Here is a 986,114-nt window from a genome sequence, read left to right as displayed (position 1 = left end):
CAAGCCGCATGCTCCCCCTCCGCTGGGACCTGGAGGAAGCCCGCTGATATGCAAGGGCGACAACGCAGCTCCAGTTATCAGTATGCAGCCTGCGGTTCAGCACCCTGCAACTCTCATATCCAGCAGGTTGGAACGCTAAAAATGGTGGGTATTATCTGGATTCTGGCTGCAACATCAGCTCATTGATACTCTGGAAGCCGTGAATTATACGGCACAAAAAACTCTCTTCTTGCTATTTGTAGTTTAATCTCGGGGCGCAAGGAATTTTAGCAGCCCAGGAAAAGCGTAGTGGAAGTCGGCTTTCAAAAAGCTCCATCAAAGAGCTCTGTGACTCACGAAGTAGTACCAGTAGATCGCACGACCCTTCATCTACCCGTACTTGCCGTACAACGTCCTAAATACATGACAAGCCTGGTCCAGTCTGGAGTCCTTCTACGACGAGACGAATTTCGTCCCACTGACGGCCGGCTCGACCACCACTCCACTCCACCGCGGCTTCCTTCTCGTATGAACTCCCCATCCAAGCGAGCAAAAAGGCTTAATCTCGGTGGCTGAAGAGGCAAAGAGGGGAAACCTGGCGGCGGGCCCTTTTTCTTTCTGGGCTTGCAGTCTGGGGACATGTATGGATACCGTCTACAGAGGCAACACGAAACGCCACGACCAAAGATGGCAGGTTGCCCGTTGTCCGTTGGTGCCGATGGCTTGCCCTCTCGGCCGCCACGTTGAAGGATTGGAGGCAGAAGATGGCAGTTGCGCTCGGTGATGGATTGTGGTCTGAGTGGCGCGGCACGCACATACAGTCATTGCATGGCAAAATGCCACGCGGGTACGGGTATGTAGAACTTTTCATGTTGCGTTTTTAGATGACAACGTGGCACATATGTAGCATAGGCCTGCTTGGACGGCATGTCAAGCTTGAAAGTGTACATGCAGACAAGAAACTGTTTGTGGATGCACGTGTAGCCTGTTTCGTTCATTCGCGGGATAGAGAGTTGTCCTGCAATAAAAGCACTAGTCCAAACGATTCAATAATAAGAAAGACGCAATACAATAAAACTAGAGGGAAATAAGCCCACTTGGTCGCTTGAATCGTGTAAAGCAGAGCAGTACTACAACGCAAGTGGGAAGCTGAAAAGAGTTGATGGAGACGGAATATTGGGCATGGCCGCACAGAGCACATGGAGATGGACAGTGCTTTGCGTCTCCTGCATCCAACTTTGCCATGTTGAAGAAAGATGGCTTTACTGGGTATCATTAGTGGCATCGTGGGTAGATTGGACGACACTGCGCTGCTGACTCGCGCCCCCAGATTCAATGGTGAAACTGGTCCAACTGGGTCTGCGACGCTGAAGGGCTGACAGCTGGCTTCCTTCGGGAGACCCGTCGAACGTGGCGAGCCGCGTTGGTATCCATTTGCCAGCTGCCTCTTGACTCGACAAGTCCCAGAGGCGAAGGACGCTGCTCAATGGGTCGGGCGTGCAGTTGCGCTGAGACCTTTCGTCGTGGCCTGGATATTTGGATAGTCTCTACTTTTCTCTTTCTTGAGAGCAGGCTCTCGCATTTACTTTCCTGGGACTAGAGGGAAAAATGTATTTTTATTCCTGGGGCTGGGCCAGCTAGCTCCATGCAGCGTGCATCGCAAGCTAAGGCATGATGATGTAGGGCAGGGGACGTCCGCTGCGCTGTGAATGGGTGCTCGACGTGTGCGCAGCTGGTGATAGAATGCTACCATGGCCCACCCTCATGGGCCCTCAATGTCACCAGCAAGGCAGCCTTTTTGGCGCAGCGAGCGTAAAACAGCCTGACCCAAAGAGAGAGGTGCATGGGGAACATGCAGGTCGGGTGGCTGTCCTTGGTGAACTGTTTGGGCTTCGAGAGTGGTTCTTGGCGCAGGCATCCAGAGTTTGAAAAAGATGGTGATGATCAGGTCAAGCCAGCCTCGGCTAGCCTCAGAACTTTGACAGAATTTTTCTTGTGCGCAATGCGTATCAGTGTAGTCACAGTTACGGGCCACCATACCCCAGTCAGCACACAGCACATCCAATCCAATCTTCAATTGGGATCGGCGTTTAAGCGCCCCTCCAGCACCAGTCTCGACATGTGTGCACTGTTGCGTTGTTTGAGAACGTGACAGTCTTTATTTCTTTGGCCATCTTGAAGTGAGGGAAATCCGCATCTGCCGGGGCTCCAAGTTACACCAAGAAGCTATACGCAGCGGCGACACACCGGTGCAGAAAAGCGGGAGCTGCAGTACGCTAGGCCACCCGGCTGGGACTGCCAAACTGTGTAGCCAGAGGTGGGTGGGTGCGATCGTGATGACGCTGACGTCTGGTCTGGGTCTTTCACAGTTCGTATTGGCGTGGCCCAAATAAACTAAAATCGACGGCCACAGCCGCTATCGAAAAGCCAAAAATCCGTCTTGCAACTCTACAGTACTATGCTACTGTTTGGGAGCTCAATAATAAAACCGCGACTGTGATCTTTGTGGATATGTTGGAACCAAATCAAATCAATTTCAAGACGGGTTACATGATTATGCAGCACTGAGGCAGAGCACTTGTATCATATAGCTAGGCTGTCAGGGCTGTGTACGCAATGCAGGTGTCCATTGGGGGATTATGCACAGCCCTGTTTCTATATTGAGGTTTGGTCCCGTACGTACGAAGCGAGACGGTGCATTTTTTTTCTTCGTATTTGGATCTACCTGTTTGGATTTAATGGGCGTGTTTTATTGGTATTTTATTTATTTATTTAGTTCTTGTGCGTTCTGCCTCTATCTCAAGCAAGCCCGAGCTCCGCCGCCAGTCGAAGACGATGGAAGAAGTTGACAGGCTCGCAACGGGGCCTCTTTGGAGACGAGGGGCCCACAGTAGGAAGCTCAGAAGAGATGGTCTCACTTTGGGACGGAAGAGCGTGGTTCAAAGCGCACGCACATGGTGAGAGAGATGGCACATCTGGCGCCGCCACAAGTTTTGGCTAGCGGGATGGGCTGGGATGAGCATTGCGGGAGCTACGGATGGACATTTTCAGCAGACGGCGGCAAGCAAAGAAACGAAACTGACAAGAGGGAACGAATAAGAAAGCAAGGACAATTAAAAAAGAAATAAAAAGAATTGTGAGGTAACGCTAGGGAAGAAACGAAGCTGTCACGAGATGGCGGAGACGACGACGCCAACGCCATCGGCGGTCCATTTGTGCCTTGCATTGGCCGAGCGCACTGCAAGTGTGACATCCAATGGCTGTGCACAGGCGCTGTGGTGGCAGAGAGAGGCACAGGCTGGTTCTGGTTGTTGGGGCTGACAACTACAGCTGCCTTGGTTTGCACAACAGCAGAAGCAAATGCCTTAAAAAAAAGATATGCAAGCTCGTGAGAGACAAAGACAGAGGGAGGGGTGTGGTCCGAGCCGCTGGCCTATCACACAGCGGCACTGTGCATGAGTTGTGACGAAAGGGTGTGTGTGTGCGTAATTGTGGACTCGGCATAAAACGAGAATGTGAAAGTGGCGCGTGAATTGTGCTGGTGCGCGTCGTCGAGCGCCGCTGTGGTTGGCTGGCTTTGGGGACAAGGGATATGCAAGCACGCGCACACACTCGTTTTCCTTCTTTTTATTTTATTTTATGCGCCTGCCTGTCCTGCCCTTGAGGTGGATAACGGGAGGAGGAGGATTCCCGTGTTGACTGACACGCTACGTAACGAGTCCAACAAAAAAAAAAAAAAAAAAAAAAAAGACGTGTAAAGCTGCTGCGGCGCGTGGGTGCATATTCGCGCCCACGCGCACATTCTTGTCCGTGGTTTGCGGGCATGCCAGCTTGAGAAGGTGTTGCCGGACGAGGACTCGAGCGAGGCCTCTCTACCTACACAGCCATACTGGTGATATCCACTACTCGGAAAGAAACCTTTTCATTTTCATTCTGAGGGTTTCTGGTTTCATGAAAGGATCTGGACAAATTACGCGGAAGCCTGGGCTACTATTCCGCTAGCTCGGTTCCAATAGTTAGTTGGGGAGCGCGTGTGTGTGGCCTCCACGGGCATGGCCGTCTCTCTCTCTTGGTCCCCTCTTCTCATTTCAACACTGGGCAGTGATTTAGCAGGGACCCTGCTGAGAGAGTTGAATTGCGAACATTTTTTTTTTTGGCCCAGCGCAGTGGGAAAATTTTCTTCTTTGCCAGGTTGCAGTGTGCGCTAACACGGGCTTCCTAGCCTCCCCGGTGGGAAGGACGAAAAGCCCAGGCCAGGAATAGCGAGAGACGTGTGTGGTTGTGGAAAGAGTGTGGCCAAGCCAACTGGGGCCCTAATTTGCCGCCCACACACAGAGGCAGCCCAGTGGGCTGGCTAATGGGAATGTGAGAGAATACGGGTACCGCAGTACATTGCATGGCGGGCGTACGAGGCAGTGTGGCAGAGGTCGTCGTCGTCGTCAGTGTACATGCATTATTCTATTTTATTATCTCTGGATTCTGTCGCCGGGAGGTGTGTGTCCCGAATTAGCACCGCTGAGGGGATCAGAGGGAACTGGGGCCGTGGCTGCGCCGTTCAGTCGATGTCGCCACGAGGAATCACATCGCACCAACGACTTGTCACAGAGTTAGACTGGCTGGTAGCAGTAGTTAGCAGTAGTATCAGTAGCAGCAAGACGACATCATTTGCTGGTCAAGTCTCTTGTGCCCCCCCACCGGGTGATGCGCTTTTTCGCCATGACGGCTTCCTACTGGTACCTGAAAGCGAGCTGCGTCCGTACAAACTGCGCTACTGCCCGCTGCAGCGCACCACTGGACCGCCACCACCTCACCAGCGAGCCCGGTGCTGGCTGGGAGGCCCGCTGCTCGATACCAGCATTAGGTAGGTACCCAGTAGTGTAGGTATGTACCAGTCACCACCAGTACAGAGTTCTGCTGTCTGCCAAGTCTGCCCAACCACGACGCTCTCCAGAGCTCAGAGCTCAGAGCTCTCCACCTCTTCCCGACCGGCACCGCACCTTTTTGGCACTGGCACCCTAGCGTTGGCGCTGGCGTTGGCGTTGGCGTGTGCGTGTCCTCTTCTTTTTTTTTTTTTTTCGGTCTCTCTTGTCTTATTTTATTTTATGGCTTCTTTTTTTTCTGGCTCTGCTTCCTCGGTCCCCACTCCATCTGCCTCTTCGCCCCAGACACACCAAAACACGGGCTTAGCGGGCGTGTCTCCTGCTCACCACCCATCCCACACACACCACCACCCTTGCCTCCATCATCACTTTTTCCATCGCACACCCTCCTCTCCTCCCAGAGAGAAGAGGAGGGGCGTGCCATGGAGCCCGACCCATCTCGCCCGCGCGCCGCCGCTATCCTGGCTTGGCCCGCACGCCCGCTTTGATATCCTGGGCCTTGCTTTGCCTGTCCTGTCCGGTACTGTCCTGTTCCTCGCCGCTGGGTGTGGTGTGAGACACCGTGGAGGCAACGGATGTCGTTTCCACTCTGGCCTGTCCATCGCTGTCGCTTGCTGGGTCGCTGCTCGACCGGGATGTCGTTTTGCGCCGCTGTTGGATCGACTTCGAGTGCCTGGTCTCTTTGCTTGCTGCGGCCGACTACTTATGCCCATCTTCCCCCCCATCTCCATTGTCCGTGAGCCATACGATCGGCATCTTGTTAGGAACCGGTGCTTTTTGGATAATCTTGTTCTTTTTTATATTTGCCCTTGGTTCTTCCTTCTTTTTGTGGCCTGCTCTTGTCTACTTTATCTTCGGAACTCTTCTTGATTACTTTTCCTCTTGTCGAGCTTCCTCACTTTCCTTATACCGCGACATCCACCACAGCACCACCAACGCACCATCCAACACTCCAGCCTGCTGCTCCTGCCTTGTCTTTTTCCCAAGGCTGCCTCACCGACAAACAGTCTCTGTACAACAACATTACCATTCTAATAGCCTGTTGCTGTTTGTCTTTCTGATTTTCCGCCATCACCGGCTTCCAAACGACTTTCCTTCTCGACGAGTCGACACCTGGACTTTTACGTCCTGCCCGCCAACGTCTCCGTTTACCCGTCCCAGTCCGCCTGCTCTTTCCAACGGACCCTGTATACTACGCATGCCACGACACTCTTATACTTTAATCTTCTGAAACTCGCTCTTCTGCTCGACGCCCGCTTGTTCCAGGTTCGTTTGCCTTGCCGGGTGCGCCCAAGCACGATTGCGCCCGCGCGCCACACCCCGCCAAAGCAACCTAGCCAGTACTAACTGCCTGCCTGCCTGCAGACAAACACGAAGAAAACCACACACAATGGAAGCTATGCTGCACCAACAATCAGTGGCTCAGGCCTTCCTCAAGAACCGCGAGTCCAAGTCGGACGCCCGCAAGGCCCATCTGTACCAGCAGATGCCCGTTACGCCTGTCTACTCTCGGCCCGGCTCGTCTTGCTCTCAGCCACCCACGCTATACAGCAATGGTGCCCACAAGACCGCCATCATGCTTGACACTGATGTCTATGACAACTACTTCCCCTCCACGCCGGCTCTGTCCACTTCTGGAAGCGCCATTGGCAGCCCCAAGATGTGCGACGCCATGCAGACCCCCGTCAACCCCATGTTCTCGGGTCTCGATGGTGCCTTTCACGGCAAAGACCTCTTTGACTCTGTTGAGACTTCGGTCCTCGACTGGTCTAGCTGCGCTTCGCCTCCCATGACGCCTGGTAAGCTCCAATTGGCTTGCCCTCGCCCAAAGGCAATTCTATACTTTGTGGGGCCACCATGCTAATACCAACGATAGTCTACATCGCCTCGCAGCCTCTCGCTCTTCAGCACAGCACCAGCGACCTCATCTCCATGACCTCGTGCCCCTCGCTGTCCCCTTCGCCCACGCCTGCCTACGCACGGTCCATCGCCGCCTCTGAGCAGGACCTCGACTTTTGTGACCCTCGCAACCTTACCGTATCCGCTGGCAGCAACCCTACGCTCGCTCCCGAGTTCAGTCTTACCAATGCGGGCGATGCCGAGGTTAAGGGCGCCAACGCTCAGTCTACCTTCGACTTCAACCCGGCTATTCCTCACGGCCTGCCCGCGTTCCAGGACCTCGATGATCTCGACTCCGAGGATGACTTCAGCAACCTTGTTAACATCGAGGCCAGCGGCGCTGAGACCACCCGCCCGCGTGCTTGCACCGGCTCTTCGGTTGTGTCTCTGGGGCATTGCAGCTTCGATGATGAGCTGACGTTCGAGGACAGCGACTCTTTCTCTTTCATGCCGTTCCCCAACGCCGACATCACCCCCTCCGTTGATGATGGCCACTGTGACAAGAAGCAGAAGAAGTCTCACGAGGACACCGTCGACGCTGATGAGCTCGCTGAAGCCGACCCTGAGCTTACCAGCGGTGACTCCGTGTCTTCCGAGTCGACCGTGTCCTCGCCTGGCGATGACAGCACCCCTTCTGTTGCTGCTCCCCCAAGCCGCCGCGGTCGCAAGCAGTCTCTCACCGAGGATCCGTCCAAGACCTTTGTCTGTGATCTCTGCAACCGCCGCTTCCGCCGTCAGGAGCACCTCAAGCGTCACTATCGCTCTCTCCACACCCAGGAGAAGCCTTTCGAGTGCAACGAGTGTGGCAAGAAGTTCTCCCGCAGTGACAACCTAGCTCAGCATGCCCGCACACACTCCGGTGGTGCCATCGTCATGGACCTGATTGAGGACCACGCCTCTCACTTTGATGGCAACGCCATGGCTGGCTCTGGAGACGACTTTTCCTACGGCAAGGTCATGTTCCAGATTGGCTCTGAGGTCTCCGACATGTCGGAAGATGTCTCTGACAACAACAACAACAAGAAGCGCAAGCGCTCCGACTAAAGGGCGCTGGGCTCGGCAACATTCTTTGGGCTTGGCCCATCACGACTTCTACGACTACTTTCACATTTCTCGTCTTCTGAACAGTGGTTTCGCCTTGCGTGTCCCTGCTTGAGTGATGAGGAGTGGCTGAGTAACATGCTTGTTGCTCACCGCATTTTATATCTTAGAAGGACGCACACAACCACGGCTTACGACTGCATATACACATCTTTCAGTTCTTGTATCAAGTTTTGACATACATCTTTTTATACGACTGTGGTCGACGGACGACGTCTGCGGCTGCAGTTTTTATGATCATAAAAAAGTTGGACAAAGTGATTGGGGGCATGGAAAGATTTCTGGGATCCATCGGCGTCATGGGCGCTCTTGCTACTTTTGTGTGTTCCGCTGCCTCGTCAACTTTTCGACGGGGCAGCCTACTCTTTCTTAACTCTCGTTGTAATTCTTTGGGACAAGGTGCGGCTGGCCTGCAACTTGGACTGAATGAAAATATTTTCCGCCAAATTGAACATCTTTATTGGACATACAAACACCATTGAACCACTTCTGCCTGTGACTGAACCAATCTTTGCGGGAGCCACCATGCACGCTGTCTACCATGCGTTGTGCCAACAACCGGAACCCCGTCAGCCTGACTTCACTCAACCTGTCTCGATGCTCCGGAGATGTCGAAATCGATCTTTGCCCGTAGCTCCCTAGTTCGCCGTGGGCCATATTACCAGTAGAAGGGAACTACTTAGAAGGCTCGCAATCGAATAGCGGTCATTACGACCCCTGCCTAGCCAAATTGCCCAATGTCCCTTGCTGGTGTGTGCATGTTTGAGCTCGTGGGAGTGTCTTCCACGGCTTAGATCCTGGTTGGTTCGTCGCACAAACCACCCCCAGTCACAAAAACGACTGATGCTGCAGAAAGAGGGATCCTTGAAAAGTGCACAGTCCTAATCGTCTCGCACGACTTCGCCCGTGATATCCCTGTTGACCTAGAAAAGCCAAGAGCGGCAGTCCGATTCTCCTTGGCGTCTACTCTGTACTTGGTGAATCGACATGATGTATCCGTACACAGCTCTTTTTTATTATTATTACCAACCTTGCTATCTGAGCAAAGCGCTTCGACGAAGCTAGAACAAGTAATAGACATGTGCAAAAGGTCCATTGATTAGGCCCCGTACCGCGGAACCGGGTGGTGCTAATGCAGGTTCTCCTGCAGCTAAATGCTTGTTTTCTAAAAATGCAATGCCATCACGACTTCCTGGTCCCCGTCCAGAAGGCGGTGCGTAATCTCCAAAGTCTACTTTACAAAAAGTTACAAAAAGGAGCGTCGTCATTCTCCTTCATTCTAGCATGTTGTATTACGTGAAGTCTTTTCTGTGCAACATCGTAGGATGACTCTCCCAGACCCCCCCCCCCCCCCCTTGTCCACACTTGTAAGACGGCTTTGTTCGGGAGGATTATACCGAGAACCGAGTCTTCGGGGCCGCGTCGCTCAAAAGACGGGAATGAGTGGTCGTTTTTTTTTCTTTGCTTTCTTTTTCGTGATGGGCGTGCAAAATCCCGGCTTGCATGCACCGTGCTTCTTGCAGCCGCCTTTTTCGTTCTCTTTGTGTACTGGGATCGTGTACTTGAATCCCCCCCCGGTTCCCGTTACGCAACGACCCAATTCCCGCTCCATGGGGGGGGGAGACATTCAAAGGACTTTGCGGTGAGATGGTAAATAGCTGGCCTTGGTATTGGTGGTAGGCGGTAAAGAAGTCGAATCATTTTGTCATCTCCTCAGAAAACCCAGCTGGTATCCAGCAATGAATGACCCTCATGAACCCGGTACTGGGGACCAACGTGCTGTGGGCATCCATCCCTCTTCGCGTGCATCTCAAAGAGGCAGCCTGCAGCAGCTTTTGTCCCCCCCTCTTGCGGTCTAACCTGCTTCTCGAAACAACGGACTCCCCGATTTATTCCTTGCAACTTTTTTCCTTCATTATTGCCCTGCGCCTCCCCGGCGGCGCCATGAACCCGCCTACTCGTATATTAGCTGGTATACCTTGTTGGTCTGAGCTTTTTTCTTGTGCCTGAATAGCAACCCCTGCTCACTCTATTTCGCAAGATTAGCTGTGGACGCCTCTTTTCGTTCCTGCTTCTCTTCTTCTTACACACGCCCCCCCTTCCTCCCCTTGGCCCTGGCAGGTTTAGCTGGCGGAGCTTTCCTCTAGCCTTCCCCGGTCCGTGCCTGGTGCCTGGATTTCTTCAGTGGAGACCAAAGGCGATTTCCCTTGTCCATTGGATTGATTTATTAGCGTCTCTGGTTTTTTGTTCTGGCCTCTGGGGCCTCGAGCTTATTCCATTGAGGTTTCCCGCGCGTCTGAGAAGGCGCGGAAAATTGGAGAATGGCTTAATTTCCCAGTTCTTTTTCTATTTGATCGTCTGACGTAGGGCTCTCTTACAATGTCTTTGTTAAAAGGGTGACTGACTGCTTTGCCGATTTGGCGGTATGGACTCGTATTGTACATATGTATGCCGTACCTGGCTCTTTGTGGCGACGCAGTCGACCGGCACCCTGGCACAATCAGCATGGGAGGGTCTTTTGGCTTTGACGGCAGACAGGGGGGAGAGCGCGGTACAAATCCCTTGAATGCCGATGGATTCCTTCTTTTCTTCTTTTTTTCCCAGCCCAGGTGGGCGTGTGCGCTAGGCGTCACGCACACACCCAGCATGGCTGTGTAATTTCCCGAGCTGTCATGGCCCAAGCTTTAACTGTCTCCAATCCAATTCCGGGGGTTTCTTCCTTCTGGGCTGGTCGGTTCCCATAATCGCCACCGAGTGTACTACTGAGTGGTATTTTGTGCTATTCTTGTCCTCGACGGTCCAGATGGCACTCCGAATATGACCACAGTATTGACCTTTGCGGAAATGGGCTGACCCATCCGGGGACCTGTTGCGCTGTCCCACCAAGTGGCAACTTGCACGGAACCCACGGAGCCTACGCATCGAGTAGCCGCTGTGGGACGTCCCGCAGGGCCTTTCCGCTTCTTCAAAGTCTATTTGGGAACCAAATGTCGTTCAAATGAGTATTCCGAGATACGCATGGCTAATGGAGGCCCGTCTGTGGGATAGCCGTTGCGATTCCTCCTTCTCGCCAGTGAAAGCGAGATAATCATTCGATATTCTGAGAGATTCCAAAGCAAAGTCGTCTATTCAAGTTGGTCGGACCACCATGTGCCCTGCCTGGCCCAGACAGCCGGACCTCGCAGGGTACGGATGCAACGGCGGTGAAATTCACGCGTGTCTGTCGCAGCCTTGCGGTGAGAAGTCTCTTGTCCATGGGCTCAACCACGCTGTACCGATAACGAGCACGATGATCCGCAGTTCATTACCAAAGTGAAAATTTCTCCATCATACTGAGTACTGAGTAGATGACCGTCTCACGTTGATGATAAAGACGGGTCTGGGCGCTTGTGGTGGCAAGCGAGGCTCTGTCAAGGTACCAGCATAAATCCGTCACCAGTACGGAGCATGGCGGCCGTATTGCTCCGAGTAACACCAAGGCAATAGTTGAACTTTCGTATCGCACTGTCCTACAAAGAGCTGTCACGCTTGACTGCCATGTTGGAGCTTGATAAGGTCGCATAACCGCCCTCCGCCACAGTCGCACGCAATGCAATATACATAATACCCGCATCGTCCTTACGGATTCTTGTCTTATGGTATATCCCCATATGCATACATCATGTGTTTATGATATTGTGCTATCAGGCTTCCATCGGCAAGTTATCGAAGCATGCCCGTGCACACGTATATTGGGTGGCAATATTGGCGAGGCAGGTCTTCATGCAAGTGGGCTGACACAGAACAAGGCAGATGGATGGCGATGTATTCGTGTTCCTAGCACAACAGAAACAGAAGCATAATCAAGATGAACGAGAATAATCAAAAAGCCATGCCGTATTTTTGCCTACCGGGGCCGCCTCGCATCTTGTCCCACACGCCTGTGCGATTTTACAGTAATTGCAAGATGTCGCTGCATTACTTTAATCTTCCGCCAAGTCGCGCCAGACGGCATAACTTACACTGGGGTGGGACGACATGTCAAAGGACCAGGGGCCAACCCCGTTGAAAACGGGTCTCGGTGACAGGCTTCAACGGCGACCACAAAAAACGTGTGTCTAATAGGTGTCTCAAGCTAGGGCAGAGCCACATTGGTAAAATACAGAAGGGTTTGTTCGTGACACGCCGGCTTTTGAAGCCGACATTACTTGTGTGCTTGTCTCTGGGTTTTGAAATGAAGTGTCCAGACCCTGCGGGGATAAGCCAAGCGAGGCGTGCCGAGTGTCGCTCACAGACATGCACACAGACACGCACTCATCACATTGCCTTGTGGAGCCAGGAGCGTCTCATTGTACCTAGTTTGCTAGTCTGTAGAGCATGGCCCGCATGGCATGCGTGGAGGCAATACGGAGCCATGTGTCATTGTGCCTGAAAACGCTACCAAACGGAGGGAATCACATCACATCACATCTCATCACCGTTACATCGGCCGTCTTTCTCGCCTACTGATAGCTTTACCATCAAAGCCACCAGAAATCACTACTCCCATTCCGTTCATCTGTCACTTGTGACAGCACAACGGGGGAACCTTGTGGAAATGTAGTCACCGACGGCAGATGCAAAGTGATCGTCTGCAAGGTCGATCACGGCACTGTTCCCGGTAAGCAAGAGCACATGTCACTGGAATTGCACGGATCTGTCCTTTATGCACACGGAGCCGCGCCTTGGATACACTCCCACGATTGCCCGGCCGCATGTGAACAAGTCGCCTACCTACGCATCGGATTGCATGAACAAGCCGTGTTTCAATAGCAGCAGTTTATATGCGGCTGAGTCTGGGCCGACTCATGATTCTATTTGTAGATTCCGGCTGAAGATGGCAATTGAAGAAGAAGAAGAAAAACACCAATCATCTTTTACACACAAAATGTGATAGTCTTTTTTCGTGTGCCACCCCAGGTTTACATTGGTGGTGAATGTGCGCGGACGAGAGTTCCACTTTTGCCAGTGCCAGTAGGCTGGCTGGTGGCGGGCAAGTGGGAGCTGGCTTGCGATCGAATTGTGTCGAGGAATTCCGCTCCAGTGCTTTCAACCCATTTTCTCTTGTAAACGTAAAATGTACCGAAACTAAAAGATGAATCTATGTCACGGTGTACAATTGCGTGAATAGAATGTTGCTAAAATCAACCGTCAAAGTCTGCACGTGAAAATCGCTCCACCGTCGACGAAAGAAAATGCCATGCTCGAGATGGCATCGTCATGATCTTGATCGCCGGGTGCAGACTTGAGTTCCGCAATTTTTCTGAGGCATCATGGCTGCCGAAAGCCTCAACGTGATTGCGCTCATCTCAGGCGGCAAGGACAGCTTCTACAGCCTGCTGCATTGCATCCAAAATGGTCATCGCATCGTCGCCCTCGCCAACCTCCATCCACGGGCACCCGACGCGGCGCCCGCCGGCGATGTGCAGGACGAAAAGGACCTGAACAGCTTCATGTACCAGACCGTTGGCCACGAAGTTATTCCCCTGTATGCGGAAGCGACAGGGATTCCGCTGTACCGACAGCCCATAGACGGAGGCACGGTTCGTCATGAGAGGGACTATGCCTATGACGCCTCAGAGCCCGGCCTGGACGAAACGGAGTCCATGCTCACGCTCCTGGGCACTATCAAAGAAAAGCACCCCGAGGCTAACGCCCTCTGCTCCGGAGCCATCCTGTCAACGTATCAACGCACTCGTGTCGAGTCCATTGCCATCCGCCTCGGCCTCACGCCGCTGGCCTACCTCTGGAAGTACACAGCACTGCCTTCTCCAGTTGCACCGACAAACGAAGCGCAGCTGCTGATTGACATGGCGTCTGCGGGCCTCGAGGCACGCATCATCAAAGTGGCCAGTGCAGGACTGGATGAGAGCCATCTGTGGGAAGTCGCATCGAGCGAAGCCGGGTCAACCCGTGTGAAGAAGGCGCTGCGCAAATTCGGCGCTTCAGATGGCGCGTCCTTGGGAGAAGGTGGCGAGTTTGAGACGCTGGTCCTGAATGGCCCCGACTGTCTCTTCGAGAAGAAGATTGTTGTGCCTGAGGACGGCAGACGTGTCGTCCGAGAGGGCGGAGGATCAATATGGCTTTTGACCCGTGGCGCACATTTACAAGACAAGCACAGTTTGGACGCAGATTCAGCTGTGAACGCAAGAGTTCCAGATCTGTTTGATTCGCGATTCGCGCAAGTTCTAGAGGACTTGACCGGGCGACCTCATGGGGCGTCAACAGCTACAGTTGGGGGCTCAGAGACAAAGCCTTTGTCAAAAATGGACTTTTCAGATATTGGCAAGCCCGAACTGTTGGCTTGGAGTTTTACTTCAGATAAAACTTTCGATTCCAGCACGATAACCGAAGAAACAAACAGTGTGGTTGGCAAGCTCTCAGAGGCACTCGCGACTCATGGCCTCGATGCCGCCCAGCTGACGACGGTCGTCATCATTCTGAGAAACATGGCCGACTTTCCAAAAATCAACCAAGCGTACGGCAGTCTATTCAAGTCACCCAACCCCGCATCTCGAGTCACAATATCCTGCGGCGAGCTGCTACCAGAGGGCCGCAACATCATGCTATACGCGACGGCTCCCCCAGTTTCCAGGACGTCCACAAGAGACGGTCTACATGTGCAGTCAAGATCATACTGGGCGCCGGCCAACATTGGTCCTTATAGCCAGGCCATTGATGTCCCCATAACGAAGGACAATGCCGCCCTGGGCCCGCGATCAGTTTACATTGCAGGCCAGATATCCCTTATACCATGTAGCATGGCGCTACCCACTCCCTCTCCTTCTTCTCTTGTCGAGCAAATAACGCTGTCGCTACAACATCTGTGGCGAATTGGCACGCAGATGAAGGTTCAGCAATGGACGAGCGCCGTCGCCTACTTTGACAAATCAGCATCTGAGGAGGATGTGAGGAACAAGGCGCAATTGGCGAGCAGAGCGTGGAGTATGATGCATGCTGAGCCGGACGAGGAAGAGGACGAGGCCGCGTTGGATCCATGGGATTTGAAATACAACCCGCAATACATGTCCCTGGTCACCAATGAGAGCAGCAGGCCACGACCGCTGCCCGACTGGGAGGTCTTTCCCTTGCGGCAGCAGAATGAGCCCGAGACTTGCATCCCGCCCTTTTTCGCTGTCGAGGTGGAGGAGTTGCCGCGACAGGCTACTGTCGAGTGGCATGCACATATTGGACTATCGGGACTTTCCGAGACGAGCACGCAGTTGGTGTCGCATGCCGAGTCGCAGCTGGATGGATGGCGGTCGTGGAATACAGTGGTGCGGGCGGACGAGGGCGTATTTATACATACAGTGTTGGCGAACGTTCGGAATCCCGGTACCAAGGCGAACTTGAGCGTGATTGCTGCCCAGGCCCAGGGCAAGTATCAGGAGGCGATTCGTCTGCTTGGAGCAGACACTCTTGATGTTTCTTCACACATGCCATACTTGATGTATGTTGACAATAGTAGCTTGGATGGCTGGAACGAAACTTCGGATAGTACTCAGCTGCCCTGTGGTATTGTGCCCAGCCATTCGATCTGGACGGCCAGTGGGGAGCAAGCATCGTGTGTGGCAGTCTTTAGGTTGTCGATGAACGTTTCTTAGTCGGCGGGTCGGGCAACGGTTGGTTGAAAGCAACGCTGTTGGCACTTTGGAAGGAAATGATGAAATAGATGGCAATCCGAAAAATTAGTGGTTCATGTCAAATATCAGCTGATGTACTATTCTTTCTCAGCTGAGATTTTTACAACGTACACGGTAAAGGTTGATTCAACATCTTTCGCCCCCAAGTGACTAGACAGACCTGGTTGTACCGAGTACACGGGGGGCTGCCAACACAGCCACCAGATTTTCTACTTTTTCGCCATGTACGGTTAAAGCGGGAGAGATAGGACAGGATTTTGCAAAAAATGTATAACTACGCCACAAACAGCGCACCCACCACCCAGGTTTCGTGATGCCCCGATGGCGATGCCGACGTTGCAGGCCCGGGTCCCAGTACAGTGGAGCCGGCGTCGCTAGTGCCCTGTAAGAAGACCAGCAAGCTGCAGCTCTGCAGTCACCAGCCCACTATCTCGCAATGACGCGATCGCATCTGCCCTCAATTGTCTTCTAACATTGGCCGCAGAACAATTAGACGATCCCTCTTCGGGCTCTTTCCCCCGTCCAAGCGAACGTCTTTGGCTGGCGCGTACGCAGCGGCCCCCCATCTCATGCAGTAACGGCCTGCATACAGCCAGAGGAAAAAGCCTAAACCGAGATAGATACCTATATATCTGTGCTCACCTGCCCCCGGCCCACGCGCGAACGATGAGCAGCAACGAGGCCGCTTCCGCTCCAAACGCGGCATCAGACTCGGGCAGCACTCCGATTGTCCCAGTGAGATCCAACAGCACCGCCGCCACCACCATCACCACCGGCCGGTTCCGGCAACGGCGGCAGTCGAGAAGCGAGCGAGTCAACGAGATTTTAGAAGTGAGCTTTCCTTTGGCGCCGCCCTGGACGCGGAGGGCAAAGGACAAAAGGGCCTCGTTGCCCTCCACACTCGTCTCTCAGCTAACCCCCCTCCCCTCTTCCGCAGAACGCCAGAGGCCGCGCCGACGAGATGGGCTCCGACCCGGCCACCATTCGGCGCCATTCGTCGTTTGGCCGCAAGACGCAGTTTGCCGATGAAGCGGTCGACGAGACGACGGGCATGGTGTCGCGCGGATCCAGCCACAACTACCAGGCGCTGAACCCTCAAGAGAGCGCGTCGGCGCCGCCGCCGGGGAGCGGGACTCACTCCATATACAGCCTGCGGTCCAGGACCACGGCCCCGGCCCCGACGGTAGGGATGGCCTCGGACAGCGACGACGAGGGGACGAGGACGGGCGAGGAGGGCCAGAGGCCGTGGTGGAAGCAGCAGCTCGGCAAGTATCAGTCGATTGAGCTGGAAAACAAAGGCAGCGTCGCCAGAGATCATCTAGCCCTGGGTATGTCGAAGGATGGTGTGCGTTTATTGCTCCGGAATTTCAATTTCGCTAACATGCACCGATGCGTCACCAATAGAGCGGACGTTTCTCGCCTGGCTGCGCACGTCGCTCGCGTTTGCCTCGATCGGCATCGCCGTCACCCAGCTCTTCCGACTCAACACCTCGCTGAGCGACGGCAAGAACACGCCGGACGCGCTGCGGCGTCTGGGCCGGCCGCTGGGCGCGACGTTTCTCGGCATCAGCATCCTGATCCTGCTGCTGGGGTTCAAGCGCTACTTTCACGGCCAGGAGTGGATTCTCAAGGGCAAGTTTCCTGCTAGTCGCGGGACGATTGTCCTGGTGTCCCTCGTGGCGCTGGCCATCATGGCTGCATCGCTGGTTGTGGTTGTGGTGATACACCCGGCAGACTGAGGCTCATTTTTTTTTTCCCTTTCCGTTGAATGCGTGCATATATGGGTCATCATTTCTGGCGAATCATTCTGTACCCTGTTGGGGAACTTTACATCTACACTGGCGTCATATCTTTTTGTTTCGGAGCTTGTTGTTTGGGTCTTGGATGTTGAATGATCTGTAGTCAACCACCGTCTTGGACATGTATGTAATTTACTTTGGTTGGAGGAAAGTAAAATGGTCTAAGGATCTCCAAAAATTCCAAATCGGTTCTTTTAAATGAGTGTTTTTGACTGAATCTACATTTTCATTAGACTGCTGACCGACCTGACGATGGGTGAGCTGTAGCTATAGCTCTAATTTCGTCATTGGTGGGGTCCCGAACTGCACCACGCCGAGCAAACTCACAGCTTGCACTACACAACCCGACCTCCGTCATACAGATATCCTTCAACATGGCTCCCAGGGAACCAGTCGACGTGCCTTCGTTTGCTAGCACGCAGCTGGCTCTGTTAGAGCGCGAACTGCAAAGCGAGGTGCAGGAAACAAGCTCCCTCATTACCAATCACAGCCCCGCCGGCCTACAGCGCGCTGGCCTGGCCATCACCAACCTTGTCGTCTCTTCGCAGCGCACCGGCCTTGGCGGCCGGACAGTGCTGGAGCTTGGTCCAGATAGTGCCACTTCCTCGACGGGCGAACTGCCAGAGCACGGTCTGCGTACCGGCGATATTGTGCTCGTGGCAGACCAGCCTGCGGGCAGTGCCAAGAAGAAGGAGATCCAGGAGCTGGAGAAGAAGGGTGCCCGCGGCGTGGTGACCAAGGTGCACAAAACGTCCGTCTTTGCAGCATTGGACGAGGGCAAAGATGAGGTGGCATTTGGAGGCAAAGTGTGGATGGTCAAGTTGGCGGACGAGGTGACGTACCGAAGGATGAACCAGATGATGGAGAAGCTACAAAAGATGAGCGAAGCAGAATATTCGAGCTTCATTCGGGTGCTGTTTGGGCTATCCAGTCCATCGCCAGTCCCAAAGGACTTGTCAGCGGACGAGGAGCTGAGCAAAATCGAGTGGATTGATCCAACTCTAAACGACTCCCAAAAAGACGCTATTCGATTTGCGCTGGCATCGCGAGAGATTGCTCTGATACACGGTCCTCCTGGGACAGGGAAAACGCACACATTGATAGAGCTCATTCTGCAGCTCATCAAGCTCAAAAAGAGAGTATTGGTTTGCGGTCCGTCTAATATCTCTGTCGACAATATTGTCGAAAGACTCTCGCCGCACAAAGTCCCAATTCTACGTCTGGGACACCCTGCTAGGCTGCTGCCTTCGGTGGTAAATCACTCTCTTGACGTGTTGACACAGACTTCAGACGCCGGCGCTATTGTCAAAGACGTACGTGCTGAAATGGATGCCAAGCAGGCATCCATAAAAAAGACAAAGAGTGGCAAAGAGCGCAGGCAAATATACGGCGACTTGAGGGAGCTTCGAAAGGAATACAGAGAAAGAGAACGCAAGTGCGTTAGCAATCTAGTAGGAGGAAGCAAGGTGGTGCTGGCTACGCTTCACGGAGCTGGCGGTCACCAGCTACGCAACGAAAAGTTTGACGTTGTGATTATTGACGAAGCAAGCCAAGCGCTCGAGGCACAGTGCTGGGTGCCATTGCTGTCAGCCAACAAGGCCGTATGTGCCGGCGATCACCTGCAGCTGCCTCCGACGATCAAATCCAGCAACTCCAAGACGGCTCTCAAGCTCAAGGACCTCGCAGAGGCGAAGCCGATTAAGGGTCTGACACTCGAGACGACGCTCTTTGATAGACTGCTGGCACTCCACGGACCATCGATCAAGCGAATGCTCACAACGCAATACCGAATGCATGAGAAAATCATGCGCTTCCCTTCCGACGAGCTCTACGAGTCAAAGCTAGTTGCTGCTGACGCAGTCAAGGCGAGGCTTCTCAAGGAGCTAGAATACGACGTGGAGGATAGCGAGGATACGAACGAGCCGCTCATCTTCATTGATACGCAAGGCGGTGATTTCCCCGAGCGCAGCGAAGAAGAGGATGCCGATAATCCGAAAAAGGGCAAGGCCAGTCTACATAGTGACAGCAAAAGCAACGAAATGGAAGCAGCTCTGGTGCAGCAGCATGTAGCGATACTAGTGGAGGCTGGGGTGCGAGCAGAAGACATTGCGGTGGTGACGCCGTACAATGCGCAGGTATGAGCTTATCTTGCTACAGTTCGGGATGTGGATTGACAAGGGGTACTAACATGTGTCGTGCAAAGCTGGCTGTTCTTGCGCCGCTCAAGGAAAGGTTCCCAGGAATCGAGCTCGGCAGTGTCGATGGCTTCCAGGGTCGCGAGAAGGAAGCCGTCATTGTGAGCTTGGTACGAAGTAACTCCGAGGGTGAGGTGGGTTTCTTGGGCGAAAAGAGACGGCTGAACGGTATGTCATTTTTGGTGAGGCGGAGCTGAGCCTCGCTTTTTTTCCAGGCTCCAAGATTCATGCAGAGACTGGTGCGCATGAATGACTTCAGACAAGACGAGAAGATTAACTTGGGATCAACAGTGGCCATGACTCGACCGAAGAGGTCCCTGACGGTAATTGGAGATTCGGAAACAGTAAAGAGGTAAGCAACACTGCATAATTTCCCCGTCGACGTCTTCATGTACTGTACTTTGAGTGCCGTCACACCACGCCCGAGTTCTTTGCCCGCAATTTTATATGTTGGTGTGGCCGCACGGCATCGTTTACAGCGTGAGACGTTTTGGACAGTCGGTCGTCTGACCCGGGAGAGAAAAACGAGGCTAACATGGTTGCATTATTATTGTGTATGCGAGCAGGGGCAGTTCATTCCTAAAAAGATGGATGGACTATTTAGAGGACAATGCCGATCTGCGGTACCCCGACCTATCCTCGCTAAACACGAGCCGGTAAAGAATGCAATCTTTTGGTCGACGCGTCAATTTTTTTTTACCAAGGATGGCGGGGCAAGGCACAAGGTATCAATCAATAGCTGGCCATCATAAGGCGAATATCGCAATGCGCTATAGACGTCATGTGTCATGTAGTAAACAGGACGGGCGCGGGCCGGCCGGGATGTGTTGTAATAATACATGACGGTCATAAATAACAAAAGCCAAGTTTGGCGACCTGTGTTAGCTGGCGCCGTGTTAGTTGGTGGTGTCTGTCACAGGAGTTCTTCGCGTTTCAGGTCGTCTGGCGGGGACCAGCCGCAGGTGGTTCGCCACCTAGCTTTGGAACATCAACTGATATACCTGGCACCTCGAAAAAGAAAGTGGACTATGCAACAGATAATGGAATGGATGGCTATGGGCATCGGCAATGTCGATTGTCGCAGCTCGGCTGTGCTTGCAAAGAGCGAGATGTAGATGGAGTACCGGCACAGAGAGAACGCGCGCATCATGACCAAGGGGACATGATATTGTCATCGCACGGTGGCGTCGTCATCCCTCAACCTAGGAGAATTATTTGGGCCTTGGAATAATTCAGCTGTGTTGCGTTACCAGCTTTTCGGGTGCATGTGGTCGCGGCTTCTGGATGTAGCCTAGGTAGTACAGCAATGCGACCCGTTGATTTGCTACCAGGCGCTGTCCTCTGCGGCCGGGAGGGGATTGTGCGAGTAGGGCATAGAATGTCAGGCTGGCGATTCTTGGTGTGCTGTTATTATTTCGGCCCAAGTAAGCCAGTAAATGTTAAATAGCGATGCGGTTTTGAGGAGGATGTTTTGCGAGAAACAGAGCATGTATTGGTGCCAGCTGGCAGGTGACTGGTTGACGGCCGGGCCTCAACAGGCAACCGGCAAGGCCAATGAGGACGACAAACGGGCTCTCTCAACTCTCAATCTTGCAATTCTCCGTCTTGCATCCTGCACCCAACAATGCCTAATCCCAGCCCTTCTTCAAGTCACAGCCAATCGACAGGTCTATTGGCCTTGCAAGCCACATCAAGTAGCCCGATGCGGTATCGATGGACATGCCGCCTCCAGCGGCCGTCCAACCACAGACAGCCCCTTGGGCTTGCCCGGCGGCACAGCGCAGCCTTGTAGATGCGACGGGGACGTCACCGATGAAGCAGACTTGACGCACCTAAAAAGGGCAAAAGGAATACTTACATTTCAGCAGCGCCCGAAAGATAAAACAGGGCATTGGATCTTCTTCATGCATGCAGCATGAGGTGGCCCTGTTTCGCATCTGACCCTCTTCCCTGTTGTGCCTGTCCTTTTGCTGATAATTCCTTGGGCCTTCTAGCTCGCCATCGCTCCCAGCTTGTCCCCCGTCATCCCACCCATGGCCACGGGCCCATGTCTGGCCCTCGCGTTCGTCTCCATTGAACAGCGCACAGCCAAGCGCGCTCACAGGATTGGGATTGCTGACGGGCTGGCTGACGGCGGTGCCAAACGCAAGATTCCGCCAGAATATACGGAATTACGGAGTAGTTATTGGATACCGAAGAACGCCCGCTAGCTTGGGCTCCAAGACACGATCATCACACCTTCAACACCGAAGCTAGCCTTGCCCCTCGGTGCATCACACCCAAAAACGCCCTTTTTCGCCCCGTCGCGTAAAATAAAGGCTACGGCCCTGCTTCCACATTCCTGCAGGTGCGCCGCCGCCAACGATTCTGCAGGCCGGGCAGCCAATTGCCTGGTACCAACCAACTACCGGGGCCTGCACCGCAAGCTTCTTCATACAGTGAGGGGTCCTGCAAGGTTCCCCGTACGCAGAGGCACCACACAAGGGCCAATTGCTGTTCCGAGATGCGCCCCGAGACCAAGTCGACGCCGAAGACAAGCAGCGCCTCGTGCAGCATGGCCCCGTCTTTGCGGCCACGCCGACCACCAGAAGTCGTGGTTCTGAACTTGCCCACTGCCGGCTGTCACATAATGCGGCTGAGCCGAGCATTGATACGTTGCCAATTCTTTGTTACCGTCCAGGCACGGCATGAAGGCTCATCCGTTCTCCCACCTTCCCTAGTCGGTCTTGTCCTGCCTTGGCGTCCGCCATGTTTCACCCTTGACACCTCTCGCTATCCCCTCGTGAAGCCCCCCAGGTGCGTATCATGCATCCAAGGATCCTCCACCAAGGACGGTGCTTCTGGTGCCCATCTTATCCATCCCTTGTGGTCCGAAGAAATCCATACGTGGTGCGTGGAGTGCATGTACTTTACTCTTGTATTATTTTCGTATTCCTATATCACTCTCCCGTCGGCCGCTGCATACACAGCCTGGCTCTCTTACATGCTCTTTGCCTGCATCCAAGCCAGTTTATTGGCCGCCACTCGCTTCATAGTCACCAAGCCCCGCGCCGCTCGTTGCAAGGACTTCCTTTCGCCAAATTTGATTGCTCTCCATTTTCTCGGCACCCAAGCCGACGTATTTTTACCGTTCTGACCGAGCAAGATTCCAGCCATCTTGCCATGAGGAAGTAGGAGCTCGACATGTCTCACTACTAGCCCTGTCCCGCGTACCATTCCAACACAGATTCACATCGTCAACTCGAACCGCGCCGCCGACAAAAAAATACCTGTCGTCTGCGAGCGTCATATACCCGGGGCACGGCACGCATCGCTCTCTGCTATCCCAACGCAAACATGCCTTGGAAATCATCGTCGTCTTCTGCAGCTGCCAAACCAAAGCCAATGGCGAGAGCCAAGCTAGGTGCCAAGTCCATCCGTGGCCAAATATCTGCACCCATCCCGGTTCCCGACTCGTACGAGGAACATGTAGAGCCCACGCAGCTACACCAGTCTCGTGAAGCGGCTCAACAACTTGGCAGCAGAAGCAAACCCCAGAACCAAAACACCAAGACCGCCGATGACTCTACTGTTCTATCCAAAGTACAGTCTGGAGCCCAGAGGGTGACTATCGATAAAGCTGCGGATCGCAGCCCTACACCTGAAGCTGGCAAACGTCTTTCCAAATCACTGGCAAAAGAGGCCCCGGTTCGCAAAAGGTCACCAATCCGCAATGTACTGGGGCGTCTCTTCGGTAGACGAAAGAAGACACCTAGTCAGCTCACAACGGCGTCGGAGCCTGTCCACCGTTCTAGTGCCCCTCCGCAACAAGTGGTAACCATACCTTGACCGTGGTGCATTCATGCCAGATCTTCCACTAACCAGATTATAGGGTAAAAATGAAAAGGACGATCCACCACGAGGCTCCGGAGCCAGCCGATCGACTTCTCTGCCGGTTACCGAATATGACAGAGCTCTTCGTTCCCATTCCATCGGCCTCGATGATGTCATTGCTATCCAAAGCGCACGAAACTCTGTCGCCATGGATCAGACTCACACTAAAAAACGAAGCGGCGGTAACACCAGTCCTTATCCGTTGGGGGCTCGTTATATCGGCGACGGGAAGCTGGCTGGCCTCTGCCCACGGCCCGCAAGCGTCAATGACAGGGATCTTCACAGCTCAGCAGTCTTGAGCGATGACCCTGACGAGATCGGACGTGCCATCACCAGTGACGCGGGTGGGCTGAAGCGCCGTTCCAGAAGCATGTCCGCAATGTCTTTCTTCGAAGCCAACCAAGAGGAGAACCGTCGACGAAGCCAAGAGATGAGGGACCTGCGGGATAGCTGCTACGTCGAGGATGCTCTTTCGCCGCTGTCTTCCGAATTCCCTGAGGACGATGCCTTGGCTACGTTCAATCTTGATCTGCCGAATCCACCACGCCCATCTGCTCCCGAACCGACTACACCAGGACCGTTCATGTTTGGCAATCTCATCTCCGAGGAGGAAGCCGCCAACAGACAGCAAGTGGAGGAGGTCACGCTCAACTCGAGGGTCAATGGCATCGAGAATAGGCTGCATGTTCTGGAGGACTCTGTGTCCTTGCTCAGATACAAGGCGAACCCGTACGGAAACGTGGGCTGGAAACCTAGCGATGCGGCACTGCCGGCCGGATTGGGCATTCAAACTTCATATTCATACCCGACTACCAGAAATCCTCACCACAGCCTCTCCATGGGAATAGCGCCGACATCCACGCGCCCTTCCACGGGCCATTCTGATGACGTCTTCACGGAGTCTCCCTCTCACAACGGCGGCAAACACAGCAGCAGCTACACTACCCAGCAGCCCGCGCTTCCCAAGGCCGCCCGTCCAACTTCCGAGGACACTCTTCTCGGTCAAAACAGCCAGAAAGCTCCCTCGCAGCGTCATGGCTCGTCTCTCAGCGAGGAGCAGTACACAGCCATCCTCGGCCTCCTCGAGACGGAGCGCTCTGCGCGGGTCCTGCTCGAGGCCCAGGTGCAGCAGCTCACGCGGCAGCTCAACATGCTCCTCAGCAATCAGCGGCGATCCGACCACAAGTCTTCCGCACCGCCAGCGCCCGTGTCGGTGTTTGAGTACGACGCCGACGAGAGCGAATCCATGGGCAGCAGCAGCGCGCGCTACAACGTCTGGCACCCGCAGCCGGGGTACTCGCTCGACGACTCGGGCATCGACCCGGGCATGGCGCAGCACGCCGCGGCCGCGACGGGCCATGCGTACGACGATGATGACACCGAGTCGGCCTCGCAGGTATACGCGACGCCGAACGAGGAAACGCATGCGGCGTCGACGGGGGCGTTTGGCGTGTACCCCGACGCGGAGCAGCAGGAGGAGAGCGGTTCGAGGCCGAGGACCCTGTCGCTGTCGAGAATGACGATGGGTCATATTCCGACGGCGGTCATGTAAGATTGGTTTTTTGTTCATTTGTGGTGTTTGGTTTTTATGGAAATTTCTTAATATGGGAGTTTGGCGGCGCAGTTTTTTATTTTTTTTGGAGTATAGGAGCGAGATTTCAATATTGATACCACAGATTGTCTTTGTCTTAAGTATACCAGATCTATGAAGGAAATGAGATGTTTTATTTAAACAATTCTTGTACTACTTTGCCTGCTCCCATTTGTAGTTTGGGTCGCCGATGCGTGTGAAAGTGCGGTTGCATGCTCTATTCATACACCGCGCTGCTTCGAGTACACAGTTTTTGATGAAAAGTGTACATTGGCATGTACGAAACCTCCACCCCGGTGATGAAACAATGAAATATCCAATGAGAAGACTCTAGCGTCTCGATGCTTGAAAAAGAAGAATGTATATGTATATGTACACACAACGCTGGCCTACAGCCCAGAGAGAGAAGAAAAAGAAACCAAATCAGTCTGGCTTCACGCTCGAGGAGTACCGTATTCTACTTGGCCTTGACGGAGTCCTTAATGCCCCAGCTGCCGACCAGCGCCATTGACTTTTCGTCGCCGGCCGCCAGGCGGTCGTCGCGGAGGGTGTCGGCGAGGCACGTCCAGGGATCGCGGCCGCCTCCCCACTGGAGCAGATTCTCCTTGAGGCGCTCGCCGTTGGCGCGGTTGACGGCCATGCCGCCGTCGCCGCCGCTGAAGACGACGCGCCAGACGCGCTCGGCGAGGACGCGGTCAAAGAGGTAGCTGTAGTAGGTGCTGCCGTAGCTGTGGAGGTGGCCGAAGAAGCCTTGCCAGCGGGTGCGCGCGGGCGGGTCGAGGGGCCCGTGGGCGAAGCGCGCGTGGATGTCGTGGAAGACGCGCGTCGAGTCAAAGGACGGCTCCGAGACCTCGGGCGAGTGGTAGGCCTGGTCGACCATGGCGAGCAGGATCTGGTGCTCCGTGTCGATGCCCTCGAAGCGCTTGGCGACGCGGATGCGCTCGGCGACCATGTCGTGCGGCAGCGGGCGGTCCGTCTTCCAGTGCCGCGCAAAGAGCGACAGCACCGTCGGGTCGGCGGCAAAGTGCTCCATGAGCGTCGACGGCAGCTCGGCAAAGTCGGTCGCGCACCGCGTGCCCGACACGTTCTGGAACGAGGTCCGCGCGAGGATCGAGTGGATGGCGTGGCCCATTTCGTGAAAGAGCGTCTCGACCGAGTAAAAGGACAAAAAGGCCGGCTCGCGCGCGTTGTCATTCTTGGGGAAGTCACAGACGAGCGCAATCGTGGGCAGCTGCTTGAGCGGGCCGTCGCTGCGCGAGGTTTCCATGCCGTCGTTGGCCGCCTGCTCGGCCGAGTCAAAGTACGGCATGTCGGCCGTGTTGAGGTCGGCGCCGGCCTCGTCAATCTCGTCTGGCAGAATCTCGCGGGAGCATCGCACAGTAAAGTGGGCCGGGTTGGGCGACTTTTGCGGCCGGTAAAACAGGTCGCAGTACAAGACGGCGACTTGCTCGCCATTGTCGGACATGACGTCAAGCCGCTTGACATCGGGGTGCCACGTTTCACCGGGTAGGGTCTCGCGTGGCACAAAACGGATGCCGTATAAGCGGTCAAACAGCCGGGACAGCCCCTGCATGACGGTGCCGACGGAAAAGAAAGCCGTGAGCTGGTCCTCGTGCCGCACCTTGGATCGCATCTCGGCGCGGATCCTTTCCATGTAAAAGTCCCTGTCCCACGGATGCAGCTCGGCATCGGGCATGGCCAATCGCTCGCGCTTGCGGTCTTGCAGCTCGCTCAGCTCATGCCGAATCATGGGTGCGTTGTGCTCCCGCAGCGCCAGCAGGAATTGCATGACAGACGATGGCGACTTGGCCATCATGCGGTCCTTGAGCGACATATGGCCATGGCTCTGGAAGCCTGCGAGTCCCGCAAGCTCTGCGCGCAGCCTAAGCATGTTTTCCAGGTAACCGATGGTTCTCGACGACGCTGTGCGCTGAGTAAGATATATTTCTTTGCGGGTGCCTTCGTCGTATACGCTCTGCAGCGCTGCTGCTGCCTCTGATCCAGTAGTTGGGATGGAGATCTGCGAGCGGACCTTGAGCGTGGAAGCGAGACCCGGATACAAGCCGTAGAAACGATGGGATGGCAGAGTGACTTTTGTCTTTTCAGGGCCCATGGTCTGGACGAATGCAGAGCCAACGTCGCTAATCTGCGAGGATAGCTCGACAAAGCGATCGCGCGACTTTTTTGGCAAGCTGACTGCCGACTTCATGAAATCGAGCTTGAGAAGATCCGCCACAATCTTCTCCTCGTCGGTCCACTGGTCCGTCACTTCGGGTCGGGAGATGGCCTCGTTGAGCTGGTCGCTGAGGCCCGTCATGGTGTTGAGCTGGTTCATGTACTGGTACACGAGCGACCAAGCATCGGTGGCGGCCTGCTGAAATCGGATCTCGGGATGGGTCATGCGGACAAAGTCGGAGAGGTCGAGGACGCGGCAGAGCAGGTCGCTGAGGCGGTCGAGGTCGCGGACGACGGCGCGGTAGTCGTTTGTGCTCGAGGCGGCGAGGACGCGCTTGACGATGCGGGTGGCGCGGTCGAGGTTCTTCTGCGCAAAGACGAGGAAGCCGTCGGGGCTGGTGAGATAGCGGTTCTTGAAGAGGCCCTGGCTGCGCTTGAGGCTGAAGCTGGCAAAGGTGCTCGAGGGCGCATCAAACAGCTCGCGCAGGACGGCGTCGTCGTGCTCGGCGCTGACGCCGTGGCTCACGAGCGGCCGGTCGTGGGCCGTCGAGGCCGCCTTTGCGGTAGCGGTCGTCGACTGCCACAGGCGCGGCTGCTGGAATTGAGGCGGCGGCGGCCTGGTCACGCGACGGCGGACGCATCGCGTGCAGACCCAGAGACGGCTGCCAGACGACAGCATGGCGGCGGAAGGGTAGCAGCAGGCTGACTGCTTGTCATTGAATAAAACGACGAGTCTGAAATGCGGTGGAAGTTATAGAAGGAGAGATGGAAACGGCCGAGATACGAATGACTAGGCCGTGCGTTGTGGTAAAGAGAAGTGAGGCAATAGAGAAGCAGGATCAGGAGGAGATTTCGCACATGCGTGTGGCAACGATGCGACTCGGCCGTTGACGGGTTGTCAGAGTACAGCTTGGGGGGGACGGAAATGGGCCAGCGGAGAGCTCGGTCCAGCGCTGTCGAGCCGGCGATACAGTGGACGATAGCGCTGTGGGGGGTTCCGATATAGGGAGCAAGGGCGCTATGGCCGGCCGATAATACAGTGGGCGATGAAGGATTTAGCGCCGTCGCTGGACAGGTGATTAGCGCATTTTAGCCCAGCTTTAGTGGCTTATAGCCTGTAAGTTTACAGTGGCGGCGGGGTCCGTCTGGCGAAAAGCTGCTGATTGCCTCACAGCTCATTACCTATTACCTGCCTATCTTACACTGCATCTTGATCATGTCGTGGCGGTCACCAGCGAGCCCGTCAGCATCACGGTAGCACTGAAAGGTCTGCGTCTGACCCCGCTTGCTTGTTTGTTTTACCAGATTGCCTGGCAGAATGCAAATCTTCCCACCGGAGATCGCTCGGTCTCGCAACTCACCAATTACGGCTGTCAGGATTGTCAAGTTCGCATCTGCCCGCCCGCCTCCGCCGTCCCCACACGACATTTCCCCTGCGGCATACCCAAAGTGGCAATGCTCGGTACCGGTCGAGTCGGCTGGTCGCGGAGCATACGGCGTAGACGTTCAGCTTCCCCCGCACTGCCACGGCTCAACCGACGCCAACGCCGATGCAACACAGGCACAAAGGGCGAGTAGTCGAGGAGTGTTGATTGCATTTATATATTATGTAAATTATTCTATTGTCTAATTATAATATTGTGTTCTGTAGATGCCACGGTGTAAAACATGCTATGCAATGACCACGATGAAGTCAGGATATGCTGTTGCTGCCGCGTAGCAATAACCGACTCATCGGGAGAGAGAAAAAAATAACAAGAAAAAATGAGAGAAAGTTTGGAGGATGAAAACAAAAAAGACAAATGTGATTGATGCATGAAACGCATCTTTTGGCCGTCACGCGCCACGATCCATCTTCAGACATATTCCGTATCAGCGGAACGGTTACGCTCGCTTGATTGAGCCTCGATTTTACCAAGCAAAGCTCTCCACAACAAGCTTGAGCGGTGTCTTTTTGCGCTCAGGATTTGCTGCCATGGTCGTCACAAGCATCCGCACCTGGTCCGCCATGTTCGCCGGGCCGCACACCACCACGATGGAGCCTCCAGACACGGAATCCAGGTGCTCCTGCAGCGCGCTGCGGATGCTGAACCGCCCAAACGAGATGCTGACATCAATGTCGCCCCAGCGCCGCTCCGAGCCCTGGGCGCCGGCGTACGCGCCGAGCATGTCTTCGACGGCGTACACCAGCGGCATGCTGCGCACCGTCCAAAACAGCCTCTTGGAGCCGTGGCTGGTCAGGCCGCCGAATTTGTCGAGGAACGGCAGGACACCCGTGATTCCGACACCGCCCGCGAAGCAGATGATGTTCTGGTAGTCGGGCGTCGGCTCAAGATGGTTCTCCTGCATAAAGGTCACCTCCTCATTATACGACCCTTCCATCATGACCGGTATGCCGACGTCGCCCGTGTTGAGAGCCCCGAGCTGCGCTGTGAGTCCCTTTTGCTTCTTTATAAACAGCGTCACGCCCGCCTTGCGCTGCACCACGGGCGGGCTGTCCCACGACGCAACCATGTGCTTGTCCCACGACGCAGCCATGTGCGTCGGCGTCGATACCGCATAGCCAATCGGCGTCGCGTCAGCCTTGTCCAGGTCCAACGTGTACCCATGCTTATTGGTATTGTGGCAGCTGCTTCCCGCAACGGAGAATGGGTGGCTCTCCCAGATCCGCCACTTGCTGATGGTGGGAAAGTGCAGGTAGACGTGGCCACGCGCGCTGACGCCAGGAATGTCGACGCGCATGTAGTCGGCGTCGACGGGGCTGATGTACGCCTTCTTGACGCCTCTTCTAAGGGCGCGCACGAGACGGAGGGCTCTGTCGAAACCCCAGATGGCAAGGGCCACGTACACCCACGTCTCGAATCCACGCTGGCGGCCATAGCGCAAGACGACATGCTGGTAGCATCCCGCCAGGACAATGATGGAAACAACAATGTGGATAAAGACGAAAATTTCGTAGGCTCGCCGACGCAGCGGCTGGACCGCAGTGACGACGAGAACCAACAGACCGATAGTGCCCGCAGCGCCCCAGAGCCAGTAGCCTTGGGTGACGAGCACGCTCATGGTCATGGCGTACCAGCTGACCGAGTAGGCGTAAAAGAACATGAATGTGTGCGCCACGGCTTCGAGCATGCAGATGACAGCGATCCACCGATGCATCATCAAGAATGTGGTGCGCGGCCAGTTGGTGAGCCACAGAAGGACGTTGTTGCGGCCCGCAAAGAGGATGAGCAGCGGGATGTTGGCAAATGACAGCATGCCGAAACGGTTGGCGACATGAGTCAGCGTCTGGTGCGTGTCGTTCTTGAACCAGTAGCTGCCCGGGAGGAACCAATACCCCGTCCCCGAGAGAATGATGTTGATGAGCCAGATGTATGTGATGAAGAGCGCCTGTCCTCGGGTGGGCATCATGAAGACTTGGCCGATAAGTTCGTTTTGCCGGTAGCCGATTAATGGAGGGTCGATGACGTGCGCGTGGAAGCGAGAGACGAATGCCGCTGGCCACGGAAGGAAACGAAGCAGTGATAAGCCAATAGGTATCAAGGCGCAGGAAAGAAACAGAATCAAGGCATATCGTTCGTGCGTAATCTCTATTCTCACCAGAGTAACAATGTTGTCGTAGCTGGGCTTCCACTGGTCATGAGGCACCGTCGCGGTGTAGTTGAGAGTCGAGTGTTCATCTATCGGACGCATCTGAGTGTCCTTTACCCGCGCCCATAATTGCGAATATGTCTCAATTGAGCTATTGTCCTTTCCAGGACCTTCGTTCCACCAAAAGCGCTCCAGATCGAGCTCGGATTCGTCTTGACATTCTTGGTGTATGCACCATGCCAGCGTCTGCAGATATGGTTCGTATTGCGCATTGCAGTAGGTTGCCTGTTCGACCTCATCCTCCTTGCTGCTGTTTCTTAGCGGTCCAGCGACGTTGGGGTTGAGAAATCGCGATATCGACATGTCGGTAGTGCAGTTGGTCATGTAAGCGATCGTGTCCCAGCATGCGTGAGCACATGCTGGCTCGTACAGTCGAATTCCATATCCAATGAGGCCGTTCTTTGCCTTTCCGTTGGAGAGGCCCTCTTGGCCCGCCACCAGACCGACCAGGATTGCGAGCAAGAAGCCGGCGAGCCCCATGGTTGCAAGCAGGCGTCTCCGTCGATGGCGATCCGGTTCGCGACACCCAAGCCACAAAAAGAAATAAAAAGGATGACTGCAAATAATGAAAGAATGCTCCTACAGTCTTTAGATCGACATTGTTTTATTTGCTACCGATTTGTCCCTTGGCCAGCACACGGGGCCCGTCGTACAATTATAACACAGGCCGCTACTCGACTAGGTGCAGGAACACGGACACGGCGATTTTTAAGGTTCGCCTGGTAGTCCATCTTCACCAGTCTCGCATGAACACCACCGCCTCTTGGCATTTTGTTTCTCCTCCACATGGTGAGCATAAATAGAAACAATGGTGCCACAATAGGTAATTGTTTCCCGGCGTGGAGCGCGGAGCGTGGAGTCGTTTCAGGCGCATCTACAGAATAGGTGAGACGAGCCCACCAACAGACGCGCAGGACGAAAAAACTGCAGACTATAGCGTCATGATTTTGCTTGGACGCAGCGGAGATATTACCCGGGCATGGAAAAAAGAGTTCATTGCCCGACGGAGCCGGCTGACCCTGTCCAGCACGACCTTGGCCGAGCCGCCTGAGCGCAGACATGGGGGGGCCAAAGTCTGGGATGCCACGAGAACCAGAGGCACCGACTGAGACGGGAAGACGAAGCGCTCATAGATAGAGTGTCCAACATAATACCCCCTGGGCTCAGAAATAAGAGAAGCACATGGGAAGTCTTGGCCTCTCGGGCCGGAGCCTGCATCGTTGCATTGTCGCAGACCCTGGTCCTGTCGCGGGTCGACAGCTGCCACGCGAGGGCATCTCCATCGTCATTGCCGATGTAAGTCAATGCGCATGGCTATACGGGATAGAAAAGAAGCAGAGGCCCAAGTTCAGCCGAGCGAACGGTGAGCGTGGCAGGACAGGGACAAAAACAGCAGAAACAGCTGACGAAATACCGCAAATGGCCTCGAAAAACAGACGTAAACAGAGGAGACTGGGCAGTGAACCAGTAGACAGACACCTGAATCTTAATCCAGGGCGCGGGCTGAGCGCACCGTCAACGTCCGTGAACAGTTCCCTAATGTGTCTCGGATGCAGTCAAGGCGCACGCATGGATGGATCAGCTTGCAGGGGGTCCGTTCGACTAGCCAGGAACGGGCGTCCATGATCATTTTCAGCAAGCTAGCCCCAAACGGGGTTTTGACAAGCACCAGCCTCAAGTTTGGTGAACGCCTGCGCCACAGCTCGGGCACCAGCCACCTCTTGGCCGGACTATCTAAAGCTCCCCCTTCCGAGGCTCAGGTCAAGCTTGGTGCTGGATCTCCCAGGCGGGTGACACCGGAAAGCGGACAATTGTGCTGGCGCAGACGACTTTGCCCAGAAATGACGCCTCGTTGATTAACCAAGGTCACGTTCATCAAATTCCACAACCAACAATGGCTGCTCGAGTCCTCTTGCAAAGGGTAAGCTGCCCCTCCCTGGAACCAATTGAGTTCCTGGCTGTTTTTTCTTCTTCAAAAGTCAATTGAGCTAATTCCTCGTTTGCCAGCGCGCTCTGGCGGCTGCTGCCCTCGGTGGTGTGGCCCTCATGCCGGCAACGGTTCTGGCAGAGGCACCCGCCGCAGACAAGGTACGACGATATCGAAATACGAAGCTCTGTATTCGACTGCTATATTCTATTGTCTCTCGACGGCGTTCTGGCAAAAAAAGCAGTCGTATTGGTGTTGCGCCGTGGCTAACGAATATTCGTCACAGAGGAAACCCATTTACGACGACTTTGAGGCTCTGGCCCCGGCCCCGAAATCGTCCGCGTCTCAAGTTTCCGAGCCGAAGCGAGAAACCAGCAGCGGCAAGGCGGCTCCCGCCAGCGCCAACGACGACGACAGCGCCCTGGCGGTGGTCAAGAAGCCCCGCGGGCCCACGCCGACCGACCAGCTTGCGGTGCAGATTGGCAAGGCCCGCCTGGCGCTGTACCGGTCCGCCGTGGCGGCCGAGGACGCCGTCAACGCGACCATGGACCGCGCCTTTGACCTAGAGCAGTCCTTCACCGCGACGCTGGCCTCGCTGGCGCCCGCCCGCGGCTCGGGCGAGAAGCTGATGCCGGGGGCCATCTACGTGCTCGTCGCCGCCATGGCCGGCAGCATCGTCACCCGCAACCGCAACGTGCTGCTGCGCGCCGCCGCGCCCCTGGCCTTTGGCGTCGGCGCCGGCTGGGCCGTCCTGCCCGTCACGATGCGCAACGTCGGCGACCTGGCGTGGAGGTATGAGGAGCGCGTGCCCGCCGTCCGGGACGCGCACCTCCAGATCCGCGAGGGCCTCGAAAAGGGCGCCAGCTTCGCCAGGGTTCACGCCCGCCTGGGCGTGCGCCTCGTCGACGAAAAGGTGACGGACGCCAGGGAGATTGTCGAGGGCTGGGTCAAGCAGGGTAAATAAAGGAAGACGGCCCAAGGCGATACACAAAAAGGACAGCGATGCAGCATTATATCGGGTAAAAAGGGGATGCCAAAGCATTGGTTGGCAGCTGATTGTACCATCACACACTTTCATAGATGATGTAGCAAGATTTTATATTTTCTTTGTTCAAACACTTCAAAACATGTTTCTTTCCAAGCAGTAGCCGGTGTGGCCTCTCTTGTAGAGAATTGTGATATTTCCACTACCTTGAAAGGCATTGATCCTTGTATTTCAACGATATCGATTTGAACATGTCCAAGCAAACCATAATTTGTACCTTCAACCGTTCTTATATCAAGCCATGACCCCTACCGTACTCGTTGTCGGTCCTTTTAGTCTATCCTGTATCAGTAAACTCCGTGACATGCAAACATTCTTCGCTCATTTCAATTTCAAAGCTCTTTTCCTGAGCGTCCAACCTCTATAAATCCTCGTTTTAGGCTCAACGCCGCTCTCTTCTCCCCATCTATGCGACAGAGGCCACGGGCGTCTTGTCCGGGTCCGAGGTCGGAGCTGCCGGCTGCTGGCGGTCAGACAGCGCCTTCTTATTCTTGGACAGGGCGCGTGCTTGGCCCATCTGGCCGCCAGCGGCCAGCGCGGTCGCATTTGTCGACTGCGCGGGCCTGCGCGCCGCCTGCTGCTGCTGCTGCTGCTGCTTCTTCTGCTTGGCCGAGGGCTGGCCAAGGCCGCGCAGCTCGTCGAGCACGCGGGCCCGGTCCGTCAGGTGCGGCAGGCCCAGGCCCTCGCAGACGCCGACGTACGAGCGCGCGGCCGTGACGGCCTTGTGTGCGGCCTCCTTGCCGGGCACCATCTGCGCCAGCAGGTACTTTGTGTTGCCAAACTTGTTGTGTACGGCCATAGCCGTCTCGACGTACTCGCCGACGACCTCGCGCCAGGGCAGCAGGCCGCCGTCGGCGGCGGGGCGGAAGCAGCTCGGGTTCGTCTCCGCGGCGGTGGCGATCATGGCACCGTCGGCGCCAAACTCGGCCGCCAAGCGCAGGCCCTCGTCCTTGGACTCGACGTCGCCGTTCATGAGGCACGCGATGCCGGCCTCGTGGCAGAGTTCGGCCACCATGCGCAGCTGGCCGCGGATGGCGCGCTCGCGCGGACGCATCGGCGTTGTGCGGCAGTGCACCGTGAGGCCGGTGATGCCCGTGGCGACGAGCCGGCGGACGAGCGCCTCCGTCTCGGCGGCCGTCTCGAGGATGCGGATCTTGACGCTGATGCCAATGTCGTATTCGGGGGTGATGTTTTGGACGAGCGCCTCGAGGATGGCGACGAGCTTGTCCGGCGTGCGCAGGAGCGCGGCGCCCATGCCGCCGCTCGTGCTAAAGGGCTTGGGGCAGCCGGCGTTGACGTCGATGCCGGCCACGTCGCCCGCGATGAGTCGGGCCGCCTGCACGGCGCGCTCCGGGTCGGCCGTGCCCATCTGGAAAACGAGCTTCCTGTCTTCCTTGACGGGATCCATGGCGTAGATGACGCTCGTCTTCGCATCCGGTGGGGGTTCCTTGAGGCCGTGCGACTGTATGCGACACCACTCGATGCATCCCGTCTGCTCGTTGACTGTGCGCGTGGTGCCAATGATGGCGCGGTCGATGGTCTCGGGGCCTGTAGATCCGGCAAGGACAAGATACCATTAGGGATTTGTCGTCGGAAGAAAGCAGTTGGCCATGATGTCGTCACTTACCCCAGACTAGGTCTGCGCCGTACTTGAGTGCCAGCAGTCGCGACGGCAGCTCTCCTGAGCGCACCATGGGAGCGAGGACAACTTTGCCGCGGTAGTCTACGCCCTTGGCGGGAATGGGAACTTTTTTCACTGCTTCTGTCATGATTCTCCGCAGCCACATGCCTCCTGGGGTTGGTGTGACGGTTGTGACAGGTTATGGACATTTGACTGCAAGTGGCGAGGCTGAAGTGTGAGTGGGTTGAACAATTTTTGGCGGCGCCTTATCTAATCTGGTTGATGCCACCCAACTGTGTGTGTGTTTGGAGGTGATCTTTCTGCTGACTCGCCGGACAACTTGGTAAGTTGGATGAACTGAACAAGTGAAGCTGTAAAGATTCCAATTTGATTCAACTTCTGTGCTCTGTATTTCGGTCCTATAAACATGCTCTAGTCCTAACCCTGTCAAGATATAACACCAGTTGCTCTCAAAGAAGCTCCGTGAGCATTTCATAAATAGGTGCGCTATTGCCGCCGTAGCAGTATTCACTCATGACAGGAGTTTCGCAGTGAATTCTCCTTGCATACATGTCTGGATTTCACCGAGTGACATCCCTTTACTAGGCCAATTACGCGTCCAAAGGCCGATCGCAATTGCGATGCAGGGTAGGCTGTTACACTCTGGTACCTGGCAGGCAGGTTGCCGAAAGAGGTATACCGAGGGCCCGGGCCGTTGCCTGGCTGAGCGCGCGGAACTTGCACATGTGAAACAAATGCTACAGAGCTGCCGGGTCTCCGCCACTTTAACAAAGTGCAAAGAAAATTACACGAGACTATAAATAGAGGCGGTTCATCTCATGGTTTGCGGCTCTGCTAGCGCCAGCACTGAACTTGCCAGATACGCCACAAATCGCTGGCATGCTCGTATCATAGCCGCCCAGCAGCATTCGTTGTCTGCGCCCCTGTAGCAGCGAGGTTGAAAGCGCGGGGCCGCGCCAGAAATAGCAGCTCGGGTCGCTTGACAGGCCATCGAACCCGCATAACGGAGGCGACACTAGCGTTGACGATGGAAAACAGAGGAAGAGACTGATGGTTGCCAGATCGTACCAGTATTTGTGGCTGAACAATGTGCCAGCAAGAAGCAGAGATGGTAGTGGCTGATGGGCGGTCGCCGATAGCGATCGCCTCCCGGTCGAACAACGTAGTAAATAAGTTACATTAGCAAGGACTGTTTTCAAATGCCAGACGAACCTATTGGTATTATTGAATTGGCGATCTGGCAAGGGTAGGTCAGGGTAGGGCGCTCCACGGTGAGCCTCAGTGGGTAGGCGCTGAAGTTTAGCGGCTCAGGCTCGCCAAAGGTGCCTGGGCAACTGGCAGCTGTTGCGTCATGCTACAGCAGCAAAGGAGGACATGTCTCAGGGGTCGTGGCAAGATGGATCAGAGCAGGCACCTGTAGGTTTAACATGGGGTTTGCATCGTGTATGTCTGCTGCCTCGTATACCTTTTTTACCCTACATCGAAAAATGTTGCCGCATACGTGATTTGGTGTGTTTTGCGGAGGTTCCTGGAAGGCTAGCTATAATACAGATTAGAATGGTGCCATATTAGTCCTGCCCGTGGTTTGTACATGCTCAAGCAGAAAGCTTTGGCTTCCCCCCAAAGCTTCACTAAAAAGTGGCCAATTTTACCCTTCGTAGCCCGCTACCTAAGCCAGGCGTCTGGACGTTGGAGTGCCCCGAATTGCTCGATGCCATGCGCAAACAATACACTTGACTGGCTGGTGGTGTTGGGCTCGATGCTGCTGGAGAGATCAGAGCAACGAGGCTTGGTGCTCCGTATTGAGTGGGACAGCGCCTTGTTTCCTGCTGCCCTTTCCTCGTCTTTCTCAACCCTGGTTGTCAATGACTGGCCTTGTAACCCCTGCTGCAGACTATCAGTGGTACCTGCTGCTGCGGGTGCAGGTCGGGCACGGTTCAGTCGTCTCATGCATGCCACCTAGTAGTTACAGCCTCCAGGTTGCTTGGCTCTGGCTGCCGCTGGTGGGTGCTGGGCGGGCTCCCTTGTTGATCAAACCAGGCTGGCGCCGCGCTGGCCTTGTCTGCCATTTTCCGTCTCCTCCTCCTCTTTCTCGTTTCCTTTCTCCAAACCATCTTGTCACTGCTGCAACTTTTTCCACAGCCTTGAGGCGTCCAGCTACGCAGCCCCAGAGGTCGTCGATATATGCCAGCGAAACTTGGCCGTGCAGGGCACTTTCTGGGGTACCTACCTATATAGGGAGCTTGTCCCCCTCTGTCAGGTACCTGCAGGCTCACTGCACTTTGGCTGGCACCCTCCCAAGCTCAGGCGGCGAGTGACCTTTCAGCGCACCACACCACTGCGGCCCGCACTGGTACCTACCTACCTAGGTCCCTACCTGCCTACCTACCGTTGACCCTAGGTACCTCGTCGCTGCTCAGCTGGTTGCACAACACCACAGTCTAGCCGCACCGCACCACATCGCACCGTACCCTGGGACCAACTTTGTTCAAACAGCACTATTAATCGACCGATACCTATACGACTGACCTCTCCATCTACGTGCACCAGACCAGCCGGTCGCTCATATCCCGGCGGCCATACTCTATCTACACCATCTGCCTTTGCTCGGCCGCAGCAACTGGCGAGGCTGCGCGACGCACTCCCCTCCCTGCAAGCGCCGGACTCATGAATCTGTGCCATCGTTGCACCACGAGCTATGGAACATGAGGCGCCCTCCAAACGGGGTAGGCTCATAGGGAAACTCTTTGGCAGCAAAGAGCGCAAGCCCTCCGATACCAACAATGCCAACAACGCCAGCAACCTCGACGCCTTCCTTCACAGCTCCGACAACTTGCAGGTGACGCATCCTCCCCCGCCACCCCCGCCAACCACTCTGCCAAAGCTCGACACGACGATATCGCGATACCCCCAAGCTGTTGCCATTAACCAGCAAGCCCAGCTGAATCGTCCCATCGCCCCCGGCCGTCTCGATCTTTCTGCCACCAATGCCCCTCGAAGTCCACGTCCGAACAAAAAGGGTCTTTTGATACACTTCTCCGACGCGCGGCCAGAGGTCATAGGCGAAGGCGGAGATGAATGCGAAATCCCAACCATCGAGATATCTCGCGCCAAATTGGCGCGCTCTCCTCAGCCTCCGCCTCCCCATCCTGCTGCTGCACCTTCCCATCGGGTGCCCATCCCACCTACCGCCGACATCTTCAGACCGAAGCGTCTAGCTCGAACGCAGACTGGTTACTCTTCCATTTCCTCTCCAGATCCGCAAAACGAGAGCAATGGCGATTTCGATAACCCTGTCAAGTGGCGACAATCGCCTCCTCCGCCTGCGACACAGCTCAGGCTGGACCTCCCCGGGAGACCTGCCACGAGCGGGCTCCTAGCAAGCCCGACGCGTGACGACAACCGAAGGTCTTTCATTGAAGTTCAGCAGGCCGAGATGCGTAAAGCTGAGGGACAAGCGTTTGCGAAAGCTGCGCGTAACTCGAGTGTTGCCTACGATGGCAGTTGGGAGGACAAAACCTCGCCCGCTACTGCGCCACCTGCGTCAATCCCCGAGTCTCCCCAAAGCTACGCACCGCAAAGGCCCCTCGACTACAGCCCGGCGGCATCACTCACATCGCTGGCATCCAGCACCTATCCACCGTCGCTGCCATCTCCCAATCCAACAGGGGCGCAGTCAGGTTTTGCCCAGCAAAACGAAAGTCCTACGCGGATGGCGGCGAGAATGGCTTCGGTACGGCTCAACGACACGATGGGCGGCGAAGGTGCGGAAGCGCTCGACATTTTCGTTTCCCGAACGACACATCTGCATGAGTTATTCCGCCTCCATGCTGAAACTATCGTACCTCTTCAAAGCTGCGAACTGAGGGATATGGGTCGCGCCGGGCTTTGGTGGTTCCTCAAAGGCCGTTTGGGACTTGAGCAGGCCATCAGAGACAACCAGCCCAACACGCCAGTCACGCCTAAAGCACAAATGCAGAACGAGTTGGACAAGCAGCAGGCCTATGCCAACTTAGCCAAATCGTATTGGCTCTGCCAGCACGCCATCCCAGAAACGTCGCACACCCGCCGCCTTCCCCCTGACCCCGAGATTCTGGCTGCAACAGAGCAACTCATGTCGTCGCTTAAAAAGCTAGCCATGTCCATGAAGAGAAACGGCCTACTGCCGCCCGAGGAACCGTTTTTACCGGCAACCATCGACAAGGCCATTTGGCTGGAATATCCAGCCATGAGCCAAGACATGGTTGCACTGCTATCTGGTGACTGGGGTTCGGGCATTTCTGCCATTCAAAAGCCGATATCAAACCTGCAGATCTTGAATGCCTTGCCGCTCAGCGATATGCCTGAATTTTTCAGCTACGGCCGAGTTGCTGCCGACTGCTTCTTGATGGAGCAGGGAAGAGAAGCTCAACGATTCTACTTTTCTTGCTTCTTGTCTATGCTGCGACCGCAGGCCGAGACCGGACTCGTTTTCATTGTTGCTAGCCAAAATGGTGTTGTTCAACTGGCTATACAGGACAACAGGGGTGCAGGCCCAGTCTGGGAAGATGTGCGTTGGCGCAACGACACGTGCACTCTGGAGCTGCGCCTGCCGCGTGGATTCTTGCTTGCTGTGCAGCTATCGCAGAAAGACTACCGCATGTTGTGGAATATGTACGACTTTGGAGCCCGGGTTCGATCGACGTTGAAACCTCGACCAGAAGAAACGGTGGTTTTTAGAAATACGCTTCCGTCGTTCCAGTACATTGACTCTGACCCGCAGTCGCGTGTGTTCCCCAAGGATCCTGTGGCACAATGCGAAGTAGCGCTGTTTGAAAGAGTGTTTAAAGAGAACGGCCCGGCCGGGCAGAGAATTTGGCACACGGGGTTCCGCGTCGCGGCTGTAACGGGCCCACGAACGAGAACTTTGAGCGGAGTGCAGCACAACTATCCGACGCTGCTCCCAGTGCAGTTTGGATTCTTTCGCGATGGCGAGGCGCCGGCGCTGTCTATCAAATTTGAAGGAAGCCGACAAAGGGGGCGCATGGTGCTCACCTTCAGCGACGAGAAAGAACGAGTGCGATTTCACTCCCTCATTACAGGAACAGCGCTAGAAGCAGACGAACGCATCTTTGCCAATGTGCCACTACGCAGCCTGCAAATATCAGAGACGATGCGCGACACGACGGGAATATTACCGTTTGGGCGTATGCCATGGAAAGCGGCGCAGATTATCAATGACGAGTTTGGCCCGAACGGCGAGCAACCAGCGTCGGTCCTGTCAGACAAGCTCAAGATGGTGCTGGAGTACCAGAACGGCATGGTAACTGACCGAATCAACGTGGCGCCGGGCGAGATGCGGCTCCGACTGGACGTGTCGAACAATTTGGTCTTCCGCATGCTCCGGCAGCCGCAACAGGACATGACAGTGTCCATATCAGAGGCGCAAGTTCCAAAGGAGCTCGGCGTGGAGATGAGTCGTGGTCTGCAGATGATACGACAGAAGCCCACTATACGAACGTTGGAGTTTAATAGCCTCAGGGACCTCCACGAGTTCCAGTTCGCCGTGACGGGGTACGAGGTGATTTTTGACGCCATGGCGACAACGTTTGCGATTGCCCGGCGCAGAATGGTTGTGCCCATCCATAAGAAGTGGGAGGCTGGCCTGACGCGAATCCAGGTAGTGCGACAAGAAGACAAGAAGTTGCAGCTGTTGGCGTTTTTCGAAAACTGGCAGCACGGGCACTGCATGAACTTTGTCCTCAAGGGTACGGATGTATATGAGTCGTTTCAGCGGAGCGGCAAGGCGGGGATTAAGTTTGTGGATGCCAAGTTTCCTCTGCCGCGGCTGCCGGAAGACAAGGATGGTGATTTTGACCACATGGCGTTTGTGTGCCTGGATATTCCGGACCTACCGGGAGAGCACGACGACATTTCGATTGCGTTTGAGAAAGAACTAGGTGAGTGACCAGACGAGTGTGGATATGACGAAGAAGCAAACTAACATGGACTGCAGATCGCGACCGCTTGTGCCTGTGTCTGCCAGCAGCCGTCAAAGGCACGGGACGACTATCGATATCACGACTCAAGTAGAGGGAGAAAGACTAGAGACAGGTGGCGGGAGCAGGGGAAATCGGGCAATGGCCATGGTCATGGAGGATAGCAAGCGAATGCAATATGGTGACGTGATTTTTCTTGATATATTAGCACTTGCCGGATATTATACAAAATGCATAGCATATGGATGATGGGACAGCATATGTAGAAAGGGCATACATTTTTACAAGAAGGAATCAAACAAGACAGGACGCAATGCGATGTGAGAACTCGAGATACAAGTAGGATGCAGCCAGCAAGGGCGGGCAATCCGGTTACTAGCGGAGCATTGGCCAGGGACATTGCGAAGCTGATGATACGAATGCGCAGAAGCTGGTCACAAGATGGTCCGATGGCCGGATGAGCTGAGCAGTGGAGGAGCGGCCCAACCAGAGACGGGGTGGCGTGCATGTGCCTGGCAGGACTGGCCGGGGATGGAAGGGCGGAGTTTTACAGTTTGTGGAAAAGGCTTGTCTTGGACGAGGAGAGCGGAGTGCAAGATGTGCGGGAGACGGGCAAGATGAGCTGCTGTGGAGGATGCCTGTCGGGGGACGGTGTTTTCAAGGTCGCGACATGGTCTGGTCTTTGTTCGAGTACACGAACCTGCCAACGGTGTGTGCAGCTACTGGTCGGATACACATGCCAAACCAAACAACTTGCAGAGGCCTGTTGATGGGAAGCAGAGTGAGGGTAAAGTTGGGCGGGCTGGGGCTAGCGAATGCTTGTTTCTGGCAGGGTGCAAGGTAGGTAGGCAGGCATACGTGTTTGAACAAAGAGCGTGCATGGCCGTCCATCTAGCGATATTATTAGGTTACGCTTGGTGCCTAGCAGTGGGTGTAGGTAGTTATACCGAAGCTGCCGATGACGACACTCGACGTGGTTGCCGTTTATTTAGCTCCGGCGGCGCCCAGCGGGCTCGTGGCCTGTCCTTGTCCTGGTGGTGTTTTAAAAAGAAAACGAAACAGGGCTACGACTTTTGCTGCCGAGCCAATTTCGTGGATTTTCTTCTTCCTCTCTGCATCTTCTTTTCTCGTGTCCCTGCCAGTCTGCTCCCTTTGAGCAAGCCACGCGGCCCTACAGAAAGCGACGAGAAGGACACGACGGACGGGCAGAGGACCGTCATTCGGGAGCTCGGGAGCAACCTAGGCCAGCCACAGCGACCTAGGTAGGTACCTAGCGGCAAGCAAGCAACAAGTAACAAGCACAAGCAACAAGCAACAAACATCGGATAGCGAGAGCGAGCGAGTGATCAGTCTTGATCGAAACGAAAAAAAAAAAAAAAAAAAAAAAAAAAAGGATATACAAAGACGAGAAGCCGACATTGATTCTTTCTGTTCGGGTTCTTGCGACATTTTCCTCCCAAGTTCAGCTCCGTCAGGACGGCATCATTAGGCGCTCGCAAGCTGCATCACTAGCACAAGCAAGCCCTGTCTGCCGGCGCCCCAACAACAATCAGGTGGGGTAACTCGAGGTGAGCCAAAGCAGGCTTCTTCCTTTTATTAGCGGTTCGACGCCCTGCAAGACGGCCAAAAAAGCGCATAGCACCGGATCGGCCGCCTGTACCTTGGACCTTTAGTACCTTACCTAGGTACCTAACAAGCCAAGGCTCCTCCAGCGCTCCTCTCTTCCCTTCCCAGCTCTCCAAGGTTCCCCGCCCCTCGTCCGTGAGCCCCTCCAAAAGGCAAAAAAAAAAGGTCATAGACGCACGACAGACGACAAGCCGACGACGCATCGCCAACTCTCTTCTTCCTTCTTCCTCTTCTTTACCTTGACCGCACGACGCCCTCCAATACCCTCACCATGACTTTGATGGGACTCGTACACTCTGGCAGCCGTAAACGAGGCAAGTCGCCGTTTTTTTTTCTCTCACCCTCCTTCACTAGTTGCAACAACACCAAACCCGGCTTCACCTAGCTGGCTTGGCTCTCAGTGCTAGTTAGTTCCGGCGCCGCTGCCCAGCCTTTTTTCCCACCTTTTGGCTCCGCGAAGCGAAAAAGAGCCCCTCCATCCAACCCCCGTCCCCCAAAGCCATCTGCTCTTCGTCACTCTTCAACGCCGGGTCTTGGTCTGTTTATTTCCCGTCCTGCATCATTTGCACAAAGAGACACGCGACACCTTGATACCCGCCGTCGTCTCGCCTTCCACCCCCAAAGCTCTCTTCCCTTGGCATCGTTGCTGGCTGAGCTTCTCTGTGAAATGCTGCACTGAGCTCTGACAAGTTCCACATTGCACTCTTCAACTCTTTTCCCTTTTTTCCCCCTGTTCTGCCTGTTGTTCCATTTTCGCCGGCTTTCAGCGGGGTCCCTTTTATTCTCCGAACAATTAAAGACCCCGGCGCGTGCATCCGCACATCATGCTAACAGGCTGGTTTGGCTCTACTGAAGCGGGCAGCCGAGCCTCCGCAGACGACGGCAGCAGATCTGACCCCGACGATGACACGCAAATCATGGAGCCCGATCAGGGCAATGGTACGTTTGAAAAAAAAAAAAAAATAAGAAATTGGGATTCCATGGCTTCGCGCTCAATCCTGCGCTGTCGTGGCCGTCGACACCTCCGGCTAACTCATTCTCCCCCGCAGTCCTGTCGCACATCATTTCCCAGCTGCGCCCTGGTGCCGACCTGAGCCGCGTCGTCCTTCCTACCTTTATTCTTGAGCCGCGCAGTATGCTCGAGAGAATAACAAAGTTGGTAGCCCGCAATGCACCCGATTGCGAGCCCTCACCCGCTAACCCGCTCTTCGCAGCTTCATGTGCCACCCGGAAATGCTCCTGCACATCCCCACCATAGACGATGACGTCGAGCGCTTCGTTTCCGTGGTCAAGTTTTACCTTAGCGGTTGGCACATTCGACCTCCGTGCGTTTCCTCCTTGCGTCTGCAGATGCGCCCTGCTAACATGCTCCCAGCGGTGTCAAGAAGCCCCTCAACCCTATCCTCGGCGAAATCTTCTCCTGCTACTGGGACCTGCCCGACAACAAGAAGGCCTACTACATCTCGGAGCAGACCTCGCACCACCCGCCCAAGTCGAGCTACTTTTACATGGCGCCCGAGCACCACATCCGCATTGACGGCACCCTCAAGCCCCGCAGCAAGTTTCTCGGCAACTCAGCCGCCAGCATGATGGAGGGTGTTGCCTTTTTGAGCCTGCTCAACAGAGGCAAGGACAAGACCAAGGGCGAGAGATAGTCAGTCACCCAGCATATATACTGCGCGAAACGTTCAGTACTAACAGCGCTACAGCATTGTTACGCAGCCCAACATGTATGCCCGCGGCATCCTCTTTGGCAAGATGAAGTACGAGCTCGGAGACCACAGCTTCGTTCGCTGCCCCGAACTCGACCTGACGGCCGATCTCGACTTCAAGACCAAGGGCTGGGTCAGCGGCACCTACAATGCCGTCGGCGGCGTCATCAAGCGCGAGAGCACAGGCGAGGTGCTTTACGAGATCTCCGGCATGTGGCATGAAGAAATGTTCCTCAAAAATCTTGCCGTACGTCCTCAGACAATTGGAAAAACTTCGTAGACATGTTTACTGATTTGACAAACAGACTGGCCAACGCGAAATGTTCTTTGACGCCACACGCGCCAAGCCCAGCGACCCCCAAGCCCGACCGATTCCCGAGCAAGAAGAGCGCGAATCCCAAAGACTGTGGGAGGCCACGGCCAGGGCTGTCAAGGAGCGCAACCACGAGCTGGCCACGGACGAAAAGACCAAGATTGAAGACCGCCAGCGCGAGGAGGCTGCCGCTCGCGCCCAAGAAAACAAGGACTGGCACCCGCGACTGTTCCGCGCCGTCAAGCCCTCTGCCGAAGACTCTGAGCAAGGCGAAGAGGGTCTGGAATGGATCATTGACGCCCACATGTACGTTCTTTCGCCGTGAAACTACACCACGCCGCATTTCCCATACTAACTTGGCACCATAGTGATGGTTCGGCCTCGCCCGAGGAACAAACACAGCAGGTTCTCGCCATATATCCCGTCCTGCCCGGACAAAAAGCTGGAGAGGTAGCAGCCCTTCCTTCCAACGACGTGGCGCCGCCCCCGAGCGCCACTCAGCCGGTCGCCCAACCCCCCGCGCAGCCCGGCGCTCAACCCTCGGCTGGAAACGACCTGATTGATTTCGGCGGCAACGACGCGGCAGCGCAACCGCCCGCTCAGACGCCCGCTCAACCGCCTGCGCAACCCGCTCAACCACCAGTCAAACCGGCTGATGACGTCGAGAACATGCTAAAGCAGACGGGAAAGCCCGGCGAGGGATCGCTGATTGATCTGTAATTCGGCGGGCATGTCTTGCCTGCCTCTGAGTGAGGCCTGTGATGCTAAACAGTGCATCATGTAGGCCTCATGAAGGGTTTCTGATTTACAGGAGAGGTCTTTTTTTCTGTATTCAGTAGCCACTCCCTAGAGATATTTACGCTTAACGCATATCATGTCGGTGTGCATCTTGTTATTTTTATAATATTTAGTCTGTCTTGGCTAGCACGGGACGCCTACATGAGTACCCGACGACTGGGGGTTTACCAACATTCAACATGAGATAATGATTTGGTTCAAGATTCTGCGAATAACATGCGCAATGCTCTTACCTGTGATTTGCCAAAGAAGTCGGTGCAATGCAAAATAGTCTTGTGTGAAATTGAAAGAGTACGCTTTTGATACATGATATGCACCTATCCACATTCTACTGTTAGGTACTTTTCCTTCTTCTCTTGCCTCCTGCAACCTGTTCCACAGAGCCACATGTTCCCGACCCGAAAGAAGAAAAAAGAAACGCCCGAAACGCCCAGTAAAATAACACCAAATGTTGTGTAATACATTCGAACAAAGCTCTTGTGTATCCTGCCCAATCTGTTCACCGCATAGCCAAACTCGCCAAGACCACAACCACCTCTTGGCCCATTTCCCCTTTCGACTTCTTTTCCCTCTTCCATTTCTTCTCCTCCTCTTCTACCAACGCCGTTTCCCGGCGGGCTCGGGCGTCGGCGAGCGGCTGGCGCTCTTCTCGTCGCGGCCGCGCGCGCGCAGCCACTTTTTCGTGCTGAGCGTCAGGTCGCGGTCGAGCTCGTCGCTCGGGTTCTTGCGGTGGATAAAGTTGCAGAAGCCGCCGCGCATGCAGCCCTCGCCCGAGTTGAGGCGGCAGCAGGCCTCGCGGAAGTCGGTCACGGGGCTCAGCTCGCAGTAGATGGGGCGCCCGGCGTACCACCGGCCGTTGAGCTCGTCGCAGGCCTTTTGGGCGGCGTCTTCGTACTTGAAGCGAGCATAGACGTTGCCGATGAGGTCTGATTTTTGTCATCATGATTAGCCATCGTTTATCATGGGAGGGGGGGGAGAAGGGAAAGACGAAAAAAAAAACTCACGATCGTTGTTATTGTCACACACAACTAGCTCCTCCAGCTCGCCGTACTTGCACAGCTCGCACCAAATGTCCTCGTAAAAGGCGTCAAAGTGGTTCTGGAGCTGCGACGGGTTCATGCGGTTGGTGTTCTTTTGGTCGTAGGCCGGGTTCTGGTAGAGGTTGGGCATCAGGATCGTCTGGCTGTAGGAGGGCTTGACGTGCTTGCGCGAGCAGCGGTCGCCGTGCCGGCACGCGCCAATCTTGAAGTAAAAGGAGCAGTTGACCTTGTCCTGCTCGGTGCCAAAGATGGAGGCCAGAAAGTTGGCCATGGTTGCGGGCGGTCTTTGTGGTTGTGGTTGGTCTGTATCGGTTCGGGATAGGAGGGTGGAGGGCGAGACAAATATAGTACAAACGAAGAGCTTGTGTGACTTTGCGAGGAGAGGAGAAGAGACGACCGGTTGGCGACAGGATTGGGCTCGACAAGTTGTAGATGATGCGCGGCGGCAGATGGGCTTTTCGACGTACGGTGACACGGAATTTGAGCTTGTACTGCAGCTTTGTCATGCGCCACAGAGATGTGGCACCATCACGTGATGTGGCGGATTGGTAAAGCTGTCTCCAAGCTTCTACGCGCTTGTCATCACGTGTGGCAGGCGACCCGACTAAATTTATTTCACGGGTGGCTATGGTCTGTGCCAACTCTCTCACGATGACCACAGCTTATGTGCGGTCATGGTGATGCTGTCGCTACAGCTGGGCGATAGCTGCTCACTTTAACAAATAGTAAGGTCCATTTCTTCCCTCGTCACGTTTTTATTACATTTTTCTTCGTTTTCATGATGGTTCAATTTCTTCAATTGAATTCTGCAATTCTGAGAGGCTTGATTCTTTTTTTCGAGCTATTCTGCAGACAATTACACTACTGATTACTTTTCAAACACCCTTTGTTTCCCCTTGCATTCAGCCAAACTGGCGTCATTATCTATCCCTCGTGCTCTAACATATCCACGCCAGAATTCATTATACACATCAACTTCACCCCTTTACGTGTTGGTAGGGAACATGGACGGGTACCGCGCGCCCGCCGTCTCAAAGTCGTTGGCCAGCTTGGACAGCGCCGCAAACTCATCGTCGGTGAGCTGCACCTCGGCCGTGTTCTCGTGCACGCGCGCGACCGACGTCGTGCCCGGGATGGGGATGACGGCCGGCAAGCCGTCGCGGTGATTGTGCCGGCGCACCCACGCGAGCGCGAGCTGCGCCGGCGTGCAGCCCTTTTGCGCGGCCAGCTCCTGGACCTTGGCCGTCAGCTGCAGGTTGTGGTCGAGCGCGGCGCCGTGGAAGCGCGGGAACATGCCGAGACGGCCCTTGACGTCCTCGGCGCTCTTGATTCCGCCGGTGAGAAGCTGGCGAGAAAGTGTCAAGTTAGCGACGGCTGTTTTCATCTTGTAAGATGTGTAAAGAGGAGAAAACTTACGCCTCGGCCCACGGGAGAATAGGCCATGATGGGAATATCGTGCTTGGCGCACGCGGCCGCGATGCCGTTGTGCAGTATGTCCGTCGTAAACAGGCTGAGCTCCAGCTCCGCCAGCTGGACGGGCAGCACCGCCACCGCGTCCTCGACGGTCTGCACGGAGCACTCGCTGAGCGAGACGCCGCCAATCTTGCCCGTGTCGACGTACTCGTCGCGGATCATGCGCAGCGTCGCCGCAAAGTCGCTCGTGGTGTCGCGGCGGGCAATGGCGAAGACGTCGAGCGTCTTGCGGCCGCCGAGCTGCGCGAGGATGTTGTCGATGGACCGCCGGACAAACGCCGCGCTGGTGTCGGGCGCCAGCTTCTGCGTGTCGAGGCCGCCCTTGATGCAGACGACGACGTGCGCGGCGTGCTCCGGGTGACGGGCAAAGTACTCGCGGATGAAGAGCTGGCTGTTCCAGTCGGGCGGGCCGTAGAACTCGGCGCCGCTCCAGAGGCGGCAGCCGCGGTCGTAGGCGGCCTCCATGGTGGTCAGGACCTCGTCGAGGGTGAGCTTGTCCTTGGCGAAGCCGAAGCCTAGGTTGCGAGCTCGTCAGCAAAGTGACGGTGGGTGCTTTCGGGCTGGCATTGACTTACTCATGAGGCCGTAGCCGGTAGAGCCGACTTCTTTTCCGAGAATCTGAACCATGGTTTGGACGTAGTCGTAGATGTGCCGTGTAAGTGGTTTGAGAGTGTGTGGTTGTAACTGGTTGAGTTTACGATGCTGCTGGCCGCCGGTATAATGAACAAGCTACTTGAGAATGAATTAGGTATCGATTTACAAAGGCCATTCACGTCGCTACTTATACTCGCTAGCTCACCTTCATCTACATGACGTTGTGTAGGTTTGCAGCTTGTCCGCCAGTTAGACACTAGACGATGGCCCTACCAACTTTTAAGTCCGGCCTGGCCGCTCTGTGGATGGTGGTGGGCCTCGTCTGCGGTCCGCCAGCTTAACTCCGTGCATCTTGTTCCGTACCGTTCCACCCTCCCTGCTTGACCCCCCTCCAATCCGTGTCCGGTTTGTCGGTACGGTAGCAGTTGGTTTGCTCTTCGAATGTCCTCCTTGCGGAGCCAGAGCAAAACCCCGCATGAGGCGCGCGCGTCGGTCCCGGCCGTGATGTGTAAGCCCCATTTTATCTCCGTCTCGGCGATGCTCACAAAGCATTTCCAACGCAAGTCGTGAGATGCGCCAGATGGTCAACCGTGTCTTGCAAGTTTGCTCTGCTTAGTGGTGACGGGTTTAAGAAATCGCAGGTACCAAGAAATGCATGACTGCCAAAATCTATCAATTATCTGATGCGCGTTGCACTGAGCGTGGTGTAATACTAGGAGCTTTACTTACACCAGTGCCTCCCATACTCTATGCTGCGGCGCCGTGGCCACCAACTGAGCAGTTGGGTTATGTTGCAAATTTAACAAGAAGGAACCCGAGTTTCTATCCCTTATATACGCTGTAAATGTCTCGGTAACTATTGAAGCGTCGTACCTGCCAGTGGATAAAACGGCCACATGGGTATTTCCCATGCGCCGTTATGCAGAGACGGCAACGTGCTATCATGAATTTCACATTAAACATGATATACGATGAGAAAAGGGAAAACTAGCTTTTTACTAGCACCTCCATTGAATTGGCATAACATCATCGCAGCGGCTCTACTCGCACCCTGGCATCTAAGCCATCCACACAGTACCCCAACTGTCTGGGCCCCTCGCGAAGCTCAACCTCGCGTTTCACCCACCGACCAGGCTGCGCGCCTGCCAGCTTCTCCCCGTACGTATCCTTGGTCGCCTCCTCGGCCACTCGGACCGCAACCTCGTCGTCGTCGTCTTCTTCCTCGTCCGACGTGTCGCCCTCGTCGCTGTGTTTCTTGGTCACCGGATCCCACTCGCCCGTCTCCCAGACCAGCTTGAGCTTGAGCGGCGAGAGGCCGTACAGCTTGGCCACGCGCGCCTTGACGGCGTAAATGTCAAACGCCTGCGGGATCCGCGTCGTCTTGTCCTCGCGGCCCGCGCACTGCAGCGCCAGCGTGATCAGGCGAGCCTGCAGAAACGCCGGATTCACTTCTTGGATGCGGACGACGTCGGGCGCGCCGTACAGCTCGCACAGGTCCGCGTACCGCGGGTGCAGGTCCAGTACCGTCGGCGCGGCGGCATCGGGGACCGCGGCGAGCTGCTTGGCGATGCGGGAGAGGTAGAACATCTCGGCGTTGGCGCGGTCGTCAGCCGTGACCTGCGAAAAGTTGAGCGACTGCAGCTGGCCGATGCGGGCAATGGTAAACATGTGCGCTTCGTCTGCGGTGGCCGTTGGTGCATTGTACGACGCGCGGACGTCGTAGACGGGGTTGTGGCTGATGCGCAGCGCCGTCAGGCCGGGGAAGTGCTTGGTGAGGTTGTCGATAAAGTCCCAGTTGTCGACCTGGTTGTAGGATATGTCAATGTATCGTATAGAGGTAGAGAATATGGGGCATGATGTTCCTTCGGATGACAGGCTGCGGATGTTGTTGCCCTTGAGGTAGATGTTGCGCAGCGAGGTCAGCGATGTTAGGCTGGCGAGGTCGGAGATCGTACTGAAGCTGTTGTATTCGAGATTGAGTGAGGTAAGAGTTGTGGACAGACTCCCATAATTCACTGCAGAAAGCTGCGAAAGATAGTTGGCACCGGCAGCCAGGTTGGTGAGAGAAGGAAAGGCGATTGCGATGCGGCAAATCTCCTGCCAGCTCAGCATGTTGTCTCCAATGCCTAGCTCAGTGACGTGCGAGAATGCGGTTGCGGCTTCATCAAGGGCAGCATCCTCTAGAACATTCTGAAATCGATTTCCACTATGGTGACCCGGTTAGTTCTCACCCGCATGCATTCTCAACAGAAAGACAGCGAAGAGCGTACTTGATTGCCAGTTTCATGAGGCTCGGCAGGTCCTTGCAAATCTCCACAACCGGGCCAAGATTCTCAAACAGATTCCTGCTTATATCAATGTGCGTGAGCTTCGGGCTGACCTGCGCCACTGTCGGCTCGCCTTCCTGACGGGCAAAGGCCATGTGCACACCGTCCAGGATGGCCATCTTGAGCTCGTCCAGCTGCGCCATCTGGCGGCGCACCTTGTCGAAGCCCACCTCCTCGGCAACCTTGCCCGCAAACTTGATCTGCGAGTACGGGGCGTCGCTCGCCTCGGGCTCCTCCTCCACATACTTGGCCTTGAGCGCGGCCACGAAGCTCACCGGGGTGTCGGAGGGGCGGGTTGGCCGCACAAACGATGCGGCCGTGGCAGACTCGGATACACCTGCGGCGCCGGTTAGCCGTGCAAGATTCTCATAGCGGCGCTCTTGAATTTACACTTGCATTGAAAGTATCGCTTCCCCTTGTGCGAGCCGTCGTGTTTACCACGGGTGCCGTCGTCCCATTCGACGCCTAGCCATGCACCGCTCGCGCCAGCCACCTCACCGATGTAACGGACAGTGCAGAGGGCATCGTCATACGATATGCGCTGCCCCAAATAATGCGATTCGGCCATTGCTGAGTGTGCCGAATATGTTCTCGTGTGTTTATGAGAAAGGAAGCATTGCCATGCTTTGGTTTCGGCGCCCTGGGTTGCCGAGTAATGAAGGTCCAGGCAGCAGATTAACCATGAAGCGGTGCAGCTCTTTTCAGGCGTGCTGTGGGCACCTCCCCAAGCTATGGGGCGACAGCAGCACCAATCTACCAGCGCGCAACAACTTGAAGCTGCAGATGCGCTACTTTATAAGGAAATAGTCAATAATGAGGCTCTCGTCTGTTTTTAGCAATTCAGTCATTAGAAAAGTTGATATTCATTCATATTCATTGGCTATTATGTCTCTTGTACAAAGTCCAGCTAGCTGTCTGCAGCCACTAATTTGGGCCTTTACAGCTTACCCTTGGGGGCGCCGACAGTCTTGAGCAGAGCGCGGCCGTTGCTAAGGCATACCTTGCCGCCCTCGACCTCGGTGACGAAGCGAATCTCCTCAAACTCGCCCTTCTTTTCGCCCGTCTTCCAAATGTGGGTGACAAGCTTGTCGCCGGGCTTGACGGGGCTGGCGAAGCGAGCCTGGTACTCCTTGATGTTGGCGGGGTTGCTGCCTCCGAGCGCGCGGACAATCTCGAGGCAGGTCGAGTTCCACGAGTACAGGCCGTGCATGATGGCGCCGCCAAAACCCATCTTCTTGCCGGGCTCGGGTGTGGCGTGCAGCGGGTTGTAGTCGCCGTTGAGGCGGTAGAGGAGGGCCGACTCGGCCGTCGTCTGGTGCGCGACGACGGCGTCGGGCTGCTTGTCCTTGGGCGGGGGGAAGCTGACGGTGGCAGGGCCCTTGGGGCCGTCCCAGTTGCCCTGGCCGATGAAGAAGGAGCTCGAGTGGATGCGCGTGTAGACCTCGTTCTTGTCCACGTCGACCAGCTCCGTCTCGACATCGAGCACGGTGCCGGGCTTGCCCTTGTCGTAGACGCCCACGACCTTGGTTCTAGTCTCAAAGTTGCGGCCCGCCGACGTGGTGGGCAGCGGCTTGATGAACTCCATCTTGCGCTGGCCATCGACGACACGTCGGTAGTCGAACTCGGGAACGCCGGGAATCTTGGTGGCCTTGCTGCTGGCGTAAAAGTCAATGACCTCTTGTGTGTCGCCCTTGAAAGCTGTCCGAGGCGCAATGCGATTAGTTGCCCGGAACGGACAAGCGAGGGCTGACGGCTGCGTGCTTACAGAGAAGGATGGGATATGTGGGAAAAGCGGCAAAGTCAGGGTGAAGCTCCTGTAACAATCGTCAGCGCATCTCCTGCAATTGTTTGCGATGGCCAATTCATACATAGAGCAAGTGAAGTTCGTCGGCCTTGGCGCCAATGGAGTTGGCAAACAGCAGCAGGTCGCGCTGCAGCCAAGACACCTTTTGGCGGGGATACTCGAAGCCGACACCGGGACCAGACATGATGATTTCGTTTCTGTGTGTATGGACGATGATGGATGGGAAGGAAAAGGTGTCCCTGGCGGCGCAATTGTGATAATGAAGAAGAGGAAGAGTAGATGATTTGGATGCAGCCACCGGTGTGGAATAGGTGCTTTCGGCTCCGGACTTTCAGATGGTGTTTCTGCCGAGGTTGCGTCGGAGCTTGGTCATCTAATCGGTAGGTGCAAGCGCTTGTACATCAGACTACGGACTATTGACTACCCCAACCTCGGGCACCCCACATTGTCCTGTAGGCGTAGGTGGGTAGTGTCTTCTGTAATCATTAATTTCGTCGATTTTCTGTATACTCGAGGTCTTCATCTGCACTTCCTCGAGATGTAATCTAATAGGCCGAAAACCATCTTCTACAAAACGTCACTCATCGTGAGCTTGTCCAGTAAGAAAAGCTGGCAGTCGCTGCGAAACTTCTTGCCACGTTTCCGAACCTGATACTAGATTCTTGACGGCTTTGACAATTTGCTCCTCCGACGCTCGTACCTGTGTCGTGGAGTCACGCTCCCTCAGCGTTATAGAGCCGTCTTTCATCGTCTCAAAGTCGACAGTGATACCTAAGGGTGTGCCAAGCTCGTCATTCCTCGCGTACCGCTTTCCAATAGACACACCTGAGGCATCTACATTGCTGGTAATTCCCATCGATCGCAATCGGCGGGCGAGTGACTTGATGACAGGCTTGAAACTAGGATTATTGGACAGTGGCACGAGGAGCACCTTGATGGGAGCCGTGAGAATGGGCAGCGACAGTACCTAAGTCTGCTGGCTAATGATGACGGTAGCATTAAAAACAGAATTTGACATACTTCTCTCGCCGTATCTTGAGGTCGATACCAATAAACATGCTCGAGGATGCTGTAAAGAATTCTGCCGATTCCAAATGACGGTTCGATGACGATCGGCGTATACTCACGCATGTTCTCAACACGAGTAATTTTCTTGATAGAACAAATCTCCGCGGTGAGCTCAGTTGTCGTACTTCCACCAGTGAGTATTTGTGCAGTCGCGACAGAAATTAAAGCCTTCTCGGCCAATTCTGCAGCCAAAGTTTCCAACGTCTCTTGATCCAGTGCCCGAACAGCAGCCTCAATCTTTTTCGCATCGCCTTTGAAGCGAGGTCCCAGGAGCTTCACCTCTAGAGAAACCTTCCATTCCGTGATTTCGAATGGTTCGGGTAGATATTCCTTGACAGTGAGCGGTGTGCCCGTCTCTTTGGAGTGAACAGTCAAGTCGTAAGCGCTTCGATCCGCGCAACCCACGCATTCTATCCACCCGTAGCTGATGAGCAGCTCAGCATCCCAACAGTCGACGGCATAATGCGCCATTTCATTGTCCAAGTGCTGCCGGAAGCGGATCTTTTCGGGATCTGCACCAAGTTTGATAAGAAAGAGGTAGATGCGGGCGAGGAAGTAGCCAAGCGTCTCGTTGTCAACAAGCTTGCTTTTCACGGCACTGCCAATCGAAGCAGTCTCAATCGTGGTTTTGCCGGACAGCTGCGTCTGTCTGTCAAGAAATGGCAGCTCGATCTGTTCAATCTCGGAAAAGCGCTCGTGAGATTTGCTGCTCTCTGGGTCGACGAAATGCTCAACCTCAGCCAGGAGAACTCTCGCACTCGGAGTAGGCTACATCGAGGCGAGATCTCGTTGCGGTACGATTTACCGATGCAGGCTGATGCGAAAGGCATAGAACCCTGGCAGTAGTCTAGCAGTTTGCGAAAATTGAGAAACTGTCCTTGTGCTGTTTCAGGTCTAAAGAAAACGGGTGCTGCCGAACTGGGACCAATTGTCGATTTAAACATAAGGTTAAACGCCGTCGGCTCCTCGACCTGTCCATTTCCATTTGGGTTTCTGATGTCGAGATCTGCGATAAGCTTTCCGGGTTCAGGTCCATCATAGTTGTCCAGCTGATACCCAAACATTAATACTTCGCTCTCCGTAAATCGGCCAGAGACCGCATACCTTCGCTAGAATTTCTTCGTAGTGCTGGATGGTAGACTCATCAGGTTTCTCTGTTTTGATCTTGCTGTCGGCCGAGGCTAATTTAGCATTGGCAATGCGAGTCTCCAAGACGGTTTCGAGGAGATGATCTGCTCGGAGAAATTCACCCTTGACTGGGTCTCTACACATCCAGCCGGCAAATCTTTCGGCATGCCCGCTGGTCTTCAGCACAGCCTCGGGTGTAATAGCCGTGCAGTCGAGCTCAAGCATGTTCTCTTCAATAACGAAGTGTTGCCGCCACTCGTTGATAATATTGGCTAGAAGCGCACATCCTGGGGGACCATAGTCGAAGAGACCCCGATTATCGCCCATGTAATTGGGTGCAGTGCGGTAGATCTCGAATGACTCGGTGTAGAAGAAACGCCTCTTCAGCAGAGACTCAAACTGCGAGCCGCTAAATACCTGCCCAGAGAGAGTGGTTGTCGGCATAGCTAAGACTTACGTGGATTGAAAGTCTCGAGTGCTTCAGTACCGGAGATCCTGAGTTGAGTTATCTCAACAAATTGCGAAACTCGTAGGTTAGATATAGAGTCACAATGTTGAGTCAAAGTACTGAGTCACATAGGTAGTCACCAAAGCTGGGGATAGCTGCGTTTAACAGCCCGCACCACCGAATGTCTGGTATACATCAAATTAGGCTTTTCGATTAGCAGTTGTGTAAGCAAATATAGAACGCCATTGCAAAACTGCTACATGTGATCTGAAATTACATTGAAATTTCCATAAGAGCTCTAATAGCAATTATAGTATTTAAAATATTGGCTTATAAGATAGGTAGGCTGGCCGAGGAGCTGCCAAGCGCCCCCACACAAGCTGTCCGGGGTCTGCTAGCCCAAGCAAGCATGCCTAGGTACCTGACGACCGCTGTATCTGCAAGCTGGCCGCTGTAATTGTTGAAATCTCCGTTGCTGACCACTTGCTGCGAGTGAAAACTCCGGTCGACGCAACGTTGACAGCAAGAAAACACACTACAATGCGGCAGACCAGTAGTCGCACCTCAAGTACAAGTTTAGCACAGGGAAAATTGTATCGACGAAAGAAAGCTCTAGTCAATCCAACTTCCAGACTCGGATGCATGCCACCACCAGCCCAGAGTAAACCGGTGCAATCTCAGTGGGTCGTGACACACTCCAGCGCCACAGTCTCGCAACGGCTCAAGCTTGCCCCTTGCATCTACGTTCTATCTGCTGCACAATGGACAACCAGGACTGTGGCGTGTGCTGCGCCAATTTCTTTTCATTTGGAATACTTTTGCAGAATCTCTCTACAAACACAAACCTCCTCAAGACTCAGAACAGCCTGCCGATGGATGCATCCACAAGCCAGTCGCCTTCTGGCCATTCCCCAACAGTCACGACAAAACGCAGGCGATAATTCATCGAATGCAATTGCTATTGAACAAAGGAAGTATACCGAACTCTGCGGCATGAGATATCAATCTTATAGTACACAAACGAATGGCAGCTCGCAGAGCATATGCCCCTGCACTCAAAAATCTCAAACGAGGCTTAACAGCTAGCCGACACGGCCCTTCGCCCTGTCGCACTCCTCCAAGAACCTATATACGCCCTCAAGGCCTTCAAAATCCTGAGATGGATGCTCCACTGAGCCACTAGCCGGCGAGAGACTTTCATATTCTTCAGGGTCTGACAGCCAAGGATTTCCGTCCAGCCCGAATGCCTCTTGAATCAGAGAGTCATCGCCCAAGGAATCATATTCTGAGCCAGGTCCCCAGATAGATCTGGTGGAACCACCAGGCGACGTAAATGTCTTTGTCGACTCGGGGGCGAATGGAATCTGAAGCGTCATATGCATCTTTTCAGACTGCGGGTCCTGACCAAGCACACCCCGTTCGATGCCAATATCGTCGCAGAGCCGTTCCAATGTGTATACATCAACTCCAGGGAACCGGACTCGAAGAACATTGTTCTTTTCCATTGAAACGGGCAAGTCTCCAAGAACAGAGAGTCGACGAAGATCTGCATACACGGCTGTAAGATCTTTGAGAGCGCGGCCAAAATCGGTCGAGAGTACATCCAAGAATCCGTCGGTGTTGAGCGAGGCGCCGTCGGAAGCAGCGGCGCCCTTGAAGCCAGAGATGTCGGAGGCTTCAATAAGAGCGGCAGCAAGAGGGCTCATCGCAGTGATCGTGGGGCTGAGCTTGAAGTCGATGAAGGAGCCAGAGGCAAAGCGGGGGAAGTTGGACATCTTGCGCATGGCCTGGTCCTCGAGCGCAGACACAGCACGGTACTGGGGCTCACCGTTGGCTCCCGGGCCGTCGTACTGGAGGCGCTGTCCAGACAAGAAGAAAGCTCTCATGGCTTGAGAGACATTCTGCACGACCTGGGCAGGCGCCGCAGGCGTGTGAGAAAAGTACCTGGCCCCACCCCCTCCGATGCCATAGCCGCCAGCGGAGCGCGGCATCGCGCCGCCCGTCAAGTTTGGTCGTAGGGCATTCGCAAAAGGGGCCCGTCCGGAGAACTGAGCGACTCGTCGAGAGGTGTTGGACGAAGGTAGCTGCGATCGGTGAAATGGCTGTCGAGCACCGGGCGCGGTGCTGAGGAACCGGCGGACGGCCTGGACGTGCTGGCCCGAGACTCGCGAGAGCCAGCGCCTCTGCTGCTTCAAGAAGGCGGCTGGGTGAATGGGCTGTCGTCCGCCGGAGCCGGATCGAATGGGAATGTATTGCGGTTTCCCGTAGAGCGGCCGCGCGGCGCCGGCAAGATTGGCCCGCACGGCTTCTGTCGCTCTCGTGGCAGCAAGACGGAGGACACGGACGGCCGCTGGCCCCCATATCCCCGCCATGGATGCCATGATGGGCGAAAAAAGAAACTGTGCAGATGTTTATGCGCTCACCGCAGATATGCAGAATGAGGAGAAGTGTGTCATCGAGAAAGCTTGGAACCTGAGGATGCTATGTCAGTCTATATACTGCGCCACAAAAACGATAATTCGCCACCCACATTGCGGGAGGGACCGGACTGCACCGCCACAGGCTACCTCATGAGTGCGCTAGTCCCAGACAGCATTAGCCCCACAAAGCTACCACTTATTTCTTTTCAAAAAAAATTCCTTTCCTCTTCTTCCCTCTCAACCACACACCAAAGCCCATCAGTGTACCGAAAGCTTCGAGCAGACGGCGAGAGCTCTCCGCTCAGCGTGGTGAGGTCCTGATGGGCTTTGTGCTATTCATGAGGTAAGAAATGATCCTTCTTTTCGGCGGTTGGTCGGTGTTGAATGCACAATGATGATTATTACACATGAACAATCCAATTCATACCAACCCATGGTGATAAGCCGCGCTCTCTTGCGCAACCCTGAGCAGATTCTTCGACGCACTATCTGTTGTTTTCAAGCTTTCTGGCCAGTAACTAACTGGATTTCAGAGCAGGATTTAATGATTGACGACACCAAACCGCTTTTCTGTACAACTTCAAAAGGTTCGTTTGCACTATTTCTTCCAACACACACCCCTCTCCGAGTGATGATCAAACCGACACCTTAGGGATTCCTCATGCTTAATACATAATGTGGATACCGTTGTTTAAGTTTCAGCCTTGTCTGACTCCGATTCTTTACCTCAATTTTTATTCTACGCTTTTGTCTTTGGCAATGTGCTAACTCTCGAGGCGTCTAGGTAATTACTATTCTCTCTACGCATACGCACCCATACCACGTGTCTCTATGATGAAGATTTGAACGAACGGGCGGACATAATCGAGCCCTGCTGTCCCTATGCCCTAGAAAAGCAAGGCGTACAAACCTTGTGGTGTAGGGGTGGCGGGATCTCTGGATGACACTTCGTCACCTGACTTGAGCACATTTATTGGATACATTCCCTCGATGGGATCTTGATACCATGCACGTAATTGATAACTAATTGTCTTGTTACAATAGGTAAATAAGATTATTTCTCCAACTCCGACTACACCGTTTCTGTGATGAGATGTTTCAATTTTGTATTCACACTGGTTGATCTCACGCTCCTCTTTTGGAGCTGTGCGACTTGAAAATAATACACACCTCCTGACTGGTAAATCGTCCCACCGGCAAGCTTAACTGCAATCATCGACTAACATGGTTCCCAGAAATCATTACTCTTCAACATTGTTGCAGACGCTGTTGAGGTAGCAATACTAACATGCATCCTGCAGGTAGGCGTTACGATACACCACGTGGCCATCGAGGGAGAAACAAGCCATAGAATTGAAAAAGAATGAAAGAAAAATTGCTATATCTATATGGATGCTCGTCGACTCGTATCTCCTACGTGAAAATCATTACATCTCAACTTGCCCGATCTCTGCTTGCCATAGGCCCCCCGCCGCACAGTCCATGCGTCTAGTTCTGCATCTGCAGGCGGGCATTCATGCCGACAATGCAGCGGATGAGGTCCCAGTCGCCATGCGCGCCGACCCAGTCCGTCACGACGATGCCGGCGCCCGCCGAGCCGATGCCCAGGCCCTTGGGGCCCTTGCCCTCGACGCCGTGGCTGGTGCAGAGGTAGTCGACGACGCGCGGGTTGACCTTAGCGGCGATGCGCTCCGGCCAGCACGTAGCGTTGAAGAAGTTACTGGCGCTCAGAAAGTTGACGTAGAAGGGGGGGTGGCCGGCGCCCTCCTCGTAGCCCTCCATGCCCGGCAGCAGGAAGCGGTGCTCGCCGGCGCGCTCGAGGTGGCCGTGGCTGTAGCTGACCTTTTTGTCAATGTTGTTGCTCTCGGAGACCTCGTAAAAGTCCTGCACGCGGATCGCGCAGCTGCCGGCCTCGCCGTCCTCGCAATTGTCGGGCCACGCCGACGCGTCGAGGCCCCAGCCGCGGCCGTCCCACTCGCCCCTGAGGTCGTCGTCGATGCCGAAGCGGCGCATGAGCACAATCTTGCCGCGCACCTCGCCGAGCGTCGGCACGCGCGGCTCCGTGTACCACTTGTCCGCGCGGGCCGCGACGTACGTGTTCTTCAGGTAGCGGCCGAGATCACCGTCCGAGCCCTTGCCCGTGCCCTCGCGCTTGAGGCTGATGATGACGGTCTCGCTGCCGTGCTCGTCGAGGAAGCGGTACACGTCCTCGAGCATGTCGCCGAACCACTTGGTGCCCGTCAGCGAGATGGGGAAGACGCTGTGCACGAGCGCCAGCCGGTCGTCGTCCTTGTTGGCCGAGACGCGAATGTCCATGAAGCGCACGCCGTTCTGCAGCTGCTCCGGCACGCCGACAGCCTGGCAGCGCACCGACGGCAGCGCCGTGTAGCACGTCGGCGAGTTGTGCGTGCCGGGCACGGACAGCGACGGCAGCGGCCACTCGTCGCGGAGCTCGCTCATCCAGCCGTCCAGCTTGGCCGACGAGTAGACGGCGACGAGGCCCTCGCTGGGCACGTAGACGACGGTGAGGTCGTGCGGGCCGTCGTCGAGCTTGCTCATGACGGCGGACCGCGACGAGGGGCTGGGTACGTCCGTCTCGTAGCGGTGGTCCTCGGTCCGAAACGTCAGCCGCACGACCTCCTTGACGTCGGAGCCCGGGTCGGCGGCCGCCACGTCTGTCTCGACGGTATGGAAGGCGTCGGCGCGAAAGGACACCTCACGGCGGTCGGTACTGGGCAGGTCGGCCCTGACGCGCAGCTCGGACGAGGCCTTGTCGGTGGCGTTGAGGAAGTTGCTGACGGCGCTGCCGATGCTCGACAGCATGCCCACCGTCTTGACGCGCTCGGCGGCGAATCGCTCCGCGGAGACGAGCTCCAGCGGGTGGACGGTGAGGTTGCGGATCGAAAGGTTGGGCATGTTTGAGTTTGGACAGAGTTCGTTGGTTGCTGCTTTTAGAAGACGTTCTCGAGGGTACCAAAGGCGGGGCACGCGGTTGCCGGAAGGGGGGCCAGTTGGACGATTGATGCGTGCAAGCAGTGTCTATAGTTTCAATTGCTGGGTGAAATGGCAAGACTGCCGATGGGTGTAAGGTCTGGTTTGGGGGCAGGAAATTCGAAAGATGGACAGGAGTTTCAGGGTCGTCAGTTCGGCCTTCGGATACGTGGGCGGGGTTCCAGCGAGGCTTGGACGGGAGCTTTCCTCAAGCTTGGCAGGGGTGGGGTTAATGCTTGTCCTAATTTTTATCTTTACAGCTCCCTCGGAGGGGCAGTGCAAGATGCGACAGCGGTTTAGGTTGCAGGTATTGGACGAGCTGCCTGCTCCGATCTGCGTCCTGTAGTCGACTTTCTTTACGCCGTGCTAGGTCTAGCTAGCTCCCGTCGGCCACCATCCAGCAAATGATGTGCTTCATTGGCGCACGACCGAGTTCTATGCTGCGTAGTGGATCGGCAGGCGACGAAATTCTTCTCCAGTCTCTCTCTTTCCAGCTGAACTTGACGTGGCGGGCTGGGTCTCCCGTACCATGCCGCTTCCGTGTCCGTCATCTCGCCGTCTAGAAATTCATCATCACCATCAGAACAGTCAATGCTTCCCAATTGTTTTCATTGGTTCCTCCGCATATATAAAAGGTCTCAAGACCAACCTATCTGCGTAGATTATTTGCTCATCTCTCCCGCCCTGCCGAATGATCCGCACATGTTCGGTCAGAGAAACGGGAAATTAAAAGATGTTGAAGTTCTTTTGTGTTCCCGTAAACGCCAAGTTCATAACGCTCTCTTTTAAGCGCCCCTACTGAAAGGGTATCCCAAATGCAAATCTTCTTCGCAGTAATATTTTCCCCAAATGCACGAACGCTCCGCTGCCAGTCTTTGTTGAAAGACGCAACACGGTTCGTTCCTGGTATATCATGATGGGCCGATAAATAACCTGGCCTTCGTTATGTAAAAAAAGGTGACAAAGGAAAATTAGTATGCTAAAAACCGCCTGTAAGAGCCCACGCGTCCCTGCGAGGGTATTATTGTGTACCAAATTGGTTTCGTTGAGAACCGTACGCCGCCCGAAAATGTTGTGCTTCATGAAAAAGAACATTAAACACATCTATCTTGAAACAAGTAGAGGTAAGCTTTGTTGAATGCTTCCCCAGTCAAGCTCTCAAGCAAATGCTTAGAACTTGAGCGTCTTGGGCTGCTCCCAGGTGAAGCTCTGGTTGGTACCAAAGTGACCGTTCTTGGCAGTCTGGCGGTAGATGGGGCGGTCCAGGTTGAGCTCGCGCACAATGACACCGGGGCGGAGGTCAAAGTTGGCGCGGATGATCTCGACGAGCTGGTCCGAGGTCTTGTCAGAGGTGCCGTAGGTGTCGACATAGATGGAGAGGGGCTCGGCAACACCAATGGCGTAGGAGAGCTGGACGAGAGCACGGCGGGCAAGGCCGGCATTGACCAGGGACTTGGCGATCCAGCGGCCAACGTAAGCAGCGGAGCGGTCGACCTTGGAGAAGTCCTTGCCGGAGAAAGCACCACCACCGTGGGCACCCCAACCACCGTAGGTGTCGACGATGATCTTGCGGCCAGTCAGACCGGCGTCACCCTGGGGACCACCGATGATGAAGAGACCAGAGGGCTGGATGTGGTAGACGGTCTTGTCATCAAGGTACTTAGCGGGGATGGTAGCCTTGATGATCTTCTCGAGGATCTCCTTGCGGAGCTGCTCAGTGGTGATATCCTCAGAGTGCTGAGCAGAGATGACGACGGTGTCGACGCGGACGGGGACAACGGCACCGTTGTCGTGCTTGTACTCGACGGTGACCTGGGTCTTGGTGTCGGGGCGGAGCCAGGGGAGGGTGCCGTCGCGGCGGGCGGCGGACATGGCAGCGTTGAGCTTGTGGGCGAGCTGGAGGGTAAGAGGGAAGAGCTCGGGGGTCTCATCGGTGGCATAACCGAACATGATGCCCTGGTCACCGGCACCGAGGCGCTCGAGAGCTTCCTCGTAGTGGAGACCCTGGGCAATATCAGGGGACTGCTGCTCAATGGCGACGAGCAGGTTCAGGGTCTTGTAGTCAAAGCCCTTGGAGGAGTCATCGTAGCCAATATCCTTGACGGCATCACGGACGACCTTTTGGTAGTCAATCTTGGCCTTGGTAGTGATCTCACCAAAGATCATGACCATGCCGGTCTTGGTGGCAGTCTCGCAAGCAACCTTGGAGAGGGGGTCCTCAGCCAAGCAGGCGTCGAGGACAGCATCGGAAATCTGATCGGCAATCTTGTCGGGGTGACCCTCGCCGACGGACTCGGACTGCAGAGAAATATTAGCAAGGCTGCGGGAGCGGAGGACGCGGGAGGGGTAGTGCCGCGGGGAAACGCAGTGAGCGACATACGGTGAACAGGAAGTTACCCTGGTTGTAGTGGGCAGCGCCGTTGGTACCGTTGGTAGCAGTCATTGTGAAGGATTTGAGGGGATTGGAGGAGGAGGATGAGGAGGAGAGTTCTGAAAGAGATTCGGGGGAGGTTGATGAGCGAGATAGCTAGCGGCAGAAAAAAGTTTCTGGGGAAAAGTCGTCAGTGAAGACGGCACCGCAAGACTATTGCAGTGAAGAGCTCGTTAGCACAATGGATCTCGAGAGATGTGTCAAGATTGTCAAGAATCAGCACAAACCTCGTGAAGAAAACGTTGGGTTGAGAGAAGAAGATAAAGGAGGATGAAAAAAAAAAAGAGGTGAGAGGGAAGAGGGTGAAGAAAAGGCGGCGGGGAGATTGCACAAGCGGCCAGCCCAGCAAAAAGGCTGGTCGGTACCTCGCGGCGCCCAAAAAAAATTCGGCCGGCTTAAGACACGCGGGATAAAGTACCGGGGCGGACCCATGGAGGGGTAAATTACGGTGCTTCTGTTACAGAGGTACATACATTTGTAGGGGATATCAGTGTGCCACAAGGTACCTACTAGCGACAAGGAGGGGCAACGTGGACAGGGACAGGACAGAAGGAACCCGAGGTGACACTCGGGGGGACTGCTGCTTTCGGGGCCATTGCTCACTAACATTTGGGCACTCTAGGTCTCTACCTACCTACAGGTACCTAGTTAGTACCTAGTTAGGTAGCTGTAAAATACAGGGGAGAAACAGCTTGTCGTATCTACCTAGGCATCATGATAGAAAGAATCGAGGCACCATTTTCTTGCGTGTCATCACAAAAAGAGCCCCAAATTGGCATTTGTCGCTGGAACCGAACACGATGGGTGGATGCCGCGGATGTGGAGGATATTGCGCCATCGGAAGAGGGACGCCTCCAAGCCGCCCAAGAAAAAAATGTCCCTCGTTCTACTAGTACTTATTACTAGGTACCTAGTTGGCTAGGTAGGTAGGTACCTAACGTAGGTACTAGGGGACCCTGCTGCTCGACAGGGCGGGAGAGCTTTGTTGAGCTATGCATTTTCCCTTGCCTCTGCGCCTAGGTAGCTTTAAACATGTGCTAGCCCATCGCCATTGTTTGATTGCGGACCTCGTGCCGCCATCTGTTGCGTGACGCTAGGAATTCATGACTACATCGCCGTCGCCAGTACCAGCGCTGCCCACGACAACGTGGTGCGGGTCAGTCCCAAGCGGCGGTCCAATATGCGCAGAATGAGCAGAATGTACATGCCTCCCTCACACACAAGTCATTAGCTCAGCGCCATTCAGAGGGGCAGAGCGGGCATGACGTTGGTAAAGACAGGTCTCGGACTGTCGGCGGGATCGGAGCAAGCAAGATGTGACATACGTTGCAATGTGCCGTAGAGTGACGATGTTGGCCTAGGTAGGTACCTAAGGTAGGTACCTATTTGCGCGACACTGCAGCATCAGCGCAAACGGGCCTCGAGGTGGTACATCTACAGGGGGCAGCACCGCGACATCGACCAAGCACAGGCGCTTTCAGCCCGCCAGCCTTCCCTGGGCCCTCCACCTCTCAGAAATGGGGGTCCCGGATGCGACCCACCTCGCCGCCGTGAAATCTTTTGGCCTCGCAACAGCTCTGCATCCATGCCACAGCATCACAGCATCGCGACGAGTGACGAGGCCCGCATGCTGACGTTCCCAGAAAGCAAACACACTATTCTATTGGGCTATACGTCGACTCAGCTCCATCATGAGTAAATTCGGCACCATGGTGATGGGCCCGGCCGGCGCGGGCAAGGTACGCGACCACCCCGCCTCTACTGTCGTGTGTGTCCGTCTGCATGGTGTTGCATATCGACGGCCGCACGCGCGCAATGGCAATCCTGCATCTTATTGAGCCGAACAGGCATCCTAACACGTATCCCAGTCCACCTTTTGCGCCGCCCTCATCACCCATCTCCAGCTCAACCGCCGATCCGCCTTTTACGTCAACCTCGACCCCGCAGCCGAGACGTTTGAGCACACGCCCGACCTCGACATCAAGGAGCTCATTTCCCTGAAAGATGCCATGGAGGAAGTCGGGCTCGGCCCCAACGGCGGTCTCATCTACTGCTTCGAGTTTCTCATGGAGAACCTCGACTGGCTGACCGAGGCGCTCGACTCCCTAACCGAGGACTACCTCATCATTTTTGACATGCCCGGCCAGATTGAGCTCTACACGCACATTCCCATCCTGCCGACGCTCATGAAGTTTCTCTCTCAGCCCGGCGCCCTCGACATCCGAATGGCTGCCGTCTACCTCCTCGAGGCGACCTTTGTCGTCGACCGCGCCAAGTTTTTCGCCGGCACACTCAGCGCCATGTCGGCCATGCTGATGCTCGAGGTCCCGCACATCAACGTCCTCTCCAAGATGGACCTCATCAAGGGCCAGATCAAGAAGCGCGACTTTAAGAATTTCCTGACGCCGGACGTGGCGCTGCTGGACGACGACCCGCTCGAGCGCAGCCGCCTCACGGGCGAGGGCGCCGACGAGGCGTGGGATGATGAGTCCAAGGCGCCCGACGACCGCGAGCAGGTCATGAAGGGCGCGAGCTTTCGCCGTCTGAACCGTGCGGTGGCGGGGCTGATCGAGAGCTTCAGCATGGTCAACTATCTCAAGCTCGACGTCACCGACGAGGACAGCGTCGGCGACATTCTCAGCTTCATCGACGACTGCATTCAGTTCCACGAGGCGCAGGACCCCAAGGACCCGAATGAGGATGCCGAGCCTGACGAAGAAGAGCCTGAGGATGATTAGTATCAAGAAGAGATGCAACGTACAGGCATATACAAAAGTCATTTATCACTACAGCATAGCGTCGGAGTTGTTTTGTATTTGAGAATATCAAGCACGGCATCGCAGCCCTATTTAGATCAATATAACACAAACAGATACACATGTCAATACATTGTAAGAAGACGATTGACTACTCCTCAAGAGTCATCCAGTGCCACGCAGGAAATTGCATTACCCCAAGTCGTCAACGTCCAAACAAAGAAGAGATATAAGGCGTATCATTCATCGTAAATCTTTGCATGAATCCACCGCTCAGCAGCAGACCATTCTCCAAGAAGCAGCCAAGCAACCGCTCCCCAACACATTAAAGCATAAACTCCTGTTGCGAACCATGTATATCCATTTCTCTCCGTCCTCCTTCCCTCGGCTGTCTCCGTTCTAGCCCACATCCACCTTTTCTCTCCCACTCTCCCCTTCACCGTTGCGAGCCTCGGACGCGACCGCCATTATTCTGCTGATCCTCGTAGCGCCTGTACTCCCTCCACCAAATCTCCTTGACCACCGCCGCGTAGCCCGCGACCTTGCCGCCCACGACGACGACGTCGCGTATGCTCGCCTGCAGGCCGCGCTGCCACACCCACGCGCCCAGCGCCGCGAGCGTCGCGTACAGCACGGCCTTGACGGCCAGGCGCGTCCACCACAGCAGCATCCGCCGGATCCAGTTCATGACGATGACGGCCACGGCGAGGATGGCCAGCGGCACCAGCACGCCGCCGAGCTCCGACGCGTGCGTCCACGCGAGCAGGCGCTCGACGAGCGGCTGCACGTGCGGGTACACGACACCCGCGCTGTGCGTGACGGACGCCCGCGCGGCGGCAAAGTAGACCTGCAGAGGGGCGTCGGCGCGCAGCACGTGGTGGTGCACAAAGGCGGCCTTGTCGGGCGGGAGGAGCGAGGTGACGAGGTGCGAGAGCGCGGATGTCATGTCCATGTTTGTTTCTGCGGCTCGTTGTTTTCTTCTTTGTTGTGTCGATTCGGGAAGCGCAAGAAAAAAAGGGGTCCGCTTGGCACGGCGCTGACACGTAGGGCAGCGAAAGGAAAGATTGAGAGAGAGATTCCCAGGTTTTTATCCGTCGCGTTCGCTTTCGAGGGCACCCTTTGTGGTGTTTGGGTCGTGTGCTGCGGGAGTAGCAAGGAAGAAAGGGCTTCCTTTGAGGCCAGAGAGGAATACCGTGCGTTAAAGTGGCACCAAGCAACGCGTGCCTTTATTGCTTCAAAGCCCGTGTAATTGTCAAAGAATGAGACGGCACCGGTCAAGAAAATGCGATGCGATGGGTTTTGTATGATAAGAATCCTTTGGGTTTTCTTGCGGCTTCCTTGTTTTCTTTCGGCGGCGCCCAGCGGTGATGTCAATGGGGCGGCACAAAGGTCCCGTGTGAGCCAGCTGAACGCGGGCGGTGGGTATCACACTGAGCAGATGCTAAACTGTACGCCAAATGTACCGAACTAAATCTTCCATGAACTACTCAAGAACAAGTTGATCTCTATTAAAAGATAAAGTCTACATGCCGTTAATTTTCTTTGATTCTGTCTACTCACTTTATAAGCTATCAAACTTATTATAACCAACTATGTCATGTTTGGCTTTTCTTCTGAAAGAGACTCTTTAGAAAATACATTTTTAATTTCTCCATCTTAAACTTGCATTAGAGATAGGCTCCAATAATTTATATATTTGCAGCCCTTGTATTGCCATGCACAAATTTGTCACTTTGAATGCTGGCGCTTTTTCTGCTGGCTTTGGCCTTCAAATAAGCTTTGAGCTACCTGCATTGTGAGTCGTACGAAAGAGGACGACAGCTTCCATCTGAGAATCAGCGTGGCGTTGAGCCACAAACGGGCCTTGCCCTGCGCTGCAAGATTTAGAATAGACTTGTGGTCAAAAAAAAATTCCCTTTTATACTACCCGGCTTGGATTTCCTCGCGGTGAATTGTTCAGTCGCCAAGTATCTCAAGGTCAAGGTGGGGTTGCAAGAGAGAAAATAGATTGAAGCACTGCAACGGTGCGTCTCGTAATCTTGTGTCGTTGCAGGACTCAATTCTTCCTTTGGATCCTCTTTCGGTAACAGCAGTTCAAATTTTGTTTCATAGTATACAAGTAACCTGGAAAAGAACTATGCTAACATTCCACCCTCGTCCTCCTCGCCACATCCGTGCCGCTGCATTCGCAAATAGATAGTGGGAAAACCATCTCACATTTTTGTTCATGATGGAAAACCACTACCACGACCTCCATCTTACAGCCTCATTCAGAGCACGTAAAACTGTGCTGACTGAAGTCAGTCCTTCAAGTTCAGGTTTCGGATTGCGAGCATCGCTTCCGATGCTTTGCTCAATTTCTGGGCCAAGATCTCCAAATCACTGGTAGTGTCCTGGAGGGTCTCGAGGTACCCTCCCGCTTCGTTTGTTGAGTCTTGAGCGGTTTGGGCCAGATCCGCTGCCGACGTATCTGCGCCCTGGGCAGCGGTAGTGGTCACTCCCAGAGGTAGTGTGGCAAATGCTGTGAAGAACTTCATATCTGCTTTTTGCTTTTTGGAAGGGAGGCTTGCGAAGGTAAAAGTTCGGAAAAGAAGGAAAAGACGGAAAATTGCGATGCAGAAGCTTTTATGCGAGCTCTCTGTGTTAAAGAAGGTACTGCGTCTGAATGATGCTGATGTCTGCAGTAATGCGGGCAGATCTTGCCATTCATATGCCGCTGGAGCGAGTCTACACAAGCAGCTCATGGAGTTCTGTTGTAATATAGTATTTGGTAATTTCGACACGTCTGAATCGGATGTTACCACCATGCTTTGTTCGGACGACCCTGCAGTTTCACAATAGCTATTGCATGATCAACACGACAACCAGCGAGGAAAGATAAGCTTCGTCACACCATTCCCCACTTCCTTTTTAAGGTTAATTGATAAACTAGACCATGAGTATGCGAGGCCGTTGTAGGATATGTGACGGCGCGCAGTCTTCTCAGGGTGCGCTACTTATTTCAGGCTCTGTCGGTGCCGCCGAAGTGGCATCTTGATCCGCATGAAGCTTGATCGCCGATGCCGCGTCTTAAGGCCGACTGCCCGCCCCACTGCAACGGTTCTTCGTGTGCTTGTTACTCTTTTCATGCCGTCTGTACTCGACAGCCTTACAGGTCGGCGTGGCCCGACGTGGCTTAGCGATATAGCTTCAGCATCTATAGTCCTTCGGGCTCACTACCGACGTTGTCATTGGCCGGGCGCCTACCTTGAGGCAACTGCCGGGCATTCTGAATGAGCAGTTCCTATTACTTACATTGGAGGAATTTAGTCAAGTAGATCAAAAATACTTCAACCTGTTTACAAAAAGATACGACCTCTACCGCATCTGCCTATAGCAAGCAGTCTTGTAAGCATGATGCCTATCTAGACTACAGATTCTGGAGACGACAACGATTTGATTCAAACATATTTATCTGACCTTGCTCCTAAGGGGCTGACGCTCTCAGCCGCGTGTCATATTACTTGCAAGATTACCCCGTGCGGCATTTAGTACATCTGACTCGCACAAGGGCATCGTCCTCACTATTCGAACGAGCTATCATAATTATCCCAGCTCTGGCTTGTTATGAGATGCATTACGATTCCGCCTGGGATCACGTGTACATAAGAACCAAGGAAGCCGGCCGAAGTAAGCAACGGTTGTCTTTTCAGCCGACGACTACGTATAATATGGTGACTGCCCGCTCTCTCTCAGGAAAAGAGATTTGCAGATCCGACCAAAGCACTCTTCAGATCTAAGCTCTTAGTTATCTCCCACGGGAAATCCTTCCATCACCCAAATCTCTTTCAACATGCAAATCTCTGGACTTTTTCTCGCTTCTTTTGCCTTGCTGCGGCAGAGCAAGCTGTCGACCCTGCAGCTCTCGGCCAATCCTTCATTGACCTCGTTGAGAAGAATGGTAGTGAGGCCAAGATGACGCCGGAAATAAAGCAAAATGCTTTCGACGCTCTCTTCAAGTGCCGACTCGGCAGATCTAGCGCGAGGGGCCAGTCATGATTTGTGTACAATAGTTGGTCAAACAAAGGATCAAGACTTTGACATGCCAAAGCACACGAAAAGCTATGCGTTAGGCATCACGTCACAGGCATATTTGCGCCGTCCACAGTACGACTGCAAGAAATGTGTATTCATTGCTTTACAAGAATAAAGAATATATAGAACTGATGTGTGGTTTTCTGTCCAAAGAATAGCCACTATCCCGCTGTTACTCCCTAATATAATACATCAGATGCCGACAGTTTCGCTGTATCGCGACAAAAGTACAAGAAGAAAACAACAAAAGAGTGAATGGCAATAAAAGGTATAAAGAATAATGAAACAAGGTAAGCCGGATATCGAAGAATACAAACCATTCCGCAACTCCGTATAATAGTAGCAATCCGTATCGTTTCGGGCATGAGATTGAAAACCAGACTGCCCCAGCTTTTCGTGTATCCTCACCTGCGCCTGTTCGTCCTGCCGCAAAAGAGAAATCTAAAACGAGTCTGGAGCGCCATCGAGGATCTGTCGAGCAGCTTCTAGTCTTCGTCGATAGGTATCGTGCATTTTGATGCCCGATGGTGTCGTGTCGCGTAATCCGACGGCACACTTTTGAATGCTCGCCAGCAAAAGGTCGATGGATTCTTGATCCTCGCCACAAAGAGGCTGCATCGTGGGCGATGGCAGTGCGACGCTCTGTGATCCATTTACAGCTCCGCCGTTCATGGAGCTAGAGTGTCCATGTGCAGAGCCGTTTTGAGAGCCACTGGAAGGGCCAAGTACAGACCCGTTGACTGACCCATTCACAGACCCATTCTGGGAGCCGTTCGCCGAGCCAGCGATAGATCCATTCGACATCTTTGCCAGTACGTGCTCGTTTAAGCTGCTTCGTCGACTCTGGGGTTGGCTGCGCATACTCCGCATCATATGATCCGGAGAATCCCTTGGAGTCGTGTTCCCGCTCAGCCTCGACTTGCCAATCAGAGGAAAGCTCCGGTTTGTGCCGGTGGATTCGAAAGACGATACCGATGGGCGGTGCAGGCCAAGACGCTTAGGGTGACCAACAGCATCAGCTGCCATGGCGGCCGGTCGGAATTGGAATGCGCCACGGGGGCCATGTCGCTCACGCGAGGAGCGCGAATCTTCGCTGCTACTCCCGCTTTCCTGTGCACCCAAAGTGAGACGTTCATCCGTCTGCTTCTGCAGCTGAGCGACGCCAATGATGGGGGATTCGTAGCCATCGTCTACTGAGTCAACGGCAGAGGCGCGGCTTTCAAGTCCTTCTCGCGCCGTGGCAAAACTGTCAACTGACGTCACAGTATCAAGGCTTGGCCGTCGTGGGCGACCAGAAGGCGCCGCTGGGGCAGCTCTCGTCGTCTCAACAGAGTCCTCTGAGCATGCGCTCTCGGAATCGTCGTCGGGATTTCGATAGCTCTGTCTGCTAAGGTGGCCCATGGCCGAGTGTAGGAAAAAGTGTTCGTAGTCAAATGCATCCTCTCTGTCTTCGTGAGACATGGGATGCTGGTAAGCCTCGTGATACAGAGAATCACCGCTCTCACTGACACTGTCGGCATCAAAATCTTTAGCATCTGAGTTTTTCGCAGCCTCTTCTTCGGCAAGGTCTTTGGTGTGGGCGTCGGAAGCGTCCTCGGCGTCTCCGTTTTCAGTACGGAGATCCTCGTCATCATCCGCATAGCCGAACTGTTCAAACTTATCAAACTTCTCTTTGGCCGCAGCCGCTTTGCTCTTTGGCGGGGTATTCTCGTCCTTCAAATATGCTTGATGAAGGTTCTGCATAGGGCTGTGTCGGGCGACGACAAGGTCACGTTCGGCTTTCTTCCAAGGCGGCGTGCGTTCTACATCTTGCTCAGATGGTATGTCGTTGTCTTCCTTGGCGAAATCGGGGCGAAATGGGCTGCCGAGAGCCGGCGACCCTTCGTCCTGGGCTTCCACTTGCTTCGATTCCGACTCTCCACCCTCGACTATGGCGTTCGTGAAGAGGCTCTGCGTGCGCAAACTTTGTAGACTCCGACGTTTCATGCTGTCAGCAGCAGTCTGTTCTCTGAGACTAAATATTCTGCCTTTTAAGCCATTCATCTGGTCCTGGATTCCACGCATTTGGGCCGCCGAAGAAGAGCGCACTATGCCTCCGTCGTTGTAGCCATTGAATGTCGGACTGGCATATCGAGCGATCTGGGTGCTGTCTGAATTGTCTCCATCTTGAGTACCATCATCTTCGCTTAGCGGTTCCAGGGCGAGATCAAGCGGATGTTGAGATATTCCGTGGCTGGTGCGAAGAATCGCATCAGCACTGCGAGACTGTGGAAGCGGTTGGCGATAACCTCCGGCAGCACCGAGTGCACTGGCGGACCTTGGAGGCATGGCGTTTTGCATCGGGGTTGCGATGCTGTGGTCGCTAATGTTGCGTGCATGGACTGGTGTTCTAAAACCAGGCGATTTTGGCGTTCGTATCGGAGAGGGTGTAGAACCGTCAGAGACGGAGGAATAGCTGAAAGTTCGCGCTCTCGTGAGATTGCCTTCCATAGTCTATTGAGGGTCGTTAGTATGCGATGAGACTAGGCGAAGCAATGGGGTCATATTACCGTCAGCCGGCGCTTGGCATTGGCCAGGATCTGCTCAGCTCTTCGGCTAATGGAGGACGTAGAGTATCTGTCCTCGTTGGTGGACAAGTCGGAGCTCTTGGGCGCTAGCGCATCGCGCGGTATCGTGTGCTCCTCCAGGTAGAAGGAAGCGACGCTTTCCTCGTCGTCGCCTTGAAAGTTGCTGTCGTCGATGCTAACGGAGTCGTCAAAATCGGCAAAGGTGCCATCGTGATGCGTTGGGATTGTGTGCGCCGAGTCAATTGACGTCCAGTTATCCCTCGCATTGGCACCGGGGGCCCGACGGACAAACTTTTTCTGGCCACCCGCGGTTGGAGGAGACAGCCTGGCAGTCATGTTGTCGTCGTCGTAGTTGCCGCGACGGGAAAGATTCGAACGGCCGGAGAGCTGGCGCGTCGGGCCGCCGACGTTGCTCTCGACCTCGGTGACCTCACCAATGTCGGAGAGCATGGTGCCGTTGCCATAGATGATGGGGGTGTTGAGAGGATAGGCGGTCGACGAGTCGACGACGTCGGGAAAGTCAAACATCTGGTCAGTGTCGAGCGGCATGCTTCCCCAGCCATGGGATTGGTGTTGCAGGCTTGGCGGGAGCGGTTCGGGGTCGTCGTAGTCGGGCAGGATCATGTCAGGGTTTGTCAGAGTAGGCGAGGAGGCCTGTGGTCTCAGAGGCGGGATGCCTCCGTTAGAGTCTTGACGTGCATGACGACGGGCAGGCGCCGCAGTGGATGTCGTCGCCATTGTGGACTCGGCTGCAGCAGCGGCGGATCAAGGCAAACGAGCGCCGCAATGCTGAGAGTCGGCTCAGGGCCCTTGAAAACAAGAAGAAGACCCAATGAGGTTGCGCGAGAGTTGTTTGCTTGCAGTGCAGAGGTGGTGCTTGTGCACAGCTGATGATTTTTCTTTGTAGTCGGTGGGAGAGAGAAAGAGGTGATGTGTTTGTGGTGTGCTGGCTAGTGGCCGAAAGAGAGACACGGCTCCCTCATCCAATCCGAGAGCGGGCGGACACAGACAAACTCAGATTGACTCGTGCCCCCATGCGCAGAAACTCAGTCGCACCACACCATGCGTAACTGGCGAGAGGGCAATGCAGAGATGCCTAGCAGATAGGGATGGGCAGCCGGCAGATGCCAGATGCACAGGAAGCTGTATCGTATCGTATCGCAGCCCAGGGGGGCGTCGTCGGGGTGGTTCAATCGGAGCCTGGCTGGCCCAGCGGTTCTCTGTGGTGGCGCCCAGCACCCTGGCTCTGACCAGTAATGCGTGCGCAATAGGCTATAGCAGACAATCGACCCAGTATTCAGCTATAACAGACGATGTCTTAGGATGAAAACGTGTACGACGGAGCGGCTTCGTGATAGGAGTCTACCTTGTCAACCCGGATTTGGCGTGCTCTCGAATGTTGAAGACATCAGAATTATGAGCATCGTGCTTCAGGGGCCAGCCGCCTGCTAATTCAGCGCCAATAAGCTAGGTACCTAAGAAGGTACTTGCCATTTCTGCGCTGCACTACCTAGGTACCTACCTACAAGGCTCCCGCGCAGGCCACTACACATTGCGCTAGCGAGCTAGGTACCTACCGTGTTGAGCAGGGGTGATGGTATCCGTACCAGACGCGTACAAGAGTATTACTGGTGGTCTGCGGGATAGGCTAATTTTAATGTACATTTTTCTTTGATTTAAAAAAAAAATCTTCATAGTTTAATAGGAGTTTGAAATGAGCTTTGCTTTTTAGACTGATTTTAGTGCCATAGTAATTTATGACACTTTAATTTTAACTAGTTGCTCATAGCCAAGTGCATAAAAGTGTTCCTCGTTTCTCTTTCTATTTCGTCTTAAACTTCATCGCATGTTCTATTATTCAGCTCGAATTTTCTCATCTCTTCGCCATCCCTCATGCTCCAGACGAAGCCGTGCTCTAGTCTATGACTTCCGCGGTCGCACTCTCACCATGAGTTCCGGCTTCTCCCATAACGTATGCATTTTCGAGGCTTTGTGCCAGTCGAGGTCCTTGTCTACCAGTTCCAGGTCGTATTTATAAATCATCTTGGCCATGATTGTCTGCAGTTCCATCCAGCCAAGGCTAAACATTCACCACGCCGTTAGTAGGGGGAGGCTACCTGGCTCAGAAGAGATTGTCGACTCACGTTCTGCCCATGCACGATCTAGATCCAAGTGAAAACGGCTGACTCGCTTCTGTCTGATCGGCGCAGTCTTTGCGCAGCCATCGACTTGGATCGAAGCGCCATGGATCCTTAAAGTTGGCCGAAGACATGGATGCCGCAAATGGGCTTGTGGAAACAATTGTCTTTTCCGCAGAATTTCCCAAGTCAGCATTCGACTCTCCGAGCTCAGATTTATCTACTTACCCCGGCAGGCAAAAAATGACCGTCAACGGTGGCGCCTCCTTCGGGAACAACCCGCGGCAGAGCAAAGGGTAGCGGCGGGTACATTCGCATTGCTTCCTGAGCTACAGCCTTCAAGTACTTGAGAGAGCCCGCAGTCGCCGCATCGATGCTTTCGTAGCTTGAAAATGCTCCCCTGACCTCTTGCTTCAGATCCAACATGATGTCGGGATTTTTCAGCAGGTAATACGTCATACAAGCGAGTGTGGTGGCTGTCGTCTCGCTTCCCGCAATCACAAAATCTGACGAATGAGCAGCGATGGCAACATCTGGGATGCTGGCCGTATCTCTAGCCTCAATGATCTTGGACAAGAAGTCTGGTCGATCGGATTGGTTCGACAAACGACTGGATAAAGGGAGACATGAGTCAACGCCGAGGCATCTCTCGGCTGCTCATTAGCTTTGAGGGGAGGGAAGACTGACGTTTGAACGAGATCCATCGTATACTTTTGGTGCAATCGGTTTTCTTGGAGCAGCTTGTCAATCATGCGAGAGAATACTTTCTGAAAAACAGCTGCCAGCGCAGGGAAACGTCGGAAGCAATCTGCAAGCGCACCAAGCCGCAGACTTTTGGTGACGATAGCGACCCAAAAGTGCTGCTTGCCAGTCTTGACGCCCCCAAAGTCCTGGCCAAACGCCAGACTACCAATAATGTCAAAAGTGGTCAGGTTGAACCACATGGTCATGTCCGTGCCGCTGTCGGCCTTGCCTGCTTCGCCGAGTTTCTCGATAAACGTGTCAGTGCAGTCCGCGACTAAGGGCTCCTGGGATTTAAGCGTGCGGTCGGAAAAGGCACTGGACAAGTATTTTCTCATTTCGGCGTGGTTCTTGGGATCGCGCTCGCTAACTATGGACAGCGACTCGGAGGCGAAATTGCCGCCGTCGTAGAACTCGCTCTTGATGAAAGGGCCGACGCCCTTTCGCGGGCCGTAGATGTCGCGCCATGAGCTTGCCGTGTTGAAGCTCACCTCATTGGGAGCAACGCGGACAACGGGTCCTGTGAGAAACGGTTAGCTGCGCCGCTGCACGTAGTCGTCGCTACATGGGTATGTAGCCTCACCGTACTTCTCATGTATTTGGAGCTGGCGATATGGCTGTCGTCCGCTCATGAAGTTCCAAGAATAAAGTGCCTATCGTTACATTCAGTTTAGTCACGAAATGTAACAGCGTATTTGAATGCCAGTTCTAGTCCATGAGTTGCACTTACATTGCTAAACGATGCGGAAAAAGGCCCTCGAATGTTGCGTAGTGGATGAGTGAAATAGGCTGCTAGCTTGTAGAGCAGCCAGGCGACCCAGACCTGTGCATGTTGTTAGTACTGCCAACATTGTTTTACACATGCATAGAAGCCCTTACCAGGCCAAAGATTGCCCACTGCATCGCGACTTAAGGCAAATCTGCCGATTAGAAGCTGTTTGTGTGAGGCACCTAGCTGTGCTGGACAGGCAATGACAAGAACTGGCTACGAAGCAGCCTCAAATGGATGTCGAGACCAAGACGGAGATGACCAAGGGTTATGGCTAAAACGAAAGCGGAGAAGAGCAGCCTGGGGCATTTTGCAGACCCTTGACCCCAAATTGCCTGACGTGGCGCTGCGACACGTTTTTCCGACCGTGGTAGATCTGGGATGGTCCGAATCGATGGACTCGGCTTACACGGCCGGAAATTTCCAGATTCGGAAACTCCAGCATCTTCAACGAAGGTCTCGAGAATTGCTGAGCCCCACGTGATTTGTCAAGTCGTTGCTGGAAAACAGCTTTGAAATGAACTTATAGAGCTATGCAAGGGTATCTTTGACAAGCAGGAATTCTCAACTCTGGCTCATGCTATCTATCTTCTTTCCTTTCTAACCTGCCGAACCGTCGATTCGACTTACAAGTCTACTCTCGGCTGAATCCCACCGCATTCCTTTCCTGCATCTTGTCGAACTCTACACTCTCTTCTTTTATTCCTTTTATTTTTTTTTTTTTTTGTTTGGCGCAATCCCCAGCCAAATGTGTGAAGTCGAGGTTTCCGTCGTAGAAACGACGCGTCTCGGCCCCAAAGGCATCGCAGAAGCGGCCGTTCCGCTGTCTCTTCTCGACAGCTCGACGGCCGATTTCGCCCCCGGTAGCGCCATCTGGCTCTATGATCGACCAAACGTGCCTGGCGCCAGCAAGTGCAGCTTGCTCGACTACCACATGCGCAACTCGCTGGCCGCCGTCCTAGAGCACTACCCTCAATGGTGCGGGCACTTGAAGATTGTCAAGAGCATCGACGGGACTGTGCCGGCGGAGGCGCAGGGCTTCCCGGCCCATGCTAAGCGCTTTGGCCGCGTCTACGCTCATTACGGGACACACAATGATCCCGGCACCGAGTTTGTTTGGGCCAAGTGCTCTGCGACCCTCGACTCCATGTATCCCAAGAACCGCGCGGCGGAGCAGCCGGCCTGGAACTGTCACTCCTTGCCTTTTCAAAAGTTCATGTCTGCTGTGCCCTTGGCCAATGTTCTTCTACCGAGCCACACGCACGAGGGCGAAGCCGATGAGCTGCCTCCAGCGCTGGCCATCCAGATCACACAGTTTCAGTGCGGAGGCTTTGCAATTGCGCTGAAGAGCTCGCATCCGTTGGCCGATGCGGCCGGTTTCATGTCCCTCCTCCTCGACTGGACCAATGTGAGCAGGGAAATGCTGGCGGGAAGACCTGTGCCTGCTCTGTCTCCGCAGTTTGAGCCGTCACTACTAGACGACCACGCCGCGGGAGACATCAACGCCAGCCAGCCCGACAAAGAGCTCGTCGCCAAGGCGGAGAGCCTGCCCATGCACCGATATGACTGGTGGGTCTCTGCGCCTACGTGCCCGTGGCCATTCCACGTTCCAGCCCCATACTCTGACCAGGACCTCGAACCGGTCGGCAAGGTCATGCCTTGGGCGGATTGGAACTTGGCTGCCCCCGTGTCCAACTACGTTATCCATCTTACACGCGACCAGGTCGATGACCTCTTCGAGCAGGCCAAAGCCGGCGCAACACAGAAACTCAGCCGACACGATGCTGTGCTGGCCCATATTTGGTCCTGCATCATACGTGCACGCAATCTGAAGAGTGACGATGGCCCCGTTCACTGCGACCTGGTCTACGGCGTACGTCCTTCGTTTCAGTTGAGTGAGAGGTTCTTGGGCTCTCCCATCATCATGATGAACATTGAGTTGCCGGGCTCCCAAGTCGCGGAGCCTTCGAAACTCTCCAATGTCGCCCTGCAGGTTCGCAACACCCTGCGCCAGGTCGTGGAGCCCGCCAACATGGCTGCGCACCTGCACAGCGTGGCATTTGAAACATCACCGCAGCGGGTTTGGCAGGCCTTTCTGGGCAAGCGTCACATCCTGGTCACGACATGGGGCCGCGCGGGCATCTACGACCTGGACTTTGGTCTGGGCTCCCGCTGCGTGTTCGCCGAGGGTGTAGTCCCTGATATGGATGGCACTGTGCTCATCAAAGAAGCGCCGCCGGCTGATAACCAGCCTGGCCATGTGTCCTCGCCATACTGGACAGATAATGGTGTTGATATTTCTGTTCGAATCTGCACCGAAGACATGGAGCGTCTTCTTCAAGACCCGCTGCTGTTTCCCTCTGGTAATTCCCGATTTCAATCCCTCTCAGCAACGATGTCTTCTAAACTGTAGAATAGGGGTTACCGGACGGCAAGAGGCAAATTAATCGAGATGCTTGACTGGGAAGGCAATCACGAGACTTACTTTCATTACATTTCCATTCCTTTACTACCCATTATGTTATATAGCTGTCAAGCGATTTATAAGATGGTGCATCGCATGAGCGAGCAAACGCAATAGAAGGCATACTTTTAGATAAAAAATAAGTTAGCGTTATATGATAACATAGAATGTATCACTCTTGAAAAGACCTCGATCGAGCTTCAGGACGGTGAAGCAGGTGTAGCAAGGGCAGATTTGTGAGTGTACCGACACAGCTGTGAAGCCATTCGTGTTTTAACTAAAGGAAATCTACCAGAGTACATTTCATGGACACAATGTAGTTCGTGGTACTGCTGCTAGGCACTTCACAGCACCTTGTTGCGGTCGCATCTCGCTGGTAAAACAATATTTTTGATTCGAATAATCGTCTCTATGCCGAAAATTGGAGCTGGGAAAGATCTAACATATGAAGCGAAAACATAAGTCTACTTGCGTCTCCTAAACATTATTGTTGCATCGTGGTCGGGCAGGTTCTGCGTCTCAACCTGCAGGCTCTGCGGTCTTTCCGGCTTGCCTTCAGGAAACTTGAAATCGTAATTCATCAGCAAATAGACCATGATGGCCTTGATTTCAGCAGATGCAAAGAAACGACCAGGACAAGCGTGCCGGCCATAGCCGAAAGCCATGCTCGCCGAGTGCGACGCTGCATAGGCCACGGAAGGTGATGAGCGCTGCTTGTCCGACGCATCCTTGGCCGCTTCTTCCTTTTGCTTCTGTGCCTTGTCGTGCAAGTCATGGAATCGGAAACCCTTGAACTTTTCAGGCTCGGGGTACAAGGCAGGATCCATGGAAATGGCATGTGTGGGAATTCCGATCGTCGTGTTAGCAGGGATGACTAACCCGTCTGAGAGATGATAGTTTCTTGTCACGACCCTCTCGAAAGTGACTGAGGCACATTAGCTATCTGGGTTGCGAGAGAGAGAAAGAATATAGTGCGAATTAAACTTACTTAGAAGCAGCGGGTTAAATCTCTGACTCTCCTTCATGATGCTGTCCAGTTTCGTCAAGCCCTGAAATCCCTGCCTAGACAGAGTTCCGTCATCGCTCAAGTTGGCCATGATCTCCTGTCGCAGAGGTTCCTGGTACTCAGGTCTTGCGCAAAGATCATACAGAAGCTGACTCGGCGCCGCAGCACTCGTATGGATAGCTGCAAAGCTGACCTTGAGCAGAATGCTTGCGAGAAACGCGGGATCCTTCTCATCACCTTTGGCATCCTCGTCCATCCAATAAAGCAGGTCTGGCGCATCTTCGCCGCTGGCGCGTCGGCGCTCAATCAGCGGTATAGCCGCCTTCTCTGCTGCGACGTAATGCTTCTTGATATTCTGGATGGAAGCGATGCGGTTTGCGACCAGCGGCTTCAAAAACTCTGGATATTTCTTAATCTCCTGCGCGCCAATGAAGCCATCGATGGCAAATGCAATAGATGACTGAACCCATTCCTTGTTCTGGCTCAGTTCCTTGCCGCCAAACATACGGCTGGATACGCGAGCCACGATTTGAGTGATGCGATGGACAACATTGACTTCAGTCCACTCTGTAATTGGCCAATTAGCGCTGCAGCCCTCCACATGTATCGAAGTCGGCATCAATTGAAGCTTGCGATATTCTGCAGTATGTTGTCAGATAGCAGAGCACTTACCATCACATGCTGGAAACGCATCGTCAAAGGCATCGCGAATTTCATCCTGAATTTCATCCATGACCGTCCCTGCCGTCATCTCCTCTCTTAGTATGCATTCTCGTACGAAAATGCGGAATCATGGCACAGAGTAAACTTACACAGGTTGCGATTGAGCTGGCCGCGCACAACGCGGGGGTGGAGCGTTGATCGACTTCCCATAGTGGTATACTTTCCTTCAAACATCTTGGTCGCCATTAGTCTAGGGCGAAGACGAACTTTAGCATTGTCTCTTACCTCGATGAATGTGGCGACGAAGTCAACCTCGTTAACTGGCGCTGACTTGAGCTCATCTAGATATTTGACTGGCAGCATCAAGCGCTCTCCCAGCTTGGTAGGCACGTAGAATATGCCGCCTCTGGTCTGATAGATGGTTTTAGCAAGGGACAATACTCATGAAGAAAGCATGGCGCCGTAGCGGCAATACTTACATCCTCGTATCCTTCGCTAAGCATATTCATGCTGTCATTCACGAACCGAAGTCGGTTTTTCTTGATAGAAGCCTTGTCGGCACCACCAACAATGGGCACCCCCGGCACGTATCGTTGCCTCGCGCTTGTGAGGTGAGAGGAGAAGACGATGCTGAGGATAGCGATGAGAAAAACCGCCAGAACAATGTGAGAGCCTTTGACGTCATCTTTCAGTCGGCTTTGTGCCAGATATTGAACCCAATGATTCAGTAACTCCGAAGTAGACATGGTTGCGAGTCTTGTCGATTTGACAGTTCGAAAATGCTGAATAAAAATATGTCGCCCGAGGCGGTTGTTGGGGGCCCGCTATTCCGTAGCTGCCTGAAATGAAAGCAGTCAAGTCCAAGTCGAAGCTACTCGTTGGTCTCTAATGCTTCATCAATGTCGGGACTCAAGTCTCTGGGTTTCGGTGTCTGGAGTCCGACTTACACTAAGAACATCTCCACGCCGAGACGGACGCCGAGACGGACTTGCCCTAAAGAAGACAATGCCCGATTTAGGCCAGGTACGCCAGGCCAGTGCAACAAGGATAAACTGCTAACTATGACGATATTTCTGTCAGGACTAAGTTAATTCCCAGTTCTGGCGGCCCTGTTCGATGGATATCATTCAAGCCCTGTGGCCCTGCAGTCAATCCTCGCTTTACTCGTAGACCACGGTTCGTTCCAACGCTGCCTCTCAACCTGGCCCACTTAGATCACCAAAACGACAACATGGGAGACGCATTTGTGCCATTCAAGGTGGATGTTGCGACCGAGTCAACAAGACAGTTTAACACTCGCCAAATACACTCGGGCACACGTCCTGATCCAACAACGAAAGCAAGAGCTGTTCCTATATATGCAACTGCAGTGCGTGGGCGGATTTACTCGATTCCCAACACATTGGATTTGTGGCTAACTTGGAGAAAGTCATATGTATTTACGGATAGCGAGCACGCGAGAAAGGTCTGCAGCAATGAAGAAGCTGGATACGTGTATTCTAGGATTGCCAACGTAAGTGAAAATGCGAAGAGAGTTTCTGCGAATTTGATTGAGGCGCTCGATTTACTAATTTTATGCCTTCTTTACTTGTTTACCTCAGCCTACGGTAGAAGTTCTGGAAAAGAGAGTGGCTGCGCTGGAGGGAGGCTCAGCAGCCGTCGCGACCGCTTCGGGTCAATCTGCCATCTTTCAGACAGTCCTCTGTCTTACCCATTCCGGAGACAACATCGTGTCGTCAGTCAATTTGTATGGAGGCACATACAGCATGTTCAAGACATTATTGCCGCGCATGGGAATTTCTGTCCGCTGGGTGTCCGACGACAACGCGGAATCGTACCGAGCTCTTATCGACGAAAAAACGAAAATGGTCCTAGTTGAGACGGTCGGCAACCCGCGCATCAGTATTCCCGACCTACGCGCTATCGCGGAAATTGCTCATGAAAACTTGGTTCCCCTTGTTGTAAGTAACGCAGTCCACATTTTAGTTGCCTCATGGCTGCGACGCATACTCACCATTATATCTCACAGGTTGACAACACATTTGGTGCTGGAGGCTACTGGTGTCCTGTCATCGAGTACGGCGCCGACATTGCCGTGCATTCTGCTACCAAGTGGCTTGGCGGCCATGGTACAACGGTTGGAGGTGTCATCGTTGACTCTGGTCGCTTCGACTGGACCAAAGCGGCGTCAAAATTCCCGCATCTGAATAAGAAGAGCGACGGCCCACTAGACTTTTCCTACGCGAGCGCCTTTGGAAATATTGCATTTGCCGTAGCGCTTCGAATCGAAGTTGTCATGGAAGTCGGCTCCGTCATGAATCCATTCGCAGCCCAGCAGATTCTCCTGGGCATAGAGACGCTGAGTCTACGATGCGACCGGATCGCTTCGAATGCTTTGCAAGTCGCCAACTTTTTGTCCAATCATTCGAGAATCGAATGGATCTGTTATCCAGGTAGGTAACATTTCCTAGCATGCCACATGCTCCATTACTTACCTGTATCCAGGACTCGCGAGCGACAAGTATCACGAGTTAGCCAAGAAGTACTTACGCCGCGGCTTCGGTGGCGTGCTATCATTTGGCGTCCGAGGCGGTACAGCTGGGAGTAAGTATTTTGTTGATGCACTGAGGCTGGTATCAAACATGACAAAGTCAGTGAACTCCTTACCTTTTTTTAAGCACTTCACGGACATGTAGTGCTGACTTGTCCATACGAAGTGTGGGAGACTGCAAAACTATGGCAACCCATCCCTGGAGTTCTACACACGCTATTATGTCGGAGCAAGACCGAATCAACGCGGGAATATCAGAGGTTAGTTGCCGGGGCCATATAAAGAGATGAGTGCTTCTTTTGCTAATTTCGTCTTCGAAGGAGCTCATCCGTCTATCTGTCGGGACCGAGGATGTGCTGGACATTATTCAAGACTTGGACCAAGCGTTCGCTACGATCCCTGATAACATTGCAGGACAAACCGTGTCACAAAGTTAAGATTCATGTGGCAGCTTTTCAGAGCATGTTGAGTGTACGAAGAATCACGGTTGCTATAGCGCAGCATGGCATCTTGTATGACTTGTAGACAACAGACGTGTAACGAGCATCATCAGACAGAAGATTTGGTAAATTAATAACTTATGTCTATTATAGTCTATTCTTGATGAGCGTTCTATGCTATAGTGCCTTAATAATGCAAATCCGAAATGTCGAAAAGGTTGTCACTGCCCACTCAACATTATTACTAGCAGTGTACGTATCTGAGACTGCCGTTACCAGTTAAAGGGCTCTAACCCCCCCCCCCGCCCAAAAATCATCTTTGAAGAGTCGCAGACAAACTCTTCATTCTATGCACCAAGTTTCGTAATAAAGAAACATGCGCATTCCACTCGCGGTCTGCTGCGTTGCGTTTCAGTTTCGACACCAGAGCTGCCAGTCGGCGGAGCTGGAGAAGAACAAGCGCAGACATAACATTGAAGTGTTCTTCCCGTGTGTCAATGTGGTAGTGGCCGATGGTCAGGTTTGGCCGCGGCTGGGAGTGTAATCTCTGACGGCCTTGGCTACCATCATCCTGGCCTACGTGTGACCGGCCCCAGTTGCCAGGTGATGCTTGAGGATTGCTTCTTGACTGGTCCAGGCGATGTCCTGTGGACTCGGAAATATCTTCAAAGAAGAACTGCAGTTTTTCGTACACAACAACGACCAGCATGGACAAACCCGAGTCGTGTTGCAGGCAGCTGCACTCGAAGAGGGCAGCACACTCTGAGATGGCAGTCTTCAAAAAGTACAACTTCCTCTCTGTGCCTTGCCATTCATCAAGTTTTGGTGCAGAGATGGTCTCCTCGAGTAAGCGAAGAGCTATGCCGGTACAATCACAATTCTCTTCGTCGTATATCTGCTCAGAAGCCGAAGCCGACCGTGATAGACCGGAAGACACTGCGATGGGGGAGACCAGATCCATTGGGCTCCCAGGCACTTTCTTGCTTGCATTGGTAGGCTCGTATGACAAGGGATCAACGGTGAACGCGGATGCATTGGGCTGATATGACCCGTTGTATTCGATTCGGGGGGCTTGTGGTGTTTCTAAGGTAGACGCGAAAAATCAGTCAAGGAAGGATCGAGAAGGGGATGAATAAATAGAATACGAACCCGGAAGACAAGGCATAAGAACATCGTCAGAGAAATTGATGAGCTCTGGCATAAAGTCGACAGACAGAAAATCAGAATCTGAACAAGACGAGTAGGCACTCTCAGTCATGGCTGACTGTTTGGCGGCGTCTGCGCTCAGGTGTTGAGGTGCGAGGTTGACAGTGGCATGCTGGTCGCAAGAGTCGGCGACAGTTGCACGAATTGTGTTTCCAGGTACCATTGCCGTCGGCTGAAGTGCCGGACTTGCATTGACTGGGTCATCCCTGGGACTCTGTGTGCTTTCTGTATTTGGAGGGGGCGTCGACTGTTTTTGTGACTTCTTGCCGCGGTGTCGTGGAGGCTCATACACACAAAGCTCGCCCCGACTTTGGCATCGGCGACAACCACTCTTTTCTCGACTGCATCCTAGCTGATAGCGAGAGTTAGATGATCCATTTGGACGCTCCAACGGGTGTTTCCAGCTAGCAGCATACCTTTTTACTGCGACAAGTTGAGCATGCAATGCTTGAATAATACTCTCGTGGCCGGTTGAAAGAGCCACTTGTGTCAACGTGCTTGATACCGCCTTCCGCTCCCCGGCTGCATTTCAATGTCATGAACATGGCGTCGTTCCAGAATCTCAGTACGCTTCAAGATGCATCGTGGAAGACCTCGTGGCTTTCATGCAGAGGCAAGATACAAAAGGAAACGATGGCATGCGGCTCATTGCCCTGAGAGCTTTAGTGCTTACGGCAGAATCTCGACGTCGTTTCCTATCTAAAACCCAATTCTCCGTGCACAAGGGGTAGGGATACAAAAAAAAAATTAAAAATAGCGACCAAGCCACCATGCATCTCAGCGGCGATTGCGCTTGCCCTAGCAGGAAACCAAAGACGAAATGACGTATTTCACAAGCTACTGGCCACGATACCCTGACCTCTGCTGTCTTGAGACGATCTTTATTACACGCATCGAGTTGCGACTGGCTGGGTAACATCAGTTCCGCGTTTTACACACATGGACATCATCCGAGTCCCCAGCCCTGTAAAGCCCACTTGAATAGAAATGTTATTCATATTTTGTAAATGCCTCCACATTCGTCACATCTCTTGCAGCCGTTGTATGTAAGCTGCTTTTGTTTGTTAGAGCGTTCCAAAGTCATTATCCGCATGTCGATCCCTTCCTCAGCCAGTGGGATCATAGGCTACTAGAGCAGCTGTTTCCTGCCTGGCATTACAAGTATATCTCGCACCACCGACCCGGCATCTTGACTGTAAAAGGGGCAGTATGAATAGTCGGCCAAGCGGTCAAGCGGGCTTTTCTTCGGTGTGAACTCAGCTTCAACTAATTGTATACCTCTAGTATAGATGGTCTTCAGACCAAAGTTGCTCGAGTTGCACGATACTGTGACGCGATTAACTGCCGGGAAGCGTTGCCAATTGTTTCGAAGAAAACGAGCACTAGTCAGCTCATGTTTTCTTCCTATGTGCGCTCGGTTGCATGTGCTGCCTTCTTTCTCCTCCACTCCCACAAGCAGCCCGCATTATGGAGATTTGACCAGCGCTTGGCTTTTGCTTTAGTCTTCGAGTGGCAGCGAGGAGCGACGCTAGCATGGCGCGATCGCCCTTCACTACTGCTTTTGGATCGTCATGTCCCAGGGGTGTCGGCGTCTACTTGACCGATAGGCAGCAAGTAGCTAACTCAATTACTGTCTTCCGCAATCACGAGAAATCTGAACCTTTGCTTCTGAGGCCTCCGCTGGATTGGTGGATTCATCTTGCTTGAAGTCATCATCAGCGTCACTTTCGTAATCCTAACATTTGATCTAGCACGATTGTTTCCCGAAGCCCTAGCGTCATCCTCAACCGCCATGCAACCGCACCCCAGGAACCAACTCCTGTCAGGGCTGATAGAAGCCGGGTTGAAGCTAAAACTCAGCCATTTGACGGCGCTTGGCTGGACGAGCAATTTAGAGCGACACCGCGGGCCACCGACAATTTTACGCGGAGCGACAATGCATTACAACATAGAAGCTGAGCAAGGGCATTGAGCATTTGCAGAAAACGCCACATTTCTATGTAATAACCTCACACAAGTTTGTTTTGTTTCTCCGAGCCGCAATCAAGCGAACTGCCAGATTAAAGTCTAATTAGCCGAAAAAGGTGTCAGCGCTAACCAAGCTAATTCCCCTTCTAAAACCCCCGGCCGTGACCCCCACCGAACTAAATCGCCTTGACTAAGTGAGCCTTTACGATTCGCGGAAATCTGTCGCCGTCTGCTGCAGCCTTGTCAGACCCATATTGGTTGCTCCGAACCACTGTGGTCGCAGCGACGATAAAGGGCCTTCGAGCTCCGTGTACTGATCGCCCAGCGTGAGAATTGTCCTGCCATTCCACCGGGATTCCTGTTTTGACAGCTCCTCGCCGTCTTTGCCGTACAGCTCCACCAATCCATCCTGCTTGGCCACGGCCGAGTAGACCAAGGCAAGTCCGACAAACCTTGCCGAGCTGACTGGCAGACCAGCGGCCATGATAGGGGCAGCCAAGTGCTTCGGCAGAAGCGCGGTGATGGTCGCTGCCGGCGCGACTGAGTTGATGGTGATCCCTTCCAGTCGGACCGTCGATCGCAGAGCCCGCACAAGGCCAATGAGCTGCGGCGACTTTGCATTAGCCTATTGTCATTGACACTTGGTAAATGCATGCAAGAGCTGATACTCACCGCAAGCTTGGACGCGCTGTACACTGGCAAAGAGTGCTCCGGGGAGTATGCTGTCGCACTCGAAGTAATGACGATGCTCCCTGGGTATTTGCGACTTCTGAAACTGCTCAATGCCAGTTTTGTAAAGTTGAAAACACCGCGCAAGTTCACGCCAAGCACTCCGTAGGTCGGCTCCAGAAGCTCTCCCGTCTCCTGATCAAATGTGTCGGCAAAGTAATCAGTCTCCTCTGATACACCAGCATTTGCCACTGCAATGTGCACATCTCCTGCATGTTTGAATGATGCGAGAAGCTCTTCCCACTTCGAAATGTCGCACTTGCGGTACTCAATATTGTCATGTACAATAGTGTTTGGTGGGTTGATGTCAAGATTGAGGACGGACGCCCCCTTCTCGGCAAAGATGCCAGCGGCCTCGAGACCAATACCTGATGAGGCTCCAGTAATGATGACTTTCTTCCCTTCCAAGTCAGGAATATCACTTTCTTTAATATTCAACGAAGTCATGTTCTCTTAAAAAGTAACCCAGCTCGGTGCAGATAGATCATCCCGAAGAAAAATAAAAGAATTCCGAAAAGATCTCTGTACCTAGTGCTGCAGGCAGAACCCTATCTACTCTTGGCCCTTACTATACAAGCTTCTTATTCGATACTGTTGTGATGTCATTCCGCACGTAGGGTCCTCATGCTCGCGTTCGCCAAATCGGGAAAGGCCGATGGTACAGTGTCGCCCAGATATCATGCTGATAAGCCTCGGTATGTTCACACCTTAGTCGTTTGCAAGTTTAAAGAATCACTGAAACACAATAAGAAAAGTATCTACTCAGCTCAAAGCGCTTTTGATCAACTCTTCTTGCCACATTTACACCTTAACTCCATTGACGACTCTCTCTTTATCCATTCATTTTGGCAACATGGCCCCCTCCTTGACTTCTGTGGTCGAGCAACCCTACTTCACACATGCCTCGCATGTGAAGTCAAGTCTTCACACGGCCCAAGACCCAGCTGCTGCACGTTATGTGGCCAATGGGTGGGCTGACCTGCCAATCTCTGGCTGGTCAAGCAGTATTCACCCTTTGGAACCTGAAATTACGCGCGATGTCGATTCGTATTTTCTCCAACACTGGCCGTTCAAGACGGAGAAGGACCGCAAGAAGTTTGTCTTGGCTGGTTTCACGCGGGTGACTTGTCTATATTTTCCGCTTGCCGAGGATGACCGCATTGCCCTTGCATCCAAGCTCTTGACTATCTTGTTTCTCATTGACGGCATGTTCACCTCTCCGTACAGTACTCATGGGACGGAGAATACAATTTCTAACTTGTGATGGCATCAGACCTTCTGGAAGACATGTCATTCGAAGATGGCGCAGCCTACAACAGCCATCTCATGCCCATTGCTCGCGCAGAAGTGTTGCCGGACCGCAACATCCCAGTCGAGTGGATGTGGTATGATCTATGGCAAGACATGAGAGCCAAGGATAGCCAACTCGCAGATGAGATTTTGGAGCCGACATTTACCTTCATGAGGGCTCAAACAGACAAGTCCCGACTGACAGTGAAGGAACTGGGGCACTACTTGACCTATCGTGAGAAAGACGTTGGCAAGGCGTAAGTCAAGATTCCGTCACACCCTTTTTTGGGAAGAAAAAAAATGCTGACTGCTGTTGTGTATATAGGTTGCTTTGCGCTCTGATGAGATTCTCCATGAAGCTCCACCTCAGCAGCGAGGAGATTGCCTCCGTTGTGCCTGTCGAGCAAAACTGTGCAAAGCATCTTTCCGTGGTCAACGACATTCTTAGCTGGGATAAAGAATATATCCAGTTTCATGAAGGACATCCTGAAGGCTCTGCTATCTGCTCGGCGGTGCAGGTGCTCTCGACCGAAACTTGCCTGCCCTATGCGGCGTGTAAGCGCGTGCTCTGGATTCTCTGTCGCGAGTGGGAAAAGGAACACGACGCGCTGGTATCCAAGCGACTTTCGTCCACTGCAAACCCCGCCAGTAAGGATCTCAAGACATATATGAAGGGTCTGGAGTATCAGATGAGTGGGAATGAATATTGGAGCCTGACCACCCTTCGATACAATTCGCCCAACTAGCTATTTTGCCGTGGAAGTAATGTTGATAAGTCCAACGGTGGCCACAGCAGCTTTTCTTTGTCGATTAAATATTTTGCTAGTTAGAAATCCCCGTTGCATGATGTACGGATAGATAGCATTTTTAGAGACTTGATTACGCTCATCGATCTCTTTGCCCCTAAAAAGAATGAACTCTTGTTGATCGTGAAAACCTTGTACTCTACAGGGTAACTATGCTAACCAGGTCTAGGAGAATGCGCACGGCAAATAATCACTTTAGTCTTGGACAAACCGCTGTCCTGGTAGTTGCCCCCGATTTCCTTTGCACACTGTAATGCCTTCGATCACTCCGTAGAAATGTTCAATGCGCGCGTAAGCGGCCATGGAGTCCCGGCTGGATATTCCCGAATTAGGAAATTTCCAGCATTGCATATCGACTCGGTGGGCACCAGCCTAGAAAACTGAAGGGTCAGGCTTTTAGAACTATGGCCGATTCCATTACTACTTGGGTAGCAAGAGTGCACACCGAAAGTGCTTTTCGTTTGAGCTGAATCTCTTGTAGCACGGCTAGCCAAAATGCCTAGTACCAAGTTTTGGCACGGTGTGCGACCGTGGCCCAAGGACCAGCAGCTTACGAAATTATTCTCCGCCGATTTTGTTGTCGGCACAGTTCTAGTGACGGTCAGTTCCAAAGTTATTTGTGATTCGGGTTGAGACTGACAGGCAGAGCCAGGCAATCCTCTACATTACTCTTTCTGCTCTTTACAACATCTTCTTTCACAAATTAGCGAGCTTTCCAGGGCCACTGTTAGCTCGCTCAGGACTGGTGCGTCAAGAGTTCTGGCACCTGACTTGCCGATGAAACCGCTAAAAGCAAAACAGACTTGGCGAATCTATCAATCGCAAAGAGGGCACCTGCATCACGCGATTCAGAAGGCCCATCAGAAACATGGTACGTTTTGCGACACCTGTGCTTGACTGTGTTTTCACGCCTTCCTCGCAGGACCGGTGGTCAGAATTTCTCCTAACGAGCTCTCCTTTGCGACGGTCGAGTCCTGGAAAGCAATCTACGGGCATCGCACAGGAGGTGCGCCGACGCCAATCAAATCCGAATTTTATTCCATCTACGGTGCCGGGTTTGGATCCCTGTGCATAGGAAGCGAGCGCGACCCCCATAAACATGCAAAGATGCGAAAAATGCTGTCTGCAGCTTTTGCCACCAAATCGCTGCTGGAGCAGGAGGAAATCATCACTACAGGTGTGGACGTATTCGTCAGTCGCATTGGCGAGGAGGGTAGCAACAAGAAAGGCATCAACATGACAAAATGGTACGAAATGGCCACCTTCGACATGTTGGGTGAGATGGCATTTGGACAGTCCTTTCAAAGCGTCAAGATTGGTAAGTGACGAACCAACATTTCCCCAGCGCACTAGCAGCGCGATCCGTGTACTCACCAGAATAGGCAAGCCGCACTTTTGGTCAGAAATTATTGTGAGCCACCTCTATTTCATCACTTTGATAGACAATCTCCGTCGTCTGCCTTTCATGGCCAGCCTCGCCAGGCTGCTATTCCCTTCTACTCTGGCGATGCAGAACAAAAATTCCCGATATGCCCGACAAAAAGTCACCGAGTAAGCTAACCGCAACTTCATCTTGCAGAGCAAAGAGTTCCGTGACTGACTGAGTCGAGATAGGCGTCTTCAGAAAAAGTCCACAAGAAAGGATTTTTTGTCTGTTGTTGTCGAGAATTACGAAAAAGGGTCTATTGACCAGGAGGAAATGGCGGCTCATGTGTCCACTCTAACGTACGTCTTGCTTCAGGACTGCGACTAGTTGCCATACTCGTTCTTGGCCTGACCAGTATACAGGATCGCTGGCGCGGAAACCACTGCCACTTTTCTCGCTGCTGCGACGTTCTACTTGCTCAAGAACCCGGAATGCTACCAAACATTGCAGAACGAAATTTCTCAAGCATTTGCTTCTTATGAGGATATCAACGCGACCAAGGCTCGTCAATTGCCCTACTTGCAGGCTGTCATCAATGAGGCGCTGAGAATCTACGCGCCCGGATCGGGAGGTTTCCCCAGGCTGTCTACAGGGATGAACGTTGGCGAATTCTACGTACCGGCAGGGGTAAGATCAAACAGCACGGTAAGTTTAGAGCAAAGATTGTGCAATACTAACAAGAAAAATCAGGCCGAGGTCATAACACATGCATGGACGCTCACCCATAGCGAAGAGTACTTCAGTGATCCCTACTCGTTCAAGCCTGAGCGATGGCTAGATCCCAACTCCACGGATGTAAAGGAAGCAAGCCAGCCATTCTCTATGGGGCCGCGTGGCTGCCTAGGGCAGAAGTAAGTTAACTCACATTTCTCTCCGCATCACTCTCCGATTGTGAATGATGGAAGACCTCATTTAAATGCAAACTTGCTGACATTTTTTTTCCCATTCGTCTAGCTTCGCGTGGATGGAAATCAACGTCATCTTAGCCAAGATGCTCTGGACCTACGAGTTGGAATTGCTAGACCAAAAGCTTGATTGGGTAGCTCAGAGCCAGTTACATGTCATGTGGTGGAAGCCGGACCTGATGGTTCGCTTTCACCGGCGACAGGAGGGAAGATTAACCTATTGAGTAGCTAGTCACCAACAGAACAGTGATCGCATGCTATGCCCGGAAAGGGAAAATTACTGGACACCTTACGGGTGTCGCATGAGCAGATCAGTGGCGTTCCTGGCTGGGGCAAGGGGGGGAATAGTAAGCAGGCCGGCAAGCCAGTGGAAGGTTAATATTACCATGTGGATCTAGACTAAACTGGCTAGCTCTCGGGCGTCACAGATTTGCGTTTATTCTCTAGTATCCGTAGACCTTGCTAAATAAGGCAAATCCGAAAGTCCCCTGTCTCGCCCGGTCTTGCCACATCGAGTCACAGCAGGCTTACAGCTAGTCACAGCGTCTCATCGCGACACCGGTTGTCACGCGAAAAATTGTAGTTGTTGCAGTGAATCGACCGAACGGAGTAGCTAACTGTTCTAACTCCCAGTCAATGTTCATGCTGAAAGACGGCTACGAAACACATGGTTTTATAGTCGTTGGCGATTGCGAATACATCCCTCCAGCCATGGAGACAAGCTCCCAGGAAATGCAAATGCAGCCTCTGCGCGTCGATCGAGATGAAGAAGGCAAGAATCTCGAAGTCGATAAAGTCAACTTGAGCGCGGAAGAGCTGGCAGTTATCCATAGTCAATTGGCCGAGCAAAGGGATTCTCCCACACCTTTCAGGTTTTTGTTCAATTGCGCTACCAAATTTGATCTCGCTCTGCTTGCAATGAGTCTGATTGCAGCAGTTGGGAGCGGCCTGGCGTTTCCTATATCCGATGTAAGAAAGTCTGCGGCCCTTCTTAGTGCGATAGTAACTGCTGAAACTTGTGGTGGAATTATAGCTACTGCTCGGCAACATGGGACAGTCGTTCCGCGGCTTCTTTGTCGGCGAAACATCGCTCGGTGCGTTCGACGCGCAAGTAAGCAGATTCAGCTTGCTTTTTGTGTACCTTGCAGTAGGCAACTTGCTTGCCAGCTTCGTTGCGATTGTCGGCTTCACATATGCGGGAGAGCGCATTCTACAGCAAGTTCGACAGCGATACCTTGAGGCGGTCCTGCGACAGAATGTCGCCTTTCTTGACACGATTGGCATTGGAGAGGTCAATAATTGTATTACCACGGATACAACGTTGATCCAAGACGCCATCACGCTCAAAGCTTGCTTTACAGTGGCCGCGTTCTCCAATTTCTGCGGCGCCATCGTCATTAGCTTCATCAAAAGCTGGCGACTCGCACTGGTGCTTCTTCCCTCAATTGTACTCATCATGCTATCCATGGGAGTTGGGGCTTTCTTTATGGTGACGAACTCCCAGAAGGCACAGGAGGCGTACGGGCGCGGAGCCAACATCGCGCAAGAAGCAATCAGCTCGATCGCAACAACCTTGGCTTTCAACATGCAGTCGCCGCTGCTCCAAAAGTTCGAAAATCACGCTGCTACCACACGTATCTATCAGTTCCGGAGTGGCGTGGCTCTCGGCTTCATGATGGCAGCTATGAATGCAGTCATCTGGTGGACTTATGGCCTCGCCTTTTGGGAAGGGTCGAGACTTTTCGTCAGAGGGCAAGTCGATATATCAGCAATCCTGACCGTCCTTTTTGCAATTCTTACGGGGTCGTTTGCACTGGGAAATGTCGCTCCCCATGGCCAGGCCATTGTCAAAGGTCTCACATCGACCAAGAAGCTTTCCGCCACCATTTTCCGCGCGTCACCAACAGATCCAAGCTCCAGCAACGGCGACCGTATCGAGGATATTCGTGGCGAGATTTCACTGACAGACATTCGACACGTATATCCATCGAGACCAGGCTCCCTAGTTATGGACGGCGTAAGTTTGCATTTCCCTGCGAACAAGACGACTGCTATTGTTGGCCCGTCGGGGAGCGGAAAGAGTACCATCGTTGGGCTCCTTGAACGATTTTTCGAGCCTGTGAGCGGAAACATAAGTGTGTTACCTGGTTCCGTTGACGCTAAATTCTTTCCGTTACTGACATGCTTCTAGGAATCGATGGTCACGACGTCACGAGCCTGAATCTCACATGGCTGAGGCAGCAAATTGGTCTCGTCAGCCAGGAGCCAACCATATTCTCGACGACGGTATTCGAAAACATTCGCTACGGTCTCATAGGTACACAACACGAGCACAAGTCCGCGGAAGATGTGAAAGATCTGGTGGAGTTGGCAGCCAAAACAGCCAATGCGTACGAATTTATCCAAGCGATGCCAAATGGGTTTCACTCGCACGTCGGCAGTGGCGGATTTCTCCTCTCCGGTGGACAGAAACAAAGAATCACAATAGCGAGGGCTATAATCTCTGATCCAAAAATCCTCCTCCTCGATGAAGCGACTTCGGCCCTCGATTCTAAATCCGAACGACAAGTACAGGCCGCATTGAACAATGCCGCGCTTGGACGCACAACCATCGTTATTGCGCATCGGTATGTTAGAGGATACGTCTCTTCCAATGTTCGGTTGCTAACCGCGGTGATCAGTCTTTCTACAATTGCTAATGCGGACAATATTGTGGTCTTTTCGGCTGGTCGTGTTGTCGAGCAGGGGACACACCGGGAATTACTTGCACTCAAGTCGCTGTACTACAAACTGACAGAGCAGCAACGCTGCCTTTCCAGTGACAAGAATAAAGGAGGCGATACTCATGACGAACATTGTTCAGTACAAGATAAGCTGCCCTCAGTTGAAAAGCAGCTATCGAGCAACCCGCTGCTCAGCGGCGGAAAAGAGGCGCCCGAGGACGGAAAACACTCCAGTTCCAATGAGATAGCAGCTTCGTCCAAGAAGTCCGCCTCTATTTTGGAATTGGCCAAATTTTGCTACCGTCTCAATCGGCGCATGCTGCTTCCCATCTGCGGTGGGTTTTTATTATCAGTCATTGCTGGCGGAAGTCATCCCACGTATGTTGCTGTCCGAAGAAAAGCTGTCGTATTCCATTGCAGAACAGTACATTTTTCTCCATTGTCCGATGCATTCGTAGGAAGGAGTTCCAATTTATCACTAATACGCTCAATCATAGACAATCAGTATTCCTGGCCAAAATCATGGGGGCCCTTTCTTCACAGCCTTCCGAGTTTGGTCACCTCCGCAGCGAAGTGAATTTTTGGAGTGCCATGTATCTCCTAATCGGAGTTACTACCATCGTTGGACTCTTAGGGCAGGCCCTTTGCTTCGTTTTCTACTCTGAGTATCTGACCTACCGGGCTCGTTGGCGCACTTTTGATACGATCCTTCATCAAGACATGGCAACTTTCTATCTTCCTGCATACTCCACGGCAAACCTGTCTATGCTATTATCACACAGCGCGATGCAGCTCCAGGGCATGGGTGGAGTGACAGCCGGAACCATATTGATCATCTTGACTATCATCGTCGCGGGCATCATCCTCGCTATCTCAGTTGGCTGGAAATTAGGGCTCGTATGCACAAGCACGATCCCGATTCTGTTCGCTGCTGGTGTCATGCAACTCAAATCGCAAGCACTCTTGGAAGCTCAAGCAAGAAAGGTCCACGAAGCATCAGCCCATTTTGCCTGTGAGTACAGCACCAGTATACGTACTGTGGCCGCTCTTACGCTGGAGAAGAAAGTGCTGGCGGAGTATCGCCAGGTGCTCAGTGGAAACCGGCGCAAGTCTTTGCTATTGATTGCTCAATCCTCTCTTTTGTTTGCCTTCTCCCAGTCTGCTGTGTTTCTCTCGTCTGCACTCACCTTTTGGTACGGCAGCCGCCTAGTGGTGCAGGATCATTACAGCATCTTTCAATTCTACGTCTGCTATACCGCGCTTGTTGCTGGAGCTTATTCAGCCGGAGCCATCTTCACGTTTGTTCCAGATATGGGCAAAGCAAGTGCTGCCGCTCGGAGCATCAAGGACTTTCATGATCGGCAGATCCTTCTTGATCCCAGGGAAGAATCGGGCGAAAGCGCTGCGGCAATGACTCCGTCTGTGCAGTTCGACAACGTCTCGTTCAGCTACCCAAACCACAAGGGTAACCTTGTCTTGGATAGGGTGAGCCTGACCGTGCAGCCTGGCCAGTTTGTTGCTCTGGTAGGCGCAAGCGGTAGCGGCAAAAGTACAGCGGTATCTCTACTCGAACGATTTTTCGATCCCGATGAAGGACACGTCGTAGTAGGAGGAAAGAATATCCAGAAATGGAATCTGAGAGACTACCGCAATCAGCTAGCCCTCGTGGGCCAAATGCCCATCCTGTACGACGGCACGATTCGGGAGAACATCGTGTTAGATTCTACTGCAGAAGTCTCGGAGCAACGAGTACAAAAGGTCTGCAGAGATGCTAATATTTGGGACTATATAGTCTCGCTGCCGTAAGTCGAAAGTTCTCGAGCTGCAGGCGAAGGTATGGAGCTAACATGTTCTTCCGCCGTCTAGTGAAGGACTTCAAACGCAGGTCGGGGCCAGAGGCACGATGCTTTCTGGTGGACAGAAGCAGAGAATCGCAATTGCAAGGGCGTTGCTGAGAGATCCCAAGATTCTGCTGTTAGATGAGGCGACGTCGGCCCTTGACTCAGAATCCGAGCGAATCGTGCAAGCGGCATTAGACGAGGCCGTGCAAGGCCGAACTACCCTTGCAGTCGCCCATCGCATCAGCACGGTGCAACGGGCAGATTGCATCTATGGTAAGTAAAACAATACTTGCAGTGCCGAGATACATGTTCAAATTTCAGATGGCTAACTTGGATATTAGTGCTAGACCACGGTCGAGTCGTCGAAAGTGGCACGCATCAGCAGTTAATATCATTAAAAGGAAGATATCATGAGTTGGTTCAGCTGCAGAACATCGATGAGCAGTAGACCGCCAGTTTAGAATTACTGAATATTTCACAAGTTTAGCTGCTTAAGTTTCACTTACATCCGACGTGCAATAGTGCCGGAAGGCTTTTGTGATTTTAAGTTAAAAACTAAAAGTAAAGCCCTGAGTGACTGACTGCCAGTTGACCCTGGAACGCGCCAACGGCGCCATAAATCATATCAATAGTGACCGCCTCGGGCAGATCCACATGGAAACAAGTACATGGGCATCCTTGCAAGAAGAGATCATAAGTTGGCGGAGTTTCCGCATTCTTGGTAGAATCCCGTGCTGGAAAGCACGCCAGGACATCGGGCTTTCGGCGGCGACTTGTAACATTCATTTCAGGGCACTTTCAGCTTGCCTCTAATCTATAGCAGCGTCTTGGGGTATGTTTTAGCGGCCTCCGCCACTGGAGGGAACGGTTTAGTGGTGATTACTGTGACACTAGTTAGTGTGTAAGAGCTAAGTTCGGAAAGACGTAGAGAAGTCCAGGCAGTATCTGCCCTGATACTCCGGGCAGGGTTATACCTAGCAGAAGTCCGATCATGCCGCCCGGCGCCGTCGTACTTACCTATTACGGCTGCCTGTTTCGGACAAGTTATCAGCAGTGTGCATGGTGATGTTATAGTTTGAATAATTGAGAAGTTTGTGATGCGACCGTCACTTTCATACAGGGCAAGCAATACTTGCCACTTTAATTTTGAACCTAGAAAGCACGGTCCTGGCCAAGCTTGTTTGCCGGAGCAGATCTACGACACAGCACGATGAACCGATCATCAGTGGTGAAGACCCTCGTCAAGCTGGTTTTAGCGCACCCAGTTGCTGCGCTGAGTGTCGCTGGATGCGTTTATCTCCTGTCACTTGGTATATATCGTCTCTACTTTCACCCGCTTTCAAAATTCCCAGGTCCTCGAACCGCCGCATTGACAGTATGGTACGAGTTCTACTTTGACGGCATTCAGAAAGGCCGCTATACTTTTGAGATCAAGCGCATGCACGACAAATATGGACCGATTGTGCGCATCAGCCCGGACGAATTACACGTCAGTGACCCGAGTTTCATTGACGAGCTCTACGCCAGCGGCGGCAAGAAGAGAGACAAGTATGGATATTTTTGCTCGCAATTCGGAATTCCAGACAGCGTCTTTGGAACAGCCGAGCATAGCTTGCATCGGTTACGGAGAGGCGCGATGAACCAATTCTTTTCAAAGGCGTCCGTCACGAAGCTCGAGCCCATAATTCACACTGCTATTGAAAAACTTGTCGCACAGCTTCGTGCGCATGCAGGATCCGGGAAGCCCGTCATCATGAACATGGCGTTTAGCTGCATGACTACCGACATTGTCACCGAGTACGCCTTCTCCAAAAGCTACAACTTTTTGGACTCGCCGACGTTTGAACCAAATTTCCACAGAGCCATCGTTGCTGGCAGTGACATGGGCCCTTGGATCAAGCAGTTTCCTTTTCTTATTACGCTCATGAACCGCCTCCCGGAATCCATGGTCATGAAGCTCAATCCTGAAGCGGCAGTCTACGTGCGGTTTCAAGAAGACATTCGTCGGCAAATTAGACAAACACAGGGCAAAATTGAGCGTGGCGAGGAGGAAAAGGGTCCCAATCAAACCATTTTTCAGGAGCTCTTGACTGGAAATCTGCCTGACCAGGAGAAAAGACTCGAGAGACTATGGCAAGAAGGTCAGATTGTGGTTGGTGCAGGCACGGAGACCACGGCCTGGACTCTCTCTGCAACCCTCTTTTACGTGCTGAACGATCGCCGCGTTTTCTTAAAGCTGCACCAAGAGTTGATGTCCAACATCGATGGCGCAGAGAAACGTAGCACTTGGAGCGAGCTGGAGCAACTTCCGTACCTCAGCGCCGTGGTCAGCGAGGGCTTGCGCTTGTCTTACGGCGTGAGCACTCGCCTGCAGCGAATCAACCCTGTAAGCCCCTTCTTTTTCACTGCAAAGAGGCAAATCAGCAATGCGACAATTAAGAAGGAATATATTATTCCTCGAGGAACACCGGTCGGTATGACGGCAACTCTCGTTCATACAGACCCAACCCTATTTCCTGATCCACATGTCTTCCAACCGGAAAGATGGCTCGACGATAGCGGAGAACGCCATCACCATCTCGACAAGTATTTGCTCTCCTTCTCTCGTGGAAGCAGGCAATGTATCGGCATAAAGTAAGCTATTTTTCCACAAACGTGGTGGGATCGATTTATTTCCAGAGTGCTGGCGTCCTTGCTAACTTGGCGTTTTAGTCTGGCGTACGCCGAGGTGTATCTCTGCCTTGGTTTACTTCTCCGTCGCCTCGGGCCGAAAATGTCGCTTTATGAGACTTCTCTTGACGACGTGGAGATACACTATGATCGATTTGTACCGACACCCAAGGAAGGTACCAAGGGCATCCGTGTTCTCATACATGAGTAAAGAATTTCATCTACTTGATTAGGGTCATGTTTCTGTGCGTCTTTGCTGGATTTTCTTAGTTAATAATGACCTGGTCGCGACTTCGCTTTTGTTTCTTACAGGGGTTAGCATCATGGGAATCAATAGAAGTCGTACCCAAATATGCAAAGTGTACATGCACTATAACTGTTTCCCACGCCAACCTAGATATAAAACAGCAAATACGGTGATGCGTCTTGAACATTATGAAGACTAAATTACTCGACTTTGCGCACATAATTCTATCTACCCTGGGCTCTTACTGCTCGCTGAGCCACCTCGTCAGCGATCCACACGTCCAACGATTATGCTAGTTAGTGATGGAATTACCACATTCGGAAGCGGGTGTGGGTATCCAGAACACTCCAATAGGCACGGATAGAAATTCGGGAACGGGCGAAAGCAAAATCGGCTTAGAAACGTTCCAGTCTACTACAAACGTAGTGCTGCATATTGCGAGTGTTCATATCACTAATCCGCAGAGCTCACCGATACCTCACAAGTCACTGAGTCATCACATATTGCTGTTCAATGAGGAATCTGTACACAATGGCTCTCTCAGCTCTGGACTCGACCTGGCGTCCAGATGTTATCGCTGTCGCGCTAGGGGTTGTGCTGGTATTGTTCATCTGGCGATCAGTAGCAAGGAGCAGGGAGATTGAGGCGCCGCTTTTGACCAACGCTGGCAATGATTTCCACAAGATCATGAACGAGGGCTATTCACGAGTGAGTCTTATGCACAATCCCCTGTCGTTTTTTTCCTTTAAATCAAAGAATAACAGTGGTACTAATATAGAACCTGAATGAAGCATAGGAACAGCTTGTTTAAAATTCCCACGTCGAATAAGCCTATGGTCATTGTGCCGACTGCCATGCTTGACGATCTCAAGACGGAGCCAGAGTCAAGCATTTCTTTCCGACGCGAAATGTACGATCGCTTTCTCGGCACGTATACATCGGTCGCTTCCAACAGCCCAACAATGATTCAGTCGGTCAAGGTTGACCTGACCCGAGGACTTCCCCAGATTCTGCCGGAGATGCAAGAGGAGGCTCAGTTTGCAACTCAACAATGTCTAGAGGGCGCCGACTTCGACAAAGATGGCTGGTTCCGCACAACGGTATATGGCGCATCTACTCAGATAATAGCTCTCATTTCGGGAAGAGTTTTTGTTGGCCTGCCCTTGTCCAGGAACCAGGAATGGTATGCTGGAACATGTTCGCCCAAAGTTGATCGTGGATAATGCTCGAGCTAACCACATCACGGGACAGGATCGACATCTCGATCAATGCCACAATTGACTCCTTTACCGGTGCCGCAGAGATGTGGAAATACCCATCCTGGTCATGGCCAATCATGCAGTACATTGTTCCGCAGACGAAACGCGTTCGGTACTACAGGAAACGAGTCGCGCAGATACTGAAGCCGCTTGTCGAGGCTCGACTATGTCAGGCTAGTGAGGACTCATCGTACAAGAAGCCCGCGGATATGATCCAGTGGTTCATCAACAACTCTGGCAAGAAAGCTGGCGACATGGCCTTCCAGGCGAATGAGCATATTGTTGTCAACATCGCAGCTATACACACTACAGGCGGGCAGCTCGCGCATACGCTGTATGACCTAGCTCGCTTTCCCGAGTATGTGCCCATTCTGCGAGACGAGATCGACCAAGTTTTACTCGAAGAAAGAGGCAGCGGTGCCATCACGAAGCAGACCTTGTTCAACCTGAAAAAGATGGATAGCTTCCTGCGCGAGGTTCAGCGCGTCAATCCTCCATCCCTAGTTTCTACCAACCGCAAGGTTCTGAAGCCGATGAAGCTGTCTGACGGGACAGAGTTGCCTGCCGGCACCTCTCTGGCCGCGCCTGCTGGTTGTGTCAGCAAAGATCCCAAGCTGTGGCAGGACCCGGAGAATTTCGACGGGCTCCGATTCTACAATCTTCGCCACGAACAAGGAGATGAAAAGTATCAATTTGCGAGCGCGAATAAGGAGGCACTGAGCTTTGGTAAGTTTGGCCAAATCTGCAGCGATGTAAGTCTGACATCTAACACGGACACAGGGCACGGTCGGCATGCGTGCCCTGGTCGATTCTTCGCCGCGGCTGAGCTAAAAGTCGTGCTTGTGCAGATTTTGCAACATTACGACGTTGAACTCTGCCCAGACTACAGCCGGAGCCGGCCACTGAATGTACATGTTGAGATTATGGCGGCTCAAGACCACACCTACGAGCTGCGTTTTAGAAAGAGAACGATGAATGCGTAGATGAGGCTAGAACAGAAGTTCCAATTATGCGTCATGTATCTATTTTATTGACTATTTATTTGATTTCTTGACCAAAATTGTGCATCCTGTCCTCTCGTCAAAAACCCATCGGCGACGATTCTGCTGTATTGCTTTATGGTTTTATGGTTCTTTCAACACTGTGTACATGATCCTACAAATTTCCTTGATAATAAGCTCAGAAGTGCATACTACCACAACAGATTTTAGTATGACCACACTTTCCGCGTGCCTAAACCTTTAACCTTGTGGTTATGCTGTCGGTCAGCTTGGACTCGATCTTGGGCGTAAGCAGGCTGAAGATGACCCCCACTGCACTGAATGCAATGGTTGAGAGATAGACTGTCGTGTACGCCTTTGCATTTGCAGATTTGAATGCCTCCATGCCAATACTGATAATTCGAGAGGACACCCCCGGTATGTTGGTCAATTGAGAAGGGTTCGTTTGGATGGTGGCAATGAAACTCGGCACTGAAGAGCTTGGAAGTCCTGCCTGCACCAAAGCTCCGGTCATAGTTCCCGGGATCGTGGTTCCGAGCCTGTTGTTCAGAATAGCAGTGTATACCGTCGCGGAGCTGGTAGAAATGACCGTCCTCAGAGCGCTGGCGACGCCGACGCCGGTTCCGATCATGCGCTGGTTTTTAAGCGTCACGGAGAGCGACACGAGCGCCAGGGCATCTACCCAACCCAAAGCGAATCCGCCAATGCAGAGGAGGACTACTATAGTAGTCATGTTTGTGGTTGTGACACAAGCATTCGCTGTGCATAAAACAGTTAGCATGGAACTGGGAGCGTTAGCCTTGCACGCATTTGACTTACCACCATAAAACGCAGCACCGACGGCGGAAGCGACAACTAGTTGGTACTTGATGCGTCCGATTTTCGTTGCGAAGAGACAAGCAACGATCTGGCCAAGGAGCGGAGGACCACCGATGAGACATTTGAGCCATCCTTGGCGGTCTGGGCTAACATTGGAGTAGAGGACGTCTACTTGGCGTGGGAACACAATGTTGAAGGCATAATACATGCTTGCTGCCATGGACAATGTACCAACGACTGCGACCCACTGGAAGTTGGAGAATAGCTCCATCGGAACCAGAGATCGTGGACCGTCCAGACGAAGCTCGAAGAGCACAAATGCAATGAGAAGCAGTCCTCCGATTGCCATAGTGGAGATGACGCCAGCAGACTTCCACTGGAAGACGCTTCCTCCCCACGAAAGACCCATCAGGAACAGCAAAAGACCTGCGGCTAGAAGAAAAAGTCCGATAAAGTCGATTTGTTGCAACATGGAAGTTTTCTTCTGGGAAGAGTCCGAGGTAGCGTTGGACAAATCGTTCCATGACGGAGGGTGATAGAACAGCACCCAGCAAGCCAAAGCAGCCGCATTGATGGCGATGATGAGAAAGTAGCTCGATCTCCAGGTGCTCGCGGTATTGTTGAACAAGGCCGTTGCGACAATCGAGGAAACACCAGACACGGGAATCAGCAGGGCGTAGATGTAGATGGAAGCCATGTAGCGGTTCTTGATGGGGACGATTTCCGCAATGAGATAGGGAAAAGACACTTGCGTGGACGAGCCGAGACCAATAAGGACGTTGGCACCAATGAGCATGTTGATACTTGTGGCTGCGGCACCAACTATGCAACCAATGAGGGCCAGAGCCGTTCCGCCGATCTGGCAGTACCGACGGCCTAAGAGATCAGACAGGCGGCCGACAATGGTGAGCATGACAGCCTGGGTCAGGTTGTTGGACAGCGAGATCCAGACGTAGTTGGGATCAGGCCCGATGTCCTGGTTGATGTTGGACAAGACGGGCGCAATCAGGGAAAAGGCTCCTATGCCGGCCATGCCGGCGAGACCGATGGCCGCCAACGATCCGATGTAGTTGACGGACGAGAAGTAGCGGTCTTTGAGCTTCTCTGTGATATCGGTCGAGGTCTCCGGGAATACAGAGACGTCCTCGGACGAGCGCGGCTCTCCCATCTTCTGGATGTCGTCCATGGCCGTGGTGATTGGGACTTGATGCGTGTCCGAGTCTGCGCTGGGCGGCTTTTCCGTCGTCGAGGGCAACATTATCAGTAAAGAGCCGGGCAGAAAAGGCGCGTCAGGTAGAGTGAACGGAGACAGAACAGTGTATATTGATCTATGACGCCTATATAAAGCAATAACAGAGAAATTTTCGGTCCAATTGTCCTTCTATAGTCTTGAGTGGCTGCTTACACGGGGTCTACGGACCTCGTGTGCCAAATTGTCTGGACCAGAATGTCAAGACCCTCCTCAGAAAATTTTCGCACATCATTTCCACGAAAAAGCTAAGTCTATTACCATGTGAAGTACTTACAGACTCTCCTTAGGGTGTGCGGTTATATCGCCGCTGTCCTGGTGTAGATGGTAGTGGCAGTCGGACATGCCCAAATTGGAATTGTCCGGTGTCGGCTCCGAGAGCAAACACCATGTCCGCCCAGCACTCGGTCGACTTACACGCCTGAAAAAGGTCAGAGAAAGCGAATGGGCGTGATTCTAATTGCAAGAAAATGAATGAAGACGGCATTTTAGGAAACACACCCAACCAGAGCCCCACGTTGCTGCTACTGTTAAGTGTCTACATTTGGTAGGCATAACGGCCGCCGCTAACTAACTTGAAGGTTTGAATATGCAAGGGCTGATTCGACAAGAAACCAAATTCGAAGTCCGGTATTTTGAATTTCATTTTGCTAGATTCTCCAGGCTGTCTATTTATTTGATTGTTTTTTCGCCTTTGTTTTGTTATTAGAAACAAGATGGAGCTTGGTAGTCACCTGAAAGGGGAGTTTCCATTCGATACGACGTGGACAAACTTGAATCACGGTAGGCGACACATTCCATTTTAAGAAAGCAAAAGAAGGGCGGGGCAAAAGAAGAGAAGTGTGAACTTTGAAAACTTCAGTAGCTAACTGTATTGCAGGATCCTTTGGAACCGTGCCAAAAGTAGTCTTATCCAAGCAGCGGGAGTACCAAAACGCAGCTCTGTCGCGCCCAGACCATTTCATGTGGTACGACTACCCACGACTTATTGAAAGCTCGAGGGCCGCAGCGGCAGCGCTCGTGAATGCTCCAGTTGAGACGGTCGTATTCTTGAGCAATACAACCGAGGGTTTGAGCACCGTGCTGCGAAATCTAGAATGGGAAGATGGCGACGTAATTCTGCACTTTTCTACCGTCTACGACCTAACCAAAAAGGCCATTGACTTTACCGTCGACCAGCAAGGGGGCAAGCTGACAACCCAGGGAATTGAAATCGAGTACCCCGTTGAGGATGAGGAAGTGGTACGTCGCTTCGAAGACGCAGCACGCGCTGTCCGAGATTCCGGCAAGAACCCATGCCTCTGCGTCTTCGAGCTGGTGTCGTCTCAGCCAGCAGGGCTGTTCCCATGGGAGGCTCTTGTCCGCGCGTGCCGGCAGCTGGGCATCCTCAGCATGGTCGACGGCGCGCAGGGCGTCGGCATGATCAAGCTCAACCTCGCCGCGACGGATCCCGACTTTCTCGTGTCGAGCTGCCACAAGTGGCTGTTCGTGCCACACTCCTGCGCCGTCTTCTACGTGCCGGCGCGGAATCAGCACCTCCTGCCGAGCCCTCTGGCGACGAGCCGCGGATACAGCTCCAAGTCGCAGCGGGAGCCAGCCGCATCGAGCTTTGACGCGAAAAGCTACTTTGCGCGGAACTTTGAGTTTACGGGCACGCGGGATGCGTCCGCGTGGCTGGCGGTCAAGGACGCCCTTGCCTACCGGGAGGCTGTGCTGGGCGGCGAGGACAGGATCATGCAGTATCTCGTTCGTCTGAATAAAGCGGGCGGTCAGCAGATTGCCGAGCGTCTGGGAACGTTTGTATTGGACAATTCCAAGGGCACAATGACGGACTGTGCTTTGTGCAATGTGGCGCTGCCACTTTGGCTAGATGCCAAGGGAGCGGGCGCGAAAGAGTCTGATGTTGTGCTGCCTGTTGAAGCACTCGACAGGGCGATGGGATGGATCTTCAAGCTACTGATGGAGCAGTACAAAACATCAATGCCGCCATTTATCCTTGGCAAGAGGTTCTTTTTGCGGGTCAGTGCCCAGGTATATCTCGATCTCAAAGACTATGATTTCGCAGCGGTAATAGCAGAGGATATCGTGAGGGGCATACGAGATAAAAGTTATCTAGAGGACTCTCGCCTATGAAAGGTTGCACTGCGTAGTTAATGTAGTATTTAACAGAAAATAAATATACTGGAGAAAAATAAATGTGCTCATGTAATTTGTGTATTTCTAGTCGCAGATGAGCTGCCACGTTTTTACTTTTGCCATTTCTCAACGGAAGAAATCCAATTGCAACAGGTATCAAAATGAAATGTGCGGGCCACATGATGTATGCAACCCTGTCTAATATATGCGGTCTACTTTTTTTTTTTGCTTCGTCTTTCGCTACGTCTCACCAGATGTCGCATCGCTCGTAATTGCATCTAATCGTCCTTGAAGGCATCCTGTCTAGCCTGCACCAGGCTTTCGTCGGCGCCCTTGGGAGGACGGTTGGCAATAAGACGCTGAAAGACGGTTAGCCATATATGTCTTTTTTTTTCAGCCAACTTGCGAAAGGAAAGACAGTACTCACAACGAGGTTGCGCAACAAAATGGCAATCGTCACCTTGCCAACAGAAGGCACGTAGATGGACGCCTTTTCTTTAATGGCCGGGCCGTCAAAGTTCTTGTACGACGAAAAGTTGATGCAGACGGCGCCGTCGCGGATCAGCTCCGTCGGGACCTTGAACGACTCGACGGGGACGCCGCCAATGACCACGTCGCTCAGCGGCAGGCACTCGGCTAGGCCCCAGCCCTCCTTGTCCTCGACCTTGTGGCGCGGGTTCTTGATGCCCTGGCCGCGCGTGAAGAGCTGCACGCCGGTGACGTCGACCGAGTAGACGGTGGCGCCGTCGTTGGCGAGCAGCGCGGCGAGCGGGCGGCCGTTGACCTCGGAGCGGTTGATGACGGTGATGGTCTTGCCGAACAGGCGGTTGCCCGTCGCGAGGATGGGGTTGTAGATTTGCAGGTACTCGAGGATCTTGACGACGGCCAGCGGCGTGCACGGCAGGATCGACTTCTTCGTGTTGGCGGGCGGGTCGATGAAGCGCACGTTGTGGTACATGTTGGCCAGGTGCTGGTGGCGCAGGCCCTCGACGTCCTTGCCGAGGTCAACGACCTCCTGCACGTACTTGTCGTGCGTCGGGTTCTTGTTGAAGATGGGGTAGTAGACGATGGTGCCGTCGACGGCGTCGTCGTCGTTGGCCTTCATGATTTCCTCCTCGAGGAGGTCCTTATCGACGACGCGCAGGTCAAAATCGAAGCCGCTGGAATCCATGTTAAAACTGCTGCACTCATCAAGCAAGAGATTGGATTGGCTGCGCGCCCGCTGAGCTCACTTTTCTTCGCAAGTCTTCTTGGACCACTGCGCGTACATGACGGCCGCGGGGTCATCGTTGGCCAGGAACGCGGCCAGCGTGGGCTTGTGGTTGCTGTCGCCGAGCACCTTGGCGAGCGTATCCTTGACCTCCTGCAGGTAGCCCTTGGAGATGGTCTCGGCGGTGATGACCTTGCAGGTCTTGGGAGTCGTCTGAACAGCCATCTTGAAAACGATTTTTCCGTAGGACCTCCGGTGTCGCTTTGCAGCAGTCGTACAGGGCTGTTACGCGGGGGGGGTGACGACGTGTCGGGTTCGGCAAAGGGCGTTTATCTGACTGGGAGGACACTACAGTATAGAGCGCCAAAAAAGGTAAAAAGACAAAGAAATCGTGCTTTCTCCTTGCAGGTGGAGGGACAGAATCGTGAAGTTGCGGAATTAAAACAAAAAAAATTGAGCCGCTTTCAGGTGTCCAGGGACGGGCTGCCCCTCCTACCTCTTTCGGCCTAGTCCAACGTTTGCCCATTACACCATTGTTTGAAGCGTGTACTTAGTACAGGCAGGCAGGGCTGCGCAGTGCGCACAATTAAGGTGAAGAGAAGGGAGAAGCTTCATATTCACTGAACACTCGCGTCATAAGTTTGGCAAGGGCCTACGATGTTGCGATGCATGGTCCTCTTCCGGCCCATCGCGGCCTCTATCCGCTCCGGCACACCAGTACAGTACCCACCAAGGTAGATCTACCGTACCGTGGTGCTGGTCCACTGGCCGGGCCCGACCAGCCGTCGGTCGCCTTTGGCTGCCACGCAAGATGGCGGGAATTACAAAGTGAAACTATGGTCGAGTCGCGAATTTTGATCTCAATTTTGAAAGAAAAATTCCACATTCACAAATTGCAGGGAGACGGCTGCGCAATTGGTATTGGCTGCGCCCATCACAAGACATGGGCGCAGCGGGAAGTGAGCCGCCTGAACAGTTCGGCCTCTTGCTGTGACAACTCGACGCTGACAAATTTCTGGCAGCTTCACATTGCGCCAAATTTCATGCCGTGCAAGATAACAAAAGGAATTCGCCAAACCGCGTCAGCCGCCCAATTCCAATCCATGCCCTATCTCGTATCTCAGGGCGTCGTCTTATCAAAGGCTCGGCAGAGTAGCCGTCGTTTGTGCATCTCCGTCGTTGGTATGGGCATGTGTCGAGGGGAACGGCCAGACAGGACAGGTTCTTGCGTTGGAGAAGCGCTCCGCGGAGATGAACGTTCAAAGATAGAAAACGAGTTTCCAAATAGATCGGCTCGGCTCTGTCTTTATACCAGCTCCCGGGCCTTATCACCCTGGTGGCGTTGGTCGCGGATGGCTGTGGGCCCAAACGTTGATAAGCCGGGGCGCTGGGCTGGCTATCAACACCACTGCCTGGCCATGCGTCTCAGGCGCAGACACTAGGTTTATCTTAACCCGGGGTTTGGTCCAATGAGAGGTGTCGTAATTCGTCTGGACAGGTTCCGGGGAGAAATGCGGTTTCCCTCGACCATGTGCGCCCTTGTGGTAGGTGGCACGGATGAGCCAATCTGTGACTAGGTGTTGGGGAGTCAGGCCCAGGCCGGACCAGTTCACTCAGTAACTGTCTGGCTGCCTCTTGAACTGTGTAAAACCATTTGAACATGGTTTGTTTATGCAGTAGTGACTATACGAGTATGAATAAGTGAGCCACTTGCAGACCATGACGAGCATTCAGAAGACTCAGCACCGAGATCTGCTTCATAAACACATCAACCGGGACAAAGTGCCTCAGCGATAAGACTTTCTTCCAAGAGAATATCAATTCACATGTCTCAGCAAGACTTCCAAGACGCCAGGTAATAAGGCGTCGACGGCAACGCACTTGATGCGCCATTCAGGCCAGACCAGATAACAGCCCCATCTCCGCCACGCTCATCTGCCAGCCGAATACTGGCAGATTAGCCTCGACTCTGTTCCAACGCCGGGGTAGGGGTGCGATTTCTACTTCAATATTGAGGCGCATCAAAGATTCCCTCGGGCGTGGTTCGATGAATCGCTCGGTTTCATCAGACACCCCATCTCAGCCCTGCCTTGCTGGACGAAGTATAATACAAGACAACACTCGCCCGTTGCGTCTTGCTTTCATACTTCTGCAACGAGATAAATTAAGGCTGTATTATATTAGCACAAACATTGTTTATACAATGCCTCGCTTCAGCTTCTCTGCCCTCTGGGCGGCGCCAGAGGTGTGCCCCGTCAGCAAAAAGGCACGCAGCATACCCGTCCTCAACCCCGTCAACATGTACGGGCGAGTCTTTTTCTTTTCCTGGATGGGCTTTATGCTCGCATTCTGGGCCTGGTTAGTTCATCGCACCTTTCCATTAAGGCCATTCATCTAACATCCCCTTCACAGGTACACATTCCCACCGCTCCTCACCGTCACCATCAAAAAGGACCTGCACCTCACCGACGTCCAAGTCGCCAACTCCAACATTGTCTCCCTCGTCGCCACCCTCCTCCTGCGCTTCGCCACCGGTCCCCTGTGCGACCAGTTCGGCGCCCGCCGCGTATTCCTCGGCCTGCTCCTCCTCGGCTGCCTGCCCGTCGGCCTGGCGCCCCTCGTCCGCTCCGCCAACGGCCTCTACGTCGCGCGCTTCTTCCTCGGCGTCCTCGGCGCCACCTTTGTGCCCTGCCAGGTCTGGTGCACTGGCTTCTTCGACAAGAACGTCGTCGGCACCGCAAACGCCCTCGCCGGCGGCTGGGGCAACGCCGGCGGCGGCATCACCTACTTCATCATGCCCGCCGTCTTTGACTCGCTCGTCGCGCGCCAGGGCCTGAGCCCCTCGACGGCCTGGCGCGTCACGTTTGTGGTGCCGCTCGTGTGCCTGGTCGCCTGCGCGCTCGGCATGATGCTGCTCTGCCCGGACTCGCCCGTCGGCGACTGGGGCGCGCGCGGCGAGCGCATCCAGGAGAACCTGCGCGTCCTCCAGCTGCGCGCCGGCAGCACCGACACGGGCATCATGACGCCCAGCGACACGTACTCGTCCTCGGAGGAGGAAAAGGGCAGCGCCAAGCTGCCGGCTCCGGCCGGCGGCATCTCGCACCAGCAGGCCATGGACATTGCAAAGGGCGAAGTCGTCGTCAAGCCACGCTTCAAAGACTCCTTCTCCATCCTGCTGTCGCCGCAGACCATCTTCCACGTCGCCACGTACGCCTGCTCCTTTGGCGGCGAGCTCGCCATCAACTCCATTCTCAGCTCCTACTACAAGCACAACTTCCCGCACCTCTCCCAGACGGCGGCCAGCAACTACGCCGCCATCTTCGGCTTCCTCAACGTCGTCACGCGGCCGCTTGGCGGCGTCGTCTCCGACGTGCTCTACAGCAGGAGCGGCGGCAACCTCTGGTTCAAAAAGGCCTGGATCACCACCTGCGGCGTGCTCACCGGCGCGCTGCTCGTCGTCATCGGCCGCGTGGACCCGTCCGCGGCCCATGGTGGTATGAGCATCGGCGTCCTGGTCGCGCTGGTGATGCTCATGGCCATCTTCCTCGAGGCCGGCAACGGCGCTAACTTTGCCCTCGTGCCGCACGTCCACCCTGCGGCCAACGGCATCGTGTCGGGCGTGACGGGCGCAGGCGGCAACCTCGGCGGCGTGCTGTTTGCGATCGTGTTTCGCTTCATGGACCACGGGCGCGGGTACGCCCACGCGCTCTGGGTCATTGGCGTGATTCACATGGCGCTGAACCTGGCGGTGTGCTGGATAGCACCGCTGCCAAAGGGCCAGGTGGGAGGCCGATGAGCGGCTGCTGGTGTTTAATTTTTTTCACGAAACTTATGACGTCGATATTTCAGTTCAAAACTTCAAGGGAAATTATTGCAAAATTATATCTCACCGTGCGTACTTCTCGCTGCTGTAGATGATGATGCGCCTGGATTGTAGAACATGTGTTGCCTGCAAATGAAGTTTCCAGTACCAAACAGTCTCAGGCAACCCAACACCAAGTGCATGACATCACCGTGTCGCACAAGTGTCCGAGTTCTACCATTGTTTCTCAGCCATCGGAATATCCGTCTCCAATTACCAGAATCTGTTCGTCCAATCCCTGGTGGCATAGCATATAGTATCAGGCACCTGGAATGCCGCTAGCATTCCAGGCGCTCTAAACAATGCTTCCTTGCTTTTCACACGAGTAGGCGGGCGCGAAAGGCTTCGCCGTGGTCCGATTTCGATGATTGGCGTTCCCTTCGTAATTAACTAGTTATTGTTGAATACGCGTTGAAAACTCGGCGTTAATCGAGTCTCATCAAAAACGGGCCAACGACGACGATGGCGCTAGTTGAGATGGACGAGGTGGCACCAGCATCTCGCGTCTATTCTCGTGTCTCACTAAAGAACGCGCCAACCTTTTTCCTTTTTCTGCAGTCGGTCGTCGGCCCGAGCTGGAGAATCCCTGTCTCACATGCCACAGCATGGAATCTGACGACTGTCTTATTACACACGACCTGCAGCCAAAAAAGCCATGTTGGGATCAAAGTCAACAAAGACGAAGGCGGGGCAGGCGTAACGTGCACACGACACTATGGCAGTTGGCTCGTCGTCAGCACATGCTACGGTACAATTACACATGGAGGCTGCATAGGCAAGAAAAGTTCAAGTATATTAGCTGTGGCGTAAATTAAGCAGTCATGAAATCTCGTCTCGTGGTGAGACGGCGCGGTATTCATGAGCAGGGACCTCACGACGAGGGTAGACCTCTCAACTGTGAGTTCTGCTCAACTGCCGCTTTCCTTTCCCTATAGATTTTGTTGTTTTGGAAACCAACATCGTAATTAAAGTTGCCATATGTGCAGAGCCGAGCCAACGAGGTTTCGTTTGGCAGATAAGAAAAGCATGGCTGGCCAAACCGAGAAACCCGTATCCGTATATACCGATGCAAGATGATCGAGACTTAAATGAGAACCAAAAGACACCATATCGAAGTCATGATAAGATGAGCCTAGATCCATTTACAGGGCAAGCAGAGCGGCGACAAGACCACCGATGGCGGCAATGGAGCCGGCGGCGTGGGCAGCACCGCTGGAGGGTTTGGTGGCGGGAGCGGTGGTCTGGCTGGCGGTCTGGCTGGCGCTCTCGGTGACGACGAGGCTGGTGGTCTTGCTCATGGTGGTGGAAGCATGGGTGGTGCTGTTGTGAGCAACGGTGGTGTTGGGGTGGGCGGTCGAGCTGGTGAGGCAAGAGGTGGTGGTGTTGGTGGCCGTCGTGGTGGTGGTGGTCGAGGTGGTAGTCGAGGTGGTGGAAGCAGAGGAGAGTGTGACGGTCTTGGCGCCCTGGGACGAGGTCACGGTGACGGTGGAGGAAGAGCCGCTGCCGTCGGCCTTCTTGATCTGGAAGGGCTTGGAGTACTGGACAACCTTGTCGTCCTTCTCCCAGACGAAGCGGAGGCCGTAGGTGGCGTCGTCGCCGAGAGAGGCGTCGACGTTCCAGGTGTACTCCTTGTCGGCGTTGTTGACGGCTGGGGTACAAGTTAGCAACCAGCACGTACATGATTACTGGCATAGCTGGGGGGTGGATCTCACAGGCAATCTTCTCAGTCTTGACAGTCAGAGTGTTGGGGTCCTTGCCGCCGAGGAGCTGGATGTAGACGGAGCCCTCGGTGTAGGGAGCAGGGTTCTCCCACTTGACGACGTAGGGCTTGCCAGCAGGGAGCTGCTCGTCCTTGTTGGGGGTGTTGATCTTGTCGAAGCCCTCGGTGGCATCGACGCCGACAGCGACGGCGGAGGCGGCAAAGGCCAGGACGGTAGCGAGGGTGAAGCGCATATTGTCTGGTTGGTTGGTTGGTTTTTCGTGGGAAGAGAAGACGGGTTTGGTAAGAGGGAGGGTAGAACAGGCGAGGTTCGTGGGATTAAGTATAGAACGGTGTTTAAAGAGTGACTGTGGTTGAAGAAACCGTGAAATACGAGACCGAAGTCAAAAATGAACGAATGTGTGGGTGGGAGGGAAAAGAAGAAAAGAAGAAGAAGAAGGTGAGAAGAGGCCGCGACGAAGAAAATGAGACATGAGGCGAACCGGCAGCCAGGAGCGCAATGGGCCCCAGTCCCAGCGCAGGCTGGTGGGCAATTGCCAATGGGCAGGAGTGGCAGCTGCCAGCATCCATGCATGCCACACCCACTCACACCAACAACACCACGCATTCCATTTCCATCACATTGCTACCAGTACGTATTCGCACCCACTTTTTGCAAAAGCTGCAGAAAACCACAAGGCCCTGATAGATCCACCAGAGGCGACACGGTAAAATCTAGCGGCCGAGTTTGGATTACGAAGCGTTGGATGGTATGGTGTTGGTAGTGGTGGCGAGAGACGAGAACGTTTACGGATAGGGGGGAACCATCGTGAGAAGCAGCTGTCAGCCGCAGCTTGTGTGCTACCTACCTAGGTAGGGTACCTCTCTGCCGCCAACGGCCTGCCTGTACCTGAATATCCCACGCTACAAGTTGGGTGGGTGGGGGTGATGCCTCATGGCGCTGCAGGTACAACGCGCCGGCTGCAGAGCTGCAGGTTTTTAGTGGATACCGTCACTTACAAAACCGCTCAGCGACGCTCTCTGGTTGGCTTGGCGCACCCGTGCCGCCCAACAATGGCCTGTGGCGCCCCCTCTCATCAGCCCCGGCCAGGGTTGCAGAGATTCAAGGACAATGCCTGACAGAGGCTCGCGAGTGGACCAGAGGTCGCAAATTACACTTTTGCCCTGCCACTTGACACAACGGCGCTACAATGGACTGCATTGGTCGCAAATAATTCGTAGTCAAGTGCAATGCATGATGCACTGGCGAGTGGCACGCACGCATGCCGGGTTGGGTTTGAGTGGTCATGTCGTGCCGCTGCAGTGCTGAGGAACAGGTGCTCCGAGGGCAATCATTGTGCAGAAGCGCACGTGCTCCTACAGCGCACTCGCTCGCTAAAAGTCAACGGTTGCGGTGCCGATTCTTGGGTGTTTGCCCTGCAACATCCTCCCGCTTCAGTGGACGAACCGTTGGCCGCAGTGGACAGCGACATCCGAGACGCAATCTAAGTACCTACCTAGGTACCTACCTAGAGACCTATCCATTTCCCGTGAGATGGGCTCTATTTTCTTGCACGCACCAGGTTTGCTCAAACGTTGCGTCTCTTCTCTTCCCGCTTGCCTCTACATATCAGCATATCCCGCTTGCTTCTCCTCTTCAGCCACGTGCTTACCACATCACATCACAACAGTGCGCGTCAGCCTCTTCTCTTCTGGCCAGGGTCTGCGCTACATCCCTGCGCCGAAATATCTCACCGAGTCGTGACTCGCCAGAGGCATGGCCGCATCTCGACCTCTCCTTAATCAACACCTCGCCGTCATTGGGGCCTTTTTTTTTCTCTTGGTCAGTCTTTGCTGCTGCGGCTTCCCCCTATGGTGGGCTGCCAAGCGCCCGAATCGTTGATGCCCCAAATTGCTCGTATTGTTATATGCCAAGCGGTAGTATAAGTCATGGGACAAGATCTGGCTCGTCATTTTCACTCTGTCCAGCGCGAATTACGCGCTCGCTATGCCCTGACGGAGCGACCTCCCCAACTGGGCGTCTCCCGAGACAACAGTTACTATTCTAAGAAGCACCCTCTCCGCCCGACTCACCATCAGAACCGCCTCCAATACGCCATCAAGTATTTTATTGACAGAAAAACCAGCCAGCCTTCGTCATTGTAACTGTACATTTTGTTTCAGACGGCCTTGGCGTTCCATTTCCGTCCACACAGATTGGCCCAATCAGTCCCATCCACTTCCATCTTGAATCCTGCTGCCCTACGCTGCTATGCATCGCCACGCGAGAAGCCTGACAATCGCCTACTACCCTACATTAGACAATACTCATCACCGTTTCTGCCTCAAGCTTTGACCTACGAAGACGAAGAAACTCATGCCTCATCTTGCTCTCTCACTCAGCACCACTCTTCCTCTTTTTTCCCATCATCACCCAGTGTCAACTCCCAGTCGTTCATTTCCGTCCATCTCCGCCCATCTGCCCTGGCTTCCTACACCTCCACTGCGCTTTCAGTTGCCACTTAACAACTCCTTCGTGTCCAAGCGCACAGCCAACAGTCTATTTATCGAGCCTTATCGTTTCAGCCCTGAGACGTTTCGAAACACTCTGGCAAAACGTCGCCTGTGACAATCACAACGCCAAGCCGCATGCGCGACACCATTTTTAGTCCGGAAGCTCGCCTCGCTCTGTCTTTGGCCTACTTTCATTATTGCTACCATGTAACGTCTCAATGCTAACCATGCAGAGATTAAATTATAAAAATAGCAATTGCCTCCCAATGTGCGCCCAGTATGATACGCGAAAATGCGTAATTCATGACCTCGTTAAATCTCCATCTCGACGTCCTCCTGCCTGATCGGCAGCGTCCCCGCAAACTCCTCCGCTTTCGCCGGCAATACTCCATTGACGCCGTTTGACAGCTCGCCGTTCGTATCGGCGACGGCCCTACTCTCGCCAACGTGACGGTACACCCGTATCGTGTGATCCTGCCCCGCGCTCACCATCGTGTCGCCGTGGACGTCCACCCAGAAACAGACGCCCTCCTTGTGGCCCTGGACCCGCTGCAGCACGACCTTGCTGATGACGTCCCAGAGCACAATGTCGCCGTCCTCGCTGGCCGACGCGATGAACGGCGACCCGTCCAGCACGCCAAAGCACCCGCCCACGGCAAACTTTTCGTTCTTGTGCCCCTGGTACGTCTTCTTGACGCTGCCCGCCACGTAGTCCCACAGCCGGATGCAGTTGTCCAGGTTGAACGCGAGCACGTAGCGGCCGTTGGGCGAGAAGCACACATTGGCCACCGCCGGGTTATCTTCGTGTACGAGCGTTCGTAGGCATTGTCCGGTTCCCGAATCCCAAATACGACTATACAAGTCACATTAGCATCTTTCCAAGCTCATTCAAAATTCCTGTAACCGCCACCTACATGAGACCGTCTGTAGAACAGCTCGCCACCAATGTCCCGTCCGGCGAAAAGTCAATCCCGCTTACCGGATCGCTGTGCGCCGGCAAGCTCCTCATCAGCCTCCCCGCGCGCACATCCCACAGAAACACCGCCTCGTCGTAGGATCCGCTCGCGATGATGTTGCCCTTGGGCGAAAACGCCAGGCAGTGCACGTAATTGTGGTGCCCGCGCAGCGGCGGCATGTCCACGCTCCCGCCGCCTGCCATCGACTTGCGTGCCGTCGACTTTGGCCGCCCCGTCACCCGGTCCCAGAGCCGAATCGCCTTGTCGTCCGAGCCGGTCGCCAGCGTGTTGCTGTCGGGCGCCCACGCCACGCAGCTCACGCCCGCCATGTGCCCGACCAGCGTGTCCATGTGCGTGCCCGTCGCCGCGTCCCAAATCTTGACCGTCGCGTCCGCCGACGCCGACGCGATGAAGCGCCCGTCCGGCGAGATGCGCGCCTGCGACACGGGCTTGGTGTGCCCGTGCAGCGCCAGCCGCGGCTTGTAGTTGGGCTGCAGCGGTGTGGGGTGTTGCTGTGACGGCGAGGGAGGTGTTGGCTGCACCTGCGCTTCGGCGGGCTTCGGTGAGAAGGATTCCGTCCGCGTGCGATCGGACGAGGTGGATGCTCGAGAGGGAGAGTGCGAAGCGGTGCGCCGCCGCGCGGGACGTCGGGGAGAGGGCGATTCGGACCGCGTGCTGGCGCCTGAGCTAGAGGCTGACACGGCGCGCCGTCGTCGTGCCGTGGGCGATCGAGAGGAGTCTCTCGTCTTGGAATAGTAGTCGCTGTTGCCTCCGCGATCGGGCCGTCGTCTCGACGCGTCTGGTGAGCGCGCGTTTGGTGATTGAGCGTCGCGCATCCGGCGCCGTTTCTGAGGTGGTGTCACTCCAGGTGTGTCGTCGGTCGGAGCCATGGCCTATGGAGTGTATGGGTCGTTGCGGGGGAGATGTTGCAACGGAAAGGGATGCAGTGCGGTTTTGGAGTGTCGCGGCATCTGAGGCTCTGGAAAATAATTACGGGGCCGCAGATAAGGGACCTAGTAATGGTGACGAGACCCGACGACACTGGCCGCTGGCAGTTGTGCTAATTGTCAGGAAATTATTGGAAATGGCCGAGGCCTATTGAGTCTAAGTTTGGATGATTGCAATAATATAAAAGAAGAAAACTGAATGTCTAGGTAGCTAGGAGCGCTTCATGACACCGCCTAATGGCCTCTTAGTTGCGCGCACTTGACACCACACAGAAAGAGGACAGACAAAAGGACAATGTGCTTGTTTGCAAGATCTGACAATTGATTATTAGACTTCAAAAGCCGTTAAAACTAGCATATTAAATCGAAAATGTTCCCTTTCTGCCCTGCGCAAGCCTGAATGAGCTAGTCACACTCCATTTGCGAAGCTTCAGAGCCAGATATTCTCGAACTCAAAAGGGCCGTTCAAAACCAGCACAAAATAAATGCGTAAAGCGTCGCTAATAAGGAGAAAGGGCGAGAGGTAAAGTAAAGCTAAAATCAAAAGTAGCAACAGCAACAAAAGTAGCAGCGATAGCAAAAGAAGCAACAACAGCATATGAGACATGCCTCCTCGGTAGCGCTCCCTCGCGGTGGTTGTTCTATAAAAAATTTGCGAGCGGGCCAGCATCTCTAAAGCTCCATTGTGTTTTTATCTATTTAAATTCGACCTTGACCTCTCCATGCGCGACCTTTTTACCTTGATGGAAGATAGTGATTTTGAGCTCAGGTCCGTCGACGGCAACGCGGATCTTGTACTCGACCATGTAGTAGGCCTCGCGAGCTGAGTTGTAGCGCTTCTTGAGTTTGCTCAAGTTGACTTTCTGGTCCCATTTTATAACGCACAAAGTTCTGACCTCCTCAGTTTGGCGAGCGGGCAAGTCAGTCGAGGTGCAGACGTGCAGATCTTCTTCAATGGTTGCATTGCTGCCAGCGGGAATGATTCGGTAGTAGTCGTGCGACGAGTGGGATAAACTTTCCAGAGACTGGCCCTGCATATTGTTAGAGTGTGTAAGTCGCGGCTGAGGAGCAACATACCTGTTTCAAAAACCAATTCATTTGATTGTCAGCCCTGTACTCTTCCTCGAGCTCGGAATACATCTTGTCTTGCTCCTCGTGAACCTTTGGATCCCATTTAATATGATAGCGGAACCCGTAGCTCATTCGACATATCCGAGACTGGATGAAGAAACTTCCTTGCTTTCCAGTCCTGCTAATCGCATTGCGTGGCCCGTTACTGGCCACGCTTTTGTGCACTATTGCATGCCGAACAGCTCCTCGGCAGACAGCCGTCCAACTATCGTGAAAAGTTTTGGTCAATGAACGTTCATAAATCAGACGGAAAGCAAAAATTTCTAACCCCCCAGGAATGAAAAGAATCAGCAAGGTCGTACTTACGATTGGTTGGCGGTAGGATTCAGAACCGTGCTGTTTGGATAGGCCTCCGTGAGCCGGTTGCGTAGGTACCTACAGCATCCAAAGCCGCCGACTAGAATAATAAACTGTGTTTCCATCAATCAAAGATCTCGCAATAATGAGAATATAGAATGTAAAAAAAAGTTACCTTTGGAGAGGGCAAGTCTTTGTCTTCGATGGCGGCCACTTGTCTGGCTACGAGACCACAGATTTTGTCGACCACAGGCGAGAATACAGCCAGCAGATCATCTCTATATGGCCCAGTCATTAACTGATATTATTTAAGGCCTGTGATGCACTTACTTCTCAAGGGATATTGTTTGGAACTTTTTTCGCTTACCCATGGCGCTGTCCGCCAGATACCCGTCAGGAACCTCTGCATAGAAGCATCGGGCGTTGCCAGAGAATTGCGACTTGATACCATATTCCCAGTTCTCTTTCATGAACTTGCGTTTGTCTGCAGTTTCAAGTTTTTTCCAGGAAGACGTTCCAAGCTTGGAGGCAATCAGGTTCTCAAAATTATGGTCGACAAATATGCCGCCACAGAGACCGCCTGACCAAAGTCCGCGTTAGTGACGGGCCGAAAGAGACAGGTATTAACGAACCTTCACCAGCAACGCATTCTCGAAGCTGGAAAGTGTTGACATCGCCAACTTGGTAGCTGATTAGGTCCTGAGAGCGTGCATATTAGTACGACTCTGAGCAGTGGATGTATTGAAACTCACTGCAGTGCCACCACCAGCATCGCATATAATAATCGTGTCGTTTTGCTGTAAAAAAGAGTTGGACTATTTCCTTTACAAGTAGAAATTTAGGGACAACTACCTTGATGTCAGGTCGTGGATGCATTTCGGCCAAAACAGCCAAGGCAGCAGCCTCCGGCTCCGACACAAAATGCAGTGCAGGAGTGTAGGTACCTGCATCCGTGGTCCTAAGCCGGAGCATTCCGGCTTGATCGGCTGCAGTCCGCATTCGAGCTTGAACATAATGAGGCCACATTGCAGGGACAGTCATAATGATGGAAATCTTGCAGCTATCGACCTCATTGGAGCCGAGGACGCCAGTGATGCTGTTTATGCAGTGCTCCCACAGCGAGCGAAGAAAGCAAGAGACAAGTTCGACGGGCGACTTCTTTAAACGGCTCTGTAAAGTGATGGCCTGCTTGAATTGAGCTGATTGGGCAAGTTCATCGGCTACGTCGTTCTCCTCAAGCAGCAGGAGCTTGAACCAGCGCAGAATGTCTTTGTGCGGTGGAATGTTGTAGCCCCATGGCGTCTCGTGGTCAACAGTGCCGTATTCAAGGTGTGTCGGGCATTTTCCACGATCAGAGCAGGTATTGTACTCGGAGTCCCAGTCTGTAATGACATGAATTTCGTCCGGCCTCTTCGTGATGGCCCATGCCGCACCGCTGAAGCTGCGAGTGGTGTCTTTGTTAGTATTAGCTGCTACGCGGCTTTTCTCACACTCACGTTGTCCCAAAGTCGAGGCTGATAATAATGGTATCAGACATGATGCTTTTAATCTTTCGGTTTTAAGTGATGGTACTCTGAAAAAGAAAGAAAGTAATGCGGGAGTGTCCTTCCGGGCCGACGCCGGTGCAGAAATGTAAGATTGAGAAATATGGCAGAGAACGGAGGGCCGCCCAATTCACCAGTGGTTAATTCGCACGGTAAGAAAATTTGCTTGCGTTTTAGTTGTGGCTCACCTTTCCCCCTCAATGACGCGTCTCTCATTTTCAACACCTGCAGTTAATGCCCCAGCTGCTCACTCGTGAATGTGCAAACGGCTGGCGACGAAACTCCACATCTCCCTGCGCGTTCGTAGGGTTTCGCCTTTAATTTAAGACTTTGAACAATTCACTGAAATCGAATTAGGGCATGCAACACTACAGTTACTCTCCCATGTCTGAAGGAAACCGCCCCCGAATAAGAATTATCGTGCGCGCCAAGCAAACTTCGCGCATTCTCCAGTCAACTGGACTGCCTGGCGACAATCAAGCCACCCTTATCGAAAATCACGAGCCTACCGACTGTGAAATGCCGAATTTTGAAAACGGGCTCAACTGTGACAAGGACGAAGTTACCCTCGTTGAGAAAATCGATTCTCACGCAATGCCAGCCCAACTCAGAAGCCGCGGACCTGGACAAACGTCGAACGCTGGGAGTCAGTCCAAATCATGTCTTGAAACTGAGAGCCAAGAGATCAATGCAGCAATCACGGCATCGCTGCAGAGTTGGGTGGAAAAATACGTGGAAGACCGTCTCACTGCGGAGCGAACCAAGCGCGACCAAGAAGTCGAGTTCTTGAAAGAGCAACTTTCAAAGAGCGAGGAGAGAGAAAGAAGGAATGCAGAAAAAAGTACGGATGACACCATCAAAGGCAAATGGCAGACCATGGGTTACAACATCCGAAACATTGTCTACATGATGCGCGGCTACAACCTCAAGGACGAGCGGTCAGTCGTGTTGGCGTTGCAAGTGAGACTCCCCGAAGCATCATTCGACAACGCACCTGAAGACGCCAAGAGAGATGCATTTGAACAATTCATGGGGGCATACATTTGGCACTTCGTCTACATCGACATCCTCTCAGGCGGAGGCTGTCAGTGGAGAAGCAATGTCGTCAATCTCGTCCAAGCAGCGAAGCGGGACATTATAAGTATGACCCCGGTCAGTCAAAAGAGAGCCTGTATCAAGCTGACAATAGCATTCAAGGCAATGAGGAAGATCCACAGAGGAGAGCCGGACTCGCTTCTTGGTTCTCAGAAGGGGGGAAAGAAACTGCAGCCCAGGTCAACCCAGAATTACAACAGACAATGATCGACTTGTTTACGGATTCACTCTTGTGGGTGTTTCAGACGTACCAAAGCGAGGAGAATATAGAACAAGCAAAGTCTCTTATCTCTGAGATAGTTCAGGATGCAACAGAGCTCGCGATCATGTTCATGTCTTCCAAGGCTCTGCTCATCCCACACTGGCCGTTCTACGGTCAACATGGAAGGTCTTGGAACATCGAAGAGTTCGACACGCATACGCTGACATTCAATGGGACTCATAATTGGCGTATGGTCGTAAGGCCTGCTTTGGAAAAGTATGGAAATGCTGACGGAGAGAAGCACGATGTTTCCAGAGTGTTGTGCAAGCCTGTGATGCTCCAAATCTGCAGAAATGGCTGAAAGTGTCAACAAAACGGCGCCGACGGGATTGAGAGTCTTCAATTGCCCCGTTAAATTTTGGTACTGTTTTTGCAAGTCGTTATAGCGCTTCATCCGCCTTTCTGTACGTTGGCTGGGAGTGGGCAACGTGGGTAGCGGGACAAGGACAGTTGGTTTTGCATTGGTTTTTGGTATCAGCAACGAGCTGAAATTATTTAGCTTTCTAAGACTAGCCGTGTCAGTTAAAATGTGATCCGGATTTATGAAAATATTCTCTGGAGCTTGTTTTAAACTACGTGTTTGTTGTCGCGTTGGCGGTGCTTACGATTGGGGGGCAGCCTGTGGAACCGCTATGTACCGACGAGAAAGTACCATGGGGCAGAGTAAGACTCCGGCAAATTTTGAATAAAGAAACAAAAAGTAGGAGTCGCTGGACAGTGTAATCATTTTGCCATGAGCCTTCTCTATTTCTTTAGTTCGCCGTCGAGACCGCTTCAATCGGCAGCTTGTCGGCATGCAATCACAGACTGTACTCTAAATATCGCCGCAGGGATTTGGTGCCCCTGAGCACGACATACTAGATCTCTTTTCTTGAAGTAAAAATGATGCATGCCAACAGTATAAAAATACAACTAGAGCACAAATTTTATGGAAATTCCCACACGAGAATGGTATTCTCGTCGTCAGTGTACTGTTACGGCAAGAGGCCAACATGGCATAGCTTCCGGGACCGTTTGTGCAACGGCTGCTGCTACTATTACGGGGAGTTTGGCTGTCGCAAATACTTTTCCAGCACCCTTTGCCTTTGTCCCATTGCCATATCCTCTTTTATGTAATTTTCATCTGCACTATATAAGATGAGATGCTCCATATCCATGTATGAACTGGTGTGTCAAAACAATCGTCCCACGCCGTTTTGCCCGATGCCCAGAACCGAGGCAGCGTGTCCAGCAGCAATGCTGGACCACTGTCAATACTGGGCGAGCCGCGCATTTCCGCAAGCAAGCTGGTAATAGTGTTGTGTTCTTGTGCGGTGCTGTCGTAGCAGGCCACGCCTAGCACAGCCAGCGGCCAGCACATCCTGCCAGGCGGCGACGAGATTAAGCCTCGCTCTCCAAACACAACAGCATCCCAGAGAAGTTTGCGGTAATAGATGCGTGCGTCACTGATACCTTGGGAAGCGTCAGATTGTCCCTGACCTACCTGCTGCGCAAAGGGCTGGGACAGCGTCGCAGGGAGAGAAAGTAAAGCGTAAAGTATCGTCGCGAGCTTGAATGCCCGGGCATATAGAGCGGAAACTTCGGGTGGGGGTATTGTATATGTTTCAACCCAGCTGTCGGGAGAGTACTCATGAACTTGGTGCGCAATAAGTGTTGCCGTAGGGATAAGATTGTGGATTGAAACGCCAGCGGCGAGGGCAATACGCAGCCGGGTGATGCGGCGTATGGCGAGAAAGAGGCTGCTGGGACAGGGCAGAGACTCACAAAATGAGAAAGCGAAAACGGAAAGGCACTGCCCGTCTGTCCAGTCATATAGTTGAGAGATCTGGTCTGTTGATGGGCTGGTTGTATTGGCCATGGTGGCGGTCCTGGTGAGGGGAGGATGAAAAGGGTCTCGTCATCAGCAAACACAGCTGGAAAGCCATGAACAAGTACAGAAACTTACAGGAGTACAAATTGCAGAGCCGGCAAGATGTCAGGCAGGTCGGATGAATTCAAAACGGCCTGGACGCTACCGTGGTGCTGTACAAGAGTCAAAAAGCCACGAGTGTGAGTTCGCCAGGGCAATTCGGCTATGACGAGCTACCGGGATTGTAAGCATGAGTGCATCCAAGTGGCCGAGTGAGAAAGGGTGGTAGATGTATGTAGCATACCCCTGCACAAATGAAGTCTATTACTCGAAAGAGTGTCAACGCAATGGGACTACGATTGGTGATGTAGTGGTTCAAGAGTGTTATAGACTGGCCCATGTAGACATAAAAAGTGCGCCAGAGGATTGCCATGTCTGGCACTGCATGCTGTCGCGTTAATGCAGAATTTTGTTGGCAAAGGGTCGATATGCGGTGCGACATCTGAAGCATGATGAAGGCGGGTGGCGATGTTTGATTCGATATATGCAGACGCGGGTCCATCGTTTGTTTGTACGTATTACTGGCAAGTGTTCTGACGGCCTGAGGATAAACGACAGTTGTGTCTGCGGGCCAGACGTGGGTTAGTCTTTAAGAATAACTGTACATGCTTGAAATGTAAAACGGTAATCAGAAATAGAAGGGAGATAACGGTGTAAGGAGACCGAGGTAAAGTAGAATAAAAAACGCAAGAGATGCAACAAGGTAAAAAGACATACAGTAACGTATAGCCTGCATAATGTGTGAGTCTGGAGTTTGGGCTTGTTGTAACGGCGCAATACTGAGGACATTTGATCGCGCCTGCGTCCCAGACTCGTCACCATTGGGCGGCCGCCATACGAGCGAGTACTGACAATCGCGTCCACCGGCAAGACACCTTTTGCAAACCGGCTGCGTCTCGTCACACTTGATACGGCGAAGACTATAGCGGGAGAGCGAAAGGCAAAGTCAGATGATGTGATGGTAGAACATCGGTGGGCGGGAATCGGCGAGGACTAACCGGCAGGTGTGGCACCCTGTACGGACTCTGGGAGCCCATTGTTTACGGCGTGGCGGCACACCAATCGAGGACATTTCGCTGGTCAGGCGACGATTCTGGAGAAAGGGAAGACGGAGTCGGCGAGAGGGAGGCCGAGCGCTTCCTCGAGTCGAGATCTAGTGTCGATGCTCTCTTGCGATGCGGGGTGGGGTGGTTGAGATCAGGCTGTACGGTAGGCAGCGGCACTCGGCCTTGGGTACCGGTGGTCATGGTTGGCCACACTGTGAGGCGGTGATGCTGGCTGGCAACATGGTTTCATTGCGCTCACGGTCAACAGTGCTGCGTGAAAGTTTTCAAGTATCGCACCTTGGCCACATAAGTCGAAGCAGGCAAACGAGCCCCGAGATCGTGGGCAGGGCCACAAGAGGAGGGGCCAAGGGACGATGAGGTGGGCCTGAGGTGACTCGCAGACACAAAAGCTCCAATGATGGGCCTTGGGCGAAGTATACATGCAAGTGCTGATGAGAATTACCTATAGACGACCAATCAATATTTTTGACAGCAAGACGTATCGTATGCCATGTCAAGCGGGTTTGTAAAATAGTGGCCTTCTGAGTCCATCTGAGTCCACGTTGCATGTACCTGAATACCTGAGTATCTGAGTACCTGAGTACGTAACCACGCAGTTGCCAGGCACCTGCATTTGTGTCGTTTAATACCTAGGTAGCGTATTCTGGCGCATTGCGGGCTATTCCGATAGCGGCATGTGCCCTGGCGCTCCACCGAAGCACTGGCATGGCCAACGCAGAGACGGGCGAGAGTTGCACAAAGGCCAAGTTGCGAGTAAGAAGCCAAGGACTGTTGAGACGGTGTGACTATGGATCAGCCGGGAAGCCAAGAACTGGTGTCTTTCCTACGTGCATATGATATGACATGCGATATTTTCCCCCGTCACGCTGAATATTGCGCAAGCCGCCTACACATGGGCTTGCGGTGACTGGCTGCTGGTGTGGCAGCCTTTGGGGCTAGGCAGCGCCCAGCTGCGCGATTGATAGGACAGCAGGCCTCTCTGGTTCCTGGTGTAGTAATAGCGGCCGCCACGGAACAACCGAGACTAACGATTTATTCTTTCTTTGTGGTTGCAGTTTGTAAGAGCAAAATGTGCCGAGTCAGAGAAATACTGCACCACACTAGGTTGGTAGTACAGCGTCGGCCGCTGCCAAAAAAGACGGCATAAAGACTACGACGACAACGCAAAATATCGGTCAGGTCGACGAAAAATGTGGAATCGCCACTTTGCTACCAACCTACCGGCCAGAAGACAACAAGTAACTACCTAGGTATAGCAGTGCTTACGAATGCTGGCTATTGTTTACTCGGGCTGTCCGGACAGCGTCGCATCAGCTGGTTGTAATAGCGGGATAACAGGCTGACAGGAATGCAAAGGGTCCTCTGGGGCGTCCACTGTAATCCACCGCAATCCACCAGAATCCCACTGGGCGCCTCACCGCGAACAGGATGCCATGCGCTAGGTAAGTTAGAAATCTGGGGGTTGCAGTCAATTGTCGGGCGGGCTTTGGGGGCTCTTGGGCGGTCCCGCTGCTGAATCGCTTGCTGCTTGTCACTGCATTTGGAGCGTCCGCAGCCAATCCTTACCAGTAGGTAGGTCCAAGTTAGGTGCGCACGCACGCAAGCCCACGACAGCGCCCATGCCAGTACCTCGACTTGACTCGTCTCGCCCGCTCCTACCGACTAACCGTTTCCTTTCCTTTCCTTCTACAAACCACCAAACGAATCGGCTTTTCTCTAGGCCCTGCAGGCCCTTGCGGCCTCAACCTTTTTTTTTTCTTCTCCTTCCTCTTCCCGTTGCGAACTTTCTCGACAACCGAACCGCAGGATCCCTCGCCTCCCTCGGGCCCATCCGCTGTGGCCTCCGCCGTCCCAAAACACCAACGACCCTGAGCCGCGACACACAACAAAAAGAGGGGGCGCTAGTCTTCAGACGCCTACCAACGGCTTGACCCGTGTCCCTCGCTCGCCTCGCCAGGCCGTGCCAGTGCTTCCACGCACCGCGCCAGTCTTGGCCTGCTCTGCGAGCTTGCCAGATTGCCTCTGCCTCTTTGTTTGAGCGCTGCCGTCACATCGAGCGTCACACCCGCCGCGGCCTCGTCGTCTAGTCCCGCCCGTCTGTCACCGACACAGCCGTCCAGCCTGTCTCACAGTACGATATTCGACCCGACCCTCTTGCCTGCCGTGCCAGGTCTGTGCCTCTGCTGCACTCCGAGTTTCTCTTCTACCTCAACCCTCCTGGTCACGGATAGACCCTTCGCCTGCAGCACCTTCTCGGCTGCTGCCGCTGACAACCCTTTGCCTTCACAATGGAGCCTGTTCCCGAGACGGAGCGGATGGAGGAGTTTCGCCCTTCGCCGCTACCGACTCTGCACCTGGGAGGCTCCCAGTACGACTCCTCGCTCGACCTCAACATCATAAAGAAGCCTGCAAACACTCGACGCAGCACCGATCCTATCCCCTCTAGCTACTCCTCCTCTAGCCTCTGGACGCCTTCACCCACCTCCATACCCTTTCGCCCTCGCACCGCCTCTCCGCTCTCTAATACACATACTCGCTCCTTTTCTGCGACCAGTATAACCTCTGCTCCTTCCATGTCCCGGACACGGTCCTTGCCTGGAGTCAATGGCTCTGGCCACATTCTCCTTTCGCCTCAGCTGCGTCCCGCCAGCCCGTCTTCTCCCAGCCGCGTACGAACCCCACGAAAGGCCTCCGACGAAGCTTTCCCACCAATGTCTCCCGTGAGAACGACAGTCCTGGAACCAGAGAGGCGATCTTCGGAACGAAGCAGCTCTCCTAGTTTGAGGTCTTCCTCTTCCTCCTCTACGCGCTACCGTCGGACTTCCTCGCCGTTCCGAAACATGCCACCCCCCATTACCAGCTCTTACACAAATCTGCCGACTACTCCTTCCTCTTCCGCCTCTTCGCCTTTTTACAGAGGCTATGATAACTATGGCGGAAGTCTTTCATCCATCCCATCCACACCGACTTCTGCCAGATCACGCAGCCCGAGTATCTCGAGCCTGGAAACGATCCCCGATTCTCCAGACGCCGAAGAGGCAGCCCTCGAGGCTGAGCGGCAAGCGCAGCTGCAGGCAGCTGCCAACGAATCAGCAGAAGGCAGTGACTCATCATCCGACTCCAAGGGACGAAGCAGCCTCGACACGCCGACCCGTGGCCGAACCCTGACCTTTGGACCCCGCGACAAGCGCAAGCGATGGAGCGTCTGTGGTGCTGAACGACGAGGCGACTTGGACCTCGAAACGATTTGGGAAGATTGACACTGTTAGTTGTGACTTGAGGTTTACTTTTTATCATGATGCATGATGCGTGATGCTTTCTCGCTTTGCCCGGAGCACCAAGGGGACGAGTTTTGACAATAAGCTAAGCGGGTCTATTTGTTTTTCATGACGTTGTTTTCCTTGCTCTATTCATTCTGAAATGGTTTCCTGTTTTCGCTGGGACGTTGGTGCGAGCCGTCTACTCCCCTTCCATGATTGATTTGATACCCTTTTTTATGCCCTCGCGTTATGTTATGCTAGCACAATGCCTTGTTAGTAAGGCAATCCGTCTATACTAGCCCACAGCCAGCCCTGATCAATTGACTGGCCTATTGAATATACACGCTCTAATTGCTCCGTGCTGAGACACGGCAATTTGGCCTGGCTCGATGTCGAAGACTTTACCTGTAGCGGCTTCCCGCGTTCTGGCCGAGCTTCGTGGCGGCCCGGTGCTGGTTCAGCCCCCTTGGCCTGATCTATGGCCGATTTATTAGCTACGTTTATGAGGTAAAACCAAGATGCGGCCCCGCGCGGTCGCGTTTTGCCCTTGTCCCCCGATGGCTCATTGTGCCCACACCATCGCCGCCCTTGCGCTTGTCGTCCGCTACTAACACGGGCGATTTCCAGACACTTCCCATCTGGGAAATCATGTCTTAGTTATACCAACAACTCGCCCTTTCACCCTTTGTCAGGACACCTCGATGTTTTAGACTAAAGAAAAACTGCACCATATTGACTGCTAGTTCTATTTCTTCATCCAATACTGTACCTGCCCTTGTATCGACACTGCATCGATGCAGGGAAACTGAGCACCGCCAACAGTCATGGGCAAGCTCGATATAAAGGATTGTCGCTCGCTCATCATGGACAGTCTTTTGTCAATCAAGCTCTCTCATTCAGCACACACTCACCCACCAGGTTCACTGTCAGTTTCCTCTCACCGGCTACTATACCATCCTGGTTGTTGAAGACAGCGAAAAGTCGTCAATTTCCTTTACTCGAGTTGCATTCTTCTAGCATTCAGCACCTTTCCAATCATCTCATCGGATTTCCTTCCTTGCGAGTCGCAAATCACATCTACCTTCATCACAATGCATTCCTTCAACCTGATAGCCGCCACTGGCCTGCTGGCCGCCAGCGCTGTTCAAGCCGCTCCCCGCGCCATGTCCTTTGACGCCGTGAGTCCAGCTACCTTTCAGACTCTTACGCACACCTTACCACTAACACGGCTCATGCAGTCCGAAGCCAGCACTCACGCCTATGCCGTTGATGAGAAGGACGCCTTCTCCGAGATTGTCCCTCGCGGCATGGAGTGGGCGCGCAGCGCCCAGGAGCAGGTGCCTACTGACTGTCCTGCGCCCGTGCTCATCGTCACCACGACTACCGTCGACGTGACCGTCTATGTCACGCCCTCACCCACGGCCGAGGACATGACTACTCCCATGACGACGGACACGCCGCGCGTTACCATCTCCATTCAAAACATGACCGTCCCAGAGCCCTGCGATGACGATACCACGGCAGGCCAGACCAGTACTAAGCCTCAGTCGTCAAGCGCCAGCATGACCATGTCGAGCTCGTCGTCTAGCACTTCAGCCATGTCCAGCAGCAGCGCGTCCACCTCGTCCACGCCCAGCCGGGTCACCATCTCCATTATCCCCGAGCACACTACCACGCCGGCGCCCTCAGAGATGGAGACCCCCCCGCCCTGCGACGAGGGCTCGACCTTTAGCTACTTTACCTCGACCACCGCTGCGCCGGCGCCGACGCAGTCGAGCTCCGACTGCGTCATTGACACGGCCGTGACGCCCGTCTCGACCTCGACCATGTCCGCAACGCCCACCACGGCCTCGGCCCAGCCCACCAAGACGCAGTGCGTCCACGACGAGCCCACTGGCAAGCCCACAGACCAGACCATGTACTGCGGCATCCACGGCAAGCCGGCCGGTACCTACTTTATCGCCGAGTTTATCGAGAACAAGCCGGAGGAGCCTGTTACCGAAGAGGGCTGCTACCAATTCTGCGATGTAAGTCTCCCTCCACACCGACCCGCCTTTCACAAGGCATCGGCTTCAATAGATACTAACACCATGTTTGCAGAGCGTCATGGAGTCTACCAAGGGATGCGAGTCGTACCGCTTCTACAAGAACAATCTTGGCGCCCCCCGCTGCTCCCTCTACGGCCGCAACGTTGCCGCCTCCGTCGAGGACCTCGACAAGAACCAGCCCGACACCTGGTACGACCTTGCGTGCGGCTCTCCCACGGCGGAGAAGTGGCACAACGGCATGCCCGCCAACCACGGCAAGCGCAGCACCGAGGCTCGCGTCTAAAGGGCCGCCGTCCTTTTTTCACCTGCATGGCGTGATTTTATTCTTTCTCACATACTGCATAAAGAACACGACAAAAAAACACCACTCACCGGCTGGGATTTCGGATTCGATGCCGGAACCACCACAGCATTTCTTGACTAATTCTTTTCATTTCTTTTATTACTTTTTTTCTATTACTTCTTTCCAATCTTGGAAACATCAAAACATGGAGAAATCTTGCTTACTGCCTATACAATACATGGGTCATTTACAACACAGATCGAAAATTACTACTAAATAATACAGCATGGGTGTGAAAAGAGGAGGGGAAAAGGCAGAGGCAGAGGCTATATGCCGAGTTTTAGAGCATACATGTTGGAGTCTCTGGAACCGGGATTAGATAGTCCAATGTTTTAATTTCGGCCTTGAGGGCATTATTTAATACACATACACTTATTTGTTTAAACGTTTTCATTTAAGCTTTGTGATTCTCACATTTCAACCTCACTAGCCATACATACTCCTCAACACCTCGCTACCCATATGCTTCTTCATAACAATCTTTGCTACTAGGTACATGGCGGATTGGTTCATGTGCCGGGGGCACCGGGCGGAGGCAGCTTATCCGGGCCAAAAGACATGGGTAGAATCTAGAAATCAAAACGTCAGCACAATGCAATGCAGAAAGCGGGGGGGGACTTGGCAAACACACCTCGTTCACTGTCAGGACGACGTAGTCCTCGTTCTTGTCAAACATGATGATGGGCATGTCACTCAGGCAAAACTCGCGAATCCTAGCCATGACACCTTTGCGTTAGCTCACCAGACCTTGTCCACGAAAAAGACGCAACAAGACAGAAAACATACGCCTGTCTGCACATGCCGCACGGGCTCGCCGGGGGCGAAATGTCCGTCGCCACCGCCAGCGCCTTGAACTTGGTGATGCCCTGCGCGGCCGCGGCGCCGAACCCGACGCGCTCCGCGCACATGCCCACGGGGTAGCTCGCATTCTCCACGTTGCAGCCCTTGATCACGACCGGCGCCGAGCCGCCGTGCACGGCGGGGAGAGCCTGCAGCGGCAGCAGGGCGGCGCCGACGCGGAACCGGCTGTAGGGGCAGTAGGCGACGTCCTTGGCCTCGACGGCGGCGGCGCGCAGGGCGTCAAACTCGGCGCGGCTGAGGCCGTGCGCGGTGCAGGTGGCCGAGACGACGGCGTCGTCTTTGCCGGCGAGGATGGGCGGCTCGGAGAGAGGCATTTTTCCTTTAATTTCTGCCTCGTTTTCGTTGTTGCGTTTTTGGGGGTGCAGAGAAGAGGATGTAAGAAGAGGCCGGAGAAGGAGCAAAGTAGAAGGCAGTTCTGGGGATGTGGGGAAGTGTTTCACGACCGGGCCGATGTACCGGCTTTCAGGCTCAACCTCGAAATCTTTTTAATAAAATGGAAATTACTCGTGGTGGCGCTCCTCCTGTTTGATAAGAATGATGTGGTCACATTAAAAAGGAAACCGATTGGCCTTGCGTGAAGAACAGCCAGGCAACGCTCTCTACAGCGCGGCCTGAGTTCCGGCTCCCCCGCTTCGGTGAGCTCCGCCTAGCACGCCGAAGGCAAGCCGCCACACGGCTGCATCAAGATGATGCCGGCTTACATGTATTGGGGTAACGCAAGGCGCAGGCCACAGGACACATGTTGCATTTCCATCTGCAACTTCATGCAATAATTCGCACCGAAGCGGCACTGCAAAACGTATTTGCCGTCCAAGAAATGATTTAGGTTTAATGATAGAAGAATAATTATGTACAAAGATTCGTTACACGGCTTACCCTTGCCAACAAGACATCTCCCGCATACTACCGCGTTCCGCCTGTTCGTGTTCGTCTTATGTTATGTGTTTGTTGTATACAGCCCCCGCCTCCATCACTGGTTATTCGAGTAGGGCGTAGTCGCAGCGGATGAGCTCATCTCGCTAGGTGTCGGTGACTCGACAACCTGGCTACGGATGGCCATGATCCATTCATGCTGGAGCAGCTCAACAGCGGTCCACCGCTTGGATGGGTCGCGAATGAAGCACTTCTTCAAAAAGTCGAGACCCTGCGGGCTCAAAAACTCCGTGGTGGGGAGCGCCGGGGCGTTGCCCTGTCCAATGTTGTACATGATGGACCACTCGTTGTCAAGGTTTGCCCACGGTCGTCTTCCGGTAGCCATCTCCAAAATGACACACCCAAGCGACCAGACATCCACAGCCCCAGCCCTGCCAGAGTGCTCCGAGAGCTCTCCCTTGATCACTTCGGGCGACATGTACATCGGCGTGCCCGTCATCGACTTGTTTGGCTTCGTGGCGTGCAGGTCTTGGGCTAGCGTTCGGCCCTGTCGTGCAATCACCTTGGCCGCACCAAAGTCGACATATTTGATGATACCGTTATGATCAAGCAGAATATCTGTCAAGAGGGTTAGCCATTGTTACTCGCCAAGTTACAGAAAAACGTACTCTCTGGCTTAATGTCACGATGGGTGATGAAGCTTTCATGCAAATACACCAGACCTTCCAATAGCTGCAGCGCATAAACGGTGATGACCTGCTCGTCTTCGATTCGACCATGCTCGAGCAGGTTGGCAAGGGATCCTCCAGAACAGTACTCCATGAAAATGTAGACGCGATCGCGATGAACTTCGATACCGTGGTAGGCCACGACGTTGGGATGGTCAAGAACTTCCAAGACTCCCATTTCGTCGCGAATCTGCTCCGCAATGGTCGGGATCTGCTTGGGGTCTTGCAGTCGAATCTCTTTTACAGCCATCAACTGGCCAGACTCGAGGTTCATGGCGGCATACACATTGCCAAAAGTACCGCCTCCGACAAAATGGCCTTGCTGCCAGCGCATCGTCACATTCATTGACGACGAGGATAAGTAGGCTAGCGAACGGTCGGCCTCGTTAGTCGCCTCCAGCACACGGCCTAACGATCGGCGCTCTGCCTCCTTTTCAAGACGAAGCTCGTCTACCTTGTCCAGGAACTCAATCCGCTGCAGGGCTCTGCATCTGGCAGCCTCCTCGTCGTCCAGCATTTTCTTGCTGTCCAACTTCTTGAACTGGCCCATCATGGCTTCGACTCTTTCCCTCTCAGCCTGTGCGGCCAGGTTGGATCGTGCGCCCATAATGTCAAAGTGCGAGATGAGTACTGACATGCAACCAGCCACCTTAGCTCGCAGCGTGGCGTACTCCTCTTCACCCAGCGCAAGAATGTGCCGTCCACGAGTCATGCCCATTGCCAGTTCCAGCGCAAGGACTGCCCAACGGAACGTCTTCCTATCCGAGGCCTCGCAGTCGTCACAGATGAAGCTGACCCAGTCAAGCGCAAGCTTGGTGAGCTTCAAGTTGTTCATCTGGCGTCTATTGCTGTCCATGTAGAGCAGCGATCGCTGACCAAATTCTGTTGCGAATACGAAGCAGGTTTGAATGAGCTCGCTGCAGTCTTTTCCAGTTCCAAGTGCTTGTTTTCGAATGGTTTGGACGCTGTCCATGAATGTGTTTGAGAGCTTATATGTGACTTTTCGAATGTCCGTCAGCTTTTGGTTCACTTTGTGAATGTTCGACCTTGCTTCTTGTAATAGATCAACATGCGTGTCGACAGCGTCAAGAAATTCCTTCCTGGCATTGGGAAGCGCTTGTGAGCTGGTGGCGCAAAGACGAAGCTGGCCACGTTTCAAATCAATGACTTGGGTCCTCAATGTCACGTTAATGACCTCGCCGAACCAACTCAAAGCCTCCTCGGGCCGCACCACTAAGATGTACCCGGCGCTAGACTCCTCCTCAAAAATGTCCTTCTTTGTAATGGCCATCATGGCCTGAATGTCGTCAAGCCTGTCATGCAAGTCTGAGGATGCTATGACGTAGATGCCATCCTTCTCGAATACATCAGTCTGCACACGGAAATGGCCAGTGGCTGCCAGCTGATCAAAGAACTTGGACAAGTTCTGGGGCGAGTAGGAAACGCTATAGTCTGAGGCGTGCTCGTAGTTGTCGCTTAGCATGCGCGAGAAACGCTGCAGCATTCGCTGGCGCACACGGACTGAGTCCAGGCAAGCTTTGTATCGCTTCGTCATCTCCGCGGCCGATTCACCCGATTTGGCCTGCAACTCTCTCTCAAACGTCTGGCTGAGACGGCTGATGGCCTTCAGGGTCAGGGAGCTAAACTGCTCGGCAACCTCAATGTGGCCTCGCTGCAGCTGCCTGCCTATATCATTTGCAAACTCCCACTCCTGGAACAACAATTCAGCTTCCTTGAAAGTGTTTCTGTTGCCCGTGAGCTTCCAGTTGAGCATCTTGAAATAGTACTTCAACGCCTCTAGCACGACTTGGTCAAAAGACTCATCAATGCACGGAGGGAGATCCCAACCTGGCTCTGGCTTCTCTATTGTTAGATATTCCTTTTTAATCCTGATGGCTGCTTTGAGAAGCAGCTGGAATTGTGAAATCATCTGATCCTGCATCAGTGGATTTTGCTGGGCGGTCTCCTTAACTCTCCTAGCGTAAGCAAGACGCACTCGCGTAATCTCTTCGATGAGTCTAGATGGGAAGCTGATGAGCGTCAAAAGCTCATCCAAGTAGGGCGGCAGATGTCGTTTCTGGAACGGCATAGAATTGCGGATAAAGGTCTCCTTGGCCTTTGAGATGATGTTTGCAATAGGTGGCAGCATGCCGTTTGCTTCAAGCTGGTCATCGTCGTTGTACAAGGATTGTAACCCGTCTTCCTTCATAAGTCGGTCCAAAAAGGAAGCTTCATCGGGCGCAATGCCGTCCACGGCCGGTGATCGCTGTTTGGTGCGAGAGAAGTCCAGTTCGGCGTTGCCAACCCATTTCTTGAGAATGGCAAGTTCAGTATTGATCATTTCGTTGGTATTGTACCAAGACATGATTGCTTCATACGCCTCGCTGAACTGTGGTGATGCTGCCGTTTGATGCTCGGCAACGAGGGCCGCCCAAGAAGGATATAGACTCTCGCACTTTTGAATCGAGGCAACAATGTCACGGACCTGCTCGTACGGGTTTTTTCCGGCCTCGCTTTCACCCTTGACTTTGAAGTTGATAATTTCGTCCAGCGTCCGATCTAGAGTGGCGCGCGCCTCTTCCACAATGCGCTTCTGCACGGGAAGATGCCTGCCACACACTTTGCTGCGGACACCCAGCCAAAGTTCTGATTTGTGGCCCGTCTTTCCGACGGCTTGCTCAGATGAACCAATCAGTCTCTTCTTCTCTTGTCGCACCACGTCGCCAGTCAGAACAGCTTCAAGCATGCCATGCCACTCGAGCCTTTCGCGACTCTCAGGATCCTGTAACTCGTCTTCGGTAGGTTGTACGTCGTCGTTGCCGTAGAACATAATTGTTTCCTGGTCAAGACGATCATCGAATGGGCTTTCAGTTGAAGGAGTCTCCCCGTCCGAGTCTGAGTCATTGCCAATCTCATCGTAGTGGTTGAAATATTCGCCATCGTATTCTTGCCGTAACTTTTGCACGTAAGCTCGTTCCTGAGCCCGAAATCTGCTGTCGCTGGGCCATGGGCGCGTTGCCGACGATGATCGGATAGTGCCATCGTATGCTGACCCTGTCTGTGGCGGCTGCGGCCTTCGAGATGACGATGGATTATACGTGCTGGATAGTGTTCTCATAGGGCCGAGCGGTCGTTGGAGGTACGGCTGCTCTTCGCCATTGTGGCCACGGGGTGGGTTGCTAGCGGTACCATTTGTCGCGGTATCTTCGTTTGCTCCAGCTGCATCAGGCTGTCTTGAGCGACCGGCGTCGTCATCTTGCTGCTCGAGGCTGTGGGGTGCATCCTGAAATTCCGGGGTCAAGCCATCAGATGCCTCTGCTTTGGCTGTAGCGGCGGCCATAGCGTGCTCTTGCGATGCAAAGTCCACGCGCGAAACGTCGTCGTCGTCGCTACCGGCAAATCCAAGACCGTTTGGGGAAAGGTTGGCCATTTCGTTGGAAATGCTGAAGGGGTCAGCCAGTTGGCAGTTGGTCCCTGAATCGCTCTCGCCCCCTGCGGATCGGTCGGCGGCTGCAGTCAACGCGTGCTCTTTGCGGGAAGCATAGAGGTTACGCTGCCTAGGGCCGTCTTTTGCTTATGCGTGATTTTCTCGTTTGGAAAATCCAGGTCTTCCACGATTCACAGGGCAGGGAGCTGGGACGTATATCCAGCGAGGCGTCCTGCTGTGCTGGCATTCTCAATGGCGACGAATCGTGATGTAGTGCAGCTGTGGCGTCGCGTCCTCATTAAATTTCACGCCACATGACACCTCCACTATTGTGGCTAGTGGGCCTTTTGGTACCAAGCAGGGTTGCGTTACGAGAGACGCAGAGTGGGATTAATTTTTACAAGATCAATGCCTGGAAGAAATGAATTCAAGGAGCTTAATTAGGGACAGGAAATAGCTAGCATTGTGCTTTGAACAGCCATAGGAAATGCGCTGTCCTCCGTTGCCCGACCATAACGCGCGTTTGCGATCCTACTGGGTCTCGGGCGAAAGTTTTGTACTCTTGTCGGGTCATTTTTAACGCTAAGAATCCTTGTCTAAAAACCAGAAGTACTCAAGTAAAGTCACTATAATAATAAATAGTTTTTAAATATAATAATAGCTTAATAAATAAGAATAAAAATACTTTGGTATGTCTCATAATATCAATGTTATTCTCTATATTTTAGTTAATTTTTAGAAGCTAATCTTAGCTATAAAACTTGTATTTTAGTGTTTAGCTGTTACTTTAGGGTAAAGTGTCAATCCCTGCTAGTTAGAAAGATACCAGACAGGAGCACAAAACTTACCCATCAGACTACGTATGATTGCTGGTCTGGAGTTGTGTGCGGCTGGGCTGAAGGCTAGGCAATGTCAGCCTGGTAGCAAGACAATAAATAGCGTCAGCCTTGCAATTCTTACACAAGTCGGAGCTTTTTTCCCTTGGTCTGTTCCGACATCCAGGAAACCCATGAGTTCAAGCAGACGTGACGGGCGGGTCTAGTCTATCGACATGAAACGAGCACACGGACTATTGTCGGTGTGCAACTTCATTACGCTCTGGTGATTGTATTGCATGTCTCCTCAAGACGCTATGATTTTTTTGCTCTTGTAACTTGCTAGTTTGACCGCTGTAAAATGCACAAAGCCGAGCCGCTCTGAGGTAAGCTTTCTCCGTCTTCCTCGAGCGAGTGTGTGCCGCGTCCGCTCAAGCGCACTGGCAAATACATAGATGCGTGAGGACTCACTTACCTCTACTTCTTAGCTCTATGGAGTCTAGCTCAACATGACCGTGGAAGCTCCACGTCTTTTTCTCTGTTCGTTTTTTTTTCTAATTTTCTGGGGGGAAAAGCTACTGTACAACCTTCGTGTGGCCCACATGCGTTCCGCGGCCGGTTGCGCTGGCATTTGACGTTTTTTCTTTATTTATTTAGTTTGAGTAGCCCGTGAGAGCAATCATACCAATATGATCAACAGGTTAGTGGCCGAATTAGCAAACAAGTCCGTAGATGGCGGTGAATCAACCAGCGAACCATGGCAACTGGGACTCGTGGGCACGGACTTATCACGAGGGGCTTGCAGCTGGGGCCGCAGCATCGATTCTACGAGATGCCATGACGTGAAATCTTTTGAGTTTTCGCCAAGATGCCCATCTGTAGAAAAGTTCCTAACAGGAGGGTCAAACGCTGGAAGGCGTCCAGTTCATTGATGGACCAAATAACGGCCGGCCAGGCAACAGGACGTAGCAGGCTGCAGCCACTTTTGGTACCGTGCAATAATTCACGTTTTATGATGAGTAATTTATTAGGATAGAAATTAGTACAACGTGGTGATATGATCTTTCGGGAGGCCCTGTCATTAGCGAAGTTCGACATGAGCACGCCACTGTGAGCTGGTTCTAATCACAGGAGCGAGGCAGAAATTCTTCGCTCTTGCAGCTTTGACCCTTCATGCACGACTATCTTTGACCATCCATGCCTCGAATCAGTGCGTGAATATATGATGCAGGTCATAGCTACTGCTGCTGCTCTGAGTCATTTCAATGGCATTTGGATTGGCCAAGTACTCGGGGCAGCCGAGAGCCGTTCGAGATCTCTAGCAGGCCTCGCGGGCCTGTGGGCTATCTGATAACGAACTAAACTAAGCCTTATGAGCTTGCATTTATGTCAACAGTCCCTCAATGCAACTTCTATGGCTACACATTGCTCTGCAGGCTGTCTAGTTCAGGCAAGGTCTATGCGGGCAATGAGAACGCAACTCAGCAGGCCAATTCATATTTGCTTCGCTGGCAGAAAATTGAGCTCCCTATCCGTTGCTCAAAATCATGTTTCCAAGTGGCGAATTTTTATCGGTCTTCAAGTGACAGACCAGCTCTGGTACGGCGCGTCAGCATACCAATGCACATAAATGCCGAAGAAGCGTTCCGAAGACGACGCGATTAGAGTCAAATGTGCTACAGTTCTATCATAAATTATTCTCGGTGTGAGAATCTTACGCCTTCTCCAGACTAATAACTTGAGACGAGTAGGAGAACATTCTCACACCTAGTGTGCACTATGGCATTTTTTGTTGCATACCGATGAAGAGGAGATTGAGCTACAAAGCTATCAAGTCGTCTTGCGCTGAGGGCAAAATGTCTCGGCAGGTGGTGCAAGTTGATACAGTCACGGGTGGAAGCGTGGTCATGCGGCACACCGTTTACCCACTACGCCGCGATGGAAACATATCTGCTGCCGTGAAGTGAAACTTGCCGACATCTCCACGTCTCATTCATTGAAATAGAACAGGGACATTACTTCTTTTGATGAGTGGTGAAACTTCTTGGGCTGACAGTCTCTACTTGTGCGTCGCTGGACATTAATCCGAATATATTTCACAAAAGAAAACAGGATTTTCGCTATGCCGATGCCACTGGTCGGGAATGCTGCTTTTGACAAGGAGCACACATCTGGAACATGCGAGCGTCGGGTGTACCCTAGTGACATAGATGTCTTGGCCGGTTGTGTTCCAGCCCAATTTGCTTGCCACTGCGTTAGTTTCTGATTTTTGTCCAATTTTTGTTTTAGCCTTTGGTGCTTTTTTGCTGGTGCTACATCTATTTCTGGCCAAGGTTGCATGCCAGTCTCCGTCTTATGCGGAAAGGCGCGAAAACGCGGAAATAATCCTGCGGGAGAGGCTGGCAAGTGAAACACCAAGAAGCATGTCATCGCAGTGTTGGGAGAGGCGCCGTCGAGCATGTCTCTGTTTGCTTTTGTGGCAGCAATGAATTACCAGTACTCGGATGCAGATCGTGGCTGTCGCTTTGGCCGTGAACAGAGTTTGTTGCTTATTTTGCGGCCCGCATGTCCGCACGTCAAAGCACCACTGCGGCTCTGCTGCGGCTGCGACGCAACCCATGCTGGGACGGAAGGGCTTTCTTTTTCCGATACTGCTCCGACAGGGGAAGGGGGGCTGGCTTTCTTCTGGCTCTGATTTGTCCCAGGGCCGTGCCAATGCTTGAACGCTTATAATTTCTTTTCAGATCTATTGGTGGGCATTGTTCGTTGCTGCAAGTTACCCGGATTGCCGGCCGCCCTGCCTCGTTCTGGGATGAGACTTGCAGGGGGTCAGTGCAGGATGGGAGTCGTCTCAAGCGCGATGGTGGTAATTACAGGAATACTGGTAACGCCATGTAATATCGGTTGAAGTATATGTCGGGGATTAATTCAGACCAGAATATGACATCAAGGGAATTTCGCGAGAGATTGAAGAGCCAATATAAATGCACTGCAGCAGGGGCGCATGACAGCCACAGCACTCGGCATTTATCACTCGGTGTTCGCTACAAGCAACTCAATAGCCTCGCACCAGTGTTGGCTCTTCGCATCTCTGCGGCATCTGCACAAATCGGCTTGACCGCTCATAACCGTACAGCTACCAGGAATATTACTCGAGGCCCCTTGTCTTCCCGCCAGCCTTGACAGCCTTGACAACCTCTATTTCTCTAGTAGTCGGCCCCGCAGTCCCGAGAGCCCGATCCATCTAATGAAACACGCTCTGTCCACCACTCTGACTTTGCTTTGTCGGGATGCTTCACATTGATGGGAACTTAACCATGGCCTAATCGCTCTCGACCAATCCATATCACGCGGTAACGGTATAGGTTCGGCAGATGTCAGGAATCCACTACGTCGCCAAAGTTCGAGTGTTGACACGCGGTTTCACTGGGAGGGAGAAAAGAAAGCCCGCTAAATTAGCTGCATTGCTCGGCTTCTCTACTGGGACGATTTTGATCTGCCTCATTGCACCACTGTCCGAATTCAACTTCAGGTGTAGCCAGCCAGTTTCACATCCTATTCCTGCACCGGTCCCGGAGCTGGATATTAAGAAAAGCTCAGCGCACCATCAATGCATGGATCCCTGACAAAAAAATTGAAGAAGAAGAAAATACAGACTCGGGGCCCTGTCTTCATAGCGAGGGCGGCCCAATTGTCATCTCCGCGCTACTGCGGGGAACGGACGTTTTGGTTCACGCTTGCTGGACACTTATTTAATGCGTGCCAGCAAGGCGAGGCCCACTGGTCTCTGGGCCGCGAGTTTTTCAACAGTTGTTAGTTAGTCACCAAGTTACCAAAGGGTTGGGTTGATGCGGCAGGCAGCCAACCGTCAGTCTAGGTAGTGCTGCCGCTAACTGTTGCTTCGCTACTGAGAGCTGTGCAGCAGTTGGGTGCCTTGCACGGCTCGGCACTTGGTCTATGCATCGATATAGAGCTCGAGGCTGGCCGTCAAAGGACACAGCTACACAGACACATAGTTATTAGTTTTACGTGCACTCAATCAAGACACGTCTTAGGCTATGGTGCACCCGCGAGCCTCCGGACCCGACTCCCGGCTGGATGATGATCGTGGGCGGAAGCACCAGGAACTTCCAAGCTCAAAATGGCTGACAAGCGGTGACATAGCTTCACCCCGCCAAAAGCCATTGCTCACCAACACCATCTGTGCGTATGCGCACCTTGGCACGTCGCATTCCAGTAATCCTCGGAAGGCCGTACTGAAGTTTCACCGACTGCCGAATATACTTACGTGGTCTCGATTTTGGAGTGTCTTGGCAACGGTGCAAGTCACTGTAGACACTCTTTGTAGATGATGTACAGGTGCATAGCAGTCGAGCCAAGGGCATGGCCATGTGATGCACACCACAGCACAGCTCCTGAGGTCTGGATTCAAGTGCTTCGCCAACAATTGTCAAGGATAGTAGAGGCCATCCGGGTCCTATCCTTTTTTCATGAGTAAAACACGCCAAATTCTAGCCAACATCACGCCATGTCTGTCTCTCGAGTCTTCTTCTTTCTCAGATGTGACGGTTTTGAGAAAAAATCGTTTTACTTGGTACGAATCACAGACAGTCTGAGTGCAGCACACTAATCAAGAGCCTCCAGCAGACGTGCCACGTAAAAGAGACGCCGTAGAGTCCCCCGAAACAGGGCTGCACTGGCCTCATATTGCTTCTTCTTTCACGGTATTTTCTTTTTCCCGCGCCCCTCCACATAGTCCCAGAATCTCGGAAGGATTAGCGTCAGCGCCATTTTGGGCAGCTCGGATGGATTGCCTGCCTGTCTGCCACCGATTCTGACCATTACTCAACTAATCTCGCATCAAGAGCAAAAAAAATATATAGCGACAAGGATCGGGCATGGGCATGCTTCATTTCCCCGTCACAAGCGTCACAAACATGGCGGAACCCGGCCGGGCCAGCCAAGAGTGAGAACAAGGCGGACAGGGCGGCAACCACCGTGGCGTGGATTCAAACGTTTGGTCAAAGCATCTCCACCCAGCCGCGACATCCAGCTCAATGATTATTGGCGGTCGAGGACAAACTGGTGGCAAACCCACGCAGAGCGAGGCGCCCCCTGGAGACCCCCATCGAGTCCCTGGCAGTTTGTTGGACAACCCGACGGGCGACTGGCAGGACGGGTCGCTGGGGCCCTTTTCGGCTGTTTTTTCTCCTTCGTCTTCTGCGCAGTGCTAATAGCAGCAATGAGACTATTACTGCAATGGGCCAGCCCGGTCCTCCCCACCTTTTGCTCTCAGACATGAGCTTGGGCGTCGTCTCAACATGCATCCACAACAGCGTTGGCCACAGTAATGATGGCGCAACGACAAAGTGCTTTTTATTATTGTTTATTTCTTTTATTCCGGTGCCCCCTCCAACCCCCAGATGAGCAGTGACCGCGAAAAAAGCACACGGAGTGGAGAGTATGCCCAGTATCCGCACTCGCGCTCGTACCAGCTTCTGCATTTTACTCACCCCCATCAAGGTAAAATGTCTTGCTCGTATCCTTGCAAAGGGCCGTTCCTGCGTAAGTGCCTGTTGCCGCCAGCCTTTGGCCCAATGTCTTGCTTCGCTCTGGGTGTCTGTCCGCACTCCCCTCCCTCTCCTGGCACACCTCTCGACTTACAAGACTTGCTATTTTTTTTGTTCTAGCCTGTCACTTTACCTCCCCATACTCCATGAAGCTCCATTGCTCTGTGACGCACTCTTGCTCACAGACATATAATACCATCGACCACCCGCCCTTCCCCATCTCAATCTGATCTCTGAAAGCCAAGCTAACCCTCCACGACCACCTTTTCTCTACACGTGCCCAATATTCCACAGAGCTTAAGTTAATAAACTTGTTGTTATTGACTTTGCTTCTCACCTATTATTCTCCGTTCATCTTCCTTGTCTTATTGTTATACCCAAGGTTGCCCTATAACGCTGTGGTCCCGCGCTATAGTCTTCGGTGCGACGTCATAACGTTGCCGTCGCCACCGGAATACAATCCTATCCTCTGCTACACCTCCTATCCTTTATATATAGAGTTGTATCGAGCCGCTCTCTCACACGAATTCTACACTTCACACATCCGTCAAAGGTACGTCGCCTCAGATGCAGCCAGTTTCCAGGAGAGAACATGCTAACAAGGCAAACCTCAGTACTCTTTTCAACAGAACACGCAGACACACTTTCGCTTCCACAAGATTGCCACAATGTGCGACTTTACCAAAAATTACTACATCTACATGTCTTGCGTCGACCCAGGTCTGCACTTCTGCAGCACTTCAACCGATGGCAGTCGTCAGCATTCTTGCCCCGCGGGTCCTCATGAACGATACATTGTTATCCAGGAAAGCTGCCCGCTGTGCTCAGGCTGAGCAAGTTCCTCTGACGGACCGTAATTACCAGCCACGCCGGCCCCATCCCACTCTTGGACTTGCCGGACTTGGGTGGCATACCGCAGCACAGCCATTACGAACTGGACCGACTTCTTGGTCTTCTGCACAGTATCCTTGAATGCGGATAACTAGTGCACAACACTACCGCTCATTCGGAATCTGCCCGACCTGCGAATGATCAGATATCCCGAGCCAGGATCATCCCCGCCCTGCATAGCCGACTAGGATCAGCGGCACCTCAACGCCGTTCAAGGTTCGATGAAACCTGAATCGTCACGCTCAAACGGGGCTCAAACTAGGCCTAGGGCTTTGCGGTTATCGCACGAGGCGCCTGAAAAAACGGCGATCTTTCCTTGTATTTTCGCCTCAGTCTGAGAAGCTCAAATGCTGGATAGCACAGTTTGGAAACCATAACGTTTGAGTTGCACTCATGAGAATGGCACAGAGTTCTACGGAGATGAGCCTACTCCATTGTATATTTAGATTAGCTTTTCCAGCGTCAAAGCATTTTTTTCCCTTGAACTTATGAGACCCTTTTTTAGACCAGTAGCTCGTAATTCCTAATTATCAGTGGCCATGAATGGGTTCATGCAGCCTGCGACGTCTGATACTACAGACATCATGGTACGAGTAAAAGCCGTCTATAGTAACTCCAACAGCCTCTTGGCTGATGATCCTTGGCATCTACGCTTATCTACTAGTAAAAAAACAGTCGTGCGCTAGAAACACCAGAGAGCAAGATGCCAACAACCTGGTTGATCAAGTACCAAAAGACAGGTAGTGGGGTACCACCACCAACAGCACCGTTCGATTTGTGCCATCCAGCGTGCTCCATGTAGCGTGCCACCGTCCAGGTCCGGTAGAGCACGATGTAAAGAGTAACGGAGTACGGAGTACATTGGGTTTCGATGTATCCACAAGCCAACCACGAGGTATTTTCATAGCCTTGCATGTCTGCTACCCAAAGAGGCAACCGGCTAGGAACCACGGTTCGCATGACTCGGCAAGCTCCAGTGACGAGGGTTCCGGCTACGGCACAGCGGAGCGAGAAAACCAAACCCCCGCGAAGCTATTTCAAGAATTACGTTAGGCCAGCGAATGCTCCTGCACAGACAATTGGTGACGCTCAAGTAGAAGAAAGGCTAGCCTGCTACGGATTCGGGCTATCGGGAGATCGAATTGCAACATACTAACAACAACGCTACAGTTGAGGGTTGTCCATAGATTTGGCTTTTCTGATTAATAAAGCTGACCGACTGCCACTCTACTAATTTTTGGCGCCTTTCCCATCGTTCCACACCATCTTCTTTGAACCATTCTTTACTGTTTCTTTGGGTTGTCAAGACCGTGCCCAACTTCGAGCCGCCCGCGCACGGCCCTTTACGCCCTCATTCTCTCTCGGCAGCCTGCTAGCTCGACACTGGCCCAGGTGACTTCGCGAGCGGCAGGCACAGAACAGAGACAGAAAGTGAGAATTAGGAATAGATTTGCTGCCCATCATTCAAACTAGCTTTCGCTTCTCACCACATCCACCAATGGAGTCAAGGCACAGCCCAGCCGAGCGAGGAAAAGAGCCGCTCGGGGGCCAAAAGTCGGTGCCGTGGTGGTGGATGGCCTCAACGGATGTCCAGGGTTGAGGTGTGCCACATTTAGCACCCTGCGCGACATTACTTGTAACTGGCAGGCTTGCAATTGCCGGGCTCACGGCCAATGTCGGGCGGGAAACTCAACCAACTGCCATAGTAGGCCAAGCGACCAGGCCCGGAAAGAAAACCTCGCAGGATCAAGGCTGTCTTTGGGATGGCGTGAGGAGATCGTATCAGAGTGAGTCCTGTGTAACCAAAAAGAACAATGATGAATCGATTTGCAACTCGAACAGACGAAGGCCGCTGCACCATGGCTTAGCGGGATATATGCGACGTGCCTGCAGCAGCGGCGGGTCGCCTAAGTTACGCGAGGCGAAGCAGCCACAGCTGGGCAATCCTTGTTGCACGGCCTTTGTTGGCAAGGATGCGGGCAAAGAAGGGGCTGATCGACCGTCGCTGAAGCCATTCACAGGAGGCGGGGTATTCACTCTGCGCTCTTTTTGCTCCTTTTCTGTTGTGTATCCGTCCATCGATCGGATATCATATTTATGCGCTAAATGGTACGTTTTACATGCCTGTTCCTTGCGCATCTTGACGAATCTAGACTCGGCAGAATGTCAGGCCTCGAAGCGCAGAGGCGTTAGGCTTGTTTGATCACCTAGCAACTGACACAGTTTGACTTATGGAAATTGCCTATGCATCATTGCTCTGTCCAGCGGGAGCTTAACTCGATGGCATTAACATTCCAAGCCACCATCTTGGATCACAAACTGCACTGTATTCCCGAAAAGTCAAACTGTTTTTGTGTCGAGGCGTTGCCCGAGAAGGTAAGTCTATCCGTCTCGCGGAGTCGGGAACCGGTCGGCATAATACTGTCCCCCGCTGCTTAAAAGTCTGTCCCAGAAAGGCCGCGACTTCACAACCTGGCACTGGTTAAAATTCATGTAAGCCTGGGCCAACAGGCACAACCGAACAGACTATTTGCCCACTTGCCGGGCCCAGAGCTAGTCGAAAACCGGAACTAGAGCAGATACTAAAAAGAAGGCAATTTTGTGGTCTTTTTTTCCGTAACCCGGAACACGGAGAGGGAGGGGCAAGTGGATGGCGGGCACGAGGCGCATTACGTGGAAAACGGCCGTGCGCGGGAATGAGGCTTCTCGTCAAACCGGCGTGAGGCTCAAACTTTTGGGGGGCTGCATCGGTAGGAAGTATAGGTTGGTTGGGCGGACCTCTTCGCATCAGCCTCAACTGCGGGACATTTATTATGCCCGGTAATTACGAGGACTAATAGGCAAGTCCAGAAAGAGAATTAGAATGGGACTCTCGAGACCGATTCTGCGAGTCGCTCAAGCCCTCAAATTTGTGTCTACGTCGCACCAAACCAACATGTAGATCATCTTCAGGATGGAAGAGCCTAATTCGGAAATCACGGGGCTTTAGGCTCCGAAGCGGAAAACAAGGGCGTATTTGGGTTGAGCCGGTGCAACGCTGGCGGTGTAGAGAAAGTTGCGGGATGCCGAGTCATCAAAGCCGTTACAATGACGGAAACAACGATGCACATTTAGAGTTTCCCGACAACTCACCCAAGTAGCCTTGGTAGACTCCACGCTAGTCAGCAGCAACAGCGACCAAGAGGCCTTGGATGCAACACTTTTATGCGAACATGGCCAATTAGCCTATGCGACGCTGGAAGCGTGCCATGGTGGGCAGAAATTTGCGTGAGAGCAATATGAAAAGAGTCGGTGCTGATCTTGGCCCTTGGCAAGAAATCGAGTCGAATACGAAAGTGAGGCGCCAGGGCGATGCCGAAACTGGTCATGGTCAACTCGAGCTACTGGAGGCTCTTTTACGCAACGGACCAACGATCGGGTGGATTTACGGTGTATGGTCGCAGTGGGAGTACATACGTCTGGCGGTAACAATGGGAAAAGCGTTTGTCAAGATAAAGTCTCCTACAGGGTCATTCCGGATCATCCAGATCGGCGGGGTTCAGCGGCGCTCAGTGGCATTCGGCGGCGCTCCGTCGGCAGCGATCCGGCTGGCATATCACGCTGGAGGAGGGCCTGATAGAGGATCACGCGAGCCAGAACTACGTGTGTCTCCAATGTCTGGCTCTTCCTCTTTAGACGTTTCTTATGATCCCGCCTGACACCGCCTCCATGATCTTGCGTCGGCTATGTAGTTTGGGAGACAATGCGGCTGAGAAAGAATGGAGCAGGGAAGTTGCAGGATGCGGTTGCGCTGTCTGCATGTCTCAACCACAAACGAGTGATTCCATGCCGGCAATACATTAATTATTAATAAGAATGGCCAGCGCATATTGCCACGCATAACAGCCACGTTATCAGCATCAAGCCATGTGACGTGATATTAATCGTTTTCGGGGCTGCCGGAGTCTGAAAGCGAATCACAAGGTCTGGATGCAGTATGCACACGCAAGCTATATCGGGGAGAATAAGACAGGAGGCGTGGCCGGAAAGCAAGACAACGTGCACGGCAGCGTCTCGAGGCGAGTTTCGTGATCTTTTGGCAAGCGGCCTTTTGCGAGGAGCGCTCCAATTTCCACAAGGTCGAAGTGAGAGCTTAGAAGCTTTCAATTCTCCGCTATATATGTTCCATTTATGCAATGCAAGCTTTTGGATGCGGGGTTTATGCTTCGATTGTGCACCTGCCTGCTGAAAGTTAAAGTTTTTTTGCTGCTAACGTTGACGTTGACGTTGACGTCGACATTTTTCGTTGCTGCACACGGAGGCGTGTGAAGACGAAAGATTAAATATGTGGCCAAGACGGATCCCCAGACATGGATTCTCGCATACACCACTTATTAGCAAAGGAATGAGGCTTGGCGGCTTACAGATATTGAGGCCAATAAAAGAATGGAAACGTGACGGCCTGCCTCGGCTTCGGTCCGCATGTGCTGAACGAGCCCTGCCAGGTCCCCTTTTTCTTGCCTTGTTTTTATTCTGACCCCGACTTACATGACAATTCTCACTGATCCTGGTCTACAAGGGTCTGACAGGGGGGAGGGGGAGAGCTGGCGGCTGCAGGAAATCTCTGGCCGCTTTAAGCACGTCAATTCCCTCGAAACTGTTCGCTTTCTGCTGCCGGCTGTTCGTAGTACGGTTGCAACCGCCAGGGTTTGGCTGGCGAATCAAGGGCCTGTCGAGGGCTATACCTATGATGCCGGCTGGCGCTGTGATGACAGAGGGCACTGTCACAGCGCAATGGCGCACTGGCGCGCAACGCACGCGTTAGCCTCGGCATCTTTCAACTGGCTGCTCTCGGACTTTTCAGTAAGTTTCGTGCTTGGATTCTCTTGGTTTCCTAGCGAGTCGAAGGCGCTTCTGGATCTTTGATATGTTGTATAATTCGCCGATTCGCCGACAGCAAGGTTTTTGAGTACAGGAGAATGCAATACACCATAGGGAATTGCTTCTGCATGGTCGGATCTATGATCGTGCGGCATTGCGTTTCCTATGCACTACACTAGGAAAGTAGAAGCGAGTAGCTTATCTATCATGCAGCATTTGTTCCTGATTGACCTGTCACTGCCCACAGGCCATCGTGGTCATTGTGTCGGTAAGCTAGCTGCTACATCGCAAACCGATGGTCATGCACACATCAAGTGCGTAATATTCAACGCCTGACTTTATAATATCAATTATGATTCTTCACTTTAATGTTAGATATACTCCCGTTGTTGATATCAACTTTTTGCTTGTACATTTCACAAATGCATCGCGCATGCTCCTCAACCCTTCGCTGTACTAGGTTCTTTAGCGAACGGGGTCTGTCTGACCTCATTGTCGCTACCCAATACCCTACAACCCAACATTCAACATGGGTCGGCGATTTTCGATGTTTATCGTTATCCTGGCGGCATTGCTAAGCGAAATCACGACCAGCCCGATGTCCGATTACAAGAGCAGAAGTTCGAACCAAACTACGGCCCCGTGTCAGCGTGCAGTAACGGCCACATACCGACTTGCGGTGGCGAAAGTGCCCGTCCGGCTTTTTTCGTCCGCGGCTTATAACCTGACATGATTTATAAAAGGGAACGCTTCGACCTGGGCGGTATCTAAGACCCTTCCATTCAGGCTCCCGCCCAGACCACTGGTCAAGCCCAACTGAAAAGGTTGGGGAGCTGCATCGCTACCGTTTTCCGGTGAGCAGACATATGTATGATAAGCAAGGGTTTTCTTGCATAGCTCTGACAGCGCCGATAGCGCTTGTCTGGCGCAAGGAACAGCTCGGCGGCGATCTACAGTCGGTCGCGCACCTTGGTCATCATTTCGACTCTGCTTCACTTTCAGCTTGCAGTCTTATGCAAAGTTCTATATTGGAAAAATAGCGACTATGATCTTTCTAAGTCAAATGTGCAAAGCGTCTGCCACACTTGGCACGTTGTGTTCTGGCCCAGTGGCTGCTTGCCACACCACATATTCATTAGTTCAGAGCAACACTACAATATACGTTTGCCGTTTTATAAATTCCTCGGCTTTGGAATGAGTTATCTGCTGCTGGATTTACTTTGGTGCCTGTGCTTACCCACAGAGTGGCCAAGATGCAGTGGCCCCGTGGATAAAACCTGCCTCGGAAGTCGGTGGGAGGGTCGACGGGGTTGAAAACGCTTTAATAGATGTTACTTATTCTAGATTCATGTCAATTCCATTTGCTTCAACTATGTACATGGTTGCGCATTGGTTTTGCATCATCTCACTGCAGGCAATTGACCTTTCCACTCCCGTGACTTTGCGCGGTCACAAATCTTCATCACCGTCGCCGCCGCCCACTCAAAATCGCCAATCTCTAGATATATTTGTGCCGAGATTCTGCACCAGAATTCACCGGCGTAGAACTTAATAGGAATATATGTTTCATATTCTGACGGGGTCAGTTCTTGCATCCACTTCGCCACTGCTGGACCGTCACCGTCGGCCCCAAGCTCCGCCAGTGTCAGTGGCAATCGGACGGTGGCGAAGCAACAGCGCGAGTCGTCTTCCAAAGCTTCAGTGCCGAGAATTGTTGCCATACGTGCTGCACCCTGCCGCGCAAGACCGAAGCAGTAGTCACGTATCTTTGCCTCTCCGCCACAGACCTTGGACCGGAACTCTAGAGCCTTTGGGATACAACAGTATGGCGTATTGTCAATTGTTGATACTTTTTCGAAAAGCTTATTGAAGTAATCTCGAGCAGACATGGCTGTGCGCTCTGCCTTAGGGAGGTAGCCCCACGAGGTTGGCACGGTAGAGGATATTAGATGCTGGTTGCGAAATGGCACATACAATACGGCACAGCCGCGAGGAACCATGAGCCACCTAGAGTGAGGAATACAAATGTTAGCTCCAAGCACAACTGCCCAAGATCTCTATTTGTGTAGTTGAACGCACTTGTAGCAGTTGCTGATCATAAAATCAGGGCCTACACTGCCGAGATGTGAAAGCTCAACATGCCCAATCCCGTGCGCAGCATCCATGAAGCTCAAGACGCCTTGTTCTCTGCAAACCGCGACAAGTCTCTCCCACGGGAACCTTGCTCCGGGAAACGTGAGAACGGCGTCGAACATGGCAAGTTTGGGGGCTTTCCCACTCGCTTTGACATGCTGAAGTGCAGAGTGAAATTCGGCCACAATATCGTCATCTGTTAACGGGTAGGTGATGTCGATTTGACGCGATGAGACAGGACAAAATTCAGAGAGCGATTCGATTGTCTTGTTGCATGCTCCATAAATGGTGTTGAAGGTCAGAACTACATCGCCCTCCTGGAAGATAAGATTTCGCAGGATGGTATTCACGCCAGTGGTGGCGTTTGGAACTAGAACAACTTCGCCCGCTTCTGCGCCGAGTAGAGGGGCAATCGCAGAACGGCTTGCTCTCAGCAGATCAAGGTAGGTATACCGAATCCAGGTGTCCGGTTTGGCTTCACTTTCGAATTGCAGTTGTCGCTGGTACTCGAGAACCGACTTAGGGAACGTTCCAAAAGAGCCGTGGTTGAGGGGTTGGTACCCCTCAGCGAACGCAAAATGCTTTTGCCGCATCTCCGCCCCAAACGCGGCGACAGTATCAGGATCGGCAGTGGCCATTGTTCGAACGGAAATAGCTTTTTGATGAAGTAGCTCGAGCCAAATGGTTGAAGATGAGCGAAGGAAGTATTTTTACTTAACGTAATTTATTTCGCGCCCTGCAGGTCCTGGCGCTTCAGCTGCTACCACGTCATTGGACATGATAATAGGATTTTTCGTCCACACGTTTGTAAGCGCTGCAACCCCTGATATTACATGCATATGCAGCATCACATGATCCATAGCTGCAAAACAACCAAAAAAAATCAGCTAATGATTGCCCCCGTTAGGTGGCGCGAGATATTTTCTCCAATATTTTGCGAAGCTTTCGGTGCTGTGTTATGCTGGGTATCCGTTATGGATCCTCTATCCTTGACAGCGAGTATTGTTGCCGTCACTACCGTTGCGGTGCAGGTGGCCAAAGTGCTTGCCAGCCTCCACGAAGACTTGGACTCATTGCCTGGTCGGGTGCATGCGCTAAATAATGAAATCCAAGACTTTACCGTTGTTCTGAATCAGGTTCGGTTAGCTGTCGACGAAAGACGTGTGTCACGCTGGGATAGTCATGGAAAGTCGACTTTGCCTGCTGTTCTGGCCCGTGGTGAGATGACTTTGCTGGACATTAAAGCTGTTTTGGATAAAATTGCTGCAGGCTCGCGTCTGAGGAAACGAGACGCAATTCCACGCGTACTCCTCTGGCGACGAGAGCAAGGCCGGATCGCGGCTCTGCAAGAAATCATCAAACAGGTCAAGTCGAGCTTAAATGTTATTCTCGGGGCTTCAAATTCGTATGTGACAATGTCTTCAAGTCGTGTTAGATTTTCCGCTAATTCTTTTTGGCCAGGCATGATATGATGCATGTACGGCTGCAGATCGAAGAGTTGAGCCTCAAGGTATCAGGAGCTGTCGCTGAGCGAGAAGAACCAGTCGTGCCGGCCGGCTTCATCGAGGCTCTCTTGCATGAGCACAACAAGACCGTCACACAGTCTCTCAGCCAAAGATATTCACAAGTTGACGAGCGCCTTGAGAGAGTTGAAGCCCTTATCCGTGCTCAATCGACAGCGATGCATGCTTCTCAGATTGAGCAAATTGGCCCTTTGTACAGCGCATCAGTGCCACCTGCAAGACGAAACACTGCCAGGGCAGTCAGCCCTGCCTCCGCAACACGTATTCGCAGGAGTTCTACTTCAGTTAGAGTGCGGCTCCGACAAGCTCATGCGACATGTCAAGCAGGTTGCTCTTGTGCCTGCCATGCTGAACGAAGTGCCAGATCTCCATCATTCACGGATCGTATGCTGGGCCAGGTATTCATCGGATACAGTGGCCTGCCTTTGTTGAGCAACAAGTGTGACTCAGATCAATGCGCACGAAAACAGATACCTACAGCCAACATCGAATTCTGGTTTCCTCTCGGCTTCTGCTGGTCACAGATTGTCCGGTTCCATCTTGCATATGACGCAAATACTGGCCCTTCTCTTCAACTCAGTACTCTTCGACAGGTCTCAGATGCTTCGCAGTGCGTTAGCTTCGCCCTCAACGGCAATATCGAAGGCCTTAAAAGCCTTTTTCAGAATGGTCTGGCATCTCCCCGTGACGTTAGTACGACAAGGGGATATTCATTGCTAAGAGTAAGTCTGGCATCTTCTCATTTTCGTCGCACGCTGACAGACGTCTCAGTGGGCCCTCTACGGACAACAATATGAAACCTGCAAATTTCTCATGGTGGCTGGCGCGGATCCAACTTATAGGTATAATGCGCGGAAGTAGCACACGTATGCGCAAACTAATGTCAGAAATAGACCGATTGCTAAAAGTGATGATTCTCCTAGCGACAAAGCCGGCGACATTATACTCAGAGGCAGCTTGACGCAAGAGGCCTCCGAGATACTTCGAATCATTGCAGAAGGTAGCGATTACATTGAGCGCCAGAACTTCACCGACCTTCATAAAATTGTTCTCGGATTGTTATCTGAAGACCTTGAGATCAGCATACTAAAACGACCTTGCGATGTTGATTTTCCGGATGCAACAGGCCGGACACCGCTTCAGTGGGCGGCGGCTAGAGGCGACGAGCGAGCCGTCATTACGCTCCTGAGCTGGCGGGCTGACCCGAATAATATGGATAGCAAGCTCAACACTCCCTTGACCTTGGCAGCAAACCAAAATAAAGCAATCTGCGTTCGACTTCTCCTCGAGGCTGGAGCATTTCCGGATCCCAAGCTACCACCAGGCACGAAGTTCGGTACTCCCCTCAATTGCGCAGCTCGAAATGCACCCGACCCCATGGTTATGAAAACGCTTTTGGACTTTGGCGCCAATATTGAAGCTACCGGAGTTGATGGGGTAACGCCTCTTTTGCATGTTGCCCGAGGCAGCAGTGCTGCTCACGCGATGCTTCTTCTCGAGTACGGCGCAAACATCAACGCCGAATCCAAAAGTATGCAGACTGCTCTCACAGCCGCCATACAATACAATAATCATGCAGTCTTGAAGCTCCTACTTGAGAGATGGTCGGACTATCAGCAGTGTCCTCGTCTTCACGGGCCCCATTTGCTAGATATTGTTGCGCAATATGCGGATATAAAAACTATGCAGCTTCTCACAGCAGCTGAGCACCTCCGCGCGAGAACAGATGACTTGTATCTACAAGATCACTATTATTCACTTCTTGAGATGAGGAAAGATAATTCCGAACAGCTAGATGACGCATTCGAAGAATTGCTGTCCGTTCTGAAGATGGATGCAGCAGCACAAGGTGACTTGATGCGGCAAATGGAAGCTGGGCTCTCTCAAGCCCTCTCCGAGAAGGATACGGAGTCAGACTGTTCCTCGTTTGAAGATGCTCAGGAACACATTTAAGTAGCACGGCTTTACAGAACGTGTGACTCGATTACAACAGAAAAGTAGGGTTCTCAACGACACACAGGTAGCTATGCATGGTTGGGGAAACCTATTGACAGTACGAATAATCTTGAAAATGTTGTACATAAAACTCAGTTGGCAAAGTAACTACCTAATAATCTGGTATGGCTCAGTTTGAGACCTTTTTTTCCTTTTGAAACCATTTTGTCTTTCTTCCAGCGCGGTGTGCTTTGGAAAGGCCGGGTTAATGAGACACGGGAACAGACGCTGGCAGCGGCACGTGAACATCCTCTCAAAACAGGCCGCTGATGAGATCCCCGTTGCTGTTCCGAATTCTTGATGACCTTGAAGCAATATATTTGCCATTTGCATTTAATTTCCTGTGTCACCCTGAATTGGCCACTGATGTCATTGTGTCGATGGCGGGGTAACAAGGGGTAGGACAAGGCCCTGACTCCCGAAAGCAATTGCCATCAAATAGATTCTGCAAGTTCAGACAGATTGAAGTTGGTCAAAGAATGCCGTGGAGACTTGTCGTTCCTTTTTACAATGTCATCTCTAAATTAAACGGTTTCTAAAGCCAAAATTGTAGCACCTATTGTCAAAGAGGGGTAACTCGCGAGATCGTGAGATTCGCAGCCGAACTCCGTACTACACGACGACGGCCAAAATTCATTTCCACCACTAACAAACCCGGTAGTGCAGACGGGCTCTTTGAAAGAGTTTAAAAGTGATTTGGACTAATTCTTAAAGGGTCTAGTAAGCCCCGAAAACAACGCCGTCGTGCCACCGACGAGCAAGTGGGTTTTCCGGTCGGCGGTTTATTTTTGTGCCTAACTAATGGACGGTTGATCCCGAAGAGACACACGACAAACGCCCATCACCCTTTTTCCAAGACCCCTCTTTCTGGCAACAGCTGCGTTTCTTTCTTTCCTTTTTTCTTTTCCTGCTTACATCAAATATTCATCATGCTGCGCTGGGGCATTCTGGGCACCAGCTTCATCAGCGACGTCGTGGCCAAGGCCATTGTCGCCAGCAACAGCTCCCACATCCAGGCCGTCTTTGGCCGCGACGAGCAGCGCCTCTCCGCCTTTGCCGACCGGTACGGCATCGCCTCGCGCTACGCCTCGCTCGACGCGCTGCTCGCCGACCCGGCCGTCGACGTCATCTACGTCGGGCTTCCCAGCCACAAGCACGCCGAGGCTGTGCTGCTCGCGACGCAGGCCGGCAAAAAGGCCATCCTGTCGGAAAAGTCGCTCGCCACGACCATGGCCGACGCGCACGCCATGACGGCCGCCGTCCGCGCCGCCGGCGACGTCTTCCTCCTCGAGGGGCTCATGTACCTCACCCACCCCGTCATGGAGACACTGGCCGCCGTCATCGCCGACGGCCGCCTCGGCCGCATCCGCGGCGTCTCGGGCTACTACGCCGCCAGCATCGCCGCCAAAGCCAACCCGCGCGGGCGCGGCACAATCTACAACCTCGGCTGCTACCCGGTGTCGCTGCTGCACCTCGTCCTCGAGACGGCGTACGGCGGGGACTCCCGCGTCTGGAACGGGAGACGCTCCGTGCTGGGCCACGGCACGCTGGTGACGAGCGACGACGGCGTCACGTACGCGCGCGACGCGGCGCTCACGGTGCGTTTCGAGGAAGAGGGCGTGCTGGCCACGATCCAGTCGTCCGACTCGTTTGGCAACGACTTTGCGTTTACGGTGCAGGGCGACAAGGCGTCGCTGACGTTTGTCACGAACCCGTGGCTGCCGCTGGCCGGGGACAACGTCTTCACGATCAAGACGTACAAGGGCGGCGCGGTGGACACAATCACCGTCTCGAGCAAGATGGACGCGTTTGGCCACCAGATCAAAAAGGTCGAGGAGTACGTCAACTCGGGCATCAAGGAGGCTGCGCGACCCTCGCCGAGCTGGGACAACTCGGTTGAGATTATGGGCCTGTTGACGGAGTGGGAAGAAGACATTTTTGCGCGTCACGGCGAAAAGGTTCAAGCGTAGAAGAAGAGAAGCCTCATATTCAAAAAAAAAAAATGAGTACATCAAGCAAAGATGTTCCCGACTAACTACAGCTTGGCAAGGGGGAAAACACATAGCAGTGTCAATCAGCATTTCATCGACTAATGTATATTTACAATTTAATGCTTCGAATCAGAAACTAGCTTACTCTGGGTCACCAGTTGGCCCCTCATCTGCTTCCGCTGCTCTCTCGGCCGCAGCCTTGGCCTCTAGGTCCTTGATTTGCTGCTTACCCTCGTCGGTAGTGCCGTCTATGATCTGCTCTTCCAGACTCAGAATATTGGCCTAGTTATCAAAACATTGTTAGCAAGTACTCAAGTAAGATCCTTGTCAAAACGTACCTCGCCAAACAGATTGACATATTCTTCTGCCTCTTCCACGGACATATTGCCCAACACCTCATTCACCTTGTCCAGCTCGCCCGTCTCCAGCGCTGTCCGCATCTCCTCGCTGAAATGCTCGTAAATCTCCCTCGCCTCCTGCACCTCGGGGTCCTCGCTGTCCGCGGCCGGCACGCTGATGGAGATGACGGTGCCGGGCTCGACGGCGTGCAGCTGGATCTGCTCGACGCCCTCGGCGGGCTCCTTGGCGCGCTCGGCGACAATCTCGCGGGCGCGCGTGCGGATCCTCAGGTACGTGTCGTGCACGTCCTTGTAAAAGACCTCCTTGGCGTTATTGCCGCCGCTCGCCGTGATGCGCTTGAAGAAGAGGCCCACACCGTCGCGGCCGAGCGAGCGGCAGTACTGTAGCAGCAGCGCCTGGTGCACGCACTGCTTGGAGCGCTCGTCCTTGCTCTCGAGCGCGGCGTCAAACGCCAGCACCAAGAGGCCGTCAGTTTCCTTCTCGGTCAGAATCTGCGGGTGCTTGACGAGGTGGTCCAGGCTGGCTGAGTAGTCGTTGGGCCGAATGTCGGCAAAGTTGCGGGCGGCGGGTGAGGCCTCCATGTCGTCGTCGTCCTTGCTGTCCTTGCTGGAAGAACCTTCTTTTGATGCCGACGACGATGACTCGCCAGGCTTATGGCTAGGGTTCAACAGCTCCACCTGTGTCGTGTCACCACCCGTGCCGGTCGCTTTGCTCACGAAGGAGCTGTCAAAGCCAGTGTGGATGCCCTCGCTTGTAATCTTCTTTCCCTCTTCCTTTTCCAGCTTGGCCAGCTCATCGCTGCTCTCCTTGATCAGCGTCCGGACCTGCGTCTCGTGGACTCCAATCTCCTCCAGCATCGCCGTGTAGCGGTCGTCGGGCTGCTTGGCCTCCATGGCCTTGTTGACCTGGTCGAGCAGGCCCGCCATCATGGCCGAGTACGTCTTGGGCTGGTTGGGGTCCACGCGGAGACCTTCGGGCACGGGAGGCAGGTCGTCGTCTTTTTGGTCGCCCGCCGACTCCATGACGGCCTGGAAGGCCAGTTGGCCAGGGTTCTCCGTCGCTGCCGCCTCGGAGGCGCGCGATCGGAGCGCCGCCACCAGCGCGGAGATGCGCTTGAGCAGTGCCTGGTGCAGCGCGACTTCGTACTTGAGTGCCTCCATTCGGTGCTTTCGCTGTTGACGTTCCTGGTGAATCTGTGTCTGCTTCGCTCGGATAAACGATTTCTTGTCGACGTTGGGGTGGACTTCCACGTCAGAGTCGTCACTGAGCTCCAAGGCGTCCTGTCGTGTGTGATTGCTTGGTTAGCAGAGCTTATGCGGGGGTCGCGCGACAACCCAAAGCACGGTCGTTCAAACGTACCCATTTACTGTAGTCGACCGGCATGATGGGCGACTGTGATGTTTTCTTGCTTTTGTTCTTCAAGTCGATTGTCGAGCGCTTATGAGCAAGCACGGATGCGGGCAGCTAAGTTAGCTGGTAGCTTCTGTTTGCCCCTCCAATTTCATGAAGGTTCTAGCGTACCGTAGTGGGGTAGTTTGAAAGCCATCGTCACTACCTACCTACCTATGGTTCTTCATCTACACTGTACAGCATATCGAGCACATCGTACAAAAATGACTAACAATGTTGGAAAATTGAGTTATACTTTAATATTAGTTGACTTGTGCTGGATCGACTCCATTAGCCAACTTTACGAAATCCATTCCTAAGATTGCCCAGCCGATATAGACGCTCACATCACGCACCATCAACAGACAAGAATTTCAAGAAAGAAAGGCTCATACGAGCCTCGACAAATGGTATTGTTCCACGCAGTCGCTGATGATCTACTGTACATAAACAACGAATTCAGTAAAATGCAGACCGAGCGCCAAATGCCACCCAAGCTGCCATAATAACTAGCTCAATAGCCCCAAAGAAAAAGCTACCGTTGAAGAAAAGTTATGATAATCCTTCGTATCCAGATGAGAAGCAGATTTATGCTTACAGAACGAAGAGCGCGTCATCCATGGTCTTGATCATGACATTGTCTTCATAAATCCGTCCAGGTCAAAGCTCTCTTCGTATTGTTTGTCGTCCCAGAGGTCCTCAAGGTCGTCCAGCCAGGCCTTCTTGCCTGGCTGCCGTAGTACATCACCTGTCTCAATATCCACCATATCTTCCTCTCTGCCCTCCAAGTTATTCTGGGGCTTGTCTGATATCAGGCTTGGTCCTGTATCGCCCACGTTGAATAGGTCTAGGATCTGGTCCGTGTCCATGGTTCCTAGACCTGCATTTTGTTGGTTGACGACTGTTGACGCCACGTCAATCTTGAACCGCTGCAGGTTCAGAATCTTTTCTTCCAGCGTGCCTCTAGTGATAAGGCGGTAAACATTGACGACCTTTTTCTGACCAATTCTGTGGGCGCGATCCATCGCCTGTAGATCCTTCTGCGGGTTCCAGTCGTGCTCGACAAAGATGACAGTGTCAGCACCAGTCAAGTTGAGACCGAGACCACCGACACTGGTCGTCAGGAGCAGGACGTCGTAGGAAGGATCACTGTTAAATTTGTTGACAATGTCCTGTCGTTTGCTGGCCTCGATTGAGCCATCCAGGCGTAGATGCGACACAGTGGGCAGAAGCTCCTTAAGAACCTTGTTTTGTACCATGTCGAGCATCTCCTTCATCTGACAGAAGATAAGAGCGCGATGAGGCTTGATTGGCTGATACAGAGGGTCGTTACTGTCTGCATCATCGCCACCAATGCCACAATCAACTAGCAGGTCGCGAAGTGCGCCAAGCTTGGGTGCGTGCGTAACGTCGTCAATTGATGTACCCTGCTTAGAGAGAATCTTTTGCGTCTCGTCAAACATCGGAACGCCTGGCTTCATTACCATGGCAGGCGAATTGCAAAGCTTACGCATGTACTGCAGGGCCTGGAAAATGTGCTGCTTTGATTCCTTATCTTCTCGGCCAGCCTCTGCTTGCAGCTTCTTGCCTTGCTTCTTGTTGAAATCATCAAACAGCTTCCTCTGCAGGTCGCTGGGATCGCAATAGTAATTTTGCAGAATCTTGGGCGGCAGGTCGTTCAAAACTTCCTCCTTCAGACGACGTAGAAGGAAGGGAAGCACTTGCTTGTGCAAGGCCTCGATGGCTAGCGCACCAGCTTCCTGCTCTTTCGAAGACGCCTTGCTGAAACGACTGGCCGCGATTGGCTTAGCAAATCGATCCAGAAAGACCCTTTCTGTACCGAGGAAGCCGGGCATCAAGAAGTCAAAGAGCGACCAGAGTTCTAAAACGTTGTTCTGAATCGGTGTTCCGGTAAGAATAAGTCGGTGGTTGCTGGGAAGTCTCTTGACGGCCTGGCTAATCTTAGCCTTGGGGTTCTTGATCAAATGACCTTCGTCAAGAACGACATAATTCCAGCTATGTTTCTCCAACACCTCGGAGTCGTTACGGCAAACATCGTAAGAGGTGATGACGATATCTGTATCTCCAAGTTTGCTTTTCAGCAGCTTGCGTTCGGCCGGGGGGCCAACATATGCTGTTACACTAAGGAACGGTGCATATGTCTTGATCTCCTGCTGCCAGTGGCCAGACAGCGTGGGCGGACAGACAATGAGGGACGGCAGACGACGAACGTCTGGAGCCTGGGTCTTTGCAAACTCTTCCTGACGCTGGTGGTGATCGCTAGCAACAATGCAAAGTGTCTGCAATGTCTTGCCCAGACCCATGTCATCGCACAGAATGCCATGAAGATGATATTTATTAAGAAAGTGAAGCCAATTGACACCCTCTTGCTGGTAAGATCGAAGCTCAGCCTTGATGGCAACAGGGATAGCGAAGGGCTCAACCTTCTTTGGATCCAAAAGCTGAGCGATGAAGGTGCGCTCACGGTCACGCCCCTTGAGGAGTTCTTGGGACAGACCAGGCGGGTCAGGAATGCCAGCCTCGAGCGGGACCAGCTTGACAAGAGTAGCAAAGGAAGTAGTCGCGAGGAGGCGAATCTCATTATCCGAGTCACTCATTCGGCCAAGGACAGGTACAATGAGGAAGATGACGTAAGGCAGAATAGAATCACCCATGACAGCAATGAGGTGGTAGATTGCTTCAATGGCGCCTTGTCGGAAGTGCAGATCAAGTGGGTTGTTGATTGAAGGAAGAACTTTTTCGACTAGCGATGTCATGCCTTCCACCGTCATAACACTGCAGATGGTAGCCATGCACTTAGCTGCCATGTAGCGGAAAACAGAAAGCTCCGAGTGTAGCGCTTTGATGACAAGCGGCATCATCTCCAGAATAAAGGCGTGGAGGTCCTTGTGGAGAGTTGGCGCCATGGTGCGGATCACTGATAGGGCATCGACAATCTCCTGGCCAAAAGTATCTTCGGGGTCCTTGGCGGCGTCCGGGAGTTCACCGGAAAATGCCTTGACGAGAGGTTGTTCCATGTAGTTGCGTAGGCTAGGAACAGTCTCGAAGATAGCGGCGCCGTAGATGCGGGCTAGGATTTCCAGCGCCTCCTTTGCACCCCTCCTTGTGACACGAGCAGCCTTGGCCTCTCTTGCCCATTTGGCGGCGTCGGCATGATCAACCCTGTCTTCTTCCTTTTGCATCGACAGAATAAAGTCCTTCTTTTCTGCGTGAACGGGGAACTCTGGAGTCTCGGCCACTTCAACACAGGAGAACTTAACAAGGTTAGCGACGACCTTGTCGGCAGGGCCCCGTCGACCCTTCTCAGCGAAGAGCTGAACGAGTCGGGCAATGGTGTCGGAAGCGCGAGATTGCAGTATTTGATTCTCTTCTGTCTTGACAGAATCCATGATGCCCTTGATGAGCGGACTGGGCTTCTTCGGCAGCTGTTTCATTGCAACCAGTGCGCACGCCGCAGCCGCCTTGATTCGGGTATCGCGGCCGTCCTTCAGCGTCTTAGCTTCTTGAATAGCGGTTTGCGCAACGTCGCGCGAGTCGGCAAGCTGCTGGTTCGCAATAAGACGCTGGCCAGGTGGCATGATCTTCTTCAGTCTGTCATAATCTTCGGCGACGCATTTGTCTGCCGTCGGGAGAGAGAAAGCACTAGGGCCTGCTTCCGCTTCACCCTGTACAACGACGGGCAGGACGGGGAGCTTTCCTGGGGACACTTTGCCATGATCTCTGAACATGTGTAGAAGTTGCTGGCATTGGGAACGAACGCGCTGCATGTAAATGACGAGATCGCGGTAGAAGGTCGGCCTGTCACTTTCAAGAATGCGCTGAAGATGGTCGGCATATCGAGTCTTCATATGTTCCTCAGCCTTGCACGCCTTGCAGTACTCATCAATCACAAGACATGCTGTGACCTGAGTGGATGCAAAAGCGGATGAAAGACCGGGTACGAGAATGGCATCAAAGTCGTCCAGCTTGGCAGATGGCACGTGGGACATGATCAGGCCCATAGCCTTGGCTGCCGAAGTTCTTGACCGGATGAGAACATCCATACCAACAAGATCAACATCACCAGTCATCATGTGGCCGTCGACGTCGTGGCCAACGTTGACCGGTGCCGACTCCTCTGCCTTGGCTGACTTTCGACGGCGCTTGGGGGCACGGTCGCTCACTTCTGGCGACGGTAGCCTGCCAGCTGCGTTCTGGGCTGTGGCAGGCATAGAGTAGGTGCCGCCGGAGGGCTTCTGAAAAAGCGTGGCATTCATAGGAATGGGGTATCGAGAGACACCAATTGGGTGCAACGTCAGCTCCATGAGGGCATCAATGTTGGGAGCGAATTCGTCAGCTAAAGCATCGGGATTCTTTGCCAAATTTTGTACGAGGGCGGTCCAGAGCTCCAGTGACATATTAAGAGTTTCTCTATCCCGCTCCACGAGGATATTCTGAAAGATGAGTCGTAAAATCTTGCCATTCAGCCAGCCTTGACAAGATTCATCGGCGAGGTTGGCAAATGTCAATAGAGCCTTGAGAACAGCAAGGCGAACTGAGCTGATGGTGTGACGTAGGAATGGGTAGAGACGAGGGACAAGCAAAGTGAATGAGCGCTCCTCGTCCTTGTCGGCGGAGGCCTTCATTGCTTCTAAGACCTCTGGGAAGCCGCAAAGCGTTGCCAAAAGGTCCATGATGCGTCCGGTACTGGCGCTGAGATCGTCGCCCAGGTTCGAGAGACTCTCCCAGACAATATTTGTGAGGCCATCGAGCGCAGCGGGGCGCATCATGACGAATTCCTTTGCCATGGGTATTAAAGTCGCAGCACTAACAGAGCGGACATCATCGTCACTGTCGCCAAGCCCCTTCATGACGGCGGCAATAACGCCATCAATCATATCGTTGTGCTGCAGCAGCATGTCCTTCCTCACTGCGACGACGTATCGAAGACCGACCATGCCACCGTGGCAAACAGCCCAGACGGGTCGCTCCATCCTGAGGCCTGCCTGAAGTACCATGCGATGCAGGATGCGATACGTGTCGTAGACAGATTCAGCAGGGACATGCTTGAGAACAGAACCAAGGGTCTGACCAATGGTTTCACGGATGGGCGCGACAGATGTGTCGGAGCTGTAGTCTGTAAAACGGTCGAGCATCAGGACGAAGCAAAGGCGGCAGGCCAAATCGTCAAGCCATTTCTTGTTGGCGGCATCATTTTCGGCTCTAGATTTAGCAGGACCCCTGCCAGCGCCGCCGCCGTGAACGCGTATCACCTCTCGCAGAGCCATGGCAGCTCCGTGACGCGTCTCCCAGGAGGGGTCAAAAATGTCGACTTTAAGGAAGTCACATAGGCGGTCGTAGGGCCATTCGGCACCTTCCATGTCGTCGTCGGTTTCAATTTCTGATTTAATGGGGAGGATCGGACCCTTGAATTCGCTGACGACCTTTGTTTCCTCGTCGGTTTCAGCGGGACGATCAAGGTTGAAGTATTCATTCATCTTGCCGTTCTTTTTCGAATCCGCATCAGCCATGGTTGTGTCGTCAGCCATAGCCTCGGAGCCGGCTGTCGTAGAACGTCGCAGAGAGAGGTCGCCGAAGCCACTCTTTCCCTGAGAAGCCCGCATGGCCTCCCTCTTCCGCTTGCGTTTGAGAACATTCAGCTGTCTGGAGCTAAGCTGAGAGTCCTCGGCCTGGCTCTGGGTGATACTGTCGCTCCTGGGAAGGCCACCATTGCTGGGGCCCTCGATTGGTGTCGGGGGCACGCCCACAGGTTCCGGAGGAGCGAGTTCTTCATCTTCGACCTTGCGGCCAAGCAAGCCGAGGCGGCCAGGAAGCGTCTTTCTCTGATGCGCCAGACGATCGGCGGGATCCAGCGCGGCCAGGTTGTATTCGAGGCCACCACCGCGCAACAGTTCACGACCGTACTTGAGAATGGAGTCGACATTGATGGCGTCGAGGCTGAAGAGGTCGTCGGATTTGAGGTCGATGTTGGCGATGCCTGCGGTGTTGTCGTCGTCTTGTTCCTTTTTCACATGACCATTTTCGGTGGAAGTGGGTTCTTCCTTTTTGGGATTGTGTGCGACATTGTCGCCATCGTCTTCATTAGGGTCGTAGAGGGGCGCATTCTCTACAATTTTGCCAATTGCCTTTGCGGCAGTGGATCTGGTTTCCCAGTCCTTGTGGTGCAGGTAGGGGACAACGCGGGAGAGTAGATTAAACAGTTCATCGGGGTGCTGTTTTTGCCAGTCCGCCAGCTGGTTGACGGCAGTATCGCGAATTAGCCTGGTACTGCCTGTCTCCAGGATGGTGACGAGGCGATCTAATCTGGACGCCATTGTCTATTTGTGTGTGCGGCGGTTGATAGTGATGCACGGAATTATGACATGGCGCAGCAATGACTATGAGACAGCAGAAAGTCAGTGGGAGTGGCGAGGGCGTTGGTTGGAGTGACGTTGGGCAGGAAGCGGCAACCGGCCAGTGTCACAGTGCCGCAGTGTCGTGAGCAGCACGCGTGACACGAGCGACATGACCGTTATAAGCCAGATATGCAGCGGGGGTGCAAGAGCAGCTGCGCTTTCACTAACAGGTGTGAATTGGTGCAAGTGGGATAGTGACTCACGGAATATTATACAGAGATTTGTTTTGAGAGGCTGCTTAAAGACGAGGCATTGAGGCGGCTGGGAAAAGTGTTGATGGCGATGGTGGGTTGTGAGAATCAGCGCTGTGTGCACTTGGATGTTGCGAGAGGGAAAAGATTGCGCCAGAATTAAGAATTGCGAGTCGAGAAATGGGCAATGATGATGGATTGGGCGTTCGCCGCGTGCGTGGCGCAACGAGACGTGTTGCAGTTTGGCGATGGAGGCAAAGGCGAAGTGGGCGGCGCGCCAATGACGACGGAGTCGCGTGAAGAGGAAGCTGCGTTTGCGGGTTGGTCGACCCGACAGCTGGCAGCTGGCACTGGCAGCTGGCAGCTGGCAAGCAAAAGGAAAAAAAGGTGTGGCGACCGGCAGTAATAATAAGGTAAGGTAGTGGATGGTGGGTGTGGTGCAGCAGCAATACTAGGTAATGCAGTGCAGTACGGCGCAGCAGTGTGGTCTGCTAAATTAGTTGCTAGCGCTGGTAATAGACAGGCTGCGTGGCTGTGGCCGTCCGTCCGTCCGTCCGTCTCTCTCGGGGGGAACGAACAGAAGAAGTCGGGCAGAGGGGCAGCCCGGGCCTCTATATGACAAGATGTATTTTTATACTTCTTGCTCACGCAGTGGCCAGCCCGTTTGCTTGTTTCGCCCAGTGCTCTTTTTGGCGCAAGGCGAGTCCACTTTTTATTTTTTTCTCTTCCTCTAGGGCCATTTTCGGTTGCCCCAAGTAGCCCAAGTGCGCCCCCCCTCCCCTTCAGGTTCCTTTCAGAGGGGGAGCTGCCCCATTTTCAGGCCCGCCAGCAGTCAATTAGGCCTTGTTTACTGGACGACTGCCGGGTGGGCAGTGGACACTGTGAGCTCTGCTGGTTAGCCAATCGGTCGGTACAAGCTGGTCTCAGCCAAGCGGGTGCGCGAGACAAGTCACTTTGTTTATCTGGCATCTTGCCATCTCCAGACTTTACCTTGATGCACATCAACACTCTCCTTCTCCTGGTTCAGGGCAGGAATAAATTGAGCATATCCGTCTCCCGAACCGACTGTATCTATGACCATTTCTATGCAGCAGATTACATACTCGGAACCGGGGTACCTACGCCGCGGCAGACACCCGGTCGAGGCGGCTTGCTAGGTATGGAACGCTGGCCCCAGCACAAGCTAGCTAACCACAGCAACGGTCGTGACATCTTCCTTTTCCCCTTTCCCCATGACAGCATGCACTTCCACTGAACAGTACCTGGTACTCCATCCATCCAACACTCCGAACCCTACAAGTCATCGTGGGCCCCTTTGATGTCCACTATCGTCTCGTCTTCTCAGCGAGTGGCGTATTCTTCAAACTGCAACAACAAAGAGAGCCTTCAAGGCACTAAAATTGTCAAGGAAAACCAAACAAGCCAGCTGGAGCCTCATCCCTGCGGGCCGCCCTCTTGCATCTACCAGTAATCAACCAGCCCGACATGGTCCGCGCTAAGGTCCCGATCGTCATCTAGGAGGCATGCATGCACGACGCAGTTGGCAGAGAACTGTCTTCTGGGCCTCTCGAGCTCACTGGTGATCCTTGCCTCTGATTTTCGCAGTACCAAGCACCAATGCCAGTTTGCCATTGATGAACGGGCGCACGGCACCGAGCACAGAGCTTTTGTGTCATCGTGAACTACTGTGGTGACGCTGCGGAGCGCCCATGCGAACTCGCTGTGACGTGACCGTTACTTGGCGTCACCTCGCTGCGCATCAGCCTCATCAGCGTATTCCCGCCCTGTCAGACGTGTCACGCGGCGAGCAAGGACTGAGAGTGGAAAAGAAGCGCTCTTCGTTCGCCATCACACCATGCTGCTCGCCCGTAAATTGACGGCCTCCCGCATCCCATCCCGCCTGTGTATCAGAAATCCATGACTGGCGGTAAACTGATGCAAGGTGGCCTCACCCCGGACCGGTTTTAATTAGACCCAGACCGGCCAATAAACCCGCCCGCAACGCTCGCAAACGCGACATCCACAAGTGAACGGCCAGGTGGGAATTGACGCGAATCAAAAGACTGATACACTGCAGCTAAGAACCAGATCGGGATCACCTCGATCAAGCTGTATTTATGACTTGCTCATGTCCCACCAACTCGCAGAAACCAATCTCGAAGGCCATCTCGAGCTCCAAGGAAGCTGCGGGCGCTAGCAGCCGCCAGGGCGCACACAGCATCTCGACATCTCAGCTCCCTCGACCCGCTAAGTTTTCAGGCACCAACAATGCTGTGCACCTAGCACCATTCCTCGGTGGCATCACAAAGGAAACGTCAGGCAAGACGAGGTCGGCGAATGCATGTGAAATGGCATGTAGCACGGATATTCAGTGTGTCATCTTCCTTCGCGGCCGCAACGCTCTGCCTTCCACGTCAGCATGAGCAAGCATAATGGCCAGCGCGTTGACACTCAGCATGACGTCTACGTCAACAATGAAGTTCCAGCAGGCAATGCATATGCAGATTCCTTCATCGCATGCATCTCCTCCTCCGACAATTGGATCCCAAAGTGCTTCTCGAACGCCTCGACACGCTCTCTCTCGCTCTGCAGCGCTGCCACCTCTTCCTCGCCGCCGCGTATGTGTTGCGTGACGCGATCATTGACCAGCGACACGGTCCCCGAGGCGCCGTCGCAGATGCGGGAGAAAAAGAAGCTCTGCACCACCACCAGGCGTGTAAAGGGGCTCGCGTGCAGCGTATAGTAGTTGAGCACGTCAAAGTCCGAAGCCAGGTACTCAGTGTCGGCAAACGCGTACATTTCTTTCCATAGTCCATCCTCGCCGCCAAACCGCATCGAGTAGATCCAAACGGGCTTGCCCATGGCCATCGGCGCGAGTTTCTTGAATTCGACCTTTAGTTCCTGGCCCGTAAGTCCAGTTGCCGTCTGCCCGGACCACAGCAGCAGCGGCGTCACGGGGCTCTGCACGCCACAGCCGATGTCTATGAGGAAGCGCTCGCCGTTGATGAAGACAACGATGGCCATGTGGCTCCTGCAGACCCCAGGTTAGTTAGCATTCTAGCTTCCACCGCAAGGCTGCAGTCTGTCATGTTAGAAGATGAAGTGGTGTATTACGTAGTTCGCCATCGATCGAGGCCCGCGCTCGTCGACTTCTGGTCGCGCATGCGGCACCCGACAGCCATGGCCTCAAAGCCCAAGCTGCGAACCATCTGCAGGAAAAAGACGTTGAGCTCGAAGCAGTAGCCGCCACGGTCCCGGACCACCATCTTATCAAACAGCATGTCCATATCCAGCGAGCCGGACTTGTCCATCGAATAGTGCAGAGACAGCGTGTTATACGTGATGCGCGCGAGTTGACACTTGATCAACTCGTCAAAGAAGCCGCGCACATTGCTACCGAGCAGCGTCTTCCAGTTGTCCAGGGAGATGAAAGAAAAGTAGCGCTCGAGCTGGTCTGGGCTGTAGACGGACATTTTTGTTTATAGTGCAGCGGCAGGATGCGTATTCATTCTGCGGCTGCTGATACCCGTCGGGGGTTTTCCTTCACGTCGAGGTTTTGGCGTGAGTCAGTTTGGACCCTGGCTCTGGCCGTTGAAGCAGAGGGTTGGCGACAGCCATTACAAGCTAACCCGGTGCATAGGTACTTGTTGGCTGTCGACGCCAGCCTTGCAGTAACGCCTCTACTATTCATTCTCCTTCAATTCGCCATTTTTCTAGCCCTGAGGGCGTTCTTTCGTTCCCAAAGGGTAGAAGTTGGTAGCCACTCGCTGGCTTCTTGCGAATCATGAAACCCGCTGAGCATAGCTTCCGACCCTCGCGCGATCTTGATAGGAGGCCCCGGGGACTAGAGTGACAATAAGCCCCGGACTTGGCAAATACGAGATGGGGCCCCCCGTACCGAGAGGTCCGGCGCCGCGCGTCAAGTCCGGTGCAACAGTAAAATAGCATCTCGAGGCCTAGGAGATCCACGAACGCCCGTCAACAGGCGCTGCATACGGGAATAGAATACACGATGGTGATGAGCGCTAGATTCTGTAAAGCAGCTAAAGAGAGGGAACTAAGGAGGCAGCCAGGGCAGGCAGGGGCTGGAGGCAGCGGAGAGGCAGTCTCAGGCGTGCCACTACAGCGTCTGCGAATCAGGCCGGGGGGGGCTGTGCCGCTGATGTTGAAGTTTGGCGGTGTCCATGTCGCTGTGAAACTCGATCATACACTCGGGATGTCGCAAGCAAGTGGTGGTGTTTACTCGGCCATTGACCAATAACCGCAGGAGCCCCAAAGGTGCTGCGGCATCAATGACACGCCGCCAACAGTATATCAGCCTCAGCGACCTGGGCAGCAGCTCTGCGATTCGGTTCGTTGTAAGCAGACAGTGAAGTGAGTGGAATGCAACCGGAACACGGTAGATGGGTGCGCCGACAAGAAACGAAGAAAAAAAAACAGAGGCCGATTGTATTCGTATGTGCTCTGAGGCCCAGTATAAGAACTGGTGGCTGGTTAACTAGTCGGTGGCACATCCTCTGTTGGCGGCGGCGCTTTATTGCGCACGTCACATCCGAAACGTCATCCACGGGTTTCGATACCCAGAGATGTTGCCCATCTCAATCGAGGCCTATCCACAACAGCGGTGATTCCATCTGAATTTGCTTGTCAATTCTGGGGCGGGTGCTGGCTGGACCCCTTTTGCCCTTTTCCCCCCCGTGACGCGCGTTTACAGATGAAGGCTGGGCACTGGGGATCCGGTCTCAGCAGCGTCCGAGAAGCTCCACGAGGAAGGCTGTGCAGCGATGCTGATTGATGCGACGCCCGTTTCGCTGGTGGACGACGGGTGGACGGGCTATTTTTAGCGGCTTTGGCTTCTGCAGCCTGCCTCATCGCCACTCATGTACGCCAGGTCAGGTCAGGCACACATGTACTAACAAGTGACAACTAAAGCAACCCGGTACAAAGGATGGCAGACCTGCTCCACTCGATTCTCATCTCTACTTCTCGTTTCTCGTTTGTCGTCTTTTCAATTTTTCTATTTCTTGCCATTCATCTCTTCATTATCGTCTGTGCTTTAGATTTCATTCTGTCGAATCTAGTCTTTTCTTCCCTTACGATTCGCATCTCTCTTTCATCCTGCTCACGAGGTGCACTGCCTTTCTATTCTACCTCGACTTTGTTGCGTGGCTGGTCCGAGACATTGTCGTCAGCGCTCGACAAAGGAAACCCTTCCTCGTCGTCTTTATTCTCCGCCCACCCCTCCAACCTCAATTTCTCCCCAACTTTTCTTTCCTACTCCAAAGTGCAGCCAAGATGCCATCATTACTTCGCACAGCATTGATTGGCGCCATCGCCGCTGCAGCTGCCGTTGGCGCCGTGCCGCAAGCCACCACATCTGCAGTCGTGCCGTCGCCCAGCACCAGCACGCCCGCCACCTCGTCCGGCTCCGGCAAGGCGTGCAACAACTCGCCGACGCTCTGCGGACGCCAGTACAACAATATTACACACATGGGCGCTCACGACAGCGCCTTTCTCCGGGACGCGAGCACCGGCAACTCTGTCTCGGGCAACCAGTTCAAAAACGCCACCATTGCCCTCGACGCCGGCGTGCGCTTCCTGCAGGCCCAGGTGCACGACAAGAACGGCACCCTCCACCTCTGCCACAGCGACTGTGATCTTCTCGATGCCGGTCCGCTGGCAGACTGGCTGCAGCTGATTGGCAACTGGATGAATGCCAACACAAACGACGTCGTCACGATCCTTCTCGTCAACTCGGACAACGCGCCCGCCGCCACTCTCGGCGCCGCCTTTTCCTCGGCCGGGCTGGATAAGCTGGGTTACAAGCCCGCCACGACGTCGGCGACCGGCAACTGGCCGACGCTGCAGTCCATGATTGACAAGGGCACGCGCCTCGTCGCCTTTGCCACCAACTTTGACTACTCCACCTCCGTCCCGTACCTGCTGCCCGAGTTTGACTTCATGTTCGAGACGCCGTTCGAGGTGACGGCGCCGACGGGCTTCAACTGCACGCTCGACCGCCCCGGCACCGCCAAGCTCAACAAGTCACCGACGACGGCGCTGTCCATGAACTACCTCAGCCTGGTCAACCACTTCCAGTACCAGCAGCTGTTCGCCGGCATCCTTGCCCCCGACGTCGACTCCCTCAACGTCACCAACAGCCCCAACACCGCGGCCGCCGGCAACTTTGGCCGCCACGTCCAGCAGTGCAACTCGGAATGGGGTGCCCGCCCCAACTTCATGCTCGTCGACTTCTGGAACGTCGAGAATCCCATTGCCGCCGTGGACAAGGTCAATGGCCTCAGCGACATTACGGGCCGAGCATCCGTGAGCGACCAGCCTGGCACGTCATCCGATGCACCTGTCAGCTACCGCAGTATCGGCGGCGGTCTTTTGATCTCGTTGGCCACTGCCATTGTCCTTGTAGCGTAAGAATACGTTGTCTGTAAACGCTGCAGCATGACACAGTCTCTTTTTATTTTCTTGTTTGAAACATTCAGCATGGCGTACGGGGTTACAACAGGTTGCTTGGCATGTCTCTCGGAATTCACTGAGGACATATTAGAATTAGATCTCATTAGAATAGTATCCAATTTCTCTTCATCATGAAAACTACATGGTTTCTCACCCTTGCACTCTGTGATGCTGTACAAGCTTGTAAGTCGGTGATGTGGGGATCCCACTACCATGACTAAATTCATCGCCACCAGCTCAAAGCACCCAACGGTCACCACCTCGGATGCAACCACGACCTTTCACGCGACGACCTTTTTCAACATCTTGCAATTCTCGTTCCCATTTGCTCATCCGACAATGGACTACGCATCGATTGAAACGCCAGCCGCCTGCTATGCCGACTTTTGTCTGATTCCCGTATGTTTTGCGTCCTTTTTCTTTTCTTTGCCTGCGACCATCTTTTTGCAACGCCTCAACCCATGCCCAAGAAAAAAAGGACTGAAAGGGCCCTGTATGCACAGAGAAGAAGGGGGAAAAAGGCTAACCTTGGTTGTTTCGTTTCTGCTTTTCGCTAGGTCGGCACAGGAAACATTTCCGTCGCCGAAGAGGTCGCCGACGTTCAGCGCGTCCTCAAGGCCAGCGGGCTCAAGTACACGATGCACTCTGCGGGCACCACCGTCGGTATGGGCAAATGCGCGCACACTTTCCCATTAAGAGGGAAGATACTAACTGCGGAGAACAGAAGGTGCTTGGGACCAGGTCATGGCCGTCATCGGCAAGGCGCACACCGTTGTGCATCGTCGGGGCGTCTTTCGCGTGCAATCCTCCATGCGCGTGGGATCAAGGTACGGACATCTTCTCAGTTGCTACACCAACTACTCTCTCTTTTTTTCTTCCCTTTTTTTCCTCCCTTTCTGCGTGTGCTCACCGGTGGTAAACAGGACGGATAAGACGCAAACGGCAGCGGACAAGGTCAAGCGCGTTAACGATATCCTGGCTAAGAACGACAACGATGTCATGGATAGTAAAGTGTAATGAGCGTCACGGCTCCGTACATGCAATTAAGATTTAACCAGTCAACTTCACTGCCAAACGCACACAAAAATCATCCACTTGGCTCTTCTCGCATTGCTTCTTCGTACACTGTCTCATACACGGTACACTACTCGAGCCCAATCCATCAACTTTTTTCATTCCTAAAACCCTACAAGAAACAAAGCCGCTCTTTCCGCCATCCCAGGTAAAGGCCCATCGCCCGTCTGGCGCCATGACCAAGTATCCGATCATAAGAGTTCAAAATCTCGTCTCTACCGCATGGTCATCTTCTTCTGGGCCTTGCGCTGCTCCTTGGCCTGCTCCTTCTCGAGATACTTCTTCTGGGCCTTGGCGTCGAGCCCCGCGAGCTCGGCGTCGCGCTTGGCCTTCTTTGCCTTTTCCTTTTCAGCGGCGCGCTCCTCGGCGCGCTCCTCCTCGGCCACCTTTTTGATCTGGTTAATCTTTTGCTCGCGGACGTTGCGGATCTTCTTGAGGACCTCGGGGCGGAAGTGGGCCTGGGCGACGAGCTGGTCGGGCAGGCGCAGCAGGTACTCAAAGAGCGGCACGTAGGCGTCGTAGCTGCCGTCGGCGGGCAGGCTGTACTTGAGGTGCAGGCGCTTGCGGGGCGTGGTCTCGTCGAGCGTCGTCGGGCTGTCAATGGGCTGGTCCGAGATGACGAGGTACTGGAAGTTGTCGCCGAGCGCGACAATGGCGGCGGTGAGGTCGGCGGTGAGGAAGGTGTCGGTGACCTCGGCGCTCTCGCTCATGACGGTGAGCCACTCGGGCAGCTTGGAGTTGTCCTTGGTGACCGTCAGGGAGACGTCGTAGCGCTGGTCGCGAAGACGCTGCATGCGCGTCTTGTTGACCACCGCCCAGACGAAGCCGTCAAACTGGCTTTTGGAGTCGGGCACAGGCTCGCTCTCCTCGGCGCCGCGGCGTCGGGGCACCGTCAGGTTCTCCTTGCCGTCAAAGGGGTAGATGAGCACCTCGGCAATCTCCTCGGGCGCGGGGCCCATGGACTCGACGAGGAAGCTGCCAACCGTCTCGAAGAGGTACACGATGGGGTTGAACTTCTTGGTCAGGGTAATCTTAATGTCCATGAAAGCAATGTTCTTGCGGCCGGTCGCGTAGCTGGCAAACTCAAAGAGTGACTTCTCCTTGAGCAGGGTATCGGGATTGGCATCCTCGGCGGTGGGTGCGCGGCCGTAGCCGACGAGCGCAAACTCGTTTTGCAGGGCAGCGGCGTGGGCGCGCATCCATTTCCTGGCCTTGTTGCGGTTGGAACCAGCACCAAAGAAGTGGAAGATGAAGATGAAGGCCGTCACGAGGAGGATCACACCCTCCACCTTGAACTCGGACAGGGAGTGGCGCTCATGGATGTTGTACCACTTGGTGAATGGTCGACCGGTCGCAAGAGGAGTCGCGCCGCCGAGGGTGGCACCGGCAACGGGAGCAGGGTCGGGAGCGGAGGCGAAATCGGCAAAGTCTGAAGGTTAGAATAGGTTAGAATATTGATGTGATGCGAATTCAATTGGAGGACGAATGCGTGGCAGACTGACGGAGGACGAAAAGACCATATTTTGCGGACTCGTGCGTTGTGCTCTGTGCAATTGCCATCGCATTGCTAACTGGTGGATTGCTTACCTGAATCGGCCTTGGCTCCCGCCTCGCCTTGCTTGACACCGAGCACGTTCTTCAGAATGTCGGCCATGGCTGTTGTGTTGGATGGCGATGGGATGAAGACATGCACGAGTCGTGCAGGGGAGCTGAGAAGTTTGGGGCCAACGCTGTCCACGGGGCTCGCCATCAAATTAGGCATGGTGTGGCGTGGCAGCTTCTAAACCCTTCCCAACTCCACACTTTCCCCAGCTCGGATGAGTTATTGAATTGGTCAACAAAGTACAGTTATTTACATAGATGGAGGAATAATTTGATTGCTTTTGTAATAATATTTAAATATTAAATGAATGGCTCAAAATGCAAAATCGCTCAAACGCCGCGAGTGCAAGCCACCGAAAAAAAAAATTCAAAGAAGCCACCAGGCTATGCTCAAGCTCGCCGGCTAAGAATGCTAGACAAATAGTCTGAAAAAAACGCTAAAGAAATGATTTGTGTTCAGAATGTGAATGCATAAAACACACGCCCGAATATAGTTTGTGACTTCTTAGAAACTGAACAGTCCACTGCGGCGTTTACCGAGGGGGTAGATCAAGAGCGCACTCAAAAACAGGCCAACGGCAATACCAATGGCAATCTGAATCATCGACGCAGCCACATCAAACACGACCGTGCTCATTGCTTGTGTGGTTTCCGTTGGCGTCTCGGTACTGTTGGAGTTTGTCAACATGTCGGCCGTTCTCAGTCCGCTCAGCAGGCCGCCAGTCGCCGCCAATCCTCCAGGCACCTGAACAAAGATGGCGGGAATAAGAGTGGCCGCGGCGACTCCGTGGCGAATACGCGAGTACAGATTGGCAAGTACACCAACGCAGAGCGCACCGAGGGTGTTTGCGATTTGCGGGCTCGCGACGAAGCGCACGCTGCTGAAATAGTTGACAATGTAGCCGGAGAATGCAATGACGACCATGACGGGCATCTGACGCCATTTTGCCTGGTACAGGATGCTGATGCAAATGATGAAGAGAGGTACAAATGTGAATGCGACATAAGGGCTCATGGGATCTGCGCACTGTGCTTTGGAAGTGGCGTTCTTGTCAAAGATGCCCCAGAGTGATGCGCCCACGGTGATGCCGAAGCCGAGGAGTAGAGAGTAGATGATGGCGTAGACAATTCGGATCGACCCTGGCACAATGGCGCGAGCCTGTAGCTCAAGCGCAGAGCATACTACAAATTGTTAAAAAAGTCTAGTGAGATGGTTTGGCGAGGCGACTTACAAACTGAGTAACCAGGGAGCAACATGACAATGCCGCCCTGCGTAATGGCAGAGAAACAAAACAGATTGCTGTTGGAGATACTGCCAAAGGCACGTCCCATGAAGCTCACAATGACCGTTGCGCTGACTTCAAAGACGTTGCTGTACATGTTCGACTTGGGCGCCACAATCAGCTGCAGCGCTCCGACGAGGCAGCCAAAGCAAAAGGCGAGGGGCAGGTCGATGAAGCGGGCCTTGAAAGAAAATGGCGCCGCCGTGGCGCTCGTCAGTCCAAAAATGAGCACACGAGTCCACGGGTGGAATTTCTCGCGCGCGGCGATGATGGCCTCGATGCGCTCCGTGCCCTCCTCCACGCCAATCACGTCGTGCATGACTTCCTTGTAGACTTGGTGGACATCCTTGAGCTTGCCGAGATCGATACCCTGGATGGTACGCACAATGCGCACCTCCGTAGTATGCGTCGACGTGTCGTCGAATGAAATCACCATGCATCCAGGCAAGTACAGAAACTGGCCCTCAATCTCCAACACTCGCGCAGACATGCTCAGATACTCCTCGAGACGGTGGGTCGGCGCGCCGTACAGCATGAGCGCGCGGCATAGCTTGATGATGTAGCCCTGCCGCGCAAGGATGCCTGCAATGTGGACCGCGATGCGCGTCTCTTCCTTTTGATGGTGGTGGAAGAGCGAGTTGCTGCCCACGCGCTTCGCCTTGGGCCGCTTCTTCTTGGGCGACGCCGAGCTCGACCCCACGCCACCAGCGCTGTTGCCAGTGTTGGGATTGGCCAGGCGCGCAGAGGCCTCGATCAGATTTGCGAGCGTGTCCTGTGACCGGTTCTGCTCGTACCACTTCCGGCGGCTGGGCGTTGTGTGACCCGACTCGGAGCCGGACGTGTGGCCCGCCGACGAGGCCGAGATGTTGCGCTGGTGATGGCCCGGGCGCCGCGGCTGGCTCGCGTCCGCAGGCTTGTAGAGCTTGAGCAGCTGCGAGAGCACGCCGCCTCGGTAGTGTTTCGGCGTCGGCACCGAGACCACGCCGTCGTAGCCGCCGGCATTCCAGTCGTCCACCTCCATGGTGTGGTTGGCGGTCGCCGCCTGCTCCTCCGGGTCGACCACGGTCACGTCGTCGGGCGTCTTTTCCTGCCTCCGCATGGTGTGCGAGCGGACGAGATCGTAGGCTTCATCATTTTGGTTCTTGGGGGGCTCCTCGAGTTGTTGTAGTAGCTGCCACTGGTCGTCGCCAGACTCTGAGCGCGCGTGGCCCATGTTCTGAAGAGGAATGCTGCCGTCGCTGGGGAATGGCGCTGCGTCACCGTCGACGCTGGCCGGATGAGACTCGAACGAGTTCCGCGAGGGCGTGGGCGACCCGCGCTGCAGCTTGTCAGCCACCTTTTTCGCCCGTTCCTGAGCGGCAACAGCCGAGATCTGCTTCTCGGATGCATCATCGACAAAGCTGCTGCTGGCTTCCTGCTTGCTGGCTGCGGTAGCCGCAGCAGCCTCCCGCGCAAAGTAGTCTGAGGTTGGGATCGAGCCGGAGGAATGGTTACGAAGCGCAGAGGGCCGCGGCGGCGCTGGGGAGCTGCGTCGCTCGGGTCCCGTCTGCGGCACGCTGGGCGTGATTGGCGGTCGGAGATGGGCGCCAGCGGTGCTATTGAAGCGCACGCGGCCCTTTTCCTTCTTCACGGCGGCGGCGACGGCGGCCTCAGGCGAAGTGATTTCGGGCGAGGTGGATTGAAACTCGGCAGCGGGGGCTGTGGCCGGTCTAGGCCAGTCTTCGACATTCTGAGACGTTGTTGTCTCTGGAGGCGCGGTTGATCCAGGGGGCCAATCGCTGTAGACGGGTTGGTGGTGAGCAAAGTCTTCGTACTTGGGCCGGCTCTCAGAGCCTGGGTCCGGGTCCTCCGGCGTGGTCGAGGCGCCGGACTCTTCCATCGCAGCAACGGCAGCAGGGATGCAGCAGAACAGCAACCAACAGCAAAGGCGCAAAAGTATGCACGGATATATGTATGGGAAAAAATGCGAAAATTCAGTCAAACACGATAAAGGCAAAGAAAGGTGGCGGATGCATCCAACGGCTTATTAACTAAATACTCAGCCCCTCCACCAGAGCCGAGCGCGGACATGTCCTTCTATAAGTCCACAAAACTTTAGTCCACGATTCGTGGTGGGTGGGGTGTCGCGGCCATTGCAGCATCAACACGGCGGCGAATATCCCATCAGGCACCTCTAGCAACCTTGTTCGCCCTTTGCCCATTGTCGGTCAGGTAGGGAGACGGCAGACTCAAAGGGGCGCGAACCACAGGACTCGGTGGGTTTTCTCGTGCTCTGATGCACACGAGACTGCTCGCGATCCATGTGTCTGCGAGCACGCACGGTGCCAGTAATTCCCGGTCGTGACCCAGCGTCTAGCAAGGTCCCTGGAAGTCGAGACCGTTACGTGGAGATCAGAATCCATCTCGAGGGCGAGTCAGAATTAAGGTAGGACAATTGTGGCCACCCCCGGAGTTGCGCTACGGCACAACGGCAGTTCTCTGACGTCAAGTGGATAAAGTGTTTTCTTGGAGCAAAAAAATCACGGCACGTTGTCGTAAGCCTGCCTTTATTGTGCCTTGGTTCGTCATGCAGCAATTGACAACAGTTGCCTTCTTGCGGACATAGTGGTACTTGGCAGCCACTCGTGAGATGTCGTGATGCATTGACAGTATGTTGGTGCCCACCTACGTACATTGACAAGAGTTACCCCTTGACTGACAGAGACAATGCCGAGGCCAACAACTCGTTCTCGACTGCTCATAGGTAGTCAACTAATAAAGGAAACGCGGGGCACGCAGGGTCTTTCCGATCACGCTGTCGGACCAGTCGGAAAGACTGTCTACCAGATAGTTTAGTGGTCCAGTAGTGGTTCGGTGGCGTTCCAATGGCAATACACGCTAGGGCCTACAAACCGTTCAATGTCTAAAAAGGGAAGGGAAAGCCCGTCTATGAAGTCAGCAGTACTGTCCCGTCCGATGCAATGGAAGACGACTTGTTAGGCGTGGAAGCTTGTTGCAATTCCATGGGTCATGAGCTATTCAACTGCCACTGGCACTTTACTGTCATGTTTTACCTATGCACTTATGCTAGCCAGTACCCATGCCGCAACTGAGTTTCTACCAGTACATCCATCCACTTACCAGTACCCTATAGAATAGGGGAATAGCAAACCCAGCATGTGGACCATTGAAAAAATCGTCAAGGGGTCGGATAATTAGATGAGCATGGGTGAGCTGTTTTTTTATAGATTACCATGTTCATTGATGCCCGAAATCATTTAAAGGGTCGCCCAATTCAGTCTGTGATGGCATTTTAGGAGAAAGCAACCTTGTCAATCGTCCCCAGCACCACCATAAGTTCAGACAACTCAATGTGACGACCAAACATCGAGAAAGAACCCACAAGCTTAACAGTTATTTCAACTATTTTCAAGTTGAAACTGTGTATGGGATTTAATTGCATCATAACTGTGCGCGAGCGGTCGCGCTTGCGGCTTGACGCACTACCACAGTCGTGGTTGCCCGGCCAACCGTACATTGGTCTCTTGTGGCTCGCAAGGCCAAACAGGGACAATGGCTAAGGATCTCATGGGCTAAACGCATCAAGACGACAAAATGCCGCGAAAAGCCACATACGGCAAGCAATCAAAGGCATCAAAAGCCGAAAGGCTTTTTGCTGAACTGCCCCAAAGCCCGGTGCGCAAGCCGCCTACCAGAAAAGCAGCTAGCTCACCAAAGCACTCTGAACCAGTGACCGTGAAGGACCTGGCCGAGCAGCTCTCTGAAGTTCGGATCCGAGAAGAAGCCACAGAGGTTCAAGAAGCACCAAGATTGACAGAAAGACCATCGAAGAACGCCAAACAAAAGGAACTAGAGGTGCCAGATGAGCCCGAAAAATTTACACCACCTACAAGTGACATAGAGGAGAGTCTTCACTCAGAGGATGAGTCCCAATACGAAGAAGACAGCTCTACCGAAACAACTCTTCGAATATTGTCATGGGAGGACGTATGTCCTCACGGTGATCGCATAGAAAAGATCGCTGAGGCCTCCTACGCTGAAGTCTACCGTGTCACCAACGATCGCGGCACCAGCATCATCAAAGTCATCCGCCTGCACTCACCCATCAAGGCGAAAACAAAGGCGCAGGAGCGCTCAAAGCTCGTTGACGAGGAGCCGCACGCCGAGGAGGACATCAATGGCGAGCTGCAAATATCCGAGTGGCTTGCCGACATTCCCGGATTCGTCGTTTACAAGGAACGCTATGTCGTGCAGGGCAAGGCCACAAGGCAGCTGCTTGAGACGCATCAAGTGTTTCAACGACGAATGAAGCGACAGGATCCAGGTCGCGCCCAATTCTATCCCTCCCCGAGCCGCTATCTGGACGAGACGCGTTTTCTCGTCGTGGAACTGGGTGACGCGGGCATTGCGCTCGAGGACTGGAGGCTGACCACGGAGAGTCAGTTGTGGGACATTTTTTTTCTGGTGGCGGTTGCACTCGCACGAGCTGAAGATTTAGCCATGTTCGAGGTTCGTGATACTCTGTTTGCGGCGGCATCTCCGCGGCGAAAGAAGAGACGCTAACTGTAATACAACAGCATCGAGATCTTCACGAGGGCAATCTATGCATACGGCAGGTTCAGGAGCCACGCTCAAGGCCGTCTGACTCTGAAGGCCGATTTTATGGCTTCTCAGGTCTGGACATTACAATTCTGGACTATGGCTTGTCAAGGGCAGAGGATTTGTCCATTGACTACGCCGTACCCGTCTCAAATGACTTGGAGAAAGACCTGAGCTTCTTTACAAGTACGCACGCGCCTCAGTGCAACGTGTACAGACAGATGAGATCATTCCTGTTGCGTGCTGATCGCGTTTGCCTGCCTCCGACAGAGCACACAACACCGTACGCAAAGGGGATCGACGGGCCTCTATCGTGGGACGTTTTTGCGCCGTACACAAACGTGCTGTGGTTGGCATACCTGTACTCGTATCTCGTTGGCAACTTTAAAGGCGAAAAGAAGGAGCTGAAAAAATTTCGTCTCACAACGCAAGAACTGTGGAAATATCTCAACCCCGACGTCAGCGACGACGTGCCGTGCTTTAGCTGTGCCGCGGACGTGGTCGGCTTTGGCGTGGAGGCTGGCTGGATTGCCGAGTCGCAGCTGGCCGGATCTGGGCATTCGTTTATCGAGCGCGAGGAGAGCATCATCCTTTTACGAGATGAAAATGAAGAAGAAGCAGCGTTGCTGAGACGATCGCCAAGGAGAAGCCAGTACCATGAAAGCACCATTATGTAGTGTTGTGGCAGTACCGGCTTGATATGTATACTACATTACTGAAATTGCGGAGTTTTGATCGGCGGCATGTATTTTGGGTATGCGACATCACGTGTTGTCCATCTGATTACTGTTTGTATATCTAACTTGCGAATTTAAAGATAGAAATAAACTACATAGTGTGAAGCTTGCCCGCATGTTGCCAGTCTGTCACAATGGCTCGTGAACATAGAGACCGAACGCCGTTAGTACTACAGATAAGGAGAACAATACAAAAAGGGAGGAAAAAAAGAGTATTTAGAATATACGAGAATAGTACAACACACATAAAAAATCTCTCCAAAGAATTGCCCACTAACTATTGTCGAACCCCATGCCCGAGTACATGATCGTGCTAGTCTAGCATGGTGGGGCGGCAAGTACCAAGCATGTCAGCGAGTGCTTGCAAGATGCGGGAGTCCGATGGAACTCTGCAACATTGATTTGGGAGTTTTGAATCGAGTTACAGATTTGCGCAACTCGAGAAGCTATGTAAGCAGGTTTCAGTACGCCATTTGTTAGTGCGGTGAGCGGGGCGCCACGCCTGGCCGCCACGGCCCATACCACGCACAACCACGCAAACAGAAAGTATCTGCTGCATCCATGCTTGTGTTGCTGCGCATTATCATTGCAGATTTTCAAGATTTTCTGGGAGCCATGACGCCGGTGACGAAGTGAGATATGGAGGGCCAGATTGTCACAATTGATTCTCTTTTGCAATGGGCAACTGATCAAGGGGTCCTGCTTGATGGCGTCCGACCCAGTAGCATCGCAGGCCGTGGATTGGGCATGGTGGCCACTCGCGTCATTCACGTATGGGACAAGCCTTGCGCTTTCAAGCTCGATTTTTCTGACATGATGACAGGAAGGAGACGTAGTCATGGCAGTTCCAACGCCGGCTATACGAAGTCGACACACGCTGCCAAAAGCCCTCATGGCCAAAGTGCCAGCCAACATGACGCTGCACGGGCTGTTGGCAGCAGATCTCTTGCTGCATCCTCCGAGCTCGCGAGTCTGGGGCAAGCTGGTGCCATCTCTCGGCGATTTTGAAAGCAGCACGCCATTTTTCTGGCCAGAGACGCTCCAAGAGCTTTTACCCCCAGAGACGAAGAACTTGCTTCGCAACCAACAGAGAAAGTTTCGGCAAGACTGGAACCATGCCAAAGAAGGGTATCCTGACATGGCGAAGCAAGACTACCTCTATTCGTGGTTTCTCGTGGGCACGCGATCCTTTTACTACGAAATCCAGGAAACGCTCAGCTACCCGTGGCATGACCGCCTGGCACTGCTCCCCGTGGCAGACATGTTTAATCATTCGAGTGCGGGCTGCGCGGTGGCATTCTCAACGGAGGCTTATGACATAACCGCGGATCGCGAGTACCAGGAAGGCGAGGAAGTTTACACGTCATACGGCACGCACTCCAACGATTTTCTGCTGGCAGAGTATGGATTTGTGCTGCCAGACAATCCCAACGATCAGCTCTGCTTGGACAGCATACTGTTCGCCAAACTACAAACGGAGCACAAGGTGGCGCTGTCAGAGAGAGGCTTACTGGGCGATTTCATGCTGCGGGCAGATTTGACGCCATCAGACAGAGCCTGGGTTGCGATGAGAGGGCTTACCGGTACCGTGCCGCAGTGGGACGACTGGATCGACGGCGAGGAAGACGCCGATGGGACCCTGGCCAAGGCGCGCGCGATGCTGCCGGGGCTGCTCGCAGAGCTTCGCGGGGAGATTGAGGTCCATCGGCGCAGGATCACGGAACTGCGAGACGAGGCCAACGCGGCAAAGATGGACGTCTTGTTGCAGCGGTGGAATCAGATAGACGACCTGGCGCGGTCCCTTGGCAGATTAGCAACCACCACCACGAGGGCGTGACAAATGGAACGGGCAATGGTTGATGGCGAATAGGAACGATGGCACGACTGGCTTGGCTGGAATGCATTGATGCTAATAATACCATTACGAAAGCTCGCGTCCATGTGTGCATTGATGTGGCAGCGCCATTTCTAGAAGAGGAGTCTAATCTCCGTGAGTTGGGGCGAGTGGGCTGAGCTGGATGCTGAGAGGATGACTGGTACTCACCAAGTCGGCGCAAGCGAGGTGTTTGGATAGCGGAGGTTGGAGAGGGACCTGCATTTCTGTGCAGTCGGTGCCCAGGAAGAAGGTAGCTTGCTAACGTGCGGCAGCAGACTTCAGGCCAGAAAAAAACAAGCTTGTTGCATATGCTCTCTCCGCTAGCGGCCTCGGCCGACCCGCCGGCAGCACACCAACAACCCCTGTCTCGCAGGCCGCTAATAAGAGCGCTGTAGCGGTCCCTCTCGGGCGGTCTGCAGCGCGAGGTTACAGACAGCCGGCACGCTGTACCTACCTAATAGGTCTTCTCCAGCGCCGTCTCGGCGGTGGCCGACCTGTGAGTGAGACTGTGAAGACCTGCCGAGGCTAAACCTCTGCACCACCTGCAGCCCGAAGAAGCCGTTCTCCACCACGCCTCTTTTCTGCCTGCAAAAAAGCCCGCCAGCACATGTTCGCCGGATCAAGTGCGCGTGGCCGGTCCCATCCACGACCTTTCCGTAATAATCGAAGCTTCTCCTCAACAAAGCTGGGGAAGCACATCCTTCTCCTTCTTCACCAAATCTCCATTGCAGCATTTTCCCTTTCTTTTGAAAATCCATTGTGCAGCTGCAGTCTCCCAATGCGTGGGATGCAAACCACCGCCGCCTGTCTGCCATAAGCCCGTCCCGACCGACCGCCCTGTGCCGAACTACCCAACCACCCGCCCTCGGCACTTTCGCTCCCTTTGAAAGAGAGCGCAAGAGCACCACCACGGCCCGCCGCCCTCGCGCTCGCGTCGAATAGCGAGTCTGCGGTGCCTTGTACCGTCTTGCATCTTTTGAATGTCGAACATCTAGTCGCCGATTCCTTCGTCCATCATGTCCTTTGACGGCTCCTACGCTCCGTCGCTCAGCCCGACGGCCACGGCCAAGAGCAGCGACACCTTTGGACGCTCCCTTCTGTCGCCTTCCATTTCGTCCTTTTCCTCGCCCGCCGCACAGCGCCAGACGTCTCAGATTTCCAAGACATACCGGCAAGCCTCAACTCTATTCCTGACGCGTCGCCTGCCCGAGGCCCTCAGCACGCTGCTGCCGCTCATCACACCACCCTCCGAGGGCGAGCCTACGCCAGTATCCGGCGCCTCGCGCACCACGAGGGTCAAGGTGTGGAGCCTGTACCTCACCACGCTCAATGCCATTGTGGAGATGGAGCCCGAGGAGGGCAAGTCCGCCTTTGGCACGCAGGAATGGAGGGCCTTGTGCGCCAAGGTCCGCGAGGGCACCGTGTGGGAGGATGTTGTCAGGAATGGATACCACGGGTCCGAGGGCGATGTCGACTCAGAGGTTGTCATTAACCTGTAAGTTGCGCCGCGCTATACGCGTCTGCCCCCAACCTGTTTTATCTGCCCGGCTTGAACTAACCGAAAAACTGCCCATCGATACACAGAGCTACCCTCCTACTTGCCCATGCCCAGAACCAGACTCTCAACCAAAAGAAATTAGAGACATATCTCGCCTCATGCAACGCGCCCAACTTGGATTTCGGAAACAAGCTCAACGGGGGTCGCTCCCCAGGGCCTCGCATGAGTCGCTACGCCTCACCGGCCAAGGGAACCAGCGGTACAGATACGCCAAGAGATCTGAATGCCCGTGTCAAAATCCTCGAGCTGTACACGTTGCATGTCCTGCTCCGCAACAACGAGTGGGATTATGCGCGCGAGTTCATCTGCGTCAGCGCCGTCCTCGACGATGAGAGACGCGAAGCCTTCCTCCAGGCTCTGCAGAGCCTCCAGGAAGAGCAGCAGGAGAAGGACCGCCAGGAGCGTGAAGAGCGCCAACGGCAAGAAGACCAGCTGCGAAGAGACATTGACGAGGCTCGTCGACTGCGGGAAGCGAGCGAAGAGCGTGAGAGACGGCGCCTCGACGAAGAGAAAGCCCGCAAAGAAGCGAGCGAAACCGACTATGGCGTCGAGTCGAGTCCGAGCCCCAGCCCACGACGAGCACCGAGACCATCCTCGAGCTCGATATCTCGGCCCGCCGCTGGTAGAAGCGGTCCCGGCCAAACACCTACCCTCACCGCGCGCGCCAGTGCCGTGTTCAGCCGCATGAAGATTGTCATCGAGCAAATCGCCCAGACACTCAACAGCAATCCCGTCATTGTTTTGAGAATGCTCGGATTCATCGTCAGCCTGCTCATCATGCTGGGCCACAAGGGCCTCAGACAGCGCCTGCAGCGTCTGCTTGGTGCGTCGTGGGCCAAGGTCGCCGCCACAGCAGGCATGGGAACCAAGGTCAGCTACATCTAAGCTGGATTTGGGCCATCCATTCTCGTGCATCTACTGTACAATAACTATATATTTTTGCCACTGCATCCTTTTTGGAGTTCATCGCGGGGATCATCTTTTTCTGTTGGAATCATTTAACGCTTTCCTTTGTATCAATAATGACCAAAACACTTTGCCGAGTACAAGGAACTACAACTTGCAAGAAAACAGGTTGCGTATTAAATCAAAATATAACTTTTTTTAATACCTTTTGCTCTGAGCGTTATTTTCCGATGTCTATGTAGTAGCAAATGCTGTCATCGTGTTCTTCGCCGAAACGCCGCCAACACCAACCCATATGAGAATCCAACCAGGCATGTAATATTGTATTTTGTTTTGATGATCTTGGTCGCTACCAATGTACCACGAAGCGTGCCCCGACCCGGGCCTCTCCGTGGTTAATAATTCGGTTGACGATTCGTCTTTTTCTGGTAGAACAACTGCAGAAGGAATCAGGTCAGTAAAACGTCCAGGCAAACACAGCAAGACAGACGGAGAGGAACGACGTACATCTGTTCTCGAACTGCCCAGGTTGATAATCTTGGGGCAACCATCGCGGTCCTTTTCGAGCCGCGTGCATTCGAAGCAGTAGAAGGCATCCGAGATGCCCTCGCCGCCGCAGACGACGCACTTGTTCTGGTAGTTGCCGAAGCTGCACTCGTCGCAGATGCGCACGAGGGTCGTCGGCCGGACGTACGAGTCGCACACGGGGCACTTGCCGTCGCACTTGTCGCAGAGGCGCCCGATGGCGATGCCGGGCTGCTTGCGGCACATGACGAGATCGCTGGGACGTGGCGAAGCGAGGTTAGCGACTTGCGTAATGTTGCGAGGGTGGGGGATTGTGGTGGACTCACGGGTGATGGCGCGACATTTTGACGGCTTGGATGAGAAGACGCTTCCTGACTGACGAGAATAATCAAGGGAATAGAGCCTCGTGGCCGAGGTTGTAGAGAGCAAAAAGGGTCCTCGCGGGGAGAACAGAGCTCTGTCGCAAATCTAGCTAGTGTCGCCTGAGCAGTGATGGATGGTAGATTTCTCAGCCTTTTCAGTTGCCTGCTAGAAGGGACCTCGGCGGTTGGCCAATCACAGAGCGGGGGCGCGAGCTTGAAGGCAGCAGCGACAAAACCGCTAGCGGGAGCCACTAATACCGTCCATAAGTCCACTGTAAGGCCTGCCTGCAGGTGCTACCTACCTAGGTATCTTCGACCTGCGAAATTGATCGCCACCAACGATACTTTTTTCTGCCGTTCCTTGACGACATTACCATCTGCGCCTTCGCAGCCAGATATACGATATGTTGTGGGAAAGCCATTAATACCTGCGCAGTCTCTACAGGGACCTCGATAAGTACAGAAATTTCCGCGGCAACTGCGACTTGTGGAACAATGGCGTCACCAGAAGCGTAAGTACAGTGTGTCGCAAGTCGTGGTCATGGGACCGGTTTTCTGACTCGACTCCTATAGCATGGCGGCTGCAGAAATGCATACTAAGGCTGAGGATATGATGGAAATCACAGACTCGCGCGACGCGCAGCCATTGAAGCGCAGGGCGTCGCCCGAACCCCAGTACCACGACGAGATACCAAAACGAAGCCGATACGACTCCGATGAGGATGATCGAGACCGCTCAAGACGACGGTCACGGTCACCGTCCTTCCATAGAGATCGCTCAGTTGCGGAAGAGACTGTCCCGGAAAGGCGTCCGCCTGTCGCCACGCAAGAGGACAAGAAACGTGGGAAGCGTTTGTTCGGAGGTCTGTTGAACACGCTCAACCAGGGGCCCAGCAGCTCCCAGCAGAAGCGCCGGCAAGAGATCGAGAAGCGACAGAAGGAGCGCATGCAGAAGCAGGCCACGGAGGATGGACAGCGACGGGCCGAGAGGCTTGCGCAGCTAAGGACTGTCCGCATCAGAGAGCAAATCGTGCTGGACGAGGAAGTTGTATGTGGCTGCTCGACGATGCTTTTGGCGGCTGACTGACTAACAAGTTGCGACACAGATGCGAAACCGACACATAAAGAAGCTGGCGCTGGCGAGATTTCTAATGACCAGAGCCGAGCCCAGGATTGTAGGTTTGCCTATGTACACCTATGTGTGAAAACGCTGAGCTAACCCCTCGCTGCAGTACTACCTACCTTGGCAATGCACCGACGAAGAGCAGGACGTCATAGATGAACAGAGGGAAAAGGCAAGGGAGCTTGTGCAGCGCGAGGAGAGTGAGTTTGAAAAACGCCGGAAATGGTATGTTGAACGACATGGCGCAGCCGTAAGATCAAGACCGCCATCGCCGCCGCGGGAGGAGCCACGGCTACAGACAGTTAGCCCTCCATCCACCGATTCGGCCGTCGCCGCATCTCCAATGAAGGTGGACGATGACACGGGCGTTAAAGAGGAGGACACACCGCATGACGGACACGACTACGCCGGGGACATTGTGGAACATGATGGGGAAGATATGGTGATATATTGATAGTGCACGACCTAGTGTCAACATGATATGCGGGACACGCGTGGCGACGGACCTCGATACTCGCTCAAAATAAGCTCAATGATCATATATTGATTCGTATTCGCATGAAAGTACCTTTCGTCCCGCTTCGGAGCTCCTAGCTATGGAGGGGCCATGAAGCTTGATCAAGTTTTATGGGCCGCAAACCCGCCGGGTTTTGTGAGCGGACGTCATTGTTGCACGGCTTTGCACTTCCACCGAGTACATGGCAAACCAAACAGATCAGCACGAGCACGGGTCATAAAAAGTGCCGGGCCTAGACATAAATATGACAAAGTATTGGCGCCACCGCATTACGTACGGCGGCGGGCGTCTCATCAATCTGATTATGTGCCGAGGCACCGGACAAGGGTCCGCGAGACGGTAGCCAACTCAAAAGTCCGATTCCTGTCTGCACTAATACACCCCGCCTTACCCATTGAGTTACATTTGTTGCGGGCTGCCGGGTGTTAGTAGGTACGACTTATACGTCTTTTTTCCAAGTTCCATTTCTACTGAGTACATATATAGCTGCGTCGGTAGCTCCAATCAACTTTGTTTCGTCCCATCTCCTCACACCCCCAATACACTTGCTGCAAAACGCCTGCCGCCATGGACACGAGCAAACTCAAGCCCAACGACCCGCGGGTCACGAGCCACTACGCGACCATCCGTGGCAAGAAATACCACTACATTATTGGCGAGCCTCAGGGCGCCAAGGTCGGCACCATGCTGCTTGTGCACGGCTTCCCGGACATGGGCTTCGGCTGGCGCGCGCAGGTCCCCTACTTCATGTCCCGCGGCTACCAGGTCATTGTCCCCGACAACGTCGGCTACGCGCGCACCGACGCCCCGGCCGACCTGAGCCAGTACACCTTCAAGAGCACCACGGCCGACCTGGCGGAGCTGGCGCGCAAGCACGTCGGCCCCGACGGCCAGATCGTGCTGGGCGGCCACGACTGGGGCGGCCTGGTCGCCTGGCGCATGGTCGACCGGTACCCGGAGCTGGTGCAGCGCGCCTTTGTCGTGTGCACGCCGTACATGAAGCCGGCCGCGCAGTACACGCCGCTCGAGGACCTCATCAAGGCGGGCATCCTGACCAACTTTACGTACCAGCTGCAGTTCCACGGGCCCGACGTCGAGACGCGGATCCAGGGCCGCGACCAGATCCGCAAGCTGCTCAACGCCATGTTTGGCGGGCAGGGCCCCAGCGGCGAGGTCGGCTTCCGCGTGAGCCAGGGCGTCCTCTTTGACAGCCTCGACGGCCTGGGCCCGTCGCCGCTGCTGTCGCCCGCGGAGCTCGACTTTTACGCCGACGAGTACGCGCGCCAGGCGGCGCCCGAGATGCGCGGCCCGCTCAACTGGTACCGCACGCGCAAGCTCAACTTTGAGGCCGACGAGGAGCTGGCGGCCGCCGGGCAGAAGAAGGTGGCGGTGCCGTCGCTCTTCATCGCGGCCAGCAGGGACGCGGCGCTGCCGCCGGCGCTGTCGCAGTCGATGGACGAGCAGTTTGAGGACCTCACAAAGGCAGAGGTGGATGCCAGCCACTGGGCGCTGGTCGAGAAGGCGGATGAGGTCAACAGCATCGTGAGTGAGTGGCTGGACAAGAAGGCGCCTTCCAAGGCATCGCTGTAAACGGCTCCATGAGAATCTGAAGAAAGTGCTGCGAATGAACGAATAAATGAATAATAATAAATTGTACTATCAAATCAGCTCTAGCTCTGCTGAGTGCTCTTGGATCTCTTTGGAGTCGCATGTGGGTTCATAAAATGAACAAGAATGCTTGTGAAATCGTGTATAATGTGCATATGGCTATCCAAATAGACGGAGAAATAACCTCCGCTCTTGTTTGCTGCGTCTTGATCATAACCCTTCACTGCCCAAGATGGAATGCAGTTCGTGAGTTTCAAGTCGCACACTGGCAATCCTCAGCAGCCAATGCTGTCAGCCCCAGGCGGGAACGTGGCAACAAGGTGTGGCTCAACAGCCGCCAGCGGTTGGCTGCCTGCAACGTGAGAAGCCCCAACCGGCCCCCCCCCCTGGAGCAGGCCTTCAGTGCTTTGTTAGCGGCTCCAAGTCCCCTAAAATATCGTGCCCGCAGCGCTAAACTTGCACAGCAAGGGCAGCAAAGGAAAAAAAAAAACACGAGGGGCCACGAATAGCCATAGAGCCAGCCCCTTTCAAGTGTGGCTGAAGCTGCTGGACAATTCGTGTTATGGAGAGAGGCGGGCCTGTCAATCTCGTCCAATTTATCTTTTTTGACAGCTGTACAAAGAAAGAAGAAGAGCCTTTGTTCTGGTGTTTGAAAATAGATTCCCATCTTCAAAGCCATCCCTCAGCCCAGCCCTGGCCTTGAGCAATCATCACGCCCAAAGCTGAGCCTTGTTGCTGGTAGCAGCCAGCCACACTGGGCTAGTCGCTAGCTCACGCAACCAAGGAGGCTGTGCTTCCTGGCATCTTCAACGTCGCAGGTTGACGAACCATTTTCCGCGCCAACGCTCTCCCATCGATTCCCTCATTTTCAACATCCGCTGCGCGACTGGAACCTAAAGACCATCACCTAGACGAAGTGTACACTGCCACCCGGCCTGCGCTGATATCCGCATGAGCTCCCTCTCCTGCGCTCCGAGCTCACCAAACCCGCGCTGCCCCCGAGCATGGCTGGACGACCTCCTGGAGGTCCCCGTGGCGGCCAGTCGCATACCGGCGACGACCTGCTGCTGGACCTCGACAATGAACAGCCATTCTATAGCCAGGGCCAGCGATCCACGCTCAACGACGACGACCTCCTGAGAAACTACAACCAGGCCCAGGCTGCTCCCGGCCGCCCCTCCGTGTCCTATGACGACTTTGTAGGCGCAACTGGCATGCACGACTCCCCTAACCGCCAACCCGGTGCTGGCACTGGGCAGCAATCCGCCTCTCACCTCGATGCCGCCGGCCCCTACATGTCAAGGCAGTACAGCCAGACGTCCGATCTGGGCAACTACCAGCGCTACGCCGACGACCTGGACGACTATCCATCCGATCGCGCATCGTATTACCAGAATGACGGCGCCTCGACTATAGGCGGCCCTTCCACTGCACCCAGACAAGCTGCGCGCAACCGCAACAGCGTCCTGAGCCTTGGGGGAGGCTTCCTTGGGCGCTTCCGGAACCGAATGAGCCGTGGCCAAGGCTACTCGGAGATGGACTTGCCGCTGACAGAGGGCGGCCATGACAGAGTAGACGGCGCGCCTCCCGCTCAACCAAAGCAAGGCGGAGGCAGCGGCGGCGGCGGCGGCGGCTTTGATCTAGGAAATTTCAAATTCGGCTTCGGCTCCCGCAAACCAGACCCTTCGACCCTAGGGCCTAGAATCATCTACCTCAACAACCCTCCCGCAAACGCCGAGAACAAGTATGTCGACAACCATATTTCCACGGCCAAATACAACTTCGCAACTTTTTTGCCAAAGTTCCTCTTTGAACAATTCTCCAAAGTTGCCAACGTCTTTTTCTTATTCACGGCAGCCCTTCAACAAATCCCCGGTCTTTCACCCACGAATCGATATACGACCATTGCCCCTCTGCTCATTGTGCTTTTGATTTCTGCTGGTAAAGAATTGGTGGAGGACTACCGAAGAAAACAGGCCGATAATGCGCTAAACACCTCGAAAGCGCAAGTACTTCGGGGCTCCAGCTTCACACAAACGAAATGGATCAACGTGGCCGTTGGTGACGTCGTCCGAGTCGAGTCCGAAGAGCCCTTTCCTGCGGACTTGGTCCTTTTGGCTAGTTCAGAACCCGAGGGTCTCTGCTACATTGAAACCGCAAATCTTGACGGCGAAACCAACCTCAAAATCAAGCAAGCACTTCCCGAGACATCCACCATGGTATCCAACAGCGAACTGAGCCGTCTGACGGGCCGCATCAAGTCCGAGCAGCCAAACAGCAGTCTATATACGTACGAGGCTACTTTAACTATGCAAGCCGGTGGCGGCGAACGCGAGCTTGCCTTGAACCCGGAGCAACTTGTCCTTCGCGGTGCTACCTTGAGAAACACCCCTTGGATCCACGGTGTTGTCGTGTTTACCGGCCACGAGACCAAGCTGATGCGCAATGCTACAGCTACACCCATTAAGCGAACAAAGGTGGAGCGGCAGGTCAACTCTCTTGTGCTTATCCTTGTAGGCATGCTTCTTGTCCTCAGCGCCGCTTGTACAGTGGGTGATTTGGTGACGCGGCAAGTCAGTGGCCACAACTATGGCTACCTTTATTTGGACAAGATTTCCGGTGTCGGCATTGCCCTCAAGACATTCTTCAAAGACATGGTGACATACTGGGTCTTGTTCTCTGCCCTCGTTCCCATCTCTCTATTTGTTACTGTTGAATTGGTAAAGTACTGGCATGCTATCCTCATCAACGACGACTTGGACATGTACTACGACAAGACGGATACCCCCGCCACGTGCCGAACGTCCAGCTTGGTCGAGGAACTGGGCATGGTCGAATATGTCTTTTCCGACAAGACCGGTACTCTGACTTGCAATATGATGGAGTTCAAGCAGTGCTCTATTGGCGGCATCATGTACTCAGATGATGTCCCTGAAGACCGACGCGCGACATCGCCGGATGACATTGAAAATATCCACGACTTCAATCGACTCAGATCAAATTTGGCAGAGGGCCACCATACTGCGGAGGCGATCGATCACTTCCTCGCACTCCTGGCCACTTGCCACACCGTGATTCCAGAGGTGGACGAAAAAGGCGGCATCAAGTATCAGGCAGCGTCGCCTGATGAGGGTGCGCTAGTCGACGGTGCAAAGACGCTTGGCTACACCTTCTTTGCCCGCAAACCCAAGGCGGTCATTATTGAGGCTGGTGGACAAGAGCTGCAATACGAGCTGCTTGCTGTCTGCGAGTTCAACTCCACCCGTAAAAGAATGTCAGCAATCTACCGCTGCCCTGATGGCAAGATCCGTTGCTATTGCAAGGGTGCTGATACTGTTATTCTGGAGCGCGTGCACGACCAGAACCCGCATGTGGATGCCACTTTGCGCCACCTGGAGGAGTACGCCTCTGAAGGTCTGCGAACACTTTGCTTGGCTATGCGCGAGATTCCGGAGCAGGAATTCCAAGAGTGGCAGCGCATTTTTGAGACTGCCGCCACCACTGTCGGCGGTAACCGAGCTGACGAACTGGACAAGGCCGCCGAAGTCATCGAGCATGACTTTACGCTGCTCGGGGCCACTGCTATTGAAGATCGTCTCCAGGACGGTGTGCCCGAGACCATCCACACTCTCCAAGAAGCCAACATCAAAGTCTGGGTTCTCACGGGCGATCGACAAGAGACCGCCATCAATATCGGTATGAGCTGCAAGCTTCTCAGCGAAGACATGATGCTCTTGATTGTCAATGAAGAAACACTCGAGGCCACCCGTGACAACCTCCAAAAGAAACTCGACGCCATCCGCACACAAGGTGACGGGACCATTGAAACTGAGACGTTGGCCCTCGTCATCGACGGCAAGTCGCTGACGTTTGCCCTCGAGAAGGACCTGGAGCAGTTGTTCCTCAAGCTCGCCATCATGTGCAAGGCCGTCATTTGCTGCCGCGTGTCCCCGCTCCAAAAGGCCCTGGTTGTCAAGCTCGTCAAAAAGTACCAGCGCGGCTCCATCCTCCTCGCCATCGGCGACGGCGCCAACGACGTTTCCATGATCCAGGCCGCGCACATTGGCGTCGGCATCAGCGGCGTCGAGGGCCTTCAGGCCGCGCGCAGCGCCGACGTGGCGATTGCGCAGTTCCGCTACCTGCGCAAGCTGCTCCTGGTGCACGGCGCGTGGAGCTACCAGCGCATCAGCAAGACCATTCTGTTTTCCTTTTACAAGAATATCGCTCTGTATCTGACTCAGTTCTGGTACGCCTTCCAAAACGTCTTCTCCGGGCAGGTCATCTACGAGTCGTGGACCCTGTCCTTTTACAACGTCTTCTACACGGTGTTCCCGCCGCTCGCCATTGGCATTCTCGACCAGTTCATCTCGGCGCGCCTGCTCGACCGCTACCCGCAGCTCTACACGATGGGCCAGCAGAACCTGTCGTTCAAGATCAAGGTCTTCTGGCAGTGGATCGCCAATGCCGTGTACCACTCCATTATCCTCTACGTCTTCTCGGAGCTCATCTGGTACGGCGACCTGATCCAGGGTGACGGCAAGACGGCGGGCCACTGGGTCTGGGGCACGGCGCTCTACGGCGCCGTCCTCCTCACCGTCCTCGGCAAGGCCGCGCTCGTCACCAACAACTGGACAAAGTACCACGTCATGGCCATCCCCGGCAGCATGGCCGTCTGGTACGTCTTCATCGCCGCCTACGGCACCGTCGCGCCGATGATCCCCATCTCGGCCGAGTACCACGGCGTCGTCCCGCGCCTCTACTCGAGCCCCATCTTTTGGCTGCAGACGGTCGCGCTCGCCGGCCTCTGCCTGCTCCGCGACTTTGCCTGGAAGTATGCCAAGCGCATGTACCGACCCCAGACCTATCACCACATTCAAGAGATTCAAAAGTACAACATTCAAGATTACCGACCAAGGTTCGTGACACCCTTTCCCCCACCAGTGTTCTCTGCAGTGTACCTCTGTCAATGACGTTTTACTAACGGCTCGCAAAACAATAGAATGGAGCAATTCCAAAAGGCCATTCGCAAGGTCAGGCAAGTGCAGCGCATGCGGAAGCAGCGCGGCTACGCCTTTTCCCAGGCCGACGAGAGTCAGACGCGTGTACTCCAGGCCTACGACACCACCAAGAACCGTGGACGGTATGGTGAAATGGCCAGCTCGCGACCACAATAACGACCTGCGTGCAGGGGTGCGCGGACGAGAGCTGGAGAGAGAGAGAGTGTGTGTGACGGCTTTATGCATTGTGTAGTATTTTATTGTTTTGCAGGAAAAAGTCCCAAGAGTTTTTTCTTTTTAAAACCCCCAAATCTCAGCCCTTTTCTTTTCTTCTTTCGATTGTCTTGTCAAATGGGAGGAAGGGAGCGGCATAAGAGGAGGAAGTTGGGGGGAAAAGGTGGCGGCGCCCTTGTTTTTTATGTTTTCATGTATGGCATTTACTGCGAGCTGATTCTGTTACTTCTTTCCTATTTCGCCATTATGTCCTCAACCGGTAACGGGTTCTGCATTGCACCAGCTCCAGCTACGACATGAATCACATTTTACGGCCACAGCCTGCAATAGTCCAAGTTCCATGAAGCAAGATGCTTGAAACATGTGCTGTGTTTCAACAAAGTTGAAATATATATTGTTGACTATCTAATGCTGCGCTGAAGCGAATTTGTATCATCTATATATAGAGAGCACGACTCTTGAAAAGCGTCCGTCGTCTTTGTTCCCTTGAAACTACCAAAAACGCTCCAACGCTGCAGGCATCGATCCTGGTGATGCAATTAAAAGCAAATCAGGACGCCTTGTGCCACCAATTGCTTTCCTTCTGAAGAGTGAAAAAGTTCAGTTAGTTGTAAGAATAAATCGTGTGTAATGCTATTAAAAAAGCCTCCATGTCATGGTGAAATATGCTTCATTTCCCACTGTTTTTGTGACTCCAGTTTCCTGTGTTTTCCCGACCTCCTATACATTATGGCTTCCCAAGTATAACAGAAAATAACAAACAAAATAATAAAATCAGGACGCCGATTCCAGAGGAATAAAAAGAAGAAGAAAAAGAGTTGAAATATGTTCGTTGAATGCTTTCGTGAAATGCGTAAGTCCGTATATGTGAACAGTTGTAATGAGAGGTGATAAACACGACTTTGAATGCTGCCCAGCCCGTCCGCTGCTGCTGGTAAAACGACCACCTTTTTTTTTTCAATCCGCGCAACGCATTGCGGCACCCAATCACCTGCCAGTTATGGGAGTGACGAGCTCGGTGCTCTTGGGGCGGGACGACCTTGATGGAAGCGGGCGGTCGGTGGATCCGTGGTACGTATGGCTGGTTTCCATCATGTAAGGACGGGCATACGACGAGCTGGGGCTCGTGGCAGTGCTTTTCCCAAAAAGCCAGAATCCACCAGCGCTGCTTGTTGGTGATGGTGGGCTGGGCGGGTGGATCGCCGTCAGGGAACGGAGTGCGGAGAGGGCGGACTCCGGCTTGGATCCGTAGTATGTGCCGGGAGTTGCGGGAGGTGACGTCGCGAGAAGCATGGAGCCAGGCCTGGATGGCGATGCCTGCGGGATGATATCCTTGGGCTCGGAGTCGGAGCCGTAGTACGATTGACGACGGGCCAAGCTGTAGTCGTTGGCGCCGCTGTAGGAGCTGTATGAGGCAGAATGCGAGGACTGGTCGGATCGGCGGCAGCTATATAGAGCCCGTTAGTAGGTGCAAAGAGGGCAAGGCCGAGAGTATACAGGTATCAGATTGTAATTACCTTTCAGAGCAGTAGAGAAAGTTGTCGCTGGCCGGGAGGAATTGCTTCTCGCAAGACATGCTGAGGAGATCGTGTTAGCGGGGCAATTGGTGGAGTGATGCGCCATACATTAGGCGTCCTGGCGGCATTGAGAGGAGAAAACATACCAGAATTGTGGGAAGCTCTCGTCTTCAGAAGACGATTCGTAGCGCGGAGTCCTCGACGAGCGTTGTATCGTTGTAGGGGTGTATCGACGCGATATGGTAGGGCGAACCTGCCTGGAGGAGTCGGACTTGCGGATGTCGGCACCGCTGTGGCCGTGGCCCGACTTGCGTCTCTGGTGAGGCATGGCTGCGTTGTTGGAAGATGAGGACGGATTCGTGTAGGGATGAAGTTGTAAAATTTGCAGCGAGTCTTGTTGGGCAAGCCCCACGACCGAAAGAAGGTGAACAAAATGGACGAGTCGAAGTGGCCAAACGCGTTCGTGTTGAGGTGCAGCACGTCACCGCCGTTGAATGAGCCGAGTCCAAAGTCGGTGCAAGGCGATCGGCGTCGGGCAAGGTAGATTGGGCCGTAGTACAGGAACAGAGACGACTAATCGAATGATGTCGAGGATTGGGCGCGCAATTGTTATGCAGGCCGCATGCAATTTGGAGGAGCGTGAGAGGAGTTGCAAAGAAAAGAAAAGTGAAGAATGGCAGAAGGCCCGGCTTTATTACCGATGTGACTCTTTTTTGTCTCTTCTGTCGCAATGCGACCGTAGCTCGGCGTTCCGCTTGGCCCGTATGCTGACGGGGCCCAGGAGTGGACCAAAGATCGGTAGTCAGCGCACAGGACCGGGTCTCCAAATCAGTCGCGAAGTTTAAAATGCGTGAGCAAGTGACTAATCTTGCTCGTGGCGAGGAGCGGTGGATCTGGCTCCGAATCGGCGGGATGCAAGGTAAACCAGGGTTGGGAGTTGCTCGGGTGGTGAGTGAGGGTGTAAGAGCAGGCTGTCGTCTGGGATGGGGAGGGAAGTCTGGTATTAAAAACAGAAAGCGACGAGAACGTAAACGGTCTTTTCGGCCTGGTGTCGGGCAGGGGTCTATTGTATAGTTTTAGGCTTCCCTTGACCAAATTTTCTGGCGCTGTCCTGTACTTTAGCCAGCAGCAAAGAACAGACACACGCCCCCCTCGAACTTGCGCAAGCCTTGACGTGTGACTCGACCCGGTGTCGTGATTGACTGGACGACTTTGCAAATCGGCTGCAAGTGGAGACGTGCTGCGCCTGCAAAGGGCATAAAAAAATCCTTTTTTTTTTCTTGCTATCCCCTGGTGTTAGGTGGGACGTAAAATAGCGGACCGGAGGCGTTCTTGGTGCCAGAAGCGGGCGGCTCTCTGGCCTTGATGGACAGCCTGTTGACCTGCGAGACAGGCACGCTGCCAGCAACAATAAACTGCGACACCCACTTGCCACACAGCCTGTCGCCCTTGCTTTGTCACAGTTCAATGTTGACAGACTATTAAAGTGGATAGCACCCGGGTGGTGTCTATCCAGTGGCCGGGATTGTGTGTGCGCAGCTGGTGTGTGCGGCGCTTGTGTGTCCGAGCTGCCAGCCCACAAGGTCCTTGTGCGTTCGTCCTGGACAACCTGGATAGCCAGGGCCAGCCTCTGTCCGTCTCTTTTTTATTGCTGTCTGGTGGAGCAACAGAGCCACGGCGCGACGCCGTTCGCGACTCTCGGTCAATTGTGTCGTCTTGCGAGCTTGGCCGACCGAGCTGGGCAGTAAGGGTGCAACGTGTCTGCCACTCAAGGGAGAAAAGCGTAGGCTGTGCTCTGTTCGGATAAAAAAATTAGCTGTACTGTCTCTGGAGTCAGGATATAATTTCCTTTCGTACCCGCAGCAAGGATATCGCCTGCTCGATTGTGTAAGTTGGGGTTTTTTTTCCTCCCCGCAACGCTAAAGGGAGGTTTGTAGTGGCGGTGGGGTGGGAGCGTAGCAATTGTGCAAGCCGTGAGCTGTCAAACGAAGGAGCCAGCCGCAGAGTGTCGACTTGTGCAGTCGCGCAGTTGTGCAGCTACCGATGAAACTCTTGCAGCTTTAGAAGAAGCCACGGCCAGACAGATGTGATGCTCCTGCTGATGCAAAGGGGTGGGGGTATGATGTGTCCCGGCTGGCCAAATCTGGGGGTGGGTTGCGTGAGGCCAAGACAAGTAAAGCAATTCCACCTTGGTCTGACGAAACTAGCGAAGCAAGAAAATTGATCAGCTGGCCGCTCGCGCGGTAGATATAGGTACGAAGCCGTCTTCTGGCACAGGCAAGAATGCGTATGGAGATGTCGTATCAAAGTATCTGCAGATAGCACAGATGACAGTTGGGAGAGAGCGTTTGCTGGCAGCCCACCAGATGCCGTCTGTCACCTGCCACCGGCCAGACGAGCGTTGACGGGGCAAAACGCACATTGTTTACTTCTGCACACGGCAGCATGACGCCCCGATAACGATGCCTCGGTCATGCTATTCTCTATCTTCAAGCGCTCACTAAATGTCTAGTCCGCTTGTGCTGTGATGCGCCACGCGATATGCTTTGTCCCTGCGCCAGCCCTGATAAGCTTGCAGACAGGCACCGTTATCTACCCCAGCATCGCTATCGGATTCAGCCCGCTGTGCGGCGAGATGTCCAGCTGCTCTTGCCATATCGGATACCAGATACCACCGTGGGCAGTCAGTCATCACTCATCACTGCCAGGCGATGATACGGTTCTTTCCGCGTTACTTCGGCCACGGCGCCTCCTGCCAACGGCAACCCTTGACAGCTTGCAGTGTCTTTCACACCTTGGCAGCCCGAAGCCGTGGCCTGGACAGGCGGGCGATCTACCGTCCGCCGCGACCGACCACTACAAGCTATTGCTACCTTGCCATCGATGCCGTGGTGCGCTGCTAATACTCGGACCGTATCCTCCTCAACCACCCTAATGCAGCCAGGGTTCAAGTTGGAGAGGGGATTGGACAGTCAACGTTGGGCGCGCCATGGGCACATCCGTTTCGAGTAATCCGACGGAAAGGAGGGAGCAGCTTCGGGCACCATGCTCAAACATTACTTGTCAATGGTTTTTCCCGATCATCGACCAAGCGCTAACGTAGGTGTCTCGCCCGCACTTTGCGACCGGGCCAGCGCTGTGTCTCACTCAGCCCTTTGCCTGGACCCCGACAACAACCCCCTCATAGCCGGCATGCAGACAAGCAGAGTATGATAGCTGCTCATACGAATCGGGCCAGAATTCCTCAGGATATAGAGGATTGGCGAGCTATAAGCCCGAGCATATTCAGCCGGGCATGCGCTGCCGAATCAAAGCCAAAACACAATTCTGACCAGAACCCCAGGATATGTATCATCAGGACGCTAGCAAAATGGGCTGCTCAAGTGGCTATTTACTAACTAGCGGGGGATCCGCAAGTATTCTTAGCTGGGCCGACGAGCGACATAACCCCCGCATCTTGGAGCAAGCCGCAAGCCAGGGCGAATTGCGAGTTCAGGTGACACTGGCTCAAAAGAGGCAAGATGGGCCGCGATGGCGTCCTCGCGCAGCAATGCCCATCCTCGGCCCTCACTTAAGTTAGCTGCCGCAAGGCGCTATTCAAACGGTGAGGTCACCACCATGTATCCAGCGCCTCGGCTCGGTGCTGTTTGGCAAGCCGTCTCAGCCTCCGACTCCCGTGACAGCAAAAGTATCATTGCCGGTCACAAAGGGGCTGTTTGGACTGGGGCGCCCTCGCGGAATCCTCCAAAGCTCAAGAGCTGTACTACCAATTCCGTCCAGACTCTTACGTTATCCTGACGCGATGGCGAGAAAACATCGCCTTTGTGGATATCCCATCGCGTTATGGGAGGCGAGTAAGAGGGCAGTTGTGCCATTGCCCAGACAAGTGGTGTAAACGGGGGCATACTGGTATTCTTAGCTAACGTCCCGCAGCTAATGCTGCCACGCTATGCGCTCAACGCCCGAATAGGCCAGAAGCAACCCGACCCTTTCTCGTTAGTGGGATGCTGCTGCATTTATATTATTCAATATGAACCAGATCGATACTTGCTCTCTGTACCTAGCTCACGTTGACCCCAGGGCCTGGCGAACAAATTGCTCGCTCCCTTAAACGGCGGCGCGGCCATCCGGGTCGGTGGGAAAAACGTTACCTGGCTTGTGAGAAGACGCACAATCATCCAAAAGCTAACTTGCTCTCCACAATGCGGAACTCGCTTCCTTTCATTATTAGCTGCACCGTCCAGTATCAGCTGTGGCTAGGTCGGAGATGTTAGCTGGGCTGCCGTCAGACCTGCTGACGGGAGACATGCACAACATGCAGGCTCGAGAATAGGCGAAGGAAGACGATGAGCTTCCTCCTATCCTCCGATAGCCCAAAATCTCACACGGCAGCCTGACAATGTTGTTGAAAGCGGCTTTTTGTCCAACGGTGTTGGCACTACCAAGCACTGCCGAGCTAGTATCAGTAAGCTGCAGTGCCCTAGCCTTGCCCCAACTTTCATTATTGACGGCCGCTGTCGTGAAATCCTATGGGAGGCAAAGGGACGCAAAATGGCACAGCATTCTGTGGACCACCTCATCACAATGTCAGAAATATGCTCCGCATTGACCATAGAAAAATGAGCTGCACAATTATGCAGAGTCTCGGAGAGAGACAAATGAACAAGGCACAATTCGGTGAATCGCCGTTTCCCGATCGAGCTTCAGGCCCCGTGGGAGATTTTGACAATTACGGGCCATTGAAAAATTTGCACCCGAACTATTCGCAGCCCACCTGCTCCCTTGTATTGCAGCCCATCTTCACCTGAGGCCGCTCTGGTGCGATGCCCACAACGCGATTCTGTGGGAACGCGGCGTGTGGTATAATGGCCAGTCCAAGATGCACGTTGTACGCCAACGATGGCTTCCTCGTGGCCACAGGGGCGCCAACGAATCGAGAATTGGTGCCAACAGGCCACACGCGGGATGACGAATTTTTTTCCAGTGCACAAATTTTTATTTTATTTTCGTAGTAGCCACACATTCGAAAATAACAATCACAATACTGTTAGTCCTTTGCTAAGCGTGAGCCAGGGCTGCTGTGCCCAAACAGGCTTCTGCAGTGGGCTGTTTTCATCGACTCAAAGCACACACAGGCGCTAAGCATTTTGACTTTTTTTCCTTGTTCAAATACCTCGGCATCTTTTTCCGTGGAGGATAGTCCGTGTACCTGATGGTACAGTAGAAATGACTGGAAGCACTGGCATGCAGAATAATTCCTGAATATCGCAGGGTGTACCTCGCTACAGTCACGCGGCGCCTGCCTTCGGCGTTTAAGTCGTCACGACATTCTGTGAAGCTCAGACATGCGTTCAGCTGCTCTTGTCCTCAATTGTTCACATACCAATCAACTTTAATACGCAATTGCTGCGGCTGAGTTGCTGTTCAGCCTATACGGGATGTGATGGGCATGTTAGTGGTACTTTTGTTTTGCTCTCCTCCCAAGGCCGCATTCCAAATGGCGCGATCCCAACCACTACGCCATGCATGGTAGCTTGGCGCCGCCCGATAATTTGAATATACATACAGTGGCGTCATGTACTTCTGCGTAGGATCGCACGCCTTTGGATGCAAACATGCAATGAGCATGAATAGCGTCATTCGCAGGCCCTATGGCCAGAGTCAATGATGCCTGCCAACATCCCACTAGAACATTCATCAGCCCTTGATTAGGCTGCGTCCATGATAATCTATCTACTTTTCTTCAATTCTAGCACACAAGTGGACAGGAGGCAAACATGTCGTTGCCGAGATTGGATATCTTGCCCTGCGCAAGATACCATGTAAATGTCCACGAGGTTTTTGTGTGTTTTATTCGGTGCTGTTTTACTTGTCGTAGACGACAAAAAGAAGAAAAGCAAGGTACGACTCATACAAATGCTATATCAAACGTATGATTATCGATCGTACCCGCCTAAAAGTCTGTAAAGCCATTGATTGGGTTTGACGACCACTTTCCCCATTATGCGGCCAATAGACCAACCTTCCCTGTCAGGTTGATGCAGCTTGTTTCTTGTTCACGTTGATGTGATGGACAGTTCAAGTATCTGAGAGCGAATAATTATCTGCATTCTTTCTTACAAGACTGCGTCTTAATAAATCGTAAGTTCATTATGCTTGCAGGTGCTGAAACGCCGACCAGATGCGTCACCATGCCCCTAGATCGAAGTTGAAAAATAATCGGGAGAGAAAATTCGCTACCTGAATTACCGTATAGTTGACTGGCATTTCTCAAATACCAACTACACGCAATGCTACTCCTATTACGCGCACGATGCATCCATCAGCAGGCGGGACGTTGACGATTGTGACAATAGGCGTTCGCGGTGCTGCACTCGTGTCTACCGCTCCCCATGTTTTTCCATCAAACCAAGCGGTATAGAATTAGCAACAAAAGGAACGGAGGCAAAATAAGACTTCCTATAAGTGTGACTATTGTTTATGCAGATCTAGAGTTCTAGACTTTGATCCTTTGCTATGCGACATTTCTTGGCCGCTGCGTCATTGCACAGGACTAGCACAGACCCAAAGGGAAAAATCAATACATAATTTCCAAAAGTACCAAATGGCTCAACAGCAAGTTAAAACATGCCACTCGGAGGGCTGATCCGAGGGAGAAACGGAGAAAAACACCGCAGCCTAGCGAGCAATATCCCTCATACCGGCTCATATGACCACCAAAAGTAGGAAGGGGCTGTGCGGACATGTAACCTCGCGATGACTCAATTTTTTTTTTTCGAGATCCCGAGTTTCTCATATGTCGCAGACGTGATTTTGCCCTTTCCACTTCTTCTTCTTCCCCGTTGCCCTGGTCACAAAGCTCCACGGGGAAACGAAATTACCTCTCTGCGCGAGTGCTTACACCCACAGGAGGCTTTACTGTCCGAGCAGCACCACGGGGGTGGGATCGAGGCAGTGCGGGCAAGGCTGGTTGACAATGCAGTCGTCGACATTGTGCCGCGGCGCGGGGACCGCGCAAAAGACGGCGGCGCCGGAGCGCGCCCGCCGAGCGCCGCACTTGAAGGCCTCGGTCCTGCAGACGTGCCTGCAGACCGCGTAGAAGAGGTAGTGGCCGCAGGGGCAGCGGCCGGGGTTGCTGGCGCCGGGGACGAGGACGCTCGCGAGTACCGAGGGGATGTCCTGGAGGCCGATGAGGCGGCGCTGTGCGCTGTGCGCAGAGGCAAACGGCGACGGAGCGGCGCTGCGTCGCTGCTGTCGCTCGCTTGGCTCCTCGGTCGTGTCCGGGATGCCGGAGCTTCCTCGCTCTCTGCTTTGCAACCTCGCCGGGCTTTCCATCTTGGTAGCAGTAACGTTGATGTGGCTCGTGGGTGGTTCCTCCTGCTTGATGATGCCCTGCCCATCTCTGAGCTTCACTATCCTTGTCATGGGACTGATTGGCCGCTCCTCCTGCTCCACGGCCCTCTCGAGGCTGATTTCCCCCGAATCACTGTATGCACTTCTATCTGACGGCTCTCTCTTCACAGTAGCAGTGCCAGCTTCGTCGGTGCGTTGCCGCTTCACAGTTGATCCTGGCTGACCAACAACGTCGTCTGCAGCTTCCTCGCCTGCTCCCTTGCGCTTGGCTGGCAGAGACATTTTGGCGGCCCCAGCCTAGATTTCGACATGGGGAGAGGATCTTGAAGTTGTAATTTGCTTTGCTCTTGGTGCAAAGATGGAAGACATGGCTGCAAAGTGAAGCGCAAATGCGGAACACATGGTCTCGGCGCGTATTTCACGTTGGGTCGGTCGCACAAGGCAGCCGGAAAGGCGGCCAGGATGGGGCGCGCCCATGAGCAAGCGCCCGGTAGATGCACAAGATCGTCAACTTCAGCATCATCTAAGCTGTTATAGTCTAAATCATCTGAAAACTGTAGGCGGAAATAACGGACCGAAATATGCAGCAACTTGGCTCCGTGGAGCTACTCTTGATTCATTTCGACTCCAACATGATCAGATACTGAAATTGTATACAGTGTTCTCGGATTCCATTAAATATACATCTAGTTGCATATATTTAACAGCCATACACTGGCCCGGTAATATACAATGAGCCACATCGATCCATTCACTCTGCGATATCTTGATAATCCATACCAACACACTCTTCGATCGACAACGTCTTGACACCTTGCGTCTTCAATGTCTGACTGTATTTCGGTGTACCCTTCAGAACACCAATGCAAGCCTGTCGAAGAGCCCCATCGCCAATTTCGGATTCTTTCAGCAAGGTCCGCACAGCTCCCAGATCACCCAGCAGCTTCGCGTACGCGTCACACGCTTGCTTTGCCACGACAGAAGAACCTTGCTCTCGCACGCTTTTCAACACAATTGAGCGAAGTGATTCGGCTGCAAGTTGCTCGTGCTCGTCAAGTCCCGTCACAAGCTGCAGTAGCAACTGGCGATTCGCCATCGTCTCTGGCTGTGCTGCGAGCAGCTTGGAGCAGCTTTGCATGCACGCTGCCGCATCTTCGACTATTTCAGGGCTCTCCCCCCAGGAGCTGCTCGCATGGATACGGCGGATCCATTCTGACAAGACGACATATGAGCCACTCAGAGGCGATGCCCGGAGAGCCAGGCCCTGTAAACGGTGATCAGGGTCTATCCGATCCTTGGCCAACCTTTCCAGCAAGCCGCCAACAAGCGCGAGGCAGTTGATAAACTGGCTTTGGTGCGCTTTCTCCGAGCCCAGTATTTCGATGCAACGTCCCCGAATCGCGTAAGCAACGTCAGCAGCAGCCCCGTCTTTCCTGTTTGAGGGGCCAAAGCTTGCTTTCATACTTGCAAACGACCATAGATTGTGGCGTAAAAGGCGCCGTATGCCGACAATGGAGGATTGGGATTGTAGAGCCTTGACAAGTTGAAAAGAGTCGAGTAGCGATATGTCCTGCTTACTCTTGGCTCTGTCGGTGCTGTTGCGCCGCAACAGCATCCATTCCAAGAGGAGCACATCCGAGGTGCCTACATGGCTCGGGATGCCGTTCTCACGCCGCAAAGCGTCAATCAAATGTGAGCCTTCAAGGGTGTCTGGGCATGGAGTCCCTGTGGGGGCGGCGCTGTCATTACTGGGTGGCCCATGGAGTGCGGCAGACAGGAGATCGTGAGAGCTGAGCCTCCAAATATTGGACGGATTGGAAGTGATATCTTGCACTCGTTTGCGGGACTCAATCAACTTGCTCTCCAAATCATTGAGCTTTAATTTCACTTCTTCTCGTTTGGGGTTGATGCGCCATCTGGCCACTTGCAGCTCCTCGTCCTTGTCGTCAAAAGTGCGCACGTTACGAGTTCCCTCCGCGTCGAGGTCCAGCAGCAGGTTGGGCATCTCGAAGAACTGCACGCTGCGTGGGGGCGCATTCGGATCTTGCACAGGCCGGCGCTTGGCTATCGTGTAGTAGACGTCATTGTTCTTGTCCACCCTGCGCTGAAATGTCTTGAAGCGCTGTTGTGTCGCGACACGATGAGGTCTCGTGCTCGTGGGACGCCATGCCCGCCGGACGATCAGGCTCATCGCGGGAGGGCACCCGGGGCAGACGATGCTGCGATGGATTCCTTCACTCACTGCGTCGCTCCCACGGGTGGTTTAGAAGTCTTTGCGGAACCTCTGGCTGTCTGTATCAGGATATATTGAGCGTGCCTGGCAAACAGAGTTTCATCTGAACAGTCTGGGGAAAGCGGGACAGGCTGTCAAGCAGGGGCAGCCAGTCTCCAGCGGACTCCAGCGGGCTCCAGCGAAGGTCCACCCCCGTCCTTTGCAAATCTAGCGCATCGCTCGGGGAGCTGGGCGCTGGCCAGGCCGCTAATCAGCGCCGTAGGATTAGCCGGCCAGTTTTCGGAAGCGCAGCCACTGTTTTTCCGACGGTCGCTGAAACTTTGGTGGTGCCATGCCCAATCAAGCCTGCGCATCCAACTCCATTTCGAGCATACCTTTGCGCCGCATCTGCCTCTGTCATCGAGTGACAAAACATTGTACACATACACTTAGACGGCTCGGCTTCGCAGACTCTCCCAAACGCAAGGATTGTACCACACTGCACCGACTCTCGCCACAATGCCGCCGCCCACAAAGAAGAGAAGAACCCGGGCCGACGCCGCAGAGGAAGCCGCTGCAGCCGCCACAACCACAGAGCAACCCAGCGAAAAAGCACCCTCACCAGCCGCCGAGGCTTCCAAAGACCCCGAAGCAACGACACCCGCAGACGATGGCGCATCCAAGGCACAGGACCGCATGGCACGCTTCAAGGCACTCCAGGCCCGCGCCAAGAACTCGTCAGCAACAAACATGAAGGAAGTCACCCGCGAGTCGCAGCGCCTGGCCGAGGACCCCGCCCAGCTCACGGCGCTCCGCCGCCGGCACGACATTGCGGCGCACAAGCTGCTCAAGGCGGAGACGGAGGACGCGGGCGAGGACTTTGAGCGCAAGCGCGCGTGGGACTGGACCGTCGACGAGAGCGAGAAGTGGGACAGGCGCCTGAAGAAGAAGGCGGCGCACCGCGACAACAACGCCTTCCAGGACTACCAGGCCGAGAGCAACAAGGTCTACAAGCGCCAGCTCAAGAACCTCGACGTCGACCTCGACGCGTACACCAAGCAGAAGCTGGCCGCCATTGAAAAGGCGGCCGCGGCCGGCAGCCTGGAGATTGTCGAGACGGAGGACGGCGAGATGATTGCCGTGGACAAGGATGGGTCATTCTACGCGACGGCGGACTCGACATCGTTTGCGCAGAACAAGCCCGACAAGGCGGCCGTCGACCGGCTCGTGGCCGACATCAACCGAGCCGAGGCCCAGAGTCTCAAGAAGAGAAAGGAGCGCCAGGGCAAGAACGGTGACGACGGCGACATTACATACATCAACGAGAAGAACAAGCAGTTCAACCAGAAGCTCGCTCGCTTCTACGACAAGTACACGTCTGATATTCGCGACAGCTTTGAGCGCGGCACCATGATTTGAGAAGAGACACTTGCTACTTTAGATGAACGGGTTACGGGTCGGTTTTGATTGTACATTCTAGCTTTAGCGTTTGCATATGGGTTCCGGGGAAACAGGACTTTTGGTCAGATAATATTACAACATTGTTTTCCTCCATGCCTTGTGCGCCAGCTCCTCCATCTGCGGTGTCTCGACCGGTCCGCTGATCTGCTCATCAGCAAGCGCTTCAACAACAGCTTCGGCAACCATTTCCACCTTGGCCGGCTTGGCTCCCGCGGCGCCCATGAACGTGTTGAGGTACCCGCCCGTGAATTTGTTGAACAGCGCTCCGGCGCCGACCATGGCGGCCAATCCCATCGTCACCTTTCTCGACTCGTCAAACATGAACGGAGGCCGGAAGAAGACGCCCCTCATCTCGGGAAACTGGGTCGCAATGGTGTTTTCGGCCTGTCGCTTGGTGGTGATGTACCGCTGCGGCAGCATGGGAGATCCGCCCGCGGCCGAGATGTAGCAGAATGCTTTGGTCTTGGCCTCGGAGGCGTGGCGGGCCAGGGCGATGGCGCTGTCCCTGTTCATGACTTCGTAGGAGAACTGATCGTTGGGATTGTCAGGCTTGATGTCCTCGCCTGGCTTCGTATCCAATGGGTTGATTCCGCGGTCCTTTGTGGTGGCAAAGGCCTTTTGGAAGCCGGCGATGGGGGACTCGCGGCCAGAAACCAGGCCCTTGTAGTCAGCTTCGAGCAGGATGCCCATGCTGTGAATAACATAGTCGGCGCCTTGCAGGAATGGTGCATAAGTCGCCGGCTTGAGAATGTCACCCTTTTCCCATGTGACTTGGTGTGACCAGCTTGGTGCGGCTGCTGATGAAGTGACGCTGTCCCATTTCGGTTGTCCAGAGCGGCTGATTTGTGTCAGTGAGAATGCATCGAATTACGAGGCTTAAAATCCGTACCTAATAGATGTGACATCCCATCCTCTTCCTACAGCGTACTTGCATATTCTTGATCCCAAAAACCCATTGCCTCCACAGACGACGAGTCTCTTTGCTGCGGTAGCCATTGCGGCGTGAGCTACGCGACGCCCTTCTGTGTCGATTGAGCTGCTTAGTAGTCTAGAAATGTTTGCTTAGCAGCTAAACTGAGAAAGCTGATCGAATATCTGTCAGTGTTGATGGCAGAGGTCAAGTAAAAGCGATATGCGAAATTCAATTGCAGATGAAGGAAATCAGATCAGGACCTGAGATAATGAAGTCATGTCGCGGCGCCAGCGATCGAAGTAGGAGCTGTAGTGGGGCCAAAGCAGCGCATTTTTGTTCCTTAGGCAGACCCTGGTCTAGCGGCCTCGAGGCGCTAGCTCGGCCTGTGTGGCTCCGAAAAACCGTCCCTCTATTCTTTTCACGATCATCCAACCCTCGACGCGATCAGAGCCATTGTCGCAAATCGGCGCGATAGTATCGATACCGGATTATACGCGCTGTTGCATCCATACGCGATCTTTTGAACACCGCTTCCCGCGCAAATGGCGCCCAATAACCAGCTCGGCAAGCGCGTCAAGCTGACACAAGTTCGCCGCCCATTCATTGTCGGCACGACAGCAGTGCCATTTAGCGAAGCGAACCCGCGACCGGTCGGCGCGCCCGATAATCATACGCATTCTTGGTCTGTCTTTGTAAAAGGCCTCGAAGACACGGATATTACGTACTGGCTGCGACGTGTTCAGTTCAAGCTGCACGAGTCGATTCCTAATCATGTGCGCAGTATGTCGGGGTCCTCGCCGCGACAGGTTGTCGCTTCCCGTCGTTCAAGGACAAAAAATACTAATCATATTCTTCCGCGCAATAGTGATTGAAGGCGAGGCCGGTAAGCCTTTCATGGTCAGCGAGACGGGTTGGGGTGAATTCGACATTACCGTCAAGCTATACTACGTCAACGAATCCGGCGAGAAACCGCAAACATTATACCACTATCTGCGCCTGCATCCATTTGGGCGAACCGAGGAGGAGAAGCAAGCCATGATGACTGGAAATGGCGAAGTCCGCGCGTGGAGCTACGAAGAGCAACTATTCAATGAACCCTACGAAGCCTTCTTCAACGTCCTCACCAGCGGTGCCGTCCCGAAAGGCTGGAAGACGGCAGGGGGCGGCAAGGGCAAAGGCAAGAACCGCCCGACGCCGCCTCTGCCCGCTCCCGACAGCGACAATGTCTGGGAGCGATCCGCCATGATCCCGAAGCACAACCGCCCCGCGCAGCCGTTTAGCCGCGAGACGGAGGCGGCCGAGATCAAGAAGCTAAAGGACGCGCAGACCAAGACGGAGGAGATGAGCGCCAAGGTGCTCGAGGAGCTCAAGGGCAAGGAAGACTTGCTGGCCAAGCTCAAGGCCGAGAATGCAGCGGCAGCCGCGACGGCCAAGCCAGCTTAGACAGCTGCTGGTACGCCACGGCAGCCACAAACTACACGCAAGCCCAAGCTCAAGATCCCGGCCAAGGCTAGAAGCGCGCTCCGGTCCAGGACGAGCACTGATTCAGCGATACAGTCACATGCAGAGGAGTGAACTCGACGATCTCTACTACTTGCGCATGTCACTCGGACCACGGGAGGCAATCTCGCGCATTGTCAGGTCCCAGGCCTTTTGGGAACACTGCCAGATAAACAAGCGGCATAAGAGCTTGTGAAGATCAATGTTTGCAAGACTCAACGCAAAAAAAGTCTGGAAGCGGCAAACAGCATACGCCTCTATGGGCCGACAGCTGACACAGGCGCATCCTATGTCCGCGTTACATTGGGGGCACCTGTGCTTGAGTCGGCCGGCCTTTTGCACCAAGAATAAATCCACCGTGTTTTGATCTGTTGATCTGAAGCTTGAGAGCAGGCGCAGTATAACTATATATATAGATGAATTCAGCAACCTCAAGTTGGCGTCACGCCACCTCCCGTCGCAGTCTCTGGTCCACAGCTCCCTCTTTCCGGCGTTGAATACTGCATTCTTTTAAGCAGTGTACTGCGGCGAATACGCCGACTGGCTGTATCGACACATCCTCATACGGAAGTGCGCCCGCGCCCTCTGTAGCGTTGCGCAATTCGGACCCGCGGACACCATGGCGAATCGTCTCCCCGCACTTTCTACCCCTCGGGGTTGGGATGAAAGTGGCCGTGGCCCGCTCCATCATCCTCCGTTGGGTAATCTCTTACGCAATATAAGTAGACGCCAGATTTTTTTGTTATTTTGCGATTCATTTACACCTCCAAGGATTCCTTGCACTATTTTCGCAAATATTCTTTTGCAATACACCAAGTACCATGGCGGCCGATTGGGAGACCAAGGCTGCGGAGCGCCGCCAGCAGCTAAGCAACGCCATCCCGGGAGACTGGCGGCTCAAGCCGGAGCTTCTTGGTGAGCTCAAGACGCCGCTCGAACAGTCCGACAACAATGTCCTCGAGCTCGGCTTCTGCAAGCGCTCCGGTATCCTCTCCGAGAAAGAGCTTGGTATTACTGAGTCGTACAAGGTGTCTGAGCTGCTGGGGGCACTCGCCAGCGGCCAACTAACAGCGCTCGAGGTCACGACGGCGTTTTGCAAGCGTGCCGCCATTGCCCATCAGCTTGTAAATTTTAAGCCCCCATTTACCCTCTACAAAGACCACTCCGGTTTCTTCTTGTATACCATTGCTAACGATTGACGACGCTCAGCTCAACTGCTGCACGGAAATCTTCTTTGACAATGCGCTGCAGAGGGCCAAGGAACTGGATGCGCGGCGGGCAAACGGCGAGCCTCTGGGCCCGTTTCACGGCCTGCCGATTAGCTTAAAGGATAATCTGCAGGTGGAGGGCGTGCCGGCGACGATTGGGTTGGTGCACTTTTTCGACGACGTGTCGGAGAAGAACTCGGCTGTTGTCGACATCATCCTTACCAGCGGCGCCGTGATTTACTGCAAGACCAACGTGCCGCAGACCATGATGGTGAGTTTTGTGCAGCACGTGGCAGCGTGTGCGGGACGATGTGTTGACATTTGCTGTGCGCAGACTGTAGACAGCCACAACAACATCTTTGGACGAACTCTGAACCCCCTCAACACGAGCCTTTCGGCTGGTGGCTCAAGTGGTGGTGAGGGTGCCATTGTCGGCTTCAGGGCGTCGCCTTTGGGCCTGGGTACCGATGTAGGAGGTACGCACAGTGACCGCAAGACATGGCTTGGGGCTGTTTTACAAGGTGCTGACTTTCTTTCTCTCTCCCAGGTTCTGTTCGATTTCCAGCGGCTTGCAACGGCGTCTACGGGTTCCGTCCTACCGTTGGACGCATTCCTGCTGGCGACACAAAGGTTTGCATCGACCCAGGCATGCGCCAGATTAAAGCATGCATCGGTCCACTGGCAGGCGACGTCGACGCCCTGGACCTGCTCATGAAAGTGGTCGTCGACTCTCGACCGTGGAAGCTTGACTCGACCGCCATTGATGTTCCTTGGCGCGACGTCAAGATCGAGGCTGCTCGCAAGCTTCGTATCGGTGTCATGGCCGTGGACCCAGCGTTTCCACTTCACCCACCCATTCGCGATGCCGTCAAGGAGGCTTCGAACAAGCTCGCCGCGGCTGGCCATGAAATGATTCAGCTCCAACCCTCCGAGTGCCTCCTCTGGGAGGCCATCCAGACGGCGTTTAGTCTCTTCTTGCTCGACCCTACCGGGGGGCGCCTCGTGGAGGAGGCCGGTGAACCTCCGATCCCCTCGCGCGCTAGTCTGGCAAAGGGCCTCATGTTTGCTCCTTGGACATACCTGGCCGACATGAAGGACCTGGAAGGGTTGGACCGTCTGTCGGCGCTGAACAAGAAGAGGGTGGCGATTACGAGCGCGTGGCACGCAAATTACACCAAGCACAAGCTGGATGCGGTCATTGGGCCGCTGATGCAGCATACGGCAGCTCCGCATGACGAGTTTGCAAGTTCGGCATATGGTACCATCTTTAACCTGATTGATGCAAGTTTTCCCTTGTCGATTGACATGAAAATATCACAGAGAAAAAGAAAACATGGCTAATACAGCTGCAGTATCCGGCATGTGTAATTCCATTTGGCAAAGCGGCCGCCAAAGGAGGGGAGACGTTTGAACTGAAGCCTGGTCAATACGCGTCCGAGTGTGAGTTGCCGCTGCACTTTTGTTTCTTTTGGAACAATTTTATTAACTCGTACGTACAGACAACCCAGCAAAGTCGGATGGTATGCCCTGCACGATCCAGATTGTGACGCCAACCATGCGAGACGAAGAGTGTCTGGCCATTGCCAAGGTCATTGACACGTGCCTAAACAAGTGAATCGATTGAAGTCAGTCGACGATTGGGGGTGGTGCACGGTTTGAGGCACAGTAAATAACTAGCATAGAAAGCTGGTGCTAGAGAAGTCTTGAAAGTCCATGTACGAACTAGACCCGACTGTGGGAGAAATTGGGCGCTTCTTATCTGCTCTCCAAGTGGGTGGTCGCACGACAAGGTGGCCGTGAGAACTGGCAACAACACAAATTAGCGCAGCTGAGCTTCTGAGTTGTGACTTTTAAAAAGAAGAAACAGCCCCCAAAGACTCGTGCGTCAAAATCCGACTTTTTTTCTTCTTTAAGCAATCTGCTTTGTGGCGTTTCTTCTGCATCATGTGCGTGAAGATGCTGTGGTGTAGTCAGTTGCAACGAGGCCGATCCAGCATAAGGTCTTGCAATTTTCAACGAATTTACAAAGTAGCCAGATTCTATGCGCGCTGTAAATGGACAAGGGAATTGAAGATGGCAAAGATGATTTAACGGAATTCATAACGACTTGCTGCAGCCCTTTGTAACAATGTGCAGCGCAATGCTGCGCTCAGCCGAGGCCAACAAAAAAAAAGTCCCCAACTATTCCCTGGCCCCCGTCCCACTACAACCAAAGCTCCAAGCTTATCAGTCAGTTCGCTGGGACCGTTTTTACATCTTCCCTCCTCTCCAGCAACCCATCGCCATCGCCAATTGCTCCCCGACAGCACGACCGCTCATTCGCAAACCGAAAATGGCTCCCTCGTCGCCTCTCCGAACGGGCTACCTCGTGCTCTACAACACCGTGTCCGCCGCCGCCTGGGCCGTGGTCCTGTACCGCACCGTCCTCACATGCCTCAACGCCGGCTACCCCTACACCTACTTTGAGGTGGGCGAGTGGACGCGCTGGACGCAGACGGCCGCGTGCCTCGAGGTTCTACACTCTCTCTTCGGTATGTCTCTTCTTTCCCCATCTCGGTCTACATGTCGGGCGACAGGCGCGCGCGACGCATCCGACTGCCTACCGCCAATGCGAACGGCCCCGGATCGACAACACCACCAATACCCCCCCCCCCCTTTTGCGCACGCGCGATGCTAATGCTGTCCAAACAGGAATCGTCCGCGCTCCCATTTCCACCACCGTCATGCAGGTCATGTCGCGTCTGCTGCTCGTCTGGGGCATCACCTACCCCTTCCCGTTCGTCACGCAGGCGCCCTTTTACGCCTCGATGCTCGTCGCCTGGTCCGTCACCGAGGTCATCCGCTACTCGTACTTTGCCACCAGCCTCGCCGGCTTCCAGCCGTCCTTGCTGACCTTTTTGCGCTACAACACCTTCTTCCTCCTCTACCCGCTCGGCATCTTCTCCGAGTGCTCCCTCATCTTCATCACCTCCAAGTTCCTGCAGGGCATCGAGCAGTACATTCTCTACGCCATTCTCGCCATCTACGTTCCTGGTACGTACCTACCGAAATCGCGAAGCCTGTGTCGGCGACGGAAAATGCTAATTGTTCTTCCTTCTGCTATAAACAGGCTCTTACACGTTGTACACGTACATGATGAAGCAGCGCTCCAAGGTCTTTGGTGGTGCCCAAACCGCCAAAAAGACCCAATAAACAAACTACAACATCAACGAAATCGCGACGCGCAATCGATCCGATCCACGCTGTAACAATACGAAAATTGACGTAAAGTAGTAATGCCATTCAGGGCCTTTTAATACAATTACTCAGAATACATGTTCTAGCCTGCCGTGTGCTGGTGCTATGCCGGGGTCACTTCCTCCTCGGGCTGGGGTATCTCTTCCGTGCTGCTCTCGTACCAATCATTGTGTAGCCATTTCGTGATGTGCGCCGCCGCATCAATCAGCAATGCGTCGTAGCCCGGATTCTCGTCTTCCTCAAACATGGCTGCAATGCCCAACAATGTTAGCATCCTGCGTAACTCTTCCTGCTGACTGTCAAAGGCCGGGGGGGGGGGGGAACATACCTGTATGCGCACCGATTTCGTCCGTCGCCTTGTCGTTGACGGCCGGCTTCCACTCGCCCGCCGCCATGGCGGTCGGTACGTTGCAAAACGTCCGGTCCTTGCCCAGGACCGTCCCCACGACGCTCGTCTGCTTGGGCGCCGCCGCCCTGCCCAGCCGCGTGTACAGGTTGGCGAAGCCGAGGTGCATCTCGCCGCTCAGCTGCACCATGCACTGCACGCGCTTCTTGAGCTCCTCGGCGCGCGCCAGGCAGCCCACAAACTCGAGGTGCGACGTGACCGACGACAAGCCCTGCCCAATCTGCTCGCGGTTGAGCCACGCCGCGGCGCCGCCGGCGGCCACGGCCCCCGCCGCGCCGACGAGCATGGCCGCCCGTCCCCACGCCGGCCAGCCTCCTTGCTGCTGCTGCTGCTGTGGCTTCTGCGGCGCAGCAGCGATGGCTCTCGACGACGATGATCTTGTCGCGGCCTGGTTGGCGCCCCAGATGCTGGCGCCCAGGCCGCTCAGCTGCGTGAGCGTCGCCGACGCCGCCTGGTAGTGGCCCTCGGCGCCGTGGGCCACGACGCCGGGCGAGATGCCGAGAAAGGGCGTGTCGAAGGCCAGCACGCCCTGCACGTACGGGAACAGCATGCTGCTAAAGTTGGGAATCTCGGACTTTTCGATGCCGTCCTCGGAGTAGATGGGCTTCTCCGACGCGATCCCCAGCAGCGACTCGACCGCCATGATGCCGCCCATGGAGTGCCCGATGAGGACGGTTCGCACCGACGGGTCGAGCGTGGGCGAGGGCGTGCCCGCCGCAACTTCCAAATCAATGACTTTTTCTTCAAGCCTGGGGGAAAAGAGTCCGTGGTTAGTAAAACAGGTCGGTCGCCCTCTTTCATGCCGAGGCGCAAGCCCAGCCGGGTCTCTGATGCTCACCATGTGCGGAAGCGCATCACGCAGTCACCCAGGTCTCCGCGCGTCTCATATTTCGGATATACCAGCACCTTGACATCGATTTTCGGCAGCTCCTTGGCCACCATGTCCCGCAGGTGCTCTGTGAACCGATAGTTGTCTCCAAATGTGAGGTTGCCACCCTAGTGAGTTTCATTAGCGGCAGCCGGTACAGGGCCCGTGGCGACCGTTTTCAATTAATACATACTCGGAAGCCATGGATAAAGCACAGCAGAAGCGTCTTCCTTGCCATGATGCTGCGTAGCTACGCGTCCAACGGTAGCTTGTTAAAGCAATGGTTTATTGTACGAATTGAGATGTCAAAGCCATGTCGGTCGACTGGCCGAGCTGCGGCAGTGGCTTAGCGGTTCCAGAACTACACGTGCGAAGCTTCCTCCATCGTCATCGGTTCCACCAATCGCTGGAGCCATTCACACTCTTCTGCGCGGTATCTTAGTTATCACACAAAGAGGTTCACCAGAAGCAGGATAGCAATACCAAAGTTGACTTTAGAGCGTCTATTACAGTACATTTGTCTCCTAATCTAAACAAAACCCGCAAAAGCAGCCTCGCAAACCCCGTTGGTATAGATCCGCGATCGCAAAGGTCCCTGCATTTTATTCCCAGTCTGCAATTTCCCATTCGACGACCTCTCCTCATCCCTGCTGCCTCGCACCCCGCAACACACATGCGCTTGTATCGCACGAGCAGTAAATAAAAAGAACGGTTGGATCCCCAAAACGCCGTAAACACACATATGAACAAATCCGCTCGTGCGACATTCCTGCCACCGTCGCCAAAATCCAGGTCAACCTTGCCAGTATTGCGCCGCCGAGGGACTTGAAAAATCCCTCCAATTCCTTGGCTCGCATCCAGTAATACATCATGCTTTTTCCTTCTTCGACGGTTATTACTCGCCCTCACTCTGTCCAGCGGATCGCGCCCCGTTGGCCTCCCGCGCGCTGCTCGTGATGATCTTGATACGAGTGCCGCTTGGCTGCGGTGTGCTCTCGGCAGCAGACGGGGCAACTGAACTCGCTTTTCCGCCCTCTTCCAGCTCCTGTAATCCAGGGTTGGCATCCATTAGCTCCTGGCATTTTGTCGTGAAGAACTCATTCATTGTCTTTGCATCCTGGTACAGAATACTGCCGTCTTCATTGTACGTTTGACAGTTGCGAATCATCAAGTCAAAGTCCTTCCTCATGTCGCTCAGAGAGTTGTACTCCTCCTTCTTGATGCGCGTTTGAATCTGGTTCATGCAAATGGGGTTGGTGATGATGAGGTAGTAATCGGCGTAGTCCCGCTTAGGTGGCAGCTTGATAAAGGGTCCAATGATGAGGCGTTTGCCAGCGTCAGACTCGTCGTCCTCGGCAGGCGGCTCAATATCGTCGACTTCAAGGGTCATCAAAGCGTCGTACAGAGATCGTAGGCTCTTTTGCAGGAGCTCACGCTGTTGGGGATTCAAGCGAGACTCGTTCGCACCACCCTTGCTAGGCCGCCCTTGAGGGCCACGGCGTTTCTTAGTTGGCGGTTCATCATCTCCATCCTCAGCCTTGCGCTTCTCATTTTTGCTGCCCGGCTTGCGGCCACGCTTCTTGGGTGTCTCAATCTCTTCTGTGCTGGCGCGGCTAGCGGCAGGAGAGTCGTCCAAGCCCCCCTTCTTCATTCTGTTTGTCTCGCGCCTGTCTTTGCGAGCTTGCTTGCGTTGTGCCGCCGCCTCTGGCGAATCTTCGTCATCATCAACCGCCATGAGCCACTGCTCCTCGGTGAGACCATCGTCGTACTTGACCTTGGTGCGCTCGCGGGCACCACGACCAAGAATGAGATCTTCTGGCTCATCAGGAACAGGGTTGCCTTCGTTGAGGTAGATGAGAGGCAGCTCGTCTTCGCCCATCAGTCTGGACTTGCCCTTGGGCCCGTACGTGGGGTCCTTTGCGCGTTCCTCGTCGATGGCCTGGAACTTGATTATCTCGTCATCGCTACGTGCCAATAGCATATTCAACTCCTCGTCTTCCATCTCTTCTTGCTCGCCAGACTCTGCCATATCAGCAGTCTCCAGCAAAGTTCGAAGCATAGCGTCTCGATCCGTTTCGGAGGACTTGTTATCGAAACGACCAGCCTGAATGACCTTGCCATCCATGTCCAGCTTGAAGCGAGCACGTTCAAGAATTTTCTCTTCAACCGAGTTGGAACTGATCAAACGCAGAATTCTGACTTCGTTTTTCTGACCGATACGATGAGCACGATCCTGAGCCTGCAAATCCTGGTGAGGATTCCAATCAGAGTCGTAGATGATGACAGTATCGGCAGTCTGCAGGTTCAGACCAAGACCACCGGCACGGGTGGAAAGCAGAAACATGAAGTATGGGGAATCAGGGGCGTTGAAATCTCGCAGCAGGTCCGAACGCTCGTCAGATTTGGTAGTACCGTCGAGACGGAGATATTCCATGCGACGGTAACGAAGATAATCCTCCATGATATCCATAATGGCCGTCATTTGGAAGAACATGAGCACGCGATGGCCGGTTGCGTGGTACTTTGGCAAGATTCGGTCCAGAAGCTCAAATTTGCCTGCCGTTCGCCACAGAATGTCATTACTAATGCTCAAAGGGTTCATGACATTTTCAACCTCGTCGAAAACGAAGGGATGGTTGCAAAGTTTGCGCAACTGCATGATCATGTTGCTGAGGCCACGGGCACCGGCCTTGCCACTCTTGCTATCGCTGACGGCAATCTTATTGTGGGTGACCATTTGCTTGTAGAGCTTGGACTGAAGGGCAGAGAACTTGCACTTGATGACCTTCTCGGTCTTGTCCGGAAGATCCTTTTCGACATCCTTCTTCAGACGGCGCAGAAGGAATGGTCGCAGAACCTTGTGTAGGCGGCGAATGACAAGAATCTGCTCTTCTTCTGTGAGCTCGATCTTGTCCTGTCCACCAGTATTGGCAAAGGGAGTATTGAACCATTCATCGAATGTCGTGGCAGATTTGAAAATGTTTGGCAGAACGAAGTTGAGCATGGCCCACAGTTCTGATAGGTTGTTTTGTAGCGGGGTACCGGTAAGAATGAGGCGGAAACGGGTGTTGTAGTATTGCTGAATGGTCGCGCTCAGCTTGGAATTGCTGTTCTTCATACGATGACCTTCATCGATAATCATGTGGAACCACTTGATCTTGCTTAGAACTGGTCTGTCTTTGATGATGTATTCGTAGGTAGTCAGAAGCACTTGGAAACGCCCCTGGCGAATCTTTTCTTGCTGCAGCTTACGAGTGTTGGGAGGGCCTTTGTAGACAATGCGGCTGATGCTGGGTGCCCATTTCTCGAACTCGAGGTTCCAGTTAGTGAGGGTACTCAGAGGGACAATGACGAGATATGGCCCGGTCTGTTGCTTGCGCTCAATGAGATAGGTAATCAGACTAATGGTCTGAATCGTCTTTCCGAGACCCATTTCGTCTGCGAGGATACCATTCAGGTTATTGTTGTAGAGCGATATCATCCACTGAAGGCCCTTGACCTGATACTCCTTGAGTTTGCCACCAACGAGCATGTTGGCCTGCTCAGTAACTTCTTCACGAATCTTGTGGGCAACAGCATAGTAGTCGATCTTCTTGCCGCCAGTCTCTTCATCCTCCTCGTCCGGCTCGGATTCGGATTCTTCGGCCACAAAGTTCTCGGTGCCGTCGCCGTAACGCTCGGCAGCTTGTCTTTGCTGTGCCTTGACAGACGAGGCAAGTTGGTGCAGGAAACCATCGGTTTGACGCAGCAAATGTGTGATACGGGTATCCTTGGCCTGGTCGAGTAGTTTGAGGTAGGCTTCTTCGTCGTTGGCCTTGAGAGCCTGCAGACGCTGCTTGGCGGTACGTTCGACGCGCTTCTGTTCTTCCTTCTCGATGTTGAAGTGCTGAGAGTACATAAGACGGCTGAGCTTGTGGAATTTAGTGCGCTGAGCATTGGCGGTCTCGTGAATTTCAGCGCGTCGGTTGTAAACGGCACGCAAGAAGTCAGAGTGCTTCTTCTTCTCGCGATTCTCACGAGCATCACGCTGCTGCTTCTCCAACTTTTCAGTAATGCGCGCCTCGCGAACGTTCTGCTTCTTCATGCGACGATAGTTGGAACGGTTTGTCGTCATTGCCAGGTTGTCATAGTGCAGCATCTGACGGCCAACCTTCTCACGGAGTGCGCGCTGTTTAGAATACAAAGCAAGCTTCTTCATCTCAATGATGGCCCGTCTCTTGAGATCATCATGGACCTCAAGGTCATCGTCGGTGACGTCGATGTGGGCAATGTTGGCGGGGGTATTCTTCAGCTCAGCGTAACGCTGGCTCATGCGGTTGAACACAACAACCTCTTTCTCGTATCGCAGATGCTCGGCATCGATACCGGTGGGGAAGATGCCGGGGATGAACCAACGGTTCTTGCGCTGCGTGTGATCGAAGTAGTTGATGGATGGGCGAACCATGTTGGTGCCGTACGGAGATTTGAGCGCCTTATAGATGTGCTGCTTCGGCAGCTGGTTCGCCTCATCTGAGGCAGCGACATCAGCACCATTGGGTACATCTTTACCTCCTTCGACAGTAGGGACCTTGTTTGGTGTAGACACCGGAGAATTGGCGATGGTGGTTTGGCGGCGCATACGTTGGTTGAAGATGGCTTGTTGTAGCTGCAGGGAAACGCCAGCGTTCTTGCCTAGCAGCTTGAAGGCGTGAATTTGCTGTCTGAGGAGAGCAAGTTGCTGCTGACTGAAAAGATTCGAGGCACCGGCGGCTGGTGACACGCCAGCAGTCGGCGTGGCCACGGAGTTTTGAGCCGGCGCAACAGCAGCGCCTTGGGCCTGAGGGCCTGGCTGCCCGGGCTGCGGTGTCCCTTGCTGGGAGCGCTGAGCCTGGGCGCCATTAGCAGCACCGTTTGGCATAGCTTGCATCTGCTGGTGCTGCTGCTGATGCTGCTGCTGCTGCTGCTGATGCTGCTGCTGATGCTGCTGCTGATGCTGCTGCTGTTGTTGCTGCATCATCTGCTGCTGGTTGCGTCGCATGTTGTGTTGTTGTTGAAAGCTCGCAAGGAACTGGTGTGCTTTGATATATTCGGGGTCGGATGGGGGGACGCCCTGTTCCTTCATCTGCTTAAGTTTCTGTGTACACGGTCAGCAACGAGCCAATTGGAGTCACGGCAGCGCTGTGCGCAGCGGGGACGAAATAAAACGCGTTGGGAAGCATACCCGGAATACTTCTTCTGCCTGCTGCTTGGTTGCGCCAGCAGGCATAGGGCCCCCTGGGTGCTGGACACCGGGTGGTGCTTGCACAGACGCCATGGTTGCGGAGAGAGCAAAGACGCGCGTCTGTTATGAGCTGTAACGTATGCTAATAAATTGCGCTTTTATATCTGTTGCATATCGAGATGGGCCGCGGTGTGGTGGCTCGTGTCGCAAAGGCAGAGTCGCGAGCCAAGATGGGTGGGCGTCGCGGTAGTGAGCGGGCGCGGGCAAGGGCTAGAGAAAAACCGAAGGGAAGGGCAAAGCACGCGTCGGGGGCAATGCGGATGCGCTGGGCGTGGCGACGAGGGACTTTCTAGAGGCGAATGCCACGGTGTAGCGAGCGCGTGGATGGGAGTGTGAAGGGTTGGGCGTGGCAGGGATGCTGAGGCTCCGGCTTTTGATGCTGGGCTACCGCGTGGCGTGCTGGACGAAAACGTCAAGCAAAGGGGGATTTCAAGCGCAAGGGAAGGAAGAAAAGTGTGAAAATGGCGATGCGGCGCGTCGGGGACGGTGCCACGGGTGCGGGCGGCGTGTAAATCGCGTGAAACACGACGGAGCCGGGAATTTTGAGATGGATGCCGATGGTTTGCGACGGACCTGGCGATTTTTTGGATGCGCGCACTCGCTGGTTGATGATGGGGAGGTGGTGAAGACACAGGACACGAGTTGGGGCGTGATGGCTGGTGCTCCCGTGCAGCCGCTAGCCACGGTATTTTTCAGCACGGGCCCCTGCGCAGGCCGAATCCTGCCTGCGCCTGTGCCGGTGCCACGGGCGCTCAAGGGAGAAATTTTGCATTAGGTAAGCTGCTCTATCTACCAGCACGTGATCCACTCTCGCGTGCTGTTCTTGCCACAGCATGTATGTACCCATGTACCTTTGTACCTGGCATCGGCTGGACAATTGGCGCTGTCACTTTTCTTGAGAGGTCGAAGCAGCACATAATCGATCTTACACAACTACATTTGTAGTGTGCAATATTACGTCGTCTCGCATTGTTGCGCATGCTTGACGCTGCACGGCATCCGCGCTTTCAGCAATGCGCCGGTCGGTGACTAAGTAAGTCATGACAGCTCCGCCGTGGCTTTGGGTGTACACTCATCTCGCTTCACCTTCACCTCTTGGCCTTCTTCTTATCCGGACCATCGGCCTCGTCATCGCTGATATTTGCATACTGCGTCTCCGGCTGCGTCTTGCTCCATGCCTTGGTAAACATCGGATCACTCTTGGCCTTGTCAGCATACTTTAACAGAGCTTCGCGAGGGTCCTCGTGAAGCATTCGCGCAAGCGGTATACTCTCTGCGACATGCCTCTCATCGGGCTGGCTGCGCTGGAAAGGTGTCTGCTGAGGGACGTGTGGACGGCGTGGGTCCTTTGAGCTGCCGCCGGCCGCGCCAGTTTTCCTCGGCGCCGCGCCCGGTGTAATGATAGAGTCGCCTGACATGCCCATCGACTGGTCTGTAGTCAAGTCAGAGTTGTCGTCAATATGTCGCTTCTTCGGGGCGCGTGACATGACTTCAACTGCTCCTCTTGTCGACTTGTTGGGGTTATAAAGTACACGCGTCTCCGCGTTCGCAGACCCTGTAACAATCTGGTTAATCTTGCGATGCCAATCCACAGTAATAAGAGGTGAGCCAGGTGTAATGGGCGTAACGTGTTCTGGTTGTAGATTTCCGGGGTTCAGAATATGAAGGTGGCCGGTCGCGGAGCCCGTGATGATGCTTGTGGAGTTGGGCGCATAGCGAATATTGGTCGTCGGGTGAGCGTTCGACGTCGATGCGTGAGATACAGTTACCAGAGGCTTGGTAAATTTTCTCGTATCCCATAATTTGATTAAGTCGTCTCCTCCCCGTGTGACCACCATGCGTCCGTCGCCGGAAATATCGATGCCTCCTGTCCATGTCTGCGGCTTATGCGCTCCTAAAATTTCTCCGGCTGGTCTTGAAAATGGTCCGTTGCCGCCGTACATGACGAGCGTTCCGTCGAGGGCAGCTCCAATCAGCACGTTGTTGCTTCCTTGCGCTGGCGTTCCCCACGCAACGGCAGTCATTTTCGATCGTCCTGCCGAGCCCGCCGTCTTTGATTTGAACACCACGACTTCCTTTTGCGATCGCTTGTTGTTGACGTCCCAAATTCGTAGGGTACTATCTGTGCCGGCTGTAACGAATTGATTCTTGTCTGTAGGATGCCATGCTCCGCCTGTAATTTCCGAGATATGGCCCTTTGTATTATGCATATCTCGCATATACATGTCTCCCTTGACGAATGTAGTCAGAACATCGCCATCGCGAGACAATAATTTGGCTTGCGGATGTGCCGAAATGCAAAGCAGGACACTCCCAGCTTGCGGGTTGAACTCAATGTGGTGAATTGGATGTGACTCTGCATTGTCTGCAGCCTTGGCTTCATAAGGGTCTACTGTTCGGAAAGCTCGAATCGTCGTTGGCGTCATGGAAGAAAAGTCGTGGAGCTTCACAGTACAGTCGGTCGAACCTGTCGCCAGTCGGACTCCAGAGGGGTCAAGAGACACGGTGGTAACAGTGCGGCTGGCCGTCGGAATCACCATCTCGTGGGAAACTGGGTATTCGTCGCCATCCTCAGAATCATCGTCGCTGTCGCTGTCGCTGTCATCTGAACTGGAGGCGCCGCTCTGTTTCGTTTGCTGTAGCGACGCTGAGGGCTTTTCCTCCACTACTCTGCGGCTCTTGTCGATCTGCGCCGCAATATTTGTCGTCTTATCCTTCTTGCCAAAAGCCGTTGGCAGAAATGCTCGCATGGGATCATCCGCTGCCAAGTCCGGGACCTCGACCTCGAAATCGTCGTCGCTCGGCATGGCGGCTGCGGCGACAAAAGACGCTCAAGTGATGGAGAGAAAGGAAGAGGGGAGCTGCCGGGGAGAATTTGTGAAAGAGATTGAGTGGCTGGATGTGTCGTTGCTGGCGGCCTGGATCACTGGATCAGGCACTATTAGCCTGGAATGCGCCTGTTTGGGTGGAACCCGGGAAGCTACATGGGCGACCTACCCTGGGCCTAGCACAACCATAAACTCGCAACCTTCACACGACTCGAAGTCGTCTTCCCATCTCCCGCCAGCTGGCGTATAGCTAGAGGTTATTTGTCCCGACTCAATATGGCGGTCGATCCCCTCACGGACGAGGACGAGCAGTACGACTCGGCGAACGACTCGGATTTTGCGCCTGATGGCGAACCCAACATAGTATCCTCTGAGGACGAGGGCGAGGAAGGCGAGGAAGGGCGAAAACGAAAAAAGTCACGCAAAGATACGACCGATAAATCCGCCATTGCAGATGACGATGTCGTTTACGAAAATTCCGGCGATGAGGCCATTATTACCAAAGGCAAAAAGAAGTTAAAGAAGTTAAAGAACGCAGATGATGAGGGTGGCGAGGGTGGGTTGATCAAGACTCGGGCGCAACGGGCAGCTGAGTAAGGGATTCCTCTGACTCTGTGAAGGATGTTTACTCACATATCACCATAGGAAGGAAGAGCGGCAATACGCAGCAAATACAGATCCAGTGACGGTCGACGTCGATGCCATTTGGAAGCAAATGCTTTCCGGCCAGCCCATTGAACCAGAGACGACAAGAGAAACCAACGTCAGCCAGGCCATTTCAACAGAGATTTTTCAAGAAGCCGAAAAGCAGGATGACCCCCCCGAAATGATCAAGATCAAGCGCACCTATAACTTTGCCGGCAAGGTGCACACCGAGGAGAAGACGGTAGCGCGCGACTCTGCCGAAGCCAAACTTTATCTCGCTTCTGAAGAAGGGCAAGCAGCGGCCGTCGCCGCCGCCGCGTCGCCGCCCAAGCGCGCGACTCGAAAGGCCTTCCGCTCCGCGTTTGAGCCCATCGTCACCGACGCGAGTGGTGTGCGCCGGCTCGACCTCAACCTGGGCATGGCGGCGCGACTGCAGGCGGCCAAGGAGCTCCAGGCCAAGAAGCTCAGCACGGTGGAAAAGAGCCGCATGGACTGGGCCGGCTACGTGGACAAGGAGGGCATCCAGGACGAGCTGGCGCTCGCGGGCAAATCCAAGCACTCGTTCGCGGCGCGGCAGGACTTTTTGGCGCGAAGCCAGGCGATCCGCGACGAGGACTCTCGGAGGGCACGAATGGCCGGGCGAACGTGAAGGCAGTGTTCGAGAGAGGCTCTTCACACGTTTCTCAATAAGCGCCGCTCACCTTTATGCCACCCTTGGTCACATCTGCGTAGCGTCGCCCACGAGGCGTCCTCCGTATGTGCCAGGCTAGTGCATCGCTACTTTCACGGGCCAGCATACACGGCACCATTAGCCAACGAGCAAATAAGGCTCCGTGCTTGAAGCTAGTATCCTCCATTCCGGGAGTAACAGGGCAGGATACGAAGATGCGATACTGGAGCAATGGGAAGGATACCGCAGCGATGAAATGCGACCCTAACATTCCATAGGACGGTGCGTATTGCGCAGGGACATCGCAATAGCCCGACTCATCTTTGTCTTGACTTAGGCAGAGATATGAGAAGGCTGGTAGTACACCTGAGCATTATTCCTGAGAGATGCGGCGCAGGCTAGCTGTACCCCGCAACTGCAGAGAGCCTTGTGGCATACTTCAATCCAAGGACATTTGTAGGGTCCCATAATACAAACAAGACTCAAACACAATATATATAATGCGCAATATAAAAAATGGCCGAAAATAACAACTCGTCTACTTCGTGGCAGCAATCAGCAGCCCAGAAAAGAGCGGCTGTTCACGCCTTGATCCCCGACGCCTGGCGCATAAGCCAGGTGCCGGCTACTGAAGAGCGACTTAATATCGCCGGCGACTATATTCGACAGCTCCTGAGTATTCGCGAGACTGAAATTACAGAAACGGAAGCGACTGATATTTTAGCGAAAACCACAAGTGGTGCATGGACAGCTCGAGAAGTGGCCCTGGCATTTTGTCATCGCGCCGCAATTGGCCATCAATTGGTACGCAGGATACAGAGCGACTGTGCCAAAGCGACGCCTCTCCTTACTCGTACTAGGTCGCCTGTCTTCACGAAATCTTCTTTGATGCAGCAATGGCCGAAGCTGAACGATTGGACGAATACTTTGCCAAACATGAAAAGCCCATCGGCCCGCTTCATGGCCTACCCGTAAGCTTAAAGGACCAGTTCCACGTCAAGGGGGTCGAGACAACCATGGGATACGTGGGATGGATTGGCACTTTCCAAGGAAAATCGGACACTGCAAAAGAAAAAGTGTTCGAGAGTGAGCTCGTGCGGGAGCTGAAAGAGCTTGGGGCCGTGCTCTTTTGCAAAACGACGCTCGCGCAGGCCGTCTTCACCTTTGAGCCACTGAACAACATCTGGGGATATACGTACAGCCCATTGAACAGACGACTACTTGCTGGGGGCAGCTCGAGCGGGGAGGCAGCGCTGATTGCCATGCGCGGCAGCCCCTTGGGAATCGGAACGGATTACGCCGGTAGTATCAGAGTTCCTGCCAGCTTGAACGGCTTATACGGTCTGCGACCGTCTTCAGGGCGCTTGCCGTACCAGGGCGCTGCGAATAGCAACGACGGGCACAGCATCATGAGCTCGGTCCTTGGCCCCATGTCGACATCGGTTGGCGCTCTACGTGTCATGGTGCAGGCGATCTTGAGCCAGCAACCTTGGCTACACGATCCACTTGTCGTCGAGATGCCATGGCGCGCCGAGGATCACATCTCGAGGAGAAAGCTCTCATTCGGTATTTTGAGGCAGGATACAGAGGTGGCACCTCACCCTGCTATCAGTCGCGCAGTCAACTTGGTCATTGCTGCGATTGAGGCCATGGGGCATGAGGTTGTGCAATGGAAGCCTCCGCTTCACGCAGAGATGTATCAACTGAAGAACGAAATCAGTGCTTGTGATGGCGGCCACAACATCCACGGAGATTTACGTCTGTCGGGAGAGCCCCCTGTGTCACGTATACCGATGACGTTTGGGACGGAGCCCAAGGAGCCAATGAATGCAATGGAAATTGCCGCGCTGCACATTCGGAAGCGCGAGTATCAGAAAGAATACATGGAATACTGGAATAGCACGGCAAAAGTGACGTCTTCGGGCAGACCCGTGGATGCCTTCATCTCGCCGTTGATCCCATTTACGGGCATGCGGCCAGGATGGAACCGCTTTACAGGTGCGACCCAAAGGATATTTTTGCTGAGATTCGTAAATGAAATGACTGTGCCAGAATTGCTAACGCGAGGCATTTTTGCAGTCAACTCGTCCGTCGTCAATGTCTTGGACTATGCAGCGTGTGCTTTTCCCGTCACGGTCGCGGACAAGACAGTCGATGTGATGGACACCGGCTACAAGCCACGGAGCGAGCGCGATGCTTACAACATTGCGATGTGTATGTTGTGGACTCTCTCCTGCTACGGGTGAATTTTCTATTAATGCGGCGAGTTGGTAGACGACGCGGAGCTATACGACGGCGCACCCGTTGGACTGCAGCTGGTGGGACGAAGACTGCAGGAGGAAAAGGTACTGGCTTTGACAGAATTGGTGGCTGACGGGCTGGCCGAGATGCGGTGTTGAAACTGGGCTCGGTGAGTAACTACCGTTGGCGGAGGGCAGGCTTGTTGGTGATGAGAGTGTTTGGCATTGGGTTGTGTGTTGTTGGTGAAGAGCAAAGGATGAAAGCACCTAGTCGTTTCAGACTAGTTACATCGGCGATCTGAGGACGGAGTAATCACTGTATCGATGGCAATCTGCAGGCCCGACACCACCAAAGTGTAGCAGGTTTTTTTTAGCGGGACGCAGTAAAAAAGAAGCAAGCCACTGGCACACTGGAACAAGACAATAGCGCGGTGAATGGCTGGCAGCTAGCAAGCTGGGTGGGTTACTCTCACAAATTTACAGTGGCCAGCCGCGGCTGCAAGCAACAAAAAAAAGACTGGGACCCGCCGCCACGCTAGCCATCTGCAGCTCTAATTGACTGAGGACTTCTGTGCATGTCCGGAGAAATAAAAAAGGCAATCAGAATCAAGTTATGTGCAGCATTGCTTCTTTTCTGCTAGGAAGAGCCCAAGCTAGAGAAAACGCTTTTGCTACCCACCGGCCGCTCTGCGCTGTCTACGCGTCAGTGACATCACGAACTGCCTTATCCAGACCCACGCCCTGCACTATCTTTGCCTTGGCAGCCAGTCGGCAGGGTTAGCTTAGACAATTCTTAGTACCTACCATTTGGGCACGCCCCATCGCCACCACACTCCAACTCACCAGCCAGAATTTGACTTCCCCATTTCCCATATCTTTCGGCCCTCTAGAAAGCAATTCCCCTCGCATCACATCGACCGCGACCGCTACAACGCATGTATATCTCGACATCCTGACGGTCCAAGTCTGTCAGTCGAAGCTGGGCACTTCGGTTCGATACCTGACTATTACAACGGGCCGCGCAGCAGACGGAAGCCAGCTGCGGCACCTCCGTCATTGACTTTCGCTTGCTTTTACCTACGCAGGCGCTGAAATGGCCAGCAATCGCTTCAAGCCACTCGTGGACACCTCCATCACCGCATCCCCCGCTCCGACCTCTGCGCCTGCGCCCTCCACCGCTGGCGCAGAGTCCTCCGCCACCGCGAAGCCCACCCGCGCTCCCCGCAAACGAAAAGGTCACCGCGGTGGCAAGAAGAAGAGGTCCCGCCGCAAGAGCTTTGCCCTTCTCCATGGCGACAGCCATGATGATACCGACAGGACGTCTTCTGCCGGAGGCTTCTACAACCACCCGCAGGGAAATCTCAGTGGCGCTAGCATTGACAGCGAGATTCTGCTAGACCATCGGTGCGTCTCGCCCTCAACCCTTTGCCGCCATGCATGCGCCATGTCCGCTAACTCTTGCATAGAGAACATACACCGCTACGCATTCGACGTTCCTCGACCGTTGGTGATCGATTTCAGAACCCCCTCCCCAGCGTCAACAGCCGACTGCGCTCTGTCCAAACGCACCACGGCGGTGACAGATCTGGTCCGGCGACGCCATGGGACGAGAATACGCCGTTACTCCCTGATTCTGCTCGACTAAGTGCTGCTGGTGCTTCCAGCTACGGCGGCGCGGATAGTAGGACGCAGAGGAGCAAGAGCCGCAGATCGTCGACAGTGTCTTCCAGCACAAAGCTGGCGGCCGCATTTGGAAGAAAGGACCAATACAATGTAAACAATCCTCCTTCCGTCCCCGGATCGCCTACCTTTGGTACCCTCAATCACCATAACGATATGACATTTGGCGATGTGATGCTGCGGGACGAAATGGCCATGAGGTCAGGTAGCCCAAAGCGCGACATGGACGAGGAAGAAAACTACTTCAACGCCGAGGATGGCCATCGACACGATGACATCCACAGCCCGCACCCTGCCGCCGAGGCCGACGTCTGCTTCCCGGCCCATGGCATGTCTGAGCTGGGTGATGATGAGGGTACTGCGCGTGGGGATGGGGCCCAGCACAGAGCTCGCCGCCGCCGACGGCAGTGGCCGGACTTGTCTGTCCTGGAGGAGTGGAGGCAGTTTGAAAAGGAAGATAGAAGTGAGGAGCGCAGAGCAAAGAGGATTACGGAACCTCAGCTCATCAACGGCCGCCTGCGCCCCGTGCGCAAAGGCTGGTTTCAGACCGACGAAGACGTCCCTTATCGCTTCACCTACTTCAATGAGGAATTCCAGAGCACTATCCACAGCCACACCATATCAGAGCTCGTGCAGCCTGGAGGAACTTTTCGTGAGCTCTTTATTCCTGACCATCGTGTTCTCACCGACGACGAGTCTGATTCGGGCGACGAAACCATGTCCATCCCATCACGAGCACCAAACGCAACAAACGCATCTGGAGGGCCCGAACCCGACTCTCGTCGCTCTACTCGCCAACCCTCCGTATCTGAGTCCGCTCGCGGAACATTCTCTCCGCCTCAATTTGCACAAATGGCACAGAACCAGCCTCTGGTAGACGTGTCCACGCGTGATAGCTCCAGAGCGCCGTCTGTTCGGGCACCGCTGGCTGCCGCAAGTGGACTCCATAACTCGGACAGCATGATGTTCAAGCCGCTACCGGAGCCTCTCGACCAGGGTCCCAAGCCGGAAAGGTCGATCCGGTACGGAGACAGGCCCGTATGGTGGCTCAACATCGTCTGCCCCACGGAAGAAGAGATGAAGGTGATTTCCAAGACCTTTGGCATTCACCCTCTGACCGCAGAGGATATCATGGTGCAAGAGGCGCGCGAAAAGGTTGAGCTCTTCCGCCACTACTACTTTGTCAACTACCGAACCTTTGACCAGGACATTAATAGCGAAAACTTCCTGGAGCCCGTCAACATGTACGTCGTCGTCTTCCGCGAGGGCGTCCTCAGCTTCCACTTTTCCATGACGCCGCACCCGGCCAACGTGCGGCGGCGCATCCGCCAGCTGCGCGACTACCTGCTGCTGTCGTCGGACTGGATCTCGTACGCCATCATTGACGACATCACCGATGTCTTCCAGCCGCTGATCCAAAATATCGAGGACGAGGTCGACGAAATTGACGAGGCCATTCTGCGCCTGCACTCGCCCCTAGAAAACGCCGACGAGAGGAAGGACGACGCGGCGACCATCACCGAGGCGAGCGGCGACATGCTCCGCCGCGTGGGCGACTGCCGAAAGCGCGTCATGAGCCTGTACAGGCTCCTGGGCAACAAGGCCGACGTCATCAAGGGCTTTGCCAAGCGCTGCAACGAGCGCTGGGAAGTGGCGCCCAAGTCGGAAATTGGCCTGTATCTCGGCGATATTCAGGATCACATCATCACCATGACTTCCAATTTGAGTCACTACGAAAAGTAGGTTTCCTCCCTTTTTGCTTAGTACACCTTTAATTCTCTTTTGGCCATACTTTATTCTCGTTATTTCTTTTCTAACTTGCAACTCACAGAATCCTGGCCCGTGCCCACGGCAACTACCTCGCGCAAATCAACATTCGCATGAACGAGCGCCAGGAGCAGACGGCCGACGTCCTCGGCCGCCTCAGCGTCATCGGCACCATTGTGCTGCCCATGAACATAATCACGGGCCTCTGGGGCATGAACGTCTGGGTCCCCGGCCAAGAGTACGAGGGCAACCTGCAGTGGTTCATGCTCATCACGGCCGGCCTGCTGTGCTTTGGCATCGCGTGCTACCTCATTGCCAAGCGCGTGTACCAAATCGTCTAAAAATCAGAGACGAAATACATCTTTTTTTCCTTTTGTTATTATTTCCCTCTGGGGAAGATGGCGTTTTTCTTTTTCCAGCCATGTAGGTGTCAATATCGTGGAGTATTTTGGACAGACAAAAGGAAAGGCCTGGTTTCATGATTATTACAACCAATAGTATACGACAACGAAACAGCGAGGATGGAGGAAAACTCAGCTTTGTTTCTTCACTTTTTCTTCTTCTACGGCACGGTTCAAGCATGTCGCGCATGGGATAGATTGATTTGAGTAAACGACAAGCAGAAGGAATGTTATATATAGTACAGCCACGACGTATGATTTAATAGCGTCTCATAGAATCATGTATCACCATAAAATTTTTATACACAGCATTGTTCAGATTGCTAAAACGAGTTCAATAACTGGAAATGTATTCTTGTACTATCCCGTCTATCTGCATTTTGACAGTATCCTATATTCGGAAATCTGTCACATCTCCCATGAGTGGCTGCGTCATTACGCTGGTTTTGTATTTTTGGTTTCTTCTTTGCCAGTATCAAAACGCCAAACACCGTAAATCAATGGCCCTTTTATCCAAGGGACTATCGCCGTCTCCCAATGTTTTTTCTCTAAACCTTCATGATTGCAGAACATCATCTTCTCCCTTGGCCCATAAACGCAGCACGAAGCGCCATAACTTGTTGCTTTTCCACTTCGGGCAACATGTCAATCTGTGCCTGGGGGAGCTCCATCAGTGCGCGCATGAGGCCATCCGAGTCCTGGCCTCCAGCGGCTGCAGCACCAGGAGCGGCAAAGGGCATGCCACCGGCCACCGGTGTTGTGTTGTTTGTAGGCGCCTGCGGGTATCCGGGCATGACCGGCGCGCCGCCATAGTTTGCGGGAGGCTGTTGCGCAGCAGCAGCAGCGGGAACACCCGGCTCAACGACCGACTGGATGGCTTCGGGCGACACCAGACCCATGAGCAGCAGCGCCTGGAAGACGGCGTACGAGAGCTGAGGCGCCTGTTGCAGGAGCTCCGAGGCGCGTTGGGGATCTGAGGAAGCCAAAGTCTTCATTTGTGTGAGGATATCGAGCAGTTGCGCGGGTGGGAGTGTGTTGAGCGTTCGTGAAATGGCATCGGTGCAGGTCAGTCCAGGTGGGATATCCTTGCCGGGTGGCAGCGGCGGCAGAGACGACGGCTGGGCCATATGCGAGGCCCCGTTTGAAGTAGTGGTAGCACTCTGCATCACGGTTAGCGACGTTTTGTTTTATCAGACTCTATCCGCCACAGGGTAGTCACTAACAGGTGTGTAGTCGTCGTCCGCGGCCTTTTGCTCGTGGGAAAAGTCGACGCGGAGCTTGCGACCCATGATTTCGTAGTCGTTGAGGTTTCGAACGGCCGAAGAGGCAGAGTCTAGCGATGAGAAAAGTTAGATGGGCCGAAGTGATGAGCAGTGCTCGTGTGCGCCGCCGGGTGTCGTACCGGTGTCTGGGTATTCGGCAAAGCCGAAGCCCTTGGGGCGGCCTGTTTCAGAGTCGTAGACTAGGCGGAAGCGCTCAACTTTGCCGGCGTCGCTGAAAATGTCGGTGATTTGCTCCTCGGACAGTCCTGCACCAGCGATGTTAGATGAGTCGCGAGGGATGAGGCTACCGGGCGGAACGCGCCAACGTACCATATGGGATGTTACCGACAAAGACAACCCGGGACGGTGGGCGGGTCGACATTTTACAAGGTCAGTTTCTAGGAGGGTGCGCGTCTGGAAATCCGCTTCAGCGCGCGAGGCAACCAGGCTGATGGGAAGGCACCAGTAGGTTCGAAGTGGCAGGTCCGTTTGTCGCAGTTCGTCGTCTACTTGTCGCGGCAGCTGGATCAAGTCGGTGTGCAGTCCAGAGCAAAAAAGTGCGGAAATGTTTCGGATGCTATGATGTGGAAGCACAAAGCCAACTTGCGCAGCCGAGGAGTCGCTGGTCGGACAAATTACTTTTATGATGAGCGTTGTGATGGGCGTTGTTCATCAGACGGCAGCTTGCTAGAAGCTCCAGACTCTGCTACCTGGTACCGGCGATTTACCGACCCCAGCCAAAAAATTGAGGGTGCTGCTTGTACCTAAAAGGATGCCCGGTCCACTGTAAATCGACCCCCTGTCGGCTGAAGGTGCGCTAGCGCCGGGCTGGAGCTGGAAAATGGACCCGTGGCAGTCAGCGCCTCGTGCCTTTTACTTGCGACTGTGGCCTTTCAATGCGACCCTTCTACCACTTCGATATCAGCCGCATCTCGACGCCTTTCGCCAGCTGTTGCCATCCTCTATGACTCTGGCAGTCGAGGCCAATTGAACTCATCCCTTGCATCAATTGCCGATTACTTTGCGGCCATTGTTTCTTTCTTTGAGCACGACTGTGTCGCATCCTGCAGCCACTCTCTAGATCGAGATCCTTCCCCTCCGAGCTTCGCCCAAGATGCCCGCCAAGTCGCGATTTACAAGGCTTGACGCCTTTACCAAGACGGTCGACGAGGCTCGAATTCGAACAACCAGTGGAGGTGTCGTCACCATTGTCTCCCTGCTTGTCGTCTTGTTCCTAGTATGGGGAGAATGGGCCGACTACAGAACTGTTGTCATTCGCCCTGAGCTCGTCGTCGACAAGGGACGAGGTGAGTTGCGCAAATTAAAAACAGACACCTAAATTGTCAAGCAACTAACACGAGGGTGCCTCCAGGCGAGCGCATGGATATTCACCTCAACATTACATTCCCCCGCATGCCCTGCGAGCTCCTGACCCTGGATGTCATGGACGTGTCTGGCGAGCAGCAGCACGGTGTCGCCCACGGCGTGCACAAGGTCCGCCTCCGTCCCGAAGGAGAAGGCGGCGGCGTCATTGACGTCAGCTCGCTGAATCTGCACGACGACGCTGCCGAGCACTTGGACCCAAGCTACTGCGGCGATTGCGGCGGCGCACCGGCCCCAAGCAATGTCAAAAAGTCCGGCTGCTGTAACACGTGCGAGGAGATCCGTGAAGCGTATGCTCAGGTCTCCTGGGCCTTTGGCGACGGTAAGGCCTTTGAGCAGTGCGAGCGTGAGCACTACGCGGAGCGCCTGGAGGAGCAGCGCCACGAGGGCTGCCGCATCGACGGTCTCTTGCAGGTGAACAAGGTCGTGGGCAACTTTCATCTGGCGCCCGGCCGCAGCTTCAGCAACGGCAACATGCACGTCCACGACCTCAAGAACTACTGGGAGACCACGGGCGACAAGAAGCACGACTTTACGCACTACATCCACCACCTGCGCTTCGGCCCCCAGCTGCCCGAGGCCGTGGCCAAGAAGATGGGCAAGGGTGCCACGCCCTGGACCAGCCACCACGCCAACCCTCTTGACAACACCAAACAGCTCACCCTCGATCCCAACTTCAACTTTATGTATTTTGTCAAGATTGTGCCCACGTCCTTCCTGCCCCTAGGCTGGGAGAAGATGGCCCGCACCATGAACACCGACGGCAGCGTAGAGACTCACCAGTACTCTGTCACTAGCCACAAGAGAAGCCTTACGGGGGGCGACGACTCTGCCGAGGGTCACGCCGAACGTCTTCACTCGAGAGGCGGTATTCCTGGCGTCTTCTTTTCTTATGTAAGTGATGACCTATCGATTTTCACACTGACAACCGAAGATCTAACCTTTTTTCTTTCTTTCAGGATATTTCACCCATGAAGGTCATCAACCGAGAGGAGAAGGGCAAGAGCTTTCTCGGTTTCATCGCTGGGCTCTGCGCTGTTGTTGGCGGTACTCTCACTGTTGCCGCCGCCGTCGACCGCGGCCTGTTTGAGGGCACGACGAGACTGAAGAAGATTCGATCAAAGAACCTATAAGATGCGCCGAATGCGAAATCACCTCTTGAGGTTTTTGGGTACCATGTTGTGAGGAGGAGTTGTCGTAGCATTTTGATCATTTGGCGTTTTTTGAAGTTTTGGCATGACCTGTTATTTTTTTTTTCTTTTTTTTTTTTGCTGGCCGAGACAGATATCAAAAGTCGAGAGTTGAAAGCAATTCAAATCCAATCCATAGAGCAGTGGTGTACTACAAGGGGAGTCCAAAGTGTTGTTGAGCAAAGACAGAGTAAAGAGAGAGGCATAGAAGGTGCCTGCTTTAGAGCTTTTGCTATGGTAGCAACAAAATTGCACATGTTTATATCGAACATCTGAACCGTCGCATCTGTGGAGAATGTCCAGCGTCTGTTGATCTACTGTGCGACATGGAAAGTGAGATTGGCTCTTTGAGTTGTGTCGCGCCGTGACACACAGCGCCAGGACGGGAAGAGCTTGCTCGTTCTCTGCTAGTCTGTCTGGTTGTCTGGCTCTGGGGCGTTGGCTGGTGAGATTGAGGGGAATTACGTGTTCGGGAGTGTTCAGGGAGAACATGTTTCACCCGAGTTGGCACCAATGTAGTTGTTATAGTATATGTATGTGCGTGCGAGTATGCAGGTCCATTAGACAAGACACAGCGCGTCTCTCATGTGCGGATGACCCAGTAGTATTACTTTTGCGAGAGGATAAAGTGTGTGGAGAGGAGACAGAGGAGTTCAGGGGTGCATCTGGCCTGGCTGGCTTGGCAGCTTGTGCATGAATCGTTTGAGCAGAACAGGAGCAGGTTTGGTGTCAGAATAGGCACAGATAATAAGAAACAATCGGAGTATCTCTTGCAAGGTGGGGGACGAACCATGAATCCCTACACAGTTTTTTATTCCTGGTTTCCTTTATTAGGTTGGTTATGCGAGGCTGGGTGAGTGGCGTCGCTGCAGAGTGATTGTCTTCTTTTTTCGGGTCGTAAGGCTGCATTTTGCATGAACAGGGGCGTAGTTAGACGAGTAGACAAGAACGGGAGGGCATTTATTAGCGAGAAAAGAAGTCAACGGCTGTTTTTGTAGCGAGGTAAAACGTCACATGCAAGGAGGCATGGATATTGTACGTAAGACTGCTTAGCGTGGGATAGGCGTTCTTGTCGCAAATTTGAAGGATCTCCCTCATCCAACATGCCAAGCTCTTGTACCTGTACCAGCAATACAGTAGAGCCAGATTGACCTGGGAAAGAACGCTGCAGAAGATGGAGTTGACGGCGGTATTTGGATGGGGGCACGAACCGAAAAGGAGATTTGGCGGCTTCTGAATACGAGCTCAGACGCGCTTGTCCTTTCTCGCGTGGCTACCTAGGAGCTACTTTTAGCAAAAAAAAAAAGCAGCATAGTCAATGGCAGAACAAAGCCGCCAAAAGTGCACAATTGCTGATCTAGAGTTCGAATATGGCCCAATTCTGGCCGGCCATGGCAAGGAAGTTGGATTGGCATCTGGCAGAGGTCGATATTGAGATGAGCGAGCCCCTGCCGGTCCTATTAATAGGTACCTGAATAGGGGACGTGCCGTGTCTGGATAGTACCGACTCCAAGGTGCCGCTGATCTAGTAGTTGACGGCCACACGGTGTAGGTAGAAACAGAGCGGCCGGTAAGTGAGTGCCAGTGCCAGTATCCGTAATAATAAACTTGAAAATACCATACGAGGTTGCTGGCGAATGCGTTCTCAGCGGTTGTTTCTTTTCTTGTAATGCTTCCATTTGGTGGAAAATCAGGTACCGTCACTGGAGAGCCATGGCGGGGCGGCTGGAGCGCAGAGGCCATCCCAACGCCACAGGGTGCATGGAGACTGCCAGTCAAAGTGCTGAAAGGGTCCAGCGGCGAAGGAGTCGAGTCCTTCAACTCGACTGCAACTGCTCCGTTGGACCTGTCAAAGTGCTTCGCCCTCCGCTGTTCGTCTTGCACTGGCGGGCAGTGGCGTTCCTCCCTGGTCTGGCTGCCCCCACACAGCCACCACGGCCCAGGCACATTTGCTGGCCGCAGCCCACTAAACAGGGCACCAGCAGGCCCAAACGCTCGTCGCCAAAACGGCTCTTGCTGCTGCTCTCAGTCTAGCCCGGGGCCTAGCAGCACTGCTAATCTGCTCTGTACCACGGTAATTACACCGCGGCAACTTACCATTTGGGCAGTTTTCGCTGTTCCTCTTTTTTTTTTCAGCACGCCTGACCCACTACCTAAAACCACCAAAAAAGCCCCTTTCCAAGCACCTGGCCCAGGGGACCCCCAAATGTCTCTCCCCCAGGCTGCGGGCTCCTCCTTTCTGCAGGCACCTGCCGCTACCGCAAGTGCTGTGCTGCCACAACTGCTGCCGCACCACCTGCCCGTCGTCAGGTTACCCCCCCTCTCTCCACTGCGCTGCGCTGCTACGCTGGTGAGTGCCTCTCTGGCGCGCTGCCAACGCCAGCAGTCCTCCCCAGCTGCATCTTAATTTGTTCCCGTCGACATATCGCTCTCCCTGCCGCTTGCCGACCTACCTCTGCTCGCTGCCGCCTTTCTTCTTATTCTCATCCGCTGCAGAAACTCTCATTCATTTCTCCGCGCGTGTAGGCACTCAGGCGGATGCATTGCCCTCCCTTCCGACCGCCTATGGTTTCCGCACCCGCAAAATTCAAGGTTCCCCCGACTACGCCTCCGCATGCCTCTCGCCCACCTGCCTGCTGTCTGCCTCAAAGAGCCTTTGTCTAACTTTGGGCCCTGCACCGTGCTTTAATTCTTTCGATTCATCCAGAGAAAAAAAATATTATTGCTTCGCTCGTCGCTCCCGTTTTTCCAACTCGTCTCGCGCCGTTCCGCTGCGCTTCCCCGTTTGTTGACAGCGTCTGTCAGACCTGCAGCCGTTGCGACTCCATATCCACCTGTTCTCGACGACATCATCAGCCTTACCCGTCTGCTACATGGCGAGCCCTTCGACTTCATACTTGATTTATTTCTACTGAGCCGCCGATTCCGTCTCTGCTATCTGCGCCGAGATCGCGTCGCCAGGTTGCCCAAGTAGCGCTCCCCGCTCGCATCAGCTCTAAATCGGGATTCGCTTTCGCCAGTGGCCCAGTTTGACCATGTCCGACAAACGCCCGAATTTGTTGGAGCTGCGAGCACACTCGCATGCTTCTGGCTTCTCCAGCGCCTCTAGGCCCCTTCGCTCCCCGCGCTTGCACATTGCTGGTGAGGCGCCCCCCGAGCTCTCGCCCCTCGACGCCTTTGCTCTCCAAAGTCGCATCCTTGCCAAGCAGCTTCAGAATGGCGACAAGGACGGCAACAGAGTCAGTCGCCTGCCGCCTCTTACCCTCGAAAGCCCTCTGGTCCTCCAGGGCCGATCCGACTACTTTCGTTCCATGTCCCAGGAATCCCCAACCGAGCTCGCCGACTCGCCAGACCGCGCCAACGACTCTGTTGGCCTCAAGACTGAACTGGAAGATGCCTTTGAAGCTAGCGAGCGTCCCGTTTCCATGCACCCGCGCATGAGCCGTATACAGCCTAACCTCGAACAAGCGCCCCCCATGCCGGGAGCCTTTCCAGAGTTGCCTCGCGGCCGACCAGAGTTAAATCCCGACGACAATCACAGCTTCTTTGGTGCCCGTACCCGCTCTCCATCGCCCATCCAAAGCGATACTCAGTCATACATAGAAAAGCGCTCGGAGAAATCACCAGTTCGAAGTATTCCCGGCGCATTCCCCTCCACACAGCTCGCAGTTTCTCCCGACAGACCACGTGTGTCCTTGGAAGACGCAGGCCTCGTTCCGCCCAGGCCTCCCTTCTTGTCTAAGCGAACATCAAGCGTCAAGTCCTCTCCACCAGGGTCGATAGATGATGACAGTGCAGGTACTCCTGCCACCTCTTTTCATTCCACCACCGCCCGCAAGCTCTCTTCTGCAAGTAGCGCTTTTGCGGCTCCTGGCGTTCTAGCCAACAGCTTCCAGAGATCGCCTTCAGTCGCGTCAGACGCATCCGGTCTTCCTCGTCCGTCATTCAACTTTTCTCGCCCGCTTAGTCGAGCTGGCACCCCATCCTTTGACTTGCCTTCCAGACAAGCCTCCTCGGACAGCCAGCCCTCATTTTTTCTAGCCGATGATGCCCACACCCCAGTCAGCATGCATAGCGAGGCATTCCTCGATCAACAAGCAGATGATGGTAGAGGCAATGGCCAATCATACATATACTCCAAATTCACTCTTCCGCGAGGAAAGTCTGTCCAAAGATCAGAGCCACCCGAGATGTATCCTCTCACGCCTTCAGCTTCCAACACACGCAAGCCATCCGGCGCACCGCCTTCCCCACCAACTCGCCCGTCTAGTTCATCGGCGAGATTTATGGGAGACGATGCGTCCAGCTTCATTGCCCGCCCTTCGTTTGACACGGGCAAGGCGAGCTTGGACATCTCTCGGTTGGGCCCCGCAGGATATCCATCACCAAATTCGAGTCGGCCATCAGTAGACATCGGCCGTCGCTCAGAGGATGTCGCTCGTGGCAGAACTTTACAGTCTAATTTGAGTGATGCCCGCGGAAGAACACCAGTATCAACAATGACATCTGATAGTGCCGGAACCATTCGGCCGCCTCGCACAGCAAACTCTCAGTCGTCTTCCCTGCCAGAATTAACAGCCGAAGACCATCTGGAAAAGGGTATCCAACTGCACGAGAATGGATCGCTCAAGGAATCGACGTATCATCTCCGACTGGCTGCCAAACAAAACAACCCCACTGCCATGCTTCTCTACGCTCTCGCTTGCCGTCACGGTTGGGGAATGCGCCCCAGTCAAAGGGAAGGCGTGGAGTGGCTTCGCAAGGCTGCCGAACATGCTAGTACCGAGATCGCCGATGACGAGGACCATGTCAAAGAAGGAAAGCACGTAGATGTTATTGAACGGCGAGCGCGTAAGGCACAGTTTGCTCTGAGCATCTACGAGCTTGGCGTAAGTCATATGAACGGTTGGGGCATCGAGCAAGATAAGACCCTTGCTCTCAGATGTTTCGAAATCGCAGGAAGTAAGTACACCCTTGGGACTTGATTGGAACTAAGCTAACAAACTCTTAGACTGGGGTGACGTCGATGCGCTGGCCGAAGCCGGTTTCTGCTACGCTCAGGGTGTTGGCTGCAAGAAGAATTTGAAGAAGAGTGCCAAATTTTACAGACTTGCCGAAGCCAAGGGTATGAGCATGGTTGGCAATAGCTGGTATGTTGATGCCCTCAAACACTCAGTCATGCAATTCTAATTGAAGCTGCCAGGATCCACAAGGCCAAGTACAACGACGATACTACCAAGGTTACTCCCTCCAAAGACGCCAAAAAGGCGCGCAGCAGATCACGAGCGCGAACCATGTTTGGCTTGAAGCAGCGTTCGGTTGAATAACAAACCCGCATTCACTAACATCAACCCGGAAGTCGCAAACACGCAGCTTTCTATACAGCAACGCGCAAAAGAACGGAGAGAAAAGACCGGCAAAATTCATGATGATGAAGAAAATCTCAACCAGCATTTTTCGGCTTTTTTACTCGGAAATTCTATTCTACGTTTTTTTTCCCCGGCATAATCGATATTGGAGTTTCACAGGCGCAGTCGGCTCTGTCTCAATCGCTACAAATTTTATTATCTTTCACCCCTATACCACTCTTCTTCTGCTCCCATTTGGGAAGCTTACCGTCTATTATTTTTTTTCTGTTGGATGCCGTGTAGCATCTCCTCTCATGTCGACAGATGTACCTGGTCTCATGGCCGATAGCGGCTACCATATGTTTTTGCCACTTCATGTACATTCTACTCCATGTCGTTGCCCTCCTTTTTTATTATAATCATCTACCTGAGCATATTCCAGATAGCTATGCGTTATCGCCCTTTTTTTAAGTTTTGTGCAGGCAGTCGGCTCTTCTTCCTGCCTATGTCATATATTGAATACTAGAGCTACTCGCATGTACTTGATCTAATTCATCCATGCCATCACACAAGCAGTAAAAAGTCGCAGCTTATGAGATAGTGTTGAAACGATAATATCGTTATGATGCTCTACCGTCTCCTTGTATTGAACCGCAAAGCATGTTGTCACAAATACGAAAAGCTACGGCTTGTGGGGTAGTGTATCAAAACGGTGATATTGTTACAATTCTTTGTCGTCTTCTTGTGCCTAACCGCATAGCATGTTGCCACAACCCGCCCCCGCCTCCATGCCAAAGTGAATACATCCCTTACGTATCAACCTCCATCTGGTCGCCCTCGACGGGTACCTCCTGAACCGTGATATATCTCCCAATATCATTCTTCTTAATAATGCGCTCGTTGAGGACGTTGGTGGTGCCCTTGGGGAAGACGTAGCTTTGCAGCTTGGCGCTCTTTTCGTTGGGTTTGATAAAGTTGCGCAGGAGAGTCGTCTTCTCCTGCGTAATGACGGCCACGTCCACGTTTGATCCGGAGCCGAGATCGTTAAAGATACCCGCGAGGATGGCGTCGCTGGTCAGCTTGATGGCGTCGTCCTTGGTCATGTTGGGCTTCCACTGTGTCTCAAAGACGCTCATGGCGGCGAGGGAGCCGGAGCCCATGGTAACGTAGGGCAGCTTGTCGGTGCTGCCGTGGGCGTGGACAGTGAAGAGGTGGGTGCCGGTCGGGTCGCAGCCAGCGACGACGAGGTAGGCGCCAATGTGGCCCTGGTAACGGAAAAGGTGCTGCTTGAGCATGGTCATGCAGGTGACGACGCGCGGCTTGCGGCCCGTCGACAGCGAGTGCAGCTCCAGCTGCGACGAGATGAGCGCCGTGGTGAACTCGGTGTCGGCAGCCGTGCCGGCGCCGGCGCACCAAATCTGCGGCGTGATGTAGTGCAGCTTCTCGCAGTTCTTGTCGGCGACAATGGGGCCCGAGGTAGCTCGCGTATCGGCGGCAATCTAAAGAACGAGAGAGGGTTAGAGGGTGGTGGGAAGAGCTTGGAGATGGATCGAGCGACTCTCGCCCGAGCCATCGGAGAGGCAGGGTTATCAAAACGTACCACGACGCCGCCATCATATATGCAGCCGACAATGGTCGTACCGGTGCTGGTGGCCTTGGGCAGAGGCACACCGCGCGAGTGCAGGGCCGCATTGCGGTTGTAGTTGGTAAAGTCGAAGCCAGGCATCGTTGGGCAAGCAGCGCGAAGCTACGCTGAAGCTTCTGGATCCGCGGCGTTTGCTGTGATTATATGTCGTCGCGCGGAGGGCAGGGGCCTGTCGATAGTATCAAGGCCGTGTCTCTGTTTGTGATTGCTTCAAATTGGAGCTGTAGATGCGCCAGAGATGATGTGGTTCGGTGGTGGGCGGTTTGCTGGTTGAGAGGTCAAGGCAGAGCTGATGACGAGGCTAAAAGGTGCCTTCGCAGACAGACGGGCACCTACGAGCTTCCTACCAAAGGGGCGCGTCGCTGATTGGCCAAGCTCCCCCAGGTTGCAGCGCTGTCGCAGCCTCCAGGAATCGCTGCGCGCTGCACGTGACTGAGAGCTTCCGCCGTGTTAAACGGATGCTGTGCACAGTGTCACAAGCACCCGAGTTTTCTTTCAGATGGACAAGGCAGCAGTGAAGACGAACTTGTGTAAAGCACCTACATGTTGGTTTCATCAAATTCAGAATGAATCTATTGGTCTTAGGCAGTAAAAGCATCGTCAATTGCGCGAGGCCTCTCGCCAGCACCTTTCCAAGCTAAAACGGTACCTGGGTACCTGAGGTAGCTACAGCAAGCTCTGGGTATTGTTAGGCAGGCAGCTGGACCCAGCACAGCGCAGGGGTCGGCCAGCAATCTGGAGAGCTTCCAACCTTTTTCAAAATCTCCATTTCTGCCCATCGATTCCCATCGCGTATCGCCACGCGCTCACGAACTTCCGGAGCCGTTCTCCGGCGTCACTTCGGAGCCGCTTATTTCTCTACTACTGACGCGTTTCGAATCGCCAGGAGTTTTGCTTCTATATTCTTTTCCATCGCCTCCAGGCGTACTGCAACAGGCGTGTCCTGGCAGCTACCAGAAGAAAACAGCAGTTGGCTGGCGAATATATCAAGCACCTCATGCGCCGCAGCATCGGTCGCTTAATAACAGGACATACTGCACACTGAAATACTAAAAAGGCCACTGAACGACAATGGCTTTTGCTTCTTTTTCTCAAGGCGCAATGGGCGGGGGAGGCAATGCTGTTAATGCAGTAGATGGGCAACATCTGCCTACCATCCAAACAGAGGTACGCCATTAGTATTCGCGACGTTTTGATCATTGTTTCTACGAAAATCCATGGTAGACCTCTTCGCATATCGTATCACTAATGCTGTTCATCCAGGCTCTCGGTTTTCAGTCGATCGCTGGCGACGCCAAAGTTCGCCTCACGAGCCCGTGGCCCGAACAACCGCCGCGGACTGCTTCGCTCCTCAGCATCGCTTCGAAAAGGGGACTTGCCGCCGCCGTTGGCCCTGACTATATTACTTTCGCCTCGACAGAGTCCATACGCAAGGCCTTCGAGTCCCCCAAAGAGGGCGACTCTGACGTGCGCAGCTACGAACCACAGCTCAAGATTCAAATGCCCATGCGCATTTCGCAGCTCGCCTTCACCGCCGACGAAAACTACCTGCTTCTTTCGGCCGAGTCAGGTGGCGGCCTCGCCGTCTATGAGGTGCAGTCGCTGCTGCAGGGATCGACAAACTCGGCCTTTGAGTTGCCCACAAACGGCCAGGCGCTCCGCGTCCTCGCGCCTAATCCGACCGCTGAGAAGGCTGAGCTGTGTGCTCTTGTCACAGACTCCGGGGAGCTCTTCATGGCGAACCTACGCGAGAGGCAGGTGAGCAATGTGCTCAAGTCACGGGTCAGCTGCATCAGCTGGAGTGCCAAGGGTAAACAGCTATGTGCTGGCCTCGCCGATGGATCCATACACCAGATAACGCCCGAGGGACAGGACAAGGCTGAGATCCCCAAGCCTCCCAGTCTCGGAGACTGCCATGTAACCTCTCTCACTTGGCTCGAGAACAACCTTTTCTTAGCCGTTCACTCTGGCAGTGACTCTCAGCCAGCTTCCATCTATCATATCATCACCAGAGAGCCTCCTTCGTCATTCAAATTTCAACGGATAGCCGATCCCGTCGAGCCCTTTTCCGATAAGAGGCCTCACCACAGCATCTTGCGTCTGCGGAACTTTGATCCGGACCTGCAAGACTTGCTCATGGTCTCCTCGACAGCTTCCACCGACGTCGGTCTGCTTACTCGATCTAAAAAGGCACTTGCCAATGATTGGCAGGCTGGCCAGGTTACAGGCATATTCACGACGACTGAGCTCCTTGATGATACGAGACGCCCAACGCTTCCCATGACCGAGTCAATGGACGATTCCGTACCTGTTGGTGTATGCTTGGATTTGTCCAGTAAAGAGAAGGTGTATCGCCCCCTGCCCTCAGACGAGGAGGTCAATGAATCACCGAGCCCGCTCCCAGGTCTCTGGGTGTTGACGCACGAAGGTATTTTGTGTGCTTGGTGGTTCGTATACGAGGATTCTATCAAGCAGGGAACTACCTATTCTGGCCTTGCTGTTGCCAGCGACTCCGCAACTATGCCTCCTCCTGCACAGCCCGCCAGCACTACTCCAGCGGCCTCTCCATTTGCACCTGGCAAGCTGTCTGCTACCTTTGGATCTCCTGCACCTGCGGCACCGGCCTTTGGATCTTCGTCTTCACTTGGTCAGAAATCTTCTCCTTGGGCCTCAGGGGGTGCAGCCACTGCTACCCCGTCACAGACGGGAGGTGCCACGTTCAGTCAAACCAGTTTTGGTAACGCGCCGTCGACACCAGCCCCTGCCTTTGGAAAACCGTCGTCTCTTGGCTTCGGCCAATCCTCTCAGCTAGGCATGAGAACCTCGCCTTGGAGTGCTGGGGGTAATTCGACACCTGCATTTGGACAGTCGAGCTTCGGCAGCTTTGCTAATAAGAACAACCAAAGCCCGTTCGGAACTGCAGCAATTTCCAATGATAACGAATCTAGCTCCACGAATACCACTGCTGGTGGCTTCTCCGGCTTTGCTAAAAACACTGGTGGCTTTGCAGCCGCATCGAATAACAGCCCCGGCACGAGCGTGTTTGGCAGCGGTGCTGCGAAGCCAACTAGTAATCCGTTCGCCTCAGCGGCACCATCCGCCGAGAGCCCGTTCACGCCCAAGGACAAGGCCGGCGGAAGCGTTTTCGGTTCTACTCCATTCAAGCTCGAGAGCTCATTCAAGCCGGATCCATCGGCCAAGGACGATTCTAACACACCCACAGCTTCTGGATCGATGTTTGGTAGTGCGTTCGGGTCGGCACTGACAGGTGCTGGGAATGGCGCAGACTCCTCCAATGTCATCGCTAAAGACGAGTCAATGGCCGAGGATGACGCCGAGCCGCAGGCGCCAGAACCTCCAAAATCGATCTTCGCAACCAAAACAGCTGAAGAATCGACAACGCCAACAACTACGCCCGCGCCAAACCGCTTTGGAGCTGCCACCTCTCCAGCTCCGGGAACGTCTCTTTTCGGGCAGCCTACAAAGCTTAGCGGTCCCTTCTCCGGGGGCAGTCTATTTGGATCCAATAATGATTCCAATGAGCCCAAGGCAGCTTCAGGCTTCTTCTCGCAGACTACAGCCGTTCCCAAGACGGAGCCGCCTGTGGAGAAGGAGCTTGAAGCACCACTGCCTCCCGACGCAACTAGCAAACTATCGTATCCTCTGGGTGAGTCCTCGTCGTCTTCTGCATCTACAAGTTCCACTAGCCAACTGTTCGGTTTCACACCTCCAGCGAAAGCGAAGCAAGAGGAGTCGCCTCTTCCTCCCTTTTCACTTACGTCAAAGCCTGCGCAGCCTGTAGAGGATAAAACCGTCCAGGAGAAATCTGCTGAGGGTAAATCCACAGAGGACAAATCCGCCACGGATGCTCCTTTGCCTCCGTTTACCATGGCCCCGAAAGACGCCAAGTCAGCCGAACCTGCACCCCTCCCGCCGTTTACTGCGCCGAAGACGACCAAGCCCGCCGACGGTGAGGCTCCTTTGCCGCCTTTCACGCTCGGACAGACCACGAAACCCGCTGAAGCTGCACCATCGCCACCATTTGGAGCGGCCAAGACAACAAAATCCGCCGAAGAGGCCCCTCTTCCTCCATTCGCAGCGCCGAAGTCGGCAAAGCCTGCCGAGTCTGCGCCGTTGCCTCCTTTTACTCTGGTGCCGCAAAAAGCAGGTTCAGCGCTGCCTTCCGGAGAGATGTCAGTTTTCAAGTCTACCAGGCCATCAGGACCAACGCCAGCTTTTGTAGCGCCAACTGGCCCTCCCCCCAGCGACTCTGACGATAGCGACGACGACGATGGAGAGGAAGGCTCAGAAGGAGAGGCTGAAGGAGAGGAGGATGACGCCGAATCGGAGGGAAGTGGCGTTGATGTCGCGAAAGATCTCAGTCCAAGCACAACTGGTCTCGTGCAGACACCTGGTCTCACACCTCAGAGCTCATTTGGTGGCATGACCAGCACGACTCCTGCAACAGCCCGCCCGGAACACAATGCCGGTCGGCCATTGTTTGGCGAGGTGGCTCGCACTGCGCCTCTATTTGGGAAACCAAAAAACGACGCAAGCCCTCGATCGCCCAGCCCTTTGCGCGGCGCTATTCCAAACCGTGTCATTCGCTCCGAGGCCTCGAGATCTGTCAGTGCACCTGGTATGGCCTCTCAGATTCTTGGACACAAGAGCACTCAATCACACCTCAATCAGTCCATCACGAGTCGCCAGCAAGAAAGCAGCGATCCGTTCCTGTCGCAGCAGCGAAAGCTCCGCGAGCAGCAAGAAGCAGCCGAGGCGAAACCACTTGTTGACAAGGAGGATGAAGAGATACAAAAGATCTTGTCTTCAGAAGTTGAGCCCACGCTAGAGTTGCATGAGTTCATCGCCCACTCAAATGTGGCGCCCCCAGCAGAGGACAGCATTCCTGCGCAAGTTGAAGCTGTTTACCGCGATATCAACTCGATGATTGATACTCTCGGTCTCAATGCCAGAGCCATAAAGTCGTTCACGCAAGGCCACAGTGAGGCTCGTGATGAAGAGGGTCGCAGTATGGAGGATCTCGAAATCGCTGACGACTGGGTGCTTTGCGAAACAGACGACTTGGAAGAGGTGCTTTCGGGAGAACTCCATGCTGACCTTGATTATGCGCGGGTTCGGGATCTTCCCGAAAAGCTTGAGGCTTGCCAGGAGCTGGCGAAGGACATGCATCGGCTACGTGCTAAGCAGGAGGATTTGAAGAGAGTTATCCTCGTGCGTATGGATCCCGACCAAGCCGATGTTACCCAGTCGCTTCCACTCAGCGCAGAGCAAGCCGCCCAGCAAAATGAGCTGCGCCGCGAATACACCAACTTTACAACGTTGTTAACCGACGCAGAGGAAGCTCTTACGTTGTTGAAGGCACGTATCGCGTCAGCATCGAGCGCGTCGGGCAAGACCGCTGGAACTGTACCTACGGTTGAAGCCATAATTCGCACCATTACCAAAATGACGTCGATGGTTGAGAGACGCAGTGGCGACGTTGATGTGTTGGAGACTCAGCTCCGTAAGATGAGACTGGCATCTGCCAGCCGCGAAGGCTCACCGATGATGACGCCTCAGGCTCGACGCAGCCGTATGCTGTCGCCAGATACGACGCCATCCCGCACGCTGCGCCAAAGTATTTCGTCCACCGGCGGTCTGCTGTTTGGTCAGTCGGTGCGCGCCACACCCCCTAGAAAGAAGCTCAGCGGCTTTAGTAAGGAAGAAAAGGGCGACCTCATGGATAAGAGAGCCAGAAGACAGGACGTCTTGCAAAAGCTGAGGGGCAGTGTGGAGAAGCGCGGGGTCAACGTTTGGAACATGGAGGATGTTGAATAATAAGAACATAGCATGTATTGACGTGAAACGGAGTATTTTTACGTACTGTAGTTTAGACATTCAGATAGTATTAGGTCCCATGGGAAAGGCTGATTTAATGCAACAGAATCTTGTACCAGTCATTATGTCCTGCGTTTCCTTTCTGGCAAGTACAACGAACCCTTGCGTCTGTTTGAGTGCATTGCAGAGAGAGGTCTGGATAATGCCAATAATTCCTACGTGAGTATGACTCCACACAAAGTATATCAGGCGTACCGATCCTTTTGCTCTTTGGCATGGTTTAGTGTTGAGTACAGATTATACTGTACAGAGACCCTACGCTAAATGAAACTGAATCTCCACGATAGTATGGGCTTCAACAGAATCAATAAGCGCAAAATTTGTCAAATCTGGGCCTGTGGTCTAGGGGTATGATCCTCGATCCGCACCTGTTCAGCGAAACGCTGCGATATGGAAGGTTATTGAGTGGTCCGGGGTTCAAATCCCCGTAGGTCCATTGATTTTTTTGGTTTTTTTTGTCAACCTCGCCAAGGGTTCCTCTATTGTATCCTTTGTTTCTTCGCAGGCAGTCTTTCTTGTCACGATGTTAAATCAGTAAGAGAGTCATGATACTTTTGATATTCTTTTGGCGATGTCTTTCTGGATCACTGGCATGGAAAGGTGGTCCTCAAGGTTGCAGCTAGCGTTGGCGGAGCGCGCCAACATCAATCTGCAGAAGGCGGCGACGGCAACTTTTTGGAGGGGCAGCCAAAAAATTTCCAGAAGCCGCAACATTCAACTAGCATTGAAGCCAACTCACACCATGGCTCCCTCGCAGCAAGCAGCATGGCGCAATGCGCCCGATGCCGAGGAGCTGGAGCGTCGAAGAGTATGTTGTTTCATTTTTTTTAACACCGCAAGCCCTATCGCGACGGCAATGCTGTTACTCGAGCAGTTTCAAAAAAAAAATTGTAGTCGTCCGACAGGTTTAAGCTGCAGCGGACAAAGTTACGAAGAAGCCTCACAACTGACCATGTGTTTCCATCCTTAGACTGTCAATATCAACAAGGAGACTGTAACCGACATCAGCTCCATCGAATACCCTGGCCACGTCCCTGGCGAAGATGCCGCCTTCACAATCGAGCGCTTCCAGTCCGACTTCTCCGTCGACTTTCACCAAAACGAGCAGTTCCACGCCTCCTTCTCGCTCGTCGGCCTCGACGCCTCCATCGCCAATGCCTTTCGCCGCATCCTCATTGCCGAGATCCCCACTCTGGCGATTGAGAACGTCTTCATCGAGAACAACACGTCGGTGATCCAGGACGAGGTGCTGGCGCACCGCCTGGGCCTGATCCCCTTCAAGGGCGGCCGCGAGGGCCTTCAGAGCTTCCTCAAGTGGTACAAGAAGCCCGCCGACGCCGAAGATGACTACACCGGTGGCTTCGACTACAACACGGTGCGCCTCGAGCTCAACGTGACGTGCACGGCCAACAAGGACGCCGACCGCGACGAGACGGACCCGACCAAAGCCTATCACAACGCGCACGTCTACGCCCGCGACATTGTCTTTGTGCCCATGGGCGAGCAGGAAAAGTACTTTTCCGGCGACGACGCCATCGCCCCCGTCAACCCGGACATTCTCATCGCCAAGATGCGGCCCAAGCAGACCATCAACCTGTCCATGCACATGCACAAGGGCATCGGCGCCGACCACGCCAAGTTCTCCCCCGTCGCCACCGCCTCGTATCGCCTCCTCCCGACCATCAAGATCCTCAAGCCCATCGTGGGCGTCGACGCCGAAAAGTTTCAGCGCTGCTTCCCGCGCGGCGTCGTCGGCCTGCACAAAATTGCCAAAAAGGACGCGACGCCCGGCAGCGGCCTCGAGGGCCACGTCGGCGAGATGCGCGCCGTCGTCGAGGACGCCATGAAGGACACCGTCAGCCGCGAGTGCCTGCGCCACCCCGAGTTCGAGGGCAAGGTCAAGCTCGGCCGCCGGCGGGACCACTTCATCTTTTCGATAGAGAGCACCGGCCAGTGGGACAGCGACGAGCTGTTCATCGAGTCGGTCAAGCACCTCAAGATGAAGTGCCAAAGACTTGAGAAGCAGGTCATCAACATGGTGCGGTAAAAAAAAAGTTGGCAAGGCATCATTGTTGGCGTATTTGCTTTTTGTTTAATCGTCATTCTGTTCCGGCGCAGAATTTGTAAAATCTACAAGGGGTTCCTTTACTGTTTTCTTGCACAATTTTCGATATTTAGTGATACCTTGACTCTTTTTTTTTTACCAAAAGAAAGTTGGAAGGGATAGACATGAAGCAATTGAAAAGATGATACCATGACTTGTAACGCCTCATACTTGCTGTATTTACTCTACTTGTTTTGTTTCGCTTACCATGAATGATCCAGAAAGTACTCACCTCCCCAACACCGCTTTATATGCTCATCACTCGGTGACTTTATTGTCTTTGCCATCATTCCCATGTCCCGCCTATGCCGTAAACTTGAGGAAATAGTTGAATTCCAGCGGATACGCGGGGTCCGTGACGACGACCTGCTGGCCATTTTCCAGCCCCAGCTCCGCAATCGTCTTTTCCAGGTTTGGCCGCGTCTGCCTCTCAAGGCTCTGGGGAAATTGCATGTACAGCGTCTTCCCCTCGGCCCGGATCGAGGGCCGCTTGAGCTGGGCCTCGGGCCGGACGGCGAGCGAGTCGAGCAGGTCCTGCAGCGGGAGGCGGGGGTCGACGTAGAGGGGCCGGGCCTCGTTGCCGCAGACGGGACAGTCGTCCTTTTTCTCGTGCTTGAAGGTGTAGGTGTAGATGCCGTCGTCGCCCGAGTACATCATGTAGTTGCTCTCGAAGCCGAGGCAGGGCGCCGACGCGGTGGCAATCTTGAAGGCCTCGTTGCAGCAGGCGGCGGCGACGATGGCGTTGGTGGAGGCGATGGCGGGGATGATGTTCTTGATGGTGCCCTGGGTGAGGGCGTACGTGACGCCGGCGATGCCAAACTCGCGCGCGCGGGCGAGCGCCTTTTCGTAGAGCCATGTGACGTGGGCCGGGTCGTCCTTGTCGAGCTGGGGAAAGGGCTTGTCCTGGTCCCAAGCGATGACGTGCGCCCACTCGACGCAGTGCTCGGGCTGGCGCGGTATCGAGGCAATGGTGCAGAGCGGGACGGCAGCGCGCGGGGCGTGCATGTCGAGCTGGCACTCGACGCACGAGGTGATGGTGGGCAGGACGACGCGGGCCTGGCCCTTGAAGCCCTCTGTGCCGCCGTCGACGAGGGGCTTGATGCCGTCGGCGTCGCCGGCCTCCTCGGCAATGGACACGAGCGTGGCGTTGATCCAGCGGCGCGCCTCGATGCTGTCGAGCCCGCAGACGACGAGCTGGAACTGCTGGTAGAAGCTGGCGTCAAAGTCCTGGATGCGGGCGTTGTGGGCGGTGATGCGCACGCCCTTGACGCGCTGCTCGACGAAGCGCGCGGCTACCTCAGCCTTGTACTTGCCCACGTCGGACTGGCGGAAGAGAAACTGTCTGTTGAGGTTGGAGATGTCGATTGTGTCTGCGCGAGTAGGTGTGTTAGGGATGCCGGCAGGGGTCGGTGGCGGGGGAGCGAGTATAGAGAATACGCACCCATATCTATAACATGAATGTCCTTGAATTGGGACATGGCGAGGTTCTTTAAGATTTCACATCCTAGGCCGCCGGCACCACTGGAGGTTATCGTGTTAGTCCGAAGGTTGGGCCAAGACTGGAGGCAGCAGTCGATACATACATGACTCTAGAGCATTCATTAGTAACGGGCCTTGTGTGCGGGGTTTGCGGTGCGCTTACAGGACTTTGAAGGTGCTAAACATCTGCATGTTTTGTTCTGAAGCGGCATTGGGATCGGTATACGGCCCCGCGACTTTGCGGATTGTCTCAATGTACTTCCTGGAGTGTCGTGTGAGCATCGGGGATACTAGGGTGGTGGCGGGTGAGTGGCGCAAACGACTGGCACATCTTACCATCGAGCTGCCTCGCTCCCAGCCGGAGCTGCAACGTCGGCCGCCATCTTCTACCAGTGCCGGCGGGATCTGTTTGTCACAAATTGGGCAGAAAGTGCGCGAGCTGTCAATGAGTGCTGAATGGGGTGTAGATGCAGGATGCGAGGTGAGGTTGCTCGGAGCTGCCACTGGGCGGCAGTGAATCGGGTGCAGTGGAACCAGATCAGGCAGTCTTCCTCGCCAGGATCAGTGACGTGAACCGGCCGCACAGGCTGCTCATTGTTTATTCTTTCAGATCGCCAGTGAATTTTGTCTCCTTTTGAATGAAAAAACAAGTTTGTACTTGTTTTACATCATGCAACCGCTCATCAGATAGCAGCAGCTATGCAGCCGCTGTTGTCGAACTGCAGTGGCACGTCTTGGTGGGGCTGCGATTAACAAGCTTCATCTCGCAGCACCGGGCTAAATATTGCCATCTCAACACTGCAACATCGCTAGCTCATTCCATTCACTATCTCAACAATACCCTCTTGCTTACTATCTAGCTAGCTGTCATGATTTGCTCTTGGAAGGAATAGGCTCTGGACAGACAGAGGGGACCGCGCACCATGGACGACTTCTTTACGCCAGTTACCACCACCTACCTCAAGGGCAGAGATGAGGTTGCGCCAGTCGAACTTGGGCGAACAGCGCCAAAGAAAAGCCCAGCTAACGCAGTAGTTGTGAGCTTGGACGAGGCTGTCGACATTCTTAAGAACCAGCCAGACTACGATTCTCTGATATCTACGCTCCGGTTTTTGTGCGACAATTCCGAGTCCATAATGGGCAAGCCCGGCCCTCAAACCGCAGCTGTCGTCCATCTCCTAGTCACCGAAATTACTCCCAACTACTGGACTCTTCTACTAGAGTCCTCAAACCTCTCATCCGACGGGCCCGTCTCAGAGTTTAGCGACGCCGGGCTTTTACTTCGCTGCCTAAGCAACGTCACTGGTCTCAATGCCGTGGTCGCTCACATCAATTCCCTCCTGGCCGAGTCTCGGCAAAGAAAAAACGATGTCTCATCACAAGACATTCAACTGCATCTTCAAATTTTTCTGGACATGATAGCAGCGCTCCTGAATAGGCCCGACTCCCTCCGTCAGATATGGACCGCCTCGGTGCAAAAGTTGCCTGACGCTGCAATGCGAAAGACGCAGTCGCACACCCTGAATAGCTTGTTGGCGAGTAGCCGCGTGCTTTCAGTCGCTTCGGAGGCTTCGGCCGTTCTAGGCCTTGACAAGCTCAAAGATGCGACCAAATTCATCGCCGATGGTGCAGAATACGTTCGATGGATTGCCATCAGCATCGCGTCCTGGGCAAAAGTGGCGTCTACGGATTTGGAATTTCAGTCTTGTTTCGATATCCTACAGAGAGCCATGTCTCTTGGGTATCAACATGTCTTGGCCAAGCTGCTTATAGACGAACTCTTGCTTCGATCTGACTCAAACCCCGTTACTTTCATACAAGTCTGCTTCCAGCAGCCGGCCACATTCAAGAAGATTATGCAAATTTTGCTAGAATACTTGGCGCAAAAGTTCTTGAGCTCCATCACTGTCCAAGATGCGTCAGAAGACAGAACGGTTTCCTCCGTGGCCGGCATCATAAATGCGCTCATCAAAGATGAACCGACACGAAAGTCCTTTTTGGTCTCCTGGTGCACAGCATCGTCCGGAGCTGGCTTAGGCGACGGTATTGGTATTCGCCGTGCGGTATTGGCAGCTCTGGCCATAGACAATGATGCCATCACTTCCGTCCTCGAGAAGAGCCTCAACCAATTTGGTGATGAGTTATATATCAAGCACGCAGCCATTTTGCAGCAAGACGTCCACACCCAAGTTCTACTGATTAGCGCCGGATACGTGTCTCGGCTTTCGCCGATCAGATTGAACATACTCGTCAAATCTGGTGCTTATATGAGCAGCATTTCCAATCGCATTGCATCTACACAGGAGAAGGCTCGAATTCTTGGCATGGTTGTCGGGGAGTCGCTATCTGCGCTTGTTGACAAGGGTAAGAGCAAGCTCGATTTCCACATGGACGAGATGGAGACGGAGGAGATCGAGAGTCTCAAATCTTTGACCGGTGTTTCGGATTCTGTTGGCCCTTTTGAGGAGCTGCGCGAAGTTTCTCAAGTCGTTAGACTTGCTGCCTCCTCCACGCCTTTCCAAAAACAAATAACAAGGCCAAAAAAGAAGAAACCGATCCCAAAGACATCTACAGTCGACAACCTGCCCAAGGCCATAATTGAAGAATTGAACTCTTCTGACGAAGAGGACGATGGCCTGGTACCTTATTCCAAAGGCTCCGACCCCGAAGATTCCGACGATGATGCGGAGCTTGTACAGCGCAACAAGGTGAAGCCACCTGTGTATATTCGAGATCTCATCAGCTACTTTCGGGATGTGGAAAACTACGACAAACAAATTTTGGCGCTCCGGACAGCACCGACACTTGTTCGACGAAAAGCCAATTACGGCACAGAAGTCAGGGATCACGCCGAGGAGCTGGCAGGTATCCTCGTCGGCTTGCAAGACAAGTTTGAGCTTGACGGCTTCAGCGAAACACAGCTAGAAGGAATGGTTGCTCTCATGGTTGCGCAGCCTCAGAGCATGGCGCCCTGGTTTGCCAGAACTTTTTTCGAGGGCGACTACAGCCTATCACAACGTACGGCCGTTCTTATCTCCATAGGATTGGCCGCCAGGGAGGTGGCCGGGTTCGACACCGGCACCTTCCAGTCCTCTGCCGATTTCCCGTCCAAGCAGCTGCCGGACAAGATCCAAAGTTTGTACCTGGAAGCCAACAAAGACCAGCCGCAGCAGCCCAGCGGCAACCGGCTCAAGGCACTGCCCGCAAACGCCATCGAGTCCATGTCGCAGGCCCTCACGGCAGACTTCCTCGCCCCGCTGGCCGCCGCCGCGGCCGATTCGACCACCGGCCCCGACGTCCTCAAGCTGCAGAGCTTCACCGCGCGCTACAAGCGCAAGACGAGCGCCAGGCCGCGCGTGCGCGCCATCCCCAACACCACGGCCGCGCTGCTCGCACGGTCCTTCTTCGCGCCGCTCACGGCGCACTTCCAGGTCGCCCTGCGCTCCGCGCGCCGCGTCGTGCTCAACCCGGCCCTGCTGGCGCTGTACCTCCAGACGCTCGGCATCGTCGTCGGCGCGGCCGGCCCCGCGACGCTGGCGCTGCCGCAGATGACGTCGGAGCTGTGGGACCTGCTGCTCGGCGTGCGCGTGCACGTCGTCGAGGACCTGAGCGCGCTCCGCGGCTGGCTCGTCGCCCTCGCCGCGCTGCTGCAGGTGCACGACGACGCCGGCGGCGGCGGCGGCATGCGCCGGCTGTGCGAGGACCACGGCAGAGACATCTTTGAGACGCGCGAATGGGTCGGCGGCATGTTTGAGAGGATCCGCGGGGACGATGCCGGCGGCGGCGAGGAAAACGATGTCAAGATGCTCGCGGCGGGAGTGCTCATCAAGCTGGACGAGGCGGTGGAAAAGTATCAGGCTCTGCTGATGGGGGACATGGCGAATTTCTCGTAACGGTCACTGGCCATTTCGTGTTACGTTTTGGTTTATATCGAGATGGATAATTATACAGCCCACTATTGGTCTTTGTGCATATCTTCGTACTGTACATTTCTCATTCGCAGTGTTATTTTTTGTCCTTGTTTTCGTTTCCCATAAATTCACAACCCCCATCGTCCAGCGATGTGTACTCCCCATCTATCCAAATATGACCCGGTAACAAAATCTACCGACGCAATTGAAGAGAAGACCGAAACACCTATTTTAAGCAAAATCAAACTGGTTGGGGGGGAAGGTGCTCTCTCCGCCTGTACAGTCAACTTTATGCGCCCTACGACTCATCACCAGAGGCCTCCATGCGAATCGTGCTGCCGCGCCGAATGGGAAGGCTTGATAGGTAATTGTTGGCAAAGTTGAGATGCTCGCCGAGACTCATGGCCATCCGACGCAGTTCGTGCTTGACGGCGTCGGTATGCGCTTGTCCCTGCAGCACCTGCGGCGCGGGGGCATTTGGCAGCGCGGGGAACCCAGCCGTCGAGTCGGTCGATGAGGTTTGCGAGAGGGAGCGCTGCTGCTGCTGCTGTTGCTGCTGGAACTGGCTGGGCGGCCGAGAGGATGGAAAGCCGCCGCTGGCTTGCTGCGGTTTAACTAGGGCCGTCTGCGGTGGCGGCATCGCGGACTCGGGGTCCGTGTCGGCAAAGTCGCTGAGGGAGTAGGGCCGAGCATTGTCATTCATGCCGCCACCACCACCATTAACGCTCAGCTGGTCGCTCGAGGTGGACACGTCACGCTTGTGCATGCTAAATCGATCGTCGATGGTGCTGATGGACTCGTGGTGGCCGCCGTTAAAGGAGAACTCGGATTCGTCGGAGACGTAGATAGAGGGCTCGCGCGTCGAGACGGGCATCGTGTACAGCGATGCATGCTTTTCCAGCTCAAAGGGGTTATTGTTGGGGCCGCCCATCTCGGAGCCGCTCATTGATCCCACGTCCGAGTGCGACGTCGACGGTCGCGTGCTGTCCATGATGGGGTCGGCAAAGCTCATGTCGAGATCAATCAAGGAGCCGACCGAGGCGCGGTTGTCAAAGTGCCCGTGCACGCCCGCAGCCATATCGTGGAAGCCTGCAGAGGGCAAAACGGGTTCCGTCGGGCGATGGACCAGTGCTGGTCGTCCGCCTCCGGAATCGGGCGCGGGAGGGGTGCTGTTGAATGGGAAGCGAAATACTTCGGGGTTGGCTGACGCAGGAGGTGCCGCCATAGAAGGAAACTTCCAATCTTGTGTCCTCCGGTTGTTAGCGCTGAGGTCGGCAGGGTCGCTAAGAGGTCCTTGGGTATAATGGGAGTCGATGAATTCGTAGTCGAGTGATGCTCGCGAGTCACCAGGTCGCACCTCACCGGCTCTCATCGTGTTCATATCGACGAATTGTGATAGGTCGCTTCCATGGAGCGAAGCATCCAAGTCAATCAACGATTCTCGTACGTCTGTTGGTTGCGCAGTATCATCACGTAGCGGCAAATCCGATCCGTTGCCGACAGCTCCCGTTGCAGGCTGTGAAGGTGGTGGCTGAAACATGCGGCCATAGTATGCTCGTGAGTTGTCGTCGTAACTGGATAGCGTATTGGGGTCAAAGACCTTTTCCAAAGGTGCTTTGAATGCAGCAAGCTGTTGAGGCGGCGGTCGGCGCCGCGACTTCGGCTTCTGCGGCTTTGCCGTATCGAGGAATTCGGCTTGCGCATACTCGACGTCTGATCCGTACACATCATACACATCCTGCGCGTCGCCGTCATTCATAACCTGCTGATCAAAGGCTGCTGTGGTGCTAAAATTCCACTCTTCATTTGCCATGGCGGCAGGTGAAAGGTCAGCCAAACCCTGTGCGCCGCCGGCTGAGAAAAGTGAGCGGCGGTCGCCACCCTGAGCCTCCCAGAGCTTGAAAGCCCGGACCAAGTGTGCGAGGCCTGTTGTTGGATACTCCTTTTCGGTATGTAGTATATATCTGTGGCGCTGAATTTGCTCAATGGTTGGTCGCTTGCTGGCATCATGTTGCAAGCAGTATGCGACCAGGTCCTTCAGACCGGTAGAGTATTCGCCATCCAGGCGAGGGCTATGTTGTTGTAGGTGGGTGCCGAGTTTCGAAAAGTCCATCCCAAATGCGACATTTGGAGGCAACCCAGAGGCGATTTCGTAGATCATGGATCCGAAAGCCCAGATGTCGACTTCGGTACCATATGAAGCTCCTTCATCAAAAAGCTCGGGCGCCATCCAGTGAGGTGTACCGATAAACGTTGTGCGTTTGTCGAACTTGGTCTCAATTACGCCAGCAACTCCAAAATCGCAAAGCTGAACATCGCCAACTTCTGTGATGAGAACGTTGGCGCACTTGAGATCTCGATGAATAATGCCCTGGCTGTGCACCCAGTGAATGGCCTCGGCTACCTCACGAAGGATAGGGATGATCCATTTCTCCTGCAAGCCTCCGGGGGCGGTAGGTCTCATGAGTGTAGCGACACTTCCTCCAGCGCAGTACTCAGTCACCATCCACATAGACTGTCCGACGGGCAATGCTTCGATGACATGGTTGATGTTCCTGGCGCCGCTGTCGCTGAGTCGCTGCAGCGCGTTGATTTCCTTGATGAGGTCGCTGTAGGTATCAGCTAATTTGGGATTGACAGTGTCGCTCTCCTCAATGTCGATGATCTTGACGGCGACGAGGCGTCCTGAGGCGAGGGACTTGGCCTTGTAGACGCGGCCAAAGCTTCCCTTGCCGATGAGCTCTGACAACTGGTACTGGGGAATATCCTTGCCGGTTTTCTTGCACGCCTCTAGAACTGCTTTTTGCATCTTCTTGGCGTCTTCGAATGCCTTTTGCTTGGTGGCCGAGTAGTCCGGGCCTCGGACCTGCAATGAGGCCATCATGGTGACCTTCGGTTCGGCCTTGGGTAGGCACGAAGACCAATGGCGCGGTTGGTGCTCAGATGTGCGGTAGGAGCAGTAGGCGCGCCTCACATCATTTCTCCGGGGCTAGACAGTCAGATAGCCCGTTCCTCGGGTCCGCCAAAGCCTGCGCGGTTATGCTGCCGATTTTTCTTGATAGAGAAGTACGGAGGTGTAAAGTCTCAGATCCAGGGGAGGTGCGGCGCGACGGCGAAGTTTAACCGGGGCATCGCGAACGCCACCAGGAGCGCTAAACTTGCACCTGTCCACTGTAGGTGGGTAGCTTTACAGGGGCACGGGGATGCGCCGCTAAAGCCGCCTCCCGGCGCGACTCATTAGTGGCTAGCAAGGGCTTTCTCGCAGAGCATGGTCCAACTCTTCCTATTGTAATTCATTCAAACATCCTTCTTTTTCAGGTAACTTACTTGACAGCAGAGAGCCTTGACTTGCCTGACAGCTATGCGAAGGGGCTCATAGTGCAAAGATTTGGTATATTGGCAAAAATGGAATATACCCCTACTCTACTGCAGATGTATTCAGAAAGTTTGCTTTCATAATCAAGCAGATGTATCCCAGTCCCAAACAAAGGTAATTTTCATGTCAACGCCTTACTCATGCTACATGTACAAATCCACGCTTCTTTGCGCTTCTTTCTTGGTTCTCCTCCTCCCACGTGTCGTCCACGTAGTCCTTGATGCTGTTTTCACGAATCTGCATGCCCACCACCTTGAGGGCGGCCAGGTTGAATCCCATCTCGTCCTTTTGCTTCTTGAGCGTCGCGCGCAGATTCGCACGGATGCCGTCCAGCATGGTCTTCATGGCCCGGCTCGCCACAATCTGCTTGTGGTGCGTCTTGAGCATAAAAAAGAGGATGCGGCACGTGAGCGGAATGTTCATTGACCGCATGGCGAATATATTGAGAAATGTGAAGAGCATGGGTACGGACGCGAAAGGCAGCACCAGCAAGGCATCGTGCAGAGCAGCAGCCTTGATCTTTTGAAGCACCGATAGGACGTACGCCTCCGCTGTGATGTTGCCGAGGGCCATAAAGACGATGTGTCGTTGAGGGGCGGGGGCGTTGGGGTTGCTCTCCTTTGCTTGCTCATACTCCTTCATGAGGTTCAGATCTGCCATGCCCAGATCCAGCGCCTCTGCTATCCGCTCTCCGGCCATCAACGTCTCCGTGGTTTGCTTGCTGGCAGCACCAAATTCGCCGTTGGCGTCGGCCGCATCTTCGTCTCGCTCAAGGGATGTGGTCAGGGTGCTTTCGTATAACTCCTCAATCTCCCTTTCGCGCTCTTCTTCGAGGAAGATTTGTTCGTCCGTTTCGTCCCAAACGCGGATACTCTTATCGTGGCTAGCACTGACGAGGAAATTGCCAGTGTGGCTTACAGCCATCGCCCAGACCTCACCATGGTGGCCATCGAGACGCTGAATCTGCTCAAACTTGTCGCCATCCCAGTAGCGAATTGTACGGTCTTTACTGCTGCTGAAAAAGTGGTGGCCGTTGCTGTCTGAGTTGTGCGGCACAAATGCAACCTGCAGAATACTGTCTTGGTGACCAAATAGAGCCTTGTGGCAATCACCAAAGTCCAGACCCCAAATGCGAATGTTCTTGTCCGCCGAGCTTGTGACGATCAGCTTGCTATCGTATGATATGTCCATGCTGAGCACGGGCAGTTTGTGGCCGTAGAGGTTAAGATATAATTTGAGGGAGTCGACAAAGAACACCTTGACTGTGTTGTCAAGGAGAGCGGCAGCGATGTATTTTCCATCTGGAGAAAATTTGAGGGAGAGGATATCATCCGAGACCTTGAGTGTTCTTGAATGTACGAGTTTCAGCTTAGGAGTTGTCCTCTTGGTACCAAGAACTTCTTCTTGGACTATGCGGAAGTCCCAGAACTTGGCTGACTTGTCGGCACTGCCAGACACCACAGAGCGACCATCCGGGTGAACGTTCAACGACCAAATGGCGCCTTCATGGGCATCGACGCTATCGAGAAGAGCAGCCGAAGCAACGTCAAATAGTTGCAGCTCGCCACTCTTAGTTCCAACCACGACGACTTTGTCCCCAGGCAAAAACGCGCAGCTCAGAGCATATCCGCATTCAAAGGTTCGAATGCAAGCCTGTGTTTTGATGTTCCATATTTTTAAAGATCCGTTTGCAGCGGTTGCCAACATCTTATCGTCAGAGCTAAGTGAGAGGGCTCTGATGTCCGCCCGGTGGCCCGGAAGATCGACTGAGAGGGCTCGTGTATAATCGGGAATATCTTGCTTCAGCTTCTTTTCGCTCTTCTCTTTCGAAGGAACGTTAAAATATTCCAGCTGATTGTTTGTGGTGCCAACAAGGATATGAAGATCTTTTTGTCCGGTGGGTAGAGCCCAGGCAGCGGAGCGCAGCTTTCCTCCTGTTCTAACCACAACGTACTGAACAAAGACGTCGCTAATATCTGCCGATGCAACATCTACAGCTGCTTCGTCTTCTTCAGCTTCTTGTTCGTCCTGCTTGGCGTCCTTTTGCTTCTCACGACGCCTGCGTCGTTTACGCGCAAGGCCCTTCTTGACTTCGGCTTCGCTTCTCATGCGCCAGATCTCCACAGCCTTGTCTGAGCCGTGAACGGCGAAATATTCCTTCTTGGGGTGAAATTCAACTTCAACGGCTCGATCCTTGATTTGACGATGTAGCGTTCCACGGCCGGTAACAAACTTCATAGCAGCGACGTCAACTCTGCCAGCACTGGCAGCTAGGCCCTCAACGTCAAGAGACCAGACCTTCATCTCTCCGTCGTTTCCGGCCGTGATGCAGCCATCAAGGCCGGGAGAAACTCCGAGAGCCCAACATTCGCCATTAGTTTGCGAGATATGGGTTTCGATACAGTGTCGAGAGGAAAGGTCCCAAAGTTTCAGCAGCGAGTCTTTGCCGGTAGTCAATAAGAAGCCGTCCGAGCTTTTTTCACCATCCAATACCATTGCACGAGACCCATCCTCATCTTGTACCTCAGTGTTTGGCTCGATGAACCGCAGACCAGTAACTTGATCTTTGTGCCCCCTCAGCTTAAATTGGCCGACTTCAGCAACGAGATCCCATATGATAATGTCGGTGTCTTTCGATCCGCTTGCAAGTCGTATTCCGGATTTATCGAAAACGAGTTTCGTGATGGCGGATTTGTGCCCGTTGAAGTTCACAATGACGGTAGAGATTTTGCTGTCCCAAAGGCGAATGCTGCCGTCCTCGTAGCCGACAGCAAAAACGTCCTTGTCGGTTTGACTCTGCGCGATGCAGGTAACGGGAACAGTGCATCTATCATCGCGCCAACGGCTCAGAAGTTCTCCCTTCTTAATATCCCAGCAGAGAACCTCCTCGTTCGCGGCGACAACAGCTTGGCCAACGCCTGTGCCGGTTCGATCATTCGCAATCCAGACAATGTTTGAGGTGCTCGAGGCGACCACGCCAAAAGCTTTGGCATGCTCGTACTTCCTAAAGTCTCTGTCAGTGAAAAAATTTGCAAAGATTCTCGTCTCTCACATACAAGTACGATTTAACCATTATGAGTATTGTCTGATCGCAATTGGTCCTTACTAAAGATCATCGCTAAAAAGTTCGACTCCGGGCTACAAAGGTCTAAGTGGGATTTTTTTTTTGGCTTATCGATTAGTTTCTAAAGCACCCGCGACTGCGTCACGTGGCTGACTGCGGCTGGTGGTTGACGTGAGTCTCCCCTCCTGCCCCACCAGGAGACGTCAAGAGCTACCAGCTCCGTTAAGACGACCAACTCCGGCATCACAGAGAGCAAACACCAGGATGCTTCTTCTCGATTATCAAAACGTCCTTATCCAATCGGTTTTGACCGAGCGGTTCTCTGGGTACGATTGCGTCCTCGAATTCGTACCAGCTTTCTCTAACCAGTGCGCAGAGCCCCGCCAGCCTCCATTGACCAGACAGTATCCGACTTCGACGGTGTTACATTTCACATTTCGACCCTGCCCGAAACGAAAACCAAGATTCTCCTTTCGCTTCAAATAAGATGCTTCGCGGATCTTGTTCAGTATGGTGCTGAGCAGGTTCTGCAAAGAGAGTACGGAGATTACATCTGCCCAGTTGAAGCCGGCTATGACTTTTCTGTCTTGATCGACCTGGAGAACTTGCCGGAAGGAAAGGGTTAGTAGATTGCTCTTCAGATCCACCACACATTTCTTTTCAGGTGCAATTCGCTTACAGTTGCTGTAGAGGAACGCGATGCGCTGGCCCTCAAGTTTGCGCTACTCAAGCGTAACGCCATGGCTGCGCCGCTCGAGCAAGCCTACGAAGAACACTACAAGCTCAAGGAAGAGGCCGCGAAGTTCACATCAGAGGAGGCGCCACAGGATATCCTACACGGCGGCCAGGTCAAGGCTATTCACTACCGCGAGGAGGAGGCCATCTATGTCAAGGCGGCGCACGACCACGTCACCGTCATATTTAGCACAGTATTCCGCGAAGAGACTGATCGGGTTTTCGGCAAAGTCTTTATTCAAGAGTTCGTGGATGCGCGAAGACGTGCTATTCAGAATGCGCCCCAGGTGCTCTTCCGCACCGACCCGCCCTTGGAGCTTCAGGGTGTACCTGGTGTTAAGAGCACCGGCACTGGCGAGATTGGCTACGTCACATTTGGTGGGTATATCTTTTCTGTATAAAGACAAATGCTAACAATTTTAGTCCTTTTTCCCATGCATCTTACCCCTCAAAGAATGGAGCAGGTTATTTCGCACATTCAAACATTCCGAGACTACTTCCACTATCATATCAAGGCCTCCAAGGCATACATTCACTCGCGTATGCGCAAGAGGACCGCTGATTTTCTCCAAGGTGCGTTTCTTGTAGGTGTATCAATGCTGCTCAAGAATACTAATGGCAAGCAGTTCTGCGCCGGGCGCGACCCGAGAACGAGGAGCGCGAACGCAAGACCGCGACTGGAAGATCTTTCAAGGTACAAGGTTAGGTTCAGACTAAATGGGCAGTTTTGGTTTCGATATATTGCGAAATTTTCAGCGCATTTCCCAGTATTGTAGACGGTACATATGGCCACCGGAACTCCTTCCGCCACAAAATAAACACTGTTGACAGTAGCTACATATCCTCCCCTCCCTGTTAAAATGTGTCCCTTGCAATTTATGCTCGTCAGTCGATTTTGCCAGGCTAGCTCCTAGACATCTCTGCAATTGATTAGCGCAGGCTAGAACGAGACCCTGTTCGCTTATGGTGTCATGGTGTGCCATCCCACTTGTCGGTAGGGGCTCAGCTACTACCCTGTAGCCTTATATGAATAGTTGTTTTCAGATCTTACGGGCAGAAGGTGAGGATAATGCCTGGTGCGGGTATTAGGGCAGTCACTGGGGGTCAAAGATGTTCGTGTATAATTTTCCCATTATTTTATCTTTCAAATTGACACTTTGCCGGGGTTGGGACCCCTGTTTGTGCCAGCCGATCAAGTGGAACCGTTCTGAATTACAACGCTCCGATCACAAGCCATCATTTTCTCAAGTGCCAACAACATCGCCTGCGAATTGAAGAGACCGACCTACGGGTCGCGATAGAAGATGGTATGGCCGTTTGGATCCTCACCGCCGGATCGTGACAAGCCCGAACCCAGCGACAAGCGGCGGCCGATTGAATGGGACAAGTCGCTAGGCGAGGTCGCGAGCCCGTTCGACGCGGCAAAACAATGGGCGCCGGTAGTAATCACGTCGCTAGTCGGCCTTGGCGCGCTGCAGCTCTACGCAAACTACCTGCGACGAATACCTGGCGCGGCATTCATCAAGCAGTCTGCATTTCGCAAGAAGACGCTGTTTGGCCGCGTGACGAGCGTCGGCGACGGTGACGGCTTTCACCTATTTCACACTCCTGGTGGCAGAGCTGTAGGCTGGGGCTGGCTACGAAAGGTGCCTGAAAAACGAAGAGAGCTCAAGGATCGCACGGTAAGTAAATACAGGGACAATTACCACGCACCGCCTCGTCGCTGATAACGTCTCGCCGCTAAAACAGATCTCTATTCGACTCGCTGGAATCGACGCGCCGGAAGGAGCCCACTTCGGACGACCAGCGCAACCTTACGCGGACGAGGCCATGAAATGGTTGACGGAATACATACTACATCGAAACGTGCGGGCGCACATCTATAAACGCGACCAGTACAGCCGCGTCGTCGCGACCGTTTACGTCTGGCGGTTCCTGACGCGCCGCAACGTTGGACTGGAGCTCGTCAAGCGGGGACTGGCGACGACATACGAAGCAAAATCGGGCGCTGAGTTCGGCGGCCTGAGAAGCGTATATGAAAAGGCGGAAGCTAAGGCCAAGAGAAAGAAGCTGGGCATGTGGTCCGGCAGCGCCAGCGAGTTTGAGAGCCCACGCGCGTACAAGAGTCGATACTCTGGCAATGATGGCGAGTAGACTTGTGCGATAGGAAGAGGCACGAGGTCTAGGCTTCTACGCCTGGACTTAGTGTCGCAAAAAAAGCCGAACACCGAACGAACATATACCCAGGCCAGTGCAGGGCGATACCACGAGTCTGGCGAGTCCATCCCAGATGCCAGCCGCAGCATTTGTCGCAGGCAGCCTCTATGCATTAAGTGGCACTCAAATTATACGCGATGAGAGGACGATAGTTGTTACAGACGGGTGTACAGACCGGCGTTTCTGCAATCGAAGTGCACTGAACGTATCCGATTGCTATTCTAAGTAGGCTACATGACGAAGGCGGTGGAGCAATTGCGTTATTTACATATTGCGTCGGTACATGGCGCATGAGGAAGCAGGTGGTGGGACACCATCGAAGGTTTGTGTCTGGAATGTGAAGGCGTCGGCCGGACGATGGCCAGATGCCGGGGATAACATTATGTTTACGATCATCGATTTTGATGGCCCAGATTAGACGGAAGAAACAAAGAATCTATGACCACCTACAGAGTAAGAATGGATATGCAGGGTTATGACCGTTTGATATTTTATTGGGGCCATGAATGGGGGAAACTGGAGCTGATGAAACGAATGAGCTTGGTATTCGTATATAGTTTGTGTATAGCAAATGGCATAGACATGCGCAACACCTGAGAACCTGTTCGTGGTTCAATCATTTCAACAGTGAATGCAATTGGACACAAATATCGGTGGTGGTACGATGATGGACGGCGCACTTTCTTGGTGGTGCGACGGGTGGCTCAGGTAGTGGCGGTGATGGCCATACCGTTAGGTGTGGAAGAAAGCTGGCGCTTGTACGGACGTTGTCAGGAGGCTGTCCATGCTCCGATTGTGTCGGTACATGGGTCTACACGGGGAGAAGAAGAGGGGAAAAAGGAAGTGCAAGAGGCCCGACTTGATCGCCTTGGTGGTATTGCGTTTCTCTTGGGGTTTGTGCTTGTCGCCCCTGACATATGCTGCAGGAAACACAAGTTCAGATGAGCAGGCGGTCAAAAAACGCAAAGAAGAAAACAACGGAGAAAAACACCACCGACGAGAGCCGCAGGGCCGTGCTTGATGCACCATGCAGGAGTATGCAGTCGCAAAGCAGCGGCGATGACATGGGCGGGTAGGCTAAGGCAAGGGCAGATGGAGGTTGGGCAAGGGAAGTGTTGACGGTGCCACGAAGGGGCCGCGGTCTACAGGGCACAGCTTACAAGGGCGCCTCGGCAAAGGACGCAGAAAGACTGAAGAAGGAAGGGGTATTTCCCAGTTGATGCATCGTCTCTCGAATGCCTGGTGATATTGAGGGTGAGTGAAGAGGGCACGAGATGACAGATGATGATATTAGGCGAGAGCACTACGCCACTGCACTTCATGATGTTACGGTAGTACAGAGACGTATCTTTGGTTTGGAACATTCTGCGACCGTGTATGCTTGCCTGTAGTTTCGTTTGATTGACATTCATCTCTTGTAGAACATATTTTTCCGTGCTGGTAGGTGGCGGATTTTGTCAAGTTCTCTCAGCGGATAGCTGACGATAAGTACTGGTAGACCACCAAGACTGTTTATTGGTGGCTTTTAAAGTTCCTCGCCCTCTCTCAGAGGCCCGAGCCCCCTCTACAAAAAGGGCCTGACCAGCACTGTCAACTTGTTGACGGCTTGTTGACAGTGGTTCATGCCAATTTTTTTATAAAGTTTACCTATGATCATCATACAGGTCGAACGCTGCGCTGCCAACCCAGCCAGCACATGAAATGGCACGGTGTTGCTAAGCGATGCTTGTGCGTGCGTGTGTTTGAACAACAAACACTGGTCTGTGTGCAACTATCAGTAGGCAGATAATCTGTGTTATTTATTTACTATTTTTGCCCTTTCTTTTTCATTGTTCTGCTTTTAGGTCCAGCCTGCAGTGGCCAGTAGAGAGCTAGAGCTGGAATGGCGCTGGTGCATGCATCATGGACCTCCCCGCTGGCCACTGGAAACACAGCACTGGCAGCCACTAAAAGTCGGCAGATGGGTCCGCTGGAAATCTCGAAACCGTCCTGTAGATGGCCCGGGCTCCAGAGGCCTGTGAGTGGCTGGACGCCCAATTCCAGGCGTGGCCATGCATCAACACCTTGCCTGATGCGTGCTAGTGCAGCTCTCGCTCCCGTCAGGCACACAAAACAAGGTCCGCCGTCAGACGGACGCTCGTATTACTTTTGCAGCGCAGAAAAGCAAGGAGGCACTTGTATGCACCAGTAATTTCCCGCATTCTTGGCGAGCTTGGGCTCTGTTTAGGCCTTTGCACCTGGCCAATTAGCGCATTTTTTGCTCTTCGGACCACTGAAGCCTGTCTGCTTGCTGCCCGTCTGTCGCTCTGGTGCGGCTCGCCTAGCCCGACTTCCCCCCCCTAGCTCGCTGTTCTCTGCCAGTGCGTACACTCGCGCGCGCCGCACCACCACCACACCACCACCACCCGGCCATCCACGCCAGCCATTTCCATTCAAACAAAACTCGCACGTCTGCAATCCAAGGCTTTTCAGCCAACTTCCAGCCCTTCGGCATCCCGACTTTTTCGTCCCATTACGCTCATTTACATTCGTTATACCCGCGGCCATCTTTTTTTGCGCCCTTTACTTACAATCGTCGCGCTTTACTCACGCTCCTAATTCCCGTCGATCCCTCGCCGTTCGCTAGCCTTAACCGCCATCCTCATTTCGTTTTCGACGACCTCCTGATGCATCAATAGACGGCAAACAATCGCGTCTGCCCTCTTGATACGCCTCGTGCGATTGAAAAAAACATCCCACCATCAGTATATTCGACTCGATCCGATTTTCTCGGCCTCCGATACATCAACACGCCTTCGCCATGCGGCTGTCAACTGGCCACGGGCGCTCCTCGCGCCTTGGCCAGCGACATGGCACCGTTTTCTCGTTTCTCACAGCTCTCGTGCCCATGATGGCGCACGCAGCCGATCTCGTACGCGCACCGCCAGCGAATCTCGACTTTTCCGACCTCGGCCAGATTGGTATCGCGGGTGATTTTGGCGGCATTTCTCTCTACCAATTCGTTGGACAGGGCGGCCAGACTCGCAGCGCCAACGGAAGCGAGTTTCTCCTCTCGGAGCTGCCAAACGGGGCACTATCACCAGCCATTCAGACAGATGCTGCCATTCGGGCCATGTGCCTCTACAATGGTACTTCTAGCAAAACAAACAGCCTCATCATCGGTGGTAACTTTACTTCTTTGGGCGGCAGCCAATCCAAGGCTATTGGAATTTACGACATTGACGCCGGCAAGGTCACCACCCTCGACGGTCTTGAGGGCGAGGTGAATGCCATTCTTTGCGACGGTGCCACCGATACCGTCTACATTGGTGGTAATTTCAAGAGTGGCAACTCGACAAACGCCATTTCATGGAATGGCAAGGATGGATTCAAAAACCTGCCCTTTGTCGGATTTAACGGACCTGTCAAAGCCATTACTAAACTGGACAACGGCCATATCCTTTTCGGTGGAAGCTTCACTGGTCTCGGCAATTACAATAGCACACCTGGCAACTCAAGCGACACCCAGAGTATCAACCTGGGGACTGCCAAAATCAACGCTGTGGGAAGCTCTTCCAGAGATGGCTTCAGCGATCCGGCCAACGTTGCTTGCTCCAGTGGATCTGACGCCCAAGGCAGTACCTGGCTTCTCCAAGACGCCACTCCTGGATACTGGGAAGCTCAGTTCGGCTTCGGCTTCGAGCCCACCAAGATCCGCCTTTGGAACACACGCGTTGAAAACCATGGAACCAAGACCTTTAACATCCAGTCGTTCCCCAATGGCCTGACAAACATCATGAACATGACCTACGTCGACCCAGATACCGGCAACAACGCCACCTGTGACCGTCTTTGCCCTCTCAGCAACAACCCCAAGGTCCAGTTTCAAGATTTCTATTTTGTCAACGTTGTTGGCATGAACAAGCTCCGCATCGATATTTTGGATTGGTGGGGCAGTGGCGCTGGTCTTGCAGGCGTCCAGGTTTTCGAGGACAACATATTTTCCTACGCGATCAACGAATTCAACGAGCCCAAGTGCCGTACCGACTCCGGCTCCGTGTCATCCGCCTCTACTACTGGACCATGGGAAAGGTCGCCGGCTCTCCAAAGCAACGCGGAATATCTCACCGCCAGAATCCAGGTCAATGACGGCCGTGCAGGCTCAAACGCATCTGTCACCTTTTACCCCAATATTCCGCGGACCGGCAATTACTCCATCAACCTATATACGCCTGGTTGTGTGGCCGATGGTACATGTGCCAACCGTGGCCGAGTCTATGTTTCCGGCTCCATGTCCAGCACCACAGCCCAGCCCGATTTCGAGACACAGCTGTTTCAGACCAACAACTTTGACAAATACGACCAGATCTACTTTGGCTATGTGGAAAGAACTTCTGACAAATTCCAACCCAGTGTTACCCTTAGTCCCACGAAAGATCAGACGGTTCAAGACCTCGTTGTCGTCGCTCAACAGGTTGGCTTCACTCTCATCAACTCCGTCGGCGGTTTAAACGGTCTCTTCGACTTTGACCCCAACGGCCCCCTCCCCGATGAGAGAAGTCTCGATAGCTCTTCCATCAACAAGCTCGGCTACAGCTTCGCCAAGATGTCCGGTGTCAAAGCTCTCACCACTACATCGGACACCACTTACATTGCTGGCAACTTTAGTTCAAAGAACCACAGGAACATTGTGGCCATCTCTAGCAAGGGTGGTGAAGCCAAGAATCTAGACGGTGGTCTCAACGGTCAAGTTATGGGCCTGCATGCTGAAAACAGCAAGCTATACGTCGGCGGATCCTTTTCGAATACTCTCTCCAACGACACCAAGGGCATCAACAATGTCGCAGCCTACGACCCTGATAGCGACACCTGGTCTCCTCTCGGGGCTGGTCTCGACGGATCTGTCGCCTACGTTGTTCCTCTCCGTGTCAATACCACCGAGGGCAAGCCGGAGACAGTGGTCGCGTTTACAGGCTCGTTTACTCACTCTAATGGCTACGACAGTGTCCCATCGGCCCAGGTTGACGGCTTTGCTATATGGGTACCTTCACAGAGCATCTGGCTGCATAACTCGGAACATGATGTCCCAAGCTATAGCGGCATGCTGACTGCCTCGCACCTTGACCTCGACGGCAGTAACTCTCTTCTTGCCGGCTCTCTCGACGTATCCACGCTCGCAGTTGATGGCGTTGCCAGTCTGTCAGTCTCTGGCCTTGGAAAATTCCCGGTCAAGATTGATGCCAAGACACCCACACCGAGCAAGCGACGACGAAGCGTTATGCAAGGCGGCGATGTGGCCGGCGTTGCCACTGGAGCCTTTTATGAGAATGACGATGAAAGCCTCACCATCATGGCCGGCCACTTTACTACTGCAGGAGCTAGCAACGATTCAGCCATCCACAACTTGGTCTTTGTTGATGCTAAGAACGACAACAAGACAAGTGGCCTCTCCGAAGGCATTGATGATGATTCATCGTTCTTTGCGGTCGATCTTTGGAAGAACATTCTCTTTGCTGGTGGCCAGGTTACTGGCACAGTCAATGGAATGGAAGCCCATGGCATCATTGGATGGGATCTGGACAGTAAAAAGTTTTCTCATCAGCCCGCTGGCCTGACGGGCGGTGATGGTGTTGTTACTTCCATTGCCGTTCGACCTAGCGGTGGCGATCAGGTATTTGTCGGCGGTTCCTTCGAGAAAGCTGGTGCTCTCGACTGCCCTGGTCTCTGCATCTTCAACGTTGATGATGACCAGTGGACTCGACCTGGCACCGTCGTCACTGGCCATGTCACTGGATTGCAGTGGGTGAACAGTGATTCCATCCTCGTCGCTGGCGACTTGGTCACCAGCTCGAGCGGCTCAAAGCCTCTGGCCTACTACAACACAGTGAAGCAGACGTGGACTGATTTTTCCAACATGGACGAGATTCCTGGTCCTATCGACGTGCTAGCACCAGCCAGCATGGACCTCAAGCAGTTCTGGGTTGGCGGGAAATCCCTCAAAGACAACTCGACCTTCCTGATGAAATGGGACGGAAACAAATGGCGCTCCGTTGAGCAGAAGCTTCCTAACAGTACTGTTCTCCGCAGTGTCCAATTGTTCCGCCTCACAAAGGATCATGACCGCGCCCCTCTGCTCGATTCGGACCAGGCTCTCATGATCACCGGCTCCATCAACCTGCCTCAGACTGGTCCCGTCTCGGCCTGCCTGTTCAACGGCTCGCACTACCAGGCTTATGCCTTGACCACAAGCAACAACGAAGGTACCAGCAGCATCGGCAAAATCTTTTCGCAAAGGCCCAACAAGATTGGCCACGATAGGCACATGCCGCTAGTCTTTGTCGTGCTCATTGGTTTGGCCATTTCGCTGGCGCTCATTCTGCTCATGGTAGTCGGTGGTGTCGTTCTAGACCGTCTTCGAAAGAGGCGCGAAGGCTACGTCCGCGCGCCAACCTCGATGCGTGACCGCGGAAGCGGCATTCAGCGCGTTCCGCCCAGAGAACTGCTCGAGTCGCTAGGCAGAGTGCGTCCCGGTGGCTCGCCTGCTATATAGCTCTGAGTGGCTATTCCGAAATGCATTTGGCGTTTGGATATAACAGGCAATGATTTTTGTTCGGTGTTTTTTTGTTTTTGAAGTTTGCGCGGTCGCGCAAGCAAGCGACGGCAAGCAACATTGCGACCTCAGCAATTTGCTTTGCATATTATGAGGTCATGACTTGAAGGGTCTATATTTTCGACTCCCCTGCGACAACACGTTTAGCACAATCTTTCTTTTTCCTTTTTTCTCAGAGTTCGCCGACTCGATTTTTCTCCACCTTTCATTTATACTGTTTTCTCCTTTTCAAAAGCCTGCGCATCGCAGAGCGAACGTCCTGTATATTTTCAATCTTTCAAGGCAGCCTCCGCCACAAAGGCTGTCAATCGATCTCGGCCTGTCGAAAATTGCACAGCAAGTCAATGCGACTCCATTTCTTGAAGTGTGGTAATGGGCGATATATATTTCTAGCGAGTGTGGATTTAGAGATAGGAAGGAAATATGGAAAAGCGATGAAGGCTGGAACATTTGTTTGTGTTTTTGTCACCGAGCGCAGTTGAAGGGAGCAACTCGCTCGGCATATCAAGAGCTTTGATAGCGATAGCGTAATATGAATGAAGAAACTTGACCAGTTAATTAATGTGTCCTCTCTTTGCAATCGGCGAATGACTGATCCTTTGCGAACTACGGAGGTCTGGTAGCTGTGGTACACACTGCGAACACTGAGACGTTGGATCATTGCTGCCAGCGTTGTGACCAGGCATTCATTGCCTTGCGGATATGTACTCATACGCTGAGACTCTGCGACCTGGCAATGCAATGTTTCGCACACAGGGTTGCAGCAGATGCCTCGTAGCTCATGCACATTCTGAGCCTCGGGTTCCTAAGCAGCTAGCTATATGCAATACCATGACCAGATATAATGTTCTGCCGTATCATGCAAGCCAGTCCTACACAGTACATGTTCCATTCCGCAACCCCAAAATGTGCAGACCATGAAAAGCCCGAGATTGATCACTACGCCACGGCGAAGCGATATCAATGCTGCAACTACAATGCATCCATACGAGATGATTACTTGCTTGCAAGAATGCTGCCGCCACAATATATCCATACGAATGATGGCTCGTCACCAAGACACTCCGTGATGATCCCACATCCACAGTGGCATCTTTGTAATTGTTCAGGTGATTGTCGTCTGAGAACATCATCGCTACTATAGGGCCTTCTCACGACCTTCCTGTTTTGGAAGTCACCCGCGGCTGTAAGGAGCATGTCCCGCACCCCCGGCAAAAGCGAGGGCGTCATGTGCCGGCTCAGCCGACGGCAGGTCCTGCCGGAGTAATTAAAAGAGAGAGTTACTTGCGATAAGGTATGCCCGGTCCCAGCCGGACGTGGCTTGCAGCGCCAAACCGCAGACAGATGTGCCAAACATTGGGGAGGCCTATCATGACCAAAAGACGGAAGGTGGTTTTTGGGGGATATAGTTGGCCGACGACTAAGGGCTTCCTTGCATTGTCTCGTGTGACACGAAGAACAAGGGCTGCCAATCCGGCGATGCTACCGTTCTGGGGTGTAGCCGAACTGGGAGCACTGCAGACGTTCTCGATTCGGCACGACCATTTCTGTTTGTTGTCACGCTCGCTATATCAGCTCTACATAATTAGACTACGAGATGGGGGTTTACAGAGATGAAGTCATATTGTGTGCCTTGTGTGCTCACTGCTCACAAAGATTCTTTGTCATGGTTTTTTTTTTTGGAAAGTCCAACGATTACTCTGTTACTTTTTTCATAATGCAAGGTAAGTTGGGGCGGACAGCGTTTCGAGTTATTTACAGCAACAATGGAAAATATGGATTTTGCACATCTCATTCGCCCTACACACATCTTGTGTCATACTGTTATAGGCAAGGATAATCCCAAGTACTCGGTACATGGCCATTCTTCACGCACACCCACCCTCGCTGCTCTCTCCGCACGCTGACCACCACCTGGAAGCCTCGTATCAACGCCAGCGCGCTCTGTTGAGTACATGGCTTTGCCTGCATCCCTATTTGCTGACCACGTGCCTTGCCCCCAACATTATGACGATCATTGGAGACGGAAGCCAGCGAAGAAGCCTTGCCCCCCCCAAAAAACAAGCCTTTTAGACCAAACGTGGGCTGCTACGGCGAGCAAGGATTCAAATTTGGCTGCATATAAAATATGGATTGAGAGCTCAGGGATCTTGTTACAAGCTTTTTTACACCGTTTCTTTTCTTTTTTGGGCGATGACGTCGATCTGGACATGGACACACCAACCTGCCCAAGTTGGGAGGTGGCCGGGACAAAAAAAAAAAAAGCCACTGACAGCATAATGTCCAGATGTCTGCGGGGGGTGGGATTCTGATTTAATCAAACCGCCAGGACAATAAAGAGGAATACAATTTTGTAGGGGTAAAAGTTCTTACACACGCCAAGTGTTGACGACGAGGCTCTCTGATACAATCCCTGGTTCCTTTGAAGAGGTGACCACCATGTACGTCAGCGGCACGCGCTCAAATGCATGGAAGATTGCGACTGGAGCCTCATTTCGATGCCATGGTGCTGTTTGATTACAATTATATGGCCTTGGAGACTTTAACTTATCAAAAATAGAGGATTGAGCGAGAGCCGAGGAGCTGCTGCGCCTCGATTAAGGAACAAGCAAGATTTGCAGGGAACGACTATGAAACAAAGACCCAATCTCCTCGATGAACGCGCAATTAGAGACAAGATATCCGTACACATGTAGTTTATCCACAGGGTGTTGCCTATCATTTTGGAATGGGTAAAGGGAATCTGGGTCGACGCAGCAGACACGGGCACGTACACTTTCAGCTGCCTCCTGGTTGCCAGTTTTTTCGGCACCTTCTCCAGCAAGCCAGTGAAAAAAGAAGAATCAAAGTAAAAGCAGCGCGTAGTTACGTACCATATCTGCTTCTCCCAGGATCTTTCGGCTTTGTCTCAATGTAAGCACGCACGCACGCAAGCAAGCCAAAAGGCATATACACACACCGGGTCCCAAATTTCCGGTTCAATCGACCCAATCAACGGGGCACCGAATGACGTCGCGAGCGGTGCTGCGGAGTTTTTTGCAGCAACCCCCGGCACCCAGACGGGGGAACCGCGTGTCTACCACGCCCCGTCATACATTCCAGCGGCGCGGCTCAAGTACAGACCAGGTACCGACCGCCACGGATCCTGTTTGGGGGTCAGTGTCTCCACACCTTTCGCCTCTCCACAAAATGGTGTCCCCACTATCCGTTCGACGCACACCCTACCTTTTTGGGTTTAGCGCAGAAAGCAGGGATGAAAGGGGCTTGGCCCACCCATTTGCAGGCACTCACGGGCACGCATAACGCACAGTAAAAGCGAGTGCCTTTTATCCTCCTATCTTGCTGTTCATTAGGTATTTATAATCGCATTACTGTCATTAAAGAATGCATGCCACTGTAGCAAAAGAACATGTAGTGGAAAATCTACATCGCAGTTTCATGCAATAGCTGCATTGTACGGACACTCACTGCCAGTCCAATTGCCCACGCTAAGAATGGCAGGTAGAGCTGTGACGTCACAAGCACACTAATCCGTCTTTGCTCATTCGACCAGTTATTCAACCACCCCAAAGACCAGGATTCTGCGCCTTTTTCTTTCTCTCGAATGCTGTGGATTTATTTTATTCTCGGCAACACAAGCATTTTACATTATGAATAAAGCCACCCACACGCACACATCGCTGGGGTAGCGAAAGCTTGTTCCCACACACAAAGCCAGCCAGCCCCCCGCCCGGCAGGCTGGCTGGCTGCACAACTCGGCGCGAAGTTGCGCTGGGCTTATTATTATTCTCATCGCTTTCCCTCTTGTTTCAAGGGCATGCTGCTGCCCCCAAAGACGGAAGGCGGACGGCGGACCGTACGATGGTGGGTGATGACATGGTTCCCCATCACCGTGATTCCTATCACGGTGGCGTGTCAAATAAATCATTCAGGCTGTAGAGAAGAGCTGCACAACTGCGCTCACAAGCTGCCTCGTTTGTTCCAATCAACGCAGGAACCCGTGGGAGCATGTACTTGTGTGGCGGGTCATGTCGGAAGCCAGGGAGCCGCTGCCTCTGCCGAAAAGAAGCCTACTGATAGCTGAGTGGCTTCCGCCCTTTTCTCCGGTGATGTACAGAAGGACTTGTAGACAGAAGAAAACGAAAACACCCCTTGATAGGGAAGAGGCCCATGTATCAGATCGAATTCGCAGTAAGCGTCTGACTTGAACCACAATCGCCAATCGCGCAAATGCAAGAATGCAATCCCATCGGACATCTTCAGTTGTGGCGTCCCGCCCGTTGCGCATGTCAAAACGGCTTGGCTGGGCACGCTACGACAAGCGCAGAAAGAAAAAACCCAAGGGGGTGGTGGTGGTGTTGGTGTTCCATGGCTCTTGCTCACACACTCTCTCTGTTCTAGAACGTCAAGACCACGATCTGTCAGAAAGAGCGGCAGAAAGAAAGACAGATTGAACAAGGGGCACGTTGTTTTTGCAAGATTAGATTATGGATAGGATGGGCAAACCATAAAAAAAAGCCAAGACGGAAGCGCCCGTGGCGATGTGCAAGATGGTGGCTAGAAAAGGGAATGGAAAGTGTCAATCTTGGCACAGAAGAGACAAAAGAGGTGCGAGCACAACCGTTTTTTTTTTCAAATCTGCAGAAAAACGTACATCGAACCTTTTCGTACAACATCAATGTACCTGATTGTCGAGCTTGCATCAGCAGCATCTGTCCAACCTTGCCGCATCACCACTCTTTTTCATCTTTCCTCTCGTTGGCGGTTCAGGAGAAAGTTGGCTGGCCAAAAGGCCCGACCTTTCGCAGTGGCTTTCTATCTCCCTTCTCGTACGGACCTCGTTCATCCGTAGATTGTGTGCGATCGATTACTTGATAGGCTCCTCCCCATATCTCTACGGGCCCTGGTGTGTATACAGTATCTTTCATCAAAAGTGCCTGACCAGACACTTTTCACGCTTTCTCGCATTCCATCTCCCCTCACCTTGTGACGAACAAGTTTTCTTTTTCGTCGTAGCGCCTTTACACCAAGTTCTGCCGGCGCGGTGTCTTGTGGGTAGGAAAGCTTGTTTTCGCAGGTCGGCCCCCCCCCATGCAGAGCGCTAACGCGACACTAAATTAAACCTGTTGTTGCTTGGGGCAGGGGGGCGTGGGTGCAGGATACATGCGAAGAACTGATGTGACTGATGCTACCGCACATGTACTAGAGACTTTTTTTCCTTCCTTTTTAGTTGTCTTGGTACTCGGTACCTGTAACCACGGTCCTGCAGGGGATGACAGTACTACTGTATTAGTACACAACAACGAAAACCCCAAAGTGCACAGTGCAGCGACTCGCGGGCAGCCCGGTCATACCATCGTCACTGGGCTCACTTTCATTTTTAGGCCCGGGCGAAGCGAAGGGGAGCCCGGGTCGGAGAGAAGCCTTCGCGCCGGCCTTTCTCCTTCTCCACAACGCTTACACCAGGCTCCAGCTCAACCTCACCGGCATCTCCCAAGGCAGAGAGATGGAGAGAGAGAGGGATAATAGAGATGGATTTTAATTGGAGCTCGGCAAAGACGTGTGATGTGTCACTGTTGTGGTTCTTTCTGCCTTTGCCCAAGTTTCAATGAAATGCGAGTCCCGAAAAGTGGCAACTAACCACTTGCCACTGGCCCCCTCCCTCCTTTCCATACTTGGGCCAATTGCCACCGTGCAACGGGATAGGTGGGAGACAAGCAAGAGAAAACACAGCGGCAGACCTAGTCTGTGCTTAGAATGGAATGGCTTCCACTACTACCATCATGCCTGCGGGAGCACGAAGAAAAGCATTCGTCGTGGTGGTGTCGAGGTCGATGTGATAAATTGGGTCTAGTAACACCGGCTTAAAGGCCAAGCTTTTTTGGTGAGATCGACAATCTTTAAATTTTTCTCCGCGTTTGCGGGCAGAAACAAGCATCAAGACTTGGCTTTTGATGCCAAGCTTTTTTGCTTTCTGTTGTTGAACAAAAACGACAAATCTTGTAGGAGCCGTCGTCTCGGGACTGGTTTCTCCAAGAATAGAAACTTCTGAACCTTGAAATTCTGGGACAGCAACCCTTTTTTGCCTCCACACAAATTGTTGGTCACCTAGTCTGTTGCCGCCTTCCCTTGCAACACATGGTGTCAGCTGGGGCAAGCTAGAAGGGTCAAGGGGGACCATTCAATGGTTCACTGTCGATTCAAGTAGTAGCGCCTATAACACGAAAAGTTTTGCATCGCATGCACCAATGAAATGGTATAATAAAAGTCTGTGTGAAGCGACGGCATTGCGTGGTGTGTGTGTGTGTGTGTGTTGAGAATGGCACGGGGGCGTCCGTGTACTAGTTAGGATCTTTTGCTCCCATTCATCTCGGCTGAGGAGGTTGGATTCCCGCCCTTTCGGTCGTGGTCCGTCTGCCAGCTTTCACCAGCATTTGCGTTTTCAGCTGCGAGGGCACGGCTGTTGAACCACAACTAGGCAAGGGTGTGAGGGTTCACAGTTGTGAACCCGCCTGTGGAGGCGCGCCAACGGGCATTGATCAGCGCGTTGCAGATGGCCGCTGCAATGCGACCGCTGCACGACCTACGCAGGGCCACAGGTTCGTCTACGGGATGCTTTGCTACAGAGGACGCCGCCAGCAGCGCGTTTTCAAGTCGCCCAATAAAGATGAAATATAGATGAAATTACAGCGTGAAGGGGCGGAGAGCAGAGTGGGCAGGTGAAGGGGGGCGACCGAATCCGTAGTTGTCCCCGATTTAACACACCAAGAAATGTCATCCGAATGCCTTCTCTGCCGTGGGTGGGATGCGCCGCCCTGTGTCGTTTCACGATTGGAACAGATATGGGAGGGGGCATTACGCGTCCCTTCTCCTTTTTCACATGGCCGAGCTGAGCTGAGTGTACCAGCACTCGCCGCTGCAGTCTCATTCATCCCAGCACTTTTGTTCCAATACCCAGTATTTTCTTTCCGGCCTCTATTCGGTGGAGATGGGGGTTTGTCATGGTGGGAGGGGAACGTTCAGAAGACTGGAGGAGAGAGGTGCATGTATAAATGGCTGGCGGATGGCAGGAGAGCGGTACGGTGCGGTGCGTGTGCGGTGGTGGTGGTGGTGGTGGTGGTTGTAGAGAAGAGAGAGAGTCGTTGCAGTAAAATACTCAGTAGGGAAAAGAATAAGAAGAAAAATCGGTTACAGCAGTACAAAATCGGTCAGATCCTGACTTTTGGTGGGAGCAGCTGATGCCCACAACCTTGCTTACTCCTTCTCGCCCGACCAAAGTACAGAGCTTACCGGCACACATGCACATATGCATACACACGCACACACGCATACACATGCCAACACGTTCTCTTTGGTCGGCCGGTGGTCGGTCGGTCGCGCCATCAATGCCGCAGCCGTGTGAATGGGCTTCCGGAGCACATGTGGCCATGCCGACCGACCAAAACAGAAATCCGGGCCAAAATATGCCCAAACTTGCACAGCCCTTCTCATCTACTCCATAACAAGTAAAAACACAAACTAAACAAGCATCTCCAAAGATACCCACCCCCAGCGACAGAGACATGAGCATTTAGAATCCCCCACAAAAAGCTTGTCTGGCTCTTGACAACCAAAGTCTTGCCCAGTTCAGGCAGTGATAGCCAGCGCTGAAACGACCAGCCATTCCTCCTCGAGTCAGGATCTGCCCCGTGCTTCCTCTTCGTCCTTCTCTGGCTACTTCCTATTCTCTCTCTCTCTCTCTCACTCTCCCTCTCTCTGCGAATGTCACTGCGGGTACACTCTTTCTCTCCGTTACTGATTCTGCACACATCTCGATGTTCATGCTGGGGCAGTCCACCCAGCCCGCCCCAATCTACTGGGTATAATCGCGGACAGCCACTCCCCCCCTTGTTTACAGGATAAATATCCAGAATAAAAAAGAAAAACATCCAATGGAAAGTCTTTTCCCCTGAGAATCAAGCTGTTCTCTTCTCCACGTCCCTTTTCTATTTTTTTTTTTTTGATACAGGGCCGCGTAATCCCATCTTACTGGCAGTACTGGTAGTTGACTGGTGCTCGCGCGTCCGGCGGCTGGGCGAACCGATATAAGTGCTGCGCCAACCTTACGGTGTGGTGGTGGGCTACTGTCCCGCAACAAGATCATCCGGGGGGCATGGGCGTTGTCCTCGGTGGCTTTTTTCCTTTCCCTCTGTCGCTTTACCCAGTATTTCCCTGTGACCCTCACTACCCATTATCGTCTCTTCCGTTATTGCAGTCTTCCAAGGCGCCCACCTCCCGGCCCCTCTCCTGCCCCCCCCGTTATACCCAGGCTCGCTCCATTCCCAAAGAGGGATGCCGCAGTCTTGCGTCAACAAAGTTCGTCCCTCCGGCTGGGAGAATCTGGCAATGCTCCTGACAATTGTTCTTCTCTTGCGTCGGCGCGACTTCCCAACCCGGCTGTCTATTCTCTTTGCCCCCCCCCCCCCCCCTCTTGCTGTCGTGGGACAGCCGAAATGATTTTGTGTCAATAGTTGTCTCAGTCACTAACATGTAGAGAGCAAAAGATGTCTGCGCCACTAGTTCAGGCTCACTTGTTAATTTAGTCGCGTAGCAACAAAGGCCATAAAGATATGTACTCAATTCGGGTCTGTTGTGGGTATATGACCGTTGAAATATGCAGAGCCGCGTCTGCTCAGATATTTCCTTTAATGTACAGTGTGAGTTCGCCATTCCGTGGACGACTCGCAAGTGAAATATACATCGCTGTCCTTTCCACCGTTGTGATGTGGCTGCCCTTTGGGTACCAGCGCCGTCACAGATATCTCACGCCCAAACTAAACAAAACAATGAAACCAAAAAAATGCAAAAGACATGCCTCGCGCAAACCCCAATAGCCAAGTAAACGCCGGTCGGACAGATCTATAACGGCTGACACCGATTCATGACCATGCATGCATGGCTATGTTGTCCGAGAAAATTGTGCCTCCAGCCTTCGTGCGGTTGGTAAGACTCCCGAGGCACCACCAGTGCATGACTGGTGTGGCCCGTAGTAGACGCATTGCAGTATTGATGCAATCGACCCAATAATCCATTCTATGTGTGTCCTTTGTCGTAAAGCGTATCTCTTCGTTTGATACAAAATTGTTGAAGAACCAATATGTAATGATGCCAGTGTAAATGTGACAAATGTACCAATGTTGTTTGTTGATCATGGCAATTAGTCGGAGTGGTGGTCCTCGGATCCAGCTTCTGAGCGAGCATCACCACGGTGAACCTTGCGGTGGCGTCGGAGGTTGGAAACGACAGAGAAGTGTCTGCCACATCCCTCAAAATCACAAGCAAAAGCTATCCCGTGTGTTAGCAAATGGATTGGGCGTCTTTCGAGGTCTGAAAACGTACGCTTCTCGCCAGTGTGGCTATACATGTGGGTTTGCAGCGAGCTTGGGCGGGTGAAGCGCTTGTCGCAGACCTTGCACTTGTGCTTCTTCTGCGTACTTGACGAGACCTTGGAGCTGAACTGGCCCATCATCGACTGCGGCGCGGGGGGGATCTGAGGGCCCAGCATGCGAGGGAGCGTCCTCGATTCAATGTCTGATCCAGCAGTTGAGTAATCGGAGACCGAATCGCCATAGTAGGAGCTAATGTTACCGGTAGAAGAGATCGACGAGCTAGTGGAGTGCGTCGACGGAAACCCGTAGGAATCAACCGAGGAGCGGTCATTGCGACCACCGTAGATGTTTCTCGGTGTGTCCTGGCTCATTGCCAGCATGCCGTGGCTGGCGTCGAGAGCGTCAGCGAAGGCGCGTCGGTTCTCAGTGGAAGGCAGGCTGTACTAGAAGTTAGCAACATGTTTCATGGCACAAGAGCCATCTGCTGTGCGATTGAAGGTCTGCGGGATCTACTGACGTTTGCGAAAATCTGCGAGACGGGTCGTCATGGCCAATGGGGAAAGGGTGCGACCGTGCTGGAGCGGCTGCGTAACCCATAGCCTCGTAAGGGCCGGATGCTGGAGGTGCAAAGTGGCCGTTGACGGGCGAAGCCGAGGTGGCGTAGCTGGGCTCGCCAAATGCAGCTGTCGAGGTCTGCATGCGATTCATGGCAAGCATATCTTGGTTGGGGTTTAGGAGATCGTGCTGCATGCCGAGGCTGGCAGATGAAGGGTGATGATGGCTGCTGGCGGAGGAACCCAAGGGCATGGAGCCGTAGGATGTCATGGAGGAAGCGCTGCCAGTGCTATCGCGACCAGGGATTGGCTTGCCATGCATCATGGTGGGAGGCAAGCTCGGTTGTCCACCGTGAACGTTGAACAGAGCGCTGCCGGGACCAGACGCGGCGGGAATAGACTGAGGCGGCGAAGAGGCCGACGACCAAGGGTTAGAGAACGCTGGCGGCTGGGCGTGAGCTTGGTAGTCAAAGTTAAGCCCAGGGCCGAAGCGCTGCTGTTGTGAAGGGTCCAAAGCCATGGTCATTATGGGAGTGTGAGCTGTGAGAGAGGTGTTGTAAGGGAGAAGAGAGTAGTAGTCGGGATGTCGAAGACGACAAACGTTGTGGTGCGAGGGGCGGCAGAGGACTCCGTAGTTGTTGCGAGCAAGTGCTGGGAGTCGAGCGATTGTGTCGAACCCAGCCAATTATTCGATGTTGCAACGAAATTGGAGGCTGAATTGGGTGGTGCAGACAACAAGATACTGAGTTCTTGGCTTGTTGTATATCGGCCAAGAGTTGTAGGGGAGGAGATGAAGAGTGATGAGTAGTAATGAGAAGCGGTAGGATGATGGAAGTACAATGTTGCTGATCAGATGCAGGATCCCGACTAGAAGAAAGCCAAGTCTGTAGTCAGATTCGAGAGGAGAGGATCCCGATTGTAATGGAGCGGCGTGTCGTTGACGGGTTGGGGAAAGAAAAGCCAAATGTGGGATCAGCGAAGTCTTAAGTGTCTGCGGGCAATGAGCGAAAGAGAAATTGACGGTGTCAGTGACCTTGTGAGAGGCAGGCGTCCAGCGGGGATGTCAGTGGAGATGATGGCGCACCCTCGTCTGCAGAGGAAGGAGAGGACGGCGTGGGCGTGCTTGTTTAGAGCTTGGGGTGTGTGACGAGTGGGCAGAAGTGATCGGCAGGCCGATGTCCCATTTACCAGGACCCCCAGGAGAATGGGAGGAGAATGGCTGTAAAGTACAGCGTGCAGGGGGGTGCACCGGTGGCACTCACTGCAGTGGCGGGAATGAGACCTGATTGTACAGTGCAGGGACAATGAGGCGTCGCACGGCAGGAGAGTAGCAGTGTCAAGGAGGTGAGCAGATGCAGGCGAGTGAGGCTTTTACAGAGTTGATGATGCAGCTGCTGCGGTGCCTTGTCGACAGCAGGAAGTGATGAGGGACGAAGTGCAGAAAGGCACAAGTAGAGGTACAAATTCGAGAGGCGTTTGGGGAGTAAAACGGTGCAGAGATCAGCGGGAGAAATACTGAGTAAAATAAAAATAACGAGGAGAGTGTGGAGGAGAGCAGAAGAGCGACGGTGCAGTGGTTGTAGTAGAAGCAAGACGTCGAGACAGTAAGAGCCTGAGTGAGCCTGAAGAGCAGTGTACAAGAGCGCAAGGTAGTGGCGTCCCAAGTGGAGCGGGATCCGTGTCGCTGGGAGGAGAAGGAGAAATAAGAGTTGATTTGCGCGAGAGGACGTTGCCAAGCACCAGATTTAAGGTAGCGAGATTTGAATAAGTGGCCACGGAGGGAGGGGCGGGCGAGATAGCAGACAACCACAACTGCCGAGGCTGAGGCGTAGTGTCTGGAGAGGATGTATGTGTGTATGTAGGATGCTGCAACTTGGTTTTACCACGGTGAAGCCAAAGATGAGTTATTAAGTATAGAGGAAAGTAGAACAAGTTTGGGTTTGCATTCTGTACGAGGTGTTGAGTAGACCATGGCAAAGTGTACGAGGCGGACCCTGAGGCTTATACAATTGAGTGCTGGCAGCCATCAAACGTGACTGACGGAAGAGGAGTAATACCTACTTTCCAGTATCCATCCGTACACCCACAAGAAAAGTTGCTCCTGGCAGTGGCAGTGGCAGTGGCAGCACCAGCAGCGCGCCGCAGTCGGTCCTCGGTACTTGCTGGCGGGAAGACTGTTTTGGTCCAGTCAACAATGAAGGGCCTGCTGGAAGGGGGAGTGCAGCCGATGGTGTATGTGGAGGAGGTTATGTGGTTATGTGGAGGGATGTGGGGAGGCATGATGGGGCCGGGGCCCACTCTGCAAAAAACAAGCACCAGCCAGCCGATGGACGGGTGGGTATCAGGCAGCGCACGAGCCAAGGGGGGCGTGGCAAGAGGATACCTGACAGAAAATGAAGAAAATAAAAAAATAGGAATAAATTAATCCAGAGAATTTTAGAAAAGAGAGTGGGGTAGCGAACTAGGATGGACATGGTGGAGCCCCTGCTGGCAAAGGTGGTGGCTGTGTGTGTGTGCTCTCGAGAAAGCAGCCGGATACAACCGGGACAAGTACATCATTGCGCGGTTCCAGGGCATTCGGTACGGCAAGATGGGGTACAGCCCAAGGACGCAGAAACGGGGACGAGGTACGAGATACGGCGGCCATTCGCCATTGCAGCGAGCAGAGCGCCCTGTTATCTGGCGCCCCCAAACCATCCCCCTTCCCCTCTGGCCCAAGCTGTACTGGCACTCGGTATTTAGCTTGGGGGCACCTGTGCTGGCTTTCAGTGGAGATGGGCCGCTAAAGACTCAGCTACAAAGAACCAGTGGGCCTTGGGACGGCCGCACGATACCTGCTGTTTTGGCCAGCCATCGCCTGTAACTCGCTGTACCTTGGGGGTCTCCAGGCGACGCGCAATGCTCTGGCTCAGGTGGCGACACTTACTCGCAGCGCTCTCTCCAGCGGCCGGCCGCCAGCCTCACCGCACCTCTAGCGCATCTTCAGCACCAGCTGTCGCAGTGTCACGGTCCGTAGTAAGCTGGCCGGCCGTTTAGGTCAAGACCATCCATCCAACGAAGGTACAACATGTCCTGATACGAGACGATTTACCAGTACGGATGGACAAGCTACCAGTACGGATAGACAAGCTACCAGTACGGATAGAGCAGCACAGCTCACAACTCTGCCAATATCGGCCAAGGCACTGTATCATTGCAGCATGCTGGGCCGCCCCCATCTGTATATTACATGGCTCAGCTTAACTCTGCGTCCATCCACTGTTGTGGGTGGGTGCGCTGGACATAAGCCTGGCCGAGTTGTCGATGAACGGACGGCCTGTCCATTCATGGAGAGGGCAAAATAAATAATAATACAAATAATAATAACAAAATAAAAGGGAGCAAACACGCAAAAAAAGCAGGTGGAACCCGGCGTTCTAATCCCAAAGCCAAGAGATTAGTTAACTGGTCGACAGCCATCATGCAGGGTCTGCCTATCTGGGTCATGCTGGCAACGCGCTGACTTGGTTTGGATGCTTGATGCGACACTACAATACGTCCGCTTGCAGGTGTATGTAACTGCTGAAAGTCAATGCCGTCTTTGCGATGACCAGATGTATACCAGTGCCAGTAGTTGTTTCGAGTAGATATAATTAGCACAACGCATGGAGCCGTGTCGGGGAGCTTGCGTGTACTCGCCATCACACTGATTGTGTAACAGCAGCTCCCAAGTTTCATAAGCTATAATCAACCACCAAGCTGATTATCAGTAAGAATCAGCCAGATCTAGATGAACGCAACCCCCCCGTGCCAAACGGCACCTAGCCAGAATGGAGCCCAATGCTCTCGTGCTATCAGAAACACGGTCAACGTCCGGCCGGTAGTCCTGATGAACTTGGACTAAAATTAGTCGTTGGCAACCACTTTTGCGAGACGGTACTCGCCATTGCTTACAAGCATCTAATCATTGCACGTGAGGGTAGAATAATAAAGAAAACTACATTCTATTTTTTCCTGCTTGCTGCTGCACTCATTATTCCGCAATCTCGGCGTGTTCCCTACTGACCCATGTTGCATTTACGGTATCCTCATCCGTAGCCTTGTAAGATGAAAGAAGGGCCAGCAGCAAGAATGTCTTTGGTGCTGGCACCCGACGACTCCATCCCAAAGGGCCAGCTCTAGTCCAACCAGCAGCGCTGGAAAGCCTGGGATTCTGTTTTTTTGTGGTGGCGGTTCATAAGCCAGGCGGAGAGTAGCGCCAGAGGGTGTCTGCCCATCAAGGAAGAAGGGGCCCTTGACGTAAGAGCGGATACGGTGGTTGGCCAGCAGCCCGGGGGGCGGCCACAGTACCGCCGGCCTGGCCTGGCTGTTTTTTGTCTCGTGAAGTGTGAATGGATGGATATGGATACTTGCGAGAACCATGGTCATGATAGAAACTTGTTTTATTTATCCGTTGCCAGCAGGCGCCTCCGCCGCCATCACCGCCGTCGCCGTTCGTCCCCGCACCGGAAGAAGCCATTTCACAAGCCAAAAAGACGAAAGAAAAAGCAAGAGCGACCGCCTCTCCTTGGCCGGCCGAGCATACGCTGCACAGGCGACCGCCGTGCCGGACGGCCCCAGATGGTGGGCAGGCGGCGTGGAACGCCTTTGCCGAGAACGGCCCGGATTTGCGCAACCACGTCAAATGGGAACCAGAGACATTGTACAATCTGGATGAGAATTGACGAACCGACCGGACCGTTGGCGATGACTACTAGCCTTTGCCCTGCCCGGACCATCTCACCCGCTAGCAGAGAAAGAAGTGCATCTCCGTGCTTGAGTAATTGCATGTGCCATCTGACACCACGTTCTAAAAATTACCTGCATTTGAACCACTCGGCGTAGCAGCGTGGCGGAGCGACCGTCGTCGATAACAGTCGCAAAGATGAAAAAGGGTACCCCGCGATCTTGTGCATGAATAGGCTGTCGTAATCAAGGGCTCAGGCTCGGGCTCAGGCTCAGGGAGCCGGGGTTGGTTAGGGTGGACAAGTTGGAGAGAATGGCTCCATCGTTGGAGCGGAGCGATGTCTATTTTGTGACGTAGATGGTGCATAGAGCAGAGTACGTTTTAAACTTCAAGAAACCTGGCACCGTAAAGGCGGACCTTTGGCGTATTGCAGCACTGGTGATGCCAGGGCAAATGACAGAAACAAAACAAGGCGCAGAACGTCATTCCCAAGGTGGAGTGCAGTGCGAGATGGAGGGGAGACCTTTTCTCTTTATTGGCTTCATTTTGGTAATTAGTTTGACGTGAGTTGATATTTTCTGGAGCTCCAACAACTGAAAACCAAGGTCCTGAGAAAACGGTGTGGACGGGGGAAGCGGGGGAAGCAAAAGCGTGACCGAGCCCATGCCGCTCTCTCAGCCTGTGGCGTTGCATTACGATTCGATCCAGCTTGTGCCCAGCCCAGCCAACCAAGGATGAGCCGTGACAGGAAGCCCCAGTTCCTCTGTTCGTAATACCGCAAGCTGGGATGGCATTCGGGCAGCGAGAAAGACATTTCGCAAGCCCATGACATCAAGCCTCAAACTGGCTGCGGGGCAGAGAGAAAGGAAAGAAGAAGAAGGAAAAAGCGGCGGCCTGCATGACCACGGCCTTCTGCAGCGTAGCATTAGCGCTGGCGTGCTAACCAGGCTCTAATAAATGATTGTGTCAAAGAGGAGGCAAAAAAAGGGCCAAGTGCTGCGACTAATGACCGGTAGGAAGAAATACGTGTGCTCCCAAGAGATGGTGGCGTCTTGGTGGTGGCACGCTACCAGGAGGAAGAGCCGCGATAACAGCAGGCGGCGCGCCCGCCCTGTGACGTGGTTTTACTACATGCATGTACATGTATGCAAGCGGCTGTTGGTAAATTGCCGTTTTATCATTCATGCATCTTGACAAGATGACCTTGTTGATGCTGGGAACATGCCCCCCTCCTTGCTCAGGGACGCCCGTATGTTAATCTACAGGCACAACTTCTCGGTTAAGCTCAAAAGGATTGTCCCCCCTCTCCGCAAACGTGGCGGCGCGCCCGGGCAAGACAGCCTATCCATCTGGCCGATCACTTGTCAAAGTAGACAGATAGATACTAAAAAGTGGAAGAACGACGAACTGTACCAGGTGCGTGGGAGGAGGGGGAGGAGGAGGGAAAAGGGAAATGTCTTGTGCCTATCAGGCAGCAACCACACTGGAACTGGAGAGAGAGGAAAAGGTACACATTTTTTATACCGCCGGTTCGGTTTGATGTGAACAAGAGCCCACGCCTCTCCTCCCCGCGAGCTGCAGCCATGTACCACCACACGGCTGTGTACAGTGCGTGGCACAAAGAAAACGTAAAGCAGCAACTGTCATCAGGTATAAGCGGTGAAGAATCAATCACGCCAGTCATCTTCATTCGATGAATGCGAAGGAGGCAAAAAAAGTAAAATGGACAGGCCACTCTGACACTCAGACGAATAAGACAGGGGGGAGGCCATGCAGGCGTCTGTCTGCATGTGCAGACAAGAGCGACATGCAACGCTGCTTCTTTTTTTCCTTTCCTTGGTCGTTGAACTTTCTGACACACTGTACCACACTGTATACTCGACGCCTTGGCTCGATTTTGCTCTGGATCGCAGAGGTAGCCAATTGCACGGCCGGCGTAGCGGACCCTGAGGCCGATGGTTAGGCAGGCAGTTGGCAGCCGCAGGCCAAGCATTTGCGCCATCTCTAGTCCCCCCACCCTCGGTACGCTAGCCTGATGCTTGTTCCCTCGCCCGCTTACCCAGGCAGCCGGTTCTGTTCAACATTGCTTGTCTGCGTGCTACCAGTATGTTGACCCTTGAACGCCTTTGGTTTGCCAATGAGAAGCGGTGCATATGGCGACATGGTTTCTTAACGCTGGGTGCTTCTGGGGAAAGCTGTTTGCAAAAACAGTGCGCAGAGGAGAGCGCAGGTAGCAAAACACCAACTTGTTTAGTGCATGATCGAGTAAAGTAGATGGGTGCATGTGTGTGTGTTATCGGGATGGCAGCCTATAGCCGGACCTATTGCCACCCGGCAACTAATTCCACCCGGCAACTAATTCCAAGTTTGCCATGATCCAAAACGGCATGAAGAAGAATCTTGCCCCCTCATTCCGGCCTTCTATCGTCTTGTTGCTGGTTTGTGTTGTCTCTTGATCTAGTGCTGCCGCACTGCCGTCCTGCACGGGTTGCCTGAGCCGGGCAAAGATACGGGAGAAGCAGATGGCAGCTACCAGTAAGTGCAAGGGCCCTCCCCCCTGCAGCCTTTCAGCCGCGCCGAGGTCCCCTGCTGGGAGACGATGTGGGGGTAGTTGGATATTCTCGGATTTTAATTAATCGTCTGTACAGCTTCAAATGCAGCTGCCGCTTGAAAGGCCTTTCTTCTTCACTCGTCGTGCGCTCGTGTGATGCAATACTGGTACCTTGAATTACAGATGGCACTTTTGAGCCCTATATGCACACCCCCTGTTTACTGGCAGAACGCCACCATGTCGGGATCCATTATATTTTATATGGGTCCATCCAACGCCTCCGCGCCACACCTCCTCTTTGCCACGCTAAACCCTTTTCCGCCAGCTGTCTCTTGTGCTTCTTGTTCTTCCGTCTTCCTCCTCCTCCATCTTCCTCATCACCCATGCCCTTTCCCCCCCCTCACTGGAGACGCAGTAAGCCTAATGCAGTCACTTGAAACGCATAGCATGGAGACGCCTGTCCCCTTCCTTTCAACTTGTCTCGCTGCTAGTGCCACTGCATTTCGTCACTGGCCCTCTGCGACAGGTGTGCCGGCCGGGCCTTGTTTTTCCTTTGCGACTGACCGTGTAACAGCCTCGTGCTCCGGCGATGACATTTGCTCCCAGTTTGCCAGCATGATCTGGTCCGCCCGCACGTCATAACTGAACCGTACCAGTTACGCCAGAACGAAGCATACGCGACCCAAGACATCAAGTTTCCCCAATCAACCAGCCAACTGTCCGATGGCGGAGTCTTTTGCAAGCTTTGGTCCGTCGCACGCTAATTTGGGTTGCCGCCAGCACGAATCAACTAGCACCAACTGATTTCTTGAACAATTTTACCATTTTTCTGCTCAAGACCCTGCGGCTCTCGCTCTGTGCCGGCACACGGCGGGTCCATCCGGCACCCGACTCAGAGCCAGCCAGCCATGCTGGGCAAATTTGTAGTAGATGTTGCAGCTGCGACAGACACGCCCAAGTCTTTGCCTCCATGATGATGAGAAACATCGTCAACATCTTTGCCTCTCCCCAATTGATAGCATCTTCAAGGTAGCCATTTCGCTGCTGCCATGTTGGAATGCATTGCCGTCGCTTCTCATCTGCCGACAAGGACTCAAAAGGCCCACCGCCTGCCATGCTGCACTACGCTCACCCAGAGGACCGGGTCGCACTCGGCTGTCGTTGCTGGAGTCTTATTGACAGAAAGCATCTGTGCGGTAACTTGTTCAGCCAGGCGGAAGCGCACAACCAAGCCAACTCAAATCTGCGCTGTCCTACAAGCGCATGCAATACTATTCCGTCCGCGCGCCATCTCAATACCAGGGATGGGTTTTAAAGTTTCATACAGCCACGATTTCAGATAAATTTATCCCATCTCGCGATCCAGCCCAACTGCAAACGGGGCCTGGGGAAGTCTCAACGGCTACATGCATGCCCGGCGGGCTAAATTATAAGAAACCAGCTATAACGTTACCAGCAAAGAGAGCCCAGCAGCATCCCCATCAATTCATCTACTCGGAACTACGGCGCAACTAATTGCCCTGTTCCGTACTCTGCAATTTCTCCGCCGTCGCAACTGTCTGTCGCCGTGAATCGCTTTACAGCTCAATTGTGCCGGGCAGTCTACTGAATACATGTCGGCTGTAATCGTGCCAGTCAGGAAATTGCAGCGACATGCTTCGCGAGGACCCGGTTCTGGCAGCCCACCGTGGCCCGTTGTCGGGATTTTAGATGCGGAGGAGGAACGGAGCACATGTGCACCACGGTCGCACTCCTCTTGATTAGCCCGCCAACCCGCCGTGAACGGGCAGATGGATGCTGCTAACAGGCGGCCTGACTCGCTCCAGCACCACGGCTGGGGAAAGGGCTCGCATATTCGTACCTTCAACTAACTGGTGCCCTCACCTTGGTTCTGCTCCACATTGCAGGGACGACGCGCAACAAGCTCCATTTATCATAGTTTCTACCGGCTCCCATTGATAGCTTCCTTCGGGTTCTCAGGTGCCGAGCTTGGTCCCCGCCTGTGGCGGCAGGGCCTGCTTCAACGGGGGAGCACGCCAAAAATGTCTATGGTGTATCCGTACATACTGGATGCTGCTATCGCTGACAAGCAGACCACACGTGCAGCTTGGTGACCCAGCTCAAGACAGCAAAGGGGGAAAACCGACTGAAAAAAGCAAGTGCGACTTCACCGGCGCAGACCTCAGGCCAAATTCGACTACAGATGCGCGAAGTATTGACGCTGTCAAAATGCAAAACGGCAGATGGCGGTATACACCTGCGAGTCGAGGGTGGCGACATGGGCTTCGTTCCGCATCCAATCACTGATACCGCTTTATGCAAAGCACAATGTCAAAAAGAAGACATCTCTGTGCCCAGCCTAATAAGTGCCGGCATCCCGATGGACTTTCGCCACATCGCTTGTATGACAGCCACGTTTTGGCTCGATGGAGGCAACAAAAAAATGGCTGCATTGCGGGCCTTCAACCACACTCTCGGACAGCATGTCGGTGAATTTCCATCAATATAACCGTGCTCCTCAACGCGATGCTGCGCTCACAATCGGTGTCCCCCCAACCTAGTTAAAATGACCAGCTCAGCATACCGGGGCTGGCAACGCCCAGGTCTCACTTTGACGACAGGGTAGCCTGGCTACGGGGGCCGAAAGTCGGGCGACGACCGAAGCGGCAATTAGAAACGCAATGGCAAGAAAACGGCCAAAATCACGCCTGTGATGCTTGCTTGCATCTCCAAACTCGCCGAAGATTAGATTTAGATTCATGACCATGCCGGTGCTGAGCCAGCATCCAATTGATCGTCGCTTGCTCGTGCGGATCTCCCGACGTTGGGATGATCCAGGGCCTTGGCGGTCGCGCCACCGAAAAGCCAAGACTTGTGCTTCTTTTTCGCGTTGGGAAGGGATTTGCATCGATCCTTTTCTCCGACAATGCGACCAACATGCTCTAGAATTCGTGTATATCCGTTCAACGGAAGCAAGCTTAAGTTTACGGTGGCAGACTGCGGATATTACAAAGGCCTAAACCTCCACGTGCGTGGGTGTGTAATGCTCTGCGTAATATGTGTGTGCGTGCGAGGGATTTAATGCCTGTGAACTGCGCCGTCGCGGTTTGAGGCGTCCTTGGCAGGCAGGCAGGCCTCCGACTTTTCCTTGCTCCCCGTGTATACCTGATGAGGAGGAAGAAGAAGAAGAAGAAGAAGAGGAGGAGGACGTATTCATGATGCGCTGCCGTGAGAGACTGAATTGCCCATTACCTAATAGCCGAGCGAGACTGTCTGTGAACGAGCTCAAATGCCACTTGACTAGTCAACGACATCTACTCCGTAGGCAAGATACACCTGCCTGCCTTTGTGAACTCCAAGAAAGCTACGTCGTTCTTGGAGCCTGTTCTTTGTCTCGTATCAGTGCTTGCCCCGGCAGAGTTCCTTTTCAGGAACTACGCCCGGCATGAGAGTGTATCTTTAACAAGCTGCCTAGGCTGTGACCCGAAAAGAATAAAATAAAGAGGAATCATTTTACGCAATGTGCATGTCGGCAGGTCATCCTTAATGGTTCCCGGTGCGGCCGAAAATGACGAACGAGGCGTTCACAACGCGTCTCGCAGCCGACGAGAAAGAAGATTTTTTTTTAACCTTGGAATGACATCTCGACAGGACTGATTGTTGCCCCCATCCGGCTTGCGGGAAAGAAAAGTAAACTGCCGATTGACGTGAGAAACACGGACCAAGGCAGACACCAAGCATAACGGGACGATTGAATATGCGTAATATTTCGCACGCCAAGTTGGCTTATCTGCACATCATGTCACATTCAAGGCCAGATAGTTTGTACACGGCCCTCTCAGAGACACTGACGCCGATAGGTACCGGGAGAGCGTCTCGCGGGCTTTTCGTTCATCGAAGAGTTTCACTTGTCGTCCAGTCATGGAATCAAGAAAAAACAGGACGACATAGCAAAGAACTCGTCGCATAGTTGAAAGAGCCTCCTTACATGGCACACACCCACAGGACGCAAGCACCATTACCCCATCCCCAAGTCTCATGCTCGACCCGAGTATCTGGAACCCAGCGACGACCGGCCAAAGCTGATACAAAAGCGACAAAGGTGAAGGGTGTATTGCCAGAAAACATCACCAGCCACCAAACTGCCCTGCATTGTATCCGCCGTGCTCCATCCCCCCCTCCCGTCTCTATACATGCAGTCTGCGTCGTCGTAAGCGATCGCATCAAGATGCCAGCTGGAGGAGAGGTGGAAGCTGGTAAACGAGGCAAGAACAACGACGAGAAACGCCAAAGTGAATTTTGGTAATAACAAAAAAGAGACATCATGCAATGCCATGTGAGTTCGTTTATCCGACACAACACAAAACCACACCCTAACCCACTTGCCACACACCAGTCCTGATCTTGCGCTGTGTGTGTGCATGTCTTTGCTGCTGTTGTTATTGTTGTTGTTGTTGTTGTTGTTGTTGTTGCACACGGCAGATGCAAATGCACCAATCGACCTCTTGTTTCAAGGCCTTTCCTTGTGTTTTTTTGTCCCCATCCTTCCAGAGCTGAACAGAATCAGGCGTGCCAGGCTTTCGCTGGCTCACTGGGGGGGCCCAACCATGCAGTTGCCAGGATATAATGACTCGAGACAAGCAGATGCGTGTTTCACACTCAGCACTGGGCCGACCAAAAAAACCCAGGTGGCGTCAGGCACTGGGCCATGGTCTTCTTTCATTTTTTTTTTAATTCGACTTCTTGGATCTGGCTCTCCCCCCTAGGTCTTCGCCACCATGCCTGTTTATGATATGATTCCTTCGCCCTTGTACTACTTCTGGGTACATGGCACCAGGGCGCATTTCCTGCTAGAGACCCCCTGGGCTGCTCTTTAAAAACGTTCCGAGACTTATAAGCACAGAAAGTTGGGGAGCTGAAAGGAAGGGGAAAAAATAAGCCAGGCACAGCAAAGAAGGGCCGGACATGTCTTCCGGTGGTGGGCGGCTCCCGCGGCACTCATTGCAAAATTGAGCAACGCCATTTTTCCATATATCACATTGCAGCATTCCGTCTATTCACGGCGAGGAGCTCTCTCCAGAGGACGCGCCTTTGTCAAACCCCATGACGTTTTAGGAATCGAAATCGCCACACCCCCCTTTTCTCCATTCAAGACAGCATAAAGGCTTCGTGTCTCTCTTTTCGACTTTTGTTTACCATGTCTTTGAAAAGCTTGGCCCTAGTTAAATCTCCTACTGGTCCGGGGGGATTGCTCCTTGGTCTGACATGGCCACCTGTCTGCTGGGACGAGACACAGCCGATCTGGAATGTCCCGCCTCTCCATCTGAAACTTTCTTGTTTCTCAAAAGGAAAACGATTCCCAAGGAATGCAAGTTCACTCTAGGGGTTTTAGTGCAAAATTGTACATTCGCAATTAAAAAAAAGTTCTTTACATTAGAAATGGAAAAACCAATAGGCCTCGTTGCTATAACAGTACAAAAAAACGCCCTTGTGCATGATGCCTCCATACTCCCTCTTCCTTCTATGCTGGATATAGATTTTTGTTTGCCCCCATTTCTGTTCCCATTATATGGTACAGCGATAGAGATAGTAAAAAAAAGTTACATGATTTTGCTAGTGTTGCGCTGCGAACAGTGTGCTGTGATTGACGCCGCTCGTGACGATCTTGGTGTTTCCAGTATCGCTGGCCTGTCTCCCGTTCTTTCGATGCCTACTCTTCTATAGAATGATGGCAAGCTCAGGACGATCAATCTTGTCATCTTCCAGGTTTGGATAGTATGGCACCATGGCATCGGCGGCCTGGACATAGGCGTCATTGTACAGGCGCCAGTATGGCGTGCGCACCTTGCGAGCCGGATGGAACAGGCCCGCCCAGACGTAGTTGAGCACGATACCGGGGCCGGCAGCCATGCGAATGGCCTCAATAGCCTCGATGATGCGGTCAATGACGTGCGGGCTGGTCTCAAACAAGTTGGGGTACAGCAGGTTCAGCAGATGCACCATGGCATCCTCGCACCCAAGCCCCATGACGCCGAGGGCAATATGCTTGACAACGGCAGCGGCGGTCTGACGATGCACCTGGTCACGATCCGTCAGGGCGTCTTCGAGAAGTGGCGTGACGGCGTAGACGTAATCCTTGGCCATCTCTCCGATATATTCAAACAAGAACGACAGAGACTTGAGCACACCGTTCTGCACGTTGAGCTCTGGTACTCGATATTCATTCATCAGAGCGGGCAGGACTGTAAACGGCGCGCAGGTCTCTGCGACGATACCAATGGCGACAGCCGTGTTGACACGGGATTGACGTTCCTGAACCCTCAGGTTATTCAGCAGAGTTGCCAATACATCCTGGGGGCCAATGGCTTTGGCAATGAAACCAAAGGTGTTGTTTGCGGCTCGCCGAATACCCTTCTTGTGCGCCTTGAGCATGTCCAGGAGCTCGAAGCAGATTCGCATCCACTCTCGGGCATTGACACTCTCAGGGCCACGATCCGCAATACGTCCGACAAGGTCAATTGTATTCTCTTGGACCTTCTCGTGTCTGTTTCGCAGAATTGGGGTCAGGCGAGGCAGCAAGTCCTTAATAGGGGGCTGCATTTGTGTGATACCGACAACGGTAACGATGGAACGCAGAGCACCAAGAATTGATCCCAAGACCTCAGGATACTCCTCACCGAGGTATTCATACAGTACAATGCCGAGTTTGCCCATGAGTGCATCCTCACCACACTGTTGCATAACCATGGCAATGCGTGAAATGAGATCAGCAGCCTGCTGTCGGACCGTGGCCGACTTATTGTTCAGTCTCCAGAGAATCGTACTGACAATCTGAGGCAAGTATGGCTTGCATCGAGTACCGAGAGCATTGACGACAGAGCCAAAGCCGTTGAGCATAACAATGTCTTCAACACTCTGCTCCTGGAACGCATGCAGAATGCCGTCAATCAAGCGCTCCTCAAGTCGCTCTCCGATATCCGCGGCGCCCAGACTGGCAACAATTTTTTCGACAGTCTCAACGGTCATCTTCCTGTATGCTTCACTCTCATCCTTCAAGTTATTCACGATCCGCTCAAGAATCTCGCTCACTCCGACCTTCTGGCCAATATCGACAGTTGTTTCGACAACTTGGCGATAGTTGCGCTTGTCGAGGGCCATGCGCCTTACCCAAAAGCTCTTGAAGAACTCATCAAGAACATGCTCCTTGAGATAGCCGGCGGTAACGCCTTCGGTGGCGGCGCACTGAGACACGACTTTGAGAACGACCTTCTTCATCTCCTCATCGGGCGAAGAAAATTCTCTCAGAAGAATCTCCATGATCTGACTGGTATAGTAGTTGGCATATTCCTCGTCCATGAGGGGAATAATAAACCCGACAGCCTTGAGAAAGCCAGCCAACCCCTTGCCTCTCTGCTTGCGAGCACCCGTCCATAAAGGGTTGAGAATATCGTCGAAGCTTTCAATACCGTATGGGTTCGAAGCCTCTGCAAGAGCAGCAATAGCCAGACTAGTCACTGTTCGGACCTTGGTCTGCTCGTCGTTCAGGTTGGGACCGATGCAGTCAACGAGTCCCTTGAGATGAGGTAGAACTGCACATCCCATCAATATGGGAATCTGCTGCACAATCTTGACACCAGTATGACGCGCTTGCCAGGACTTCTTGCTTCGACAAACGGCGCGGAGGAATGGGAGGAGGGCGGGGATGCCAAGAGCAGAAGCAACAACGGCAAAGGCTCTGGCAGTGGTGTTGCGGACATATTCATCGACGTGGTCAATATCGGGTCGCATAGTGCTAATCATGGTTGCCAGGCCGGCAGCCTTGGAAAGGTTCGAGATAATCTCGCGACCCTCAACTCTGGCATAATAGTCTTGGTCGATGAGTAGAGGCTCGATGACAACCAGAATCTTGTGCACATACGGTCGCACGAGGTCATCAAGCTTGTAGAGAATGCGGTCGATGACTTTGACGAGCAAATGACGCTCCTGATCTTCAAGAGTCTTTTCCATGAGTAGGGGAAGGATCTGGTCAAAGAGAGGACCAGGACCAAAGTTTCTCGCATTGTCTGTTATTTGTCGAAGGGCGGTCTTTCGCATGGGCGGTGTGCCGTTCTTGATCTTCAGCAGCAGGCGCATAATCTTTCTCTCTTTGAGTTGCTCAACTGACAGCGAATTCTCGTCGGAACCATCAGTCAGCTTGCCAAAGTAGGCCATATCTTCAGCCTTAAAGAACTGCAGATCTCCGACGCCGGGAATCTCGGCAGGCATCGGCTTACCTCCCAGACGAACCTGGTCGGGGTCTTGCATCATGAAGCCACTTTGCTCGACCGGAGCAACCATCTTGTGAGGTGCCACGCGGGTGGGTTCGTAGCCTGGAGGCGGCTGCAGGATCTTATATCCATCATCTTCGCCGGGAAGCAGGATGTCTAGCTCCTCATCGCTGATAGGCAGGTTGCGAATGTCGCTTCCGAAGTTTGCAGGTAGCATGGCAGACTGGGACTGAGGAGCGGGTGTAGCGAGACCTCCATTGGCCATCGGTGTGGCAGACGGAGCCTGGTCCCAACGAGAGCGCTTCTTGGGAGCATCGCCTTCGAGAGCCCCGCCGACAGCAGGTGCCTGGTCCCAGCGAGAGCGCTTGGGCTTGGCCGTCTCTTCAGAGGGAGCTTGGTCATCTGCGCCAATATCCCACCTCTGCTTGCGCTTGCGACCAGCAGCTACAGCCTCCGTGGGCCCAGCCTCTGCGTTCTCCTTGTCACCTTCGGTCAAAGAGGGGCGCGCATCCTCGTGGGTGTCGCCAGATTCCTGCTTGGATTGGATCGCCTGTCGCACTCGCTCTTCTTCGCGTTCAAGCTCGCGCGCTTCCATGATCTCGCGGTAATTGGCACCATTCTCGGCTGCGCCAGCCTGTCGGTTCTCGGCAAATGGATCGGCGCGGGTCGGGGTCAGAACACGGTTGAAGCGGCGCTTTTGGTAATCGGTTTCACGGTCAGTAATACGACCGCTCTTTTCGCCTTTGCCGGCCAGGATATCGTCCTCTTCAACGCCGTCACCTCGTGCAAATTCGTTGATGATTTCAGTAGACGCTGTGTACTGGCCAACGAGGCGTCGCGTGTTATCCACGCCGTCCATCTCATCATCATCGTTGCCCATAGGGAGGCTCGTATGATAACCCGAGAACTTGTCACCACCATCATTGTCGTAGAGTTCGTTGTCGGCGCTGTCAGTCAGCTTTTGCTTGGTCGAGTCTGTCCGCTGCGTCGAGGAACGTGTTCCCTTCTTAGCGGCAGCAGCAGCATTACGCTCCTGCTGGAGCTTTTTGATCGTCTCAAAATCCGCGTCAGACATCTTGTATCAATATTCTTCCAGCCTCATCCCGGTTCCAAGGTGCAAGGAGTGATAAGAGCGCTGACGTTGCGCATGGGGAAATTGAAGTGCGACAGGTAGCTTGTGCTGAAGTTTTCTAGGCAGCTTTGACACGAGGGGGCGAAAAAAAGTCTAGGGGCGCGCTGGCGGTCGATTCCGAGGATTAGCCGCCCACTCAAAACTCAAGGTTGGTAGGACTGATATCAAGGCAGTGTATTACAAAATTGCCAAGAGAAAAGGGCAGAAGAATCATTGAAGAGATGTACATGTATATATTGGTATTTATTAACAGACCTTTCCGCATGCCGGTTTCATTTTGTGCCGCCTTCATAGCTGGCGCCGTGTCCGTCTTCTCTTAGCGGGTAACTCCATGTCCACCACAACGGCATCAACCTGCTCTGGCTTCACCTCAATGGCAATATCCGTCTTGAGTCGTTTCTTGGAAATTTTACCGGACTCTTCCTTCATAATCGATGCTCGACCATCGGACAGCGGTTCTTGTTTTGGTGGTCGATCAGCGAAAGATTTTAGGTCAGCAGTAAATAAGACGGAATGAGCCCAGCCAGCGTAACTTCCCCAAATACTCCTAAAATGGTCACCAACTGCATCGTACATGACTTTATTAAAGGTTTTTGTCTTTGTCTTGCCCATCTTGTAGTCGCGCTGTGCAATCTGCCAAACGTGAGTGTCGACAGGGACAGACTCTCCCCAGCCGAGTCCCATGAGGCAAACGCAGTCTGCTACTTTGGGCCCAACACCAGTCAAAGCAAGCAGTTCTTCGTGGGCTGCTTTGTAAGTGGGAATTGAATCGGACTCAACCTTGACAATTGGCTGCATAGCAGATTCTGGGTTTCGTAATGTTTCAAGCCATCCCGTAGGCTTCTCTGTTGCGATGACACGAGCAGTCTGGGCGATATATTTTGCGCGATACCCAAAGCCCAACTCTCGTAAATGACTTTCAACTTTATCACCCGAAAGAGCTTCTGGGGTTGGAAAATCGTGAATCGGTTCGTCTCCAACATGTCCAATGAGTGGCCCATAATGTATACACAGTTTGTGAACCTGGCTCATTTTAGCCTGAAAATTGTCAAAGTGAGGCTTCGGTCTTACCATTTGAGAAATTCGAGCTATGTTATTATTGCTACTGCAAATAAAGCCTACCAGGGCCTCCCATGCATCCTGACTCAAGATGCGAACTCCTGCAAATTCAGGAGCTCTCTTAGCGAAGTTGGGATCTGCCATTGACCATTGTTCGTACAGTTCGGCGAGATTAAGCCGTAGACTGAAGTAGTGCTTCAGGAGATCTTCTGTGTCATCCTTTTCAATTGAGGAGGGGGATGCAGAAAGCCCTGTTCGCAGGCTTGGCCAAGTTGTCTTGTAGTGAACATGTTGGGGGTCTTGCTTCAGGGACAAAATGCGACCGTGAAGCGCACAAGTCCTATGATCATCAGCATCATCAAACAAACGCTTCAGCAGTGCGTTGACAGAAAATACCATTCGTCGTTGATTTTGCGCCACCTGAATGATTGACCGCATCGCAGAGTGGTGTCAATGCAAAGCTCTGCTAGTGTAACGGGCAGCTTCTGCCAGCCGGTCGCGCGTTTGATAGCCATAGTAGCACAACTGGAACGATATGCGGGCGGTACTTCTGGCACAGCCAGCACAATGGCGTGTATCAGTGAGGCGCGATGAAATAAGAGAGAACTGTGTGACCTTGACGGAGATGACTGGCTGGCAGTCGCCAGATCCCGTAGCAATGCCTGGTGGCGATACAACAGGGGGTTCAAGCGCTGTAAGTTCTGGGCGGAGCGGCCACCGGCACAAGGGCGGCAGCCTAACCTGAAACAGCTAAGCGCAATTGGCAGAAAAGCTTCCAGCATCGCACGTCGTCAAGACGCGGACTCTGTCTTCAGCCTTTTCGACTCCAAGCCGTTTTTGAGCTCCCATCTCCATCAATCAAGGAGAAGCGTCCTGCAACCTACAGGCGCAATAAATAATCTAGCATCATGAACGGCGACAACTATTCGTCTAGAGGTGAGTCGGTTGTTAGCTCAGGCAAGCACCCCAACGCTGACGGAATGCTTGCGGCGAAAGAAGGCGACAACCGTCGGGATCATCAGGTAAAGACAAGTGCTTTCACACGTACCGACCATTTCACTCTAACAAGAAATAGTCTTCGCGCGGTGAACGAGGTGAACGAGGCGAACGCGGCGAACGAGGCGACAGGAGCGATCGTGGTGATCGTCGTGACCGCGGCGATGACCGACGAGACAGACACAGAGACAGAAGACGCTCGCGATCCCCCCACGATCGCCACCGCCGTGACCGCGACCGCGATGGCGATGCATATGCATCCAGCAGAAACCACAGGGATAGGGAGCGCGAGGAACGATACCAGGGCGGGGGCGGTCGCGAACGTCGAGGCGACAGAGAATGGGACAGAGACCGCGGCAGCTCGCGCCGTGATGCCCGACGTGATGACGATGGCCATGGCAGGCGCGATCGCGATGGTTTCGATGACCAACGTCGTGGCGGCAGAGAGCGCCGCGATGACGGATTCGCTCGCCAGCAAGAACGCCGAAGCCCTTCTCCCCCGAAGCGCCGTGAGCCCACGCCTGATCTGACCGACATTATCCCCGTCCTTGAGCGCAAGCGCCGCATGACGCAGTGGGATATTAAGCCTCCTGGATACGAAGCTGTCACATCAGAACAAGCAAAAATGTCGGGCATGTTCCCTCTGCCCGGCGCACCGCGACAACAGCAGATGGACCCATCCAAGCTCCAAGCTTTCATCAACCAACCCGCGGGCGGCCAAGTCAGTAGCGCTGGACTCAAGGCCAGCAACTCGAGACAAGCCAAGCGTCTTCTGGTTTCTAACCTCCCGAGCGGAGCGACTGATGGCGCGCTTGTTGCATTCTTCAACTTGCAGCTGAACGGTCTCAATGTCATCGAGGCCACGGACCCTTGTGCGCTAAGCCAGCTCTCGAACGACAACTCTTTTGCGGTCCTGGAATTCAAGAATACGGGTGATGCCACAACTGCTCTTGCTCTGGATGGAATTTCCATGGTAGCCGACACTCCAGGAATTAGTATTCGTCGCCCGAAGGACTATGTCATGCCCGCCGTACCGGAAGATGTTATCTACAATCCCGAGGTCGTCTCTAATGCTGTGCCTGACACAATCCATAAGCTCTGCCTTACAAACATACCGCCGTTTCTCACCGAAGATCAGGTATTGGAGCTCCTGGCAGCCTTTGGCAAACCCAAAGCCTTTGTGCTCGTCAAAGACAGAAGCACGGAGGAATCGAGAGTATGCAATCCATACCCCTCTGCCACTGCTTTCGCGCTAACCGAGAATCAGGGAATCGCATTCGCCGAGTACGCTGACCCTGGCAGTGCAAACGAGCCGGCCCTAAACACTCTCAACGGAATGGATGTGGGCGGCAAGAAGCTCAAAGTTGTCAAGGCCTGTGTTGGCGGAACCCAGGTGGCAAACTTCGATGCTGGTATTAATGCTATCAGTAACCTTGCTGGCCAAGGAAATGGAGGCGAGGCCACAAGAGTTCTCCAGCTTCTCAACATGGTTACTGCTGAGGAGCTCCTTGATAACGACGACTACGAAGGTAACGATGACTTTTGACTAGCCGCGAACCAGCACACGGTTACTGATTATAATATAGAAATCTGCGATGATGTGCGAGACGAGTGCTCCAAGTACGGCAAGATTTTGGACATCAAGGTACCACGTCCAGCTGGCGGAAGCCGCCAATCGGCTGGTGTCGGTCGTATTTTCGTCAAGTTCGAATCGGCAGACTCTACCACTAGCGCCCTCAAGGCACTAGCAGGTAGAAAGTTTGCCGACAGAACCGTCGTGACGACGTACTTCCCTGAGGTAGGCCTTTATATGCATGCCTTCATTCACAGCTCTGCTAACGAACTGCGCAGGAGAACTTCGATGTCAGTGCCTGGTAAGTAGGCTGGGACGGCATAGGAAACAGTCGCTCGGGCCAAGCCCAAAGCTTTGACCTGGTGTGACCAGCTTTGTTCGAGCTGAACCTTTCATTTGTTCTTTGAAATAAATATGTATTGTACAACCGTCGTTTAAAGCAAATTAGGAGATCTAGGAGCTGCTGGGGAATGTCATGAGATTGAGAGAACCGTTTGCGATGATACCGCGAGAGCGTGGGTACGATACAAGCTTGGCGTAAAGTTCGTGATTTACAATGTCGGATTATGCTTCTTTACAGCGGGGGTCACTTGGAAACTAAGCCTACTTGACGCGTTAGCAAGAATGTCTCTCGGGGAAATTTGCATTTCTCAAGCGTTGTGTATGGAGTGTGATCAGAAGTCCAGTAAGTGCAGTGAGAGCCCGAAAGCCCTCTAACTTAAGAGGTACCAGAATAATAACAATGTGTTCGTATCATCATATTGACAAGGCTGGGTGTTGTATGGTGTGCAGGGGTGAAGAGTAGGTACTTACGGTACAGAAAAGGCCACTGTGCGTAACAACCTTCCTGAAGCTATGGCAACTCATGCGACCAGCATGAGGACGTTTGGTGCAGAGAGAGTTACGTGAGGAAGGCTCAAAAAATTTGGCGGAGACAGATGGCAGCAAGAAAGCTCGACCCACTCCTGTTCGCTATCAGCACGTGACGATAGACTGACAGAGACTAGCTCACACGACGAGCACACCACGCACAAATCTGCCCTAACTAAGCGAAAATTTGCACCGCTCCACAATCTGAGCCCAGTGTCCGTGCTGCCCTCCCAAACCTCATTGCGCAGCCCAGGAAAACTCCATCACGACTCCTCCAACCTCAACACACGACAACCGACAACCACCGAAAACATGGGTAGACTTCACAGCAACGGCAAGGGTATCTCTGCCTCCGCCCTCCCCTACAGCCGCACTGCTCCCAGCTGGCTGAAGACCACTCCCGAGCAGGTCGTTGAGCAGATCTGCAAGCTCGCCAGAAAGGGTGCTACCCCTTCGCAGATTGGTGTCATCCTCCGTGACTCCCACGGTGTCTCCCAGGTCAAGCTTGTCACTGGTACGTTTATGCGATGGACATTGGACGACGAGGATTCAACTCGGGCGACTGGGCTATCACTGGACTATCAACTTTGATGCTAACCTCTATCGCCTGTTAGGTAACCGCATTCTGCGCATTCTCAAGTCGAGCGGTACGAACCCCTGAATATATATGGCGATATGTGATGGATATACATATTGGAGTTTGATCTCTCGCGAAGAGACAAACATACCTCATGCCTCTGCGCGGTTTTGACTGACAGAGTGATTATAGGCCTTGCTCCCGAGCTCCCTGAGGACCTTTACATGCTTATCAAGAAGGTATGCAATGATCTACAATGCCACGGGCGCTTGTGCTCTGGCGCTACGTCGTTGAAATAACATGCTAATCATCCACCCAGGCTGTCGCCGTCCGCAAGCACCTCGAGCGCAACCGCAAGGACAAGGACTCCAAGTTCCGCCTCATTCTCATCGAGTCCCGTATCCACCGTCTGGCCCGTTACTACAAGACCGTCGGTGTCCTTCCCCCTACCTGGAAGTACGAGTCCGCCACCGCCAGCACCATTGTCGCTTAAACGGAGAAAATCCTAGTCGAGTTCGTGCCGCGCCGCTGTGGATTTCCCTGGTTTGGAGTTGGGGAAACGTTTTCGGAAAACAAAATACACCTGCATTTAGAGCCATGATGCTTATGCGCCAGTCCTAGCGGACTACTGAAGGTAGTCGAATGCTCAAATTGATAGCAATTTGTCTACTATAAAAAATCGTATACATTCAACTGCTGGTATCTTAAATGTGAACTATCCCATGTCCTATATAACGCCTTGCCTATGCAGAAACCGCTCTTCGCAGCAGCGCCATGAACATCATTTGACCAACTAACTTGAACCTTCGATTTCCTTGGACCTTTGTATCAAATATTCACCAAGAACTCGCAACGGATCCTCTGGCCTAGTATATGTTAGTGCCTGGTCAGGAGCGCACAGTCTTCGCTTTTACACACTGTTCTTTGGCTAGCATCTTCATTCCTTCAAGAAGCGCCCCCGTGACCTTGGTGTTCAGATAGCGTCGCGTGGAATCGCCATGGGGAGCGGCCTCTGATGGTATAGCGAATCCTGGATCGGGATGTACTGATGGAGCACGAGATGCTTGGGCGGGTGTGCCTGTTCTGGCCGGCGCTGGACTCGCAGCAGCATTTGCGGGAGCAGGAGACTGTTTCAACACGTCAGAGTTATCTCAAGGCCAAAAACGAGGCACATCGTACAGCTTGATCGACTGATGCGTCTGTCATAACGACATCTCTGTGCGGTGTGTCGAGGTTTGACGTGTCAGCAGCTGTGTCCGCACCGTTAGCGACAGTCTGGGCGACGGCATCCGGCGCCTGTTCGATCGGGGTCGTTTCGTCGACCATGTTTGCAAGTCAAGTTGCAATTGGCTATTCCCGAAGAAAACGCGACAGGCCGTCGCCTGCCAGTTCCTTGCGCCGGGCTAAATGGCGGGGCTTGTTTGAAGCTCCCACTTGGAAATCACCTGACCTCGCGTATGTAAACGTGAATTGGCGATCGCTGGACGCGTCTCAGCCGCACAACTGGTACCCCTGGACTTCAAAGTTTTTTGCGGCAAACAAAAGAGCGTGGCTCAGCATGGGTTGCCTACAATGAACGCATTTGTAAAGAAACTGCCATCAGGAGCTGGCTCTGATGTGTCGTTGTATACACCCTTGAATGCCGAAAAAGATGGCCCCCCACTGAAGCGAGTGAAGCGGGATGAGAGCACTACAGTGGAGTCTGAGGAATCCGAACAATCTATCTTCGATGACGATGAAGAGCAATGCGATACCGAAAAGGTTTGGAAACGTTCTGATGGCCGAGATAAAACACCAAAATCTACAGACGTCGAAAATGCTTTACCGGCGATGCAGCCAGACGAGGCTGCCTTAGAAGCATACGAAGAATACAAATCCTCTCAATCTAGCGTACAGGAAAAAATTACGGCGAAGGCGAAACCACTGTGGGTAAAGGGGAGGAGCTCTATATACGTGGACGCGTTCAACTTGGCCCTGGACACTGTGCTCGAGGAAGAAGCAAAGCTCTTTGACGAACGGGAACTTGGTGTATTCGACCAATGGAAGTCGTTAGATTATGAGGCGCAGTATTTGTATGTCACATGAAACTGACAAGTGAGTTCTTGCTGACCAAGATGCAGGTATGTGCGTCTCTTTCTAAGAAAGACGGCCGCTTGGCACCGATCCTCCCGTCTTGGCTATTACAATGATATTGCGAACCTTGACGTGCCAATCACTACACTGCAACAGAATAGATGCCTTGCAGGCAGCCCCTCTCCGGATGGACTCACAACTGCGGTGGATGGAATCGGCGTCGAAGATGAGAGGCTGGGCCCCGCGTTTACCTTTGCCGACTCCTCCGAAGTGCTGCTCACGGACATGGAGGAAGCAGCATCTCTGCTTTACTTGGACGAGCTGAAGGCTCTCGCAAAGGAAACCAAAATACAAGGACGGACGAAGCCCGAGTTGATACGAAGTCTATCTCAAATGAGTCGCAAGCAGACGGGTCTCATGGAGATGGGTCTCAGCAGACAAAACAGCCGTGAATCGACAGGCTCTGGTGATTCTGGCAGCCCGATTGCTAAGCTCGAGAGGGAAGATTCCAAACAGAAAACAGTGTTCCTTTCCAAAGTGACAGGCATACTTGGGCCGTGTATCCGACTGTCCTCGGCTGTGTTTAAGCTGTTTCAGCGGGTACATCTTGTGTTTTACCGATCGACAGAATGGACTGAAAAGTCTCTGACGACCATCATTCTCGCAAAGATTGCTCGCAGAAACTTTCCCGAGTACATTGTTTGCCGCACCAGTACTATATTCGCATCACGAGAGCACGTTTTGGAGTTTGAAGCCGCGATTCGGCTAGAAGCGGAGATTGACATGTGCCTAGAAGGCAGTGGAGCGGTGCTGGACAAGGGATGCCAGCGAATTCTTGAAATTTTCGACGTTGTATACCCTCGCTGGAAGAAGTTGCTGGAGGAGGAAAGACACAAGGAGCAAACCATGTATGAGTTTGGAGAGGGAGCGTACTTGCGACGTTTCAATCCTGGCCACTCTTATACACGGGTTCTTGCGAAAGCAGGCTATGCGATGGGAAAATTTAAAGAATACGCGCGCGAGCACGAGTTACTGAAAGAGTTGCTGGGACAAAAGATGTTTCATCTTGCCCGTCGAGGCGACTGGTATCAGCGCAAAGCCCTGCTAGAAGAGAATTACATGGCCAAACTCGGTGAGCCATGCGCTGCTGCAGAGTTGGAGCGTCGGAAGAAAGAATGGAATAAAACGGCAGCTACCACTTGCGAAATGGCGCTTCAAGACCCAGACTGTCATTTGACGTTTCACTTTGGCTTACAGAGGCGACTGCTGAAGCTGGAGAAGAAGCTGCGTATTCCGAAGCGACTTCAGCATGACTTTGGCCACGTTAGGCTAGCCAAACCTCTGGAACTCACAGTACAAGGAATTCAGCTCAAGCAAGAGGCGACACCCAGACCGGGCAGCATCGGCGTTCCTACCAAGACCATTTGGCTTGACGAACTAGACTCAGAGGGCGAGTGCAGTGTCGAGGATATGTGTTTGAGCCACTTTCGTGCAGAGGGATGGAAGGGCTATCACTCCGAGGGCCGTATCGTCAGAACGCTCTTTGCGTATCTCTTCTACGACATACTATTCCTCTACATTCCCAACGTCTTCCAGACCGCTTTTCAGACATGCCCTCTCGACTTACACACGGATGTGTTCTTTCCCACAAGAGTGTCCGAGATCAATCACAGGCTTGTGGAGATTGAAAACGGCGGCGCCGAGGACCTTGTGCGATCCGTGTGGGAACGAGAACACGAGCGACGTACAGCAGTCGTGGGACTCAACTGGGACTATGAAATCGACGACTTGCTGGAGCTTGTGCGATGCTTTGACGGAGACGCTCTGGCGGCGGTTTGCAAAGTCATGGCCCAGGAGTACAAGCAGAGGGGGGGCGGCATCCCAGACTTGATTCTATGGCGTACTGATGAGTCGCGTGATGGCACCGTGGGGGAGTGCAGGGGAGAAGTGATGTTTGCAGAGGTCAAGAGCGAAAATGACCGCTTGAGTGAAACGCAGCGAGTATGGATCCATGTGCTGACCGCAGCTGGAGTCAAGGTGGCTCTCTGCAATGCCGTCGCCAGAGAAGTCCGCGAAGTGGGCTGAAGCAGCAACAAGCCCCAGAGTTGCAAGAATTGGACGCTGCATGCCTGCTCGCTGATCAAATGAACCCGCGGTAGCGGTTGTCAACAGCTTTCTTAGCTCGACGGCATTCCGAGGTGGTTGTGACAGTGCCCGCCAGAATCGTCGTGCTATCACAGTCACCGTGCCGAAAGAGAGGAGATACGCCAGGTGTGGTGAAGCTGGTGCCCTCATGCGCCATGTTACTCTAGTGGCGCAATCTCTAGCTGCAGCTCCGGGCATATCACAACAGGAGCGAGGGTACGAGAACAGGCACATGACCCGCGTGAATTACGCATGGGCAGGAGCAGGATGCACTGTGGTGCCGTTTGTGAGCGGTACACTGATAGTGGAGTGCTATGGAACAAACTGACATGACGCTAGCTCGAGAAGGTGTCATCTGGTTATCAAAGAGGAGCAGACTGTGCGGACACAAACGTGTAGCGCATCAGCTGGTGAATCGCGCAGTCAGAGCAATGCACAGCCCTGAGATGTTTGACGATGTTTCGTCTCGCGCGGGGGGTGGCACGACTCCTTTCAAACTACCGGCACATGGACAGCGCGAGGGATCGAGGCTGACAGGATGGCATCGGCGAGGCGAGAAAGCAAGTACCGCAGGCTTCGAGTGTGATGGCGTGTGCCTGCACCTCTTCCTAGCTACATGGTCTAATGCAATGCGCCTGCATGCAGGATCCAAGCCAAGCTGGGCATGAAGTGGAAAAAGTACGGATAGAATATGCAGCTATTATTCTTTTTTGATATTCCCTCTTCACGCACAAGACTCGGAAACACTACTAATTAAAAGTGCCTTTTTTCAGCTCTGTCGATTTTCCTCGACCTTTTTGCAGCGCAGGGCCGGACGTTTTCCGTAAGGACGCGATGCGACGCGAATGCAACGGAAAGGTCTGTGATGGCTGCTATTGCGATATCCCACAGGGCAGCACAACCCCGCTGGGAGACAATGGGCGGGAAGAAGCCGAGAGGGGCAGCGAAAGCACAATGAACAACAGCTCGTTAATATACAAGGAGCCTGGCATGTTTAGCTCAAGAGACTAGCCAGGCCAAAAGCCAAAATCCCCAAAGCTTGGGCAAGACACGGGAGACAAGCTGGGCTCCACACCACCTCGTCCCAGGATTTGGGTTCCACCATGACGGGCGCTTATAGAGCTGCCAATCAAGAGGCCCAGGCTGGCTGTAGTGGGTGATGAGCTGTTGCAGGGGGGAGGCCACTAGCCAATGAAGCCAGTTCTAAATCGGCCGCTGGCGCTTAGAGCTCGTCACTGACTGGTCCAGCCCTGGCAAGGGGGTGTGGGAGGATGGGCTGGGGGGAATGATGATGCTCTCCAGGCAAAATCCCAGGGAGGGAAGACACATCTCTGCGTGTGCGGTTGCACGACTGAGGAAACGAGAATGCTGAGGGGGCTGGTATTGCACATCGCTGACAGTGGCGCGGGGGATTGTCCGATTTGTGCAAGTGGTTGAGCGGCCCTGTACGACGTGTCGTGGTCAACCTCAAGCCGATGGATAACTCGACAGTCAAGAAGGTGTGTAAGTCGCAAACCAGGACTGATCCCACGTGGAGGACTTTCTGCATTCCTTTTTCCACCACCCCCAACCCCACCAAGGAAACAAAGTAGCAATCTAGCTCTGGGGAGTTGGACAAGGGTCATGGGCATCTGCCGAGGGCGCGAACAGAAGATAATGTCCGAATTCGAACCTGCCCGAGCAGCAACTGGAAGTGGGAGCTCCTTCACATGTGGCGGCGGCGATACGCCAATGCAGTGATATTGAAGCCCCAAAAACCAAAGAGTTTCATCCAAACGACAGCACTGGCGCCCAGATGAAGTTTCTTCTTCCTTTGCTTCTACCCGCTCGGCCCGTTGCAGTAATCCCCGATGATGAGCTGCCAGATGCAAGTTGAGTGGGCAGGAGGCGATATGGCGCGAGCTGTCGCACATGCACACAAGAAGGTACGGGTGGCGAGGGGTTGGGCGTGTGTGTTGGCATTGACGTGATTGCAAGAAAATAAAACGACCATTTTTAAATAAAATAAATAAAATAAAAAATAAAGGTTGCACAAAATGCAGACACTCTCTAGCTCTTGTGTCGTTGAAAGATGGCGCGTCGCACAAAAGTTGACAGCACGAATCGACTCAGGGTGGTGTCGAAGCCGTCGCATCGCCTTGGCACGCAGAGATGTGCGGCGCAACCTCGTCGGCTCGCTCCAAAAGGCGGTATAGAGACGACAAATTGCCAGATGTGCCATGGAGAATGAGTGTACATTGTCCACTCACCCCTGCAGTGTTTTTTTTTTGTTTTTTTTGTTCTTCTTATATATCCCAGGTATCTGGGTCACTGTGTCTCTGCGACGACATTGTCCAGTCCACCAGGGAAGGCGGGATACATACTGGCGCAGAAAAGTGGTGGTGGTGGTGGTGGTGGATTGTGCCTCGGGATGCGCACCATCAAGCCACGATTCGGAGAGTAAATAAAAATTAAATAAAATGAAAAAAGGGCCAGCAGCACCCGAGTTACTTTTTGTTTTTGCAACTACCGAAGTGTCCACTAATCAAGAAGGGACATTTTGGGATAATTTCTTGGTAATGGGGCTTCAAATGGAATGGTGCCGTGCTGCACAAAAGTGGTGTATTCTATGCAAAAGCAAGCCTGCAACAGATTGATAATCCCAACCGCCAAAACCTGACAACGCTTCTTCAGCAAGCCTCCCCAAGTCCGAATTTCAAAAGGACATTGTGATCATCAGAGCTCTCGTTTTCAGCATCTCATTGTTTGGGAGACTGCAACGGCCGTCTATAGTGTTTATACTTTCTAAGCGTTAGACCCCAGCATGCACAGAGCACAATGTGCTACCAAAAGCTCTATCCGGAATAGAATCAATAAAGCTCAATGAACCAACTTCGGGATTTCTTCCATCCTTGCGTGAAATTAACACCGTTTCAACTATAAATTTTATGCAGCAAGGCTTTCTTTCGTTCCCCTTCCCCGTCCCCCACTGAAGCCCTGCCCTTTTTAGCGCCCATCACTTCCCACCGGCCGGCCTTTTTCCCTCTCTTCTGCCTTGCAGGGGGGGTGCAAGGAAGACAATCTGACGGGCTTTTTTTTTTCTCCCTTCTCCTCTCTATATCGAACGGAAATCTTTGCCGCTGATGATTCTTCTCCACAGAATACAAATAGATGTATTCGAAAACGGAGGGCTTGGGTTGGACATCCATGTCTGTAGGTAGGTAGGGTTGTTCTTTACACAGACAGGGGGGAGACGACTGTGGTGTTTCTATATGCCGGCACTACTGCGCTGCAACGGGTCAAGACAGAAACAAAAAACAGGCAGATCCGGGACCCATGTCCAATGCTGGGGCTGCTCTTGCAGCGTCGTACTGGTAGCAGCACCGTGTACCAAGTCAAGATGCGTGGTTTTCTGTGTAGACTGAAGCTGCGGCCGGGGGCTAAAGTAGGAGGCGTGCATGCCCACTGCCGGGTCGGAGGGGGGGAAACGGCTCGCGCGCATGTCGTAGATTGCTGCTGTTGCATTTCCCCGCCGCGGAACTTTTCTGCCTTTGAGACTAGCATCTGTCTCTCTCTTTCCTTGCCCAGCTTGCGCCTTTCTTGGCCCCCATGGTTGTGCTGCCCTGCGCCAGGGTTGTCGTGGTCGTGGTGGCTTGGTGCAAGTTCTTGTCCGGCTCGGTACTTGGCATCAGGCAGTGCCGTCCACTCTGCATAGCCCTCGACCATGGCTGAGACAATGGGCATCTCCATGGTTGAACAAATCACATCATAGTAAATAGGCTTGGTGTTGAAAAGAATTTGAAAAGAAATGTATGAGTAGTAAGAGTCACACGCCTGGCTACCTAATCTGTCTGTGTGTGACTCTTGGTGGCAGAAAGCTGAAAGAGAGGTGGGTTGTGCCAGTCAGTGCACCATGACCTCCCAAGCATGCCACCGCACCATCATTTGGTTTCCAATACCCATGCTAAATACAGAAGAAAAAATCCACATGTGAGAAAAAAAAAGAAAAACGAGTCAAGTCGATAGCCTGAAAAAGTACTCTCAAAATGCTTGCCCGTTGTCATGTCATCCTGGCGCCTATCCTTCCCCCAATATGATTGCGTGAAATCGTTGGATGCGTTCAGCATCGGCCAGCGTATTAGCACCGAAGCGTCATCCTTGCGTGGTTTTTTGTGCTCCCCGTAAAACTCCCAGGAGGTATAAAGAGATAAAGAAAAGAAGTCATCTAAAGACAGGGAATATGAATGTAAAAAAAGGACATAAGAAAACAGGATGGGTCAAACAAAACTCTGGTGCCAAAAGAGATTTTGCTCATATGCAATCCCAAGAAGGTCAAAATGGTTGATATCGATTTTGCACGGCTGTTGGCCAGGCAGCAGCCATGCAGGTCATAACGTCGTCTCAGTAAAATGCGGTAAGTTGCTTCTCGAAACCAGTCGAGAAGAGTGAATATGGCGGGCGCGGCTCTCGTCCCAGATTATTCAACCTTGCGTCTCTTGCCGCGGGGGGCCGGCTCCATACGTGGGGTGTAGGTGACGGTCCTCGTCACGACCTCGCGAATGTGGCGGACGCTGGTACGCGCCGACTTTCGCTTCTGATCGGCATAGTGCGCCTTGAGGGCGGCATCCCAGTCAAAGACGGAGTGGGAGGAGCGGCCGCTGTACGGTGAGAACATGGAGCTGACGGCGCTCATGGGCGAGTCGAGGTTGGAGATGGCGGGGCTCGGGGGCAGCTTGAAGCTGGGAAACGAAGTTGGGCCCGTGGCCGGGGCCGACATGGGCGCCTTGGAGAAGGGGCTCGGGGGCACGAGAGAGGCAGAAGCGGACGCCAGCGCTCGCTCGACGGCCGAAGCCTTTTCCGAAGCAGATGGCGTCTTGGCGGAGACGGGCGGTGAGGGCTTGCTGCTGCTGGCGGCCGAGGTAGCTGGTGATGTTGATGGCGACTGCTCATCCTTGACGCTGGCGCTGCTGGTGCTGTCGTCGCTGCTGGCGCCGCTGTCATCGGCCTTTTCGCTCGCGATGGTGGCGGACGCAGACGCGGGTGCCGTCGTTTCGGGAGCGGGAGCGGCCATGGGAGCGGTCACGGAGGGGGAGTTGAGAGACATGGCCTTGGAAAGGAAATCGGTGTAAGCCAGCGGCGGGCTGATGGGCGTCTTGATGAAGTCCGGTTCCGCCTTGAACGATACGCCAAGCAGGCCGGAGAGCGGCGTCGCCGTAGTGGCAGAGGCGGCAGAGGTGATTTCCGAGGGGAAGTTGCTGGTGACGGGTGTGGCGACCTCGAGCTTGGGTTTGGGGCCAGGCATTTTGAAAAGAGGGTATAGGCGTCTGCTTGGGGTCGGAAACACTTTTGCTGAAGCTGTGACGAACCAAAGACAGAGGGGGGGGACGACGTGAGCGACGGGTATCGAATAAGTGGCCGTGTACAACACCGAGGAGATGGGGAAGAGGATGTCTGGCGTGACAAGGTAGGAGGGATGAGTCGACGATAAAGTCGAAAAGAAGTGAAGGCTGTTGGCGATCGAGCAAAAGAGCAAGACGGAGGATGGTCAAAGTCGGCCTTGGGGAAAAGGAAAGAAGGGGAGAGGCAAGCGTGGGAAGGAGGCGGCAGCGTTGGCGGTTATGTATATTGGCAACGAGTCACTAATGAGAGCGAGCCCAGCATCAGCGAGTGGTGGATGAAGAGGAGGGTGTGCGGCCTTGGTCTTCTGGGGGGGGGGGTTGGATGGGATGGGATGTGTGGAGTCTGAAAGGGAAAAAGAGGCACAAGAAGTGGTGGTGATGGTGGTGGTGGTGGTGGTGGTGGTGGGATGGTCGAGGCGACGGCGGAGGGGAGTGAAGTTGAGGGGCAGCTGCCACCAAAATTGAAGCATACCTACCTAGGTACCTAACTACACCCCCAGCAGCCAGGCGCTGAAAGGCGGTGCCACAGTGGACAAGCTGCAGCGTTGGCAGGGCCTGTAATCTGCAGTGCGCTGTAAATTACAGCGCTTGCAAGGTGGACTGTGCGCTGTGTTGTGTCGTTTCAACTGGCGCCAGACAAGGCAGCGAGCGGTTTGCAAGAGTAGGCTAGGTATGCACCGGTAGGTTCGCAAAGAGGGGGCGAGGGGGTTCGAAAAGGCGAGCAAGGATTCCCTGGAGAAAGCCCGTCAACCTGTGTTTGGGATGTGTGCCGGTGCAGACAATGTCTGCGCACAACGGGTGGTGCGTATAAGTCTGTTCGCTCTGGTTCATGTCGGGGGCCACCTAGGTATCTTGCTGATACAGGCAGCTCCAAGCAGGCGGCCGGAGCAGACCAGGATCAGGAAATGCGTCCCGGGGAGGGGCCAGGATTGATTTGAGATTGAGAACGGCCTGGTAAAGCTATCAGTAATGAGGCCTCGCGGGCGCTGATTAGAGGTGCGATGGGAGATGCGTCGGCGGCGATGGAGTACCTAAGATGTGCCTGCGCTGTAGTCCATTGCAAAGAGCGCTGCAATGACTGTACCTAGAGAGCGCTATCACAGACGCTGTCCAGAAAACAGGTGGTGGGCCCTCTTGTTTCTCGCTCGGCGCCTGCTCGACGGCTCACAGCCAGTAGTCTGCCTGTCGCGGCGGGGGGGGGGGGGAAACCCTCTCCCTGCTCCTCCTCTCCTCTCCTCTCTCCTCTCTCTCGCTCTCGCTCTCACCCAAAACCTGTCAACCTGGTATGCCTGTCTCCTTGGACGACTAGTCTGCCTTTTTGCCTCTACGCGCCCACCCTTCTGGTAGCCAAAAGCGAAAGGAGCTCCCTCATGTCCTGTGATTCGACCCGGCGCTCCCCCCCCCCCCCCCCCCCCTGTCGTTGATCGGGGCTGTTACGATTGGACAACAGTCCGGGGTGCGGGGGGTGTTTCCAAGGCTTACTGGCCAGACCCTCTGTTACAGTACCTTCAGCGACTACGAGAATCGAACTCATGACCTTTTTCTTCTAAATCGCTTTAACCTTTCTGCTTCTACTATTACTTATCCCCGCTGCTAATAGGCGTTGTCAGCGTGAATGCCAGGATCCCAAGCCTCGGGCGGTTCGCCTTGGCGTATTCCACACAATTGGTCGAGCCAAACGGCTTCTCTCCCCCTCCCCCCCCGCCCGGCGCACCAACTCACCTTGTTTCTCGTTCTCTATCCGTAAAATGAACGAACATCTCAGGTAGACAGACCCCCGTATATACCAGGCAAGGGGGCCGCGGACGGACCCAACATCCCTGGTCTGTTACCAATTACCAAAAGGATGGGCGCAGGCCAACGGCGCCGCCGGTGTGGCCGGGACCGGGGGACGCGGCGCAGCTCCGGTTTCCTGCGTTGAAATTCGGGCGAAGCAGTGGAGAAGGAGGCGTGGACTAACACGGGTCGGGTGGATGCTATTTCAAGACGCATGCACAACACAATCTAGTTGTGCAAAGCTGGGACAAGAGATGATCGCGATACTGTACCGTAAATGTGCAACTTCAACCGCGCTCAAAGCCTTGAAGCATACAGACCTTCTCTGTTCGCCTTTACTCCCTCTCTTGACTATCGTCCTTGACCGGCCCAAGCCGTCTCAACTCGTCCTCCATCTAAGCGCCGTCATCCAAACCCAACCCCCCCTATATGCCAAACTTCGCATCCATCTCCCATCATCTTGACTAATTCAAATGAATTCAAAACAGACACGCCCACTCCGTTGATGCGTTGCCCCGGGCTCTCCGCCTTCAGAGCGCCCCGATCACCAGCCATTGGCTCTCCATGCTGCCGCTCTTTCATGACACAGCATCCATCGTCCCCCGGCGAGCCGCCGCCTTGACCATCCACTAACTAGTTCACGGCCCGGGTTCTACAGGGCCAAGGCTGGCTTCTGTATGACCAGCCGCCGGGTCGCAAGAGGAGAAAACGAACAACAACAATAATAAAAACAGCATGAGGCACACCGGCGTTTTCTCGACTTGGCCTCCCCGCCCAAACTACTGGACGTCCATCAACCCGGCTGGGGTCCCGCTGCAGGCTGTTGCCTGCCAAAAGCATGCAATAACCCTTCTTGTGTACCTTGACCCGCGCTTGGATTTTGTTTTCTCTCCCTTCCCGTCGCACCTGATTTAGCTTATTCCACATTCAGTTTCCCTTGCCTTTTTTTAATCACGGAAGCCCCCCTGTCGATAAGCGCCGTTGCATACCATCTTGCATTGCATCGACTAACGGGGCCTTGTCTTCCAGAACGATTCAGAGCATCAACATCTCAGCCAAATTGTCTTTGTGTTTCAACTTCTAGCACCAGGCTCCCGTCTCCTGACGCCCTGTACTTTTTCCACTTTCTCGCGCTGTCCTCATTTTTGTGGCGTTTCAGGCAAGCCATTGGGCTTGGGGTTTTGTGGCGCTCGAACTAAAACGGTCAGCCAACTGGCTTCTCGCACGTAGCTCGTCTGGCCGTGAACCAGACTGCCGGGACCAATGACGCCTCCTCACTATTGGTCAATGCCCAATCGGCTCCAGTACAAGGCTTCATTCTTCCCGTTGGCAAAAAAAATCTACCCGCTTGCCCGCTTTCTTGGACACCGCCCTTGTTGCTCAGCACATCGGTGAATGCGCTGGCTCATGGACACAAAGGGACCCTCGCATTCAGTTAGCCGCCTTTATTTCACGGTTGAAAAAACACCGTCATGTTGTTGTTTTCCCTTTTTCGTCTTCTTCCCCGTCAACAGTGGCAATTTTTTCAGTTGCACATGCACATTGAAGGACCAAGACTGCAGACGCCTCCCGCGCCGACTACCCACCTTGATGCGGCCGTGGCTGCATCTGCAAGCGTATTTTTGGCAATGCAGGCGATATTATACACATGCACGGGTGACAATCGGTTCCATTGAAGCTTCTTACTTTTTGGTTTTCACCGAACAAGCAGACTTCAGCGTGGCTGCCTCGATAGCATGCATGTTGCACACACCCAGACAAATCGAGCAGTGCACGATGTTTGCGGCCCAGCAAGGCTTCAAAGAACGCTAGGTCAGTATCAAAACTTTTACAAGTCGGGGCCTTTTAGCTCTTGACAGCACATCAATTTGTATGAGCTAATGCCAGAGCTGCTGGCAAGTGCCCTCTTGTGAGTTGACGATAGACACGCCACAGCGCCCCGAGGCTGCCCAGGTGGCGCGAGGCAGCGGCTACAGCCTTTTCGTTCTTAATTTGTAATTTTGGTAGCTTCTGTAGAATTCTAATATTAGCCGTGTAAATTATTGCTCACACCGCCATCGCCCGAAAGCCTTGACAGGTTGAGCTGCGAGCCTAGTAGACACTCCCAATTAACACTTGTCTGCACTCCATCTCTGCAAAAGGCAAGCACCGAGTCAAGCGCGTGAGAGAAATTACGCCAATAGGCTCACCGCATACTTATCGTGCTATTACGTGTACCGCCAGCATTGAGCGTGGCTTGCAGCTCGTACGACAGCCCAAGATGTCGGCGCGTGGGATCAGTAGTAACGGCCCTGCGTGGTCATCTGCGACTCTGACCAGCTGAGCCTGATATTTATATGCGCGAGTCCGGTGGCTTGCATGATGCAACCTCATTGAATCCATTTTGCATGATTGTAAAAAGGAAGCCAGAACTGAGGGCCGGCCAGCCATGCAGCCGGGGCGTGTCTGTCTGCTGACTGGCGCAGCGCCTGCAAGCACAATCCTGCGTTGGCCCCAAGTGCAAGATTATGGCGCGGCGACTTGAGACGGATTCTGCAGTATGGATCAAACTAGATTTTTCATGTGCAAACGGTGATTACAGTAGTAACACAGTTAATAAACGTGCGAAGATGGCCAGTGGGGTAGCATAATGAACTTGTTTTTGGTATATAAAAAATAAAAGGTGTATGTAAAAGTGCCCCCGTGCTCAGCTGCTCGCAATAGACACGACAAAGAAGTGTAAAATGGTATTTCCAGTAAAAATGAGGTCAAAGGCGGTATATATTCATCAGAAGCAGAGTTAAAAAGACCCCAAACATTTCGACCGCAAGTCGAACAAACATCATTCCATCAACCTCTCATCCATCCCCTTTTTGAAAGTTTAATAAACGCAATGCCAAAAAGATCATCAATTGTACTTCTAGCTTTTCCCCTGCAAGAAAAGAAAAGCCAGTCGGAGAGAACTGTGTTACTTCGTACGGTCAAATGCCATCAAGGCATGCTCCGTTTGGCCGTCGTATGCGCCGCGAATAGGCCGTCACCACCGCCCGCAAACTTCACTCCCGTTCATGAATGCGTAGGCGCTTACAGGTTGCCAGTCAGGCCCTGCGTAGCACCGCTGCCGACGATACCGTTCACGTCCACTCCGGTGGCGGACTTGACGGTGGACTCGACGCTGTCGGTGGCATCACCGACAACGCCACGGGCAGAGACGCCTTCGATATCAGCATTGACGTCGGCAGCAGCATTGACGCGCTCACCAGTGGCAACATTGGCATTGACACCCACATTGCGAGCACCGACGTTGACATCAGCGTTGACGTCAGTGTTGACGCGCTGGCCAGTGACAACATTGGCAGTCACGTCGGCATCCACATCACGGACGTCGACCTTAGCATCGGCGAGCTGGCCACTGGCGACGTTGGCCTTGATGTTGGTGTCGGTGCCGAGCAGCTCGTCGGCGGCAACCTTGGCGTCAACGTTCACGCTGCGAGGATCGACGTTGACATCAGCGTCAACAGTAGCCTTGATTTGCTCGCCAGTGGCAACGTCGGCGTCGACATTCACAGCGCGGGAGTTGACCTCCACGTCGGCGTCAGTGTCAATCATCTGTCCAGCGGCAACGCTGGCGTCAACGTTCACGCCGCGAGCATTGACGTCGGCAGCGGCAACCACAACACCGTTGTCAAGGACCGCCTCGCGGACATTGACGTTGGCTTCGGTGTTGACATCAGCGTTAATCGCAGCGTCGACATCGGCCTTGATTTGCTTGCCAGTGGTCACGTCAGCGTCGATATCCACAGCACGAGCATCAATGTCGAGATCTTCGAAGATGGCGTCTGCCTCGATTGCGATAGCAATGCCACCGTCGTAGCGGGCGTTGACCTTGGCATCGGCAAGCGGGCCATTACCGACATTGGCCTTGACGTCTGCGTCGGTGCTGAGGAGCTCGCCGTTGTTGACGGCAACGGTCGCCTTGGTGCCGTCGTGGGCGAGGATACCACCATTCTGGCCAGCGATGCCGCCGACATCCTTCTCAACGCCGTTGACGTTGGCCAGGTTTCCGAGGCCAGTCGTGCCAGTTGCGCTCTGGACGGTGTTGCCGACAATGTCGCGGGTCTCGACGTCGACGTTCGCGTTGACGTCGGCGGTGATGGGAGCAGCAAAGGCCGAGCTGTAGAGGCTGGCGAGCAGGAGGCTAGTTGTCGAGACCTTCATTTTGTCTGTTCAGCGAGCTTCGCGGTTTTGATTCTTTGAGGGTTTTGTAGGTAAATAATGAGATGAAAAGAGTGTGTAAGTGGCTTGCAAAAGCGATGCCGGGATCAGAAAGGAGCGTATGGGGTGAGTGATGCAAAGTAACGAAGGCTATCAGAGGTGAGAAGAGGAACGAAGAACGGAACCTCGGGGCGCCTGATATATATTCCTTCGCCAAACCCAGTCTACTGGTGTCGATCCATCACGCGTCTTCTTCATTTTTTCCTTCTCTTCCGCCGCCTCTCCACTGTTCGGCCTGATTTTTCTGTGTGAGCCCCTGTTGAGCGGAAGATGCACTCGATTTTTTCATTGCCGCCCCAGACATGAGACCATTTCATTTGGCTACGATGGAGTATCGTGCCTGCTCTTGCCCAGTCAGAGAGAAGTCCGGGTGCGAAGCGAGGACTTTGCAGCAGGCTCGGTGATGGTTCATCCGACGCGGTTGGTCGGTGTGTGAGACATTCGTGACAGATATGGCCAGCTTCTTCCAGCTAGATCGGCAGGTCATGAGACAGGCACCGGGCACGCGGAAATTGCCGCCCACTGATATCTCCTATGTCGATCGTTGATTGTGACGCAGGTGCGAGAAAGTTTGTGATGGAGAGCAGCTGGTGATGAGGGGGGTGGAAAGCCTCGATGTTTTACGCATTGGATTTGGTAAACAATTCCGCTGCACAAGCAAATCCCAATTAAGTTGTTGGATGCTTGGACTCTTCTGTATAAATTCCGCTCCATAAAATGATGAAAGCCTGTGATGGTATCCGTCCGTACTGGTACACTCGGCCATCTGGATGACGCCACCACTCACAGCCCTACCCGTCTCTTCAGTCGCCCAGACAAAGCCAAGAAAAACAATAAGATCGGCGAGTGCTTTGTTTTGCTTTTACTTTCCACTCTTTGATAGTCGCGTATTAAACAATGTCTTGGTCGCATCTCTCCGCTCACAAATTGGAGCCCCGGGTGCGGCTTCGCGTGACTTGCAGCACTAGCCCCAGCGCAAACAAGGAAACCCAAAAATACCACTCGTCATCATTGGTTAATCTTCCGCGGATCAGAGAAGAAGGTGAGAAAAGATGCAAGATAAGAGCGACCAAGAGAATGGCAAGAAGATATCCTTCGAGTAAACAAAAAAAAAAGCAGAGTTGTACGCCTTTGTAGTTTGCTTTGATAGCTGTATTTTGGTCGCCCATCGCGGCCCATCTCGTGGAGAAGTGAGACATTTTGATATTAGAGACCCAGGTACTGCCCGGGGTTTGAAAAGGAGACAGGGGCTACAAAGGATTTTTGTAAAGGCTTTTTTTTTTTGGCCGTGGCGCAACTGACTCAATCAAGTCGGCATTTGACCAGGAAATTTACACACATAACCATAGCAGCAGAACAGAGCACAGAGCAGCACAACCCCTGGATACCGCCATGTACTGGTAATAAGAATAGTCATGTTGACTAACCTAGATTTAGGGTTGTTCTACGGGGGGGTTTATACATAATATTATCTAGTGCTGCTTGTCTGTGCTGCTGTGTGCTGCTCCGGGTGGATGGGGGACGCTTTTGTTAGCTGGGAGCTCGCTACCCTCGAAGCTGAGACGTCCACTTCCAACAACAAAAGATTACCTTTACGAGCTGACTTGCAATAACGAATCCTTATCTAGCAGGCATGAATTACATTTCTGCGACTCTGAGGCAGTTTGTATTGCTTGAATGTAGCTGACAGCAACTCCCTTGACGGGACAAAGTCTGGCGGCCACAGTCGCCTTCGCCCCCGTTCAACCTTGATTCATGATGTATCGGGCGCAAGAATAATACGCCGGGACCTGTAAAGTATCCCAGTAGTATCTTCAGCATTGGGGTTACATTTTACAGAAGCTACGATTCAAGGTTTTGCCCTAGCAGTAGCACGGGAGATGTAGTCGCTTCAGCCAGCATTTACAACAGTCTCCGAGCACGTGGTTTTCTTCTCTCTACTGAACTCGCTTGACACGCCCATTAATATTATTTTAGTAGACTTTTCAGGTTCTGGAACAGTAAGCAGTGAGTAGTTACTCTGAGAAAGCATCAAAGCTTTACAAAATGGAGCGATCGAAAAGCAGCAGCAATCTAACCTGTCCAGCCCAGCTGCAATTCGGGAAACATAGAAACGTCAAGTGTCCTTTGATATACCCACACAGCCGAGGTCAATAATTATACTGCATTCTTGGCAAAGCATGCAGACGACTTCGAGCTGGTCCAAGCGGAGCACGGCGACCTCATTCGCCAAAGATATGAGGGTGCAGGTCACTGACTTTTCGAGCCAGCATCGCCAGGCGAACCCTCTTTACAGACATGCAACTTTATTATTGAACCATCTTGAGCGTTATAGGTGGGTTTTCTTCAGCCAACACTCAGTCACTTATTACAAACGCTCCATGTGCCCCGGTAATGCAACTGCACAGCCACGTCATAATGGATTGCGGCTGCAGCTGCAACGCCGGGGATCCATGCCGTGACCCAAGCTGACTGATGAACGGCAGCTACTTAACCCAAGGCCAATAATAGTATCGTTTTATTATGTGAGAACTTCCAATATTTCAGCTACCTGCATCGGCAAATGGGTTTCTATAGCGTCAATGCGCTGTCCAACTCTGTGGTCCAAGGCACAACTGTGCCATGGGACGCAAAATCCCCAGAGCTGTCTCCGCCTCGAAGCACGCTCTGCATAATATTGCCTGTGGCATAATCGTGAGAATGGATTGTACTTGCCGCAATGGGACCCTATAGGTGCGCTTCATATTGCCCGCTCAGCAGACCAGTGCAAGGAAAAGTCAGAGACAGTTTATTCGAAATCATTTAAGTATCTGCGACACGACTAGCAAGTCATTCTAGAAGTAATCTCACTCCCGCGTTTGACCTTTTTTTACCTTTTTGTTTTAAAAAAAAACAGAATCATGTATCTCTTTCTCTTTTTTAGTTTGGCGGTCGCTGCCGTCTACTTCTGGCGTCGCTTGCGAAAAGCTACCTTCAAGGCACTTCCATCAGGCCCTACACCACTGCCTCTCGTTGGGAACATTCTAGACCTACCAGCAAATGAAGAGCCGGAATTCCAACATTGGCTGAGATTCAAGGATAAGTTTGGCCCAATAAGTTCCATTACTGTATTGGGACAGACCGTGGTTATGCTACACGACAAGCAAGCTGCTATGGACATTCTGGACAAAACGGCCACCAAGTCATCGGGGCGGCCGAATTTCGTATTCGCCACAATGTGCGGCTTTCACAAATGGATCTCGTTTATGCAGTACGATCCAACTTGGCGCCAACATCGAAAAGCGATACATCAACAAATGGGAACGAAGAAGATGGCAGCACAGTTCAATGATGCTCAAGATATGGAGACAAGACGCCTCCTCGTGAGACTGACGGAGGATCCCAAGGGTCTTTTTCAGCACATCCGATCGTAAGTTGTTTGTTGAACCAGTACTCAAAATCGCTCGCTGACAGACTGACCAGAGAGGCTGCTGCCATTATATTAAGAGTCACGTATGGCTATGCTATCAACCCCCATGAACCGGATCCTTTGATGCTTTTGATCGACACAATGATGGACAATTTCTCCAAAGCCTTCGTCCCTGCATGCTGGGTAGTCGACTCCATACCACTACTGCGATTCTTGCCGAGTTGGCTTCCGGGGATGAGCTTCAAGACCACTGCTGCGGACTGGCTGAGAATAAATCACCAAGCCAACGATGTCCCTTATGCATTCGTTCAACAGCAGATGCAAAAAAGCACCCATAGACCATCCTATGTCTCCCAGCAGATTGAACAGAGCACTCGGGACGGTACACTAGCGATGGACCGTGACGTGGAAGACACAATCAAGTGGACCGCTTCCGTCATGTACGGCGGCGGCTCTGACACTACCGCCGGCGTCATTTCCGCCTTCTTTCAAGCCATGGTCATGTTTCCGGACGTTCAAGCCAAAGCGCAAAGGGAGATTGACACTGTTGTCGGCTCGAGCCGGCTGCCCGAACTGCAAGACCAAGACCAGTTGCCCTACGTTTCAGCAGTGGTCAAGGAAGCACTCCGCTGGTTTCCAATCACGCCAATGGGTGTATCTCATGTAAATGAGGAAGAGATCGAGTACGCAGGCTTCACCATCCCGAAAGGCTCAATCATTATGCCAGCGACGTGGTGGTTTCAGAACGACCCGCAGGTCCACGCCAACCCGTCTTCATTTGAGCCCGAACGCTTCATGGCACCGCGAAATGAGCCCGACCCTGCGCAGACCATTTTTGGCCATGGTCGTCGAGTCTGTCCTGGTAGATTCCTCGCCGACATGAGCTTGTTCTTGACTCTGTCCAGAGTGTTGGCCGTGCTTGATGTTCGCAAAGCCGTGGACAAGTCGGGGCAGCCCATTGACGCTAAGCTACAGTTTCAGCCTGGAATGATTTCGCGACCAGCAGAGTTTCCGTTTGATATTGCAGTCAGGAGTCCGTCCCACGCAAGGCTGGTTCAAGATGTTGCCAGCCTTCTGCCCAAAGAAGCAGGCGATGATACTCTGCTTGATCTTGGAACTCGGTGAAATATCATAGTTCTGAATAAAGAGGTCATAAGTAAAAAATACGGCATAATAGACTGTGATGATGGCAATTCAAATCCCTGTTCTTGACTTAATTGTGCAAAATCGCAAGCACTGCTGGCCACATAAAATGCAGCCGTTCCGCTCCATTGCTCTGATCTTCGAAGAGACGTCCAGCTAGAACAATCCAATATCTCCATCACGAGCAACCGACGGATGAGCTCGATTTTCTTCCCCCCTCAGACTGGGTTCCCGGTGACCGGATTGTTGCCCGGCAACTTAGCCAGCGGCCCCTGCTTGCCAACTGGCTCCGCAGGCTCGGGGACCTGAACCTTTTGCGTGCTCGAGTGGCCTGGGCTTCCGTCCGGGCCAACGTTAAGGCTGCAGCCGTGGTCGTCGACGCCGTTGGGGCCCGTGCAGGTGGCGATGGCGTTTTCGAGGCGCTGCTGGTCGGTCCAGCCCTGCAGGTAGTCGCCGTGGAGGCCGTAGCCGGTCGGGTCGCCCATGGCCCACACGAGGTGGTTCGGGTCCTTGATGGCGCCCGTGTCGTAGAAGAACTCGTAAAATACGGACAGGATTGCCTTGGGGTGTGACTCGGGACACACGCCAAAGTTGTACGCGCCAATGGCGGGAAAGGCCATCTTTGCATGGAGAAGAGTAATAGGTCAGCATGACATCAATGGCTGGAGGCAAAATAGAATCCGGTGTATAATGAGGCTTCCACTTACATGATCCTTGTGATTACCGCTGTCGAGGTTGTGGCCATCCCAACAAGACGGGAAGAATGTCTCAGCGCGCATCCGGCCGCAGGGCAGGCGGCTCATATACGGCGTCTCACCCTCGTTGGGCCCTTCGAGGCAGAAATGAGCAATGGCTTGCTGCGCGAGGCTGGACTCGTTGTATATCCTATAAGAAGATACGAGATCAAGCCCGGGTCAGTATTCCATGTGTATTTCACAACATCTATAGCTTCTTGCAAGCACAGACAAGCCGCCCAACCTGCACGGACCAAGAGCGTTTCAATCAACCACAACCGCGCACATACCTGAGAAAAGGGTCGCCGGTTACCATGCGAAGACCTCTAGGGGGCGCAATTGGGGTTGGAGCGCCATCGCAATTCTGTCTGCCGGGAGCATAGTCGCAGGCGCGCTTGATGTAGTACGCGGCCTAAATGCTTGTTGTCAGTATCGTGTGTGCAAGGGAGCATGATCATGTTGGGCCAATTTTTTAGCAGCCAGTGCTTTTCGATATGGGGCTTTTTGTGCCAGGATTATCTGCGTTGGAAACTTACATTGCCCTGCATGGTGACGAGCTCGAAGCGGCCGTCATGACGCTGGTGGTACAGCTGCGGCTGCCAGTAGTTGCTCTTGTCCAAGAGCTTGTCGCAGGTCGTCGCCTGCGCGTTGCGGGCCTGCTCGTTGGACTGCGTCTGCTGGAAGGCGGTGCCGCCCGTCACGACGTGGACGTGCGGCGAGATCTGGCCCGGAAAGACAATCGGGTCGCCGCGCTGGATGGTCAGCGGCGAGCAGTTGACGGTGAACAGCTGCGCCAGTGCCGTGCCAAGAATGACAGCACCGACCAGACCGGTGGACAAGATAGATCGAGCAGAAGGCATTGCAGAGGTAAAACCAAAAGATAGAGAACGGTAACGAATTTGAAAAAGAAAAAAAAGTCTGCACAGCTATCAAGGCAACTACGAGTAGATACAGACCAGGAGGCGCAAACCTATCAAGACAATTTCCGCAGGATCATTCACTTATATATAGTCTATTTGTCGTGGATGTGTCATATATTGTATCGTTTCTCCGAGCCGGCATTGCCATTTCCGGCGTTTACCATCTTCATCCCATCTTAAACACGGCATTGGTGCTATCGCAGCTTACCATCCTCTGTAACATGGCTCCGCTTCATACATTCCGAGTAACTTTGCGCCACGAAACGATCCATGGCGAACCAATTGAAAGTAAGAACGAGGGCCACAATAACGGTTCATTGTATTCTGAAAGAAGCCAAAAGTGAACATGTGGTGGTGGAGTCGGGGAGCCAAGGATTCTGACTAGTTCTCAGATTCTCCATGACTTGTTTCAAGGCTACAGATAATTGCAGTTAGCTCGCCGCTAGACAGGCTTTCGAACGAACTGAAGGAGGATATTTATGTGTACAGATGACAGGAGCCTTCCGTACAGTCAATGGCCTGTTTGTGGCACTTAAAAGCGTTGCTATAAGTTGTGATGGTACATGGCATGTAAGGGCTTCCGAGCTGACAAGTCCGAGACTCCCCGCTTGGGAGGCATTGCCTGATTGGAGGTTTACAATCCCAGACATGAACCAAGCTCTTGGTGAGACACCTCAATGTGACCTCGTGCTGGCTAGCAACTGCGGTCTCGAGACAATGGGCCGATTTGCCGCATGACCAGGGTTGCGAACCGGGTGTTGACTGTGGCCATTGTGATTCTCCGGTAGCTCTATATTGCCACAATACTGCGTTCTCTCGGATCAATCTTCTCGGGGAAGGTCGCCAATGTGACCCAATAAATATTTGTTTGAGGCACAATGGCTGGCAGCGTTGGCAGGCTTGCTTTCTCGACGAGGATGGAGCGCTCCAGCGGAAGCCGCTCCAGAAGCCCACCTTCATAATGCGATTGTTACTTGGTCCGATAAGCGAATACAGCATACAAACTCTGAGCCGATGTCAAAGGCCAGCCTTCTGGTTCAAACACGTACAGAGGTATCAGTTCTAAGAATTCAAGTGCAGATTGGGGGTCAGCTGCCTCGTTACTGCTTTAGGACAGCGGCCAGAAATAGGTCCAAATCCTCGTTTGTTGACCTTCTTTTAGCAACCTCTATATCGAGCCAGTCTATAATCCGCCGAGCTCCAGTAATAATCCCGGGGTAGTTTGCGCTGCGGGTGAGACCGAGCAAGGTCTCGAAATACGCCTTTATGCACAACAGGCGGCTTTGGGCGAGCTAGCCCGTGGGTGACTTTGACACATTCAATGTGTGTTTCCGAGTCCATGTGTCACCAATACAGCAGAGACATGTCGTTCATGGTTCCAGCTTGTTAGTCCGTTTCCTGGTTCTTTCTACCGCTACAGTCATGGAATTGCATTTAGCGCAAGCCAATTCTGGCTAGCAAGTCCGAAGCCAAGAGCTACCCCGGCCGTAGGCGGGGGGGGATCGTTAGGGACGTCAGACGTCGACGTGAACTGAATCGGTCCGTCTCGTCACGAGGCTTGACCCCGCCAATTCCTTCTTCAGAAGCCGGTAGGAGCGCGACGGTCCATGGTCGTTCGATAACGCCACGCAAATCAACGGAGTTGTGGCTTTTCCCTCTCTTCTGCGTTGGCCGTTGGGTAGAGAAGCGAGTTCACGGCGTGACCAAAAAACACCGGCGCGGGGAAGATCCTCGTGGCGTCCCATCCGGCCTCCCGAGCCGAGGAACATATATAGGAAGCTTGTGGTCTTGTGCGCTCGTCCAAGTGCACGAAATGCACACAAGCACATGCTGCTGTTCGTGCCTGCAACGTGCTCTTTCTTTATTAGTAAAGCTTGACCATCAGGATGACCCTGGGTGATGGCTTTTCAGCTAGCAACGCGATTGGCATCGTGGCTGGAAGAGTTCACCACAAGACCCTATGGCGCGCCACGAGCTGGGCGCGAAATAACCGTCGCCTTTGACGACAACAAAAAGAAGAAGCATGAGCCAAAAAGAAAACATACAACAGCCGGTGTTCGCTGGTCGTCACCGACCCAACTACTAATCTGCCGGTCAGTAGCTTGACAGCTGCGGAGCAAACGGGACGCGGTATTCTCTACTGCCTGTGGTCGTATGTATCAGCAGTAAGCCAAATTCGCATTATATCCATCACAAATCAGCTTGCCTGTAAGGACGAGATCTTAGGCTCCGCTGTTGCGCACCTGCGCTGAGAGTAGTATGCCAGGTCACGTCTGACTTCCCAGACATTTCACTTCATCATAGAGTTTCTCATTTCGAGTGATACACTGTGTGTGGGGATGCAAGCTTGACGATGGAGCCCGCGATGGTGATAATTGGTCCGTAAAAGGGCCATGGACTCTCGAGCAAAATGCCCAATGGCGTAGAGGGCTTGCGCCAAATTGGGAAGCCAGGGCGGGCCTACCCAAGACTTGTTGGACTACCCTACACCACTTGCACGAAATGTAGCAGGCTGTTCCTGCCTCTGTGCTTGGAAGTCACTCGGTAGAATAAAGCGCTACAGTTCTCTTCCCTCTTATATTGTGGTTCTATTAGCATGATTGGTACTTTGATCACTGTTGGGTCAAGTCGGCGGACCCCGCTGCGACAGCCATATTTTTCCCAATGCAACGTCTGTCCGCAAGAGAGGTGGTGCATGGCGGCACCGAACACGGGCAATGGAGAGCCACGAACAGCAAGAGAAGCATGCGACCACGCCTCCATCATTGTCGAAGAGGAGGTAGACGCAGGCAGCCAAATAAACACCCTCGGCATACCCATCGCGCTGGTTGTGGCGGAAGACCTGCGCAGGTACTCCGTATTGGGGGGGAGAATGCGCCAATACCATTGGCTCACACCGACTTTTACGACAAAGCATTCGAGCCATGGCCAGCCATGTAAACAGTAGTCCAGCACCCGTCTCTTCTCAGGAACTGGCGTAGGCGGCGTCGGCGGCGCACACGTCGAGCATCTCACGTGGCAGAGCCCGAATTAGAAACAGAAGGCCGAATGCATTGCCATCCCGAGTCTTATCTTGCTTGGGGCGAAGTATGCATTGCCGGCAAGCACTTGGCACAACATTATATTGGAAGTTGTCAACTCATGGCGCGGGAAGCATCACAGCTGCCCAATAGTGGAGACCTGGCAGTCATGACGACGTCTCCCAGTCACCGCCTCAAAGAAAGCCACTGTCGGAATAATCGTGCCTGCTTCAGAGGGCTGCAGTCTACTTGGGCCGGTTCGGGTGGATTGGACGGATGTCTTTGATAGGACCGGGCGAGCCTGACGAAGTATGGTTACACAAGCCCAAGACGCGGGTGCATCGTCATGGCACGACCGAGCATCGGACCAAATTTGAGGCACCGAGCTAGTGCGCATAACAAAGGACCTCAGTGCCTGGGAGACGCATAGGATTACAGCCACGGGTGTGTGCTTGGCGGGCATTTTGGCGATGATACATGGTAATGCGTGATGGTGAGGTGCGGGAGATGGTGTGCAGCGCTGTCGCTTTAGCAGTTGGCAGGCACAAGGGGATGCCAGCTCAGAGGACCATTTAGGTAGACACGTCCGGGGAGGGCGTCGATCACCCCCCCTGAACGGGCGAGCTGGCAACGGGAGCTTTTGCCCTTTCCAACAGGCGTGAATAACGCATCCATCAGGCTGAGGCTAGGGTGGTAGCAAGCTGGGCGGGCTGGTTATTATTAGAGCACGGCATGGCTGGCTGTTAGTGGTGGTAGCGAGCCATGACCGGAGATGAGCAAGAGCTAGACCAGGGCCACTGGGCAAATGGCGACGCGGAAGAGCATCTAATTCGGAAACTTTGTTTTGGTGACCAGGGCCATGTCTTTAACCTGGTTCCTGCTCAACGCTGCCAGGCAATGACGGCACCTGTTGACTGAGCAGGATGACAGGCTGCGCTGGGGTGGACGGGACTGCGGTGGTGTGCCGTTCCTGTTTGGTGGTGGTGCGAGGGGGTTTGAAGGGTGGTGGGCAGAGTCTGCATCCTGCTGCTTCTGGACAGAAGGATGCGGGCCAAGTATAAAAAGGAGCGAGCTGAGGGCGTCTTGTGATGACTTGACAGTCTCTCTCTCTTGCCGGGTCGAAGGAGAAGGACGGACGAGACCAGGAAAATCATATCCATTGACGGGCGTTGGCTGGCACCTACATAGTTCGCGTGCGGTGCACTGCTGATAACCACACAACCTACCGGTGGTCCAAGTGGTCCGGTCCTGGCAGCTGGGAGCTGCCCACTGCCACCCGGCAAAGATAAAAGGTGGGGCAACAAAGGGACTTGGCAAAGCACGGAAGTGGCACGACGAGCAGTTGGCCAATCAAAGGCCCGGACAGAGGCAGCCAGCGACTTGACCCGCATGGGAGCTGAATCAGCCAGTCAGAGGTCTTAAAAGCCCGAGGCCCCCCATCCCTCAAATCACGTTGAGGCATTTTGGTTTCTCCCTCTTGCACGGTCCAATCAAAACCCCCCACCCACCTCTTAGGCTGTTTCCTGCTCTTGTCTGGCCGCATCCAACGACTGGGCTCGATTGCACAGAGCAACACTGACAGGCTACCGGTGCTCCGTACAGCACAGGTTGTATGACCTAGCGACACGCACGCTGCCGAAAAGAAACAAAATCGATCTAGACAAAACAGGCATTTTGACGAATCAGCTTGGAGCAGTCGCTTGTCGCATCGACAAGCAGAGGTGCTGATACTGGTACCAACACCGCCTATTTACCTACCAACGCAACGGGCGGAATCCTGGATCAACCACGACACGAGGTCTCCCGCTCCACACCCGAGTTTGGTCCGAGGAAACCCGCTAATCTTATGGGCAGGCCTCGAAGCACTCTAAATTATTTATTTACCAGCAGCCACTACAGGTCAGCCACGCTATTTCAGCCGTGGCGTGTCTGCAGCCTACTGGTACCAGTATTACTGGTGCTGTGCTCTGTACTCGGTATACCGAGATAGACGGGTAGTTTTTTTTTGGTAAGTTGCCCGAGTTCTGTTTTCCTTGGCTGCGGATGACATTCCACGGTATCGGCTACCAGAGTGTCTCTGGCCGTGACCCCCGCCCCCTCACCTACCTTATGTACCAGTACCACTGGTAGGTTGGCACTTGGCAGCTTTCCGCAGCGCGCCCAACTGATTCCGCCCACGGCACGCAGAGCTCGGCAATGCGCCGGCTTGAGCGCGGCTTGGGTGTGGGAGCTCCGAGCTTGGTCGACTGGCGTGATGCAGCTGGAGCCAGATTGGGGATGGCGGCGAGCGGGCTCTCTCAGCACTCAGTACTCAGCAGAGGCCCTTTGATGGTTACCTACCTGGGTACCTAGGTACCTGATTACCTGATATTATCAGTACCTATAACACTGTTGCGCTGCGGCAAACAGGGCTTGGAAAAGGCTGGACGCCCGATTTTCGAGTTCTGCTGCCATGCCATGCCATGCCATGCCTCGCCACGCTCGCTACCTACCTACCTCCAGCCTACCTGCCTACCTAGGTACCTAGTCGACCTGCCTGGATCCCCCTGCTAGCACCATCTGCAGCCCACTGTGCCCGCTGAAACCTCCAAAAACTACTCGCTCCTCCAATTCTTCACGCACCAACCACCTTCTTCCATCCGCTAACCGGCCCCCTCCCAGCCAGCAAATCAGCTTCTCGCACCGCGTCTTTTCCCAAGGCCATCGCATCTTCGCGATACACGAGGCCTATCATCGTCGTCGTCGCTGCTCTCTTTCTCTTCGCCATTGGATACTTCACCATTGTCAGCTGACACGGCGCGTCTGCGGCGTTTGCTTGATCTACCCTCGACATTGCCAACCCCATTCTTAATTGCAGCAAATCACGCTTTTTTGCTGCTTTTTCTTTGAGCCGCTGCGACGCGCTCATCTACGGCCCAACATCCGACTGTCGCACAGCTTCAAGGTGAGCTCTTGTCCTACTTTTCCTACTTATACACCTTTTCCTGCCCTCCAGCACGCCCGAGAATGCTCATCCCACTCGCCCTTTGACCCCAACTCCCTCTCTGCGCCCCGGGCCTCGCTTCGCGCCGCGCACTTGGCCTGCGCGCTTTTCCCTGCCTCGCCTTGTTAGAACAGGCCCAACACAACAGAAGCTGACAGTTGCGCCTCAGCCTGGCCGTTGCACCGTCTTCGCCTCGCCCTGTCCAACTGCAATTGTACGCCACTGTTGTGTAAGTTCCTGACCCTCTCACGGTGCTCCCTCATCTTCATCTTCCTTCTTGTCCGGCCTGTTGCGTCGTCGGCACCGCCTGTCCCCGACGAAGCCGACTCGCGCTGCTTCGCCTTATCAATGCAACCTCGCTGCAGGAGCCCGGCTTCTTGCCACGAGACGGTGCTGCCATCGAGCATTGCGACAACTGTCTGCTTCTTGTTGAAATGCGGTGCAGAATTATCCCCACCACCATCATCATCATCATCATCATCATGACCATCGCTGCCCTGGCTGCTTGCGGATGAGCACTTGGAGCGCCCACCGCGCTATTGGGCCAACAAGCGGCCCAATACCACCATCCTTCCCATCGGGCCTCTTTACACCCTGGCCAAAGCTGCGCCGGCTCCTCATCGCCAGTTCATCCTGTCACCTTTCACGCTCCCAAAAAAAGGGTGCTTGAGCCTCCCCCGCCGCCGTGCAGCCTGTTGCATGAGCTTTGCCAGCGCATCAATGGGGGAGGGGCACCACCACCCCGCTAGCAACAGCTTGGGCAGTGCGATCGCAGACCACTACCTACCTATGCGCTCATTGTTCTGCCATCCATGCCTAATCAATAAGCCGGTGATGTAATTTGCTAACGTACTCGGCATTCGTAGACTTGTGCGCGTTCTAGGTCGCTTCGCTTTGTCTACCTAGGTACCCGCCACTGGCGTCTCATATACCGCGACCCTCTCCGCACCCCGAAATACCGGCTGCGTCAACAAGTCGCACGGCGTACCACAGTCGCTCATTCGCCTGCTGCCAACACACTACAAGGCCGGGCCAAGTTTGGCCTCAGCGCACAGCATGTATCAACCTCAATATGGCGTGCCGCAGCAAGGCATGCAGCCAGTCGCTTACAACATGAACGGCATTCAAGCTGCTGCCATGGCAGCCACCGCCGCCGCATCTGGCTCAAATTACCCCTACATGCACTCCGACCCCAACATGCCTCACACATCTCCCCGCATGGGCGGGAAGAAGGACGGCCGTGCCTCTCCGCGAATGAACAGCCAAATATCGCGCCGAGTGAGCCAGTCAGGGGTCCCAAACCCGCAGGCCATGATGGGTCGACCCGGCGTCCCCCAGGCGCAAATGGCCATGGCTCATCCACAGTCTCCCGAGATGGCCGCGAGTGGCGTCGTCGAAGAGTCTCCGCTTTACGTCAATGCGAAGCAATTCCATCGAATTCTGAAGCGCCGCGTTGCGCGCCAAAGGCTTGAGGAGCAGCTCCGCCTGACTTCCAAGGGCAGACGCCCATATCTTCACGAATCGCGTCACAATCACGCCATGCGGAGACCTCGAGGACCCGGGGGTCGCTTCCTGACGACAGAAGAGGTCGCTGCCCTCGAGAAGGATGGCAAAGGTCCAGAGGACAGCCCCGAAGAAGGCGAAGGTGATGTCGATGAGCCCAGGGAGCCCACTGGTGCTGGTGCTGGTGCTAAGCGCAAGTCAGAATCCGCACATGATGGACACAACAAGAGGTCGAAGAAGAATGACGACGCGGACGAGGACAACGCCGAAGCCGCAGCGGAAACCAGCTGATGAACTGGCTGTACAGGACAACCAGACACATCAGCCTGGGGTTGTTGCAATTACTTGTTACGATTTACGAATGCTGCAGGGGAGCTATCATTCTTCTCTTTTGCTTCTTGCTCCTTTCAACTCTTTTTCTTTTTCTTCGACCAGGATATCGAGACCGTGCGGATTTCGCGGCATATATAAAACGCACTCTCTACCGAGCAGCCTACAACGACTCACTGGCTGGTTCCTCTTGGCCAGCACCCTCGGTTTGCTCAGCGATGGGCACCCTCAAACTCTTGCTTAGGCGTACTGTAATTTCTTTTCAGGGACATGATGACTTGATGTGGGTTGTGGTGCGGCGCGGAATACAATGTGTTGATTGTGTTTGGCGCACTACGGGTAGGCGAATGGATAGGATGCTTGGGTGGGCTTTGATGTGATGAATACCCCCCAGCGCTTGTCCGGCGATGTTCTCTCGGCCTGGACCTGGAGGTTTTGACGGACTGTTTGCGACACCGGAACCAGAGCAGACAGCGTCGGCCAATGCATTGGGACAGCCACTAGGTTGTACAATGAATTGAAAACGAAGAATGAAAAACTCGGAAAAATCAAGGGCCGCAAAAAAAGACGAGTGTGTCGAATCGAGGGGAAGAACTGAGAAAGCTTGAAACGTCGCTTCATAAGCGCAGAGAGGATACAAAGGAGGAAAACGCTGAGCGCCGGGCCGCTCACATGGATTATATTCTTATTTACTCGTTTTTTACTTGATTCAGCAATGGGATCCTGAAATTTTTTGTTTGGGTGGCGGGTTATAGAAAGCAATGGCTGGTTTGGTCCGTCGCCGGATGCATGCCTCGGAAAGGACATATCTGCGTTGTTATTTTTGTCAAATTGATGATGTGTATTCTGACTCTGGACTTGTGTGCTACCTACTATGTGCTACTGTGCTACATACCTAGCCAGCGTGTTATATGCATGGTGCCTACCTACTAATCCAGCAACCCAATAACGCCGTCTCGGACTAGATTGCTCAAGTTGTTAGATGGCCATCAGCGCTGTAGTCTTGCAGATGCGATGCGTGGAGAGACGGACTTTTGGAGAATCGCCGGTTGCCTACCTAATTGCCATCTTTAACTAATTCTTGTCTTTCACCTTGCAGAATTGGGGCCGTGGCGCGTCGCAGTCTGGGGGAGCATGTGGGGCCGACGCTGCCAAATGACATCCCGCGGAGAGAGGCGAGTAGCCTCGGCTGCCTTTTCCAATTACCTTGGATCAGTCGCGTGCGCTTATTTCTGTCTCTGACATAGCTTGCGCAAGGTTTCTCTTATTGCTTTCTGACCCAGAGAAGCCGTCTCATATCTGCAGCATAAAGTATAAGCCGCCCTGTGAGCTAGTGAGACATTGACTGCGCACCGAAGCTATAGCCATCTGCACCGGTAGAGAGAGCTTCGTACCTCGCTCACCCCGCCCTGTTCAACTTCATCTCGCATCTCAGCAATTCCCCCCGTGTGGCGGGCAGTTGGACATCATGGCAGGTAAAATCAGACAACCAATCGATGAAAAGGCATTTGCCAAGTACGTGGATGAAAATGTGCCGGAGATCAAGACACCGCTGCAGCTAAAGCAGGTACGTTTGCCATGTAGCCGCCCGTATGCCTGCACCGTGTGCGAGTTCAACTAACCCGCTACCAGTTTGGCTTTGGCCAATCCAATCCGACATATCAAATCACCGATGCCGTTGGTAACAAGTTTGTCATGCGCAAGAAGCCTCCGGGCAAGATCATCTCCAAGACGGCGCACAGGGTCGACCGCGAGTACCGCATCATCCACGCGCTGCGCGACACCGACATTGCGGTGCCCAAGGCCTACGCGCTGTGCGAGGACGACAGCGTCATCGGCACGCCCTTTTACATCATGGAGTTTCTCGACGGGCGCATCTTTGAGGATTTTACCATGCCCGGCGTCGGCCCCGAGGAGCGCACCGCGCTGTGGAAGGCCGCCATCGAGACGCTGGCCCGCTTCCACAAGGTCGACTTCCGCAAGGTCGGCCTGGAAAAGTTTGGCAAGCACGAGGGATTCTACAGCAGACAGGTGCAGACGTGGACGACCATTTGCGAGAAGCAGGCCCAGGTGGCGGATGTCGAGACCGAGGAGCCCGTCGGCCAGCTGCCGCACTTTGAGGAGATGATGGCTTTTCTCGGTGACGTAAAGCAGCAGCCCAAGGACAGAGCGACGCTCATTCACGGCGACTACAAGATTGACAATGTCATCTTTCACAAGACGGAGCCCCGCATCATTGGCATTCTAGAGTAAGTTCTTCTCTCTCATGTTCCCGACTCGGGTTTCTCGGCGGCCAGATGACGCTGACAGGCGATCGAAACAGCTGGGAAATGGCCACCATCGGCCACCCGCTCTCCGATGTCTGCAACTTCCTGACCCAGTTCTACTTGGCCAAGGCCTCGGAGGGAATGCACGCCGAGTCGGCCGCCTTCCTGCCCGGCAAGACGCCTGGCCTGCCGCAGCCGGACCAGATCGTCAAGTGGTACGCCGCCGCCTCGGGGTACGACCCGCTGCCGGAGCTGAACTGGGGCGCGTCTTTCAGCCTCTACAAGCTCGCGGGCATCCTGCAAGGCATCGCCGCACGCTACGCGGTGCGACAGGCCAGCAGCGCCCAGGCGCAGGCCTATGCCGCGGGCAGAATACCCATGGCCGAGTTTGGCTGGCAGCTGGCGCAGCTTGCGCAAAACGGCAGCAAACCACGCCTGTAAAATGGAAATGGCCAAGAGAAATCTTGCATAGCACATGTATCAAAGAAAAAGAGCGCAAAAATAAAATAAACAACAATGCACATGTTCTGAATTGCAGCTATTTTGCCCCAGTAAATGCCAGTGATGCAGCAATCAAGAGCTGAAATGCAAGATGAGATCTATGATGGTGAGTGGGCTACAAATAGCGAGGCGCCACTGACGACGGAGCCTCGTCAACCAGCCAGTGACGGCCGCGGTCTCGGTCCTCGACTTCAAAGCTGCACGCCAAGTTTCACCCTCGCCTCGAGCCCCACGCCTATCCTGTCCTCGAGCGCTCTCCGACTCCTGCCAAGCTCCCTCGCACCGCTTCGACATTCGCGCAGGCATAGAGTTTTCATTCCCCACGGCATCATGCTGTTCGGCGCGGAGACGTAAAACGGGCGGCACCTAGTGTTTTGCCCGTTTCGTTTTTTCCAGACCTCGACAGTCCTCGACCGACCGAGCAAAAAACAAAACAAAAGCAGGACAAACTTTGTCTCGACTTGGCGCGGTCTCGAATTTCTACCGAATATACAGAGCTACAGGAAGAAAAAAAAGGAAAAAGGGCACATCATGACGGAACGACCGACGCGGCGACGCATCACGCTGCCGCCGCCAGAGGACGAGCAGCGACGGCCGCTCCTCAGCCGCATGTACACCGACCACGGCGACGACGACGGCCTCTACAGCTGCGTCACCAACCCGCACAGCCACCTGCCCGTGTACACGACGATTCACCGCATACGCCGCGACATTACCAGCGTCGTCGAGGACTACCTGAGCCTGGAGCAGCTGCGCGACGTGCGCATCAACATTACCGTCGTGCGGCCGCTCGTCGACAAGTTTTACGAGCTAAATGACCTCTCGATCGGTACGTTGTAAAAAAAAATGAAAAAATAAAATAAGATCGGAGTGGCTAGCTACCAAGCAGGATGCTAACCCGTAGTCTTAACAAAATAGTATACTGCCTGCTGGTGAATCGCGCCCAATTCCTCGACGAAGAGTCCTACTCGAGCAACCGCCAAAACGTCAACTGGACGCGCGCCACGCTCTGCGAAATCATTGCCACGCGCATCCTCCGCCGCTTTGGCGAGGACCACGACGGGAGCGAGGGCCTGCTGTTCCTCGCGCACGTCCTCGTCGCCGGCTTCGACCCGTACCAGAACGCGCCGCGGGCCGTCCGCGCGGCCGCCGAGCGGCGCATCTGGCGCGGCTACCACCGCACGCTGCCCTCGCTCGAGGTGGCCATCCTGACGGAGAGCAAGCACTTTCTCAGCTCGACGACGTGCCAAAAGGTCGTCGCCGCCATCTACGAGGGCCGCGTCATCTACACGCCCTCGACGCAGTGGGACATCATCCCCGACCACTACAAGCTCAAGCCCATCTCGCTCTACGACCCGCGCGGCTCGCCGCTGCTGAACCAGTACCGCCTGATCGTGCCGCGCACCCGCACCATCCTCGAGGCTATTCAGTTTGCGATCCTGCTCGCGCTGTACACGGCGCTCATGGTGCTGCGCGAAAAGGACAGGCTCACCGTCACCGAGTGCCTCTTTGCCGTCTACGCCTTTGGCTGGGGCCTGGACCAGTTTGCCACGCTCATCGCCCACGGCTGGAACGTGTACACGCAGAACCTGTGGTCGTTTCTGGACGTCGGCTTCGTCTTCATCTACAGCGTATATCTCATCCTGCGCGTGCATAGCTTCCGCACGGGACTGCCCGGCCCGGGCGAGCAGTCCTTTGACGTGCTCGCGCTCGCGGCACCATTGCTGGTGCCGCGACTAGCCTTCACCTTGCTCTCCGACAACCTCGTATTCCTATCGCTGCGCTCCATGATGGCCGACTTCTTCCTCCTCACGGCGCTTTCGGCGTGGTGCTTTTTTGGCTTCTTGCTGTCGCTCCTGTGGCTGGGAGAGGGCGCGCATCCCTGGCTGACAATCTCCAAGTGGATGATCTTCATCTGGTTCGGTCTCGACGGGACCGGCATCCAGAGGTCGGCCGAGTTTCATTGGCTGCTGGGACCGAGCCTTATGGTGGCTTTTGCTTTTCTCGGCAACACGCTGTTCCTGACGATTCTCGTCTCCATGCTCTCCAACACGTTCAGCATCATCTCGGCCAACGCAACCGCCGAGATCCAGTTCCGTCGGGCCGTGCTCACCCTCGAGGGCGTCAAAGCCGACGCCATCTTTGCCTATCAGCCTCCGTTCAACATCCTGGCCGTCTTTATATTCCTGCCGCTCAAGTTCATCGTGAGCCCACGCTGGTTCCACAAGATTCACGTGGCCGCCGTGCGGCTCGTCAACCTGCCGCTCCTGCTCATAATCGCCGTCGCCGAGCGCCGCATCAGCTGGGACCACCACGACTACAAGTATAATCCCGGCAACAGCAGTGGCGGCGGCGACGCGACACCCGGACGAAAATGGTTCTGGCAAAAGTGGCAGCTGTCCGCCAGCCGGTACATCCGGTCCGTTTTTGACGAGCCGCCGTCGGACGACGTCCGCGACGACATTGCCGTCGACGACCCCATGACGCACCACCTCATCCGTCGCCAGTTTACGCGCCAGACGACCGCGGGCAGCATCGAGACGCGGAAGCCGCCGTCGCGTAGGGACTCGACGTTTCCGGGCGTCCGCAGGAAGCTGCGCGGCTCCTTCTCGGTCGCCGAGCAGGAGCAGGAGAGCCTCGAGGACCGCCTGCGGGCCATGGAAAAGGCCATGGCGCGCATGGAGATTATGCTCGCCCAGCTGGTGCCGGACACGCAGGTTGGCGACGACGACGATGACGGGGATGAGAATGCGGCGCTGGGCGAGTCGGCGATTGATGCCACGTCAGAAGACAGCTTTCCGGCTGCGAGCGCCTCTGGTAAAGATGGAGACGGAGACGGATTTGCTACAGAGAGCTCCTTTAGACGCCAATAAGTAATCCCAAAAAAAAAAAAAACTATTTGGATACAATGTATACAGAGTATCGAAAACTGCGCTCCCACAGTTTTCTATATCAAAACCATCTTATCAATTACAGCTGCCAGATGCCTCCCCTGCCTATCATCCAGATACAGGCACCGCTCGAGACAAGCGCGAGCCTCGTCCAAGGGCGACGGCGGCCTGGAAACGTCGACGTATTTGCCAGCATGCGCTCGTGGTCGGCGGCGGCCCCGTCGGCGTCAAGGCGCCATTCTCGCAAGTTGTCGCCCAGTCCCCCGCGATGAACCCGACCATTGCGGCTCCTGCGGCTGCCTTTGACGAGTTCCTCGCGCGCCTTGACGTCTCCTGCCGCGGCCCGCGCGCTGGACTCGGCCGCCGTGATCCGCGCCAACGCGGAGCAATTGGCGTCGCGCCGCCCACGTCGTGCGTGTTGGGCATGGTCCGGGATGCCAGGTCCATGCCGCAGCACCTGGACGTCCTGTTCCGCCGAGGCGACTTTGACGGGTCGGCCAAGATCCTCAGGCGCGGTCAACACCTTGGAAGGCGGCTTCTTCTTTGACCCCACGGCCAAGACGGACGAGGCCGTTCGCAGCGTCATCGCCACCGCCATGCCCAACATGACCACGAGCCAGCTGGACGAGCTTGCCCATGAGATGTATACTTCGGTATTCGACGGATCTCAGGGTCATGCGGACCAGGGCTCTCGACAATATGTCCATCAACGGCGATACGTACTTTTACTGCAACTCTCTCGCCGTCAACGAGGCGTACAACGGCGCAGCCCATGCTTGTAAGTTACACTGAACCGAATTTAATGCCATTTTTGCACTATGGCGGGGCTGACGCATTCCAAAAACCATAGATGAGTTTGCTGTTACTCCAGGCGTGCACACACAAGATATCGCGTACACTTTTGACGACCCTTACTCGCCTTCGGCCTTGGCCTAGGCCCGCGAGAGTCTAGTCTTGGCCATAACCAGCTTTACCGTCTACGGCTGCCCTGATCTCGTCGTGAATGGAAAAAAGCAGCATTTTCCTAGCTGGGGCGCAAGCAAGCAGCAAGTCACGATTGGTGACGAGGGAAGCACGGTCACTCGCCGCGCTATTAGCGAGAAGTGCTGTGCTTGGTGGAGAGCCCTCCACGAGAGCATGTAACAGGTGGCGAGAAAGCCTATGGAAGCTGTGATTTTGAGCGCTCATAGACATTTGGAATAATTACATTAATAATTTCCGTAACCAGTGTCAATTTTAAATTCCTTCATTTTTCTCATCTTTCGTGTTCTAGTGTTGGCCAATTTAGAAGTCAGCTTCACCACTGTAGCGCCCGCTGGAATCCAGAGGCAAGGCCGCTGAACGGAAGCGCTCCAGTGCATCGTAGTTGGTGGGTCGTGCTGCACGTGACGCAACCGTCGACGCCTTGAAGCTTCTCGTCCTCCAAAAGTAACCCTATCGATATTGTCCAAAGAAGTAACCATCAACGTGTATATTACGCAAAAAAACCAGACAAAAACTAGGACCGACGCACCAGAGAAAGAAGCACTATAGCTGCCACGTCTGCTTCACACGACCCACGAATCTCCCGATAACCCCTCCACCACACGCCTCTAAAACTCACCTCATCATGCTCTTCTTCAGGTGAGTCTCGCGGGGAAGCTTCTCGATGCGAAAGCTTGCCAGACGGCGGCCTGTTATCTCTGCCACATGAGAATGGGTTTCCTGGGAGCAAGTCACCGGAAGCTATGAGAGTTTCTCGCTGACAGCCACCCGACGACAGCTTCTTCAAGACGCTCATTGACCAAGAGGTCACGGTGGAGCTCAAGAACGATATCCAGCTCCGCGGCACGCTAAAGAGCGTGGACCAGTACCTCAACATCAAGCTCGACGACATCTCCGTCGTCGAAGAGCTCAAGTACCCTCACATGGTGCGTCTGAAGCCTCCACCCACACGCATTGGCATCTCACTGCCTCCTCACGTCCCGACCCTGCGACGCTGTCTTTGCTGACCCTTGGCCTCCGCAGAGCTCTGTAAAGAACGTCTTTATCCGAGGATCCGTCGTCCGCTACGTCCACCTCCCTGCCTCGTCGGTAGACACACAATTACTCGAGGACGCGACCCGCAGAGGTAAGTTTCCGTTTGAAGCAAGCTCCAGCCTCGTCAGCTACTAATGGTCATCGTGTTCACAGAGGCTTCGACGCAGCAAGCCAAGGCTAAATAATGAAACAAACAAAACGATCAATTTTCAATTGAAACAGTGGATAGAGCTTTCATTTGCAAAAAAAACTGTTGCGACATTTAATGAGCATGGCAGGTGTTGATTTGAAACGGCGTCTGATTATGAAATTCATGACAGGCTTGTATGCTGTGCTATGATGGGTTCGTTAGGCGTTACAGAAAAGGTATTTACACATTGGAATACAAAAATTTTGTGCCAAAAAAGGGCCAAATGAGGAATGCGTGACATGACATGACTCCATCAGTCGTAAAGCAGCACTTCACCACCAAGCACCGCCACCGTTGCTTGATTTTCCATCCCACAACGTCACATTGAGGTTGTCTGGATCATCGTGACCCTCTATCAGTGGCTGAACCAGGCCACCCTTGCGTCTTTCCGTCAGCCATCTATCGACCCACGCCTTCATCCTCTTTCTCGACTGCTCGCTGCCGACATTCACCGTCGGTATGACCTTTTCGATCCGCAAGCTCATCAGGAACAGCGCCAGCTCCCGAAAGCTGCTGTGCTCCGAGTACGGCACGCCAAAGCACATGGCCTCCTTTGTGCTGCCCCTCTGCGGCACAAAGTCGGCAGCGCCGAAGCGCGTCCGCCAGCCTTTGCCGTGGAGAAGCTGGTGCGTCGGGATCGTAGAGGGGGGGGTGTTGGCTCCCACGCTCTTGGTGTTTGTGGGGCGAAAGTTCCAGCCAGAGGGACGGAATCCCACGATGCGGCTGAAATGCGGCTTGTAGCTGTTGAGGTACTCCTGCAACGTTTCGGCGCGAATCTCCATGAGCATCTGCATGTGGACCTGCGCCTCGATCGGGTTTGATGTCAAGAGAGCTGCCAGCTCCGGATCTCCCAGCTGCTTGCAGATTTTGATCTTCGACGGCGAGGCAAAGATCTTGGTACGCAGCGCCTTGGCAATAGCAACGCAGATGCGTTCTTTTCCAATGGAGTAGGTTCCGCATATTATCAGCAAACGCTGGCCAAGCTTTTTCTTTGTTTCAGGCTTCTCCACCCCTGTTGTGGTTGGGTTTTGAAAATACTGGCTGACAGACTTGCCAACTTCTTTCTTGGCAGTATCCCAGGCGTCGTCCTTGCAGTTGGGATCTGGTGAGATTTTGACGACCAAATCAGCGCATGCTTGTATGACATCATTCTGTGGAGGGAAAGAGTATCGAGGATTGAGATACGTGGTGTCAAGGTAGCATATGTCAATCTTTTGCCGTTTGAGTTTGCCAGAGACAGCATCTGCTACGTCGGGCCGTAGAAGTGGATGCTGCACATGATCTGGGCATGCTCTGAAATCACCGCAGTGAAGAATGCGCTTCAGATTCTTGTTGTGCCGCTCGCCAACAACCTTTTCAAACACAAACAAGGAGCTCCCTGGACAGTGATTTGCCGAGATCATTGTCACTTTTGCACCATCCGTACCAGGAACGTCATACTCCTTGTCGAATTCCAACTCGACGACCCATTTTGCAGCCGTGCGCAGCTGATTCCGCACCAAACTGCCAGTGACTTTGCTGCAATAGATAGGACCGTGTGTCCAGTTTGCGGTCAAGCCAATATAGTGGTCGCTATGGAAATGACTGAGAAAGTATGCTTGGCAGCCCTCGACAGCCCCGTACCGAAATGCATCGACGCAGATGGAGAAGCCTGGCATAATCTTGTAGAAAGGACACGTTCTCATGTAGGCCGGTCTACCCCGCGAGGCAGTTTCAGCGGCAGCGGCTGTTGACCAAGCTGTATCCTCCGCGTTGCTCGACATTAGCTGAGAGAATGCAGACTTGGCACCGGGTTTCTGTCCCGTCAGGTCAAAGGGATTGGCCTGACCAGGCCGAGGAATCGCAGCTCGCATGAAGCGCTTGCCAACCTCGGCCACCTCTACTTCTTCAGCTTTGGCGGGTGACTTTGCTTGTTCAGCAGGCTGCGGCAGCGGCATCGGATTGCCGTCAAGGCAGGCATTGACGTGTTTCGTCGCTTCGTCTTCGGATATACCTGTAAGGCTGCCTGAGCAAATAGGACAAGACTGGGCCGCGGCATCTTCCTGGAACGGATCCTCCCCAAAGGTCTCGTTGAACAGAGTCATATCACCAGACTCTTCAGCTTCTAGACGAGCCTGCTCCTTCATAAAGCGCCACTCGCGCATTTCGTCGCCTTCAAAGGAGTCCATGTCTATGTCGTCCAACTCGCCAAACTCATCGGCACTATTGAATTTGCCACTTGTCGCTTCATGTTTGAGGCTCGGAATGTCTTTTGCGAATTGCTGACCGGCTTCCATACTAGGGGTTTCGCTAACGGGCTCAACCTTGGCGGAAGCCTGTTGCACATTCGCCTTTTCGTCATCCGGATTCGCTATTTGGTGGGGAGTTCTCGTAGGAGAAGATATACTTGGCTCATCGTCTTGATCATCTTCGTCATCCGAGTCTATGATGAATGGCAATATTGTCTTCTTCGTCTTTGGTGGATGCGCAGCTGAAGCCTGCACAGGCTCAGTTGGAGTAACTGATACAGCCACGTGTGTGTTTTCGGCCACCCTCCGCCTCTTATTCGGGGACTCCAGGCCACCGGCGCCATCCTCGCCCGTACGACTAAATGCATCTTGGTCGACGTCGTTTTCGGTGGCGACAGTGGCTGCCGGGATGGGTTCCGGAAGAGTGCCCACGAACAAGGAGTCTTCTTGCTTTTCCGTCTTTTGGAAGAAATTGAGGATGCTCGCGTTTGGTTTTGCGGGCTTCTTGCTCGTCTGAAAGGTCGAAGCCGGCTTTCGAGGCGTGGCCGATCGATTGCGATTTGCCAGGGCTACCATTTTTGTGGCGAACGCTCAGCGTCAGCGGAGAGGCATTGGTGGGGATATATTTGCGGGCTGCGGCCTCCAATGGGCATCCAAAATTGGATAAACCATTCGCAGTTGATCAGTATCGCGTCAGGGGGTTTGAGTACGTGGTTCGGAGTGGTTGTTCGTTGTGTAGACAGAATCTGCGCCGGTGGTCGTTTCAAGGGTCGTTCAATGATGTGGTGGGGAGTTTGGGGGCAAAAAACACGGTACAGCGCGCTCGAGGCCATTTACAGTGGCGCGAAGTCACATGTCCTGCTGCTCCAGGCGTTAATGCGCCACCTTGTGGATTGACTGACGCTGCACGGTGTTGCTCTGCAGGGTCGATTTCGTCGAATTACTTTTGATAATAATAATCCGATCTTATAATCAAACTGCTGCTTCACACTACCGACTCGACGCGTCTCGATTTGCAGTGGCCAAAACAGGCAGATAAGCTTGTACACATAGATTGATACCCCGCTACCGAGCGCATCGTGAACAAGGTCGCCATGTTCGTTTCTAAAGTGCAATGAATCTGCGATTCTTAATTTCTCAAGATTTTTCCAAACCGCGTTCATTGTTCGGTATAGCACGTGGCAGTGACTTGTAGGGCGCGTTGGTTGCCATCATGAAGCTAGGTACTGGTAGTCACAGCGGCGGCGGCGACCGGGTCGTCATGCATCCGCCCTCGACTAGGTCTCCGTGTCGCAGCACTGTCGCCTCACACCTGTCTACTCCAAATTTCCGCAAACACCATTCCATACTCGCGCTAAACTTGAAAATGTCTTGTGAGAAACCTCTTAGTTAATCTGCGGCATCTTCAGCGACTAAACCACCCTCTAGCTTGGTTCAACACCACCAGCACCCTGCTGCATGTGTCCGCCATCCCAGAGGGTATCCCCGCTTCCAAGCTGGTAGAAGGGCTGCAGAATCATGTCAACTACCTCAAGCACAACCCTCACATGGCAAAGTACGAGCCGATTGCCACGCCGACAGATCCAGCTCCCACGATTCCTGATGCGCGTGGGGCATCGGCCACGGGGAAGCCCGACTGCTACCGTGTCACCGACAAGGTGCACACGCTCCCTGCTGGACTCTGGGACTCGGACGTCGTGAGCACATACGAGTTCATCGACGTCGATAAGGGCGTGTTTGTGCGTATACGCAGTCCAATGAGCGTCATGATGGAGTCGCTCTGGCTTGTCAAAGAGACAGAGGACGGCAAGGCTGAGCTGGTTGAGGAGCAGGTGATTACAGCGTCCCGACTGCTCATGAGCACGGTAAAATCCATGTCAGAAGCTGGATGGAACGATATTCATGCCTCTATGATTAAAAAGGCGCAGGAATAGATTGCATTTTCATTCTATAGACCATATCCACACCCACACATACATCTATACAAAGAAATCCCCATACCTGTATACCACCGTCCAGCAACGCCATGCAGTGCACTCTAAATTTTTGCCTCGGGCTGCGTCTCAGTCGGGTATTTCAGATACTTGTCAAACCACGTCAGCATTTCGTGAATAACATGCTCGTGCGACTCTCTGGCCTGATAATGATGCGGCTCGTGGGGCAAAAGCACCAACTTGGCCGTGCCTCCATTGCCGCGCACAGCCGAGTAAAAGTTGGATGACTGCATAGGCGTCGTGCCAGGATTGGCATCATCCGCTCCATGCATGATGAGAATGGGGTGCTCCAGCTTGTCCACAAAGAAAAAGGGCGACGCTTTCCGATAAGGCTCGGGTGCCTCCCATATGCTTCGGCGCTCATTCTGGAATCCAAAGGGCGTCAGCGTCTTGTTGTACGCGCCGCTCGTGGCAACGCCGGTTTTGAAAATGTCTGAATGAGCCAACAGGTTCGCCGTCATGAGAGCCCCGTGGCTGTGTCCAGTGACACCAACACGGTCCGGGTCCGTAACGCCCATCTCTACTGCCTTGTCGACAGCCGCCTTGGCATTTGCCACAAGCTGCTCCAAGTACGTATCGTAAGCTTTCTTGGGGTCGCCGACAATCGGGAATGTGGTGTTTTCAAGAATGGCATAACCAGCGAGCAGTAGAAACTGGTGTTTGCGAAGCCTTGTAAATTTGGCCTGAGAGCCAGTGACCTGGCCGGCCTGCGAGCTGTCGGCAAAGTCACGCGGGTAAGCGTAGAGAATGGTCGGCAAACGCGTACCCTCCTTATAACCTGGTGGCGTATGGAGATTGAATGACAGCTGCACTCCGTCATCGCGCTGATAAGTCACAACGCGTTTCTGAATCTGCGAGAGAAGAGGAGTTGGGTTGGGGATCTTGGTGACAGCACGGGTTACGGTGGTAAAAACGGCCTCGCCTGCTGGAGCCTCAATTTCCTTTCCGAGCGTATGCTGGAAGACGTTGGGAGGGTCGTCGGGCGACTCGTAGACTGTGAGAAATGTTGATCCGGAAGTATCGGTGAATCTGAGGAACTGTTCATAAGCCGTTCTGCTGCTGCGGAACAACCTGGTAGGCTTCAGGGTTGTGAGGTCAAAACGGTCCAAGAAAGGCCGATCTCCATCCTTTGAGGAGCCGTCGTCGTAGAAGAAGATTGCATCGTTGGCTTGATAAATGACACTGAAGCCATTCGGCAGCTTGCGGTAGACAGTCTCGCCAGGATAGTTGTACCTTTCATTATAAGACATGTCCATAATGAGTTTGGGCTCCTGTTGAGGGTCATCAACATTGACAATATAGCGACGCTCCCACTGAATGTTGATGTCGTATTCCGTCAGAATGGCAAATGATGGATCTTGTCCCCAACGGAAGCCGCTGAATCGGTTTTCCGTGCTCATGAGCTCGCGTGGCGCCTTATCAAATGGCGCCTCCAAGAGCATAACTTTGTCACGCTTCTCCACATCATTCTTCCAGTCACCACCGTCAAGAGCCTCTACCCAGATGAGGGATGCGGGTGCGTTGGAACGCCATGAAAAGTCGCGTGGGCCGGTAGGCACGCCGCGAATTGGGACACGTTCAGAAAGAGGCAATGATGCAACCGTCTGGGACTTGATGCTTGTCATGTCTGAGAGATCCCAAACCATGACATCTGAGGGAAACCTCCAGAAACCAGCATTGTAGGTATATGGTTTGCGAAGCGCAACAACCAAGAGATGGTTTCCGTTAGGCGAGGCTCCAGCGTGGAGAAAGAGATCGACCTCACCAACGGGCTGGACGGCGAGTGAGTCAATGTCTACCAAGGCCAGCTGAGAAACCATGTAATAATCGAACAAGGCTTCATCATGCTCGTTCTTGAGCGTATCGCGAGCTTCATAGGTGCTGCTCTGTCCTTTCTTGCCATCAGTCTCCTGGATGACGGGCCCCGATAGAACGACTGGCTCCGGTGGTGGGGGGCCCCGGCCATCAGGAACAAGCTTGACAAGAAGCTGCTTCTGATTCGGCATCCACTTGAGCTCACTCTCGAGTAGGGGGTTCAGTCGCACATTTGGAACCTGTCGGACGGCACCAGTCTCTCCGTCGCCGACCCAGAGATCCACAGAATTGGAGGTGATGTTCTCAAAAGCAAAGTGGCGCCCATCAGCGCTCCAGATGGGATGAGTCGTGCGTGCGTCGGCAGGTAGCGAGATGGTGATGGTACTGCCATCCTTGACCTGGACCAGCTCCAATTTATTGGCAAAAGTGCGAATGCCGTGGCCGCCGGCTGTGTTGCGCCGGTTGTGATTGGCGGTTTCCACACGCACACCAGCAAGACGCAAGTACGGAGTTGCAATATGCGAGATGGAAGGGTACTTGGCGAGCGAGACAAGAATGGTGCGATCACCTGCAGGACTTGTGGCGGTGGTGGGCAGCGCAGGCGCGCGCATGACATCGAGAATGTTGCTGGGTGGCTGCTTGTAGCCTGAAGCCGGAGCGGTGTCGGCAGAGGTAGACATGGTGTACGCTGCGCAGCGCAATGGCACTGCGAATGAAGACTCTTTTGATGATTTTCTTAAGAGAAACCAGATAGGATGTTCCGGGAAGCGAATGAGAGTCTCGGACTGGAAAAGTGAGTGCGGAAATTTTGTCGAGGACACAATGGTCCTTTTATACATACTAAGCGAATGGTGACACCGGGACGCCGTCCCGCGGCGGTGACCCACTGTGTTGTGTTTAGTGAGCGTATTCACAGCAGCAAACAGCAAACGGCGCTTCTCACGTGGTGCGGCCGTCCGCATCGGCATGCTACATAGTTTCGAGTTGAATTTACATTTCGGAAGGCAAAATAAATTGTAGCTTCAAACGTTGGTACGAGCTTCCGAGGGACGTGGCTCATTGTGTAACGACGAGGGCCAAGGCACACGACAGCGCATTGAAGACATCCGCTCTCGGAATGGTGCCATGTAAACCATGCACTGCAGCGTCCAAGCCCTGGCCCTGTCTACTGGCTTCCGGGGGTTGCTAAAAAAAAAGAAATATGAAAAGAAGGTGTGCGGTGTTGTCATCGACCATGTCTTTGTGCTTATTCTGCCGGCAAATGTCTTGGAAAGTCCACCCTGCCGTGACATGTTCGTTATCTCCCTCCCTCGTCTCCAAGTCAGCACCTGTGTTCACCGATACAAACTTGGACCAAGACGGTGAAAGGACTAGAGGCTGCCAACGTTGAAGAGACCGTGGACTCGGCGAAATGACTCGTGGTTCTCAAAAACCTCTCTATAACAAGTTTGAAAAAAAAAGATGCCTAGACTGGCGCAGGAGAGTCGAGAGATGTATTGAAGGCGGTCCTTGCTACCTCAGCCAGTTGATGCTAATAACTAAACGTGTACAGAGCAAGCACTGACGCCACTGTAGTTTTAGGTACCTCCTTGACGAGCTGAGTTACCGTAGAACCAAATACTATTAAACCGCCGAATTTTTACCAATGAATTTTGACAAAATAATTAAATTAAACATCACATTTTACTCACGCGCAATATACGTGTCGCCTCTGTGATTCACTGCTAGGCAGACATGCGAGCGTACACCGCCACAGGCAGCACCAAATGAGAACCGTGCTACTTGTGGTGATCAAGGCAACACTTCAAAAGCCTCGCAGCCCGGCCAGAACATCACATGAGAAGAAAGACAAACAACCAAGAAAAAGAGAAGAAAAAAAGAAGAAAAAAAGGAACAATGTGCATTGTTACCTACTTCAAACACCTCCAGTGTAGCCACACCTGGGCCGTCGTCACCGAGCCCTGTCTGCCCTACATGGGCTTCACCAACTGCCCGAGCTTCGCAGGTCCCGTCGTCGCCGTGAATCCCGTCACGGGCAATCATGTTGGCAACATCCGCGGCGGACGCGTGAAGCCCAAGCCGAAATTCTACAAGACCAAGACGCGGCTCTGCCCGCATTGCGATCTGCGCGGCGCATATGACCCGAACGTGGCCCGCCTGGTGCATGACATGGGATGGGGCTTCACCTGGGGAAAGGATGCAGCGGATCCTGAAGGAAACTGGGGTGTCGATTTGAGACTGGGGAGCGCAAAGAATGGGTGTGCAATTCTTTGATATTGAGCTTGTTGCAGCGTACTCGCCTGGGCAGGGACAAATATGGTGCGCATTGGAATCTTTGGCTGCTTTGCCAGGAAGGCTACGGGGCGAGAATCACGGCAATGGCACGCGGCAAATGACGGAAGTCATTTTGATGGCAAGTGAACTGCAAATTCTTGGTCAAAGGAATACTGCTACGACAACAGTCATGAAATTCTATTCACATCTTCTTCGCAGCACATCGTGTAAGTCGAGGTCAACGAGTGCCCCACTTATACGACTCTTCATCTACAACATTTTCAACATTAACCCTCTTACATCCTCCCATACCCAACTACAAGATACATGATGTTGCCTACACCAGACACCTCGCATGTTCCCTACGAGCGGGTCTACGAGCCCGCCGAAGACTCGTTCCTCCTCCTCGACACGCTCTCCTCCCCGACAGAGTGCGCCTTTCTCACCAACCGCTTCGCCCATCCCGCGCCGCTCATCGTCGAGATTGGCACCGGCTCCGGCGTCGTCCTCGGCTTCGTCCACGCCCAGAGCCAGACCATCTTTGGCAGGCCCGAGATCCTCACCGCGGGCGTCGACATGAACGCCTACGCGTGCCGCGCCACCGTCGCCACGGTGCGCAAGGCCGCCGCCGACGAGCGGGCCGCCACCTCGAACCGCAGCGGCACGTATCTCGGCTCCAGCATGGCCGACCTGACCTCGTGCTTCCGCCGGGGCGCCGTCGACGTCCTCATCTTCAACCCGCCGTATGTGCCCACGTCGGAGATGCCCGAGCGGCCCGACGCGTTCTCGCCAGAGGTGCCGCGGCCGGCGGCCGCGGACCCGTCATTTGACGACGACTCGTACCTGCTGGCCCTCTCCTACGCCGGCGGCGCCGACGGCATGGAGACGACGGACAGGCTGCTTCCGGATCTGGGGAGGATTCTGTCGACACGTGGCTGCGCATATGTATTGCTGTGTGCGCAGAACAAGCCGGACCTGGTGAAGAGCAGGGTACCAGAGCAGCTCGGTGAAGGCTGGAAGGCTGAGACAGTAGGGTCGAGCGGCAAAACGGCGGGTTGGGAAAAGCTTCAAGTTGTGAGGATATGGAATGATGCGATCGAGTAAAACACTGGTTCTTCAAAGGACAAGCCCCCTTGTACATAGCTGGCATAAATATTACGAGTTGATGACACAAAAGTTGTAGTTCACGTTTTCAAGTCTGACATTTGACATGATATCAGTTAGTCTTCTCTTCTGCCTAAACAAGTGTAAAAAGCGACAGGTTCATCAAGACCCGTAGAGTAAATGAGTACACGGCTTTTTGTGCGTCTTTTAACATGGCCAAACATCCCGAAACGCCTTATCCATCGAAAACCCATTGAATCTTTTGGTCGTGATTGCTTGAGAGAAAGAGAGGGAAAGCGGTTGTGCCCTTTTGCTATCTTGCATGCTCGCTTCCTCGGAAATTGGCGCGCAAACCGTAAGCGTCATTGAGCTGGTGGTAGCCGCCTCTCTTATGTTCCATCAATCTTCTTTCGGTTTTCGCTGCTTTCGCCGTCATTGCCCTCTTCTCCCCCCCCCAACCGAAAGAACATCCAGTCCTCCGCTCAACAGCCCGTTCAAGGACGACCACGGCCACGACCGCGACCGCGACCGCGTCCTCGGGGGCCACCCCGTCCACGAGTGGCGCGCTCAGCCTCCTTGCGGGCCTTGTTCTTGGGTTTGGGTGCGTCGTCGACTAATAGCGTGTCCAGAGGGAGCGAGTCGGGGAGGATAAAGTAGCGAATAGTCGAGCCGCGAATGTTCATCGTATCGAGAGAGATGGGTTCTTGACCCTTGGGCGTCATCTTAACGGTGCGCAGGGCAGTGTTCATCTGGGGTGTCACCGACGAAATGGTGCCGTTGACGATGGTGCCTAAATCGAGAGTGTGTTAGTCGTAATCATCCGCGTTGCGATGCGCTAGCGGCCGTCCTTTGCATGCAACCATTTCAAACGTACCGTTCTTGAGCTCAATAGTGACCGGCTCGTTGACGCACTTCATCAAAAATCTAGTCGCGGGAAGTTAGCTTTGGTCTGGAGAGACTGCGGTGACATCTAGTTCAGATAGTCGCTTGCAGAACCTGGTCGCCTTGGAGCGCCTAAGAAAGCTTTCACATACCTTACGAGCTTCATCGTGACAGATTTTACCGAAAGACAGTTCAATATTCGAGCGCTCAGTACAGGTCCCGCGCAATGCTTGTCGCCTGTCTTCAATCGGTGGAGCTGCAGGCCGACTGGCGTTGATTGCCCGCCGAAAAAACAAGCCTCGAAAGCTCAGAGTTAAGCGCACGTGACCTGGCGTTTGCTGCCTACACGTGATTCTACTGGTGGGAAGCTGTTCACTTTTTGGCAGCTATTTATTGCCTTATCGATACCGTTTTGACAGGGGCACGAGCCACTGAGCAGCGCCCCACATCGGGATTGCTCGACTCTCTAATAAGTGCGGCACTGTGAACAATTCGACTCGCCACTGACGGACGCGAGAGCTTCGTTTGCTGCACATCCTTTTGCTGTTTGCCGTCGGAGGCTGCACAGTGCACAAAAGGGACGTGATATTGTACATAATCTGCAAAAAAATCAGCGAAACGCCGACACTCTTACCCTCGTGCTCCGGATAACCCCCACCATCTGGTTCCGCCGCCTAGCACACATCTCCGCCCAACACGCTTTCACGACACAAGGCTGCTCCGACAACTGCAATCGCCGCCATCATGATCTCTGGGCGGGGGGCCGCTGGCGCGAGAGGGCGCATCCGTCCGCCTCGTCGAATTGCTCGAGTATGTGCCCCACCATCAACATGGCTGAAACCGTTGTCAGGCTGCCACCAATATTAGCGAGCCCGCGGGACTCTTGACTAGCGAGCAATGTGTGCTAACGGCGTCTCAATCTAGCCCAACGGCGCCGGTGAAGGAGCCGATTTTGAGTCATGCTGGAATATGCTCAAGGAAGCTCTACGCGATATACACAACAAAAGCTGTGGCAGACTGTCCTTCGAAGAACTCTACCGAGCCGCCTACAAGATTGTCCTCAAGAAGAAGGGCGACGTTCTCTACGAACGCGTCAAAGAATTTGAAGAGGATTGGTTCGCCGAGAATGTTATCCCAAAGATTAAGGCGCTGTTCACCAACAGCCTCATCAACGTGGGAGTTGACAAAGGCGGCGCAACATCCGTAAACGAACGACGCCAAACCGGCGAAAAGTTCCTCAAGGGACTTCGCGATACCTGGGAAGACCACAATATGTCAATGAACATGACGGCCGATATCCTCATGTATCTGGACCGCGGCTACATCCAACAGGAGCTGCACAGAGTTCCCATTTTCTCGACCACAATTGCACTATTCCGAGACAACATTCTACGCTCGTGCCTGAATAAGAACTCGCAAAGCTTGGTTGTTGATATTCTCATCGCAGTGATGCTTGATCAAATTGATATGGAGCGCGAGGGCGACATTATCGATCGAAATCTCATCCGCAGCTGCAGCCGCATGCTCAGCAGCCTGTACGAAGCCGAAGACGAAAACGAATTGACGAAGCTGTACTTGACATTGTTCGAACCGCGCTTTCTCGAGAATAGTCAAGACTTTTACAGCCGCGAGTGCCAAGAGCTACTGCAAGTGGCGGATGCGTGTCGATGGTTGCGGCACACACAAAAACGTCTAGAGGAAGAAAAAGACCGGTGTGGGACTACAATTGAACCCGAAACCGAAACAAAAGTCACATCCGTTATCGACCAGCAACTCATCATGAAGAATCTGGATGAATTTCTAAACATGGAAGGCAGTGGTTTGCGATGGATGATCGACAATGAAAAGTCCGAGGAGCTGTCAATTTTGTACAATCTTGTCGTACGAGTTGACAAGAATATGACTTCTCTACAGGCAATCTTGCAAAAACGTGTTATCGAATTAGGGCTCGATATCGAAAAGGCTCTCCAAAACACCGACTTTTCTGCGCCACCCGAAGGCGAAGAGGGTGTAGTTGAAAAGGGTGAGAAGCCAAAGGCGCTTCCGGCAGCTTCTCAGCAGACCGCGGCAGCCATCAAATGGGTTGACGACGTTTTAAATCTCCGAGACAAATTCGACACGATGTGCACCAACTGCTTTGGTTCTGATTTGCTGATCCAGACAGCTCTAGGCAAAAGCTTCTCCGAGTTTATCAATCTATTTTCCCGAAGCTCCGAGTACGTGTCACTATTCATTGATGAAAATATGAAGAAGGGGATTCGTGGCAAGTCGGAACTGGAAATAGACGTGATCTTGGACAAGGCGATTATTCTTATCCGCTACCTTCAGGACAAAGATTTGTTCCAGACATATTATCAGCGCCACCTTGCCCGCCGACTGCTCCACAGCAAGTCAGAGAGCCACGATGTTGAGAACCAACTCATTCTGAAAATGAGACAGGAGTTTGGCCAACAGTTTACTTCGAAGCTGGAAGGCATGTTCCGAGATCTGGTTACCTCGGCAGAGCTTACTACAGAATACCGCAACCATGTTCGTACATCGGGAGACGGAAGTAGGAAGACCGAGCTGAACATCAATGTCTTGACCATGAATTACTGGCCACAAGATGTTATGGGCCGTACTGCACAGATCGGAGAGGGCTCTCGCATCACTTGCAACTACCCGCCAGAAATCGAAAGGCTGCAAACGAGCTTTGAGCAATTCTATCTGTCGTCGAGAAACGGAAGAAAGCTCACCTGGATTGGGTCAACGGGCAGTGCTGATGTGCGCTGCACGTTCCCGGCGATGCCAGGAAAGTCTGGTGCCCTCGCAAAGGAAAGACGTTACGAGATTAATGTACCAACCTATGCTATGGTTGTCATGATGCTTTTCAACGGTCTGCCTGACGATGAGCAGCTTTCATTTGAGGAGATTCAAGCAAAGACTGCAATCTCGACGGCTGATTTAATGCGAACTTTGACAGCGATTGCTGTGGCGCCCAAGTCGCGAGTCCTCCTCAAAGATCCGCTCACAAAATCCATCAAGTCGTCGGACAATTTTTCGTTCAATTCATCGTTCCAGAGCAAGACTGTTCGAATCAAGGCGCCCATCATCAATGCCGTTTCCAAGGTCGAAGATGCGTCTGAGAGATCTACGACTGAGGAGAAGAACAACGAAACACGAGCACACATCATTGATGCTGCGATTGTGCGAATTATGAAGTACGTGACAGCCGCCCATCCGGAATGATGAATAACTTGCTAATGCTATCATGTACAGGTCACGAAAGGAGCTGAGCCACACGCAGCTTGTTAACGAAGTCTTGTCGCAGCTAGCAGCTCGGTTCAAGCCAGAAGTGCCGTTCATCAAGCGCCGCATAGAGGATTTGATCAGCCGGGACTACCTCGAGCGGCCAGATGAAGAAGATGCACCGGGAGTGTACCGCTATGTGGCATAGAATGTATGGAGTCATGTGGAGGAGAAGGGCGACTTGGTTCAATTTTTTTTACAGGCATGGAGTTGGGGCATTATTTTAAGGAGCATAGAGTTTCGGTCATTTAGCATGGCATGAAGGACATAGCGTTTGCTGAAAGCATACGATAGACTATATGCGTCTCATTTTACCACCGCAAAAGACGTTTGCTGCTTGCTGTTTGTTATCTTTGGTCAAGACGATGCTTCTAGGTGACTCTATAAATTTCGGCCGCGCTAGTCACCATGATTAGTACCCGCCAGTACAGCAACTGCCTCTCCTCTCAGGACACATGACTATTTGATTAAAAAAGGCTCGCATGGGCCAATTATATAACGCAAGAAATCTCAATGCCGCAACGCCAAACAGTCAAGAAGAATAATGACGCACAGAAGAACATTTGCTGCTGACAATTATCACGGCCATGGGCGGCTTGGCCTCGGATCGTGGAGGGTCCCCACCGAGGCTGCTCCGACCCCATGTCCGAAGGGGAGCTCTCTCCATCCTCGGCGCCTCGTCACGTCGCGTAACAGAACGGCCAGACACAGACAGGCATTCAATTGCAATCTTCCACTTGTGCTACGCTTCCTTCATTTCCGCGCCCTTCATCATGTTTGCGCTACGACGGACCATGGCCACGATGGGCCCTCAGGCTTCGATCCTGAAGCAGGCCGGCAAGGTTGTCTGCATTGGCCGCAACTACGCGTGAGCTCTCCCAAAACCAACAAACGGAGATGGCAAGTTTTTGGAGCTGACGACTGCGTTTCTTCTTCTTTTATATTTGAAGTGACCACATTGCGGAGCTGTCCAGTGCCAAGCCCAAGCAGCCCTTCTTCTTCCTCAAGCCGACGTCGTCGATGCTGCTCCCTGGCGAGGGCCCCTGCGTGCGCCCCAAGGGCGTCGACATGCACTTTGAGGTTGAGCTGGCGCTGGTCATTGGCAAGCTCGTGCGCGACCTGAAGCCCAACGACCTCCAAGGTGCCATGGACGCCATCAAGGGTACGAAAAAAAAAACTTGCTCTTTTCCGTGCTCACCTGATGCAAAGAAAACCACACATCGGCTAACGGAAGAATATATTCCCCAGCGTACGCCGTGGCCATTGACATGACGGCGCGCAACACCCAGAACGAGGCCAAGCGCAAGGGCCTCCCCTGGGACATTGCCAAGGGCTTCGACACGTTCCTGCCGATGAGCGGCGTCATCCCCAAGGACGCCATTGCCGACCCGCACGACGTCGAGCTGTTCCTCGAGGTCAACGGGCAGGTCAGGCAGAAGGGGTCCACCAACCTCATGATCTTCCAGATCCCGCGCATCCTCAGCGACATCTCGCGGGTCATGACGCTGCAGCCCGGCGACGTGGTGCTGACGGGCACGCCAGCGGGCGTCGGCCCCGCGGTCCACGGCGACAAGGTGCGCGCTGGCGTGCGCGTGGCCGGCAAGGAGCTCCTCGAGGGCAAGATTGAGCTTGCGGTGGAGGACTCGACCCGGGACTACGAGTTTGCCGAGACATGAGGCAGATCGGGTTCTTTTTTTTTTTAAGTTGTTGCGGCGTATTATGCATTTTTTGTATCATTAGAAAGAAGATGGCCATGCTTCCCTGTTTTAGGAGTGGACGTTTTGCAAATTTGAGCATTATAGATACATCCGCTGGTGCTTTTCCCCGACCCATCCCCTGCGGCGCCAATTCAATCATCATCATTAATTCACATCAACCCTCATCAATAGAGTGGGGTTCCGTTATTTCAAAGTAGGAAGAAAGAGTGGCTTCTACGCCAGGTTCGGGTCAGGGATGGAACCCGGTGCCGGCGCCCAGTCGGCCAGCTCGCCGCACTGCTTGCAGCGCCTCTTGTCGTCATCCGAGCGAAAGGCCTCGACGCCCTCCTTGATCTGGGTGCCGAGGTTGGTGACGTGGAACGCGGCCTCGTGGACGACGACGGCGCCCGGGCAGGTCGCGCAGTACCAGCGCATGCGGTCGAGGGCGTCGTCGGGCCGCTTCTGCTCGACGACCATGCCGACCGTGCCGGCGAAGCGGACGGGGTTGTGCGGGGTGTTGGGGGGCAGCAGGAACATGTCGCCCTCGCGGATGAGGATGTCGCGGAAGACGCCGCCGTCGTCGACGACCTTGAGCATCATGGTGCCCTTGTGCTGGTAAAAGTACTCGGGCGTGGTGTTGATGTGGTAGTCTGTGCGGGCGTTGGGGCCGCCGACAATCTGAGGATTTTGTTAGATTTTTGAACCAAGGAGGAAAAAAGCTTGTGAAGGAATTGGGGGGTAAAGTTACCATGATTGTGAAGCCCTCGTTGTAGACGCAGTAATTATTGACGGGAGGCTGTAGTAAATGACTGTTTTCTTCCAGCCTACAAGACTCAGTTAGAACTCCTGAGATGAGGTGGCTTACAAGACGCAAAGGTCAATTCTTTTACCATTTTGGCAGGTTCACTGGGGGACCAAGCATCATGCAGAACTGATATAAATCGAAGTTGCGTGAAAACCAGTGGGGGAATAAGTATGAAGGAGGGGCAATATGCCGGCAGCCGAGCGATGAGCCAGGCACTAAGTCGATGACAGCAGGGGATCCAGAGATGAGTGTAGACTCTGCCAGTACAATGATGTGAATGGATTTGCTCGCAATATATGATTGAGTGAGAGACGCAAAAGCCCGCGGGGGTAGTTGATTACGTGAAACCAAAATCCAGCGATTTTGAGACGGTCATGAGATCGGCCACTGGCAGGGCGGTTTTTAAGCGGCTGCCCCGCTCTCCTTCTCGCCTCTCGCATCTCCGAGCTTGCCGCTGCGGGAATGCTCTGCCGATATCGAAATGGGCAGCGTGCATACATGATGAAACAAAAAGCCGCTGGATTAGTCATGCAATTTTTTTTCTTTTCCATCCTCCTTTATCATCTTTGCGCTGCGCAGCTATTGGTGCCGCCACCTCCATCACATCTCCTTGGGGCAAGTTCTGTGGCGGTCATGCGGCATGCAGGACGCCGTGTAACGTGGTGGAATTGGTGTGGCGGCCCTGCGAGAAGGTTTCTCTGTCTCTTGCTGAAAATTCAATGTTTCTTTTGGGGGGATTTTTATAAAATTTCACGCTGTTATCGTGTAGGTGTAATGTTGATATTCATCCTTGGACTCTATTCGTCTCATCCAACGCCTACCTCGGTGGACGCCACAATAACGCCACAGCACAAAGGCCGCACTGGCGCCCTCCTTTGGTTGTCTCAGTTTCAGCGGCTCGACGCGTGGATGAGGAGATAAAAGGTGGCTTTCGCAGTCGTGATAAAAAGGTACAGAGCTTTAAACGACCGAACTTGACATTTCTTCATTTTACATGTCTCGTTCATATTGATTTTCCTATATTTCTGCCTTTTTTCCGATATCAAGTCACAACCTCATCACCTGCCCGGTTGAGCAAGTTTCCAGCCAGTGACAGCGCTGCGACACCAGCCACACTTTCCTCACACGACCGCTTGAGCACGTTTCCGCCTGCTTGCTTGCTTGCTTGCTCTGTCTTCCCCTGCCTCATCAATCACCGCTCGCGTCTCGCCACTTTTCTCCTCTCCATCTTCAAACCAAACGTTACGAAAACGACAGCTTCGCAAATCACATTCGCTAGTCTTGACTGATGCCAGCCATGGACCACTCGCAGATGGACCACTCCGGCCACATGGGCCACGGCGGCGGCGATGGCATGGACGACATGTGCAGCATGAGCGTGCGTATCCCGTCCCCTTACCGCCCTCTCTTATGGCCGGCCTTCTCAGCTCCACCACAAGTCCTGGGACTCGATGCTGATGTTTGTTCTGATAGATGCTGTTTACGTGGGACACTACCAACCTCTGCATCGTCTTCAAGCAGTGGCACATTCGCTCTACCCCGGGTCTCATCGTTTCTCTCATCGCCGTGGTGCTCATCGCCATGGGCTACGAGGGTCTTCGCGCCACATGTCGCATGTATGAAAAGTCAATGGAGGCAAGGGTCGATTCCGCGCCCAGTGAGTCTTGTTCCCGTCCCATATCCCTTCTCCTCTCTTCCATGCCACGGTCCCCTCTTGCCACACTATCGCGCGTTGCGTTTTCATCTGCTTGGATGAGTGCCAAAATATTGTCATATACGTCGAGAACCATGTGCTGTGACAAGTCTGTATCGTTGAGAACGCGTCTCATGTATTTCCTTGTCCTGTTCGGCATTCATCTCGTCTCCGCACCTGAAATGACCCTGGCTCGACTTTGACTGCACGTTCTCTTTGACCGCAATATTCGGCTACATTTACTAAAGCGAAAACCATCTTCACCTGCACCGCAAAAGACGCATCTGAAGAAGCCGTTACTGAGACCACCCCGTTTCTTCGATCAGGACAAAATCGCGACCAGCTCTCCCGCCGCAGCCATCTTATCAAATCTCTCCTCTACGGCTTCCAAAACTTCTACGCCTTTATGCTCATGTAAGTTGACCGCGACCGGGGAGTGCAGAGTTCTGGCACTGACTGCGCTAGGCTCGTGTTCATGACTTATAACGGCTGGGTCATGGTGGCCGTCTCCCTAGGCGCCTTTCTCGGATACTACGCCTTCGGAGATCACATTTCGGCCACAAAGGAAACTGCATGTCATTAATCGCAACCAATGCCGCGTCAGATGATTGATTTGCTCCTCTGAACTGCTGCTTGCCTGTACCACATACCTCAATCGTTTCTCTCGATTTACATTGGCGCGCCTCACATATCCATGATAGCTCCGCTATTGATACGCATGATATTATTCAAATGTACACTTGCTCATGTAACACGAGCCGCATTGTATGAAGACATGTCTATTCCCCGTCTAAATCCTCGAAGGTCCCTTGCCAGCCGCTTCCTTAAATGCACCGTCCTGCTCTGCAATCCTTATAATGTCGGCATCACCTAATCCCGGGTTGTGCTCTACCTCGGGCGGCTCGCCATAAGCAATGCGTGCCGCGTCTACCATGACGCGACCGGTCATGCCCCAGACCTTGAACCGGCCCTCGAAGTCAATGTCCTGCTTGGTCTCCTCCACCGCCGAGCTGCCTTCTTTGGGTCGCGACACCTGCTGGTTGTTCACAGGCACGTAAAAGTTGTGAACGCGCCAGGCCACATCCTTCCAGTTGATCCAGGCGCCGTCGTACCAGTGACCAGGCGGCAACGTGTGGCCCGGCTGAGGCGGTAGGTCGCTTGACTTGAGAAAGTTGTAAAACGGTGCAGTGAAGACGGCCGCCACCTCACTTGCGTCGGGCGTGGGCACCAGCGTGTGCTCCACGACAGGAGCCGACTCTCCTGGACCGGGTGAATCCGCGTGAAGATACGCCACGCATGGGGTGACGACCACGTGGGTACGGGCCAGGAAAGGGGGCAGATAGCAGAGCTTCTCAATGCGGAAGGGCTTTGGGATTTTGCGATCTTCCATGGGAAGACCAATCTCCTCCCAAGCTTCTCTCCTTGCTATTTGATCTGTGGCAGGAATGTATGAGCAAGATTGACATCGGGCGGCAAAGCAGCAAAAGCAGTCTACAGAATGGGGACTTACAGGGTGATTCGGCTACTGTGTCAGCTTTTCCGCCGGGAAGAGCAGCATGGCCGGAGAAACTGCGCAGGCTGGCGGCTCGCATGGTGATTACCACCCGCAAGTCTCCGAAACGATCCGCGTAGAGCAGGATCAGGACGGCAGCGCGCATCCGGATAGGGAGACGGTCCCATAGTGGGAAGGGCGGCGGCTTATAAGCTCGCAGGCGATTAATGGCAGCCTGCCGTAGACAAAGACTGTTTAGCACTGGGTTGAACGTGGTTGACATTGTAGTAGAGAACATGGCGAAGAAGGCTCAAGCAGAGGGGAAGGGCTACAGAAGGTGTGACAATGCAAGAGATCAAGTCAACGGAGAAAGAAGAACCCCACGAAGTCTGGGGAAGGCCCGTCTGGGAAACGGGGCAGGGACGTGTGCGGAGAGAGATAAGACGACGACGATGGGGGCAAGCATGTGCACATGGGAACGGTCTCATCTTGACCACATTTCTGCTCGACGAGGAGGACTGGACCATGCAAAGCTGCATTTGGCGTGCTCCTAGCTCCAAACTATGGAGGTGGAGTTTTGGAGACGCCGTCAAAAAGTTGGAGATGTCCACGCCACCCGGGGCCCATGCAGTGCCATGCAATGCAGCCCGGCGTGATGTCCGTATTGGAGAAGAAGGGGGGAGGGGCGATGTGCTGTGTATACAAGAAGTGACTTGAAAAAAACTGCGTGTGCTTGGATGGACCAGAGGGTTCTGTCAGCGTACCTTGGAAAACGGGTTTAAAGGTGCCATGGCAGCGGCATCGTAGTACGCCGAGGCGAGTTCAGCAGTACAATCAGAATCGCTGAGCGGTCGATCGTTGTCGTTATCGTCGACGCTTGTGTCTGGTGCCCTGGCCGGTGCTATATCTGTGTGGTCGGGTATATGTGTGATTCTGACGGTATGAGCCACAGCCGAGGCAGCCGTCAGCCAGGTTGGTACTACCTGCGTGGGGGATTGCGTGGTGGTGGTGGTGGTCGAGTCTTGCGCAAGAGTGGTGTGGTTTCCGTTCTGGGTAGACTCTAGCATAACTTATTCCCTCTCTCCGACAATACACTTTGCACAAATTCTGTGTTGTATGCCAAAGAGGATCAATCTTGGGGGGTGTGTTATCCCGTTTGTGGTGGTGGTGGGGGCAACTTGTCAGATACCCGGGACCTTGGTGTTGAGTGTGATGTGGTGGGGGAAAAGGTGATTTTGATGTGTAACAATGGTTGTAATGAGAAAGGACAGTGACAACTGGAAAACGGGCCGAGAGAAAGTGGCGTTGGGCAGGGCGCATTCGGCCACAGGCTTTGGGTCTGGCTTGTGATGATGTCAAAGGGAAAGCGGCCAAGGTAGGCACATGTAGAGCTCCGAATAACGGGGGCGGCAGGCGAGTACTTGGTGATGTCTATGCAATACCACGCCACGGCCAAGTACCTCTGCGCCGGCTCCGGTGGGAGGGAAAGGCCTGGCCCAGCCACTGTGGCGCTGCTGGGCGCAGGGACCCGTCACTGAACAGGGCGCTGTACCAGTAGATGCCCGATTTACAGCGCCTCCCATCACTGCGAGGGAGGGTACACAGCTTAGCAGGCATCTGGGTAGGCAGACCACTGGACTCACCAACATTGAACACACATCCTCCTCGTCTTTTTTTCTCCGTCCCATTCAACCATCCAGTTGGATGCGAGCTGTCGCCCCAACAGCAGTTGGAGCCATCCCCAACATACCCCAGATCGTGGTGGCGTCTTGTTCCCTTCTCCAATTTCTCCTGACCCCAGCCCCGGCCGCGCTCCGGCGCCGGCCGCTGCCCACCAACACACGCGGCCGTGGCCGGACGCCCATCACACAGCCAGCTACTCTTGTACTCGATTCTTTTACATATCTATTACCTCACGAGCACCGGCACCCAGAATATCGAAACGGGTCAGCCTATTCTCATCTTCAGGAGCTCGCTGATGCTATTACGGTACACCCTCAAGTCCAACAAGCTAAAAAGGTCATGGATATCATTGTACTATACAACTACAACGCTTGCTAAATTCAATAAAACCCAACAAAAAACAAAAATTCCTGCTTTGTCGCTATATTTTTCATCAGATTCAATGCACCCTCTCATATATCACTACTAAAACCTGGCCCCCAGGCGGGGGTCCATCTCCAGCTCCGGCGCACGCAGCACTCTGATCGACTTGCGCAGATCTAGTCTGCGCCGCTCCGCAGGTGACAGCAGTGAACGACCACGAGCGCCGGCAAAGATGCCCTTGACACCCCCACCAAAGGATGCCTTGTCCCTGTCGTCCTCCTGCTGCTTCGGCAGCTGTTCAACAGAGGGCCACTCTGCCGAGGCGCGGCGCTCTTCCTCGTCGCTTCGCCGCCACCATCGTCGAGGCGTGACACGACCGCCCTCCCCGCCCTCCTCGTCGTCGCTATCACAGTCAAAAGCGCTATATTGGCTCGCTGTTACGACCTGGCGAGGCCGAGACGGCATCTGCGATGGCGCGCTCGTCGACGCCGGATGCAGAAGGGACTGCTCCGACGAGGCCGAGGGCGGCTGAACGTCGACTATCGAGAGCTTTGAGGGACGATGCTTCTTGAGCGTGTTTACTCGAAACGAAAGGACAGGAGACGTGGAGCGCGCAGGCTCGAACAGAGGCGGCGGAGGGGGCGGCGGCATTTCCGCCCTGGCGTCTTTCGGCCGTGCGTTATCCCAAAGACGAATGATGGCCGCGGTGCGGGAAAGCTTGGCTGCGTGTTTCGTCTTTTTGCCGTACTGTTCAGCAGACCCCAGGTCAATGATGGTTTGATGCCCTGGCGAGGGCGGCACAGCCTCTGGCGACTTCTCCCGTTCATACGGGGTCGCAAGTTGGGCTGCGAAGCGATGATAGTCGCTGGCAGCACGCTTGTCTGTGAACTGCCCGTAGGCTGGATTCCATCGAGGCAACTCGCTGCTTAGATTAAAATTTGTGCCCTGCGAGTAGGTCGGGTAGGTCGGGCTGGTCGGACTGTGCTCGCCGTTGGACACGGATACAGATCCGACAGTGTCCGCAGTTCCGCGCCGTCGAATGTTGAGAGGCATGGGCTTGGCCGCGGTACCATGCGTCCGAGGTATCCACGACTGCTCTCGGCTCGAGAGGCCATCCTCGTCCACCTCTAGGAGCAGCGGCAGCAGGCCATCTTCCATGTTGATAAAGTAGCCCTGGTCATCGTAGTCGTCATCAGAATCGGATCCCGATCCCGATCCCGATCCCGAGTTCGAGCTCGAGGAGCCCTCAGAGTATCCCGCAGCAGAGCTGAAGCTAGCTCTGTCGTAGGGATCGACCAGATCCAGATCATGCCCGATCAGGCGGTTGATCTTTTGGGATGATCGGCGGCCCGATGCGCCTCGAGAGAAGCTCGATACCTTGTTGACCATTTTTGTCGGCTGCGGCGGCGTCGTCTTGAGCTTATGCGTATCCGCAGGTGATGTTTGTGCGTCGTCCGCTGCTCGCGCCTCCTGCAACGACGATGGACCAGCCAGGCTTGCCGGCTCCTGCGAAAGCGAATGAAGCTGTGAGTATGATTGGCCGCGTTGGTAAGACGGGATTCGCATGGGTGATTTCCGGCACAGCACGCGCGGCGAGTGGCCTCTAACGGGCACCGGAACCCGGGGCAGTGGCTTTTCCCGGTCTGGCCGGTTTAGCACCTCGTATTTGCTGAGGCGGCGACCGGGGTGAGGGTAAGCCTCGCGCTCCTCGGCCTCGGACAGGGCAATGGCGGGCTTAATGCGCGGGGCGTCCATGCTGGTTGGGCCGATTCAGTAGGGCAGATGACGTGGGATTGCCAGATAAACCAGGTCAAGGAGGGCTAAAGCCGCGATGGAGCAGAATTTGGTGCAGCCGAGGGAAAAACAAGACGGGGGGAATGCGAAGACGGTGAAAGCAATACGATATATATAGACGGGTGTGATGCTGTATCACCTCTGAACGGGCGGGCTGGCGTGAGGAGAGGTAGAGTACACGACTCACGGAGGCAGGACGACAAGTGCACAGCAGCTCCTCATCACACTCAATCAAGAGTCAGAAGAAGCAGTGAATATGTTGCGTCTGGCGCACTTGTGAACCCTATCGCCACTGGAAAGGAGAGAAAATGGTGAAAAACAAAGTTGCCAGTGCTAATGGAAGCAGTGTGACTGAGTAGGCAAAAAAGCTAAATACTAGCACGCATCATACAAGCTGGCATCCAACACACTTGCTTACCAGACTGCTGAATGGTCTGAATTTCAAAGGCAATCTTAACGTTCCGTATATTTGAAGGACTGGGGAAGAAGAAGCGAGAGCAAACGGTTCCGTCCATGCGCAAGGCCGACACACGCAGGATTGAGAATGGCTTCCGCTGGGTGGCGGGGGCGAGACGAGGAGTTGGTGAGCTGGATGTCTTAGAGTGACGGCGATGTGTGTGACTGCCCCTCCAGCACGCAGCTTGAATGGAAAGCACACACAAAAAAAAAAAAGCCTCCTGCCTCTACAGTCGGCAGCAGCGCGAGAACTGGAACACCGGTTACGCTTTCGGATGGCATTGTTTGCGGCAGCATGCATGATAATGAGTTTGTTCCCCCCCGGGAAGCAACGTTGCTCCCTCGCCGCCGCCACCATCTGATGCTACTGGCAATTTATCGCGAACATCTATACTGCCCTCTTCGTATCCTCGCCCGCTTTTAGATTCGCAGGGCACTTGCAAGGTAAGGTTGGTGCCGGACGCGGCCAACACCTTTGGGGGTTCATCGCTAGCCAGGAGCTAGCTCGACGACTAGTGTAGCCCAAGGTGTGATGAGCGGTGACAGGGAGAGCGGCACAGCGGCAACAGGCAGCCTTTTTTTTCTGGTGCGGGTATGACGATCGATTGCTGGTCTATGTGAGACACAGTCGACATTCCAGCAGCAGCACACCCAACTTCTGCGACCAGTGCTTTTCCTTTTCTCGGGTCTCTCCCTTCCCGCCCGCACCGGCGGGACGTCGGGAGGCTGTGACACTGCCGCACTCGCTCCTTTTTTTTCTTCTTCGCCAGCACTCGGATTGGCGGTAAATGATGCAGCGCGCCCTAAAGACCGGGTGAGTTTGGTGGTAAGACCAGGGTGAGGTGGATGCATGCATGGAGAGTTATGGGCAACCGGCTGTGATTGTGTTCGGCTGGAAGACCGGGTGGGTAGCACAAGGTGCCTCAACCGATACACAGGAAAAAGAAACAACTCGTGTGACAAGTTTTCTCTCTTATTGCTGGCCAACTGCTCCCCCCAAGCCCCGTTCAAAGTCGACAGACCAGAGCCCACGCAGGCCTCGACTCAGAGACCTCAACGGCGCCCGCAAGGAGTCCCTGTTCATCCACCCATGGCGCAAATCACGCGCAAGTGCCGAGTTGCTCGTAGCAATCAAATGAACGCCAAGGGAGATCCATCGTCAAGCAGTTTGTATTATTAGCAGTATATTACATGCGGGGTATTTTCGCACGCAAACAATAACCAGTTGCCGGTGTGTGTTCGGCTGGCCCAAAAAGTAAACCAAAGGATCCCATTCATCTATTATGCCAACTTTGCGCCAACATTCATTTTCGAATCCAAGGGTTGAAAAGCGTTTGCTCAGAATAATGATGTGTGGCGTCTCCAATTTCACCGCCTCTTCCCATGCCATATTACGTGACATGCTTGGTTAAAAGTCGTCCTCGTCCCCGGGCTCCTGGTAGTCGCCCAGCAGCACATCATCCAGGCCCAGCACGGGCGAACTGGTGGTACGAATCCACTCTGTCTCCGTGCGGAAGAAGATCCACACCCAACGGCGAAAGACCTCGAGGAATTCAATGATGAATATGCCGCTCTCCCAGCTGCTGAAGCGATCCAAGTGTGGGCTGAGCTTCATTGACCACGTGAAGCGGAGCAGGAGGTCCAGCACAATCACCGCGTAGTAGAGGTTGGGCAGCCGGAAAACGAGCTTTTCGCGGAGACCCCAAGGGTAGCCTACCGACGCGGTCGTTCGCAGCCCTTCGCGGCGCTTCGAGGGCTCGAATAACGTCAGGTCCCAATCCTTGGTCACGTCCCAGTAAAAAGAGTAAAGCGAGTTAACCGTTACGGCCAACAACCATGCCCGGTACAGGCCTGGGGCAGGTGTGCCCGCCGCCTCGGCACTGCGCTGCATGGAGCTCGTGATGAGCACGGGGAATGCTGTGGAGTATTTGAGCGCGTTGGCCAGATGCTGACCACCCCAGCCGCTCGACTCTCGGTAAGGCGCGTTGCGCACGCGCAGGTACTCGATGATGCACTGCCGGAAGCGAATGATGCTCGGCACGGCCATGAGCAGCGGCACAATGACAATGCCGCCGCAGTTCCTGTTGGGGCGATCTGTCGAGGAGCCGCCGGGCGAAAAGAACATGCAAATGGTGACAAAGACGTCGCCGCAGACCTTGGCGTACGAGGTCAGGACATCGGCCAGGAGTATGTCGCCAAACTTGCCGTCCTGGGCCTCAGCGATGCCACCGACGCTGACGCGGCGCAGGGTGGCGAGAAACCGGCGGCGGCCATTGCCCGGCAAGTTCTTGAGCGGGATGACAAAGAGCGCGACCAGCGCGACGAGGTACGTCATGGGAATCCAGTCATAATCGACGACGCGCTGCGGCACGCGCCACGTGAGCAGCCAGAAGACGGTGATGGAAGCGCCAAAGAGGGTCGAGAGAACGGTCGCGAATCGGTACGTCGAGAGATGGTGCGAGAGGGCGGCCGGCGAGGTGCGGCTGGGGTATCGTATCAGCGAAGGGACGTCGATGCGGGAGAGCTGCAGGCCGTGGAGGTTAAGGCCCCAGCCCCAGACAGCTGCTAAGGGTTAGCAAGGACGAGAAAACGAATAGCGGAGAGAGAGGGGGAGACGTACCGAGTGTCACGATGAAGCCGACTCGGTACGGCAGCGGAAACGTCAAGCTAAAGGAGTCGAGCTGCGGCTCGACCCTCGGATCACCGTCCATGGTTATTGAAACGCGGTCGACATTGGCATGCGCGCCGGGGAGCTTGCGATTGCCTATCTGGGTGATGTGGAGGAGAGCGAAAGTAGAGAATTGATTCAAGTGCAAATGCAAATAGCTACAGAAAGAAGAGGCTAGAAAAAAGAATGGCGCCGTAAAGGGGGTGTTTGGTCGTAAATTGGGACACGCGGTTGACGTCAAACGAAGCCAGCTGGCAACAGGGGCAGAAAAAAAAAAGGCCCGCCCCGCCGCTCCCTCGGGGCTCCAACGGCGCGGCGCGGCGCGGTGGAGGCAGGGGGAAGCATTCAAACGCCGGTCTTTATTTACTGCGAATGGAAGAAAAGGTAACGGAAACGAAGACGTACACTAAAAACGAGAATAGAAGAATCATTACGTCTCAAAAACAAAGGGACTATTCTCAAGGACTATCCTCAACTCTCCAACTGGCGTCCTCTTTGTCACATCTTAGACGGTGCACCGCCGAAGCGCAAATACCGTAGCAGGCGTCAGCTTTCGAGACAAAAATGGAACGTAAATCTATAGAAGAGACTCATTTGTACATGCCTGCTACTGGCTGATCACTAGTTCATGCTCGATTGTTTTTGGGATACTAATCTTCAGCCAAGTCCCAACAATGATCCTGCGGCAAGCAGGATGGTAACGGCCGCGGCAAAAGGCAAATTGACTCTCTGCACGCTTCCCGAGTTCTTCTTTCCATCCTTGCCTTCATCTTTGCTGGTGCTGGTCGGCGTGGGTGATGCCGTCTCCGTAGCCGTACCCTTGTTGATCAGCACAATGTTGGGCATGGTATGAATTATCTCATACGAGATCAGGCTGCCAGTCTGCAGCGGCAGCTGTATATACTTTGCCGGCGCGTCAGACACGGGCTCAATCTTGGTCACCTCACCGCTCCAGTACTCAAACGTCGCCGTAGTGGTAGGGCGGTCATTGAAGCATCTCTCGCTGACGCCGTACGAAGACGTCGGACCCATGCTAGAAGTGCAGCCAACTTGAAATTCAAAGTCGCCGGCAAACGGCGTGTAGCCACTGTGTAAGAAAATCATACATCGTCAGCATATATACCCGAGAGTTGCACCATGTGCTGGGGGGTGGAGGCCTTGGATGCGGCGCTTTATTACCTTGGACAGCACATAGTCATCGTCTCGCCCGAGGCCATTGCCGACAGAGCGAACCCCGTCGCATACGCATCATAGCCCGACGGCACAGTGCGGTTGCTACTCAAGTCCGGAAGTGTCGCGGAGGCGACGGCGGTCCATCCGGCAGGGCAGTGGTAGCCTGGCGAGTTGTAGGCCTGCGTAAACTCGTAGCCAGTGGCAAGGATAGACTGGCGTTCCTTGCCGTTGGGGTAGCACGTCGCGAGATCTTGCGGCGTGCAGGCCACGGAGCCGTAGGGGAAATTCGGGCCGTTGGCCGATTCGAGGTCGTTTCCATACCCGGAGCGCGCGAAGATGAAGCCTGCGTTGGACTGGCTCGCGAGAGCGGTACATGATGGCCCTGGTGTGAAGGTGGTTGTGAGAGGCCCCAGGTTGGTGAGGGTGCGGTTGAAGACGGCTGTTGCAGAGGGCATGTCTGGCTAGAAAGACCCTCGGGCACTTCAATACTATGTTGGCGTAGTTTGAAATGTTGGTACAAGAAAAAAAGCGTGAAACAGCTTGTTGAGTGAGAAATTGCAATCCAATATTCACCTGCAGGTAATCAGGCCGGGCTAGTCCGCCGCTGTTGGCTTGGCGTGGCGGCGTCGGCCATTGCCACATTTAGCCATCGAGTAGAACGTGCCTAGCTTGGTGTGATTTACCTGCAAGAGGTATACGCAAAACACAACGCGCTACTTATATTGTTATTTGAAATTGGATGCCTAGGTAGTCGAACTTGTTCATTCGCACGAGGGATGAAGCATCCGCCGACTCAGATTGGCATTAAAACGTGGGGAATATTTTTCATAGGGCTGCAAGACAAACGATGCAAGCGAGATAAGAAGTCTAACAGATGATAATAGGCGAAAAAACAAAGATTCTGTCCATCTAGCGCTCCGATAACGTTCGGTCTCAACGTCTGCTTGATTGCCAAAGTGGCATGCTGTTCTGTCACTTACATGCCTTTCACCACTCTTGCCCATGTTGTTCGATCAGATGTCCCAGATGGCACAGCCGCCATCTCGAAAGCCTCACGTGCAGCCCAGCGAGCTTACTTCTTACCAAAAAAGACATTGTACATTTGGCCTTTGGTGCTAGATGATGATGATGCTGCTACTGATAGTCTTGATAGTCCGGGGTCCAACTGCGCTAAGCCCGATCCGATTCAGCGGCCGCGGCCGCCGGCCCTGGCGCATGACCAGGCTAACCACCTCAGCTTTGCCCTACCAGAGATCCCGAGGTCCAAGTTGCCGAACTTCTGGACCTTGCACATCTTCATCAACCTCACCCATTCCCACCACCATCTCGACTACAGCAAGCGCCGCACACGGCTACATCTCTGCCACACGCCGATTCGTCTCTGCCAAGGCTTAATCGACTTCGACTCCGATTCACAGCCACAGACAGCCAGCCATGGCGACCGCCGTCGCCGAACCGCTGCCCTCCGCAGCAGCGCCTCCACCACCACCACTGCCATCCTCCTCCTCCGCCGCCGCCACCGCCTCGCCGTACCCCTTTGCCGCCGCGCCCGACATTGTCCGCGCGCACCAAAAGGACGCCTACTTCACCGGCCACCTCGCCAACACCTTCACCGAGCTCTACCGGCAGGTGTTTGGCGCGCGCGCCACGCACGCCCGCGCCCCGGAGCTGCGGTCCGTCGCCGCCCTCGTCTACTTTGCCCTCACCACGCTGCCCGGCAACCGCACCCTCGGCGAGGAGTACTGCGACCTCGTCCAGGTCAGCGCGCGCGAGAACGGCAGGCTCCCAGCCCTGCCGACGCGCGCCGCCTACATTGCCGGCAGCATCCTGCTGCCCTACGCCGTGAGCCGCGCGCTGCCGGCGCTGCGCGCGCGCGCGCGCAACCTCCTCGAGCGCCGCATCGAGTCGCTCGAGGAGAGCGGGAAAAAGGACGGCCGAGAGGCGCGCGTGCTGGGCTACGTCGCCGCGCACCTCGCCAGCCTGACGAGCGCGGCGCCGCTCCAGGCCGTCACGCTCGCCCTCTTCTACTTCCACGGCACCTACTACGAGCTCACGAAGCGGCTGCTCTCGCTGCGGTACGTCTTCACGCGCGACGTCCCCGACAGCCCCGACCGCGCGGGCTACGAGGTCCTTGGCGTGCTGCTCGTCGTGCAGCTCGCCGTCCAGGGCTACATGCACGCGCGCGACACCCTCTCCGCGACGCTGGCCCCCGCCCGCGAGCGCGCCGGCTTCCACTCCGTCGGCGGCGTCGACGTCTCCCTCGACCACGACCACTCGTACGCCGCCAACAGCGACCTGCTCCTGTCCGAGCTCGGCACGCGCGGGCCGCAGGCCAGCCGCGTCGACCTCGCGGCCACGACGCACACGCCGCCCGCGCCCGCGGGCCACCCGCGCTTCGACCTCGAGGACGACAAGGTCATGGGCTTCATCAAGGGCGCGCAGCAGCGCAAGTGCACCCTGTGCCTCGAGGAGCTCAAGGACCCGTCGGCGACGCCGTGCGGGCACGTCTTTTGCTGGGAGTGCATCGCCGACTGGGTCCGCGAGAAGCCCGAGTGTCCGCTGTGCAGACGGGATGCGCTCGTGCAGCACATTCTCCCGCTGCGGGTCTTCTAATTCCAAAGAACGTTGGGGGTTGTGAGATGATTGAGGACGTGAGTGGCGCGTCACAAGTTGGACATCGGACAGCGAACATATGGCTCAGAGATGGCTGAGACGCAAGCATGCACATGATACCATGAAACGACATTGTGTAATTTTATAAGAGCGGAAAAATGGTTTATGTACATTATCCAAAATGCAAGAGATGCAATACAATAAAGGCTCCAATCATGAAGAAACTAGTATAAAAAACAAACACTGGTAGATGGATTGATGCCTTCGCGTCGTCTCCTCCTTCTTTGTGATCTCGACGAATATGCCTTCGCTTTCTGTTGAAATGTGGAAAAATGAAAAGAAAAGTAAAATGAAATCTGTTCCTCCCATGGTATAATCATTACCCCGTCATTAAAACAACCTTCACTGTAGATGTACTCTCTTCCTTTTTTCCTCTTTTGGCTTGAACGATGCAAGCTCTTTTCAAAACCTTGTCAAGAAAGTCTTCCATCTTTCCTCTTTTGGTATCAAGTTTTTGTCCTTCTTTTTTCCAGGCTCAGGGTTGTGTCCATCTGCCCCTTTTTTTTTGGTTTATCCCCGTCACAGACGAAAGCTGCGCTTGTTATACACGAGGTCCTGCGAGTCACTGCACTGGCAGCGCCTCTGAAAAGGAAATCCTCTGGGACCCCACACGGGTGGCTGCACTCATCTCCCGCAAGAGCAAGTGAGAAGAAGCAGCACCATCTCCATCTATTGGACTAGAGAAAGAGAAGAAGAGACCGAGAGCTGAATACATTAGATGGTGATAGGTATGATGCAAAAAATATCATGAAGATGATGTGGCCCAAGTCAAAAGAGGGGCCCAAATGCCAAAAAGAATACGCCATTCAACTCCAAATTATGCCTCGCGGCAACGGCCGCCCAAGAGCCCGAGTGTATGAAACAACAGTCATCCTGCCAGCAGAATCGACATTACTCTTCATCGTCGAGGGCAAAGACGACAATCTCACCGCGTTCGTTCTTGCGCAGACGGAGGGATCGCCAGAGCTCCTTTTCGTCCTTAACTTTGGAGACGTTGGCACCCGACTCCTTGCGCTCGCGGTGATATCGCTTGAGAGCCTTGTTCATGCTGCAGCCGCGGTCACTCTCGGGGCCCTTGTTGACAAAGCCAAGAAACACATCAGCGCGGGGCTTGAAGAGAATCATCTGCCCCTCGCTCCCAGCCTTGGCAGCGTCCTTGTTGAACTCGAGCTTCTTGGGGCTCTTGGGGCTCTTGGAGCGACGGTGGCGCTTCTTGTCCTTGTCCTTGGACGACTTTTTAGACTTTTTGGCACCGCCCTTGATCATGTCCAAGATGCTCTTTCCGTGCTTGGCGTGCTTCGACTTCTTCAAGGGACTGGCAGGAGTAGCTTCGGCAGCATCACCCGAGTAATCAGGAGACGGAGGGAAGCGCATCAAGCTCTTGAGGTTGCCGGTGAGTCCAGAGTGAAGTACAGGAGGGGCATCGGTCATCTCCTCGTCGCCTGCAACCTCAATGTGCAGTCGCTTGCGTTTCTTATCCTTCTTTTCGCCGTCTTTGCTACGACGACGCTCCGTCTTGGGCCCAGGTGTGACGTACGCATCGGTAGGGACGGGTCCGCTGCCGTATGCGATGAGGGGCTCGGTATCGGCGAGGTGCTTGTCAGAATCATGTTCGTATCGGACGAGGGTAGTGCTGTCGCCTTCGGCCGGCATGTCCCTGGCAAGGTCGACGTGGGAGGCATTGGGGGTGTGGCCGCTACCGACGAGGAAATCGAAGACGCTGAAGCGCTGGTCTTGAACGGCAGGAGGAGGAGTGGGTGCCTCGGGGAGATGCTCGACGGGAGAACGTTCGTCTTCGGTCTGGCCCTCGTAGTCGGCCCAAGTGGCGAAGTGGGATTCGTCGGGGACGTCCTGGACGTATGATTGATGGGCCATCATCTTGGACTTTTTGGCAGGTTGCGGGTTGCTGTCGTGCTTGGAGGCGGACGCTTGGGGTTGGGATTGGTTGTTGTTATTGTTCTTCTTCGACTTGTCTTTGTATAGAGCACCCTGGTACTTTTGGTCTTCGGTCATGCAAGACTGCGCTTGGGTGTTAGCGAAACATGCGACGCAGGGTACAAGAGCACACATGCGAAAGGCGAGCCGCGGTGGTTTAAAACTTACAGTATGGGAGCGATACTGGACGCCAGGGAAGTGGACCATGCAATCAATACATGTGAAGGTAGCGCCGTGGCAGCGGTTGCGATGAGGGTCGAGCTTCTTCTTGGTGAAAATGTCGCCGCACTCCTGTAGTCGCAAGTGTAAGTATGAATGTTGTCGAGTTGGGGCAGAGCGCAGGTGTGAGGGAGGCGAGGGGAAGCACGGAGCTAAATCGCGGGGGAAATGACTTGGGTTTTGATGCTTTGGAGGGATCAAGGGAGAACGCGACTATGTAAAGGTATTGAGCGCCGACGAGGTGGGCCAGGGGATCAGCGGGCAAAAGGGAGGTCCTAAAATGGTGCTGATAGTGTAGGATGGTGTGTCGGAAGTGATGTCAGGTCCGGGCAAGGATAGATTAAAGGTGGTGTGGGCTGAAGCGGACGCATGGCAACAAGCGGCGCCAGGAAGAGAGCAGGAAAAAGGGACGACGAATGCCTTACCTCGCACGAAAAGGATACCATGATGGGCAGCGAGCAGAGGGGTGCTTATGATTGGCGGGAAGCAAGAATTGAGGGTTGGGTCGCGATGTGAGTGGCTGTGGAGTTTGACGGAGGAGTCTCAGAAGTGCTTGGGGCGCAATGCAGATGGAGCGTTTTTGTCTGGAGTGCGTATTGGAGCCAGCGAGTGTCTGGGGGGCAAAGGATTCGACACAGGCGTGAGAGTGCAAAAGCCTTCCGGGTTTTGGGGGCCTCTTTTTTGTTTCGAGGATGGAGGGTCAGACGAATGAGGGCCGTGTGTATCGTGCCAGGCGCAGGTAGGCGTCGGCAAGAGAGATGAGAGAGGCGTTTGTATGTAAGGGAGGGAGGGGGGAGCAATGCCAGAAGCTCTGGGGGCAGAGGAATGCGATTCAAAGCGGGAGCAAGCAAAGCGCCTCGTCCAGGTGCAGAGCTGGAATGAGAGAGAGAGAGAGAGAGAATGGAGGGGCGCCAGAGGTTGCGACGCCAGGGTCAGGTGGGTGAAAGGTCTTTTTTCTGGTGCTTGTGCTTGCACTGGGTCCCGCGCACTCTGTACGGAGGAGTACGGATACTGGCGATGCCTCTGGGAGGTACCGAGAGGAAGAGATGCTGGCGCGACAGGGGGGGTGAACCTAGGGGAGCCGAGCTACTGAGGCGAGGCAAGAATATTGGTAGGAACGGCTTGCTTGCTTGCGTAGGTCTGCGCTGGGGCCAAGTTATTATGGCGGGATGAAATTGGGATGCTTTGTTGATATTTTGCAAAGAGGAAAGGATAGGGTGGGAACTTGGCGAGAAAGCTGCTGGTGCTAAAATTTCGTTTTTTTTTTCTGCTGCTGCTCCTCGCTTTGTTGCTGTTTGCCGCCCACAGCACCCATCTGGGGTGCCGCCAGCTGGCAAGGCATGGCTGCAGCAGGCACTCCGCGGCCCCTCCTCGTCTCCTCTCATTGCTGGGTGTTGCTGGGTGTCGCGATGCGCTGCGCTGCACTGACAACTTGTCGAACTGATGCATTCACCACTCAAACCTCGCCTACAGGAACCCAATCGGGACCCGACAGGCGACGAGGGCGACGAGGACGAGGCCCAGCGAGGCCCAACGGCGGGGTCCCAGAGCGGGCTGCTGGGGGGTACAGCGCTGGAATTGGTCGACGGAGCGCTGGAAAAATGGTCCGTACCACCTGTAAAATCATTTATATTGTGCAGCCAGCCAACCAGCCAAAGCCAGATTGCCAGCCGGCCTGAGGCGTGCTCAGGGTGTCGGGGTACTGGTAACCCCCACCACTGTGGACACGCCCCCTCCAATTGGTTGCCATGGTGTGTATTTCAATCTCCCGCACTGCCATCGCGTCCAGAGCTTGCCAGAGTCGCGTCCCTGACCCTCCATCGCCGCCCAAGAAAATAAAGGCCCCCAGATCACATGAGCTGCACCATCTCTCACCACAGGGGTGTCGTTAATAACCCAAATGTTACTAGTATTACCAGTAGCTCAAGCAAGGACTACCAGTACTTACCAGTGGCGGCATGGACGGGTTGCTTGCTCTGTTGATGCCATTTATCGTTGCTGGTATATCACGCTCATGTACGCAGTATCCGTACCACACGGCAATGCTATATTCATAGTAATCCTGTACGACTCGCGGCATCATTTTCTCTCCCTGCCTTGCCGCCGTGTCTTTTCCCTTCTTCGCGCCCATCCCGTTGAAAGCGCACTGCTGGCCACTCCCTATGGATATCCAGCCGCCCAACCAAATCTGCCTACGCGCCCATCATGGGCGTAACCAGCCTCGCTCGTCTTTATTCGTCCGTCTGTCCACGGTTCCTATTTATTACGCCAGTCTTGCATACTATCCGTGGTTGTACATGCTGTCACGGCACCAGCGCGCCCGAATAAACGTGGCGCCCAACAAGTGGTACCACCACATCCCATGTCCTTTGTATTATGCCCCCCTCGGTGCATTTCGTTTGCCTTGGCTGTCGGCCTATGTACCAGTACAGCCTGTGAATCGTGAGCGGGAGTGTCGCCGTTCATCCTGATGCCGCGGAGCCATCTACAATCGCTACGACCTCTCCGGCGTTCTCAGGCCCAAGCTTCCCCCATATCACTCAGCTTATTTGCCGGCCATCAACCGACGGCCAAAGCAGTCTCCGTGCTACGGGTCGACAATTGCAGTAACCTCTGCGCTGCTTGGCCGGAATTCAGCTGCTCATCGCCCGTCGAATCAGCGTCATACGCTGGCAGCCCCAATGCTACGTGTTAGCTGACGTCCCGTGCGTCTTTTGCGTGCCTGGCTGGAGCGATCGACAACGCGAGAGCACTTACACTCAGCTTGGCCTAATGGATCCTTTGAGAGCAGAAAAAGCAAATAAATGCCAATGCAATCGGCCCCAGGCGCTCAAGCTGCGCCACCAGGCGCAAACTGACGGTCGGCTTGTTGCCCGTGTGAGCTCACTGTGTAACCACGGCGAGCCTGTGCTCATACTGATACATGGAGCGCGCGATATGGGGTCATATGTACTCTGCTCATCGTGTATTACGTGCAGTGTCTCTGCTGCAGCGCCGCGGGATACCTCGATGGTACAGACCTTATACATGCAGTAGCGAATTGTCCTCGTCAAGCTTCCCTCCATCGTTTTCTGCTTGACTGTACCCAATTGCCTGTCTTCCAGTCGTCTCCATCATGCCAATTACAGTCTGCCATTCTCCTGGCACCAAGTGCGCATACATACTGGTAACAGTACTGTACCAGTAAGCCCACTGTTTCAGGATCGCGACGCACCACCAACGCTATTTCCAGCGGCGGTGCCATATTTGGCTTCTAGTCTGAGACCGCGCATCCTGCCGTGGAATGCGCTCCAGACTTTTTATTATTGATGCATCCTACCGATAGCATCGTCTGCCTGCCCTTTCGAGCCATTGGCCAATTCGAGACAGCTTGCCCGATGTGGCGCATTACTGGCAGTTAGCATCAATCCTGGACCTCGGCGGGGTGGTGGCGTGTGGACTTGCTTGTGCTGATGCGTTGGCAGCCCTCCGTTACCAGCTTGCTGGGATCTGCTAGCATCAAGCACAACACTACCTTATCCATTCTTTCTGGAACGCCGGTCACGACGCAGGTCCCAGGAGAAAGGGGCGCCAGCCCAGCCAGAAGCAATCACTACGTCGCATCCCCTCGGCGATGCGCGAGGTGGTGTCCTTGCTAGCTTACTCTTACCTACAAAGCAGCGCTACCTTGTGCCAGGTTGACGCCATCGCCATGGTTGTAGCAACTTGGGCGTTCATGCACGCAAACATGATTTGGGTCAGAGCGTTGGCGCAAGGAGGAGAGACAGTGACAGCAGCCACGAACTGGAGAGTACAAGTACCAGTATCCGTACACTATGCCTTTTCCTGGCACGGAAAATTCACTAATGTAGCATCGTCGTGTCAATGTCTCTGAATCGCGCGCCAAGCTCTTATCCAGCTTCCTGCTTTAGAAGTGGCCTTGAGACATGGAGCTGGAACTGCTCGCAGTCCCCAGATTAGCAGCACTAGGGCACCTACTGCCGAGGCTTCGTGTGAATCATTTTACGTATACGGTATACTTGGGTTGAATGTGCCGCAGAAGATAATAGGCTGTGATGATGCACTGGTATTTGACCTCTGGTCACACACCAGACACAGACAGCCTTGATCTCCAGCGTCGAGCGTCGAGACTCGATCAGGGATGAAGCCTATTATAGACCTTCCTTTCCGGTCTTTAGCTTTTTTTTCATGTCTCATGCGCCAGCGACGATGGATGGCGTGCTGTCCTGCTCGAGGTGACGACGCATATTATCATTCATCAATCGCCATATCGACTTCCCATCATGTGTGTGGCTACTGGTAGAATATACCACCTTGTGAGCATACAGTGGTTACCAAGCTTGACGATTCATTGACCCCTTGACCCGTGTTTGCGCGCCGTTTCAGCCTCGGCAGAGTGTCCTTGATGGCCATTGTTTTGGATCATCATTAAGTAGTTACAGCTTCTAATAAGCGTGTCTCTATCGCGAGGGTCTGGCTCTCTTGCCCGCATCGGCTCCTTACCTCACAGGCGATGAATCGCTGTAATCTGCCGTTTGCAGCGCTAGAGCCGCCCCCGCATGCGCTGTGGCCTCTCCTCATCACAACTCTGAAATTGCACTGCCAAACTGCTCCTGCCAGAGGCCCCAGTTAGGTGACGGTCAGCCAATCAGACCCCCTCTCCCGACACCTGCACGCTGTTTGATTGTCCGCCTAGCTTCAAGCTCCTCAAACCCAACGTCATTTCAACAATTTGCTGCCTGCAGGCTGGCCTTCATCTGTTCCATCTCTGCAGTGCCTGGCTTAGCGACAACTTCATTCAAGTATTTCCAGTATGACATTTTAGAATCGTCTCTGCCAACGCGCGCCTTTCCACAATTGGCGACCCCCCCCCCCCCCCCCCCCGAATCCTGCTGCCCCCTGTCACCGCCAAACATCTGATATCTCGGCACAAAAAAAATACTGGCCCCCTTGCCGATTTGTGACGACTGCAGCCGAGCTTGGCTCTGCCAGCACGAACACCGAACGATACTTTGCACCTGTTCAATTCGCTTGGAACAGCCGGACAAATGCCCGAGAAAGAGAACATGTCGAACTCCAACTCTTCACCGTCGACGCTGACCGGTTACCTGGAGCAGACCGCTTCGATGCTGAGCTCTGTTGCCTCGTATATGAAACTCCCGGCTCTTGCCTCTACGGTATGTTGCGCTCGGCGATGCGATATGCACGCTCCGTCGCCTGCATCTTGCCCAAGCTGACGTTGCGCAGGGCATCGCTGCTGTCCTCACATCCCTCCTATACTTTAAGCAAAAGTAGGTCCATCCGGCTCATGTGATCGACGCCGTTGATGCCCGGGACTGACTGTTATGCCATTGCTACCACAGGGCGTTAATCTACCCGTCACATATGCCTGCCAATTCTCGAACCGATGTGCCTCGCCCTTCGCAGTTTGGTATACACGACTTCGAAGAACTGGTCATTCCTACAGACGATGGCGAGAAGCTGTCGGCTTTCTATTGCCGCGGCCCACGCGGTCACAAAAATTCCAATGTCACAATGATAATGTTCCACGGAAACGCTGGCAACATTGGCCATCGGCTACCCATTGCCCGCATGATCATAAACACAACTGGCTGTAATGTTTTTATGCTTGAATACAGAGGCTATGGCACATCGACGGGCGAGCCCGACGAATCTGGCCTGAACATCGACGCACAGACTGGTCTTGATTACCTCCGCGAGCGGGCAGAAACTCGAGACCACCAGTATCTGATTTTTGGACAAAGTCTTGGTGGCGCCGTCGGCATCAAGCTCGCTGCCAAGAACCAGAGCGGAGGCGATGTCGCTGGTCTCATTCTTGAGAACACGTTCCTGTCCATGCGCAAACTAATTCCCTCCGTCATTCCGCCTGCCAAGTACTTGACTCTTCTCTGCCATCAAGTCTGGCCCAGCGAATCTGTGCTTCCCACCATAACCAAGGTGCCCACCTTATTCATCAGTGGCTTGCAAGACGAAATTGTCCCGTAAGTGCATTATTCCATGTTGCTATGAACTATTCAACAACTTCGTCATGATGATCAATATCACCCACAAAATATGAACCCGTGCGGCTCTGATTTTACAATTGATTTTTTCTGAACTCTTAACCCCATACTTCTTTTCTGCTGAACCCGAAATTGTTAGACATTGCTAACACGAGTGATGGAAGGCCGAGCCACATGAAGCGACTGTTTGAAATATCTGCCGCCCCAAGCAAGATCTGGAAACCACTGCCTGGTGGTGACCACAACTCGAGTGTTCTGGAAGAGGGTTATTTTGAGGCGATCAAAGAGTTCGTGAGCGAGGTCAGGAGCGAGTATACGAGCGAGAAGCAAAGGCTGTGAAGCCTGGCAGTCATCTGATATGAACGGCCCCAGGAGGAATAGACTTATACAGTCTGGCCAGATTATGGACTTGATACCCACTGTTGCATGGATGGAGAGAGTGCGAGCCGTCACAGAGGACCACACGGTCCAGTATCCAAGCAGTAGGCGCTGACAGCCCGCGGGAGACGAGAAGCGGTCAAGGATACGCCACACATATAGAAAGAACGAAAGCATCTTGTTATCAGTGCAGCCTGCCCCTCCGAACTCTTCAGGGCGACCACACCATCTTGCTCGGCACGCCACTAGCTCTCATGCAAAGGTGGATGTGACACCACCATTCCAAGATGCCTGCATCCCGCAATGCAGGTTGCGAAGGGGATGACATGCAGGGTGTTCCAACCCGTAGCCGTGCTACTATGGTAGCGTGGAGGGGTAAGTAGCAGTCTTGCGTCCCTCCGTCATGCCAAGCACCTCTCACGAAAGCCGGCAAGGCAAAGACGCAGGGAGGGCAAAGAGGGGCTGGAGGGTGCTTTGAGAGGGCTCGCAGTATGATTGCATCATAACGAAGAATCAAGGACGACGACTAAGACATGCATAACGCCCACGGTTTGACGGCTCCCCCTCCTTCCTTCTCCTGCAGTATCAAGTTTTTTTCGTTCTTTATCAAAGACCGGTGATGTTGGGAAAAATCTTTCCGCCCATGTGACCATGTCTGTAAGATAGGAAATCAGAAAAACTACGTTTCTTTGCGAGAGTAGTCTAGTTCTTTAGACTGGCCGTTGGAGTTGGAGGGGGAGGGGTCAGGTGATGCCGTCCGGCGGGCTCAGGTCGCATTCTAAAAACCGTGCTATTGTAACCTAAAGAGACTCTTCTTCTTTCAGCAGATGGGAATAATTAGCTTCTCCTTCTGATAGGGACATCTCGTGATCTAGCGCAGACGGATTCTGGCCCGCACCGCGCGCGCGCCTTTTGATCGCATGATGAGGTTGGTGGCTTGCGGGCCTGCATGATACGGGTTTTTTTTGGGGGGGCATGTTCTGGCGCCGAGGGGCGGCAAGTCAGCCATGTCGGTACTTGGTGGGAGGAGGGTGGCATTATCAAGCCCTCTGGTATTGTGACGATTGCAAAGAACGACATGTATCGTGAACGTCACTTGAAATCGCTTTGGTGAGAGACGAAGTTGGTGAGAATACACGCGCGTTTTAAAACCAAATATATAATGTAAATGCTGTAGCTTTTCGGCAGCATCGCGCTATGCGAGATCGATGCTGTAATTGTGCAAACATCTCTGTAAAGACAAATGCTGTAAATCAAGACCAAGAACGCCATTTAACATTCGACGTCACCGTCGAGCTGCGATGCCCACGGCCGTTCGGGTGCCTGGTCGACTCTCTTCTTGCGCAGGCCAAGTAACCGGCGTCCCGTTCCCTTGACCGGTGACGTCTCCGCATCAGCGGCCGACTCCTTCTTGGCCGCCGCGCGACTCGCCACGGCACTCCAACCCCCAACGCCATCCTGGCGCGTATAGTCCTCGCGACGGGTGATGGTGTCGCTCGCATCAACGTGGCACAGGAAGACGTTGCCCGCAATCTCGTGGTTGCGGACGCGCTCCGAGACGCTCTGTTTTAGCGCGCGGAGGGCAGTCTCGATGCCGGCGGCCGACATAAACGATGAGTACTGCACCGTGGCGCGCATGAGCACCTCGTCGGACGGCAAATACTCAATCTTGAAATGGAGCGACGGCTGCTCAGCCAGCTCAGCCGCCAGCGCGACGCCTACCTCGTCCGTTGTTAAACCGAAGCGAGGCGACGTGAGCAGGAAGGCGTTGAGGGGTTCCGTTTCTTGCAGCGACGGTGGCTTCACGACCGCAGCGGCCGAGGCGGCAGCGGCGGCCTCCTGCGTGGCGCGGATCTTGACGCACTGTCGAACGGTCTTGCTGGGAGCAGAGACGAATCGGGGGCCCTTGTACACCAGAACGTAGCGGAATGGCTCGTTGTCTTCGCTTCGGCTCTCCAGGCCGTAGTCTTCCGCCAAAACATGCAAAAACCGTCGCTGGTTGTTGGGCATCGGTTTGTAGCGGATTCTGATTTCAGTCGGGCTTTGTGAGAAAACGCGAAACTCGCGCTCCTGTGTCTCGCACCATGTTGGTGTCTCCTTGAACAAGGCGAGGGTCTCGTCGGAATACGGTACATGATCGTTGGTGTGCGTGGTTGGATCAATGTTGAGCGCGGCAGCGAGGCGTCTATTACGTTCCTGCCGCAAGCATTCATCGTCGCATTTGAGCTCAAGTCGCGAAGGCTCGGGATTGGTGCTGCTGGCAAGGCATCGAACTTCCTGTTTGCGTATGCCACAAGGACATGCGATTTCCGTCCTGCCAGAGCACGCCGCTGTTTCGTTGCATGGAGTCTGGCCATGGCAACCATCTTGGCAGCGGTGCTCGCAAAACATCTTGACCTTGCCGCAAGTTTGGCCACAGTGTCCGCCTTCAAGCGTAGCATCTTCGCAGTCTCCTGGTCGATGGCACAGCTTCTTACAAGAGTGCAGGCCACACTTCAGCTTTTTACCGCAAGGCTTGCCGCATCGTGCTTCCTGGAGATGACAAGGCTGGCTATGTAGCTTTTCTTTCCCACACGAGCACCACTTGTCGACAAGGAATGGGCACTTCGGGCAACCAGCTTCCTCAGGGTGACAATGGTGCTCAACTGGAGGATGTCCACATTCTGGGCGACGCAAGCAGTTGAACCGGCACTCAGGCGCAACGGTTCCGCACGGTTGTGGTGGCTGTAAGACTGTTCGGCCGCAATCGCAGCTAATTTCGGTGAAGATGGCTTCGGGACAGCTGGCGCAAGCACCACGATGGCAAATTTGCTGACAATTGTGACTGCCACATTTCAGAGCACGGCCACAAGTCCTGATGCAAATATGCTCTGCTTCTACAGCAGTGTCGGGAGCCGCATTTCGGTTTCGTCGTCGCGAAGCCTGTCTTTCAGCCGCTCTCTTCTCTCCTGTACAACAGACTTCCGTACACTTGTGCCGACCACAGCTCATGTTGGCACCACATGTTCGAGCACAGGTCGGCCGGTTCTCCTGGCGCTGATGGCAAACCCTAGACTCGCTGGTTCTGCCACAGCGACAGCTAATCTCGACCTCCACCAGGCAGCTGCCACAGTCACCGTCATGGCATTTTGACTTGCACAGATGGCCGCAGGGAAGCTTCTTCTCGCAAGTCTTCTCACAGTGTGGGATAGTATCGTCACAGCTATTTCTTGGATATCCAGGAAGTTCTGTCAGTGATGTCTTTCCGCAAGGGCAGTGCGTGACAACATCTGGAGCAAAGGGACAGTGGGCTGGGTTTTCAGCCTGAGCGTGGCAGACTTCAGGGCATTCGTGCTGGCCACAGTCATACTTCCGTTGGCAGGCTGTTTGGCAGCTGAATGTGCCTTCAAACCACTCCTGGTTTGAAACGGAGTACGAGTCCTGAGGATCATCTCGTTCAGAGCAAGGTATCTCTTTCGAAACACGACCGCAGAAGCAGGTAGCATCTACTTGCACCGGGCATTCGCCGCAGAGTCCACTATGGCATAGCATTTCACACGTATGCTCACCACAGGGCAACAGATCGCCGCAAACATCCTGGCAGCTCCAGCCATTTTCGTAGTCGGTTTCCCTGCAAAGCTTTCTTGACGAGCTCTTGCCGCAAAAGCACGATTGTTCCGGACCCGTGAGGCCGCAGGGCGGGCAAGGGCCAGAATGACATTGAAGAGGGCAGGGATGCGGGCATGTTGGACGTGGCTTTGAGCATGTTTGCCCACAGGAATGGGGCGGTAACGACTGGCTAGCAGGCTTGGGGCTAATTTCCTTGCCACACCAGCAGTGATATGTGCCTGGATCATCCGATAGCTTGGAGTTGCAAGCCGGGCAGCGCCATGAGCTCTCTTTTAGCGTCTGCGCGGATTGAGGCTCCTCCGCCTTCTTCATCTGGTTGCTGTGCCATTTCTTGGCGCACTTCATATGGACAACAGTCCAGCAGAGCGTGCAGGACCATATATGAGAAGTGCGGAGAACTTCGTCTGTGCAAACTGCGCATTCATAATTAGCATTGCTAATGTCTTCGTGAATGCGCGTAGCCAGGTCGGACGCCGTGGATTTGGGCAACTTTGGCTGGGTCTGCCTGGGGCGCGATTGGGCGGATTTTGCCACCTTGCTGTAGTGGCGTCAGTAAAATGCTGTATTACGGTTCACCAATTTCTTGCAGCTGCTCACCTTCTGGACACCACAGGCTGGCCGGGAACAAACTCGGGGGCAGCTGCACTGAGGCCAGCTGCAATCGAAGAGATTGTGTCGGGGGGCTCATCGCCAGTTTCTGTGGCCGAAGTGAGGTGTCCTCCAAATGCGCGGCGACCAGTGGGACGAGACCCGTTAGGAGCCGATCCTGAGACGCCTGTATGGCGCTTAGAGGACCTGTTTCGGTTTCCACGCGATCGTTGATTCGATGCACGAATAACATTTTCTTGTGTAGGAGCAGCTAGTGAGTCTGCGTTGCCGTTCAAAGTGGGAGCATCGCTGCTCCCCTCTGTTGGGCCATTCCTTGGTCTTGGACCTCGGCCACTGCGACCTCCGCGGCGACCATGATTGGGTCTTGCCCTAGATGACCCTTGTGATGGAGTCTGTGAAGGGTTGCCCTGGTTGTCGGGCATAACTTGGCGGGATGCGATTGGGGACTGCCTCACCAGTGGCGATGAGGGCAGGGTTGCTGGTGCAGGCGTTTGCTGAAGAATCTCTGCTGCGGCCAGTGGGGCCAGGCGTATATCGAGTGCTGAGAATGGTAGTGGTATCTTGGTTGAGCGCCTCGAGGCAGCGGGAACGAAATGAGCAGTGGGATGCGTGATGCGGTGGACAATCAAACTGGCTTGGAGGCGAGTATTTGATGATTTTGAAGGTTGGTGGAGCGGCCTGGCCTGCCGTGGGCCTTTTCCAAACTGGGCCTGGTTCGAGCGCCACCTCCAGCGCTTACCAAGAGCTCCTCAATGAGTCACTTTGCAAGACTCATCACTACACAAATTTGGCAGTCCAATTGGCTAATCTTCTCAAGCAATTTCAGCTATTGGTGCATGATCCACAGCTTTCGAGTCACATTTAATGTTCTTCGATCGCTCGTTCCATGCGCTATACAGCCGTGGTGTAGTCGCTTCGCGTGTCTTGGGTTTGCTGGGTTATAACGCCACAGCCACAGTAGCCTCGTTTGAACATCATCACTCTAATGTGGTAAAAGGATTTGTGAATCATTGTTTGTCGACTATCTTGGAATGGTAGATAGAGGCAACACTGGACTAGTTCTTTCCTCTTCTATATTTAATCCAAAATCATTTGCCCTCTTTTAATCTTTACAGTGTACAAATATTGCAGGCGTCCCTTCTACCCCGGCGGCGTTATCCATGGCGCCTCACAGGTCCTTGCTGAGCCGGTCTGAGTCTGTGATCCAGTCTCGGCATTTTCACGCAGACTTCCGTTCCATATCGCTAAAATTGTAATTGTGAACAGTTTATTATTCCAGCGAGACTGTCATGGACCTAGGTAGGTAAAGGAGCTTGAATTCAATGTCTAGGGTAAGTACGCAGCCACCCGAGGTGCAACATTCACTCACGGCAGGCGACATCAAAGCAACAGAAGGAGAGCGTTTCTCTCGTGGTAAAAAGTCTGTATCAACCAATTGGAGCTCATATCTCGCCTGCAAGTGCCAACAGCCTATACATATAAAGCCACGCACGTAAGGTCGATGGATTTCCACATTGAGCTAGAATGTTTTGCATGTATTGTACAGTACGCCAGCACGACCAGGCTGCCAAATTGACATGCCTAGGCGACATGCATGATAATCTACAATGAGATTTTGGACATGTTTGTTAGTCAATAAAATCCCACAGCCAGCCAAAGTCGCCCTCAGTTCAATTGAGCCAAGCCCGGCCTCTATCAGGAGTGTGAAGAGAGTGCGTAGAGTCTACTGGAAAGCTGACCGACAGCAAAAACATTATGCTAGAATAACTTGTAAGTATCACGCGATGGCGAAGTCACTTCTCACCATGCGAAACAATTCTTACGTAGTAGCGCCTGTGCGCAGACGAGCTTCCTTGTCGTATTCACCGGACCAGTGGTGCTGCGATGCGCAGAGCCATGCTGCATGTACGACCATTGCCGTAAATTACTGTTGATCCTTTTGGTTTCTCGTATATGTAACAGAGGTATGTGCGTTTCCCACCTTCTCATATATGCTCTGTGTATAGTATAGCTTGTTGCAATCCTAGTGTAGGCAGGATAGTCGGCGCGATAGGCGGACTACGCTGGAACGGACGAAAAGTTGAAAATGGACAATTTCTGAAATATTCCACCCTGGATATAACTGTACGAGGACGCACGGGAAACGGCGCAGTGTTATTGTAACACGTGAACCAAGATTTCCTCTCGCAACATCTCGGCCTATCCGTAGCCTACCATAGAAGCGGTCAAAGATTGAGAGGACAAACTAGGAAATCGCGTTGGACAGTGTCTGGGAATCAAAGGGACAAAAATCTCATCTTTAAGCGACTAGTCGCGGGCGATAAGTCGTCCCATCACAGAGCGTAGGTATTCCCATGCGGCAGCGGGCACCCAAGGTAACCTTATGTTAGCACTTGAAACAGCCCCGAACATAGCGCCGGCCACTGTAGCCGGCCGCTGTAGTAGTCGCGTCGCCTTGTTGCCCTTCTCCCTGCCTGGCGTGTTTCTGTATCTTGCACATCCCGGATCTATGCGATCACGACTTGCGACATGCTCATTGCTAAATTTTTACCACGCCGTCAAAGTTTCATTTCCAAGGCCGACTGGCGGTTTGGCCTGAACCTGCGTTCCTGACTCCGGCTCCTCGGCAGCCCGTCCGCTGCATTGGATGACGGCTCGGATCACCCAGGAGGCCCGACCGCTAATCTACGTTGCGCGAGCGTGCCTACTCACTCTCGCTCTGCCCGCGATGGCATTGCGGCCCCTGCCCAGCCAGAGCCGGCTGCCGACCTGCTGCATGGACCTTGTGATGCCAGAGTCAGCTGGGCGATCCGTCGACCATGTTGGCCGGGAGCTATAGAGCAGAGACCTCCTCTACAAAAGATGAAATGCAAGTTTGCACCGCACAAGTTGCCTACGTTTCGAAATTGCTCTCAGAATGCTCATTTCGAAGAAAATACGGGAAGCGTACAACCTCCTATACTGTTCGGTGGCATCGCATAACATGAACCATCAAGTACGACCACGCTGGCGAGCACATGTGCGGCGCTTCCTTGCCATCGTCAATCATGCACAAAAATGTAGACTTCTGTTGACGTATACGCGAGCCTGACATTCATTTTCACCTCATGCTATTTGGTCCGCTGAAGGGCGGTGCGCCGCCCGGACCTTTTCTGTAACGCACGCGATCTGATCACCGCCCACTACTGTTTACGAGCAAAAGATGGGCAGGAAAAATCATCACATTTAGAATTATGGCTAGGACTTTGCACCGACGTTACCCCACGACAGAAGCGCGGAAAACTTTCGTGGACCGCAGCACTTTGGGGATAGTCTTGCCCGCACCGTTCTGCACGCCGGGTCCTCGTCCAGCGCTCCACGCCAAGTCGCCCACTTCGGCCGTGCCAACGACGTACTGGTAGCTAGCAAGTCGATTGCTTGATCAATTTGGAAACAATGCCTTGGTGGGTAAACATACCATACGTGGGCTATGCTGGTTACAATCCCAAGTTCTGGCATGGGGCTACTCACCAATGTCGGCCGTGCCGTGGAGCCGCCGGTTGGCTTTTATTTAGCTTTTCGATTGTTCTTTCTGACTTGAATGAGCTGTTTCTGCTTCGCTCGTCTTGTTTCTTTCAAACGCAGCATACAATCTCAGAGGATTGCTACTGGCCGAACACACGAATCTGAAGCTTACGCCCATCGAGGTGGAACAACTCAGCCAGAATGAAGGCCACGACGCTGGGCACCGCCACGTTCGCTACTCTGTCTTATTTTCCAGACCTCGCAACAACCAATTCAGTCAGGAGCCGTGCGCTCCTCGTGGCGCCGCAAAGATTCGAAGAACAGGATTGGCAGCACCAAGGCTGCTATGTGTAAGTGATTGACAACTGGATGTGGTCTCAGCGTGCCATGACTGAGTGTCAATATAGTGACGTAGGTCGCACAATTGGCGATGCCGTCTCTGTCGATGAACGCATGACGAACACCAAATGCACAGCATTTTGCTTCGAAAGAGGCTTCGTATACGCCGGAACCGAATACTTCTCGGAATGCTACTGCGGCAACTTTCTCGCTCGCGGAGCCCAGCCCGCCAAAGATGAAGACTGCAGCACCCAATGCGCGGGTAACATGACCGAGGCGTGTGGCGGAAGGGACAGGTTGACTTTGTACAAGACTAGCAAAATCATACCCCCAGCGGTGAATATGGGGGTCGGTGACTGGGAGTCGATGGGTTGCTACATGTGAGCCCCAGCCATGGAATACGCAGCTTCCACGCTGGTGACGGTGCACAACCTCGGAAATGTCTGCTGACTTCTGATTAGTGAGGGTAGCACAGGTCGTGCGCTGGAGCGCCAGATCTTCAGCATTCCCAGCAGCAATATGACGGTGCCGCAATGCATGAGCGCATGCGATATCGAAGGCTACGCCCTTTCTGGCGTTGAATACGGAGGCGAATGCTGTGAGTTTTTGAGCGATTGTGTAAGCCCATTGGTGCGTGCTAATCAAAACATTTCAAAGTCTGCGGTAATGACATTGACAACTACGCGAGACCTGCAGCTCTCGGTGGCTGTGACATGACATGTAATGGCGACCGCACGGAATTTTGTGGCGGTCCGAGACGCATCAATCTCTACCAAAACAGGCTCAGACACACTTCTCATCCAATGTAAGTAAAGAAAAATCGCCAGGTGCCAGGCCTGCACAAAGAAACAGCGCTCGAGACATGCAGCAGGGCAAGTGCTCTTGATTCGTCCCGTCTCCCTGCGGCACAGCCGCGCCCCGTCCTTGTGCAGCAGGGGCCCCGTTTTCACCTTTCTTTTGAGAGCTCTCTTTATGAGCATTGCCAATGATATACACTGCCCAACTACCCTTTCAGCTCGAGCTCGTATATGCAATTTCCTGTGGCTAGCTAACATCCTGCTCTACTGGTGCAGCCCACCTGCTCTCACACCAGCCAGCACATCTGCCAGCGGTGGCACCACACCGACACAATGTCCCAGCCAGCCCGCTACGGTCGGGGAAGTGTGGAACTTCCATGCTTGCTACACGGAAGGCGACGGAGCTCGGGCCCTCGATGGTAAATCTTATTCGGACAATGAGATGACGCTCGGCGACTGCTCTCTATTCTGCGGCGGATCTACCTATTTTGGGCTCGAGTACGGCCGAGAATGCTACTGCGGAAATGCTTTCAAAGGCGGCGCCGTTGAGACATCAGAATCCGAGTGTAGCATGCTCTGTCCCGGTGGGATACAGTGTGACTACTGCGGAGCCGGCAACCGTCTCTCCGTGTACCTTAACTCAAGGATCAACGTCGATCCCAGCAGCAGCGCGCTCACCACCGCCAGCTCCACTTACACGACCATCCGCACCAGCTTGCATATTTCTTCTGGGAGCCCCGGCATCCTGTCGCCGAGCGTGGCTCCTGCTCTTTCGCCTGCCTCTTCATCCATTTCTGGCTTCAAATCGGAAATAGAGACCTCTAGCTCCCCCTCAAACTCCAGTCCGGCCTCCTCAGCCACTGGCGCCACCAGTTCGAACACAACAAAGACAGCCGTGAGCTCGCATTCCGCCAATCCTACGAACGGTCGGGCTTCAACAATTTCTGCGACAAAAAGCTCTTTTTCTACTGTACCGGCCCAGAACTCCACGATTGCACCCTGGATATCCTCAGGCTGGAACGTCACCCACACAAGACTTCCGCCCCCGCCCCCTCCTCCCAGCCGCTCACCCGTGCTCTCATCGAACGAGCCAACAATTGGCCCCAGCACTCAGCCTCCTGCACAATCTACGCCTGCATACACCTCAACAGGCAGCAGTTTAACATCCCATCCCGTTGTCACAGTCATTGGGACGCGAACGGGTACACTGCATTCTACCGATCCACCGGCTGTATCTGCATCTCCTGTCAAAAGTTCCAACAAAGGAATCGATACGGCCGAGTCTACCACAGCTACTGTCAGCCCAAGTCAGGGATCGTCGCACAGTTCTTTTCGGAGCAGCTCTGGCCAGAAGACTGTTTCCCTTCAAACTAGCCGACGACCTTCTACTGAGAGCTCTCGCCAGAAACCGTCCAAAGTTGCTACTGAGATCAGCTCCGACGAATCGACACGCAGTCCTAGCCACGTTTCCACGGTCCCACAGTCTAGTGAGCATATCACAGGTAGTAGCTCTGCGGAACTTACGAGCGAAACAGCTGTGATCACCACTTCGGTCCCATTGTTCCAAAACACCACATCTTCACCGTTGCTCAACCATACGACATCCATCTCTCCAACATCAAGCGTGTCGTTCAATACAAGTATCACCACTCCATTCTTTTCCTCCGCAACCTTGACTACAGCACCTTTCACCAACACTACAACTTCGACAGTATCAGTCAATTCCTCCACTACGACGTCAGTGACCTCTGGCTCGTTTCCTACACCTACCGGTCTGCTACCTGACGGCTGGGAATTCTATGGCTGCTGGATTGACGGCGCCCAGGGTCGTATACTAGATACGCAACTTCCTGATTCTGAAAATCTCACACTACAATCCTGCGCGAGCAGTTGTGCGAAAGCAGGCTATACGGTCGCCGGCGCTGAATACCACTCCCAGTGTTTCTGTGACAATTATATCGAGAACGGCGGATCCAAGGCTAAATCTGAGGACGAGTGCAATACTCCCTGTACAGGTAACTCTTCCCAAATCTGCGGTGGTGGTAACCGCATGACAATCATGTCTCTCGGACAACCAGAGATTCGCGCAGCGCCGATCGCCCTTCCAGAGGTGGGCGACTGGAAATACCAAGGCTGCTATCAAGACAATGTCAACCAAAGCAGGGTCTTCTTTTGGCAGAACTTCTTCCCGAACGTCATGACTCCACAGATGTGCCTAGACAGATGCGCTGATTTTGGCTACATGGCTGCTGGACTTGAGTACGGGCAAGAATGCTACTGCGGCGACCCCCAGAACATCATTGTCCAAAAGTCACCGAAAAAAGATGAGAAGGAGTGCAACATTCCATGTGCCGGAAACTCCTCCGCGCTGTGCGGCGGTGGCTCTCGCATGTCCACCTATTTCTGGGGTGGAAAGCCGTTTTACACTTGGGACTTCCCAGCAGCTGGAACTCCTGCTGCCGGCTCTTATGACTTCCTTATTGGTGGTACTAATATCCCTCTGATCACTTCGCAGGCCATCAACGGCAAGGTGACGTTTTTGGAGAAGTTTGGTACAGGCCCGCCCAACTCAACCGGTGCCTACGAGCTGGATCTTTCCGAGATTGACAACTGGGACCTGGCTTGGAGAACCATGCATGTCAAGACCGATGTGTTTTGCGCTGCAGGTCTAACGCTTCCTGATAAGGCAGGCCGCCAGATCAATATCGGTGGCTGGTCGGGTGCGTCGACGTATGGTGTCCGCTTGTACAGTCCCGACGGCAAAGCGGGCGTCCACGGCAAGAATGACTGGGAAGAAAACGCCAGCATTTTAAAACTGCAAGACGGCCGCTGGTACCCCACGGCCATGAACATGGCCAACGGTTCCATCCTCATCATCGGTGGTGAAGAAGGTTCCAACAGTGCCCCTGTGCCGACTCTGGAAATCCTTCCCTCCACGGGCACAAAGCCGCTGCGCATGGATTGGCTGGAGAGGACTGACCCCAACAACCTGTACCCGTATGCCGCTGTCCTACCCTCTGGTGGTATTTTTGTCGCTTACTGGAACGAGGCTCGCATTCTGGACGAAAATACCTTCGCAACGGTCAAGACGCTGCCAATGATCCCGGGCGCCGTCAACGACCCCAAGGGCGGCCGTACCTATCCTCTCGAGGGCAGTGCGGTCCTTTTACCCCAGTATGCTCCTTATACCGACCCGCTTGGCGTTCTCATCTGCGGCGGCTCTACCAATGGCCCCGGAAATGCTCTGGACAACTGCGTCAGCACCTATCCCGATGCCGCGAGCCCCAAATGGGAGCTTGAGCGTATGCCCTCACCCCGTGTCATGAGCTGCATGGCGCCTCTTCCGGACGGCACTTTCATCATCCTCAACGGTGCGCACCACGGTGTGGCCGGCTTCGGTCTCGGTATCGGCCCAAACCTCAACGCGCTGATGTACGATCCGAGAAAGCCGCTCGGAAGCCGCATCACGGTCATGGCTAACACGACCGTCGCTCGCCTCTACCACTCAGAAGGTATCACGCTTCTCGATGGCCGTGTGCTGGTGACTGGCTCCGACCCGCAGGACGGCGTTAATCCTCAAGAGTACCGCATTGAAACCTTTACGCCGCCGTACCTGCTCTCTGGCAAGCCCCGTCCCACGTTCACCATCAAGAACACCGACTGGGGGTACGGCCAAAAAATCAGCTTCGAGCTGGGAGGCAAGGCAGCCAACGGCGACATCACCGTGTCGCTCCTCGGCTCCGTCTCCAGCACGCACGGGAATTCTATGGGCGCGCGCACTCTCTTCCCAGAGATGTCCTGTTCAGGAACATCGTGCACGGTTACGGCGCCGCCTGGAAAGTACATTGCGCCGCCAGGATGGTATCAGTTCTTTGTCCTGGACGGCGGCATTCCGGCTGTCGGCGTTTTTGTTCGCATCGGCGGTGACCCTGCCGGTCTTGGTAACTGGCCCCAAGGTGGCTCCTTTACCCGCCCGGGGGTTTAATGATTGTGTTTATGTTTGTTTTTTCTCCCGCGTGGACTACGAGTCTTATATAAATTAACGTGCTAGTCTTTTGTTTATCATTCTTTTTTTTTCGGACGCCTCATGAACTGTGCTAAGGCACATGATACCTGTTTTGCTTTTGGGGCCGAGATTGCCCAACCCTCTCCTGGTAGTACATAGGCACATAGGCAGCACAGTTTGCTTTAACGTTACTCCATGAACCTGAGCAGCATTTCATTGTGTGAGATATATTTGAAGACATGATATGGCCAAGAAATGTGAACTATTGGATCTCAAATTATATTCAAGTAAAGTGATATCTTTTCGCTATGTACTTGTCGCACGCCATGCCATGGCGTATCCAGTCTTATTAAATGCAACCCGGGTGAGTATATATACAATTCAATGCTTTCCGAGGAGGGAGTTGATGACATTTCCGAGAACTCCTGCAGTCTGTATCGCGTCATAAATGGGCTTATACATGCCGCATCGAGCATCTACCGCGGACGCCGAAACATTTGCTGACGCGACGCGGCCTTCATCGCTTTCGCCAGGTCTGGCGCCACCACCCAATACCTGCACCGAGGGCGCTTGAGGCCAACCAAGTCCCCCGGTAGGGTCCTTTGCAAAGTCAGCCCATGACTTTTGGATATCCTTGGCGCTTTCGACCTCGAACGGCGTGGCGTCTGCCCTGGGATAGAACCCAAAGACGGGTCGTATCTCTGCTGAGTGATAGGCGCCGCTGCCAGGGAACAGCTCCGTGTTGGCAAAGCTGGCATTGTAAAAGTAGCGCCACGTCGGAATCTTGATAGAGGTGGAATCGCCCGCCAGGCGAGCCGTGGGGCAGGTATAGATGAACTCGGTGACCAGGGCCTCGTCGCGCTCCTCCGGGCTGGCAAAGCCCTTGTACCTGGGACGATATGTTTCGAGGAACAGCTTTGCTGTCGCGTTGCCCAGGAACGCAGCCATCACCGCATCCAGCGTGACGCCGCCCGTGAGGAACGGCGTCGCTTCGTTGGCGTTGGAACCGATTAAGAGGGGCACGCGCGCGATGGACCTGGGATTCAGCACGGATGAGGACCGTCGTGTGGCAATGGAGTTGGCAAACGTCACGCCTCCGTCGGGAGCAGCTGTGAAGCTGAGTTTGTTGTCCTCAGCAATGCTTTCCAGCTTCGCAGCAGGGACCTGGCGCATGCACTCGAGAACGTCGGCTGTAGAGTTGCAGTTGGCGCCTGCGACTAGGGAGTTCCATGCTGCTTTTTGCTTGTCCGAGCCGGTCATGCCGATTTCGGGCTCGGTGGACTCCATAATGGCAGCCGCAAAAGGCACAGGATCGGGAGGCGTTGTTATAAGGTTGTCCACACTTCTGGCGCCGGAGCTCTGTCCGAAAATGGTGACCTTGTTGGGGTCACCACCGAAGGACTGGATATTGCGCTGTACCCAGTCGAGGGCCAAGCGCTGGTCATGTAGGCTGCGGATGATTAGTGCATGCCAAATGAACGTAAGAACTATGACAGACGCGCGAAAGAGAAGGAAATGGAGGATATTATGAAAATCAATAAAGGTTGAACTCACCCTAAGTTCCTTTCTCCCTCTGGGATGTCGGGTGATGAAGGAAAGCCAAAGAGGTTTAGACGGTAGTTGGTCGTAACAACTATCACATCTTGATTGCCAGCTAGATTCGTGCCGTCATATTCGGGCAGTGCCGCAGTACCGGATGAATCAGTACCTCCATGGATCCAAAACATGACAGTTTTGTTAGAGCCCGGGCTGGCGGAAGCGGGCACAAACACGTTCAAGTATAAGCAGTCCTCGCTATCGGGAACCGAAGCTGGCGGAGTATTGAAATACTGTTCGAGGAGCTTTGCGTTTTTGGAACCCGACCCAAACTGTTGGTGGCAGGCATTGGCAAACTGGCTCGCATCACGGGCGTCTTGCCAGGTATCCGGCTTCTCCGGTAGCTTCCATCTTGCTGGCGGCTTTGCAAAAGGAATGCCGAGATATCTGTGGACAGTATGGGCCCCGGTGGACGCAGCTGCAGACTTCGGAACAGAGGTGCCGATGAGAACTCCCGAATCGATTGTAGCTGTAGGGCGGCTTTCAGCTCTTATAGCAAGGGCAGACGACAAGGCGGCTTGACAGCAGAGCACCGCAGCTCCGGTGTAAGTGAACTTGACCATGCCCACGGCTATCCGGATGTGCTAGGCGACGAAAGTATGGCGACGAGACGTAAAACAAACATCTTGTTTCTCTTTTTAAATGTGCGACCCGGGACCGAACCCTTTATGTAGGTGATGTCGAGCGAAGGGGTGCCCGACGCGCCATCCACTATTTTACGATGCGAAACTTGCTTTTGTCGCAGGAGCAGGTCTCACTTTGCTATGAGCAGAGGCTAACGCGTCACAAGGCCGCTCTCCGAGAGAAAATATCTCCGCAAGAACAATTGTTTGCCAAATTTTCTTTTAGGGAAAGTCGCATTGTTTGCTTCTTGCCACTACGCTAGGTGCGACGGCTAACAGCATGACCGAAACGGGCTGAGCCTGACGTCGTGACGCCTGAATCGTTCGGGCCCCACGCGAGCAGTCATGAGGGAGATCGCACGTAGTGTCCCCATGTCTTTCGTTTTTGCCTTTCTCTGATTTAATGCGATGGGGCTGTCGATGGATCGGCAAAAGATAGAAAGCCCTTGGCATTATGCGAAATGGCGTGTTGTTGTCGCCAACAACCAAGAGCCTTGCTTGATGTGCCTAAATAGGAAGGCTGCTAGAAGACGTCACTGAAGCCGGAGGGTTTCGAACTTTCGCGACGGACTTGTTGTTTGACGCTTCTCTACTGTTGAAATCTGCGGAAACAATGATCCGTGATAGCAGAATCAGACACCTTGCTGGAAGGACGGATCGCCCTCGTCCGTCGTGGCAGTGTCTCACTCCCCCCGCTAAGGATGTTCAATGGGGGAACGGCGCCCTTCACCCTTTCGGCCAGAATACGAACACACAACGGCATAGAACGTCAGGTGGCACACAGCCCCCTCACCGACACAACTTCGTAATTCAGGTTACCGGCATTTCGGGAATGGAATCAGGATCCCGATGGTGGAAGCGGAGCGCCCCAGCGAAACCTACTGCGAGGATGCGGGCCCTCAGCTCGTCATCTGCTGGAGGCCCAGTGCCATGGAACAACACAATACTGAGCTCCTTTTCGTTTCATGGCCGAACGAATTTGAGGATGCACTTTAATGAGTCGATGGCCGATGTAACGACGGAGATATGCGATCTTAGTCCCGTGGCTGGCCACCCTTGCTTGCTCTCTCTGCGGATTTCTGGATGAGACGATCACGTGACGCCGTCGCATCAAATTTCAAGGAGCTTCGATATCGGCGGACAAGGCCTCTAGGATCTCCAGGGCTTTGCCAACGACACCGAATTATCCTCTCGTTGACGTCCTGAACCTGAGTCGCCCATCATGGCTGCGGTTATCAAAGCTCTCAATGCCAAGATTCGGTCCAACCCGACGACGAGCTACATTTGCTCTACCCGTAAGTAGCACTGTCTTCTTAGCTCTCGCGGATGACCGGCAGCTCCTTTTGCGACAAGACGACACTTTTTCGCAAGCTACACCACAGCAATCTGTCGCTCATCGGACTTCTCGGAATGCAATACGACACGTGTCACTAGCTCCATGCTCTCTTACGGAAAGATGTGCGATGCAGGGGCCAGCAGCGATGACGCAGGCTCGTGGTCGTCGGTCGATTGGAGCTGCACCATTCGTCGAGACCGTTGCTCGATAGAAGGCGTTTTACTGACGCAACGTGCACTCTAGACTTCTGGGGACCCGTCTCCAACTTTGGTATCCCCGTCGCCGCCGTCATGGACACACAGAAGAGCCCCGATCTGTGAGTGGCAGCCCGGTCGCGCATCGGCGCACACCGCCCGCCGTGTGTTGCCGTCGAATCAATCCACACTGCTAACCTTGTTCCTCGCGCCCAGGATCTCCGGTGGCATGACTGGTGCCCTTGTCATCTACTCCGCCACCTTTATGCGCTACTCCCTCGCCGTCCAGCCCAAGAACTACCTCCTGTTCGCCTGCCACTTTGTCAACGAGTGCGCGCAGCTGACGCAGGGCTACCGATTCCTGTCATACCACAACTGGGGCGGCAAGGAGGCTCTCGAGGCCGCCAAGGCCCAGGCCGAAAAGGTGGAGGACAAGGCCAAGGCTGTTGTCGGCAAATAAAACAGAAGAAAGACAAAACGAGCAGGGTGCTGGGAAACGTCCGAGAGCGAGATGCTCAAAGCAGACGGCTATTGGTGGGCTTTGGCGTGGAATATCGCTAATGGGTCCCGACGTGCAGCTGCTTCCGGAGGCAGTGCATGACCGAGCTTGGATGGCAATGAAAGGGGGCAGATTTGTACGATCCTGTAAACAGCCCGCATACGAAGCGAACTGCAAAATCGTCTGTCCACAAGCAGACGAAACTCATACAGCCTATATAGGCGCACACAATAAACCTTTTCTTGACGATAAAAGCATTTTGGATTATCTGTTGAATACATGTTCTGCTTTACGACTGATGTTTGCGAGGGGCACGCCATTGCCAAGATCTATGAAGCAACGGACCGCTATGCCATGACATGGTAGCTAGTAAAGGAACGAAGAATTGCATGGACATGGTCTTGATACAATGTCAATTATCACCAGATTTACAGATAGAGCCATCGTTGGGCGGGCTGTTGTACAAAACTGGGTCGTCCCGGTAACGTACTTGGGGAGGTGGACATGGCAAAGCAAGATCATGTATTACTCAATGTCTAGGGGAGTGATTTCTCTTCTCTTTGAACGAGATCCGTGTGGTTGTACATAACAATAGCGAGGTATTCGCTTCATCATTCCATCATGCTGCCTCGAGTTCATGGTAGCAATCCCAGCCGCAGGGGTCTCGGAACGAGCGCATATTGCTCCGATCTGCTAGAGATAATAACACAGGCTATAGTGTGGAGATAGCCGCGGAGATAAAGAAACACAGAAAACTATCTTTTGGTAAGATCCCATTTGTAACGTCGTCATCGCATTCATGCAACGGCATTCTTATCTTGCATAATGGAGGACGATCTCTACTCGGACTCATGAATATGACGGCAGAGTTGTAGCTACAAGTAAAACACTAATTTTACCTTGCATCTCCCGCGTGACTGAAAAACAAGAGAGTCGTATTGTAGAGCTGCGACCTTGATAGCTACGCCAAGTGCAGCTTTCTTCCAAGCATATCTCTAGAGGTGACAAGGATGCCAGCCAATCGAAGGTATCAGTGCGGCAACTCTACAGAAGCCAACACCGGAGACACAGGGCATTGGGTGGTGAACTGTTTATGAGAATGACTCGCAATTTTGAGCCACAAAACACGTCGGGTTCAATTTGAAATACGCGGGTGATCTGAAACCCAATGAGCCTAGCCCCCTGCAGTGATTCTTTTTATTATTGCAATATTACTTCAGCGCATTTAGCAACAACAAGACCACCAAGTCAGCTAGTAATACCAGCAGAGATGAATAGAGGCAACATCGGCGGAAGCAGAAGACGCAATGGTAGACTGAGATTGCCCAAGTATTTCAAATAAACACTGACGTATTTTGGGCTTCTGTAACTGGTTCGTGTCCATGCCGCCGGACCTAACTCGGCCAAGCTGTGGCGAACTTGCGACGTACGTCCAACATTGCTTCGACTGGCAAGGAGACGAGCGAGTCAAAACACGTCACGTCATCCCCAAACACGTATAGAAAAACTCCAGATTGCCTTCTTCTATTGAATCAATGCACATCGTAATAGAGGTGTCCGTGGGTATCCTCCAGTAGCCGACAAAATTATGTCAGAGAAACCGGTACAGCTTCGAAGCGCGCCATAAATGGATCAGATTTATGGGGGTCCTTGGCTTGCTCAGTTTGGGGCATAGCACGGGGGCTGGTTGTGGATTGACGGCATGTTCATGTGATGCGTAGCTAGTTGTTCTGGAACAATTTGCGATTGGGTAAAAGAAACGAAGGTTTTTCTTCTCTACTTCTTCGTCTTGTTCTGCGCTATTGCTCTGCTGAAACCAGGCTTCAGAGTGTTTCGTCAAGAGGCTAGCGTTGACGTTGGTGGAAATTATTTTTAGAGGCGGCACGTTTTGGGCGTCCAAGCCGAGGTCGGAGCTGACTGACACTGAGTACCTGGCTAGAGACCGCTTTTTGGGGGGCTGTCTCTTGCAGTCATCTCCAAGGCGAGAGATTTAATAAACCGCTATCTATGTCTTATCTATGTAACGGCGCGTATCTCCGCGACCCTACTATATTCCGGCATGTAACAAGCCAAGTATTAAAGGATACCAGCCTTATCATTGGACCTTGTTTCGTACTCTCTGAGGCAATTTATTACTGAACTAGAAAGTTTTTTCTTCAATCCTCTCAGAGGTGGGCATGTCGGCATCCAGAGGCACAGATGAGGTGATGCCCTGGATGCGCGTTACGTACGGCGCCAACAGCAATTGCGCAATACTAAAATCGACCACCTGCGCGGTCAAAGATTTTTCTCAGTTCTTCGGGTCACGGCGGAACGAATGGGCACGCTCATTTTGCAGGCTGCTGCCGACGTCACAAGGCGAGCGGCATGCGATATTCAGTCAAGGGAGGCGGGCAATAAGCTGGCAAGCTAGCTGTCGGGAACTGGAGATTGACCCATTGTGGGGGTGTTCAAGGACCAGTATTCTTATTTTTCTCTCAGCCTCTCGTGCCTCTGTCTTCATGTACAAGCTGCTTTGGCCTCCAGCAAGGTGGAAATGTAGACTAAAATACTCTATCACTTGCTCCAATGGGTCCTCTGGTCTACTAGCTCGGCTGGATCTCTGTACACCGGCCCCAGAGGGTGTGGCTCTGGCAGAAACCATGGGTGGCTTCTGTCTGACGAAGAAGAGTAATATGGCAAGACGCTGAGGCCGAGTGCTTCTGTGGTAGGGCAGTAAATAGCGCAGTGAAGACGGATGCCAGCGAAAACGATCAAGCACTGCACGGTTGGACGCATACTCTTTCTGCTGGCAAGATTAGGTAGAGGGCCCAATTCTATCTATATTCTAGTTTCGAGGCTGGAAACGCACGGATGTAGATGCATCTGGGACTCGGCGAGTTTCGGTTATGGGAGGGCAATGCCGATGCCTGTAGCAAGTAGCAGCGGTACGCGGTACGCCCATGACCGAGGAGAAGAGTGCAAAAAAGAGCACCAAAGAGTGTGTGGGTGGGAAGAGGCCCAGCTAGCGCCGTCTGAATCGGGGCTTTCTCTTGAGCTGCCTTCCCATCAGTTGTCATTGGAAGACGAAGATCAGATGCGGGCGGGCTTCAACCACATAGCCGTGACGAAAACACGGGGTAAAGATTTACGTACAAGCAACCGAGGGAAATAGCCCATCTCACATTAGACCCGTGAATGGTCCCGGGCGAAAACGCTTCGCTGTGCCGTGGGCTGGCGAAGCCAACGCGGGGAGGCGCGGAGCCAGGGCGGCGAGCGGCGGCTCAAGGCAGTAGAAAGGACCATGGGCGAAAATAGTCAGGAACCATGTGCTCGTGGGAGTCTCGATTTGTTCCGAATTTGGCATGCGGGCTCTGCCCATCACGCGGTCACCTGGTGCAGCAAGCCCTTTTTTCTTTTCGGTTTCTCACATTGCGCAGGCCAGTGACACATGTTTTCTCGTCATGGTGTACATCTGTATGTACAGGTAGGAAGAAGAGAAGCAGAGGAAGCTGTATTGGCCGGTGCTGCTCCATACACCCCCCCCCCCCCCCCCCTCTGAACCGACTACCCGAATAGAGTATAGATTTCTGGAGCGCAATAGATGTCAGGTAATGTAATAGCCTGGCGGTAATGCACTGTAAATCCTGTCGGTAGCGAACATCGGACATGGGCGAGCCGGTGCATTTTGGAAATGGTTGCAAAGCTGCCATTCGAATCCCGCGAGCCCAAGGCCGCGCGCGAGTGTGAGGCAGCAGGAAGTCTGGGTAATACAGCTCGGTAATGCAGAGGCTTGGCGGGTTGCTGGCTGACACGGCTGCGTCAACTTTCTTACTCATATCTCAACAAATCTTAGATTGATAGGCCTCAGATTCACAGATGCAGATGGACTGAGCGGTATCTCTGGGGGACAATGAGGTGTGAACCCTGCTGTCTCGGCGGATCTGGCAAGGTCCAGGGTGCGCGGTGCATTTCGGTTCTTTAACACCAGAGTGAGGCTTCCAGCCAGTAGTTGGCCAACAAATTCAGCATCGCAAACTCAGACAATCAGGCAGCTGATCACTTCCGACATGGTTAGGATCTTGAGTTCGATCTGCTAGATGCTACTACACAGAAACTTGGGCTTGCTTCTCGAGGCTCGGCGCACCTACTGAGTACAATCTATCTGGTCTAGGGTGCTGCCAAGTGCGTAATGCGCCGTTATCCGAACAAGATGATTGGCCAATGGCTCCGCGTACCAGTAGGACGAGTGCCGCACCTCGTGCCAGACCCAACTGAAACAGGACGAGTTTAGTGGGTTGACAGCAAAAGCTTCAGGGAGTATTAGTGGTACGGGCGGTCAGCCATTACTGGTACGGCGCAACAAGAGCAAGCAACAAGACATTGTATCATCGGTTGGGATAACGATTGCTGTGAGACGCGATGCGGGCGGGCGGTCTATGCTTTGTCGCCAAGTGAGAGGACGACGAGGGTGTGCTGTGACGGGTTTGGGCAGATTTTATTATGCTTATGACGATGTCTGATGCAGCGTCTCAAAAAAAGGTGCTGACACGACAGAATAATTAGGACGCAGCCACCAACCAACCACCCCAAGCAACCGTACTGCAACCAGTGACAAATTGACCGCATGGTCGTTTCGGCCTCGTCGAGCGCCGGGTATGCATGACGTGGGACAAAGATAGGTAACTTCTCTTTTGTCTGACTGCCAACAGAAGAAGAATGGCTGTTGTTTTGCGCAATGGTTTTCATCATGTCTGTATATGTCCGGCACTGCACATCCGTGAGCCGGGCACGGCATTTGGATGACCGAAGAAGAGCAAGAGAGCGCTAATAAATAAAATGGCACGGCGGGCGGGCATGCTACCAGGCGACCCAGCAACCAGAAGGCTGAAGGCCCCCTGTGGAGGTGCCTGTGAAAACCCATGTGGGCTTTTCTGTGGCAGTTTTGGCGTCGCGCCAGACTCGGTCCAGAGCCACCGAGCCGTAGCTGTGAGGCCTGAAGACCGCCTGAAAGCCCTGTAAAAAAGTAGCTCATGGGGGGATGCAAGGCCTGGGAGAACGCCTCGGCCCTGAAGCCCGCTGGAGAGCTTGGATGCGCCGCTAACGACACCCCCTCTGCTGGGCGACACAATCCAGCGGGTCGGTTACACGCCGCCGCTTCTTGGGACAAAATGAATTAAAATAGAGAGTATTAGGTTGAAGAAGAGAGCGGTGGTATCATTTCCGCGTTTATCATTTTATGCTCGTCAATTAGGAGGAAACAGCTTCTGTCGTTTGCAATCGGACACAGCTTCAGTTTGTCCGTTGCACCGCTGGTGGTGACTGGTGGTGACTGGGCAAGCTTCCACGGTACCCGCACACCCCCCACTACGTAGCTTACCAGCGGCAGGTACCTACCTGCTGCTTTCTGCCAGACCAGACTAGCGGCGCCTGCTGTTACCAGTCCTCACCAGCGCCAGCTGCCAGTTGCCAGCTGCCAGCTGCTCGCCGCTGTTTGTACCCCGCCGTCCGTCTCCGGCTGTCTGTCTCGTCTTTTGCTTGTGAACCTTTTTAAGTAGCCCGCCAGCTCCCCTCCATCCTTCCGTCCTCCGAGCTCCCAAATTCCCTCCTCCTCACCCCGTATCTTTTTCTCTGCCTCCCATCACGCATCGATTCTCCCTCCAATTCTGCTCTTCCTCGTTGCTGCTTTCTCGTTCTGCCACAAAATCCTCCCATCATGGCGGCCCCTTCTCTGCCGCAGCAGGCCCTCACCTTCAACGATGTCTTCGAGGATGTCGACGACGAGCCCCAGCAGCAGCAGACCGTCCAGCACATTCGCGCCAACTCGAGCATCATGCAGCTCAAGAAGATCCTTGGTGAGTATCTTCTCGTGCTTCAAAGCTGGCGCGCAGCGTCAATTGCTCTCCAGTAATGCTCAGTCGCTAACCGAGGCCTTTGCTTGCAGTCGCCAACCGTGGTGAAATCCGTAAGTCGCTCTCTACTGCTCGCCTCCCCACGGCAAGCTGCTAATCGTCATTCTATAGCTATCCGAGTATGGAATCACTCTTTGAACACGTGAATAGCCATGCAATTGCAATCTTCGTGTACTAACCTCCGTTTTTCTGCGCTCCAGATTTTCAGAACTGTAAGTTATTACTGTCCCGCCAGCGCGCACTCCCGAATCTAACAATCGCAGGCCCACGAACTCTCACTACACACCATTGCCGTCTTCAGGTACAACAGATTATTGCTACAAGCAACCTTCTTTATAAATAAACGAGTTGCTAACCCCTCGCAGCTATGAGGATCGTCTAAGCATGCATCGTCAAAGTACGCCGCCTACCCCGCCTCAACAACTTGCTCCCACGCTAACCACCCCCAACAGAGGCCGACGAAGCCTACGTTATCGGAAAGCGCGGTCAATATACCCCTGTCGGTGCCTACCTTGCCGGCGACGAAATCATCAAGATCGCTGTCGAGCACGGCGCTCAACTGATCCATCCCGGTGCGACTTGACCCCAATGACGCCACACTGCAGCACTTCCCGAGCTAACTCCACTAGGTTACGGCTTCCTCTCCGAGAACGCCGAATTCGCTCGCAACGTCGAAAAGGCCGGCCTCATTGTGAGTCAAATTCTGCGCTTGAGAGCAAAGTTTCAATTTATTGACATCTTTTTCTTCCAGTTTGTCGGTCCCTCTCCTGATGTCATTGACGCCCTTGGCGACAAGGTCTCAGCCAGAAAGCTCGCCATCGCTGCCGACGTCCCCGTCGTGCCTGGTACCCAGGGTGCTGTCGAAACTTTCGAGGAAGTCAAGTCCTTCACCGACGAGTATGGATTCCCCATCATCATCAAGGCCGCTTACGGTGGTGGTGGCCGTGGTATGCGTGTCGTCCGCGAGCCTGAGACCCTCCAGGAGAGCTTTGAGCGTGCCACCTCCGAGGCCAAGTCTGCCTTCGGTAACGGTACCGTCTTCGTCGAGCGCTTCCTCGACAAGCCCAAGCACATTGAGGTTCAGCTTCTCGGTGACAACCATGGCAACATTGTGCACCTGTACGAGCGCGACTGCTCCGTCCAGCGTCGTCACCAAAAGGTCGTCGAAATTGCCCCCGCCAAGGATCTCCCCGTCGAGACCAGAGATGCCATTCTCGCCGACGCTGTCAAGCTCGCCAAGTCGGTCAACTACCGCAACGCCGGTACCGCCGAGTTCCTTGTCGACCAGCAGAACCGCTACTACTTCATCGAGATCAACCCCAGAATCCAGGTCGAGCATACCATCACCGAAGAAATTACCGGCATCGACATCGTTGCCGCTCAGATCCAGATCGCTGCTGGCGCTACCCTTGCTCAGCTCGGCCTGACGCAGGACCGCATCTCTACCCGCGGCTTCGCCATTCAGTGCCGTATCACTACTGAAGACCCTGCCAAACAATTCCAGCCCGACACCGGCAAGATTGAGGTCTACAGAACTGCTGGTGGTGCTGGTGTTCGTCTCGACGGTGGCAACGGTTTTGCTGGTTCCGTCATCACACCTTTCTACGATTCCATGTTGGTCAAGTGCACTTGCCACGGCTCTACGTACGAAATCGCCCGCAGAAAGGTTCTCCGTGCCCTGATCGAGTTCCGTGTCCGCGGTGTCAAGACCAACATCCCCTTCTTGGCCCGTCTGCTCACCCACCCCACCTTCATCGAGAGCAACTGCTGGACTACCTTCATTGACGACACCCCTGAGCTCTTTGATCTGCTCAGCAGCCAGAACAGAGGCCAGAAGCTGCTCGCTTACCTCGGCGACGTCGCCGTCAACGGCAGCTCCATCAAGGGTCAGATTGGTGAGCCCAAGTTCAAGGGCGACATCATCATTCCCGAAATTGTCCGGTCGGACGGCACAAAGGTCGACGTCAGCGAGCCTTGCCAGAAGGGCTGGAGAAACATTCTCGTCGAGCAGGGCCCCAAGGCCTTTGCCAAGGCTGTTCGTCAGAATAAGGGATGTCTTCTCATGGACACTACTTGGCGTGATGCTCACCAATCTCTTCTTGCCACTCGTGTCCGTACTGTTGATCTGCTCAACATTGCCAAGGAGACCAGCCATGCCCTCTCTAACCTTTTCAGTTTGGAATGCTGGGGTGGTGCCACTTTCGATGTCGCCATGCGCTTCCTGTACGAAGACCCTTGGGACCGTCTCCGCAAGATGCGCAAGCTTGTGCCCAACATTCCCTTCCAAATGCTCCTCCGCGGTGCCAACGGTGTTGCCTACTCCTCTCTTCCCGACAACGCTATTGAGCAATTTGTCGAGCAAGCCAAGAAGAACGGTGTCGATATCTTCCGTGTCTTTGATGCTCTGAACGACATTGACCAGCTCGAGGTCGGTATCAAGGCTGTCCACAAGGCTGGCGGTGTTGTTGAGGGTACCGTCTGCTTCAGTGGTGACATGCTCAACCCCAGCAAAAAGTACAACCTCAAGTACTACCTCGAACTCGTCGAGAAGCTCGTGAAGCTCGACATTCATGTTCTTGGTATCAAGGATATGGCTGGTGTTCTCAAGCCCCATGCCGCCACCCTTCTCATCGGCGCCATCCGCGAGAAATACCCTGACCTGCCTATCCACGTGCACACCCACGACTCGGCCGGTACTGGTGTCGCCTCCATGGTCGCCGCCGCCAAAGCTGGTGCCGATGCTGTTGATGCTGCCACTGACAGCCTGTCTGGTATGACTTCCCAGCCCAGCATCAACGCCATCATCTCTTCTCTCGAGGGCACTGGTCTCGAGCCTGGTCTGGATGTTCATCAAGTCCGCGCCCTCGACACCTACTGGTCGCAGCTCCGTCTCCTCTACTCTCCTTTCGAGGCCCATCTTGCTGGTCCCGATCCCGAGGTCTACGAGCACGAAATTCCCGGTGGTCAGCTCACCAACATGATGTTCCAGGCTTCGCAGCTCGGTCTCGGCTCCCAGTGGCTTGAGACCAAGAAGGCTTACGAGCAGGCCAACGATCTCCTTGGCGACATTGTCAAGGTCACTCCTACCTCCAAGGTGGTTGGTGATCTCGCCCAGTTCATGGTCTCCAACGGCCTTGATGCTGAGGCTGTCAAGGCTCGTGCTGGCGAGCTCGACTTCCCAGGCTCTGTCTTGGAATTCCTTGAAGGCCTGATGGGCCAGCCGTACGGCGGATTCCCTGAGCCTCTCCGCAGCGATGCCCTGCGCGGGCGCCGCAAGCTCGACAAGCGTCCTGGTCTGTACCTCGACCCCATCGACTTTGCTAAGGTCAAGAAGGACCTGGGTAAGAAGTACAATCTTCCTGTTACCGAGTGCGACATTGCTTCGTACGTCATGTATCCCAAGGTCTATGAGGACTACCGCAAGTTTGTTGACCAGTACGGTGATCTCTCTGTCCTCCCCACGCGCTTCTTCCTTTCCAAGCCTGAAATCGGCGAGGAGTTCAACGTTGAGCTGGAGAAGGGCAAGGTCCTGATCCTCAAGCTCCTTGCTGTCGGTCCCCTGAGCGAGAACACTGGCCAGCGCGAGGTATTCTTTGAAATGAACGGTGAAGTCCGCCAGGTCACTGTCATGGATAACAAGGCTGCCGTTGAGAACATCAGCCGGCCCAAGGCCGATCCCACCGACTCGAGCCAGGTCGGTGCTCCCATGTCTGGTGTTTTGGTCGAGATGAGAGTGCACGAGGGCTCGGACGTAAAGAAGGGCGACCCTCTGGCTGTCTTGTCGGCCATGAAGATGGAAATGGTTATTTCTGCTCCTCACAGCGGCAAGGTTGCCGGCCTGCAGGTCAAGGAAGGCGACTCCGTCGACGGCTCTGACCTTGTCTGCCGCATCACCAAATAAATTGGGAAAAGTACCTGTTGAATTGATGCGGGAACCGGCGTGAATTGGGAAACGGAACTGAAATTATGATTGTTTACTTTGTAGCACTTGATAGTACAAATATTTTTGACGACCATGTGGCCATTGTCTTTAATCTATTAAACTAAAGTGATATGCCAAACACCAACTGACAAACAGCTCTTATGGCGCAGCTCTACCAAAATGACTCTAAAATTGAGACTAATAGAACTCGAACAACGCCTCCTAACTCTCTCGGTCTATTTCGACAACCATTACCAGTTTGTGAGCCATGCATATCGTCCTTTAATACCTTGTGTTGTGCATGAAGAGCCGCTAGCGGTGAACATGGCTCGCATCGCCTCTGACTTTCTTGATAAACGGTCCTCAGTGGTCCGAGATGTGCCTCGCGAAGCAATGCTTGACGAAACGGTGCTTTGTTGGGCGCTGCTTTCGCCCTGACAACACGACTGTCACTACCCGCCACCACTGGTATGCCAGGCGGCGGTGTCTGTCCACAAGCTTGGTAATGCCGTACCGTTTGGGAATTTCCCGAATTTGGCCCGCCGGTGGCATGGATGATGTGCGCTGCGCGCGCTAGCGAAGGCCGCACCAGGAGAAATGATTCCTCTCTCGGTGCCTCTCTAGTTGCATCCTAAGCTTTGGGGGTGTGTCGCACCGCGCAAAACCAAGGGTTTGAGGTTGAGCAATGACACTCGGAACAGTCGACGTGAATGGCCTCTCGGTGAGTCAAGGGGAACAGGCCGCCTCATGAGGCCCCGGAGTGCTGGACTCTGTCTGTTCCACGGGCGTCGTGGGTGTCGATGCTGGCTCAGAGCTGGTGCCGTGGTAGAAGTGATTGCTACTCCTGGTGAGGCGCTTCCACTGCTGTTTGATGTTCGATTTTACGGTTTTCCATCCGCAGCGGCTACGAGACTGAGGAGGTGGAGTAGGTTAAGGGGGAGGAGAAGGAGGAGAAGCAGATGGAGGAGGAAAGGAGAAATAAGAAGAGGAGAAGAACAACGACGGTGCAGTGAATAGGCTGAGTACGCCGCTGATCCTTGGGTCTTGCTGGAGATCTTCGAGAAAAGAGTAGTCTGAGTAGCGACTGTCGAGATAAAATGTGTCGGGAAAGGGGAGTTGTGAGGATGCGCGGGTGAGCAGGACAATGAGCGGGGAAGACTTGGTGCTTAGGATGTGGCAATCTGTAGACCTGGGTTGAAGAGAAACTGTATGAAGCGAATATCAACATTTTGGGAATTACTTATATCTTTTGGCTATGGTGGTGCCGTTTGCTGTCTTTGAGGATGGTGTGTAAGTTGGGTTGATGATTCAGACTCATGTACAAGTTTGCTCATGGTATATACAGGCAGCAAAAAGACTATAGACAATGAATGCGACTATAAAGATGGCCATTGAGTATCTTGTGGTTTCATTTGTGTTATATTACTATTACAGTGATCCGGAGGATCGGAGACGAGGACTTGAGAGTACCGTTGCCATGCCTACACTAAGAACAGCAGTGGTAGAACCCTTCAGAACAAGATACAAAACTTTTATAAATCAGGGCAACAGCAATCAGTGTAGTGGCTTATCTCCAAGCTACTAGTGACGATGTAAAAAGCTCACTCAACAGCCGCCTGGCCGTTTGTGAAGCGGCGAAGAAGACACATACGTACGGTGATGCTAAGATTGCGTAAAAGGATAAAGATTTGTATTTAGTGCAATTGCATTACCATGGAGTATTCAGAAAGAACACACAGCGTGACTCGCAGATTATATTTACATTTCGCGCTACTCTACAAAATGGGGATGCCATCGCGGCCCGGGAAATGTCGAAACGTTGCAGCCTAGGCTAGCACGGTTCTGGCCACCACCCTTCGGAAGAGGCACACGCCGAAAAACGGCCGTGGCGGCGCCCTCCTTCGGGATCGAGAATTCCTTTACTTTACGCGTCACATAATGTATATTTAGCTGCAGACAGCTGAGCTGCTCTCATAACATCCGTGTACACTGGGTTGAGGAGGGAGGGGCCATCTACAGTCCAGACCAGTTCGTCGCGTCGACCATGGTTGGAGCGGAGGCGCCCGAGTCGCGATATTGCTGCAAGCCACGGCGAAAGCTTGGCTGCAGAACGACCTTTTGAATTATTATTTTCAACAGGTGTCCAGGCCGCCGCTCCGGCGGTGTGTGTTTGGTCGAATGCAGGACAGCGACAGGCTGGGTGGATGGTAGAGATGGTGGGAGGAGGAGGCGGAGGGCACACCACCTCAGCTCACGGGGACATTTCTCCCTCTCATCCGAAAGAAGAGGCTAAACAAGGAAGGTGGAGGAAACGGGCTGCCAAGTTTTTTTTTTTTGGAAGGGCGCCGCCTTGGTTTGATGAAGTAGACGTTTCGTATCAAGACAGGAGACGTTGAGACGTTTTGTTGGTGGTGACGAGGGTTCGCTGGTAGGACGTTATGACAAAAGAAGATATTGACAACTCAACGCGGAGTGCGTCCCGTGTATGCTGAAAACGGGGGTGGGACAAGGGACTGACTGTGCAGCGGACAATGTTGCACTCCCGATATGTCAGGGTGTGTCAGGGTAGTATGACGGCAGGGGCAATAATACTAGTTAGTTGGCTGGGGCCGGCGATCGGCTGGGCCCAGACTGGCGCGTGGGCTTCCAAAGCTTGGTATTAGTGAGCTGCGTGGTGTTTGGTCAGATGAGGCACTCCTTGGGGCGGCGGCCGTGTTTGGAGTGCCAGCTTGAGAGGAAGAAAACGTTGGCGCATCGAGACGCATGAATGACGACCAGTACTTGCGTGTCTTGGTGGATGTAGGCGCAGCAGGCAAGCAGGTATTTTGTGTCAGTACAGGTAGGAGGTGCCTGTCTGCGTACCGACAGCTGGTGCTGATTGACAGCTGGGAAGAAGAGAAAAAGTGTGGGGTTTAGCGCGTGACCCCGCAAATTACAGGCTGGCAAAAAGGAAGAATTGGTGGATGATTGGGGCCATGGGGGGCATACTAGGTACTACCTACAGGGGCCCAGGCGGGGACATTTCCCAGTTGCGTGGGTTAGGGGATTGAAGGATCTGAAGGGACTTTTATTGTCGTCTTGTTTTCTGGCGCTACAAGTTTTCGCGAGGTACACATTCTTTAACCTCTACAGTTGTGTTGAAAACTCGATTTTAATCAGCAAATGAAAATTTACACCTTGAATTATTTTCCGAGCTCGCCCTGCCGCTGCAAGCTTTTCCAAGGGACGCCCTCTGAAGCCTCTGCAGGCTCTGCTAAAAGTTTTCGCTTCAGTGGAGCCCAGCAAGTAATACAGTGGTGCAAGTGGCAACAAGACGAGTCCCCTCCCCTCTTCCCCCGCTGCACCCGCGCCCTTCATCGCAGCCCGCTAACCGCCAGCCGGGGGCCAAGCCTGGAAACTTACCTGGTCTCGCCCCGTCTGTTTTCAGCCAAGACATCGCTCGTTTTCCAGGCAATTTCCTCTGCGCCCACACGCTCAACCTTGTTTCTTCTCCTTCACCACCAGCACGACGCAACCACCGCGAACAAGAAAAATCACCAACAGGTATCCAACAATAGAGTAAAAGAGCCTTGTACTTTCTCTGGCCTCTCTTAACACACGTGCCCCGGCGCTACCGAATCGGCCAGACCGTTCCGCCCACAAGCCAGTTTTGCCCACGCTCTCACCCCCGCGACCGCACGAGATCATCTCCAGTCGCTGCGACAGCTCTGCCTCGCCGGCGCCGCGCCTTTCCCTGCCAGTCTCGCTTTCGCAATTTGTGCACAAGATTGCATACCATCGTCCAAAATTCAGTCGCCATGGAGAGCTTGCAACTTTCCCAGGTCCTCGCCGATCTGAGCAACCTTGGCGCAGCGGTACGTGTGCTTATCCTCCTCTCTGCATGCCTAGTTTGGCACCGAGTGCCGTCTATCCGCAGTAGCCCGGGCGGGAATCGCTACCACTCGTCTCCGTCGCATATACTGACCGACTCCCCAACAGGAACCCCAGGCTGCCGCCGCCATCGTCAACGCCAACGTCCCCATTGTCCGATCCGATCTCGCCAACGAGGCCCCGACCTCGCAGCCGCAGCAGCAGCAGCCGCAGCGCCCTCCTGCCATGCGCCGCCACTGGTCCACCGAGCAGGCCGGCCTGCCCAAGTTTGACAAGCTGGGTCGCCGCATCCTCATCAGCTCCCCCAACCTGTCGCGCCCCTCATCCAACACCAACTCGATCCCGGGCACCCCGCGCGGCGGCAGCTCCGACGTCGACGACGACCTCGAGCGCGCCTCGACCCTCATGGCGCTCTACGACATCCGCGCCAAGATCAAGCAGCAGGACAACAGCAGCCTGCTCAGGGCCCGCGAGAAGATCAACGCCCTGGCCGCCAAGCAGCAGGCCCAGCAGGCGGCCGATCGAAACGCCAAGGCGGCCGAGGAGGCGCGACGAAACCGGTACTCCTTTCCTCGCAGCGGCCTGTAAGAAATGGCCTTGTCCGCGCCAACAAGAAGCCAGCAAGGCTTGGCTCGGCTCACGCGTCTTGTTACGCCGGAGCTGCGTTGCTCGACTCTAACGATATCGACTATGCCCTATGCAATCCTCTTTTATAACCTACGACTACGATACCACCACGCCAACGACGTGGACACTACCAAAATGCGGAGCTGGAATCCAGCTCATGTATTACCCTTTAACGACCTACGACCTATGGCGACATAATACGCGAACTGGCCACCCGCGAAGCATCATGATTAAAGCACAAAAGTTTCCAATGATGTCTGGTGCCAAGACGCCTATTCCTACTTTCCAGGGCAAACAAAAGCCAATGATTTTCGAGAGCTATTTTTGTCCATTGCAGCAAGGCGCCACGGGTTACTTTTGTTCAGAAGAGACTTGTCTTTTTTTTTCTCATCATTTTTGTCTTGCCCCTTCTTTTGCGTTGTTTTGACAAGAGTGATGGAGAATGGTAATACACAGCGATGCGAAAACGATTAGAAAGCCGCGAATGGTAGTTAAATCTTTCTCGGGTAGTAGATGTTCTTTTTGGACGGAGAGATGGAGATTGGGAAAGACAGCCTGGCTGCTTCACCCATTGTGTAGTCTCTGCAAAGATGTAATAAATGCCGTGTTGATAAGTCTTGCTGCTTTGCTCGTGTTGGTAATGACGGTGGATTCACATGTCTCGGTGATTCTGTTCTCGCAAACTGTACAGAACTGACTTCGTGGCCGTTGCAACGTCAGAATGGCCGGCGAATTTTCTCGATCTCGCGACGGTGCAGGACAGGAACTGCTGCTCGGCGGCAACGTGCGCCTTTGTTGGTTTTGATCCTCACGGAAGCGCGATTGGGAACTGCAGGTACTCGCAGATCAAGGGAGCTGTGATTAAAATATAAGAAAAGTATCAATGATGGTGGGTAGGTGTCCAGGTGACAGCAAGTGGCAGCGAGGGGGGCGGCTTCATTGCAACTTTGATTCCCGCATAGCAGAGGACAAGATATACTACATCAGGGATGCGTTGCTCCTCGAACCAATATGACATTCTACAATGCCACCTCGGGCGGTGTTCAAGGCATCGGAAATCGCACGCGTAGTGTATGCATTGGCATTTGTCACTCTCTGCGCCTCGGCTTATACGCCATCAGGTGAAACTGGCACGGGAACCAAGCGGTTTGCAAGCCGCCCCGGCCCCGTTGCCATTCAGCAGCCCGAACATGAAGGAATCAATTATGGAAACACTGCAGCACTGCAAGCCCTCACTTGAAGATTTTGGGGTCGAATCGCCGAATCGCCGAAACGGCATGGCTGTTCCGTGCCGACGCACGCCTGTCAATGTCCGAAAAAGCTGAGCCACTGGGCGAAATGTACGCGCGGCCGGGTATCGGCATCGGCGCCCGTTTGGAGAGTCGCAGGCCAGGTGGGATACCGCAGGCCAGGTGGGATACCGGTACGAACTTCAAACACGTTGCAAAGTACGAAATGGGCCCTCAGTATCGCCCTTTCTTTTGGGTACTATTTAGGCCCTTGTGCTTCTGGGTGTTCTTGGCGTAGGGGCAGTGATGTATATCTGGTGTCATATGACAGAGAAACGCGCAAGCACTGATACATTTCTTGTGCGGTTTGGTATCATCTCCTGCTAAATTCCGTTTTGGCATCTTTTACAAAACTAGTTAAAAAGAAAATAACGTACAGTCTCGGGCAGCCGTCTTGCCGTGGACATGTGTTGAAGAGGCCGCCACAGGAAGCTCCTGGCTCCGACGCTAAGCCACAGACGACTACCTGCGCTACCTTGGGCAATTTAGGGCAGCTAGTGCCTGGGGCCTCCCCCCCCTGTAATGCTGCCACAAAGAACTGGGCAGAACAAGCTTCGGCTGCAGTAGCGGCCCACAGAGGCAGGCTGCATGTGCGATTCCGCCCAGATGACGTCGAGCATTGCGCTGCACCGCCACCTGGGGCCAAGCACGGCAGCACGGTTGGCCGACAAAGTCTTGCCCAGCAGAAGAGGCGACTTTCGGAGTATAGCAAGGCAGAAGGTGAGGGACGCCCCTGTGAACGACGACGCTCGTAGAAACTTTGCGGCGCTGATCACGAAGAAAAGAAACTGAGCTTTGGTCTAGTGAGAACGCGCACACGCTTGACACACTCTCTTTTTTTCAGCGCGCCCAGGCCGCCGCCCCAGCCACAAAGGTCCGGCCTGGCTCCGCCTCTTTTTCAGCTGCTGGGCCTTGTTTCTGACTTTAATCCTGCCCTGCCACATGCAACCCAAGGTCGTGCCTCTGCTTTCATCCGATTCCGACGTTTCGCCATTTCATCCTTCATCTTGGCCGAGTATTTTTATTATTTTATTTTTCGTCATAGCCAGCGACGTCCGAAGCTAAAGGATTTTTGTTTTCGCACTCTGCTCGCCTGCTCTACGAGAAACCGGTCCGAGCTAGCCAGCCCTGCACAGTTCGCCGCCACGCCGCTTCGCTTGGCTTAAAGTGAAGCCCACTTTTAGTTATAACAAGTGCCGCCTCTGACGAGACCGCTCGCGTCTCTTCTACTCTTCGGGTCCCCATCGCTTCCCCCATCCTCCTTTCTCCTTCATCCATCGCATCGTCGACGAAAAAAAAAATCCAGTTTCCCCAGGAAATCAATCGCCGACGCCTCAATTCACCATGGACGCCACACACATTCTCGCAGACCGCTACATCAGCAGCGGTCGATGCCCCAGCGGCTACTCGTACCGCAGCAACGGTTACTGTTACCGCAACAGCTGGTCCAGCTGGGGTCGCTGGGTCCTCGTCGGCGTCCTCATCTTCTTCGCCCTCGTCTTCCTCTTCCTCTGCACGTACGTTGCTGCTCCCCACCGCGCGCCGACGCTCCATTCCTCCAGAAAACTAACTAGTTTCTTTTTAGCTGCTGCGCCCGTCGTCGCTCTCGCAAGGGCGCCAAGCCCATGTATGGCACCGGCTGGATGGGCAACAAATGGGGTGGCAACAACAATAACAACAACCAAAACACCTACAACCAGAGCTATCCCCAGCAGACCTACCCTCAGCAGGGCGCCTACGACTACAACCAGCCGCAGCCGGGTGGCTACCAGGCGCCCCCCAACTACGGCAACTCTCAGCAGCCCCAGAACACCGGCACCACCTTCAACCCCAACGAAGGCTACTACGGTAACCAGCAGTACGGCGCCCCCCAGCACCCGCCCAACACCTACCAGCCTGAGGGTGGCTACGCGCCTCCTCCCGGTCCTCCCCCCGGCAAATAAGCAACGCGACGACGCGCATGCGCTGGCGAGAAGTGGATGGAATAAGAGCGAGGCGGCGGTACGCGTGACGGTTTTCACGTAATGAATGCAACGTTGGACGGAAACTCGACGCGGATGTAATCGAAGGAAGGATGCTCGGTAAAAGACATCTGCGGCGTTGATATGGATCTAAATGCTATTTAATGTCGTCTTTTACCCGGTTGGGTTGTGCTATTTCGTTTCAGGCGTAGGCTGACAGTGCCAATCGCCCTTTTAGTAGTTGGAAAGTGCAGATATGATTCCCCAGAAGATGAGCTGGTCTTTCCAGCTTTTTAATATACATAAATGGATCCATGCTTTGGTACAGTGCCAATGCTCTCTATCCAGACATGTGCACTAGTGTGAACAGGCGACACGTCGCATTTTACTACCATGACACAGTGGCTTTATAGTCGTCTCACTTTCAGGGCAAAGACGGTCGATTTTTTGTAACACATATATTCATGGCAAGCAGCCGCCCGCATGCCTCCTTAAGGAGCCTGAAAGAAAATCACCTGCACGGTTACATCGTCTCGCACGTAGCGGCTGATGGGCGGCGTCGCCGTCACCGCGCCGGCGACCATGTACTTGTGTCTGCCCCCAAGAACATTCTTGAGCAGACACACGGCCGCATTGTCCAGGCCCTCAATGACAAAGTCCTCTGGTCGCACTGTGCGGCTCAGCGAGCCGTCGTCGTTGACGTCGTACCGAGACTCGCGCGACTCGGCCACAAAAATGCCCTAGACTAAATCATGCTGGATTGGGCGAGCTGGGCGGTTGCACAAAGACGACAAAGAAACCCCTGTGGAGAGTGCGGATGATGCCGCCAACGCCACGCAGCCACGCAGCCTGATGCTCGTCTACCGCTGCGACGTCTCAAGTCAGTCGTTACGAGCCAACCAAGGCATTCTGCATGTCACCAAAATAAGCGAACCACATACTAGGCACTGTCCCCCACCCGAGCGTGGGCTGCGGCTCCCTAGGTTCTCGGCTTCGCTGCTCGTAGTCCACTCAGTGAGCTCCCTCTTTGAGATCGCATCCTTGACTAGTGAGAGTTCAATAGCAGAGAGGGCGCGTGTTTGGAAAATATGTTTTACTGGTGTGTGCAATCTCATGAATTATCGACGAGCTGCTCAAAAAGCATTGAGTGCCCAAGCCTCTAGCTATATCCCGTTTCTACCTACAGACCAGAAGATGGTACTAGACCGCCTCCCGTGTTTGTGTCTATCAGTCTATGCCAACTCCCTAGACTCAATAATTCCGGGGTGTGTACCACCGGGCGGCTTGAAGCTCGCCTCTCTATTCTTGGCCCAGTTATGGATGGCCTCAAAGTTCCTGCACTGCTTCGTCACCGCAAAGTTGGCGCTAAAGGCCTGCTGCTTCTCGTTCCACCCGACCGTCATGACGCTGACGTCGGCGTGGCATAGGAGCGTCTGCCACAGGTAGTCAAAACAGTGCTTGTCGCGCCAGTGGCGCAGATGCTCAGAGTCCCCTGCGTCTTCAACGGGTGACGAAACGTTGAAGAACTGCTTCCGTATGCGGTTCTGTGAACAGGTAGTCAGTTGTGCTGATGTTTAAAGTCGACCGTACTGGATGGGTAAAGCTGGCTCGAGAAAGGAAAAAGAAAGTTTGCTTACCAGGCAATCCAGCTGCTGGAATACCTCCAGCACTCCTGCATACCCGTCCTCTCCTCCATACAAGTGAGACGTGTTCTGGGACAAACGAGCTGCCTCTGCGTTGGTGAGGCGAATTTCGCCCACATCCAGGATGGATTCCCAATCCGCAGCCGTTGTATGACTTGACGGTGTGAAAAGGTCCTCGACCACGCCACTTTTTTCATCGACCGTACTGTTGAAGGTTCGAGTTTCCCATATGATTGGTGGATTCAAAAGGGTATCTGTTGCCCAATTAGCTGGAGGAAGTTTGTCTGGAGTTGGGGGAAAATCACCGTCAAAGCAATCGGCGAGTTCTACTTGTTGCATTCGGCTCAAATGTATCAGGAAAAAAGCTAAGCTCAGTATGCTGCTGAGTGTGCCTAGCGCGTTGAGAACTAGCAACAGAATCGCGGCCTTCTCTCTCTTTGTCCGCCGCTGGCTAGGGCCTGGATTTTGCTTGTACTTCGAGACGAAAGGCCGTTCTTCATCAAAACTGGAGGAGCTCATGTTTGCTGTGGAGAGAAATCTTGGCAAGGTAAAGAAGCGTTCAAAACTGAGATTGCGAGATGTAGTGAAGTGATCAAGTGCGAACACTGGGGGATCAAACGCCCTTTATCTTAAATCAGAAGTGACACTCGTCTGGCTGCACACGTGATTGGTATTGCGTTGCTGCGTACACCAGGTTGCGAATTCATCCAGCCGCGCTGACCGACAAGTAGCTAACCGAATCCGATAAATGTAATAAAGGAGGCGGATGCGGTGTAGAAAATACAGCGGCTGCATGCAGAATCATAGAAGTGTATTTGTTGTCATGAGTAAGCCGGGTGCACGCGTTGCTTGACTATTACTTGCATCACGGCTACCTACATGTCAACACGAGGGCGCAGCAGGCATGGGTAAGATGGGCTCAGCCTCTGTTTTCGACTACAACTTGCATCACGGCTGGCTACAGGTCAATATGGATAAACTTTGCCATTCGGCCCCCGTTGCCGATCGGAGGTCGCGCACAGTTGTTGCCCAAGATGCCGTCAAACGTGCCACCGTCAACAATCCATACCTGGCCCACAACTCCAATAAGGGCGCGGAGACGGCTAGAGTAGCTGCAAGCCCTGGGAAGCTGGGAAGCGTGCTTAATCTCTTCGGAAGACGCAGTTTCGGTCGTGTGAGCAAGCGACACAGATACGGGCACAGTCCACGCCCAGCCTCCAGTGATGAGAACCTCGACAAGCGGTACCATGAGACAGACACTCCGCGCGCAGCTCAGAGTAACGAGCAGCTTGACAAGCGGTACAAATACGTGGGCACTCCGCGCCAGCGCTCAACTCTGAGTGTTGAGCAACTCGACAGATAGCAAATAGACTCAATGACTAGCTTAGAGTACGACAGATCTCGAAAGGGGAGTTGGATTAAGACAAGGATAAAGCTAGTCATAGGTAGCGAGTGCAGAGGAAAATATTGAAAAGTTCTGTAAATCTTTTTGTAAAGTTGGCAGCCCCAGCTGTGTCCACTCGAGGACGAGATAGACGGGTAGCATGGTCAGTGTATGAGTTGTACAGTGGACGGGCCGAGATCTGGCTATCCATAGAAGAACTGCCAAGATTTTTTCAAGCATAGAGAGGATATATAAATATACATTGCACTGGGATCATTGCACTGGCTGACATGAATAATACAAGCTTGCACAGAGTAAGAAGGCGTGTCTTGGATTTATAGCTCGCTATAGTAGTCAAAGATAGCCGATGCGTGCCCTACTGAACCAATATATAGGTGGACGGGTCGTCTGAACTAGCTGTAACTAAGAATCCTTTAAAGTAATCCCAGACTGGTCGAAAACAAGGCCATGGCTACAAGAAAAGCCACATTTGGCCAATTCGTGCCCGCGGTACTAGCCACAAGCGGTGGACCATACGAAGTCGGTACCGTCTGGGGATGCGAGGACATGACACCGTCCTCAGAAGGTCCTTGCGTCTGACTGGAACCAGGTTTGTCGGGCGTCGCTGTAACTGTCAAAGCTGGTACCGACTGAGGAGGCGCATGTGGATGTGAGTACTGGATGCAGTCCTCACAAGCTCCGGGCGTCTGGTAGGAACCAGTTTTATCGACCGTAGCCGTAGCTGTCAATGTTGTCGTGCATGGTGTTTCAATAAAGTAAGTTTGGCCATAAGTTTTAATCACGGTCGGTGCAACAGGACACGTTATGGTAAACGTTATTGTTGTGATGACTTTATGGGCCGTTGAAGACACCTTCGTCTGCTTTGGTGCAATCAGAGTTGAGTTCGTTGCCGAATCTGTAGTGGCTGATCCCGTGGTCCCAGGAGAAGTTTGGTCTTTCTTGGTGGTAGCACCTGCTTTCTTCGTGGTTGTATACCGTGTCAAATCCACTGTGGGGGATGTCAGGTTCGTTGTACCCGCGGTAGTGACTGTGACTGTAACTTTTGTGGTGCCAAAGGTTGATGAGTTTATCGAAGTCATGCTCGTTGAATTCATGTTTGCTGAAGTTGTGGTCAGTGAAGTTGTGGTCAGTGACGTTGTGGTCATTGAAGTTGTGGTCATTGAAGTTGTGGTCATTGAAGTTGTGGTCATTGAAGTTGTGGTCATTGAAGTTGTGGTCATTGAAGTTGTGGTCATTGAAGATGTGGTCGTTGAAGTCTCACTTGTTGAATTCATGATTGTTGAAGTTGTGGTCATTGAAGTCGGGCTTGTTGAATTCATGATTGTTGAAGTTGTAGTCATTGAAGTCGGGCTTGTCGAGGTCGGGCTTGTTGAAGTCATGCCCGGTGAAGTCATGCCTGATGAAGTCATGCCTGATGAAGTCATGCCCGGCGAAGTCATGTCTGATGAAGTCATGCCTGATGAAGTCATGCCTGATGAAGTCATGCCTGATGAAGTCATGCCCGGTGAAGTCATGCCAGGTGAAGTCATGCCAGGTGAAGTCATGCCAGGTGAAGTCATGCCTGATGAAGTCATGCCTGATGAAGTCGTGCCTGATGAAGTCGTGCCTGGCGTCGTCGTTGACTGGGTGGAACAGTCAATACCGGCATTAACATCGTTATTATCCAACGTTACAGCACCATTCCGGGCATAAAGACCTCCCTGAGAGCTCGCGCCGGTGGTAAATGTGATGGAAGTCAGAGCCAGAATGTTACCGACAAACACCGTAGCTGTACCAATAGTAGCGGAGCTCCCCACCTGCCAAAAGACGTTGCAGGAAGAGGCACCGCCAATGAGGAGCACGTGGGCAGCACTTGCGGTGGTCAGCGTTGAGCCTATCTGAAAAATCCAGACACTGCCGGAATCACCTTGGCCGTCAAGAGTAAGAGGGCCCGTGAGCTGAGCGCTGGATGAAAAGGTGTAGACACCTGCAACAAGTGTCATACCACCCAAGTCTTGCCCGGTCAAGTCAACATGCGAGAGCTCTTTGGCCGCGGCATTGTAGGCTGTAGTGATGTCAGACTGTGCTTGAGCAGCTACTGCATCCGCCGCATGGGTGATGCCGTTGGTAATTACTCCGGGGGGGAATCCGGTTATAGCTAGGCCGGGAGAAACACCAACATCACCGTAAATTTTCGAGAATCCAGTGTTGGTAACTGCCTCGCCACCTAGGACTGCGAAAGACGAAGCTGTTCCAAGATCCACCTGGGCGTTGATGATTTTAGCGAATGTGAGAGTCGACGCGAAGAAGCGCAAAATTGACTTCATAATGGCAACGGCCAAGTAAAGCGAGAAATCTGAGAACGAGAGTAATTTACGTTCTATGGAGAAGTTTTAATCAATCAGCGAACAATTGCGAGGGGAGTGTTGGAATTTATATTATTTAGCCACATGATATGATGTTTACTTCATTCTGAGGCGTTTCTGTAAACACAAACTAAATAGAAATAGAGTTCAAAAACGCTGCCAAAGCAGGAAACAGCTGATTAGCGCGAAGCGGCAGTTTTTAAGTTCTATAGTGGCCGTCGCATTCGCCACGCAACTCACTCGACTGGCAGTAGTCTTATCACAACACTCTGACATGTTTCGAAAGTAGAGGAGGCTACGAGACCCAATGCGGCGAACTTTGGTTTAGGCCTAGACCATGAGTTACCAAAGATAGCAAATTCAGGGATTGTTAACCAATGTGGATAGGAATTGTGCCACTAATCTAGCTACAGGAATCCCTTGTCAGCCGCACAATGTACCCAGAGGGATGGACAACAAATATCGTCGGTACTCGTGACATTGCTCTCTTTCTACATGGTTAGCTGTCTACCCACAACGTCCAATGATACTCGAAATGAGCTCTAGTATATTCTGTAGGATGTAGAGCTTTACTATGTTTATTACGCATTTTCTTTACAGCGGTCTTAGTATATTTATACAGTCTCTCGTATGTCGTGCGTAGGAGGGTCCCGGCGGTCTCTTTTGCCCGGCGAGTGCTCAACCCAGCCCGACGTAGCTTTTTGAAAAGAAAGAAAAAACAGGTATCCACCATGGCTTTTTACTAAAACGTATGATTTATCCCTAAAGCTCATGTGAACTAATTAAAGAACCACGGTTTCGGGTAAGGGACGAAAACCGTTGGTAAAAGTCATTGTGGGGCTGAGCAACGTCCGCAAATATCTTTCCTCCACACACTTTATTTCTTTAGCCGTCCTTGGCGACTCGTGGTCTAGACGTCAACCACAATCGTAGACGTAATGTGACTGTTATTTGGGTAAAGCTAAGAGATGTATACGGCGAACTTTAGCCCAGCCACATTCGCAGGCATGATGTGGCTGTTTCTAGGGGCAACCACCAGGGAGCATCCTATTGAAACAAGGCCTGCCGTCCAGGATATGGGAGAGGAATAATGTGAATTTGACAGATAGCGGAGCCGTAGCGGGACAAATCCGCCGTCAAAGCAACCGGCCCGTTCGAGTCGTTTCCATCTGCTCATAGTCGTCATGAGCATGGAGCGCACACTACAAAGGCGAGTGTTGAGAACTATCAGCTGACTCGTGGCCTTTATTCTCCATATTCGCAGCCGCTTATGGCCTGGAATTTGGTTGTACTCTCGGATGAATGGCCCTTCTTCATCGAAATTCGAGTAGCCCACGGTTACTGTGGAAGTAAGACTTGGCAAGGTTCGCAAGGTCATGGAGTGTGGTGAGATGGTCAGGTCCGGAAGTTGAGCGAACAAATGCATATCCTCTTGATCCCGGAGTGGTGCCCTTCCGACAGTCCATGAAATTTGTATTGCGGCGTTGCACACTACGTTGTGATTTTCGTCAATATCTCTGGCTTACCATTAGTACTCGATCCAATTACACAGTAAAGAATGCGGATACCCTGCAGAAGCATGTAATGCACATTGTCATGAGCAAAAATGGAGCACCGTCTGCTTTCGATTTGTAACTCGCGGCAAGGTTGTCTACATATCGTTGCAGTAACGGCTTTCGAGTCTATCATTGGGGTTCTTGTCGCAGAGTAGAGGTTGCGCGCATTTGTTGCCGAAGATGCCGTGGAACAGCTCGCCACCAACAGTCCGAATTTGGCCCACAATACGCATATGGACGCAAAGCCCGAGAAGCTGCAGCCCCTATGCGGCTGGAAGGCGTGCTCCATCTCTTTTAGAGGCGCAGTTTGATCGCCGGAGCAAGCCACAAGCACGCAGACACTCCGCGCCCAGCTCTGAGCGTTGGTTGACACGCTTCACACTAGCTTATACAGGGTGGGAGCGTGCATCCTAGTCTGTGGCTCACTCTCGTCAAAGCTCGCTGATGTGTGTCCTGACTTCATAATGATGACTCGCAGTAGAGAGATGGATCTAACGGCAGCAATGGTGGCTGAGTCTAGAGCGAAATAATAAATGTTGGCGGACTTGGACAGTGACAGCAGCCACACGTCGTCTTGGCCTCCAATCAGGCGACGGGGCTAGTGGCTTTGGTGATGGAGGCATAACCTTGACGCAACAAATCAAGACCTTGCAATGATAACTCGATTGAGCCGATCGTGTCTACAACGATTTTTCTGGCCGGGTTCCAACAGAAAGAGCCCAAGATAGAGGCGCGTCACTTATAACCATTAGTAGAGCTGTCTGCACCGCTGTGACAGCAGCCCAGCAACGCTGGCCTCTGATTGGCTGAAGGGCAGCAGCACCATTCTACTACATACGCCCGTCGCACGATGAAGGCACCACCGATTAGCTAGATTATGGATCTTCAAGCCACCAGCCTCAGTACCACCTACTTTCCTCTACGATGGCTATTATGAACACTATTGAAAGTACAAGTGCGGTTGCGTCGCGTGAGAAACTGCAGGGGCGCATCCGTTGCATGTTCCACAGATAGACAGCCCAGGCGGCGTCGCGGAATGGCTTTTATAAAACACCAGATTGGGTGTCCGTTCAGAGGACCGACACTAACAATCGAGCCGGCGGGCTTTTATTACGCCATCTCTCCTCACTATACCAGTTAAAGTCCTAAACTCCACAGCCGGGGCTGCGGAGCAACTGGGGGAGCTGCCCGCTACCTACCTTGGTTAGTGCCGCGTGCGCCACCTCCCCCAGATACCGGGCCGAGGTCTACTGGCACTTGCGACTCCAGATGGTCACCGTCGACAGATGGAACGGCCAACCCTTTTTTATCCATGACATCTACACCAACAAGCACGACAAACACATAGCAGATTTCATCTTCTGCTCGCCATCATGTCGTTTAGCACAAACAAAGAGATTGACGAGGCAAGTCGCAGCAGCTAGCTCCCTGTTTACCGTCACACATGCGCCCGATGTCCATGTCCATGTCGCCACTGCATGTGTACTGTACACACCTGTCAATATTTGCTAACCTTGGGCTGCAACACAGGCCGTCGACACCGTCACCAAGACGTTCAAGTCCAACGTCACCAAGCCGCTCGAATGGCGCATCACCCAGCTGCGCAAGGCCTGGTGGATGTTCGAGGACAACAAGGAGCGCATCGTCGACGCGCTTAAGAAGGACCTCAACAAGCACCGACAGGAGGCCCTGCCCATCGACGTCGTCGGCATCCAGAGCGCCATCCTCGAGGCCCTCAAGCACATCAAGGCCTGGAACGCCGACGAGCGGCCCGCCCGCACCAACCCGCTCAACCTCCTCGGCGGCGCCCGCATCCGCCGCGAGCCCAAGGGCGTCACCCTCATCATCTCGGCCTGGAACTACCCCTTCATGGAGCTCTTTGAGCCCATGGTCGCCGCCCTCGCCGCCGGCTGCACCACCATCCTCAAGCCCTCGGAGCTGGCCCCCGCCTCGCAGGACCTGATTACGCGCATCGTCCCGCGCTACCTCGACCAGGACGCCGTGCGCGTCATCACCGCCGGCCCCTCCGAGATGGACCACCTCCTGGGCAAGAAGTTTGACCACATCTTCTTCACCGGATCCACCGTCGTCGGCAAGATCATCTACGCGCGCGCGGCGCCGAACCTGACCACCGTCACGCTCGAGCTCGGCGGCCGCGGCCCCGCCATTGTCACGGCCAACGCCAACGTCGACCTCGCCGCCAAGCGCATCGCCAACATCAAGTTTCTCAACTCGGGCCAGGTCTGCGTCGGCGTCAACCACGTCTTTGTCGACCCCAAGGTCAAGGCGCCCTTCCTCAAGGCCCTCGCCAAGTACTTTGACCAGTACCTCGGCGGCAAGGGCACCGCCGCCAACCCGGGCTACGTGACCAACATTGTCAACGACCGCCACTACAACCGCCTCGAGGGCCTGCTGGAGAAGTCGTCGGGCAACATCATCTACGGCGGCGACCGCGACCCGGCCACGCGCTACTTCTCCCCCACCGTCGTCGACGGCGTCACCACCGACGACTCCCTCCTCTCCGAGGAGCTGTTCGGCCCCATCCTGCCCATCCTCGACGGCACCCTCGACGAGGCCATTGCCTACACGGCCGCGCACGACCACCCGCTCTCGCTCTACGGCTTCACCGACTCGAGCGCCGAGCAGCGCGCCATCCTCGACAAGACGAGCTCCGGCGGCGTCACCTTCAACGACGGCATCCTGCACATGGCCATGAAGGACGCGCCCTTTGGCGGCGTCGGCGGCTCCGGCACCGGCGCCTACCACGGCATCTACGGCTTCCGCGAGTTCACCCACCTCCGCACCGTCGCCTCCATCCCCAGCTGGATGGACTCGATCCTCTCCTTCCGCTACCCGCCCTACACCAACGCCAAGGCGCTGGCGCAGATCAAGGCCACGGGCGGCGGCGGCGCCGTGTCCTTTGACCGCGACGGCAAGACGACCACGACCACGATTGGTCGCATCCTGGGCCAGTGGAAGCTGCTGGTGCTTGTGGCGGCGATTCTCAAGTGGCGCGGCTGGACTGTCGAGGATGTGCGCAACCTCTTTTAATGAAAAACACAAAAATGTATTATGGACATTTATGGCGGTGCAAGATTGGCCGTGCATGCAGTTTTATATTGTTTAGCAGAATAGCAGAACTTGTTGGCTCGTAACTCATTTCTTCGTTTCCCAATTTCTCAGACCCAATGCAGTCGATGAACCTTTCAGCTTCGACTACGAAAGTCGAGGCTATTGTAGACCATTTGAATCGCCATTATTGAACACATTTATAGTATGGAGTAGTGGTGCTACAACCACGGCCCGTTCCGCGATGAAAGTTCGCAATTGCCTTCGTCCCGTTGGCCGTCGAATTTCCATAAAAAAGGTCAACTACGTTGCACCAGCGCCTTCTGTATCAAAAAACGGCCCGCACGTGAAGCTGTGTCCCCAGTCCATCGAGCCATATCCCAGGCCGAGCTCTGCCCAGTCGCAGCATAATTCCGCCGCCTCGCCCATATCCACCGGGAATTCCACCAAGAAGTCATTCGTGTTAAACTCGACCGTGTTAAAGTGATCTGAAACAGCGTCCTCTGGCTTCTGCTGTAGTTGTTGTTGCGCCTGTTGCGCCTGTTGTAGCTGCTGCTCTTGTGGTCGGAAAAAAGCCTTACTAACCCGAATCTTGCCAAAGTACGGGACCATGACCTCGTAGTCATCCTCCGCCATGTATACGCCACGCTGCGCCGCGTCTAGCACGTCCAGCGTGCGTACCGCCTGCTCCGCCACTCTGCAATCCATCATCGCCGCCGTCTGCCGCAGACACAGCGCCACGTCCCGCACACGCGCCGCGTCCGCCTCGGCTGCCGCCAACTGTGACTGCGCCGGCGCGACCAAGTGCCCGAGGACCAGCACGAGCGCGGCACTAAACGCCCGGAAGTCCATGACCTGGCACAGTTCGGCGCCGCCCTTGGGCCAGTGCCGAAAATCGCAGTACGCGACGCAGATGTCCCGCGCGGCACCCATGGCTGCGTCCCAGCTCGGCCCGTATCGCCTATCCGTGGCCGCGCGCAGCATGTACGGCAGGTGCGCGACCTTGAGGGCTGTCAGGAAAATGATTTTGGTCGACTGCTGGTACCACCCGGCCGCCTGATCGAGGTCGGGCGAGAGGTGGCCGTCGGTCCACCACTGTGCGGGAAAGAGCTGTCGCTTGGCATCCTCAATGTCTTCGCCAAGTTGAATTGTGGTGGCGTAGTGGCTGCGACCACCGCCACGGCTCTGGTCCCGATCGATGATCTTACCGCAGACGACGGCGACGTAGTACATAATCGCCATCACCGTGTTTTCGTCCTGCAAAGGTTCAAGACCTGGATGGAGAGCAGAAGTGGAGGACGGTAGGCCAAGCGTCATTGCCATAAAGCGCTCAGCTCGCCAGGCGATAGCCCACGCCTGTGCGGAGCGTTCGCCAGCGCGTGTGACTTTGCTCGGCAGTCCGCAACTAAGCGAGGCAGTGATGGCCTGGCGGTTCCAGGACCAGGCCCGCTGCGGCCGGCCACTGTTGATACAGAGCTTATAGAGCATATTCATGCCTTCGACGCTGTCGAGCGTGCCGCCGGCGGCTTCCGTGTCCAGCAAGAGCAGTGTCTGCGCCGTCTCGATGTATGTGTCCACCAGTTCCTGCTGTTGGATGGACGGCGGTATCAGACTCTGTATGAGGCGTTTCGGCGTCTGCTGTATGCAGAGCGACAAAAATAGGATAGCCTTGGCCGTCTGTCCCGGATGGCCCGAGACGAGCGCATTGTGAAATGTCTTTTCTGCCAATGGCACCTGGCCGGGCCCGAGACAGTCTGCGTCGCCGGGGCCGTAAAAGTAGGGCGGCCAAATTGACCAGTATTGCTGCGTCCCCTCAAAGAGCTTCACGACTCTCTCTGGCCGAGGCAGATAAGAGGCGAACTGGGCTAGACACTGGCGCAGCCTTGAAGAGGCAGTAGGTGTGAGAGGTCCCGGCACCGTGTGCGTATGAGTGATGGGGTCAAAGATGGAGGATTCGTTGAAGAGGCTGATCAATGGAGAGTTCTGAAATGCAGGGACAATATGTGCCGTGTCGACCAGAGATGAATAAATCGGGCTCTGCTGCTGATCTTGCTGCTGCTGCTGTTGCTGCTGGAAGGTGGTGCCGATAGACGAAGGGCTTCTACCATCAGTCAGAGAGGGCGAGGCAGAAGCAGCCGTGCTTCCATCTGTGAGTCCGGCGTCGTGAACGCTAACAGACCGATTGAGCATATCCCCAGGAAGACCCCTCATGAGCGTCTCCAACTCATCCAGCCTCTTCTTGAGTGCTGCTACGTCGTCTATGCCAGACACTGGGGAAGCATCGCCGTCCAGCTGCTTTTCCTGTGGCACACAGCTGCTACCGTGCGCCTGGCAGGCATCGCACCGGTCCTGTCCTGGCGGAATAATGCATCGGACCTTGCGCCGGCGGCATTCGGCGCAGCTTTTGGTGCCGAGCCTCATGCGCTTGCCCGGCGCGCCCATGTTGTCGATGTATGCTTGCTGCGGGGTGGAATCTCAACGGTGTCCGGACTGCGTGGGAATGCCGACAGCCTAGCGGGGCACTTCATAAACGGTTCAACTCGGATGGTAACAAGGGCAATTACTCGGTAATGCAGGGACCCTGGAGTTAACGGCTTCACTTTCCGACGTATTTTGCTGAGGGAGATGATGGAATTGGTTGTGAACACGGGCTCGGCCAAGCTCGGACGAGTATTAATCACACTTACCAGCCACACCTTCTCAGCCACATTCCACTCACCACTCCTTTTAAGGAGACTATTCGAGACTCATTTTTTTAATTGAAACTATAGAAATATTCAGTATTTAGATTAAATGTTAAATTATATTATTTTTTACGTTTTCCCTTTTTATGTCTTAATTTGTCTTGTCTTCCTTATCGTTTCCTCTGCCTTCTTCTTTATTCTTCTCTAGTCCATTATACTGTGGGCTAAATGTTATTCGATCCTGCTTGCGCGATATCTCCCACGGTCTCTTCCAGCTGGCTATACGCGCATAACCTCTACCGACTTAGCGCTGAAGGGTAATCAAGCGCATCAGGACAGCAAAGCTATTAGGTAGAAGTGTGCCTCGCCGTGACTATCGGTATCTGTCAAAGACTGACAGCCTTACGCTGGAAGTCCTCCTGCCCATCCTCAACCAATGACAAGTAATTTCTCAACTGCTTCTTGACTGTTGTCCTAAGTACGCGGAGCAGTAAAAATCTAGACAAGTCCCACAACTAAATGTGTTATTCAAGGAAACCGACGAAAACGACCAAGCCCTATTTAAGACAAACGATAATCCCTATATGAGTAATGGCATGCCTTCCCCTCTACTCACAAGGATATCCATGGCGGTCGCCTCAAGTATGGACGTCCTACTAATGATCGTACGATCCCCTAACTCACCGTGGACGGTGAACTTCAGTTGACCATCGCTCCAGTGTGAAGAACCGGAGGCAGTAATATTCGAGATTATCGATCAGGTGGTGGATGAAGTTGGAGCCAAGTCGCTACACATAGCAACGCGACTGTGATCTACACAGCTTTTATTCCATCTTTCTTAGGCGAGGCTCACAGTCCTACAAAGAATACCTCAAATTTTGAAAGTTGCGCTCGGAATTGCGTTATGGGAGGCTCCGGCTGCGCTTTCTCTCCGGGGACTGTGACGAGACAGACAGGAAAGGCTTCACAAAGTACGGTCGAAGTGATCCTCTAGTGATCAGATTTAATAAGGACTACACGTGCGCGTTGAGAAACACATCGTACGCCGCTCGATTCCGTTCCTCGATCGAACTTACTACGGTTGAGCTCATTACGTACAAGTGGCAGGATGGAGATCCTCCTAATGACAACACGTAAATGCAATTGGCACGGCGATAGCTAAGATTCTGACTGGGACTTCTTGTTTTGCCGCCAGGCGCCTTGGTGTTCCAGGCCAACCGAAAGTGTGCATAACCATGGGATCCGCGCGGACTTCCATCGGCAGTACTGCTCTCATGGGTCTTTTAAATGAAAAATTGGAAGAAAAGCTGAACACTACGGGAAGGTAACAGGAGCTTGCCGACTTGCCCTCTGAAGACGTGACTGACGAGGAGCAAAACATTTGGTCAGCTGGTGGAGGAGTTATCGAGGAACATTACTCTAAGTCTTTTTAGCCGCACGCGACTATGGTACGTTTGGGTTGAGGCTCTTTAGACATGCAAAAGTAACTTGAAATAAAGGGCAAACGAGAGTGATTATTGCGATACCTTTGTCACTGTCGACAGTCAACTCAATGTATACGCGTACAACGCCCACAACCTCTGGGTCGCGTACGGGGTCGCCATCGCCGTTACTCTCGCTAGTATCGTTGTGGGCTTGCTAGCTCTGCTCTCCAACGGTGTCAGTCACAATATTAGCTTTTCTACATTTCTTGCAACAACGAGAAACTCTTCCTTGGATGAGCTTATCGTCGGTAGCTCACTGGGAGCGCTCCCAATGCGGAAAGACGTCTTGAATACGAAGATCATGTTCGGTGTGCTGGGGGAGGAGGAGAATTATGGGCATGGAGCGGATCAAGGACATGGCAGAGTTGGGTTCGGATTTGAGTCCCAAGTCGAGAGACTAGAAAGAAAAACAGCATGCTACTGAGCCTGTTGGGTTGAGCAGTACCTGTGCAAATTTTTGCGACTTTGCCGTCGAAGTGGTGAGCCTGGGCGAAGAAAGTTGTGAACAGGTCGTGAATGGCGGAGATGGGGCTTGAGACGAGGGTCGTCGTACCGCTTTGTCTCATCTACAGGCACCAGCTACACAAGGTTTGAAGTAAAAATTGGGCTCAGAGACGTAATCATATTATTTTCTCTATAATAAAAACACATATTTATCACAATAAGATATCTTTAATTCCTGTGTAAACATATTTCCGCATTATATGCAAGGTGGGTATTGTAAGATGCTAGAGCCCGCTTTATAATACTCGCTCGGACGATTCGGACGAAGATGACAATTCGTATGGAGAGACTCTGGTGCCACAGTCCGAGACAAGGAAGTATCCGCAAATGCCGTTGATCATCAAAAAAACAAGTAAGCCAATTTTGAGTTGGTTGTTAATTCGTTCGAGAGACGAATGCGTGAGAGCTCCGGTTTATATAAGACGCTGTCTGGATCCCTCTCTCATTCCAAGGCTCATCAACTCATCCATTTACTTTTTCAACACATACAACAACCACATTAAAACTTGAAACAATCAACCATATACTTTGCAAATAAATCCATCAAAATGGCAACCCAAACCGAATCCCTCGCCGGCATCGAGAACCACGTCCGCACCAACGTCCCCAAGAACATTAGCGACATCATCTTCACTGCCGTCGACGACCTCAAGGCCGATTTTGATCTCTCCAAGGTGATCAAGCCGGGCGCGACGTTCCCCGACTTTACCCTCTCCAACGCCGTCGGCAAGGACGTGTCCCTTGCTTCCCTCCTCGCTGGCGCCGACAAGGGCGTTCTCATCACCTTCTACCGCGGCGAGTGGTGCCCGTACTGCAACATTGCGCTGTCGTTTCTGCAAAAGCACGCGGCCGAGTTCCGGGCCAAGGGCGTCACCGTCGTGGCCGTCTCGCCCGAGCTGCCCAACACATCGCTGACGACGGTGGAGAAGAATGCGCTCGCGTACGAGGTGCTGTCCGACAAGGGCAACGCGGTCGCGCGCCAGCTGGGCATCGTCTGGCGCCAGTACGACTCCCTCGCCGAGGTGTCCAAGGCCCTGGGCACGGACCAGGTCGCGCGCAACGGCGACAACTCGCGCGAGCTGCCCGTGCCGGCCAACATCTTGGTCGACAAGACCGGCGTGATCCGGAACGTCCATGCCGACCCGGACTGGAGCAAGAGACTGGAGCCGAGCAAGATGCTCCAGTGGGCCGATGCTCTGTAGAGAGACCTCTGGTACTTGCGTGCAATGTATTACGATGGCGGTTTCTCCAATAGTCTAAATCAGAAAACTATATATATTTGAAAATCTAAACCTTGAAAATATCCATCAGATTGTTTGCCGTGTTGCGCATGACAATCTGCACATCCGCCTTGCTCCCACCGTCAACGTTGACCTGTTCATGCATTGTCTTGTTGTTCCACTGCGTCTCCCACTGCATCAGCTTCTTCTTAAACGCCGTCTGATTATAGTCGCTTGGATCCGTCACAACAAGGTAGTCCACAAACATCTGCCAGCGGTGGGCATAGTAGTCGCCCACGAGACCGGACCACTGCTTGGACGCGTAGTCCTCAATCTCGCCGTTGGGACCCCAGAGCGTGACCTGGTTGCGGGCATTGTACTCGAAAAAGTCGGCGGCCTTGCCGCCGCTCTTGCGAGCCGCTTGAATCCAAGTAGACAGCTTAAAGTTGGCATTGGTGTCGAGGACTCGGTCCATGGTGCGCAGAATCTCCTGCAGCTTGCTGCCGGCGCACTTGACGCCTTTGGTATTCTTGCCTTTATACTTTTCCACGAGCTTGTTGTAGGTGGCCTCGAAAGCAGTAGCGAGCACTTGACGCGTCCAGTCGGCAAGATCGTAGCGGTAGGCTTCATTCTCAAACAGCCAGCTGGCTTGGCTACCGGCATGGAACAAGTCGTTCCAGGCGCTGATGAGCGTCTTGGTGTCGTATGTGATCTTGGTGGCGTGGTGGCCGGTCCTGTTGACGAGGCCGCTGGTGCTGGGGACAAGCTCAAAGATGGACTTGGTGACTGCTGTGACGGAGGAATCGGTGTTATTGTAGACAGTAGTGCGGACCTTGTCCCAAGCCGCGTACACGCCGTGGGGAATCTCCTTCTGATCAGCGCCGTAACGAACAGTTACCCAGTCGTAAAAGTACTTTTCGGTCTCGATGGGCTCCTTGCTCCATGCTTGGTCAAGGAGAAGATCGTACATGATCTCATTACCTTCTTGACCCTCCATGGACAGACCGAATCCGACAAGGGACTTGGACTTTTGCACAGCCTCGACGGCATTGTTGGTGACGTTCTCAATCTGCCCATAGAGACCCATGTTGCCGCCGTAGCCGTGTAGCTGGCACCAAATCCAAGGTTTACCGTAGAAAGAATCTGTGCGTTGCCACTGAGGGGTCGACTCGGCGAAGAGATCGAGGAGCAGCATGTCCTCATTGGCAGGTACACCGTCCAGGAAGGCCTTGACACGGTCATCAGTCCAGTACGTCTTGTCCGAAGCAAACAGCCAGCCCTGCATCACCCACACGGCACTGGGGTCAGCATCCTTGAGCGTCTGCCAGGTGTTGTGGCTGACGTTTTTCAGATAGTCGAGCTCTCCTGAGGCAGGCTTGTTCTCGTTGAACTGGTCCAGTGTCCAGAAGCTGGTTACGTTGCCATAGGCTTCTTTCTGCTTCGTGAGGAATGCTTTTTGCAGCTCGGCAAAGTGCGGGTCATACGGCGTGATGTACTTGTCCGCGGTGAATCGGCCAGAGAAGCCGCTCCACTTGGGGCTCTCGGCCAGACTGACGTTGGGCCAGACGCGGGTGATGTTTTCAGGGACGAATCCCGGAAAGGCGGGCAGGATTGGCGTCATGCCCAGCTCGACCATTCGTTTGACTATCTTCTTTTGCAGGCTGAACTGGTCCTCGATCCAGGCCCGGGGCAGGTCGCCACCCCAGGAGCCCTGAATGTTGCCAAAGTGTTGCCACGCCAGGAACGCGGGCCCGCTGAGGAAGGAGCCGATTTCATTGTCTGTGAGGCCAATGTCGCTAAACACGTCGGTGAAGATCTTCTCGACACCGATCCAGGCGAGGGCGAGATTGACGCCGCGCAGGGCCATCCAGTCGAGCTGGAGCTCCCAGTCTTCCCATGACCAGAAAGCGCTTGTGTAAGAGGTGGTGACTGTAACTCCGTGTTAAATCCAATATATGGAAAGCAAATAAGAAGTCTCACGACTGACCTGTGTTCCAGTGATAGCGGTACGGGACAATACTGGAGCCCTCCAGGGGCTTGTCCAAGCGCGGAAGCGTCTTGGGGGCTTTATCTAGGTCACTCCCGACAAACCACCAGATATCGACGTGAGCGACATCCGCGAGGTAGCGATGCAGTCTGCGCAGAGTTTCAGCGTTAGCATGCCAAGCCCGCAAAGCCAAGACCGGAGTCCCCGCCCTTGCGCGTGCTGCTGCGCAAAACTCACCCTTGCATGATGGCACTCGGAGAGGTGCCTTGAATCTGAACCTTGCCATTGGTGCCGCTTGACACGGTGTAGGCGTCGTTGGACGCGGTAGAGGCCTTGGTGGCATTCTCTATGGTCAGCTCGAAGCTGTCGGCATGGTGTGGCAGCCTGCGCTTGATAAAGGCTGTGACGCCGTCGGTGGAGGGCGCTGTCGATGCGACGGCGGCGGTGATGGCCGGGAGAAGCCAGGCGAGTTGAAGAAGACGCATCCTAACTGAGGCCAGACCAAAGGCGATGTTTCAGTCAAACTGCCTCCGCGATTGCTATTGCGACACCGACACAAATTCTTGGGTTTAACAATGACAAAAGACGTTGAGGGTACACAGTAAGCTTGGGATGTAATTATTTCCACAAACAAGAGACGAGGCTGCGCTAGTTGGTGGGTGGCCGCCGACGACGGCGCAGCAAGCCACTCAGAGAATAGTGTACCCCCACGTTGCGTCGTCGGTGGAAAATCATAAAGCAAGGTCCTGCTGTGGAGATGAGACGGTTTTCGGATTACCAGTATAATTTTTCAACTGATCTTGAAGTCGAGGTATTTTGATTTTGTCCCTCTCGGTTCTTGTACGCATTGTCTTATGCCATAATTCGAAGGGCCGGGCAGGCCCAGGATACAGGCCACGAAGGCATCGTGAAGATTTTCATGTAAAGTCAATCCTGTGGCAGGGTATAGGCCATCTCCTGTTTCGTGGCACATACATATGGCGTGTGATAAGTTGAACCATATCAGCGTCGTAGTCGCTATTTTATGGCTAGTTTCAAGCCAACTGCAACCGTCTGCCTTCAAGATTTAAACTGGTGCAAAACCAACAAGAGCCCAGACACCGATTCATTAGCCCGCTTTATATGAAGCACGAGCAGGTAGGAAGCCGATGCTGTGCATCGAAAGCAAGCACGTACTGACCGACACGGTGATTTCGGGAGGGGGTGGCATGTCATTGTTTGGAGCGGATCTTGCAACTGCCGGGCCGATCCCGGTTTTAATTAATATAGAGATGTGCACTCCGTCTTGAGGCCTCGGTGATAGCTGGTGACAGAAGAGGAAACAGATTCACAAGGTCCGAGCGAGCTGCCGCAACTCGACTCATATGTCACTCGGGCGCACCCATTTCGATGGTTATTGCCGAGGAACGGGGGTGTACAAGGGAAGACGGGAAACAGCCGACTATTCAGGGCACAAAGAAACAAATTCGAAAAGGCCAGGCTTCTAAATAGTGGACATTTGACTGATACTCGGTCTGTAACAGGGTTGTCATCACGAATAGCCGCATCGGGACGGTCGGAGGCCGGGAATGCCACAGGAGTGTGAAGCGGTATTGGTTGGTGGTCAGCCGGGCGAGGTGTGACAGAGGGCGGGTTTCGTCAGGACAGCAAGTTTACAATGCGCCGAGCCGGCAGAGGAAGAAATAAAAGTAAGTTACAGCGATGGCGGCATTTGCGGCGGGAATTGATGGACAATCGGAGTCGCCCGTGGTTTTTAATTTGGCCGGGCGTACATACGTCACTGGCAAGATGGCGAGAACCGGCAGAGGCCTCAGGGGGACAGGGAGGCAGGGGGCAGACCAGTGACAATTGGTTGCGAATGCGACGAAATGTAATGCACGGAGTAAAACAAGTAGAAATAGAAGAATAAAAATAAAAATAAAAAGATGAAAGGGTAAGCACTTGGCACCCCACAAAATCAAAAAGGGAGGCCTTTCACGAAGGAATAAATGCAAGGACTCGGCCAAAAGCGCGAGAGCAAAAGACTGGCACTGCACTGACAGTCCACTGAGCCTCCACAAGTTGTCCACTTTTACAGGCACAGCGCTCCTTGGGCGGGTCAGTGCTCAGGACCCTACTTGCCTACCTACCTAGGTAGCTAGGTACCTACTAAAAGGTACCTACAGATGCTCGCTCCAGGGCACGGCGGGTGCTGGTGGAGAGGCACGCACCAGCGCCGCACTTGGACGCCCCTCGCAAAAGGTGCCTGAAATCAAATGATGCAGGAAAAATACAGTGTGTTGCCTGGAGTTGAGGCTGGCCGGATGCAATATGTATTTATTAGGTATATTTTGAAAAATTACTTTGATAGTAGAGCAAGAACCTTCTTGCCCCAGTGCACCGCCCCCAATCCCGAATTTCCGGGGCCCTCACGCCCTGCTGGCTGGCCGGCACCCCTCGCACCCAACTGCCAATGTTGGCGGGCTGCAGTGGATGAGTGGCACTTTTAGCGGTCCCCTTCCCCTGGAACATGCCTCCCGCCTTGCCGTCACCGCCACCCGCACCACCTTTTGCCTTGCTACCTTCGAAGCCGAAGCCCCAAGCAAGAGGCTGTGCTTTCTTTTTTCGCCTTCGGCCTGCCTGCTTGTTTGCTTGGCTTTGTATTTCGCAATTCCCGGCTTCCCGTCTCATCCTAGAATGCGCCATCGTGCCTGGGGTTCACTCCAATACCCCAGTTGTCCTGTGCTCTGTGTCCTGTGAATCTTTCTTCTCCTTTCTTCTCCCCCTTCCCTCATCATCACCATCGCCAGCGGCGACGGTTGAGTACGGCTTCTTTTCGCATTGCCTTTCCGTCTGGCGAATTCGGGACGATTCGTTCGACCCCTGCATTCTTGCCCACGCGCCACTCTTTTTTTCTGACATTTTGACCTCTCACTCTTTTTTTGTGCCTACCATTGCGGCTACTACTACACTACACTGCTCTGCTACGCTACGACTCCGTTCCTTTGACGCCCGCACACGGGCATCGTCTTTGTCGACGCCTGCGAATTCCATTCATTCTTTTCTCCTGTGCTGAGTTGGTCAGCTGATCATCCGATCGACTTCCAATATCAGTCTTTGTTCTTCGCCGAACTATACGAGCTTCCATATAGCACCATACGATACGGCCCGCGACGATACGGCTCGGGAAGCCTCCTTTCTGTCGCTAAAAACAGTACACCCTCGACCTTGCGCACCCGCGCTAAACAGCTTTCGCTGGCTCTTTCGCCCGCCCGCATCTTCTGCTCAGCTGATACTCGGGACTCGCCCGCCTCTCGACGATTATCACACGCCTTAGATCATTGCTGCATCGCACCCTCGCTTTGCATTATCAAGGCTCCCTTTCCGTTACCGACCCTGAGACTTGCTTCTGCGCGCGAGCGCTCAACACTGTGCGCCCTTCCGTGTCACTCGACGCCGCCCAGTCTACTTGGGCACCTCCGACCGCCGAGGAGCGCCTCTGCGACCACCACGAAATCGGGATGATCCAACGGCTCCTGCGAAGCTTGCTTGAATGAACAACCTCTCGCCGCACCCCTCTGTTCGACCGAATCGCCTCGTTTCCACCATCGCTTCCGCCCAGCGACGCCACGATGCCTTCCGTCGACGTCGCAATGGCTCGCAGCCTGCGGCCAACTACTTGGGAGGCTATTACCGATGTGCTCGCTAGAAACCTGGTCGCCCAGGCCCACAAGCGCGACATTGTCGGTGATGCGTCGCAGAAAGTCGGCGATGTTAAGACTGCCTTTTCCAGCTGGGATAACTGTATGCAGGCCGCATATTGCAAGTATGGGATACCTGTCGAACACACGCACCTGCACTCCATTTACTAACTTACCAACCCAGGTGGCCCGTCATCGCAATCATCATTATAGGCAGTCTGATTATTCTCTCGGTTCTCTGGTGCGTTGTCCGCTGTTGTTGCTGCGCCAAGTCATGCTGCTGCGGCTGCTTTCAGTGCCTGAAATGCTGCGGCAACTGCTGTGGCTGTTGCGATCCTCCAAATAGCCGCAAGCACAAGTACCTCGACGAGCCGTATATTCCTCCTCATCACGGCTATCAGCAACAGGCGCCCATGCAGCCCCAATTCCATCCACCTCCTCCCCAGCATCACGCGGCGCCGCAGTATGCCTCCTTCGATACGCCCAAGAATCAAGATTCCCTACCGCAGATGCCCAGCTGGGAAGGCGCTGCCTCCCAAAAGGTTATGCTTGAGGAGGAGGACAATGCCGTCGAAATGAACCATCTCAAGAAGCCAGCACAGGACCCACGCAACCCACGTACAGGCTCACCTGCCGCCGGTGTCGTCAGCCCAATGTCTGCTGCCGACGGCCGCGGGCCCTACAACCCCCCCAGCCGTGTTCCTCCCTACCGTGGGCCCGGCGGCCCTGGCGGCCCTGGACGAGCATACACGTCTAATAACGCTGCTCCAGGTCCTGGTGGATTTGGCCAACGGCCTGTCAGCCCTCTCAACGAACCAGGATATGCGAACAGTGGCTACAATCAAGGCGGCCCTGGTGGTTCCGGTGGCCCCGGTGGTTATGGTAGCAATGGCTACAATAACGCCTATAATCAAAGCCCTGGCCAGAATCGCAATGCGCCTCACGATTACAACACCAATCACATGTCAGATGGCTATGGCCTCGATCAGCCATACGACTCTCCTGACATGAATGCTGGCGGTCATTCCGGTGCAGCCATGGCTGGCGCAGGACTGGCCGGCGGACTGGCTGGTGCTGCCCTCGCCGCCGGTGCCATGCGCAATCAATCGCGCAATCAGTCGCGCAACCAGTCTCCCGCCCCGGGATCCCACGGTTACGGCACGCCTCAGCAGCAGCCAGCATCCCCGTATACTGAGCTCTCCGCCGAGCCTAATCCCTTCAGGTCACCAGAAGGCGGCTACGCCGAAATGCCCAACGAGCCTCGTCGCCAGGACCAGCCTCAAGTCAACGTTCATGCTGCCTTTGCAGAGATGTCTGCTGGCGCTACGGCCAAGAGCCTCGTGCATGAAGCGCCGAACAAGGAGCCAGAGCCAGTAGCCTACGAGATGGCTACTGATCAGGTAGCTCCAATTGAGCTTGATGGTGGCTATGTCGGGCCAGTCCAGACAAAGCACGCCGAGGACTCGCCTCATGCCTTTAGCGCCGAGTTAGCTGCTCCTGCTAGCCATAGCCCGACTGCCCAGTCTCACCACGACGCGCCTGAAGTCTACGACCCTCAACAACAGAGGCCGTACGGCCAAGCCCAGTCTCCTCGCCAAGGCAGCGTGGACAGCAGATCGGCTCCCGAGGGCTACGGGATGAGACGCCAGCGTACTGGCGATAACGGAGCGCCATCTCCCCTGGGCCCCCAGCCGCCCTATGGCATGGATCCTCGCATGAGAAGCTCCCCCGGCCCCATGTCCCCCCGATCTCCAGGCCCTCGCAGCTCTCCCGGTCCTGGCTCTGGACCTCGACGCGGACCCGGTCCACGCCCCGACCAGCCATTTAGTCCCTCGCCTCTGAACACGCCAGCGCACGGCGAGAGCCCCTACGGCCGTCCCGGCTACAATCAAAGCCCTGGTCCCCACCGCGCGTACTCGCCTGCTCCTCGCCAGCCGCGCAGCCCCGATCACAACGTGCCTATTGCCCGGCCCAACAACCAGACAGCTTTTGCTGAGCCACAACCTCAGTCGCCCATCACAAACAATGCCGGATTCGACTTTACCTCTGGCTTCGCGCGACCCCAGACCGCCAACAGCGAGCGCCGCCAGCCGCCGCCGCCGCCGCCGCCGCAGCAGCAGCAACAGCAGGGCTACCAGGGACAGCCTCGACCGTACAATAACCAGGCACAGGGTGGCTGGAACGGTTATTAATCTTTTCCCTTTTTTAACAAAAAGCCACTTCTGAAATGGGGATGCATACAAACAGGAGCGGAGCTAAGAACCGAAAATTCTTGTCTTTTCCGCAGGGCTATGATATTTCTACCTAATTGGCGTGCATGAACATGGGGAGGAACAACCAGAAGAAAAACTGCATATACTCCATCTATATATACCTGGCGTTGTCTCTTGACGGAAATTCCATTCTTTTCAACTTGATGATACAATCTATGTTGTCTTCTCTACGTCTTATCTTCTTTCTACATTTCCCAGTTCATAATGAAACCTGTACTTCATGTGTTGCACTTTCGCTCGCGTGCCATGCTGTCGGTGTTGTGTTGAATTGTTTTCGAGTGTACACATTCTGGTCTCAATTTGGCAAGGAAAATATTCAAAAGAAATGGTATGTTGTCATTTTGTGCCTCGCGCTAAAGAATCGCTTTCTGTATATTTGAGCCAACTAAGAACACAAGCGCCTCTCCCACGACTCTTTCCAAAGCAATGCCCAAGACCAAACTCCTGCGTTTATATAAACCAAAGGGGGAAAAAAGCAGATGCAGAGAGAACAATTAATCAAAAAAGAATCGCTGTATACAAGTGCTTTGCGTATATCTACATGTCCTGTAGTATCCAATTGTTTCATTCTTTTGGTAATAGATTCGTCGTGACTGGCGTCGACGGCTTGCCGGCGGTGGTGGATGAGCTGCTGCCCAGAACGGTGTTGGCATCGCCATCCAGCTCGGGGTCATATTCTTCAGCGTTGGCGCCGTTCCTGTTCCGGGCTCGTGTTCTGCTCCTGGCAGTCGCCTTGTCGACCAGCGGCGCCTCGTCATCCGCATCACCATCACTGTCGACGTCGTCAAGTGAGTCGGCGTCGGGACGAAGAGGGCGGAACTGGCCGCGCTCATCATCGTCGGGCAGGTCGCCCTCGGTCTCGCGCTTCTTGATAAAGGAGTCGATAATGTAGTACTGCAGGGCGTTCATGATGAGAGGAAAGATCATCATGACAAAAGCAATCTGCAGCTTTTCGTTGCCCTCGGTCCAGCTGAGCGCCCAGTCGCCGACCTTGGAGATCCAGGGCAGTGTGACGAAGATTACGAGAACGCAAATCTTCATAAGAAACAGGCCGCAAAAGTAAATGACGGACTGCTTGAGCCACCACCATACACTCGGTGGGTTGCCGTAGTGGCCGGACTGGATCGACTCGCGGGGCTTGCCGACGGGCGTGCGGGCGACGATGGCGGTCAGGACGTGGAGAAGTCCTATGAGGATAGGGATGCCGAGAGTGGTCTATCTGTTGTTAGCGCACATTCAATATACTTCAGACTGGCGGCTTGGATAAACTCACGTCGATACCCAGATTGAGGAGGTAAAATGAGCACGGGTTAGGCACATACGGCGCGGCGGCGACAGAGGCAGTCGTGCTTCGGCTGACGACATTGGCAACCGTCATGGAGAAGCGCCCGCTCGTGAGCATCGACATGAAAATGTTGGCAATGTGGACAAGTACCGAGCCAAAGACCTGCTTGGAGGCATCAAAGAACCAAATCTTGAGCGGCCGCTGAGGGCGTTCCCGCCAGCGCTTGTAGACGAGGGCCAACAGGGCCAGCGCGCCGAGAGCCGCCTGCACAAGCAGAGCAAAAGAGCCCAGCAGCTGGCACTCGCCCTCGTCGTCATGGGGCTTGCTCGGCGGCGTCGGCGTCGCGGACGGCGAGGAGGCGCTCACAAAGAGCATCGATGTCGTTGTTGCCGCAGTCATCATGCTGGCGGATGTGAGGGTGGCGGCGAGGCTTGCTGCGTCGGGGTGGTCGACGCCAATAACGGCTGCTCTAAGAGCATCCATGACAGCACGTGGGCTGTTGCGGTTGAGGATTCGAGGGTATTCACAATCGGCAGCGGGCGAGAGACGTGATGATGCAAAGAGGACGACGGGACCGGGCGGCTATGCCAGTGTCTCACTGGTGTCTGAAACGCTAAGGCAGGCAGCGTGCTTTCGCCTCCGCTTCCGGTGTATCTTAAAAAGGGCAGGGTCGTCAAACGGTCGTGAAAAGCGGAGGGATGCAGATGATAGAAAGGGTCGTGGGATGGGCGGAAAATGGAGCCAAGTGCAGCAACTGCGTTCGATGATGCGGATGTCGAGGGCCAGAGAAAAAGCAAGCAATAATGATGATGCAGTAGATTGGGGATCCCCGTGCACGGCATCACCAGATCATTGGGCTTAGCGTGGATGCGTTGCGAGGCCGGCAGTGGCTTAGTGTGGCCCAGGCTGTTGAGGAGGCTGCTGTCAGCCTGCTAAGGTGGTTAGGTAGGGACAGTGGAGGGGAGGCCTGTTTGGACAAGCACCCAAAGTCGAGAAGTAGGTACCTAGGTACCTTGCAGCGGGGAATAGCTGGAGATGGTACCTAGCTAGGTACTCCGGGAAATGCAGTGGCGTCCACTGACAGCAGCTGCAATTACAGAGGGTACAGAAGTAAGTGGACAGTGCAGCAAGCCTGTTACAGCGCAGTCCTCAATTTGTCTGCCCACTAAACTCGGTGCCTGCGCTCAGCGCGCACTACCATCCTATCGGCTGAATGTGGCTCCAGATTCCGAAAGGGGCCGCCGTACAGAGGAAAAAAGTCACCAAGAGCTTTCCACACAACGAGCCAGTCGCGCGACCAATTGCCCACCAATCCTTTTCTGCCCACGAATTGCGCCCGCGCGTTCTCTCTTTCGTGGCTGTATTACTAGTTTCCTACGTATCCGGTCCCCTTCTTCATTCTCCACATGTTTCGCTCCCGGTTAAGGACGTCCGGCCTGGCCCTCGCCCAGAGCCTGCGACCCTCGACGACGACGACAACCTCGACAGCTTCCAGATTCGCCGCGCCGCTCGCCGCGCGCTCCATTCACCATGTCCCGGCGCTGACCCACGACTTCTCCGAGGGCGTTCCCAACCTCATGAGCCCTGGCGGCTTCAACATTGCCTGGTCAGAGTACATGGCCTTGACGGTCGAGAAGCTCAATGCCCTGACAGCTGGTCCGTTTTCCTCTCCCCGCGCACTCCTATGTCTCGCGCAATTGAATTAAGCAAACCTCGCCCGATTGTATACTGACGCTAGTGTGTACTTTAGGCACTGAGCTCGAAGACAAGGACACCAAGACTATCGCCCTCATGACCGCTCGCGAACCCAACCAGGCCCCCATCTTCAACTACGCCTCAATGGCGCACAATAACCACTTCTTCTTCCAGGGCATCGCTCCTGCTCCCGTCGCCATGCCCGAGCAGCTGCGCGCCGAGCTCGAGGCCTCCTTCTCCTCGGTCGAGACGCTCCGTCGCGAGTTTATACTTACGGCGTCGGCCATGTTCGGCCCTGGCTTCGTCTGGCTCGTCAAGACCGGCCCCGCCGCCTACCGCGTCCTGTCGACCTACCTCGCCGGCTCTCCCTACCCGGGCGCCCACTGGCGCGCTCAATCGACCGATATGAACACTGTCGGCGACCAGGGCACAGCCCGATCCTACTTCCGCAACCAGCTCCAGGGCACGCAACATCGTGCCGGCAACCTGCCCCCCGGCGGCATCGAGCTGCAGCCTCTGCTGTGCCTCAACACCTGGGAGCACGCGTGGCTCCTGGACTGGGGCGTTGGCGCTGGCGGCAACGGTGGCAAGGCTGCGTTTGCGGAGGCTTGGTGGGAGCTTGTCAACTGGGAGCTTGTTTCCAGCAGGGCTGGCCTTACTCGCCCTGCCCTCAAGGGTGCCAACTAAGCAGATTTTTCTTTGCTTCAAAACGAGGCATTTGGGATATGGTTAGTCGAAAGCAAAGGACAAACAAAAGAGGGGACGGCGAAGTTACAAACGGGTGTCAACTTCGGCTCTCCCACCACGAGATCTAAAAATGTATCTCAAATTTGTACGATTATTGTATACTTCCGTGGAAGTTGAAAATATATACCACAACAGTCAAACAACGCTCAATGTGTATGTGAACTCTGCCAAGTCAGCAGCTACCTGTGTTCTCGCCATCGATAACCGAGTCACTTCCAGAAGCACAGCTTAGTCAAAATTGTTTGAAAAATATATTGCTACTAATAATGCTACCCAACTAACTCCTGCCCATGAAAACGACATGGAAACGAGGGGACTTTCTCCGCGAGGGAGAAAAGCAAATGATTGAAATCTCAAATAGGTATAAAATTTAGCTTGCGCTCAACTATTCCCTTCAAAGTGTGAAAGCGGAATATGGAATGTTATAAAAGGAAACATGATGGACGTCCAAAGAAATGCTTGCCAAAAAGAAAAACAAAATGAAAGCGTATGGTTTTGATGTTGTTATTGGGGGCAAATGGCAGTCGAGACTCGCTCAGACGCTGGAAATTCGAGATGAGATGGAGATGACCGAGACATGAGAAATATGTGAAAAAAATGCGGAGCAACAGTAAAGAGTGACTTTAAATCATGTTGCCGTTGACGCTAATCTCAAAGCCGTCGCCCTTTTGCTTGAGGGCCTTAGCAAGCATCATCTCGCGCATCCAGTCGATGCGGTCGTCGCGGTTCTTGACGGCAAAGTGGTGCGTCTTGCCGGTCCCATTAACACCGTCAGCGGACGCGCTGCTAGCACCGCTCATGGAACTCTCACGCTTGCGTAGACGGGCCGTGTTCTTGTCCTGCGGAATCAGCTGGAAGCTGAATGCAGCGACGGGATCACTCTTTTCGCGGTTGTGCGAGATGCTGACGGCCTTGAACGCCGCGCTGAGCTTCGACGTGGAGGCGAGGCTGGAGCAGGCAATGGCGTAGTCGTCAATGTCAATATACTCGAGCGTGCGGTCCCTGGCCGCCATGTCCTTGTGCATGTTGAGACGCGTGCCCTTGAGGGTAAAGTAGCCGTCCTGCCACTCGTGACGCAGGAGGCGTGTCTTTCTCTTCTTCATGGGGCCCTGAAACGAGACACCAAGAGCAGTCGACGGACCGGCAGCACCAGCTGCGGCGGGCACAGGCGTGGCCGAGGCCGACCGCGTGCCGTCCAGCAGCAGTGACGTAGCGCTGGCCGCGTTTTGTGCGACGTCTCGGTGGTGGCGCTCGGGCGAGGACCACGGGTAGATGCCACGAGGTGGCGCCTGGGGCTGCGCCTGTCGCACAGGGCGAGAGGAGGCGGCCTGGGGTGGTGTCGTCGGCGGCGATGGCTCCTGCGGAGATGCGGTGCGCGACGATGAAACGCGGAGCACGGTCTTGTGCTCGCTGACAGCTGGGAGGATGGGAAACGACGGGCGGCGGTAAGAGGCACGAGACTGCGAGCGCGGTGGCTGCGGCGGCGGCACCACGTTGTACCCAGGCGCCGCGCGATAGCTCATGTCGGGCGGCACAGACTGCGAGGCGTCTCGCGAGACCGGGCCCAGAGGCACAGCGGTCACGGGGACATCGAAGTCTGAGAAGGGGGTGCCGAATCGGTACGGGTTCCTGGGCGTCTCCAGATCTGGGGAGCGCGGGTCAGCCTTGCCCATTCTGTACGGCACAAAGTCCTGCGAGCTGCTGCGTTGGTGGTGGTGCGACTGCCGCTGCTGTTGAGCGACCTGGTGTTGCTGTGGTTGCTGCAGCTGTTGTTGATGTTGTTGTTGATGTTGTTCCTGCTGCGACTGCTGTGGGACGACGGACTGCTGCAATGTCGAGGCTCGTCGAGGAGCGGTGGACAGACGCTGTGCTTGGACATTGAGAGGGATGGAAAGTTTGGGAAGGCGACGCAGGCCATGATGAGGCGGCTGCGCTGCAGGTGCGAGTTCAAAAGGAGGGGTGGGCGGCACCTCGCTGAGGCACGCGTCCTTGGTGCGCTGAAAGTTGAGAAACTGTCGCACATTCTCCTGCGGATCCCGACTCTGTACGCTGCGAAGAGACGCTTCTTGCAGGTACTGCAGCGGCGGCATGCCGCCCGTACCCAGAATGTCCGACGACGCGACGAGGGAGGGTGTCGCATCCGAGAACGGGCGCAGGTCCTCGTTCGGGTCAATGGCTCTGGCGGTCTCTGGGTTGCCCGCGTCGCCGTAGATGACGACTTTGCCGGTGGCATTCATGTCGATGTGCGGGTTCATGCGCCGAAAGTTCTCAATGAGGCGCTGCTGCTTCTTGAACTTGGTGCAGTCCTCGCCCCGGGAGCATTCGTGAGGCTGGGGGATGACCTGCTCGATGCCAATGATGGACACGGACTCGTACGGCATGATGTTGTCGCTGCCGGCCGGCGGGCTTCGACGTTGGCGACGGCTGCTGCCACGACGCTTGAGCGAAGGTTGGTCCTGCTTGCGCGCTTCCTTGCGCACTTCTCGGCTCGGATGGTCTTCGATCGGTGTCGAGGGGCGAGACACCTTTGCTCTCAGCTGGCTGTCGCGAAGCGTCTGGATTTGGTGCCAAATCTTGGTGCGGATGCCAAATGATGGGATGTCGAGCTCGCGCAAGTCCTCAAATTTGAGTGTGATGAGGATGGGCCCGTTGATATCGTTTTCGATGAAACGGTCTGCCATGGGAACCTCAATGCCGGCATTGAGCATGGACTGCGCAACCATCTCTGGCGTCCACGAGACGAGATCGGAGGTATCCAGCTCCTCCCGTGTATATTGGAACGGCCCGAGCTGCGGGAGAGGCGGATGCACTGTAATTTCACCGTACCCGCGCGGCTTTGGGGTAATAGGGGACATGCCCAGAATGAGGTTCTCGTCGGGAACATGATGATAGCCATATTCGGATGAGGATAGGTGGAACAGATGAGGGCCACTCGGGCCTTCGATTTGCTTGGGCGAATGTTCTCCGCGGCTGGATCTTGGTGTCAAAGCTTCGTCAAAAGAGTCAAGCGTTGTCTGTCCAGACTGAGGGCGCAACTCGATTAGCAAAGAGTCCCCATCGGGTACGTGCAGAGTCGACTTACAGATTGGAAACTACCGCGAGGTGAGATGTCTTCGGCGTCAGTTAGGACGGTATCTTCTTCGTCCCAGTCAGTATCAACAAACTCTGTGGCGACAGAAGTTGGTCTGTAGTGCTGTGAGTCGTTGATGAGGTTGAAGAAGGTGTCTTGTGGCGCGGGCTTTTGACGCATTTCCGAGTATGTGCGCCGCGCGCCGGACTGGAAATGTTCGTACTCCTAATAGGAGTGTTAGCAAAATGAGGCGCAGACATCGCAGACATAACTTTGATGTCATCTTACCATTTTGGTCGAGTAGTCGAATTAGTATAATGAGTTCTGGTAAACGCTCTTTGGTATCAACCTGGATACTCGGAGCCCTGACTACATAAATGGAGGGGTTTATGCGAGGGATTGGGCTGCTGTTGCCAGCGGTAAGATATCTCTAGGCGTATAAGCCGGTTATAGTAGAACAGATGCCGTGAGACTCGATTGTAGACACATTTAATGAAATAACAAAAATCTCGCGAGAGATGGACACGCTTTGCAAAAACTCGAGAAGGAGGATCAAGAGAGATGCAGCATAAGTGGCCCACAGAGAGTTATGTATCCAATGTTCACGGGCATGGTCGGATTATCGAACTGTGACCGCTGTCTCGAAGCGCCAGAGGAAACGTTGGGGTGTGTGGCAGAGCATGGGCACTAGAGTGTGATGGGTTGCCACGACCTACATGCTCCAGCGAGTCCGCTGCTGTGAACAATAATAGAACAAGTGACAGGCCAGCGCACACAGCATATCAACCTAGGCGCCACGCCCTCCTGGCGTTGAAGGGGGCGTCGTCCTCAGAGGGGGGAGGGGTGTCCTGGCTGCTGAGGGCATGCTGCACGCAAGTTGCCCGGGCACAGCACATTCACAACGGACCTGGGGTAAACCAGTAGTGGTCACAGCGCCACAAGGCGAGTGCAACTGCCAAAAGCACGAAAGGGTGGCAGTCGAAGAAGGTCTAGTACGAGGCCATTTTGGCTGGCCCGCAGGCCGTTGAGGGGGGCAATTCGCGAGCTCATTGGGCGAAAAAGTTAGGTGCATTGGCGCTGGTGTGGCCGGGGTACGGCGCGAAGAGAAGCCTCACCATTGGGCAAATGCTCAAAGGGCCTGCAGGTCGGTTCCAGACCATCCATGTCTGTGCCGAATAGGATCCCTTGGGCCAGGCCAAAAGCCGAGCCGGAAGATGGGCTTTTGTTTGGGGCCATATGGACTGCTTCATGCATGAAGAAAGTCGGCCCAGCGAGCAGCGTGCAGTTCGACGGTACACACGATTCGCTGTGTCTATGCGCATATGTCACCAGCAAAAGCAGAAAGAAGGGGTGTCACCAAAGCCGAAAAGTAGACATGCATGCATTGTGCAGGTAGGCCCGGGTTGCCCAAAAGAGATCCACCAAATATGGTGGTTTACTTGCTCTCTCGCTGTAAGCGCTGAGTTTCCGAGGAGTTGCGCTGATTACTGGTATTAATCTGTCGAATTATACCCTGCACACCACAGAACCACTCTCTCAACGCCATCCCGCTCCTCGCCGACCGCCCTAGACCCCCGGCCTCTTGACTTTCGTTTCCCCTGCAACTGACCTCTTATTCCTCTCGCTTTTAATCTATTTTGCAATGCCTGCAGCCACCTAGATGGTTACCGGGGCAAGCCATCTTTGCAGGAGACTGGCGGGGAGAGGAGCCAGGTCAAGTTTAGTCCACCGCCAATACCACTGCCCACTCACACCACGTTAGATAATAATGTCGGTATGATCACGTTGCCGGTTTAAAGAGCACGCATGCCGTGTGACTGGCCGGACATGAGGCTCGGGAACAGCTCCAACGTTGTGTATGACCAACTTTGAAACGCGTGTATATAAAAGGCGGCGGTCGGAGACCTTCGCGCTCGCAAGAAGCGCGCGAAACTTTATCTCCTATGACTTTTTTCGCGAAGCAGATAAAGAGCCCGATTCAAGGGCTGTTTCCCAGCCTTTCCCGCTCCTCCTCTCCACCCTTTGCCGTGAGTCACGGCACTTGCAAAAGACAAAGGCCCCTCATCCGAGACCCATATTCCATCACCTGGGGGGGCTAGCGGAATGGGCTCCGAGGAACATCCTGATACGCCGACAGGCAAGAGGCAACGCAGGGATGGGGGAGAATAATAAGAATGGCAGGTTGCACAAGCAACTCAACAGTAAGCCATCTTGCAGCGATCGAAGAGGCACGGCTTTTTCTCGTGCTGCACAGCATGAATTTTGCCTGAGCAGGAAAAAAAATCTAGTAGCGAGCGTGCAGCTGACACGGATGAATGTCACTTGCGACGCCGCCGGTTTGGGGAGAGAGGAGGAGCGGCAGCGACCGAGGAGCAGGCTTGGGCAATGCCCACCAGATTGGAAAATTATACTGGCGGAGAGAGCCTGTTCCCGACCGACACAGATTCGTCGTATCAAAACCCAGATACGATTGATCAGCAGACACCTGTGATGCGGGATGTTTATTTGGTTTGGGACACCGAGTGAGCATCTGTCTAAGACGTGAGCTTGGCTCAACGGTCGGCACCGTGTCGCAAACCAAAGACATGACAGCTGCGCAGGGAGGGTGTGAAGGTGTACTGTCTCATTGCTCGCCAGCGTACTCTTTTTCCTAGCAGTCTTTGCTTTCTTCCATAGCGACCTGGGCTCAGCTTGTGGCGATCATTGTGGTTTTCCTACACATGACTTACACCGCAAGCCTCACGGGCAATCCCGGTCTTTGAATGGTCCACGTTACGCCACACGTAATTCCAGCCATCCCAGGTGAATTTCTGGCTGCAAGAGGGTACCCTGTACTCCGTACTGATGCACATAGCAAGAGCAAAAGTATATTTGCGTTGAGGATATCGCGGCATGAGCGCGGAGGTGTTCCGTGGTATTGTCTCTGCTATTTATTTCCTTCTGCGACATGCGTCGAATCTCCGCTCCTTTATGCAGCGAGTCTCGGAACCAGCCACCACGGGAGGAGAAAAGTGATGCTAGAAAAATGTCGCAAGAGCTGTAAGCAGGGGACCTCTTCATCCTCCCCCCTGTCATGAGCGATAGACGGAGAGACAAAGTGAGAAGCCGCAAGGACTAGCTGGACGGGAGGTGGAGCGGGATGAGGGGTGCCGTTAAGCCACAGAAGACAGGGCAGGGGTCTGGAGGCTTTTCATGTCGCACTGTGCCTCACTCGTCATCGTGCCGCACTGTGTCGCACTGTATCTCTGCCGGACGCCCATCAAATCAGCCACAGCAAAAGACTTTACCGGCAAACAACCCACACCTCCATCATCACTCCCCCATGTCGCCATGCAACGATGCTAACTTCTCTGAGAGAGCTAGCAATGCAGGCCCCGTCTAGCCTGCTGCTCGGTCCTATTTTTCCTATGCGATACAAGATAGTCCTCGGTCGCTGCTAGCTTGTTGTGGCCCGGGCTGTCGCTGCTCTTCACGCCATCTTTTATTAGTCTAGGGACTGCTTTCGTTGGCATCCGGAATTGCAGCGTAGCAGCCTCGATCTAACACCAGTCTTACACGGCCTATCCGGAACTACTGTATGCCAGGCAGCCGCTTCTCTCCCCCTCTCTCGCTCACTCGGCATATGGGGGTAGACATGCGCCTGTCAGAAGCGGGTGTGACATGACACCACAAAAGCCAGGGTTCGTCGCCCAGGGTCGAGTGATGCCCAAGCTGCCAATTTCCATCATGCCCAATTGACGACCAGCAACGAGCCGGCTCCTTGCAATTGGCGAGCCACCCGTCCTTTCAATCGCTAGTTGCAAGCCAGCGCCGGCCGCCGCCATCCTGCATGGGACAGATTGCCGGTCTTTGCAAAATGAACGACGAAAAAAAGCAGATTTATTGCAGGGATCCGCGGCTTGGAGAAAACGCCATCCTGTTCATGTAACTTCGTTGCATTTCCTCGCATTGTGGCTGTCATATTTCTTGTCAACCTGCCACCCTCCTCAAGCCTAGCCAAAGCGCGGATCAATAGGTTGGTTCCAGTTCATCGTGCTGCCCGGTGGCTGCTAGTCTCACAAATCACCATCTTGATTGATCCATTAAAGCCACCACTCTCGAGCGCGGCACAGATGCACACACACACATCCATGATCAACTGCGACGCTAAATTGGGTCCATTTGCATACCCATCTGCATGTCAAGGTCGAATCAGAAAGTCTTGCAGATCCTCACCGACTCGTTCAGAGTGGTTTTGCGGCGTCTTGCTTCAGCCCAGCAGCATGTCTTGTGATAACCTGCAGCAGCCTCTTTGGCCACTGGCGTTGTAGGTTTCGGAACGCTTCGCTCCGTGCGGAAAAACATCTGCGTGGCGCATACGGCCATCCGCCCAAAGGCGTTACTTTGTCGGTGGTCGTGGCAGCCAACTGCTTTGGAGATATGGCTGCACGGCAATAAACTTGTTCACGACCACGGCACGAACAGAAACATCCAAGCTAGCCTTCTTGTTGAGATTGTCGCTCTACTCCGTTGACATCCTTCAAAGCGTCGGCGTTTTTCTCCCACCGTACTACAATGGCGTCGGAACTGCTAGGGCCTGTCGGCCGTGCTGCGATAAGCTACAGAAGCCATCACCGGGCTAGGGAAGACACTTCCCCGCCCCGTCACAGTGCGCACAGCCTGCCCCACGAACCGAGCCACACACCCTGGCAGACTGGTTGCTTGGCCGTTAATATCTCAGCTTCCTTTGAGACACACAGGTTATACATTGCAAAAGAAGGCATGAAGGCCGACCGGCAGAAATCCTACCGGAAGCCGAGAGAAGGCAATGACCGACTAAGAAAGCATATTGCCAAACCAACGTCACGATGCTACCACACCAGTAGCACAGGTCACATAAAAACACGGCCCGGTGTATATCCCAGACAATGTGCCTGAAATGGACGAGCAATAGGTTCCACTACACCATCTTGCATAGAAGGTGGACAGACTACTTGACTACCAGTGAGCAAGACAACTTGGCCACAGAGGAGTCGCTCCGCCTGACAGACGGTGCGACAATATACTTGGTGCAGGTAAATGGTTTAGAGAAGCTTCTGCACTTTGTGGAAGCCGACACGGACGACAGCCTCACCATGTGACCAGATCTCGCGACCAAAAAACGTCGCTTCACACGCGTCCCAATTATTGGCACTCAACTGTATTACACGGCAATGGCCGAGACATTTCCGGTCTGAATAGAGTGTAACCAGACCTGCAGGCAGCCAACAGTGATGCTGCTGCCCACGTGGATGGGAACTTTGGGTTCGTCCCCCATTCTTGCGCAGCCTCCGGCTACACTGCATTTTTTTACTTTTCGAGTTTCGTGGCGTTACGAATTTTCGACCGTGGAACAGGCACCATGCAACTCCGGCACGCCGCACCGGCAGGCTTAGAAGAGGGGTCGAACAATTCTGACTCCCACATGGTCACATTTACGCATCTGTACGACCGCGAATGTGGAGAGGCTGGAGTCGGTCTGCGTCGTACCGCGCTGACTGTTGCGCTCGCCCGATCGCTTCTTTGCGTGAACCGCTTGGGAAAAAATATCGGGAAACGATCCCCACTGCACAACCGTGAAAGCATAAATCTCCATTTTAAAGCCACCGCTCTGTGTTCTGTCTGCAATGGGGAGGGGTTGATGAGGGGCTCCCGATCCATGTTGAGAGCGGAGATGTGGTGTCGAAAAAGACCCTACGAGCCCCGCCTCTAGGAGCTTTATTTCGCGCAGGCCCATCGCCGCTGTAGAAGGAAAGGCCAGGGCCGTTATTGCTCGGGATTGAAAGGGCAGAGAAAAGAATTGTCGCCGTGAAACTATGTTAAACAAAGTCTAGCGGGAACAGATACGGGGGGATTAGGTAAATGTGACAGGTCTTCATCTGGTCTCCATGTGGACGCCAAGTCAACCTACAGAAGAAGATCTCGGCGGGAAGAATTACTTGCATAAGGTTCAACGGCTCCAAAGGCGGGCCAGACCACTCGTGGCACCACGGAGTAAAGAAAGGAAGAAAAGAAGAAAGGGTACGAGCCACATTGTGACGAGTCAACACCCATGGCGAAAAACGAAGCGTACTACCTATCTTGGTGTCGCGGCTAAGGAAAGCGGCTTCTTGATTGAGACAATGGGGAAGCAGCACAGATGCTAGTTCCCCAGCCACGGCGTTCGAAGATGGTGTGGATGGCCCGCAAGCCACGACGGTTTAGCACTGCGCCAGTTTCAACATGGAAGTGGTGTGAGGAATTGGGGGAGCGAAGTGGTGGCACCCTCCTCGCGAAGGCGCCGTTGTTATCGATGGACGGTCAATCCATCACTTTTGCTTTTTTGCTTTTTACTCCTCGCGTAGCTAAAGTTGTACATACTTTTTCCATGTGCTGATCAGCCTCGAAATATCTGCCATGCACATTGAAAGGCCGACGTTGCGCCTGGTTCATGCGGCTCTTACTGGTAAGACCGGGCGGCGCACTGCATGGAGACGGAACACAAGCTATCCAGCCGATCATGCAAGTCACCATCGCATTACAGGCTATTGGGTGGAGGTGATGAGCACGGACTGTAGACACGAATCGATTTTTCTCTTGTCCTCTTGTGCAGGGTAGGCAAAGACGGTGTGAAATCTGTTGAGGCCGAGGAGCTTCGGTTCCGCTTCACAGAGAAGGCGGTAAGGAACGAGTCGTGGCACACATTCAGCAAATTCGACCGACATCACGCAGACATTGCGCAAGTATGAGAACAACTGTTGCAGAGCCACGCCATCGTGTTGAGGCAGGTACGCGTGCAAGATCATGCTCCTTGCAGCACACGAAGCATGTAACGATGACGAGCAGACACTGGACTTTGGGTCGGCATTAAATGCGACCTCGATGGGAGCGAGTTCGATCCCGGGTACTTTGAGTCAAATGTATACACGCACTCGATCACAGGGACGTGGTGTTACCTGAAAAGACTGTATCGCACCAAGCAGAACAGTGCATCTCTCATTGAATCACAGCGGAACCGGGAAGAGTGTTAAAAGAGATTGATGGATCCGGCAATGGGTAGCGAGTCCACGATGGAGCAGATAGAGAACAAACGACGGCTTGATTTTTGCCAGGCAAAACTGATGAACAGCCGGCCTGTGGTGAGGGGGGGGAATAGTGCGACAGTGACAAGACCAGCACCGTGAGGGGTACATGAGGCTCATGCAAAGCTAGTATTTAGTCCGCAAAGACGAGCAATAGCGGCATAAATTAAAAATAGAACACCATAGTGAGCTCGTAAGCGCCCAGCAACAAATGGGTGTGGTGTTCATGCACGCGCTATTGCGCGCGGTATCATAGAGAGGGATATCACTGGTGTGAGTGAGAGGTGCTGAGTTGTGATATAATTAGCCCAAAATAGATACTTGGAGCCAAGCAGTACGCTAGTACTGCGGGGATTGAGAATAGACAGGGTTTGGTTGGGGAAGAGTGGTGAAGCAGCCGGTAGATTGGTGGTCTGTGCAAAACAAAGGTAAAAAGAGAAGACGGTGGACAAGACTCGGCTGCAGAGCTGGTGACGCTCTTTTACTCGGCAGGTGCAGGAACCCGTACCATCAGGGATCATTGATCATTCCTATGAGGGCACATTGAGCGGAGAGTGGGATGTGCAATGGAAAATTGCGCTTTGGCTCTGAGAGCACTGTTACTTGGTGTGGTGAACTGTGATGAATTGTGATGAATTGTGATGACTGATAGATTGCCTGAGCCAAGTGCAACATTGCAACATGGTAATGAGGAGTGTGGTGCTCGTACAAGAATCGAATTACTCGAAAGGGCATGGCCGAAATCAAAAGACCGAACGGGGGAGGGGGGAGATGGCGGGACTGGCCGGAGCAACAAGGTGCAACTTTGCTCCGGACAGCGATAGATGAAAGGCAAACAAGATGGGCAGCCACGGACGCCACGAGCCAGACATGGAAGCAGACTGGCCGACATTGTAATCTGCACATGGTGCGTACACTCGGTGGGTACGGAGTAAAGAAAGAGCACTGTTGAGGCTGGCAAGCTGGATTGGGGGCACGTTGTCCAAACCCCCTCCAACAGTACTGAGTACTGGTATAGCATAGCTCAACGGAACTCCAACCACCCAAAGCCTCAACTCCACTACCAATACTACAATTTGCCAGGGCTTGCCCACTCACAGCATGCTGAGTAGCAACCCAGCGCGCAAACTCACTCATTACTCTCAAAAGACTGAAGAAAAGAGCGAGCGAGCGAGCAGCAAAAACCCTGAGGGTGTGAAGACCCTGGTTTCCAGCAGGGCCATTGGTCAACCGGCCAGCCAACGACAACCCGCTAGAGATGCGCTAGCAAGGCCCCCATGGCTAGCACCATGCAAGCGATTGGCCAATCTCGATCGCCAGCAGGCCTCTGGGCGAGGACGCTAGCAACAAGCTCCGGAGGGAAGGGGAGGGGGGGACCTTGCTCTTTTTGCGTCGGTTGGTCCCGCCCCGCCTGGCCACAGGGGGGGGGTTAGCAGGGCGAATGGGAGTCGAGAAGTCAGTGGTTAAAGAGGGGGACAAGGAAAAAACGAGGCCAGCAGCTGCACCTCAACCGTCTTGTCACATCGACCGGGGTTGGTCTGTAGCATGGGGGCCAATGGCAGTTGAGAGACCGCGCCCTCTGGCCACCACCTTTTTTCTCTTCCCTGCGGGATTCCTGCCAGCCCTTTTCTTTCTCTCATAATAAAAGACGCCACAAGATCCTACCTTGGAGAAGAGAAAGCCCTCGCTAACCGTAACGGATAGTCTGCCCACGCCTACCACCTCCACCCTCATTTTCGCACCGAGCCTATCGCACAACAGAGTTTGGACAGTCGATCAAGGAGAAGATGAATCCATTTCATTGTTCAATCTTGATTTTGAAAGAGAGAGAGAGAGGGGTTCTGAAATTTGACTTCCCGCTGTGGGTAGAGCCCACACTTGTTCATTGTTGTCCGCGCCCCGGTGCTCGTGGTGAAGAGTCCCCCGTGTATTACACCACATCCATTCACGCGACTCTCTACAGCAATCACCGCGTTTCGTGCCACTCTACTCCTGTCAACACACCTGGCTAAATACGAGCACAAACACATGGCGGCGCTGAACTTTTTAGCTCCTTTTTGCAGAGGAGGCGTCACCATTGTGTGCATACGATGATGCGCCAGGCCTTTTGTCGCTAGACTCTCTCTCCCTCTCTCGTGGCCATGGCATGCATTGGCGTCGGCTTTATTACTCCCTCGCTCTTCAACACGCTACCTTTTACCCCCCTCCTCCCCTGCAAGGGCCGAGGACGGGTGACCATCAGATAATACACGGTAGTGCATAACCGGCTAGCACTCTTCGTTGATTCCCATGTTCGGATGGCGCAATTCGTTCGCTCGCTTTGCTCGTCCCCGCCCCAGCTGCAGCCCCCAAAAATACTGGGCTTGGCCGGAATGTCTCTCCCTCCCGGCCGTTTTCTTCTGTCTGGTCTCTTCATGCACTTGATTGTTCTCACGCTACTTGCTGCTACCTGCTGCTTACTGGCATACACCGAGAGGCTCTCTCTTACTTTCCGCCTCCCGAGCGGCCCGTACGAAGCCAAGCACACCACCTCATTGTGTGTAGTTGATTAGCTGGACGCGGCTCGGTGCCAGTAGCCCACTTGTAGCAGAGATGCCTTTGGCTTGTAAACCCACCAATCCATCCCGAGTCCTTTACCGCTCTTCTGTGCTACCTCTCTCCATCCCCGACGGACTCTGAGAGGACTTGCGCGTGCCACTCTGAATGTCGATGACTGCATGTGTGCGCTCTCCCGTTTTGATCCCTGTGCCCTTTTTTGGTGTATAACAGCAGGGAAACAAACTCTGTTGAAGACAAGGCCCCCCCGCCCCCCCCGCCCCCCCGGCACAGTCTGTTATACTGCGGGTACTCTGCATCATGTCGCATCGAAACGAATAAGAATCAGAGAAAAAAACGACAGAGAGCAAACGTCTCTGGCCAGCGCAGCGATGCGGTCAACGGGCGGACATGCAGAGCTGCATTGCCGGTGTAGTTAGCTGCATGTGGGCGGGAAGCGGGTCGGGTTTTGAACATGGTGGCACATCGGGGCAGCTAATTGGAGCTCCAGAATGATATTCTGGAGCCGTAGGAAAAATGACATTCTCTTCCGAGTAATATCAGCCCTGATCCCGGGCCATCACCGCAGGGCAAGAGAGCCGGATAAGCAAGCTAGTGTCTGTGATGATTTACGGCAGGATCTAGGCTTGAGTCGGGAAAGCTTCGCGCCATGTCCAAGCAGGAAACTCAGAAAGCTAGCAGTTTACAGGTCACAATGTGTAATCTCGGTAAGCCGGATGGATTTGGGGGAATGAGGCGATGGCATGCTAGCCTCATCAGCCTGGACTGCCGTTACATATGTTCGCCAAGGGCCAGGCGAGAAAAAAACAAGAACCCGAGCCGGGGGGCAAGCAGGAGCGTACAGGTATCCTTGCCGGCATCGCAGCTCAGCTGTTGCCTTTTTTGATCAGCCGGGGAGCATGGATAGACAAGAAGAGAAGAGGCGGGGGAGAGAAAGAGGAGGAGCAGGACGAGGACGACCCCATTTACCCATCCACAGCAGAAGAACATCGAGGCTCCATATGGACAACGGCCTAGACAAGGAAGGTCATGCATCCCCCGCCCCAGCTCCTGTGCCGCTCTCGCTGTTGATTAGCTGTCTCTCCAAAAGATCCCTGCTCGGAAGATGGGGTCAGTCCGCATATCGTCTTTTTTTGGGAGCTCGAAGCGGGTCCATATGCTGGTTCCCGGCCCTGTCATTGGTAGCTCTAAGCGCAGAGCAAGTTGACAGTGCAGCACGAGCATGCACAACGAGGAGGAGGAGGTGGTGGTGTGGTTGAGAGGTTGCACTGCTGCTTGCCATCTCAGTAGAAGAAGAGCGGGGGGAAAAGGCCCCAGGAGGAGGGCTGTGTTCAAAAATAGAAACACAGACTGCGAACCACGCACCACACACCATGGATGGGCAGCTGCGAAGATGTCGTCTGGCCGCGATGGAGGCGGCCGGTGGTATAAGACGAAAGGCCTTGCCGCCCAGGTCTGGAATTTAACCCTCTTTTGTTTTCGGCGTGCAAGGTGAAGAAGAAGTTTTCCAAGTGTCTTTTCTTGTCCGAAAAAAAGTCTTTGTTTGTTCTATTACTGCTTATTGATTTAACCCCCATTTTGTTTAATCCTCTTTTTTTTTTGACGATTCCCTCTATCCTTGATATCATCACCAATTACAACAGCAAGCTGGCCTTGCTCACGACAACAACAACAACAACAACAACAACAACAATCATTTCCTTTTTCTTTTCGCTTCATTTCCGATTCGAACAAGAAGAAAATTACTCGTTAATTCTTTATTTGTTCCAATCAAACGACAACAGCCACATGACTGCGCCGTCAAGCATCGCACACCAGTCAACCGTCTCGACAGCAGCCGTCAATATCACAGCGCCAGCCAATCCGTCGTCACAGAGGGCTACTCCAGAGTCCGACTAATTTCCTGGCTCGCACAAGAGGACGACCCGACACTCAGCAGACCAGACCAGACCAGCCGGTTGCCCCCTCTCTTTCTTTCTCTCTCTCCGAGGAAAAAAAAAAAAAGGCCGCGCCTTGGGTCCTGCAAGACGCACTCCCCTCTTACTCGTACGCCATTACACACAGTGTGCTTGCACCGTGCCAACGTTCCACCAACGCACACCCCCCTGCACCTCTGTGTGTTCATATTCCCACACCCCTCCACGGGTAGTTACACTCACCCCTCCCCTTCCCATCACCTCTCTCAATTCTTCTTGTTCTTCCCGTCCCGGCTCAAGCCAGGCTTTTCCAGTTACCTAGCTTCAAGTCAGCTAGTGGCCTTGTGCAAGGCCCTGTGCTAGCTGCCCCGAAAAAGAGGGCCCCAGACCAACTTGGATATCCCACCCGGGTCGCCATACAAATGTCTACCCTGCCCCCCAGCATGCGCAGAACACCTGCCAAAGCTCCCGTCAGCTCCGTCAAGATGGCTACGACAAAGACCGCAAAGGCCAAGACGACGACCATGAAGGCCTCTGCCACAGACGGCGTCTCCAAGACCAAGACACAGATGCATCGCCGCTCAAGATCAGGTACGTGGGACCCCCCTCGCGCAGCTCGACTTACACGGGCGTGGATGGACTCGACCGCACACTTGCGCATCGCCAGCCCTACAGCCCAAAAAAGGTCACCCCATTAACACTTTTGAGTAAACAGGATGCTACACTTGCCGCTTGAGACGAAAGAAGTGCGACGAAATCACGCCCTACTGCTCTGCCTGCCAACATCTCGGCCTCGAGTGCGAGTACAAGCGACCAATTTGGTGGAGCAACAACGAGGCCCGCCGACGCAACAAGGAAGACATCAAGATCATCATCAAGCGCAAGAAGCTCGCAGAAAAGTCGGCCACGCATGAGATTCACTCCTCCGTCAGCCCGCCGCCGCCCAGCCTCAGCCATTCCATGCCCACGTCCGCCTCGGGCTCCGACTTTTACGACCGCAATCGCTCCGCCTCCATCGACTCGCGCGCATCCGGCGCCGGCTTCAACTTCAACAGCCCGCCCAGCGGCGCCGACTTTGTCGCCTACAACTCGCAAATACACCCCGACTTCATCTACGGCCAGGGCTACACGCCCTACGAGATTGACGTCAAGACGGAGAGGCAAATGTTTGTCAACGACGTGCCCACGGTCCGAGAGTCACACGTCTCGACCTTTAGCACCATGCACACCCCCCCGCCGCCCGGTACCGCCCTCACCGCCGGACAGTTTCCCGGCGGCGGCTGGACGGAGCACGTCCACCAGGAGCGCAAGGAGTCGCTGTCCGAGGAGGCGCTCAACGTCAACTTCTTCGACTTTGCCCACGGCCCGGCCCAGGAGTCGCGCCAGGTCCGCGTCGAGCTCGACGACGGCGACCAGCGCCTGCTGGAGCACTTTGTCCAGTACGTGATGCCGACCATCTTCCCCATCCTCGAGGCCAACCAGCACGGCTCGGTCGGCTCCGACCTCATCCTGCCCGCGGTGCAGTACAACAGCATCTACCTGCACTGCTGCCTGAGCTCCGCCGCGCAGCACATGAAGAGCGTCAGCCTCGCCACGGGTCAGGACGCGCCCGACGGCCGCGACGTCGACGGCGACATCATGCGCCACCGCTACGCCACCATCTGGTCGCTCTGCGAGGCGCTCAAGCTCGACGAGGACCACGAGAAGATCCTCGAGGCGACGCTCGGGCTCATCTTCTTCCAGTGCGTCGTGGGCCGCCCCGACGACGGCCTGCTCGACATTGCCTGGCACCAGCACTTCCAGGCCGCCATCAGCCTGGTGCAGAAGCTCGACCTCACGCGCGTCGTCTCGGAGCCGGCGCCCGTCGTGGGCGCCCCGACGCCCTTCAACATGACCCTCGCCGCCTGGATCGACATCCTCGGCGCCTCCATGCTCGGCATGTCGCCCACCTTTGCCCACACCTACCGCGACAAGCACCTGTCCCAGAGCCACCACCACCTCGGCCTCCGCGAGCTCATGGGCTGCGAGGACCGCGTCATGTACCTCATCTCCGAGATTGCCTGCCTCGAGTCGCTCAAGAAGAACGGCATGGACGACTTTGTCCTCTGCCAGCACGTCTCCTCGCTCGGCGAGCAAATCTCCATGACCGAGAGCGGCGACGATCACATGCAGCAGCTCCGCATGCCCTTCAACGCCAACGGCACCCTCTCCCCCAAGCAGCTCACCAAGAACATCACCGCGGCCTTTCGCATCGCCGCGCGCATCTACCTCTGCAGCCTCGTCCCCGGCTTCACGCCCGCCCAGCCCTCGCCGCTGGGCCTCGTCGACAAGCTCGCCGGCGTGCTGCAGTTCATCCCCGCGGGCCCCGGGGGCTACGACCGCAACCTGGTCTGGGTCTACCTCATCGGCGGCGCGTTCAGCGTGGCCGACAGCCCCTTCCGCCCGCTCTTTGAGGAGCGCGTCGCGGCGCTGGGCGACCTGGCCATGTGCGGCTCCTTTGGCCGCATGATGTGCGTCCTGCGCGAGGTCTGGCTGCAAAACGACCAGCTCGCCGCCCAGGCCAGCACGCCCGGCTCGGCCGCCTCTGATGCCGTCGCGCCCCACGTTCACTGGAGGGACGTCATGCAGATGAATGGCTGGGACTATCTCCTCATCTAAGTTTTTCTTCTCTTCTTCTTCTTCTTGACTTTTTTCAACTGCAAAGGTTTTGCTTGATGTCTTGCAAAGCTGGCCTTTGGAAATGCATGCTGCGATTTCTTCTCTATATATCATCTCTTCACTTCTTTGCTTCTTTTCTTCTTCTTATACCTATTTTATACCTGCTGGATTTGGTTTTTCATTTTCTTATAGAGGACGCCGCGAGGCGGTGCGAAATGGGCATTTCGGCCACAAGACAAGAGAGTCATGGGCAGAATAGAACCAGCCATGTTGCTGGCAACGACTCTTTTTTTTTGGATTGGACGCTTGGACACTTGGATACTTTGGAAAGGGGGTTGAAGCATTTCTTGTTTACGTGCTTGGCTTCACACGGAGTTATATGATTTTTATGCGACCAAGCCCTGGGAGGCCATTTTTGTCATTTCTTCTTTTTTTGTTATACCATCATCACTCGTTACCCATACACCGCGGAGCGTTGGGGCTGCCGGCAGCGGATGAATCATTCCAGAAGCAGTCGCTGGAAGTGTTAGTTTTTTTTCTGTACACAATATGAAGATAAAACACGTTCTTCCATTAAAACAATTTGTCTATTTACCGTTTTCTGTCGTGTCCACAAAGTGCCTGTGCGGCGGCGTGATCTGGCTCCGGGAGGCCAAGCCGTAAGATGCCCACTACTCATCGACGCACGGTCAACGTTGCTTGACCTTGATGCCACGCGAGCGAGTAATGTGTCCCACCTCGGTGAAGACAAGAACATAGAGGGGGCATTCCAAACTTACACACCAGATGACCGCCATGACGTTGGGGCGGCGGTGCCCATCGCTGATGGCTAGGGACCGTGCGGGGAGAAACTTAATTGTTGACGATGCGGATTGCGTGCTACTTATTGGCACCAGAAGCTGGACTCGTTTATCTGCAAGATGTGTTATACAATGCACTGACCGGTGGAGCCATCTGTAGTGGTAGGGCTACAGCATGCTTCAATTCGATTTAGACTTCTGGGTCCTGTCACCGTTTACACTGACATGACCGCAACGGGAACGCTCTCCATATCTATTCTCCCGATGCACCAAGATAAGCACGATGTTTCCGCCGATCCCTGATCCAGTAGATCTGAGAACGGGCTTTCAGTGATTTAGAACTTGTATGCAGCATATAGTCCTACTAGAGAGACAGCACGGTAGCTGCACGCAAAGCCTGGAACCGAGTTGCGAGCTCTATTCGTGGACGGCGAGAGGCGCGAACGCTGATTACCCCATGGTCTCCTGTAGCTTACATGACGCATACCGGGAACTGAAAAGCTTCTCGCTTACCCAAAAGCCGTAACAAAGATAAAGTCGTGCAAGGACCCTGATTCCGGCTTCTGATCCAAAACCCCCCGATTTAGAGTTTGCAAGATGGTCCACCTTCCGTGCTCCCCTCCCGAGCACCGCGCCCCCAGAAATCCGGTCATCCGGGACCATAGCACGGCAGTTAACTGCTTCCATGTAGTCTGAAAGCTTATTCTAGTTTTATGCGAGAGTTGCCGTGTTTCAGAAGATGACATGGCGGAGGTTCGAGAAGCCGATGCGACGTTGGCGTTGGGCGGTGGCGATGGAACTAATCTGGGCAATCTGAAAGCTGCCGACGACTCAGTGCCCGGGGTAATCCGGCAAGTAGATCCAAAGAAAAGAGAGATCGGCAGTAAGGCCAAAAGAATTTAGGTAAAAAAAAAAGGTTTTGAGCGTCGCGAGTCTTGGGCGGCCCATGGTAGAGTCTGGCAACTTGTCACGTATAGAGAATGCTAGAGGATAAGCAGTGGGCGACAGCAAAATACTCACGTACAGAGGCAACTTGAATACAAAAATAGAAATTAAAATCATCTCATTAAAAAGACCGAATCATTTTTAAACACAGTGCCAGTATGGGATGCCTTTGTTGACAGGAGACTGGTAGACCCGTCCTATCATAGTGTGGGCAGGGTAAGTAGTAGCAAGTCGTGGTAACTAGGCTCCGTGCCGGGCATATGTAGCCTTTTGCAAACACAAGAATCGCAATTACATGACCCAAAGCTCTTCTCTCTGACAAAGTTCAAGTGCCCACGCAGCATTTCAGACCGCGGCGGATGAACCAATGCCACAGCTGGACATGGCCGCGCCTTTTACCTCTACCAGTTGGGTTACAGCCAGACAGACACGCACATGTACCCTACCCTTGACAAAAGAAAGTGTGGTGGCGAGAGAGGGCGTGTAGAAATAAAACTAGGGGTCATATTTTTCGCACTGTATCCGTAGGCAGAAGAAAAGGCAAAAAAGGACCGACGAATGGCCAATATAGGATCATCTTGGCGAGTATGCAGCCCCGGGGGGGGATGGACACGGTGATTGATGCCCAACTGCAGCCCGCCAACGCACCTCTCACGCCACCCTTATCCTCGCCACACTAAACGTTGCAGTTCTGGAGAGGTGGCTTTAACAAAACGTGTGGTTACTCTTTTTTTGCTTTCGTTCAATAACGGCTACAGAAAAACCATGGCTATACGACAAGGCCTTTTTCCCTCTCCTCTCATTGGTGCTTTTGGTGGGAGTATACAGGTTGCCTGTCCTGTACCGCTGGTCCTCGGCACGATATAGTCTACCTACAAAGAACGCACACTCATGAGAAAGAAGGCAAAAAAAAAAAAAAAAAAAACACACACACCCCTCTTTTCAGTCTGGAGTACATGGAGTAAAGGGACTGTTCGTCCGAGACGTTGTAAAATTCAGACATCGTCGTCTGTCCTCTCTGTGACTCTTTTTTCCGTTTCTTGACCGACTTTGTCGCTTACGGGCCTTTTGGGGTCTCGTGATGCGAACAGGGCGGGCCCTTTTGTGCTGTTCTTTGCCACTGGGCTTTGCGCACTTTCGGGATACTGGTTTCGGAAGGAAAGACACAAGGGAGACAAGAAAGTCACGAGAGAGGGCGTGTGTATTGTCTCAACAGCCAACCAGACCATCGAAAACTACAAAGTCAACTTCCTTGTGGCTTGTGCGGCGCTGCTTTGGGGGCCACGGGGCGAAGAAGCTGCTGTCGAGCGTCCGGGGTTGGTTGGAGTGGTACTGCAACTGCACGTACGGGGAGTCACTCGAGAGGCCTCTTCCCTCTGTCCGCCCCATGGCAAAATAGTCCTTGGGCCGGGTCTGAGCCGTGAATGCCCCCGTGTCCTTGATTTGTCCCATCTCATCGTTCCTTGCTTTCCTCCCGAGCACACACGGCTCTTTGGTAGACCTGGCCCATGTCATCTCGTATCTTTGTCGGGCGGCGCCTACTGATACTTCATCACTTCCCCACGACGGGCCGCAGCAGCAAACCCCTGGTGTAATTTACAGGGGGGAAAGGGGTGTTACTTTGCAGCGGGCGCCAAAAAAAAAGTGCAGACTCCAGATGAGAGAGCCCAAGGGACAGGCACAACCAAGCAACAACGGCCTGATTTCTTTTGGCATCATATCAAAATTATCAAAGCCAAAGTGTCTTGCTCTTTTTCTCCAAGCGGTATGTTTGCCTTTTTTTTTTCCTTTCTTCTTTCAGCCCCTTCATTGTTGCCGTCGCTGGCCAAGTTCCGATTCACCACTCACCATGAATACTACGACCGCTCTCAGCCAATCACAGCGCTGGAGGCTGCCCAACTAGGCCAAAGCTGCGACACGCTGATTCTGGCCCGCCTCGGCGCCAAAATCGCCCATCCATCCATTCACCCACAGCCACTTCTCGACTCTCTCTTCCTCTCCTGTCCTCTTTCCAATCCTCCGCTGCATATTTTGTCTAGCCCTGAAAGCTATATTTGACCCCACGGTGGAACCACCCATGTATGTCCTGCAGAGCAACTCCCGACCTGTCGATTCATCTATACGTCGCGCTTGTTGTAACGTGCACCGCCGCACCACTCACCAGCTTCTCCTTGCTTACAACCACCTGTTTACCATTCATCCACATGTTTGCCTGCTAGGCTTGTTCCGAAAAAAAACAATATGCTCACCACCACGCTACTGTATCGCTGGTATGACATGACACGCAGTGCCGAGCTCCCGCTGCAGGTACCGGCTCTCAGCTCTTGGTGGCCTCTGGCCATCGTCTGACCTGCGTCGAACCCTTGGGCGCTTCCAAGTAACCACTTCCTACGAAAAAAAGACATGACGTCTCGCTGCCTTCCTTTCTACTGTAGTCTTTTTCCTTCTCTCTCCTACTCACTTTCTTTCGTCCACATCTCGACTTGTTCTACACTTGTGTTGATCCTTTTCCCTTTGTGTCCGCAAACTGTTCTTTCCTTTGTCTTACCTGTGAACCATACACAACGATTCTTTGCTCTGGACACCAAATAGATATACCTTTTTTGTGTACATACTTGCTACACGCCCGGACACACTTCGACCATCTTAATCACCACTCCCGAGTCCTAGACACATTCACTGTCTCTTATTTTCCTCCCACGAAGTCTGCGGCTGGCCGCAGCTATACAGAGAAGACCAAACGCATCACCACCAGCGCGCCTGCTCTTCCTTCCGGAAGAGAAAACGAACCATCTTTAATATCTTTTCGCCTCTACCACCACCAAAAGCACCGACACCTCTTTCCTCAACCCCATCTCCTCAAACCATGACCCGACGCCGTACAATATTGGCCATTCTGGCGGCGAGCGCGCACGCCCTACCCAAGGACGTCGTCCTCGCCGCCGCTGGAAGCAACGACGTCTGCCCGAGCAAGGATCTCGTGGCGTGCTCCTCGTCGCTGCCCTCTGGCTTCTGCTGCCCGCAAAACGCGCAGTGCCAGGCGCTCGCCGGCAACACCACCGCGCTCTGCTGCCCCAACAGCAGCTCCTGCGACCGCATCCAGCCCATCGGCTGCGACGTGCGCCTGCAGGACCCCAAGAACCACGCCGATGCCGTCGTCATCACCTCCGTCTTTGACGTCGACCTCGAGGCCTGTGGCAAGGGGTGCTGCCCGTTTGGTTACACCTGCGACAACAGCCAGTGCGTCCTCGACAAGGACCAGTCCAAGAAGCCCGGCGCGGACGGCAAGTCGACGACGGCGACGGCGACGAGCAGCAGCAGCACGCCCTCGTCACCATCTTCCGCCGTGACGACAACAACGACACCAGCATCATCACCATCACACACCACGACCTCCGCGACAGCCACCCCGACGAGTAGCGACGGCGCCGCCGCCGCCGACCACGGCATGAAGTCCAACACAATGTCCATCATCGGTGGCGTCGCCGGCGGCGCCCTCGTCTGCCTCATCCTCGTCATCCTCGCCGTCCTCTACCTCCGCCGCCGCAAGCGCACCGCCTCCGCCTCCGCCGCCGCGCAGCCCGAAAAGTCGACCGGCTACCGCGCCGAACCGCCCTCCTCGACCGCTTCCGCCGCGACGCGCGGCCTCAACATCTCCGAGCCCATCGTCCAGCAGGAGTCCTCCTACCGCACCGACTTCATGCTCAAGAGCCCGTCCGCCCTGTCCTCCATCAGCAACCAGCCCGTCAACAGCCGCTGGAGCGGCTCCGGCATCGCCGCGAGAGCCCGCAACCTCACGCCGTCGCGGCCGCCGCAGCCGAGCGGGCGGCACCTCTCCATCCCGAACCCGTTCACCTCGCCGAACCCGTCGACGAGGTCGACGCGGCGCGAGTCCGCCGGCTCGTCGTGCGACGGCGGCGACGACGACCACAATCTCAAGACGGGCCACGTCGTCAATGGCCGCCTGGCGCCGATCCGCGGCATGCGCTCCAGCAAACGCGTCTCGCGGCGCACCGAGCCGCAGCACGTCCGGCGGGATGCGAGCGAGGAGAGCATCAACGTCTTTGCCGACGAAAACGCCGTGCCGCCCCTGCAGCAGCAGCAGCAGCAGCAGAGGGGCCGGAATGTGCACGACGAGGCGCAGAATCGCATGACAACGTTTTCGGATCTAATGGAAAAGGCACAGTTGGGCGATGTCAACCGTGGGAAGCGGTACGTGCCGGGCACGACGCCGCGCATCTAAAAATCGACGCACACCCACCCATTATTACGCTCGTTACGTCTCTCTCTCATAATCTCGTGACTTTTATAATAGACATGTACGGTCTCACAGCAAGAGGACAGTAATCGCATGCATTGTTCCAGTTTTTCTGTTTTCTTTTTGGGTATTCTTTGGCTATATTAATCGCAACGAAAGGTTCATGCGCGACAGCACTTAGACTTTTGTATTCATTCCGCTAGACTTGCCTCAGTCTGCACTAGACTTTTCATTTATTAATATATACAAAAAGAAAAAAAAAAGAAAAAACTCTTCAAGGTCAAGTCAACTTCATTATGCCGATATAAATATGTATGTGTATATGCTCGCTCTAGATCCCCCACAATAACAAAGGATAGCGGCGTACAAGCCCGTGATCCCGACAAGATGCAAAAAACAATCATGTAAAGCAATCGCCCGAATCGCTTTTTCCAAAGAATGATCTGATAATGCTTAAATGCAAGTTCATCTTAAAAATACGCCCGCGATGAAACACATGCTAGCCAAAAGCTTACATGACCACACATTTCTTGTGGGCTTTTTGAGGAGGCTGCGGCGGAACATCTGTCCAGCCAGATTCCTCTAGACCCGGACCTTGCGGTTGCTGATCTTTGGACTTTAATTTGGGCCTCCATCCACGCTTCTTGGCGTCAAGAATGTTCTTTGCTGCTCCGCGCTCTGCTCTGCTAGGCTTTCGGCTCACGCGCATTGGTGATCTCGTTGAGCCCGAAGGCGGCGAAGAAAGCCATGTTGGCAAATGTCGAGCCTTCCACTGTGTCCCAGCGGTGCCATTATTTGGGAGCGACGGGAACAGTGATTGCACAGGCTCCGTAGGCTGACCGGGGTTAAAGGGAATGTTTTGTCGAGGTCGTTGAGGCACAGGCGCCAATATCTGTGTCTCCCCGGGAGAATCAAAGACACCACTCACACCCTTGGGCGTGCTGATAATGAGCGGCTGGTCTTCGTCGGGGTTGACGAGCGGTACATCGGGTGCTGACTCGTGTTCAAACGTGTAGTGCTTGCTGGGTGGCCCCATCAAGCTTGCTCGACTGCCCGGGGTAGACCATTGGTTAAGAATGCCACCAGATAGACGTCGCGGAGCACCCATGCTTATTCTCTTATTCAGTCGGTTGATCTGATCGTTGCTGGGAGGCGGCGGGAGAGAGTTCGACGCGAGTTCGGCCATGGTTGCGTCTGTTGCCGGTGCCGAGTATGTTGCCATGTTGTGCTGAACAGGCGGTGGCGCTTGTTGCGCTTGTATGGGGGCTACCAGAGGCCACGTCTGCGCGTTGGAAAGTCTCCGACGGTGTGCTTGGTCCTCGTCGACCGGAGAGAGCTGCGCTGGTGGAATTGCGACCGACAATGGCAGGTTGACAGGTTGTACGTGGCTGGGTTGGACATATTCAGCTGCGTCTGCGTATTCCGCGGCTGCGGGGGTGGCCGTTGCGGTGGCCGTTTCAGAGTCACGAACATCAGGCGAGACGTTTTCCATTTGTGGCTCCTCCGCCACACCTCTAACGGCTTGGGTCTCTGGCGCAGGCGAGGCAGACGGGGAAACTCCATATAAGTCGTCCATTGCCGGCTCCACATCTACAGGAATAGATAAGGGCGTCGATAGCGGCCGAGGAATTTCTTCGAATCGTCGCATGCTGCTATACGTAGTTTCGTCGCTTGCAGTTCGCTGGCGGAAAGGCATACCAGCCCCATCGAGCTGGGATTGGTAGGCGCGAGGAGAGAATTGACCGGGCCAAGATGGGGTTTGAGTTGATACAACAGCAGTGAACGGTCGCACGGGTGATGGTAGCGGTGCAACGGCTGGTCGTCGGAGAAAGGCGGGTAGGGTCCCTGGGTCGTCTGGCTGATATGGAGGTGGCGGCGGGACCCAGTTATCAGCATCACTCTCGTGAGGAATTTCACCTCGCCCGTCAGCGCGGCGGTAAACGACTCTCTGGCCATCGGCAGTACGCGGGTTGAGTCGGCGATTCACCGCAGCGGCAGTGGCGGCACGTCGCAAGGTCGTCGTGGAGCGAGGGCTTGCATGTGAGTACGGTGCATCCAACGCCTCCATCTCGTCCAAGGAGGCGATGGATTCTTCCTCACCCTCGGCTCTGTTGGCAGGGTTGAGACCGACCTTCCTCGGTACTAGGGGATCGTCATCTTGAATTGATTGTCTGCGCGGCATGGGGGGCATGAGATGCTGGTTTGCAGTGGTGGCCGCGCGGAGCAACGGGTTGCGGCTAGTACGGCTCTGTACCACGGTGCGACGGCGCACGATTGCCACTTCTGTCTCAATGTCGCGCTGCTCTTCTTGTAGGACCTCGGCGTTGTCTGTTCCAACATCGATGACAACTTCACGCCTCGATCCACTTCTTGGCCCGTACTCAAAATCGAGAATACAGACTCGGCCACCATCCACGAAATCGATGTCTTCTTCATCGGTCGCTAACCTGGCAGGTGATATCCCACGTGAGGTCACTAGTAAGCGATCTTTGGCTGACGAGCTGGCAAACCCTTCTACCCACTTGACAGTGCTTATGGCGGTAAGATCAGCGACCTTTCTACCTGCGATGAAATTGTTACGAAACTTGTCGCAAAGGATTTGCCACTGGGGAAGTCTAGTGTTTTCATCTCGGCCACGAGATGAAGTATGCCGCGAGAGGTTGCTGTGCTGGCTGCTTTTTCTGCCAAGGCTGTACGAGCCATCGAAGCCATCGACGTGATGATCAGGAACAGCATCCAAATCCTCAGGCACACCGTACACCCAGACTTCACTACCATGAAAACCAGCTGCCACCAGCTGACCATGGTAAGCGGCTGCTGGTAGCGTGCTTGGAAGTAATTTGGAGTGCGATGACGGTCGTGGGACAGGGCCGGTAAAATAGGTGGTGCCGTTGCGGAGGTCGTCGATGCGGATGGCGCGAAACGTCTCAAAGCTGCGGTCATACGTAAAAGCCCAGAAGGCTTCTTCCTCGGTGCCGTTCTGTAGTAGAACAGCATGGCTGCAATCGTGGCTAGTATTTGGGAATAGAATAGAAGTAGTCCACATGGCGCTTAAATTGTCCTGGTCGGCTACTGTGCCTGGGTCGTAGTAGGGCGCGGTCAAGACGACGGTGTTGGGAGGATTCGATTGTATTGTGGTGCCCAAAATCTGCGTGCCGTCGAATGAAAAGGCAAGGGTATCAACGGGATCGCATTTGACCTCGCGGCGCTCGGTCGGCATCGCATTCGGATGTAGCGATGAGACTTCGATTCCGGTATCGTAGGCGGCGGCCATGACGGAGCCGCAAGAAGAGACGGCAATGGCGCGGGGGTTCTTATCGAGGATAATGGCATGTTTTCTTTTCGGTGGTCTCTTTTCGAGATCGTAGAGGTTGACCTGCATTTCGGTCGAGAGGACGACGAGAGTGGCGGCATCGTCGGTGATGGTGGCCGATACTGGGCGGCGTTGAATCTTGAGTTCGCGTTTCACCTGGAGGTCGGCGCCCCGAACGCCGAGGACGTAGATTCGAGAGGAATTATATGCTAGGAGATGATGACCCTTAGACGAGGCGCTAAATTGCATCCCCTCCCCGCCGGGGCAGGAGGAGGAGCTGTTTGAATTGGAGACGAGCTTGACCAACGTTTCCGAAGGTCGATTGTAGGCGTTGAAGAGGTTGCGCTTGACCTCGCGGGCAAACAGACGACGAAAATTCGGCAAGTCTTCGTCTTGGACCCTGGAAAATACGGGATGGGCAGCGGCATAGGATGCGCATTGCTGGAGCTGGCTTGCGTACAGGTCGGCCTGTTGTGAGACGCGACGGGTCTGCTGGTTGAGGACGATGAGCGAGGCGAAGCTGTCGGGGTCGGCGACACGTAGGATTCTGCCGCGGAGGTTAGTATCTGGGCTACGCTGATGGCTGCATACCGGTTGAGAAAGGCATACTGCTCGATTATCTCGTCGGGGAGTCGTGTAAAGGCTGACGAGGAGGCCTTGCTGCACAGCGCAGCGACGGCATCGGACGTGGGCACCGCACTTGATGGCGGCGGCGGCGACGCCGTGGGCGCTGCAGCGTCCATGATGGCGACGATCGTTTGAAGACGAATAGGCCGCGGCCGATTAGACGTTGAGCGGCATGCGGGGAGACTCGAGCGATTTCAGAATTCGCAGTCTGGTATTCAAGATGGCTCCTTTTCCTTTCCTTGGGTGCGATGGAAGGATACGAGGACAAGGGAAAGGTTTCGAGGGACGAGGTTAGCGTTGGCAGATGCCAAGGCAGTGAGTGACAAGCTGCGGCTGTGCCTGGGTTGGACCTGGGCGACGGTGGCACCGTTATTATTATTATTAGGGGCAACTTAGGGGACTTTGCCGTTGGGTCTTGCCATTTTCTGGGGCCAGTTTACTGGATCTGACTGACTGGGCCACCGCTGACAAGCGGGAAAGCCACTGAAACGGACCGGGGGCGCCGCAAACTAAAAATTCAGAGACAGCTGGAGCGACGGAAATCCTTCTGGAACACATTCACACGTAGTATTCTATACGTCCATATTGCTTGAGCTGCCGACTCTGCCTAGCTGACCGCACCGTTGCTCTCCTTGTGCTGGCGCCTGGGTATCTACAGCACCCTACCTATAACGGGCAGCGGTATACTCTTGTCATGCTCCATCCTGGGCAGCAGCACGAATTATGTCGGTTGCTCTCATCCAAGCAATTTGCTGGCATACGTACTCCCATCCTACCATACGGCCACACCTGTACACTCCTACGGTCAGGCTCCTGTCGCGGCCCGCCGGAATGCAATGACAGCCACAGGTGATAAGAAAAGCCGCCACTCGGATAAGAGAGAGCATAGTGATGGCTCATTTCTTCAGTACTTTTTTATACACATATCTCTCCTTTTAATGACACATCTTTTTGCTTCTCAATCTTATCCATTCCTCTCGTATTCTTAATCCCCAGCCGCTAGTAGGCCTCTGCTCTCCGCCATGCCTTTGGGCAGACACCACCTACCTGCCCAAGGGAGGATCACCAAACAAGACACGATGGCCTGGTCCAGCCTCGTCTTGCGCTGCCTGAATCACGCCTGAATCATGGCTTCTTGGCCGCTCAAGCTCCGCCTTGTTTGCGCACTGTCCCGCCTCAGTACCAGGCGGCGCTGGTTTGGCTGGTTATTATTAGCTGTCGTCAGCGCGCGAGCCGACGCCCCAGGTGTCTCATTTGCCTTCTTCCATGCAGAGAGGTTCTTTGGCAATTCGGCCGGGAAAATTCAGCCATATCCCTCATGCAAAAATACAGCGGCAAGGATCATCTGCTCAACGACACGCGCAGCTGAAAGTGGCCGTCGCGTCACCTATGAATGCCCCAATCCAGGGCTCCAGAGGAGACCAACCCAATAGAGAGAGAAACTCCGAACGGCGATGGGACGCCATGTGTTTGCGCTCCTCGCACATTCGGGATGTTATTTTTTTTCCGCCGCCTTGGACAGCAAATGTGCTTGGACCAAGGCTGACTCTATTTTCGGACTTGGGCGATCACAGCCTCGTTTCCTCCCCGCGCGCGGGCGCACGCATGACAATAATCACTGATCTTATTAGTAGCAGCTTGAACAAAGCCATCTAGATCCTTCAAATGGAACTTTGCCCACTTTTCTATCAGGAGGGCGCTGGGAAAGTAGTCGTACTGGTAAAACAACGAAATGACTTGAGCGTCGGCCACCGGCGACGCCGTTCGTGTGTGAGCACAACGCCTGGCGCATCCCAACCCTGTATAAATGTAATTCAAGCTCACAGAACTTGACTTTATTCGCAGAACATGGTATCATTAATTGCACCAAACTTTCTACAGCCAATGCCTAAACTCCTACCTCGAACCCCCCCATTTATCTTCTAACTTGGGTTTTCTACTCCTAGTAAATAATAAATCGCCAAATAGTTATACACCATGCGCTTCTTCTTCTTCTTCTTCTTTTTCTTCTTCTCCCCCCACGCCAAAACCATATAACCCTTAGCTCATCCCAGGAGGCTGGTTAAAGTCAAACGACTGCATAATCGGATCCGTCGTCTGCATCTGCGCGCTCAAAAACTCATCTGTGATTAGCGTATCAATGTCGTCGTCACCGCCCGCGCTGCCCCCGGCGCCGCCGCTGCCAAACGCTGGCATAAAGTTGCCCATGGCAGAGATGTCGAGATGCAGGCCCGTCATCAAATCGTTGCCTGAGAAGGGCACCTCGGGGGGTAGGACGGCCTGGCTCTGCTGCGCCTGCATCAACGAGTCTCGGATTTCGCGGACCGGCGGCCAAGTATTCTGAATTTCATTCATGGCGTCTAGAAGCAGCGAGACGGACCTCTCAATCTCGGGGTCCGTCCATGATGCTTTCAGCAAGTATCTCCGCATCAGCACAATGCCTGTGGCGGTCGCGAGGGTTTGCACGAAATCCAGAGGAAGGGACCGGTATCGGTAGAAGCGAGAGAAGCTTCTCATCAAGCGCTGGATAGCCTGCAGCGATTCGTAGCAGATTTCGACATCTTCACTTTCGGCAATGCCTGGCTTGTCAAACATATTTGAAGGTGGTCTGTGGAGAATGATCATGACTGTATGGAAGACCATGCTAACATGCTGTCAGCCAACGCTCAATAATCCTCATAATCATAGGCGATACTTACTGCAGATGAAGCACAGAAGGCGGCACCTTGCCTACTGTCCATTGGTTCCAGTGCACAGTCCCTGGCAGGCTGGAAAGCCATTTGGTGAGCGATACGTGAATCTGGCGCGATTTGGCCGCTACGACGGCTGGGTCAGAGTCGCCGCGGCGGTTCTCAAACAAATCAGTAATCATGACGTGAATGATTTTGGACAGTTCTGCGCGATAGATAAATGATCCGACCAGAGCGACGCCATCTTCAAACTCCGTCGCAGACACCTTTTCGCAGAGGTATGTCTCAAGCAGGCCCTGCCAATCTGGCGGATACTGAAGACGAATAGTATTTCGCACATCCGATTCGTTAGGGTAGAGTGCGGGCGGGCGGCCAAAGTAGAGGCTCAGCTGCTTGTCCGCCGTGAAGACGGCCCAGTACACACGACGCAGAATTTCACGATCGCGATGAAACCCTGTGAAGCCGTCCCAGTTGCTTGGATCCAGATGCAGGCCCATCTCGTGGGCGAGGCGAAACGCCATGCCGCAAAACAGCCACCCCTTGGAGGTCCGCCCAACCGCAATCTCCCGGTAGCCTAGTAGCACCAAGGCTTGCAGCAGCGTGAGATCCGGGTTGTCCAGCGAGCCGTAGAGTAATGTCTGCGCCTGGCCGGCAAAGACTTCAGAGACGTTGAGCGTGTCGTCGTACTGGAGCGCACCTAGCGCGCAAATGGCATATAGAAGCACATCCGAGTAGTACTTGCCGGACCCAACGTCGTAGTCTCGAAAAAAGTATTCTCTGTACACAATCATGCTGTATTGGTATTGCTCTTTGAAAAAGGTCGCCATGAGCTTTTGTGACATTTCGTCGTGTGGAGCGTATTGGAAAGCGCTGCTCTGAGGCGTCGACTCATCTGACTCGGCTCCGGGGCCGACTGAGGGGACAGGGACAGAAGGAATGGCTGCAAGCTCAAAGTTTGAGTCCTGGAGTGCATGAGGATGGTTTGTCGTGGGAGAGTCGACGAGGGCAGAGGGGCCACTCGGCACAGAAGATTCTCTCGAGAGATGCATTTGCAGGAAACTGGTGCCGCCAAAGAATTGCGCGCCTTGGCTCGGGTGCAAGCGCCGAAGCTGGCCAGATCGAAGTCGCGCGGCCACAACGCTGGGGTCAGAAGGTGTCTCCGTCTTTTCTGGTGCTGGAGCGCCGTCTGACGCCGTCACGGACAAGGTCGGGAGTTGGGCGAGAATCTCATCACGCTCTGCGCCGTCGGCCAGGGCGAGCCTCCGAATAACTTGCTCGAGAGCCGCAATTTGGCCCTCGAGGGCAGTCACGTAGCTTTTTGACACTGGTCTATAGTTTTGAGGTCAGTCAAGGGTCCAGGAATAGTCACGGGGGCCTTGGCGTCACCTTTGCTTCTCACCAGTGCCTTGCAGGATACATTCTTTGCCAGCCTTGACACATCTGGAGCAGGGCCGCTTGCGATCACATTTGATCTATCCTTGGGCAGTTAGCTGACTATACTAAGTGACTCAAGATACGTATGCGCCAACCTTGCGACGGCGACATCGCTCGCAGCTATAAGTGGCTGTCGTCAGTACCATGAACAACCAAAAGGTGAGTCCGTCCCACTTACGAGGTGCGAATCGACTCTCCCATGGGAGTTTGCGTTTCTTCCATCTCAATCGTTTCGAGAGCTCAATCGAAAGGTCGCGGATAGGCTACCGAAGACAAGAATTAGTGGCCCGTAGGCCTGAAAGCAAGTTTCCGAATATCGTTTCTTGTAGCTTCGATGTTGCAAACGAAGAGGGGTGATGGCTGCGGTGGATGTAAAGAGGCTCTTCAAGGCTGGCCGCGGTAGCTGAACCTGGTACGTCAGGCGCTGAACGCCTCGGCCTTCAGCACCATCGGCCTGTTGTGGGGGTGGGGTTGCAGAGGGCCACTGTCCACTGAAGTACCTTGCCTAGGTACATAGCACCAGGGTTCTAGAATAGCACGCCAAATAGAAGCAGTGGCTTGTTATCATATCTCTTTATCTTTGTATCTATTTCTATCCTTCAGATTTCTCCTATTTTTTGTATCTTCCTATTATTTTATTCTTATTTTTTCCTTCGATAATAATCAACAGCCTGGCCACTCACGTATTTTCCTCAGTACATCTGTGGATACGTACCCAGGTAGGTACAGAGCTCACTGGGCGACCGCTACATTAACGGCCAGGCGAGCACGACTTTCAATCCTATCATTGCAGTTGTGTCTTGCTGCATTTATTGGTGCTTGCTTACCCCTTCTTCCCGTCGCTTCTCTTTTCGGCTTATTCTATCCTTCTTTCAAGGAAATATTCGTCATATTTGTCTGTCATAGCGGTACTGTCGCTAGCTTCAACCTCCCGGCTTCCGATATCGTCGCTCGTCGTCTCGCTCAACGTAATATATCTACGATGCACGCGTGCCAATATATAAATCCAAAGCCAACAAAAGAAAAGTCATCCCACATCCCTTAAGCCCCCATTCAACCAACAACATCCTCATCCCTTGCATCCAGCAGCAGCATATGACCAGGTGCATGCGCCATCACCACGCCTCTAAGTCCAGCTCTCATCACGGCCTCCTGCGGTGTCACGCCACATCCCCAAAACACCGGCACCTCTTCCTCTTCCTCCTCTCCCTGCTCGCCCTGCTCTCTTCTCATCCCCCCCAACGGCCTCCCGTCCATCGTCAGCGGCGCGTCGCCCCATTCCGGCGCATCGACGTCCCGTATGCCCAGCGCCTGCAGCGCCTCCCACCCCCACGCAATCGGCTCGCCGTGCGTCGCGCCGAACCGCCTCGTCACCGCCCGGACCTGCTCCACGTCGCGCCGCCGGTACGGCCGCATCGAGACGACGTACGTCCCGCCCGTGAACACGCCCGCGGGGCACAGCGCCAGCGTCGTCCGGTACATGGGCACGTTGCGCCGCAGCGCGACATGCCGCGGCGGCAGGCCCGCCGCCGCCAGCGCCGTCTCGAAGCTGTACGAGCAGCCAATCAGGAACCCGACGTGGCCGGCCGTCCACTCGTCCTTGATGTCCCGGCAGTGCGACCGCACCAGCTTCGAGTCGCGGTAGACCATGTAGGCCGGGATGTCGGTCCGCAGGTCGACGCAGCCCTTCATGGTCAGGCGGGGCGTGGTGCTGCCTGAGACGCTGTCGAAGCTGCCCAGGCACGAGGATTCGGCAATGAGGGGACACGGCACCGGGTTGCGCGCGCAGAGCTTTCTGAAGTCGTCGGCATATTCAACTGGTAAAACCAACAAGTTGGCCTGTAGGAAGCCCGGCGCAAGGCCCGAAGTCGGACCAGTGTGTACTTCATTGCGCGCCGCGAGACGAACGTCAACGCCAGTCGCTACCGCATAATTTTGACGAGACATTCTGACTGTATGTTTAAAAAAAGAGGATTACTTTGATTTTAGCTCTCGGTATAGTCAGTTGTAGTTGTTTTGTCTTAATTTTACCCCAGCATTGCCCGCATCGTCCAGCTCTCATGACTCGTCAAGTGGGTGTCCCGCGGAGCCCAGCTCTTCGGACTTGCACCTCCGCTGGCCATTTTCACCGATACCATTCATCTCTGCCGCCTCATATTCGTTCCATACTGAGAGGCAAAGAGTATGTACAATGGTGTTAACCCAGGTTTTTAATATTGCTAATTTGAGTCTGTATTATCAGAATTAATTCTAGTCTCTAGCTCACATAACCGCCAGTAGCAGATGGCTCCATTGCTCATACAGTCGGAGCCATGTCGATGGATCAAAATTCGGGGCCTCCAAGGAATTAATCGTGTTTATAAGCCTGGCCTACAACCTAACAGACCGGCTCCTACTCAGTACGTCGTCGCGCTTTTGGGAGTCCGAATGAGTGTGCGCCGAACGTACGACCGAACCACACGCTTGGCATCCGTGGCCCACCGCTTTACTCGATTGCCCACCCGTTCTGACTTTACGGACGCACTTCTAGCCGCATTCTCAGATATGGTCGAATCAAATTGACTTGCAGAAGCACCGGTCAATTTTCTCTGCGTCATATTTGGATCAGGACCGTAATTATTGCAAAGCGGACCAGGTGCAGGCTTGATGAGCGTTGCATGCGCAGCCGGATTCGCAGGCCGTAATCGCAGAAACGAAAACTTAGGCTTGATACGGCACGACGTTGCCACGCCAGTTTCTGATTGCACTGTTCGCATATCTTCTACCGATTCGCGAAAGGATCTTGGCCGTGGTAGCATGGCATCTGCGCTTTCAACCGGGGTCGGTGGATAAGAGAGGTTGAACTGGTCAGATGGTTGACACGATGCGCCTGCACTGTCTCGTAAGCCAAATCCGGGAGTAAATGGCTCCTGTCGCTCATTGTGCTCTTTTATTCTCGCCATGTCTTGAGTTTTCTCTGTTTTCTTATCAAATTCGGTATGTGGTGGCCGCGCCACGTCGGCCAGTGCATTACACTGCTTCAGCCGATTGTTACGAATCACTGATCCAGTCTGAGCACTTCGCCCTCTGCCTAGTTGATTTCGGGATATCTTCAACTTGAGCCTCGGAGGGGGTTTAATATTGGTGCTAGGTCTACACTCGTCAGCGGAGCGTCGTTCTCGTTGCGCACCATTCGATACAATCGCATGGTCAACATCTCCAGATAAGGAGGGCGGGTGACCACGCAGCTTCAACTTCCCAGGGCTACCTGAGCGCGACATATGACTTCTGAGAGATAGTGACCGAACCTCAGAGATGGCAGAATCATTTTTTCTCTGTTTGTCGGCCGAGCAGTGAATATCGTGAGTAGGGTGCATGCCAGGTCTCTCCGCTGGGAGAGGTGGCAGGGCTTTCATGAATCTCTGGTGCAAGTCGGGCTGGTCTTTCTTTTTACGATGCGGAGATAGAGGCTCAGGCGTGAGAGTCATTGTATCCTCACCCAATGATGAAGGTTGCTCGGTCAGGGACCCGCTGGTGCTGAGCGCTGGAGTGGCAGCCCGGGCGGTAGCTATGTTGCGACGATGACGCTTCAGGTACTTGTTTTCCGTGTTTTTGATCTCATCTAGCGTTTCCATGGTCGATAATTTGCTGTTTCTTCTGCTATGCCGCTCGTCGACATCATCTTCGTCACTAAGCCTCGAGAATGGGGACTTTGCCAATCTCTCGAAGGAGGACAGCAGGGACGTAAAGTCTGCGAACGCTGGATCCAGCGCCATGGCGTTTTTGTTGAGACTCAACTGGGAAGCTCGTCTAGTGTTGTTATTCATCTCGATATTCGGAGCTGCCGTCTTCAAGCCGTACTGTTTTTCTGTGGCAGGCAGGCGGCGTGATATATTGGGACCATTGATCAGATTGGTCTGGTTCTCTACCCTTCTGCTTCGGAGCGCATCCGTGTAGGTATTCAAATGTTCCGAAGCTGCCATCAGCTTGTCTGCCGCCGCGCTGGAAATTGCGTTCGCAATAGCCCGTTCAATCTCCTCGATGGAGTCATCGTGACTGCCTTGAAGATAAGAGTCAAATGATTCGTCGATGCTACTGTCTGCCTGATTATAGCCGCCTCGGTAGGCAGGATAAGTGGAACCAGGAATTGAAGGGCTATGAATGGCACCGTGCACCTTTAATTCCATATCTTGCTGAAGCATGGTCGGTTTTGTGCCGCCACAGGCCCTGTGCGGGACTGGGGAAATCGGCATGTCTGGCTGACGGGCGCCCTCAGGTCTCGGGTCGTTGAAGTCCTCGGTGTAATCATAGTAGAGAGTGCCGCTAGGCCGCATGGCTGGGCAGGTGCTGCTTGATGTCATTGGTCGCTGATACATCTCAACGATTGATGTTAAGCTTGCGGATCTACTGCTCTGGTCGGTTGAGCCCATGTAATACCTATCAGAGGGCCTCGATGCCCAAGACACAGTGGAACTCGGCGTTCTAGCGCGGCCCGATGCTGTCAAGTAGTGGTTTGGACCAGGCGAAGATCTAGATGGCAGTGAGCTGGATGACTTGTTCATTTCGGCACGGAGAGACAACGGAGGGACTCTTCTTTGGTTGTTAGCAAGCGAGGTTCTATGAAGATTGTGTGGTGTCCTCTGCTTCGGCGTCAGCATTCAGTAACAGTCTCATCGTCGAGAATGAGACGTACATGACGGCCACGTTCACCCTCGGCCATTCTACTGAATTCCCTGCCGCGAGCCTCTGCAATGGTGGGAGAGGTGATACCAGTGCCGGGACGTCTTAGACGCGTAGGATAAGGTCCTGGAGTTCTTGATTTTTGCCAAGATACATTTCGAAGGTGTGTACTGCTGGACTGCGCGTGACGTTGACTTACAGGATGCTTTGAATGGGAGGTTGTCGAGGAAGCATCATCACCGTGTCGAACCAGCGTGGTGTTTTGAGCCATTGTATTCCTGGACGCATACAATGATATAATTTCAGATGTTGTGTCCCTGTAAGATCGAATCCTGCGTTCATGGGCGAGCTGGTCCTCCTCGAAGCTGCGCGATGTCGGATCTCTTGAGAAAGAAGGGTCGTCAAGGTCACGCCTTGGCCGAAAAGGCGCATGATATGCAGAGTGGAAGTTTCTATCGACGACAGAGTGCTGTCTGAATTGCTCTGATTCGTGTGACACTTTCGGTCGTGCTTGGGGTCCCGTAAAGCAACGGGAGGCTGCCGCGTTATCGTCCACAGTTTGAAGAGGCCATCGTGACGGCTCCCGCTCCAAGTCTGGAAGCGTAAGACACCTTGAGATGGAGCTCTGATGCGCTGTACCGCTAGAGTAAAGACCAAGAGTCCCGTGGGCTTGAGCCATTTTCACTCTGCTGCGTGGACTATTGGTAGGCCAGCCTGGCGGCGTACTGCAGCACACGAAGAATAAAAGTGTATGTGAACGCTGGTAACGATGAAGAATAAGTCGAAAACGAAAGCAAGAAGCAAGGTCGTCAGGCCAGGTGAGTTCAAAATTGGTGCCCCCGGGAGCAATCGTTTTTAGCAAGAGCAAGTTTTCAAGTATATCGGAGCAAGATGTGCATTGCGACGTCCGCCAGGGCGTGGAAGGGGAAACATGCAAAGGGTTCAAAGGCGTGCGGAAGATTCGCCTAGGAAATTCCAAAACGGCAGCAAGCCGCTGCCTGCCTGCCTGTCTGGTCTTTCGAATGGCGACATCGCTTTCTGGTTGGCAAGAGCATGAGGATCAAGGTAAAAGCGGGCATTAGCACGGAAGACTACGAAGGTGCGGTTGCGAGAGACGAGGATAGGCGACTGCAGGCGAGAAAAAAAGTGTATTGTGATATCTGTCGATTTTTGGCCCATTTAGCAGCCCATGCTGGATGATGGTGATGGCAACGTGGTGATGGCAGCACGCGATGTTTGATGGTGTAGACGGTGTCGGCGTTTGTGATGGAGACGCACATAAAGCGACGAGTCACATGCACACCAGACAAGACGGTGCCAGCTGTCGGTCTGCGTTTCGCAGTGTCAATAATCTACGTACCTGGATTTAAGGCCGGCAGTTGGTAGCTGGCAGCTGGCGTGCGGATTGGTAGTGCAAACAGATCTTCAACGCTTGAGCGCTGCAAACACAGGAGCGTGACAGCCTGTTCGTATTCTTACCTTTGCAGCCCGCCGATCTTTTTTTTTCCTTACTACTTCTTCTTGCCTTCCCCTTTCACTCTCGTCCCGTCAAAGCCACTGTGCTCGCCTTCGGCTTGTGAGCCCGACCGCTCACGTGCGAATGGGGCCCAAGTCAAGCCTCTGGCCGTCGTGAGCCGAAATGACCGTGGGGCTACTGGTTCCTAGCGGCTGTGGTTGTCACACTCTGCGAGACACAAGCTGCATTGCAGATTTTTGCTGGCCCAAGGTCTCACCAAAAGACGTTGTAATCTCATCTCTGCTCGTATATTTTTTTTTTCCTTCCTTCGCCTCTCCGCCCAACCGCATTCCACACGGCATCATCAGCCCCTGACTAGATCCGTGTAGCATTTGAAGGTCCAAACTCTATCGACAAGGCCTGGCCCTCGCGGACCTTGCAGCAGGACGATCGGCAGACGCCACGGCGAGTTCTGGGGTTAGCGACTCGCCCAACTGTCCACCAAAAACCGCGCTAGAAGATGAACCGTTTTTTTTGTGTAATTTCCAGAGGCCCACCCACCCGGAAGTGTCGTCGTCTCCAAGTCGACGAGCACATGAGTCTGGGCTCGCAGTGTCTGCTCTTGGGGGCTAATTAAAGCCTTGTATCCACCACTCTGTCACTGCCTTGGCTTTTGGCTAGCACCGCCAATTATTCCCTGGCGAAAGCAATTAACAATAGGGCACTTGCTAGTGAGCGCCACACAGTCCCCGCCAGGCTAGTTTGTCTTTCCGTCTTTCTAGACCATCCCCTGTCGCCGCAGTTTCTGTCGCAGAGGACTGGTGTGGGTAGCATCAGAAGATACCCTGGAACTCCACACATGCGACAGCGACACTGGTCTTTGCTGCGTGACCGGCTCTCTGTTTTAAAAGCTGTAACCCTCAGTGTGTCACCGTCATTGTCACAACGCCGTGCTCGAGTCAACACGATCTCTCTCCATAACCGTGCGCTCGCTATATGTCGTTCGCTTCCCTCCCGCCCCCGGCCGACGCCTCATCTAATATCGCTCCTGAACCTTCAATAACAGAAACAACTTCCAACAACGACCAAGAACAACAACGAAACAAAGAAACTTTAAAAAGTCATGTCCGCAAAGCCAAACTTTCACATCGCAATGCCCCCAAGGCGACTCTCAGACTATCCCGGCCCGCGCAGCCCGCGATTCCGCGAGGACTTTGACGCTCCCTTTTCCGAAGCCATAATGAACGCCTCTCTCAGCATCGTCGCTTCTTCTTCCTCATCATCATCAGGGCCCCTTTCGCACTCCTCCCAGGAGCGCTCCAGCCTCGACGACTCCATCCGACGCATCTCGCCTGGCAGCTCCATGCGCACACCCTCATTCCCGGAGCAGCCATCGTCGTCGTCGTCGCCCACGGAGCAGTGGCGCGAGTTCCCCTGGAGCCAATCAAGGACGCAGCGCAAATCCAGCGTCAACGACCGCGTCAAGGGCTGGGCCAGGAGGTCTCTCATCTTCAAGAGCCGTCCTACGTCGCCCGACGAACCAACCGAGAGGTCGTTTCAAAAGGTGGACTACTCAGCCGGCGCTTCCACCACGGATGCGCCCAGGTGAACAACGCTTGAAACGCTGCAGAAGATGATGATGTTCTACATTTTGGAACGAGTAATGGGCTGAAGATTTATGGACGATTTATTTCTATTTTAATGATGGGCGGGTACCCCCGTGGGCAGCAGCAGATGCGTCGCTCACACTTAGCGCTCCAGGCTTGGCGTTTCCTTTTATTCTTTGTATATACTAAAAGTTATTGAGCTACGCTCTGAAGTTGATATCTCACTTATTTAGCTCTGTTGGTCTACTCTAGCGGCAATCAAAAGACACCGCCTCCGATGATAAAGAGCCGCTGCTCTTCCTTCTTGGCCCACTGAATAATCTTGTTGGCTCCCTGGCCCATGGTCGCGCGCGACATGTTTGGTCCTCCCACGCAGTAGAGCTCGAAGACGGGGGTGACCCACGCGAGTGACGTGGAATCTTCGCTCGTGTTGTGCAGAATTTTGAGGTGCGCGTGTTTGGCGTGCACAGCAGCGTGCATCTCGTGGTACAGGCTCATAAGCCGACGGCGCTCGGCGATGGCGTCAAATGGCGGCTCCAGCGCGGCCATGCAGAATTGCACATTGGCTTTGGACTTGTATAGGAAATGGCTCATTGGGTTCCCCGGCACGATTTGGGCAATATGCGGTCGCCCAACCCGCACGGCGCTCCGGATCACGGCCAGGCTTCCGTTTTTCGCCAGCTGCTGCGCCACGTCGTCGCGCATCTTCTTGAGGCCAAAGAAGCTCTCCTTGTCGGTGCTAATTAGCACCATGGCAATTCGCTGGTTGGCAGGGGTTGCCTGCGCGTCGCCCTCTTCTGATCCTTTTCGTATTGCCTGATTATCGTCTTCGAAGAAGCTCACATACATGTACAAGTAGCCCTCGTTGTTAAAGGCAGGGAGGCACAGGGGCACCCAGTTTTCGCCACCTCCGCCTTTAATGCCGTCCGACTCGAATAGCATGTTAAATATGAGCTGTAGATCGCTCGGATGTAGCGAGTGTCGTCGCGGGCGAATAACGCTGACGAGTTTCCCGCCAGCAATAATGAGGCCATATAAAAGTTTGTCCGAGCGGAGTTTCAGAAACGTATTATTGATAGAGTGACGCTGCGATTTGCGGATCTTGAGGCACTCGAGCGACCCCAGTAATGTCGTCGGTGAGCCTCTCGTAAATGTGTCCGCAAGTGAGGAGAGCAGCATTTCGGTGCCTTGGAGTGGCTTGCTCAGATCAGATGATGGTCGATGAACAAAAATCCTCTTTAGGGTTGGCAGGGTGAGTGTGGAAAGGATTTGCATATAAAGCGCATCGAGTTGCGCGCGTAGCTGCGAGTCGCTCTCGCCAAGTTTACTGACAGCCACAAAGTACAGCGGGCCGCGGGTTAGCACCACGAATCTGGCGTCGCCGGCCGTAAATCCTAACAATGGGCTCCTGGCGCTCTCATAGAAGGAGATGATAGTCTGCATCACTCCGATCGAAGAGTTGATGAGCATCAAGTCACCGTGTCGGCTCCAAATGGGCTTCCCAGCTGACGAGAGAATCATGTAGTGCTTGCGCTTTGCTTTCCACATGGACACTCGCGAAGCATCGTCAACGTCGTCTGTTGCTTCGGTCGGTATAAGATCGAACTCTCCCTCGAACTCAGCCAACGTGTCGCCATTTCGGTAGCAGCTCGTTTCAAACGGTCGAACAGTGGGTGCCTGCCAGCGCAGCATGTTCCACGCAGTACTGCGCTTGCTCAGGTCACCGACAAATAGGCTCGCAATGTCGCCAGTCGGTCGCATCGTCGGCGCAAAGCTCATGACGCTTGCTCCATCATCTCCCTCGCCACCCGACTGGCTCGCCTTGTAGCCAGGAGAAGCATAGCCGCCAGACACTGGCGTCGAGACAGACCCTGGTCCTGGTGTTTGGAATGTGCCCCGTGATCCATCGGGGAAGGATAGCGTCTGGATATCGACAGTCGTCACTGCTGTAGTCGCCTGTCCAGTGTGTGGCTTCGAATCGGTCGAGTCGTTTGGCGGTACTTGCGATTCCTGACTTGGGCTATCGGTCGACGCATTGTCATCTGTTGCCATTGCGTCGCTTGGGTGTCTCGACCGACGTCATCTTATGCTGTGATGGTAGAGCCAGCCCAACGCCAGCGTTATCCTCAAATCCTGCTTAATAGCCTAACCACTGTATCATGCCAAATGAGAAGCCCGAGTACTCGAGGCAGCGATTGGCGCACGCAGATAAATAGCGACTGGACACGAATGTGAAAGCTGCTGAGTGTGGTGGGGGTGGCGCAGGTTCCCGAGGACAAGTGACGACAAGGCCACTGGCGGCTTCTATCATCGATGCCGGACGCGTGAGATGGTGCTGCCAGCCCACAAAATGTATTCATTAGTAACTTTGTATTTTTCCACCTTCTATAAAGGACGCTATTTAAGGGTATCTCTAGGGGTCTCCTTACTTATCTTTTAACTCTCTTTTAAATTAACACACTTTAAATAATTATTAATTGTTTAAAAAAATTAATAACTGGAAAAATGTTTTATTTTATTCATAAAAACTATTTCTAATCTATAAACAGCTTATTTATTTACGTTGAAGAACTAATAATTAAATTAGTTTAGACTCTAGTCTTCTGCATGTTCGAGACATAAACCGCTCCTGCGTACCTGATCTGTGAGCATGTGGCAAGCAGAGCAGGAACCAGGATGTGCACCACCACGGTAGGTGCATGCTTTCGACGTGGGTGCTACACTGTACGCATAGTGCCATCCTCGACGCGGCGGCGGCCTTACGCTATGCACGCGTCAACCTCGCAGTGATCCGAACGTTCTTCTCGCAAAATGATTTGGTCATTATTCTGACGAAATTCATCGGAATAACAGAATTGGACTTGAGAATATCTGCCGAATAGACTAGAATGCAAAATTAAGTCTAATCTATTTTTCAATTACAGTGACAGTGGAATGTGGCGTTTAAAGCTAGGTATTTATGTAGTAATATAACTCTGTGTGGTCTAATCACTGTAGAGCTATGTATACATTGATATAATCCTGCTTGGTTCAATGACAGCGGGATCTGTAACCTCAAGCTACGTCCATAGACAGCTAAGCGTAGACTCCATTCCATGAATAGGTAGTCCTGACCTGGCAAGAGCTGGACGAATGAGGGTTGATATTAATGGTTCTCTGGTTTCCCTTTTCGCACGAGTGGTGCGGCCAAATGGTATACCTCAAATGCTTCGCTGCGTCCAAGTTGTCCGCCAACGTGGAGGAATAAGCACTCGCGAAGCTGTTGCACGTCTTAAGGTAGTAGTGGTTGAAGTCCCCCTTGCAGGTCTTTTCATCGGAATGGTGGACATTGTAGTAGGCGGCGTCGCGGTTCTCTAATGCGTTCCTTTTGGCAACAACGTGATCAACCACTTTCTGCCCAGTGACGCCCATGTTCACGGCATCCGTGTGCTGAATGGACTTGACATCAGTGCTTGCTTCGTGGGCCTGGTCGTGGAACTCGCTTGATTCAGTTGCGAGAGAGACGGTGTTTGAGGAGGATTCAATGCAGCTCCACAGCTCCTTGTCCGTGGTATTGATGTCAATCGCACGACTGGTGGATGGGATGACTACCAGGACACCCTCATCTGCGTATGCTTTGTAGGCGGAGTGTAGACCTTGCACGCAGTTGGCGAAGGCGGAGTAGCTTTGCGCATCGAGTGCATCTTGTCCCATGACGGCCAACATGGTGTTCGAGTCAGCCGATACAGGAGCTGCCATTGCTGCGCTGACTCCAGCCAAGACAGACGCAAGTTTCATAGTGAATGTCGACATGGCTAGTTTTGAGTTGTACAACTGGTTTTGGACACAAGTCTACTTAAAAATGTGATACTGGAGAGGAAGAGGGAGATTCAGAGTGAGTTGGGGACGGATTTGATGGACTACTTATATCAGTTGGGAACTTGTCCTCCAGTTCCCTGAACAGCACATGTACCCTTCCCACACTCAGTCGGTAGAGCCCAAGAGGGAATACGGAATATGCAGTACATACAACTCGAATCATTTTCCTGAACTTATAGCTGATACATTTGAGATATAGTTACCTATAAGGTCTAGCCCCGTTCAATATCTCTCGCGTCAGCTGCTTGTCGGTGGTGTTTTCGTACACAAGGCTGTGACACAGTAGCTGGAGTTAGACTGAATAAACATTGGTGCTTCTATCTAACGACATTCGTATCTTTGACCGGCTCGACTTATCCGAGCCTGTCTAGGCCTGCCCATTACATCCACCTGCCGCAATATATTGCATATGCACGACGTGGTCAGGCAGCATTGGATTTCGCAAAAAGCCACGGATCAGCACTAGTCACATCGGTCAAGGCTGCGTTATTGTAGTAGACTGCGATTTGCAATTAATCACCACACACCTGTCATGTATTATCCCAAGTCTCATCCATTGGAGAATGGGTGCCTTTAAGCTTGAGCGCTGCTCTGAGCGCCTTTGGATCGAGGCTTGCGACGATTTTAGCCTTGAATTCCATGTAGACTCTTCCAGTGCACGTTCTATACAGATTCAAAATCTTTCACATCGTGTTGGGGGTTTTTCACACTTGCCTTGATGTAGTCGCTGCTGACATTCAGCGCTCACATCGGCGAGCCACAGTCACTTTGGTGACTGCTATTGGCATCAACCGCGCGAAGAATATATCCATTGACTGTAAGCTCGAGTTGCAGCCCATTGATTGGTGGCTTAAATGTAACTTTTTGAAGTTGTTTTTCTATACCTCGAGTACGAAAGTGACATTTTGATCGAACGATGATCTGTTCGTTTACAAACCGCCAATCGGTTTGCCTGCCTACATGACCTTGGGCTAGCCGGCACAGACCGGCCGAGACAGATCCGCTCTCAATTATGACAGCATCTGCGGGTCGTCTGTTCCTGCCACCATCTGTACCAGTACTGTATCCATTTCTTTCCATGCTGATAGCCCCGCTGGGTCCGTTGCGCTACCGGAACGTCGGCGAAAGTGAATACATGTACGTTCATGTGGCGCATGGCGATGTCCCCATTTCTCCGCCTTCAGAGAAGACTATCGGCAGTTGCGTCTTACTGCACGTCGCAACAACATATTAGTACATAATCTTGGTTTCTTCTTGCTGCCCATGTAGCAGAGCGCTGCCGATGAGGGATTCCATCAGCCAATGCGACGCTGACAGCACAGCCACACTTGATATCTGATACCTTGAGACTGAATGGCCATGCACGAAAATGAACTATGAAGAGGAGAGAAAAGATGATCCGCCATCAAAACTGGAAGCTGGGTAGAGCATGACACAGGAGAGACTCAGCTCGGATACTTCCCGCCCAACTTGACTCAGTAACAACTGCGTGATCAGCTCAAGCGGACTGGCTGACGTGAACCCCATATAACCCAGATCTTTTTATTGGCCTCGTTTATTTCACTCAAGAACGGCGAGTGACAGGGCAGAATAGTGAGCCGAGCATTCTGGTCCCAGCAAGGTAGAAGCAATGCGCTTCAGCTATTTTGCATTCGCAGCAGTCGTGGAATTAATATACCGGCGGGCGGGCCTCTGCCACTGCGACCGTCATGGGCTCAGTCTGCACTCTCCCTGATCTAACAACGAGGACAACGCTAATGACAAACATGGTTGTATTGATGCAAGAAGAGAAGCTATGTACGTACGTACTGTAAACCCCGGTATGTTTTGAGTTAGACGTGAGAAGAGAATGAGTGGGCTATGACAAGATACAGAAGAGAGAGAGGAGGAAAGAAAACGTCTGTGGATTGGGTCACACACCAAACGCCAGGAAGAAAAAAACGTACTTTTACCTGGGCATCAGACTTAACACCGCATAGATCAACGCATAAATGACTCATACAGGCTCTGGCAGGCAATCAAACGCAGTCAGCCGAATGTATGCATTGCATAGTAGCCTTCTTTACAATACCTGTGCATGCAAGTACAAGCACAAGTACAAGCATAAGTACAGGCACAAGTACAAGCACAAGTACACACAGTGGATGATGTCTCTGAGGCATGATTGATGTCGTCAAATTTCACTTATCAGTTTTAATTCTAATACCCTTTATTTCTAACTCGCTTGTAATGATATAGTTTTTTCCAGTCTATCTACATTCCATTGCCTTGGCCATAATGTCTTACAGAAGTTACTGAAGTTACTGAAGTTACTGTGTACACCGGTGAGCGGGCGCTACCCAACCCCGCCTCCTTCACCTTTACTTTGTGCATCCATTATTGGGGCTGAGTGACCACATTACAGTGACATTCAAACAAAAGTTCAACTGTCACTACCATCTTCGACCTAACTGTACCACAAGCCGCATACATCACTGACGAAAGTGCCAGCGGAAATATCAGCGCCATGTCGGAAGAGTATATGGACTTTGACCGGTTCATCGAAACCTTTGAACTGAAGCTCGATAAGGAGTTTGACTGCGACGACGCAGCAACTTCGTGGGCTCCCTCAGCCAACGGCGGTCCTCAACTTTGGGGAGACGAGCAAGATGTATTCGAGCTTAATAACGACGACCCCATGTCGGAGCTAGCTGAGAAGTCGAGCGCAGAGCTGACAATGAGTCCAGATGGGAAGTTCATGGCAGTGGCAACCAACGCCATCGTTAGAATCTATGCTGTCGAGTCAAAAGTATTGACGGCCGAGTTTCATGGACACGAAGAGACGATTCAAGCCATTCACGTTTGGAAAATGCCCAGCGACGACGCCAAAGACGCCCACTACGTGGTTCTTTCCCAAGACTCGGAGCCTGCAGGCGCTGATGGCGTGATAATTGCATGGTACCTCGATGGGGATGGAAAACGCGTTGGTGATACGGAAAATCGTATTCAGTTCGAAGGCAGATTCCTCTCGGGAAGCGCAAACGCTCTGCGCTGCGACGGGACTCAATTCGTGTATTCAGATCGAAGCATAACAACGCAGGGCTGGCCACGACCAAGCGACTGGCTCCCTCAGCTCGTCATTCGCTCGCTCTCAGACCCTCTCACTGAAGTCCGCCGACTCAAAGGCCACGAAGACTCCATCAAGTGGGCTTCGTGGTCACCCACCGACCCCAACGTCATCGCATCAGCATCTTGGGATGTGAGCTGTCGAATCTGGAACGCTGCGACAGGCGAATGCCTTCACAACATTAAAGGCGCCGACGGACAAAACTGGACGGGCGACTTTTCACCCAACGGAGAACAGATTGTGTTTGCTGGTGGAAGTCGAAGCGGTGCACCACACATTGCAATTTACAGCGTTGCGACCGGCAACATCATTCTGCAAGCTGAGATGTCGGGCCTCGGAGGCTTGTCTACGCCACTCACATGGTCTCCAAACGGCGACGCGATCGCCTTAGTGGTCAATGGCTCTGTCATCCTGTGGGATGTTGCCTCGAACAATATCACAGAAGTCATGAAGGTGCACAGCGACGGTAGTCTGCGCGACGACTTTTGCGAGATCACGAGCCTAAAGTGGCTGGATCGAAAGGGCAGCAAGCTTCTTGTCCGACTAATTGACCATACGGTATTTGTCTGGGACAGGCAGCGCAATTGGAGGTGGAGGCTCCAGAGGCCGCCGGGACTGCAGCAGCTGGCGACGCTCTCTAGTGCAGAGGCCTTTCTTGAAGAGAAGGACGAGCTACTTTGTCTTGACGGAGATTGGCGGATGCGCACTTGGGAACTTGAACGAGAGTAGCTCGTTCCATGCACGTTAGCGGGCAGCAGAAATCGCCTGACTCGGCAGCATCAGTATGGCTTTCTTGCTGTTCAAGAGTAGCATCGAAGTTCAAACAGTATGCAAAGATTTACAATCATACAATAATAATAATCCATTGACAAATACTGATGATATATATATAGTACCGTCCATTTTATCCGGTACCCAATCAGAGCTGCATTTTTAAAAAAATAGCTTTTCTCTATCGCAAAAATTCCGAAATAATGGTCGCCGTCTCCTTAGCATGCGACTCTCCCCAAATATCGAAATGGCTGCACCTCAATTTATGAAAGGTCATCTTGGGCAGCACCTTCGTCCAAATCTGTTCCACGCTCTGCACGGAGCCATGCTGTCCATCTTCAGCGCCAATGTAGACTGCTTCTATTTTGGCACACTCTGGTACCTGCGCTTGTTGAGCCGCCGGTGGAGGACTGTCAAGCAATACTATCTTCACTTGCTCAACTGCAGGGGCCTTCAAGATCTCGTCGGCGAGCCTCGGAGCTAGCAGTCCTCCCATCGAGACACCAACGAAGACAACCTCCTTGATATGAGGCTCGAGTGCAGAAGCCACAACTTCAGTGTAAGTATTGATAAGAACTTCGCTGAGCTCCACATGTGCGTGTTCCAGCGCTAGAACAGTGGCATCGGTATCGAGACTCGCAAGGAGCGGAGCTGCACCTGTTAGAAGACCCCCTGAGCCTGGGATGAATATACAAAGAGAGTCTTCGTTCCCCTGGCGGATTGTATTCAGCTGTGGTGCCGCCGTACTTAACCTCTGATGTAGACCCTGTTGAGATACTCTGGAGATGAACGCCTCGGCCAGGGAAGCAGGCGACAAAACAGGGGACACAAAACCAATGGCCCTGTCTCCAGATTAGTACCACTTGCTTATTGCTCGGCGTAACAGCTGCTTCTACTCACCCAATGTTGGGTCCTGACAAAGTCTCAGCCACAGAACTGATCAACGCCACATATTGCACACTCGAAAGGCCCAAGTCCTTCAGGTTGCTATGAGATTCGACGTCAGTGCCAAGAATCTTTGCAGCAGCCTGAGCAAACGCACCGGTAGCTTCATCGAACCGCTGCTTGTCCGTGATCATGGTTGAGGACTGGACCATGGGCATAGCGCAGCCCTTGAGCCTCGGGGCTTGTAGCGCTTCGCGGGAAAACCGGCCCTCAGGCACGACGATGCTCGATTCCTTGAGTAGGCCTTGTTGAGGAAATCCCAAGACCACATGCGAGTCAACACCACCCCAACCAGAGGCAGATACGGCGATGATGTCGTCCATGCTGAGTTTTGTAGGGCTCATGGCGAGATCAATTGGCAGCGCCGGATTGATCATGGCATTCGGCGTCTCTAGACCCTTGGTGCATGGAATTGTGCCAGCCTGCATCGACTTGCAAATCTTGATGAGCGAAACAAGACCAGATGCGTGCTGCGCATTGCCAATGTTACCCTTGACAGATCCGACGGTGAACCGGTGAGAGCTTCCCAGCTCTCGCACAGCAAGAGCGAGACCTTCCAGCTCCAGCGCGTCCCCGATGGGAGTGCCACTGCCGTGAATTTCTGCGTATCGCAACCTAGATGGTGCACGGCCCGCGGTCTCCCAGGCAGCCTTGATAATCTCAGCTTGGCCTCGGGGTGAAGGAACCTGGTAGCCTACTTTTTCCAACGCTCCGTCAGATCCAATCCCAGTCCCAAGAATACGGGCGTACATGGGTGTCTCGTCCAACAGCGCCGTGCTGTAGCGCTTCAGAACTACACATGTGACGGCGTCGGCCGGTACGGTGCCGTTAGCCTTGGCATCAAACGGACGGCACACCCCGGTGGAGGAGAATATCTGTCCCTCTTGGGTTACATAGCCTCCCTCGAATAACTGAACAGAAACTCCTCCCACGACTGCAATGTCGCAACGTCCCAGGCGGAGGGAATCAAACGCCAAGGACAGCGCAACAGTACTGCTAGCACAGTTGGTCTGGATGGTAGCGTTTGGTCCTCTGATGTTGAGGTGGTATGCTGTGCGAGCAGAGATCGACGGGGCGATCATCGGGCGGTTCTCCTTCAAGAAGGAATCCGTGGCCACAGACTCAGTATAGAGGTGGTAGCTGTTGTTGGCACAGCCGACGAAAAGACCAGCACGGCCACCAAATTCCGAGTTTTTGCTATTATCCATATTGTAACCGGCGTCTGTCAAGGCCTCGTATGCAACCTCGAGGAACAATCGTTGTTGAGGGTCCATCTCTGTGGCCTCCTCGCGGGATAGGTGCCAAAATTTGTGGTCAAAGTCCTCGACGTTGTCTAGAGCGCCAGCGTGCGGCACCCAGAGGTTTCCGGGAAGGGTCTTTCGTTCGGGGTTGGTGGCAGGCTTGATGCCCGAGTAGCCTTGCATAAGACTTTTGTAAAACTCATCTGGATTTTTGGCACCAGGAAAGCGACCGGCGAGACCTACAATAGCGACACCATCAAGCTCCATATCGTTTTCTCCCGTCACAGATGTCGCGGCAGTAGTAGGATTCGAATGCCTGGAAGCAATTCCAGATGTCGTGACAGAATGGCGTGATGGTATTTTGCTGGTTGCTCTGCTGCTGGTGCTACTAATTGGGGTAGCAGCCCGGCTTCGTCGCTGATGTGAAAGCTCCATGTTCGCCATCACTACTTTCTTGGTTTTCTTGGCCTTGACTTTCTTGGGTGTGGAACTCCCGAAAAGAGCGACTTGGTTTTTTATCGTAGATTGGTGAAATAGATCCACAAGGCGAATAGACTTGCTGGGGAATGCGGTCTTGAGGCTCTCGTGGAGCTTAGGCACCAAAAGACTGTGACCTCCAATGTCGAAGAAGTTAATATCAGCTGCTGGGATATCAGTCAGACCAAGAACGGTGGCCCAAATCTTTCCTATAGCTTTTTCGTCATCTCCATAAGAGCTAGACCCAGAGCTATCACTATGCTCCTCAGAGGAGCACTCTTCCGAGCTAGACAATCCTGTCACCAGAATAGATTTTGACAGAAATTGAGTTCGCTCTCGTCGAACCGTAGCGTGATCGGTTTTTCCACTGGTGTTTTTCGGAAGACTCGCGGCTCTGACAATTCTTGAGGGAACTTTATATGGAGCTAATATCGTCCTCAATTTGCGAAGGAGTGATTCGGTCGAGACGGACTCGGGAGTAACGAGAGCTACCATTTCCCTTCCATCTTCGGAGGTCAAAACGGAGGCTTCAGTAACTCCAACCTGTGCATCAAAAATAGCACCCTCAATCTCTTCTGGGGCAATACGGAAGCCCCTCACTTTCAGCTCTCGATCCATGCGACCCATGATGAGGACCGAGCCGTCCGGCAGCATTTGACCTTTGTCGCCCGTACGGTACATTCTGTCTCCAGTGTCGCCATGTATAGCAAAGCTCTTCGATGTTTGTTCGGGAAGCTCTGAGTAGCCACGGGCTACTTGCTTGCCAGAGAAGCAAACCTCGCCGATGCGGCCAGCTCCGAGAATAGCACCAAAGCCTTCGGCGCAAATGCAAATTGTGGTGCCAGGGCTGGCACGTCCCACCGTGGTGAGATCTGCCAACGGGGCGTTACTTCTCTTGATTTTGTTGAATGAAACGGCAACGGCGCCTTCTGTTGGACCATAGGCGTTAACCAGATCTACCCGGTCATGCCACCTCGCTAGAAGTTCGCGAGAGACTGCTTCCCCGCCCACAGAAATAAGCTGCAAACTGGGGAGTGCTCGATTAACGGGGAGGGTCTCAAGAGCGGTCGGAGTTATCTGCATAAACGACACTCTGTTGGCATCAATGACATCTGCGAGATAGTCTCCGACTAGATGCTTGGGGTTCTCTGCAAAACACAAGCAGCCACCAGTGCACAGCGCTGTTGTCCACTCCAAAATAGAGGCGTCGAAAGAGAAAGATGCCAGTTGTAGGATACGGGAGCCGTAACCACATCTGTAATAGCCAGAAGCGGCTTTAACGAAGCTGGCAATATTGCCGTGCTCAACCATAACACCCTTCGGTTTGCCAGTTGATCCTGAGGTATAGATCATGTAGGCGAGACTGCAGTCGCTGGTGCTGAACTTGGCGACACGGACCTCGTCGCTATTCGCCTTGAGCTGAAAAGCTTTCAGATTGTAGGCTTCCACCGTTTCCTCATTTATGATGACACTTGGTTTGCAATTCTCTATAACTGCAGTCACCTGAGTGGCAGGAGCCTCGGTATCGAGATAGACAAAAGCTGCACCACTCTTGAGAATAGCCAGCATCCACTCCAGAGTATGAAATCCTCGCTGAAGATGAATGAGAATTCGAGTCTCATTTTTAGCTCCCAGTTGTAGTAGAAATTGGGCCTTTTTCTCAGTTGATGCGTATAGCTCTCCGTATGTTAGAGTACCATGCTCTTTTGAGGAGAGTGCTGGAGCTTCGGGAGTTGTCTCCGCATGCGCATCGAACCACTGATGGATGTGCATCAAAGGGTTGCCTGGAGATGCTTCGTTTGGGCCAACTTTTGGCAACGAAATGTGCTTCGGTAGCCATGGTAGCATTTCTCGAAGCTTTACACCATCAATTTTGCTCAAAGCAGATAAATGTGCCCACTGTGCCTTCATTTTACCAATAGCAGAAGATGAAAAAAGCGTAGGGTCGTATATCACGCCAAGTTTGACATCCTCTTCATACTCCAAGAAGCAGACAAAGAGGTCCCACGGCCCCTCGACTGGGAACAGGCGACATTCTGCTTTGGCCAGCTTTGGGGAGTATGTAATGGCAACTTTTGGTGGCTGGTAGTTGTCTCCAGACTCCCGAGATGCTCGTGCTAGTTCAACGGCAGGGAAGAGTTCTGCCTTCTTGACGGCGCTGAGATTCTTTCCCATAGCTGACACGAGAGAGCGAAAGGTACCGTCGCCGGCCTCGAGGGTCTGCCACAGGGGCATCTTCACCGGAAGAGCATTGGCGAATTGCCCCACGCACGAGGCGGTCATCTCGCGGGGACGACCGCCGAAGCCTACGGACAAGACCTCCTCTTTGCCCAAAGGCGGACGCGTGCGGTCGGCAACGAGCAGGCTGACCAGAGCGGTGGCAACGCGAAACCACGATGTTTTGTACATTTGGCTCCATTCATCTAGCTCCTAAGAAGACAGTTAGAGATTGTGGTTGAAGGGAATATTCTTCTTTTCAAGAGCTCTCACCGATTTGCGAAATGAAGCCCAGGAGTCTATAGATCGATAGGCCGTGTCGATACTGAGCTGAGACTGTGGTGGCAGTAGATGCTCCGGCCACCGACTTTGATTCATGTCTTTGATCTGACTCAGCAGTGTTTGCTGTGCAGAATAATATGCCTCAGTGTCCATCCACGCTCGCTGTGCATCAAAAGTCAGCATTATACCGTACTAACAAATTTATTTCAGTCATGTTCGTAATTGCAACGCACCTCCATCATATGCATATCTCTAAAGGATGTAGCCGGAGGTAGCGATGCAGTTGGTGACTCAAGAAGCGCCAAGAGCTCTTGCGACAAGATGCTCATAGACTGCCCGTCGACCACGATATGGTGCCCGACCACATACACTCGAAATGTGTCGGGGTCCTGGAGTATGACCCAGCGCGCTGGGAGCTCTCTATCTAGGAGAATCGGTCTGTGCAGGATTTCCGTGACTGTCGGTTGGGAAATCGTATTTTTGTTGCGTTGAACAAGTCGGATTTCAGGATCGACCGAGCCGGCACGGTATTCGACGACATGGGGCTTGTTCTGCACAAGCTTGATGCTACAGCGAAGAGCAGCATGTCTTGTCGTCAATTCGTTGATTACTGTATTTTTCCCGTCCTTTTAGAGTTGTTCTTCTTGATTCTTGGGACATTTTCGCCGGCAGAAGCTTACCATCAACAATGTCCGACACGGCGGGCAGCGGGCCATCTCGCGCTCGGAGATCCCATTCAAGGGTAAGATTGTATTTTGTTCCCAAGGGTTTTACCTGATAGTCAACCCACATTCCTTCTTGGCTTTTTGTCAAAGGATATACTGCTTGGCTAACGGCACCTCGCATGTGTGTCTGCGAATCGTGAGAGGCAGGTTGGCCAGTCTGTGCCGGCCCAGAGATGAGACACATGACATCGTCAAACAAACCCATATCTGCGATTCTTCTGCGCAGAGGTGGCTTCCTATTGGTGTGCGGTAGGTGTGTCGTGTTGGGCTGTCCAGGCGTTTGCAAAAAGAAACGAGGGCGGCAGTCTTAGTTATCGTGAATAAAAGAGAATAAAGAAGACAAGAGAAATAGAAGCAAACAGGAGAATCAAGGGTGACGAATATGATAGAGCGAAAGATGAAATGAATTGGATATATAGGTAAGATGAAGTATATTTATCTATCCAATTCTACATACAGTAGACAGGCATCTGTTTGACCACCGCTTCTTATACCGAGGCCACGCTCTACGGCAAAATTCGCATTTACCTAATCTTATGGCTTGAAACGGCTCTGGTGACTTCTTTTTACCTCCATTATAGGGCTATCCCGAATTAGTTCATTGCCGTTATCGATGAGCAGTTCATCCAACATGTGGCTTTATTAGGGCCCGTCGCTGTTACAGAAAGTGGCGAGACCGACTATGCATGCAAAACCCTGCACAAAACAAGTGCTTCCCGCGACAACTTGGATGAATCTATATACGCCTTGTTCGTTCAATCATGCTAGCGTGGAAATATTCGTTTGACAGGTCCTCGGTATTGTAATTTGCGGAGAGGATCCGAAGCCTTATTTCTGACGGGCTGGGACGCCTTGTGGACCTCTCAGGGAATAGTGTGCGGCAGGCAATGCAAAGCAGGTTATTTCGAAGCATAGTTCAAAGGCTATCCCAGGAGCCGGTGCCTTTTTTCAATTATTCGTTTATTCCTGCTCGCTTTTATGTACTCAGTATGGAACGACGAACAGTGGCGTGCTTGCTGAGCCCAGCTACAACACGCGTTGCTAAATATGCCTGGATAAAATTGTCGCCACTCGGCAAGTACCTGACGCAGGCCTCAATCCGCGATAAGTTTCTTGCACTTATGCATATCCTGACAGGGGTCTCTAGTGCAGGCCCGTATTTCCAGTTACTCGGCCGCATACGAATGGAGATGCGGCATGTAACGCCCCAGCCTTGTGCCGACTACCAGTACCAGCAGGCGGGCCATAACGTACTCGTCTGCTGGCCAGGTGCATTTTTTTTCTTCATGTAAGAACAGCAAAAAAATCTTCGGCTTCTAGGCCCTGTCAGTCGGGTTCGATGCATCAATAGTGCGCTGATTATTACAATCTGTACATAATAGCTGCCGCCGGGCAAGGATCAGTCTCACAAATTTTCACCTTGCATGCATTCAACTGCGCCCACTATACCCAAACACGCAACCCTGACTCTGCCTGGTCAGTCAAAGCCGTCATAAGCCGTCCGTGGCGCTTCTTTCTTTGTCTTTCCTCTGCAAAACAGTAATTTTATTCTAATGACTCCCTATAGAGAATTTTTCCTTCAAATTCCGACCTCTTCATTTCTCCAAGTTTCCTGTGGCTGGTGGTGCACCTTGCTTCACTGGTAAAGCGGCCGTACTCTCTTACACGGACACGTACAACCCCTTGTGGACTTATCATGGCGACCAAGTCAGTCGGGAAAGGGGCCGCGGTGGCCACGCTAGCAATCGTGTACGATTGACCCGTACTCATCTCTATCGTTGCTTCTGCTAACGTCTTCAAGGTGTCTCGTGTTCTTCATCGACATTGCCAACCTGGGCATGGCCAACATCGCCTTGCCGACCATTCAGAAAGATCTCGGCTATGACGAAGGCTCATTGCAATGGATACTGACCGCTTATGCTCTTACTGTTGGTCATAAATTTTTGCTCCTTTTTTATACCTTGTCATCAACTGCTAACAGCAACTAGTTTGGTGGGTTTTTAATGGTCGGTGGCCGAGTTGGCGACATCTTTGGTCAGAGGGTCACCTTGGTGGCAGGAATGACTCTCTTTAATGGCAGCACGCTCCTTTGTGCTCTTGTCAACGACAAAGTTGCTCTCGTTGTAGGAAGAGCGATTCAAGGTATCGCTGCCGCTTTCACCATTCCGGCGGCACAGTCCATGGTTGCTCTGTCCTTTGAGGATCCAAAGTCTCGCGTTCGCGCATTTGGCGTTTGGGGTGCTTCTGGGTCCAGCGGCTTTGTGTGAGCATCATAGATTCCATTGTATACAATATTTCGTCAAACTGACAACCTCCTTCTTGATATAGCTTCGGACCGATTTTCGGCGGCCTCTTCACCTCGTTGGTAACATGGAGATGGGTAAGTCCCCTTAGAGATACACACCCTCCTCGGCGCAAGCTCACAATTTGCGTCTAGATTTTTTGGCTGTCTCTCATTATCGAAGGCGCCCTTGAAATTGTTGCGCTTGTTTTTCTCTTCACAGACAATCTCCCTGGCGCCCCTGCGAGCCCCGCCAAAGACGACAATGGCCGAATAATTTGGTCAGATCTTACTACTCGTTTGGACCCTGCTGGCACATGCCTGTCTATTGTTGCCTTGATCTTGCTTGTCTATGGTCTCACTACTGGCAATGTGCACGGCTGGGACAAAGCAGATGTAATTGCGACTCTTGTCGTGTCTGTGGTCTTGCTTGCTGCTTTCGCTTTTGTGCAGCTTAGGTTCTCCGCGGATCCTATTTTACCTCGCTACTTGTGGAACGATCGCATTAAAATGCTTGGCTGCCTTATGGCTGCGCTGACATATGCAATCTGGCAGGGAAGCAATTACTTGCTGACCCTGGAGCTTCAAAGTCAGTATCAGCGAGCATCATGGGCGTGCGATTAACAACTGACATTTGAAAACAGGCTTCGGCTTCTCTCCCTTATCTACCGCGCTTCGATTCCTTCCCCTGGGAATCACAGCCATGTGTGTCAATTTTGTCATTCCTGTCGCAATCCAGCACGTGCAAGCCCGCACCCTACTTCTCATCAGCTGGCCGGTATGCGCTGGTGGACTTGCGCTCCTGGCGGCGATGGCTGACAAGGGAGACTACTGGCGACTGTGTCTGCCAGGTGAGGTTCTTTACATTGCTGGTGTTGGTACAATATATTTTGTCGGCAATATCAAGGTTGTTGCCACTGCAAAAGCAGAGCAACAGGGCACTGTCTCTGGGGTCTATAATGTAAGCATCATCCAGCATCGCCCTTGTGCCAGCTTATACTGACTGTGGCTAGATGTTTTTGAACATTGGCGGCGCCGTTCTTGGAGTTGCTGTACTGACTGTGATCTCTGACTCGGTTACTTCTAACCAGGGTGGTAAGGGTAGTGAAAGCGCTCGCCTAGATGGATATCGTGCTGGTTACTATGGCACAATTGCCATGGCCGTCATTGGTTTTGTTGCCTCCTTTTTCTTCTATGACGAACCGGTTCCGGGTGAGAAAATAGAAGGGCCTGTAACTCAGGAGAGTGCAGACCCCTCTATCAAAGAGAATAGGGAGGAAACACCAGAGTATCTGGATGAGGAAACCAAGGCAGATCGGCTGTAGTGCACTGTACAAGTACGGGTTTCTTTTGTACGCCAGCTGATAGCTGCCATGAGGTGTCGATATAAACGAAAATAATTCATCAAAATTTCGGAAAATATAACAAAAATACTACATGTAGAGTACTTTGTAGCTGACTTACACATGAGCTTGGCGCTGCGAGGCTGAGCGCTGGAGCTACGACCTTAATCCTGCCTTTTTCTGTCATCAAAAGTGTTCGAGTACTATTCTCACTACCCTGGTCGTGATTTCTATTTTTGTTCTAAATTGTGTTTTTCAATTTGGCAGTGTTGCTGCTGTGCACCTGTAACGTGGATTTGACTAAGCTATGGCCTTGAGTTGGTGGTGCCTGGCTGTACCTGTGACAGTGCCGTATCCACATGTCGAAGCTTCAGCTCTGCAACGTAGCCTCCACGAAACAATACGCGACTTGCTGGCGCACGCGACATCAGAGATATCTGCGCAAGCATACGTACCAAAACTTATAGCTCCTTATGAGGGAAGCTCTCCGTGGCTATGGCGCTCGATCCAGGCTCTAGAGCGTGGACGGGCTCGCCCGAGAGCTCTGGGCGAGATTCCCCCATCCCTCGACAATGGCGCAACCAACTTAGCGGGGGTATGCGCCTCGTTTCACCGGCAGGACGACCGTTGACTGACAAACAGAGTAGAAGAAGTTCCTACCAAGGATAAAGCATACCGAAGATACGCGTCAGGAGTGGAAAAGGCGCTATCGCTCTTTGAGACTGCCCTTGAGGAATGGGCCGACTACATCTCTTTCCTGAACAGGGTCCTCAAGGTACTTCTTGGTGCACGAATAGAGTGAAATATATGACTGACGGCATTTTCAAGTCTCTACAAGCGCGACCGTCCTCCAACACCACGATACCGGAAAAGGCACTCCTATCGAAACGTTTGTCACAATGCCTGAACCCCACGTTACCCTCCGGCGTCCACCAGAAAGCTCTCGAAGTCTACACCTATGTGTTCGACACAATTGGCGCCGATGGCCTATCCAGGGATCTCCCGCTATACCTGCCCGGTCTTGCACCGACTCTCTCGTTTGCCTCGCTATCGGTTCGGTCGCCTTTCCTCGAGCTGCTCGAAAAGTACTTCTTAAAGCTGGACGCGCGGTCCTTGCGCCCCGCTATGCGATCGATAATATTAGCCCTCCTCCCCGGCCTGGAAGATGAGACGAGCGAGGACTTTGATCGCACGCTGCGACTGGTCGGGAGTTTCAAAAAGGCAATTCGGCCGACCGGTAGCAAAGAGCTGACAGGTCACCACTCCGTTGGTGACGACTTCTTTTGGCAGTGCTTCTTTCTGGCGTCCATTACCAGTCACAGCCGACGCGCTGGTGCTTTGGCCTATCTAGTGCGACATCTTCCAGTTCTCGGGGCTCCGGCTGGAGCCACGGAGGTCGACGAAGGCAGCCAAGAACTTGCCACAATGGTGACGTCGCCTGAGCCAGGGTTGCTGGTTCGATGTTTCGCTAGTGGTCTCGCAGATGAACAGGTTCTTATTCAACGCGGATTTCTTGACTTACTCGTCACGCACCTGGCGCTCAACTCCAAAGTCCTGCAAACTCGTGTCAAATCATCTGATCTCGAGCTGTTGCTCAAGTCGGCTGTCGGAGTGGTCATCAGACGAGACATGAGCCTGAACCGCCGCTTGTGGGCTTGGTTACTTGGTCCGGAGCCTGTGGTTCCGGAAACCGAACAAGCTCATGATGCCTCTGGCGCTTCATCGGAGCAGCAACATGCCGATCTTTCTTTTCGAACTCAATATTTCGAAGAACATGGACTCGCAGCACTGACCAGAGCGCTCCTTGCTATGATCAAAGACGTTGAGTCCAGTAGCGTTTCAGAACGGGCAAGGCCGTATCGTATTTGTCTCTCTCTTATGGATAGATGGGAAATCGGCGGGCTGGTCGTTCCAGAAATCTTTCTACCTATAGTCCAGAGTGTCCAGCGCTTCAAGCAGAAAGCTTCGTCTCCGGCAGAGTTCAAAGAAGTTTTGCGAAGTGCGAGTGTCTTCTTCGATGGCATAGAAAGTGGGCTTATCTATAGTGAGATTGTTGCTCTTCTTGCCCAAGCTATCGGACCTGGCAGTTTGGGAGCCAAGCAGCGCAGCGAGAAGTTATCGCTGATTAGCTTCATTGTCGCCAATTTCAACGTCAGAGAAGAGGAAATGGTGACTATACACGCACCTCTGACCTGTCTCGCTGCTCTTTACATGCTCGAAGACCGGCAAGAAAGGCATGCAAAGGGCGGGTTGGACTCATTTCCCGTAGAGTTGGCGAATGAAGTCTTGTCGATTGTGGCGTCATTCTTGGACCTTATCCCAGAGCGCGCATTTCCGGCGCCGTCGACGAAGGCTACAACAGAACTCAAAGCCTTTTCCTTATCCAACATGGATCTATTGAAGAAAATACGCAACTTTTATGTAAACGAGCAAGGAAACCTGGATGCCTCGCCAGCTCCATTCACCGGTCATGAGTCTGGTCAACTTCTAATTCGGAGGGCTGCCAAGAATGTTTACGGCGGCGATAAGCAGACTGGCCTCTTGGCCGAAATCAGTCTACGCGTGCGGATTTTCCTGCAGGTACTTACGAAGACCCCTAAGCAATATGAATTCGAGGACGCAGAGCTTCTTACCTTCACACGCCGAGAGCTGTCGGACGAGAAAGCCCTTCCATTTGCTGCGTTTTCGTCGATCTTGACTCTGGTTAGCCAGATGTACTACACGGGCAGGATAACACTTCCGCAATTGTGCGATCTGGTGCTGCCTCTGGTTCGTCACGCTTGGTCATACTTGTCTGTATCCGAACCCAAATATCATGTCGAGACCGTTCGCGGCCTCTGGCAACTGCAAACAGCCCTCACTTTGGAACGCCGCGATATCGAGGCAGCTTTGTCCACTTTGATCGTCGAAAAGAAGAATCGTGACAACGCAGAGATGGGCCGGACATTTGGTGTCCTTTGGTCGCACACCTTGCAGGATAGCCAAGGTGAACGCCGTGGATCAAGAACGGCATCACTAGCCGAACCTCGTCCAAGGCTGGCAGGCGCAGACTTATACGAGGTCATGCTAACACAGCCTCTATTTCTTGTCCTGGACGCTTTAATGGATGAACGAACTCACTTGTATATGAATGTCAAGTCGTGGCTTAATAGCATGGTCGGCATTGACAGGTACGTGCATCTCGTCCACCCGGAAGGATTATGTTAACCTGCGAAGACTTTTCCTTTTATTTGCATCCAAAATTTCGGCCCTCACTTTCCTAAAAAGCATCAGAAAAGCTGTTTCCACTGACGAACTGGATGCAACATCTCAGCAGTTTGCTGAAGGCGACGATCTGGACCTCTGCCTGTACTACCTCCGAACCATGCACAACGTTCTAGGCTGTACTGGCGAGGCTCCTTGGGCCATTATGGGGTCCAAGCACGTTGCACCTACGGGCGAAAACCTGCATATCAGCAGTATGTGCCTGCATCTATACTGTCGAATGATCAGCTAATACTTGGTAGCCGGCGGCGAAGGAAACGAAATGACACTCCAGGAGCTTCTCCTTCGAATCTTGATCCGATGCGTTGCTGGAAAGTCCGAGACACCAGAGAGCGACCTCGTCGACAGGACGTGCCAGTTACAGAGATACACTCTGATGATTTTGCACCAATTCCTCATTGCGTCCCAATCCAGCCGTCTGTCTCATTTTCATGTTGAGAACATTCTCATCGATAGGCTCAGAAAGTCCATCGCCGGTCCTGACCCTTATATCCAAGTGCTGCTTCTAGATTGTGTTTTTGCGGCTCTCAAGCTTCAGGAGCCTCAGGCACCTGAGCGCCCCCTCTCCGCAACATCTGAGAAATACCACTCGTCGACGACGGATCTCACTCGTCCTGGGAGATCTTCGATATCAAATGCGGACAACCACCCGCCACAGCATAATCTGCCTCCGCAACTTTTAAAATGTCTCCTCTCAGGTCTCGGTGCTCAAAATAGTCAGCTTGTTCTTGACAGCTGGATGACTTTCTTGGGCGGTTGCCTTCCGCTCTACGGCGGCTCCATATTCCAGATTGTCATCCCGCTCGTCGAGACTCTCTGCAAGCAGATTAGCACGACCTTTGCAAATTTGAGAGCTACATTTGATCCGGCGAACAACACTTCTGGTGCTCAGGTTGCTGCGCCAGAGACCACACTGATATACCTCTTGAATGGCCTAGAGCAGGTCCTTGCTCGAGCGCATGACCAGCTCCTGGCAGACGAAGCGCGCGCTCAGGTGATGAAAAGCCCCGATCAACCACAGTCGCTGTTTGGCAGCATGGTGTCTGGTGTTTTCCAGTCAGACGCCCCACAAGGCCGCAGCGCAACTGCAAATGACCGCCTCACTGTACATCTGGCTTTCCAGGATGCAGTCCGTATCTGCTACAAAATCTGGTCTTGGGGTCAAGGTGATGACGCCGCTGCGAGCGACACGTCTGCGGCTGCTTCATTCATGTACACTTCCTTGCGAATGAGAAATCGTGCCAGACGACTGCTGGAGCATCTCTTCACAGCTGAGACACTGGAGTGCCTGGAAACCATTGTCGATATTTGGAAGCAGGCCCCCTCGGAGGTTCAAAAGTCCGAAGTCTTCAAGTTTCTAGCGGCACTCGAGGCTTCTCGTCCACGACAAACGGTGCCTTCCATCTTCAACTCTATATACAGCCGAACAAACCCCAGCGCTCTAGACCCTTCCCGCACATCAACATTGACGATATCGCTCGACGACACAGACTTGGGCTTGTTCTTGGTCAAGTACACGCAATCACTTGACGATGATGCCATGGACGAGATCTGGCAAGACTGCATCATCTTTCTCAAGGATATCCTCGCCAATCCCTTCCCACACCGGCAAACACTCCCAAGCCTGATTGAGTTTGCAGCCATCCTGGGCGAGAAGGTGGATAATACCAACTTTGGCGAACAACGGAAGATGCGACGAGAGCTCGGCGACCTCTTCATCAGGCTGTTGGCTGGTCTGTTTACGACACGGCCCATCACTTTTGCCGAGACGACGTCGCCCAATGCAGCTGCGGAAAAATCCAGCAGGGGGGGTTCCGTTGAGACTCGCGATGTCGTTGGCATTCTGGCCTCCGTGGTGCCCAACCTCTCCAAAGTCCTTCCCGAGCCAGACAGGGTGCTCTCTGCCGCGGGGACAATTTCCACAAACGTCATTGGCCCTACGTTCCGCACCAAGAGCTTTCCCGACTCGGTGACGCGCAACACGGTGCGTCTGCTGCACGAGCTGTCCCGGCTGCCCAACAACCAAAAGTCGTGGAAGAAGGATGTCGGCGAGGCCTTCAACGACGGCCGCTTCTTCGGCATGGGCTTGTCGCTCGTGACGGACGACTGGCTGCCGCTGCTCCGCCAGTGGACCGTCGCGGACAAGGAGAAGCTGCCGGAGATTGTCGGGCGCATCGCCGCGCCGACGACGGCCGGCATCGTGTTTGGCGTCGGCGCCACGTCGGCGCGCCTCGAGGCGGACCGCAAGACGCAGCTCAACCTGCGCCGCGTCGCGACGCTGCTCCTCGCCGGCGCCGACGAAGCCTTTGTCACTGACCTTCCCGCCGTCGTGGACAAGCTCGTCGAGCTGCTCGCCGCGTCGGCCACGTCGTCGCCGTCATCGACGACGCGCGCCGACGTGTACATGGTGATGCGCGCTCTCGTGCTGCGCACCAACCCACTGCACCTCGCCGCCCTGTGGCCCATTGTCAACGCCGAGCTGCACGCCGCGCTGTCGTCGGTCGTCGCGCCCGACGGCAGCCCCGCCGCCGAGACGCACAGCGCCAACGCGGGCGTCCTCCAGGCCTGCAAGCTGCTCGACCTGCTCGTCTGCGTCGCCCCGGACGACTTTCAGCTGCACGAGTGGCTCTTCATCACCGACAGCATCGACGCCGTGTACCGCTCCTCGTCGTCGCGCCCCGTGGCGCTCGCCGACGAAATCTCCGAGGACCTCGGCAGCGCGGCCGCCACCACCACCACCCACCACGACGATGCAGCGGCGGGGGATGGTGGCGGGCTTGTCGCGGCGGCGCAGCGCAGCCGTCGGCACCTGCTGATTGGGCCGGGCGGCATATCAGACGACGTCGGCCTGGAGCGCCGCGACGAGCTCGTGGCCAAGGTGCTGCGGCCGTTTTTCGGGCAGCTCAGCATCTTTGCGTTTGAGTCGACGTATGCCATGGGCGCGCCGGACGTGTCGGGCTGCGTGCAGAGCCTGCTGCGGGATCTCTTTGACGACAGGACCATGGTCAAGGCTCTGTAATTGGGGGGGGGCATGTGGAAGAGTCAGGAGGGGGACGGAGAGAAGGACGTTTTCATGTAGTAGACGTGGCAATGATAGTTTTTTTTTAAATCATATATTTGTTCAACATTTTTGGGTTATTTCGCCGTCGAACAAAATTTCGAGTTACAAACCAGGCAGATGATGGCCCGTGCAGTCATATATATCCAGTATACGCCCAAGTAACTATAAAAACGCCAGATCCCCCCATTCATCACCTCGCTCGTCAACGTCATATTTTTTTTTATCAGATACAAACGGCGTCCTCGCCTCGCCATGAGCTTTCACCAAAAACGATTATTTACAGAAGCGCAAGGGCATTGACGTCCGGGCCCAGGACGCGGAAGATGATGCTCTCAAAGGCCATGCGCTCCATGGCGGCGCCAAAGACGACGCAGCGCACGACGCCCTTGAACTCGCGCTTGAGGGCCTCGAGGGTGGCGGGCCGCAGCAGGACGTCGACGGGGTAGCGGCCGGCGAGCTCGAACCAGGCCTGGACGGGGGCGACTTCGTCGACGCCCGGGTTGAGGGAGCGGGCGAGGCCGTGGAGGGAGTCGAGGGTGACGGAGGACGAGGGCCACTGCAGGGTCGGGGAGCTGCGGAAGCGGCTGGTGAAGGCGTCGCGGTCGGCGTAGACGCTCTCGGGGGCGTTGGCCATGAGGTAGGACGAGGCCATGAGGGTGTGGCCCTTTTCCTCCTCGGTCTGGGCGCTGTGGTTGTGGCAGTCGCCGAGCCAAAAGTGGTCCCAGCAGACGTGTTCCAGGCTAGATGGGCCACGAGTTAGGGGCTGCGTCTGTTTTTTGGGGAAATGGGACTGTACACTTACGAGAGGATAAAATTAATGACGGTGAGTTCTTGGGCGGGTGTGAGTTGAATCTGGCCTTGTGACCAGTCGGCCGACACAGGCCCAGAGTAATAGCTGCTGCTGGCCGAGTTGGGGCTGATACTGAAGGCGGGTGTTCCCATGAGCTTGTTTGCGCTGAGCGTGACGATGAGATCTTCGTCCAGGCCGAGATTGCCGGGGAGGAGCGATTCGGCATTGTCGATGACTGGATATGCTGGCGTGTTTTGTTGCGAGTAGTCGGTGTTTTGTGCATCTGATAGGACAGTGGCGGCGCTGGGGGATGCTGTGCCGTAAGAGAGACCTGGCGGGCTCGGGATGCCGTTTTGGCCAAGCACGGCGAGGATGTCGTCGTTTTCGCTCTTGAGAGCCGTCGTGTCGTGCTGGGCTTGAGTGATGAGCTCACGGAGCTGCGAAATGTCCATTTCCAGCTGCTTGACGTAGTTTGCTTTGCGCTGGCGGTGCTGAATCTGCGCTCGCCGGACTTGGGCCCGGCGGACCTGGTTCTTGGTCAAGGCATCTTGGTTCTCTGGGCTGCTTTCACCGGCGCCGGCTAATAATGACTTGGTCAGATGCTTGTCTCTTTTGAAGCGCCTCATCCTGGCAGTGTCTCGAACAGCCGCGCTGGATATTATATATGGCATTATGATGGGAAAGGGGTATCGTGACGGCAACAAACAAAAAGGATAGAGGTGCAAGGCGGGTAATAAGAGGTAATGGTGATGGGCAGTGGAGGGTTATGAGGAAGGACGGTCAAGATGGAATCTTGGGAGCATGGCCGCTTGAGACAAGAGATGTGCACACCAAGAATTCCAAAGAAACGGTGAACAAGACGAGCTGGTCTCGTTTGGTATGGAAGATATGAAATGATGGACTCTCAAAAGAAATGGCGAAAAGGCGGCGACGGCAAGCGAACGTCTTGTGACAAGGACGGCCAGCTTAGACGTGCTCTCCCGTTCCCAAAGGGGAAATGACAAATCATTGGGGCGGGCGGGCCTGATGCTCAAACACGGACAACAACCTAGCAATCCAGCGTGTTTTGGGGGGGACGGCGCGAGTGTTTCTGGAGGTGGGAGACACGGGATTAAAGAAGGGATAGTGTTGAGTTTCGGCAATAACAAAAAGTGGCTTTAAAACAGAAATACAAATGCAAAACGGGAAAATCGTTTTGTCGGCATAGGGTTCATCTGCGACGAACCAAGGGCGGGGGAGCAGCTTTGCGCGGGGGGGGGATAGGCAGTGTTGTACTCACACGAGGACGTTGCCGTCTTGGATTTGGAGCCAGATTTCTTATCCTTGGACTTTTCCTTGTCTCGCTTGAGGTAGGACAGGAAAGATGGGCGCTCCCCCTTGGGGTCGGTGTCTGTCATGGCAAACGGCGTGCGGCGCGCGAATGGTGTCAATGCACGCACGGTACAGGCACGGAGTAGAGGTAGTAGCGTTATCGAAGGATGGATGACGAGTATCCGAACTGGTGGCGGATCAAACAAGCAAGCAACGGCAAGCGAAGACGGCAAGACAGCTGGAGCGATATCAAAGCGGCGATTGAATGCAACTTTTCGCTAGCTCAATCATGTGTCCGTACGCCGTCTGGGGGGGAGGTCTCGTCCTAGACAAGACGGCTGGCTGGCTGGCTGGCGGGCTGGGGCAGAAAGATTTGAGATGTGCAGTCGTGGTGGTTGGGGGTCGGAGGATAACTAGTCAGCGGCTAAGGTATGGGTAACTTAGGTAGTGTCTTTGGTTTGTCGTTGTCGTTGCCGTTTGGGGGACGCCAGTTGTTGGGTAGCCTGGGTAGGTATAGGTAGGTAGGTAGCGGGCACTGTAGGTACAGTGGGTGTACCAGTAGGTCAGGTACCTACCTAGGTGGTCGTGTTTCGGCAAGCCGCCTTCATTTTTAGTGGCTCCAGATAACGCGCCGCCGCCGTGTGCTGGCATCATCATCTACAAGGCCGGCGTATTCATCGTCCTTTTAATTCTCATTTGAAATCTTTGATTCCTCACATTCTGCCCGCACATCTCGTCACGGACTGCCAAAATTGGAATCAAGGCAAGAGACAGTCTCTGCGCACAAAGCAACGCCCGCCCATTCGAGGGCAAGATTCCCTTAAGGTATTCTATTCCAAATCATCAACCGCCGTTTGTTTCCTCATTACCAGGGGGCTCCACTTTCAACAGCCACATGCGGCGCTCTGTGGCAGCCCCGTCAGATGTGTCATGTACCTCCCCCGCACAAATTCTAGGCAAAGCTACATTGTCGCTCGTGCTCATCATCCTCTCCCAGTAGAATTCCAAATCGCTCCAAATCATCGGTAACCTTGTGCACCTCGCCTACTTACTGGTACAGTCCGGCGCCGCTGTCTTAATCTCACCGCAATGTCTTCCCCAGACTGTGGACAGATAGACTTTTTGTTTTAATCCTTTGTAATTTTCTTGGCTTGCGTGGCAGCTTGGAATGTCTCTGATTGGTACTGGGTTTGCGATTTGTCCGCCCATGACGCGGGCGTGCTACGATGCCAAAAAGACAATCTGTCAACAGTCACATGTCTATCAGCTATGCGGTGAAACAACCCAGAAAGGAGACCGGGGACAATATTCCGACTTGGTACTATTTATGTCTTATCTTCGTACTATCGTTGCTGTTGCTGGTTCTGGGATGCTGCTACTCACGCCTTGCCTTGTGGGTGACACCTGTATACTAGACTTCAACGTGTGCTCACGGCAGAGACTGAGCCTCACCGCCCCTATCTCGAGACTGAAGGAACCAAAGCCTCAGATGAAACATATTTCATCTACAAACAATACTTTTTGTCAAACCAACCGAAATCACACGCACTGTGGTGCATTCCCCCCCAAAGCTCAATCAACGGTTCCATGTAGGGTAGGTCAGCACAGCGACAACCTCTACCACAACAACCAACCAATCACGGGCCTCAAACGACCTCATGCACATGGCTGCAACCATTTGCCTTCCGCGAATCACCTAGCACTGCGCAAGTCCGCCCTGCGGCAATAACACACACCATGGTTACTTGACCCTTAGAGACAGAGCCTTGGCTGGCCAGTCTGCTCGCATGCCTCCTCCTAGGTGCCAGGAATCGACGTCCTCCGCGCCGTAGCCCGACAGAGCCGCGGCTAGATCGCCTCTGCTCTCCTGTGCCATTCTTACAGTCAGATTTTCATCTTCCAATTCGCTTCGCAGCAACCTCGTAACCATGTACCGCGGCAAAACCACGCAGCACAAGGAGGACACCGCTGCGGTGGTCGACGGCGAGCACCGCCACCACCCCGTCAAGTCCTCCTCGTCCTCGTCGCTGGCCTCGCTCGCCAGCGACGCCTCGCGGCGCCTCTCCTCGGCCGGCCACGCCGGCAAGGAGACGGTCAAGCGCGTCGTCGCGCGCACCCTGCTGTCCATCGAAAAGGTGCCGTCGTGGTACGGCGAGAACCCGTACATCCGGACGGGCTACCGCCCCGTCTTCGCCGCCGCCGCGCCCTGCTTCCGCAGCTGGACCTACCTGCACAACCAGAGCGGCAACATCTACACGCACCTCGTCCCGGGCGTCGTCGTCGCCACGCTCGGCAACGCCGCGCTCGCAGCCTACCTCGCGCGCCACTACCCGGGCGCCACCGTGGCCGACCGCGCCGTCTTCCACGTCTACCTGACGGCCTGCGCCGCCTGCTTCGGCCTGTCCGCCGCGTACCACACCCTGCTCTGCCACTCGCGCGAGCTGGCCGACCTCTGGATCCGCCTCGACTATGTCGGCATCTCCCTCCTCATCATGGCCTCGTTCGTCCCGGGCCTGTACATGGGCTTCTACTGCGAGCCGTGGCTGCTGCGCGGCTATCTCGGTGCTGTAAGTGAAGATGGCATCACGAAGAAAAAAAAGGCGAATGCAGATTGGGGTTGCTAACATTGAGGTAGATATTCGTCATGGGTGCTTTCAATTCCTATCTTTCCTTGTACGGCAAGAACGAGTCCAAAGACTGGCTCAAGTCGCGGCTGCTACCATTCCTCGCCCTCAGCTTGTCGGCCTTTATTCCCATCTTCCACGCCGTGCTTCTTTTCCCCTACGACCAGTTACAAAAGCAGTCTGGGCTCAACTACTATTACCTCGAGGGCGTTTGCATGCTGACTGGCGTTGCTTTTCTTGTCGTAAGTCCTTACCCGTCGCAGTCAGTATTGGTCCTGCCACTAACCCGACAGCAGTCACGATTTCCCGAGTGCTGGCTGCCCGGAAGATTCGACATTTGGGGCTGCTCCCATCAAATCTTTCACTGCTTTGTAGTTTTGGGCGCGCTCAGCCATTTTGTTGGTATTCTGTCCGGCTACGATTACAACTATACTCATCCGCGATGCGGACTTAGACACGCGGCGGCTGGCATGTAGACTCGGCGAGCATGGCATTGGCGAACACGGCAGGCGAAAAACATAGGTCATCGACAAGACACTATTGGGTCACGACATACACGAGCATAGAGTTTTGATTTTGGTAAACATATAGACGACAGTTTTGCAATATACTCGTCATGCTTTTAAGCATGGCATTTTGATACACTACGCATGATCCTCCTGTCCCGGACAGCCGTCTTTTAAGATATACCCACCATGCTTTTAAGCATCACATTTTTGATACATTAATCATGATCCTCCTCTGTTAGACCCGGACACCCATCCATCTCCGCGTCCGGGTATGCCATCTTGCACCAGAAGCAATATCTGTGCTGCTCCCGGAGATGCTTGAGCAGGCGTTCCAGCCGCTCGCGCACATCCAGGGCATCAAACTCGTCCTGCTCGGGGTCTTCCTCATCCAGATCCTCGGCCGTCGCGTACACCGTGCCAGCTTTCCCGAGAGCCGTCTTGTAGTCTGGGTCGTCATCCTCCTCTTCATAAGTAGGTAGCCGGGAGAGCGACTGCTCCAGGTCGTAGCGCATCCGACGGACGCGCTCCTTTTCCTCGCGGTGGCGCACGAGCCCACGGTACAGTATAGACACGGATTTCAGCGGCTTGGAAGAATGTGAGGCTTTGGGCCGTTTTTTCCGCTCAGCCTCCGAGCCGGAACCATCATCATCCGCATCTGCTTTAGAGCCCGCATCCTCGCCCGACTGCTCATCGTCCATGCGCTCAGCCAAGCGCTGCGCCGCGAAGAACTGCTGCTCCAGCTTCGCATCCTCGCGCTCCTTTCTGACGCGCTCGCGATACTCGTCCGGGTCCAGCTTTGGCGCCTTGGCATCCGGTGCAATGCCTTGCTCCTCGGCGGCCTCCCGGAAGCGGCGCTTCTTCTCCGAATCCATGCCGATGCCGCCTCTGTCGTCTTTGAGGCTGAGGTGGATGGGCTCCGTGCGGCCTTGGGGCGTGCCGTCGTCCGTCTTCTTGCCCAGGCCGCCGCCGGTGAAGCCCATCTTGGCCATCATGGCGAGGCCCTTGCTCTTTTTGGCGCGCGGGTCGTCCAGCATCGAAGTGGCCAGCGCCCTCTCGCGTGCGGCCGCCTCCTCCTCGGCAATCTGCGCCTTGGACTTGACGGCACCCCGGGCACGCGCCTCCTTCTTCAAGCGCTGCGTGCGCTGCAGCGAAGTTTCTTTGGGCGCCTGGGTGTCCTCAAAGGTCATGTTCATGTAGTCGTCTTCATCGTCCTGGGCCTCGGAGCCAGGCTGGTTGGTTGCGCTCATGGCGACATGCTGCGATTGGCGGCTTTCTTGTTTGAAGAAAGTCAGCCAGCCGGTTGGGAAGATTTGTCCTACGATGCGCAGAACTTGGATCGTTGCTGAAAACCAGTTGGAGTTGAATGCTCAAAGCCGGCAGTCAATTAAAGTCTTTTCCCATGTCCATGCTGGTGGCCCCACATTAAGTTCCTGCAACACGGCCAGCTTGGCAAGGGGTCACCAAGGCAAAGCGCAAGCTGGCCGAATGCTTGACTGCAGGGCTAGCGAGGCGCCACTACATAAACTTCCTTCGACTGGCTTGGTTTCCTCCCCCTTCAAGTTCTAGCGACGACGCAGATTCCAACAATTACCCATCTGTTTGGCGCAACTCGCTAGACTGGGCAATCATGAAGTTCTCGACGCTGTCGGTCGGAATTCTGGCCCTCCTGACGCCGTTGACGGCGGCATGGAGCAAGGAAGGTGAGCCGAACACCATCCCTCGACAGGCACAAGTAGCCACATGTGCCAGTCACAGGGTCCATGGCCACTCGCTGAGAAAATGCCAATGACTTGAAGATTGCTAACCGATTCAATTGAAAGACCGTGAAATCTTTCGTATCCGTGACGAAATCTCCGCCCACGAAGTTGACCCCGAGGCCACGTTTTACGAAATCATGGGCATCCCGAAACATGCCTCCCAGGACGCCGTCATCCAGGCCTACCGCAAGAAGACCCGCGAGCTGCATCCCGACAAGGTGCGCCAGCAGATGCGCGCCCGCAAGCCCAAGGACGGCGCCACGTCGATCAAGGCCCCCTCGTCGTCCGAGATCAAGGCCGCCGTGAAGAAGGCCTCGGACCGGCAGGCGCGCCTGTCGCTGATTGCCGGCATCCTCAAGGGCCCCTCGCGCGACCGGTACGACCATTTCCTCGCCAACGGCTTCCCGCTGTGGAAGGGCACCGACTACTACTACAACCGCTACCGGCCCGGCCTGGGCACCGCCATTGTCGGCGTGCTCATGTTTGTGGGCGGCGCCGTGCACTACCTGATCCTCTACATGAACTGGAAGCGCCAGAAGGAGTTTGTCGGCCGCTACGTCAAGTTTGCGCGCAACACGGCCTGGGGCGGCAACATTCCCGGCCTCAACACCGAGCCCACGCCAGCGGCGGCCCCCGCTGCCGAGGAGGAGGAGGACCCTGCCATGCCGCAGCCGCGCAACCGCAAGGAGCGCCGCATGATGGAGAAGGAGACTCGCAAGGACGAGGGCCGCCCGGCCAAGAAGAAGGATCGCAAGACCCGCGCCGTGTCCAAGCCATCGTCGCGTGATGCCTCCGTTGCGCCTACTGGTGTCAAGAAGAGAGTCGTTGCCGAGAATGGCAAGGTTCTCGTCGTTGACTCCCAGGGTGACGTCTTCCTCGAGGAGCAGGATGAGGAGGGCAACGTCCACGAGTACCTCCTTGACGTAAGTAGACGCTTGACAGCCGCCTGAATCGATTTGGAAAAACGAATACTGACAAAAACTGTGTAGCCCGAGGAGCTGGCCGCACCTACCTACAAGGACACGGCCGTCGTCCAGGTCCCCCTGTTCCTGTTCAACGCCTCGGTCGGCCGCCTGTTTGGCAGCAAGGCCGATGACGAGGCCGAGGCTGACGAGGCCGCGGACGACGACTCGGATGCGCCGCAAAACACGCCCAGCACCGACTCTGCGGGCGAGGACTTTGAGGTGATTAGCAAGAGCACCGAGTCGCTGAGCAAGGCCAAGACGAGCGGCGCGCAGCAGGGCGGCAAGGCCGGCAAGCGCAAGAACAAGAAGAGGTAAATGAAGATGCTCCGAGGCAAGATACAGATCTAAGAGACGTAAAGCACGTCCGCGGCCGGGAACTATTTATTGTGACTGCGGGGGGCTTGTTGAAAGAGAGACATTGGGCTGGTCATTGCACTTGGCTGGTGGGGAGCGAGTGATGGGGTATCGGATGGAGCAGATCTTGGGTTATCTGATTTCTTGGGAGTGGACAAAGAACCAAAAGTTGGAGCGTTGTAAAAAGAACAGGATCATAGAGGAGTTTGCTTTGTGAGAAATGGTCTACTTTTCGCTAATCCATGTGTGTTCACTCCGTACTGTTGTGCATTTTGTGCGCACTAATTGTCTCTGTGGTACAGAGATGCGGCTGGCCAGCGTCTGCGTAGAGGTTGTGCGTGCATAAACGGCTGCCATTCATTCCTGCACAGATTTGAACGGGAACGACGAGGCGCACGACTCAGCTACGCGGGAGCCAAGCCCAATCTCTGGCAACGGGAGAAGCTCGATCGACTTGGCCTCCTACACACTCGGAACCAAATCTACTCTACAGAGTACTGGGTATACTGGTAGCTTGCCCACCCTCCACCCACCATCGAGACTGTTGGATTTATCCATCATCGGCTTTCCGCAAGCCTGTTGGCCTGTCTTGACTCGGCCCATTCACGGAATCGCTTCTCAAACGACCGACCGACCAGCCCCAAGAAACCCGTGCGGTATTATGCGTTGAGCTGAAGAAAGAGATGATCAGCACCATTTTTTCCCGCTTGAAACGCTCCCAAATGCCAACGAATGGTAGCACCGCTGTAGGCGCCCGCGAGATGCACGCTCCCCGCCTCCCGTGGTGGGCAGCCCCCCGGCCGGGCGCTGTGATTGGCGTGGGACAGGGCAAGCCATCGCTGCAAGCCCAGGCCCGCTAGCGGCGAAAATGCACTCAGCGCCTGCGATGCGTGCAGCCAATGGCGGCCAGAGATGCCAAGTTGCTGATGCCCCCCGGGAGCTTTTGGCAGCTGTAACCCCCTGTAATTATTAAGCCCGGCGACTGGCAGACAGACCTCCCCTCCCGCTGTGGGATTTTGAGGAGGAGCCACTCACACCTAATATCAACATCTGGCAAGGCAAGGGTCCATGGCCATTCTTCTTCATGACCTCTTTTGCCAGCCTGCAGGATTAACAGGTTCCAGCCACTCTTGGACTCGCATCTGCAGCTCTGCTACGCGCCGGGGGAGCTCTGACCATTGAATTATCAGCGGAACGGCGGACTAGACCACCCACCGCCCACACCCTCTTCCTCCTCCTCCCCTGCACCCTATGGACACGGCACTGAGGTTGGCCCATCGTCCATGGTAGCACTGGTGACTTGTTCGACGGCGTTTTCTCTCACTTTTTCCCTCCCGTAGCTAGTCATACACGTCGACCTTTGCCACAAAAACCAGCATCTCCTAGAACAATCAAAAGTGCTGCTTCTTGCTCGCCTCTCACACGAAGGGCTGAGCATCGCACCACATGCTCGTGTAAGGCGTCAACTCGACAGAGCTCCTCTCTGCATGGCAGCATCTCGTTTGAGAGAAAATAGTACACGGCATTTAGACACACAGATTTCTCTAGCCGCCGCCCCCAAAACCATCTCCATCTTTTCTCCCCCTCCCCTCTTGTCCTCTTACAGCCAGGCGGCCCCCCAAAGGTGGTCGGTCGGTGGTGGCCACGACCCCCTCTCCTCCGGGCGCCTAAATCCAGTCCTATCAGGACGAGCAGCAGCACCACCACGGTGTGCGGGTTTCTGCAGCCCGCCTCTTCTTTCCCTGCTGCTGCCGCCACTGCAGCTGTCATTGTTTCTGTGCTGCTCTACTGAGGCACAGAAACCTCCACTGGATAATACTGCAGTTGGGCCCTTGCCGCCGAACCTCAAAACTGCCTCTGCTCCCACTCGACCGCCCCCCTCCCACTCCTCCCGGCTTCTCCTCTCGATTAGCTGGTCTCATCCGTATTCTCTCGTGCCCTTTCTTCTCGCAAATCTTCTGCTTGTGTTGAAACATATTCCTGCATTTTTCTTGTTCCATTGCATATTACACCAGAGCCTAGAAGACTGTGTCCTACGCCTGGCTTTTTTTTCTCGTGTCTTCTTTTCCCATCTTGGGCCTCACGCCACTTAGACGGAAATCCTGGAGGCACTCCAAACAAAATTGCACACATCTCAACCCCCCCAAAAAAACCCTTTACACATTCACAATGACCGGTAAGTAGCCGCCAGGCTTGAACTTGACCTGCTCCATCATGCAAGACGCCTTTGCTAACTCTCGGTCCTCTCCGTAGGCTCTGACGAGAAGAGGCGCCCTGCCGCCCTCAACCTCACGCCGGCGCGGTCCACGACGGCGAGCTCGACAGACTCCGAGTCGTCGTCTCTCAAGCCTCCGCGCACGCCACGCTTCGCCGAGGCCACGACAGTGCACTCGCCCGTCGACGAGAGCAACCGCGGCCGCTCGCCCTTTGCCGACCCGGAGAAGCACGAGATCCAGGCCGTCGGCTTCGGCTACATCAACGACAACAACGGCGCCGACGAGTCCTCGGCCAGCATGCCGCCCAAGTCGCCCCTCAAGAGCGCCATGAAGATCCCCGGCACGCCCGCCCGCAACTTTTCCAACCCCCTCAGCCCGACCTTTCGCGAGGAGGACGCGCTGGAGAAGCGCGAGGCGTCGACCGACGTGGAGCAGGCCCGCGATCTTGTAAGTCTACACTCCCCAAAAAGCTGTATATGAAGGAGAGGAACCGTCCAGAAGCTGACACCGAAGACCTCTAGAAAATCAAAACCCGCGTCCGCATGGCCAAGTTTGCCCTCCGCGGCGTCAACTTTAGCTGCTCCCTCATCATCCTCGCCATGATCTCGTCGTCCTTTGCCATCTTCAACAGCACCAAGTCGCTGCCCAACCAGAGCAAGATGCCGTCCTGGGCGCAAAACACAAAGTCCTGGCCGCAGAAGCTCGTCCTCTCCATGTCGTGCGTCTCCCTCGGCGCCTGCGTCTTCGTCTTCGTCGCCTACTGCCGCGGCGGCCACCGCCGCGCCGAAAAGGTCGGCACCTACTACACCATGTTCGCCATCGGCTGGTTCATCGTCAGCATGATCCTCTGGGTCGTCACCGCCGCGCTCTTCCAAAACTCAAAGAACAGCTCCGGCAACAAGGACATGTGGGGGTGGTCCTGCGTCGACAACCAGCGCGCGCAGGTCTTCCACGACAAGGTCGACTACGCGCTCGTGTGCCGCCTGCAGAACTGGAGCCTCATCTGCATGATCATCGAGATTGTCGTCGAGGTCATCTGCATCACCCTCTACTCGGTCGTCTTCTACCGCTACTACACCAAGCGCCGCCTCACAAAGTCCATGGACATGCGCGACCGCGCCCGCTCCGACCTCTACCTCGCCCAGCTGCGCTCCATGTCCGCCCCCAACACGCCCGGCTTCGCCGCCGCCGGCCCCAAGTCGCCCGACTTCTACGGCCCCAAGTCCCCGGCCCTCAGCAGCTACGCCATGTCGCCGCGCCACCCGCCCGCCGCCGCCTACCAGAACATGGGCGCCATCCCCGAGGCCGCCAGCCCCTTCACCCCCGGCGGCAACAATGTCGTCGTCCCCGCGTCCCAGTTCAACGCCCCCTCGCCCGGCTTCAAGCTGCAGCGCCCGCCCACAAAGGCCCCCTCGGCCACCCCCAAGCTCGGCCAGGGCGCCTTTACGCCGACGTCCACGACGCCGGCCACGCCCTCGGCGCCAGACTTTGCCGCCGCCGTCGCCGCGTCGCAGCAGCAGCACGCGCCCCAAGCGGCCGATGAGCCCGTCTACGACTCCGTCCCCATCCCCGGAGCGTACGCCGACCAGGCTGTCAAGAGTCCGCCGGCTGATCAGACAAACTTCCGCTACAATTAAAGCGTTGTCTGTTGGTGACGAGAACCGAAAATTGAAGCCTTGGGATCTGGGAAAACTGCAGGGACAGTCAGACTATGTGTTGGGAGCCTTTTATACCATGTACGGGCGTTTTTTTGTGTCACAAACATGACAAATTTTGCATGTTGATTTTTTTCTCCCTCTTTTCTTTCTTATGTAATTGGATCTGAAACCTCGGTAGCAGATGACTGATGGATGCGCAACGACTTGGCTGCTGACAAGAGCTTGTATGCCGGATCATCATGTCACTTTATATTTCTTGTCTCTCGTTACACGTCTTATACGACAAGGTACTCACATGTACATTTAATACAATCCATTGTGAATAAAATGCGCCTGTGTTCTGCAACACGAGCCGTGTGATTAGTGCATCATGGGACGGACGTACGACGTCTTTCATGCTCTACAGCCTTTGCGGGTTAGTTGCATTGCAATTGTCGCGGGGAAGGCCGGCTGCGTTACGCAGCCTTGACACGGCATTATAAGCAGTCACGGATAAGAGGGCGCGGTTATTTTGAAAGAATAATTTTTGTAAGACAAAGGAAATCAGCCATTGCAATTAACTTTTTGGTAGCCCTCCCACACCTCTGAACTAATTAAGGTGCCAACAAGGAAGCTGCCAGAGACCTTGTTCTTCAAACTTTCATTTTTATCGCCAACGAAGCCCAATTCCTTTCGTTGCCATGCTCATTCTTCCCTTCTATATCGTTTGTCCTCCGCATGCAAAAAAGTGGTGGTAGTTTTGATTGGTAGGACAGGTGTAGTAAAATCGCCGCGCGTTCATAAAATAAAGACGTTGTGGGTTTCGTAAAATGGGGCCGCGGGGAGATTTCATGTTAAGAAGAGGAAAACGGAGAATAGGACAAAAAAAGTAATGCGGCCCCAGAGGAGGAAAAAACAAGGCGGTATTGTTGTAAGCCCCCTGCTCCGCGCCTTTGGCGTCTTTCAGTCAAAGGGGGTAACCCGCAGGAGAGAGGGCCGGAATGACGGGGGAGGTGCTTAGATGAGGTCGGCAACGTTCATGGGCATCTCCTCGATCTGAGTGCTGTAGAACTGCTCAATCTCACGCATCATACGGACGTCCTCAGCGGTGACGAAGTTGATGGAGACACCCTTACGACCGAAACGACCACCACGACCGATGCGGTGGATGTAGTTCTCGCGGTTGGCGGGAAGGTCGTAGTTGATGACGAGGGAGACCTGCTGGACATCGATACCACGGGCCAGAAGGTCAGTGGCGATCAGGACACGGGAGGAGCCGGAACGGAACTCCTTCATGATCAGGTCACGCTGAGCCTGGTCCATGTCACCGTGCATGGCGGAGACGGTGAAGTCACGGGCAGTGAGCTTGTCGGTGAGCCAGTCGACCTTTCTGCGGGTGTTGCAGAAGATGACGGCCTGGGTGATGGTGACAGTCTCGTACAGGTCAGAGAGGGTGTCGAGCTTCCACTCCTCCTTCTCAACAGCAATGTAGAACTGCTTGATACCCTCCAGGGTGAGTTCGTCCTTCTTGACCAGGATACGGACGGGGTCGCGCATGAAGCGAGTGGTGACCTCGAGAACGTCCTGGGGCATGGTAGCAGAGAGCAGGACAACCTGGGTGGACTGGGGAAGGAGCTGGAAGATGTCGTAGATCTGGTCGGTGAAACCGCGCTGAGGAGATGTTAGTGGAATTTATTTTTGGTTGCGAGGCGTTATCTCAACATACAGAAAGCATCTCATCGGCCTCGTCGAGAACGAACATCTTCATGGAGTCGGTCTTGAGGAAGCGACGCTGGATCATGTCGTGGACACGGCCGGGGGTACCGACGACGACCTGGGGGCCGTCCTGGAGGGCCTTCATGTCGTCACGGACAGAGGTACCACCAATGCAGGCGTGGCACTCAATGTTCATGAAGTCACCAATGGCGACGACGACCTTCTGGATCTGCTGGGCCAGCTCACGGGTGGGAGCAAGGATGAGAGCCTGGCACTGCTTGACAGCAGGGTCGATCTTCTGAAGGGTGGAGATGGAGAAGGTAGCCGTCTTGCCAGTACCAGACTGGGCCTGGGCAATGACATCGTGGCCCTTGATGACGGGCATGATAGCGCGCATCTGGATAGCAGAGGGACGCTCAAAACCGTAGGCGTAGACTGCAGAGAAGGCAACTGGTCAGGACACTGCTGGCAACTGGATGCGCGGTGCGCACAAGTTGGCGGGGGCAGACTTACTACCACGGAGAAGCTCAGACTTGAGGTTCATGTCATCGAAAGAGTCAACAGTCTCATCGTAGTTGGACTCGATGTGTCCTGGCGAGATGAAATCATGTTAGCGATGTTGTGAATTTTGCTTTTGGCAGCGAGGCCTGTCGTTGAGAAGCGCAGCACCAACGCTATCGCGCACACACAAATGCCATGGAGGGGGAAAATATTGCAGTGGGCCCGGCGCTGGCTGGCAGCGTAGCCCCCCTGCCCCAAGCAATTTTCCCGCCCCGCGACGATTTGCGAGCGATGCGACTGGTTCGCACTCTCGACGAGTATCAGGGATTCACTCACCCTCGGGAACATCCTCGAGTCCCTTGTCGGTAGCCATGATTGCGGTTTGGGGTAAAAAAAATCTAGATCAAGCGCAGCTCGACCTAGAATGTAAAGTTCGCGGGGTGTTTGCGGTGGGAAAAAATCGCAGGCTTTCCACGGAGGAAGACTGCGGCCGGCGAAGTCGGTGAAGAAAGAACAGAAAACGGTCGAATAGATTCTAATGCTCTCGAAATCTACGAGAGTCCTACAGAATCTAGGAAAAAAAGCGTATTATACCTGGTGGTTGATGGTTTGCAGAGGGTTGAAGAGAGAAGAAAAAAAAAGCCGTTCGCCTGAGGGGCGGTTTGCTCGACTTGTATTTTTTTTTCTTCCCGCCCACCGGTGCGTGGCCAATCAATGTGGCGCGTGTGGCGGGAGTGGGGGGCTGAGGTTTAGGGTACCCTCTGGCTAGCGCGTTGGGCCAGCAAAAGGCGAGGTACTGCGTCCTGTGGCAGAGCCGTGATACAGGCCTGTGATGGGCTGTATGAATTTTTCTTTCATGTTCAGCCCACTCTTACCATGGGAAAGGCTCGATTACGGCCCCGGGGACCCGGGAAAGCTGGTTCTTGGTGCTGCAGGCACTGTGACTCGAGTGGGTGGCACCCGTGCTGGTACAGCGGTACCTACGCCGTTGTGGGCTGTGCTCCCGATATCGAGTACCTGCCTGCCTGCCAACTGCGACCACCACTGGTGGCGAAAGCGATAGCTGCCCACCAAAAAACTTTCTACACACCACACACATCAGCGTAGTGACTCGCCTCTTGTGCCTCATGTAGTCATTGAAACCGTGACTGGCCATTTATTCTTTTGCTTAGCCTGGTAGTCAACAAAGAGGCAACTTGATTCTTTCCATCTTGTGCCACTCTGACTCACAGGCAACTTTCGTCTACCACAATCTACCTCGGCCTTACCCGAACAGGACTACACAATGCCATCCGGCATGCCGCCAAAGCCCCTTTTGGCACGCAACGCCACAAGTGATTCCAAAATCAGTGACTCAATACCGTCAGATTCCATTCCCACGCACTACCTCGGAGTCAAACTGCCAGGCAACCGTTTCGACAAGAAACGGCACCGACGCCCGCCTTTTTGCAGGAGCCCTGGGCTACCCGATGGGTGCTGATGCTACTACTGGAGCAGCTTGAAATGGCTGACTTCCAAGCTGAGTGTATCGTGTAGATTCTTGGCTGCGTCTACGCATGCTTATGAGCTATGGAAAGCCCGGTTTATCAAGAAAGCCCTGACCTGCCTTGAAGCTGATGATACTACCTCAAGGGCTGGCCGCCTTTCCCAGCCAGCATTGCATAAAAAGAATAGGAAAGGCAACCAAATTGTAGATGCTAAAAGCTCGTCTGAGCTCATCGACATGCACAGACAGTCGGTTTCCATCAGCGCAAACTTAAAATGAAAAGGAACTTGGCGCCGCACCCTGCACAGCTCCCACAACCAACGGGAAGCTAATGCAGACTGCAGTCAAGTCTTGTCCGACTACTTCATCGGTCATTCGCATGTGGCAATATTCAATTTGAATAATATGCCGAAGCAGTCCATAAGCGCAATTGAATAGGACGCTTCAACAACCTATCGTATGGCGATTTCGCTAGCAAATGGACACAGAGCCGTTTGTTCTAACTGCAGGCATTCAAAATTGGCCCGTGTGCTTGGAATGGACGACGGAAGCTGTAATAAAGTCGCTCAGTGCTTAAGAATTCTCTGTTGAGGCTTGTTGACTGGATTACATGTCTAACAACCGCTATATCTTTTCGACAAGAACTTTGCGGAAACGACGGCCAGGAGCCTCTTACTGGAAGCGAAGCCATCGTGATTTAGCCCGTATAGGCAATTATTTCTACTCAAGCGGCGTGTTGTTTATGTGCTGGGACATGTTTGGAGTTCGCGTTAGTACCGAGTACTCTGGGGTAGGTATACATATCACGGCCGAGCCCCACGTCGAGGTGCATTGGGCCGGATGCATGTGAAGTATGGCGGACAGCCAGGTAAAAAGTGTACGTGGCACAAGGATGGATGGTTTGCTTTTCCAAGACAAAGAACATACGCAGGCAAAAAAAAAAAAAAAAAAGGAGTGCAACTTGTTTGGATGAGAACTATTGGTGTAGGTAGCTTTGCGTGATGCACACGTTGAACACGAGAACCACTAACAAGATGCTGATAGGCCCAAGTTCCTGACAGACCCCCTGGAACGTCGGCCATGAATGCCTGTGGAGCGTGTCGTCCCGCCGAGCCACGTTATTTTAGTAGCGAATCTCTGGCCTGTCCAAGTGCCCAACACCAGTACGAATAGGTAGTACAAATAGCTAGGCCCAGGTAAGGCTCGGCCAATGATAGCCCGCCCTCCCCCCCCTGCTGCTTGCCTGGTCCGACAGCTCCCCATCGCCAGATTCCCTCCGACGACGACGTTCCATCTTGCCTCAAGCAAACTATTTTGTTGTTGCGCCCGCGCTTCTGCTTTTCTAGGCGAACTGTGCAGCTGACCACTCCTAGCAGACGCCGCATTCAGAGGTCTTCGGTCCCCAGATCGGCCCGTCGACTGAATCATTGCCAGTTTGCGCCCCAGGGTGACGTTTGTGACGGGAGGGGAATAGGTTGCGACGCAATGCATACCCGCCGCTCTTTGCTTCTCTGAAGTCTCCCCCTGACCAGTGCCTCGTCGCGGCTCCTTTCGCCGTATTCTTGCCAGCGCCGTTTTCGAATTCTATTTCTTGCTATCTGCTTCTCTTCCCTTTCCCTGCTGCCCTTGAACCCGACCCCCGCCTTCTCCGCGTGGCTTCCAGGTACGTTCGCTAACCTCCCGTGTCTTTGCCGCGCACTCGCGCCTGCACCTGCAACGTCCGACAGCGCCCACAGTCAAACTGACTTGCGCGAACTTAGATTTATCTTATTGTCAACCCTGTCTCCGGGCTTGAATCGTCTGTTATTTCCAGCGACTTATTCTTCACTCTCACGCTCGATCCCCACTCTCGACATTCACAATACCCTCAAGCCTGTCGCGTTCGTGATATTCCCGTTGGCGCAGCTTGAGTCGAGCCGCCCACGCCACCCATTATCGTCATGGTCTCGGACGAACAATACGAACTTTGCTTGCCGATCTTGCAGGATACCGCTCTCGAGGATGAAGACAAGACGGACAAGCTCGAGGAGCTGTTGAAGAAGCAGACCAATCTGACCGGCTCTTCACTCGACAATGTAGTCCTCGATGCCCTTTGGCGATTCCGAGAGGGCGCCGCCGTCTCGGCCTCTCCACCTCCCATCCGGCAGTCCATCCTCAGACGCCCTTCTCCTGCATCATGGCGTAACACGGCGACGCCTGCCTCGGGTTCTCCACGTCTCGGTGTTAGTCCCCTGGCACCTCCCGGCTTCGTACCCTCCACATACCGATCGATATCATCCACGGCATCGCCCTTTTCGTCCCCCCGAGCCTCGCCTCGCTTAGCTTTTGCAACCCCTGCGATACCTCATAGCCCGAGCCTCAACGCTTACGAATTTGCTAGCGACTCAACTCCTGCTGCAGAAATCCTCGGCGACTATCAGACTGAAAATGTGGAATGGCTAGTCAATGACGATGCTGCCAGCGTTTCGTCTGCCGGAACCTCGACTGGTCTGAATGCTGCGGCCCCAGAATTCTCATCATCCATGTCCGCACAGCAGCTCGACATGTCACCCTATGACATGCTCCGCTCTATCCTGGGTCACTCCCAAACCGACGACGAGATTGAAAATGCGCTTGCTTCCCATGGCTATGATTTGAGCGCCACCATTGCATCCATCATGGAAAGCCAGGCAGCTGAGGGCAACTACACTACTGATGAACCCAGAAATGTCCTGATCGGGAAATCCATAGCCTCAGATAGCCGCCCGGCCACGCCCACCCCGGCCCAGAAGGCTGGTGTCATTTGCAAGTTCTACATGTCCACCGGTCAGTGTCTCAGGGCGGACTGCCGCTTCAGCCACGATCTCAGTAATCATTTGTGCAAGTATGTCAAACTACCCATCGAGTAGGCCCCCTTCAAAAGGTACTAACACAGCTCTAGGTACTGGGTCATGGGGAATTGTTTAGCTGGCGAAACTTGCATCTTTTCCCACGATCCGGCCAAGTTAGCAAGCAAACTTTCCTTGGACGGCGCCAGCACTCCTCCCTCGCGGGCCCACTCTGCCTTGCATCTGCAAGACCTTAACTCGTTTCCTTCACTTAGCTCAGGTGCTTCAGATGGATACCACAGCGGAACCGCCACACCTCCGCCTGGTTTTCGACCTTATCATGGCACAGACAGCCCTCGTTCACGATCTCGTCCTAGTAGTCGCCATCATACGAAAGAGGCGTCAATGGTTGCACCCTCTTTGGATGACAACGAAGCATTCCCGACTCTGGGATCAGCTTCACTGAAGCAGGGCAAGAAACATCACGGCAAAAGAGGTGGCCATGGTCATAAAGAAAATGCTGTTCCCAGCTCGCTTGCCGACATAGTAAAGACGGCACCTTCTCCCGTCCCCGGCAGCTCGCCCCGTCTGGAATCCCGCAAGCTCAACGGAGGCGCAGTGTCTTTCAAGAACGGGGAAAACAGCGCCGCGGCCCTCGCGATTCCCAGTCCGAAGCATATTCCGTGGTTGGAGACTGGCGATCGCGCCAACAAGGCATACTTGAAGGCTCGCCAGGAAGCCATTAAGCACGGTGGACTGCGAAATAAATTTCTTCAAAGGCAAGTTTCACGAACGAGAAGGCGTGCCATTGATACTAACACTGTTCCAGTGCGGCGCAAGCCTGGAATCGCAATGATGCTAGAGCGGCCAAGGCTCTCAGTTTGCGCGGCCAAAGCGAAAATGACTTAATGCGGCAAGCTCATCGTGAGGCTGCTCGCGAACTCTACGAGGAGCGCAATAAGCCAATCTCCGACATGGCCGAGATATATGTTGACCTTCACGGTCTGCATCCTGATGAAGCCGTGGAATATCTAGAAAAGATTCTCATGGACAACGGCAAGGAATCACGACCTGTCTATGCCATCACAGGCACCGGAAACCACAGCAAAAATGGAAAGGACAAGGTTGGCAAATCTGTCAGGAACTTCCTCAACGAATGGAGATATGCATACCGTGAGTTTTCCGTTCCAGGCGACCGGAACAACATGGGCGGTATATTGGGCATAGACGCAAGAAGCTGGGATAAATCACTAGCTAGACAAGACGACAAGTCGGTAGATATTCTTAGCCAGGGCGTCGAGATTGGCGACGGCAAAGTCAGGCTCTTGGTTCGAGACGGCCCCAAGACGGCTGCCAGCGCGAGACGATGACGATAGACATCATTAATTAGTAAAAGGAGCTGCATTGCTAGCGAAAGAATATTGCCAGATTCCATCGCTGAACTGTGAGCAGCGGTCGTTCTGATGAATGATGTAGAAGCGCATGCCGTCTGCAGTCTGCCGGAGGCTGCCCAATTAAATAGGAGGAAGTATAGCAGTGAAGAAGTGAGGACTAAGCGCCGGGATGCTACCGTACAGCGCACATTGCATGCTCTTCCGCGGGCATATTATATATCTGGGTTTTATGCCTCTGAGTTTTGTCCATATTTTCAGCAGAAGTTGTATCTGTCCAAAATGTGACTTGCCAGCACCTCGTGGCAGCATCTGCAATCGTGGCGTCTCCGGGCATGGCGGTCCATCGTGCCAGTCTTGGCTCGCCGGCGCGGGCTGGTGACTCAAAAGAGGACCGGCGAGCTGTTTAAATCGTGGCTGAGCCTACAAATCTTGTTTGCTTCCTTCTTGGAGGTGCGCGGATAAAAAGGAGTGAATTGCAAGGCAGACTGCGCTTCGGCAAGCTAAACTTGGCATAGCGCACATCGGACGGGCGGTTGCGGCCCAGGTCGTCCTTGATGCATGCTTGATCTTCACTGTGACCCCTGGCCAGCTAACCAAATCAAAGGAGAAACAGACAGTAAATGTCTGGCTAGATCTTTCGTTTCTGTCAAGTTTTGAAACAGAATTATCGGAACTGACTCACACCCTTGGCATGGGACCTCTCAGGCTTGGCCAAGTCCAGCCAAGTCGGCCACGACAAGTATAAGTAATGCCAGCTCCCTCTCCTCCTTTGGGCTTTTCCTCTGGCTCGTTGTCCCCTGACCAACCGGCGAAAGTTCACACTGGGAGATATATTCTCTCGGGTACTCTCGCTTGGTTCGACACCCCCCAGCGTCAGAGCCGTCTTCTAGACTGCTGCTCCTCACACACCATGGAGCCCAAACAACCCTCTGCGGCGGCTGTCGAGTCGCCGATGCGATCGGCGCGCCGCAACAGGCTTCTCCGCGACATTGCAGAGATGCAGCAGAGACCGTATCCGCGGATCCAGCTGACGCCCGTGGACCTCGAGCGGGCCTGTCTCGTCCTCACGACCGAGGCCTACCCGCCGCTGCACCTCACCATCTTCTTCGGCCCCGAGTACCCGCTGCAGCCGCCGCACATCACGATCCAGAGCAAGATCCGCCATCCCAACATCTATGGCAATTACATCTGCGCCTCGATCCTCAACACGGCCGAGGGGTACACGCCGGCGTACACGCTCAAGGGCATCTGCATCCAGATGCTGAGCTTCTTCAACAGCGACAGCGTTGAGCAAACCTACAGCGGCCACCGCATCAGCTTGTCCGAGTACAAAGAGTATGGGCGGCAAAGGGAGGGCGGCTGTGCCGCGCTCAAGTGCTCTAGCTGCGGCTTCGGCTCTCTCGACAAGGACAAGGACCTGAGTGCGCTGTCCAGCAGCAGCCACAATAAAGGAAGAGAGGAAAGCAACAGCCTCGCAGCCATTTCGCGAAAGGCCTCTGAAAATGGGACCCAGAAGCGCGCTGTCCTAGAGGCGTTTATTGACAGCCTCCCCGACGAGATTCTCCTCGAAATGCTGGAAAATGTCGATTTCGAGGACCTCGTCGCGTTTGCTCAGGCCTGGCCGCGCGTGCGTCGGATCCTCAGGGACTACGACTTGATTCGCAGTCGCGAGTTGCACTGCTTCACCCTCAAGGAGAGCTACAAACAAGCTAAGCTCGGCATCGGTATCGCCTTTACCCCGGCCGGACTGGCGCCGCGCATCGACTCCGAGTTTGACCTCATCTCCCACGAAGCCTATCAGAATCTCCGGGTGCGCAAGTCAGTGCACGGCATCCCTTACCAGTTCTGGCTGCCGCTGCCGCTATCCCACCGGCACTGGTCCCAAGTTCGGGGTGACGCGGGCGTGACGCTTCGCCTAATCGCTCAGCGCATCACGAAGTCCGGCGGCGGCGGCCGCCGTAGCAGCCCGCGACTGAGCACCGCGGGAGCTCTCTTTTCATTCATGAATGACATCGTGGTCCGCCTGAATCTCGACCTGGAAAGGCAGCAGGGTTCATCTGGCCGCCGCCGACGACGCCCACGCTACCCTGGCGAAGAATACGAGTCGGAGGAGGATGACAGTCTCGATAGGAGGAGCACTCTACGGCATGCGTCAGAAAAGGCGATTGAGTCGTACTTCCACCTATTTCACCTGCTTCTGTGTCTTGCCACGGGGCCCAATGGTAAGGACATTGTGGCCGAGGCGAATAAAATGATTCGCTCCTTTCTGGGCGGCCGGCGTGGGAAGCAGGACGTGCCGAATCTCGGACACCTCCTCACCGCCATGCACATTAGTGACGTAGAAGTCACCGATGAGCTTCGCAAGGCCATCATCACCGAGGCCATTACACGCAACGTCGTGTGGCTCCTGGACGGCCGCGGCGCAGGCATGGCCGAGCTGGGCTATCTGGAAGCCGACGCCGTGTCGCACCATCGCCTCAAGAGGACGTTTGAGGGCAGCCGGACATCGTACCGCCTGCTCATGTTCTCCGAGCTCTTCCGGCGCGTCGCCCGTCCGCACATGGGGGCCGCGGGAGGGGCCGCAAAGCCGTCGCTGGCCCAGATCCGCGACGGGCTCTTTGCGCGCCACGGCGCACCCCCGGCAGGCGCCGCGGCCTACCTCGCCGCAGAGGTGCGCCGTCTCCAGCAGATTGACGCGTTCCCGCCGTTCCTCGCCGAGATGGGCGTCAAGGCGATGCCCAGCGCGCGGAACTTCACGACGCTGCTGCGCGACACGGTCAAGGCCAGCGCGGAGCGCGGGTACAGCCGCACCGTGCCGGCGCACAGCCTGCTGAGCCTGCGAATGCACCGCGACGAGGACATGGATCGGGAGGCGGCCATTGAAAAGATTTGGGGTGGCGGGTCAAAGTGGCAGTACAGTGTGCATTTGGCGGAACAGACGGCGAAGGACGTGAGGAATAGAAAGTTGATGTTTTTCCCGGAGCGCAAGCCTCGATAAGTAGCTTTGCTGTAGAAAGCAAGCACTGAAATAAAACAAAGTTCCTATATATGATGAATGTGAAAATAGCTGGTACTAGTAAAGGCATTATGTCATTGCATTAATTCGTTTAATTTCCTTTTCTTTCTTGTCCTTGCTGGCTTTGATATCTTCTTCTTTCTTGGCGCTCGCTCTCGTGAAATATTACGTAGCTCCCTACTTATTTCTACTGGTAGAGGGCTTAAAATGACAAGCCACTCAACGGCTCATCGACCGATCCCCCCGCTCGCCGCGATCTCCCGGTAAAGCCGGCCAGCCCAGTTCTAGACGCCATTTCGCAACACGGTTTCAGCATGTCGATATATACAAAATGGTAGCTGCCATAGACAGATCATCCAAACTAAATCATCTCAATATTTCAAATGTGGATTCCCCCGCCTCCGCACCACCGTGACCCCCAACTCATTGAACCGAGATCGACATCTTCCTGCTTGAGTCCCACTTTCACGACGTGACATCGCGCCCAGTCTCTTCTTTCGTGGCTGCGTTATCGAGCTCCGAGCTCTGCCAACGCACCGACACTAGCACAATATGTCTCTGTGTGGGATTTTTGTGCTTTGCTCCAGAGACAAGATTGTTCCGCCAATGGGCTCGGGCCTGCTCGTTAGTTGTGCGAGCCAGCCCGATATTGCTGGTGTAAGCCAAGTACTGCACGACAGGTTTTCTGCATGCGTGGTAGCACATGTCCTTGCTAACCTTGCTCGACCCCGCCAATCGATGCTGGCGTGGCATTCATCATGGAAGTATACAATTATTTAATCTTACCCCGCTTCTCCATGTTCTCAATGTGCCGACGGCTCGTTCAATATGCGTTCCACTACGACGCCTTGGCTAGCTCCGATTCAACGACATCATGACCGGCCATTGCGGACTAATGTATGCAGGAAGCGATTATATAGAGGCCCAAGCTCCCCCGCACAATACACATAGAAAGCTAGCTTCGAGCTGTTGGCGTGTGGGTAATTCTTTGTCCTGCGTTCCCTTGACCTTTTTGCTCAAAAGTCACCGACAGGATGCTTCTCCGAGTTCTGACCTCGGGTCTGCTTCTGCACGCTGCTGCAGCCACGCAGATTTCTGATTCTAGTCAAAATTCGACCAATTTTGACGTTCTCGACTATGTAGACCCTCTCATTGGAACGGTCGACGGAGGTAAGCAGAAGTGCCATTTTGAGCACTGAGATCTATGCTAATGACGACCCGCCGTGCAGGCCATGTCTTTCCCGGTGCCAGTCTGCCTTACAGCATGGCCAAAGCCGTCGCCGACGTCAACAAGGAACTTCAGGGTGGCTTTGCTTCCAACGATGGCGACAGTAGGAGTTTCTTTCTCACTCTTGCTCTATCTGTCGCTAAAAACTCCTTTAGTCACCGGCTTTTCTCACATGCACGACAGCGGCACTGGTGGTGTAAGTCGCGCGACATTGTCCGATTCTCAGAGTAATTCGTACAGCCTCACTGACATGATACTCGTAGGGCGCCTCGCTTGGCAACTTTCCCCTCTTCGCGCAGACGGGATGCCCCGGAAATGAGCTGAACCGATGCTATTTCAACAAAATTATGCGCGCGTCTCAGCGCAAGAACGGCACTGTCGCTGCCCGTCCGGGCTACTTTGCTGTTTCGCTCAATACGTCCGTCACGGCGGAAATGACCGTCTCCAACCACACGGCTCTCTATCGCTTTACATTTCCTACAGACGGGGCGCCAACCAAGGATACAGACCCGCACGTTCCATATATCCCCCTCATCATTGCTGATCTGTCCGACTTGTCTGAGTCGCGCAGCAAAGCCACCGTATTGGTGGACGGGACGACGGGACGCATCACTGGCAACGGTACCTTTCAACCCTCATTTGGTGTTGGCACCTACGACTCTCACTTCTGCGTCGACTTCCACGGGGCACAGGTGCGTGACAATGGTGTATGGGTCAACAATCGGGCCGGCAACGACCCCAAAAGCCTCAACGTAACGAACAATGTCCCGGCCGGCGCTTGGGTCCAGTTTGGACCGCCTCAGAACAACCAGATCCTGGCCCGCGTTGGGCTCTCGTTTATCAGTGCTGAGCAGGCCTGCAAGAATGCTGAAAAGGAAATTCCCGATTTTGGATTCCAGGCTATCCGTGACCAAGCGGAAGCTGCTTGGCGTTCCAAGCTCAATGTCATCAAAGTAGACAACACCGGCATCGACAAGTCCCTGCAGCGGACTTTTTGGAGCAGCTTCTACAGAACGCTCATCTCTCCTCAGGACTATACAGGCAAGGACTCCATGCACTTCTTCTCCATTTCTTTAGCTAACTCTTTATAGGCGAGAACCCCCTGTGGAAAAGCGACGAGCCGTACTTTGACTCGTATTACTGCATCTGGGACAGCTTTCGCAGCACTCATCCGTTTCTTACTCTGGTCGACCCTCACGCGCAAGCTCTGATGGTTCGCAGTCTAATTGACATTTACCGTCATGAAGGCAAGTTGCCTGACTGCCGAATGTCTCTTTGCAAAGGGTTTACTCAAGGAGGCAGCAACGCTGACAATTTGCTGGCCGACTCGTATCTCAAGGGCCTGACGGACGGAATTGACTGGGAGACTGGCTACGAGGCCGTCATTTCCGATGCCGAAGGTATGTTCCCTGCTAGACCAATTTTTCCCATCGTTTCAATGTTCTAATCGCCGGCCAAAAGATGAGCCTCCACTATGGACTGTCGAGGGCCGTGGCGGTCTTCACTCCTGGAAGACCCTGGGCTACATCCCCACGGACGACTTTGATCCATACGGCGTGGGCATCTACACGCGCAGCATCTCGCGCACCATCGAGTACAGCTACAACGACTTTTGCATCGCCGAAATGGCGCGGGAAATGGGCAAGGTGCACGATGCCGAAAAGTACCTCAACCGCTCCGGCAACTGGCTCAACATGTTTGACTCGCAGTCGCGCTCGCGCCTCAACCTCACGGGCAGCAAGAACCCGGCCGACTTTGTCGACAGCGGCTTCCAGGGCTTCCTGCAGCCGCGGTACCTCAACGGCACCTTTGGCTACCAGGACCCGGCCATCTGCACCGACCTCTACAACTTTACCTCCTGCTACCTCAACGAGGACGGCCACGAGACGTACGAGGGCGGCTCCTGGCTCTACACCTTTTACATCCCGCACGACGTGGCGACGCTCATCCCCACGCTCGGCGGCTCCGACGAGTTCCTGCGCCGCCTGCGCTACCTCCACGAGACGCCCGGCCTGTTCTACATTGGCGACGAGCAGTCGTACATTATGCTCTTCCTGTTCCACTACATCGGCCGCCCGGGCATGTCGGCCGAGTACGCGCACAAGTACATCCCCAGCGCCTTCAACGACACCCTGGTCGGCATCCCCGGCAACGACGACTCGGGCTCCATGGCCAGCTTCACCGCGCTCACCATGATGGGCCTGTTCCCCATGAGCGGCCAGAACGTCTACCTCATCACCGCGCCCTTCTTCAGGGAGTTTAGCCTGCTCAACTCGGTCACCGGCAAGACGGCCACGGTGCGCACGCGCAACTTTGACGCGGCGTACAAGAACATTTACATTCAGAATGCCACGCTCAACGGCCAGCCACACATGCAGAGCTGGCTGACGCACGAGTTCTTCAGTGACGGCGGCGTGCTGGAGCTGCACTTGGGGCCGAGAGAGAGCGGATGGGGTAGTGGTGCTGACCATATCCCACCGAGTGCTTCGACGCATTTTTGGAAGTAATGGGCCGGAGTCTGTAGGCAGATATTTTATGTAACACTTTCGCGCTGCGAGCAGCTGTAATCTGAGTACCACGGACGAATGAAAGGATATAGTCTATCCACTAAAATTACAAGTACGTCTTTCATTTGTTCTAAAATGTGAGGTGTGCTGGGTTTGTGCATGTCCGAGGTGTACAGTATGGTCAGCAAAACAAAGACTGCGAGGCCACATGCGCTAAATCCGTGGAATCGCTCCTGAACAGCCATATTGACCAGCTGGCAAAGTACTTTGAGATGTGCTGATTGGAGCGGGGAAAGAAACAGTCGACAAGGTAGTTTACCAGAACAAGGAAAAGATCAGTCGACACGGTAGTTCGTTTGGTTAGGAACGGAGTGAATCGCCTATTATGTACGCGTGCGCTCTCTCCAGAGTGCAAGCTTTGGTCAGGGCGAAATTTCCTTCGGGCTGCAAGATATATGTGAGTCTGAGGGAGGTCGTACGCCTCATAAACTTTGGTCGCCCTTATTGGCTTGAAGGTGGCTGCAAGCCACGATAGTCTTTTTGGCAAAGGCCACGAAACTGAACTTCATGAGTTCTTGTTTGTCATTATTGTCATTCGTTCTCTGGGTTCACTATAGAGTCTATCGAAGAGGTAGCTCTATAATCATCGAAAGACGAAGAAACCCCCGTCTCACCAAAGCAGGAAAAACCAACATGTGCTGTGATATTCTGGGCAGCTTCCAAGCCAACACAAACTAATATGCCAACCAACGCTCATCCCGTATTAAAAGAGTCAATAAAAAGTAATGCTGTTCGCTTTCATAACAAAAAAATTAACATAAGAATAAACTCGCCATGGATACCAAAGATAGGAGAGACAAAATGCAAAAGCGCACAGAGCTGTAGTAATAGAGAGAGAAATTCACCGCCTAGGTAAATTGATTTTGCCAAAGTGGTTCGCGGCTGCATTGGCCCCCAGGCCCGTATTCCAGTTCAGCGTGACCGAGTTCTTGACAATCAAGGCAGCCGCCGCCGTCGCCGCCTGGCGCTCCTTTTGCCTGTGGCGTTCCCTAAGATAGGGCGCCGCTTCGGGGCGCATTCTGAGGATGCGCAGAATCATGTCGTCGCTCGGGTCGGCCTGCGTCTCGCGGCGCTTCGCCTCCTTGGCTTTCCGCATGGTGCCAAGATTGCGGCTCATCATAATGCTCTTGCCGCGACGAATCGTGCCCATACTGGCAAAAGCACCCGCGCCGCCCAGCGCTGCGCCGAACCCGGGGGGGGCTGAGTGGCGTGCCATTTGCTGGTTTTGCTGGAGAGCTTGGTGGGCACGCTGAGCGGTAGCCGACGCCATGCGTTCCGACTCCCGGATGAGGCTGCTGGTGTCTTCAAAGTAAAAGAAGTTGAGCGACGCCAGCTCGTGCCACTTAGGCGACTTGAGCACCTCGGCGGGGACGCCGAGCTGCTCGCCAGAGTGCTCTTCCCTGGCGTTGAAGAAACCAAACAGCAGCTCAAGCCAGTGGTAGACAATGTCCAGTTCCTTTCTGCCGAGAGCTTTCTGCGTGGATGGCTTGTCGGAGACAGGTGGAACCAGCAGGTTCTCAATCGTCATTAGGACTTCTTTCCACAGTCGTGTCATGACTGCAATCATAGTTGCGTCAGTCAGCGTTTGCTTCATAATGGCAAAGTTTTCATCGAAATATGTAAAAAGCGGCATCAGAGCATGCTCGATTTGCGCCTGTGTCACTACTGGAAGGGTAGATGTACGTTTCTTCCAAAGGCTAGTAACCTGCGAACTAAGGCCATTGACCCCCAGAAGGCCGCGTAGCGTCTCGACAGACAGCGTCGAGTTGATTTGACTTGTAAGCTATTGTTCGGTTAATAAGCTGTCATTTCCAAAGTACATGTCACAACATACCTTGTCAGTAATCTTGCGCACCATATCTCGCTCGGCTCTCTTAAGATGGCGAAAAGCTTTGCCAAAGTGGAACTGAATATCGTCTCGCTCGCCTTCCATGCTTACTCGGATAAGCATTCGGCCCTGAGAGTCCAGGTCCAGCCAGAATTCTCGCGGGAGGTAGTCACCAAAATGGGCCGGGTCGATCTTCAACGACGTTCGGCCAACATAATCGTGGTCTCCAAATGTATCATAGTCCCAAACAGTGGCAATGAGATTCACTGGGCCCTGAGCAGTAAACTCGAATGACTCATCCCAGCGCGGGTTGAGGTTGCGATAAATGATGCGCGTCTTGTATAGACGCTTCTGGAACTCATCTCCAAAGACAACGTAGGGGTCGCTGTAGCCGCTAGGATCGCAAGGCTTGAGGTCTTCTGCTTCAACAACCTTAACGGTGAAAGTATACTTGTTTGGCTTTCGCGTTTGCTTCTTAGGCCCGTCGATCTTCTCCAGCAATTCAGCACAGGCATCCGAGTTCATGCTCGTTTCCAGCTTATCAAGTTCCTGCATGACATACTCGATGTTGTTAAGCTTGACAAAAGACTCGGCAAAGAACTGGAACGGCTCTGCCTTTTCTTTGTTGTTCCAGGCGTCTTTAGCATATTGCATCCACTTTTCTTGGGTGGACTTGGTCTGCATAGCAATCTCCTCAGCCGAGGGGCGGTCCATTTCCTTGGTGAAGCGTTGCTCAAGAACTTCGCAGTAACGGCCCAAGCCGGCAGAGAAGCTACGGGCAAGAGCTGTCATGAATCGAGCATGATGCTCGTCATTGTCCCACTCCAGTTTAAAGACCTGGTCCACTGTCTGATTGAATAGCATGAACAGATCGATAACAGACACGCTATGTCTCTCTGAGTCGCGCGCGAGGTGGTCGGCATGCTCAGTGCGGACTTGAAACTGATCTTGTTTGATTGCCTCGTCGACATAGTCTGTCATTTTTGCTTCAGCAGAGCGAATCCACCGCCAGACGAAGTCGACAAGCAAATTCTCGATATTGAATGTGAATACCTTGTTGGGTAGATATTTGTGGTGGATGCGTCGAATGGCAACAAGCTCCTTGTAGAGCTCAAACCCATCTTCAATGTCAATGTCTTCACCACTGACTTGCGCTTGTCCAATAATGGTTTCGAGGATGGCGCCGGCATCGCTCTCAAAATTAGGGAAAATCTCCTCTACCAGAATTGCAAAGGGGTCCACGCCCATGATGGTTTGGTTATTTTTGTACCTTTTACCGATGCGGTCACAAAGCTTTGTAATCGTCTTGCCGAGTTTTACAACATGGACAAACTCCCACTCCTCCTTGACGACCGGGATCTCTTTGCGCATGTTCTCGCGATATACCTCGACCGCTTTGTTGCGCAGGGCAGTGGTAAGATACTCTGTAAATTCGGCGATTGACTCCGATCTCGGAGTGAATATCTCATCCTGGTAGATGTGATTCTCAAGGATGAACATGACAGCGCCGATATTGGGGGGCTTGCTATCGTAGCACTGAGCCATGATATCGTAAAGCTCGCGTAGAGTAGCGTCGTGAATGGAGTGGAACATGCTTTGGTAGACCGCAAAATCGTGCATGGTCCACTTGCTAGGCGGTATCTCTGTCAAGGGCAATGAGTAGTTCTGGATATACGGTGCCTTTTTTGGTTCTGGCTGGGGTGTTTTGACGAAATCCAGGATGGTATCGAGCTCTTCGGGCACAATCTCCTGATCCAAAAACTTGCGCGCGGCAACCTCGAGCAGCGCGATTAATCTCGAAGACTGCGGTAGTCGCCAGCGGACGCCAAGCTCTGTCATGAGGTCCATAGATTGCTTAGAGAGGGGATGGTAGTCGACGGAAGGATCAGCATGCAGCTGGTCAAATGTCATGGCATGCTGGAGAATGTATTTGTAAAATGCTCGCGGGTCGGAGGGTGTGAAGGTGTATAAGCTGCCTTCGTCGACAGTCCGTATACTACTAGCATCGCTAGAGATGGTGGAGAGGGAGGCCAATGGGTCAAATCCAAGAGAGGTATCTATCGAGGAAATGGCGCGGCTAAGGTCGGCGTAGGCTTGGTCCTCGCCGTACATTGATTGTGGCCGACTCGGCAGCGGTTTGTCGCCAGACGAGGATGACTTGAGCTCAGGTTTTGCGGTCAGGATGTCCATCATCATCTGGGACAGGAAATGGGCCTCCGACTTCTGCCACTCAGTAAAAGAGTCCTCGACGTCAAAGTCGTCGCTGCGAAGAGCACCAGGTCCGTTGGAGACGAGTCTCTGCTGGTACGTCTTGAGGTCTCGAAGAGCTGCTTCCTCGGTCCAAATGTTGCGCTTTTCATCTATTTCGGCCTGTACATCGGAGAGGCTGAGTCCAAATATGCCGGCGACAATTTGGACCATGGGCATGTCCTTGACGTCATAACTTAGAGGCACAACAACCTCGATGGTGGCGCCCGCAGCATCTGAGCCAGAGCTGATGAGATCTTGGTCGTTTGTCAAGAGCTTGCTTTCCAGGCTGGTCAACCTGGAGATCAAATCGGACTTGTCGCGCTCGTGGCCGTGGTCTCGAAGAATAGCAGCAGCGAGGCGGATAAACATTGCCAGATGGCGATCGGGCAGCAGCTTCCAGGAATCATCGTCGGGGATGCGACCTTTTGAGGCAGCTTTTGAAGCGGAAGAATAAAACATGAGAATCAAGGGTTCGAACTTGCGTTCCTTTTCAACGGACGTTTTAAAGTTGGCCTCGGAAAAGGCGGTATAGGCTTCTGCGAAACTACGCTTGACGGCAGCATCGTTGAAGCCCGGTAAGCGCTCCGATCCCTTCAAGACGCCGGCGACACGAAGGAGAAGGGCGGAGGGGAAGCTGCTGGGGAGCTTGAGAGCGGAACTGCCAACAGAGCCGCCAGACACGTATTCCTGTACGAGCTGGACGGCGCCCTTGTGCGTGCGCGCCGGGGGCTTGGAGGCGGCGACATATTGCTTTCGCTTCGCTTTCGGCTGGAGGAGGTAGTGGAGGTAGGCGGTTCGTAAGGCGAAGCTGCGAGCTTGGTCATGCTCGACGAGGGCGATGCTGGCTTTGGACTTGGGCTGAATACGGCGGCCAGAGTCCTTGCTGCTGTTCTTTAAGCGCCGACCGACAGACGACCTGCGAAAGTCCTGAGACATGATGGCGCACTCAAGAAGCAACAAGTCGGCGCCCAGAGTTCTGGTTGCAGTGGTTCATGACACGGATGAAGGGATACCTGCAACGGCAGCGGTGGCGGGCAGGATGGCGGGCGGCAATGAGGGGACTTGTGCGGCAGGCAGAGGGGAGCTGTCGCGGCGACTCGTTTGCGTCTGTGGCTGGCAAAACGGTGAACTATATGGCTGGAGTAGAGCAGAGATGGAATAGCGAGCGGTCGAGGGAATGAAGCGGTTCCTGGAGTTATTTGAGGCGGGAGATGGAATCGTGGGATGTGCGTATCTGGCTTTCAGCCCGACAGTGCCCTGTCGCAGGAGGCAGACAGGTGACAGACCAATACGAAAAGGCAGCGCAGCCCAAACTCGAGGTGCGGCATTCCTGACCTGGCAAGAGGGAGAGCAACGTCATTTTGCAGGGGCGCACGCTCTGATTAGCGTGAAGGCCCCCCTGGCAACAGAACATCGAACTGCTCGATGGCCGGCGAGGGGCCACTAAAAAAAGGGACGGTCCTTGCTGAAACAGCGAAACAAGGTCCAGAAACATGCTGTGGCGGCAAAATTTCATGGAGGGGGCCAGGGGCTTGGGCGCTCTTGTTGGCAGTGGGCAGTGGGCAGTTGGCAGTGGATGGCAGTGGGGCGCTACCTACTCAGTACCTCTACGGGCCTACCTAACCTAGGTACCGACAGGCGGCCAGTGGCCAGTTTGCCAGCAAGCCAGGAATAGCAGCGCCAGCACGGCCAGGGCTGGGCGCTATGCTGCACTCGGGAAGCGCCTGAAGACGAACCCGCTGGGCTGTGTGGGGGCAAAAGGTAATAATAGGTATTTATTAGATGCCAGAGGACAAAGAGATGGCCATTGTCATTGTCATTAGTGCAAACTATGTCAAGAGAAAAACTGCACCATGATGTTTGTTGGAAATTGCAATCACAAGCGCAGGGCCGCAACTGTTCGGCTCGGCTGATATGATCTACTGTCCTGTCCTGTCCTGGTAGTGACAAGGCTCGAATCAGAAGCAGAATCAACACCCGAGGCCAAAGGCAGACACGAACAAAGGGTTCTATGAATTTCGGTTAACGGCAGCGCAATCCTGCACCGTGCCGGACTAGTCAAGGGTACATTAAATTGGAATGGAATTTGGCGGCAGTACTCCATACAAGGCAGGCACGACGCGGAGCGCATTCCAAACCGACCATATCTTTAATTGTTACTGGATTCTTCCTTTATCACATTGATGATTTGCTGCTACTACTTAATATCACTTGTACACTCTGGCGATCTATACATGGCTACGCAGCAGATACGAATAAGTACGGCCAAGTAGAGAATTGGTCGTCTCCTTCTTGCGGCCGCAGTCATGTCCGAAACCTCCAATGTTATCTCATCCCAGCCAGCGCCAACGCCGCTCCAGGCCTACTTGCCCGAAAGCAAATCTAACCCGCCAGATGCACAATCAAGGCAAAAGGTGGATAGACGTCGCAGTGGCCGGCCGCAAGTAACGCTGGTTTGCCGTCATACGTGGTATGGGGTACCCAAAAAAGACGCCAGTGGCTACCAGTCGGTTACTAGTTATTATGAAAAGAAGGAGATTGAAAAGAGATGGAAAATGAGAAATAAGAAGGGGAATAACAGTGGATAATGATAGAGATGATGAATAAACAAAAGCTAACTAATAACAAGTTGCTGCTTCTACTGGTAAATCGGCGGCATGTTATTTTGGCACCCCCGTGGGCGGACACCAGATTGCTGTGTAGGGAGCAAACCCCCCTAGTCCTTGAGTGGCTGTCTGGCTGTTTGGCTGTTTGGCTGTCGACGGGGTCAAACTGCAAGTATCAAAGACGGACTGCCCTTTTCGAATTGGAATGCGCCATTTCCGATCAGCAGCAAGGCCCTGCCTGCGAGCCCTGCATGTATCGAGCGAAGGGTACAAGTGCCGCAGAGAGCATGTGGTTAATCTGCAAGTACCTACCGCCTCACTACCAACGTTACCTGTCCGGCGTGCATAAGCCGATCTGCACTGCTCAGCAAGATGCTGATGAAGACGCCAGAGTGGCAATCTGAGAAACGGAGGGCCGAGTCACGCTTCAGAGAACCAACCCAGATTTTTTTTTATTTTTTTTTCCATCCAACTGCCTAATAAATATCCAGCCAGCGGACCAGCTTGCTCGTGATGTCGCTCGTCACTCTCCTCTCTCCCCACTGTAAGTGATGAGTGACACGGGCTGTGCATGCGGGCTGCGTAGACCACGCGGTACCTGATGTGCGTGAGATGCTCAGACTGCTCACGCCTTTCAACCTCGGAAAATGTGCACACTACGAGGCCGAGTGCCAGGAGCATCTGAAGTAAACGCCCATGAACGGTTAGACACGCCTTGTCCAACACGGCTCGTGTCGCACTCAAACATCCTTTGCCTTTCGTGGCTGCCTGCCAGGCGGTAAAATGTAATACAGGTGGCTTGGCGCTGCGGCCGCCTGTAAACTCTGCCGGACAGCCACTAGGCCCGCTAAATTCAGGGCATTTAAATAAGGATGCTCGCTGCTAGTTCCCCCTCACAGGCCAGCCCAAGGCGCAAACAGAAACCTCTGTCTGCACTCTCCAACTTTTGACCATTATTCCAAGGTGCCACAGAGCAACCGCCAACCACCACCACCACCATCTTTGCTCATCTCATCTCAACCCCGGCTTCTCCCAAATCGTCGCCCATCGTCCGAGTCCTTGCTTCTCTCGTCGCCTCCATCGCTTCCTCCATGAGTCGCCCGTCCCGGCCTGCATCTCTTTTGCTCATCGCCACGCGCCCTCCATCGCCGTGTCGCTCACCTTTGCCGCCACGCCAGATGACGGCCGCCGCTGTTGCTGTCCCACTCTGAGCCCCGCGCTGCCTGCGTTTCCTTTCCTTTGATCCTCGCTCCTCGCCGTGCCTGCACCGCATTGCGACTTTTCAACTCCTCGGTCCCTCTTCGCGAACCTCGTCTTCAAGCCTGCTAGTTTCGCCCCGGCGTTCCTTTCTTCTGCATCCTCGCCCACGGCTGCAGCCGATAGTTCGTCAACATGGGCAATGTCACCAGTAGACCTGACGACCAGGGCGCTGCGCTCTACCTCAGGGACCAAAATCGCTGTATGCCATGCCATCACCGCGACCCCTTCCTCGCCTGCATCCTGCAGCCTGCAGCCTTTGCAGCCCGCGCCGCTAACTTGTCCTTCTAGTAACCATTTCGTCCCTCATCGTTACCAATCCTCGAAAGCGCAGCTCCGTCCATGTCACGCCCAACGCCTTCCCTGCTACTAAGCTGTCCGCCAACCGGACAGCTGGTGAACAGATCCCCGTAGAATACATACAAGTCCGTTGCGACCCTCTCCTTTTGCAACCTTTTACAAAGTCATTCATGCTAACCGCTATATTTGCGCTCCATAGGATCCCGAACCGGGCGCTTCCGGTTTCTTGCTCAAGCTCAGCAGCGACGACGAGCTCATCTTCACCTTCACCTTTGTTCTACGTCAGCCTGCCGCAAGCCAACCCACCTCCCCTCCTCCCGACGCGACCTCCTCTGCTCTCGATACCAGCATTTCCGGTCTAACATTTGTCTGCGGCTCTACCTCACGCGAAGTCGAAAATCTCGTAACTCGCGAGTTTCTTGCTAACCCAAACCTTCACAAAAATGACAACGTCGCCCTCGTCGGAGACTACTCGACCAGCGGCAGTTCTTCTGTCAGCTTTGAATGGACTTGGAAATGGAAGCCCCCCAAGCCCATGGAAGACAGGACTGGCGGCTGGAGAAACTCTTGTAGTGTACGTACCTGGCAACATGGTGCCGTCTGTGCCTGAATGCTGACAAGGCCTAGTTTGTCGAGTATGATTCGCGTGCGCATCGTTTGCACGCCCTCGCCAGCTTTTCTTTCTGGGTAACATGTATGTCTCTCCTACACACGTACGGTGATGCAAGTTCGGCTTCTAATATGCACCTTGCAGCCTCTACTCTGTACGCCAGCCAGCCAAACTCGCCCACTCCCGGTTTCCTGCTCGGCTCTCCTCCGAAGATTCGTGTGGCTTCCGCTCAATCGGTAGACTCTCGCTTACATTCCGATATTGACGAGGTACCATTATCACCGCTGCCTGGCGCGCTAGAAACATTCTTGCCACCGATCCCACCCCAGCTACAGGAGCCTGTTAAAGTCGACGTCTCGTGTCCGCGACCTGGCGAGGATGTGTCAGTATCCGACGATGGCCCTGTCTTCCGCGCCACTCTCAAGGCTCTCGAGCAAAAGACTGGCAACATGCGCATCCACATGAAGAGGGTATTGAAAAAGGCCGAGCAGGCGCATACTAGTCAGCTGGAAGCCAATGAGGCTTTGATCGCTTTTACTGAGGCTTTGCGCGAAGCGTCCACCACGAATGCAAATGCTGTTCAGCCAGCACTCGAGCATTATTTTGACAAGATTGCCCGGGAGATTCTCACCTACGACCGCCAGAATACTGCAAACCTGCAAAAGATCATCATCGAGCCTATAGCCAAGCTCTACCAGCTCGATATAAAGCAGGCGGAATCCAAGAAGCGCGACTTTGAGGAAGAAAGCAAAGACTACTACTCATACGTATCCCGATACCTTGGTCAGCGTCAAGACTCAGTCAAGGCTAAGAAGCTTGCCGACAGCGATTCCAAATACCAGAACAAGAGACGCAATTTTGAGCTCAAGCGATTCGATTATTCCAGTTTTATGCAGGATTTGCATGGTGGTCGCAAAGAGCAAGAAGTCTTGTCACACCTGACCAAGTATGCCGATGCACAAACCAAAGGGTTCCTTGCCACGGCAAAGAAAATAGAAGCTCTTCTGCCGCAGCTTGACGCGTTATCTTCAGAGGTCAGCGAAGCCGATAAAGAATACCAGTATCAAAGGCGAGAACGCGAAGAAAAGCGTCGCGTGCTGGAAAAGAGCAACACTCCCTATCTGGAGCCCGAGCAGGCCAACCTTGCCGCTGCTCCCCCCACGACCGCGTCTTCTAATGGCAACGCGGGCCACAATTCCGACTCGGAACTGGGCAGGGCTGATAGTACCGGTTCCCAACTAAAGTCGACATCATCGGGCGGGCACACGAGCATATCTGGCGTCGAGCTTCCCAAGCCCCCGGGCATGCCCACACTTGTGGGTAGTCCATCTCAAAGCACCAAATTCAAGGGATTTCGCGACTTGGAGGAACCGAACCCCTCGCAATCTTCCGTTGCGCAGCGTAAAGAAGGTCTTCTATGGGCGCTGAATCGCCCCGGGGGCCACGTTGATCCACGAAATCTCAACAAACAGGGATGGCACAAATTCTGGATTGTTCTCGACCAAGGCAAGCTCTCAGAATACAGCAATTGGAAGCAAAAGTTGGACCTGCACATGGATCCCATTGACCTGAGAATGGCATCTGTGCGCGAGGCGCGGAATGCGGAACGTCGCTTCTGCTTCGAGGTCATTACTCCCAACTTCAAGCGCGTCTACCAGGCGACATCCGAAGAGGACATGAACAACTGGATAAATTCTATCAACAATGCCTTGCAGAGCGCGGTCGAAGGCCGAAGTGGCCCTGACAGATACGCATCGCCGGCGAACACGAACAACGACTCGTCTTTTAAGAGAGACATTGGCTCTATTCTCACCGGAAAAACCCACTCCCTGATGCATAGTAGCAGCCATTCACACAGCAGTTCTTCGAGCGGCATCCCTTTCCGCAGAATCACCGTTGGAGCTCGACCTACGCCAGTACGAACACACAGCTCAGGTTACGACGAAAATCCGGATCAGCTTTTGCAAATGCTTCGGGACAATGACCAAGGCAACAACTGGTGCGCCGACTGTGGTTCGGGCTCAAGGGTCGAGTGGGTGTCAATCAATCTGGGTATCATCCTCTGCATCGAGTGCAGTGGTATCCATCGTTCGCTGGGTACTCATATCAGCAAGGTCCGGTCACTGACTCTCGATATCAAGTCTTTCACTGTCGATATTGTCGAATTGCTCGTTTTGATCGGAAACCGTGTTTCAAATATGATCTGGGAAGCAAACTTGGATCCCGCCGCAAAACTTGCTCCGCAGGCGACCCGAGAGAACCGACTCAAGTTTATCACAAACAAATATGTCCACCGAAGCTACGTGCAACCAATCTCGACAACTTTATCGCATTACGCAACGCCCGACGAGACACTGCTGGCAGCTATCAAGAAGAACGAAATTCAGCAGGTGCTCTACGCGCTGGCGCTCAGGGCCAATCCCAATGCTGTTGACAGGATGAGGGGAACACACGCTGTATGGCTAGCTTTGGCAGCGGCTGATCCCGCGTCCCCTTCGCCAACGCCCGGTGCTGTGGTGGATAATGATGCGAAGCAGGTGCCTTTCCCAGTCGCAGAACTGTTGACGCAGAATGGAGCCGAGATCCCGCAGACGCTCCCTGCTTTCCCACTGGGCCGCTTCGCACAACAATATGTTCAGCAGAAGCAAGGCAAAATCCGAGGAGTTAGAGACTCTGTTCAAGCGCCGCCTAACAACGGGTACGAGGTGGAAAGAACACGCTCCGAAACTACCAAACTGCAGAAGCGCATTAGCGCCGGTGGGAGACTGGCCAGGTCGCCGATTCCTGAGAGATAGGAGCACGGCATCTGGGATCGACTGACGGGGCTTGGCCTATGCTACCACATGATTAAAGTACATTATCGCAAAAGTTCCGAACGACTAAGCCGCCACGAAGCAATGGAACGAATGAACAACAGACTACGGTTATTAAAGCACGCGGCACGATGTTAATATGGACTGGGTATAATTTGCGGCGCTTTTCTTTTTGCTATTTTTGGCTTTTGCTTTGCCGACCGGTGTTTCTTTTTCTCAATTCCCCTTCCAGCACGGCTCATATTGTTGCGCGGTCCATCTCTTTTCTTTGTTTCTCTTTTTTTTTTTTTTTTTTTGGAAACGACGCCCATGTATTTTTGCTCAAAGGAGGAGTTGAGGCGCATGGCTCAGCGGCGGCACACGAGTTATTACAGTGTCTTTTACGAGGCAAAAAAGTCTTGCGAGGAGCAGCACCGGAGCGGCGACTCTTAATTTACCAGGAATAGACGGAAATGCCAGGAGTTGGGCATAACGAACCGGGGGCGCGCCAACTATGGAGTTTCACGCCATCGGTCCTCCTTGGTCGGCATTCTCTTTCGTCTTATTGGTTTTTTAGTATTTCTGGAACGCGTTTTGACAGAGGGTTGGACACGACATTGAAGTACGGAACATACGTACTGTGTAATTAATAATGACAGGAATTGACACAAGATATTTCATCATGTTGAAATCACATGCAGACTGTGCCACAATTTTGTGAGATGTCCGGCTTGGCTCTCAGAGTTTGAGGATCGCATCATGAAGAGAAAAAGACAGAGGTTTTAAGATGCGAATGTAGCAAGTGTCGTTCATCAGTAGCAGTAGGGATATGTCTGATTAATCACGACCCGACAATGTGCAAGCTTCAATATGACGCTTAGCTGCAACAGAATCTGGTCACGACCGGTTTACAGCGCGGTACCTCCACGTGACAGCAAGGCGACTTGTGAACTGGTGATGTAGATGGACGGTGCGGCAGCCATCTGGGGTGGCTACATTGCAGCACGATGACGGCGCAGTCTCCATCCCAAGCGCAATCCTACGACTGGTGGCTAGATGAGAGAATGCAGGAACCCGTTTCGATTCGAATGCGAGTGCCGCCTTGTCGAGAAAATGTCCAGAGGCCTAGAGTCCGGCCGATTGAAATCGGCCCCGTTGATGTCGTATGATAACGGCCGGTCGTGTAAGTGGATGATGGGGGATAGGGTTCACGAGGGGGGGGTGTTGGACGCCTTGTCAGGGTGTGAATGGTTCGCCTGGTCGGCTGCCTTGTCAATCACGCTCATGACTTTTTTTGGGCGCGCGGATGGGATGGGTGGTTCGAGGTACCCGTTGCGGCGTTGGCGGGTGCAGAGGTACTTGGAGGTACCCGTGCAGCTGCCCCGGATCGTGGCGATGTTTTGTGGCAGTTGTGGGATTAGCGTACACGCCGCTTTTGTGCGGCGTAGGCTGGGCTTCGATCTGGAGGTGCAACATTGCACAAGAGGATTGTGGTTTGCTGTACTATATTTCTGTGTGGCATAGTAGAATGATATGAAACTCTTTCGGGCACACAAAGCATCATTTTTTCCTACCGGACTGCTTCTTGAAAATTGAGCTGCTGCTTTCTTTAGTAGGTAGATGTCTCACCAGCTACCTAGAGAACGGGACTGCCAGTATCCGGCTGCTGTGCTTAAGGCGGCACCGGCCCAGAGCGAGCTCCAGGCACCTGCCACCTCCCGTTCGTTATTAGCATTCGCTAACAGCAGCCTATAACTCGCTAACTTGGCACGCTGGAACCCGTCTGGTAGGTCCCACGGTAGGCAGTGCTCACCATCCGGCCTCCACGTCCGGCGCGAACCACCTGCCATCGTACCAGTAACGGCAGTGACTCCAGGCGACTCCAGTGACTCTATCAGCCCACCCCGAACCTGCACGAGGCTGTCTCCCGGGCTTCTTCCTTTCCTCTTTCGCTCTTCAACAACGCCTCTGCACCCAGCTTGTCACGCCCAATCCGATACTTGCATTTTATTCGCGGCGATTTTGTATTTACGGCAAGGCAGCCGTGCCACATTTCTTGCTCTGGCTTCTTCTTGTTTCTCTTCTTCTTTTATCTATCCCCCTCGCTGAAAGCCTCCCTGCCTTGCCTTGCCTTGATCCCGTCATCTCGACCTTGGCTGCCTAGCTATCCCGGCTTCCATCTGCTGATATAGATTTTTTCCCATATCCTGCCCATTCTTCATCTTGCCCTGCTCTTCACCATGTCGCCTGGTGGCGAAAAGAGCAACCTCAAGCGGCCCCGAGTAAGTCTTTGTGCTCGCGCCGCCCAACTCTTCTTTCTTGGTTTCCTCGTTCGCAACGCTGACCACATCCCCGTCGCAAAGGGCTCGCTGCCGGACGATTCGGCCGAGAGCAAGAAGCCTCGCCGTTCCGACCGCCTCTCTGATGACACCCGCGACGCGCCCAACGGCAAGCCCCACGACAAGACGCCCGTCTCCCGCGACAACCACCTGCCGTCCCCCCTCACTAACGATGCGACGTACGGCTCGACGAGCGATGTCAAGGAGGTCACCCCCACGCCTGTTGGCGCCAAGACGGTCGAGGAGACGACTCCGCGCAAGTCGGACGACAACTACTCGCAGCTGCAGGGCCTCTCGTCGCCTCCCCAGGACACGCAGCCCGTCAGCCAGCTCGTCGACAGGCAGCTCGAGTTCGCCGAGGACGCCCAAGATGAGCACGAAGAGGGCGTCTGGGGCTTCCTCGTTCCGCTAGACGCAAAGTATGGCGATAAGCCCAAGGTTCTCAAGAAGCGATGCGCCTGCCCACCCAACGACTCGATTAAAACGGCCGCTGATGCCGAGACGAACGATAACGTCCGTGAAACTCCACCCGCGATCCATGAAGAGGAGGCTTATGAGCGCACACAGATTGGCGGTATTGCGTCTCGTGGATACCTCATCGGTCGTCATCCTGAATGCGGTAGGTTCTACGTTGGAGCCCCCCTGTTCGGTACTGATGGTTCGGTCTGCTGACAAACTGTAGATATTGTCGTGAGCGAGGGCGTCGTTTCGAACCGACACTGCCTAATCTTTACAGAGAACAACGGCAATGACACGGTTGCAATCATTGAAGATCTATCCAGCAACGGTACATTTGTCAACGAAGCGATTGTTGGCCGTAACCAACGGCGTGAACTCGAAGATGGCGATGAAATTGCCGTCCACGGTCGCGCCAGATTCGTCTTCAAATACCCAAAGAGCCGTCATACCAGCGCATTCCTGCAACAATACACGCTACTCCACAAGCTCGGAAAGGGTCATTTTGCCGAGGTCTACCTGTGCATAGAAAAGTCCACCGGCAAGCGCTTTGCTGTCAAGATTTTCACCAAGACGCCCGGCGTCGAGGAAAAGTCAAAGACCGAGGGTCTGCAACAAGAAATCGGCATGCTCATGGCCGTCAGCCACCCCAACGTGCTGTGTCTCAAGGACACATTTAGCGAACGTGACCGCGTCTATCTCGTTCTTGAACTCGCTCCCGAGGGTGAGCTTTTCAACCATATCGTTGCCAAGTCCAAGCTCAGTGAGGACGAAGCCAGAAAGCTGTTTAAGCAACTGTTCCATGGCATCAAGTACCTTCACGAGCGCAACATTGTGCATCGTGATATCAAACCCGAAAACATCCTTTTGGTTGATAAAGAACTTCATGTGAAGTTGGCAGATTTCGGCCTTGCCAAGATTATTGGCGAGGAGTCCTTCACCACAACGCTCTGCGGCACTCCCAGCTACGTCGCGCCTGAAATTCTTGCTGATTCTAAGCAGCGCAAGTACACAAAGGCTGTCGACATCTGGTCATTAGGTGTTGTGCTCTACATTTGCCTGTGCGGCTTTCCCCCATTCTCTGACGAGCTTTACTCTCGCGACTTTCCCTACACCCTCTCCCAGCAGATTAGGAGCGGTCGCTTCGACTACCCATCGCCATACTGGGACTCCGTCGGCGACCCAGCCTGTAACTAGCCACAAACTCCTCACATTTTACCAAAGCTAACAGTTTCCATAGTGGACCTCATTGATTCCATGCTGATTGTCGACCCTGAGAAGAGATTCACGGTCGACCAGTGCCTTGCCCACCCATGGCTTACACAGCAGCCGATGAGCGTTAATGATAGCACCGGCGGCCTTGTCGGCGGCATTGCTGGTCTCGAGGTCAACCGCAGAACCGCTAAGCGCGAGCGCACCTTGCTGTGTCACTACAATCAGGTGCTTATTCCAGAGCACGTCACAGCCGGCAACGCTAAGAATCCAGTCAAGGTCTTTGTCAATCCCAAGGATCGCGTTATCAACGTCCCTCGCGAGCAAGCACCGTCGGAGCAGCGAGCTCCCGCGGAATTTATGGAGATGGGTGGCAAGGGAGACCAAGTCCTTTACCCGGACAATGCTAAGGGCAAGGGTAAATAAGGAAGTCAACGAGTTGTGACGGTCTAATACGCTGTTTTTGGTGGCTTTTTTTCTTCTGTTACTGTATAGCATCTTTCCAGTTTCGGCCTTTTTCTTGTTTCATTACGCTGTATATAGATATCGGACATTGTTTGCTGCGCTGGGGTTTACACGGACAGAGATGTTAGTACCGTTCTTTGTGGGGTGGCTTTGTCAGCTTGCTGGCTTGGCTCAGTTTTTCCGGTCTGATGTTGGAATGATTCGGAGTACCAAAAGTCTATATTGAACATTGCTACAAATCACGCTGTTTTTTATACTTAAAAAGCTGCGATAGATGGTCTGGTGTTGTAAGTGTAGGAAAGCTGAGACGCGTCATCACGTGCCAAGTCACATGTCTCTTTTGCCTGCCACCGCTCTCGCTTAGCGCCCACACATTAAGACGGCAGAAAATTTGGCGGGGTCTCGCGGCGGAAAGTGCACCACGACAGGCCCAGAAGGCAGCACCAAGCAGAAAGCCCCGCCACAAGGGCTATTCCAATCTGCGCGCAGGTTTATCACATTTTGGTAGCCCAATCCCTCACTGACTCTGTGACTGTGTAATGCTGGGAACAAGTCGACGCTAATAAGACCGCCCACCTTGAACCACGGCTTCTTTTTTTACTGGCCCCTCTGCTGAGTCAACCTCTTGTATCCTCGTGTGTCCAATTTTTCTCACCCCCGCCCCTGCCGTGTGTGTGGCAGAACGAGAAGCCCGCTTGAGCGAATCCCTCCTCCTCCTCCGCCCGTCGAAATCAACCCTGCCAAAACGAGGGCAAAATTTCAACCCACGGCAATTAACCCTCATCGCCAATCCTGATCGAAGACGACGAAAGGAAGCACGCAACCCGCAGAATTTCTGACAATATGCCTGCTGCCAAGAGCGACGCGCAGCCCCAGCTGCTCTTTGTCGATGGCTCCTTTGAGGAGCTCGCCAAAGAAATGGCCGACTACCTCAAGGCCGAGGACGCCAAGCAGCTGCTGAGCGGCGACAAGGCGCCCTCCAAGGAGGAGGTGCTCTCCAAGCTCGTCGCCGCCTCGAGCGCCCTCAACACGGTCCCCGAGAAGGAGTATACCGCCGCCTCGAACCTCATGATCCACCTCGTCCTCCAGTCTGCCGACCCCAAAAAGTACTTGCCCGCGCTTTGCGGCAGCTTTGCCAAGCCCATGAGCAACTCGCCCGTCCACGGCGCCGGCCTCTCCCTCAACGCCCTCTCGACCGTCTTCAACCTGCTCGAGCCCGCCGACCCCATCCGCGCTCGCGTCTTCATGGAGATTCTCAAATTCCTCAAGGCCCACGGCATGTTTGAGAACCTGCGCCACTACCTCGATAAGCTGCCCGAGTGGCTGGATACCTGGGGTGCCGGTGAGGAGATTGAGCGCAAGATTTACGAGGAGGTTGCCGATGTCGCCGCCGAGGCTGGTGAGGAGGGGTACGTTTTATGAATGCGCCGTATATATCGGCGTGTGTGCACTTACAGTCCAGGGGATGCTAACCGTGTTCAATAGCGAAAGCTACGAGTTCCTGCTCAAGGCCCTCCACACGTTCGACGCCGACGACAAGGAAGAGCTCACCTCGGACGACGCCCAAAGACTCTCCCTCCGCGCCGTCAAGCTAGCCATCCTCTCCAACACGTACTTCCTCTTCCAGGACCTCCGCGCCATCCCCTCGATACAGGCTCTCTCCGACAGCCACCCCGTCTACTCACAACTCCTCGACATCTTCGCCGAGCAGGATCTCGAGGACTACAACGACTTCAACGACGAGCACGAGGGCTGGGTCGAGCAGCAGAAGTTCGACAGCGAGAAGCTGCACCGCAAGATGCGCCTCCTGACCTTTGCCAGCCTGGCGGCCGCCACGCCCTCTCGCGAGATTGCCTACGAGAAGATCTGCAAGGCCCTCCAGATCCCGGCCGACGAGGTCGAGAAGTGGACCATTGACGTGGTCCGCGCCGGTCTCGTCGAGGGCAAGCTCTCCCAGCAGCGCCAAATGTTCCTCGTCCACAAGGTCACCTACCGCGTGTTCGGCCAGAAGCAGTACCAGGAGCTCGCCACCCGCGTCGACCACTGGCGCACCACCCTCACCAGTGTCCTCGGCGTCCTGCGCCAGGAGCAGGCCAACGCCAAGACGGCGCGCGAGCGCGAGACCCAGGAGCTAGAGCGCAAGCTGGCCAACACGAACAGTGGCTCGGGCAACCAGGGCGAGCGCCGCCGACAGCAGCGTGAGCGCACCGACAACGATGATTAAACGAAGGACTCTATCTATTTTCATTTTCAGCACAAACTACAAAATCATCATTGGGGGTTGTCGTCTTCTCATGAATCTCTGCCGCGAACGCTACAACAAAAGATCTTGTCGTAACAGGATCACGGTTAAGGAAAAGAAGGGGTGCCGAAGGATATAAAGCGCGTCCTTTTTATGTTTCGGGATGACAATGAAGAATAACGCATACTGACAGGGGGGATGGTTTTCCATCTTCTCGTTTTGGCATGATTGAAACGAAACGGTACGTGGAGAAAGAAGAAGTCATGGGGAGGAAAAGAAGGGTCGATCCGAAGAAAAAGTGTCGACCAAACTACAAAGCTGTTGGGGATCTATTTCAGAATAGAACAAAGTGTGGAAGGATTTTAGAGAGAGGAACTCGTGGGTTCTTTTTATTTGTTTTTAATTTCTCTCTCGGAAGATGGGTTTTTTTTACAGAGCGAATGACTATCAAAAAAAAAAGTTGATAAGAAAAACCTGCTGATCGCGTGATGACTACTTGGATATGGTTTGACGGAAACATGAAGATTCCAAGACAGTTTATATCCTCTGCTGCTTTGACGGACGGGAGTAAATGGGACAGTAAATTAAACACGGTGGATGGGGGAACAGCTGGTCCCAAGATGGCATACATCCGTCCTCTGCTGCTTTGGCAGGAGGTCAAACGCGAGAGCAATTCAAAAAATGCAGTGCGATTTTCGTAGTAATGCTATGTAACCAGCGTGATATCATAGGCCAAAACAACTCATTAATAAACCCAAAGAGAAAAAAAGGACCAAAACACTCTATGGGAAAAGGACAAGGCGCAAGACGATATGCATCCTCCTCTCACTCGTCCATTCATTTACTCGCTCAAAACCCTCCCTCTGTAAGTAAAACTTAATCCGCGAGCACCTCGCGCAGCATGACCAAAAAGTTGTCTTTGAGCTTGTGCACCTCGCTAATCTCGGGCTTGACGGGCTCACCCGCCCTGCGGCGGAGGGTATGCTGCTGCTTCTGGCGGCGGCGGCGCTCCGCCTCAATCGGGTCCATCTCGTCTTCTGCTTCCGCTTCCAGCTCGTCTTCCGAGTCTTCTTCGTGAAAGTTGTTAAAGTCTTCAACATCTGCGCTATCCAGCCCAAAGTCGGAGACGTCAAAGCTCAATCCACCTACCAAACTGCCGCCCATGCCACCACCGGCCGTGTTGGACTCGGCAGCCATCTTTTGTCGCGTCTTATCATTGTGCCACTTCTTGCGGGCTTCTTGCCATGCAATAAGCGCATTGACTTCGTCTATAGCCTTCTCCTTCTCAATAGCGCCTGCGCTGACGCCGCCTTCAAAGAGGGCATTGACGTTGAGCTTGCCATTCTTAGGGCCCTTGCGCAGGAACTCGAGGATCCCTTCAATCCACCCCATGAGCTGAGTGAAGAGTCCGTTGTCGTGCGTGTGAACCTCGTGGACAAACTTGTAAAAGTTGTGCTCGTGGCGCTGGCAGAGGTCGATAAACGCCTGCACCGTCTGATTCGGGTCAGCCGACGCATCTTGCTCGCGACACTTATCCACGGTCTGGATAATGTCATCAAAGAAGACAGCAAAGTCTGACACGCTGTTGTAGACATTGGCCGATTTGTAGACGCGGACGAGCGGCTCGTAGAAAATAGTGAACAAGTCGCGGAAGAGCTGCAGCGTGACAGGCTCTTCAACGAGGTTCAGCATCATAGCCTTGTCACGCTGGCGGGTGCACAGCTTGAGCAGCTGCTTAAGGTGGGAGAAGAGCTCGGCGCCCTGTTTGAGCTCCTCATCAACGTTCTCCACGGCATTGTTGAAGGCGACGTAGGCATTGAAGAGGCGCTGGACCTGCGGTCCCGTCAGCTCAGGCTCCAGCTGATCCGAGCGCAAAATAGTGACGACGAGATCCATGTTCTCGCTCTCCGCCTCTTGGCGGATGGCAATCTTAATGTGCTCCTCGGCCTTTGTATAACGCTGCAGCTTCTCCGAAAAGACGGGGTCACCAATCTTGGCGTTGAGGGTGTCGATGGATTTCTGGAAGCTCTTGATTCCGTCATTCAGGGTCAGAGAAAAGATGCGCTGCAGCAAGGAGCGCGTGCCAAAGGGCTGCGCCATGAAGACATCCAGGATCCCCGACATGACGGCGGCCGGGTTGGCAATGCGAATCACATTCTTGATGATGCTATATGGCACCAGAGAGTGGATTCTGCGTGCCTGCGCAAACACTTCTGGAGAGTTGTCCTCGGCCAGGAACAGATGGTAGATGACGGCAGCGACTTCGATGCGTAGCCACTCGGCAAACTTGCGATACTGTATGCTAAGATCTCCGATCGTCTTCTTCTCCTTGATTTCCTTGAAGAGCATAGTGAGACCGTTGCGCTCGACAATATCACGTCGGAACTGTTCCATGTATTCGTCGAGCTCCGCTGCACGTTTACGAGCAATTTCGTAAAAGTTCTTTTGCTCCTCAACACGCTTCTCGTCCAGAGCCTTGCGACGGACAATGTCCTCCACATCTTCGTCAGTTGGTGTTATGGAGTCCGCCGTCAAGAAATGCTCCATGGCAGCGGTGTTAGCTACTTGCGGGTTATGTAACATAGAACGAATGAAGGATCGCAGGGAAATTCGCTGCCGTTCGCGACCAAGGACAACAGTCTGAGACAGAATTAGTGGTTGGCTTCGCTTCAAGCATTATACTGTTACATACCTCTCCATTAGGAGCAGAGTTTGGAGAAGCGCCACCCGGGGCGTGTCGCCCGTCCGAGGATAGGCGAGGTGAACTGCCGTTTCTGGAAACAGTTGACCGAAGAGAGTTGGCTCTTTGGTGGCCAGCCGGAGACAGTCTCGCAGAGGGCGCATCAGGCTCAGTAGAAAGGCGAGTCATCCGCGTCGACACAGTGGACACACTAGCTCCATCATCGGAATCGTCACCGCCGCCGCCAAACGCGGACATGATAGTCGACGCCGTGGAGTTGGACTTGTTTTTCTTAGGCAGTGAGGGAAGAGAGCGGCCGGGCAGCTCAGTGCGGATGCGCTTGTGCAGACGAGCAAAGTCACCATAGCGGCGAGCTACAAAGTGCTCGAGCTCGCCCTTCTTCTTGACGCGCAGAATAAACTCGGAGTGCTTGTGCTGGCGAATATTGCGCTTGATTGAGACGGTGCGCACGGCGGCAACATTTACGTCCCAACCGTTGATATAATTGCCCTCGGGAATCGTGTGCATTACACCAGTGTCAATGGCACTGGCGTCGACAATTTCGATTTCCGAGAATCGGATGCGCTCCTCGAAGCCGGAGGAAGTGCCAATTCCAGAGACCATCATGAGCTCAACCATCTTTTGTGCTTTGATTGCGAGCTTTCTGCGCTTTGTCTCTTCGAGGCGGTCTTCGGAGGAGGAAATGTGCTTGGTTGCAAAGGATTCCAGAAACTATGCGGGCAGAGATATGTCAGCGCCGAGATCCTAAGCAGTAGACGATGGAGTGATAGAGACGTACAACTTGTAGCTTGTCTTGCCAGAATTCCTTTTCGCGAGCCTTGTCAAGAAAGGGAAAGTCGCGGACATGATGGACAAAGATGTATCGCAGAAGGGGCAGCTCGGATTCCTGCGGGGAGACCTCGCCGTGTTCGGATCGAAACGGGGCGCCAAAGCGCTGGAGGGCTGTAGGTGAGTTGAGCTCGTTTATTTCGTATATGCTCTGCTCGGCCATGAGCTCGCGCTTGAGGTCTGAGTGCATAGAGTGTCAGTACATGGGCAAAGGACTGGTTATGCGGAGGAGGCGAGCTTGAGCTACTAACAATGTTCCTGCTTTCCCGTGAGGGTCTGTCCCTCGGGAGGCTGGTCGGACGATTTTGTCTTGGTCATTTTCAGGGGCGCACCATCCTCGCCGGCGGTAGCCTCGACGAATGTGTCTTGGTTGTCAGCGGCCATGGCTGAACGTGGCACTGTTCTTCGTAGGTTCGGGAATTGGTGATAACGATAACACACGGTCTCGCTCCCGCGTCACCAATATTTCGTTAATTTGGAGTGTTTATACGCGCTGTTCAGTGGCCAATGGTTCGAAAAGAAGTCAAAAAGTCGTAGGAAATCCCGGAGTCAGGTCAGAGGAGAAAGTGCGCAAATGACGGCAGCTTGGTTCGTAGCTTATTCCAGCAAACGACAAACTGGCGACAGGTGGGTATCAAGGTCGGTAGGTGCATGCAAAGAGGGACGATGAAGCAAAGGTAGCCGGGGGAAGCGAAGCCAGTAGGATAAAATGGACGGTGAGGGAAAAGAGAGGCCCGGGTTTGACTTCTTTTTTTTTCCGGTCAGCGGCTTCTTGGAAAAGTCTTCGAGGGGAAAAGCTCGGTGATGAGGCGGCGAACTGGAGCGTAGTAATAAGCTGGGGAAAGCTCGTAGTCTCTGACGGCACCTGCCACAGCGCCTGCTCTGCTCAGCCCGAGGTGCCCCTCACTGCTGTGGCTGGGTTTTTTTTACTGCTTTGCCATTGCGGCGGTTACAGCGGGGATGAGGGGCGGCTTCGGCCAACTGCGCCCGCTGTATTGCTTCTGCTCTTAGGTACCTAGTCAGTAGCCTTTTTGTCGATGCCAATGCTTGGTTTTTGCGTATTTCATCATTGACCTGTGCCCTTTTTCTTCTGGGCCATTTTCTCATGCTAAAAGCATGCTTGAAATCCCGCTGGAAGAATTTTCGTATTTAATTTCTGGTTAATTTCTAGCATTGGATTTGCAGAGCCCATCGTGATCCTCTCTCCCCTCCCTCCTTCGCTTCTCGGCTGCACATGGCCGTGGTCATCCACAGCCGAATACCTGCCTATGACGTCCTACAGCGGCTGTAGCGGCCAGTCACAACGGCTGTATCATCTCCAAGCCCCTTTGTGTAATACTTATATTGCCTGGCCCCAAATACCTGCATGACATGTTGCGGTCTGTTCGTCTCGTAGGGAATACCCAAGAAGTCAACCTAATTACCGTCGGAGCAAATCCGACCCCCATCCCGAGCAAATGCCCCAAGCATATCTCTTCCTGCTACCTACCTAGTCGCTTCTCGCTCGGGCAACGTGCTCCATTGCCAGGCTCAGCTTGCTCGGAACAGACTCCGACGCGGTCCCAGCCGGACTACTACCTTGCAGCACCAACTCGCCAGACCCCGGACTCATGGTTTTTCCTCACGACCATCAGAAGACGACAGATGAAACTCAAATGTATTGCTTCTTGCTCTTTCCCATCGGCGAACGTGAGTTGATGGGGCATGTAGCCCTGTGGCGAGGCCGCTGGCGAGGCCCAGCGTACGCGCCCTTGGCACCGAGGCAGTGCGCCGGCCGCCTTCAAAGACTGGGGTAGGATTATAATGTGGTCCATGTTGCTTGTTTTTGTGATTCCCGTCTTCATTTTGCACTGCCGTACCATTTTTAGCACGGCAATGTTAGTTACTTTTGGGTTGTACAAGTCATACGACCAACCAAAACCAAAAACGTACCAGCTTGTGTTGCCTTGTCCAATACACAATCGGGCGACGCCGAGCTGTCGATTGGTGTTGCGTCAACCAATTTGACATCCCATGACAAGTCTCTGCATGGTTCTTGGCTCTAATACAGTATTGTGGCCCTTCCATGTATTATTCCACTACCGAGGCATTTTAGAAGTAATGCCAATAGTATTTGCAATCCTAAAATAAGGGGTGCTGTGAGGGACGAATGAGAGCATCATCAAGTTGTCATACATAGCCCTAGTACCTCATACTGCACTTTAATCGCTCGCAGTACATCACTTTGTAACGGGCCTGTCGTTGGGTAGTTGGAAATTTTTCGATTAAGTTGTTCAAATACAAAGGGGTATAATACGCAATGTTTAGTGGCCCAACAAGGCCCGCGGCAAAGGTCCAGACCTCGGACTCATTTCCGCCACAAGAAAGACAGATTACGCTTCATGCAAGATCCGACGAAACAAAAAAAAATTAGACGTGATTTCCCCACATGCCGTCTGAAACGGCCTTCCAAGATGCTTTGCTGGCATCATTTGGAAGCTCCAGCTCAGCTCCGCCGTGGCAGTGGCAGTGGCCCAGCGCGTGACGTTTCGCTGCAGCCCCGTTTGCGCCCTCATGCAGCCAGCTCGGTGTTGCCGAAAGAGCTGACTTCGCCCAGGCGCCAAACACTTGCAACAAGCAGCGGAGCTACCAATGTCGAATGATGTTACTCTTCTTGGCATCGTCATTTCCCAACGAGGGAATTGGGCATGGTTCAGACGAATCTGGGCATCTCCTTTTCTCAGAGCTCATCAAATGCACGCAGACGATCCGTTCCCCGTGCAGGCGTCTTCCACAGGATCCTCGTCTGGGCTTCTGTGCCTTCCGGTCCTGGCGGTTGTCTCGAGTCGGAAGCGTTGAAGGGTTCGAGGATTGAAATGGCGCGCCCCAGCTCGTCCGTCGGCCCGGCACCCGCCGCCCGCGGGCCGTGCGCCGAGCTGCTCACCGTCCATAATAGGACAATCAGGACCAGCACCGCGACCGACATGACGGACCAGATAATCTTGAGCCTGCGCCGCGTTCGCTCCTGCCACTGGCGGTCCGCCCGCTCCCACTTCTCGATCCGCTGCCGCACCGTCTCGACCCGGTCGCTCAGCGACTTGACCTTGGCGCGCCCCTTGTCGATGCGCTTCTGCAGCGATGTCACTTTGGTCTGGTGGTTCTGAAAGTGGCCCATGGCACCCAGCTGCGTCGCAATCTGGTTCTCCAGCCCGCGGGAGTCCTTTTCAAACGTATCATGTATACTATGCGATGTCTCGGCAAGCCCCTTGAGCGACGTAATGGTAGAGTGTAGGGCGCTCATCTTTTCGAGGACAGCGTAGTAGGCATCGTCGAGTTGCCGAGAGGCATTGGCCGAAAAGTCATTAAGCTCGACGAGTGATTGTGTCAGCGTTCTGTACCATGCGTTAGCTGTTGTCCGTCGCCGTACCTGGCCGTTCTTCCCAGTCCATATACGTACTCAGTATTGCCAGCGATCGTCGCCTGGTTCTGCCGCAGCTGGGCATTGCTGCTCCTCGTCGAGCTCGCCTTTTGCTCCCCCTCTTTAGCTTTGGTCTCCTTGGCAAGGGGTGGCGCCATTTGTGGGTTGAGCGCGCTGCCTCGTCTACTCTGGTCAGGGCTCATGGCAGGTGAGAAGTTGTTGCTGCGCGGCATGTCGAGGGACATGCGAGCAACTCCGCCTGGGGCCAGAGACGCCTGACGGGGATGCCGGATGCTGCTACTGCCTGCACCGCCGCTGCCCTCATCGTGATTGCCGTTGCCTAGGCGGTCTTTCCTGGCGCGGCTTGACTTGCCAGGGGATGTAAACTCGGACAGCGATCGTTTGATCTGGTGGCGTCGGGTCGGCGACGTTGTTGTCTGCGGCGAGGCGATACCGTTTGTGCCGGACATGTCTTGTCTTATCCTGGAGTCCAATTCTCACAGCATATGCGTGGCCCGAAGCCCCAGATACAGGGGTTACCCAGTGCAGATTATTGTCTCGTGTTGTTTTTCGATAGTTAGTTGCGCTCCTTGTTGGCAAGGTTTGTTCTTGGTAAGGAAAAAGGTCTTGGTTCGGCAAGGCGGAGCTTGCGCGCCAGTAGCTCAGCTGCCCAGGAATCCAAGTGACCTCCGCCCCCGCCTGCCGGCGGCCATGCACCATCGTCTCATGTCTTCACATGCCAAAGCAGCTATAGCTGTCTCAGCCCAGCGATAATCACATACAAAGCAGGCTCGGGCAATTTAAAAACTAGCATGAAACGGTCGTCGTCAATGGGGAAGTCCTCAAGATTGGAATTTCTATTTTTAATCGTCGCGTTTCTTATTGTTCATTCCGAAGCGCCCCAAAATTTGATGCAGAACATGCCTAACGCCCGCCTTTTGTGTTTGCCCATGTATTGTATGTATGTACGTGTCATGTCAGAATAAAACGAGAAGACAAGAAAAACTCCCATAGTCGTCCGGAATGTATCGTAATGTTAAATCACGCCTTGAGCCGCGCATTTTCGTGGTTTTGCAGAAATCAAGTCCCCATATTCGCTCCGTAGCACCGCTCAAATGAAGTATATCTTGCGACTGTGACGATCTCGAAATCACAGGTATACCTCTCCGCAAGCAATAATTTATCGAGAATCCAGGTTCATTGTGGGGACGGGCGTGCTTCTGAAAATGGATTTGTCGCTGCATCAGCGATGCGTGTCTGGTCAAGTGCTCTCCAGCGGTCTCGCTCAAGAACTGATGAGCTTGTTGCGCTTCTCCTTGCGCTTGAGGCGCTCGACACGCTTCTTGTGCATCTTTTCGGCCAACTTCTCGTATCGCTCCTTTTCGGCCTTCTTGGCTCGCTTCTCGCGGATCGCATCAACCTTGCGCTGCGGGGCGTTAGTCATGGGCGGTCATCAATTACCGATGCTTCACCGTACCTGACGCGCTTCCTTCTTCTCTGTCTTCATCTCGTTCTCTTTGGCCTTCATCTGAGTCATGAGCGCACGCTCCTTAGTGCGCTTCTCGTAGGTTGTGAGGCCTGCGGTCGGGCGAAAAGCCTTTTTGGGTGCATGCCACTGCTTGCCTGTCCACCGGGTCAGTATTGGAGCACTCAGACGCACTCGCCAGAGACATACCATTCTTTCGCATGCCCAGGGGCTTCTCAGCCTGGGTCACTTCGGACAGTGAGGTAGGTTCCGTCATGTTTATGTGGTTATTGGGCTGCTTGGATCGAATCTGTGGCGGATCACTACCTGCGCAAACATGGTCCAAGCCATCTTATTTTTTTTCTGCCGCCTGATAAGCCATCTTGCAGGGACCACTCGCGCAACGAGGAAAGGCGGTGTGGAGAGCCACTTGCGCAGTACACTTCGATGTGAAGCACCGTACCCTATAGCTTAAGTTGAAATATGTATATTTCAACCTAAATTCATCGTGAGGACTCAAGTATAGTCCTTCCTAGGTGGAATACGAAGGTTGTGCATCCTGTGTTTGTTTTGTTTTTTAATACCCTTTGCTTTGGAGGGAGAACTCGTTGCTCTTCCCGACATCAATGCATAGGTTTTTGACGAGTCGAGGCATAGCCGTCAGGATGTCGCAGTTGCAGCGGTGTCAAACGGCCAGGATTGACTGGAAATAAAGAAAAACCAAAAGGAGCGACAGGCAGACTACCCATCATTCAACCCAGGCAACCGCAAGTTAACCTTACACACAGTTCACTGTCCCGTACTAATCACCAGTTCAACTTGTTAATGTCCGGGCATCATCAGGACATAATTTAACCCAGCAAAATAGCAGAGTGACAAGTAAGTCCGAAGAGTTAGTTGAATATTAGTCACAAACACAGAAATCCCGATTGAAGATGTTGTCACAGTTTCGCACTGTTGCTGTCCTTATTCCCTACCCGCAAGTGAGACCTTGTGTTGGGTTTGAGATTGGACGGCTAGCCCCCAGATCTCGCGAGGAGGCGTCTGCACGATTTAAGCGACGTGAATCTCACACATCCAGTGAGCGGCGAAGCCTCGTCACACGAGCTTGGGTTGAAATGACAAATGGGGCGCACAAGTGATAGAGTTGACGAGATGAACTTTGGATGGGGTAACTGAGGTCGCTTACATCTCACCAGGCGGTCATGATGCCGTGATAGAACTGATCCGACTTGCGGTATGAGCAAAGGGAGATGCAAATGGCCGGTCAACACGACGTCTGCAATGCATTTAGTGAGATGCGCCATCCAGATCAAATAAGACAAGAGGGATTGAGTGGACGACGATCCGGGTCCGCTTGGTTGCACACGGCGACAGGAGGTTGCGCTGGTCCGAGGGCGACGATGTCTGTATTCAGATTTCCGTAGCGGCGTGGGATTAATTTGCCCATCCTGGGCGAAACCCAGTTTGAGATTTCGATTCGACGTCCCCTCAAACGGGGGCCGCTACTGGGATAGCATCGTCGCTAGCAATACCAGCTGAGCCCACGTCATTTGCAGGGATCACAGGAGACCACGATCCATGCAGCAAAGTTCTGTTATTACTGGCAGTCTGTGCCCAAAGAAATATGGGCAGCGCTCTGCCGTAGCTGCGGCAGTGCTCAACAAGATTAAATTCTATGTCCGGAAACAGAACATCACCGGCCGATTGCTGGACTGAGTACCAAATCTCGAGATTCACAGCCACATTGCCAAGGATGGATTTGAAGCCACCACAGCGGACGGCGCCGGAGCAACTGGACCTGCATCCGTACGCGCTGGAGGATTTCTCACCGAGAACAACACACAGCAGAGCGATTGTGATGGAAGAAAAACACAGTGCACAATACAAATAAGAAAGGGCCCCAACCCACCAAACATCTCTCAGTAACTAGCGCCGGTCAGGGGTTTGGCCGACACGAACGGGGGGCATCGCTTCCTTGCAGACTGGCGCATTGCGATTGTGCAGAGTCAATTCCACCAGTATCCACTGCAATCAAATAACCCCCCATCCCAAAAACGGTCACGGTCATCCAAAGCCCCAGGTTCCACGAGATGACGAATGACTTTGGTCAGGGCAGTTCGTTAGTCCCGGGGGCGGCGCCCGGGCGCGCGGGTTCTACCAGCATGACACAGGCGGAAGTGAGTGGCGGGCTCGTCTAGTCTTTTTTTTGGCGACTGAAATAGCATTTCGGAAAGGAATAATAATCCGAAGCAATTGGTACCTGGGCATCTGGGCCAGGCAAATACACAGTACTTTCAACCCTGCTGAAATGAGAGTTGGCCGGCACGCCCACTGCAAATCGCAATGCCAAGGGAGTCGCACAAGGGAGGAAGATTGGCGGCGCTAGCACCGGGATGGCGGGAGCAGATTATGGGGGGGAGAGGTGCAGCTGCTGTTCCACGGGCCATTGATGGTCGTTCGCATGACACACTGCTATCAACCATGTCTCTGATCGACTCGTGGAAGCGGTGACTTGTTGCAGGCTGGGCTCAGAAGACATGCGAGTCGTTTGCCCGTGGGACCTGAATATGGAGGGTACTGAACGGTACTTGTTGCAGGTACCCTGCCTCACCCGCACTACAGATATTACAGTTTTGACTCAAGCAAGATCTGTGTCTCTTGCCGACTGGCATCGGACACACCCATGCACGCACATCACATCTTGACTCAACCATGTTTCCTCCACGGCGCAGTTGGTGCACATATGTAGTATCACTGTATCAGTACCACCCCCCGGAAGCTACCTTACAGGCCCGTCGGCCTTCTAGAGTTGGGGCTGCAGGTATGTACGCAAGTACAGTACTACCAGTTCACGGTATCTGATATTCCTGGTGCGAGGTGAGACGTGTCATGGCATACTCAGTAGAGCAGCTCTAAACCTGGAAGCTGTGAAACCAGCCCTTCCCAGTCGCTCTAGTCTTATTTTGAGATACTGGCAAGGGCCGCATCCAAATTGCCAAGGTCGCATAATAGCAATAGAAAAAAGACGGGGAACATGGCCGGCGATGCCAATGTTTTAGAGACCGGCGGCAAGGCAGTGCAGAGTGGCCGTGCACGAGGATACGAAGCGGCTATGAATATCTATACTCACAAGGGGGTGCTGCATTGACCAAGCTGATGTCCTCCTGCATGTGGGCGGCTACTCGACTGGTTGACAAGCTAACCCATGTTCACGGTTGCACTGCGCCGCACCGTGCCATCCGGACCGCGGCCGCTGCCTGTGTCATTGTTTACTTTATTAATTTATTGATACGTAGGCTCAAGGGAGGTTGAAAATACAAATCGAGGCCAGTGTTGGTTCATTGTCGCATACTGTCTGTGGCGAGGAAGTCAACTGGATACGACGCGAGTACACGTGTGTACCTGCGTGCATATTGACGCCCGGATGCAGACACAGCGGACTTCAGTCATTCTCGGTATAAGAAACGAGATGTTTCATACCAGTTGCAGTGCAGGCGCCTTTCTTGGTGACGCATCGCGAACTGAAGAATTGCCACGGCTATTAGACAAGCTGAACTTGGTTGCGCAAGAGGCTCTGTGCTCCTGTGTTGTTGTGGGCAAAAGCAACAGGGAACTCTATAAAATGGATATGGTGCCGAGGGTGCCTGGGACTAACTGCGAGTGGTTCGATTGGTAGCCGTGCTCTTTTTTTCTCTAAGAAAGCTTGACTAGAGATTCGCTTTTCGTTCATCTTATGCTTCCAGAAGCGGGGCATGTTCTATAACAGTGGTATAATTAGCTCGTTCGCGTATCCTTTTTTGAAGCTGCCAACTGGCATGCAGGACACAGGAGAGGGTAGATGCAGGGCGAGACGCTGCATGCACTTTGGCAGCAAAAGCAAGGGGAGGCAAAATGAGGGCGTCACGGGAGTGTGGGTATGCTCAGTGCTGGCAGCAAGCCAACGCCAGAACAGGAGACCGAAGTCGACAGCACGACTAGTGTCGAGTGGTGTTGCGAATAACATAAATGGATGAGTGAAATACACCTAATATTTGCTCCTAGTTCGACTCGTTGCCACACACAAGTTTATGGTTTGGATGGATCATCAGGCCGTGTGCCTGACTACTGGCAGCCTGCCCTGAAGGCTCGTACCGTGCGGGGCCTAGCGGACCCACAGCACCAAGAGCGCTGAGATGGCGCCGCATTTTGGTTGCAAAGTTGGCACATTGGCGCACCAGCTGACCCATTCGCAGGATCCAAAGTGGGAAGCCAAGGACGAAAAGCGAACGAGTGGGTGGCCGGGATGATGCAGGACTTCTATTTGATGAGTTGCCAGCTAACTGAATCGATGCATGGATGGCGAGCTGCAGGAGAAAAAAGAAAGCAAATCGCGAGATGGATGCAGCGTCAGCCATGGTGGCCGACCAGTTGCCAGTGTCTGCCGGCCGCCAGACCGGTCGAGGGCCAGCACAGGAGGCGGGGAGATGCTCACGCTTGCTGCCGCACGACGGTACACAGCACATCGCAGCAGCGTTTTCCCTCGCGGAGCCAAGATGCCTCGTCTCCGGTCCCAGGTCTGCGGGAGCTGGCTGCAGGTCGTTGCCATCAGCTGCCTGCTGCGGCTTGCACGGCAGCCGGTGGTGTGTGGCCGCCGGCCGTTTCTTGTGGTTGCGAGAAAAAAAGGGGCGCGGCCAGCAGAAAAGGCAAACAAGAAAACCCCATCATCAAGCCACAATGCAGCAATCCCCAGGAGGCTGCTTCTGGTCGGCATATTTCGTGTTCTCTAACCTATGATGGGGCTGCGTCAATCTCCGGGAAGCGGGCTGGGTCTGTCCTGTCAGCGTCCACCATTTCATTCTTGTGGCCGAGTTTGGCACAACGCCCATCCCATTCCGTCGGCGCTGCGTGTGCCACGGGCCGTGCTGGGCGCCGTTGTCTGACGTGCGCTTGTAAAATATAGATGCTGTTGCAGCAAAAATCAGGATGCAGGCCACAATTGACATCAAATCTACTCTGTCCGTGCTAGCCGATGAATGGCGGATTAGGATATTCGACAGCTGAGCCTTGTTGATGTATGGTAGCTCAGCAACAAACAGCCAAAACATGGTTACATGGCACCGTCCGAACGCAGTTTTAGGCGCTGCGCCGTAACAGATAGCGTGCTACAGCGCTGCATTGCCCGCCCCCCGCTGCAGTGCGTCAGCGCGGAGATGCCAGGCAAGCTACGGAGTGCAGGCAGGGACAGAGGTACACTACAGGCTCTGTTCCTGGCTGTGCACGCTGTGCTCCAGGCGCACCTGTACCTGCGACTTGGCAGCTTGCCTTCCCTTGCCTTCTGCCCTGCTGCCAAGTATCACCCACAACAGAGTCCACAAAAATACGGCGCTGCAGGTAATTGATTTTGATGTGCTCCGTATCCGTACGGATACCCTCTTTGGCCACGAAGCCCGTACTGCCATGTACACATTGCCATCCCAGTTGGACCAGCGCGTAAAATACAGAGGGGCCCCTTCTGTAGCCAGTTGCCAACCTGGGCAATTTGGTGGGCAAATCGAAGGGGACCCTCCCCACGGCCGTCTCCACCAGCCAACAAACAAACCTGGCCTAGCGGCTGGCTGGCCTTTTTTGCTGGCCGCCGGCTTGCTGGGCCATCTGTCTCTGTCTCTCGCTGGCTGCCCGTCTGTCTCGCTTTCTGTCTCCGCCCCAAGCCTGGCTCTCGTTCTTCTTCTCACTTGGCCCCGTTTCCTCGTCCTTCCTTCATTCCGCATCTTCACCTCTTCTCAACTTTCGACGCCTGTGCGCGCCTTTTGAATCCGCCCCTTGGTGCGATTCCAGCTGCTCCTCGAATTCGAGTTGTCGCTGGTCTTGGCCGTCCGCTCCTTTCTTTTTTGCCTCATTCGTTTCATCTGCCTTGGTTCTTCTGCCCCCAGCATTTTGCCCCGTTTGCTTTCTCAAGGTGCGTGTCACTACTCTCGGTGCCGTCGACGACTTCCTCTCGTCGCCGGCTGCCCATGAATCTGGCATTGCCTGCGCTGACGCAACCTTTGGTCCCGTAGATACACTATTTATGAAGCAGACTTTATTCGCCCTTACGACGTCCTTTGCACACCTCCCACGACTTCGAATCACGACTTTGTTCCGCCATTGCGCATCTCGCCTTTCGCATCGCCTTTCGCGTCGTCCTATGACCTTGACATATTTATAGTTTCCATCTTTGAGCATATTGCCGCTGCGCGGCTGGAGGAATGATGGCTGCCACCCTCGGCCCTGCTATGGGCCGCAATGAATCGTCTCCGACGTTGCAACCATTGACCTACGATGCTCGACAAGACACGCTCTCGACTGCCTCGTCACGCCGAGATGCGCCAGTCGCGATTCCCGATTTCGTTTTCCCTGCTCAGCCTGCTTCTTCCGAAGAACTGGTTCCCGAACTCGCAGAGCAGCCGTCGCCCGCATCTCTCAGCCACGAAGAGTTCCGCTTTCCCGTCCATGACAATCGTCCTCACCGGCCTGCTGCGCTTCCCGACTTTAGCTTCAATCCTGGTGCTTCTATGCCCACTAGCATTAACTCGCCCGTGCTGCTCAGTCCGCCTACCTCGCCGCACTCTCCCAACCCCACGCCCTCTCCGTCCAGACCGGTTCGCCATGGCCACCGTAGAGGGGGCAGCGAGTTTGTCGGTGGAAGCATACGCGATGGTAGTTCTATCGCTGTCATGAGCACAAGCCCAACAAAAGACGCCGGGTTTCCTCAATCGCTACAGCCTCCACCGCCCCGACGAGGCCATAGAAGAGGCATGTCAGGCGCCATCTCTACCAATGACCTGCCCATTTTGCACCCGCCCGCCATGGACTGGACTTTCAAAGGCAGCAGCGCTCCTAATAGCCCGACCAATTTTGACCGGGGAATCAATGCCACTATGCCTCTCGCAGACGACCCTCAATACTTAGCTGCGCTCCCTGAGCCTGTTCAGAAGCCTCCCACGCCTACACGCTCAGCTGAGCAACCAGAAGCCTCCATGCCGCCCAGCCCTAAGCCCGCGAAAACAACCGCCAGAGCCCGTGTTGGTTTCTCAGACACTCTCGAGTTCATCCCTCGGCCATTGTCCCTGGTGTCTAGTGATACATCTAGTACCGTGACCGCGCGACCAGGACACTGCATGTCTGAAAGCATCTCTTCTGTTGTTTCCCCTACTTCCGTCAGTGATGATTACAGCCCAGTCCCTCTCTCACGCAGCCCAACCAAAGAGACACGAGAATCGAGACCATCGACGGCTGGTGCCATTCTGGAGTCTTTTGCTAGCACTCAGCCCGAGCAGATGAACACATCCCCCAGACGCCGAAACTCTATCCCCGCACTGATTGGTGTCGGGGAACCTGCTACCGTCGGCCCCGCGCTGCCTAGCCCAACGAGAACACCAAAGCGCTGGTCATTCTTCGGCCCCTCGAGCACATCAACAAGATCTCGCCCTATCAGCTCAAGCTCCTCTGATTCTGCCTCGCGCACTCACACTGTCTCCTCCTCGGACCGAGGATCGGACTCTGAGACCGCCGAACCGTCAAAATCGAAGCAAGAGAAGAAGAAGAGCAAAAAGTCTCGAGCACAAACTGTCAAGGGCTGGGCTGGCTCTATTTTACCGATCAAGAGCAAGGGGGACAAGCGCAGATCGAAGCCCGGTGCTGTACGACCACCAACTCCCCCACCATCTGTCACCCCAATGGATGAAGACGAAGATGACGAGGAAGAAGATGCCGCACAAGATGCCGCTCCTGCCCCACCTGTGCGTGTTCAGCCTCCAGAGCTGCCCACGTTGGTGACACAGCAGCCGCGTCGACCAGACGAGATCATGTCGCCCATGATTGATCTCGATGCTGCACTTGGTCCATTCAACACGCCACTCCCACACAATCCCGAGTGGGAGGCGGCTCAGCGCGCCGCTGGTAGTGCTGGAAGACGCCGTCTGCACAGTGCTCAAGGTATGAAGGGATTCGTCGGCCCAGGTATGCACTACCACCGACGGGCTGAATCGGCTCCTGATCTGCCACCGTTTGATGCTGGTCGAGCTATTATCAATAGATTTGGTAGCAACTCTACAATGGCGGACGTCTTCGAGGAGGAAGAGGAGGAAGATGAAGATGAGGGCAGTGATGGAGGCAACACCACCGGCGCCTCAGAAATGTGCAGCAAACCGGAAACCAACGCCGAAACTATCATTTTCAGTGACAGTGGCTCGGAAACTACGAGTCTCCGTGGCCTTGCTGTACGCCGAAAGAGCTCAGGACTCAGCGACAAAGATCACATCGGCGCTCGCTCTGTACGTGCTGAATGCTCGAGGACTTCGCTACATGAGAGCGTCATTGTCGAGGAGCCCAGCAGCTCGAAGCCTGTTTTGCCAAGCCCAGTCGTTCTGCCAAGCCGCCGAGATTCATGGGACTCGGGTGCGCCGTCACCGAAAAGGATTCTGCATATGCCAACCAACGAGCTCTTGCCTGTTGATGCTGTTCCCCTGACACTTCCACAAGGCGCCTCGATGCCACTAAGCCCCTACTCGATGAGCACAGTGTCTTCGCATCCTTCGCCAAGGTCACCCATGTCTGATGCTCAGCGTGTCTCCACAGCTCCCTCTTCAGTGGCCGAAGACAATTCATTCCGGTCTCTGCTCATGGGCGAACCTGGACCGGAAGTACGCATCTCGATGGACTACGATATTCCCTCTCTCACTTCCAGCACATCGACTATGACAAGAGAGAGCGGGTTCCATCCACAAGCGCGTCCTCAGCCGAGCGTACTACGTGACCAGCGACCGGTTTCTGTCTCCTCGGCGGCATTTGGTCGTCGGCGATCCAGCCTTATCAGCCTCAGCCGACTCATCAGCAGCTCCCATGGAGAGCGCAGCAAGCTCTCCACAGAGCTGACATTTGAAGAGGCGGAGAGCAGAGCTGCGCGTAGCAGCAAGACGAAGAAGTTGGGGCGAATGATGCAGTTCTGGAAGCCAAACAAGCCTGGGCCCTCTACGTGAGAATAACCCAGCACGCAGATAACGGTGTCCAAGGAGAAAGGAAACCATTCCCACGACCTGTATATGCATCCTACAACATAGCAGCTCCTTGTTTTTTACACATTCCTAGGTGATGGCAGAACAGTCTATTGGAGAGAATGGGGGCGGTGGTCTCCAAGACAAAAGAGGAGGAAAAGTATTTTGGCGGAAACACCAACAAAGAGCCTCGCGCAGGGATGACTGCACACAGTGCAAGTCTCATGCAGTGTTGGCGACATGTTGGATGAAGACTGAAACAAAAAGGCAAACCCCTCCCCATGATGATGTACATAGCAATTTTCTTTCCAGTCTCCATTTTTTTTTTACAAAGTCCATAGCATGAGGGTTTGGGAACGGGGTTGCATTTGTTTGATTCCTGCTCTTCTTTTTTCTTTTTGTTCAGTCGGGCTGCTTACTTACTTTGCTTGTTTAGCGAAAGGGTCGAAATGTGTGTTTTGACGGTGGCCTTTTTATTTATTTTTTGGTTTAGCAGACATTTCACCGAGGATCTGGTTGCACATTTCTTATCTTTTGGTTTTGCAAAACTTATATGAAGAGAGAAAAACAAAGAAAATAAGGCAAACAAGGGAAACAAGAAAAACCACAAAGGGTGCATAGAGATAGCACAAGATGAAAGAGTTGCAGAATATACTACCAAATCAGGCACTTGTCTTGTATCTGCATTAAAAAAAGTGAAATGACTTGTATTTTGCATTGATCCTAACTAGAAATTCTGCCATCTAAATAGACTATTGTGACGCTGGCAAGAGGTAGCTTTGAAGTGCTAGGGCAAGCAAGCATGGCTATATGTGATATATACATGTGTGGTAGGGTAGATGATAGTGATGTTATATATGAGTGTATAAGGACAGGCGGGGTTCTCGTGCAGTGATAGGTATCGAAACATTTCCAAATTCGTATAAATCCAGTCAGGTGCGCACACGGAGTTAAAGACAGAAGAAGCGATTGGCGTTTGTACATGCTAAATGGTTCGGTTTTGCAGCCTCTCAGATGAACATTTTGGCGACGCCGTTTACAAGGCCACTGGACCAGTCCTCGCCGCCACCGCCATGGCTCCTGGCGCGACCAAAGCCCTCGAAAGCGTCAAAGCTGCCGCCGCCGCCGCCGCCGCCGCCGCGAGAATAACGGTCATAGCTGGCGCTTGCGAAACCGCCGCGGGCAGCGCCGGCACCAGCACCAGGGCCGCCGCCAGCCATGCGCATGGCGTCGCTGACGAAGCCGAAGCCGTCACCGGAGGCGGCGCGCGAGGCCATGCCCAGCGCGCGCTCGAGGGACGGGGGCATGCGCAGGCCGAAGCGTGCGAGGAGGGCGGTGAGGGCGCCGCCAGTGACGAGGGGCATGATGACCATGAAGAAGACCTTCCAGGGGTGGCGCTTGAACCAGTGTAAGAGGTCGCGGATGAGGCGCTTCAGCTGCTTGTAGGATCGCTGCATGAAGCCCTTGCGGGGGGAGCGCTTGTAGTACGAGGAGCGCGAGTTGCCTGGGGAGATGTCGCTGTTAGAAGAGGACGGGAAAGGAAGAGGGCGGGAAAGGAAGAGAGAGAGAGGGGGGGGGGGGACGTACCGCCGCCGAAACCAAAGAGGCTGCCGCGTGAAGTATTGCCTAGAGGGAGGCCGAAAAAGGAGCCGCGCGAGGCATTGTGCTTGTTGTAGGAGCTGTCCTTGCCAAAGAAGTCGCTGACAAAGTTGCCGGAGCCGCGGTCGCGATCGCGGGAGCTGGAGCGGGAGCGGCGACGCTTGCTGGTGCGGTGGCGCGAGGAGGAGCGGCGATGGTGGCCGCTCGAGGGGACGGAGAGGCCTTCTGTAAAGGCTTCGGGGAAGAAGGGCATGGTGGTTGCTGCTGCGCCTTCTTTCTGGCGTATGTGTATAGTATGTAGGTGTATCGAGTTGGTGAGCTTGGCTGGCTGGCGGCCGGTAGGAGCAGCAGCGGGAAAGCTTGATATTGTCCGCCTCGGAAAAGAGCGGCGACTGTATCAAGGATAAGCGCCGTCCAATGTTGCAGCTTGCGACAGCTGGGCGCACTGAATTGGTACGTCGGTGATGCTGTAGCGAGGTTGTAGTTTCCAGTGGCGGTAGGTAGGTTGAGCTCTGGTGTAATTTTGTATGAAATTCGAGCAGAAGCAGACGTCAAGCGAAGACTAGGGAAAGAAAGCCCTGCCTTTGCCGAACAAATGAGTCAAAGGAGGAAAAGAGGCAGAGCAAGGAAATTCTTTTAAAAAAAGTCTGTGTGGTCCTTGTCGTAGATGGAGAACAGGTTGTTGTGCAGGATGCAAGATGCAGGCAAGAGGAGTCGCAGCACGAGTCGGGACCAATCCATTGTGGCAGCCCGTCTGGAAGGCGGCCGGTACCTTGTCCGTGGTGCAGTACCGTACCAGTACCTGGCCGCCTTGACCGTAAATTCAAGTGGCTGGGAAGCCATTTCCCCATCTGAGGCTGGCTGGCTGGCTGGCTGGCCGGTCCGCTTAACAGCAGGCAGTGGCCGATGCCAAGCAAGCGTGTTAGTGGGATACGATGTGCCATACTTGATCAAACCACAGGGGGCCGGTCCCCTGTAACGACGCCAATGCACCTCAACGCACGCCAGAGGAGGCCGCTAACGAATCCACTGCAGAAACCCATATCTTTCCAGGGGGGCTTGTCGTGGGCTTCTTGTCATGTCGGTTTTTGTATTCACAACTTGTATTTTTATTATTTTAAAAATGCATGTATCTCAAATCGTGTAGCCAGAGATCCATCGCGATTGGCATACCCATCGGCCCCCAAACGGCCCAATATGGATCCCCGTCCGTCGGGCAGATATTGACATGCACACCGATGGATGCCTTTGCGGGCCGTGCACTTGTACGACATGACTGAGGCCAAAGACAACCGACACGGCGCAGGAAATGCTTGCAGCTGCATTGATACCGGATGATTTCTCACTCGTAAATTATCTTATTCCACTATTTTCAAGCATATACTATGACTCATTCCAGGCAACACTTGCTTGATGGGCAAACACACCATCTATACCGGTACTCATCCATCAGGTCGCGTAGCCACGGGTCCAAGGTACATTTGCTTCATGGATAAACCCATCATCCACGCGCATACATCTATCGGGTCGTGTAGCCACCGTTGGCAAACAGCGTCTGGCCCGTGATCCAGCCGCCCTCGGTGACGAGGAAGCGCACCAGCGGCGCAATGTCCTTGACCTCGGTCAGTCGGCCACCCAGGCCCTGGCTCTTGTGAAAGGCCACGGCTTCGGCCGACTCTTGCGGGTAGAAGAAGGCTAGAACGAGTGTCAGTTTTCGCTTCCCATGCTGTGGGAACTTGTTGCTGCTTTTGTTGCAGCTGCTGCAGATCAAGGCACAACTCACGTGTATCCATCGGACCGGGCGCAATGGCATTGACGCTCACCAGGCGCGACTGCAGCTCCTTGGCCACGCCCCGCGTAAAGTGCTCGACGGGCGCCTTGGACCCGGCGTACGACGTGTAGAAGCCCGTAAAGGCCGCCAGCAGCGCCGTGACAATGGTGATGATCTTGCCGCCGTCGGCCACGTACTTGCTGCCCGCCTTGAGGATGAAAAAGGCAGCCTTGGAGTTGATGCTAGTTGCCACACAAATGTCAGCGCCGACTTGTTATTTTCCTGCGAGAACAGGTTCAAGGAAAAAGAACCCACGCAAACATGGAATCGTATTCCGCCTCGGTAATCTCCGCAATCGGCTTCTTCAGCACCTTGCCCACCGTGTTGACCACAATGTCAATCTGGCCAAAGTCCCCCTTGGCCGACTGGAACAGCTTCTCCACCGCCGCCTCGGTCGTCAGGTCGCCCTGGTAGAACTTGACCTTGATCTTCGGGTACTTGGACGCAAACTCCTGGCCCAGCGCGTCGGCGTCCGTCTTGGACTTGGCCGAGTTGTAGTGCAGCGCCAGGCTGGCGCCCTGCCCGGCCAGCTGTCGCGCGATTTCGGCGCCCAGGTTCTTGGCGCCGCCGGTGACGAGTGCGACTTTTCCTTGGAGAGACATGGTGGGATTTTTGCACGTAGTTGGTGGTGTTGTTGGGGACGGTTCGTGTGTAAGTGGGAAAGAGGGTGTGGATGTTTTTGTGTGCGAGAGATTGTATACTGCAATAGATTGAGATGGAAGAAGATGCAGCATATGAGACCTCGAGGAAACAACAGGACAGAACGCGCTCTTTAAATAGTTTCGAGCAACTAATTACCCCTCCCTCCCGAACTCTGTAAGCTAGAACTCTCTCAGCCTTGCCAATGACCGCATACCACCACCCGTTCCATTGACGTATCGGAGCGCGAGTGAAAACTCTCTCAAGAAACTAAACCCACCCTGCAAGCTCCTTAGAAAAAGCACATACAAAGCTGAAGAGATGGCAACCCACAGATGAGGACGCGTGCAAATGCCGGCACCGAGCCAAAAGTTGCAACGCCACCCAGCTCTTACCACCATGCCTGCATAACGGTCATGGCTGATTCTACTCCGTACGAGTTCAGTCCTTTCTCCACATTCGGTACTTTGAAAAGTCAAGAAAAAGCAAGAAACCCGAATTCAGCTGCGCGGAGACAGCAAAGTGGGAAAAGAGATCGACATGGCTGGATCGGAATAAGCTGGGCTAGCTGGGTAGTGTAAATCCGATGCGGGCAGCCTTGCACCACCCCATCCCCCAAAACGTCAAAGCAAATCACCGTTATGCCAGCGCAGCGGTAAGCTCGTAAGGACACTGGAGAGCTAAAAAAGAAACGGCGGGCGGCGCTAGAAACGACACTATTGCTGTAAAGCCGTTCTCGCCTGCCTGCTCTCGGGCCCCCATCATCATCAGCAAACAAAACAAAAAAACTCTATTCAGTGGTGCCCATCATCGGCTTTGTACAAGCTTCGCTTTGGGATCGCCCGTACTAACCAGTTTCCATCTCCGTGGTGAGGACGTTTTATTTTCTTCTCTCGAAAGTTTCATCTTCTCCTGTCGGAGCTCGGATGATCTGCGATACATCCCCCTCCGAACGCAGATCCGGAATCAATGTAGCTGGAGATTTTGAATCAACCCTCCACAGAGACAATCGCCACACCCCCGGCGCGGCCGCACCTGCATTTACTGACGTAAACCCGGGGCTTCGCATAATGCCAAGCACAATGTTCGAGCCTCCGAAGGCCTTTGCAGTTTGAAGTTCAATAGGCAGGAGTGCACAATCGGCCTTTCAATCAAGTCATGCTCGCCACTGCTATTCCTACTCGGTGTCTTTTAACCCGACATCAGTGCCCCATCTCCAAGGGTGCCAGTCCTCAAGATTCTCTCACACAAAGCAAGCCTTTTGAAAGGGTAGCCTATTGAATTGATACGGTGAACAGGCTTAGTTACGATTCGACCGCCCCCAGTACGCTGCCCTTCAAGATGTAGCTTCCCTAATAAGACAAATTATTGTACAAACCATGTACTATATTCAACACTATGCACCATAATACACCCTTGATTACCCTGTGCCCTCGCCAACCCTGCCCCGACTCCCCACAGCCTCATCCAGCTCAACGTGTACCCTTAGTCCCTTTGCCGTCATCATGCCATACGCAGACCGCAGCTCATCCTCCGCCATGTCCCTCGCAAGCGTCTCAAACGCCTCCAGAAAGACCGTCTTTGCCCAGGGACAGTGGCGCAGCGCCCGATAAAACACATCCACCGCTCCCTTGCCGCCACCACGCAGCTGCTTCCTGTGCGCGTGCGCGAACCGAATGTACCACACCCAGAGCGCCACGCTGGACCGGCAGGCGTCGCTGCGGACGGCCTGCTCAAACGCCGCCTTGGCCGTGTGCGCGTTGCCCCGGCCGAGCTCGTGCTGGATGGCAAAGAGCCGGCTGCCCACGCAGTCCGCCGCGGGCCGCCGCAGCGTCGTGTCGCGCAGCAGCTGGCGCGTCTCGTCGACGATGCGCATGCCGGCGTCGGACCACTCGAACACCGACAGCAGGATGGCGTTGGCGGGGAAGCTCCGCAGATGCGTGCGTGCTTGGTCTCGAATGTAGACCCTCCGATGGGGCCTATACGTAGAAGAATAAAAAATAAAAAAGGTTAGCTGCTATTTCTGGTGCTCGTAGAATATGGAAACATGGCTATCAAAACGTACCCTTTTGTAGCGTGGAGGTATAGGAGATGGGCGCCAAACTGGACGAGACGCTCGCAGGCGGGAGAGCTGCCGTGTCCGCGCAGCGAGAGTTGTTGGACTGCAGAGTCCAATGTCTGCATAGCCGCGGATATATTGCCTTGTGAGAGTGACATGGGCTCGGATGCTTCGCTGCTGGTCAAGTAGCTGTGTAGCACGGTACATTCGGCTGCTGTTTCCGCGGACTCCATGTCACCCATGGACAATGACTCCGCCATGCTGCCCGAAAACGCAGAGCTGGCTTTAAGCACATCGGCAAACGACATCTCTGCTTGTGCGGCACCGACGGCGCAGAGAGCCCGCTTGGAAGAGTCGAGATTTCCATTTACGAGTGCCATCCATGCCGCAGTATGGTGCAGTCGAAAGCGACTACTTTGTTGGGCAAGCTGCAACCGTGTTAGAACCTGTGGAACAATTAACCTCATAAAAAATTGGGAGACTCACCAACGAAGACGCTAATGCTGACTCGAGGACGTTTGCCGCCACGTCGCTGTTTCCTCTCGCATGCTCCGCGAGCGCATACGCGTTATAGAGTGCGGCATCGTCTGGACTTTGCTTCAGTAGCTTCTTGGCCGTCTTCTTCAAAGACGACGCATCCCGCGCAAACGCAAAGGCCAGGTAATATTCCGCCACGTCTCTGCACCCAGCCGAAAAGATCAATTGGCCGAGCGTAGTCTCCAGCCAGCCGCCATCCACCAGTGTGCTCTGCAGTTGGGACTGCAGATACGGAAACCAGTTCTGTCCAGGAAACAGCAGCGCGGAAGATATCGCAAAGGCGCTGTAGGGCCGATGGAAGAGCGGCGGGCGGCGCACAATTGAATCGTCTTCCTGCAGCTCTGGCTTTGCATCGTTAATGTCCACGCTGGATATGTTGCTCCCCGCAGGAGCGAGGAGCTGGTCTCTGTACAGCGTTCTGGCCCAGGGGCTGGATGAAGCAGGTGGCAAGCCGCAAAAAATGAGAAACGCATCCAAAAGCGAGGTGCTTATGCTCGAGACAAGAGGCTGCGGGACCATGAACAGGAATGGCTCAATGTCGGTGTAGGTCACGACCCGAAACGGGTCATCCTCTGTACCTTCGTCCATTGTCCTTGCGGGCAGCTTGGCCGCATCTGCATGGGCAACCTCGAGCTGGGGCCAAGCCTCAAAGGCATTCCGCGACCGGGCCGCCGCTATACGAGATTGTGCAGGCTCTGGCGGCTCCTCCTGTCCATCCGCAGCCACATAGTGCTTCCATCCAGACGCACCCGCCTCACCGATGCGCGGCACCTCGCTCTCCCAAAACTCCTGAAACGAGTCCGGCACAGAATCATGCACAGCAGCAGCATGGGCCTCCTCGGGCCGAAAAAAGGTAAGCTCCAGAGTAGCCTGCCAGGCCGCGACTGCTAGCTCCTTGTAGCCAGCATCGTGTACAAATCTGGTGGCCAGCAGAAACACCTCCGTCACCTCCAGGTATGCTCGTGTGTCGTCCTTCCCCAGTGACAGGACATGTCGCAGTCGTTCGAGAAGCATCGCCTTGACACTGGTATAGTCAAACCCGGTAATGCTCGTCATGGCAAACTCGAGCCGTACCCGCCACAGGGCATGCGAGTCCGCTCGACCGCCCAGCTCAGCCCATCGCTTGGTCGCGATCTTGGTGCTCCAGATCTTGACACCCTCGCGCATCAACGGCACGAGAATACGCTCTCGGTCCACGGCATCCCGTACATTAGGCAGCGCCTTTTCCAGTATGGACACTTTGATTTCTATGTAGCTGTGCGACTCGTTATCCGGAGCCGTGCCCTCTGCGGAGCTGGCGCGCAGCAGCTCGTCTTGGTGCTCTACCAATTCCAGCCAGGAGTCTATATCTTCGGGATTCTCCTTGACGCGGCGGTTGAGCTGTATAGATTTCCACTGAAGGGGGTTGCTCGTCTCTACACCATCTACCTCGCTCGACGCGGCATCCGAGTCCGAGTCCATGCCGCTGTCGTAGTCCTTTGGTTTGGCTTTGCCCTCTATCGATCGATACGAGGGCTCTTGTTCGCTATCAGAAGAACCGTCTTTTTGAACTTGCTTCTTTGAACTCTTCAAAGACAAGAATCCTTCGTCTGCGTCGTTCTCTCCGGCTGTCGCTCCTCGGCGCTTCCTCAGCGGAATGGGATGTGCGTGAGCCAGCGGCCGCTTCGAGCGGAGCCCGTCTCGGTCTCTGAATCGTGGCGGACCCTGTCCGGGCATGCGCAGGCCGAAGGTATCATTGGGGCCATCATGGTATATCACTAGCCAACCAGATGTACCCAATACTCGCCCACGACCATGGCGATAATAGGCAGGTACCTGCGACCTGTCCAGGGTCCCATATCTTCGTATTAGCGGATCGCCCTTGGTGTCGACTACGAACAGTTCTGGTCCTGATGCGTGCGAGGACGGCTTATCCTCCACGGGCCTCTTCTCTGCGTTGCGTTCGCGCTCACGGGACCGAGGGCGCTCTCTTCGTCGTTTAGACTCTCTGCTGCCGTCATGGCGGTGGCGCTCATGCCTGTCATCGTGATGAGAGCGCTTCTTCCTGTCACCGCGAGAGTCTCTCTTGCGGCTATCACTTGGGTCTTTGGGTTTCTCTTTGCTCTCTTTTGATTTAAACGACCCAAACTTCGGAACCACAAGCTGATCCCCGTCGCCGCTCGACATGGCGTCGCGTCGAGGCTCCGAACCTGACGGGCTTTGCGCGACGTTGGATAACGGCTTTAGCACATGGAAATCCGAGGAAGCAGTGACTGTTTGCAGATATCTGATCGATAACTTGTAAGCAAGCTCGCATCGCGCAACCCTCTTGTAGATGCGCAGGGTATTACAGTGAGTCGCATTCGTTGTGGTTGAGATGAAGTTGAGCAGGCAGCTGTCCTGTTAGCGGTTTGCTGTGGAGCTTTGGCGTCGCCGCTACCCTCTGATAGCTCACATCCGTCAACAACGAGCTTCAGCCCCCCAGGTACACCAGCAATCACATTCGCCGAGAATTCCTGAATAGCCTGGATGGCGCTGTTACAGTCGCCAATTCTCTGGATCTCAGTCACGCTGGTCATTACACTAGCAGTCGCAAGCACAATGGGTCTCTTTGGCGGCAACAAGATGCCAGTGGACGGCAAGGTAGGAGAAAAGGACCCTTAATCTCGCCATCTCTGCACCAAGCTCCTGACACTCTCCCTATAGACAGTCCTGATCACCGGCGGATCAGAGGGCATGGGCCTTGCCGCGGCAACACAGCTCTCTGCCAAGGGCGCCAACCTGATCCTCGTCTCCCGCAGCGCAGCCAAGCTCGAAGAAGCCATCAAGTCCGTCAAGGTATGTGTTTGCACACCCGCCTTGCCTCCTCAAAGAGCCATCGCTAACAGTCTCCTCTCTTTCTTCCCCTAGGCCGCTGCCAAGAACCCCTCGACGCAACGATTCCACTACATCACCGCCGACGTCTCCGTCCCCTCCTACGCCGACTCCGTCGTTGCCGATGCCACAACCTGGAACGGCGGCCGCGCGCCAGACATTGTCTGGTGCATCGCCGGCGCCGCGTTCCCCAAGCTCTTCATCGAGCTGGACGCGGCAGAGCTGCGCCGGCAGATGGACATTAACTTCCACGGGACCTCGGACATGGCGCATGCCATCCTGCGCGCCTGGCTCGCCCCCGACGCCCCCGTCGGGAAGCGCGCCGCGAAGCACCTCGTCATGACGTCCAGCGTGGCCGCCCTCTACACCATCCCCGGCTACGCGGGCTACGCCCCCGCCAAGTGGGCGCTGCGCGGCCTCGCCGACACGCTCTCGCAAGAGGTCATGCTCTATCCGCAGGACGTCAAGGTCCATATCGTCTTCCCGGGCACCATCCTCTCGCCCGGGTACGAGGTCGAGGAGCGCACCAAGCCCGACGTCACCAAGCAGCTCGAGAAGGCTGACCCGAAGCAGACGCCCGAGGAGGTGGCGCAGGCTGCCATCCGCGGCCTCGAGGCGGGTCAGTTCATGATTGTGGTCAACTGGCTCGGCGACCTCATGCGCTTCGGCGTCATCGGCGGCTCGTTCCGCAACAGCTGGATCTTCGACACCCTTGGCGCGTGGCTGGTGCCCTTCGTCTGGATCTTCGTACAGTACGAACACGTCAGCACCTTTCGCAGCTTTGGCAAGAAGCGCGGCCAGCCCAGCGCCTAAACCAACATCAAAAAGTAATTCACGAAACGAGACGAATGAAACCTAAGTTTAAGTTGGGGCAAGAAAACATCGCGCGCGCGCGTATATCTAATAGAACAATATTTGTATATCATAATGCTTATGTACATTTCTTCATTTTTTTTGCACCTTTTAAACTCCGCTCCATTTACCAAACTTGACATAGCGTTTAAACATTTCTCGCAAGATGGCCCTGCCACTTGCATCCATTGCGTCGTTGAGAATCTTGCGGCCCTCTGGTGGTGTAATGTCAAATATAGAGTTCATTGCAGGCTCCAGCGCCTCGCGGATGGGCCGCGGGACATTTTCTGTGAGCTGCAGCTTGACGTACTGCATGAGGACCAGATGCATGTGGCGGCCAGCAGAGCGCTTGGCCGCATCCGTTGCCGAGTCCAGAGAGCTCTGGTGCTGCGTGCGAGACACGGCACCTGCGGTAGGCTCGCAGACGAGTGTGATGAGACGCGCGTACGCATGTGCTTTTGTCTCTTGAGAGGCCGATGACTCTCCTGCCCCAATTTCATGAATGACGAGCCGGTCCAGCAATGTCTGCAGGATGGTCAGGAGCAGGTGATAATGGCCTTCGAGACGCAGCCTGTGCTTCTTGATAATCACATCGGTGAGCTTGCACTGCCAGACATACGGCAATTGCGTTTCGTCAGACTCTTCTTGCGCGGGAGAAAGGTCGCAGATTGTGCTCAATGTGGCTTCAACGTCCCACTGGCTGACTGCGTGCGGCTTCCGCTCGAGAAGTGAGTAGAGCGTACGGCACAGGTTCACGTTGCCCGGCGCGGGGGCTTTGCTGAGAACCGTCACAATCTCACTGTAGGCCGCGGCAAGATCGTAGCCGTCAAACTTGCCCGTGTACTCTGGCGACCCGATAATCTGGCTGACAACCTCCTGGATAGCGAGGGTCTGGCCATCCGTGAAACACCCGGCGCGCATCGCGTCGACCAGGTCTCGCAAATACGCCACCTTTTCTTGCACTCTGAACGACTTGGTGATTGAGTTGGCAAAATCACGGAGGAGCTGATGTCGAAGCTTCTGCGGGAGGGGTGAGAGCAGGTCAAAGGTCTTGGGGGCGGGCAACTGGAAGGCCGTAGGCAACTCGTTGCGCAACAGAATCTGGACTTTCCAGGCGATGATATCACCCTCTGTCATTTTGCTGCTGCAGTTGTCCGCAAATGTCTGTAGAGCCGCAGGCTTGCCCTTGTAAAATTGGGCCAGCGGAGCAGCCGATGGCGCTGCACCAGCTGCTGCCAGAATCAGTAGCCTCTCATCCGAGCCAGGCTTCTCCGCAAGAGCCCCCGCCGTGATCAGAGGGTCAATGACAGACATGATGGCTCTACCCAGCATGCCTTGGCCCTCTGTGACGAGTTTAGTAAGCTCTTTATTGCCCTGCGAGTTTGGTGATCGGGCGACGACCGAAATCAATGATTTGATCAAAGAGTAATGAAGACCGGACATTTTCTTAGACTTGCTTGCGGTCGCCGCGGCAATATATGTAGAGCAGTCGCCGAAATACTTTGTACTTCTCTCGTCCACCTGATCTGCCATCTGCCGAATCGTCGCAGACGCCATTTGTATAAACCGCTCGATCATCTCTAGAATCTCTTCGTCGCCAGGAGATGTTTTTGCAATGCACACAGAAACGGCTTCGGCCAGCTGGACAAGACGGTCAAATGTCATCTCGTCGTAGAATGTCGCTCGGGTCATCATTTTGGTTGTGAGACTCAGAATTTGTTTCCATGATGCTAGAAGCGTCTTCTTGGGCGATTTAATCATTCCAGCAGTATTCGCATTCAGCGTATTCATGACCTTCTCTCGTTGCCAGCGGTTAAAGCTGTCGAGCGGAATGCGGCTCAGGATCTGCAGAGTGAGGGTAGTATCGTTATCGAGCCAGCCTTTCTCTTTGCCAGATTGGCCCAGTGCTTCAATAACTTGATCAACTAGTGTTCGCGCAAGCTTTGCCTCGTTGAGATTCATGTCGTTCGAGAGGAGCTTTTGCCAGAGGACTTGCTTGTCCTTAGTGTCTAGTCCAGAGCCGGTCATTGCATTTTTCAAAGGCTCAGAGACGTCGTCGCTTGCCATTGAGAACAGCCGGTTGAATCGACTACCGCCAGAAAGGAAGACGTCAAGATAGCAGGACGCCGGTATTTCATCTTCAAATATGCTGACCCCAGACTCAGCTCTGTCCAGGACTGTAATCTCCTGGATTGAGGGCGAGGACATGAGTTTTTTGGAAAGACGCTCAGAGAATTTCTGTATCAGCTTGGCTGGTTCCTTGACTGTATCGGTGTCCGTGGCCAAAGCGTCCCACGCGTTGTAGCAGAAGCGGAAGCATTCAAAGGTTTCCGCGGCGTCCAGGGCTCTCTTTTTTAGAGTCTGCTTTACCTTGTCCTTCAATGACTGCCAGATAGCAACCTTCTCCTCAGGCTTTGCCCATTGCATAGTTTTTGAGCTGATGCGCCATCTGGCAGGCAAATCCGGTAGCTCGGCACAGGCAGTCCACGTTATTTGGAACAGTCTCAGGCCAACCACGTCAATAAACGTCTCTCGTTTTAAGCCCTCGGCTATTGTGTCGTTGATCGTGCAGAGAGAGTTGGGGCTGGATTGCGTGGGTTGTGAGTCTAGCCAGCCAACAAACTCGGACAGCTGAGACGCGCTCAACTCCTTCTCAATCAAGTCATGCAAGCATTCGCCCTTGTAATTCCTCGGACCCTGTCCAAACCATGGCGATTGTTCCACTTGCTCGCTCCCCTCGGCCTTGCTTAGCTCCGAAAACCAGAGCTGTAAGAATGCTACCAGATCGCGACGGATTACGAAGCTTTGCCGTATAGCACCAAGGACCTCGGCGATTGGCTGCTGAGACTTTTTCAAAGAACACTTTGAAATCTCCTGGCAGATCGACGCCAACAAATCGCTGCCATCTCCGCTGGTTTGGAATACTGCTGGGTCACAAGTAACAATGCTGCCAAGCAGTGTCCAGTCCGTGGGTACTTTCTCCAAGACGTAGCCGCGGGCAATCGCTCGCAGATGCTTTACGTCGATTGGTGTCGATTTATCGATCGCTTGGCGGATTACAAGTTCAATTAGAGTGTTTCGGTCAGGATTGTTATGCACCGCCTTTTCAACTTCCTCAAAGACTCGCTTCATCCACTCGACGGTGTTTTTTCGCATTTCGCCCTCGGCCCTCGTATCCGAGGACGCTGCGGCTAAGAAGTACAGTGAAGGTGCCGTCATGTGAATTCTTGCCTGAGATACGTCCAACGCACGGGTAACAGCAGCAAAGTCTTGTCGGTTGAGGAATGTCGTTCGGCAAGGAAGAATCAAGCTGCGCTGAAGAAATTCCTGTAAATCCGCGCTCCATTTCGTCTTTAGTCCGGTCGGGGCACTGCTGGTCCCCTTCTCGGACAGATTTTCCAAGATGCTTAAGATGGAGGCCGGTGTGGTGAATAGGTGTGTGGCGACCTCGGATGTGTCGTCAGTGCCCTGCATATGTAGGTTCCAGAGCGACGACGCGACCGTGACCCATTCTTCAGCGCCTTCTAGGTCGTACATTTCCGTCTCAATAAGGGTCTGGCAGACGAGAAACGCGGGCGCCAGAAGTGCAGCCGTATCTGTAGCCGACATACAGAACAAGGATCTAATGTGCTCAGCACCAATGTTGTCTCGGGCGGTCGTAGCTGTCGCGTCGTCGAGGCGGCTCAGTAGCGATTTCAGCGTGTTGAATAACGACGCCGCAGTAACAAGGCACCCGGGTGGCTGTTTCGTTTCTTCGCTGCCAAACTGTGCGGACGATGTTCGTTTTCGCTTCTTGGCGGTGTGCTGAGTGGTGTCGCCGGCGACAGTCGCGATGTCCTTGAAAGTTTGTTGGAGGACTGCGACGAACTTTCTATCTGCCAGAGACTTGGCGAGAGAGAAGAGGGGGATCCGTGTGAATACACAATCCAGCATGGTCCAGGTCAATGGATGGCGGCGCATAGCTTCGGCGGCCGTCGCATTACCGTTCATGGATTTGAGCAGCCATCGGAGCGTGCTCTCCTCGGCGGCATGGAATGATTCATCCGAGGATGTGACCAGCTTGGACCAGAGGAGGTCCAAATTCCCTCCGTCCTCACCAGGACCGCTCTGGTCCAGCCCTCGTACAATCTTGATAAGATTGTCGGCGTCCTGTTGGAAAAAGAGTCTTAGTTTGTTTTGCATGCGTAGGAAGCGCTTTGGTGGGGACCTACCATTGTCATAATCATGAGCACTCAATCAATACATTCCAGAGATACTCTTCCCCAAGGCACCGATTTCATGCCAAAAACGAGGAAGAAATGCGCAATTGCTGCAACGCAAAGCTAGGAAAATGTTCTTGCAGTTGTAAAAACTGCCCCACACCGGCAGCCCAAAATTTCGAAATTCTGCCAGCCTGGTCGTCCCAAACTGGAAATGGGTTCTCCTCACCGCCTTCGGGTGTGGACGCCAAATGGCCTACCATCGACCGGCTGCTTCTCGTCAGGTTTGGCTGTCACAGAAGCAAGCTTGAGAGCTCCCATTGCCCCCCTTTGCCGAGCTCAATTGCATCCAATAGGTACGTTATGACAGCCCAATTGCCAGCGTCCACTTCTAACGCTTTCGCGCGCATGCTAGACTTTCATTCACGATGGCCGATACCAACACTGCCGCCTCAGCTCCCTCGAGCGCCATTTCCCGACCCGTGAGCGAGACTCTGCTCAACGAAAAGGTAGCCTACCACCCCAGACCGCACGACTGAGCAAGACGCAAGACAGAGCGAATGGATGTCGAATATACTAACATGGTTGTGCGAATACTAGTGGGACCGCTGCCTGTCGAACCTCCTCGTCAAGTCCAGCATCGGCCTCGGATTCGGCGTCGTCTTCTCCGTCATTCTGTTCCGTCGCAGAGCTTGGCCCGCTTTCATCGGCGCCGGCTTTGGCGCTGGCCGCGCATACGAGGAGTGCAACTTTAACCTGAAGCAGGCTGCGCGCGACCTCAAGAAGAGCTCATAGACGAATCGAGGCGACAAGCTGCATCGCAGAACAACATAGACATGTACAAAATGGAGATTTTGGAGGGATGGGTAGGGCCGGCAAGCGAAACACGATATTCGAAGCACGGACTTTGACGCTGAGCGATGACGTCTCGGGCGACTTTCAGATTCGGTAGTTTTCTTAATGTACAACAAGACTCTCGAACACAACCAACCATCTCCAAATGTTTTTAAACGATAATACAGTGGCCATCAACGGCATTCCTTTTCAGCTCCTTGCTTTTTCCCTTTGCCAAGTGGTATTCAATCATATCATAACAATCTGCAGGCCAGTTTCATCATGGCTTGCGCCGTGTCCAGACGACGCAGGTTTCATATCCTCATGGTCGTCCTGGACCGGTTCCTGAGTGGTGGTTTCTCTGTTGGTAGATGGCACAAGCTGGAAGCGCCTTGATCCTGGAAGGGACTTGGTGTCCTGTCCGCTGGCGGCTGCGTCGACTGAGGCAGACGCTGTGACGCGGCGCGTCAGGGTGGCTAGCTCCCTCTTGGCATTGTCGGCAAACGAGACACTGCGGCGACGAACCGATTCCATGAAGGTACCAGCGTGGTCGCGTGGGGTCGTCCCGGGCGAAAGCAGGTCCCTCTATGACACCTCCCACTTGTCGCTGTACACGGGCTTTTCCTCGTAGCCGTAGTCATCTTGCCGCGCCTTGCGCTCGTAGTGCGGTCTGAACCGGAGATTGATAAAGACAAAAAGGCCGAGCAGAGAGACGAGGACCAAGACGCCAATGGCGAGAATCATAATCTCGAGCCTGCTCTGCTCCAGGGACCGATTGATTGCTGACATGGTGTGAAAATTGTGAAGATTAGAGTTACAAAAGGTAAACAAGGGCTCAGTCGCGTGTCCTTTATCGGGACGACGACAGGAGGTGGCCTGGCTGCCCCTGGTTCAGAGAGCGGTCGGTCTCTGAAGTCGGTGAAGGAGACGGTGGCTGGTTGGTACCTAAGGATGCTCGCGTAGTACTAGTGAGGTAAGGGTCTGAGAGGCAACCTTAGGAGAAGAAAGTTTAAGATTTTAGGTAGGTTCGGCGAAGTTTCCATAGGGTGCAGTGCTAATGCTTGGAAATGCTGTTTCCCTGGGGCATCGTCCCTTTATTATGAGCAGGATACCAGGCGGGGAGGTGCGGCGGCATGCTCGCACAACGTGAGTGAAGCAAGAGCCTGCATTTACATGTGCCTGCCTGTTTGGCCAGCCTGAAAAGGTAGCTAGTGTGTAGGTACCTTGCGGACAAGGTAGCGACAGTGGTCTAGCCCGATAATATGTACCAAAGTCCCCTTGGCGTCGAGGCTGAACATGGTTGTGCGCATTGGCGAGACAGATTGGGCAGCCAGACGTACGACTACAGACAGTTGGCGAATGAGAATAAGAGAGCCAGATACGATGCTTCCTGATGCCAGACTAGCAAGTAGAAGCGCGAGTTTACACATGAAGAGCGGGGAGGAGCAAGCCGAAAAAAACAAGCTCGTGAAATGCACAAGGGCACAACTGTAGCACGACATTTGCTGCTTCCATTCTGGCTTCCCCCGGGCGTTCATGTACCAGTACTGCGTACCCCGCAAGGCAAAGGCCATTCGATGTCAATCCAGACCCCCCAAGCTGAGATATTTTCGTCCACACTGGGCAGATGCATGCAGAGGAAAAGCATGCAAGATAAGTGCGTCACGCGGTCGACGAAAAAAGAATTAACATGTCGGGCCCTCCATCCCGAGCCGATGAGAATACCGAAAGTAACTCGTCGAAGAAAAGGAAAAAGAAATTCCTGGTTAGAGAAAGCCCGGTTGGTCTAGCACGTAAATATGACCGACAGCAAGTGACGATTGATCACTGTCGGTTGATTAGTCGTGCGAAAAAGTGTAAAGAAGAAGAAGAAAACTGGAAGAAATGGGCACCGCCAGACTCGCTGTACAAGACCCCTCAGGCGCTAACGTTACAGCGGATCCGCCATCAGTGTGCCTGCGTGCCTGAGCATCACGTGTAGCTGACCCACAGACTGGTTTTTGCCCAAGTCGGCTCGACTTTTCTCTTCCGCTCTTCTTGCACGCTCATTTCTACCATCATCAAACATATCTTTTGCCACTCTCTTATTCCTCGCCGTTGCTGCGCTTGCTTGGCACTGGGTGGCTGATATTGTTTTTCTCTCGCAAGGTGGATCTTGGCCGAAATGTGATCAGGACACATTGTAGCCCTTCTGGTGCCTGCATTTTTCTTGGCCTCCTCTTGCACAAAAGGTAAGGATGCAAACTCGTGACACGTACAGCAGACGAGCTTGTCCTTCGACTGTCTTGCTATATACCCACAGAATGCCTACACCTCGCGACTTCAATGCGCAAGCGTGTCAACTTTACATATTCGTTCGAAAGTGGGAGAACAAACCCCTGGTCTAGACAACCAGTCCGCTCCACCCTGTTGCCATTGAAGTTTAGTGTGGCACCAGGACTAGAATCGGACAAACATATCTCGTTTCCTTGTTTTGCTGTGTATCGTATACATCGCATCATATATATCGCTGTATTCTATTCAACATTGCTCTCCGGTCGTGATCAACCATCATGAATTCAAAACACGCTTAAAACAACAATGTGCTCATATCTTGCCGCCAAAAATACGGTCTTCGTCCATGAATGACAACAAAAACTTGGACACAAGCCTTCCTGTATAGAGGTAGGCCGTGTCTATGCTCGTAGGGTTCTCGCCTCTGTTAAGTAGCAGCTCGTCATCGGCCAGGAACTGCATGTCTTGCCCTGTTTTGTACACATTCGTCAGTATCTGATTACATGAAGCGCGTGAATCATCAGTTAGCACTCACAGTCCTCGCCCTGATACAGATCCTGCAGCTGAGCCACCAGCTCCGCCGCGGGCCCGTCGAGCTCGCTCTGCGCCGCGAGGCTGCCGTCGAACAGCGGGTTGAAGGGCTTCGTGTTGGGGTCCCGTGAGTGCGTCTGGTAGATGTGGTGAAACTGGTACGCAAACTGCTTGAACGGCATGTTCTCCACCTCGCGACACATGTCGAGCGCAAACGACCGCCGAAACGACGGCGGGTCCTTGTTGCGCGTGTTGACGGCGTTTTGCGACACGACAAAGTTGTCCGTCGTCGTTTCCACCGCCTCCATGTACAGGCAGAGCACCAGAAACGCCGCCAGGCTCGGCGCCCACTCCCGGCGATACTTGGGCTTGAGCGCCTTGGTGAAGAGCTCGAAGAGCTGCTGCATCTCGCGCATGCAAATCTCGTCGACCAGCGACTTGACCTGCCGCGCGAGCACACGCGGTGTCACCCACGGGCTGTTCTGCGGCACCAGGCCCGACGGCTGCAGCGCGCGCACGGTGTCGCTGGTCAGACACAGGTGCCTCGTCATGACGTAGTGCATGGCGTAGATGGAGAGAGACTTCTTCACCATGGGGCAATCTGTCTTCTTTGCATACGTTTGCGCGATGGAGAGGATCTTGACCGGCAGCCTCGTCGACCGCAGCGAGTCCGTGACTTGCTCCGCAAAGACAGGCTCTCCTATCAGTTGCCTCACATAAGCTTTGACCTTTCTGCGCACTTCGTCCCTTTGGCCGCCAGTCATCTCCAGTCCAATTGGCGCAGAACCATTCGAGTCCAGATGAACTCCATTGTTGCCAGAGTTGAGGTGCCAGTGTTGCAGCACATCGCATGTCTTGGCCGTGAAAAACTTGGCTTCAACGTCAAGAGTCGTGACGAATCGTGCGCCTGAAAACAGCTTCACGGAGCACGATTGCGGCGCGCCGCCAATTAGAAATCCGTCCACATTGTCCCGCAAAAACGTGGTCATCTCGTCCTTCTTCAAGTGGGCGCTGATGAAGGCAGGAAACAAAATCGTCAAGAAGTCTTGAAACTGCCAGCAAACCACCTGCGGCACCTGTACCATAAGCTTCTTGCAGTGCTTGCACGGCCGCTCAGTGTCGCACTTGACTTTGCGACTGCGGCAGCAAAAACAGGCCCCGCGCCGGCGTACCTGAAGGGCATCTTCCTTGGTGGCATTGGCGAGGGGGCCCTTGCGTCCGCGCTGCGTCGTGCGCATCGCTTCGAAGCATTCGTATGGGTTGGGGCGTCCGGCGCTCGCGTTGATCGAGTTGGGCGTAACAATGTGGAATTTGCCCATCTGTTCTGCTCTGCTCTTTCCGACTCTTCCAACATTGACTTTTCGGATGGCCATGGGTGACGTTTTGCCGCTTCCCTCAGACTTTACCGACGTCGTCGAGCGGGGGCTGGAGGATTCGATACTGTGCTGGCTCGGCGAAGACATGTACTTGGCCATGCTCATCGACGGTCCTTCACCGGGCGACGCGGCGCCCGCTCCATGAGGATCCCATTGCACAAACGTACCCTCCAGTTGAAATTGCTGAAAGTTGTCCAACTCCAAATTCGGTGCCGCCGCAAGTTGTTGCTGCTGTTGTTGCTGCATATGGTGCTGCTGCGCGTGGCCCATCGCAGAAACGGCATCTATTTGAAACTCGGTCGTGCCCGGCAGGCCCAGCGCCTCTGGCCGCCACTCCGACAAGGCGTCCTCCGCAAAGAGGTATTCCTGCGGCGTCATGAAAATGCCGTCGGCCATGAAGTCACCCGCCGTCGTCATCGCAAACTCGCCAGACTCCATCGCGCCGCTCATGGGCACCGAGGTGGCCGGCGGGAGGAACGCCTGCTGCTCGCCCTCGCCTAGCGGGGGCAGTACTGGCGACAGGGAGTGCTGTGAGGGTGAAGTCGTCGTGTGGTGGCCGATGATGGCGAACCCGTTCAGGCTGCCGCTCGCTGGGCTAGGCAGGAAGCCGACGGATCCGGGTGCAGAGGCGCTGCTAGAATAGTCAATGTATTGCCATGATTCGTCCGTCTCGCCGTTGGAGTCGAAATCATATGGTGACGGATGCGAGGAGCTGTTGTGAGACGAAACGGACGCCATTCTGTAGTGTCCGTGGATGGCGCGAGCAATGCGACGCGGCTCGTCTGATCTAGCAACGTTCGCCGAACTTTGAAATTTTCACGCAATGCTTGCTTCCGAGAGAAGATTGTATCAACCAACGATGGGCGAAACGTGGTAGGTATTGCGATCGGCCAGTATGGAGCCTTGCTCTGGTGTCGCGGTAGATGATGTAGAGGATTGCCGCACAGCGTCAATACAACCATGTATAGTTTGCGCTACAAGTCCAAAGGGTTCCGGGATGCGATGAAAAGTCCAAAAGACATTTAAAAGGGACGGCTCAGCACGCGACATTGCGTCCCAGGCAAGGCAGAGTGCCCTTCGGTCAGAGAAAATGATCATGCAAGTGACGGCGGACGCTAACCGGAAAGAAACACCGAATGGCACGGCTGCCCACTAACGAGCCGTTGCACGCCCACATGCGCCCGCGCCGCTGGCGTCTCCCGCCAAAGAGATACCGAGCCCTCCAGCAGCTGAGACGGGCCCTCCAGGGTCCTGAACTTGTTTGTTGCTATCCGCCGGGGCTGCGATCGGTGGCAAGTGGCTGTTGCTTATGCTGGCTTGCGCCGCTTCTGTTTGTCATTGGCTCCATGTACGTTGTCTTGCTGCGACAGGCTATTTTGGGCTTGTGCATAACTTTATTATTCAAGTATACTCGCAGAGTTCTACAAACACGATAGGAAAAGCACAAAAGCTGCTCAGCTCTAGCCTCGTAAACGCCATAAAACAGCTCGCTGGAAAGTATATGGGCCCAATGCCAGATTTGCTTCCCTCCCATTTCCCGGACACGGTACAACGTTGCCATCTTGTGCTCGTGTCAGGTGTTTCTGTGATAGTTTGCTCTGTGTTGCATTCATTGTAGTCATCATGGCCGTTCAAATAATTGCTCATCGTAATAAAGAGGTCGTCGGTAGCAAGGGATGCCACAGATGGAGATGTAGAAGAGGAAAACGTAAAAGAGTTTGATGCGGAAAAGGCCACAGCCAGGTCGGTGACGCAGTCCGTTCCAATCTGGCGTGTGCCTTCTCAGGCTCATTCGCTCATAAAGGGGGCAAATAAAAAGGGAAGAGCTTCGGTGTGCAATGATTCAACAAGATGGTGGAAATCATGCAAAAGGCTGGTGAGGAGTCTCTTAAGGTTTGCGCCGGCTCACGTCCTTCTCCAACACCAGCGCTGGTGTAAACGTATGTCGTGATCGGAGTATGCCTTTCCACTCCCAAGGCAATAATATAGATAAAACGTAAATATGCTGGCCGCAACAGGTTTCCCAGTGGCCATTGTCGTCCAGTTTGACGCACTCAGGGTCGGAATCTCGACGAAGTGCGTTCCTGGATCTGCTTCTCTGTAGAGATGTACAGTCGGTCAAGGTATTCCATTGCCGAGGCATCTCGCAGTATCTTGGCAACTTGTATTCCTGCCGAAATGAGCTGCAATATGTTTCTGTCATCCTTCAGCGGCCGGCTTTGGTGCTTGGAAGCGTGCCTCATTTCCAGGGAGTTCTCCAGGATGGTCACAAATTGCTTAATTTGGCCGTTGTACAAAACGCGGGCAGGGATCCTTCGCTTTGTTGCCAATCTCTTGAGCAAATAAACCCACTCGGTCCATTCGCGATCCTGGGGCCGCTCTACCGGGCGCATATTCTGGGAGAGAGGAATAGGAAACTGATATTTGGCTACGAAATCGTATGCGCATTGGGATAGGCGATCGTTGACCTGTCCCAGGACCATGTCTTGCTCCTGCACATGCAAGTTGGTCGGCAGATGAGGCAATTCGCGCTCTTGCATTGCAACCACCTCTGGAGGAGGACGTTGGAGGAATTGATGAGGCCCGTCGAATTCGTCTCGGTTTGAAGGCCGCCTCTGTGGCCGAGTTCTGGGGTTTGCATTCGCATTAGGATTTGGCTTGGATCGTCGTCCGGTATAGGCAGAATCGGCTCCATTTTCCAAGGAATATTCGGACAAGTTCGGTGACGCCAGGATATCATCCACGGATTCCGTTGGGGACTGTCTCTCTTGCGCCTCCCATGAAGCCTTGGAGCTCTGATATGATCCGTAAGCGGGCAATTGGTTGGTGTTCAACCCGGTTTGCGGCGGAGGCATGAAGCCAGGTAGACCCATGGACGGCGTTTCCGTGCGCGGAGCGAAAGTGTTACCGGCGCCAAAGGTATTCATACTTGAGCGTTCAAAGAGGAAGTGTTACCATCGGGCTGTAGGCAGATTTGCAGGTCCAAGGGACAAGCGACAAAGTATTGTAGCAATCTTACCTCGAGGCAGAATACATTTCGTCGCGGGGCCAGTCTTGGGGATTCGAGTTGGGCATATGGCTTTTCGGGTAACTGTCAGTCAGAGAAGAAAAAGAAACCCTCGCATGTAGGTTCTGATCGAGGCTTTCGAGGAGTTCGTACCTCCGTCTTGGGTTCCACGGCCCAGATTCGGCACCCGGCCCAGAATACATCCTACTTGGGCGAGCCATCTGGCCAGGATCCATGCTGCAAAGCCTGATTCGTAGATAGCGGCTACGGGAGCAGCGCGGGAAAAAGCAAAAAAAAGACAAGAAAAAGAAAAATGGAAGAAGGGTCGCGGGAGAGAACCAGGATCCGGACAGCCAAATTGAGAAAATGGTAAGATTCACAGAGTCCGGAAATGCTTGGAGATGATGCAACGGCCAAGAGTCCGCGGGGAGCGCCCGCCACGTCAGGCACTGACCACGAAAATAATATGGGATAAAATGGCGGTGCTTCACACAGCTTGAAGAGTAGAGATGGCTCACGGATTGCTGGAATCCCTTGCCAGACGACCTCGACAAGTTATAATTTGAGGTGCCGGATGGCGGTGTGGTGCTCTTGGGCAGGTGACCGACAGCAGCCAGCTTAGGCCGACTTATACAACTCGACGAGTGAGCGGTAACGACGGCACTATCTTTTTAGTGCCTGTCGGCTAGTGGCCCAATGGGCCAGGAAAGGAACTCAAGGCGCTGTTTGATGGAACGATGTGCAGAAGAAAATTGGAAGCAGACGCAGGGTTGCGTCTGAGAGCCAGTTGTGAGGACGTCATATACCCCTTCCTCCTACACAATGCGAGATGCAGTTTGAATTTCAGACTTGCCCACCAACTAACTGTTCCTGACATTGTTCTGCATGCTTGGTGAAGCAGGATGGTGGATCAGAGCGGGTGATGTAACTCGTTTAAAACTGCACTTTGGCAGTCGACACGTCGCTGGTGGCACGACTCAGGGCTAGTATTTCTAGCCAAATCACAGATGTGACAAGCCAGCCAGCCCTGCTCTTTGAGCCCCCAGAGATTCGAGGGACTCGAGAGCCAGAGCTACTGGCGAGCTGGGCCCTGCGGAGATTTGCGGGTGGGACAGGGCGCAGGGGATGCCGCAGCACGTCGAGGCAATCTCAAGCGACCATTCCCTTGGATCAGAACAAGTGTTGTAGGTGGGACTTTGCCACAACAAGTTTCAACGATCCACTGTTCATGGGTGTCGTCGTGGGGGCTATGAGCTGGTCTCATTCAACTGGACGTTGACACGAGCCCTTTGCTGGCAAACCTGCCACACAGTTTGACAGTCTCGTTCCAGTGTGGCACGAGGATGAAATCCTAGACAGCAGCCTGTCGCCAGCCGCAAGGTCACGAGAAGGGGATTGGAGAGGAGGCCAGGCCGTTGATGACTGAGCCCAAAAAAAAGGCCATGGTATTGTGTTATTTTATTTTTATTTTTGCTTGGTGGCGTGGATTTTAGAGCGCGTGGGGAGGGCGGCGGGCTTTGCGTGAAAGGCGGTGTACCGTATGAAGATGTGCCGAGAAGGAGGGGCAGGTTTGCTTGGATGCCAAATGTTTGGGCAGCAAGGGCCTCCCAGTCCCACCAAGGGCCTAGAGATGGCAAGCTAGTCAACTAGCGAGCCAAGCATCACAGCCAAAGCGGATTGAAATGCGTAATTACGTAGTCGGAGATGACGGTTTGGAAGCTGTGTTGTCATAATCAGCGCCGATCGGGGTTTGGCCCCTTGACGTGTGTCCAGTGCATAATCTGGCGGCGCGCGTGTTGTCGTGGTGCAAAGCCAACGTGCGTGGGGGAGATGGTTCGGAGGGCCTTGCTACCAGTAACAGTTAGTACCAGTAGGCAGCCAAGAGCCAATTTGTCCTAGCCTGGAGCAATTTCGGGTTTTGCAACGGTGCAGGAGCTGCAGTGTGACGTCTATTTAGGGCGGATGAACCCGATGATGTGCGATGCAATAATGGCAAAGGCGGCCGAGGGAACGGGCGCGGGCAACTGCTGAGACGGCTCTCTTCATGCAGACGGCAGGGTCTCAGATCTCGGCACTGCACAGATTATCAGTACTGTTATTAGGTAAAGAGTTGCCGTTCGAGTATCGCGTTGGCTTGTACGCCAGGGTGCTGGTCCTCAGCTGCCATATAATCGCGCATCGCGAGATGTGGAACTATGGCCGATGAAATCTACTGCAGGGTATGAATAGTAGCACCCACGATGCGTGGTCTCCGTTTTGTATTTGAAACGAGACCTGGAGGAGTATTCTCTACCAAACGGACAGAAATTCTGCGGCAACTTCAGGCCATCGTCCTGCTCCTTGCCGACCAAAGCTGCGATCCGGCGTCGTCATTTTTTAGCCATGGCAATGAATCGTGCATGAAGTGTTGCAGCGCTTATTCATCTAGGGACCGGGACCGAGAGACCTTGCGAAGCCGTTGCAGCCCGCGCATGGACCGATGGTTGGGTATGAGAGCTGTTGAGGAGTTACATGGGTACAGGGAGGTGAACGGAAGCCACGAGGCAGTACATTGGTAGACGTCACTGGCTTCGGCTGGCAGCTGACAGTTTGTAGTTGACGGCCATCAGAAAACACATTTTGCCGGCCGCCAAATGCCTGTTTGCTTGTCCTTCCTAGGATGGGCCTTGGACGCGGCCACCGTGACAAACTACCTACCCGGTAGCATTTCGCCTGAAGATGCCCAGATGGCAAATGGCGTTTCTACATCGCCCTTTCTAGCTCAAGCCAACACCATGACATATGCTGTAGCCATACCAGTATCATCACCCTGATCTGTTGCCCCTTTCCTCCGAGGCACACCTCCACCAGCAGGCACCTCGGCATACGAGCATAGCTTGCCCTGGGAGGAAAATAATGAAGATTGTGCTGCTACTGTTAGGTAGCAGCGGAAGCGTCGTACAAGGCATCACATTCACCAGGCTCACATTATCCCAACGGACCAAAATGTGATGGAAACGACGGCCTTGGAGATGCGCGATTGGCTCCTGGTGAACAATTGAGTCACAAGCTCGCATTATGTGCTGACAACAAATGTGTCAACAATGTACGGAGTACGACACAATGGCTTGTGATGGCGTGGGTGCATACTGAGCTGCCGAGAGCCTCAGGCTGACTGGCTCAAACGGCGGCCACATCGGCCACACCACACCCCAATCTCACCGAAAAAAGGAGGCCACGAGCGCCGCAACAAAGGATCCCAAGAAAAGTGAGGCTGTAGAAAAACAACGTCCGGCTTCTGCGCAATCTCGCAACCGGCATATCGACTGACCACGCGCCCAACTCGCATCACAAAGCAGCGTGACAGCTGCCATACCGGACCGCGCACCCTGGGACAGCTGTCGACGTGGCTGACGGACGGATGTGCAACCATGGCGCCGACGATGCTCAACTTTCGTGGTGTTGCAGTTTTTTTCTCGAGCCATCCTTCCACGTACCGCGGGATGATTGGCTCAGCTTGCATCCAGCTAGCCAGCAGCTAATGAGCGGCCCGCAGTCGACCGTCGCGGGCGCTCCCGTATGGTATCACGGCCCTTCCGGTCCACCGCCTGTTGTACCGTGTGGCTACATGGCGCGCTGCACTGATGAGTTGTCCTGCAGCAGAAACACTCCTTGTCGTCACGCTGTCACCGTCTCTGGCCACTCAACCACTCTCCTGCTGGCCTCTGCCGCTGCCAGCTCCACCAGGCCAAGCCATGATACCCTGCTGCAGGCAGCCTGCGTGCGCCATCCCTGCGTCGGCAGCCTATCACAGCCTACAGCCAGCTCTGGACACACGCTAGAACTTCATGCAGCCCCTGCTCACGTCGGATCCTGGCTCCTGCAGCGCACCTTTATTGGCGAGAGCACAATCTGACTTGTGCCGTGTTGACAAAGCCCTGCGTGTTTCAATCCAGCCGTGACTCCTTCAGAATGTATTAAAAAAGCGCATGCCCCCGTCCACCCTGCTGCCCAACTCTTACCTCTTTTCCCCTCTCAGATTCCTGCCCAACACACGCTTTCTTCTTCTCACCATACCAAGTTTTGCCTACAAAACCTGCTTCTCATCTCACTCTTCCCCGCTCCACCCAACTCTACTTTCCTGCCAGCACCACCTTACCAAGGACGTGCTTCAGTTGACTAGAGAGACTGCACTGTACATCGCGAGTCAAGGTCCGCAATAACTTGTGGAAGCTCGTGTAACCATTTCTCTATCCTTTCCCTGGATATAATGACAGCTGCTATTGTATCGCGCTCGGCAACCATGCCTCGCAGTTACGTCAAATCTGAGCTTGAAGAGGCCCAGTCGCTCGTCAGGTACTGTTTTCTTTTCTAAATCTCCGGGATCCGTTTTACTTTTGCGTTTGCTTTCTCTTTCACTTTTTCTTATTTCCTTCACTCCTCGTGCGCTTCGCCGCACTTGGCTCCTCGGACTTGGACCATTTCCTTCAATTTCCGCGCCTCAGGATACCATGGAACCTTCTTGAACTACACCGGATCTCCTACCTGGATAAACAAACTTTCTGGATCAGGCCTTGTCCGAGCCGGACAAGGGATCTAAAAAAAATGATATATTTCTCTACAATGGCAATTGCCAACGGTGAGTCTTGCGAGTGAATTGTGATCTCATTATAGCCCTGGGTTTCTTCAGGCTTTGCATTCGCTTTCGCGGACAGCCTGGACATCATTCTACGGACCACATGAATTTTGACAGAACTTTGGACTATACTCGGACCGTATCTGGATTTTTCCTTTGCATTTCTTGCATTTCTCTTGGACTGGAACTTTCATGAAGCCATTTGGATTGGACAAGGACATGGACATGGATTCGGACTCTACATTTTTGGACCAAATTTTCTTTACATACATACGGACCGTCTTATCTTCTGGAACAGCCTGCTGGCTGCTTTGCTATTTTAGCAACGGGTCATACCCGAATCCATGACCACGGCTATGGACTCGCAGTTTGACTACTTCTGAATAATACTGTATCAACTGTGCAAAGGTAAATGATCTCTTACTCGAGATGCCACTCTGCTTTGACATCGCCAAATCAGCCGCATTATGGACCAGCTGGTGACATTTGACGTTGTCACTCAAAGGTACCTCTATGGAGCCACATGGACCGCAGACAACACACAGCCAAGGGTTGCTCAGTTCTTACGACAATCACTTGTAGCGTTCGCTCATCTTGGTTACTGCCGCCGTCAACTTTGGATTTCGCACCCTCGCTCATGCCTTTGCCTGAGATGTCTTCATCATTGATGTACATGTCGAGCTCCTTCTGAGACTTTACTGGACCCCGATACTGGCACCACACCCCTTGAGATCGCCCCTGGACGCCACATCCCTGGAAACTGTTCTTTTCTCATTGCTCCATTTCATTTGTTTGTTGGCGTTCTTGCTTTCCTACTCCGAGTACGACACTACTCAGTCTCACGGTTTGTATTCACCCTCAAACTCCTAGCCACCTAAATAAAAACTAACGACTGACTAGACCCAAAGTTGGATTGTGCGGCTTGATGCTCCCCCCTTTCATTTCATTTCAGGCACTGGACAGAAAAACTAACCCAATGCAGCGAATACAGCTTTCCCACCTCTTCCACCTCTTCCACAGCTGCTCTCTTTGCGTTTTCCCAAGGCGAGCACTGCCCAGACCTGCTCTCAAGCGCCGCTTGGTGTCTGCCAGGAGACGGCTCACAATACTTGACTGATATCCACGATGTATCCGTAAACCACGGAGAGATTGAGGAAACCATCTTTACTTCCGGACAAACCACTCCCAAAGGAACCAGGATCGCTCACGCTCACCAGCCGGTGGAAGCAACATGGAACACTGCCAGACCTATTTCAACCGCCACCAAGAGCCAGGCCATGTCTCGGATGAGCTCAAATACATCAGGCTGCTCGTCTGCTTCGCACGGATCGCATTTGGTACAAACCAACCCCATGTTGGATGCAGGCCAAGCGTTCCGGGATGACACAGTTCAGGTCATGGGCACCATGAACAACCTGAATGGGTGCCAAATGTCGGAAACTGTAAGCTCACCAATCTGCTGGCCTGGCTATGGGCTTGATATTGGCCTGAGCGGTGACTGCACTCTCACTGTTGAAGACATCAACTCGATGAATGTTGCACCGTCTCAGGTTACCATTGGGCCGGACGGACTACCAGCGACTTCCCCCACGAGCTCTTGGGATGTCTCCAGCTCCATTTCTCGCACGTCGTCACCAAACACCATTGACGATACGTGGCGGGTCGCCGCAATGGCGAACTCGCCAATGAATTTCATGGGTGACCCCACGAGGTATGTGGCGAGCTGCCATCATGAGTATTTTGCAGACGTCAATTCTCACAGTCTTGACAGCCCCGAAAGCAAGCCCCATCACCTCGTCTCTGATTTGCAAGACACCATGGTGCCCTTTGGCGGTGACATGAACATGAATGCGAACTACCATCAGCGCAGCAGTGTTGAGTCGGACTCGCCGCGTGAAGACTCCCGTTACAAGAACGCGGTGCGCGGGGACGACGGCTTGTTCCACTGTCCGTGGGAGGGCCAGCAGAGTTGCAACCACAAGCCAGAGAAGCTTAAGTGCAACTATGAGTAAGACACAACGATTCAGCCATCATTCATATGAAACTAACATCTTTTCCTTTCAGCAAATACGTCGACTCTCACTTGAAGCCATACAAGTGCAAGGTTGCCAGCTGTGAGGACGCTCGCTTTTCCTCCACCGCCTGCCGGCTCCGCCATGAGCGAGAGGCACACGGTCTTCATGGCCATGGGAACAAACCGTTTCTGTGCACCTATGCAGGCTGCGAACGCGCTCAAGAGGGACATGGCTTCCCAAGACAGTGGAATCTCCGCGACCACATGAAGCGAGTCCACAATGACGTCGGTGAGGTTCCCGCTGCACCTGGGCCTGCCCCCGCTGCAAGCTCTGCCAAGGGCCGCAAGCGCAAGAACGAGACGCAAGAGGCTGCTCCCAGTGAGCGCAAAGCGCCACCAAAGCCAAGCCAGCAGCCCAGCGCTCGCAAGCCCACCACGAAACCGCTTCTGGACGAGTGGCAGGACCACTACCTCGCCGTCCAGGGTCTTCTCCAAAGCATGGTTGCCCCGGGAGATCAGCGCAATATCAGCCAACTCGACGAAATGCAGCAGCGTTCTGTCGAGATGGCCAAGATTACTTCTCAGCTCGTGTCTGCGTCCAAATCGCCACGGGATGCTGACTCAAAGAGAGTCTACAACACTGGTGGCTGAGCAACGTCGCGACTGGACCACCCAGCTCTTGTGGACGTACCCTTCTTTACCCAATACCTTATTGCACAATCAACAGGACGCCGACCTGAAGCCAGACTACAGTGAGAAGAAACCCAAGTTTCTCCTGGTCATGGCATGGTCTTTTAGTTTGGATATCGCTGCAAAGACGCATGGATCTATCTTGATCTTTGCGCAATTTGTCTGCCTACTTCTGGAGGAATCCGAGGTCTCCTATGTGCACGGTTTGCTGAGAATGCCCAGTGTCTTTTATCTCACGGCTTCCGAGGATGGAAGCGGTGATGGAAGTGGCTTGCAGAAGTCAATGTTGCTCATCAGTTGGAGACAACTCTGCAGAGAAAGAAAGAGATGGACTCGCGCGACGATGTTATGACGGGATCTTTTTTGGACGTTCCTTTGTGATTCGACTGAAGAGTCAGTTTGCGCCAGATACTCATGGCGGCGCGGTAATAGTGCTAGGATATCATGAAGTGCGGTGCTATCGTTGTTATTTCACATCTTTTTTGTATTAGTGAATTTTCTGAAGAATTTTGTTTGAAACCCAAGTGTGCTATGATTTGTGCATGATGCGTGAGCTGTGTAAATTGAGATGGAGGGAAGAAGACCAGAGGCGGTACCAGTAGGTGCTGGTTGCCCACTGTATCCGTGCCTATGCAGCGAGCCAGTGTAAGCCACTGAGGCTTACCTTACCTTATCAGTTTGACGGGAGATGTGTTGGGGCAGCCACGCCGTGCCAGGATTGAACGGCCGCTAATAAGGTTGTGGCAGCATGTGCACTGCAGGCAGTCAGTCGGTCAGAAGCCCAGCGACCAGTAAATAGCTCGGCCGCTCCAGAGCTCAACGCGCGACTTTTGGCTGCCCTCCCCACCTTGTTACGCTGCACTTGAGCTCCTAATCGTCGCTGCCACTTTTTTCTTCTGATCATCCTTCTACCACTGCCCAACCAATTGTCTTCTAGCTGAAGACTTGTTCTTACTCTGTCAAAATAATCACCTCAAGACCAATCGCAAAAATGGCTCGCAAGTTCTTCGTCGGCGGCAACTTCAAGATGTACGGGACCATTGGGTTACGGAGGGGTAGTTTTGCTCGGTTCAATGCTAACGTCTGCTGCGATACAGGAACGGCTCCGTGTCGTCCATCAAGGATATTGTCAACAACCTGAACAACGCCAAGCTTGACCCCTCTGTTGGTATGTTGACCCTGCTGCTTCTTGCCGCCCTGCCCGCCCCTCGTCCCCCGCCATGCCTAACCACAGTCCATAGAGGTCGTTGTCTCTCCCAGCGCCATCCACCTGGTCCTCGTCCGCGACTCCCTCCGCTCCGAGATTGGCGTCGCTGCCCAGAACGTCTACGACAAGCCCAACGGCGCCTTCACCGGCGAGTTGTCCGTCTCGCAGCTCCTCGACAGCAAGATCGACTGGGCCATCCTCGGCCACTCGGAGCGCCGCACCATCCTCAAGGAGGCCGACGACCTCGTCGCCTCCAAGACCAAGTACGCCACCGAGAACGGTGTCAGCGTCATCTGGTGCTGCGGCGAGTCCCTCGAGGAGCGCGAGGCCGGCAAGACCATCGAGGTCGTCAGCAAGCAGCTCGAGGCCCTCAAGGCCAAGGTCACTGACTGGTCCAAGATCGTCATTGCCTACGAGCCCATCTGGGCCATTGGCACCGGCAAGGTCGCCACCACGGAGCAGGCCCAGGAGGTTCACAAGGCCATCCGCGGGTGGCTCAAGACCAACGTCAGCGACAAGGTCGCCGAGGAGACCCGCATTCTGTACGGTGGCAGCGTCAACGAGAAGAACTGCGCCGAGCTCGGCAAGCAGCCCGACATTGACGGCTTCCTCGTCGGCGGCGCTTCTCTCAAGCCTGCCTGTAAGTTTTGCTCCAAGTTGTGACGTTGAACCGCATTACTGACGTCTCTCCTAGTTGTCGACATTATCAACTCTAGCAAGCTGTAAACTGGACCAAAATCCCAATGAAAGGCGCGTCCAATGCTAAAATACCACAATAGTCAAGACCCACGACCATACAAAATATAAGATCTCATGTCATCTGCTGCTCATTCAAGAAGTGAAATAGAAATTCATTGCTAAATGTGTAGATGTGAACAGTCGTTCGACCCTTATATAATCAGGGGATATCCCAATGCTCCAGCTGCGCACGTCGAAACCCGCTCTACCATGCGCACAATATTCTCAATACAAGTAAATATACACGGCGTAAAGCCTTTTTGACCCTGTTTCCCTGGCTCGTTTTTATCTTTCCTTATACAACCATGCCCTTGCCGTGGTATGGCGACCAGATACCTCGGACACTAGGCTTGGTGCTCACGACGGCCTTTGTGGTGCGACGGTTCTTGTTGCCGCTGGCGTCGCGCAGCAGCTCGACCTTTTGCAAAATCTCGTATGGAGTCAGGTTTCGTACGCAGATGGGTTTTGTGCGGCCGTTGATGTAGTGTCCGATGATGACGGGGTGTCGTCCTGGGCGAGGCGAAACGGCGAACTCGATCTGGGGGGTGGATGCGGCGACCTTGGGGAGCAATGACTTGATGAAGCCGCTGTGAGTCACGTTAGATCAATGCGGTCATTTTCCCTCTCATCTTGATTCTGCTGAATGCCGAGTGAGTTACATACTTCATGCCCTTGGAGCTACCAGCCCAGTCGCAGTAGTGAAAGTCCAGCTTCTTGCATTGGAGGATGAAGGCGCCGACGCCGTTCTGCAATCCCATTGTTAGCTGCTTGGCCGGTGCAGAATTGCGATGCTGCAATGCTTACGTGCGCCCTCGCAATCGACTTGATCCCCTTGATTGTCATGGTGGCTGAGCCGTGTGTGTCTGAATAGGCATATGCGTAGAAAAAGAGAGCATCTGCTACGCAGGATCGCTCGCGTGGACCGTCGCACGAAAAATCGAGCCTGGCAGCTTCAAAGGGGCGCCCAAACCGGACTAGCGCCAACTACGGGACAGCATCGGCAAAATTGTGCTGCCAGCGCTGTCACACACTGAAAGCCCCCGAGCCCCCGCTAGCAAACCACCTAAAACTGACTGGTCCAGAGCGCAAGCTCATTTCGCCAGGCAGCACAACGCCCTTTCAGCCTTTCCATCCCATGCCGGGGAACAAGTTTGCGACGACGCGTATCTCTTCCACCTTCATCGCCGAGCAGCGACATCCCATGGACGGTAGATTCTGAAGCTCAAGTTCACTCGTTGCCTGCCTCTCCCGCCTTTTGTTCTTCATTGTCGCATCGACGCGCAACTCTTTTGTTTTGTGCTCGCCTGCTCGCCGCAAACCATGACGGACAAGCTACCTCCGAATTTGCTGGCGCTGTTTGCGCCGCGCCCGCCGCTGCGATGGGTCGAGGCGCCTGATTATGCCCCCGAGAAGCGAAAGACGGCGCACATTGATGGGATGGCTGCCTTTTTGCCCGACCTGAAGGCGTACAAGGAGAATGACACGAGCGTTCCTACGGAGAGCTGGCTCGAGGCGCGCGATCGCAAGAAGCTCGAGAAGAAGGCCGCCGTGGAGGACTTGTCCGCCAACGCGCCCAAGTATTGTATGGATGGTGGAACTCATCTTTGCAATATAAATGCTGACTTTTTCCTCTTTTCTCTGCAGACAAACCTAATGACGATCCTCTAATTCGCGGCGATGCGTTCAAGACTCTGATTGTCGCGCGCCTGAGCTACGATGCTGACGAGCGTGATCTGGAGCGCGAGTTTGGTCGCTTTGGGCCTATTGAGCGTGTATGTTCTTCTTGACTGCTGCTGCTGATGTGTTGATTGATCACTGACATGCTTCATAGACTCGCATTGTCGTCGATACGCACGCCGCCGAAAAGGGAAACAAGAAAAAAAAGCCACATCGAGGCTATGCATTTGTCGTCTTTGAGCGCGAAAAGGACATGAGAGGTAATTTCCCCTTTATTTCCACCCCCTTTAGGACCATTCCATCGGCGTTTCTCAGAGCTGTGGCCCTCAAGCTTGCCCTCTCTATTTGGTGTGCGCAAAGAGACTTTCACGGCCCTCAAGCTTGCCTGTCTCTGCGGCCATCGTATTCCCTCTCCTCTATCGAGCACACCTGACAAAGTTTCACGTATCGCTGGTAAGCATTGCTAACAACTGCGCTCTGTTGCGCGACCCCGAATAGCGGCTCTGGATGCCTGCGATGGTATTCGTATCAAAGATCGACGAATCAAGGTAGATGTTGAGCGTGGTCGAACAGTCAAGGGCTGGAAGCCAAGACGACTCGGCGGTGGCCTTGGGGGTCGAGGATACACGAAGGCCCTTCCCGCTCGGCCCGGTGGCCCTGGCGGCTTCGGCGGTGGTTTCCGCGGGGGTAGAGGAGGGTTCGATGGCGGTCGCGGCCGTGGTGGCTTCCGTGGCGGCTTTGGTGGTCGCGGGGGAGGCTTCCGAGGCGGTGATCGGGACTTTGGTGGTCCGCCTCGTGGCGACCGTGGCGATCGAAATGGATTTCCTCCCAGAGACGCGCCCTCCGGCCCTGGTGGCTTTGACAGACGCAACGGCGACCGTGGCGATCGTGGCTTCGACCGTGGCGACCGTGGTGGTGATCGTGGTGGTGACCGAGGTGGCCGCTTCGACGACAGGCGCGGAGACCGGGATCGCGATCATCGCGATCGTAACCGCGACCGCGATCATGACCGCGGCGACAGACCCCCTCGTGACGGCGGTAGATTCGGCGATCGCGACGGTGGCCGCCGCACCGGAAGCAACAATGAACCAATTGGTGGTCGGCGCGAAGGTGGTGGGTATCGTGACCGGGACAGAGACTTTGACCGCCCCCGCGATGATGACAACAGAAAGCGAGGATATGAAGGCGGAGGTTACGAGGATCCCAGGAAAATCCGCAGATACTAAACTGCCTCAGATCCCTTGCAAACTGCCACGATCCGGCGCTACTTACACCGCGCTTGTTCTTGTTTGGTACTGGAGGCGCCGGCTTGATACCTGTCTGTTGCGATCCCATGGTAATACGGGAAGGTAAACGTTCCTTTTTGTCCTATTCTATTATCTGTCCTTTCTATCATTGCATTTAAAACTACGGCGTCAACAAGCGGAAGTATAAAAAAGTACGATGAAAAGAAGAAATAAAATTGAAAACAAGTCAACGCAGAAACGGTTGGTCTCTTGGTTGTTTTCAAGGTAAGGCAGAGAGGTAAGCACACTCTGGCCTCGGATGTACCTAATATCTCATCAGCATGCTTCTCCGACGTGGAGTTATTCGAGAGATGTAAAGTATAGTAGCTAGCATTTGCTTGGGGCTGGCCGAAATGGCCAATGTATAATACTAAAACGATTGAGAACTTGTCACGAGTGCCGCTTGACGAGGCAATGGTTGTAAATTTGAAGTGGTATATTCAACATTTTGTCTTTTGAACTGGGAAATGAAAAGACATTTTCGTCCTTTGCATATATATCAACTTCATGTCCGTAACGTAAAACAAAAGATCCCAAGCCAACGCCAATACAAACGAATTTTATTCCCACATGAATATCATGCCAGCGATGATGCGGTGTTTAGTATCTCGCAAGAATTTTTGGTTTTCATAATGCCCGTTTTCCTCCTGCCATGTATGTTTAATCCTGGTCCATGGCAGAGGTTTCAACCTGGGTGACTTCGCCCGTGGCCGCGCTCCAGTAACTATTACAAAAAAAAACGTTAGCCAGCGTTCACGGAATGCAAAGGGGGAGAGATACATACGCTAGAACCTTGACCTTGAACTCGCTCAGGCACACGTCAAACATCTTGAGTAGCCTCGTCTGGCGGGAGTCGAGGACGTCGCCCTCCTTGCAGACGACGTAGGCCTCGCCGGTGCCTTCCTCGTCGCCGAGGACGACCTTGCCCTTGACCATGCGCGTGGGGACGTTGAGCCGGCGCAGCTCCGGCTCCAGGGTGTGCTCGAGGGGGATGTCGTGCTCGGCGGGCACCTCGCCGGCGGTGGCGTAGACGACGCCCGTGGGGATGGAGAAGGCGCGGGGGGCGGTAACGCCGGCGCGCGCAAAGTCGACGAGCGCGAGGCCGTCAAAGTAGGTCAGGATGGACTCGGCCGCGCGGTTGGTGAAGACGAGGCCGACGTTGCCCGTCAGCAGGCGCGACACAGCCTCGATGCCCGGCGCGGCGGCCTCTTCGGGGGTCTGGCCCAGGGCCTTGGCCATGAGCTTGGTCTTGCCAAAGAAGAGTCTGTGGAAGAAGCAGGAGGGGTCAGTACAAAAGCGAAGCTTTGTTCCTCGTGTGTCCTTGTAATTGCGCGCGGCGAGGGGTGACGAAAGGCTGGATGGGAGGGCGGAGAGCTTACCTGCTATCGGACAGCTCGCGGCGGACGTCCTTGAGGTAGTTGTTGCGCATGTTGTCGACGCTAAACACGAAGCAGTGCTGGTACTCGGGGACGGCATCGCGAATGTTCTGAAAGAGCTTGTCCTTTTGCTCGCGGCCCTTTTTGTTGACCTGGGTGAGGTTGAAGGTTCTGGAGCGCTTCGACTTGGGCATTTTGGCGGCTTATATATATGATCGTCCCTGTTTCTGTACTTTTCTTTCCTTCTTGACACCGTTTGTAGTGTTGAACCTGGCGAATTGGGTGAAAAAAAAGTAATGGGCAGAATCCGGACTGATAAGATAAGCGCAGGAAAAAAAAAATCGTGGTGGTGGTTTTTTTTTCTTGTCCACACAAAACTATGCGCCCGGATTGGTCCGCTGCGCTTCGGGGTCTGACCCCGCTGTGGGCGCTATGGGGGAGGTGCTGAACCTCTGTAGAGGCAGCCTTACAACAGCTGACTGCTGTAATGACACGCTCATATTTTTCTAGAAGAACAATGTCCCCGTTCAGGTTCTAGTAAAGAGCTTTTGTAAGACTCTCAGCATTTTTTTTTTTTTTGTGATGTCCCCTGGTTTGACCTTGGAATTGGTAACACGAACAAGTGATACGTATAGCTTAGCAATATCATGTGAGAATGTAAATATAATTTGCCTCCTTGAAGTCTATAAATAACAATATGAGAACGCCTCAGACGCTTTCTATAGTCGCAAGAAAAAAAAAGGAAAAAAAAAACCGATTAAAAAGGGGAGAAATCACTTTACGCCTTAGTGTTGTCCTTCTCATGCTTCCAAAAGCAGTACTTGGCTGTCGTAACTTCTTTCCAGTACCGAGCACCTGTAAAGACGGCTGCAGGTCCAAAAACCAGGAACGAAATCATTGATACCAAGCCAGCACGAAGTGCGCCCCAAGTCGTAGTGTAGCCCTGGAGCCGCGTGCTGACGATGCTAGTAACTGTGCCACCAACAAGACTGCCCACTAGAACAAAAGTTTCGCGAGCTTTGAACGTATCCATCAATTGATTCGATGGAACCAATCCTCTAAGCCATGGCAGCACAATCATACCAAAATGTGCGGCAGCGGCGGCAGCTGTCACAACACTGTACAATGCCTTGAGCGACGGCATATCGCTGTTGTTGATATCCAGGAAACCTTTCTTGTCGTTTTTCAAGGCCTGCTCATCTTTCGTTCGCGAATAAGTGATTTGTGTGACTGGGGCAATTAGAAGTGGCGCAAGTCTCCAAAGATACGAGGCTTCGGCCTGGCCCTTTGATCGCGCAGTGATGCAAAACGCAACGGCCGCGACGGCAAAGCTAATGACTGTAGCTGGGGCTAGAGATTTGATGGCAGCTGGTCTCACCGGCCGTCCAACCATGATGTTGGCGACGGCTCCTGCGTTTTTGATCTCAGTGAGACCAAGATAGATCGGGATGATGGTCGTGGCGCCGATAACGTCCGCAGCCAGGGAATACAGTCCAGTGCTGCAAGGCAGTTAGAGACGGAAAGCTTGAAAGATGAATATAGAGATTGGAAAACTTACAGCTTCATAAGAGGACCGAGCATGGCCTGTCGGTTGCAGCGGCGATATCTCTCGACTGTCCAGTAGACGGCCAAGGTAGTGAGGAGGGAAGTGCTGTACAGTGCTGCTAATGCGTTCCCTCCCGGAGCAGGTGACAGAGCCTTCCCAAATCCTGTAAAGTGCTGCAAAGCGGTTTTAAAGAAAGATACTGGTGCATTGTCCGTCGTGCAAATCATCTTGGCAGCAACCCATAGCCCGGCATACGCAGCGACTGCGCCGGCGTTCCACCAGCCATTGTTGACATTCTTGGCAGGGAGCTCGTCGGCGAAGGGTATAAAGTGTGGACTATATGGCAGCGGAAGCTGGTCCAGCTTTGCAGTGTTGAACATGATTGCTCTGTTCAAATCGTGCTTCGTGTCGAGAGAGAGATTCTCAGCCACCAGCGGAAAGAGGCGTAGAAAAATTTGGTTCTGCATCGCTTGCGACTCTTGCATGTCAAAGGCGTCGTTCCTTGAATACTCGACGTGATCCTGGCGAGCTGCTTTGGTGTCAAGAAAAGCAGACTCGAGTGCCGACTTTGGAATTTTGCCTCCAAACCTGTCCAGGCAATAAGTAAGCTGGTTCACCAGTGCAGCAGCATCTTGGATGGCCATATTGCAACCCTGGCCAGTGATGGGGACCATCTAGAAGAGTCAGTATACAATCAGACCTCAAAGAACAAGTCGAAATACCTTGTGCGCGGAATCTCCCACAGTCACCAGCCGGCCAAAGTGCCATGTATCGAAAACCCAGTTTTGTAGCGGCAGCATACCGTTCGTCTCGCTGCTTCCCTTCCACAAATCACCAAGAGTAACTCCGGCCAACACCTCGTCGTCAAAACGCTTCTCTACGAGCGCGTCTATATCGTCTTTTGTGTATCGAGGCGCCTTGTTTCCTTTGATGGGCTCTGGAAGTCTCTCCATCAAGCCCCAGAATATACGGCCCTCGGCGTTTGCGTATGTGAGATAGGATCGGCCGTGATTGGCTTCCATGGCGAGCAGGCGAGGAGGGAAAGGCTTGTCAATGTATGCAATTCCAAACAAGGTTGCGTATTGGATGCTGACGTCTGCATGGTAATTAGTGCGAAAAAATGGTCATGGGTCAAGGAGACAACTTACTGTCTTCCTCAGTCACGAGCGGGTGATTTGGACATGCCTTAGCGGCCATACGCCGCATTTCTTTGCGTACAATGCTGTGAACGCCGTCGGCACCAATAACAATATCTCCATGAAAGACTTCGCCATTGGTGGTAAGAACATCCACACCAGTGTCGGTCTCGAGAATCTCATGGACTCGTCTATTGACAAGGATCTTTGACTGGTCTCTAAGGTTGCCGTACAGCACATTGAGTAGGTGCTGTCTATGGCAGCTGCATGTCACGTAGCCATATCTAATATTAATGTTAGAAAAAATTCTTTGGTGTGTATGGTACGAGATAGTCACCTGTGTCTGAAATGCTCCGCGGTTGCGGGCGAAAACATGGTCACGCCGTTGACTGTGACGCTCAAATCCTCGACTTCGTCTGCACCAGTGTAGAAAGCGTCGAGACACCCTAGCTGATCTAGCACGCGAAGCGAGTTTGACAGAAAGATGCCTGTGCCGACACGTGGAGTGATCTCGGCATGTGCTTCGAGAAGGATGTAGTCAATGTCGAGCTGCTCCAGCATGTTGGCGAGTGCCAGCCCTGTAGGGCCGCCACCAACAACGATGACTTTGAAGTCGTATTTCGACATCCCGAAGACCAGCCAGAGAACTAAAAATGACTATGAAATACTGACTTCGAGTATTAGTCTGGCAGAAGCTGTGTATTATAGATAGACGATGCAGACCAAACAGAGAAATGCTCTGCAGCGTGCGAATGTGTATTTATACATGTTGAGTACGTGTTGGATATACTCTTGAAGCTGACAGCAACATATACAAGCATGGAATAAATCAGACTATACGCATGCAGAATTCCAATTTCGGAATGATTGTCGCAAGCTGCTGTCAGGCCGTTTTTGTAAATCTTAAACGGTGCATCCTAAAGCGGTAAGTATACTAAACGACGGGCAAAGTTGCCACAGTCAGCGCCTGGCAAGGCGCTGGCCGATCCAATCTATTTAAAGAGTAGCCGCCGCCCACAAAAAATAGGTGTATTTTCCTGTTCTCTTTTTGGTATTTATTCTGTACGAGTTCTTCAGTGCAAATGTGGCAGTCGAGGTCTACTGAACTTTGATCAGTGCTGCGGTCAAAACGCGTGTGTTCATACAGCCACAACTCCACGGCGAGGGCTGTGAAGCCTCAATACGAGGACGTACTATTACAGAGGGGCCGCTTTACTATTTGCCGGTAGAATGTTGAGTTTTTCTCAAGACTCGGCTCGCAGAGGCGCATCCGAGCTTGTTTATGGCGGGGCTGGAAGTGATGAAACTCTTGTGTAGAGAAAGACATGTACTTTCCATCATATAAGAATTCCAGGTGACGGAGTGCTTCGGTCTCAAAGATATCATTGTAAAATCAAAAGATGCCGGGCGGGCCGTCCCACGACCACTGAGAGGGAATGGTATGAGTAAGCTACGTATACTGCGTAAGTTTACGAAGCTTGTGGGCGTCATGACCAGCAGAGATGTGGTGTGAGTTTATTAGTCTGAAAAGCTGGTAGCTACAATTATCAAGGCCCAAGCTGCCTTTCAATTCATCGGGCGCGGTGACCGTGAATGGCCGGTAGTTTGGGGGTTTTTTTTTTTTTTTTGGCTGTCAGATAAAAAATGGGCGAGACTCCCCGATTATGAGGCGTTTTGCATGAACGCCAATTATGGCGCTGAGAAGCACCAATATTGTTTGGTCGCAATTGTCAGCGTCCCCTATCAGCCGCTTCTCACCATGTAAACTTGGCGTTGAGGTATGGACCCTCTTCAGTGAAGTTTATGGGTCGAGAATATACATGAAACTTACAACACATGGACACGTACGACATAACAGGCTTTTACCCGTACTGCTTTTAACCTACCCTCAATCGGCTTCATGAATGAGGTCTATTGCGGCGGACGGGCTCCGTAAGACGGTCCCAATCGCAATGACGATCCCTCTATAACCGTGTCTTGGTTTCTTGGTTTCTAGCGACCCACCAGTCTCATCACCTTTCTCCCCGTCGAAACCGCGCTCGCGTCCCAGCTCACGTTCTTTTTACTCAATGACTCAATGATAATAACCCCATCTTTGCTGCACGAGGTGTGTCCGTGAGCGCCTCCTTGACCCTACCGGGTCCCATAGTCACCCTTGGCGTGCAACTCTGTATCGAGCGATTCGAGGATTTAATAACCCCGAAATCTCACAAGCCCAGCTTGGCGCATTCCTTCTAGGCCCGCTCGAGTCTAGCAAACCAGGCACCTACCACGGGGCGCGCGCGCACTCCATCTCCATTGCTTACTCGCTATGCTGTTATGGGAAGGTCAGCCAGGGCCGCTAAGCCCCGATCCTACGCTGGCGTCTCGGGTATTCGCCCAGGGGGAAGCAGCTGACTGCTGTCAGTGCAGGAATAACACCACGTTCATTTGATGAACAGCTGCAGGGTGCACGGGAGTTGCAGCTTTGTTTGTGTCAACCACCGGAATCTGATGAGCAGGCACTATGGACAAATCGGGTAAGATAATGCGATCGTACCTTGTGTGTCTATTATTCCATCAATGCCTTTAGCTTCTGTCTTCCTCATTAACCTTGGCGCGATGCTGTGGAGAAAGGTAGAACGCCCCCAGGCGGCCATGCAGGTTCATTGCGGTGCTTTTACGGCGAGATGCCGCCGCCAACACCGCGAACTCATTGGCGGACGGTGGTATGGGCCGTGTCGAAGACGAGTGTACCTGTAGAAAATGCCGGACCGGCCCGTAGAAGTCCAAGATGAAAAAGGCCCCCTCCCCCACTACTTCGACAGCGATTTCCTGCACTGGTTGTCACAGATCATTCCTGCAGTCTGTCGAGATCTACTTGTGTACCAAACCATGAAGATTTCTACCCTCCTGGCCCATACGGCCCCCCTGTTTGCCGCGTTGGCAGCAGCTCTTCCCGCTGGAGAGTCTGCTTTGGAGGAGAGACAATCTGCCTCGTCCTGGTTTTTGCCCAACCTTGATCACACCTCGGGTCCCGTCCGAGGCTATGTCCCCAACTTGCCTACTTACGACTACCCCGTCTACAAGTCTGTCAAGTCTGGCGACTCTCAGGGTCTCATCAACGCCATTACTTCTGATGGCCCTAGCGGCGCTCGCAACAACTGTTGGCTCGCCGGCCAGCCTCGTGTCATTTACCTCGCTCCCGGTGAGCAGCTTTCATTCTCAACTGGGACGTTTCAGTTTTACTAACAAACCCTAGGCACATACACTCTTTCGTCTACCCTGTTCATGTACACTGACACCGTCATTATCGGTGACGCTTCCAACCCGCCCATCATCAAGGCCGCTTCCGGCTTCAATGGTGACTATCTGATTGTTGGTGGCCAGGGTGATGGCGACGCTCGCCCTTGCGGTGGCTTCGGCGGAGAGACCCATTTCTCCATCATGATCAAGAACGTTGTTCTTGACACCACTTCCAACACCGGCAAGAACAGCTTCACTGCTCTTAGCTGGGCCGTTGCTCAGAACTGCGCCCTGGTCAACGTGAAGATCAACATGCCCCAAGGTGCTCACACGGGTATGGTGATGAACGCTGGGTCGACCATCTCTGCTTCTGATGTTCACTTCACCTACGGTAACGTCGGCCTGCACTGGAATGGCCACCAGCAGGGACAGCTCAAGGGCATGTCTTTTGACAAGTGCACCACCGGTATCCTGGTCGACGGCGGCAACACGATCAGCATTCTAGCCCCTTCGTGCGACACTGTCGGCAACTGTGTTGTACTCAACTCTGGAAACCCATGGATTGCCGTCATTGACGGCCAAAACATCAACTCCGGCGACTTCTTCACTAGCAGAGTGCAGTACCCTAACTTCATGCTAGAGAACATCTCCAACGACAACGGCAATATCAACCTCGTCACCGTTAATGGTAACGCCAAGGTTGGCGGCAAGAACAGCCTCGGCACTTACATCTACGGTAACACTCGTGGTACCAACCCCATCTACCAGACCAACCCGACCGAGAAGGCTCCCAACCGGCCTGGCGCGCTGGCACCTGGTGGCAAGTATCCCTCCATGAGCGCCCCCCAGTATGCGGATAAGAAAATCTCCGATGTCATCAACCTGAAGGATGTCAACCAAAACGGCGGCTTCAACTTGCACGGTGACGGCAGCGTCGATGACACTAAGGCTCTCCAGGGTGCTCTCAACACCGCTGCCAGTAAGGGAAAGATCGCGTACCTTCCCTTTGGTGTTTACAAGGTTACCTCCACTATCACCATCCCTCCTGGCACTGAACTGTATGGTGAGGCTTGGTCCACCATTTCCGGCTCAGGAAATGCTTTCGCTTCTGAATCGAACCCTACCCCGGTTGTTCAGATTGGCAGCACTCCTGGCCAGAAGGGTACTGCTCGTGTGCAGGATATTCGGTTCACCGTTCACGAGGCCCTTGCTGGAGCCATTCTTCTCCGCATCAACATGGCTGGTAACAGTCCCGGCGATGTTGCCGTCTTCAACTCCCTCAACACCATTGGTGGCACCCGTGATACCGACATCAACTGCAGCAACGAGGGCAGCTGCAAAGCTGCCTACCTCGGCATTCATTTGGCGGCTGGCTCGTCTGCATACATTGACAACTTCTGGTCGTGGGTTGCTGACCACGCTGTCGATGACAGCAACAAAGGCATTCGTGCCGCCATTAAGGGTGGTGTCCTCGTTGAGTCTACTGCTGGAACTTGGCTTGCTGGTGTCGGTTCCGAGCACAACTGGCTCTACCAGATCGCTTACCACAACGCGGCCAATGTCTTTGTTGGCATGTTCCAGAGCGAGACCAACTACAACCAGGCCACCCACGGCGCTCCTCTCAACCCTCAGCCATTTACCATCACCAGCTCGGATCCGGACTTTGCCTGGTGTAATGGTGGTGACAGCACCTGCCGCATGAGCCTTGGCCAGTTCTACACTGGTAGCAACAAGGCCATCTATCACTACGCTGCAGGCAGCTGGAACTTCAAGTCCCTGACTGGCGTTGACCAGGGCCTCATGAACGTCATCCACGACACTGTGAGCGATGCCCATCTTCACGGATTCTGCGCTGGCCCCAATGTCAACAAGATCATGCGCCTGCCGAATGGTAGCCAGTTCGGTAGCGCAGGAAGTGACGGTTATGGTGGCTCTTGGGAAACTTTGGTCGCCGACATTGCAAGCCAGTCTTAAACATAAAATGCGGGCATCGTGATTCCAGGTACATATTTTCTTTAACATTTTGTTTGTCATCACTGTATATACTTTGGATATCGGTCTAAAGCTAGATAGCAAACAACTTTTGATACACAAAATATCATGAGTATGCACAGCGGCAGAGATAAGTGAAATGATGAGCATAAGCCAAGATGTCCGAGAAAGGACATTATGTATATTTAGAGTAAACCGAATATAGCCCCTGTAAGTACGGCATGATTTTATCGAAGAACTGACCGGCCAATCCGGGCCATCAGGGTTCTAGCACCCGGCTATGTACATACATGGGACGCATCTGTCATTATCTTTTACCCAAAAAAGTCAAGGCACCAAGAACATAGCCGTCAAGTCCCGTCTGTAATGTCGGCATTATGACCGGTGCAAACATAGGGGAATGATTGGCCGGAATGTCCTTGGAAATGGTGCCTTGGGCTTCAATCTGATCCCACCTTGACTCTTCGATACTGCCGTACATGAAGAAGCAGTATGGCTTGTCCACTGCCGTAGCCAAAATGGAAAAGTCCTCGCTGCCGCCGAGGCGCGGTAAGCTCCTATTGTACTGGCCTTTTTCCTCACCAAAGTGCACCGAGAAAGTATCCTCGATTTTCTTGGTGGTTTCAATATCGTTGATTGTCAATGGGAACGATCTCGTCATCTTGAACTCGGGCTCCTTGGTAGACTCAGCACAGGCGCACTCAGAAGAGACAACAGCCTTGATGCGACGCATCATGCGCTCTCTCGTCTCGACGGTGGTGGAGCGGGTGTCGATTCCCAGGACGGCAGAATCAGCAATGACGTTCTCAGCGTCGCCGGCGTGGACAGTCGCCACGGTCACGACACTCGAATCTGCGGGGTCCGTCTCGCGACTAACAAGTGTCTGAAGCTTCATAATTGTACTGGCGGCAATGACAATAGGATCGATAGACGTGTGCGGCATGCTGGCGTGGGAGCCACGACCATGAATTGTCACCTCCATGCTGTCCGCGCTCGTGGCGACGATACCGCGGCCGGTGCCAATGGAGCCCGCACGGAAGGGCATGACATGCGCTCCGAGGACGACATCTGGGACAGGGACACCGTGGCGAGTGTAGAGGCCATCGTCGATCATGGCCTGCGCTCCGGTTCCGCGCTCCTCGGCAGGCTGGAACACGAGCACGAGAGTGCCCGACCAGGTCGCTCGCGCAGAGAATAAAGCTGCAGCGGCACCAAGGAGGCATGTTATGTGCATGTCGTGGCCGCATGCATGCATCACGGGCTTCTCCACGCCCGTGGCGGCGTGAACCATGCGCTTCGTGCTGGCATACGGAAGGCCGGTCCGCTCCTCCACGGGGAGGGCGTCAATGTCAGCGCGGAGGAGAACGGTGGGACCATCGCCGTTGGTGAGCACGGCGGCGAGTCCATGACCACCGATATTCGTCTTGACGATGATATCATCGGGGCCAATGACCTTGAGCTTCTCGGCAATCAAGGTGGCGGTTTGGGATTCTTGGTTGGAAAGCTCCGGGTTCTGGTGAAGAAACTTGTACAGCTCCTGCAGCGGGCCGAGATCGGGCCTGTGCTGGGCTACGACCTGGGACAGTGCGGATGCCATGTTTCAAAGTCTCCGGCGAAAAGTTCGATTGTGCTACTTTCTGGCTTTCGTTTTGTATTGTGTAGAGGACGCCGAGTTGCCATCTGGAAATGGTGAGCTCATGGTTCTAGCACAAACCTTCCCCCCCGCCTTGGACGTGGGGGTTGGAGGGGAGTAGCGCGGCCTATCGGGTACAGCGTGCGGATGTGGCGGGAGGAAGACGAATGAGCAAGACGCGACTTAAAACGAAATGAAGATCCATTTCGCCGTTTTCAAGCTCAAAATGGGCTCGGTTGACAATGTCTGTGCAATTACTGCTGGGTGTGGTAGTTGACGGTCTTGCTGTGGCGGCGTGGCCGTTGCTAGCGGGCGGCGACAAGGCTGACTATAATGCATCAAGAAGTACGATTTGATGAAACCTTTAGATCTAATCTAATTTTTGTTCTTTATTCTTATATTTGACCATGGATATTCTTTGTTGGTCAACAGGAGCGGCGATGCAAGAGTTGGTGCCGGATGTCCGGTTTGCTGCCGCTTCAACGGTTTGCTCGTTTCGTATATTTAATTTCCCTGGAATCTCCTAGTACTACGTATCTGAGCACTGCAGCTCCCAAACCTATATATATGCCAATATGTTTGCTTCTTTGTCCGCGGTTTCCCAGGCAGCTCCCGTTGTACGAACGCAAGGTGCAACGTCTGGGGCCCAAAAGGGTAAGGCGGCAACGCACGGGCCAGGCGTGGCAGCGATGACACCAACTGCCATTTTTTGCCCAAAACCCTCTCCTCTGCCGCCGCGGCGTCCCAAAACCCTTCTCGACGACACACTTCACCGAAGCCAGACTTTGTTCCAATCTCTCTCCCTCCTCGCGCCATCCTCCAGACGAATCTCGCATAGATTCCCTCCTCTATCTCAGAGTTTTTATTACATCCATTATCCCCAATCACCCTCTCTTCCCCCACAACCTCCCTTTTGCCTCTATTAAGCGGGCTCTTTTTTTTCTGTTTGTCATCTCAGCAAAAGGAATCACCACCTCTTCCTTCCCTTCGACATTGCGCCCAGAATCCATCTAGGCCCGACTCTCGATCGACTCGTCCCGATCCACCCCCATCTTTGCACATATATTAGCATATTTGCCCTGCGCATTTAGCCTTGTTTGTGCCGATATCGCCCACCTCCTAGCCGCGACGCAGTCACTTCACATCACACGCACACATCACTATGGCTACCAACGGCAGCTTCGCTCAGCAGGACCAGCACAAGGCCGCTGTTGAGCAGTTCCCCGCCTCCGCCGACAACAGCAACTTGGCCAAGGATGAGGTCGGCTGGTACTTTGTCGAGCAGTACTATACAACTCTGAGCAAGTCTCCTGAGAAGCTTCACGTGAGTCTACCCGATGACGCTTCGCAACACGAACCGAACTAATCAGTGGCATATAGCTCTTCTACAGCAAGCGCTCTCAGCTGGTCTGCGGCCAAGAGGCCGAAGTCGCCAACGTCTCTGTCGGCCGTCAGGTATGCAGCTCCCCTTGGCCCTTGTAATAAGCCTCCTCCACAAGAGCACCCAGACTAATTTGAAATCGCGCCTACAGGCCATTCAAGAGCGCCTCAAGTCCCTCGAATTCCAGGACTGCAAGGTTCGCGTCTCCAACGTCGATTCCCAGGCTTCCGACGACAGCATCGTCATCCAGGTCATCGGCGAGACCTCCAACAAGGGAGCTGAGCCGAGGAAGTTTGTGCAAACTTTCGTCCTCGCCAAGCAGCCTTCTGGATACTTTGTCCTGAACGACATGCTGCGATACATCGATGAAGAGGATGATACTGAGGCTGAAGAGGCCGAAGAAGAGTCTGCCGCCCCCGCCTCCGAGGCTCCCGAGCCCGCTCCCGAGCCTGTCGTCGAGGCTGCCCCCGTGGAGAAGAAGCTCATCTCCGAGGTCGCTGAAAAGGCGACCGCCAACGGCAAGCATACCGAGGCTGAGCCCAAGGTCGAGGCTCCTGCTGCACCTGTCGCTGAGCCCATTGTTGAGGAGCTCGCCGAGGAAGAGATCAAAGAGGAGGAGAAGCCCAAAGAGCCTGCTCCTACCCCTGCCAAGGTCGAGACTCCTGCTCCTGAGCCTACCGGTCCTCCCAAGCCCATGACTTGGGCTAGCCGCGCTGCAGCGGCTGCTGGACCCCGCCCTGTTGTCCCGCTGCCTAAGACTGCTACTCCTCCCGCCACCAATCAGAGCCGCGCCCCTGCTCCCGCTGCCGCAGCTGCTCCTGCTCCTACTCCTGCGGCTACTGCTACTGCTCCTGCCGCCGCCGCCGCTGCCGCCGCCGAGTCCGCTCCCAAGGAAACTTCCGGCTGGCAGACTGCTGGCGCCGACTCCAAGCGCCAGAACAAACCCCAGTCCACCTCCGCTGGTGCAGCTGAGAAGGAGGGCACCATGGGCTATGTCAAGTATGTCACCGACAAGGTCCAAGATGCTGACCTGCGAGCTGCCCTTGCCGCTCACGGCGAGCTTAGCTACTTTGACATCAACCGCCAGAAGGTATGTGTTAAATTTGAGATCCCTTACATCGTAGACAAGTTGCTAACCTTTACAGAACTGCGCATTCGTCGAGTATAAGACGCTTGAGGGATACCAGGCAGCTGTGTCTAGCAACCCTCACACCGTGAATGGCGAGAATATTATCGTTGAGCCTCGTCGCCCCAAGACTGCCGGCCACAATGGTGGCGCCAGCTTCGGCGCTGGCCGCGGCAACGGCGCTCCCCGTGGCCGAGGCGGGTTCGAGGGCAACCGCAACGGTGGCCAGGGTAACAACCGTGGCAATTTCGGTGGCCAGAACCGTGGCCGTGGTGGCGCTGCTCGCGGCCGTGGCGGTGCCCAGGCCGCCAACAACGCCTAAATGGGTATTAGCATTGCTATCGACAAGAATGGAAGTCGGCAAGATAATAATGCTGCTTAGACGGTAATTTGTGGTGTCTATGGCAGGCGACCTTGGGACGATGCGCATGCTTCAAGTGGAGATGTAATGGAAGGGGCAAGCGTCGAATTTACAAACGTGGCATGCATCTACCCGAGATGCATGGATGTACTGGAGTCTGGATGGGAGCGAATCGATTTATTGATTTGGACTGGAGGTAGCGCAGCCTCTCGCGACAAGACGTCATCTGTCTGGCAGTCGCGCGCGCTATCTGGGGATGTTTTTGGCTTGTTTTGTTTTTACTTCAATGCATTGCGGGCGGAAAAAAAGCTGCATCTATACCATGAACGGACAATGTATGAAGCCGAAGAGGAACACCCTGGACCGGGTAATGTGCTTTCTACAAAAAGATGTACGAGTACATGGTGCGTGCAAGGGAACAACGGAGGGGACAGTTCAGACCGGGGACTCATAATTCAAGCGGTGTATCAAAACTGGGCGAATGGAAAGGACAATCGGACATAGAAAAAGGAAGAGACAACTGGGCCTGTACAATACAATAATGAATACAACTGCTGAAGGAAGGGCTGTATATGAGTTCAACAATGAAAACCATGACGAGCCTAATACTGAAGTACATTGCATCGCTGTGACCTGAAGTCAAGAGAGTGATTGTGATAGACCAGGACGACATCGATGCCTGCTACAGGGTTCGGAGTAGGAGACGGCTAATCTGATGCTCGGAGTGTGCCGTAATGGAAGACTCTGGTTTGTCTCGGCTGTGTGTTGCTGGTTTGCGCAGTGCACCTCTGAATACCTCCCATTTCAGGCACTCGATGCAACGCTATGCACACTTGATGCCGAAGCTTACGCCGGGGTCGCACCGTGACAGCAGGAAACCAAAACGAGCCTCTAACAGGGGAGGGTTGGCCACAGCAAACAGGAGCTGCCTTTTCAGAGCAAAAGATTATTCGCCTCTCTACCAACAAGATTACCTTCCATATTCGGGCGATTCATCGATACGAGCTCACCTTTGAATTGAAAGCTGCCGATCGCCAAGCCGTGGAATGGGATGCGGTCCTTACGATGGAGACGGCCCGACGGGTGTGTGGTCTGCACTCGGGGCGCCAGGGTATCCCGCTTACCCTTGGCTCGATTTAGAAGTTCCAAAGCACGGAGTATTGGTATTAGAGAAAGAGGTTTCTTTTAAAGCATAACAAAAAAAGAATTCCCCCAAATTCTGAGCTATTTGCTATATGCGCTTGGGGAAGATCCCCTTGTCCATGTGCAAAGCGCAACCGTTGGCTAAGCTCCAATAGGCAGGTTGATCACGGCCATTGCGCGAGCCATGCGCATCGAAGTTTGCCGACCTTCTGTATTGGTTTATTACCGGGGCGGCCGGGTTGCCGTTCTGCAGCATCTAAGCTATGGGACTCTTAGTCCTGTGCCTTCAATGAGCAGAACAGAAATACTGCGTGGTTCTTCCTGTCGTTCTATGGCGTGACACGAGTATGAAGGGAGATTGGCCAGGGACATATAAAGGATTGATACTTTGCCGCCGCAGAACTATCAAGCTCCTGGCTTTGTTGGTCATTCCTGCCATTGTCTCTTTTCTTTTTTCTTTGTATACCCAGTTCTCGGTAACCCGCCTGCGATGAAGATTGCAGCTCTCTTCGTCAGTGCCTTTGTGGCAGCGTCTCTGGGCATGCCCCTGGAGACGGCGGTCGAGCACGAGAAGCGCGTCAATGGCGCCAGTCTGGTCAAACTCGGTGCTGCCCGGCCTGCCACGACTGTGCCGGTCCGCATTGCTCTGAACCAGCGCAACCTGGACCATGGCATGGACCTCCTCCTAGAGGTGGCCGACCCCGACTCGTCCAAGTACGGCCAGCACTACACCAAGCAGCAGGTCGTTGATACGTTTGCCCCCGCTCAGGAGTCGATTGATACTGTCAAGCAGTGGCTCGTCAAGGCGGGCATCCCGGAGAGCAGCATCTCGCTCTCCCAGAACAAGGGCTACCTCGACTTCAAAACCACGGTTGGCAGCCTCGAGTCTCTACTCAGGACCTCGTACCACATCTTTGAGAACAAGAAAACGTCGTCGCAGCACCTCGGTGCGGAGAGCTACAGCCTGCCTGCCGATGTTGCCCCTCACGTCGACTTTGTCTGGCCCGCTGTAGCCTCTAGCCAGGTCAAGACTGGCATTGTCGCTCCTAAGAGCAGCATCCGGTCGCTGAGTTCCTCTGAGATTAAAGAAATCGAGGCCAACCCCATGACCAACTGCTCCAACTACGTGACGCCGGCATGCATCGCCGCCATGTACAACATTCCCCCGCCTCCCAAGACCGCCAACCCCAAGAATGCCCTCGGCGTCTTTGAGATTGACTACGAAATGTACAATCAGTCCGACCTCGATCTCTTCTACAAGACTGTCGCCAAGGATATCCCCAAAGGAACCGGCCCGAAAGTTGATTTGATTGATTTGGCCAGCAACCCCTCGACCGACAATGCCGTGGGCGAGGCTGCCCTGGACTTTGACATGGCCATTCCCATCATCTACCCGCAGGAGACTGAGCTGTATCAAGTCGGAGGCGGCTTTCATGAGTTTCTCGAGGCTGTCGACAGCAGCTACTGTGACGAGGGTACTAAAGACGATTGTGGCACATTCACCCCCAGCAATGTCATTTCCTTTTCATGGGGAGGGCTGGAAGACCCGAAATCGGTACCCGAGGCCAAGGTAAGTTGCTGTTGGTCCAGAAAATTACATGGTTAGACTGAACTTGATGGCTAACCGTTCTGACAGCGTCAATGCAACGAGTTTATGAAGCTGGGCCTCCAAGGCACCACAGTCGTCTGGTCTTCTGGCGATACCGGTGTCACCGGCGACGGCCAATCATGTCTCGGCGACAACCACCAAATCTTCAGCGTTGACGACCCGGCCGGCTGCCCCTACTCCCTCTCCATCGGCGCTACCATCCTGCCAAAGGGCCGCAAGCCCGGCGACGCCGAGGCGGTGACCGAGTCCTTTTCGCCCGGCGGCGGCTTCAGCAACATCTTCACGGCGCCCGACTACCAGAAGAGCGCCGTGGACGCCTACTTTGCCGAGCACGACCCGGGCTTCCCGACGTACAACGCCACCGACCTCGACATTCCCCTCGGCGGCGACGGCGTCTACAACCGCATCGGCCGCGGCTACCCGGACATCTCGGCTGTCGGCGACTTTGGCGTCTACGCGTTCAACGGGCAGATGGGCCTCAACGCCGGCACGTCCATGTCGGCGCCCATCATCGCCGCGATGCTGAACCGCATCAACGAGGAGCGTCTGGCCGCGGGCAAGAAGCCCGTCGGCTTTGTCAACCCAGCGCTCTATAAAAAGGCTGAGATTTTCCGCGACGTCACCGAGGGACGCATGCGAACGGATGGCCCTTACGGCTGCCAGGGCAAGAGCTTCTCGGCGACGCCTGGCTGGGATCCCGTCACGGGGCTGGGGACGCCCGACTACACTGCCCTGTCCGAGTACCTAAACAGCCTTCCGTAGAAGCTGAAGGAAAGGACTGAGACGTGATGACGGCGTCGAATAGACGGAGAACAAAAAAAACACAGGTACATATTGCGCTTCTTCGCGCAAAACTATACTCTTGAAGACATCTTTTTGAGACAATGTTGATTGGATAAAGCTACCCATTCAACCAGTAGAGCTATTGAGAACAAGTATCCGTACTTGAGGTTATTTATAGCTCGGCATTGCTATTGCTCTGCATTCACGTATGCAAGAAGGTGCAGTCTCACCAGTTTCGGATGCTTCTTGTACAAATGTGCAATGAATCATTCGCCAAGCAGAAGCAGATAGACAAGTACAAAGGTGCCGAAAGAGCATACTGCTTAAGAGCAGTGACATGCTATCTTTTATTCTGTATTTCATCTCTATTCTATTTATTTTTGTTTGATTATCCTCCCCCATTAGCTATCATCACAATGGAGCCTAGATATCGACGTTTTCCCGGGCACCCTCGTGATAGTGTACCATGGAATCATTGGACGCACTTTGATAATTGTGCAAGGTGAGACATGCAGCAACCCTGGACGTCTTCTTGGGCTTGGGCTTTCGGGCCAACGTTGCCGCTGTCAGAATTCAAAAGGGCTTGGGCACGCCACCAGACTCCCAATCCAGCCATCCGGACATAACGCCCCAAAGAAATGAATAAGAAGGAAAGTGAGACATGCAGATTTCCGTCAGCCTTTTCCCTGCTTTTTCTTCTACTGCCCGCCCGCCCGCCCGCCATTTGTTTCCTTTGTGGCAGAGCACACTGGGGGCTTACCAGTACTTTGTCATCTGTGTGCTACGTGAGACATTTTGGGTACTGCAGCCTTGCATATTGATACAAGGGGGGTAGGAGGACAAGACAACGCAGCCTTCTTTTTAGAGGATTGGTTTGTTTTACCGGTGCCGAGAGGGCCGATATACCCGAGTTGATTAGTCTCTAATAAAAGCTGCTCAACGAAAAGAGTAGTAGGGCGTGGTTGTGAGGAAGCAGAGTCCAGCGGGCAGTGGCTGTCATGGGGAGGAAGTGACCAAGATAAAAGTAAGATAAAGTGAGATACTAACACAGGGATAATTAGGAAAACAAGAGGATGAGAGAAATTGATCATCTCAATAAAATACTGCAAGTATCGGAGCGGCGCCTTTCCACTGCCACACAATTGAGAGGTGTCTATGATCTGCCCCCGGGCGGGCGACAAAGAGATGGGCTACTCTGGTACGTGCATGCGCTGAATGGCGATCGGCGCTGGGATTTGTACAAGCAAGCCCTTTTCCGAGAGAGGCACCTGTGTGCATGTGCATTTGTGGTTTACGACAGAATCCATCCGTTTTCAGGCCCGGCACTTGTTTTGTCCTCTTCGGCTGCGTGCGCAAGCAAGACCTTGCTTGTCTTACCATGTGCGCAGCATGTCTTTGACCAAACGCATTGTCGACTTGCGACTGGGAGCACAACCTCGCCACAGCCGTCATGACGACAAAAGTCCCTGATTGCATAATGCACAATGTCAGACGGATCGTGTGCACTTTGCTTCTGTTCCCTTCGGGCTTCTTGGCAACACGGCAAACACCACCCCACGCATCGTAACTCTCTCGTGAGGACTGTGCCATCACTCTACATGGCAACGCCGATGCCGAGTTGGCAATTGCTGTTTCTATTTTGGTTCTACCGTTGCAGTGAGAGAAGCCCCGAGATAGCCAAAGCTTATTGTTCTGGAGACGGCCACCACCGCACGGTGCGTCCTCTACTCGATGCAGCGCCCGTGGACCGTTGCGTCGCAATGTAAGAGGGGCGGAGAGGTAGGATCGCCGCTGAGAGCAGCACACCACGCAGTTGTCGTCTGATTCATGCACCGCTGCGGTCGTGGCTGTTTCAGTGCTATTACAGTGAGAGACAGCCGGGCTCGCATTCGCGACTGCGTCTTTTGGGCGCGCCGCCGCACGGTATTTGCCCATCCAGGCGAGCGCTGAGAGGCGTCAAGAGGTGTCAATGAGAGCAGAGAGTGCCAGTCGGTCGATTGCCATGGCGTTAAACGAGCGAGCAAGTTAACATGGTACGCTTCGGTCGCAGCCACCAGACCGTCAGAATCTGGAGAAACCACCAGAAGGCTTCCAGGGGGCCTAATAATTAGAGGACCAAGAAGGCTTGCAAAAGTCCCGAGGGGGTGGGTTTTGCGGGCGAGTGGAGGCTCCTAGAATGTGGTGGCACTCGGCGCTTTGCTGGAATCTTGCCCGAAGCAGTAATGCAAAGCCGCTCTGACGAAATTGATTGTCCAGCTCTTCTCCCGTGTGGAGGACATGATTCGTCGTCAGGGACAGAGCAGTCTTATTGCTTCCATTCAATGTCGAATTCAAGTACGTCGGTCGTGCGACTAGTGTGAAGTTCAATTCACTTTTCGGCCAGACACTGCTAGCTACACAGAAAGGCACAGTTGCGTGTAGTGGCTGCAACGTATGGTATAATGCCTCCTGAGAACTCTGGCTGCAAAGATGGCTGCTGCTGCTACATGGCGGTTCTATTGGTATCCTTGTTGGGTGCAGAGTCATCGATGCCCCCTCCATGAGTTGACGCCCAACAGCCAGAGATGAGATTGTGTTATTGCCGCATTGGCAGCGAATGCGTTAATCGTGCAAGCCGACCAGAGCCTGCCGGCCGGCCAGCTAGGACAACTCGGGAACAACCCAGCGCCCCCACGACGCCACCGACAAGCCAGACACCAGCCCTGGTCGACTCCCTGTAGCCCTGTGCCAGCCAGGCCAATTGGAAGACGACTGATCATGGAGTGCGCTGGTGAAGCACAGCCACTGCAGCTGACAAAGAGCCTCATTAGTTGGAGAAGGGCTGCTCGGCTCCTTAATTCGTGCATTTAATAAATGAATGAGTTTTACGGCCTTGTCGGGGACCGGCTCGGCGCCGTAAACGAGTCCGGGCAAAGGCCAGTCGACATGTGGTCGGAGAAGCCTCTCAGAGCTTTTATACATTTGCCGCCGTGCCGCAAAGAACATGTAGGGCTGCTTCTGGTATTTCTCCGGGGTAGTGTGCGGTTGATGGCAGTTCTAGTTCAACACCCCGGTGCACATCCATACTTGGCCGACAGATATCAGATCAGTGGTTTGTGGTCTTGGCGATGTCCACGGTCGGAGACGTTCCAGGTGGCGCCTGGAAGATGGTGTACCAGCATTTAGTGTGCCCTGTAATTGGAGTTGAGCGAGCACGAGCAGGGAACAACTGCAAGAGCAGCTGCCAGTACATACTGGCCTTGGGCAAGCAGGAGCTCGGCGCACGCATACATGAATGAGCTGCAATGGCCGCGGAGAATGCGGCCTCTTCCCTGCCGAGCGAGGACAGGACGTGGCAGAGGGCAGCTGCCATCACCAGCACACCACATCACCAGAGCAGCCGCAGAACTCCCTTCACCTACCCCCGCGGGCCTAGCGCCACCCCGATGGTGTAGCTTCGGGCATCGGACTAGAGGTCATGGGTGCCCCGTAGGTGCATGGCCACCCTGGTCGTGGAGGATTTGGGTACGCTGGACGGGCTGACTGGCTTGCTTGGCGTGTCGAAGATGGACGATTGGGGAAGGAGTCTATTTCTTTGGGCGTGGCGCGATGTGAGCAGGAAAGGGCGGATGTTGTAGGGGTGAGGCTTGGTGATGGCGATGATGTTGACGATGGTGAAGTGGTTCGAGACGAGTGTTTGCAGGCATACGCGTGATGACCCCGTGTTTGCAGCTGGCAGTGGGCGGCGGACCACATGCGAGGACTTGTGCCTTGGAAAATGTACCCGACAGACCGACAGCTGCTCGACTCAGGCACGTACATGAGATGGGCCAAAGACTGGTGGGCTGATTCTGCGCAAATATTCAATGCGAGGTTTGCAAGTGTACAGCATGCTATTCTTTCCGTCACTTATTCGTCCGTTGCTCGATGCCAAGAATATGCAATTGGTTCTAGACTCGAGCAGTACCTAGCCATGCTGCCATGAACCATGCCATGCCATGTCGACCTGGTGTCTGCCGGCTGGGTACTTGTGCCTGGAAGCTCGCCTACTGGCACCAGCAAGGTATTACTGGTACGAGGGGGCAAGCAAAAGGTCCCCCCGCCACGGGCAAAAGTACCTTTTAGCGGGCTTCGGACCTTTTTTTGAGGCTCATCCAGGGCCATGCAGCGCCGAAACGGCCCTTCGCCCGCTAAAACTAGCTAAAACTATAGCGGTCCCCACTGGCCATCGCGACTTTTCCTTCTCAGCCCCTAATGAAGCCTCCAGAAGGCCGCAAAGGCCCCCTAAAAGGTTCTAAGCAAACCCACTCCGTCCCAGCACCTACAAAAGGTCCGATCCACCTTGTCCGCTTCTCCCCATCCCCATTCAAGCCGTGAAGCCCACGCCCACGCCAACGACGCCATCCCACACGGCCTTTGTCCATCTCGGCCGCTCGCCAATTGCCAGATCCAGGCATCCTTGGCACTCCAGCCCGCCGCCCGTCTTCTTCATCAACCGCTGGCCCCCAAAAATTGCAAATGCCACAGCTGGACTTGACACGCCTGACAGCTGCTGCTCCCGAGCCACCCTTTCTTCAGCCAAGTTTAGGCTTTCCCCCATTGCCAAACGCCCTCTCTCTCTTTCTTCAACTACAACGCCAACCTCAACGCTCATCTTACCGTCAGCGTCCGCAACGCTCAGGATCCAAAAATAGCGGTCGCAAATACAACCCCGAATTCCTCTTCTTACTGGTTGGCGTCGCTGCAACCCCCGCCTCCCATCTGCCGGTCGACTCACTCTGCTGGCCCAAAAGGTCCTCCCTCCGGCTCCACCAACCGTCCATCATCAACCACCACGGCTGCGACGCGCAGCAAGACAACTAGAAAAAGTTCTCGCTGGTAGTCTTGCTGGCCCCCCTGGTTCAAATACTCTCCCGCTCACGCCTGGGTTCTCGCCGTGATCCCCTGTTGGCACCACCAGCGACGCATGCCCTGGTCGACATACGCAGCCTTGCGACCGCCTCTGCTCATCTCGGCCCTCTGTCCTGCGCCCTATCCGGCCTTCCGCACGCCCCAACCGACATTTCTTTCTTCGCTGGTTCTCAGCCCATCCTGCGCTTGTTAATTCTCCGTCTCAACCGTCATCTGTGCTCGTCCCCACGCTATCCGGTGCTTCCAAACTTAAACAGCTCCAACCACACTAGTCTGGCAGAGTACCGGTCTTCGCTGCAACCTTGCCCACAGCTCTTGGTCCGCTCGTTATTACCTCTGATACGCCCCTCCCGGCTGTGATCGGCGCCTCTCCCAGGCTCTTTTGCTGCCTTTCCCCTTCACACCAACTCGCCCGGCCCTTTCTTTCACTCACTCATCTCCTTCGCCCGTCAACCTAATCATGCTTCAGTGCGGGTCGCTATGAGCAGACTTCGGCCTGACTGAACTTAATCAACATCGTCATAACTCTCAGCGTCTCATTCTGCTCAGAGTTCCACGCCTGACGCAACTCGACTAGACGTCTACCGGCTGGCGCCGCCGATTGACGTCTGGGGCGTTGCTGCCGTCTATCCGTCATCGCGCCGATTCAAGCATATAAGATGGCCGATCCTCCTCCCATGGACGAACCACAGGAGCCTCCTGCTGACGAAAGTCATGCATCTCGCCAAGGTTCACCGCCGCCAGGGCGCCGTTTGTCCATAGACGAAGACTTGTTTTACCACCGCATCATGTCAGCTCCTCCACGACGCTCTTCACTACCGCCGCCTTATGTGCCCCGCGAGTCTCCTGTCGGTGTCGCTGCCCACTCTATGCAGAACAAGGCAAAAGACGAGTCAGCTTGTGCTGCTGGAGATGCTCCCGAAGAGTTGCCAGGCTACTCTAACTCTGTTTACTTGGAGGGCATCTTCTCGAAGAAACACGAGATCGAGAACACAACAAAAAGAGCCGAAGACCGCCGCTGGCACAACGCCTTTGTAGTTCTCTCCGGAACTGCTCTTCACGTCTACCATGTAAAGAAAGACTGGGGCTGGGGGAAGACAAGAGACGGCCCAAGCATATCTCCTGATAACCCGCCATGGGTAAGGAAGTCCAAGCTGGAAAAGACATATAGCTTGTTACACGCAGATGCAGGTATTGCTGCAGACTACAAAAAGTACGTTGCTCTCTTTGAAAATTTCAACCAATCCGCTAACAAAGCACTTAGACGACGGTACGTCATTCGCATACGAGCGGAGACGGATCAGTTTCTTCTCTCATGCATTGAGCTGGGCACCTTTGTCAAGTGGCTCGAAGCGTTGTTCGCTGCTATTGACATTGCTGCCCCCATCGACGAACGCGATTTCCCTCGCGACATGTCCATCCCACGAGTCCAGCGAATCCGTTGGTTCCGTGGACAATCACCAGTACGAATGCCAAGCCCTACGCGAACACTGGACCCAGAAGAGTCGGCCGAACCAACAGCCTCTACTGAAGCGCGACGTAACTCGTCTCCACGACGCAACTCGTCTCCACGACGCAACTCATCCCCGCGGCGAAATATTTCGCCGCGACGGAATCCTTCTCCACGGCGCATCCTGTCTCCGCGATGCCCACGGCCCTCATCTACTCGCGACGAAGCGGTAGGAATCCTCGCGCAAGATGGACTATCGGCATTCCCCGATCATGAAGTTGAAGACGCCCAAAACGCCATTGACTCGGATTCGGAAGAATCTGAAGATGAAGATGGGGGTCCCTTTAGTAGAGGGCCTAGGCTAACCCACCGGCTGAGCACAACGTCATATCATAATGCGTCCATAGACCCGTTCTCTGGTAAATGGTTTCCAGAGCACAAGTGGTCCGAGGCGCACGACATGCTTTACGCCAAGCTGTGCTACAGCAACCTGCTCTTCCGAAGCCCGAGAAGATCCAACTACATTATCAGCAAGGGGAAGCAGTGGTTTGTCGACTGGGCAACCGGACGTATGGTACGAGTGCTGCCACCGGCCTACGGCGAAGACGTCTGTGGGCCGTGGCAGATTGTCCATACCGAAAACCCGCGCATTTGAGAAGCGGTTATCAAGCCGCGCCTCTCACGAACATTTACGATTGGAGACTACATATACAGACGACTGCAAGGTGGACATTTTGCGATTCGATACCCGCCCGGAACAGTCTCTGCTCCTACGGAGCAGACAGACTTGTACACGACCATGGTTGCATTAGTGGAGATTTTTATGAAGACGGGGCGTTTTTCTACTTTTATTTGTCTGTGCGATTTTTTCGCACGGCTTTGCATAGGTTGGCGACATGATTTTTCAAAAAGCTATCAGAAGGCAGCATCCCTGCGGAGGATGGGTTGCTGTCTGTTTTTGGCCCAAGCTGAACTCTCTTGTACATAGCATCTCGGTTTCGAAAAAGAAACGAGAAATACAACATATTGGGTATATCCTATTCTGACCTTCTTTCCCTTCGTTGCAAATGAGTCACAGCTGCTAGTACTGTGGTGACGCACTCCCCCGTTTTGATTTGCGGAGGCAGATGACGAGGCGGTAAAGTGCTTTGACTGATTGAGTAGGGCTCGGGTATCTGAGCCGTGGCGAAACCCAAGTGCCGAATATAGTCCAACAAGAACTAGGGAATGATGTGCGACAGCCTTGACACGATTCACATGCTGGGAGAGCAATGTTGCGAAGGACAGTCCCGAGTTTGCTACTTGCCCGATCTACCCCGCCGCCAAGACTGAAGTTCCTCGCATCTCGACATGTGCATCTTGGAATTGGTTAACGAAAACCCATTGCTTTGCCGTGCAGTGTTGGTTTTTGTTGTACCGCTTAGAACGGTGGCGCCGCCGTTGATTCCTCTCGTGACTCCGTCGTGCAGCTCACTTTCATCGCTCTCCATAATTTCCCCTTTCGAGCTGAAAGACGGATATAGTAGACAAGGGCCGTGGGAAAAAAAAAATGGTGGCTGTCCGCAGCTGAACTCGCGAACCCACGCCTAGAAGGACGCCACGCGGCGTAGCCGGCGGATTCGTCCAAAAAAAAAACATGCTTAAAACTGGACATGTAAAAAAAAATCCCCGGCGAGCTCCATGTAGTGTGGCTTTTTTTTGGGATTTTCTTCCGCCTCTGCTTCGCGGCGTGCTGTGGCTTGAAATTCGCAATTTCTGGTGGCGTTGTCTGTTGCGCTGCTTTGTGGTGGCAAAAGTGTCACCACCAAGCCCAGCCTCGAGCCCAATGCTTTCATCCCCCCTCCCTCTTACTTTGAGGTTAGCAAGCCAACATGTGGCCAGGGCTAGAGGAAGGAGAAGAGGGCCTGTTGCATCGTCCCATTGCTGGGTTGGCATTGTAGTTCCGTTCCCTTCAGACGTGCTCGGCGTCTTGACGCGTCTCCTCGGCCAGCGGCCCGACGATGCCCGCCAGGACCTCGTTGGCGCCGCGCACGTCGGCGGCCGCGTCCTCGAGCCGGGCGAGGAGCTCGTCGACCTCGGCGCGCTGGCGGCGCACCTCGTCCACCAGCAGCGCGTTCTGGCTCTGCGTCGCCTGCAGCTGCGCGTGCAGCTGCGACTGGTGCCGCGCGAGCGCCGGGTGCATGTGCCCGGCGAGAATGGCTTGTGGAGGGAGCGTGTGCGGTCTTGTTTTTTCGGATCAGCGTTAGCCATCTCAGTCCCGATACACACGTCGTAGAGATGAAGAGGGAAGAAACTCACGGCGTAGGTTCCTCCTTGATGCCAGCAGCCTGTGCCTCTTCCCTTGCCTTTTCCGCGTCGCCCACCAGTGCTTCGAGCTCGTTGAGCTTGGCCACCACCTGCCTGCTTTCCAGAATCTTTTCAAACTCCTTCTGTATCCCCCATCAAAAAAAGCAACGTTAGCTTCTCTCTCGCACACACACAAAACATTCTTCTTTCATAGTCGCGGCAGAAGGGGGTGAGACAAACCTCGCATCGGCCCTGGAGCTGATTCGCCATTTGCTCTTGCAGCTTCCGCAGCACACCGTCCGCACGCTTCGCAATCGTCGGGTAGCACCCCGCAAAGTTGGCCCAGCTCAGCTTCTTGAGCGTGCCGCCGAGGGCCTGCGCGTAGATCGACTGCAGACGAGTCGCCTTGACGCCCGGCACGAGCGGCGCAGGAGGCGCCTGGTCGCCATCTTCGCCCATGGCAGAGGCGCCTCTCGCGTCGGTGCCGGTGGCAGCCGGTGCGGTATGTCCGGCTGCCGTTGTCGACGGATCTGTGCCGGCTGGCGGTTGTTGGTGCTCCGCCATGGCGAACCTGTATATCGAATATGATGTCCCTGTTTTGGGGGCCCAGAACGCGGGTCCGTTCTAGTTGTGAGAATAGAATTACACGGTTTCAGAGGCCAAGGATTGAATTGTTAAATGCCTCGTAGTGTTTTTGGAGGTTCTAGAGTCGTGTCGTTCAACTCATAAAGCCACTCTAAGTTGGCCGTTGAGAGACGCGACTGGGAGACGCGAAGTCACGGCCCCACCACGTGATGAACGTTCGCTGTGCTCTACGGCATGCACGCCTAGGGAAGATCTGACATCTGCACCAATTATGCAGAATATTCCCAAAATTCTTTTTGGACTCATGTCCTTGAAGAACAAATAAAAGTTAAAATCAGGAAAGCTTGTCCCATGATGGCAATTTTGTGTCGAGGCTTGTAAAAGACATTCAAAAAATCATATCTAGTATATCCAAAGTAGAGAATGGTATTACATCGGTCTATCAGGGTATCACAATTCCTTTCCCTTTCACTGCCCTCTAATTAGCAGACAAGCTTTCCACATCATTCACCGCCTTGGCCGAAGGGCTACCGTCGCTGGTGCCGTTGCGTGGGCCGTAGCGCTTGAGTTCCTCCTCGTCCTCCTGGCGCTGCAGCTCCTGGAACTCCTTACGCTTCCTCTCCTCTTCTTTGCGGGTATCGTCCTCCTCCTTGCGGCGTTTCTCGTCTTCCCTACGACGCTGCTTCTCGTCCTCCCGGCGCAGCCTGGCTTCCTCGGCGCGGCGCTTGCCCTCCTCGACCTTGCGCACGCGCTCCTCTTCCTGCTTGCGCTGCTTCTCGTATGTGGCGAGTCGCAGGGTGCCTAGAGTCAAAAAGGCCATGAATATGATGCCGAGAACAGAGCGCCAGATGAGAATCCATCGCACGCCTTCAATGTCTGTCTTGGCGTCGGATGTAAGGTCGATGCTGATCTTGTAGCTGATTTTTTGAATCTGTCACGTATTAGATTTCGTCTGCCGAAGCAAGCACAGCCAAAAACAACTTACAGCGCTGTCCATAGCCTTTTGCTCCTCTCGCACAGCCTGCTTGCGATCGTTGTACATCCCCTTGACAGTGTCATTCAGCGTCGCAATCTCCTGGTTGAGCGACTGCGTCAGGATGTCCACCTCGTGTTGAAGATGGGTCCGCTGCTGGCGCAGCTCCTCCTCCGCAATGCGCCTGTTGTTCTTTACTTCGGTGTTGAGCTCCGAGCAAGCGGCCGAAAACAAATACGTTTCCTAGATTCTGGTCAGCCTGGTTTGTCAAAACCTAAGTCGATGGGTTCAGCACTAACATTTTCAACATCGCTTTTGCTCACGAGGCTCTGCTGCGCGACGTTGAGGTTCTTGGCAAGCAACTTTCGAACGGCCTTCATCGACGTCACCGCCTGCTGTGGCGTGTATCCGCCCTCCTCGAGCTGCTTGACGAGCGAGTAGCTGTCAAAGTGATGTTCATACGGCGGTGGCGACATGGACGGGTGCTGCTGCGCAATGTGCTCCGGCGGCTGCATGTGCAGGACAGCTTCGAGGGGCCCGCTCGATTTCGCCGCCTCCTTGGCCTGCGCAGCCTTTGTCTCCTCGGCCGTCGGCTCTCTGCTGCTATCTGTCGTCTGCGCTGGCTTTCCCGATTCGCTGCCCTCCTTTTTTGTTTCGCTCGGTGTTGCCGCTGTCGCCGTTTGCGCGGCAGGCGGCGCTTGCGGTGCCGCCGCCAGGATCACGTCAGGTGTCGCGCCCCCTTCTTCAGTCTTTGCCTTGGGTGCTGCTGCTTCGGGCTTCGTGGGCACCGTGTCGGCCTGCGCAAGCTGGTCATCTCCAGCGGTAGCGGGGTCACCCTCGCCAGCTTTCTTGTCCGTGGTGGTGGCGCCGTTTTCGGTGGCGGCTGCACTGTCTTTTGGCTGCTCCTTCTGCTCTTCCCACTGCTCTGGCGCCACAGCTTTGCCGTGTCTCGGCGCAAACGAGCTCTTGTCGCGCTTCAGGGCATGTATGGAGCGTCTAGAGTTGGCAGCTGCCAAAGCGACGCGGTTGCTCGCGGTCGCGGCCCATTGCTGCGGTTGAGCTCTGGAAGTTGCCCGCAGCAGATGCGGGTACAAGAATGTCAACCGCGTCGCAGCCGACATCTTGGGTGTGTACGGTAGTTGCGGTGTTTTCAATCGTTTCGATTCATGGATCGTCTCAGCTTCGAAAATGATGGTCGCGTTATTTCTCTCCTTCGTGTCGGGTCAAGCCTTGCTGAGTTTCAAAAAGACAGGGGATTCCTTCAGCCCGTTTCCTGCCGAGGGTAAGGGAGATTCTCTGTGGTCCAATTGAAAGAGTGTAAAATGCCAACGCTGGCCAAAGCCGATGCGATACAAAAGAAAGAAAACGAAGAGAATGGAACGAGAGTGCGTCTTGTCTGTTGAGGGTTGTGTTGAGGGAAGAGGTGGCGGTGGAGGGGGAATTGTCTCTGAACAAGGGTCGGCTTCTGTAAATAATTATTAGGTAACCTTGGGTGGTCCTTTTTGAGGGTCTGTTACGAGAGTCGCGAGTGGCGCCAGAGGCACCAGGATAAGCTAGCATCGGAGCTAGCAGCACGATACGCAGGCAATGCAACGGAATCTGGCAGAGCGCGCCGATTTGGGGATGGAATTCGAGTTGCAAAGGATTTCGAATTATAAACTACATCTGGCGAGTCAGGTAGCATACTGTGGTTTACTTCATTCGGTTCCCACAAAGTTATATGGCATCTGGTGTGACAGGGTCTCACAAGAATACAGTGTACTGAGTACATGCAAGGCACTTTCGAATAGCAGTTCTGCGAAATATAGCAATTGTATGTAGCCAATCTTGCACTGTTATATATGAAACCGCAAGTCAATCAACAGCAAATTCACTTGCCCAAAACAGCAAAATCCGTCCCAAACCCCAGATCTCAACCATCCCAACGATGTAGCCCTGTCCCGAAAAGCCAGACCCCAGTGCGATCCCTTCATTCCAGGCAGTAAAACACGTCTCTCGAGCGCAAGAAAACAACACACAGCTTTGGTTGAATTCCGTGCTAGCATTATTTGCAAATCGCTGCTGACGCTTGTAGAGCAAAAGCAACTAAGCGCTGTTTTGTAAAGTATATAACACAAAGAAGAGTTTGGTAAGAGAGAAAATAACAAAACGCCCCTATACACTGTGACAGATAAGAAAAAGAACACCAGCAAAAGTTGTACGAGAAAGAGGAGAGAGCAAGGACATTTGTATAGCCCGTGAGCACTCTCGAAATCCCTTCCCGCATGACAGCAAGACTGGTTCTCGTTAACCCGATATTCCCATCTAAAGCCATGGCGTTGTTGTGAAAAAATTATCCTGAATTGACCCGTATAAAAGTGGTTTGAAAAATGTGCAGTTGTAAAATCGGCAAGAGGGTATGGACATGAGCGAGCTTCTTTCCCTCTGGCCTTGGCGTATTAAAATGTCGTATACGTGTACCATGAAGTGTACTTCTTCCAAGGGGTATAAAGTCGGTCGTAATCTATGCGGCTCCTTTAGGCTTCCTCCTCGTGGACCTTGACAGCCCCCGAGGCTGCGCTGGATGCCTTCTTGGATGCGTCGGCTGAGGCCAGGCTCACGGCACTAACGTGGGTGCTCGGCGGGCTGCTGGTCTGAGGGCTGCTAGTTTCGTTGGTCAAGGCAGGCGTGGGCGTGGCGGAATGATCACCCTCGCCGCGGCTACCCAATCCCAAAAGCTTCTCGAGAGCCTGAAGCTGGCGAGAAGCACCGTTCTTCTTGAGCGTGAAGAACTGGGGCTTGATCTCTTCAACGAGAAGCTCTTTTTCGGCGCCGTGAAGCTGGCCAAGAAGTTTTTCTAATCAAAGTTAGCTTGTGTTTGGCATGCACTAAAGGTCAAGGTTGCTTACGGATCACGTAGTTGCCGTACTGGTCGCGCATCATAAGCTGGAGCGGGCTGGTGCCGTCCGGACCAACGGTAGTGAGCTGCTCGCGAATGGCAGAGCGCTGCTCGGGGGTGCCGTGCTCGATGCACTTCTCAACAACATTCGAGGCGAACTTGTGCTTGGATAGGGTAAGCAGTTGAGACATGACAAGTTGGATGAGCTTGTCACGGTCCTCGGGTTTGCCGTTCTGGATGACATGCTGGGCGACGTAGTTGCCATACTGATCGGTAATCAGAATCTGCGAAGACGCGTGCAGCTCAGTCATAATCTCAAGCTTATCAGCCTCGGTGCCGTACTCGAGCATACGCTGAATGACACGGCAGCCATAGGTGTGCGAGGCGAGGCCAGTGACTTGACCGCGAAGGGCATCCATAATGAAGTCGATGTACTGCCTGGGAACGAGTTCGATAATCTTCTGGATTACGTGATTGCCGTTCTGGTCGCGGATGACACGAAGGATCTCGGGGTCGAGTTCCTTGGTGAGCTCAGCCTGCTGCTCAACAAGAACATGTTCGAAGGCCTTTTGGACGACTCGGCAAGCATAGACCTGAACGGATAGGTCAACGACCTTGCCCCGCATCTTCTCCGCCAAAACCTTCTTTTGGACCTGGTTGCCATGTTCAAAGAACTTCTGGACAACATAGTTGCCAAAAACATCCTTCATGAGCTGGATGGCGTTGGGTTCAATCTCGCGGAAAACCTGTTCCTTCTCGTCGCTGTTGGCAGTCTCGAGCTTCTGCTGAATGAAACGGGATCCATGCTGGTCACCGCTGAACTCTACAACATGGTTGTAGATATCCTTGAGCTCGTAGCGCTTGTTGGACTTGTTGCTCTGGCGGAACTCCTCTAGAAGAAAGCTACGAACAGCTTTGGAGGGGTCCTGCTCGCGCGAGGGTCTCACAGACTGGATGCTGCTGTTGGGAGCATAAGCAGAGGGGAGGGGAGGGATGCCATAGTTCTGGAGTAGAGGGTGGCGGAAGTTCTGCGAGTAGGGGTCCATGAAGTTGGGAGCGTACTGCGGCGGCATAGCTCCGTACGGGTACTGGTTGCCGTAAAAGTTTTGAGGGTATGCTGGCGGGAACTGCTGAGACTGGGCGCGACGGTCAATGTCGGCAGTGCGAGGGTCACGAGAGGAAGGACGAGCGCCGCCCCAAACATCAGAGGCCATGGCGTGGCCACCACGGGGACTGTTTCCGGACTCCAATCGGTAGGTGGGCGAGGGAGAGATTCTATCGATGGAACCACGCTTCATGGCAGACACATGGGAGCCAATGGCATCGGAGGGCGAGTAGTCGAGGCCGCTTCCATACCGGGAGACATTGTCGGCCATCCAGGGCTGGGAGCCAGGGTTTAGCTGGAAAGGCTGCGAGGCAGGGTTAAACGAGGGTGCGCCGCCGTACTGATCGAAGTTCATGCGACGAGCGAACTGGCTGGCCAAGTCATCCTCAGCCTTGGTGTTGTAGTTGAACGCGCGCTGGTTGGCAGTGGACAGAGAAGGGCCGTGGCTGGAGACGCCGCGCTGGGAGTGGATCGAGTTGCTGTGGCCGTGGGCATGATAGAGGTCAGCAAAGGCAGGCGATCCCTGGGATTGGCGCGACGGCGGCAGGTTCTGGTCGCGGGGCGCAAAGGCGGCCAAGGCATCGAAGCCAGGGTCGTGGGGAGCGCGCTTCTGGGTCGGGTAGGGAACGGCGAAGCCGTCAGCATCAAAGGCGGATTTCTTGACACCAATGGCGGCGTGGGAGTGGTCGAAGAAGGCGCCGTTCGCAAGAGCAGCCTCGCGGGCTCGGTTGGGGGAAGTGCTGACGGAGCGAGAAGGATGATCGTTGTTCCAAGGGTTGGCAGACCAGACATCGGCTTCCGAGTTTGCGTTGAGGGCGCTGGATCCGGTGGGACTCTCGTCGGACTCTGCGATGGGAGGTTAGTCGGACGAGATGCTGCAAGATGGCAGAAGAAAATATTTTTCACGATGGCGCAGAATCGACGAAATGCACAATTCTTGACCAGAAAAAAAAGGAAGGCGAAAAAGGAATGATGACGAACCTTTGGAGACAGAGGAGCGCTCTCTGCCATTGGCGATGGAGGCGTTCCAGATATTCTTGTTCGGGTAGAGATTTGAGCCCGGAAAGCCCGAGCCCAGAGGCTGCTGAGCTTTGTCGTTGGGGCCTGTAGGCATAGTTAAAGGTGGAAAGGCCCTCGTCCGCGCCTGTCGATGTTGTGTTAGATGTTTGAAATCGTATAGCAGGAAGAGAAGAATGATGCGAGAGAGGAAGAGAAAAGAGACGAGGAAAAAAACGTTGATCAAAGACTGCGCTGCGTCAAGCGTGGGGAGGCGAGACCCAGACCCAGGGTGGCCTGTCGCCTGTCGCTGGCATCGCTGGAGCCGGCGGCGGAGGCGGCGCTGGGCAAAACTCAGGCGTCACGGCACGCTCGTGGGCTTGCCTGGGCTTGGGCGCGGGCGTGCTGGCTCAGTCGAGAGCCACTAACTTTGGAGCGGCCCCAGTGAGACACACGAGCCCCCTCATGCGGTGCAGCAAAGGAGAAAATCCTTTGTGCAAAGCCAAACGCAGAAATTGAATTGGAAAGAAGGAAGAAAGGAATTTTGGGTAACAAGGGAATATTTTTGCCTGAAACTTACAGTAGTAGTCATAGTTTTACTGCGGTAGGTTTGGAACCGTTGTTGGGTATCGACAGCGAACAGATGGCAAACAGCGAGCAAGCTGTTGATCTGGGGTCTGGCGGTGGAAGCGACAGACACGCACACACCAAGGAGGATCCTTTTTGCAGTGAGTGGCCCAACAAGGGTGACTGAGGTCAATGATGAAAAGGACAGTCGTAGAAAGCTAGGTCGCTAGCTGGTGACTATGCGCTAGCGGATTCGCGCTCTCAAAGTGGCCCGGACTGGCTTGCAAGGAGACGTAGAACTGGACTGGGGGGGGGCACTGGGGCAGTTCAACTAGTGACGATCCGTCAGACGATGAGTTTTGGATACGCATGTATCGGCAGAGCAAGAGTTTCGAGTGCGACGGGAGAGGCAGACAAGTGAAACAAACAGACGGGCGTAAGCGGGCGAGCAAGGGAGGCAGTGTGTTTTGGCAGCCAGGCGAGGCACGGGAGCGGCGCAAAACACGTATGCTAGCAACCGGGGGGGATGGAATTGAAGAGGGGGGAAATGTCGTGAATTGATGAGAGATGCAGTAATGCAAGGCGCGAGAATGCGGCAGCGCACAATCTGCCACCACGAGCTGCAGGCGCTCCAGAAGAGTGCGGGATGGTGATGATGGGCAGCCACAGCCAGCCAGCGACGCAATAAGTGGAGGACGAGGCCGGCGAGTGAGATGGTTTGATGGGCTCTCAACTTCTCTGGGGCTCTTTTTTTCAGTGAGCAGAGGCAAAAAAGAGGGGCCTGTGCACTGAAGCAGTAAGGCTGATCGCCCTTGATGCAGCAGCCTGGCAGGGGTTGTTCTGGTGCAGGCCCTCGCACTGCAGGGGAAACACGGAGGGGGAATACCAGAGCCCTTTGCCTGGCGCAAGAGTTTTTCTCGTGCATGGCGCGCTCAGAAAAGCCCGCACGCCGCTTGGCGCTCAAAGGATTTCGTAATTTGCAGTACGTCGTGGGTCGGGTCGTGGTGTTGATGAAGCGCAGTGGCTTTGGTGCTATCGCTGGCGGGGGTCCCAGTGGGCTGGCTTCAGTGGATAGATGCAGCTCCGTTGGTGGGCGGTGACCCTGCACGAGCGGCGCCGGAGCTTGTCAAGGGAGAGAGAGGAGGGCAAGGGGAGGAGGGAGGAGGCAGATGCACGAGGCGAAAGGTCGAAAATCAAGAGAACAATGAAAAAGTTGAGTACATACCGGAAAGTGTTGAAGAGTTTATGTTTTCCTTTCGGCGAGATGCAAGACGAACGTCTTGATGTTTTGTTTCCTGTGCGTTTGCAAAAGATGCTGGAGTGTTGATTTTTTTTTTTTTTTGGTCGATGGCGTCGATATAATAAACCTTAAAAAAAGCGATGCCGTAATGTGCCTTGGGCGTTTGATCCAGTAAGTACAAGCTATAACGGCATGTACAAAAAATAAAGAAGCAGAAATATGTGTCGATGTGGCAAATAAACAGATGAAAGGAATTTTGTAAAGAAGAAAAAAGGCGATATTAAATTCGGCAACAGTATATACCAGTTGGTGAATCACAGGCGGCTGGTAATCCCAACGATGCGGTCAATGTTCAAGTCGACGCGGTGTGTCTTGTCGTTTCACTCTCGTACGTCCTCTTTTCGATTCGAATGCCACAAAGATTGCAAGGCAGCAAAGGATAAAGAGGAGAGGGAAGAAGGAATCTGAGGAGAACGAGATGGAGGGTATTATAACAAGAGCTCACGCAAGACAGAGTTCCCACAAGCTCCCGCAGCACAACACGCGGGAAACACACTGGAGCATGGAAGGGGGGGTGTAGGACTTTGCTTGTGTTGCTTGGTCCTACTTGCGCCACTTCAGCAGCGAGGCCAGAGAGAAAAATTACAGTATGGAGCCAATAAAGGTGCAAGACGAGGGATTGCGGAATGCTGGCGAGCCCAGGGATAATATCGGCGAGGAATGATGGGCGAGACAAGACTAATCGAACACCAGGGGATGTGGATGTGGGGGAGGCTCGAAGAAACGGCAAGGAGACTCGATGCAGAAATAATAAAGAGACGGAAAGAAAAAGAAAACGGGCAACGATAGATGGGGCGCGAGGAGCAGACTGGGCATCGGGTTGGGGCAAAGACGACTGAATCTTCTCTTTGCTTGCTCTCGCTTCACCTCAAGCAAACTATTCTCATGCAGAAGCCAATCTGCTGCACGACATGGGGGGGGCAGAGGCGGCGTGTGTCTCCGTGTCTGTGTGTGTGGGAATGTCTGGCAGCAGTGCAGATGGTTACAGATTCACAGCAAAGTGTGCCGACACAAGAAAAAAACAAGATTCTCCATCTACAGCAGATTAAAACACCTACCCCTAACCCTCCAAGGGCTGCTCAACTATCGACGCCGCCAAAAGGGTTGGCCCGTGATGATTGACCCGCCAGACCGCGCGGAGAAGACGGGAGGTTTGAGGTGAAGGGGGGGTGGGCGCCAGTTGAAGAAGTGGGCTTGTGACTTGAATCGGTTCAAGAGCTCACCGGCAGTTTGAACGTGTGTGCTACTCAGTACGATACACAGGGGCGCAGAGAGAGGGGGGGGGGTCAGTCAAGCTTGCACACATGTACTGCAGAGCACAGCGTCTCTGCTTTTCGATCCGGGGGTGCGTGTGTGTGCGAGCTCAAGGGCGAGGTGCCAAATGGAGATAAAGGGAAGCCGTCAAGAAGACAAAAGGGAACAGCATGTCAATATTACTTGCTGCCCCCGGCGAGCTGTGATTTAGCTCTACAGGGCATACTATCAAAAAAGGATGCCCGGATAGGGCACTCCGGGGGGATCTGGCGACGACCGTTGTTTGCTTCCATGTAACCTAGGTAGGAAACTAACTTGGGTAGTTTGGCTTATTCTCACGCAGCAGGGACCAAAAGGGCCGAACAAGCACCAAGCAAACAGAAACAAAGTCATAGACTAGAACCAAGTGTAAAAGAAAATAAAATAAAAAGTCGAAAGCTAAAACAAGCTCAGCAGGGCCGACTCCTGTGTCAGCTCTGGGCATATCTAGTGTGCCGCTAGGAAACAACGAAAAGTGTCAACGATCATTGTGTGCTCCGTATATGCCTAGGCTTCTTGTTTGAGGCGTTTGCAAAACTGTCCACATGTTGTCTGCATGAGACGATCGGAGCTTTTCTTGCACCTCTCTCCCGCCCGCTGCGAGTTCAGAACGGCCATCCCCCCAAAACAGCACGACTCTGTTTCTCTCTTGGTTCTTTAATCAATCTACCTACCCATTGGTTTCTATGCAGCATCGCCCTTGTGACCCTCCCAAAGAACAAGGTGCCTGACGCTCCCTACCAATCTATATAGCAGCCCTAGCTCTCTCTATAGCCCTTCCCACCATCACCGCCTTTGCCGTCATCCGGCCCCCGAATGCGACCCTCCCTCTTCTTGTACCTTGTCTACGGAGAACTTACCACGGGGACCGCTCATAAAGTCTCCCTTTCATGTTCTCTTGGCTCGCTCCCTCTGTGATTGATTAGGCCCCCCGGCATCCCAATATTCCTCCTCCTCCTCATCCTCTCCCCCGCCCATGGCTTACCTTAACATCGCTAGCTAGGCCCCCGACGACGAACCCACAACAAACACCACCTCAATCTATCTCCTTGGGCAAATACGAGGTCATGCTCACCCCTTCGAGGCTAACCCAGGCACAAGACCTTTCATATATCGCTCCATCTCATCCTTTGGACGCCACAAGTTCGCCCCGGATAGTCTACCGCTTTTTTTGTCTTCGTCGTCTTTCCCACTTCGCTTGTATTTCCCAATCCTGTCGTCGTGCATCGCCGTGGCGCTTTTCCCCCTCCCCACCCACAGCCATCCTTTTTTTGCGAGACATGACGACTTGTCCTCGTGCGGACTCGTTCTACTTGCCTTGTCAGTTCCCGAGTGCTCCTGCAGGTAGATGCTATTTTTATGCTTGTGCAGAAGGATGCTCATCTAACGCCGTCACGCGCCAGGATCGGTTTCTTCTATTCCTTACATCGTCGCACTGGAATCGCTCTTGCTTTTCTGTTTTCTTGGCTCTCTCTCGTCCGTATCCTTTGGTCATGTCATACTCCATCTGTTTGCAACGGTGGAGGCAGTCCATCGCTCGGTGGATGAACACAGCACTTGCCCTCGCTCTTCTACCAGTACGCTCTGCATGGACACCCCTCTCTCTGTCCCCTTTTGCACAAACCTGTCTCAGCCATCTTGCTATTCATCCCGTCCACAATGGCCGTCTCCACCGTATTATGCGATGAAGAAATTCAGATCCAGCAGCTATTTACGTCTGACTACTCTTCCGTTCAATCAGAGGGCATTGCCGCTGATGTGCTACCCTTTGTTGTTTGGTGGGCGTCTTGGTAACCACCGTATGCACATGGGTGTATAGCTCGTGGCCCAGCCGCCATGCGCGCCGCTTTCTGAACCTCCGACCCTGACACGGCGCTCGGGTCTTGCAAGATGCACTTCGCTCGCTATAGCTGTGCCACTCATGCTGTGGCTCCTGTATCCGTTGCTCGCCACCGACATGTCGCGCCTCAAAAGTGTGCGCCCTGTCAAACGTGTACCCAGACTGGTGAATCATTACGTCCGGGGAACTTGGTCCGCCGCGCCTCGTACTACCACCGCCTTGCTTCTCCCTGCTTTTACTTGTTTCTTGTTTTAATGCTTGGTTTGGTTGGCTCTCTAATTTCTGGTCAAGCACAGCGCATTGGAATGCAACGACGTGATTTACGCCCGCTTACACAGGCGCCCCTTGGAGCTTTGCGGCCAGGACTGGAATGTGGCCAATCTTCCCTCGGCGTGGCCTTTCCGCCTCTGGGTGCCTCAGAAGACGTGGCAGAGATTAACATTTGCTATTCTCTGCCGATCCTTATGAAGTAATTGCCTCGCAGTCTGTCGTCTGAACTCTCGTAGGCGTAATAGTGTTTCCGGCCCCAGGGCCTCCCGCTGGCTTGCCGAAACATGGCTTGTCAATGGCATGTGCTGTGTGGAAGCACCCGTGGCTATTTTTGCTTTCACTGGATTTTTTTGGAGCCAAGCAGTGTATGGGATTGAGTAATGTCTGCGGATATCGTATACGGACGCTGGTGCTCGCGGCACGCATCCGCAGAGCGTCCAACTAATGCCTGCCTTTTCGCACCTCTCGGTCCAGGTATATTGCATGGCACACCTGGTGAAAGGAGAAAAGGCATTGCACAGATCTCTAAAATGTAGGTGGCGCATGATGTCTCCGACGGGCCGATTTGATGACTTCCTGCAATAAAACAGAATGTTGTGTTTGCAACCAGGGAGTATATTTCCTGCCTTGCAAAGAGAAAGGCAGAGGGGTCTTGCGAAAGATAGCAAAAAACGGGCAGCCACATATCTAAACTAACTACAAAAAAGAAGGAGAAGAAAACACGCCGAATCGACTAAAGACTGATCATTGCTCGCATAAAATATGACAAAGATTGCTTCACTTAACGGTCACTTTCGAAAGCTGGGCTCTAGGGTAGGCACCAATATAGGCTCAAATATCGCAAGATAGTAGAGTAGGCAGGTGGACAGACACTACGCAAGTAGTAGTGGAGAGTTATAGGTTAAAAAAGCCCATTCCTATTCCCTTGACTCCTGATATGTATATATTTGTAAATAGATATTTCCTCAGGCACATATATCCCTGCCTCCATTCTGGAAGGACATTTACATCACCATTTATGTCCCCGGCATATAGCAGCAGGCGCAACATTCATATTTGAATGTTGATGCAACTGTCATGCAATGACGTCAGATTCGATCCAATGACAACAAATGTCTGGTATATAACGTGTTTAATATATGGTCATATGCAAGCGTCGCCTCGGAAGCTGGGGAAGCGGTTTCGGTCGATCTGGCTCCTCAGGGTCCTGACACGCTGGCGGTGGGGCAGTGCCAACGGGATGGATGTGAAACGCTTCTTGGGACGAACATGCGCCGCGGTAACACACGCAGATGACAGTTTTTGATTTTGTGCTCCCGTATTTGATTTCGTGGATTTCTCCTAGCCATTGCGGCTGTTGCTGTGACAGTACGAGAGGAAGCCGCCCAAGAGGAAACAGTACAACAGGACACGGAACAAGGAGGAGGCGACGGCCCTTCTGTGATGAATTGTCACCATCTCGATGTTGAAAAAGTGCCAGGCTCCTGTGAGCGGCTGAAGAGATATTGAAATCGGCAAGACAAGAAAAGAACTATCATGCGCGCCACAGTCCTCACTTTCTTCTGCTCGTGTACTGTCAATGAGATCGTATGTAGTAGCATGCACGTAACAGGTGGGGAGGGGATTATGGTAGTGCATACAGTCGTGGTCTCCATGACTATACGAATATAATGTAAAAAAAGTAACAGTACGATTTCGTCATGATTTTCGAATAAGGGAATCGCTCTCGTTGAACGACGTGTCTTGGCAGAACTCAGAGGGCTGCCGAGGATATATTGATATAAGTCGCGATGCAGTATTGACGGTTGAGCAGCCGGACACAATGTAATGCAGCACAATAGAAGAAAGTCGTACCCAATATATGGACGGGGACACGGGCAAACGGTGCCATAGAAGCTTCACACAATCTTTTGTCGCAGGCCATGCTTGGACCCTGCTGCCAAGCAGCGGCGATTGCACGCGTGGTTCACGCCAGGCTGGCATGGCTCAAGAAACTCTGTGCCGAAAGGCCCATGATCATCCGTCCAGGATCGGTCGGATCAGGGCGAAGGCTATCGGTGAGCCAAATGATCATTGAAGAGTTGTTGCCCGCTCAGGCGTGTAAGCGCCCTGAGTCTGTAACATGATGGCTTGGGCTCTACGCTAGTTCAGGAGAGGCAGGAGAAGGAGAACAAATCCGGGGAACAAACCAAAAAAAAAAGGGTCGAGTATGTGTGTGTGTGGCGGTGTGGCGTATCAACGGCAGTGAATGTTCGATGAATTATTAGGCGCTCGTCGGAGGTGCATCATGCATGCACGTCATGTCGCGGTTGAGGAGAACAAAAGCAACGAGTGGAGGAGTGATGGAGCCTCGGTTTTTACAGCATCATGTGAGCGGGATACAGACGTAGTTTTGGGCGGCAATGCAAGAGGGCTCAATACGACATGATGGGTGTTCTGCTATGTGATGACGCGATGGCGTATCCAAGGAGAGAGCGATGATGTGAATCAGGGCAAAAGTCAGTCAGTCATTGTCTCTTGGCAATGTTGGTCCCTGGAGCAATGAGGCTAGAAAAGAGACAATGGGCCGGGGAAACAATGGGAATGAGGGCATTGCGTGCAAAGGGCAAGGGCAGAGCAAGGGGGGGGGGATTTTAGTGCGGGTGTGATTTATTTTGATTTATTTTATCCGTAGTACCGGTTGTTACTGATGTCCGATGAACTGATGGTGCTGGCTGTGCTCAACGTACTGGTAGGAAGGAAGCCAAAGCCAAAGCCAAGAAGCCACTGGCTCAACCCCTGCATTGCCCGCCCCGTTAGCTGAGCGGGACTCTGGCAGCAGCCAATCGCCAACGGACGCGCCCAGTTTTCCGTCGACCATGCTCATTTCCCACGGTGCGGGTGCCCATGCAGCTGCGCGATCCAGCGGCCTTGGTTGTTGCGTGCTCGTTCGTGTTTGTTCACATCATGGCGGCCAGGGGTACGCACACATAATAGATTGTGGGGAGCGCGCGTGGTCGATGAGCTTCGAGAGGGACGTCGGAGCAAGGCCCGTTGGATCTCGAGAGCCTCTGCCTGTTTACAAACCGTCTTCAGCTCTGTCAATGTCGCTGCAGAGAACGGACAAAGCCAAGGTAGAGAATAATTCTCATTGATCCCAGGCGCTTCTCGGAGATGCTGGGCCAGTTCTCAACCTGCAGGGGGAGCCCGCAGGCCGTGAGAGCCCAGCCAATCCCGACGTTGCGGGCTCACCACGCTAAGCCTGTTCCTGTCGGGGTGCCTGAAAGCTCAGCGGCGCCATCTCAAGCCGCCGGTCAGTGCTCACTGCTCCTGCTCACTGCTCTTCTCACTGTCTAGTCACCTATTGTGGTGGTAAACACGGGCCTTGCGCCGCAAAAACTTGCTGGCAGACGTCGAGAGGCTCTCCAGAGACCCCGGACCAGGGCAGTGGACAGGTGACAGGCACCACCCACACCAAATCTCTCTTCCTACCGCCAACTTGCCTATTGTTGGCCATCAGCCTATCAGGCGCAGCAATCACTGCCTCGCTCCCACCACACCAGCGGGTCCTGCTCGCCGCCCATCCTTTGCGTGTCCCCCCTTCCGCTGCTGCTCTTCCCTTCCCACCCAAGCCTCCTCGACTGCCAAGTTCGACGAGACACAAAATATAGTCCTTCTTTCTTTCACAAGGCCTCACTCATTTTGTGCCTTTTTTCCTCTTCTGCTATGCTTTTCTAACAAAAACACACATTCATTCCCTCTTTACACTGGACGTTCTTTGATCAGAACTCCAACCACTCCTTGGTGCTGCTCAGCTTCATTCCTTCAGCTGGCGCCCGTCCTATCCTTCCTGCCACCCGCTGGCCTCCGATCCAACCACGACGCTCATTCGAAACCCCAAAAATTCTATTCAGCTCGGAACAACTGACGTACGTCTCATATACCATTCACAATTCCATTTTTAGCCCGTCGGCGCCTTGTTGTGCTGTCTCGTCCTGCCCAACCACACTGCCCGCCCTAGCCTACGGCAGGAATGCCTCGAGAATGCAGCTTCCAATATATCGATCAACATCTCTCGATTCGCTCGCACTGCCCGCCACACTACACGTCCTTCAATACCTCTTGTTCGCCTGACTAACCCCGCGCTCCAATCAATAGCCAACTCAAACTATCTGCCCTTCATTTATAATATTGAGCACATCTCGTCTCGATATCCCCCACGCCAAATCATGGCACCTACTGTCCCCCTCGAGAACTTCGCCGCCCGCGCCACCGGGAGAACCAAGACTGCCCTGGCTCTTCGCCCAATTATCATGGAGCGCGACGAGAGGTCTGGCCTGGAGCCCCTCCGTCGACTCGTCTCTCGAAGCTCCTCCGAGGATGGCTCCGACAAGATGATCAACATCCTCATCGCCATCCTCGTTCTCGCCTTTGTCTCCATCATCCTCGTTTCCACCCTCTACTTCTTCCGCCGCTCTCGCCGCATGCAGAAGCTCCGCAACGAGTCCCTACCTACCTACAACGAGGCCAGCAAGGAGCCCATGCTCCAGCACAGCCTCACCATCGAGACCAAACACAACGGCCGCTCCAGCGTCATCGTCATTGGCCGCGACGGCCAGCCTATGCTGCAGAACCCCAATTCGCCTCCCGACTCTCCCGACAACGTCCCCGAGATCCACATCACCTTCCCCGACGAGCACGACGACGAAGGTCAGCGCAAGAGTGGCCGCGTTCTCATTGTCAGAGTCGGCGACAATGCCGCTGTTGGCCTTGAGCCAGTGCGAGAAGAGCAGCTGCCCGCCTACGAGAAGGAGGCCAAGGGCCAGTTCCAGTCCATCGACATGAACAAGATTGGTGGACTGAAGGAGAAGGACCGCGACATGTTTCAATAAACAACAAACATGATTACTTGATAACCGGACAGAACAAAAAAAGGGCATCGACAATCCTGTCCCAGTTACTTTCAACACCTCCACCGACGACTTTCTTGACGACATTTTTCTCTTTTAGGATACAACAGCCATCCGCACGGCAAGACATACAATCCTTATCCGCATTTTTCTTTCTCTTCGTTGCCGGGTTTCTCTAATTCCAGAGACTCGACATTTTGCACCAGCGCGCGGTTTTCGAAATGCTTCCATCAACTTTTTTCCCCCTCATCCCTATCGACACTCTTGACGCGTTCCTCCAAGCTTGGACACCATCGCCATAACAAACATATGACGACGCACCGACTTTGACCTTCCATTGGCCGAAAAGACGTGGAACCACGCGCTTCATAGCAGCTGGTCACGCATATCGCAAATCCAAGAAACTCTGCCGCGAGGGAGAAGCAAGTGGATGCGCGACAGGAATGGGGCTGCACAAAGTCGAAAGATTAGTATGAGCAGAGAGGACCAAGCTCATGTACTAGTCGGAGAGAAAGAAGGTAGCTTGTGAGGAGGGCAAAGCTACGTCTGAGCCTGGTCACTGATTTACAGCCTGCGTTTATATTTTTGTTTTTTGTTGCAAGACTTGGGCTTTGACTGTGGCAAATAGGTGATTATAGCTGTATATTTGGCATAGTGTATAATAGTACCAGTACGTTATTGATGCGTGTTTGATTTGATACTGTTTGCGTAGTACGCGCTTCTTTTAGTCTTTCGTCTTGTCGTGGCTTGTTTTGTTGTCATGATTGGTGATGTTGGTTTTGCTGCTTTCCAACGCAGCGTGTGTGTTATTGCACCGTAGCTATGACGCTGTTTGTTTATTTTGGCTGTCTCACTCTGTAACCTGACTATTGCCGTCGATCTACGGATCCTTGGCGTGAAACCCTGCTTTCATTCAGTGTTCCACCCCCTCTTGTCCTCCATTTTGATGTGTAGGCCGGAGCCTCTACACATTCCAGTCGGATGAGCGGTGCCTGGCACTGCGGACTCGGCGGGACAAACATACAGCCCCTCCCCCCCCAACGCCATTTGCTTGGCTTGAGCATGAGTGCAATGCGCCAATGTCAGAAAAATAAAACAACAATGGAAACCGGCGAGCTGCTCAAATGATGTGTTGGGGAGTGACGGTCGGTAAAGAAAAGACTGTTCACGTACGTCTGAATTGCAAAGTATGGGGGATTTGTCGTTTGTGCGAGGCCATGTCGGCAGTCAACGGCGTCACTTGACATCATGGGCGTGGGCATGGCAAGCACAGGCTCAATACAAGGAGTACAACCATTCGACTTGCGTGCTTTTCAATACAAAAGAGTTGGCGGTTGCTAACATCTGCGTGCCCCCGAGGGCACGGAAACAAAACAAGACGAGGCCAGTCCTGACGTGGCTTGGCAGAAGAATCAAGGTAAAAGTGAGTAATATGATTAAATCATAATGTAGAGAATAATACAAACAAGCATGAATGCAACCTCTCCAACAATAATAAATCCGCAACAAAAAAGAAGAGAACCAAACCCATCAAAAAAGTACAAGAAGAAAAGGCCAAACTCCAAATATGCTACTGCGCGCTTTCATCTTCGCTTCTTTTTTCCGTCACTCCAACATCACTACCTGCCACTCTTCTCTTCTCCTAACAGCCTAACATGTGTGCGCTCTAAGCAAAATAAATGAATAATAAATAAACAAGGGGTATTGCGTGCAAAAACAAGTCATTGCAGCCATGCGCGCCGACTTGTTTTGTCGTCTTCTCGGGCCGAGCCTTCCCCGCCTCATGACAGCAGTTGCTTGGTGACTTCATCTTCGGGTGACCACAGCATGGGCTTCAGGCAAACGTTCTCGGCGGCATATGATCGGTAGCGCTCGAGGATATCCGTCGTGGGCAGGTGCTCGGACTGGGGCCCAAAGCTGTAGTGCGCGACAATGGCTCTACCATCTGCCACGGCACCGCGGCCCGTCTTCTCAGGCATGGTAACGGAAAAGTGCTGCTCGTCGTCCTGGCCAATGGGCTTGGCGCCGTTGATATCTCGGCCCATGACGGCCATGAACTGGATGCCCAGACGCTTCAGCTGGAAATCCCACACGTTGAACTTGTACTTGTGTAGCTCCTTGTTCTCCAGGTTCTCAAAGAAGCTGTAGTGCTGCTGGGCAGCAATCTGCCAGTGGCCGAGGCCCTTGCCAAAGGCATCGTACTGGGTGTTGACGATAGGGGTACCGGTAAGGACGTGGTCGGTACGGTTGCGCATCGGCAGCCATCGGTGCTTCTTCTTGTCGGGCGAGCTCCACTCGAGGATGTTCAGGTCCTCGGGGCCATCGTAGTCGGGCAGGCTCGAAGCGCGCCAGTCGACTTGCTCGCCGTCCTTGAGCTCGGGGTAAGGGTTCTTGGTGTCGGGGAGGTAAGGCAGAACGGCGCCGAGGTTCCAGTGCAGCCAGCTAATCATGGGCTGATTGACGACATTGGCAGAGACGATGTAGTATTCGGGGTGGGTGAGCTTGGTGCAGATGAGGGACAGGAGGGCATTGTCGTCGATGAAGACCTGAGGATGTGGTTAGAAAGAGCAAGGCTGATGGAGGAAGCGCATAAAAGAAAGATTGCTAATGCTGGAGTTCTTACCACGTCGTCGTCAATCTTGAGGTAAAGCGTGTCATCGTCCATACCCTCGTAGGCGCTGGCAAAGCCATTGGCGTCTGTGCGGTCGACATCTCGCTTGCTGTAACGGGTCTCGGAGTCGAGAAGTTTTTGGAGAAAGTCGAGGTCTAGTTTCGCTTCGGTACGTCGCAGCCATATGACTTCATCAATGAGACCGCCGTTGCTGACAAGGTTGCGCTACAATACAAGGTCAGCTTTATCTTTACTCCATTGGCGTTCAGAGGCTGCAGCGCGGAGCCATGAGCACTGGGGGTTTCAAGTCAGGCAGAGGCGCGCATGGCTAGGGTACGTCTCGGGAATGCGGCGACAGAGCCTGATTCAAGAGCCTAGCCTAGCCTCGCCTGCCATGCTTCCATGGCCCCCGCTAGCTCGCGGGCTAGATACATCATTGTGTATCAGAGGAACCAGCTGCGTCGCTGCTCTATCGTTCATTTGTTCTTCGTACCTTGAGGTAGCAGTCGAGAATGGAGACGGTGCTGCGGCGGCCGTAGAAGATGAGGACGACGACCTTGGGGACGGAGAGGGTCTCGCCGTGGGTGGTGCTCGAGACATTGCGGCCGCGAACGACGGGTATGCGCTTCGAGGGCAGCTGCTCGCCAATCGGGCCGGGGCAGGTAACCTCGTGCATGCGCGCGGCGACAAAGGGAACCTGCTTGTGGGTGCCGCCGTGCAGCAGCGGCGCGGGCAGCAGCGATTCGAGATTGAGCGAGTGCCAGGTGTAGACGAGCAGGGCGACGAAGAGCACCGAGGCGAGAGCGGCGCTCCGCTTGTTGCGGTGAATCTGCGCCAGCATCGTGTATGCGACGTTTTGTTTTCGTTTGCCCGAGAATGGGTGTCGAGGAAACAAAGAAGAGGGAAAAAAGAAGAAAAAGAGTCGTTCAGCTTTGGGGGGGAACTCGGAGAAAAAAAGATGCACCGCCAAAAAAAAAAAAAGGGGAGATTGTGTCGCTTGTCAGACCGAGTGAGCGAGGGGACGGACCGGGGGGGCGGCGAGACTCCAATAAAGCGCAGCCAAGAAAAAGCGAGAGAGAGCGAGAGAGAGTGAGAGGGTGGGAAAGACAGAGAGCTAGAAACCTCTATAGCCTCCCATGTATGTCGAGGTTTTGATCAAAGAAGGAGAAGAAGTACCGCGAGGTGAGATGGTATGGAGAAAGGGGAGCGCGCAAAATTGGGAAAGAGGCCAACGGAAAAGGAACGGTCTCGTCCTTGGTGTGGCTGCTCGATAGTTTGGCACTGGTAGGTAGTCATCTGCAGGCGAAGATGGGGCAGCTGGGACAAGGCGCAGCATCTACAGCGGCGGATAAGATGAGCCTAAAAAATTGTGCCACTACCGGTACTTCTACAATCAATTCTCCAGCGCATGATGCTGTTGGAAGCCTGGCAGTTTTGCGACAAATTCCAATTCTATCAATGCAAACCACTCGGCCACTCCGTCTACTCCGACACAGCCGCCTTGCCCATGAAACTCGCACTTGCCATCACATCAGCCCATGCGCCATAGGGCTGGCTGGCTGGGCTGGGCAATGAAAGCCGCCTTGGCCCTGTCCGTTATTTGCCATGACTGGTCGGTCCACCCGATTGACTCGCGCCAGCTGTTTGTTACTGGCCCGCAGCCAATCTTTCAAGAAAATCATCTGCGATGATCACGACTGCCCTGTGACAATCGTCTTCTTCCTTCCCTCCTCTTTTTATTTATTTACAAGGAATCCTTTTACGCGTCCAGCTGTCTGGACCGGCCCGGCGCTGCATTCGTCAAAGATTCAAAGCCGACTACTCTCCTGGCGTCGCTCAGCCCAGGTGTCGGCCTGGACCCTTTTCATTGGCTCGGCCAACTGCCCCTATTGACGAATGCACTCTAACAATGTCTATCCCAATCTCAGACATTGAACCCGTTCAAGCCGAACGAAAAAAAAAAACAAAAAGGAAACGGATAAAGAAGCTGACTAATTTTTTTTGGCCCAAAAGACGGTACCAGCCGCCACCTCGTATCTCTCATCTCAACAAGCCGCACGCTACCTACCTTGCCTATCCTATCGTTGGCTGGGTGCACGGTTGCGCCAGCCCTGCCAGGCTTGGCTCCCTCTTGCGTCTTGCTTGGCCTGGTGAAGCCGCATTCGGCAGTCCACCCACCACTATAGCTCACTAACACATGGCTCAATCTCGAACGCCTTTTTTTTTTTTTCCCTTTCTTTTTTTCCTCTTCCTTTTTACAAATAATATTCAAGGCTGATTATCAGATGGTCCGAATACTAAAATCACAGAGACGAGCTCGCAATTATATCAACTGCCGCTCCACAGCCTTAATCCGTACAGTAATCTGTCAACTCACGAATCTCACATCACGCCTTCATGACCAGCATCGTATCATAATCTGTATTGCATTCCAGCATCTGCACCTTTTCTTATGCCGGCAAATCCCAATACGCCCTCACATTCCTTGGGTATTAACAACTATCCAAAAAAAGGGTAGCATATCAAAAAAAGAAGCATGCGCCAAAAGAAAAACCACTCTGAGGAGCCCCGTTTTATATCCATACTCGCAAACGCCAGTCATAATCGCATTACCAACGTCTCATCTCCATTCATATAAATATCCCAAATATCAACTCTCGATTAATTTGTAGACTTTCGCGACCATCGCGCTGCTCAGCGATGGCCTGGGTAAGGATATCGTGAAGGATCGCCATGGCCGTTCACGCACTCGTTTGAGTACCCATTCACTTGACGCTGCTGGCGCCGCAGGTACGCCGATACATCCTTGTCGCTGTACGTGCGCCCCGGCGCCTCTGGATGCTGCCCGTTGGGCGTCAGCCGCGCGTCCTCTCGGATGGCCTTGGTCATGTCCCTGGAAAAGTCCCATAGCGGTGAGTGCTCAAACGAGTTGTCTCCATCGTACAGCCCGAGTCCTGTGTCCTCCAGCGGCGCGATGCGTGCCTGTTCCAGAAAGAGCGGCACCCCAGGCGGCCCGTTTTCCATCTCGAAGCCCAGATTCACCGCGCCGCATGCGGAGCCTTCGTCTGGCGACGGCGCGTTGGCACCGCTGGCCCCCCACTGCTCGTTGGCAGACTCGTCGGCGCCCCCGAGAATGGAACCCCCGGCTGGGCCCGACGTCATGCTCAACCGCGTGGCCTCGATGAGCGCCGTGTTGGGCGTCTCGTTCAGCTTGCCCGTCTTGTAGTAGTGGTCCACCATGACCCTGTTGGCGTCGTATGCTTGCTTGGTGATGCGCGAGATGTGGCTCCATGGCTCCATCACCTTGAAGAGGTTGTCAATCATTTCTCTCATGTCTGCCTCGGTGACGACGCGCGAGTTGATGCCCCTCCACGGCGGGCTTGTCGTCTTGCCTGCAAGATCATGGTACAGGTCGTGGCACAGGGCAACTACCAGCACACGAATCGCTTGTGTGCACATGTGCGTGATGGAGTAGTCTCCCGTCAGTCGTATCGGCAGCAGCGAGGGGTGCTTTTCGTGCTCGCGTCGAACCACGTCGCAAAACGTAGCGACGCTGATGGAGTGCGCCACGGCCTGCTTTTGCGACGAGAGCACAAATTCCCGCGGCAGTCGCTGCAGCAGGTCTGGTGCGGTACCGTGCACGCCTGGTAGAGCAAAGCGATACAGGTCTACGTGGCTGACACCAATGTGGGAGTGTAGGTAGATGTAACCGTTGCGTTCTTCGGTGCCAATAATGTGCTCAACGACCTGGTCATTGAGCTTGTACTCCTCGGGAAGAGACAAGTGGAAGCGTCCTAGTTCATTCTGGAGAGCTCTAATCTCAGACATGACTGTGGATGGTTCCGGCCGCGAAACATTGACTTGCGGCAGCGACAACCGCTTAGCCGCTCTACCATGGTTGTCAGCGAGGATTCCTTGTCCGCACAGCACGAAATATTACTTACACCTGAATGCGATGCCTCAAATCGCATAGTCGAATCTGCCAAGCATGCAAACCGACGTTTTCGAGATGTAAAGGCGGGTTGTCGTGCAGGCGGTCGGCTATCACAGGACGGTTTCCGCGATAGGCGTCTTCCGAGCAAGGTAGTCGGAGCTTCCAGGTATCATTGCGATTGGCAAGATACTCATCATAGCCCCCCGCAAGCAGCCGATCCATGTAAAAGTTCTGCCACACTAGCCGGCGCAAGCTCTCCTGTTCAATCCAAGAGCGCCCTTGATATATTCCAGAATCCCAGTTCGCTTGCAAGCCAATCATGACGCGAGAACCGATGCCAAGACATGTCCAAACTCTGGCATAGGAGCCGAGAAAGAGGTTGAAGAGAGTGTTCAACGTGGTCAGCATCAGAGATTCTTCCGAGAACCGGTCAATGCTTCGAACCAGATATGCTTCCACTTGATTGCAGCATCTCTGACCAAAGTCACGGCCCACCTCGCCAGGATTAGCAAAGAAGCATGTCACTGAGCATATCGCTGCAGCCTTGGCTGGATGTAGTGTCATGTCCTAGGCGAACGATGTGTCAGTTTGCGTAGCATGCATGGGCTGGAACGAAGAGATGCGTACCTCGATTTGCCGCCAGATTGTAGGAGGATGGAGAAAGCCCAAACTAGGCATCCAGTAGAGACAGTACATGTATACTTCGAAATGCCGTGAAACAATGTCTCGCTTAACCATCTTGTCCCTGCAGAGATGTTAGCACGCCGACGGGCGACTCGGGAAATCGAAAGCGAGCGACATACTCGGCGCTCAGGAGGTTTGGGTCCAAGAGCATGACGAAATAGCCCTGGAGGTGGCTCATCGTCGGGCTATTTGCTGACACCTCCTCGGTAGATTGGATGCTGACAGTGGTCTCAGACGGTGTGGGTGCGCCATCGGTGCCATTGGCACCGCTGTAGCGAACATTGGTGAATTTTCGCTTGGTGGGGGTATATTCGCAGACGAGATTGCTAGCCTCGCAGCGTCGGCAGCGAGGCAAGTCGCCCGAACATTTTGTCTTGTGCGAGTGGCATTGGCCGCAGGCTCTCTGTGCACGCTTGCGCAAGGTGCCGGCCTCGGTGTGGCTGGCGCTGGGAGTGGTTCTTGACACACGATCTATGAATCATGGGCACATTAGTCTCGCAATCCGGTCGAGAACGGGATTCCGCGTTGGCAGATGTGCGCGGGTGAACTGGATGATGATGCCGGGCATGCTGCTGTATTGGATCGGGCACGCGTGATGTCGGCGAAGCACGTACCTTGGGGATCGCCCGGATTATCGGCACTCTGAAAGCTGCAGGCCAGCTCGAGGCGTGCGCAGTTGGTGCAGGGCCCGGTAGCCGACTTGCCGGTGCATTTCACCTAAAATGGAACAAGACAAAGCGTCAGAAACTGCGTGACAGGTATTTGGCGGTGCACAAGTGTATGCTGCGCCGTGGACGTGGTCGTGACCATGCTTGGCCGACAAGAATGCAGCAGGCGGCGGACGGCGTCTGAGGCGCCGGCCACCCGAAGGCTGGGGGAGCCGGCGCTGGAAGGCCGGGCTGGGAGGGCAATGGACGAAATCCGGTGCTTACCTTGCGCAGCCTGCAAGTGCGACAGCAGTCAGGAGTGGCATTGGCTGCTCTGTAGCGTTTGGAGGCCGGAGAGGCTGCCGACGCGGCGGGCGACGACTCGTTTGACGATGGCTGTCTGCCAGAAGGCGACTGGGCGTCGGGATCGGTCTGGCCCGGAGAATCCATCGAGGGCGGTCCGCCACAGCATCAGGCGGCGACCGGCCTGATCAAAGCAATAAAACAAACGGAACCCGCCGTGTAGGCGTTGGCTAGGCGCGCTGCTGACCCGAGAGGGGAGAAAAATAATAATAGAGAGAAGCCAAGCCGGGGAGACGTCACGGCTCTCGAGATTAGCTTTGGCTGCAAAACGCCGTTTGTGCGCTGATGGTGGTCGGCGGAGACCGCGGACTTCGGGGGGAGGACGGAAGGACGGGAGGAGGTAGCCAAGAGACTCTTTTTTCCCCCCCAACCAGAGAGGCGAACAGAGGGCGATGGATGAGAAGGAGCCGAGAGGGCTGTAGAGGAGGGTAAGCAGAAATTAGGACAGATGGAAGACGGAGCCGACCGGAGAAGCGAAGGGACGAGCAATGTATGAAAAAAGAGAGTTGACAAGATCAAACAAAGCTTGGCGACTGGAGGAACAGTTTGTCTTGGGCCGGATCGATTGGGGAGAGGAAGAGAATAAAGCAAAAAAAGACAAATGCCAGGGCTTCTGTCGCTGAACCTGACTTAGGCACGTTGGCACGGTAGGTAGGCAATGCCTCCCCTCCCCCCGGCTGTCGCGCGATGGCCGGGAGACAGCACTAAGCTGAGCGCGGTCAGTGGCTGCTGCAGTGCTGCGTTGGAGGGCTTGGGGGGTGGCGGGCAGGCCGGGGGGTCTGTCTGCCACTGCTTGGTCCTGCTGGGGCCGGCCAAATAGTTACTGGCCAATTCTGGGGCGCGTTTTTTTTTTTTCCAGCGAGAGCCAGGCCGAGTACCAGCCTGCCCGCCTGCCTGCAGCGCCGACAGTGGGACGCGGGCAATCGGAACACACGGTACCTACAGTACACCAGGTATCGGGGCGAATTAACAACAAGGTACCTAGGCAGCCCTGGCAGTTGCATCGGCAAGCAGCTCGTGGCAGTGGAATGGGGGCGCTGCACCAACGCCAACCAAACGGGCGCTGTACGTAGTAGGCACTCCTGCCATTTACTGGTACAGCGCACGCCATGTCAAGGCTGCCGCTGCAATAGTGGCTTTTGAAATCGTCCTCCACAGCCCCCCTACCTGGCCTGCCTCTATCCGCTGTCCAATTGTCTCTTCCCTTCAGCGCCATGCAGCCTCGACGCATGCCGTAGCAGGCCATCGGGACGCCATCTTGCCATGTTCTTGACTCGCGCCGTCGGTCTACAAAGCGCGGCATGCAGTTTCATTGGTCTCATACGACATCCGGATAGGCGAAGAGTTTTTCTTTCTTTTGGAAAACCTTGAGACCATCTGGGTACAGTTGACAGAGGACATTGAGCATTAAAGTACCTGTGACCCAAGTGCACACAGCTCATGTCACCTGTTGCCCTATTTAGGAAACTCCGTCTGTTCTCTCTGTCTTCTCCGCCTCGCTCAAGAATTTCCGACCAAGTCAAGGACTCAAAGGACCTATAATAACCCAGTTCTCTTTGTCCTAAACCTCTTCCCCCACGAGTAAGAGTCCCTGGGCGGGGTCGCATGCACGACTCAGCGATGGCTGCAGCCACTACGCTCCAGCTGCATGGAAAAACTGACTCTGGCGGATACACGTTTCTTTGCCTCTGGCCGACAGCCGAGTCATCGTTTTTCCCCCTTACTCTTCGTTCTGGATGCCTTCTCAATGGTCGCGGCCTTACCGCCTCCTCTTGGCAACCTCAGTCATCATCCTGCCAATTCCTGCCCTTGTGGGCCATCATATGATCGGCTGCCTGCTCCCTACGCACCACTTGAGAATCTTCCTACCAGCAGGCTCATTCCTTACTTGTCCGAGCCTGAATAAGAAACCGGATCTTGGGACTGCCCATGGCGTACTCCCGTTGGCCACGCTCTCCTTTTCTCCTTCCAAATGGGAAAACTACATACCGCGCCCTCTTGAGACCGTCACATCGGACATGTTTAGCTCCGTGCAGCGTCGCTGTCCAAGTTTCCGCTAGCATGGCTGTTATTGCATCTAGCTCTGCCCTTGGCGGCCGCACTATACTTGAAGTGTTATACGGTGCCAACTTCCTGCAGAGCCGCTACATGGGTTCCCACCCGTCGCTGCAATTGTGTCAACTTGGCGGCGTCTTTGCCCATGTCGCGGCGGGTGGATGCCCGAGAGCGATGCGCTCTCTCTATGTCACTAACGTATCGCCCACGCACACCTTGCATCGTGCCAACGTGTCAGAGACCAGTTGAACAGAAACAAAAGACATCAGGGATAACCGAAAAGGATGCTGTCTGCGATCGACAGCGAGACATGGATGTCTCTGAACGCCTAGTCTGAGCTTACTTGTTCTGCGATTCCCGTCGCTCTTGCTTGATGCTTGCCCATCAAGATCGCTACCAGTACATGGCCCTACGAAACGTGGCGCTCATGCCCATCGCTGTCCTCTACTCTTTGCTGACAATCCGACTAATCTGCACCAGGTCAGCAATTGTTCAGCTCAAATACGACCTGAAGACTAAACTTCCCCGATGCAGGACCGTCTACTCCTTGGTACTTGTGCGCCAGAGAGACAATGGCCGGCCATCTTTGGCTCCCGCATCTGCTTGTTATAGGACCTATAATTCGGTATATTACAAGCTCAGCCACATCGGCCTTCCGCCCGGCCCGAGCGTTTTTGATCGTGACAGGATTACAGGGCTTCCTTCAACAGTGTGTACATGCCGTCTGCATCTCTTTCTCTGGGCAAGGGTTCTTGACGCTCTGGGATGCACTTACCCTGGCGGTAAAGAAGGCTGGCTAGCGAGCGAGACATCACACCATGCAGCTGCCCGTGGCTCTTCGCGGCCCTCCATCCGCAATTGTGCCACTCGGCTATCGCTTTGATGAGCCCCTCCATCAGCTGCATCTCGTCTGCCATCAATCATCATTTCTCTGTTTGGACAGTCGTGTAAAGTGCAAGCACTGCTCCACCGCAGTTCCGGTCCAGCCCCAGCGACTGGCTGTCGGCAAAGTTGAATGCGACGCTGTTGAAGCCCGTCCGTCGCTTCCCCGCACAGAATGTGGTCTGCGTGCTTGGTTACTGCCGCCGTTTTTGTAGCCGTGTCGTCTTACCCAGCATGCACGCAACACTGACCAAGAATGGAAGCGTGTTGCGCTGAGCCGATTACGATTTGGCAACCTTCTCCTTGCTAACGCCATATGCCTTATTTTTCCAGATGAGACCGAGTTTTGCAATAATGGCTCGCGGCAACGGCAGCGACGACGGCAGTAGTAACTCATCACCAGCTGCATAAGATTCGCGCTCGATGCTGAGCAGAACCAGAACAACTCGGTGAGATTAACCATAGCGGCCGCAATGCTGCTGTGACCAGTTTCGTCTCCAGGTATTATATGCCGATTCACGGATGGGGCTCATGTCGCTAATGACTGCGCCTTGTGACGACAACTGGTCTTGGCAATCAGCAATGTGATGGAATTGGATTCACGTCAGGGTCCTTTCCGAATGCAAGCGGTGACTTTCTTGCCCACAAATACAACAGGGCAATCAACTAGCTGATCTCTCGACCAGCCTGGGCCACTGTGCATGTGCCGATGATTTTTCCCATCGAAATGTAACGCTAGCTTCAAACTTTCAAGGTCGCTTCTAGGTTGACCTACCTGTAGGTTGGCCTGCTGGTAGTGCGGAGCTCTATACCATGGCGGAATTCGCCGACATCGTTGGCAGCCAGCCCACGCACAGCCTGCGATGTCTTCGTGACAGCACATGAGCGCGTCATTGAGATGGAAACTTGAGCCGAGCCGAACCATCAAATATGACACCTCAGTACAAGAGCCGTGACACAAACACCAAAACAAGTCCCGGCGGAAGCCACCAATACTGCTTGGACCACTGGGAGCCTGTCTTTTCGGCTTTGGCCTCGTCCCGTAAAGCGGGACTGCCGTCCTTTGGCGGCGCGCGCAATCCTGACCTAGCCATGGCGGAAATTCGTACGCGAAATAACTCAACAAGACAACAGTGCGCCCGTTCTCTTTTCCATCCTTTCTTGTGAGATGCCACGGTGTTGCCCCAACGGGCAAAGCTGTTGCTGCAGGCTGCCCCAGCAGGCCCTACATGGCAAGGCTCGATTGGACCCCGATAGCCGAGTAAATGGAGCAGAATAAGCTCGTATGACCACCCTTGACGGCAGATGCGGGCAGTGATTGGATGCGGCGGAGTTGTCGGTGTGTTGCATGCACCTTGCCCCATGCAGGAGAACGAGGAGGGCCAGGAAGAGGAAAGAAAAACAGTTAACTGGATGAGATATATACATCACGACAGCCCGGGGACAACGGGGCTACAACGGCAGCCAGCCGTCCGGGGGACTTCTCGTTTACTCTCACCCCGCACAACCGACACCTAGCATGTCATCGGCTTTTCAATATTGGGACTACGTAATAACGCGCATGAAATGTTTCTTGTTGCCCAAGACCGGAGCCAAAGCCTGGTTGCAACTGTAACGTGCTGCCCCTCTTCCGCTGAGCAGCCCGAGGAGGGCCGTCGCCCGGCTCGCCCGATGGTTAAAACTGTCTCGTTTTTTTTTCTCTCTCTCGCAGGCCCTACGCCGGTTCCCAAAGAGGCAAAGCATCGGCCCCGTTCTCGTATTACCGGCTAAAGGCTTTTCCATAGTGTGTGTAGTTCTACGACCCTGATTCAATACGCAAAGTTTCTTCTTCTTCCGAATCGTCTCTTGCCACCACACTTGTCCCGGCTTGTAGCTGTAGGAGCGGCCTGCGGTCCAGAAAACCACTCGGGCTCCGGAGAGCGGGGAACCGACCGGATGGCCAGGGGGGAGGAGGGGCGGGCTGTGCAGCATCTAGTGGTCGGGAGCAAAAGGGATTCGAAGAATAGGGATTCGGAAAAGAAAAAGAAAGAAAAAGAAAGAAAAAAAGTGACGACGCAGAGAGGCTGACAAGAGCCCATCACTCGTGCCGTTTAAGCGATGGCGATGGCGAAAGCAGTAGGGAAAAAAGGCAAGGCATGTTTGCGAGGCAGGATCCCGAAATCGCAAGACGCGAGGCAGGGCAAGGGCAGGTGGTCGCCAACTCTGAGCCATGCAGAGCATTCATGACGCAGCAGCTGAGGGTTTCGGCTGGAATCTCAAGCCCATGGCACGTCTTTGCTGGATACAGGTTACTATCCAATTATACGTAGAGTCAAATGGTAGATGAGAAAGTCGTGAGATAGAATTTGTAAAAGCATATAGCATCAATGTACATCATGGCAGCGCACCGATCGGCGCAATAACTATACTAACCTGTCCTGTTGTTTTCCTCACAGCAAGATCCAACAAATAAGAAAAGACATGTCCCGTTCCATATAGACTCCCGACTCCGTTAACCCATAAGCCGCGATAGACGCCCCGACAAAAAAAAAATACACAGCAAAAGCAGCCATTCGCCAAGCTCAAGAGCCAGGAACGGGAAGGATGGGGTACAGAGAGTTGCCCTCCTTGCCCTTGCCGAGCGTGCGGCCGGACATCTGGGGGCTCTTCACATCAACGTCCATGGCGTCGCTGTCGCGTTCGGCTCCGTCGTTGACATACTCCCGGCGCTCGAGGCGGCCGCGGATGTACTCGCGCAGTCCCTCAATGACGCGCATGTTCTCCAGCCAGCGGTCGTACTGCTCGTCACGCTCACGGGTGGCCTCGCTGATGTCTGACGACTCCGAGGCGGGCGACGCGGGGCTCTCTGGGGCAGCCTTGGGCGTGGTGGCGGCGCTGGTGGGCGCCTCGACGGGGTGCGAGGGCATAGGGCCGCGCGCGCGCTGGAGCAGGCCGCCCGAGTAGCGACGACGCTCGCTCATGTCGAAGCTGGGGCCGAGCGTGGCCGTGGCCGACTGGCCGTAGCCGTGGCTGGCGGCAGGAAGGCTCGTGGGCAGGCTAGGGTACATGACGGCCGCAGGGCTGTGACGCGACTGAGGAGAGAGGCCAGCAGCAGACATGCCAGAGGCAGACGGGCTGGGAGAGTGGCCAGAGGTGTAGGACATGGAGCTGGAGGGAGGAGTGACGGCGGGCGTGCCGGTCGAGGAGAGGGCAGTGAGGGGAGAGGCCATGTTAGCGGCCGAGACGCCGTAACCGTCAGCCATATGGGCAGGTGATCCGCGGTGCATGGTGTTGGGTGAAGGCGTGTTGCGGAAGCCGCCGTAGCCGTTGTCGCTGCCGTTGTGAATGTGCACACCGGCTGTGGCGTGGTTGGCGTTCTCGTAGATGGTGTCCTGCATCTGGCCCAAGAGGTTGTCGATCTGGACGAGGTCCTTTTGAGTGCGGGCACTGGGCATGGGCAGGTAGTACTGCTGAGCCAGAGGGTTGTGGGCAATAGGAGGAACACCGGCGCTCATGCCGCCAGAGACGTGCGCATGTTGTGGCATGTACTGCTCCGCTGCGGCCATGGGGCCGTTGGGGACAGAGAGAGAGCCGTGGAGAGGAAGAAGCGAGCGACCAATGTCGTTGTACGAGGAGGGGTCAATGTGGCGGCGCTTGGCGCTGCCAAAGAAGTCGTCCACCATGTCGTAAGTTCGCTTGCGATCATATCCACCAGCAGCAGCAGCGTTGTAGCCAATGTGCTCTGCGCGAGGGGTGTTCATGGGCGGCTGGTTGAAATACATGCCGTAGCTGGCGGGTTGCTGAGGAGCATAGTAACCGCCGTGGTGGGCGGGCTGGGGGAAGCCGGCGTGGCCGGATCGCATCTGACCATTATGGTCGTAGTAGCTGGGGGCTGTTGAATATGTCAGTACACTGCTATACGGCTGAATTCTGACGTGTTGTGAGTAAAACGTACCCTTTGTCTGGGTTCGGTAGTTGAAGCCGTTGTCCTGGCGCGAGAGGACGGAGTCGTCGGCATGGGTCTTGACGTGCTTCTTCAGATCCTGAGGGCGCTTGAAGGACTTCCCGCAGAACTCGCACTTGTGAGGCTTGAGAGGGACGTGAACTCGGATGTGCGAGGTAATGTGGTCACGCTTGACGGTGGTTGTGCGGCACGAGTTCCATTGGCAGGTAAGGCTCAGGTTGTTTGTGCTCTTGCGGCCAACATGGCGATCGCAAATGTGCTCCTAAAGGGAAACAAGTCAGATTACAGTCGTACGAGTGAGGACAGATGGGGCTCTTCATACATAGAGGATCTCGGGGCTGGCGAATTTTTGGTTGCACTGGTTCCAGCGGCATGTGAGGTTGTCTTCGGCCATGTGAGCGAGGGAAGCGGCGCTGGAGCCGGCGCTGGAAGGCGCAGGGGTAGCCGAATTGGAGTCGCTGCTGTTGCTGCTCACCCCAGAGGCAATCTGGGAGATGTCGGGGAGTTGTGACATTGCAATGATCGGAAATGCGCGAGGTCGGTTGCAGAGGCGTTGCGCCGGAGCTGTTTCCGGGATTATCGATTTGTGTTAGCGCGAAACAAGGACGTTGTGACGCTGAGTGGTAGCTGTAGCGAGATGGGTGCAGATCAGGGTCTTGATGAAAGGGATCAGGAAGACAGAAAGGTCGTAGATTGCAAAGTTGCTTTGGAAGTAAATCGAGAAGGAGGGTCGAGCTTTAAATTCCAGAACAGAAAAAAGAGAATAAGAACGTTGCGGGGAGGGCGGTTGACTTTAGATGTGCTGATACCAGAGCCAAGTCGCCAGCTCTTGGCGCGACCACTCAAGGGGCGAGCGGAAAGTCTTGGCGGCTTGGCATGCCAAGCCCAAGTACATCTTGGCAGCGGTACTTGGTCTAGAGGGCTGCCTGCACGGTGGGAGAGGTATCCCCACCAGCAAGGACATGAGGATATGCGGCGGAGCAGAGCTTGCCAAGACCGCCAAGACTTGGCGGTCTTGGCGGAAGACCCATCGGCCGCGTTCAATTGGGTGTTGGAGCGATTGTGGGGCCTCTGCTCAGCACTCGCCTTGCAACACTGACAGGCACTGGCGGTCCAGGCTCTTGTTTCTTCAAACAGCGAGTGCCCAACCTTGGGCGACGCTCCCAAGTCCCCTGGCACGCCTGGTCGTTTGCTAGTCTAGGTCACAAAAATTCAGTATGCGCTCATCTCTTGTGTTGATGCCATCATGCTGCTGTGATACGATCGTCGTCGACGCTACCGACGGATGTGTAGCTGCTGCTCCATCCAAGGCTGTCCAAAACAAAAAAAAAAGAACGGCCGCGAGCGCCCTACTTATCTGAGCAGAGTCGCAGTCGACACGCTGCAGCAGCACCGTCGGTGGAGCGACGGTCTCTTCACATAATCAATAGTCTCTCGTTAAAGGACCAAAAAAGGAGCACATGGCTGCCTGCGCAATTTAATCCTTCTCATTTGCGCCCTTTGTCCTTTGTTCTATGGCTGGCTAGGATGCGGCCACCAGTCAGCCAGCCGACGAGTCAGAATGAAGATGTAGCACAACTGCCTCATATCGGCATGATCGACAGTCCGTGGCTGTTTCGCTGCCGCGCGAGACAACGAAGCAGGAAGCGAGCGACGCTGCTGCATTATTTGAGCGTCGATATGAAAGACAGCCGCCTAATGCTCGCTCTCCATACTGTAAGCTCACGCTGTGGCTTCAGTTATGGCTGCAACATGACATACAGTTCTCTTTGTGCTATTTCATCACGGTCTGAGCCGGAAATGCCGGGAAATGCTGGTTCATGACGACCGTCAGCCTACCCGACCCAGCCGTACGACAACAATCTGTCTCTTCATCTCACGCGCACCTGATTGCCGGGCCCGAACACTCCGGCCTGCGATGGTTGGTGAGGCCATCTCCTTGGTGTCCAGCGCCGACGATCGCCCAGGCTGAACAAGAAAAGAATCAAGCTTTCCGCTCGGCGCCCAGACTCTGTGCCCCTCCGCCTCCGCTGCAGGCTAAGCATGCCGAGAAATCGCTAATGCGTGGGGCTTGGCCGGGGTATGCAGGACGAGACACGCTGCAAGACTAGCCTGTTATTTACCCTTCTGGTGACGGATTATGAGTCTATGACCACGGAGATGGAGCAGCCGTCCGCAGCTAGCCAGTTGAAGGCCTGGCCGTCTGCCGTTTCTCTCGTTTCTTCCTCTTTCGCTCTGGCGCGTACCAGTGTGCCGGCGAGTGGTGTCGTTGCCTCGCCTGCCCGCCCTATTTATGTGTTTACTAACCTGACGCGGAATACGAGCCAATTGCAAACCGAGCTCCTCCCCGAGTTGAGCAGCGGCATGAACTTAGGCATTACTCTACAGCGTCAGTATTAGATGAACCGCTCTGGGCCATGCGTGGTGCATGAGCTCATCCCCTCGGCATACTGCCGCAGATAAAGTCTCGGCATCGCCTAGAGGGTCCTCGGATAGCGACGTGATTGGGGCTGGCTACTGGTGTGGCTCGCAACCGTTTTATTACGAGTAAGTTTATTTAGCTCAGCCACGCTGCCCTGCGCCATCCGTCCTACACGTGTTGTTTAATTCAACGCGGTGTGGCTCGAATCGCCGAACCTAGCACGAGGTATGAAAGCCTTTTGCTTGGCAGAGCCGGGAAATCAATATGCCAAGAACGCCGCCAAGCTCCCAACGAGGCGCAATGCGGGCACTGTGATTGCCAATGCTGATCTCAAGACAACTGTCTTTTGCTTTACAGAGGCGAAACAGATTACTTATCGCCTCGCGAGCAATGGTGCCATAGCCAAGCAGCTCCCAAGAAACACAGCCAAGATATCTGCCCGTGGCTTGCTTTGTTCCCCGCATTTCAGTGATACTTCCAGCTGAGGCTGCCAGAACGTTCCTCTGCTGATGGTGGCGCGTCAGTTGCGTACGCGCCCTCCTTTCAACTTTCGCCGCTTCTGAACCAGACCGTCAGAGATTTCTCGCAAATCAGTAAATTTGCTCTGTGACCACATCGGCACTTGCGCCCTGGTCATGACAAATCGGGGCAAGAACACGGCATTTGTACTTTGTGGGCAATCGTGCCATTTTTGACAGAGGGGTTGGCAGCATGGACCTGTGACGGCGCCCTGTTTGATTGACCCTTGTTCTTGGGCACGTGGTCTCTCTGCAGCTAGATACCTCTGTATGCCTTCCACGACATTTGTGCAGACCCTAAATGAATATATTTGCCTTGTATCTGCTGACACAGGCTTGTTAGTCAACCACCCATCTCCACGGGCGGATGTGGCATACACGCCAAGCTAGGCAGAGTCTGAGGATGCCTCGAATCTGAAAAGACCTTACGAGACTATGCAGCCCACAAAAGTGATACCTTATTAACTCGATAGCTTGGCGCACAATGCTGTCGCACCTCTGAAATTGCTTGGCGGTGATGGCATGGACTTGGTCGCAGATTACCCCCAAGCCAAGACGGCACGCGGAAAATGAGGGTCAGGACCAAAGACTCGGCACCCCTAGATGCGGAGAACCGGCACCAGCTCATCCAGCTGACTACATGACGAAGAAATAGAGAACGAATTACTTTGTGGCAACACTCGCATGGCCTGCTGCCCAAGACTGCATGGGACCGCATTCTACTATTCGTAGCAAAGGCTCCCGTCAGCAGTGGCTCCAGGATGTCTTGTCTAACATCAGGACTTGTGTAGTCGTCTTCTGTTTTTGTCTTGTTGGGCAAGTCGCTCCCATATCTAGCATCCGTCGCCGCCAGCTGTTCAAGAATTGTTGGCCTGCTCTAGAAGGTCGCGCTCCAGCATGCGGATGGTCGCGAGAAATGGGTGTCCCGAGTCTTGGAGAATGCACATATCAAGAAGCTTGGGCATGTGGAAATCAAATCGTAGCAAACCTACATGTCGGTTCTTTGACGCTGAGCGCAGCAACGCAGGTGAATTCTGCACCTTGACCGACGAAAGTGTTTCCAGCCACTGCTCTCGTGTGGTACAAACCGGGTCTTCGCTGACACGGTAGAGTGTTGAAGTCTAAGGGAGCGCAGTCTTGGGCGCATTTCTCATTCCAATGCCTTCTTCGGCTACTTTCGCCGTCGGCAGCCCGCCGCAATCGACCAAAGTAGCAGGCGTTGCCGCTCCGCGTGCTCTGGCGGCAAGCAGGCTTGGCCTCGTCGCGCTTGACTCGGTCCGCCCCGTGATGAACCGCAGCGCCTTTGGGTCAGTTCTCCTTGTGCGGCAGAACGGGCGAATCGAAGAAGAAGGAAAAAAGAATCATGTAGCGGATTCAACATGTACAAGATGCGAACTGGCCCATATCCGTACTGCAGCGCATTCCTGGCTCTCCGAGTCCATTTCTTCAGCCGCGCGAGGCCCTTGTCAGCCGGGGCCGCGTCGCCCGTCCATGGGTCTCGGAACCGGCCCCCTGCGAGGAAGAAGCATATAGGATGTCTCGTTTGGGTATTTTCAGGGTGGGTGTTCGTAGTATCGTTACGATGCAGTGCGAGAATGTTGTAGAGGTAGCCCAGGTTACAAAGTAGACGCGCTCATCCCCAACCCTGGGAAACGATGAAAGTCGTGAGAAGAGGGACGAAATCTGCGGGCTCGACTTGGATGGCATTCATGATGGTGTATCGTGTGAGGGAGGCCTCTGTCAGTCTGGTAGTTGCCTTCAGCCACAAGACGCGGAAGCATGCCGTCAGTCACGCACTTGTCGCGGTCGCCCTGCACCACAAAGTAGCACCAGGTCATAGCCAAGTGGCCTGGTCCTAGTTTACAAGTGCAGAGATGCGTCATACATAGAAGCAAACGCACAGTGGTTCTTGCTGATTTTGTACAGTTGGGCGAGTAGTCGAGTATCCTTTCAGTCCCAAGGAGCAGGCTAGCGCACCGCGCTTTGATTCACGACAGGGATGTGTCCAGGCCCTTTTTACTTCTTGTTCTGCCCCGGCGCGTCGGATCAGGCTAGCCAATTTTATCAAGGGCCTTATTTTGCTCGCCCAACAGGGCCGGTCGCACTTTGTATTTCGTAGGCTGACAGCCTTACCGGCAAGGGTCTTTCGGGGCTGACGGAAAGGGGAGCAAGCCAAGAAACTGGCAGCCAGTGTGGTCGCGCCGTCGTGGAAGGGCTGTTCATTTTCAGGCTGTGTACAGGATTTCTCGGGTCTTTTGTTACTGCTTTTTTTTTTCTCTTCCTTCTCCGTCACTTGATTATGGTAACCCGTCATGTCTTTCATTCGGTGAAGCCAGGAATTCGCTCATTTACTTTCCCGCTCAACTTCTGTTCTTCTCTGGTCTAATATTCATTCGTATGCCGTTTGGCGATAGCGACGTTGCATCAACGGCCTAGGCCATTCCCGAAACCTTTTTTTCCCAGTCCATTCACCCAGCGGGCCGGGAATTAGACGACCAACAACTGCTCCCTTTGGCCGACCACCTTCTTTGATACCTCCCCTGTCCCCGTCCGATCCATCACCCTATTTCGGCATGGAAAAGGCCAACAGCTGGCTCGACGTCCCGTCGTCGCTCCTCGGCGGCGGGCGCTCGCGCTTCCTGCGCATCGTGGCCCTCGTCTCCCTGTGCCTCGTGCTCGCGTTCGTCTACAGCAGCACCGGCAGCGCCAGCACCGCGAGCGCATTTGGCGGCCGGCACAAGCTCTACACGGGGCCGACCTCCAAGGCGGCCGTGGCCCAGCCGTCCCGCGCCGAGCGCCGGCTCATGGACGCCGCGGGCAACGCGACGCTCGGCTTCGGCTCGATCCAGTTCATCAACCTCCCGCTGCGCTTCGACCGCCTCGACGCGGCGACGCTGCAGGCGTGGCTGTCGGGCATCGACATTGTCGAGGTCCACGGCGTCGGCACCGCCGAGATCAACGACGTCGGCATGCCGCCGGAGCACCTGACGCGGGTCAAGAAGGCGGAAAAGGGCTGCTGGCGTGCCCATGCCAACGTACGTTTGTGATTCCTGACTTCTCCTTGTTGACAAAACAGGCAAAATGTCCATCAGAAAAAAGAGTGGCGCCGCTGATCTCTCTCACGTCCTTGCAGATCTGGAGCCAGATGCTCCGCGACAAGACCCCCGCGGTCCTCATCCTCGAGTCCGACGCCGCCTGGGACGTGCAGGTCCGCGCCATCATGCGCAACCTCAACCAGCACTTCACCTACCTCCTCTCCGCGGTGCAGTCCAAGGCGCTCCCGAACCCAAGCTTCTCCGGCCGCGGCGGCGGCGGCCCGCTCGTCCTCGACCCCAGCGACCCCTGGCACAGCACGCACTGGGACTTGCTGTCCCTCGGGCAGTGCTTCGAGGACCCCAAAAACAAGGACACGGCGGTGCGCTACCCGGACCCGCACGTCAAGCCGGGCAACGACTACTTTGGCGACACGCTCGGCGCGGAGCGCGTGGTGCGGCAGTCGGGTGGCATCGTGTGCACGACGGCCTACGCCGTCTCGCAGACGGGCGCGGCCAAGCTGCTGCTGCGCAGCGCCGTGGACCTCGACAACCCCGTCGACCTGGTCATGCGGCGCATGATCCTCTCGGGCGACCTCGTCACGTACAGCGTCATGCCGACCGTCTTTGCGCAGTGGGAGTACATGGACGGCATCGGCATGTACGAGCGCGGCGCCAACAGCGACATTCAGGGCGCCAACAGCGAGGGCGCGCTCAACCTGACGGGCTGGGAGACGGTCAAGAAGACGGGCAGCGTGTGGCAGAACAAGGACGGCCACCCGAGCATCGCCTTTGAGAACATGGCGCTGGAAAAGGCGTGGAGCCTCATCATCGGCGAGTCGCCGCTGGCGGCGAGCCAGTTTAACGAGGCGGATGGCAACTAGGATGGGTTTGGTACTTTGTGTTGTCACTGCTGCTCGACACGTGAGAATGTAAATAGAGAGCGCGAGAGAGAGTCGTCATGTACATGTCGACATGTGTACGATATTGCATTAGCACTTGGGTTTCTTCTTGTTTCATGTATTCATATCTTTGCCCCGATTTCCAGCAACACGGGCTGGCTACCTTTTTTTTTCCTCCGTAGACATGTGTCTAATACAAAGTCCAACAATGCAAGAACAGGCACAGGAAACGTACGTGAACTCAAAACGGAGACAGGGCGGCATACAGTGCAAGCGAATAAGACACAGCCACCTGAACTTGGCAGGTCGTCGCCTAGGTACAAAGAAGCAAGCCCACAGGCAGGTCAAAGTCTAGAGCCAAAACTCGGATAATCTATAGCGACACAATGTTGGCGTTGAGAAAAGGGTCCACACTCGAGTGAAGCTTTCTAGCCACCCTCAGTTGATGAGTAGCCACACAGTGTTGAACAGTAGACCAACATTGGGAGATGTATCCACGCTCGGGTCAATTTTGAGAGCCAACCTCGTTTGATGTGTAGCCACACACGCAGTGTTGAACAAAAAACCAACGTTAACAGATAGATCACTCGGGTCAACAACAAAAACCAACCCCGGATGATCTATAGTTGCGTAATCCTGGCCTGTCACAACGTCTGTAAACAGGTCCACACTCGTGTCAACTATCCAAGCAACCTCGACCGACATGTAATCATCAGCGCGGGGCAAAAAAGTAGGATCAAGAGTTTCCATTTGGTGCAGGGATGACCTGGGTACAACTATCATAAGGAAAACTACCTAAGCAAAGAGCAAAGTGCTTTGACATCCCAAAAGAAAAAAAAGAGTGAGGGTCCTATTGATATCCCCATTCTAATGCTTGCGCCGAAGCATCAGAGTGCCCTCTCCACTCGAGGTGCTATTTCGGAGTTCCATACTCCAGCCCAAAGATGTCCAGCTACTAAAAAGCAGCAATAACCCAGTATCCTCCCATTCGTATATTCCATGCCTCCGTCCGAGGAGCCGCCCATTTGTCCTTCTATATAAAGCATATTGGTTTCCTCCAGCTCGCCATCGGTAGGCAAGCCAGAGGCTGATTATTATCTTGTGTGGTGTCGCAGAGTGTTGAGGCATTCGACGATTCACTGTTCAACAGCTAAGCCGGAGCGAAATGTCAATGAGTGAAGCGTCAAGCGGATGATTCTCCACGACGATAAAAAAAAAAGTAAGGTGTTGAACTGGTTTGAGACGTCGCCAGCAAAAGGGTATGTGCAAGAAGATAAAAGTAGCGGAAGCGAACGACAATAAGCCATTAAAGGAAATACCGGGAGAAACGTATAGTGGCAAAAGAGTCACAGAGTTTCCACCAGGCAAGTGATGGGTGAGCTTCGCGCTGCGGGGGTATCTGCCCAAATGCCAACTGTTGCCAGAAACCAGATAAACGGCGCAAGAGTTGAGAGAAATAAAAAGAAAAAGCTCCAAAAGCAAATGTTGTTGTGAACCCGTGTCATCGTAAGAATTGGTCGTGATGTGGACGTTTTGGCTGTCAACATAACCAGCGTGCGACACGCATTCCTTTTGGCTCAGCCAAGTCGGCCGAGTGTATTTTGATATCCGGACCCAGGTTCATAAGCGATAAGAGGAAACAAAAGAAATAAACCGCACCAAAAAAAAACGCCGTGCATGCATATCGTATTATACAGAACCAAGTCGTAGGAGAGCCTCGACAGCGTCGCGCTCCTGAGCGCCAGAGGCACCAGCGAGCGCAGTCATGTCGAAGCTAGATTGAGGGAGACGAGCCATGCCGGACCTGCCGGAAAAGGCGCGCATGCCAGTGGCATTGTACGTGTGCGAGACGGGCACGTCCGGGCTGGACAGGGCCGCAGCCATGTTGGGGTAGGATTCGGCGCGCAAAGCGGCGGCACCCATAGCGGCCCAGTCCTCGTCGTCGGTGACGTCCTCGGGGTCGTCGTTCATGGTGACATCGTCGTCGGGGGCTTCCGAGCACGAGGCGGACTCGTAGCCGTCCATCGACATCTTGTCAGCCTCGTCCTCCATCATGGGGATGGGGCGGTGGTCGTCGTGGGAGAAGTGGAAGGACTCGCCACTGGAAACCAAAATGTTTGCCCTGGCCCTCTCCTGGGCTCTCAGGGCATTCCTGGAGATGGGGATGCCGCCGTTGGCCAGGGACTCGGGCGGGGTGGCCTCGCGGTCACGGCCTGGAAGTCCTCGTCGCTTGGCGTTCCACCGTCCCCAGCCGACCTTTTCAAAATCCACTTCGTTCTCACCGTGCGCGCCGTCTCCACGGCCCTCGAGGGCACCGACGACCAGCCTGCGGGCCTTGGTCGGGGGGATGCCGGAGAAGCCGGGAACCGATGTGGTCAGGTAGCCCATAATATGTCGTATCGCCAGAGGCCCGTGGTTGAGCAGGATCTCGGGGAGATGATACGTGCCCAGCATGGCGCTGGTTATGGTACCGGAGGCATCGTGATGCGGGGAGACGGAGCGCTTGGGTCCGTTGGCGTCTTCGTGGAGGTCCAAGTCGGAGTCGATGGGCTCGAGCTTGGCCGCCTTTTGAAGCTGGGCCTTGAGGCCGTGTGCGGGAAGCGCAGGGGAGATGGAGTTGGGAGGAGTCGGGAGGTTATGAGATCGTGCCACAGTCGCCGGGTCGCTCCGATCCGCTACAACAGTCAAGTTGTCTCGGTTCAAGGAGGCCTGGGGAATGTCACGAGCAGCTGCTGCCATGGAAGCCATGATGTATGTACCAGGTGTATAAGAGGGCTTCAGAACAATCTGCAAGGATGGGGTTAGCGCGTGTCTGGCGGAGGAAAAACGCGTGCTGTCGGTGACGGAGATGAGGAGGATGCAGACGGCAGAGCGTGATGCCTCGCAAGCGATGGCGATGTGGCCGACGCGCTGGGGAGTTGCGATGCAGGAGCCGGTGGTGAGGTGTGAGGTGCGGTTGAGTCACTGCGGCCAGGGTACGTACCTAGACTGTCCCGAAGCGGAAGTTGGCGAGACTGGTATATAACTTGAGCTTGTTAAAAAAGAACAAATTATTTAAATGGGCAGGCGGGCAGAGCTGGCGCGACTCTCTGGACTGTGACAGATGACTCTCGATGATTATTATAGGATGGGATCGTTGTTGTTTTTGCTTTGACGAAGGAAAGAAGGAGGGAGGGTCGGAGGCGCGGCGAGGAGGACGCACGAGTTATGTATACCCAGGTAGGCTGTAGGCTGTAGGCTGTAGCAGCCTCAGACTCAGACTCATTAGCAGGAGCGGCCAGCGACCAGCGCGCTGTAACGAAACGCTGTACGGAGTAAACGGACGGTGCGCCAGGCGACAATAGAGGCTTGGGGGGGGGGGGGGGGGTGCCCAAGGTGGCGCCGAGGTGTGCGTCGGGGTGCGCGTCTGCTTGGCTTGCTTGACAGTTGGCCATCGTAATTCAATCAACAAGTACTGATCGCTAGGCTGAGCCGCGGAAAGTGACCTTTTGATCTTGCCTCAAGCCTACCAAACCCAGGAGAGAGGCCGAGCGAGCCACGCCAGCCCGAGCCAGAGCCTAACTGGAGGGTGCGAGAAAGGTACATGTGGCACCAGGTACCTCTTGTCCTGCGGGAGCGCTGGCAGGTGACAAAGGCGCCCGGTTTGAGGTGCTAACCGTACGCCAGAGGATTGGAGCGAGGTACTTTACCGATACATGGTGTTCCGCGCCTGGCTCCAGGTAGCTCGACGCGAGATGGTGTCGTCACAGTGGAGGGTGTGCGCTGAATGCCCCCGCTGTTTTGCTGAAATGGGGCGTCGATGCAGTGGGCTCGCCGCGACGCGAGGTACTTGCCAGCCAAGTATACGTATGCAATCCTGGGCTGACACATGAATTAATTGCAAAGGCAATCAAATCCCATGACTCCAGCCGCACAGCCAGTTGCCAGCCAGTGCGTTCCCTCGGGACAGCCAGGAATGTGCTATTGCGCATGGCGCTTGTTCAACTGTTCATTGTCACTTGCGGCCTGTCGCTGATTCCTGTTGCGCCCTTCATCGGCCGGCCGCCCGTCTTGTGCTGCCGTTGCAAACGCCCTGTATCACCCTTCAATGACTGACGGGCCCCTGTACTTTGCCGATGGCGGCAGGATGTGCGCGCAGTGAATTGCAGAAAGCCCGGATTGCAAACGGCCAGGCCAACATGCTACGAAAACTGACCAGTAAGCTGACCTAATGGCAGCACACTACTTGTGCCCAAAGCCTAAATGGCAAGCCAAAAAAAAAAAAAAAAAAAACCGTGCCGCGGCCAAAATATTTCAAGCGATGTTACTTTTGCCCTAATTATTTTCGTGCCCTGCTTTTTCTCTTGCCTTCTGTGCGGGTTGTGGGCTCTCTTTCCGGGCGTGTGTGTCTTCATCGTGGTCGCGTTATCGTTGCCTTTCTCCCCGCACGCGAGATCGGACCTTTTGTCGGCCAACAAAGTGGACAACGTGGGCGCATCAGTGGAATCGCGGGGGGTGACGACGAAAGCGTAGCGTAGGTAGGCACCTAGCTATCGAGTCCGGTTTAAATCAACGGTTACAGTGCCTACAGTAGTGCGCCGTGGCTAGCTTCAATCAGTTGGCGCATCTCGTGCATGAAGAACTGGGTCAGTACTGCAACTGCTGCGTTGTACTGGTAGTTGTATGACTGTACCGACGACTGCTGCCTCGTGGAGGGAGTTGTCCCAGGTGCTACAAGGCAAGCCGTCCTTCCAAGTACGCGTAGGTAGCTAGCAAGTGCAGGTCTCGCAAGACAACACATCTACACACAAGGGATACTGCATTTACATCCATCTGCCGAGGACATTCTTGACGTCTAGCAGGTCCTCCGGTCCCGTCAAAACTGAACTCCAACAATGCCTCAGCGCGCTACAGTGGACTCGACGCCCCAAAGCACGCCCCCAAGCTCCAGCAGCAAAGTCCCGTCCCTCGCCCCACGCCCACTCACCCACCCCGCTGTACGCGCTATAATTACAGCGCATCTCCAGCGTTCTGCCGCAGCACCCATTGCTTCGCGCACATGCTCTTCTCCATTCGTCCACGAGCGACCCGACCGTGATGCCTATTCGCCTATTCCTCTTTTTCGTCATCGTGTCATGGAAAGCGGGAAAATGTGTCAGAATTCCCGTTTGCGTCATTCCATTTTTTGTGCGTTTTTTGCCATTATTTTTCCCCTCCTTCAAGAGAAAAGATTTGTGCGTCTGCCTCTAACCCCCTTTCTCTCCGTGTAAGTCAAGAAGGAGTCGGTGCGAACCTGGCGTCCCCTCCCCCTATCTCCCCCCAGTCTGATTAAGCTTCATTTTACTGCCGACAAGCCAGCCTGTTCGATCCTCTTCCACCAATCTCCCTCCCTCCTTGGCTCATTATCCCTTTTCTCATTTCTTCGCCAAAAATAAGCAAATTCGAATAATACCTCTTTCCATCGTAATTACAGCGCATGTGTCATCAGGGCTTCTCATGACAGCCCACTCTTCCCTCGCCTTCCTACCCGGCCTGACTAAAACTGACGTGCATGGAGGATCCATCCGAATCCTCTCTCTCTTGCTCAAAATAGCACATCCAACACAGTTTCCTATTCCTTTTCCTTGCAAGGGAGGGGGGTGTGCGCTGCAGCCAAGCCCCGGTGGGTTTGCAATGCGCCAGTCTTGCGCTGTCGAGCCTTCTCACAGCACAAACTCCCTCGTGGTCGCCCCGAGTGGCTCATGGCGTGCCGTGGCAATGGATCCATCCCTTCGTTTATACTTGGCCTTTGCCGGATAGAATTGTCAGAAAGACAGGTAGAGAAAAAGCGAATGATCAAATGACTTTTTGCAGTCGACTAATTGAGCCATTTTCTTGGCTCTTGACAATGCCTAAAGCACCCGAGAGCTAGCTTGACGCGTCTTGCCTTCCGTTCTCAAATCAAACCCTCTTATCATTGATAGCTGTATCATCACTGTACGCGGCCCGAGAGGGCTATCGCGTCTTGGCCTTGACTACAACTCTCGCTAGCCCACTTCCCCGCGCGTCCCGGCTGCGATAACACACCCGGGGCTGAGCGTCATTTGTTTTTTTGTTTTTTTTCCTTTCGGCCATGGTTTTGTGCGATTGCGATAGAAAGCCCTAAACCTGTGGTCAACCGAATCGTGCGATGCATTGGTCCGTGAGCTGGCTGACCGGCCACAGCGTCGACCTCCACCGGCTGGCTCGAACCACGCTGAGGGCATCCGACCATGCTCGCACTGAACCACACCTATGGCTTGTAGCCAATTTCGGCCAAAACATTCTGCTTCCGTCGTAGCTGAGGTGATCAAAACCCCCGAAACAAGGTGAATGGCTTGGTGTTCCTCAGCTATCCGGTCCCCGTACCATCGTGCCGCCCACTGATCTCTCATTGGTCGCCTCTGCGATATATAAAAAAGCTGCCTGCAGGCAAGCACGGCCAATCCTAGCTCTGTCGTCGCCGAAAAGCCATACCCCGCTCTGCAGTACGACTTCGTTCACTGCAGGTGAAGAACAGCGCCGAGCTTTTGTTCTTCTTCATGCAGCTTGCCCCTCCCCCTCCCACTGCCCAACCCAACAGGGCAGCTGGATCCGTCCCGCACACCATCGTCGGAGACCATTGGCAAACCACAAGTGTCCGGCACGGGCAAACAAGCGTGCTCATCCGGTAGTGTCTTTTCTTTTGTCATTGCTGTTCCATGTCTATCTGTGTGCTTCTATTCTATTTCGTCATCGTTGGGAACTTCCGCAGTCCCCGTCACCCGGGTTGGGCAAACACAAACTCGCGGCACGCTCGCTTCAGCACGTTCAGCTTCTCTTGGGACTGCATAAAGACCTCCCTGTACTGCGAGATGCTCTCCCGCAGCATGGCGTCTTTGTTGAGCCGGCCGTCGCATATCGCCTTCATCTTGAGCTCCATCTCTTTTCGTAGAAACGGCTTGCCCAGACTCGTCTCAAAGTTCATCCGGTCAAACCCCAGGATCAGGGCCACGCCGAGCTGTGTCGGCACAAATACCTTGACACTCCCTCCTCTGCCTCGGCCCGCTGCTCCGCCGCCGCGCCCGCCTCTTCCGCGAGCACCCCGGCCGCGGCCACGGCCCCGTCCACCTCTGCTTGCTTGCGCGCCGTCGCCGTCAGATTCGTCGTCGTCATCGTTGCCGCCGCTTGTTGTGCCAGAACGAGCAATCGTCGCCACGTATTCTCGGTCCTGGATTTTCTGAATGTGTTCGGCCATGGTCGCATCCGTGCCAATACCATTGGCATCCATCAGCGCAATGAGGTCCGCTTCGGTGAGATATGACGGCGGCCCTGTCTTGCCTTCTGTCATCATGGCCTCTGTCGGCACGAATTGCTCTCCAGCAGTAAATTTTGGCAGCTCAGCCGTGTCATTCCATTTCTCGTACACGTAGACGTCAAGGTAGTTTCTTTCCAAGACAATGACACCATGGGCGCTGAACATTTCATCGCCGTATTGCAGATCGATTTCTGTGGCGGAGCCCTTGGCATCTTCTGAGCAGCAGGCGAGGAAGCGTCTCACAACATACTCGTATAGGCGGCCTTCGTCAAAGTTCAACACGTTCGGTGCGGCATAAGTAATAGGATGGATAGGCGGGTGCGCCTTATCGTCGTGTCTTCCTTCCCGCGGCTGCTGAAATCCACCGTTCACAAGACCTTGTGCAAACTCACCCCAGCGCTGGTCAGGCGTCTGCTTCTGTACCAACGCACGCAGGTTCATGCCCTTGTCGAAGCGGTCCGTCTCTGTTCTTGGGTAGCTAATGAAGCCTCTGTTGTAGAGGCCCTCGGCAATTGTCATAGCCTGCTGACCACTCAGCCGGAGCAAGCGAGTAGCTGCTTTTTGGAGCTCTACTGTGGTGAGTGGCAGTGGCTTGAATTTGCGCGTTGGCTTTTCCTGGACCTTGGTAATTTTGGCCAGCTTTGCAGCCAAGCATCTTTCATATAAAATGATAGTCGTCGGGCGATCAAAAAGCCGATATCTTGACCAGCTAAAAACGACCTGTTTGCCCTGGCGGCTATGCGTGAGCTTGATGCCCCAGAATGGTTCCGGGATGAAATTCTTGACTCGAAAATACCGATCCACAACGAAACCAAGGGTGGGAAACTGGCACGAGCCTTGACGAGCAAAAGTCAGCACACGAGTGTCCAAACCATAATGGAGACAACTCACCGTAGCTTAAGGTCAGGTTTTCCATTGGCCCACCCAGTGGTCGTAGATTGTTGGTCATGAACCGTGTAAAGGCATATCCAATGCGCAAATCCAGTTCGATACGCGCGGCGACAGCATTTACCTGCTTGTCGTCCAGATTTATCAGCCTGCTGGCAGCAGACAAGACATGTCTATATATCGTCAGTGCGTGACGCGAGAGGTATGGGGCTATGCAATCTCTTACGCTCTTTCGATATTGCTGAAGCGAGCGCGTTTGACTTGAATTTGACCATTGCCCTTCTTGGCCGCATCGACAATCTCCTGGCCGATGTGTTCTCCCTCGCGATCACAATCGGTCCAGATGACGAGCAGGCGCGCGTACCTTGCCTGCTCCGCCAAATTTTGGGCAATATTCTTCTTGTCCTAGAAAAGGTTAGAGTATATATGTCAGGCCGAGCGTAGAAATTACATACATCATATACACTGCTGATGACTGGCGCGTTGAAGAGCGACTCTGGGGGCGGGTAGCTCCAGTTCTTGTGTTCGGCGGTAAACTCAAGATTGGTGAGATGCCCAGATACGCAGGTCATGATGACTGAGCAATGGCCATATGGCGACCCAAAATCAAAATCGAAAGAATAATTCTTTACATATTGGTTGCGAGTAGAGTGCTGGAGGGTGCAGCGCGCCTCTGTCAGTCGTTGCACTGCCTTGCAGACGCCTAGGTAAAACTCACGGTCTGAAATTGGCCACCAGAGAGGTGGCCAGCTACCGCCTTGGAGATGGATGGTTTCTCGGCCACGCATAGAACCCGCATATTGAAGACATGTGTGTTTTCGAACAGAGTTGGATTTTATGCGATTTGACAACGGCGATGCTGGTGATGCGCCGAGCTCTCCGATTCACAGGCAGACTATAAACGCGTCGCGTGACGGCAATTGTGCAGCGGTACCACCCCTGTCGTCTGGCTCAATGGCATCGTGAGAGCATGCAGCTTTGGTCGTTGGAGCTTCAAGGCTCCATATTTGGACAATTTTCACAGGCTTTCTTGCAGTAGTCTGTTTTGTCTCAATGCTGGTCGTGAGTGTCGAGGAGCGGTTTGGGATTTGGCAACTTTTAGGTGGGCAGCTCTCGTCGCGACCCACCCAAGCTCCAGCACCACTGTTCTCGCAGCATTGCAGTGCAAGCAAAACTAATCAGGATGCAACAATTCGAAGTTGTTTGAGTAGTGGATCATGTCTTCATGAGCTTCTACTATGCAGGACGAGAATACTTGTACCCGACCTGGCAACAAACCATCTTTGTTTGCTCGTGCGGCGAGGGTTAGCGTCGGATGACGTCCCACCCGGAGCTCCCTACCTAGGTAGGTACCTAGCAAGCACTGGCCGAAGTACTAACCAGTAAGTACCTTGGTGCTTGAGTACCTCCTCCGCCCTCTATGACGCGCGAGCCCCCTTCTCGCCATCAACATATCGCCTCTGGCCCGGGTCACCCTCACTCAAGCGCGCTCATTCATCTGGCACGATCCTAGGAAACAAGAGCCTCATCCCGGAACCATGATTCCCGCTATCCTGTCCATTGAGGACTGTGCCGACTACAGCAAGACAGTGCAACCCTTCATCCCCCAGCTCTATGCTCTGCCTCAGGTGCTCCTCGACAACGGCGCCAACCTCGCCGGCCTCAAGGAGATTTACATTCGTACGAACCCGCTCGTCACTGGATTCTCCGTCTCCATCCTGCTCGGGGCCGTCTTCCTTGCCGTCTCGGAGCTCAACCGCAACTACTCCCAGGTCGACCGCATGTGGAGCATCCTGCCCAACCTCTATGTCGTTCACTTTGCCGTCTGGGCCCGTATGGCTGGCCTCCCCTACCACCGCTTGGACCTAGTTGCCATTGCTACAACTATTTGGAGTGTATGTTTCGTCCACATCGTCTGCCCATCTAACTTCCGCTGACCACAATATGCAGGTTCGTCTGACCTACAACTACTGGCGCAAGGGTGGCTACAATGTTGGCTCTGAGGACTACAGATGGTGAGCTGATGCGCTGACATCTAATCACGGGACGTGCTAACGTCATCTTAGGTGCATCATTTCGAAGCAGGTTCCCAAGCCCATCTTCTTCCTTTTCAACGTCACCTTCATCTCCTTTATCCAGAGTATCCTGCTCTTTGCCTTCTCCGCCGCCCCCGCCTACACCATTCTTCTCTCCACGCGTTTTGAGCCCCAGATCACCACCGCGGACCTGATGTTCTTTTACGCCGAGCTCGCCCTGGTTCTGAGCGAGTGGTTCAGTGACGGCCAACAGTGGGGTACGTCCTCGCACCCAACTTCCACCAAGACTCTTCGATACTAACACACCGCATAGACTACCACCAGGCCAAGCACTCGTACCTCGAGACGGCCAAGGTCCCCAAGGGCTGGTACCAGGAGGAACTTGACCGCGGCTTCCTCACCAGTGGCCTGTGGGCATACAGCAGACATCCCAACTTCTTTGCTGAGCAGGCCATATGGTTCGTCCTCTACCAGTGGAGCTGCTACGCCACCAATACCCTCTACAGCTGGGCTGGGGTTGGCTCCTTTGCGTTGATTGCCCTCTTCCAGGGTTCTACCTGGCTGACGGAGCTCATCTCCGCTGGCAAATACCCCGAGTACACCCACTACCAGAAGCAGGTCAGCATGTTTCTCCCCACCTCGTTCAAAGGCTACACGCGGCCCGCCCCCAAAGTGATCCGCACCAGCGAGCTCGCCAAGGCCCAGGAGGAGAAGGAAAAACAGAAGAAGTAGACTACTCACAGTAATATGTTTCCTGCCATGCTGCCATGTTTCGCATCAGTCGAGCCAAAGACAGGAGCGGCCAAGGTGCGGCCAGGCCAGTGTGCTGAAGCGGTATAGACAACATGAGGGGCGAGCCAGAAGGCAGAAGTCAATAAGCTGACCAATAGAGGCGCAAATGGTGATATCCGACTGCCAGTCAGGGCGCATGACGCACATGCCCCTGTGCTTGGTAAGTTTTCACAATCCTGGAGTATGGCGCACTTATTAGAGTTGTTTGGGGGTGGTTGGGCAAGTTGGTAAGAAGCAAAACTGATACCACCATTGGGTGTTGGTCTATAAAATTCTTTCAAGTCTAGTAGTATAGGTCCTTTCTAATCCAGTATTTTGTCCTTTTATGCGCAGTCTCGCAGATCGCTCAGCTTGTCCGCGTAAAACGCAGGCACGGCTATGGCATCCTTGGCCTCCCAGTCTGCCTTGGAGTTGACGCCCGTCAGCACGTGGAGCGTGCCGCCCAGCTTGCCCTCGATGCCGAACTTGATGTCAGTGTTGAGCCTGTCGCCGACCATGCAAGTGCGCGCGCGGTCGAGCAGGAACTTGCCCTCGATGGCGTCCATCATGGCCTGGCTGGGCTTTCCGAGCGCGAGCGGCTGCTCGCCGACGGCGTTAGCCAGCGGCACGCTGCAGGAGCCTGCGCCGAGGAAGATGTCGTGGTGCATGGGCAGCGTCGAGTCGAGGTTGGTGGCGAGGAAGCGCGCGCCGCGGCGGATGTAGTGCAGGCCGTGCGCGAGCTTGAGGTAGTTGATGTGGAAGTCGAGGCCGCACAGCACGGCGCCGACCTCGGGGTCCAGCAGCGAGCCGTCGGCGAGCCCGGCAAAGTCCTCGGGGGTGATGTCGCGCCGGAAGCGGGCGTCGGTGGCGCCGATGAAGGGTATGCCCTCCGAGGCGAGCTCCTGCTCCACGCCGGCCTCGCCGATGACATAGACCTTGTTCTTGCCGGGCGGCAGCTTGAGGATGCGCGAGATGTAGACGGCGGCAGAGTAGGAGGAGCCAAAGACGTCGTCGGGGCCGGCCACGATGCCCATGCCGGCAAGCTTCTTGACGTAGTCTTGTCGTGATTTGGTAGAGTTGTTCGTCACAAAGACGATTCTCTTTCCTGGGAGGGTGTGAGACGCATATTTCGTGTATTTTTCGCCACAGCAATATTCACCTTTTGACCGCAAGAGCAGTAGCGTTTCCGGGACTCCTTCAAAGACATGGTCTCCAGACCACAATACACCTAGATGCTCATAATCAGCCGGCGTTTGCCACTTTACACACAGATAGCCGCGAGAACCCACCATCGCAATCGAATAAGAATGTCTGCAATAATAGAGAAGGATTTAGTAATTGGACCTATGAAAGCAATGTCCCGGTGGCCCAAAATAACGCACATCAAACTTGTCGAGAAAGTCTTTGATACCAGCACCGTCACCAGTGAGGTATTTCGCCGACGCAGCCATCCTTGGTGCCAGTTGATGATAAATTTATTGACACTTGTTAGAGCTTGATCACAAGATGCGATTATATCTTAGAAGATGTGAGAAATATCTGGGGAGCTGACGAGTTGAAATGGTGAGATTCGAAACTTGGTCCGCCATTGGTGATTAGTCATGGATTTGTTGGTGGGATACCGAATAGCGAAATATCCTCAGCGCGGATAGGTATATCAACGCTTTAGTGTTTATTTGAAAACGAAGTTTGCTATTATTTGAAAAGTTTAGATCAAGGAGCGCCTAGACTGCTGCGTAGTTGCCCGCCTTACCATTTCACTAAACAACTACATGCTCATACAGGGTAGTGAGATATCTGTCGAGTAAGCTACTGGCAGCGACGCTACGGGAATGGAATGCATGATTATCTCCGATGATATAAAGTATCATGCTGGTGAAAAAGAAATTATTGATTTTCAAAACAATGTACGCAAAATGTTTTGATTACGCGCTATATGCTGCTTTATCAGAAAGGGAAACGCGGCGCATCAATCACAAAGCTCGACGCTTCCAGCTCGGCGTCCTTTTTCCACGGATCAAAGTCCGACTGGCACACAGTCTCGCGCGACGGAACCTTGCCCGTCTCCATGTACTCGCGCGCAATGCCCCAGGTGCAGTCGCTCTTGGCGGACCCCAGCGCGCAGTGGCCCATGGACTCCTGCACCACGACCGCGGCGCCCGGGTGCTCGGCGGCCATGCGGCGCGCCGACCGCAGCGGCGTGACGGGGTCGAGGCGGCTGGACAGGAACAGCAGCGGCGCGGCCGGCTTGCCCGGCACTGGCCGCCCGTGCTTGGTCCTCTCGTGGCGCGGCGTCGTAAATGGGCCCGTGAAGGGCCAGTTGCGCGGGAAGCGGAAGCCCGCGCAGGGCAGGCGGATCTTGGACCAGAAGCTGCCAAAGGTCCGCGACGTCTGGCCCTCGCCGGCGACGAAGCCGCGCCACCAGTCCAGGTCTTTGCTTGTCACGTCCTCGCCGTCGGCGCAGCGCGTCGCGATGCTGGCCTCGTTGACCGCGAGCTGCATGACGGGCACCGTGATGCTGTCGGCGCCGCCGGCGGCGCACGCGTCGCGTAGGTGCGGAAACGCGCCAATCTTGTCGAGGAGCTGCACGAACGAGGTCGCGTTGCCGCGGAGGAGGTCGGCCAGCGACGCGGCCAAGGGTTTGAAGGATGCACCGGGGTTGTAGCTGCTGATGGCAGCGGCGATGCGCACGTCGGCGGGTGTGAGCGCCGAAAAGCCGCCGCCGGGCGTCCGGATGGGGAGCGGCTCGTCGGCGAGGGCGGCGATGAAGTCCTCGACCCGAGCCTCGATGTCGGCGCCCGACTTGTCGCCGACCTGCACGAGAGGGCAGACAGAGACACCGGCAGCATGACAGCCGCTGTAGAAATGAGAAGTAATGTTGTCGGCATCAATGGTGCTAGTGATCCAGCCCTACAACAACGAAAACAATTTAGCATGAGGGATGGTAGAAATTGTCGCAGGTTTTTACTTACTGGGCCCGAGGAGTAGTCTTTGGCATCGACAACACCATCAAGGATGAGGCGACCAACACGTTCAGGAAACAGTGAGGCAAAGTAGTTACCCAGGATGGTGCCGTACGAATAGCCCACGTACTGCAGACGCGGGACGTCATCCTTGTCGTGAGCCCTCTTTCGCAGTTCGAGACGCTCATCATTCTCGTCTCCCTCATCATCCACACCCACCATCCCCTCCGCCCTGAGATGCTCGTCAATCTTGTCCACAATCTGGACCATGTCGCGCGCGACGCTCGGCGTGCTCATGTAGCCCATAATCTCCGCGCCGGGGGTGCCGGCCGCGCTCTCCGCGTCGCACGTCGCCATGAAGCTCCTGTACATGCCGAGGATGCGCGGGACGGCCGAGGGCTCGGACCCGTCGAGGATGCCGACGCCGCGCTCCTCGTACGCAAAGGCGTCGCGCGCCAGGTCGTTGTGCGGCAGACAGTTGGCGCGCGGCCAGCTGCGGCCGACGCCGCGCGGGTCAAACGACAGGATCTCGTAGTGCCGGCGGCCGGGCCTGTCGAGCGTGTCGCGCAGCCGGCGTCCCGGACCGCCGCGCACGCTGTCGACGCCGGAGCCCCCCGGCCCGCCCGGGTTGGTGATGACGGTGCCGCCAAAGGTCGGGTCCGAGGCGGGCACGACGGCCGGCAGGCGGATGACGGCCAGCACGACGAGGCGCGGGTCGGCGGTGGCGTTTTGCCAGTCCATGGGCACCGTCAGGCGCGCGCACTCGTAGCCGTCGTAGCAGGGCCGGTACGAGAGGACCGTGGAGGGCGGCAGCTTTTCCCAGTCAAAGCTGTCATTGGCGCTGCTCGTGGTGGATTGCTGGCCCTGCGCCAGGGCGGCAACTCCTGCCAACACAGCTGCTGTATATCTCATTGCGCAAGCAGTGTACCCTCACCCTGTTTGCTTTGTGTAGTATGACCCAAGCAGGAAACAGAGCAGAGCAAGAAATGAGATATGCAACTCCAAGGCTGGGCGAGGCTGGGACAGGACAGTCATGTCATGCTGGGCGGAGTCGTGCGACTGTTAGCGCTCGGCTTCAGCACCCGATTCTACGTAATTGGCCTCTGTTTCAGTTCGTCGTCGGCCAGTCGGCCATTGCTGAAAAAGCGATAGAACGTGCGCTCTGTCAAGAAGCAACAACGACAACTACATGGACACGAAAGACAGAAATATCCATGTGGGACTGGTCTCGTGTGCTTGCATCCCGCCAATGTCTAGACCGAAAGGCCGTTGACATCAGGCTAGCGACCAAGTTCCCGACTCTTATTACCAGTACCTAGATTAATTGGAGCTTCCACGGCTACCACGGGTTCCAGCTCGCCCCTCACAAGAACGCCAAGCACACCGTCTGGCCGATTCGGGGCGCACTGTCTTTTCGGCGCTAATCGTATTCGTGTGACGGGGCCTCGTTTTCGTACGGGCCTCGGATCTAACCTGCGACTTGGTTCACGACTGGAGACAAGACTGAGGTATGAAATATGTACTGTTTATTCCGCATAGAAATAAAATGCAGCTATTATATGACTTTGAAGCAGACATCACGCTGTCTATGTACTTTTTTTTTTTGCAAGGAGAAAAATTGTAGTCCAATGCTTGCTCGGATTTGTTCGGGCAATGTGCGACAAGGCGCGGCGGGGAAAAGGGGCGCCAGCCCAGTCCCTGCTATGATAACAAGAAAGCAGGTTGCCCTTTGACGTTGTCTATTATATTAAAAGTATGACTCCCAACAAGATGAGAGAAAAAAAACGCAATGCTCGTAAATGGGGAAAAGTCTCCCTGTTGTGACCGCTTTTGCTTCCGAATCTAGTCGCTCTTATTCTTTTGGGGAATGGGGTTACCCTTCTCGTCAATGAGACCCTTCTCACGCATCACGCGTAGTGCATCGTGAATAGGGTCAAGCTCGGGTTTCGGCTCGCGGTGCGAGTCAAAGTAGCTGTCGGCCCAGGTAAAGTACTGGCCATAGTTGCAAGTAAAGTACATGTGGTGAAGGGTGTGGTGCGCAGGGCTGTTGATGAACTTTTCGGACCAGGTGCCGGTGATCATGTCGCCGTCGTGAATGAAAATGGTCCAGAGCTGCACCAGAATGAAGAGCACAGCGTAGAGGTACTTTTGCATTGGGCAGATGAAGACAAAGATGTGGTATGGAGTCGACTGCAGGAATCCGTCGACGGGGTGGAAAGCAATCGCAGCCCATGGCGTGGGAACAATCCACTTGTGGTGAGGCTTGTGAACGTATTTGTAAACGCTGGGGTGGTGCTCCAATCTGTGAATCCAGTAGATGAAGAAGTCGTTGAAGACCATGTAGATGAGAGTCGAGACAAAGAGCCAGGGCCAGCCGTACTCGTCGATGCGCGTGTAGAGCAGGCTGTGGCCGCGAACCTCGGCGAGGAAAAACGGCAGACTGAGAAGGTCGATGAGGGGAATGGCCCAGAGCGAGGACATGATTTCTTGACGGATCTGGTTCTTGAGAAACCGCGGGTGGTACTCGAGACGACGGTCAAAGACGCAGTAGTAGGAAAAGGCGGCGAAGAGGAAGTAAATGGCGGCGGCACCAAAGCCGGCGACAAACAAAATCGAGGCGCATTGGCGGCGAATGTCGTCGCGCGGCAGCGACGAGACGATGCACGAGTCAATGGCCGAGGCGGCGACCTTTGCGGTGGCGTTGTGCGCGGCGACGGCGTTCAACAGCGACGTGGTCGACCAGGAGGCGGTGGAAACAGCGTCGCAGGCCACGGCCGGGCCGGGAAAGAAGTATGAGTAGGCATGGTCGAAGACGAGGGGATCGAGGATCTCGAGGGCGGTATCCATCTTGTGCGACTGGCTGTACCTCGAGCACGGCAAGGGCCAAGGAACTGAAAAAAAGAAGAAGTCGTTGTGGCGAGAAGCGTTTGTACGGAGGGGAGGGAAAAGTGTTTGCTCTACCGAGTATTTAGATAAGATCAACTCATTTCAATTTTTTTTTGACTAAGCGATGCCCGCTCCACTCGGCCAGCCCAAAAGGCCCGCCCACGGATTGAGCGGAAGCCGAAGGGATCCCAGTCATGCCACTTTCTGCTTTGCCTGTTCCCGCCGCCCGCTGCCGGGGTCACAGTGCGCGATCGCTCGGCCTGGCACTGTCTCCGGTGGCGCCAGACCTCCCTAGCCGCAGCTCATTTTTGTTCCTGGAACAGTGGGCACGACAAGAGAGACCAGACCACCTCGGCGCCGCAGCACGCCTCTGCAGATGCACGCTGCACCCATGTAACCAGATAGTGAGGCCAGTCGCGCCGGGAATGTCGTGCAAGTCCAGGTCGGGTGATTTGCAATGGGCGGAAATTGAGCGTGCCGAATTTCTCCTGTACGCTACTTGGCGTCTCGCACTCGGGTGATGGCACTGCCACTCTTAGTGTGTCGTCGATAATGCGTATCGGTCTGCATGCAGTTGGCCACAGGGATATGAAACGAATAAATTCGTCACCTTACACTCGCTTCACAAAACACAATAAAGCTCACAGGACACAACAAAAACTCAGTGGGGTTAAGAAAAAAATACAAGACCACCAAAAAAACATGTACAGCACCCGGTGTTCGCTGGTCGTCTCCGACCCAACTACTAATCTGGCGCTCAAGTGGTTTTCGCTCGGAGATCGGACGGGATCCAGATTATTCACTTGGCTGTGGCCGTACATGTCTGAATAGAGAGCTAAATTTACCTATAAGCCAGGTAGGTAAGCGATGCCCATCCTGGGATCAAGCGTGCGCACGTCACTGTGATGCTGCTTCTGGGCCATTACCATCAGGCACAAACCCGAGGACCCGGAAGGCTTCGACTATCTAAGACGAGGGACATGTGAATTATCCTGGAACACCAAGCCGATACATAGTCTGCAGTTTGCCCAAGGTTACGCAAGGAAAAAAGTAGAATATGCGGGCGCATGCACCGCATCCACAGCCGCTACTCAGTTGTGCTTGTGCTCACCTCCAAAACTCCTCCATCCCATCCGAGAGATTTTGCTCGCCAACCATAGATTAGTTCGGTGGTACAGCCCACCTGTCACTGCCAGACCGGTGACCTGTTGCCGGCACTTGCCCACTGGTCCAGTTGACGCCTCGAGCCGCCTGGTGCAATCGAAGAGGTGTCTCACGAGGACACTGACGACAGCTGTGCACAAAAACTATGCGGTGGAACTTTTACGATTTCTTTTTCCAAAATGAAGGGAGAGGAAAGAAAAATCACCTGCTTCACACGGAGGAGGCGAATCCGAAGCATATAACCAAAAGCGTCATACTATAGTCAAATGACCTTTACCCATGGATATCCATACCACATCATCCTCTTTCATCTTCGAAAATAACCAACACGAATCATATTCCTGAATCGATCCGACCAACAACAGCACTCATGTGTGTCCTACATTTCGTCACCTACCATGGCTGCGGCTGCAAAGTCCCAGGCACCTTCTTTTGCGAGCCGGCGTTGGAAGCGGCTAACTACATCTTTGCACATGCCGTCGCGTGCATCGATATTTCGCTACCCTTGGTAGAAATCGAAAGAGATCATGCGTGCTTCCTGCCAATGTGTCCCAAAAAGTCCAAGTTTGAGCCGTGGCGGTGCTGCGCGTGCGGCGAGGGCCCCAACGAGACGACACTGTGCACGTTCAAGGTCGAGGACGTGCCGGATTTCCTGAAAGACTATCAGGAGTTTGAAGAGATATTATGCCATCATAATCTCTGCATGAAGTGCCCCAAATTTCGGTATGCAAAAGATAGCCAAGGTCCCGTCTGTTGGCTTACCATGGTGTTGAACTAGGGAACGACGATCATGTGTCGTGGAATCGATCAAAAAGCGGCGTAATACGATGGAGTAAATTCGAGCCCTCTGTATAGCATCTCTTTGTATACTGCGCGCATGTATTTAGTAGCAATGCAGGCATATTCCCTCGTTTTTTTCTTGACCGAATGAATCATTGCGCACCGAATGCATTGTTCTGAAGTTCATGTGGCACTCTTATTTAGTGCGTGAGACTGGCTACAGCGTAGCTACAGTAACGTATGCGTGAAAAGTACGAGGCCGTCCTGGTAGAATGTTCAAATTCATACAGCTGGAGGCTCATCTTTCTTTTTCTTTTTCTTTTTCTTTTTCTTTTTCTTTTTCTTTTTCTTCTTCTTCTTCCTCTTCCTCCTCCTCCTCTTCTTCTTCTTCTTCTTTGACATTATTTCATTTCTTCTGCCATTCAAGATGCATCAAGGGTCCATACCACAGGTGGCTTATTTCGAGTGGATATCCCACTAACAGCAGCGTGCTCTCAACCTCCCTCAGCCATCATCACGAGGCTGACAGGGAGACGCGGTCTGGCTGCCTCCTCAGGTCGGCAATTCGATCTGCATGCTGCAACTGCAAAAAAAGTCGCGCCGTATCTCAACCCGTAACTATATGCCCGTTGCGCTTCGCACTCGCATTCTCTTATGGCGACGCCGCTGCGCCTCACGGACCTCGTGAACGATGTCTTCTACTTGATTCTGGGGCATCTTGACACGGCAGGCATTCTCGCTCTATCGCGCTGCTGTACGCAGCTGCATATGAGACTTGAGCCGTGCCTGTTTCGCGATGAGCTCAGCTGCGATAGAGCCTTGCGCTGGGCATGCTGCAAGGACCTACCCGAATTGGTCCGCCGAGCCGTCTGCAATGGTGCCCATGTATCCGCGCCGATTCGCAAGGTGAAAAAGTATGCTTGGGACTCGATGGTGTATAGAACGCTGTCTCTGCGAATCTCAGCCAAATTTGGGAGCCTTGGTGCTTTCAGAGTGCTCCTCGAGCTCGGCGCCACCACAAACGTGCAGCTTCCGAAGGAGGTAGTCAACAACCGTTACGAGTACCTACATATTGATGACGAAGTCTCGTCCCTCGCCAAAGCGCTGTCCATGAAAAGGCACGCGGCCCTTCTCGAAGTATTTGTACAGTCGGATGCTGCCAAGGCCATGCCGCTCATCGACGAAACTTCTTTCCTGGACAGATGCCTGCTGAACTCGCTACGATCGGGTGCACCAGTCGAAGCAGCACAGTGTTTGCTTGAAAATGGCGCCAGCCCTGGCAGACTGCAGAACGAACGCGGAAACAACCCATGCCCCCTAGCCCTGGCAGTGGTCTGGAACCGCCCGGCGATTGACTTGCTTTGCAGATTCGGCGCGACGATGGAAGGAAAGGCAATATCGAGAAATCTAGGGCTGAAGTGGTTCCACATACCCATCTTCGCAGCAGCGCGCCAGATGCACGAACACGGCATCGAGGTAGTGCAACGTCTTCTCGACTCTGGCATCAAGGTCAACCACTGCGCAAAAGTCTTCGTGCGCGGCGGTAGACGGAAGCCGCTATCACTAGAAAGCGAGCTGCACCTAAAAGAGTCTGATAAACAGACCAACATGTACAGCAGCTACGCCCCCATGCCGATATACATATACCTGGACTCGATTACGTCTTGGGAGTCGAATCAAAGACTGCCACCAACAAAAGGCCTGCTGTTTTGGTTGGAGAACGGCCTAGAGATGCATCTAGGGCTGCCGACGCATCAAGAACCGCCGAGGTGCTGTTGCGCACGGGAGAAGTTGACTGCGCTGCATTCGTTTCTCACGGCAAAATGGAGCTGGCAGACCCACCGATATGACGAGTATTTCCACGTCCTTGATATGCTCACAGAAGCTCGCTTGGACGGCGACGCTATCCCAACCCTGAAACCAAAATTGTGCATCAGTGGAGATGCCCTTCCGACGTCCGCCGCCGCTCGCCATGCCATGATTTGCGACAAGCAAATGCTGCTGCGCGGCGAAGCAGCCAATGTGGACTCAGTACGATGACGGCCTCCTCCCCAAATAGCGTCCAGAGCAGTACAGCCTTTTTTACTGGAGTCGAAATTTGAGTTTGGCAGAAGCACTTTGAGTGGCTTCATCAAAGGACGATGTTTATAAACTACAATAAATCAAAGGGCAATGCCTCGAATTAGCATGTTCTATCAGCAAAAACTCTCTTTACAGAAATATAATGAATATATCCATATATTCCGTTTTATTCTCATCTTCTTATTTTCTGTATCTTTGCTATTCTTTTATGACCTCTCCATCTTTTCTAATCCTTTTATCTTTCTTTATCAACCAAAATATATCTTGATCAAAGTGAATTCTCGCAGCTGACTCCCAATCCTGCTCGGATGTCGTTGACAATGGTACATATTTTCAGCTAGGCAAGTAAAGACTAATTCGGCGGATACTACTAAATCGTCGTTTGATAATCCATGCTATGCGTTGCCCATTATTTCAATGGCTTGATTCTATTTTTTTTTTGTTTTGGCTTGCCACTCTAGAGGCGCACGCGACTCGCGCGCCACTTTATTAGCCAGGCGAAAAATGAAAATTCTCTTGAACGGCGATAAGCGCAACGCTCGGGGCGCCGGACCATAACTAAGCTGCAAAAACTTTCCACAGCCCAGTATAAGATTGCTATTTGCAATTGAACTGACGCATTCCCAGCCATTCATTGAGATTCTCTATTCTATTATAAAGGCTCCGACGCTCTCTCCTCTGCCAAGTGCTCAGAACCCCAGAAGACAGAACCCCACTGACAAGCATCAACTCATCTACGCAAAGTTACACTCGCACAAGAGGGAAAAGCAATCACACCAACCAATACTTGAGCCGTTAATTTATAAATTCAATGCCCACAATGGTTTCCGCTCAAGAAGCCAACGCCCTTTACATCTGTCCCGAGAGCCGCCGCTCCTCAACCTCTTCAGCCAGTGGCACTACTTCAACTACTTCAACTACTTCATCAAGCAAGCCTGCCGCAGAGGTGAGCCCCGACATGAATGCCAGCGTCCTTGGATCGCAGAATCCCAACCACCCTCTTCCGGCCTACGCACGAGACTACCCCAAGCCTGCAGGCGAACTCGACATTGACGAGGCACTCAACCGCAGACCTGGTCCATGGACCTTCCGCGGCGCTGTTGAGAGAAGCGTGAAAAGAGGACCTCGTCCATCTGCCCATGGGACAAACGCAGAGGACAACCTCGCTACGGCCTGCGCCGAGGCTAAAAAGGAGCTCCTCGAGTCCGCTGCGCAAATGAATTCCGCGCAGCGCAAACAGTAGTGGAGGAGCGGAAAGTCCGAACCGTTTGTGTTCTGGTGAACATGTGCGATTATGATACCCCGAGATGGAGAGCAAAGAGTGAATAGCAAAAAATGGACATCGAAAAATGTTTCGTCGGAGTTGGAAAATTGTTGTATTAGCTAGCTACTAGCCGTCAAAACGACCTTTGAAATAGTGTAGCAAAATGCGTTGATTTTTAAGCCATATACTTACAGACGAGCACCGAGTGTGAAACCATATGCAACGGCACCAACAAGAACGCCAACGTTCAACAGAGATGAAATGCCGTGGAGCACGCCGAAACGCTTGCTGAGGGCGCGCATCTCGTCCGAATGGGGACCCTCTTCGTAGTACTGCTTGCCGTCGCGCTTGGCTATAACATGATGATTAGCAAACTTAACATGGTGGGACTGTGTTCTTGACGCTGTACAAACCTTGACCCTGGCGCAGCTTCATCACCTTCTTTGAGGCCGGCAGCAGTACGAGAAGGTTCAGCGCGGCCGAGACGAACATGCTGGCGATGGGGACCAGCGATCCCCATCTGTTGGACTCATGGAAAAGCGTGGATATACCGCTGGGCGTAGCGAGAAGGCTGCTTCCAGGGAAAGTGAGCGCCAGGATAGCGGGAAGCGCGGCTTGCAGGCCAAAGTAGACGGGGAACGTGTTGGATTGAATTGCAGAGAAGACGGGCCGCTCGGCCGTTTTGAAGATGATGGGGCTGTTTACAAAGGTCTAATAGCCATGTCAGTATCAACGCCGAGTTTCAGCCGTGGAAGTGATGGCATACGTGGAAAAACGATGTGCCAACAAGAGTGCCGTAGCTGCCGAACGAGTGTTAGTGCTGCAGTATCGGTAGAAGGCGTCTTCTTACGCAATGATGTGGTACGGCGCCGGAGACGCAATGATTGAGCCCGCCATGGTGAAGAATATGTTGGAACGCAGAACTTGATGAAAGGATCTCAATTGATGGGCGACTTTGATGCCAATGCAGGGTTCAGACAATGAGGTGACAATGATGCCGAATACATCACGTGCAGTCGCGACGCCTCCGCGTTTGAAATCCAGGCCCCAATTCAGCGGGTTGGCGCTGTGCCTTCGCGCACCCTGCTGTCCCCACACCTTCTGCCTAATGCCAGGCAATACGGATACTGTGCTCACATTACCTCTATAAAAGCAAGCGCCTTGCCTGGCGGTCAGAAGTCTGCATGGTCGACAGTGCGATAATTCATTTATTTTAGCCGTCCTGAACCCACACAGCAAACATGGCGGACAAGGAAGCGACCGTCTTCATCCTCGACCTTGGCGCGTCGATGGGCAAGTCTCACAGCGGCCGCAAAGAATGCGACCTTGACTGGAGCATGCGCTATGTTTGGGACAAAATTACCGATATTGTCTCAGCCAATCGCAAGACTCTGTGCGTCGGCGTGGTTGGTTTACGGACTGATGGAACGATAAACAAGCTGATGGACGAGGACGGGTACGAGAACATCTCGGTGCTGCAGGAGCTTGGGCCAATGACCATGACATCTCTCAAAACCTTGCAGTCGAGCATCAAACCGAGCAAGACGTTTGCTGGAGACGCCATCTCAGCCATCGTCGTCGCTGTTGACATGATTGACACATTTACCAAGAAGCTCAAATGGAACCGCAAAATTGTCATGATCACGGATGCACAAAGCGGCATTGATCCTGATGACATTGAAGACATCGCTCACAAGATCAATGATTCCAACATCAACTTGACTGTTCTGTAGGTTTTTACAATTCCGGCATTGACCGATGCTAATTGGTTAGTGGCGTCGATTTCGACGATCCCGAATATGGCTTCAAGGAAGAGGACAAGTCCTCGACGAAGGTATGAACCCCAACCACAACCTGTAAGCTGACCTGAAACTAACTCTATCAGGCGGAGAACGAGAAGACGCTCAAGGCGTTGGCCAGCCAATGCACCGACGGCGTCTTTGCATCCATTGTGGAAGCCATTGACGAAATCGACACCCCTCGTGTGAAGCAGGTCAAACCATATAAAAGCTATGACGGCACATTGGTTCTTGGTGATCCAGAGAAATTCCCCTCTGCCCTGACTATCAATGTCGAACGCTACTTTAAGACACATCTCGCCCGACCAATCGCGGCCAGCACCGTGGTGCTCAAGTCTGAGCAAGAAGGGACACAGTCGACGCAAACCCTGGACGAAGAGGCCATGGATGGAGTCGAGTTTTCGGCCGTCAAGCAGGCAAGAACATACAAAGTCAATGCCCCAGATGCGCCGGGAGGGAAAAAGGATGTTGAGTTCGAATCACTGGCCAAGGGTTTCGAATATGGAAGAACTGCCGTCCACATCACCGAGTCAGAGCACAACATCACAAAGCTCGAGACGATTAAGAGTTTCTCAATCGTGGGATTCATACCGTGGGATAAATACGAGCCTTTCCTTAGTATGGGCGAGGTTTGTGTTACTCACGCCAGGAAATTTGACGAGAAATCTGAGCTGGCCATGTCTTCGCTTGTCTGGGGCTTAAACGAGCTCGAGTCGTATGCAGTCGCGCGACTTGTGACCAAGGACGGCAAAGACCCGACTTTAGTGCTTCTCGCCCCTGGCCTCGAGCCCGAACTTGAATGCCTCTACGACATTCCCCTGCCTTTCGCTGAAGATGTCAGGGCGTATAGATTCCCTCCTCTTGACCAGGTCATCACTGTAACAGGGCAGACGCTGACTACGCATCGCTTGTTACCGACTGATGAGCTAACGGAAGCAATGAGCGACTTCGTCGATTCGATGGACCTTGACTCCTACGGGATAGACGATAAAGGGTAAGTGAAGCGTAACTATTAATTGCGACTTATGCTGAGTCCCCTAGTGAACCGGCCGAATTTGCGCCTGTTGATGAGACCTACAACCCCATCATCCACCGCATAAATAATGCTGTCAAACAGAGGGCAGTACATTCCGACAAGCCGATCGAGGACATACCTTCGGTCCTGCTTCGTTATGCCAACCCACCACAAGATCTGATTGATCGAGTACAAGATCGCATAGAGGATCTTATTAAGGAGGCCGATGTCAAGAAAGGTAAGCATACTTATCGATAATCTGTTGGCAACGCTGACCGTTTGTCAGTGCCTCCGAAAGCCAAAGGAAGACGTAACAGAGAAGCCGTCAAGCCCATTTCGGGCCTCGATGTGGATGCTCTACTCGGCGAAGACAGCAAGGGCCAAATCACACCCGAAAACGCTGTGCCTGACTTCAAGCGGGCTATGGCCACCTCGGAAGAAATGTCAGACATTCAAGACGCTGCAAAGCAAATGGCCGATGTTATCGAGTCATTGGTTACCGACAGCTTCGGCGATAGCAAATACGCCCAGGCTGTGGAGTGCATCGGCGTCATGCGTGAGGAGCTAATAAACATGGAAGAACCTGAAATGTACAACACGTTTGTACGAGACCTCAAGAAAAGTCTTCTTTCAGGCAGCCTGGGTGGCGACCGGCGAGACTTTTGGTTCAAGCTGCGCTGGTCGCGACTGGGCTTGATTGAGCAGAGCCAGTCGGATGTGTCCAAGGTTACAGCAGACGAAGCAGACGAGGTAAGACAAGTAATTTGCGGAACGTGCGCCCATACAACCGCTAACCGCTGGTTTAGTTTTACAAATCTAGATAGCCCTGTAATTGAAACGTGTGCCAGTGATGGCCTATATGCAAACGGCCCTTGCTGCCCAATTTTGACCGGCGTTTGCAATGACTGGCTGCCGAAACGTCACAGTTGCACAATCACAACACAGCTTAGATTTAAACCTGAAATCCGCCGAGCTCATGAGGCAGAGAAACACAGTCCTTCGTGATTCCGTGAAAATGTCGGGCACTTTGGATATCGAAGCACGCCTAAAGGAGCTGGAGTCTATCCTTGGACAGACGGTAATTTTGGTCGAACAGCCGGAAGATGAGCCTGCATGCTTGCCCAACGACGAGCGATCTGGAGTGACACAGAGCAGAGAGGGGAAACCGTCTTCTACGGAAGCTACGGGCGATCGTGCGACGCCGCAAAATGCTCCAACATTGTCCGATTCGGAAGAGCTCGACGAGATGGGCAACTATCGTGATGCGGCGCCGTTTGCGCACCTCAAGACACAGGATCTGAGCCACGAAGATAGGCCATTCTGTCCTTGGAAGGTGGTCAAGACATACGCAGAGTGCTTCACCGGCAAGGCGAATCGTCCAAGGGTAACATCTTCCTTGGTCTTCGACGAAGTTCTGTCTGCTAACTAGATTGGCTAGGTCAAGATTTTCTTCGACGACGTTCTGAACCTCCGAGACTGGAACTTGTATGTTTATCGCTGTCTGATATTTTGATACTGATGTCTCCAACTGACTCCGTCTCAGCTTCTACATTCGTGACACTCGTGACCCTAAGAAAGCACACCTGCTCGTCCCGACCAAGCAAGTCCAAAACTTCCTCAACTTGATCAATAACCGCCTCGGCATCGAGCTCAAGGTCCCCAGAGGACCCCCCGGAAAAGTATTTTACCTTCGTTTCCCGGGCTGCGGGCCGTTTCGCCCGCGCTACCTTCTCCACCACACGCGCAGCTCGCCGGCGGATGCACTCACCGCGGCGGCAACGCGCAGCGGCTTCGACATTGAGGACCCGCACACATGGCCCCGGGATGTCGAAGCGAACAAGGATGCCCTCGCCGAGCTCGAGACGAGCGCAGGGGCGCTTCTCAGCTCCAACATGGCGTTGCTGCGCCGCGATCCAAACGAGCGCAGCAAGCTGACGGCCGGGCAGCGCTTCGAGAAGCGGCAGGAATACCGCAAGAAGGAGATGCAGGTCATGCTCGGCTATATCCAGCTGAAAGACGGCGCGGTTGAGAAGGAGTCTGACGTTGTGTTCTTTTGCGTGGATGTGGAGGCTATTGAGGTGTCGCCGGGCCCGGTGTCGGAGATTGGCATGGCGATTCTCGACATGCAGTGTATCGAAGAGCAATCCCCCGGCAACCGCGGCACGGATTGGTGGCCACTAATTAAGGCACATCATCTGCGTATCAAGGAATATCAGGGCTTGAAGAACTACCGTTATGTTCAAGGTTGCCCAGATAATTTCCAGTTTGGGTACGTTGCCGTCTGACATGCCGAAGCCTTGTTCATTTGCTGACACAGTCTACAGTGAAAGCACGTTTCCTTCTGGGAGCGAGACCTGCGAAGCCGTCAGGGCCATCCTGCGACCGTACCTCGAAGCGAAGCGACGCATCGTTCTCGTTGGCCATGACATTAACCAAGACGTCGGCTACATGGACTCCATCGGCTTCGACCTGAAGCACGAGACGCGGTGCGTCGGCACGGTGGATTCACAGTCGCTCTACCAGGTGTGGATGCAGACGGACAATTCGCGCTCGCTGAGCACCGTGCTCGACGAGCTTCGCTTCGAGTACAGCTACCTGCACAATGCCGGCAACGATGCCGTGCACACCCTGCGCGCGGCGATTGGAGTCGCCTTTGCCTCGACGGAACCGGCCTCCCCTCCGTAGACCAAAAGTGCTGCGCACGAGCATGGAATGGATTAGTTTGAGGTGAGAAGTGTCCTGGTCTTTTTGCGACCAGTTGCTTTTATTATGTTTGTAGCTCTGATGCAGATTTTATACAAGATTGTTGCAATCGCTTTAGTCGTCTATCCCATAGCAGAGATGTGACTTTTTCGTACCATTTCGACTTCCATGCTCGAGTGACGGGACGGAGTCTTTCTTTTCTTTCGTCCTTTAAATCATTCCAAAGGGGACGCCAACGCTATGAGGGAGATATAATACAAAGGGGCGGCATCGGTCGTTGCGACCGTATTTCGAGTCGCAAAAGTGCTCGTCTTTTAAGTAGCGCCATGTGCTGAGCGCCTTGACGGCGGGTGACCATTCGATCTTGGTTGTATGCAGTCACGTTTTGACCGAAGCGCTCTATACTTGTTTATCGAGAAGCTCCTTGGCCTCGTTGACCTTGGTGGCCAGGTACGGGCTGCCGCCTCGGTCGGGGTGGTTGAGCAGCATGGCGGTTCGGTGAGCCTTGCGGACCTTGTCCTTGGTGATGGAGCGCTCGCTGCCGGGAACTGTTAGCGCCGCGGCATCCTTTCGCGGGTACTGGCCATGCCTTTGGAGGTCAAGCAGGGAAAAGCGGGAAAGGGCGCTTACTTGAGAGACAGGATGAGGGTAGCCTCCTTCTTGGTCATCTTTTGCTCAAAGCCACCCTTGTAGAAGGCTTTGCCCATGGCTCCGACACCGCCGCGAGAGCGACGCCAAGCGACGAGACCAGCGCGGCCCTGAAGTTTGTAAGCATGTCAGTGTATTTTCCCTTTGTTTGTATTCTGCCTGCTAAGAGTTTGATAGGGGGGATGCCGGATGTCGTGGTCGCAAAAACTCTACGAGAGCTTGGACGCAGCGAGCCAGCAGTTTTGCGCCAGGCGCAGCAGAGCGTCATTCGGAAGAACGTACGAGGAAAGCGGCGACGGCAGCGCCAGCACCGATGGCAAAGACAGAGGCCATTTTTGTTTTGTTTTGTTACGGTCGGGGTGCGGGATGAGCAGGAAACTGGTGTGAGTAGAGTTGTCGACAGCTCAAAGTCTTGGTTACGGCGCGCGCGGGCGAATTGACTGGGGCGCCTTTTTTCTTTGGGGTGTCCCCTGGTCGGGGGATGTCGGCGTCTCGGCCGTCCGGAGAAACCGCCTCCGATGGGCGGCCTTTTGATACACCACGACCTGTGATCCGCAGAGGACGCGCAAACCGAAGAAGAAAAAAGTGAAAAAATCATGTTAAATGTGGAAGATGGTCTAAATTATGTTGTAACTCCTGACAAGGTCTCTAAGGGGGTATTGTTGTAAAAAGTCTGTGATTGTGGCCGGCCTGTTGCTGGGCATTCTCCCAGATCAAGCTCGACCGCTGTCGGTGGCTTCCTGGGCATCAAGTTCGCAATGGCAACAAGAACAAAGCAGCGCTCGGCTCTCCGCATACCCTTTGAGGATAGTCTATAAGACTATCCAGCCTCGTGAGATGCACCGACGACTTTCCAAATGCACACCGACATGGCTTCGCGAGGCTGGGACTGCACTTGCATTGCCTACCTCGATGATATATGCTGACTTGGCACCGATAAAACCACAAGACCGTAGTATTCGCGGCCAAGTCTCACATTTACTCTCAGTTGTATGAGTCTCTTTATATCTTGGTCGATGACTGATCATCTGTTGTGGCGGCGCTCGCAGTGCCGTGTCCTGGTATGCGTCGGCTCCGGCCTGCGCAGCTCGCCATCGACCTGCGCCGTCGCCTCCTTCTGCGCCCGGGCATTGTGCTGCGCCTCTTCCGCCGATTTAGCCTTTGCCGCCTCGGTCGCCGTGTCGCGCCAGTTGCCGGCGCCGCCGCGGCCGGCGAGCATGCCGTGATGGGGGCTGCTGCTGGCGACGGCGGCAGCCACCGAGGCGGCGGCGTCCGTGGCCGTCACCTGCGCGCCGCTGCCGCCGGCCTCCAGGTCCTGCAGCTTGCCCTCTGCGTGCGCGGCGGCGTCGGGCTCCGAGACGACGTTGCCTGCGCCGCCGCGGCCGGTCAGGGTCGGAGCCGACGCAGGCTGCGTGGCGCGGGCGATCTGGCTCTTGCTGGGCGCGAGAGAGGCCGGGTCCTTCTGCAACGAAAGGTTCTGTTAGCCAGGTCCATAAAATTACACAATGGCATGTTGGTTTCGGCCATCCATGCTCGTACGCGGCGCGTATTCCGCGTCTAGTCGGGGGGACAAACATTGACTGGGGCAGAGTGGTAGTTGCCGGCCCCGCCACGGCCTACTTTGATCATGGTATCCGAGGTCATGTCGTAATTGTGCCTGCAGCAAGAAGATAATTTTTGAAGTGTTGATAATCTTGTTGCTTCTGTTTTCTGGCTCCTTCAGTTCCGTGGCGTCTGCCCGAAACCGGGACTGTTTTATAGTACAACTAACCCGAGGTGTCGAAAATGGGCTATTGTTCTGGTTAAAAAAGTTTCCTGCTTGTTTATGCCGCGTAGCGTGACCGAAAAAAAAAGTCCCAGCTGAAGGGGGCCTTTGTCCCGCATTGACTCTTTGTCGGTGGGGGAGGTAAAACGGCCGATGTATTCGTTAGGGGCAGACTCGGGCAAAGAACATTGTCGACAGTCTTGGTGAAGCAAACAACGTCCACTTTGACGGGCCGCTCGGGCAGCAGGCAGCTATTTTGGGCTTGCGCGGCTTTTTGATAGTCTTTCAAAGAGGGACACGTTTCTGCTTTGTATGTTTTCTGGGCCTCTTGTCTACAGAGAGAGAGTTGAAAACTGGGGGCGTTCCGGTGAAAGTTTCGCAGCGTGGTCAATGTGCAAATCGGATGCGGATCAGGGTCTTGGTCGTGAGTGAGGAAAAGACAAACAGAACGCTGGGACAAAGACCAAAGACGGTCAAATGAAGGAAGAAGCGCAATCCTAAAAAAGCTCTGTAGGCACAGGGGTGTTTTTTTTTTACGAACAAGGTCATGACGTTGGTGCAGAGGGAGCGGAATGTGTAAGTGGTTTCTGAAACGGCTATCGCCAGATTTAGACACGATCGGCTAGCAAGAAACGGGAGGGCCCGGAAAGTCAGGCCCTGAGGGTGCAATTCAATGGCCACAGGCATCCTCTTTAAGAGGCATTTGCTTCAGACGGCGTCTATGCGTTTCAAAATCCAAGAGTTATAACTCACTTGCGCTTCCTTGATGCGCACATTCGTCAGCACATTTCAATAAGCTGGGCATCAGTTAGAGTGAGCAAAATGCTTCGAGAAGCGCCAGGGCAACAGAGATGCCTCTTTTACTAGCGGAGGCCTTGGGCACCAATCAGTCCACTAGTATCATTTGAAATTAGAAATGTGCCCTTTGCCGCGTGTTTGATACATGGGCCTGTCGAGTCTCATCGTGATGGATGTCGTACAGCAGATGTCTGGCAAGGTGCCGGTGCGTCCGGCGATATCAAGGGCACATTGACAAAGGATTACGAAAAACATCTGAGACAGGTCCAGGTTCTATTACTGAGTAGGGCAGCACAAACAGCTTTTTGTTCCGCACGTCAGACGAAAGCCTCCTCCTTTGAGGCGAGATCCGGGCTCGACCGGGGGGGCCACCCCGACTGGGCATGGGGGGGCCAGGGGCGTGTGATGCTGAATTGCGCGCATGTAGAATCCGCGGCTGCGAAGAAAGCGACAAAAAGAAACGTGCAATAGTTCATGGGGGCTGAAAAAGGCAGAAGCGAGAAAAAAAGCAAACTGGCTGGGTAAAAGCCCTAATCAGCTCGCCAAGAAAAGAAAACAAGATGTCAGGGTTACGGAGAGGAGAGGGTTTATGCGTGCATTGGTGTTGAAGAGGAAGGGTAGGGTGTGTTAGCCCTGCGCTGCCGCATTCTGGCATTACCGGTAATCATGGGGTCAAAACCAAGGGGTACATTTCCCGCTTCCGGATTGCTTCTAGATGGAGGGCATTATTTTGCTTACAGAAGGTCGTGTATAATATTAATAAAGCCTCAAGTACGAGGGGGGTTGCAAAGTGAGTGGTCGACATCGTCCTGAATGCATCTAGACCGACGGCTGTGGCGCCGCGCACAATGACCCAAAACAGGGAGAAAGGGGAAAAAGGGTTTGGCCCGAGCCATGCCACCATTGGAACGAGTGTGTGGCCCGGCAGGCGTCTCAATTGGCCAATTCAGCTGATCGTTTCATTTCCCTGATTATCTTTTCCATTTAATTTTTCTTCAGTTTCTTTTCAGGATTGGACGGTGGCTCTTGGCGCTGGCAAAAAAGACCCTGGGCTTACATAGTATTAGCCCTTTTTTTTTCTCGCTACGATGAGACGTGGTAGAGAGAGAACCCTATCAACCCATGGGCCATTTTCAAGACTGTGCACGTCGTGCCGAGGGTATTCGTCCCAGGGTGTGTGTGCCCTCAGGGCTAGGTCAATGCCGCGTCGTGGCATGTGTAAAGTTTGCTACTTTTTTTTCTTCCCTTCTCCCCTTCACACGCCCCCTGGCCTTGTCGTGGAGCCCCTGTTGCGATCGACGCTGTCATCGAGATTCGTGACCTTGCGCATCAGTATTTGCGCTGGCTCCATCGGAACCGGGCTGCACAAGGAAGGGCAAAATGTACAGGAAAGAAACGAAAAAGAAATCCACATTGTGGAACGAGAGACAGGAAAAATTCTGCGGTTTTTTTTTGTTCAAGCTCGCGCGTAGATGCTTTGGCGGGCATGTAACGAAACCCGCCAAATTAGCATCGAAATTAAAGAATCTACTGTGATCTTGACAGAAGCAGCGCTTGCTGGAATCGAAAAGCGATCAGCCCGTCCAAAGAGGCAAGTCTGATATGATTTGCAAGATTGATTTGATTCCTCCCCCTTGGCGCGCACCGCCAGGGCTGCGATTTTGTTCATCTTTTGTTCATCTTTTGGATGATCAGGACAGCTGGTGGACAAGTTGAGGAAAGCACTTTGTACATCAAATCCCACGGCGCGCTACAGGATGCGCGTGGCTGGAAGTGGTCATGATTGACCAGACTGTCACCATCTAGCCAGACGCCCCCCTTCGTTCGGGTGCGGATGACTGCTCTAGCCTTGGCTGCTTCCTCATCACTAAAAAAAAAAAACACATTTTGGGCTCTGGGCGACCTACATATGTTCTAGACTGGCTGATCGACAAGATTTCCCAAAAGGATCGTCGCAAAGTCTCCTGCTTACAACGGTCAACAATGGCAGAAATGGAAACACCCTGTTGACATGTTGGGAGACAACATTTGTTGATCAAAGCTAATCCTAGCCCTAGCTATGGTTTTCAAGTCGCTTATATCGCTTATTGTAATGCCAGAAACGTCGATGGAAAAAAGGCAAGACAATTTTGCCGAATTGGTGCTAGGGCCGCGTTTAAGCGATCAAGCCCGAACAGTTTTACTTGGATCCCTTTTTTTATATTTTTTTTTATAAAGATGTCTGGCAAAAAGTCATGTGGTCGCTGGACGGACCAAGAAAAAAAGGACAGCAGCAGGCCTCGTGGCTTGAGCTGGATGGGATGCTGGGTGGTACTGGTGCCATTAGTACTGGTAGCGCCGGATACCAATATGACCGGGGAGGGGTGTGCGAGGATACAGGCGCCTGTCAAATCCATCACGAAGAGGAGCAATTACATACGTTTGGCATCGTGACTTGCTTTCTCTCCTCTTGATTATTCAGTTCTCCACGGGGGCCTTTATCGTCTTTCCGCTTTGTCACACAAGATATGCTATCAGTTCTCCCATGTATCATCCAAAGCGCGCCCCTCCCCTCGGCCGACCTTCTTAGTCTGGTGGTGGTTCAACGCAAGTCTTGAAAAAGCCCCGTAGGAACGCTATCCACCCCGCGCAATACGGCCGAGAAGGTAGTTGATTAAATCGCGAGGTGGGATCGAAGACATTCAGGCAGCTAGGGCGCAACGGGAAGGTGAAGGTGTGTGCCTTTGCAGAGAAACATGGCACGCGGTACCTTGCCCCGGATGTGTGCTCTGCATTCGAACGCGCAAACATGTCAAAATGTGCACAGGGGGCGGGAACAGCTCAAATTTGGGGCGGCCGAATTGTCCACTCTCAGAGACAAAAGGCCCTGCAAAGGAGCTCGGAGGGGGCGCCAGCCGGAACCTGTAGGTTCGTGTGGCTTGCGCGATAAATGCACGAAAGCAGGCACGTTCTTACAGATACATGGTTGCAGCCTGGGGCCATGGTACCTACGGGTATGCAAAGCCATTCTGAAATGCAATAGCCCTGAAGTTAGGGCCAGCCAGTCTGGCGCGATGGCACGCCCGCCACCTGGGGCTTGGCGTAGGGGGACTGGACAGCTGGACTGGTTGCTGGGAAGCGGGTGGGAGCGTTTGTGCCCGTCCGTTGCCGTCCCTCCATCAGCCGCTGGGCTTGGGCAAGATTTTCCACATCTCTCTCTCTCTTCTCTCCTTGTCGAGGCAAACAGTCAGCTTACAGCTCTGCCGCTCTGCCAACGACTTCCAATTGGCAGCTCAGATGCCACCTCGCCTGTCATACAATACATGGGCCGGAGAGCTCGGAGTAGTCGTCATGGACAAGGTCATCCCAGCCAAGCCCCGCGCAGCCTCGCCTGTGAAATTTATCCATCTTTTGCTGTCCTTCCCCGCTTCCAAAAAAGAAACAAAGAGCACGGAGCTGAATTGGATAGTTTCCCCAATTTTGTATAGTCTGGGGCGTGTGTTCATTTGTGGTCTTCTTTTTTGTATGGGCTTTCCTCTTTTTCCCCTCTCTCTTGGATACCCCTGCTATTTGGGCGCGCCTCGCCCGGGTTTTACCCCTCACTTTGCTAAATTGGACGACGCAGCGGCAGCAGCGGAAGAGTATGTGTGTAGGACGAAAGCAATGGAAAGACGATACTCAGAAAGACAATAATCACTTCTTTAGAGGCTTGTAACTACAGGAGGCATCGTCTACGACACGTTTTTCTACGTCCTTGCATGCGTGGCCGCAGAAAGAGATCGCTTCATTATTAGTGCAGCCATTTTCTTTGCTCAGCAGGTCGCCGCGCGTGGGCTGAATAAGCCCCGTAGTTTATGCATCGGCGCAGCGGTTGTGCGGGGGCGGGGACGGTTCTGCGTTGATCAGCCTGGCTTAATTGTCAACCGGCGGGCAGTGCCTACACAAGTAAAAATATAACTATGAAGAAAAAAAGTTGCGCAAGATTGTGTCGCAAGTTTGCGTGCTAAGAGAGAGGAAAAAAAAAGACGCTTGCAACCAACCACTAGGATGAAGCACAACAGCAGCAAAAAGCAAATGGTCCGCGACTTTGTTTTCTGCAGCGAACTGCTTCCTGACTCGGCCGATGCAAGCCTGACAATCGCGTTATCGGGCGCCGGCGGCTTTGCATCTCGTCACCAACCCAAGCAATGGGCATTATTTTGCGCTGGCTTGGGCTGGGCTGGGCTGGGGAATGCTGATTAGGGTTTGGGGCTAGGTTTGCTGGAACCCTTATCCGGGTCGCCGAATCCATCTCGAGGGCCAAGAATGGATGCAAAAATAGCCAGTGCATCGGCTAATAAAAATTTCCAACAAGTCTTTATCCAAAGACTGGAATTCTCAAGTACTCGAGTCGAAAAGTTGCGTGTCAATGGGGGTCAATGACGCAACGAAATGAGATGTCACGCATTCAGTTGCTACATTCTTTCACCTTCCTTGCTACTTGTTGTTCCAAAAAAGTCTAGATGCAAATGGCAAAACAAAAAACTGGGAAACTGGAAATCTCGATGATGATCCCTGGGAAGCCAGATTGTCCAGTGCCAGGTTCAACAAATTCCCATGTCCCGTGTCATGGTGATGAGCACATCTTTTTTGGCCCGGAAGCTTGCATCCAGAAATGTACGCATCATAAAATGGGTCAGGTTTTACAGTGATGGAGTGCCAGACAGCTCCATCCATCAGTGGGGGAGCTGGAGACGCTACAGGGGGGTAGCTCAGGCGCCTAGATGGCAGCGCTGTGGCGCAGTTTTAGCTGGCAGCTTTTAATTTAGGCCGCGCTGTACCCAAAGATGGCTGGATTGCAGGCAAATACCATTGCCAGAAACAAGATGTCTATTTCCGGCCATCTGCAAAAACAATGACCAAACATTTTTTTTGTTCACTGTCTGCTTTTTCTCCTTTACTTGTAAAAGCACAGACGGGAAAAGAAGAATCAATCTACACACACACCCTCCCCGGCAAGACCTTCTTTCCCCATCAGAACATGTATCCGTATCCCTTGAGGCAACTCCTCCCGTGTAATTGCTCCGGGCCGCAACAAGCGTTTTGCCCTGCCGGGTGTTTGGTGCAAGTAAATTGCGGTAAAAGAAGAAAAATCCCCTACCTTCTCATCACACGTTTCCAAATAAGCCATTGTTCTCTTGCCATTCCTTCTTTCTTTCTCTTCAGGGGCAATGCTCTCGCCATTGGCCAGGCTTTTGGGTTTGAAATGTTGGGGTACGAGCCACACACCATTGAACTCTAGGTACGGGCTTCGCACGGCCTGGCCTTCTTTGCCCGTATCCGAGACAAAAGCTCAGGGCTTGCTTACACTGGACGAACCAAGTCGCGTGTGTGAGAAAGAAAAAAGAAAAAAAGAAAGTTGTGGTTTGTGTCGACAATTTTTGGCCCATTCATCTCAGACTTGGAGACAACAGTGCCCAAATTGCTGTAAAACCCCTCTCCATCTCCCTCCCTTGGATCAATTCCTTTCAGGCACAAGCAGCACCGGTGCCTTGCGCTAATGCCCTCGTAAGCCTGGCCGCTCACCAGCTCACCATAGCAGCAAAACACATCACCACCCCCGAAACAGGCCACACTACGCTGTACCTACAGCAAATTTCATGCATAACATGTTTCCAAGTAGAGTCTAGGCAGTTGGCATAAAAATGTCAGAGCCCACACCTCCCTCTCAGCTTTTCCTTCATGATTTCGGGCCATCCAGTTGCTGGCTGTCCTGTCCTGGTGATCAGGTGTCAACCTCGCTTGGCCCAATCACATGCCGTTTCTCGGCTCCACCAGCGACGGTTCTCCTCTGCCGGTTTTGACGGGCGTGACTGAGTCTCCTACCAGTAATAAATAGATCAGAACCCAGCTAAGCAGTTGCCAGTTAGTGCACCTGGAGGGGGGGCGTGTGGTCCAAAGCCTAGTCTCCAGAGTGTCTCCAGAATTATACTCCAATATCCAGTACCTCGTGGTACGCTTGTGCTGTTACCAAGTGGCCTCACAGTGGGCGAGAGCGCTGTGGCGCCCCCTGCGCTGGAAACTGCTGGAAGCCTGGCAATGGCCCAACGCTAAATGTACCGGCCGTCCACCAACGCTATACCTGCCTCTACACGCGTATTGCTAGATGTTTGCAAGTACCATGCCACTCATGCCAAATACCTTGCTTGGCCTTTGGGGCTTGCCGTCTTGGGCCCCGCCCCAGCGCGCGCCCCCCAAAGCAGCGACGCCTTGACCGTGGTGCGTGGATGGGTGGCCTGGCCCTGGCCCTCCGTTGTCGCCACTGTATTTTCGGAAACAGTCACTCATTGACGTTCCTTCCATGGACGGCGCGGCGTGGCCACCATTCGCATCCTGTGCCTGTGGCCGGCTTCCATGTCGTGTCCGTTGCCGATGCTGCCAAACGGTGCCTGCCAATGCTCGCTGTACGTCGTGGCCCTGTAGTCCGTAAAATAGATGATGATGCCGTGGACAATCAAACACTACATCCCATTGTTTGTTCCGACATTTGGCCCATCATCGATCCCCAGCATGGCCAAATCACCCCCATACTCCTCCTCCTCTGTCCTCATCTGCGTTGTTGATACGCTCGCGCCCCTCCCAACGTTAGGTAGGCCTCCCAGCTCGCTGCTCCCACGGGCAGTGCCACACGCCATGCGCCATGCGCTATACCACTTTACACCCTCCCTCGCCCTCCTCCTCCGCGCGACGCACCACGCACTCCCAACGCAGCACGCCTAGCCTCTACTAGTAGGCACGGAGTACCTGCGCACCACTCGCTTTGCCCGTGTTGGCCCATGTACCTCGTTCACCTCGTCCAGCGACACTCGTCCTCGGTCGCCGTGTCGCTCGTCGCCCGCCCACACACACTCGCACACACACACGCCCCTCCTCGCTCCCACTACTGCCGCATTGCTCCTCCCAAAATATTATTTCTCGTCTCAGCCTACCTTTTCTCACGAAACATTACCTTTTTTTCTTCCCAACTTTTTTTGTGCTTGCTTCCACAGTCTCCTTTATCCTCGACACTCTCCTTTCCCACCCACCAACTATACACTTGCTCAATCGTCCAATCGCTCACATCGCTCTGAACGCTCACTAGCGCCATCGTACTCACTCTCGCTACCCCGGCCGCCGTCTCGTCAGCCAAATCTCCCTCGTCTCGCCCAAGCCTACGACTCGGTTGGCGTCCAACGTCTCGCGCCACACAAGCAATCCAAAAGTCGTGGGCAATGGCCTCCTCCAAAGTATGAATGGCCATCCTTCCCTCCCACCGCCGTCAACACTGGATTGTTTATGCCGCTGAGAAGTGACCCCTCTTGCTGACTTGGATTCCCCCAACGCAAAGGAGATGCAGCAGTCGTCAAGACCGTTGACGCACCAGCGTCCCTCGCTCTCGGCAGCCTCCTCGTCACTGCCTGCCCGCCACACGCATGCGAGAAACTCCTCCCACTCCCTTCTCACCGGAACCCTCAACCCGAACCACCGCGTCACCCGACGCAAGTCTGTCACCAACCAGACTGCCAACGTTGCCGCCCTTACCGCCGCCATTGCCGACGGCGACCCTGCCACCGCGATTCCCATTGCCAACGCCAACGCTCGACGAAACACCATGTCCAAGGCTGCCAAGATGTCGATTGCGGCCAGTCTCCCCTCTCCGCCGGCCAGCTTGCCGTTTCAGCGCTCCCTCGCCGAGTCCAAGTTGCACCAGGAGAGTGCCATCGATGACGATTCCATGTCGGGCGATGATGCCGAGGGCTCAGTTGACGGCAACCGCGCTCGTCGTGCCAGTGACGGCCAGCCCTTGACAAAGGACGGCAAGAAGAGCAACCGCGTCGAAGTTCGATGTGAGACATGCGGCAAAGGCTACAAGCATAGCAGTTGCTTGACAAAGCACCTGTTAGTCATACCTGTGCCAACGACGCGCGCCTACCAGCCGCGTTACTTTTCGGCCGAGCACTAACATGTTGGATTGTAGGTGGGAACACACTCCCGAGTGGTCCTTGACCTCGAAGCTGCTCATCTCCAAGCATCAGCAAGTCCAGCTTCTCGAGGCTGCTTCTGTTCTCCTGGCCATGAATGGCCCTAATAAGGAGCCGGAAGCCGTGACTCCCCCCGACTCGGCAAAGGACTTTACCAGCGAGCCCGAATCCGCCTCTCCGTCCGCGTCTGGTTACTCGGAGCACCAAGAGCGACAGAGCTCTGCCGACACGACCCCGCCTCCATTTGGCGAGCCTCTTGGCTTCAACGGCTTGGCCTATCGTGAGAAGCGTCTCAGTGGTGGCAGCGGCATCGCCCAGAGCCTCCGATCACCCTCAATGGGCCCTGAGCACCTCTCCAGCAGCATCCCGCATGCCCAATGGAGCGACGCCCGCCGACCCTCGCTGGGTCCCGCCGGTACTGGCAACGAAGACCGCGATCTGGCTGCTGCTGTCGAGCTCTTGAGCTGCAGCTTTGGCAGCAATGGAGGCCGCGATGTCGTCGGCGTCCCGGCTGATGCCCCGCCTGTGCCTCCCGTGCCCCAACAGTACCGCGATCAGGCCCGATCCTTCTCCACCGCTGGCTTTCTCAACAGCTTCCCCAGCCGCCAACCCGAAAGCTTCACCCGTGGCGAGTTCCGACGCGGCAGCCAAGACGTCAAGATGGAGGACAGTGGCGAGTCGGCGGCCGACGACGACGATCTCGAAACCCGCTCTCGTGCTCGCAGTGACGAGGATGATGACGGCGTCTTTGGCCGTATGGAGGAGTAACTGCAGAGCAGCCAACCTCCTTTCTTTTCTTTTTTCTTTGGAAACGCATGGAGCATAACAGGAGTCGGTAATTTGGACTCTGGACTTGGATTATAATCATTGGGAGGAACGGCGCGATGTCTCTTTTGTATAACGATATACATACAAACCTGTATGAGGTGGTTCTGCTCCGCCACGACGTTTAGCACCGAAGAGTGGAGAGCCCGTCTGAGCAGTCATTTTGGACTGGGGCGCGATTGCTTCCCCACGAGGTTAAAGTGAATGTCTGTCGGCGTCGAGCGGACACCCGAATAAATACCAAACGAAGCGAATATATTTGATCTGAACCATGGATGCTCTATTGATGCTGTGACTGTCGAGGACTATCGGGACCCATGATGATGTCGTCGCGTGGGTTGATGGCGATGTTGGAGATGCAAACGGGCCGCTGTGGTGATGAACTGGGTATCTGAGAAGGTGAAGATGAAGCGATGGAGTTGGGATATTTAATATCGAAGCTGAGGTAGGCTTTTCGCCACAAGACTTGACCCCTCAATGGACAACTAGCCGTATATGGCAAGTAGTCCGGGATATTCGTAGAAACTGTCAGGGTTGTGAGATTGTGCAACAAAGGCGGGGTGTTTTGGGGACTTTTGGTTTGCAAGTTCTGCAGATCGACCAAGACTGGATGACGGGCTGGAGCTGGTTGGCCGATGGTGGGACCCCGCTGTTGGCAGCCGGCCGGCACGCGCTGCGAAAACACTGCTGCAGCCAACCAGCCTGCCTGCCAGCCAACCAGCGTGGTTGCGCACCGCCAGGTACCTCACCTACACTACCTAGGTAGAGCTTCCCAACTCCAAGCCCCCAAGCTTCAGTGTCACGTCACGTTTCTCCTCTCCATAGGTACAGCGCGACGCGGACGCAAATCAAACTCTGACCGCTGATTCTACTGCGCCTTCATCACACAACACTTTTTGTACACTTTATTTCCCGACCATCGCTTCTGCCGGCCGAGGCTATCCACCAATTCCCACTCTTCGAGATACAGACGCGATCCGAACGCCGTTTTCAGCAGCCGAGACGCGCCCACGCTAAAAAGCTTCTTGGACATCAACAACAAAAAAATCAAACAAACCTCTTATCAACGTGATTTCGCAACCCCTCTGCTCGAGCGCAACATCATTGATACACGGCAAAATTCGGCCTCACATTCAATCGAATCCTAATTGAATCCAATATGCCTAGAAAATCCGCCAAGAGCGAAGCCAGCACGGCCTCGCCGGATCCTGCGCCGGTCAAGTCGACCCCGGCCAAGGCCTCGTCCGCCTCCGCGAGGAGCACACCCGCAAAGAGCGTGACCAAGAAGGACAAGGACACGCCCGCAAAGACCGTCTCGGCCAAGAGCACGCCAGCCAGCAAGAGCACCAAGGCGGCCACCAAAGACAAGGACGCGACGGCCACGCCCGCGTCCGCCAAGCAGCGTCGCCAGAGCAAGCCCCGCGCGTCATCGTCGGCGGCCGACAAGCAGGTTCAGCGCAGCAGCAGCAGCAGCAGCAGCAACAGCCTGCCGCGCAAGGCGCTCCTTGCCGACCTGCCGCCCGCCGGCAAGTTTGTCGCCGTGGAGGCGCTGACCTTTGCGCTCCTCTTTGCCGGCCGCTTCGCGCTCGCGACGGTGACCGGCGACGAGATGGGCACGCTGCGCACCCAACCCGAGACCGCGATGGAGCTGCTCCTTCTGGCGGGCTGGCGCGCGGCCGAGGTTGCGCTCGCCTGGGTCGCCAACCTCGACTTCATCGACGTCGGCCTCGTCTCGTTTGTCGCGCACGCGCCCTCGTTCTGGCTCCTGGCCATGTTCTACGGCATCCGCCCCGCGACCGCCGTGGCCGGCACCCTCATCGACGTCGCCGCGCCGGCCGCCGCCTTTGCCCTCGCCCGCCCGCTCGGCAGCCTCCGCTTCGCCGGGCCCAGGCTGTACAACAAGGACCTCGTCTCCGGGCCCTTCCAGGTGCTCATCGCCGCCCTGTCCACCAACGTCTACGCGGCCGTCGTCTCGCTCTCGCTGCGCTTCCTCCTGCCCCGCGTCTTTGTCCTCTACTTCCATGGCATCCCCACCGTCGCGCCCGCGTACTCGGCCTCGTTCCTCGCGCTGCTGCCCACGGCCCTCTTCTTTGGCGTCGCGGCCAGCAAGTTCATCTTTGCGCCGTACGTGACGACGGGCAAGAGCAAGGAGGACGAGAAGATCCGCCAGTTTGACCCCGTCCAGGCCAGCCTCCGCGAGACGGTCTGGTGGAACTTTTGGGGCTACACGCTCCGCAGCCGCATCGTCATCACGCGCACCGCCATCGTCACCGTCATGACGGCCGTGAGCACCTACCTCGCCCTGGCCATTGCGATTGACGGCGTCAGCTGCCTTGGTGCTGCCACGTACGCGCTCGTCTGGGCTTCTGCTACCGCTGGTACCGGTCTTGCGCTGGGTCTTGTTGGCCAGGAGTAAGCCGGCTGCAACTGCAGACTTTTATGTCGACCTCCCTGGTTGCTGGAGGTCGGGCAAGTTACACGCAGCAAGCCGCTTGTGGTTATGCTTGATGCCAGGGGCGAAGATGGGACAGTCGATTTGCTGAGGTATTCAATTAGTTGACGAGGGTTTGGCGGGTGATGCACTTTAATATCAACCTTTTTTTGGAAAGAAAATTAGGTATTGTTACGATGGAAAAGATTTGGCCGGTATTTATTTGTGATGGACTAGTCTACGGAACGATGCGAAGAAGGATTATACCCAGAAGTTTTTTTTATCTTTTGCGGTGGAGTAAGGGAATGTGTCTGTATGTACGTAGAAGCCGCGTTTCTTACGCTTGTTGCTTCTCTTTTGAGTCTCTATCATTATCTGTTGTTCTCAAGTATATCGAGCGAGATGGTTGCTTTATTGTTCAAGTCGCTTTGCAGATGCAACTGCCTTACTCTAAGCCTAAACGCACGGCATCTTTCTTACTTCGCAGACCTGGTGAGCTATTGCTCTACTCTGAGTGAGATGCGTCCCTACATCGGGTTACGTTCAGCCGTCTCCGGCTGCGCTGCAATGCCCCTAAATGGGATGCGTCCCTACGTCGGTGTACGTTCAGCCGTCTCCGGCCTGCGCTGCAATGCCCCTGAATGAGCCACCAAAGCGAAAATCCATCCACTCGGTGGCTTGTCTTTCAGCCTTGCGCAGAGCTGGTGAGGGACCGGCCGTAACATCAGGCAAACGCACTCTCATTGGTCGTGTGCGAAAGTGTCCTGCAAGGGAGGAGTCAGAGGCCATTTCAGCCTCACGATGGGTCCTCCCCTTCGAGCGATGCAAGGATAGACGAACTGGCCAACCGCTTGACGTAGAGCCTTGGGCCATCCTGGGCAGGGCTGACACCCTCGGCCGATGCGGGACGTCCGATTACAAAGCAGCGTTTTTGCGTTGAGACTGGCGCCTCGGGCAACCACCCGAAAGTCGCGCCGGTGCTAGTGTTGAGCCTATCTATGTATGTCTTTCCAGGTTTGTCCTTTGTCTCCGGTGCAGTGGTAAAGATCGCTTCAAAAGAAATTTCTCAACCACGTCGTGGGAAGGGATCAGCCGCAGGGGAAGGGTATCGTTCAGGATGATCTGTGTGTAGTGTGCAATAAGGCTGGTAGAAGACTACCTTTGATTTTATTTTCAGCTGCGTGCCAGGGGCATGAAATACATCACGGCAGTGTGCGGTCAAGACGAGGGGGCGACAGCCGAGCACGAGGCTGAAGGGTCGGCAGCAAGACTTTTCTGTATTACCTGATTGGCCGCAGCACCTACGATTCTGGGGTCCGCCCCCCTTCGTATTTCGCATAACGGCGGTGCGCGATCGAGGTTGCTGCCTTGACAGGGGGCGGGCTTTAAATTTATTTTTATTTTTTCCTCCGTCGTGGCTGCATGAGGACGAGTCAACAGCACAGGGTAGACGAGATCTGCGTCTGGATTCGGTTCCAGGCCCCCGCTGGACCCTGATGTCATTTCCAGGCAGTCAACCAAAGAGAAGCCAAATCCGTGCAAAGAACCACCTGCCGGAGCTGTTAGCCTTGGCTGAAGTGATGCGGAAAATAATTGTAGTTTTGCAACAGACTGTACGCCTTTCGGTATTAAAGTGGGAATGCACCACGACATGGGTTTTCTTACTTTCTCAGCATCGGCACCTGCTCACTATCCTTGTTCATCTTTTCAATTCATGCAACTTTTTCTCATTTTTGTCCAGTCAGACTCGTCTTTTCTTTGTGTTAGGTGTCTTCTGCCTGGCGCATGTGGCCTAAACCGGCGTACAGTGTCGTTCACTACACATATTTGGATGATTTAGAGTCAGGGTCTTCGGCCATTGTGACAGGCAGCGTGACTCCTCAAGGCACTCTTCCAGTCCGTCCTACAGACTGTCTGCTCTTTACGCTCTTTCTTCCCTGACATTCCACTGCAACTTGTTGCGAAAGCAGTATAGCGTCGAGCAAGGAACTATCTTGGCAGAAAGAAGAATAGGCAGAGAGGTTTCACTCAACACCCCATTGGGCCTTGAGCCAGACGCAAAGTGCAAAGCTACAAGAACAGCACACACAGTCTCAGCAATCTTCTATAATAATGGATTTTTCAAAGCGGAAACCAGCCTCGCCGCGCGGTCAGTTATATCCGCAAAGAGCATATCCTTCGCCAACATCGCTACCAAGCCCTGAAGTTCCCCAATTTCAGGAGTTCTCCCGCATACCGACCCTTGCCCTCGACCAGGCCTTCTCAGCCTGGCCGGAGCAGCAGCACAAGCGCCGCGAGGGCATGCCCGAGTACTACCACCACGCAGGCAGCTCTCTCACCGGCGACGTCTACGGCCTCGACTACCAGCGGTCGAGGAGCATTCACAGCGAGCAAAGCTTGGAGCTCACGGGCCCGCTAGACGTGGCGGGAAGCATCAAGGCCCGAAACATTAGCTTTGGCGGCGACTTCATTGTTAGCGATGCGATTGATGCATACGGAGACATCGAAATCAATGGCAACATGACGGCAGAGTACGTAACATTTCTTGGCAAACGTGAAGTGTATGAAACCGCAGCAACTGTACTAATGCAGCGGTGTAGAGGCCGGATAAAGGCCTTTGGGGACATCAAAGTCAACGGCAGCTTGACAGCGAGGTCAGTCGGAACTGGTCAATGCTCTTCACTGCCGCCGGAAACAAGGTTACTAATAATTACTTGGAGTTGTAGTGGGAAAATCGAAGGATCCTCTAGATTAAAGCTGCGCGGCAGTATTCACGCGGCTGACGTGGAAATTTACGGCAACGTCATCCTTCGGGGGTACCTGTAGGTGATTTCGTTGAAGCCGAAAAGCTGACGTTTTACTAAGACCAAGAGCAGGTACTGTCGCCAGCTTGTAGTCTACGGCTCCATCATCTTGGTTGGACCCAACTCGACATATGACGTGGCGGGCTACGAAATGGTCACAGGTCTACGTACGCGACGTGACCATGAGCCAGATTGGGACATCTGATTCAGCCGCTTCTTCCTCGACTTTTCTCTTCTTCATCTCACCCATCTTCTTCCAAGCGGCCGGGAAGTACTTTCTTCTTCTTGGGAAGACTCTTGTTTTATTTTTCTATATCCTTCCTTGTTTTCTATGTTTTTCTCATTTTCCATATTCTTTTTTGGGGGGGGGGGGGGGGGGGGTGTCAGCAATGTTCTTCACAGCGCAGCGTTATCGAGGGACATACATGGGGTTGAGCATCATGGGAGCTAAACATCTTTGACTGCTACCGACCTTTGGAAAGGTCTGCTACAGATGATATCTGCAGAATATCTAGTTTGGTAATCTTTTCAAGATGGTAGGTATATAGATTTTACCTTACGCATCTCGTGTGCCGTAATTTCCTACTTTGGGTGAGTTCATTGTAGAGCCTTATGCAATACCAAGCCAGCGTAGCCTCAGCTGAACCAGCAACACAACCACGCTAAAGCTGGCAATTTCAACCCCTTCCCCGGGGCTTGTGTTGCAATTGCCAAAATTAGGACACGTACATTCTCGGGCCAAGTCCGGAGCAAGCTCAGCCAAGGCACACGAGTATCACGTATCCATTCAGTGGCGGGGTTTCAGATGACCCGATTACAAATTCACTACTTCCACTCACATGCATCAATTTGATTTCTGGCTAATTGTCTTGGCACTGCGTCGAGCTCAGGTGTCCGGAAGTGGTAATATTTTTCATCAAGTACGGACGAACTAAGCCCGAGATTGGATTGGTCATTATGACTCCAGCAATGCCCCTACACGGAAACCAATTGAGCCGGTTTTTACACAACGGATTAATCTGATTATGCTTTGGCCTCCTCCTCCTCATCATTCGTCGAATCTGTCCGAGTCCACGCTTGGCATAACTGGCAAAGTACGGGTATCAGCACAGCCAGAACCATGCCTGCCCCGAGAAAGCCTGCAGTCACACCGAACCCAATGTGATAGCCTGGCGAGTCACTCTTAGGCCAGATGCGGCTGCCATAGACGCTGGAGAAGTTGCCAAATGCATTGACAAGAGCCAGTACAATCGCGCGCTTTTCCGGTGGCAGGCCGATCACACCGCTGGTCCAGGACAGGATCAGTGGCAAGGCAGACCAGATTCCAATAGCGACGAAGCAAATCATGACGTATCGAACGACTGCATCGTTCACAGCGACACAAACGACACTACCAATGAAGCCAATAGCGAGCGCGCCGGCAATGTGCCAGCGACGCTCAGCATACCGGTCAGAGGACCAAGCAATGATATTCAGGCACACTGCAGCAATAACATAGATAGGCACCGTCATGTACTGGGCTTTGACAGTATCGTAGCCCAGTGTGAGCGTTATAGTCGGGATAAAGTAGGATATGGTGCCGGCGCCAAGGTCGAGCATAACGAGTACCATGAACATGTACGTGCGAGGGTCAGAGACTGCAGCCATAAAAGCCCGCCAGTGTGACAACCGACGCTCTCCCAGGCCGCCATTTGCGATGCCGTCGTGCATGATTCGGAGAGCTGACAGCTTACTTTCTTCCGCTGTCAGCTTCGCTGAGGTAGACGGGTAGTCCAAAAGGATAAAGTACGAGACGCACGCCACGGCGATAGTCGCGACGCCCTCGATGATGAAGAGCCAGCGCCACCCCGCGATGCCGTGGGCGTCATGCAGATTGGAGGTGATGGCACCCGCGAGGATGCCGCCAAAGGCCCCCGACAAGACGGCCGCGGTGTAAAAGATGGCGTAGCGCTTGCCGAGCTCCGCCCTCGTGTACCAGCAGCTCAGCATGTACAGGACGCCGGGGAAGAAGCCGGACTCGAGACAGCCGAGGACGAAGCGAAAGGCGAGCAGCGCGCCGTAGCTCTGGGCCGCGGCCATGCTGGCGCTCAGCGCGCCCCAGACAAGCATAATGGTGGGCAGGAAGACGGACGGCCTGCTGCGGCTGAGAATCATGTTGGAGGGGACCTCGCAGATGAGGTAGCCGAAGAAGAAGATGGAGAGAACCCAGGCGTATCCGTCGTCAGTCAGGTTCAAGTCGTGCTGCATGCCGGCGATTTTCGCATTTCCCTGATACACGGATGAGTTAGCTGCCTGCAGCAAGAATGGTTCCAGATCCTGCGCAGGCGTATGACGTACAATATTGGTCCTGTCTATGTAGTTGAACACGTATTTGATCCATAGAATGGGCATCAAATAGAGATCAATTTTGCGCACGAGTCTCTTCTCCTCTGGGGAGCCGGGCACAAAGTTGCTGAGCTCTGCCGCCATCTCGCTCTCCTCTGGCGGAGGGGGGGAGCCCGTTTTCGTGGCCATATTAAATGCAGGCTCTTTGGCAGAATACATTTGGAAGGGGGCAGACAGATCTTCAACGACTAAAAGCGTGTTTTCTTATCAGGACGGGCGATTTGTTGAAATATAAGTTTGGGCCAGTGCGGTGGGCGGTGAAGTCCTCGACTGCCGGGGCTTGGCAGGCCAGGCGGCAATCTTTGCGCCCTCTATCTTTTTGTGCTGCTTTCTGGGGATTGCAGCTATGTCAATTGTTTGTGCATGCATTACCCGCTGTCATTTGGCCACATGTCTCGGCCAAGGTCCAGTATAGAGGACGTCGGAGGCGAGATGGTAAGAGGAAAAACGCCGCACGGTGACCGTCGGCCCACAGATCACAGCTACCCTGAGAGTATCGGTGCAATCTTGGCCACAACTTTGGCACGGTTTTCTTTCCGTTGGTGTTTAATTGATGGTAATTGAATTATTTTCGGACTGTTGAAGCCACCGTCGGCATATTTAAACGAGCAAGTAGAAGCCGAGTTGCTTGGGTGTGACATGGGGTTGGTGTATTTGAGCTAAAAACTCACAGACGAAAGAGAAGAGCACCTAGATGAAGTGCGGCATCATCTGTAGCCGCTCATATTCCTCCACGCTCACTGCTTAATTATACGCCGCATAACAATAGCTCTTCAACATTTGATACAGTCAATAAGCTTCTATGTCAGATAATGATTTACAACCTCAAAGGGAGTATCGCTTTTCTTTATATACATCAGTCGAGTCATCAAACGATGACTTTTATAGTAGCTGGGATATACATTGTGATATTGAAACAAACGAGACCAGTGCATGGACTTGATGATGGTCAGTCCAGCCAGTGCCTCGTTCCGGCATCTTGTGAGCACCTCAGTGGAGCTAGAGGTGTCTCTTGCGTGTGCCAAGTCGATGGTGTCGCCACTCGGTGGAGAGCCTAGCACCCCGTCAACCCGTTCTCCCCGGAGATCAGATGGGAGCTCTATCAAGCGGTGTTCTCTCCGCCCAAGATTACCCCGTGGGGTATTCTCTCAGCAAATCGATGGAAAACTGCATGGCATGCCCCGTAGCTGCATAATACTCTGAACCAAGGGGGCCTGTCCTCTGTGACGGCTCGTAGCGCCATCCCTTAGCCCGGCATTTGCGAGTTGAGGGCATCCAAAAAGTTCAAGCCGTAGTTATCCTGATTTAGGGTCTGCTGCGACAAATCGCCATTGCCAAACATCCATACATTCCAATCTGGCCACATTTCGCCCTGTGACCAGACTTGCTGCGCCGAAGCGGAATGGTCTTTATCTTCTGCGTTGGGCCTGTCGAGATTGTGGTGCTCCTTGAACTTCTCGAGCATGCTATTGAGGCCGCTTCCAAGATAGTGGGCCACATGTCGGACGCAAGGCCTGGTGGCATTGAGAACAGCAATAGCCCCTTCGATGAGTGGCACAACCTCTTCGTAGCTAATGTTCAGGTTGGCAGACTTCCACTGCGCCTGACACTTCATAAGAAACAGGCATGCGTAAGCCATGGTTGTAAGCAAATACAGTGGCACTCCGATAATAGATGCCCTCATATCAGGGTCGTTGAGAGTCAGATCCAGGGCGGCAGTAGCACTGGCAATGGCTTTGTTGACGAATTGTCGCCGCTCGGGCGACATTGCATATACACCAGATGGCCGTAGGCCGCGGAGGCAAATGGAGAATAGCAATAGCCGGGCGAAATGATAATGCAAAAACACTCCTTTGGCCGGATATTGCGATACATATTTGTTTGGCTCTGTTATCATTGTTAGTGCGCGGTCTTGATATAGTCTGCGAGTTGCAACTCACGTAGCTTGTCCTTCCATCGGTCGCGCCAAAATCCCATGTCAGCGTCAAACCGTCTTAGAGCCTCAAACTCATCATTGCCGATCATGCGCGACCTATCCGGGCCAAAAGCATGAAAAACTCGGCTTAGAATGATGAAAATGCCAACTTGACTGTGAAGTCTAAAGTCGGCCTGCGTTGCATCTGGGCGCTGTAAAAAGTGCTCGTGGCAAGTGATTGTCGGGTTTTCGGCGATGACAGGCGGCCTTCCGTAGGCGATGCTGAAATGATGGTCGCACACATAGAGAAAGTACCACAAACGGGCCTCGTCTCCATAGCGGCTGCCGTCCCTCAACGACTTGGCGCAGAATTGGTGTAGGTTGAGCTCTGTGGCGATTCGAACGGCAAGACCAGACAGCTTCCAGCTCAGATCCGAAAGCCAAAAGGCACCAATACATAGGCCGCGAACATCATCCAGGGTGTGATAGCGGTCGAAGACGGCTTGACTGACAAGCTCTAGAAATACAGGATAGCATATGTCAAAGGCGCGACCCTCATCCTGCGTATGCAGAGAAGTGACAGCCAGGATGGCGGATGTGAGAATAGAAGACGAGGCGCGAGCTGCATCCAGCGTCTCATGAACTAACGCGATGCCACCCCAAAGGTAGGCGTTCAAAGTACTGCGAAAAGTATCGAATAGGTATTCGGCGTCGCGCAGGCTGACTCGGCCTTGCGCGATGAAATCAGTCTCTGCCGACTTGAGTGGTGGATGCTGGCTGTGATGAGCCCACGGGTCGCTCCGGATATTGCGCAGCTTAGTCGCCTCAAAGAGACTGGCCATCGGGGCGTTGACAATGGCCTGGTGGTCGCTATCGGGGGCCTCTGGTTCGGTTGAGTTTTCCCTGGTCATGGCGGTTGCCGTTCGCTGCAGCGACGGCGACAGGCTGGAATGCGCGCCATGCGACACCACCGGTGATGGGCCATGCATTGGCTGAGGTTGCGGCGGAGGATAGGCTTGTGACGCAGAGGTATGACGACTGCCCGCTGTGCCTGCTGTCAGGTTGGCAGTGTTGCCGTTTGGGACGTTGAGAAGGCGTTGCACATCGGCCAGTGCGGTTTGAAGAGCCTCAACCTTGGCCTCCATCTTCGACTTCCACTCATTTTCGCCATCGAGCAGCGTCTGGAGGCTCTTGTTGACGACGCATTTGATGTCCAGTCGCGTGCAGCGACTGCAGCGCTCCTGGCCATTCTCGAGATCGCACTTCACCTTGCGATGCTGGCACGCCTGGCCTGCGCAATTCCGCACCGTTAGTGTGTCTGTTCGCTCTCACCAAGGCGCGACCCATAAAATTCCTCACGGGGGCATTCGCGACCAAACTTACAGGCACGTATCTTTCGCGAAATCTTGGGCTGGTGCGCAGCGCTATCTGCATCACCAGCCGGCGGGCTTGTGTCCGGCGACCTCGCCCGCTTCATCGCTTTTCCAACGGCTGTGGAGTCGGAGAATTGAAGGGATGTCCAAGTCCAGGCTGGGGATCAAGAAGCTTGTGGACTGTGGAATAAAGGCCGCCCCGTGCTGCCCAGGCGGGGATGCGCGAGACGTCGCATGAGTTTTGCGGGTGCGACGGTGCCATGCAGTGGGGAAACGAGAAACCCTGTCGAGACTAACGTTAGAGGAGCCTGTCGCAGTTCAGCCATTAGTTACCCATCGGGATGATCTCCGCGGCGCTGACGCGTGAGCAAAGTACACAGCGTGGCAACTCACTAGTTAGTTGTCATTAGTTTCTAGTTGCCTCTCGGTCGTTTATAGTTTGCAGGGACCTGTTTTCATAAAACCTGTCCTACCGAGGCTGTCGCAGGCGCTGTCGAAGTCGTGAGATTTTGTCTTATTACTTACAGTGGCCAAAATGGCGGGTGCTGATACTATTGGCGTCATAGCCAGCGCTAGTACAGACAGCGACTGGTACATTGATGCGCTGCAAAAGTCGGGTGCTACTGTTCATCGCTATTCAACGACTGCTTTCAGTTCGCATGCTTCTTCCAAGGCCGATTTGCATGCCTTGTCGTGTATGAAACACAACCCTGTCATTTTTACGTCGGTAGCCCAGCTAACAAGGCTCTAGGCCTCCCCCGAAAGTCGGCAATTATCGTCGCCGAACCGGTCCCCGATGATTTCTATGAAAGCTTGGGGACAACCATAGCAGAACGGGGTCGACACGATGTACAAGTCATCGCAGCCTCTGTGTCCCAGAAATCAATCTTTGTTGCTGGGCCAAACTCTGCAGTAGATGCCTATCTAGCATTGCTGCAGCGTCCAGGCATACCTGTCCATCATGTGCCCGGAGACTTTAGCTCTGCCGCCAAGTTGCGACTCGTCCACGACCATTTGCTGGGAGTCCATACTGTTGCAGCGGCGGAGGCCATGGGCCTAGCAGCCAAGGCTGGACTTAATACCAACCAGGTTTACGACATTATTGTCAACGCTGCTGGTAGTTCTACAGCTTTTGAGACCAGGGCCAAGAAAATGCTTGCTGGGGATTGGGTGCCCGAAACTCCATTGTTCCAAACATCGGATAAGTTGGTATGTCCCTCTTGCCTTTCATAATGCAGTCTCGCTGTTCTCACATAAGTCGAAAAAGGCCAATGCGGTAGCTAAAACGCGAGACCTGCGTTTTCCACTGCCGCTCGCTTCTGCTGCCCAACAGATGTGCATCATGGCGTCGTCCTTGGGGCATGGTGGACAAGACGATTCTGCTGTCATTCGCGCCTACATGCCTAGTGATGTAGACGCCATCAAGCAAGCGACCAGAAGATCAACAACTGCAAATGAGCTCACCCCAACCAGCAGTCCTGGCGAGATTGCCAGCGTCGGCATGGTTGGCTTGGGGGCCATGGGCCAGGGAATGGCAGCCTCGCTCCTACGGGCTGGATTCGCCGTCAACGGCTTCGACATGAATGCTGACGCGGTCGATAAATTTGCCTCAAATAACCCAAAGGCCCAGAGGGCCTCTTCCGCGGCTGATGCGATGAGCGCCTCCGCGGTTGTTATTCTGATGGTCCAGAATGCGGCGCAAGCCGATGATATCCTATTTGGGCCGGGCAATGGAGCCGATGCGCTGTCGGACCACACTGTAGTCATTTTGAGTTCAACAGTACCGCCATCTTTTGTTCGAAAACTGGGAGCCAGATTGCAAAACCTTGGCCGGGGGATATCTCTACTGGATGCTCCCGTAAGCGGCGGCGTTGCGCGAGCTGCGAATGGTACACTTGCCGTAAGTTCTTCGTGTGCACCACCAACGTCTTCTCCAGCGACTAATCTCCATGGCTCGAAATAGATCATGTGCTCTGGGGAGGATTCATCGCTTGCCAAGAGCAGATCCGTCTTGCTGGCCATGACTGGCCCAGTCACAAACCTGCACACAGTCCAGGGGGGCATAGGTGCAGCCTCGTCCGTAAAGCTCGTCAATCAGCTCTTGGCCGGCGTGCATATCGTTGCGGCAGCCGAAGCCATGGCATTCGCAGCACGCTTGTCATTGCACACCAGGGTTGCATTCGATATCCTAATACAGACGGATGCATGGAGCTGGATGCTGGAGAATCGGGCAGGTCAGATGCTCGATGCGGACTGGACTCCGCATTCCGCCCTAGCTATATTTGTCAAAGACCTGGGCATCGTCCTCGACGAAGCAAAGCGCCTCGTCTTCTACTCTCCAATCGCCTCCGCTGCGCATACACTCTATCTCAACGGTGCGGCGCACGGCTGGGAAAAGGAATCCGATGCCGGTGTTGTGCGACTTTGGGAGCTGGCCGGCATCTCCGTCTCGGGCAGCGCGAGCACGCAGCCCAAGACAACACAAACATCAAATATGAACCTACCAAGACTAGCGGCAGCTGAAACGTTAAGTTCCCTTCCGGAGGAATATTCAGAAGATGTGCTCAGCTCCATCCGACGCGTGGTCGATGGTGGACAGGTTCCGACGCTAGTTATTCTTGATGACGACCCTACGGGGACACAGACCTGCCACGACATCAATGTGCTCGCTGTCTGGGATGCTGAGACATTGGCGCAGGAATTCAGCAGTGGCCCTGCGGGGTTCTTCATCCTGACAAACTCCCGTGCGCTGCCATCTGCGGATGCTCGCCGTCTCGTCGTGGAGATTTGCGCAAACGTGAAAGCAGCCGCCGCAAAGACCAACAAGACATTTGAAATTGTCCTACGCGGCGACTCTACGCTCCGCGGGCATCTACCAGAAGAGCCGGAAGCGGTAGAGGAAGCTCTGGGTCAATTTGATGGCTGGGTGCTTACTCCATTCTTCTCCCAAGGTGGCCGCTTGACCATTAACGATGTGCATTACGTCAAAGAGGGCGATGTGCTGGTGCCTGTAAGCCAGACACCCTTTGCTCAAGATGCTACGTTTGGCTATAAAAACTCGAATCTGCGCCAATACGTCCTCGAAAAATGCGGCTCGAGGTTCGATGAGGAAACCTTCCTGTCCATTAGCATCGATGACATTCGCTGCGGGGGCCCTTCAGCAGTGGCGAAAAGGCTGCTTTCTGTGCCCAGTAGCCCTGATCTGGTCATAGTCGTCAATGCTGTCGTGGATTCAGACATGCACGTCTTTGTTGCAGGTCTGCTCGAAGCGGAACAGCATGGCCGACGGTACCTGTTCAGAACAGGCGCCGCCTTTGTCTCGTCCAGGCTCGCCATCAAGGCGATTCCACCGTTGAGACTCGAGGATCTTGGCGTCGACAAAACCGCCCGAGTGCAGCCCGGCGGGCTCGTCCTGGCAGGCTCCTACGTCCCCAAAACCACCGCTCAGCTTCAGCGGCTGCGTGAGCGCAGGGGCGACAAGCTGCACGTTCTTGAGCTGCCTGTGGCCCAGCTCGTAAGCTCCGTCGGGGCCGCCGGGGCTCTCGTCAAAGAAGCTGCCAGAGAAGCATCCGAGACACTGGCTGCGGGCAAAGATGTTCTGGTCATGACCTCGCGGGAGCTGGTCAAGGGCGCTGACGCGCTCAGCTCGCTCAGCATTGGCTCCAGAGTCGCTCAAGCCTTGGTTACGCTCATGGAAGAGATCAATGTGCGACCGCGCTACATTATCGCCAAGGGCGGCATCACGTCGTCCGACGCGGCCACGAAAGGCTTGAGGATGCGTCGGGCGCGGGTGCTCGGGCAGGCAGCGCCAGGGGTGCCTCTGTGGGTGTGCACAGAGGAGACGAGCCGTCATCGAGCCGTCCCTTATGTCGTGTTTCCGGGGAATGTGGGCAGCGAGGATACGCTCGCTGACATTGTGGAATCGTGGGCTATTTAACAAATGAGTTTCTTACCAGTACTGAAGCGAGGGCTCCGGCTGTGCATGTGTTTTAGTGACAATAGCTCTACATTTCCAGATTAGGGTGTCTGCATCACTTTTGATTCCATGAATTCTGACCAAGACTTGACATCACCGGGCGTGCGAAACTTTGCCCAGTTTGATTTGGTATACAAACCAGCAGCACCAAGTGATTCTATAACAATATCACACTTTTCTATGGCTCCGGAAGAGTCCTAAAGTGACAACTGCTCAGATTAATTTCATTTTAGCCGTCAGCCACAGCTCCACAGCTTACAGCCGCCATCCAGCCCAGGACTCGTTGCTCGAGCAAATCTTAACAATCATTCCAAATTTCTTTTGCGTAAACGAACACATGAAAAAATACCCGGTTGCTTGTAACTCATTGCGGTTTTCTTTTCAGTAGGCTGTGCTGTCAGTGTGGCATCGCACGAGTCCAGAAGAGCGGCAAGCTCCTAGCAGCGCTACGCCCTTCAGCGAAGCTCTTCCCGCTCATTGCCATAGTTGGCGGCAAAAATTCAGCCTTGTGCTGTCCAAAAGCTTCCCTGCTAGGCAACATTGATGTCGATTGTTGTCACCCCTTGGCTACAGCGCCTCATGCCCATTCTTTCTGCGGGCTGCTTCGCCCTGCAGATGGATCAACCACCGCGCTAAAGTCTCACGAGAACAGACTAATGGAGCTCAGTCATGGCATGTCAGGCTCGTTGGCTCACTCGATCCCAACCATGGGCATTTCTTCTTCTTCTAGCTTTGTGGGAGACGTATGGAGTCATGGGTGATCAGGGGGGGTTATAAAATCCCTACACCCAGTTCACCGTTTCGAGTTGTGGTATAATTTTTCGTCGTCATCAAGTCCGCCGTTTGATGTCAGTCACGTTGCCACCTGGCGGGCGCGACAACAGAGCGAGAGGATGAGCAACGGTGCCAATTCCTCCCTCAGCAGGGAGTTTACTGCGGATCAACTACCACAAGACCCGTTTCTCCCTTTGTCGGAACTTCAAGGGCCAATCTTCCTCGACACTGAGGCCTGCTTTTGCGCTCTTCAGTCGGTTGAACTTGACCAGGGCAAAGATGCCGTCGCATGGCAGTGCGTGGGCGACCAGACCAAAGCTTATAAAACTCTCGACGGCAAATGGTTTCCCGCAAAGAATGGCAACAAAAGTGTGGCAACGTCATTCAGCGACGCGAGCAACCCACCCGACACGGATAAGCCTCTGTTTTTCGACGACAACGCCAAGGATTTGGTCGATTTAAAGGATAAGAAACCCCTTGGTGTATACAATGGTGCATGCACAGGCAAGAACAATACGAAATTTTCGCAATCAATTTACGAAGCCAATGAACAAATCGCTGCAAACCAGTACCCAATCTCTGGCGTGCCTTGCTTCCAGCCAGGCGCGGTCCCGCTCAAGATTCAATATGCAGACTCGTGGCAGAAGAACGGCTGCTCCGAGGGCTTTCTTTGTAAGTCGAGATTTATTGATATTTTGAGCACAAAAAGCTAAATAGCATTCAAAGGTCAAAACAATACGCTGAATTCACTTCCGGTGTTCTGTCCTCCTGTCAAAGAATGTCTCGAGGGCAGACTCGCGGGTTCAACTTGCAAGCTTAATGGCACAAACATCCCCATGGGCTATTTTGAGCCTGTCGTCTGCCAGGAAGGCTGGTATTGCCCCCCTGACAAGCATGGCAAGGCAACATTGCTCTGCCCGGCAGGCCACTACTGTCAACCAGGTGCCGCTACCCCGACTCCCTGTGCAGTCGGAAGCAGGTGCCCTGAAGGTTCGAAAAAGGAAACCTACTTTGTTCCTCTCGCCATCATGATCATTTTGGATATTTTTCTCCTCCTTGGCGTTTTGCTACTGCGATTTCGGTCGCGGTTGCGCAGCACGTCAACAGCCCGAGGCGTCGCTTTTTTGGAAAAAACAAAGGGCATGAGTGCACTGCAGGCTAGCATGGCGCAGTACGAGCGTCTGGATGACGAGAACGAGCATGACGCCGTACAGCAGGAAATGATCCCCATGGGGTCGACATATATGCCAGGACGTGATGGATGGCATGGATTCCAGGCTGTCTTTGACATGTACTCACAAACTGGCGAGGCCGAGACGAAGCCGGCCAACTCGGTTGAGCTTAACCCGCAGCTCAAGGCATTTGTCGACTCAATGCGCAGAGCAACAGATGCACAGGATTTCGGCCTTTCGTTTGGATACAACGGTCTTAGCTTCCATCCCAAGAGTAGCCCTCGCCCTATTCTGCAGAATGTCACTGGCTCGATCGAAGTCGGCTCGCTAGTTGCTGTCATGGGTGGCTCTGGAGCTGGCAAGTCTACATTTGTCAACGTGCTGATGGGCAAGACTACTCATACTGGTGGCATGGTCACTATCAACGGGATGCCAAGCAAGATCTCCCGGTATAAGAAGCTCATTGGGTACGTCCCTCAGGACGATATTGTCCTGCCGGAGCTTACTGTGTTCGAAAACATCCTGCACTCTGCAAGGATTCGTCTGCCACGGAACTGGAAGGATGAGGACATCAAGTCCCACGTCGAATGCGTCATTGATTGTTTGGAGCTCTCTCACGTCCGCGACTCACGCGTGGGTAGCATTGGAAAGCCTATTCTCTCTGGTGGGCAGCGCAAGCGAGTAAGCATCGGCATGGAGCTTGCCGCGGCGCCCATGGCTATTTTCCTCGACGAGCCTACCAGCGGCCTTGACGCAACTGCTGCTTCCTCCATCATGAAGACGCTGAAAGCTCTGGCGCGCCTTGGCATCTCTGTCATCACTATAATTCATCAACCGCGCGTGGAAATTTTCGAAATTTTAGACAATCTGATTCTTTTGGCCAACGGCCAGATCATCTACGAGGGTACTCAGATGGGTGCCAGCCAGTATTTCGGCAACATTGGTTTCCAATTCCCGCCGCACAGCAACTATGCCGACGTCATCACCGACATCATCACCGGTAATGGTCGCGACTACAAAAAGAGCGGCGATGTTTCCAAGGACGCCTTGATCGCTCACTGGGCAAGCCACATGACAACTCTGCCGCAGCGCCAGCAGGGCAACAACTACAGAGCATCTTCAGTCTACAACGAAAAGTCCATCAAGCAAGTTCTCGTCCAGCGCGGTGCTCCGCGGTGGAAGCAGATGTGGCTGTGCCTGAGTAGAGCTATGACGCAGCAGTATCGCATGAAAGGCGCCTTCGTCGCCGAGATGGGTCTGGCCGGCCTGGCCGGCCTTTTACTTGGATTGGCGATGAACTCGAGAAATGGGGTCATGTTCAAAGGCCTCTATAACTCTCCTTTTGAGCAGCTCTCTGTTGCTACAGATTTTGCTTCCGCACCGCAGCTTGCTCTTCTCATCGCCATCGCCATCGGTCTCGTCTCTGGTGCGCCCGGTGTCAAGACTTTTTCGGAGGAGCTGCAGCTTCACAAGCGTGAGGCCGAAGCTGGCCATTCTCGCGTCGCCTACTTCATTGCCAAAAATCTGTCCGTCTTTCCTCGTATGCTCCTCGGCTGCTTGCACTTTACTACGCCGCTCATGCTTCTCGCGACACCTATTATCCCTTGGGGCATTGCATTTTTGGCGAATGTATTTTAGTTTTACTGCATCTATGGCCTCGCCAGCTGCATCAGCATGGCTGTCCGTCGAGAGGATGCGCCGTTGCTTGCGACCATGATCAGCTTGATCGTTGGTATTTTGTCGGGGTCGGCGCCGCCGCTCTCCAGCGCCAAAAAGTGGCATATGGAATGGCTGTGGCGTGCTTCGCCTGGTACTTGGCTGGCTGAACTTTACTTTGGACAGTTGGTAGAACCCTTGCGATACCTTTACAGCGTTGACTTGGCTGCCAAAGCAACTGGCTTCCACCTGGATTTTCTTTGGCGAAACATGGCGATTTTAGTTGGCATCGGGACAATTTACCGCCTTGTGGCATACGTTGGTCTGGTATTTGGCCATCGACTTAGACGATAAATCCTCAAGGGGGGCAGAAAATACGCCTATAGTTGTTAGCAATACAAAGAGAGCCCGAGAGAGAAAAACAAGAAACTAAGAAGTATAAGAAAAACAAGAAGAATAAGGGAAAACAAGAAGATAGAAAATAATTATAAAAGAGAGCAGCGCCTTTTTTTGAACATCCACTTGATCCTCAACACGAAAGCTCATTGGTGCGAATGCGCTTTTCACGGATAATAACTAGCCCAGAGAGAGAAATGTCTAAGTTCTAACCATATCTTACATGCAAACTATACTTTCGTGATCGCTCTTGTGGACCAAAGTACACCGTGGTCGACGTCCGCCTACACGCTTCGTCCAACTCTCACACCTGATGGTGGGCGTCCAACAACTGTAGCACAATGGCAAGAGGGCCCGTCTCACTCTGCTTGCCATCCATATCCGGGTACTTTTCCAGTAACGCAGTCTTGTCCTGGCGCATTTTGCTCAGCGACTCTTCCAGGCGTCGCAGTGCCTCAATCTTCTCTACGCCGGGTAGTGACTTGGGCCTCAAGACGTTTCTTTCAGCAATCGCAGCATTCCAATATTTTGCTTTGTCCCAGATTTTCTTGTCCTTGTCAGATAAATTCGCTGGTTGTTGCTCAAAATTGTCCGACATGACGCAGGGATACATGGCCGGGGACAGGGCGCGCAGTCCTCCGCCGACGTCACTGAAGCTAGCAAAGTAGTGCTCTTCGACAGGGTGATTGATGGAAGCAAAGTCGAAATCAAGCAACGCAGTGACTTTTTTTGATTCTTTGTCATATAGCAAGTTGTTCATCGCTAAGAAGTGTGTCAGTTATCGGCCGTCTGACGCATTGTCGCGGTTACTCACTGAAGTCCGAATGGATGAGGCAGCGCTGTGCGATGTCTACACCACGAAGCACTTCTGCCAGGCCACCATCACTGAGAAATTCCTCCACGCGCTCAATCAGCCGAGCGCTCGACGTTTTGAGAAAAGACGTCGGTTTGGCACCGTCAAGAAGACCCCGTAGCTTTTCTGTCCAGAAGTCGGACAAGGTCGCCCAAGGGCCACCCTGTCTCATGGCCGTCTGGCCACTAACCATATTTCCATGGCTGTCAAAAGCTAGGCCGCCAAATTTATCTGCAGTGGGTGGAATAACAGCTTTTTGCAGTGCGGCGTAGATGTCAGCAATCTGCAGGATCACCCTCTGCTGGTCTTCTGTAGACAATTTTGGAAATTCCGTGTCGAGGTCCTTGCCAGTCTTGAATTCGCAGATCGACCATCCGAAATTCTCCTCTTCTGGCTCCTCCAAGGACTTGGGCTGTATCCAGGCGTAAATCTTGGGAATGAGACCGTTGAGCCCGGCCGCATTCAGAGCCTCCCGCGCTAAAGCAGAGCATGCCACTTCATTTTCCACCCGGTTTGTGTGATTCAAGTCCGCCACTTTCAAGTTGCTCATACGAATGATGAAGGTAGAAAGGCCGGTGTCAGGTGCTTGAGCAGTTCCTGGCTGCCTGCCGGGAAAATGCTTGGCCAATGCTGGCTCCTGCAGATTGATTTTATAAATGAAATTGTTAAAAGGGAATGGAAATTGCAGTGAATAAGCTATTGGCGTAACAGCTTCGGACTATGCAGCAAAAGGTCAGCTAATGGAGTGACTATCATTGGTGACCTGTAAGTGCAGCTCACCCTTAATCCGAAATCACCTAAAATGGTCTGAATCATGGCCAGTCGTCGGTCATAGCCGACCTGGTTCACATTCATCTTGTATATTTGTAGTATTTCTGTGCCATCTAGTGTCGGAGACAAGTGAGGTCTGATTGACAGCTATTTATACTTGACAGGATCATCAGTACTCGTAAAACTTCCATCTGACGGTTTGCGCAAGCCAATGTACAGCCGTGAATATGATCACCATCCATCCCTACAAGGCTCGGAAAGTAATTAAGCGATGGCACGCCCCATTTCAGTTTGCTCGGGGACCTACTAGGTAAGTTAGTGCGTTGAACACTGTACGCCGGCCGCTCCACTGTGTCGTAGCCTTGCCGGTGGTCGCGTTGAATACCGAGTTCACAGTGGTACCAGTACAGTGCATCGAGACTCGCTAGTTTCACGCCCCAGAGTCAGCCAGCTGCCTCATTCTTACTTAAGCATTGTTTGCTCTTTTACGTTTCTTGCCTCGCCTTTGTCCGCTTTTCCTTCTACAGCATCATGACCATCACCAGCTTTAGCTCTATGTTACAGCGCAGCGCACACGGGCTGCGCGTTGACCCGCCCCGAAAACTACAATCGGTAGCAAGTATGTCTGGAGCGACGAAAAAAATAGTTGATATATTAAACGCCGTCTTTTGAAGTTGACATTTCACGTCGTCCCATGTCGCCTCGAGCAGAATGTGATTAGCTAAGCCGATGGCGGCCAGAACCACAGCCAGGGTGCCAGAGCGCGCGACAGAAGGATGGACCCACTCAGCTTCAAGGCAAGACGGCAGCGCTGCAACGCGACGAGGCACGCCCACTCGCGAGGCAAGCTACCAAACGTAGACCAACTCTTAGCCATTCTACACACGCAGATGGCATCCTATCTCCTGGACCCTGAAGCGCCTCAAAGTATCGTGACGTCGCTGCGAGTCTCGTAGCCGCGCACAAGGGCCATGGCGGACGAAAACAAGCCCCCCGTCACCAAGGTCGAGGTGGTGTCACCAAAGGACACCTCCGGCATCAGTGATGGGCCCGTCGCATCGCTGCGAAGCTCGCTCGAGGCGCGCGCGGATCCGGACGCGCAAAACACCGTCACCGACTTTATCGATTTTACAGAGTACCTACCGGCCGACATTGTCCGGTCCCTCACCCTCATCGGCAAGCTCGACGAGACGTACCACCAAGCCTCCCTCAAAGTTGACGACCTGACCACAGCATGGGCTCGGTTGCCCTCGATACCGGCACGTGAGCGTCCGGTACCACTTCAACTTCGTGCGGATATTTCAAAACATATCAGGCACGCTGTCGATTCGCGCACATTTGCGCATACCGAGGCAGTCCGCATGTCCGAGAACGTGAACCGCCATTACTTCAAGGCCAAACTCCTCCTCGAAAAGCTGCAGACTATGATGGAGAATTATCCCGCCGAAGACGAAAAGAGCCCGGCAGAGGCCAAATCACCGCAAATGACCCGCGCCAAGATCACGGCTCGCCCAACCGGGGAGGATGGCAAGAAGATTAGTCGGCGCAGAGTGCCCAGGATTACGGTTCCTGGCGAAGTTCTCGCGCCGTACGACATCGAATACGATACTTTCTCGGACGACAGCGACATTAGCACCGATGAAGAGTCCGATGCGGCCACCAACCGCAGAACACCCGGCCCGCCCAAGATCAAGCTCATCACCAGCAGAGGAGTGCCAAAGACTATAAGTCGGCCCGTGCGATCACTTTCATATCCTTCTGCAGCACTGACTGCCGCTGCTGCCGCGAATGCTGCTGCCTTGCTCAATCCTCCGCCACAGAACGCAGTTGCTGGCAGTAAGGATGCGCCCTGGCTACAGCTTACCCAGTACGAATTGGCTGTGCTTAGAAAGCGCATGAAAAAGAACGCTGCGTGGGCTCCCAGTGAGACCATGATTGCCAGAGAGCTCAAATCTCTCGGCCGTGGACCAGAAGCCTACCGGGAGGCCAAGAAAACGGCTGAGGACGAAGGACGTACATTCGACGCGCAAGTCCCAACTCTGGTGACCGATGACGAGTCTGGCTCGCAGCAGTTACCCGCTGGCGCTATTAGTGCTGATCTGCTCGATTCCACCGATATCCCCACTAGCAACAAGGGAATGAAGTTGAACGAGGCTAAAAAGCTGAAGCGGGAGGCTTTGGCGAAGCAGGCCGCCGAAGAGGCGGAAGAATCGGAGCGGAAGATGCGGGAGGCTGCCCAAATGTTCCTCCAAACTGATAAATCCAGCGGTGAAAGGAATCAGCAAGCCAGTAAGTCGCGGTCAGGCTCACGAAGTCAGCCAAAGCGCAAGCGCGATGGCGATATCGAAGACGACAAAGCCACGCCCGTACCCACAGAGACGCCACGCAACACCAAGCGCACAAAGATTGAGACACCCGTGCTGCCACCAAGGCACCCGAGCTTCAATAACGAAACATCTGCCACCTCAAGCGTCGCTACGCCTGCGAGCAGTGCCCCTCCGCCGACTACACAGACACCTGTTCCAATCCCCATATATACCAGATCAGCGTCTGCGGCATCACCTGCAGACCATAGCACGCCTACGATAACTACTTCAATACCAGTGAAGCCTCCGGCGCAAACGCCTGTGCCTCTTCCTAAAACAGAACAGAGACATACTATTACGCCAGTCTATCCACCGGTGCGAGACATGCTTTCTCGGGAAGCTAAAAAGACACAACTCGCAACCCCACAGCCTGAGCTAGGCCCTCGGCGATCAGTGTCGCGAGGGCTCACACCGGGTGCAGAGCCAAATCGGCGTCCTGGATCGCGGGGCAAGGCTATGAGTCAAGAGCCGCCTACCCTGGCTTCGGACCGCCCGCGCCGAGCAAGCACCACGAGAAACACACCAGTGCCGGAGGCTAAGCCACCGGTGCGCCGCACGAAACGTCCTGCTCCTGGCATAGTAAGCACCACTAGCAGCGGCGGTAACAGCGCCGTTGGCAAGCGGAAAGCCGCGCCCAAGAAGAAGGCTCGCAAGATCAAGATCGGCACTACTGAGACTGACATGGAGTATGAGATGGAGGAGGTGGACGACGAGGGGAAACCCATCGATCCCAGTGAGCCACGGTACTGCATCTGCAATGGAGTCAGCTTTGGTACCATGATCCAATGCGACAATTCCGAGGTATGCGCTACGAAGCGACAATACTGTAGTTTCGCGCACTTGACTAACGACCGTGTTCAGAATTGTAAATACGAGTGGTTTCACCTAGAGTGTGTTGACCTCACAGATATCCCTGCGCGCACAACCAAATGGTACTGCCCCGACTGTCGCAGGGTCCTCAACATTGGTGAAAAGGGCGAAGTGAGCGCACGTGGCGTCAAGAAATAGTGGCCACTGCAAATTTCTCGCAACAATTTTACCTGCAGGGCCTAGATAAGAGGCCATAACGGTGCCGCGCCAAATTCCACGTGCTATCGCTCTGATATAACTACGAATACCTTGCCAGCGGCGAGTATCCAACCCGAGAAGGTATGCTCAGCAATATACTTCAAGGGCGGTATTCGATCACAGTATTTTTTTACTTCTTTTATCCTCTTCCAGATTTGGTGCGGATCAGGCGGCGCGAGACGGTTGCTTTTTTTTTCTCTCTTTTACTATTGCCAGTTTATACGCGTTTGGCGTTTTCTTTTTTTACTTAGGAATATGTAGGACTTTGGTTTCATGAGAAGCGACGGCAACGAGTATCAGAGCAATTTAGTACCATTTTATCTCACCTGATGCTCGTCGCAAACTCAACTTTGCACCCGTCGGGTGAGGCCAGTCGGGTGTGGGGTGTCGCTGTCGGATATGGGTGTGCCCCGCCAAATGCCGTCATCCGCGATGCCGAAGCTTGCGAGTTTCTACTCTGCATCTCATTGCTAATTAACAGATTTGATTTCTGATATTAGACCGACTAATTCACGTTGTGTATTCTTTCTATTTCACTTTACTCCATAGCTATAATGGCGTCCTCGGTACAGGGAGGTTACTTTCCAATGTACCCCGTCCAAGATCTCCTGCCGGACCCGGAGATCCGGACCTTCATCACCAACTTTTACCGCATCTCCGACAACCCAGACTCCAACGAGCTGTGGGTGAGCCACTTTACCGAAGATGCGCAGGTCACCATGGGCAACGACACGGGCCGCGGCCAGCAAGGTGAGCAAGAACAAACACACACACACACCTTTCCCTTGACAAGACAAGCAACGATTTGGAGAGAGCAAAATGGCCAACGACTAGAGGGGGAAATGTGCAGCGATTCGGGAGCTTCGCGAGAAGATGTGGACCGTCGTGGCTGAGCGCAAGCACACGGTCAACAAGGTCTTTCCGGCGCGATTCCAGGACGAGGACGGCGAGTGCGAGTGCATGCTGTTTGGCGACGTGCATCTCAAGACCAAGGAGGGCCAGGAGCTCGTTGTGCCCTGGGCGGGCCATGCGACCCTGACCAAAGCCGTCGATGGTCCGAAGGAAGAATGGAAGTTTTCGCAGTATCGAGTTTGGCTCCAGAGGTGATGTCACTCTTTTACTCTGTACTTTAGCATACTCGGACTGGGAAGTTTGCAGACGCTGGGTTTTGATGTTACAGACTGCAACTCATGGTAGAAAAAAGAAGAAGAAAAGGCATAAGAAACTCGTGTTTGTTATCGAAATATGACTACTCGGACAATTCTGTGAGGCTTAAAACTTGTATCCTCTCTGGACTTAGTCAAGCCGCTCCCACCCTGGATGCATGCATCCTTCTGCCCGAGTGGTACCCTATACTGTCACGGCCTCCTGGTTATCCTGGTAGCTTGATAGAAAATTCATGTTTCTGTTGTCACTTTTTGTACAGGTGATGTGCGACAGAGCCTCGTCAGCTAGAGCGTTGTAGATAACATGTATACATGCCACGCTGTCCGCCGTAGCAGGTGGCCATCCAGTGCCGTGACCAGCACAACGCCGTCACCGGCCAGGATTTTATGGCGGAGTCTGAGCCAAAAGCAAGCGAAACATCAACACTTCAAAATTCAAACATTCTCTTATAATGCTGATTACACTTTATTGTATATTTTGCATTATCTACTTGGTAGAGCATTAATGTGGTCTTGACGCGGAGTAAGGCCTGATTCTGAGTCGCACTAGAGACATGCTCGTCTTTGAGCCACTTCAAGACGCTGTCCAGGGAAGGCTGTTTCAAGAAGCCTTGTAGTATCACTTCTGAGTCATCTGCAGCAACACTGCCTGCATTCTTGAACCCTGCCTGGTGGCTTATGTGCAGTGACGAATCGTGCCTGTATTGAAGAAGACAAGGCGCTCCGCACCACAAGAGTTCAAACTTGGTATTGGGCTTCGGAGTTGGCAGAAAGACAAGCCAGTTACCTTATCATTGATTCGGTTTCTGAAGCAGCCGGATGACACTGGCATCGAGTAGGTAGGCTTTAAACCGACCAAGTGTCGATGGCAGGAGACGGCCTCGGGACGCGTGCAGACGTGGCTGTAGGCTAGAGGCTCCACGTGATGGTTCTTGTCTGGGCTGAGCCTGAGCGACGGCTGTAAAGGGCCTAGCGGCAGTTTACAGTGTCTATTGTTAGCGTGTTACTCACTTGGCTGGTGGCGCGACGGGCTGGTATCAGTTACCTGCGGCCAGGCTGCACGTCATGACCGCACATGGCCAAGTAGCAGGTACATTCCCGGCAAGGAGCAAATTCAGCCAGCAAAGTGCCCCATGTGGCCGGAACCTTGATGCTGGACACGATCCGCATCAACTGCAGTAGCCTGCAGTAGCCTGTAGAGAGCGTTCTGGCTGTTAAGATACGGTATCAGGTACATGCCTTCCCCCCCCCCCATCCCCTTCAGCACACCCCGCCCCCCGCATCGGCATCTTTCAGCGCTCTCTAGCGGTCCACGGGGATGCTCCAACGTGCTCCGGCGTCCTTCAGCAGGCTCCAGCGCCAGGTCCCAGAAGGCCACGCACCTGACGGTTCCCCGTTCCTAAGCGCCATACAGGTGACATCAGTCACGTCCATGCCCGTTCCTCGGCGTGCCTCGATCTCTCGTCCCTTTCCAACCATCTCTATGACCAATTTGCAGACGCCTCCAACGAACATATACCGCGCTCTTTAATACCACGACCATACGCATTGTTCAATAGATTTCTTTGCTTGTGCATATTTTATATCTTTTCTTTGCTAATAGACGACTTATCGCTGCGGCTGCGCCGTTTGCCCCGCCGCTTCTGCTACTCCAAATTCCGCCATCCCGCGCAGATCAAGCTTGCACCGCGTACCAACAAAACGACCTGGGAGCACATATATAATTAATACAACCTAGTCGAACCCGTTGCGCAAAACACCCGAGACCTCGAAATCCGTCTACCAGAAGCTATCCAGCTCGCGTTGCACCATCGATAGCTACACACTGCTGCAAGGTACACCCCGCCATACTGGCTGTATGCCCAGTACGCCAGCTACCGCATCGCGACACCAACACGGCCGCCTCGGCCTCTAGGGTCGTCCAGCTCCAGCTCTCTGCGCGTTCCGACGATGGGAGGCACGAAAAAGGACAAGAAACGTGCCAAAGCCGCCGCCGGAGGCATAACCGCTGCCGTCACCGAGCAGGGTGCCGCCCAGTTGTCGTGAGCTTCCCTTGCCTGCCCCCTCCCTCAGACCCCCGACATCACCCCGCCCCGTGACCTCGAGGCTACCACCTGCTACCCTGCCATCTCCAACAATCAATATTCCCTCATGGTAAATCGTTCTAACTTCACCATGCTGACATGAATTCTGTGATGGATAGACTCGGTAATGCCTCCAGCACCGCCTCGAATCAGAGCCAGCCGACCTCGGACGCGTCGTCACCTCCCATCAACACCCCGGATCTCAATCCCGTCGCCGCTCCAAATGGCCACGCCGAGGTCTCGCCCATGCTCGATGCCATCTCTGCGAGTAGCGCCCCTAGCATGGTGAATGAATGGGCTCGCAGTGCCATGGCCGGCTCCCCAGGCAATCTCATCAGTCTAATGGGCGAGTCGCCGCCAACGCAGCCCTCCTCGTATGAAGACTCGGGCCGCCTTCACCATGGCTGGGGCCAGCGCAACTTCATGACCCCGTCGCCGGCGTCCCCTTCTCCCCCAAACCGCCGACCGTTGAGCTACCACATGGATGCCCCATTCCCGGCTGGCGAGACGCCTCCGCGCACGGCAGGTGCTGCCAGCAGACCGGCCTCGATGCAGTCGCCCTTTCAGCACAGTCGTCTGGCCTCGCACCCAGCGCTCCCCCATCAACCCCAGGCGCATTTCTACGGAGCTCCGGATATCGACATGAACTCGACGCCGCAGACTGGACGCAAGGCTGGCGACGATGGCCTTTATTTTGGTTTCGACACCTTGCCCCGATTGGATGACGTCTCTGCTGGCTCAGATGACGTGGTACTAGCCGGATACAATGGCGGCTTGGACGTCTATGCCATTACCAAGAGAGGACTTGAGCCTACTGCATGTCTCAGAGGCCTGCGTGGTACAGTGCATGCCGCCAAGATTTTGCCCTGGACATTCGGCCCCAAGGACACCGTCGGACCTTTGATTGCCGTGACCGTGCATGGACCCGTGCTTCCGGCCCATGCTGCCGACGACGCAGCAACACAGGATGCATTGGACAATCTCGGGAGAGACGGCACAGCCAGCCCTAGATCGGTAGCAACCCACCAAGATGCCTTCCACCGGACGGGACCCAGCATCGACTTTTACCAGACCACTGTGGAGGTTTATTCTCTCAAAACATCCAGGCCCGTCGATGTGCTCCTCGAGGCACCCAAAGTTGCTGTAAATGCTGGCGTGTCCATTGCAAGCACGCTTTTCAGACCTCCATCGCCCAGTGGCGCTTTCACAATCAAGGCAGACGGAGGGACTATCCTAGTCTGCTCGGGTTATACAGGCGAGTGCTGGGCGTACACCCACCTTCCAGAAACCCAAAACGGTCATACCTTTGCTTGTATCGGAAAACTGTGGACTTGCCTGCAGCATAGCTATCGGAGTGAAGTTGTTGAGGAATCAGGTAAGGCTGCGCCGTCAACAACCGAGGTTCGCTTCAGTCCTCATACACCCGTTGTCGCTCTCGATGGTCGCTGGATTGCCTATTGTCCTGCAGCGCCTTCGTCGCAGACATCTCTTCGTGCGCACCTCCCTGTCCCGATTCTCGGCCGCGGCCCTGGTGCCGGCTCGATGGCACCGCCTCATTTGCCCCAGTCCAGTCTGTCTGTAGATTTGCCAATCTCGGACAGCATGGTCAACAAGATTATGCGCGAGACGACTCAAGAGCTGATCCAAGGTGCCAAATGGGTTGGCAAGCAGGGACTACAGGCTTGGAACGCGTACTGGAACAAAGGTAGCACAGCGCAAACTCAGCAGCAACAAGCTCGGTCGCCTCCTCAGCAGCAATGGGCCGCCCCGCAGACCACCAGGCAAGATCCTACACAATTTCCGCCTACTCATGGTACGAATGGTAGTGCTGCCAGCAAGGACCCTGGCCTGGTCTCCATCATTGACGTGCTCTCGCTGCCGCTTTCCTCAACTGTCCATCCACTGGCCACATTTGCGCCTCCTGGCGGTTGTAGTGTCTTGTCCTTCTCGCCCTCGTCTCTAAACTTGTTTACTGCCAGTACCAAGGGAGATGTTCAGACTGTTTGGGATTTGCTGAGAATCCAGCACACACACTCATCTCCGTTGCAAGCTTCTGTCTCAACAAACGCCAATGTCGGGACCCAAGTGAGGCAGGTGGCACAGTTCTCTCGTATGACTGTTGCACGCATCGTTGATGTATCTTGGACAGGACCCCAGGAAGATCACATTGCAATGGTAACTGAACGCGGCACTGTGCACCTTTTGGATATGCCATTCAGTGCATCCATGTGGCCTCCTCCTCGCCGGCGCAAGATTGCCCCCACTGCTGGAGCTGAATCGTCTGAGCCTACCAGTTCTGCTGTTTCGATTGCGTCTGGGGCTATTGGTGCCGCCTACCAAGTGGCAAAACCCTTTGTTGCTCGTTCCCGTCGCAGCAGTAGTAACAACGCCACGGTGACGACGAGCACATTCAGGGACACAGCCGCGCAAGGAGGACGAGTCATTGCCGCTAGCATTAGCAGCTCTTTGGGCAAGACTGGCTCTGCCATCAACCAACTTCGACATACCGGAGAGAACCGAGTATCGCTCCCTTCGATTCTAAGTCTTCCCTCTTCGCAGTGCGTTAGATGGCTGTCAACGCGCAAGTCGCAGCACCTTTATGCTCTTGGTGGCGGTATCGTACGAAAGTATCCTAGCCGAAGTCGGCGCGTTACTTCTAAGCGAAGCAAGAGGCTGTCCCGCGCAAGCCGTTACAAGGATATGAATGTGCCTATTCTTCCCCATGATAGGCTTGCGCCCATTGTCCGACGGTTCCTAGAGGGTGACATCTCGGAGGATCACTTGGACTTGTCCGATCTTGAGATGGATGCAGGTAACACCATGACTCTGAACCGCCACACTGCCAAGGCCAAGCGAAGCCAGGGTATGATTTCTGCTATTCCGCAGGCCGAGATAGAGACTAGTGCTCCTTATCAACCCTTCCATACAGATCGCCGAGTCGCTGTCTACGAATATGCCAGGGACGGACAGATGGAGCCAATTACAACGCTTCTTGCGGATACTGGCCTTGATGACCATCAGCAATCATCCAAGAAGAAGAAGAGCCGACAGCCAAAGTCGAGTGCGGCTGATGCCTCGGAATCAAGTGTCTGGGCGTTTGGTCTCGATATCCCCACCAACGTGCTGAATATGGGTTTTCTGGCGTCAGCGGACGATGGCATGAATGGTATCGATGACAGCCAGGCACTGCCACCCTCTGCCATGGAGAGGCTCATGCAGATAGGCGATCAGGAGCAGATTGTGGTGACAACAAGACGCCGACGAGGTCGCCTCGGTGAGCCAGATGAGGATGGATTTTTCGAGGACGATTGCGAGGTGCTTGATTTCGCCGACCAAAGGGTTTAGTTGGATATTTGACTTGCCTGTTATCGCAACGTTGTGACGTTTTGAACCTTGGTGTATTTCCTTGACTCGTCTTTGGCCATGCCACTTCTCAGCTTTTTTGTTACTTTGGTATTGCGCAGACGTTACACGAACACAATGCACTACTTTCGCGATGCTCCTCGTTGTGTGGATTCTTGAACTTGTTATTTCTGTCCTTTCTATCCTCCGGATACATAACACACTCGTTTCGTTGCCCGACTTACAGGTGGCAACTCGTGCGTCTGTTCATTACCGAATAGAAACCATATTAGATACCCCCAATAGTACCAATCCAAGTTTGGCCGCAAAAATAAACATGAAATTCTTCCTCTAGGCTCCTCCTAGACCGTGAATAGTAGTTCTCTGTGGCCCTTGATTCTGGTGCTCGTTCGATCGTAAGCGAGCGTATCGAGGTTTTTGCGATTGTTGAGATTTTTTACGCCTTCTTCTTGCTGGCGGCGGCGGCCTTGGCCTTGGCGGCCTTCTTGCGGTTGCTTCGAATCATGACCATGCCGAGGAACGAGCCGACGACGGCGGAGCCGAGGAGGATGAGGATGACGGGGATGCGGATGGCCCAGACGCGTGGGAGGAACAAGTTTTGGAGCGGATGGTCGTCGTCGACAAAGGGCTGCGCGAGGAGGAGGGTCAGTCAGTAAACGGTGTCGTTTTTCTAGTCGATGATGCGCGCTGGGACAGCAATGGCAAAACGTACCATCAAAAGCGTCCACACGGTATAGTACAGGAACACAACGGTGGCGGCCACGAGCATGGCGAGGCCGACGAGTCTGTCAAACTGCTTTCGAGTTAGCCAAGAGGATTCTTCTTTTCTCGCGAGGCGCACATTGAAGGACGAGGGGCTGCGATCAATGTGTCGACGCAGCTAGGGGCCGCGCGGGGAGGAGCGAGCAATCGTGGACGACGAACCATTTTGGTGTGTAAAAAGGAGCAATGTAATGCGACTGCGGTCAGTGGTAATAAGAAGATGAGTATTTGAAGAACGAAGAAGGCGGCTGCCGCGTTTGCGAGGACGAAAGGCGAGAAGAAAGAAAGGAGTGTGTGGTTGAGAGAGGGACGGGAAAAGGGTCGAATTTGGGTGTCGTTTGGAGTTCTAGCTTCGTAGCTTTGCGCTTCTCGACGCTGGCTGGACCTCTCTCCGTACACGTAGCACCAAAAAAAGGTCACCCACCCGCCTGTAAATCTGGGTCTCAACGCGACTTTCAGGAGGCGCGTGCGGAAGCTGTGGCGGTGCTTCATTTGGGACAGCCACGACGTGTGGCGCAGACAGCCTGCGACTAACACGGGTCCTGCTGGGCGACATGTCGTTTCTACACGAAAGGTCAGAGACAAACTACAGTATTCATTGTAGCGCCTATCTCTTAGCTTGATGAATATCTATTTCCTAGATACATATACTACATCTTTAACGAAAACGAGGCCACTATCCTACAGCTCCAGCATACTAGCACAACTACTAGCGGTCGCCGTATAGCGTCACATCTCTAGAACTATCGTACAGAGCCATATCTATCTATTCAGTATAATTTAGAGGTGATCACATTACTTAATTATGTACGTTCCAAAAATTTAATAGCATATTGTAGATACAAGGTTGACGGGCGGAATGGCTGCCTGTGTCGGGACCCGCTTAAATTTGCTGTGGCGCGTGCGCTCGACTTTTCCTTTCTCTGCGAATATCCAGCCTCATCGTTTCCCTGTGTCTACAGGAATAGCACCACTGCTAAACAGGCCCTGCTGCCTTCTCCTCCCGCCTGCTCGTCTATTCAAACCGCGAATTTTGCTTACCAGTGTTTTGATCTACGGGATTTCGGAATCCAGCGACCAACGCTGCCGACTCTCGAGCTCCGCCAAACGAACTCGCAACATCCACGGTCCCCAGCGCAGGCACAGACGGCATCATGGCGTCGGCCGAGGTGGGAATCCCGCGCCGCGAGCGTGATCGCGACAATCACGGCGGCAATCATCGTCGCGAGGGAGGCGACTCGTACCGTCCCGGTGGCCGCCGCGCGCGCTCGCGCACGCGCACGCCTCCCCCAGTCCCGACCGAGGAGCAGAAGCAGGCGGCGGCCAAGGCCGAATATGAGAAGCTCCTGACGATGCGATCCGGAGGCACATACATCCCCCCCGCGCGTCTGAGAGCCCTGCAGTCGCAAATTACCGACAAGACCAGCAAGGAATACCAGCGCATGGCTTGGGAGGCTCTCAAGAAGAGTATCAACGGTCTCATCAACAAGGTCCACACGGCCAACATCAAGCATATTGTTCCGGAGCTCTTCAGCGAGAACCTGATTCGCGGACGTGGTCTCTTTTGTCGATCGATAATGAAGGCGCAGGCTGCCAGTTTGCCCTTTACGCCCATCTACGCCGCCATGGTCGCCATTGTCAACACCAAGCTCCCGCAGGTTGGCGAGCTCCTCATTAAGCGCCTGGTGATGCAGTTCCGCAAGGGATTCAAGCGAAACGACAAGTCGGTGTGCCTGGCTTCCACGACATTCCTGGCGCACCTGATCAATCAGCAGGTCCAGCACGAAATGCTTGCCGGCCAGATTCTCCTCTTGTTGCTCAACAAGCCCACCGACGACGGTGTCGAAATCGCCGTTGGCTTCTGCCGTGAAGTCGGCCAGTTCCTCGAAGAGATGCGACCCACGATTGCCAATGTCATCTTTGACCAGTTCCGCAATATCCTACACGAGGCCGGCATCGATAAGCGAACACAGTACATGATCGAGGTCCTCTTCCAGGTGCGCAAGGACCGCTACAAGGATAACCCGGCCGTCAAGGAAGAGCTGGACCTTGTCGAGGAGGAAGACCAAATCACACACCAAGTCGAGCTCGACGGCGAAGTCAATGTACAAGACACTCTCAACATTTTCAAGTTTGACGAGCAATACGAGGAGAATGAGGAGGCATACAAGAGACTCAAGGCAGAAATCCTGGGCGAAGCCAGCGACGACGAAGACGATGACGATGATGCCGAGGATGAGAGCTCTGATGAGGAGGATGACCGGGAAACCAAGGCCATGGAAATCAAGGATCAGTCAAACGCTGACCTCGTCAACCTGCGCCGCACCATCTACCTAACCATCATGTCGAGCGCCGACCCCGAGGAAGCTACGCACAAACTCATGAAGATCAACCTACCTGCGGGCCAAGAACCCGAGATGCCCTCCATGATTGTAGAGTGCTGCTCGCAAGAGAAGACGTACACCAAATTCTTTGGCCTGATTGCGGAGCGCTTCGCCAAAATCAACCGCCTCTGGTGCGACCTGTTTGAGCAGTCGTTCCAGAAGTACTACGAGACCATCCACCGCTACGAGAACAACAAACTGCGCAACATTGCCATGCTATTTGGCCACATGTTTGGCTCCGACGCCCTCGGCTGGCACTGCCTGTCCGCCATCCACCTCAACGAGGACGAGACGACATCGAGCAGCCGCATCTTCATTAAGATCCTCTTCCAGAGCATCGTCGAGGAGGTGGGCGTGCCCAAGATCAAGACGCGTATGGCCGACGAGATGCTGCGCCCCAGCCTCGAGGGCCTCTTCCCCAAGGACAATGCCCGCAACATTCGCTTCTCCATCAACTACTTTACCAGCATCGGGCTCGGCGCGCTCACCGAGGAAATGCGCGCGTTCCTCCAAAACATGCCCAAGCCGGCGCTTCCCGCACCGGCCGCCGCGCGCGACGACTCCGATTCCGATTCTGTGTCGAGCTACTCGTCGCGGTCTGGCTCGTCGTACTCGCGCTCGCGGTCCCGCTCGTACAGTCGCTCGCGAAGCCCGCGCCGCATTGACGGCGATCGCGGCCGCTCACTGTCCCGCACGCCCTCTCGTCGTGGCGGGTCGTACTCGCGCAGTCGCTCCGCTTCATACAGCAGCCGCAGCAGAAGCCGTTCCGTCTCTGACGCCGGTCGTGGCAGACGCAGACCATCACGCTCGGCCAGTCCTCCTCGTCGCGGCCGCCGCGCGTCATACAGCCGCTCGCGCAGCCGCTCCTACGACTCATACAGCGATGCGTCCCGCTCGCCCTCCCGCTCGCGAAGCCGCTTTCGCGAAGCCTCACCACCACCACCACCACCGCCTCGTGGCCGCGCCCGCGATGTCAGCCCGCCCCGGAGCAAGCGCCGCAACAGCTCCTCCATCAGCGGCAGCCCTCCTCCCCGCAAGAGAGGCCGCTCGCCCTCGTACTCGCGCTCGCCGTCTCGCTCACGCTCACCGCCGCCAGCACGTCGCATCAAGGCGGAAGACCGCAGCCCCTCACCACCTCCCGCGAAGCGCGGCAGCTCGCGCAGCAACGGCAAGCAGCGGTCGTCGAGCCCCGTGCCGGCGAAGCGAAGACGAGCCAACAGCTCTAGCGTTTCGCGATCGCCGCCGCCACCGGTCAAGCGTGGCCGTCGTGGTAGTTGAGCCCTGAATCTTTGTTAAAGGAAGAGTGGGAAAAGGGAAGAAGAATTATCACATTTTTGAAGCACCATTCGGTCTTTGTTTTTCTTTGTGTATTTGATATCAAAATTTGGTAGTGGGCAGATAAGAGGGCAAGGAGAGGCAACCGTGGAGGGACACAATGGCAATTTTTCTTGTATCAATAGCGAAGTGAATGGCGGAAAACAAGACTAAAATATTAACATCGGATGCCTGATAAAGTTACCCCTGTTCTCTTGATCATTGTGGATATATACTTCTAAATAAGTGACAAACGCTAAACTAGCAAGATGGTAAAAGCATTAACAATCGTCAGAAACAAGCCTGAGCTCCATGAACATGTATGTAACCTGTGTAATATACGAGAAAGCCGCTATGCCAGCGGCATCATATCTGGCGGCATGCTGTCCTCGCCGAGAAACATGCCCCAGTCCATCTCGGTCAGCTGCTCGTCGCACCAGCCAAAGAGGTCGAGGCTGCCGTCGCTCGCCGACGGCGTGCGCACAAAGGCGTCCGTGTCGGCCGTGAGGGCCTCGTACATGGCCGAGACAATGTCCGGAGAGCGGTCCGAGGTGCGCATCCAGGCGCGCATCTCGGAAAAGGCACCGAGCGCCTTGGCGAGGCTCTCCTGCCAGGCGACAAACTGCCGCGACATGGTCAACGGAGCGGCGCCCGCGCCGCCACCGCCCCCGCGGCCGAGGTTGCGCTCCATGGCCATGGCGAGCAGCGGCACGGTGCAGGCCTGGAAGAGGTACCAGCCCGAGTTCCAGACGAGGAAGCGGTTGGGGGTCCAGTAGAGGGCGATGGCGTCGATGGCGTCGGCGGCGACGGCGCAGCAGCGGGCGAGCGTGTGGCGCTGGTCCTGCAGCAGATCCTCGACAATCTTGCGGCGCCAGTTCTGCGCCATGAGCAGCACGGAGCAGCGCGCGAGAATGACGCGGGCGTTGTAGTAGCGCGTGCGGAGGAACTCGCGCGCGACCTGCAGCCGCGGGTGCGCCGAGGCCGTGTCGACCTGCTTCAGGACGGCAGGCAGCGCCGCGTGCCACGCCTGCAGGTCCTGGTCGAGCGCCAGGATCTCGTCGCCGGTGATGCGCCCGATGCGCGCGAGCCGCTCCTGGATGCGGTCGCAGATGAGGCAGAACTGGGCGCTCGCGCGTAGGGACAGCGCGGCGTGGTCGTCGACGTGCAGCGCCGACGGCAGCGCCGTGTCCATGGTCGCGGGCTCCCACCGGCCGCAGGTTGGTCGGCCCTGCGTCATGCACGCCCACGAGTCGACGCAGACGAGGCTCCACCACGTGCGCCGCCGCGTCTCGGCGCGTCGGACTTCGTCGGGATCGGGTGTGGTGTGTGTGCTGCTGCTGCTGTTGCTGCGCCGAGGTTCGCGGTGCAGGCCGAGGGCGATGGCGACGCGGTGCGCGGCGCCGAGAATGCCGTACGCCATGTTGGGCGAGTTGCGGTAGTGCAGGTAGAAACCGCCGAGGAGGCATAGAGCTTGCAGGCTGTAAAGGTTGCCAGAGCCCAGGCTGTCGAGGCTGAAGGATGCCCGCGCCGCTTTGTAGTATTCCTCGTGGAGACTCTCGCTGCCGGACGCAATGCTCCCCAGCGCAAAGACCATGTTGAGCAGACCAAGCCAGGAGCCGTCGCGTCGCCCACCGGTGGTATATTGCTTGCGAAAATCGTGCTCGTCTATCAGCGGCGTTACTGCATGGAAGTGGTCAAAGTAAAAATCGATGCACCGCTGTTCGCGCAGCAGACTGAGGGCTGGATCCCGGGTGAGCATCGGGACCGCGAGCTGGCTGGGCGGCGGCGCGGCGGCACAGGCTCTCGCGCGAGCGGCCGTATGATCTTTGGTCGGCGGGTAGAGCCTGAAAATGGCGCGAAATGCTGCGCTCATTGACGATATGCCGAGGTACGATCTTGCCTGCTTATCCGTGGCCAGCCCGATGGCGTTGATGTCGTCGGTGGCCACAGTTTCACGCTGGTCGAGCGATTCATTCCATTGTGGTTCAGGGGCAGCGTCTCCGTTCTCAGAAATCGGCGCAGAGTCATCCTCGCCTTGATATGAAGCGTCTTTATTGCTTGACGACGGCGCATGATGTGATGACCGATTGTGCGCTGGTTGACTGTGGATTGCCAGGCCACGAATGCCAAGCTCGTCCAAGAGCTCTAGACGGGATTTCGTTTCTAGGTCTGATAAGTTGTACCCGGGGAACAACTTGTCAAGAATGTCTTCGTGTCCCTTCAGTCTGTGAAGGACGTCCTCATGGGCACTTCAACAACAGACCAGTTAGCATGAATGTGGAAAGCCCAGAGAAAACAGTCAGTTTACCTCCTACTCACTGCATTTCTCCTAGACCGCTGACGGTACTCGCATGCCTCGGAAGCCCTGTAATACACGCAGCTGCTGCAAGGGAAGCGGCCGTCGCACTTGATTTTGCGTCTCGTGCACTCCATGCACGAGCGGTTGACTCTACGACCAAACGCTTGGGCCGGAGGCGAGGCCGCCAACGGCTGGGGCGGCTGCGCGTTGCCCGAGTTGGCCTTTGCCGAAGACATTGGCCTAGGTGCCTCAACGAGGCGGACGTTGGTGCCGCAAAACTGGATCTCTTTGGGGGAATGTGAGAGCCCGGAGAAGGCAAGACGCCATCGACAGCGGGCGGGCCTTTGACCTACCGCTCTGTCGCTTCGGAGTCTCGTAGACGGAAATACATGAATGAGATGCGAGATGCGAGCCGACGAGTCACCTGCGAGTGGAGATCAAGTCAAAAGGGTGGACGAGATTTGAGAGAGGGACGGGGAAATCGAGCTGCAGCATGAGCTGCTTGTCTGGGGGCGGTCCCGGCTTGGTAGGAGCGCGGCATTCATCAGCAGCGGCGTCGCTCGCTCGGCCGGCAAAGCGCAACCGTCGCCCAAGCCACAGCGCCAGGCTTCGTCCACTGTGGATGAGCCGTGGCGCAGGCCGAGACCGAGACCGAGGCCGCTTGTGGGGGTCATCAGTACCCTGGATTGCTTCGATATGTCAGGCTACCAATACAGTGCTCCAAGTCGCACATTTTGTTGGTTCCTGAATCTTGTTATTTGTCTCATACCGCTTGTTCCTCTTACTTCTCCTGACTTCTTGTTATTTTCTTCAATTTTCTTCTTTCCCAATACACTACCATCGCAGCCACTAGTGTCGCTTTTCAGCACTTCCTTGCTGATCTCTGCATGCATGCGCTCCGGGGTGATTTATGCAGGGGCTCAACGCCCTCAAAAATATATTACCGGGGAAAGGGACTCTGCAGTTTCCTTTCCAACTATATATGTCCGCCCTCCACCCAACTTATCCCCGTGTCTCACACCCTCGTAGCTACTTACCTCCGCCCAACTGCCCACCCCCACACAGCGGGGTGCCAGCCGTGGGGGACCAGACCACAGCTAAACAGCGTCACTGCTGTGGGGTGACGACTAGTGTTGGAGTGGTTATTTGTAGTCATTTATAGTCCACCCCATCTCCGTCTCCAATTGTTTCGCTATCTCTTGTAAATCTGCGTTCTTCTTCATTATCCAGAATTGCCTCTATAATGGCTCTTACGAGACAGCAATTGGCCCACGGATGGACCTTTCAACAGCAGGGTTGGGCCAGTGATGAGTGGCTCCCCGTAGCCCAGGTTCCGACCCAGGTTCATGTCGACTTGCTGGCAAACAAAAAGTAGTACACCGTTGACAAGCCTGGACAAAGAAGACAACTAATCATACTATTCTCCAGAATCCCTGACCCCTTTGTAGACCTCAACGAGAGATCTGTGCAATGGATTGGTGAAAAGAATTGGGTGTATCGCCTCGAGTTTGTCGTTCCTGCCATATCTGATGGCGCGATCATGTCCGAGCTTGTATTTGAGGGTCTGGATACGTTTGCCACGGTTGTTTTCAACGGTCACCAGATCATCAAAGCCGAAAACATGTTCGTCACATACAGAGCCAACGTCTCCCAATACGTCAGACCTGGAGAGAACAACCGCCTCGAAATTCTCTTTGACTCGGCCTTGATCCGTGGTCGTGACCTCGTCAAAGAGCATAGTCATGAACATGACTTTCTTGTTCGACAGACCGAGGCAGGCCGGGTCCCCGTTCGCAAAGCGCAGTACAACTGGGGCTGGGACTGGGGTCCGATTCTTATGACGGCCGGCCCATGGAAGCCTGTGTTCTTCGAACAGTATACCACCAGATTGTCCGATGTCTGGGCTCAAAATACTGTCAGCGAAGACCTCAAGACCTGCAACGGAATAGTTTTTGCCAAAATAACTGGCAATATCTCTCCCGACGACAAAGTCGAAGTGTCCCTGGAACTCGACGACACGGTCGTCTTGCAAGGTGATGCGCAAGTTGAGGATGGCACCGCAAACCTGCCTTTCACGCTAGAAAACCCGCAACTCTGGTACCCCCTTCACTATGGACTTCAAACTAGGTACAAGCTCACGGCTCGCGTCATTAGCTCGGGTGGCGAGGAGTTGGACACGCTCTCACGACTTACTGGGTTCCGGAGAACGGCCCTTATTCAAGAGCCTGATGCATATGGAAAGTCCTTCTACTTCCGCGTAAACAATGTCGATGTCTTTGGTGGAGGCTCTTGCTGGATCCCCGCTGATAGCTACCTCGCTCAGATCCCATCCCAGCGCTACCACGACTGGATCAAGCTCATGGCGGACGGCAATCAAGTCATGATCCGCATATGGGGCGGCGGTGTCTACGAAGACGATGCTCTCTTGGATGCCTGTGATGAGCTCGGTGTGCTCGTGTGGCACGATTTCCAGTTTGCATGCGCAAGCTACCCGGCCTATGATTCATATCTGACAAATTTTGAGCTCGAGGCCAGGCAGCAGGTGCAAAGAATGCGATGGAGGCCGGCAGTCATCGCCTGGGCTGGCAACAACGAAGATTATCAGGTCCAAGAGCGTTATAAGCTTGACTATGATTTTGAGAACAAAGACCCCGAGGCTTGGCGCAAGTCGACGTTCCCCGCAAGATACATTTATGAGCATCTGCTGCCCAGGGTAATAAATGAGGAAGATCCCCACAACATCTACCACCCCAGCAGCCCCTGGGGAGACGGAAAGCCAACTGCCGACCCTACCGTTGGCGACATCCATCAGTGGAACTGTAAGTACCGTACCCTTGCACAACTATCACTCGGCTTACTGACAAGTCCCCAGTATGGCATGGCGCCTTGAACAAATACCAAGAAGTCGAGCAGCTGGGCGGTCGCTTCGTCAGCGAATTCGGCATGGAAGCGTATCCTCACCTCGCCACCACCCAGCGCATGACTACCAAGCCCTCGCAGCTGTACCCGGGCTCCATGGTGCTTGATTTCCACAACAAGGGCATCGGACACGAGCGCCGCATGATGACATACGTTGCCGAAAACTTCCGCGTTCGCAGCGATCTTGCCTCGTACACGCATCTCACGCAGGTCGTCCAGGCGGAGGCGATGCGATTCTCGTACAAGACGTGGCGGCGTGAATGGGGTACACCTGGTGCCCGGAAGTGCGGCGGCGTGCTGGTGTGGCAGCTGAACGACTGCTGGCCGACCATGTCGTGGGCCGTTGTTGACTACTACCTGGTCAAGAAGCCCGCGTACTACGCCATAAAGCGGGCGCTGCAGCCCATTGACGTCGGCGTCGCGCGAACGTACCACGACTGGACGCAGACGGGGTACTACATCGACGAGAACTCGAAATTGTGCACCGGCCAGGTCGACCAGACCCTGCCGGCACGCAGCGGTCGCAGCACGTTTAGCGTCTGGGCTGTCAGCAGCAGTGTGAAGGAGGTGGGTGCCATCGTGACGATTCGTTTCATCTCGGTACGGACAGGCCAGGATGTGCAGCCTGCGATCCAACGACGCATCAAGGTCGGTGCCAACTGTACGACGGACATTGTCAAGGACGAGGCGCTCGCTGCGTCCATTCCGAGCTCAAAAGACGAGACTCGCGCGTTTGACACGGACGAATACGACCCGTATGTGGTACATGCCCAACTTACTTTGGATGGAGGCAGCACTGTTGTCACGGACACAGCATGGCCGGACCCTGTCAAGTTCCTGGACATGGCGGGTCGCGGCGTCTCGTTTGAGGTGTCTGACGCAGATGGTCAAGTGACTGTGTCTGCTCAGCGACCTGTAAAAGCATTCGTGTTTGAGGAAGTTGAGGGGCTGAAGCTGAGTGACAATGGGTTCGATGTGCTGCCAGGTGAGAACCAAGTGGTCAAGGTAGCTGGGCCTTTGAAGCCCAGCCAGCTTCGTTGGACACATATTGAAGCCAGTGGACCGTCGCTGAAAGTTGAGTAAGTTTATGCTGGATAGGAAAAAATACGGCATCACTATTGAGCTCAATATTAGAAACGTTGTTCATGTCAATTGATAAATAATGAAGGCTTCTGTTTATCGCCTATCTAGTCTTGAATGGAGCTCATGCTGCTGGACGAGGCAGATACACGCCAAAGCCAGTACGGCCGCACCAATCGTCGTGTACCAGACAGCGTCAAAAGCCTCCATGAACGAGACCATGACGCCATCTTTCCACCCTTCCGGAAGATGGTTGATCTCTTCCAGACTATCCAGAATGCGACCAATCTCCTCAAGCGCCTCTTGTTCGTCTCCAAAGCGATCCAACAGTCTGCTTTTCAATATGTTTTGATAGGCAGCAGAGACTGATGTTATACCAAGCATAGCACCTACACTTCGGGCCAAAACTGTGACAAAACATTAGCCATTTCTGTACGAGTCGGTTGCAAGTACATAGACGCAGATAGGCTTACAGATAGCAGAGGTAATGACAGCCTGTTGCGAGTGATCGGCTGCTGCAATGCTCGCAACAGCGACAGTCGTCGAGACGACGCTGAACCCACCTCCAACAAGCACCAAAGCGACGCATGTCAAATAGGACGAAGTGACTTCACTCTGGAGAGCGAAAAGTATCGTACCCGCAATCAGGATCAGGCTGCCAAAAATCCCCAGTCGCACGTACTTGCCGGTCCAAGCCATTGCGTATCCAGTTGCAAGTGAGCCGATCGACCCGCCCAGGGGCAGCCATAGCAACTTCACGCCAGCTGCAGCAGCCGAATCACCACGAACCTGTAGATACAAGGGAGCGTAGTAGGTGGCAATCAGGAGCACCATGGATATGAACAGGCTACCAAAGCAGTTGGAGAGGATGGTGCGATTGCGAAAAAGACGCACTGGAATAATGGGCTGCGTAGCTTTGCTTTCCCACCAAATGAACCCGACGAAGCAGACAACCGAGAGCGGAAGAGTCGTCAGTGGTAGTGGATGACTCCATGGTACCAATGTGCCACCTGTATTCAGCCCTAGCAGCAGCAGTACCAGGAATGAACAGGTAAAAAAGGCACCAGGGTAATCGACCCGAGCTAGATACGACTTGTCCGACTGTTTCGGCGGCACCTTGACCAGCACCCAGACAGCCGGAATCAGCAGTAGCGCCGGCGGCACCTGCATCAGAAAGGCGAGCCGCCAGCCCATCCTGGTGCGATCATGGAGCAGGCCCCCAAAGACGCCGCCCAGCATGGCGCCGGCGCTGTACCACAGATTGCCAATGCCCTGAAGGACGCCGCGCCTCCGCAGGGGGGTTAGGTCCGAGGTCAGGAACATGGGGATGCAAATCAGCCCCCCGCCGCCAACGCCCACGACCGCGCGGCCGAGGACAATGGTGCCGGCGTTGGGGGCCAGGCCGCAGAGCAGGCTGCCCAGGGCGAAGAGCAGGCTGCTGGCCACGATGCCGGCGCGGCGGCCGAAAATGTCCGTCAGCCGGCCCGTGATGGGCTGGCACGCGGCGTTGGCGATGAGGTAGGCGGTCGCTAGCCAGGAGAGCAGACTGAGGGAGCGGAACTCGCTGGCGATGGGCGCCGACAGGGTGGCGATGCTGCTGGAGTCGAGGGCAGCCAGGAAGACGCCGAAGAAGGAGGTGCTCAGGACCAGCATGAGCTTGGAAAAGGGCAGCTCTTCGGCAATGACTGTTGTCTCGTCATCTTGCTGCGATGGATTGGCGCTGGGGGGGTTGCTACCGCCACGCTCTCGGAGGTGCTCAGTTGATGATGCCCTCAGTAACGGTGTTGTTTCTGAAGCGTCGCCGTTGGGCATCTCGGCAGGCGGTCCTTGGCTCGACCGATCTCGGCCTCGGCCTGCCATCTTTTACGGCGTTTGAGCCTTGTGCTTCCTGATCTCGATTGAATAAAAGTTGCAATTGTCATTCGCAGTCCCTTTTAGCTCTCTACAGGTTTGTGGAATGGTGGCGCATGCTTTGCAGAAGAAGCAGTGCTGCAAACCGCAGCCGCGTTGTCTCAAACAGCGACTGAGTCGTCGCGAGCGGCAGCCGGACCATCCAGCCGAGGCAAGCCGGGTTTATGCATTTCATCAGGTATTTGACCACGGCCCATTTTACGAGGCCGGGCGCGATGAATCTATTGGAAAATGATTCATCATCCGTAAATGTTGCATATATTTGCCTACCCAGTATTTCTTGCCTGATGCTAGAATTGATTTTCTGAATACGCGTGTCGAGGGCCGATTCGGGACCACTCGGTGGACTAGTACTACGAGCAGTCTCACTACGGCGCAATTGCCCCTTGCACAGAGCCAGCCTCAATCTGCATGTCTAACGTCTTCCTCGTTCTCAGACATGGCATTGGTGTACGGTTAGTGTACGCTGATTGACTGGGGAGAGAGGATGAGAGAAGTGAGGAAAGCAATGCAGGAACGCACCAAACACAACTGAGATATAACTATCCCCAGGCCAAAGGGGATTAGCAGGGGTGCTTAAGAAAGACGCAGGCGCCTGCCGGTTACTGTGAATAGGAAACTTTGTGAAAAATAAAAAAATAAAGCAAATATGGACAAACGAGGAAAATTAGAAAACTAGGAAAAAATGACTGGTAAAAGAGATGACAAGCCTCTGCTTCTATTGCCTTGAGCGGCATCTTGTTTGTCACCTACATGATAGGGTAAGTTGAGGCAGCAGTTCTGCATAGTGTTGACGAAATGAGGCACCACTGTAAAACTAGCTCACGGCTCCTTTGTTATAACTCCCTCGCTAACCCCAGCTTCTATAAACACCGCTTGCTATCTTTTTGTGGCACCCTTGTTTCGAGGCGGGCTCAAATTGTGGCTCTTGGAGATCTCCAGCTGCCACGAATTTCGGATTTACAATTGCTACTAATAAATTGCGTGGGCGGCCAGGGGAGGTGGACTTTTGAACGGTCTGCTGTGTTGGGCGGAATTACGCGGCCTTGTTCACAAGCTGCGGGTGAAAAAAAAAACCTTGGACGGGCGGCCAACGGGAGACTTGCTACAATTCCTGAGCTCCAAAAAAAGAATCCCGATGCCAGGATATTTTGGTGGAGAAGACAGGATTGTCCTACTTCTAGAACCAGCCCTTGGCCACCACTACAGGGGGGCCAGAGTTGGAGATCGAAATCGAAACTCGAGTCTCGAGATGGGGATGGTCAGGAGAAATGCACGGATGACAGATTAAAGTAACATGGAGAGGGGCTGCTGTGGGCGGCAAAAGGCAGAGCGGGCGTTACTCTTTCTTTGCTGCACCTGGCGAGCTGAACTGCTGGTTTCAAATCTGCGGAGAAAGGGTCGCCAAGTGACAGGGGATAACAAGTAGAGGGGACGACGAGATTTAATCGTCCGATATTGTCCTCTACGCCTTCCAGCATCCTGATATGTCGTCCTCATGCTGAGCGTTTGAGGATGAAGTCTTACGTGGGCCGTATTCCGTAGTGTGCACGCCATGAATACTTGATAGCTAAAAAAGTGTGTGCGTGTGTCTCATTGCCCAGTGCTGCTGTCATATGTGCTCAGCATAATCAAGCCCTAACACGCCATGATAGAGGAAGGGGGAGCAGCAAGGAAGGCCAAAGAGCGCCTTCAAAGCCCCGGTTTATGTACAAAAAGATGCAAACTTGACGCCATCATATGCGTCAGTGACCTGCCACTCGTCTTTCTATCATGTGAAGTTTTTGCCCACCGAAATCCTCCTATCGTCCCAAACCCCCGCCTCTCCCGGCGCAGCGGTTGGAACTGGCGCCGGCCAAGGCCGGCCTAAAAACAGCACTACTGGTGGTTAGCGAAAAGTCAATTTAGTTTCTCGGAGTGGTTGAGGCCGCAGAAACGAAACAAAGAGCTGGTGTGAGGCATATCTTACTAGCCTGACCGAGAAGGAAAAAAAAGTTTAAAAAAACGGCGTCAGAGGACACGAGACATAACTTGGTCGGAATGTTTTGAGATCAGGGAAAAAAATGGAAATTAAATACATCATTATCTACATGACTTTCCATTATACAGAGGTTTCAAGTTGATTACCAGGGGGGTCTGCAGCAGTAGCGAGTACAGCAGCGATCTCCATACACGACTTACTAGCATTGCGGACTAACAAGTGTAAAAGTGTAAGGCGTCGCGTGCCTCATGCATTGTGTCTTGCCCTGCGCAAAACTCTATCCCTTGTATTTTAAATAAGCAGCCTCGGAACCCATTTAAGCCTAGGCGCGAGCTGAGCTGAGCCTAGCTCCCAATCCAGCTGAAAATCATGTACAAAAAGCTCACTGTGAAACTACTAGTACGTGCCGCACAATCGCTACTTGCTACATGCTTCCATATGCGGTCAAAGGGGTAGAAAAAAACACGCCAGTGGTCGTCAGTTATAATAAAACGAGAGAAATGAAGAAAGTAAGAAGGAAGAAGAAGAAGAAGATTAAAAAAAAAGAGAGAAAAAAAAAAAGAGAAAACAGAACTAATTATCAAAGAGAATAAGAGTACTAAGTCACGATTTCTATTTACTCGAGCGGCCTTTTTTTTGTCACCCACTTGGCGGCGTGAAGTGTCCGTGGCGTCAACGCTTTTGGAGGGGCTTGCTGGTAGACTCTAATCTGGTGCTGGATCATTACATATTGCTGAACATGGACGTCTCGTTCCACAGAGGCAGTCAGCTGCAAAAGAACGGCTTATACGAATTCTTGGCATCTTGTACGCCAATTGTGCGCTGTTCTGGCGAGGCGATTTCGAAGCCTGGAAGCCATGGGTTCATGCAGTCCGACAGATCATCGCACGTCCGTAGCCGGACTTGGCCGTGACACGAAATGCACGATGGCGGCATCGTGTAACCCGACGGAACGCGGGGGAACACGCGGATACGCCGTAGCGCCGATGGGGAGAGAAAGAAAAGGATTGGGGGACAAGGCTCAATCGACCTAGTAGACGACGGCGTAGCTTGTTGCTGTTGTGTGATGCTGCACGGAAGTACACGCTCAAATACACGCTCAAATGTCTGGGCGTATCATACCTGACAGGAAGCCACGAGTCTTGGAACGGCTCAAGCCGCGCAGTTTGCAGTTTAGCGCCGGAGAGCGCGTTAAGAATAAATGAATAATTTTCTAGAGGTGTTGGGCTTTGACAATTGGTAATTCTGTCTAATTGAATTTGCTGGGGGCGCGTCGTAATCATTGCCTGTACTAATAAGCGCAACGGTGCAATTTGCTGTTATGCAGGGCAGCAACATCCGAGCGAGCCGCTGATTTGCTAATAAGCGTGTCAGGGGAAGTCTAGATAACAGCATACGCAGTAGCCAATGTTACTTAGTTATCACGACTCATCCGAAGATATAAGGCATGGGAAAGAAAGTAGGGAAAAAAAAGCCATCTACATTGACACGTGTAACTCATTCCCCTTGGCTTGTACATGGCTTCTCTTCCTTGCCATGGTGAGGCTTTGCCGTCTCCACGCGTTCGAGTGACGGCAGAGTAAGTGAAAGTGGTAAAAGTGTGATGAATCGGAGCTTCGGCCAAGAAAAAGAAATACCGCAAGGGCTTGCTTTTTGTCCACGTTGCGACTCCTTCTGTTCCCCAGCTGGTTCGCATTCGATCGGCCACGATCATAGTTCCACTTGGCGCTCCAAAAGGCTCGCGTCCCAAGTTTGGTGGTGCTAGTTCGTTGTGGCTAGGTCGGAAAGTCTGGCATCCCGTCCGGGTTGCGCAAGAAAATGTAAGGGTAGCGCGACCCATGCTGTGTGACTATTCTTCCTGTCCCAAGACGGACGTCGAAAAGAAACGGATAGAGGGGCATTCTGGTCTTTTTGTGCGAGAAAAAGCATGCTGGAAGCCTGTTTGTCTGGTATCCAGCTGTCGATCTGCCCACCGAACTGCATGCCGTGAAACTCTATGTCACCCAACGCGGGGAGCCATGTATTAATGGGCAAAGCTCGTGCCGTTCGTGCGGATACGGACGTATAAAAACTCGTTTGATATTTTGTTGCTCCTCTCAGGCCCGCGGAGCCAGTGCCATGGCATGGCAAAGGATATCATGGCTCCCGGTCGGTCCCCCTCACATCCCCTGGCTAGCGCGGGACGGCTTGAATGCCAGGCCAGCCAGCAGCTCAACCAAGGCCAATCAGTCGCGGACAAGGGCGGATGGAGAGCCTGCGCCATCGACGCCGACCCGCCGGAGGGTCGAGCTATGCATGCAAGAGCTGCATAAAATGTCTAGGCAGGCCGAGCGAGAGGGTGTCGTGGGTGGATCGCTGATGGGCGGACGGAGCATTGCTGTACGAGAAGCTGGCGGAGAAGCAGTGGTGCTGCTGTGTTCCAGTTGTGCCTAGGTAGGGGGTCGCCGATGGTGTACGCAAGGTACAGACAGCTAGCTAGCTGGTCGGACGGCAGCGAGGCGAGCTGGGCCTATGGTCCGGGTCCGTGATGCTGTCAGTGACGAAGCCGTCTCTGGATAGGGTCTCATCCTGGCGTCGCTGTGGCTTTTCTGAGATATGTATGCCTACGGGGCCTGCACGCAGCAAACATGCACTTCACATGCCATTTGTTGGGGTCGGATAAATGGACGATTCCCCTCGGACCCCTGCGGTGGTAGAACAGAAGATAGAACAAAGCAGACAAGCAGGGTAAGGTGTTGGAACGGGGGGAAGGGGTTCGTCGTTGATGAGCGTCCGGCCGAGAGTATGCCTGCGGACGTGTGTCTCGCAAATCTGAACCGTCGCGATGCACCGGCTAATAAAAAAAAAACTGTAAACCCGCCAGAGCAAGGCCGCCCCGACCACAGCGCCGACGCCAGGCTACTGCAGCAGGCAGGCACGCAGGCTACCACACGCCTGGCAGCGCTATTCCAATTGTTGCAACGCCGCCGCCGCCAGCCAGCCAGCCGTTCCAGTTCATGCAGGATCATTTTGCCACTGGCGCAGGAGAATATCGCGCACACAATTTTTTTTATTAACCATTTTTTTTTGACTGTTCGTTTGGAGATTGACGCAGATGCTGCGGTAAACTGTAGCTGTATGATGGGTTTTCCATTGCTTCCTGCGATTCACCTTGATGAGCCGACCTCCAATTTGGGGGGACGTTATCGTACCCAGGTTTGTGACGCAGGCCATCTCCACGCGCAGAGGCAGAGAAACCCGGCAGAAAGGCAGAAACCCTGCAAAACGAGGGAGCTTCGCCGCAAAAACCTCGTATTTCTGGCCCCTCCTTATCCTCCAGGCCGATATGCTGGTCATGCTCGGTGGTGCGCATGGGTGCTGGTGGCCCGCCCAAGACCCCTAAGATGCCTGGGTTAACTAGAGGGTGGGTTTGTAGGCGGCTAGTCCGCTCGTGGGCTTTGTTGCGGGTGCGTCGACCGGGCTCGTTGAGGCCGTCAGTGGGTGGCGCTGCAGCGCCGTTAGTGCAGCAACAGCACCTGCAACGTCCGCGAATCCGCTGCAGCCTCGCTGGACATATGTACAGTGATGTATTGGTAGTTGCGTGCAGTGGTGTAAAGTTACTGCTGCCGCTCTGCATCGCTGCATCCGCCGGCCATTCGACATAGGTAGATATTGCTCATTGTTGATAGCTCATCAGGGAATCCCCTCTAGAATGGTGCCCGATTTCAAGTCTTTTTTATTGTCGTTGGACCAGCTTTTGCCCGCCTCAGCTTAGTGCTGCTCTCACTGCTTCTCCTGTGTCTTGCCCTGGCGCTGGTGCGTGCTTCTGTTAGTGTAATATTGGCCTTGTTGCTGCTGCTTCCGTGCCTGCTGGCTCGGCGCTCTCTCTTTTTTCCCGTGCCTTGCCCACCTCACGCGCCTGGCCGGCTCCTCTCCTCCTTTGTCCCCCCAAAACTCTCCACCACCACACACTTCGACGCCTCTCGAACCTCTCGTTTTCTTTTCCTTTCTATCCTCTCTTCTTTCTTCTGTTTCTCATCACCTCTATTCGACACTCGACCATTTCTGTTTCTTTTCCCTATTCATCCGTTTCTTCCGACTCGTCGCCTCTCTGCCCGTGTACCTGACGACTTTCCCCTACTGCAAAGGACGCCTGTCAGCCAGCCTGATAGCCCTCTGCCCCTGATTTCTGTCAACCCCGTCAACCCCGAGCCCTCAGCCGACTTTGTCCTCGTGTTTTTTCCTCTTTTTCTCCATTCCATCCATCTCCTCGACTGCTCCTGTGTTTTGTCCATCGTTATCGAACTCTTTGCACTGTTTCACGCTGCACATCTCGACTCGCCTTCCTCGACTCTTGTCCGCGTCCTCGCAGGTTGCTGACGTACGTGCACCGAACGAACCCCTTGGCCACGACTTCTCCTGCCTATAGACACAACACACTTCTGCGAGACACGTAATACCTCGGAGTCTTGCTCTTGTTCATTTCAGGCCTCTTCTCCACGGTGACCTGTCTAGCATCTCCATGCTTGACCCATTAGCTTGGTGATCTGACCACTTGTGCTCCTTTGGATTTCTAGAGCCTCTCTTTTCCTTTGCCTCTCTTGCCAGTAGGGACGAGTCCGCACCACAATCCTGCGAACTCCTCTTTTCGATTCTAGCAATACTCCATATTTGCTGCTGTTGGATTTCTCGGATCCCATCAGCCTTTGGCTCGCTTGTAACGCCTGCTTGGTATTTCCTCGACCTGTTCCTTCGTTAGACAATCTTCTCTGTCTACTCTTGGACAAGCCGATAAAAGGTTCGCTCTCTTCGATTCGCTGCTATTGCTCACACGTTGCATTTGTCTGCTTCTTTGTCCCTCTGAGTTCAATTTCGCCACCCTAAAAGTCAGAAAAGGAGGACGATTGCTAACACTCATCAGCCAATTCATAACAGATCCTCTGAAACTTGCAACTTCCCGTCACAACCAAGATCTTCTTCGAAACCACGTCTTATACGACTCCAACTACACGCTCGCGAGCCGACGCATACTCAACCTTGGCCGTGCAAAGTATGGCTGCTATGATCCAGGCCTATCCTCAGCAAACCTCGACAGCTACTATGCTCCAGACCCGTCCAGCCTCTGCCGCCGCGATGCTACCAGGCAACCAGAACCGTCAGGGCAACCAGTATGGCCACACGTCTCGAGCCTCCTCATATGGCAACATTCCTACAGGCTACCGAGGCAGCTCTGGTCCCGCCCAACCCCGAAGCTTCAACCAGCTGAATCATAATATGCAATGGCAGCAGTACGCAGCGTACCGTGCCAACTCGTCATCCGCAGTCCCCACGACAAGCTCATACGCCCCAACGGGCCAGTACCTAGGTCACGCCAATAATGCCCCGGGTTACAACTTCAACTTCACGGTCCCCAACAACGTCACCCGGGACGATTCTGCCATATCACGAAACCTCGTGGCTCAACAGTCACCATATTATAATGCTGCTGCTGCCAACGGCAAGACTGCTCCGGACAGGTACCGGAGAGCGATCCCCCAGCCTCTACACAATCGCTCCCAGAGTACCAACCTTCCTGCTACGAATGGCATGTACCAGCTTCAGAATGGTTCGACGTCTGTACCCAACTTGTCCAATAGCGTTAGCAATCCCGCTCAGCTCTCGGCTGAGGAGTTGTATAACCGTGCCGCCCAGGATGAGGCCATGAGAGTGCGTCGCCGCAGTATCCAATCCTTGGAAACGCAGGGACCTCTCCCCGTTATCAGACCATCCTCGGCTGGAAGACCGTCATCTGCTGGCCGGCCATCTTCTGCTGGACGACGTGGAGACCACAGCACCAACTCCGCTACGCTTGCACCCGCCGCTGTCGTGCACACGCGGAAAGGAAGTTCGGATAGTGTCTCATCCAACCGCAGCACTAGCTCGCGACCATCCTCCGTAAGTCAGCCACATTTTGCAAGATACCCTGTCCGCCCCAGTTACCCCCTTGCTTGCAGCACACTGGCTAACAAGGATGACATGCAGTCCAACCGCACCACTCCTCCCCCCACTGGCACCCCCTCTTTCCCTGCAGACAATGCCTCCAAGACTGAGCAGTCGAAGCAGCTCAATGTTCCTCCCCGTGTAGCCTCTGGCGACGCAATCAAGCGTACACACAGCCCCTCGCCCTTGTCCAAGCCCGCCACCATGCCTGTTGAGCCTGCCGAGTCCCGTCCAGCCACTGCATCTGGCCCTCCCGGCCCCAAGCTGGACAGCCCGGCAGCGAAGCATCTTGCGGCTATCAACCAAAAGGGCACCAAAGCTACGAGCAAGACGTCCAGACTTCGCCGTGCCTTTTCTTTTGGTAGCGCTGCTGAGCTTCGCAAGGTTGCCGAAGAGGAACCTTCTACCCCACCATCGCCAACCAAGCTGCACAAGGAGCCCTCAGCTGAGCAAGTCTACGATGCCGAGCAGGCTCGCATTGCAGAGGCACAGGAGGCTAGCGGACTGGGAAACAGCATCTACGGCTCGCGCTTCTTCGGGTCTACCGACAATCTGTCCATCTCTTCCACTGCCTCGTCGGCTTCTGTCATGATTCGCAAGATGGGCCGTGGCATGAAGAAGAGTACTCGATCCCTGGTTGGCTTGTTCCGTCCCAAGTCAGTCATCGGTGTCCCGGCCGCCGAGGCCGCCGTTCCCGAGATCAGCCAGGCTGCCGTCTCCATGATTACCGTTGAAGCCGAGACGCAGCGTGTCAATGTTACTGCGGACCCCACTGCTTCCAACGGTGTCACTGGCTTCCCTCACCTAGAGCGAAACTCTATGGACGCTGCCCATGTCCCGGAAATGGTTACCGAACAAGTGGGAAGCCCAGGCAATGACCAGCCCGGACCAAGACGCAGCATCGTTGGTGGTGACAAGGAGCGTGCTGAAGTGTTGGCTGCCGTGCGTAAGGGCATTCTCAAGCGACCTGGCTCTTCCAGCCCATCGACGAGATCGAATGACTTGGTGTCCCCAGAACTTATACTGCCCAACGTCCCTGCTATTAGCGACTCGCCCAACTCTAGCGCACCAAGCACGCCCAACGATGAGGGCCACGGTCATAGAAGGACTGGGTCTATTGCTCTTGGTAACGAAGATTACTTTATGAACGCCCTCCGTTTGCGTTCTGATAGCAAAAGCGCCCCGGGAACACCCTCTGCTGGCAAGAGATCTGCCACATTCTCCCCTCGCCTCATTTTCCACGACACCTGGCCTCCTCAGGAATACGATCGCCGAGGCGAGATTGCTACGTGCAACCGTCTCACGCCCATGCTGGCCCAGCAGATCAAAGAGGAACTCAACAGCTTCAAAATGGTTAGTACCTAAACTCCATTCATCGCTTCAAAGGCAAGTGAACTAACAATGATCATAGGAGATGGAAGTCCACGAGAACTCCAAGATTTACACCCACTTCTTCTAATGACGGCAGCTCGGACACATGTCTAGCGGCCCCAAAAAATTGGATGTTTTGACGACGGCATGGCAACATGCAAAGTCACATTGTATTCAATCATGTTTTAACATTTGCGGCGTTTGGGAACTGCATATTTGGTGTCACGGTGTTTTCTTCTTTGACCTTCATTTCCATTTATCCTTAGTATTTATTTGTTTTACGCGTGGCATTTGTCATAGGAAATTTAGCGCAGCAATCATACAAGCGTGTAATCTGTTGAGCCGAAGAGAAGGAAGTTGCCCCCGGCCTTAAGGAAGGTCTGGGTAGACAGGAGAATGCCTCCGGCAGTACCGCACAGGCTCGATGAAGGAGGGCACGGGCACGTGTACCTGGCGAGCTGCGTCATAGTCTGATTAGAGTGATGGAATTGAAATTGTGCACTTGTGCTTGTAAACGCTGGCCGGTCTTTGTGAGAAGTGGAGGAGAAGGTGTTGTGAGGCGGTGACATTCTGTAGGCTGAGTGGGCACAGTTAGATGGCGATAACCCCCACTACGTTAGTTAGGCGCATTTATTTTTGGAACACGCTCTGGAGATCCCTGAATTTTTTTTCCTTCACGTCTCCCTCCGACCGCGCGCTGCCCTCGTCACAACCCCACAGCGCCCTGCGCACCCTACATGCATCGGGAGTCGAGTAATTAGTATTTATGCTTGGCATCGTGCGTGGAAGAGGACTGTCTTGCTGGCGACCCAGTATCATCGACTTGCGACAGTTGCGACACCTTGCTACCATGGCCGCGGCACCAGAGACACAGCCTAAGCCTGTGGCGGCTGCTGCTGGAGATGCGGCGGCGGCTGCTGCGACGACTACAACGAAAAAGCTTCATGGGAGGGCATTCTATGAAAGTATCGGCAGCCCCAAGTTTATCGTTGCCCCCATGGTAAACCAGTCGGAGTTTGTGAGTCCCTCGAACAAAATCGAACCCAGCGTCTTCAAACACGAGGACAGCGACTAACACGAACTGCCGTCCAGGCCTGGCGCATGCTCTCTCGATCATTTCTCTCGGCCGACGAAAAGTCCAAGATGCTCGCATATACCCCCATGTTCCACGCCCGTCTCTTCTCGCAAGACCCCAAATACTTCAAGGCGCACTTCCAGGCCACCCGCACAGGCGCGACGGACGAAAGCCGCTGGCTTGACGGCAATCCGACCAACGACAGGCCGCTCTTTGTGCAGTTTTGCGCGAACGACCCGGAGCACCTCCTCACGGCGGCGAAGCAGGTTGCGCCGTACTGCGACGCGGTCGACCTAAACCTGGGCTGCCCGCAGGGCATTGCGCGCAAGGGCCACTACGGCGCGTTCCTGCAGGAAGACCAGGACCTCGTTTTTAAGCTCATAAACAAGCTGCACACAGAGCTTTCGATCCCGGTCAGCGCCAAGATACGCATCCTCGAGACCAAGGAGCAGACGCTAGCGTATGCGCAAAATGTGATCAAGGCCGGTGCTTCGATCCTTACCGTGCACGGACGACGACGAGAACAAAAGGGACATCTGACGGGGGTGGCAGACTGGCAGATGCTCAAATTCATACGAGAAAACCTGCCGCCAGAGACGGTCCTCTTTGCGAATGGCAACGTGCTTCAGTACGGCGACGTGGATGCGTGCCTCGCTGCCACGGGATTCGACGGCATCATGAGCGCCGAGGGCAATCTCAGCGATCCTGGCATCTTTGCGAAGCCCCCTCCCGAGGGCGAGGAAGGCCGAGAGTACTGGCGCGGCAAGGACGGCCAGGGCGGCTGGCGCGTGGACGCCGTCATGCGACGCTACATGGATATTATACACAAGTACGCCCTCGACGCGGAGCCGCCCTCACGACGCCCACTATTCGTCCCCGGCGACGACGCCGCCTGGCTTACGTCCGACGAGACCGCTGAAGACGAAGGTAACGAGCGCGGCCAGAAGCGTCGCAAGACGGAAAACGAGGGCGTCGCCACCTCCGCCAAGAAGCAGGAAGCGTCGCCCAACCTCGCGGCCATGCAGCCGCACCTGTTTCACCTCCTGCGGCACTTCGTCACCAAACACACGGACGTGCGTGACATGCTGGCGCGCGCGCGCAAGACGGGCGTCGCGGGCTTCGAGCAGGTCCTCGACGCCGTGGAGCGGCGGGTGGCCGAGGGCATGCTCGAGTACGAGCGGACAGACGGGCAGAGCTTCGCGGACGAGCTCAAGGCGCTGGCAGAGCGCCCGCGCGAGACGGCCGATGGTGGCGAGAGCTCGATGGAGGCGCTGCTCAAGTGCAAGCGGCCGTGGTGGGTGGCGCAGCCGATTGTGAGGCCGCTGCCGAGCGAGGCGCTCGCCAAGGGGTCCATCAGGCCGAGCAAGAAGGAGCTGGCGGACAAGAAGAAGAAGGGCGAGGGGCTGGAGGCGAGTGAAGAGGCACAAAGTGAACCAGCGAAGGAGGCTGCGGCGACGTAGAAGGCCACGCATAGTTGCTTTCTTCATCGCCGGTATCCCCTTTTTTGCCGTTGTTAGTTGTCACTGTTGTAGCTATCATAGTTATTGTCACTATTGTAGCCGTTGTCGTTTTTCACGTATATACTATAGAAATACTATCTCACCCATAGTATCAACATGCAAAACTTCTCTAATTCGACTTTTCAGTCACTATAGCAGCGCGGAATGTAGGAATAAAGCAAAGAAAAGTGGACAGCTAGGGAATCTGGTTCGCCATCCTGCGTAATTGGCCTATATTTCTGGACGGTGGCTCGCGTGGCTGAAAGTCACTGAGTTCTGATATTTGATGACATTAGTCTTTTTAAAGCTCGGAACACAAAGTCAACAGAGTGAATATTTTTCTCTGCATACAAAAGTCTATATAAAAAGAAGACGACTGTCTTGTATGTTCAACAACACTTCTTCCATCTTTCTCTCTATACAAATTCGAGCACAAGAATAAGACGGGCTTGTCACACATTCTACGAGAGCTCTTCAATCTTTAACTCCTGAAACTGCCTCTTTCTGCATATATCCACAGTTTGAATTCAAATTCATTGAAAATGGGCAATTCACAAAGCTCGCGGCGGCTCCCTCGAGCGAGCGGACCGCACCAACGGCGCCTGAAGAGGTTTCCCACGATGAAGCAATGCCTGGCCCTTCAAGAGCGCTGGTTTCCAAAGCAGCTACCGGGGCTGGTACGCGCTTCACTTACCAACCAATTTTTGTGCCACCTCATAAAGCCTCCGGGCCGTGTCTTGGTCACCATTACGGCGTGAGCCCCGAGGACATGACCAAGCCGAGACACGTGAGCCGCGAGTTCATGCGTCTCTTTGACCGGCATTCACTTTTTCAGGAATATCACGCCAAGACTCCCTGGGAGCCGCTCAGATCAGCACCATGGGCGGTTCCAGATCCATCTGTATCCTTCGCTGGACAGGCCGTCAGCTCCTGGAAGCCTCTTTGCCACGAGTGCCGGGGTACGCCAAGGAGATCACTTAGACAGGGAGCTTCTGCTATCTATACCACGTTTATATTGCTCGAGGCGCGAGAAACACCATCGAACCGTGTGTTTCTCCGAAACAACGGACCATTTCGAATGATGATAAGCGGGTTTGCATTGGGCACGAAGCTTGCCTGACCATTGAAGGCGCTATAATCTTCTCATGGCGGCAGGCTGTGGCCATATCTTACCATCGTTCGGCGAACAACTTGGCGCTACGGTACAACACCGCTACTCACATGTGCAGTGAACGCTCATACAGTTTTAAGCCTTCGTTGCTCGCCTCTTTTACGTCTCCAGGTGGCGGCAAGATGGAAATGGACTTGACCCGGACTCTGCATTCCCATTCAAACATCAGGTAAGCGCAAAAGTCAGCGCTGATGATCTCTTGAACAGCAGCGAAATGATTCCCACCCAAGACATCCCGTGTAGTCCTCTAGACACACTGTGTTTCGGCGCGAGCTCCATGCTCCGGGCTTTCGACCCCAACGTTTGCAGCTGTGTGAACTGGGGCCAGTCGGACGTGTCCTACTGGAGCTTCACGGGCCGCAACTTTGACTGGCAAATGGCCGCGCCGTCCCGAGGCCCCAGCCGCAGGCACCTAAGTCACGGATACGAGGGGAGACAGGGGCGTTGTCAAGTTCCACAGCACGGTTTCAGCTCAGAGTATGCCACGGGAAATCCTGAGGTGGAATTTTCCACTGCGCAGACGACGCCAATATGCATGTTGTCCAAGCGCGCACGACCAGCGTCGTCGGAAGTACCGCGATCCTGCATGGTTGTGCAATCTCAACTTCGACTCGTGCCATTACATCATGAATCCAGAAATGCACGGCATCGTCTGGTGTAACGGTTCCAATTACGGCTTTGGTAGAGCGCAGACGCACCACCAATCCCTCTTCGAGACGGGGATTGGACATGTATTGGCACCACGGCTGAATGCCGGTTGGAGCAGCAAACATTCAGAGCGGTATTGTAGGGTGAGGAGCCCATCTTCCAATTCAAAGTCGCGAGAGAGAGGCCAGGAGTATATAGCAATATATCACTTTGCAAAATACGTGCTGATTGGCCGAGCGACGTGCCAAAGTGCAGTCGGTAGCCCGGTTAGGCCTGGTTGGCGATGCAATTCGAGCTTTGATTCATGTCATTATGGTACTGATAGGGCAGTACGCGATATCACTTGGTGCGCCGACAAAGACTGCGGTGTTGCTGTTGCGCGCGACAATTGTCAGTCACTTGTGGAATTGGAATGGAGATGGTCTGCAACACGGTCTGCAACAGATGCGCCAATGCATATCCGATTATCTGGGAGATTGGCAATGGAGGACTGAGCTACGGCATATGCGTCGACCAAGTCTCATCACCTAGGTGTTATCATTGATATGTCTATCATCGTTCGTTATTCTCGTTATTTTTATCATTTCTTATCATCGTTATTATTACCATTGTCACTATCATCACTAGTGTCAGCATTATCGCGGCTGTCGTTATACCAGCCTATTACTACTCTTTACGAGTCAATTATTTATTACACTCTGATAGAGCAGTGGATTAGGATGTCGAAAAACATGGATCGAAATCTTGGAATAAGGAGGCACGCCTTGAACAATTATACATGTATTTTCGCCTTCTAACTCTATACTGGCGGCCAGCTTGTGATACGTCCGTAACTACACAAGCTTGTAGGTTAAGAAATGGAACACTAATTTCATTCAATAGCCTTCAACTCCATTTTTGGGAGAATATTTGAAGCTTCATGTGCTCTGAGCAACTACATCCGTTTTTGTCCTTGCTGGTGTGGTTGTGGGGCTCAAAGGTACGTAGTCGAAGCCATTTCAGCCGCACTTCACAACTTCATCTCACCACTTCATCTCACAACTGTCTCGATCTTTGAGAATCCAAACCGGCCGAAATGCACGGCCGCCCACCACAAATGAGAAAAACGTGACACCCAAACCATGGTTGGCGTACCGCGCAGCACAGGCTGTCAGCTGTGTCGTAAGAGACGAGTCAAATGCGACGAAGCCAAGCCAGGCTGCGGCAACTGTACGTACCTCTGCGTTTCCTTGCGGCAGAGGCTCCTGACTAATAAGGCGGCTGAAAAGGCACAAGATACGGCGCAGAGTGCCCAGGCTATGAGCGCAGCCTCAAATTTGTGAGCGAAAAGCACCATGTCCGCACCAGGAAGAAGAACAGCTCAGGGTCGCCGGGGAGTAGCAGCTCCGCATGGTCGGTGGCGACGGCCAGTGGCGGCAGCCCGCGCGGACCTAGCCCGACATCCATCGTAGTCATGGAGCCTGTGCCGAACCGGGGCCAGTTTGTGTCGACCTTGGTTGAAACGGCGCGCACGGCGATTGAGGAGCGCGATGCCAGCGGCTACTTCAGCTGGGTGCGGTTCGGGACGGTTGGGTCGCATGCGATTCTGGACGGGGCGCTGTGCTCGCTCGCGATGCATCTTGTCGGCAAGGATGTGAGCGACATGAACATGATTGCGCACAGTCGGACGATGTACGGCCAGTCGCTGCACAATCTGCAGCAAGCGCTGCATCATCCTACGAAATGGAGGGCGTCAGAAACGCTGTGCACAGCGATATTGCTCTGCATCTTCGAGGTACGATGGTATTGTGCATATTTTAGCCCTGCCACAATACTGATAATCTTTCAGCTCTTTGCGGGGACAAGCTCGTCAGACTCGTGGCTACAGCATGCCCGAGGCATTGGTATATTGATGGAGCAGCGTGGTGCAAAGGCGCATAAAGACGGATGGGATGCTGCCATGCTGCTGTCCTTCCGGGGAGTCTTGGTAAGTAGCAGTGCCTGCTCGATAAAGTCGACAACGATTCATACGAAAATATTAACACAAATACTAGATTATGAGCGACTTGTTCTTCCCCAGGGCAGACGAATGTTTCCTCACCCGCCCAGAATGGCGCTCTGTGATGCGCGACAGGGGCCGGCATTTGCTACAAGCACCCGATTTCAACGATGAAGCCATTGAAGCTGTCGATGAGTTCAACAATCGACTAGCAGAGATTCCTGCCGTCGTCAAGGTAGGTTACCCTGTGATTGAAGCTGCCAAGAGAGGTCTACCCATCGACCTAGAAGCGGCAGCGACCACTAGCAAGCTAGCAGCCGCTTGCCACATCAGGATGTCTGAGTTTTGGTCTACGAATAGGCACCTCTTCCCAGAACCGGTAGAGGCGCCGTCAGCAGACCCCCAGTCTCTGTACCCCGTCATCTTGAGGTACGAAAGCCGGTGGGCAGCGACCCTGCAGCTGTCGCACCACGCCACAATGTGTCTGCTGCAGGAATTCCTGCAGCAGCTGGGCTGGTCCCAGCCATTCGCGACATCGCAAAAGGAATACGCGCAAATCATTCTGCGGTCCGTCGAGGACATTAGCCAGGGCCCGCTGGGACCGTACAGGATCGGGTATGCGATGCGGATCGTGTATGAGCTGGCGGACGCGGAGGCGCAAGAGTGGATTCGCGGATGCTTGGATCGGTTCAAGAGTACATATGCGGCGACGGACAAGCAGACGTATCCCGAAATGCGGACAGATAACAAGGGCTATCGGTAGCCTGGCGGAAGACGTCGACGGAAAATGTAGAGGGAGTGAGGCGTCAAAACGAGAAGCCCAATCACGATATCCTAGCCTAAGTATAATAGCAGCAACAGGAGAAACATTAGCTATAGCAGCAGTCAGAATAGCAAGAACAGCAAGAACAGCAAGAACAGCAACAACAGCAACAACAGCAACAACAGCAACAACAGCAGCAGCAGCAGCAGCAGCAGCAGCAGCAGCAGCACAAGCAGCAGCAACACAAGCAGCAGCAGCAGCAGCACAAGCAGCTTTTATAAAATAGTGAAAATAGTTGCTTTGACGATTTGCTGCCTTTTGAGAAAGTGAGAGAAGAAATCTTGTAATTTGTGATGTGGCGGGATGCATAATAGGGCGCCACACGCAAACGCGGCTGGAGTATATCATGGTATCATATTGATTAATACTAAATTCTGAGTCTATATAACTAACAGTTCTAGTCCACCAGTGGACGGATTTGCGTAATAAATAGTACACTGTAGCGGGTGCGCAAGCGCAAAGAGCCAGCCGGGGTGGTCATGAGGCGTTGGGCGATGTGCCAAGGTGTAAATCGTAAAAGACGTTGACATGTTTAATGGTATCATGTAGAAGAAGCCGAGCGTCCTCCAAAAACAGAAAAAAAGGAAAAGAAAGAGGCCATATCCAACGCCGAATAAACATGTAAATTTTTTTTTTGCGGAACATGGAAAAACAGATGGCGTCGTGTGTTCAATTCTTCTTTTTGAAGACGGAGCGGGCCATCTCTGTCAGAGACGGGCCGCCAAAGAGCAGCTGGTCGGTGTGGCGCCCGCACGTGGTGTGGACATTGACCTTGGGCGAGGGCTTGACGGACGGCTTGAGCCAGGACGTTACTCGCTTGGTGGTGGACGAGGTGGAGGATGCTGTCGTGGTGGACGAGGCAATTGTGCTCGGGTAGGATAGAGTGCGCTTCTGTGGGAGAGGGAATGTTGGGTTAGCAATGAAGCCATGGTAGAGCGCGTGGTGGTTTGTGGTTGGTGGTGATGCGACATACATCGTGGGCCAGAGGCGGTGGTGCGTGAAAGTCGTAGTAGCCTGGGCGACCTCGCGTCTCCTCCTCGTCGAGGTGGTAGTTGGAAGTAGACGACTTTGCCATTTTGGTTGATTTTTATTTTTATATATGTAACAAAGGCAGAAAAGTTGTGGTGGTTGGCGAGGCTGAGCTGTTGTCGTGGTGGGTGGTCGTCTGCTCTACTGGTAGAGGCTTGATCGTAGGCAAGGTAGGCTGCCGTTTGCGGGTGGGCAGGGCAGCTCCAGCGCCTGTCAACGGGTGAGAGGGAGAGGATTCCCGCGCAAAAGTGACGAATTGAGTGGAGAGGTTGTGTATGTGTCAACAGAAACGAGAGACGTCGAGAGTAATCAAGACAAAAAAAAAAACCAAGAGAGATGCAGACAAATGTGGTGGAAAAAGAAGGATGTGCAGGCAGCGACGTCTTAAAAAAGAAGAAGGCCTTGTTGTCCTTGTCTGGTTGGCCGATGACTCGACCTTGGCTGGCGTGTCGTGTCCAACATTTGTGACGGGGCGTACGCCCAGAATCTTGGTAGGGCTCCCCACTGGGCGCCGCTAGCGAAAAGGTGCAGGGCCCAGCCCAGGGGACGACGACGACGACGACAGTGCTGTTTTTAGCGCATCAACAACGCTTCGTTTGGTCGTTGTGCAGCAATGCATGCACCGCTGCAAGTTGCACCGGTCGCGTACACCGTAAAAAGGTGGGGACCAGCTTGCAGTGACTGCCAATCTGCGAGCTTTTACCAGTAGGGAAACATGATGAGATGCACACGACCCTCCACGACCCTCCCCGGGCGTCGCTCATTCAGTTCCCCACGTCTGGCCGCTCCAGATACGGGCACTGCGACGCACCATCACTGGCGGGCACCGGGATAGTGTCATTGCCCACTATAAAAATTGGTCGCCCTGCGAGGGCCTGCGTCTTTTTGCTGGGGCTCGCGCCTTGATAGTCTGCTTCTGCACGCCGGGGCCGCCCCACTGGCATACGTACCACGATTGACGTGCCGTGATTGGGTGTCGACATGGGGTCGACATGGTCGCCAGAACTGAGGCGCGCCAGCTGGGCGAGTCGATTCTCAACTGCCATGGGGGCCACGGGCTCGCTGCCAACTACCTATCGTGCTGCCTCAAATTGTCGTTGTTGTGCAAAAAGTCTTGGGATTTGCTCAGCTGATCGGTAGCACCTTGCTGGTCCTTTTCTGCAATGTGCGGCTTGCGCATGGAGAGAAAAAGGCTTGGCTGCGGCCATCTACCGAGCGAGCCACCACCTGAAGCCTGTCGTAAACAGGGACCCTCTTTCCACCAAGGCAACCGTTTTTAAGCTTTATTCTGGTGGCATCCAATCATACGAGCCATAAGACGACGCTGCGTTGCGCGCCATCTCGTTTCACCAGTCGGTGGTATCCGAGAACGAATTACCTTTATTTTTCCTTTTTATTCTACCGACGGCAGTCGCTGGCGAGTACGTAGCCTCATGTGATGTCAGTAACATCGGCTGCGCAGCGATTCACACCCGCCTCAAGCCTTTGCTCTCCTCTTTCACCGCTTGCAGACTGGCATTCGGCATGTCTCATACCGTCTCTCTTTCTCACCGGTTCGATGCAAGCCCGCCTGTACTGGTGGTCCAGCTCTCAGCGCCATCGGCGTCCTTGCGGCGTCCCGTCCCCTGGAGCCTCGCTGGTGGCGGCGGAGACCAAGCTGACAGATCGGCCATGCAGCGGCCCAGCGATTGTCACAACCCTCGGCGACTGCCTTAATTTGTACGCCAATCTGCCTGCGGCTGCCTTTGCTCGTCCCTTGACCTGGTGCGCACGCAAGTGGCTTCGATAGCCTGGCGAGTGGGTGACAAAAAGAAGAAGAAAAGCCGCTATAAACGAAAGAATCATGCATCATCACGATAAGTAAGGATTAGATAGTATATTGTTCTTGGATTTCTATGCGTGCTGACTGTCTTTTGCTCTCTGATTCGTGTTGTTCTTGTCATTCTTCTGATTTTTCTCTGCTTTTTATTCTCTTACTTTGCGTCGTTTTATTCGTAGCAACGATAGCCCTGCCGGACCCCATCACGACAAAGGTCCCTGAGCAACATGATGATCAATCCATGCTGATCCGCGCCAGTCAACGTCACCACAGCACAGGCTAAGAAGATGACTTGTAACTCTGGGCCCAAGACATCCTCTCGTTCCTCGGCTCGTGGCGTAAAAGTAACGCAGCACCAAACGTTCATTTTCTGGTAGCAAACAATAGAACTAGGCTCCCAGTCAGCCTAGCCGAACGCCTAACCAAGAGCCCAACTGCCGGAGCCCAAAAGTGGCCAGCGGAGGACGCGACAGCCTTGCGGCGCTGCTTATTTTGGTGGCTCCCCTGCACGACAGAGGGGGGCGGCATGGCAAAATAAGAGGCGATTGTTATTAACTACGGATTGCGGATACCATGAGTGGAAGAAACAGTTTGAAATGAAGAGCAACAAGGACAAGAAAAATGCCATGAACCTCTGTATGTGAACCAGTCATATATTTGTGCCTTCTTGTCTGCCAGAGCGCCATGTTTTGCGTCACACCACCAGCAACAAGAGACGCCAGCGATACGGTAAAAATAAAATCAAAGGAAAATGAGAAATCTAGAGAGAAAGAAAAGAAAAGAAGAAATACAGGAAACATTTTAGATGAAAGAATTAACAAGTCACTACGTATTCACTTGAGCGGCGCCTTTGTGGTCACCCACTTGCCCACGTCCGGGTAAGCACCTTCTCCGGCGCCGGCTCCCACTTCAACAACGGCGCCGGCTTTGCTCCAACCAAGGCCCCGAAATGCTCAAATTATGTTACAAAACCGGACATGGAACCTCCGATTAATCGATTTTGCCATTCTCAATTGCAACTGTCTGGTTCTTGGTTCGTATCAATTGATCCTGCTGTAGAGACGCTGCGGATGTAGACAATACTGCAGAAAAAGATGAGAAGAATTGAAAGACTGTTTCCATCACCAACATATATCACATCTCCCATCGCAAAACTATTCATCAAGACATTTTTCGAGGTTGATCGTGCCGCCGGCTCAATCGCCGTGGTGGAGAGCTTTGTCCCAGCGGCCCGGTCTGAGGTACATGGCCCAAGGTGCAGCCCCACTGCCATTGCCATGTACCCCTGCACGTGAGGACAATGGCCGGTGCACGCCAGCTTCCCTTGACGCCAGATTCGCGACACGCCAACGCGCCCCCGTCTGCATCTCGCTCAGCTTCCCTCAGTGCATCGCCGTCAAAGTTCGACTGACACACCACGTGAACCGTCCAATCGCGACTTTCATAATCAGCGCTGATGCCTGTTTTTTCGACGTCTCGCGTTTGATTGAAATCGCTCTCGAGCTTTGAGCCTGGATCGTGGCTCGTCTGCATGCCTTTCACCCCGACAGCGTTAGCTTTGCGCCCGACGCCTTCAAGGTCAGCGGTATGTGTCTTCACCCTCCGAACCCATCAATAGCATTAGCAACCCTACTTTGTATTGCTCGAGAAGGCTACCAAGACCGAGGTAATACCACACAGCTGCTGATTCTTTGCCACCCAGACCCAGTAAATCTAGCTCAGGCCAGACGGAGGCGACAGCTCTCGACCCCAGCTCCGGCCCGTTTACCATAGGCCTCGGCTGCTCTATATCACAACATGGTCAGCAGCAAACGCAAAAGGGTCCTCGAGGACTTTGACCCCAACAAGTCGGATTCGGATGACGAAAACTTCGACCCAACGGAGGAACGCCCTCGCCGAAGCTCCAAAAAGGCGCGACCAGCTGGCGGAAGCCGTTCTGGACAAAGGAGACACCATCGCTACCGAGGATCTGACATTGAGGATGATGGAGATGAGCTTTCTGACAGCCAAGAAGGCTCCTTTCTCGATTACGATGACGAGGAGGAAGACGACGACGCGCCGATCAACGCCGCTGGCCGCAAGACCCGCAAGGCAGCTGTCAAATCTCAAAACTATGCCGAGAGCAGCGAAGAAGAGGAAGCGCAGCTCAGTGATGGTACCAAGGCCGAAAGTGGCGATGATGAACAGGGTCGAAAATCCACACGGTCCTCCAGCCGCGTGGTCAAGCTCAAGGTTCCCAGCGCCGCCCTATCTGATATTCCTCGACGTGCCACCAGAGCGACCTCCCGTGATCAAGAAGACCTTGTTGAGCTCTCCAACTCTGGCCGTCATGCTGTTGCATCTCGGGATTCCGTGAGTCGCAGCCCTGAGCCTGTTGCCCGCAGAAGCTCTCGCGCTGCCAAAGGCATCAAGATGCCTCCCGAGACCATCGACGAAGCGACGCAAGAAAGTAGCCTCAAAACTACCGGTGCTGACGATGATGACCTCGATGAACTGGACAAGGATATCCTTGACCTGCACAAAAGGGAAGAAGATGACGAAGACATGGAAGATGCTTCAAAACAGGAGCATCTCGATGAACCTGCTGCCGCCGCCGACGCCGACGAAGACGAAGACGACGATGATATTCCTACCACCCGCAGGACGCGAGCCTCACGCACTGAGGTAGTAGTGGATGATGAAGAACCGGACCAAGATGCTAGCTCAAGACCCAACCGACGATTGACGCGTAAATCGAGCGCCCGCAAGTCGACTCAAGAACCTAGCAGTGACTTTGAACCCGGCGACGACTCAGAAGATGCTGCATCCGATATGGGTAAAGACGCTGCAGAAGGCCAACTCGATAGTCCTACACCCCGCGGAAGGGGGGGGCGCCAATCCCGTTCGGCAGGAGCGTCCCGCCACGACTCTGGTGATGAAGAGGCCGACTTGGACTTGGACGAGCTCAACGAAGAAGCTCGCGAGTTGAGAAAATCATCACGACCGCGCCGACGCCGAGAAGAGACGCCCATCGCCTACCAAGAAAACACGCGTCGCTCTCGCGCCAGAGTCAACTACTACATGCCTCCCTTGACCTCTGCAAACATCGAAGACGACGGTGAGGATGCAGCCCCTACGCCGGCCCGCCGACGCCGTGGTGCTGCCAGCGCTGTGTGGGATCGAAACCTCAACACAACATTTGGACCCTTTGGTGGCGGTGGTGCTGTTGGGTCTCTGCTCAACGGTCCATGGGGTACTGGTGCTACAGGCGGCGTCGATTCAGACAGCAGTGATGACGAGATGGTGCACAGGTCCAGCATTGCTGGCAACGTGGGCATGACTCCTACCTCAGCTGCTCCGGCCGGCCTGCTGCCCGGACTGCCCGGCATAAACCCAGACGGTGGCGTCCCCAATGTTGGCAAGATCAAGGATCGCAAGGCTCTGGCAGATGCTGATCCTCTTGGCGTCGATATGAACGTTGATTTCAGCAAGGTCGGTGGCTTACAAGGTCATATTGATCAGCTCAAAGAAATGGTACAGCTTCCCCTGCTCTACCCAGAGCTATTTGCAAGATTCCACGTCACTCCTCCACGCGGTGTCTTGTTCCATGGTCCTCCTGGTACCGGTAAGACATTGCTTGCGCGAGCTCTTGCTAATTCGGCCGGCCACGGAGGTCGCAAAATTTCATTTTACATGCGCAAGGGCGCCGATGCTCTGAGCAAGTGGGTTGGTGAAGCCGAGAAGCAGCTCCGTCTTCTGTTTGAAGAAGCCCGCAAGACGCAGCCCAGCATCATCTTTTTCGATGAAATTGATGGCCTCGCCCCAGTTCGGTCAAGCAAGCAAGAGCAGATTCATGCCTCCATTGTCTCCACGCTTCTTGCCCTGATGGACGGCATGGACGGTCGCGGTCAGGTCATCGTCATTGGTGCTACCAACAGACCTGACAATATTGATCCTGCGCTTCGCCGCCCCGGTCGATTTGACAGAGAATTTTACTTTCCTCTGCCCGACATTGACGGCAGACGCGCTATTATCGACATCAATACCAAGGACTGGGGCATGGCCGACGACTTCAAGGCCTCGCTCGCCGAAAAGACAAAAGGCTATGGTGGTGCTGATTTGCGCGCGCTCTGCACCGAGGCCGCGCTCAACGCAATCCAGCGCACCTACCCCCAGATATACGCTTCACAAGAAAAGTTGCTGGTCGATCCATCCAAGATTAATGTTCACGCATCTGACTTTATGCTGTCGATCAAGAAGCTGGTTCCCTCGTCTGAGAGATCTGCCACATCTGGCGCTACTCCTTTGCCAGCTACTATTCGGCCATTATTGCAGGACCAGTTTGATAACATCAAACGAGCCCTCGATATTGTGATGCCACGCCGGAAGAAGACGACTGCCCTGGAGGAGGCCATGTTTGAGCCATATGCTGACGATGATCATGGCTTCAAACGCGAGACTCTTCACCAAGACTTTGAGCGCACGCGTGTGTTCCGTCCCCGACTCCTCATCCACAGCAGCCCAGGCATGGGCCAGAATTACATTGCTGCTGGCATTCTACATTATCTGGAAGGCGTCCACGTGCAAAACTTCGACCTGCCTAGTCTCCTTGCGGACGGCCGCTCTATGGAGCAAGTTATTGTCGGTCTGTTTACCGAAGTGCGACGTCACAAGCCAAGTGTCATCTATATACCAAACATTGATGTCTGGTATGATACGCTGGCCGGCACGGTCGCGCTCGTCACCTTTACAACAATGCTCAAATCCATTCCACCGACCGATCCGGTGCTTCTCCTTGCCACGGCAGAGCGCACCAAGGAAGAATTTGCGGCTAGACCAAACGTGATTTCCGACTTTTTTGGGTACTCTCGCAACAGCTGCGTCGAGATTGCGCCTCCCGCGCGACCTGCCCGGTTTGCCTTTTTCAGCAAAACTTTGGAACTCATCAAACTCCCGTCTGGCAAGTTCCCCGATCCGCAGAACCGAGAGAAGCGGAAACTGGAGGTTCTTCCCCCGGCGCCCAAGATTGAGCCACCGCCGCCGACCAAGGCAGACATTAAGGCGCTGAAGAAGAAAGATCACCAATTCCTCAACGCTCTGAAGATTCAACTGCAGCCCATTATGGATCAGATCAACCGCAAGTACAAAAAGTTCCGCCAGCCCGTTATTCCTCAGGCGCAGATCGAGTATCTTTTCGCAGAGTCCGACCCGAATTATGTGAGACCCGACATTGCCGCAGCTGAGAATCGTCCCTTTGAGATTGTCAAAGACAAGAATGACATCGATGTGTTGCGAGATACTGTTAGTGGAAAGACATTTTACAATTTGGAGACGACAACTATCGAAGAGCGACTGTCCAACGGCTACTACGCTCGCCCCAAAGATTTCCTGTTCGACATCAGGGCTCTTGCCAAGGATGCGAAAAATATCGGCGACAAAGAAAGAACTCTGAAAGCAAATGAGCTTTTGAGCAACGTGGAAGTTGATATTGCCAGCATTGAGAACAGCACCGCCAGCATGGTGGATTGGGAAGCCCTCTACCAGCGACAGCTACAGCGAACCAAGCAAAAAGCCGAGAAGGAGAGACAAAGAAAGGCTTTGGCTAGTAATTTGGCCTTGGAACGAGTTCAATCTGATATTGGCGGCGGCAACGAAAGTGATTCACAGGGCCCTGTTACCCTTGGCGTGCAAGTTCCCGAAGACAACACCACCGCGGCAAGGTTCCAGCTGCGGAGCCCAGAGCCCGCTGCTGACGCGCATGCTCTCAACAACGGCGAGTCGGTCCCGCCCAAGGATGCCGACGTCGAAATGAGCGGGACTGGCGAGGAAACTCAGTCAACATCGCAAGCAATGGGCCCGCCAACTTTCAAGTCCCCAGGGCCTACACAGCCCTCGCAGCGATCTGCCCTTACCTCTCTTCCGCCTGGCGTGCCGCCCTCAGCCGTAGCCAATGACGCATCGACCACCAAGACGTCTGATCTCTCCTCCAAGCAAGATTTGTCGAAATGGGGTACGCCACAGACAAATGGCAATTCTTCCAGGGGCGGAGACAACCAGGACATTCCCGACACATTCCCCGTCGGGCCGGGCCAGACTCCTACGCCACAGAGTCAGGAAGCCTGGCCGCATTCTCAGATACCTGGCCTGGGCCGTGACATGGTAAGCGGGGCAAGCTCGCTTGCACGACCAACGTCGTCGAGCTCCCAGCTGCAAGGGTCGGGTGAATCTAAACTGCATACGTCACCATCGCAGCCCAAGGAGCTCAAACCGGCCGTGATACAGCTCCAAGACGATGTAGCGGACCAGACCGCTGGCTTTTCGGTTGAGCAGCTGGAGCAAATTAACCGCGAAATGATGGACAAGATTTGGCAGACGCGCGACGAGTGGAACAGACTCAACGTATACTATTCTGTCAAGGCGGTGTTTGATGCTGTATTGCACGATATGGAGTCGATGCAGCAAGCGCTACTCGGCAGCCCCTGATTGACGTATGCTATCTGCGTGCGGCGCCGGTAGAACTTGTTTGTTGGAAAGGTATTTTGTGGTGATCCACTGTTTGGAAAGACTGTATTAACATTTTTGGAGTTTTGTCTGCTTTGCACCTTTTTTTCTTTCTATTATAACTTGGGGACTTTCTTAACTATCATCATGTGGACGTTGAAGGGAGGTATCTGTAGTAACATTCTAGACGATATTACAAGTCACGCAACTTTTCTGCTCGATTCCATCGTGCTCTACCCTCTGTGGCTTTTGTACAGCTGGTCTCTTTCATCTTAACTGAAACAGGTTTGTCGATGATCATTTTACAGTTTTATAATTCCAGGGTCTAGGTATTACAATTTGGCCAACTTTGTGCTATCCACGCGCTTTCCCTCATCGTCCTGCTCCGCCACGCGCAGGTCCGGCAGTCTCGCCGGCATGATGCGCCGCGGCTCACTGTCCGGCACGACGTTGTACTTGCGAAAGTCCCTCACCCCGCAGTAGTCGTGCAAAAAGTCCTCGTCGAGCAGCAGCTCGCCGTTGACGTCGTCGGCGGGCGCGCCGACAATGGCGAGCATGGCATCCGAGAAGATGGTGGGCTTGCGCAGGTCCGCGGCCTCGTCCGGGTTGAGCTTGGTCATGCGCTCCGTGGCGGCCGACTCGATGGCGACGGCGGGCCAGAGGCTGGTGATGGCCATGCCGCGCTCGGCGGCGAGCCCTTCCCGGACAAAGTCCATGGCGAGCCCCTTGGTGAGGACCGACATGCCGACCTTGCCCATGGCGTAGGCGGTCTTGCCCCGGAAGAAGCGGCTGTAGATGGGCGGGGAGACGACAATGATGCGGCCGCCGCCGCCGCCGGAGGAGGAGGAGGAAGAGTGGTTGCCGGCGGAGGCTTTGAGGTGTGGAAGGGCGGCCTGGACGGTGGCGTAGAGACCTTCTGGGTTGACGCTCTGCATGAGCTTGAAGCGCTTGAGGGGCGTGTCCTTGACAGAGGCCCAGTAGATGGCGCCCGAGTTGTAGATGAGGACGTCTAGACGGCCGTATTTCTGCCATTTTGGTCAGCCACTTGCACCAGAAGGGGGGCCGTCATGTTGGTGTGAGCTTGCATCGATGGTTTGTTGGATGAGCGAGTTGACGCTGTCTTCAGACCGCACGTCGACCTGGACAGGGTGCGCGTCGCCGCCGGCCTGCCGAATCTCATAGCTGACGGTGGTAATGGTGGACTCGTTGGACTTGGGGTCCGGGATGGCGGTGATTGGCTTGGACGGGTCGCTGACGGTCTTGGCAGCGACGACGACTGTTTTGAGGTGGCACAAACGTTAGGCGCCTTTTTGCTTGCGTCGTGTTTGCGTGACCCTTCCGGGCCGGAAGCTGGGGCGAGAACGTACCGGCGTAGCCATGCGCTGCAAAGTCGACGGCGACTTGGCGACCGATGCCGCGCGAGGCACCTACCACGAGAGCGACGGGTTTACTTGAAGGAGGCATGGTGTACTGTATCTGTGAAGTTTGGCTCTCAAACTTTTGGACGAGATGCGAGCTCCCTTTTCAAGGGAACTGATGAAATTTAGCTGGCTGGCTAGCCAATGCGAGCTTTCAGATGACAATATCAAGCTCCGGGGAAGTGGAGCCGCCCGTCCAGGGCCGGGGCCGAGGTTGCGACCCGCTGAAGCTCCTATAAGCCCGCCTAATCCCGCAGGCCGAATCTTGCAATTCCAAACATTGTCTTGGGATTTCATTTCGGTCTTGATTACATATCATTCTTTGGGTGAAGGGGATCCGCAGTTGCTGTCAGTAGATCTCCGAAGCTCTCCCCCCGGCCAGTCCGCGGATCTCGTTTCCCATCTTCCTCCCCCCACATTCGGTCTTGTTCTCGTCATCACAGCCCGAACCCGTGACGCGGGGGAGACAGACAAAAGAGACCAATTGCGCTCTCTTTATCTTACCTCGACGCAAATTGCGCCATAAATATCTCCGAAGCACATCAGGCATACTCAGATCTAGCGAATCCCAACTGCCCTCCCGACATTATGCCTGGTGGAAAAATCGACGTCTACCTCGACTTTGGTAAGCGTTGCGTCCCGGCCCTGGACACAGCTTTCATCAGCGATGAATGGGGGGAGACTAATTGACCTGTTTTGCATCCTGCAGCGTCGCTATTTAGCTACGTTTGCTTCACCGACTTGGAAGCCAACAAGCAGAAGCTCGCTGCCAATGGCGTGACAATAGAGTAACGTTTTCCCCTCCCTCGGGCGACTGCGGCATGTTGGAAGAGCTAACCGCCGACGACCTTTAGATACCACCCCGTCTTCCTTGGGGGCATCAATGTCGCCAGCGGTATGACCCTCGACTCTCCCAATGTCTTGACTTTTCCACTGAACCATCTAACACCGTCCCCCGACAGGCAACAAGCCTCCGTGGACGCTCGCCGCCAAGGCCGCCTACCTCAGCTTCGACTCGGCCCGCGCCCTGCGCCGCGTCGGCCTCTCCAACGTGCAGAGCCCCGACGACCTCATGTCGGCCGCCATGACGGTGCAGCCGCTGCGCGCCATCCACTACGTCAAGGCGCACTACCCGGAGCCCGTCTTCCTCGCCGCCTTTCACGCCCTGCTCGTCAAGTTCTGGACGCCGCCCAACCGCAAGATTGCCGACGCCGACGTCCTCCGCGAGGTCCTCGGCGAGATGACGGAAACTGTCGGTGGTGGCGGGAGGCTCTTTTCGCCCGCCGAGGTGGATAAAATCATGGACGGCCGCGCCGCGTTCAAGGACAGCGTCAAGAAGGAGACGGACGAGGCGCTGGCCAAGGGCGCGTTTGGGGCGCCGTGGATCTGGGCGACGAATGCAAAGGGCGAGTCGGAGCCCTTTTTCGGCAGCGATCGGTAAGTGATTCATTTCCCTTTCTTTATATGGCCAAGCTGGGGTGCCGTGAATACGTGTGCTGACTGGAAATAGCTTCAACCATGTTTATGCATTCCTAGATATCCCCTTCCAGGATATAACAGTTCTGACTCCCAACAAGCTGTAATCTAGTACAATAGTTGAGAATTACATTTCCACGCAGAAAATGAGTGCCACTGCCAGGCCATCAAAAAGCAGCTTAAGCCCGTTGCTGATTGAACATTCCGTCGTCTTTCCAGTCTTGCGTTTCTTTTTCTCCAAAATGCGCATTTCCTTTCGTGTAGAGCCAATCTCATTGTCCTTTTATTTTTGCCGTAAAATGTTGCGATTAATTGCTGGCCTGGCATCACAGGGGTGTTCAGCTGCATTGCTACCACAGTGTGCACTTAACGCGTCCCACTTGTCGCGTGCAAACTCGCTCCGGGACCAAGCAGCTGGTTCTCTGCACATGCACAAACGACCGAAAAGAAATACTCCCATATAGTTCATCGCAATGCAGCCTCTCGAGCTGACACTCGTCGTCGCTGCCACGCGCAGCATGGGCATCGGCGCCGGCGGCACCATGCCGTGGAAGGGCCTGCGCAAAGAGATGCAGTACTTTGCGCGCGTCACCACCAGAATCCCTTCACACGTACGTTTATATTCAAACAATCTCTCATCCACACTGCACTTGTGCATTAATCTCGTTTAAACTTTTTTTTTTCCCCGTCTAATCTGTGCATTTACTCAGAGCCCCCCGGGCGCGGTCAACGCCGTCATCATGGGCCGCAAGACCTGGGACTCGATCCCGCCCAAGTTCCGGCCGCTCAAGGACCGCCTCAACATTGTCATCAGCCGCTCCGCCACCGCGCCGCCGCCCTCGCCGCCGCCGAGCCTCCAGGAGCCCGTGCGCGTGTCGTCGGTGGACAAGGCGCTGCAGTACGCGCGCGAGCACTGCGGCGGCGGCGGCCGGGTGTTTGTCATGGGCGGCGGGCAAATCTACGCGGCGGCGCTGCAACGGCCCGAGGCGCGCCGGGTGCTCCTCACGAGCATCGATGCCGACTATGAATGCGACACCTTCTTTCCTATCAAGCTGGGCACGGACGAGGGCACTGAGCCCGGGTGGACGAGGCGGCCGGACGAGGAGTGGAAGGTGTGGACGGGCGAGGAGGATGCAGAGAATGGACAGAGGGAGGAAGCGGGCGTCAAGTACGAGTTTCAAATGTGGGAGCGGGAGTAGCTAAACAAAGAAAGCAATTTCAAGTGTAGACGTCGATAATTACGATGAAATGCCGCAGTGTGAACTCACCTAAAAAATTGTGATGGCCTCTATATGGTCGGAATACCATTCCTTGCGGTATAATGTACATGTAATGTATATGCCCTCCCCTTCTCCGCCTTTCTCGATAGTGATACAGTGAGTGATACAGACAGCCATGCCGGTCGCTATGCATGCCATGTCAGGTCTTTAACGTTACATTGTCCTCTCCCAAGCTCCTTCTCGACTTCAATCCCTCCCAGTCACCGGGGCTCGCTAAACAGCAGAAGCCACCTTTTCGGCCGCGGCCGCCTTCGCCTTGACCTGCTGCTGCGTCTGCGCCGGCGCCGGCGCCTTGTCTCCCTGGTCGCTCAGGAACGGCGCCTCGAGCCTCGTCCAGAACACGTCGACTGGCTTCACCAGAATCTCGGCCGCCTGCTGCGGAAACGTCATGTCCGAGGTGCCCTCGAGCGCGGCCAGGCTCGCGCGGATCCAGCCAACAATGGCGACGAGCGCGCGCGGGTCGGCTTCCGGGTCGCCCTTGAAGAGGTTGCGCCAGACGGCGCTGGCCAGGACGGCGTCGCCCTTGACGAGCCCCTCATCGTAGGCGAGCAGCAGGCCGCGCCACTGGACGAAAATGTCCTTGAGGTAGCGCTGGCGCAGGGCGCTCGAGGTGATGTTGTGGTCGAGGTGCATCTTCTTCTCGCACTCGAAGAAGAAGTGGTCAATCATCTGCTGCGACCAGTTGCGGTACTCGTCGCGGTCAAAGCACCGCAGGCGCGCGTTGATCAGGTACAGGTGCAGCATGGTGACGTGCGACCATGTGCTGAACGAGGGCTGCAGGCCAAAGGCTGAGGGGGGGGGGGGGGCGTGTTAATTGTCTTGCTCGTTGCTTCGGACGGCCATGTTTGTCGGGCAGAGGAATGTGCTTACTGTTATTCCATACGTTCTCTGGGTCTTTTGCTTTGCCAACTTCCTCGCCATCGTCTCGCTTCTGGACAAGGTCCTGTCTGCGCTCCTCGTCTGTGATGCGGTAGTCGGCGGGCTTGGCGCAGACTTTGAACAGGCGCTCTGAGGCACCAACAACGCGGTACGAGTCGCGGAGACCAAGAATATGACGCGGTGATGAGCTGCTGAAGCCTCGTACTGTCGGTGTTCTCGTTGTCGTCGTTATTCTCGTAGTGGCAGTGGCGGCGGGGGGCGCGGCGACGTTTCGTGCAGCAGGGGAGGAAGCAGTCACGCCGGCGCGGAGGGCAGAGCGCAGCATGCTCCTTGTTTGCGACCGGCACGTCTGGCAGGCCATGGTATTTGCTGTCTTGGCTGTATTGAAATTGGCTCTCAGTGGCCTCGAAAGCCGTTGTGTAGGGACTCTGCGCGCGCAAGGGGAAGAGCGTGAGGTATTCTATGATGCAAGGAGATTGCCTACGAAAAAAAAGTTGCCGGCTGAATATCGGTGGCCTGACTGGTCCGTCATGTCTTTTTGGTGGAGACTCCCATCTGAGCATATCGGATTCTGGTATGTGGAATTAATGAGGAAGGAGTTAATAAAAACTAGAATAAAGGAAGCAGAAGAAATAAAATATTTACGAAGTGTATCTGTATCTTTTTTTAAAAAACAATTCATCATCATTTCGGACCGCAAAGTCGTGTAAGTTGGCATGCATGTAGTGGTGACAACCGTGAACTTGTCAGTGGACAGGGACTGTCCAATTGCACCCTTTCCCTGGTTGCATGTGAGTGACAAAATAGACAACATGTGTGTTGTTTTAGTTGATTGTGTTGTCTGTTTTGACTTTGTCGTCTTTCTTCTGATAGTAGACATGGTGTAGTACATAAATATTACACATTCGACTATGCTGCAGGGTTTAGTATTTCCCAAAGACCAGCGAGCTATTCGTGCCGCCGAAACCAAAGCTGTTGCTGACAGCCACACCTATCGACTTCTCCTTGGCCTTTTGCGGCACAAAATCAAAGTCAGCTCCAACATTGGGAGACTCGAGGTTCAGCGTCGCAGGCACAATCCCTTCGTGGATGGCCAGTATCGTAAACATGGCCTCAATGGCCCCCGCTGCACCCAGCAAGTGTCCGACGGCGCCCTTGGTGCTGCTGACGGTGACTTGTCCCTCCGACGACACGCCCTCCTCTCCCGTCATTATTCGCCGTATGGCCGTGGTTTCCGCCACGTCGCCAACCTCGGTGCTCGTGGCATGGGCATTGATGTAGCCCACCTGCGCGGGCCTGACGCCGGCGTTGCGGAGCGCCCTCCTCATGGCCAGGAACGCGCCCTGGCCGTCCTCGCGCGGCGCCGTCATGTGGTGCGCGTCACCGCTGCAGCCGTAGCCCTTGATCTCGGCGTAGATGCGGGCGCCGCGCGCCTTGGCGTGCTCCAGCTCCTCGAGCACGCAGACGGCGGCGCCCTCGGCGACGACGAAGCCGTTGCGGCCCGCGTCAAACGGCCGGCAGCTGGACTCGGGTCGGTCGTTGTATGCGGTGGCGAGTGAGCGCGCGCGTCCGAACCCGGCAAATGTCAGAGGGTGTATGCAGGATTCTGAACCGCCGGCAATCATGACGTCGGCATCGCCAAGCGCAATGAACCGTGATGCATCGCCGAGGGAGTGGGCGCCGGTAGTGCAAGCCGTCGTGGCCGCGTGGTTTGGGCCCTGGAAGCCATACCTCATTGCAATGTGGCCAGCTGCCATGTTCGTGAGGATCTTGGGCACAAACAGTGGCGAAACCTTTTTATATCCCTACACTGTTATCAGTTTGAGCTGTTACTGTCGGACGCATCATGGGGCCCAACTCACCCCTTTATAGTGCTCCAAGCTCGTAGTGTATATATCGTCAAGATTCCCTATCCCGCTCCCCAAGCAGACACCGGTCTCTTCCTTGTCTGACTCTTTGACAGCGTTCCACTCTGCGTCTTTGAGCGCCATGTCAGTCGCCGCGATGGCGTACTGGGTGAAGAGCGACATGCGGCGCTGCTCGGCGGCGCTGAGCCAGTCATTCGCGTTCCATCCTCCCTTTTCAATACCGCCAAGCGGCACGATGCCTGCCACGGTACTCGTAAGCTCCTGCCAGCGCTCCTTGGGCTCGCGGTCGGCGACGCTCGTGATGCCGCAGTCGCCGGCGAGAAGACGGTTCCATGTGCGCCGGACGCCGACCCCTAGTGGCGTGACGGCGCCGAGGCCTGTCACGACGACTCGTCGCATTATAATTCCATATCCTAGCTGTCAGTTTCTGAGCAAGTAGTGCGTGAGACGTGATAGAGGCCGTGGTGTCGGTGAAGCTCTCTGTGTTGACGGGCTGAAGTTTGAGCACAAGTGGGCTCCTGAATGGCAAACTGCATGTGTATCTGGTTTCTGACGGCACCGCACGCGACACTTTCCATTTGACATCAAATTTGATAGAGCCGTTTGCACATTCAGCAATTATACGGACGCCTGAGAACAATTGAGATCATCTCTCTTTTGTTTAAGATGGTCTCTACATATTTCTCGCAATAATCAGTGTCCTGTATCTGTCATAAAACAGCGCCCAGTCGCACAAACAAAGCTTAGGAAGGTAGGCACTAGGTAGGCAGGTACCTATGTCGCTGTCCACAGTGTGTGATGGCGCTAGAAACATGCTCACACCCCCCTGAAGCCGCTAAATTCACAGTGGTTCTAGCGCTGTCTCAGCGTACGTTGGTACCCATGATCGCCTGTAGCTCCTGTATTTTGTGTGCTCTTCAACTCCATTTCTGTCCCGCCCGCCTTGGTTTCAGGGTCCAACCGCCGCGACATATCGCGATTCCCCCAGCTGTCTTGGACGTATGTGGCCTCAGCCCCAGCCATTGACGTCCCCGAACCACAGATTCTGGGCTCTCAACAGCTCTGTCACCATCATCAGCTCATCTCTTCCATCAAACTATCTGATTCTTGTGTACCGATACCTCCATCACTCGAATCGCCTCGCCAGGTGCTGAACCCCTCCACTCAGGGAGTAGCGTAGCGGTATAAGCTTGTTTCGCAGCCTCATATGAGCGCGACACGCGACCAGCTCTCTGCCGCAGCACAGCCCCCTGCCTTCATACCTTCGAAAGGCCATGGGCGACCACAGGCTGGCGGGCCCCTCTGTCCAGGCGGTGCACACCAGCGGCAGGGACCAGGACATGGGCGTCACTGAGCGCACCACGCCGCGACACTCCTTCCAGCAGGACAATGACCATGACGCCGATGACTTTGACAAGTGGTCCGACTTTGACGCCGATGATCATTCATCCGGCGTACGCAACGACGAAGCCGGCAACGTCTCAGAACACGGCCGCCTGCTCGATCCTGACCAGGCCGCCGAGGCTTTCGAGCTTGGGGATCGCGTCTCGCTTGGGAATGGTGCTTCCGTCTTCAAGGACACCGAGGCCGAGAACTCGCCGTATCCCGAGGTCCGCGCCGCCGTGCGCAACTACGACGAGGACGTGCCGGCCAACACGGTCCGCGCGTGGACCATCGGCCTCGCCCTCACCATCGCCGGCGCGTCCATGAACACGCTCTTTTCGCTGCGCCAGCCGAGCATCTCCATCGGTCCCCTGGTCGCGCAGATTGTCGCCTACCCCATCGGCCACACCTGGGCGAGAATCATGCCCGCGCGGGAGTTTCGCACGTTGGGCGTGCGGTGGAGCTTGAACCCGGGGCCGTTCAACATCAAGGAGCACGCCGTCATCACCGTCATGGCGGGTGTCTCGTTTTCGGTGGCGTACTCGACCGACATTATCCTCGCGCAGCTCGTGTTTTACAAGCAGGATTTCGGCATCTTATTCCAGCTTCTCTTGACAATATCCACGCAGTCGCTCGGCTACGGTATTGCCGGCGTCATGCGCAAGTTCTTGGGTGAGCCGACGTAACTCAGTCGTGTATCCTTGGTCACAGCTAATCAGCTATTTAGTATATCCTGCATCAATGATCTGGCCAGAGAATCTGGTCAGCGTGACTCTACTAAACGCCATGTATGAGGAAACCAGCGCTCCTGATCATAAAGTCCTCGGCGGGTCCATGCCTCGACTGAAGTGGTTCGGTCTGGTATCTGTAGGCTCCTTCTTTTACTTCTTCATTCCCGGCTTCTTTGCCCGTTTTCTCAGCGTCTTTGCGTTTCCTACGTGGTTTGCGCCAGAGAATGCAGTTGTCAACCAACTGTTTGGCGGTGTGTCCGGCTTGTCACTTTTGCCCATCACCTTTGACTGGACGCAAGTTGCAGGCTACATCGGCTCGCCCCTAATCCCACCTTGGTACGTTGGCCCTTGATGATACACTCATATACATCATGTATAGTCAGCTCAGCTAACCTCCAAAAAGGCACGCCATTGCCAACACGCTCCTCGGCGTTGTCCTCTTCTTCATCTGTCTCTCGTCGGTATTGCACTACAGCGGCGCCTGGTACTCGCCCTACCTGCCCATGAGCGACGCTGGCACCTACGACAACAGAGGCAAGGCGTACAACACGACCAAGATCCTCACGCCGCAATTCACTCTCAACGAGCCGGCATACAAAGCATACTCGCCGCTCTTTATCAGCACCACCTTTGCCGTTGCCTATGGACTTTCCTTTGCGTCCATCTCGGCACTTCTCGTGCACACATGGATCCACAGCCGCAAGACCATCTGGAAGCAGTACCGCAATAGCACCACAGAAAAGCCAGACATTCACATGAAGATGATGCGTAAATATCCCGAGGCACCAGACTGGTGGTACCTGTCACTCTTTTTACTTGTACGTTGTATCCCAGCGGAAATCGCTGCCGCAACAGAGCTAACCGTCGCATAGATGCTTGCCATTGGCCTTTATACCGTTGTCGCATACCCAACCAACTTTGCATGGTGGGCTTTTCTCTTGGCCATTTTCATTTCCTATGCATTTTCTTTGCCGATTGGTATCATCCAGGCTGTCACGAATACGCAAATCGGTCTCAATGTCTTGACCGAGTTCATCTACGGTTACATCCAGCCCGGTCGTCCTCTCGGTCTCATGTTGTATGTTGCCCTGCTACAAGAAGTTTGCAATTCCCTTACTTACCGACTTCCGCAGATTCAAGACATTTGGCTATGTCACAATGTGAGCACTCGCTGTTGTAGGAGGAACATTCAATCTCAAGCTAAACTATTCTGGCAGGTCTCAATCCCTTGGCTTCATTGCCGATCTCAAATTTGGCCACTACATGAAGGTGCCGCCGCGCACCATGTTCATGGCCCAAGTCGTCGCCACCACCGTGTCCTGTTTTGTCCAGATTGCCGTCCTCAACCTCGCCCTCGGCAGCATCGACAACGTCTGCGATATTCACCAGCGCGACCGATTCACCTGTCCTGGCGGCCGAGTCTTTTTCTCCGGTAACCAGATTCCCTCCCCCGCCGGCCCCCTCTTTACTTCAAATACTAACACTTGAGACGCAGCGTCCATCATCTGGGGTCTCATCGGCCCAGCGCGCATCTTCTCCCCCGGCCGCATCTACTCCGGTCTCTTCCTCTTCTTCGTCCTGGGTGCTGTCGCGCCCGTTGCCATCTACCTCTGGACCCGGCGCTGGCCCAGCTCGCCCGCCAAGTACCTCATGGCGCCCGTCATCTTTGGCGGCGCCGGCGCCATTCCGCCCGCCACGCCACTCAACTACTTTTCCTGGGGCATCGTCGGCTTCGTTTTCCAGTGCTGGATCAAGAAGCGCCACTTCGGCTGGTGGTCGCGCCTCAACTTTCTCACCTCGTGCGGCCTCGACCTCGGTCTGGCGTTTGGCACGCTCGTCCTCTTCTTTGCGTTTACCCTGCACGACATCAAGCCGCCGCAGTGGTGGGGCAACGCCATTGTCGAGAAGACAATGGACTTTCAGGGGACGGCGATCCAGGCGCTCCTGCCAGAGGGGCAGACGTTTGGTCCAGCAACATGGTGAGAGAGGGGTTGCGATGAGGTTGCCAGGTTTGGGCTTCATTCAGTGTCGAGGAATGGCCGTTATTCGACGAATGCAACACTAGCGCCTGAGCATTTAGAGACACATCATATATCTATAGAATCGATTGCCTGAAAGAAACCTTACTTTTACCCGCTTTGCGCCGCCGGATGTCAAAAAACGTCCGAATATATTATCCCATCCAAAACCTGATAACAATGCTGAGAAACAGAACTTCTCCATTATACATTAAGATAGATATAGTTGTTGCCCCGGGAATGCTGTGCACTCCTGCGTCGCATGCATAGCGTCGCCTTCGTATCCGTCCTGCTGAACAAACCCATAGCACTCCGCATCACTCCCACATCGGGGAGGAGGATTCATGCCCGGAATGACTCCGTTCCATATATGCAGCTGCGGCACGGCAGACTCTAAATAGTCCGACGACGCGATCGACTGGACAGAGTAGCGACGGCCGTCGGAGCCGCAGTATGTCGAGTTTGGGCACCCAGCAGCAGCCGCCGCCGCTGCCGCAAAATCGTGCGTGGGAAAGACGGGGCTGGTCCGGCTACTTTCGCTGTGCACGTCGTACGCTCCTCCGTAGTGATTCATATCCAGGAAGACTGGGCGGCCCATCGGCAGCGACCGCCGCCTACGCTCGTCGACAAGCCGGCGCAGCGAGAGGAGGCTGTTGAACTCGCTTTCTTCTGCGGGGTTGCGCACGCTGCACTGGTCCAAGGTGGTGAATGCTTGTGAGATGACTGTATCCGAGTTTGGATTCTCGTTGAAGCCAAAGAATTGGTTGCTCAGAATGACTAACACGGCGGTAAACAGACACTGTCTGGTGAAGGAAGAAAAGTCAGTCTCTGGTTTCTTTTTGCTCGGGCTTCCCCAGGTTGAGGGTAGTACTCACCGCCACATGTAATCACTCGTCAACTGTCGGGACTGGTTATGCGCTTCGAAAATGCACTCAATCGATTGGTGCGCTGTAGCAACGCACGTTTCAGAGAGATACCTCCATGTCGTGTCCGAACGCTCAGAGTATTTTTGCTTCGACGACTGATACAGTTCCTGCACAAAGAATGGCCTCGTGAGCAGCATCATTGCATAGTTTCGAAACAGCCTGGCATGCAAAGTGGCCAAGCTGTCCACTGGGCCGAGCTGCGGCTGCAGCTGGGCCTGTTGCAGCATGGAGTATGCCTTTTCGGCTGGGAAGTGCCTCGGGTTATAGACAAGCTTGAGCGTCTTCCGGATGGCCTTGGCAGAGGCTACGTTAAACTCGAGACAGTCATCACGGCCGTTGTTGGGACTGGACGGCGAGCAGTCGCCCGGCGCGATGGGTTTGCATTTATCTTCTTTGAGAGCTTGCGGCTGCCGGCCGAGAAGCGCAGCGACCAAGGAATCAAGAACAAAGAGGCACTTCCAAAGCTTGGCGTGGACAGCATTTGCCTTTCCCTCAGTTGCCGCACGCGGCGACGCCCCCTGCACATGATTGATGCCAAGCACGTATGCAGCCCTTACCGCCAGTCCTAGTCCCTCGAGTTAGTGAGTGCCATTATTACATTCGTAACAGGAAGATATCTACCAATATAAGCATCGGCCGCGTTCCATTTAGAAGCAGAGAGAGAATAAGTCGTCATGAGCGCCCATGCTTGAATCATCCAGATCTCGAAATGTTCGAAGCTTCCGATACGCAGCAGCGTCGCTTCAACAAAGTCAAAGTATTTGTCTGCTTCTCCGAGAGTGTCTGAAAGAGGAGAGTCCGAGTACTCTGACTTTCTCTGGGCCTCAGGCGTGGCGGACCCTGCGGCGAAGAGCAGGTACAACAAGCAAGTACGACCTGGGTCTTGCGGGCGGAGCTCAGAGTAGCAAGTCTGGAGTAGCTCTTGTATTGTGACCTCATCCAATATCTCCACCAAGTGATTGCTCTAGAGGACGTTTTAGTAAAGAAGATTTTCGCATGAAGGACAAACATACATATTGGCGGGCCACGCTCACAAGGCGCTCTGCTGTCTGTCGGCTGGGCAATGGCACTGCATCAGGCGTTACCTGCGGATGGGCATTGCTCCTTAGTCTAGTAAAGTTTTCATGACTTTGCGTAAAGGGACACGGCCCAGACAATGGTAATACGAGTTTTTTAATCTCCGCGAGGAAACTAGCCGTCGAGGAACCACCTACAGACGATCAATCGTGTCAGTTTGTTCATATAAGAGTAGCGGATGGTCAAAACTCACAGACAGAGGCGGAAGTTTGACTGTGCGCCCTTGTAGCGGCAGCAGACTCGTACCTGTCCGGTGGCACATCGGACGTATTACCCCATTCTGACATTGCCGACGCAGGCTCAAAAGCTCCAGGGTGAAGAAAATTATCGCCCAGAGGCGAGCGCAGAGTAGGAGATTGTCCAGACTCCAGCTTAACTTGCCCTTGAAACTGAAGTGACATGGTCTTGGAGGCTGGCCCATAATCACCGTGCTTAGGAATCCGACTAATACTCTTCCGCTTCCTCTCAGGATCATATGTGCAGGCGTGCCCTCGTTTTTCACAGCCAGAGCAAGGCGATTGGCCATCACACTGCGAAATGTCAATACTGCTCCACCGGCTCTGTTATTCATCCTTCTTGATATCGCACCTTTTGTTTACGGTTTTGGCAGCCTTTACAGGCTTGCCCAATTCGCTTTCGCTGCTCGTCTAGAACTTTTGATCGGGTCATTCTTTATACGCAAAATAATGACAAGAGATTTTTCGATGAGAGTGGCAGGGGGTTTTTGCGTAACAATCAACAGAGTGCTGGTAGTTGTGAGAATGACGGAGAGGGGACGCAAGGTGAGGTATAAGAGCTGAGCGAACGGTTGCACGAGAATGGAGGCGCCGTGGAGAATTGAGATCTGCGGGACGTAGTGACACTTAAAAGTCCTCCTCCATTTATATTTAGGTTTTCAAGTCCGCCTCGAAATTCCCCTGTTAGTGGACACCATCTTTCTTTCCATCGATCAAGCATTCGCATGCTGCGAGAGAGGGGCTGGCCGAAATCCCAAGACGCCACGCGCCATGTTAGCGCACCCTCAATCTTGAAATTGAGAGAACTAGACAGAAACGTCGATGACGACTGGGAAGAGCTAGAGCCACCCCTTCAGATTAATTTCTGTCCGCCAAAAGCGCGGGGTCTACAGACCGGTGTGCGTTTCGAGGCCCAATACGAACTTGTGTGACGACCGTCAGCCTGAGACCTACCAGTATGTTGGGCTGGCTAGAAGCCACCGAAAAGAGAGATTCGGCGTGTGACATACATTAGTAGGGGGTCATCTTGAGCCGCCGACGAGTGTGCCATTAATAATAACGACTCGCACACAGGAGGGAATTAAATTGACTGGCGCATGTGCCAAAGTAACCAGACGAGACCCCATCTGCGATGCCAGGAGGCTCGCTGACCGTCCAAGACAGCGATGGCTGTTAGTCAGACCAGATGAAGGTTGCAAACCTTCAAGTACCAGTAGCCCTGGAACATTAAACAGATACCCTTGCAAGAGGCGTCAAAGTACTTTCGGGTGCAATCCCATCCGAGGAGCTGCAAGATACGCTGCCACTGCAAGAGGATGGCGACCCTCAAAGCGACCGTTCTTGACTCACAAGTGTGGGAGCTGCCTGCGGAATGGGTGCGCTCGTCTGAGCCAGCCAGCCAGCCAGCCCGGGTCTCAAAATAGTCCTCCGCGGCGACAGGGGTTGTATGGACACGGCATGAGTATATTGTGGTGGGATGGCTTTTACAGCCAGATTAATCCGAACCAAGAGAAGGGCTGAAACAGATAATCCTAGTCGTCTCAAGGTCATCATTGACGCACGCAAGCAGCGACCGACCTCATTGGATCGACTTAAATGCCAGCGAAGTCCCCAATTAGGCGCGGGTGAGTCCTCCTCCATCACTGCTCTGCTTCGTGACATAGCTTTTGCTGGCCAACTGGCCCAGATGCAGACAGAAAAAGAATCTCGGTCGGGCATCTTTGCCTGTCTCGGTATGCGGTTTCCACAAGCTAAAAGACTGATCTCAGAAGGTAGGCCGCACATTGAATACAGGTTTGGGACATGGCGCTGGCAGCCCTACTACGCCACTTCAACGGAGGGGGCCAGAGCAAGCAAGCCCCCCCGATGAACCTCAATGAGGCGACCTGAGATTGAGCTCTTCTTGGCGAGTCATTGGACATCTTTACGCCTCCGTCATACGGACCACCTGGCCATGATTTCCGCGGGGTGTGGCGGGTTTTCCCCTGAAGCAACTCTTGTTCCACATTAAAGGCGGTGGGCGATGGAGAGACGATGAAGACCTCGAGATTGATCGACAGGGTGAATAAAACGCAACTTCGGGCGGCAACAGTTGACAGGGTGCGCGGGCATCGATCCCTGGAGGAAATCACGATGCTGCATCTGCCCTGCGCCATCTCCCCACCATCCCGGCTCCCCGGAGAGTGGACGACGAAAGAGGAGAGACGCCAAAGAGAGAGAGAGGGGGGGAAAGGGCCCCCTGTTCTGTCGAAAGGACGGCGACGCAAGCGAGATAGCCCGAGGGGCTCTCTACGATGCCAATTGGCCTTGCATGGCTGACCACTAAAATTATGCAGCTGTACATGCGAGGAAAGAGACAACACAAGGGCGGCGGCGCGCTGCAAGACTTGTCGCTGCTGCCATCTACTGGCAAAACAGTCACACAAAAGGATTGGCTTTGGGGCTTTCAAGTCTCGTTTTTTAAATGCGTCTTTTCTCTCGGCTGCATGCTGGTCGTGGAAGAGCTGTCGTGCACGAATAAGCTGGAAATCTCATTCAAAGACAAGCATTGTGTAACGGGCAACTACCCAGTAGCCATGAGACCTACAGAAGTCTCTGCTATTGATTCCAAACGGGGCAGTCATCTGCCGATCTCACCCTCCCTTTTCGTTTCTTTCCATCATCTCATGCCTCCATCTCGTGCCTCATCTCTGTTCTTGATGTCACTGCCAAGTAAACACTAGCTTACCGGCGCCGACGAACGGCCCCAGTTCCCATCGATGAGACCGCTTTTCAATAGCGGAATGGCGGCGGCTACTGCGGGCCAGAGTCTCAGCTCAGCGCCCGCCATCTCTCTTCTACATGATGATGGACGGCGTTGCCACAAGAGAAACATGAAGAAGAAAAACGCAAATTCTGCGACAGTTCAATAGATGAGCGGTGTTTTTCAATGCGTTCATTTCTTTCTTTTTTCTTTCTTCACTTGTCATGCTTGCGTCAAACATGGCCCTTCCCGTGTTTCTCGATTACGCAGTACTGACAGGCTCGGTCGGGAGCGGGCTGAATCGTTTCCCGGACGCGCGCTCGCCCTATCACTGGTTGCTCGTGTCTGAAACTCTCTGGGAAATTCATTCACAAAAGATTCCAGCCCATGTTTGATTCAAATTATGGTGTGTACACCATGTGTAACGTGAGAGAGTTAAATACGGGATGCCAATGCTGCTTTTTTTTTTTGTTCAATGGCTGAGCAATATGCTTGTCAGCTAGCCACGAAGTCGAGACCTTTCTTCTCAAGCATATACGTGCTTGACTTTTCAAAAAATCAGTCTGTCATTGATGCTACTTGTCTTCTTGGGCTATGCATGCACTTGTGCCCCATTGCCTCGTCCAGGCCTAGCTGCTGCTGCGTCGACATTCAGCCTCACCTACTTTGAGTCGATGGCTTTCCACCAGTCTCTACATAGTAGCCCTCCGCCGATCTCTGCACGGCGGAATTGCATCCGTGTCCCATGTGCGTCGTCCGGCACATGAGGATGGGTTGCACAAGGCTTGTGATGATGCACCTGTGTGCCCATCACTGGGTCCAAAGGATGCAAGTCTGTCTCGTAGCGTTCGCCCCGACGACGCCTAAATCTCCGGAACAAATGTCGCATAGGAACAACCACGACAGCAGCAGGAGCAGGGCCGGTCAAATTATTAATCTTCATTTCAATTGTCTAGCATGCGTGATATACAGGTACAGAAGAGTTGTAGTAGTAGTAAATAATAATAAAACGGTTATCCATCAGTTGCATTCGTCATATTTTTTACAGCACCAATCTGCCGGGCTCATCCTCGAGGATAAACTTGCAGCGCTGCAAGAACACATATGCCCTGTCCTCTTCGGCCTTGGGCACGGTCAGGGTGAATACGTTGCCACCCGACGACAGGCCAGGCACGGTATCAATCGTCACCATGCCTGATGGCGGTGCCTGTACTGGACGGCTGGCCAGTTCATCAATGATGTCAAACTTGGTGGGTAGCGTAGGTGCGCCCTTGGGCTTATAAGTGGCACCGGCAGGGATTGCCGATACTTGAGGCAGGTAGACGCCACGAGATCCCTGGGCAGCCTTGACCTTGTCGAGGCCGAGAACGGCATCGAAAAGCTCGCTGACGGTGGGCTCGTGTCGGGCACGGGGCAGCTCGTCGTTGGCGACTTCAGCGGCGCGGCTGATAAAGGTCGACAGCGGCAGGAAGACGCCAAGCGTGTCCTGGATCTTCTTCTGGACCTGCACAACCTTGGCCAGAGAGACGGGGACGTTGACCTCGAGAGGGAGCTCCTCGACGGGAGCAGCGGCGGCGACATCGGCCTTGGGAGCCGGCGCGGCCTTTCTCTCGGCGACCTTGATGTTGCTCAGGTCGAGGTGAGCGAGATGGTCAAAACGGGAGGAAATAGTAGCGGGCGTCTCGGCGTTGATGGAGCCGAGGTAGGCGAGCACGTCGCCCTTGAGCAGTCGGCCGTTGGGGCCAGTGGGCTTGATCTTGCTGACGTCGGCCTCGTTGATGCCGTTGGCCTTGACGAGATGCTCGACCGAGGGCATGAGCGGGTACTTTTGCTCGTATGACTGGTTGCCCTGGGTGGTGGGCTTTCGCTGCTGACTGCCGCCGCTGGCAGGCTTGGAGGACTCGCTCTTTGCCTCTGACGGGGCCGGCTCCGAGCTGGCGGAGGCGCCCGCCGCCTTGTTGGGCTGCTGCTGCTCGTCCGCGGGGATCTCGAGGGCGGACACGTCGTCGCCGGCCTCGGCGAGGACGGCGATGCGGGTGCCGACGGGGACGGCCTTGCTGCCGTCCTGGGACATGATCTTCATCACGATGCCGTCCTCCTGGGCCTCGACATCCATAGTAGCCTTGTCCGTCTCAATCTCGAGCAGCACGTCGCCGGCGATGAAGGTCTCGCCTTCCTTGACGCGCCAGCTGGCAATGTTTCCCTCGGTCATGGTCGGCGACAGGGCGGGCATGGTGAAGTTTTGGGCGGCGAGGCATCGGGCAGAGGTCGAAAGGCCTGCGGGCGGGAGTTTTTGGTCAGCAAGGGACGGGTTTCAATGTTGAGGTGCGTAAGATGGGGGATGGGGGGCGCCACCTACCACGAGCAGAGGCACGGCTGCTGGCCATGCGCACAGAGGCACGGCATGCCGATGCGAGAGACGCCATCGTGAGGCCCAATTGAGCTGTTTCTGGCGATGGCGGGTTTGGGGTAAGTGGTGTCGAAGGAGGACTTGCTGGCGACAAAAGTCAAAAGGTGAGAGCTTTCTTTTCGAAGCTGTTGGGAACCGCCGATACGGGCGGACGAGTCCGTCGTTTTTTCAGTGGGGCTCCGGCGGTACCTCCCACTACCTACCAGACAGAGATGGGATGATGTGTCTAATCTACAGCATCATAAGCTCTCTGTAATGGGTTCTTAAATTCTTGAATAGTTCTTTTATGTAGTTAGGAATATACGGCTTTCCTCGCTTCACAGATTTTCATATTTCGCCCTCTTGACTGAGATATTTCCATCTTACGTTGATCCGTCCCCTGTCCAATCTGGGCCTAGCGCTATTGTACCCCTGCCAGGTCCTATCTACCGCTACCCATGTGCCCATCAGCCTGGCAAAAATGTTAGCAACCAAAACTCCAGCACAGGCTCATCACCAAACTGGCCCAATGGCCCTGACGACATAGCCCGAAGTGCGTTTTCCATTGCGCATCCCATTTGCTACTTTTCTCTTCCATTGCACCGTCTTGATCCCTACATGGCTACCCTCGGTCTCGGCCCGAGCATGTTTGCGCTCCGAAGGCAGCTTCTCGCCTCCCCGTGCCGAGCAGCGACCTCTCGACTCTGCGATGCGACCCGATCGAGACTGCTCAGCAGCACCGCCTTTCGATTCCACGCTGCTGCTGTGAAACTAGCACCCAGGGCGATTAAGCCGTCCGCGGCAGCGGCGCCCAAAGCGAGACCACCGCAGCCTCCCGCGCGTGGCGGGCCCGCGCCCTCGCGATATGCTTTCATCAAGAGCCTGGGCTCCAAAGCGACGCCCACGATACTGTACGAAGCGCCTTCGCACTTCTGGTTCTACTTTGGCTGCTGGTCGAGTGGTATCACGATTCTGGCATGGACAGCCTTGACTGGGCCCACGGTTGTGCACCAGCCGGAAGGAATCCCGGCTTGGGTGGGCTACGTCTTTGGCGCGGCCTACGTGCTGCTGGGCTCCATGGCCTTTTACCTCATCTCCAAGACGCCAAACGTCGTCCGGTCGATTCGCCTGCTACCAGCTGTGGCGTCACCAGCGCAGGCCGTCGCTCCCGGCGCTGCTGCGGCCGTCCAAGCTGCTAAACCTGTGACCAGCGCCGGCGCAGCAGTGGCAACCGCGGCGGCCATGCCGCAGCTCGAAGTCACAGTCAACCGCATGATCCCGATCCTCAGCCCCAAAGTCATCGTCACGAGCCTAGACAACGTGGCCCTCAAGTCGCGCTTCTCGCTGCCAGACGAGTACGTGCCGGAGCTGAAGCGCCTGGAGCAGCAGCGCGCGGCCGAGGAGGCTCGCGCCAAGCAACGCAAGTTCGACATGCAGAATCTTCTGACGATGCCATTCCGACACATTTCCCGTGCCTTTTCTGGTTTCTTTCGGGGTGTGCGCGCGGCATGGACGGACATGGGGTTCGCCTCGATCAAGGTGGGCGACAAGGAGTTCAAGGTCGATGTGACCAAGGGTTTTGCGCACGATGGTTTCAAGACGTTGGAGCGTCTTGTATCTGTCGGCTACAATAGTGGTTGAGCTGTACAAGTATAGAATCAGTGGAAAGGGCCTGTTTCGTGCGGAAGCCGGGTGACAAAAGTGTGTCCAATGAGGCACGTGTTGGGATTGGCTGGCGCCACGCCTCATGGGGCGAGGATGAGGTTATTAAAAATGTATATTATGAGCCAGCATCATGGTCGCGATTCGAATGCTATGTAAAACAGCTGTGGAAATGTATTATAATTATTATACACTTGCGTTGATTGATGGGTCGACTTACAAGCGGCTCATTTTGACGGCTTTCGAAAGCATTTTACTTTCTGGGCTTGCACTCGAGAGCCTCGAAGAGTACTACTCTATCATTGCCCCCCAGTAAAGCCCTGAGCCTCATTATTGTAAGCGCCCTTGCAGGTAATATCCTGCTTTTGTAGCCTTGAAGCGTGAGTCGCCCGTCTCTGTCAACTACTTCTACGCTTCTTGAATAGCACCAGACTTATGACCGTCGAACTAATATCTCAAGCGGTGAAGAACATTGAGCTGTGTGGTAAACAAATAAGTTCTTCGGTAAATGGCAAGGGCAGAATGCGAACAAAACGTTTACAAGGTAACTCATCGAGGAAAACACATCACGTAATGGCTGGTGCGATAATGGGGTTCCCAGCCATTAGCTAGCACAGCGCTCAACGAATAACCTCTCCACCGATACTCAACAGAAGATAGTTATCATGAATCTATTCTGACATTGACAAATCATTCTGGGATATTCGAGTGGCAATATGCGTGGCGTAAAGATTGGTGCTCATGTGAGGTTTCCGTCTGATCGTCGCACCTACCCTGTATGTGATCGAGCACTTCAACAGCCATCTCTTTCGCAACGATAATGCAATATTACAGTCCGCTTACCGGGTATTCCGTTAGTGTCTCGGCACTTCCGGCTATTTCAACAATGAACGCATCTGCAAATGGTCTTGGCGTTTGAGTTGCTAGTCGCAAGTTCTGCGGTACCGCATGTCGGATGAGCTCCCCATCCTCTGCCAAGCCATCGGGCCCAGCAGAAAAGTGCATCAACTACTCGCGGCCCTGGGAATCCCAGCTAACAAATCACACAAATGCAAGATTTGCCACGCACATTATCTCGCTTTGGCTTATCCCAAGTCCCTGCGTACGAGATCTACAGGCGGGATGCATCACGCTACCTTTAGGACTGCGAACAGCGCTGTACCACAACCCGCCGTAGCCAAGATCGACGGCTCGGCCCAGTTACTTTAGGTATAGTAGGCCTTGACCCGACAAGTTTGACGTGTTACATTTTGCCATGATTCGCCTCTCATGCACCACCACCACACAGCACAGCGTCAACGCTGCACCAAGCAGAGGTCCTAGAACCTTGGTGGCGCATACACTAGACAATGAAGCCAAGGCAGCCCTTTACAGAAGTCCCAGTCCTCCGGTATCTTGGGGGTCTGCGCTGCCCTGGCCATTCCCAAATCTACGAGTCTCATGTATCGTGGTACCGAGATGGAGGCAGGCGCCTATTCGCATCATGGCCCGCCCAGGGCAGCAGCTGAAATGGCAGTATGACGACGAGCCGCAAGGGACCAGCTGAAAACTGTTTGTGCGATTTTGCTCACACTCTATCCAGGTAATTCATAAAGCTACACCTCGGGGCAGCTCGGTTGCATGTTGCAGTGGGCTTGTTTATGATTCGCCCGAGTAGCATTCCAGTGGTGGCGCGGGGTCCTTCAAGGTTTATGAGCGATGAGCGAGGTGGCGCTGTAGCCAAGCCGCCGCAGAGTTGGCATAGGAGGAGGGGCCTCGCCCGTTCGGATATCGCAAATAAAGAGGCAAGTGGCATGCATATGACGTATAAATAATCAAAGCCGGGAAGAATGAGGGGGCGGGGGGAGGGGAGATGGAAGCGGACTGGCTCAAGTGGCTCTGGCTTTTTTCTTCTTCATGCAACAAAATGGGGTATTGTGGATGGAAACTCAACTTTCACCCATGCCGACATCGTCACTTTTTTTTTTCTCGTTAGCGGTGTGAATCGCAAATTGTACAATAGCCGCCAAGCTGGGTTGGGAATGAGGGAGGGGGGTTGTGTAGATGCTTGCAACGAATGAAATATCTGTATCCGTACAGGAAGCTCAAATAGTCCAAGGTCAACCGCAACTGGGGCAAAAGCTGCCTGGCGCTAGGAAAGAGGCGGAAAAGCTGGAGAAGACGACACAGAAGGATGTCAGGTCATGGTACATGGGTAGTTGGACGACCGTGCTCAGATGAGCCCATCTACTACCCGTGCTGAGCCGCTATTCGAGCCATCTTTAGCGCCGGGGGAGCTCTGGACAGCGAACGAGCTATGAAGAGACAACAACAGAAAAGCGTGATGCTGGAGTAATACAGTCTCATGCATTTCGCGTTCGAATGGGGATTTGGCTACCCCACGCTGAACATGCAACTTGAGATAGCAGGTTGTAAGTAGTTGAGACGCCCCCGCGTCGCCCCTAACCCACATCTCACAGTCGAAGGATGCACACTTTGTAAATTCTGGATCCTGGTTGGCTGGCGCCAGCGAAATGCAAACGCATGTACGTAGGGTGCTGCTGAAATCCCAGCCAGGTGAAAGCCACAGCGCTCCGGCCGGCACAGAGCAGATGAACCAGGCTTACATCCTAAACCCTTTCGCCTGCCTGTGATGTCGATCCCCGGCCGATAAAGGCAGAGGGAAAAGAGATAGATGCAGCCTTGTGTGCACAGTCATCAGCGACTTCAATTTCCATTATCAGAAACCCGGCGTCTTGGTGGATACGACGATCTTTGCGCAGAAGAAAGCATTTGCTAAGAGCGGCAAGAGTCCTGGTTACATCCCTGGATGCTTGGTGCTAGGGTGGGGGTCTGTTACCACAGATTTGACCTTCGATGGGAGTAGAAAGTTAGTTGCCACTCCCGATAGTACAGCCCCTCTATGCCGACTTGGACAAAGACGAACAGCATCGGCCATATTTAGCGTGTACAGGCCGACTAGCATGCTGTACGACGTCGCTGGAGGAGAAGCCCTTCTGTCCATTTCGAGAAAGACGTCAAAGAGCTTCCCGCAAGCCTTGATTACGAACGAAATAAGTTCAGCTAATGGTAGCTTCGACGGGAGGGCAGGTTCCACAGCGGATTGTAACCTTTCTACCAGCACCAGCGCTAGCTAGGTAAAACTGGTTTCGCCGTAGATGGGCAGATACACGCTTGGGTAGCGTTTCTTTCCTCTAGATCTTGACTCGAGGAGATTTGAGGTGGAAGTTCCTAGTTCCAATGGCTGAATCCGGCCGGGGGGTTGATTGACGACAGCCCAAAGATCAATCAAAATGACGAAATTGATGTGCATCAAGATGCAGCACCCCAGCAGCAACTGCATGTCCATGCACGACCGTGCTAGCTCTGCAGAAACCAAAACTGCGCTATTCTGACGCGCAGGTGAATCACCTGATATTGCAAAAAAAGGAAACCTTCTGATACGACTAGAACCTGCGGACCAGCCAATGTTTCAACATGGCTCAGGCCGTGTTAGTTTTGGATGTAAAATTGCCAAATATGGGTTTCTGACATGTGCTTGGCATTGGGCCACACTGACGTGAACCTAGAGAAAAAAACTAGCTATGCGGAAAACGCGACATCAGATGGGATTGCAAGATATCCAGCTCGAGGGGCCCTCTTTCTCAAGAAGCGGTGTACGTGAAACGGCCTGGGAATCGTCGTCTTTTTTTGGGCGACAGGCCGGGATCACGCGAAAAGGTGTGGGTGCCGCCGATCCACTCCAACCACAACTTTTACTCCAACAACAAGACTACACGCTTGGTCTCTTTGGGATAGCAGAGAGACAAGTTTATGGGTCACCACCCGTTCAGGTGCTTTGGAGGGAGGAGCCACAGGATTGCTTCGCCGGCATCGTGGTCAGACGTGAAGAAGAGGCTGGCTGGCTGGCTGGCTTGTGAGAGGGCGTGCCAGAAAGAGGACCACTGGAGGGTCTGAGACTTGACGCCATCGCATCTTTCACCGGCCTTTCTTTGTTAAATTTCGGCGCCGACCATGCAGGATTCTCTTGGCGTCATGTAGGTGATGAAACCTGCAGGCTGTGGTGGTTTGTCAATGAAGCTCCTGAAGAACAGCATCGCTGAGGAAAAAACAAGAGAGCTAGGCTTCTTAGCACCCAAGTATGCGGTACGACGCTCCGGTCCGTTAGTAGAGCCATGGCTGATGTCACTCGGCGGCAAAGACGGGGCTTGGCGGGCAACCCAAGGCGGGCGGCCCGGGGGGAGAAGGCTTGCGAAATGCAATCAGCCGATTCGTGAATGCCGTCAAGTGGCGAAGGCATGAGGAAGGACTAAGAATCGAAAGTGGCATCTTGTAACCCAAGCTGGTGGTACTAGCAGCGGACATACCACGGCGGGCGACACGGACAGTAGTTTGCGAGGACCTAGAAGAAGGCCACAATCATTACTCTTCGTACTATACAGATTAGCGTGGACATATTAAGCCACCTGAGATCGACGTGCTGGCCGGGATGGACCAATAAATCTGCAGCGAGACTGCTCAAGCCCGTATACACACGAGCACGCAAGTATTCTCATGACAAAGGCAGTGTCGCGCTGTATGTGGAGGGGGGTGGATGGTGAAGATTGGCGGGCGGGGCAGAAAGAGGAAGATGCAGCGGAAAAAAAAAGTCGATTGAGCACGGGTTACCAGTGGTGGAGCTAGGAGTAGGTGAATGGAAATAAGAATATAAAAAAAAATAACAAATTTATAACATCATTTATAGATTGGAAGAGGATAGATCAATACTCGCGGCAGAGTATGCGGCGGCCAAGGGCAATAATACTACATCATTAATAGGCTGTGCCAAAGAGGTTGTATCGCCGTCCAACGCTGTCGGCGCCACTACCGTGCGCTGAAGATACCGGCTCGGAGCAACTAGTACTGGATAGTAAATCGAGAACGAGGATGGCCTCGAGGAGTCGAGGAAGCATGGGGAAAGAAAGAAGAAGAAGAAAAAATGACGGGAATGGTTTCTTTTGCGGCAACAAACGCTAGCGAGCAGGACACGGTTGGCTAGAGGCAGATTTTGGGATGGATGTGCCGTGGTGGGAAAAGGTGTGGCTGGACCCTCCCTCTTTATTTAGTAGCATGGGCGATGTGTGAGCAGAAATGCTGTCCTCGTGGCGACGACTCTTCTGCTTCCTCCGAAGGGTGTGTGTGTGTGTGTGGGTGGCAACGGCGCAAAGCCCGTGACGACTTGTCATTTGGACCAAGGGAACGGCGCCGACACGCCACGACGCCTCCGAAAAGGGCACCAAAGAGACGGGCGGGCGGGACACTACCTAGCGAGCTGTAAGTGGCGGCGCGGGCAATTGGATTGGCATGGGGCTTGCGCAGAAGCGCATCTGCAAAGGCATAAAGGAAAGTGTGCAAAGTGAAGTATACAGAGCTCGACCTTGTGGTTTGTGGTTGCACATTGGCGCGGCGTCGAAGCCGAAGATGGCCATGCGCCGGTTGGGCCAGTCCCGAGCGGCCTGGGCCCGGGCCTAGCTCCGATAGTGGTTTGAAGCAGTGCTATACGCTCACAACTGCAGGCCTATATATATACCGGCGGTAAGTACGGATAGGTACGATGCATTTGCACCAGCGCTAGAATGCATTGCAGCGCGTCGGCCCCCAGACTTTCAAGTGTGAAAAGCGCAACGGCTGGATGATGTGCGCAGCCGACATGGCGTGCAAGCCGGCGGCGCAAGCTGGACAAAGTCAAAATGTCTTGGATAGGCCTAGCCGAGGCGGGAGGCTGTCCGTGAGATGGTGGTGGTGTCTATCGAGGTCTCGCGCATGGCAAAAGGCATGTTTTTCCCCCAAGAAACGTTTTGCGACGAATCCGGATTGGGGCGCTGGATGACATGCCGTGTTTTGCGCGTCTTGGTCAATGCGGAAAAAAAATAAAAATAAAGGCCCAGACGACATGACGGACGGCCGATGAGTAGGGCAGCATGGCCATGAGAGATTGACGCTCCTTGCATACCGGTGAGGTTGTTGGTGTGAGTGGGCAGCCACGCGCGGTGTGTTGTGAAATGTCTTGGGTGGTGGTTGATGCTTGAAATCAGTCGAGAAGGGGAAAAAAGTAAACAAAAGATGGAAGAATTGTAAAGGTGCGACGCTAGAAGAAAAATTCTGATTTTTCTTCTTCTTTGGATCGTAGCCACCATTTCGTCATTGCACTCTCTGTTGCTCGGTGATATAAGAATAGGTTATGTCGCTACCAGTATTTTGTTGGACATCTTTGCCTACAACGGCGCTCTGCAAATTGCATCAGCGTCTTCCAAGCACCAAGACACCCCCGGACGGACCAGCTGCCCCTCCCCCCACATGGCGCGCTGAGCGGTGCCCATGATCCCTGTAGCCGGGCTGCAGCTGCAACTGGCTTTGCAGGCTGTGGCTGTGGCTGCTGTCTGTGATGGGCGCCATGGCCAATCCTGCAATAATACCAGTCACCAGTTATAAAAAACAATAGATGGTGGTGATGGCAGAAGCAAGCCTGCAACTCATCTACCGTTGCAGGCGGACTAGCGGGAATTGCCATGTCAAGTATCGCATGGTAGAAACGGCTTGTATCGTCCTTTTCTGCGAGGTTGCCGCCATTTCGGAGCCGAATTGGGCTTTTGCCCACCGCAGCGGCTAAATCCGAATTACCAGGTGCCAAGGCCGTGCTGCGAAACCCGGGCCTGGTCCATGTTTGCACTTTGCGCGCGCTGCCCTCGTAGCCAAGAAACAAAAGTAGACACCAGGTATTGCTTTGCACATAAAACACAAATTCTCGTGTTTGTTGTTTACCATCATCGTCTTATTAGCAAGGGAGAGAAGCACGAAGCAAGCACCTTGTTTCTAGCTGCTGGGGTGGTCCGATGCTAGCGAGTCCCCTGTTTGCTCTGCCTGCAGAGCCTCTCTCTTCACAACCCCCCCCCCCCCCCCTCCCCACCACTGCAGCGCTTGGCGGTCACAGCATGGACCACCGCGCTGCTGGGAAACAATGCGCTTGCTCCAGTATAAATATAATGGCCTGGGAAGAGGCGAAAAGAAACTCGCCTTTCCCACGATGAGATGGATAGACATGACGCAAAGGCCAAGGGCGAGAATTACAAGCAAGCTACCCAAGTATGGATCTGGCCGACGGCCACACGGAGCAAGCCTTGCGAGTACCCAGATAGTGGTGTCCCGGGGACACCACATCGTCTCTTGAGCCCTGCTTGCTTCCTTGCCAAAAAATAAATAAAAAAGGCCCAGACATGTACCAGTATGATCCATCCAGGCTGTCCAGGTACGTTGCTTGCAGCAGTGCGACCTGTGTTGCAGCTCAAGATGGCGCAACTGCACCATGATCAGTACTACCTAGGTAGCTATGGACCAGCTGTCACTGTGCGCCCCGGGGCCACCGGGGCCACGATGCAGCATCTCGTCTAACCTAGCCAACAAGCCGCCGCCGCAACTGCTTCTTTTACCCCAAAGCAGAAGCAAGGGACTGCCTACTTGACATTGCACATGCGCCCATCACCCACGACATTCCGCGTCCCGTCGCCATCATTGGCCCATGTCAGATGGCTCTGTGCGCCCCGCCGCCCAGTCCCGTTTGGTGCAGCCGGGTGACCCTCCATTTTGGTGATGCTGTTCTGGCCGCCCGCCTCGCCCTGGAACTAATTTTACAGGCGGTCGACATTGCATTTACTGGTTCGCTGGCGGCGCGCCACAACGCCCGCCCGCCCGCTCGCTCGCTCTCAGCAGCACATTGATTAGCCGCCCCCACACACCGTCACCACCCCCTCCCCGGCCGGCACTAGGAACCCCTAGGCTATCATAAACCCGCTGTAAAAAGATGCCCATCTAGCGCACCTGCTTCTGCCATGCACCACTGTAATTTGCCCATCTGGCCACTGGCAAGTCCCCTCTTCCACTCGACCCAGCTGCCACCGCTCACACGCACCCCCCTCCCCCCCCCGTTTACCTGTAATCGTCCACTAAAAAAAAACCGCTGCACACGCCCCCCGGCTCGCCTTTTGTTATTGCTTGCCCGCTCTGCTTGCTGCTCGCCTCTGCTGTGCGACTGCTCCTTATCTCTGCGCCGCTAAAACGAACCCCTCCGCTGCCTTTTCCTCCTCAGCCTGGACCCTACCCTTCTTTTCTCCTCCTCTGTCAACACCATACAAACAGTATCACGACTTTTCTCCCCAGTCGTGTCTGTATTCTTCTTCCTCTCCCTTCCTCCCCGCACCTTTTCTCACTAGTTCTGGCCGTTGCAGCCAGCGAGAAAAGCGTATCTACTGGAACCGGCTGCCTGAGTCCTTTTCCTGCAGCCTATTCCAGTTTCCCATCTGTCGAGTCATCTTTTCCTCTCAGACGGATGTCTTCCTTTTTCCCTTCTCCAGGCAAGGTACGTCTTTGATTGTTGCTTCGCTCGCCTTGCTACCACTATACTTCGATTCCTCTCTTTCCTCCCTTTTACTTTGCATTTCGTGATATCTCGCTGTTGTGTACCCACCACTACTTCTCTCACGCCATTTTGTCTCGAGTTTCCCGCCGCTGCGAATTTCCTACACCTCGCCATTGTTGCCTCGCTTCGCTTGTGTTCGGGTTGGTGGCTTGGCAGATATGCAGTGTCTTCTCCTCCTCGCCGTGGCTATTAGTCCGTTCTGTCTTGATTTTTCGCATACCACCCTCTGAATTTTCCCCCTGTATGCGGTGTTGCAGCATGTACCATGAAACACTGTGCCTGCGTATGCATGCTTTGCAGCCGCTTGTCTATACCAAACAACGGTCTGCGCCGCTTAGCCAACGTTACCCGTCACCGCCCTCGCCGTACCTTCAACTGCGTTTTACAAGAGCTGCAAAAGGAATTTGCCAAGCCAAATATGATAGCTAACGCCCTCTTTTCCCAGGTTGGCACCGCCTTCTAAGCCTGCGGCCGATCGGACCCTTCACGTTGCACGGGACAAGCACAGAGGTCAAAACCGCCTCGTTTCGCAATCCCGACCCCCCATCTACGCTGCCTTGTCTCCCTGGCTCGCATCTATACCCTCATATACGTTTTCTCCGGTCGATGCTAGCACAATCCGCCAGAATGGACTCTGAAGACGGTGAATTCTTCATCAAAGTACGCTGCCCTTCCGAGCCAACGACCCATACACATTCGAATACTTACACGCTCTTTAGCAACTCGCCACGTTTGTGCGCACCCATGAAAAGGCTCTCGCCAATGCTCTGCAATTCCAACGCCAGAGCCGCCACAGACCTTCACAGAGCACCAGCGCCGCGACGCTTCCGCCGCCACCAACGGTTTCGGACCGCCCGTCAACGGCCTCTACCTCTGGCTCCCTGGCTGCGGCACTCTCGCTTGGCAACCTTAGCTTCACCTCTCACAATGTCAAGTCTGCCAAGTTGGCCTTGACCCCTCACCACCTTTTCTATCTTCTCTCCCGTTTCGAGGACCTTGGAATTTCCGTCGGACCCATGAAGATTCGCCTGGAGAATCTGCACGACAGTGCCTCCTCCGCCAACTATGTATCCTTTCTCAGCGGCTCTAACCAGCGTTCCCGGACTCGTAGCACGGATACCACCTCTATTCATTCCGTTTCTAGCGTCAGGAGCGTCATGTCTGGCATGTCTGCTCTCTGGTCAAGCCTCGGCATCGGTTCCAGCATTTCTGCTGCTCGAAGCGAGCGTCAAAAGGCCGCCCTCGAAGCTGATATGAAATATCTTTATTCTGCCTTCACCAAAATACCCTGCCTGAGACTGGCCCCCGACTGGCGAGCCCGATTAATCCGTGGATACGAGGAGTTTCCCTTTGATTCGGCTGTTCCACTCTACGCTTTCAAGAATCTCCAGGCTTTGGAAGTCAACAGCATCGATTTTCGCCAGTTTTTTGGATGGGACCGCATGGCTGACCAGCTGCGATCACTGACCTTGAGGCACGCCGGCATTGAGGACCCTGCCGATATTCTCATCGACATTGTCCTGGACGACATGGATAAGCGCCGCCGTCGCACTTCCAAGGCACAATCCTCACCTACCACTACCTGGGGGGCAAATAGTCCCCGTCGCAGCCCGTCTCTGGCCCATCCGGAACTCTCCCGTTCGGCTTCTCTTCCTTGCTCTCCGGATCCCCGCGCCACTCTGAGCGACCTCCGAGTTGGCTCACTTACACCTCCCGACGTATCTGATGCTCCTGCGAGTCCCAAAAGCAGGCCCATTTTCAACAGGAAGGAGAGCGAGGACTACTCCAAATCTCCAGCCAAGTCTCCGGCCAAGTTTTCACGGCCTCGCAGTATCTCACCTTCTCGGGCCACTACTTCCCGCACGCACACCCGCAATTCTCAAAGAATCACTCGCTCCGGCTCTGGCAGCTCCCACTCCAGCCTTTCGGATTCTTGGCACCACCATCACGCTCGTGCCAGCTCTGGCAACCTGCTCGCCATGGGCATTTTGCCTGCCTCCAAGTGGAGATTTCTGCGCCATCTCAGTTTGGCTGACAACGCCATGACCTCTATTCCTCCCACAAGTCTGGCTCCCCTTTCCAACACACTCTACTCGTTGGATCTCTCTTCCAACCTCTTTAACCAGATCCCGGAAAGTCTCGCCACCTTGACCGCTCTACGCGCCTTGAATCTCTCTCACTGCATGATTGATTCGCTCCACTCTCTTACTCGCAACCCCCTCCCTGCCATTACGGCCCTCAACTTGCGAGCTAACCGTCTCCAGTCGCTGGCCGGCATTGAACGGTTATACCCACTAGAGCGTCTGGACTTGCGGGATAACCGTCTTGGAGACCCCAAGGAGTTGGCAAGACTGACTGGCATTCCCGACATTCGTGAGATCTGGGTGGATGGAAACCCCTTCACTCGTGCCTACAAGGACTACCGCGTCACCATCTTCAACTTGTTCCGGGCAACCCCCGGGTACACCGAAGATGTTGTGATTGATGGCACCGGCCCAACCTATGCCGAGAAGCGACTGCTTATCGATCGTGTTCCAATACCCGACTCGGTTCCTGTTGTGAAGCCCGCTCCAGTGGTGGTACCTGCGGTAGAAATTAGCAAGCCGGCCGTTATACAGGCCCCGAGAGAGCCCGCGGTCCTCCGCAAAGAGCGCCCCATTGCAAAGGCAGTGACGAGCGAGGCCAGCACCAGCTCCCGTCGTCGTCGAAAGACGCCCAAACGGAGAATTGTTGATCTCGCCACACGCGATGGCTCGCCTCTGCCTACTACATCGGAAACACCCATCGACAAGTCGCTCGACGCATCTGCGGCCACTGTCACAAAAGTAAACGATAGTGAGGCCGAGGTGCCCCCCAAACATCATCTTCTGCCTCCGGTAGTCCTCTCACCTCGCCAAAGCGAGTTTGCACCCGTTCTCACTTCTTCGCCAGCCACGCTCAGGCCGGTGGAAGCACAGCAAGCCAGCAACGCAGACAGCGAATGGACTGCGCCAAGCGACTGGGATGCCAGCGGTGATTATTATCGTCGCAAAATTGAGGCCCTTCGACACACTGTTGGGGATGGATACCTCAGCGCACTCAGCGAGGAGAGCTGGGAGTCCACCCCCTCGTTTGACGTGACTGGCTTGTCGAATGTTGCCTCGCTTCGTGCTGGTCACCTGCCCCATCACGTACCTGCTGTCCAGGCCGTTCACAGTGGACGCACACTCGGCTAGCGGGTACAGTACATTGCTTGCTTGAAACAGAGCAAGGGGCGAAGATAATACCTTTATGATACCCCTACGTGTCTTGCTTTGCTAGCAATGTCTGTTGCGGCGCAGATCGCACTGGATGCATTTCCGTGCCAGCATTGCCCGCTGAGTTGCTTTTTGTTTTCGTGTGAGATTTGTGTGCTGCCTGTTGTCACTTTCTTGTTTGATCCTTGCCTCCTGCGCTTGTGATCATCAATTGTTTGTTTCGTGTTCTTGATTATATATGGTCGTTCTGTGAGAACTGCATAGCTTTGGCGTTGGTTGGGATTTGTGGGATTTGCTTTTTTTTTCATTGCCTTCTTTTCCCATTCATATTTGAGTCGATTGGCAGTCGACGAACTTTCCTCATTTATATTTGTGTTGATGCTTGTTCTTTAACCTGGCGAAGCAAGGTTGACTTGATTTCAAATTTTGCTTGCCCGGTTGGCTGGATCTGGAAAGGGTCTCTTTCGATTATTAGGTGTACAATGTTAGTGGCAAGTGTGCAGGTAGAAACTGGGAGCGCTATGCCAGACTTTTTTGCTGGTCTCACTAATTGAAATGCTTTGGCTTTGGTGAATCTTTTGATTGTGCTCTGTTGTGCCGTGAATCGTGACTGTAAATTGCTTAAGAGAGTAGCAAGCACAGAACTCTGGGACCGAATGCCCTTTTTGTAAGCTCATGGAGGAGCTGAGGCTTAAAATTGCGGTGAGGTCGGGGTGAGTTAGGCTAGTCAGTGTTTGTTGGGGAAGCCCGTTGCATCAGCGCGGCCCCGTCACGGTCGCCCCGAACCTCCGCCCTATTCAGAATGCCCTGGACCAAACCGCCAGAAGTTATTCCCTGTTTGGCTCATGGCATCTGTGCGCTGGCAAAGCTTTGAGGGTTTCACACGGAGGGGGGGCATGCGCGATGCGACAGCGGTGCAACACGGCGAACCGATGGCATGGCTCTGTGCAACTGCGTAGCTTTACAGGATGCATCACACACGACGCTTCCTGTTCTAATTGTCCAATGAGGAGAGCGTCACGGGTTGACACTTCGCAATTTAATTGATTGACCAATTTTGCATCTGGCGCTGGCCACGGCAGTCGTCGCAGAACCAGCAACGACAGCCTACCGCGGTGCTTAGATGCGCGAGTCAAACACGAGCGAGCCGAGAAGCAGATGCCAACGCCCATGGACCCTGAAATTTGGTCGATTGGCGACGAATGAATGCTCCGTCCCAGCCTGACGCAAGCGGCCCATTTGTTGGACCTCTGGGACCCCGACGCGTGGGACGCAACACCCCAGATTTTGGCTGGTGCATGGCCGATCTGGCGCTAAGCCAAGTGGAGGCTGGAGTCGAGGGTCGTCAAGGTGCTGACTAAGGCATCTCGTGCGGGACAGGGCGGCCAGCTCTGCGCAAGTAGGGAGAGGGCCCGTGCACGGGACGACAACCTCCTACGCGTTGGCCTGTTTTTGCGCACCTCGAAAAGGCTTCAGAAAACGCTCTCTACAGCGCCAAAGACAAGGGACGCACGGCTGCTGATCAGACGCCACGAATTAGACACGGCTACACGTCCGAATCAGCCTGCTCTTTGGATGCGTCCTGTCATTCAACGAGCTGCATCTGCCCCTCGCGGCGCACCCTCTCTCGCTCTCTCCACCCCCCTTCCGTCGAAACCTGTGTCCGCGCCACGGGCCTCACTCGAGCCAACGCAAATGGTTGGCCAGTCTACCGCTCAAGACGGGCCTTCCGCGTGCTGAAGCATAATACACTCATTTTTCTCGCGCGACGGCCGATAGCCCTTGGCCTTTTCTCCCGATAACAGCACGCGAAACGCGAGTTACGCAACCAACCCTTCCGATAACGAAACAAATCGAATATATTGCAAACACGCGCGGCGTCATCTGCCCAGATGGCTTCGCCCATGGTTACACCGCAGAACCCGCCTAGACGGCGTGGGCGTCCTCCTGGAACCACCAATGCGGTTCGTGCAGCCCGCGCGGCCGAGGCCGCTCGCCTCGCCTCACTGGGGCAAACCGTGTCGCCGCGTAAGAAGCGCTACGTCCCCGGTGGGCCTGGCGGCGGTGGCAGGTACGTCGATCCAGATAGCCTGCTGAGCGCAAGCATGCCCAAGATGGGCGGTGCGTCAGCGTCGCGACGACGCGCGGCCGCCAATCGCGAGATCTCCTACGCCGTCTCGCCTGTGCCGTTGCCGCGCCGCGAGCGCAGCACGCGCACCCGAGCCACGGCCGGCGAAGACTTCGAAGAGATTGAATGGGGTTCTGCTGCCGCCGTTGCCGCTTCCGTCAAGCAGGCCGAGGACTACAAACCTCGTGAGGAGCGCAGCTGGGAGGAGTTTCACCCGAATCTCGATATTGAGCAGCGCTTCGTTGTTTTCTCCGCCGATGACGTCGATGGTGTCGTTTCGATCCATGAGATGCCAGGCACGCCGTCTAGACAAACGCCCGGCACACCCCTCAACGGAACCATGACTCCCTCGCGACAGGTAAACCCCGTCTCGACGGGCAACACGCCAAACCCACAGTCTCAGTTCGACTCCCATAGCCAACCCGATTCGCAATCGGCAGCTGGTGCGATGACGCCATCACGACGTTCAAGAAGAACGGTACGCGAGTCGGTGTCCTTCTATGGCGTACGCAATACACCCGCAGCTGGCACGCCGCGGACACCACGGATACTTCCGATTTCGAATCAGACGCCGAAAGAGCGGCTGGACCTCAAGCAACCTACATTTCGGAAGACCAATCGCATAGAGCTGTTCGAGAGCAAGACGTTTGGGCAGGCCCGCTACGTCGACAAGGCCATGAGCAATGTGGGATACCAAGAAAGCGACAACTTTCCTCGACCCGACGAGACGATGCTGCGCGCTATTGACATTGGTGCAGAGGATGATGCGGAGCAATCATTGACCTTGATGCCAAACAAATCGGAGGACCACAGTACTGGCCATGCGCCGCACGCGCAGAAGCTGGGACGTGTCGAGTACGACATGGATGAACAGGACGATATGTGGCTGGAACACCACAATGCGCAGCGCAAGCAGGCCGACCTAGAACCCATCACGCGCGAGGTGTTTGAGATTACCATGACCAAGATTGAAAAGGAGTGGCACGCGCTCGAGCGACGCATTCCTAAACCGAACCCCAAGCCACCACAAACGCATCGTCCGCGGTCTAGCTCGGCCGCGGCGGTGAACGGCGAGGTTCAGAGCGGCGGTGCCGCCGGTAGCGGAGATGAACCAGATAGCAAGTGTGTCATCTGCGACGACGGCGACTGCGAGAATACCAACGCGATTGTATTCTGTGACGGCTGCAACCTGGCCGTTCACCAAGAATGCTATGGAGTGCCATTCATCCCTGAAGGCCAGTGGCTGTGTCGAAAGTGCCAGCTGTGCGGCCGTGGTGTGCCTACCTGCATCTTTTGCCCCAACACGGACGGTGCGTTTAAGCAGACGAACTCATCGAAATGGGCGCATTTGTTGTGCGCCATGTGGATTCCTGAAATATCGCTCGGCAACCACACATTCATGGAGCCGGTCATGGATGTCGAGAAAGTCCCCAAGACGCGATGGAAGCTCAACTGTTACATCTGCCGACAGAAAATGGGTGCATGCATACAGTGCAGCAACAAGAACTGTTACCAGGCCTTCCACGTCACCTGCGCGCGGCGGTCGAGGCTCTACCTCAAGATGAAGACGAGCCACGGCGCTCTGGCAGTGCTGGATGGCAGCATGGTCCTCAAAGCATTCTGCCACAATCACTGCCCTCCGGATTACACGATAGAAAACAATGTCCACCAGGCGACCCGTGCAGCCAAGAAGTTTTACAAACGAAACATGCGCGGCCGCATCTGGGCGGACAATCAAGCCATGGCGAATGTTCTCGCTGCACAGCATAGAGTTGCCCTCACGGAACATCCTACCACTGAAAGCCAAATAGCAGCCTCCAAGAACACGGCCGTGTTCGGCAACAGTGCAGATGAACAGACTGGACAGGGTCAGCCGCCCAAGAACCTGTGGAAGCTGCCCTCTGGGGCACCCATCATCCCGCAAGCTGTGTATGACGTGGTCGAAGCATCAATCCAGCGATTTCCTTTTCGAAAACGCAAAGACTTCCTGGGTGAGGCGTGTCGGTACTGGACGCTCAAGCGCGAGGCACGCCGTGGGGCGGCGCTGCTGAAGCGGCTGCAACTGCAGATGGAGGCCTTTTCGTCCATGGAGTTAACTAGGCGTGACTTTGCGTCGATGGGCCCCAACGGAAAAACACGGCTGGCGAGGCGCATAGAGTTTGCTCAGAACATTGTAAACGATCTGGAGCGGCTGAAGGAGCTGTCTGAAGATGTCGTGCGGCGCGAGCAGCTTCGCGTGGATGCTGTCGAGCTGGAGAATGACTTTGTGGACGAATGCTACTTTCCCGTTGCCAAGCTGCTGGAGCCGGCAATGGAAAAGGCAATCTCGCTTGACAAGGAGCTGTTTGAGAAGGGCCTTGAGGGCATCACAGAGCGAGTCGAGCGACGGCACTATGCAACCGTCATGCCGTTTGCCCAGGACCTCTGTGATGTGATTAGCAAGGGCGTCCGTACGTCACCGCCGGAGGTGCTTGATCATGAAAGTACCTCGGGCGCGCGACTCGAGGGTGTCAACGCGACGCCGCCGAAACACAGCTTTGCAGATATCCGCGAGCGACGAAAATTAGGCAAGCGCATTCTCAAGAGCGTGCAGCCTTTTCTGGAAGCCGCCTTGAAAGTGGAGGCGGAGATCAGCAGCAAGGTGCCAGACACACTGGTGACAGAACTCGAAGCCCTGATTGAAGCGAGTCTGGACACGACAAAGCCAGCGGAGACGAGTGAAGATGTCGTCATGACCGATGCACAGGACGCGTCGGAGATTACAGTCAAGAGCCTGGTGGACGAGAATGGTGCCGATTACGCCGAGGACGATGCTATGGACACGGCCGAGGACGATGTTGTGCATGACAATATCGAAGTGGACACGTCTGGCCTGGGCATTGTTGACGCGACGACGCTGGCGGCAGCCAAGTCGGACAAGAACCGCAAGGCGGCGGCGACGCGAGGAGGAGCGGGCTCTTCATCAGAGTCGCCCGAGGGCAGCGGCGGCGACTATGCTGCTCTGGGCCAACAGCAGCAGCAGCAACCGCAGGAAGGACCGCCCACCCCTCCACAATCAAACGGCAGCTTGGGGCGGGATCCCACAGACCCGTTGACTGAAGGTGGCGTCCTGTGGCACCTCAAGTCGTTTGAACCCCGGGGCACCTCGGCGCTGCTGGAGCACACGGCTGCTCCTGCCGGTTTCGACGCGGCGCGGCTGCTGAGCGAGGACCTGACAGATCTCGACGAGGTTGAGCTCAAGGGCCTGGGTGGTGCCAACGGCAGCAGCATCAGCGCCATGACGGTGGGTGCCGATGAGGACGAACAGGCCGCGGCCAAGACAAAAGTGAACAAGGCGCGTGCTCGTCGCACATCAGGTCGACAGCGATGATCATGTGCGGGAAGAGCATCAAATGTCCGACGTCTTTGGAAGGAAAGCGATTTGTTGTACCACCATTACAAAAACACCATTGTAACCTCACCATTCTTTCATCTTATCTTTGCTCTGTAGTGGAAGTTACTATACGCGCGGCAGGAGGGAAAGGACAAGGCGTTGTCGAGACGCGACCTTTCTTTTCTTCTTTTTTTTTTACATCGCCATGTCTTTTTCTTCTCTCTGTTGCTGCGGCATGGACTGGCTGGCATCGTTGAACGAGCTGCATCTGTTTTTTTTATACTCTGTGTTGCTTTTTTCTATAATCTAGGCTTTTTTGTGTTTGGTTGCTATCGGGATGGAAACGGAGCAGGAGCTTGCTGTTTTATTTATTTATTCTGACTTACTATATATACAAAATGGTCCTGAACAGGACTGGATTCTTTTGCACACACTGAAAGAAAAGCTGTACTTCCAAAACGGTGATGGCTTGGCTGTTTGCAACGTAATTTTCCTCTTGGAGGCAGTTTGTCTCTTGGTCTGTACGCAGCTGTGGGTAGCCGCGGCGAGGCCCAAAGTGGAAAGCCGACTATATCACGAGGTTTACACGGCATGCATGCATTCTATGCGGGACCTCTTGTCCGATTTCTCTGGGCTGGTTTATCGGCCCGCCATTGCGGGTTCTTTGCTTACAATGCGAGTATGTGTGATAGGGGCTGAGACGGAGATGGCCCGAGCCTTCCAGGTCGCATGCATACAACGGGAAGGGCCATGCATACCTGCCTTGGATCGTGCATGGAGGCCTAGGTATTGCCTCTGAGACGGTCTGGATGCTCCCTTTTATTCTTCCTTATAATCAAAACCTGGCTGCTACTGATTATTGCACAATAAATTATTGCCTGCGGAGGAGCATGGGAATGGAATGATTAGATGGCGACGATTGAACGTGCATCAGTTTAGAGCGTCCTGCTGGGCGAGGGCCACGCACCGGATGACAGGTTCCGGCCCAACTCGCGGCTCCCGGTCGGCGCTATGACATCGGGTTCTAATAAATACTAGCTATATCACTGAATTACGGATAGTTCTGAAAAAAAAACCCCCCCGTTGACAGGCTAGACAAAATTGAAGCTTTGGCCAAGCGGGAGGGGCTGTCGGGCATCTACGAGATGAACGTGCAAGGGTTGCCTGGCTCTTTTTCTTCAATAGTTGCAAATCTTGTCGAAAAAGAGGTCATTGTTGCTGCCCAATCAGGAGCAGTTAAAGAAGCCAAGACAGAAAATCAATCTCAACATGGAGGCAAGCCGGCGGCGGTTATAACGCGAGTTGGACAGGAGACGTGGGACAGGGGTTTCAAGGCACCACTTTCCATGACGCAAGTTCAGCGCAAAAGATTGCGCGTAAGTGATGCAGAACAGAGGCAAAGGCTGCAAATGTCTTGGTGAAAAGTTGACTTGGATGATGCTGTCTTTAGTTGACTCATAGGCAACTCCATAGATTTAAAAAAAAAATGCAAAGTGATTATGTGGTTGGACTGGAGTCTTTTGATGCATGATGCATGCGCGTAATGCGCAAGGCGGGAGAGGGTCGACGGGGCTTCAGTGGTGGAATACGGGCACAGCTTCTGGAACAAGAGCCGTGCCAAGAAGTGTCGCGTCGGGCATACAAGACGGTACTGCATTATCCTGTTGCATGGTGCGAAGAAGAGGAGAATGAGAGACAAGAGCGACGCAACCGAGGCCCAATCAGTCGGCATTTGGGTGACGAGAGTGATGACCCGACGGTGGCTTTCAACTGAGCGTGTGAATGTCAGTGTCTACGACGCATATACGAACAACGGCAAGCTTCGTGTTCTCTCTCGCAGGCGAGCTTCTGCGGCTTTCAGGATTCGCCAGCAAGCCACACTACCTTCCCCCCCTCCACGGCTGGGCGGGCGCTAACTGGGGGACAAAGGAGGGGCGGACGGTCCAGGGGTGGCGAGGAGAGGAGAGGAGACAGAGTCTAGATTTATTAATAGTTGGATAGGATGTGAGAGGTCTGCCCGGCTATCCGGTAGTTTTTGCGTAGAAGCCGTCGCGGCGCTCGTCAAAATCGAGGACGGATAGAGCGAGCAGTAGCAAGATCATCGATGATTCAGGGCTAGGGCACATTTCAGACGAGGGGTAAAAAGAAGAAGAAAATTAGGTCAAAAAAGTCTAATTTGTGTAGGAAAAAAGAAGCAGGCGGTTGTTAGTTGGTTGGCTTGAATTGGCATGGCTTGGACAAGGTTTCGCCGCTGATCCTTCAACTCAAAACTGTCTGTACCTACCTAGGAATGCCCGGGTGTCGCCCGCCCATCAGGCCACTCGTTGTGGCTCTAGAAAGGAAGCAAGTGTCATGACGAGACATGCAGCTTGTGCAACCTGGTCGTGGCATTTGAGAGGAGCGGCAATGATCAAGAAGCGTCAGAGAGCGGCATCTAGTGGTTGCAATGGCAGAAGGCGGCGCAGCCACCGGGCACATCAGGCTGCAGCCTCTGTTTTCTACTCAGTACAGGTAGGTATGTAAATATTCAGAGACAAGCTCCAGCAGATTGGAAAGGCTATTACAGGGTCTGTCTAGGTAGGTGGCGGCGGGTGGTAGCTTGCCAGCTGCCCTAAGCTCCCCCAGAATGCGCTTCCGCCCCGGCCGGGACGCTAAAAAGCAAGGGCATCTCAGCGCGTCCGTAGCAGCAGCCCACTGAAAACTGGCCCAACGCCAGCAAGGGACCTGCTGCGCCCCCCCCTAGGTACCCTAGGTAGGTAAGTACCTACCTGCCTACTGGTACACCAAGGGAAAAATAGCCCGGCCCGCCGCCGCCAGCCAAGGCAAGGCAAGGCAAAAAAAAAAAGTACTTCCCCCTCCTCCTCCGCAACAGCGACGCCCTCGCTCTTCTTTCCTCCTGCGACACCACCCCAACGGCGACATTTCCTGTCCTCCCCAAAGCGATAACACGGCGACCGCGTCTCCCCCACGACGCAAAATCTTTCCATCTTCTACAGAAGATAAAGAACAAGACGACTCGACCTTTTTCAAGGTCCAAACGGCGAACATCCTTCGGAGCCCCCAGTTTCGCACTGACACCTCCCTCGGCGACCAAAAAAAAAAAAGCCTGCGAGCACTTTTGTTTGCAGCAACAACACGGCGACCTGGCGAGTCTTTGATTCTCGCCCACAACGAACGAATATCTGAAAAGATACCGAAAAACGTTCTTCAGTCGAAAATACATTGCGTGCTGCATTTTTTAAAGCGCCGCTTCTGAGCATTTCTTGCTCTTTTCTGCTGATTGACTGACGCGCCCTTTTGCTGCTGTCGTCACTTTTTTCCCCTACGTGGTGAGTCCGCCTGTTCCGCCGTCGCGCTTTGTCCCCCTCTCCTCTCAGTACCAGCAAGCAGCACACACGCACGCTCTCTTTCCCCCTCCCTCCCTGCTTCGGCCCCCCTCAACACCACGCCATAATTTTCGCAGCAACTGTGGCCTTGCTGTGCTGTCAGCGCGCGAATACGTGGTTCCATCGTTCTTTTGCAAATATTTGCCTAGAACGCCTTCAATTCCATCATTTTCCATCTAGCTTTGTCAACATGCGACTTTTTTTCGCCTCGCTTTTTTTTTTCTCCCTCGGCGCCCGCATTTGTAATGCGCTTGCTAACAAGAACGCCTTTTCATGCAGATTGCCACCAAGGCCTTTTCTTGCCAAGCGCATCGATTTGCCAGCTGCTCCTCTTTTTGCTGCCGCTTCTGACACCCCGCGCTCCGCTCTCCCCCCTCGCGACAAAGAGCTTTCCCGGCTTCTCTGCCCTGCCCCCGGCCTGCTTCTCTCGCTCGCGAAAGCATCGTCATCTGTCAATAGCTAGGCCCTGCCGCGCCTCGTTTGCGTACCCCTCTCTTCTACTCTCTGCGGGCACTCCCTGGCCATAGGGAACCGATCGCAATGGCCGACCAACACGATGTCGACCTCGACTCCATAATCGACAGACTTCTCGAGGTCCGAGGCAGCCGCCCCGGCAAGCAGGTCCAGCTCCTCGAGTCTGAGATTCGCTACCTCTGTACCAAGGCCCGTGAGATCTTCATCTCTCAGCCCATCCTTCTTGAGCTTGAGGCCCCCATCAAGGTACGATTGCGAGCTTCACGCATGCATCCCACCAAACCTGCCAGCTAACCCGCCTCCCAGATCTGCGGTGATATCCACGGCCAGTACTACGACCTCCTCCGTCTCTTCGAGTACGGCGGCTTCCCTCCCGAGGCCAACTACCTCTTCCTCGGCGACTACGTCGACCGTGGCAAGCAGTCCCTCGAGACCATCTGCCTTCTCCTCGCCTACAAGATCCAGTACCCCGAGAACTTCTTCATCCTACGCGGCAACCACGAGTGCGCCTCCATCAACCGCATTTACGGCTTCTACGACGAGTGCAAGCGTCGCTACAACATCAAGCTCTGGAAGACCTTCACCGACTGCTTCAACTGTCTTCCCATTGCCGCTATCATCGACGAGAAGATTTTCACCATGCACGGTGGTCTCAGCCCCGACCTGAACTCGATGGAGCAGATCCGTCGCGTCATGCGTCCCACTGATGTACGTTGCTCAAGATGCTCCCAATCATGGCCAACACTGACTATTTCCCAGATTCCCGACTGTGGTCTGCTTTGCGATCTCCTCTGGTCTGACCCCGACAAGGATATCACCGGATGGAGCGAAAATGATCGTGGTGTCTCATTCACCTTTGGTCCGGATGTGGTGTCGCGATTCCTGCAGAAACACGACATGGATCTCATCTGCCGCGCTCACCAGGTCGTCGAGGACGGCTACGAGTTCTTCTCCAAGCGCCAGCTCGTCACGCTCTTCTCTGCCCCCAACTACTGCGGCGAGTTTGACAATGCCGGCGCCATGATGAGCGTCGACGAGAGCTTGCTGTGCTCGTTCCAGATCCTCAAGCCTGCCGAGAAGAAGCAGAAGTGAGTTTTGTCTGTTTTGCTAATGGTCATGTCCCGTTTGCTAACCCTCGTTTGCAGGTTCGGCCGTCGCTAAACGCAACGCTTCGTCACTGACCACCCACTCGCCGAAATCTCTTTGTCGCCTCAATGCTCTAGGGCAGCGTCTTCGTCGGCGCGGCGTCTATGCCCCCCTCGCCCACTACAGCTCTCTGCTGTACCGTCTTTTCCTCTGGCTGCCGCCACACCACGGATCTCGGATGTGATAGTCGCCCATGTCTGGATCCACTGTGTCGCCGCTTACACCAGAGATGAACCTTGTCGCTATTTGTAAAACCAAAAAAAAAACCCCAAATGCCTGATAACGACACGGCTGTTTCTTAGCTTCACTGATATAAAATTTACAAACAATTCTCATCTATAATCGTCTTGGTCTTGGCTGTGAATTGCTAGCTGATTGTCATGTTCAAATGAGAGCTAACTGCATGCAACTGTGATGCCTACCAGACTCATCAAACATACTATTGAGCTAAATTGCTTGGACAAGTAATAGTGATCAATAAAGCGATGACACTACTCGCTGTCGCTAGAGCTCTGCCCTTCGGCTTCCGTGTCAGAACCGACCTCTTCAGTCCCCGCTACGAGCAGGTAGCTTAGATACAGCCGGACATCTCGTTTTCTTGCTTTCCTGCCGCCTGAATCTAAAGCGAGGTTTGAAAGTCTATGCGCGGGCAATCTGGGCTCGAGGTCGCCCGCCCTAGCTTGTCTTATGAATTCAGTCCACATCGTCACCGTCTCCGGGCAGTTCATCTTGCGTAGATGCTTACGCCGCACTTCTTCTCCAACTGCCGTGTTCTCCCAACTCTGAAGAAGATCGACTTGTTGGCCCAAGAAAAGTATCTTGGAAATGAATACCAGATCTAGCAGGAATGTGAGCTCCCTATGCGCGAAAAGTATGGAAAGGACGACAGGTTGTTTACGTAACTTGTTTGAGGCGTAACGCTGCTTTCTTGGCAACGCGAGCTTGGAGATGACCAATCAGTGAGGCCACCCCAATGCCCAGGCCTGCGATTAATGTAACAGGGCTAGTGACTGCTACCGTAGAAGGCCAAGCCAAGGTCGTCAGGAGGCCGGTAAAATGCGAGAATGTGAACTGGGCGAGGGGCACCGTCGTAGACCCAATGCTTCCCTCAGACATGGCGGCGGCGATGGTGCCCACAAGGCTATGGGAGCTGATACCGCCGCCTTCCTGATATGATTCCATGAACTTGGCCAGAATAGCACCATTGCTCAGTAGAATCTTTGCTGCGGCATTGAGGGCCAGGTAAGACCGGTTGTCGATGCGGTGGCGCCACCGGCGGATGCTTTGCCGAGAGATGTTTTCTGAACAAGCGTAAGCGTGGTGATAGAAGTATTTGTACGGCCCGGTCACAGTAACAACCCTGACCAAAGAAAACAGACAAGACCATTACCTTGAAGCTCTTGCGTACATTCAAGAATCGAGCGAACGAGGCGGAAAAGATCTCCATTGGCGGCGCCCAGCTGAGCTTCCAGGCTTTCGTTTCGCTGGGGTTTTTGATCAGCTTCAGGTTCTGCTTGCAGCTCCTAAGTTTATGGAAGAGCGTACTTCTTCTTCTCCGCGTTGATCGACTAGCCATTTCAGAAAAACCCCAGCAGCATCGATTTCTGCCACGGTTCGTGCTTCCAGCCGGGCTACAGCAGCGGCAGACGGTTTGTACACGGGTATACCGGTTATGACACCTAAAGCGAACGAGATGGCCCTGGGGAAAACATTGACTGGTTACCACGACCGCATTCTGTAATCGCGCCACACGCAAAGAGGACAGACTCACCATGGCGGGAGCTGGCTGACCGGCTCCCCGTAAGTCTCGTCGAAGAATCGATCTGACTGGTCACAGGAAATCTTGCAAAGAGACTGACGGAGGATGATTTCAAACTCTTTAGATCTGGGAGAGATGCCCAGGACGTCCCGCTTCGTAATTTGAGCAATCTTGTCTGCATTCTCGTGGTTCACCATCGCATCGCAGAGCCTCTTTGCCCTACTCTGAAACGGAGGACCTGGTGCCAGGAAACCCGTGCGAGAGAAGCGAACCTAGCAACACTGCATCAGGAGCAATCATTATCGATAGAACTATAAAGAAACCTACAGCTAATACACCATGGCGGAATTCGCTGGTCTCCACCTTGAGCCTGTTGCATTGTTCACTGACTAGCTGCAACAGCTTCCGCAGTGCTGCCCTCACGTCTTCTCCGCGTGGGTCAAGAACCTGGATATGAGGACTTTTGCGTACCAAACAGGCTGCCTCATTGGCTCACGGGCCGGATTCAGGTACAGTTCTGTGAAGACTACTGACACTTTCCGGCAGTGCCGATAGAACAGCTGCAAACAAGCCAATTCGGAGTCTGTCGGTTTTGCCTGAACGATTTGCCTGATCATGCAATTAGGGTACTGCATTGAGAAGTCTCACCGGTCACGGCTGGCAAGCATGAGATCAGTCGCTTCGAGGCGGTGAATTTATATTCATCAGGCGCCGGTCTGACCAAACCGGTCTGTCCTCGAGCGTTTCTTTATCAATCATTTGTTCGCCAGGGTCACTGCCAGAGCATACCACGACACCCCTTGTATCTTCATCCAAATTCTTCACTTAGGCTAGTTGCCCCTCGACTCTACCGCGGATCAGCCATGCCGCAGGAATAAAAGGCCATCCAGGTCGGGCATCGCCCCGGATTTCGTGCGACAAAACCCGCAAGCAAGGACGGCTGTCTGCCCTGCTCTGAGAACACGGCGTACGTCTGAGAAGCCCTCCTCCCCCATCCATACAAAGTCCTGCTTACTGATACACGACGACACCAACGTTGAACAGGCCGTACGTTGACAGCAGCAGACAGTAGACGGCAAAGCTGAGGCAGCAAATTGTGCGTCACTTACAAGACCACCCTTGTTATTACAATACTTTTGGTTTCACGACACACGCACGAAGCGCAGTGTCGGGAGGCCGCTCATGTTGCTGAATGCATGAGAACCACATACGAGTTCCATCTTGCCCACAGTAAGTAGCTCCGCGGCCTGGCCGTCGGTTTGCTCATGCTGAAGACTGAACCGACGCCGGAGGTTGGGCTGTTGGTTATAATGAAAAGAAAGAATGTAAAGAAAAGTTGGGAAAGTATAGATAATACGAGGAATATGAGAAACAAGAAGGATAAGAGAAATAAGGAGAATGAAGAAGAATAGAAGAGACAGAGGATAACAGCCAAAGTGATTAAAAAACTGAACATGGAATGAGCTCTTGATTCTGTTTAAGCGGCGTGTCTTTACTTTTATTTTAATTCTTTTTGGCACCTTCATGGCGGGCCAGTCACCATGATGCCGACATTCGCAGAGGATCCGACCAAGAAGCAGCCCACGGTTAGGAGCCCTGTCAAAGGCTCAGCGGACACATGGCGTTCCAGAAGACGTCGTGTAGATTGACAAGGTGTCTTGTGTCGCGGAGAAGTCTCCCACCTCTCTTCTTTCTCCTCCTTCTCCCTCTCGTCCTGCCGCTGCTTCTTGGCCTGCTGCTCCGTGTCCTTGTTGCCCTTCGTCTCTAGCCTCCTGAGCGTGACGGATATGGCGAAGGGCGGACCGCCAGTGTACTGTGCACCAGGTGCCCCCGGAGTGTCTGGTCAGAGAGTTGGATCGTGGCGTGATGCTCCTCGTGCGGGTCCTTCTTACACCACTGCGATGTATACATGCCGTTCCTGGTTCTGGCGAGGCGCAGCTTCGCCACTCTGCGGCAGGGCGGCGGCCATCACGCTCGTCAACATGAGCGTGATGAGCTGTCCGAGGCACGTGAGAGGAGCGCGATGAAGGCTTTGTGCCTGTCTCGAGCATCGAGAGACAAGTCCCGGGTGGGATGCTGTGTATAGATCGCTACCACGAATACGAGTCGAAACATAGAAACACTACTTGAGACATTTCGAGGCGCCCTAAATGTACATCATTCTCGCTCCAACAGCTAAGTGACGCCAGGCTTTCTGCGCTCTCTACTGGCACTCGACCTCAAACCCCCGTCTAGTGCTCCGTACCTACGCGCTGGAGGCACTCGGCTACGAGCAGCCCAAAGCACAGGCTCAACTCGCGATCCTTTCTCCATGGAGACGCAGTAGCTGTTGTTATGATAGCAATGGCCAACACCGCTGACACCAACCCGCAGTGCACGCCGATACTCCGAGCTGGAACGACCATCATCATTCCATCTCAGCCGTCTACCATGACCACTTACTTGCAGTCTTCGCACTCTTTCCCAGCAGCGTCCGTCTTTTTCTCTTCCTCCCCCTCCTCCTCTTCTTTCTTCTCTGCCACCGTCGATGCTGCTGCTGCTGCTCCCTTTGCGTAATCTTTATCCACATGACCCAGGTCCCTGCCCGGCTCAATCACATCCCTCACCCTTCTCTTGAGCTCCTTTGTCTCTGGAAACCCGCCATCCACTTTGCGATCCCACAGCACCTGTTGACCAGACTCCTCCTGCCCGCTTGCCCCAGCGGCGCCGTGGTGAATGGTGACGATGAATCTGCCTCCCGTAGACGGCTGCAGGGCGACTTCGCCGAGATCTGTGGAAAAGGTCGACAGCAGTTCCTGCGCATACTAGCCGACAAGCCCCAACGGTTAGCTTTTTTTTTTTTTTAATGGCTTCTGTTCTGGTAGTACTGGGGGCTGGAAGGGGTGAGAGTGGAGGGTCATGGTAATTATAAATAGAAACAAAATCAAAAGCAATGGTGCCAAGGAAAAAAGGAAAGAACAAAAAAGCAAAATGGCTCACATAGGCGGCGCGGAGCAGCCATTTACACTGCGTACAAAACTCAATGCTGACGCGGGGCAGGCGTTGAGTGCCAGCCGCCGCGGGCGTCGCGTAGTCGTCTTCTGCCATGGTGACACTTGTTTTTGCGCCTTTATTCAGCAATATAGGCAAAGAAGCGCTTTTCCTCTGATGGGACAGTCGATTAAAGATGGCAATGAGACGATGGTGGGGGAGCGGGAGAAACTCCATGCGACAGAGAAACGTTCGTTTCCCCACACAAACCAGGAGGTGTTCGTCTGGGGGAGGGGTGGAAGGACTGCGGACATTGTTTTGTACGATGTCTTCTCTACTTGAATAAAACCGACAAAATTAAAAGGAACTTGTCGAAACCAATGCAGCACCAGAGTGCCACAGGCGCTTGATGGGCTGCATTGCATTAGCATGCGACTGCACACAACACTTTGTCAGCATGCGGTCATCATACTGTTTTGTACGCCAAGAGACATGCAGATGTGCTGAATAAAATTTAAAAAACGGGGAAGAAATAATACATGCTCGAGGATCTGCTTCCCATAGCCATAGATCCTCTGTCATTCGTAGCCTTGCCCATTAAGAAAGACCGCCGTCGCCGCCGAGAGCCCGTGTAGCTAGAAGATCAATGACTGCAGGACTTGCTCATCGACGGGTTTGCTCGTCCTCCACTGCTATTTCTCCTTGACCCCGTCCCTTTCTTCGTTCGCTGTGAAATACGTAGGAAATAAAGTGGACAAAAAAAACGGGTGACAGAATCTACCACAAATAAAAAGACATGTCGTTCATGTTGCACAGCCTGCTCTTTCCGCCTGCCTCCATGCCCTCTTCTGATATTACAAAGGGTGCCAACGCCGAGCCAGAAAGAAAAAAACCAAAGGGGGAAAGGAAGGAGCCGTCGTGTATATATGCGAGATCTTGTCGGTGCTGACTGTTGAGCAGTGAAGCGGGTATGTCGCGCATCTCGTCGGGCTCCTTTCGTGGGATATATGCCTATTTCGGGTGTCGAGCTCGTTGGCAACAACTCGCGTCCCATTTCGTAAAAAATAGCGCCCGATACTTTCTCTCTTTGAAAATATCGCGATTCGCCGTGCGCCGTCCAGTAACCAGTCGTTCTTTACATGACAACACAGCAGCCGCCGGATTGTTGCGGTGCATAGGGGTCCTCACCCTTTGCGACAGAACCCCAGACTGACGGCACCATATAATCTCTTGTACCGTTGCAATAGGCAATGATACTATCAACCACGTTAGTCGCGCTGTTCCCAGCTGACGGCGGACCGTCACGTTGTTTCTTACCTTCTTGAAGCAGTGCTGACGGGGATGCGCTCGCGCTCGAGATCCTCACGCAGACGGTTGTTAAGCTCGGTTAACCTGCGAAGCTTGAGGTCGGCCATGGACTGCTTGTTCTTCTTGAACTGCGCCGTGTCGCCGTCTCGCGTAGCGTACTGAGGCATCGTGGTAGGAGTGGAGAGTCGACGTCAGGGGATCGTAACGAGATGACAAGGGCAAGACGTCGCGATTATTCGGCGTCTTTCGTTCTGAAATAATGGTATCTTGTCAGTAAACAGTCTCGTCTCTCACACGCTCGCAATGCTTGCGCTGTTTGTGCGGGGGGCTGGTGTTGGTCGAGGCGTAGAGCTTGGTGTAGCAGCTGCGGGCGCGCAGACGAGAGCAAAAACAAGGAGAAAGGGCGCAGCGTCGACCAGAGAGTGCTGATTGAGTTGGCAGTCAATCAAGAGCGTCAGGAGCGGCGTTTCGTCGAGGTTGGCAGGCTGTGTGCTGCTGTGTTTTTTCGCGGATGGCTGTCCGAACTCCTGAAATCTCCACCAGGGGCCACTGCTCTCGGGGCTGGCGGGAGCACAAGACAGCGCCCGTCACGCACGTCTTGCATGAATCGTCGCAATTGAAACAGGAAACGAACTTACAGAGGAGATAAAACGGACTGTGCTGATGCCGGTATGGGCAGCGACACGACGCTGGGACAGCAAGAGGGCTGGGTTGGACGAGGGGGGACAAGGCGAGAAAAAGAAAGAGGCGTTGGTGCGGGAGGGGAGGAAGAGAGAGGCGATGAGAGAGGTGGGAAATGGCGATGCGCAAAACGGTCTTGGGGAAGACGCTAGGTACCTGGCTTAGGCAGGTAAATGGGCAGGTAATCAGGTACCTTGGGCCTCTGCTTATTAGGGGAGCACGCTCGACGGGGAGGGGGGGGGTTCATGCTAGGGGAGGTGGAGCGCCCAAGCAAACGACAGAAGCTACGCTGCGGACGGCAGCCCAAGTGGCCTCCTTTTTATTAGGTACTGGTAAGCTCCGGCAGCGTAGGCGCACCAGGTTAGCACAGTTTACCAGTGCAGTGGCCGCACCAGCTTCACAGGTTGACAGGCTCCAGCTATTCACAGGCGTTCAGACCAAATGGTAGCACCGCAGCCACTGCCGCCGAAAAAAGAACGCTGCAGGGTGGTTCGTGCGCCTGCACAAAGGAAATTGGGATCCTGCTAATAAAAGCCATCGGAAGCTTGCGACTTGCTGCACGACAGCCTTTTTCTTACAACGCCGTGGAGATGCTGCCAGTACAGGCTTGCCGTCAGCGTCGCTGTGAGCCACTGAGGAGCCACAAAGGTGCCACTGCCCACAGCCCGGGCCACTGCACACCATCCTGCCAGCCAAAGCCAACCTGCCCCGGCCAGGCCTGCATTTGGCGCTATTGGCGCTATTGGCACCGCCGTCCAACCATGGCGCCCCGTTTCTGCTTAACACGGTCTGGTCCCGCGCCGCCTTTGCCTAGTCGTCCTGCCTGGTCCACGCTTATGGTTCAGCACGGTCTGTTTGTAGATGGGACAGTAACTTTGCGATGCATTGTGTTTAACTATTGGTAGTGTATGGGAGGTCTGTAACTCTGAAAGCGCCACTGCGCCCACAGAGCTATTCTTGGTCTGCTCGGTTCTACCAGCGACTACCATCGTCTGAGCTGCTTATGCCCACAGAGAACTGCTCCGTGCTGCTTTTGGGGGCTATGTATCCCCATGATGCATCATCGCGCCTTGTGTAATACGCCCCCATGCTTGCCCTAGCGTTCCCGATTCTGTATTGGGCTGGCCAAAAGCCGGCTGTCGCTTCATGTCAGACTGATACAATCGCAGGGGCACTGATACAACTCTGGACAGCAGTCTTGCCATATCCGAGTGCGAGTGGCAATGTCCACTCTGTTCGACGTCTTTGATGCGGGAGCTGGCGCTATGCTGTCACTGATAGCCTGATCCCGCCATTGCCCATCCCGAGAAGCAGCTATAACCGAAGCTCGCTACAGAGCGCCAAGCGTAAAATACGCCGCCCGTCGTACTCGCGCTGATTCCTTTAGTCGCCTGTGTCAATCTCAAGATCCAGCTGTACACCGTTCGAGATGCCATAGTCCGCCAGGCTGATGGGATCCTTGAACGGGCGCTCTCCTTGGCGGCGCAGCATGATTTGTCCCGGCTCTCGGCCAATGCGCGCCGCAATCATGAGCTTCAGTTGGCCGATGGTGTCGTCGGGAAGACAGGGCACCGCAGTCTTGGTGCCGAGACGGTCGTTGATGTGAACCACAATAAGTTCCTTGCCAGCAAGAGAAACTGCCTTCTTGGCTTTCTTTTCCTTCTTGCCTTCGCCGCCTCGCTTTTCTTTGCTTGGTTTGTCGTCGGGGCTGCGGCGGCGGCCTTCCTCTCGCGCAGGTTCTCTGTCGCGGCGAGGAGAACGTTCGCGCCCCCGATCACGCGTATCACGATCGCGGTCTCGGTCTCGGAAATCTCTGTCACGCCTACTTCGGTAACCCTGGCGATCGCTTCGTCTGTCGTCCCTCCGGTCGTCGCGTCGGCCATCTCTGCCGTCATCTCTGCCGTCTCCGGACCTTTTATCCTTCCATCTGAATCCTCCGCTGCCTTTTGGTGCGCGGCGCGGCGATCTCGAGCGAGACCTCGGCCGTGAAGAGTCAGCCATGACCGTGCAACGATTTTGACAGCTGCTTGTGAAGCTCTTAGGAATGGATCGAAGCTCTGCAGGTTCAAGGCAGAAGTCAAAGCTTCACGTCACGTGATCTGGTCTTCTCCTGCCATCGTGCCTTACCACCAGTGCCATCTTAAGCGCAATATTGATACTATAAAGCACATTTATATCCTGCTCTCCAGGATCGCGTTTTCTGCAGGGTCTCGGTTCTTTCCATTTTGATAGATAGGCTCTGCGCATTGGTGACTCTCCTGGCATGGCGCTATTCACGTTGCCCTACGATTGAGCTTGATACATACCATAGATGTCGTAAATTTTTACACAACTCTACATCGGAGAGGCACTAATTAATAGTAACAGGCCCATAAAATGAATCATAATATTAACTTGTTTGAACAAACAAATTCCCCTGTCAAGGCGCAGCCTGAAAGGAGTTGTAATCTCAGAGTCATAGCCTGAATGACCTAACAATCCGAGCCACGTGACCCCACGCCCCTCAGTGTTCGGATAGCGTCCACACACGAAATTGAAAAATTCGTCCCACTAGGCTTCACACGCAAAGAGTGCCACGCCAGAGCCGTTTTACAGACAACCCTTGGCTCGCGACGGCAACTCCAAAAATCAACTTCTCCTCTACTTGCTCAAGCAATTCTATAGAGGAAGTTGCCCATCATGGTGCGTCCTACTGCGTCGCCGTCGCCTACGCTCGCGTCGACTCCCTTTCCACCGTACTACCCCTCCCTGTCGAGATGCTAACTCGCGCTTCATTCAACAGCCGCCTCCACCGCACCAAAAACCCGAAAATGTGCTGAAGAGGGCTCACGAGCTCATCGGGGTCGGCCAGCCCCCGGCGGCTCTGACTCTGCTTCACGAGCACATCACCAGCAAACGCTCCCGAAATGTTCCCATCGCGTCGCTCGAGCCCGTTATGCTGCTCTTGGTCGAACTCTCCGTCGAACAGAAGAAGGGAAAGCTCGCCAAGGATGCCCTCTACCAGTATAAGAATATTTCTCAAAACACAAACATTGCGACCATCGAGGTTCGTGAACCGATCTACCCCACGATTCGGCCTTGATCGCATTGCTAACCGGCGTACAGCTCGTCCTCAAGAAGTTCATCCAGCTCGCCGTCGAAAAGGTGACTGCTGCGCAGCAAAAGGCCGATGAAGTCCAGTCTAGTCTCGAGGCCACCACTGGCGGCGACTCCAACGTCGAAGACTTGGAAGCTACCGAGACCCCTGAGTCCATTCTCCTCGCCACCGTCTCGGGCGAGCAGTCCCGCGACCGTACCGACCGCGCCATCGTTACCCCTTGGCTCAAGTTCCTCTGGGAGGCTTACCGTACCGTTCTCGACATCCTTCGCAACAACGCACGCCTCGAGATCCTCTACCAGAGCACTGCCTCGCAGGCTTTCGACTTCTGCCTCAAGTACACCCGCAAGACCGAGTTCCGAAGACTTTGCGAGCTTCTCCGCAACCATGTCCAGACTGCTGCCAAGTACTCTTCGCAGATGCACGCCATCAACCTCAACGATGCCGATACCCTGCAGCGTCATCTGGAGACCCGCTTCCAGCAGCTGAATGTTGCTGTCGAGCTCGAGCTCTGGCAGGAGGCATTCCGCAGCGTTGAGGATATTCACACTCTGCTCAACCTCAGCAAGCGTCCTCCCAAGAATGTCATGATGGCCAACTACTACGAGAAGCTTACTCGCATCTTCCTCGTCGGCGAGAACTATCTGTTCCACGCCGCTGCTTGGTCCAGATACTACAACCTCCTCCGCCACTCTGCTGTTCTTGTGGCTTCCGGTCAGGGCAAGAAGGCTGACAACCCGCCTGCCACTGAGGCTGATCTCCAGAAGGCCGCCTCCTTCGTTCTGCTGTCTGCTCTCGCCATTCCCGTCATCAGCACCTCGCGCTCTCGTGGCGCCATGATTGACTTTGACGAGGCCCGCAAGAACAAGAACTCGCGTCTGACGCACCTTCTCGGCATGACCCAGGCTCCTACACGTTCCCGTCTCTTCCGCGATGCGCTCTCCAAGTCTCTCCTTCAGCGTGCTCGCCCTGAGATCAAGGAGCTTTACAACATCCTCGAGGTCGATTTCCACCCTCTCTCCATTTGCCAGAAGATCTCTCCTATCCTGAGCAAGATTGGTGCTGATTCCGAGATGGAGCGCTATATCCTACCTCTGCAGCAGGTGATTCTCACCCGACTGTTCCAGCAGCTATCTCAAGTCTATGATACCGTTGATCTTGAGTTTGTTCAGACGCTGGCTCAGTTCCCCGAGCCTTTCCAGATCACCCGCCCCACTATTGAGAAGTTCATCATGAACGGCAACAAGAAGGGCGACCTTGCCATCCGCATGGATCATGCCACTGGTGTTCTTAGCTTTGACAGCGATATCTTCTCTTCTTCCAAGGCTGGCCACAGTGGCTCCGCCGCTGGTTCCGCCGAGGCTGACGGCGGTGCTGTTCAGCGTCTCCAGAGCACTCCCTCTGAGATTGTCCGATCTCAGCTCACCCGCCTCGCCAGATCCCTTTTCACAACATGCCACTACATTGACCCCGAGTTCAATAAGGAGCGTCTGGCTGCCCGCAACGCCGCCCTCAGCCGCGCCAAGGCTGGTGCTGAAAAGGAGCACTTGGCCATCCTTGCCCGCAAGGACGTTATCCAGAAGCGCAAGGAGGAAGCCTCTGAGGCTCAGGCTCGCAAGGACAAGGAAAACGCCCGCCAGAAGCGTCTCAAAGAGCAGGCTCTCCAGGAGGCTGAGGACAAGCGTCTGGAGAATGACCAGAGAGAGCGCGAGGCCAGACGTATGAAGGAGGAGCGCGACAAGGTCCGTAGGGCCGAGGTTGAGCAGCAGATCAAGGAACTTAAGATGGATGGCAAGCGCCTCGACATTAATCTGGATGACATTGAGAATCTGGACACGAACCGGCTCCGTGAGATCAAGCTGAGCCAGCTTGAGCGTGAGAAGCATGACGTCAAGGAGAAGCTCAGAGTCACTGGCAAGCGCATCGACCATCTGGAACGTGCCTACCGCAAGGAGGAAGGCAAGAAGCTGGCCGAGGACTACGAGCAACAGTGCGAGGTGGACCGTGCCATCTACGATAAGAACACCGCCAAGAAGCTCAAGGATTCCGAGGAGCTGCACAAGGCCAATGTCGAGCTCAAGAATCGCTTGACCAGACTAGTGCCTATATATGAGTCCTTCAGAGAGAACCTCCATGAGCGCCGTCGCGACGAGTTCGAGAAGCGTCGCCGTGATGCCGAGAAGGAGCTTGAGAAGCAGATTGCCCTTCGCAAGAAGGAGTTCCGCGACCGCAAACTGCGCGAGAAGCGCGAGCGCGAGGAGAAGGAGAGGGAACTCCGCGAGGCTGAGGAGCGTGCCGCTCGCGAAAAGGAGGAGCAGCGCGAGCGTGATGAGCTTCGCAAGGCTGAGCTTACCAAGCTCAAGGAGCAGCGCGACAAAGAGCGTCAGGAGATGCTCGAGAAGGCGGCTCTTCAGCAACGTCGCGAAGACGAAGCTCTCGCTCGCCGCAAGGCCGAGAAGGAGCGTCCTCTCCGCGGCGCCGAACCCGCTCCCGACAGCGACGCTCGCAGACCTCCCGTCATTGGCGGTGGCAGCTGGCGCGAGAGAGAGGCTTCCAAGAATGCTGCCGCCCCCCCTGCTTCTGCTCCTGCTCCTGCTGCTCGCACCATGGAGCGAACCGACTCCCAGGAGCGTCCCTCTGCCGGTGGCCCGCCCCGTCTCAACCTCGCTGGCAGCAAGCCCAGCTGGCGCGAGCGCCAAGCGGCCAAGGAGGCCTCTGGCGAGACCTCGGACAGCGCTCCTCCTCCCAGAAACTTCCCTCCCCGTGGTGCTCCCATTGAACGGGGTGGTTCTGCCCGCGGTGATGCCCCTCCTCCTAGACGGACCGAGTCGCAAGAGCCTGCGGCTCCTGAGCAGCCGCCTTCGCGCGCTGCTGGTGGTGGTGCTGGAGGCAAGTGGGTTCCTCCTCATCTGCGCAACAAGGCGTAAGGGTAATGTTTCTTTTTTACAAAAAAAAAGTATGACGGAAATAAGCAAAGCATTGTTTTGAATCAGTTTTTTTCACGAGAGACGGGGGAAAGGGAGAAGCTGCCTCAAAATTTGCACAACGGCGTTTGGGCACTTGAGGGAACATACGTTGCAACTGGATGTACTCTAGAATTGACATGTAATTGCTGCCAGCGGTCCTCATGGGGGACGAGGCAGGAGCACAACCAGGCTGAAGATATAAAACGAAAAAAAGAATAAAATGGTTGACTTTTACATCGATCTCAATGACTGTGACTGTGGCCATGTGTGCAGAATTTGCCCTCCATCTGGACGTCTACGTCTGAAGCAGCGTCGTGGGAATATTAAGGCACATTCTGCAAGAGGTCGTGCTTGCAAGGAGCCTGCAATGGATTATTAGAAGTGCCTCACAGTTCCACAGCAGAACCTTTGAAAAGTTGTATCTGTGCCAGTCATGTTCAGGTTTCCCAGGATAGTTCGCAACTACAATCTCAAGGAAGACGGGTTCTTCTCTAGACCAGAATGCATTCCATCGTAGCCAAAAATCAGCCACAGTCTATTCGATTGTTCCCGCGAAAGCTGCAAATCTACAGGGGGGTAAACAGTCGTGGCCCCTTCTGTATTTCCCGCGTTGAGAGGATGTGCACTGTTGCTATACTTGGAGAACTCTGAGAGACGAAGAGGCGTGGCCAAGCAACAAGGGCTGTCGTCCCCCTCAGAGCTCTCTCCTCATCCGTTGTCCTTCTTCACATCAAAGGGGCAAGAATCGCTCAACGGCTAATGTCAATCTCAAATGCACGCCAGCAAGGTTTATCAGCGCAATGAGGAAGCGCGGGGGTCGTCGACATCCGAGCGAGATCGAGGAACCGAGCGCAAGCTAATAAACAGGAACCGACAGCCGGAGGAGGGGGGGCTTGGACATTGCGACAAGGCTGGCGAGCGAGGAAGAGTAACAGCGATGGTCATTCCGAGGGGACTAAGCGGAGATCTGGTTCTGGTTATCATGGCAGGACGCAGCAAAAAAAAGTGCATCAGCATCGCCAGCTTGTCTCCCCTTGTGCTATCCCGTTGCTTTCAACGCTGGAGATTTTTTTCTTCTTTTTTTTTTGCACTGCCATGGTTTCCTCTCCCAAGCCTCGCTAGTCCAAGTATACTTTGCTGCCTTTCAACTAGCCATGATGTTTTGCGGTCCCGGAGATGGAAGCAAGCAGCCTCGTTTTCGTTTTCCGCGCACCCCCCGTGAGCTGGTGAAAGCTGGGAGACGGCGTCCTTCATTAGCTCTACCGAGTGCTTGCAGCAAGCCCCCCGGTTGGTGTTATTGCGGTGTGCTTCCGGTGCCGTGGCGGATTAGAGGACAATGCATATTGACCTAGAAAAAAATGGTGAGCGGCATGTCGTCCAACGACTGACTGACAAATTTGACAAAAAGCAAATGCAAAGGCCGGCTGTTAGTTTAGCTTCACCGCACCATCCCCAATGCTTTTAGAGGGGCGACGGCTCTTTGCGCCGCGCATGGCTCCTGTTACATAAAGTCGGGGAAAAAAGAAGACGGCAAAAAAAAAAAAAAAGCAAGCAATTGACTGAATGTGGTAGCGGGCTTTTCTGCGTCGATCAAAAAGGGCTAGGGATCGATGCGCTGTCCACCGGTGAGAATGAAGGCTGGCTGATGAGGACAAGCGGGGGAGAGGAGAAAGAGCTGTTGCTGGAGGCGGATTGGAGTGGATGCAGTCGTGGCTGTGGGATTTTGTCTCTCCTTGCATCGAGACGGCTGAGACATGCGTGTTCCCAAAATACCACGACAATGGAGTCATTGAGGCATGTTGCGCGGGGTGGCTTTGCGGGGAGGTGTGGTCATCTACTGATATATGCCGCAAATTGTTAACTGCATATCCCAATATTTGATTGATTTCTCGGTATATTGGTCAATATACGCTCAGCTCCCTTGAGAAGCTGAACGCTTATGCAGCATGCCGCCGTACAAAATAGATTGAATACATACAGAATGGTCACCTCCGCAGGCAATCGGAGAATTTCTAGCATATCTGTGGCGTCTTGTCCAAGCCCTTTGTCTTTCAGCGGCCCATCTAATGCTTACCAGGCCAACGCTCGCTTACAACGTAGTCTGCAGTAATTTGTTTCCGGCACCCGCACTACTGCAGACTGCAGGTAACCTCGGCTTGGTTTTTTTTTTCCTTTTGTCACTTTCTAGCACAGTGACTGCAGTCGATGACTATTACGGCTCGCGACTGAATAGGCTTTCGGGGTGGTTTGACACCCTAGAGTTCTTTGCTCCGTCTCTGTGAGGGCTCAGTATGCGGCCCGGGCTTCATCCTGATAGTCAAACTATGTCAATAGCTCAGTTGAGCCGCACCCACAGTGTGAGATTGGTGCTGCCCTGGGCTTGCCCCTGTTGCTCGTAGTCAACTCCTAGTGGCATACAGGAACGCTCGGCTTCATGCTTGGAGTTACATACGGACCTATGGAGCAATTTTTGCAACAGACAATCGCCGATTGTGAATCGGATCATAAGAACTTATGAATCGTAGACCCTTTCAAAATTGCTGATCACTGGGGCACAGTTGCAACGCGATCGACCCAAAGTATCTTCGCCAAGGTTGGCAAGATTACGAGGATTTCGGAGGCCCGTCGGAGACTGCCCCTACCGAGGACGGGGGTGGTCTGGTCTGTTCGTGGGAAGATTGATGAGGACTTCGCATTCTGTGGACTCTATCCCAACACTAACAGAGATGAGCACCGGCTTGTTGGTGACAAGCGTGAGCGCCAAGAGGAGAAAGAACCTCACGCCAGACTCAATTGGGAAATGTGAACCGGACCGCTGGGCTCTGGTGAGCGGGGAGAAATTTTCGTCGACATCGCTAACTCGAGACTACGACTTGTTTCGATACTAGCGGAAGCTGCGAGAGCTGAACAATGGATGCTATGGAGAGAAGCAGTGTGGCAGTTGGCAGCCAAAAGGGTCCCAGGCCAGGCTCCTAGCACAGCCCATCGCCGAACGGGTAGTCGGTTGGGTTACATCCGGTCCAAGACATGGCTTTTGCGCGCTGATGATGGTGGTCTCGCTCACTCAGCGTTTTCTGCACGTTCAAGGGTATCTGCATTCTGTGGATAGTCGTGCTGGTCTTCGTGGGATCAATGCGAATGCATGGTCGGTTTCAAAACGGTTATGAATAGCCAAGGACATTTTGGCCGTTTTGCACATCCTTCGAGCAAAACAGGTATAGCGATCGGCCTCGACTTCAGGCCTGCTTACAAGTTAGCAGCGCGCCAGTGAAAAGGGGAGTTGGGTTCCGCTTCCCGCACACTGAGGTGAGCGGCGTTGGCCGCACCGACAGACGACGACGGCGCTCACAGCCTTCCTGCAAGCCCATTTTCATTTTGGGCCAAGGGTGCCAAGTGCCAACGAAAAAGACGCTATCTTCGTAGAAGAGCTAGTTTAGTGCTGTGGCTCCGGCACTGACGGATCTAGGCCCATGAGCCAGACTAGAAAGGCGATGGCTTGGCCCTTTTGCCCTTGTAGGCCATGAGTGACCGGGGTCTTGTTAGTATGGAGCACAATAGGATTGTTTACAAATCTTACATCGTTGGGTCAAGTAAAGTTTCAGAATCGGACGGCGCCCGACCAGAGAGTTTGTGTCGCGCCCAGCGATCAGGCTGTTGGTGATGGCACTGATGGGACGACTGTTGCACCAGTGCCGATTTTCCGCTCACCTCGGCTACATTCAAACTTTCAGAGGTCTCGCAGATACCGTACAGGCGATTACTGGAAAATTTACCGGTCTTTGGCAAGTTTTTCGTCTCTGGCGGGTTCATACTGTCTGTGCTTTGGCTTGCTTGGCCTGCATCGCGCTTTGGTCGCACACGGCAGCCTGTCATCCCGTCAACCTGTCAGTACAAAGTCGGGACTGTGCGAGGACCCATCGCAAACAAGGTTGATCCATCGCCGAGAGGTTTCATTCCAATATTGCCGCAAGGAAAAGAGCTCATGGATTTACAAGTTGCAAGGATGAACCCCTGTCACGATTGCCGTCCATCATCAGCCCGGCCAGCGCGGTGTTTCAGGCGGGGGAGCGGCTGCAGTGTTTGCTCCGCATGCGCGCAGAGCAAAAATATATATATTACTGGTAGAGGTGTTGATCCGAGTCTAGCATGAAGACGAAATAGAAGGAAAAGAACAGCGCAAAAAGCTCCACTGAAGACACATTGTGCTCGGATGGTGGCGTTTGAGTTTGAGGACAATTTTCTTGCTGGCAGTGTGGCCCCGATGGGTCTCCTTTGTTCTTCGGGTGTTCCTGAACATCATCAGCGGAGCCCCGTGCCTGGTGGTCGGCGTCGGCTACGCTGGCACTGGGCTGGAATGGATGGACGGGGCCCAACGTGAGTGGTTGAGAATATCGGCGCGCCTCTTGAGGATGGCGTAACTAGTTGGCTGTTGTCTTGACCGCGGTCAGCAAGAAGCGTGATCGTCGGGGCATGCCAGACGGGTTTTTCCTGTCTCATTCTCGCGCTGTTGTCTGCGTCTTGAGCCAGCCGGTCGGCGGCCCTTGCAGGCCGATAGTCCGTAGATGGAGTGATGTTCGTTGTCGCTTCTTCTTTGGTCATTGCTGTTTTCTTTTCTGCCTACGTCGTCCCCTGCACATGCATAACGCCTAAAATGGTGCAGGTTCGTATTATGCAGCATCCGTACTCGGAAGCTGCAGCTCCGTTCAGTCCAGGCCATGCAGGTGCTGTGCAGGACCCCGCGCCATCTTCAGCCGCAGCTGTTCGGCAGTGGGAATTTGACGGGCTAGAGGTTATTCTTAGTTTGCGGGTTGAGGTAGACGGGCAGTTGGGCGGAAACGGCGGACCGGAATATTTACCGCAGGCTGCATGGTGATGTGGCCAGCGGAGGATGAGGATGAGGATGCAGAGTGCAGAGCAGATATCTGTTCCATGTTTGCCAGGGAATTTACTCAGTCGAGGTGGGCCGCTGCAGAAGGCTTTCTTGCAGCTGGCTGGCACCAGTGCAACGTGCGTTGTTGAGCTATAGATTTTTCTTTTCCTTTTTCCTTTTCTTCTTCTTATGTCTTCCATTTGGCTAGCTTCGCCTTTTCCTTTGAGCCGATCTCGAATAGTAGCGGCACGCTACCAGTACGCGAGCTATTCTTGGGCATTTGATTTACTGATAATAGTAGAGTAATGATTATAATCAAATCACATTTTTTGGCCCCCGTCCGTGGGATTTCGGTTGGTGGTCCCACCTTGCTGGGCCGCCTCTCCACAGGGCTCTATCGTCACTATCTGGGCTGGAGAGAGCAAGCGATAGCGCCTGCAGCGCGCTGCGGACGTTACAGGAGACACATTAATCTAGCGAGTCTTCTCCGCTGGCTGCCACAGCTCGTGTAATCGGCTCAGTGGCGTTTTTTTTTTTTAATTTTTTTTTTTTATTTAACTAGTTTCTATCTTGCACATCATGTCTCCTCAGAGTGAATTCATGTATTGCATGGGTCAACCCAAAAATATCTGGCCGCCTCGCGACCAGCCCGAAATGGGTTCCGCACCGGGCTGGGGTAGCATTGGACAATTTCCAGCAGGCACTTCAGCCAAGCCACGCCTACGGTGGCCCGTCACTATTTACCTAGCTGCTTTGCTAGTTGCCTTTGTCCATGAGGTACCAGTAAGGAGTGCAGAGTACGAGTAAACAATCTACAGCTCTCTCCAGCGGATATGCGCGCTGAATTCCCGCTGTCGATAGCCTAGGTACCTACCACTGGCAGGGATTTGACCTGATGATACCAGTAGGTCCAGTACCAATACCTGGTTGGTCCAGACTACTGGCAGCTATGATCGGTATTCAGACTTTCTTGCTCCCGTCGTTGCAGAACTTGCCATTGGCTGCTTTGGCTCCTAAATTTATCTTGGCTGTCGTGCCTGTCCCTGTCCAGTCTGTCCAGTCTGTCTGAGTTCCTGTCCGAGTCCCTGTCCAGTCCCTGTCCCTGTCAATCGAGGCCCCAAGCTGGGACCACCAGCTGCCAGCTTCACTCCACTCATGCAGGTCCACTCGATCCCGCACTTCTCTTGACCACCTCACACCTCTCATCAAGCTCTGTTTGGGTTGGTTTGCTCGACGGCTTTCCTGCTGCAACCCTCCTGCTCGCTCATCCGCCTCGCCCGACGGCAACTCTCAGGCTTTTTTTTTTTTTTTTTTTCTTTCTTCCTTGTCTAGCGCCATCTCCTCCAAACCTTGCCCAAACGGGTTACGGACATTGCCATTTTCTCCTGCTCGCCAGCCCATCTCTCTTGGCCATCCCATCCATCGATGCAGACCACAACCAGGCTCACCCGCTCACCATGGCATGGCATGGCGTCTTCCGTCGTCCAACGCCGAGCTAGCACCCCTCTGCTCGGTTAGCTCCCTATCCGCTTCTCTTGCTGGCCTCTGCTAACTCGGTTGCATAGGACCGATTGGTTCTGCGAGACATGCTCGCTGAGCTCTGGGACAAGAACCTGGTCCATCTGCTCAGTGTACTCTGTTCCAGTGGCTTTCTGCCACAGTAAACGGCTTTCCACCAGCAATAAGGCATTGTGATGGACAGCTCATTTCATTCAATCATGAACCATGTTACAGCAATCGCGCTTGAAGCTCCCGGAGAACTCAATTCCCGCTCCGTCATCAGCCCTGGCCCGCTCACCTCTTCCTCCCCCGGTCATCCAGGCTCAACACCATCAGCACCTCCTGCATTGTGGTCCAAGCTGTGGGGGCTAGAACGCGCGCATCGGCTCAACGCATACATGGGTCCTCTTCACACTTGGCCATGAGAGCTGGCGGACCTGCCATCCCACTTGCATCCAGATGGAGTTCCGGGTCCTGCTAGTCAAGCTAGCCTCCTCCCAGCATCGTCGACGCCGGTCGACAGATTTGCGCACAGCTCCCATGATCCGGCCTGCTAGCTCTGCTGGTTCCTTGCTACCCATCGATCCATTGCTGTGTATATAATCCCTGAGCCCCTTCACGTCTCTCCTGCTTTGCTTCTGTTCTCCACGGGTCCCTTCACTTTCAACCTCACCCTTCGTCCCGGCCTTTCCATCTTTACTAAACCAGCCTTTGTTCAGCACTACCTTTACCTTTCTTTACTTCAGTTTGCTTTCTTCCCCCGGCCCAATTCCAGCATGACCTTCCACAGGTCTGTCGTGGCTGCCGCCGCGGCCCTGTCGCTGGCCACGCTCACCACAGCCACCAACTATGAGCTTCCTGCCTGTACCGACAATTTCACCCCCTTCACCAGCAAGGGTTGCTACACCAATGGAGACACTGCTCTCATTATGCGCTCCAAAGTCAGCGGCACCGACATGACTGTTGAGAAGTGCACTTCCGTCTGCAAGGGCAACGCCTTCCGCTACGCTGGTCTCACCTACTATGGTGTCTGCTACTGCGGCGACGACATTGCTGCCGACAAGACCGCTGATGGTTCTTGCAATTACCCTTGCAACGGTAACAAGGGCGAGATCTGCGGTGGCAAGGGCACTCTCAACATATGGGAGGATCCCACCTACACCAAGACCCCAGACCAGGTTACCGTCGCCGACTACGCTTACAGCGGCTGCTACGTCGACAATGTCAACAACCAGGGCCGCGCTTTCCCCTGGCCCGAGAGCATCGAGCCCGCCAAGTTCACCCCCGAGTCCTGCATTGCTGCTTGCAAGGCCCAGGGCTTCCCCATTGCTGGCTCCGAATACGCCCACGAGTGTTGGTGCGGCAATGTCCTCTCTCGCACCCAAAAGGCCGACGAGAAGGACTGCAATGCTCCTTGTGGCGGAGATGCCTCCCGAATCTGCGGTGGCAACAACCGTCTGAGCGTTTACATTGCCAAGGACCTCGAGTCCAACGAGCCTTGCGGCAACGGTAACCCTCCCACCAGCAGCAGCACCTCGACTGCCCCTACCACTCAGCCTACTCAGCCCACCTCTACCGGCTCTTCCACCGGCCCCGGAACGTCCACCGGCACGTCCACTGAGCCTACCTCGACTGGCACCTCTACTGAGCCTACCTCGACTGGCACTTCCACTGAGCCTACCTCGACTGGCACTTCCACGGAGCCAACTGGCACCTCTACTGAGCCTACCTCGACTGGTACTTCCACTGAGCCTACCTCGACTGGCACTTCCACGGAGCCCACTGGCACCTCCACTGAGCCTACCTCGACTGGCACCTCCACGGAGCCTACTGGTACTTCCACTGAGCCCACCTCGACTGGAACATCCACTGAGCCTACCTCGACTGGCACTTCCACGGAGCCAACTGGCACCTCTACTGAGCCTACCTCGACTGGCACTTCCACGGAGCCCACTGGCACCTCTACTGAGCCTACCTCGACTGGAACCTCTACTGAGCCTACTGGCACTTCTACTGAGCCCACCTCGACTGGTACTTCCACTGAGCCTACCTCGACTGGCACTTCCACGGAGCCTACTGGTACTTCCACTGAGCCCACCTCGACCGGAACCTCCACTGAGCCTACCTCGACCGGAACCTCTACTGAGCCTACCTCTACTGGCACCTCCACTGAGCCTACTGGCTCGTCCACTGGCTCGTCCACTGGCTCGTCCACTGGCTCGTCCACTTCAACCAGTACCTCTACTGGTTCTTCCACGGGCACCTCTACTGGTCCTACTTCCACTGGTTCTTCCACAGGTACCTCTACTGGTCCTACTTCCACTGGTTCTTCCACTGGCCCTGGTACTTCAACCGGTACCTCTACTCGTCCTACGACCAGCTCCTCGACCAACCCTGGTACCACTACCAACCCTGGCACCTCCACAAAGCCTACCACCACTGCTCCTGGTTCTTGCACTACCACTATCGTCACTCCCCCCACTTGCGAGCACCAGATTGGCAAGTGGTGCCTGCCTCCCACTCCCGAGTGGACTTGCAAGGAGGACTGCTACGCCGCCTGGAAGCAATGCGAGGTTACCGTTTGGTCTTGCTTCAACCAGGCTGGTTATCCTGACAGCTTGAACTGCTTCGAGTACGCCGGGTGGTGCAAGAGCCTAAAGAGCTACTGCAGCCGTTGCGACAACAGCGCCAAGTGCAACAAGCTTGACTGCTGGAAGTCCCTTGAGCCCGGCCATGTTGGCACTTCCACCACCAAGACGGTCACCACTTCCTGCACTGCTGTTCCTACCTCCAACCCTCCTGGTACCAGCACCAACCCTGGCACCAGCACCAAGCCCACCACCACTAAGCCCCCTGGCACGACTACCAAGCCTACTACCAGCACCAAGCCCGCGACCAGCACCAAGACCAGCACTTCCACTTCCACGACCCAGTGCCCTCCTCAGCCTACCAACGTCTGCAAGCAGCCCACCTCTAAGGACTGTGACTTTGGCCCCGGTAACCCCGTCGGTGGTGTTCCTCTGCCTATTATCACTTGCAACGACTGCAAGGATGACTTCAACGCCAACCCCTTCAAGATGTACACCAATGCGAACAGCAGAAACTGCCCCTCGTACCCCCACGGCCAGATTGGCGGTGCCTGTTGCGAGGCTTGCAAGTACCAGTACTACAAGTGCGTCGAGGTCTATGCCAACTCTTGCAAGAACCTGCAGAACCAGCCCAACTTCCATCCTCCCCGCTCCATCGAAGAACGCGAGCCCTGGAGTTCCGGTTCTTCCAGCTCTTCGAGCTCTTCCTCGAGCTCTTCTTCCAGCTCCTCCAGCTCCTCAAGCAACCACTGGGGCAAGGGGGTCTGCAAGGGCTGGGGCAGCTACAGCGGTGGTGTCAGTGCCTCTGCCTCTGCCAATGCCAATGGTAGCGGTGCCTGGGCCGGCGCCAACGCCTGGGCCAGTGCTGGTTGGGGTTCTGGCAACAACAACTACAACAATGCCGTGTACCGCTGCAAGGTTCAGTATGATGACTGCATCTACGAGAACCAGTACGTCAACCCTGTTGCTGAGTGCAGAAGCTGGGGCTGCAAATAATTGGTTCAATGTAATATGGAGTGTTACATCTTTCATTTGAGGGAACTTTGTGTCTAATATTATTATGGTTTATTTACAAATGGGATTTACTTCTTAAGCAATATCAACTGAAAAGTCTACAACTACGCATCGTTGACCTCTTGAGTGCGCCTTTTCCGGCGCACCATACTTTTCTTTTTCTCAGATAGCCAGTATACTGAGATGATGTTCTTAGGAGCAGCTATATACAAGTATACAGCTCTATTCTCTTCACCCACTTCCACCATGTGACGAGTTTGTATGACGTGCCGCTGACCAGCCGGAGACGGAGTATTTTATTTCGGTGCCTCTTCGCAGAATGCAATGCGGTTGCCAAACGGATCCGTGACGCGCAGCTCCTTGGAGCCCGGCACGGGACCGTCCTCGATCGACGGCCGCATGTAGGCGTACTCCTTGGCGCTCAGCTCAGCATGGAGCTCGGCGAGCGCGCCCGAGCGCACCGTGACGCGCACGTTGGCGCCGGGGCTGCCGTCGCCGTGGTGCTCGCTGAGGTGCAGGACGAGCCCGCCGCGCGATATCTGCCGGTACGAGGGCCCCCGCGTGCCGCGCTCGTCGTCGAGAGTAAAGCGGTGGTCCCAGTCCTGCCGGAAGCCGAGATAGTCGACGTAAAAGGCCTCGGCCTTGGGAATGTCAAAGATGCGAAAGATGGGTGTGACGCCGGAGAATTCAACGGCGGACATTGTTTTCTGTGCCTTGGTTTTTGGAGGGGGGTGTGGTTGTGATATTCTGGGATTGTCTATGGTGTGTGCATGTGAAAAAGTGAGTGTGGGTGGATGCGCGGCTGGATTCATGATGAGCGCGTGTTCCATGGCAGCGACAGAAAGCAATCAGCCGTGCGGCAAGGCAGGGTAGAGATTTTTTTTTCTATCGACTGCATGCAATTGGAGCCTATCGTTTTGTTCTTTGCATACTTGCGCAAAAGAAACTGCACTACCTTGTGAACACAGAGCCGTCCGGACCAGCTCTTTATCAACTATTAGCCAGCCCGGCGGCCTGTTTTTGCGGGCATCTCTGCGCTTAAACTCGCCCCTGGTCTCTCCGTCGTCCCTCGCCTTCTCTCCGCCATTGACCACGCAACAAGTCCATTACAGCCCCATTCCTGCGCCGGGGAAACAAAGGGGAACAAAAGCACGTGCGTTGTTCCTAGACGAGCTTTGGGTTGTACTCACTCGTCAATTCTCGCTTGGCCGTCATGGCCGGCACCATCCTCCACCAGGCCGTCGAGCACCTCGCCACGCTCCGGGACCACGCCCTCGCGCAGCCGCCCTCGCAGTGGTGCCAGGCATTCTTCCTCGGCGCCGCCGGCGGCCTCGTCGTCCTCCAGGTGCTCCCGCCGTCGCTGCGCGGCCTCTTGATGGACTATGGCCCGCGGGGGGGCGGCGCCGCGGACAGGGGCCGCGAGGCATCAGGCGGACTGAAGAGGCTCCTCGGCGCCGCCACGAGCGTCGGCCAGGTCCCGCACGCGTGGTTCTGGCACTTTTACCTGCTGTCGGTCGCGGGCTCGGCGTTTTGGGCCTGGCAGTTCCTGGGCAAGGGGCGCGTCATGGCCGCGCTGGCCGAGAGGCAGCGCGCGGCGGCGTCTTCGCCGCCGGGGCCGGAGGCGGCGCTCGTCGCCGAGAAGGAGCTGGGCCGGGTGTTTGCGGCGTGGGTCATGATGGCGCTTCAGGGGACTCGGAGGCTGTATGAGAGCCTGTTTGTGATGAGGACAGGATCGGCCTCGTCCATGTGGTTTGTGCACTGGGCACTGGGGTTGGCTTTTTACGCCGTCATGAGCATCAGCGTGTGGATTGAAGGGTCTGGTGAGTTTTGTTTTTTTTTTTCAAGTCGCCCTCATCAAGCTCTATCCTTTTTGCGTGTTTTTGGGTATATACGGCTAACGTGGGGAAAAAATATGTGTTTAGATGCCATCCTCGAATCCTGGAAGACGCAGGATCCTGCGCGCATCCTCGCCTCGCGCGTGCCCTCGGCCATGGCCCTTTACTTTTGGGCCTGGTTCAAGCAGAACGAATGCCACAGGCACCTGGCCGGCCTTAAAAAGTACACGCTCCCCACCGCGGGCCTCTTCCGGTTCCTCGTCTGCCCGCACTACACCTGCGAGTGCCTCATCTACCTGATGATTGCGTTTGTGGCCGCGCCGGCGGACCGCTGGTTCAGCGGGCCCGTGATTTGCGGACTGGCGTTTGTGGTAGCGAATCTGGGGGCGACAGCGGCTGGCACACGGCAATGGTATGCGCAAAAGTTTGGTGCGGAAGCGGTGGCATCGCGTTGGACCATGGTACCATTTGTATTCTAGGTAGACCGTTCTTTTCTTTCGCCTTCTCTACGCATTGCGAAAATGGCACGATTCCCTCCTTCACCGCTTGAAAAACATGCCAATCTTATTGGCGGCTTTGGACACTTGAAGCACGTCTCGGTACGTGAGGCTTGTGCGAGTCTGGCGTACGTTTCGGCCATCTTCAAAGGCAGAGGTCTCGCGAAGTAACGACCAGTTGGCGACTGTATCGGCAGACAGGCCGACGTCCTCTTCAATGTCGGCGATTCCGTGGAGATAGTCGGTGTAGAGCTTGTCCGTCGTAATGAGCAGACTGCGAGGCTCTTGCAGGATGCGCCACGCGGGGTCTGGGTCCAGAGCGCCATCTTCTTTGCTTCGATGCAGGTTGAGACAGAGGCTCGCGCCAAGACTGACTGTGCAGACCACGGGCCAGTAGGCTGCGCCATCCTATAAAGAGGTTCTTTGTGTTAGAAAGACATGTGAAAATGGGGGGTATAAGTATCGGTCGGGTTCGTGTCACCTGCCTTGTGGGGCATGATGCCGATTCCAGGCGGATACTCGTTGATGAGGACATGATTCGGCCTGCTGTGCGGGCTGGCACCGAAGATGTGGGCGGTGTCACCGGCCGAAACGGCCATCGATTGGAGGCGTGGCACGACGGGCGATTCGAGCCACTGCGGTAGCACGGCGTCGAGGAGCTTGTCACGCACGAGGTCGGACGGCCACGTCTGCAGACGCCGATGTGTGAGATGCTTCCACCGAGGTTTCGGAGCCGAGGTGATCTGTGTGACTCTCAGCGTTAGAACAGCTGACCAATACGGGTAAATACGAAGCTGATGGTTAATCGGAAACGCACTTTGTCTAATATGAGCTGCTCCTCCTCCACGCTGATGAAATTGGGTATGTAGTATGCTGTCGCAGGTAGGCTGTCGATTCTCGCTGCTTCGAGACTGACTGGAAGGGTCACGCCATGGCTTGGTGGTGTGACCATGGTGCTATCGAAGCAGGTGTAATACCTGGGCTGCAATCGGTTGGGAGTTGACCGACACCAAAATGTCTCTTTGTCGCGATTTGTGCTAAGGAAGAAAGGCACCCAGTGAATGGGTGGTTGAGAGTACACGGGTTTGTCACGTGTGGAGTAGCAGGAGCATTGAAGCGGGCTACGAGGTTGTGAGGCGATCACACAATGCAACGCTCTGGAGTCATCTTGTCCCGATCTGATGGGGTTAAACAGGCACAGTGCTCTAACACTGGTGAGATGCAGATATTTGCCTCGACGCGCTGTTTACATGGCATGTCACGGAGCTTCCGTCTCAGACGCGTCGCTACCCTGGAGCAGCGATTGACCATTTGGCCGGTGCGATGCAGCCAGATCCCAGTATCTTGTTGGAAGACGGTCATCGTTGGCGACTCAAGTCGGCGTGTTCCATCAGCAGCCATTTTTGGATAGTATTTCCCAGGCGGACCTTCCATGAGACCAACCGGCAGCGGGATCGCAGGCAGGTGGCGAATGGTCTGATTACGACACCGTCAGGCGATAGCTACAAAGTCGACGGGGAGCGTAGGAGGGAAACGCAGGAGCGCTGTCGCATCCTCATAGAAGTGTGACCGACGAAGCCACTGGGCACTGTTCACGTCATTGCTGCTGTCGGTAAACAGTAGCCCAAGGTCGCATTCGACGACTGAGACACGAAATCGTGGGGACTGAGTAGAACATCGATAAGTGTGACGGCTAGCTCGCGCAGATGAGATGCCGCATTCGACAACTAGCCTCTGTTGATAAATGACCACAAACGGGTGATGATGTTGTAAGAGTAGACTTTGCGGGTGCTGGCGTGTTGGGAGCGGCGAGGTGCCAGATGCCCAGCCTTCTCCGCCCGTCCCCGCCCGCAAGCAGAGGCAAGAAGCAGACTGTGCGGAAGCATGTGCTGAGCGATCTGCCGGCTGCATCGCGCCCCGGGAGCGAGACCCCATCCCGCGACTGCTGCCCTCTTTTCTCAGCCTGCCAGAGCGTCTCAGATTGCGGCGACTATTCTGAGCGATCGATAATGACTCGTATTTGGTCGGCAGGGACTGGGAGAACAAGGCAATGCTCCAAGTCGCATTGACGCTCAAACGCTGGAGCAACCAAGAGGAAAAAGATTGCGGCTGGGGGGTGCCTCTGCCCCGCCGGAGTCCGCCCCACCTTTGCGACCAATCGCGGACGAGCGATCATGGACTTGTTGACGCTGCGCTGCCACTACCTGCCGCTGCTGGCATCCTCCACGGGCCTCGCGGCGCCCTTTTAGTGATAGAAATGGTGATTATCGATGTAGAAGGATTTCTTAGTCTGCTCAGTCGGCGCAGCGGGCTCGGTGAGGTGCTTCAAGCCGCCATTTGGGGGCTTGCAGCGTTTTGCCCGTTTGCGTTTGGCGACCTCGAAAGGCTTTTGTATTAGGTACCTTGCCAACTTAGGTACCTCTAGGCCCTTCTGGGCGCAGCGCTGTTTTGGCCCTCTCTTTGCCTGAGCTAATGCCAAATCAGCCATCCCTCACTGTGGGCCCTAATCTTTCGCGCCCCAAAGTCGCCCCGGCTTGACCTGTTGTGCCTGCTCCCAGGACAGACACGCAGAGTCCAGGCGCCTTTTGTCGCTGCCTTCGCCACTGGACGACACCCACCCTGCTGGTGGCTGATACCTGCCACTTCGCTCGACGCCTGTGCTACTGGAGCCAAATCTTCAATTCCACCAGCGCCGCCAGCAAACGCCCACTTCGCATCACCACAACAAACTCCGGCCTCTACATCACTTGCGCGCCCGCCCAAAGCGCCCGTACCCCGGGTAACTCAGTATTCGCGGATTTGATCACCGCTGAATCATACCATCATTGCTTGGCCCGCGTCGCCCTTCCGACCGCCTACGAAAGTGCGAGGCTCTGTGATTTAGGGGCTGGCCGGCCTTACTCGACTTCGTTTCTGCCACTCCGGGCTTCAGAGCGACTCCAATCGCAGCGCCGCCTTACGCCTCCCTATCACTCCCATGATGCTGGTGCATTTCGGTTTCTCACATAATTAAATGACATGGATGCGCAGAATGCCGCCGAGATCGACCAAGCGAGGCCCTCGGCTCCTTCCCCTCAGCGGCGCCGGGGCTCCCAGGTCGACCCCAAAAACGCATCCTCGCTAGATCCAAAACCCGGCAACACTCTCGCAGAAGCCAAGTCGAAATCTAGCGTTGCTCCCGCGTCGATTTCTCGAGCTGACGAGGGCGCCGATGACCGCGACTCCGACGCTGAGACCATTGTGCTTCCCGGCAAGGACGGCCACTCACCATCGAAAGTCCGCAAAGTGAGGCAAGAAGACAAGAGCGAGAGCGACGGCGATGCATCCAAACCGAAAACCAGCGCCAAGGCCTTCAAGGCCGACGCTGATGCTATCAGCGCTCGTGCGGTGGACGCCCCTAGGAGGAAGCGCCTCTCTAGCTCTGCAGGCTCGAGGCTGGCCGAGAAAGACAGCCATTCTCGCAGTAAGGATGGCGGCAACTCTAGTGGACTGAGCTCTGCACCGAACTCGCCAACTCAAACACACCGACGTTTGCAGCACCGCCGCCAACGGTCGCGTTCCGACGCAGCTCCTGTTTCCGATTCCGACTCTGACGAATACACCAACAAGCCAACAAAATCAACCCTCAGAGACAAGGCTAGATCTGGCGACAGATTGGTCTCACAAAAACGCAAGGCTCCCAAAGTCGAATCTGACGACGAGGCTGATGGGCGCAAGGCTAGGCGCCAGCGCACCACCTCAGTCAGCGTCGACGCAGGCCGCAATTCCCGAGACGCTCGAGTCTCTTCACGATCTCAACGTGATGCGAGAACACAGTCACGCTCGCCCCCTCCCCGACATCACCGCCGAAGCACCTCCACCCAACTACCCACGTCAAACGGCCTCAGCCAGAAGAAGAAGCGATTGCCACCCCCGCTACAATCTACGGAGTACCACTCCGATGATTCCTCCGCCAGTGGAAGTCCTCACCCCCGCAGCACCAAGCTGCGGAGCCTTGTCACCCCCTCCAATTCAGAATCTCACATGTCTCCTGCCAAAGTTGGACCCCACAAGAAGCATTTGGATGCGCACGGCCAGACGCTGCTCGCTCGCGCTTGCGCTAGGGGTGAATACGATGGTGTCAAGCAACGTCTACAGGAGCGACCGGAAGACTTGAACGTGGCCGACTACGCAGGCAACACCCCTCTCCAGATTGCTGCAATTAACGGTTGTGAAGACATTGTCAAACTCTTGATCGAAGCAGGATGTAACATGGATTGTGTAAACTATGACAAAGACACACCATTACTCGATGCCGTGGACAATGGTCATTTGGAAGTTGTGAAGCTCCTGTTGGATGCTGGCGTCAACCCCCGAAAAGCCAACGTGAATGGAGAGGAACCCATCGACCGAGTAACGGAAGAAACCGATCATGCCGAGGAGATTCGGTCACTGCTGATTTCTGCAAGGAAGAAGGCTGGTGACAGGATGCGAACCTCGGAAGAACGCCACTCTCACCATGATCTTGATGCGCGCGACTCTCATGCGCCGGATAGTCCACGGCGATCACCGGCTGCACCAAGCGCGAGACGCAGCACAACAGGACGAGCCACAAAAACTCGAAATGATCTGCTTTACATGCCGCTAGACGACAAAACGCTTCGACAAGCTGCCGGTCGTGGGGACGAGGAGACCGTTGCCCGCATCTTGCAAGTAAAGGAGGGACTCGATGACCCCGAGTCCATGGTCGCTGCTGCCCGCGGCGGCCATGATCTTGTCCTCCAGTTGTTACTAGGCCTGGGAGGTGCTAACGCCGACCCCGGCCCTGTGGCGAGTCTTCCAGCTGGATTCGCAACCCCTATACTAGCGGCAATTGGCCAGGAAAACCTCAAGGTGGTTCAGTTATTACTGGAGCAACAGGGCTTCGATCCGACAAGAAGGTTCAAGGGCGAAACCTACTACGAAATTGCGTATCATCGCCAGGGCCCAAATTGGAAGGAAGAGGAGAACATATTACGGGCTGCATACGACGAATATAAGCGCGCGCACAAAGACGGCGCTTCCACGAAATCTCCAGGTCGAAAGGAGCGCGAACGCGAGGAGAAGCGTACTAAGAGAGACGAAGCACGCGCAGACGCTAAGCGCGAACGCAAATCTGGTTCCAAACTGGACACCAAGAGACGATCCGAGTCCTTCTCGACCCACGGCGACGAGGAAACCCCTAAGCGCGGTCCTGGTCGGCCTCGCAAAGAAGAGAAGCTCCCAGTTGTGCCAAGTTCCGATCGTGAAGCTTCACCGAGCGTCCAGTCCAAGCCTCCCAAGACAAAACGCGCAGAGTCAGACGCCGCGGCCGTGTCATCTGATGGCGAATCCGCCAAGCCGCGCCGCAAGCTTGTCTCCAAAGGTGAACTTCGCGGCGAGAGAGACAAGAAGAGTCGAGTCTCATCTGGCAAAGAGCCAACAAGTCCGAAAACCTCCCGCAATGATGAAACCGCAGAAAAGCAAAAACTTTCAGAGAAGTATCATGACAGAACGAAGGCGCTAAAGCGTGAACCCCCTCGGGAAAACGAGTCGACATCTAAGAGGCATCGCAAGAGCACAACACCTGATCATTCGGCCGACGCTGACAAGGATGAAACTGAAAATTCTGTGAAGCGTCGGCGCCTGGAAAATGACGCGCCAGAGAAGAAGAGCAAGCGCTCCGCCCTAGAAGACAAGACGAAGAAGACGAACTCCAAGGGTAGGAGCGACGAGGACTCTGTCAACGACAAAAAGCCAAAAGAATCGAAACGGCGGGATTCCAACCGCTCTGCGTCATCTGACAAAGTGAAAATCAAGTCTGAGGATGTTGACATTGCTATGACGGAGGCACCTATCAAGGAACCGAGTGCTGAAAAGATCGACGAGGCCGAAGTAGCCAGGAAGAAAGAGGAAGAGGAGGCTGCCAAGAAAGAGAAGAAGAGAGTCGAGGAGGAAGAAGCTCGACGCCGTGAGGAGGAAGCAGCTCGACGCCGTGAAGAGGAAGAGAAAGCCAAAGAAGAGGAGCGCCTGCGCCGCGAAGCTGAAGCTACACGATTACGAGAAGAAGAACAGAAGAAGAAAAAGGAAGAGGAAGAGAGAAAACAGCGCGAAGAAGAGGAACGTCTGCATCGCGAGCAGCTGGAACGTGAGGCCGCAGAGGCGAAAAGACAAGAAGAAGAAGAGGAGCGCAAGGAGCGTGAGCGCCGTCACCGCGAAGAAGTCGAACGCAAACGTGCTGCCCGTGAAGCAGAAGCCAGAAAGATGCGCGAAGAAGAGGAACGCGCTCGGTTGGACAAGCTCCCGCCCTTGATGCGTTGGCTCCAGACATGCTCCAATCCAAAACAATCCAGCGTGGCGGAGAAGTTTCGTTTTATGTCTGGTGTCCGCTACGACACTATTCGACCCGCAGTCACCGGCACCCCTGAAGGTCGCGAACAATGGGTACTCAACACACACGTTGCCTTGCTTCTTGGCGAAAAGGATCTTGATCTGTCTCGCTATACAGCGTGGGAGCGCGCCCCTGTCTCCCATCTGGCGAAGATTACTCTTTGGCGGACCGAGTGGGAGCTCTACTCGTTATTATCCGAAAAATATTGGGACATTGGCCAACAGCTGCCAGATTACTATAATGGCGAAGACCCCGCTTCCATGAGCTTTCAGACCAAGCAAAAACTGAAGCAAGCTGCATGGGAGCGGTTCGCCGCCACACAAATGTTCTTCGTCAAGTTGTCTGAGCTGCTTTACACTGTCTCCAATATGCCCCATCTTCGCAACGTTATGCTCGCCGTCGAGTATCGTGAGCTTCTCGAGAGCGAGGCTCAGGTTGTGGGGTGGAAGGCGCCCCAGAAATGGAAGCAAGATCCCGGAGTGGACCGTTTCCATGGCTTTGCGCCGCGGCATAAATACTATCTCGGTGGCAACTTTGTGCGTGAAGATACCCCGACGAAACATTTGATCAGCAGCACACCGTTTCCAGAAAAGCGAGTACCACGCCGCGGCCTAGTTCAAGTATTCCCAGACGACCCAGAATACGAGAAATTGTGCCTCGAGCAAGGTCTGGAGCACCTCGTTAGGGGCCAAGCCAGCCCATCGTTGCCAAACGGCGTGCACGCCTCCGCGATTGAGTCTAAGCTCCTCAATGGTACTAACGGTCATGGGCACAACCACATCGAGGCTCCCAGTGTCGCTGTTAATGGCGGTTCTCACTGACAGCTATGAAGTGATGTTGTTGGACATTCATATGACTTGCACTGACATCAAACACAATCCGCAAGGGAGCATTTCTCTTCAGCATCCGCTCACAACACTGCATAATGACACCACTGCGTTATCCTTTCTCTGCCTTATACCTCTTTCACTCCTTTCCTTACACATCTTCTTGTTCATAGCTTTCGCGTACAGGCGATTCTTGGTTTCTGACTGCTGTTGCGTGACAGGCACGCCTTTTGGGTGTTATCCCCTAGATTAGAGGGGTGATTGGTATATTTGACGAAGAGGAGCTCTGATATGAGCTCTAATGTTGTAACGCACCGCCCACGCCGGGCAACAGTTTTCTTACCATTGAAATTTTATTACGCAAGAATTTTGTCTTGATTTTGACGTTTTGATTCATGTGCTTGCTTGCTTGCTACTTTGTCAATTTGATGTCTGATGTGTCCATGCTTATATGATGTTTTTTTGTACGATGAAACGGACTGTCGGATTGGTTGAAGGAACTTCAGGTACAACAGGCCTTCTTGTCCGATGGTTTTTCACTACCAGTAATCTGTATATAATGCAACGAAATAACAACAAAACCTCCGTCAAAAATGACTTGCATCTGACCAGTGATGCCTGAGAAATCCTGACTAAGCTGGCAAGTGAATCGGCCCTCGCCTGACATCATTGGCCGCCGCACCAAAAAAATTTACCCCACCAAGCCCACCAAAGAATCTTGAAGGACGACAGTCTCGAAGACTTGAAAATCATACCCGTCATTGCGACACGTTCTCTCGTGGCAGAGCCTACCGGACGCGAAACTACGAATTCTCTCTCAGAGAATACTTTATCACTGCCAAGAAACTAGCCGATCTGCTTATTCAACTCCTCCGCAAGCTGCGAGAAGTTGCCCATCATGTCGACGACGGTGGACAAGGTAGGGCTTGCCAAGACCATCGGTACAGAATGATCCCTTTACTAACGAGCGTGCGATGTAGATTAAAGAGGTCGAGGCCGAAGTATGTTTGAAACTCACCCAGCACAATTAATAGACGACAGCACTCGCCATAGTCGGCACGCTTCCCCCAGATCGTCGAATTCCTACCACTTACGACCAAACTCGAGGAGAATGATGCTGACAAGGCCTTTTTTATCCGCGACATAGATGGCCAAGACCCAGAAGAACAAGGCGACCTCCTACCATTTGGGTCAACTAAAGGCCAAATTGGCCAAGCTCAAGCGCGAGCTGCTTACCCCCACGGGAGGTGGCGGCGGTGGCGGCGCCGGCTTCGACGTCGCCAGAACTGGTGTTGCGAGTATTGGCTTCATTGGATTTCCCTCTGTCGGAAAGAGTACGTTGATGAGTCGTCTGACTGGTCAGCACTCTGAGGCTGCCGCATACGAATTCACAACCCTTACCTCCGTGCCGGGCCAGGTCACGTACAATGGTATTTTACATCCTCCTTTGAGTAGGAGAGTACGGGCTGCTAACATATAGCAGGTGCCCCTCTACAGATTATCGATTTACCCGGTATTATTGAAGGTGCCAAGGACGGTCGTGGTAGAGGTCGTCAGGTCATTGCCGTCGCCAAGACCTGCCATTTGATCTTCATCGTTCTGGACGTCAACAAGCCGCTGACTGACAAACGTGTTATCGAGGCCGAATTGGAAGGTTTCGGCATCCGCATCAACAAGTCGCCGCCAAACATTACCTTCAAGAAGAAGGACAAGGGTGGTCTCAACGTTACGAGCACAGTGCCTCTGTCGCACATTAGTCACGACGAAATCAAGGCCGTCATGAGTGAATACAAAATCAACTCGGCCGACATTACCATCCGCTGCGATGCCACGGTTGATGACCTGATTGATATTCTGGAAGCTCGCTCCAGAAGGTAAGTGTAACTTCGTTACCCGTGGAAATACAATATACAAATCGTGATGCTAATTTCTCGTCCTCAGTTATATTCCGGTCGTGTACTGCCTGAACAAGATCGACGCCATCAGTATCGAAGAGCTGGATCTGCTGTACCGAATTCCCAACTCAGTCCCCATCAGCTCCGAGCACGGCTGGAACATTGACGAGCTCATGGAGTCCATGTGGGAGAAGCTGAATCTCAAGCGTGTCTACACTAAGCCCAAGGGCAAGCAGCCAGATTACAGTGCCCCTGTTGTGCTGAGGGCCAATAAATCGACTGTGGAAGACTTTGTAAGCAGATAATCATGCAAAGAAAAACGGATGCGGGTTTGCTAATCATATGGGGTGAATTTAGTGTAACGCCATCCACAGAAGTATCACTGAGGTCTTCAAAACGGCTATTGTCTACGGCAAGTCCGTCAAGCACCAGCCTCAGAGAGTTGGGCTCGGCCATGAGCTGGAAGATGAGGATGTCGGTAAGTAGAGCGATGTTCCAACGCCGGCCTCTGCGCACCGGAGCGCGGGCCTGTGAAGATGGGCTCCAAGTAGTCCATGGCTGATCAATATCTTTCTAGTGACTATTGTCAAGCGATGATTGACCCGATCAAGGATATAGCGGGCTGGGGGAGATGGAGGCGCTGCGGCCCAAAGGGCTTCAACTCCACCTGGGAAGCCACGTCGGGCGAACAACTGCCACTGCGTTACCGTTCTTGCTATCGCGTAATCAGACCCTTGCGCAACACCAATCTGTTTCCTTGCCACCCGAGCCATCGATTAAGGCGAACATGGGTGCTCGGCTGGGGTCCACTCTCCGGCTAGCAGATGACATTCGGGGGATTCCTGGGCGGGCGCAGGGCGCAGGTCGGGAGAGATTGTTGATGTGCAAGATAAGGATTGTCGGGCTTGATGGTGCATCATCGGCCGAGTTTCCCAGCAGGGGGGGCCACGACTTCCGAGCCCCCCGGCAGGCGAGACACAAACAAAAAAGAAAGGAAATCTCGCAGAAACAGTGTTCGGTTGCGAGCCGAGACATGAACATGGGGCGCAAAACGTTTATTTTTACACTTTTATTCTCTTTGGCTTGAAGGAAATGACGGGGTGTTTACATGATTTGAAGCAGGGATGTATGTCTGCGATGGGAAACGAGACCTGCATCAAGTTTGCCGCTCAGCTGGCACATACAAAGTTGGGTTTGAAGTACATATTGCAAATCAAATTTATTTAGAGGGCTGTTTGTGCAATATGAAGGCTACGGCAAAAAAAAAAACCGATATTCCCCAAAAGAAAGAGAACTTGAACTGTACTGACGTGAACCAGCATATATGTAACTGCCGAGCAGCAGCCCATGCAAACCAGCGTAATGCAAACGACCGCTTGAGCACGGACTTACAGTCGCTTAATGTGTCCGGAACACTTCCTTCCTCCGCTGCCGTCCATGCTCCTCCCATGTGCTTTGGAGCCCTGCCCGTGTCAGCTATTGTCTGGGGGACGCCTCCCGCTGGGGCCAATGAACTTGGTAAGATACGTTTATGCTGGCCGCCTACCGAACCGGGCCGTGCGGGCTGACGAGTGTCACGTTGCTTCACGCGCAGCTGGGTAGCCTGCCGGCGGCAGATGGGGGGTCGCCGCCCGGGTAGAGGAGGCCTTTTGGGAAGGAACATGGTGTTGTTGTAGGTGTACTGAAACTGTAGCTTGCTGCTCTTTTGCAAAAGAGGGTCGTACTCCACGTGGGTTTACGCGGTTCAAACTGATGACATTGCCGAATGGTGTTCGAAAACGTGTGGTCTTGACCAAGCTATATCAACGTCCTCGAAGAGACGAGATCGTGGCGACCTGCGGCGCGTTTCTCTGCACTGTCACGTTTTATCGACGTCGTGATAAGCGTAGATGGCGAACGCAAGGCTCCTTTCTTTGCCCGTCCAAGTACGCCGCTCTCCGCTGCCGCACAGTGGCTCCTCTGTGGTGGTTTTGATACCCGGAAATATTGTGAAAAGCCGCAGACTGACGGCAAACGTCTTCTTGGTGGCATAATCATACGGTGCATAAGGTTGTAGCGCCGAGAACGCAGCGGATGGTATGAACAGGGCTCTGCCTTGCCCATTCGCGGAGTCTGTCGCCTGAGCGTCCTCAGTAAATGATTCTCGATTCCGAATATTGGCAGCGACTCTCATCGGAGTCTCGGTCAGTCGTGGTCTCCACGTATCGGTCGAGTCAAATGGTTCTACGTCGTTGACATGGCTGCTGTCAACTCCCCTCAGCGTCGAGAGCTACTCTCCCGCTGCTTCGCCCCGCGCTGGCTTCTCTGCGGCTGGCCCTAATCAAGCAGTTCTTCATCATCAGCGCCTTTGTAAATTGGCATGGAAGCTGTATCTGATTTCAAGCCATCCTCGCTTGGCTTTTGACTAGGGCGCTCACACATCATTTACAATTTCGAACTTTGGTAGCGACGGGGCGTCAAACTCAGCTCGGAAAGAATAGTGCTCCAATTCCCTCCGCTGGTACTGATAGGACAGCTAGATTAAATTTACAACAGTCGTGCTTTGAGTGGTGTTGCACAACTTCACCATAATCTCGGATGGACCAAGGCGACTGAGTTTAGCGAGAAGGGGTATCGACAACGAAAAGCCAAGCCCACACAACCTTGGAACTACACGGACTACAATCCGAGACCATATTTCTCAATTTTCTCAGCGTTGTCACCTAGCTTAGCAACGTAATACGACATATACTTCTTTACTGATGAGCGGCTGGCTTTGCGAACCAACTGTATGCCTTGCCTTACGCATGTAATGCGCAGAAATATCACCATCTCGGCCGTGATGGTTCCTAAATGTGTAGTTAAGACCACAAACTGTCACTGACGGGAAACAGAGTAAGCCACTAGTTCCCTGTCGGTAGCGATTTTCGTATGTTAGTCCTGTATCAGTATGTAAGCCGTCACGGCCGTTCACTTTACATGCTATCGCTTCTATTATTTATCCTGACACGCGTGTGTGTCCAGCAATAGGTATGGCTGGCGCAGTGCCTGATTATGGAAACCGCCTCGTGAATTCGATGTCCGCCTCGTGAATTCAATATCCGCCTCGTGAATCTATGCCATCAACACGGATACATGAGATTTCAGGTCAAGTACAGCTGCGTGAGCAAAACCCTGTTTTACCCAAGCCTGAAAAGACCGGCGGTGGGAATTAAACCTCCTTGGCTCGCGAGACTCTTACTAAAAGTCGTTTCTTGCGTTTTCGGCAGTCATTGACGAAAATCACAACCCGTCAGTGAGGACCATGGTTAAGTGCTGTAAATTGTCGCTTATGGCTTATAAGACCACGACTAAGCGACATGGAAGGCTGCTGCGCATTGCTGCAAGCTTGGGCCTCTGGATCTACGGCCAGCCTTGCGAGCTAATAAACTTGAGCAAGGCCGTCGGGGAAAAGCTGCCCAGCTACGGACAAAACCATGCTTGTTGGATGCCGACACTGAATGGGAGATGAGTGTGGATGCTCGAGGATGCACAATGAGGCACTAAAGCCAGAGAGGGTGTAGTGCAATTACAGGGGAGCGGCGAGATGGCTGAGAGAGGCTGCCTTGGCTTGAGGTGGGCGCTTATCGTGGGGGGCCTGGGCGTCATTCGAGGAAGAGCTGGAGACCTGCTACTCCGTGCGATTAGTTGGCCAGCAACCCAACCACAAAGATTCGAGTTTGCGGGCGATATCGCTGGAGTTTGATCCAGAGAGCACTGGTAGACGGGCGTAGTTTTGGCCGGAAGGCTTCCGCTCATTTGCAGAAAGTGCCGCCGACATGGGGGGAAGTTGGGGGGTTCGGAAGAAAGTACTGAGTATCAATGCAAGACTTGTTAGTTAACTAACCGGGGTCCGAAGAGTGTCTCACAGCACTGGCGCTGGTGGCACTGGTGGGATGAAAGCCAACTGCCAATAGGTGGATTCCATTATTGGAGTCGCATTGCTTCGCAGGGCGGGGGAAGTCAGCTCCGACCTCTCCGAGTAATAAATGAGCAGGCATACCTACAAGTTATTTCGTGGGTTACACGAGGCTTTAGGCGGTGCGGCAGTCTGTGCTGAGAGCTCTCTGGGGTGGCTTTGTTGACAGCTCATAGAGGGGGGTGAGGCCAAGATGACAAGAGGCGTCAGGTCAGGCCTTGTCCTTGACACCGTTGGGGACGCACAAGTAGAGTCGCAGCGATGGTTTTTCTGTAGCAGTGTGTGATGGTCTCAATGGTTTGCGCATGGCGTGTTTCCTTCATCTCTTTTGCCGGCTTTTCCAATTTCTCCCATTCTGAGGTGCATCGGGTTGAGGGCCGCGGCTTGAGTGGCATGCAGTTCGGACTGTAGGCTGTAGCCGAGACATTGAGCACGGGGCGCAAGGCTTGAGATTCGATGTCAAATTTCGGAATGCAGTTTGCGAGCACGGACGATGGCTCAGACTGTTTGACAGACTGCTGCTTGGGGAAAAGACGCAAGTTTTTTTTTTTGTTGGATGACGACTCCATTGACGAGGGCTTGCATGATCGGGCAGTTAAGTGCGCAGCGCCAATCCAGTCTGACGCCGAGCAGGAAGTGCGAGCCTTTTTCTTGCCGGCGGCGAAACCCCTGGCCAGCTTGGAGTAAGAAAAGAGGCCGTGGCTCGACGTCGAGCGCGCTAGGGTTGGTTGGGCTGAGCTTGACAGGCACAGGCACAGGCAAACTGGGTTGACTGGCGACAGGGTTGCTCGGCTCGACTCTGGACCGCCCACAGTCTGCTGCACGACGGCGGAGAAGACAGACAAGGTTTGGCAAACGGCTGTGTTCGAGCCGGGAACAATACTACTGGTAAGTTGTTTGCGCTGGGGAGGCGTACTGATACTGGTAACAAGAGCGCCGGTCGTGCTTGTCGGGCACTGTGGCTGGCTATTGAAAGATCATTGGGTTGTCCAGCATACTGACTGGGCAAAGCGGTCGAGGAGAGGGAAAAGAGGATGAGCGGGACGGGCCACAAGTGGGTGTGCGGCTTGACATAGGCAGATGGTTAGCCTGTATCGAGCCTGTGTGTATCCGTCCGTACCTTATTAATATTGAGCTACCAGTAGGTAAGTAGGTAGGAACTTGGAAGGTGTCAATGGCAATCCAATGCTTCCCGCCACGGCTTGGGCATTATGCGCCCGCTTGCGCTGCTGCAGTATCTTGTCTTAGCATTACTAGCCCTGCGATGCACCAGACCAAGGTAGACGCTGTTAATGCAGAGTCACAGGCTGTGCAGACGGCACTTGGCAGCGAGCGAGGGTGGCAGCTGCCAGCCCGACCTAATACCTACCTACCAGTAAGGTAAGGTACTAACGGCACTACTAACGGATATGCAAACGCCCGCTGCCAGCTGCCAGCTGCTAGCCCTTGCTTGTACTCTCAACGCCTCTACGCCTCGACGCCTCAGCGGCTCTCACTCTTTCTTCCCCGTCCTATTATGATAATCCTCTATGACACCATCCACCCTCTTCCCTTCTGCTAGACACACCGCGCAAGTCATTTGGCCATCCATCGCATTTGCAGCCCCTCATCGCCCCAACCCCCCCCATCGGCCATCAGGTGTGTTACAGTCGCCCTCCCGCAGCTTTACCAATCCTTGCCCCATCTGTTGACTTGCTTCAGCCACCAGCTGCTCTTGCAGCCAATCGTGGCTACACCACCATCGTCTCGTCGTGCAGCGACAATGAATTTGAGAAGACTTGGCGGCTCTAGCCGAACCTACATCTCGCCCAAACCCGTCGATGCTGCGAGCCGTCCCGCTCTCCAGACTCGCCTATCACGCATCCCATCCTCGCTGTTCTGCATGGCCAAACATGTCTCGACTCTCGACGCCCGGCGCGTTCCCGAAACTGGAATGCCCCCCGCAGCGCCGCAGACGACAATGAGCATGAGGGGGGCGACTACTCGACAAAAGGAAAGAAAACAAAAATGAGGCAACAGACTGCAATTTCCGTGCCACTGCCTCTCTGTACTGGCACACAGTGTGGCAACTCTGACACGGCTTTCCTCTTTGCTTGGCTTATTAGCCCCAAAACGGTTATTGCAGCCGCGCATCAAGACCCTCCCGCCATGACGCACCGGTTGATGGTGGAGGGCAATGGCCAACGGGAAGATACCCGGCCAGAGTGTGGTCCTTGTGGGACGCCGCTCGTATCTAGCTCCCAGGCTAAGGCGACCGCGCACGGGGACAGCCCATGCCCATGGGGCAGTCCTGGAGTAATTAATTACACATGTCCACAAGGATAAGCAAGGTACACAAGTACATCATGCTTGCCCTACGTGCCCACCAGTACAACCCTGCATGCCAACACTACCTACCACTACGGAGTACAGCAGAGAGCACGTTTGGGGCGCACCTCCACCATCTTGTCCTGGTAGCCCACCTTTTCGATGAGATCTAAGCATTGTCCTTGGACTTGCCCAGCATTCAGCTTATTACAGTCTGCAAAGTTCTTGTGTCTGTGAACATGGTTACTGTCGCTAGACGAAAAAAATCCTACCCACCCCCTAGCCTCACAGCCGAAACTCTGACCCAAAGCTCATTTCATTGAGCATCCATCAGAACAACTGCCGTACCGTGGCCAAAACTTGCCACGATTGAGGTAGAGCAGTGTCTGGTATGCCCTCGGGCAGTCGAGTAAAAAGAGGTTAAATGTCCTCTATGAAAGAAAACGCAGCAAGAATTGTTGGATTTTTTTTCAAGTACTTTGCACCTCGTATCAGCAGGGAGGGACGCGAAGGATGCGCGCCTTATCTGCCGCCTCTTCCACTGCCACGAACATTACCACTAATACCCTGGCATGCCAGCCTGGTACCCAACTCGCTCATGAAATGGCCTGAACGCTGATGAAGTGCCTGCCATGTATCGTAAGTAGCTTGCGACACTCGTGACGCCGCCGAAGCTCTGTAATATCGTCTCCCCTGGGTATAATTGATGGCTGTCTGGCGCCCCGACCAAGCAAGCTACTGCAGGCGCGGCATCGATCTGGCCGGGTGCCTCCTTTGCTTTTCCCCCTCACAGCCTTGTCCGCCGACATGCATTGCAAAGCGCAGCTAGCTCGCCAGAGGACCAGGGTAGGCAGCTAATAAAGGTCGCGGAAGTCGGACCACCAGCCAGAGGCTTACCAGGAGCAAAAACTTTGCTCTCTCCTCTCATCGAGCCAACAAAACCGAGCAATCATGGACAGCGAGAATCCACTATGTCTTCTCCGACTTCGGTCTACAATAGGTTCAATAGCAAGCGGACAGAGCAAGCATTCACCATGTTCACTTCCACAATTCAGTACAGATTACGCAAGTACTGAACAGATTCACGCTGCAACAGCAGCCATTTGTTGCGTCTCTGAATTGTGTGGTAGAAACCCGATGCTGTCATGCCACCCGGCATCTCCGCCATCTGGACAGGATAAAGATGTTGCTGCTTTGCAGGCTGAGAACAAACATGCTCTCGCCAGTAACGACGCACTTTGTTAAGCAGTGAGCAGTTGAGCCGTGTGAGCCAGGGTCTAGACAAGAGTGTGTGGACCGTCTGTAGCGCGGACAAGGTAGCCAACCCTGGTACACCCACACACACCAAGCTAACAGCTGCAACATCATGAAAGTAGGCTAGCCGGCTATTCTTCAACTCTACAGCGGATTGGTGTGTTGCCAGACTGTTACCTGGCACCGCCTGGTAATGTATGGCTGCCAGTGGGGGGCGTCGCATTGTGGCATCTCCTTCTTCCAATAGCAACGGCCACCGCTTTGCTAACGTTTGCTAGAGCTACGCAAATGACACACACCACAGAGACACATGTGTATCCAGATTTCGAAAAGCTGAGGGCCTTGGCCCATTCGTCTGTACCTGCGGCGCACCTGACCTGCTAGACCGATAGGGAGCTATCATCATCTGCCCTTCTTCGTCCGGTCAGCCAGAACAACATCACCACGAGTCAGCATCGCAGCGCCCCTTGTCTTTACTGCATCGGCCTCATCTGATACCAGTGCCAGGCATACCCAAACATCTATCGAGATCTTTGAAAAACCGTGATCTCTCTGGCTCGAGCGCCTCCTGCCAATGAATAGTGCATTGAGAGGCGGATAGTTGCGGAGTACTTTGTATGGTTGGGGGCCGACTTCGACTACTCACTCCGGCTGGCCTATAGATTCATGACCACACGAATAAAAAATGACCTACAATTCGTTAGGTTAGTTATCTTGCCGGCCGATGTATGTATGTAGTGCGCGCTATTATTTAGCCCGCTGCCGAGCTAAAACCCTCTCAGTCGGTATACTGGAAATGGGGTGTGGTGCAGCATCCGGCCTCCTCACACCCCCATCACCCCCATCTCTCATTCTCCCCTCCGCCTCCCACACCATTTCCTGTCTGGGCTGTCAATGGTGCTCATTGAGCTTCTTCCAGGCCGCACCCCTGCATCTTTCATCGTGTGCACCCTGGAAGGGTTGAGGCATATGGCTTGGGCCAGGGCCCTTGCACAGGTACATGAGGTAGCTGTCTGCTCTACCAACACGCGCCCGCTCCATTCCTACAAGTATTCCTGTACGCCTGGTCGTCATATTTCGTCCTTTCATTTTTCCGGAATTGTTGCTGTCTGGTTTGTCTGGTGTGCACAATAAGCAACTCTGGATCTTTGGGTCAGTATCTTATCGCTATACTGTTTCGACTTCCAAGACTTCCCCTTTGCGCATTTCATGATACTTCGACAAGGAAGGAAACCCTCTACACTCAGACACATCTGCTTTTTCCGGGGGTTTTTTTCAGTCAATACAGAACGCAAGATCCCCATAGCACTATCCAGCGCAGTGAGGGGAATACTCTTGGCTGACATTCGACGTCTTACCTTGTCAATCATCAATCATCCTCTTTACTTCCTCGCGGCCCCGTTTCAGAGCCAGAGTGTCAAAGCGCCAGCCTAAACCTACGCTTCTTCACTTTAGCCCAACCCAGTTTCTGCAAATATCACCAGTATAGAAGGGGCAGCCTTCGCAGCTGCAGCAATTCGATTCCCTCGCTGGTGGACCTGTCAGGCTGTCGAAGGCTCTTCCTCATATCTCTTTCGGGCATTCCTTCCAAGAAAATTCTGCGTCTATGTCGTTTCGATATTGACATAGCAGGTTTGACGATGTAAGTAGGCTATTGATAGTGCTCTTCGGCCATATTGATGGAGAGTGTCCCCATCTACTGCTCTCAAAATGCTAACAATATTGGGGGGCAGCTGCTTTCAACTGCCAGCTCTCGACAAGCTTGAGAGCCATAAATATGAAGTCCGAGACTAGCCAGACGGACGAACCATCCGGCAACGATGCCATGATCACTCCCAACCATTATACACAAGGGCCGTGGCATAGCACAAGCCCTTACAGCCAAAGCCCTTACGGAAATAGTCCCTTGAACGAGTATGCGCATTTTCAGCATTACATACCGCATGGAATGCCCATAGAGCCACTTTCAGGCATGCACACACCATTATCTCACCAACAGATTACGCACGCAGGACATATGACGCATCAACACCTGCCTATGTTAACCACAACTGCAACATGGCCCAGTGAGCTGGCCGCGCATGCACCTTCAACTGGCTACTCTGTTTCGTCTCATACACTAGCTCCAGCGCCGATGGCTGCTATGTGTGGCGCAAAGCCTCCTGAAAAAACGAGGAAGACTTTGACTTTTGAACAAAAGAGGGACATGTGTCTCTATCATGAGAGTAATCCGAAAATGAGGCAGGCGGACATTGGAGAGATATTTAGGGTGGAAAGAAGGTATGAAACCAACGCGAAATCAGTCTCTGTTCAATAGCTAACCTGCGGTATTTAAGCACTGTGTCCAAGGTTTTGCGCAACAAGGAGATGTATCTCAAAGGCGAAGTCGAAAAAGATTCCAACGGCAAACGTACAAACGGGAAGAACCCTGATTTTGAACGCACGCTCGGGAACTATATTCGGAAACAAAGAGAGCACGGACTTCCGATGAGCGACACCGAGATCATGGATAGAGCGCGCCAATACGCTCGCGGCAGCCCCAACCACCAGGCGATCCTCGCCAAATTGACACCGTCTTGGCTGAACAAGTTCAAGCTTAGATATTCGATCGATACTACAGGAGGGGCTCTGAGACGTGCTTCTGAGCCAAGCATTCCTGAGAAATTATCATTCTCTGCCAGGTTCCCGGATATCTCGCCGACGTCGCCATCGGCACAGACTTCGCCATTGTCTGTGAGCCCTAGCGACGATGATCTACAGTCCCGTGGAAAGCACGACTTCACATATCGCCAGTTTGCATCTCAGTCAGAAACCTCACTGACGAACAACGCGACGTCATTTTCCTCGGAACTCATTAGCCCCGTTGGGCCGTTTGGCTATTCGCCTGATGGACATTCTTCGGGATTCCCCTTGGACCCAGAGTTTGAAGCTGAACAGAAGCGGAACGGCTCCTTTCATTCGATGGAAGTGGAATATGCCAGCCAAATGCATAGCGAAGCCACCGACTCTACCTTGGTGACGCCCCGCAATGCTCCGCCCGCGTGCAAGCAAGAGTCTCCTGTTGCCGATACCATGGCCTCCATTCCCAGCATGCGCCTTTGTGGGAAGAAACTGAATACAGGTGTCAGGGTTTCACCGACTACGCCAAGCCCAGAAGATGCGCAGCGCGCAGCTGCTACTCTGTTGAATTATCTCCAGAACCTGGGCCATTGCGGCCAATTTGAGCATGAATATTCGACCATCATGAAGCTCACCATGAAACTAGACATACACACGAATCATTTTCCTTACCATGAAGCGAGAGGCCTGGCGAGAATTGCGGAAGGAGACGGGGAACTGATTGCTGCTGGTGGAGGTGATGACTAGTCAATGGACAAGGCATGGAGGCATACTGGTTTGTGGTTTTTCATTTTGTGTTTGACTTTTTCAAACCTGTTTCATTTTACTGTTTCAGTCGGCGTTCAAAGGGATTGACACCCCTCAAACAGCCCTCCCCCCCTACCTTGCTTGATAGTAGGGATCGCTGCACGAGACTGCTTCATCTTCGCGTATCGGCGGGAGTATATGGAAACCAGCAGCAAAAGGGTGGCTTTGTTTCTTTGTCTTTTTGGCAGTTGATGGTGCTGGAGGGGCAAAAAAGATATTCAAGAGGATGAAAGATTGGGAGGCGACTCTTCACACGTCTGGCAACAGACCGTTCGGCAACGAATTTCCAGGGGCAGCTTTGCGTAAAAGCAGGCCAAGGACTGGGATTGTTCTATATCCATATTTACTTGGGCATTCTTGCTCCTTGTGTTTTTTTGTGTTTTATGCTGGTGTTGGGACATTTGGACCAGATTGTGTTTGTGACAGTGCAGCGAAGGACCATGGGCAAGGGATGTTTCTAGGGTCATTGGTGAGCATATATCTCTATCGCTCCTTTTCATTTATATTGGGTGGCTTAATTTAGCCAGTTATTTCCTTGGTAAACAATGACACCGAGCTGGCTCGATACTCTGAAACAAAAATTTACTACAATTCTTCAGTCATGGTGCTTCGTCGTGTATATGTGTATGTGGGTATCATTATACTATGCTCTCTAAACATGGAAACAAGACAAGCAAGAAACTAGAAAAGCAAGTTTTAACCCAGCCTCTCTTCCCATAGCTCGCCTACGCCTTTCTCACTAAGCTCCGGCATCAGACGAACCAGCACCAGCTCCAGAACACCGTACATGAGATGCTTGTTGCAGTACTCGTCGTTCAGCACCATGAGCAAGTCCTCCATGCCATCAACCATGGCACCGCCGCCGCCGCTCTGCGCATCAGCAGCCGTGTCCGATGGTGCGCCGCCGCCCAGGTAGACCTTGGCCACGCCCGTGGGCAGCAGGCCCAGCAGGGCCCCGGCCGCCTTCTTGCGCAGCGCCAAAAACTCGTCGTGCGAGGACGGGGGCGCGAGGGTCGACTTGCCAGGTGCGTTGTTGGGGAAGAGCACGCCCCGGAGGGTGCGCAGCACGCCGGGCAGGTGTGACGCCGAGAACAGTCGCTGAATGTAGTGGGACAGCAGCCTAGTTCCAAAGAGGAAAGCCTCTCGTGTTAGTGAGGGGTCTTCGTGAAGAATTCTCCGGTCCTTGGTCGTTTTATGTCATTGCAAGGGTATGTGGGGGTTAGGTAGAGAGTGTGGTGTGTGTGTGTGGACGGCGTAATGTGACTGGAGACTTGGTGTTTGTCTTGTGGATTGAGAGGTGTGGCTATATGTGGGCAACATCGAATAATAATTTTCGGCGAGGAAATGACGAATATGCTGTGCTCCCTCAAAAAGGCTTGCAATTGTGGCTTGCATTTCCATGACACGGGCCATGCGGCCTTGACATGCGTTCGCATAGCCATGGAGAGACGAGACGAGAGCCTGGCCCAAACACGCGCGCGCATAGTAGACTTCCCATCTCACCATGCAGCTGCGAGGTCGTACAGGCGCGGACTGCAGGCCGCCAGGTGCAGCCATGCCACTTGGTGATGCACAGAGGCTCCTTGGTCACAGTCGTACAGTAGCGCCCCAAGAACGTAGCATTTGCATGCTGGGCATTATCGTTCCCGCACACCCTTGGGATCAGCTCTGCTAGCTCTGGCAGCGTCGTCCGTGACATGGCCCACGGAAAGGGGCCATGCAGCCTGATGCGAACAGACAACGACGACGCTATAATAGTCTGGTTGCTGCACAATATCCAGCCAGAGGAGGAAGGGTCTGGGCCAAGGATTCAAAAGTTCCAGGCACGTTGCGTGGGCGGCGCAGGCCCCCTGTCAATCTCGGCGCGTAAAACGGTCGAGTCCGATGCATGGTTGGATGGCTTCGTTGGGCTGGGTCACTCGATCAATCAATCGCAGGACCGAAGGCGACTTTTGCGCCACCATTGGCCAGCGGCGTCCGAAGCTAGGCGAACGAACAACAAATTGCGGGCTCCATCAAGAAAGCACCCCCAAACTTTGTTGCCTAATTATACTGCCACACCGTGGTGTCGAGAATAATCACCTTTTCTTTCCTTTTTACTGTTGCCGCCGATGGGCAAAGTCAAAGGTGTCGCGGCACCAGGCTGCGTTGGGGTTGGCCAGCTTCGGGTCGGCCCTTGATCAGGCGGGCCGATGCGAATGCTTGCTGATGCATCTTTGCTCCAGCGCCGAGACCTCGTGACGCCGGCGGAATGCGCGATATACACGAATATGGTATGGGTTTGTCATATAGGAAGAGGGTGTAGGCGAATGAGAGGGCAATATTCATGGCGAAAGGGAAAAAGAAAGCAGGGACTTACCGGTCAAGTGGGCTGTCTAGGCTGACCAGTCTTCCTGGCCCATAGACTGCTTGATACTGCACCCACGAGAGGGTTCCTGAAAGCCACGGCATTCGAGAATCCAGCTGAACAAGGTTCCCTACGCACTGCCATATTTTGAAGCTGAGAACAGGGACCTTGACAGGCTTGTCATGATCATCGTCGTCGCGTGACTTGCTACTCGCGCCCATGTCGCCCACCGCTGTTTGCCGGAGAGGCAGTGAGGACGACGCCACGAGCGTGATTATCAATAACCGGGCAGAGGAGAATATCATCACCGCAAAGTGGATCATAGTCAAGAATACGGCTTGCGCTGACCACTTTATGCGCTCCGTCTTGCCTCTGGCCTTCGCCGGGGGTGCGTGCCGGCCAGAGACCATTCTCTGCGTAGCCCGTGTCTTCTTCTCGCCGAGAACCCTGCCCGCGATGCAAACGCTCTCATAAAGGAGCCAGGGCTGCGATGCCTTGCCTGCAATAATATTGCCGACGATGAGCTCCGAGAAGATTTGTCCAACAATGGCGGTCAGACATGGATTCTCCAAGTCTTCCGTCGGCAGCAGGATAGCAAGAACGGCTTGCACCAGGAGCTGGCGATAGGCTGCTTCATTTTCCGTTTGCTCCTGCACAGAGTTCTCATCAACAGCTCTAGGCAAAGGAGAGAGCTGGGGTAGCGGACACAGTGCATGGTACACCTCTCGCGGATTAACCGTCACCGGCTCCTGCGACATTGGGCCATGGCTCGTTCTATATGCTGTTGATGATTAGCATTGAGTGACGTATTCCCCTGCACCAGGATCGTGTTGCCTACCTGTTATATGTCTGTCCAGCAGATCTGGTATCTCATCCAGCACCAAGCTCTCCACATCCAGTGTCCTGAAGCGCTGCTCAAGCGCCCTACTGCAGTGAGCAATGACCTGCAGGACCTCGGCAACGAATGTCTCGTCGGGCGTGATCTTGTTGTACCAATCTTGCACAGACTCGCGTATTATTATAGCCAGGAATGCATACAGCTGCAGATCGACGTCGTTTCGGCTCGTCAGGGAGGGAAGTAGCTCCTCGATCGGGGGAACCTCGTCGCGGCCTTTGTCGCCGATTTTCTGGGGGCAGAGAACGCGGCGTATAAGCATCAGTGTTGCCTTGTCTGATAACGGATCCGTAGATGGCGCTCTCTCGGGGCGTCGCACGTCGCCAGAGGCTGCGGCATCGCGTTGCTGCTGCGCTGCTGATGGCCGAGTGCGCGGGGCGGCCAGCCTCGTCGGAGGCGCTGCCACGAAGGCACTACTCATCGCAAAGTCGCGCTATTGCAATAAACCGAGTCGCACATCAATGCGCAGCTCGCCGATCAATCTCTGGCTGCCTTTTGCAAGTCGTCTTGTAGCGAGACTCGCATGTTGTGTTGATGAAGTTGATGTCCGGTGAGCTACAGTGGATTGCAGCGGATGGTCCCGCCAAAGCCGCTACGGCGGTCGAAGAGACGCTCCCCACAAGGGTCTTTACGTGGAGGCGGCTATTTGAGAAAGTCCAATTTTGACGATTCTAACGTGCGAGCAATCGAAATTTGGAGCTTGGTCTATTTTGCTACTTGTTGTACATACAGTTTACATGTTACTTTCTAGATTACATGAGAATGTGCGCGTGACCGTGTGGTCACATACTACGCTGCCCCGTTCAGCTCAATCGTCCTTGGTTGTGGTTTCATATCTAGAAAATCATGTTAGTAGACGCTTTGCTTTCAGGAACGAAAAAAAAAACATACCTCTTGCCGCGGAACGCCCACACGCCCCAGTTGCCACAGGTAATATCCTGAGGGTCGGCGTCGTTGAGGTCCCACCGGAGACTTCTGAAGTTGTTCTCCCCAGGCTCAAGCAGAATATCAAACTCGCCACGCGACTTGTTTCGGACCCATTCGACATCGCGGTCCAAATCCTGCTGTGTGTAGCCAGTGCTGATGATAGGCACCTTGGTCTCCAAAAGCAGAGGCAGAGTCTCCTCCCACTCGTGACTGCTGGCGGGATGGCCAAGGCCGGGGTGGAAGAGGACGAAGCAGTCGAAGTACGGGTCATAAGGCGCAAAGTGGCCGGTCTTGTGGATGGTGTGGTAGTAGTCCACGATAGTGCTAATCTTCATCTTGTACCAAACTCTATCCTCGACAATCGCGCCGAATGGGTTCGACGGCGTGCGTTCGGGAAGAGGAAACTCATCATCACGGTTAGCCATGCTCTCGGGGCCAACCATGATGAGATGCAGCCTAGACTCGGGGAATAGATGCGCCAGTTGCACCCAGGTAGACCGCGGTAGGGACGACTCAGCACGAGCTCCTAGAACAAAGACTCGAACAGGCGGGGGTTCGGGACGAAGTGTTTGAATCGTAGCACCGCGTCCGGAGCGGCCGGGGTGGAGGTTATATCTCAAAGCTGCTAATGTCAGCCACTACTTTGAAAAGTTGCAGACCAGCAATGCATGTTACTTACCACTAAAACTCTTGAGGCCTTCGGTGGTGAGACGACCTCCGCTTTGGAGATTGTAGGGGCTAAGCTCATGAAGAACGCTGGCAACTGTAATGGGATATGTCAAAAGACGAGTGATCTGGCGCATGGATCGGTCAGAATCAACAGCGTTGAACTCGCGAGTGTACATGAAAGTGTCCCAGTTGTTCATGTTCACAGCGGCATCATCAAGCTGGAGATCAGGCAGATTGGCCTCATGAAAGACTCTTCCGGAGCGCAGATCATGATCATCTTCGTTGATTTGACGCAGGGTGTCGCAAACTTTCAGGTGCTCTTCGTAATGATCCATCCAGTGCTCCTTGCTGCAATATACGGGAACGCCGCAGTCGGGGCATTCGAAATCAACCTTTGCGGGGGGCATTTCACCTGTTGCGGGTTGCTCGCCCTCGGGAAGTGTCGACATCTTGGTCGGCTGGTGGTCCGGGTGAGGGCAGCAGGCATGCTGACGCATGAATGCGGCGCGGCGTCGGAATTCGGGCACGGGTGAGTCGGTAAAGGAGTGGAAGAGGTCATCCTGCGAGATCTTGACAGAAGTGGGCACAGGAGGCTTGTCGGAATTGCTGAAGCTAAAAGATGGCGCAGACTGAGAGGAGTATTCTCTCGCCGCCGGTGTCGCAGCAGTTGCCGCCTTCACTGCCTGTTTGTTCGAGGAAGTCGTAGCCGCAGTCTTGGAGAGGCTCGACATGGCTGCAAGCTGCCTGGCGGCACCTCGTTGAGCTAGACGCCCACGAAGAGCCGTAGAGCATTGGCCGCAAAGGCTCTGTGCCGCGCGGCGAAGAGACGGCTCCATTGCTGCTGGATTGTCGCAAGACTGGTCGGGTCTTGATGCGATTGAGTTTGAGCAACTGACTTGTCGGATGTTTTTTACGCATATTATTAGAGGAAGGAGGTTTCGGCCCACTTTGGCGTTCGATGCAGAGCATGTGAAGGAGGTGTTGGCCGCGGGTCTACTTGCATGTCTATTACAATTATGAAATAAGTATAGAAATTCATTTGAAGTCCTTTCTATGTATTTAGCAATTTACAATAATTATTTCGCTTGAGATTGTCGGCAAATATTTTCCGGTCGGCAACTGGGGTGAGTGCTGGCAATGGTAGCCCAGGCACCACAGCGCGACCCACCCACCCAGCCGCATTAACTTTCCTCCACCATCGCCATTTCCAACCCAAACATTTTAAATCTTGCAGAAGCTGTTCTGGAGCACCCCTCGAGCTACGAATGTAGAATCTTTGCGGCCGACGCCCACTCTCCAACCACAGCTCTAAGCCGCGCAGGCTCATCTGCGCCCGGAAAGGAACATGGCGACTACATCGAACATGTTCCTCTACTCGCTGACGATTCAGCCGCCAACAAACATCGTCCAAGCAGTTCTGGGGCAGTTTGCTGGCACAAAAGAGCAGCTCATCATCACTGGCTCCGGCTCCCAGCTGACTCTTCTGCGTCCTGATCCAGCGCAAGGCAAGGTCATTCCTTTGCTTTCCCACGATATCTTTGGAATTCTGCGCTCAATTGCAGTTTTTCGACTAGCTGGAAGCAATAAAGGTCAGTAGCCGAGAGCCACCGTCGCGTCTCGCCCAAACACAATAAGCTAACGCGGCATAGACTACATCATCCTCGCCACCGACTCCGGTCGCATCGCGATTATGGAGTATCTTCCCGGTCCGAATCGTTTCAGTCGCCTGCATCTTGAGACGTTTGGTAAAACGGGGATTCGCAGAGTTGTGCCCGGCGAGTACCTGGCATGCGATCCCAAGGGAAGAGCTTGCCTGATATCTGCTGTCGAGAAGAACAAGCTCGTATATGTTCTCAACCGCAACTCGCAAGCAGAACTCACAATCTCGTCCCCGCTTGAGGCACACAAACCTGGCGTGCTGGTCATCGGCATGATCGCTCTTGATGTTGGCTACGCCAACCCTGTCTTTGCCGCCTTGGAGATTGAGTACACCGAAGTAGACCAAGATAGCACGGGAGAAGCTCTGTCTGAGGTCGAGACCCAGCTAGTATATTACGAACTAGACCTTGGACTCAACCACGTTGTGCGAAAGTGGTCCGACCCTGTTGATCCCACTGCTTCTGTCCTCTTTCAGGTTCCGGGAGGCAATGACGGCCCCAGTGGTGTTCTGGTCTGCGGTGAAGAGAATATCACATACCGCCATTCAAACCAAGACGCTCTGCGCGTGCCGATCCCTCGCCGGCGAGGTGCCACTGAAGACCCTTCCCGGAAACGCAATATTGTGGCTGGCGTCATGCATAAGCTGAAAGGAAGTGCTGGTGCTTTCTTTTTCTTACTGCAGACCGACGATGGCGACCTATTCAAGGTCACAATCGACATGGTCGAGGACGAAGAGGGAACGCCAACCGGTGAGGTGCAGCGGATGAAGATCAAGTACTTCGACACGGTGCCAGTAGCCACGAGTCTATGCATCCTGAAGAGCGGCTTCCTCTACGTTGCCAGCCAGTTTGGTAACTACGCTTTCTACCAATTCGAAAAGCTGGGTGATGACGATGAAGAGCTGGAGTTTTCGAGCGAGGACTTCCCCGTCGACCCACTGGCTGCATACGAACCTGTCTACTTCTATCCCAGACCAGCAGAGAATCTGGCTCTTGTCGACAGTATTCCCGCCATGAACCCTCTGCTAGACTGCAAGGTAGCCAATCTGACAGGCGAGGACGCTCCGCAGATTTATACCATTTGCGGTAACGGCGCTCGAAGCACATTTAGAACTCTCAAGCATGGCTTGGAAGTAAACGAGATTGTCGCCTCTGAGCTTCCTGGTGTTCCCTCCGCCGTTTGGACCCTCAAGCTGAACAGCGATGAGCAGTACGACGCATACATTGTTCTGTCCTTTACGAACGGCACCCTAGTCCTCAGCATCGGCGAGACAGTCGAGGAAGTGAGCGACTCGGGTTTCCTTACCAGTGTACCCACCATTGCAGCCCAGCTTCTCGGAACGGACGGTCTTATACAGGTACACCCCAGGGGCATCAGGCACATTCGCAACGGAAATGTGAATGAGTGGTCAGCCCCTCAACACAGATCCATCGTTGCAGCATCAACAAACGCACACCAAGTGGCTATTGCCCTCAGCTCTGGCGAAATTGTCTACTTTGAAATGGACTCGGACGGGTCTCTCGCAGAATACGACGAGAAAAAGGAAATGTTCGGCACCGTCACAGCCCTCAGCCTTGGTGAAGTCCCTGAAGGCCGTGTTCGCAGCTCTTTCCTCGCTGTCGGCTGCGATGATGCTACCGTCCGTATCTTGAGTCTAGACCCAGAGACAACTCTCGAGAATAAATCTGTCCAAGCGTTGACTGCTGCACCGACATCTTTGGCCATCATTCCTATGGATGACTCGTCATCTGGCGGGTCAACACTCTACTTGCATATTGGTCTTCATTCTGGCGTCTATCTTCGCACCGTTCTAGATGAGATCACAGGAGAATTGACCGATACAAGGCAAAAGTTCTTGGGGCCCAAGCCCGTCCGACTATTCCAAGTCACTGTCGGCGGCCGTACCTGTGTTCTGGGACTTAGCTCCCGTCCTTGGCTCGGATATGCTGACCCCATAACAAACAGTTTCGAGATCACACCCCTAAGCTACGTTGACCTTGAATGGGGCTGGAACTTCAGCAGTGAACAGTGCGAAGACGGTGTGGTCGGCATTCAAGGGCAGTCTTTGAGGTAAGCTTAACACCCCTTGTCTTCTATTCTTTTTTCCACAGTGATATATGATGAGACCTAAGGACCCTAGCCAAATGGCGATGAGGTTACGCATTTTTTCCAATTGTTCCTACTGAACTGCACACTTACTACCCTTATAATTGCAATGGACCTTTTGAGTGGACAGTGCTGACGAGTTCACAGAATTTTTTCAATAGATCGCCTGGGAGAGACTCTAATTCAGAGTTCGATCCCACTTACATATACGCCAAAGAAGTTTGTCAAGCACCCAGATGAACCGCTCTTTTATACGATAGAAGCAGACAATCACACATTACCCCCGGATCTGCAGGCCAAGCTGTTGGCAGACCCTGCTGTGGTCAACGGCGACGCCAAGGTACTACCACCTGAAGACTTTGGTCACCCTAGGGGCAACCGTCGCTGGGCATCTTGCATCAGTGTAGTCGATCCAGCGTCCGAAGAGCCGAGCGTGCTGCAAAGGGTGGATTTTGAGAACAACGAGGCTGCTGTCAGTGCGGCTGTTGTGAGCTTCGCAAGCCAGGACAATGAAAGTTTTCTGGTTGTAGGCACTGGAAAGGATATGATCGTCAACCCACGAAGTTCGTCCGAGGCCTACATCTACATTTATCGCTTCCAAGAGGGTGGCCGCGAACTCGAGTTCATTCACAAGACGAAGATAGAAGAGCCAGCAATGGCCTTGTTGCCGTTCCAGGGCAAGCTGTTGGCGGGCATCGGCAAGACACTGCGCATGTACGATTTGGGTATGCGCCAGCTGCTTCGCAAAGCTCAGGCTGAGGTTGTACCTCAGCAAATTGTGTCGCTCAATACCCAAGGAAACCGCATTGTGGTGGGTGATGTCCAGCAAGGTGTAACAGCCGTCGTTTACAAACCCGGTTCAAACAAGCTTATTCCGTTTGTCGACGACAACATTGCTCGCTGGACCACATGCACGACCATGGTGGATTACGAATCAGTTGCAGGCGGTGACAAATTTGGCAATATGTTTATTGTCCGTACCCCTGCCAAGGCCAGCGAAGAGGCGGATGAAGACCAGGCTGGGTTGCATCTTGTCAATGCGCGTGACTACCTGCACGGCACGCAGCATCGTGTTGAGCTGATGTGTCATTTCTTTACCCAAGACGTTCTCACCAGCATCAACAAGACCAGTCTGGTTGTCGGAGGACAAGATGTCCTGCTTTGGAGCGGTATTATGGGAACTATCGGTATCTTCATCCCCTTTGTGAGTCGTGAAGACGCCGACTTTTTCCAAAGCCTGGAACTGCACCTCCGCACAGAGGACGCCCCTCTTGCTGGACGAGATCACCTCATGTACCGTAGCTACTATGCGCCGGTCAAGGGCGTGATTGATGGAGACTTGTGCGAACGATTTGCCATTTTGCCGAACGACAAGAAGCAGATGATTGCTGGAGAACTAGATCGCTCTGTCCGCGAGATTGAGCGAAAGATTTCTGATATCCGCACGAGATCGGCCTTTTAATGATGCATATGTCATCAGCGAGTTATTTGTACAAAGATTTTCATGGATTGATACTTGGAAAAAAAGGAGTAGTGACGGCGTTACTGTGCAAGGCAATCAAATACCAGATCGGGACGGTTACTGGCGATGCATATTGGAGTTTTTAAATATGGTACAAATAATCGATTTTACATGATGAAACTTGTACATCATAATATGGTGCTACAAAAAGGTGTTCTATTTCTATCTCATGCCACCGAAGAACCACCGCATATTGCTGGCGTTGTTCTTGTTCTTGTCCCGTTGTGCCTGCTCCCAGGCCTCATCACCAACATACCTGTCAACAGCGCGCTCGAGATTGTAGCCCGCCTGCTCGAGGTAGAGCTGGGCGACGGCGTAGTCGGCAAGCTTGCAGGCCGTCATGAGCCTGCGAATCTTGCTCTTGCGCAGCTCCTCGTCCTCGCCCTCGACGGGCCGCGGGGAGAGGCTGACGCCGCCCTTGTAGTACGCCGCCGGGATGACGACGGTCTTGCGCGCCAGCAGCAGGTGGTCGCTGTTGATGTTGTTGGCGCGGCGGAGCGCATCCTGCGGCACGCCGTACCGCAGCGACAGCGAGAGGATGCTGTCGTGCTCGTGGTTGAGAAAGTGCAGCGTGTCGTCGGCGGCGGCTGCCTTTTCGTCGTCGCCGCCGCCGTCGCATGTCCCGTACGGCGGAGGATCGTATGCAGGCGACGGCCGCGGCGGCGGTTGTCGCTGACGCTTGGCGGCGTGTAGTTGGGACGCGTCGTATGCTGGGGGGGCTTTGAGACCTTGTGGTAGCGGGTTGGGCTCGCTGGCTATTTGGCAGTAGGGACAGTAGGCTGCGAAGCGAAAGTTATTCTGAATGAAGGGCCAACGACGTTAGTTGGGCAATTCGGATCGCACGCCGACGAGACAGGTCTGTAATACGCACCACGATGCAGTCACCGCATATGATCCTGTCGCAGCAAGGGACTCGGCGCTGGTCTGGCGGCGGCTTCTCGGAGAGTTTCTCCCCGTCGCCGGGGGCAAGTATCGTTAAACAGGTACTGCATGTCGTCATGTCCGGTGTCGTATGTATCTGCAGGGTCGCGTGGCGAATAGTTCACGGCCTACAAAGCAGGAAGAGGGTATTAGATTTGCCGAGATATGCGGCTGCTCTAGTGTGCGTTTCTCGAAAGCAGCAGTCAGACTAGTCGCTGTCGACCTGTGTTATAGGTTGGTATAGGTGGGAGATTTAAATGTCGAAAATCGCTTGATCAGATGGCGAGCGATGGCTATCATGTTAGTTGCCGATGCCGCGGGGCAAAAAGCTGACTGATCAGAGCCGTCTGGCAGAGACTACATTGCACGCTTTGGCCGATGTCATGTCGCATCATGTCGTATGATTCTCATTATGAGTTTCAGTTACTATTGAGTCGGATCTAATTTGAAGACTCTCTTGGAATATAAGATAACTAGATACGCTGGAATTTTAATGCAAGCCTGTTTCATGGACGGCATGGTCGCCACTATTCATACTCGATGGCACGTTTCCGATAAAATTTATGGTTTCCGAGAGCTCGTCAGAAGCGATCATGTTATGCAAGTTTAAAAGAGTAAATTGTTTTGTTTGCTGTTGAAGAATCCAGAGTCTTGAACTGTGGACGACGGCATGTGCTCCGGAGCCTGTCCGAGACGGCACTGTGGCGAGCTCCACTAGAAATACTCGGGCACTCTACAAGTACCACGGCGGTGGACCTTGAAACGCAAGCCCGGGTTCTTCAACGATCACGCGAAGACTCTCAGCGGCACGCCATATCGAACGCACAGATATCCGACTAGATTTCTGGTTACCTTGGGCACTCCTGCAGCTTGCGAGAGCATTCGGTTTTGCTAGAGATACTGTACGCTGCGGATCAGTCGGCAATGAGCAAGCCACTCTCCTTCGGGCTGAACCTCAAGAAGCCGGGCGCTTCCAAGCCTGCCGCACCGCGCCGAAAGCCCATGTTCGGCGGTGACGACTCCGACTCCGATGTAAACGACGGCGATTCCAGCACCAAGGCTCAGGCGATCGGCGGAGACCTCGACGATTTTGGCGCCTCGCAACCGAAGCAAGACTCTGGGTCGCGCAAGCCCAAATCGAAACCAGGCCTGGCTGCCAAAGGCCCACCGCCGAAGCTCAATGTCAAATCACAAACCAATGCCATGTTTGGCGATCTATCGAGCTCGCTCGCATCGCGCAGGAATGCCGAGGCAGCGGCCGAGGTGGACGCCAGCGTCTACGAGTACGACAACGTTTACGATTCGTTGAAGCCCAAAAAGCACGCCACAAAGGAAGATGTCGAAAAGAAGCCTAAATATATGAAGAATTTAATACAAGCGGCGGATGTGCGCAAGAGGGATCTGCTCATTGCCGAGGAGAAGAAAATTGCGCGCGAACGGGAGGCTGAAGGCGAGGAGTTTGCCGACAAAGAAAAGTTTGTCACGGCGGCATATAAGAAGCAGCAGGAGGAAAATAGGCGCATAGAAGAAGAGGAGAAGAAGAGGGAAGAGGAGGAGGCCAAGAAGAACAAGGGCGGTGGCATGTCGGCATTTTACCGCAAGCTGCTGGACAAGGACGAGCAGCGCCACGCCGAGTCGGTCAAGGCGGCAGAGGACATGGCCAAGAATGCTGGCACCAAGGACGCAGAGGAGCTAGATGCAGGGGAGGAAGCGGACGATGATAAAGCACAAGCGGCACGTGCCAAAGCCATGAACGAAAAGGGTGCGTCCGTTGACGTCAATGAAGACGGGCAGGTGGTGGACAAGAGACAACTGCTCCGGGGCGGCCTGAATCTAGACGCCAAGAAGAAGACGGCCGTCCAGCAGCAGCAGCAGCAGCAGCAAAGGCCCGACGAGCGCGAGCGCAAAGAGAACCATTTGCCCGGTCAGGCCGGGAGACGGCAGGCCATGCGGGAGCGCCAATCGCGGATGATGGAGGAGCAGCTGGAGCGGTCGATGAAGCGCGCGTACGAGGAGGAGGAGACGAAGAAGCAGGAGCTGGAGCGGGCCGCCAAGAGCCGCAAGACGGAGGGCGAGATCTCCAGTGCCAAGGAGAGATATCTGGCCAGAAAACGGGCAGCAGAGGAGGCCAAAAAGGCGGGCGGCGCTGCGCCGTGAAATACCTTGCAGTATGTAGACGAATTGCATGTACAACAATAGATACCCTTGGAAGCGGCCTAGTTCCTCCATCTGGAGTTCTCGTTTCCCTTTTGAGACGTGATTGAAATTCTAAATGAGCTTCGCATGACAGCTCGGGTCTATAGGTACATATATCCCGGACAGATAACCTAAAGGAAGCTCCATCGTCTATTGTACAGGTCGCTCTTCTCAGCAGCAACAACAACGGCCATTATGGTATCCAATTCCCAAGTTTCCATTATATTGCTGGCAGATAGGGCCATGTATGCTTTTCCCTCTTGTTCGTGATATTCGTCCGTTTCTTGTTGATGGTACAAATCTTTTTGATTGGGGCTTTCGGTCTTAGAGGGTGGCCTGCTCGCGGCGGATGCGGGTGATGAAGGCGGCGTTGACCTGGTTCCACGCAGCCATGTACTTTTCCATGCAGGATGTGACGCAGGCCTCATCGCTCTTGGAGAGGGAGGTGCCAGGCTTCAGGATGCACTTTTCGAAGCAGTTTGTTTGGACGTTCTGCGGTGTGGTCAGTCTTGGAGGATCTTCATGGAGCGAGGTAGCTGGCGAAGGGGGATTGGGAACACACCTCGATCAAAGTACGGGCATTGGCAAGGTTGGCCTCCTCGAGGACCTGCTTCATGACAGTCCGCTTGACGGTTTCCGAGTCCGTAGACATTGTTGTGGAGTGCGAATGCGATAATATTCTGGAATTGAAAAAAGCTCGAGATGGACGCAGGTAGTTCTACGAAGCTTGCGACCAGGAAGCCGAAAAGGAAAACGAAAATGTGGCGCCAGTTGTGGCTGGTGGATACGTGGCGCAAGGCTGGCATGTGCAGCAGCAGGAGCGAGCTTTTGACACGGTGACGCCAAGACCCTGGCACGGGGGGCGGCGCGGGCAAGACCAGAGCCAAAGCGGGCACCAAAAAGCGACTTGAAAGAGGACAGCTGTAGCTAGGGGCAGCACCTTTGACCACGCTCCAACCACCACTCTCTTTTTTCCAGCCAGCGCCCAAATTCCCTTTCCCGGACCTCAAAGACAGGTTGCGGACGAACGAATATCAACAGCAAAACTCCTGGCTTGGCTTCAGTGCATTGGAGATTTTGACCAAGATCGTCGGACAAAGCATTTCAACACCTTGGTCTGGCAACTTATAGACCGCACAAACACGATGTGGTACTCTTCGGTCGCGGCCGTCCTTGTCGGAGCCCTGGCCTGGGGCGCCCAGGCGCAGGATGACATGCGACGCATATCGGTTCGTGATGCGAGACGAGGATGATTGTACAATTGAGTTGGGTTGGCTAACACGGTTATCGTTTACAGCTGCGAACACACACGCTCGAGCAGGTCGGTCACCAGCATGGACACGGAAGCACGTGAGGATACGATACGGCAGAAAGCTAACAGAGGATGCGATGCAGCCTTACCTCGACTCGGATATGCAGAGCCGATGGTTCGACTTTGGCGGCGACACGATTGTGCGCACCGATTCGTACGTCTTTACCGCCCGACCTGATACCTGGCCCTCCTCATCGACGAACTTGACATGCTGCTAACACAAGACAACCCTCAGCTACGTTCGCCTTACCTCGGACCGCCCCTCGCAGAGCGGATGGCTCTTCTCGCGCGTCCCGCTGACGGCGACGAACTGGGAGGTCGAGGTCGAGTTCAAGATTTCGGGCAAGAACCAGCTGTTCGGCGACGGTCTCGCTATGTGGGTGACGCGCCAGCGCGGCGAGATGGGCCCCATCTTTGGCAGCAGCGACAAGTTTGACGGCCTGGGTGTCTTCATCGACACGTACAAGAACAACCGGCCCGGCGTGGTGTTCCCCTACGTCATGGCGATGCACAGCGACGGCAGCAAGTTCTACGACAAGAACAACGACGGCAAGGACGCCGAGCTGGCGGGCTGCTCGGCACGCGGCATCCGCCACGCCTCGGTCCCGACCAAGCTGCGCCTGACGTACTTTCAGGACAAGTACCTGCGGCTGGAGCTGCAATACAAGAACGAGGACGAGTGGCAGACGTGCTTCGACGTCGACCGCCCCCCGCAGCTGCCCAACATTGCCTACCTGGGCTTCAGCGCCGAGACGGGCGAGCTCAGCGACAACCACGACATTGTGTCGGTCAAGACGTACAACCTCTACGCCAACCCCGGCTCGCCCTCGGCGCAGCGCGACAACGCCAACAGCAACCGCGGCGGCCGCAGCTCGTACAGCAACTACTCGTCCAAGGGCGGCGGCTCGTGGACCTGGTTCTTCACCAAGATCATTCTCTTCTTCATCGCCGCCGGTGGTGCGTACGTCGGCTTCACCGCCTACCGCGCCAAGTACCGCAGCCACCGCTTCTAAGCCAAAGACAGTGTCTTGGCACGAGGAGCGAGTGAGGAGGCTGATTGAGTTGGGTCGACTGTTTATTTGTTATAGCATGTGCGAGGGAGCCAAAAGCGGGCAGTTTGCCAATGCTATTGTGAGATTTTGCATTTTGTGAGATGGAGAACTACATGTTTCCAATGCGATGCTGAGAGAGTGGTGTTGAAATTGTGTACGAGGCAGGGTAATAAAAATTACAACACGAACAACCATATGGATAGCTCAGTGTGTCTTCTTGCGTGACCATGTAGGCTGGTGCTTTCCGCGGACAATTGGATCAGGAGTTGCCGGTTTCGGTGCCGTATAAGATCGTTCCTGGTCGCCTGATCTAGCCGTGGCGAGCGCTCGGCATCTTGGGACCATTGTCACCCTTGGTCGTTGAGCAGCCTTTCCATTTCCGCTTTTCAACTATGTCGCCCGGAAGAGGAAATGGACCCCAAGGGCATAAAGCTTATTGATCGCTAAGCGACTTGCGATACCGCTGTGCCGATGGCAGATGGTTTGGGAACTCTAAAATGACAAATGATAGAATTGTCGCGGATATCTATGCCATGGTCTTGCCCGATTGCGGTACCTGTTTAGAGGGAGGACTTCTAGTTGTTGCAGGGTAAGCTGTATGTATGATTGATGGGGTAAGCCGGCACAGTGAAGACTATCAGCATTGAGATTTCCCACGAATTTGTGCAAGCCTGGTTCTTCACCTGAGAGACATTTGCCCATCATCTCTTGCCCGGCGTTTTTTACGAATGGCCAGCTATTGAACGATATGCACTTATGATGCCATGGGCTGTTGATGCATTGGCTGGTTTGGGAGAAGCCCAGGTACCCCATCTTGTCATGATGCTGGTGCTAGCGAAGCAGCCAAGATGAAGATGAAACACTGGCGCCGGCTGCAAAAAAAGGCAACGAGAGCTAAAAAACGAGACGAGTATTTTTATGCCGGTTGGGACGGCAAGAGTCTGCTTCGTGGTATTACCAGCCGCAAACCATAGCGAGCTGCCGGGGTTACCTGTTGGGAAGGGATGTGTTGCCGCATCCAGTACGGTGGGTGCCGCTACTGCTACACTGAATGAGGTGTGAGCAGGCTCCCGAGCTTGTGCTACCCGACCTGCTGCCCCCCCCCCACTGGGGATCGCTCCGTCGGCACTCGGGCTCGAGGGCCAATTCCGGCTGGGGGGCACGCAGCAGGAAGGAATGTGGCTGTGCCGTGTGTGATGGGGAAAATTGAAGCCTTGTAGTGTAGTTGCTTCATCACTTGTAATACCTTTCCAGCTCAATTGGACGCGGGCGTGGTTCAAGACGGATACGTATAGGTAGGTATGGCGTGCCACCCGCAGGGAGCTACAGCAGGTAGCTCTGCTGCAAGTCGAACGGGCTGCTCCACTGACATGCGCTGTGGCTTTGAGCTACCAACTGCGTGTCCATGTGTGTACTTGGAGTGCTTAGGGCGGGCATGAGTTGCGTCTGTAGGCTTGAATGATGATGGTAAGAATGACCATGATAGCAATCGGTGCAAATTCCAATGCCGCGCCTGGTTGTCAGCTGGCACAAGTGCCGGCTAGTCGCGACCGCAACCGCCAGCGTCGCAAGGCCTCATCCGGAAAGCTACCTACTGGTGACGGTGGTGCTTCTTCGTTAAGCCAAGCTAAAAGCGGTGCCAACGAGCTACAGTCAAGGTACATGCGATTAGCGCAGTTTTTGGTAGCCGGGGCAGGTACCTCCCTACACCCCCGCATCTCCCTCCCTCTCCTCCACCTTCAACACCACCACCTTTTGGTGTCAATCAACCCTTTGGCTCGTTGCCCGGTTCTCTCTTTAGCTCATCTCCTCTTCCTCTCTCCATCGAAAGTCCTGGGTACATGGATTCCTGACTTCGCCTCATGCTGTAGTATCCTGTTCCAGCCGCATCTCTCGCCGTCTGCGCCCAATTCCAATTCAGCTTGCTACCCAACCTAGAAGGATACTTGCCAGCAGCCCAGCTCCAGTACCAAAAGCTCCCTTCTACCTCTCTCTCTCTCATCACCCCGCTTTGCCGATTTCCCGCCGCCGCCCTTCTTTCTCAGTCTTTGCTTCGGCCTGCGCAGTCGATCCCATCACTTTGCCATTGGCCGGGCCGTCGACTTGCTTCACTGCGGCAAAAAGCCAATTCACCTTTCCCCGCCCTCCCCTGGGAAGCAAACCGCGCACCAGCACCCTCTCACCACATGCCTAGCTTAGGCTTCTTGAAGAAGAAGAGGACGAGAGAGGGCACCTCTGATCCGTCATCATCAAACCCCACTAGCCCGGTTGCACCCACAAACTCGAAGCCCTTTGACTCTTCCCGCCAGTCTGCTGGCGCTGCTGCCGCCGCCGCGTCGTCTCAGGCAAGTCCGCCCAGCCACGGCGCAGCCCCGAACTCGATCCCAGCCTCGACGACCGCAACCTCCCAGCAGCAAGCGCAGGCTGCTAGCGACACCGCCGCCCAGCAACAGCAGCAGCACCAACAATCCGAGATGAATCCCGCGTACGGAGGGGCAGGGACCCTCCAACACCAAAACCTCCCTACAATCAGCAACCTAATGAACACCCAGCAACCCGACGCTGCCGCTGTCAATAATAACAATTATCCCAATTCCCATTACCCCGCCAACCTCGTCCCTCAGAACCTCCATGCCGCCAGCGAGAGCCCTGGTACCGACCACGAGCGTCTTCGACAGCAGCAGCAGCAGGCTCATCCTGTCCCTGGCGCCGTCATGCAGCCCCAACACCAGCAACAGGTGCCTCTCTACCAGCAGGCTCAGCAGATGCAGCAGCAACACCAAGGCCATCACCAGCAGCAGGCCTCGATATCCCAGCCGCGCACCACAAAGGGCAAATACTCATTGACCGACTTTGACATCCTCAGAACACTCGGCACCGGTAGTTTCGGCCGAGTCCACCTCGTCCAGTCCAAGCACAACCAGCGTTTCTACGCCATCAAGGTCTTGAAAAAGGCACAGGTTGTCAAGATGAAGCAGGTAGAGCACACCAACGACGAGCGTCGCATGCTCAGCGATGTCAAGCACCCCTTCCTCATCACCCTCTGGGGAACTTTCCAGGACTGGAAGAACCTATACATGGTCATGGACTTTGTTGAAGGTGGCGAGCTCTTTTCCCTATTGAGAAAATCCGGGGTAAGATGCAACCGATGCCCAGCTAATAGTACCGGCATTTCAAACTAACACGCGCAAACAGCGTTTCCCCAACCCCGTTGCCAAGTTTTATGCTGCCGAAGCCACCCTGGCGCTCGAGTACATGCACTCGAAAAACATCATTTACAGAGATTTGAAGCCGGAAAACTTGCTACTTGATCGTCATGGGCATCTCAAGATCACCGACTTTGGTTTTGCCAAGCGTGTCCCAGACAAGACATGGACGCTCTGCGGCACTCCCGATTATTTGGCCCCCGAAGTCGTTTCCAACAAGGGCTACAACAAGTCTGTAGACTGGTAAGAATAGCGAGTCTTCCTTCCCAGCCAATACTGATGGCTAATTGCTGCTAGGTGGTCTCTTGGCATCCTCATCTACGAAATGCTGTGCGGCTACACGCCATTTTGGGATAGCGGCTCACCAATGAGAATATATGAGAACATTCTCAAGGGCAAAGTTAAATATCCCGCATATGTAAACGCAGATGCCCAAAATCTGCTCGAACGACTCATCACAGCAGATCTGACCAAGAGGCTTGGCAACCTCTACGGTGGCCCCGCCGATGTCAAGAACCACCCGTGGTTCGCTGAAGTCACCTGGGATCGATTGGCTAGAAAGGACATTGACGCGCCGTACACGCCGCCAGTCAAGGCTGGCACGGGCGACGCAAGCCAGTTTGACAGATATGCAGAGGATCCGGATGGCTACGGTCACGCCGGTGGAAACGATGAGTACGTACCTGCATTGAACCCTATCTTGCATTCAAACGCTAACACTCACGCTAGTTACGGTCACTTGTTCGCCGAGTTTTGAACCAAGTGCCGATGAATCAACGATTAACGGGGTTGTGGACAATGACAGACGCAATCGACTGCAGGGCGGTCGACGTAGCCTTGTCTGTTGGGCTCTGTTGCCAGACATGAAAACCAACAGGCATGATGATGTTTTGTTTTGTTTGGGTGCTGGCGAATACCGACGGGAGGCTAAGAAATGGCGAAGTCCTTGTTTACACAATACCGCACGCTCCGAGCCTTCAAACACATGCACTATGAGAAGCATCTGTATCACCAAATATTTATACCGTGTTGACGAGATGGAAAAAGAAATCAAACCAAAAAAAGACCTCTTGAATATGAATTTTTTGACTCTCAATAAGCATCAGTGACAGCCAGAGTAACGGCGCACAAGCAGTCGTCCATCCTGAATTGCCGGCATGAACAGATGGCTGGCCTCGGTTCTAGGCGAGTCTATTCGGTGAGCATTACAGGGGGGGCCGCTGCAGGACACTATCCGCAAGTGGGCGTGTATTGTACTTTGTGCGGAAAGGTTAAACACTTTTTCTGCAGCCATGCTGCACGACAGCGGAGGCTGGGGATCTACAGCTCACTGCCAATCAGCCGCGCGGACAGACGGCCATCCGGTGCGGCCTGTTGAGATGAGATTTTCACAATTGACACCTGGTTTCTATCTGTTGCATCCCATTCCCTTTGCGATCGGAACCGTATCTTGGCGTTGCGATTCGAACCGTTTCGTTGCACACTGTCCAAGTCTTGTACTTGCCGGGGGTAGATCAACTAGCGGCACACGCCAGAGATTATCACCAGCCTCTTTTCTGCCGCAACGAGGGCCGGGGGCAGAACTTGCATTCTCAACTCCTAGGTTTTAGGGTTTACCAGTAACGCGACGGCTACGGGGAGACGCGTTTTCTGGCAACCGGTGGACAGGATGGACGACTATTTATTTCGGCAATATGTCAATGAGTGCCGTGTGGTGCAAGAGGAGACGAAATATGTGGAAATCTTTAACTACTCGGTAGGCGGCCTCTCGATCCAGCTTGGGGGGTTTAACAAGACTGACCAAGATTACAGGACCCTTTTCACAATTCATGTGAAGAGCATCCTCTAACGCCGGATGAATTTGAAAATTTTCTTTTCCAACGGGTACGTCTTTTTGTGGCTGCAACCTATGGCGGATCAAAGATGATGCTAATTCAGGTAGGGGGCCTTTACGCCGCCAAATTTACGGCCCGGAACGACGCTTTTAAGTGGTATGCGACTAATGTAAGTGCTGAAGGGGCAAGAATGCAGGGCCATGACTGTGCGTGTGTGGACGGACTCGTGTTGATCAGCTTGCAGCGTCCAAACCGATGCCAAGGACAAAGACACCTTTATGCCCAAGGTCCTGTCCCTCCCCAAGGATGCCTATGAGCAAATGGTCCGGGTTCTCCGCCTGCCCTTTCGCGGGATAGAAACCACGTCCGTCGTGGGCCCGTTCTTCTGGACTTCATACGATCATGACGACGCTGATCCCCATCTTCGTATGTGTCACTTTGCAAGCTCGTGCACCCAAACTCCCCGGCTGACTCTCCCCCGCTTCAGACATCCTGCATCGCAAGTCCGACGTGCGCAAAAAGGGCCGAACGCGCGGCTGGGAGATGATGCTGTCGCACCGCTTCGCCACGGGCGTCACGTCGGGCTTCGTCAAGGGCACGCCGTCGTCCGACGTCGTCGCCGCGCTCAAGCACGTGCGGGCGTGCGCCGCGCAGGTCGGCCACCCGTTGCTGCTGCCGACCATTATCCTCGCGCACGACCTCTCGCCCGCCAACGACCAGAAGCAGCGCGACGCGCGCGACTGGCTGCGGCACCTCGAGCAGGCCGTCAGCATGCGCGACGAGGTCGAGGTCGAGGCGCAGTACTTTCAGAACGGCCGCCTCGAGGTCGACGGCCTGAACAGGGACCTGGTCGAGTGCCACTCCAACGTGCTCTGGAAGCGGCCCCAGGCGTACATGGCGCTGACGCTCGAGATGGAAAAGGCAATGGCCATGTTCAAGGACATGCACGGGGCGACGAGGAGGGACAAGGAGGGGCCGCAGGGGGGCGAGGCGGCGGTGGCGAGGGAGAAGCAGAGAAGGGAGCTGGACAGACTGCATCGGTCCATGCTCGCCCGCATGGACTTTTACAAGGTCAAGCTTACGGGGCTGGAGAATTATATCCATACGACCCTGCAGCGGCTCAAGGTGCAGAGAGAAGCGGTGAGTTTTGTTGCGCTCGAGAGAATTGGGAAGAGAGGATGCAAGAGAGACTGACTAGCAACTCGTGTGGGTGTATAGCTTTACAACATCATGTCGCAGCGAGAGGCCCGTCTCAATCTTGAAATCGCCGGAGAGCAGCGCCGCATCGCCCACGCCAGCAAGCGCGACAGCACCGCCATGAAGACGATTTCCCTGCTCGGCACGCTCTTTCTCCCGGGCACCTTTCTCGCGTCTGTATTCAGCATGACGTTTTTCAACTTTCAATCCTGTAAGCACTCCTCCCTCTCCCCCCTCAGACAAAAAAAGACACACAGGAAAAAAAGAAGAAGAAGAAAGCATCACATACTGACTTGGGAGGCGTACAAAGCCGCCGACCCGGTCATATCGGACAAGCTCTGGGTCTACTTTCTCCTCACCATCCCCATCACGGCCGCCATCGTGGGCATCTGGATCTGGTACGACAAGCACAAGGAGGCGCAGTACGCGCGCGACGACGAGGACCTCGAAAAGGACATTGTCAAGATGGAGCACGACGTGATGCTGAACATACGCAAGAAGACGATAAGCACGCGCCATACCTGGAACTCGATTAGTCCCCCGCCGCGGTGAGGGGAGTGAGGTTTCTTGACGAGCCAACGACATCTTATGATTCAAATCGTTTTTATCAAGTGCAAAAAAATACCCCTGATAAATAGTAGATAAAGCCATGTTTCAGCGCTCAGACTTGTGATAGTACAAAATATCAAAAGTGGTATTATTTTTAATGGTTCATGGCAAACCGTGACTAAAAATGCCAGTCCAATGCAAGTATTCATACAGCAGAAGGATAGTACACACGTAAAGTATCAAGGAAATCTCCTCTCCACCAGATCTAAATTATACGCTCTAACTGGACGACTTCTTGCGAGGCGTCGGCGGGCCAATCTTGTCGCGCCCGTCCATCCACGGCCTCAGACATTCCGGAATCGTCACCGTCTTGGCCTTTTCGTTCCAGCCGACCTCGAGCAACGCGGCCAGCACGCGCGGCACCGCCAGCGCCGTGCCGTTGAGCGTCCACGGGAACCCAGCATCCGCGCTTCCACCGCTGCAGCCGCCGGGTCTCGCGCGGGTCTGCAGCCGCCGGGTCTGGTAGTCGGTGCACATGCTGGCCGAGGTGACCTCGCCCCAGCCGGCGCTGTGCTCCTGGCGGCTCGGGAACCAGGCCTCCATGTCGACCTTGCGCGCGGCCGACGCGCCGAGGTCGCCCGCGGGCATCTCGAGCACGCGGGCGTGCAGGCCCAGCGACCCGACAATCTCGGTCTGCATGTCGAGCATCTCGTCAAAGACGTCCTGCGCCTCGTCCGGGTCCGCGCGCGTCCACGCAAACATCTCCACCTTGGTGAACTCGTGCACGCGGTACAGGCCGCGGGTGCTGGCGCCGCGCGCGCCGGCCTCGGCGCGGTAGCACCGCGACACGGCCACGCGCTTCAGCGGCAGGTCCGCCGTGTCGAGCGTCGCCATGGCCTTCATGCCGGCGAGCGGAATCTCCGAGGTGCCGGCAAGGGCGAGCGGCGGCACGCCCGCGGCGGCGTCCTCGGGCGACTGCGCAATCGCGTAGACCTGCTGCTCGCCGTGCTGGTCGCGCGGCTGGAAGCCGCACGCAGCGCCAATGTGGCCGTAGACGACGCTGGGCGGCGCGACCTGCGTCCATCCGTGGCGCGTGACGACGGCGAGGGCGTACTGCACGAGCGCCTGCTCGAGCTGCGCCGCCGCGCCCACCAGGTAGTACCAGCCCCAGCCCGACGTCTGCGACGCGCTGGCAAAGTCGAGGATGCCGAGCTCGGCCCCAATGTGCACGTGCGAGCGCCAGATGTTGTGGCTGCCGCTGCTGCTGCTGCGGCCCTCCTCGTCGAAAAAGGGCTTCTCGTTGATGTAGGTCAGCACGCGGGGCTCCGGCCCGCGCGGCGTCTCGGCGCTGGTGAGGTTGGGCAGCTGCAGCGCGAGCTCCTCCATGGCCCGCTGCGCGTCCGTCTCGGCCTGCACGATGACGGCTAGCTCCTCCTTGATGCGCCGCGCGTCGGCGTGCAGCTCCTCCCGGCTGAGCGCCTTGAGGTCCCCGAGCGTGCTGTCGTCGGTGAGCGTGGCGGGGTTGGCCAGCACGCGGCGCAGCAGGTTGGCGCGCTCGCGCAGGCCGCGCCCGCTGTGCTGCAGCTGCACCAGCTGCTCGCTCAGCGCGATAATCTTGGCCGGGTTGTTGGCCTGCGCCGTGTACAGGCGCTCCCTGCACGTCGTCTCATAGAGCTCGGGGTGCTGGCGGATGTGCTTGATGTCGAGCGCGGGCTTGGGCCCGTTGGACGGGCGCTTGGCCGACGCGTAGCCCCGATGCGACCCCGGCCGCGTGGCCAGCTTCAGCGATGAGCAATTCAGCCTTTTTACGGCCCTTTGCATGATGGACTGGTGATGTGTTTTATATGCTGTTGAGGGTTGTTGAGTTCAAAGTTGGAGGTGAGCTGACTTGGCAAGGAGAGCTTTATGCAATTAGCCGAGTGTGATATCTGGGGACAGCCTCACTACCAGTGAGTCGACAAAACCGCGAAAAAAATGCTGAAATTTGTTCATGCGATTTTGATTTAATTATTTTTGATATCTTATTGACCATGTTTTCCTTGATACCGCTTGGCGGCGGTGCGTAGAAATTGCTTCCTGACATACACTGGACAAAAGCGTCGCTCAGATCGAGCCCCAAAGCCCCAACGTCCAATTTACATGATGACCACCGCTTGCTCTTATCAGACCGCCAGCTCCCATACTTTGCCTCTGCTGCATCTTGATGTCGACATCACCGGGGCGCGATGCTCCACCAGCGCCCTGCTGCAACCAGAGCTCTTTGTCGACTGTTGCCATGGCAGGAATCTTGAGCTGGCAGAGCAAGCTGGCGCCAGCCCAAGGACCCAAAGAATGAAGCACGCGCAGCTGTCCTTGGAATTGTGGTAAAACCTTTCGATTCCTGGCCAGCTTTGCCTCAATGGCATCTTCTTCGGTTTGCGTAGCAATGGAGCTAGGCCGGGACTGTGATCGCTCGGTATCATCGCTTGACTCTGAAGGGGCGGGAGATTCAGTGGGCCGTGAAATTGCGCTGCTGCGACGAACTTGTGTACTGTTTCGTAGGCGATCGACGCCCTTTCCAGTGACTGGGGTCCAGCCACGCTTGTCAACGATGCTGGAGACTTCATCAACCAGCCTTTCCTTGATGCCCAAAATATTTGAGCAGCCACCAGTGAACATGATGCGAGACATGCAAACAGCTCTGACATCAAGTGGTAATTGTAGCAGATGCTGATATACAAGCCAATGTAGAGGCAGTTCATGATCATCGAAAGCGGACGGGTTTGCCGAGGGGTCAAACATGACTGCGTCGCATACATCTGCCAGCTTCTCGAAAGACACCTCAATTTTCTTTGGCGGGATGGTCGAGTGCAGTGGAATTCTAGCATCTCCTCGCGGATGAGATGCATCCACTTCCGTCTCGTCCTGTTCCACCACAGTATCCAGCTGTGCTGACTGTCTTTGTGTAGATTTGAATGCTGTTCCTCGGCACCACATGAGTCGACACATGATATCTTCGCATTCGGAGAAGGCGACAACATGGTCAGACTCGCGCGATTCTTCCTCGTCCTCCTTGCCGGTGATGACGTTGTGTAATAGTTTGTAAGTTTTGTTGAGAAGACTCTTTCCTCCTCGGATACTGCGAGTACACTTGACTTCGCGGTATTCATAGACGCTCGTGACAACAGTCTCAGACCAGCCCATATCAATCACCAACGCTGAGCGGACGCCTGCCGCTACTGTTGTCATTGTAGGGGAAGCTAGCAAAGAGACTAGCGGTGCCTGGAATTTTGTGAAGAGGATATCAAGAACGGATGACAGAAGCGGTATAGGCACTGCAGAGTCCAGCACCAGGCCAGCTCTTCGTGGCCGCGAATCAATGAGCAGATGTCTGGTTGCGAATTAGCGTTTGTCCAGCTATGAGTGGCCGAGTCGCGTACCGTGTGAATGCATCGCGCAAGACTCTCTCAAGCTTATCTTGGAATAGGCCAAGATCGAAATCTCGCAGGTCGTAACGCCAGATCTCATACTCGGGAGCCCAATTTTCTCCGAGCGCCTCTGGTCCCGTCCACTGCCTAAAGTCGCCAGCACGCCGTTGCTCTCGTGGCCCGCTCGACACCACAGCTTTTGGGACGCTGTCGCCAGCGAAGCCTACTCGAACATTCCGAGATCCAATTTCGATGAGCAGGAAATCGTCATCCGCGCGGATGCTGGCCGGCGAGCCATAAGAGCCTGAGATGGCACGTGGCGGCGTGTGTGGTGTTGAGGGTGTCGACTGCTGACCTGAGACGGTTCGAATGTTGGAGACACTCCTATGGGCCAGGGCCGGGCCATGTCCGGATGCCATGATGCCGAATTTGGCGCGGCAGCGTCATTCAAGAAACGTGTTGGTGATGAGACGGAGAGCTTTAGTGAAGCCGGCGCCGGAGCCCCTGGCGGGCCGCTGAGACCGCTAACAATGCCCACTGTCAGCTGGCAGCGCCCGGCAGATTTGGGCGCCGATCCACCGACAAGTAAGTCAACAACCAGCGCCTTCACCAGAGCAACGCGGCGGAGGCCATCGCGTGAACTCTATAGCTACATTCACATCGGGCGGCTCACGCAACTCCGCTGCCAACGACTGCAATCTTGCCACTATGATTTCCTGATGGGTATTAAGGGGTATGCTGCCCTCGTTTCCAATTTTGCAATTGTCTAACGATCTTAGCATTTATGGAGAGCTTGGCTCTGGCCAGCGCGTGTCACTGTCCAAACTCGCGGCCGACACATTAAAGGCAGAAGGCCGCCCGCTACGACTTGCTGTTGACGTCGCCATCTGGCAGTTTCAAGCACAGGCTGCAAGAGGTGCGGTCAAACTTGACGCGCATTCTGTGTCTAGACTAACCAAGCGATTTCAGGTGGCACGAATCCCGCCATTCGAACCCTCTTCTACCGACTTGTACGATTGCTCGCCATTCCCATCCAGCCAGTCTTTCTCTTCGACGGTCCAAATAAACCCACAACCAAACGGAACAAGAGATCTGGTCGCGGCGATGGTGTTGCAAACTCACAGGCCAAGCGCCTGATTCGCTTGTTTGGCTTACCCGTGCTGGATGCGCCGGGCGAAGCAGAGGCAGAATGCGCACTGCTGCAACGTCATGGCATTGTCGACGCTGTGCTGAGCGAGGATGTCGACACAATCATGTTTGGCTGCACAAAAACGCTTCGAAATTGGTCCTCCGAGGGCAAGACCGCCACCGCACCCACACACGTTTCGCTTTACGACACAGCTGCTGTTGCTAATCACGGCTTGGACAGACAGGGCATGGTGCTGGTCGCCTTGATGAGTGGTGGAGACTATCTCCCCGACGGAATCCCTGGCTGCGGTGTAAAGGTTGCATGCGAAGCTGCCAATGCTGGTTTCGGCAAGTCTCTTTGCCGTCTCAAGGCTTCAGACACGGACAGCATCGACGCATGGAGAGCAGAGCTGCGCCATGAGCTCACCACCAATGAAAGCGGTCATTTTCGCACAAAACACAAAAGCTTGCACATCCCTGACGATTTTCCCAACATGGAAGTATTGCGATATTATACCCATCCGGTTGTGTCGCCGCAAAATAGCCTGGAAACGATCCAACAGAAAGTACACCAGCATAAGAATGTTGATTTGGCCTCTCTTCGCGAGTTTACTCGCGAGACGTTTGATTGGGACTACCGTGAAGGCGCTATAAAGTTCATTCGGGTGCTGGGTCAGGCGATGCTCGTCCAAAACATGAAGCAATCCCGTAACCTCATCCAAGACATTTCAAAACGCCGGACTCATTTCAGCACCGACGCCACCCCAGAATTGCGACTGTCATATATACCTCAAGAGGTGGTTCCGATAGACTTGTCAACGGAGGTTGCAGAGAACATCAACTACGGGAGGGACGGGCTCGCACTGAACAGCGACGATGAATTTGCCCCCTCACAGGGAACAGAGGCCAAGACGCCGCAGACTTTCGACGTAACCGTCCCTGAGCTGGCCTGGGTTTTGGAAGACGTCGCAAGGCACTATACGCCCGAATCAATACACAAGTTTGAGATGGCGGAAGCCGCAAAGACTCTTCGAAAGTCACCAAAGAAGAAGTCGCCCAAGAAGGCTGCGAAACCAGCCAAGGACACTGGAATGCCGAAAGGCGCCATCGACAGCTTCTTTCGGATCACCAAGAAGTCGAATCCGATTATAGAAAGCGTCGCGAAAGAAAGGTCGCCGCCACCTCGGAAGAATGTGCCCTCTTCTTCCATCGACGCCATTATACAATCTCAGGAGCTGCCTCCACTGCCTCGACCACCCAAGACGCCCCCGCGATCTCCAAGTAAGCAGACCGGCACCTCTGCTGCAGGCAGCCCGGACATGGACGCAGCTCGCTTACACATGCCGCATAGACCTTCCCGGAGCACCGTCTATTCCGAAGCCATTGTCATTTCGTCCAGTCCTCCCTGCCACTCCTCGCCGCCATCTACCGCACCCTGCTCTCAGGCCCCTGCCTCACAGCCTGCGACGGATGCTGGCCCCGTACGTTCGCAGCCTGCCGCGGCTTCTTCGCCGTCGAGGCTAAAGGCTGGGTCGAGGCGGCTGGAACGGCCGATAAAGCCCGCAGCGTCAAAACCTGCCCCTCCCAAGTTTAAACAGACCTCACTGGATGTTTTTACATCCCGAAAGACGGCCCGGCCCACATTCAAAGTGCCACCGGCTTTGCCGCCTCTGACGGACAAGCAGCTGCTTGACGATCCGTTTGACGACGACTCCTCTCTGCTGTCTATATCCGACATGGCGCCGCAAGAGCCCTCGTCGCCCAGCAAACGCCGGTCTCAGGAGAGCCAGGCTGCAAGCAGTGATAGGAGTGGCAGTCCCACGCCATCACGGAGGAAAAAGTTGCTCATCTCCAGCGCTGCGGGCATGCTTCGCGAAATCGAAGTCGACTTGGACGAAAGGGAGGACGTGATTGCCCGAGAAGAGGCCAAGCTGGTTGGGTCTAAAATCAAGGGCAAGGTGACCCGGTGGAGCGACGTTTCCATTATTGATCTCACGGAAGAGTAGCGGACATGCAAAGCATAATCGGCGTTTGTAGCATGGGCATCATCATTTATATGCTTGTATCAATAGGAAGGATCAACTATGAAATTTAGCTGGGAATAATGATTGAAATGTACAACCTTTTATTGGTATCCTATTTTCCAACTTTTTACAACCGTCCAGCAACCAATGCCGAAATGTGCTCTAAATGAAAATTGTGTTGCAGAATTTGAAGCGCCATGAATGCTATGATGAATTCCCCCATCCCCGTTCTTTCTGCCTCCCTTTGTCGCTCTCTCCAAGTGCCATTTCATGGCTTTGCACTGTCGTCCTTGATGACCACATCGGGGTCCACCTCGGTGCCCAGGTCCCTGTCCTCCAGGAAGCGCCGTCCGAGGAGCTGCTCCGGCAGATACGTCTGGCTCACGCGGCCGTCGCGGTAGTTGGGCGGGTACTTGTACTCGGCGCCGCAGCCCAGGTCGCGCATCAGCCTGGTGGGGGCGTTGCGCAGGTGCAGGGGGACGGGCAGCGCGGCGACGCCGGGCTCGCGCAGGGCCGTGTAGGCGTTGTTGAGGCCGCGGTAGGCGCGGGTGCTCTTGGGGGCGAGGCAGAGGGCGACGGCGCAGTGGGCGAGGGGGATGCGCGCCTCGGGCATGCCAATCTGCTGCGCGGCCGTGTACGCGGCCGTGGCGAGGGGCAGCAGCGACGAGTCGGCGAGGCCGACGTCCTCGGACGCGATGACGACCATGCGCCGGGCGACGAACAGCGGGTCCTCGCCCGACTGCAGCATGCGCGCGAGGTAGTAGAGGGCGGCGTCGGCGTCGCCGCCGCGGACCGACTTGTGAAAGGCCGAGATGGTATCGTAGTGCTGGTCGCCGCCGCGGTCGTACACGAGCGTCTTGGTGAGGGCCGCCTTGATGCCGTCCTGCGTCATGCCGGGCCGGGCCGTCAGCGAGAGGGCCAGCTCGAGCAGGTTGAGCGCGGTGCGGGCGTCGCCGTCGGAGAAGCGCGCGAGGTAGCGCAGCATGTCGTCGTCGACGAGCTCGGTGGGCGGGTACGCGCCGGCCGCAGTCTCGGCGTCGCGGGCGCGCCGCAGGATGCCGGCGACGTCGTCGGTGCCGAGGGCCTGCAGGGTAAAGGTGCGGCAGCGGGAGAGCAGCGCGTGGACGACCTTGAACGAGGGGTTCTCGGTGGTGGCGCCGATGAGGGTGACGGTGCCCGCCTCGACGGGCCGCAGAAAGACGTCCTGCTGGGCCTTGTTGAAGCGGTGGATCTCGTCGCAGAAGATGATGGTGCGGCGGCCGGCGAGGGCGAGGTCGCTGGCGGCCTCCTGGAACAGCTTCTTGCACTCGCCGACGCTCGAGCTCGTGGCGTTGATCTCGACGAAGCGCCGCCCGGTGGCGTGGGCGATGCACCGCGCAATCGTCGTCTTGCCCGTGCCGGCGCTGCCCCAGAGGATCATGGACGGCACCCGGTCCGACTCGATGAGCGAGCGTAGCACGCCGTTGCGGCCGACGAGCTCCTGCCCGCACACGTCGTCGAGGGTCGTGGGCCGCATGCGCTCGGCCAGCGGCGCCGCCTTGCTGAGCTTGGTGCGCTTGACCAGCTTGCCGTTTTCAGGCGTCGTGGCGGCCGCAGGTGGTGGTGGCGGTGCTTGTGCTTGTGCTGCCGCTGCTGCTTCATCGACACTGGCGCCGTTTAGTGGCGGCACCTCGCTCAGATCGCCGACTCTCGGCAGGGGCGGGCTGATGTTGGCGTCGCTCGCGCCGGGGCCTTCGTCGAAGCCGCGCTTCCTGCCGATGAGCGGCACCGGCGTCACGAGCTTGGCGTCTCCATTTTGCTGCTGTCGTTTCGGCGCGGGCGTGGAGAAGAAGCTCGAGGCACTTCGTTTTTGTGTCGGCGGCGGCTGCTGCTGCTGCTGTGATGAGGCGGTCGTGCCGTTGGTGTCGGTCGAGGGTGACGACTCCTTGTCGACGATGAAGCTCGCGCAGCCAGAGTCGATGTGGCTATTGATTTCGGAGGACTTGACGGGCTTGTTGCATATTGGGCAATCGACAGACATGTGCGAGATGAACCGTGTGCAGGAAAAAAGAGTCAAGCTGTAGGTTTGGACAGTAAAGGCAAAAGCGAGGAGGTGAATATACAAAAGAGGTGGTTTGAGGCAGCTCGAAAAAATAGACGGGCTCACTGGGAAACGCGTTTAAGTGGCCAAAGAGAGCGAGCGCGTCACAGCGCTGTCGGCACAGTTGTACAGTGGGCTGGAGGTAATTCCGAGCGAACTGCCACCAAATCGCCATACATCAGCGCTCGGAATCACCTGGAGGCACTGTAGTTGTAGTTGCAGTGCAGTGCAGCGGGGCACCAGCTGTCAACCAGACAAGGCATTGTGTACAAGTCCTTTGTGAGGACTAACGTTACTGTCTCTTGAGGTCTTCCGTCCACAGGGAGTGGCATTTCTTCTTTCGAGAAAAAACCCTCCAGGGCTGTTTCCGTTCCCTACAAAGACGCTTCCACACCTTGCCTCGCGTCCTCGCACTCGACCTATATCGAAGAACGGAGATGTTAGTTAGATCCTGGGATTGCCCGGTCACCGACTCTAGGAGGCGGTATGTCAAGTAGATCAGGGGTTATGTACGAGTCCTTGCGAGGCTATCTTTTTCTTTTATGAATCTTTTTTTTTTTTTTTAGCGAAATACCAGCGTCATGGGCATGACATAAATGAGTCTGCATCAGTCTTTATGAATTGCTACTGTATCATTGACAAATGATTTATATCGCGCCAGGAATTGTCTTTCTTCATTTTCGTTTTTATTCGAGTTGGATTATCATGGTTCGGGTTCGTCTTCCTAGGAGCTCTATTGCTGAAGTCTTCTTCAACCTGTTGCCAGTGTCACCTAATCTTGTCTTAACGCTGCATGTGGCTCGCACGACCGTCTGCTCTACGATCCCGAAATCCCATATCATACACCACGTCTTCAATTCCACACTCTCTCAAAACAACCCTGGGACAAACCTCTTCGTCCTCGCGTGCCACTCCTCCCACTCCTTGCCAAACAGCTCCCTCAGCATCGCCTCCTCCTGGCGCACCCTCGTCGCCATCTGCTGCACCGCCAGCAGCCCAGCCCCTGCACACGCCGCCGCGCTCCATTCCCGCACGAGCGGCCACCACCTCGCCGGCACCAGGCACGCCGCGGCGCCGCCGTCCAGCCGCAGGAACACGGCGCCGCACGCCGCCGCCACCAGCCCCATGCCCGTGTAGCTCGGGTGCTGCACGTGCGCGTAGAGGCCCGTCGTCACCAGCCCGCCGCGCGGCCGGGTCAGCCCAAACGTGAAGCTCTCGCCCAGGCCGCCAAAGGCGCCCATGCGCAGCGGCGCCCCGACCAGGATGGCGAGCAGCGCGGCCGCCGTCAGCGGCGTCCAGGTGAAGAGCGCCGGGTTGCGCTGCGCGTCGCCGCCCGCCGGGCAGAGGAGCCTGGCCCGCGTCGCCGCGGGGGCCGCGGCCAGCGCGGCGTGGTAGAGGATGAGAAGCGACATGGCGGCCGCCGCGAGGTTGACCAAGACGGTGCTGCGCGCGAACCAGAGCGAGTCGGTCCGCCACGCCCGGTCCGCCGGCGTGCGGTTCGGCGGGAGGATGACGCGCACCGTGAGGTAGCCGGCCACGAGGACTGCGCCGGAAAAGGAGAGCTGGCGCAGAGAGTACTCAGTATCCATTGCGAGAGAGGGGGAGGGCGCCAATTTGGTATCGTGCATGGGAGTGATGGTTCAACTGGCCATGTTGTGGGAGGGAACGGGTACGTTTGTAGTGCGAGATCCGGCAATCTAGTCGTCACCAGCCGTTCCCCACGGCCGCTTCATCGGCTCGTAATGCCTAAACCACCCCCAGATTGTATACGAGTCGCATTTTTTTTTTACACTTTTTGAAAGGAAGCCTATAATACAAAAAAACTTGAATTTCTTTCTTGGACTGCCGTGCTTTATAGCTGTGAGACATTTCAGATACTAATGCAATTTTGAGTCGGTCGATAGGGTGCAAGACTCCAGAGTATGAACTGGCTCTTTAAAAACGTATGTACAGATAGCTTCGCCTCCCGAGATCTCCGAAAAAATAAATTTGCCGGCCTCCCTCCCCGAATATATTGCATCAAACGCCGCTTCCATGCTATGTCAGTCCATGCCGTAATGCGTCCCAGTAAGTGTCCTGAAAACAAAAATCACCGCCCACCGATCCATGCTACACCTTGTCCTAGTACGCCGTCTTAAGCGTCCGAATCTTGGGCGACAGCAGGCCACCTTCTGCCTTTCTTTTCCCGAGCACAGGCTCTGGGGTTCGTCTCGAGGCGCCAGGTGTGCCCTCTCGGTCCCGTGTAGCCTCGGCATAGCACGAGGCATGATAGGCGCGGTTCCGTACCAAGACTGCGTCCAACCATACCCACTCCTGTGCAGTGTCAAGCCACTTATTCTCAAACTTCTCCTGACAGATAGGGCAAACATTGTTGATGCCGCTGGTGGGTTCTGGAACCGGAATATATTTAGGAACCGAGGCAGTCTTGGACTGCTCTTCGGCCGAAGGCTCCGGCTGCGCGATGTGGTCTACGTCGACGACTTCTCGAGACCTAAGCCAATCCTGGATAGCATGTTAGTACAGTATACCCATATTCCAAGACAGAAAGTCGACTTACCTGTTGGTCAACGTACCAACTTCGGTGCGTGCCTCTCTTCTCTGCCTCGGCACTGCGCTGTTTCACCTTGAAATGCCAGTCCATATGAGCTCGTCTCTTCTTGTCACCCTCCATATTTCGCTTGAAACGCCTGCCACATTCAGCACAAGGCGATCCTAGCTCATCATACAGGGCGTGGATGATGTTGTCAGGTGATCTGTGATCCGGTCAGTACGTCATGATGCTTTCACACTACGAGCGCTACTCACTGTTGCTTTAACATGGCTTCATTGAGGCTTCCGGCTCCTATGTTGGGCAATCCAAAAGCGCCAGCCTTTGCTGCCGACAGAATACTGGCAATGTTGGCCGGGATAAGGGGTGGCGGAGCCGCAGCTTGGGCGACCGGTGGTGTTGGAGTGGCGGTTGGCGGCAGCATACCTGCTTGCCGCAGTCTATCGAGCAGAGACACTGCATTGTTTGGGGCCGCAGCGGCTGGTGTTGGAAGTTGGGCTGGGACAGGAGGAGGTGATCGGATTGCTCCCGACCCAGGGGGGTTAGGTGTGGTGTTGTTGGAATTGGATCCTGTTCTCGACATCAAGGCAGCGAGAGCTCCCTGACCCAGCAAAGCGTCAAGGGATACCTGTCCCTGCGGATGTTGGCCGGCAGGGGGGGCTGAAGGTTGGGTTACTTGTTGAAACTGCCCCGAGGATGGGCGCGTAGGTAGCAGGTTTTGCCCTGCATATGAAGGGGCCACGCTGGGCCTGGTTACAGCAGCAAGTTCAGTTACTTTGTTTTTAATGAGCTCAAGCTGGTCTGGAGGCAGTGTCGACTTTTGGACGACACTTTGGAGATCCGTCAATGCTTTAAGTCTGATCTGAATTCCCGCGTCATGCGGACTCTGTGAGAGCTCGGCATGTGTCGCTACAATCAGATTCTGGATATCCTGATTCAACTTGTCTACGTTTGTGCCCGGCGGTCCAGTGCCATATTGTCCAGGGGGCGGATAAGGTCCTTGTGGTTGGCCAGACTGTGGTGTGACTTGACGGAAATAGTTGGCCTGCCATTTGTCAGAAGGCTGAACAAGACGCAGATGGCGTTTTCGACTTACCGGAGGCTGACCCTGGTGCTGGCCAGGTACTGGTCCTCCATTCTGCGGCTGCCCTTGGCCGTCAACGACAGGATACCCGCGCATACCCGGCGGTGTAGGGGTGTTGCGGTGTGGCATCATGACTCCTCGTCCTCGCCCACCCATTGCACTTTGCGGCATCAAAGCCGCGCGTGCTCGCATGAGAGCATTCTCTATCGGCCGAACCAATTCGTGGGAGAAAACTGGCCTGGTGTCCATTGATCCGGGGACAGGGTCTTTCCACGTCTTGAGCATGTCCTCCATCCTCTTTCGCACGGCATTATCGACCATGGCGTATGATTCCATAAATATCTTGAACAGGTTTCGACCAAAATAGAGTGTGTAGGGAGTGCCAACATTCTTTACAATGGAGTCAAGCACATAGAGAGCAGGCAGCTTCTTAGCAGGGGGGGCCTAATTATTGGTCAGTATATCCTGATGGTGACTTTTGAGTTGCACATCTTTGACGAGCAATTCGTCATGTACCAATTATTGGTTTGACACCTACCTTGAGAATGTGTTGCTGCAGCACCTCGGCAATGGCCAAGGCATGCTCAGTGTTCTCTCGCGCGATGACAGTCAAGTTGCTAATCTCGAACCGCATGTTGGAGGAGAGGTCCTCGAGCGCGAGACGGTAGTCTTCCGCCACTTCATCTGATTCAGCCGACATTATGGCGGATCAGAGGCTTGCCTTTGTAAAAGTGTGCAGCGTAGGCTTTGCTTAAACCACGATGGAGAGACAGTGTAGAGTTGGAGATTTATAGAAGTGCGAAAATAATGCAGATGCAATTAAATCCTTTCCAGAGTCTAGGAGAATTATCTCGCTCCAGATAAAATTTACTCCCGAGGAAATGCAACGCTTGCAGAAGGGTATGTGTTTGCAAAGGGCAAGAACAAAAAAGCTCGCGAGGTCAATCAATGCGCTCCACCAAAATTCACGACAATGTTAGCATTGCCTTTTGGCTGACACGGCAAGAAAGAAACAGTTCAAATGGGCTTAGTATTCTATGATATGCAGTCACAACAGATGCCCAGCGCAACGTTTGCACAAACTTGCTGTGACTGCCTGCGGGAGAGACGCCTCGTCCTGGACTGTACACAGAGGTACCCAGCAGCGCGGACGTCTCTGTCCTTGGTACGAGAACAGAATTGGGACTTTGTATCGCCGCTGTGTGGTTCGCTTCGATGGTCGGTACAGGTCGAGTTGTCGGAGGATGATGATGGAGAGGAGCTGGGAAGCGATGTGGCAGGTCAGGTCGCGGTCGCAAGTTTCTAGACAATGAATCACGTGCGGCTTCCTCCATGTTAGCTCTCCACTTTTCCAAGTGCTTGGTGGCGGCAAATGCTATTTACGGCAAAAAGCCTAACCAATCTCTGTTCTTTTATAAAAACAATTTCATCTACAAGTCAGCTCCTTACTATTGCTCCTGTTGGCAAACAATCTGTACTTTTTATCTGAGGCTTCGTGGTACAACACGTCGCAGAAGGTCAAGGCCTTTGTACTCTTCATCATAGGGTTGATCACCTGAGCATAGTGAAGCGATAGCTAGCTTCCAATTTGGTTCAATCTTTTGTATTGTTTATTTTGTCTTTGCTGACATCTTCTTATTTGAATGAAGGAACCCTTCACAATCAACAATCATTCAGCCAGAAACATGATGAACGCCCAATGCTTGCCGTGGTATACCGTAATCGTACATGAAAAGTTGGCCAAATCCCAAACGCCATAAAATTAAAGACCGACATCATCAGTGGCGGGGAAGATGGTCCGCAACGGAATAGTGACTGCTGGCCCGGCGGCCATGCATTGGGTGCAAGGCCGTGTCGGGTCGCTTAAGCCCAGGGATAATAGGACTCGTGGTACCAGTCTGGTTCTGGCCGCCTGTAAACGGGCCGCTGATGATGGGCCGCCCGGCGTGTTCGCTGTTGTCGTTGTCGGCGCCGCGGTTGAAGATTTTGCTCATGAACTTGCTCTTGGTCTTTTCGTTGCGAACAGATGAGGCTGGGCTGGCGCTGTAGCTGGGGAGGGTGGTGCAATCGGCCGCCAGCGAGCCGTGTGCACGGATGTCGCGCGAAGTGATGCCTTGCTTGGCGTCGCGCCAGACGAGGGCGCAGATGATGTTGAGGGCGCCAAAGATGATGCAAAGGATGCCCGCGGAGAGTACGAGCTTGGAAAAGTGACCAGAAAAGGCGTCCGTGTCGTAGCCCTGCTCGTTCAATGATCCCAGGATGTGGCAGCCGATGATGATGATGGCGGCGCCCATCCAGGCGACGCCGTGAGAGTCGGACAGAACTGGCCAGGAGTCGCGGTAAAAGTTGCGGATGAATCTGATGACGGGAAACTCGGCCATGATGATGAAGAGGCAGCCCATGGAGGTGAAGAATAGCGACATGCACTGGAAGACGAAAAACGACTTGTACTTGTCCACCTGGATCATGAGAACCCAGCAGCCGGCGGCGGCGGCGAGAAGGGTGATGACGGTGCAGACGCGCAGGGCCTGGAGCACAAAGTACCCGGCCCCATGGAGGGACCCGAGGCTCAACATTCCGCAGAGCATGATGATATTGGTCGGAAGGGGGGAATGTGGGTGTCTGAGGTTATTTCAAACGCTTCTTGTGCGCGAGGTGTAGTTGCAGTGGTCGTTGGAACACGGTATTCTGGAGGGTTGTAAGTGGCGTGTCGTGGATAGAATATCGGAAAGTAGAGTTGAGTGAATAAGTGATGGCAGCTACATACATTGTATGAGTTTTGATGTGCAGTAAAAGAAGTGTCTGACCAGCAGAGTGAATCAAGATGACTGGAGTCGTTCGTATTGTAACGGGCAAATGCGTAAAGATGCGTAGTGAAGATGCGTAAAATTGAGGAAGGAGAGAGTAGAGGCGACGGCACCAGTCCCGCGGCGGTTGTAATGTTTATAGGTAGTAGGAAAAAAAACCTGAAAGAAGTAATGGACAAAGGAAAAACAGCTTAGTAGATGCTATGTCAGTAGAAGTGAACAAAAGGCATTGTCGTTGGGCCACAATAGGAAAAAGAAGAAACTGGAGGAGCAAGTGAATGGGACGAGGCAATGGGGCAGAGCAGGCAGCTTTAATAAATCTGAATAAGTGCACACTGTTGGCGCTCTGGGAAACGTCGCACCGTGTATCAAACGCGCTACACCTCCGGAATATGGCACTGAGTGGCAATGAATAGAAGGAACAATTGAATCATGGTCGGTCAGCGATCTATTTCCAGCATGATGCGTCTTCTGCTTCTGTGCTGGCCTGGCCTCCCAGGCCGCTGGAGCAGGCGACTCCACCGCCCCGGCTGTTTGAGGAGGAGAAGCCTGATGCCCTGAGATCCAATCGGTCAGTTGGCAAACCAGGGTATCTGGGGGCTTCGGACCAGAACCAGTGGTGAGAAGCTCATGGACGGCATGTTTCATGGCCAGCGCGTCAGGCCGCTGATGGTGTGCGATGGCGCAGGATGGTGTGTAGCGTTTGGTGGCCGCGGTGTCTCACGGCGGGCGTGCCTGGTGGCGGAGAGCAAAGAAAACCACAAAAATAGAAAAAGAATACTTGCGTCAGGAACGATACTGCCCCGCTGGGCCAGGGGCAGCTCCCATCGTCCGTAAGAAGAGAAAGAAAGAAAAAAAGACGACTATTATCTCGGGTGAGAGCTTGAGTGACGTGAAGGGCATCCCAAGATGGAAGCGCTAAGAGTGAATGATTGGGTGTTGATGGCCGGCGCAGGGTTTCAGGGACTGGGCGGCAACTAAAACGCTGGGCCCACCCGCTGTGGATGGTGATGGTTCCCTCAGCCTGTTAACGTAGTTAGTAGCCCTGTAACTGTAAGTGCCCGTTCTGGGCGACCTTTTTCTGCCTTTTTTTTTTCTTTTATCAAAAGTCACATTTTTACGAGTTCGCCTGTCCAGGCGTTTATTTTTGGCAACCCTGTCTTCCGAGAACGGCCCCGCATGCTGCTCACAGGGTCCCCCGTGGCACCAAACCATGGGGTGTAGCAAAAATCAAGCCGTGCCTATCAGTTGCTTTGAAAAAAGGAAACTGGCCGAAGTTGGCAAAACAACGGGATTGACAGTGGTTAGGAATAACTCAAAAAACAAGAGATGTGCAGAAAGACAATCCAGACTCTCGTGTCAATCAAGCCACTCCTTCTTGTCATTGTCATTGTAGCGACGCCTTTGTTGGTCACTACAAGGTGTTGTGCCAAGCGGCAATACACTATCTGGTGTTTCACGGTTCAAGGCGGCACTAGATCGAATGGCTCAAATCAGATTTTGATACATTCCTTGATAGTCTGAGTATGGGCAGTCTTGATTGTCGAGATACCCCTTACTAGCAGTTTCAAACACCACGTGCACAATGTTCCTCATTGCGACATTCGACGGCCATGAAAGCGGCGCTTGGAACTATAACTAGTAGAGCTGTGCCCCAGGCCGCCACTCTGTTGTTGCGGCTCTCTTGTATAACTTCCTTCGCCATCCCTGTCACTGGTGTATTTTCCAACGCCAACATTGACCATGAATCTGGACATCCTCGGCTCCATCATCAAACTACTGGCTCTACCACTCTTCATTCGTTGCATCCACGTCCATGTCCTTGTTGCAGGCACGACCTATTTATCAAAGGACCAGTCTTTACTAATTCGAGTATCACTCTAAAGTACATGGGTGACTGAGCAGATACCTGGTCTGGGAGGCATCGGCAGGGTCGCGCTTATACATAATGCATGGTGTTCAACTCTACAACATTGCAGTACGACAGGTTCATTTTGTACGAACCGCCCTTTAAACATGAGTATATTGCGCACAAGCTTATCAAGTTATAATTCCAAACTTACTGCATTTTTCTACGCCTGTTACATCTGGTAGGAACATGCCCGGAAAGCTTATTAGTAGCGCCGCGCTGTGTAAGTGTGACTTGGACACCTGGTTTTAACCGCCCAAGGCAGAAGTCAAGCCTCGGCCCAGTCAAAAGAATGGATAGAAAATGTAGAGAATTAGGAGGAAATTCCTTAGCTGAAGAAGATTGAGCAAATTTGGCGTGAGCCGGATCAGATCCAGCTAATAACATCCTACCACCGTTTAGACCACATGCGCGCCTCCATACCTACCTAGGTAGCCCGAGCGTCCCACCCAAACCAAAAATGCCCTCAGTGGCAGCCAGCTGGCGGAAACGCTGAGCCGATTTTTTCCCTCCTTCTTCCACCCTCCTCTTCAGCTTGCGAGCAGCGCCCTTGGTACTCCTCCGTGTCACTCTCTGCCCTCCGCCCGTCGTCTCACCCGAATAAACGAATACAATGGCTCGCGGCAATCAGAGAGACAAGGCTCGCGAGGCCAACCAAAAGAAAATGGCCGCTCAGGTACCATTGCCCCCCACGGGTCGCTAGGCGCAATCCCCTCGCTGCCACCACGACCAACGACTCTTGTCCATAGCCGTCGCGATACTAACGTCAATCTTTTCCTTTTTCTCGCGAAACAGAAGAAGGGCAGTAGTATGAGCGGCACCGAGATGCAGCGCGCCAAGGAGAGCGCCGCCGAGATTATGCGCGCGAAGCAGGCCGCCGGTGCGAACAATCTTGTCTGCGTGCAACGTTGTGATGCACTCGCTAACATGCCTTTTTTAACGAATAGCCGAGGCCAAGAAAGCTGAAACCAAGAAGTAAGGCGATGCCTCCCATGAGAAATAGCCCGTCGAGACGACAAAATCTACCACAATCGACACGATAAGCCAGCGACGCTTCTCCCAATACTTGACATTTCCCTCTGCCGGCGCATACAACTGAGGTGCGGTGTTTTGGGCGCCTGAATTTACAAGATAGCCTGGCGATATGGTTGCGTATATTTGAAATTAATTTTTTCCCCTCCATTTTAGATAGATGATTTCCTTCTGTCAATGCGAGCTGTTCATGTTCCCATGTTCTACCTATTCATGGCTGTTTTCGGTGCTTGCAACTGCTACCATGATGTTGGCAATCTCACGACAACGACGATGCGCAAACCGCCGCACAGGCAGGCACAGACACAGGCCCACGACGAAAAACGAGGCAGGCTTTACTTGAGAGTTGCTTCATTATTTTTTCCCCGTCCAAGGATACGTACCAGCCATATATATACCAATTTCAACAGACAAAAAGAAAAAGGGAAAAATCAAATCATGCCTCTCCGGAGAAGGCCGATACATGGCAAAAAGAGGAAACAACGAAAAGTACTCGGCGCAATTCACCATGCAAAACTCATATCAACGACTCCAACCTCTACCCCCGATTCACGGCTTACTTAGCGCATGGCAGCCATGGTGGTGGGCAAAGCACCTGTCTGCTGTTAGCGGGTTGCTCACTTGAAGGATGCTGAATGATTTCTGTACTCACCACCGAATCCACCAAAGGCACCGGCGCCCTGAGCGGCAGCAGGGAAGCCGCCGGCGTTGCAAGCAACGACGCAGGTGCAGCTGCCGTCGGCACCGACAGTTCCTTTGCCTGGGGTGGCGCCAGTGTTGCCCTCGGCACCGCCAGCAGGAGGCGACGGCGCCTCACTGGTGCCGGCCTTGGGCTGCTCAGCGTTGGCGGGAGGGGGAGGGGCAGGGGCAGCACCGCCGGGCTGGTTGGTACCGCCGGTAATGGGGGTAGCTTCGCCGGTGCCGTTCTGGGAGATGGCCATGGACTGGAACATGGCTTGCGTCTTTTCAGCGGTGGGGTTGATGGAGAAGACCATGCCCTTGCCGCAGTGACCCTTTTGCTTGCAGTAGAACCCTGGGGTTTTTGCGTTAGCACACAGCTGAGCACGACAAATTTTGCTTTTTTGTTGCGTCCGACTTACAGAGTGGGGTGGTGGCCGTAACCTGCATAGCGACCTGAGGGGGAGGCGAGACGGTGTTGTTGGGGTTGGCGAGGAAGCCAGAGTCCATGCCGCCCATCATGGCCTTGCAGGGCGTGTTGAAGGGCGACTGCGTCACGGTGTGGTTCTGGGAGAGGAACTCGAAGACGACCGAGTCGCCGACAGGAACGCTGAGCTGGTCGGGCTGGAAGACGAGGCCGCCCGGGCCGCCGACCTTGACGGTGTGGCTGGCGCCGGTGGCGGGGACGGTGGCCGTCTGGCCCTCCTTGATGGTCGTCGTGGCGCCGCCGGCGATGGGGACAGCGGTGGCCTCGCCGGGGCCGGCCGTGACGGTCTTGGTGACGGTGACCTGCTTGGCGATGGTGGTGGTCTCGGCCTTGCCGCCCGGGTTGGCCCAGATGATGATGACGCCGCTGCCGGATTCGAGGTTGACGCCGCCGCGGTTCTTGCCGCCGTTGGCGTTGCCGCCGCCGTTGCCCTCGATAATGGTCACGCCACGATCTTCAAGCTCGCTCGCGGCTTCGCCCCGCGCGTTGAGGCTGACGGGGTAGGTGTTGCGCAGTCTGTTGCTGGCGGCCATGGCGAGAGGCGCGACGGCCAGAGTGACGGATGTTGACCACTTCATGATGGCTGTGGGGATTGATTTCTTCTTGTGTGTTGTTTTGTGGACGCGGGTTGTTTGTTCCTCGCAGAGGAATCAAAAAGATTGATTATATATGTTGCTGGTAAAGTAGTTATGAGTACCTGCTCGTGTAAGTCTGAGGACGAAAGGACTGGTATGAAGTAAAAAGAGTGCAACTCTCGTAGACAGAACAGAAGGAAAGAAGAAGGAGAGAGAAAAAACGAAGGCGATGGGTTTACCGACGAAGAAAAGAGAATGGAATTGTCAGACGAAAGAGGAGAAATAAGAAGGGGAACACGGTCGAGAGGGGGTGGGAAACGGATGCATTATAACTGAGCCATGACATGATCTGTCGCAGAGCCCAGACGACTGGTGCCGCCACCCCTTTCGCTACCAGCGTCATCCCATGTCCGGAAGAAAAAAAAACTAATTTCCACAGGCAAAAGAAGGAGAGGGCCAAGAAAGAGGATGGGATGGGGCGGAACTGACCCTTGTCTCTGTTTCTACACCTGTTGGCGTCGTTTTGGGCGTGGCTCCTGGTCGGTTTCTGCGCCTGCATGTAAGCGGGCTGCCCAGAGGTCGGGTTCCTGGCGATCCGATCATGTACCACTCAACGCACCGCACCTCTATTGGTTTAATTTCCTGGGAGATATGGGGGCTTTGACGCCATGCAATGCCAGCAGCGCAAACCTATTCCACAGGGCCCCGGGGCTTCTTTTTCTGCATTGGTGTGTGGCGGCCCGGCTTGAGGAGTTGTAACCAGGAGTTGTCTCGGGTCGTGTCTGGCACTTGTCTCGAGGGGTCTTGGGGATTGCCTATTTGGGCAATGCGTCAAACGAGAGCATCAGAATGCACCCGGGGTTTGGAGGTTGGAGGCTGGTAGTAAAATTGCCACGAGAGGGAAAAAAAACGAACGCGAAAGGATTTGATTACAGTAATCTGCCGTGCTTGCCTCTTTTTTCTAAACTGCGAGCGCTCTGTCGAGGCGTGATGGTGGCGAGCATTTTACGTCTGTTCAATGTGCTCAGTGAACCATCTCCACCCATTCGCCCACACAATAAGCTCCTAGATCTTGGTCTGAATTCTACAAGGCTGGTGGCTATGCCATCTTTTTCTTTTTTTTTCTTTTTTCCTTTTTTTCAAGATTATTGTCCAGACGAGAGCGGCAAACCCGGCCCTTCTCGGTGCCCAACAGGGACTCCTGCACAGAGCAGCGACTTCAATTGAACGAGGCGCGCCGCCGCCTCAAACCGCCAGTGAAGGGGATTCTGAAACGTCACCTGCCTCCGTGCCAGGCAGCTGCTTGGCCCACGGAGGAACGGCATCAGAATAGGTACGGGCTTGGTCCTGCAGTAGTTCTTTACAAAAAGATTCAATGAGAACTGATGGGGCTGTGCAAATGACGCATCTTGGCTTTTGCGTTTACTGTCTACAGCGGGACTGCCTGCAATACGTCGTAGAAGTGTCGATAGCAGGAGCTCTTGAAAGTATGCGGGCAACCCATCACTAAACAGTGAATCTCAATTAAAACCACAGTTGTAACTGAGTCGTCTCTGCAGTTTTCATCCATTTCATGTATTGCAAATCCATCTAGTACCGTATGCCACTTGAACCGAAATTCCGACCCGAATCGATCTTTGCAGTTTTTGTTTCGCAAAAGTTTTGGGCACGGCACCAGCTCGTCGCGGCGGTCCGCAAAGTCGAAGCTGTTCATTTACAAATCCGCCTGGGGGGACCTCAGGTGTTCAGAAACGCCAAAAAGCCATGCTCTATCCGGTAATCATCGCCATGAAACGTGTCAATCCATCTCGGCAACGGCTTGGCCACGGGTATGCATTTCCGTTATGTGGTGTGCCGGCGTAGTGCTGTCGTCCCTTGGTTCCCTCCTCCAGCAAGCACGCCCTTGCTTGAAATTGCCATGAGGCTTGGCTTACGCAGCATAAATGCCCGGATATCGGCATCTCCTCGCGGTGCTCAATCTATCCTGTTGCAGAAATATGGGCAACCCGGCGGGCGGTGCACTGGTGTTGTGACAGAGCTTGTGACAGAGTTGTACGCCACTGGATGCCGGGCAATTTTGGCAATCTCAAAGAGAAACCGTCTGGTAGCATTGTCGATATCCCATTCATCTGATTTGTCCGAGATTGAGCAGTCCAGACGCAACTATCGGATCACTGGGGTTGCTGCTGCTGCGCCTGCCGCTGCTGTCCCTCGTGGAGTCCCGTGTAGTTTCCCGGCATAATGCCAGGATATTAATAGCTTTTCTTTTCTCAGATTCCCGTCGCATGTCCAAAGCATCGACTTTGTTGTTGGGCTAATGCAGTCACGGGCAAATGGCCTTGGACGAAGTCTGAGCCCAGATACAACATGGCAACTATAAATCGCCACTGCGACCGAAAAAAAATGGTAAATAGGTTTAAAAGCGCTTGAATGAAGTCTCCTGATGCTCGGCTGGATCGTTCGCAGAACACGGGAGAGATTAAAAAGGGCGTGGCTTACAAGCTTTCCATCCGCAGGGGATGTACGCACTGATTTTCCAATTCATCATCCGTAATAGATGGCAACTTCGACTGCAACTGACGACCTCCATACCTTGTCTGCGCGGTATCCCGGCAAAGCACCTTTATTGGGCGATAGTACAGTGATCTGGGCCAGCGTATGGCGTTACACGCCATAGCTGGCCGAGCTAGATCATTGGTGTAGTGGCGCCGTGCAAACGGCAGAGACTAGTCGACTGCAACAATTGAATAGATGTAGTTTTGCTTTTGAGCAAACAGAAAACGTGTAAAGAATGCTCTGCTGACTTTCATCCTTGAACGAAAGTGGTTCAGCTGCAGGTTCAATCTCCCTCAGCCTCAGTCACGAGAGATTCAGCCGCAACGCTAACCGACGCCGAGCTCTCCACCGCTTGCCCAATCCTTTCTGTCGACCCTTCGTCAACAAATTATACATGTTTTGAACTCTGGTTAGATAATCATATATGTAAAAGGTACTCATCCAGTCCGACACTTTATAATACCGCATTCTCACCACCAGCATTGTCGGGAAATATTTCTGCATGTCCTGATGGCAGCTCTGGATCCCGATCAATACACAGTGGTATGGATAGCCCCTCTCGAAATTGAGGCCAAGGCTGCCATAGAAATGCTAGATAACAGACACCATGGCCACTTTCCAGTCAGTCGAGGCAATGACTACATCTTCCAAGCCGGCGATGTCTGCGGACACAATGTTGTCATCGCAACCCTGCCAGCTGGGCAGGAGTATGGCACGGGCTCGGCAGCCGCCCTAGCTAGCCAGGTCAAGACATTCTTTCCCAATCTTTGGTTTGGCCTGCTTGTCGGGGTTGCTGCCGGTCTGCCTCGGCTGTCGGGAGTCCGCCAGCGCGACATCCGTCTCGGAGATGTCCTGGTAGCTCTTCCCGAAGGGGAGAGCGCCGGGTTGATAGCGTACGACCTGGGCAAGGAGACGGGGGATGGCTTCCAGCTGCTGAGATACGGCCATGTGCTGGCGAGCACCGAGACTGTCGTTAGAGCAGCGATCGGAAGCATCAAGCTTCATGCACCCAACGATGCGCAATTGTTTCTCCCATACTATGCAAGTATGAAGTTGATTGAGCATGCCGATGGGACATTCGTCGACCCAGGCCAGGACGAGGACAAGCTATATGAGTTTGACGAAGCCGGTACGGAGAGGGTAGTCAAACGCGATCGGCGACCCGACGCACAACGCACTAGAGTCTGGTATGGGCCGATAGGTTCTGGCGAAAAGCTGATAAGGAATGCGTCCAAGAGGGATGAGCTGAGGGACAGATACGATGTGATTGGTCTGGAGACGGAGGCTGCCGGGACAATGAACCGCATCCCCGTGGGCGTGATCCGGGGAGCCTACAATTACGGGGATGCGCATGAGAATACGGAATGGAAGCCGTATGCGGCCGCGATGGCGGCTGCGTATGCCAAGGGGGTTCTGGGTCAGATTCGTCCGAAGCGCAGCGCAACAAGCCCTCCATCCGCCACTGCCTACTGCGACGATCCTGCTTTCATTCAAAACCTCAATTTCGTCGGCCGCGAAGAAGAGATCAGCACTATTCACCACCAGCTCACGGAGGCAAGAAATGGAAACCGGCAAGGCAGGGTGTGTCTCTGGGGACCGGGTGGCGTAGGGAAGACGCAGTTGGCCGCGGCGTATGCCTCGCAGCACGAGATGGATTACTCTGAGATATTCAAAGTTTGCGCAACCGACCCAGAAGCCCTCCAGGAAAGCTTTGGCAATCTTGCCTTCAAGATCCTCGCCCGTGGGGGGTGCGGTGACGACTTTAAGCCTGAAGTGCCATCAGAGGAAGCGGATGCACACACTCGACATTACATTATGCAGAGAAATATTTCCATGGTCCATCACTGGTTCGCATCCCACCGGACGGGCAAGTGGCTGCTGGTTTTTGACGACGTTCGACTCGAGGTCGACATCAATCTGTATCTTCCCCGCTCCAAGACTGGCTCCGTCATCTTGACGAGCCAGAGCCGGGCTGCCGGCGGCCACGACTTTTTGCTCGAAGTCGGCACTTTGACTCCCGACAAGGCAGTTTCCCTTCTTCTGAAAAAGGCCAAATTGCTGGGCCAGGAACGAGAAGACTTCCGCCCACGCGCTGCAGAAGTGGCGAGACTGCTGGGATACCTCCCTCTCGCGGTTGAGCATGCGGGGGCGTTGATCTCATGCAAAGGCGTGCAGTATTACTGGGAGACTTTGCACTCGGATCGCACCAATACTCTGCAGCAGTCAGATGGAACATCCATCCATCAAACGTCAGTCTTCAAGACATTTCAGACATCATTCGGCTTGCTTCAAGGCTTGAATGTGTACGCCGCCAGGTTTCTAGTCTTCCTCAGCTTTTTAGACAACTCCGTCATCTCATCCGATTTGCTATTTGATGATGATGATACGCCAAAGAAATCTCTCCAACACATAGGCTTATTCAAAGGGAGAGCCGAATTCCACGATGCAGTGGCTGATCTCTACGAATTGGCCTTGATCTATCGCAAATACGACGGCAGAAAGATATTTTTGTCGATGCATCCGTTGGTCCACCACATGGCACGGGTCAGGCTCAATCTCTCCAACCAGACGAATTGGGCCGCGAACGTCGCTCAGTACCTTTACGCGCCAGTGTTTCAACCTATGGACCCCTCAATGCAGCCCACGCTGGCGGACTTTAGAAACGTTGTGCAAGTCTTGCGGGAAGCTGCCGAGCTCGGGATGCAAAGTATAGCTGACACCAGAGTTCTGCGGCTCTGGGTCGCCTTATCGATGTTGCTGGCGCGCCATTACACCCAGTTCCATATTCATGCCAAGCTGGAACAGTTCGAAAGTTATTGTAAACTTGCTGTTGCCATTCTCGAGCAGGGAACTGAGGAGTATCAACTGGTTGTCCTTGTGCCCATCATTCAGCTGATGGCCCTTGCATCTGAATACACGACTACAGAGGACACTCCAAGAAGTGTCTACAAGACTTTTCTCTCGAAGCTCTTGAAGCCGGCTGCAGCCAGGGCCTTGGAGCAGTCCGCGAGTTCTGCTTCTTCCGATGTTGAGCAATTTGGAACGTTTCGATATTGGTGGATGCCCTGGCCAATGACGATGCGTAACATACTCAAGAGAAATTCGCCAGAAGCGCACACTTATGCACTCTTTGAGCGCATGTCACACCTATGTGTTGGTGAAAAGAGGTGGGAAGAGGCAATTCTACTGGCACAGTTTTCTGAACTACCGGCTACACTGTGGTCAAGTCGGCCGCAAATCGTGCCAACACCCACCCAGTTGGTCAAGGCCGCTTTCCATGCGTCACTGGGTCAGCGAGACATGGCTTCCTACTTGGACAAGCTAGCACAACTGGTCAGCAACCCTGGGTATCCTGATCACTTTGCTGTCACGTATGATTATGGCGCAATTCTATTAAAGCAGGGTCGGTATTGCGAAGTGGAGTCTTTGATGACCTCTTCTCTAGACAGAGTGTTTGAGAAGCCCAAGTTCTCGCTTGCCACGCTGGAAGGCACCTGCTACGTCTGGATCGTCAAGGCCCTCTGTCTCGCGCTGGTCCATCAGAACCGGACAGCAGAAGCGCAGGATGCGCTGCTCGCGGCTTACTCCACTGTACAGAGCGCCTCGGAAGACGATACTCTCAGCCTACTCCATATACAACTGCTACTCATATCGTTCAACAGGAAATGGGGGATCCATCTAGCGTCCCCGGTCAGCGAATATGACAGGAGCCTCTCTGAGCGGTTTCGTCGCATGTACGCGGCCAATGAAATGCAGCTCATCAAGGCCGAGGGTGTCGGCATGGCAGCTGTCCTGCTCGCCCAAGGGGCTTTGGAAGAAGCCGCGGCGGTCAGTCTAAAGTTTGTCGAGGCATCCGAGGCGGTTCTTGGCGCGTCGCATGCATTGACGCTGCGTGCGAGGCATCTCCACCATACAGCCGTCTCTGAGATGCAACGTGAAGAGGAAAACATACGAAACGGGGACTTTTGGCCGCACTTTGGCTGCATCTTATTCCCGCGAGACTGTCGCACAGTCAATGAGTGCAAAGGCGGCGACGGTGCCGGGAATGACCGTGCCATCTCGTGGATAAGTGAAGAGAACCGCCAGCCGCGGACCATGTTGAAGAAACTTCATGGCTTGGTTGCCGATTTCGCACCTTTCCATCTCTCGTCGCGCACATGTTGGATAACGTCGGGTTTGGGGGTGTTGTTCTTATTATCCCACCATAGGAGCGTTGTTCTAGCTGCATGTAAGCGGTTGATGGTTAAATAGAAGCTGATATATGAGGGTTTTGTATAATACAATCAAGTTAGATCGAGGTCAGTGCACAATATAGGCTACGCATAGTGCCTCAAACCCAGGCAAGCGACTGTCGACGAGCATTCGTTGTGCCTATCTAAGAGCGATATAAGCACGAAGTTACCGGTACATCCGGGGATAAGTTTGTAATTTGGTTTCACTCGATTCATTGGCCACTGATTTTCCATCACGCAACGCCCGTATAGCATCGAATGAGAGGCAATTATCTACTCGTCGCCCAGCCCAGAACGCCGCCAACGTTGCCCCAAAGTCGTCAAACAGTAGTGTGACGGCGTCGGCCTCGCGGGGCAGGGCGCAGATGATTGCGATGCGGATACCTGCACGGCCCGTTAGTTCTATGGCGGCGCGCCAAGAATGTAGCACCGGACGCTGGCCATGCTGATAACAATGGGTGCTGATGGTGCTGATTTCCGCCACCCGCTTTATACTTGGAGAATAATGCCTCTATGAAGATACCAATTGCAGTTAGAACGATGGACTCTTGTGAAATAGCATCCGAGAGGACGGGACAACGAGAGCAAAGGGAATCTGACGGCGCTCAAACGCATCCTCCTCACCGCTTGCTATTTTCATGCCTGTTTCGCGCCACTAACATGAAGTTCTGCTGCAGGTACCGAAAGTATGCATCTCGTTCTTTACATTGAGCAGGCGAAAGGTAGGGCAACAATATATATTGCGGAGGCGCACTGTGCCATCTGGTTCTTCAGCTGTCAGAGATTGAGCAGTCCCTCGCAATCATCGGATCACTGGGGCTGCTGCGCCTGTTGCTGCTGCCCCTCGTAGAGTCCCGTGTAGTATCCGGCATAATACCAGGACATTAATAGCTTCTTGAGATTTTCGTCCCTCACTGTCAGATATGAACACGTCAGCACTTAGAGTCATTCTACAATTGCAAGTGCGACATCATGAAAAGGCCACTTACCGGTTCCAAGCACAGCTTGTGGGGGTGAGATGGCGGGTGCCGACCTGGCTGCCTCTGGGACACCGCCTTCTGGTTTTTGTTCTTCAGGTTTAACTTGGATCGATCCTTGGTCTAGCTGCATCGTAGCATCACCGGAGTCTGCGGCAGCTTCGACTTCGTCTGCTGTCCTGCTGCCTGTTAGACAGCAAATTATGAAAGATGATTCAATATTCGTTTACCTTGACGACAAAGCTTTGAGCTCTTTGATTGTACCACCCTTGGCATGTATGCTATGATATTTCTTCATCGAGCGAGTCTTGTCAGTATGAGATTTCTTCTGCCATTCTTGGGGTAGCGTACCTTGTATTCATCGAGAGCTTCGTTCCAGGAGTCGACAAGCACCGAGTCGTCCCACATATCATCATCGTTGAGGTTTATGCTGTGACTAGCCATCTTTTGTCTTCATAAAGTGCGTCGTTTGATGAAAATCGCTTTCCAAAGGCCAGTTCCTCTCAAACAATACTCTGTCGCATCACCGTTGCAAGACGCCAGGCGCGAAGCCAGTGGGGAGCTTCCCGCCAGAAGGGTCTCTACAGGCGGCTCTCAGCCCCACTGCCAGCCTCGCAGCACCAAATTTCGGAGCAGGTACAGGCTTCACCGCCCAGACGTTAGGCTGGCAGAAACTTATTTTTTTCCCTAGGCAATATTCCCACCTGTCGTAGGACCTCGATTCTTGCAGCCAAAAGTTATACATCTGCAACATACAAAATGGCTCCCGAACTAAGAAAGAGAAAGCGTATGTCGCATGTCAATTCACATTCAGCGCCCTAATAACTAACTGCTTACAGCGGCTGCTGAGCCCACCAAGCCAGCTCCCAAGGCCGAGAAGCCCGCGACCAAGGGCAAGCGCAAGGGTAACTATTCCCAATTTCTTCCATGTGGTGACCATTCTCTAACACCTCGCCCGAATAGCTGCCGAAGATGCTTCTCCCGCTTCCGCAAAGAAGTCTAAGCCCGCCAAAGCTGCCCCCGCGCCGAAGCCTGCTCTGAAGAAGACCACAAAGGCCAAGGAAGACGCTCCCAAAACGAACGGCAAGAAGAAGGCTGCCGAGCCGGTCGAGGAGCCCGCCGAAGAGGTCGCTGAGAACGAAAACGACGACGATGAGAACGAGGGTGCGCAGGTTCTCGCTACTGAGTTGGACTCTGGGGATGACGAGGCCGACGGTGTGACGCTTTTCGAAGAGGGCCAGGACGTTGGCAAGATCCCCAGCGTCTCCAAGGCTGTCCGTGATGCCGCCAGCAAGGCCCCGAGTGGCGAGACCGGCGTCATCTACATTGGCCGTATCCCCCACGGATTCTACGAGCACGAGATGCGCCAGTACTTTTCGCAATTCGGCGCCATTTCCCGCCTGCGCCTGTCGCGCAACAAGAAGACGGGCGCAAGCAAGCACTTTGCCTTTGTCGAGTTTGAAGAGCAAAGCACCGCCGAGGTTGTCGCTAAGACCATGGACAACTACCTGCTGTTTGGCCACATCCTCAAGTGCCAGGTCGTGCCCAAGGAGCGCCTCCACGACAGCGTGTGGAAGGGCGCCAACCGCCGCTTCAAACAGGTGCCCTGGAACAAGATGGCCGGCAAGAAGCTCGAGAAGCCCCGCACCGAGTCTGCATGGGGGCTCAAGGTCGAGCGCGAGAATAAGAAGCGCGCCGACAAGGCTGCCAAGCTCAAGGCTCTCGGCTACGACTTTGACGGCCCCGAGATCAAGGCCGTCCCGGCGCCCGGCGCTCCGCCTGCCGCAGAGGATGCCGATGCCACCGAGAGCGAGGAGGTTGCTGAGGCTGCTCCCGCCGAGGAGGAGCCCAAGACCGAGGAACCCAAGGCCAAGTCTCCCAAGGTAACAAAAGCCAAGGGTGGGAAGGCCAAGAAGGCCAAAGCCTAAGCACAAGTCATGCATCAAGGGTTCATTTGTTTTTCTTGTCTCTACAAAATTTGGCGAGTTCTGGCGCACATATATTCATGATTTGGTTTTAAGTGTAATGGGCATATACGTGTTGAATACGAATTTCCATCATCATCATTCTTGATTTGCGTGCAGTGGCTCAAAAAGTCTTTGTCGTGTAGCGTAGTGTGTTGACGAGTAAAACAAAGTGCACATGCATGTACGCACATAAGCGAACCCGCAACACTCATGTTTACATCCAAAAGGATGCAAAGGAGCAAGCAGCGGGATTATGAAAGGCATACTAATCTACTTCGCGCGAGATTGTGAATAAGCCACGGAGATGAGATGAACTTGTTCAATAGTGTGATGGCGAAGGGTAAATGTAAGTTGAAGAGAAAAAGAAGCAAAAAGGGAAAAGAAATTTCGCTGGGCCGTTGATAAAAGCTGCTGCTGGAGCGAGACGCTGACTAAGGAATTTTAGTGCTGCCGCGAACAAGGTTCCAGGGGCTGCTGCAGCTTCTGAGCCTCTGAAAGGATCCACCCACGATAGCTTCATTATTCGCCATGGTTGACACAACAATGAGATTCTGGCAGGCCGTACGACTCCAGCGTAACGAGTTTTTCGACAGGGGCCGTATAGCATTTACGTACGAAAACGCTAATGCCCGGCTGATTTTGTGACACAAACTGCGCAGCACAGCCCTGTATCCCGTAACGGAAACAGGTGCAAAGTTCTGCGAGGTTCCCGTGACGCTCGATTTTGCCCCTTCGGTGTTCAGCTGATAATTCACTTCCACAGGTTCCCTATTTTTATGATTTGTGAGCCATAAGCAGACATCTATGACTAGTTGCTATACAAGCAAAGGTGTAGGAGCACTGTTCAGCTGCAAGTGGCCATGAGCGTCAAGGCTTTAAATAACGAATCGGCGGAATACAACTGTACAACAAAATACATGTAGAAATGATTCTCACTAAAAAGAAATATTATAAAGGCGGGGAAATACCTCGACCCTCAGCGTCTTTGCGCTCATGTCCTGGACAAGCCGAACAAGGCTGTGACGTGGAATTCAAGCACCGACCGACGTAGAAACTAAGTAGAATGTTCCACGCTTATTTAACGTACAATCAGGTCTCAATACACTTATATCCAACTAATTGACATGTTGTCACGCCAAAATCTGTTTTAGGCTTTGTTTCGAATACTGCTGTAAGTAAGCTCGTAGCAATGAAAGAGGTAACAAAGGCGACAGTAGCGACGGCGATAGCAGTGTCAGCAGACTCATAGTAGCATAAGTTTACGCACGTATCTTGTTGACTCGATGCCCACCTAGGTATGTCAAGCGTCCCAATTTGTTTATACGGCGGTTTATATGCCAAGCCGGTGGGCGACCTGTGGCGTCTGATACGAGAACGAGTCAGCTGTCACGCAGCAGGATCAATGCGGCTAAAACAAGCTAAAAATAAATCTTGACTGTATGGTAACTTTAAGTATACTACACTTGGATGCATTTATAATGCATTTTCAAAAATTCTGGTTACCCACAGCCACTGGCAGACATCGGGACTGAAGCAAACACTTCCCTCGCGGGGCTGCAACACCCACAGTGGAACGCTACAGCGCAAGGTCTCAGTACCACCCGCTGACGTGGTCTCTGCCCACCACCGCACCATCGCGCCGCTTTGTCGCGTCAACCCAAGAGCTGCCGACCACAACTTCCGCCTCGAGGACATAATACAAATCATTGTATAGTATAGGGGACCCACGGCGCAATGTCCTCTGCAGCGGCTGCCGACGCCTCGCAGGCGCCCAATCCAGGTTAGTTATCTCGAGCCCACGAAGCCTTGGAGGGGGGCAGGATGCATTGTCGGCGAGGATTGAAGACTAACAATCGGGCTTTCCAATATGGCTACAGCGGGGTCGAAGAAGAAGAATAACAAGAAGAAGAAGAACGCCAATAAGAGCAAGGATAATGCCCCAGCCGACAGCGGCAAGCCGCAGGAAAACCACGGTGACGATGGCGACGATAATGATGACGACGAACACGAGCAGTCCAACGACGAGCCTGCGAAAAATGCCTTGAATGGGCATGCAACCCATTCTTCCAATAAAAGCGATACGACTAGCGACAGCAAGGGTCAAGAGGCACTCCAAGCAGAGGTCGAGCAATTGCGCAAACAACTAGAAACCATACAACAGACACACAAGACCGAAATTGAACGACTGCAAACCGAGCTAGAAGAAAGCAACGCTGCAAAAGAGACGGCGGAAGAGCAATACCAGACGCTACTGGAGCGTGTAGAAAAGATCAAAGAAACATTGAGCGACAGGCTACGGCGCGACAAGGCAGAGCTAGAGGAGGCCAAGGAGCGAATAGAGGAGCTGGAGACACAAAATGAGCAGCTCCAAAACTCGGCGAGCTCCTCCGACAAGGACCACCATAAGCTCCGACAAGACCTTCAAGATGCCAACCGCGAGTTGACGACGCTGCGCAGCCGCAGCAACCTGTCGACACAAAATTGGAACAAGGAGCGCGAGGACCTGACCCGCGCGGTGCAGCACCTCAAGGAGGAGATGGAGACGACGGCCAACGCCATGGGTGAGTGGGAGGTGATTGCCATGGAGGAGCGATCCGTCAAGGAGAGCCTCAACGACAAGATTTCCGAGCTCGAGGAGCAAATAGCCTCGCTCAGGCAAGGCTACGAGAGCGCGGCCAGCGAGCGCGACAGCCAGTCGACGCTGATTGACAACCTGCAGAATGCGCTGCGCGAGATTCAGGACGCGCGCAAGAAGGAGCTGCGCGACATGGTCGAGAGCACCGAGGCGCAGCTGCAGGCGCAGAAGAAGCTGGCGTCCGAGGCCGAGGCGCGCGCCGCCGAAGCCCAGGACGCCAAGGCGACGCTGTCCAAGGAGGTGGAGCGGACGGCGCCGTTTGAAAAGGAGGTCAAGGAGAAGAACCTGCTCATCGGCAAGCTCAGGCACGAGGCCATTGTGCTCAACGACCACCTGACAAAGGCCCTGCGCTACCTCAAAAAGACCAAGCCCGAGGAGAATGTCGACAGGTACGTCTGCTCCCGACCCCCGTCCACTCGACATGTAGGCACTAACCAAGCGCGCATCCAGGCAAGTCGTCACCAACCACCTCCTCCACTTCCTCACGCTCGACCGCGGCGACGTGAAGCGCTTCCAGGTCCTGCAGGTCATGGCCGGCTACCTGAACTGGACCGACGAGCAGCGGGAGCAGGCCGGCCTCTCGCGGCCCGGCGGCTCGGGCGGCTCGCTGCGCCTGCCCGCGTCGCCCTTTCACCGCACGCCGAGCTCGCCGTCGCTGCACAACGACGTCCTCTCGGAGCCCACGTCGGCCCGCGACAAAGAGTCGCTGGCCGAGCTCTGGGCCGGCTTCCTGGAGCGCAGCGCCAAGGAGGGCCTGCCCGACGGCGACGCGCGCTCCGCGTCGTCACGCAAGACGAGCGTCAGCAGCGCGGCGACGGGGACGACGGAAAAGGGGCCGTGAAGGGCGGGGGGGCAGCATTTCAGAGGGTCATTCTTTCTTCGTCTTGGTTGACATCTTATTCACTCTTACTTCTACCTTGACAATATCTTACTTTCCATCTTCTTCATCATAACCTTTTTTTTTATCTCGAGAGCATGCTGCCAAACGGCGCAACAACTAGACGCGAAATATGACGGAATGAAGATTTTGTTTTCACCGTGATTACCATTACGTGTCCAGCGTGATATAATCTCTAAGATGAGAACTTTATAAAATTGTGTCTAATTCAGCGCCAATGATGTCTAAATGTCTATTCTTGGTTCAACTCTTGCAGCACCATGGTGGTATACGTGTCTGCGTCTCGGGTAATATTTTGGATATTCAGCCTGTTCTCCAGCGCATCGGCCACGCCTTCAATGACCTCGCGCTCCTCCATGGCCTCGGACATGAGGTGCCCCTCGTGCGTCCAGTAGGCGTCGCTGCGCTCGCGCAGCTCGGTATCTCGCTGTGCCGTGTTCTTGAGGATGCCGAGGGCGCTCAGCTTGCTCTTGGCGACGTGCAGAGCGCGGTTGACATTCTCGACGCGCTCGGCGGGCGTCGGCAGCTGGATAAAGGCGCGGTTGGTGGCGGAGAGGTAGATGAGGTAGCCGAGCACGGCATCGAAGGCGGCCAGCGCCCAGAGCCGCGTGGCGCGCGCGCTCCAGTAAAAGGCGTCGAGGTCGGCGAGGCGCAGCGCGCGCGCGTTGGCCTGGTAGTTGTAGTTGCTCGTGAGCCAGACGTCGGTCGCGGCCATGGCGCCGGCCGCGACGGTCGCCCAGCTGCGCCACTGGCGGCCGTAGCGGCCCGTCCACGAGGGGCTCGTGACGACGGCGGCGGCGAGGAAGTTTGCGAGGTGCGCCCACAGCAGCGCGGGGATGGCGTAGTAGAGGTAGCTCTTGGGCTCCTCGGCGTTGCAGAACAGGCAGTCGGCGAGGACGGCGGGGCCGAACTGCAGGTACAGCAGGCGGCTCTCGAGGTTGACAAACTTGCCGCGGAGGGTCGTGTCGGCGGCGGTGAGTGTGCCCTCGCCGCCGGGGCCGCCGCGCAGGGCGGCGACGCGGTTGAAGAGCACGTCGGTCGGGATCTGCAGGCGGCTGTCGGTGCGCTGGAAGATGTTCTCGGGGGTGAACGGCGGGAGCGTCTTGAGGACGAGCGTCGCGACGCAAAAGGCGAGCAGGGCGAGGGCGTGGCGGATGTGGCGCGGCACGGGACGCACCGTGACGCCGGCCGACTTGGAGGCAGCCTTGCTCGAGCGGTAGTAGGAGATGGCGCGTGGGATGGCAATGGGTCCGATGAATATGAGGAGAGACTTGATCCTGGCGATCGGGTGTTAGCTGGATATGCACAGCGTGGGCGGTTACAAAAGAGTAGCATACGAATCCCAAGCGATGGCCATGATGGGCAGACTGACGCGTCAGTTGCGCGCAGTATGTTGTGGAGGTTCTTTAGTGATTAAGATACAAGGACAAATCGTGTCGCATCTGCTTTTTCCGCGACCGGTGCTTCGTGGTCGAGAAATGTGTTCTCTCAGGAAAGCTTAAAAGCGGCCTGAAGGGTCGAGGTCGCCTGGTTGACAAGTTGACAAGGTGGCGTTTTAGCGCCAGGTACGAGGCCAGCAGGCAACCCCACCATTGATTGTATTGCATCACATCACAAAGAAATAAGTCATGTTTGCTCTCGCAAATACAGCATGGATATTTTGCTGTGCTGTGCCTGCGAGAATATCTATTTCTAGTATGTAAATCGTACTTCCAATACTGGATACTCATGAAATAATAACATAGAAGGAATAGTACAGATGGTACTGCTTAAACCAGAGTAGGCAAAGTGAAGAACAGTGACGATACGGAATATAAAGCAAAGCAAAGATGCTAAGATACGTAAGGAAGAATACCACACATTAGACAAGGGCAATGGAACCACGTTCGTTGTAACGACTGTGCCTGTATTTGACACCTGATACATTTCCACCCTTGTCGTGTAGGCCTCCCTGATTAAACAGGGCTGCAAATGAGAACAAGTCGGCAGTAGCCCCGCGGCATCTACAATAGTGCTGTGTGGCATAAATGCAATGCTGATCTCGCAGTAAATACTATGCTCTCGATCCTTGGTTGCGATGATTACGACATAAGCAATATCCTTGACTGGCTCGGCGTCTGCACATTATTCTTCACATACAAGGCCATTCCACCGACGATGGTTAATAAAGACGCCACCAATTGTCACTAGAAGCCCGCTGTGCCTACCAAATACATGTTTTCAGCATCACCAAATCAACTCGCGCGGCACATGCAATAAATAGTTTAGAAATTCAAGTAAAGTAGTTGATATAAATTGTCCATTTCCATATAACCAACTGCAGCATCATCATCACTCTCGGCTTTTCTCTCATACTCAGTACAAGCACGACATGATCACCACATATGCTACCAACCGAGCACTAGGATCGGCCCACCAATATATGTCTTGGGCCGCCCTCTCCTGAGATAGGCTGATCGCTAGTCGCCTCCAACCGGCGACAACTGCGACATGGGGTGCCGTTATATAGACGACACGGGCACCGTGCACTTGATGCCCTTTTCCCAACCGTGTCCTCCCACATAGTCTTCTTTTTGCAACATCTGCATCATCATCATCATCATCAAAACCATGGCTTCCGACTCCAAGCACTTCCTTTCCGGTCGCAAGATCGTCGTCTGCGGCGCCGGCCTCGGCGGCCTGTCCTTTGTGCTGTCGCTCTTGAAATCGTGGGATGCCGCCATCCCGGCCCCCCAGGTTATCATTGTCGACGCCGACGGCCGTGAAGAAAGCCTCAACCGCGGCCTCTACGACCTGCAGCTCAACGCGGACACGGAGGAGTCCGCGCTCGTCGGCCTCCGCGATCTCGGCCTCTCTGACGCGGTGCTGGCGCAGGCCGTGACGCAGAACAACCCAGACGCCACCATGCACGTGTGGGACAAGTCGTGGAAGTCGCTCATGACCATCAAGCCCAAGACCGTCGAGGGCTTCACCACGGGCGGCGTGCGCATCCGCCGCACGGCCCTCCTCGCCGTCCTGGTCGACGCCGTCGAGGCGCGCACCAAGATTGCCTGGGCGACCTCTGTCCAGGACGCCAAGCGGCTCCCCGACGGCACGCTGCGCGTGTCTCTGCAGGACAAGGCCTCGGGCGCCACGTCGCAGGAGGAGTGCGACCTGCTCGTGGCCGCCGACGGCGACGACAGCACCCTGCGCAAGATCTTCCGCCCCAAGGACGTCACCAAGCTCACCGGCCACGTCGCCATCGGCGGCCAGGTGGACTTTGGCGACAAGGCGAGCGCCCCCGCGCCGCTGACGCGCGACTTTGGCATCATTGTCGGCGGCGACGGCGTGGCCTCGGCCGTGGTGCAGCTCAACAACAACGGCAAGCTCCTGTGGTCCGTCTTCAAGGAGGAGAAGACACCCCGCGCCACCGCCTACGACAACGCCGACGCCGCCGCGTTCCAGGCGCTCCTCGACGAGGCGCGCGCGTCGGCCAAGAGCATCGGCGAGCCACTGCCCGAGCTCATCGGCCAGACGAAGCAGGAGACGACCTTTGCGCGGTCGGTGCGCGAGCGCGACGCCTTTGGCCACGAGGCCGCCGAGCTGCGCGGCGTCGTCTTCATCGGCGACGCCAACCGCCTCGTCAGCGTCTACATGAACAACGGCGGCGACCTGGCCGTCCGCGACGGCATCACCCTGGCGCGGGAGCTCGTCGCGCAGCCGTCCCTCGCGGCGGCCACGGCGGCGTACGACAAGGCGGCGCTGGCGCGCAGCACAAAGTCCATCAAGGCGGGGCGGTCGACGATGAACACTGCGCATCTCAGCGGCTGGAAATGGACCATGGCGAAGACGGCCCTGTCGGCTGGTGGTTTCCTGGCAGGCAACTGATGGGGCTTTCTCCAAGAACGGCTCCCCTCGAATGGCACGGAATTGGCTTCTTGGGGTTGGAGGGAGGCACATGAGACATAGACGAATCTAATGCAAATCATTCTCATTTAAATCATCACCATGCTGTGTTTAGGCATGGTGCTGTATGCACGTGCGTTTTGGGTATATAAAAAACTAATAGTACAATCCCGGGGCCCTCGCGAGTTGCGACTCTGTACATGAGCAGCGGGTAGATTCCGACGAATATACAGCAGCATCAAACGGCTTTATATCCATCCAGCAGTGCGCAGGATATCCATAGCCACCTCCTTGACCTCTCTCTGGTCCGTCGGGACAAGCCTCGCCCACCCACCCACCTGGCTCTCCAGCACGCCCGCCATGCGGCGACTGCTCGCGAGCAGCTGCGGCAGCTCCGAGCCGACCTCGCGCTGCTTCAGCCTCCTCTCGGCCAGCGCGTCCGGGACCTGCAGGATGAAGGCGCGGGTCGTGACGGACGCCGGGGGCATCATGCGGCCGTCCTTGCCCCCAAGGCGCGGCGACGAGGACGACTGGCCTTCCGCCTGCTGCTTCGGCGACGGCGGCGACTGAAAGTGGAGCGTCGGGATCGAGGCCGTGACGCGGCGCAGCGTGCGGGCGATGCGGTCCGTCTCGAGCACGGCGGCCGTGCCCGAGAGGATGAGGCGGTCGACGCCCCGCAGGTGGTAGTAGTTGGACCACAGCGCCGCCAGGTTGGCGAGGAGCATGTCGGCGCCGGCCTCGTCGGGGAACATGGCGTCGAGGTTGTCGCCGTTGATGTGCGCGTGGCGGATCTCCATGCGCTTGAGCTGCTCCGACATTTCGTTGGCGGTCGACGTCTTGCCCGAGCCGGCGCGGCCCGAGACGATGATGAGGCGGACTTCCATGATTTTTTATTTATTTACCGTGTGTGTATATTCCCTTTGGCCTTTTTTCTTGGTGCTAGTTCAAGACCAAGGCATGGAGTTGGAGAGTTTGACTTGACGGATGTCCTCTTTTATATATGGATGCATTGTTTGTTTCTGGGTACCGTAACAGCGCTCGCGATGATTTGCTGGGACTGAGAGTTCTGGCTTATTACGTGCGCTCCTTGTGACTCATAGACGACGACGACGACTTTGGGCGTTCTTTCGCAACAAGTTCCCGTGCCCCCCAAAAGGATTCACGTTGTTATATGTTGGTGAGACAAAAATCCTGCATCCAGGGCCGTGAATTGGTCAGCTTCCCGCCCGAAGATCCGAGCCCGTGTTTAGCGCTGTGCTTTGCGGCATCAAGGGGTCGGATGCGAGCTAACCACCGAATTGGCCATTCACGGTCGGCGTCGCCTCTCAACGGCGCGCCGCGCGTGTCCGGGCTCCGATTCCGGTTGTGTGGTAAATGCATATTCCCCGAGTTTCATGACGTCGGTGTCAGGCTGCGGTGGTGGCTTGTTTTGGTCATGTTCTTATCAATCAGTGTTATGATGTACCTTTTTCACGTTGATGCTTTCAATTAATCTGTTAATCAATAAGTAGTGAGCCTCGCATGACGAGGCTTGGGCTTGTACCAGTAAGAGGTAGTGACAACCCTGCCGTGGCTGGCCGGACATGCACTTATGCGAGGTCTGCGCCGCGATAGCTAGGTACGCAAGATCCACTCACCACACATTCATGTGCAGCTCCAGACTTTTCTTCTTCCACGTCTTTTCAACCCTCCAATTTTTTAACAACCAGCCAGCTTTCACATTGCACCTTTTATCTTTTGTTTTGATATTTTGCTGCTTTCCGAATCCCACGACTTCAGCTTAGATGCCCCCAATACGAATATCATTTCCATCCGTCTCCGTCGTCTCCCCTGCAACGTGACGCGCACTTTTTTTTTCCCACATGGCACTTTCGAAGCTTTAGCGATCTTCTTTTCCGTGGTCGCTACAGTCAAAAAGTATGCCTAGATCGACTCCAAATACCCTGCCAAGGGTTAGTCTCTATCGTGTTACAGAGTCTCAGCGTCTAGCAATGATTCACTCTGCGTCAAATTAAGGGAGATACATATCACATCGAATCGTCGTAGTCACGTCAAATATTTTATGTATTTTTTTTTTCCATCTCGTAGTCATTTTCATACACCTAAATGCCTTCGACTTGCGCCAGGGTATCTGCTCCCGCTTTACGCCTTCTTCTTCGTCTCCTTCTCGCTCCCCGTCGCGGTAGCGGTCGCCTGGTCCGCCTTTTCGCCGGCGGCCTTGACGGGGGTTTCCTTGGTCTTTGTGGGCGGCGCCGCCGTCCTCGAGGAAACCAAAAGCTGAAAGACGCCGCGGAGCATGTCGCTAACAAGCACAATGACCGTCGTGCAGGCCAGCTGCCACGAGGCGATGCTGACGCTGCCCATGGGGCCTCGCGGGAAGGATATGATCCATTCCGCGTAGTAGGGGAACCAGCCGTGCGGCAGCCAGAGCATGGGCTCCTTGGCGTACCAGAAGGGCAGGGCGTATTGTGGTGCTCGGGTGACGAGGAATCGGACGGCGCTGAGGTACTTGTCGAAGCCAGCACGCGAGGCTTCCAAGCCTTTCTCTGCAGGGCTTATTAGTATATTGTGTCTTGGCTCGTCCTCGGTCGGATCAGAGGCCCGAACGTCTGTTCCAAATCCACAACGTACTCTGATTCTCAAGCTTATCTAGCAGCTTGTCATGCTGGCGACGAATCTTGGCCCATTTCGCAAACTCGTCCTGGCTGCTGGTGGCGTTGAGCTCGCGGCGGACCTTGAGGTACTCAGCCTGTGTCTTGCGCTGTTCAGCGGCAGCCTTGGCGGTCGGGACGGGGAGGTAGTTGATGGCTGTCCAAATCTACATTTTGCCCTCTTGTTAGCTCTTGTTCCTCGCATCTGTCGTGTCGCTCGTGGTTTGCAGCCCATGGAACCCACCAGATCGTTGAGGACAGTAGCGCCCACGAGGTTGATAACATGGACAACCACTTCCACGAGGAAAATGACGACCAGGAGAGACGGCATCTTTTGATTCAGGTGTCCTGCACGTGGAGGGAGCGACAAGTCGTGGATTCGGGAGCTCTGGGAGGCTGTCTTCGCTGGCGGATTTGAAGCTCACGCACCGCCCAACTGGCCACTAGGCGGTCGTCGCCCGCGTACCTCCAACTAGCATAACCCCGACACTGTGCATGCACTGGCAGGCAGTCCCACTTACAACCACCTGCGTACCCTACAGGCGTGTTTTGGTTTCTGAACTTCAACTTGATGGCTCGTCAAGGCGCCTATATTCTGGGCTGAAAAATGTCAAGAGCTCTCGATCCCAGGGTCAAGGAGGCTCTGAGAATTGGAGATCATGTGCCTGTCTATCAGTGTGTAGCAGACGTGCTCTCCACACGTGATGCAGAGCTGCTTGACATTGAAGTGTTAGGCCCAAGCCACGTACTCCTGAGAGAAACCTATATCCTTCACGAAGGCAATGCGGTTGCAATCCCAAAACTCAACATACTACGGGCCTTTTTACCAGCATACAAGACATTCAAAGAGCATATCGGTGGCCAGCATGTCATGCCAGAAGAGCTCCTGCGAGCCACGTCCGTCATTCTGCTTCTGGACCCAGAGCACATGACGGCGGTCAATGCCCGGAAACGATATATACGACACGTGAAAGAGCAAAACCCACAGGAACTGGGTGATGCTTTGGACGCGGAGCTCTATCTCATAGACAGTTTACTCACCAGTCGTCTGCACCGCCATACAAAATCGCCGACGCTTTGGGGCCACAGGCAATGGATCCTGGAGCTGTGCATCGACAGGCAAAGGCCGGTGGACAGCCTATTGACTGCCCTGGAGAAACTCATATTTGTCTCTGCGGAGAGACACCCGCGCAACTACTACGCATGGTGCCACGCGCGATACCTGCTCGGTCTGGCCAGTCGCAGAAGCCAAGGGCAAAGCACCGCAGACGGGGATGCGCAAGGGCAGCAACAGCAGCCAGCCTCGGCAAACCCGGAGAAAATCACACAGACGGTCAAGAATTGGTGTTTTAGCCACCCCGACGACATATCTGGGTGGTCGTTTCTCACGGTGCTCGTGGAGCAGCAGCAGCAGCACCCGCAGGCGACGACGACGACGGCACCCGCGCTATTCTCCGAGACACTTCATCTCGCAGAGGCCTTTTCGTGGAGGGGCGAGTCGGTGTGGTACTTTTTGCGCAACATGCTGCGGGGGAGCTGGATCGGGGAGGGTGACGGAGAGGAATTCGAGCGGGTGCTCAGGGCGGTGCATGGCAGAGTCAATGAGCCTGGGGAACTGGACAGGCAGATCATGGGCCGCATGCTGGAGTGGACGAAGCTGTACGCTGAGCCCGGGGCGCTGATCAGCGAGAACGTCGGCAGGTGAAAGACAGAGACAGGACGGTCTAGGTATCAAGGTACCAGGGAAACCGAAATATTCAGGACCGTCAGTGGACCGATGCCTCTACGATAGGTAGCAAATTTTTTATTCACGATGATGCAATGAATATGTGAATATGGATCGGCAAGTGACCTGACCGGACAACGTTCAAGATCGTTGCACGCGCGTAAAAAGTTGCATGATTTTATCAAGTCGTGGCATGGGTCTTGTGGCCAGCACAGCATTCCGGCGACGGCTTGTCTGAGCAACGGTCGTTGAGTTGCAGCACCAGCATTCCTCTGTGATTGGCAGCGTTTTCTACTCAACAGCGAACAATACAGCAGGATGCAAAAATTCCCCGGCCAACAATGGGATGATCGTTTTTCTCGTGTTAATTTTTCGGATTTTTTTTTGGCGATGAAAGCTGCTACGTGAGCCTGTTTTGAGTTGGCTGACTACCCATGCTGTAGGCGATCGTGATGCAGCGGCGCAAACGACAGTCTTGCAATTTCATCAAGGATTGGGCTGGGTCTGCAAAGGGTACGGGTATATAGCGACGGAAAAACTCAATCTGCAACAAGTGCGGGATTGTACTTGTGACTGCAATTTTCATGGTTTATTGCAGATGGTTGATACCTGGGCACGCGTAGTCCCAAGGCTGTCGTGGAGTTTCTTGTGCCAAGCACAAGGGGGAGTGCAGTACGGACACTTTTCGATGAAGGGGTTATCTTCAGCAGCTCTGGAGCAGAAAGAACCCATGAGCTTCTTGTCGCTGTTGCAGCGAGATGCTGATCCCTTTGTGTTGTTGTAGTTTGGGGGGGCGCTAGCAAGGCCATCCATGCTCAGACTGCCAGGGCAGAGGAAATGAGATTAGCCCGGGGAATTTCTTGGTGTTTTGCCCATTCATTTGCAACTTTCCCATGTTTGATCAAGAAAAACACTGGCGCGCCGCCTTTGTGCCGCTAGACTCTTTCTGCTTGAGCGAAATTAAAATAGAGCCGAGATTGGCGACCAGCGACTGCCATGCCCAGGGGTGTTAGCTTGGAAAGAAGCAAATAAGATAGGGGAACAGCTTCGACCAACCACAGGCTGTGTCTGAAAGGGGTCTGAAACATTGTCGCCGAGCTAGAAAAAGGCACCCCGTTGAGCAGGGAAAAGCCAATTGCTTGGTAGGAAGGCTGTGCCTTGGTTATTTTGCCACATTCCAGATTGCATATGCCAGATGGCCAGCCACGCCAGCATCTGCGGCAAAGGCGGACGTGGACCCTCGCCGCGTAATAGACTCTGTTTAAGCTTTTTTCTCGTGCAACTTGAAACAATAAGAGGCTTGGGCAGCTCGTGTTGGGAGCAAGGATAAGGCGGTTACAGGCACGCAATGCTATTGATCAAGGCGATCTGGAGTGGGTGCGAAAAGAAGCCCTGTCCAACGACAAGAGGTTATCTACAGCCGTCCCGCAGGCCCCTTTACTGGCTTATTACTGGGGCAGGGCAAGGAAATGCCAGAGAGCATCGGATGAAAAGTGCCACACGAGGGAGAGAATAGCGGATGTCATTGCTCCTCAATGCTCCAGCGTTGCGGGCCTTGCTGGACGCGTAATAAGAGTGGCGGGCGGTGCCACTTCATACGACAATTGATCGCATAGAAGCGAAAGAGAAAGAAAAGCAGAACTCGAGATCGGCTGTTGAATATTCAATATTGTTGTTGTTGATCAATGCAACCTGCATAAAGACTTGATTGGCGCCGAATGCATGCATGTCTTACACGGGGAGGCGACGGCTAATGCAGCGTGGCATTGTGCAGCTCAATAGCATGTGAAGAAATTTGTGCGATTTTCATTGACGTGCATAAGCAGAAAAAAAACGTGTTCAGTCAACCATGTTTGCTTTTGGCATTGTTCAAAGTGAGGGCGCGCGTCTGCGATGAGTTGATAGTTGAGTGAGTGGCTGGACAGGATTGTTTTCGAGCCTGGTAGTTGCTGGTACCAGTATCCGTACCAGTAGTTCGCGGATCACTCTGCGTTTGGCTTGTTTGCTTGAAAGTAGTTCTGTCTGTGCTTGCCTTTCGCCTGTCAACCCTTGATGCCGTGGGCCGTGGCTGGCGCGCCAAGGGGAGTTGCCCACAGCGTCCCACCGCGGGCGTCGTCATTGCGGAGCTTTCGCTACGGATAATTTTGATAGGCCGGTCATTTGCCCCGGATCGCGGTGCTTGATGCGAATTCTGCCTGCTTCTTGTTGTACATGATTGCGAATTGGGCATCGATGTTGCGATGCCATGATTGGAAACTATCTTGATGTGCGCCTGAGGAACGGTTTGGAAGGGAGCCATTTTGCACGTGGCTAGCAGCGCCGAGCTCTGATCGGGCGTGTATACGGGTACTGGCAATGGACTGGGCCTAGACCACCAAATTGGATCCGAGGAGGCTTAAAAAAGGGCCGTACCGGCCGATTGCCCTTCTGCGTTGCCAACTGGCTGGCGGATGAGCCGGGTGACTTGGAGGCTCTTGTGTCTGTGCTACTGTGGCTTTGGATTTCTGGCGCTGCCAGTGGCAGACGAAGCTCAGACTCGATCTGGCTCTCGGACCAGAGCATGTCGCACGTACCAGGGACTCAGGAAGGAATGGGACATGTGCGGAGAGATGGAGCTGGAGAGGACGTGCATTATTCTCTACTGGATAATGGTCGTAGAGTGCAGGTGCATATAACAAGGAATATGGATATGAGGTGCATGGCAATTGAGTCCCAAGTAAGGGCACGCTGAGATGGTGGCCGCAGCTCTGTTTGATGGACGAGACACGGCAAAGGGAGCTGTGAGATGCAATGTGTGCGTGAGTGGTCGTGGTCAAGGAGGAGGAGGAGCCAATGGTAGGATCGCCTGGGTGACATCGGGCAGGAATGCCTGTAGTGGTACATGCACCCTGGATGGCCAGGGCCAGGCACAGAGACAGCGGATGAAATGATGACTTGTAGACTAGCTTACTCCGTACCTACCTAGGTAGAGGCCGCTGCTTTCCCCGTCTTATTTCTCACTGTCTCTTGGTTTATCGAGTTATTCGGTAGAGATGCCGGTGAGTGGTGATGGAGGACCAATACGTCTGATATAGCCAGGTCGCGATAGAACCGCTACTCAGGACGTATCCATACCTAGTCATGCACTAATTAACCCAAAATCCGCTTGTCCAGAGCGTGTCGACCGAGGGCGATTGAGCCCCGGTCAGTTGTCCCTGTCTGGCCCACTCGCTAGCTTCGGCAGCTTCAGGGGCGTGCATGGGGTCTGCCCAGATTCTGTATAGCGGCAAACGTGCGCTGGAAAGAGAGTCGAGGCTCCAGGGACCAAACCTTGTTGACCTTTATTAGCGGTGTCCAGCGGTAGCAGTGCCCTGAAGCCGTGTTTGCCGCTGGCCACGCACCAACGCACCCACGCACCACGCTTTCCTCTTGCCCACTGCAAAAGCCCACTGTTGCTGCGCCGATCCCCCCCAGTCAGTGTCCAGTCGCAGGCTCACAGCGCCCCTCGCCAACCGGCTTGCCAATTGCCAACCAGCCACGACACGCTGCCCTCGTCCTGTCGGCTCCCCGATCGTCGTCGTTCTCTGGAAAAGTCTCTCCAGCCCAGCCGCTCCAACACGCTCGACCCATCTGCCATCCCACCATCCATCCATCTCCCATCTGACAAGGATACCATTGTCCGCTTCCCATCCATCATCCCACCCTCGTTTGTCCTCGCATCTTCATCATCCATTATCACCTTTCTTCTCCCCTCCTCTTCCTCTCCTCTCCTCTCACATCCTCATTCTTCTTCTAATTCTCATCATTTGGCATTGTTTTCTTTTTTTGGTTGCTCATTATACCTAGCCACGGCCCCTGCCTGTAATCTTCTGCTGCAGCCCACTCTCCTGCGCGGAACCCAGCCAGGCCTGGCCCTTGTCTGCTCCTTCGCTCCCAGCTTCAATTTGTCCAGCTATTTTTTTTTTCTTTTCTTTCTATTTGACTTGTTTACTTCCTGGTCGTCTCGAATCGACTTATTCGCGGCCAAAAATAGCCACGACATCCTGGCAAAATCGCGGCTGTCTAATTTGCCATTCCTCGACCCTGTCCATATTCCTACCAGGACTTCCACGTCTCCGTCCACCTCGACCTCGACGTCTCGACCTCGACGCCGCCTTTCGACTATTCTTATCGTTCCCCGTCTCGCCTCCTCTCACTGCTGCTCCAATGAATTGCTGCTCGACCCGCCTCGTTTCCGCATAATTCACAGGTGCACGTTGGCACTGCCGTACGTCCTCACGGCTCGACCGATTCGCCTTCGATTGCCGCTCGAGCGCCCATTGTGTTAGCCCAACGACTGCTTTCTTAACAATCGCCTAAGTTTCGACTGCGCTATCCACCGACTGCGATCTAAACCACCTTTTCTCCTCCCAGTTGTGTGGTGGAACGCGTGAGCGGACCTATCTTGTCACAAGCCACATCACCATGCAGCTCGTTCCATCGCTCGTCTGCCTGGCACTATTGTCTAGCTCAGCACATGCCTTCTACCCATATGAGCCGAAATGGCTGAAGGAAAGTCTCGAAAGTGAGGCCAAGAGAGCTGCCTCGGTAGACAACTCCGAGGGTCTCGCGTTCGACATTCGGCAGCGCGGAGGCAGGGTATGTTTCTCCTCTCCGCGGCAGCCAGTCTCAAGCTAACATTCATTTTCTCTAGCCCGTCGCGTCGCAAGAGGCTGCACGTCTCGCCGCCAAATACGATACCCATGGAGCACTGGCTCGCCGCAAAAATGCCTACGCAGTCACCACTGCCACTAACCCGACGACGAGCGACGCCGCCGGTATCAACCAGGATGGAACCGACTACTCGTACTTTATCCAGGTAGGACTCGGCTCTAAAGGAGCCAAAGTCTACATGTTGGTCGATACCGGAGCTGGTTCCAGCTGGGTCATGGGCTCCGACTGCACCAGCGACGCTTGCGCCAAACACGATACCTTTGGCTCCAGCCAGTCCGACTCCCTCACCATCAGTGACAAGGACTTTTCCGTAGCCTATGGATCTGGAAAGGTCAAGGGCAAGCTTGCCACCGACACCATTTCCGTTGCTGGCATGAGCATGAAATACCAATTCGGTCTTGCCTCCACCACCTCGGATGACTTCAAAGACTTTGCCTTTGACGGCATCCTCGGCTTGTCCATGGGCAGCGGGGCCAGCGCCAACTTTCTCAGCACCCTCGGCTCGTCTGGCGCCGTCAAGAGCACCGTCTTTGGCGTCGCTCTGAGCCGTGCTGCCGACGGCGGTACCTCTGGTGAAATCAAATTTGGTGGCACAAACTCGGCCAAGTACACAGGTGACATTACCTATACTTCTGTTGCTTCTAAGAGCGGAGACTGGGCCATCAATCTCGACGACATGTCATTCAACGGCAAAAAAGCTGGTGTTGGCGGCAAGCTTGCGTACATCGATACCGGCACGACGTACATTTTCGGCCCCTCAAGCATTACCGATAAGCTCCACGCCGTTATCGACGGCGCCAGCAAGCAGGGCTCCTACTACAGCGTCCCTTGCGACTCGACTACACCTATTACCATCACTTTCTCTGGTGTGGATTACCACATTCCTGCCAAGGATTGGATCGCCCCCAAAGACAGCAGTGGAAACTGTTTCAGCAACATCTATGGCCAGGAGGTTGTAAAGGATTCTTGGCTCATGGGAGCCACCTTTCTCAAAAACGTCTATGCCATCTTTGACAAAGATGGCAGCAGAATTGGTACGTCTTTCAGCTCTAGTTCGAGAGAGATGGTCTAACATTTTTATAGGATTCGCGCAGCCTGCCGGCTCAGGCAGCTCGTCTTCTTCCTCTTCTGCATCTTCCTCTGCCACCCCTTCGAGCTCCTCGGGTTCCTCGTCAGTGCTTTCATCATTGTCTTCGTCATCGTCCTCTCTAGGCCCAACTTCTAACTCGGCTACACCCACTAGCAGTCCGTCGACCTTTTCCACCAAAACATCGTCGACGGATTCATCTCCTTCGGCCAGCAAGCCTGCCCTGGGCCTCACTGGCCAGGAGACCATGACTACCGCAGCTTCTGGCACCGCTACTGCATCAGGGGCCGATGCTACCAAGACTGGCGACAAAGGCAATGGAGCTGCGTCTGGGCTGCACGCTCAAGGCGCCCGCCTCGCTTCCATTGTTGGTGTCGCCGCTCTGCTATTATTGATATAGATGTCAAAATTCTGAAAAGATGAAGAAGTAATATCGCCCCTTCGGCTCTTAGGTGGAGCACGATTGGATAAAGGGCACATATGATACCATTGCTGGCACAAGAGGATGATAATTTTTACCTTTGAATAGTCGCATGCACCGCAGGTCAGCACCTGCCACCGGCGGATCGCACATTACACTTTCGCATTTATAGGCCTTTAATACACACAACACTGAGTGCCGAATATCAGAAATCTCTCCATTGACCAAAGCCGAATTTTAAATACAATACTATAGAACGTATCTCTTGTCAGATCTACAAACACTGTTATTCTTACAAACGTTTCCTCCGACTGTCACGCCTCCGACCGCGCACATCTTGGGACTGCATGACGCAAGCCAGGCTGGCCACTAACGCCCGTCGACGCGCCTCAGCCTTATCTGGCAGGAAGGATTCAGGGATAAATGAACGATCTTGCCATGTCGTAAGACCCTAAAGAGGCCACGAACCAATCCGTCAAGACTCACTACTCAGCTCATTGACATGGTTGTCGCTGATTTCAAAGGGCCGCCGCCCGACGAGCAATCCCAACCGGTGACCTCGATTAACGCGGGTCATCGGCAGACGGTGCCCATAGCCGCCGAGGAAGACGATGCGCCTGAGGTCCAAGATCTTCCTCCGCCGTATGAGACTGCTTCTGCCCCAGCTCACGTAGACCCGACTACTGGACAGAATGTAGATGGGCTGGTCGACGCAACACCTGCCAATATGGCGACGAGTTCCACACCGGACGAGTGTGCAGAGAGCAACGCGGACACGACACGGCCGAGGCCACGTCCACGGCCAACATGAGCGCGAGTCCACTGCGGAATGAGAATGAGCAAGCGGGAGACACTGATCCGGACAACGCAAGTACGAGCTTTCCTCGGGATGCCAATGCGCCAGTCCACGACGCGCCAGTCAACAGAGGCACAAGCCCGGCGCAGGACACTGTGCCGCTAGCGTCACCGTCCCATCCTTCCGGCAACCGCCCGTTGAGTGCCAACTCCGAGGGCTACCAGCCTCCAGAGCGAATGTCCACCGAGATGACAGCGTGGGCGGACAAGGATGCCGGCGGTTACTGGGACCAGTGCGACGGCGCCAACGGCACCGCTTGCTCGACGCGTGCCGGCTGCTGCTTCTCGGACCGCGGCGGCGTGTGCTGGTCGGACCGGCAGGGCAAGTTCTGCTCCGACCGCGACGGGTGTTGCTTCTCCGACCGTGGCGGATGCTGTTTTTCAGATAATGATGGGTGCTGCTTCTCGGACGATCACGGGTGTTGCTTCAGCGGGATGATGACGGGGCGCCAGAGGAGGTTGGTTCCCTCGACAGGGACGCTCAACCGCGCGCCTTTTGTTCAGGCTCAAGGTTTTCGTCGTGCCCTCAGAGCTCACAACTTGCCTTGTGAGTTTGTGGCGTATCCAGATCAGGGCCACACGCCAGGGCCAATGTCGTACTGGCTGGACATGTTGGAAAGAGTTGCGAGATACTGCGATATCTACATTGCGCCGAGGCACTGATTTCGGTATAGAAAACTCACCGAGCAGATGAGTAGAAATATAGCTAGATATCAAGGCCTTCAAGACCCGGTACTGGTCCGAGAAGGTGCGAGCAGCTTGGTACAAGAATCTTGGCAACAGTATTACAATCTAGGATGACACCGCTTGCTGTATGGACGATGGAAATATCCTCGGACTGCAGTGTTGAGTCCCGAATAATACTCCCAAAGGATAAGTTTTGAGCCGTACGAAACCCGATTCGTGATTTTGCGCAGAGAAGAACCGCGGGTAGCAGAGCGTTGCACGGCGTTGAGACTATGTTGAATGCTGAGAATTTTTAGGCTTTTTCCCAGCAGTACCCAGCAAACTGGAAAAATGAAGAAGACAGAAACAGCATATATCAATGACGACTCTGGAGCGCTGGCTGTATTAGCTGCCTAGTTATTGCCCGTCACAGGACAGTTCAATCACTTGCGCACCTGCCAAAGGCACATCGCGTGCAATGAGCGGTGCGGAATCCGATACCAGAAGCAAGTATAATAAAATCATAAGTAAATGTCTAAACACAGAAACGCACACAAGCACTTATTTACATACATACAGGAAATTACTCTCAACTCGCTCGGGTTTTTACACTGTGTGATGTGTGCGCTGCTATTAATCTACCCAGTGTAAGACGTCAAATGCCGGACAAAAAGCTTGACAGCAGGCTACAGTGAGCTGGGCTTTCAAGGAGAGTTGACTCCTACCTAACTTTAACCCTTATAACAAATGGCAACATAGTGGGTAGAGTGGTGATTAGGAACTGAGATATTATTCTTTATGCAGCTTTGTACTCTTCTGATTTATTTGGTATATATTTTTTTTCCTATTCTAGATGAGGACATATAAAAGAGCTTTTGAGGTGTATTTGAATCAGGAGGTGACACGCTAATAAGCAGCTCTTCCAACCAGTGACTCGAGAGCTGGGACAATCTTTTCTGGGTCTCTTTCTGCGCGCCGTCGCTACCCGTTACATCATCACCTCCCTAAACGCAGGGGAACGCCACGACCACGAGAGGATTCAGACATCGCTCTCTTTTTTTTTCTTGGACAGCTGGACTATCCATTAGCAGCATTGTTCCAATCACGACATATACACCACTTCTTTAAAATCTGCACAAGCCTGAAAATGACAGTGTCGGCAGCAGCGACTACACGACCACGACTACAATGATACACGACAAGCGCGGAGGAGACTCCGGCGGCGGTGACGGCGACTGGCACGAAGGCGAGGACCGCCAGGGTCTGCTTGCTGGCGGCGACTACGGCCATGATGACGGCGGCAGCAGCAAAGAGGTGGCCGCGCCCAACGGCGGCGAGCTACCGCAGGTTCGCACACCAGGACGGGTGCGCTTCAACGACGTCCCCGAGGTGGTGCGCATGAGCACCGCTTCCTCGCGGCGATCCGGCGACAGCCTCGACGGTGTCGACCACGACGACCACGACCCGCGCAGCACGCTCGACCTCGAAGACCCGCTCCGCGACGACCACGACGACCACCGCAGGCCGCTGCTGACGAGCATCGAGGCGCCGTCGGTCGCGCTCGCCAACGACCTCGACGACGCGGTCGAGCAGGAGCTGCGACGACCGAAATCCGGCCTGCAATCCGCCTTTATGAACATGGCCAACTCCATCATCGGTGCGGGCATCATCGGGCAGCCGTACGCGATCCGCCAGGCCGGCCTGCTCGCGGGCGTGGTGCTGCTCGTCGGCCTCACGGCCGTCGTCGACTGGACCATCTGCCTCATCGTCATCAACAGCAAGCTCAGCGGCACGAGCAGCTTCCAGGGCACCGTGCAGCACTGCTTCGGCCGCGGCGGCCTCATCGCCATCTCCCTCGCCCAGTGGGTCTTTGCCTTTGGCGGCATGGTGGCCTTTGGCGTCATCGTCGGCGACACCATCCCGCACGTCCTGCTGGCCGTCTGGCCCGGCCTGCCGGACGTGCCCGTCGTCGGGCTGCTGACGGATCGCCGCGTCGCCATTGCCGTCTTCGTTATGGGCGTCAGCTACCCGCTCACGCTGTACCGCGACATTGCCAAGCTGGCCAAGGCGAGCACCTTTGCGCTGATTGGCATGGTGGTAATTGTCGCGACGGTGCTGATCCAGGGCCTGCTGGTGCCGTCAGAGGCCAAGGGCGAGTTTAGCCTGCCGCTGCTGACGGTCAATACGGGTATTTTCCAAGCCATTGGCGTCATTTCCTTTGGTAAGTTTCAGAAGAGAAGATGATGCAGCTGCCACAGAAGAAGAAGTGTCTGATCTAACTCGAGTAACATTACAGCCTTTGTCTGCCACCACAACTCACTCCTCATCTACGGCTCGCTGCGCACGCCCACCATTGACAACTTTTCCCGCGTCACGCACTACTCGACCGGCATCTCCATGGTAGCGTGCCTGGTGCTCGCGCTCGGCGGCTTCCTCGTCTTTGGCGACAAGACGCTCGGCAACGTGCTCAACAACTTCCCCTCGGACAACACCATGGTCAACGTCGCGCGGCTGTGCTTTGGCCTCAACATGCTGACGACGCTGCCGCTCGAGGCCTTTGTGTGCCGCGAGGTCATGCAGGAGTACTTTTGGCCCGACGCGCCGTTCAACCTGCGGCGGCACCTGGTGCTCAGCACAGGGCTCGTGGCCGCGGCCACGTTTCTGAGCCTGGTGACGTGCGACCTGGGCGCCGTGTTTGAGCTCGTCGGCGCGACGAGCGCTGTGGCTATGGCGTACATTCTCCCGCCCATGTGCTACATGAAGCTGACGACGCGGAGCTGGCGCACGTACCTCGCTGGCGCCATTGTCGTGTTTGGCGGGCTGGTCATGGTGATTTCGGTCATTCAGGCCGTCGGGAAGTTGGTGAATAGTGAGTAGCAGGAACCTCTTGCAACGGGAATAACAAGTGGAAGCTAACAGGTTGCAGACACAGACGCTCCGGTAAAATGCCAATAATATGAGCACGAAAGATGTCTTTCTTTGTCCCTTTCACACTTTGTATATATATGTATGAGCTTTAGGAGGGAAGATGACTCGGGATCCAAACTCGGGAAAGGTATGTGCTTTGTATAAGCTGCCTGCAACTTTTGGGCTAGCTATCAGGATAAGCAAGGAAGGACGAAAGACGAAAATGTGGCAGCATAGACACACCAGCGCTGTTTAGACGTACGGCATACGTGGGAGTTTTTATTCATTTATTTGTACCATACAACTCGGCAGGGTTTCTGTCAACTTTGGAAACAACAAAGTTCACTGCCTCGCATTCGCAAAGGCTTAGTGTGTAATACTACGACGTTGTCCGACTGACATGGGACACAAGACAGCCTGCCAGACATGTTGACTTTGCAGCCTTCTTGCTCGCTACGTTCAAAAGAACAGCAGAAGAGAGGGCCAGAAAACAGGCTCGGCGCGCCAGCAACAAATACCAAAGGCTGCTTTCCGATAAGCCCTTCTTCCTAGGTAGGCATATACGTACCCCGCATCAGTCTAGAGGGGCCCCTCCTGACAGAGGCCACCCAGCGCACCGTGGGCTCTCGACGAATAGCAACGAGTGAAATACAAAAGATTACCGTCAACGAAACCTTGCCTATCCCCAAAACGGGAGGGGCCTCTAGTAAACAAACCATTTTTTTTTTGTGTGTAATCTTCCCTGGCGCGTCGACAGTAGCTCCGGTCACACAAGAAATGTCCCCCCCTCCTCCTCCCCGCCTAGGCTGCAGCTGACCTCGTGAGGGGCTCGTCGTTCCCGTCGAAACCCTTTCCTTCTCTTTTGCATCATTCTGCAGAACATCACCAACTCGTATAAAAAAAACCGCCAGGAAAACTCAAGTACAACTAGCCAACATGCTCGTCAACTACAACCACACCACCTGCCCCAAGTGCAGCTCCGCCATCAGCGACGGCGGCAAGACCTGCGGCAGCTGCGGCGCCGTACGTTCTTCTTCTTCTTCCTCTCCCAACCTCCAAAAAGCGTACAACTAACACGGGAGTTTGCTTTGGCTAGACTTGCCCCAACTAAATACGGTTGGTAAAGAAACTGACGGGCCATTTTGACAAGCGCTGGGGAGATGCCGGCGTTCCAGTGCTGTCGATATGGGAAAGACCGGGAGAAGACGTGTAGAGTAGCGGCGATTATGATGTGACGACGACGACGATGAAGAAGAATAAGGCATAGGAAACGGAGTTTACGAGGCGTGGAGAGATTGGTTAGATGACGCTCGGATGATCACGATGACAGTCACGGTTCTCTCAAGACAATTCAGCAACTGATTTACAACGCCTTCCACTGTGACACACGAGACATGCATGCACTTTAAGTTTGACTATACAAGACAGGCAAAGTAGAAATGTAAGAGAGTTATATTGTGGCGAGCTCCAGGAACTGGAGCTCGCGTCTCATGTGCAGCATAGTTCGAGGCCGCACATAATCTTCCTCATCGGCCTGTCTCTCTCTTTCTCTTTGCTGTTCCTTGTCCTCCGCTATCAAACAGTCTGCAGAAAAGCACGCACACACAAAACAAATGTAAAAGAAACACGCCCAGCATGGCCCCCCATACATATATCGCTAGTCGGTCTGGCCATCATGATGCTCACCCACGGTAGGCACCAGAAGACGAGCCAGTCTCGGCTTGTAGCAGCAGCAAGAACAGGGACACAGCCCTGCTCGGCCAAATGATAACAAATCAAAGACGTATTAATTATGGCCCTTCTAGCACCTCACTCGCTCAATCCACATCCGCAAGTCCACGCGTCAAATCAAAGCCAAGGTACAAGCCGGGTGACATCTAAAAAACTCCAAAATACGACAACCTATGTAGACGGCTTGCCAGTCTGTCTGATCCGAGCCGTCACCTTTCTCCCCTGATGAAGCAGCCGAGGCGGGTCGTGCTGCTGGTCAGAGTCGCGAGGATTGTTTAAAAGTTTGCAACGCGGGATCGGCCTGCGCCGAGGAAGCTAACATGAGCATGAGGTCCAGGCCATATCCGTTGTCGAGGTGCCCGCGCGAGTTGGCTCTTTACAAAATGCGGCACTTCTTGTGCTTGGTGCGGCTACTGCGCGAAAGCAGAGCAGCGCGGGTGGCGTGCTCGAAAACCTCGTGGACGCCTTCGTTGGTCTTGGCCGAGCACTCGAGGTACTTGTAGGCACCAATCTTCTTGCGAATCTCCTCTCCCTGTTTCAAGTGTTAGCCGATGGACGTAAGCGCGAGACATGCGGGTGCGGCAGTTGGCCGGGCGAGTGTCGACGGGTCTACGCCGAATCACGAAACGTCTGGCGCGCAGAGTCGAAATGACGGGTTACGCTCGGGGTCGCGTGGGGGACACAAAAGCACACGGGAGCACAGGGAATGCGGCATACCTCTTCGGGGCTGACGGGCTTCTGGCTCGTCTTGGCCAGCTCGTTTGTAACCTTTTGGTCGTAGCGGAGATCCTTCTTGCAGCCAACAAGAATGATGGGGAGGCCCTGGCAGAAGTGAAGGACCTCAGAGATCCACTGTGGTGATGGCGCAACGGTTAGCGGAAATCTCACGGGTGCAACGGCCGCGTGACCGGGGGTTGTGGTTGTGAAACTGTACCTTCTCCTGGACGTTGTCGAGAGAGTCGGGGGAGTCAATGGCGAAGCAAATCAGAATAACATGCGAGTCGGGGTACGAGAGGGGGCGAAGACGATCGTAATCCTCCTGGCCAGCAGTATCCCAAAGGGCCAGCTCAACGTGCTTGCCGTCAACCTCGACGTCGGCGACATAGTTTTCGAAGACGGTGGGGACGTAGACCTGGACAAGGTAAAGAACAGCGAGTTAGCGGCAAGTAACTCGAGAAAAAATCAACGTGACTCAAATTGATTTTTGACGGGAGTCGGAGAAGTGTGAAGGCGCGTGTCGGCGAGATTGGGGGTTGGGCTGGTGCGTCGTCATGCACACTGTTGTCGGTGGCGATCGGTCGGGGGTAGGCAGGTAGGCAGGCGGGTTGCAATGGCGGCGTCGCGGGCGGCCGCCGAGAATAGGGGAGGCTCAAGACGAGCAAGGAGAGCTTACCTCGGGGAAAGTGCCCTTGGAAAAGACGCTGGAAAGCAAAGTTAGCACAATGTTGATGGGAATGGCGATGAGGTCGCGGGTCTTGCTGGGGGGTTGCGTGTCGGGTGGCAGGCGGAGAAGACGAGGCGACTAGTGGTACTAACATCAACAGACAGGTTTTGCCGCAGGCACCGTCGCCGACGATGACGAGCTTTCGGCGGATTTCAGCCATGGTGTGTATTTGGGGGAGGGATGTGAGGGTGAAGTCGAGTGGAAAGACTGTTAGGGGGAAAAGATGGCAAGGAGAGCAGATGAGATGCACGGGTTGGGAGTGGTGGAGGATGGCAGTTGGTGGATGGAGGAGCGAAAGGCGAACGTCAGAAGGGGGTTTGTGACGGGTGGAGAGGAGAAGGACGGATGCTGGGCTGGTCTGGGAGCTGGGAGCTGGTGGTCGAGGTACCTCCCTGGCCCAAAGCACAGGTAAAAGGTACAATAGATAGCTGCTGCGACTGGTTGGCTGCGCTGGGTCTGGGCCTGCCGACGTGTGTGTGCTGGTTGAGCTGCCCTGCTGGGCTTGCTTGCCTTTCTTTCGCTTTCGCCTCTGACAGGCGGGCTGTGCTGGTCCGACTGGCGGGCTGCCTGCGAAACCAAGCTACAGCGCGCGCCAGCCGCTGTGCTCCTGCCGCTAGCCCCTGAAGGGTACCTGTTTCCAGTTTCCTACAGCTACCTACATTAAAAAAGTTACAGGGAACAGGTCTCTGAGCGTGTACCCGGACCAAGTTACCTCCGAACTCTTTTCCAGGCTGCTGCCAGGCGCCGCCAGGCACATCTTTGTCCTCAACCGCTGCCTCCAGAGAACCTGGTTGACCAGCCTGAGGCTGAGGCTGGGCTGTGCAGTGTTGTGCTGTCCATCAGCTGGGCCGGTCTATTGCCCATGTCTCGCTACAGCCGCAATAAGCTGCATGGTTGCCTCTATCAACTTGTCATCTCCGACTCCTGGAAGCATGCACACTTTGCCTGCGTGTCTCTGCGTGGCACTGATTCACTGCTGATGCAAGATGAATAATTATCAAATTCGCCATTCTCATTCTCAAAACACTCCGTGCTCAATCTTCACTCATTCTAATAATACCAGCAGTGAGCGACCACTTGTACCTCTCATATAAAAATATAAAAACCCCTGTCGTTTCAACGCTAATGTTACTTGTCATCGGCCGCATACATAAATGGCTTCAGTGACTCGGCGCATTTCATCCTTTTTTGGGTCAAATCTTTTCTGGTAGTACATACACCCGTCTACGGGCAGATAAACTCTGGGCCACAACACTAGCAATAATAACATGTGACGCCCATCGAACCACTGCCTGCCTGGTTGCCTAGGTAGGTAGGTAGCTAACGAGAATTGCACCAATTACTACCCATCTTTGGTAACCAGTATCAGTGCAGTGAGCATGCATGACTCCAGGAATCGCCAAGCATGCGAATTCGCCCTGGAGGCGCTCGCGAACTCATCATGTCTAGACTACACCTTATACAACTATTACAGCTTGCTTGCACCCGTCCCACGGTCGCTTTGTCCCCCCTGGGGTTCATACCTTACTAGGACCGCTTCCAAAGCTGGTCGTAGACGCACCACGACGCACTACACTAATGCGACAAGGCAATGAGGCGACTGGTGCAGAATGCTACCATTGCATAGGTAATTCCAAGCATAATTACGGATTATGAATGTTTTTTTTTTAAAGCAACGGGGCTTGTCACAATGCTTAAACCAAGCCTTCGCCGCCACAGTCACGAATATACTGGTAGAACTCAAGGTGCAGTTTGTGCCCTCTCTATTCCGTCTTTAGGTGGGATCCAGTCGCCTTGCCAGCGCCCATTGGTTCGGCCGAGTCCCAAGATGCCGTTTTGCTTGAAACAAAGCAGTCAAGATCGGCATGGCGCCGGCACGTTCAGGCCACGCGTGCTAAGTAGAAGATGAAACGCATCTTTCCCGTTGCAGTCATAAATAAGTAAAGTGGTACGATTTTCGCCCTAATTCTAGCAGAGCATGCACCGGAAAACATGATTGCCCATTCATCTTCTCAAGATTTACATAAGTAAGCTAACAAGTACATAAATTGCAACTAATACTTGAAATTTTGAATGAGTTCTTGGACACCCGACGCTCGATGAATCACCTGTTGAAATTATGCTCGCTTTTGCGTCTACGCTTGAGAACATCGATAATAATAGGGCGTCGAATCTCCCATGAAAGACTGAGCAGCGGGAAAGAACCCGCGGTTTCGGACATGATGGAGGCAAGCAGCCTTGGACCGCGATCGCCCGGCCGTCTTAACTAGGGCGTAGTCTAGGGGGTGTTTTTTTTTTTTGACATAGTATCGAGAGTAAGAGGCCAGTAACCAATTTCGCCGTGAAATGATACCCGCTCTACACACAGACAGAATGATGTTTTGAGCAAGACTATGGTTGAGGAAAGCTTCGCGGCCCGCTCTCGGGTGACAAAAAAAGACGTTTCGCTTAAGTGAACATAAAAAACTTGTTGCCTCTTTTTATCTTTCATTCCCCTCTGTAGTATCTCTATTCTCTACTTTTTTTCTTCCTAATTCCCTCGTTCTTCTTATTTCCTCTGTTTCCCCCCTCTATTTCTGCGGCTTCATGCTGGCGAACCACCATCGTTGTGTCTTTTCTGCATTACCCCTTGCCTCTAGTCACCGCACCGTCAAGCCACTGACACAGCAAAGACAACATGGCTCCCTTGCAATTGCAACTTGTTGAAGGACACATTTTATTATCCCAAAAGTCGGTTCGTTTTTGTTTTCAAACACCAAAGTTTTGGCGCGAGAAAAGCCGGGGACGCAAAATTGCACATACAGGGTAGGCTGCGTTACGCCGCCCATACCGCCTTACCCTTTCGGGATTTTCGCAGCTCTTCCCCCGAAATTCCTTTTCGCATCAACTGCACGCGACCCTGGCTCAATCATCGACGTCCTCGATCAGGCGCCACGTCTGCCACCGAGCGAAATTCAACACGCAATCCCCAATTGATTCTCCTATATCTCAATCGATCCGTAGGAGCCCCGTAACAGAACCGCCATGGACAAGATTGTCAGACGTGTGGCGCACGCCCAGCGCTCGGCCACTCGCAGAAGTCAACGGATAGCGAGGCGACAGAAGATTCAAACGCACTATCGCGCCCAAGAAACTATAAAGCAGGCCAACCGAGAAATCATCAACAATATCAAGGATGCTAAAAAGGCTACCAAGGAGGACTGGGAGCTTGGTCCCCTGGCCCCTCAGCGCGATCTCGGCTTCAACAACCACGGTGTCGTGATGCACCCGATCCGTGCGGACTGGAGCAACTACGGCCAGATCAAGTACCAAAACAAGGTCGCTGAAAAGCGTTGCGCTTGGGCTGGAGGCGCCAAGATGCTTAATCTGGCCCCTGGCGACAGAGTTGTCATCTTCGAGGGCCACGACAAGGGCAAGATCGACACTATCAAGACGATCCAGCCCGAGACTGGCTCCCTTACCCTAGAAAACCACAACAGAGTACGGAGCGACCTATTGGCATCAATACAATCCCAAATGTGCTAACGACTTCTCCAGGCCATGGTCCAGAGCATGCTCGACCAACCACCCCGCTCACAGGCCATGCCCCTTTCCATCGACGCGGTCCGACTCGTATACCCTCTGCCCGATCCCGTAACGGGCGTCACCAAGGATACCATTGTCAGACAGCTCAAGGCCGTGCCGCCGAGAATGGAGTCGCCCAACATGACCATTGAGCGGTGGCGCTACGGCAACAAATGGGATCGCATAGTGCCCAGCCTCAACAGAATCATTCCCTGGCCCGAGACGGTGGCGCCCGAGTTCGAGATGACCGCCAACGACACGGCCCGTGACCAGGTCGAGGAGCGCACGTTCTACTACAGCCTCACCGCGCCGCCCATGCCCGGGGGCGTCATCGACGAGCTGCGCAACAAGTACTCCAAGTTCAGAACCAGACACGAGGACTGGTACGTGGCCGAGAAGGAGACGGAAACGGAGGCCAAGGCTCGCAAGGGCAAGACTGTGCGTGCCATGCAGACGCCGCTGGAAGAGTTCAACGAGATGCAGCGGGCCATTCGCGATGCTGCTGGCGAGCCCGAGCTGTCCGAGGACATGCTGGCCAAGATTGGCCAAGTCATGGCCAAGAGCAAGGCCGAGGCGTTGGAGAGAGCTGGTGTATCAGAGGTTGAGTCGAAGCAGTAAAGCGCTTCGTGTGTTAATCATCAGCGCTGCTGGATTTCAAAGCTGTTTATTGCTGAGCTGGTCTGCTGGGAGGCGGGCTGAACTGGCATGTGTACTACTCCGCCGAGGACTTGTAAATTACGATTCGAAAAATAGACATCTACCAAACATGTTTTCTTCTGTCTAAAATGTAACTTTTCAGAAGCCGTTGTGCTTTTCTATTTACAAGCAACCGAACCGCTGTTCTGCAACCGATAAAATTGACCTTGATGTTGAACACCAACACATGAAACGAAGCAGACTCAAAAAGTCAAGCTCCAGTTGGTATTGAACTCTCGATCGACGACACTTCAATTTGATCGCCCCAGACAAACAGTCAATAGCGGAATATTCGGCGAAAGCTTCTCTACGTAGAGCTCCGGCCGTCTCCGAGCTACCAACAGAGTAAGGGCAGCTCTTTGCTTTTTTTTGGCCGTTGATAGCGCCCCGCGCCGAGCCCCCCACTACGACGCACCCGATAACTTACAACCTTGCCATTCGCCCCCCTCACTCTCATCCAAACTTTCCTGCAGTCTTCTCTTCCAATTCATCCGACTTGGATAAAAACCAGTAGAGTAGCTGAAATTATGTCGCACTCACACGAAGGCGTCTCCCACGCACATGATGGCGGCTTCAACGCCCAGGAGCACGGCCACTCACACGAGATTCTCGATGGCCCGGGCAGCTACGTTGGGCGCGAGATGCCCATCGTCGAGGGCCGGGAGTGGTCCGATCGAGCCTTTACCGTTGGAATTGGCGGGTGTGTTTTCCTTCTGTCCATCATCTCCTTATCCACTGTTGAAGAACATGAGAGAAGAACTCATTCAAGCTGGGAATGCTAACACCGCAAACCAAAACTAGGCCCGTCGGCTCCGGCAAGACGGCGCTCATGCTCGCCCTCTGCCTCGCTCTCCGCCAGGAGTACTGCCTCGCGGCCGTGACCAACGACATCTTCACGCGCGAGGACGCCGAGTTCCTGACGCGCCACGCCGCGCTGCCGCCCGAGCGCATCCGCGCCATCGAGACGGGCGGCTGCCCGCACGCCGCCGTCCGCGAGGACATCTCGGCCAACCTGGCCGCCCTCGAGGACCTGCACCGCGAGTTCGCCACGGACCTGCTCCTCATCGAGTCGGGCGGCGACAACCTGGCCGCCAACTACAGCCGCGAGCTCGCCGACTTTATAATCTACGTCATCGACGTCAGCGGCGGCGACAAGGTCCCGCGCAAGGGCGGCCCCGGCATCACGCAGAGCGACCTGCTCGTCGTCAACAAGACGGACCTGGCCGAGGCCGTCGGTGCCGACCTGGGCGTCATGGAGCGCGACGCCCGCAAGATGCGCGAGGGCGGGCCCACCGTCTTCGCGCAGGTCAAAAAGGACGTCGGCGTTCAGCACATTGTCAACCTGATCCTGAGCGCCTGGAAGGCGAGCGGCGCCGAGGAGGAGAGGAGGAGCCAGGGCGGACCCAGGCCGACGCCTGGCCTGGAGAGTTTGAAGAAGTAAAAGAACGGCGATACCAAGCTGCAATATTCCAAGGTGACATTATGAAAACATGTATAAAAAGAGAGTCGCTGGAGCTGGCCGATTCCTATGGTTCAAAATATAATTCACTGAATTTAATGTGCTTTTTTTCTTAACCTAATAATCCTGTTTTCCCAACACGTTGATGCGTAGTCCGTTGTCATGATATATAAGCGTGAATCCCATCTCTCTCTCGTCGTTATTTGCCCATTTTTTGTCTTTTTTTAAAATCATATCTCGTGTACCCTCTTTACGCCATGGTCACGTCGCCATCAGCTTCGACAGCACTGGCAGCACCAGCCCCGGCACCCAGCAGAGGCTCCTTGATCGGCGCCGCGTCGCGCGGCCAGACTCTCTTGTACAGGCTGATGCCGATTGAGTCCTGCGGGTTGATGCGTCCGTCAAAGGTAGCCTTGAAGTAACCGTGCGTGCCGAGCGGCTCCTTGAGGTAGCCGCTGCGGCCGCGCCGCGTCCACAGCGGCATGGCCTTGAACCACTCGACATCCTCGCGGTTGAAGAACATGTAGCGGATGGTGACAATCTTCTTGTTGATGTGGTACGGGTGGCCCGTCAGAATGATGCGCTTGGCGATGACGCGGTTGGTCGAGGGCGGCAGCGCGGTGCCGGTGCCGATGAGGGCGAGGCCCGGGCTGCCCGGGCCATCCTCGTCATCACCGATGACCTCGCCGGGCGTCGTGCGCTTGAAGAAGAGAACGGGGACGGCGCCCCAGGTGACGGGCCCCATAAAGGTGGCAATGGCGCTGCCGCCGGGGTGCAGGTAGCGGGCGTATTTGTGTACGTCGTTGGGCGTGGTGCCCGCCTGCGAGAAGAGCGGGTTGATGACCATGCGGCGGGGCCCGCACTGCACAATGATTTCCTCCTTGGACTTGACCGACTTGCCGTAGTCGGTGCTCAGGTTGAAGAGATAGTTGACGGCCGTCTTCTTGTGCTCGTGGCGGAAGAGCGAGAAGAGCGCGACCTGCGACGTCGGCTTGTGCGACTGCGCGAGGCTGGGGGAGATGCCCCGGACAAAGACGTGCACGCGCGTGCCCGGCTCAACACCGCCGACGAGGGCCTCGCGCACGGCGCGCGACTTGGACGAACCGTAGTCGGGGACCCGAAGCAGGCGGCGCCAGTCCTCGGGCTCGTGGGCGCGGTCCTCGTCCTCCTGCCACACGCTGGTGCGCAGGCTCTTGAGGCCGCGGTACCGGGAGAGGCGCTCGCGGGCGAGCACGTGAGGGAGTAGCTCAATCTCATCAGGGAACTCCTTGTCATCCTCGGCCTCGTCGCGCTTCTTGGACCGGTACTGGGCCAGCTGCTCCGCGTCGGCCGCCTCGTCCAGCTCCTCCATCATTTCGGACTGGGGGTACTCGGAAGGACCACCTTCTGTGGGCTCAGGTTGGGCACGACCCTCAATGCCGTCTTCGGGTGCGGCTTCGTATTCGTCGGCGTGTGTGTCTTCCATTTCCATATCTTCCATGTCGGACTCGGAGTCAGACACATCTTCGAGGTACCAGGCTGACTGGTATTTGGAAGTTCCCTTGGGGACCTTCTTCTTTGCTTGCGCCTCCTTCTCGTCCTCCTCAGAGAAATAGTGATGGTCGTCAAGCAGGACACCTTTCTTGGAGGCATCAGCAGCACCCTCCTCAGGCTCCTCGGCGTCCATCAGGACGTCCTCTGGCGCCAACTCATTCAAGTCATCGCGGTCGTCGCTAGGCTCTTCAAGAACCTGGCTGGCCTCGTCTTCAGCAGATTGTGTCGCATTGCCCTTGCCGTGTTTGGAGAGCGGTGCAGCAACGATTTTCTCGATCTGAAAAGTACCCCAGTCACCGACTTGTACTAGTCTATCGGCCTTGAGGCCGCGGCCGCGGACGACACCGGTAAAGACAGTAGCGTCAGATTCTGTGTTGGCAAATTGAATATCCTCAGCGAGCAACCAGCTGCGCTCGTCCCTCCACCGAACACCCTTAGGTGTTGTGCTGCACAGCGAGCGCATCAAATTGGCGCATTCTTGTCTATTTTCGAGGTTGAAGACTTTTTCCTGCTCTGGGTGGAAATGTGTAATGAATGACTTTAGGGAGCTGACAACGCCGGGTCGCTGCTTGGCAGGTTCAATTTGGTCGAGGCCCTGAACGACGGTGAACAGAGTTGACAGGCCTTGGCTCTCGACAGAGCGCAGAATGAGCTCGCCGAGAGGGTCGACCTCGACGGAGGCAGAGAGAACAACAACGACAAAGTCGGCAACACGGGTCGCATCGAGGCACTCGGTGAGGTCGCGCTGGAGGGGCATATATTGGAGCTTCTGCTTGAAGCGATCGACGGGGACTCGAAAGTTGCCGGGTTGAATGTCGGCGGTAATATCTAAGCTGCCGTTGAGCTGCTGAATAGCGGCGGCAGCGTCGCCATCGGGGCACAAAGGCAGGACGGCAACAATTCTAGGAGCGCCCTCACGGTTGTTGAAGACGGAGGTGCCCTTGAGATGCTCTTTGTGCTTGGTGAGGCGGGCCTGCTTGGCCTGGTTTCGTCGGTCAAACTTGGACATGACTTGTTGGTGGGGTGTCTTGCGCGATCCTTTTTCGTTGGGAACTCGGCCTGTTGGAGAAGACAAAAAACGTTAGTTATTGGGCAGGAATGAAGCAAGGCGAAGCCAGGAGTCCGTCATACCCTTGGCACGGTCTCGTAGCTCGTGCTTGGAGGCGGCCTTGGATTTAAAAGGCTTGTGGGAGACCTTGGTGGTAGGCCTATGCGAATGGGCCACAGCGGTAGGCATTTTGCCGTCACCACCGGCTTTGAAGCGGAGAGGAAGAGAGTCCAGGTTGAATAGGGTGCAGGTTTCGGCTGGGCACGAGTACGAAAGTTTTATGTCTGCTGGAAAACCGCGGTAGCTGGCGCAAGAGTTGCAGAGGCGGCGGTCGGGCAGATGGCGGGGTGTGGATGGTTATCGAGAAATTTTTGTGTGGCCAGCGCCGATAAGTTTTTAGTGGTGGATGCCCCATGCGACACCGTGATGGCAAACGTGAGCGTAGTACGGAGTGTGTGGGAGTACTTTTGGTTTTTAAATTTTAAATTTTTAACATAAAGTAGGGGCTGATTGAAGTTACACGCAGCCTCCTAGATAGATCCCTTTATTAATTGTGAATTGATACCTCCTCGCACAGTCCACTGCCCTGCTGCTTGCACATGGCAGTCTCTTTCGGGCAAGTGGGCATGGACAGCGCTTATCGATACAGAACTTTTTTTTTTTCTTTGACTGGACGTCCCCAGAAGTTAGAACTGACTGGCGGCGCAACGGACGAGGCCCACTCGCATGCTAGGAAATTTTGTACCAAACCACCAGCCAAAGTCATCCTTGTACCTCGATCAACACATTTCCAATCTACCCGAGCACCGCGACAATGTCGACAGACGTGGTGGCTGAGGCCAGCGCCGCCGTGCGCGACAATGGCGCCGTCACGGTAACCACAAAGTCCAAAACCGACCTCATTCCCCGGCACGAAAAAGAGAGAATGAAGCGCTTGCGCGAGGCCAAGAAGGCCTATGGCCGTGGCAGGCAGATCGATACCAAAAACATTCGCGACAAGAAGCTGCGCCGCAACATGAAGCAGCTCGAAGGCAAATACCACGAGGCGACCGTCAAGGCCAAGGATGCCGAGATCCTGCTCGAAAACACTTCTGGCTTTCTCGAGGCCGAAGGCGAGATGGAAAAGACGTACAAGGTCCGCCAAGAAGATATCCTCTCCGAAGTAGCGATGGAGACGGCGACCAAACGATTCGAGCTCAAACTAGACGCCCTCGGCCCCTATGTCTTTGACTACTCGAGAAACGGCGCAGAACTGCTCCTTGGTGGACGAAAGGGCCATGTAGCGACCATGGATTGGCGTGAGGGCAAGCTCGGCTGCGAAATTCAGCTCGGCGAAACTGTCCGTGATGTCAAGTGGCTGCATAATAACCAATTCTTCGCTGCCGCGCAGAAGAAATACGTTTATATTTACGACCGCAATGGAGTCGAACTGCATTGCCTGCGCAAGCACATCGAGCCTACGCATATGGAATTCTTACCGTACCATTTCCTTTTGGCCACTATTGTAAGTATACTGCGATGTTCCGGCCCAGAGAACTGGTGCACGACTAACTCGCACAGGGAAATGGCGGCGTTATGCGATACCAAGACACATCTACCGGCCAGCTCGTATCTGAGATTCCGACCAAGCTAGGCCAGCCCGTCTCGCTGGGACAAAACCGTTACAATGCGATCATGCACGTGGGACACCAGAATGGCGCAGTCACATTATGGTCGCCCAACTCACAAGAGCCGCTGGTCAAGCTGCTAGCCCACCGCGGCCCAGTGCGCTCGCTGGCCATGGACAGAGTCGGTCGTTACATGGTATCAACAGGACAGGATCAGAGAATGGCTGTGTGGGACATACGCATGTTCAAGGAAGTCAACAGCTACTTCACCAGACAACCGGCTTCGTCGGTAGCTATATCCGATACAGGTCTCACAGCTGTCGGCTGGGGCACCAAGACGACGATATGGAAGGGCCTGTTTGACAGCAACGCCGCCGTCCAACAAAAAGTACAAAGCCCGTACATGGCGTGGGGTGGTGAAGGTAGACGCGTTGAGCGCGTCCAATGGTGCCCGTACGAAGATGTGCTCGGCCTCGGCCACGACCAGGGCTTCTCTTCGATCATCGTCCCCGGCGCTGGTGAGGCCAACTTTGACGCCCTCGAGGCCAACCCGTTCGAGACCAAGAAGCAGCGCCAGGAGACCGAGGTCAAGGGTCTGCTCAACAAGCTGGCGCCCGAGATGATTGCCCTGGACCCCAACTTTGTCGGCCAGCTCGACCTGCGCTCGGATGCCCAGCGCAAGGCCGACCGCGATCTCGACGCCCCCGTGACGGACATTGCCGAGGAGATTCGCAACAGGGCCCGCGGCAAGAACGGCGCGCTCAGCAAGTACCTGAGAAAGCAGCGGAAGAAGAACATCATCGACGAGAAGAGGATGAGAATCGACGAGATGTGGAACGAGCAGCAGAAGAAAAAGGACAAGAAGCGCCAGGAAGTGGAACAGGATCTCGGTCCGGCTCTGGCTCGCTTTGCCCGCAGGGAATAGCTCCGGCGGCTGTAGACGGGCTCTGCCGCCGGCATGTATATATAATACCCATGAAGATTTACAGCGTCCAACATATTTGCCAAAAGCTGCCCTAATGTGAAATGTGATTTGAAATTTCTCTATGCTCATCTGTTTATGCTCATTACTCGAACTCTGCATTCAAAATATATCCCACCAAAAGTCCATTATACGCCGTACAATTCCCGTGCATGAAGAACCATAGCCTTTTCTTTTTAGCCCCGAAACTTTTTAATCTCGTCATGTGCCATTCGTGTGCAATTCCCTGCCTCTACAAAAGCTTCAGGTGGCCGGTGACCTCGTCAATGAGGCTCTTGGGCGCGGGGCCAACGCCCAGGACCGTCATGCTGCCCGCCTCGATCTGGGTGCGGCCGGCGTCCTTGACGACCTCGGCGGTGAGGCCCATGCCGCGGGCCTTGCGGCACAGCTGGAGCATCTCATCCTGGCTCTTGAGCTGCACGGCAATCTTGGCCTGGCCGTACTTTTCCCAGCGGGCCAGCATCTTGCGCTCGGTCGAATTGGGGTCGGGGTTGCCGGCGAGGGCCTTGTAGCAGGCGAGGGTGGCGTGGGAGCACTGAGCGGCGATTTTACCTGTCACGATAAGAAACACGGTCAGCTGCGCAGCTCTTTTTTCCCGTTTCGTAGGAGCCTTGCGGCCTGGTAGCGGGAGAGGGAAGGAAAAATGTTACCCTTGGTCATGCCTAGGTCGGTGCGGACTACCAGGACGAGCTTGCACTCCTCGTTGGTGAGCTTGAGCTTGGGAGCCGCCGCCTTGTCGGCACTGAAGCGCAGGCCCTGCTTGACGTCGGCATCCTCGCCGTTGGTCCAATTGGGCGCGTGATCCAGCAGCGAGTCGTCCTCGTCGACGTCGCTCTCCTCGCTCTCGACGGGGTCCTGGAAGTTGCCGCGGCGCTCGGCCTGCAGCGCGGGGGAGATGAGGTACCCGCGGCTGGTGTACAGGCCGAAGACGTAGCCCGTCACAAACGTCGTCAGCGCCGTGGTGATTGCGACGGTGGTGTTGTCGTACGGCATTGTGGAAGGTGTGTTTGGGAAGTCGTGGGAGGGAGAAAAGATTCGGGTCTGCCGGGCCTTGAAATGCGACAGATGCCGCAGCGAAAGACTTGGAATGCCCAGAATATGCTGGTCGTATCTGATTGACCGGTTGAAACGTAGATTCGCGAGAGGTAAAGAGAGGACAGCTATGTGGTGTTTGGACTGCGTCTCTGGCGATTTCAAAGCTGTTTGCTTCACGGCAGGTCCACTTTTAGCCTAAGCAGTTGCTGGAAACGAGTCACTGGCCGAAACGTGCGACATGGCAACGCTAAACGTTGACCTCTCATAAATCCTGCGCGGCATACACTATTGGATCCTTCAAGTCCGTGGCAATTGAAAATGGCGCATAGGAAAGCCATTGTGGTGGCTATATCCGGCTGCTCGTCAAGCGGGAAGACGACGCTGTCACGACTGCTACGAGACATATTTCCAAGCACCTTTATCCTGCATGAGGATGACTTTTACAAGACCGACAAAGAGTAAGAACTGCGTGCAATTTTTTTTGTATCTAGCCTGCTGGCAATTTCTAACAAAATTAGTATTCCTTTAAACAATGGAATCGCAGACTGGGATTGCGCGGGAGCTATTGACATCCCCGCCATGACGGAGGCAGTGGCATATATTCGTCAACACGCCGAGATTCCAGTAAGCACATTACCAAAGTGATAGAATGTTTTGAAATGAAGCTGATCTGATTGAAATAGCCCACATTGAACTCCATGGAGGACCAAAATTCTGTCGGGAAATGCCCCGTCCCAGACTCTCTCATCGCCGAGCTCAAGGCCAAAGCCGCCGCCGCCATCCCCGCGAGCCACCCGCTGCGCGAATCTCGCCTGCGCATGTGTCTCTTTGACGGCTTCCTGCTGTACTCCAAGTCCATGACGGAGCTCGCCCCGTCGCTCGACATCAAGGTCCTGCTGCGCGCCTCGTACGCCCAGGCCAAGGCCCGCCGCGAGGCCCGCGACGGGTACGTGACGCTGGAGGGCTTCTGGAAGGATCCGCCTGGGTACGTGGATGATATTGTGTGGCCAAACTACGTCAAGGAGCACGAGTGGCTGTTCGAAAAGGGCGACGTCGAGGGGGAGTACAGGCAGGACGTGCTGCAGAAAGAGGGCATACTGGTGCCAAAGGGCGGCGCCTTGGACCCTGACATGGCGGAAACGCTGCAGTGGATGGTTGATGTCATCTTGGCTAAGCTGCAAAATTACAATTAGGAAGTAATCAGAAATAATCAAAGTGATGACAAAAAGGAGCAAGGTGATGTAAACAAAACTAATTAGAAGAATATGATAAGCAAACTATGCCAATCCTCCAACAATGACGCCCTACAACGATGTGCTACCCTCACGCAGACCCCAAGTTTCCAAGTAGTAAAGCCTGATTCAACTTCTCGTCTAATCTTCTGCTATACCATTGTCAGCTGGCACCGCTGCCTCCGCCTTGAGGAACGCGACACCCTCCGTCGCAGCTCTCACTCTCACTTCCTCCGCTGTAAGTCCTCCGTACCCAGCGCCCACCTCGACGTCTCCGACCAACAGCCTGCAGTTGTAAATCTTCCCTTGATCGCCCGACTGGACCTCGTCAATCTTGTAAACCATGCTGCGGGCCTGCGCCACTTTGCCAAGTTCCTCCTTGGGGTGCTGCATGTGCACGCTGTCGGCGAGGATACGGTCGAGATAGGGAAGCATGCCGACGCGCGCGAGAAACGCCTCGCACGGAGCGAGAGAGCCCGAGTCTACCCATATGGCGCCGACCAGGGCTTCCATCAGGTCAGAGTACAACTTGGCCGCGTGCAGTTTGACGAGAATGTGCCAAGGGTAGTGATCGCCATCGCGGATCGCGCTGAGAATATCATCGCGCACGTTTTTGTGGCGCTTCGCCGTTTCCAACTGCGCTGGGCCAAGGCCGTTGGACGAGTGCCTTATGAATCGCCAGATGGCTGTTCGTTTATTCTCCGTCAGGACTGCTCCGGTTTGCGTTATAAATGACTCGGTCTGCGACAGCTCATGCTCTTCGAGGCTGATAAAGGCCAGGAAATCCTTGTTGACCATGGCTGTCTTGATCATGTGCATTCTAGAATGCGGTAGTGGTGGGCTGTGGTTGATGAGTTTTCTGACAATGATGTAGTCGAGAACGGCATCACCAAGGAACTCCAAGCGCTCCCAGCTCCGCCCAGAAATGTCGCCAATATAGGATGCGTGCGTGGTTGCCTCGAGAAGGAGAGATTTCTTGGTGAACGAATAGCCAACAAGCTCCTCGAGAATATGCAAGTGCAAGGAGTCTGCGCAATGACTCGGCGCAAAGGAAAAGAACTCCGCTCTTGCTTCGCTCGGATCTACCCAGTCGCACTCGTTGACGAATATTGACAGACACTGGATGGCTTTGGGGATACCGCCCACGGTGTAGGCTACGCCTACTAACGCCTCGACGACATCGGCAAGCACCTTTGTCGATAGGTTGCGCTTGGCAGGCGGCTTCATCTTCCCGGACAAAACGGCTTCAAGGTAGAAAGGGCGCCACTTTTGACCTGTAAAAGGTACTGTCAATATGAATCTCGACAAGCCGGTCTCAACCGCAGCACGCGAGAGTCTTGAATTGGCGACCAGACGATCCTTGTACCTAGATAGGTAGCCCTCTGACCAATTCAAGTTTGTCGCGGCGGCCTGCATACTGGCACAATACTTGAGAATCGAGTCCCCGAGAAACTCTAACCGCTCGTAGTGAGTCGGCTCACTTGCGCTTCTTGCACTGATAGCATCCCTTAATAGCAGATAATCGGAGATACCTAGGGGACTCAGAATTGTGACTGAAAGCTGACGTGCAATGAGCATCGTCTCAATGGTATGGACAATGGAAGGTATCAGCATTCCGAACCTAGCGTGCTTGATATTTATACTGTCCACAGTTGCATAGGACAATGGAAGTACAGCAATGTATTGCTTTTGGCTTACGATTTGCGTCTCCGGATCAACCTTCATTGGATGAAGAAAGTCAGTGCGACGGGTCCATCTCAGCAGATTAAGATACATTCCTCCTGGTGCGTCGTTGTAGTCCCGAAAGGGTCGCTGAACCATATCGATGGGTGGCTTAGATGGCAGACCACCAATATACTTGGCTGGTGCTTTGCTGTGATCTCTGATCAAATAATTCTTGCTGGAGATTGCAGCCGAGTTTGCATCAAATGGCCTGTTGCCAATATCCTGCAGGCTGAGCGAATCGTCATGGGAAGTAAATTTGATGACATGAGATCCTTCCGTCATTGACCAGCGATGGCAAAAATGCAGACCAACAAGCGTTGAAGTATGATCTGCCTTCTTCGCTGCTTCAGCTGCTGAAATTCGCTGTGGATGCGAAAATACCAATCTGTACGTGGTGTTGTAATCCAGGTATAGATTGGCTGGGCGCAATGGTCCAAGCTCAATGGGCAGCGTCATGGTGTAGTCTCCAAAAAACGCATCATCCGGCCCGTGAACCTGTACTTTGTAGGTCCAGCGCGAGTTCCCTTCTGCCCAAGTAGAGGCTACTTCAGTCCATGGCTCAAACAAGGTCTGGACTCCAATAATAGGGGCCCGGGTTTCCACCCCAAAGTCAATGTTGGTCTCCAACGGCAGCAAATTCTTATTAACCATACCAGCACGAAAAAGTGCCAGGTAAGCCTGAAAAGCAGCATCTTTCACAGCATTTACTTCCGTTTTCCAAGGGCGCGATGATTGAAAGCGTCGGAGCTTGCCTGGCATCGTCGCCGGTAGGAATACCTCAGCGCTAACGACAATATCACGGCCATCTTCGACGAACTTGACAATATAATCTGGGCGACTATCTGTGTATTGTCCTGGGGACACAACACGGCAAAAGTGTTCCAAGTGTTGCTTTGCATTGTCATGGTCAAGGCGAGCTCCAGTAAATGGTACTCGAAAGCAAAAGTCTATTCCCTCGTCCAGGTGCTCCAAAGTCTGCAGCTGTTGTCGTTCGCGCTCAGAATCCTGGCATAGCTTCTGGATTTCCTCTTCGTAAACGGACCACTGGTCTATTATCGAAGAACCTCTGTGTGTGAAGAGTAGCAACTGTGAGTCTTGCATCCTGGCCCGCCCACGCCGTTGTATAAAAGATTTTGGTGTCTGCGGGCTGTCGAAACAAACAACTAGGTTGCATGCAGGCACGTCAATACCCTCCTCTAGAACTGCTGTTGCCACCAGGAGGTTGACCTTGCCTTTGCGAAAGTCATTCAATGTTTGGAAATCCTTTGAGTCAAAGTATTCGTACAAACTGTGCTTTCGAAGCTGGTTCTGCGAGGTCCCGACCATATAACCCACTTGATATCGGTCCCGGAAGTTCGGTATAGAGCCAAGGAGCGCCGCGAGTACAGCTGCAGTAGCGCGCTCCTTGACAAAGATGATTGCAGTTACACTGCTCTCAAATGTTACGAGCTCACGCAGTAGCAAGTGAACCTTGTCTGAGACGCTGTCGTGCCCAATTGGACGGGGCGTGGGCTCAAGTGCGACAATGTCCTGCAAGATCCTCGCAACGTAAACTTCCTCTTCTGGAATCCAGCCGTCACAAGACGCGCTCGTGGATACCAGATTCTGGAGAAATGCATGCTTTGCTTTCCAAATGTAGTAATCTGCCGCCCAAGGGCCCAGTAGCCCTCGAATGTGCCTGGATCGACTCAGAAGTGCAGACAGCTGAAGGCGCGACCACGTTTTGTGATTTGCGAGAACATTTGCAAGAGAACGCTTGCTTCTATCCGTACTCTGGGCGCGGAGCGAAACCACATACGGATCTTCCGAGATTTCCATCTTTAGGAATTCCCGCCGCAATGAAGCCATGGCCGGCGTGTAGTGCTCCGCTGGAGTAGTTTCGCATTCGATGACTCTCAGCTGTGGTCGCTTGACATGATTTAACAACTCTGCACGGTGGAGCGATGGCGAAATGCATCTCGCGTTTAACACCTTCTCGAGCTTCTCGAGGCCTGTTACATGAGCTCTCATACTTGGTGTAGCAGTGAGACCTAATATCGCAGGTCGGGCGGAATGGTTGTCGGCATCTTCCGGCGGTCCTTTATAGTGATAAAAATGTTTCATGAGTTTTCCACCGGGATTAGACCCGACGCAGTTGTGTGCTTCGTCAAAGATCAAAAGAGAGAGGCGGTCCAGCTTGACGAATGCGTGATCCAAAGCGTCAAGCAGGACCTGATACGTGGATACAACTGCTTGAGTGCCATCCAACAGAGATTTCCAGGTAGAGGCACCCCAAGTGTGAACATTGTCGCTTCCGACTACTAATCGGATTGATACTGAGGGTATCTCGAGCTTGATAGCCTCGAATTGCTGAGCACAGAGCAGAACTGTTGGGGCAAGAAACCATATCAGCTTTTGGTCTGAAGAAGACTCAAGCTGCGCTCGTATCCGTAGAATGGCAATTTGCGTTTTCCCGCTTCCAGTATCCATTGCCACGATCACATTCCCTCCAAGGCTCTTTTGCAGCATCTCTAGCTGGTAAGCTCTGGAAGCGTGGGGAGTCGCTTGGGCGTCCTCCATGGCTGTATTAGTATTCTGATCATCCCCCAAGGATAATCCGTCGACATTATTCTCAAGTGTTGAAGACATAGTGCTGCCGTGATCACTGCTGCGCCTTTTGAAGCTGGGCTGATTCGCAGGCCAGAGAGTGGGGTGTGGTTTCCCAGTCTCAGCCATGAACAGCCAACCGCAGAAAGCCAGGTCAGGAGAGCCTCGTCGTTGATTCAAAGATTTGGACTGATATGCGGAACAGGCTTGGCTTCGCGATGGGAGAGCGATGGGCACCGACTTGATGTTGGGCAGTCGAACCAATCCTCAGCGGCCGTGTGGGTAGCGCCTAGGACGAGAGCTCACAGCGAGCTGGTAGCCTTCCAATAGACACAACATGAGTGCGAAAGAAGGCGAGAGTAACCTGGGATAGCCAAGCACGGTGACTCTGTGCTGCCATCACGCTCTTGTGAATCATGCGCGGAACAGAGGTCTGCGCCTGGGTGGAGGCAGTTGGGAGTCTGCTGGCATAGTGGGCGCGTCGGGTATTGTCCGCCAGTCTGGGTGTCACAGAGACTGAGGCCGGCCGCCTACTGACACGGCATTATTCTCAACATTTTCAAGGTATTTTATAGGACCTCATCGACCAATCGAGTATTGAAATTCCACATGTCACAAAAATTGATATTTGAATCGCGGCAAAATATCCATTAAAGTCGGTCGCTGTGTTGCAGCACAAGCCCGAGCGAGACTGGCGTTGCCAGCGCACTAATAACAGGCCGATCTACTAGACGATCAGAAACAGATTATATTTGCTACAGATTAGCTATCAAGTACCAAGAAATGGGATTGCAAAGCTTCCCAGATTTCAGAGATTCCAGACTCCCTGCTTGTTTTTTCTTCTCATGTCATGCGCAGCAAATGCTAGGTACATAGCCGCCTCCTACTTCACCACCCACAGATAAGTTAAGTAGTCCGCTTTTAGGGAAGCAGAAGCCACCCCAGGCGAGGCAGGCGCAATCAGTTGCCGCGAAAACATCCCCGAAAGATTTCTTCCAAAAAAACAAGCCTGGACCGCTCATCATCGTCGGCTCACCCATATTTATATAAAACTCTTGTACTTTCGGCCCAAACCATGGAATTATATGCCGTAGGCCAAAATGGCTGGTCCCAGCTCGAATTCCGCGCCGACCAGCCGACTTCCCAGGACGATGTGTTCGAGTTGATCAAGATCGCCTCCGGAACGACGATTGAAAAGCCCATCTCTAGTATTATATCCACAATAGGTTTGTATCCTCTCCTATGCCTCGGGAAAAACGTCGCCATCTAACCTGTAGCGCTCATGCTAGTCAATATTGACGGACACTTTCGGGTGGCTCACGGAAGACGTCTTAGACACTATCTGATTCTCAGGGCCGCCTTGACAGTTTCGACGGCAAATGGCTGCCATATGAGCGTGACCGACAACGGCAATGGTCTAAGTATACAAGAAAGCCTCCGTGGGTACCCGCCACTTGAAGTGGCAGTCCACCCGCCAGTCAAACAAATTGCGGCTTCTGCCACGGGCTTTGTCATTCTTCACGAAAACGGCATGGTTTCAACGACGGGAGATGAACGCTTCCCCGCAATGCTCGGCCGCGTAGTAACAGAGCACAAGTGCGTCAGCTGTCCCAGAAGTAACACTGAAATCATACTAACTGGAGACTCCACCAGGCCGGCGCGGCATCCTGCGAGGGTGGCCGACCTTGACCATCTCCTTGACCATGACCCGATTCAGCACATCGCCGCCGCCGGCTACGCGGTTGCAGCTCTCACGAGGTCGGGAGATGTCTACATGTGGGGACAGCATCCGCCGTCGAGAACAGGAGAGCAGCCATTCTTTCCAAATCTTTCAGACATTTCGAGCTACACCGAGATTGGGGGCGGGAAAGATATTCAAGATGTTGCACTGGGCGAAGCTCACGCCATCGCACTGACTCGGCAAGGAGAATTATACGTCGTTGGCAGCAACAGAAGCGGACAGCTAGGTATTCCAGCCATCGCATCTACTAATCAGTGGACGCATCTCGCGTTCAATCCACCAAACGGTTTCCGGGTTACTGGAGTCGCAGCTGGGCCAAACACATCGTTCGTCCTCGTCTCAGCAAATCCGGCACATTAGCAACAACCGGTACAACCACTCTAGTCACCCACGGTCATGTCGAACTTGATCAATTAAGTCATCTGAGACTTTCTAATGTACAAGCATTTCTAATTCCGCCGCCCGTTTCGTCTGCACTTATAGACTCGTCAAATAGTCCTCGATTTCTTGCGGCGTGAGCTTGCGGAAGCGAGGGCCAGAGGCTCCCTCGACACCTTCGAGGCCCAGCAAATGATCGGCAGGAGGTCCAACAATGCCTGACACTGAGTTAGCATACGTTTGTAGCAGTGTATTATGAGAGCATACCAATTTCAATAGAGTCACCGTTCATCTCGCCCTCGATGTTGTCCTTGAGAGTCAGCAGAGCAATGTGGATAGCATCTTCAAGCTCCAGCTCTTCCGAGTATCTCTTCTCCAGGAATGTCTTGGCCTTTGTCGCACTCTTGCCGATGGCCGTAGCCTTCCATGGGAAATAACTGCCCGTGGGGTCGACCTGGTACAGCATAGGGCCACCCTTGTGAATGCCTCCTGTCTTCTTGTTGGCCTTTTTCTCGCCGGCCTGGGCCTGGGCCTCCTCAGCCTCCTCAGGCTCGATACCGTCGTCCCACCCAGCAACCAGCATGCTCACACCATATGGCCGAACACCAGCAGATTGGGTGGCTTCCTGCATGACGCGAGCTACATCCTGAACTAATATGCGGGTCGGAGGGTATTCGTTGTAGATTCTCTTGTATCCAGTGTGCGAAACTTTACGTGCGCGGTCGACCAGCACTCTGTAGTCAGGGCCCATGCCAGAGTAGACCGTGCCGATGTTCGGCGTGATGTTACTAATCTTGGAAAGTGAACTCTGGTCGGCGAGGGGCGAAGATGACTTCTTTTCGGTCGCGAGGACAATACCGTTCGTGGCTGGACAGGTATCAGCATGCATGGTCCGTCAAGTCTAGCGCAAGTTACACACCTTTGATTCCCAGCGCAGTAATGCCTTGGTTGACAGCGTTCAAGGCATACTCTAAGAGCATCATTAGTAACATATATCAGAAATGATTGAATATTCATGTATTCGATCCACTCGAGATCCGCGATGCGATCGACTATTCGCACGATTCGCACGTACCGATTTGCACCAGCTTGCCGCTGTATGGGAATTAGTTGCGTCCAATCAAGTCTTGGTTTTGGAATGGCTTACCTGGGCGAGAATGTAGTGAGAGAGAAGGAGTATCTGTCCGCCATAGCTTCAACAGGTGTCAAATATCGTGCAAATCGGTAATGGCCTGCAAGTCGTGATGTATGTTACGGATTGATGCTGTTTGAAGGGCAAGTGGCAGCTGCGGGAGCTCCGTCTGCGTTGCAGCTCCAGGCACGATGACCTGCGCGTCAAGCTCGCCGGAGCGCGGCCGGAATATAAGTTCCGCCGAGATCCGATCCACTCGGTGAATGGAGCTCGCCCCAAGTCTCTACGGTAGCTGCGGACATTTATTTGCTCCGCCGCGGATTTTTCTGGAAGACAAAGAATTGATGAGGTGGCTTTTTCAGGCACTCGCATCCGGCCATATTCCCGCATGTTTGTGATGCCATAGTGCTCTGAAGGTTTTGGCCGCCGTGCCCGCCCCCCCTGGCACCTTCTGGACAGCGTATTATGGGAAGTATCCCCGCTGCTGTGGCCTCTTGGCAGGACATCTCTCTCGCACACTTTTGCAACCATCAACACACCCTGGCGTGCACCCTATAAACGGGCAAACGCGTACAAAATGGAACAGCAGTCCTGGAGCTGGAGCTCCGCGATGGGCAACAATTCCTCACAGGACGGCGAGACGCGGCAACGCAATACGGCTGACCAACCGCCCCGAGCTGAGGACGCTGGCCGCCACGGCCCACGCACCTGTCGAATCTGCTTGGATACTGTAGAGCCGCAGTACGCCAACTCGTCGCAAACTGGCCAACCGACCTACATTTCCGATGACCCGTCCCTGGGCCGACTACTGTCACCCTGCAAGTGCAAAGGAACGCAGAAATATGTCCACGAGGGCTGTTTGCACGCTTGGCGGGCTGCCGGTCCGTCGCAGGAACGAAACTTCTGGCGCTGCCCGACGTGCGGCTACAAATACCAACTTGCAAGATTGGACTGGGCCTCACTTCTCAGCAGCAAGATCACACAGGCTCTGCTCACTCTGGTGCTGTTCGCTTTTGGCATTTTCATCCTCGGCTTCATTGCTGATCCAGTATTCAACTTGTGGCTCGATCCCTTCGGCACTATCGGCGACGCATTGACCGCAGACGAAGACAACTGGGATATGCCTTTCGAGGAACCACCAACATGGATTGAACATTTCATCAAGGGTTTCTTCTCTCTAGGAATTGTTGGCCTGGTCAAATCGGCGCTCTTCATGTCCCCTTGGCACTGGTGGCAGTTACGAGGTACAGGCCTGGGTGGCGGCGGCCGACGTCGCGGTACTGGCCGTAGTCGTGTTGAAAATCTCAGCCTAATGTTTGTTCTTTTGGGCGCATTCGCGGCTTTGAAGGGTATCTGGAAACTGGTACGCTCTCTCAGCGCGCGGGTGCTGTTGCACATGCGAGACAGAGTCATCGATGTCGACGACTAAGGTGAGCTGCGCAGAATTTGTGACTGAAGACAGATTATACGGGAAGCGGCTCGAGGCAATCAGCCAAGCGTGTATCATCACCCTGACTTATAGATAGAATGGCAAGACCTTCTACTCTGTTTGCACTTGTTCTTCATCGTGACATTTTCTCTCCCACTGTGGCTCGACCACTGTGCCTGCACACTCTTAAGTTGTCTCGAAGTTTGCTCCTCCGCATCAAGCCAACTAGTCTGTGTGCAAAGATTGACGCTCCATCGACGCTTAGAGTGGAAGCCGTTTTGGCTCCCGCGTTCTTTACAGCAAGATGGAGCTGACCAACCCGTAGCTTAGGCAAGGGATGCATTCTGCATTCTGCGCCGCAGCGGTCTACCAGGTACACACCAGTACAAAATGTGTGGATAGACTGCTTGGCACAAGCTGGTATATGTTCTCCCTTCAGGCGTCGCATTAAAATTCTGTGCTAGTGTCGCAGTCAAAGAGCGTATGCCCGGCCCCGAGCCACGCCAGCCGTTGCTAATTACCATGAAAGAGTCTATAACCTTGTCCCATTCTGTAGAGGTTGCATTTGCCCGAATAAAAAAAAAATGAGACGATAAGACGAACTCGCTTACGTTGAGGCTCGTGGCGCGTAGTGAGATTAGACTTCATAAAAGGAGGGCAAAAGATGGGTCGGCGCATTGTGGAGCCGGCGCCGACTAGAACGTGGCTCTAGTGAGGGCAGCACCAAGGGGGTTGACAAGACTTTCTTCCAAGAGGCAGAAGTCGTCAAGTCCAGGCCTAATCTCTTCTGCTCGTCGAGCTAACAGGTTACTCGGGGAATCTTCTAGGGGCAGTTCTCATACCGCGAGTTGCGTGCCGCATGCGACTTTGTTTTCCTCTCCTGGATCTCGCTCTGGACCCTTGACGACAGATCGGACAAATCGCGCCATCGACGCGCAAACAGAAAAGAACGCAAACTCTTGCTTGCAGGAGCCGAGACGACGTGTCTTTAGTCTCCAACTGCATTAGACGACGATACATTGGCCAGATTCAGATCTGTGGTGCTTCTACGCCAGTCACTCGTTATTGGGGGTCTTAAAGCCTCTCAAATCGGCCTCGAAATCAGCGAACCTGCGACGACGAACGGAGCCGCGACGCCCGCTCGCCCGTAACCCAGACTACTTGGAGACGTTTTCGAAAAGCGAGCCTGTCCACGTAGCGGGCGCTCTTACCACCTCACAATGCATTTCGCGTACCCCCCGCGCAAAAGCTCCAACCCTCCGCCTTTCCGCCCAAGATCCGGTCCACTGCCTTCCCTTCGCCGTGGGCGATTAAGAACCATCGGCCTTGGGCTGCTGGCATGCATACTGGTGCTATACCTAATCTTCAAGCCCAGCAAGCAAAGCCCTTACCATGAGCGCCAGCCTGCCGGAACGCCAACTGTCGTTTTGGTGACGGTCCTCGACACCAAGCAGTACAGCCCTGGATATTTGAAGACTATCCGCGAGAACAGAGAAGAGTATGCCTCGAGACATGGTGAGTACTTGAAACAGACAGTATCGCGCCAGCGAACCAGTCGCTTACCGTAACAAACAGGCTACAAGACGATCATCACGGAAGCCTACCAATACGACACCGCCGGAGCTCCCACGACCTGGACGAAACTGATGGCCACGCGCCATGCGCTTACAAAGTTCCCGGACTGCAAATTCGTCTGGTACCTCGACCAGGATGCTTACATCATGAACCCAGCACAATCACTCGATGATCTTGTGCTGCAATCGAAGCAGTTGGAGTCGCTGATGATCCGTGGCCAGCCCGTTGTGCCACCAGACAGCATTATCAAGACTTTTGGTCATCTACGCGGAGAGCACATTGATGTTATTCTGTCACAGGACAAGTCTGGTCTTGTACACAACAACATTATTATCCGCAACGGAGAATGGGCAAAATTCTTCCTTGAGACGTGGCTGGATCCTCTCTACAGAAGCTACAACTTCCAGAAGGCTGAGAGACATGCTTTGGTAAGGACAACATGGAGTAGACCGTGGCTGCATTGACTAATACATTGACTCAGGAACACATTGTGCAGTGGCACCCCACGATTTTGTCGAAACTGGCCCTTGTGCCCCAGCGCACATTTGCTTCCTATTCGAAGCCGACGCTCGGCGAGCAGTATCAGGAGGGCGATTTTGTCGCCATGTTTGCTGGCTGCGCAAACATTGGTCGCGAGAGCTGCGAAGTTGAGTCTGGCCAATTCTGGGAGAAGTGGAAGGCCAGCTTCGGCTAAACCCGCAGAAAGTATGGCAACGGCACTCCTAACTCCCAAAGGAGATGCAGATACAGAATAGATTGGCAGGATTTGTTAGGACATCATGATCGGCAGCGTTTCGGGGGGGCCGACGGCGTTTTACAGACAACATTTGGACAACCACTTGACGCAGTTCACCTTGTTGCATCCCCGGCGGCAAACTTCCTGATGGGCAGGAGGTGAATTTGGGCATTTTTTTCTTACTACACGATGATTCTACGCATTTATTATTCGAAAGGGATGGAGTTACAAGATTTGAGCCAGCTCGACATTTTGGATGCACGTTGAACGAGCATGGCAGTGATACGGAGGATGCGAAGGTGGCAAATCACTTTCATTGCGCCAGATGCTGAGCAAAAACGGCGAAGGACAACTTATTTTCTTGCTGCTTCATCGATGTATTCTATTTTTGTTCTTTTTTTTCTCAAACCACTTATAGACATACTCAACCGAAATGAAAGCTGTTAATGGTAAAATACTCAATTAAGATGAACTTTTTATTTGCACCGTTATATAAAGGCAATGTAGTACTTGGCGCCCGGTATGTTGGTGGTGGTGTTGGTGCGCCCTTGAGCGGAACTCAAAAATGGGTTATGCATGAACACACTTGTCCTTTCAAACAAACAAGCTCTTTACCCATACCTCTCAACTGCAACGACTTTTGCAGGGCATGCTACGCATATCCAGATAAACAACGCATCCGGGGAGCTGCACAGAATTTCTCCAAGATGTCCCAGTTCCTTTCCATCGTAGGCTGGGCTTTTCTTCCAGGCGTACGTTGACAAAGCTCCCAACCGGCCACACGTGGCAGGCGCTTCCTTCGCGGTTCCGCGCAGCGACAGCGCGCGGAATCTAGCTGTGCCTGCTACCATGCTATATTATAGGCTCAGCTGCTAACTCCTCTTGCGCCTCGAATAGATTGCGACGTCCTGGATACAGACCATCTACTATGGCCTTACGATCCGCGCCGGCGACCCGAAGCCCGCGCCGGGCTCCCCGCGACACACCTCTCACCGCAACACGATTCACATCCTCGTCGTGGCGACATACCTCCTGTACACCATCTACGAGGCCAACTACGACCTGCGCAGCGCGCCGTCCTTTTACACGGAGCTGGGGATCCCGGTGACGGCGGCCGACCGCGAGATCAAGTCGCGCTTCCGGCGGCTCGCGGCGCTGCACCACCCCGACAAGGCCGGCGCGTCCAACGGCGGCGGCGACGCGGCCGCCTCGTCGGCCTTTTTCATCCACCTCAAGACGGCGAGCGACACGCTGCAGGACGCGGCCAAGCGGTACGCGTACGAGCGCTTCGGCCCGGCCATGCTCGCGTGGTCCAAGTGCGTCACGGTCCGGGACTTTGTGACGCACGGCGTCGTGTACACGATCCTGCCGTACTACGCCGTCGCCGCCGCCACCATCTACGCCTTCGGCCTCCTCGGGTACATGGACTTTGCCAAGTTTTACCGCTGGCTGCTGCTCGTCACGCTGTGCCTGCTCGAGGTGACGGTGGCGACGCGGCCCTCGTTCCCGGCGCCGCTCGGTGCGCTCAACGCCGTGCTGGGGACGGCGTCGCGCGGCGGCGTCCCGCCGTACCTGCCGTTTGAGCTGGTGCACCTCGCGCGCAAGATTACCCTGACCGTGTACATTGCGCTGTCGCAGATTGGGCCCATCATTACCGCGCAGCTCAACCCGCACGCGGACAAGGGCGTCGAGGACGAGGACAAGGCGCTGCAGGCGGGCCTGCTGCGGCTCGAGGGCCTCACGCGCCAGATGGACGCCGATGCGGCGCGCCTCATCGACATGGAGCTCACCCCGTTCAAGGGCGACGAGGAGATGGCGGGCCGGATGCGCACCAAGATGCGCGAGTGGCTCATCAACAACACCATTCGCTCGGATCCCATGGTCAAGGATGCGCTGGGGAACTCGTTTCAGAAGAGGCGCATCGACGCCCCGGCGGGCGCCAAGGGAACTAGATAGACGGTGCGCCTAGCATGTGCAAGTGGATGCAATGGAGAAGAAAATGGGTTGGTCAGTTTGATGATGGACGGCATATTGCTCATATATTTGCTATGTACAATGTATTCTATCCAAGAGACTGCGTACCCGATGATAATATAGACCCCCAACTAAGTAATCAAGTATAAAGTAAAACCATCGCTATGTGAATGTTCTTTGCGCCTACTATACAATTTTTTCATGAGCTATTGGCCCACATGTCTACATCTTGGATTACAAGCATAGATGGAAAAGAGCCTTAGCCAATTGACCTGTGCCGTGAAGAGATTGATTATAGGCGCTGCGCGCCTCGTGTCTCAATAGGGATCAGGCACATGGCCACAAACGCCGCTAGAATTAGCACTGCGGATAGGTAGATGGGTGTGCTCGCACCGTCGCCGGGCATGTTGGCAGCTAGCAAGGGAGCCATGAGACCCGTGACGCGGTTCAGGAAACTGGCCATGCCGCTGCCTGCTCCACGCACCGGCGCCGGGAAGATTTCAGGCGTAAAGGCGTACAAGACGCCGTACATGATGTTCTGGCTAAAAGCTTCCACGCAGGAGAAAAAGAGCTGCGTCGAGGGCGTGGTGCCGAACAAGACAAAGAAGAAGAGAAAGATGGCGGAGAGCAAGGTGGAGCTAGCCAGAGTCCCTCGGCGGCCGAGGAACGGCGAAGGATGGTCGACGAGGTATGCTGCAAGAAGACTGCCAGGCACACCCATGATGGAGGTGATGGCATAGTTGCGGTAGGTTTCGTTGGAAATCGCGGACGTCTCGGACTGCATGCCGCTGTCCTGGCTGCCGTTGGTGCGAGCAAAGTACTGCGGCAAGAATGCGTTGAAGAGCGGGTAGCCCATACCAATGCTGGCCCAGCAGAACCAGATGAGTGAAGTGGCGAGACCAAGTGTCTTGTTCTGGAACAAAGGACGGACTCTGTCGGCAGAAAATCCCTTCAGCTTGGTCATGAGGACGTTCTGGGTGGAGGCAGTATTAAATTGTTGTTGAGCAGAGGAGCTTTCGGCGCGCTGGTAGTCCTCGGCGGCGACCTCGTCCAAAATGTCAGATGTGAGCCAGGTTTTGCAGCCGTTTCTGTAAGCCAGACCGTGGATGACAGCCACAGCCTCATTTTGGCGGCCCTTGTTGAGAAGAAACTTGGGCGATTCGAGAAGGTGGAAGATGAAGAAGCGGACAATAAACATGGCAAAAGTGGCGATGCCAATGGTGACGATAAAGTAGCGCCAGCCCTGCTCTACGGGCCAATTGGCAATGAAAAACCATGCTGCGAGAGACGAAACGAGTTGACCGATAGGCCACCAGACGGAAAGAAGGGTTAGCAAGGAGCTGGAGGCATCGGGCAGAAACTCGAGGAACAACGCGCCGTCGACGGGCAAGTTTCCTCCGACACCGAAGCCAAACGCGGCAAAGAAGAAGCAGACGCCGCCCCAGGTCTGTGCATAGGCAGCCATGACACCAAAGACACTGGTAATGAGCAATGTCATGTTGAAGGCGATTCGGCGGCCGAAGAAATCAGCTCCAATTCCCCAGAGAAAGCTTCCCACGGACAGACCGACAAAGCACGCGCTGGTGGTATACCGCACCGTCTTTTCGTCAATACCGAATTCCGCAGACAGAGAAGGCAGCGTCAACGAAACGCCCTGGAGCCAGAGGTTGTCTGCGAACCAACCAAAGCCACAGAGAACAAAGAGCTGCCAGTTGTAGTAGCCCATGCCGATGTCCTGGATGGCCTTGTTGATGAGCTTGGACTTGATCTCGTATTCACTCCACTGCCCACGGCGGCCCTCGCGCATAGCCTTGCGCAGGCCGTCGATGCTGTACTCGGCGGCGTCCATCTCGAGCATGCCCTCGCGCTCTTCATCGCCGCGATCCTTGCCTGCGCCAGTTTCGTCGTCGTCGTCGTCAAGCTCAAAGTCGCGAGCCTCGAATTCCACCCGGCCTGTCCGGGCCGAGTGGCTGTGCAGATGGGCCTCGTCTAGAGGCACAAGAACGCCGGCATAGTAGTCGACGGACTCGACCCGGCCGAGGCCAAGTCCCCAGCTAATTCTCATGACGATTTACTGAATAAAGCCAGGGAAGTAAAAACAGGTGTCAATCTCAGCCAGTGAGAGGAGTGGGTGAATCAACGTTCCGAAGTCGTAAGCGTTTTATAAATCTTTCTCCAGGCCCCGCCCTATCTCATCTCAGAAGCAGAAATCAGCGCTGAAAGATGGCGTGAGTCGTTGTAAGCCAAGACAAAATAATATTTGAAACCGAAGAGGCAACTGTGGAGCTGGAATGAAAAGAAGCCAGTCGTGGAAGCGCGGCGCCGAGGGGCCGTAAGATTAAAGAGCCGAATATACAGATGGGAGGGCTGGAACCTAGGCGTGTGTATGAAATGAAAGCGAACAGAATGCAAGTATCCGCGCAGCAAAGCAGCAGTCGAAGAATGAAACGAATGGAAGAAAGAAAGAAGGAGGGAGAGGCCTTGGTGACGGATGGAATGATGGGGTGAGGACAGAATTTGGCTTGGACCTGGGGCGCGCGGAAATAGTGAGGGCGGCGCTTTGGTGCTTGGTGCTTGGCCCAGACAGCAAAACAGGGGGTCGCCTGAGCCCACCAGGCCCGTCCCAGGCGCTAAAACGGTGCCGGGCGGGCCTACGCACAGTATATACCCACTGTATAGGTATCCACTGTCACCGCGCCCTACAGCGCTTGGCTTGGCAGCTGGACAGCTGGTACAGAGGCGCAAAGTAGCTGCGCACTGAAGAGCCGTGCCAGCTCAACTTGGTCGCTACTCAAAGTTGGCGCTCAGGAGACTTGGCCTGAATTAATGAATTAATGAGTAGCATGATGATGAAAATAAATAACAAAGATGACAGAATTTTTTAAATAGCGTCTGTACTTACTTTAAAGCAGAAGGTAAAAATTACAATATTGCTGTTGTATAGAACTGTAAGCTGCTTCCTCTCGACCATGTGATCATTGTAGATGTTGTGCGGATATTGTTCATGTAGTCGCATGGGCGATATACGCCATAGTCTGCACCAAAGGAGTCGTGATACAACTGCAGCAAATAACAGACAGTGACAGCTATCTTCGTTGCAGAAGGAATCCGGAAGAAAAGTCTAAGAGAACAAGAGAGTTTACAGCAAGTGTGAATGTAAAAATAGGAAAACATCTTGAAAGAAGAAGCGAGAAAGACGGCGGCACAATAAAGGCCGGAGTCAACGACACCAAATAGGTCGGCGTGAAGCAAGAAACAAAGACTCGCTTATTTTCTGTGCCAACAAGCGCGGCCCCCCCCGCGCCGCCCGTTCAATTATAGCCCAAATCCTCAATCCAGTTACCTCTTGCAATCTCCACCTTGGATTGACACCTCATTGCCTCTGCAGCTGGCGCCGCGAATGCGCCGCGTCGCCCATGTTCATTTCAGCACCGTGCTCTTGTAGAAGCTGGATAATTGTCTCATGTCCCTTCTTGACAGCGGCCTGTAGCACAGATCCAACTGGATCAACAGTCGAATTGACGTCTGCACCATGTTCAAGCAGCAGCCGCACCATCGCTTCGTTGCCCGACCAAGAAGCGTTATAGAGGGCGATATCAGAAGCCTCCGCGCCGTGATCAAGTAGGAGCTGTGCCGTCGCATTATCGCCCTGGTCTATCGCAGCTGCCAGCGCAGAGCCATAACAGCTATTCATCGAATTGACATCGGCACCATGCGTTAGGAGCAGCTGCACAACTGTCCTGTGGCCATTCTTTGAAGCAGCCAGGAGAGCAGAGCCATGGCTGTCGGATTGCGCGTTAACATCCGCACCTTGGTCCAACAGCAGCTGCACGATAGCTTCCTCACCCCTTAAGGCAGCTCCTCGAAGAGGGGAACCATGGTAAGCTCCTGGCGCATTGATATCCGCACCATCCAATATTAGTCTCCTCGCTGTGGCTTCGAGACCATTAAGGCATGCAAAAGAAAGCGGTGACGCTATCGCCATGCCGAATTCCTCTTCCCACTCGTCAAGCTCCAGCAGATTGACCCAGGTCAAGAATTTGGACCCGTCCTGGAGGAAGCCTACAATGGCTTCTAGAGTCATTGTAGATTTTTCAGCATGCTTTGCACTCTCCATCAAAATTTCAGCTGCCCGCGTTGCGAATGGATACTTGAACAATGTATCGTCGTAGTAGTCGCCGTCTCCTGCAGAGTAATACGAAATGTCGTCTGCATCTGGAATACTTCCAAGGTAGATCAAGCAGATACCCGTTATACAAGCCCTTGGGTCTTGGGAGCTCGCAACATTTCGACTGACAAGATATTCTTGAACCGAGAAATGAGCTAGCTGCAATTCAAGTTCCCCGTTTGAGGCTTGGAAAAGCGACGCTAGGCTCGATACATACATTTTAATGTCTTCGGGATGTGGCAATCGATCTCGGGTATCGAAGTAGCCTGTGGTAGGATTCCCATCGTCATGGCGGACCGCTATTATGTCGATTGCCTCCTCAAGGGCTAGAGACCGCCCCGTGTAGGTAAGGAACTGAAGTAGGCGAATTGCCTTCTTTTTATATCTTCCTGGTATATTCTCGATAATATGCTCATATGTCGTGTGCAGATCTGGTGGTAGAGATTGAAGTGCATGCTCTAGTTCTTCACGACTTACGCACTCCGCAAGGCTGTCTAATTGACAAGCCACCCATCTGAACCTAGTAATGTTAAATATGATGTAACATGATAAATAGTTTTTAGTAGCCGAACAAACATACATTCCACAGGCATTACCGGCAACTGCCTCTTGAATCTCTAACAGCATATCTGGAGATTTGGTCCACCTCTTGAACTCTAGGCTGTCTAGCCTGTGAGTAATGTAAGATTGAATGTCGTTGTTCACTAGGCCATTTGACAGAAAAATGCAATTGACTTCACCTATCCAGTTGGGGATAGTGCGCTCGAATTCGGCTTCCAATCGACTGGTTGCTATAAATTGAATGTTTGGGAGAGTCTGAAGGAGATGAATCCAATTCAAAACGTCTCCTCTCTGCGAGCTCTCATCTAGAGCATCTAGCAGAATTGAAATGTTTTTAGAAGCTTGTAACATATCTCTAAAGCAGGCAGATAGTGCGCTAGCACTCGGCTGTCGTCTTCCGCTATCATGGGACTTGAATACACTCTCGACATGCATATGAGACTCTGGCCGTAGAGAATATAGCTGTAAAATCAAAGAGCGCAGCATATCGTCTAGCTTCTGCTTCCTCATATCTTGAAAGTCGAAGAGGAAGAAGAGCGTCGTGCTGTTCCTTATCTGGGTGATATGGTCAAAAATAGTAGAGCTAAGGACTGTCTTGCCACATCCTGGCATGCCGGAAAGCCATAAATGGCGACGTGAGCCTTGAATCCACTCAATAAAGGGTATACTATCAAGGAGCCATTTGCCGGTTCCAGCATGCCGTCTCTTCCTTGCATTGTTCATGCTTATCATTGGGTCTATCGTTGAAAGCCATTGCTGAATATTGGCAGTATGGCTATCAGACCTCATTGCGCATAGGTCAGTCTGGATTTTACCTACCATATGATGCAGATGTTCCACTTTGCTCTGCACTAGAAACGTCAGATAGATCTCGATAGATCACTATTATAGGTTGGGCCACTTACTATCACTCAAAACCTCATTAGCCCTCCTTTCCCGCTCGACTTTGTTCTGCGGGATTTGATTTAGAAGATCTTTTGCGTACGCTGCGGCTGCCATTGCCGCATATCCCTGCCACTTTTTGTTTTTATGTGAGTCGGAATAATCACATATACCACGTATCACTAAGCATGGGAAGCTGTCCATCAAGCCTGCTGCTTCCATCTCAAAACATAACACATCGTTCTCAGTCCTTAGTAGATCCCGTATTTGAGCATCTTTCATGAGTGTGTTGGCTGATGCAATTAAACCATAGTGGACTGTGAGATCATCTTCACCGGCCTGAGGATCTCGTCGATGCCGAGATACCAGGGTTGACGGGTCTTCCCCACAAGCATCTTGGCACTCCGCTTCTGAGATATGATGAATAAAATCTGGTTTGTATAGTTTGTCGCTGTTGGTAGGTGGGCGAGAATATTTTTTTTGAAGCCGGACTCTCTTCTGCAGAACTTTATCGATCTCTTCCTCAAGTTGATGGCCATCGGACTCATAACTCGCCTCGAGCCCGGCGAGAGCTGTAAGCAGCACTTTAGGTGGCTTGTTTAAGGTTCCTGTTTGCAGGAACTTTTTATTCTGGATTGTCTTGCCAAAATCATACTGTAGGACTCCAGTCCTTCCATTTTCAGGGCTGCTCACAACAACATCGCCAAGTCGAATATCATGGTAAGGACCGGGGGCGCCACCTCCGATTCCCACCATTAGTCCGAAGCGGATGTTGGGAAACGTATGTAGAATGTCTTTCGCAACGGAGGTGGCATTGACGAGGCCATACTCGCCACGCGGCAAAACGGCAACGACCACGTTATGGTTTCCGATTGTTCCCAGCGCGTAATTGTTGTAATCCTCTTGTGCTACTGCAACTGGCGGGTCATGTCTCTTGTCGAGGAAGCTCTGCATAGCGACGAATTCGGTGGTCAGGGCGCAGATACATCCAACTGTATATTTTTCAGGGTCCGACATCTTGCAGAACACAGCCAGTGGCGGAGATAACCTCAGAGCAAAGAAATGGTTACGTAGTCCAAACGAGACATGTGGCGTTTTCGAAAACAAAAAGAAAATGTGTCCTGCTTCTCCTAATGCGATAATGGGAATTGAGTGTTGTAGCCGCTCTGCCGCAAGTTTAGCCAGCAGAAATATGTGTGCTCCGTCACTTAATGGAATCCAAAGCTCAACTTGACCGCTTGATCCAACTACTCTGAACATGACAATACGCGAGAAGCTTTGCGTCTCGGAATAACATCGGGTAATTATCGTCGAAAGAGTGGAAGACTTTTCCCGTTTGCTCCGCAGCTGTCAAGCTACTGACCGGCAGATTAGTAGTTCGGTCGGTGACGACCAGCGAACACCTGCTGTTGTGTTTTTTTTTTTTTTTTTTTGGCTTTTTTGGCTTTTTTGCCTTTCTTGCTCTTTTGCCTTTTTTTGCTTTTTTGCAAACTTTTCTAACTATTCTTGTCAGTGATGCTGCAATAATCCACGACGAGGAAGCAGCCAGCAACGACACATCCTAAAATGGAATCCTCTTTCTGCTGAGTTCCTTATTTTTATTATTTTTTCAGCTTTTTATTGCTCTTGTAGCTCTAAATCTAGGCAGGCTCTTTCCAGGACTCGTCTAGTACCGATTATGTCGTTTGAGTTCCTCTCATTATATCATCGCGCTCAGCGAATTTATTGCTCAGTGCCCTCAACAGCCGCTGTGATTGAGGACTTTCTCAATTTTCTTCGAATTGATAATACTAGCGAAAAATTCTACTTTAGTAAAGAGGCTGAACATCCATGCGTTCTGTTTGCGAACTCTGCCACGTTCAGATACAGCCTGAGGCGGAAGAAGCAGGGCCGGTAGTTAATCCCAAACTCTTAAAGAGGAAATGTACGAGGAAATTAGAGGCAGTGTGTTAGAACCTGACGATAGGTCCTCCGAGCGCCATATTCGACGGCTGCACACGTAACACGACGACTGGGGAGCTGCGCCTGGCGAGCTTGCAGTGAATTTGTTTCACGACAAAAGGTCAAATGTAGAAAAATGTAGAAAAATGTCCTCTGTTGACCGAAATTTATTATATAGCGTTTAAATAAGAAATGCCTGGATATCAGTCATTATAAGAGAGAAACTGTGTCTGAAAAGGCTGCAAATAGATGAGGCGTCTTTGCAATCTTCTAAATCACGGATGCATGACCTCGCCTCCCCCCCCACCTTGTGCGTACCGGGAACAAGGAATCCAGTGCTGCATCATACGCGTTAAAAATGAGACGCAAGATTCCATACACGGGAAACCCAAAAAATTGGTCGCGATGTCGACGGCCAAGCAAGCCTAGAAGCCACCACCATATATACGCAGCCAACTCCAATGTAGCCACGCCGACAAAGACTGTAGGGGCGAAATTTATCACTCGGAGCACAGTGAAGATATCTGGCTCCGTAGTGCTGCGTTGGAAGATAAAGCACAGGAGCCGGAAGAGCCACATCGCGAAGCCGACATAAGCAGTCGCAAGGAGGCTCATGCAGAACATGCAGACGGCGATGTCGAGCAGCATCCACGGATGCTGTGCGATGGACCTGCGCTGGCCGCCCCAACCTCCAACTCACCTTATGTATTATCTTAAAGGAATGTGGCCGTTTTAACAGTATCTAGTCCTGGCTATTCCTGTTTTCCGTAAACCGTCCGCCGACCAAGCCACAGCGCTTAACGCCTTTTTATGTTAAGGCTCAACCCTGGTGACGCGGAGAACGATCCGGATTTGATTCGAACAGTGCACGGGTTTCGCACCGCCACAGTGCCCACACGCATGGAACGCATGGAGGGAAGACGCGGTTACTGATTTGATCTTACAGTGTTATACTATTGTGTATAGTCATCGTAAACTTTTTTTTTTTAGTTTTTTTCCAGTGTGGGCTTTTGTGCCACGAGTGTTAAGCCCGGCGTCTGCCCTACCCTTTAAGGCAATCCGCGGCTAGTTTAGATGATGCCTTGCTTAAAGACCTTAAACTTGCTTAAATTGTTTCTCATGACATGATGCGTATTTTTGTTGTTATAAATTCAACAACAGTCTAAAAGCAAGTAATGGTATCTATTCGGTCTATCCCCTGGAGAGCCGCCAGCGAGGGGCCCAAGTAAGGATGACAAACACGTCAGCTGAGCGTCGATATGCACCAATCATTCTGCAAGGGCTTCTGCCTCGATGCAGCCTGTTTTTGCAGGGGCGCTGCTCAGGGTGCAAAAAAGAAACATTTGCACCTCCTCTCCGTGAACTCTACCGCATGATTTTGATACACAGACCCAATTGGATATATGCCTGCCAACGCATGCAAAACGATGCCAGTGGCTGTGATGCCTTCTTTCGATCTAGGTGAGCAAAACTGTAGCTTAACTAACTGTGACTGCTTTACTAAGACCGCTTCCAGATCGGCAGCAAAACCTCTTGAACTCTTTGAAATTCAGCCAGATTGATCTACGCCGCTTAAGCTGTCAGCAAAACCACGCAACAACATGCCGATGGCTTTTAACACACCCTGAATACATCGACTGGCTAAATCCAAAAAAAGCACTCGAACACTGTGACCTTCTATGGCTTAGGGGACGCCCTGGTACTGGCAAGTCGACGATTATGAAATTTGCCTGTGGAGAAGCGATGGATGATGAAGAGAAGACAACTTTATCCTTCTTCTTTAGCGCACGCGGCGAGAATTTAGAGCGCTCAGCTCCTGGGATGCTTCGGTCTCTCCTATTCCAGCTACTCAAGGTGCTACCCATTCTCCTCAAGGTATTTGACGAGCCAGACCACAAAGCTTCGCTGGAGGAAGTTCACAGAGCTATTCTGAGTCACCAAAATCCTGTGTGGAAGCTCAAGGTACTCCAGGATTTGCTACGAAGCGCACTGGCGAAGCTCGGCCAAATCCCGCTGATAATATTTGTCGATGCTCTTGACGAATGCGCTCCTACTCAAGTGGAAGAACTAGTAGTGTACTTTGAAGGTCTGATGCAAGATGCAGTACGAAACAACACGCGGCTCAAAATCTGTTTCTCTAGCCGCTACTACCCGCATATTGATATCCAGTATGGCCGGAAGATTGATCTAGAAGCTCAATACGGTCACGAAAACGACATTACTATGTACATACGGGGTGAGCTAAAGCTCGGCAAAAGCAAACCCGCTAAAGAAGTTGAAGCAAAAGTTCAAGCCATGGCAAGGGGCTGCTTCGCGTGGGTCGTTCCGGTCGTCGCAATTCTAAATGCAGATTACCAAGCTGGCCGACGAATTCTTGATATAAAGATGCGACTCGCGGGCTTACCAGCCGAGTTGGACGATCTTTTGACCCTAACGACGCTTCTAACCACGCCACAGAACAAACAGTCCGTAGCGGCTGCGCGATACACGGACTCAGGATATATGTCCGTGTCTGCGATCGAGTTCGATAAATCGAGGAAGCATGGCTATCAGACTGCTACAGAGTCTGTCCCGGCGCCGGATGGGCAAGATTTTGACGACACGGCAACTGAGTATTCGGACGCGTCGAGCGCGGCATTCTCGATGGAGGAGGACTACATCAGGGCACTGGCAGATGACTTATTCAGGAAGATCGCCTCGTTGAATGCGAAGGAGGAGCCTCATATGAGGGCCTCGATGATTCTACCTGAGCTCCTCCAGGCCTTTGCATTGAAGGTTGGGCATGATGCCCCGACGCCGATGCATCTGGATGTTATGACTTTTGTGCATAAACATAGACAGTGAGTGAACCATTAGATGTGTTAAGGCTCGCTAAATCAAGCGAGAGTGCCACAAACCTGGTCAAGAAAACCCACTGCCCTGAATATCACGACTATTCATGTCCTGGACTTTTATGCTAACAAGTCTTTATTTCTAGCGAGATCGTTACAGCCTTTACCAAAATCAGTTCCAAGCAGGATGATGATCCCGAAGTAAACACAACTAACTCGAATTGCATGAACTTACAAGAACGCATGAGCCTTTGGGAGAGGAATGATAACTTCGAAGGGATCCCACTCGAGGAAAAGCTAGAAGGCCTTGACCCCGAAGACATCGATACCCAGACTGAGGATGAGGAGACCTATGGTGAAACAGTACTTGATAATCGGCTTCTTGCCTACCGGGAGTTTATCCCCAGTACTGAGGCTTACGAATGGCTGCTAACTCGACTGTTGAGGGAGTGCCGCCTTGTTCCGACGGAACCGAATACCATTCAAGTGATCCGAAGTACGATTATTTCATCACTCCCATCAGATCGTAGAATTAGTAGGAAGGTGCCATCGCATAGTTACAGGGCGAGATTTGAACTTGATTGGGACATCCTTGAATTTTTCGAGACACAAAAGTATTCAAGCCGACCGGATCAAGTATTCGAAGGCGTTATCACCCTGACTGGGTCTTGTCGTGATGCACAGGCCGCAACATGTGCTCAATACATACGTCAGACTTGGCCTTTGACAGGGGATGTGATGGTTCAGCTGGTGAAAGAGGTTCTCCGGAGCGCAGAGGGCCATTTGCATATGTGTGAGTGTCTAGTTCCACAGGCCCTACGACTGCGGGAAATATCTAACCTTCACCCAGGCAAATTGCCAGACGGTACAGCACTGACCGCATATATCAGCGGCTCGAAATTTGTGGTGGAAGCTTATGGGATCGTAGTTTCCATCGCAGAGACTGGAGAACAGCTTGCCTGGCTTGGGGCTGCTTTGCGAACTTCGCCGCGACAGAGCGGGCTCGTTCATTGCATACCAATGATCTCTACTATCCGGACTGATGTGGCTGAGTGCCGTTCCGAAGGATGCCAGACATCAGCAGTTGATTACATCTGCTCGATGGCATTCACAATGGTAGAAGTCCCGCAGCCTCTCAACACTACCAATGGTCAGTGCTGGCACGACATTTTCAAGAATCCGGTCGTCGTGAGAGGGTATCCCATCCCTAAAAGAACCCAGTGGAGTACCGGCTTAGAGATTTCTCTTAACATCATGGCGGGCCTCGCTCAGACTCAACGAGTGGATCGGTTTGACGACAAGGTCTACATTAAAGGCTTTTCAACGCTGTTGATTCCGACCTGGCTCAATGACGATATTATTTGCTGGCATTTGGTTTACAACAAGGACGGAGGTCGGATATCCTATCTAGATGGAGATCTAGACCAGGAACAGCGCATTGCGCGCTTGAATCCAGAAGACTTTCGCCATGTGCTTGGGTGGTGCTCAGAAGCCAACGTGTTTGCCGGTAAGACTGGTTTCAGTGTTTCTGTCACGAGTATATTGATACTGACATAGATGGCTTCCCAGGTTCAAAGCTAGCAGATCAAACCCCAGTCGGTCACTCGAGGCTTCCCAAACCTCACGCAGGATGTGTCCTCGCCAATAAATCCGTTTCTGAGGGGAAGATCATCTCCAGCGGCCCTGCCTTCAACTTGGGTGCTAAAGACAAGCCTATTCGGGTGTCTCGCAGTGGCTACATCCCCCGGCTCCAGTGGATGGCCACCAAGTTTGTGCTCTTATGGGACGAGAGCGACAAACGAGGCTGGCTCATAAACGGCACGAGTGCTCTATTACATGTTGTACGGGCATCTTTGGCGCATGACAAACGTGGTGATTTCTCATCTGCGTTTCTCTTCGAAAGTCTTCAAGAATCGGACAAGCCAGGCAAGGCCAACTCCGCCATTCACGTACTCATCAACCGCAGCAACCTGGACCTCAGGTTGTACCGTGAGAAAAATGGATATCTTCTCCTCGAGAGCCGGATCGAATCTTTTTGCAACATTTTGGAGAAACTCATCGATCAACAGGCCAAGATAGCCAGAGACCCTGGCATAAAATGGAGTGACAAGTCGCGGAAGTATCTTGAGGGCTGGGAATTCGAAGACTTGGCGAGAAGGCGTGACCCATTACACCCGCGTGTGGCCACTCTCAAGGCCGCCGGTAAAGCATGGGTTGACTTCACAAGGGCTATTCAGGCTGTCACGTTAGTTGGGAGTGGGTTTGGCGATATTATCCAACCAGCTGTTGCGGATTTCTGCCAACACTGGGCCAAATTGCCAACGAAGCAATACTATATCGCAAGTTGCCTCTTTGATCTGAGCGAGGTAATCAAAGAGCATGGTAATCGTACTGACGGCCATGTTCGACTGGGTGATAATCTGATATGGCATACTCCGACAACTATGTTCGGGACCTGTCGATGCGGGAGAGATGCCTTTGGCCAGGACCATTGCGAGCCAGTACAAACATTTTTCCCATCAGCACTTTCTGGTACGTTGGGTCCCCGAAGACACATATATAAAGAAAAGTGTGCAAATGACGGAGCTCTCATCTTCGGCCATAATTCGCATTTCTCCTGGGTCTGGGGGGACATTGGCCATCCGCAAGAGGGTGGTCTTGAAGAAGCGCTTCTCAAAGATGCGATCCCTCCTTCCAGGTTAGCCAAAGTCAGCTCAGATTCGTTCCACGACAGCGGTATTGGCTCGACTTTGTCTGAAGGGCTAGACTCATCTTCAGGAGCTTCTTTCGTGAAGTCTCCAAACTACCCTCAGAACGACACCGATGTGCCAGAATCTGCAGCTTCTATCGACGGCGAACGGTACATCCTTAGACAATACACCGTAGGAATCCTCTGCGCTCTGCCGAAAGAGCTCATGGCTGTCCGGGCGCTCTTTGATCGCAAGCACGTCAGCCTCGAAGTGCCACTAGACGACAGCAACCAATACGCGCTCGGCCAGATGGCGCAGCATATGGTCGTCACGGCGTGTCTCCCGGCCGGTGAGTACGGTACCAACTCGGCCGCAACAGTAGCGTCCAACATGGTGCGCAGCTTCCCATGCATCCGGTTCTGCCTCCTAGTTGGCATCGGCGGCGGCGCGCCCTCAGAGAAGAATGACATCCGTCTTGGCGACGTGGTCGTCAGCCTACCCAGTGGTAAATACTCCGGTGTGATCCAGTACAACCTCGGCAAAGAGAAGGAGGGAATCCCTTTCCAGCTGACGGGCACGTTGCAGCGCCCGCCGCGCGTCTTAACCACCGCCATCAGCGCCCTGCGTTCGGATCCAAACCTGCGTTCCGACCCGCTGGGCCCGCACCTTCGAAAAATCGCCGCCGGCCTGTCTGAATATAGCCACCCGGGTCAGGAGCTCGATGTCCTGTTCCAAACCGCCTGCGCAGCGTGCAAATCGCGAAAGACATGCCCTCTGACGTGCTCCCACGTGCGGCAGCGTGACCGGCGCCCGACAGTCGAACCCGCGATTCACTACGGGCTGATAGCGTCAGGCAACCGTCTCGTGAAAGATGCTGCGTTCCGCGACCGGGTGGCAAGTGAGCTCGGTACCATTTGTTTCGAGATGGAGGCCGCCGGCGTTGTCAACACAGTTCCTTCCCTCGTGATCCGCGGCATCTGCGATTACTGCGACGTATACAAAAACGGCATCTGGCAGGAGTACGCGGCCGCCACGGCGGCGGCGTATGCGAAGCTTTTGCTCGGCGTTGTGGCCACAGTGGATAATGCCACCAGTGATAGCGGCATCAGGAGAAATCTCGCGGAGAGGTCGACGCAACTGCAGAGGGCATATGAAGTAGAGGGATGCGATCTGCCGAGCAAGAGGCAGAAGGTTTAAGTGTTTAAGGCTATGTCACATTTGCTATATTACCTAGGTAGGGTCAGCAATATATCTATTACAAATAGATACGAACGTCATAAGCTTTATTAGTGATATATGTTGTATTGTGTCTACAGAATTAGCCACAACATAATGCTATTTATATACCACCGTATGCCAAACAGCCTGGCTGGAGTCTGCTAAGCCAGCTTAGGCAAGATATTACCTTTATCATAGAATTCTAAGGCCAGAAATGTATTGGATCGCTACTCATTATCTAGGTTTCTCCGTGTGATGTTGCGACATCTGATTATTGTCGGACAAATGCTGGGCAGACAAATGCAAACAACAAGTTCGAAATTCCGGGCCGCATTGGCGAAAACAGCATGCAAGAGGCCTCCCATACACGATGTTTGCGCACGACCAGAAATTATATGTTGCACAGGAGATCAAGAAGTACAGCTATACATGTCGAAACTTCGTCATTCCTCATGCTTCAAGCCCGCTTCCTCGGCCTTTGCATCCGCCAGCTCGCACAGCGCCGTCCACTCCTCCGCGCTCACTTTGCTGACGCTCAGCCGTCCGAGCTTGAGCATCTGCATCTGCTCCAGCGGGCCGCCGGCCTCGCCCATCTTGCGCAGCTCCTTGAGGTAGATGGGCACGGCAAACTTTTTGCGGAACTCAACGTGCACCAGATCCCACTTGGGCTTGTCCTTGGTCGAGGAAGGGTCATAGTATGGCGTGCCGGGCCGTCTGGCACTCTCTGTATTCACGCATTAGAAAATCGGCAAAAGCAGAAGGGGTGGATAAAAGCTGTAGGTACTTACTGTCTTGGGAAAACTCCTTGACAATCTCCATGATGCCGACGATGCCGGGCTCCTTGCAGTTGGAGTGGTAGAAAAAGGCCTTGTCGCCAGCATTCATGTTTCGCATATTGTTACGCGCTGAATCACGTTAGCACTTTTCAAGACCAGACGAATGCATGGCTGTTTAATACCAGGATATGCGCGAATGCCTATGCAGACGACGTGTTAGCGCAGCTCAAAACAAGTAGACTTTCTGCAGACAGCATACCATCCCAGCCTTCGGGTTTCGTCTTGGCCCTCAGGTCATCAATCGAGAATCGCACATCGTGGCCATTCTCCATGCGCGTCTCCGGCTCGGCCTTCATCAGCCAGTACCACTCGCCCTCGTGTCTCGGGGCCTCTGGGTTCAGCGCAGGTATCGAGTCCACGTCCGGATCCTCGGACTCTGCTCGGTCTGCGTCCTCTTCCTCGGCCTCTTTAGCTGCCGGCTTGGCCTTTTTGCTGTCTTTCTTACCCGGTTTCGCGGCAGAGGCAGCCGACACCTTTTTAGAAATCTTGGCCGGCTCTGGCTCATGTTCCTCTTGGACCGCCGCAGCCCCCTTTCCATTGGCTCTGGCTTGGGACGCCTTGTTTGCGGCCATTTTGGGAGGTTTGCTCGCCGCCGACTTTGCAGGCTGTGAGGATTCCGACTTCACAGCCGTTTGCGCCTCTGTTGCGGCCTTTGACGCGGTTGCTGCCGCGGCCTGACGCGATGATCGTCGCTTGGAAACCGGCTCAGCATTGTCGCTGCCGTTGGCGACCGCGCTGGTGCGTTTGCGTGCAGGCATGTCGCTGGCGGAAGACGCAGAGAAAAGACAAGACGTGTTGAAAAGAAAGGGCAGAAGAGCGGCACTGCTCAGTACTGGCTTTGATGCACTGATGCGCGTACAACGGTGATTAATGTAATGCGCGACGCACATGTACCACTGTGGCTGTAGCTGGCGAGTTGCACTAGTGTGGCTTTTTGCTGGCTGCAAATATGGGGAAGCTGGTAGAGAGGCATTCAACTCGACGTGAAATTAACACAAATTTCGACATCAAACTTGGCATATACTCCTAGGTTCTCGATATATATCTTTTTTTGAGAGAAAAAGTTTACAATTATTATATGTTGATTTTAGCTGCTTCGCGCCGGTTATAATCGCAGGCTACTGTTGAGAAGCTTCCGCTAAGCTACAGTGCAAGCTACCACGAACCCAACAGCAATGAAGAACGTTTTCAATCTTTCAACGGACACAATAAATAAATGCAAGGAAACATTGCCAGTGAAATCTCGAGCAGTCAATTAATGTAACATGTGTTTATACGGAAAGCAGTCACCGAAAATGTCTGAAATTGTATCTCCCCATTACTTGCCGCTTCGCCGCAGCGTCATTAATAGTCTTCCTTTCCAATCACTCAATATATGAGCCAACAGAGCCCTTCTAGCAGTAGTTCTTCTCGCCCAGTTGGCCACGGACAGCTCCAGGGACAGCGAGGCTAGAGTGGACATCGGAGAAGAACATGGAAGGGTTCGCTTCAATCTGGCGAACGTGGAAGCCCTCGCCAGTGTCTATGCCGCTTGCATTGACACCCGTAGTGAAAGGGCCGGTAATACAGCCGATGCTTCGTCGGGGGCCCTCGCCAGAGCCTTCTGGGTTCGGAAAGGCAATTCTATGAAGCGCATCCTCATGTTAGTCACAGATGGATCCTTCCGGGCTACCATGCAACGTAGAAGAGACGGAGGCGGGAGATGTTGCTTACCGGGGTGGGCCAGATTGACCCACGGCCGCCTCATGAATATGGGTGGCGGACTTGGCAGGAGACTGATAGTCGCCGCGGAAGCCAGTGATGGTGATGTTGTAGCAAATCACATTCTCGTTCGAGTTGATGCCAAAGTTGAACGTGCCGCTGCTGCCCTGCAGGCCGCCAGTAAAGTTGTTTTGAGCGTCGACGACATTCTCGGGCTTGGCGAGCACGCTGTAGGTCGAGGTGAATGTAAAGGGGCTGCCGGGCTTCTTGTCGTCGTGTCTGGCAGCCAGGTTGGTGCTGTCGCTCGGGACGGCGGCCGCCTGGACGGCTGTCAACAGGCCAAGAGCACAGAAGGAAGGTCTCATGATGATTGGTAAGTGTAAAAGAGTTGTGAAGTGGGTGAAAAGGAGTTGTGGACGAGCTTGGAGATGATGGTTAATGTTGAAGGAGCAGATGGCATACGGCAGGCCCGGCTTTATACGTATGGCCAGCCTGCCTTTGCCACCGCAACCTTGTTTACCAAAAGCAGCCATGCTTTCAGTAGTCCAATCACCTTCTTGGCGAATTTCGAGTGTATTAGACCCAAATACGAGTCAGCTACGGCGGCCAAGACGCTTGAGGCAGAGGCGCAGTTGAAATAGAGTAAATGTGCTAACTGCCTTTAGATCTGGCTGATTCAAATCAAGACTCGCCCAGATCGCTAAAAGCGCCACGCCAAGACCAAACACGTCAACTGGGGAGATTGCCCGCTAGATGTTTGCTGCTTGACGGCGATCATGGCGATGGGCCCGGCGCGGTGTCGTAGGCCCTGGGGTTGCGGCTTACACGCGCTGTGTGAAATGAGCTCGACAATGTACAATTTTACGTTTCTCGCGGGCAATTATACAATATCGCGGAGTCTTGAGCAACAAGTGTAAATACTCCCCTTGAGAGCAAATAGTGTTGAAACAAAACAAAGTCCAACTCACGTCTGGCCCTTGGCGCCAAGATGGTGGACGCGGAGTGGTGAGGAGCCGGGGAATTCGCGCTTGGCGCCGCCAAGATGCGGAGCCGGAGAGGTGAGTTTCCGAGCTGATGAGGCACCAGCCCGCGTCTGTGATTTGTGAATGAGCAGAGAGAAGCTGGAGCCTCCGAGTTAAGGTTTTCCAACCCGGTGCTGATTTGGGTATGCTTATTGGGAAGCTTAAATCCTCCGAAGCCTGCACACAGATGCATCTTGGGGGGGATCTAACAACCCTCCTCTATGATGCTCCATCGCTTGCCGACGTCATCGCACATCGCATGAAGCAGTCTGGCCCGGACTAAACTCACCGGCCTGGCATTGCCTTTACAGACGAAATTAGCCTTGCATCTGGCGCTGCGGGGCTTTTACATCTTCCACCATCGTCGCGACGGTGCAACACACACGTTTGGCAACTAGCACGCGTATGGCAGTTGAGATCCCCGGTGAACACTAAATTTAGGAACATATAAATCATGTTTCCTCTCCCACGTAGATTACGTGGGAGGGGCTGTAGGACGACAACCAAGGCGCGTGTTGGCAAGTGCAGCACCTCGTGATTCTGGCGGCTCGGCGTCGGCAGCGCTTGGCGGCTGGCGCAGCCCACAACAACAAACCACAGAAATGTTGGGAAATGCTTACCAGCCGGGCATCCAAACCTTGGCCGGTCCCGCCATGCTTTCTCTCATGTAGAGAGCGGCACGTTCAATTGAACCGCTGAATTGGAGCTGACCACTCGAATGATTCCGACCCTCGCGTCAGGGTCTACATTGACTGCCAGTGAGAAACATTATCAATTGATTGGCAAACCTATCGGTACTGGCAAGTCTGCTGGAATACTAATAATCAAGAGCATGCTGTCGGAGTAGAGTCCGACGGCAATCTCCTCATCCGCGTTGTTGGTGCTTGCGGTAAATCTTGTTGCCCGGAAGAGCACTTGATGGGCAAGATGACGGCTGCGGCTAGGCAGGATCAGTTTTGCAAATTAGACCAAATGAGGCCAAAAATGGAAAGACGTTTATAAAACACAGGTTTATAATTTTTACGGGTTTCTCTCCTCGAGGTAGGTCGAAATTTTTTTCCGCTTTTTTTTTTTTGTTTTTTTTGGCGAGCAGAGACCTGTTCTTACAAGGATATTCAGGCGCCTCCATCGCAGGGTGACCAACCAGCTTACATGTTAGGGCAGGTGCAGGTCAGCATCTACTAATGCCCGGTTCGTCACCACAGGCCTGTTTCAGCTAGATTTTTCTTGCCCGGCATAAGCTGGCTCTGGAACCAGTCATGACGTATTGTCGCCTCGTGCTGTTCATTTTTGCACGTTTTGCTTTGTTGTCGTTGCGCAACACCAATGCCCAAGCCAAAGGTGCCCTTTGCATAGCCAGAGGCCTATGCTACTAGCGCCTGTAGAATGGTAGTTTTTGGTGGCTGCTCGTCACCTCAGAGGGAGAGAAAATATGCGATCGTGTTGTCGAAAGACTTTTTTTAGTCGGGATATAGTAGCGCGGGAAATACTGGGCGGGCGCGGTATTCGAGACAGCGGTCAGCTTTTCAGCAGAGTCGCTCAGCTGCAAGCACCTGGCTCATGATAAAGGCAGCTAGGAGGTAAGACCGATCGTCGATCTAGCCAAGGAAGTAGAAACTATCGACTCTTTAAGTACTCCGCAGGCGCCTTTTTTCTTTTCGCACGTGCATTGGCGGCGTGGGTGCCATAACAGGCATATTCGTAACAAGCCCGCTGTGGAGTGTGCCGAGTGTAGACTAGTAGTAGAACTTGCTTTTAATTTATAATTGAAATGAATAGGAAGAAAAAAAGGACAGTCGGCGAGGTATTTACGCGCGAGGTGTCACTAGTACGTTTCGGAAAACCAAGGTTGATGCTCAACAGGGTAGTAATCCGGTCGTCAATCACTATCCTCGCTTGCGAGATTAGCATAAAACTTGGCACAAAGCTTGGCATCAAACATATCGGCCGTTTTCCCCGCATTCTTGCTCTCTCATCCACGAAACCACGCGGCAAGCCTCTCTGTCCCAGGACCCCCTGTCCCCCGTTTCCCATTGCGCGCCATCATCATCATTGTTCTGCAACACCACCACTGCCTTGCCTTGTCCTTTTTTCTTCTTTCATTCCCAATTGCGCCACTTTATAAATAAATAAAAAAGACTTCGCCGCCTCCCCCCCCCCCCCAGAACGCGCGCGAAAAAGGAGAGAAAGATCGCGGTGCGCATCCGGCAGTTCGCAACTCCCCTCGCCCCTGTAAGGCTTGGCAGCGGCGCGCGCCCAGGACGCGCGGTGTCTCTCATCTGTCAACTCATCTATCCTGGCCTCTGCACCCGTTTTTATTCTTTATTTGTTCAGCGTAGCCCTCGCGTGCTGTCGGCCAACTAACTACCAGTAAGGCTGCGCCACCGGTACTTGCCGAGGCTTAGCAGCATTGGCATTTCTCAACCTCATCCCACTATTCACTACTCCCTTTGTTTGCTGCCAGTGCTCTTGCTCTTTTTCTGCCCATTTTCGTCTGTCTCAGTACGGAGTAGGCTCCCCGCAAATGCAACAAGTCATCCAACCACATCTGCCGACTGGAGGGCAGCACGCGTAAGCATGTGTGGCTCGGCTGCACCGGTTCACTTCCCTTGGCCGTTGCCGAGTTGCCAGTTCATCTCGTCCCGTATTTCTTTTTTCCTCCAGCCCACCAACTAGCCTTGGTTTTGTTCTTCTTCCCTTCCCGGTTTGCTCTGTGCTGGTCTAGCCCGCTCTACTATTTTTCGGCGCCATCGGATTATCGACAGGGGTGGCACGGGGGGGGGGGGGGGTTCGTATTTCATCATGACCTGGCACACACGGCACAGCCCTGCCGCTAGGGCTGGTCCTGCTTTCGTTTTTATCCCTCATTCCCCTTCCTTAGCTTACTACCTTGAACAATTCATTGATTCCGTCTTCATTGTTCTTGATGTCGCGCAAACACGTTTTTATGGCTTTCTTGAGCTGATATCTACTAAACTTGTTTGGGCACCGAATCAGCCCTACCATTGCATGAAAAAGACAGGCTATCGAATTGTCAGCTCGCCAGCCAGGCCTGATCGGATGTCTTTCTCCTTGCACCTTGTAATTCCTTTTTTCCTTGCTTCCTAGCCAATCATTGCTGGTCGGCATATTGCGTTGCGTAAGTCTCGTCAGCCACAATCCCACTCCCCCCCGGCCGTCGACAGCTGAGCGGTTTCAATAAAACGAGCCAGCCACCTTCCTCTTCGAGACAACCTTTCCTGTTTGGCCATCAATACTTCAATCTAGATTCAGGTCTTTTTGCTTCTTCTCATTCGAGACAGTACAGCTGTCGCTAGTTTCACACCGAGTCGGGTTTCGAGGGCGGTGTCAAGCCCCAGCCCATCAACGGTGTGGATGTATATGCAAGGCTGTGTTTCGAAATTGGGCAAACACAGT

At 54.1% G+C, this 986,114-nt stretch overlaps 330 protein-coding genes across 338 annotated transcripts; 168 read left to right on the top strand and 162 right to left on the bottom strand.

Moving 5' to 3' along the window:
• Positions 1-5,564: 5,564 nt before the first annotated feature.
• Positions 5,565-7,802, top strand: LMH87_003824 (uncharacterized protein; the record flags this gene model as incomplete). Its single annotated transcript, XM_056194950.1, has 5 exons — positions 5,565-5,591; positions 5,898-6,125; positions 6,225-6,311; positions 6,394-6,658; positions 6,736-7,802. 5 exons carry the CDS (start codon positions 5,565-5,567, stop codon positions 7,800-7,802), a joined length of 1,674 nt encoding a protein of 557 aa, XP_056048627.1.
• Positions 7,803-13,150: 5,348 nt separating this feature from the next.
• LMH87_003823 (uncharacterized protein) lies at positions 13,151-17,259 on the top strand (the record flags this gene model as incomplete). Its single annotated transcript, XM_056194949.1, has 6 exons — positions 13,151-15,327; positions 15,863-15,904; positions 16,005-16,067; positions 16,141-16,351; positions 16,458-16,848; positions 16,925-17,259. The coding sequence occupies 6 exons, from the start codon at positions 13,151-13,153 to the stop codon at positions 17,257-17,259; spliced, it is 3,219 nt and encodes a 1,072-aa protein (XP_056048626.1).
• Positions 17,260-17,693: 434 nt separating this feature from the next.
• LMH87_003822 (uncharacterized protein) lies at positions 17,694-18,576 on the top strand (the record flags this gene model as incomplete). The annotated part of the gene is made up of 2 exons (XM_056194948.1): positions 17,694-18,464; positions 18,526-18,576. 2 exons carry the CDS (start codon positions 17,694-17,696, stop codon positions 18,574-18,576), a joined length of 822 nt encoding a protein of 273 aa, XP_056048625.1.
• A 68-nt stretch (positions 18,577-18,644) lies between these two features.
• LMH87_003821 (uncharacterized protein) lies at positions 18,645-20,174 on the top strand (the record flags this gene model as incomplete). Its single annotated transcript, XM_056194947.1, has 4 exons — positions 18,645-19,454; positions 19,523-19,682; positions 19,806-19,866; positions 20,081-20,174. 4 exons carry the CDS (start codon positions 18,645-18,647, stop codon positions 20,172-20,174), a joined length of 1,125 nt encoding a protein of 374 aa, XP_056048624.1.
• Positions 20,175-22,898: 2,724 nt separating this feature from the next.
• Positions 22,899-24,939, top strand: LMH87_003820 (uncharacterized protein; the record flags this gene model as incomplete). Its single annotated transcript, XM_056194946.1, has 2 exons — positions 22,899-23,327; positions 23,386-24,939. The coding sequence occupies 2 exons, from the start codon at positions 22,899-22,901 to the stop codon at positions 24,937-24,939; spliced, it is 1,983 nt and encodes a 660-aa protein (XP_056048623.1).
• A 4,125-nt stretch (positions 24,940-29,064) lies between these two features.
• Positions 29,065-31,284, bottom strand: LMH87_003819 (uncharacterized protein; the record flags this gene model as incomplete). The annotated part of the gene is made up of 1 exon (XM_056194945.1): positions 29,065-31,284. One exon carries the CDS (start codon positions 31,282-31,284, stop codon positions 29,065-29,067), a length of 2,220 nt encoding a protein of 739 aa, XP_056048622.1.
• A 1,414-nt stretch (positions 31,285-32,698) lies between these two features.
• Positions 32,699-33,695, top strand: LMH87_003818 (uncharacterized protein; the record flags this gene model as incomplete). Its single annotated transcript, XM_056194943.1, has 3 exons — positions 32,699-32,725; positions 32,812-32,892; positions 33,018-33,695. 3 exons carry the CDS (start codon positions 32,699-32,701, stop codon positions 33,693-33,695), a joined length of 786 nt encoding a protein of 261 aa, XP_056048621.1.
• A 487-nt stretch (positions 33,696-34,182) lies between these two features.
• LMH87_003817 (uncharacterized protein) lies at positions 34,183-35,545 on the bottom strand (the record flags this gene model as incomplete). Its single annotated transcript, XM_056194942.1, has 2 exons — positions 34,183-35,324; positions 35,404-35,545. The coding sequence occupies 2 exons, from the start codon at positions 35,543-35,545 to the stop codon at positions 34,183-34,185; spliced, it is 1,284 nt and encodes a 427-aa protein (XP_056048620.1).
• A 2,571-nt stretch (positions 35,546-38,116) lies between these two features.
• LMH87_003816 (uncharacterized protein) lies at positions 38,117-41,490 on the top strand (the record flags this gene model as incomplete). The annotated part of the gene is made up of 2 exons (XM_056194941.1): positions 38,117-41,357; positions 41,414-41,490. The coding sequence occupies 2 exons, from the start codon at positions 38,117-38,119 to the stop codon at positions 41,488-41,490; spliced, it is 3,318 nt and encodes a 1,105-aa protein (XP_056048619.1).
• Positions 41,491-43,293: 1,803 nt separating this feature from the next.
• On the top strand, positions 43,294-45,767 carry LMH87_003815 (uncharacterized protein; the record flags this gene model as incomplete). Its single annotated transcript, XM_056194940.1, has 8 exons — positions 43,294-43,336; positions 43,878-43,961; positions 44,072-44,177; positions 44,237-44,347; positions 44,398-44,676; positions 44,732-44,981; positions 45,040-45,353; positions 45,416-45,767. 8 exons carry the CDS (start codon positions 43,294-43,296, stop codon positions 45,765-45,767), a joined length of 1,539 nt encoding a protein of 512 aa, XP_056048618.1.
• Positions 45,768-46,439: 672 nt separating this feature from the next.
• Positions 46,440-47,156, bottom strand: LMH87_003814 (uncharacterized protein; the record flags this gene model as incomplete). The annotated part of the gene is made up of 2 exons (XM_056194939.1): positions 46,440-46,771; positions 46,850-47,156. The coding sequence occupies 2 exons, from the start codon at positions 47,154-47,156 to the stop codon at positions 46,440-46,442; spliced, it is 639 nt and encodes a 212-aa protein (XP_056048617.1).
• Positions 47,157-47,870: 714 nt separating this feature from the next.
• On the bottom strand, positions 47,871-49,163 carry LMH87_003813 (uncharacterized protein; the record flags this gene model as incomplete). The annotated part of the gene is made up of 4 exons (XM_056194938.1): positions 47,871-48,230; positions 48,302-48,873; positions 48,934-49,087; positions 49,158-49,163. 4 exons carry the CDS (start codon positions 49,161-49,163, stop codon positions 47,871-47,873), a joined length of 1,092 nt encoding a protein of 363 aa, XP_056048616.1.
• Positions 49,164-49,978: 815 nt separating this feature from the next.
• Positions 49,979-51,847, bottom strand: LMH87_003812 (uncharacterized protein; the record flags this gene model as incomplete). Its single annotated transcript, XM_056194937.1, has 3 exons — positions 49,979-51,158; positions 51,223-51,616; positions 51,676-51,847. The coding sequence occupies 3 exons, from the start codon at positions 51,845-51,847 to the stop codon at positions 49,979-49,981; spliced, it is 1,746 nt and encodes a 581-aa protein (XP_056048615.1).
• A 369-nt stretch (positions 51,848-52,216) lies between these two features.
• Positions 52,217-53,267, bottom strand: LMH87_003811 (uncharacterized protein; the record flags this gene model as incomplete). Its single annotated transcript, XM_056194936.1, has 3 exons — positions 52,217-52,977; positions 53,045-53,093; positions 53,148-53,267. 3 exons carry the CDS (start codon positions 53,265-53,267, stop codon positions 52,217-52,219), a joined length of 930 nt encoding a protein of 309 aa, XP_056048614.1.
• A 650-nt stretch (positions 53,268-53,917) lies between these two features.
• LMH87_003810 (uncharacterized protein) lies at positions 53,918-54,622 on the bottom strand (the record flags this gene model as incomplete). Its single annotated transcript, XM_056194935.1, has 2 exons — positions 53,918-53,925; positions 54,211-54,622. The coding sequence occupies 2 exons, from the start codon at positions 54,620-54,622 to the stop codon at positions 53,918-53,920; spliced, it is 420 nt and encodes a 139-aa protein (XP_056048613.1).
• Positions 54,623-54,741: 119 nt separating this feature from the next.
• Positions 54,742-55,723, bottom strand: LMH87_003809 (uncharacterized protein; the record flags this gene model as incomplete). The annotated part of the gene is made up of 3 exons (XM_056194934.1): positions 54,742-54,749; positions 54,957-55,200; positions 55,256-55,723. The coding sequence occupies 3 exons, from the start codon at positions 55,721-55,723 to the stop codon at positions 54,742-54,744; spliced, it is 720 nt and encodes a 239-aa protein (XP_056048612.1).
• A 1,086-nt stretch (positions 55,724-56,809) lies between these two features.
• LMH87_003808 (uncharacterized protein) lies at positions 56,810-58,108 on the bottom strand (the record flags this gene model as incomplete). Its single annotated transcript, XM_056194932.1, has 1 exon — positions 56,810-58,108. One exon carries the CDS (start codon positions 58,106-58,108, stop codon positions 56,810-56,812), a length of 1,299 nt encoding a protein of 432 aa, XP_056048611.1.
• Positions 58,109-59,635: 1,527 nt separating this feature from the next.
• LMH87_003807 (uncharacterized protein) lies at positions 59,636-61,063 on the bottom strand (the record flags this gene model as incomplete). The annotated part of the gene is made up of 1 exon (XM_056194931.1): positions 59,636-61,063. One exon carries the CDS (start codon positions 61,061-61,063, stop codon positions 59,636-59,638), a length of 1,428 nt encoding a protein of 475 aa, XP_056048610.1.
• A 1,245-nt stretch (positions 61,064-62,308) lies between these two features.
• LMH87_003806 (uncharacterized protein) lies at positions 62,309-63,581 on the bottom strand (the record flags this gene model as incomplete). The annotated part of the gene is made up of 2 exons (XM_056194930.1): positions 62,309-63,436; positions 63,519-63,581. The coding sequence occupies 2 exons, from the start codon at positions 63,579-63,581 to the stop codon at positions 62,309-62,311; spliced, it is 1,191 nt and encodes a 396-aa protein (XP_056048609.1).
• Positions 63,582-63,699: 118 nt separating this feature from the next.
• LMH87_003805 (uncharacterized protein) lies at positions 63,700-64,001 on the bottom strand (the record flags this gene model as incomplete). The annotated part of the gene is made up of 2 exons (XM_056194929.1): positions 63,700-63,722; positions 63,797-64,001. 2 exons carry the CDS (start codon positions 63,999-64,001, stop codon positions 63,700-63,702), a joined length of 228 nt encoding a protein of 75 aa, XP_056048608.1.
• A 1,259-nt stretch (positions 64,002-65,260) lies between these two features.
• Positions 65,261-66,307, top strand: LMH87_003804 (uncharacterized protein; the record flags this gene model as incomplete). The annotated part of the gene is made up of 2 exons (XM_056194928.1): positions 65,261-65,308; positions 65,438-66,307. 2 exons carry the CDS (start codon positions 65,261-65,263, stop codon positions 66,305-66,307), a joined length of 918 nt encoding a protein of 305 aa, XP_056048607.1.
• A 454-nt stretch (positions 66,308-66,761) lies between these two features.
• LMH87_003803 (uncharacterized protein) lies at positions 66,762-67,277 on the bottom strand (the record flags this gene model as incomplete). The annotated part of the gene is made up of 1 exon (XM_056194927.1): positions 66,762-67,277. The coding sequence occupies one exon, from the start codon at positions 67,275-67,277 to the stop codon at positions 66,762-66,764; it is 516 nt and encodes a 171-aa protein (XP_056048606.1).
• A 3,563-nt stretch (positions 67,278-70,840) lies between these two features.
• Positions 70,841-73,704, bottom strand: LMH87_003802 (uncharacterized protein; the record flags this gene model as incomplete). The annotated part of the gene is made up of 2 exons (XM_056194926.1): positions 70,841-72,892; positions 72,949-73,704. The coding sequence occupies 2 exons, from the start codon at positions 73,702-73,704 to the stop codon at positions 70,841-70,843; spliced, it is 2,808 nt and encodes a 935-aa protein (XP_056048605.1).
• A 1,182-nt stretch (positions 73,705-74,886) lies between these two features.
• LMH87_003801 (uncharacterized protein) lies at positions 74,887-76,748 on the bottom strand (the record flags this gene model as incomplete). The annotated part of the gene is made up of 7 exons (XM_056194925.1): positions 74,887-75,046; positions 75,111-75,271; positions 75,333-75,714; positions 75,792-76,365; positions 76,429-76,498; positions 76,576-76,668; positions 76,725-76,748. 7 exons carry the CDS (start codon positions 76,746-76,748, stop codon positions 74,887-74,889), a joined length of 1,464 nt encoding a protein of 487 aa, XP_056048604.1.
• Positions 76,749-77,362: 614 nt separating this feature from the next.
• On the top strand, positions 77,363-79,061 carry LMH87_003800 (uncharacterized protein; the record flags this gene model as incomplete). The annotated part of the gene is made up of 2 exons (XM_056194924.1): positions 77,363-78,977; positions 79,033-79,061. The coding sequence occupies 2 exons, from the start codon at positions 77,363-77,365 to the stop codon at positions 79,059-79,061; spliced, it is 1,644 nt and encodes a 547-aa protein (XP_056048603.1).
• Positions 79,062-79,542: 481 nt separating this feature from the next.
• Positions 79,543-81,493, bottom strand: LMH87_003799 (uncharacterized protein; the record flags this gene model as incomplete). Its single annotated transcript, XM_056194923.1, has 6 exons — positions 79,543-80,003; positions 80,067-80,651; positions 80,757-80,825; positions 80,897-80,981; positions 81,033-81,158; positions 81,227-81,493. 6 exons carry the CDS (start codon positions 81,491-81,493, stop codon positions 79,543-79,545), a joined length of 1,593 nt encoding a protein of 530 aa, XP_056048602.1.
• A 1,020-nt stretch (positions 81,494-82,513) lies between these two features.
• Positions 82,514-83,735, top strand: LMH87_003798 (uncharacterized protein; the record flags this gene model as incomplete). Its single annotated transcript, XM_056194921.1, has 5 exons — positions 82,514-82,708; positions 82,777-83,200; positions 83,253-83,397; positions 83,465-83,558; positions 83,619-83,735. The coding sequence occupies 5 exons, from the start codon at positions 82,514-82,516 to the stop codon at positions 83,733-83,735; spliced, it is 975 nt and encodes a 324-aa protein (XP_056048601.1).
• Positions 83,736-84,051: 316 nt separating this feature from the next.
• On the bottom strand, positions 84,052-85,489 carry LMH87_003797 (uncharacterized protein; the record flags this gene model as incomplete). The annotated part of the gene is made up of 3 exons (XM_056194920.1): positions 84,052-84,821; positions 84,888-85,296; positions 85,361-85,489. 3 exons carry the CDS (start codon positions 85,487-85,489, stop codon positions 84,052-84,054), a joined length of 1,308 nt encoding a protein of 435 aa, XP_056048600.1.
• Positions 85,490-87,114: 1,625 nt separating this feature from the next.
• On the bottom strand, positions 87,115-88,088 carry LMH87_003796 (uncharacterized protein; the record flags this gene model as incomplete). Its single annotated transcript, XM_056194919.1, has 2 exons — positions 87,115-87,516; positions 87,585-88,088. The coding sequence occupies 2 exons, from the start codon at positions 88,086-88,088 to the stop codon at positions 87,115-87,117; spliced, it is 906 nt and encodes a 301-aa protein (XP_056048599.1).
• A 406-nt stretch (positions 88,089-88,494) lies between these two features.
• On the top strand, positions 88,495-89,677 carry LMH87_003795 (uncharacterized protein; the record flags this gene model as incomplete). The annotated part of the gene is made up of 3 exons (XM_056194918.1): positions 88,495-88,867; positions 88,915-89,188; positions 89,257-89,677. 3 exons carry the CDS (start codon positions 88,495-88,497, stop codon positions 89,675-89,677), a joined length of 1,068 nt encoding a protein of 355 aa, XP_056048598.1.
• Positions 89,678-90,232: 555 nt separating this feature from the next.
• LMH87_003794 (uncharacterized protein) lies at positions 90,233-97,080 on the top strand (the record flags this gene model as incomplete). The annotated part of the gene is made up of 17 exons (XM_056194917.1): positions 90,233-90,337; positions 90,390-90,482; positions 90,539-90,608; positions 90,660-91,055; positions 91,120-91,288; positions 91,352-91,462; positions 91,526-91,790; positions 91,854-92,014; positions 92,118-92,250; positions 92,702-93,037; positions 93,102-93,162; positions 93,217-94,203; positions 94,260-94,695; positions 94,750-95,169; positions 95,289-96,593; positions 96,658-96,905; positions 96,974-97,080. 17 exons carry the CDS (start codon positions 90,233-90,235, stop codon positions 97,078-97,080), a joined length of 5,403 nt encoding a protein of 1,800 aa, XP_056048597.1.
• A 762-nt stretch (positions 97,081-97,842) lies between these two features.
• Positions 97,843-99,513, top strand: LMH87_003793 (uncharacterized protein; the record flags this gene model as incomplete). Its single annotated transcript, XM_056194916.1, has 2 exons — positions 97,843-99,266; positions 99,345-99,513. The coding sequence occupies 2 exons, from the start codon at positions 97,843-97,845 to the stop codon at positions 99,511-99,513; spliced, it is 1,593 nt and encodes a 530-aa protein (XP_056048596.1).
• Positions 99,514-100,080: 567 nt separating this feature from the next.
• LMH87_003792 (uncharacterized protein) lies at positions 100,081-101,791 on the top strand (the record flags this gene model as incomplete). The annotated part of the gene is made up of 4 exons (XM_056194915.1): positions 100,081-100,257; positions 100,341-100,732; positions 100,801-101,534; positions 101,589-101,791. The coding sequence occupies 4 exons, from the start codon at positions 100,081-100,083 to the stop codon at positions 101,789-101,791; spliced, it is 1,506 nt and encodes a 501-aa protein (XP_056048595.1).
• Positions 101,792-102,041: 250 nt separating this feature from the next.
• LMH87_003791 (uncharacterized protein) lies at positions 102,042-103,886 on the bottom strand (the record flags this gene model as incomplete). The annotated part of the gene is made up of 2 exons (XM_056194914.1): positions 102,042-102,568; positions 102,629-103,886. 2 exons carry the CDS (start codon positions 103,884-103,886, stop codon positions 102,042-102,044), a joined length of 1,785 nt encoding a protein of 594 aa, XP_056048594.1.
• A 707-nt stretch (positions 103,887-104,593) lies between these two features.
• LMH87_003790 (uncharacterized protein) lies at positions 104,594-106,010 on the top strand (the record flags this gene model as incomplete). The annotated part of the gene is made up of 2 exons (XM_056194913.1): positions 104,594-104,660; positions 104,758-106,010. The coding sequence occupies 2 exons, from the start codon at positions 104,594-104,596 to the stop codon at positions 106,008-106,010; spliced, it is 1,320 nt and encodes a 439-aa protein (XP_056048593.1).
• Positions 106,011-106,291: 281 nt separating this feature from the next.
• LMH87_003789 (uncharacterized protein) lies at positions 106,292-107,448 on the bottom strand (the record flags this gene model as incomplete). Its single annotated transcript, XM_056194912.1, has 3 exons — positions 106,292-106,372; positions 106,441-107,173; positions 107,246-107,448. 3 exons carry the CDS (start codon positions 107,446-107,448, stop codon positions 106,292-106,294), a joined length of 1,017 nt encoding a protein of 338 aa, XP_056048592.1.
• A 1,978-nt stretch (positions 107,449-109,426) lies between these two features.
• On the top strand, positions 109,427-111,019 carry LMH87_003788 (uncharacterized protein; the record flags this gene model as incomplete). Its single annotated transcript, XM_056194910.1, has 2 exons — positions 109,427-109,581; positions 109,636-111,019. The coding sequence occupies 2 exons, from the start codon at positions 109,427-109,429 to the stop codon at positions 111,017-111,019; spliced, it is 1,539 nt and encodes a 512-aa protein (XP_056048591.1).
• A 1,208-nt stretch (positions 111,020-112,227) lies between these two features.
• On the bottom strand, positions 112,228-113,038 carry LMH87_003787 (uncharacterized protein; the record flags this gene model as incomplete). Its single annotated transcript, XM_056194909.1, has 2 exons — positions 112,228-112,733; positions 112,798-113,038. 2 exons carry the CDS (start codon positions 113,036-113,038, stop codon positions 112,228-112,230), a joined length of 747 nt encoding a protein of 248 aa, XP_056048590.1.
• A 2,572-nt stretch (positions 113,039-115,610) lies between these two features.
• LMH87_003786 (uncharacterized protein) lies at positions 115,611-117,144 on the bottom strand (the record flags this gene model as incomplete). The annotated part of the gene is made up of 2 exons (XM_056194908.1): positions 115,611-116,151; positions 116,213-117,144. 2 exons carry the CDS (start codon positions 117,142-117,144, stop codon positions 115,611-115,613), a joined length of 1,473 nt encoding a protein of 490 aa, XP_056048589.1.
• Positions 117,145-117,896: 752 nt separating this feature from the next.
• Positions 117,897-120,166, bottom strand: LMH87_003785 (uncharacterized protein; the record flags this gene model as incomplete). The annotated part of the gene is made up of 9 exons (XM_056194907.1): positions 117,897-118,232; positions 118,279-118,537; positions 118,639-118,742; positions 118,805-118,907; positions 118,960-119,209; positions 119,262-119,328; positions 119,382-119,426; positions 119,482-120,070; positions 120,126-120,166. The coding sequence occupies 9 exons, from the start codon at positions 120,164-120,166 to the stop codon at positions 117,897-117,899; spliced, it is 1,794 nt and encodes a 597-aa protein (XP_056048588.1).
• A 241-nt stretch (positions 120,167-120,407) lies between these two features.
• On the top strand, positions 120,408-121,831 carry LMH87_003784 (uncharacterized protein; the record flags this gene model as incomplete). The annotated part of the gene is made up of 3 exons (XM_056194906.1): positions 120,408-120,476; positions 120,531-121,314; positions 121,371-121,831. 3 exons carry the CDS (start codon positions 120,408-120,410, stop codon positions 121,829-121,831), a joined length of 1,314 nt encoding a protein of 437 aa, XP_056048587.1.
• A 1,178-nt stretch (positions 121,832-123,009) lies between these two features.
• LMH87_003783 (uncharacterized protein) lies at positions 123,010-124,511 on the bottom strand (the record flags this gene model as incomplete). Its single annotated transcript, XM_056194905.1, has 7 exons — positions 123,010-123,143; positions 123,295-123,398; positions 123,476-123,612; positions 123,684-124,003; positions 124,157-124,169; positions 124,227-124,359; positions 124,438-124,511. 7 exons carry the CDS (start codon positions 124,509-124,511, stop codon positions 123,010-123,012), a joined length of 915 nt encoding a protein of 304 aa, XP_056048586.1.
• Positions 124,512-126,794: 2,283 nt separating this feature from the next.
• LMH87_003782 (uncharacterized protein) lies at positions 126,795-127,766 on the top strand (the record flags this gene model as incomplete). Its single annotated transcript, XM_056194904.1, has 1 exon — positions 126,795-127,766. One exon carries the CDS (start codon positions 126,795-126,797, stop codon positions 127,764-127,766), a length of 972 nt encoding a protein of 323 aa, XP_056048585.1.
• A 1,091-nt stretch (positions 127,767-128,857) lies between these two features.
• Positions 128,858-130,097, top strand: LMH87_003781 (uncharacterized protein; the record flags this gene model as incomplete). Its single annotated transcript, XM_056194903.1, has 3 exons — positions 128,858-128,944; positions 129,005-129,793; positions 129,867-130,097. The coding sequence occupies 3 exons, from the start codon at positions 128,858-128,860 to the stop codon at positions 130,095-130,097; spliced, it is 1,107 nt and encodes a 368-aa protein (XP_056048584.1).
• A 569-nt stretch (positions 130,098-130,666) lies between these two features.
• LMH87_003780 (uncharacterized protein) lies at positions 130,667-131,332 on the bottom strand (the record flags this gene model as incomplete). The annotated part of the gene is made up of 3 exons (XM_056194902.1): positions 130,667-130,726; positions 130,789-130,870; positions 130,944-131,332. The coding sequence occupies 3 exons, from the start codon at positions 131,330-131,332 to the stop codon at positions 130,667-130,669; spliced, it is 531 nt and encodes a 176-aa protein (XP_056048583.1).
• Positions 131,333-131,988: 656 nt separating this feature from the next.
• LMH87_003779 (uncharacterized protein) lies at positions 131,989-136,049 on the bottom strand (the record flags this gene model as incomplete). The annotated part of the gene is made up of 3 exons (XM_056194901.1): positions 131,989-132,509; positions 132,560-134,549; positions 134,616-136,049. 3 exons carry the CDS (start codon positions 136,047-136,049, stop codon positions 131,989-131,991), a joined length of 3,945 nt encoding a protein of 1,314 aa, XP_056048582.1.
• A 6,275-nt stretch (positions 136,050-142,324) lies between these two features.
• Positions 142,325-143,264, top strand: LMH87_003778 (uncharacterized protein; the record flags this gene model as incomplete). The annotated part of the gene is made up of 3 exons (XM_056194899.1): positions 142,325-142,426; positions 142,847-142,984; positions 143,046-143,264. 3 exons carry the CDS (start codon positions 142,325-142,327, stop codon positions 143,262-143,264), a joined length of 459 nt encoding a protein of 152 aa, XP_056048581.1.
• A 6,318-nt stretch (positions 143,265-149,582) lies between these two features.
• Positions 149,583-150,953, bottom strand: LMH87_003777 (uncharacterized protein; the record flags this gene model as incomplete). The annotated part of the gene is made up of 2 exons (XM_056194898.1): positions 149,583-150,189; positions 150,262-150,953. The coding sequence occupies 2 exons, from the start codon at positions 150,951-150,953 to the stop codon at positions 149,583-149,585; spliced, it is 1,299 nt and encodes a 432-aa protein (XP_056048580.1).
• A 336-nt stretch (positions 150,954-151,289) lies between these two features.
• On the top strand, positions 151,290-153,791 carry LMH87_003776 (uncharacterized protein; the record flags this gene model as incomplete). Its single annotated transcript, XM_056194897.1, has 5 exons — positions 151,290-151,720; positions 151,777-152,031; positions 152,203-152,560; positions 152,610-152,680; positions 152,732-153,791. The coding sequence occupies 5 exons, from the start codon at positions 151,290-151,292 to the stop codon at positions 153,789-153,791; spliced, it is 2,175 nt and encodes a 724-aa protein (XP_056048579.1).
• Positions 153,792-154,762: 971 nt separating this feature from the next.
• On the top strand, positions 154,763-155,803 carry LMH87_003775 (uncharacterized protein; the record flags this gene model as incomplete). The annotated part of the gene is made up of 1 exon (XM_056194896.1): positions 154,763-155,803. The coding sequence occupies one exon, from the start codon at positions 154,763-154,765 to the stop codon at positions 155,801-155,803; it is 1,041 nt and encodes a 346-aa protein (XP_056048578.1).
• Positions 155,804-155,864: 61 nt separating this feature from the next.
• LMH87_003774 (uncharacterized protein) lies at positions 155,865-157,567 on the bottom strand (the record flags this gene model as incomplete). Its single annotated transcript, XM_056194895.1, has 4 exons — positions 155,865-155,874; positions 155,970-156,106; positions 156,163-157,464; positions 157,544-157,567. The coding sequence occupies 4 exons, from the start codon at positions 157,565-157,567 to the stop codon at positions 155,865-155,867; spliced, it is 1,473 nt and encodes a 490-aa protein (XP_056048577.1).
• Positions 157,568-158,202: 635 nt separating this feature from the next.
• LMH87_003773 (uncharacterized protein) lies at positions 158,203-163,908 on the bottom strand (the record flags this gene model as incomplete). Of its 2 annotated transcripts, none has more annotated exons than XM_056194894.1 (1): positions 158,203-163,908. In XM_056194894.1, the coding sequence occupies one exon, from the start codon at positions 163,906-163,908 to the stop codon at positions 158,203-158,205; it is 5,706 nt and encodes a 1,901-aa protein (XP_056048575.1). The 2 variants fall into 2 exon arrangements, with proteins under 2 accessions (XP_056048575.1, XP_056048576.1); XM_056194893.1 differs by having other exon boundaries at positions 158,203-160,776.
• A 2,735-nt stretch (positions 163,909-166,643) lies between these two features.
• LMH87_003772 (uncharacterized protein) lies at positions 166,644-167,653 on the bottom strand (the record flags this gene model as incomplete). Its single annotated transcript, XM_056194892.1, has 2 exons — positions 166,644-167,211; positions 167,295-167,653. The coding sequence occupies 2 exons, from the start codon at positions 167,651-167,653 to the stop codon at positions 166,644-166,646; spliced, it is 927 nt and encodes a 308-aa protein (XP_056048574.1).
• Positions 167,654-169,475: 1,822 nt separating this feature from the next.
• On the top strand, positions 169,476-170,612 carry LMH87_003771 (uncharacterized protein; the record flags this gene model as incomplete). Its single annotated transcript, XM_056194891.1, has 1 exon — positions 169,476-170,612. The coding sequence occupies one exon, from the start codon at positions 169,476-169,478 to the stop codon at positions 170,610-170,612; it is 1,137 nt and encodes a 378-aa protein (XP_056048573.1).
• Positions 170,613-170,867: 255 nt separating this feature from the next.
• Positions 170,868-171,671, top strand: LMH87_003770 (uncharacterized protein; the record flags this gene model as incomplete). The annotated part of the gene is made up of 4 exons (XM_056194890.1): positions 170,868-171,053; positions 171,212-171,317; positions 171,379-171,481; positions 171,578-171,671. 4 exons carry the CDS (start codon positions 170,868-170,870, stop codon positions 171,669-171,671), a joined length of 489 nt encoding a protein of 162 aa, XP_056048572.1.
• A 272-nt stretch (positions 171,672-171,943) lies between these two features.
• On the bottom strand, positions 171,944-173,490 carry LMH87_003769 (uncharacterized protein; the record flags this gene model as incomplete). Its single annotated transcript, XM_056194889.1, has 2 exons — positions 171,944-173,157; positions 173,316-173,490. 2 exons carry the CDS (start codon positions 173,488-173,490, stop codon positions 171,944-171,946), a joined length of 1,389 nt encoding a protein of 462 aa, XP_056048571.1.
• A 345-nt stretch (positions 173,491-173,835) lies between these two features.
• Positions 173,836-176,492, bottom strand: LMH87_003768 (uncharacterized protein; the record flags this gene model as incomplete). The annotated part of the gene is made up of 2 exons (XM_056194887.1): positions 173,836-174,512; positions 174,563-176,492. The coding sequence occupies 2 exons, from the start codon at positions 176,490-176,492 to the stop codon at positions 173,836-173,838; spliced, it is 2,607 nt and encodes an 868-aa protein (XP_056048570.1).
• A 421-nt stretch (positions 176,493-176,913) lies between these two features.
• Positions 176,914-177,360, top strand: LMH87_003767 (uncharacterized protein; the record flags this gene model as incomplete). The annotated part of the gene is made up of 4 exons (XM_056194886.1): positions 176,914-177,038; positions 177,112-177,147; positions 177,219-177,261; positions 177,328-177,360. 4 exons carry the CDS (start codon positions 176,914-176,916, stop codon positions 177,358-177,360), a joined length of 237 nt encoding a protein of 78 aa, XP_056048569.1.
• Positions 177,361-178,207: 847 nt separating this feature from the next.
• On the top strand, positions 178,208-179,889 carry LMH87_003766 (uncharacterized protein; the record flags this gene model as incomplete). Its single annotated transcript, XM_056194885.1, has 2 exons — positions 178,208-179,122; positions 179,191-179,889. 2 exons carry the CDS (start codon positions 178,208-178,210, stop codon positions 179,887-179,889), a joined length of 1,614 nt encoding a protein of 537 aa, XP_056048568.1.
• Positions 179,890-180,588: 699 nt separating this feature from the next.
• On the top strand, positions 180,589-181,786 carry LMH87_003765 (uncharacterized protein; the record flags this gene model as incomplete). Its single annotated transcript, XM_056194884.1, has 2 exons — positions 180,589-180,720; positions 180,773-181,786. 2 exons carry the CDS (start codon positions 180,589-180,591, stop codon positions 181,784-181,786), a joined length of 1,146 nt encoding a protein of 381 aa, XP_056048567.1.
• A 1,055-nt stretch (positions 181,787-182,841) lies between these two features.
• LMH87_003764 (uncharacterized protein) lies at positions 182,842-184,268 on the top strand (the record flags this gene model as incomplete). Its single annotated transcript, XM_056194883.1, has 2 exons — positions 182,842-183,320; positions 183,410-184,268. The coding sequence occupies 2 exons, from the start codon at positions 182,842-182,844 to the stop codon at positions 184,266-184,268; spliced, it is 1,338 nt and encodes a 445-aa protein (XP_056048566.1).
• A 416-nt stretch (positions 184,269-184,684) lies between these two features.
• On the bottom strand, positions 184,685-185,157 carry LMH87_003763 (uncharacterized protein; the record flags this gene model as incomplete). The annotated part of the gene is made up of 3 exons (XM_056194882.1): positions 184,685-184,726; positions 184,797-185,070; positions 185,141-185,157. 3 exons carry the CDS (start codon positions 185,155-185,157, stop codon positions 184,685-184,687), a joined length of 333 nt encoding a protein of 110 aa, XP_056048565.1.
• Positions 185,158-185,671: 514 nt separating this feature from the next.
• LMH87_003762 (uncharacterized protein) lies at positions 185,672-186,753 on the top strand (the record flags this gene model as incomplete). Its single annotated transcript, XM_056194881.1, has 4 exons — positions 185,672-185,688; positions 185,750-186,224; positions 186,283-186,351; positions 186,409-186,753. 4 exons carry the CDS (start codon positions 185,672-185,674, stop codon positions 186,751-186,753), a joined length of 906 nt encoding a protein of 301 aa, XP_056048564.1.
• A 630-nt stretch (positions 186,754-187,383) lies between these two features.
• On the top strand, positions 187,384-188,406 carry LMH87_003761 (uncharacterized protein; the record flags this gene model as incomplete). The annotated part of the gene is made up of 1 exon (XM_056194880.1): positions 187,384-188,406. The coding sequence occupies one exon, from the start codon at positions 187,384-187,386 to the stop codon at positions 188,404-188,406; it is 1,023 nt and encodes a 340-aa protein (XP_056048563.1).
• Positions 188,407-189,428: 1,022 nt separating this feature from the next.
• On the top strand, positions 189,429-193,598 carry LMH87_003760 (uncharacterized protein; the record flags this gene model as incomplete). The annotated part of the gene is made up of 2 exons (XM_056194879.1): positions 189,429-193,339; positions 193,424-193,598. The coding sequence occupies 2 exons, from the start codon at positions 189,429-189,431 to the stop codon at positions 193,596-193,598; spliced, it is 4,086 nt and encodes a 1,361-aa protein (XP_056048562.1).
• Positions 193,599-194,642: 1,044 nt separating this feature from the next.
• On the bottom strand, positions 194,643-195,500 carry LMH87_003759 (uncharacterized protein; the record flags this gene model as incomplete). The annotated part of the gene is made up of 3 exons (XM_056194878.1): positions 194,643-195,102; positions 195,173-195,232; positions 195,319-195,500. 3 exons carry the CDS (start codon positions 195,498-195,500, stop codon positions 194,643-194,645), a joined length of 702 nt encoding a protein of 233 aa, XP_056048561.1.
• Positions 195,501-202,087: 6,587 nt separating this feature from the next.
• LMH87_003758 (uncharacterized protein) lies at positions 202,088-202,807 on the bottom strand (the record flags this gene model as incomplete). The annotated part of the gene is made up of 1 exon (XM_056194876.1): positions 202,088-202,807. One exon carries the CDS (start codon positions 202,805-202,807, stop codon positions 202,088-202,090), a length of 720 nt encoding a protein of 239 aa, XP_056048560.1.
• A 469-nt stretch (positions 202,808-203,276) lies between these two features.
• Positions 203,277-204,716, bottom strand: LMH87_003757 (uncharacterized protein; the record flags this gene model as incomplete). The annotated part of the gene is made up of 1 exon (XM_056194875.1): positions 203,277-204,716. One exon carries the CDS (start codon positions 204,714-204,716, stop codon positions 203,277-203,279), a length of 1,440 nt encoding a protein of 479 aa, XP_056048559.1.
• Positions 204,717-205,256: 540 nt separating this feature from the next.
• Positions 205,257-206,156, top strand: LMH87_003756 (uncharacterized protein; the record flags this gene model as incomplete). The annotated part of the gene is made up of 1 exon (XM_056194874.1): positions 205,257-206,156. The coding sequence occupies one exon, from the start codon at positions 205,257-205,259 to the stop codon at positions 206,154-206,156; it is 900 nt and encodes a 299-aa protein (XP_056048558.1).
• Positions 206,157-206,270: 114 nt separating this feature from the next.
• Positions 206,271-207,194, bottom strand: LMH87_003755 (uncharacterized protein; the record flags this gene model as incomplete). Its single annotated transcript, XM_056194873.1, has 2 exons — positions 206,271-207,036; positions 207,088-207,194. 2 exons carry the CDS (start codon positions 207,192-207,194, stop codon positions 206,271-206,273), a joined length of 873 nt encoding a protein of 290 aa, XP_056048557.1.
• A 459-nt stretch (positions 207,195-207,653) lies between these two features.
• Positions 207,654-208,554, top strand: LMH87_003754 (uncharacterized protein; the record flags this gene model as incomplete). Its single annotated transcript, XM_056194872.1, has 2 exons — positions 207,654-207,891; positions 207,977-208,554. 2 exons carry the CDS (start codon positions 207,654-207,656, stop codon positions 208,552-208,554), a joined length of 816 nt encoding a protein of 271 aa, XP_056048556.1.
• An 878-nt stretch (positions 208,555-209,432) lies between these two features.
• On the top strand, positions 209,433-211,434 carry LMH87_003753 (uncharacterized protein; the record flags this gene model as incomplete). Its single annotated transcript, XM_056194871.1, has 6 exons — positions 209,433-209,735; positions 209,821-210,090; positions 210,154-210,295; positions 210,367-211,100; positions 211,172-211,259; positions 211,319-211,434. The coding sequence occupies 6 exons, from the start codon at positions 209,433-209,435 to the stop codon at positions 211,432-211,434; spliced, it is 1,653 nt and encodes a 550-aa protein (XP_056048555.1).
• Positions 211,435-212,151: 717 nt separating this feature from the next.
• Positions 212,152-213,011, top strand: LMH87_003752 (uncharacterized protein; the record flags this gene model as incomplete). Its single annotated transcript, XM_056194870.1, has 3 exons — positions 212,152-212,350; positions 212,511-212,852; positions 212,929-213,011. The coding sequence occupies 3 exons, from the start codon at positions 212,152-212,154 to the stop codon at positions 213,009-213,011; spliced, it is 624 nt and encodes a 207-aa protein (XP_056048554.1).
• Positions 213,012-213,159: 148 nt separating this feature from the next.
• Positions 213,160-214,568, bottom strand: LMH87_003751 (uncharacterized protein; the record flags this gene model as incomplete). Its single annotated transcript, XM_056194869.1, has 4 exons — positions 213,160-213,305; positions 213,385-214,211; positions 214,301-214,458; positions 214,524-214,568. The coding sequence occupies 4 exons, from the start codon at positions 214,566-214,568 to the stop codon at positions 213,160-213,162; spliced, it is 1,176 nt and encodes a 391-aa protein (XP_056048553.1).
• Positions 214,569-215,225: 657 nt separating this feature from the next.
• LMH87_003750 (uncharacterized protein) lies at positions 215,226-219,623 on the bottom strand (the record flags this gene model as incomplete). The annotated part of the gene is made up of 2 exons (XM_056194868.1): positions 215,226-219,443; positions 219,531-219,623. 2 exons carry the CDS (start codon positions 219,621-219,623, stop codon positions 215,226-215,228), a joined length of 4,311 nt encoding a protein of 1,436 aa, XP_056048552.1.
• A 1,055-nt stretch (positions 219,624-220,678) lies between these two features.
• Positions 220,679-222,397, bottom strand: LMH87_003749 (uncharacterized protein; the record flags this gene model as incomplete). Its single annotated transcript, XM_056194867.1, has 1 exon — positions 220,679-222,397. One exon carries the CDS (start codon positions 222,395-222,397, stop codon positions 220,679-220,681), a length of 1,719 nt encoding a protein of 572 aa, XP_056048551.1.
• Positions 222,398-222,694: 297 nt separating this feature from the next.
• Positions 222,695-223,712, top strand: LMH87_003748 (uncharacterized protein; the record flags this gene model as incomplete). The annotated part of the gene is made up of 2 exons (XM_056194865.1): positions 222,695-223,011; positions 223,064-223,712. The coding sequence occupies 2 exons, from the start codon at positions 222,695-222,697 to the stop codon at positions 223,710-223,712; spliced, it is 966 nt and encodes a 321-aa protein (XP_056048550.1).
• A 537-nt stretch (positions 223,713-224,249) lies between these two features.
• Positions 224,250-226,132, top strand: LMH87_003747 (uncharacterized protein; the record flags this gene model as incomplete). The annotated part of the gene is made up of 4 exons (XM_056194864.1): positions 224,250-224,537; positions 224,594-225,731; positions 225,813-225,947; positions 226,008-226,132. 4 exons carry the CDS (start codon positions 224,250-224,252, stop codon positions 226,130-226,132), a joined length of 1,686 nt encoding a protein of 561 aa, XP_056048549.1.
• Positions 226,133-227,066: 934 nt separating this feature from the next.
• Positions 227,067-229,761, top strand: LMH87_003746 (uncharacterized protein; the record flags this gene model as incomplete). The annotated part of the gene is made up of 3 exons (XM_056194863.1): positions 227,067-227,377; positions 227,440-229,392; positions 229,485-229,761. The coding sequence occupies 3 exons, from the start codon at positions 227,067-227,069 to the stop codon at positions 229,759-229,761; spliced, it is 2,541 nt and encodes an 846-aa protein (XP_056048548.1).
• A 632-nt stretch (positions 229,762-230,393) lies between these two features.
• LMH87_003745 (uncharacterized protein) lies at positions 230,394-231,465 on the bottom strand (the record flags this gene model as incomplete). The annotated part of the gene is made up of 4 exons (XM_056194862.1): positions 230,394-230,981; positions 231,045-231,154; positions 231,224-231,349; positions 231,414-231,465. 4 exons carry the CDS (start codon positions 231,463-231,465, stop codon positions 230,394-230,396), a joined length of 876 nt encoding a protein of 291 aa, XP_056048547.1.
• A 732-nt stretch (positions 231,466-232,197) lies between these two features.
• LMH87_003744 (uncharacterized protein) lies at positions 232,198-233,599 on the top strand (the record flags this gene model as incomplete). Its single annotated transcript, XM_056194861.1, has 3 exons — positions 232,198-232,390; positions 232,456-233,360; positions 233,426-233,599. The coding sequence occupies 3 exons, from the start codon at positions 232,198-232,200 to the stop codon at positions 233,597-233,599; spliced, it is 1,272 nt and encodes a 423-aa protein (XP_056048546.1).
• Positions 233,600-236,691: 3,092 nt separating this feature from the next.
• On the top strand, positions 236,692-238,983 carry LMH87_003743 (uncharacterized protein; the record flags this gene model as incomplete). Its single annotated transcript, XM_056194860.1, has 3 exons — positions 236,692-238,618; positions 238,668-238,806; positions 238,860-238,983. The coding sequence occupies 3 exons, from the start codon at positions 236,692-236,694 to the stop codon at positions 238,981-238,983; spliced, it is 2,190 nt and encodes a 729-aa protein (XP_056048545.1).
• Positions 238,984-239,813: 830 nt separating this feature from the next.
• LMH87_003742 (uncharacterized protein) lies at positions 239,814-240,730 on the bottom strand (the record flags this gene model as incomplete). The annotated part of the gene is made up of 2 exons (XM_056194859.1): positions 239,814-240,503; positions 240,605-240,730. The coding sequence occupies 2 exons, from the start codon at positions 240,728-240,730 to the stop codon at positions 239,814-239,816; spliced, it is 816 nt and encodes a 271-aa protein (XP_056048544.1).
• A 1,020-nt stretch (positions 240,731-241,750) lies between these two features.
• Positions 241,751-246,487, top strand: LMH87_003741 (uncharacterized protein; the record flags this gene model as incomplete). The annotated part of the gene is made up of 5 exons (XM_056194858.1): positions 241,751-241,816; positions 241,913-244,316; positions 244,383-245,138; positions 245,281-245,288; positions 245,342-246,487. 5 exons carry the CDS (start codon positions 241,751-241,753, stop codon positions 246,485-246,487), a joined length of 4,380 nt encoding a protein of 1,459 aa, XP_056048543.1.
• An 802-nt stretch (positions 246,488-247,289) lies between these two features.
• LMH87_003740 (uncharacterized protein) lies at positions 247,290-248,594 on the top strand (the record flags this gene model as incomplete). Its single annotated transcript, XM_056194857.1, has 2 exons — positions 247,290-247,355; positions 247,518-248,594. The coding sequence occupies 2 exons, from the start codon at positions 247,290-247,292 to the stop codon at positions 248,592-248,594; spliced, it is 1,143 nt and encodes a 380-aa protein (XP_056048542.1).
• A 360-nt stretch (positions 248,595-248,954) lies between these two features.
• On the bottom strand, positions 248,955-250,513 carry LMH87_003739 (uncharacterized protein; the record flags this gene model as incomplete). The annotated part of the gene is made up of 5 exons (XM_056194856.1): positions 248,955-250,021; positions 250,093-250,172; positions 250,235-250,240; positions 250,294-250,392; positions 250,467-250,513. 5 exons carry the CDS (start codon positions 250,511-250,513, stop codon positions 248,955-248,957), a joined length of 1,299 nt encoding a protein of 432 aa, XP_056048541.1.
• A 540-nt stretch (positions 250,514-251,053) lies between these two features.
• On the top strand, positions 251,054-254,023 carry LMH87_003738 (uncharacterized protein; the record flags this gene model as incomplete). The annotated part of the gene is made up of 1 exon (XM_056194852.1): positions 251,054-254,023. One exon carries the CDS (start codon positions 251,054-251,056, stop codon positions 254,021-254,023), a length of 2,970 nt encoding a protein of 989 aa, XP_056048540.1.
• A 316-nt stretch (positions 254,024-254,339) lies between these two features.
• On the bottom strand, positions 254,340-256,925 carry LMH87_003737 (uncharacterized protein; the record flags this gene model as incomplete). The annotated part of the gene is made up of 1 exon (XM_056194851.1): positions 254,340-256,925. One exon carries the CDS (start codon positions 256,923-256,925, stop codon positions 254,340-254,342), a length of 2,586 nt encoding a protein of 861 aa, XP_056048539.1.
• A 630-nt stretch (positions 256,926-257,555) lies between these two features.
• On the bottom strand, positions 257,556-260,490 carry LMH87_003736 (uncharacterized protein; the record flags this gene model as incomplete). Its single annotated transcript, XM_056194850.1, has 2 exons — positions 257,556-260,421; positions 260,474-260,490. The coding sequence occupies 2 exons, from the start codon at positions 260,488-260,490 to the stop codon at positions 257,556-257,558; spliced, it is 2,883 nt and encodes a 960-aa protein (XP_056048538.1).
• A 255-nt stretch (positions 260,491-260,745) lies between these two features.
• On the top strand, positions 260,746-261,922 carry LMH87_003735 (uncharacterized protein; the record flags this gene model as incomplete). Its single annotated transcript, XM_056194849.1, has 5 exons — positions 260,746-260,807; positions 260,858-261,102; positions 261,172-261,594; positions 261,640-261,789; positions 261,843-261,922. 5 exons carry the CDS (start codon positions 260,746-260,748, stop codon positions 261,920-261,922), a joined length of 960 nt encoding a protein of 319 aa, XP_056048537.1.
• A 598-nt stretch (positions 261,923-262,520) lies between these two features.
• Positions 262,521-263,370, top strand: LMH87_003734 (uncharacterized protein; the record flags this gene model as incomplete). The annotated part of the gene is made up of 2 exons (XM_056194848.1): positions 262,521-262,898; positions 262,966-263,370. The coding sequence occupies 2 exons, from the start codon at positions 262,521-262,523 to the stop codon at positions 263,368-263,370; spliced, it is 783 nt and encodes a 260-aa protein (XP_056048536.1).
• Positions 263,371-266,233: 2,863 nt separating this feature from the next.
• Positions 266,234-269,962, top strand: LMH87_003733 (uncharacterized protein; the record flags this gene model as incomplete). Its single annotated transcript, XM_056194847.1, has 1 exon — positions 266,234-269,962. One exon carries the CDS (start codon positions 266,234-266,236, stop codon positions 269,960-269,962), a length of 3,729 nt encoding a protein of 1,242 aa, XP_056048535.1.
• A 9,256-nt stretch (positions 269,963-279,218) lies between these two features.
• On the bottom strand, positions 279,219-280,470 carry LMH87_003732 (uncharacterized protein; the record flags this gene model as incomplete). Its single annotated transcript, XM_056194846.1, has 4 exons — positions 279,219-279,346; positions 279,401-279,592; positions 279,650-279,828; positions 279,908-280,470. 4 exons carry the CDS (start codon positions 280,468-280,470, stop codon positions 279,219-279,221), a joined length of 1,062 nt encoding a protein of 353 aa, XP_056048534.1.
• A 12,448-nt stretch (positions 280,471-292,918) lies between these two features.
• LMH87_003731 (uncharacterized protein) lies at positions 292,919-296,542 on the bottom strand (the record flags this gene model as incomplete). Of its 2 annotated transcripts, XM_056194844.1 has the most annotated exons (2): positions 295,267-295,285; positions 295,365-296,542. In XM_056194844.1, the coding sequence occupies 2 exons, from the start codon at positions 296,540-296,542 to the stop codon at positions 295,267-295,269; spliced, it is 1,197 nt and encodes a 398-aa protein (XP_056048532.1). The 2 variants fall into 2 exon arrangements, with proteins under 2 accessions (XP_056048533.1, XP_056048532.1); XM_056194845.1 differs by having other exon boundaries at positions 292,919-296,542.
• Positions 296,543-296,887: 345 nt separating this feature from the next.
• Positions 296,888-298,173, bottom strand: LMH87_003730 (uncharacterized protein; the record flags this gene model as incomplete). Its single annotated transcript, XM_056194843.1, has 3 exons — positions 296,888-297,622; positions 297,671-297,998; positions 298,055-298,173. The coding sequence occupies 3 exons, from the start codon at positions 298,171-298,173 to the stop codon at positions 296,888-296,890; spliced, it is 1,182 nt and encodes a 393-aa protein (XP_056048531.1).
• Positions 298,174-298,566: 393 nt separating this feature from the next.
• On the top strand, positions 298,567-300,532 carry LMH87_003729 (uncharacterized protein; the record flags this gene model as incomplete). The annotated part of the gene is made up of 6 exons (XM_056194842.1): positions 298,567-298,594; positions 298,655-298,680; positions 298,734-299,870; positions 299,922-300,183; positions 300,241-300,452; positions 300,506-300,532. 6 exons carry the CDS (start codon positions 298,567-298,569, stop codon positions 300,530-300,532), a joined length of 1,692 nt encoding a protein of 563 aa, XP_056048530.1.
• Positions 300,533-301,409: 877 nt separating this feature from the next.
• LMH87_003728 (uncharacterized protein) lies at positions 301,410-302,167 on the top strand (the record flags this gene model as incomplete). The annotated part of the gene is made up of 4 exons (XM_056194840.1): positions 301,410-301,611; positions 301,712-301,744; positions 301,867-301,913; positions 301,994-302,167. 4 exons carry the CDS (start codon positions 301,410-301,412, stop codon positions 302,165-302,167), a joined length of 456 nt encoding a protein of 151 aa, XP_056048529.1.
• A 300-nt stretch (positions 302,168-302,467) lies between these two features.
• Positions 302,468-303,000, bottom strand: LMH87_003727 (uncharacterized protein; the record flags this gene model as incomplete). Its single annotated transcript, XM_056194839.1, has 3 exons — positions 302,468-302,540; positions 302,593-302,801; positions 302,854-303,000. 3 exons carry the CDS (start codon positions 302,998-303,000, stop codon positions 302,468-302,470), a joined length of 429 nt encoding a protein of 142 aa, XP_056048528.1.
• A 246-nt stretch (positions 303,001-303,246) lies between these two features.
• Positions 303,247-305,832, top strand: LMH87_003726 (uncharacterized protein; the record flags this gene model as incomplete). The annotated part of the gene is made up of 2 exons (XM_056194838.1): positions 303,247-303,746; positions 303,795-305,832. The coding sequence occupies 2 exons, from the start codon at positions 303,247-303,249 to the stop codon at positions 305,830-305,832; spliced, it is 2,538 nt and encodes an 845-aa protein (XP_056048527.1).
• A 312-nt stretch (positions 305,833-306,144) lies between these two features.
• Positions 306,145-306,903, top strand: LMH87_003725 (uncharacterized protein; the record flags this gene model as incomplete). Its single annotated transcript, XM_056194837.1, has 5 exons — positions 306,145-306,178; positions 306,232-306,302; positions 306,430-306,452; positions 306,538-306,570; positions 306,666-306,903. 5 exons carry the CDS (start codon positions 306,145-306,147, stop codon positions 306,901-306,903), a joined length of 399 nt encoding a protein of 132 aa, XP_056048526.1.
• Positions 306,904-310,348: 3,445 nt separating this feature from the next.
• On the bottom strand, positions 310,349-311,173 carry LMH87_003724 (uncharacterized protein; the record flags this gene model as incomplete). Its single annotated transcript, XM_056194836.1, has 1 exon — positions 310,349-311,173. The coding sequence occupies one exon, from the start codon at positions 311,171-311,173 to the stop codon at positions 310,349-310,351; it is 825 nt and encodes a 274-aa protein (XP_056048525.1).
• A 4,936-nt stretch (positions 311,174-316,109) lies between these two features.
• On the bottom strand, positions 316,110-317,243 carry LMH87_003723 (uncharacterized protein; the record flags this gene model as incomplete). Its single annotated transcript, XM_056194835.1, has 1 exon — positions 316,110-317,243. One exon carries the CDS (start codon positions 317,241-317,243, stop codon positions 316,110-316,112), a length of 1,134 nt encoding a protein of 377 aa, XP_056048524.1.
• Positions 317,244-320,596: 3,353 nt separating this feature from the next.
• On the top strand, positions 320,597-321,834 carry LMH87_003722 (uncharacterized protein; the record flags this gene model as incomplete). The annotated part of the gene is made up of 2 exons (XM_056194834.1): positions 320,597-320,709; positions 320,763-321,834. The coding sequence occupies 2 exons, from the start codon at positions 320,597-320,599 to the stop codon at positions 321,832-321,834; spliced, it is 1,185 nt and encodes a 394-aa protein (XP_056048523.1).
• A 236-nt stretch (positions 321,835-322,070) lies between these two features.
• On the bottom strand, positions 322,071-323,446 carry LMH87_003721 (uncharacterized protein; the record flags this gene model as incomplete). The annotated part of the gene is made up of 4 exons (XM_056194833.1): positions 322,071-322,472; positions 322,560-322,737; positions 322,877-322,998; positions 323,123-323,446. 4 exons carry the CDS (start codon positions 323,444-323,446, stop codon positions 322,071-322,073), a joined length of 1,026 nt encoding a protein of 341 aa, XP_056048522.1.
• Positions 323,447-327,915: 4,469 nt separating this feature from the next.
• LMH87_003720 (uncharacterized protein) lies at positions 327,916-330,392 on the top strand (the record flags this gene model as incomplete). Its single annotated transcript, XM_056194832.1, has 7 exons — positions 327,916-327,941; positions 328,213-328,324; positions 328,381-328,425; positions 328,525-328,534; positions 329,188-329,309; positions 329,464-329,470; positions 330,376-330,392. 7 exons carry the CDS (start codon positions 327,916-327,918, stop codon positions 330,390-330,392), a joined length of 339 nt encoding a protein of 112 aa, XP_056048521.1.
• Positions 330,393-330,565: 173 nt separating this feature from the next.
• On the top strand, positions 330,566-331,303 carry LMH87_003719 (uncharacterized protein; the record flags this gene model as incomplete). The annotated part of the gene is made up of 2 exons (XM_056194831.1): positions 330,566-331,154; positions 331,215-331,303. The coding sequence occupies 2 exons, from the start codon at positions 330,566-330,568 to the stop codon at positions 331,301-331,303; spliced, it is 678 nt and encodes a 225-aa protein (XP_056048520.1).
• Positions 331,304-332,810: 1,507 nt separating this feature from the next.
• On the top strand, positions 332,811-334,050 carry LMH87_003718 (uncharacterized protein; the record flags this gene model as incomplete). Its single annotated transcript, XM_056194829.1, has 3 exons — positions 332,811-332,909; positions 332,975-333,591; positions 333,666-334,050. 3 exons carry the CDS (start codon positions 332,811-332,813, stop codon positions 334,048-334,050), a joined length of 1,101 nt encoding a protein of 366 aa, XP_056048519.1.
• Positions 334,051-334,641: 591 nt separating this feature from the next.
• Positions 334,642-337,548, top strand: LMH87_003717 (uncharacterized protein; the record flags this gene model as incomplete). The annotated part of the gene is made up of 3 exons (XM_056194828.1): positions 334,642-334,939; positions 335,029-336,927; positions 337,094-337,548. 3 exons carry the CDS (start codon positions 334,642-334,644, stop codon positions 337,546-337,548), a joined length of 2,652 nt encoding a protein of 883 aa, XP_056048518.1.
• A 1,062-nt stretch (positions 337,549-338,610) lies between these two features.
• On the top strand, positions 338,611-339,205 carry LMH87_003716 (uncharacterized protein; the record flags this gene model as incomplete). The annotated part of the gene is made up of 4 exons (XM_056194827.1): positions 338,611-338,624; positions 338,764-338,911; positions 339,009-339,111; positions 339,174-339,205. 4 exons carry the CDS (start codon positions 338,611-338,613, stop codon positions 339,203-339,205), a joined length of 297 nt encoding a protein of 98 aa, XP_056048517.1.
• Positions 339,206-339,482: 277 nt separating this feature from the next.
• Positions 339,483-342,014, bottom strand: LMH87_003715 (uncharacterized protein; the record flags this gene model as incomplete). Its single annotated transcript, XM_056194826.1, has 1 exon — positions 339,483-342,014. The coding sequence occupies one exon, from the start codon at positions 342,012-342,014 to the stop codon at positions 339,483-339,485; it is 2,532 nt and encodes an 843-aa protein (XP_056048516.1).
• Positions 342,015-342,804: 790 nt separating this feature from the next.
• LMH87_003714 (uncharacterized protein) lies at positions 342,805-343,372 on the top strand (the record flags this gene model as incomplete). Its single annotated transcript, XM_056194825.1, has 2 exons — positions 342,805-342,811; positions 342,867-343,372. 2 exons carry the CDS (start codon positions 342,805-342,807, stop codon positions 343,370-343,372), a joined length of 513 nt encoding a protein of 170 aa, XP_056048515.1.
• Positions 343,373-343,476: 104 nt separating this feature from the next.
• On the bottom strand, positions 343,477-346,307 carry LMH87_003713 (uncharacterized protein; the record flags this gene model as incomplete). Its single annotated transcript, XM_056194824.1, has 3 exons — positions 343,477-346,032; positions 346,089-346,133; positions 346,191-346,307. The coding sequence occupies 3 exons, from the start codon at positions 346,305-346,307 to the stop codon at positions 343,477-343,479; spliced, it is 2,718 nt and encodes a 905-aa protein (XP_056048514.1).
• Positions 346,308-347,221: 914 nt separating this feature from the next.
• LMH87_003712 (uncharacterized protein) lies at positions 347,222-347,521 on the top strand (the record flags this gene model as incomplete). Its single annotated transcript, XM_056194823.1, has 1 exon — positions 347,222-347,521. The coding sequence occupies one exon, from the start codon at positions 347,222-347,224 to the stop codon at positions 347,519-347,521; it is 300 nt and encodes a 99-aa protein (XP_056048513.1).
• Positions 347,522-347,848: 327 nt separating this feature from the next.
• Positions 347,849-348,625, top strand: LMH87_003711 (uncharacterized protein; the record flags this gene model as incomplete). Its single annotated transcript, XM_056194822.1, has 1 exon — positions 347,849-348,625. One exon carries the CDS (start codon positions 347,849-347,851, stop codon positions 348,623-348,625), a length of 777 nt encoding a protein of 258 aa, XP_056048512.1.
• Positions 348,626-349,119: 494 nt separating this feature from the next.
• LMH87_003710 (uncharacterized protein) lies at positions 349,120-349,673 on the bottom strand (the record flags this gene model as incomplete). The annotated part of the gene is made up of 3 exons (XM_056194821.1): positions 349,120-349,415; positions 349,500-349,549; positions 349,660-349,673. The coding sequence occupies 3 exons, from the start codon at positions 349,671-349,673 to the stop codon at positions 349,120-349,122; spliced, it is 360 nt and encodes a 119-aa protein (XP_056048511.1).
• Positions 349,674-350,251: 578 nt separating this feature from the next.
• LMH87_003709 (uncharacterized protein) lies at positions 350,252-352,943 on the top strand (the record flags this gene model as incomplete). The annotated part of the gene is made up of 3 exons (XM_056194820.1): positions 350,252-350,317; positions 350,432-352,707; positions 352,766-352,943. The coding sequence occupies 3 exons, from the start codon at positions 350,252-350,254 to the stop codon at positions 352,941-352,943; spliced, it is 2,520 nt and encodes an 839-aa protein (XP_056048510.1).
• Positions 352,944-353,382: 439 nt separating this feature from the next.
• LMH87_003708 (uncharacterized protein) lies at positions 353,383-354,471 on the top strand (the record flags this gene model as incomplete). Its single annotated transcript, XM_056194818.1, has 3 exons — positions 353,383-353,663; positions 353,746-353,957; positions 354,044-354,471. The coding sequence occupies 3 exons, from the start codon at positions 353,383-353,385 to the stop codon at positions 354,469-354,471; spliced, it is 921 nt and encodes a 306-aa protein (XP_056048509.1).
• Positions 354,472-354,726: 255 nt separating this feature from the next.
• On the bottom strand, positions 354,727-355,417 carry LMH87_003707 (uncharacterized protein; the record flags this gene model as incomplete). Its single annotated transcript, XM_056194817.1, has 3 exons — positions 354,727-355,170; positions 355,241-355,316; positions 355,383-355,417. 3 exons carry the CDS (start codon positions 355,415-355,417, stop codon positions 354,727-354,729), a joined length of 555 nt encoding a protein of 184 aa, XP_056048508.1.
• Positions 355,418-356,585: 1,168 nt separating this feature from the next.
• LMH87_003706 (uncharacterized protein) lies at positions 356,586-357,573 on the top strand (the record flags this gene model as incomplete). Of its 2 annotated transcripts, none has more annotated exons than XM_056194815.1 (4): positions 356,586-356,675; positions 356,771-356,954; positions 357,317-357,404; positions 357,456-357,573. In XM_056194815.1, the coding sequence occupies 4 exons, from the start codon at positions 356,586-356,588 to the stop codon at positions 357,571-357,573; spliced, it is 480 nt and encodes a 159-aa protein (XP_056048506.1). The 2 variants fall into 2 exon arrangements, with proteins under 2 accessions (XP_056048506.1, XP_056048507.1); XM_056194816.1 differs by having other exon boundaries at positions 357,269-357,404.
• A 207-nt stretch (positions 357,574-357,780) lies between these two features.
• LMH87_003705 (uncharacterized protein) lies at positions 357,781-359,273 on the bottom strand (the record flags this gene model as incomplete). The annotated part of the gene is made up of 3 exons (XM_056194814.1): positions 357,781-358,424; positions 358,501-358,717; positions 359,247-359,273. 3 exons carry the CDS (start codon positions 359,271-359,273, stop codon positions 357,781-357,783), a joined length of 888 nt encoding a protein of 295 aa, XP_056048505.1.
• Positions 359,274-360,630: 1,357 nt separating this feature from the next.
• LMH87_003704 (uncharacterized protein) lies at positions 360,631-362,283 on the bottom strand (the record flags this gene model as incomplete). Its single annotated transcript, XM_056194813.1, has 1 exon — positions 360,631-362,283. The coding sequence occupies one exon, from the start codon at positions 362,281-362,283 to the stop codon at positions 360,631-360,633; it is 1,653 nt and encodes a 550-aa protein (XP_056048504.1).
• Positions 362,284-364,186: 1,903 nt separating this feature from the next.
• LMH87_003703 (uncharacterized protein) lies at positions 364,187-365,489 on the bottom strand (the record flags this gene model as incomplete). Its single annotated transcript, XM_056194812.1, has 2 exons — positions 364,187-365,340; positions 365,399-365,489. The coding sequence occupies 2 exons, from the start codon at positions 365,487-365,489 to the stop codon at positions 364,187-364,189; spliced, it is 1,245 nt and encodes a 414-aa protein (XP_056048503.1).
• A 614-nt stretch (positions 365,490-366,103) lies between these two features.
• Positions 366,104-367,074, bottom strand: LMH87_003702 (uncharacterized protein; the record flags this gene model as incomplete). Its single annotated transcript, XM_056194811.1, has 2 exons — positions 366,104-366,533; positions 366,626-367,074. 2 exons carry the CDS (start codon positions 367,072-367,074, stop codon positions 366,104-366,106), a joined length of 879 nt encoding a protein of 292 aa, XP_056048502.1.
• Positions 367,075-368,053: 979 nt separating this feature from the next.
• Positions 368,054-369,232, top strand: LMH87_003701 (uncharacterized protein; the record flags this gene model as incomplete). The annotated part of the gene is made up of 1 exon (XM_056194810.1): positions 368,054-369,232. The coding sequence occupies one exon, from the start codon at positions 368,054-368,056 to the stop codon at positions 369,230-369,232; it is 1,179 nt and encodes a 392-aa protein (XP_056048501.1).
• A 951-nt stretch (positions 369,233-370,183) lies between these two features.
• Positions 370,184-371,892, bottom strand: LMH87_003700 (uncharacterized protein; the record flags this gene model as incomplete). The annotated part of the gene is made up of 3 exons (XM_056194809.1): positions 370,184-371,311; positions 371,396-371,518; positions 371,872-371,892. 3 exons carry the CDS (start codon positions 371,890-371,892, stop codon positions 370,184-370,186), a joined length of 1,272 nt encoding a protein of 423 aa, XP_056048500.1.
• Positions 371,893-376,494: 4,602 nt separating this feature from the next.
• Positions 376,495-377,808, top strand: LMH87_003699 (uncharacterized protein; the record flags this gene model as incomplete). Its single annotated transcript, XM_056194808.1, has 4 exons — positions 376,495-376,623; positions 376,694-376,737; positions 376,810-377,448; positions 377,634-377,808. 4 exons carry the CDS (start codon positions 376,495-376,497, stop codon positions 377,806-377,808), a joined length of 987 nt encoding a protein of 328 aa, XP_056048499.1.
• Positions 377,809-379,119: 1,311 nt separating this feature from the next.
• On the bottom strand, positions 379,120-380,238 carry LMH87_003698 (uncharacterized protein; the record flags this gene model as incomplete). Its single annotated transcript, XM_056194806.1, has 1 exon — positions 379,120-380,238. The coding sequence occupies one exon, from the start codon at positions 380,236-380,238 to the stop codon at positions 379,120-379,122; it is 1,119 nt and encodes a 372-aa protein (XP_056048498.1).
• Positions 380,239-381,797: 1,559 nt separating this feature from the next.
• LMH87_003697 (uncharacterized protein) lies at positions 381,798-382,297 on the bottom strand (the record flags this gene model as incomplete). Its single annotated transcript, XM_056194805.1, has 2 exons — positions 381,798-381,994; positions 382,054-382,297. 2 exons carry the CDS (start codon positions 382,295-382,297, stop codon positions 381,798-381,800), a joined length of 441 nt encoding a protein of 146 aa, XP_056048497.1.
• A 3,473-nt stretch (positions 382,298-385,770) lies between these two features.
• LMH87_003696 (uncharacterized protein) lies at positions 385,771-390,690 on the top strand (the record flags this gene model as incomplete). Its single annotated transcript, XM_056194804.1, has 6 exons — positions 385,771-385,919; positions 385,977-386,288; positions 386,370-386,506; positions 386,566-386,713; positions 386,982-388,345; positions 388,418-390,690. 6 exons carry the CDS (start codon positions 385,771-385,773, stop codon positions 390,688-390,690), a joined length of 4,383 nt encoding a protein of 1,460 aa, XP_056048496.1.
• Positions 390,691-391,092: 402 nt separating this feature from the next.
• Positions 391,093-392,870, bottom strand: LMH87_003695 (uncharacterized protein; the record flags this gene model as incomplete). Its single annotated transcript, XM_056194803.1, has 2 exons — positions 391,093-392,161; positions 392,266-392,870. 2 exons carry the CDS (start codon positions 392,868-392,870, stop codon positions 391,093-391,095), a joined length of 1,674 nt encoding a protein of 557 aa, XP_056048495.1.
• A 1,282-nt stretch (positions 392,871-394,152) lies between these two features.
• Positions 394,153-394,920, top strand: LMH87_003694 (uncharacterized protein; the record flags this gene model as incomplete). Its single annotated transcript, XM_056194802.1, has 3 exons — positions 394,153-394,225; positions 394,510-394,582; positions 394,677-394,920. 3 exons carry the CDS (start codon positions 394,153-394,155, stop codon positions 394,918-394,920), a joined length of 390 nt encoding a protein of 129 aa, XP_056048494.1.
• Positions 394,921-400,654: 5,734 nt separating this feature from the next.
• LMH87_003693 (uncharacterized protein) lies at positions 400,655-404,751 on the top strand (the record flags this gene model as incomplete). Its single annotated transcript, XM_056194801.1, has 9 exons — positions 400,655-400,793; positions 400,883-400,903; positions 400,962-400,969; positions 401,051-401,062; positions 401,114-401,151; positions 401,216-401,247; positions 401,303-401,422; positions 401,480-401,541; positions 401,602-404,751. 9 exons carry the CDS (start codon positions 400,655-400,657, stop codon positions 404,749-404,751), a joined length of 3,582 nt encoding a protein of 1,193 aa, XP_056048493.1.
• Positions 404,752-408,569: 3,818 nt separating this feature from the next.
• LMH87_003692 (uncharacterized protein) lies at positions 408,570-409,230 on the top strand (the record flags this gene model as incomplete). The annotated part of the gene is made up of 2 exons (XM_056194800.1): positions 408,570-408,626; positions 408,751-409,230. 2 exons carry the CDS (start codon positions 408,570-408,572, stop codon positions 409,228-409,230), a joined length of 537 nt encoding a protein of 178 aa, XP_056048492.1.
• A 2,672-nt stretch (positions 409,231-411,902) lies between these two features.
• LMH87_003691 (uncharacterized protein) lies at positions 411,903-412,501 on the top strand (the record flags this gene model as incomplete). Its single annotated transcript, XM_056194799.1, has 2 exons — positions 411,903-412,075; positions 412,144-412,501. 2 exons carry the CDS (start codon positions 411,903-411,905, stop codon positions 412,499-412,501), a joined length of 531 nt encoding a protein of 176 aa, XP_056048491.1.
• Positions 412,502-413,751: 1,250 nt separating this feature from the next.
• Positions 413,752-414,681, bottom strand: LMH87_003690 (uncharacterized protein; the record flags this gene model as incomplete). Its single annotated transcript, XM_056194798.1, has 3 exons — positions 413,752-414,063; positions 414,157-414,416; positions 414,468-414,681. 3 exons carry the CDS (start codon positions 414,679-414,681, stop codon positions 413,752-413,754), a joined length of 786 nt encoding a protein of 261 aa, XP_056048490.1.
• A 1,299-nt stretch (positions 414,682-415,980) lies between these two features.
• On the bottom strand, positions 415,981-417,873 carry LMH87_003689 (uncharacterized protein; the record flags this gene model as incomplete). Its single annotated transcript, XM_056194797.1, has 5 exons — positions 415,981-416,555; positions 416,608-416,666; positions 416,829-417,189; positions 417,329-417,418; positions 417,474-417,873. 5 exons carry the CDS (start codon positions 417,871-417,873, stop codon positions 415,981-415,983), a joined length of 1,485 nt encoding a protein of 494 aa, XP_056048489.1.
• A 2,968-nt stretch (positions 417,874-420,841) lies between these two features.
• On the top strand, positions 420,842-422,519 carry LMH87_003688 (uncharacterized protein; the record flags this gene model as incomplete). The annotated part of the gene is made up of 2 exons (XM_056194795.1): positions 420,842-420,874; positions 420,999-422,519. The coding sequence occupies 2 exons, from the start codon at positions 420,842-420,844 to the stop codon at positions 422,517-422,519; spliced, it is 1,554 nt and encodes a 517-aa protein (XP_056048488.1).
• Positions 422,520-422,840: 321 nt separating this feature from the next.
• On the bottom strand, positions 422,841-424,979 carry LMH87_003687 (uncharacterized protein; the record flags this gene model as incomplete). The annotated part of the gene is made up of 3 exons (XM_056194794.1): positions 422,841-423,068; positions 423,123-424,635; positions 424,717-424,979. The coding sequence occupies 3 exons, from the start codon at positions 424,977-424,979 to the stop codon at positions 422,841-422,843; spliced, it is 2,004 nt and encodes a 667-aa protein (XP_056048487.1).
• Positions 424,980-427,757: 2,778 nt separating this feature from the next.
• On the top strand, positions 427,758-428,411 carry LMH87_003686 (uncharacterized protein; the record flags this gene model as incomplete). The annotated part of the gene is made up of 1 exon (XM_056194793.1): positions 427,758-428,411. One exon carries the CDS (start codon positions 427,758-427,760, stop codon positions 428,409-428,411), a length of 654 nt encoding a protein of 217 aa, XP_056048486.1.
• Positions 428,412-428,496: 85 nt separating this feature from the next.
• LMH87_003685 (uncharacterized protein) lies at positions 428,497-430,901 on the bottom strand (the record flags this gene model as incomplete). The annotated part of the gene is made up of 3 exons (XM_056194792.1): positions 428,497-430,358; positions 430,417-430,565; positions 430,654-430,901. The coding sequence occupies 3 exons, from the start codon at positions 430,899-430,901 to the stop codon at positions 428,497-428,499; spliced, it is 2,259 nt and encodes a 752-aa protein (XP_056048485.1).
• Positions 430,902-434,027: 3,126 nt separating this feature from the next.
• On the top strand, positions 434,028-436,288 carry LMH87_003684 (uncharacterized protein; the record flags this gene model as incomplete). The annotated part of the gene is made up of 3 exons (XM_056194791.1): positions 434,028-434,221; positions 434,281-434,337; positions 434,443-436,288. The coding sequence occupies 3 exons, from the start codon at positions 434,028-434,030 to the stop codon at positions 436,286-436,288; spliced, it is 2,097 nt and encodes a 698-aa protein (XP_056048484.1).
• Positions 436,289-436,933: 645 nt separating this feature from the next.
• On the bottom strand, positions 436,934-438,137 carry LMH87_003683 (uncharacterized protein; the record flags this gene model as incomplete). Its single annotated transcript, XM_056194790.1, has 2 exons — positions 436,934-437,584; positions 437,643-438,137. 2 exons carry the CDS (start codon positions 438,135-438,137, stop codon positions 436,934-436,936), a joined length of 1,146 nt encoding a protein of 381 aa, XP_056048483.1.
• A 923-nt stretch (positions 438,138-439,060) lies between these two features.
• Positions 439,061-440,036, top strand: LMH87_003682 (uncharacterized protein; the record flags this gene model as incomplete). The annotated part of the gene is made up of 2 exons (XM_056194789.1): positions 439,061-439,310; positions 439,405-440,036. The coding sequence occupies 2 exons, from the start codon at positions 439,061-439,063 to the stop codon at positions 440,034-440,036; spliced, it is 882 nt and encodes a 293-aa protein (XP_056048482.1).
• Positions 440,037-440,719: 683 nt separating this feature from the next.
• Positions 440,720-443,457, bottom strand: LMH87_003681 (uncharacterized protein; the record flags this gene model as incomplete). The annotated part of the gene is made up of 4 exons (XM_056194788.1): positions 440,720-441,770; positions 441,921-443,119; positions 443,179-443,391; positions 443,455-443,457. The coding sequence occupies 4 exons, from the start codon at positions 443,455-443,457 to the stop codon at positions 440,720-440,722; spliced, it is 2,466 nt and encodes an 821-aa protein (XP_056048481.1).
• Positions 443,458-445,667: 2,210 nt separating this feature from the next.
• LMH87_003680 (uncharacterized protein) lies at positions 445,668-446,060 on the bottom strand (the record flags this gene model as incomplete). The annotated part of the gene is made up of 3 exons (XM_056194787.1): positions 445,668-445,696; positions 445,809-445,833; positions 445,896-446,060. 3 exons carry the CDS (start codon positions 446,058-446,060, stop codon positions 445,668-445,670), a joined length of 219 nt encoding a protein of 72 aa, XP_056048480.1.
• Positions 446,061-449,908: 3,848 nt separating this feature from the next.
• On the top strand, positions 449,909-450,194 carry LMH87_003679 (uncharacterized protein; the record flags this gene model as incomplete). The annotated part of the gene is made up of 2 exons (XM_056194786.1): positions 449,909-449,951; positions 450,010-450,194. 2 exons carry the CDS (start codon positions 449,909-449,911, stop codon positions 450,192-450,194), a joined length of 228 nt encoding a protein of 75 aa, XP_056048479.1.
• Positions 450,195-455,139: 4,945 nt separating this feature from the next.
• On the top strand, positions 455,140-457,375 carry LMH87_003678 (uncharacterized protein; the record flags this gene model as incomplete). The annotated part of the gene is made up of 2 exons (XM_056194784.1): positions 455,140-455,308; positions 455,433-457,375. 2 exons carry the CDS (start codon positions 455,140-455,142, stop codon positions 457,373-457,375), a joined length of 2,112 nt encoding a protein of 703 aa, XP_056048478.1.
• Positions 457,376-457,761: 386 nt separating this feature from the next.
• LMH87_003677 (uncharacterized protein) lies at positions 457,762-458,172 on the bottom strand (the record flags this gene model as incomplete). The annotated part of the gene is made up of 3 exons (XM_056194783.1): positions 457,762-457,892; positions 457,971-458,046; positions 458,155-458,172. The coding sequence occupies 3 exons, from the start codon at positions 458,170-458,172 to the stop codon at positions 457,762-457,764; spliced, it is 225 nt and encodes a 74-aa protein (XP_056048477.1).
• Positions 458,173-461,986: 3,814 nt separating this feature from the next.
• LMH87_003676 (uncharacterized protein) lies at positions 461,987-463,363 on the top strand (the record flags this gene model as incomplete). The annotated part of the gene is made up of 1 exon (XM_056194782.1): positions 461,987-463,363. The coding sequence occupies one exon, from the start codon at positions 461,987-461,989 to the stop codon at positions 463,361-463,363; it is 1,377 nt and encodes a 458-aa protein (XP_056048476.1).
• Positions 463,364-463,889: 526 nt separating this feature from the next.
• Positions 463,890-467,434, bottom strand: LMH87_003675 (uncharacterized protein; the record flags this gene model as incomplete). Its single annotated transcript, XM_056194781.1, has 2 exons — positions 463,890-467,238; positions 467,301-467,434. The coding sequence occupies 2 exons, from the start codon at positions 467,432-467,434 to the stop codon at positions 463,890-463,892; spliced, it is 3,483 nt and encodes a 1,160-aa protein (XP_056048475.1).
• A 1,924-nt stretch (positions 467,435-469,358) lies between these two features.
• Positions 469,359-471,664, bottom strand: LMH87_003674 (uncharacterized protein; the record flags this gene model as incomplete). Its single annotated transcript, XM_056194780.1, has 5 exons — positions 469,359-469,962; positions 470,018-471,337; positions 471,395-471,480; positions 471,538-471,562; positions 471,621-471,664. The coding sequence occupies 5 exons, from the start codon at positions 471,662-471,664 to the stop codon at positions 469,359-469,361; spliced, it is 2,079 nt and encodes a 692-aa protein (XP_056048474.1).
• An 831-nt stretch (positions 471,665-472,495) lies between these two features.
• LMH87_003673 (uncharacterized protein) lies at positions 472,496-473,389 on the bottom strand (the record flags this gene model as incomplete). The annotated part of the gene is made up of 1 exon (XM_056194779.1): positions 472,496-473,389. The coding sequence occupies one exon, from the start codon at positions 473,387-473,389 to the stop codon at positions 472,496-472,498; it is 894 nt and encodes a 297-aa protein (XP_056048473.1).
• A 1,179-nt stretch (positions 473,390-474,568) lies between these two features.
• Positions 474,569-475,755, bottom strand: LMH87_003672 (uncharacterized protein; the record flags this gene model as incomplete). Its single annotated transcript, XM_056194777.1, has 3 exons — positions 474,569-474,574; positions 474,730-475,231; positions 475,283-475,755. The coding sequence occupies 3 exons, from the start codon at positions 475,753-475,755 to the stop codon at positions 474,569-474,571; spliced, it is 981 nt and encodes a 326-aa protein (XP_056048472.1).
• Positions 475,756-475,778: 23 nt separating this feature from the next.
• Positions 475,779-476,141, bottom strand: LMH87_003671 (uncharacterized protein; the record flags this gene model as incomplete). Its single annotated transcript, XM_056194778.1, has 3 exons — positions 475,779-475,788; positions 475,859-476,061; positions 476,115-476,141. 3 exons carry the CDS (start codon positions 476,139-476,141, stop codon positions 475,779-475,781), a joined length of 240 nt encoding a protein of 79 aa, XP_056048471.1.
• A 2,569-nt stretch (positions 476,142-478,710) lies between these two features.
• On the top strand, positions 478,711-479,166 carry LMH87_003670 (uncharacterized protein; the record flags this gene model as incomplete). Its single annotated transcript, XM_056194776.1, has 1 exon — positions 478,711-479,166. One exon carries the CDS (start codon positions 478,711-478,713, stop codon positions 479,164-479,166), a length of 456 nt encoding a protein of 151 aa, XP_056048470.1.
• Positions 479,167-479,422: 256 nt separating this feature from the next.
• LMH87_003669 (uncharacterized protein) lies at positions 479,423-481,216 on the bottom strand (the record flags this gene model as incomplete). The annotated part of the gene is made up of 1 exon (XM_056194775.1): positions 479,423-481,216. One exon carries the CDS (start codon positions 481,214-481,216, stop codon positions 479,423-479,425), a length of 1,794 nt encoding a protein of 597 aa, XP_056048469.1.
• Positions 481,217-482,239: 1,023 nt separating this feature from the next.
• LMH87_003668 (uncharacterized protein) lies at positions 482,240-482,956 on the bottom strand (the record flags this gene model as incomplete). The annotated part of the gene is made up of 1 exon (XM_056194773.1): positions 482,240-482,956. One exon carries the CDS (start codon positions 482,954-482,956, stop codon positions 482,240-482,242), a length of 717 nt encoding a protein of 238 aa, XP_056048468.1.
• A 2,572-nt stretch (positions 482,957-485,528) lies between these two features.
• LMH87_003667 (uncharacterized protein) lies at positions 485,529-485,817 on the top strand (the record flags this gene model as incomplete). Its single annotated transcript, XM_056194772.1, has 2 exons — positions 485,529-485,672; positions 485,749-485,817. 2 exons carry the CDS (start codon positions 485,529-485,531, stop codon positions 485,815-485,817), a joined length of 213 nt encoding a protein of 70 aa, XP_056048467.1.
• Positions 485,818-485,870: 53 nt separating this feature from the next.
• LMH87_003666 (uncharacterized protein) lies at positions 485,871-486,857 on the top strand (the record flags this gene model as incomplete). Its single annotated transcript, XM_056194771.1, has 1 exon — positions 485,871-486,857. The coding sequence occupies one exon, from the start codon at positions 485,871-485,873 to the stop codon at positions 486,855-486,857; it is 987 nt and encodes a 328-aa protein (XP_056048466.1).
• A 223-nt stretch (positions 486,858-487,080) lies between these two features.
• LMH87_003665 (uncharacterized protein) lies at positions 487,081-492,907 on the bottom strand (the record flags this gene model as incomplete). Its single annotated transcript, XM_056194770.1, has 5 exons — positions 487,081-487,741; positions 487,800-491,992; positions 492,053-492,223; positions 492,295-492,671; positions 492,742-492,907. 5 exons carry the CDS (start codon positions 492,905-492,907, stop codon positions 487,081-487,083), a joined length of 5,568 nt encoding a protein of 1,855 aa, XP_056048465.1.
• Positions 492,908-494,482: 1,575 nt separating this feature from the next.
• On the top strand, positions 494,483-496,392 carry LMH87_003664 (uncharacterized protein; the record flags this gene model as incomplete). The annotated part of the gene is made up of 7 exons (XM_056194769.1): positions 494,483-494,535; positions 494,588-494,714; positions 494,775-495,049; positions 495,115-495,166; positions 495,224-495,656; positions 495,712-496,028; positions 496,081-496,392. 7 exons carry the CDS (start codon positions 494,483-494,485, stop codon positions 496,390-496,392), a joined length of 1,569 nt encoding a protein of 522 aa, XP_056048464.1.
• A 513-nt stretch (positions 496,393-496,905) lies between these two features.
• LMH87_003663 (uncharacterized protein) lies at positions 496,906-502,693 on the top strand (the record flags this gene model as incomplete). Its single annotated transcript, XM_056194768.1, has 5 exons — positions 496,906-497,005; positions 497,058-497,185; positions 497,239-499,580; positions 499,627-499,868; positions 499,917-502,693. 5 exons carry the CDS (start codon positions 496,906-496,908, stop codon positions 502,691-502,693), a joined length of 5,589 nt encoding a protein of 1,862 aa, XP_056048463.1.
• A 319-nt stretch (positions 502,694-503,012) lies between these two features.
• On the bottom strand, positions 503,013-504,922 carry LMH87_003662 (uncharacterized protein; the record flags this gene model as incomplete). The annotated part of the gene is made up of 3 exons (XM_056194767.1): positions 503,013-503,475; positions 503,538-504,105; positions 504,805-504,922. 3 exons carry the CDS (start codon positions 504,920-504,922, stop codon positions 503,013-503,015), a joined length of 1,149 nt encoding a protein of 382 aa, XP_056048462.1.
• A 1,842-nt stretch (positions 504,923-506,764) lies between these two features.
• On the top strand, positions 506,765-507,936 carry LMH87_003661 (uncharacterized protein; the record flags this gene model as incomplete). The annotated part of the gene is made up of 3 exons (XM_056194766.1): positions 506,765-507,403; positions 507,472-507,702; positions 507,757-507,936. 3 exons carry the CDS (start codon positions 506,765-506,767, stop codon positions 507,934-507,936), a joined length of 1,050 nt encoding a protein of 349 aa, XP_056048461.1.
• A 248-nt stretch (positions 507,937-508,184) lies between these two features.
• On the bottom strand, positions 508,185-509,216 carry LMH87_003660 (uncharacterized protein; the record flags this gene model as incomplete). The annotated part of the gene is made up of 1 exon (XM_056194765.1): positions 508,185-509,216. One exon carries the CDS (start codon positions 509,214-509,216, stop codon positions 508,185-508,187), a length of 1,032 nt encoding a protein of 343 aa, XP_056048460.1.
• A 380-nt stretch (positions 509,217-509,596) lies between these two features.
• On the top strand, positions 509,597-511,006 carry LMH87_003659 (uncharacterized protein; the record flags this gene model as incomplete). The annotated part of the gene is made up of 3 exons (XM_056194764.1): positions 509,597-509,669; positions 509,790-510,649; positions 510,716-511,006. The coding sequence occupies 3 exons, from the start codon at positions 509,597-509,599 to the stop codon at positions 511,004-511,006; spliced, it is 1,224 nt and encodes a 407-aa protein (XP_056048459.1).
• A 2,208-nt stretch (positions 511,007-513,214) lies between these two features.
• On the top strand, positions 513,215-514,898 carry LMH87_003658 (uncharacterized protein; the record flags this gene model as incomplete). The annotated part of the gene is made up of 3 exons (XM_056194762.1): positions 513,215-513,221; positions 513,299-513,708; positions 513,783-514,898. 3 exons carry the CDS (start codon positions 513,215-513,217, stop codon positions 514,896-514,898), a joined length of 1,533 nt encoding a protein of 510 aa, XP_056048458.1.
• Positions 514,899-515,915: 1,017 nt separating this feature from the next.
• Positions 515,916-517,488, bottom strand: LMH87_003657 (uncharacterized protein; the record flags this gene model as incomplete). The annotated part of the gene is made up of 4 exons (XM_056194761.1): positions 515,916-516,569; positions 516,625-517,049; positions 517,128-517,205; positions 517,452-517,488. 4 exons carry the CDS (start codon positions 517,486-517,488, stop codon positions 515,916-515,918), a joined length of 1,194 nt encoding a protein of 397 aa, XP_056048457.1.
• Positions 517,489-519,355: 1,867 nt separating this feature from the next.
• On the top strand, positions 519,356-520,396 carry LMH87_003656 (uncharacterized protein; the record flags this gene model as incomplete). The annotated part of the gene is made up of 5 exons (XM_056194760.1): positions 519,356-519,391; positions 519,792-519,797; positions 519,975-520,048; positions 520,119-520,264; positions 520,362-520,396. The coding sequence occupies 5 exons, from the start codon at positions 519,356-519,358 to the stop codon at positions 520,394-520,396; spliced, it is 297 nt and encodes a 98-aa protein (XP_056048456.1).
• Positions 520,397-520,541: 145 nt separating this feature from the next.
• On the top strand, positions 520,542-522,778 carry LMH87_003655 (uncharacterized protein; the record flags this gene model as incomplete). Its single annotated transcript, XM_056194759.1, has 3 exons — positions 520,542-521,464; positions 521,522-522,187; positions 522,238-522,778. 3 exons carry the CDS (start codon positions 520,542-520,544, stop codon positions 522,776-522,778), a joined length of 2,130 nt encoding a protein of 709 aa, XP_056048455.1.
• A 772-nt stretch (positions 522,779-523,550) lies between these two features.
• Positions 523,551-525,800, top strand: LMH87_003654 (uncharacterized protein; the record flags this gene model as incomplete). The annotated part of the gene is made up of 1 exon (XM_056194758.1): positions 523,551-525,800. The coding sequence occupies one exon, from the start codon at positions 523,551-523,553 to the stop codon at positions 525,798-525,800; it is 2,250 nt and encodes a 749-aa protein (XP_056048454.1).
• Positions 525,801-526,646: 846 nt separating this feature from the next.
• Positions 526,647-529,553, top strand: LMH87_003653 (uncharacterized protein; the record flags this gene model as incomplete). Its single annotated transcript, XM_056194757.1, has 8 exons — positions 526,647-526,715; positions 526,778-526,794; positions 526,852-526,988; positions 527,048-527,149; positions 527,202-527,242; positions 527,310-528,087; positions 528,138-528,446; positions 528,508-529,553. 8 exons carry the CDS (start codon positions 526,647-526,649, stop codon positions 529,551-529,553), a joined length of 2,499 nt encoding a protein of 832 aa, XP_056048453.1.
• Positions 529,554-530,454: 901 nt separating this feature from the next.
• Positions 530,455-534,627, bottom strand: LMH87_003652 (uncharacterized protein; the record flags this gene model as incomplete). Its single annotated transcript, XM_056194756.1, has 3 exons — positions 530,455-531,170; positions 531,297-531,396; positions 531,448-534,627. The coding sequence occupies 3 exons, from the start codon at positions 534,625-534,627 to the stop codon at positions 530,455-530,457; spliced, it is 3,996 nt and encodes a 1,331-aa protein (XP_056048452.1).
• Positions 534,628-537,689: 3,062 nt separating this feature from the next.
• Positions 537,690-541,259, top strand: LMH87_003651 (uncharacterized protein; the record flags this gene model as incomplete). The annotated part of the gene is made up of 5 exons (XM_056194755.1): positions 537,690-537,756; positions 537,846-537,979; positions 538,054-538,428; positions 538,482-538,548; positions 538,609-541,259. The coding sequence occupies 5 exons, from the start codon at positions 537,690-537,692 to the stop codon at positions 541,257-541,259; spliced, it is 3,294 nt and encodes a 1,097-aa protein (XP_056048451.1).
• Positions 541,260-543,496: 2,237 nt separating this feature from the next.
• Positions 543,497-545,689, top strand: LMH87_003650 (uncharacterized protein; the record flags this gene model as incomplete). Its single annotated transcript, XM_056194754.1, has 6 exons — positions 543,497-543,538; positions 543,620-544,108; positions 544,163-544,214; positions 544,278-545,240; positions 545,292-545,491; positions 545,543-545,689. The coding sequence occupies 6 exons, from the start codon at positions 543,497-543,499 to the stop codon at positions 545,687-545,689; spliced, it is 1,893 nt and encodes a 630-aa protein (XP_056048450.1).
• An 882-nt stretch (positions 545,690-546,571) lies between these two features.
• On the top strand, positions 546,572-547,952 carry LMH87_003649 (uncharacterized protein; the record flags this gene model as incomplete). The annotated part of the gene is made up of 2 exons (XM_056194753.1): positions 546,572-547,137; positions 547,214-547,952. The coding sequence occupies 2 exons, from the start codon at positions 546,572-546,574 to the stop codon at positions 547,950-547,952; spliced, it is 1,305 nt and encodes a 434-aa protein (XP_056048449.1).
• An 894-nt stretch (positions 547,953-548,846) lies between these two features.
• On the bottom strand, positions 548,847-551,883 carry LMH87_003648 (uncharacterized protein; the record flags this gene model as incomplete). The annotated part of the gene is made up of 4 exons (XM_056194751.1): positions 548,847-550,610; positions 550,663-551,382; positions 551,450-551,679; positions 551,751-551,883. 4 exons carry the CDS (start codon positions 551,881-551,883, stop codon positions 548,847-548,849), a joined length of 2,847 nt encoding a protein of 948 aa, XP_056048448.1.
• Positions 551,884-553,107: 1,224 nt separating this feature from the next.
• Positions 553,108-553,589, bottom strand: LMH87_003647 (uncharacterized protein; the record flags this gene model as incomplete). The annotated part of the gene is made up of 3 exons (XM_056194750.1): positions 553,108-553,349; positions 553,432-553,523; positions 553,582-553,589. 3 exons carry the CDS (start codon positions 553,587-553,589, stop codon positions 553,108-553,110), a joined length of 342 nt encoding a protein of 113 aa, XP_056048447.1.
• A 629-nt stretch (positions 553,590-554,218) lies between these two features.
• LMH87_003646 (uncharacterized protein) lies at positions 554,219-555,366 on the bottom strand (the record flags this gene model as incomplete). Its single annotated transcript, XM_056194749.1, has 2 exons — positions 554,219-554,870; positions 554,936-555,366. 2 exons carry the CDS (start codon positions 555,364-555,366, stop codon positions 554,219-554,221), a joined length of 1,083 nt encoding a protein of 360 aa, XP_056048446.1.
• Positions 555,367-556,181: 815 nt separating this feature from the next.
• Positions 556,182-556,638, bottom strand: LMH87_003645 (uncharacterized protein; the record flags this gene model as incomplete). The annotated part of the gene is made up of 3 exons (XM_056194748.1): positions 556,182-556,322; positions 556,374-556,519; positions 556,572-556,638. 3 exons carry the CDS (start codon positions 556,636-556,638, stop codon positions 556,182-556,184), a joined length of 354 nt encoding a protein of 117 aa, XP_056048445.1.
• Positions 556,639-558,526: 1,888 nt separating this feature from the next.
• Positions 558,527-559,280, top strand: LMH87_003644 (uncharacterized protein; the record flags this gene model as incomplete). Its single annotated transcript, XM_056194747.1, has 6 exons — positions 558,527-558,541; positions 558,642-558,652; positions 558,886-558,961; positions 559,012-559,095; positions 559,172-559,185; positions 559,247-559,280. The coding sequence occupies 6 exons, from the start codon at positions 558,527-558,529 to the stop codon at positions 559,278-559,280; spliced, it is 234 nt and encodes a 77-aa protein (XP_056048444.1).
• A 2,174-nt stretch (positions 559,281-561,454) lies between these two features.
• On the top strand, positions 561,455-562,592 carry LMH87_003643 (uncharacterized protein; the record flags this gene model as incomplete). The annotated part of the gene is made up of 3 exons (XM_056194746.1): positions 561,455-561,734; positions 562,179-562,299; positions 562,400-562,592. 3 exons carry the CDS (start codon positions 561,455-561,457, stop codon positions 562,590-562,592), a joined length of 594 nt encoding a protein of 197 aa, XP_056048443.1.
• A 23-nt stretch (positions 562,593-562,615) lies between these two features.
• On the top strand, positions 562,616-565,360 carry LMH87_003642 (uncharacterized protein; the record flags this gene model as incomplete). Its single annotated transcript, XM_056194745.1, has 1 exon — positions 562,616-565,360. The coding sequence occupies one exon, from the start codon at positions 562,616-562,618 to the stop codon at positions 565,358-565,360; it is 2,745 nt and encodes a 914-aa protein (XP_056048442.1).
• Positions 565,361-566,385: 1,025 nt separating this feature from the next.
• LMH87_003641 (uncharacterized protein) lies at positions 566,386-567,227 on the bottom strand (the record flags this gene model as incomplete). Its single annotated transcript, XM_056194744.1, has 2 exons — positions 566,386-566,879; positions 566,963-567,227. The coding sequence occupies 2 exons, from the start codon at positions 567,225-567,227 to the stop codon at positions 566,386-566,388; spliced, it is 759 nt and encodes a 252-aa protein (XP_056048441.1).
• A 1,266-nt stretch (positions 567,228-568,493) lies between these two features.
• LMH87_003640 (uncharacterized protein) lies at positions 568,494-569,407 on the bottom strand (the record flags this gene model as incomplete). Its single annotated transcript, XM_056194743.1, has 3 exons — positions 568,494-568,669; positions 568,758-568,987; positions 569,061-569,407. 3 exons carry the CDS (start codon positions 569,405-569,407, stop codon positions 568,494-568,496), a joined length of 753 nt encoding a protein of 250 aa, XP_056048440.1.
• A 1,457-nt stretch (positions 569,408-570,864) lies between these two features.
• LMH87_003639 (uncharacterized protein) lies at positions 570,865-574,206 on the bottom strand (the record flags this gene model as incomplete). Its single annotated transcript, XM_056194742.1, has 3 exons — positions 570,865-571,423; positions 571,510-571,931; positions 571,990-574,206. The coding sequence occupies 3 exons, from the start codon at positions 574,204-574,206 to the stop codon at positions 570,865-570,867; spliced, it is 3,198 nt and encodes a 1,065-aa protein (XP_056048439.1).
• A 414-nt stretch (positions 574,207-574,620) lies between these two features.
• On the top strand, positions 574,621-575,706 carry LMH87_003638 (uncharacterized protein; the record flags this gene model as incomplete). Its single annotated transcript, XM_056194739.1, has 3 exons — positions 574,621-574,662; positions 574,726-574,857; positions 574,930-575,706. 3 exons carry the CDS (start codon positions 574,621-574,623, stop codon positions 575,704-575,706), a joined length of 951 nt encoding a protein of 316 aa, XP_056048438.1.
• Positions 575,707-575,856: 150 nt separating this feature from the next.
• On the bottom strand, positions 575,857-579,959 carry LMH87_003637 (uncharacterized protein; the record flags this gene model as incomplete). The annotated part of the gene is made up of 2 exons (XM_056194738.1): positions 575,857-579,894; positions 579,957-579,959. 2 exons carry the CDS (start codon positions 579,957-579,959, stop codon positions 575,857-575,859), a joined length of 4,041 nt encoding a protein of 1,346 aa, XP_056048437.1.
• Positions 579,960-580,075: 116 nt separating this feature from the next.
• LMH87_003636 (uncharacterized protein) lies at positions 580,076-580,739 on the top strand (the record flags this gene model as incomplete). The annotated part of the gene is made up of 4 exons (XM_056194737.1): positions 580,076-580,089; positions 580,244-580,300; positions 580,360-580,453; positions 580,545-580,739. The coding sequence occupies 4 exons, from the start codon at positions 580,076-580,078 to the stop codon at positions 580,737-580,739; spliced, it is 360 nt and encodes a 119-aa protein (XP_056048436.1).
• A 288-nt stretch (positions 580,740-581,027) lies between these two features.
• LMH87_003635 (uncharacterized protein) lies at positions 581,028-581,567 on the bottom strand (the record flags this gene model as incomplete). Its single annotated transcript, XM_056194736.1, has 2 exons — positions 581,028-581,289; positions 581,392-581,567. 2 exons carry the CDS (start codon positions 581,565-581,567, stop codon positions 581,028-581,030), a joined length of 438 nt encoding a protein of 145 aa, XP_056048435.1.
• Positions 581,568-583,364: 1,797 nt separating this feature from the next.
• On the bottom strand, positions 583,365-585,697 carry LMH87_003634 (uncharacterized protein; the record flags this gene model as incomplete). The annotated part of the gene is made up of 2 exons (XM_056194735.1): positions 583,365-583,522; positions 583,588-585,697. 2 exons carry the CDS (start codon positions 585,695-585,697, stop codon positions 583,365-583,367), a joined length of 2,268 nt encoding a protein of 755 aa, XP_056048434.1.
• A 1,316-nt stretch (positions 585,698-587,013) lies between these two features.
• On the bottom strand, positions 587,014-588,202 carry LMH87_003633 (uncharacterized protein; the record flags this gene model as incomplete). Of its 2 annotated transcripts, none has more annotated exons than XM_056194733.1 (3): positions 587,014-587,887; positions 587,979-588,050; positions 588,120-588,202. In XM_056194733.1, the coding sequence occupies 3 exons, from the start codon at positions 588,200-588,202 to the stop codon at positions 587,014-587,016; spliced, it is 1,029 nt and encodes a 342-aa protein (XP_056048432.1). The 2 variants fall into 2 exon arrangements, with proteins under 2 accessions (XP_056048432.1, XP_056048433.1); XM_056194734.1 differs by having other exon boundaries at positions 587,979-588,038.
• A 1,806-nt stretch (positions 588,203-590,008) lies between these two features.
• Positions 590,009-591,378, bottom strand: LMH87_003632 (uncharacterized protein; the record flags this gene model as incomplete). The annotated part of the gene is made up of 7 exons (XM_056194732.1): positions 590,009-590,040; positions 590,269-590,319; positions 590,664-590,708; positions 590,763-590,847; positions 590,948-591,028; positions 591,096-591,116; positions 591,322-591,378. The coding sequence occupies 7 exons, from the start codon at positions 591,376-591,378 to the stop codon at positions 590,009-590,011; spliced, it is 372 nt and encodes a 123-aa protein (XP_056048431.1).
• Positions 591,379-592,248: 870 nt separating this feature from the next.
• Positions 592,249-595,246, top strand: LMH87_003631 (uncharacterized protein; the record flags this gene model as incomplete). The annotated part of the gene is made up of 4 exons (XM_056194731.1): positions 592,249-592,301; positions 593,564-594,292; positions 594,353-594,589; positions 594,646-595,246. The coding sequence occupies 4 exons, from the start codon at positions 592,249-592,251 to the stop codon at positions 595,244-595,246; spliced, it is 1,620 nt and encodes a 539-aa protein (XP_056048430.1).
• A 1,030-nt stretch (positions 595,247-596,276) lies between these two features.
• Positions 596,277-597,299, top strand: LMH87_003630 (uncharacterized protein; the record flags this gene model as incomplete). Its single annotated transcript, XM_056194730.1, has 5 exons — positions 596,277-596,314; positions 596,383-596,453; positions 596,527-597,132; positions 597,187-597,214; positions 597,272-597,299. 5 exons carry the CDS (start codon positions 596,277-596,279, stop codon positions 597,297-597,299), a joined length of 771 nt encoding a protein of 256 aa, XP_056048429.1.
• Positions 597,300-597,525: 226 nt separating this feature from the next.
• On the bottom strand, positions 597,526-598,073 carry LMH87_003629 (uncharacterized protein; the record flags this gene model as incomplete). Its single annotated transcript, XM_056194729.1, has 3 exons — positions 597,526-597,817; positions 597,894-597,976; positions 598,035-598,073. 3 exons carry the CDS (start codon positions 598,071-598,073, stop codon positions 597,526-597,528), a joined length of 414 nt encoding a protein of 137 aa, XP_056048428.1.
• Positions 598,074-598,550: 477 nt separating this feature from the next.
• LMH87_003628 (uncharacterized protein) lies at positions 598,551-600,133 on the top strand (the record flags this gene model as incomplete). Its single annotated transcript, XM_056194727.1, has 5 exons — positions 598,551-598,812; positions 598,875-599,002; positions 599,062-599,167; positions 599,406-599,862; positions 599,929-600,133. The coding sequence occupies 5 exons, from the start codon at positions 598,551-598,553 to the stop codon at positions 600,131-600,133; spliced, it is 1,158 nt and encodes a 385-aa protein (XP_056048427.1).
• A 720-nt stretch (positions 600,134-600,853) lies between these two features.
• On the bottom strand, positions 600,854-601,763 carry LMH87_003627 (uncharacterized protein; the record flags this gene model as incomplete). Its single annotated transcript, XM_056194726.1, has 3 exons — positions 600,854-600,917; positions 600,978-601,457; positions 601,573-601,763. The coding sequence occupies 3 exons, from the start codon at positions 601,761-601,763 to the stop codon at positions 600,854-600,856; spliced, it is 735 nt and encodes a 244-aa protein (XP_056048426.1).
• Positions 601,764-602,347: 584 nt separating this feature from the next.
• On the bottom strand, positions 602,348-604,878 carry LMH87_003626 (uncharacterized protein; the record flags this gene model as incomplete). Its single annotated transcript, XM_056194725.1, has 5 exons — positions 602,348-603,068; positions 603,128-603,789; positions 603,838-604,211; positions 604,264-604,535; positions 604,589-604,878. The coding sequence occupies 5 exons, from the start codon at positions 604,876-604,878 to the stop codon at positions 602,348-602,350; spliced, it is 2,319 nt and encodes a 772-aa protein (XP_056048425.1).
• A 2,247-nt stretch (positions 604,879-607,125) lies between these two features.
• Positions 607,126-609,580, top strand: LMH87_003625 (uncharacterized protein; the record flags this gene model as incomplete). Its single annotated transcript, XM_056194724.1, has 4 exons — positions 607,126-607,438; positions 607,493-609,379; positions 609,445-609,478; positions 609,550-609,580. 4 exons carry the CDS (start codon positions 607,126-607,128, stop codon positions 609,578-609,580), a joined length of 2,265 nt encoding a protein of 754 aa, XP_056048424.1.
• A 195-nt stretch (positions 609,581-609,775) lies between these two features.
• On the bottom strand, positions 609,776-611,065 carry LMH87_003624 (uncharacterized protein; the record flags this gene model as incomplete). Its single annotated transcript, XM_056194723.1, has 1 exon — positions 609,776-611,065. The coding sequence occupies one exon, from the start codon at positions 611,063-611,065 to the stop codon at positions 609,776-609,778; it is 1,290 nt and encodes a 429-aa protein (XP_056048423.1).
• Positions 611,066-612,263: 1,198 nt separating this feature from the next.
• On the top strand, positions 612,264-613,930 carry LMH87_003623 (uncharacterized protein; the record flags this gene model as incomplete). Its single annotated transcript, XM_056194722.1, has 4 exons — positions 612,264-612,425; positions 612,482-612,556; positions 612,634-613,572; positions 613,628-613,930. The coding sequence occupies 4 exons, from the start codon at positions 612,264-612,266 to the stop codon at positions 613,928-613,930; spliced, it is 1,479 nt and encodes a 492-aa protein (XP_056048422.1).
• Positions 613,931-615,602: 1,672 nt separating this feature from the next.
• LMH87_003622 (uncharacterized protein) lies at positions 615,603-617,483 on the top strand (the record flags this gene model as incomplete). Its single annotated transcript, XM_056194721.1, has 2 exons — positions 615,603-616,682; positions 616,749-617,483. The coding sequence occupies 2 exons, from the start codon at positions 615,603-615,605 to the stop codon at positions 617,481-617,483; spliced, it is 1,815 nt and encodes a 604-aa protein (XP_056048421.1).
• Positions 617,484-623,053: 5,570 nt separating this feature from the next.
• Positions 623,054-624,499, top strand: LMH87_003621 (uncharacterized protein; the record flags this gene model as incomplete). Its single annotated transcript, XM_056194720.1, has 4 exons — positions 623,054-623,607; positions 623,659-623,857; positions 623,928-624,073; positions 624,223-624,499. The coding sequence occupies 4 exons, from the start codon at positions 623,054-623,056 to the stop codon at positions 624,497-624,499; spliced, it is 1,176 nt and encodes a 391-aa protein (XP_056048420.1).
• A 1,296-nt stretch (positions 624,500-625,795) lies between these two features.
• LMH87_003620 (uncharacterized protein) lies at positions 625,796-626,694 on the bottom strand (the record flags this gene model as incomplete). Its single annotated transcript, XM_056194719.1, has 3 exons — positions 625,796-626,066; positions 626,143-626,273; positions 626,371-626,694. 3 exons carry the CDS (start codon positions 626,692-626,694, stop codon positions 625,796-625,798), a joined length of 726 nt encoding a protein of 241 aa, XP_056048419.1.
• A 499-nt stretch (positions 626,695-627,193) lies between these two features.
• LMH87_003619 (uncharacterized protein) lies at positions 627,194-628,809 on the bottom strand (the record flags this gene model as incomplete). Its single annotated transcript, XM_056194718.1, has 3 exons — positions 627,194-627,646; positions 627,701-627,931; positions 627,988-628,809. The coding sequence occupies 3 exons, from the start codon at positions 628,807-628,809 to the stop codon at positions 627,194-627,196; spliced, it is 1,506 nt and encodes a 501-aa protein (XP_056048418.1).
• Positions 628,810-630,204: 1,395 nt separating this feature from the next.
• Positions 630,205-633,259, bottom strand: LMH87_003618 (uncharacterized protein; the record flags this gene model as incomplete). The annotated part of the gene is made up of 4 exons (XM_056194716.1): positions 630,205-630,524; positions 630,577-632,517; positions 632,653-632,815; positions 633,248-633,259. 4 exons carry the CDS (start codon positions 633,257-633,259, stop codon positions 630,205-630,207), a joined length of 2,436 nt encoding a protein of 811 aa, XP_056048417.1.
• Positions 633,260-637,107: 3,848 nt separating this feature from the next.
• LMH87_003617 (uncharacterized protein) lies at positions 637,108-637,986 on the top strand (the record flags this gene model as incomplete). Its single annotated transcript, XM_056194715.1, has 3 exons — positions 637,108-637,171; positions 637,231-637,404; positions 637,964-637,986. 3 exons carry the CDS (start codon positions 637,108-637,110, stop codon positions 637,984-637,986), a joined length of 261 nt encoding a protein of 86 aa, XP_056048416.1.
• Positions 637,987-641,020: 3,034 nt separating this feature from the next.
• On the top strand, positions 641,021-642,105 carry LMH87_003616 (uncharacterized protein; the record flags this gene model as incomplete). The annotated part of the gene is made up of 3 exons (XM_056194714.1): positions 641,021-641,050; positions 641,703-641,845; positions 642,075-642,105. 3 exons carry the CDS (start codon positions 641,021-641,023, stop codon positions 642,103-642,105), a joined length of 204 nt encoding a protein of 67 aa, XP_056048415.1.
• Positions 642,106-642,145: 40 nt separating this feature from the next.
• Positions 642,146-642,808, top strand: LMH87_003615 (uncharacterized protein; the record flags this gene model as incomplete). The annotated part of the gene is made up of 1 exon (XM_056194713.1): positions 642,146-642,808. The coding sequence occupies one exon, from the start codon at positions 642,146-642,148 to the stop codon at positions 642,806-642,808; it is 663 nt and encodes a 220-aa protein (XP_056048414.1).
• A 1,799-nt stretch (positions 642,809-644,607) lies between these two features.
• On the bottom strand, positions 644,608-646,278 carry LMH87_003614 (uncharacterized protein; the record flags this gene model as incomplete). Its single annotated transcript, XM_056194712.1, has 3 exons — positions 644,608-645,372; positions 645,450-645,662; positions 645,931-646,278. The coding sequence occupies 3 exons, from the start codon at positions 646,276-646,278 to the stop codon at positions 644,608-644,610; spliced, it is 1,326 nt and encodes a 441-aa protein (XP_056048413.1).
• A 1,853-nt stretch (positions 646,279-648,131) lies between these two features.
• LMH87_003613 (uncharacterized protein) lies at positions 648,132-651,152 on the bottom strand (the record flags this gene model as incomplete). Its single annotated transcript, XM_056194711.1, has 6 exons — positions 648,132-649,326; positions 649,382-649,938; positions 649,999-650,116; positions 650,175-650,526; positions 650,670-650,772; positions 650,988-651,152. 6 exons carry the CDS (start codon positions 651,150-651,152, stop codon positions 648,132-648,134), a joined length of 2,490 nt encoding a protein of 829 aa, XP_056048412.1.
• A 2,028-nt stretch (positions 651,153-653,180) lies between these two features.
• On the bottom strand, positions 653,181-654,238 carry LMH87_003612 (uncharacterized protein; the record flags this gene model as incomplete). Its single annotated transcript, XM_056194710.1, has 5 exons — positions 653,181-653,335; positions 653,464-653,513; positions 653,580-653,591; positions 653,896-654,184; positions 654,232-654,238. 5 exons carry the CDS (start codon positions 654,236-654,238, stop codon positions 653,181-653,183), a joined length of 513 nt encoding a protein of 170 aa, XP_056048411.1.
• Positions 654,239-654,457: 219 nt separating this feature from the next.
• LMH87_003611 (uncharacterized protein) lies at positions 654,458-655,096 on the bottom strand (the record flags this gene model as incomplete). Its single annotated transcript, XM_056194709.1, has 3 exons — positions 654,458-654,565; positions 654,778-654,808; positions 654,966-655,096. The coding sequence occupies 3 exons, from the start codon at positions 655,094-655,096 to the stop codon at positions 654,458-654,460; spliced, it is 270 nt and encodes an 89-aa protein (XP_056048410.1).
• A 1,467-nt stretch (positions 655,097-656,563) lies between these two features.
• LMH87_003610 (uncharacterized protein) lies at positions 656,564-658,459 on the bottom strand (the record flags this gene model as incomplete). Its single annotated transcript, XM_056194708.1, has 3 exons — positions 656,564-657,873; positions 657,937-658,207; positions 658,268-658,459. 3 exons carry the CDS (start codon positions 658,457-658,459, stop codon positions 656,564-656,566), a joined length of 1,773 nt encoding a protein of 590 aa, XP_056048409.1.
• A 1,634-nt stretch (positions 658,460-660,093) lies between these two features.
• LMH87_003609 (uncharacterized protein) lies at positions 660,094-661,275 on the top strand (the record flags this gene model as incomplete). Its single annotated transcript, XM_056194707.1, has 4 exons — positions 660,094-660,334; positions 660,862-660,895; positions 661,146-661,153; positions 661,229-661,275. The coding sequence occupies 4 exons, from the start codon at positions 660,094-660,096 to the stop codon at positions 661,273-661,275; spliced, it is 330 nt and encodes a 109-aa protein (XP_056048408.1).
• Positions 661,276-663,458: 2,183 nt separating this feature from the next.
• LMH87_003608 (uncharacterized protein) lies at positions 663,459-664,801 on the top strand (the record flags this gene model as incomplete). Its single annotated transcript, XM_056194705.1, has 2 exons — positions 663,459-663,920; positions 664,019-664,801. The coding sequence occupies 2 exons, from the start codon at positions 663,459-663,461 to the stop codon at positions 664,799-664,801; spliced, it is 1,245 nt and encodes a 414-aa protein (XP_056048407.1).
• Positions 664,802-666,508: 1,707 nt separating this feature from the next.
• On the bottom strand, positions 666,509-667,567 carry LMH87_003607 (uncharacterized protein; the record flags this gene model as incomplete). Its single annotated transcript, XM_056194704.1, has 1 exon — positions 666,509-667,567. One exon carries the CDS (start codon positions 667,565-667,567, stop codon positions 666,509-666,511), a length of 1,059 nt encoding a protein of 352 aa, XP_056048406.1.
• Positions 667,568-671,576: 4,009 nt separating this feature from the next.
• Positions 671,577-673,800, bottom strand: LMH87_003606 (uncharacterized protein; the record flags this gene model as incomplete). The annotated part of the gene is made up of 5 exons (XM_056194703.1): positions 671,577-672,949; positions 673,005-673,174; positions 673,228-673,406; positions 673,457-673,654; positions 673,720-673,800. The coding sequence occupies 5 exons, from the start codon at positions 673,798-673,800 to the stop codon at positions 671,577-671,579; spliced, it is 2,001 nt and encodes a 666-aa protein (XP_056048405.1).
• A 739-nt stretch (positions 673,801-674,539) lies between these two features.
• On the top strand, positions 674,540-675,769 carry LMH87_003605 (uncharacterized protein; the record flags this gene model as incomplete). The annotated part of the gene is made up of 4 exons (XM_056194702.1): positions 674,540-674,896; positions 674,952-675,016; positions 675,068-675,294; positions 675,351-675,769. 4 exons carry the CDS (start codon positions 674,540-674,542, stop codon positions 675,767-675,769), a joined length of 1,068 nt encoding a protein of 355 aa, XP_056048404.1.
• Positions 675,770-676,152: 383 nt separating this feature from the next.
• LMH87_003604 (uncharacterized protein) lies at positions 676,153-677,259 on the bottom strand (the record flags this gene model as incomplete). Its single annotated transcript, XM_056194701.1, has 4 exons — positions 676,153-676,913; positions 676,968-677,036; positions 677,098-677,119; positions 677,191-677,259. The coding sequence occupies 4 exons, from the start codon at positions 677,257-677,259 to the stop codon at positions 676,153-676,155; spliced, it is 921 nt and encodes a 306-aa protein (XP_056048403.1).
• Positions 677,260-677,755: 496 nt separating this feature from the next.
• On the bottom strand, positions 677,756-679,683 carry LMH87_003603 (uncharacterized protein; the record flags this gene model as incomplete). The annotated part of the gene is made up of 2 exons (XM_056194700.1): positions 677,756-678,718; positions 678,781-679,683. 2 exons carry the CDS (start codon positions 679,681-679,683, stop codon positions 677,756-677,758), a joined length of 1,866 nt encoding a protein of 621 aa, XP_056048402.1.
• A 930-nt stretch (positions 679,684-680,613) lies between these two features.
• On the bottom strand, positions 680,614-681,618 carry LMH87_003602 (uncharacterized protein; the record flags this gene model as incomplete). The annotated part of the gene is made up of 1 exon (XM_056194699.1): positions 680,614-681,618. One exon carries the CDS (start codon positions 681,616-681,618, stop codon positions 680,614-680,616), a length of 1,005 nt encoding a protein of 334 aa, XP_056048401.1.
• Positions 681,619-683,191: 1,573 nt separating this feature from the next.
• LMH87_003601 (uncharacterized protein) lies at positions 683,192-683,657 on the top strand (the record flags this gene model as incomplete). Of its 2 annotated transcripts, none has more annotated exons than XM_056194697.1 (2): positions 683,192-683,544; positions 683,600-683,657. In XM_056194697.1, 2 exons carry the CDS (start codon positions 683,192-683,194, stop codon positions 683,655-683,657), a joined length of 411 nt encoding a protein of 136 aa, XP_056048400.1. The 2 variants fall into 2 exon arrangements, with proteins under 2 accessions (XP_056048400.1, XP_056048399.1); XM_056194698.1 differs by having other exon boundaries at positions 683,366-683,544.
• A 598-nt stretch (positions 683,658-684,255) lies between these two features.
• Positions 684,256-685,641, top strand: LMH87_003600 (uncharacterized protein; the record flags this gene model as incomplete). Its single annotated transcript, XM_056194696.1, has 1 exon — positions 684,256-685,641. The coding sequence occupies one exon, from the start codon at positions 684,256-684,258 to the stop codon at positions 685,639-685,641; it is 1,386 nt and encodes a 461-aa protein (XP_056048398.1).
• An 862-nt stretch (positions 685,642-686,503) lies between these two features.
• LMH87_003599 (uncharacterized protein) lies at positions 686,504-686,926 on the top strand (the record flags this gene model as incomplete). The annotated part of the gene is made up of 1 exon (XM_056194695.1): positions 686,504-686,926. One exon carries the CDS (start codon positions 686,504-686,506, stop codon positions 686,924-686,926), a length of 423 nt encoding a protein of 140 aa, XP_056048397.1.
• Positions 686,927-687,066: 140 nt separating this feature from the next.
• On the bottom strand, positions 687,067-687,844 carry LMH87_003598 (uncharacterized protein; the record flags this gene model as incomplete). Its single annotated transcript, XM_056194693.1, has 5 exons — positions 687,067-687,070; positions 687,140-687,299; positions 687,361-687,658; positions 687,714-687,747; positions 687,798-687,844. 5 exons carry the CDS (start codon positions 687,842-687,844, stop codon positions 687,067-687,069), a joined length of 543 nt encoding a protein of 180 aa, XP_056048396.1.
• A 344-nt stretch (positions 687,845-688,188) lies between these two features.
• Positions 688,189-690,585, top strand: LMH87_003597 (uncharacterized protein; the record flags this gene model as incomplete). Its single annotated transcript, XM_056194692.1, has 6 exons — positions 688,189-688,676; positions 688,721-688,781; positions 688,833-689,740; positions 689,788-689,999; positions 690,048-690,511; positions 690,568-690,585. The coding sequence occupies 6 exons, from the start codon at positions 688,189-688,191 to the stop codon at positions 690,583-690,585; spliced, it is 2,151 nt and encodes a 716-aa protein (XP_056048395.1).
• A 77-nt stretch (positions 690,586-690,662) lies between these two features.
• LMH87_003596 (uncharacterized protein) lies at positions 690,663-692,446 on the top strand (the record flags this gene model as incomplete). Its single annotated transcript, XM_056194691.1, has 4 exons — positions 690,663-691,145; positions 691,200-691,246; positions 691,305-692,030; positions 692,086-692,446. The coding sequence occupies 4 exons, from the start codon at positions 690,663-690,665 to the stop codon at positions 692,444-692,446; spliced, it is 1,617 nt and encodes a 538-aa protein (XP_056048394.1).
• Positions 692,447-692,863: 417 nt separating this feature from the next.
• LMH87_003595 (uncharacterized protein) lies at positions 692,864-693,445 on the bottom strand (the record flags this gene model as incomplete). Its single annotated transcript, XM_056194690.1, has 3 exons — positions 692,864-693,002; positions 693,095-693,222; positions 693,395-693,445. The coding sequence occupies 3 exons, from the start codon at positions 693,443-693,445 to the stop codon at positions 692,864-692,866; spliced, it is 318 nt and encodes a 105-aa protein (XP_056048393.1).
• A 691-nt stretch (positions 693,446-694,136) lies between these two features.
• LMH87_003594 (uncharacterized protein) lies at positions 694,137-694,756 on the bottom strand (the record flags this gene model as incomplete). The annotated part of the gene is made up of 2 exons (XM_056194689.1): positions 694,137-694,574; positions 694,688-694,756. 2 exons carry the CDS (start codon positions 694,754-694,756, stop codon positions 694,137-694,139), a joined length of 507 nt encoding a protein of 168 aa, XP_056048392.1.
• Positions 694,757-703,023: 8,267 nt separating this feature from the next.
• On the top strand, positions 703,024-704,422 carry LMH87_003593 (uncharacterized protein; the record flags this gene model as incomplete). The annotated part of the gene is made up of 2 exons (XM_056194688.1): positions 703,024-703,571; positions 703,651-704,422. The coding sequence occupies 2 exons, from the start codon at positions 703,024-703,026 to the stop codon at positions 704,420-704,422; spliced, it is 1,320 nt and encodes a 439-aa protein (XP_056048391.1).
• A 1,216-nt stretch (positions 704,423-705,638) lies between these two features.
• Positions 705,639-706,895, top strand: LMH87_003592 (uncharacterized protein; the record flags this gene model as incomplete). Its single annotated transcript, XM_056194687.1, has 1 exon — positions 705,639-706,895. One exon carries the CDS (start codon positions 705,639-705,641, stop codon positions 706,893-706,895), a length of 1,257 nt encoding a protein of 418 aa, XP_056048390.1.
• A 2,127-nt stretch (positions 706,896-709,022) lies between these two features.
• LMH87_003591 (uncharacterized protein) lies at positions 709,023-709,919 on the top strand (the record flags this gene model as incomplete). The annotated part of the gene is made up of 4 exons (XM_056194686.1): positions 709,023-709,441; positions 709,511-709,564; positions 709,637-709,732; positions 709,787-709,919. The coding sequence occupies 4 exons, from the start codon at positions 709,023-709,025 to the stop codon at positions 709,917-709,919; spliced, it is 702 nt and encodes a 233-aa protein (XP_056048389.1).
• An 818-nt stretch (positions 709,920-710,737) lies between these two features.
• LMH87_003590 (uncharacterized protein) lies at positions 710,738-712,258 on the bottom strand (the record flags this gene model as incomplete). The annotated part of the gene is made up of 2 exons (XM_056194685.1): positions 710,738-711,982; positions 712,052-712,258. 2 exons carry the CDS (start codon positions 712,256-712,258, stop codon positions 710,738-710,740), a joined length of 1,452 nt encoding a protein of 483 aa, XP_056048388.1.
• A 1,087-nt stretch (positions 712,259-713,345) lies between these two features.
• On the bottom strand, positions 713,346-715,491 carry LMH87_003589 (uncharacterized protein; the record flags this gene model as incomplete). The annotated part of the gene is made up of 3 exons (XM_056194684.1): positions 713,346-713,986; positions 714,040-715,305; positions 715,398-715,491. 3 exons carry the CDS (start codon positions 715,489-715,491, stop codon positions 713,346-713,348), a joined length of 2,001 nt encoding a protein of 666 aa, XP_056048387.1.
• A 431-nt stretch (positions 715,492-715,922) lies between these two features.
• Positions 715,923-719,324, top strand: LMH87_003588 (uncharacterized protein; the record flags this gene model as incomplete). The annotated part of the gene is made up of 4 exons (XM_056194682.1): positions 715,923-716,082; positions 716,139-716,596; positions 716,655-717,287; positions 717,351-719,324. The coding sequence occupies 4 exons, from the start codon at positions 715,923-715,925 to the stop codon at positions 719,322-719,324; spliced, it is 3,225 nt and encodes a 1,074-aa protein (XP_056048386.1).
• Positions 719,325-720,256: 932 nt separating this feature from the next.
• On the top strand, positions 720,257-722,947 carry LMH87_003587 (uncharacterized protein; the record flags this gene model as incomplete). The annotated part of the gene is made up of 2 exons (XM_056194681.1): positions 720,257-720,809; positions 720,864-722,947. 2 exons carry the CDS (start codon positions 720,257-720,259, stop codon positions 722,945-722,947), a joined length of 2,637 nt encoding a protein of 878 aa, XP_056048385.1.
• Positions 722,948-723,665: 718 nt separating this feature from the next.
• LMH87_003586 (uncharacterized protein) lies at positions 723,666-725,069 on the bottom strand (the record flags this gene model as incomplete). Its single annotated transcript, XM_056194680.1, has 3 exons — positions 723,666-724,123; positions 724,176-724,932; positions 724,995-725,069. The coding sequence occupies 3 exons, from the start codon at positions 725,067-725,069 to the stop codon at positions 723,666-723,668; spliced, it is 1,290 nt and encodes a 429-aa protein (XP_056048384.1).
• Positions 725,070-725,956: 887 nt separating this feature from the next.
• Positions 725,957-728,359, top strand: LMH87_003585 (uncharacterized protein; the record flags this gene model as incomplete). The annotated part of the gene is made up of 3 exons (XM_056194679.1): positions 725,957-726,161; positions 726,219-728,152; positions 728,213-728,359. The coding sequence occupies 3 exons, from the start codon at positions 725,957-725,959 to the stop codon at positions 728,357-728,359; spliced, it is 2,286 nt and encodes a 761-aa protein (XP_056048383.1).
• A 614-nt stretch (positions 728,360-728,973) lies between these two features.
• LMH87_003584 (uncharacterized protein) lies at positions 728,974-729,526 on the top strand (the record flags this gene model as incomplete). Its single annotated transcript, XM_056194678.1, has 2 exons — positions 728,974-729,169; positions 729,270-729,526. 2 exons carry the CDS (start codon positions 728,974-728,976, stop codon positions 729,524-729,526), a joined length of 453 nt encoding a protein of 150 aa, XP_056048382.1.
• Positions 729,527-731,535: 2,009 nt separating this feature from the next.
• LMH87_003583 (uncharacterized protein) lies at positions 731,536-735,014 on the top strand (the record flags this gene model as incomplete). Its single annotated transcript, XM_056194677.1, has 3 exons — positions 731,536-731,627; positions 731,789-734,532; positions 734,599-735,014. 3 exons carry the CDS (start codon positions 731,536-731,538, stop codon positions 735,012-735,014), a joined length of 3,252 nt encoding a protein of 1,083 aa, XP_056048381.1.
• Positions 735,015-735,373: 359 nt separating this feature from the next.
• LMH87_003582 (uncharacterized protein) lies at positions 735,374-735,959 on the bottom strand (the record flags this gene model as incomplete). The annotated part of the gene is made up of 4 exons (XM_056194676.1): positions 735,374-735,410; positions 735,473-735,660; positions 735,745-735,825; positions 735,957-735,959. The coding sequence occupies 4 exons, from the start codon at positions 735,957-735,959 to the stop codon at positions 735,374-735,376; spliced, it is 309 nt and encodes a 102-aa protein (XP_056048380.1).
• Positions 735,960-736,948: 989 nt separating this feature from the next.
• Positions 736,949-739,456, top strand: LMH87_003581 (uncharacterized protein; the record flags this gene model as incomplete). Of its 2 annotated transcripts, none has more annotated exons than XM_056194675.1 (1): positions 736,949-739,456. In XM_056194675.1, one exon carries the CDS (start codon positions 736,949-736,951, stop codon positions 739,454-739,456), a length of 2,508 nt encoding a protein of 835 aa, XP_056048379.1. The 2 variants fall into 2 exon arrangements, with proteins under 2 accessions (XP_056048379.1, XP_056048378.1); XM_056194674.1 differs by having other exon boundaries at positions 737,147-739,456.
• Positions 739,457-739,844: 388 nt separating this feature from the next.
• LMH87_003580 (uncharacterized protein) lies at positions 739,845-742,027 on the bottom strand (the record flags this gene model as incomplete). Its single annotated transcript, XM_056194673.1, has 2 exons — positions 739,845-741,741; positions 741,801-742,027. 2 exons carry the CDS (start codon positions 742,025-742,027, stop codon positions 739,845-739,847), a joined length of 2,124 nt encoding a protein of 707 aa, XP_056048377.1.
• Positions 742,028-743,034: 1,007 nt separating this feature from the next.
• Positions 743,035-745,793, top strand: LMH87_003579 (uncharacterized protein; the record flags this gene model as incomplete). Its single annotated transcript, XM_056194672.1, has 3 exons — positions 743,035-743,162; positions 743,220-744,610; positions 744,664-745,793. The coding sequence occupies 3 exons, from the start codon at positions 743,035-743,037 to the stop codon at positions 745,791-745,793; spliced, it is 2,649 nt and encodes an 882-aa protein (XP_056048376.1).
• A 93-nt stretch (positions 745,794-745,886) lies between these two features.
• Positions 745,887-747,650, bottom strand: LMH87_003578 (uncharacterized protein; the record flags this gene model as incomplete). Its single annotated transcript, XM_056194670.1, has 3 exons — positions 745,887-746,197; positions 746,264-747,463; positions 747,527-747,650. 3 exons carry the CDS (start codon positions 747,648-747,650, stop codon positions 745,887-745,889), a joined length of 1,635 nt encoding a protein of 544 aa, XP_056048375.1.
• Positions 747,651-754,713: 7,063 nt separating this feature from the next.
• LMH87_003577 (uncharacterized protein) lies at positions 754,714-757,099 on the top strand (the record flags this gene model as incomplete). The annotated part of the gene is made up of 3 exons (XM_056194669.1): positions 754,714-755,595; positions 755,683-756,993; positions 757,052-757,099. The coding sequence occupies 3 exons, from the start codon at positions 754,714-754,716 to the stop codon at positions 757,097-757,099; spliced, it is 2,241 nt and encodes a 746-aa protein (XP_056048374.1).
• A 90-nt stretch (positions 757,100-757,189) lies between these two features.
• LMH87_003576 (uncharacterized protein) lies at positions 757,190-757,478 on the bottom strand (the record flags this gene model as incomplete). The annotated part of the gene is made up of 2 exons (XM_056194668.1): positions 757,190-757,255; positions 757,335-757,478. 2 exons carry the CDS (start codon positions 757,476-757,478, stop codon positions 757,190-757,192), a joined length of 210 nt encoding a protein of 69 aa, XP_056048373.1.
• Positions 757,479-757,861: 383 nt separating this feature from the next.
• Positions 757,862-759,546, top strand: LMH87_003575 (uncharacterized protein; the record flags this gene model as incomplete). The annotated part of the gene is made up of 2 exons (XM_056194667.1): positions 757,862-758,029; positions 758,104-759,546. The coding sequence occupies 2 exons, from the start codon at positions 757,862-757,864 to the stop codon at positions 759,544-759,546; spliced, it is 1,611 nt and encodes a 536-aa protein (XP_056048372.1).
• Positions 759,547-762,525: 2,979 nt separating this feature from the next.
• Positions 762,526-764,145, top strand: LMH87_003574 (uncharacterized protein; the record flags this gene model as incomplete). Its single annotated transcript, XM_056194656.1, has 6 exons — positions 762,526-762,613; positions 762,673-763,178; positions 763,233-763,370; positions 763,438-763,617; positions 763,743-763,811; positions 763,876-764,145. 6 exons carry the CDS (start codon positions 762,526-762,528, stop codon positions 764,143-764,145), a joined length of 1,251 nt encoding a protein of 416 aa, XP_056048371.1.
• A 729-nt stretch (positions 764,146-764,874) lies between these two features.
• Positions 764,875-765,280, bottom strand: LMH87_003573 (uncharacterized protein; the record flags this gene model as incomplete). Its single annotated transcript, XM_056194645.1, has 2 exons — positions 764,875-765,096; positions 765,179-765,280. 2 exons carry the CDS (start codon positions 765,278-765,280, stop codon positions 764,875-764,877), a joined length of 324 nt encoding a protein of 107 aa, XP_056048370.1.
• A 3,570-nt stretch (positions 765,281-768,850) lies between these two features.
• On the top strand, positions 768,851-773,515 carry LMH87_003572 (uncharacterized protein; the record flags this gene model as incomplete). Its single annotated transcript, XM_056194632.1, has 1 exon — positions 768,851-773,515. The coding sequence occupies one exon, from the start codon at positions 768,851-768,853 to the stop codon at positions 773,513-773,515; it is 4,665 nt and encodes a 1,554-aa protein (XP_056048369.1).
• A 350-nt stretch (positions 773,516-773,865) lies between these two features.
• On the bottom strand, positions 773,866-774,997 carry LMH87_003571 (uncharacterized protein; the record flags this gene model as incomplete). The annotated part of the gene is made up of 3 exons (XM_056194621.1): positions 773,866-774,558; positions 774,619-774,809; positions 774,901-774,997. The coding sequence occupies 3 exons, from the start codon at positions 774,995-774,997 to the stop codon at positions 773,866-773,868; spliced, it is 981 nt and encodes a 326-aa protein (XP_056048368.1).
• A 542-nt stretch (positions 774,998-775,539) lies between these two features.
• LMH87_003570 (uncharacterized protein) lies at positions 775,540-776,534 on the top strand (the record flags this gene model as incomplete). The annotated part of the gene is made up of 5 exons (XM_056194609.1): positions 775,540-775,576; positions 775,661-775,739; positions 775,806-775,846; positions 775,914-776,388; positions 776,462-776,534. The coding sequence occupies 5 exons, from the start codon at positions 775,540-775,542 to the stop codon at positions 776,532-776,534; spliced, it is 705 nt and encodes a 234-aa protein (XP_056048367.1).
• A 366-nt stretch (positions 776,535-776,900) lies between these two features.
• Positions 776,901-777,626, top strand: LMH87_003569 (uncharacterized protein; the record flags this gene model as incomplete). Its single annotated transcript, XM_056194598.1, has 2 exons — positions 776,901-777,038; positions 777,138-777,626. The coding sequence occupies 2 exons, from the start codon at positions 776,901-776,903 to the stop codon at positions 777,624-777,626; spliced, it is 627 nt and encodes a 208-aa protein (XP_056048366.1).
• A 294-nt stretch (positions 777,627-777,920) lies between these two features.
• Positions 777,921-778,947, bottom strand: LMH87_003568 (uncharacterized protein; the record flags this gene model as incomplete). The annotated part of the gene is made up of 2 exons (XM_056194586.1): positions 777,921-778,495; positions 778,578-778,947. 2 exons carry the CDS (start codon positions 778,945-778,947, stop codon positions 777,921-777,923), a joined length of 945 nt encoding a protein of 314 aa, XP_056048365.1.
• A 562-nt stretch (positions 778,948-779,509) lies between these two features.
• Positions 779,510-780,853, bottom strand: LMH87_003567 (uncharacterized protein; the record flags this gene model as incomplete). The annotated part of the gene is made up of 2 exons (XM_056194575.1): positions 779,510-780,391; positions 780,449-780,853. The coding sequence occupies 2 exons, from the start codon at positions 780,851-780,853 to the stop codon at positions 779,510-779,512; spliced, it is 1,287 nt and encodes a 428-aa protein (XP_056048364.1).
• Positions 780,854-781,728: 875 nt separating this feature from the next.
• Positions 781,729-784,551, top strand: LMH87_003566 (uncharacterized protein; the record flags this gene model as incomplete). The annotated part of the gene is made up of 8 exons (XM_056194563.1): positions 781,729-782,509; positions 782,565-782,819; positions 782,874-782,904; positions 782,972-783,386; positions 783,441-783,646; positions 783,702-783,728; positions 783,786-784,000; positions 784,064-784,551. The coding sequence occupies 8 exons, from the start codon at positions 781,729-781,731 to the stop codon at positions 784,549-784,551; spliced, it is 2,418 nt and encodes an 805-aa protein (XP_056048363.1).
• Positions 784,552-784,797: 246 nt separating this feature from the next.
• On the bottom strand, positions 784,798-787,258 carry LMH87_003565 (uncharacterized protein; the record flags this gene model as incomplete). The annotated part of the gene is made up of 6 exons (XM_056194552.1): positions 784,798-785,389; positions 785,462-786,077; positions 786,134-786,476; positions 786,526-786,722; positions 786,783-787,119; positions 787,178-787,258. 6 exons carry the CDS (start codon positions 787,256-787,258, stop codon positions 784,798-784,800), a joined length of 2,166 nt encoding a protein of 721 aa, XP_056048362.1.
• A 3,352-nt stretch (positions 787,259-790,610) lies between these two features.
• LMH87_003564 (uncharacterized protein) lies at positions 790,611-791,994 on the bottom strand (the record flags this gene model as incomplete). Its single annotated transcript, XM_056194541.1, has 2 exons — positions 790,611-791,845; positions 791,928-791,994. The coding sequence occupies 2 exons, from the start codon at positions 791,992-791,994 to the stop codon at positions 790,611-790,613; spliced, it is 1,302 nt and encodes a 433-aa protein (XP_056048361.1).
• Positions 791,995-792,575: 581 nt separating this feature from the next.
• LMH87_003563 (uncharacterized protein) lies at positions 792,576-793,598 on the top strand (the record flags this gene model as incomplete). The annotated part of the gene is made up of 1 exon (XM_056194530.1): positions 792,576-793,598. The coding sequence occupies one exon, from the start codon at positions 792,576-792,578 to the stop codon at positions 793,596-793,598; it is 1,023 nt and encodes a 340-aa protein (XP_056048360.1).
• A 154-nt stretch (positions 793,599-793,752) lies between these two features.
• LMH87_003562 (uncharacterized protein) lies at positions 793,753-794,095 on the top strand (the record flags this gene model as incomplete). Its single annotated transcript, XM_056194519.1, has 3 exons — positions 793,753-793,931; positions 793,991-793,999; positions 794,080-794,095. 3 exons carry the CDS (start codon positions 793,753-793,755, stop codon positions 794,093-794,095), a joined length of 204 nt encoding a protein of 67 aa, XP_056048359.1.
• Positions 794,096-802,698: 8,603 nt separating this feature from the next.
• On the top strand, positions 802,699-805,286 carry LMH87_003561 (uncharacterized protein; the record flags this gene model as incomplete). Its single annotated transcript, XM_056194507.1, has 2 exons — positions 802,699-802,731; positions 802,791-805,286. The coding sequence occupies 2 exons, from the start codon at positions 802,699-802,701 to the stop codon at positions 805,284-805,286; spliced, it is 2,529 nt and encodes an 842-aa protein (XP_056048358.1).
• A 1,913-nt stretch (positions 805,287-807,199) lies between these two features.
• On the top strand, positions 807,200-810,805 carry LMH87_003560 (uncharacterized protein; the record flags this gene model as incomplete). Of its 2 annotated transcripts, none has more annotated exons than XM_056194496.1 (1): positions 807,200-810,805. In XM_056194496.1, one exon carries the CDS (start codon positions 807,200-807,202, stop codon positions 810,803-810,805), a length of 3,606 nt encoding a protein of 1,201 aa, XP_056048357.1. The 2 variants fall into 2 exon arrangements, with proteins under 2 accessions (XP_056048357.1, XP_056048356.1); XM_056194495.1 differs by having other exon boundaries at positions 810,167-810,805.
• Positions 810,806-814,734: 3,929 nt separating this feature from the next.
• LMH87_003559 (uncharacterized protein) lies at positions 814,735-815,829 on the top strand (the record flags this gene model as incomplete). The annotated part of the gene is made up of 4 exons (XM_056194484.1): positions 814,735-814,914; positions 814,975-815,376; positions 815,428-815,756; positions 815,814-815,829. 4 exons carry the CDS (start codon positions 814,735-814,737, stop codon positions 815,827-815,829), a joined length of 927 nt encoding a protein of 308 aa, XP_056048355.1.
• Positions 815,830-816,305: 476 nt separating this feature from the next.
• On the bottom strand, positions 816,306-817,770 carry LMH87_003558 (uncharacterized protein; the record flags this gene model as incomplete). The annotated part of the gene is made up of 2 exons (XM_056194471.1): positions 816,306-816,672; positions 817,586-817,770. The coding sequence occupies 2 exons, from the start codon at positions 817,768-817,770 to the stop codon at positions 816,306-816,308; spliced, it is 552 nt and encodes a 183-aa protein (XP_056048354.1).
• A 2,241-nt stretch (positions 817,771-820,011) lies between these two features.
• Positions 820,012-820,660, bottom strand: LMH87_003557 (uncharacterized protein; the record flags this gene model as incomplete). Its single annotated transcript, XM_056194460.1, has 2 exons — positions 820,012-820,377; positions 820,553-820,660. The coding sequence occupies 2 exons, from the start codon at positions 820,658-820,660 to the stop codon at positions 820,012-820,014; spliced, it is 474 nt and encodes a 157-aa protein (XP_056048353.1).
• A 1,018-nt stretch (positions 820,661-821,678) lies between these two features.
• On the bottom strand, positions 821,679-822,018 carry LMH87_003556 (uncharacterized protein; the record flags this gene model as incomplete). Its single annotated transcript, XM_056194448.1, has 2 exons — positions 821,679-821,799; positions 821,861-822,018. The coding sequence occupies 2 exons, from the start codon at positions 822,016-822,018 to the stop codon at positions 821,679-821,681; spliced, it is 279 nt and encodes a 92-aa protein (XP_056048352.1).
• Positions 822,019-823,915: 1,897 nt separating this feature from the next.
• Positions 823,916-824,533, bottom strand: LMH87_003555 (uncharacterized protein; the record flags this gene model as incomplete). The annotated part of the gene is made up of 1 exon (XM_056194436.1): positions 823,916-824,533. One exon carries the CDS (start codon positions 824,531-824,533, stop codon positions 823,916-823,918), a length of 618 nt encoding a protein of 205 aa, XP_056048351.1.
• Positions 824,534-825,211: 678 nt separating this feature from the next.
• Positions 825,212-828,556, top strand: LMH87_003554 (uncharacterized protein; the record flags this gene model as incomplete). Its single annotated transcript, XM_056194424.1, has 3 exons — positions 825,212-825,214; positions 825,315-825,578; positions 825,638-828,556. The coding sequence occupies 3 exons, from the start codon at positions 825,212-825,214 to the stop codon at positions 828,554-828,556; spliced, it is 3,186 nt and encodes a 1,061-aa protein (XP_056048350.1).
• A 2,642-nt stretch (positions 828,557-831,198) lies between these two features.
• On the bottom strand, positions 831,199-832,405 carry LMH87_003553 (uncharacterized protein; the record flags this gene model as incomplete). The annotated part of the gene is made up of 4 exons (XM_056194412.1): positions 831,199-831,258; positions 831,318-831,461; positions 832,304-832,308; positions 832,369-832,405. 4 exons carry the CDS (start codon positions 832,403-832,405, stop codon positions 831,199-831,201), a joined length of 246 nt encoding a protein of 81 aa, XP_056048349.1.
• Positions 832,406-835,741: 3,336 nt separating this feature from the next.
• LMH87_003552 (uncharacterized protein) lies at positions 835,742-838,549 on the top strand (the record flags this gene model as incomplete). The annotated part of the gene is made up of 1 exon (XM_056194400.1): positions 835,742-838,549. The coding sequence occupies one exon, from the start codon at positions 835,742-835,744 to the stop codon at positions 838,547-838,549; it is 2,808 nt and encodes a 935-aa protein (XP_056048348.1).
• A 314-nt stretch (positions 838,550-838,863) lies between these two features.
• LMH87_003551 (uncharacterized protein) lies at positions 838,864-839,397 on the bottom strand (the record flags this gene model as incomplete). The annotated part of the gene is made up of 1 exon (XM_056194388.1): positions 838,864-839,397. The coding sequence occupies one exon, from the start codon at positions 839,395-839,397 to the stop codon at positions 838,864-838,866; it is 534 nt and encodes a 177-aa protein (XP_056048347.1).
• A 383-nt stretch (positions 839,398-839,780) lies between these two features.
• LMH87_003550 (uncharacterized protein) lies at positions 839,781-840,881 on the top strand (the record flags this gene model as incomplete). Its single annotated transcript, XM_056194377.1, has 2 exons — positions 839,781-840,387; positions 840,490-840,881. The coding sequence occupies 2 exons, from the start codon at positions 839,781-839,783 to the stop codon at positions 840,879-840,881; spliced, it is 999 nt and encodes a 332-aa protein (XP_056048346.1).
• Positions 840,882-840,941: 60 nt separating this feature from the next.
• LMH87_003549 (uncharacterized protein) lies at positions 840,942-841,851 on the bottom strand (the record flags this gene model as incomplete). The annotated part of the gene is made up of 3 exons (XM_056194364.1): positions 840,942-841,307; positions 841,385-841,642; positions 841,717-841,851. 3 exons carry the CDS (start codon positions 841,849-841,851, stop codon positions 840,942-840,944), a joined length of 759 nt encoding a protein of 252 aa, XP_056048345.1.
• Positions 841,852-843,917: 2,066 nt separating this feature from the next.
• Positions 843,918-848,108, top strand: LMH87_003548 (uncharacterized protein; the record flags this gene model as incomplete). The annotated part of the gene is made up of 1 exon (XM_056194352.1): positions 843,918-848,108. One exon carries the CDS (start codon positions 843,918-843,920, stop codon positions 848,106-848,108), a length of 4,191 nt encoding a protein of 1,396 aa, XP_056048344.1.
• A 904-nt stretch (positions 848,109-849,012) lies between these two features.
• LMH87_003547 (uncharacterized protein) lies at positions 849,013-850,606 on the top strand (the record flags this gene model as incomplete). The annotated part of the gene is made up of 7 exons (XM_056194341.1): positions 849,013-849,033; positions 849,095-849,115; positions 849,262-849,544; positions 849,598-849,988; positions 850,056-850,302; positions 850,367-850,487; positions 850,587-850,606. The coding sequence occupies 7 exons, from the start codon at positions 849,013-849,015 to the stop codon at positions 850,604-850,606; spliced, it is 1,104 nt and encodes a 367-aa protein (XP_056048343.1).
• Positions 850,607-851,407: 801 nt separating this feature from the next.
• On the bottom strand, positions 851,408-851,672 carry LMH87_003546 (uncharacterized protein; the record flags this gene model as incomplete). Its single annotated transcript, XM_056194330.1, has 2 exons — positions 851,408-851,472; positions 851,537-851,672. The coding sequence occupies 2 exons, from the start codon at positions 851,670-851,672 to the stop codon at positions 851,408-851,410; spliced, it is 201 nt and encodes a 66-aa protein (XP_056048342.1).
• Positions 851,673-857,287: 5,615 nt separating this feature from the next.
• LMH87_003545 (uncharacterized protein) lies at positions 857,288-858,054 on the top strand (the record flags this gene model as incomplete). The annotated part of the gene is made up of 7 exons (XM_056194318.1): positions 857,288-857,322; positions 857,384-857,478; positions 857,560-857,569; positions 857,630-857,702; positions 857,786-857,821; positions 857,900-857,955; positions 858,015-858,054. 7 exons carry the CDS (start codon positions 857,288-857,290, stop codon positions 858,052-858,054), a joined length of 345 nt encoding a protein of 114 aa, XP_056048341.1.
• A 1,230-nt stretch (positions 858,055-859,284) lies between these two features.
• Positions 859,285-860,873, top strand: LMH87_003544 (uncharacterized protein; the record flags this gene model as incomplete). The annotated part of the gene is made up of 3 exons (XM_056194307.1): positions 859,285-859,421; positions 859,776-859,787; positions 859,844-860,873. 3 exons carry the CDS (start codon positions 859,285-859,287, stop codon positions 860,871-860,873), a joined length of 1,179 nt encoding a protein of 392 aa, XP_056048340.1.
• Positions 860,874-861,629: 756 nt separating this feature from the next.
• Positions 861,630-864,596, bottom strand: LMH87_003543 (uncharacterized protein; the record flags this gene model as incomplete). The annotated part of the gene is made up of 3 exons (XM_056194295.1): positions 861,630-862,053; positions 863,293-864,061; positions 864,119-864,596. 3 exons carry the CDS (start codon positions 864,594-864,596, stop codon positions 861,630-861,632), a joined length of 1,671 nt encoding a protein of 556 aa, XP_056048339.1.
• Positions 864,597-864,983: 387 nt separating this feature from the next.
• Positions 864,984-866,607, bottom strand: LMH87_003542 (uncharacterized protein; the record flags this gene model as incomplete). Its single annotated transcript, XM_056194283.1, has 3 exons — positions 864,984-865,011; positions 865,067-865,724; positions 865,782-866,607. The coding sequence occupies 3 exons, from the start codon at positions 866,605-866,607 to the stop codon at positions 864,984-864,986; spliced, it is 1,512 nt and encodes a 503-aa protein (XP_056048338.1).
• Positions 866,608-867,116: 509 nt separating this feature from the next.
• LMH87_003541 (uncharacterized protein) lies at positions 867,117-870,998 on the top strand (the record flags this gene model as incomplete). Of its 2 annotated transcripts, none has more annotated exons than XM_056194270.1 (3): positions 867,117-867,360; positions 867,421-869,500; positions 869,684-870,998. In XM_056194270.1, 3 exons carry the CDS (start codon positions 867,117-867,119, stop codon positions 870,996-870,998), a joined length of 3,639 nt encoding a protein of 1,212 aa, XP_056048336.1. The 2 variants fall into 2 exon arrangements, with proteins under 2 accessions (XP_056048336.1, XP_056048337.1); XM_056194271.1 differs by lacking the exon at positions 869,684-870,998 and adding an exon at positions 869,563-869,584.
• A 222-nt stretch (positions 870,999-871,220) lies between these two features.
• Positions 871,221-872,058, bottom strand: LMH87_003540 (uncharacterized protein; the record flags this gene model as incomplete). Its single annotated transcript, XM_056194259.1, has 2 exons — positions 871,221-871,856; positions 871,930-872,058. 2 exons carry the CDS (start codon positions 872,056-872,058, stop codon positions 871,221-871,223), a joined length of 765 nt encoding a protein of 254 aa, XP_056048335.1.
• An 845-nt stretch (positions 872,059-872,903) lies between these two features.
• On the top strand, positions 872,904-874,136 carry LMH87_003539 (uncharacterized protein; the record flags this gene model as incomplete). The annotated part of the gene is made up of 1 exon (XM_056194248.1): positions 872,904-874,136. The coding sequence occupies one exon, from the start codon at positions 872,904-872,906 to the stop codon at positions 874,134-874,136; it is 1,233 nt and encodes a 410-aa protein (XP_056048334.1).
• Positions 874,137-874,499: 363 nt separating this feature from the next.
• Positions 874,500-874,827, bottom strand: LMH87_003538 (uncharacterized protein; the record flags this gene model as incomplete). Its single annotated transcript, XM_056194235.1, has 2 exons — positions 874,500-874,667; positions 874,738-874,827. 2 exons carry the CDS (start codon positions 874,825-874,827, stop codon positions 874,500-874,502), a joined length of 258 nt encoding a protein of 85 aa, XP_056048333.1.
• Positions 874,828-875,320: 493 nt separating this feature from the next.
• Positions 875,321-876,500, top strand: LMH87_003537 (uncharacterized protein; the record flags this gene model as incomplete). Its single annotated transcript, XM_056194224.1, has 4 exons — positions 875,321-875,404; positions 875,473-875,496; positions 875,571-875,641; positions 875,723-876,500. 4 exons carry the CDS (start codon positions 875,321-875,323, stop codon positions 876,498-876,500), a joined length of 957 nt encoding a protein of 318 aa, XP_056048332.1.
• A 1,497-nt stretch (positions 876,501-877,997) lies between these two features.
• LMH87_003536 (uncharacterized protein) lies at positions 877,998-878,477 on the top strand (the record flags this gene model as incomplete). Its single annotated transcript, XM_056194212.1, has 3 exons — positions 877,998-878,006; positions 878,064-878,197; positions 878,411-878,477. 3 exons carry the CDS (start codon positions 877,998-878,000, stop codon positions 878,475-878,477), a joined length of 210 nt encoding a protein of 69 aa, XP_056048331.1.
• A 602-nt stretch (positions 878,478-879,079) lies between these two features.
• Positions 879,080-880,502, top strand: LMH87_003535 (uncharacterized protein; the record flags this gene model as incomplete). The annotated part of the gene is made up of 4 exons (XM_056194201.1): positions 879,080-879,673; positions 879,735-879,988; positions 880,043-880,420; positions 880,475-880,502. 4 exons carry the CDS (start codon positions 879,080-879,082, stop codon positions 880,500-880,502), a joined length of 1,254 nt encoding a protein of 417 aa, XP_056048330.1.
• A 912-nt stretch (positions 880,503-881,414) lies between these two features.
• LMH87_003534 (uncharacterized protein) lies at positions 881,415-883,329 on the top strand (the record flags this gene model as incomplete). Its single annotated transcript, XM_056194190.1, has 7 exons — positions 881,415-881,501; positions 881,558-881,629; positions 881,688-881,749; positions 881,825-882,006; positions 882,068-882,720; positions 882,799-882,988; positions 883,088-883,329. The coding sequence occupies 7 exons, from the start codon at positions 881,415-881,417 to the stop codon at positions 883,327-883,329; spliced, it is 1,488 nt and encodes a 495-aa protein (XP_056048329.1).
• Positions 883,330-883,605: 276 nt separating this feature from the next.
• LMH87_003533 (uncharacterized protein) lies at positions 883,606-885,147 on the bottom strand (the record flags this gene model as incomplete). Its single annotated transcript, XM_056194179.1, has 1 exon — positions 883,606-885,147. One exon carries the CDS (start codon positions 885,145-885,147, stop codon positions 883,606-883,608), a length of 1,542 nt encoding a protein of 513 aa, XP_056048328.1.
• Positions 885,148-885,429: 282 nt separating this feature from the next.
• LMH87_003532 (uncharacterized protein) lies at positions 885,430-887,152 on the bottom strand (the record flags this gene model as incomplete). The annotated part of the gene is made up of 2 exons (XM_056194167.1): positions 885,430-886,696; positions 886,746-887,152. 2 exons carry the CDS (start codon positions 887,150-887,152, stop codon positions 885,430-885,432), a joined length of 1,674 nt encoding a protein of 557 aa, XP_056048327.1.
• A 111-nt stretch (positions 887,153-887,263) lies between these two features.
• On the top strand, positions 887,264-889,867 carry LMH87_003531 (uncharacterized protein; the record flags this gene model as incomplete). The annotated part of the gene is made up of 5 exons (XM_056194156.1): positions 887,264-887,466; positions 887,513-887,649; positions 887,703-889,142; positions 889,213-889,342; positions 889,399-889,867. The coding sequence occupies 5 exons, from the start codon at positions 887,264-887,266 to the stop codon at positions 889,865-889,867; spliced, it is 2,379 nt and encodes a 792-aa protein (XP_056048326.1).
• Positions 889,868-890,153: 286 nt separating this feature from the next.
• On the bottom strand, positions 890,154-891,905 carry LMH87_003530 (uncharacterized protein; the record flags this gene model as incomplete). Its single annotated transcript, XM_056194145.1, has 1 exon — positions 890,154-891,905. One exon carries the CDS (start codon positions 891,903-891,905, stop codon positions 890,154-890,156), a length of 1,752 nt encoding a protein of 583 aa, XP_056048325.1.
• A 929-nt stretch (positions 891,906-892,834) lies between these two features.
• LMH87_003529 (uncharacterized protein) lies at positions 892,835-893,554 on the bottom strand (the record flags this gene model as incomplete). Its single annotated transcript, XM_056194133.1, has 1 exon — positions 892,835-893,554. The coding sequence occupies one exon, from the start codon at positions 893,552-893,554 to the stop codon at positions 892,835-892,837; it is 720 nt and encodes a 239-aa protein (XP_056048324.1).
• A 532-nt stretch (positions 893,555-894,086) lies between these two features.
• LMH87_003528 (uncharacterized protein) lies at positions 894,087-896,297 on the bottom strand (the record flags this gene model as incomplete). Its single annotated transcript, XM_056194121.1, has 5 exons — positions 894,087-894,467; positions 894,523-894,718; positions 894,771-895,558; positions 895,610-896,041; positions 896,136-896,297. 5 exons carry the CDS (start codon positions 896,295-896,297, stop codon positions 894,087-894,089), a joined length of 1,959 nt encoding a protein of 652 aa, XP_056048323.1.
• A 1,078-nt stretch (positions 896,298-897,375) lies between these two features.
• Positions 897,376-898,185, bottom strand: LMH87_003527 (uncharacterized protein; the record flags this gene model as incomplete). The annotated part of the gene is made up of 1 exon (XM_056194108.1): positions 897,376-898,185. The coding sequence occupies one exon, from the start codon at positions 898,183-898,185 to the stop codon at positions 897,376-897,378; it is 810 nt and encodes a 269-aa protein (XP_056048322.1).
• A 3,720-nt stretch (positions 898,186-901,905) lies between these two features.
• Positions 901,906-903,088, bottom strand: LMH87_003526 (uncharacterized protein; the record flags this gene model as incomplete). The annotated part of the gene is made up of 3 exons (XM_056194095.1): positions 901,906-901,940; positions 901,998-902,378; positions 902,446-903,088. The coding sequence occupies 3 exons, from the start codon at positions 903,086-903,088 to the stop codon at positions 901,906-901,908; spliced, it is 1,059 nt and encodes a 352-aa protein (XP_056048321.1).
• Positions 903,089-906,151: 3,063 nt separating this feature from the next.
• Positions 906,152-909,892, top strand: LMH87_003525 (uncharacterized protein; the record flags this gene model as incomplete). Its single annotated transcript, XM_056194084.1, has 1 exon — positions 906,152-909,892. One exon carries the CDS (start codon positions 906,152-906,154, stop codon positions 909,890-909,892), a length of 3,741 nt encoding a protein of 1,246 aa, XP_056048320.1.
• A 147-nt stretch (positions 909,893-910,039) lies between these two features.
• LMH87_003524 (uncharacterized protein) lies at positions 910,040-910,635 on the bottom strand (the record flags this gene model as incomplete). The annotated part of the gene is made up of 4 exons (XM_056194073.1): positions 910,040-910,257; positions 910,309-910,384; positions 910,534-910,573; positions 910,628-910,635. 4 exons carry the CDS (start codon positions 910,633-910,635, stop codon positions 910,040-910,042), a joined length of 342 nt encoding a protein of 113 aa, XP_056048319.1.
• Positions 910,636-910,683: 48 nt separating this feature from the next.
• LMH87_003523 (uncharacterized protein) lies at positions 910,684-911,294 on the bottom strand (the record flags this gene model as incomplete). The annotated part of the gene is made up of 4 exons (XM_056194061.1): positions 910,684-910,787; positions 910,863-911,029; positions 911,081-911,142; positions 911,202-911,294. 4 exons carry the CDS (start codon positions 911,292-911,294, stop codon positions 910,684-910,686), a joined length of 426 nt encoding a protein of 141 aa, XP_056048318.1.
• Positions 911,295-911,609: 315 nt separating this feature from the next.
• On the top strand, positions 911,610-912,778 carry LMH87_003522 (uncharacterized protein; the record flags this gene model as incomplete). Its single annotated transcript, XM_056194050.1, has 3 exons — positions 911,610-911,637; positions 911,690-911,755; positions 911,814-912,778. The coding sequence occupies 3 exons, from the start codon at positions 911,610-911,612 to the stop codon at positions 912,776-912,778; spliced, it is 1,059 nt and encodes a 352-aa protein (XP_056048317.1).
• Positions 912,779-914,551: 1,773 nt separating this feature from the next.
• LMH87_003521 (uncharacterized protein) lies at positions 914,552-916,293 on the top strand (the record flags this gene model as incomplete). Its single annotated transcript, XM_056194038.1, has 3 exons — positions 914,552-914,597; positions 914,695-915,841; positions 915,903-916,293. 3 exons carry the CDS (start codon positions 914,552-914,554, stop codon positions 916,291-916,293), a joined length of 1,584 nt encoding a protein of 527 aa, XP_056048316.1.
• Positions 916,294-916,582: 289 nt separating this feature from the next.
• On the bottom strand, positions 916,583-917,707 carry LMH87_003520 (uncharacterized protein; the record flags this gene model as incomplete). Its single annotated transcript, XM_056194027.1, has 2 exons — positions 916,583-917,627; positions 917,688-917,707. The coding sequence occupies 2 exons, from the start codon at positions 917,705-917,707 to the stop codon at positions 916,583-916,585; spliced, it is 1,065 nt and encodes a 354-aa protein (XP_056048315.1).
• Positions 917,708-918,960: 1,253 nt separating this feature from the next.
• Positions 918,961-920,217, top strand: LMH87_003519 (uncharacterized protein; the record flags this gene model as incomplete). The annotated part of the gene is made up of 1 exon (XM_056194016.1): positions 918,961-920,217. One exon carries the CDS (start codon positions 918,961-918,963, stop codon positions 920,215-920,217), a length of 1,257 nt encoding a protein of 418 aa, XP_056048314.1.
• Positions 920,218-920,483: 266 nt separating this feature from the next.
• On the bottom strand, positions 920,484-921,119 carry LMH87_003518 (uncharacterized protein; the record flags this gene model as incomplete). Its single annotated transcript, XM_056194004.1, has 1 exon — positions 920,484-921,119. The coding sequence occupies one exon, from the start codon at positions 921,117-921,119 to the stop codon at positions 920,484-920,486; it is 636 nt and encodes a 211-aa protein (XP_056048313.1).
• Positions 921,120-922,377: 1,258 nt separating this feature from the next.
• LMH87_003517 (uncharacterized protein) lies at positions 922,378-923,217 on the bottom strand (the record flags this gene model as incomplete). Its single annotated transcript, XM_056193993.1, has 3 exons — positions 922,378-922,781; positions 922,867-923,053; positions 923,131-923,217. 3 exons carry the CDS (start codon positions 923,215-923,217, stop codon positions 922,378-922,380), a joined length of 678 nt encoding a protein of 225 aa, XP_056048312.1.
• A 276-nt stretch (positions 923,218-923,493) lies between these two features.
• Positions 923,494-924,591, top strand: LMH87_003516 (uncharacterized protein; the record flags this gene model as incomplete). The annotated part of the gene is made up of 1 exon (XM_056193981.1): positions 923,494-924,591. The coding sequence occupies one exon, from the start codon at positions 923,494-923,496 to the stop codon at positions 924,589-924,591; it is 1,098 nt and encodes a 365-aa protein (XP_056048311.1).
• A 4,464-nt stretch (positions 924,592-929,055) lies between these two features.
• LMH87_003515 (uncharacterized protein) lies at positions 929,056-930,791 on the top strand (the record flags this gene model as incomplete). Its single annotated transcript, XM_056193970.1, has 4 exons — positions 929,056-929,229; positions 929,285-930,338; positions 930,388-930,475; positions 930,551-930,791. 4 exons carry the CDS (start codon positions 929,056-929,058, stop codon positions 930,789-930,791), a joined length of 1,557 nt encoding a protein of 518 aa, XP_056048310.1.
• Positions 930,792-931,314: 523 nt separating this feature from the next.
• On the top strand, positions 931,315-932,330 carry LMH87_003514 (uncharacterized protein; the record flags this gene model as incomplete). The annotated part of the gene is made up of 2 exons (XM_056193959.1): positions 931,315-931,454; positions 931,511-932,330. The coding sequence occupies 2 exons, from the start codon at positions 931,315-931,317 to the stop codon at positions 932,328-932,330; spliced, it is 960 nt and encodes a 319-aa protein (XP_056048309.1).
• A 1,191-nt stretch (positions 932,331-933,521) lies between these two features.
• LMH87_003513 (uncharacterized protein) lies at positions 933,522-935,288 on the top strand (the record flags this gene model as incomplete). Its single annotated transcript, XM_056193947.1, has 3 exons — positions 933,522-934,554; positions 934,630-935,202; positions 935,260-935,288. The coding sequence occupies 3 exons, from the start codon at positions 933,522-933,524 to the stop codon at positions 935,286-935,288; spliced, it is 1,635 nt and encodes a 544-aa protein (XP_056048308.1).
• A 2,059-nt stretch (positions 935,289-937,347) lies between these two features.
• LMH87_003512 (uncharacterized protein) lies at positions 937,348-938,575 on the bottom strand (the record flags this gene model as incomplete). The annotated part of the gene is made up of 5 exons (XM_056193935.1): positions 937,348-937,503; positions 937,689-937,823; positions 937,906-938,103; positions 938,365-938,392; positions 938,508-938,575. The coding sequence occupies 5 exons, from the start codon at positions 938,573-938,575 to the stop codon at positions 937,348-937,350; spliced, it is 585 nt and encodes a 194-aa protein (XP_056048307.1).
• A 2,864-nt stretch (positions 938,576-941,439) lies between these two features.
• On the top strand, positions 941,440-942,597 carry LMH87_003511 (uncharacterized protein; the record flags this gene model as incomplete). The annotated part of the gene is made up of 2 exons (XM_056193924.1): positions 941,440-941,895; positions 941,953-942,597. The coding sequence occupies 2 exons, from the start codon at positions 941,440-941,442 to the stop codon at positions 942,595-942,597; spliced, it is 1,101 nt and encodes a 366-aa protein (XP_056048306.1).
• Positions 942,598-943,202: 605 nt separating this feature from the next.
• LMH87_003510 (uncharacterized protein) lies at positions 943,203-944,116 on the top strand (the record flags this gene model as incomplete). The annotated part of the gene is made up of 2 exons (XM_056193913.1): positions 943,203-943,375; positions 943,477-944,116. The coding sequence occupies 2 exons, from the start codon at positions 943,203-943,205 to the stop codon at positions 944,114-944,116; spliced, it is 813 nt and encodes a 270-aa protein (XP_056048305.1).
• A 268-nt stretch (positions 944,117-944,384) lies between these two features.
• LMH87_003509 (uncharacterized protein) lies at positions 944,385-946,904 on the bottom strand (the record flags this gene model as incomplete). The annotated part of the gene is made up of 2 exons (XM_056193901.1): positions 944,385-946,726; positions 946,799-946,904. 2 exons carry the CDS (start codon positions 946,902-946,904, stop codon positions 944,385-944,387), a joined length of 2,448 nt encoding a protein of 815 aa, XP_056048304.1.
• A 625-nt stretch (positions 946,905-947,529) lies between these two features.
• On the top strand, positions 947,530-949,247 carry LMH87_003508 (uncharacterized protein; the record flags this gene model as incomplete). Its single annotated transcript, XM_056193888.1, has 2 exons — positions 947,530-948,219; positions 948,276-949,247. 2 exons carry the CDS (start codon positions 947,530-947,532, stop codon positions 949,245-949,247), a joined length of 1,662 nt encoding a protein of 553 aa, XP_056048303.1.
• Positions 949,248-949,536: 289 nt separating this feature from the next.
• On the bottom strand, positions 949,537-950,297 carry LMH87_003507 (uncharacterized protein; the record flags this gene model as incomplete). The annotated part of the gene is made up of 2 exons (XM_056193876.1): positions 949,537-949,856; positions 949,955-950,297. The coding sequence occupies 2 exons, from the start codon at positions 950,295-950,297 to the stop codon at positions 949,537-949,539; spliced, it is 663 nt and encodes a 220-aa protein (XP_056048302.1).
• Positions 950,298-950,657: 360 nt separating this feature from the next.
• LMH87_003506 (uncharacterized protein) lies at positions 950,658-951,532 on the top strand (the record flags this gene model as incomplete). Its single annotated transcript, XM_056193863.1, has 3 exons — positions 950,658-950,797; positions 950,858-950,963; positions 951,023-951,532. 3 exons carry the CDS (start codon positions 950,658-950,660, stop codon positions 951,530-951,532), a joined length of 756 nt encoding a protein of 251 aa, XP_056048301.1.
• A 180-nt stretch (positions 951,533-951,712) lies between these two features.
• LMH87_003505 (uncharacterized protein) lies at positions 951,713-955,855 on the bottom strand (the record flags this gene model as incomplete). The annotated part of the gene is made up of 2 exons (XM_056193850.1): positions 951,713-954,345; positions 954,487-955,855. The coding sequence occupies 2 exons, from the start codon at positions 955,853-955,855 to the stop codon at positions 951,713-951,715; spliced, it is 4,002 nt and encodes a 1,333-aa protein (XP_056048300.1).
• Positions 955,856-956,957: 1,102 nt separating this feature from the next.
• LMH87_003504 (uncharacterized protein) lies at positions 956,958-957,983 on the top strand (the record flags this gene model as incomplete). Its single annotated transcript, XM_056193839.1, has 3 exons — positions 956,958-957,108; positions 957,172-957,478; positions 957,536-957,983. 3 exons carry the CDS (start codon positions 956,958-956,960, stop codon positions 957,981-957,983), a joined length of 906 nt encoding a protein of 301 aa, XP_056048299.1.
• A 117-nt stretch (positions 957,984-958,100) lies between these two features.
• Positions 958,101-959,192, bottom strand: LMH87_003503 (uncharacterized protein; the record flags this gene model as incomplete). Its single annotated transcript, XM_056193825.1, has 5 exons — positions 958,101-958,219; positions 958,269-958,868; positions 958,921-958,971; positions 959,077-959,096; positions 959,149-959,192. The coding sequence occupies 5 exons, from the start codon at positions 959,190-959,192 to the stop codon at positions 958,101-958,103; spliced, it is 834 nt and encodes a 277-aa protein (XP_056048298.1).
• A 518-nt stretch (positions 959,193-959,710) lies between these two features.
• Positions 959,711-960,562, top strand: LMH87_003502 (uncharacterized protein; the record flags this gene model as incomplete). Its single annotated transcript, XM_056193814.1, has 1 exon — positions 959,711-960,562. One exon carries the CDS (start codon positions 959,711-959,713, stop codon positions 960,560-960,562), a length of 852 nt encoding a protein of 283 aa, XP_056048297.1.
• Positions 960,563-961,782: 1,220 nt separating this feature from the next.
• Positions 961,783-962,831, top strand: LMH87_003501 (uncharacterized protein; the record flags this gene model as incomplete). The annotated part of the gene is made up of 3 exons (XM_056193802.1): positions 961,783-962,077; positions 962,138-962,565; positions 962,619-962,831. The coding sequence occupies 3 exons, from the start codon at positions 961,783-961,785 to the stop codon at positions 962,829-962,831; spliced, it is 936 nt and encodes a 311-aa protein (XP_056048296.1).
• A 749-nt stretch (positions 962,832-963,580) lies between these two features.
• LMH87_003500 (uncharacterized protein) lies at positions 963,581-964,829 on the top strand (the record flags this gene model as incomplete). The annotated part of the gene is made up of 2 exons (XM_056193791.1): positions 963,581-963,625; positions 963,771-964,829. The coding sequence occupies 2 exons, from the start codon at positions 963,581-963,583 to the stop codon at positions 964,827-964,829; spliced, it is 1,104 nt and encodes a 367-aa protein (XP_056048295.1).
• Positions 964,830-965,139: 310 nt separating this feature from the next.
• LMH87_003499 (uncharacterized protein) lies at positions 965,140-966,912 on the bottom strand (the record flags this gene model as incomplete). Its single annotated transcript, XM_056193780.1, has 1 exon — positions 965,140-966,912. One exon carries the CDS (start codon positions 966,910-966,912, stop codon positions 965,140-965,142), a length of 1,773 nt encoding a protein of 590 aa, XP_056048294.1.
• A 1,308-nt stretch (positions 966,913-968,220) lies between these two features.
• On the bottom strand, positions 968,221-968,931 carry LMH87_003498 (uncharacterized protein; the record flags this gene model as incomplete). The annotated part of the gene is made up of 1 exon (XM_056193768.1): positions 968,221-968,931. The coding sequence occupies one exon, from the start codon at positions 968,929-968,931 to the stop codon at positions 968,221-968,223; it is 711 nt and encodes a 236-aa protein (XP_056048293.1).
• Positions 968,932-973,802: 4,871 nt separating this feature from the next.
• On the top strand, positions 973,803-978,615 carry LMH87_003497 (uncharacterized protein; the record flags this gene model as incomplete). Its single annotated transcript, XM_056193757.1, has 9 exons — positions 973,803-973,860; positions 973,916-974,485; positions 974,541-974,567; positions 974,681-975,239; positions 975,377-975,726; positions 975,961-976,023; positions 976,081-976,737; positions 976,800-978,425; positions 978,506-978,615. The coding sequence occupies 9 exons, from the start codon at positions 973,803-973,805 to the stop codon at positions 978,613-978,615; spliced, it is 4,020 nt and encodes a 1,339-aa protein (XP_056048292.1).
• A 966-nt stretch (positions 978,616-979,581) lies between these two features.
• LMH87_003496 (uncharacterized protein) lies at positions 979,582-980,732 on the bottom strand (the record flags this gene model as incomplete). The annotated part of the gene is made up of 4 exons (XM_056193744.1): positions 979,582-979,862; positions 979,927-980,043; positions 980,097-980,114; positions 980,174-980,732. The coding sequence occupies 4 exons, from the start codon at positions 980,730-980,732 to the stop codon at positions 979,582-979,584; spliced, it is 975 nt and encodes a 324-aa protein (XP_056048291.1).
• Positions 980,733-981,368: 636 nt separating this feature from the next.
• LMH87_003495 (uncharacterized protein) lies at positions 981,369-982,040 on the bottom strand (the record flags this gene model as incomplete). The annotated part of the gene is made up of 2 exons (XM_056193733.1): positions 981,369-981,597; positions 981,688-982,040. The coding sequence occupies 2 exons, from the start codon at positions 982,038-982,040 to the stop codon at positions 981,369-981,371; spliced, it is 582 nt and encodes a 193-aa protein (XP_056048290.1).
• Between the last annotated feature and the right edge of the window lie 4,074 nt (positions 982,041-986,114).

This window comes from Akanthomyces muscarius, chromosome 2, assembly GCF_028009165.1.
Source record: "Akanthomyces muscarius strain Ve6 chromosome 2, whole genome shotgun sequence".
Taxonomy (NCBI): domain Eukaryota; kingdom Fungi; phylum Ascomycota; class Sordariomycetes; order Hypocreales; family Cordycipitaceae; genus Akanthomyces; species Akanthomyces muscarius.
Note: the sequence above shows the minus strand (reverse complement) of the source record. Positions and strands in the feature narration are given on the sequence as shown.